At 47.8% G+C, this 1,153,433-nt stretch overlaps 2 protein-coding genes across 5 annotated transcripts; one reads left to right on the top strand and one right to left on the bottom strand.

Annotated features, from left to right (window-relative positions):
• Positions 1–238,596: 238,596 nt before the first annotated feature.
• LOC147726003 (uncharacterized) lies at positions 238,597–857,093 on the bottom strand. 4 transcript variants are annotated; one of them, XM_086960124.1, is made up of 5 exons: positions 857,002–857,085; positions 785,833–786,700; positions 780,215–780,246; positions 764,077–764,126; positions 238,597–239,704 (listed from the first exon to the last, which is right to left on the bottom strand). In XM_086960124.1, the coding sequence occupies exons 2-5, from the start codon at positions 786,292–786,294 to the stop codon at positions 239,100–239,102; spliced, it is 1,149 nt and encodes a 382-aa protein (XP_086816250.1). In that variant the 5' UTR covers positions 786,295–786,700; positions 857,002–857,085; the 3' UTR covers positions 238,597–239,099. The 4 variants fall into 4 exon arrangements, with proteins under 4 accessions (XP_086816250.1, XP_086816249.1, XP_086816248.1 ...); XM_086960123.1 differs by lacking the exon at positions 238,597–239,704 and adding an exon at positions 368,110–369,937; XM_086960122.1 differs by lacking the exon at positions 238,597–239,704 and adding an exon at positions 572,834–574,153.
• Positions 600,374–615,640, top strand: LOC147726004 (uncharacterized). Its single transcript, XM_086962718.1, has 3 exons — positions 600,374–601,216; positions 612,334–612,390; positions 615,113–615,640. Exons 1-3 carry the CDS (start codon positions 600,374–600,376, stop codon positions 615,638–615,640), a joined length of 1,428 nt encoding a protein of 475 aa, XP_086818844.1.
• Positions 857,094–1,153,433: the final 296,340 nt, after the last annotated feature.

Raw genomic sequence — 1,153,433 nt, 5'->3', positions numbered from 1 at the left:
GGGTTCTGCTCCTAAGACCCGGTTGTTCCTCCAGCCCGAGTTTTGAGCGCGAGGGCGACTGCCATCGGAAGCGGGACTGAACTCCGTTCTCGCCGGCCGGCGGGCCGGTCCTGTCCCCAGCCGGAAGTGCCTGCTACTGGGCGCCGCGAGACACTGTGGGCCGCGGCTGCATAGGCCCCAGCAGATCGAGGACATATTGCGGAGGAAGATTATCGCGCCACTACCAAGGGCGCTGCCGGAGGCGTATTGAAGCTGTTCTCCCACTACAACCGACGAAGACTCCATCTGGCGCGTGGCTACGGGGAGATAGCGGAGACCGGAGCGGCTGAACAGGTGCAGTTGCGCTCAGTGGAAGCGATCCTGCGGCCGCCGGAGACGGCGCGGACACGAGTGACGCCAGGTGGAGGACAGAGTAGACGCGCCTGCACCGTCCTCATCATTGAAGTGCGGGAGCGGAGGTGAGCGGGTGCTACTGCAGAGTTGGAAGTTTTAAATGGTGGAACATACTGGTGAATAGATGCGCCTGGCCCTCCCGCTGCTCTAGAAATCGGCAAAACTCAGCACCACACGCTTGGAGCGCCGACTTGCCGCCCTGATCCCCTGGAACCCTTGAGCTGCTCTTTCTCGGGTGTTTAGGTGGGTCCCTGACCGCACTGCCAGCGCCCGCCATTTTGGACCGCGTGGAGGCCCTGGCTGCGCGCGGCAGTGCTTACAGCGGATTACATTTCATGCTGAGTTGACACAGTCACGTCTAGAGCGCACTGGCAACACCTGGGCGGCTGAGAACACACAGGGCACTTGGTGGCTGAGACGCAGCAAGGTGCTGCCCCACTGCGTGACCGGTGGATTACTCTGTTCGCGAGGATGGGGAAAAATGACGCCAAGCAATCAAAGCTGAGCTTTGATAATAGAAAACCGCCGAAGACCACGACGATGGAGTCGGATGGAGGCGCAACGTCATCGCAAGGGGGTGCCCAGGACATAGATTTTGGAGCCCTCATCATGGAGGTGAGAACCAGCTTGAAGAGCATAGATGCCAAGCTTGATAATATGGCGACGCAACTCGAAACCGTGAAGACGAAAGTGGACACTCACGAGAAGAGGCTGGACTGTCTCGAGAATAGACAAACTGAGTGTTGTGAATTCCAGCAACAGGCCAAGAAACACATCACGACGCTGGAGCGGGAAATTGACAGCTTGCGCGCCAAGTCGGACGATTTGGAAGCACGTTCCAGAAGATCCAACGTTCGCATTACAGGCATTCCAGAAACTACAAACACCGGGAAGATGGAATCGTATGTGTCAGACCTACTCCATGAACTGTTCGATCCGGATCTGTCCCCGGTTTTCACGGTGGAGAGGGCGCACAGATCCCTTGGGAAAAAGCCTCCGGTGGGCGCCCCACCGCGCCCAATTCTGGCTAAATTGCTCAACTACCAGGATAGAGACGTCATTCTACGCCTGGCGAGAGAGAAGGGTACAATCACGCATCAGGGAAATCACATTTCCTTCTACCCGGATTTCACCCCTCTGGTGCAAGCGGCACGTAAGGAATTCCTACCGGCGAAGAAGATCCTACTGCAAGCTGGAGTGCCCTACTCACTCCTATACCCGGCGAAGTTGAAGGTTCATCACGAAAACACCTCTCACTTCTTCACTGACGCCAAATCAGCCCTCAAGTTTGCCAAACACATATGTGCTGGAGCCAGGAGAAAATCGCCACGACTGGAGGACGCCTCGGAGCAACTCAGTGACAATGACTGAAACCTCTACAACGCTCATCCGGCACGGCGGCCAAAATACTTTTTAAAATTGGGGCTGGGAGGCCTGGAAAGGTCTTTCGTAAAGGTATGCTCCTGCTGGACTGGCTCCTTTTGGGTAAGTCATTGAGTCGCCTTTGTGCTACCTTTTGCTGCAGACTCCGTGCCTCCGCTGAGACATTGGTTGCCTTTGTCACTGGTGGATTACTGGATGGGGGACGCTGTCAGGTCCCAGGGACATGAAAATTTGACTGTAGCCACCCCGTGTATGCGGGGGCGTTTGCCGAGCGCACCACGCCTCATGGGGTGCCTCCCTTTGTTGTTGCTGTTGGGGTACTTCCACGCATTGCGTGAAGACTTTTGGGTTATATCACGACCTAATTGGGGGGTTGTTGAGGGTGGGGGGTGGATGGGAGTTATTCCAAAGTTGCGAGTTCCTGTTTGTATTTGGTGCAATGTACTACTCCAATTGCCTATGTGTTCGCGTGCTAAGTCTGCAATTATGGCGTCTGGATGCCTTAGGGACCGTATAGGGCGGGGATGTGGGGTGGGGGCTGGTTACCGTTGAGTACTTTAATGGGAGGTATCAAACTCTGGACTTGGAACATTAGGGGCCTGGGGGACTACAAGAAAGCCCGCTTACTGCATGGAATGTTGTCCAGGCACAATGTAGATGTATGCTTCCTTCAAGAAACTCATCTGAATGTCGCCCCCTCAGCTCGACTGAAAAATTCCAGATGGGCACATGTTTATTCTTCCATCTATTCAAATTATGCGAGGGGAGTCGCCATACTCATTCGTAGGGGGTTGGATTGGCGGGAGTACTCCCAGGTGCGGGATGAGGAGGGTAGGTATGTCCTGCTGCATGGGTCATTACAGGGGCGACAAATTGTCCTAGCTGCAATCTATGGCCCCAATGTGGACGATCCGGATTTTTTCAGAAATGTTTGGGCGAAAATTGTGTTACTGGACTGTCAGTCGGTTGTGTTGGGAGGGGACTTCAACACTGTGTTGAATGATGACATGGATCGCAGAGGCGTGAGCAGGCCGCAGCACACTAGAACGCGTCAGGCGATATCTGATATCATGAGTGAGGGACTACTGTCTGATGTGTGGCGTGCTAGACACCCGGGAGCGAAAGTGGGGACCTGTTACACCTGCCATAAGGATGCATGGTCGCGGCTAGACTTCTGGTTGGTGTCTCCCGAAGTCGCGACATGGGTTTCAAATGTTGATATCATGGCTAGATCTTTGTCCGACCATGCTCCATGTATGTTAGAACTGCACCCCCCAGGAGCTCCACATAGGGCATTCCAATGGCGCCTCCCTCCACACGTGCTCACAGACCCTGTGTTCGTAGAAGAGATAAGAGAAGACATAAACAAGTACTTTGCTGAGAATGCTGGGTCTGCCTCATCTGAGGCCATTGTGTGGGATGCATTTAAGGCTGTCATCAGGGGTCAATGTATAGCGCGCAAGGCAGGGGTGCTGCGTACCATCAGGGATGAGTTGGCTAAAATTGAGGGGGAGCTGAAAGCCCTAGATGTTGCGTTTAGTTCTGACCCGTCATTGGAGACTGCAGGCGCTCTAAAAGCCAAACTGCTGGCCTTTAACGAGGAGGCGGAGCGGGAGGTGAAGTTTCTAGGGAAACAAGCAGAAGCGCGCAGGTATGGGGAGGGTGATAGGCCAAGCAGGACCCTTGCCAGACTGATAGCTCCCCGCGCACAATCACATTTTATACACACTATTTATGATGCCACCGGGCGCCTTGTGGTGGGCCAGGAGGCGGTGTTGGGCGCCTTCGCAGACTTCTATGCTACCCTGTACACCTCACGACAACCCACTACACCGGCATCGCTGCGAGACTTTCTTGACTCCATAGCACTCGTATGGTTCAACAACAACCATAGACAGTACATGGACCTCACTGTCACAGTACAAGACATCGCCCAGGTGATTAAAAGTATGCCGGCCAATAAGGCTCCTGGCCCCGATGGCCTGACCACCTCCTTCTATAAAACATATGTTACTGAACTGGCGCCGAGACTACATTCTGTGTTTGTTGAGGCTCTCGAATTGAATTCCCTCCCAGACTCCATGCGTGAGGCTCTAATTATCACACTCCTCAAGCCGGATAAAGATGAACAGCAGCTGGACTCCTATAGGCCCCTGTCCCTTATAAACGTTGATGCTAAAATATACGCAAAGGTCATCGCAGATAGGTTACAGCCGATGTTGCCCATGATAGCGCTCCCAGATCAATCAGGCTTCATCCCTGGACGCGCGACATCGCATAATCTCAGAACGATCTTTTCGGTCCTTCATTATTTACACCCGTCAGTACAGGCGGCAGTGGTGTTTCTGGACGCCACCAAAGCCTTCGATTCATTAGAATGGCCCTACCTCTTCAGTGTATTAAGGCGGATGGGATTCAGTCAGAACTTCATGACCCTGATAAAGCTTCTTTACATGGAACCAAGGGCCCGGGTGAGCGTCAATGGTCTCGTCTCCAAGCCATTCAGTATTACACGAGGCACTAGGCAAGGCTGTCCCCTGTCGCCGCTCCTTTTTGCGATTGCGATGGAGCCGCTGGCGGCCAGAGTCAGACAACACCATACCGCCAGGGGCATCGGATTTAGTGCTAGAAGCTTACTAATCTCGCTATACGCGGACGATGTAACCCTGTACGTCCTGAATCCTAAAGATAACCTGAGCCCGCTACTCCGGGAATTTGTACGATTTGAGGGCTTGGCGGGGATATCCATTAACTGGACGAAGTCAGTGGCCTTCCCCCTGACGGAAAGCACTGAACGCCCTGCTCCTGACTACCCCCTCAGATGGGAAACGGAAGCTGTCAAATATTTGGGCATCTGGATCAGCCGAGATGTGCAGGAGTTGTGGTTGATGAATTTCGGTAGGGCGGTGGACTGGTTGGAGGGGAAGGTTGAGATCTGGAATAGACTACCGCTGTCCCTGGTAGCGAGAATTGCATTGGCTAAAATGGTGGTCCTCCCCAAATTCTTGTATTTGTTCGTAAATGTGCCACTGCCTATGACAGCTTGCTTCCACGCCCGGGTCCGCTCACTGCTGCTTAAACTGGTGTGGGCTGGAGGTCAGGCCAGACTCTCCTGGGACCTACTCACGCTTCCGCTACGACAAGGGGGACTAGGTGCCCCAGATTTGAAACTTTACGCACTCTGTGCGCAGGCCCAGTTCCTGCACTTCTGGGCATTCCCTACCCCTTACCAGCCGCATGTGGCGGTGGAACTAGCCGTGGTCGCCCCCTTGCCATTACGAGTGGCACTGTATGGTAAAGTTACATGCCCGTCGCGCGAGGTAGACACAGTAGAGATGGTCCGCTGGTCCTGGCGCGAACTTCAAAAGAGAGCCGGTCTCTCCCTGCTTTATGCACCAGCTATCCCCCTGAGGGGCAACCCGATGCTGCCGTGTCTGACGGCCAGAGGCGACGTCCTCACTATCCTTGGGAATCGGCTTCTCACCTTTGCGGACTTATATCCGGATGGTACTTTTTTCGAGATGCCTGCCGAGGGAGCCGACCAGCCCTGCACATTTAGTGACAAATTGCTATATCATTCCCTTAGGGAGTCTTGCAAGAAGATAGGGCCGTGCTTCCCGGAGGAGCCCTGCACACTTGCCGCCCTCCAAAACTTGCTTTCACGGCCTTCCCCCAAAAAGCTGGTGTCCAGGTTATATAATTGCATGCAGGAACAGGCCCCGGCGGCAGTAGCCACGGCCAAAACCGCTTGGGCTGCGGACCTGGGGGACGAGCTACCAGACGACGCATGGGAGTATTGCTGTACGCAACTTACAGCCCTGTCCCCAAATTATCGTCTGCGGCTCATCCACTTCAAATTCCTACATAGATACTACCGCACTCCGACTCTACTACACCGAATGGGCGTCCGTGAGGATGCCAACTGCTGGAGATGTGGAAGTGTAGAAGCGTCCTTTCTTCATATGGCCTGGAACTGCCCCAAGCTAACTACATACTGGTCAGAGGTCTTCACGGCCATGAATCAAATCACCCGAAGAGAGGACTCACCTTCCCTGCTGCTGGGTCTGCTGGGGTATGTTAAGAACACTGAGCCCTGCGACAGGAAGCTGCATGCCTTACTCCTTTTATATGCCAAGCGACAGATCGCACTGCACTGGGGCAGACCAGCCCCCCCCTCTCTTGAGAGCTGGATAAGAGACGTGACTTACGGTCACACGCAATTGACGCACTATTGGGAGACCATGCCCACCGCTTCCAGACCCACTGACATATGGGGCCCATTTATACAGTGGACCACAGCACGCAAGAGCTCTGACTCCCCAGGTACCTCACGTGATACGAGTGTTTCAGACGACATGGGCTGAAGGTGCGCAAGGCGTAAGTTAATTATGGTGATCCCGAAGTCCCGCGCTTACACTGACAGGCCCTGCCCGGACGCACGCTGTGCGACTGCTGCCCACGCTGACCCGGATTGAGTCCCTGGCCATCCCGCGCCCCACTGGCAGTCTTGTGTTCTAGCCTCTATCCCTAACCCCCTCCCCCCCACATCGCCCGTACTCCCCTAGTCTATACATAAACAGATCAGGTATCCTTACACTCTCGCCCTGAATGTAGCTAGCCCTCTATCTGCATGACCTGAGGCTGGCCCATATGACCTTGTTGTGGACTGTCGTGTTGTGTGGATGTTTTGTCCATGTACTTGCACCTCTGTTTGTAGTTTTTGGTTTGGCTTGCTGGGGGGGTCTGTTGGGAGAAAAATGGTGCTGACAGACACATCCTTTTCACGAACCGCTGTGGCGGGGGATTAACCGCTACTTACTTAGGGGCGGCCTCGTTGCTTTTCAATATCTTTCAAATGTCGACAGCACTATGAGAAAAGTAAGACCGTTTACTTGCTGAAGTTGTACCGCGTACGCTCAAAATTCTATTGTGTTTCATGCTTACATCTGTATGTTTTACCCGGCTGGGTGATGGACTCCAGTCTGTCTCTCAGTGATCTCTATGTGAACTTCCTGATAGCGGCCTGCCTCCGGGTTGTTGGCGTGACGCAGTGTGCATCTTCTCTCTCCTTTGTTAAAAATAAATGTCTTACACCAAAAAAAAAAAAAAAAAAAAAAAAAACACCAGCCTCAGTGCAAGTTCATTAGTCTTAACGCGTGCACTTATTTATTTATTTATTTTATTTATTTATGCATTTTTATATAGCGCAGACTTTACCCAAAGGCGTCAGAGCGCTTCACAATAGGAACAGAGATGAAACATGATGAAAAACATTACACAAGAACAGATTACAAAAGCAGACGTTACGTTACATAAGGTAATAGTGACAATTGTGAGCAAACAAAATACATGAGGTAATAAAAATTGTGAGCAACCAAAAATACATGAGGTAGTAAAAAGTGCACAAGAGGAAAAAGTGACAAGTGTGCGGTTACAAGAGAAAACAGAGTATAATTTGAGGTATAATACTGCAATAAGTGCTAGAAACTCAGGCACAAGAGCAAGCGCTACATAGGCAAAAGTGGCACTTCTGCAAGTATCAAAGGTAAAAACATGTGAGAGGTAGAAAACCGTGTGTTACAAGGGCAAAGTGGTGTGTGCATGTTACAAAAGGGCACCAAACACAAGTACATGGAAAATACTGCAAAAAGGCAAACACTCCAACCACAAGAACACACTGGGAAGGCACTTCCATGGTCATGGAAAGTAGAAATTTTCAGTAGTGGGAAGTCTTCCTCCAAATAACAAGAGGACGTGAATTACTTTTGGAGGTGTCTCTGAAGGAGGAGAACTTTGAGGTCCCTTTTGAAGGCCTGGGAGGAGGCGGTGGTCCGGAGCTGAGGTGGAAGGGATTTCCAGATTCTCACTGCGTTGCCTGAAAAGGATTGGGCCATTGTTCATTCCTTCTTGAAAGTGGGAGGTTCAAGCAGTAGATTCTCCGCATTGCGTGAAGGTCTAGAGCCTCCAGAGAGTTTCAGTTTATTCGCCAGGTAGCGAGGAGAGGAGGAGTGCAAGGCTTTGTGGGTGATACTTGTGGGACACCCCCGCGCCGCACGGCCACCAGCTGCTGCGTGTGCCCCTTGCCCTGCTGCCTCGCTGCTGACCACGCCCCCCCGGCGTGCTCCGTGATCGGCTGCCGGCTCTCCTGATCTGCTGCCAAGTGTTGTTTTTACCCTGCCTTTTGCCCCCATTTGTGCCTGTTTTTAATTATGTTGCTGTTCCTGTGTTTACGTTATCCTTCCTGGTTGTCCGCCTACCTCGCCGCCCTCCGCTCTCCCTTCCCGCCACCGCCGCTTGTCCCTGCCCCTTTTTTCTCTTCTGTAACCCTCCCCGCTCCCGCCTCCCAGCTGCTCCGCCCACCCGCGCACTTGGCCTTAAATGGCGACCGTGCGACGCAGGTGAGTGTGACCCACTTGTGGGACACCCCCGCGCCGCATGGCCACCAGCTGCTGCGTGTGCCCCTTGCCCTGCTGCCTCGCTGCCGCTGACCACGCCCCCCCGGCGTGCTCCGTGATCGGCTGCCGGCTCTCCTGTTCTGCTGCCAAGTGTTGTTTTTACCCTGCCTTTTGCCCCCATTTGTGCCTGTTTTTAATTATTTTGCTGTTCCTGTGTTTACGTTATCCTTCCTGGTTGTCCGCCTACCTCGCCGCCCTCCGCTCTCCCTTCCCGCCACCGCCGCTTGTCCCCGCCCCTTTTTTCTCTTCTGTAACCCTCCCCGCTCCCGCCTCCCAGCTGCTCCGCCCACCCGCGCACTTCGCCTTAAATGACGACCGTGCGAACGCGCAGCGGTCACGCGCAGCGGGCGCGCCGATTGTGCGCCGAAGGCGCGCCAAAGTTAAGCCCGTCTGCGCCCGTCCGCGACCGGATCGCGACCAGCGCCAGGACCCCTGGCCCACGAGGACCCCGACTGACCCGCCTGACGTACTCCGCCGCCACCCTCATCGCACTCAACACCGGCCGACTCCCAGAATGCCATCAAGCCACACCACGACGCACCCACGGACCCTTCAGCTGCCACGCCTGCAAGTTCACCTGCATCCGGACCTGCCTCGCTCCAGCACCCGCCAAGTCGAACACCAGCAGCACCCACCTCAAGTGCATCCTGCTCAACACCCGCTCCGTCCACAGACACGCCATCCAACTCTGGAACCTTCTAGACGCCACAGCCGCTGACGTGGCCTTCCTCACGGAGACCTGGATGAACGCCTCTTCATCTCCCGACATCGCCATCGCTATCCCAGAAGGCTACAAGATCATCCGGAGGGATCGCAACGCCAACCAGACGGGAGGAGGCATCGCCATCATCCACAGGAACACCATCCGTCTCACGACCAACACCGACAACACCCTGACCAGCGCCGAACACCTGCATTTCCAGATCCACACCAACCCGAACACCACCCTCAGAGGCACCCTGATCTACCGACCCCCTGGACCACGCACACAATTCAGCGAGGACATCGCCGACTTCGTCAGCCCGCATGCCCTCCCCTCCGCTGACTACATCCTCCTGGGGGACCTCAATTTCCACCTGGAGAACAACAACGACCGCAACACCAGCACCCTGCTCGACAACCTCGCCAATCTTGGACTCAAGCAACTGGTGTCCACCCCCACCCACCTCGCGGACACACACTCGACGCAGTCTTCTCTTCCAGCACAGACATCGCCTTCAGCCACGCCACAGAGCTTCAATGGACGGACCACAGCTGCGTCCACTTCACCTTCAAGAGAACGACGACCCACCACCACCAGCAACAGGCCGCCCGCAGAAGCTGGAACAAGATCACAGCAGACCAGCTCGCCACCTCCCTGAGCCAGCACCCTCCTGCCAGCTCAGCGAACCCCAGCCAGGCCGCCGACAACCTCACGAAGTGGATCAGCAACTGCGCGGACGAACTCGCCCCTCTGAGGACCCCGCCCAGCAGACCCGGCAGCAAGAAAGCCCCGTGGTTCACCGACGAACTCAAGAGCTCCAAGAAGAACTGCCGAGCCCTCGAGAAAGTCTGGAGAAGGGAACCTACACCGGACAACAGGACCTCCTTCAAGCTTGCCACCCGGAAGCACCACCAGCTGATCCGCGCCGCCAAGAAAACAGCATTCAAGGACCGGTTGGACAACAACGCACACAACTGCAAGGAACTCTTCAACATCGTGAAAGAGCTTTCCAACCCCAGCACAGGAAACAACGACATCACCCCATCGCAAGACCTCTGTAACTCCCTCGCCTCATACTTCCACAACAAGATCGCGGACATACACAACAGCTTCAACAACCAACCAACGCACACCATGACCGAACAACCACCCCCCACCTCCACCCTCCACGCCTGGACCCCAATCAGCACCGAAGACACCATCCGCACGATGAACTCCATCCACTCCGGATCACCGACCGACCCCTGCCCTCACCACGTCTTCAACAAGGCCGACGCTGTCATCGCACCCCACCTGCGAGACATCATCAACACATCCTTCGACACCGCCACCTTCCCTGAGAGCTGGAAACACGCTGAACTCAGCGCTCTGCTCAAGAAACCAACAGCGGACCCCACCGAACTCAAGAACTACCGCCCCATCTCGTTCCTCCCGTTTCCTGCGAAAGTCATCGAGAAGACCGTCAACAAGCAGATGGCCGCCTTCCTCGAGACGAACGGATCCCTCGACCCCTCACAGTCCGGCTTCCGAGCCAATCACAGCACCGAGACCGCCCTCATCGCCGCCACCGATGACATCCGAGCCCTGATGGACAATGGAGAAACAGCGGCCCTCATCCTCCTAGACCTCTCCGCGGCATTCGACACGGTCTGCCATCGCACCCTAGTACAGCGCCTCAGCAACATCGGAATCCAGGACAAGGCGCTGGAATGGATCATCTCCTTCCTCGACGGAAGAACACAGAGAGTCCGCTTACCACCGTACAAGTCAGAGGCCTCCGAAGTCATCTGCGGCGTCCCTCAAGGATCATCTCTGAGCCCCACCCTCTTCAACGTCTACATGAGCCCCCTCGCGGCCATCGTACGCAAACACAACCTCAGCATAATCTCCTACGCCGACGACACCCAGCTGATCCTCTCCCTGACCAACGACCCCGCCTCCGCCAGAGCCAACCTGCACGAAGGGATGAAAGAGGTAGCCGAGTGGATGGCGACCAGCCGCCTGAAACTGAACTCTGACAAGACGGAGGTCCTCATCCTGGGCTCTTCACCCTCCGCTGGGACGACTCCTGGTGGCCTCCCGCCCTGGGCGCCGCACCCAAACCGACAGACCATGCACGCAACCTGGGCTTCATCCTGGACTCCTCCCTCTCCATGACCAGGCAAGTCAACAACGTCTCCTCGGCGTGCTTCAACATCCTACGCATGCTACGGAAGATCTTCTGGTGGATCCCCACCGAGACCAGGAAGACCGTCACCCAGGCCCTCGTCACCAGCCGACTGGACTACGGCAACGCCCTCTACGCCGGTACCACCGCCAAGATCCAGAAGAGACTCCAGCGGATCCAGAATGCCTCAGCCAGACTCATCCTCGACATCCCACGAACCAGCCACATCACCGGACACCTGAGAGACCTTCACTGGCTCCCCGTCAACAAAAGAATCACCTTCCGCCTCCTCACCCACGCACACAAAGCCCTACACGACCAAGGCCCGAGCTACCTCAACAGCCTGATCAACTTCTACGCTCCCAAACGCCACCTCCGATCAGCCAACCACGCCCTCGCCGCCGTCCCCCGCATCCGAAGAGCGACTACAGGAGGAAGGTCCTTCTCCTACCTGGCCGCCAAGACCTGGAACTCCCTCCTGACCGACCTGCGCCTGACCCAAGACCACCTCTCCTTCAGGAAGAAGCTGAAGACCTGGCTGTTCGAGCAGTAGCGGCACCTCCCCCCCCCCCCCCCCCCCAAGCGCCTTGAGACCCTACGGGTATGTAGCGCGCTCTATAAGTGTCATTGATTGATTGATTGATACAAGCGGTCTTGTAGATAGCTCTAGCCTCGAAGGGAAGCCAGCGGAGGGTGGATAACATCGGTGTGATGTGATCGCTTCTTTTGGCCCCATAAATGAAGCGAGCTGCTGAATGGAAAATAGACTTAAGTGGGGACAGGTGAGATTTGGGGAGGCCAGTAAGAAGAGAGTTGCAGTAGTCTAGTCTGGAGAGGACCAGCGATTGCACCAGGGTTATAAGGTCCTGCTCCGGGAAGAAGCAACGGATTCCCCAAAGAAGGCGCAGTTGGTAACGAGCAGATTTTGCAATAGAATTGATGTGGGGAAGTAGATTGAGTTTTTTGTCAAGAATGACACCAATGATGGGATTATTGTTTAGTAGATTCATCTGATCCATCCATGATTGGACCAGGGGGGGAGAGAGTGAGGAGGAGAAGAGGAGGAATTCAGTTTTGGAGGGATTCAGAATCAATTGATGAGTTGACATCCAGTTTTGAATGGAGTCAAGAGTAGAGCTTAGGATGGAGAGATCATGAGTGGAGGCAACCTTGAGAAGAGTTCAGTGTCATCTGCATAGAGATGATAGTGAATCCCGGATTTGCTTAGGAGGTTTCCCAGTGGTTCTAAGTAGAGATTGAACAGTGTGGGTGCAAGTATAAAGCCTTGCGGAACACCTTGACCCACCCCCACAGGAGAAGAAAGACTGTTCGCTATTTTGATCATTTGAGATCTGTCAGAGAGGAAGGATGCAAACCATTTAAGCACAGTGCCCTCCATGCCCATTCTCTGTTGAAGAATATTGAGGAGGGTGTTGTGATTGACAGTGTCAAAGGCTGCAGAAAGGTCAAGGAGAATTAGCAGACAGGTGTGAGAAGTTGGCCTGATATGTAGTGCTCACTATTCTAGTGATCACTGTGTATCGTTCCAAACGACCCTTATTGATGATTGGTTGTAAGTCAACCGTTAGACCAGCTATCCTAGTAGCATGGACAAGAGCAGTCTTTAGGCTAAACTCTAGAGGGCGTGTTAAGCCAGCTGTTATACCATCACATATACCCCTTGAACACCAAGTGAAAGGACACCACACAAGTTGTTATAAAAATAAAGTATATTTATTTACAACACAACAGCCCTGGACTCTTTATGAGGACAGAGCGCTAAGCACAATACAAAGCTCTTAGGAAAATACGCAAAGTCACACAATTTACACAAATGCCCGAGGGGCACGAAAAACCATATACTCTAAAAGTGGAATGCGAAATTACTAGCAGGTAAGTACTACTCTAATAGGCTTTGGGATCACTAGGGCTTGACTACTGAACCTTCAGATTACTAGCAGGAGGCCTAGGGAGATCGGGTGCAGTGTGTGCACTCTCACGCGGGACAAAGTCTATGGATGCTAGATTTCGTAAAGTTAGTGTTATCGGACGAATCCGACTAGGTAGAGCTGAAACGAAAAAGGATCTAGACCTTTGGATAGCAAAGCTATGCTGGAGCACCGAAATGCTGAATTTACCTAGCCCAGGGGCTGCGGATGCATAGGTCTGGAAAGACGTCGGGAATCCTCGTTGCAGTCTATGGAGCCTGAAGGAAGAAGTTGCTGGCAGGCGACCAGTGTTGAAGTTCGAAGTGATCCAAGCCTGGATCGAAGATGGAAGACACCTGTAAGCAGAGGGGACCAAGTTCTGAATCACTAGCCAGTGATTAGATGGGCACCAGGATGGCACCGGCTGAAGTCACCTCGACCAGGTGAGTGGGCGACGCTGGCCTCTGCAGTCTCACGGACCTGGAGGCATTGTCGGCGACCAAGATGGAGGTGCGAGCTGTCCCACGATGGTATCTGCTGTCGACGTCGCTGGACCCAGGATTGGGGCAACAAGTCTTGGCAAATGCAAGCCCACGCGGTGGACTTAAAATGGCGTCTGGAGTGGACCAGGAGTGTCCGGGGTGCTCCTCTGTTGGAGGGGAACAAGGGCCAGTCTGGAGCAACCAGACCAGCGTTGTTGATGTCGTCGTTCATTGTCGGGAAGGCCACAAGCCAGCAGGCTAGTAGCCAGACAACGCGGTGAGCAGCAAAGAGCAGAAGGGCCCCACGCAGATCTCGTGGATGCTGGGAGGCTGAACTTTGGTGCTGGAGCTGCTCAGGGTTGGGGCTTCTCACACCCCAAAGCACTCACTCGAGGATCCCTCGGCGGTCGTGCTGGGCAAGCGTCGTGCAGTCCTGAAGATGGCCGGTCCCTCGAGGTCTCGTCACACCCACGAATCTCAGATGGGCTGATGATGAAGGTAGAGGTCAGAGGTGCCAGGGAAGCTGGTTCTCGTCGAGCTGGGCAGTCTTGATCCGGAGGAGAGACTTGCAGCAAACCGTAATGCTTGGATGGTGCCTGCGGGTGCAGGGAGGCTACACCTTAGCCACAAGGGAGAGTCTTCTGAAAGGTTCAAGAGTTCTTTCGTGGAAAGTCATCAAGATTCGGAATGATCTAATTTGGAAGGGGGCCCGCTCCTATCTTTATACTAGGAAAAGGGGCTGGCACGCAACTAGGTCCTGCCCATGGGTGGGACCAGGAAGGGGGGTGGTTACACCCCTCTCCCATGCTGGACTTTCCCCAGCTCAGGGGCTGGTGTGCCCCTGGAACTGGTTCTAGCCGGCAGATGCATAGTGAGCTCCGGGGTGCCACTTGCAGTCACCTTCCTCTAAAGCCCTGCCTACCCAGGATACACAAAACCCTGTCTGGGATGGTGCTAGCACCACCCCTGACAGGAAACCCTTTGTCCAAGCCTCCCTCGCTGGAAGGACTCCCAGCAGCAGGAGGTCAGACTTGTGTCTGTGGTGGCAGCATCCATTTTGTGATGCTGAGGCTCGAGTTAACTTTAACCGGGGTTCACAGTTACATACATGTCGTGTCCCTCTAGAAGGGTGGAATGCTAACCCCGTCGCCAGAATTGGCGAGGGGTTAGTATTCCAATTCGTATGACACCTTACTAGACATGTTTTGATAAAGCGATACCAGAGTTGGCATATAACCGCGAGGATTATAATGCACTTAAGAGTATATGGTACGCGTTATCATAGAACAGCTATTAGGACTTGGTTCCGCAAGCTGCAGACGGGCTCAGCTCATGCCAGAGCACCATCTCACATGATTCCACACACTCTGCCTTCAGGATTGTTAAGGCCTGCCATAGGAGTGACTGATAGGAATCTATGTGTCCATTTTAGGGTTAGATATAGGTATACTATATCTACAGCAAAGGGTGATCACACCACTTTGCCCCAGCTGTCGTGCAGCCAGTTGTGTCAGATTTAGATGGCCAGCCAGGGGTGGCATAATACATGCTGCAGCCCCTGGTAGGCCCTGGGTACACCTATGCCCTGAGTTACAGGGTCTGATAAGGTGGCCCAGTACCAATTGGTAAGTGCACCTAAGGTACACGTGTCAATTTAGTGAGAGAACAGCAAGGCTGTGGGTCTGATTAGCAGGCCCACAGCCAGAGAAGTCGTAAACCAGTGAAGCAAAAAGCAAAAATCTGGGGTGATCATAGGATTGCAGACCCTACTCTCCTACATGACCCCCCTGTTACATACTGCCTTATGTCTTTACCTGCTTACATACTGCCTTATGTCTTTACCTGCTGTTTATATATTATTTATTTATTTCCTGGAACTGGAACTGGAACCCTGCTCCTGCGTGAGCTCCCCTGGTTCTATGTTCCAGATTCCTTGTTTGACAGTTGTATCCTGATCTCCTGTCATTTGGATGCGCTGTGCCCTTCATCCTTGGAATAAATTACATCTTTGATGTACAACTGTACCTGCGTTTCTTTACAAAATTGGCGACGATTTGGAGCACAAGAAGAACATTTCTGCAGCTTAAGGGGCACAGGAGCGAAAGTTCTTCTTCAAAAAAAAGAAAACAAACCCATTTCTAATTTATGTTATCATCTAGAATCTACTCGGTCTGCAGTGACAGCGAAGGTCTTACCGGCTATTTTCTGGTGTGTATATTCTGGAAATCATCGATTTATGAAGATTTCTTCGTTAAAGGTTATACGCCTCAGCTGTTGCCATAGTTACTGTATTACTTTGCAGCAACGTCATTACGTCTGTTTCTACGGGCGGTTGGCCTTGTTTTCTCAACGTGCTGAACGACGTAGCAGAGCGCCTGATTCTGAAGAAAGACGCCGGTTTTGTCCTCAGAAAGGTGACGCGCTGTGCACCAAGAAGCCGGTTCTGTTCAACTCTAACCGGGAAGGGTGCGCTACTACAGAGAACCTTCGGAGAGCGGCTGCGCTACTACAGAGACCCAGAGAACCTTCCGAGAGCCTAAAGATCATTAAAATATCGGATTACAGTGAGAAGTTTTTAAAGTTTCTTGGCTCGTTTACTTTTCTCTTGAGAGCCTTGGGAGTACTTTCAAGCCTTTAATGTTTTATTGCTCATTTTTATTTTACTAAAAGTACGCTGAGCACTGTATGTCAAAGGAACATATTGAGGTCAAACAAGCTGTACTTATTTTAAAAAGAGATTATTCACTGCAACCTCCATCATTTTTACATACAACATAAGATAGATGGCAACTTGTGTTTCTACTATATGAGGTTATTCTCTACAATCTCCATATCTATTCAAAACCATCATATTTTATTGTATGCATGTAATATTCTATATTGTATTTTACTTAGTCATTTTGAGAGTCTTTTTGAAATTTTAGTGGTACATACCTTACATTTCTTTTCTAGCTTACGTGATTATATTATTTATGACAATGCAATTTGATCCTCCCAGCAAATTTTTGCAAAGTAAAGGTGAACCTACTATTCCATGGTCACGATGGAAAGAAGAATTCATTACATATTTAAAAGCTATTGACGGTGAGCGTATGTCTGCTGAAAGGAAAAAAAATATTTTTCTCCATTGTTTAGGTTCAGAAGGTCAAAATGTTTTCAGAACACTTCCACCTATGCGTTCTGGGGGCGATCACAATGTTTATGATGAGGCATTATTGCACATTGAAAACAGATTTAAGCCCAATACTAGTGTTGCATTGAATAGATACAAATTTTACACTAGAGCTCAAGAGGAGAATGAAAGTTTCGATGACTTTCTTACTGCTCTTCGTGCTTTATCTCTACATTGCAACTTTGGTTTAATGACTGATGAGATGCTCAGGGACCAGATTATCGTTCATGTTAAAAGTAAGAAAGTTCAAGAACAACTTTGGATTTTGGGTGACCCCAGTTTAGAAGTGACTATTAGTACCTCCAAAGCACTTGAACAATCTGAACGTTGGATGAAAACTCTTGAAAGTAAAACCTCCTCTTGTTCTGTTAGTAAAATAACATCTAGCACAGTTGAACAGAGTAATGTGAACATTGTCACGTCTACTGGTTCTTTTCCAATGGCAAGCCTAATATAAGTAGGAAGAGTCAAATCAACTCTAAAAATTATTATTGTTTCAGATGTGGTCATCCCAGCCACATTGCTTCGTATCCACGTTGTCCCACTATTGGAAAAGAGTGTACTAAATGTGGACGTGTTGGTCATTTTGCGAAAATGTGCAAAGATTCTAATGTGAGAAAGGATTCATTTTCTAGTCATACTTCTAAAGGTAAAATTTCTACTGTGTCGCAAAGTGTATCATCTCATGATGATGCTCAGTCAAAACTTGAATGTGGAATTGTTGTATCTATTCGCAATTCTTTTGATGTCAAGTCCGCTGACAGTTTGAGTTCTCCTGATTGTGTAGTAAATATTCTAGGTAAACAGCTCAAACTAATGGCTGATTCAGGGTCTCCATGGACCATCATTACCAAAATGTATTGCCATGAAATTTTTGGGAATCTGGTAGATCAAACGAATTTATGTGAGCCTGATATCGTGGCGCAAAATTTTGATGAGTCCTACATAAATTTCGTTGGCTATAAGGAAGTCTTAATTGAGTTTAGGGGAAATAATGCATGGATCAAAATGTATATTGCTGTCAAAGGTGTGAATGTTTTGGGCTGGAGGGATCAAGCCAAACTTGGTATTACATTGAATCCTAGGAATAAGGATCCTGTGTCTGTTGTTGCCATTACTTGTGATGTTACACATTCAAACAATAGTGGTTCCTGTAGCGATAATGCTCTTCTGTCTGAATGTAGTGAGAAGGTTGTTGAGAGTTCAAAGAACATAAGTCCTCAAGAAAAAGATCTTTCTTTGCTATTTCCTCATGTTTTTTCTGAAAATCTGGGTAAATTTAAAGGCTTTTCCCAACGGATTAAGATCAAAAAGGATGCTATCCCGGTTAAACAGAAGTTGAGGGGTGTACCCATTAGTATCAGAGCTGAACTCAAGGCCTTATTGGATGACATGATTCAAGGAAGGGTCATAGAGGAAGTAGAGTCCTCTGAGTGGGTTTCGCCCATTGTTTTATTATTATTATTATTATTATTGGGACATTTATAAAGCGCTGCGTTACGCACACCGGCGTGTCCACGCGCTGAAAGAGGGAGAGGCGGCGTGCAGGGAGCACAAAAACTGAGCGGACAATTATTTAGTATAAAGGAATGTTTTAAGTTTCGCTCGGAACCTTGTTTCCTCCTGTTCCAGGCGCAGGTCCGCTGGTAGTTTATTCCAATTATTTGCCGCTAAGCATCTAAAGGACCTACCTCCCATGCGGGCTTTCTTAACTCTGGGGATCCTCAGTAGACCGCCCCCTGCGGATCTAAGCGCTCGTGTAGGTTGATACACTTCAATCAGTTTATTCAGAGGGTCGGGTGCCCTGCCATTCAAGATTCGATGACAGGTGCAGAGGGCTTTGTATTCCACTCTTCTCCTCACAGGGAGCCAGTGTAGCTTCTGAAGGGCCGCCTTAGAAGGCGCCCTTTTGGGCAGCCTGAGAATCAAACGTGCTGCCGCATTCTGCAGCACTTGCAGGCGTGCCATGCTTTTTTCTGGAGCCCCCAGGTACAGCAGGTTCCCGTAATCCGACCTAGCTGTCACCAAAGCATGAACCAGGGTTTGACGGGCACCGATCGGGAGTAAGTCAAGGACCTTTCTTAGTTTCTTCAAAATCCCAAAACAAACTCCTACCACCCGGTTGATCTGGGGGCCAAAAGTAAGACCCGCATCAAACCACACCCCCAGATTGCGTGCCTCTTGGCAGGGGGTTGGAGTTGGTCCAAGACAGGGTGGCCACCATGCCGACGACCGAGCAGACTGGGCTCAGAAACCCGATAAAAGTATCAGGTTGTGTGTAGATTTGAGGGCACTTAATGCTAATTTGATCACTGATTGTCACCCCTTACCTAACATTAATGAGATGGTGTGCTTGCTGGATGGTGCATGTATTTTTTCCACTCTTGATTTGCATTCCGCATATCATCAAATTGAATTGACTGAGGATGCAAAACATTTTACTTCATTTATCACTCCTTTTGGCCTTTTCCAATTCAGGAGGATGCCTTTTGGCTTAGCCTCCGCCGCTTCAGTTTTTCAAAGGGCTATGCATCACATTTTTAAGGATGTTTGTGCTTTTGTTAAGTGCTTCCAAGACGACATCCTTATTTTTTCCAAGAATATGGATGATCACTATGTTCATCTCAAGGATGTTTGCAACAAGTTAGGCAATGCTGGTCTTACTCTTAAATTCAACAAGTGTAAGTTTTTTTGTAAAAGTGTGGAGTATTTGGGTCACACGCTGTCTGCTGATGGAGTTGTTCCCAAGCGTTCACTGGTTGACGCTATTGTGAAGGCGCCTTCTCCTGACAACAAAGAGAAACTTCTTTCTTTTGCTGGCTTATGCGAGTATTACAGTAAGTTTATTCGGAATTTCGCTACCAAGATGGAACCTCTCAGGGAACTAACCAGAAAATCCTCAGATTTTGTGTGGTCTGATAGGCAAGAATCTGCTTTCAATTCTATTAAACAGGATATTGTGAATGCTCCCACCTTGAGATCTTTTTCTCTTAACAAGAAGTGTGTTATCAGTGTAGATGCTAGCTGTTACGGTCTTGGGGCAGTTTTGAGTCAAATTTCAGGTAAAGAGGAATGGTGTGTTGCTTTTACATCTCAGGCCCTTTCCATCGCCTTCCTGAGAATGCTCGTTTTGCCTTGGTCTTAATTGACTATCACTCCAAATGGCCGGAAGTGAAATTTGCCTCTAGTGCCACAACCTTGGTCATCATTTCTTTCCTTAGGGAAGTTTTTGCTAGAGAAGGGTCTCCAGAGATTTTAGTTACTGACAACGGTGTTCAACTCATTTCACGTGAGATGGAAGATTGTCTTGTGTCTTGTGGTATCAAGCATCACACTACTTCTCTGTATGAGCCTAGGGAGAATGGCCAGGTTGAAAGGTTCAACTGTGTTCTTAAAAATGCTGTGGAGCTTGCTTGTTGTTCGGGTGAACCTTGGAGGGATGTGGTAAGGGAAAGACTTTGGATGTACCGCATCACCCCGCATGCGGTCACAGAGTTTAGTCCCTTCCAGCTTCTGAGAGGGAGAAGTCCAAGTTCTGATATCTGTCCTTGGTGGGTTAAGAAATTTGATGTGAATGTTGACCACTTCGATATTTCGCAGGTTGCTAAACGTGTTGAAACCAAACAGAACACTATGAAGACTTTGTTTGACCGTAAGATGAATGTGAAAACTCCTGATTTTGCTGTTGGTGAATGGGTAAGGATCAAGAAACCTGGTTTCACACTCAAGGGTCTATCCAAGTTTGGTAATCCTATTAAGATTGTTAAAGTTTTCAGGAATTCTGTCATCACCCAGGATGGAAGAGTTTGGAACATAAGGAAGGTCGCTAAGTGTAAGTTTGTGTCTTCAGGTGCTGATCAGTCTTCTGTTCAGGACAAGAGTGACTGTGTCCTTCCTTCTCAGTCCGTTGCTCATAGGGTCAAGAGTAATGCCAGACCTGTAGTTCTCCCTTCTAGGTTTCTGTCTTAGTTTTCTTTTTCTTTTCTTTATTTAGTTTGTTTTAAAGGGAGGAGATGTGTTACATACTGCCTTATGTCTTTACCTGCTTACATACTGCCTTATGTCTTTACCTGCTGTTTATATATTATTTATTTATTTCCTGGAACTGGAACTGGAACCCTGCTCCTGCGTGAGCTCCCCTGGTTCTATGTTCCAGATTCCTTGTTTGACAGTTATATCCTGATCTCCTGTCATTTGGATGCGCTGTGCCCTTCATCCTTGGAATAAATTACATCTTTGATGTACAACTGTACCTGCGTTTCTTTACACCCCCCCCCCCCCAAACTTTGGGACAATAAACTAACCTTGACCAGGTGAGTCTTCTTGCTCTAAGTGGAAATACCTGGAGAGCCCATCTGCATTGCCATGATCAGTGCCAGGTCTATGCTCCACTGTAAAATCCATCCCCTGTAGGGAAATTGACCACCTAAGCAGTTTGGGGTTTTCACCCTTCATCTGATTTAGCCACAAGAGGGGCTTATGGTCGGTCTGAATCTTGAAATGAGTGCCAAACAAGTATGGCCTCAGTTTCTTCAGGGCCCAAACCACAGCAAAGGCCTCCCTCTCAATAGCTGACCAATTTTTCTCTCTGGGGGTCAGCCTTCTGCTTATAAAAGCAATGGGCTGGTCATGACCATCAAAATTCAGCTGAGATAGAACAGCTCCCACACCCAACTCAGAAGCATCTGTTTGGACAATGAATGGTTTGGAGTAGTCTGGACTCTTTAGGATAGGTGCTGTGCACATGGCCTGCTTTAGGTCATCGAATGCTTTTTGACAGCCTGCTGTCCACTGAACTTTCTTTGGCATCTTTTTACTTGGCAGTTCATTAAGTGGAGTCACATTTGATCCATAATTTCTGACAAATTTCCTGTAATAACCAGTCAGGCCCAAGAAAGCTCGAACCTGAGTCTGGGTGGTTGGAGGAGCCCAATCCTTGATGGATTGTATCTTGCTCTCCAGTGGCTGAACCTGGCCCCCACCTACAAGGTGGCCCAGGTATACAACCTGTGTCTGCCCTATCTGGCACTTTGTGGCCTTGATAATGAGACCTGCTGCTTGCAGTGCCTCTAACACTTTCCTCAGGTGGACCAGGTGATCCTCCCAGGTGGAACTAAAGACAGCTATATCATCAAGATATGCTGCACAGAAGTCATCCAGCCCAGTGAGAACTTGATTCACCAGCCTTTGGAAGGTGGCAGGTGCATTTTTCAGACCAAAGGGCATTACCACAAATTGATAATGTCCACCAGGGGTTGGAAATGCTGTCTTGGGCTTGGCATCCTCAGCTAACCTGATTTGCCAATACCCAGCTGTCAGGTCAAATGTGCTTAAGTAGTTGGCAGAAGCCAATCTATCTATAAGTTCATCTGCCCTTGGTATTGGGTGGGCATCAGTCTTAGTGACTGCATTGAGGCCTCTGTAGTCTACGCAAAACCTCATCTCTTTCTTACCACCCTGGGTGTGAGGCTTTGGCACTAGAACTACTGGACTAGCCAAAGGGCTATCTGAGGGCTCAATGACTCCCAGCTCCAACATTTTCTGCACTTCTGTCTTAATGCAGTCTCTAACATGATCAGGCTGCCTGTAGATTTTACTCTTGACTGGCAGGCTGTCACCAGTGTCAACCTCATGGGTACACCAATTGGTTTGACTGGGTGTCAGAGAGAACATATGTCCGAAGGATTGAAGAACTTGTTTGCAATCCTTCTGTTGATGGTCAGAGAGGCTGCCACAAAAGACAACACCATCTACTGATCCATCATCAGGATTCTGAGTGAGCAGGTCTGGGAGAGGGTCACTCTCCTCCTCCTGTCCCTCATCTGTGGCCATGAGCAAGCTCATGTCCTTCCTGTCAACATATGCTTTGAGCCTGTTCACATGGAGCACCCTGTGGGGGCTCCTGGGAGTTCCAAGGTCCACCAGGTAGGTGACCTCTCCCTTTTGCTCAAGGATTGTGTGGGGCCCGGACCATTTGTCTTTGAGTGCTGCTGGGGCCACTGGCTCCAACACCCACACCTTCTGTCCAGGCTTGTACACAGTCAGGACACCCTTTTGGTCATGCCAAGCTTTTTGGAGTTCTTGGCTTGCCTCAAGGTTTTTAGAAGCCTTTTCCATATACTCAGCCTTCCTGGAGCAGAGACCAAGTACATAGTCCACTATGTTGGTTGCAGGCTTTTTGAGAGGGATTTCTCCACCTTGCTGCTGTGTTAACGCTGGGTCTGCCGTGCCTCTGAACTTTTCCCTGCATTTTGAAATAACTGCTCGCGGAACCCGCTGCGCGGGTCCCGCTTCTTGTGGGGCTGACTTTGCAGGACTTCACTGGAACATTGCCGTTGGAGCTTGGTCGTGCAGGGCTGCGAGCGTGTTGCGGGCGCAGGACTACAAGTCCCAGGAGCGCCCGCAACCCCCAATCGTCACCAGCTGGGACGCTCTCCCTGCAGGCTCCTCCCTCGCTCAACATCGAGGTAAAAGTCGCCGCCTCAGGTTCACTTGCGGATTTCTCCACCTTGCTGCTGTGTCAACGCTGGGTCTGCCGTGCCTCTGAACTTTTCCCTGCATTTTTAAATAACTGCTTGCGGAACCCGCTGCGCGGGTCCCGCTTCGTGTGGGGCTGACTTTGCAGGACTTCACTGGAACATTGCCGTGGGAGCTTGGTCGTGCAGGGCTGCGAGCGTTGAGGTTCCGTGACGATCGTAAGTGGTGTTTTCGACTCACACGAATATGGTCGAGTCTGGTATCTATGAACCGCAAATGACGAGTTTAATGGGTGTACGCAGTTTCGCTGTACTAGCCTAAACCGTTCGTCTGTTTCGTGGGTTTATCTATCTGTACCCACAGGTTCCATCTTAGATACGGCATCCATTTTGTTTCTTGCCCTCAAGTAGCCAGCGAACGGACGCTGTCCGCTTCGCGACCCTGGGATTCCCGAGACTTTTGCGGAAGACACGTTTCCTTTGAAAGTGTCTTTATGATGAGGGGGATGACACTGTAAGGCAGATGGCCCCGCTCGAGGCTCATCTTGCCGTGCCGGTCTATTGTCTTAGCCGTGCATCTCATTAGGCACGTCCCTTTGATTCCTACAGCTCGTGTTTCTCGATACCACCCCCCTTTTACACCCTTTCCGATCTCCCCACTGTTTCTGCCTTCCTCTGCACCTGTTTCTGTTCCTTCTTAGATCTGTTTACTGCCAATTGGAATGTACTAATGGTGGGAAGATGGGTTTTTACAGTTGGGAACCACCGAATGTTTCTGTACTTATGTTCCGGGCCCTGAATACATGAAAGCAACCCCTTCTGGTGTTTACGATGGGAACCAAGTTGTAAACCTTTGTGTATCATGTTAACCTATGAGAGAAATATGTATAAAAGGAGCGACCCACAGTAGCAATTCGAATCAGGCTCCGTGAACCTACATGTGATGTACTTCTCGTGACTTCTGTGTTCCCTGCAGTAATAAACCTCAAATCTTTGACGCCGAAGGAAGTGTCCCGTGTCTCTGTCATTTGTACGCCGGAACAGGTTACCCACGAAGGTTTCAGGTGTTGTCCCCTGGCACCGCTGGGTCTTAGAATAACCCAGTCCTTCAGTTGGCGCCCAACGTGTGGCTGCATCAGTGGTACCGGTCCAAGCCCGACGATCGTGAGGAACTTCGTGTGAAATCTCCGAGGGAAGGTGCACCCCGCTTCATCGATCCTGTTGTCGAAACAAGTGGCTCGACGACTTTTCCCGCGAAGATCCCCGCCTCCTGACGGCTGCGACGGACTGCTGCCCTGACGGTAGACCTGTTTTGGCGCCTGGCGTAGACCTTGGTACAGCGAGACGATTGACGGGCCTTCCTGGTGACGCCATCGATCTTTGAGTTAAGTATTTGTGGGTCGCTCCCAGAGTCCTTAGTTGTGGGTGCTTAGTTGTTGCATGGTTCCATTGCATTTGTGGTTCTTAGTACTTGGTCCTTTGTTGTGATATTTGACGTCTGCAGTCGCCAAAAACCAGGGGTTTTTGCTCTTTGCAGGGACTTGGTAAATCCCATAACCCTTGAAGTTTGTGAAACTCGGTTAGTGTGCACGATGCCTGGCCGTAGTACTTTGTTTAGTTGTTTCAGAAGTTGTGGTGCAGATTCCCGACTGGAGGATTCGTGTCCGATACCTCCGGTTGGAACTCCAACTTATGAGCTATATAGCAAACACGGGCTAGGTCCGATTACCTTTAATGAATATTGGATTCGCTATACTAAAAAGGATGGTGTCCTTAGTTGGCCACCTCATGGTAGTTTCGAGACCCCGATTTTAGATAATTTAGAAGCTAAATTGTTTAAGAAAAAATCAAGGCCGGCCATGTTTTATGCCTTTCGGTTGTGGCACAAAGAAGCCAGACAGAAAGAAATCAGACAAATAAAACGTAATCAGAGAGATGGAGTTGCTACCACGTTAAGGAAAGCAGACCAGTTTCAGCGAGATAAGGAGGAAAAGGAAAAGGAAGTTTTCGATAGGCTTCAGCGTATGTCTATAGACAAATGTTACCCCGCTTTGCCAACGGAGTCGGATAAGAAAGAGGAATCAGTTGAGGACCCTTTACTGTCCTATCTTCTGAAGTCACCACCTCCGTACGCACAGGGTACCACAGTTCCTGTGGTTCCCCCTGTACCTGCTCCTGTACCTGTTCCTCAACCTGTTCCTCAACCTGTGCCCGTTCTTCCGACTGTTCCTGCTCCCTTGCCTACTTCTGTTCCTACTGCTCCACCGCTTGTACTTCCTCATACTCCTGCTCCCGCTGCTACTCCTGTTCTACTTACTCCTGCTGTTTCTTCTGTTCCCGATTATTCTCTTGTTAGTCCCCTATGTTATACTTCTCCATCTACCCGACATCGTACTCCTTTAGTTGCTGCTAACTTTTTCAATTCTCTTGGACCTATCTCTGAGTCCGCTGGTTCGGACGGTCCTCAAAGACGTAGTCAGCTTCCCGGTAATCGGGAACGTGCCGCGTTGTATAATATGGCGATGGCTTGGATGAAATACCCCATTAGGAATCCTCCACGTTCAGTGCTGAATACGTTTTGTCAATTCAATATACCGACACAAAGATACGTCTTTGAAGAAATGTGTAAGGTTTTACGTGATCAAATATCGGCCGATGCATCTGACGATGTATTGACTGCTTTGACTAATCTGCAGCTCCAGTTTTCGAGCGGAATGATAGTAGATTCTAATGTTCGACGCGCTGTTGAGCAGTTGTTATCTTTTCGTCCCTCTATAATGCCTCGAGCATTGTTCGTGGAAGACATTGAGGGACCATTAGAAGCGCCTGGTCAGTATCCCATGCGCGAAGTTCCACCAGTGTGGATGCCAGGTGATGCTACTCAAAATCCTGCAGTCTTGCCGCACTTCCAAAGAGTGTGGATCCATCTTCCATGGAAACGATCGGAAGTTTTGCAGGTAAAGCAATCTTTGCCTGACCCTCGTAAAAATCCTGTAGGGTATTATAAGGAATTGTCGCAGCTTGTAGATGCTACGATAATGAATCTCGCTGACATCGATATGCTGTTTGGTAACGTAGTTCCGCAACCGGTTTGGGCGAAAATTCGTCAAGAAAACCATGCAACAGAATTAGGTGGTAATTGGGCTACTCTTATTGCGGCAGATACACGAAAAATTGGTGGGGCTAAACCTGAACAGCTCATAACCGATCTCCCTCAGAGAATTATTACACTTATGAAAACGCTTATGCCAGCTATGAAGGTAAATTGGGACAAGTTGTCCGCTTGCAAACAGAAGAAGGACGAGAGTGTCTCTGATTTCTTTATGAGATTTGAGGAGGCATTCATCGACCATAGTGGTCAGGACATGGGTACCGAGGGTGGTCAGAGGTTGTTCGTGGACAAATTTGTTTCTAACTTGTTGCCTGACTTGAGCAACAAATTGAGAAATTCTGAGAGTGCGTGGGCTGTCTCTACGTCTGCTCAAATATTGGCTACGGCACAGTATTATGAGAATAGGGAGAAAGAGGAGAATGATCGTGCTGACAAGAAAACAAAAGAACTCAAAACTAAAGTGTTGTTGCAGCAGGCGTATCCTCCGCGTTCGAATCAGAATGACTCGCAACAGCGGAACAGATCTCAATCTCAGTCAAATAGGTCACAATCACGAAATTATTCCTCTTCGCAGAGCTCTTCGCTAGGGTACAATCAGTGTGCCTATTGTAGGAATGAAAAATTTCAAAAAACAATTTGATGGACAGAATGTAGATCAATGTCTTACATTCACCCCAGTACAAGGATCTGGGCCTAAATCCATCGTTTTTTGCACTCCACACCACCCTGGGTCAGATAATGGCTTTATGCAAATCAGCTCTGACCCTGTGCCCCATGGGAACAGTCCAGTCCATGTGTGACATTGATCCACATTCGGTCCATCACTTGTTGTTTTTGCTATTGTAGGACTGAGGGTCATTTAAAATTCGATTGTCCAGTTCTCAATGAGCGTAATAGTGGTAATTCGTCTAGAGGGGGTCGTGGTGGTTCTCAACAGACATCACGTGGTAGAGGTCGCGGTGCTCAAAACGATCGTTCCACTAATACTTCTGATTCTAATAATTGTTTTGATCAACGTGGATCATCACAAGGGAGATCTGCGCAGTACAATGTGGATGATTATTACGTCGAGCAGAGAACTGACGACGGTAATTACTAGGACAGCCATAGACAAGGAGAGGGAGTAGTATCAGTTCCGGTTGATCAGAGAGGGCCTTACGTCGCAGTTACCACCTCGGGCGTCGTTGAGCCTTTTCTGTTGGACACTGGTGCAGCGAAAAGTTCCATAATGCATTCGAAACTCCCTGGCGCACCTTTGTCTGGCTTAACAAATGTTTCCGTCGGATTCTCTGGCGCTCCTGTTAGCAATCCGGTTTCGTGCCCTTTGCCTCTTACCATTGGGCCTCGTGAGCTGAAAGCTCCGTTGATTTTGACCACTGGTTGTGGTGAAAATCTCTTGGGCCTGGATTTGCTAAAACGTCTGTATGCGACTTTGTATTGTTCTCCTGCGGGAGTGAAGCTTACTTTGGGTGAGAGAGTTGTCTCTCCCATGTACTTGTCTCTCGATAAACTTCCACCGGAATTGAGTTCTCTTCCTGCATCTTTGTGGGCGACAGGTCCCAATGACGTGGGCCTGCTTGACATCTCCCCTTATGTTGTTCACTTAAAATCTAATGTGCGATTGCCACGTATTCCCCAGTATCTTATCTCCCTTGATGGCGAACGAGCATTGTTAGCGATCATCTATGACCTGATCGAGAAAGATGTCATTGAGGAGACTCTGGGAAACGTGTGCAACAGCCCTGTACTGCCCATTCTGAAACGTACTGATCCTTCAAAACCACCTGTTTATCGTTTTGTTATCGATTTACGGGAGGTAAATAAAATTGTGATTCCTCAGTTCCCTGTGGTGCCTGACATTACGGCTCTACTGACTCTGATTCCAGCTTCTGCATCTTGGTTTTCAGTGATCGATCTGAAGAATGCGTTCTCCAGCATTCCGATTGCTGAAGAGAGTAGAGACCTGTTCGGTTTCTCTCTTGGTGGCCGCAGCTTCCGGTTTAAACGTGCTCCTCAGGGCTACTGTGAGAGTCCATCGATATACAGTCAAGCCTTGAAGGGCCAACTTGATGCATTTGTGTTACCGGCTGGTGCAGCCTTGATCCAATACGTCGACGACTTATTGGTGGCTGCAGATACTCAGGACATTTGCAAAACCGCTACAGTGTCGTTGTTTCAACATTTCTGTGACTTACATCATAAGGTGTCACCTTCTAAACTACAGTATTGTTGTCAAGAAGTAACCTATCTAGGTCACTTATTGTCAAAGGAGGGAAGAAGGTTGACCCCAGAAAGAATTGCAGCGATTGCGCGAATGACTGCGCCAACGACTCAGAGAGATGTGCGTGCCTTTTTAGGTATCACGTCATACTGCAGGCATTAGATTCCAAATTTTTCATTGCTAGCGAAACCATTGGTGGCTCTTACGTGTAAGGATGTTCCAACTCCTTTACCATGGACGGAAGAATGTCAGAAAAGTTTTTCTGAACTGCGTGACGCGTTGTGTTCGGCTCCTGTGTTAGGTACCCCTGACTACAGTAAGCCGTTTACACTATACGTTCACGAGAGAGAAGGTTGTGCGTTGAGTGTTTTGACGCAACCTTTTGGTGATAAGCAGCGTCCATGTGCATATTTTTCCTCCACCTTGGACCCGGTAGCTAGAGCATTGCCGAGTTGTTTGAGAGCAACAGCGGCAGCTGCGGTGTCCATCCGACAATCCGCAGGATTGGTCATGGATAATATGCTTACGGTGATGGTTCCGCATGCAGTTGACACTCTTTTGAATCGTACGAAAACTCAGCACTTGACGAGTGCGAGGATGTCTGGGTACGAGTTGACGCTGTTGGCAAGTCATATTCAGATAAAACGTTGTAATGTCCTGAACCCGGCGACTTTATTGCCAATTAGTATGGAATCAGATGAAGTGGCACCCCATGATTGCTACTTACGGACTGAGGAGGAAACAAAAGGTTGTGTGAACCTTAAAAACCCCCTTTGGAAGATCCCGATGGGACCTTGTATGTGGATGGTTCATGTTTTAAATTGCCGAATGGTGATGTGACGACTGCGTATGCTGTGGTAACTTTGAATACTGTTGTGGAAACTGCGAGATTGAATCAGAATTCTGCCCAAGCTGCAGAGCTGATTGCTTTGACTAGAGCGTGTGTGTTGTCGAAAGGGAAACGTGTGAATGTGTTTACCGACAGCCAATATGCTTTTGGCGTCGCCCATAGCTTTGAACGATTGTGGAGAGAGAGAGGTTTTATGACATCGCATGGTACTAAGATTCAGCATGGACAGCTTGTGAATGATCTTTTGGATGCACTTACATTGCCTAAGCAGGTGGCGATTGTTAAATGTAGCGCGCATCGTAAGGTGACGGATGATGTGGGTCGTGGTAATGCGTTTGCGGATGAGACTGCTAAGGAGACTGCCCGGAACCTTAGCACTAGAATGTATGTGACGAGTTCGGTTAGGTGGCCTACAGAGACTAGTATGTGCGTGGATACCATCGAGAGTGTGAAAGCGATACAGAATGAGGCCACTGAGACTGAAAAGACGAAGTGGGAAGAGAGTACAGGAAAGTTGGATGCGAATGGTTGTTGGATTGATTTGTCGGAGCATAAGAGATGGATGTTGCCGGATGCGTATGTACTAGCTGTTGTGACGATGGCACACGGGTTAGCACATGTTAGCGCGAAAGGTATTTGTAAGTTGTTGTCTCCTGTGTGGAAGAATGATGGTATCACGAAGTGTGCTGAGAGATTGGTGAAGAATTGTATGATATGCATGATGTACAATCCTGGAAAGGGAACCCCTACACCTCCTGGCCATTTTGCTCCCCCTTCATGTCCCTTTGAAGTGATCCAGCTAGACTTCATCCATATGGAGCGATGCATTGCGCATTCTCCCGATGGATTGAAGCCTACCCTCTCAAAGATAACACGGCTCTGTCCACTGCGAAAATCCTACTGAAGGAATACTTTCCTCGGTATGGAATGCCACGGATTGTATGGTCTGATAACGGAAGTGAGTTTGTGGGGAGTGTGATGAAGAGTGTGTGTAAGGGCCTTGGAATTACTCAAAAATTCCATAGCGCCAATCATCCCCAGTCAGCAGGTTTGGTTGAAGGGTATAATGGCACCCTTAAACTCAAACTAGCGAAGATTCAGGCTACGACTGGTCTCTCGTGGCCCGACGCTTTACCTCTAGCCCTTCTGTCCACTAGGGCGACTGTGCACTCCCGAGTAGGGCTTAGTCCCTACGAGATTGTGTTCGGCCGCCCTGCGAATGTTTGGGGGGTTCCTAGACCGAGTGTGTTTTCTGATCTTGAATACCCAATGTTGATTGATTATCTACATGATCTGACTGCTAAACTGAGGTTAATTCACCAACAGGTCTTTGAAGCACTGCCGACGCAGACGGAGGGTCCAGGCCACCAGCTCCAGCCTGGAGACTGGGTAGTGACGCGGAACTTCGGATGCAAACGAAATCTTGAGCCCCGCTTTACTGGACCCTATCAAGTTCTTCTCGCCACGAGGACTGCTGTTCGTTTGGAAGGTCGAAAGCACTGGGTGCATGCCACCCATACCAAAAAGGTACCTATACCTTTATCAGCGGACTCGTGGGTGAGGAAGGGCATTGTTTCATCTGAAACTGAAAGATTGCAGACCTTCATACCTTTTAGCGACGCTCAGCCTGTCGGAGAATCCTCAGTGCAGCAGAACGATATTGTTGACCACTTGTCACTACAAGATTCAAGATCTGAACAATTGACTGATCAACAGAACTCTGTTCCCTCATCGGATCCATTGTTTGACGAACAGACACGTCCTGGAAGGAGCCGATACTTTTTGCGATCTAATACCAAGGACAAATAAAAGTTTTGTTTTTGTCCCTCGACATCTACGTTACCCCATTGCCACGATCAGTAACACTCGTACAACTGTGATTTTGTAAATATTGAGTTTTTTTTCCACATCTGTGTTCTTGCTTCCACAGCTGAGAGACTTTGTACATATTTGTGAATTAAGATACTTTGCATCCAGGTGTACCGTAGGGCCGCGCGTGTACTTCCTTCTGGTTAGTAGGTCTTGACATTAGGTCGAAGGCCGTCGGTTCCCGGGAACTCCTGGGGATTGACTACTGCTACACAGAATGAAGTGCGTCAAGAAACGTTGCGGACGGTCTTAGAGGATGACGTTTTCAAAGCTGATGGACTTGGAAAAAGCTCAGGCGCAAAGATTCAAACTCCAACAAATTACTCGTACCAAATGCTTTATATTTCAGGTGTTCCTTCTGTTTCTAATTGTTTCCTCGTTACTGGCGGGTGGGATGTATTATATGATACAGTACTTCCTACCTTCTGCCATACCTACTCCTACTTCTGAACCTACATCTATCGCCACTGTGTCCCCTCATTCCTTCCATATCTTACCCCAACACGAGCAGGCTAGACGTGCGGAATTCAGAAATAATTCCTTCATTCAGCTCCTTCATCAGCATCAGTTAGTGGTTAATACTACTAATTGTTGGGTGTGTGGGTTAATGCCACATACCACGGACAAGGGAATTCCATATCTGGTCCTTCCTTATAGTTCCCAGGGTTCAGCTCGAGCATTGCAAACAATGTTTCGTAGTGCACTAGATTCCTACCCCAATCGAGAGCCACGTCCTCGGCACTTTGGTCCCGGTCCGTACCACAAGCCTTTGGCTATAGCGATTGCCGATTTAGATAGGGATATCTATGAGCCGTCGCTCATCCCAGAGGAGGAGGTGCGAGCCTATAGGGATCTGAGTGAGGCTGAGTATAGTGCGCTCGTGGGTGAAAGACAGCTTAAAAGCTCGTCTCCAATATGGATCGTACCCCACCTTGGTAATTTCTGTCTAAAAGGTCGTGGCCGAAGCCCGAGAGCTCATCTTGGAGAGAGTGCTTGCTCCGAGACGAATGTCTTACCGATGCTCTCTTCCCCTGTGTTTCTGACTGCCAAGGGTACATACTTCGTCTGTCATGATCGTGCGTATACGTGGTTGCCCTCCGACTTTGCGGGCACATGTTATATTGCAAATTTGTTGCCTCCGACGTTTACCGTTGATGCAGATTACCACAAGACTAGAATTGTGAGGGGCGTGATTAGCGAAGAGGACACTACCGGTCAAGAGGCAGGAGACTTTTTCAAGGGTTTCTTTCCGTTTTGGGGGCCTATGGTCAATAGTAGGAACCTGAGACAGTTGACTCGAGTGGTGGAATCGACAGCTAATATCACTGCCAGTGCCCTTGGTAATATCACCGCAGAACTTCAGGCGGATAGGCTCATGACGTTACAAAACCGTATGGTTTTAGACGTTGTTTTAGCAGATCGAGGTGGAGTATGTAAAGTGATCCATTCGAGCTGCTGTATTTTCATTCCAGATAACGCTCCGACTGTCTATCAAGCCATCTCAAAGTTGCATAAGATCTCTGAGTCCATACACGTGGACGTAGGGGATTGGACGCTAGTTGGGTGGTTTTGGGGCCTAATGTCGACTTGGGGTTGGAAAATTCTGATGATCATCGGAGTCGTTGTAGCGTTTCTGTTCTCGTGTTGCCTTTGTGTGCAGTGTGGTCCTGCCTTATGTGGCCTCTGTGCTACAACGTGTATAAGACAGCCGCCTGTTACCAAAGGAGCTCTGATGGATAGAATTATGTTGCAGCAACATCTAGATGGTCTGATGAATATCGAATATGATCCGGACTAGTGCTTGCCTACATGAGGTCAAAAGGAGCGTCTGAGGTTCCGTGACGATCGTAAGTGGTGTTTTCGACTCACACGAATACGGTCGAGTCTGGTATCTATGAACCGCAAATGACGAGTTTAGTGGGTGTACCCAGTTTCGCTGTACTAGCCTAAACCGTTCGTCTGTTTCGTGGGTTTATCTATCTGTACCCACGGGTTCCATCTTAGATACGGCATCCATTTTGTTTCTTGCCCTCAAGTAGCCAGCGAACGGACGCTGTCCGCTTCGCGACCCTGGGATTCCCGAGACTTTTGCGGAAGACACGTTTCCTTTGAAAGTGTCTTTATGATGAGGGGGATGACACTGTAAGGCAGATGGCCCCGCTCGAGGCTCATCTTGCCGTGCCGGTCTATTGTCTTAGCCGTGCATCTCATTAGGCACGTCCCTTTGATTCCTGCAGCTCGTGTTTCTCGATACCACCCCCCTTTTACATCCTTTCCGATCTCCCCACTGTTTCTGCCTTCCTCTGCACCTGTTTCTGTTCCTTCTTCGATCTGTTTACTGCCAATTGGAATGTACTAATGGTGGGAAGATGGGTTTTTACAGTTGGGAACCACCGAATGTTTCTGTACTTATGTTCCGGGCCCTGAATACATGAAAGCAACCCCTTCTGGTGTTTACGATGGGAACCAAGTTGTAAACCTTTGTGTATCAAGTTAACCTATGAGAGAAATATGTATAAAAGGAGCGACCCACAGTAGCAATTCGAATCAGGCTCCGTGAACCTACATGTGATGTACTTCTCGTGACTTCTGTGTTCCCTGCAGTAATAAACCTCGAATCTTTGACGCCGAAGGAAGTGTCCCGTGTCTCTGTCATTTGTACGCCGGAACAGGTTACCCACGAAGGTTTCAGGTGTTGTCCCCTGGCACCGCTGGGTCTTAGAATAACCCAGTCCTTCAGCGTGTTGCGGGCGCAGGACTACAAGTCCCAGGAGCGCCCGCAACCCCCAATTGTCACCAGCTGGGACGCTCTCCCTGCAGGCTCCTCCCTCGCTCAACATCGAGGTAAAAGTCGCCGCCTCAGGTTCACTTGCGGATTTCTCCACCTTGCTGCTGTGTCAACGCTGGGTCTGCCGTGCCTCTGAACTTTTCCCTACATTTTTAAATAACTGCTCGCGGAACCTGCTGCGCGGGTCCCGCTTCGTGTGGGGCTGACTTTGCAGGACTTCACTGGAACATTGCCGTGGGAGTTTGGTCGTGCAGGGCTGCGAGCGTGTTGCGGGCGCAGGACTACAAGTCCCAGGAGTGCCCGCAACCCCCAATTGTCACCAGCTGGGACGCTCTCCCTGCAGGCTCCTCCCTCGCTCAACATTGAGGTAAAGGTCGCCGCCTCAGGTTCACTTGCGGATTTTTCCACCTTGCTGCTGTGTCAACGCTGGGTCTGCCGTGCCTCTGAACTTTTCCCTGCATTTTTAAATAACTGCTTGCGGAACCCGCTGCGCGGGTCCCGCTTCGTGTGGGGCTGACTTTGCAGGACTTCACTGGAACATTGCCGTGGGAGCTTGGTCGTGCAGGGCTGCGAGCGTGTTGCGGGCGCAGAACTACAAGTCCCAGGAGCGCCCGCAACCCCCAATTGTCACCAGCTGGGACGCTCTCCATGCAGGCTCCTCCCTCTACATCCTAGTTAGTTCATTTACGGCTGGCGAGTCCCGCTGCGCGGGAGCGACCGGGAGAAGCCCGGGACAAGGGCGGGACCGTCTGTGGCCGTCAGGGGCCGAGGGAGGCCGGGCTGGGCCAGGTCTCTAACCTGTAATACTGTGTTTTTATTACCTTTGCTATAAAGCTCTGGTGTATGCTGACTGTGGGTCCAGTTTATAGTGGTTATACTTTGTTAAATTGCAGATATGTCTAGTTCTCTCCCTCCAAGTGTGGGTGTTTCATTTCATGGGCCCCTTGACAGATATTTTGAAAAGGCAAGTAAGGAGATCGATAAAGAACTTCTTCTCGCAGAAAGGCGCGCTGAGCGTCGTCGTTCTATTGAACTCCTCAAACAAACTCTGTTGACCACTCAGCCTGGATTAAATAACTCTCAGGAACTGGCAGTGCAAGGGAGAACGATTATTGAATTGGACTCGACAAGCACTGACCAAATTCCTAGTATTTTCCGAGCACCTGACGGTTCCCCTGTTTGTTCTTGGGTCAAACTAATAGTCCCACCCCTGCCCCGATTAGCCCCAATGATCTTATTAACCATGTTGATCAGATTGCTGCCTCCGAGTTACACTCAACCTTTACTAACCAATCCTGTTTGAGTGTTGGTCAGGGAGAGAACTCTCTGGCCCAAACTAATAATGTCCCTGAACCAAAATCGTCTAAAAATATACGAGCTGTCTGCTCTCCCCCTAGGAAGAAAAGGAAAAAGGGTGGCGTGAAAAGGTATTGGCCAACAAACTCTTCCTTCCACCCCACTCACCCAGCTAACTGACCTTACGGTACTTCCTGTGATTGAGGTTCCCTCTGGGACTCCCCACTTACCAACGCCCTCTGTGGATATCTCTACTGGGTTTAACAAGGAGTGTTACGATATTTTTGAGAAACTCCTGAAATCATACATGTTACCTCTTTTGGAGCGAGTAAGGTTACTAGGCGAAAAAATGGATCGCCTCTTGCCTCCAGGGGTCACATCTCATCCCACGAGCTAGGTTAGTCAGTCTGTCCCTCCATCTAAGCCTAGCGTCACTGTTGCTCTTCCTAATACTCACCCCGGAAATAATAGTAACACCAAAGCCAACAGCAAATCAAAGGCTCAGGATTTGACACTTAAACCCCTAAGTGCCTCCAATACTGTTAAAGAAAAGCCGCGATTGCCATGTAATAAGTCAACGACTGAGGGAAACAAGTCAACTCCCAATCAAGGGGTAGTTAAGTCTGTCAATTCCACTTATAGACCAATCTTAAACCGCAGGAATATTGTAGAACTTCCACCCGAGTCTGCTAACTTTGTTATCATTCTGACGGGTGTGCCTCCAATCTCTAATGGAAACAGGGAAAGTAACGCTAATCTAAAGAATAAGGTCATCTTTTGGCTGAAAACCAATAGACCCCTCCCTGCTCATCTTAACGGGGATATTATTTCTGTTCGTAGATGCAAGTGGGTGGGTCCCCGCCCAAAGGATATTGAGGGCGATAGTGTGATCATTAATTTCAGGGATCACAGAGTAGTTTCCCATCTTACCGACTGGTATGTGGGAAATTACGAGGGGGGAATTTCCACGCGGAATTTAAGTTACTTTTACCCGGAGTCTCTGGTTAAACCACAAGGTCACCAACGTCCGAAAAGTAATCTTCATCCTCTTAAATGGACCAACTTTACCCCTAGATTCCATGGGCCACCAATAAATCCTGAGGCCATGTATCAATCTTATTCACAATCTGCCTACAATAGCTCTATTTTTACACCGTCCTTGGTTAATTCCAACTCCAACTCCCAGTTCTCGGGCTATCCTGCAACACACGTTCACCCAAACTTTCGTCAACATCAAAGCTTCTTTCCCAATCCTAATAACCCCGGTAAACACATCCAGCCCAATGAGTACTGGAATATCCCATTGAGGAATTTGTATGAGCCCTTATCAGGGTTGAACCTCAATGATTGACCAACTTCCCCAACTAGGGCAGGTGTGGGTAGTTTGGACTGTTCGGGGGTTGTTGATACTCCATTGAATACTTCTTGTAAGGCTTTAGACCCATTGGGTCAACCTGCTCAAAATGTTATAGATGGTTTTGTCCCATTGTGCGGGTCTGGGGAAACTCTCTCGGTGCCCGAACCAGTGTTATCAGCTGATGCAACTACTGAGACTATTTTTCTAACTTCAGGTATTCTGGGTGAGCTTACTGGTTCCTGTTTTGCAGCTGGTATGGTGGACAGTGTCTCTAAACCAGGAGTTGTCCCTTCGCAAGTAGATGCTGCCCTACCAAATCATGATGAGCGTATACCTGACCAAGGTATTTCTAGTGCTCTATCAGGCAGACATGGTATCATCTTGGGAATCTGGATTATTGCTGGTCTTGAGTCAAGGATGTTTATTCCGGATTGGGTTAATTTTATACTTAGAGGTGACGTATGGTCCTTTCAGGAAACCTGGGCTTTTCAACCATTGTTTCTCACTGGCTACCTGTCTTTTAGTAAATTGGCCGTTAGGGGACATAGAGGTCGTGCCATGGGGGGTTTGACAGTGTGGGTTCGGCAACACGAGGGTGTGACAGTAGAAGAAGTTTTTATCGATAGCCCTGACATACTGCTGGTTAGCATTAAATCTACCAGCGGCCTGGATATTTTGGTGATTAATATATATGCCAGGGGCATTCAGGGCGGCAGGGTTTCCCCATCCCTTATCCGCCTGGATGACTTTTTAAGCGAAGCTCCGGCAGCCGGGCAAAAGGTGGTGATGGGTGATTTAAATTTTTGTTTTGAACCACTGAGTTAGGATGAGGGTTCTCTAACTGAGACTGAAGATATGGCATGGGGGATCCCTCAGCTTGATTTAGCTCCTATTAAAAAATGGACCCAGGCGGCTATTTTTATCAAAGGTATGTGTTTGGACCAGGGCCTGCGTGCCCTTAATGGTAGAACACGCTCTGATAGGCTTGGCAAAGACACCTTTAGTAATGGTAGATATAGCAGCAGAATTGATTATGTACTACTGGATGTTAAATTGTGGCCCGTGGTGGTGGATATGGAGGTAACATCACGCCCAGAAAGCGATCACGACCCCCTGGTGGTGGAACTAAGGGATTCAAGCTTTACAGGCCCAGACAACTGTGGGCCTAACATAGTACAGGATGAAGTAATACTCACTAATGATACGAGGAGAGTACGCTGGCCAAAAATCTGTGTCGATCCTGAAGCTTGTAAAACTATCAGATCTTTGGTTTCCGATTCCCTCGCTGTTATTACCAAATGTGAGTCTCAGGAGGCGATTAATTCAATGATCACCGATACTCACACCTCCTTGTTTAGGTCTTTAAAGAAACTTTTTATTAAATCCCTCTCTAAAAGGGGTGGTAGGGGGAACAAGAAAAGGCTAAACTGGTTCGATGATGAGTGCCATCGGACTCATACAGAATTGTTTAAGGCCCTTAAACTTAAAGATCTGTGTTTAATAAGGGCTTGTAGGAAGGCATTTAATGTTGCCAAACATAGAGCTAGGGTGAACTGGGATGAAGACAGGTGGATAACACTAGCAGACGCATGTAGCTCCAAGAACTTTCAGCAGTTCTGGCACTTACTTAAATTGGGCCTGTCCCAGGATGACCGGCCAAGCCCCTCATAGGTAGGTCAACAACAATGGGTCAGCTACTTTGAGAACCAATTTAAGGGTCCAGTTAGTACACAGGAGAACATCTGCCGGCCACTATCGGTTGATCCCCTAGTGTTTACATGTACTGAAGTAAAATCTGTCCTGCAATCTATTCCAAGAGGGAAGGCACCTGGTCCAGATTGCATTCCAGCTGATTTATTTCATCAAGACCAAGACCTTTGGGTTCCATATCTGGTTCAGTTGATTAATGCCTTGGCCACTGGTGCCAGAGTCCCTGAATCCTGGGCCGGGGCTGAAACCTTGCCCATATATAAGAAAGGTGATCGTCGGTTCCCTCTAACTACCGGCCGATCAGCCTTATAGACGCGGTACAAAAAATCATAGCCCGTCTTGTCCTTGCCAGGATTCACAAAGGGATAGATGCATATAATATCTTAACACCACTACAGGCTGGATTCAGGTCTGATGTGAGCACCTTAGATCAGGCCTATTGTTTTATGCTTCTTTTCTGGAAGACGGTTTTTTTAGGTAAGGGCAATCTATATGCAGCCTTCGTAGATCTTAGGTCTGCTTTTGACCTTGTGCCGAGGGCTGGTTATGGAAGTGCTTATTAGATATGGGCATGCCAGCCCCCCTCGTGAGCCTGCTAATTAGCCTACACAGGAATACCTTTGCCCAAGTACGCTGGGGCAAACCAGGGGAGGTGACAGACAGGTTTGCTGTGGCCAAAGGTGTTAGACAAGGCTGTGTTTTAGCCCCTACCCTTTTTTCTTTATATATTAACAGGGTTGTTAATTATTTTGCTAATCACCCCCCAGACGCCCCTTAATTAGCAGGAATGAAAATTCCTCTACTCATGTTCGCTGACGATACTCTTCTGATATCTAAAACCAGACAGGGTCTCCAGCAGGCCCTGTCTAGGTTTGGGTTATTTTGTCACGAACAGGAGCTTGAGGTAAATGTTTCCAAGACTAAGTTTATGGTCCTAGGATGCCACAACCAGATCAGCGCAAGGGTCACTATGGGGGGTATGCCCCTGGAACAAATGAAGCTGTTCACATACTTAGGAGTTACATTTAGTGAGACCTTAAGTTGGACCCCCCAGGTTGAGCTTATGGCCTTGAAACATTTGCAGATAGGTGGTGCGCTGATCAAAGAGCATAAAGGCTCTTTTACTCGGCCTATTTCACCCTTAATTAAGATTTATGGTTCCAAGGTTCTTCCCTCCATTCTTTACGGGGCGGAACTATGGGGCTTTAGTAATTTGGACCCTTTGAGATTAGCCCAAAACAAATTCCTCAGGGTGGCTACCGGTTTGCCGCAGTCTACCCCAAGGATCCCGCTTATGTATGATCTTGGGTGTCTACCGGTTGAGGATCAGGCTAGGTTTCGCCCATTGGCATTTTGGAGGCGCCTATGGACGACGCCGGAACTCAACCTGTATGCTAGGGCATGCTTAGATGTCAGAGACCTTTCTGGCTCATCGAACATAAGCTGGTTTAGGGATTTAAGATCATCCCTCTATGCTCTAGGGTTAAGCGAATTGTGGTTAGCTCCAGAATCAGCAGCTTTTCCCTCAAAGAAAACTTTAAAAGTGCTATATTGGGACTGGGTGACCTCAAACCGACATCGGAGATTGCCTGCAAACAATCTTACTAGTACATTTATTGACTTTAAAGATGCCCCCAAGCTCGAAAAATATTGGGACTTGATTACTAAACCAGTGGATCGTAAATTGTTCCGCCAGTTCAGATGTGGTACGCTTCCATTAAGGGAGTTTACCAAAAAATGGTGCTTGGGTGGGTCAGGGTGCTGTCCACATTGTCATGGCCAGAGTGAAAGTTTAAATCACTTTTTGTTTGTATGCCCTTTGTACGCTGCCCCTAGGTCTAAATGGCTTAGCCCGGTCTGCAGAAACCTGGGTACTCGCTCAGCTATTGAGGCTAGTAGAATCCTAAGAACCAACCTAACTCCACTTATTGTAGTTGGTGTGGCAAAATACCTTGGCTGGGCGTGGTTGATTAGAACTAGGTTTTTTAAAAGCAAATAATTAGAACTAGGTTTAACAAAAGCAAATAACCAGTCCTTGTAATGTTTGAGTTATGTTCACTCATATGCGATTAGTTGTTACATTTCTATGGTCTTCCAGGTTTTAGCTTGTGTTTTTGTTTAAAACTCTTGTACCCATTATAAGAATGTCTGTTCAACTGATTTAATACGTATAATGTTTTTAAAATTATATATTCTTTTTACTATGTATATACTGTATGTATGTCTTTTATGATGAAACAATCGAATAAAGACTTCTTAAATGAAATGAAAAATGAAATGACAACACCATCTACTGATCCATCATCAGGATTCTGAGTAAGCAGGTCTGGGAGAGGGTCACTCTCCTCCTCCTGTCCCTCATCTGTGGCCATGAGCAAGCTCATGTCCTTCCTGTCAACATATGCTTTGAGCCTGTTCACATGGAGCACCCTGTGGGGGCTCCTGGGAGTTCCAAGGTCCACCAGGTAGGTGACCTCTCCCTTTTGCTCAAGGATTGTGTGTGGCCCAGACCATTTGCCTTTGAGTGCTGCTGGGGCCACTGGCTCCAACACCCACACCTTCTGTCCAGGCTTGTACACAGTCAGGACAGCCTTTTGGTCATGCCAAGCTTTTTGGAGTTCTTGGCTTGCCTCAAGGTTTTTAGAAGCCTTTTCTATATACTCAGCCATCCTGGAGCGAAGACCAAGTACATAGTCCACTATGTTGGTTGCAGGCTTTTTGAGAGGTCTCTCCCATCCTTCCTTCACCAAACATAGGGGTCCTCTCACAGGAGGCCCATACAGAAGTTCAAAAGGGCTGAAGCCAACCCCCTTCTGTGGGACCTCTCTGTAAGCAAACAAAAGGCAGGGTATCAGGACATCCCATTTATGCTTGAGCTTTTCAGGTAGTCCATGAATCATCCCTTTTAGGGTCCTGTTGAACCTTTCAACAAGCCCATTGCATTGTGGATGATAGGGTGTAGTGAACTTGTAGTTGACACCACATTCCTTCCACATAGCAGTCAAATATCCTGACATGAAGTTTGCACCTCTGTCAGAGACAACCTCCTTAGGGAAGCCCACTCTGGAGAACACTCCAACTAGGGCTCTTGCCACAACAGGTGCTGTAGTGGTCCTAAGGGGAATAGCTTCAGGATACCTGGTGGCATGGTCCACCACCACCAGTATAAACTTGTGCTCTGATGCTGTCTGGGGTTCCATTGGACCAACAATGTCAATCCCCACTCTTTCAAAGGGCACCCCCACCACAGGCATTGGTATAAGGGGGGCCTTTGTTGTGCCACCTGACTTACCACTGGCTAGGCAAGTGACAGGAGCGACAAAACTCCTTGGTATCTTCATTCATGTGAGGCCAGTGAAAGTGTAAGACAATCCTGTCCCAAGTCTTATTCTGGCCTAAGTGTCCTGCAAGGGGAATCTCATGGGCCAAGGTGAGAAGGAAACCTCTCAGAGACAAGGGGATGACCAGCCTCCTGGTTGCACCAGGCTTGGGGTCTCTTGACTCAGAGTACAGGAGTCCATCTTCCCAGTATACCTTGTGGGCACCTGTGGCGTTCCCTGCAGCCTCAGCAGCAGCTGTTGTCTGAGGGGTTCAAGAGAAGGGCAGGCTAACTGTTCCTTCCCCAGGTCTTCTCTGGAGGGTCCCCCTGAACCCAGAAACTCAACCTGATCAGGTTCAAGTTCTTTAGGCTCAGTTTCCCTCAGCTCTTTGAGGTCAGCCTCCTCTGAGACTTGATCCACTTACTGGGGCAAGGGGGAAGGCAAAGCCTTAACCCTACTGCTCTTCTTCTTGGAAGGTGTCTGGTCCATTGTTCCAGGATCCAGCACCTGTTCAGTGGGGCATCTTCTGGCCTGTGACCTAGTCACAGCAAGCACATGTGCTGGCAAGCCTAACATTTCCATGTGAGTCCTCTGCTCCACTTCTGACCATAGGGATGACTCCAAATCATTTCCCAACAAACATTCAACAGGGAGGTCTGAACTAACAACAACCTTCTTTTGGCCACCTAACCCTACCCAGGAGAAATCAACAATTGCCATACTATGGTGGGTAGTGACATTGCTGGCATTGTTCACTAGGTACTCTGGTCCTAGCATGATCTGTCCAGGGTCCACAAAGTTAGGTGTCACCATTGTGACACTGGCACAAGTGTCCCTGTAGGCCTGAGCCATCTTGCCATTGATAAAGGTGTCTGTCTGTATTTGCCCAAAGTATTGGGACTGGCATCAGGGGATATACCCACATCCCCTGTACAGACAAGGACAGCCTGAGTGAGTGTGCCAACTAAGTTGTCATACTTCTCAGAACCCAAGGTTAACCCAACTAATCCCTTGGGAGGTGCACTACCACTGCTGACTGTACTAGGGGGTGCAGGTGCCTTAGGGGCTGCAGTGGTAGGAGTTTGCCCTCCTTTCTTGGTGCACTCACTAAACCAGTGAGTTTTACTTTTACAGTACTGGCACCACCTTTTAGACTGGCCTTCTTGAATCTTCTTCTTCTGGGAAGCCTGACCCCCACCTTCTTTGGTTTGTTGGGGGCCTGTCGAAGACTTTTGGTCATTTTGTTCCCCTTTGGTATTATTACCCTTTTGGTCTGCTTTCTTCTGACCACCCTGGTTCTGGCCCTGGTTCTGCTTAACCCTTGTTCTGACCCATCTGTCTGCCTTCTTTCCCAATTCTTGGGGAGAGGTCAGATCTGAGTCAACAAGGTGCTGATGCAACAGCTGGTTCTGACAATTGTTTAAAATCTGTTCCCTCATGATCAGATTGTACAATCCTGTATAATCAGTAACCTTACTGCCCAGCAACCAGCCCTCCAAAGCCTTAGTGGCACAATCCACAAAATCAGACCAATCCTGAGACTAAGTTTTCTGGGTATCCCTGAACAGCAACCTGTACTGCTCAGTGGTTAGGCCAAACCCATCTCTCAGTGTACTTCTTAGGACTTGGTAATTGTTAGCATCCTCAGCTCTAGTAGTGAGGAGCTTATCTCTACCTTTGCCCTCAAAGGAGAGCCAGAAGACAGCTGCCCACTGACTCTGGGGGACGCACTGGACAGTGCAGGCCCTCTCCAAAGCAGTTATCCATTTGTGGATATCATCCCCTTGTTTAAAGGGGGGCACTATCTTACTCAGGTGTCTAGTGTCTAAACTCCTGTCCTTTTCTCTAGGTAAAATGCTGCCACCAGTGGGATCTAGCCCACTTAACTTTTGCTCTCTAGCAAAGGCAAGCCTCTCTTTGGCCAGGGCAAGTTCTTCCCTTTCAATCCTCAGATTGGCTTCCCTCATCTTTGCTTCATGCTCTCTCCTCTTAGGGGATGACATCCCTCTATGAGAAGAGGTCTGAGAGCCATTGGTTCGAATGGATCTGTTAGAGCCTCTGGATAGAGACCTAACTCGTCCATTCCCAATGTTACGTCCGCCTGAGAGTGGCCCTGGGGGTCCCCCAAGTCCATTCTCATGCCTACTTAAGTTGGTCCTGGTGAGTCTACTGACTTCTACCTGACCCTTGTCTGCCTCATCCTCTGACAACTCCTGATCCTCCTCCTCACCTTCACTCACTGTTCCATTGTTTTGGAGGTCAGGGTCCCCAAGGGTTCCCTCTAAGGGGGGCATATTCCCATCTGGATGAGAAGGATCTGTGTTGGCAGTCCTCCTGGCATCATAAGTCTCTAAGAGACCAATCAGAAAGGGAATGGTAGGGTTAGAACCCTGTTTTAGCTTCCTGGATGTACAGATTTGTCTCATCTCCTGGAAGCTAAGAGCAGCATATCGTGAAGTGACCTGTGGAGGGTCCACTGACACAAGGGGGGCTTCTGAGTTTCCTCCTTTGTCCGACATGCTTCTAGTGTGGTGTAAGTGATGCACCTACCTACACTGTTTGTTTGCCTACTGATCTCTTGCTAAGAGTTGTAGTCAGGGTGTGCTAGGCTTTGTTGAACTACAACAGCTGGTTCAGTAGAACTCAGAGTATTCTAAGCTAAGTTATATGTACCTGGGTACTAATGTGATCTTTCACAATGATATTCTTAGGATACGTGTGGTAAAACAACAGCAAGCTTAAATCCCAACCGCTGCTCACCAATGTGAGAAGTTGGGCTGATATGTAGTGCTCACTATTCTAGTGATCACTGTGTATCATTCCAAACGACCCTTATTGATGATTGGTTGTAAGTCAACCGTTAGACCAGCTATCCTAGTAGCATGGACAAGAGCAGTCTTTAGGCTAAACTCTAGAGGGTGTGTTAAGCCAGCTGTTATACCATCACATATACCCCTTGAACACCAAGTGAAAGGACACCACACAAGTTGTTATAAAAATAAAGTATATTTATTTAGAACACAACAGCCCTGGACTCTTTATGAGGACAGGGCGCTAAGCACAAAACAAAGCTCTTAGGAAAATATCCAAAGTCGCACAATTTACACAAATGCCCGAGGGGCACGAAAAACCATATACTCTAAAAGTGGAATGCGAAATTACTAGCAGGTAAGTATTACTCTAATAGGCTTTGGGATCGCTAGGATTTGACTACTGAACCTTCAGATTACTAGCAGGAGGCCTAGGGAGATCGGGTGCAGTGTGTGCACTCTCACGCGGGATGCGGGACAAAGTATATGGATGCTAGATTTCGTAAAGTTAGTGTTATCGGACGAATCCGACTAGGTAGAGCTGAAACGAAAAAGGATCTGGACCTTTGGATAGCAAAGCTATGCTGGAGCACCGAAATGCTGAGTTTACCTAGCCCAAGGGCTGCGGATGTATAGGTCTGGAAAGACGTCGGGAATCCTCGTTGCAGTCTATGGAGTCTGAAAGAAGAAGTTGCTTGCAGGCGACCAGTGTTGAAGTTCGAAGTGATCCAAGCCTGGATCGAAGATGGAAGACACCTGTAAGCAGAGGGGACCAAGTTCTGAATCACTAGCCAGTGATTAGATGGGCACCAGGATGGCACCGGCTGAAGTCACCTCGACCAGGTGAGTGGGCGACGCTGGGCTCTGCAGTCTCACGGACCAGGAGGCGTTGTCGGCGACCAGGATGGAGGTGCGAGCTGTCCCACGAGGGTATCTGCTGTCGACGTCGCTGGACCCAGGATTGGGGCAACAAGTCTTGGCAAATGCAAGCCCACGCGGTGGACTTAAAATGGCGTCTAGAGTGGACCAGGAGGGTCCGGGGTGCTCCTCTGTTGGAGGGGAGCAAGGGCCAGTCTGGAGCAACCAGACCAGCATTGTTGATGTCGTCGTTCGTCGTCGGGAAGGCCACAAGCCAGCAGGCTAGTAGCCAGACAACGCGGTGAGCAGCAAAGAGTAGAAGGGCCCCACGCAGATCTCGTGGATGCTGGGAGGCTGAACTTCGGTGCTGGAGCTGCTCAGGGTTGGGGCTTCTCACACCCCAAAGCACTCACTCGAGGATCCCTCGGCGGTCGTGCTGGGCAAGCGTCGTGCAGTCCTGAAGATGGCCGGTCCCTCGAGGTCTCGTCACACCCACGAATCTCAGCTGGGCTGATGATGCAGGTAGAGGTCAGAGGTGCCAGGGAAGCCGGTTCTCGTCGAGCTGGGCAGTCTTGATCCGGAGGAGAGACTTGCAGCAAACCGCAATGCTTGGATGGTGCCTGCGGGTGCAGGGTGGCTACTCCTTAGCCACAAGGGAGAGTCTTCTGAAAGGTTCAAGAGTTCTTTCGTGGAAAGTCATCAAGATTCAGAATTATCTAATTTGGAAGGGGGCCCGCTCCTATCTTTATACTAGGAAAAGGGGCTGGCACGCAACTAGGTCCTGCCCATGGGTGGGACCAGGAAGGGGGGTGGTTACACCCCTCTCCCATGCCAGACTTTCCCCAGCTCAGGGGCTGGTGTGCCCCTGGAACTGGTTCTAGCCGGCAGATGCATAGTGAGCACCGGGGTGCCACTTGCAGTCACCTTCCTCTAAAGCCCTGCCTACCCAGGATACACAAAACCCTGTCTGGGATGGTGCTAGCACCGCCCCTGACAGGAAACCCTTTGTCCAAGCCTCCCTCGCTGGAAGGACTCCCAGCAGCAGGAGGTCAGACTTGTGTCTGTGGTGGCAGCATCCATTTTGTGATGCTGAGGCTCGAGTTAACTTTAACCGGGGTTCACAGTTACATACATGTTGTGTCCCTCTAGAAGGGTGGAATGCTAACCCCGTCGCCAGAATTGGCGAGGGGTTAGTATTCCAATTCGTATGACACCTTACTAGACATGTTTTGATAAAGCGATACCAGAGTTGGCATATAACCGCGAGGATTATAATGCACTTAAGAGTATATGGTACTCGTTATCATAGAACAGTTATTAGGACTTGGTTCCGCAAGCTGCAGACGGGCTCAGCTCATGCCAGAGCACCATCTCACATGATTCCACGCACTCTGCCTTCAGGATTGTTAAGGCCTGCCATAGGAGTGACTGATAGGAATCTATGTGTCCATTTTAGGGTTAGATATAGGTATACTATATATACAGCAAAGGGTGATTGCACCACTTTGCCCCAGCTGTCGTGCAGCCAGTTGTGTCAGATTTAGATGGCCAGCCAGGGGTGGCATAATACATGCTGCAGCCCCTGGTAGGCCCTGGGTACACCTATGCCCTGAGTTACAGGGTCTGATAAGGTGGCCCAGTACCAATTGGTAAATGCACCTAAGGTACACGTGTCAATTTAGTGAGAGAACAGCAAGGCTGTGGGTCTGATTAGCAGGCCCACAGCCAGAGAAGTCGTAAACCAGTGAAGCAAAAAGCAAACATCTGGGGTGATCATAGGATTGCAGACCCTACTCTCCTACAACAGGACCCCCCTGAGTCGAGTATCCTCAGCGCATCATCAACCACTTGCAGCAGGGCTGTTTCAGTGCTGCAGTTTTGGATGAAGCCGGACTGACAATTGTCAAGAAGATCATTGTCCTTGATATGACGAGAGAGTTGTTTTGCTACACATCTTTCTGTAATCTTCGCAAGAAAGGGAAGGTTAGTAATGGGGCGGAAGTTGTTGAGGTCATTCGCATCAGCAGTGGGCTTCTTAAGCAGAGGGTTGACCTGCCCAGTTTTGAAGGAGACAGGAAGGGAGCCTTGCCAGAGGGAGAGGTTGATCAGAGTGGTCCAATAGGAAAGGGAATGGGTATAGAAGTCAAAGGCAATGGCACTAGGGATAGGGTCGAGAGAATGGTTGGAGGGCTTTGTTTCGCGTATGCACTTGAGAAGGGCATCTTCAGATATGGGGTCAAAGCTCTGCCAAATGGCTAAGGATTTGCGCTCCTCTGGAGGTGTAGGATGAGCGACCTGATCCACAAGTAATTTCACTTTTTCATCGAAGAAGATAGCGAAATCCGCTGCTCTCTTTGTAGAATCCTCCACCTTGGAGGTTGGGGGAGAGCAGCTCGGAATCTTGATGAGATCGAATAGTTTTTTGGGTCTATTTTTGGCGGAGTCAAGGAGGGTTTTGAAGTGCGCCGCTTTCTCAAGGAAGATGTGCTTGTGGTACTTGGATCTTGCTGTGCGAAGCATGGCTAAATTGTCAGTGGAGGGCACTTGCCTCCATTGCTTCTCCAGGAATCTTAGCTGCTTCCTTTCCTCATAAAGGGATTTGTTGAACCAAGGTGCTGAGGGAGTGGGCCTTATCCTTTTGCTTTTGAGTGGAGCGACGTTATTAATTTCAGCTGCAAGATCTGTGAGGCATTGGGAGGTGAGGTCGTCAACAGCAATGTTCGGGTCTAGCCTTGGAAGTGATAGCAAAGCTGATTCACAGATGGGACCGACATCAATATATTTGGCATCACGGAACCAGGAGATGGCCCTCTTGGGTTGGCCAAGAGTTATGGAGTGTGAAAGTTGAAGAGAGAATGGGATGAGGTGGTGGTCAGACCAATCTACCTGAATTGGGGTAGTGGTAGAAAGCATGCCTGCTTTAGAAATAACAAGGTCCAGGATTGCGCCCTTAGAGTGGGTTGATTCAGTGCAGTGTTAGATAAGATCGTTTGCAGAGAGGAAGGTGGCCAGTGAGTTCGCAGAGGAGTCTTGTGGTACGCCCCAGTGGAGATTGAAGTCACCCACGAAGGTCTGATTGTCACTTTGTGAGTATTGGTCGCTAATGAAGTCAGTGAGATCTTCTATAAACGAAGGGCTCTGATGAGTGAACCAGGTGCCGGTTTGTTTTCCATGCCATGCAGACACACGTCATCACGCCTCTTGACGTTATGGTGGGCATTTTAAAATTAACTGTGCCTGTCACGCAGTGCAGCGCTGTTTAGCTTGCATCTTCCGTGACAGACACATCTTGGAAATATTGGAGAAAGGATTTCACAAGCCTGCATTTCAGCAGAGGCACCCCACATTTGGTCCCCCCACCCAGATCCCACAAACTCAGACCACACCAATTTCAAGTTGTGGCAGAATTGAGGCCTCGGTTTATTAGGCAGTTTTCAACTTACAAGGGATCCTTCAACACCCATTACTTTATTTATTCAGGAAGCCTGTGACCTCCGTACCATAGCCAGAAGCACAGTGCCCTACATTCAGTGCTTGCCGCCATTGACTTCCACTCTGGTCAGGCATCTGTTTCCAGCTCCAACCGGGTGACCTTTGCCTTCTGGTGCCGTTATTCACATCCACTCTGGGCAAGAGTCTGCTTTTAACCCCAACATGGTGACCTTCCACTTCTGGTTCAACATCTGTTTCCAAACTGACAGGATGATCTGTCACTTCTGGTGCAACCAGCCACTCCATTCCGGGTAAGCGCCTGCTTTCAACTGACTGGGTGACCTTTCACTTCCGGTGCAACCATACCTTTCATTCCAGGTAAGAGTCTGCTTTATACCCAACAGGTGACCTTTCACTTCCGGTACCACCACACCTTTCCTTCCGGGTAGGCATCTGCTTTCCACCCGACCGGGTGACCTTTCACTTCCAGTGCCATTACACCTCCCAACTTCTTCCGGGCCACAGGCCCTGCCCTTGACTGTTTTTTTCCTGTTCAACCTCCAAGAACATTGCGGCACCCTGCCAGTACCCCCCTCCCCCCTGGGTCCCATCTCTCAGCTGTTTGTGGCCTGTTCCCCTTTGCAAATGCTATTTTGATGTAGGATTGCTCTCCTCTGCTATCAACAGGCCCGCCTGTTAGTCTCCTCTGCAACTGAGGTTCCCTAGTGTGCCCCACTCTCAACTTTTTCGTTTTTCAGAGGGCTGGTGGGTCTCCTCTGTAAAATTCCCAGGAGAAAGAGGCTCCCATGTCACACGCATGTGGTTAAATACCGTCCCACCCCCAGGCCAAATCCCTATGCTTAACTTTATGGTTGGGCTAAACCCAGTGTCATAATCTGCTGCCCAGTAATATCCCTGCCTTCGCTCCCCTTAAATCTGCCCAGTCCTGTCCGGTTCGGCTCCCAGAGATTGGCCTCCACTAAGGCCCCCAGTCCAGCACCATCCCGCCTCCCTTCAGGGAGCAGGGGGCAGAACCAAGGGGCCTAGCGGAGGAACTCCCCACCTGATCGCCCCACCCAGATCCCAGAAACTCAGACCACATCAATTTCACATTATGGCAGAATTGAGACCGCAGTTTATTAGGCCGTTTTAAACTCACAATCAATCCTTGCACACCTATTTCTTTATTTATTCAGCAAGCCTGTGACCTCCGTACCTTAGCCAGAAGCACTGTGCCCTATATTCAGTGCCTGCTGTCATTCACTTCCACTCTGAGCAAGCATCTGCTTGGAGCCCCAACCGGGTGACATTTCACTTCCAGTGCAAACATTTAGGAAGCTGGCTCTGTATATACTAAACCAAAATGAGGTATAGTGTATACAGGGTCCAGTGGAACCCCAAAGGTAGGCAGAGGTAAAAGTAGATAGCAGCTTACTCTCTATTTGTGCTAGTGTGGGCGAGCAGTACAGCTTTAAAAGGAATCAAAACCCCAACTCAATCCAGCAGATGATGTCACACACTCAAGGACTGAACTCAGACCAATTTGTTTTGTATAAACATATTATTTATTTATTTTATTTTTAGAACAGAGCCAAGCCTGGCACAGGTAAGTGGAATAAATACTTAGCAAAATCTTATGCAGTGTTTTACAATTGAATGCAGGTTCAAATGCAGTTGATTGAACTACAGGTAAGTACAAATGTCAAAATTACTTTTTAGTTATTTTACTGGTTACTTTGTACATTACTTTTCAGATTGCTTTTTAAGTTACTTTTCTACTCAGTGTGATATGCCTAGATAGCCCACTGGGACATTTCCATAGAAAAGGTAAGTAAATTAGTTTTTATACAGTTGTAGTTTTTCAGGTTTTTATACAACTTCACACTTAGAAATGTTTTCAAGGAAAAACAGTCAATATATTCCTATGGAGAGAAAGGAAATTATCGGTTAACAGGTAAGTACTTTGTTGTGGGAGTTGGTATTCTGGGGTTAGAACCAGGGTTCTCCCAGGGTCAAGCATGCACTCTCAAAATACCCTCAGCACTTAGGCGGCCTGGTGCAGAGTGCTGAGGCCCAGTGTTATCCAACAAGGATAGGGGCCCTTCGGTTGGTGGCTGCTCAAGAGCAGGCCATAGGGTTGGGGAGCAAAGCTATCGGTGTTAGGTTTAGGTCAAAGGCGGATCCCAGTTAGCAGCCAAAGTATGCCCGCAGCAGGTGCCCTGTTGTTTTCAATGGGGATTCTCTGGTTGCAACTAAGACTGCAGGCTGTGGGACGGCGATCTTCTGGAGGTGACCACCGGTTAGAGAGGTAAGTTGGGATGCCTGGCGATGCCTAGACACTGTCGGTAGGGTCACCCAAGGCCGTGGGGCGTTGGGTGCAGGGGTGTCTTTAGGAATCGGGTTTTCTTACTAACTCCTGTCGCGGTTGGGGGATCCTCCAGCAGGCTTCGCTTGGAGATTCAAGGCAGGTCTGAGATCTCCAGATCTCAGGTTAGGATCACTGGGGAGACCTCCTCGTGGTGTTGGGCAACTCAGGCCGTGGGTGCCGGTTGAAGAGTGGAGTAGACTTGCGGATTTGGCCAGAGCCAGAATCTGTGGGTGAGCAAATCCGGTGCTCTCTGGAGACAGAGTCTTTCTTGTGGAAGGCAGGGTAGGTTGTTGGGTTCTTGAGGCTGCTGGCTACAGGACACACTGGGATTTCGCTGGAACAGGTTTGAGGTGGGACATGCCGGTAGGGATTGGTCCAAGTCAGTGGGCGTCCTCCTCTTCTTAGTTTCGGCACAGCTCTTCGGTCCGTCGTCTTCTCTTCTTCTTCTTGGTCTGTTCTTGTCTGAGGAGGCAAGGTTCAGGGGTGCCCCATAATACTAGATTTTGGGGCGTTACAGGTAAGTAAAGGTTGGGACCAATAGGTCCCTTCCTTGGGGTGGGTACACCCGCTATTATGCCACCCTCCAGTGGGGGTGGGGGCTTATGCCTCACTCTGGTTGGCTGGCTCCCCCATCTTTAAGATGGCAGGGACTGAGAGTTGTGCTCACCTCGCCTCCCCTACCTGAGGGGTGGAGTTTTCCCGCTGATTCTCCTGCCCAAAGTGGGAGTAAGAACCGTTGGGGGGCAGTTTCTGTAAAGCCGCAATAAGCTTGTTGAAGCTCACAAAAGAGGCAAGCTTTTGAAGGTTCCTCTTCATGGACCCTGCCTATCCTGGGGGGAGGCTTAATACTTTGTCCCTGGATGTGCATTTTTTCAGACCCCCCAAGAGCAGCAGGCTCTTGACCCAGGGGTCCAGAAACATGGCTCGTGGTGGCAGCTGGCGAGCAGCCACTCAGACTGGACACTAGTGTAAGGTCGTTTTTCTGGGGGTATCTCTAAGATGCCCTCTGTGCATTTTTCATGAAATCCCACACTGGCATCAGTGTGGGTTCAATGTGCTGTAAAATTTGATACCACACTTCCCAGTTTTCAATAAAGCCATTATGGTGCTGTGGAGTTCATAATGACACACTCCCAGTACCATATACTCTTAATCAGGGCCATTTCTGCCATTAGGCAGGACTAGGCGGCCGCCTAGGGAGGCATTGTGTTGTGGCAAAAAAGATCATGCAGTAGACAGCACAGTGCAAGCGCACCTGCTGCATGTGACATGTTGCGCAGTTTAAACTTTAGAGCCAAGCGCACACGGCACACCCTAGATTAGTGGCGGGGGCAGCGCGCACCCTAGATTAGTGGCGTGTGTGGAGTGGGACGGACACACTAGTGCTAAGTGTGGGTCCCCAGGGCGTCAATCTTGTAGCGCTGGATAGAGCTACCAATGACGGCCCTGGGCAACATTTTTGGCCAATCCGTGAGCAGTGCTTCAGCCAGGGAGGGCAGCCAGTGACGGTGACGCGTGACGCGCACCACCAGTGCCACCTTCGATATCTCTCGGCGCGCGCAGGGGTGGCTGGCGCGCTGCTCTGGTGCCCGTGCCCCCTGGCTGGCCCCTGTGTGATGGCCGTGAATTAACCTGAATTAAATAATTACTAATACTGCAGCTGCCACCAGTGCCAACCAGTCTTGTTGTCCAGTCCCGACTCCCAGCCCTCTTCTTTTACTGTCTCCGACTCCAGCACCACGAGCCTGCAAACAGCACAGTTGTGGTGGTCGTGGGGATGTACGTGACTTGAGCAGTGCACCGGTGAGTCAGCGCAGTCAGCGAAGGCCGCTGGCTGCGAAAATAAATATAAATATATTTTTCGGATGGATCGGATGCAATCTAAATGTAATTATGTTGTTTACTCAGGCCTCCTAATGTTAAATGAAAATGAGGCGGCGGCCTGTGAGTGAATCATTATCTCCGAGACTCCGAGCTCGTCCTCACGGTCACAGCCGGACTGGCGAAAAACACTGAGTGAGAGCTGGGTAGCCGCACTGTGAGGGGTGAGGTGACGGGTGTCTGAGTGAGGGTTGGATGGTGGGGTGGGCGGGGCGGGTCTGTTTGTTGCCAGGTGCAGCAGGCCAGGCAGGCTGGCTATGGTTCTCTTGAAGAAATGTTTTGGAGCACCAGTTGCCAGTGTTAATTTTTAAGTACGAGACTGTGTCACTGGTCAAAATTATCCTTATTAGATATAACCTTCTGTGTACCGAGGGTTCTGTTTGTGAGATAAGGGAACGTGAATGCCAAATGTACTTTGTAAAAGTTTCACAAAGTTACATTAGTCAACATTTGGGAGAAGGGTGACAGAACAATTAAATACCTAACCTGATTTCACGGAGCGCGCTTTTGTTTTTTTGTGTTTTTTCCCAGAACACGGGCCATTTAGCTATGATTTTAGAAATGTTGCCTGAACTGTTGAGCTATGAAACATGCTGCTCTGCACGCATATCAACGGACCCCAAATTTCAAACTTGGGGTTTCCCAATATTTAAATTCTGTTGTCCAAGGGAGGCAGCCAGGGGGAGATGTGGCTAAAGATCATAAGATGGCGGTGGGCGGTGGCAGCCCCATGTTGTCCAGGCCTCCCACCGGCCTGTGACTGAGGTGAGGTGATGGAATCTCCCTGCATGTGAGGAATAGCTGCCAAGGTTTCAGATTGGATGCTATGTGTGACATTTTCTTGAATTCATTGTAATTATGAGTGGCATTTCAACGAATATGAGTGACACTTTTTCACGAGCAAAGTCTAGCAATGAAAACAAGAAAAAAATATAAATTACAGAAATGACACCCCTTCAAATATCATGAACGGTGTTTATTTAGTTATTTAATGTTTGATGTGTTTTATTGTTTAATGTTGAATACAAGTTATTTTATATCTAATGCATTTATTCTTCTAGCCAGGATGACGGGGGAGAGAGTGATGGTAGAAAAAGGGAGGGGGCGGCATTTTTCAGTTCTCGCCTAGGGCGGCAAAACACCTAGAAACGGCCCTGCTCTTAATGGCATTATTGCATTTACAATGTCTAAGAAAAGGCCTATATACTGTAGGGATACAGGGCTCATGCACCTATACTCTCACCACTGGTATAGTGCACCCAGCTAGATGAGTGGCAGATGCATGACAGGGATGTGTGCCATGTTGACTCTTCAATTTGTTCTGTACCAAAACATGCAGCCTGAAAATGTAGTGTGTGTGTGTCTAAAGGTATAGGGCCTCTAAGGGTGGCAAATTAGGTGCTGCAGCCCTAGAGGCCTTACCTCGCCACAGCGCCTTTGGGACCTGTGGTACCATTTACAAGGGACTGACCTGTGGCTAAAGAGTGCCAATTGGGTTTTGTCTTAATGCAGCTTTAGGGAAGGAACATAGGCCCTGGGTACCTGTTTGGCAGGAACCCAGGGCACATTCAGTCAAAGTACAACAGCAGTTTAGCAAAAAGTGGTGGCAACCATGCAAAAAGAGGGCACTTTCTTACATAACAAACCTTTCGTTACGGGTAAGCGTCTGCTTCAAACCTGACCGGGTGACTACTCACTTCTGGTGCAACCAACCATACCATTCCGCGTAAGCATCTTCTTCCAACCCGACCAGGTGACCTTTCATTTCTGGAACCACCACACCCTTCCTTACGGATAAGCATCTGCTTCCAACTTGACTGAGTGACTGTTCACCTTTTGTGTCATTACATCTCCCAACTTCTTCTGGGCTACATGTTCTGCCTTTGACTGTTTTCTTCTGGTTCCAGCTCCAGGGCAATTGCAGTAGCCTGACAGTACCCCCTGGGACCTGTAAGGGCTGTTTGTGGCCTGTTCCCCTTCAGAAAATGCTATTTTCATGTAGGATTGCTTTGTAAGTACACCAAGTCTTGCTGGCAGCTTTCGCTGCCGTAGCGACACCTAAATTCTTCCTCTCTACCAACAACCCCTTGGATTCAATGTCACCGATATGTTCTATAGAAGTACAGCCTTCCCAATGTATAACAGGTGCATCCCACCCTGACTTTAATACTGTTGTTGATGCAAGTTAATTAAAGTATGCTTAATCCCACCTAAGCCGGCCCCAAGAGGAAGTTGAACATGAGGCTGTTTATTCACTTATCTGACAACTCTGTACCTCCTTGGGATAGGGCCCTTTGCCCAGGACCTTCTGGGAATAATGTCTTGACTATACCACTTCCATGGCATCCATGCTCCTGGCCAAGTGTGAGGTCTCTCTTCCTAATCTGAAACAAGTCGCCCCTTCCTATAGTTGCAAAGTTCTATACCCCCCAAGAGGATGATCAAAACGTCAGTGTTTCTTGAACTGGTTTGCCTCGCTTTAATGACACTTTCCATTTCTCTCCACTGTAACCCCTGCTTTCCAAAGCAGTGCACCCTTGTACGTTAAAACAGCAATGGTGAATTACCCCATTGTTGTCAGCTCTCCCCACTGCGCTACACACGTAACAGTGTCCGATGACCCACACTGTTCTGCACTCTGTGAAGTAGAACACAAAATTGGTGTTCAAAAAGCTCTTAGTAATGACTTTATTATACTGATCAAGCATTACATTTTTCCATGCTTCCTTGTGCCGATGTCGACATAAAGTTCCTCCTGAACCTCTCACTTAGCTGCCCATTCCGTGACAGTTGTTAGGGTGTATATAAACCCAGAACCTATCTGAACCCCATCTCCTATTGTCTTTGTTGCCATTGCAGACAGTCCTTCCTGGAAGGCTGTTGTGGGTGCCACAGTGCGAAAACATTCTGTGATAAAGTGATGCCTTTGGAGCCCTTTTAAACTGATATATTGTCACCAGCGTCCCATATTTGTGAGTAGGGGGTATGCCTCACCAGCGACCTTTGCCCGCTCCCTTATGTACCCTGCCGGAGCATAATTGGGCAATAAGGGCTGTACCCCTCCATCTTGTATACATATATACAATTTCCTAACATCCAATCAGTGAAACATCTTTGGATACAACTTCTGCTAACGTTTAATTGGCTATGGTGTTAACCCCTAATCTTAGAATAACCTTGTTAACCTAAGGGTGCCTAGGAGATAACTCAGTCCCTCTCCATTTCAATACTGGTACTACAGTTTTGAAACCCCAATATAAAAAATGTTTTTAGTGCCTGTTACGCAACCTCGTGACTCCTTCCCGTGCCTGGGTGTGAAAATGCTTTTTTCTTGCACAAACCCCCAATCTTTTCCACCATTCCAAGATAGCTTCCATAGTATATCACACACCTCACTCCTGTGGACACGAGTTGCACTGGTGTGGTCGCGCTGAGTATTTAGTATCCCTCCATCCCCCACCCTGGAGAGGTGCCTTGCACACCCACATCAGTCGGAAGAAGGCCATAGGACACTCCACACCAAAGCCAAACAAGTGTGTGTTTGTTTTTGTTGTTGTTTTTTTTACCAAGCCCACCTAGCTCCCCCACCCCCATGCAAGTTTTGTTAGCGACCCAAGCCCATGATACTCAATCTGCTCCTTTTATCCGCTTGGTCCAAAATGCTGTCACTCTGCAATTGTCAGTGTGAACCCGACCTTCTTGAGACCTGTGGAAATGGTAGCGGTTTCACATTGTCACAATCACTCCATCATGTTCACTCTATATGAAACAGATACGTCTTTCCTATCCACATATCCCCCCTCTGCATATCCTTCTTTTTACTCTTTCATGAATTGCAGTTGGCCTCCAAGTTTGACTTTGTTCCCACAAGCACAATCAGATGTCCCATGCTGGCACTTTTTGTTTAGGAACTACAAGTATTTAATCCTTAAAACTCGTATCTCCTGTTCTGTATATTTTAATTTTTGTCCTTTCAGTACCTTTTGCTCCTAAAATATTTCATATTTTATAAATGTGTTTTGTATGTTTATTGTGTCTTACTTATTTAATGTATTGGGATTTTAAATGCTTTACACACCTTTCTCCTAAGTTAAGTCTGCCAGTTTGCAGCCAGATACCAAGTGTTGTGCAAAGGAATACATTATTTAGACCTTGAATGGGCCTTCGATTGTGCCGGTGGACTTGTTATCAGTGGTAGGTCCATAACAACCTACCCCTACTAATAATCCACGTTCCGAAGACATATGAGCATGTGCTCCATCGTGCAACTAAAACCACCCCCCAACCGTCCTGGCTCCCTCAACCTGCAGATGCCTTCACTGTGCATTCGAGGACAGGATATGAAGTCATTTGCCTAGAATCACAGGATGTTAAGCCAACGACGAAACTCGAAAACCCTGTTCCTCTGTTGTAAAGTTGTCTGCCCTGCCATGATGCCACATCCTTTCATAACTCTCCCCCAGCTACATCAAACTGACTTGCAACTGTCAGCAATCCCACGGCCATTGTATATCCCCCATCCCCGACAGTGTTAAAATTGACAACAGAGAAGCCGTACTTGGCAAACTGTGCTGCCTATTCACCAACAAGTATATGGAGTAACTGGTCACCACTCAACTGGTGAATGCTGCAGTTCGGTGAGGGATATGGTCATTCAGTCCCAAGTTGAAAACAAAAGCAACTAGTGGAGGCTGCATGTGCGTGTGCGTGGGTGTCCACACCCACCGCTACCTACGACACCTCCATCATCCATGGATGTAGCACCCACTAGTGACATGCACCGCACCCCCCCCCCCCCAACTCTCCCTACCTCTCATCCCCAGATGTGCAGAAATGCTAAGGGACCCTGAGAGGCCCCATCCTGCTCTACCCAACTTACAGCCCCATAGGGATACCCATTCCCCCATTCAATCTGTAACTCGACTCCTGGCATTCCCTTGGCCAAAGTAGCCACAATGTGGACACTCGCACTCCCTATTCCCCAGTCATGAACCTTTCACCTCACTACCAACCCCTGCCTGTCACACACTCAGGAGACAACAGGCATCCACGCCACCCAAAGTGAGAACTGCTCTGCTCTTCATCCTCCCCTGCAAAGCCGCCGGTGAAGGCGTGCTGTGCAAGGAATTGTGTAAATGGAGGTGGGCCCCATGAGGACCCCATGACATGCCCAGCTCTGTGCCGCTGGCCATCCCCACACCTGCTAACCGCACATCCTTCACTGCCTTCCTCCCATGGAATGGAGGTAAAACATCCACCAGCGAACCACCACAAACCCCGTCGATGCCACCGCATGAAGCAACTGCCCCACCCAGTACCCTATTCCAACCCACATTCCTCTGACATGCCAGGAAGGCTCCTCCGTGCTGCCACGACACAGACGTTGCCAAAACGTGTTTTCCTCCAAAACCAAGCAGCCCCTCCCTGAACAGCTGCTACCCTCCACTGCTTCCGGCACTGAACAATAGCCAAGTTGGGGCCTTGGGCACCCCGACCCTGGCTGTTGCCCAAATGGGCCAATACGTTTATCTGCCTCAAAATTGACCAGTGCAAGACATTTCTCATATGCTGTAGGAAGCTGGGTTTCTGTTGCAGTAACCCCCACTTTTTGCCAGACTACTGATGTACTTTAAATTGATTGCCCTGGGTCCCTGCCAAACAGGTTCCCAGGGCCTGTGTTCTTTCCTCAAAACTGTACATTGTAACCCCAATTGGCACCTCTCTGGTCACATGTCAGTACCTTGTAAAAGGTACCATGGGCACTAGGGGCACTGTTGCCAGGGAAGGCCTCTAAGGGCTATAGCACTTATTGTGCCACCCATAGAGGCCCTGCCCCTTTACTCACACATACAGCCAGTGCAGGCTGCGTGTTTTGGTTCAGAACACAGTGAAGAGTCGACATGGCACACATCCCTGTGTGCCATGCCTACAACCCACTGCCCTGGCATATGTCAGCCGCCCCTCTAGCTGGGTGCACTATACCACTGGTGAAGGTACAGGTACATGAGCTTGTACCCCTACAGTGCCTAGACCAATTCTTATACATTGTAAGTGCAGTAATGCCATTAAGAGTATATGGTGCAGGGAGTTTGTCATTACGTCCTCCACAGCACTATAATGACTTTACTGAAAACTGGGAAGTTTAGTATCAAACTTCTCAGCATATTAAACCCACACTGATGCCAGTGTGGGATTTAATGAAAAATGCACTCAGAGGGAATCCTGGAGATGCCCCTGAAAAGCGATCAGCCACTTGTGGGTTCCCTGACTGGTACACACCATCTTGCCATCACAAGACATGTTTCTGGACCCCTGGGTGACAGCCATCGCTCCCTGAGCCCAGAAACAAATCCTTTCCTGGGGGGGGGGGATAGCCACACCTTCCCTGGTCAGGAAGAGCCATCTGTAGCAGGGGTTTGCTGGGGGTCGCATTACAAAGGCCTCGCCACCTTTGTAATGTGAGCCCCAGCCTCTCCTGCTATTAGTAGAAGGCCCCTTTCCTGTCTCCCCTCCTTTTTGGCAGGAACCCAGGCAGGAACATTTAGTGCAGCCCAGAAGGTGTGCCCACCTCTGCCAACCCCACCCCTCAGGTGTGGAAGGTGAGGTGCAGCTCCGCCATCTTGCAGATGGCAGGCACTCTCCAATCAGGATTAGGGGTTGTGCCCACTCCCCCACGTAGAGTGAGCACACCAAGCGTGTAGTTACCCTTAGGTCTGTAGCCCATTGGCTACTGACCTAGACCCATAAAATGCACTCTAAATACAGTATTTAGGGGACAGCCCTGAACAAAGAAGACAGATTCACACAACCTATGAAGAAGAAGAACGAAAGAAGACACCCAGCAGAAGAAACTGCAGAGAAGACCTGACTTGGCCACAGCCCTACCAGCCTGTCTGCAGTATCCAGAGATCCTGCAGGAAAAGTCACCTTGTCCTGCAGCCAGCGACCTCCAGAACCCCTGGGAGGACTGACTGTCTTCAACAAAGACAGGATCTTCTGTGAACAGTAGCTCTGTTCAAATGAAACTCCCAACTGAACCTGCTGAGGACAAAGAAACCTGACGCCTGGAACTGCACCCCGACGCCTACGGCCAGAATCCGGATGGCCCACCTGTCCCAGTGAGGTCCCCCAGTGCTTCAGAGACCGAGTCCACCGTGGGTTGACCCCTCCAGGACTCCCCAACATTGCCTGCAGCCTCTGCACGGAGACCTACGCAATGCGAGTGGCCCAGTAAGGTGAAATCCAACCTCAAAAGACATCCCTGCATCCAGCTGCCCTGTGCCCTGGAGAAGAGAACCTGAGGTGCACCTACGTCCCTCAGCCCTCCAACTTACCTGCCCAGCTGTTGGTTTCTCCTGGAAGACTTCCTGGACCGAGCCTGTAGCTAACAAACAAATCTGGCAATCCCCATTGAAAATACCAGGGCACCCAATGCCAAAACAGCAACCTGCACCCTGCCGCCGCTGCGGGTGCACCATGTGTGCTAATTCGGATACCCCTTTGCCCTGAGCTTAAGTCCAGGAGCTTTGATACCACAAGCTTCAATCAGGGAATTGTGAAGCTCGCTTCTCACCCCTGAGGGTCTCAAGGTGCTAGGGGTAGTGGGTGGGGGGGTGCAACTTCAGGTCAGCCGAAGAGCCAGGACTTGAGGCTCTTTCTGAAGGTGTGCATAGTGGGGGAGCGTCTGATGTTGATCTGGAGAACCGATATTGTGGAGGGATTTGTAGGCATGGGTGAGTAGCTTGAAAGATACTCTCTTCTCGACACAGAGCCACTGGAGGTCTCGCAGGTGTTGGGTGATGTGTTCATGTCGTTGGATGCCACGGACGAGTCTGGCTGCGGTGTTCTGGATGGTCTGGAGTTTGCATAGCAGGGATTTGTTGATTCCAGCATAGAGGGCATTTCCGTAGTCCAGTCTGATTGTTATGAGTGAGCGGGTGTCGGTCTTTCTGGATTCGGGGGGGAGATCCATTTAAAGGTTTTGCGAAGGATGCGGAGGGTGTTGAAGCAGGTGGAGGTGAGGGCATTGATTTGGCGGGTCATGATGAGGGATGAGTCGGGTATGATGTCGAGGTTCCAGGGATGGACTTTGGGGGGGTTGCCGAGGGCAGTGGGCCACCAGGTGTTGTCCCAAGCTGATCCTTTGGATTCTGCAGTCGAGGAAGGAGCGGAGCCTGTCGAGGGCAGTTACCTGTATGCCGGCGTTGTGAAGTCTGGCTTTGAGACTTCGTGGGAAACGGTGTCGAAGTCTGCAGAGGGGTCTAGTAGGTTGAGGGCCGGGGTGTGGCCTTGGTCAAGGAGCATGCAGATGTCTGTGGTGGTGAGGAGGGTGGCAAGGTGCTGTGATTGCTGCGGAATCCAGATTGGCAAGGGTCGAGGGTGGCGTTTTCCTCAATGAAGTTTGTCAGCTGGGTGTTGATGATCTTCTGTATGACTTTGGTCTCGAAGGGAAGGAGAGAGATGGGTGGGTAGTTTTTCAGGTCTGTCGGATCTGCAGAAGGTTTCTTGAGGAGAGGCTTGACTTACCCGTGTTGTGGCATACTCGTGAGCAGCCACCAACAGCCACCAACAGGAGATCTCCTATACTCCATTGGATAACATTGGGCTTCAGCACTCTGCACCCGGCCGCCATAGTGCCACTGGGGGTGGTCTATGAGTGCATTCTCAAACCTCCAAGAACTCTGGTTCTAACCCCAGAATATCAACTCCCACAAATAAGTACTTACCAGCAAACCGTTAACTTAATTTCCTTCCATAGGATTGCATTGACTGTTTTTCCGTAAAAATGATTTTGTGTGGAGTTGGTTTGTATGAAACATTGAATAACAGCAAATGTACTAAATGCGAGTTACTTACCTTTTGTCTAAGAAATGTCTCAGTGTGATATCTAGGCATATCACACTGATTAGCAAAAGTAATCTAAAAAGTAACATGCACAGAAATCAGTAAAATAACTGAAAAGTCATTTCAAATTGTTGACTTACCTGTAATTCAACCAACTACATTTGAATCTGCATTCAACTGTAAATCACTGCATAAGATTATGCAAAGTATTATTTCACTTATCTGCACTCACCTTCTCTCAGTAAATGATCTTATCCAACACTGCACGGAACACACAAACTCTAAGGGCTCTATTCTTGACCTTGTTACATCCAAAGCAGATATGCTAACTAGTGCTGTCCCTATTCAAGTTGACTGGTCCGACCACTTCCTCATCCCCTTCTCTCTTCACCTATCCCACTCTGTAACTCTTGGCCAACCTATGGTCCGACCCCTTCCTCATCCCCTTCTCTCTTCACCTATCCCATTCTGTAACTCTTGGCCAACCTAAAAGGACTAATACCTGGTTCCGTAACACCAAAAACACTGACCTTGACAATCTTTGCGATTCTGCTATGGTATCACTTCAATGTTATACCCTAATTCGGATGTCAATGATCTTACCTTCCAATGCCTCTCCAGCCTTGCAGTCAAAATTGATAATGTTTCACTGCGCCATCGGAAGTCCAAAATTGGCTTGACAGAGGGTCGTCGTGGTCCTCTGGCCTGGCAGGAGGTGGCGATTGGAGAGACAACCGGGCCGCCTCACCGGGATCTCTGGATGGTAGATCGGAGGTGGACAGAGCAAGTCAGCGCTCCTGGCGGTCGAGATCTGCTAGCCCCAAATGGGGGGACTCTCTGGACGCCAGTGGCCACTAGCAGAGGAGGGACTGCCAACATGGACCCAGACGAGCTGTAATGTAATGTATATTCTATGTGCACGATGTTGGGGTTACTTTCTACTGGGGGGAAATTTGGTGTGTGGAGGGATGGTTATTCGGACCCCAATGACGGAGTAACTGAGATAGAGCCAGGATGAGACCTTAACTATCTCCCCCTTACGAACTGGCGGCTCAAGACTGTCTAAGGAATGGACGGAGCATTAATTTGCCTGTAGGGGGAACGAATTTCACGTGCCATAGATCTGAACATGAAGGAGTGCATGCATGTTTAACAAGGTATTCTATTCGTGGGGAGGGCACTTAGCGGCTGGAGCTGGGGCCGGCGTATCTTCCTCTTTAAGTAGGTTCTTCGGGAGGGGAAGGTTTCCTCACTCCTGGGTTGGGTTGGGCGAAAAGCGCTCTGCTAGTTGGGGATGTGGGTAGTTCGAAACCTACGTGGCAGGGAAGCAGGGAGGGAGGGAGGGGGGGAGAGATCAATTTCAGGGTTGCGGATTGGAGTTAGGCACGGTTGGGGGGAGGGATCGGAGTTTGGTATGGTCACACAGGGATTGTGCAGATGTGCTAGCAAGACGTATCAGGAAACACAGGAAGACAGCTACACCTACACGCGCTGCTGGCTATGAAGTGGGATAAAAGCCTTAAGGTACTTAGATGGAATGTCAATGGGTTAGGGGACAAGCTCAAAAGAAGTATAGTGTTTCAATTTGATAAACAACACCTCCCGGATGTGGTCCTCCTGCAAAAAACCCATCTGATGGGGAACACGTGCCACGCATTAAACAGATCGGGTTACTCACTGGTGATACATGCCGGCTTTACTTCGGGGTCCCAAGGGGTGGGGATCCTTCTGCACCGTTACTTTCCACCTTGTCATCGATCACACAGACACAGATCCCCTGTGGCGCTTTGCTGCTATCTCGGGAAAATGGGAGGGGCGCAGGCTTAACCCGGTAACGACCTGTATCCCACCGGGACTCCAAACTCAGTCGTATCTAGACTTGGGCAGGCTTCTCCTTTCCCTTCCAGAGGGGCAACTCCTAATGGGTGGGGACTTTAACGCTGTGGTGTTAGGGGATTTAGATAGACACCCACCTAATGACATAGTGGCGGGACACATGTGGCTCTCCAATCTCCTTGAGGCGTTCGGGCTACTTGATCTATGCCGTCTGCGACATCCGACACAAAAACAGTACACTTTCTTTTCAGGCCGCATCGCACGTTCTCACGCATAGATCACCTCCTAGCACCAATGCGCCAGGACACTACAATTTGCGATGTCACACACCTAGCGAGGGGTATATCGGACCATTCCCCACTATGGGCCCACCTTACAATTGGAGATCGAAGAGAGGGATGTGTTGCGCCGATCAATGCCTGGCACCTCCGTAGTGAGGAGACGAAAAAGAAACGTAGCCTCTCAATTGATCAGTACTTTGGGGAAAATGTGGGGACCGTGGAGTCATCAGTAGTCTTATGGGAAGCTTTTAAGATGGTGCTGAGGGGAAAAGCTCTATCCGCGACCGCCAAACGCCGTAAGGAGCGAGAAGCGCAGATGATAACCATGGAAAGCGATCTCACGCTCTAGAAAACACAGCACAGAGCGACAGTAGTCCAGAAATCCTGCACCAGCTGCAACTTAAAGCGGCAGAATACAGTGCTTTGGCTATTGACGCTGCTAAGACCCTAGCTAGGGCCTTAGCAGGCCGGGCCGCTAAGGCTAGCTAGCTAGGGCCGGCTATATGATCAAGGGGACAAAGCGGGCAAATTCATAGCCTGGCTGGACAAAAAGAAGCAGGTGCAGAAAGTGGTGGCCGAGCTCAGGGCCAAGTCGGGGGGGCCGTCATTACAGAACCCCGGGAGATTGTTAGGGAGTTCGCAGAGCACTTTCAGAAAGTGTACAGCAGGGGGTCCGATCGGCCAGAAAAGGATTCAACTGCCCTACTGGCCGATATAATGCTACCTACCCTCGCGGATGACGAACGGGAGACTCTGAAGGCGTCACTTACTATGGAGGAACAGATCAGGGCCATCCGTGACCTACGACCTGGGAAGGCCCTTGGGCCCAATGTTTTTCCTATTGAGCTCTACAAGCTAAAGCCTGATAGCCTGAGCCTGCACCTCAAACACGTCTTTGAAGAAAGTAGCGAGCGAGGCATACTGCCAAGGGACCAACGTATAGCCACAATTGTGGCCATCCCTAAGGAGCGGAAACCAAATAGAACTAAGTGCCTCCTACAGACCAATATCGCTATTGAATGCCGAGCCAAAAATCCTGGCCAAGGTGCTAGCCAATAGGCTCAAGCCGGTTCTCAATACGCTGGTCCATCTGGACCAGTCGGGCTTTATGCCTCACCACAACACAGCGCTTAACCTGCGCCGTCTCCACAGAGTATTGGGACGCTGCCACACGATTCAAGAAGATGCAGTTGTGGTGTCATTGGACGCCGCAATGGCTTTCGACATGCTTGAGTGGCCCTACATGATGGCAGTTCTTCAGAAGCTGGGCTTTGCTCCGAACTTTATTGGCTGGGTGCGTCTCCTCTATACCGAACCTTTGGCTCATGCGGTTGTAAACAACAGGTAGGTTTTCACCCTAGGAAGAGGGACACGACAGGGGTGTCCCTTCTTACCTTTGCTTTTCGCCCTCTCCCTGGAACCACTGGCTGCCTGGATACGACAAGATCTATCCCTGAAAGGGCTCAGATGGGACGACGGATGGTAGGACAGGATTTCGCTTTATGCGTATGACATCCTTTTGTACCTCACAAACCCTTGTGAGTCCCTTACAGTAGCCTTAGACATCTTTACCAGCTTCGGGGAGAATTCAGGATACAGCATTAATTGGGGAAAGTCACTCCTTTATGTCCTTCATGGGGCCCCCCCAACAATCCGGCACGACTATCCAATTAAGGTGGCCGCGGATGGGTTCATGTACCTGGGAATCTTTATCTCCAAGGAGAAGGCCATTATATATGAGAAGAATCTCCTGCAGCCTCTGCAACGGCTTAAAAGAGACACCGCTATTTGGCAGAAACTCCTGCTGTCCCTACTGGGCCGGGCAGCGCTCTTTAAAATGATGGCGCAACCACGGTTTCTCTACGACCTCCAAAACTACCCGGACTTAGTTCCGCAAAAATATTTTGCTGCCATTGAGGCCACACAAAAAGATCTTTTGTGGACTGGGATACCCTGCATATCCCTACAGAAACTCACCCTAGGATTTGTTTTACCTTTGCACTGTGTTAAGTTAGCATGGGCTGGTTAGAGGTTTAAATGCCATTTTTCCTTTTCTGCTGCCTCTGCACACAACACATTTTGTTATTACAGCTTTTCGCCTAGTTAGGTATTTTGCTTTACACAAGAATAACATGTTTGCTTATAATATCAGCTTCGCTAGGTAAGCTATGTCTGTACAGTGAGTGCTGAGGTCTTCAAGGTTATTTCAACACAGCGCTTATTGTTTGGATTGATCAGCGCACAGAGTAGACATAATATGGATGCAGCTGTGGCCAACTCTGGGTTTAGGCGCGATTAATAATGCATTGGGCAAGGCAGGAGACACACACTTGATGAATATCCGTATGCAGAGAGTTGGTGTAGGAGATGATGTGATCCATTTCTACTGAACCCAAAGGTATGGGCCCGCCCTTATAAACCCAAAGAGACCTTCTGTAGATATAATATAATATACTAGCTAGGGAGGGTAACCCGAGGTTCTATTTAGACATGTTTCCTTTAGGATTTTTAACATGCTTTCACCCTTTGTATTTTATGGAGTAGTAACCATGCTGTTAACCTTGTTCCTTATAATATGTTTGCTGGTACTAGCTAAGATACTGCGTTTGAGAACACTGCATTAGAAATAAACATTTCAAACTCTCACGTGTCCTCATTGACTCCTCGTTCTGGATTGATATGTTAGTATAACGAAAGAGTGTTCATGTGTTCCACATTACCAGAGGTGTTCTAAGTCAATGTTCTGGGTTGGCGTTTTGTAAGTACCAATGAAAGACTGATAGCTAGTCTGGTAGGGGATTTTGGATGCTGTGGTGAGTTTTGGCACACCCTAATTCACTGAGGTTCCAAGTGTCTATGCACAGTTCTGTATATGAGCAGAAATCCCTGCTACATGGCGCCTGATCGTTGGTGGTCTTATTACATGACACATGAGTAGTGCTTATATCGGTCCTTGACATCATTCGCTACTGTATCTGGAAAACAGTGGTGTCGGACAACCTGCCTATATTTATATAGGTCTTTTCAAGCTTGATTCTTTCAGAACGGTTTCCTTGAATTACTACCCAGTTGTGCTACGTACTTTTCATTGTCCCTTTTTCTTTCTGTGTCACTATGGCCGCGGTGGACATTCCGCAACATAGTCGCATTGCGGTGCGCAATCACTTGCAGAATTATCGTGTCCCCGTGGATGGCATGGCCGTGATTATGGTGGTGAGTGCAGAGGTGGCTTACCCATACATGGTTTTTTACTCATGGGTGACCTTCCCGGCTGTGAACGCAAATACCAAAGTGTTCGACACGTACACTCCCACTGCTGTGCCGCAGGACTATGCTCCATATAGCACACAGGAAGTTCTGATTGATGCTTGGCAGCACCGAGTTTGGTTTAATGGCGTCCTACCCCACTCTTTAACAGCTCCGAGGTTAGGTCCTTTGTCTATTCCAGGCGCGACTTGGCCTGTTTTGGCTGGATTTACACCTCATCCTCAGCACAGAGCGTGTTCCGTTGCTGATTTAAGATGACTACATGTAGTGGCGGTTAGCGTGATTAGGTCGTTAGTGCAATACATTACCCGCAATCTCCCGGGCGGGGTCACAGGAGGTGCAACGCTTCCAGCTGGACAGGGCGGTATGAAACTTAGTCCTGTAATGGTCAACGCTGTGATGGGCAGGATAATGATGAATTTCTTTTCTGGCTTGCCGAGAAGTTTGACCAGCTGGAAGCAGTATTTCCTAACACGACTCCTGGTGAAAAACACAGGATTCTGTCAATTAGCATGCCCAGGGACTTGACCCCAGAAATTGGTGACTGTGAGTCTTGGGGAAAGATCTTTGCGGCAGTTTATGTGAGGTGCTTCAGCACTCCGTCCATGACTGGCCTTCCAATGGGTATTAAACGTGTTCAGGATGAGCACAGACCTGAGGCGGCGGTTGAATTGGGTATGCGCCTATGCGGCTCCTTTGACATAGTTTCAGATCTCATCCTTGCAAATGTCAAGGGAGATGCAGTGAACTTTCAGGTGTCCAATGATTTGCAGGCGGTTCCCGATGCCGACAAACCCCAACAGTTACCGAGGATTATTGTGGCGGCTTATAAAACCGTGGGCCGCAATAGCGTGGGAGTCAGGCCATTTTCTTCTAAGGAGAAAAAGCAACCCCAAGGGCCGAAGTCAGAGAATGACGAACAGCCCAAAACCAAAAAACAAAATTGGCAGAAAAAACCAAAACAGGGTAAACAACAACAGCAAAAACAGGAGTCTCGTCCTGCATCACCAGTGCCTGCGCCTACAGAACGTATTTATGACTTGCGCGACGATAAAATCACCTGATCATTTACAGGTTTCTGAACAACGCTCTCCTCCTTCTTTTCAGGACTCATCGGCCTCATCGACCGGTGGAGGAGGTGGCGGCAGAGGTTGGGGTGGCCAGCAGGGACGCGAACAGCCCCGCCCGAAAGACGGTATAGGCAAGCAGGAAGATTCAACACCGAAGAGACCCCCAGTTTCACAAAAAGAAAGTTGCCGCTTTAACAGCGAAACATGCCACAGATAGTGAGAACGCAGCTTCGTAATCTGACATGGGGTCTGACCTTGCTGGACAGCGCGGCAGAGATTACCATAGTGCGAGAGGCCCTGCGTCCGCTACTGAAGGAGACAGCGACTGATCGATATGTTGTTGTGGAGACAGCTGATACTAGAGTAGCTCACCCTGATAGACTTTATGAAATAGTCCTTTTAATTGAAGGTGACATACAACGTACAATCAAAGAGGTGTTTTGGGAGAATCTTACGACTACATATGACATTTTGTTAGCGGAGGCTGACTGGCCCCCACCTTTTGTGCTCGCAGCTCCGAGGGGGGAGGAGGTGATCCTCCCTAGTTTTACGCACACGGTCTTGAAAGAGCATGCGCTGAATTTTGCAGAAAAGTGGGCTAAGGCTCTTGCGCCGGCTATGTACTGTACACAGTGTGGTTGGGATAAATTTTCCCCACACCACGAAATACCTTTACGGTCTATGCCACAGCCTCAACCTCAATATCCGATCCGACGTGAAGCTAAGGCTTCCGTTGCGGAAATCCTTGAACAATTGGAATATCAAGGTGTGATTGAAACTTGTGTGTCACTGATGAATAACCCTCTTTTTACTGTGACCAAGATTGAAGGCTCGTACCGGTTGATATTGGATTACCGGCATTTGAACTCGCATTGCCGTACCTGAGCAGTACAGAATACTCACTGCTCTGCTCTTGTGGATGGTCTTGTGCGTAAATGTTTTAAAACCACACTTGACATATCCAAAGTTTTTTTTTGCCCACAATTTGGACGGACTGAGTTCCCAGTGGACCAGTTTTACCTGTGGCGTCAGACAACGCCACTATACTCGTTTACCTATGGGCATTTAGAATAGTCCAGGCGTGTTTGCTGCCCGTATAGTCTCTCTTTTAGAGAGGATAGACACTGATGCGTGTTTGTATGTGGATGATGTAGGAGAGTAGGGTCTGCAATCCTATGATCACCCAGATTTTTTGCTTTTGTTTCACTGGTTTACGACTTTCTCTGGCTGTGGGCCTGCCAATCAGACCCACAGCCTGGCTGTTCTCTTTCTAAATTACAACATGTACCCTAGGTGCATTTACCAATTGGTACTGGGCCACCTTATCAGACCCTGTAACTCAGGGCATAGGTGTACCCAGAGCTGCCAGGGGCTGCAGCATGTATTATGCCACCCCTGGCTGGCCTCCTAAATTTGACACAACTGGCTGCATGACAGCTGGGGCAAAGTCGTGTAATCACCCTTTGCTGTAGGTGTAGTATACCTATACCTAACCCTAAAATGGACACACAGATTCCTATCAGTCACTCCTATGGCAGGCCTTGACAATCCTGAAGGCAGAGTGCTTGGAATCGTGTGAGATGGTGCTCTGGCATGAGCTGAGCCTGTCTGCAGCTTGCGGAACCAAGTCCTAATAGCTGTTCCATGATATCGCATACCATATACTCTTAAGTGCATTATAATCCTCGCGGTTAAATGCTAACTTTGGTATTGCTTTATCAAAACATGTCGAGTAAGGTGTCATACGAATTGGAATACTAACCCCTCGCCAATTCTGGTGACGGGGTTAGCATTCCACCCTTCTAGAGGGACACGACATGTATGTAACTGTGAACCCCGGTTAAAGTTATCTGAAGCCTCAGCTCCACAAAATGGATGCTGCCACCACAGACACGAGTCTGACCTCCTGCTGCTGGGAGTCCTTCCAGCGAGGGAGGCCTGGACAAAGGGTTTCCTGTCCGGGGCGGTGCTAGCACCGTCCCAGACATGGTTTTGTGTATCCTGGGTAGGCAGGGCTTTTCAGGAAGGTGACTGCTGAGTGGCACCCCGGTGCTCACTACGCATAGGCCGGTCAGAACCAGTTCCAGGGGCACACCAGCCCCTGGCCTGGGGAAAGTCCGGCATGGCAGAGGGGTGTAACCACCCCCCTCCTAGTCCCACCCATAGGCAGGACCTAGTCACCGGGTCAGCCCCCTTTTTTAGTATAAAGATGGGAGCGGGCCCCCTGTTAAAATTAGATCATCTTTGGAATCAAGACACAACTTTCTTCGAAAGGACCTCAAGATTTCTTCTTCAAGATTCTCCCTTGTGGCTAAGGAGTAGTCACCCTGCATCAAGCGGGCACCATCCTAAGAACACTGCGGTCTGCTGCAAGTCCTTCTTCACGAATCCGACGACCCAGCTCGACGAGACCCGGCTTCCCTGGCACCTCTGACCTCTACTCACCTCTACAGCAAAGCTGAGAACCGTGAGTGCGACGAGACCTCGAGGGACCGACGATCGCCAAGACTGCACAACTTCTTTGTAACAAGCCCACCGAGTCTTCCACTGGTGAGTGCTTTGGGGTCTGAGAAGCCCCAACCCTGAGCAGCTCCAGCACCGAAGATCAGCCCTCCAGCATCTCCACGATCTGCGTGGGGCCCTTCTGCTTTTGCGTGCTCACCGCGCTGTGTGGCTACTAGCCGGCTGGCTTGTGGCCTTCTACACGACACCCGACGACATCACTGCTGCTGGTCTGGTTGCTCCAGACTGGCCCTTGCTTCCTTCTTCAAGAGAGGCACCCCGGATCCTCCTGGTCCACTCCAGACGCCATTTTAGGTCCACCGCGTGGGCTTGAATTTGCCAAGGCTTTGTTGCCCAATCCTGGGTCCAGCGACGCCGACAGCTTCAATCTTCGTGGGACAGCTCGCTCCTCCTTCCTGGTCGCCGACAACGCCTCCTGGTCCGTGAGATCTTCGAGCACAGCGTCACCCACTCACCTTGTCGAGGTGGCTACCATCCGGTGCCCTCCTGGTGCCCACTGACTACTGGCTAGTAGTCTCGAACTTGGTCCCCTCTGCTTTCAGGTGTCATCTTCCATCGATCCAGGCTTGGATCCACCAAACTTTCTTCACTGGTCGCCTGCCAGCAACTTCTTTCTTCCAGGCTCCTGGTCCGTCTACGAGGATTCCCGACGTCTTTTGAGTCCTATGCAGCTGCAGCCCCTGGGCTAGGTAACTTCGGCATTTCAGTGCCCCAGCATAGCCTCACTATCCAAGGGTCAGAATCCATTTTCGTTTTCTCCCTACCAGGTCGGGTTCGCCCGAGAACACTAACTTTGCAATTTCTAGCTACCATAGACTTTGTCCCGCATCTCGCGTGAGAGTGCACACACTGCACCCGAGTCCCCTGGGTCTCCTAGAAGTAATCTAACGATTCTATAGTCAAGTCCTAGCGATTCCAAAGCCTATTAGTACTGTACTTACCTGCTAGTAATTTCGCATTCCACTTTCAGAGTATATGGTTTTCCGTGCCCCTCGGGCATTTGTATATACTGTGCTAACTTAAGTATTTTTGTAAGAGTTTTGGTTTGTGCTTAGTACCCTGTCCTCATAAAGAGTACAGGGCTGTTGTGATTCTTAATAAATATCTGTTTATTTTCATAACACTTGTGTGGTGTCCTTTCACTGGGTATTCAAGGGGTATATGTGTGGTAAACAGCTGGCTTAACACGCCCTCTCGAGTCTTTAGCCTTAGACTGCTCGTATCCATGCTACTAGGATAGCTGGTCTATAAGGTTGACTTACAACCAATCATCAATAAGGGTTGCTGGACTGATACATAGTGTTCACTAGAATAGTGAGCACTGCATATCAGGCCACCTTCTCACAGATGACATATATCTCACAGATGACAAGCTTTGGGCGCATCTGTGTCGCGTTGACCGCATAATTTGTAACTTTGCGGACTTCGGTTACAAATTCAACTTTGCAAAGTCCCACATTGCAGAGTATACAGTGTTGTTCCTGGGCTACGAGCTAAACAATGAAGGTAGTGAATTAGCTCCTCACTTGTTGGAGAAATGCCCAGAACATTCAGCTATTTTGCAATCTTTGCAGGTTGATCTTCTAGAATCTAAATTCTTACTGACCCGTGATAACCACACCAACCTGGTGATAGGAATCATCCCTGGGGCTGTGGGTTTCACGTACCTTAATTTTGACGAAGGAGACTGTTAAATTGATGAAGCACACATCAATTAAGTAGAAAAGTGGATTTAATGCAATAGCAGAGCAGGTACACAGCCAGACAGGTTAGCAGTCAGGAGTAACTGAACACATTAGAATAGAACTCATAGAAACACTCTAAGTAGAATGTGGAATGAACATAGTTAAAGCAACATACAAGTATTACACAACATAACACATCCCCCTTTGAACATTAAAGAAAATAAAGTTATAACACGTGCCCAACACCACCCCCCATCAAAACAACAACAAACAAAAAAAGGCATTACAAAGGAAAATTCTCAGAAATGTAATCTGCTAACCACACAGGAGGCTTTTTCTCACGCCTAGGGTTTCTGAAAACATGTACCTCACCATCACATGCAGAAGAGGAAGCAGAAGAAGCACCCAAATCAGACGAAATCTGGCCAGAAATGTCTGAAACTGGACAACAGGGAGTGTTAGACGTCTGGAAAGCATCAGAAGACTTGGGACAAAACAAATCCTCCAGGTCAAACAAATCAGAAGACCCCTGAGAAGAAGCTTGACAAGAAGGAACAACCTGAGGAGGAGGACATCTGGCAATCCTTTTGAGGTTCCAAACACGTCCATCAGAAAGACGAACAGAATTGTTTAAAACTTCAACAATTTGCATAGGTTCATAAAAACTACTTTCCTCCTTGGAAGGCTTACCAGGTTTCTTGACCCTTACCCATTGACCAATAACTAAGCTAACATCTTTCACCTTATGCTTTGTGTCATACAACATTTTGCTTTTAAGATGGGAAGCTTGGTTCCTTTCCTTAACAACATCTTCAGACCAATTGACCACATTGGACTTAAACAACCATCCTGGAGTAAACTTGGTACGTGGATTCCTGCCATGCATAAGTACAAAAGGAGGAAAACCAGTAGCCTCACATATTGAGGTTCTGTAAGACCAAACCATCTTTAAAACTTGAACTTCCCACTCCTTGCTCTTACCAGACATTTGAATTGTACTTTTAATGACACGGTTAAAACACTCAACCATTCCATTACTGTTTGGATTGTAAAGAGCAGTGGTCTTGTGCTTGATACCTAAAGTATCAAAATACTCTTTTGCCTTATTAGAGGTAAATTGGACACCATTGTCACTAAGTAAAACTGAAGGAATAACTTCCAACGTGAAGCATGTATCTAAGAATTTTAAAACAGTCGCAGTATCAGCTTTGCTCACAACTTTTACAAAAGGCCACCTAGAAAATAAGTCCATTAAGACCAAAATGTATTTTTGCTCACTGCCAACTGGACCCATGATATCAATGGCTAAATGTTCCCAAGGAGAACTAGGTGCAGTCATGTTGCCCATAGGAGGCTTACAGACAACTAAAGATTTGTCAGCTGTTTGACACAACTTACAGTTCCTTACAAACCTGTCGATTTCAGCGTCCATACCTGGCCACCAAAAAGAGGTTTTAACAGTGCGTTTAGAACGGACTATGCCAAAATGCCCCTCATGGCATAAGGCCATGATGGACGACCGCAAAGTCTTCGGAGGTATGACTCTCTCACCAAACCAGATGCTGCCATCTAGAACACTTATATCTAATCTGACTTCCCAAAAGGGCTTCAGAGGATGCTTACTATCAACTTTCCTCGGCCAGGACCCAGCTAGATGGGATTTTACTAAGGATAACTCTTCATCTTTCATATACTCATCAAGCCACTGTTGCTTTAAAATGCCTGCACCTTCCATATCTTGTACATAGGCTACCTGAAAGGAATTCCACAATTCATCCTCACATTCATCGAGTTGCTTAGGCATTCTAGAAAGAAAATCGGCTATACAATTCTCTTTGCCAGGAACAAATTCCACATTATAACAATAATCTTGCAATTTAATAGCAAGTCTGGCAACTCTCGCTGAAGTGTTAACGGTACCTTCAGTAGTCAGGACTCTGAGTAATGGCTTGTGATCACAGCGCAAAATAAACTTAGTGCCCCATACAAAAGCTCTAAAGTGATTAACAGCCCATACACATGCCAAGGTTTCTTTTTCGATAGTGGAGTATTTTTCCTCTGTACGTGAGAGTGACCTGGAAGCATAAGCAACAATTTGTTCCTTACCATTCACACCTACTTGGGATAAAACCGAACCCAAACCTTTAATGCTGGCATCTGTGGTGATAATAGATTGGGCATCAGGATTAAAACTTTTTAAAGAAGCAATATTGGCAATACAACTTTTGATGCCTTCAAAATCTTGTTCACATTCAACTGACCAAGCAAACTTTGTCTTGTTCTTTAACAGCTGTCTTATATTATATGTTCTGGTCGCAAAGTTTGGAATGTATTTTGAACAAAATTCGGCTAAGCCAATAAAGGATCTGACATCATCTTTTCCCTTGGGGGAAGGAGCACATCTGATAGCATCAACTAAGTTGGGTTTTGGTTTAATCCCATCACAATCTATAACATGCCCTAGGTAAGTAACATGATCGCTGGTAAAAGTGCATTTGGTGTATTCAACAGTTAAACCTTTGTCATTAAGGATGCTTAAAACTTCATTTAAAGTGTTGTCATGATCTGCCCTTTCCTTTCCAAAGATGAGAATGTCATCTTGAAAAAACTTTGTGTTTTTAACTGTGGAAAACAACCTGTGCATTAAACGCTGGAAAACAGCTGCGGCCGAAGCCAAACCAAAAGGCATCCTTTTAAATTGGTAACAGCCCTGTGGGGTTATGGAAGCAGTGTACTTTCTGCTGTCTCTAAACAGAGGGATCTGATGGTACGCAGATGATAAGTCGATTGTAGTGAACCATTTAGCCCCGTCAAGCAAAGCTAACATCTCATTGATCTTTGGCAGAGGGAATTGATCTACCACAATATTATCGTTTAAGTGGCGAAGGTCCACACATAATCTTAATTTACCATTGGATCGTTTCACGACCACCAAAGGGGAAACCCAAGCAGACGCTTCAATCGGTTCAATTATGTTAGATGAGACCAATCTCTCAAGTTCCGTAGCTACGTCTTTTCTCAAGGCGATTGGCACACTCCTAACCTTATGAATCTTAGGTACGGCAGAATCCTTCAAAATTATTTTGTGTTCAAAGTCTTTCAACTTGCCAATTGTCTTTGAAAAGACTGCAGGGAATCTTTTTAACAGATCCTCACCAGTTTTGGTGCCCTCATCCATCACTAAAACTTTTTCCACAGAGTTGGGGTCAAGAATAATGTGTAAATCCCCTTGGTCTTTCCACCCTAAAACAGACGGACCTTTTTTTGATACATACAACTTGCCATATGATTTACGGTTCTTGAACTCAAATTTAAGCCAACGAAAACCAACAATATCAATCTTGCCACCATCATAACCTTCAGGGTCAATATCAGGAGGAGACAATTTTGGACCAACTTTGTCGACAAATGTGTTACGCCATATATCTTCGTTTATGATCGTATAAGGCGAACCAGAATCAGCATAGACCTTAATGCGCACCCCTCCTATATGTATCCAACATTCAGGTTTGTTATCTACAAGCAAACAGCCATCCCTAATGTTGAGGAGTAATTTCTTTTTCAAGACTACAGCACAGTCTGATGCTTGGTCCTCATCACTAGAAGTGTTTTCATCAGAGGCAAGGTCCTCTTGAATGCACTTGACAGTCTTTGTCCTTCTTCTACATGCTTTGGTGTAATGACCATAGAGTCCACAAGCACCGCATTTACTCTTTTTAGCAGGACAAGACTTGGCAAACGCCAAATGTTCTAAACTACCACACCTATAACATTTGGGAGGTTCATTACTGTACTTAGGCTTTGCCCATGTTTCACTTTTTTGTTTAAAATTACCGCTTCTTTTTGAATTTGCATCTATTTTAGCCACAACATCTTTGCTGACACTTTCTGATTTTAGAGCACTCGCACATCTACTAGATGACTCAGCTTTACGAACTAAAGCTAGGATGTCTTCTAAACAAGCATCACCATTCATCCAAAGACGTTCCTGAATTGCAGGATTATTAGCATGCATTACAACCTGGTCGCGAATTAAGTCTTCCAGTAAACCACCAAAAGCGCAATCATCACCCATTTTTCTCAACTCACCAACATAGTCATCCACAGATTCATTTTTAGATTGTTTTCTCTGGTAAAATTTGTAACGCGTAATGCCCATACATACCTTCGGGGAGAAATATTTGTCTAAATTGGATAGAGCTACAGTGAAAACATTACTATCCCCTCCCCCTACAATGGGCTTGTTCATTTGGTTATAACATTTCAGTCCTTTTGGACCCAATGAATGTAAAAGAATACGTTTCTTTTGATCAGCAGACATTTTACCATCGGAATCCACAGTGTCAATATAATTGAGAAAATAGTCTTTCCACTCCAGCCATTTTAACGTTGGTTCAGAACCTTTGCACCAGAATTCCTGAGGATTACTTAAAGAAAATGTTTGTTGACTCATGTTGATGTGAAATAAAAAAAAATGAGTTAATAAAATAATGGATGATAGCAGAAGTAAATTATCAGTAAGGTATACTGTTGTTTATGGTGGAATTGTTCAGTGAGTGATAATATACGTCCCTTCTTTACACTGTCCAAGCTTCACCACCAATAGGTTGGAAATTCTTGAAATTCTTGAAAATGTCAAAACTGAGATAAGCAGCTTGGCTCGAAGCGTTAAACAACGATTACCTGTGACCGCGATGAAAATCCGACTTGTGGGTGTCGAAATTGGCAATCAAACAAAAAAAACGTCTTCCGTTTTTTTTTTCGTAACGAGTAGGCCTGCCCAATCCAAGATGGCTGCCACGCACCGTGTGATGCGTCACGTTCTCAGCGAACGTATGACGTTACCAGCAAGCAACGCGAGTCGTAGAGAGAACCTCCAAGCTAGAGGACACGCGCATTCGATGCGCGTTTTAAACAGCAACGGTGAGCGCTCGAGCGCAGATGTCAAAGCGCATAGAAAACATCCAAAGTAAGGATAAAAAATAAAGTCTCAGTAGAAATAAAGCGTCGCTCACCAGACTTAGTTGCGCTAAAGCGATTAGTGTCCTCAGTGCGTTGTATAAATATCGTAACGTCGTCTCTGCTCCATTCGTCGTCTCAACCACAAGGAAGGTCAGAATTTGATATAAAAGCGGTACACAGGCTTCAAAAAATCATCCCGATCGTCGCCAGTTGTTAAATTGATGAAGCACACATCAATTAAGTAGAAAAGTGGATTTAATGCAATAGCAGAGCAGGTACACAGCCAGACAGGTTAGCAGTCAGGAGTAACTGAACACATTAGAATAGAACTCATAGAAACACTCTAAGTAGAATGTGGAATGAACATAGTTAAAGCAACATACAAGTATTACACAACATAACAGAGACACAGTACCTATTGCTTACAAGTCACACTTGTACACTTCGGCTGAAATACGGTTTTCCTCTGTGGAAAAAGTTTTGACAGCCGTGCAAATGGCGATTCTCAAGGAACTTGCGCTGTCACAGGGAAAACGCATGTTGGTTGTAACCCCGTTTCCTGCATTAGAGGCAGTGACGAAAGCCAGTGTGCCAAATTCTATAGATTTGCACCCTCGTTGGATACAATGGGCAGCATCATTGACGTCTCCGGATGTTACGTTTATTTTTGATGCCTCCTTACAGTTGCAGGAGTTTTTGCAGTATGAATTTGTTCATCCTGCCCCTTTGGCTATGCGGTCTTTGGAGGACTCCCATTGCATCATATACACTGATGGTTCGGCGCAGGTTGCGCATGGTTTCTAAACACGCATACGTTTCCGCTTGCACTATTGTGGTAGGTGCCATGGTGAATGATGAGTTTAAGTCCAGAGTCGTGCACACTCAGACTCTTGGGGACTGCGCCGCACAATTGGCAGAGCTTCGGGCTCTGATGCTTGCATTGGAGTATGCTGATCCTGGTGTGACAACTCTTATTGTGAGTGATTCTTACTACTGTGTCCAGTCTTACAATGAGAACTTGTTCTTTTGCATTCAGAATGGTTTTCGTGATTCCAAGGGTAGCACAATAAAACATAAAATGATCTGGGTCCGAGTGGCTGAGCTTAAAGAGCAGTTGCCCCTCGTGTTTTGTTTCATACTATCAGCCATCAGCGCGTGGGATTCAACGCTGTTGGCAATTCGCTTGCCGATGAGGCAGCAAAATCAGCGGTTTCGACATATTTGGTTGCAGCGGTTACACATTCCAAAAGTAAGATTGATGATGATATCTTGGCAGCTGTTGCTGCAACTGAGAAGGGAGGTAAATATCCAAAAAGATTCCCTTCAAAGTATTCATACCACTTAAGTACTGATAAAGTTCCTTATGTGAAAATTCCTGATGTTGGTGAGAGGTTACTTCACAACGCGGACCGCAGGCCTACTCTGATTACCGCAGCTCATGAAGATGTTGCGTCTGCGCATGCGGGTGCTTCGGCTACTGTAGCTCAGTTACAACAACGTTTCTGGTGGTGGGGGCTGTACAAACAGACTCATGATTATGTCCTTCAATGTGACATTTGCCAGCAGATTAATCCTTCAACTGCTGCGCGTCCGCCCCAGACACAGTTGTACATTTCTAATAAACCCCTTGGGTGTGTTTATTTAGATCACTGCGGTCCCTTTTCTTCTGATACTGCGTATAAGTACATCTTAGTAGCAGTTGATTTATGCACACGCTTTGTGTGGGTCTGGTCTCACCGCAGCGCTGATTCATGGACTGTCATAAGAGACTTGCGTATCTTTGTAGGGATTTTTGCCTGTGGTACCTTCCTGTAGCGATCTCCAATTCAGGGGTCAAATCCATGTCACCATGTCACACCTTCTCAACTGTGCATTCCCACTTTACTAAACGGAAGGGCCCTAGAAACTACAACTACCAGAAGGCTAAGGGGCAAACCAGAGAGAGAAATGGGGCGGTCTTTATATAAGCCCTCCTCCCAGTGAAACGATGCTGGACAATCTTCCCTGTGCGAGGAATGGGGGATGGTGTTCCCCGCCAGATTCCAGCGAGAAGTAGCCGTAATTCCTGAGTGGTGTTCTGTGCCTGATTTCACCACGTTGTTGTACCTATGACCTTCCATGACTTTGGAGCGTGTTCTGCCTGTCAGGTATTTCGGTCGGAGTAAGGACCGTCTCCACCACTCAATACATTATTTCATTGTTTTTCTCCTGCGTTTTAGGTGAGCCGTGATAAACTTGAAACGCGCAGTGCGCGTTTACATGTTTACGCGACTCTGTAGGCAGGAAATCCTTAGCGGTTTGCGCCTGCTCTTCCAAGACGCATTCAGCGCTGATCTTGTTGCCATTTAATTTCTTTTCATTTCCTTAGTGTTTGGAGCCAGGAACTTAATGGGCAGTACATTATTGATTGGATTCAGCCCAGTCCCGTGACTGTCATTTCTGAATTTAAAGAAGTGCATGATTTATTATTTTCAATTGGAAAATCGTTATTGCAGTCAGTTCCACCCAGGGGGTGTAAGAATAACATTTCAAGTTTGGTTGTGTGACTGCTTCTTGGGAGTATACAAACTGTTTTGCTCTTTTACGATACTGGTCATTGCAGTGCCACCGTATTGGAAAGACCTGGCGTATGCTCCATATTACTGTCATAGCTGCCTATGATTCTGGTGAGTTCTAGGAAGCCCTGTTACTGGTTGTAAAACGCTATACCTTGGCATCTACTACAATCTGTTGTCTTGTCTTCCACTTCTGCAGTGCGAGATCATTCTTACTGAGGCTGTGCAGTGTATTGGTTGGTTGGTTGGTAGCTTTATTTTGATATGCAGATATCATAAAAGTATTACAGAAATATATAAAATAGCACATCGTAAAAAACTGTACAAGTTAAAATTGAATCGGATAAAAAGTTTTTGAATTGTACAACAATAAATTATTTAAGAAAGAATTAAATTGATATAGACAGTCTTTTTAAGTGGATCAAACATGCCCATTTTAAGAATTTGGACACACCACAGACTATGGGGGAGGATGTGTCGGTTAATAAAATCCGTAAAGCCACCATATAGTGGCGAGTTCCCAGTTGTTTGCAGAGAGGTTTAGGCCAAGTTCTTCTTGGGCGAGTGTAATCAAGGCACTTAAAGAAGAAATGAGCCACAGTTTCTGGCCTAGTTGTGCATTGTGAACAGTATGGTGATGCCTGGGCGGGTGTATTCCATCTTGAAAGCAAGTCTCCTAAGGGTAAGGTGCCTACTCTAAGTTTAATATAGAGTGACCGGTCAGGAGGAATTGTAATTAGGTCCAAGTAAGGCTCAAAGGCAACAACGTATTTTATTTTCAAGTAGGCTGCGGTGGAATTGCAGTGACGTGGGTTGCTGATGAGCTGGGCAGAGACCCACTCCCAATATAGTTTTTTCAGGGTCGCCTTCGGTGGGGCAGATTGAGTAGTCCAGCAAGACCCCAAGCCTTGGTCTCCCAGTAGGTTTTTAATGTCCCTGAGCCACTTAATCTTATTCCAACCACCCATTCCCATCACCTCTGACAGCCCATCCGCATATGTTTTCAGTTCGGGAACTCTCCACAGACGAGCCCATAAGAGGAGTGGCCGGAGGCGAGCCTGATCTTTGACTGCTTTACAACCCGCATCCAAAAGCACGGGAACTGTTGGAGTGCTCATCGGGATAGCCAGGAGGTCCTTCAAAAATGTATTCTCTGCCTTGGAGAGTACATCCAAATTACCAAGGCCCCATAGCAGTGTATTAGACAAGACCACGAAGAGAAAACAGTGAAGACAGCTATTTATTATTTTATCCACTTCCCTTTTCCCCTCGGGCACAGTTTCATGCAGATTGGTAGTTTTCCTCTGTATGGGGATTGTGTTCAGGGGAATTGGGGGGAATTCTCATCAGGCATCGTCTCTGCTGGTCACAAGAGAAAAGGTTAGTGGCGATTTACTTATTCTTGCGCTGCTGACAATACTCAACACTTCCTCTACTCTAAGGCGTATAAGGATGCCATGACTTCGTTGGGGGTCCAAGCCAAGTTTTCGTCTCCATACAGACCTGAGGGTAATAGTGTTGTGGAACGAATGAACCAAGATTTAAAGCAGTCTTTGACAGCTCGAGGTATAGGCACTGGCAGGAACTGGCTAGCCCATCTCAATGGCGTGCAGCGTGCTCTTATTAATCTCCCTGGAAGGTTTCTGGGTGGGCGGACCCAATACAAAATGCTCTTTGCTATCAAGATATTTGTACCGGACCTGGACGGTCTAGACTCGGTGGTTCAAGCTGCCTCCTTTAACGTAGATGAACATTGCAATGTTTTACAGGATCTCCAAAAGACAAGAGACAGTCTTGCAAAGGAACATTTGCCCTCCACCTCGGATGATGCGTTGCAGATCCCGGTAGTTGGCTGGCTACCCCAAGTTGGCGAACTAGTTCATGAGAAGATCGATAACAAGAAGGAATTTGGTCCATCTTATCGAGCTCCGGTTCCAGTGCTTGGAGTGAAGGGCACAAGAACAGTCATTTTACCACCACTTCCGGGTCGTAAGGAGAACAGGTATATCTCCATTGAAAATGTTGAGATACACAGAGTGGCCGATTCTTCTTAGTATGACACCGGCAGTCTCATGTCCTTCGATTTTGAGAAATTCTGTTTTGGCCCCGGTTTCCAATCCTGTGCCTGATGTTGCTTTCGAGTTGCCTGCAATTTCCAGTCCTTTACTGAGTATACTGCCTGGTACTCAACATGATGACACTGACTATACTTACCCAACTGACTTATCGATGCCTGATTTGCAAACTCGCTTGGCTACGGAATCCAGATTTTTATTGGACACTGTTTCGCACACATCTAGAAAGCCCTCGAAGATTTCTGTTTTGGCAAGACTGTTTAAAAACATTTTTTGATTCCCCCTTGGACTTATATTTGGATGGTGCTTTTTTCGATTTACCTTTTTATGTCAATTGGTTTTGTGTTTTATTTTTCCGTCTCGTCAATGGACACTATGTCGAGGAGAGAACTAGCATTCGACATCTCAATGGAACTTTGGCTCCCCATTCCTCATCACACAGAGTGCAAAGATACCTGGCTTTAGTTAACATCACTGCTTGGCCTGTCTTAGATGGGATTGTATGGGATGCTGTTCGATTTCAAATTCATGGGCTCACTGAGGTTATAAAGGTCCCTAATGTGCTTAGAGTGTCTATGGGGGATGTAGTTAAACAAAATATACGTTCTGATGATTGGGATGTTCAGGCCGTTGAATCATTGTTTTTTATTTGAAATATTATGGTGCCTTTGATGCTGAAGATTTGTACTTGGAGTCTGCTAATTACGGTGATTTGTATTGTTATCAACATTTTGGCAATCATTGCCTACATAAAGCTAATAACAGGGGGCTCACTGTAAATTACATCCAGTAGGAACACTGTCCTGCTCCTATACAAGGCAGTTCTGCTACCTTTTTGAAAAGGTTCACTTAGTTTTCAGATTTTAATCGATCTAATCCTAATGCCTTTTATTTTAAAATGGCTGAAAAAAACATTTCCAAAGTTAGACTTACTGATACTAAATTATTGTATTCGAAGTCCTTTCTAGACCACTTGGCCGTTGTGGGCTACGGGTTGTGGAAGGATACAATTGACCATAAATCAGTTTGGGGTTCTAAAAGCAGGCAAATGCAAGGCACTGAGGCTTTGCACTGTGCATGCTCCATGCCAAACCATATGTTGTTTTTGAATTCTACAATTTCACAGTCAACATGCTTTGGATTGGCTACTCCTAAAAGATTAAATGCTCCTTCTTTTCCTGATTTAGAGGAATATTCCGGTTGGGGTAATTTTACTAAATTTTCCATGAGAGAGTTACTAACTCAATGTTTGAATTCCTCCTTTAACATATCCAGTTTGGATCCCGAGGGCTGGTTGCTCTGGCACAGAAGTGCTGATTCATGCCCGCATAGTTTTCTGGGTTTACCTCAAGGCTTTACACTGGTCAGGGTAGATCCCCGTTTTGAAAGTGGCCATTCTGTGACTACCTATTCTGTAGGCAAATTGTGTCAGAACTGGCTCAAACATTCTACCTTGGTGTCAGTTAAACTGCATTTATCTAAACTGACTGATGATGTTGATCTGAATGATTTTATTAAAGGCCCGGCTAAAGGTAGATCTAAAAGATGGATATATGCTGTTTATAACAAATTCTGGAAAGCTTCCCAGGTTGAGGCGGCTACCCGCCTTAGGGCTATAGATCAAGCTAATTTAGAAAAAATGCTAGCGGTTGTAGATAACAGCATTAACACGCTCTCTTCACGCATTTACACGTTAGATAATATTGTATCGTCTGTTGTAGATATTGTGCAAGATGAAGTGTCTGCTTTGTACCATGGTCAGAATCAGTTGAGTTCCATTATGCAATTTGCATGGACATTGCAGACCCTTAAGGCGGGAAAAGTGCTGTGGCATTACATGAATACGTCATCCTTATTTGCCCCTTTTAATTTGACTGACAAGCAACACTTACTATCAATGAAGGATGCTTCTTTTTCCATGTTACACATTGAGAGGTTAGAGCCTTTACCGTTTTCTGTGGCAGAAGCGGTTTAATAACTCTGCCGTTTTCTTTATTTGAATTTAAAAATTGTGTGAAGTACTTTGCCATTGGCAGATACGAGCCTCTTGGAAGTTCTTATCTCCATGAAGCCTGGTCGCTTCCTTTTACATATAGATGCCTTAGGGAGGGTAGAGAAGTTTATTTGAATGGTGAAGAATGCACTGAAACACCGGATCATTCCTTAATGTGTCAACATATCCAATTACATGGCTCTTGCAACCAAAACAAGCTTAATTTAGCCTGTGTTTTGAAAGGTACACCCGTGCCTGCAATAGTTCACACATTCACATTGCTGGCTAACGGGAGTTATTTACTTTTGAACAATGAAGATTGTTGTGGGTTAATAAAAGGGATTGCTTATGTAGTTACAGTCAGTGAACGTGTAGTTTGTTGCAAGAATGCCATGTATCCACCCCCGCATTGGAAACTTGATGTTTCCATCTGGCCTAAGATTCCGACCTTGAAAGCAGAGTTCAATAAGATGAGTCGCATAAGAGCTCTATTGAAGTTGCCCTCACATCTGCTCGTGAAACATTTGTCCTTCACGTGTCTAACACCCGCACAGAAGTGCATGCATTATTAAATACTGATTTGCCCTTGCACTTCGGTGAGTTAATTCACATTATCTTTGTGAGAAGTTGGCCTGATATATGATGTTCACTAGTTCTAGTGACCACCTTGTATCAGTCCAAACAACCCTGATGGTGATTGGTTGTAAGTCAACCTTATAGACCAGCTACCCTAGTAGCGTGGACAAAAGCAGTCTTTAGGCTAAACTCTTTATGGCATTTGAAGCCAGCTGTTTTCCCACATATAACCTTTGAATACCAAATGAAAAGGACACCACACAGGTAGTTATGAAAATAAACAGATATTTATTAACTAACATACACCTCTGTTCTCTTTATGAGGTCAGAGGGCTACGCACATGACAAACTCTTAGGAAAAATACGTTCAAGTTGCACGATTTACAATGGTGCCCTAGGGGCACGACAAACCATATACTAGATAAATGGAATGCGAAAGTCAATTAAAGGAATGGAGCTATCCAGAGGCTGTAGGATCGCTGGGACCACGCTATACCAACTTGAGGTAAGTAATAGGAGGCCCACGGAGCACGTGTGCAGAGTGTGAACTCACACGCGAGATGCATACAAACGTCTATGGATAGTACAGTTTAAAGAAAAGGTGAGTACGGACGTTCCTGACTAGATAGGACTGAAACGACAATGGAACTGGACACTAGGATAGTGAAGCTACCCCTGAGCACCGAAATGCTCGTGTTACCTCACCCACAGGCTGCGGGTGCATAGGTGCGAAGTTGTGTCGGGTTTCTGCGTCGAAGTCTATGGAGCCTTGAAGAAAGATGCTGCAGGCGACCAGGAGGAAGATGTCCGGTGCAATCCAAGGGTGGATTGGTGAAGAGAAGAACCTGAAAGCAGAGGGGACAATGTTCAAAGTCACTAGCCAGTGACTGGAGTGGAACCAGGAGTGGAACCAGATGTGGTTGTCGCCATCAGGTGAAGGTGGACGCTTGTCTCTGCAGCCACGTGGACCAGGTGGTGTCTTCGATGACCAGGATGGAGGCACGAGCTGTCCCACGCAGGCTCTCGCTGTCGGCGGTGTCGTCTCCGGATTCGGGTTCAACAGGCCTTGGCAAAGGCAACCCAGGCGGTGAGTGGTAACGGCGTCTGGAGTGGACCAGGAGGGTCCGAGGTGCTCCTCTTTTGGAAGGGAGCAAGGGCCAGTCTGGAGAAACCAGACCAGCAGCAAAGTTGTCGGAGTTCGTCGTCTAGGAGGCCACAAGCCAGCCGGCAAGTGACCAGACAACGTGTCGAGCAGCAAACAGGCAGAAGGGCCCCACGCAGATCTCGTGGATGCTGGAGGGCTGATCTTCGATGCAGGAGCTGCTCGGGGTCGGGGCTTCTCAGTCCCCAAAGCACTTGGATGAGGATACCTCAGGAGTCGTGCTGGAGCGAAGTGCTGCTTCTTTCAAGATGGCCGGTCCCACGTGTCTCGTCGCACCCACGGGTTTCAGCTCTGCTGCAGATGTGGGTTGAGGTCGGAGAGGTCTGGGAATCCGGGTCTCGTCGGGCTCTGAAGCCTGGATCCTTTGCAGGAAGACGACAAAGGGAAGTCGCGGTACGCTGATGGTGCCTGCAGATGCAGGGTGGACACTCCTTGCCCACAAGGGAGATTCCTTCTGTCTTCTGTGGAGCAGAACATCGAGGTCCAGAGTTTCTTCTTATGAAGTTGATCAGCATAATCTAATTTGGAATGGGACCAGCTCCTACCTTTATTCTGCTAAAGGGGGCTGGACTACGACTAGGTCCCTCCTCTGGGTGGGACCAGGAAGGGGGGTGGTTACACCCCCTTTCCTTTGTACGATCTTGCGCCAGCTCTGGGGCTGGAGTGCCCCAGGAACTGGTTTAGACCGGCATATGCACAGGGACACCTTGTGTGCCCCAGGCATGTCTCATTCCTTTCAGCCCTGTCCTACCTAATACACAAAATCCTGTCTGGGGTGGTGATAGCACCTCCCAAGGCAGAAAACCCTTGGTCGAGCCTCCCTCGCTGGAAGGACTCCCAGCAGCAGGAGGTCAGACTTGTGTCTGTGGTGGCAGCATCCATTTTGTGATGCTGAGGCTCGAGTTAACTTTAACCGGGGTTCACAGTTACATACATGTCGTGTCCCTCTAGAAGGGTGGAATGCTACCCCCATCGCCAGAAATGGCGAGGGGGTAGTATTCCAATTCGTATGACACCTTACTGGACATGTTTTGATAATGCTATACCAAAGTTAGCATTTGACCGCGAGGTTCATAATGCACTTAAGAGTATATGGTATAGCGTTATCATGGAACAGCTATTAGGACTTGGTTCTGCAAGCTGCAAACGGGCTCAGCTCATGCCAGAGCACCATCTCACATAATTCCAAGCACTCTGCCTTCAGGATTGATAAGGCCTGCCATAGGAGTGGCTGATAGGAATATATGTGTCCATTTTAGGGTTAGATATAGGGATACTATATCTAAAGCAAAGGGTGATTACACCACCTTGCCCCAGCTGTCGTGCAGCCAGTTGTGTCTGTTTAGATGGCCAGCCAGGGGTGGCATAATACATGCTTCAGCCCCTGGTAGGCCCTGGGTACACCTATGCCCTGGATACCTAAGGTATGCTGTACAGGGAATGATAAGGTGGCCCAGAACCAATTGGTAAATGCACCTAAGGTACATGCTTGTCAATTTAGAGAGAGAGCAGTGGGCCTGGGGTCCTGAATAGCAGGGCCCCAGGTCAACTAAGTCGAAAAACCAGCAAAACACCAGGCAAAAAGTTGGGGGCAACCATAGTCAGATATCCACCTTCCTACACTCTGGTCGCCTGCAGCATTTCTTCGCAGCTCTCCATTGAAATCGACGACGAAACCCGACACCATAAGACACCTATGCACCCGGCTTCCCTGGTTGAAGTAACACGAGTACTCCGGTGCTCCTGTGGGTCTTGACCCTCAAAGTGTCCCAGTCTAAAAGGGTTACATCGTTGTTCACCTCTAAGTGCCCTTAATCTTTAAAATTGTAACTTGTTCGTTTTCCATAGAAAGTCAATGGTGATTCGCGGCTGTGTTTAGACACTGCATGCATCCCCTGTAGGTCTCCTGCGTTGGGTGGTTCCTGGTTGCCCCAGCGGTTCTACAAGCCCTAGGCCTGACTTCTATCCCTCACGTGGTTCTTATACCACTATTTTAGTATATGGTTTGTGAGGCCCCTAGGGCATAATGTATACTATGCAACTTATAGTATGCTAATTACGTTCCTTGTATTGTGCTTTCACCTCTAGCCTCATAAAGAGACCAGAGGGGTTTTGTTTAGAATAAATACATATATATATTTGATATATAACTTATGTGGTGTGCTTTCATTTGATCATTCAAGAGATTATAGACTGGTAAAACAACTTGCTTAACTCGCCTCTAAGTCTTAGCCTGAAGGCTGCTCTCCACAGCTACCATTAGGATAGGTTTCTATAAGGTTGACTTCAAACATACCATCAATAAGGGTCGTTTGGACTGGTGCAAGGTGCCCACTAGAATAGTGGACATCATATGCCAGGCCATCTTCTCACACTAAACACCTTGGGGTACAGGGAAGCCATCATGTAGATGGGAAACTCGTAATGACGAGTGTCCAGCCCATGTCTAAAAGTGAACTTAGAAATCACTGGGAGACATCAGCTCTCGCAGGCATGCCTTCACATGGGTATAGTGCACCCTGCCTTAGGGCTCTATGGCCTGCCGTGTGGGGTGACTAACCTATAACACATGTAGTGCTGGCAACGGGGATGTGTGCCATGACGACTCTTCGGTTTCCTCTAGAGCAAGAGCTTGGCGAGGGGTCCCTTAGGGTGGCACAATTTGTGCCACAGCATTTAGGGATTTTCTTTAGTTCCAATGCCCTGGGTACCAGGGGTACCAATTACTAGGGGCGTGAATGGATCTTAAAGGATTGCCAATTGTGGAACAATCATACAGTTTCAGGAAAGGACACTGGTGCTGGGGACCGGAATAGCACGAACTCAGCACACTTTCAGTCAAAGTTGCACCAGATAACAGGCAAAAAGTAGATGGGTATACTGCAATAAAAACCCAGTTTCCTACAACAGCCCTAGGATGTTGCTGTGTCCTACCGGTGCTATCTCCAAGAGCAATACAGGGTCATGTCGTCCAGCACCCTACCAGTCGTTAACCACCAGAATCTACGAGGCCCAATAATACAGAAGAATGTCAGCCATGCCCATTTCGCCATCATAAGGTGATCGGACACGTTTGCCAAAAGCCATTTTGGATGCTTAGTTGAGCCATAGATAGGCATGGATTTTAGTGAACATTGTCTCGAACCACCACCAGGGTATCAACAGGAGAGTTTCAGGTGGCATAGAATATTCGGTATAGCATTACCATTTTCAACAACGCAACCCTGCCCATCATATTGAAGGGGAGTTTGGCCAAGTGATGTTAGGTTGAGTTCTAGAGTTATGTGTATCCCTAGCTTGGTGAAGCTAAGTCTCCAGACTGGCTACCAGAATTGCCAGTTCACAATGCTGCTATCAACCGGCACGAGGAGCAGGAGGGATTTGGACCAGTTGATCTTGAGGTCAGACACCTCCCAATAGGGATTCGGCATCTGAAATAAGCAGGGGCTCGTGAGAGAGGGGTGGGAAAGAAACAGGAGGACATCATCCGCGGGCAGAGCTAAAGAATCATCTGTTACTAGTCCCTAGTCAAACAACCAAACCTGCGCGTCGTATCTAACCCAATCACCTAGTGGCTCTATGGGCAGGTGGAACAGGAAGGGTGTTAGCGGGCACCCTCATTGGATGCTTCTGTCAGTAGGCACAAAAGGGTCCCATTGACCCGGACCTGTGTCCGCAGATGCACATACAAAATTCAGATATATAAACAGAAACAGAGTACGAGCCTCAGTTTCATCAGAGTTTCCTCCATAAAGGTCTAATCAACTGAGTCAAAGGCCTTCTCAAAATCAATAAACATCAGTGCCGCAGGGTTCTTCAATTCAGAAAAGTGCTAACACCACGTGGACCCTGCGAATGTTTCGGTGCGGCATAACCCACTCAAACCTGGGTGGACCAGCTGTAGAAGCAGCCCCAGGAGTCTATTGGCCAGAACGTTAGTATATATTTTGAGTTCAGTGTTAATGAGAATTATTGGATCAATAAGATGTATAGCAATCGGCGGGTGGGTGGGGTACCCTATTTGTGTGGTACTACAATAGTGACTACGATGAGTTCTGGGGCAAATTCACCCTTGTTGTCACCTCCTGATGAATGCCGAGAAGTGTGAGGGGAGGGTAAACGAGAATTGATGATAGTACTCCACATGATAGCCGTCTGGGCCCAGTGTTTTGCCGGAAATCATGTCTGCAAGAGCAATCCTGATTTACTCTTGCTCAATGGGGTGCTCTAGCACTTCCCAATCGCTTGGTCTCAGCTCTGGCATATGGAGATCCACAACAAGTGATGAGGTGGGTTCTCCCAGGGAGCATTTGCGTTCTGGTAGCACTCAACAAATGCAGTAGCTATGCCTTAGGCCACAGACACCTTATCTCTGTAGTACTGAACAAATGCAGTAGTTATGCCTTAGGCCACAGACACCTTATCTCGGTAGTACTGAACAAATGCAGTAGTTATGCCTTAGGCCACAGACACCTTATCTCGGTAGTACTCAACAAATGCAGTAGTTATGCCTTAGGTCACAGACAGCTTATCTCAGTAGTAATCAACAAATGCAGTAGTTATGCCTTAGGCCACAGACACCTTATCTCGGTAGTACTCAACAAATGCAGTAGTTATGCCTTACACAGGCAACCAGGGAGACCGGACAGGCATAGCGTTAGTCTTTTGAAAGACGTTGCTGATCACCCCAAATTAATGAAGAGGGAAGATCACCACACAAGTCCTTAAGGAACAAAAAGGACTAGGACGGACCAAATTGAAAAACGGAAACAACAAGTACAAAGCCGAATGAACTGCATGTAGTGATTCGGATGGTCCTGCACAAACTACTAAATCCTCTACCGATAAAGCTGAGTGGAAGGGGAGTAGTTACCATCACTTCAACCGCCGGATTAAAACTGGTACCGCAAAGTAAAATTGCAATAAATAAAGAAGATATTTTAATTTAGTCCTGAGGAAGGTGTCCCAAACATCGAAGCACCGAAACGCGTCGATAAACTGTTTTTAATTGATGAATTTCTATGTATTATGAATCATGTATTATGTTTAGTAAATATATGAATACTGTTGTTCTGAAAAATACCATATGAACTTCATTTTTATTTGTGATAAAGTGTTTATATTAAGTTTATGAAAATAACTTTTTTTAATAAAAATTGTATAGATACATTCAATGTTTTGTTATGATTTGAATGTAATGTATAATGAGTCGGGGTAGAATTAATCAAAACAAATGTCAATGTTTACAAGCTACATTATCGCTTTAAAAACTATATTACACAGAAAGGAAACTCTTTTTCGTAGTTATGCCTTAGGCCACAGACACCTTATCTCGGTAGTACTCAACAAATACAGTAGTTATGCCTTAGTCCACAGACACCTTATCTCGGTTGTACTGAACACATGCAGTAGTTATGCTTTAGCCCAAAGACACCATATCCCTGTAGTACTGAACAAATGCAGTAGTTATGCCTTAGGCCACAGACACCTTATCTCGGTAGTAATCAACAAATGCAGTAGTTATTCCTTAGGCCACAGACACCTAATCTCGGTAGTACTGAACAAATACAGTAGTTATGCATTAGGCCACAGACACCATATCTCTGTAGTACTGAACGAATGCAGTAGTTATGCCTTAGGCCACAGACACCTTATCTCGGTAGTACTCAACAAATGCAGTAGTTATGCCTTAGGCCACAGACACCTTATCTCGGTAGTACTCAACAAATGCAGTAGTAATGCCTTAGGCCAGAGACACCATATCCCTGTAGTACTGAACAAATGCAGTAGTTATGCCTTAGGCCACAGACACCTTATCTCTGTAGTAATCAACAAATGCAGTAGTTAGGCCACAGACACCTTATCTCGGTAGTTCTGAACAAATGCAATAAATAAAAACCTGGTGCCCGAGTGGGCTAACTGTACCATCTCCCCACCTCCAACAACCCGCTGCCCCACACTTTCACCCAGAAGCGTCTGCGGCCCTCCCAACAAACCTAGGTGAGTTCAATCAAATGCCTCCAAACGTAACCCCGGGAGAAAATTACAAAAAACAATTTGATGGACAGAATGTAGATCAATGTCTTACATTCACCCCAGTACAATGATCTGGGCCTAAATCCATCGTTTTTTGCACTCCACACCACCCTGGGTTAGATAATGGCTTTATGCAAATCAGCTCTGACCCTGTGCCCCATGGGAACAGTCCAGTCCGAACTACACAGCCATATCTTTCCGAGACCGGAATCAAGCATCCGAGGACCGGACCGGTTTCGAGGTAACACCTCTCATCAGCCCGGCTAGCTTGACTCCAGTGGTGTGGAGGCTCTGGGACCCACGTCTGAGCTACCCCAGTACACTCAGGGAGAAAATTACAAAAAACAATTTGATGGACAGAATGTAGATCAATGTCTTACATTCACCCCAGTACAATGATCTGGGCCTAAATCCATCGTTTTTTGCACTCCACACCACCCTGGGTTAGCTAATGGCTTTATGCAAATCAGCTCTGACCCTGTGCCCCATGGGAACAGTCCAGTTCGAACTACACAGCCATATCTTTCCCAGACCCGAATCAAGCATCCGAGGACCGGACCGGTTTCGAGGTAACACCTCTCATCAGCCCGGCTAGCTTGACTCCAGTGGTGTGGAGGCTCTGGGACCCACGTCTGAGCTACCCCAGTACACTCAGGGAGAAAATTACAAAAAACAATTTGATGGACAGAATGTAGATCAATGTCTTACATTCACCCCAGTACAATGATCTGGGCCTAAATCCATTGTTTTTTGCACTCCACACCACCCTGGGTTAGATAATGGCTTTATGCAAATCAGCTCTGACCCTGTGCCCCATGGAACAGTCCAGTCCGAACCACACAGCCATATCTTTCCCAGACCAGAATCAAGCATCCGAGGACCGGACCGGTTTCGAGGTAACACCTCTCATCAGCCCGGCTAGCTTGACTCCAGTGGTGTGGAGGCTCTGAGACCCACGTCTGAGCTACCCCAGTACACTCAGGGAGAAAATTACAAAAAACAATTTGATGGACAGAATGTAGATCAATGTCTTACATTCACCCCAGTACAATGATCTGGGCCTAAATCCATCGTTTTGTGCACTCCACACCACCCTGGGTTAGATAATGGCTTTATGCAAATCAGCTCTGACCCTGTGCCCCATGGGAACAGTCCAGTCCGAACTACACAGCCATATCTTTCCCAGACCGGAATCAAGCATCCAAGGACCGGACCGGTTTCGAGGTAACACCTCTCATCAGCCCGGCTAGCTTGACTCCAGTGGTGTGGAGGCTCTGGGACCCACGTCTGAGCTACCCCAGTACACTCAGGGAGAAAATTACAAAAAACAATTTGATGGACAGAATGTAGATCAATGTCTTACATTCACCCCAGTACAATGATCTGGGCCTAAATCCATCGTTTTTTGCACTCCACACCACCCTGGGTTAGATAATGGCTTCATGCAAATCAGCTCTGACCCTATGCCCCATGGGAACAGTCCAGTCCGAACTACACAGCCATATCTTTCCCAGACCGGAATCAAGCCTCCGAGGACCGGACCGGTTTCGAGCTAACAACTCTCATCAGCCCGGCTAGCTTGACTCCAGTGGTGTGGAGGCTCTGGGACCCACGTCTGAGCTACCCCAGTACACTCAGGGAGAAAATTACAAAAAACAATTTGATGGACAGAATGTAGATCAATGTCTTACATTCACCCCAGTACAATGATCTGGGCCTAAATCCATCGTTTTTTGCACTCCACACCACCCTGGGTTAGATAATGGCTTTATGCAAATCAGCTCTGACCCTGTGCCCCATGGGAACAGTCCAATCCGAACTACACAGCCATATCTTTCCCAGACCGGAATCAAGCATCCGAGGACCGGACCGGTTTCGAGGTAACACCTCTCATCAGCCCGGCTAGCTTGACTCCAGTGGTATGGAGGCTCTGGGAACCACATCTGAGCTACCCCAGTACACTCAGGGAGAAAATTACAAAAAAACAATTTGATGGACAGAATGTAGATCAATGTCTTACATTCACCCCAGTACAATGATCTGGGCCTAAATCCATCGTTTTTTTGCAACGATGGATTTAGGCCCAGATCCTTGTACTGGGGTGAATGAATGACATTGTTCTACATTCTGTCCATCAACTGTGTTTTTTGCAATTTTCACCCCGAGTGTGCTGGGTATACTCAGACGTGAGTCCCAGGCTCTCCACACCACTGGAGTCAAGCTATCCAGACTGATGAAGGCTGATAGCCACAAACCGGTCCTTGGATGCTTGATTCCGGTCTGGAAAGACATGGCTTGGTAGTTCGGACTGGACTGTTCCCATGAGGCACAGTGTCAGAGCTGATTTGCATATAGCCAGTGTCTAACCCTGGGTGGAGTGGAGTGCAAAAAAACGATGGATTTAGGCCCAGATCCTTGTACTGGGGTGAATGTATGACATTGTTCTACATTCTGTCCATCAACTGTGTTTTTTGCAATTTTCACCCCGAGGGTGCTGGGTATACTCAGACGTGAGTCCCAGGCTCTCCACACCACTGGAGTCAAGCTATCCAGGCTGATGAAGGCTGATAGCCAGAAACCGGTCCTTGGATGCTTGATTCCGGTCTGGGAAAGACATGGCTTGGTAGTTCGGACTGGACTGTTCCCATGAGGCACAGGGTCAGAGCTGATTTGCATATAGCCAGTGTCTAACCCTGGGTGGTGTGGAGTGCAAAAAAACGATGGATTTAGGCCCAGATCCTTGTACTGGGGTGAATGTATGACATTGTTCTACATTCTGTCCATCAACTGTGTTTTTTGCAATTTTCACCCCGAGTGTGCTGGGTATACTCAGACGTGAGTCCCAGGCTCTCCACACCACTGGAGTCAAGCTATCCAGGCTGATGAAGGCTGATAGCCAGAAACCGGTCCTCGGATGCTTGATTCCGGTCTGGGAAAGACATGGCTTGGTAGTTCGGACTGGACTGTTCCCATGAGGCACAGGGTCAGAGCTGATTTGCATATAGCCAGTGTCTAACCCTGGGTGGTGTGGAGTGCAAAATAAACGATGGATTTAGGCCCAGATCCTTGTACTGGGGTGAATGTATGACATTGTTCTACATTCTGTCCATCAACTGTGTTTTTTGCAATTTTCACCCCGAGGGTGCTGGGTATACTCAGACGTGAGTCCCAGGCTCTCCACACCACTGGAGTCAAGCTATCCAGGCTGATGAAGGCTGATAGCCAGAAACCGGTCCTTGGATGCTTGATTCCGGTCTGGGAAAGACATGGCTTGGTAGTTCGGACTGGACTGTTCCCATGAGGCACAGGGTCAGAGCTGATTTGCATATAGCCAGTGTCTAACCCTGGGTGGTGTTGAGTGCAAAAAAAACGATGGATTTAGGCCCAGATCCTTGTACTGGGGTGAATGTATGACATTGTTCTACATTCTGTCCATCAACTGTGTTTTTTGCAATTTTCACCCCGAGTGTGCTGGGTATACTCAGACGTGAGTCCCAGGCTCTCCACACCACTGGAGTCAAGCTATCCAGGCTGATGAAGGCTGATAGCCAGAAACCGGTCCTTGGATGCTTGGTTCTGGTCTGGGAAAGACATGGCTTGGTAGTTCGGACTGGACGGTTCCCATGAGGCACAGGGTCAGAGCTGATTTGCATATAGCCAGTGTCTAACCCTGGGTGGTGTGGAGTGCAAAAAAACGATGGATTTAGGCCCAGATCCTTGTACTGGGGTGAATGTATGACATTGTTCTACATTCTGTCCATCAACTGTGTTTTTTTGCAATTTTCACCCCGAGTGTGCTGGGTATACTCAGACGTGAGTCCCAGGCTCTCCACACCACTGGAGTCAAGCTATCCAGGCTGATGAAGGCTGATAGCCAGAAACCGGTCCTTGGATGCTTGATTCCGGTCTGGGAAAGACATGGCTTGGTAGTTCGGACTGGACTGTTCCCATGAGGCACAGGGTCAGAGCTGATTTGCATATAGCCAGTGTCTAACCCTGGGTGGTGTGGAGTGCAAAAAAACGATGGATTTAGGCCCAGATCCTTGTACTGGGGTGAATGTATGACATTGTTCTACATTCTGTCCATCAACTGTGTTTTTTGCAATTTTCACCCCGAGTGTGCTGGGTATACTCAGACGTGAGTCCCAGGCTCTCCACACCACTGGAGTCAAGCTATCCAGGCTGATGAAGGCTGATAGCCAGAAACCGGTCCTTGGATGCTTGATTCCGGTCTGGGAAAGACATGGCTTGGTAGTTCGGACTGGACTGTTCCCATGAGGCACAGGGTCAGAGCTGATTTGCATATAGCCAGTGTCTAACCCTGGGTGGTGTGGAGTGCAAAAAAACGATGGATTTAGGCCCAGATCCTTGTACTGGGGTGAATGTATGACATTGTTCTACATTCTGTCCATCAACTGTGTTTTTTGCAATTTTCACCCCGAGTGTGCTGGGTATACTCAGACGTGAGTCCCAGGCTCTCCACACCACTGGAGTCAAGCTATCCAGGCTGATGAAGGCTGATAGCCAGAAACCGGTCCTTGGATGCTTGGTTCTGGTCTGGGAAAGACATGGCTTGGTAGTTCGGACTGGACTGTTCCCATGAGGCACAGGGTCAGAGCTGATTTGCATATAGCCAGTGTCTAACCCTGGGTGGTGTGGAGTGCAAAAAAACGATGGATTTAGGCCCAGATCCTTGTACTGGGGTGAATGTATGACATTGTTCTACATTCTGGCCATCAACTGTGTTTTTTGCAATTTTCACCCCGAGGGTGCTGGGTATACTCAGACATGAGTCCCAGGCTCTCCACACCACTGGAGTCAAGCAATCCAGGCTGATCAAGGCTGATAGCCAGAAACCGGTCCTTGGATGCTTGATTCCGGTCTGGGAAAGACATGGCTTGGTAGTTCGGACTGGACTGTTCCCATGAGGCACAGGGTCAGAGCTGATTTGCATATAGCCAGTGTCTAACCCTGGGTGGTGTGGAGTGCAAAAAAACGATGGATTTAGGCCCAGATCCTTGTACTGGGGTGAATGTATGACATTGTTCTACATTCTGTCCATCAACTGTGGTTTTTGCAATTTTCACCCCGGGGGGTGCTGGGTATACTCAGACGTGAGTCCCAGGCTCTCCACACCACTGGAGTCAAGCTATCCAGGCTGATGAAGGCTGGTAGCCAGAAACCGGTCCTTGGATGCTTGGTTCTGGTCTGTGAAAGACATGGCTTGGTAGTTCGGACTGGACTGTTCCCATGAGGCACAGGGTCAGAGCTGATTTGCATATAGCCAGTGTCTAACCCTGGGTGGTGTGGAGTGCAAAATAAACGATGGATTTAGGCCCAGATCCTTGTACTGGGGTGAATGTATGACATTGTTCTACATTCTGTCCATCAACTGTGTTTTTTGCAATTTTCACCCCGAGGGTGCTGGGTATACTCAGACGTGAGTCCCAGGCTCTCCACACCACTGGAGTCAAGCTATCCAGGCTGATGAAGGCTGATAGCCAGAAACCGGTCCTTGGATGCTTGATTCCGGTCTGGGAAAGACATGGCTTGGTAGTTCGGACTGGACTGTTCCCATGAGGCACAGGGTCAGAGCTGATTTGCATATAGCCAGTGTCTAACCCTGGGTGGTGTGGAGTGCAAAAAAACGATGGACTTAGGCCCAGATCCTTGTACTGGGGTGAATGTATGACATTGTTCTACATTCTGTCCATCAACTGTGGTTTTTGCAATTTTCACCCCGGGGGTGCTGGGTATACTCAGACGTGAGTCCCAGGCTCTCCACACCACTGGAGTCAAGCTATCCAGGCTGATGAAGGCTGATAGCCAGAAACCGGTCCTTGGATGCTTGATTCAGGTCTGGGAAAGACATGGCTTGGTAGTTCGGACTGGACTGTTCCCATGAAGCACAGGGTCAGAGCTGATTTGCATATAGCCAGTGTCTAACCCTGGGTGGTGTGGAGTGCAAAAAAACGATGGATTTAGGCCCAGATCCTTGTACTGGGGTGAATGTATGACATTGTTCTACATTCTGTCCATCAACTGTGTTTTTTGCAATTTTCACCCCGAGTGTGCTGGGTATACTCAGACGTGAGTCCCAGGCTCTCCACACCACTGGAGTCAAGCTATCCAGGCTGATGAAGGCTGATAGCCAGAAACCGGTCCTCGGATGCTTGATTCCGGTCTGGGAAAGGCATGGCTTGGTAGTTCGGACTGGACTGTTCCCATGAGGCACAGGGTCAGAGCTGATTTGCATATAGCCAGTGTCTAACCCTGGGTGGTGTGGAGTGCAAAAAAACGATGGATTTAGGCCCAGATCCTTGTACTTGGGTGAATGTATGAAATTGTTCTACATTCTGTCCATCAACTGTGTTTTTTGCAATTTTCACCCCGAGTGTGCTGGGTATACTCAGACGTGAGTCCCAGGCTCTCCACACCACTGGAGTCAAGCTATCCAGGCTGATGAAGGCTGATAGCCAGAAACCGGTCCTTGGATGCTTGATTCCGGTCTGGGAAAGACATGGCTTGGTAGTTCGGACTGGACTGTTCCCATGAGGCACAGGGTCAGAGCTGATTTGCATATAGCCAGTGTCTAACCCTGGGTGGTGTGGCGTGCAAAAAAACGATGGATTTAGGCCCAGATCCTTGTACTGAAGTGAATGTATGACATTGTTCTACATTCTGTCCATCAACTGTGTTTTTTGCAATTTTCACCCCGAGTGTGCTGGGTATACTCAGACGTGAGTCCCAGGCTCTCCACACCACTGGAGTCAAGCTATTCAAGCTGATGAAGGCTGATAGCCAGAAACCGGTCCTTGGATGCTTGATTCCGGTCTGGGAAAGACATGGCTTGGTAGTTCGGACTGGACTGTGCCCATGAGGCACAGGGTCAGAGCTGATTTGCAAATAGCCAGTGTCTAACCCTGGGTGGTGTGGAGTGCCAAAAAACGATGGATTTAGGCCCAGATCCTTGTACTGGGGTGAATGTATGACATTGTTCTACATTCCGTCCATCAATTGTGTTTTTTGCAATTTTCACCCCGAGTGTGCTGGGTATACTCAGACGTGAGTCCCAGGCTCTCCACACCACTGGAGTCAAGCTATCCAGGCTGATGAAGGCTGATAGCCAGAAACCGGTCCTTGGATGCTTGATTCCGGTCTGGGAAAGACATGGCTTGGTAGTTCGGACTGGACTGTTCCCATGAGGCACAGGGTCAGAGCTGATTTGCATATAGCCAGTGTCTAACCCTGGGTGGTTTGAAGTGCAAAAAAACGATGGATTTAGGCCCAGATCCTTGTACTGGGGTGAATGTATGACATTGTTCTACATTCTGTCCATCAACTGTGTTTTTTGCAATTTCCAAACGTAACCCCAGCAGGAGTGTCCTAAAACAGGATCTATCGCTGCCGACAGGTAAGCAATAATGAGTCGTAGGGCCAATTGGAACAACAAGTTACACTTTTGCAGGACCTTGGAGCCCACAGGGGTAGCGGAAGGCATTCTCCTCGACTCCCATGGATTATTAAAAGCAAATGTTACAGAAGGGGACAACCATATGCTATGGCTCTAAAAAGTGAATTTGAGACAAGGTAACTGAACGACTTAAAGGATGTGAGGATGCCAATGAGTTTGTTATACGACTGCAAATATAGAAAAAAATACTTAAATAGCAAAAGAAACAAGCACTGTTAAAGCCAATTAGGCTCTGCTCGTCCGAATGAGGGAGGAGATGAAGAGGGGGCAGAGTGAGGAAAAACGGGTGGCGAGAGCAAGGCAACATACCCTACTTTCGAGTGCTAAACGTAAAATAAAACAACTATTGTCAAAGCCCATAGGTTAGGCTTTACTGTAGTGCACGTACATAGGACAGCATACACACAGCATTGCGAAAGCGACAATACAGCCTCATATTAGGCACAGACGATATGCATCTCGATTTAAATACACAAATGCAACTCCTACACCACAGTAACAAGCATATGGCACATACAGGTACAACTGCACATAAAATAACATTGATACCCTGCATATGGGTGCATAGATAAATTGCAAACAAGCGCACAAGCACACACTGCCAGAACATACAACAAACATGCACACCACACATACAAGCTAATAGGTCACATAAGGAGAAAACACACAGCTTAAGGAATGTCAGGAAAGGAAGCAAAACCAGGGTACCACTGAGGAGCAAAACAGCGGCAATAGAAAGAGGGAGAGGCAGCCCAGAAGCAGCATTGGCCTCAGGTAGCATCAAAACAGTGTGGGTCAAAGCTGCAGAGGATGCAATGACTGTAGTGACCGAGGGGAGAAGGGTATATATGGAAAAAAGGAATCCAGGGCCATGGGGAAGTGCACAGATGAACGAATAGAGGTCCACCAAAAACCTAACAATGTCTGCATTGTTACTGTACTCCCACCGACTCCCTCCTGTTCAATATTCAATATAATAAAGGTCACCATTTGATCAAATAAGCCTTGTTTTATAGATTTAATGACAAACTGTCCCTGTAAAAAAGAGCTGACTTGTAATTCTAAGCACTCATGTGCTTGAGTGTTTCTATATGTGGAGTGTGACAACGAAGAGCACTTTTAGGGCCAGATGTACGACCATTCACTTTTGCAAGTTGCAAATTGCGTAGAATTGCGACTCGCAAGAGTGAATGTACAACAGTGTCTCAGACACTGTTTACGATTTCCAATGGGGTTGCAAATTGCACGTCTCTGTAATATTCATACGGCAAGCGCCTTTTGCGACCCCATTGGGAATGGCTAGCACTCACAGGGATGGTGGCCTACTGGGGTCAGCAAACCACCATGTCTGTGACTGCTTTTTCAATAAAGCAGTTTTTTTTAATGCATCCCGAATTTAAAGAAAAAATTAAACTTTTCAGTTTCATTTTTTAAGGGCAGGCAGTGGTCCCTGGGACGACTGCCTGCCCCTAAAAAATGTTTTTGCACCCATTCACAAATCGAGTGGCTTACCACCCTTTTGAAAAGGGTAGTACACTGCAAGTGTTTTGCGACCGCAAATGCGGTTGCAAAAATATGGTACATGCCATTTGCACTCGCTATTGCGAAGGGACGCCCTTGGCACGCCCCTTCCTAATAGCGAGTTGCAAACCATATTTTGCGAGTCGCTAATAGGTTAGCGACTCACAAAATATGGTTTGTACAAGGAGCTGACCTTTTTTGCGTCACAAACGGGACGAATTCCCGTTTGCGACACTTAGGGCCTGATGTATGACCGTTTTTTGCAGTCGCAAAAGAGAAATCAACCCGTTTGCGACCGCAAAAAATGGTGGTGGTATGTAAAAAACACTATTTTGCGAGTCACTGACTTGCAAAATAGTGTTTGCGACTCGCTATCAGGAAGGGGCCTGCCAAGGGCGTCCCTTCCTAATAGCAAGTCCAATTGGCATAAGCCATTGTTTTACAACTGCATTTGCGGTCGCGCAACACTTGCAGTTTACCACCTACTTCAAGTAGGTGGTAAACCACTCACAAACGGGAAGGGGTCCTCAGGGGACCCCTTCCCCTTTGTGAGTGTTTGCGAAAATATTTTTTAAGACCAGACAGTGGTCCCATGGACCGTTGTCCTTGGGACCACTGTCTGCCCTTAAAAAATGAAACTGAAAAGTTTTTGTTTTTTTAAAAGCAGTCACAGACATGGTGGTCTGCTGACCCCAGCAGGCCACCATCCCTGTGAGTGCCAGCCATTCCCAATAGGGTTGCATATTGCTCTTCCCTCATGAATATTGATGAGGCATGCAATTTGTGACCCCATTGGGAATTCCAAACAGTGTCTGCAACACTGTTCTACATTCACTTTAGCGAGTCGTAATTCTGCACAAATTGTGAAGGTGAGTAGGATCTGCTTACTATGATTATCCCCACATTTTGCTCGTGTTTCACTGTTTTTGGACTTTAGTGCTATCCAGGACCCCAGCCTAGCTGCTTACTCTTGTGAGTCCCTAGTATATGGTACCTTAGGTACTAAGTTCATAGGTATCCCAGAGGCCTACCAGGGGCTGAAGCAAATATTATACCACCCCTGGGAAGCCTTCCAAAATGGCACCACAGGTCTGCTACTGCAGCCTGGGTAAGGTGGTGCATGCACCCCTTACTAAGATATAGTTTACCTATATCTACCTTTAATCACTGACACATATAAACCTATAAGACACTCTTATGGCAAGCCTTATCAATCCTAAGGCAGAGTGCTTGGTTTTGTGTGAGAAGGTGCCCATGCATGAGCAGGACCCCTCTGCAGCTTTTGGAATCAATTTGCTGATGCTGTTCTGGGATGCAGCCAGACCATATACTCTTAAGTGGAGAAGACATGTACCCATTAACCTAACCGGTAATAGTTTAAAAGAGCCTCAGCATCACAAAATGGATGCTGCAGCCACAGACTTGAGCGAGAGTAACACCATCGCTGAAATCCTACTACAAGATCCTCTCTTCATCTGGCTCTGAAAAAACAAAAACAATGGCCGCAATTTATACCGCACCTACTCTAACCGAAACTGATGTAAATAATGTCACGCATACTCTGAGTAAAACACAGGCAGATACGGCTCCAGCTGCATTAAACACTGAGGGCGAGCTACCTAAGTCTAGTCGCACGATACAGATGTCATCATCACCATTAGTGGACACTGTTCATCCCGCAATTGAACTTTCCAACATCTTTTCCACCCTCGATATCCACAATGCTCATGATGATCAAGGGGAGCAGGATATAGCTGTGAGAGATCCGGGAGATCCCAAGAATGATTCATCTAACCAAGAGGAGGTCGGCAGTAATCATTTCGCAGAGAGCACAGGCACAACTAATAGTGATCCATCTGCTAGTCAAATCCCTCCGACAGATTTTACCCCGGGGTCTTTGGCAGCTATTCTATTGGGCCTAAAGGAGGACATAGGGAAGCGTTTCTCCATATCAGAGACGAATCAGATGGCCATTCAGGCCTCGTGTGAGGCAGTGCCCAAAAAAGTTGAGGAGGTTTCCTTAAAGACTGACGCCCTGGAAGCGGAGCTCCCCAAGATCAAAGAAGCAATTGCTGCTTCCTCAGACGCCATGCTAAATTGGCTCAACAAAATCGAGAAATGCAGGATGACCTTGAAAGACTTGAAAATCATTCAAGGAAGAACAATCTAAAATTCCTGAATGTGCCCGAGGATCTTGAGGGAACAGATTTAAAGGCGTTCATCGTTGCTGTTCTCAAAACTACAATCTTAAAGGACTCAACTGATGTTGATCAGGATTTATTGACGGACATCCAGAGAGTTCATCGGGATCCGTACAGAAGGAACCCCGCGAAGGAGCGTCCCAGGAAGATCCTTGTCAACTTTTTGACATATTCCATCAAAGAGAGGATCCTTTCCTTGGCCCTCAAAGCTGGCTCAATAAGATCAACATCCTTTTCTACCCCCTTCTCTTTTACAATACGCTCCGATGTCTCTCACATTACTGCGTCAAAACAATGGGAGATGGGGAAGAGACTTACGATATTTAACTCATTGGGGGCACGTGCCCAGCTTAGATTCCCCGCCTCTCTCCGCGTAATGTGGAATAATCACATGCACAACATTCGTCATGTAGAAGAAGCAGATAGTCTGATTGTAAAAATCAGGGGGGGCGGAAAAGAGGGGACTGCAGCTTGTAGCCAGGCGGTAGGGATAGTGTGAATATTATATTCATATTTTCTTTTTTTTTTTTCTTTTTTTTCTTCTGTAACCTCTTTTTCTCATTTCCAATGTATTTACTGTTGATACACCAAATTAAGCTAAATCACTCCAGAAAAATACGCACGTTTTCTTTTACTAATCCATACAGATCAGGGGGAGGGAGAGGGTCCCGTCAAGGAGCTTAATGCTCATGAAGGAAGGGAGGGTTCCCCAGGGAGGGTGGGGGGAGGAGAGGGTAGGTGATGGTAGGAAAAAAATTGAAAAATGTCCTTATTTCACAATAGTTAGCGGGTGTCTTTATTCAGAAAAGTGGGTACACCACGCTCCAGGGGGAGAGAGACTAGATTATGGCGGATAATAACATATCCTGTATTTCCTGGAATGTTAATGGGCTTTGATGTCCACGGAGGCGTAAGTTAATTTTAAAATATCTGGAGCAGTCTCCAGCAAAAATAATTCTTCTCCAAGAGACTCACTTGAATATCACTGAGGCAAGGGAATTTTTTGGAAAAATCAGATGGATAGCGTCATTTTGTTGTTCTGGGCAGTCTGCGATTAATAAAGGAGTTGCCATTTTGATTAAAGTAGGTAGTGGCGGTACTTTAAAATTCAATTCAACAGACCAGTCAGGGCGGTGGGTCCTAGCAGGGGCCGAGTTTAGTGGAAAGGAACTAACTATTATTCCATACTATGGACCAAACATAGATGATCCTTCTAGCATATTAAACATACAGTCCACTCTGGTTCAGGTTAATACCCCTAGGAGTTCTAGGAGTTCTAGGAGGGGACTTTAATGTCCTTCTCGACCCACAGCAGGACTGTTCCAACCATAGCCGCCATATTGCAGCTCCGAGATCTCGGCGAGTCATGATGCATGAGCTTGGTCTAATCAATGCCTGGAGAGCTATGAGGGGAAATGAGCTGGGCTTTACATATTTTAGTAAAAAGCATGGACATGCCTCTTGACTTGATTATGTTCTTATGGATAGATTATGTCTAGACACATTGGTAGAGGTAGAAATATTGCCTAGTATATTATCTGACCATGCCCCTGTGAAGTTTATTCTTTCAAAAGGGGTGTTTATCGGAGCAACCACTTCCAGGTGGACTTTAAAGTGTACAGACTTGAAAGACCCAGATTTGGTTATTATGGTTTCCGTATCCACTACCAATTTTTTCTCCGATAATTGGGGATCAGCGCCAACTGAAATAGTATGGGACACATATGGCCTATATTCGAGGTCAGTTCCATAGCCTGATCTGTTCTAATAACAGGAAACAGAAACTGGAGTTTAAAATCTTAGAAGACAAAATCTCCAATCTAGAGAGTTTAAGGCAGAAATCACATGTATATAACTTACCACAGATCCTGGTATATCTGGAATGCCTCCGATCTGAATATCGAGCATTGTTGGATCAGAAAGTCAAGGCACAGTGGGCTGCCGACTCTATGGAACTTTATGAGTATGGAGAAAAAGCAGGGGCGACCCTGGCCAGCAAGATAAGGGCAGATCGGGTGAGAAATAACGTCAACAAATTAATTATCGATGACCAGGGCACCGTGTCTTCCAAACAAGAGGATATGGAGGAATGCCTTCTTACCATGTTCTCTGAACTATACAAGGAAGAACAGTCTCCAAGTGCTAAAAATACACGTCGGTGGTTAGAGAGCAAGGCCCTACCTAAATTGACAGATGAAGGGCGCGAGATTTTGAATGGACCATTTACGATTGAAGAAGTTAGTCTTTACATAAAAAAAATTAAAAATAACAAAGCAGCTGGTCCTGACGCCCTCCCTGGTGATGTATATAAAGTTCTCCAGCATGTTTTACTCCCAAGACTCTGTGAACTTTTTAATTACGTGTATAGCTCGGAGGGTAGGGCACCATCTTCTTGGAAGGAGTCCACAATTGTCCTTATACTTAAACCAGGGAAGGACCCTCTTAAGACAGATTCTTTTCGGACAATCTCCCTGTTAAATGCTGATTATAAGATCTTTACTAGTATTTTGGCACGGAGATTGGCCAAACTGGCTCCCCTACTCATTAATTCCGACCAAAAGGGCTTTATGCCTGGTAGGCACATCCATGAGTTGACTTCCCAGCTGATTGGCAGTATTGATCTGGCTGTGGCACAGTCGGAGTCCCTGGCTGTGGCTGCATATGATGCCGCGAAGGCCTTCGACCGTGTCAAAGGGTTACCTATGGGATGTCCTGAATGTCATGGGGTTTGGGACAATCTTCCCCCATGTATTGAGAGGCTGCTATGAAGGTGCCTCGGCTAATATTTTGTTGAACGGTCTGTTGACATCTCGTTTTAACATCAGTAGGGGAACCCCTCCTGTTCAACATCTATATTGAGCATCTGGCGCAAGCGTTGGGGTTGGATGACCGGATAACACCGTTCAAAGTGGATGAGTACATCTGTAAGCTCGCGTTGTTCCCGGATGATCTGATGATCTATACAAACAATCCTGCAGAGGTATTCCCCAAAGTAGAGGAGATTATGTCTGATTTTCGCCAATACTCAGGCTACCTTATTAATACCCTAAAAACTGAAACAATTTGTTGGGGGACTAATGTCTGGCACGGAGTTCAAAGTAGTCAGTTCAGATATCTGGGCATACTAATAACTCCTGACATAACCAATATACCCCAGATAAACATAAAGAGGGTGGCCAAGGATATTGATCAGCTATTTTTGAGATGGCAGAACCTCCCTTTAACGATATACGGCAGAGTCAATCTGATTAAAATGGTGATACTGCCCAAGTTAACATACCTTTTTAATATGATTCCCTTGGCTTTCCCTGAAAAAATGCTTTGTAGAATTCAGGGAAAAATTGGAAGTTTTATCTGGGCTAATATGAACTCCAGGCTATGGAGGAAGAAATTGAAAAGAAGACTGCTAAAGGGAGGTCTAGCTCTTCCAGATGTCCTGGGGTATGCGCTAGCTTTTCAACTAAAGAATATCCGTAGTCTCCTCTCTAACCCTGATGAATCCAACTGGGGAAAGATTTTGGGGATTATGGCTCGTCAGGAAGGGGGAGGGCCTGGTTTTTTGTATAAGTTTGGGGCACCAAAGTTCTATAAAAAGGTACGTCTAAAGGTTTTGAAAATGGCTTTTTTAGTTTAGACCAGAGTGAAGGCAAGATGGGGCATAAAATACTATTCCGACTTAGCTCCAATTTGGGATTCCCCAGGCTTACCAATATGCCTTAAAGATAGCCTCTCTATTCCTATTAAAAGGGCTGGCATAACATTGTGGTAAGGTAAGGTAATATTTTTATTTGTACATGATTAATTAAAATCTTTACAAAAATATAAAATACCAGTAGCGACATTAAAAACCAAACTGTGATTAGAATTAAAAAGAACACTGGATTACTTTGATCAGATCCTCAGGTGCTAGTGAAGAACTTCAAACGATAAGTACACGCCACTGAGAGGAGAGAACAAAGGGGTAGAATGGAAAAGTTTGGGTCAAATGATGGGCGGGGGTCTAATGGAAAAAATGAAATAAAGAAAAGTGTTGGGTAAAATGATGGGTCGGTGAGCAGTGGCTGAGTGTTCAGCAACACAGAGAGTAACTGGAAGTGAGAGGTGAAGCAGCACACAGGGGCCAGAGTCGGAGAACGGATGCAGTCCTATGAAGTCTTTAAAGGAAAACAAAAAGTAGTTGCCTAAAAGCAGGTTACATCAGCAGTGGAAGTGTACAAGTCACACATTAGAACACCGTTAGACCAAAACAGTCCGAGTACGACAAACACTTTGTAGGGACAAAAGCTGTGATGAAAGCTGTAAGTCTGTTATTATTAAGTATAAATAATACTTGATCAGCAAGGCCTAAACTGAGATCACTAGGCTTTAGGCTGCTTGCCGTGACATTCATTTTAAAGCTGTTGAAGAAAAAGTGTTGCTTTTTTTTTCCATGAATCAGCTATCATATTCAGGTCTCTATGATGTTGTTGTTTCACCCCCAAATGAGGACACAAGGTTGCTGGATGCTTCTAACTGGTTCCTTTATTGAATCATCACTTCGCTATGCAAGAGAGCGCCGATCGTCTAACATGACGGGCTCCGGTCGCTCCTATCCTGTAACCGCCGTTCGGGCGCTTTGCCGCGATCTACTGCGCATGCGCAAGTGTTCCGCTCCTGCTCCGGCGCACCGCGTCATCACGCGGGAGCGTCGGAGGCTAGAGCGCAACACTACATATCTCCTCTTTTCCAACAACACAATAAACATTTATAAGTCCCAAGTTCAATAGTCATTTACTTCAAAGTCTTTGAATCGAGTGGGTCGGACCACTATCCTCCCAGCACGGGTGCGTCTTACCGGAGTGGATTCTTCCCTGTTACCTTCAGGCGCGGGACTCCTCACCATCCTCGGTGTCCCAGCATCATTCTCAAAGGCGGGGGTTTTGTTTGTGGCCGCGCCTTCTTCTACACTTACTTCCTCAGACTCTCCTTTCTCTACGTGCAATTGTCCTTCCTCTTGACTTCCTCTTCCTGCGATTATCTCTTCTGTCCCACTGGCTTGTTCTTGGTCTCCTTGATCTTTCTCCTGACTGGTGGGCCACTGCATGATCCTGTTGATTTTCGCCATGCGGTCTTTGGACCACACTCTACCATCACTAAGTAAAGCAGCTCTTCCATAAACTTCCTCCACTTGCAGGGGATTGCTGTACTTGCTTTCTCCTTTTTTTCTGAGAGTGGTGAGTTTGACTCTCACCCATTCCCCTCTCTCCAGATCTGTGTCTTTTGTATTGTGCCGCCGGTTGTAATGATCGGTGTACACTTTTTGGGCTCTTTCCAGGTTATGTTGTACAAAGGCTGGGGACCACTTGCTCGTTATTGTCTTCTCTCTCCAGGCAACGTTGTCTTTCGTAAAGGGCAGTCTACCCCTCAAAATTTGGAATGGGCTGTAACCTATCGCAGTCGGGGTGATTCTGTAGGCCCACTGCATGCTCTGTATCTCCACCTCCCAATCCTTACCTTGCATTATTGCAGCTTGTATGGACCCCATCAGGACACGGTTGAACCGTTCCACTTGTCCGTTGCTCACGGGATGGTACACTGCGGTGTGCTTGGACTTAATTCCGTTTCTCTCCATGTATCTGGCCCATTTTTCCGAAGTAAATTGTGGCCCATTGTCACTTAGGATTGTCCTCGGTATTCCTTCTCGTAGAAACACCGATGTGAAAAATTTCAACACTGCTTCTGAGTCCATGACTTCCTGCACATCCACCTCTGGCCACTTGGAATATTTATCTACGACGACACATAGGTACTTGGCTGTTCCTCTGGTGTCTAGCACTGGTCCTAAGATGTCTACAGCTATGTCCTCCCATGGGTTGCGGGGCTGCTCAAACGTACCTAAAGCGGGCCTCACTGGTTTCAAGATCTTGTCCGCTCCCTGGCACCGGTCACACTCTCTCACTTGTCTCTCTATTTGAATGTCCATGCCCGGCCACCAGTACATTTGTTTCACTCGCATTTTTCGTCTTTAAGATGCCAAGGTGTCCCTTGTGTAGTTGGCTCAATAATATTGGGATCACTGCCCTGGGGGGTACCACCTTGTCACCGTGGTACATGAAGATTCCTGAATCACTCATTGATAGTTCCTCACACTTGGTAGTATTTCCTTAGGGTTTTCTCAAGCTTCTTTTTTTCTGGCCACCCTGCAATCAGATAGCGTTTGACGTCTTTCAATTCACTGTCACCTTTATAGGCTTGGGCCCATTCTTGCCTGCTGATTGTTCTTTCCGAGTCCGCCATTGCAGCCACCATTTCGTCCGTTCCTGGCGAGACTTCCGGTGAATCTTCCATGGCTGAGGCCCGGCTAAGATAATCCGCTACCTTATTGCGTGTCCCTGGTAAGTACTCAACGTCATAGGTGTAATCCAACAACTTGAGGGTCATTTTTGCTATGTGAGGTGTTGCTGTATCATGCCCACTTGAGGTGAGCACTTTGACCAGTGGTTTGTGGTCCGTTTGCAGTTTGAAGCGGGTGCCCCACAGGTACTGCCTGAACTTGCCCATGGCCCATGTGACGGCCAGCATCTCTTTTTCGATGACACTGAATTTCTGTTCTGTGGGAGATAACGCCTGGGAGGCGAAGCTAAGTGTTTCCACTGTGCAATCCTCTCTCTCTTGAGCTAGCACCGCTCCCAAGCCTCTTTCACTGGCGTCGGTTGTCCGGATTGTGCGACCCGAGGGGTCATATCCATGCAGAGGTACAGCCTGGCTAATGTTGATTTTCAGTTCTTCAAATTCTTTTTGGGCTTCTCCATCCCATTGGAACGTCGTCTTCTCCCTGATTAATTGACGGAGCCTGTGAGTCTTGGTAGCGAAATGTCTGACGAATTTACTATAATACTCCGCCATTCCTAGGAATGACCTCACTTCATCCTTATTGGCTGGGGCCCTGGCGTCACAAATGGCTTTCACATTCTGCCTTTTTGGTGTGATTCCTTGACTCCCAATCACATGTCCGAGATACGTGACTGTCGACATGCCCAGCTTACACTTGTTCCACTCAGAGGTGAGGCCCTTCTCTTGCAGCACCGTTAACACTTTGGTCAGTTTCTTATCATGGTCTTCTCGGTCTGTCCCCATTATCAAGATGTCGTCCTGAAAGTATTGGACGCCTTCTAGATCCTTGAACAGGTGGTGCATCAGCTTTTGGAAGACAGCCGCTGCGGACGCCAGTCCGAACGGCATGCAGCGAAACTGATAACACCCGAATGGTGTGATGAAAGAGGTGAGCCTCCTGCTCGCAGGGTGCAAGTCTATTTGATGGTATGCTGAGGTGAGGTCGATGGTGGAAAACCACGTTACCCCTCTCGTTTTTGCCAACATTTCCTCAATCCTTGGTAATGGGAATTTTTCAACTATCAGGCACTTGTTGAGCTCGCGCAGGTCTACACATAGACGTACCTTGCCGTTGGGTTTTCTGGCCACTACTAAGGGGGCCAACCATTCCGAGCTGTTGATTGGTTCGATTATGCCTTGCTCTTCCAGTCTGTGTAGTTCCTGCTGTACGGCTTCCTTGACTGCAATGGGAATGTTTCTGACTTTGTGGGACACCGGGCTCACATTTTCTTTGAGAAGTATTTTGTGCACAAATTTCTCAAGTTTGCCGACAGTGCCTCCGAACACTTTGGGGAAGACTTGCTTCAATTTCTCCAGGTCTGGCCAACCGCTTTCTTCCGTCAGTAGTATTTGTTCTTTGCCTCCTGGGTCCAATTTTATTCCGAGGTCACCCTGGTCTCTCCAGCCCAGCACCGAGGGTCCCCGCTCCGCCACATATAGTTTGCATAGTGCCGATCTCCCTCTGAATTCGAATTTCAGGGTGCGGTACCCTACTATGGGGATTATGTTGTTGGTGTACGATATTGGTCGTATGTCCGGCGGATTTAACTGCGGGCCAGAACTGGGTCTGAATTCTTCCTCCCATACTGATCTCTGCACTATGGAGTATGGCGATCCAGAGTCTATCGCTATTCGGATTTTCACCCCTCCAATCAGCATGTCTGTTCGTGGTTTGTCTGAACGTTTGCCTGTTACTTCCAATACTTGTTCTTCGACACATAGAACCATGTCATCGTCCTCCAGATCTTCTTCAGCTGGATCCTCCGACTGGGACTGCGCAATGCATTTCTCCATGGACTTCTTCCCCTTCTTGCGTCACACCTTCTCGTAATGTCCAACCAGCCCGCAGAACGTGCATCTGGTGCGAAATGCCGGGCACCGCTTGTCCTGGGCCATGTGCGCTGTGCTCCCGCACCTGTAGCACGAGAATCTGCTGTCCGTGGACTGTTTCCCTGGCTGTCCCGGTTTGCCTGTCCACTTGGGCTCGTGTCTCTCCTCTCCTGTGGCTTTTCTCTGCCTGTTTGGGGTTTGTTGACCATTTGTCTTTGGGTGTTCTCCTTTTTCGCTGCTTCAGCACAACGCTTTGAGAGTTCAGCCTTCTTTACCATTGCAATCACTTCTTTAAGTGTTGCTCTCCTTGTGCCCACAATTTATCCTGGACTGATCTGTTTGTGGTGTGCATTACAATCTGGTCCTTGATGAATTCATCTTGAAGTTGTCCATAATTGCACGTGATCGCCAATCGCCGCAATGCTGCGACATAATCGTTGATGGATTCACCTTCTTCTTGCCTCCATTGTTGGAAGTTGAACCGATCAATGGAGACACACACTGCCGGGCGATAGTGATTGTCTAGGTCTTCTAGGGCATGCTTGAAGACGTCATCATCCGCCGCTTGTCTAGTCGCAGGTACTATATTTGCAAACACTCTTACGCCTTCTGGGCCTAGGTTGTGTAATAGTAATAGTTTCTTCCTGGCACTGGGAAATGGTTCTCCGTTTTCGTCTTCCAAGGCTTCCACGTAGTTTTTGAAGTATTCCCTCCAATCCTCCCATTTCCTCAGGGGTTCACCTGGTCTGGGTAGGAATGGAATGGGTGCAGTGAGGGATGTCGCTTGGTTGCTCATCTTGGGTACTACTTCTGGTCGTACACCTCGGTTCCCGGGGCTGCCCGGTGCACTGTTCTCTTCAGCTCGATCCGGGTTTTCTCCCTGGCTTTTGGGGCTGCCGGGTGCACTGGTTTTTCCCTCTTGTGGCCTGCTGGGGAGGTGTTCTTTTTCATTCCCCGTGCCACTATCCCCTTTTTCTGCCAGGGTCTTAGTTGTGTGTCGTCACAGCTCCCTTTGGCGCTTCGGGGGCATTTAGTGGTAGGCCCTGGGTCCCGTGGCGCCGTTGTTTTCTGGGGTTGTGCGCTGCTGCCGCGCTCTCTTGCGAATAGCGTGCTTGCTCCCTATGGCGTGCTCTCTTTTCTAGTGCTCCCACCCGGTTTCTGACCTGAGGTGTGTAGCTGGCGTCGCCGTTGTAGCGATTCCAATCTTGTTTTTTTCTGGGGTGAAGCTGGTGGGAGATCCCACCCTCGTCGCCACTGTGATATTGTTGTTTCACCCCCAAATGAGGACACAAGGACAAGGCTGCTGGATGCTTCTAACTGGTTCCTTTATTGAATCATCACTTCGCTATGCAAGAGAGCGCCGAGCGTCTAACATGACGGACTCCGGTCGCTCCTATCTTGTAACCGCCGTTTGCGCTCTTTGCCGCGATCTACTGCGCATGCGCAAATGTTCCGCTCCTGCTCCGGCGCACCGCGTCATCACGCGGGAGCGTCGGAGGCTAGAGTGCAACACTACAGTCTCTAGCTCGTGTTTTTCCATTTCAGAAAATAAACAAAATAAAGTTTGTTTTCACTGTGCTGTAGAAGTTGTAAATGAAATGTATTAATTTGTGTACCTCGAGAATAAATCTGTGTTCAGTAGAAGTGCCGATGAGGTAGCATTTCATGACCTGCTGCCCAGGATACAACTGTGCTTCATTCATTGCTTAAATAGTCTATTGTGTTTTGTTTGCTTCATTAGTGCAACGTAATTACTTTTGCTTGCAGGGTAAAGGGTCCACAATTATGAATTATAATGTAGATATTTTCTATAGTTTCTTATTTCATGTAAGACAATTTCTTCAATTTTCATTGGTTCATGTCAAGTAATTTTATTGGTACAGCACTATGATCTCACTTCACACCATGTGGAGTATGTGGTTTTTCAATGTCCGAAACCTATAAAAGATGCCTTTTCTGGGATGTGTGCCAGACTTTTCCTGCCTTTCAAAGCAATCAGTCTCTCTGTCAGACTATTATCTGACTCTATACTTAGACCTTTTCCCCCCTTCTAAGAAGGCAGATTCCACATTGGCCTGTCTGCTGATTTATACTTCGACTTTCGGCTCTGTCCCTGAAGGTAGACTTCATGTCGTTCCTCCTGCTGATTTATACCTAGATCTATTTTGCCATCGGACTGTACAGACTCTGAGCTAGCCTGTTTATATTATTTATACTTGGACTCTCATTGACTATCGAACTGAGCTGATTTATGCAAGTCCTATGCGAAGCTATATTTTGGCTCTGGTTATTTATTTGCTTTGGAAGGCGACCTTGTGTTATCACCTCTTGCAATTTATTTTCTTTGCATGCATTATTGATACTGATTTAATTGTGACTAACTAACTACTTTTTGTCTTCGATAATGATTCTTAAATTTGAATAAACCTCTGTGGGTTCGACTTTGAATTTTGTCCTGGGATGTTTATACTTCATATCAAATGGCCATCATCCTGTGCGTCTCACACTGCCCTATATTGTGCATCAACCCATTTAACTGTTTAGTTAAAGCACTGACAAAGCCATCCAATCAAGAGGAGTCAACTTAGATCAACAACAAAGTCCTCCCATAATGAGCAAGGGGCTGACATAAAGGCCATTGTAAGTGTTGGCACTGTCCACGAAAGGTCTTTAGACAACAGACAACAAAAGCTGTCCATAGGTCAAGCCCAAACAAAACGGGGCTCAGCCCTGGCTAATTGCTGTAGTTGATGCCAGCCATGTAAAGTGCACTGGCTCTGCTTGGTGGGAGAGGTTGCAGGCAGAAATTACACATAGCTGATACTGACACACTGTGCCAATATCACACTCTCACTTAGACAATTCAACTAACAGAGGGACAGTGATACATATAAAATATACTATATTAATCCCCAAAAAATGGTATTTAATCTAAAAGTGAAAAAAAAAGAAAGATACCAACAACGATGGGCTTTCGTGTTTGTTTTCCCACTGCATAAGTATTCTTTCAACAGGCACAGAACTGCCCATAGTTTTAAACAAAGCCCTGGCCAGAGCAAATAGCATTGCTGGTTTAGAATTCTAGCCAACCTTCTCCCAACTCTAGCATCCACCCTGGAATCCACATGTGTCAGTGGCTACGAGAGCCAGGAGAGCGGCGCCAAATCTGAACATCTTTGAAAGCGAGAAACTTCTCTGCCGTTCTTAGGTCAGACGAACAGAAATACTTGATGTGGCATTCCTGCCTCACTAAATAATTACACATTTGTATATGCTGAGTTATAATGTTTGTGTCACCTCTTTCTCCTTGTAACGCAACATACAAAGTTAGAAATACCAGTTGAACCAGGTAGGCCACATTGGGTTAAACTGCTGTTCTGTCCCACACTGAGACTCGCCATGGACACATTGGTACAACTGACAATGCGGAAGCTGGCGCTTACTAAGGCCGGACAACTATTGATGCTGGGATGTTTCTTTCACCCCAAAAAATCTGCCTGCAAGTCAACATTAAGGACCTTGCCGTATTCACATATCACACCACCTTGGGGCACTGGTCGGGCTTTGCCCAGGAGCCTATGGAGTACCCACCACTGACACAGATATACTAATAGACTGACACGAGGGGTGGGGGGCACAACTATACCATCTGACAGACAAGGCAATGCCGCCAGTAGATGGGAGGCTCAGGGAGAGGTGGGGAAGGGGTCTGGGCCATTCAGCACCCATCGAAGCCTGGCAAGATTGCTGTGAGCAGACTGGCTCAGTCCCATTGAAATCAAAGACATGGGCTCCTTCATTGGAAGTGTCTCATCAGGGCCCATTACATCACCACGCCACTCCAACTGATTGACAGCCCTCGAGCCTCAGGCTGCCCTTGCTGCACCACGGACCCTGCACTCTATACACCTGGTCTTGTCTAGCCATACAGGCCTTTTGGTCCGATTTGGGCCCCCTAATTAATGACATAACCCGCACATTCTTGCAATGGGCGCCCTTTCCCCTTCACTTCGGATTCAAACCCTGCAATCACACCCAGAGAAAGTGGGAGATCCAAAGCTGGGTCCATGCCATGGCGTCCTGTCAACACCATGCAGACAGCCACCCCCGCCACGGAAAATATACGTAAACAACACCAACAACATAGTTATGACTCCTGCATTGGCCGAAAAATATCAAAATGGTATTCTTCAATTTTGCTAAGATGAGAGACAGCATCCTATCGATACCTGGCCCAACAAAGCCACCGCTTATTGGCTGTACGAGCCTGGTGGAGCATCTGAGCACATCCAAGAATAAATCAAGGCTTCGGCGGGCATACGCGCTCTGTTCAGCAAAAATAGCTCAGGTACAGGTCTAGAGTGAAATACAATGAAACACAAACTCACACAAGCTAGCCATGGCCTGCGACAAGAGCCACTGAGCCTCTACACTCAAGACTGCGCTCCTATCTCGTAGGATGTTCCAGCTGCAAGGAATGAAAGGGAAGCCAGGGTTGGATATACAGTATAGAAAAAGTTTCAAAGTGGAATGTATTGTAATGATGAAAGATGCGCAGTCAGGGTCTTGAAGATCACTTAGTATATTTATTCATTAAGTTATAATGTAGAATCAAAGTTACAGGAAGATGTTCAGTTCCAATAAAGTGCCCCACCAGGAGCAGCCTCCTCGCTGCTCAGCCCATCCAGACCAACTGACTCACACCACATACAAACCCACTCAACATTCTACATGACATCATCCAAAGCTGAGAAGCAAGGCAGAGAACCACTGTAGGGAGAGTGCAGCAGGTAAAGGAAGACTACAACAGAATGCTTTCTGGTATTTCCACAGGATAAATGTGATGGGGAACTAAGCAGCTCTGCTGGAGCTGGGAAGTCGTTCAGGAACGAAGCGATGGTTTTAGATGCCTTGGGTAAAATGACATGTTGCTGCTGGCAGTCTCCCCTTCACCCAACAATAGGCAGTTTTGGGGACTTCTGCTGTCATTTCACACCCTCTTTGCTACTCTCTAGTCTTACCTTGGGTGGTAGAAGTGCCAGCCCAGAGGGTGTGTTAAATGTACAGGATATTGCATTGGAAGTTTGTCGCCTCTTCCACCAGGCTGAACTTGTCATCCTTGCTACGCAAGGCCTCAGACTTGGGCAAAAGAAAGAGGTTCAATGCTAGTACGCGAAAGCCAAGGGGTGGGCAGCTATGAAGTTCAGGCCTGGCATTTTAACTATAAAACATTGAATTCATTCTACCGGGCTAATTCACCCAAATAAAATACTGTAATCTCTACCCAAACGTATGTTTACGTTTATTTCCTATTCAACAGCATTTCCGGCAATACACTTGGAAAGCTGCACCAGGCAGATTTCTAAATTTACCACAGGAAAGGTCATGTGACGTGTCCTATTCACACTGTATGGAGTTCTCCATAGAGGTCAAGTCCACGCCGGGGAGACAGACGCCCCCCACTCCCCCCATGCAAAAGCACTGTTTCTTTTGCTCTGTTGAGAACATTTTTTCCCTACATCCCCCACTAATTGTGGGGATGATCCAGGCCCCTTCCTAGCCTGGAAGTTGAAATCCAAGCGATTGGCTGCTGGCTCTTGTTTTTAGATTGCCACTTGTGACCACAAATACAAATGTACGACCAATTGTAATGTATTAGGAAGGCTTTCACTTATGTAATTATTTTTGTATTGTTATCCTTTCAACTGTAGGAGATTAAAACAATTCTAATAATCTGGAATTATGATGTATCCACTCTAATCCATTGTGTATCCATTCTTTAGGGAGATTATATTGACCCCTGTACTACGACAGATACCAATTGTAGTCTTGACAAAGGTGGATAGAATTGTGGGAAACCACCGAAACGCGTCGACGCATCCTTCAGTATAATTCTCGACTCGGATACCCTTGTTGATACACTGTATTGTTGTGTGCATAACATTGGTGTCAGAAATAGAGTTTGAATATACGCTTAGTATTGTACGAGTTTAATGTCTTACTGTTTTCTGTCTTCATGCATCAATTTTGCTAGTCAATATTGAATGTGTAAGCAAAAACGGTTCTGTTGGGAAGGAAATATTTCTTTTGTTTGTCCTTATGACGAAAAAAAGGGGGGGGGGGGTTGTTTGCACTGTTACTTCAAAGTTACAAATATCAAATTACAAACTAAATGAACACACCATTTTTGGATTTAATCCTATATATTTTTCATTATTTTCGACAACGTTGGTTATACAACTATCTCTATTATACATACATATGAAAGGTTGTCCTAAACAAAAACTTCCTACGACCAAAACAAATACAAGCAATGAGCTTATTTGTGAATGAAGTGCATAAAAGTGAAAACAACCATAAAGTGACCTTCACTACAATTCAACATCTATACATATAGTACAAAAATTAAAAACCAGTCCAAGGATTTCTGTACATTGGTTACAACCCTCTTGTGCTTTTCTATTTGAGGTTGGAACTAAGTAGGGACTGATAGGTGTTAATACGTCGACGTTTCGACCCTGATTTACGGTGCTTTTTTTGCGCAACCAGCTCAGGTCTTCATCAGGACTACAATACGACTGGACAACCTATGAAGGAAGGAAATACTTTTAATATTTTAGGTGTGCTCTGGTTTTGAACGGTAAGAATATTGAATGTCAGTTTTTTTATTGTTCTCATTGTTTTAAAAATCTGTTTCAAGTGGTCTTTAAACCGTCCACTTTTTTAATTACTGTATGATCAATAAATTGTGGTCTTTTTTTATATGTACGTGAATCTTGTAATTGTTTTCGTCCCTAAAGTTTTACAAATGTTATTTCTGTTCAAGGGAATCTCTCCTTTTTGCATTGGTTGGTTAACCCTACTTCCCTTGATTTTCGTTAAGGGGTACCTCTCATATTTTCTCTCTATTATTGCACAACCCTTTGGTTGGAGAGGAGTTCGTTCTCCTGCGACCCTTACTTAAGGGCACCCTAAATTTGGTGAACTATACGTGTGACCAACTATGGAAAAATTTAAAACATTCGGGTTCTCAGAAGACAAGTACACCAGACTGATGAACATGGACCCCAAAATTGGGGGTTCTAAAGGACTCCATAATACGAGCCACGAACAATTGATTAAAATTTTAAATTTGAAAAAGAAACTTATCAGAACAGAGCTGCATGCCGAATTTCTAATAAATTATCTAAAAGAGGGGGTTATCCCCATAGGGTTACAGGTTCGGAATGAACCTGGACTGTTTGTTGAACACCCCAAGTTTGCAGAAACCTGGACGCTTATAGCCAACCGGTGTAGCCGAGATTGGCTCATATTAATTATTGAAACAGCCCAGGAGATAATCGAGTTAGAAAAACAGGAGATAGACAAACTAGAAGTGGCACTCAAACAGTCTCCTGCCCTGGAAGACGCGAAAAAGAAACTGGAGGAAATGAATTTTGATGCAGATGGATATAGGGACTACCTATTTAATAAAAAACTTAGGAAATTTAAAAAGGACGTAGAAAAATACACTACTGAGGGGGTGTAATCTTACACCCATAAAAACTATTACTCTAATAAGAATGAACTCCGGTGGGAAAAACCAAATCCGCAAAGACCAGTCTACTCCAGAAATAATAACCAACGGATAACTTTTTCTGAATCTTCAGGGTCGAGTGGCGAAGACGAACCTGATAGACCACAGGAAAACAGGGCTGGCTCCAATTACGAACGGGAGCCTTTTTTAGACAGGCGCCCGAATCGCAGGTACAGGAATTCCAGGGGATACAATCGCCCGGAATATCCGAGGAAGCAACAACCTCAAAACAGCTCCAGGGAGTATATAGCCACCAGGAGCACTCAATATTGGAAGTAGGTGAATTCCCCATAGTCAACCTTTCAACAAGGACCCTGAGTAACATAGAACAAACAGTACTACTAAAAGGCTTTAGTTTCGCCCCTACCAATGCACCTTCTATGTTCCACATTGAAAGTGACCTCAAAGCATTCTTTAGGAAGATTCGGCTTAACCGCTTCTTCGAAAATCGCGACTATAATCCCCCTCCCAGCGTTACAGGGCTTAAACCCAAATCAACTTTCTTCCCCAGCATCCATCAAGTAGATAAAAACGTTGAGGTGTTCGAAAGAGAAGTGGAGGTAGAAGTTAAGAATTTATTCTCTAAAAAAGTCATATGCAACAACAACTTTTCGAAAGCACAGAGAGATGCCCTCAATAACATGCAGAACAGTGAGGAATTAATGATCAAACCCGCCAATAAGGGCGGGGGAGTAGTTGTGTTCGATACTGAGAAATACGATAATAAAATGAGAGAACTCCTTAGTGTCAAGGAACATTATGAGAAATCTAGATTTCAAGAACTCAGTAAACTAAAAAGTGAAGTAGCCCACCTTTTGAGTGAAGGGAGAGACAGGGGTGCCATTAGTGAAAATGAATACAAGTTTTTACTTAACCAACATCCAGTCACCCCTGCCATGTATGGACTCCCAAAGATTCATAAAAATCTCACTGATCCACCCATGAGACCTATAATTAGTGGAATAGGGTCTATATTAGAGCCCCTTAGCCGGTATGTAGATTTCTTCTTACAGCCGATTGTGAAAAAACAAAGGTCTTACCTTAAAGATACCTCCCATGCAATTTCGGTATTTGAGGGTAGAGGGTTCAATAGGCGACCCAGTTTCTGGTCACCCTAGATATTGAAGCCCTCTACACGAACATCCCCCAAAACAACACCTTGGATGTGATATCTTCTATACTAGAAACAGAGGACCTTAATGGAGGTGAGGATACTTTCATCATGTCATGTATCCACCTAATCCTGAAGAGAATTTTTTTCCTCTTTAAGGATGATCTATATCTCCAGATCAAGGGGACCAGCATGGGGGCCACATGTGCCCCCAGTCTGGCCTGTTTATATGTGGGAAATTTTGAATCAAAACATATATTCAACGAGGCTGCACCTTTTTTTGAAAATGTTTCTTGCTGGCATTGCTACATTGATGATATTATATTCATCTGGAGTGGTGCCAGCGAGGATTTGCTTTATTTTTTGGAATGGCTTAACCTTGGTGACCCCAATCTCAGGTTCACAGGACACCATAGCAATACCTGTGTGGAATTCTTGGACATTGTGATTAAAGATGAGGAAGGTAGCTTAAAAGTCGAGCTTTTTAATAAACCAACTGATAAAAACTCGCTTTTACATTATTCCAGCAACCATCCAAAGGCACAAAGGGACAATGTGCCCTTTGGAGAATTTCTAAGATTAAGGCGAAACTGTTCCAATCTGGAAGACTTCTACCGACACTAAGATAATGTGAAGAAAAAACTTAAGGAGAGAGGTTATCCCCATAAATTAATTAAACACTCCTTTAAACGAGCGAGGCTCTATGACCGTGACAGCTTACTAGACCAGAACAAAACTCGCAACAAAAATGATTTAGACAGAATAGTATTTGTGACCCAATTCTCGCACTTGAGTAACCAGATCAAAAATATAGTCAACAGAAATTGGTGCATACTTAATTTTAGCACTGAAAACCAACTTAACAAACCCTTGTTCTCATTTCGGAGAAATAAAACACTCCGTAATTGTCTGGTACACACCTACAGGCCGCCTGCGGAAACACAACGAACTTTGACTGCCATTAGGGCATCAGGTAATCACAAATGGGGAACCTGCTCTGTCTGTCCTCATTGCACTGTAGGCACGAGCCTTGAATTCAACGGAAAAACCCTGACTTCCAAAACATTCAACAACTGTAGGAGTCAGAATGTGGTATACCTGCTGGTCTGCCCCTGCAACCTGGGGTATGTGGGGGAGACCAGCAGGGAACTCAGACTCAGAGTGTTGGAGCACAAATCGGCCATTCGCACAAACAAATGCAATGCGCCATTGACAGAGCATTTTAGACAGCATAATCATTCTTGCGATGACTTACGGTGGTACATCCTGGAGAAGATTAGAACCACCAGAAGAGGTGGTGACATCGATAAATTAAGAAAAACTCGGGAACAATGGTACTTTTGCTTTTTAAACACCATTCTCAAAGGCTTAAACACCAGAGAGGACTGGACAAAATGTATTTAGACTAACCCATATTTGTCTCAATTTGGAGACATGAATACTCTGTTAAGCTTTCTACTCACCATTTTTAAATAATTCTCAAAGTGGAGGCACATAATTCCTCACGTTTATATATGAATCTCACCCATTAGGATTTATTTATTTTCTTCTATAGACAAATGTTCCCCATCTTATGACCTTTTTTTATTTTGACAGCATCAGGAAGCGGGTCAGCCCGCCCCTTCTGCTCTTAACTCAACAAGGAAATTGGTAGCATTTTTTACATATTCTTCTTTCTTGGGCTACCTATGCCCTAAACCCCTGCACTTTTGAAAGCCATACAACGTTAATTAGTTTGAAAGTTACACAAACACTCCAGTTAGTAGACCAATCACTTGTTTAGTACCCCGGCCAATGGGATTCCGGCATTACAAGCCCGCGTATGCAAATATCCTTGATCCAAATACACTCTTTTGATTGGCTTCTATTTGGACCAATGATGCCCAAGACACGGTATTTAAACACGGCGCCCCCCTCTTCCTTGTAGACTCCACGCAACCAGAGAAGCAGGCAGTCCTTTGCGATCCAATAGGTAAGTGGACATGGAAACATGGGGAATGTAGAAGGCAAGCTTTAAAACTAATACGCTTCACCCCTAACGGCCTCGTCTGTATTTTTGTCTCGATTTCTAGTGAAACAATTGTTTACATCGCAAGGACATGACGTAAGCGCCCCTGGTTCCTTTTGAAATGGAAAGAGAAGTGCATTACGAGGCTTAACTATTTTTAACGACTACTGCCAACGTTTAAGCGCCCTAGTAACAGGTACGCCAGTCCTCTAATAAAACGAGATGAGGCAGTACGATAGGCTGTAATTACAACTATCATAATCAGTGCCCTTCCCTTGTAAAGATATATCACTTGCCCCCTCCTAACTGCCCATTACTGTTTTGACTTGTAGGACTCTTCACCTGCAACTCGATAAAGAGACGCAATTTTAAAACGGACATATGAAGCCAGTATTTCGTTGCCTACATCATATTTTATTGTGGAAAATAATGGAAATCTGACAACATCCAAAAGTGGATTTAAAGGTAATTAAATAACAACAAAAAATGATCGCTATAAAGAAGTCCAATTTGATAATCAAAAACATGGAATGCAGGGCATAATCCCTGGTCTTTAAGTCTGCCAAATACAAACAGCAACTTCAAACGCCAATTAAAATCAAGCCAAATACAACTAGATGTTTTCTGCTAAATTTGTTAATAAGAGGAAGAGGTAACAGGAGTAAAATGTAATAGTCCCTTTTCTCTAGAGGTATATAAAAGTGAGAAAAAAAGATTCCTCCTCACATGCCAATCCAGGCCTTTGAAACTGATAGGTAAAGGGAAATTAGCGGACTAGTCAGTTCCCAGAAACATAGAAATGTATACATTTGAAACGAATGTTGTAGCACATTAGAAAATGAATCGTGATTTTTCGTAAAGGAACTTGGTATTTAGGCTTTATCGGATTGTTTTTAGATTGCCACTTGTGACCACAAATACAAATGTACGACTAATTGTAATGTATTAGGAAGGCTTTCACTTATGTAATTATTTTTGTATTGTTATACTTTCAACTGTAGGAGATTAAAACAATTCTAACAATCTGGAATTATGATGTAGCCACTCTAATCCATTGTGTATCCATTCTTTAGGGAGATTATATTGACTCCTGTACTACGACAGATACCAATTGTAGTCTTGACAAAGGTGGATAGAATTGTGGGAAACCACCGAAACGCGTCGACGCATCCTTCAGTATAATTCTCGACTCGGATACCCTTGTTGATACACTGTATTGTTGTGTGCATAACATTGGTGTCAGAAATAGAGTTTGAATATACGCTTAGTATTGTACGAGTTTAATGTCTAACTGTTTTCTGTCTTCTTGTATCAATTTTGCTGGTCAATATTGAATGGCAGTTTTTTTTTATTGTTCTCATTGTTTTAAAAATCTGTGTCAAGTGGTCTTTAAACCGTCCACTTTTTTAATTACTGTATGATCAATAAATTGTGGTCTTTTTTTATATATACGTGAATCTTGTAATTTTTTTCGTCCCTAAAGTTTTACAAATTGTATTTCTGTTCAAGGGAATCTCTCCTTTTTGCATTGCAGAACATCTCCTGCCACTTCCAGGACCAGAAGAGGTCAGATCGACGTCTGTGAATGACCACAAATATACACGTTTGTGGGCATTCCCAGTACTAAGTGCATTTACTCCTGCCAGGAACCCTGTGAGAATTCCTGGCATTCCTGAAATAAAGGTCATTTGGATGTACAGTTACATAAGTGTTCAAGCACTACATGAAAAAGTTATTATTGCAAGTCATGATTATTGCCTGTGTATAACGCACTCGGATTCATACAGGTGCACCCACGAACGTATAGGGAGATGGAAAGCATGAACAATATATTCTTCATTGAACAGCTGGTGCATGCATTTTGTTACGAATCTGCAGAAAAGGAGTTCCCTAAACATGCAATGTCTCGCAGTGCACTAGTAGGTAAATCCATGTTTGCTATAATATTATCACGACCTGAGTTCCAGTATCACTGGGGCTTGAATTATCAAAAATAATGTTTTAAAACAGTTATTTCGAAGGCTCAGGGCTGGACTGTAAATGGACGACAGCGAAACAGAAGAGCAGCTGCATTTCAATAAGATGTGGAGTGTTTACCAGTAGGTGGCGCTGTTGAGCTTCCGGCAGTGTCCACGAGGGACATTCCCACCCAGGAACTGGGCTGTTGTTTGTGTTTCATGTTGGTGGGGTCAGAGCTGGACGCGTTCAGGCTGCCATGCTGTCTCGATCAGATGATTCCTCACTTTTCCTCTCTAAGTTCTTGCAAGTGCTCCATATAAAATGGTCATTTACTGCTAAGGATGTCAAATGTGATTCAAATAATGTATTTTATTTGGAGTTTTCGCACGGCGCTGCACGCTGCAGCCTCGGAGCGCTTCTGTGGGGGCAAGTGACACGGTAAAAGAAGCTAACGCAAGTAATATAGAACCAGTCAATTACATCCACCGAAGGCAGTGAGTGTCACAAGAGCTCATATCAGATGCCCCGCAAAGATGGAAAAGCCATGAACCCATCGGAGTTCATGACGGATGTGTCTGCAAAGCAGACACATCCGTCAATCCCTTCAAAGCCAGTAAATGAAAGACTCCTGCCTTCACCCATGACGTGCCAAGTGACATCACAAAGTACCTCAATGATGGCTTCATATATCACCTTAATAATAATAATAATAATAAAGGGGTTTGTAGAGCGCATGGTGACGCCTCCCGGCGTATCCCCGCGCTGAGGAATAGAGTCAGAGATCAGAGGAGGGGAAGAGCCTAAAGGGCAAATAGGTGCGTTTTTAGAAGTTTCCTGAAGGTGGCTTCATTTTTTGCTAACCTGATATTGATGGGAAGGGTGTTCCATTTGGTTGCTGCCAGGGAACGAAAAGACCGACCTCCCATTCTGGATTTTTTTATACGGGGGATCATGAGGAGGCCCTTTCCCATCGAGCGAAGTGCTCTGTTAGGCTCGTATGGGACAGCTAGGTCAGACAAGTAGGACGGTGCACTGTGAGAGATAATTCTAAAGCATAAAAGAAGGGCTTTAAAAAGAATTCTCTTCCTGATGGGCAGCCAATGAAGGGTTGCCAAGGTGGATTTAGAAGCAACTCTTCTGGGTAATCTCAATACTAGCCGTGCTGCCGAGTTTTGTAGTACCTGCAGTCTCCTGATGTTCTTTTCCGAAGTACCAAGAAGAAGTACATTGCCATAGTCCATGCGAGAGGTTACTAGGGCCTGAGTCAAGGTACGCCTGGCCTCCAAAGGGAGAAGGTCCAGGGTACGGTTGAGAGTTTTCATGACCCCAAAGCACTTCCCTACAATTTTATTTACATGGCTGTCAAAGGAGAGTTTGGTATCCACCCAGACACCTAAATTCTTTGCTTCTCTGCCGGGAGTAGGCAGAGGCCCCAGACAGGATGGCCACCACTCCTTGGTCCAGCTAGTGTCCTTGCCTCCAATTATCAACACCTCAGTCTTCGAGCCGTTAAGTTTGAGGCAATGTTGGGTCATCCAATCTGCAAGATTGCTCATGCAGGTTTTAAAATTCTCAGCAGCCAAGGAGGGAACTTGGGACAGGGAGATCAGCAGTTGAGTATCGTCGGCGTAAGAGACTAGCTCTACGCCGTACGATTGGACCACCCCTGCCAGTGGGGCCATATACAGGTTGAACAGGGTGGGACTCAGGGCAGAGCCCTGAGGTACCCCCTGTTCTAACGCTATGCTGTCCGAGAGAAAATTGCCTCTCTGGACCTGAAAGCTCCGGTTGGTTAGGAAAGCTTTCAGCCAGCCCAGTGCCTTCCCGGTGACCCCAGCTTTGTTTAGACACTGTAGCAAGATGAAGTGTGCTACAGTGTCAAACGCAGCACTGAGGTCCAGCATAATGAGTGCCATGGTCTTACCCTCATCTGCGCCTTCCCGTAAAGTTTCAGTCGCTCTCAGGAGCGCTGTCTCTGTTGAATAGCCTGATCTAAAACCAGACTGAGAGCTGTGTAAAGCATTTTGGGATTCGAGATAGGCCATGAGTTGAATATTTGCTATTTTCTCTGCGACTTTGGCTAGGTAAGGTAGCAGAGATATAGGTCTTAAATTGTCTAGGGTATCCTGACTCACATTGGGCTTTTTCTTTATTGGAAGTACGATTGCATTTTTCCAGTCTTCAGGCAGACAGGCTGTAGAAAAGGAAATTTGTAGCACGTGCCTAAGGTGGGGCTCCAAAACAGCCAGACTAGCAGCTATTATTTTGGGAGGAGCCGGATCCCGAGGGGAACCAGATTTAATACTTTGGCAGATTTTTACAAAGATTTCCAGGGAAGGGACCGTGAAATTACGCAGGCATAAATCTGTGGGAGCGGCATCATCACTCTCAGCAAAGTCATGTCCTGGTTTTATGTTGCCCGAAAAGTTGGCATAGATGTCAGTGATCTTGCCGGAAAAATACTTAGCGATCTTATTGCAAGTATCAACTGAATCATTAAGGGAAGTATTGTTAGAGGAGGTTACAGAGATTTCTTTAAAGATCTTAAAAAGTTCCTTCGAGGAATTCTCTGCTTCTATAATGCGAATGTTATAGTGGGATGCTTTGGAGGCTCGGATCATTCTATAATAGTTTTTTTGCGCTTCTTTGTAAAGGGTTTTAGTTTTTGGGCAAAAATTGATACGCCATGTCCGCTCAAGTTTTTTACAAGCGGATTTGGCTAGACGTAGTTCGTGAGTGAACCACGGATTAGCTTTATTGGCTCTCTTAATGTTAGTCAGCATACGAATCGGGGCAGTGCTATCTAAAGCAGTTGTGATGCATTTTTGTAGTTGACTATAAGCTGTTTCACAATCAGACCCTCCAGGAGGTCCAGCGTTATCAAATTTCTTAATAAAAGAGTCAAGGGAGAAATTTTTCCATTTTCTACATTGATAGCGATAAGCAGTATCAGAGCTGAGTTCGGTAGCAGGGATCTGTATTTGCATCGGAATCACGAAATGGTCAGACCAGGGTATCGGTAGAGGGGCCAGAGGGAGTACTCCAGTCCAGTTCCCAAAGATGGGGTCCAGTAAATGTCCTAATTGGTGAGTTGGGTCCTGGTTTTTAAGCTCTAGCTGTAAAGAGAGCAGATCAGACTTTATGTCAGCGGCCTCATTGTCAAGGGGGTTGTCAAAGTGGACATTCATGTCTCCCAACACTAGCAATCTGGATTTTCTCAGTGCTAGGTGAGTTGTAGCCTCCATAAGGCTAGATGTAAAGTCATAGAGTCTTCCTGGGGGTCGGTATATAAGGATACCCGAGAGAGAATATTTCGGCCCTATTAAGATGGTGAAGGAGCCTGCTTCACTATGATCTATCGAAAGAGGAGATAGGGAGCATTCTAAAGGTGCCCTAGTTGCTATAGCGATACCCCCACCTCTACCATCCTTCCTATCAAGTCTGGAGAGGGAGTATCCCGGTGGCAAGGCCTCAATTATGACAGGGTCAGAATGCTCATCTAACCAGGTCTCAGTGAGAAACAAGATATTGAGTTCTTCATCCTCAAGGAGATGATAGATTTGATTACAATGTTTCCTAAGGGATCTGCAATTCAATAATGCCGCTTTTAGCAGCCCTTTCGTGTTAGAAGTGGTGAGGCAATTATTATCAGGAGTGAAGGGACATATATTGCAACCATGTAGCGATATAGCCTCCATAGAGTGTTTGCAGGGGAGTGCAGTATTAGGGCATAGATCCAGCAATACCTGTCTATCATACCGCCTCTCTTGGGACTTGAAGGTGACAGGGTCCGAAGCCCCGCGCCCCGTCCGGCCGTGGACGGGCGCAGACGGGCTTGCCTCAGGCGCGCCTTCGGCGCGCAAACGGCGCTCCCGCTGCGCTCGTCCGCTGCGCTTACGTGGGACGCACATTTATGGAAAGAGGATATGGGCGTGGCCTAGCGAGTGGGCGTGGCCTCGCGTTACCAGCGATGGCGTCCGATGTTTACCCTTTCTACAGCGCTAGGATCCGCTGTTAGTAGGTGCCTGCAGGCGGGAAATGTCTACAACTAGCTCAGGTAGGTGCAGTGAATTAAAATACAAATAATCACAGTTTCACACAAAGTTTTTTAAAAAAACGAGCAAATTACACCTCCGGCTTCCGCCTCAGAGGTCTATCTATTCCAATGTGTCGCGCTCTCCAATCAGCGCTTTCATAGGGTAGGAGGCTTAACGTTGACATTATCAGTGACATCACTATGGATACAGTATCCTTTTTGTGTTTGGACGTGTGTTGTTATTTAATGATATTGTCCTGCTATTTATAGGCATAACTATTTTGAGGCCATAAGCAATGGATCTCGGGGGAGAGTTGAGGTTTATATACATGAGATTGCTACCCCATGCACACCATTCACTAGCCTTTTGCTATCCCAGGCTCACCCTCCACCAGCACTCATCTATCCCATGCACACCATGCACTAGCCTTTTGCTATCCCATGCACACCATCCACTAGCCTTTTGCTATCCCAGGCTCACCATTCACCAGCCCTTATCTATCCCATGCACACCATCCACTAGCCTTTTGCTACCCCAGGCTCACCATCCACCACCCCTTATCTATCCCATGCACTAGTCTTTTGCTATCCCATGCACACCATCCACTAGCCTTTTGCTATCCCATGCACACCATCCACTAGCCTTTTGCTATCCCATGCACACCAGCCCTTCGCTATCCCATGCACACCATCCACCAGCCCTCATCTTTCCCATGCATACCATCCACTAGCCTTTTGCTATCCCATGCACACCATCCACTAGCCTTTTGCTATCCCAGGCACACCAGCCCTTCGCTATCCCATGCACACCCTCCACCAGCCCTCATCTATCCCATGCACACCATCCACCAGCCCTCATCTATCCCATGCACACCATCCACTAGCCTTTTGCGATCCCATGCACACCAGCCCTTCGCTATCCCATGCACACCCTCCACCAGCCCTCATCTATCCCATGCACACCACCCACTAGCCCTCATCTATCCCATGCACACCATCCACTAGCCCTCATCTTTCCCATGCACACCATCCACTAGCCTTTTGCTATCCCAGGCTCACCCTCCGCCAGCACTCATCTATCCCATGCACACCATGCACTAGCCTTTTGCTATCCCAGGCACACCAGCCCTTCGCTATCCCATGCACACCCTCCACCAGCCCTCGTCTATCCCATGCACACCATCCACTAACCTTTTGCTACCCCAGGCTCACCATTCACCAGCCCTTATCGATCTCATGCACACCATCCTCTAGCCTTTTGCTATCCCAGGCACACCAGCCGTTCGCTATCCCATGGACACCATCCACCAGCCCTCATCTTTCCCATGCACACCATCCACTAGCCTTTTGCTATCCCAGGCTCACCCTCCACCAGCACTCATCTATCCCATGCACACCATGCACTAGCCTTTTGCTATCCCATGCACACCATCCACTAGCCTTTTGCTATCCCATGCACACCCTCCACCAGCCCTTCGCTATCCCATGCACACCCTCCACCAGCCCTCATCTATCCCATGCACACCATCCACTAGCCTTTTGCTATCCCATGCACAACAGCCCTTCGCTATCCCATGCACACCCTCCACCAGCCCTTCGCTATCCCATGCACACCCTCCACCAGCCCTCATCTATCCCATGCACGCCATCCCCTAGCCTTTTGCTATCCCATGCACACCAGCCCTTCGCTATCCCACGCACACCATCCACCAGACCACACGCTCTGCACACCCTCGGGTTCGCTATGCACCACAGTGTTCACTTACACTTTCTTAAACACATTTCTTCTCGAAAGGCTCACATTTTTTGTGTTTCTCTATAAGTACACGTGCAAGAAGGTGGCTACTTCAGTTTTAAGAAGTTAGACAAATCCTACATATAACACAGTCTGTTGGTTCAATGGACTAATGAATCCATTCCAGAAACCTGTGTTTGACCTCCTGGTGACAGGCTCCAATCCTGGAGGGCCCACTCTGCCTTTCCTGCTTCAGAGGTCGATAACATAAGTACAACTGAGTGGAGTACACACACCTCTTATTCAGCAACCATTGATGTCCAAGAGGTGAACGTGTCTTTGCAAGTATTATGTCTGGTGGACATGACGCGATGCGTATGACAACAGCGATTCCATATGCACAGCACCGGAGAAAAGAACAGTGAAAACTTATTTCAAGATGTGTTAAAATTATTAAGGCTGCACAAAATATATGTTGAGTGGTAAATATTAAAGATTATTTAATTAAAAAAACTTCTAAAGAATGGCTTGAGTTAATGACCATATCCTTGAGGTTGAAGGGGGCATTGACACACCCAGCGTGCCAGGCATTATTCTGCAGCGAGGGCATCAGCACAGCTCTGCCATCTCTCACTGTGCCAAGCTGCCAATGAATAACCCTGAGCCAGTGATGACAGGCGGGGGAGGCTGGCAGGGCCAGGGCAGGATGCCAGCAGCATGATGGCTCAGGCTGCCTCACGCGCTCCAGGCAAAAACAACAGCCATGATGGCAGTCGGCCCCGGTCACGTGATGAAGAGGGGTTCTGGGTTTTGACAACTTATCATCTTTGGTCTTATCCGTGGTGTGTTTCCGGCACCACTTTGTATTGGTGCGGGCAACTGTCGGCCACTCATCCCAGCTCAAGTTCATATTTTACAGTCTCCTGTTACTTGAAATAACGAAAAGGACATAACACATTCTGGTGGACTGGGGGGGGGGGGGGGGGGGGGGGAATGGCGGTGAATAACAAACGATTCCTCTGCGAGACTGCGAATGACTGACTGCTCACTCGTTCTTTTGGGGGGAGGGCCTTTTTTGTTCGACCATTTACAGGGATCAGAGCCCCCTTTTCAAAGAACTGTGACTCGACAGCACAATGAAGTCACGCGGCAATCCATAGGAGAAGTGTTTCAACTAAGTTTATTTAACTTGCCATTTATGAAAAGAGCATTTAATACAAAGAAGATGTTTTTCCTGGAAATAGAAAGCACAGAAGGACGTCAGAGGCCACCGTGGCACTTGCTAAGGTCAAAGTAAAGCCTTTTAAGTTACAACCCCGTGGGCCCTTAAAGCAGAAGGTCGTGATCATGAAACTGGTTCCAGTTCCACTATCTGCAAAATACATAGTTACATGAAGCCTCAAATACAGACCCACTGTAACCCCTTCTTCAGCTTCTGAGTTGTTTTTTGTTTATCCGAAGCCTTGGCACCCTTGCCCACCACGCATCTTGAGGCTGCTTTCTTGGGCCTGGCAGACTTCAGAGGGCATCAGAAGACTTTTACTCGTGACTCCAACTTTCGTCTGGCGCACCACGGACTACCAAGGCGCACCCATCATAGAAGTATCTGCTCGAAAGTAAATTCGTTAAAACTTTGTCTGCAGACAAAGTAAATTGCACCGTAGAAGGTCAGTATGTGGAATCCACTCCAGCCGAGTCTAATGTGCAAGTTCTCCAGTACTTCGCTATTTGTTTTCATTTTACAAAATGCATCAAAGATTTGTATTTCTTGTGACTGGTTGTATATATCCTCGAACGCTGTAACACACACACATATATATATATATATATATATATATATATATATATATATATATATATATATATATATATATATATATATATATATATATTCACTGGAAAAACCATAGGTTTGGCACCAGTTATAGTTAGCTAGAAATTTTACTGACATAAAACCATTGAAATTCCCACGTTATAGTTAGTTGGACTCACTATAACTTGCGCGCCTGCAATGCACTGCTGATGACGTCACATATTACATCACTCATGACATGGTCAGTGACATCACTCATGACATCACTCATGACACCATCCAGTGAATGTGTGTCTTTCTGAAAAATAAATATGTTTTATATATGTATATGTAAAGGTCGATGGAAGAATAAATGGTTAAATAAGTGTGTAAATGGATGTTTAAAAAAAAATTGATTGGTTAACTGGCTTATTAAGTGTATCTTTGTGAATACATATATTAGCGAGTCATTTTTAAATATTTAAATATATGTATCAGTGTTTCCACTTTGTGTATAAGTGGCTGCATGGGTTGGTGACTGACTCACTGTTTGTATGTGTTTCGAAGACAGCATATGTGCAGGACTGTATGGGTGGATGAGTGTGTATATGTTTGTGTTAGTGAGAAAATGACTGTCTCACTAGTGTCTTTGTTAGTAACGACATATGTTTTAATCTAGTATATGTGAGTATTGATGTATATAAGTGAGTATATGTGAATGTGAGAGATTGTAAGAGTTCCTGTTTAAATAAGTATGTGTTTTTATACGTGATTGTTTAAGAGAGTAAGTATGTGTAAGTTTCCTTAGAAGTAAGGTGGTAGTGTGTGTATAGTTGTATATGCAAATACATGGATGTTCAATAGTTTATTTGCATGTGTGAGTATGTGTGTGAGTAACTTTTGGATGACTGTCGGTCAATCAATCAATCAGGAGTTTGTTAAAGCGCAACTACTCACCCGTAAGGGTCTCAAGGCGCTAGCGGTGGGGGGGGGGGGGGGGGGGGGGTGCAGGTTCCATTCCATCAAGGAGGGGGTCTGTCAAAGAGCCAGGTTTTGAGGTTTCTTGCGAAGATGGGGTGTAACAGGATGTATAGCTGTATCACTACATATGATGAGTGAATATATGTTTGAGTGACTATATAGAACTGTTGGTGAATGAGTGGATGTGTATATAGATGGTGGTATTACTGAATTGGTTGTTGTAACTGGTATGGGTATCTCCATTTTTTGGAAAATGTTAGTTTCTATTTTTGAATGTGTTTCACGGGTTACATTACACTGAAATTAGGTCTGTCACTCTGTCACAAGGATGGGGTCATCAGTGATGTCATGAGTGATGTCACTGACCATGTCATGAGTGATGTAATATGTGACGTCATCAGCAGTGCATTGCAGGCGCGCAAGTTATAGTGAGTCCAACTAACTATAACGTGGGAATTTCAATGGTTTTATGTCAGTAACATTTCCAGCTAACTATAACTGGTGTGAAACTTATGATTTTTTCAGTGAATTTAATAGGTTTTTTAAATGCTAATTCCTAACTATAACTGGTGTGAAACCTATGTTTTTTTCAGTGAATTTCAAAGGTTTTTTAAATGCTAATTCCTAACTATAACTGGTGTGAAACCTATGGTTTTTTCAGTGAATTTCATAGGTTTTTTAAATGCTAATTCCTAACTATATATAGGGCCTCAAACCTATGTTTTTTTCAGTGAATTTCAAAGGTTTTTTAATAGCAAATATCTATAGCTATGAAATGTAATATTTTTTAAAATGAATCATATATTGTATATTTATGTAATAACTATTTTCTTTATGTATATTGTTCAAGGTTTTTTTTGCCCTGGAGCTCTCCCGGTGCACGTACCGGTGAGAGCACCGGTAAGCGCAGTCTTGCGGCGCGCCCCGCTGCGCGTACCGGTGAGCGTCCCGTTAGCGCTATTGCCGCGAACGAAAACATCATTGTGACGTATCGCGTAGCCGCGTCCGCGTGATACACACGGCGTAAGCTCACCCGGAAGCACTCAAGCGCATACGATCGCGCTACGTAAGCGCCCCCGGGCGCGCCCCCGGGGCGCGTAGCGTAAGCGTGTCGGGTCATGTGACCTGAAAATAACACTTTTCATTGGTTCAGGACAGTTTTGGTTTCCAAATGATGAAAGCCCTGGTCATGTGACCTGAAAATAACACTTTTCATTGGTTCAGGACAGTTTTGTTTCCTAATGATGAAAGCCCCCACCTTTTTTCGTCATTCTCACTTTGTACTTTGAGTGAGGAAGACCTGTTTTCAAACCTATTAGTACCAATTTGTACTGAGAAATGGCTACAGTAGCAGCAGCAGCAGGAGCATCTCAGCCACCACCACCACCACCACCACCGAGAGGACCACCACAACACCACAGTGGTGGAGATGAAGAAGAGGAGGAGGAGGAGGAGGAGGAGAGGCGGCGCTACCTGCCAGAAGATACTACCCCCTACAAGCCAAAGGAGCACATTGTGTGGGAATTTTTTTAAATCCCAAAGGGCCAAAAGAAAGTAAATGCGCCAAAGGTTACTTGTTTGATCTATGGCACTGTACTTTCAAGGGGGAACCCTGCCCAAAAATATTCTTTTGGCAACAACACCATGATTTGCCACATGCAACGCTGGCACCCTAACAACTATAGTGCGGCAGAGGTCAGAGAACTGACCAGAAACCCTCCCCAATCTTTTCCCAGCACCTCCCAAAGTACCCAACCCACTCCATCGGGACCAGAGACAAGGGAGATGGTCCCAAACATCCAAACCCAGTTTGGCCAATACAAAATAGTTTGCATATTTTGTGGGCGTACAATTTGCTATGGTGAGCAAAGCATTAAACTCATCAACCGTGCTGGTGACAACCACAATTGCCCAAAAAAACCTTAATTTTTTCCTGATTTTTTTTGCTCCAGTTGAGCCGTTTACAATTCCCTGTTTTTTGTTTGTCCCCATAAAAATAACAAAAAAATATAAAATTGTTCATAAAAGCCAAAAAAAGTAAAAATGTTCCAAAAAACAATAAAAAATATAAAACAACAAAAAGAATTTAAAAAAAGTTCTTTTTAGAAGTACCTCAAATTTATAAAAAAAATGCTACTTTAAAAAAAAATCTGTCATTCTTTTTTTCCCATGGTACGCTCCCGGTACGCTCCCCGGTGCGCGTACCGGGAGCTCCCCCCGCGAAAATCAGAAAAAAATAATAATTTTTTTTTTGCCCCGCAGGGCCCTTTTATGGCCCCCACATCAAACCTATGGGGTCAGGGGGGGTCTATTCTGCCCCCTTTTGGTCATTTCCCCCTTTGTTTTTGCCACCTCTTGTGTCTCGATCCTACCGAGACACAAGATGGCGGCCGCTCCGGACTGTTTGGAATGTTGACAGACACCCGAGAGCCAATCAGCTTTCCACTCGCAAACTCGCGTAGCGTGCTGGTGCGCGCCCCGGTGCGCGTACCGGGGCGCGCTTATAGATATATATATTTTTTTTAACCTAAATCACTCAAAATCCACTGGAGCATATATCTTGAGACATAGCAAAGGCACATCGGGCTACCAGTCCCTACAATTTTGCCAAGTTTGGTGGAAATCCATTTAGCCGTTCGGGCTAAAAGTGAGTCCAACCGCCCTATGGAAATTAACATGGGCAAAACACGTTTTGGGACCCCCTTTTATCTCGGCCCCCGCTTGACGATTCCCCCCCAAACTTTCAAGGAAGGAGACACAAGCGAGGCAATTTTGAGGAAAATTTCAGGCAGATTCCTCAACCGGCGCCAAAGTTATTCCCAATAGAATGTTGCAGATTCCTATGGAAAACAATCCTAACTATAACTACCTACTGGCGACCGCCAGTAGGTAATATATATATATATATATATATATATATATATATATATATATATCGTGATCAAGGGAGCTTGACTCCCGAAACGAGTTGATGACATTGCTGTAACTATAATAAAAGAAGCCTAAAAGAAACGATATTCGTGAGTGCCTGGATGATTTCCATGGGAGCGTATCTGGAATTGGAATCCTATTATATATATATATATATATATATATATATATATATATATATATATATATATATATATATATATGTTACATTACATGTTTCTCCACTCAACCGCAACTAGCTTTTATTCAGTAGCGCTGTTTCTGTTTTTGTTTGACATTCTACTTCATATATTTTATTTCTATCACATTGCACTGATCTGCTATCAGCATGTAATTTCATGTGGTACATGCTGCTTCTCATGTGAACTGAACATGTAGGATAATGTAGACACTGTTGCTTTATTTTTCTGTTTCTTTATTCTTTTTGGGCGTTTCTTTTCCCCAATCAAGCCCCTCCCACACCTTGTATATATATCCTCACTTTTATGAGTGCATTTGTGTGATCAAGCTCCCTAGTGGAGTGAAACGCGTTACCTCATAATAAACGCTTTGAACCTGCTACTCACTTGAGTTTGGATTATTGGAGAGCTTTACTTTCGACTGTCTGCTGTGGCGCTGCGAGGTCTGCACCCTGCTGCTGCCTGTCACTCACTGACAGGCTGGGACTCCTTTACATATATATATATATATGTATACACACATATATAGGAGACCTTATATATATAACCACATATATAGGTGACCATATAAACACCCATATATGGGAGACCATATATATACACACGCATATATAGGAGCCCATATATACACACACACATATAGATAGGAGACCATATATATATATATATGTACACACACATATATAAGAGACCAAGCTGGGGACAGTCTGAGCTTTGGAAAAGTCCTACACAGATGAAACATGCCACGGCTGGCTGTTTTATCTGAAATACGAAGTAACATTTCTAAAGCGATATATTTGAGAGTGCCGCTTTGCTACCCTTAGGCGATGGAGCAGCAGGAGAGTACTTTGAGGATCGCTGCAGGTGGTTTGAAAGAGAACACAGGCTTCAGTGGCACTGGGAGATGAAGGGACCCCATGAAATCTAATGAGAGCAGCAGTGCGTCTGCATTCCCACGGTCATTGGGAGACATTGCTAGAGCCTGAAGCGCAGAATTCTAATAGCCTTAAAGCCCTCCGTAGCAGGCTCTACCAGCTATTAAAGGACCGCCTCCCTTCTTAAAGGGATCACCTTCGGCTCGGACCAATAACGATGGAGCGGGCCTTTATTGGCTTATAGAGCTCGCTTTGACTGGCTCTAAGGCTAGATTAAACATGTACCAGGAGGAGGTCCAACTGCAACTGACTCCCCGCACAGAGACTTACTGTCTGGGAGTGCGCACCTACCGCACAATGTTAAAACAATCTGATTTCTTAAGGTGGTTGCGTTCAAACTGGGCTTGTTACATAGTCTAGAGGCAAATTTTGATATGCTATCCACAGTTTTTCATGTTATCTTTAAATTGTCTTTATCTACACTGAGGACTCTAAGAGTATTTTAACTCAGCTTCAGTTAACACCAGTAATGATTTTGATACATATTTTATGTTGTATCAATTTTCTTCTAAAATAATTAACATTACTAGAATGATTTTTAATGAGAAATGCTTTGTAAAGTTTTTAGCTAACTGTACAATAAACTCAAATAAACAAACCTGGACTCCCCGCAGTCAGCATTCCCATTTAACCCCATCACCGCGGGGCAAATTCTGCCACGGTGCGAGGGGGGGCGGGGCTGGGCGTGGCGCTCGAGTACTCAGGACGGCTCCCGGCCGTCATGAGTCACAGTAGGTGTTTGCTCATGACGGCGGAGAGCCGTCCAAACTCCGCCCACTGATTAATTCTCCCGCACAGGCAGGGAATTAATGGCGTGTGGGCGGAGCGGCAACGTTCGGATGGCTCCCTGCCGTCATGATCACACGCCTACTGTGACTCATGACAGCCGGGAGCCGTCCTGAGCATGGAAGGTGTTGAAATAATAAAAACAACAATAGTCAAGATTTGCAACCTCTCATCAACTCAAATGGAAATTTCCCTATCACAGTGTTGGGCGAGGGGGGATACAACCAAATCAACTCACACACAGCTTTCTTCTAATCTCTTCAATTATTCAAAGTCAATTGCATACCTTTAAGTGTCTTATTCCATCTCTCAACTAAACCATTTCTCTGTCGATAATAAAAAGACAAACGCAAATGCTCAATCCCAAACTTTAAAAAAACTTTTCATATCTTACAACAGAAACTGAACCCGGTTGTCAGAAACCAAAATTTCCAGAACTACTTCTGTATGACATAACTCATTCAGAAAATCAATCACAACCTTGTATCAACTCATATAGTGTTCTTCACTCAAGTCACTGTGAAAAATAGTCAGCCACAACCAAAGCATACTTAGAAGTTTTCCCCAACACATACATTGGACCAGCAAAGTCAATCGCAACTTTCTTCCAAGGACCCTCAGACTTTTCAGACACTATCAGAGGGTTACTTACTATTTTTTTAGACTAGCCACTCCAGACACATGGTATGCACTCCCATATAGTAAACACCACTCCACTCTAAGATCTATACTGGGCCACCAATACTCTGTTCTTATGCACCTATTGGTGGTACACCCCACCCGGGTGTCCCTCATGGGCAAGCTCAATATGTTTCCTTAACACCTTCAGCACCACCAACGACTCCCCTTGATACAAAATATCTGGTCTAGAGACATAAGCGATGGTAACTCCCCTTCCATCACAAATCTGCAATAGTACCGCTACCAACACAACTAGCATCTGTATTAATGATGATGGGGTCATTAATGTCAAATAGTTTAAGCGTAGGAGCGGAAACAATGTTTTCCTTCAGCTCTCCTAACTCCTTTTCACACCACACAAACCTCTCACTCTTTGACATAGGTTTCCTCATGTACTTGGTCTTGTCAGAAAATATGGGAATGAAACATGATAGCACTCTGCTGAAGCCAAAAATTATCTCAACTGATCCTTATTTACCGCAGAATTAGCTTTTTATATAGCAGAGCTTAATTACATTTTAGGGGAAACCTCTTTTTCATCGTTTCAATGTCCCAAAAATAGCACAACATCCACTCTTATCTTGCACTTCTCCCTCCTGATCGTTAACCCACTTCTCTATAAGATTTTCAAGACTACCCTCAGAGTATGAGCATGCTTCTTCTTATCCTTCCCAAATACAAGAACGTCATCTTGGAAATAAGTAAAATGAGAAATCCCCTTAAAAAAATGATGCATTGCCTGCCGAAACACAGCTGACGCAGAGACTAATCCAAATGGCATATGCTTGAACGTGTAGGCACCTTCCAGAGTGACAAATTAGTTTAAAGGTCTAGACTCTGAGTGTAGTAATATTTGATGGTACCCTGAGGACAAATCTAAAGTAGAAAACACATTGGCCCACTTAGTGGTGGTTAGCATTTCCCCTATATTAGGGCAAAAGATGCCTGTCCACCCAGATAGCAGTATTAAGATCACACAAATCTACACACAAGCGCAAATCACCATTGCTTTTCTTGGCCAACACCACTGGAGCCAACCAGCCCAATGTTTTTTATTTCCTCTATTTTGCCCTTGTCACTTAGGTTGATGTGGAAATGTGTGCATGGTGGAAACGTGCTGAGTGGATGTGTGAGTGCAAGATAGACATTACACAGAAAGAGCAGTGTGGGACCGTGTGCACATGGTAAATGTGTACACTGACAGAGGGTGTTTAAAGTCATCTCTGATGCGGTACAGAGAGACTGTACTATTGGACAGTGTGCGCAGACTGAGTGTGTGTGCTACATGTGGGAATGTGGTGTTAGCATGGTACATGAGCAGAATTTGCTGTGAATGTATTCTGAGTGCAGACGTGTCTGCACATGTACATTGCAAGGAGGACCATGGGTTCTATTTTGGGAAGCCCAGGCCTGCCTAATGTTAACATGAGGAGTGGCTGGGACAAGCACTAGGTGAGGGGGAGCCAGGCTCCCTCTGTGCATTTCAAATGGCTCTTTGATTCAGTGACAGATCACAAGGAGGGGGCCTGTATATTTCTCACGAAGATGGATATGGGGCTGATAAGAGAATCATAAAAGGTAGGTCTGAGGGCCCATGATTAACCTTTGATGCACATATTACTATGACTGACATCTAGGTATGAACTCTGGTCACTCCCAGGAATCTTGTAGGTTAATCAGCTTCGGAGTTCGGTCTGCTGTGACAGACATCCTTCAGGAGAAAGAAGGGGAGAGATGTCCATTTAAAAGAAGCAAAACCCCAACTTAAAACTTCAAAGGTTCAGATCCTAAATCACATTTTGTGTCTGGAAAAGAACTATAAGCAGGGGAATTTGAGATCCCTTTAAGTTGCCATCTGCAGAGCAGCCAGCTTGACTGCATGAGGAGGGAAAGCTCTGCAAGATTTCTGCCTGTGACCAGGACTAGCCTGCTAGTCTCCCTGCTTGGTGAGAGAACATTACCCGGGGAAACCAAGACTATGTGCCCTAGAGCCTGGAGCATCAGACGTGTGGGGCTCCCGAGTGAGGTGTGAGGAACTGTGCTGCACCGATCAGGCCATTGCCCGTGTGCCGCATTGTGAATGCTTGGCAACCTCGTATGCCAGAAGGGGCCGCTATGCACTCAAGTACGGTGCTGCGTCGATCAGGCCGTTGCCCGTGTGCCGCATTGGGAAGTTTGGTGGCCCCATATTACAGTGCTGCATTAATTGGGCCATTACCCATGTGCAGAGTTGCAGAAGTTAGCGATCCTGTATGCCAGGAGGGACTGCCATGTGCCAAAGAACTGTGTTGCATTAATCATGCCATTGCCTGTGTGCGGGAGGTTGCAGCGACCCCGTATGCCAGGAGAGGCCGCAGGACTGGCAACCAGCATGACCCAACAGTGAGGTTCATTGGAGTGACCCTGTAAGCCAGGAAAGGCAGCTCAAAGTGTTGCCCATGACCCAAAACATCTGCTACAACCAAGACAAGGGAGGCTTTGAATCCGAGGCTGCATGAGGACAGAGGAGAAACCATTGGAGCCTCGCCAGAGCTAGGAGACTGCCCCATCCAAGAGGAAGGAAGAAAAAGATTTACCGGGTGTGGCTGGAGTCAGAGCAAATCTAATCATCAGGACGTTGGTAAGCACGGTTCAGGAAAGAGAGTCAGCACCTGCCACATATGCAGCCTGACTTTGCTTATTCAGGCCATGACCACACTGCAGTGCCGTCATGTTTGTACTGCCAGAGTGGGTAAGCTAAGAAAGGGGCCTACCAAGCCCCGGAGGATATATCGTCTTTGTTTTTTCCACCCTACTTGACTCTAATACACCTATTTTACTGAGTCCAAGAGGGAGAAACCCTGTGAACAGGACCTAGTAGTTTACACTCCCCCGAAGTTGCCGCATGTGAATGGAGACTAACAGTACACCCACTGCATGGGAACTTAGTAGCCCCACAGGTGGCGGGGGGGGGTAAGCCTGACAACTACTAGGGTGCCTGACTTTAGGGGGAATCTGTTATTGCCTATTGAATGCTGTTTACCTTTGCATGTGTAGAATTATAATTAAGACACTTTTTTAATACATATTTTCATTTAATCAAACAAAATCATAACTTCCAAGTTTACTTACCAAAAACATTTTCTATAGGTCATACATAGCCTCATCAGAAAGTATACCTCTAGCCAATCACAGCCAATATGAATCAAGAGAAAGGGGCACGAAAACCCTCAGCTGCTGAGACCGGCCTTTTTTTCGATTTTTGGGGCACTTCACGTTTACCCCTTCATAACTTTTATCCCACAAAAGGCATCAAGGCCGAATTGGTGTCCTTTCTTCCTAAATATTAGGAGTTCTAAAGGCACCCGAGTTGTGAATTCCCATGGAGGGAACCACAGAAATAGGTAAAATGCAGCATAAAATAAGGGATAATGGGAAAAAATGCTGTGGAAGAAAACATGTTTTGTTTCCTAAACATGGCAGCAACAGAATGTTTGTTGTGCTGAGATTACCTTCTTTCCAACTTGCAATTAGACCCAGAAGTGGTTAAAAGAAAGCCATTTTTACCATAGTTTTTGCATTTATTTAAAGTGATAGTCCATTTCTATTTATTTTATGTGGTTTCAAACAGGTGAAAAATCCATTAGTGTACCCGGAAAGATGTAAAATTATTGATATACAACATTACTTCAAACGTTTTTTTATGATACATAAATATATATACAGGCCACCCCCTCACCATCAATAACACTAACATCACATAGTAAATCAACAATACCTACTTCATTCTCATACATACAAAACATCACACTACTAAAAATACACGTTGGAAGTTTGGAGTGACTCATACTAAGATCATGCTACAATATAGGTTCTAATGAATTCGTTATACACAGCTAAACAGAAAGAAGAGGAATGTTATGCTATGATAGATAATAATGCAAAGATGTGAGAAAGTGCCATCTTTCTTGCCTTGGTATGCCCCCACTTTTTGCTGAATTACTGATGTACTTTGACTGAGTGTGCCCTGGGCTCCTGCCAATCAGGTGCCCAGGGCCTGTGTTCCTTCCCTAAAACTATGTTGAAACCTAAAACCAATTGGCATCTCTGGCCACATGTCAGCCCCTGGTAAATGGTGCCCAAGGTACCAAGGGCACTGTGACCAGAGAAGACCCTGAAGGGCTGTAGCACTTATTGTGCCACCCTTAGGGGCCCTGTACCCTGACACACACACACTACCTTTGCAGGCTGAGTGTCTTGGTGCTGAACTAAACAGAGAGTCGACATGGCACACATCCCTGTGTGCCATTCCCACAACCACACTGCCCTGGCATACCTCAGTCACCCCTCTAGCTGGGGTGACTGAGGTATGCCAGTGATAGGCATAGGTGCATGACACCTTTGGCTTTGAACGGAGTCCCTTAGTTCAATATAATAAAAATTTTGATTTATTCATTGATGCACCTACACAAATATAGGTTGGGTATATGAGTTAACCCCCTGGTGCCTGTCTGTTGGGACTACCTTGTTTGTATACTCCGTTAGATCGTAAGAGGAGATACATATGTAAATTGGTGTATGTATATATATAATTTTTTCATATATATTTAATTCTTTTCCTTAGGGTACATAAAAGTGTTTTTGATACTATATATGTTGTAAATTTGTATAGAATGTACATGTGATGTGATGTATATATAATGTGTTCTGTTGTGCCTCTCTGGCTGCCCGCCCATATATGTATATATGAATTTATGGATACGTCTCTTTGATTTAATTTACTATTCACAAGAAAATTAATTGTTTCTTGTTTGAGAAATAAAAGTGGATTGATCCCTTCAGTACCATTTTTTTCTACTTCTTTCATCCGTGGATGTCTCCTGCTCAGGTACGGGAGGGTGAGGTGGGCAGAACCCCTAACCATTTTTTTAGTCAGTGATAGGCATAGGTGCATGAGCCCCGTGCCCCTACAGTACCCAGGGCCATTCCTGGGCACTGTAAGTACAGTGATACCATTAAGAGTATATGGTGCTGGGAGGTTGTCATTACGAACTCCACAGCACCATAATGGCTACACTGAAGACTGAGAAGTTTGTACTACTACTACTCAGCACATTACATCTGCACGGATGCCAGTGTGGGATTTAATGCCAAATGCACAACAGAGGGCATCTTAGAGATGCCCGCTGAAACCTAACCAACTCCCAGTGTCCTGACTGCGTGGCTACCAAGGCTGCCACCACCAGACATGTTTCTGGACCCCTGGGTCAAGAGCTTGCCACTCTTGGGGGCCTGAAACAATGCACATCCTGGGACGAGGTGCCAAGCCTCCTCCCCCAGGATGGGCAGCGGAAGCTGCCGCCTTTGTGAGCTTCTCCAGGCCACTTGCTGTACTCAGCAACTGGCCCCCACCATTTCTGACTCCCACTCTGGCGTGAAGACATGTGGAAAACCCAAGTCAGGAAAGGGGAGGTGCCAACCTCTGCCAACCCCACCCCTCAGGTGGTAAAGGCGAGGTGAAGCACAACTCCGGGCTACCACCATCTTGAAGATGGGGAGCCCTACCCAATCAGAGCTAGGCTCCTGCCCCCTCCCACTGGAGAGTGGCAGGATAGGGGGTGTACTCACCCCAGTACAGGGACCCATTGGTCCCTCCCTTGCCCTACCTATAACGCCCATAAACGAATAATTCCTTACCTGTCGGTGTAGTTTTGCAGCTTGAAGATCTTTCTGGATTCACTATGCTGTGCATTATTCCGCAGTCTTGTGGTTGGGTCCGGAATCGTAGTCTTTTCTTTGTTTTTTGTTTTTTGTAGCCCAGGGGGGCGCCGACGTCCCACCTATTGGTGTATTTCCGGTGACGTCGGCGAGCTTCCAGCGGAAGCACCCACTCTTTGGCGCCATCTTCGGATTATTTTTTCTCGTGTTTTTTTTCTGTTACCGAAGTAATGGCAATGTTCTAGTAAGTCATTCACCGCTTTAAACTTCAAGGTTTGTTTGTTCAAGTAATTGTCCATGTTTTCAATCCCCTTCCTCTCCAGCCTCATCTTTCTGGCGGAGGTGGGTGGGTTCGCTAGTGAATCCAGAAAGATCTTCAAGCTGCAAAACTACACCGACAGGTAAGAAACTATTCGTTTTGCAGCGTGAATCTTTCTGGATTCACTATGCTGTGCGTAGACTTTGTAGCGGTTTCTCATTTTTGTGGCGGCTGGGTAGAAGATGAGCGTTGGTTATTGAATATGTGTTGAAGCACCTTTTGTCCGACTTGTGCTTCCTTGTTCATCTGTATATCCACGCAGTAGTGCTTTGTGAATGTAAGTACTGAAGCCCATGTTGCCACCAGGCGTATGTCCTGAATGGGTGTGTTGGCCAGGAAAGCTATTGTAGCTCCCTTTTTCCTGGTAGAGTGGGCCCGTGTTCCTCCTGCCAGTTCTTCCCCTGCCTGTTTGTGGCAGAATTGTATTGTCTGTGCGATCCATCTCGCAATTGTTCCTTTAGTTACTGGTTTTCCCATTAAGCTCTTTGCGAAGGAAACAAAGAATTGCTTTGTTTTCCTGTGTTCCTTTGTCCTTTCAATGTAGTGCATGACAGCCCTTCTGGCGTCTAGGGTGTGAAGAGCTCGTTCAGCGCTTGTTGTCGGTTTCTGGAAGAAACTTGGTATTTGTATAGTTTGATTCATGTGGAACCCTGACACCACCTTCGGCATGAAGTGTGGGTCTGTTCTCATTACCACACTATCATTGTGAATTTGGATGTAGGGGTCCTCTAACGTTAATGCCTGCAGTTCGCTTACCCTGCGCAGCGAGGTGATTGCTACCAGGAAAGCTGTTTTCATTGTTGCCTCTCTAGGGATGCTTTGTGAATTGGTTCGAAAGGATGTTTCATCAGTTCTGTTAGGACCAGGTTAAGGTTCCATGCAGGTGGTGGCACCCTCTTTGGAGGCGCAATCCTCTTAGCTCCTTCCAGGAATCTTTTAACCACTTGTGAGGTGAAGAAACTCTTACACATCTCTCCTCTTGTGTAAGCGACTATTGCTGCTAAGTGAACTCTCAAGGAGGATGAGCTTAGTTTCTTGTCTAGTAGGTGCGTGAGGTATCTAAGCACCGTTGAGTCCCTTTGCATCATATTGTGCTGCTTCTTTCTCCTGCACCATAGAGTGAATATCTTCCATTTTGATACATAGCACTTTCGCGTGCTGGTCCTCCGTGCCTCCCGAAGTACCCTCAGGGTGCTCTCTGGTAGTTTCAGATGCGCAAATTCTATGTCCTCAGGAGCCATGCTACCAGGCTTAAGCTCTCTGGCTCTGGGTGTAGCACCTGCCCGTTTTGCATGGAGAGCAGGTCCTTTCTCCTTCCGAATCTGTGGGGTGCGCTCTGTGCCATCTCCATGATCTGCGAATACCATGTCTGCCTGGCCCACTGTGGTGTGACCAGTATCAGTGTCATGTTGCTCGCTCTGCACTTGCTGAGGACTTTGTGCATCAGTGGTATCGGGGGAAAAGCGAAGGCAAATGTCCTCGACCAGTCTATCCATAGGGCATTCCCCAGGGACCTCTCCCCGGGCAGCCTGGATGCGAAGCTTCGGCATTTTGCATTTTGGCGTGTTGCAAATAGGTCCACCGACGGCGTCCCCCACCTGTCGAACAGCCTTTTTGTCTCCTGTGCATTGAGCTCCCATTCGTGGGTTGCCAATGTCTGTCTGCTGAGCCAATCTGCTTCTACGTTGTCCTTCCCTGGCAGATGAATGGCTAGCAGGTCTATGTTGAGAGGGATGGCCCAAGTCCATATCTCCTGCGCCAGCTTCGAAAGCATGGCCAATTGTGTTCCACCCTGCTTGTTGATGTAGAACATCGCTGTCATGTTGTCCGTCTGGATCAACACCCTCTGGTTGTACAGTTTTGTCTGGAAGGCTTTTATAGCAAGGAAAACTGTCTTCAACTCCAGGAAATTGATGTGTTTTACCGCATCTGCTGGTGTCCACAGACCCCTCACTTTGAGTTTCTCCATGTGAGCTCCCCATCCCTTCTGGGATGCATCTGTGGTGATGGTCACCGTTGGTGGCGTTAGAGGCTTTCCCCTTGTCAGGTTCTCTATGTTCCACCATGCCATTTCTTTCTTTACTGCGTGCGTTACAACCACTAGATCCTTCCAACGCCCTGTTGCTTGTGACCATTGCTCTTGTAACCACTCCTGCAAAGGTCTCATGTGCAGCCGCACATTTGGCACTAGGTGAATGCATGATGCCATCATGTCCATGATCTTGCTCGCTGTTCTCACTGTCCGAGCTTGCCCCCTCTGGTAGAGCTTCGTCTCCTTCACCTGTGCAACTGACCTCTTCTCGCTTGGGAACACCTTGCTCTGTACGTGTCAAGGGTCCCCCTCGAGAGAGGAGGAAGGTCGTCCACAGGAGCAAAGATGAATGTCCCACACACTTCCAGACAATAACTGCCAAAGCGAGAACGTATGACTTCGCTATAAGGCAGCTGCCACCAAAAAGTGTGGGGGGAATTTTCCCAGGGAGTATACCACTCTCCCCCAGCAGGTTGACGTAGCTGCATTCTTGATGGCAGGAGACTGGAAAATAAATATACAACAATACTAACCTCACCAGTACTTTACAGGGCTGATATACAAGTGTTCAACATACAATTCCACTTACCTCACAAGTGAGTGACAGGGCTTTAAGCTAGGAGTCCAGGCAAGAACCAGGAGATACAGCAGAGAACCTGGTGGACAACTAGCAAGGAAATCTCCTCAGGAGAATGCACCAATTCCCGTCCTACTCATAAACTTTAGACAGAGCAGGACTGGGGGCCATAAGTGCAGCTGAATAACACTAGTGTCACTTATAGAGCTAAAGACAAAGTGACACAGAAACTCACTTCCAACACATAAACTAAAGACAGCGTGGAGCGAGTAACATATAATCCCCTCTTCCAGCTCATAAGCTAAAGACAGAGCGGAGGAAGGGAACAACCAACATACAACACGGACAATAGACACACCCCGTCTGACTAGAAACCGAAGAGCAGAACGGAGTGGGCGTACAAACAACAAGACGCGTTAAACCAGACACACTCTACTCGTAAGCTTAAGACGGAGTAGAGCGCAAACACGGACATACACAAAAACCCCAACGATCACACAAATGACCGCGGAGTCAAACACAGTGAAGAATGCAAGTTCGGAACTGATTCCAAGAAGGGGAGAAAGGCAGACGTGGAATTCAGGCGGAAGGGGACGCTAGGCACCGAGGAAGGGCGTGCCGAGACACGAAAAGATTACGGAGCAGGGAGAGAGGAAGAAACAGCAGACAGGACACGGAACAGGAACAGAAAATACCGTGACCCAAGGCAGAACTCTCAGGAGCTGGAAAAGAGTACAAACAGGAGCAAAAGGAATCATCAGGATCTCAGAAAACAATGGGAACCTCACGGAGCAGAACGCTGAGTAGAGGGGGCGTGGTCACTAACCAAACAGTAAGCCAAGCAATGATTCGCGGGTGAGCTTCCCTTTTCAGCTACCTAGGGAGCGTCTCAAAATACCGCGACTGCTCAGTAAGAGGTTTTTAGGGAAAGGGAAAAAAGTCTCACAGGGACACAAGACAGTTTGTATAACGGAGCATTCTACACAGCCCTGTGGAATCTATATTGAACACTTATGGATAAGGTCAATTCCGACCACCCCTAACAGTACGGTGTCGAGCTCCCAGGAAGATCTTTATTTGTTCTGGTTCCATTGAGGATTTCCCCCAGTGTACGGAGAATCCCAGGTCCATCCGTGTTCTTGTCACTCTCTGTGCATGCTCCTTGCATATCTGGTATGACCTTGCTTTATTAGCCAGTCGTTCAGGAATAATGCACAGCATAGTGAATCCAGAAAGGTTCATGCTGCAAAATGTAGTATTTAGGGGCACCCTGAACCTTCCTTCCTCAGATCCCGATTTTGAAACAAGAAGAAAGAAGACTTGCCGTGCAGCTGCTAACAACAGGACGACACCAACTAACTTGGCCCCAGCCCTACCAGCCTGTTCATCTTTGAACCTGTTCCTGCTAAACCCCGGCGTCTCCAGTGGTCAGCAACCTCGAAAACTCCGGGGGACCTGACTGCCTTGCTCATCTAAAGATTGGGACTCCCATGAGCAGTGGTTCTGCTCAAACAGCAACAACCCCTGGTGCCAGCCAGGAACCACAAATCCAGCACACTCTGCACCCGCCTAGCCCGGCCCGTGCCTGAGTAGACAAAGACCACAAGGGCGTCCCCCCGGCGAATATGACCCGGCATCCAGCACCCAAAGACCCTCCTCGACGTTCCTGACGACGCCGGCAGCCTCACAACAAGGGACCCCTCCAACCGCGACCAGCTGAGGGTAAGATTTCCAGACGCCAAAAGAAACCCCTGCACCCGGCGACCACGGCCACCTGTGCCCAACTCCGGGGTGTCTAACAATCCTCGTATATCCCTAAGGTAACTAACGAAGTGGTGGTCGCACCTGAAGAATCTCCATCTCCGAGCCTGCAGCCTTTGCTCAACTTCCAGTTCTCCCATTGAATAACATTTTGGGCACCTGAAGGCCCAAAAGCACCCAGCCACCCGAGTGCCGTTGGAAGTGCAACAACTATCTTACTCTACTTCCCTACTTGCCCTGTGTAAGTGACCAAGAGCTCAGCTCCCACAGCCGCGTGGTCTGTCTGCTAGCTGCCACCTATCGTCCATAGGATAACATTGGGCCTACTCACTCTGCACCCGGCTGCCCCTGTGCCTCTGAGGGTGTAACAACTGTACTTGCATGGTCCTGGGAGACCCCTGAGTCTACCCTCAGAAACTTAACTCTGCTAGCTGAGTACTTACCCAAAGACCGATAACTTGCTTTTCTCCATAGGGTAACAATGGCTGGGTTTTACTCAGAATTTCTTCTAAGTGTTGATTTTTCAAACTTGCAAATATTCCTTTAAAAATTGTCCGAACACTAAAAACAAAATTACTCACCTGCAACCAGGAGAGATCCCAGTGGTGTATCTTTGAGCCCAGCACTGAACCTGAAAAGTAATTATAACCGTGATTTACTGTTAACTCAGTTTTACTCCATTGGAATACATTGCCTGGTTTTTGCCAGAATTTCTTCTAAGTGAAAATTTTTAAAACGTACAAATATTCCTTAAAAATTGCCTGTATAACAAAAACGATTTTTTTCAACTGTTTACAGGAAATGCACCAGGGCTGAATCCAGGATCCAGCCCTGAGTAAGAAAAACATTTGTAAAGTGATTTTATTGCATTTACTTAAAACTTCCCATTGATCTCAATGTTATTTTGTGTTTAAACTTGTGTTGCATATTGCAACTGTAACTATTGCATTCCAAAGTCTACTGCTGTTTGAAAGTACTCCATTGCAACATCTCATTCTGAGAATGTATTTATGACACATACTGTGGTTCTAAAAAAAAGTAACAATATATTTTTATATACAAAACAATTGGCCCGGAGTTCAGTTCTTGAGTGTGTGAGACCATTTGCTGACTAAATGTGTACAACAAAAGCTTTACACTGTCCTCTGATACTGCGTTACTGCTCGATCAAGCTACCACTTTAAAGAGTAAGGTTATATCTAACTTTACCTTTGCCAAACCTCTGGGGACTGGGGACACTATACACACTGTATCTTACTTTGGTCCAGTATATACAGAGCCACTTTATTACAAAAGATTAATACACATTTGATTTTAAACTTTCATCAGTCAAGCCAAAATACTGTTTCTATTTGTCCAGCAGAGTGGCGCCCTTAACATTTTTATTGGTCAGGTGACAATATTGTTTCCATATATTCAGCAGGATAGCGCCTTCCCATTTATTCAGCAGAATAGCAACCAGTCAGTGCTCAAGTGTAAGCAGAATAATAAGGAAATGAAACCCAAAGTGGTGTGAGATAAGTTTTCCTGTTTGGGTCTCACACTGATAGAAAAAAGGTAAATAGGGGCTGAAATAAAATAGACATACCTGGTCTATTACCCCAGATGGATGAACTGTGGTGGAGAAAGGATCTACTGGTCCATAAGGAAGGAAGGACTAGAGAACAAATCCCAAAAGGAAATATGACAGCATTGGTCAATGAACAGAAAAGAAGAAAGAGAAACAAGATTAATGTTTGAATGAAGTCTACTGAAATATGACCGCAGTCATAAAACCCCTTGAATGAAAAAGGTCGACATTGCCCTGCACTTTCCCAAAGTCTGACTAATAAGGTCTTCAAAGTCAAAAGTGTAATCCAAAGATTCAAAAGAGGCCAAAATATTCTTCAGAACGATGAGTAATACATCTTCGCACAATCATAGTGGGTACGTCACAGTGTTCGGACATTACAGCTGGAAAAAGATCTGGAATGTTTTGGCCTCTGTTGAATCCTCAACAGGAAATGACGACATCCTTAATCTTGGCGGCATCATAATACTGATGAACCAGATTCCAGAGCTTGCTGGGGTAATCTCCACGACATCGAAAATATCCACTTCGATAACACAAATCAAGGGCACCAGAGTGACTCACCTGGGGCTCCCTGGACATGGCCGGCACAGTGGGAAAGAAACACTTTCTGGAATGGGGCAGAATAATGGAAAGAGCCAGGGCAACCACACCCACTAAGGAGGCCCGAAGGCACCGAGCCAGGGACAACGGGAACAATAGCAAAACCCAACTCAGTGTTAAAAAGACACATCAGGGCACACCAACTAGGGAAAAAGCAACTGAATTAGACCCTAGTTGCCACTCCATGATTCAGGACAAGGTCTGTGAAAAACAAGTGTGGATGGATCACAGGGTCACTAGCCAGACCACAACCTGCAAGGTGACGTGAGGCAGTACAAGCAAACATTACGGAACTCAACCCCACCCATCCAACTCTGCGCATGGATTATACACGGCCTAGCAAGCAGGACCACCGTTCTTTCTTCCAAACCTTCTCAGTGGTCCCCCTCCAGGAGACGTGGGCCCAAAAACCGATTGCCATCCCCGGTATCTCACACAGCATAGTCCCGGTGACCAAGAAAGCACAATTTGGATGCAGTAGAGGGGGCCTCACAATCTACCTGTCCACAGCTTTAAAAGTCAGCAGCAAGGAGCTACAAGCATTTACAATGCAATAGGTCTCGCAGCATTAAAGTTTGAGTTATTGGCATTGTGTATGACAATGCGTTGCATAAAATTTTTAGCAAACTTTGAATTGGGGAGCAGTGAGAGTGTGTGCAAGAGTATGCTGTTGCTCACAGCTGTTATTATTCACACAGCTCTGATGATGCACCTCACGCACGGGGCTGACACAGTTATTATTCACACAGCTCTGATGATGCACCTCCGGCACGGGCTGACAGCTGTTATTATTCACACAGCTCTGATGATGCACCTCAGCCACAGGGCTGGCACAGTTATTATTCACACAGCTCTGATGAAGCACCTCATGCACGGGGCTGACACAGTTAATTTCACACAGCTCTGATGATGCACCTCAGGCACAGGGCTCACAGCTGTTATTATTCACAAAGCTCTTATGATGCACCTCAGGCACGGGGCTGACGCAGTTATTATTCACACAGCTCTGATGAAGCACGTCACGCACAGGGCTAACGCAGTTATAATTCACACAGCTCTGATGATGCACCTCAGGCACGGGGTTCACAGCTGTTATTATTCACACAGCTCTGATGATGCACCTCACGCACAGGGCTGACGCAGTTATTATTCACACAGCTCTGATGAAGCACGTCACGCACAGGGCTAACGCAGTTATAATTCACACAGCTCTGATGATGCACCTCAGGCACGGGGTTCACAGCTGTTATTATTCACACAGCTCTTATGATGCACCTCAGGCACGGGGCTGATGCAGTTATTATTCACACAGCTCTGATGATGCACCTCACGCACTGGGCTGACGCAGTTATTATTCACACAGCTCTGATGATGCACCTCAGCACGGGGCTGCCGGCAGTTATTATTCACACAGCTCTGATGATGCACCTCAGGCACGGGGCTCACAGCTGTTCTTATTCACACAGCTCTGATGATGCACCTCAGGCACGGGCTCACAGCTGTTATTATTCACACAGCTCTTATGATGCACCTCAGGCACAGGGCTGACACAGGTATTATTCACACAGCTCTGATGATGCACCTCAGCACGGGGCTCACAGGTGTTATTATTCACACAGCTCTGATGATGCACCTCACGCACGGGCTCACAGCTGTTATTATTCACACAGCTCTGATGATGCACCTCACGCACGGGGCTGACGCAGTTATTATTCACACAGCTCTGATGATGCACCTTAGGCACGGGCTCACAGCTGTTATTATTCACACAGCTCTGATGATGCACTTCACGCACGGGGCTTACGCAGTTATTATTCACACAGCTCTGATGATGCACATCAGGCACGGGCTCACAGCTGTTATTATTCACACAGCTCTGATGATGCACCTCAGGCACTGGCTCACAGCTGTTATTATTCACACAGCTCTGATGATGCACCTCACGCACGGGGCTGACGCAGTTATTATTCACACAGCTCTGATGATGCACCTCAGGCATGGGGCTCACAGCTGTTATTATTCACACAGCTCTGATGATGCACCTCAGGCAAGGGGCTCACAGCTGTTATTATTCACACAGCTCTGATGATGCACCTCACACACGGGGCTGACGCCTCCTTAAAGTGCCTGTATTTCTGAGCCTCCATTGAAACTCGAAAGAGAGGCAAATAAGTTCCCTAAATATTATAGGAGAGGATAAATTACTATTCTACCATTATTCTTCGTTTGCTTCAACAAAGTGTTTGTGGGTTTTGAAGTACTTTGGCCAAATAGGGAGACTAAAAATACCAGCATGCAAGTGCTTTCTTCCCTTTAGATGAAGACAGCGTCGTACGTCATGGACGCTCTGATGTTCCTGCAATAACCCTTATCTCCTTCCCACATTCCTACCCTAGATTTATGGCTGAGCTGGCCCAGCCCAATTGCCTGGTGGGTCCGCTCTTTCTCCTTCCCTGCCTTTGCTTCCCTTATCTCCTGCCAATCCTTGGTGCTCGGGCTCTACTTCCAGGGGGCGGCCTCCAATAATTGTAAGGGTGCCAAAAAAGCAAGCAACCATCTTGATGCATGTCAGTTTAAAGTTAAGCTAGGCCAGCCTTGTGTCAAAGCTACCCTCTAGAACTGCTACGAGTGACAACCCTGAAATGCAATCGTTCATGCATACACCGGAAGGGTCGGGCTGGCCCCATTTCTTTCGGAGGCTGATTATAACTTTCTTATGGGAATGAAGTGGACAGGGAGAGTCTTTCGGGAACTCATAACAAATGGCCATATTTAGGTGCAGCGCTGCGCGAAGGGGCAAGGTCGGGAAGCAGGTACGGTCACTGCAGAGGGGCGGCTGTTGGGGAGGTGCTGGGGAGGGAAGGGGAGGTGCTGAGGAGGGAGAGGTCGGGTGGGAGTCGGCTCTTCTCAGAAACACACACGCTGTCTGTGTGTGTAGCGGACTGAGCGAGGTGAGCCGAGTGCCAGCCGAGTGTGGTGCAGGCGCCGTGGACCCACCGAGAGGGGTGTGTGGATGGTGTACCGAGCTGTGCCCCTGACACATGGCCCGGGGCTCCTCCGGACTTACTACTGCAGGGGTCAGGTGGCTCCCGGCACTTCTGTGTGCGAGGCACTGGTTCCCAGGGAGGAAGGGTCTGAGAGTATCAGAACCGCCTCAGCACCGGGATGAGGCGAGCGGTCTCCTGGGACGATCTTTGCCACACAATGTGAAAGGTCGATGTAGAAACAAATGATGGTATTCATTGTCTTATTAATGCAGTTTGCATGCATAATATATTTACACTGTGAGATAGGGTAACATATCATGTTTTCAAAAATGTGTGTGCGCATGCGTATGTGAAAGCAGGGGGATGTGCGGCTGTGTGTGTGTTGGAGCTTCCCAGGAGACAGGAGATGGCCACAGTGTGCGCGTTCTCGCGCACGCAGCCCGCTCCGATCCGCTTTTGGAAAATGCGCTTGGCCATCTCTTGTCTCCTCGAAAGCTGCGTCGCTCACAATAGGTCTCTGGCGAGACCGCGCTTTCGCGCGGTTAACGCCACGAGACCTAAAAAAACGGACTCAGACAACCTCCAAATACTGCACACAGCCAGCACACCCACCACAGTGACCTCAGTAAATCTCTACGTACCACCTAGCTGCATAGCACAAGTGGGGACTCTGAAGAAGCTGTGTGAGAGCCCTCTCAAAGTAGGGGCGTCCCAACCACACTTCATGAACCTGATTGGTGTATCACCGAAGACCAAAATCAATAAGGCACAAGAGCGCCAATGGGATAGCCCAATACAAGCAAACACAGAGCTAGAGAGGAGGGACCATAATGGCCTCAACCCGCTTGGCAGACTGGAACATCTGGGTTTTAGGTCCCTTAACAGCCACAACCAAGGCAACATTCCACCAACCATGTCCTTCCATTCCACCAACGGTTACTCTACATGTTTGTATCCCTATCTTTATTACAGTAAGTTCGCTATTTCAAAATGGGCAAAAGAACGGAGAGCAACCATTTGCCCAGGAGCTCGAATTTATCCTTCATGTGACTAAGAACATCCACACCGCCAACCCACCGGCTTAAATCTACCTGATCTAAGGAGGGTAAAATGCAACTCACCCACCATTGAATTCCTGGAACAGGAAGCTGAAAATCATTTAAAACAGACCCAGAGTTATAGGAACTCCCCAAGAGAAAACTGGGAAGTCTTCATAGCCTCTTTCTCTCAACGACACGCCTCAAAAGTAAAACTTTACACCGAATGTCCAACATCTAACGATCCTGTGGTAGGATTAAACAAGTGTATGAACAGGAAAATTAAACTTCTGAAGAAGAAAGTCAACAAAGCCTGCAAACAGTGCGGCGGTTCCCCGATAGCGAAAGTCTTACAGCCATCGTAAGGCTTAAGAAAAAGGGTCCAAAAAGGGCGGTCTGGAGCAAAAAGAGGGAAATACAGAATCTTTCTGGGCCAAGCTAATCATGGATACTATGCCTTATAAATCCAATACTTTTGGGCGAATGATTAACGCCCTACAAAACATATCTGGATCCAACCTGTCCGAGGAAGCCAGGGCCACCTTCCATCTTGCACACTTCAATAAGAATGCTAGCCTAGAGAACCCACCAACACGTTCTGGAGCAGTCACAACTGACGATCATGGTGTATCAGGTGCACCACCCTGTGGCACCGGCGAAGCATAAACTATAGACAAAGCTAAAGTGCAAAGACACATAACCAGAATCACTGGCGCCCAGCTTGAATGGAATCCCTCAGGCCATTTACAAGACAAATCCAGAAAAATAGGAAGGGCACCTGGCCCCCTCATTCAATCATATTTCATCAGGTGCCATAACTCCAGCTTCTTGGAAAGGGTCGATCATAGCGCCTACCTTCAAGGGAGGCGACAAATCAAAAGCTGAAAACTATAGACTTATAGCCCTCATTGACAATGAGGCCGAAGTATTACACGGTCATCCTACTGGACAAGCTACTCGATTGCACAAACACAAATTCAATCATACCTATTAACCAGACAGGATTCACAATGCTCGAGTCTTCCAAAATAGCTAAATTACCGCCTTCAACTGTGTCAACCGGAATAGGCTTTGGAGTAAATTAAAAAACTGGTCTGTACCACTGGCATTCCAAAGGGAATTTGAAAATCATCTACACTCCAACACTTGGGTGAGAATAAAGCTGGTCAGCGGGGTTAACCGCTCGAGGGCCATTCCAACATCCTGCGGGTTCAAGCAGGGTTGTGTTCTAGCCCCCACTCTCTTCAATCTACTTCTGGCGAAACTCCAACCAGTCCCGTCTTCGTTCAAGTCCCATGTCCCAAACGTTTGGTTCCATTCACCTTTCAAATCTCCTCGGCGCTGACAATCTAGTGTATCTCAGCCAGACAAAGGTTGACATGCAGCGTCTACTGAACATCATCCAAGAATATTAATTAAAAAATTCCCTGACAATCAACATCAAGAAAACAAAAATCATGAATTGTTCTAGAAAAACAAGCGGTAAAATCAACTGGTTTCTTGACTCTATCAAGGTTGATGAAGTTAACAAATACAAGTACCTCGGAATCACATTTCATAGCATAGGAACATTCAAGCCCCAAAGGGAGGAAATAAAAAGGAAAGGGCTTGCACTGGCGGCTGGCCTATGGGCGCTATTCAGGAACCTGAACGGTTTGTCGTATAGCCCCATCTTAGCAAAAGGGCTAAGGTAGTGCAAACCCTGGCATATGGATGTGAAGCTCTCCAGTGCAGGGTCTCAAAAACTCTGGAGAACATGAATATAAGAATCTATAGGAAACTCTTCCAACTCCTAAGCTAAACCTCATCCACCCAAATCAGGTTAGAATTTGTCCTAGCTAAACAGGATGAGACACTTTTACCAGCACGTGCTAGAGGTTTAAGTCCACCGACAAGAACAACATCAACCAAGTTTGGCTGGAAATAAGCAAAACAATTCAGTGACAGGAGATTACCTTAGAAGATCTATCAACTTACTTGACCTATTCCAACTGTGGTCTATTTCGCCTCGCCCTGAAATGTTCAGAGCACTGAGAGCAAATCCTCAAACTTAATCTCATCCCTGGAGGATAGGGGATCCGTGGAGAAACGTGCACAAGCGTGGATATTGCTAAACAATTACACCTCCCAAAACCACAGCAATACCTGGACGAGGCTTTCAGCAGCAGGATAAAGGCTAACTTTTTATAATACTACTTGGGCATCCTACCTTCTAACGTGCATGCAGCGCCATGGGTAAGCGGAGGAGAGGCCCCATGTAGGCTGTGTGGACAACCAAAGGGGGACGCAATTCAAGTCAAGTCAAGTCAAGTCAGTAAATTTATATAGCGCGCTACATACCCAGAGGGTCTCAAGGCGCTTGAAGAGGGTGGGGAATTACTTGTCAAATATCCACGTTTTAAGTTGCTTTCTGAATGCTAGGTGGTTCTGAGTAAGGCGAAGGCAAGTGGGAAGTGAGTTCCAGGTTTTAGCTGCCAGGTAGGAAAAGGATCTACCTCCCATGGTGGTTTTGTTGATGCGAGGTACAGTGGCAAGGGCTTGGTTGGAGGATCGTAGCTGGCGGGAGGGGGTGTAGAAGGACAGTCGTGTGTTGAGGCATTCGGGTCCGATTTCGTAGAGTGCTTTGTGTGCGTGGGTTAGGAGCCGGAAAGTAATCCTCTTATTGACGGGGAGCCAGTGGAGGTTTTTCAGGTGACCAGAGATGTGTTCTTTACGCGGGATGTCTAATATGAGCCTGGCTGAAGCGTTCTGGATGCGTTGGAGTTTTTTCTGGAGTTTTGTGGTGGTACCGGCGTAGAGGGTGTTTCCGTAGTCCAGTCGGCTCGTGACCAGAGCGTGGGTGACCGTTTTTCTAGTTTCGGTGGGGATCCAACGAAATGTTTTTTTGAGCATGCGAAGAATGTTGAAGCAAGATGAAGAAAAGGCGTTGACTTGTCTGTTCATCGAGAGTGAGGAATCCAGGATGACGCCCAGGTTCCGTGCGTGGTCCGTCGGGATGGGTGCTTTTCCAAGGGCCTCCGGCCACCAAGAGTCATCCCAGGCGGAGGGGGAGGTGCCTAGGATGAGGACTTCTGTTTTGTCTGAGTTCAGTTTCAGACGGCTGTGCTTCATCCAGTCGGCTACTTCTTTCATTCCTTCATGCAGGTTGGTTTTGGCAGTGTTAGGGTCTCTGGTGAGAGATAGGATCAGTTGAGTGTCATCGGCGTAGGAGATGATGTTGAGGTTGTGTTGGCGTGCGATGACCGTGAGGGGGCTCATGTAAACGTTGAAGAGGGTGGGGCTGAGTGAAGATCCTTGTGGTACGCCGCAGATGACTTCAGTGGCCTCTGACTTGAATGGTGGAAGGTGGACTTTCTGGGTTCTTCCGGTGAGGAACGAAGTGATCCATTCCAGTGCTTTTCCTTGGATTCCGACGTTTCTGAGGCGTTGTAAAAGGGTGCTATGACAGACCGTGTCGAAGGCTGCGGAGAGGTCGAGGAGGATGAGGGCGACTGTGTCTCCATTGTCCAGTAGAGTTCGAATGTCGTCTGTTGCTGCGATGAGGGCGGTTTCAGTGCTGTGCTTGGCTCGGAAGCCGGATTGTGAGGAGTCGAGGGATTTGTTGGTTTCGAGGAATGTGGCGAGCTGGTTGTTGACCGCTTTCTCGATGACTTTTTGCTTTGACACCATTTGCTTTGGCAGGTCTACCTTAAGCCTACGCTGCTGCTGGATCCTGCCCATTTGGAACCAGGCAAGGTTGCGCACCTGTAGACAGAACATAACAATTTGCCTAAACTCTGGAGATCCCCCGAGTAATCTCCTGAACAGTAAATTAACTTTAGGGAGTCGACCGGGCACTAAATAAAGTACCCCACGTTCCAGAACAGCTCTGTCAGCCTTGAACACCTGCTCCCAACAGCAATGGGGATGAAGTTTCCTTCTAGTCACATCAACTATAGCCCTCGGTTTAAGGCTACCACAGCCCACTTGTTGCGTTAAACTACTATTTTGCACAAATCGTCCTCCTTGCACAAAGTAGTTTCCCTACCAATGGATCATTCAAACCATTTGCATGTGTGCACTGATAAACATCCATAGCAAGACAATTATCTCTACCACTATTCTAAATAACCCTTGCACAAGTTCACTTTCTGCTTATCAGGCTTGCTGGCAGCCTAAGGTGGAATTGCTACAATCTATTTTATAGTCTGACATGCAGCTTCTTGCACACTGAAAGACTCCAACAGCCTAGCCGACAGACTACCACACCAAACCCACTTTGAAAGGCTGTTTAGCAGCTCTTTGCACATTGCTCAATGAAGGATTCCAACATCGTAGCCGACAGACCTCGAAACTGAATACCTCCTCTTCCCTATTTGGCGGGGACGTTTTATCACTTTTATTGTATTTACTTATTTGTTTCTCTCGTCTTATATTGTAACGCTTTTAATTAATCCAACAGCAGAGTTTCCTTTGCAACACCAAAGCAGACCTTGATTCACTCCGCCAACGGGCCAATTAAATCCATACAAACTCTGCCCCAAGCTTTTCCCGGATCCTAAATATGACTAATTTCAGATTGAGTACCAACTCTGAGCCTCTTCTCCATGTCTTTACACTCACACCATCTTTTTACCCATCTGATAACCCGGTCATCTATGCCCGGGCCACCAAATGTTTCCTGATCCTTCTTTTAGCCAAGGTTTGGCATTAGTGTCCCTCATGAGTCAATTGTTTAATCTTCTTCATCAAACCTTCAGGAGGGAGACACTTATCCTTTCTCATAAGTATATTCCCATGATCACTCAAAGACAACTAATCTAAGCTGTTTACATAAGGGCTGACAGAAGGGAACAGCGTACTTTCTCTCCATCTCCTTTTAATCATTAACGTTTTAACTACCCCCAATACCACATCATCACCCAAACTACACTGTTCAATGTCATCTATCCAAGCCACAGCTTCTTCGTGTTCTCTTGACAACTCTGCATCTTTATCAGTTACATGCCAATCTACTGGCAAATGAGAAAGACTGTCCGCTTAGGTATCACACCAACCAGACATGCGTTCTACTTCATAACAATATTCCTGCAATCTGGACGCCAATCTTGCAATTCTAACCAACCCCTTGCCAGCCTCTCCTGGATCAAAGGTTTATGATCAGTATGAAGTTTAAAATCAAACCCACTAACACATCCTGAAATACTCTGCACTCCATGCTGCCACTAGAGCCTCGAGCTCGAGCTCCGAATTATGTTCAGTATCTTTCACCAACCAAGATGAAAAGCCACTGTTTATTCACCCCGCACTTGCATTTGAGATAATGTCGCCTCTATTCTTCTGCCACTCACATCTACTGTCAAAACAGTCTTTAAATGAGCGTCAAAGGGCACAAAGAGACCAGCATTAAACATCTCATCCTTGACTTTCTCAAAACACCTTTGTTGTTCCTTCTCTCCCTTGAATGTATTCCCTCTCCTCAACATTACTCTCAAACTCTGTTTTAACTGCAAAATTAACACAGTTTGAGGAATAAGTCAATGAAACCCTTGAATGATCTTAGTTCTTTTCCTTGAGGAGATGCTGACAGTTTGATGACTTTTAAAATAATCTCTTTAGGTCTCACCCCATTGCCAGAGATAGTAACATGACATAACATGTATATTTGTAAAGTGCACGTTCACCCCAACAAGATATCTTGGCGCTGAATAACAGATGTTTATTGTTACCCAACTCAATGGTACTAATTTTATCCACCTTAGATGGATGAAAGGCTAGGTGGACCTGCCGGGATCTGAACCTGTGACCATGAGGTCGAACACAGGCCCCTGCAGGGGATGCATTTGTTCACTGAGCCATCAGACCCGGCCAGGTAGTAGTGTGTCCCAAATACTGTATTCTCGGACTTAAAATTTACATTTGTCTTTTCTCAGAGTAAGACCAGCCTCAGATAGTCTGTCCAAAGCCTGTTATAGTGCAAGGTTCCGTTCTTCCAGAGTCTCTCCAAAAATCAAAATGTTATCCTGAACGTATATGATATTGGACAAACCTTAACAGTCATGTCATTATCTGCTTAACACTCATCAGATGAAAGACCAAATGCATCCATTGAGTCTTTAGGCACACGTATTTGGTGATATGCGTTCTTGAAATCAAGTTTTGAGAAAAACCTTCCTCTATTCAACATCATCAACTCATTGATATTAGTTAAATGGTAGCCAGTAACAATGTTTTGATATACACTCCTCAGGTCTACACAAAATATAATCAGCCATCAGATTCCTTAGTTATGACCACAGGATACACCCAATCAGAAGCTACACTCTCTCATCATCTCTTCAAGCATATCTTCAAGAGATGTTTGCCATGAAATACTTACTAACATATGAAAGTACCAGACCCCCTCTTTCCTTTGGCGAGAATAGTCATTTCTTGCTCAATCTGGAATGTTACCCCTTCACACAAATGAGTAGCTTTCCTACTTGAATATTTGTCAAAGCTTGGGCTGGGATCAAAGTCAAGAAGGTTTGACACAAATAGAGCAATTTTGGTAAGGTGTTCATTTTCTCAATTGCAATTGTCTCCAGCCACGACATAAACATTGGGTATCATCAGTGGAGATTGCCTAACTAGAGTGATAAGTTGCCTGGCATAAAATATGAATTGAGGGAGTAATGTATATCCCCAAATATTTAGCCTTACCTTTCTCCAAGCCTTGCAGTCCACCCATAATCCCATCTCTGATTTTTCAAGGTTCACTTTGTACTAAGATATCAACAGATATTGCTCTATAATCTCAATCATTCTCATATGGAGTGCTCAAGGGTACGCAATGTCAGCAATACAATAGCCACAAATAGACAGATTTTATGAGTCACACCCTCTAACAGTATTCACTCCATCCTCTGATCCTAATGTTCTGTTCTAGAGTTGCCACATATTAAAACAAGCATTTGCAATGCAATAGGTCTCGCATTAGGAAAGTTTGATCTATTGGTACTGTAAATGACAAATATTTTATTTATGTGTTGGTTTTGAAAATAGCGACATTAATAGCTTTGTCATTTACAATGCCAATAGTTTTAACTTTCGAAAGCGTAACACCTATAGCATTTGTAATGCAATATGTGTTGATGTATTAATATTACAAATAACAATGGCTTTTATTTTTTTGATAACTAATACTTAAATAAAGGTTATTGTAATTTATATTGGCAATAGCTTAAACTTTTGTAAATAACTTCTGGGAAGATTATGTTCAGTGTATTTTATTGTGATGAAAATCCAAGAACAGCAGTGAAATATTAACATCTTTTTGTGACATTTGCAATAAAGCTTGAAACATTGATAGAACATATTAGAGCCACTTGTTGTTGAATGTTGCACAGAGTGATGCTGTGGCCTTCAGTGGTGCTGAGTGATGCTGTGGCTTTCAGTGGTGCTGAGTGATGCTGTGGCCTTCAGTGGTGCCGCGTGATGCTGTGGCGTTGAGTGGTGCTGAGTGATGCTGTGGCATTCAGTGGTGCTGAGTGATGCTGTGGCATTCAGTGGTGCTCTGGTGTTGAGTGGTGCTGAGTGATACTGTGGCGTTGAGTGATGCTGTAGCATTCAGTGATGCTGTGTCCTTGAGTGATGCTGTGATGCTGTGGCGTTGAGTGATGCTGTGGTATTCAGTGATGCTGTGGAGTTGAGTGGTGCTGTGGTGTTGAGTGGTGCTGTGGTGTTGAGTGGTGCTTTGGCATTGAGTGATGCTGTCGCATTGAGTAATGCTGCGGTGTTGAGTGATGCTGTGGCGTTGAGGGATGCTGTGCGCTGAGTGGTGCTGTGGCATTGAGTGGTGTTGTGGCATCGAGTGGCGCTGTGGCGTTGGGGGTGCTGTGGCATTCAGTGGTGCCGAGTGATGCTGTTGCGTTGAGTGATGCTGTGGCGTTGAGTGATGCTGTGGCGTTGAGTGGTGCTGTGGTGTTGAGTGGTGCTGTGGTGTTGAGTGGTTTTGTGGCATTGAGTGGTTCTGTGGCGTTGAGTGGTTCTGTGGCGTTGAGTGGTTCTGTGGCGTTGAGTGATGCTGTGGTGTTGAGTAATGCTGTGGTGGTTCTGAATGATGCTATGGTGGTGCTGAGTGATGCTATGGTGGTGCTGAGTGGGAGATGGGGAGAGGGAGAAAAAGGAGAGTAGGGAGAGGGAGAGGGTAAAGAGAGAGAGAGAGGAGAGAGAGAGACGGAGACGGGGAGAGAGGAGAGGGAAGAGAGGGAAAGGGAGAGAGGGAAAGGGAGAGAGGGAGAGGTAAGTGAGGGAAAGGGAGAGAGAAAGGGAGAGAGGGTAGAGGGAGAGAGGGAGGGTAAGAAGAGAGGGGGAGGACGAGAGCGAAGGACGGAGGGGAGAGAGAGAGAGAGAGGAGAGCAGGCAGAGGGGGAAATAGGGAGAGGGATAAAAAGGAGAGCAGGGGGGAGGTAAATAGGGAGAGAGGAGAGAGAGGGGGAGAGGAGAGGTAGAGGGTGAGAGAGGAGAGAGGAGAGAGGGAGAGGGAAGTGAGGAAAGGGAGAGAGGTAGATGGAGAGAGGGAGAGTGAGAGAGTGAGAGGAGGGAGGGAGAGGGAAGACGAGAGGGAAGGAGGGAGAGGAGGGGAGATAGAAGGCAGAAACTGCCTGAGAAACAGACACAAAGAAGGAGTAAGAGAGAAAGGATGGCAGGCTTTGAGGAAGAAGAGTGCCACAGACAGAGATCATGAGGTGAGAAACAGGAGGGGCAAAGGCAGATATGGAAGACGACGATCCACCGACCAGGTCAAGCTGCGGAGAGGCACAGGTATAGAGCCGGCAGAGCACGGGGAGAGGAGGGGCACAGAGAGACTGAAGGGCAGTGGCAGCTAGATTGTAGGTGCTATAAAAAAAGGAGATAGTGAGTCTGAAAAAGGTAAGAATGGGCCAGGGAGATTGCGAGAGAGAAAGACGAGAGCAGACAATATGAATGAAAGGGAGAGAAAGAGTAAGACAAACTGGAGGGAGACAACGAGAAGTTGGGGAAAAATGAATGCATGGGGCTAGCAAATGAGGGACTGGGAAGTACGTGATACAGACGAGATAGTGGTAGTAGATGGACGAGTTGAAAAAAAGAGATGGGCAAAAGGCAGAACAGTGAGACACAGGGAGAACAAAAGAGAAAGAAGAGGGCATCATTGGGTAAAAGTGACAGAGAGAGAGAGGCAAGAGGAAGTGTAAAGTTTGAGTCCAAGAGAGGAGAGCTATACAGACAATAAAAGCACGGGTGCACAAACAGACACAGGCAAGAGATAGAATACTCAGGGAGAAATATAGCAACGAGAGATAGAGTGCCAGCAATAAAGAGACTAGGAGAGTGAATGGGAAACTCGGAATTCCAATATTTTAAGGGCAGAGTAGGAAAGAGACATGCATTAGACAGGCAATGAGGATGAGAAAAACGAAGATCAACGCACGAGAGGAAGAGAGCAATAAAGACACTTAGTGGAGACAATGAGAAATTATAGAGAAATATAAGTGCACCCACGGGAGAGACTGGGTGGGGCAGGACAGACACAGAGCGATACAGAAAAGAGACATGCATCATACAGAAGGGAAGGGGCAAAAAAGAGATAGAGACAGTAGAAAGAGATGGGCAAAAGGCAGTACAGTGAGAAAACAAAGATTAAAAAACATAGAAAAGGGTAGCGAAGAGAAAAGGAGGCTGGCAGAAGGCAAACAATGGGTAACATAAAAAAAAAGTTAAAATAAAAAGAGACACGGCCTGGAGGCCGTGAAACTGAAAGTACGGCCGGCGGGCTGTGAATAATTAGGGGAGTCTTTGATGCAGCAGGGGGCGGAGCGGGAAGAGCTGCTGGCGGCACCAAGCTGTGAGTGAGATGCAGAGCGTGAAGGGGTAAAACAGACAGAAGAGGGCCTGGGAGGGGGGCTGGGCAGGAATGCGAGTCATGGACTGGCGGCCGTGAAGTGTGAAGCAGTGGGCGGGGAGGCAGGAGCAAATGGTAAGGGGAGCCTTTGAAGAGCAAGGCAGGAGGATAATAGTCTTGGCTCAGGTGGGAAGGTGGACTGAAAACTTCTGAAAAACAAACAACGGAGCAAACGAAAGAATGAGATCTGAGAACTATAAGGAAGAACTTTTCGGGCCTTTCTCGGAGGCTCTCGCACACATGAGCCAATACGTGCAAATATGGCACTTGAAAAGGGCTTACAAAGTTTACAAATCTGGCCAGGTCATCTTGGAGGAGAGTGGCACTTCATAGTGCAAAGAAAGCCCTGCTGCCATGAAACGAACATTACACAACATTAGACGCACATGACATAAATTGTGCCTATCTGAAAACATTGTTGGATTGCGTCAACCAAACAGCTGTGTTGTAACAAATAACTGCGTAGATCATGGTTTTTTTAGTAAATTTAAAACATATATTGTGCTATTCGAACAGGTTTAAACAGAGAGCAGAGAAAGGTCGGGAAAACGATGAGTGAGAGAAGGAAGAAAGGCAATGAGGATGAGAAAAACGGACACATGGACACAGAGATCAAGAAGGCTGTGAGTGGGAGAGAGAAAGGTGGGGGTAAAAGGCTCAGAGTGGATGTGGAGGGGGACAGTGGGCGTGAGAAAGAGTCTAAGGCGGAGTGCGAGCGGATTGCAAGGCCACGAAAGATAGTGTTTTTGAGAAAGTGAGATTGAAAATGAGTAAGAAAGAGAGTGAAAGAGAAAGGTTAAAAGCATGTGAGAGATTAAGTGGAAATGAAGAAAGCGAGTAAGCGATACAGGGAAAGGAAAAGCGAGGGTGAAGGGGAGGTGTGCGTGTGCATTCGTAAAATAAAGGTAGTGGCAGTCTAAGAGTGGGAAAGCATGAAATACAGCTCTAAACTAACGCAAAAGGACTAACAGTTGTAAATAAGAGGTCGGGCTGGGCAGAAATGCGATAGGTCTCGCATTCGGAAAGTTGGAGCTATTGGGCTTGTAAATTGAATTATTTTTTAACTTATGTGTTTGTTTTGAAAATAGCTAAATTAATAGCTTTGTTATTTACAATGCCAATAGTTATAACTTTCACAAATGTGACACCTATAGCATTTGTAATGCAATATGTGTTGTACTTAAGTGACTTAGATGTATTGATATTACAAATAACAATGGCTTTTAATTTTTTTAAATAATTAATAATTAAATAAAAGGTATTGTAATTTATAATGGCAATAGCTTAATAGCTTAAACTTTTGTCAATAACTTTTGTGAAGATTATGTTCAGTATATTTTATCGTGACAAAATCCAAGAACAGGAGTGAAATATCAACATCTTTTTGTGACATTTGTAATAAAGCTTGAAATTATGAGAGAACATATTTGAATCAGTTGTTGTTGTTGACTGGTTGCACAGATTGATGCTGTGGTGGCTCTGAATAATGTTGTGGCGGCGACAAGTGATGCTGTGGCGTTCAGTGATGGTGTGGTATCGCATAGTGATGTTGTGGTGCCCCTGAGTGATGCTGTGGTGATGCGATGGATAGTGAGGGCGATAGGTAGATAGAGGAAGGGCGAAAGATAGATAGAGGGAGGGCGAGAGATAGAGGCAGGGTGAGAGATGGAGGCAGGGCAAGAGGGCGAGGGATGGAGTGTGGGCGAGGGATGGAGTGTGGGCAAGGGATGGAGTGTGTGGCGGGGGAGGGATGGAGTGTGGGGCGGGGAGGTATGGAGTGTGAGGCAGGGGAGGGATGGAGTGTGGGCGGGGGAGGGATGGAGTGTGGGGCGGGGAGGGATGGATGGAGTCGGGGAGGGATGGATGGAGTCGGGGAAATGGATGGATGGAGTGAGGGGATGGATGGATGGAGTGGAGGGATGGATGGATGGAGTGGGGGAATGGATGGATGGAGTGGGATGGATGGATGGATGGAGTGGGATGGATGGAGTGGGGGGATAGATGGATGGATGGAGTGGGGGGGATGGATGGATGGATAGATTGAGTGGGATGGATGGATGGATGGATGTATGGATGGATAAAGTGGGATGGATGGATGGGTGGATGGAGTGGGGGGTGGATGGATGGATGGATGGATGGAGTAGGATGGATGGAGTGGGATGGATGGATGGAGTGGGATGGATGGATGGATGGATGGATGGAGAGGGATGGATGGATGGAGTGGGATGGATGGATGGATGGATGGAGTGGGATGGATGGATGGAGTGGGATGGATGGATGGAGTGGGGGGATGGATGGATGGAGTGGGATGGATGGATGGAGTGGGGAGATGGATGAATGGATGGAGTGGGGGGATGGATGGATGGATGGATGGAGTGGGGGGATGGATGGATGGAATGGGGGGTGGTATGGATAGGAGGTATGGATAACCTAAGTGAGCTTCATCCACGGCCACAGTCAGTACAATCATCCATAGTGATATTAAATATACTCATATGAAACGAGGGAAGGGTGGGGAGCCCCAGCAAGGAGCCCGGAGAGGGCAGGAAAACCAATGGAGGAACAGGATGGCAGGGTTACAGAGGAAGGGCAGATAAGGGAGAGTAAGAAAACCAAATATAGTCAGAACTAGTTCACGACTGCTGACATCTGTGAATGTTCAGCTCATGAGTTTGAATTCTGCAAGTACTTCGAGGTTGTTAACTTCTGTGATAGAAGAACACCTTCACAAGAGTACACCTTCTGGGCAACGGAGTGCTGCCCTATATAAAGTTCATTTTAAAGAACAAGAGCTATGGAAATCCAGCCCAGGCAGTGAGCAATGCATGCCCACGGGCATTTCACATGTTAGTTGCATCCTTGATTTTAAACTACACCAAAAAATCTTAGTATGTCACCTCTTCAAAGAACATATTACACTACCAGAGCGCTTTGGCTTGGAGGAGGAATACCAATGTAGGTGGCATCTCTAATGGAGACCAAAGCTGTGTAAATCTTCCCTACGAATGCCACAGTGATGCGACTGCTTCTACGATGTCAAGCCTGCCATTTTCAGTGTTAAATGGGTGCGTATGAAATGGCCGGGGTGGGTCACTCAAACTATTTCATATCAGTTGTTTATTTCAAATATTCTCCAGAAATTGTAACACTCTTCTGAACTTAATTGAAAGAGAAACTCGCACAACTAATCTCTGTGGAGGGCGGCTGAAAAGAATAACACATTTCTCCCTAAGCTCGATGAAACTGTATTAGGTGCCATCCAGAGTCATGGAGGAGGGAGGGAGGGAACAGAACGGACAGCGGGGGAGGGGGAAGGAAGGGCTGTTGAGCACGAGGGAGCAACAACAGACAAAGGGGCCTTTGAGGGCGCACCAACAAGTGGGAGGGGGATGGGGTGGATAAACCAGCACGTGGGCACCGGAGGAGGGCAGGGGGAGTGCAATGAAAACAAGCTAAGTTTGTGATAAGCATCACTGGCAGCCTGGAATGCCCATGTGTGAAGAGGGTTCCAACTGCTGCTTTAACAGCAACTCACCTTTCCAGCCCGGGCCTGTTTGATATGTCCAGGTCAGGGACCTTACTTTTCTATTCTTCATGGTGACACAGTCCCCCTGCCTACAAAGGCAAGCACACAGGCCCTCTAAAAGTATTCGAAATAAAGCAGCTTCAGCAGGTACGCAACTATACCGATGAATACCCCTGAAACTAATGAACTAAATAAAAACGTCCCCCTGAGCACAACAGGAATGTCGCGAGTTGCAATGTCAAGAGATTGTTTCAAAAGTTTAATCCAAAATTTAGGCAAGGATCTTTAAGTGGATTGACAAAGGTTTTTTATTCTTTGTTTGATGGAACGATATTCATTTCATCATATTATCACTCCATAGAGCCAACTTAAATGCATATCAGCATACATTTCCACTTCGCCCAATGCATTTCGTGCAGTGTTTGCCCTTCGTCAGGGGAATTCTATACAAAAATAAGGCAAAGAAATCATGAGTAACTAACCGACATTGGTGTACCTGCACCTTCACCAGGTGAACTCGGACGGTGCAACAAAATAATAACAGACAAGGCACTGAACCGTGCTAACTCTCGGGCGTCCATAAATTGCCATGCAAACAAATTTACTAAAAGTGTGTACTGACTATTAGAATGAAAATCATGGACATACACAAAACGCAAGTGCGTCAACCAAATAAATGAATAAAAACGTACAAGTAAATGCGGGTGCACCATTGTTGAGAGCACTATAAGAGCTCAAAAATTGTTGCCTCACATGTTATTGTAAGGAAAAAATACTGGCTGTATCATGTGTGACAAACATGCTAAAATCGCAGTGTGTAAACCAACTCAATGACTAGTAAGTGAACACGGGTGCATCCTAGTTATGAGCTTGTAACAATTTAACAAAAAAACGAAATAAGGTGACAAGAGGGCCCAAAACATGCTAAGTCAAGGCTGATGGTAAGTTAACTTACTTCAACGAAGTGGCAGTGACTCGAGGCTGGTGCTGGTCTTCAAACAACGGTGCAGTGCACGGGACCCTAGATAATGTACTGGTGCAGAGGTAGGAGATGTACTACGTGTTCAAAGAGTAATGATATAAAGGGTGCAAGCGCCATGTTGGACGAGTGCAAGTGTTACGATAACCAAATAACAACATAAACAAGAGGAATGGTGCCAATAAATAAACCATCATAGGGTGCAATGCAAATAAAGTCAAAGTACACAAACAAACATTACATACTCAACAAGCCGGTTAGAACAACGGCACACTTTTAATGTGTTAATGCTATTAAATTGTTCTGTTATTCACCACATTTTTACCAATACTGCCATCTTGTGTCCCTTGGCTGTATTTTTTCGGCTGAAACGATTACTGATACCGTAAAGCTTATGGATTAATGTTCTCTGGAGAGCTACATTATAATTGTGCTGTAGCATATGCGTCACATCCTAAGTCTAAAAAGAAAGATCAAAGATGCAAGGATACGGGAGTGGGTGGGAGCTGTGCAAGCCAAGCATTAAAAATAATAAAATCATAATATTCTTAGAATTAACGAGAGAAAAGAAACAATCTGCATAGCAGAATGATAGTGGGGAGGGGGAGGAGAAATGCGAAACACGGCAAAAGTGTTAAGCAGGGGGCGGGGGAGGAGAAATGCCTAAGGCCGAGAGCACGCTGTTGTAAATAAGAGGTTGGGCTGGGCAGAAATTCGAGTCACGGCCTGGCGACCGTGAAGTGTGAAGCAGTGGGCGGGAAGGCAGGAGCAAATGGTAAGGGGAGCCTTTGAAGAGCAAGGCAGGGGGATAGAAGCGTGTTCACGAGCACGTGCACTTCTACAAATCCGCATCGTGAAGTCAGCTTTGTGGTGTGACTGCAATAGGTCTCTCTGCGAGACCTAAAAAGGAACAGTGACATCCCTGTTTTGTCCCTCTTGATAATAGAAAAGGGGGGGAGGACTTCCTCTGTTCACCACTACCTAGGCTGATGGGGTCTTAATGAGCTGCTGCATATCTGGACTCACTTCTGAATCCAACTAGTACATATCTCAAAGAGGTCTAATCAACTCAATAGAAAGCCTTTTTGGTATCAAGCACTAGTATATCATTGGGATCTTTCGTCTCCGGTAATTTTCATAAAGATACAACATGCATATGATGTTATAAAAGACCTGACAATGTTTAATGAATCCAAACTGATTGAAGTGTATTAGATGGGGCCTATGGAATACCAACCAGTAAGCTGAAAGCGTTGTGAAAAGGTTTAGATCTACATCAAGTAGGAAAATCGGTCAGTATGGCACATATGACTTTTTAGATTTAATCAACTTTTGAATGAGAGTTAAGTCTTTCTCCATCATAGTTGATGTACCTATGCCAGACTTCCTAAAGCACTTGGAAAGTTTAGTAAGGTGGCAAAATGCAAGTAAATGAAACATCCCGTAGAAAGAGGTCATTAAATTGTCTGGTCCTGGAGCTTTATTTATTGGTAAGCCTTTGGTTTCCCATTCCATCTACTGTACTGTAATATCTCCCTCTATGTCCTCTCTTGCTTGTTCACTTAATACTGGAAGATCAATTTCCTAAAAAATCGATGTAAACCTCTGAAGTTCTTGCACCCCTCCACAATATTTGCTTTGCTAAACTAGGGTATACCATCCTCTTAAATTCCAAGTATGTACCAATGGAATTAGATGTGATAACTTCTAAATACAGGGCATTCTCCCTTATTTGTTATAGGCTTCATTCTCAGTCCTATGCAATGAACATCCAACCATTCTCTAGTGTTCCCACCTCATCCACTTCGTAAGCAAACATTGTATTGCACACTCTGTGATAAGCGTATACATCTAAATGGTGGGGGTAGAGAAACATACCTGGTGGTATGGTGTTGAGGTCACTCCTGCTGTAAGCCTCCTAAAACCTTCCCCACTCATCGGCCCCCACGTAGTGAATGAACCACAACCGTATTAGGAAAACATATTTTCGCATATTAAAATGTTCCCTGACAGGGTTGTCTGACTCATAAGACTATGAATCCGTAAAACTTTCCAAGTCGGAAGGTAGAAAAGGTGGCCAGGGCAATCTGCGAGAGTCAATACACCCACCTTCAATGTGAGCCAGCCAAGATCCTTGATTCGTCTTGCTGAAAAGCTCCGGAGGTCTGACTTCCATAAATTTGACCATTAGCTCGTGAAAAGGCAAGCTGGCGTACCCTCACCAATTCCTTACTGGTGGAGGGCTTTGAGAGACCCCGGGAGAAAAAGCTCCAGAAAAGTTTCTAAATCAGAAGGTAAAAACTTTCACTGAAACCTACAGTGAGGGGTAGATGCATAGGGCTCCATCACTGTCAACCTGAAAACTTGACTTAGTCCTAATCTAGCGCAACTAGCTGTCCCAATAGGCGCTATAAGTTTCTATGTGCTACATAGTGTTAAACCTTTAAAAATGAATTTCTCCGGTTCACTACATTGGATTTGTTTGTTTTGGTGTCATTTTAAAGATAAAAATATCTTTTATTTTTATAAATTGGATTTGGATTTTTATTCTGTGTTGTGTCATATTTATTTACTAAATTGGTGTTGTTGAATGCTTTACATACCTGTCTCTGAAGTTAAGCCTACTTGCTCGCAGCCAAGCTACCAAGGGAATAATTTTCTGCCACCTATTCTGAGCCCTAGACTGTGTTAATGTCTTTATTGCCAGTGAAAGATATATATTTCCCACTACTAATAATCCACTTTCCAACAGTTTCAGTATATTATTTCAATCAACCTCATTCAAACAAGTACCTGAATCTTTGGAGCATTTGTCACGCAGCACTGTCAGTGTACCCTTTGAGAGCACCAGGACTGAACAATATAAAGTGTAAATATCTTTCAGACACACATCTACAGGTGGTTCAATTTCACCAATCGTACTTAGTTGTCTGGCAGTGATTTCCCTTTAAATTCTTAGCAAGTTTTATACGTTTTATAAGTTATTGATCATTTTTATAGGGCAAAATCAAATCGTATATAGAATTATTTTTTCATTCAAACCTTAAACAATGTGGGGGAGTATGCTATCCAACTGTTTGGACAGTATAGAGGGTCTTTTGGACAATGCCTTTAAACACTCAGCAACAGAGCACTCAGGAATGGACCACCAGCACACGAACATACAAACTCACATAATTCTTTATGTAACAACCCACAGGTCACGAGTAAGAGCTCTCTTATGTACTCTGTGGGCAACTGCGCACCCGCAACAACTACACATGCAAGTTGCATGGCTACTCCGAGGATAATGGACACAAATACCATTAAAAAAACATACGAAAGATATCAAGGGTCTTTAAAAAGTTTTGCTGTGGTCGGTACCTATTTGTGGTATGCGGACTCACATATACCAAATGGTTATCATGTCAAAGGAGAGATAGAGTATGGATGATCTGGACAGAAAAAAGAAAGAAAAAAACCCATCAGCCCACCAGTTGATGATATCCGCTAGACACCAGATGATATCCGCTAGACACTTCCTCAGTGCATTCATTGAATGCACTGAGGAAGTGTCTAGCGGATATCATCTTTTTCCACATAACCCAGAGGATGAAGTTCCGCCAACTGGTGGGCTGATGGGGTTCTTTCTTTCTTTTTTCTGTCCAGATCACCCATACTCTATCTCTCCTTTGACATGATAACCATTTGGTGTATGTGAGTCCGCATACTACAAATAGGTACCGACCACAGCAAAACTTTTTAAAGACCCTTGGTATCTTTCGTATGTTTTTTTACTGCTGAGTTGGGGGACAAGATACAAGAAGGTCTATAAATATTATACACTCCCCTGGGACCCTTCTTTCTACATTTAGTTTTTCTTGTTCACAAATACCATTAGCCAGTCGATTTCAGCCAGTCCCCGCCTGCCTATCACTACTCCTCCCCTAAGGCTGTTGGAGGTCCCGGCCTTTCTCCCTGTCATGACACGTTGAGCCTCTCCAGAAGTCATGGGTCCAGCTTTGAAACAAGACTGTTCATTGGCGGAGTAATTTTCAACATTTTATGTCCTGGGGCCAACCTGAGATTATAATGGTGAGGAGGGTGGGTTGGCTTGGGCAATCGATGAAAAACACTGTGGGGGGCTGTACTGTCATAAAATCTCGGAGACCTGCTTGTGTAAGAAACATACTGAGAGCAAAAGAATGTATTTGTTCAACTGAAAGCAAGGTTCTTGCCCTATCTTTGGGTATTTTACAAGCCAGTTGTATCTCCCCCACGTGCTCTTACTGATCCTGGACACGTACCCTCTGTTCCCTGTGGGGACCCAAGAGAGTAGTTTCCAAATTATAGTTGTAAAGACCCACTTGAGTCTCTACTTTGTGAATTTTTACTACAATGACTTTACCAGTTTCCACCTTTATTTAATCATATTTCCAAGTTGGTAGATAGATAGCATTGTCTCTGCATATCTCTGTTTGGCTGGTGACTTCAACGTGAGACTCCCTTCGAAACCCTAGGCGTCCAGTGCAGCACTATGCCCACCAGCCATCACCTGTTCAGAAGTACCCACCTTTAGGGGTAGATGGTGGCCCCACCATAATAGATTATGTTTTTGTTACTCGTAGTCTAGAGGACTTACTTTTGCACGTTATAATTGTCCCTCCAAGTCCCAGTGATCAACCCTATTGAGACTGAACTATTAACACGCACATAGGAAACAAGCATTTACAATGCATTAGGTCTCGCAATTACTTTATTTTGAGCTGTTGGCATTGTAAATGTTATTGTTTTTTTCCCTTTATGAAGCATTAATCAAATGGTGTAAGGCCAAATGGCAAAATCTCACTTTGTTGTTATTGTGTAATGTATTGCATAACACCCCTCCTTTAGATAAGAAATTGCTTCACAACAGCCACAAAGCAAACGATCCAGCCTGGATGGGTCGTCCCAAAAGGAGAAAAGGAGGTAACAAAGAAAGAAGATTCATTTTCAATGGGAGGCCACCGTTTACCATAAACGATGATGCCATCCAATGAAAATGAGGGGCGTGGCTTCAAGCCCCCTTCTGAAATGTCCTCTCTCACAATATGTCTTGCAGAGCAAGCAGCACATTTAACAGTGTTACAGTCAATGTACCATACATAGAGATTACCAGCATCATTTTTTAATGTTTCCAACAAGCTCAAAGCCATGATATTACCTGAGGTTGAATAGTTCTTCCTAAAAACAGTGTGTAAAAACATAAGCAGTTTTTTTCTGAAACCCAGTCCATTGTTCTGGATTACACAATCCTGGTGGACAATTTGACTTCTATATCAAAAATTGCAATAGTTTGATAGCTACTTGGGTCCCTGCTTAAAAATAGGTTGAAGGAAGAATTATTTCCACAAATAGGGGATAAATTCAAAGTTAGCAAGCATTAGCAACCTTTTGGTTTTGCAAATGCTTGTTTTGCAATGATTTTGTGTTATTAGAAAACTTCTGGTCGGTCTTGAGAACCCAAGCAGTAGTATCATTATTAACCCTGGGTGGAGCACTATGCTACGCTTGCGTAGTTTGCGAAGTTTGCACTACGCGAATTTCGCGTAGCACAGTGCAAACACGCGTAGCGTAGCGGTCACTTTTTACTTGCTTGCGGTCCTCAACGTTAAGTTGGCAACCGCAAGCAAGCAAAATGACATCCCGGTGAGACTTTTTCCTCGTTCACGATCAGCAACATCAAGTTGCCGATCGCGAGCGTGGAAAATAAACCTCCCAGCGAGATTCTCAACGAGGGGAGGTCAGGTTTCTCATTACGAGTGGTTGTGTATTCTCGCGACCGCTCGCGATAAGAAACTACCAGTCCGCGTTGAGAAAGCTGCCGCTTTGGAACCAGGCAAGGGTGCGCACCTGCAAACAAAACATAGCAATTTGCCTAAACTCTGGAGATCCCCCGAAAAAATCTCCCGAACAGTAACATACCTTTAGGGAGTCGACCGCACACTAAAGAAGGCACCCCGGTTCCAGAACAGCTCTGCTAGCCTTAAACACCTGCTCCCAACAGCAAAGAGGGTGAGGTTTCCTTCTAGTCACACCAACTATAGCCCTCGGTTTAAGGCTACCCCAGCCCACTTGTTGCTTTAAAACCACTATTTTGTACAAATCCTCATTCTTGCACAAAGCAGTTTCCCTACCAATGGATCATACAAACCATTTACATGTGTGCACTTATAAACATCCATAGCAAGACAATTATCTCTACCGCTATTCCAAATAACCCTTGCACAAATTCACTATCTGCTGACATGCTCCAAATGCTTTACTAGTTGTAACTTCTGTGTAGCCCTTCCCTGCAGCCCTACCTCCTTTTGGGACGGCCCATCCAGACTGGATCCTTTGCTTCACGGCTTGTTTAGATAACACGCCTCCTTTAGATAAAAAATTGCTTCATGACAGCCGTGAAGCAAACGATCCAGTCCGGAAGGGCCATCCCAAAAGGAGAAAGGGTGGTAACAAAGAAGCCTTATTTTCAATGGGAGGCTGCCGTTTACCATCAATGATGACACCTTTCAATGAAAATGAGGGGCGGGGCTTCAAGCCCCCTTCTGAAATGTCCTCTCTCACAATATGTCTTGCTGAGTGAGCAGCGCATGCGTGCTGCAAGGCTAGGCAAGAACTACAAATTAGGATAGTCAGGGGGGCTTACATTTGCAACCGTCAAATGATAAGCTCACGGTTGGTGTAGAGAATGCCTTACTTGGCTCATTGTTTCAACGTAATATTTAAGGAGAGTTTGGGATTGTTAACGCTATGCTGATCTGAAGAGGTGCCTGATTGTCAGGTGGTGGAGGCTTAAACTGCCCTATGTTCTGGTATTAGCAAAGTTGTGGGAGATATTGCTGCTAGGAGGGTTGGTGGTTCTATGTTGTATTCTAAATAAAAGGTTCCAAAAACCACCTGGAGAGTGACTTGTTTTGGATCTTAGTATACGTACTCTCCTTTATGCAGATGAAGCAGTGCTTATGGCACACACCCCTATGGCACTGCGCCAGTTGGTGTTTGCCTTTGTTGATTTCATGGCCTCACTGGACCTGCAGACGAATTTGACAAAATACCATATCACATCCTGTGGTCTAAGGTGCACAAAACATGTCAATTGGTTCTAACTGAGCAGTAATAGTAGTTTTCTCTACCCTGGTGTCATCTTTTCAGCCCGAGGGTCATGGACTCCTAGCATTGTGCGTGGTCAAACCACATTGTTGATGGCTATTGGTTCCCTATGCAGCCTCCCACAACCAGCGGGGGGAGGTTTCTGGACACCTGTGGCACTGTATGGGGCAGAGGTATAGGCTACCTCACAAAGCAGGGCTTTACACCTGAAGAGAATAGATGTTGTAGAAAAATCCTCTATCCACATATCATCTTCACACTTCATCTGCCACAGTGAACTTAGTCTTCCCTATTTAGCGGACCGTATTAGTGCCCGGCCAGCTTTATTGTAGCACACAATCTTGAGGAATACAGAGGCTGAGTTATCGAAAGATATTTTAATGGACTGTCTTTCCCTTGACGGAGGTCTTCTCATTCCTTGGCCAGCCTATGTCAAGGCTGAACACTGTTGGATTGGAATGCAATCTGGCTTTACGGATCTGTTAACATGTACCACCCTGTGGCGGGGTTGAAGGGGGAGAATGAGAGGCACGGAGACTAAATCGTGGTATATGGGGCTTTATTTTTATAAAGGTTTTCTTTCTTCTAAAGGAAGTTCTTTCTCTTGCCAGAATCGCAGGGTTGACTCCTTTGCTTCTTGATTTGGGATGTGGAGTGCTGCTTTATTGGTCTGGGTCCAGGTCGTCATCGGTTGCTCCACCGAAGTTCATGCGGGACCGTAAGGAAATGAAAAGGAGGACTAACGTTAGGAATAGGGATTAAAACGTACTTCCCATTAGGGATACCAGGGGGTGCAGGGATCACCGTGATGCAAGCCACGTACACTAGTGTGCCGGGATAATTATGCTTACAACAAGGGGTGGTGAGGGACAGAGTCTCTGAATTAAGCAGAAAGCTCTCACCCAGTCAAGAGATCAGGGCTAGATCCAACACCGTTTTTTAGCTCACTGCACCATCCCAGTTTCAGAACCTGGCTGTATGCAAATTAGTCTGTTCCTGTCCCAGTGCATGATGGGAACAGGGCAAACCAAACTACAAAAGCCAATTCTTACACTGGGAAGGAAACAAGCTCCCGGGGACCGGTTTCTGGCATTACAGCCGTCTTCGGCCCGGTTTGCTTGAATCCTGATGGTGCAATGAGCAAGGGTCTCACATCTGAGAATACCCTTCCACGCTTAGGGTGGACAAAAATATTTACAACAAGGGGTGGTGAGGGACAGAGTCTCTGAATTAAGCAGAAAGCTCTCACCCAGTCAAGAGATCAGGGCTAGATCCAACACCGTTTTTTAGCTCACTGCACCATCCCAGTTTCAGAACCTGGCTGTATGCAAATTAGTCTGTTCCTGTCCCAGTGCATGATGGGAACAGGGCAAACCAAACTACAAAAGCCAATTCTTACACTGGGAAGGAAACAAGCTCCCGGGGAACGGCTTCTGGCATTACAGCCGTCTTCGGCCCGGTTTGCTTGAATCCTGATGGTGCAATGAGCAAGGGTCTCACATCTGAGAATACCCTTCCACGCTTAGGGTGGACAAAAATATTTACAACAAGGGGTGGTGAGGGACAGAGTCTCTGAATTAAGCAGAAAGCTCTCACCCAGTCAAGAGATCAGGGCTAGATCCAACACCGTTTTTTAGCTCACTGCACCATCCCAGTTTCAGAACCTGGCTGTATGCAAATTAGTCTGTTCCTGTCCCAGTGCATGATGGGAACAGGGCAAACCAAACTACAAAAGCCAATTCTTACACTGGGAAGGAAACAAGCTTCCGGGGACCGGTTTCTGGCATTACAGCCGTCTTCGGCCCGGTTTGCTTGAATCCTGATGGTGCAATGAGCAAGGGTCTCACATCTGAGAATACCCTTCCACGCTTAGGGTGGACAAAAATATTTACAACAAGGGGTGGTGAGGGACAGAGTCTCTGAATTAAGCAGAAAGCTTTCACCCAGTCAAGAGATCAGGGCTAGATCCAACACCGTTTTTTAGCTCACTGCACCATCCCAGTTTCAGAACCTGGCTGTATGCAAATTAGTCTGTTCCTGTCCCAGTGCATGATGGGAACAGGGCAAACCAAACTACAAAAGACAATTCTTACACTGGGAAGGAAACAAGCTCCCGGGGACCGGTTTCTGGCATTACAGCCGTCTTCGGCCCGGTTTGCTTGAATCCTGATGGTGCAATGAGCAAGGGTCTCACATCTGAGAATACCCTTCCACGCTTAGGGTGGACAAAAATATTTACAACCCCCTTTTCTGTATCGTTTTTGGCCACTATAGGTGTGGCAGGGTATACTCAGACATGAGTCCCTTTCTCACTGCTCCATCAGGATTCAAGCAAGCCGGGCCGAAGAGGCTGAAATGCCAGAAACCGGTCCCCGGTAGCTTGTCTCCTTTCTGGTGAAGAATTGGCTTGGTAGTTTGGTCTGCCCTGTTCCCATGATGCACTGGGCCAGGGACAGACTAATTTGCATATAGCCAGGTTCTGAGCTGGGATGGGGCAGTGAGATAAATAACGGTGATGGATCAAGCCCTGATCTTTGGACTGGGTAAGAGTGGTCTGCTTAATTCAGACACTCTGTTCATCACCACCCCCTTTTCTGTATCGTTTTTGGCCACTATAGGTGTGGCAGGGTATACTCAGACATGAGTCCCTTTCTCACTGCTCCATCAGGATTCAAGCAAGCCGGGCCGAAGAGGCTGAAATGCCAGAAACCGGTCCCCGGTAGCTTGTCTCCTTTCTGGTGAAGAATTGGCTTGGTAGTTTGGTCTGCCCTGTTCCCATGATGCACTGGGCCAGGGACAGACTAATTTGCATATAGCCAGGTTCTGAGCTGGGATGGGGCAGTGAGATAAATAACGGTGATGGATCAAGCCCTGATCTTTGGACTGGGTAAGAGTGGTCTGCTTAATTCAGACACTCTGTTCATCACCACCCCCTTTTCTGTATCGTTTTTGGCCACTGTAGGTGTGGCAGGGTATACTCAGACATGAGTCCCTTTCTCACTGCTCCATCAGGATTCAAGCAAGCCGGGCCGAAGAGGCTGAAATGCCAGAAACCGGCCCCCGGTAGCTTGTCTCCTTTCTGGTGAAGAATTGGCTTGGTAGTTTGGTCTGCCCTGTTCCCATGATGCACTGGGCCAGGGACAGACTAATTTGCATATAGCCAGGTTCTGAGCTGGGATGGGGCAGTGAGATAAATATCGGTGATGGATCAAGACCTGATCTTTGGACTGGGTAAGAGTGGTCTGCTTAATTCAGACACTCTGTTCATCACCACCCCCTTTTCAGTATCGTTTTTGGCCACTATAGGTGTGGCAGGGTATACTCAGACATGAGTCCCTTTCTCACTGCTCCATCAGGATTCAAGCAAGCCGGGCCGAAGAGGCTGAAATGCCAGAAACCAGTCCCCGGTAGCTTGTCTCCTTTCTGGTGAAGAATTGGCTTGGTAGTTTGGTCTGCCCTGTTCCCATGATGCACTGGGCCAGGGACAGACTAATTTGCATATAGCCAGGTTCTGAGCTGGGATGAGGCAGTGAGATAAATAACGGTGATGGATCAAGCCCTGATCTTTGGACTGGGTAAGAGTGGTATGCTTAATTCAGACACTCTGTTCATCACCACCCCCTTTTCTGTATTGTTTTTGGCCACTATAGGTGTGGCAGGGTATACTCAGACATGAGTCCCTTTCTCACTGCTCCATCAGGATTCAAGCAAGCCGGGCCGAAGAGGCTGAAATGCCAGAAACCGGTCCCCGGTAGCTTGTCTCCTTTCTGGTGAAGAATTGGCTTGGTAGTTTGGTCTGCCCTGTTCCCATGATGCACTGGGCCAGGGACAGACTAATTTGCATATAGCCAGGTTCTGAGCTGGGATGGGGCAGTGAGATAAATAACGGTGATGGATCAAGCCCTGATCTTTGGACTGGGTAAGAGTGGTCTGCTTAATTCAGACACTCTGTTCATCACCACCCCCTTTTCTGTATCGTTTTTGGCCACTATAGGTGTGGCAGGGTATACTCAGACATGAGTCCCTTTCTCACTGCTCCATCAGGATTCAAGCAAGCCGGGCCGAAGAGGCTGAAATGCCAGAAACCGGTCCCCGGTAGCTTGTCTCCTTTCTGGTGAAGAATTGGCTTGGTAGTTTGGTCTGCCCTGTTCCCATGATGCACTGGGCCAGGGACAGACTAATTTGCATATAGCCAGGTTCTGAGCTGGGATGGGGCAGTGAGATAAATAACGGTGATGGATCAAGCCCTGATCTTTGGACTGGGTAAGAGTGGTCTGCTTAATTCAGACACTCTGTTCATCACCACCCCCTTTTCTGTATCGTTTTTGGCCACTATAGGTGTGGCAGGGTATACTCAGACATGAGTCCCTTTCTCACTGCTCCATCAGGATTCAAGCAAGCCGGGCCGAAGAGGCTGAAATGCCAGAAACCGGTCCCCGGTAGTTTGTCTCCTTTCTGGTGAAGAATTGGCTTGGTAGTTTGGTCTGCCCTGTTCCCATGATGCACTGGGCCAGGGACAGACTAATTTGCATATAGCCAGGTTCTGAGCTGGGATGGGGCAGTGAGATAAATAACGGTGATGGATCAAGCCCTGATCTTTGGACTGGGTAAGAGTGGTCTGCTTAATTCAGACACTCTGTTCATCACCACCCCCTTTTCTGTATCGTTTTTGGCCACTATAGGTGTGGCAGGGTATACTCAGACATGAGTCCCTTTCTCACTGCTCCATCAGGATTCAAGCAAGCCGGGCCGAAGAGGCTGAAATGCCAGAAACCGGTCCCCGGTAGCTTGTCTCCTTTCTGGTGAAGAATTGGCTTGGTAGTTTGGTCTGCCCTGTTCCCATGATGCACTGGGCCAGGGACAGACTAATTTGCATATAGCCAGGTTCTGAGCTGGGATGGGGCAGTGAGATAAATAACGGTGATGGATCAAGCCCTGATCTTTGGACTGGGTAAGAGTGGTCTGCTTAATTCAGACACTCTGTTCATCACCACCCCCTTTTCTGTATCGTTTTTGGCCACTATAGGGGTGGCAGGGTATACTCAGACATGAGTCCCTTTCTCACTGCTCCATCAGGATTCAAGCAAGCCGGGCCGAAGAGGCTGAAATGCCAGAAACCGGTCCCCGGTAGCTTGTCTCCTTTCTGGTGAAGAATTGGGTTGGTAGTTTGGTCTGCCCTGTTCCCATGATGCACTGGGCCAGGGACAGACTAATTTGCATATAGCCAGGTTCTGAGCTGGGATGGGGCAGTGAGATAAATAACGGTGATGGATCAAGCCCTGATCTTTGGACTGGGTAAGAGTGGTCTGCTTAATTCAGACACTCTGTTCATCACCACCCCCTTTTCTGTATCGTTTTTGGCCACTATAGGTGTGGCAGGGTATACTCAGACATGAGTCCCTTTCTCACTGCTCCATCAGGATTCAAGCAAGCCGGGCCGAAGAGGCTGAAATGCCAGAAACCGGTCCCCGGTAGCTTGTCTCCTTTCTGGTGAAGAATTGGCTTGGTAGTTTGGTCTGCCCTGTTCCCATGATGCACTGGGCCAGGGACAGACTAATTTGCATATAGCCAGGTTCTGAGCTGGGATGGGGCAGTGAGATAAATAACGGTGATGGATCAAGCCCTGATCTTTGGACTGGGTAAGAGTGGTCTGCTTAATTCAGAAACTCTGTTCATCACCACCCCCTTTTCTGTATCGTTTTTGGCCACTATAGGTGTGGCAGGGTATACTCAGACATGAGTCCCTTTCTCACTGCTCCATCAGGATTCAAGCAAGCCGGGCCGAAGAGGCTGAAATGCCAGAAACCGGTCCCCGGTAGCTTGTCTCCTTTCTGGTGAAGAATTGGCTTGGTAGTTTGGTCTGCCCTGTTCCCATGATGCACTGGGCCAGGGACAGACTAATTTGCATATAGCCAGGTTCTGAGCTGGGATGGGGCAGTGAGATAAATAACGGTGATGGATCAAGCCCTGATCTTTGGACTGGGTAAGAGTGGTCTGCTTAATTCAGACACTCTGTTCATCACCACCCCCTTTTCTGTATCGTTTTTGGCCACTATAGGTGTGGCAGGGTATACTCAGACATGAGTCCCTTTCTCACTGCTCCATCAGGATTCAAGCAAGCCGGGCCGAAGAGGCTGAAATGCCAGAAACCGGTCCCCGGTAGCTTGTCTCCTTTCTGGTGAAGAATTGGCTTGGTAGTTTGGTCTGCTCTGTTCCCATGATGCACTTTGCCAGGGACAGACTAATTTGCATATAGCCAGGTTCTGAGCTGGTATGGGGCAGTGAGATAAATAACGGTGATGGATCAAGCCCTGATCTTTGGACTGGGTAAGAGTGGTCTGCTTAATTCAGACACTCTGTTCATCACCACCCCCTTTTCTGTATCGGGATAATTATGCTAGCAGAACGTCTTGACTACGCGTTGTCTGCCCGCTTCCCAAACCACCCAGTAACGCGCTGCCGTACCTGGTGTAGCCACACTCCCTGGTGAGTGTGGTTTGGCGGCTAGCGATGTTGTTGGCCTCCTGGCTTCTCTCCTGCGCAGTCGCGGGCTGGATCCTCTCTCCGTCGTCCTACTCAGTGCCAAGTGCACCGCTTTCCGCTTCAGCTTCTTCTCTGTTCGTTTTCTCCTCCGTCCACTTCCACCCGAGCTGTCCTCCTCTCTCCGACCGGCATTCGGTGACGTCACACGCCGACTTCTCTGCTTCCTCCGTTTTCACCAATCCTGTGGTGAATACGTCAGACTGGGGCGGGGCCTCTTCCATCACTGACTTCCAATTAAAGGAGCCATCCCTGGCGTTGTCATCTGGCCAGAGATACCGCGATTCATTGTCCTAATGTGGGGAACAAGAGGGAGGGTCATCTACGTCATAAGTCCACCAGTCCATTATGTGAGTTCCTTCCAGTGTAGGTACGCTCTCCCCGCTACACACCTCCCCCTCTGGCTTCTCCCGATCGGGGAGAACACTAGCACGGGAAAGATAGTCAGCATTTCCGTGGTCGTGTCCCTTTCTGTGTCTTACCTCAAAGGAGAAGGTTTGTAGGAACATAAACCATCTAAGGACACAGGGTTTTACTGTTTTATTCCTATGCATCCACTGTAGTGGAGCATGATCTGTAAGAAGGATACATTGGCGGCCCTCTAGGTAATATCTGAGTTTCTCTATTGCCCACCTTATGGCTAATCCCTCTCTTTCAACTGTAGGGTATTTTGTCTCTCGTGGGTTTAGTTTTCTACTAATGAATAGTACTGGATGTTCAATCTCATCTGGCCCTATTTGGGACAACACTGCTCCAATCCCTGTGTTTGAGGCATCTGTGGCTAAATAGAAAGTTTTAGTGAAGTCGGGAGCTATGAGAATTGGACTGATGGTAATTGCTCTCTTTAAATCTTCGAATGCTTGTTTTGCTGTATCAGAGGGTTTCTGTATTTGGTGGGGCCGAGTTTCCTTTTTCAGCATGTCTGTCAGTGGAGATGCAGCTTCTGCAAAGCTTGGTATAAACCGGCGGTAATATCCTATCAGCCCTAGGAAAGCTCTAAGGTCTTTTTTGTTAGTAGGGAAGGGAGTATTCATTATGGCTTTCACTTTCTCCTCCTTGGGAGCTATTACCCAGTTTCCTAGCAGAAATCCCAAGTACTTTACTGTGGAGCAGGCTGCCCTCGATTTTTTTGCATTGATGTGTAACCCTGCTGACTCCAGGGCTTGGAGTATTGTTTGGAAGTGTTTCAAGTGCTCCGGCCAGGTTTTGCTGAATATCACAATATCATCCAAATACACAGAGCAAAACACTTTATGGGGGTGTAAAACTTCATTCATCAAACGTTGGAACGTGGCCGGGACACCATGAAGCCCAAAAGGTAGCACATTGAATTAGAACAGGCCCTCATCTGTAACAAAAGCAGTTTGCATCTGTCTTCCTCTCGTAATGGTACCTGCCAATAACCCTTGGTTAAGTCCAGAGTGGTTATATAGCGGGCTTCCCTAATTCTCTCCACAAATTCATCCAGCCGAGGAATAGGGTAGGCATCAAAGGAGGATATTGCATTTAGAGCTCGAAAGTCCATGCAAAACCTGGTTGAGCCGTCTGGTTTTGGGATCATCACTATAGGAGAAGACCAACTGCTTCTAGATGGTTGTATAACTCCAAGACGTAGCATTTCTTGTACTTCTCTTTTTACATCCTGTCGCTTTGCCTCAGGTATCCTACAGGGTCTTATTCTAATTTGTTTTCCTGGTACAGTGTCTATTGTATGTTCAATCCTGTTGGTGAGCCCAGGGATATCTGAAAAGCTGTTCTCAAAGGGTTTTAACATGGTCATCAACTCATCTTTCATGTTTTGGTGACAGTTCGCTATTTATCGGTAACTGCTCCAAAGTCGTGGGACAGGGGGCTGTGGGTACGCCAAAGTGATCATTTTTAGGGATGGGGCTTAGCCACTTTTTCAGGAGGTTTATATGGAAACATTGTTTCCTGGTGGGAGATACTTGTTCTCGGTAGGTAGTGTTGCCTATTACTTCAGTGACTGGATAAGGACCCAACCATTCGCTTTGAAATTTATGGGTGAAAGAGGGCAAAAGCACTAAGGCCCAGTCACCTACTGATAACTTCCTCCACTTCTTTCCCTTATCGTACTGTACTTTTTGTCTCTGTTGACTCCTTTCTAAATTGGAGTATGCTAGGTCCCTTAGCTTCCCTATTTTACTTTTCAATTGTTGTGTGTATTCCAAGAGTGACTTAGTAGCGTTCACCTCTTCTTTTTCCCAGGCCTTCCTCGTGAATTCCAGTAGCGACCTTGGCTGTCTCCCGTATAAGAGTTCAAAAGCTGAGTATCCTGTGCTACTTTGGACCTGTGCTCTTAGAACATACAGAGCTAAAGGCAACAGGAGGTCCCATTCCTTATGCTCCACTGATAACATTTTTCTTAAGGTGGCCTTCAGAGTATGGTTGTATCGTTCCACCAGCCCATCCGTCTGAGGGTGGTAGGCGGAAGTGCGTATCTGGTGTACACCCAACATTTTACAGACTTCTTTTATAAGTCTGGACACAAAAGGGGTCCCCTGGTCTGTTAATATCTCTTTGGGGAACCCGACTCTTGAGAAGAGTTCCAAAAACTTTTCTGCATTGACTTTCGACGTAGGGGCCCGGAGGGCGAAGGCCTCTGGAAACCTAGTCGTATAATCGATTATCACTAGGGAGTATGTGTTCCCTTTTGCTGTTTTGGGTAAAGGTCCTATTAGATCCATACCCACCCTCTCGAATGGATTACTGATTACTGGTAAAGGTTGTAGGGGAACAGCTGCGGGTTTATATAGGTTCTTTTTTTGGCACACATCACATGTCCGGCAGTAGTCAGTGGCCTCTTTATAAATGCCTGGCCAGTAGAACCACTTGAGAATATTTTGTAAGGTCTTTTCTGAACCCATATGTCCAGCTGTCCAGGTGAGAGTGGGCATAAAAAAGAACCTGTTCTCTAAAGGACTGAGGAACCAATAATTGTTTTGGTTCTCCTGGTTTTCCTTCTCTGTATAACAAGTCACTGTCAATAAGGAACCTAGGATACGGTGTATCTGACCTGTTGGCGGTTCTGTGGGCCATCTCCCAAGCATTAAAGAGGGTGGCGTCATTGGCTTGGGCGAACTTAAAGTTTCTGTCCAGTACCCATGGCTCTGAAGTGGTTAAGGCTGACTTGGGACTTCCCCTACCTTCATTCCTAATTTCTGCCTCGAATAAAGCTAAGAAATATGGGTTGTCCACCCCAATAATGAGATCTTCTGGTAGAGATTCTATCACTCCTACTCTGACAGTGCAGGGAGATCTTCCTTCAGGATGTATGAGAATGTCTGCTATGGGGTAAGGTTTTACGTCCCCGTGAACACACCTTATGTATACTTCGCTATTAGGTAGCAACTGTTCAGGGCTTAGCAAAGATCGTTGTATTACTGACTGACGACACCCTGAGTCTAATAACGCTCTAATCATCTTGCTGTTAAGCAATACAAGTACATAGAAGGAGGGTCCCATCTCAGCTGTATATATCACAGTTCGGGGTATATACCCCACTTCCATTGGTTCTTCTGTCGGTTTTCTTTTTGGACATAGGCGAGCAATATGGCCCCACTCCCCACAGTCGAAACATTGTGGTCCCTTCATTATGGGAAACTTAAGTTCTTTTTCTGGAGGCCGTAGTTTTGCCGGTTCGGGACCCTGCTTAAACTTTTTCTCAGTCTTTTGTCCAGCCACCTGTTTGGGTTTCTCAGTGTCCCAAGGAAATGTTCGAGGCTGAGCCCTGGAATAATGGGCGGCCATTTCTATGGCTTGTGCCGGTGTTAAACCGGAATGCTGTTTCAGCCACCTTTGCGTTCCATAAGGTAATGCCTCCATGAACTGCTCAAAATAGATACACTCCATGATCTCTTCTTTGGTTTGTTTTCTGGTTTTATCCATTTGTCTGCAGCAGCTTTTAAGCTGAAGTATAAAGTCTTAGGGTTTTCCCCGGGGGTTCCTCTCTCTTTCCTAAATCTGACTCTATATGCTTCTGCATCCATCCCTAGGTGGTCCAGAATTATCATTTAAATGTCCTGATAGGGTGTTACACCGTTATCGTTGGCTACTTGGTAAGCTGATTGAGCCTCCCCCGTGAGTAAAGGAGTCAGGAAAAATGGCCACTTGTCTTCTGGCCATCCACACACCCTTGCTGCCATTTCAAAGTTAGTTAAGAAGGCGTCCAGATCTTCTCCTGGGACATATTTCTGTAGCGCTATTCCCGAGGGATGGGGCACGTGAGGTCTTCTATCCGACACAGCTATGGTCCCTGGCTCTTTCATCGCTTTTTGTAATCCGTCTAACTGTGCTGCCATTGCGTTTTTGAACACTTCACGGTCTTCCTGGGCCGAAGTCATCTGGTGCTCTACCGCCCACTCCAACTTCTTCTGTCCTTTTATCAGATGTTGTATTACTTGCTACATCTTGGTTGCTGAGATAAGGGACACCAGTTGTGGCGGGGTTAAAGGGGGAGAATGAGGGGCACGGAGACTAGATCGTGGTCTATAGGGCTTTATTTTTATAAAGGTTTTCTTTCTTCTCAAGGAAGTTCTTTCTCTTGCCAGAATCGCAGGGTTGACTCCTTTGCTTCCTGATTTGGGATGTGGAGTGCTGCTTTCTTGGTCTGGGTCCAGGTCGTCATCGGTTGCTCCACCGAAGTTCATGCGGGACTGTAAAGAAATGAAAAGGAGGACTAACGTTAGGAATAGGGATTAAAACGTACTTCCCATTAGGGATACCAGGGGGTGCAGGGATCACCGTGATGCAAGCCACGTACTCTAGTGTGCAGGGTGCCGGGATAATTATGCTAGCAGAACGTCCTGACTACGCGTTGTCTGCCCGCCTCCCAAACCACCGAGTTACGCGCTGCCGTACCTGGTGTAGCCACACTCCCTGGTGAGTGTGGCTGGGCGGCTCGCAATGTCGATGGCCTCCTGGATTCTCTCCTGGCGCAGTCGCGGGCTGGATCCTCTCTCCGTCATCCTCCTCGGTGCCGAGCGCACCACTTTCCACTTCAGCTTCTTCTCTGTTCGTTTTCTCCTCCGTCCACTTCCACCCGAGCTGTCCTCCTCTCTCCGACCGGCATTCGGTGACGTCACACGCCGACTTCTCTGCTTCCTCCGTTTTCACCAATCCTGTGGTGAATACGTCAGACTGGGGCGGGGCCTCTTCCATCACTGACTCCCAGTTAAAGAAGCCGTCCCTGGCGTTGTCATCTGGCCAGAGATATGTTAATATATTATGTTAATATTTGGTAGAGCGCGACAGCTGCCCCAGCAAAGAGGCGTCCCGGCGCTAAGGAACCACAAGGAGCTCTACAGAGGAAGAAGAAGAAGATGGACAGGAGACCTAAAGAGGGGGGAACAGGTGGATTTTGATGGCTTTCCGGAAGGCAGACAGATTTTCCAAGGAGCGTATGTGCAGTGGCAAGGCTTTCCAGAGTTTTGCTCCCAAAACCCTAGAGGAGCGACCGCCCGTACAGCAAAACTTTGTACGGGGTACAATCAGTAGGTGCTGGCCTAGTGAGCGTAAGTTGCGCTGTGGCAGATACGGAGTTAGGAATGGGCGTAGAAGTTCTGGGCGTCCGGTTTTAAGGATTTTATATGTCATGATGAGGGTTTTAAACTGGATTCGAGATTTGATGGGTAGCCAATGCAATTTTCGGATAGTAGTTCTGGCCGAGCATCTGCGGGGGAGACCGACCAGGGCTCTTGCCGCTATGTTCTGTACGCGTTGCAGTCGCGCTATCTCCGTTTTGTTGGCACCCAGGAGTAAGACATTGGCGTAGTCCAAGCGGGAGAGAATTGTGGCCTGGACAATTAGTTGACGAACCTTGGAGTCGAAAAAGCCGAGTATTGGGTTGAGGCTCCTCAACAGGCCCACACAGGTAGCTGCCACTTTTTTTGTGTGGGTCTGGAAGCTAAGCGAGGAGTCCATCCAGACGCCTAGGTTTTTGACCAGTGATTTAGGTGGTGGGATTGTGTTTAACGACGAGGGCCACCAGTGCTCATTCCAGAAGCTGGTATTTCTTCCGAGGAGCAGCACCTCCGTCTTGCCTGCATTAAGCTGCAGGCAGTTGTCCGTCATCCACTGGGCTACTGCAGCCAGTCCCTCCCTAAATCTTGAGGCCGAGGTAGAAGGACCTTCGGTGAGAGTGACGACCAGCAGCGTGTTGCGTATGACACCAGCGTAAGGTCCCACTCCTTAGCCACTACTGTGAGTAGCTGCACATATAGATTGAAAAGGGATGGGCTAAGTGCAGAGCCCTGAGGGACTCCCTCTCCGATGGGGTGGGATTGGGAAAGGAACGGGGAGCTGACACCCGGAAGGATCTGTCTGTCAGGAAGGATCGGAACCATTCCAAGGCAAGACCTGAGATTCCTACTGTGGCCAGACGATTTAACAGAATGTTATGAGAAACCGTGTCAAAGGCTGCGCTGAGGTCAAGCAGAATCAGCGCGGCACTCCCACGCAACGAACACATCTCTGGTCACCTGAAAGACCTCCACTGGCTACCCGTCAATAAGAGAATCACTTTCCGACTGCTAACCCACGCACACAAATCACTCTACGACATCGGACCAGAATGCCTCAACTCACGACTGTCCTTCTACACCCCCTCCCGCCAACTACGTTCTTCCAGCCAAGCCCTCGCCACTGTACCTCGCATCAACAAGACCACCATGGGAGGCAGATCCTTCTCATACCTGGCTGCTAAAACATGGAACTCACTCCCCACTTACCTTCGCCTTACCCAGAACCACCTAGCATTCAGAAAGCAACTTAAAACGTGGATATTTGACAAGTAATCCTCCTCCCCTTCCTAAGCGCCTTGAGACCCTCTGGGTATGTAGTGCACTATATAAATTCTCTGACTTGACTTGACTTGACTTGACTTGAGTGTCGTCCGGAGATGTTCAGACGTGGCCAGGAGGGCAGACTCCGTGCTGTGGCCCGGCCTGAACCCGTTTTGGGATGGGTCCAAAATGTTGTTAATATCCATATGTTGGGACAGGACGTTGTTTACATGGGCCTCTGCAAGTTTGGATAACCATGGGAGTAGCGACATGGGTCTAAAGTTCTCCGGTTTGGAGGGGTCTAGCGTCGGCTTCTTAATAATGGGGGAGACCCAAGCTTGTTTCCAAACGGTCGGGACAGTGGCCGAAGAAAAGGAGACATTAAGAATAGAGGCCAGGGAGGGCAGAAAGAATTCTAAGGATTCAATGAATAGGGCCGGCCTCATCGGGTCTGTTGGAGATTCAGATTTCACTTTTCTGCAGATTTTAGTTAGGTCCTCAAGCGAGATTTCAGGTATGAGCATCATGGGGGTGCCATTGCTGTTGAAGTTAGTGGGGTTAGGTGGGAGTGCTGTGGGAAAGATTTATAGATTTTTTGTACTTTTTCTACAAAGAACCGGCAAGGTCCTCACATTGCTGCGGAGGTGATACTGGAGGAAGGGGATCTGCTACTCTGGAGTTCTTCTACCAGTTTAAAAATGACTTTAGCAGGGTTCGGACTGGAGTTGATTTCTTCTGCATAGAAGGAGGCTCGCGCGGAGCAGATAGCTTTATGGTAGAGTTTTTGTTTGGACAAGTAGAAAGCTTTATCTCTGTCATTATATTCCCGTCTCCAGACTCGTTCGCCTTTCTTGCAGTCCTTCCGCATGGATTTCAAGGTGTCGTTATACCATGGGTTGGGGGGAGAGCTACGTCCCTTAGTCCAATTGAGCGGGATGAGGGCATCTAATCCACTAGTAATCCAATCGTAGAAGGCAGCATATGTCGTGTTGATATCCATATGTGCTTCATGATGGAATACTCCTAAAGTGGAGTGCAGGTCGCTGGTTATAAGTTTATGCCAAGGCCTCTTTAGGCGGCGAGTAGGCTCAGCCTTGTTAAACTTTTCTCTAACCAGTATAGCAATTTTATTAGGTAATGGTCTGTCCATCCCATAGGTTTGGGCGCCTCTGTCCTAGTCTCCAGGATGTTAGAGAAGACAGGGTCTAGTATATGCCCGGCCGAGTGAGTAGCGGCCTGAATTAAAGGGTATAGTTGTAAGGCTGAAAGGTCGGCCAGGAGGTTTTTAATGGTAGAGTCTTGAGTTAGGTCGAAATGAAGATTGAGGTCTCCTAGTATGGTGAAATTGGCCGAACCCACCACTAAGGAGTTTGCCACTTCAGGGAGAGCTTCGGTGAATTTGGAAGCGGGTCCGCGGGGTCGATAAATGTAGAGGCCGGATAAGGAGAAATGGGGGCCCGTCGTGATCTTGAATCGAGCACTTTCACAGCCCGAGATATTTTCCTTAATAAAGGAGCAGATAAATTCCTTTCTATAGATAACTGCGATTCTGCCACCTCTGGCGTCTCTATTTAGCGTTTTCATTAAGTAGCTCTCTGCTAGCGTGAGGTTAGGTAGACTAGTCATGTCATCACGAAGCCAAGTTTCACATAGAAAGAGAATGTCAGGGTTCTCTTCAAGTAGGAGAGTATTTATTGCTAAGTCGTGTTTTACGAGGGACCTAACATTTAGTTGGAGGGGTTTCTTTAGGAGTGCCTAATTTGTGCCTAGCAAGGCGGGGACTGGGTGTAGCGAAATGGCAGGACTTACATTGAAGGCATGTCTGTCCGAAGTGGCCTGATATCTCCTCAAAGCTCTGTCCGGGATTCACGGCGGCAAGGAATTCTCTATCATAGTGGTGGAGTTCCCGTGGAGCTTGGCCAGGGGGACAGGCGAGAGGTGATGTCTTGGCGATGACGGGCGTAGATGGGCTTGCCTTAGGCGCGCCCGCTGCGCCTGTCCGATGCGCGTCCGGGAGATACACATGGTTAAATAGGGGGGACGAGGATGGGATGGGCGTGGCCTTGAAGGGGGCGTGACCGGAAATGTCGGCAAGAAGAGTGTGTTTTCCTTGAGTCTGCGGCAGCGCTAAATCCGCTGCGCGGGCAGTTTAGGATCAAGCTTTTGTCCTAAGTGGTGCCAAGGAGAAGAGTGAGGTGAGTTTAAAAACACAACAATTGGTGACTCTCAAATTTTAAAAACAAAGTTCATAGTCGTGCTCCCGGCATCCGCCTCAGGAGCGAAAGTGGTTCTGACCAGGCGCTTGCAATCAGCGTCTTTTAAGGTCTAGGCGGGGGGCGTGGCCTCGAAGAGGGCGTGGCCTCGCGGCTCGCCGGTAATGGCGGCAAGAAGAGTGTGTTTTCCTTGAGTCCGCGGCAGCGCTAAATCCGCTGCGCAGGCAGTTTAGGATCAAGCTTTTGTCCTAAGTGGTGCCAAGGAGAAGAGTGAGGTGAGTTTAAAAACACAACAAATGGTGACTCTCAAATTTTAAAAACAAAGTTCTTAGTCGTGCTCCCGGCTTCCGCCTCAGGAGAGAAAGTGGTTCTGACCAGGCGCTTGCAATCAGCATCTTTTAAGGTCTAGGCGGGGGCGTGGCCTCGCGGCTCGCCGGTAATGGCGGCAAGAATAGTGTGTTTTCCTTGAGTCCGCGGCAGCGCTAAATCCGCTGCGCAGGCAGTTTAGGATCAAGCTTTTGTCCTAAGTGGTGCCAAGGAGAAGAATGAGGTGAGTTTAAAAACACAACAATTGGTGACTCTCAAATTTTAAAAACAAAGTTCTTAGTCGTGCTCCCGGCTTCCGCCTCAGGAGAGAAAGTGGTTCAGATACCGCGATTCATTGTCCTGGTGTGGGGAACAAGAGGGAGGGTCATCTACGTCATAAGGCAACCAGTCCATTATGTGAGTTCCTTCCAGTGTAGGTACGCTTTCCCCGCTACACACCCTAAGCAAAAAGGTTATTGCACAAGCACTTTATAATTATGAGGACTCCCAACATTTAAGTGAATTAGAAGGGAAAACTAATGTTTTTGATTATCTTACTCTTATTGATTTTGACAGTCCCACTAACTATATTTGGGGTATGCGTGGTGAATGGGAACGTTCTCTTCTCTTTCGCTTCTGATCAGACACAGTGAAATATCTGTTATGTTTCCACCTGGGTTTTTCACAGAATCTTGCTCCAGTCAATGTTACATTTTGCATTTATTTTGTAAATGTTATACAAGGTATACTAGACTGTCTTCAATTTCAAGAAAGGTCATAACATTAGACAATGCAGGCCCGCTCTTAGAATTTTTCTTCACTATGGAACGAAGAAATTGTTTAGCATGTTAAGGCCTTTCTCAGATCTGCTGTATGAGCTTGTAGATCTATGTTATTTTAATCTTTTCCTGCTAATATTACTACATTATTGATTGTTTCTTATATTTTGACATTTTTAATATGTATTCGTTTTATTGTATTTTCATGAAATGTATGTTTTATCACTCAGTCTTACTTTATTCACTGTGCAACACTTTCATAGACACTATGCTGCATACGAATAGTTTTTTAAATTTAATTTAATATGGGAGAATCAACTGCTCTCATTCTGACTTATTGTTAAACAATATATATTGTGTTAACACATTAATCACACGTGCTAAACCAGAATTAGAGTTTGATGAACCCTTGTTAAAGGTTTAAGTGGAAAACTACAAAATATTCTTCCCATGGAAATCCCAAGAAGTGGGAGATGGAGTTCTTGTCCTGAGAGTTTGGTTAACATGATGCACTGAATACATTTTGTTGTTTCCTTATTCCATCAACTGAACCCTTTGATGACATTGCAGGGCTAGGCTATAGATTTACCTCTAATGTGTAAGTTGTGAATAGATTCCACTCCAGGAAATAGGAAGATGATCCTTCATCCACCTGTTCTGTCTGCCATGTTTTACATACATACAATGTGGAGACGTATGCATGTGGTGCTAGATTTAATCCGTGCCTGTTCTCTGAAGATATTTACAACAAGGGGTGGTGAGGGACAGAGTCTCTGAATTAAACAGAATACTCTCACCCAGTCAAGAGATCAGGGCTAGATCCAACACCGTTTTTTAGCTCACTGCACCATCCCAGTTTCAGAACCTGGCTGTATGCAAATTAGTCTGTTCCTGTCCCAGTGCATGATGGGAACAGGGCAAACCAAACTACAAAAGCCAATTCTTACACTGGGAAGGAAACAAGCTACCGGGGACCGGTTTCTGGCATTTCAGCCTCTTCGGCCCGGCTTGCTTGAATCCTGATGGTGCAATGAGCAAGGGACTCACATCTGAGCATACCCTTCCACGCTTAGGGTGGACAAAAATATTTACAACAAGGGGTGGTGAGGGACAGAGTCTCTGAATTAAACAGAATACTCTCAACCAGTCAAGAGATCAGGGCTAGATCCAACACCGTTTTTTAGCTCACTGCACCATCCCAGTTTCAGTCCCTTTCTCACTGCTCCATCAGGATTCAAGCAAGCCGGGCCGAAGAAGGCTGAAATGCCAGAAACCGGTCCCCGGTAGCTTGTCTCCTTTCTGGTGAAGAATTGGCTTGGTAGTTTAGTCTGCCCTGTTCCCATGATGCACTGGGCCAGGGACAGACTGATTTGCATATAGCCAGGTTCTGAGCTGGGATGGGGCAGTGAGATAAATAACGGTGATGGATCAAGCCCTGATCTTTGGACTGGGTAAGAGTGGTCTGTTTAACTCAGACACTCTGTTCATCACCACCCCCTTTTGTAAATCGTTTTTGGCCACTATAGGTGTGGCAGGGTATACTCAGACATGAGTCCCTTTCTCACTGCTCCATCAGGATTCAAGCAAGCCGGGCCGAAGAAGGCTGAAATGCCAGAAACCGGTCCCCGGTAGCTTGTCTCCTTTCTGGTGAAGAATTGGCTTGGTAGTTTAGTCTGCCCTGTTCCCATGATGCACTGGGCCAGGGACAGACTGATTTGCATATAGCCAGGTTCTGAGCTGGGATGGGGCAGTGAGATAAATAACGGTGATGAATCAAGCCCTGATCTTTGGACTGGGTAAGAGTGGTCTGTTTAACTCAGACACTCTGTTCATCACCACCCCCTTTTGTAAATCGTTTTTGGCCACTATAGGTGTGGCAGGGTATACTCAGACATGAGTCCCTTTCTCACTGCTCCATCAGGATTCAAGCAAGCCGGGCCGAAGAAGGCTGAAATGCCAGAAACCGGTCCCCGGTAGCTTGTCTCCTTTCTGGTGAAGAATTGGCTTGGTAGTTTAGTCTGCCCTGTTCCCATGATGCACTGGGCCAGGGACAGACTGATTTGCATATAGCCAGGTTCTGAGCTGGGATGGGGCAGTGAGATAAATAACGGTGATGGATCAAGCCCTGATCTTTGGACTGGGTAAGAGTGGTCTGTTTAACTCAGACACTCTGTTCATCACCACCCCCTTTTGTAAATCGTTTTTGGCCACTATAGGTGTGGCAGGGTATACTCAGACATGAGTCCCTTTCTCACTGCTCCATCAGGATTCAAGCAAGCCGGGCCGAAGAAGGCTGAAATGCCAGAAACCGGTCCCCGGTAGCTTGTCTCCTTTCTGGTGAAGAATTGGCTTGGTAGTTTAGTCTGCCCTGTTCCCATGATGCACTGGGCCAGGGACAGACTGATTTGCATATAGCCAGGTTCTGAGCTGGGATGGGGCAGTGAGATAAATAACGGTGATGGATCAAGCCCTGATCTTTGGACTGGGTAAGAGTGGTCTGTTTAACTCAGACACTCTGTTCATCACCACCCCCTTTTGTAAATCGTTTTTGGCCACTATAGGTGTGGCAGGGTATACTCAGACATGAGTCCCTTTCTCACTGCTCCATCAGGATTCAAGCAAGCCGGGCCGAAGAAGGCTGAAATGCCAGAAACCGGTCCCCGGTAGCTTGTCTCCTTTCTGGTGAAGAATTGGCTTGGTAGTTTAGTCTGCCCTGTTCCCATGATGCACTGGGCCAGGGACAGACTGATTTGCATATAGCCAGGTTCTGAGCTGGGATGGGGCAGTGAGATAAATAACGGTGATGGATCAAGCCCTGATCTTTGGACTGGGTAAGAGTGGTCTGTTTAACTCAGACACTCTGTTCATCACCACCCCCTTTTGTAAATCGTTTTTGGCCACTATAGGTGTGGCAGGGTATACTCAGACATGAGTCCCTTTCTCACTGCTCCATCAGGATTCAAGCAAGCCGGGCCGAAGAAGGCTGAAATGCCAGAAACCGGTCCCCGGTAGCTTGTCTCCTTTCTGGTGAAGAATTGGCTTGGTAGTTTAGTCTGCCCTGTTCCCATGATGCACTGGGCCAGGGACAGACTGATTTGCATATAGCCAGGTTCTGAGCTGGGATGGGGCAGTGAGATAAATAACGGTGATGGATCAAGCCCTGATCTTTGGACTGGGTAAGAGTGGTCTGTTTAACTCAGACACTCTGTTCATCACCACCCCCTTTTGTAAATCGTTTTTGGCCACTATAGGTGTGGCAGGGTATACTCAGACATGAGTCCCTTTCTCACTGCTCCATCAGGATTCAAGCAAGCCGGGCCGAAGAAGGCTGAAATGCCAGAAACCGGTCCCCGGTAGCTTGTCTCCTTTCTGGTGAAGAATTGGCTTGGTAGTTTAGTCTGCCCTGTTCCCATGATGCACTGGGCCAGGGACAGACTGATTTGCATATAGCCAGGTTCTGAGCTGGGATGGGGCAGTGAGATAAATAACGGTGATGGATCAAGCCCTGATCTTTGGACTGGGTAAGAGTGGTCTGTTTAACTCAGACACTCTGTTCATCACCACCCCCTTTTGTAAATCATTTTTGGCCACTATAGGTGTGGCAGGGTATACTCAGACATGAGTCCCTTTCTCACTGCTCCATCAGGATTCAAGCAAGCCGGGCCGAAGAAGGCTGAAATGCCAGAAACCGGTCCCCGGTAGCTTGTCTCCTTTCTGGTGAAGAATTGGCTTGGTAGTTTAGTCTGCCCTGTTCCCATGATGCACTGGGCCAGGGACAGACTGATTTGCATATAGCCAGGTTCTGAGCTGGGATGGGGCAGTGAGATAAATAACGGTGATGGATCAAGCCCTGATCTTTGGACTGGGTAAGAGTGGTCTGTTTAACTCAGACACTCTGTTCATCACCACCCCCTTTTGTAAATCGTTTTTGGCCACTATAGGTGTGGCAGGGTATACTCAGACATGAGTCCCTTTCTCACTGCTCCATCAGGATTCAAGCAAGCCGGGCCGAAGAAGGCTGAAATGCCAGAAACCGGTCCCCGGTAGCTTGTCTCCTTTCTGGTGAAGAATTGGCTTGGTAGTTTAGTCTGCCCTGTTCCCATGATGCACTGGGCCAGGGACAGACTGATTTGCATATAGCCAGGTTCTGAGCTGGGATGGGGCAGTGAGATAAATAACGGTGATGGATCAAGCCCTGATCTTTGGACTGGGTAAGAGTGGTCTGTTTAACTCAGACACTCTGTTCATCACCACCCCCTTTTGTAAATGGTTCTCTGAAGATAGCGTGTCATTTAGCCCAAATATCTGCAGCAATCTCCCCAGGCCCAGAGCACCACCATTGCATCGCTACACTGGTGCTTAAGATGTGGCAGAGCCAACAAATAATAACCTTGTTGTCCTAAGGAGCTCTGGGGTGGGCCTGGCAAAATTGTTTCTCTGGTGAGTGAAAGCTGCAAAACATTTGAAACAGAACATGTATGGCAATGAAAAATTGCAGTTAGTAAAAAGTTTGCTTACTATTTCTGAAAGAATAATTTCACCAAGATATAAAATCATTTTCAAATTTGAGTTTTATTTTTCTGGCATAATTCAAAATCCATATGTCTACACAACAAATTCTTAGTTTGGCTTCATGCAATATTAACAACCAGATTAAATTGAAGGCCATGTTACAATGGTTGGTCTCTGCACAAATTCAGAATATCCTTCTTCAGGAAACACATTTAAAAGGAGAAACATTTCCCTGCGAGCTACCATGTTTAATTTCCCAGGCCTTTTTTGCTTCTGCAGGGGCTACTGTTAGGGGGGTAGCAATATTGTTTATGCATCACTGTGCCGGGGAAATTTAGAAAATTGAAAAAGTTCCTAATGCTAGATGGATTATTATAAATTGGACGATGAGTAATCACATTTTTCAGATAGTTAGTTTTTATGGTCCAATTCCGGATGACACGTTCGCATTTGAGGGTCTTCAAGGCGCTCTTTCTCTACTTCCAGGTCATGTTATTATATGGGGTGATTTCAACATAATTCAGAATCTACAGCAATTCTTCCAGAAAGAAGAAAGATCAAAATAAACCCAGAATAGTAACTGAGACAGGAATATCCGTTTACTGCCTTTCATCCCAAAATGTTAATCTCTCAAAGTAGAGAGATAGGCTTACAAATCAGATTAAGAAATGTAACAGCCTGGGAGAGACTAGGAGTATATCGTTTTAAGGATCTCTTTGTAGGCGATCAAATCAAATCCTGGAATCAAATTAAACAATCATATCTAGGACTTCCACTTTCTTAAATTTTCTCAAATTTTTCAGTTTAGGAATTTTGTAATAAATCTTCAACCTTTTTCAGATCCACAAATAGATCTGATCAGTCTTAATTTTTACGTAAAAGCAAGCCGAGAGATAGGAAATTGGTATACAATACTACTCAGCTATCTTCAGATTAAAACTGTGCCAAAAGCTCTCCAAATGATCCAAAACTCCGTTGGTTGTAGACTCGATATGCAAACATGGAAAGCCTATAATAGTTGGGCTCATGAAGCTATAAGGGGTTCTAATTTCAAATGTATGATTTTTCTTTTTAAGTGGAATCTCTACTACACTCCTTTCAAACTTGCTAAAATGCATTTTTCTATTTCAGGAGCATGTTTTAGGTGTACACATCCTATTGGGGATTCGTTTCATATCTGTCTTGAATGGCCGGTTTTAGCAAAATTCTGAAAGCAGATGTATCAGTGGCTAAGCAAAAAGCTTGAGATAAACCTAGTACCCAAACCAAATACGGCGCGTTTAGGTATGACTAATTAATTTACTTTACCAATTCTTCAGTAACAGTATGTATTTATAGCATCACTTGTTGCCAGTTCATTGATTTCGCAGTGACTGAAGTAAGCAAATCCTCCAATATTTTCGCAATGGTTGGTTAAGATGTCTCGCATTAAGTCAGAAGAGAAATTATTTTCACAAAGGATAGTAGCCATAAGGAAATTGAATGAAATATGGGGTGAGAGCTAGGTCAAAATACGTTACCATGCACGCAAAGTTTCCTTTTCAGATATATAAGAAAAATGCTACTTATTCAGAAAGCATCTGTTCTTGGCATATAGAGCTGTAGAATCCTACGCTTTAGCATAGATCGCGATCTAGTGTTGGGTCCGGATGTTGCACTTTATTTTTCTTCGAAGAAGTCTTTCCAGTTACGAGGTAAGTGACTCCTCCTTTCGGTGATAGTGCGCATGGGAATCGACTCCATCCTTAGATTGTTTTGCCATAAAGGGTGATGATGGAGTTAGTAAAAGTAGTAAAGAGATGTCCATGTATAATGTATCTAAGTAAGATAATACTGCAACAGATATAGGTACCCGGGTGAGGCGGGTGGGCGCATATGATTCTACAGCTCTACATGCCAAGAACAGATGCATACTGTGTAAGTAGCATTTTCCGTTCGAGGCATATGAGCTGTAGATCATATGCTTTAGCATAGACTATACAGCAGTTATCTCCCAAGTGGTGGCTAACCTGTAGCTGTTGCAGTGGTTTGAAATAGTGTTCGTAAAACTGCCTGGCCCACACTAGCTTGCTGTCTTGCTAGCACATCTACACAATAGTGCTTTGCGAATTTGTGTGGTGTAGACCATGTTGCAGCCTTGCAGATGTCATCTAGCGGTAAATCTCCATAAGAATACCATAAAGGCCCCTAGTTTGGGGGGAGAGTGAGCTCTAGGGGGAATTGCTAATGTACGCTTAGCTTTAACGTAACATATTTGAATGCACTTAACTGTCCACCGTGCAATACCTGCTTTGATATGGGACTGTCTTTATGCGGTGGTGCAAAAGCAACAAAAAGTTGCTTGGTTTTCCTAAAAGGTTTTGTTCTTTCTATGTAGTATAATAGGGTTCTTTTAACATCGAATGTGTGAAAAGCACACTCTGACACGGAATCTGGTTGAAACGACCTTGGGTCAAAATTTGGGATTAGGTGTATTTGTAAAAATGGTTCTTGTATAGTTAGTGCCTGAAACTCACCCACTCTTCTGAGAGATGTGATGGCTACCTTTCAGGTGAGAAACTGTAGTTCACATTTATGAAAAGGTTCAAATGGTGGACCCATGAGTCTTGTAAGAACTATATTGAGATTCCACACTGGAGAAGCTGGAAGTCTAGCAAGAATGATTCTCTTTAGTCATTCCATAAAACTTTTATTAACGGTCACGCTAAACAGAGACAAGTGCTCTCTGTTTTGCAGGTAAGCAGCTTGTCATGCCCCGAATTTCCCTACACACTGCCCCTTTAGTTGAGACCGCTATTTAAGTCACCAAGACTCTTGGAGCGACGCTTTACGTTCTTGCGTCTAGCTCCGATGGTTCTGGTGTTCCGTCCTGTTCTTGTTTGCCTGACTTACTGTTTTGCTATTCTGCCCTCGTTACCTCTGTGAGAGTGTTTCCGGCCCTCGCGCTCGTGTGCGGGCTCTGGTTTTCCTTCTTCCCACAGAGTCTCCGAGGTTAGCGGACGTCTCTGTCCCTGACGTCCGCTGGGGTCTAGTTACTGTCTCCCGGTAACGTGTACGCTACCCATTTCCTGGAGTCTCGCCCCGGCGGCCGGGTTCTTCCCCGCCATCCGGCTGGGCTCAGCCTGTCCCTTTTCATTTGTGTTGCTCCGCCCGGCGGCCGGGCTTGGTCTCCGGCGTCCGGCTGGTCTCCTAATCAGTCCTCTTCCTTCACCTGCGTTGCTTCGCCCGGCGGCCGGGCTTGGTCTCCGCCGCCCGGCTGGGCTCCTTACTCATTCTTCCCCCCTTACCTGAGTTGCTTCGCCCGGCAGTGGGCTTGGTCTCCGCCGTCCGGCTGGGCACACTGGGGCCTCCTAGTTAGTTAGGTTCCCTCCTGCTCCGTTTATTTCTCCTTAAATCTGGTGCTCCGCCCGGCGACCGGGCTGGTTCTCCGTCATCCGGCTGGGCATCTATTTCCCTCCATATCTATCCTCCACTCTATGCTGAATTTCTTATTGAGCATATCGTCGTTTTTACTTATTCCTTGGCAAGCCTCACATGTGTTCTGGGATTCTTGCGTGGACCAGAGTGGGGTGCCAAATTCAACCTTCACGACTTAGAAACACGGTAACAGCGCTATGCACTGCCTACATATATGTTGGAGAATTTGTTAAGGTGGAAAACGTTGTTTGGGTGGGCTGGTCGGACCATTATTTGGTACAATTTCAGATGGTGATCCCTGAAGCAGGGCGAGCTGATGTAGGAAGGGGAAGAAATTTCCTAGGTAGGGACTGGTAGAGCCTCTTAAAGAGGGCTGATTCATCTCTGATATTTAAGGCAAATGGGCTTCTGGACCCACTGAAATCAATGCAACAAAACTATGCGTCCTTCTGCGAACATATCACCGAACCTCTTGACCAGATTACCCCGGCTAAGAAAATCAGGAAGTTGGGGAGACCCTCTGCCCCCTGGTATAATGACACACTAAGGATAAAAAAAAGGGAATGCAAATTAGCAGAGCGACAATGGAGGAAGGCAAACGCAGAGATAGACAAAGCCCTCTGGAAGGAGAAGTTAGCCAATTATAAAAAGGAAATTGGGAATACTAAGGCAGACTACTAAGCCAAACTATCCGGAAGACGCCTAACAGCACTAGGGCTATATTTAAAATCATGAAAGACATTGGTAGTCCCGAATGCACTATTAACAGTATCCCACTGTCACTGTCGAAGACAGACTGGGTGAGGACATTAACAGCTGTTCGTTTCCACCCCGTCCTCAGGACTCCTACGGTCCCTTTAACGCGGCTTGGGCTTCCCCTGAGGACGAGTCCCCAGTCCTGACGTCACTGGCCGCAATCCAATCAGAGACGGAGGAGGCGGATAAGGAAACCACAGCGGAACCCGGAGGCGCGAAAGCCGGAGTTGGAGATTTGAAGCTACAGCGAGAGGCGAGTCATAAGGAGAACAGAGGAAGGAAGGACCGAACAGGAGACGGAGTGGACGAGAAGACCGAAGAGCCAGGAGGCCGACGATACCACGATTCGTCTCGCCATGCTTCTGGGGAAGCGTGGCTGGAAAATGTACGGAGTCGTATACGAAACTTTACGTTCTCACGGGGAGGGGCAGGGTAAAGTCTTACGGGGAGGTCACGGGGCTGTTTATGTGGGTTTTGTTATTTTTTTATCCCCACTCACCATCCTTGACCTGTACCCTCGGGGTTGTTTTTCTTTGTATGGTGGCAGCCTTCGGTGACTCCTCACACCCGTCCCACTCTTAGAGTCCTATGGTCCAGGAACCCTTTTCTTAAAACCATTTTGGTCTTTTTGTTTCTTTTTCCCTATCCCGCCGGAGAGGAGACCGCGAGAACAGGGATTTCCTTTACCTCCAGCCCCCTCCAGTATCGGAACTACTCTAAGGATCCTTCAATCTTTTTGATGGACGCTTTTCTTTACTCCTTAATACCAAAAAAATCATCCTCTTCAAACCATTTCTTGTGTGTACCACCGTTACTTCAGCACCACAACTGCCCCTTCTTACACCCACCTAGTCAAAAGCTATGTAATAGCTTAGCTACATTCTTTTACGATAAAATAAGAAAAATCATAGAAGGGCTGGAAATTGACAAAGTGGGTATCTCCGGCGAGGTAGATGGACAACCGTTTACGGGTAAGCAAAAGAGCTGGGAAAGAGGGGCTGAGCCAGAGGACCAGGCAATCTATTTGGATCACTTTGAGCTTCCCTTTAAGGAGAAGTTTAATAAGATAGCCTTAGGATGTTTCTTCAGGCTCCCCTTTGGACCCCATCCCTCCAAAAATTTGGAAGGAGCTGGGAAGTGAGCTGCTTCCTATACTCCGACAGCTGTGTAATCTTTCACTGAGCAGTGGACAGGTACCAGCAAGCTGGAAACAAGCAATCATTACACCCTTGCTGAAAAAAACGACACTTGATACAGCATGCCCAAAAAACTGCAGGCCGATATCCCTCCTCCCTTATCCAGTAAAGATCAAAGAACGGTTGGTCAGTAGGGCAATCTCCCAGTTTCTGGAGCGTAACAACAAGCTGGAGGATGTACAGTTTGGATTTCGCCCAGACCATCGGACAGAGACAGCTTTGGTTACCATTCTAGAAGACCTTCAAATGCGAGAAGACAGAGGACAACCAGCTATTTTGATCCTACTGGACCTATCTGCCGCATTCAATACGGCTACCCATACAGCTCTTATGACCAGGCTGGAAACAATAGGGGTGAGAGGTGTAGCTCTGGATTGGTTTTGATCATACTTGACAAACAGACATCAGGCGGTCAACCTTCCCCCTTATCGTTCGGACTTTAGGGAGATTAGGCATGGGATCCCCCAGGGCTCTGCAATCAGCCCAATATTATTTAACACCTATATGAGCCCCCTGATCTCGATTATTAAGTCCTATGGGGTTAGCTTGGTAAACTACGCTGACGATACACAGCTTATTGTCTCATTGGAGGGAAACCTTGCAGTCTCGCTGGAAAGATTCCACGCCTGTATGCTAGAACCGATGCACTGGCTGAAAAACAACTCTTTACAATTCAACTGTGAAAAAACTGAGATACTCTTCTGTGAAGCAGGTAAAGACCCTGTTCCCTCCCTTTGGTTTTTGGCCCATTGCCACGGAGACACATTTGCTAGCGGTCACTATGGTACGTAATCTTGGGGTCAGTTTTAACGATAAATTGAACCTTGAAACCCACGTCAATAACATTGTGGGAAGCTGTTTTTCGCTCATCAGAGCTCTCCGGAAGATCCTGCCGCTATTCCCATACCAGGTGCGAGCGCATGTAGTAAGGAGCTTTATTCTGAGTCGACTTGACTATGGAAACGCGCTACTGCTGGAAACACCTAGGTACCTGATTGGGAGACCCCAGAGAGTACAGACAGTGGCGGCTAAACTGGCCCAGTCTAGACCACAACGATCATCTACATCCTTGGCACTGTCGGAGTTGCATTGGCTTCCGATACTCCAGAGGATTAAATTCAAGTCACTGTGCATTGTCTTTAAGGCACTGCACGGGATGGGACCAACACCGCTGCAGTCTAAGTTTAACTGGTATAATCCCACACGGAGCCTTCGGTCTCCCGTGACTAATCTGGTGAATATACCCAAGATCAAGATAGTTAATACAGGGAGTAAACTTCTATTCCCTGATGTAGTAAGGGGACTGGCTCTATGGCATGCTTTTGAAGCAGTGAAAGAACTTCTTGTTTTGAAAGTGTAAGATGTTCTGTGGACATTGGATGCTGCTTGAGTGGTATGTTTGGGGGGTAGCTGTAAGTTCCAGCCAGTAACCATATTGGATAATTTGTCTTACCCACTTGTCTGTTGTGATGGATTGCCAGACAGGCAGGAACTGTGATAATCTTCCCCCGACTGGAGTGGAATGGTCTGGGGGACTGGAGGGGAGTCACTGTTTAGCAGCAGGGGAGGAGTGAATGTTGTTGTTAACTCAGCCTCACCCTCTGCTGTTATTCCCTCTGTGTCCTCCTCTAAAATATCCTCTATTGGGGGATGTTTGGGTAGTGTTTTTAACCCTTTTGCTGCGGCGGCTATTCCGCCACTACTCTAACAGGGCGGGGCGGCCGCGCGGCGGCCGCATGCTGGTGACAGAACCGCTCCGTCATCAGCCGTGGTTGAGCTGTGCTCGTGACAGAGCGGTTCAATAGAACGCGCCGTGCAGGCCCGAAATCAGCGCCCCGCAAGCGCGGCGGCCTGGGCCATGACGGAACCGCTCCGTCATCAGCACAGCGCCACCGCAGCTGATGACGGAGCGGTTCCGTCATCAGCAGGGGAGGGGTTAAAAGAAAATGAGGTATCTGTGCCCATGTTCTTGGAGGGTCCTCTGTAAAAGGAGCGATGAAGCCACGTGTTTGCGGAGACTGTAATGCTCCCATGGACTTAGCAGTCTGTGTCTTTTTTCATTTTTTCAAGATTAGTATCCACAGCCGGTCCAAAAAGTTGTTGTTGATTGAACGGCTGATTTAAAATAGTTGTCTGGACTTATTATTATTATTATAGGCTTTTATAGCGCGCTCTGTTACTAAAAAAATAGTATCCTGGCGCGAAAGGGGTGAGAGGCAAGGCAGAGGGGGACCCTAAACAATGATGTTAAAGAGGTGTGTCTTCAGTCCCTTCTTGAACAGTGAGATGGAGGGAGCTGCTCTTAGCTGCTGCGGGAGGGTGTTCCATGCTCTCGCCGCTCTAACTGAGATGGATTGGCCGCCAAGTCTGCTGTATTTAAATTTTGGGACAATCATTTGGTGCAGATTGGCTGATCTGAGGGGGCGATTGGGAGCATATATGGAGAATCTTTTCCTCAGGTAAACTGGACCAGCTTGATGGACAGCTCGATAGGCAAGGACAAGGATTTTAAATAAAATCCTGTGGGCAACCGGGAGCCAATGTAGGGTGCGAAGAGGTTGACGAACACTTGAGCTTTTGGGAATATTAAACAAAAGCCGTACAGCGGCATTTTGTATAACTTGGAGACGATGGATCAGATAGGCAGGAAGGCCGCAGAAGAGGCCATTAGCATAATCCAGTCTGGATAATATAAGGGCACGAATGACGGTCTCTTTGGCTGCTCTCGGGAGAAGTGGAAAGAACCTGGGTAAAATTTTAAGTGTAGAAAAGCAGATCCCGGTAAGTTTTTTTAAATGACCTTCAAATCTGAGGTCATTATTAAACCAAACGCCGAGATTTTTGGCAGGGCCTCCGATAGATTTGGGGCAGGGTAAATCGGCCGGCCAGAGAGAGTTGCCAAAGTTGTCTGGAAAGGAGCCATATAGTAAAATTTCCGATTTGCTTTCGTTGCATTTTAATTGGGCGAGGGCAAGCCAGCGAAAGACAGATGACAAGCAGGTTTGGGCTCCTGATGTATCCAGGTTATTTTTAGGCCACGTGAACAGAAGTTGAGTGTCATCAGCGTAGGCCATTATTTTTGCTCCCAGTTGTTCAGCAAGGTAGATGAGCGGGGTAAGATATATATTAAAAAGCAGGGGGCTGAGGGTAGAGCCTTGGGGTACACCCGTTGTAAGTTTCTTGGGGGAGGAGGCGAAAGGCGGCATCCAGACTTGTTGGGATCTATTGTCCAAGAAAGACGTTAGCCAGTCAAGGGCAGAGCCTGTAATGCCTATGGCCGCTAGTATGGTAAGCAGAAGGGAGTGAGGGACAGTATCGAAGGCGGCAGATAGGTCTAATAAAATCAGAGCCGCTCTGCCACCTTCGTCCAGGCACTCCCGGATGGCCTTGGATATTTCCACCAGCGCCGTCTCCGTACTGTAGGCTGCTCTAAAGCCTGACTGTGCTGGATGAAGAGCCTGAGAATTTTCGACGAATTGGTCTAGCTGAGTGAAAGCGACCTTTTCACATACTTTTGCTAGAGCCGGCAGCAAAGATATAGGCCGGAAATTAGCAGGAATAGCAGGATCTAATCCATTTTTCTTTAAAAGTGGAAGCAATTTAGCTTGCTTCCAGCAGGTCGGGACCGTAGCAGTGAGGAAAGAGCGGACTTCTTGTTTAAAGCCTGAAATGCATAGCCAGGCATGTCGTCTGAGCAGTACACTGGTATTGATGGACCTAGAGTCAGTGTCTGCTGCGTCAAGGGCACATTTAACTGAGGCGTTTGTTATTAGTTTGCCCTCTTGGATGAGATCATTTGCTTGAGTTTTATATTGGTCAGGCAAATGCTGTGATAGTGTTTCCAGCTGATCATAGTGGGCCCTCTCATATCTAGCCAGCAGTGCTTGAGTGTTGGCTATGCGCCAGTGATTGGTCGCCTGCGCAGCTACTCTTTTGCCAGATGCGTTTAATCATTTGGATTCTTGGATTCTTTATCTGGAATTGGTGCATTTCTGGAGGTTTGTGAATTGGAGCGCTTCCTAGCATTGGAAACTACTAGAGAATCCAAAGGCAGTTGTCCCTTGATGTAGGCAGGGTCCTCAGGGGCAGGTATACATTTTTTATCGATCCTTGGATTAAGAATCCTGGCTCGTACAGGATCTTTAAATATGTTAGGGGCATGTTTAATGACCCCTTTAATCATTGGTAATATTTGTACAGTTTTTAAGGACTGTTCAAATGTATCTAAAAGGAAATCCTTCTCTGTTTTGTCTGAGTGCATTGTGACGATGTGAAAAATGGCAGCCCTATTGATTAGTTGTCCAAAACCAATGTTATCATCTGGGGGAGATGGTTTTGTTGGGTATGGTTGGGAGCTTGGGAGGTCTGGAAGATCTATTGGATTATTGTAATCCCAATCGTTTTGTGTGGGTCGTCTGGATCTGTGAACAGATCATTGGGGCGTCCCCCAACCCCTATCATCATCATCATCATCATATGGTGGTAGTGTATGTGGTGGAGAAGTTACAGGTAGAGGTGGTGTAACAGGGTTGGGGAAAGGAATAGGATTAGAAGGAAGCACAGGAGAAGAAGGAGGCATAGGTGATTGTTATGGCAGGGTTTTTGGCTCTATTTAGCAGTGATATAGATCTTAATCTTGCTCACATCTAGGATAGGTATTCTTAGCTTGTGTTGGCCCTTTTAAGCCCTTTCTTCCAGACCTAGAAGAGGATAGCTGCTTAATATGATGATAGATCCCTTATTCTTTTTTTTTTTTTTTTTTTTGAAAACCTTTATTAAGCTCTTTGCACAGTACAAATACGGGCCCACAACCTTCCGGCCGGCCACAACACTTCTGAAGCTTGATAGCAAAGGATACGTCCACTCGGCGGCACGACAGCACAAAAAAGCATACGACCCATGTTACAATAAATTTACGTGCGCCGAGTGGCAGGAGACAGTGAGGTTCATTTTAAAAAAATTTTCATATAAGGAGATACAAAGTCTAAAAGGATCAGTTCACAGTACAGACAATCGTATGATGAATGGATAACGGCCAACAGGAGAGACTACTAGCATTAAAACACATCTAAGATGGCGGCACGATACTTTAACATCAGGATAGAGACACGCAGCGAGGTGCGCCACCCAACCACTACCCATCGAACACCAGTCCCCACCACTGACCCTAAAAGACAAAAGAAGAAAACGAAGAAAGGAAAAGAAGGCCCATAGAAATAAAACGTATCAAAGAGGACCCCCCACCCTACACGCATGCCGAGGCTATGGCCTACCCCCCCCCCTAGCTACGTGTCTGTCGCCCCAGAAGAACCCGAAATATAGAAATAAGATATGAAAAGAAAAAAGGTCCAGAAAGTCACAAAAGAACCCGGGGAGGAAGGAAGAGTGCAGTACCCTATTACTCCCAGGAAAAAGGAACGAGGGGGAGGAGCCCACCCAACAACAAGTCACCCGGACTCCCATACCGCCCATATAACCTGCGCCAAGTACAATACAGTTTCAATAGACCCCCGTTAACCCGGTGGCCCCGATGCAATACCACCCGGCACCTCAGGACCCCACAAGTCGTCGACCCAGCAGAAAAGGGAAACCACAGGCGAAAGCACAGCGACTCGTAGCAAAAACACAGGATACCAAAAAAAAAAAAAAAACTACTCAGCCTATAATGCAAAAACGTGTGTCAGTCCAAGTCCCCGCAAGCCAGTCTAATCAAAACACCACCAGGCACGTCTTCACCCCTGTCCGGACCGGCTGATGCGGTTTCGGTCCGTCCTTTGCTGTGAGTCACCTTCAGCCAGGACAAAGGGGCAAGATGGCCGCTCATGAGGAAAGGGGACAAGGGAAGCGTATCTCTCCGCGGGGTCCCAAACACAGTCGCACCAAGCCACAAAAGTTCCATCAAGTAGTATAGCCAGGGCAGCATCATGCGGGCAACGTGGAAAGACAGGTCCCACCAGGTAGCGCAGGGACGGAGTCCAAGCATTCAAACCGACGGGTGTCTCTGCAGCCGTATCCGTGCCGGCAGGTTGGTGCGATACAGTGTAGCCAGGAGGACTCCGCACCGCCGCCCCTCCGCTCTGCAACAGTGTTACGCCTCCAGGTGAATACATGGGCGGCGGGTGTTCTTCCAGCCGGGAACGTCCCGTTGCCAACAGTGCCCCATCGAGTCTCCGGGTCAGCGCCCGGCCGATGCTCTGCATCTCCCGTTTCAGCTCCACGAGGGCGGCCATTACATCCCCACAGGTCGGGTCTTTCCATTCCAGGCCACGATCCGCACGCTTCCACTGTTCCCTCGACGTGTCCAGCAGCTCCGGGGCAGGAGGGCGCGCAGGCACAATAATACTAGGGACAGCCCACGTCCCAGCAGGATAAGCAGGCGCCATAGTCACCTCCGCTGCGGGCAATGAACGGCCAGTCAATAAGCCGAGTAGGTTAGAGACAGTGAAATACAGTCCCCGTAGGAGCACCGTACGCTACTCGAAAGCTGCCCAGGGCGAGAGCGCCCTATGATTACTTGGATGCCAGCGGGTCACCTCAGGGAGTCTCCTCAAAATGGAGTCCGTCCGCTTCTTGCCGGGGAGGTGGAGGAGAGCTATTGCCGGAGGGCTCCAGAGTCGTCCATGCCGCCGTCAGCGCCAGGGGGAGTCCGACCCGGGCGGCAGGGTCCGATACCAATCGTGCTGGCAGCGCTCACACCCCCGCGATCGCCCACTGTGTTGCCGCCCGGCTCGCCGTCCACAGCCCTCGGCGTCCGGCGGCGGCCATCTACGCGGGGACCTGGGGAAGCTTCAGAGGTCGAGTAGATCACCGAGTCTTCCACCAAAACAGCCGACAAAGGTGTCCGGAGGACGCCGGTCGCTTCAGTGCCGGAAATCCACGGCAACAGCGCGGCGCAGGACAGGAGAATCAGACAGGATTGTCGAGAAAGCCGGACGGTCCACGGAGCCGGGAGCTCAGACGTCCGTCCCGGCAGCCATCTTGGCTCCTCTCCAGATCCCTTATTCTTGACTATAATCTGTCTATGGCCTATTGGCTTTGACATACTTGACACATTGGTATGGTTTATGTAGGTATTCTGACAGAGCTAAGGGGTATTTCATCCCTTTCAGGCCTACAGGCCTAGAACTAGAGGGACTCCATCTTGAGGGAGCTGAGAGGCTTTTTAGAGTAAAGGTAAAGTTTACAGTAAGGCTGTTTGTGTGCTAGAGGAAGACCGGTTAGGACTGCTTCTTATCCGAGAAATGTGTTTTTCTCTTGGGCCCAGACGTAACAAGCAGATGGCCACTGCGGTTGCGTGGAAGCCTGGGAGCTGGCACAGGAATTCGGTAGGAGGCAGCCCTCTGGTGGAAATTTCCATGAGGGGAGAGGAATCCATAATAGCGAGCTGTAGGAAAGGAGGAGTGTTCATTCCAGCTTGTGTGCAGTTCAGCCTGGAGCTCAGTTCAGCTTGGAGCTCAGTTCATTCCAGCTTGTGTGCAGTTCAGCCTGGAGCTCAGTTCAGCTTGGAGCTCAGTTCATTCCAGCTTGTGTGCAGTTCAGCCTGGAGCTCAGAACAGCTTGGAGCTCAGTACAGCTTGGAGCTCAGTTCAGCTTGGAGCTCAGTTTAGCTTGGAGAGAGAACAGGATGTCTGCTGGAGCTGCAGAATAGAGTGCAGTTCTTGAATGGAGAAAGAAGGCAGACGATTGCTGAAGATGAGGAGAGAGAGAGAGCAGTGCAGAGAGCATCAAAGAAGGCTGTCAGCTGGAGCAACTGAACCAGAGGCGTGGTGATGTGGTGAAGGAGGGAGAGACAGAGAGAGCCCTAATCCCACCAGAGGCAGAGAGAAATCTTCCTTCTAATAGGTGAGGTAGTCTGAACTAGTACACTTTAATCTTGTTCTTATTCCCTAGGCTATCGTATGTCTAATCTTTTCCCTTTCAGCGGTGTGTTCCTGTTACCCCGCAAATAAATTGTATGTTTAATCCTTTTCTTTCAGCGGTGTGTTAAAGTTACTGCTAGTTATAGAGACCCCATAGTTTTGTATATGTGTATTTTATTATTGTTACTATAAACATCCCCATTAATTAGTGAATTAGTGTGCATGAGTTTTTTATGATAAAGCTAGCCTGGCTTCTAGCCAGTTGCCGTTGAGCCACTGATGGATCAGAAGGGAGTAGGAGAGCTTAAATCAAGGAATAACTCAATCATATAGTGTGTATATCTTTGTCCCCATACAGTGAAGGTAATCTCCTTTCCTGGTAGGTATTACTGTTTGAACAGATGCTACCCCTGATCAGGTAAGTAATAGTGAATAGTGAGGGAGAGAGGAGACCTGCAACTAAGGGACCAAGTTAGTACCCCCTCCCATAATCCTGTAAACAGCGTCTTCTGTTCCAAAGCATAGGTAACCTTTTTCTCCTAGTCAGATGTTACAGCCAGAACAGATGCTGCCCCTGATCCGGTAAGTCTGAATAAATAGGGAGAACAGGGAGCCCTTGAGCTAGGGAATTGTTGACACTAAGTAATTCGGCTATCCCATAATATTATTGTAGTAGCAGACCCTTAGTGAAGAGACATATAACTGAAGGTGTTGATAGGAATGTGGTCGTCGTTGATATGCGGCGTTAGTGAGAACGCTGGGTTGGATTACCAGCGTGGATACCCACAGGATTGTGGCTTGTGTAAGTGAGAGCGTCAGGGGGGATGACTGGCGTGCAGGTTTGCCGGATTGTAAACCGTTTGGAAATGAGAGCATTGGGTTCTGCAGGCCCATGTGTAGACGCACCGGATTGTGTGTCATATCTGCCCAGGGGTAGATTAGTCTGGGTCTGAGTGGCCGCGAGACTATAAGGTATGAGTGTAGTGTAGGGCATGGATATCCTTAGTAATCAGTGAGTATTCTTAGTATCCCTATAGATTTAGTGGTGTTTCTAATAATATGAGCTTGTATATTGCGAGTTCCCCATCCTCAGGTAGGTACCCAGGTTCCTGGATAGATAGTCCTGAGGAGGGATGTGATTACGTTCTGGCTGGGTTGGAGGGGCCCCTAGGGGCTGATCCCATCTAATCAGAAAACCCGGCCATGACATCTGGCGTCACGAACTGTTTATGAATCCTGTGTGTCCTGGCCATGTGCTTAGATTGTTTCCCATGTGTTGTGGGGGAGTGCCCTGAGCGCCAGACATGACACCTGGCGTCACGAACTGCTTACTTATCCTGTGTGCCTGGCCATGTGCTTAGAGAGTTTCCCATGTGTTGTGAGGGAGTGCCCTGAGCGCCAGTTCCATCTGGCGTAGTTTGGCAGTTTATGTAGCCTGTGTGATCTATGGGCTTGAACAGTTGCAGCGTGAGGAGATTGCATTACATCATGGCATTTGGCTTATTCAGGGTGGAAGGAATGGTTTTCATCTTGGTGTTTAAACTGTCAGGGTTGAAGGATGGCATTACATGAGGGAGCCAGTTACATCTTTGTGGTGGGCCAATTGTATAAATGTGTGTAAAAAATGCTTTTAAATTGCCCATTAACTTGCTTGCTGCATCTGCTTATGCTGTGCAGTGTGAAATGTGTTCATTGTTATATGATCTGTGGAGTTCTTTGCATATAGCTCCTTGTAAATATGGCTTGTGAATAGCGCCATGTTAATGTGGCTTGTGAGGTGCATGTTCTTATGTTGATTTGCTGTGTTCCTTGTGCATTGCGCCTTGGATATGTTGTTTGTGAAGAGCTTGTCTTGTAAATATGGCTTGTGAATAGCGCCATGTGGTCATGGCTTGGACAGGGCATGTTATCATTACGTTAGGCAGGAGAGAGCTGGATCTCTCTCGGGTGCTTGGGGATAACGTTTTGAAAATGTGCGTACGTGTTATCTGTAAACGTGGAGAGATGAGTTCATGATTTTCCCATGTATCTGCAGTCATTGGGAATTGATTGTGCTTGAGCTGCCAAAGGGTTAATATCTTGAATTGAGATGGCAGTCTTTATTATTAACATGCTGTTTAAACTTGCATGGTTATCTGAACTGACTATAAAAGTCAGTGAATTATTTTAATGATTGGTGGTTTGATTTTGACTTTTATTTGATTCCTGGGTCTGCCTACGTGCTTTGTCAGCTTCTTGACGGAAAGGTAACATCTTGTGCTTTGCGGAGGGTTCTGTTCATTTCACATTCTTTTTGAAATGCGTCTACGAATTTGTGTGGGTTTGCCTTGGAACAGATGACTTCATGTGTCTGACTCTTAGTGGTCGGTAAGTTATAAATCAACTAGTCGGATTGAGATAAGGGTTTGCACGGAGAGAGCTGTGTTCTTTGAAATGTGCTTCTTAATATGCATCCACAGACGTGTGGAGAATTATTTTTGAATGCATGGTTTAAAATGTGTGAAATATTAGAAGTTGGCCCAGTTGGTGTGCGCACGCTACGGGCTGTTTTCATTAATTATTTCTTTGAGGGTTTTCCATCTAGAAAGGAATGTGCTGGCCGATGTTTTGCAATGATCACAGGTTGAGAATAATCAATCTTGCCCGACAGTGCATGGTAGCATGTGCTTTTAATTAGTGAAAGGCAACCGTGTGCTTTTAAAATAAATGTGTTCTCATTATTCTTTTCCCAAATGCAAACTGAACCTTTTTTTTTCAAATGTGAATGTATGCAGCAAAACCGGTATATGTCAGTTAGCTCACTCAGTTAGAAAATAAATGGTTGTTTGATAATATTCACATGTGGCCCTTTTATTAGGTTGAATTGAAAAGTTTGCGCTATAAATTACGCTGTAATGCATAATTACATGTTGTCCCTGGTTGAACAAAATACAATGGTGAAATGTGTCTGCATTTTATGTTGTTTTAAAATTATTTCTCTTTCAACAGCTGACAATATATATTTTTAATACCTTGCACGATAAACATGCTGCCTGATAGATATATGTGCAGAGAAATATTAAACCCAATAGTCCATGATAATTCGTTTTTTTAAATGCAGACTGTATAGTCTTGTGTGCAGAAGTAAATTGCCCCTTTTTGTATGTTGATCTGCATGCTGAATAAATGATGAATTAGTTAGACTACAGTCTTTTAGAAAGTGGAGCTTTTAAGTAGCAGTACATTGTAACAGAATTGTTTTTTTTTTAAATGCTAGCTTTCGTTAGTTAGAAAATATAGCCTGGGAACTGTTATTACAAAGAATGTGTTTATCGACCTTGGCAGACCAGCTGGTTTGTGAAGACAGGTTTTTTCCTCTGCAGGCTCCGAACACGGCCCTGTCTCGTTATTATTGGCCATAATCCAATTTTGTTCTGCGGACGGAATGTTTATGTAAGGGTGGGGTGAACTCGCTCTTCCTGGCTGTCGATGCAGGCAGCTTCATTGCCTGCTGATAAGGGATTCTTGCAGACTCTTGGCCCTTGGAGTTAGTTAGATACAGTAGGCCTGGGCGGGCTTCCCTGATTGGGGAAAGTGAGGCTTGCAGCGCCCTGCTCCTGCTGTGAGATCATCACTTGGCAGTGTTTCAAATTGCTTCACACTGTAGCCTGGCTCCTGCGTATTCTGAAGGGAGGGGCTGTCTCACAGAGGATTAGGGTATGACTAGACCATTCTGGAAAAATTAGATTTTGCTAATGTTTTTAATGAATCAGGATATTTTCTTTTCAATAATGAAAGGCACTCGGGGTGCTTTTTAAATAGAAAATTTTATCATGCAAGATTAATGATACTTGTTTTCTTGTCCTAGCATTGCTGGGTTGTGGTGTTGGTGTGTGGGTCGCCCCCCCCCCCCCACTTCCTTTCTTATTTTAGTTTTTTACTTTCATGTTTTTATGTTAGTTTGTTATTTTTGGAAGATGGAACCAGACCAGACCAGACCGGATTGGTGGTGGATGGCCGCATCGGAGGAAAGGTCCGGATACCGAAGATGCCGGGTGGTGATCTACACTGATGTCCCAAAATTGACATTGGACTTTTTTTTTTTTTTTTTTAAAAAACAATTATACTTTTTTTTAAATTTGTGACAGACTCCATCATCATAAATTTCCCGCAAAAGGTTTTGGTTACGTAATTCCTTGGCCTGCATTATTCCCATGTTTTTTTCTTTGCAATCACTACGAGCAGGCCCCACTTTTAAAAAAAAGAAACATGTCATCATGGTTTTGTTGTTTCCTTGCTTTTTAGGATGCAGTCACCTATTATAGTTTTCCTGTTTTTTGCAAAACAGTTTTTGCCAATGAAGGACAATTTTTTTTTTTTTTTATGGTGGTGCACTCATGTGTTCCACAGTGTGAAGAAATTAGGTGCTAACTGTTTTAGGGTTAGTGCTACACCAGCTATCTTGTAGAAATGGGGTTGTCTGTATTTTACTGTTATTACACTTTCACCTTGATTGATCAAAGGGTGGTTACCCTAGACTTTAGGTTGTCCTGGGAGGTGTGTCTTTTAGTATGATTATGTATTAATGTTTGCCCAGACCTTGAGAACAGTTTTGTCATGTTTACTTCTCAGATTTCACCACAATGTTTCCTTAAATTGACAAATGTCAGTAGGCCTCATTTAGGCCCATTGTTATTTTTATTCTACAAACAAGCCCCTACACCAATAGTTTCATGAGTCATCATTAGCTTAAGTTGACCATAGTAGGTAGGCCTCATTTAGGCCCTTTGTTGTTTTTTCATTAGAAGTTGAAACACATTTAGTTCTTAAGTTGTCCGAAGTAGGTAGGCCCCATTTAGGCCCCTTGCTGTTTTCATTCAACACATAAGTCCCTACATCACTAGACTTCACCAGTTATCACTAGAAGTTGAGGCACATTTAGTTTGAGGATGCTTTGGTTAGTTTCTGTTGTTATCTGATCCAATCTTAGATATGTTTCGGCATTCAAGTCAAGGGTGCTTTGATTTGTTTTCAGTTGGTTGTTAGATTTGTATTCCCTACAATTGAGTTTCAGGTGGAATTTCCTTAAGTTGTAATTCTTTTTAGAGAGTTTTCTGGTTTTTGGTTTGTTGATAGATTGTGTTGATGTTTGTTTATATGGATGTTGTTGTTTATAGATGTTCGCAAGATAAAGATCTAAGGGTGGAATGTTATGGCAGGGTTTTTGGCTCTATTTAGCAGTGATATAGATCTTAATCTTGCTCACATCTAGGATAGGTATTCTTAGCTTGTGTTGGCCCTTTTAAGCCCTTTCTTCCAGACCTAGAAGAGGATAGCTGCTTAATATGATGATAGATCCCTTATTCTTGACTCTAATCTGTCTATTGCCTATTGGCTTTGACATACTTGACACATTGGTATGGTTTATGTAGGTATTCTGACAGAGCTAAGGGGTATTTCATCCCTTTCAGGCCTACAGGCCTAGAACTAGAGGGACTCCATCTTGAGGGAGCTGAGAGGCTTTTTAGAGTAAAGGTAAAGTTTACAGTAAGGCTGTTTTGTGTGCTAGAGGAAGACCGGTTAGGACTGCTTCTTATCCGAGAAATGTGTTTTTCTCTTGGGCCCAGACGTAACAAGCAGATGGCCACTGCGGTTGCGTGGAAGCCTGGGAGCTGGCACAGGAATTCGGTAGGAGGCAGCCCTCTGGTGGAAATTTCCATGAGGGGAGAGGAATCCATAATAGCGAGCTGCAGGAAAGGAGGAGTGTTCATTCCAGCTTGTGTGCAGTTCAGCCTGGAGCACAGTTCAGCTTGGAGCTCAGTTCATTCCAGCTTGTGTGCAGTTCAGCCTGGAGCTCAGTTCAGCTTGGAGCTCAGTTCATTCCAGCTTGTGTGCAGTTCAGCCTGGAGCTCAGAACAGCTTGGAGCTCAGTACAGCTTGGAGCTCAGTTCAGCTTGGAGCTCAGTTTAGCTTGGAGAGAGAACAGGATGTCTGCTGGAGCTGCAGAATAGAGTGCAGTTCTTGAATGGAGAAAGAAGGCAGACGATTGCTGAAGATGAGGAGAGAGAGAGAGAGCAGTGCAGAGAGCATCAAAGAAGGCTGTCAGCTGGAGCAACTGAACCAGAGGCGTGGTGATGTGGTGAAGGAGGGAGAGACAGAGAGAGCCCTAATCCCACCAGAGGCAGAGAGAAATCTTCCTTCTAATAGGTGGGGTAGTCTGAACTAGTACACTTTAATCTTGTTCTTATTCCCTAGGCTATCGTATGTCTAATCTTTTCCCTTTCAGCGGTGTGTTCCTGTTACCCCGCAAATAAATTGTATGTTTAATCCTTTTCTTTCAGCGGTGTGTTAAAGTTACTGCTAGTTATAGAGACCCCATAGTTTTGTATATGTGTATTTTATTATTGTTACAATAAACATCCCCATTAATTAGTGAATTAGTGTGCATGAGTTTTTTATGATAAAGCTAGCCTGGCTTCTAGCCAGTTGCTGTTGAGCCACTGATGGATCAGAAGGGAGTAGGAGAGCTTAAATCAAGGAATAACTCAATCACATAGTGTGTATATCTTTGTCCCCATACAGTGAGGGTAATCTCCTTTCCTGGTAGGTATTACTGTTTGAACATATGCTACCCCTGATCAGGTAAGTAATAGTGAATAGTGAGGGAGAGAGGAGACCTGCAACTAAGGGACCAAGTTAGTACCCCCTCCCATAATCCTGTAAACAGCGTCTTCTGTTTCAAAGCATAGGTAACCTTTTTCTCCTAGTCAGATGTTACAGCCAGAACAGATGCTGCCCCTGATCCGGTAAGTATGAATAAATAGGGAGAACAGGGAGCCCTTGAGCTAGGGAATTGTTGACACTAAGTAATTCGGCTATCCCATAATATTATTGTAGTAGCAGACCCTTAGTGAAGAGACATATAACTGAAGGTGTTCATAGGAATGTGGTCGTCGTTGATATGCGGCGTTAGTGAGAACGCTGGGTTGGATTACCAGCGTGGATACCCACAGGATTGTGGCTTGTGTAAGTGAGAGCGTCAGGGGGGATGACTGGCGTGTAGGTTTGCCGGATTGTAAACCGTTTGGAAAAGAGAGCATTGGGTTCTGCAGGCCCATGTGTAGACGCACCGGATTGTGTGTCATATCTGCCCTGGGGTAGATTAGTCTGGGTCTGAGTGGCCGCGAGACTATAAGGTATGAGTGTAGTCTAGGGCATGGATATCCTTAGTAATCAGTGAGTATTCTTAGTATCCCTATAGATTTAGTGGTGTTTCTAATAATATGAGCTTGTATATTGCGAGTTCCCCATCCTCAGGTAGGTACCCAGGTTCCTGGATAGATAGTCCTGAGGAGGGATGTGATTACGTTCTGGCTGGGTTGGAGGGGCCCCTAGGGGCTGATCCCATCTAATCAGAAAACCCGGCCATGACAGTGATGCAGCAGAGTCCTTCTTCTTCACAGGCACTGGAGGAGTATGTGCTGTGTCCAACTTTTTCTTTTTGGATGGCACAGCTGTGACATGTCCTGTTTTAGAATTAATATAGATCTTTTTCTGCCTGGGATCGACAGGATCCGGATGAAAAAGTTCCTCTTCCTCGATAACCGCTTTCGGCGCCAATTTTTTTGGTTCCTAGTGGTGCTGGTGCTGATTTTTGTGCTCTTTGGCCTTAGGAACATAACAAAAAACAACAAGGGCACCCAACGAGTCAGCATAGGACCTCGGGGAACATATTTTTTTAAGCAACAGTGGTCCCATGCATTAATAAGTATAGAAAAAACAATAAATATAGACACACTGGAACTATATTGAGTATTGTGATATGTCCAGCCGGACAGGGATCACTAATTGTTACTTATAAAAAGGTTTCAACAAGGAATTGCCTTACATTCAAGAGAGTGAGACACAAGCCTGTGCCCACACGTTTACAAATTGGCAAGGTGAAAGAATAGAAAAGGAGAAGGGAGAGAGTTTTTTAGGCAAAAGGTGAGAGATTTCTGAGAGTTGATAAATGGCAGAAATTCAATTACACCATTATAAGTATAGCACAATTGTTATACATTTCAATACGGTGTCTAAACAAGTCGACAGCGTTTCGATCCCTTAACAACAATACATGGGATCATCATCAGGACAATCATTAAAGCCTAAAGAGTTTTACACAGTAGCCTGTAACACGGACAATGACATTGTCAGAGGGCTCAATTAGGTATAATTCCAAGTTCATGGACCGGGCATGCAGTAACGGTAGCTTACTGTCCAAGGTATACAATGTACCCGCAAGGCCGTTTGGTCATGTACACAGGGTGTACTGGGTATGGGCAGGTTCCACGACGGTCTATTCGTGGTGTCACACTATTATCATGATAGAGATCGCTGCACGGCCGTCGGGCGTGCATGCATCGCATCTACGTTGTTGCACCGTAACCATCACACCGGAGCGTCATCGCATCGGATCACAGTAAGAAACCGGAGCGTCTACTCCCCACACAGTAAGGAAGCGAGCCTCAACTCCCCTGCGCAGCAGTAAGGAACCAACGCATCCACTCACCGGAGTGTAAGGAACGGCGCATCACCTTCCCTGCGACCCTTTTGTTTGTTTTGCATTTTGCATCAGTTAACCAATCAATCATGACACTTATAAAGTGCACTACATACCCGTGAGGGTCTCAAGGCGCTGGGGGTGGGAGGTGCTGCTAGTGATCGAAGAGCCAGGTCTTGAGGAGTCTTCTGAAGGCCACTAGGTCTTGGGTCTGCTGTAGGTTGGTGGGGAGGGTGTTCCAGGTCTTGGCAGCGAGGTGGGAGAAGGATCTGCCGCCAGAGGTCGTTCTTCGGATGCGGGGAACTGTGGCGAGGGCGAGGCTGGCGGAGCGCAGCAGGCGGGTGGGTGGAGAAGAAGTTGAGTCGTCTGTTGAGGTATGCTGGGCCGGTCTTGTGAAGAGCTTTGTGTGCGTGGATGAGGAGTTTGAAGGATTTCCTATTGTTGACGGGGAGCCAGTGCATGTCTCTCAGGTGGGGTGTGACGTGGCTGTGGCGGGGGATGTCGAGGAGCAGATGAGCCGAGGCGTTCTGGATGCGTTGCAATCGTCTCAGGAGCTTGGCCGATGTTCCTGCGTAGAGTGCGTATCCGTAGTTCAGCCTGCTGGTGACGAGGGCCTGAGTGACTGTTCTTCTCGTCTCGGGGGGGATCCACTTGAAGATCCTGCGGAGCATTCGGAGGGAGTTGAAGCAGGATGAGGAGACGCCGTTGACCTGTTTAGTCATGGAGAGGGTGGAGTCGAGCATGACCCCTGGTCCAAGGTACATTGAGAGTAAAGTGTCGCATTTACAATCTAAAGTGAACTGAGCTATTCCTACCATTTTAAAGACTGATTTTTAATTACAGTATTTTGGATTTCGGTAGTTGGTCTTATGATAAGTCTATATAAAGAATTCTTATTTTTCTAAACCTGTGTGGTGTCCATCTGTAGTGTTGTCACTGTATTATTGTATATGTTCGCAAATGCTTTACACACTCCCTCTGAGATAAGCCTGCCTGCTCTTGCCAAGCTACCAAGGGGGTGAGCAGGGGTTATTTTAGGAGTGTAGCACTTTACTCTGACTAGACGCAAGGGTCCATATTTGGACAAAGGTGCAAACCATTGCCAAATAGAGACCCCGAAATCTAACAGGCCCTGTAAGTGGGCACTGGTGGGAGTGGTTATAGAGGATTCATTAGAATTTACATCTGTTGCCGGAGAGAGACAAAGACAGCAGATTGAGTTGAACACTTTTTACCTGCTCATGGATAATCACTCTAAAATAATTTGTGAGGTGCCCCCCATTCATTTCGGTCTGCAATGGCTTTCATCAGACTTTACTCGGACTCCTCAAATGTTCAGTGTGAGTACCGTGAATAAGAGTTGCTTACTCTTCTCAACAAACTAGGTCCACCACAGCGTTTCCCACAGTAGGAGATTAATTCTGAATCATGTCAACAAAAGTAAACCCTACAGGATTTCCAGAGGTGTAGGTTCTCTCTAGAAACCTCCTTTAAGCTTTATCTGGTCTGGGCAGATCCCACTTCCACTGTTGAGGAACAGAAGTTTGGTTGAATGCCCCTTACAGCCTGGAAGGGGCATATCGAACGGGTATCATGAAGGCAAAGTGAGTAAACTGAACCCTGAAGGAGTATGTGTTCTGCTCTTTGACTGAGTGACAACTTGGCTTTAAAAGCTGCTGCTTCCCAGGAAATGTTATGAGCGCTCATGGTCATATGGAGGTGTTACGGGCGAATGACCGTGATTTTTCACCCTTGAGGGGATTAAGGTGTTTGTTTGAGATTGCAGGGGACTATGTTTTCTAATATTATGGTTACCCTGCTACCTGCTCACTAAACTGAGCTGCGCTATAAAAGTAAAGATTGATTGATTGAAATGGTGCCTGGAAGTCTGTTAGTAGAGCACCACAACTATCGCGGTGACATAGTACCAGTGCTTACACTGTGGTACTTAAATTGGCCTCTAGAAGAAACTGTTCTACTTTATCGAGGAGGGAAAGCTGGTACAATGCTGTCTTGGATTCCCTGGCAACCTGTTCTTTGATTTGAGCTCTGTGTTGATGGTGAAGTGATAATGAATTGTCTGTCATGTAAGGGGTGACGCCCTCTAGGTTCATGTGGGAGAGACGGACTTGCGGTATTCTGTGGAGGTATAGAGCTGTTTGCTAACAATCGGAATTCAGTATTTGGCAAGTTGAGGTTTAGGTAAGTTCTTTACAGCTACTTCTGGATAAGATTGACTATACTAAGGGGGGAACCCAATTAACCTACAGGCATCTGGGAAAACAATACAAAAGGTAATACAATGGGATGCCTATGGAACATTTACACATATAATTTATGGGAACAGATACCGTTAATTACCTCTTCCTCAATCAAGTTATTCTTTTTTTAAATAAATCATACGTTTCTTGTACACTCCTTCACAATTAACAATCCAAAACAATTCCACAACAATCAACTTATTGGTTTATATATTTCATTTAATAAACCATTTCTTCCTCAAAAGGTTAATTGTATCTCTTTTTTTGTTATTCAATTTTACACATATATATACATATATATACACAATATACAGACAAACTTATATATGTACAAACTAACACAAATATCTTTGAACCTTTTTAGTGTTCTTTGCCCAGGTCACCAGAACAATGGTAGGAGTATCAAAGGTCTAATCCTTTTTAGCCTTTCATTATTTTTCTACTCCTCCCAGTTTATTTTATATGTTCAAAAAGAATTTTCCTGCAAAGGTGCCTTCCAAAGAACTGTCGACGCGTTTCAGCCTATCAAAATTTCAGGCATCATCAGGACTGTAGGGCAAACTAGGTTCTGCCGTCATCTCCTGCATCCATTTGCAGTCTGGGAACTAGGGCCTTATATCGAACTCATGTAGACCATTGGGCATTACTTCCGTGAGCTTGATCGGAGTCTTCACTCTGTTTTGCTCATTCTCGCCGGTATTTCTTTAGTGATTTCGAAGACGCGCGTACTCTATGTCCGCCAACTCTACCATTGTTCTGGTGACCTGTTTATAAGGAATGTTGTTTTGTATTTGATTGAAAAACATCCTTGTTGATATTAGTGTGGGCAAAGCATCACATTTATTACCTTCTGGATAAGATTGAGGCAGGATTTGAGATACTGAATTGAGGAGCTTGTAATGTACAGAGGAGTGTCGTATGCTAATTGATGAACCTTTATGTTACTTCACATTATTGATTCATCTTCACATCTTTCCTTTCAGACATGGTGGATTGGCATTTTTTAATGACAAGAAAGAAAGTCCCTGTTAGAACTGAGCACGTGCTTGACCTGCCATCCTTCCCCAGCCCACTCCACTATTATGTACAGGCACCACAAACACCCATAAAGCATGGCTACAGGGGAAGATGTGGCATCTGGAGACTGCAGAGAATCAGCTCTGCTGGCTGCACCATTCCACCGGAAGTTCAAACAGTCATTTCTGGCCTTAAGATTCTGAGAAATACCCACACTAGACCTTATGCCAAAATGGAGGATTACCGGTCTTAGTGAAAATTGGTCCTGCCGTCTAGCTACCAGGGTAATGAAACATTGCTTCACATTGTATGTATTTGTCTTGTATTGTTAGTTCATAGCAGATATTTATTTATTTATTTTTATTTTGTGAGTTGTAGCCTACCTGTGCCCCAGATTGCAGTGAGCAGAGTCCAGGAAGTGGTAAGGAGACAGACTAGTGCTGGCAAGCAGACCATTGGCTATTCAGCTACCAGGCAAGTCTAAACCATCCTCTCGCACCTGCCCAAGCCCCTTAAGGCCTTGCTGGGTGCACCCCAAATCATTCTCCTCCATCTTGTGAGTTGCAGCCTACCTGTGCCCCAGATTGCAGTGAGCAGAGTCCAGGAAGTGGTAAGGAGACAGAATAGTGCCGTCTCTTCCCAAGACAAAAAGTTGTTTAAAAAACGATTTTCACTTTCTGTGTTTACTGTCTATGCCTGTGGTGGTTACAGTTAAAAATTGTAGTTTTAGCCTGCCTGTAATTGCATATTTTATCACCTGTATTGGGTTTTAAACTTGTGGTTTTTTCTGCCCATGATAACTTCCATTTAGCGTATTGAATTGTGGGATTTGTAGTCCAACCTCTGTAGTTTGTCCCTCTAATTTTTTGGTGACAATTCTGTTTTCCCTCCAAATTTCTCATTTGCTCTGTGCTAAGACCAGTTTGTTAAAACAGTGCACCCCCAGCCACCATTTTGTGTTCACAAGCCAGTGAAACTAGCCCCCCGCCTCACCCCCCAGCAACAAGGATTTTTTAGATAAGAGGGTGCTTCTGTGAGCTGTTTAAACTGTGTTTTACTAGGGCCTGTGCACTTCGTATTTTGGCCAGCAGGGAGAGTAAAGTTTTATTATAACAGTATTGTTAGATTTTCAAGTTAATGAGGCCCTTACCTGCTGAAGTCCAAAGTGTGGATTGAGCCTGTCTGTCTCTTAGGAGATTCTGAACACGAGAAGCAGCTTCCAACTCCTTGGTCAGCCAACCTTGTCTGAGGTAGCTGGGACCTTATTAGGGGTCTGATGTATGTAGGTCAGTAACGGCCGAAATTGTCCATCATTACCGACCGGTAATAGCCTTTTCCTATGTAGGTGGTATATTTATCGATTCTGTAAATAACAAATCGGTATTTACAGATTCAGTATTTACCGAATCATCATTTACCGATTCGGTATTTACCGAATCGGTAAATGAGATGTAGGAAGCACTGTCAGGAAACACACCATCACCTCCATTGAATACATTAGTACACTTCCTTTAAGGAAAAAGAGACGAGTGATCGTCAAACCTATACTAATCAATCATTGGTATACTGTAATATAGTTAGTGCACACCTTAAGATGGCCGCCGCTTTGGCCGTCGTTTATTTACCATTACCGCGGCAAGCACAGTCTAGTCATTGTATGGAACGTGCGCTTTCCAAACTGCGCACTTCAACTGAGATTTTCGTCAGAGAAGATAGTTTCCTGGTATCTCCGTCTTAATAAAAGTTTGGAGATAGTTTTGGTTCAGAGTAGTTGCGGAATTTATCTTCCGCTTAGTTCCATAGTTTCCTTGCTCCTTTTCAGAATTATTCTCTTTAAAGGAGATAAGAATATTTTCTAGTAGTAGTTCACATCAGCCATTCGACATTGGAGGACAGAGCAACTCCGCGCTGACTAGAGAAACTCTGAGGCAGGTGTTCAAGAGTGTCCTGCTGGAGTTTATCATCGAGAATTTTCCAAAGTACGAGACAGAAGTGAGCAGTGCTTGTACTTCATACAGTAAGATATTTCAGAACTGTTATCAAAGCCTTCCCGAACTCAGCAACTGTTATACCTCCCTCTTGCGCTTATCCTTTTCCTTCCCATCCTTCTTTCTCCTTCCCCTGTACCTATTTGCGCGCTTCTCGAGTGGATGTATATATAAAATGTAAATAACTGGCAAGGTCTGCAGCAATAAACAAGACTATCCAGAACAAAGAAGGAACAACTGTCAAAGTAAATCACAAGGATTGCAGTTCTCAAGGAAGTAATTACGACAGTGTTTGAGAAGAGTGCAGGTATTAGGTTCACCTTTGCACCTTTATATATGAAAAGACAGAGTCTCTTGTTAACTTTGTTGTTTATTTCACAGATATCACAACTTCTCAGCACATCACCTACAACACAAACTACAGAAGAGAGGCAAATACTTTGTAGGCAGCTGGTAGGAAGACATTCTCATTTAAGTACATGAGTAAGAAATCCTTATTGTTGTCGTATGTACATGATCTTTCCCTCTGTGCATTAGATACCCATGGCAAGGTGAAGAGAGTACAGAAGTATCCTACATCACCATGAAGGTAGCAGTTGTTGACGGAGTGTCTCTTCTTTAATCCCATTCCCCTTTCCCCCCTGCTCGTGACGTTGCTTTGAATAGCGGCGGTCCCGGTGGGCGGGCATTGGGAGCCGCGGCTGTTCTGCTTCTGCAAAGACTGAAGGGTTCCTGACAAGCACTTTTGTGCTTTAAGGATTTGTTATTTACCACCAACTATTGGTTGGTGGTAAATAAGGAATTCCTGTGTAAATGCAAATGTGTGCATTTACACCTGTGCCATGTGACAGACATACATGCCCTTAGGGCATGTATGTATGCCACATGTGCACACCAGCACTATTCAGGGGCGCAACAGGGTGTCAAAGTGACACCCTGACACCCTTGACTATTTCCCTATTTTACTGAAGCGGTATTTACCGATTCGGTAATTGATATTCATTCCTATGGGCCTCCAGGCCGAATTATTACGTACATAGGATTTACCGATTCTAAAATACCGAATCGGTAAAATTCGGTATTTAAGAATCGTTAAATCATATTTACCAACATCTAGACCATGGTCTGCTAGTGGTTGGTACATGTCTACACTGATTGATGGTTGTATCTAGTGTTTCTAATGGATTAGGGTTAATGTCCTCATTGGTTGGGTATTTGAGGGTTCTGATTGATTTCTGGGTCTGTGATTCAATCATTGTAGGGTTGGCACTAGAGTTAGGGTTAGGATTTCTATTGGAAGTAGGAACTAGGGCTTGCTATGTTATTGGTTGTTGGGAGTAGGGTGGGGCTAGGGTTAGAACTTTTTTTTAAAAAACATCTGTTTATTGCTTTAAAACAAGGAAAAGGAATAGACATATCTGGTGTCGTACATTCAAACATAATAATGAGGCGGATCGGTACAAAACAGGATAAACCTGAAGCAATAAAGGAGTAGCTGAGATGCCTGCGCTAATAATTACAAAACAGGAGTTGCGTCATTTCAATCTACAACCCAACTCAGGCGCAAACCCATAGAACCCACCCACCTGTAGAATCAGGATAATAAAAGAAGCACGTTCACCAGATACTAGAATATAGACCAAAACAGGATCATTCCCAATATTATTGAAGAGATACTGAAAGAGAGTGGAAAAATAAAACCATAAGAACAAAGCTAAAACAAACGAAACGATAGACCCATCCCCCCACCCTGCACCCCTGCATATGGCTATCGCCTAACCCCAACTAGCAATGTGCCTGTCGCCCCAAATAACTGATTTCTAAAAGTAGAAAAGGAAACGGAGGAGGAGAGTTTCATACGGGCTCCCGGTCTCCCTTCCCCCCCCCCGCCAGCAACGACTAGCCCCTGTAGAAACCAGGAAGTAACCAGAAGTTAAAGACAGAGCTAAACGGGAGACGTTAAACACCGCCCAACCTTCCGCAAAACATTAAGGTAGCAAATCCTGTGTCCTCTAAAGCCCCGAAATCAGACCCAGGCAAACAATCTCATCCTTGGCCCTTCCGATCCCTCACGTGAACTCTGTCTGACAACACCATCACAATCCCAGGAGAATCAAAGTTCGAAAGGAGTTCAATAAAGATCAGTCTGGGACAAGTCAAAAACGATGAGTCTTTGCGAACCTCAGCCACACAAATGATCTCCCTCACCAACATTAAGTCCAGATGGTGTTCCCTTCGTAGTTGTAGGAAAACCACTATTTCAAGTTCAAGTTCAGGGATTTATATAGCGCACTACTCACCCAGAGGGTCTCAAGGCGCTTGGGGAGGGGGGGTTCATTTTTTGTCGAATAGCCAGGTTTTAAGTTCTTTTCTGAAGGAGATGTGGTTCTGTGTAAGGCGGAGGTGAGTGGGGAGTGAGTTCCAGGTCTTGGCCGCCAGGTAGGAGAAGGATCTACCTGCCATGGTTGATCTTCGGATACGCGGGACTGCGGCGAGGGCTTGATTGGAGGATCTTAGTTGGCGGGTGGGTGTGTAGAAGGACAGTCGAGTGTTGAGGCATTCGGGTCCTATTTTGTAAAGGGCCTAGTGTGCGTGGGTGAGGAGACGGAACGTTATTCTCTTGTTGACGGGAAGCTAGTGGAGGTCTTTTAGGTGTCCGGTAATGTGATCTTGGCGAGGGATGTCCAAAATGAGTCTCGCTGATGCGTTTTGGATGCGTTAGAGTTTTTTCTGTAATTTGGCTGTGATACCGGCGTACAGTGTGTTTTCATAGTCCAGTCGACTCGTGACCAGTGCGTGGGTGACAGTCTTTCTTGTCTTGGGGGGATCCAACTGAAGATTTTTTTGAGCATACGAAGTACGTTGAAGCAGGAGGATGAGACTGCGTTGACTTGTCTGGACATCGAGAGTGAGGAGTCTAGGATGAAGCCAAGTTTACGTGCGTGGTCTGTGGGTATGGGTGCTGTGCCCAGAGCCGAAGGCCACCAAGAGTCGTCCTAGGCAGAGGGGGAAGATCCTAGGATGAGCACCTCCGTTTTGTCTGAGTTAAGTTTTAGGCGGCTGTGTTTCATTCATTCGGCTGCTTCTTTCATGCCTTCGTGAAGATTGGTTTTGGCGGTGTTAGGGTCTTTGGTGAGGGAAAGGATTAACTGGGTGTCGTCAGCGTAGGAGATGATGTTAAGGTTGTGTTGGCGCGCAATGGATGCGAGTGGGCTCATGTAAACGTTGAAGAGGGTGGGACTGAGTGATGATCCTTCTGGTACGCCGCAGATGACTTCAGTGGCCACTGATTTGAATGGGGGAAGTCGGACTCTTTGAGTTCTTCCGGCGAGGAACGAGATGATCCAGTCCAAGGCTTTTCCTTGTATGCCGATGTTGCTGAGGCGTTGTATAAGGGTGCTGCGACAGACTGTGTCGAAAGCGGCGGAGAGGTCGAGTAGAATGAGGGCCACTGTTTCTCCGTTGTCCAGTAGTGTTCGGATGTCGTCTGTCGCTGCAATGAGGGCGGTTTCGGTGCTGTGTTTGGCTCTAAATCCGGACTGAGAGGGATCGAGGGATTTGTTGGATTCAAGGAAGGCGGCGAGCTGGCTGTTGATGGCTTTCTCAATGACTTTCGCAGGGAATGGGAGGAGGGATATGGGGCGGTAGTTTTTAAGTTCAGAGGGGTCTGCTGTGGGTTTCTTCAGGAGGGCGCTGAGTTTGGCGTGTTTCCAGCTTTCTGGGAAGGTGGCAGAGTTGAATGAGCAGTTGATGACATCACGGAGATGGGGTGCGATGATGGAGTCTGCTTTGTTGAAGATGTGGTGGGGACAGGGGTCGGTTGGCGAGCCAGAGTGGATTGAGTTCATTAGGTGTTGTGAATGTCGGCAATTTTGTTGTAGAAGAAGGAGGATAACGAATCGCAGCGGTCTTGGGAGGGAGTAATGTCGTTTGAGGCTGCGGTGGGGTTAGTGAATTCTTTGACGATGTTGAAAAGTTCCTTGCTGTTATGGGCGTTGTTGTCGAGTCGATCCTTGAATGTTGATTTCTTGGTGGATCGAATCAGTTGGTGGTGTTTGCGGTTGGCTGCCTTGAGGGTGGTCATGTTGTCGGTGGTTGGGTTTTTTCTCCATGTTTTCTCTAGGGCACGGCATAGCTTCTTGGATTTCTTAAGGTCATCATTGAACCAAGGAGCCTTTTTGTTACCTGATTTGATCTGGTGGTTTTTCAGGGGTGCTAATTCGTCAGCGCTGTGAGTGATCCATTGCTTGAGTTTGGTGGCAGCTTGGTTTGGGTCCAATGAGAGGGTGGGAGGGTTTTGGTTGAGTGATGTGAGGAGTTGGTCGGTGGTGATTTTGTTCCAGTTTCTTCGAGGAATAGGTTGTGGGGGGTTGTGGGTCGAGATGGTTTTGTAGCTGAAGTGAACACAACTGTGGTCCGTCCAATGGAGAGCTGTGGTGCGATCGAAGGAAATGTGTTTGCTGGAGGTGAAGATAGGGTCGAGCGTGTGTCCGGCTACATGGGTGGGGGAGTCAACAAGTTGTTTGAGTCCGAGATTGGCCAGGTTGTCCAGAAGGGTGGTGGTGTTGCTGTCGTTTTTGTTTTCCAGGTGGAAGTTGAGGTCTCCTAGTAAAATGTAGTTCTCGGAGGTGAGGGCATGTGGGCTGATGAAGTCAGTGATGTCATCGCTGAATTGTTTACGGGTTCCTGGAGGCCTGTAGATGAGGGTGCCTCTAAGAGTGGTCCTAGGGTCGGTGTGGATCTGGAAGTGGAGGTGTTCGGCGGTTGCAAGGTTATCGTCGGAGCTGGTCGTGATTTTGATGGTGTTCTTATGGACGATGGCGATGCCTCCTCCTGTTTGATTGGTGCGGTCTTTTCGGATGATCTTGTAGCAGTCCGGGATGGCTATGGCGATGTTGGGCGCTGATGATGCGTTCATCCAGGTTTCCGTAAGGAAGGCGATGTCCGGTGACGCAGTGTCGAGTAGGTCCCAGAGTTCAGTGGCGTGTCTGTGGACCGAGCGGGTGTTCAGCAGGATGCACTTCAGGTGGTTAGAGTCTGAGCTGTGTTTGGAGGAAGCGGATTTGGTGTGGGTCTTGATGCAGGCGAACTTGCAGGAGTGGCAGGTGAATGGACCGTGGGTACGTCCTGGAGCAGCTTCGTAGCATTGTGGTGTGCGTCCGGGGTTAAGGGCTAAGAGGGTGGCGGCGTCATACGATATGCGGGAGGAGTGCGAGTGGCGGGGGCCAGGGGGTCTGGCGCCGGGCGCGGTCCAGGCGCGGAGACGGCATAGACAGGCTTACCTTTGGCGCACCTTCGGCGCGCATCTGGTGCGATCGCTGCGCGGGAGTATCTGTCATATGTGGATAGTGGAAGGGGAGGGGTGAGGGAGGGTCAGCTGGGAGGCGGGGCGGGCTGTGGAGGACGGGCTTTGAGGCACAACAACGAGTAAGATGGCAGCGAAAAAACGAAACTAGAGATAGGCTGGGGCACTGAGATGAAATAATGGCTGAGACAATGTGTCTGACAAGCGCGACAATTATCGATTTAAAATGCAGGCAATGCACATTCAAATAACGCTGCCCAAATAGCGCTACAGCTGGAAGAGCGCGATTCAGAGCACGGTGCTATAAAATCCTAAAAGCGCTACAAAATACTTCTAATGTTAAACAATGGAAACTGCGCTATAGCGTTATGCAATAAAGGATCCAGCAGATTAGAGCAGCAGATCAATAAGTAGCATAGCTAACGATACCAGGTGATGGCTGGGAGTGAAGGGAGCGACCGTTGCCTTACGATAGTCACTAATGGAGGTCCCGAGGAGTGAAAAACCCAGAAGATCAATCGCAATCGGTGGCGATGGTGATTGCTGCGATACTGTCAAAGAACTAAGCCCGCAAGTGCTCTGCGCTCTAGCCAAGGGCATCAACACTTTTTCCAGCACGGGGTTCTCTGCCTCCGGTAGTATATACCTCTTGGGAAGGTCAGGTCGTTGGGGTCTTGCGATAAATCAGGCCCTTTTTCTCATTTAGCAATACCCAGCCCACACCATCCACATCCACAAACACAGCAGCACACTCACACCAAATGTACACCACGCACAACACTATGCACAAAATAATGAACCAGCCTGCACTACAAACCCACCCAAACCACATCTACACACCCTACACATCTGACACCTCTTTTACTATACTGATCCCCTAAAACAAACCTTTCTAAACTCTTTCCTTTGAGTCCTCCCCTCCAAAACTCCTTTTTACTCATCCAAAAGCCTCCTCCTATTGCTAAGACCTAAAAAAAATAAAAACATCTTTCACTCTTTTAGCCCCCCCACTATCCTTTTCAATCGAAATTAACAGACTAACATGTTCACTTCTCAAAGTCCATATTAAACTATACTAATATACTACCCAAATAACTAAATAACATATCCACTACTCAAATTATTTCATATATTTTTACTATACTAATTTTCAACAGTAATCCTTTATGGGTTCCGGAGTGGCGTGCTACTCGCCAGAAAAGCGATTCAACACTCATCAGGGGTAACAAGTGCTATATAAATGCAAATCTTTCTTCCCCTTTTATCCCTCCGCTATCCTTCTTACTCCAAGTAACTGACTAATATCCACCACTGAAATTACTTCATATTTCACCATATTAATTCACCACTAATCCTGTGTAGGCTTCCTGAATAGCGTGCGTCAACAAGCGCTATGTAAATACAAACCTTTGTCCTCCTCTATCCTTCTGCTATCATTCCAAATCCAAATAACTGACTAACCTATCCACCACTTAAAATATACTTGCATGTTTCACTATACTAATTCAACACTAATCCTCTATGGGTCCCGGAGTAGCGTGCTACTCGCCGAAAAAGCGATTCAACGCCTCGTCAGGGGTAGTAAGCACTATATAAAAGCAATTACAATACAATACAATACAATTAAAATATAGCGCTGGTTAGACCCGGACATATCAGAGCGCTTTACATGAGCATCAAATCATACTTACAGGTTACATTGTTACAAATGTTACACAGTTATTAGAGCATTGCAACATAGTTACTTGTAAGGTCAAGATAAACAATAAGCACAAATACGAAAGGGGAAAAGCAAGCAAGGGGAAAGATTCAGGGGAGGGGGCAGGAGCTGGGGAAGTAGACAGGTAATAAAGGCGGGAAAGAGGAGGGGAGGGTGAAGGACATTGCATGGAAAGAGGAGGGAAAGGGTGACGGGGACACAAACCGGTAGACGAGTCAAAGCAACGTCCGAAGTCCAGTAAGCTGTGATCCCAGGGGAAGTGGTATCACTTCCCTATCTCTGCAGCGGGAGGCTCCCTTTACGCAGTGGACTCTCTCTCTCAGCGGGTACGCTGTGACTCCAGAGTATAAATATTGGATCTTTCCCCAACAAGGGGAGAAGGAGTGCTTAGTCAAAGGGCACAAAGGGCAGGGGGCAGACTAGCAGGTAAGGTGAGAGATTCATGGGAGAGTGGTTAGGAGCTAGGGAGGTAGACAAAGGGAGAAAGAGTACTAAATGGTAACAAATTTAATTAATGAGTTATTATATAGCGCTGGCTAGACCCGATGGAATAAGAGCACTTTACATGAGGGACAATAATGTTGCAAATTACATCAGTTAAAAGTTACATAAGTATCCAGAAAAGCATTTAAAGAACATAGGGGATAAGGTGAATGGAGCAGGAAGGTTAAGGGGATAGGGTAAAGGGGTAGGAGGAAGACAGGACGTAGAGACGAGGAGAAAATAGTTACAAAAGATACCAGAAATAATTTTTTAGGAGCATAGAAGAAAAGGAAAAAGGGGTGAGGAATGGAAAGGGGGTGAGGGCAAAAGGGGTAGTGTATAGATACAGCGGAGAGACAAGGGGAAAGTTTGTCCAAGGTCCAGCTGGGTAGGTGACGGCCGAGGGGGAATCAGCGGCCCATCTCCTCTTCAGCTATCAGGTAGCTCCACCGGGCATCCGTCAAATGGCTAGGTCTCAACAGAAAAACATTAAAGGGGAAGATGGCGAGAAGAAGGGAGCGTAGAGGGGGAAAGGTGGTGGGGTGAAAGGGTAGGAGGGGGAAACGACAGAGAATTCCTTGAACGGGGAATTAGGTCATGCAGGCCTGCACTGGTGGAGTCCATAGACCCATGCACCACAATGCTGAACATTAGATTGACTCAGTTAATGAATATTTTTTAAAAGATGATCAGCTAATAGGTTATGCGACGAGTAATCTGGAGGGGGCTTTCAAATCTAATTTTAAACCCTTCGCTGCGGGGGTCAATCCCCCACTGTGCTGGGGGGAGGGGAGGCGCGCACAGTGCCCGCATGCTCATGACAAGCTGAGCTCGTCATGAGCTACGGCGCTCCTGTGCTCTTGACGAGCTCAGCTTGTCACAGGTGTATTGCCTCCTATGGAACGCTCAGCACAGCGGGGGAATTCTCCCCGCACCTGAGCGTTCCACGGGCCATGACGAGCTGAGCTCGTCATGAGCACCGGAGCACCGTGGCTCATGACGAGCTCAGCTCGTCATGAGCATTCAAGGTGTTAAAATGTGATAAATCAGAAACCCCTCAAGCAAACTTAATATGCTCAGATAATCGTTACGGACAGGTTGCTAGGGATTGCAATAATCAGCTGCTCCCTATCCCGTTACGCTAAGATAACCACTTTGTCTACTCTGGCATTTTTAATGATGTGACGTTTGCACATTTGCACTTTTACAGTGGGAATCGTAGCCCATCCGGCACTGTATATATACCCGCCTCGGTCCCGCTTATATGGACCTTAACAACTCATATTAAACTACTTATGGGAAAACTTGGTTGTCTGTATGGCGATCCTGCAGATCAGATCCTGTTTAGCCACTTTTATTCAATGTTAGTGTTGTATTTGGCAACTAGACTATAATACCTAGGAAGAAAAGTTGAAGAAAGCGAATGGGCTTGTGGCACGATTCCCAGTGGTTGTATTAGCTGTATGACAAATCTCTTTTTAATTCATTTTGTTTGTATTTCTAACATTCTGAATTGTGTGATTTTGTTTATAGGATAGGATGAATGTTTCTAAAGCGCTCAAATTCTGTGGTGTCTTGGCACTAAGTGTGTGTATGTGTAGGCTGGGCTGTGGACTCAGTAGTTAATTTGAGGGGAGCAACCAGGTCTTCAGTGATTTCCTGAAGATCGTCCGGTTTGGTTGCAGTCATATGGTGGAGGTAGTTGGTTCCAGAGCTTGGCTGCACAGTACGATAAGCTCCGACCCCCACCTTGCTCTACGTATTTTGGCAATGTGAACGAGACCAGAGTCCGAGGAACTAAGGGTCTGTTGAGCGAGTACCAGGAAAACAGCCTCTGGATTTCCACTGACCCGCCTCCGTATAGAGACTTGTGTACCTGCAGAGGGCCTTGAATTCCACTTGGTGCTGGACATTAAGCCAGTGCAATGACCTTATACCTGCCAAAGAGGAATGGCCTTTAGGTATGTTCAACAGTAGTCGACTTTTCAGTAGGAAGAAGCATGAGGAGGTCAGGCGGTTGACCTGGGCCGAGAGGTTGAGTTGATCATCAAAGATCACTCCAAGGTTCCAAAACGAAAGGCCCTTGCCGAACTCCATTACCTCTGTCTTCTCAGTATTAATTTTGAGAAAGTTTTGGCTCATACAGCTCATAATAACAGTCATACAGGCGTAAAAACTGCTGGCCTCGATCTCTGGTTGCTTAGAAATCGATATTATGAGCTGTGAGTCGTCGGCATAGGATACCAGACAGAATCCATGCTTTCTGACGAGTCTGGCCAAAGAAGTGACATGAACACTAAAAAGTGTTGGAGACAGAGCAGAGCCCTGTGGCACAAGGTGTCGGACTGTAGGCTATCCCAGAAAATGTTTTGCTCCCTTGCTGTTAGGAAGGAGGAGAGAAGGGCCAGAGCTGTGGCCTCGATTCCCACGTCCCTCAGACGACGCACTAACACCGGGTGATTCACGGTGTCAAATGCTGCTAGGAGGACGAGAACAGCTCTGCCCCCCTGTCCATCACTTTCTGTACCTCCTCCGTAGCCATTATCCAGGACGTTTCTGTGGATTGGCATGGCCTGAAACCATGCTGCGTCGAGTCTGGCAGTGGTTGGATTTGAGATGTTAGGTTAAATCCTTATTCACTGCTTTTTCAAGAATCTTAGCAGCGACTGGCAGCCCTGCGATTGGACGGTAGTTTTTTGTTTCAGTAGGGTCATGGGCTGGCTTTTTAAGAATTGGCCTGATGCAGGCATTCTTCCAGGCACCGGGGTAAATGCCAGTCTCTATGACTTGGTTCAGGAGGGGGGTTAACTGCGTACTAATGTTACCGGCTACCAGATGCATAGTAGCCTGAGGACAAGAATCATTCGGGGAACCTGACTTAGTAGATATGGTGAGATTATTGACCTCTTCCTAAGAAAGCTGTCGGAAATGGGTAGCTGGCTGTCTACTACCCTGTCTACCTCTGTTATGTTGTTGATGCTGGCCGTGACACCCGACGTTTTAAGAAGCTCATTATAAATCGAGTGGACCTTAGTTTGGAAAGAAATAGCCAGTTTATTACAGAAGGCTTGGTCTGGTCTGAACTGATTAGTCTGTCGAGGTTTGACTAATGACTGAATGGATTTGAAAAGCTCCTTAGAGGAGTTGCTAGCAGCCTTAATTTTTGTGGTAAAGTGGGGACGTTTTGCTTCAATAATAGCCTCCTTATCTTTTTCTAAAACTAAGTTATTGGCCCCTTTATGCTCCTTGCTGTCGTCTGACCTCCAGATTTGTTAGCTTCTTTTACAGGCTACCTTTATACGTTTATTTTTTATAACAGACTTTATTCATAGATTGCACACATTTCGCAGAGCTCTGCACACCAGAGCTATCTGCAGGACAAATAGACATCAATTGATTTGCAATCCACTTTTCTTTCCATTGATAAACATGAACAAAAACGATACTAGGCCCCCCTCCCCCTCTTCCCCTAACTCCCCCCTCCCGGATCCCGCCCACCCAAGTCGCACAAAGTCCGTCACATGTCTCCTATATTTCATACATCTAACTGACTGCATGCATGTACCTTCTACCATGGCCCCTTCATGCCACCTCCGGACAATCTTACCGTTCTACTGGAGGCTCAAGACAAAGGCCCCGAAATTCAGCCCAGCGTTTCCAGATTCTATAATGCTTTCTTGGGCGTCCGCGAGCAAGAAAAATCGGCTGCTCCATTCACATAAAAAATTCTAGCCCTCTCTTCCACGCCACCACAGAAGGGGCCGCGGATCCTTCCACACTCTGGCCACGTCTCTTTTGGCTAATGTGAGGACCAGCAGCAATAAGTGCCTCTTGTAGATGTTACCACCCACCCCATCCGTCACATGTAATAGGCCCAACTGCGGCGTTCGGGGGAGCTCCCACCCCAGGACCTCAGACATACAATCCAACACCCCCTTCCAGAACCAAGTCAGAGAGCCACAACTCCACACTTTTTATCGGAGACAGTCCGGGTACCTTTATACGTTTGAGGCCTGGTCCATACCATGGTGTGGTTACTGAGGCGCTTTTGACTAAAATCGTTGTTTCCGGCTATACAAGGTTAACCACTGTACAAATCTAGTAGTCAAACTGGAGCGCCGCTACGTCGTTGCTCATGGCCCGATTGGGGAGGCAGATACTAAGAGCGTTTTCTAAGTCCCTCCTCTGTATCTTGTTCCACCGCCGAATCCTCAACCTAGACGGTCTGCCTGGTGCTCGGAGGTGTAGCAGTTATTGCCCTAATATCAAAGTAGCATCGCCCTGTGGTCTGTCCATGGTAATGGCAGAGTCCTGGTCAGTGTGATATCTGGCGTGTTGGTGAAAATACCATCTAGCGTATGTCTGGCTGAATGTGTTGGTTCGTACACTAGTTGTGTGAGACCATATGCTGCTAGATTGTCCAGAAGTCTGGCAGTCTCTGAGTTTGTGCTTAGCTCTAGGTGGTAGTTAAAGTCACCCAGAATGGTGAGTGAGGGGAAGTCCAAACGAGACTCTACTAGGGTCTGAAGGGCTTGAGAAAAGGCCACTCTTGGGCCCGGTGGCCGATAGCTAAGAAGACCTTGAAATGAGGAGGTGTTGTTTAGTTTGATTGAGAATTGGTTTAAATTTACTTATAAACTATTGTACTACTGACTGCAGCAGCAGATAAGAGAACGATCTGGAGAATGCAGCAGCAGATAATAGTACAATGGAAACTCTGGTTATTTAGTTGTGTAGCATTCCACACAGCAAGAGGCTCCAGGATACACCAATACCAAACAGGAAGCTGGAGGTCACTGACAGGCAAGCTCTGATTTTATAATGCATTTCACGCTATCTCAAAACACACACACACACACACACACACACAGCCAGCTCACCCCAAACCAACTACCAATCAACGCAACGTCCATAACAAGGCACAGTCACAAAAGGACAGTGTGTAATAAACTTCCTCAGTACAAGAGACAACCAGCTAGGACTGCTTGCGTTGACCAGATCTGCTCCTGCCTTGTGTATTTAGACATTTAATTTATCTTGTTCTAGTTCCTCCCTTCCTGTCCATTCTTTTCAAGAGGAATTCCCTTGATTAGCGTTCTTCCCTCTTTTGGACCCCCAACATTATTTTGACTCATACCCACTCTTGATCCAGCAAAGCTGCCTTTAGGGGATCACTTTGACCAATTATACTGACTTGCACTTGTGCCAGTTTACAACCATTCTCCACAGGAATGTATCACCATTTCTCTGATGTATCTGAGTGGGATAACGATTACCAGCAGCAGTGCATTCTGGATCGGGCAGTTCACTTGGAAAGTTTGGTAGAGGGCACGGGTCGTGAATTACCAAGAGCATACACTCATACTGTGTCATAAGGACACTTTCTTCATTATTTTTATATTTTTTTAAATAACTTTTCGATCCAGTGTGATATAAATTGGTGAAAATGGTCCCTTATGCCAATAGGGAGACGCCTCTTCAGACCACTCCAGAAGGAACCACCCCAAGAAAGCAATAGTTGTCCTTTCACAAGGAGACAGCTTGAGGTGTATCCACTCCTGCTGATGTGTCAAGTTAGGAATGATGGTAATAACAAGGGAAACTGATTCATTATTAAGAAACATGCATCTGCAATAGCTTCCAGACACCATTCAATAATGGCAGCTCTAACATTTCACACACCAGTTTGTTCACCACCTGCACCCTGCATCTGTTTATTTACAAAATCCATATGTATTTCAGAGCTCAATTTATCTTTTTCACATTTACTCATTTTTGGGGAATATCTTCGAACAAGCAAACTGAATAAAGCGCCCCCCCTCCCATGTTTCCTCCACAGTCACTAAGATTTTCCTACTGATTTAAAGACCTCGGGACTGTTGCCTGTCATTTTTGTCGTGGACATCAGAATAGTGCTACTGCTGCCACCTTCTCCACCAGGCACTATCCATGACAACCTGATGAACGACCACAACAGCACATACCCACAGTGGAATGCCTTTCTCTGTGTGAAGGTGGACTGCACCAATAACCACAGTTCTGTCAAAGGCCACTTATTTAGGTCAAGTCTGCGCTTGTTAGCAGCGGGTAAAATTACTTGCAATACAAAGAAAATCAAACAATTCCTATATTTCAACTCTTATACCCCCTAGAAATCGTGGAGCCCCCGTAAGCATCAAACAGTATCCACCGTTATCCATTTTGATCCTCTTCAAACCTACTTTCTGTGGACACCTTTCTCTAGGCCTGTTCCGCAGAAAATCCACCCTTCTTTGACCCATCATAACAGCATACCTGCTCCCGGCTAGATCCTCACCCTGAACTGGATTCACTCAATCCTTGCTTTATACGCAAGCTGAAGATCCTCATCCTGCCTCAGAGTGTCCTCCAGTGGCTAACCCAAACATCAGTTTAGCACAGACCTATCCCACCAAAAATTAGCCATTCCAGTCAATGTTAGCACCCCAAATATTCCCAAAACGGCCATTTTACCAAAAATGTTAAGAACAAAAGTGAAATAAAATCATAAAAAATGGCAACTCTCTATCCATTTAAAAAAAAAAACACATCTCCCTCCCCCTGAAAAGAAGCAATCAGAAAAAAGGGTTTGGTTTGTTTACAAGAAACTCCCTAACCAGCCCGAAAGGAGCACAGCGGTATGAGAAAGAGGCGATCCAATCCCATGGAGCATTCTACAGCTCTTAACCAAGCCACACCCAATACCTATTTCCCTAACCTCATTTACTTCACTCCACCAGATTGGGCGAGGCACGGCCAATAACCACAGACCACAAACAGGAGGTGAAAATGATACTTTAATAGGACAGGCCTGCATTTGTTAATAGTGAATACCAGTAGAAAACAATTACAACAGCATAATAAAAAAAACTCTAAAATGCATGAAACCTTTATATAAAAAAGGAAAATCATCCTTAAGACTCCCTGGCAACAAAAGAACCCCCCCGAAGCCCCAAACACAACCCAGATTCTGCAATGTAAGCTCTCTACACCTCTCCCTGTCCTTTCCAAATGCATGTCTTCTTACCCACTCCTTAGACTCCTTGCCCCAACCTTTTTCCCTTCCTCAACAAAATGTCAAAGCTGAACAACTATCTCCTACTCAATCCCCTTTTGAGATGGATTTGCCTAGTCAGTAATAATCCAATGGCTGTTCTATACTCAAAAAGATACCCGCCAACCAGGAAATCCCTAAAAGGGTGTTTTCCCGCCCTTCCCACATAGCTATTAACAAAAATTACCAATAACAAAACGCATAAAATACAACTAGTAGCATTTTTCTTAATCCCTTAAACAATCAAACCTTTCTAAGATCACATTCCGCAACCCATTCAAATAACATTCATTCCCTGTAATCGACAAAAACTCTCCGTCTGACCTAAACAATGTAAAATTCTTGTAGGAAATGTCAGCATGTTTTATCACTCCAAATCCTTCCTTCGTGCAAAAGCCTGTTATCTCATGATTAACCTTTCGTCTCGCCTTGTCAATCGCTGTTGGGTTCTTTGCTCCTTTCCAAACTCCCTTCTGAACCAGCTCTGTCCATACAATGTGCGTACCAGGCCACACTCTTCTCAAACATGACAAATCTACTTTAATTGCTTTTGTAAGCGCTATGCCGGGGAGCTGAACTAAATCATTTTCACCAAGGTGAACGACTAAAATATCAGGAGAACCTCTGCTAATGAACAACTCGGCCAACGTTGGTAGCAGCTGACCCCATCTCATGCCTCTCAGGCCCCGCCATAGAACTGTAGTCCTTCGTCCATCTAGACCCAGCAGTCGTCCAAAAGGCCTGGTTTCTGCATGTTTAGCTGCCAATTCAATATATGAATGGCCCACGATCCAAATGGAATTCCGTTTCAATGTCGGCCCAGGAACACAACCTGCAAGTAACAGACAAAAAACAAACATTACACAACAGAAATCATGAACAGAAAACCCATAAGATCTAATATTTCCTGCAACAATTCAACATCCATGTCCCAATGTGCCCAGTGCCTGACCTGGGAGATCCCAAACTGTCAGCCTCAGTCACAGAACCAATTCGGAAAGAATGTGTTGCACAGTCGTCCTGTGGATATGGCAGCCTCCATAACGCACACCACATATGTCTCAACAGCTGAAATGCTGATGAAAGCGTCAAAAACATTATTCGGAAGCTCTGGTCTCACCGTAACAATCTGCTTGCTTCTAAAGGGCATACAATGTTGAGAGGTGGGCTGATCAAACCCTTTGAAAGAGTGAGAGCATAAGGTTGCCTCCTGGAAAGAGCAAGATTCATGTACCTTGAGATCAGATATTGGGGGACTGGACCTAGAAAAGAGGGAGGGAATCAACAGGAAACTAACAAAGTTTGACACAATGCTTCTACAAAAGGACAATAAGAGACGTGCTGCATCCCTCCTAACAAGCTACTAAATCACAAAGGAGGTGTTGAGGTAACCATTGGCATGGAAAAACTTTTCTAAACCCTAGATGGCAATTGAGATATAAGGAAGAAGTTGACCATCTTCACAACACACGAGGTGAAGAGAAACGCTACTCAAGAGTCTACGTACGTGGTACTATGCGTCAGAGAGGGTCTGCAGATTTGACCAATCGCAAAATGACAAATATTGGCAAGGATGTTGAGAAAAAAATATGCACACACCTATATATTGGGGCTGTGCCATACTCTAAAGCATTTATTGAACTAAATACTAGTTGGAGTATGCAACGTAAAAGTCAAGGAACTGGCAAAGCCATTATGGGTAATTCTATTGGTTGGTCCATCTGAAGGGGTGTACCTGCTCTATACCAGAGAAGGAAAATGAATATCTCACTTACTGCTAGCAGCAAAACAGGCCATACTTGGTTACTGGAGATCACAAATCATGTATTATTGACAGCTGTGTATGCAAACTATGGCGGTGAAGGGGATGGAGAAACTGAGAATAGTCTAGTGTAGAGAATTTACAAGACTTTGGAGCCTAGCAGTCAATTATTCAAACTATTCAGAATGTGATTTTAAGAGAGTGCAGTTGAGCACGGCACTCAACCTAGGAGAGCAGCATGGAGTCGACAGAAGGGTGGGGGAGATGAAGGTACAGAGTAAGTGGGAGCAGCAAGGTACAGAGCTGTGTTTAAGGGTAGAGGAGTGGCTCAGTTTGGAGCAGATTTTTGAGGGGCTTGCTAAGGAAGAGGAGAGCGCTATGGAAAGGGGCAAAGGGGGCAGGCTAGGAGCTTCATGAAAATGTTCTTTATAGTGATGATGAAGTTAGTAGATGGGAATACCCATCGATATGCTGTAGTGATACTCGAATAAATACTGAAACATAAAGGGCATAACACATCTCTAACTACTTCTCATACGGTAACCCAAAGTCCCAACCTATTTGGCCAGTTCTGGTTTGCGCAAGCAAATGCCCAGCACATCATGCCTTAACTGTGCTTCTCATCTCTTCAAGCCCTCTGACAACGCAACCGTAGAGGGTGTGATATCTTCCCAGACATATAGCCAAACCACGCACAACTTCTTTACAAACATTTCAAAACCAGAATAACAACATTCTTCTAAAACCCTTGAAAAGTTCTGCAGAAACTGAACTGTAATAGGGAGCCTGGTCAGTCTCCCAACACCCTGCTTTCTCACCAACTTGGCAAGTGATGTCCGGCCCAACCCCCACAGCCCCTCCTAATATCAGAAACACTACACCTGCCAATTCACCAGTGATTGTTATGGCATATAAATGTCTCCTGCTCCAAGGCGTGTGGTCACACCACTCGCTCGACACGCCCATGGGGAGATCTCCTTGACTGTACCCTCGCTGGGCCCTCAGTCTCTTTAAAGTTAAGAGGGAATATCATTTAAAAAAATGCCACATCACATTGATATTTCAAGGAATAACCTTTTTAAAGATGCATAATACTGAACACCTTCTGCAGCTCAGGGATGTTCTTCTGGCCTTGAAAGGCATGGCATGTCCAATTTCATTTTCTTCTTTTATCTAATTCATGTTTCGTGTTCACTGTTATTCATTTGTTTGTGGTTGAAATATTACAATGAGACAAACAAACTCTGCCTATTGGCCTAAAATATCTTGCGTGTCTCTATCAATCAAGGGGGGTGGATGCACACCGAATTTACTCCAAGTTAATCCGTTACATACTTTGTCCTTAACAACAGCGCGCTCATCACTGGTGCGTGCCTTGCCCTATGGCACGCGTCTTAATGTAGATCAAGCGTGTGGGGCGGTTTCACCCCACAACCCAGTGGCACAGCAAACATAATATTCCACAATCATCAGAACATTCCATGAGTTTTCAATAAGCTATTCTGTGCTGAACTCATCCGGTCACCTCTCTTTGATGTCATGCCACGTGGATGTGGCCCTGCTGTTTCACTCTCTTCTAATGCTCTGAATGTGTCCACCCGGCCTCGTTATGTGGAGTGGTGTGGCTCACTGGTTAGAGGCGGCAGACCCGTAAGCAGAGGACGGCCCGGGACCAGGGTTCGATTCCCGACGCGGCAGGGTCGTGGACCAGGGTCAGCGGGCTCGATAATTCTCGCCTCAGTGCCTACTCAAGTCAGGGACCACACTCGGCAACTCTGGGCATTAGCTTGCCTCATCTTCACAACGCCCCCCCCCCCAGACTGCTGAGGATGCTTGGTCGCACCTTAGAGATACCAATTAGGGACCATCTCTCAGGGTGAGCCAGGACGGGTTCCCCAGCGGTCGAAGCGCGGAGATACTCCTCCGGGAGTCGATTCTAGCGCTATATAAAAACAAGCATTTACAATGCAATGGTTTCGCCTTTGGAAAAGTTAGAGCTATTGGCATTGTAAATGACAACATTTGTATTTATGTGTTGGTTTTGGAAAGAGATAAATAAATGTCATTGTCATATACAATGGCAATAGCTTAATCTCTCGCAAATGTGAAACCTATTGCATTTGCACCCACACATACACACAGAGTCACACACACACACACAGAGCCAGCCGCGCACACACACACACTCACAGAGCCAGCCACACACACACACACACAGAGCCAGCCACCCACACACACAGAGCCAGCCACGCACACACACAGAGCCAGCCGCGCACACACACAGAGCCAGCCGCACACACACACAGCCAGCCGCGCACACACACACAGCCAGCCGTGCGCAAACACACAGCCAGCCGCGCACACACACACAGCCAGCCACGCACACACAGCCAGCCGCGCACACACACACAGCCAGCCGCACACACACACACACACAGCCAGCCGCACACACACACAACCAGCCGCACACACACACTCGGAGCTCCCTCGCTCCTCACAGTATTCAGCAGGAGGATCCGGGCAACAGCAGGCCTGCCGCACCCTCGTCCGCTGCCCGGACAGAATTTGTCCACCTACCCTGTCCCCGCAGAGCAGCATGAGCCGGGGCTCCCAGTTTCCAAGAGAGGGCTGGTACAGTGATGACGCCCACCAGTGTCCTGTGCTACGGGCATCCGAGTGGTCAGTGCCGAGAGCTCCACACCTTAAGGAGGGGGGTCAGTACTCACAGAATTATGGCGCTATAACATGCCCCATTTTCACGGCGTCCTCAGTCCCAAGGCACAGCCCGGTAGTGTCCTGCCTGCAGTTGCCTCCGTGTGCCCCTGTTGCTTGCTTGTGCCTCCGTGTGCCCCTGTTGCCTGCTTGTGCCTCTGTGTGCCCCTGTTGCCTGCTTGTGCCTCTGTGTGCCCCTGTTGCCTGCTTGTGCCTCCGTGTGCCTGCTTGTGCCTCCGTTTTCGTGCCCCTGTTGCCTGCTTGTGCCTCCGTGTGCCCCTGTTGCCTGCTTGTGCCTCCGTTTTCGTGCCCTTGTCGCCTGCTTGTGCCTCCTTTTTCGTGCCCCTATTGCCTGCTTGTGCCTCCGTTTTCGTGCCCCTGTCGCCTGCTTGTGCCTCCGTTTTCGTGACCCTGTTGCCTGCTTGTGCCTCCGTTTTCGTGACCCTGTTGCCTGCTTGTGCCTCCGTGTGCCCCTGTTGCCTGCTTGTGCTGTGTAAGTGTGTGTAGAGTGCTCTGTGTGGGTGTGTGTGGGGGGCTTTGTGTGGCTGTGTGTGGGGGGGGCTTTGTGTGGCTGTGTGTGTGGGGGGCTTTGTGTGGCTGTGTGTGGGGGGGCTTTGTGTGGCTGTGTGTGTGGGGGGCTGTGTGTGGGTGTTTTTGTCTGTCATTTGCGAGAGATAAAGCTAGTGGCATTGTAAATGACAATGCCATGTATTTATGTTAAAACAAAACATAAATAAAATAAAAATAATGTCAAGAGCAATGCCAATAGCTCTAACTTTAACAAAGGCAAAACCATTGCATTGTAAAGAGCAATTACTAGTGGCTGAGATTAATTCAAACATTGCATCTATCAGTTCTTTGTCTTTCCCAGTGAGACTTGGGGATGTTGCACTGACCAAGGATTGTGGATTATTTAGTTCTTTAATGCTTGTTTTATGGACTGTGTACCACAGACCTGAGGCGTTTGTGCTGTGTAATTCCATAATGTAATGTTGGAAGCGCGGTGTGCAACAGAGAATGGCGGGTCAGTCCTATTCTTACCTTTTGTAGTGTTCTGTGTGGACCATTTGGATTGTACACAACCTAATGGGATGAAAGAAGTGGTTGACTTTAGCTGCTTCCAGTGAAGGTCCTCAATTACCCTATACAATGGGCACTTCTGGTGGTGGTCCTGCAATTGTTTTGACCTAATTTGGCTCTGTTCTACAATTCTCCATAGTATTTGTTTATATTTGTTGAAACATAAGTTGGGCTCTAATTTGTTACGGAAAGTGCACGTATGTGAAAAGTATTTGTTTTATTTCACTTAAATCACTGCTGCAAATGTTTAGCTGGCAATGCGCCCAAAATGTGGTGTTTCACAGTTGCAACTGGAGGTCAATTTGTGTAGAGTCCTTCAACACTGCTGCAGTGTCTGCGTTGTTTACCATTTAAAGAGGTCACATGTTGGAATTTGGGATTGTGTACTGGCATGTGCACAGAATGGACCATATCAGATGACTGTTGAGCATCAATGTCTCCATTTGTTTTGTACATTGTATGCTTTGGCGTACTCTGTAGGATCCATACTCGCAGAGCAAAAAAGTCTTGATAGGTTGTGACTAGAACTTTCTGGAGATTATATAATGTTGGATGATTTTTAGGAGATTTTGGTGGAAAATGCGTTTAGGTCTAAAGGTTTATGATTACTGGACATCGTTGTGATCTTAGCTGTGAATCTTCATTGGATTTGAAATGTGGAATTGGCATCTACAACTCTGAGAATTAAATTTTAATAGTGGAGTTTCTCTTCCTTTTGTAATGTAACACATTCTGTATGGTACTAGGTGCCCATTTGATTGCATGTAGCATTTACACTGTGGTGTTTGTCTTGTTTGTTCTTCATTGCCTGTCTATAGAAGCCCACGGTGTCCTTACTTGCTTACTGTGCTAGATGATTAGTGGAGGCCGGTGTTTCTTCTACTACTTTGCTTTCTTTCTCTTTTTCTTTCTTCCCTTTTCATTCTCCCTTGCTCTTTCTTTCTCTCTGAGGTCTGTGGTGTTCTCTGGGCCTTGGGCACTTGTTCTCTTACTCTCGTGACAAATCAAATCGTAACTAGTCTCTCCTGTTTGCATGTGAAATAGTCCATGCATTTAAGAAAAGTCGCTGGTGCCTCTCATTTAATTGGCAACAGTCTGAGTCACTGTTCACTCGTGAGAAATCATAACTTGTTCGTAGCAAACAGGCAACTGGGATCCATGCTTTTAAATGCGGCACAGATCCTGGCTTTGTCAAATGTCCAAACATCAGTCTATAAAAGCAGGCCTGTTGGCATTGTCGAGGGCGGGAGGAGTCACCACATCACTATACATAAAGCAGATCATTGGCTTTGTCAAAAGGTCACCACATTCCTCAGTCCATCCAACCAGCAATCATGCATGCCCACCACTCCCAAAAACCTCTTCCCATTACTAATCCACTTCACTTACCCTATCCGGTTTTTTAACACAAAATTAAAAGCATGAGACCCCCGAGAACACAAACTTAAAGCAACTAATCCTACAAGGAAAAGGAAGCGCTTATTACTAGTCCTCTATCTATTTACCTCCAGCTTTGAGTTCCAGAGTAGCATCCTACATGCCGCAAAGTGCTTCAAAGCCTTGTGTGTGGTAAGTGTGATATAAATACAATTTGCAGCCAGTTCTGTTTCATACCAGAATATCCAGACCTCAAGCATCCATCACAAAGTTTTAATTGTGTAAAACCTCGGCTGGGTCAAGCAGTGGCGATGTGCACAAATATCACAGTGGCCATCCAGTCACATCAGAAGAGCTCACCCAGCTGCATGCTGGTCACCCCTTGGGCAATTTATTACACAGAGGTAAACTCTGGTTTTGAATGCCCAGCTCAGTGTGCGTCATGATTCGGATGAGAACAGATTTCTGCTGCTGTAGTTGGCCATGCAGCACACTGATTTAGTGCATAATGATCATTTTCTGTGCAGTTACTAGCTGCACGAGATTGGATTATTTAGGATCCTTTTAGGAAGGTGTGATGCTTGACCTGATTTGGTAATGTTGGCTTATATTTGTCCATGCACACACAGATGGGATCGCAAAGGCATCAGAGAGACTTGATGAGTCCATGTCCTTTGTTTCTGTGTTTACACCAACATACCAAGGATTCTATATGTACAGCCCCCCCCCCCCCCCCCTCCTGTGGTACTTCCACCGCCCCTGGCCGTTGTGCGTGATGTCTAGACTAGCCTTTGCATTGGGCCCTGCTCCCGTACAAAATAGTAAGACATAGGAACAAGTTATTCTAACGTTTAATGTGTGTAGCACTTTACAGAGCACATACAATCTTAAAAAACGTTGTGAGAAAACGTCACCCCTTCCTGGAGGTAGGTGAATTTTTTGACGCAAATGCCTGTTTTCCCCTTTTGTGGTAGAAAGCGATTTGAGTGAAAAATCCCGGGTAGTTGCATGGGAACGGCTGTGTACCACCCGGGGAGCGCCCCCTTGAGGTAAAGCAGAACATAGCGCTACCTTCCAGTAAATACCAAAGCAACACTTTGCACTTTTGTGACACAAACCCATCACAAAGTGCCCATAAATCTGTGCCCCGGTGTCCCCGGGTCCTGCTGCTGTGAAGGTGTGTTCTGCAGGCGCTCATCGCCCCTCCCTGCCCGCTCAAGGGCCCCCCCCCCTGGGACCACAGACAGTCGTGCGCATGAATAATGCAGCGGTGACACCTGAGCCAGGTGCCGCCTGCCAGGGCTGGCATCGGATGCTGGCAGTCAGCTGCCACCAGCCCCGGACCCAGAGGGACCTCCTGCCGTTCTCACCTGGGACGGATGGGCGAGCAGACCCGGGGGCCCGGCCCGCGCAGCGGCGGCGCCCACCTCATGTAAGTCTATTCATGATGTGTCTGTAGTGCCTCGATGCCCACGTTCAAGGCACTTTCAGAGGCGAAGACAGGGAGACGGGGAAGGGACCGAGGTAAAGAGGGCGGCCCCCCTAGGGCGGTGGTATCAGGGGGTTTCTGTGCGCAGAGAAGGAGGAGCAGGGAACGAGGCGCTATAGAGCGCTTCAGGTTGGAGGAGGGGCATAGACCAGACCTCTCTAGGGGCCCAGGGGCCCCTAATAGCGTAGGTGTGATTAGTGTTAGCAAGGTTTCTTTTTACCAGAGTCTGGATGGGGGGTGGGGGCGTTTGACGACACCCGAGGGCGGCTTCACGTTTACAGTTATTTTTTTGGGAGCTTGTAAACTGCCTGGTAACATCGCAAGGAAATAATTTACCGAACTCTCAGGGTTTGGTTTGGAAGTGATGGATCAAATTACAGTCTGCTGTTCCTCATGGGGAGAAGTGTAGCCTGTGTCAAGGGTACCCCACACCTGCTCCTAGCACTACAGCCACTGAGAGCAATAAAGCGTCACAGCCAACACCGCGCTTGAGGTGCTTCCATGTTGTCGATCCTCACTGCGAAAGGGGAGAAGCCACCTCCCTCCTGCAGTGCCTGCAGGAGAGGTGAGTGTAGATCAGACCTGCTGCAGCCAGCATTAATGTCACCCCCACTGCGGCCTTACACACAGAGCCCGCAAGGAAGTCACGGCCCGCAGTGCTACGAAGGCTGCTGTAGACCCATACACGACAAGCAGTGCCAAGTAACCTGCATGTGGTGGTCCCGCCCCCAATGAGCGCTGAGGAGGAAAAGGACTTGCGTCCCTGCTGCACTGGTACTGCCCCCACGCACCTTCAGTGCCCACGTGGATGAAGAGACCACACCAGCCCTGGCAACAGTGTCTCGCAAAGGACTGGCACAAATGGACTCAATACATCATCTACATAGCAGCCGCTCAATAACCTTACAGGTCAAAGAACCTGGAGTGCATTTACTGCATCTCGCTTCCCAAAGTCGGAGAGGGTGCCTCCCATCTAGTGCCCCAGGTTTTAGCAGGCAGTCACTGAGGCCGTAACTGGAGGAGGGAGCACTGCATAATATGTCAGTCCCTGCGGCCAGGCGGCATACTCTCGGTTATGAGGTTGTACGCTGTAGAATTCTATGGGGCAGAGTCGGATTAGCCAATAGGACAATCGAGCAGTGACCAATGGGCTTTTCTGATTCAGCGGGGGTGGGCGGGAGAGGACGAGGGGGGCGGGAGAGGACACGGACGGCGGGAGAGGACACGGACGGCGGGAAATGTGCACAGGACAGCGAGGGGAGGGGGGACGGCGGGAGGAGGGACACGGAGGAAGGCAGGACAGCAGCAAGCACGGCCCGGCCGGACCAGATTCGGGGGCGTTCCCGGCTTTTGGCTGACGTAGCGTAGCCAAAAGCCAAAAATTCTCGGGAACGCCCCCGAATCTGGTCCGGCCATGACGGACGCCTCTCTGTTCCAATGGCTAGCCTCCATTTATGGAGCTAGCCAATGAAACAGAGGGCAGGTTCCAGAGTCACATACTGTAACTCAATAGATTTCTCCTGCAAAAGCTGCTTGCAGCAGCTTTTTGCAGCGAAACCTAAAAAACCACAAAGAACACGATGGAAAAGCAGGTTGGTTCGAAGCAGTGTTCTTTTATTGAACCCAATGCATTTCGGGCAAAATCACAGGCCCTTCGTCAGGCTTACTGTAAATGAACAAGTATTCTCAGTAAAAATGTTTTTAGTGAACATTACTCTCATAAATGTTACATTTGTGTTGCAAAAATAATTTACAATTTGTTCACCTCGAAATAATGTGCACAACAATCTATGTACTTTGTGTTACCTGTGTTGACCGTTCCTTCCCGATCCCTCCTCAACAAGAATGTACATGTCTCCCTCAAGTTACATGAACCTTTCTGCCCTCAGGGGTATTTATCCCATAGTCTCAATCTCCTCCTGTTTGCTGCTTAGGCCGCTCATTCTTTGTACCCCTTCTCCTCTGATGCTTCTCAGCCCGAGCCTCCTTCCTCCGGTCCATTTCACCTCTTCTAATCGTTCTGAACTTTAGCCACTCTAGAACGAAGCCCATTCATCATGTCTCATCCCATTCAGGCTGAACCCCCTCGCTTGTGAACTCTGATCTATCATTCAGATCTCTTCCTGAACTCTACCTGTGAGCACGTCCCTGCCAGAAGACGCTCTCCCCAGGATGTCACTCACAGATGCTTTTCCATCGTGTTCTTTAACGAGGCCGGGTGGACACATTCAGAGCATTAGAAGAGAGTGAACCAGCAGGGCCACATCCACGTGGCATGACATCGTAGAGAGGCGACCAGATGAATTCAGCACAGAATAGCTTATTGAAAACTCGTGGTGGGTTCAGATGATTTTGGAATATTATGTTTGCTGTGCCACTGGGTTGTGGGGTGAAACCGCCCCACACGCTTGGTCTACATTGCGTGTCTCTATGCCACACAAACCCTCACTTGTCTCCTGTGAATGACCTGGCATGGTACCCTAGGGTTCGCGCCTGCTGTCCAGGGCTCCGCTGCAGATCCGCCTGATCTTGGCCCTAGTGCCGGGCAATCAGACTGAGTATTTGGATTTCTGGATCTCCTGCAGCTCTCCAGATTGTTTATAATCATTTTTACCCAGTGACATACCTCTGGTGGTAACTTACCACTTTTTTAAAAACCTTTTTCAGCTTACTGTTTAGTAATCCTGTGGTAATTCCATTCTGTATTATAGTGACATGCAATACCGACAGTTGTAATATCTGCTTGTGGTACAAATAATACTAAAACAACACATCACTCCAGCATTTAAAGCAGTTATGGCGTCAGTATTGTTTACCACTGATGGTAAACTTATCACTGGCAGTAATCCAGAAGAGTGGTCTTCAAGAGTCATGGAATTTATTTACCTCTGGAATAGACCATTTTTATTGACAGGAGTATCTGCTATTCACTACAAAAGAGTCCTACCACCATGACAGTCACAGACAGAGCACAGGAGTCATGTTTGTTGAGCTGGGAGCCAGAAATAAATAAATAACCAAGCGAGCGAGGCAATACGAGAAGGAGACGGTGTTTGTTGGATCTTGCTTCCACATCTCAGTGTGCATGGATTGGACATGAGGGAGATGTGTGGGGGGTTATTTCTTCTGAGCCCCTCGACTCGAGGCCAGCTGCTTAACAGTCTGGAATGTCAATGCTTTATGGCATGTGAGGGATGCCGTCCTATTGGTGTGTGAATGTGAAGATGAGTTGGGTGGGGTCCTGCCCCGCCTCCTTCTCCAGCTCCTGAACATGCGCCTATCAGTATCTGCAAATAACCACTACTAAAGTAGCTCCCTCCATGAACACAGGAGGCCGCTTTCATTTCGGTTTGTGGCGGGGTTTGCCGTGGGGATACAAAATAATGCTGAACCAGACAGCAATGCATCTGTCAGAAAAGGTTAGAAAAGCATGTTTTTGCCATAAACCCTCATGTACAGGAGGTCAACAAACAACTCAGACACAAAACACACACTGGAAAGACCCTCTGCAAAATGAACCTCCGCAGAAGCTCGACAAAATAGGGTGGGGGGGGGGGCCTACAGGGAATTTAGAGACCTAGCAGTGACATGTTCCCTTTCAGACTAAAAATACAAATAATGTCACCGGGTCTAAAAAAGAAAGAAATGTGGTACTACTTACAGTATGTGAGTGCACTTACATCTATGTGTTTGTAAGATTAGGTGGGCACCTTGTGATCCTTAACAGGGTACCCATCAGTCACCACTCGGAACCGCCCTTCATCATTTGGGATTCCTGTATAGCCATTTGTTAGGAACAGGCACAGTGGAGGAGATGTTAAACCTCTGATGTTACTGATGCCGTCCTTGATGGTCTGAGTCTCACAGGCTATTTAGAAGCTGGAAACAAAAGTGAGAGTGACTGAATGTGCAGTGCATGTAGTGAGAGTGAAACGTGAAACTAAAATTGGGTGAGAGGGCAAAAAAATTACTTTATTCCGTGTTTTGCTCGCTCCTCCAATGTTTAAAAAGCAGTGGGGTAAATTAAACAAATATTCACCCAGATGTATTGGTCAACATGTTTCTGCAATTGATGGACCACAGAGTCCGTTGCATTCATCAGGACCTATCTTAAACTTAAGCTACTGCAATAGTGAGAAATAATAAAAAGTGACTACAAGTATTAATCTGCGACCTTAGTGGAGATCACCTGGATCCTTTAGGTGTCATCTGATTCCGCAGTTGTTGTATGTCACATTGTAGACAAAGTGGAAGGCTGCGCCTCGCCTGGCAACGGCTCAGGATTCGAGGGAAGCACCGCTCTGTCCGTCGGTACCTCGCCGCCTTCCTCTGAGCCGATGGGCAGAAGCTGCCAGGGGTCCGCTTTGGAAGGCTGTTCATCAGCACGAGGCTCCTTGCTTGTATATGGGCTGATTTAACAGATACTTTTTTAGGTTTTGCCTAGCCAATGCGTACGAAGTACGCATGTGCTAGGAAAAATCCTAATGAGTATAGTATGGGGGCTGGTAATCCGCCCCGTCTTTCATTGGCTAGCTCCATAAATGGAGGCTAGCCATTGGAAGACACGTTTGTCCGTCAATGCAGGACCAGATTCGGGGGCGTTCCCGAGAATTTTTGGCTTTTGGCTACGTAACGCTACGTCAGCCAAAAGCCGGGAACGCCCCCGAATCTGGTCCGGCATTGCCGGCACCTGCCTTCCTGCTCCTGTTAGCGTTGATTGGTTGAGCTGCGTGGACGTCACTGCTGGTCGAGAAACCCCGCCCATCTCCGCTCAGAGCGATCCGCGAGGGAGCCCACTCCTCGGGAAACTTCACCGCCCGCCTGCCTGAGCTAGAGACGGGCCGCCGCGCTGCCCGCGGCGACCCGGAAGTGACTAGCCGGCCGGCCAATCCTAGCGCGGCCGGCCGGAAGTGCCCGCCCCCCGCAGCCCACGCTTCAAGTAACCGCTCTGGTTCCCGGAAACCTCTGCTGAAAACAAAGAGAAACTGGCTACTCTAGGTATGTCGCTACTTTATTTTAAAATGAAGTTAGACTCTTAAACACAGATTTTAAAATGTGTAATCTTTTTGCTGTCACGGTAAGGGCCTTTTGCAACACCCAAGACTCATATAGTTTAGTGACATGTGTATTTGTATACCGCAGAATTCATTCGGGAGGGTAGTCTGCCGTAGCCAGGATTCCCGATTTCCCTTGATTCTATAATTATTTATATTCTGTCAAAATGTTATCCTCAAAATGTAGCAATCTCTATCAAACTATTGGTGGTTGGTCGGAGCTCGTGATAGTTAAAAATCTTAAAAGAGCACCAGCGTGTTGACGTCTGTAGATTGTTGGCATTTGTTAGAGAACTTGAGCTTCGCACCACTAATAAATGCACGTTTGTAGTTGACGTTTTGCATCTACAGAATATATTTCCCCAGTTTCAGGGCAATGTTGTTGAGTGTTCCTCGACTCGTGGAGTTTATTGGAACCAGCCCATGGTAACTTTGTGTCAGAATAGGAGGGGCTATCTGTATTATTGAGATTATATGAATGTGCTGGTATTTTGGGAATGCTGTAAAGAGGTCCGTACAATTTATTTTATCACATTGGTGAAACAGGATTCCCGACAAGCGAATATTTTTGTAGTTACATTTTACTTGTGTTAATCTACTGTTTATATTACACTTAACCAGGCCTTTTTCCATGCATGCCTCTTAATGATCTAAACAACAACCACATATCAGACGTTGCAGCCCTTCTATTGTGGGTGACAGATGCTAGCCTGACCTGCGGCATACCATTCTTCCTGTCCTATCCAGAGCTCACCGTATAAATGAACACATATTCTGAGGGCCGGTGAAGTAACCTGAATGGCGTGGAGAACAGAGATTTCTTATGTAGCACCATCAACATACAACACCCTGCCTGTATGTAAAGGCTCTGAGGCTGTGTTTTGTGGCTGCTCTGCGGCATATACCACTGTTATCCATGACAAATTGGTGCTTAAGACTTGAGCGTCATTTCTCGCATTCTTCTCTCCCCCACATCTCATTATGGAAGAGGAGAGGCTTCACCATTTGGAGCCTAAATGAGGCCTTAGTTATAACAAAGACACGACTGAGAAGCACCTAGAGGACAATCCACTTTCTGTGCAGGATGCCTGCTGGAAACAAAGGTTCCACACCATTATTTCCCGCCCCCGCCCTGCTCTGCTGGGCCCTGCTGCTGCTCTGCGCCCCGGAGAGCTCCGCGCTGGTAGACTTCTCAGGTAAGACCCTCTCTGCTTCCCAGCCTGTCGTCTCCCAGCCTGCCCTCTCCCAGCCTGCCCTCTCCCAGCCTGTCCTCTCGCAGCCTGTCCTCTCGCAGCCTGTCCTCTCGCAGCCTGCCCTCTCCCAGCCTGCCCTCTCCCAGCCTGTCCTCTCGCAGCCTGTCCTCTCGCAGCCTGTCCTCTCGCAGCCTGTCCTCTCCCGGCCTGCCCACTCCCAGCCTGTCCCCTCCCTGCCCTTTCCCAGCCTGTCCTCTTCCAGCCTGCCCTCTCGCAGCCTGTCCTCTCGCAGCCTGTCCTCTCGCAGCCTGTCCTCTCGCAGCCTGTCTTCTCACAGCCTGTCCACTCGCAGCCTGTCCTCTCGCAGCCTGCCCTCTCCCAGCCTGCCCTCTCGCAGCCTGTCCTCTCGCAGCCTGTCCTCTCGCAGCCTGTCCTCTCGCAGCCTGCCCTCTCGCAGCCTGCCTACTCCCGGCCTGTCCTCTCCCGGCCTGCCCACTCCCGGCCTGCCCACTCCCAGCCTGCCCTCTCCCAGCCTGTCCCCTCCCTGCCCTTTCCCAGCCTGCCCTCTCCCAGCCTGTCCCCGCGCTGGCAGACTTCTCAGGTAAGACCCTCTCTGCTTCCCAGCCTGTCGTCACCCAGCCTGCTCTCTCCCAGCCTGCCCTCTCCCAGCCTGCCCTCTCCCAGCCTGCCCTCTCGCAGCCTGCCCTCTCGCAGCCTGTCCTCTCGCAGCCTGTCCTCTCGCAGCCTGTCCTCTTGCAGCCTGCACACTCCCAGCCTGTCCTCTCGCAGCCTGCACACTCCCAGCCTGTCCTCTCGCAGCCTGTCCTCCGCAGCCTGTCCTCTCGCAGCCTGCCCACTCCCAGCCTGCCCACTCCCAGCCTGCCCTCTCCCAGCCTGTCCCTTCCCTGCCCTTTCCCAGCCTGCCCTCTCCCAGCCTGTCCTCTTCCAGCCTGTCCACTTCCAGCCTGCCCTCTCCCAGCCTGTCCCCTCCAAGACCTTTCCCAGCCTGCCCTCTCCCAGCCTGTCCCCTCCCTGCCCTCTCCCAGCCTGCCCTCTCCCAGCCTGTCCCCTCCCTGCCCTCTCCCAGCCTGTCCTCTCCCTGCCTGTTGTCGTGTCCCGGTGGCAGCAGGCAGCAGGCAAGAGCGTGCACTGCGTCCCCGAAGTAACAGCCCTAAAGCAAGCAAGAAGTACGCCCCCTCCCACCAATCCCTGTTAGGTAGTGGAAACTGTCCAAACTGGGGTGCAGACAGCCCCTCTCACCTTTCGGCCTGGTACCACTGCACCAGCCGCACTACTTCCCTACTGACCGTTCTCCACTTCAGCCCCGTCTAAATTACAATTCCTGCTTGTGACCCTTTTGCCTGCTTGTGCTTGTTTTCGTGACCCTGTTGCCTGCTTGTGCCTCCGTGTGCCCCTGTTGCCTGCTTGTGCCTCCGTGTGCCCCTGTTGCCTGCTTGTGCCTCCATTTTCGTGCCCCTGTCGCCTGCTTGTGCCTCAGTTTTCGTGCCCCTGTTGCCTGCTTGTGCCTCAGTTTTCGTGCCCCTGTTGCCTGCTTTTGCCTCCGTGTGCCCCTGTTGCCTGCTTGTGCCTCCATGTGCCCCTGTTGCCTGCTTGTGCCTCCGTGTGCCCCTGTTGCCTGCTTGTGCCTCTGTTTTCATGCCCCTGTCGCCTGCTTGTGCCTCAGTTTTCGTGCCCCTGTTGCCTGCTTGTGCCTCCGTGTGCCCCTGTTGCCTGCTTGTGCCTCCGTGTGCCCCTGTTGCATGCTTGTGCCTCCGTGTGCCCCTGTTGCCTGCTTGTACCTCCGTGTGCCCCTGTTGCCTGCTTGTGCCTCCGTGTGCCCCTGTTGCCTGCTTGTGCCTCCGTTTTCGTGCCCCTGTTGCCTGCTTGTGCCTCCGTGTGCCCCTGTTGCCTGCTGGTGCCTCCGTGTGCCCCTGTTGCCTGCTTGTGCTGTGTGGGTGTGTGTGGAAGGCTCTGTGTGGGTGTGTGGGGGGCTTTGTGTGGCTGTGTGTGTGGGGGGCTTTGTGTGGCTGTGTGTGTGGGGGGCTCTGTGTGGCTGTGTGTGTGGGGGGCTCTGTGTGGGTGTGTGTGTGTGTGGGGGCTCTGTGTGTGTTTGTGTGTGTCATTTGCGAGAGATAAAGCTAGTGGCATTGTAAATAACAATGCCATTTATTTATGTTAAAAAAACATAAATAAAAATAATGTCAAGAGCAATGCCAATAGCTCTAACTTTAACAAAGCCAAAACCATTGCATTGTAAATGCTTGTTTTTTACTGAAATGGACAAGTCTTTCAATCAAGTGCTGACTGAATTGTGCTTTGTTTTTTCTAAAGATGTAACATATTTCAACAGCAAAATACAGGCCACGAAGGAAAGCACATCCCAGTCTTTGCAACGGTGCCAGCAGAGCCTGGGTGTACGCCCCCGAGTGGCGGAAAGTATGTATGCCTGCTCTGCCCGGGAGAATGATGCGCCTGTCTTTGGAGCTCGAAGAACGTCCGGCGTCACAGGTCACCAGAGAAGCTTTTCATTTTGTAATTTAATCGTCACTGCTGAGCCGCAATCATCTTAAATACATTTTAAACGTTGTTTCCTTCTCCATGACCAACTGGTCTGCCAATATGGCATCTAATGCGAGGCGGAGATCCAAAAGGAGGGGTGAGGTCTTGCAAAATACCTCGTGACACGAGGCCAGAAACATCTTGCTTCACATCATGCTAGAGAATAAGATTGGGTATTGGATTTCCTCTGTGTTCCAGTGCCAAGGCCTGCTAGCTCATCTAAAGCTGAGGTATTTTCACCTGTTTCCTAATTGAGAGCTGGAATGTTTATGCCATGAAAATAAAAATAGTACTGTCGTTCTAAATGGATAAATGCTGTTTGGTGAGATGAGAAATAAAGGTGTATATGGTGTACATGCCAATGTTGCAGCGTTTTTATTAACGCTTATTAATGCAATTAACGTGTAGGCTTTGTCATGTAGTTTCCACTATGCAGTGGGAACTGCGCGTTTGTGGGCAGCCTAAACGTGGGGATAGTGCCAGACTGATCCCGAACACCCCCCCGGGATATGTTGTCCCATAGACCAGCTAGCTCACAATGCCACCATAAGCATCCCTAAACCTAGACAGGCAGCAAATGATTCTGGCAACCACTGAACAGGGCAACCTTGATCCCTCAGGAATCATGGTAGCTGATCTAGAACCCTTTTGATCAGTCACTCATTTCTAGTTTTTTTCAGAGAAATATACAAAGAATACACAAAGGGACGTTTTCAATGTTTATTGAACCAAAACGATTCTTGTATTAAATATATGTGCTTCGATGATCAATAGACAGAACCAAATGAAAGTTATTAGAAGTATCAGGACAGTAAACACAATAAAAAGTTTCCCATCGTGCTGAAACTATTTATACATATATATATATATATATATGCATACGCATGTGTAGTGCTATAGACACTCCCATGTATTTGGACCACCTAATGATCTTTGACTACCATTGTTTTAATTGACTTTAGGTGTTTTCATTTACTCTTATCTTGAATGCTCGACATCATGTTTCCTGCACATGCATTGACTTATGATTTCTTTCGATCTCCTTAAAGCTGCAGAGTGGGAGTATTTCACAGAGTAGAACAGCCTTGCCAGGAAGTGTGTGTGCGTTTGATAGCATAAGGGAGAGAAGGTGTGGTATGTACTTCTCCGTCTCGGAATATAGTGCAAGATTGTTTTCTGTACTTTTGGAGATGTTTGCTACTTTTGCTTCACTAAGATAAGGGGCTACAAAGCGTGAGAGCGCAGCATAATACCTGAGAACTCCTTTTCCTTGGAATGCTTGCATGGAGCTCAGCCAGCACCAGTACGTTTCCTTGCTGTAGGGGATGCCTTCTCATGCATTAAGATTATAAAACTGGGGTTTCTTGGCTTGGAAGCCGGATTTAGTCCTGAGGGATAGATGCGTCTACTAAGTGCTGCATTTCCCAGCTTGAGCAGTCTCTAGACCCCAGGACTGTGATTTGGAATGCCCCAGCCTTGTGTGGGCTAAGATGAAGCTATTGCAGCCGGTGAGATATTTTTTCTGATTATTGGTATTGTGATGTATGAGGTTATCTGTGTGCACATTCAGGTTTTCAGGGGTTCTTGGTATTCACTTATATGTGTGTCATAATCATCTGATGTAGTCTGTGAATATATTTTATAGATTTCCATGCTTTCCTTTGATAGGGCTTAGTTCCTATTCCTTGCAATAGACGCCCAGGATGATTATTAGTACTTGCTTGTGTTCTATTTCTCATTTGTTCTGCTATATATACATACACACACATATGTATCGATTTATACTTTTCTTCCCTCACAGTCTCACACTGAGTGCGATAAAGAGGATAACGCACTCACGGGGTTCTGCTGCAATATTCTTTATTTGTGCAATAGAGCGGTTACCATGCCAATGTGTTTCGGTCCTTCACTCGGACCTTGATCAAAGGTTCTCTTGCTTTATGTGGGAGTGCCTCTGTTTGCGAGGGCTGAATTTCTTTTATTTGGGAGTGTAAAGCAAGACAGCATGCATATAACACAATATAACAATCTGTCATACTCCTACGATGCGTTCCCTAACCTAGGCATCTAGGGTGTATGTGTGTGTTCTGCCATGGATCATCCAATCCTATTACCTGATGGGAAACAATGTAGGACCCTGTCTTGGTCACAAGTTGGACACCCCTTCCAGATATATCTGCAAGCTGCTGAGCTGAAGCACCAGTGTGTATGGACCTCACAATCAATCAATCAATCAAGGAATTTGTAGAGTGCGCTACTCACCCGTTAGGGTCTCAAGGCGCTGAGGGGGGTCGCTACTGTTCGAATAGCCAGGTCTTGAGTTGCTTCCTGAAGGCGAGATGGTCCTGTGTCAGCCGGAGGTGGGTGGGGAGGGAGTTCCAGGTCTTGGCTGCCAGGTAGGAGAAGGATCTTCTTCCGGCGTTGGCCTTGCGAATACGCGGGACGAGGGCAAGGCTGGCGGCGCGGAGCTGGCGGGTAGGTGTGTAGAATGCGAGGCGGTTGTTGAGGTACTTCGGCCCACGTCGTGGAGAGCCTTGTGTGCGTGGGTGAGGAGTCGGAAGGTGATTCTCTTGCTGACAGGGAGCCAGTGCAGGTTCCTCAGATGGGCAGTGATGTGGCGGTGGCTGGGGATGTCCAAGATGAGTCTTGCCGAGGCGTTCTGGATGCGCTGTAGTCTTTTCTGGAGCTTGGCTGTGGTTCCGGCGTAGAGGGTGTTTCCGTAGTCTAGGCGGCTGGTGACGAGGGCCTGGGTGACTGTCTTCCTGGTTGCGGTGGGGATCCATCAGAAGATTTTTCGGAGCATGAGCAGGGTGTTGTAACAGGACGATGAGACGGCGTTGACTTGCTTGGTCATCGTGAGGGAGGAGTCCAGGATGAAGCCCAGGTTGCGTGCATGGTCTGTTGGCTTGGGTGCAGTGCCCAGGGCAGGTGGCCACCAGGAGTCGTCTTAGGCGGAGGGCGAGGGTCCGAGGATGAGGACTTCCGTTTTGTCAGAGTTCAGCTTCAGACGGCTGAGCTTCATCCATTCCGTGAAGTCCTTCATTCCTTCCTGGAGGCTGGCTCTGGTGGGGTCGTTGGTGAGGGAGAGTATCAACTGTGTGTCGTCGGCGTAGGAGATGATGTTGAGGTTGTGTTTGCGTGCGATGGCTGCGAGGGGGTGCATGTAGACGTTGAAGAGGTGGGGCTGAGCGAGGATCCTTGTGGGACGCCGCAGATGACTTCGGTAGCTGCTGACCGGAACGGGGGGGAGGCGGACTCTCTGGGTTCTACCGATGAGGAATGAGATGATCCATTCTAGGGCCGCGCCTTGGATTCCGGTGTTGCTGAGGCATTGTATCAGGGTGCGGTGACATACCGTGTCGAAGGCTGCTGAGAGGTCCAGGAGGATGAGAGCGATGGTTTCCCCGTTGTCGAGCATAGACCTGATGTTGTCGGTGGCTGCGATGAGGGCGGTCTCGGTGCTGTGGTTGGCTCGAAAAGCGGACTGTGACGGGTCGAGGGATCTGTTTGTCTCGAGGAAGGCGGAGAGTTGTTTGTTGACCGTCTTCTCAATGACTTTGGCAGGAAACGGGAGGAGCGAGATGGGTTGGAAGTTTGTGAGGTCCGTGGGGTCGCGGTGGGTTTTTTCAGGAGTGTGCTGAGGTCGGCATGCTTCCAGCTCTCTGGGAAGGTGGCTGATGGAAAGGAGCTGTTGATGACGTCTCGGAGTTGGGGTGCGATGATGGAGTCAGCTTTGTTGAAGATGTGGTGTGGGCAAGGGTCGGTGGGGGAGCCGGAGTGGATGGTGCTCATAGTGCGGGCGATGTCTTCAGTGCTGACCGGGTTCCAGGTGCAGAGGGTGGCGGTTGGGTGCGCTGGTTGGGGGGTTGGGTCGTTGGTCTGTGCGCCGAAGCTGTGTGTATGTTGGCGATCTTGCAGTGAAAGAACGAGGCGTGTGAGTCGCAGAGGTCTTGCGAGGGTGTAATGTCGTTGTTGTGTAGTGTAGTTCCTATATTCCCAATAGGCTCTGCGCATTGGAATAATATACTCAGCAGTGTAGACGTAGGACTGAGGTCGACTAGGTCTCTACTGACTATATTAGACTTAAATTTTGCCAGCTAGCTCAGAGGTCACTAGAAACTTTCTCGAATAAACGAGGAGTCTAACCTCCCTGGATAGACAAGAAGGGATTAGGTTCTGACAACCATATAACATGACAACTTTGCTCCCTCAGAATAAGAGTGTATCTCTAGAGTCGTGTGAAAACAATAGACAGCTAGTTCACTAGTCAATTGTGCGTACTTAGTTTCACCAGAGTGCAGAGAAGAGAGAGACGGGCGTTTTCAATAAAAAGGTATAATTTATTGAGCAGTCTTCCTTCTCATGCAAGAGAAATGAATTGCCACAATTGCAATACTTAATGTAAAGTAAAGTGCGTACAGTAAAAGGAGCATTATGAAATAATACTGTAAAAGCATCGATATGGTTTCTTAGCCATAAGATACTTAAAATGGATAAAATCTATACATACATATATACACTGATTGACGTACTCAACTGGTGCTTCTAAAATACGCCGCCCCGGTGTACCTGACCTAAGCCTAATACGTGGGAAGGAGTAAGTAAGTAGCAGTGTAAGTTAAGTTTGTTTTGCCAAGAATCTGAATCAAGAATTCTCTTTGAGGGTTTAGTCAGCTCCGTACCTTGGTATTAGAAAGCAGGAGGTCTGGTATCTCTCTGTCAGGACTCGATATCCCAGCAACCCACAAGGGTAGGCTGGAAACTCCGGAGCTGGATTTTCTCGGCTGGAGAAAAAGACAGCGTCTTTCTCAGCGCGTCAAGAGGGAGGGGCAGCGTCCGTGGGCTCTCGCATCAGCTGGGCTCTCGGGCAAGTAGATAACTGCTCTGCTCCAAAACCACCACCGTGTGTTTGCTTAAGGCAACATTGGTATATTTATACCTGAAAGGTGCCGGGTTTGACGTAAGGTTGGACATATGATGTCAATAAAGATGTCACTAAGAACTGGCCGTTCTTACAGTGCTCGCAGGAGTTCTATGACAAATCAAAACAAAAGCAAATGGGGATTTCCCAGGTTGCTGGAGGTTTGGTGTGTTTAGAGAACTCGTTGTGCTTTCTAGGAGTCCGGGGAAGTAGCCTTGCTTAATGTGAATGCATGGGCTACAGCTAGATATGGATATAATTCTTATGCCATTATAGGGACATTATTGATTATAACCGGATAAAGGCATAAAATAGGAATATCGATTTAGGTTCCTAGATAAAACAAGCATTAGAAATGCAATAGGTCTCGCAGCATTAGAGTTAGTGCTTTTAGAATTGTTAATGGGTTTTTTTGTAAATCTTTAGCATGAGGTTGAGGGTGAGTGAGGGTGAGTGAGGGTGAGGGGTTGAGGGTGAGTGAGGGTGAGGGTGAGGGGTTGAGGGTGAGGGGTTGAGGGTGGGTGAGGGGTTGAGGGTGAGTGAGGGTGAGGGGTTGAGGGTGAGTGAGGGTGAGGGTGAGTGAGGGAGGGTGAGGGTGAGTGAGGGTGAGTGAGGGTGAGTGAGGGTGAGTGAGGGTGAGTGGGGGTGGGTGAGTGTGAGTGAGGGTGAGTGTGGGTGAGTGGGTGAGGGGTTGAGGGTGAGTGAGGGTGAGGGGTTGAGGGTGAGTGAGGGTGAGGGGTTGAGGGTGAGTGAGGGTGAGGGGTTGAGGGTGAGTGAGGGTGAGGGAGGGTGAGGGGTTGAGGGTGAGGGGTTGAGGGTGAGTGGGGGTGAAGGTGAGTGAGGGTGAGGGTGAGTGAGGGTGGGTGAGTGTGAGTGAGGGTGAGTGTGTGTGTGGAGCGATATGAATTAAGGGACTAACTGCTTGCCCGCATAAACATGTGTATATTGCTCAGTGTTCACACCTTCCAAAATGTGCGTTCACTTCGACACTATCACTTCATTCCATATTCCTCATGAAAAGTTGCATACAGAAAGGAAATAACTAATGTGTAGAAAGATGGTGTTCCTTTGCCATATTAGTAGGAATAAATAGGACTTACTGCTGTGACCATTTGTTTGTATGTAAGTACACTCTTGCAATTCAGACAACAGGGCCTAGAATAAGGAGGCCCAGTAACCAGGGTGCAGCACGGTCCTCCTCGCACCCGAGGGCGTGTGAAGGACGTGCACCCCTCACCCTCGAGCTTCGATGGATCTGTCCCGCTCAGACTCCCTCAGCATAGGCCCGGGCTCCCATGGCTCTGTCAGATGCGTTGTACATTCTAGGAATATCTCAGCCAGAGGGCTGGAGCGACCGACGGACGGAAGCTGCGTGCACGAAGCGCGTCACTGATGCTTATATATCATATACGAACAGTAGCGTCTCTGTTGAGATAGGAAACCATTAATAACGGATCGGTTATGTGCACTTATCTAGACAGTGTGTACACACAACCCATGATAGACGGGGACAGCTGACAGACATCTCTTTGTGTTGCTTCACTGTCTTTATGCATTTATGCTGCATTTAGGTTTGAAGACTCCTATATTTGATCACACTCAGTACATTTTGATTTATTTTAAGGGCGAAACGTACATTACGTGACGGCTGATGTATGAACGTAAACAGTGGCAATTGTGGGAGAGGCGGGTGTGAACTTGCGTGGTGTGTGTCTGTATACGTGTGCTTGTCTGGTAGGGGCATGGTACAGAAATGTAAGAATGTGTGTGTGTAAGCGTGCGTGTCTGAGTGTGTATCTAAGTGCGTGTTTATATCTGTGTTTGAGCGTGTGAGGGCAATGTGTGTACGTCTGTGTTTTTGTGTGAGTGCATGTGTGTTTGTTAATAAGATCATCTGCGTTTGCGTGATTGTGTATCGATATATGTGTGTGTCAGTGTGAGGATGTTTGTGCGTATCTGCGTGTCGTAGAGGGTAGGTGTATGTATTCGTGTGTGAGTGTGTCTTTGGGTGTGTGTCTGGGTACTTGTTTGTTTATTTGTGTCTTTGGGGGCGTGATTTGCTATATATGTGTGTATTCGTTTTTGTGTATATCTGAGTGTGTGCCGGTGTATATGTTTGTGTAATATGTACGTTAGCTTGATTGTGTATTAGTGTGTGAGAGAGAGAATGTCAGCGTTGTTCAAATAATAACACTGTTTTGCAGGTTACTCTGTCATTGATTCAAAATTTCAGACCGGTTTCTAGAGCCATACGCACGCTGTAATTATGGTGTACATTGCAACTGCATAGGATTCAAAATTGAGGACCATTTCGACACTAAACAGTTTTTGAGGTATTTGCAGCGTTTACAAATGTACTGAGTAGGTGTACAACGTCTGTCATTGCCAGTGGGGTGTACATGTCAAGATGAAATTTGCATATTGTACATTGCTCATTGGTGAGCCTATTTAGTGCGGTTGTGTAGATTTGCCGGCGGTTAGAGTGCGCAGGGCCGCCTGCAGCGGGGAGTGAAGCCAGCAGGCGTGTGAGGCGGCCGGGGAGCCGGGGAGGAGTGCGGGAACAGACGGGAGGAGAGTGGGAGGAGAGTAGGAGGAGTAGGGGAGGCGAAGCCTTCAACAACAGGAAAACAAAAGGGGAACAGCGATACGAGGCAGACATCAGCAGTACTCAAATTATCGGACGTCTGCTCAATCTATACCCCAGACCCCGGGTTTACATGGGTAAATCCACGCAAACTGTATAGTACCTCATCGGCTAACACGCATCTCTGTCAGCGCTGCCGCGTGGGAGTTTCTTTTTGCGTGCATAACAATCAGGAGATTCCAAGCAGCATGCCAGTGTGTCGGAGTGCCAAAGGAGCGCTGTGTTCCGGACGGGGTGCATGCATGACGTCAAAGCGCACAGCCATTTTGAAAGCAAAAGTTTGCAGTATTTAATGCAGCGCACTGGAACAGTGATGTGCACACTTATTTGCATATTGTTTTAGCTGAACGTCTGAGGCACACGTTTGAGACCCCATAGAAGTAACACGGCGGGAAGGGGAGGGGGCGGAGAGGGGAGAGGTGCGAGTAAAATAAACAAAAAAAAAGAAGCCGGAGGGAAGAGAGGGGAGGGGGGAGGAGAAATGCGACACGGCGGGAAGGGGAGGGGGCGGAACGGGGGCGGAGAGGGGAGAGAGAGAGTAGGCAAGGCGACACGGCGGGAGGGGGCGGAACGGGGGAGGGGGCGGAGAGGGGAGAGGTGCGAGTAAAATAAACAAAAAAAAAGAAGCCGGAGGGAAGAGAGGGGAGGGGGGAGGAGAAATGCGACACGAAGGGGAGGGGGCGGAACGGGGGCGGAGAGGGGAGAGAGAGAGTAGGCAAGGCGACACGGCGGGAGGGGGCGGAGCGGGTAAACAAACACGGACGTGCACGCGCCCGTGACTTTTAAGGTCAATGCGCATGCGCATAAGCTTAATGCGCATGCGCATTGACCTTAAAAGTCACGGGCACTGCAAGGAATCGCCACGATTCCTTGCAGTTAGATAAAGAGTTGATGAGCCCCTATAGTCTCGCTTGCTCGATGCGCATGCGCATCGACAGGCGAGACCTAAACACAATAGTTGCTTGCGCTGGGGTTGGAGAGCTCTTTGACGATGCTGAAGAGTTCCTTGCTGTTGTCCAGGCCCTGTTTGTAGGTTGTTCTCTTGGCGGTCCGGATCAGTTGGTGGTGCTTGCGGGTGGCGTTCTTGAGGGCTGTCATGTTCTCAGTTGTCGGGTTGACAATGACAGCAGAAGTGCTCCTCTGCCAACAGCCGTAAGCGGATGTTTATTTATAACAAAAGGCATCCTTGATCAGGATGCCATTGTTTGTGATTTATACATATCTATGTCACCATGGGTACAAAAAAAGCACATTTGCATAAACCTTGTACATGGTGGCAAGATAGTGTTCTTGCGAAGTTGATTTTTTAAGCAAGGTTAGTTTTCCAAGAAACTAATCCAAACAGTCATCAATGCAAATGTATGTCAAAAATTGATGTGTGAATGTGAGGGCAACTTTAGGAAAGACCCTTGCACATGTAAAACGGCAATGTTTCCTTCCAGGCCGAACTTTAGACACATGACACCCACTCCTAAGACATCAATCGATTAAGAAGCTATCTAAATGAATAAATCCTATTGATAAAAATGCTACAGCATATGCAAAGGAAATCTTTAAAAATCATACTTCAAAATCAATGTAAAAGCTATTTAAAAGGCAATCATGTGATTTAGAAGCCCAAAGAAATCCAATTAAAAAAATGTAAGCATAAAAAGGTTAATTTAATACAATTTAGGGTTGTAAAAACAGGCCAAATCAAAATTCCCACCAAAAGTAATAGCCAGATGTTTATGTGTTCCCAGTGGTAGACAAAACATTTCCGTTCCCAGGATCCACAGAGAATGATCCCAGAAACACCCCTCACAGCAGGTTGATAGAATAAATATATACCCATCCAACCCCCACAGCAGCCGCAGCAGGAGTAAAAAACAGCCAGTCAGCATTAACAAAATGCTACAGAGGGCCATGGGGATTATTTCAACTGAAATTCCACTAACAGAGAGAAGACGGTCTCTGGGAGTGCGTAATAATACAAGTAAAGACGGGCCTATATCGCCAGGTCCTATCACTGTTGATACCATGGTGGACTGTTCGTTATTAGTCAATCAAATAAATATGTCATTCACAAGCTCATAAACAACAATCTTTCTTATAAAATACAATAAACAATGTAATATAAATAATCATGACGTACAAAGTTATAAAAAATGTAAATGCTAAAAAGTAAATGAAGACTTGTAATCAATTAACATTTAAAAAAGCAGAGAAAGATTATTCAAAGATTCAATGTATTGTTTTCCAGCTATCCCATAGCCTGCTTTGTCCTCTACTTTACTTTACAGTTAGTAGCTTAGACCTAATACGCCAGGTATAAAGCAGATATCGTGATATGGCAAATACTAGCCAACTTGGTAAATCCGGCCTAAAAACTCGGAGTGGATCTGCTGGTCACCTAAACTATAAAATCCGGCATGGAGGTATAAGCCACTTTTTCCTTATCTGTACGTAGCAGGAACAAAAAACATATATTGATCTAATGATTCAGGGCTAAGAGTACATGCAGGGCATATCGGAGCTACAGTGCCCCATGTCCATCTGCCTCTAATGTTGTTCAACTGTAAAATTCTGAACCTAAATTTTAGGTAAAGTGCTTGTGCATGTGGACGTTTAATTCCTTTAATTATTGACTTGAACATAAAAATACTTTTAAACTCTAAAAACATTCTTGTTAGGGAGCCATGTGCTGCAGCAACATAGCCGGAGTCCTGGGTATAAGCCCAGAACTTTGCCTTTAAAATAGGTACTGCAACTTTTGTTAGGGATTCAGGGTCTTCCCACATGGCCTTCAGGCGTAGTCTCATTAACCAGTTCCTCACCCTTCTGACCCACTTCGCTCATTCTGTTCCTCTATCTAAGTTTTGTACTTCCTCTACCGCCTCTTTTACTAAAGTCTCCGTTTAGCTGGACCATACCCTGACCCAAGCCAATCAAGATTTAAATTCTGCTATGTGTTTGGCACTTCTAAAGCCAAGATCTAGCCAGAAGGCATCACAGTGCAGTATCAAATATACCTCCAATGAATGACTGCAGGATATTATATGGGTTCTACATATAAATGGACTATTCTTTTGTTGTGATGTACTGTTCTTTGCAGAGGTGCGTCCTCTGCTCTTTCTTAAACTGGAGTATGGTTCGGGCATGTCATTTCAGAGCCATGGTGCATCGGGAGACAATGTCGAAGGCTGGTCTTGCAAGTGGGACATGCCAGATTCAGTTTGTTTGCTGACCCCACATTGACCCCTGGAAGAGTCCACTTCAATCCAGAAACAAAAACAGTACTCGGATAACATAACAGTAACTTGAGTAAAAACATAAAACAGACAAAAAAAATCACAGCAGGCAACCAGACAAAAAGATATGGCTTAATGTCCAAGAAGAGTCTCGGACAAGTAGATAAAGGAGTGACCTTAAAAGCAACAGAGGGAGCAGCAGGCTGGACATCCAACTAAGTTGCGATGCATTGGGCCTGTATCCATTGGGGTGGTCCGGTTGTGCGTATGCCAAAAGCCATCAGAGGTGGTGATGGCTTTGTAGATGATGCTGATTTTTAAGATGGTGTGAGAAAATAGAGGCCCACTGAAGTGGAAGTGAATTGGTTTCTTCAGGCCCTTGATGAAGCATAAGCCAACAAGAGCGTCCAGTAGTATTTTCCGAGAGGTGGTGGCGCAGGGCAGTGCCACCGTCCATATGTGAAAGCACGAGGGCTTGAACAGCAGCTCAGAGTTCAATCTGACTGGTGTGTATTGGGACTGCTATGTCACAGTGGGAGTGGTCGCAACCTATTGAGAGGGGGGCCACCAGCACTAAGTATTCATGATCAAGCCAACCATGCTAGACAAGGCAAACCCCATACAGGGAAGGCGATATTACCGGCGTCTTTCAGGGCTTTTGTTTCAACTCCAGCTTTGGAAGTTAGTTTGTGAAAAAGATAAAAGAATGCGGAGGGAGCCAATTGGGGTGATTTACTGAATTCATTTATCAGGCATGTGTACCCACACATACAGAACATGTTGGCCATTCAAAGTAGAGGCAAATTGGTATTCTGTAAATATACAAAATATGGATGGATTGCATGCTGCAAACGAGATGGGAGATGAGGCAAAATGACAGGGTAAGCCAAGCCGTAGAACAAGGGAAAGTGTGAATTCTGAAGGAGATGCATGAGAAAAGTCTAGAGAGATCATGGAATCAGGCTCAGTTTCTCACAATTCTGAGAGAAGAGCATTCCAGTGGATTGGCGCATGAGTAGCAAATCCTTTAAGATGTTGCATTTCGAAACTTAGAACAGTAAGGAGCATTTGTTTAGTGCATGTAAAGTTCATGGCTCTGAAGTTTCCACTGATATCAATGGACCAACTTTTGCCATCGAAAGTGGGTGCCATACACTGGGGCAAACACTGCCTACAATAAGTAAAAAAGAAATCCCTGTAAAAAGGGGAAATCTAAGCTATGGAAACCCTTAATACTTTTCTAAGATCCCGACCCACCTTCAGGAGGCTGTTGAAGATTTTAGGACACATTTAACTGACCAAGAGTGCAGATCAATGAGTCTATGTGAATCTTTTGGCCAACTAGAACTGATCAGGACGCATGAAGGAATGTTAAATGTTAAAAGATTTCTAAAGCGCATGGCTGCCCGTAAGCGTCCCAGCGCTGACAGAAAGTACAGGCGAGAACATGAGAAAGAGATTACGCGAACAGCCAGGTCTTTAGAGATTTTCGGAATGACAAAAGATTGGGTTGGGCCCGGAGATCAGAGGGGAGTGAGTTCCATAGTTTGGAAGCGTTATAGGAAAAACGCCGGGCTCCGGAGTGTGCCTTCTTGATCCTGGGTATTTACAACAAGGGGTGGTGAGGGACAGAGTCTCTGAATTAAGCAGAAAGCTCTCACCCAATCAAGAGATCAGGGCTAGATCCAACACCGTTTTTTAGCTCACTGCACCATCCCAGTTTCAGAACCTGGCTGTATGCAAATTAGTCTGTTCCTGTCCCAGTGCATGATGGGAACAGGGCAAACCAAACTACAGAAGCCAATTCTTACACTGGGAAGGAAACAAGCTCCCGGAAACCGGTTTCTGGCATTACAGCCGTCTTCGGCCCGGTTTGCTTGAATCCTGACGGTGCAATGAGCAAGGGTCTCACATCTGAGAATACCCTTCCACGCTTAGGGTGGACAAAAATATTTACAACAAGGGGTGGTGAGGAACAGAGTCTCTGAATTAAGCAGAAAGCTCTCACCCAATCAAGAGATCAGGGCTAGATCCAACACCGTTTTTTAGCTCACTGCACCATCCCAGTTTCAGAACCTGGCTGTATGCAAATTAGTCTGTTCCTGTCCCAGTGCATGATGGGAACAGGGCAAACCAAACTACAGAAGCCAATTCTTACACTGGGAAGGAAACAAGCTCCCGGGGACCGGTTTCTGGCATTACAGCCGTCTTCGGCCCGGTTTGCTTGAATCCTGATGGTGCAATGAGCAAGGGTCTCACATCTGAGAATACCCTTCCACGCTTAGGGTGGACAAAAATATTTACAACAAGGGGTGGTGAGGGACAGAGTCTCTGAATTAAGCAGAAAGCTCTCACCCAATCAAGAGATCAGGGCTAGATCCAACACCGTTTTTTAGCTCACTGCACCATCCCAGTTTCAGAACCTGGCTGTATGCAAATTAGTCTGTTCCTGTCCCAGTGCATGATGGGTAGGAGTGGTCTGTTTAACTCAGAAACTCTGTTCATCACCACCCCCTTTTCTAAATCGTTTTTGGCCACTATAGGTGTGGCAGGGTATACTCAGACATGAGTCCCTTTCTCACTGCTCCATCAGGATTCAAGCAAGCCGGGCCGAAGAAGGCTGAAATGCCAGAAACCGGTCCCCGGTAGCTTGTCTCCTTTCTGGTGAAGAATTGGCTTGGTAGTTTAGTCTGCCCTGTTCCCATGATGCACTGGGCCAGGGACAGACTGATTTGCATATAGCCAGGTTCTGAGCTGGGATGGGGCAGTGGGATAAATAACGGTGATGGATCAAGCCCTGATCTTTACTGGGTAAGAGTGGTCTGTTTAACTCAGAGACTCTGTTCATCACCACCCCCCTTTTCTAAATCGTTCTTGATCCTGGGTGGCAGGGTTAGATAGGCATTAGAGGATCGGAGGGTTCTGGAGGTGGTGTAGGGAACGATGAGGTCTTTGAGGATAGGGGGAGCTTTCCCGTTGAGAATTTTGTGAGTTAGGCAGAGCGCCTTAAACTGCACTCTTTCCAAGACGGGCAACCAATGCAATGCTCTAATGGCCGGTTTGGCTGAGCAGCGACTCTTGGTGTTGGTAAGAATCCGGGCGGCGGCATTTTGCACTACCTGGAGTTTAGTTGTCACTTTCCTCGGTGCACCAAGATACAAGGCGTTCCCGTACTCCAGCCGTTTTCCTTGCTTGGGTGTACATGGTGAGGTTTTGGTCTAACCACAACCCGAGGCTTTTAATATCGGATTTGGGGGTTGGAGGCAGGCCCATACACGGGGGCCAAAGAGAGTTCGGATGGAAGTGAGACTGATTACCCATCATCAGTATCTCAGTTTTGTCACTGTTAAGTTTCAAATGGGACCTGTCCATCCAGCTGACTATATCTCTCAGCCAGGAGTACAGATCGATGGTAGGATTTTCCTGCTGACTGAGAGAGACAACCAGCTGGGTGTCATCTGCATATGTCAGAAGTTTGATTCCATATGGGGTGACAATCTTTTCGAGAGGGGACATGTATACGTTGAAGAGCGTAGGGCTCATTGATGAGCCCTGTGGCACTCCGCAGCGTATGGGGGTCTCTTTGGAGATGTAGTTACCCTCCATCACCTGGAAGGAACGACAATGAAGAAAAGATTTTAACCAAGACAAGGCGGTACCTGTGATACCAAGATCTCTGAGCCGCTGAGCCAGGATCTGGTGGTTGACCGTATCTAAGGCCGCACTTAGATCCAGGAGGATCACTGCCACTGATCCTCCTGCATCGATGATCTTCCTGGCCTCTTCGACAACCGTCACCATCGCGGTTTCGGTACCCTGGCCCGGGCGAAAGCCTGTCTGAGAAGGTCTAAGTAGTTCATTGGATTCCAGGTAATTGGACAGCTGGCCGGTAATACATTTTTCAGTCATCTTGCTGATGCAAGGAAGGAGAGAGATAGGCCTGAAATTAGTTAGATTTAGGGGGTCCAGGTTGGGTTTTTTAAGTAGGGCCCTGACCATCGCCTTCTTCCAGCTAGGGGGTACCGTTCCGTCTGCTAGAGAGGCATTGATCAAATTTACCATCGGAGCAAGGATGGTAGGTGCTACCTGTTTTAAAATTTTAACTGGGGCAGGGTCACGCGGGGAGCCACTCTTGAGTGATTGGAGGATAGGGGACAGAGTCTCGTCACTGATAGGGGTGAACATGTCAAGTCCCGTATTGAGGCTCTGGGCCTGAATTGGAGACAGGGATAAGGGGTCCGTGAGGGTGAGCGGAGGAAGTTGCTGGAGGATATTTTGAATCTTTTGGTCGAAGTAGGTGGCCAACTCCTTGCAGTGATTGTCCGAGAGGTCATTCATGCATATAGGCTCCGGGGTTTTTAGGAGTTTTTGTTTTACAATTTGAAAGGTTTCTCTAGACGAGCAGGATGCAGCACTAATTTTTTCATGGAAAAAAGCTGTTTGGGCAGCTTTTAGGGCTTTTTTAAAGTTAAGGATAGCCAGTCTATAATCCCTCTTGCTGTTAGGGTCAAAGTCTTTCCTTCACACTCTCTCTGCCCTCTTACAGAGCTTTTTCAGAAGGCGGACCTCGTGGGTGAACCATGGGGAGGTAGGTTTTTTCCAGGGTTTCAGGTACGGTTTTTTGGGGAGGACAGTGTTGAGAGAGTTTTCGATCCAAGAAGAAAACTCGGCATCCGCTATTACGGGGTCAGTTTCATAGTTTGGCCTGGAGAGCTCCAGGACCTGCTTCCAGTTGCCAATATCCAGTTTGGCCTAGGGGCGATCCAGTCTGCCAGGAGCTTGGTTGGGAGGAGAAGTGGTCGGGATCCCCCAGCTTAAGGGGATAAGCAGGTGGTCGGACCAGGGCAGTGGAATCGGTGCTCTTACTTTAAGATCAGAGATGTTACATAGAATGGGCTCAAGTAAATGCCCAAGAATATGCGTGGGTTGGTCGTTCTGTAGGTGGAGGTGATGAGTTGCCAGGTCTAGAAGCAGTTCTGAGGCGATGGTATCATTACTATTGTCAAAGTGGATATTGAGATCCCCTAAGATTAACAAATTGGGCAAGGAACTGGTCATGGCCGTGTAGAATTCCAGGAGGGAGCTGCCAAACTGTCCCAGGGCCCCTGGTGGGCGATAGATAAGGACTCCTGAAAGGGAGTTACATGGGGACATTTGAATGGTAAAGTGCACATTTTCACAGTCCGAAAGGGGGCTGTCGTGAAATCTACACGCAAGATGGTCTTTGTAAATGAAAGCTATCCCTCCTCCCCTTCCCTTGACTCGGTCCAAATGTTGCACAAGGAAGCCATGAGGCAGCGCTTGTATAATGTCCGAGTCGGAATCTGGAGCGAGCCATGTTTCAGTGAGAAACAGAATCTCTAGTTGATGCTCTTCTAGTAGCATATGGATTTCTTGGGCGTGTTTAGGCAGGGATCTGCAGTTTATCAAGGCAATGTTAATGATCGTCTGGGAGGCGTGACTAGTCTTGGCGGGGATACGTTTGAATGGGCAGTGAAGACAATGAGTGCGTGAGCTCTCACCTCTAATGGATTGGGTGCATAAAGGCTGGAGGGGCTGGTTTAATTGGAACAGGGATTCTCTGGAGTAGGATAGCCTTGTCTGGAGGGAGGACTCCGTGGTGCCTGGCCCTCGGCCCGTCCTGGAGCGGACAGGCGCCCGCCCGGCACGCCAACGGCGTGCCCGCTGGGCGTCTGGCGGGGAGGGGGCATTTTGTAGTGCGAGGGCCTAAATCGCCCACAACACTAGAGCGCGGACCAACCTTCCCAAAATGGCGCCTGCGAAAGCGCTGTTTTGCCTGCCTAGTCCCGCGGTCCAGGAGACCCTAAATCGGCCACCAGCGGAGCGTGAGACCTCGGAGGAGTCACAAGGAAGTTGGCGGTAAGAACTAGGTTATTTTAATAAACTGTGTCCAACTCACACAGCGTTCGTGGTAAATAAAACAGAGTTAAAAAATGGCACAAGAAATTACAATTCGAGCAAATTTTAAAATATAGCCCTGGGCTCCCGGCTTCCGCCTCAGGAGTCGCGGGTATCTGTCAATAGATTTTGACTGTTAGCCCGCCCTATATGTAGTGCGAGGGCCTAAATCGCCCACAACAATAGAGCGCCAACCGAACCTTCCCAAAATGGCGCCTGCGAAAGCGCTGTTTTGCCTGCCTAGTCTCGCGGTCCAGGAGACCCTAAATCGGCCACCAGCGGAGCGTGAGACCTCGGAGGAGTCACAAGGAAGTTGGCGGTAAGAACTAGGTTATTTTAATAAACTGTGTCCAACTCACACAGCGTTCGTGGTAAATAAAACAGAGTTAAAAAATGGTACAAGAAATTACAATTCAAGCAAATTTTAAAATATAGCCCTGGGCTCCCGGCTTCCGCCTCAGGAGTCGCGAGTATCTGTCAATAGATTTTGACTGTTAGCCCGCCCTATATGTAGTGCGAGGGCCTAAATCGCCCACAACACTAGAGCGCCGACCGAACCTTCCCAAAATGGCGCCTCGAAGAAATTACAATTCGAGCAAATTTTTAAATATAGCCCTGGGCTCCCGGCTTCCGCCTCAGGAGTCGCGAGTATCTGTCACAAAAATCTGAACAAGGAGATTCTTTAATCCCGGACACCTAGACGTCATATACATAATGAAAGGCTATACTTACGTCCTTGAAATAGGGAGGATCTCTGGTGTGAGGACTCCGTTTGCAGAATAAAAATTTCCAATTGTCAGCTTTAAGCATACGTATCACAAGAAAGTAGCTGAGCTTAAGAAAAAGATTTTTTTGGCCAACTACATGTGGACAGTATTGACCTCACTCTTGGGTTCACATACCGGGACTATAAATAAAAGTGTCTTAGATAAAGAACCAGCGGGAGTGAGGCCCTGGTTGAAGTTCTTTCCATGAAGGTTGTTTTCCTAGCGTCATCCCACATATAGAAAAAGATCCAAAGTGCTGGGATATTAATACTGTTATTATTGAGCCTGAAGAAGGTGGTTGGACCTTTATTACCACCGAAAAGCATAGCTTCTTAGTCATTTTTTATAAAGAGAAAATTAAGGAAAAATTGTACACGTGTCTGTCGTTGAAAATGTTTAGCATTACAGGATATCTTTCATACAATATTTAAAATGTGATGAATTGTCTGACTTGCACTTTGCTATCTCATGAATTGCTTTTTCATGTAGCATCTGTAATAAGCCTTTGAATAATTTCGCTGAATATTGTATCGGGATATTGCTTTTTAATATTAGAGGGGATGGCTCTATTTTTATCCTTTTTTAGGGCTCGGTCTACGTCCCACGAAATGGGCGTGGCTTAAGAGTCCTTTTCTGAGGGCTTCGAAAATTGTACCTACCGAATTCCTGAAAGCTTGTGATTTTTGCTGGTTTTTGTTGCCAGCTGCATGGCAATTGGGACTCGCATGCCTGTCTTTTTAGAAGACAGCACGCAATAGGCCATAGGCGGTAGAGTTGCTCCGTCTCGAGCATATTCTGTGTGGTTATGCGCAGCAGAAGGCCATATTTCTTCAATTATCTCGGTGTCACAGCCGATATGCCTGCAGTGGCGCGCGTGCGCGAGGCCGAGGTTCATTTTTTTTACCTAGCAGTCTTAATGCCTTTAGCAGTGCTTGCTGTATTCTGGGAACACAAAGGTACACGTCGCTGAGGCGCTCGTGCAAGTCATGGGGCATCCGGAGAGCTCTGAAAGTTTACCCCGCTCTGTGGACTTTGCACATGTCAACAAAACACGTAAAAACAAACACACAGGGAGGGCGGGCAGGTGCGCTGTGTGTCGGAATGTCAGAAAATTGGCAACAACAGCGTGTCGGGTAAGAATGACGGCTGCGGGGCTTGTGTTTTTTAGGGCTTTGAAGAGCTACTAGCCCAAAGTTCCATTTAGCGGAGCCTTACCAGCCCTGCGTGCTATTGTAATCTCTCTTTTTTGGGGTTGGTGGCGGGGTCTTGGAGGCGTTATCTTGTTTCAGAAAGGCATCTGTAGTGTACATGTCACAGGTATCCTCATGATTCGTCTACAGTGCTGCAGCACTTCTTTACGCGGTTAGAGGCGCCGTCACATCCTGCAGCGAAGGAGAGGCCGGTTCTGTAGAGGGATGCGCTGGGATCGCGCCTCTACAGCGCCGCAGGATTCTAAGCGCTATGCTGGACATGAGCGCCCTGAGGACAGGTGCGCACAGCCCAGTGGGGAGGGTGGGGGGACCTGCCCCAGGATGGCATTACAAGGATGACATTCAGTGGTGAGTCAGAATATATGTAGGTGGTAGCCATTGCGACCAGTGCCGTATCCTGCCCTGCCTAGTGTGAGTGAGTGCAGAGTGAGTGTGCAGAGTGAGTGTGCAGAGTGCGTGTCCAGAGTGCGTGTGCGGAGTGAGTGTGAGTGCAGAGTGTGAGTGCAGAGTGTGAGCGCAGAGTGTGAGTGTAAAGTGTGAGGGCAAAGTGTGAGGGCAAAGTGTGAGTAAGTGCAGAGTGTGAGTGTGAGTGCCGAGTCAAAGTGAGTGCAGAGTGAGTGTGAGTGCAGAGTGAGTGTGAGTGCAGAGTGAGTGTGAATGCAGAGTGTGAGGGCATGCAGAGTGAGTGCAGAGTGAGGGCAGAGTGTGAGTGCAGAGTGGGTGTGAGTGCAGAGTGACTGTGAGTGTAGAGTGAGTGTGAGTGCAGAGTGAGTGTGAGTGCAGAGTGAGTGCAGTGTGAGTGTGAGTGCAGAGTGAGTGCAAAGTGTAGAGTGACTGCAGAGTGTGAGTGAGTGCAGAGTGTGAGTGACTGTGGAGTGAGTGCAGAGTGAGAGTGACTGCAGTGTGACTGCAGAGTGAGAGTGACTGCAGAGTGAGAGTGAGTGCAGAGCGAGAGTGACTGCAGAGCGAGAGTGACTGCAGAGTGAAAGTGACTGCAGAGTGAGAGTGACTGCAGAATGACTGCAGAGTGACTGCAGAGTGAGAGTGAGTGCAGAATGACTGCAGAGTGAGAGTGAATGCAGAGTGACTCCAGAGTGAGAGTGACTGCAGTGTGAGTGTGCAGGGTGAACAGTGTCCGAGTGTGTAGGGTGAACAGTGTGCGAGTGTGCAAGGTGAACAGTGTGTGAGTATGCAGGGTGAACAGTGTGTGAGTGTGCAGGGTGAACAGTGTGTGAGGGTGCAGGATACAAACACTTTAAGCCCACCACACACACACACACACACATAAGACCACACACAAGACCACACGCAAGACCACACCCATAAAACCACACACACACCACACACACACACACACCACTCACACTACACACCAACCACACACACTACACACACACCACACACACCCCACATACACACACACACCACTCTCACCACCACACACTCACCACCACACACGCAGCCACACACACAACCACACACTCACAAACCACCAGCCATCAGTGCACGCTTTCACCGGGTACAAACACCACCAGCCGTCAGTGCAGGCTTCCACCAGGCACGCAACACCAGACGTCAGTGCACGCTTTCACCAAACACACACACACCACCAGCCATCAGTGGACACATTCCCCAGGCACACACAACACCAGCCGTCAATGCATGCTTTCACCAGGCGCACTCACCACCAGCCGTCAGTGCACGCTTTCACCAGGCACACACACCACCAGCCGTCTGTGCACGCTTTTACCAGGCACACACACCACCAGCCGTCAGTGCACACTTCCACCAGGCACACACACCTCCAGCCGGCAGTGCACGCTTCCACCGAGCACACACACCACCAGCCATCAGTAAACAATTTCTACACGCACACACACCACCAGCCATCAGTAAACAATTTCTACACGCACACACACCACCAGCCATCAGTGCACACATCAATTGTTAATGCATCCACTTTACTTTTAAACATATTCATCTAAAGTGCAGCCTGCCACTATTGCTACAATTCCAATCCAACCCACATAATTCCACTACACACCACATGCATACACTCCATAACACATGGCTAAAAGACATTGCCATTTACAATGCCATTAGCTCTAACTCAAATAAATCCGAGACCTATTGCATTTCCAATGCTTGTTTATGTTTTTATGAAATATTGACAATCAGTTTCAGTTTTGAACGTCTTTATTTCGAATTTTTCTTCATAAAAGACAACAGATAAGAATATATACAAAAATACAACATAGTTAATAAAGATCTTAAAAAGGTTCTATACAACAAATCATTACTCTTTAAAAGACTGATTAAATAGCATCAAAAGACGTTTTTAAAGGTCCATAAAAATTTACAATTCACAGTTCATTCTTTCAGTCAATAAGCAACTACAGTGGGTATGTTCCTACTTATACAGTTATCTCATTAAGGAATTAGTTACTTACCTGTACACTATAGTTCTCCAGTATTATCTTTCATAGATTCACATGCTTGTAACTTCCCCGTCGTCATGGTGGGAGTCTCACGGTAACAGAATGACCAAGCAGTATCATAGAGAAGAAAAACTGCATAGAAAATCCCCATAGGGACTGTAATATTTGGTAACCAGACCATTTCCTTGTTTGGTCCAAAAGTCAGCCAATCAGCATTGCTGCCCTGCCCTCACACTCCCCAGCAGAAGCTTCCTGCCTCAGATTTCCGTCCCCGAGTGAGAGGAATGGATAATACCGAGAAACAGGATCTGTCTGAGAAACGGGGAGGCGGGCGGGCGCATGTGAATCTATGAAAGATAATACTGGAGAACTATAGTGTACAGGTAAGTAACTAATTCCTTCTCCAGTATTACATCTTTCATAGATTCACATGCTTGTATCAGAGTAGTAAGCAGTGCTCACAAAATTTGTAGCGTTTCCAGAACAGAACCCAGAAGGAAGCTCTGCAGCAAAGCAATGATATAACAATATACATCAAAATAATACGATAAATGCAGAGATATATATGTATGCTCAAACATAAATCAAAGTACTGCATGGAAGAACAATCAGACAATTAAAACATACCTTACTGAAATAGGCGTTTCAGAACAGCTTGTCCCACTGCCGTGTCCTCTTTCCACGCAGTGTCTAGACAGTAGTGTCTTGTAAATGAATGCACGCTCTTCCACGTCGCTGCTCTGCAGATGTCGGGCAGCGACACTCCTGCGAACAAGGCCATTGAAGTCGCCATCTTCCTTGTGGAATGTGCATTCACTTTAGAACAGAGCGGCTTTCCCGCTTTCTCATGACATTTCAGGATAGCTGATGATATCCATCTGGCAATACTCAGTCTGGATAGAGGAAGGCCTTTCCTTTGACCTTCGAAAGCAATAAATAATTGTTTGGATTTGCGGAATGTCCTTGTCAGTTCAATGTAGAACTTCAAGCATCTAGAGATGTCCAGGGAGTGCAATGCCTTTTCTGCTTCCGATGAGGGATTGCTGAAAAAGGTAGGCAAAATAATAGGCTCATTGAGGTGAAAAGACGTAGGAACTTTGGGAATAAAAGTTGGATTTGTCCTTAATATAACTCTGTCCTTGCGAAATTGTAAGAAGGGCTCTTCTACTGAAAATGCCTGAATTTCGCTAACCCTCCTTGCTGATGTCAGTGCAAGCAGTAGGGCTGTCTTCCAAGATAGGAATTGTAAGTCTGTTTTGTGTATAGGCTCGAAAGGTGGCCTCATAAGTTGAGATAGGACTGTATTGAGGTGCCACGGCACTGGTGGACGCCGAATGGGTGGATAAACTCTAAAAAGTCCTTTGATAAATTCTTTTATTATCCTGGAAGACCAGAGGGATGGCTCTTTTGGCTTCCTCCTGAAACGTGATATTGCTGCCAAGTGCACTTTAACCGAGGCATGCGACAGACCTGCCTTAGATAGTGACAGCAGCTAAGGTAGGATACCTTCGGGGTGAACTTCAAACGGGTGTACGTTTTGACTGTCGCACCAGTGGCAGAAACGGGTCCATTTCGCCGCATATGTTTTGTTTGTTGACACAGCTCTGGCTTGCGAGAGAATATGCCTGCATTCCTGCGGAATGTCTAGGTTTTGAAATTCCCGCTCATGAGGTTCCATGCTGACAATTTTAGTGATTGCAGATCCGGATGCAGGATCTGACCGTCTCTCATGGAAATGAGGTCCTGGAATGTCGGAAGCTGGATCTTGTTGCCCTTCGACATCTGAAGTAGGTCTGAAAACCACGCCTGTCTTGGCCAGGCTGGTGCTATCAGTATGACATGGCACGGTTCCGATCTCATCTTGCGAAGAACTCGCGGTATCAAAGGAAATGGAGGGAACGCGTAGGCAAACCTCCCCGTCCAGTCCATGTGGAATGCATTTCCCTTGGATCCTTGCTGATGGTACCTGGACGCAAACTGAACGCACTTTGAGTTGTTTTTTGTTGCGAACAAGTCTAATGTGGGAGTGCCCCACCTTAGAAACAGGTTGTGAAGCGGAGTGTCGTGCAGTTCCCACTCGTGCGTCACCTTGGAAGTGCGACTCAGGGCATCTGCCCGTATGTTGAGGACTCCCTGTATATGTTGAACTTGAATTGAAATGCCGTTGGTTATCAGCCATTTCCAGATTCTTTGCGCCAATGTCGACAGCTGTTTGGATCTTGTTCCACCCTGTTTCAGCAAGTAAAACATAGTCGTGGTGCTGTCCGTTTGGATAAGTACCGACGATTGGCGTATCCTGGGAAGGAATGCTTGGAGCCCCAGAAACACCGCTTTGAGCTCCAACATGTTTATGTGAAGCTGTGCTTCCCAGTCTGACCACGGGCCCTGAATCTCCAGCTCCTGAAGATGCGCACCCCATCCTTTCAGCGAAGCGTCCGTTGTCATCACGAAGTCGTGATCTCGAGGCACAAAGTTCAAGCCCTGGTCCAAGTTCTTTTGAACCTTCCACCATGATATGGCCACCTTCATGCGGGTCGTGATGGTAATCCGATCCTCGAAGGTTCCTTTGGACTGAACCCACTGCTCGCCCAGTTGTTCCTGTAAAGGCCTCATACAAAGGCGACAGTTTGGCACCAGTGGGATGCAGGATGATATCATCCCCAACATGGACTTGTACATTCTCACAGAAGTGGACCTTTTTGTTTGAAGTGACGCCGTTAGACCAATGATCTTTCTCATTCGGTCCTCGGAAGGATAGGCCTTTCCCGCTCTGGTGCATATCCATGCCCCTAAGAATTGGATGCCCTGGGCCGGAGTCAGCGAAGATTTCTCCAAGTTGGTCCGTAGTCCCAAGCGCTGAAACAGTCGGATGCAGCACTGGAGCGATCTCGTTGCCTCTCTGAAAGATGGAGCTGTCACCAGCCAGTCGTCCAGATATGGGTAAATATAATGCCCTTGCAATCTTAAGTGGGCCGCCACCGGGGCCTTGCATTTGGTGAACACCCTCGGGGCCGATTTGAGTCCGAATGGCAGGACTTTGAATTGAAAGTGGCGACTCTCCACGACAAATCGTAAATACTTCCTGTGCTTCCGATGAATGGGAATATGGAAGTACGCATCCAAGAGATCCAAAGATGCCATGTAGTCTTTTTCCTTTATCATTAGTAGGATCTCTTGCACAGATAGCATTCTGAAGGGTATCTTCTTTATGTATTGATTCAGATCCCTCAAATCCAATACCTGTCTCCATTTCAGGGTTTGTTTCTTTTTGATGAGAAAGAAGTGCGAATAGAAGCCTTTCCCTCTGAGATGTTGTGGCACTTCCTCTATGGCTCCCTTTTGCAGAAGTGATAGCACTTCCTTTTGCATTTCCTGACGATGTTTGTTGAGCCTGAGCATTGGGGGATGATTTGGTGGTATTTCTAGAAATTCCAGAGTATGACCCCTGCTTATGACATCCAGAACCCATTTGTCCGAAGTTATGGACATCCAGTTGTTGAAGTATTGAGACAGATAGTGGTCGTTTTCCGGGATCTGTTGTGTGGGGAGTGCCTGCCTGAAATCATTGACGTCTGTTAGACTGTTGATTCTTCCCTCTGGTGTTTGTTTTGCCCCTAGACTGCTGCTGATAAGAGGAGTTGGAGGACCTGTACTGGTTGTTGGCATTGTATTGTCGATATCCCTGTTGGTTATACGGTTGAATGCGATTGGTCTGAAAAGAGGGTCTTTGATTAAATTGACCTCGTGCACCCCTTTTTCGAAAGGACTGAAACCTTCCCTGTTGAAGGGATCCCAGCGCTCTAGCTGTATCCGTGTCAGATTTTATGCCTTGCAAGGCCTCGTCTATATGCTTCCCAAATAAATTTTCACCATCAAAAGGCATATCGACAATCTTCGCCTGCACTTCCGGGCAAAACGAAGTCGCTTTTAGCCAGCCTTGCCTGCGAAGCGAAACCGCCCCAGCCATCTGTCTGAAGGCCATAGACGAGACATCCATGGCGATGTCGATAGATTCGGCAGCAGATTTAGCTCCGTCTTTAAGGATGGCTGCCGCCTCCTCCTTTCTATCTTCCGGTATTGCAGATAGTATGGGCGCAAGATCGGACCACATTTGCCTGTTGAAACGGCTAATAAGGGCCATCGCATTTGCCGCTTTAATGGTAGAGGCTGCCATGACCGCAAACCTCTTACCGGCACCATCCATTCTCCGTCCTTCCTTGTCTGGTGGCACTAAGGAAGTAGCCACCGGGTTTTTTGAATTTCTCTGCGCCGCCTGCGTTACGACTGATTCTGGTCTGGGGTGCCCTATGAGACAGGCTGCTGCAGACTCTGGCGCTCTGTCCTTTTTTTCAATTAGAGGAACAGAAACCGCTATGGAAGCCGGTGTTTTCAAAATCTTTAGGCCCTCTTCCCAGATATGAGGGATAATAGGAATTGAGCGAAGCGATCTTTTGGCATCGTCCTTGAAATCATACAAGAAACAATCCGTCTCTTGAACTTCTACATCCAGATTGAACCTCTTAGCTGCTTTTTCCATGATATCATGGAAACCTCCGATGTCTTGAGGAGGGGAGGTAGACGGTAGTGGGACAGGTGACGGAGCCAATGGCAAAATGTATTCATTCCATTCCTGCCCCGAAGCATCATGAATAAGTTCTCCTTCTTCAGGCTGTTCATCCTCGTCGGATTCTGTTAGATCATCCCTTATAGTAACAACTGGCGGTGATCTCACCCTCTGCTCTTGTGAGGCAGTGCTTGTTTTAGGCGTCTGTGAAGAAGTCACCTGTGTAGATGGTTGAGAGGTGTTCGCCTCTGGGAAACGACGGTAGTAGTCGTTTATCATTAACCTAAGGTCAGACACAAGAGACACAGGTATGGAAACCGACTCTTGGCGCTCTTCCTCACTTGAGTCCTCATGTTGCTCCTCCTCCTCATCATAATCACCAGATTCCTGAAAAGACTCGTATCTGGAAGATTGGGGTCTGTCCTTGAAGGAATATACTTCCTCTTCGTCCGTGTCTTGGCTCTTTATCTGAAGCTGAGAGGGACTGTAGGCGGCACCTGAGGACTCCTCTCCATCTGAGTCGTGCTCTAACAAGGAGGATGGTGGCAAAGGTGAAATCTGCGTCCATGAGGTGAACTCCGCAGATTTACTGATAGTAGCCGAACCCCTGGTCGACTGAAAAGACCGGATAGAGATCATAGTCTTCGACTGCGGCGATTTGAATGCTTTCGCAGTTGTTAAAATGATTTTTGTCGACGGCGTCGTCGACGGGGCCGTCGACGGGACCATCGTGTAGTGCAGTAGTGTGGCTCACTGGTTAGAGGCGGCAGACACGAGAGCAGAGGACGGCCCGGGACCAGGGTTCGATTCCCGACGCGGCAGGTTTCTGGACCAGGGTCAGCGGACTCGATAATTCTCTCGCCTCGGTGCCCACTCTGATCAGCGGTCACACTCGGCAACTCTGGGCATAAGCTTGCCTCATCTGCACTAACGGCCCCACCAGACCGCTGGGGATGCCTGGTCTCACCCTGGAGATACCCATTAAGGGACCATCTCTCAGGGAAGCCAGGAAGGGTTTCGCAGCGGTCGAAGCGCGGAGATACTCCTCCAGGAGTCGATCCTAGCGCTATATAAAACTTGCAATTAATAATTAATCGTCGACGAGCCCATCGTCGACGGAACCATCGTCGACGGAGCCTTCGTCGACGGAGCCTTCGTCGACGAGACTATCGTCGACGGGGCTCCCGTCGACATCCTCGACGTCGAACCTGTCGTCGACGGAGTCGTCGTCGTCGGTGTCTTCGTCGACGGCGAAATCTTACACATCAATGCTGTTGTCGTCGACGTTGTCGCCGTCGACGCAGCCTTAGATCCCATCGTCGACGAAGCCGTCGTCGTCGACGAAGTCGTCGTCGACGGTGAAGTCGTCGACGGAGCTGAAGTCTTTACCACAGATTTTGGAGCAGAAGTTAGGGAACTGGTCGATGGAGCAGACCCAGGCCCCTTCAGACTTGACTGCTTTTTTAGAGGAGTAATAGGAAGAGATGAAGTAGATTTCTCCTTTGATTTACTCTTTTTAGGCTCCACTTTCTCCTCAGAAACAGAGGCCTTTCTTTTCTTGGGTGTCAAATGAGAAGATTCCTCCTCAGAATCAGAGCCTGCTGTGGCCTTCTTCTTCTGAAGCCATAACAGCAATCGAGCCTCTCTGTCTCTTTTAGTTTTGTCAGAAAAGGTTCTACAGAGTTTACAATCCTTAGCCACATGTTTAGGATGAAGACAGTAAAGGCAGTCCTTATGTGGGTCCTCAGAGAAGAGCCTGGCCTTCCCACAGGATCTGCAAGGCCTGAACAGACTCTTTTTAGAGCTTTCAGCCATAATGAAAAAAATAGGTACACACAATACCTTAATCCAGAAGACAGTAAAGTAAGATTTCAAAAGGTCAAAAGTTCACTCAGGAACAGAAAACTGAGCAGAGCTCAGGGAGACTCCTTTCTCACACGAAGGCGGTTGGAAATCTGAGGCAGGAAGCTTCTGCTGGGGAGTGTGAGGGCAGGGCAGCAATGCTGATTGGCTGACTTTTGGACCAAACAAGGAAATGGTCTGGTTACCAAATATTACAGTCCCTATGGGGATTTTCTATGCAGTTTTTCTTCTCTATGATACTGCTTGGTCATTCTGTTACCGTGAGACCCCGACCATGACGACGGGGAAGATACAAGCATGTGAATCTATGAAAGATGTAATACTGGAGAATCTCAGTTATCTCCTGAGAGGTGCTGATGGTCCACGCCCATCCGGGGTATTTCGCCATACCTATGGAAATCCACTCTGCTGTATTAGATCTTAATATTAACAACGCTTCTTTCCATACCCGTGTATTGACCCTTCTGCAGATGGGTTTTAGCCATTTCCGACGTGGTGCGCAGTATGCTGGACAAGCAAAAAGAAGGTGGCCCATAGTTTCCTTTTGCACACTACACCAGGGACAGTGCAAAGACGATTGATTATGCCATTTGTTGGTAAACACCCTTATTGGCAGCGTGCCAACTCTAAATTTGTGATAGAGTTTCCTGTCTGCACTTTTGGTAATATTGTTCCAATATGTCTCAGCGTGAGGAACCACTTTATAGAGCAAAAAAATACCTGTCAGGTTGGGATTCTGTGAAAGCAAAACCAAATCTTCTTTTACAGTAGCCCAAAACAGTAGTTTAAATTATTTTTTCGACGGGAATGCCTGATTTCCCGGATCTGACCACTGCATATGAAGACCCATTCTGTAGAGAATAGCCTTCACGTTTTTAAACCAAGAAAAATTCCCTGACCCTAATATCGATCTCACATCCAGAATCTCATTAGCAAACATGGAGAGTTCTGGAGTGGACCAAATACGTTTCCATAAGGCTACCATCCTATATTGTGCCTGGTTTTTGATGGATTGGCAGCCCATGTCTAACATAAGGGGGAGTGATGGTGTTGATAATGGGAGACCTACAAAACTACAGAAAAACTTATTCTGGATTTTATCTAATGGGGCAAGATCTACATTACCCCACAGATCCGAGCCATAGAGGATGGCTGAGCTGATTTTAGCATTGCACATTTTTAGCGCTGGCAAAACTCTTAGTTTGGGAGCAACGCTGTTCTTTAGCAAGGCATCCCGATAAACGGGCAAATTTTAAACAGAGTGCCTCGATCTGCTCCTTCCAGCGCAGCCTGTAGTCTATAACCACCCCTAGGTAGGTCATCACCCCTACTTGTTCCAAGATGGTACCATTCATAGTTACATGACCCCTTAGCGGTTTGTTCTTGGTCAGGACCATGAATTTGGTTTTTGAAACGTTAATTTCAAGGTCATTTATTTTACAAAACTCCTCAAACTTATTTATTGCAGTCTGGAGACCCCCCTGTGTTTTTGCCAAAATCAGAGTATCATCAGCAAAAATTAAAAGGGGGAACCTAGACCTACCCAAAACTGGCGCATCTGTCGGGGTAGATGAAAGAAATTGCACTACTTGGTTAATAAAGAGTAGAAACAAGGTTGGTGCCAAGACACAACCTTGTCTTACTCCACGGGTCACTGGGAAGGGCTCCGTCACCTGGCCCTGGCTGCCCCATCTAACTCTGGCAAAGTTAGATTCATGTAGCCTGATGGTAAGCTCAAGCAATTCGGGCGGCATTCCCATTCTCCCTAGGGCTACCCACATCTTCTCTCTGGGGACCAAGTCGAACGCAGATTTGAGATCCACGAACGCTGCGTATATAGTGCCTTCGCCTAAATGCACTGTCTTCCAATAGATCATAATAAATCTGAGCACTTGGTCGACAGTGCTTATACTGGCCCTGAAGCCAGCTTGCAGCGGGGATAGGATATTTTCTTCACTTATCCAGACCTGAATTCTACCTAGCAACATTCTAGCAATTACTTTCTGCAGGGCGTCGATAAGGCTTATAGGGCGGTAGTTCCCCGCGAGGGTCTTATCACATTTTTTAAATACAGGGAGGATTTCAGCCCCTTTCCAGGAGTCTGGTACTCTAGCGCCTCTGGCGATAGCATTAGCTAGAGTGGTTATATAAGGAACCCAATTTTCTATATCATGCTTAGAGAGATCCGCAGGGACGTAGTCCATACCAGGTGCTTTGCCAGTTTGGACCTGCTTTAATGCAATCTCTGTCTCGTTTTCTTTAAAAACTATGCTCTCACAAATAGCTACAGGAGTAGGAGGCAGGTTACTCTCCCCTACATTAGGTCTTCCTGTCACCATGCCACAGAATTGGGCCGAGAAATATTCAACCCAGTCCTCGGCTGAAACGTGGTTAACTGGGGTTTGCAAGTCCCATAACCCTCCCCACTTCACTACCTGCAAAAATTTAAGCTTGTTAGTGGACAGACTAGCCTCATATAGTTCCAGCCAGCGTTGGTCATCCCATGCTGTCCTTGCTTGCTTTAGTACTTTCTTGTATTTGGCCCTCTCTATTTTGATGTCCAATGTTACCCTGGTTTTAATAACAGCTATCAAAGAACTGTGTGCCATACGGCAGGTCTTTCCTAACGGTTTTCGACGAACCGCCCGGTTTTATAAAGAAGCAAAAAGGGACTCATGGATTGAGCTAATTTGCTCCAATGACCCCACATTATCCAGTAGTGGCTTCACTGTTTTAGTTGCTGCTGCTACTTCTAGTGATATTCTTTCAATGGTGCCAGGAACTTCCAAAACCCGGCCCCAGCGTACCCTACGACAGTCGTTAGTGAGGACTGCCTCGGCTGTGATATAATTTGTTACATTTTTTCTGAGCAAGCCGCCATCCACTTTCAGGTTTATTGATAGGGGATTGTGATCACTTTCTGGTCTATCGATTATTTCCATATCCCCTAGCAGGCTCCAAAACTCCATTTTAATTAGGAAATAATCTATGCGTCTGGTACTATAGCCGTTATCAAAAGTGGCATTTCCCGCCTTATCAGATATAGACCTCTCATTTACTGCCCTTAGGTCCCACTCCAAACACAACCCGAGCCACTGCAAAACTGCCTCAGTAACCTTTTTGATTGGTGATATGGCCAGGCTGGGAATATTCCATAGCTGGTCTGCCTCGCCATAGCAACTGTCTTCCAAAGTAGGTAGAGGTTCAAACGTGCAGTTTAAATCCCCTGCCACTGTTACGCACTTGTCTCTACCAATATTATTCAATAGGAGTTCTAAGTCCTCAATAATTCCGGGACTCTTACCTCCTGGTTGACCCCTTGTATATATATTAATTAAATACAAGTCCCGATAATTTGCTCTGCTAAGTTTAAGTCCCTGCAAGTCGGCATTTGGGACAAATAACTCATGGGTCCTATAGCATAGTGATTGTTTAATCCAAATAACGAGCCCCCCAGACGGCCGACCCTTTGGCCCTTTATGTGCTGGTTTATAAAAGTTCAAATAACCAAGACGAAAAACTGCGTCAATTGACCAACTTTCTTGAAATACAACAATATCAAATTGCTCTATAAAGGCCCCTCATTCTGTCAGGTCCATTTTCCCCTTCAGCCCCGCAATGTTCCAGGATAATATCCTAAGTGTATTTGCGAGAACTACTGGTGTCTCATCAAGTGAAGCAACATTCCCCCCACTTTTCTCACATAGTAAAGAGCTACTTATGCATTCATCTACCGAATTTGTTGCATTAGGGCCGTTTCTGGTCTGATCTCCCAAAAAAGCTTCTACGATATTTCTTGGGCTTTCGGTGCTACTGTCCATCACCTGAGTGCATAAGGAATGAGGGGACATTACTCCAATGGACAATCTGGGCACCCTATTATCATGCTGCGCTAACTCCCTATTAAGTCAGTCGACACCGTCCAGCCCACTTAGTGGTGCAAAGCGATTCGAGAGGTGTTGCAAAAACATAGGATAAGTAGCCACTTCTGGGGGATGTCTTCCTCTAACTCTAATGTTTTGGTTAGGATGGTTTTGTCGGGGATAATCTCTCACTAAACTAAGTTTAGGATAGAAATAGTGCAGGGACAAAGTTTGGACATCACCCACTCTTCCGAATCTTGGTTCCCTGGAGATAAAATCCGCTACCCATGGTTCCCTAAAACTAATGACAACACAGTCCCCTTCAAGGCCTTTTTTACTAAATCCCACCCAGTCCACTCTCCTGACATTAAGGATTTCTGTTTTAGACATTGGTGGAAGAGGTCGGTTCTTGTTTAACCAAAAATGTACTTTATTATGTAATTCTCTATGAGTTTCCACCTTTCCCTCTCCCAATGGGGCCACTCCAGTTAGAATTACAGTATAGGGCAGTGACTCGGGAGGGAGATTCACACATTGTTTTCTAGGCGGAACAGTTTTCCTGGCCTGAGTGTTTTAATCTATTGTGCGGGTAGGTTTAGGTAAGCCTCTGGAGGTGGGCTGTGAATTGTTAACTAAATCTACCTTACGTGATATAGTCATCTCAGAAGTCTGCTTGTTTTTATCGGTGGCAGGCTTCTGCTGGGGGGCTCTCAAGGAAGATGATACAGGTTTGTCCGTTTTCCCCTTGTCCCCATTAATCAACGCTTTTTGCTGTGCGCACGTTAGTTCTGTCCCCTTGGGGATAGTAGATTGTGGTAACTTTTTCAAAATGCCCACATTTTCCCTTACTAGGGTTTCCATGAGGTCCATTTTAACGTTTAGTAGCCTAGTCCGTTCAAATAGGGGCAAAAGGAGAGATTTAATCAACACCTCGATTTTATCCAAAAGGATACCTTCTGCATCATTGTCTGTGTTTTTGTTATTCACTGGGGGGTTTGAAAGCAGGACCGATGTGCTATTTGGGGGAGAAGTTGTAATATTAGTTTTCTGAACCTTTTTGTTACCCCCCTTCTGTGACGAATCTTCCCGTTTCCTTTTACTGGATTTATGTGTGTTCGTGTTCTCCAAGTTTGGGGGTCGTGTTTCGGGCTCTGGGCTTAAAACAATGCTAGAGGAAGCCGAAATATTGGTCTCAATATAGGCTAAGTTGTGGTATAAAGAACTACCATCCGATGTGGAATCTAGGACGATTTTATCAGCACCCCCCTCAAACTCCAACTCATGGTCATCAGGCACAGTATCTGTAGCTGTAACATTACTGACTGTGGGATCCAATTGTGTTAGGGGAACCGGGGAAACAGCCTCACAAGTTTTCCCTAGTGAAGAGCGCTTACCCGTGACTAAGTCAAGCGATAAGCGTTTTTCTGCGAGTGCAATTTCTTTTTCTAGAATACATGTAGTACGTTTAAAAAATTGATCAATGGTGCCTGTGAAAACTCCATTTGTGGTGGATACTTGGACCTGTCTTTCCTTACCAGAACGTAGGGGCATTATGTTAATGTATACTTGCCCACGCTTCTGCCAGACAGAATAATAATGAAACAATGTACAATATAACAAACAACCACTATGTACCCAAAGTTCTTAAAATACCGGGCAACTCAGAAATTATATGAAAGGGGGGTGGCCCGACCCGACCTCGACCGGCCTCGGACGGCCACAGACGGCCCGCCCTTGTCCCGGGCTTCTCCCGGTGCGCTCCCGCGCAGCGGGGATAGCTCCTGTTCTTAATTGATGTGATGAGCACAGGGGGGCGTGGCTAGCAGGGAGAGCGGGCGAGGTGTTCCAAGTTGGCCGAGCAGGGACTCCTGGGCAATGGAGTCCCCGCACTCACGCTCGCAGCCCTGCCCTGCCCCTACGCTCACCGGTGACAGCAGCTCAGACCAGGGACACACCTCCTCTCGAAGCGGGACCCACGAAGCGGGTTCCGCGAGCAGTCAAGGAAGCAAACACAGCGGGCAGCCCAGCAGGAACGTCCGGTAATGCAGCAAGCAGAGTAAAAAGGTCCCGCCGGTCAGCAGTTGGAAGGAGTTTTTATGACCGGTTCTCAAGAGCGCAGGGGGCGTGGCTAGCAGGGAGAGCGGGCCAGGTGTTCCAAGTTGGCCGAGCAGGGACTCCTGGGCAATGGAGTCCCCGCACTCACGCTCGCAGTCCTGCCCTGCCCCTACGCTCACCGGTGACAGCAGCTCAGACCAGGGACACACCTCCTCTCGAAGCGGGTTCCGCGAGCAGTCAAGGAAGCACACACAGCGGGCAGCCCAACACGAACGTCCGGTAATGCAGCAAGCAGAGTAAAAAGGTTGACAATCGAATGAATAAACATTTATATTTTTGATTGATTGGCTAGTGTGTGGCCTCTGCGGTTCAGTGAGGTTGAGTGGAAAGAAAGTATCTGTGTGTGCGTTACGATTATTTCCCAAAGGGATTAATTTTTAAGACTTCACAACTAGAACTGTAGCCTGGGTTCACCCATCCCGCTCCAAACTCGCTACTAGCCTTATGAATCTCCCTGCACAATGCTACCATTGCAGAAGGAAATTCGGTCTTCGTTGACAACTAGTGTGCTCGACTCAGACTGACAACATGAGCCAGAACAGTATCAAGATATGGCCATTACATATACAAGTCTCCATCAAAAACATGGCCTATCCGTTTGAAAGCATGTACAGTATTCACACTTGTGCATCACTGAATCCATATATAACTGAGCGCTCTGAAGTGACTATGAGGCGTCATTAAGCTGCTAACATTTAAATAAATCTATTTTTTTCTTAGCTGATAAGTGCTCTAGTGACAAAAGCTAGACATTTCCAGGTATTTGGGGTTTTTTAGCCGACATGATTTGTATGTTGGGCATTCTAAGCCCATAGGTATAATGGAAAAACTGTAACATGATGCAAAGAAATGTTGCTTAAAAGCGAGGATTATTTGAAGATGTCAAACATATCTAGGGAAACAAGCAGTAGAAACCTCATCAGCTAAGGGTTTCATAACTCTAGCAAATTAACATGTCTTCGCAGTTGATTTTTCATAGCAACACAATATTATGTTCCTGCAAAAGAAGGACAGAAATCAAATTTTATTCTACGCTTGGGCTTTTCACATGTGCCACATACAGGATTCTATTGACCTCTGCCAGATTATAAGCATCAGGGTGGCTGAGTGAGCTGCAGAAACAAGTGCATGGTAATTCTTTTACATCAGCACATTGAGACTCTCAGATTCCCTCGTTAAAAGCCAGAGAGCAAAAGGCGTGCTTTGGTCCCTCTGTCCTTTGAACCCGAAATCCTCAAACAGGACTCCTAAAGTGCCCATGCCTGCAGTCTCCCAGCATGACAAGTCCCCTGAAAAAAGCCACGCTGGCCGAGTTAGCATACCTTTTAATGTAATGGCCAGGGTGTATGAGGGCACAGCATTAGTATAGATCAGGGCATTGGGTTGGCAGGTACGTGCTATGCTGAATAGTAGAGTACACTTCAAAGGGGCTCTACTGTACGGGAATAGTAAATTATGAAGCATCCTGGCCCGTAACTATTCTGGTGTGAGCCCTGCAGGAAAGCTCCCCTTTTTGCATGGTTACCCTCACTTTTTGCCTGGTATCTGAAGCACTTTGACTGAGTGTGCACTGGATCCCTGCCAATTTGATTTCCAGTGCCTGTGTTATTTACCAAAACTGTACCTTTCTTTTCACAATAGGCACCCCTCTGGCCCACATGTAAGTCCCTTCTAAAGGGTACAAGTGGTACCAAGAACCTTCGGACCAGAGAGGGTCTCCAAGGGCTGCGGCATGTATTGTGCCACCTTCAGAGAGCACTCACCAAACATTCACACTGCCATTGCAGACTGTGTGTTTTGGTGCAGACAAACCTGAAGAGTCGACATGGCACACATCATTCAGTCACGGATGTGGCTGTGCAGTTTAAAATGGAACCTAACTAGGTTCCTTCGTGTTCGTTGAGTCTGCAGCGCAGTTGGGCGGAGCAAGCTTGCAAGCCTTCAGCAGTTCTTAAGAAATTAAACATATAAAGCAAGGATTACACCGGTGTGCATTTCACCACCATTTATGTACACATCCATGTGTGCCATGCCCACAACCACTGCCTGTTGCATAAGCAAGTCACCTATCTAGCAGGTCACAAACCCTTAAGGCAGGATGCACTATACCACAGGTGAGGGCATAACTGCATAGGCAGTATGCCCCTACAGTGTCTAAGTCAATTCTTGGACATTGTAAGTGCAGTACAGCAACATTAAGTACAAAGGCTGGAGGTTTGTAATTAGGAACTCCACAGCTCCATGATGGGTTTACTGAATGCTAGGAAGTTTGACATTAAACGTCTCAGCATAATAAACTCACACTGATGCCAATGTTGGATTTATTGTAAAATGCACTCAGATGTCGTCGTAGAGATGCCCCCTGAAAACTCCCTCGTGTCCAGCTGACTGGTCTGCATCAACCTGCCACACAGACATGTTTCTGACCCCCTGAAGTGGGAACCCTTGTGCTCTCATGGGTCAGGGGCGTCTGCTTGGGGTGGAGGTGCTTCACACCTACACCCAAGCAAGAACAGAATTCCGGGGGTGAGCCTGAAAAGCTTTCTGCTTTTAGATATGCTAGCCAGGGCCTCTCCAGCTAGTTGAGATGCCCGCCCCCGCTGACCAAGCCCCACTTTTGACAGCAAGGTCGGAGGGAAAATTAGTAGTCAGGAGAAGTGTGCCCCATCTCTGCCAGGACCACAATTAAGGTGCCCTGGACCGAGATGACCCCCTTCTTGGAAAATACTTAATTGTGAATTAAGTATGTTTAGCCAATCGGGTTAGGGGATGCCCCCTCCCCAAAGCGAGGGGACATACTAAGGGTGTAGTCACCCTCAAAGGCAAGTAGCCCATTGGCTAACATCTGCCGGTACCTGTAACATACCTAAATTCAGTATTTAGGGGCACCCCTGAACCTCAGATTCCTGCAACCTAAGACGAAAAGGACGAAGAAGACGCTGTGCAGCCGAGCCTGAAGACGACAACTGATTTGGCCCCAGCCCTACCAACCGGTCTCCTGTCCCAGTATCTACTGACTAACATTTAGCCAAGTGACCTGTGCACTGGCTGCCCCAGTGCCCTTATTGGTGCAGTACCTACCTTGATCGGACTCTTGCCCAGTGTTGGTCCAAACCCCTGAAGACTGGATGTGTAAGTCAAATACCTACCTGTAACTGTATATTACCGTTTTCCTTCCATAGGATTGCATTGCATTTCTGCCTATTGCACTTAGGGCCCCATTACGATGTCAATCACAATTGCCTCCGACTGACACCGTCGCGGATTCGGGACCGACCGACCGACCACTGACATGGTGGACGACATGGTGCAGTCGCATACTCCTATTTGTCTATGGGAGCTTGTGCTGCGGCCGTAAACCGTCCGTAGCACAAGCTCCCATAGACAAATGGGAGGATCTGTTAATCCCTGCACCGCATAGCAGGCACCTCAGGGTGCCTGCCATACGGTGCAGGGATTAACGGGGGGCATAGCCCCCAACCGGAGGCCACAGCCCAAATGGGGCCCTGCTAGGGGACCCCAATGTCCCTTTCCGACAGGCTTTCCATGTCGGAAAGCCCGACATGGAAAGCCTGTCAGAAACTGACATAGTTATGCCTACGGTGGAAATGCCGTCCATAGGGATTACGGGCCGTTCCCAGACTGGCCGACGGGCTCCTTGAGCTCATCGCAATGCAGCCGGAATGACCGGCCGGATTCACTTCCAACCGCCTAAATTACAATATATATGGTCGGAAGTGAAACTGTAGATGTCGGTTGGAGGCTTTCCGACAGACATCAAAATAGGCCCCTAAATGTCTATTTATTTCATTTGCTAAGTTTGCTACTGTTTGCCAAAATAGTTAGTCCACGTATTAAGCCTGGAGCACATACCTGGCTATGTCCTGACAATCCTATATTGTGTGGGCCATTGAGGCCTTATGTCCTCTACAAGGGCCAGCAAGATGTCGATTGCCATGTCTCAGTGCATGGGTGTATCTCCCCGGAAATCAAACTGCGCAGTACCCTGGCAGAAGTAAACATTTTCTTTCCAAAAGCATCAAGTATTTTGGACTCCTGGAGGGTTGGTTGGAAAAGAATCTGAAATAGCCTTACTCACAGACACTTGAACAATCAGGATCTCTAGTGTTGAGTGGTTAAGTCGAGGTTGGTTTATGACTGACCGGTGCGAGTATGGCTTAGACTACGTAGCCAAAAGGGCATCATTAAATAGCAATAACAGCTCAGATTAAGCTGGTGCTGGCAGCAGAGTTTATCAATGTATTTACTTTTGTCTCTACAGAGGGCAAATGCAATTCTAGTATTTCAGCTGCCCTCTGAAGCGAGCATTGTCATCAGTTGGTGCGAGTCTAGCTCTATTTCAGAAGACGTATCAAGCCACTGGTATTTCTTAAGTTGGCATACAACGATGATGATGATGGACTGGATTGACTACTCCTTCCTCATTATAGTGAGGATTCATTCAGTATCTTGAGGGACCATCGAGTGCTTCTTGCATTTTCTTCCGTCCCACCAAGAAATACCCAATAACCACTGTAAGAAGAACCCCACCTGTACACTTTATTTCATGAACTTTCCGATGGAATTCTTTGCTTGTGTACATAACAATTTGTAATCTCCCCAAAGTCACTATTAGTTTTGTTTCTTTAATATGCATCTAGGAGACAAAATGCATGACACAAATATGTTCTCGATTACTCATTATCCCTGCCTTGCAATGCCATTTTCTGCACCCTTTATTGCGGATAATATATTTTTACAGTGTTCTTTAGCCCTGTCCTTATGTTTGTTGCCCACTTATTAAACTTCAAATGTAAAATAAATAACCTAGATCGCAAAAAGCTGTAGATGTACTTATTTTGGTGATAGAGCTATACTGGCTTTAGTTGGATTCAGTTAAAATGCTATTATTTCTACTCACAAGCTTCACTAGAGAGGAGAAACCTAGAGGCATGTTTTGTGTATTAGGGCCTTTAACCTCATAGCTGCTAGTAAACATCCCTCCCCAGTGCTGCGCTGTCCATTGGAAATAGTGCTGAATGGACGTCCAATGGTCGTGCGCAGCACTGGGGAGGTAGTGCTGCCGTCGGCCAACGCACCGACGCAGCACTTAAGGGGTTAACAGGGCCAAAGCGACAGTCCGCATACCAAACTACAACAATCGCCCATGATGTACGATGAGGTTAGCGCTATGTAGGTACCACAGACAAACATATGATCCGAGCTACCGCTCCTATCACATGATGAAGTGTGTTTGCCTTTAACCATTTACAGCGCTGTGCTGCCTTCGGGCTAGATTCCCATTATATTAGTACCATCAACATACAAATGACTGCTTACTTTTGAACTGTTATCTGGGTTATTTTTGTGAATAGTCTGGTATTCTAATGTTATTTAGTTTCATATCAACATAATTTTCGAAACACGTTATATTTTCACAGTTTTTTTGTTTAAATCTTTTTATTAGGGTTTTGCATTACAGATTCTCATGTGACTTCAGATATATCACAGTTTAACCATTATGTTTGCAATTGCGGGGCACTAACAATGATCACAGAATAAGAATTCCAATGAGGTTCTAATCTTCCATGCACGGCTACATATCATCACCCATAGGTCTATTATTGATTTGCTTTGTTATGTGATGATGCATCCTGCTGTGTCTGGTCCCTTGAGTTACATGGTGGTGAGGATTGGTAGAGCATCTTCCCCGCTTTCTGTGTATGCGATCCCTTGTAATGTTTCTGGTCATTGGTACTTTATGGGTAAGTCGGCTTCCAAATCGCAGAGGAAAAACTCAACTATAAACCGTGGAATGAAACATCTCCCAAACGGGGAGGGGAGGGGAAATACAAGGGGCGGGCGAGGTGTGCGGTTATGACGAGTGGTGCGTGACCTGGCTACTGGTCCGAGGGGCGTGTCGCGCTCCATCAGGGTGGGGATGGAGCGGCCATGGGGGTAGACAACAGTCCCAATGGTGTTGTCTATCTACTCTAGTCTGCCCTCCCGCCTGGGCATCACTCACCCGGCACCAGGGTCTGCGACCTGGGAGGTTGGGAGGGCACGCAGGCTGGGGGCTGTGTTGTCTCAGGTGTCTCCCCTGCAGCCGTTTCCAGTTTGAATTGAACTAATAACTGCGCCCACTCCATAGATATTGGGTGTTTGCGGGTACCTTTCACTTCCTCCTCTATAAATATCTCCTCCTCTGCTGTCCCCCATGTGTTCACCCAAGCTGCCTCTGGTTGTCCTGTAGGGGCTCTCCAGTGCATGGCTATGTTTCTCTTCGCCAGAAAGATGGCTAATGACGCAAATCACCATTAAAATTTTTCAGACTTCTTTTTCCGGAAGACTCCTAAGGCGCATGTGGATATATTCAGGATGTTGGCCGTTGTTTGAGGTGTGTGATGCACTGTTTCCCAGTATTGCTGTATGGATGCACAATCCCAAAACATGTGCCTAAAGTTCGCCTCTAGTGCTTCACAGCAGGGGCATGTGAATCATGCATCTGGATAGTAACAGTGTAGTTTATCTGTCGTAAGATATGCGCGGTGTAAGATTTTAAACTGTATGTTTTTTAATCGTGCGTTTCTGGAGACGTTTTTAGGATATTCCAGGGCCTGGTTGCACTTTTTGTCTAGGAATGCCCTTCCCACGTCGGTTTTCAAGACTGTCGCAGTCCGTCTAGAGAGACATTAGTCAGTTCCCGAATTGCTTTGTAGTGCCATGTGACTAGGTGTCTGCCCGCCCCCATTCGTAGTATTGTATGTAGTACTGGGTGTATCGGGCTCCCTGTCCCGTAGGTCCAAGCATTGGCGACCGCTTTCTAAGAGTTGTCTATGCGTCAGAAATTGTCCTTGTGGAAGGTCATACCATTCGACCATCTGGGCATATGTTTTCAGTTGCCCCTCGTGGAATAGGGCTTCCACGTCTGTCACGCCATGATCGGTCCAGACTTGCAGGGCCTCGCGGTGTAATATTCTTCCTTCCGGGGGAGTCCCACCAGGGGAAGCAGTGGAGAGTACAGCAGTCGCCCCTCGACATTCGGTCTATTCGCATCATGCATTTGCGGGCTATGAAAACCTGTAGCGGATGTGTGCGGCTGGCTTGGTGCCCGGCAAGAACATTCTTCTAATACCGGGGAGGGGTATGCTGCCAGCCTCGGTGATAGTTTCCCCTATGTGCCTCTCTGCTGTCCAGTGAGATAACCACTGGAGATGTGCCGCAAGGAAATATGACTCGAAGGACGGAGCCCCCAAATCTCCACTAGTCGTAGGTCTCCCCAAATCAGTGTTGCGAGCAGCCTGTCTAAATCCCGGAAGAAGGATCGCGGGGGGATCACTGGGAGGTTTGTGAAATAATATAACATTCTGGGGACCATTATAATTTTTGCTAAGGCTACGCTTCCGATAGGCACCATAGGTAGTGTCTTCCAGAAACCCACCACTGACCGTAGGCCCGGCAAAGCTTTGTGATGGTTACTCTTATAGAGGTCTTCTATGGAATGATATAGTCGCATCCCCAAGTATCTTGGGGCCGCTGTCCTCCACTGCAATGTCTGAGTGCCTATCACGATGTTCTGAGGCGCCAAATGGGGGCCGAGTAGGAAAACCGTTGACTTCCCCCAGTTGACTCTGAGTCCCGAGATCTCTCCAAATTCCTGCAACCCTGCCCATATTGGGGTTAGATCTCCCGTAACATCCTGAACATAAATCAGAAGATCATCTGCATATAATGACACGAAGTGCATCGTGCCCGCTATTGGGATTCCCCACGCCTCCCCCTGCCGTCGCAATCTTATGGACAAGGGCTCCAACGACAGAGCGAAGAGGAGGGGGGAAAGGGGGCACCCCTGTCTAGTTTCCCGCTCCTCTGGGAATGGGGCTGATATAAGCTTGCCGACTCTTACCCTGGAGGCAAGGCCCCAGTATAGGAGCTGAGTGTACGGCAATAGTGTGGGGCCGATGTTTCTTGTCTAGCGAACTGCGAACAGATGGGTCCATGTTAGGGTATCGAACACTTTCTCTAGATCTAAGATCACGGATGCCGCTTGTGGGAATCGGTCGTTTGCTCTGTCCTGAACGTGAAACAGCCTACGTAAATTATGTGAGGTGTTACCTCGCGGTACAAAGCCACACTGATCAGGATGTATCAGGGCTGGGAGGATTTGACTATAGCCGTCTGCCTGTAATTTCCCCAAGATCGTGCAGACTGCGTTTAGGAGTGTTATCGGCCTGTAAGAGGCTGTGAGTGTGGTGTCCCTGTGGGGTTTTGGAAATGTCACCAGTATCAATTCGCGAAGTGACTCTGGCAGCGTACCCCTGGTCAATGCACCCTCATACAAAGTTGCTAGCCGGGGCGCCACTTGCGCCGCAAACATGCTATAATACTCGAGTGGGAGGCCGTCCATTCCCGGTGCCTTCCTCCGTGCCAATGACCCAATCGCATGCTTGATGTCAAAGGGAGTGATCTTCCCATCTAATTCTTTCCTATCCACGGTGGGGACTTCAGGCATGGGCGATGGGCCCATAAACTGTGTCAGCTCTCGCTGTGCCTTCATCGTTGGGGCTCTATATATTTCTGTGTAATAGTCATGAAATATGTGTAAGATGGCGATTTGGGAGTGTTTGAGATGCCCATTCCTGTCTGTGAGTTCTGTAAAGGGGTGTGTCGCTGTATCCTGTTTGGTTAACCAAGCTAGTAGTGCTCCCGTTCTGTTGCCCTACCGGTGTGCCCTAGTTGCATACTCGCAGAAATTGTATTTGTGTAGGTCTCTCATTGTCTCTGCGTGTGAGAGTTTAGCTGCTGAAAGTTGCTCTGACGTGACTTTCCCCTGATGTACATTTTTGGATAGTTCCGCCAACTTTGTCTCTGCTCTGTGTAAAGCCTTTTCTAGTGTCTTCCGGACCTCCACTACTTGTTCGATAGAGTGTCCTCTGGCACCGACCTTGAATGCGCCCCACTCTATTAATCTGAAGCAGGCCGTGCCAGCATTCCGCAGAAAGTGTTCCTGGATATATTCTCCGTGAATGTGGCAGAATGCCTGATTGGTGAGGCATTCTTGGGGCAGTTTCCATGTTGGTACTAAGGGTGGGGTGGTCTCCATCTACGGGTCACTGTGTGCGCGTCGTGGTCCGACACTATCCTGCCCAGATAATCTGCGTGTTGCACCTTGGGTAGAAGTACCATGGAGCACAAGAACCTGTTGAGTCTAATACGCAGATTGTGGGGGATGGAGTGAAAGGAGTAGAGCCTGGTAGTCGGGTTCTGTGCTCCACAGGCGTCTACCAACGCCCAGCGATCTATCCATCTTCGAAAGCGTTTGGTTTGTTTGTGTGCAGGTGAGTGGACTGGAGGGGGTGCGACCTATCTAAGTGTACGTCTAATTCGCAATTGTAATCTTCTCCCAAGAGCCACAGGGATCTTTGTGTGGCGAGCCAATACATTCGTAAGTTTGTCCCAATATGGACCTTGTTCCACATTGGGGGCGTAAAAGAACCCTATGAGCATTGGCTGCCCCTCCAACAGCCCCGTCATTAATACATATCGCCTGTCTTTGTCTATTAGTCTTGTTTGTTCCTTGAATGGCATCCCCGGTCTAATCCATAGGAGTGTACCTCTGGCAAAGGCAGAGTATGTCGTGGCACTGATAATGCCCGCCATTTTTTGTGCAGGTGTTCTACTTTCTTGCCTGTCAAGTGTGTCTCCTGTAGGAGGGCCACTTGGGCCTGTTGTCTCTTGATGTAGGCGTAGACAGAGTATCGCTTATTAGCCGAATGCATCCCCCTGACGTTTAGTGTGACGAATTTTATGTCTGTGTTAGGGATTGTATGTGGCATGGATCATGAGAATAAATCAATGCTCCCTCTATGTATACCATCCCTTTTACCCGTCAAGCCCATCCCGCCACCGCCACCCGAAAAGCCCGCATTATCTGTTCTCGTCTCCCCACCCATTGAATAATGTCTGGGGAATTAAGGATAACAGGGGGTCCAAACAAACTCTGGGGAACATCCCCAACGTGGAGGACCTATTGCTTGGGGCAATACCTCCAAACTAGTTAACATATGTAGACTTTAGTTTGTTGCTGTGGGATGGTGGCTTTTCATCTCCCCGACCTTCAACGGCGTGGCCGCCCGTTCATAAGAGACAGTGGCAATGTGCCTCCTTGCACCAACCTCTGCTCTTGGTTACTGGTGTTGGGCTGGATTATCGTTCATTGTTACCATCAGAGTGAGAAGTCATGATATTCGCAACGCCACACTTCCGGGAATGGATGTCGCCCCGACTACATGTGATTTGGTACGGGACGATGTCGTTCCTACCGTATGACTCTGATCCCCATCGGTCCTTTACATCAGTATATCAGCTGTTTGGGGGGGGGTCACAATTGAAGGTGTCTTCCCGAGACGTGGGTGCATCACTGCCTTCGTCCTCTGAGCTGATCAGGTGTGGGCCTCTCTCCAAGTCGGATCCTCTTTCCGTGTTTGCCTCTGTGTGTAATGCTTTCCAACGTTCTGTGATAATTTGCGTGAGATCTGGAGACCCGGTCCCTGCCGGCTGGACTGCACACAGAGTTGTGTGAGGGTGACTCTTCGGAATGGCCATCCCGACCGCCTGGATGGTTGTCCACTTTGTGTGTCCGTGGCCTTCGTAGGATGTGATATGTGTTGTTCCACCCAAGCGTCCGCATCCTTTGGGTATGTGAAAAAATGTGTGGTGCCCTTGTGAATAATTTTGAGTCTGGCGGGGAATAGGAGGGCATACTGTATGTTCTTTTGACACAGGGTGCGCATAACCGCCATGAAGGTGGCCCTTTGTTGTTGTACAACTCGAGAATATACCGGAAACATCATCACCTGTTTATCTTCTACTTGCAGTCTTCCATGTTGCTTAGTTGCACGGAGAATGGTGTCCCTGTCTTTTTTTAAAAAAAATTTTGGAAGACCTTTATTGATAGAAATCCGCAAATACAGTTCAATAAAAAGCCCAGGGGCTCACAGATACAGTACATTGCAACACAATGAGCGCAAAGGATCTAATACAGGAAAAATGAGGTCTAATTTTGAAAGGTTTTTTCTGAAGGATAGACGGGAGCAGGATATCACAGCAGAACAGGTAGGATCCGGCCTAGTACGATCAGGATAGACAATTGCACAGTGTAACAAAATGCCAGATTCTCTGCGCACCGCCTAGAAAATGACGTCTAAGCCCAGAAAAGAAGAAAAAGAGAAAGAAAGAAGGCCCATAGAACCAAAAAACTAAAAACAAAAAACCCTCCCAGTCCACCCCCCACCCTGCACCCTGCACCCCTGCAGTTGGCTACGGCCTACCCCCCCCCCTAGCAGTGTGCCTGTCGCCCAGTAAAAGGAGTCCCGAAATATAGAGAGTAAGTAAAGAAACCTAATCTAAAACTCTCATAAAATAAAGAACGGCGGGGAGGAGACCACCATCTGTCCCTTGGCTCCACCCTCTCATAAGGTCAGTAACAGCACAAGATAAAGTGTCCGGTGATGGCAGGTAGTATCGCCAAGAGAAGTTAGAAACACAGTAGCAGCCCGCAGCGTAGTCAAATATAGCCATCCACAACCAACATGACAAGGGCAGCAACAAGGAAATCACCTAACCGTGAGCACAAGCGCACACCCCCGACCCACTCCCCCTTCCACACCACCGCGAGCTACGAAAATCAAGCAAGAAGCCGTCCCACGGCTGCACCTTCCCGCAATTACAAAATTAACAGAAAGTGAATAGTCCGGTGGCAATAAACAGTTCGCAGCAAAGCGATGTGAAGCACAAAGTCAATACACCATACCAGCGGAGGAAACAGCACGCCACCCAGCTTCCATGGTCAAGAACGAGGAATCTGCCAGTCCATACAAAGGAAAGTCTATCCCTGACCCGTTTTCTCCTTACCGCCATAGCACATTAATGCAACCGAAGAAAACATGTGCGGTAGTCCAGAAGTGTCACTGTGGCATAAACACCCAAACGTGTCGTGCGAGAGGAAAGCCAGTGATCCCAGGGAGGATACGAAGGATACTGTATTTGCATTGTGGGGCACGGGCGAGAGCCACAGTCCAAAAACACCAATAGTAAGCAACTGGGCATCAGTCACGGCCGCCTCAGGGCGCTCCGGGGATTCCAGCCGGGACCAAAAGCAGTTAGGCAGGGTGGCATGCGACAGAATCGGGTCAGGGAAGGGAGACACAGAGTTCATCAATGGCAGCAGCGGCGACTTCCGAATCGAAGGGGGCAAGAGTCGGAGCGGGCGCGTCAGTCGCAAGTCCGGCTCAGAATCCATCCCGTGGTCTGGACGTAGAAGTTCCCCAGCAGGGGACACAACAGGGCAGAGAGTCTCAACAAAGGGATTCGGGGCCGCCATCTTGCAGTGGAGAGGCAGGAGATGCGGTGTGAAGCCGTGCTCTGTCCGTCCAACTAGCCTCGGACTTCCCATTGAAGAACCAAGCGCATCAAATCTGCTGGCAAGGTCTCGAACAGAACAGACCATAGCACTGCGAAGGTCGGCGACAGCCGACATCAGGTCACCATATCGGCCTCCTCCGTTGCGCCTCTCCCCAACAACATCGGTCCGCTCCGGTCGGCCAGGACTTACTCGGGACGTAGCCTCCTCCCGGCTGGCGATATCCATGTCCGCTGCAGTAATCTGCACGGTCCCACTGTACAGGCAGGGAGAAATACATAGGGCTACAGCAGCGGTGGAGGGAGCCAGATCCCCGAAAGCTGTTCAGAAGGCAAAGTGGCCCGTCGGGCGTGGTAGCAAACAACAGGGTGGGAATCCGCCGATCGCCAGGCTAAGTACAAATCGCCACCGTATGGACAGCCGGGAGATGTGCCCAAAAGTAACCTGCACGTCCCATGCTTCGCCGCCAGGCCAGCTGCGGCACTGCTCGAGAATCGGCCACTTCCCGGGTGACGTGTTCCGACCGGCACCCAATCGCCGCAGGCATCCGCTGTTGATCACTCAGCGGCCGGCCTGGATTCCAACAGAGGTCCCGGTCTCAAGTCCACTACAGGCCGCAGGACGTATTCGATCGGCGCTACCGCTAACGTGCAGGTAGAAGCTTCAGAGTTTCACAGCCAGGCATCGGAAGAGATCGGACACACTTTCGTGCCGTTTCAAGACAGGAGCACTTGCAGGATAGTTGCATCGGAGGCGATGATCTCAGGAGCCGAGGGATCAGTCGACTGTCCCGGTCGCCATCTTGGCTCCTCCCCCGGTGTCCCTGTCTTGGTAATGTAGGAGTTTCAAGAGGAATGGTCGAGGCGGCAGGCCCGGTTTAGGTTTGCGTGCTGGGACCCGGTGCGCCCTTTCTATGGAGAAATAGGGGGTCAGATCATCTGCGGGCGAGAATGTTGCAATCCTGGCTGTAATTTATTTGATCGGGTCCGCCCCCTCTACCCCCTCCGTAAGATTCATAACTCTGATATTGCTCCGTCAGGAGCATCCCTCAAAGTCGTCAATCTTGCTTTCCAGGGCCTTAATGCCTGATTACAATTCTTTTATAGCGTTGTGGTGCTGTTGCATTTGCGGTACCATTGTTTTTTACCGTCTGTTCGCTCTGAGCCACTTTGTCCGTCAGTTTCCTGTGATCGTCCCGGAGGATGTTGAGATCCGTGGCTAGGACGTCAAATTTGTTATCCATCGCCACTCTAGAGTGTTCTATGGCTGCAAGGACCTGGTCTAATTTTTTGGACATAGATTCTTCGCTAGTGGGTTCCTCTCGTGATCTAGTCACGGAGGTGCCACTCTCTGTTGCTCCAAGGCATGTGGGGTCCCCACTGCTCGCTGGCGACCCAAGATGGGGGATTCTATGCTCCTCCTGCGACGGTTGGTCTCTCAATTCTGACCTCGATTCCGTGGATAGCTGCAATTCCAGTGCGCCCAACCAGAGACCTTCAACTCTCTCCGGGTCGGCACGGCTATTCCCCCCGGACGTCGTCATCCACAGAGCTCCGCTATATGCGCCGCTCCCTTCCTTGCGATCCAGACGCAGGGCCTACCGGCAGGAGGGCCCTGGTGAGTTGTCTCTACGCATGTGTGCAATGCCCATGCCCCCAGAGGTGGGCCAGTGCCTCGCAGAGGCCGCGGTGATGCAGTTGTGGCTCAGTCTTGCAAAGTTGCCCCACGTCTGATCTGCACCAATGGGGCACTTTGTCGTCAGGTACTTTGCGGTGCTATGAGTGCAGATGCGATGGAGCGCCCCCGCAATGTTGTTAGATGGTTGCCTGCCCCAGGTCCCACCGCCCGCCATGAGGGGGGCTGTCGCGATGTCCTTTTGAGCCCTAAATTAGGGGCACCGGCGTGGTCTGCTATCAACGTCTGTCGCCTCTTTCTCCTCTGTCCCCTTGCATGCCTCCGGACTGAATGTGGGGTGGAGGGGAGACGGGGGCCCCCCCAAGCCTCAGGGCCCTTGTCCCGCATACTGCCTGCAGTCCGGGAGCTGTATCCCCTCCCACTTCGGGGTATTCCTGGCAAGAGAACACCAGCTTAGTGGGTGTATTTGTAGAGTGGTGTTTGCTGCTCCTTCACTCCATCGTCGCCCTCTTCAACGTGGGTCACCAAGAGCCTGGGGTGTGCGACTGACTCACTCCCTATCATGGGGCCCAGGAGCTACAGGGCTGGCACCATGTATTAGCTGCCAATTTCGTGTTTATGCACAGGGCACTGCGCTCCCGCCCATTAATATGGGTACTCCGCAGTTTCATTCATCCTTGGCCGCCGCAAGGCTTGGGTGCCTCCCCAGCACTCCCGGCGCTCACGTTCATCCGCAGGCGGGGCTCAGGGGCTCTCGTCGCGGGCTAATATCAGCCCAGTCGGGGTCGATGCAGAGGTGGCCCCAGTGCGGAGGTCCCCGGAGCGTCTCCATCACCATTCCCCCCGAACGCTCCCTAGAGACGGGGTCGGGGGTGTCCCCGACAGAGGCACCCCTATGCCGCAGCGCCGCAGGGCCGCACTCCTCAGTCCGCCACACACAATGGGGGCTCCTCTGCAGCAGTCAAACGAGGGGTCGCCACTCCCTTACCTTGTGTCTCCGGTCATCACCCTCCGTCTGCGCTGGCTCAGTGGTAGGACCTGGGCTCCCGCTCTGGTCCCTGGCAGGTCGCGTGTTGTGCAGCGGGTCTGCCATCTTGCTTAACGGTCACGGGGGTCTTCTGATGGGTGCTCTAGGCGCGCTGCCACAGCCCATACCAGGTATTTGGTGGCACCGGAGTCGTCCCTACACCATCAGGACTCCGGTGCTGCTCATTATTTGGCGTACATGTGCAGGGTGTTTAGGCTGATGTTGTATACGCGGGCCGCCAGCAGGAGCCTCAGGAAGAAGAGTCCGCCATCTTGGCTGGCTCGGCCACCAAACGTTATCTTTTACAGTTATCTGTGTCTTTCGCATTACTTGGTGCAGGCTTCTACATTGTCTGAGTTCTGCTTGAACCGTTCAAGTGTTAGTTACACTTTTACATAAGCATGAATCTCAAAACGCTTATAAATAGCTGCAGAAATCGCAGTATTTAGGCCTTCTCCTCATTTACGCAGGCCTTCTTTGGCTGCCCCTCAAATACACTTCTAGGAAGACGAACCGAGCCTGGTTTACAACTCCCAACATGGACTATGTTAAATAAAAGTCTGCGACTGGAGAGGTAATGTCCGAGTGACAGACATTGTGTTTTTGTACCGTATGAAGGTTTATCGTAAATTATGCATATAGGTGAGCTACACATGCATGTGTCCAAAGTACTTTAATTATGAAGAGTCATAGATATGCCTTTAAAAAGGTTCTGCGAAGTCACCATGGAGAACTTTTGAGATAGCTCAGTAATAACCTTCAAAACAACGTGCATCCTGCCTTTTTAAATTGGTTCAATTTGGGTAACATTTAACTCATGAATTGCAGGGCATTTTAAGGAAGCGATTTGGGTTCACTGCAGAGAAGACCATGGAGAGATTCCCACACAGAAACACCAGCACATTTCGGCTCTACGGTCAGGATGGGCAAGGATATTCGTCAGGGAAGGTTTTGGTCCACAGTTAAGTTCCGGTGACATATTTATTAAGGTAGGAAAAACAGCACTGTTGAGGGACAACTGTTCGGATCTGGAGAAATCTTTGTTAGGGTCACAGAGAGCCCTGGCACAGTTGTGACCTACTGTTTGGTTAACAGGGAACAAATGCACTGATTTGCTTTTAGAACTAGTTTTATTTAGTGTCAGCCTAATGTTACAAATACATGTTATTAACATCAACACGACCAACAGATAGAGCAAACCCATCCCAGATTCCCTCCATTTACTGCAATACTGGAAATTTGGCAGGAGTGATTGGTCTACAATACGAACATTTGTAGACTGTGGGTCATAACAATAAAAGTCTTTTACAGTGGACAGATACATTCAGAGTTCGGATGTCACCCCTCACTGTGTTTTCCTGCCTTACACGTTGTACATCACTGATGAAGTAAACACTACAACAATACCCCCTACCCACCAGCATCGTAAGTCCCCCGTCAAATGGGGAAGGAAATAAAGGAAGGGGGGACAGATCCGCGGGCTCCCGGAGCATGGTGACCCATAGTGATCAAGTGTAAATACTAGTTAGCCAGGGAGGCCCTCTTTGAAGGTTTGCAAGTCTTGTAGGATAGCGTCCCAACCACAGCTCCACTCGCAAGAGCACCACTGATTCAGCTCGGCCCCATTGAAGTGTTGCAGCGTACCAGTGTTTCAATCCTGGTAGTGTCAGCTTTCCAGGGCATTGCTATGGATCTACAGGCTATGAGTAGAGCCAGGTCTATGAAACGATTAGTTACTCTTCTGGCTGTCCTTCGCTTAAACATGCTCCGTATCGCCCCCTTCATAGCGAACAGAACATCTTAACCCGCCACCTCCGACAGTGCACCTGTGACCTCCTGCCATAGGGCCTCCATTGCCGGGCATCAAATGCACTGTTAAGGCCTAGAGTTGGGGTCTCTCTTTGGATCACAGAGAACATCTGCACCATTGAGGACTATAGTGCGTGTCTGCAGAAAGCCTAACAAGGCACTGCTCTGGCCAGCCTTGAATTAATGGCAGCAAAGCTAGGTCTCTGCAGCACTGAGATTTCCTGCTTGCATTATGCAGCTGACCCTAGAAAGGGCGCAAATATTTGATTTCTGGGGAGCAGTAGAATTCCACAATCAGTGGACTCAGGGCTTTAAGCGGCCTTGGTGCTGGGTCTTGTCAATGCTCAGCACTGGCAGTTCTAAAAACCATGTGCTGACATGAGTCCCCATCAGGCTCTCGATTGTTGCCCTCACCCGCAGCGTGAAAAGAATCTTAACTCACGGGCAGTACAAGACATCACCGGCCTTTGAAGAGACTCCTTTGTTATATATGCTGCAATGATCAGGAGCACTTGGAACTATGTTCACCTGACCCCAATCTGAACGATCATTAGGCTTGGGTTTCACTGTGATTTACAAGCCACTACCAATGTCTTTGCCAATGTTTGTGTGCAGATGGAGGAAGCCACTGGGACAGCCTTGCAGCTGCCTGTGGCAGGGAAGAAGGGTGGCCAGCTAGGAATTAAAGTGGTACCCGTGTGTGCAGAAACAAATCAATGGCCCGAGCACCATCCTGGTGGCAAGGGAGAAGAGCTGTCCAGCACCCTCAAGGTGGCAGCAGCACCAGCCAGAATAGACAGGATCTACTGAGGGAGGGTTCAATTAAAGCCACTGAGCGGTCATAGATCCTCCAGTGAGCTGATTCAAAATGTAATTATCAATATCTCAAGCCAATCGTTCTGGGATCCTGAGCCTGAGAAGCCAAGGCTGACACAAAGTCCTATTTATGTATATTTTTTTCCTCCATAAAATAGGCCTTGGCTTACGCAAGACCTAAAAGGAGAAAGAAATGAGTGAACGAACATTGGTGTCTGCTCCAAGTTGGATGGGAATGGGCAGCAGTTAGTTTAGCACTTATCAATAGAGGGCTCCAGAATATGGAAGTTGACAACATTCAACCTCTCCTGGAATTTACTACAGCTGACTTCGTACAAACACCAGAGTTGAACTTGTTACGGCGGGGGCATGTTCAGGCAGTCAAAAGTATAACAATGCCTGGTGCAAGTACCTAGTCAGCATGCTCTCAATACATATACCTGGTCTCTCCTCCTGAGAGTAGATGGCCTGATAACATTTTTCATATGGGACTATATGAAATCTAGACTTAAGGTAACAAAAATTCCATGCCACTACCACCTCTGGTGGGCTTCACCTCGACAACCTGAACTATACCATATTATAGACCCCATCAGACCTCATTCCTGCACTACTTCTATAGAGAAATGAAAGACACATCTGGTTGAAAATGGAAGGAAAGTAACTGTAAAAAAGGAACGGTTTGTGCAACGGCCACACATTGATATACAAGATTAGTAAAATCTCAGTGGAATCTAATAACCTTGTTCTTCACTCACTGCTTCCTAAATTCACATAAGGTTGCCAATTGTATGTTACTGTATCTCAATGGGCATTTCTAGTACAATTTCTTGTTAGTGGCAGGGAGATCCATAGGTCGGAGGAACACGTAAACGTGATACATATATGCTTGAATAACTACAGGTGGTATGCACCTTGTGATCCCCCCCAAAAGTGGACATATATTCTGTTGTGTAGTTTCCACTCTACGGTAGGAACTGCGCATTTGTGGACAGCATGACCATTGGCACTGTGCCAGACTGATTCTATGTACCCTCTTAGGATAGGTGATCCTATAGGCCAGCTAGCTCACAGTGCCACCATAACCCCCCACTGAACATGACAACCCTGATCCCATAGTGATCATGGTAACAAATCTAGAACCCTTTTTCGCAGTCACTTGTGCTCTCTTTCTCTCAGAGAAAAATACAAGGAATACAGAGTGGGGTGTTTTCAATATTTATTGAACAAAAGTGATTCTTGTATAGAATATATGTGTTGCAACGATCAATACCTGAAGGGAAAGAATGTTTGTAACCGACGTGGTCACGAGCTGGACACCCCTCATTAAGATATCAGCCAGCTGCTGAGCTGAAGCATCAGCATGAAGAGACATTGCAAATGGCAGCAAAGCGCTCTTCTGCCAAAATATGGAAACTGATGTTTATTTATACCAAAAAGCATCCTTGGCTTGGGCTGAGATCTTGGTCAGGCCACCACTGTGTGCTATAGAGAGCTCTGTTGCCATGTGTACAAATAAAATAGTGACAGTTGCACAATATATCTACAGACCTTGTACATGATGTTTCGAGGTATCAGGATAGTGTTCTTGCGAAGTTGGTTTGTAAGCAAGTTAAGTTTCCTAGAAACTAATCCGCACTGTCACAGTTGCAAATGTGTGGCAAAAGTCATTGTGTGAGAGTAAAGGCAACTTTAGGAAGAAACCTGTGTCCATGTAAAAGTGGCAGTATTTCCATCTTGGCCTAACTGGGACAGATGAGCATTCAAATCACACACAGACACAAATAAACATTACATAGAACCCTCTGAACACTTGGCAAAATTCAGAGGAGTTGTCTTGTGATCCTAGGGCTGCATACTTGAAGAAATGTTCAATAAATCCACTGAGAGAGCCATGTACCATCTTGTTATATTCTGTGGTTAATGTTTAATCTAGTAGTTGTATAGGTAGTGAAATTCTTTACATGAAATAATGTAGAATCTGGTGTGGTCATATTTGTTGAATGGTTTTAAAAAAAAAAACTTTTTATTGGCCTTTTTTTGTATTGACGTACATTACAGCAGTAATGATGGCATTGTTCTACGCACAAAAAACTTGCTTACTTTACATCTTGGCACGAGATCAGGTAACATCAAGGTCTACAATCTCTCGCATAGCCTCAGAGTCGATGATGGGTCTAAGGGACAAGTGGTGGGGTAGTGTCAGCACCCATACGAGGCAGTCTTTGTTGTATGCTGAGATGTTAGGCGTGCTCTCTCTGTTATCACAATGTCATAGGGGTGGTGGTATACCAACAGTAATATAAACTGTGTCTTTTTATTGCTACAGTTTGGGGGTAGTCGCCTGATTAATGCTTTGTGACAGGGTGGCTAGTTAGGCGTGTGCAGGTGGAAGGAGGGGAGAGGGAAAGTGCCCCAGATCACCCCCATGAAGGTGTAGTTACGGTCCGCTCGCGGCTGTCAGTTGCGACCCGCCGGGTGACCCAGCCCTCTGCAAGTCATGCCGGGCAGCCGCAGGGGCCACGAGCGCCCCCGGGGAGCCAGGAGATTGGGACTCCGGCGTCGTCAGTGTTTCTTGTGTGAAGGAGTGGAGTAACATGTAACATGGCCCATGGCATAGAAACAGGATGTTTATGAATTCTCTTAACCTCTTCTGTGGGAGGATTCCCTCTTCAGCTGCGCCCCACTTCTTGACAGCACCCACCCATGCCGCTAGAGGAGGGCCCCTGGTATTTTCCAATGCATAGCTTAGCAAGGAGGAGCAACAAGGACGCAAAGCGCATTTCCACCTTCATGTTTTTGCAGCGTTTGCAGATTCCAAAGGTGCTAGCTTCCCATGTGTATAGGTCTGGGATGTCCCGTGACCGCCCTAAGTGTGGTGTGGACGGTGTCCCAGTAGCTGTGGAGCGTCGGGCAATCCAATAGCATGTGCTGGAATGAGGCATTAGGCTCCGGGCATCTGGGACAGGTGAAGGAACCTCCGGGAAAGTACTTTTGTAACTTTTTGGGGGTAAGATGCACCTGGTGTAATATATGCAGCTGTATGTTTTTAAAACAATAGTTCCGGGACACTTTTTAGTGAATTCTAACGCCCGAGTCCATTCTCTATCATGAAGCGGCCTACGAAAGTCTGTTTCCCATTTCTCCCGGAGGGGTGCAATGGTGATATTTGTTGAATGTTCTTGAATGGTATTGTTACAAAGCATTCAAGGATCTAACCACCTTGGGAGATGTCTTGGGTTTAACTTTTCTTGGCTGGATCAAATCTTCATTCCTACATTGAAGGCCTCCTGAGTGTATTTTTATGTGAAGCCTCATCTCACCACACACCTGTAGAAGAAACAACTGCAGTGTGAACACTAGCAAGAAGAACAATCAGAACTGCTACTGAACCATAACAAAGGCTTGAAGTGAAAGCTTCTGGGTGAGGCACTGTTCACCTTCTGTCATTCTACCCAAATGTGGTCACCTACTGGGGCTCAATCAATGCTCATATGACCGTGTCTGTGTTACTGACTGTAGGAGAGTAGGGTCTGCAATCCTATGATCACCCAGATTTTTTGCTTTTGTTTCACTGGTTTACGACTTTCTCTGGCTGTGGGCCTGCTAATCAGACCCACAGCCTGGCTGTTCTCTTTCTAAATTACGATATGTACCCTAGGTGCATTTACCAATTGGTACTGGGCCACCTTATCAGACCCCGTAACGCAGGGCATAGGTGTACCCAGGGCCGCCAGGGGCTGCAGCATGTATTATGCCACCCCTGGCTGGCCTCCTAAATTTGACACAACTGGCTGCACGACAGCTGGGGCGAAGTCGTGTAATCACCCTTCGCTTTAGGTATAGTAGTTCTATATCTAACCATACAATGGACACCCGAGTCCCTATCAGTCACTCCTATGGCAGGCCTTAACAATCCTGAAGGCAGAGTGCGTGGGCTCGTGTGAGCTAGGCTCAGGCCCGAGCCGAGCCCGGTTGCAGCTTGCGGAATCAAGACCCAATGGCTGTTCCATGATAACGCGTACCACATCGGTAACTTCGGTGTCGCGTTATCAAGGCATGTCGAGTAAGGTGTCATACGAATCGGGGTGCTGCCCTCTCACCAATTCTGGCGATGAGGTTAGCATTCCACCCTTCTAGAGGGACACGACATGTACGTAACTGTGAACCCCGGTTAAAGTTAACTAAAGCCTCAGCTCCACAAAATGGATGCTGCCACCACAGACACGAGTCTGACCTCCTGCTGCTGGGAGTCCTTCCAGCGAGGAGCGCTCGGACAAAGGGTTTCCTGTCGAGGGCGGTGTTCGCACCGTCCCAGACAGGGTTTGTGTATTCTGGGTAGGTAGGGCTTTTGCGAGAAGGTGACTGCGGAGTGGCACCCCGGTGCTCACTACGCATCTGCCGGTTAGAACCAGTTCCAGGGGCGACAGCCCTGGCCTGGGGAAAGTCTGGCAGGGGAGAGGGGTGTAACTACCCCCCTTCCTGGTCCCACCCTTAGGGCAGGACCTAGTCATGTACCCACCCCTTTCTTTAGAATAAAGGCCGGAGCGGGGACCCTTCCAAATTAGATCATCTTTGAATCAAGAATACTTTCTACGAAAGGACTTCGAGACTCTTCTCAAGATTTCTCCCTTGTGACTAAGGAGTAGTCACCCTGCATCAGCGGGCACCATCTAAGAACTCTGCGGTTTGCTGTAAGTCCTTCCTCAAGGAATCCGACGGCCCAGCTCGACGAGAACCGGCTTCCCTGGCACCTCTGACCTCTACCCACGTCATCAGCTCAGCTGTGATCTGTGGGTGCGACGAGACCTCGAGGGACCGGCCATCATCAGAACCTGCACGCTCTTAAACCAGCACGACCATCGAGGTAACTCTCTGGTGAGTGCTCTGGGGTCCGAGAAGCCCCGACCCTGAGCCGCTCCAGCACCGAAGTGCAGTCTCCCAGCATCTCCACGATCTGCGTGGGGCCCTTCTGCTCGCTGCTCAGCCCGTTGTCTGGTCACTAGCCGCTGGCTTGTGCCCTTCCTTGACGACGACGGACAAACAACTCTGCTGGTCTGGTTGCTCCAGACTGGCCCTTGCTTCCATCTCTGCGAGAAGCACCCCGGACCCTCCTGGTCCACTCAAGACGCCATCTTAGGCCCACCACGTGGCCCTGAGATTTGCCAAGGCTTGTTGCCCCATCCTGGGCCCAGCGACGCCGACAGCGTCATCCTTCGTGGGACAGCTCGCACCTCCACCGCGGTCGCCGACAACGCCTCCTGGTCCGTGAGACTGCAGAGCCTGGCGTCGCCCACTCACCTAGTCGAGGTGACGGCCAACCGGTGCCCTTCTGGTACCCTCTGACTACTGGCTAGTAGTACGAACTTGGTCCCCTCTGCTTTCAGGTATCATCGATCTCTGATCCAGGCTTGGATCTCTACGAACTATTCATCACTGGTCGCCGGCCAGCAACTCCTTTTCTTCCGGCTCCTGGCTCGTCAGCGAAGACCCCGACGCCTGTAAGACTTGTGCAGCCGCAGCCCTCGTGGCTAGGTAACTCGGCATTTCGGTGCCTGCATAGCCTCCTTACTCTAGGGTCCTGAGTCCCTCGCTTCCGACTTGCCTTATCGGGTCCGCCCGAGACCTTAAACTTTCCGTGTCCTCGGACACTTGTTTTAATTGTGCACTTGAAGTATTTGCTAAAGAGATTTGGTTTGTGCTTAGTACCCTGTCCTCATAAAGAGTACAGGGCTGTTGTGATTCTTAATAAATATACTGTTTATTTTCATAACACTTGTGTGGTGTCCTTTCACTGGGTGTTCAAGCGGTACATGTGTGGTAAACAGCTGGCTTAACGCGCCCTCTCGAGTCTTTAGCCTTAGACTGCTCGTATCCACGCTACTAGGATAGCTGGTCTATAGGTTGACTTACAACCAAACACCATAAGGGTCGTTGGAACGATACATAGCGGTCGCTAGAATAGCGAACGTTGCATATCGGGCCAACTTCTCACACTGACTATGTAATTTTCTGGCAATTCTGCATGATGTCTTTAACATACGTGGAATAAACTTTAGAAGGAGGTGTTTCCCAGTCCCTGGCCAGGAGCAAGCTTACGTTATTGAGGAAATGGGAATGAGTTCCAGACTAGCAGAATGGATAAAACAAAGAGTATGGCCACCTTTCGAAAAGCTGACGGAGAAGCTGAATGATCATGGTTCGCGCTATGAAGTCAAGAGCCTCCATATTAAAGTGAAACATATGACAGTTTGACACTACAACAGGAGCAGAGTCATCCAGAGCCAGTCAGCAATCAACTGTCTCAGCATAGAAATGCCATCTCTCCAGGGAGGACGTGGAATACGGAGATTCTAATGCTTCCACTCAAACCCCACATAAGAGTCTGTTACTAGGTCACGTTTGGGGATGTTTATCAGGTGCAGGCCCCGGTCTTGCTCACATTAGGTTCAATACAAAGACATACAGCTTATTTTTTAGGTCTTGCGACCTATCAATGCGCGCAAGCGCATTGAGTGGAGCGAGAATTCAAGTGCTCGAAATCCTCGTCAAACCAAGGGCTTCTTGCGCTGCAGTTTTCATTAAGTTCACATGAATCACGTGACCAAACAAGCACGCGCATTCACGGCCGCACAGCACATCAAAGGGCTTTGACTGACTTACCACCTCTCCAAGTTATTCTCGGTATAATGTGTGACCATTCTATTGTGGCTACAGGGAACCTTCTTGAGAGCCAACTCACCTCTGTGACTATTAATTCAAATAAGACCCTGCACCCAGAGTTAGCCAAGCCATTTCCTCCCAAATGCACAATTACCACCTCCTGGGGCGGAAGCCTCTGTGGCAATAATCCGTCCAGCGAAGATCTTAGGTCCACTAAGCACATATCTTCTTGACCACAGAAGGTTAGATGAAATCCTGCCATTCTGGCACCCGTTGTGTAGTCCCCTGGCGCATACCAGACCTCTGCATGCTTCACGAATGAATGACCCAACACCAGCACTTCTTTAATACATCTTGCTCCCACGTTGACAGAAAAATACAACACATCTTTTATATGTCTTCCACCACCTGCGTTGATAGGAGAGTACCATAGAAGGAATAGCAAAGGATTAATGTCACATCGTCACAACATGCTTAATCTAACATACAGCTTAGAGCAATCTGACTTCCTTCTCCCTATCCTTTGGCCCGATTGCCCTCCCAATACTATACTCGCAGTCGCGGCAGGTACCCCGATCCTAAAGGAATGAGGGATGAACTCTGAAAGTTCCAATCCTTCCGCAGCTAGAGTCAGACTGAGGAAACGCTGGAGAACTGAAACTTAGAGAGCGGTATTCTATTTTTGTGTATAAACAGGATGCCCACCTCCTCTCCTTCGAGTGATGCGGCAGATAGACTGCCAAGATCCCCAGTGGGTAGCACTCCTTTCCCTGCACCCGGTGTAGCAGGATATGTACCCCTCTACCCATCTGGTCAGTCTTTGAGAGAGTGAGGGTTACTGCCAGGGAGGCATTCGGCGACCCAATATCACCCACCTGCAGACCACCCTCTTTGTCCTTCTTACTATTTGCCATAAGCTCCCTACCTTCAAAGCCCCATAGAATGGCAGTCAGAACGCTGCTTTGAAAAGGCGTACATCAGCAAGTGATCTGCACAATTTCTCTAGGCTGGCGATGATCCTCCCCACTTTTTCTGGGTCTAGGGACGCCTAGCATCTTTTTTGTTCTCCTCAAGTCTCTACAAACCCTTCAGTTCTCTTTGCTCAATGAAAACCTTGATCCCACAAGGCTAACCCTGCATTTTCAGGAAGAAGGAAATAGCTGTGGTGCGCAGCCTAGTGTACGACACTGACCTCCCCTCCTCCCTGAAAGATGTCAAAAATGCCCCCTCATAAGCACACCTCGGCTTAGACGCTAAACTGGCAGCCGAGAGGTCTGAAAGGCTGGGGCACTAAGCTGCCAGAGTTGATCCGGGAACAGTGAAAGGTATTCCGCAGCTTTTGTGTGGCGATACCTGAAAGCCTGCATCTTAAAACGAGATAAAGCATCTGCATTGTTCAATATGCCAGGTACATGTTTACACTTAAAATATAATATAAAAAAGCTATTGCAGCCAGAAAGAAAGAGCTTAAAGATGAAGCTTGGGCGCAACTTACAGATCCAGCCATATTAAAAAATAGTGGGGAGTTCTGGAGAATTGTTAATCAACCCCTTCTTACAGGCGAGGATAACTCCCCTCTGGAAGCAAATATTCCAGATCAGGATTGGATTCAACACTTTAGAGACATATATTCAGGCCAGTTCCTAGCCAATAATAGTGCTCATGAAGAGTCTACTACCACACCGGGTAACCACCTGCACTTTGAAGTTGAGGACATTTTAGATGCTATTAGTCGCACACAGACAAAAAAGGCACCGGGACCGGATGGTGTTCCGGCCGATGCCTTTAAATGTTTCCCCAACTTCTGGTCAAGATTGCTTTGCAGGGTTTTTAACGCCTTAAACCGTGACAACATTCCGAAGTCCTGGAAAACTTCAACTATTATTCCGGTTTTTAAAAAAGGCAATAGGCAGGACCCGGTATGCTATAGGCCCATCTCACTGATAGACTCCTCAGTCAAAATCTTAGGGAGAGTGCTATTAGCAAAACTGAATACATGGGCCACCGAGAACAACATCCTGAGCAATGTCCAATACGGGTTTAGACCCAAGAGAAGCACCCTGGACCAGTGCCTCAATCTCCACTTACTGATTGAGAAATACACCAGAGCTAAGGATGGGTCCATGTACCTAGGGTTCATGGACCTCTCCTCCGCATTCGATATGGTCAATAGATCTAAGCTCTGGGGTAAACTGGTTGAGATGGGTCTGGACAGATCTATAGTCAACTTACTGTCCGACCTGCATTCTGGCCTGTCTGCTAAAGTCAGAGTCTCTACTGATGGAAGATGTACTGAAGTGTTTGCTTCTGAAAGAGGTGTCCGTCAGGGATGCATCTTGGCACCTCTACTGTTCACGCTGTATGTGAATGCCTTAGAGCCCGCTCTAAGAGAGGTCACATGCGATATTCCACGTGCTGGGGAACAGGGTATTCCAGTTCTCCTGTACGCGGATGACGCGGTGCTTCTGGCGCGAACAGGAGTGGGGCTACAACGGCTGCTGGAAGCTTTCGAATCCTTCATGGGTTCCTTAGACCTGAAAATTAACGCAAAAAAATCCCAGATCATGTTTATGGGTCAGGCTTCAAGGAAATCCGTACATAAAACCTTTTTCTGCGGAAGGGAAAAACTTGCTCGGGTTACTACTTTCCCCTATCTGGGGATCACCTTTGATGAGAAAGGTAGTTGGGGCCCCCACGTAAAAAGTAGAGTAGCTACTCTGGCTAGAACCTCCGCGGCCCTTCATGGCTTTTCAAAAAGACTAGGGGGCAGGCCTTTTGAAGCTATCAGCAAAATATACAAAGCCAAATGTATCTCTGTAGCTTCATATGGGAGCTCCCTTTGGGGGTACAAAAGAGTAGACCCCATACAGACCGCGGAAAACAGATTTTTCAGATCAGTTTTGGGCGTCCCGCAGTCAACCCCATCTTATACTGTACATCAGGAGCTAGGAGAAGGCTTCATTAGCGATTTGGTTAGAATAGCCCCATTAATCGCATGGCTTAAGTTGTGGCTTAACCCTGAAATTCCCCTAAACCATTCCATAATAAGGGATTGTCTGACTCTGGACAATGTACATAAGATAGGATGGTTAAAGTACATTAAGGACAGTTTTTGTAGGTTGGGGAGGCCTGAACTATACACAGCCACTGATTCCATAACATCTAATGACGTTGTCCTCACCAAGGTTGCTATGAAAGACCTTCTTTCCTTGGAGAGGGAGGAAGTCGAGTTACAGAAACCCTGTGTTAGGGCCAGCCTCCTGTTGGCTATACCTAGTGGTCCTGACAACTACCTTAATGTGGTGACTAACCCTTATCATAGGTTCATTTTAACCCGTTTTAGATTTAATCTAATTCATTTTAACTTGGGTTTTTACTCTGAGTGGAGTACCCCTGATAAGGCCCCGCCATGTTCATGTGATCTTTTTTCAGATCAGAGCACAATGCACTTTATAATGTTCTGTAGCTATTATAATGAAGCCCGGAGGCAGTTTCTCGTGCCTATACTTAAGGAAGCGGGATTCATTCTGGTCCGACCTGCTCTTATTTACTTACAAATGCTGCAAACTCCCAGGATCATGTTTTCTGTGGCAAATTTCCTGGTACGAGCAATAAGGAGCAGGAATACCAGACTTAAGAGTGCAGACTTGTTTATTAACTAGTCGGGCCGATGGCAACTTCAGGTTAACGAATTTTAGATCACAGTGTGTTTCTTAGTAGAACATTTATGCGGGGATTATTCCTTGGGATATTGCACTTTATCATGCACTTTATTATTAATGCACTTTAATACCATGCAATTACATAGTCTTAATGATTTGTCACATGGTACAGTGATTTTTATCTGAAACGCTCTTTTTTAATGTTCTAATTGTTTTTAATTGTTTTTAACTGCTTTTTAATTCATGCTATTTGTTGTTGTGTCTTTATGCCATTGTCTTTGTATGATATTAAGTTATCGCAATAAAGAACTTTGACTGACTGACTGACATAGAATGATTTCTTTAAACAGTCTCAAGATCTACATTTTGCTGCTTGGTGGTTAGTGGACTCATATACAGTCACGTTTTCCGACCAGAATATCACGGATTAGTTGCGAAACTGGTCTGGCCAGATTGTGATCGCCACCAGGATGGGAAAAATTTCCAAGAAACCTATGTTTGCCACCAGCTTGGATTATACTCAGTCTGCTGGCCAACGCTGGGCGCACCAAGAAGCGCCCAAAATGGTGCCAAAACCTATGCTGCCTCCAGAGTCTGTAAACAAACCTAACTCTTCATTGGTCTTAGTGGGGCTTAGCCATACAACTGAACCATTGAAGTCTTTCAAAAATGCCTCCCAAATCCTCATGTCCTGTCGCACCTCACTTGACAACGTGGTAAGATGGTGTTTCCATTTCAAGCCTGAGATGACCTGCTCAATAGACCTGGAAAACGGGCAGCCCATGGGTATGATAAACAATGCGAAATCAGCTGCCCCACTACAACCTGCAGTTGATGTAACTTTCCTGCCTTGACTTCCAAGCACACCTTTAAGGCCCTCATAAATGCTATTACCTTCTCATGAGGAAGCCTAGACACACCGGCCTTGGAATCCAGCTCTATCCCAAGAAATCCAATTGTTGTGACTGGGCCACATGTTTTTCCCTAAGCTAAAGGCACCTCAAATTCCTCCATTAGCTCCTGAAATGCTACTCAGCCCTCCCCACAGCGTGTTGTGTCTGGAGGACCTAGAAAAAGGAAATCATCAAGATAATGCAATACCTAGTTGTGTCCTGCCTTCTGCAGGAAAATCCACTCCAAGAAGGTGCTAACCCTTGTGAAGTAAGCGCAGGGGACCGACCAGCACATGGGCACGCATTTGTCAAAGTAAAAGGAACCCTCAAATTGAAAACCTAACAAATGGAAATCATTGGGATGAATGGGCAGCAGCCTAAATGCCGATTCTAGATCTGACTTGGACAGTCATGTCTCAGGCCCCAGCTCCTGGAGCATCCTAATGGCCTGATCTTGGGAGGCGTACTTGACGGAGCAAAGTGCCCCACCAATGGTCTCACTGACCGACCGATCCCTAGGTGCCAACAGATTATGGATCAAGCCAGACTCCACTAGATATTTTCTCAGACTTCCCCTCAAAGGGGAACACACAAAATTCTTCAGCAGGATGAGTCAAATAGGCCTGCTACCTTTCCCTGTTGTTTCCTTCTGGCAACATTACAATCAACCTGCAGAGAATGCTGAATTTTTCGTGAAATTGAACCCTCACACAGCCCTCTGCAGGGATTCTGTGAACCCTTCATATACAGTGACTGTGCTGCCGCTGTTTTGTTGTACGCATTCAACCATGTCACTATTGCCTGCCAATTAACTGGGCAGTCCTGTCAAGCATCACGCAACAGGTGTGACACTCACGCCATAGCTGCCAAGGTTTCAGATTGCTATGAGTGACAATTTCATAATTTCAGTGTAATTATGAGTGACATTTCAACGACTATGAGTGACACTTTCTCGCTAGCAAAATCAAGCAGTAAAAGACGAGAGAATCATAAAAATGTCAGAAATTACATTTATTTGAGCACAGCTTCTAATGTTTCAGATTGCTTATGTGTGACATTTTCATAGATTCGGTGGATTTACAAAAGACATTTAACAACTAAATGCATGACAGTTAGTGCTACACTTCTTGTGGCTAAATTATGCAATGAAGTCCATGAAAACAGACAAATTTCAGAAATCACACAGAGTTCAGCAATAAGAAATTCGAACTCCGTAGCAGGTGCTTTTAAAACATTTTTTTTTTAAATAATCAGCACCCACCACCCCAACCTCAGCTTCAGGTGCGGCTGAACCACAAAAATCAAAGGGTTCTCTGTGACAAAAGAAGCAACCCACTGAGCTATCTACATATAACACAGTTCATTACAATACAATATGCTGTTTGACTTTCTTTGCAGTATGCATATAAACTCGTTAGCCTGTCTCTTCTTAAGAGAGTCAGACAGACAGCCGAGCTGCAGCCTCAACCTGTGCCACCTGGTCTCACTGCGAGAATCACGGTTGCGTGGTGACGAGTCCGGCCCGGGGCAATAGTTGGGCTCGGACTGGCTGGGCAGGGCACAGCAGCAGTATGTGCCCAGGTCATGAGGAGGTGAACAGGTGATCGATGGTCACCGTCTTCCTCCTTTAAATCTGTGCCATGCATCAGGGCGCGCAGAGAAACAGCAATGAATTCCTCGGTGCCTTGGGGCCCGGCTGGCAGGCAGGAAATGAAACATCCTGTCAGACTGGTACAATCGAACGAGGACCTGACAAGGCCCGGGAACATCTACTAAAAGTAGTTGTGGCGCTAGTGTCTTTGGCATAAGAAAGCCTTCGTTCCCATGAGCAATTATTATTACATTTTGTATGTATGTACCACTGCAGAGTTAGAGACGAGCAACAGTAAGTTGCGTCTCTCCTCGATCCTTTGTCTGTGCACCGACCCTTCCCTCCCATAGAGAAAAGCTGTTACACCAACCTCGGAGGGGTGGGGGGCCGGGGGTAGAGGGACGGGAAATGAATAAATCTCGGCTTGTTCTGTTCTTTCTCTGCCCCATGCTTACTGCGCCGGCCGGCGTGACTATGTGAGGACGGGCCCTCTCACCGGACTGCGATCTCCTGTGACCGCATGATGCAGCAGGGCTGGGCCCTGTCTTTCACCAGTGCCCTCGAGTTGGCTGGCCCTGGCTGCTCGGAAATAAAATTGCCGGCGGGCGGCATCGCCTTTATGAATTTAGTTCCTGGTCCTGTCCTGTCCTAACGTAGCGACCCGACTGCAGGACAGCACAGACCTGAGGTGCGAAGTTGGCTCTGGCCCTGTCATCCACATGGCTGTGGACTGTAGTGCAGCACCCCTCAGGCCACGGTGTCTGTCCGAGCGCGGCCGGCCCTCTCTAAACGCGGAATGTCAGGCAGCTAACATCACTGTCTGCAGTCCGCCCGACCGGCGCTACGTGTGGCCGTGCACCTCATGTATTAAAAGTATCCAAGTCAAGTCCTGAAGTCAGTGTGAATGCCGCGATGGGCGAGGATAGGGGAGAGGGCCTTCATCAACAAGGACTGCTCATTTGTGCTTCTTAGTGCCACTGTCTTTGGACTTTTTACAACACTTGAACTCTGGGTGAAATGGGAGGGAGCAGAAGGAGCAGCAGTGTTTAAACTGGCACGTCTCTGGGGCTCTGGAGCACGTTAAAATCCCAACATGACCTTTTCCTCGCTAACCCCCCTGCCGTCCTCCCACGTATTAATCTAAATCTGATTCCAAGCCAGGGTGGGTCTGGTAGCCTTTATCATAAACTCCTTATCACAGTTCCTCTCCATGCCGTCACCTCCAAACTCGTTATGTGCGCACACTATTCTATTCTGGTAGTACGATAGTGGAGTTCCCATTGTAAGGAATTTCTTACCCATTATTGCCTGACAAACTGTGAAACCTTTGACCCAATTAATCAAGGTTTCTTCCACCTTTTGGTTGTACGGCCAATGTTCACTGTCCCTACAATGAGATCATTCTTTACACTGCTTACTCCCTTTCGGCATATCGGAAATCAGCTCACATATTTCAACTTAACTTCCTTTCCAGATCTTTTCCTCGACTTCAGCTGACACGTGCCTGCCCAACTGGTCATGCTCAGAACACACCTTCCCCAAACCGATGCTCGGTAGTGGCGCAGCCATACCTGCTGGGGTAGAATCCTTGGTATGGGTGTGGCCCCAACTGCAGCCTGCACGCCCTGAGCCACACTACCTGTGCTCTGGCAACTGTTGGCATCTGTGCTACCTAAGTAACTACTGCGGATCCCCCTACCAACTACAGCAAGTGTGCCAACCACTAAGGCTTGCCGACATTTTCCATAGCGCCCACTTGAACTGTTCAAATGGGCCACCAGCCTCCTAGCCCTTTTAAAATGATTGCTCTTAAGGGGTGAAGATTACATCCTCACTTTTGATAACCATGGCAACACACTAGCTAAGTTAGACACCAGATCGGACTGGTCCATGCTAGTCACTGGTGTCAACCCAATTGCCATGCAGCTATTGCCACTTTGCTATTATTCACAGTAGGCACGATCACTGCGGGCGAACCATGCTACCTTTTGCCCTACCTACCCCGCCCACCGGGACAATGCCGCTCTTGGGTGAATGCTCAGCCTACTGGACCTCTCTGCCGACACTGCTGGTCCGGGTGCCCCTGCCTCCCCTTCACCCCCGCATGTGGGGCTGCTGTGCTCAATTTTTTTTTTTTTTAAATAATTTTTATTGTAGTCACACCCATACAGGCCAATGCATAGATAATCAGCACCATAAGATTGAGCAGTTACACAATATGATTCGTTGTCTCACACACAGCCGTCGTGCCCACAACCCGGGGGTTGGGCGGCGATGATTTCACTGCTCTTCCACGCCTGATGTTAAAGATAAAGGAGTAGCTGGTGTCCGGATTGTGTGCATGACTACTTTTACAATTCTGCCCAACAACGCTCTAAACCCCAACTCCCATCCCCTGCGCTAAAAAACCTGAACCCCCCCCCCCCCTGTCCCGCCCCACCCCCCACCCCCTGTCTATGGCCCTTGCAACGATCATTCCTCCGTTCCTGAAGTGCTTACTTCGTCCCCCCCGCATACCTGCCGCCCCTGGGGCATTAGCTTGCTCCTTCTGCCCTACCTGCCTCGGGGGCCTCCTCCTCCTCGTCTGCCTCGCTATCTCTGAGTGCTTGTACCATCACTTCCCATGAGGTCGCAGTGTCAGCCGCTGTCTGGCTAGGGGTCCTGCGCGCAAGCTGGTACCTGTGTGTGCTGTCAGCCGTCGCCCATTTCAGAAATTCCTGCCGCCACCTCCGTGGGGTCGGACCCACCCTCGCTTTCCAGTTCCTAGTGATCTCCCTCTTAGCCACCATCAATCCCATATCAATAAACTTGCTCGTGAGTTTGTTTTTGGGGGTATGGGGGAACCAATGTAAAAGACACTCCGCCGGTCCATAGTCGATGGACCTTTCAGTCACTTCGTTCAACACATCTCCTATGTCCTGCCAATAATCCTGAAGGGCCGGGCACGCCCACAGCATATGCACTAATTCGGCCCCCTCCTCCGGGCACCGGGGACAGGTCGCCGTTACCGCGCCAAAATACCTCCTGATCCTTCCCGGGGTCATGTACGCCCTATGCAGTACATAGTAGTGGATCAGTTGAAATCTAGCGTTTCTCGTGCTGTTGCGAGCCCTACGGATAAGCTGTGCCCACGTCGTGTCAGGTATGTCTTTACCCAGGTCCGCCTCCCACTTGGCTTTCAGTGATTTAAGAGGAGGGAGATTCTCTCTCACCATTCTATTGTAGAGGCACGTCACCGCCTTGATTGTACCTGCTGACATCATGGTAAATTGGCATGCAGCTGCCGTCTCGGGTTCCTCGAGTCCCATGCCCCAGTGGGCCTGCACTGCCCTGGTTACTGCCGCATGAAGTAAAAATCCCCCTCTCGGGATGTCGAAGCGCTCCATTAATTCTTGGAACGGGAGTAGAGTACCATTTTCATAAAGGTCCCCAATCACCTGCACCCCCGCTTCCTCCCACCCCTGCAGATGCGACCAGACGCCGCCATGCGGTAATGCCGTCAGCATGCCCAGAGGGATCTCCGGTGCATATGGGCGCCGAATTCCCGCCCTCTTCTGTGCTCGTTCCAGCATTGACGGTACGTGCGTTGTTCCAACGACAAGTCCCGATTATCTAACCGCTGATGGAGGGTAATATACGCCAAGACGTGCCTGGGCGTCCCCCGCAAGCTTTCGTCTTCCGGGCCCCTGAATACTCGTGCCACCTCCTGCGTGAAGACCTGCAGTTGGGCCGCTAAATAATAAAGCTCAAAGTCCGGCACTGCCAGTCCCCCTTCATCTTTCGGGCGAGATAGCGTTGCCAGCGCCACTCTGCACCGCCCCGCTCCCCAAATGAACGTCGTAATCAAAGATCTAAGCTGCCTGAAGAAGGAGCTAGGTATCCAGATTGGGAGCGTCCGAAAGTAATATAATAATCTCGGCAGGGCAACCATCTTCAGTAAGGAGATCCGGCCTGCCACCGAGAGCGGCAACGTGGCCCAGAAGGCTATACAGCCCTTTAGTCCTCACACGCACCGCCCCAGGTTGCCCTCAAGCAAGTCTTCCGCCTTGTGGTAAATATGGACCCCCAAGTATTTAATACAGGCAGGTTCCCAGGCCACCTCCGACCGGTGTTGCGGCCGAACAGCCCCCTCCAGTAGCGGGAACAAACTTGTCTTGGGCCAGTTAACCCTCAGGCCCGACACCGCGCCGAAGCGCTCTAGCAGCGCTTCCGCGCCCTGCAGGTCCTCAGCACCGTCGTGAAGGAATAGCAGTAAATCATCGGCATAAAGCGAGATGAACTGCTGCCCGTCTCGGGCCCGCACTCCGTGGAAGTACCGCCCCGTCCGGGCCTCAGCCGCCAGTGGCTCGATAGCCAGTGCAAATAGAAGCGGCGAAAGGGAGCAACCCTGCCGAGTGCCTCGATCTACCGGATAGCGGAGGGACACCGTCGATCCCACTCTCACTCTTGCTATCGCCTCCGCGTAGAGGACCTTCGTCCAATGAATATAGCCAGCTCCCAGACCAAATCGCTCCATTACGGCATAGAGGTAGTCCCACTCTAGACTGTCGAAGGCTTTTTCAATGTCTACCGAGAGAACCAGTTCAGTCCCAGCTCCCCCCTCCAACTCGTCCATGAGGCGAACAAGTCTTCTGACATTGATTGTGGTGTTACGCGTCGGTATAAAACCGTTCTGGTCTTCGTGCACCAGTCCTGGCATGTGTGGTAGGAGCCTCGCCGCCAGTATGGAGCTCAGGATCTTGTAATTTAAGGTGAGCATAGAGAGCGGCCGGTAAGACGCGGGGTCGCTACTCTCTCTGCCGGGCTTCAGCAGTGGTACCACTAATGCCTATCGCATTGATTGCGGTACACGGCCCGCTGCCTTGGCCTCTTTATAAACGGTCAGGAGTCGCGGTGGCAGAGTGTCTAAATGTTTACTATAGAACTCTATGGGGAGCCCATCTATCCCCGGCGATTTGTTACGTGCCATACTACGCACCGCCTTCCTGATCTCCCCCAGTTCGATGTCCGATCCCAGGTCCTTCGCCTGCTCTGCCTCCAGCCGTCGTAGGGGTAAGCCGCTCAAGAAGGGCTCGGCCAGCCCCATCCGATCTCCCGGGGCACTCTTGTATAGGCCCTCATAATATTTTTGGAATCCGTCAACTATACCGAACTGAGTATGTTGCACCACGCCCGCTGTATCCCGCAGTTGAAGTATGGGAGAGCATCGCCTAGTGGGGTTCGAAAGCCACGCCAGAAGGGTGCCCGCCTTATCACCGTCTACGTGGGAACGCAACACATATCGCTTATAGTCAAAGGCTCGGAGCCTCTCCACTTCAGTGGCCACCGTCTCCCTAGCCGAGCAAAGCGTCTCTTGGAGTTCTGGGTGTCCGGGCCGCTCCCTCTCCGCCTCCCTCATCTTGGCATCCGCCTTAGTCAAATCGCCCAGCAACACTTTCCGCACGCCTACATAATCCTTGATACAGATACCCCTCACCACCACCTTAAAGGCGTCCCATTCCGTTGCCCTAGAGGTCGCCGTCCCTTCATTTTCCGCGAAATATAAAGCCACCCCCTCCGCCAGGGCCACCCCGAATAGGGGGTCCTCCAGTGTCTCAGGCCTTAGTTTCCAGATCGGGACCCTGGGCTTCTCCGCTACCCACGCTAGTCGGATCAGGAGTGGATTATGGTCCGAGATCGTTCTCGACAGGTATTCCGACCCTGTAACGTACGGCAACACCCCCCGGGAACATAGTATCGCATCTAATCGGACATGTAAATCATGTAGCCCGGAGAAAAAGGAGTAATCCCGGTCAGTCGGGTGTTGTCCTCGCCATACATCAGTCAGTTCCCAGCTCTCCTGCCACTCCCTCCTACCTCTAGATAGCCTATGTACCGGGGAGTCGTGTAGTGGGGGGTGGGATTTATCCAATGAGGGGTCTGTAATGGAATTAAAGTCGCCCCCCAGCAGGACCGGGCCCGCCAGGGAGTGAGCCAGCGTCCCCGATAGTGTCGCAAAGAAAGCCAGTTGGTCAGTATTCGGGGCATATATACTAGCTAAGACTACATCTCTGCCTTCTAACTTCCCCTCCACCACCACATACCTCCCTTCCTGGTCCACCCATTGGCGCGTGAGTTGGAAAGGTGTGCCTGCCCTAATCCAAATTAGTACCCCCCTAGCATAGGCCGAGTAGCTGGTGTGAAAAATCTGTCCTCGCCACCTCCTCTGTAACGCCGCCCCCTCCTGTTTTGTGAGATGCGTCTCCTGCAGCAGTGCAATATGCACCCCCCTCCGCACTAAATAGGCATGCACTTTATGTCTACGCTGCATGGTGTGTAGGCCCGCACATTCCAGGTTATGCAGTTCAAACGATTCACATTAGCCATTGTCCCAGTGATCCGGCTGAAACACTCTCCTCAGTTCCTGCCCTTCGACGGTGGTGGTGCCCCCCCTGAACAAAACAAAACCTCCCAACTGTCCTGCCCATGGCATACCCAGGGTCAATAACTTCAAAGAGAGTAAACAATCCCCAACTGTGGAACCCGCCCCCAGAACAGGCCCCAATATCGAAATATCAGTCCCCATCCAAACTCCCGCGCCTGATTGACCCAGGTCTCAACTACACAGCCGTAGCTGTGGGTGCCTTAAGGGCCTACGGAGCGCGGCCTCGTCCAGAGGGGGGCTGCGCTGCCCACCTCCCCGCTCCCTCCCCAATTCCTCATGACCTCCCTGCTCTGAGCACCCCGGTGTGCCCCGACCTCCGTTAGGCATGGGATTATGGGTTCCCCTCCCAACGCCCCAAACTTTACCCATTGTCCTCTGCCGGCAGTTCAGATATTCAGGATCTCATCCGCCGTCTGCGGCGGTACCAGCGGCCCTTCGGTCCGATGAACCCCAGAAAGATCCGATTCTGAGCCTGAGGCCGAGACATGAGTGTCCGAGTCCGTGGCACATTTAGAGCCGGGGCCCTCAGCCCGCCCCAGCTTCCCCACTTCCAATAATGCAGCCTGCCGTTCTGCTTCAGTCTGGGAGGCCGTCGGCCCCAGCTTCCCCTGCCTTCGTTTCCTCAACCTCTTCGATTTCCGCAGCCGGGTTGGCGAGCGCTCCCGCTCCTTTTCCCGCTCCTCTCGTACCTTGGCACCATCAGTTCCAGCCTTGTATGTCTCCCACCAGTCCCAGGCGTCCGCCGCCGTGCTAAAAAAGATCGTCTTGTCGTCCACCACCACTCGGAGACTGGCTGGGAAAAGCAAGGAGTAGGCGATCCCTTCAGCTCGCAGTTCCTTTTTGATTGTGAGGAAGGAGGCCCGCTGCTTCTGCGTCTCGAAGGTAAAATCTGGGAAGAGTGTGACCTTGCTGTTCGCAATCTGGAATGGGCCATCCTCCCGGGCTTTTTGCAGGAGCAGATCTCTGTCCTTGTGGTGAAGCAACTTGGCTATGATCGGTCGGGGCGGGAGCCCGGGCTTGGGAGGCCCTGAAGGGACTCTGTGAGCACGCTCCAGAGTGAAGAATGGCGAAAGTCCTTCCGGTGCCACTACTGTTCTCAGCCATTCATCCATGTAGGCCACCATGTCTCTCGTCCCCTCCGTTTCCGGCACGCCCACGATCCGCACATTACTGCGCCGGCTCCTATTTTCTGCGTCCTCCGCGCGCCTTTCCAGGGTGCGTATGCGGTCCAGGGCCTCCATTAGTCTACCCTCCAGCACTTTGTGAGCTGGCGCCAGGTCTTTAATCGCAGTCTCAGTGTCCTTGACCCTGTCCTTCAGTTTATCGTGGTCCGCCCGGAGCAGACCCAGCCCCGACACCACCTGCGCTATATCGTTGTGGAGCGCGTCTCGTGTGGCCGTTATGGCGTCCAATATCCGATCCTGCAATCGCTGCAGGTCCGTCTGCTCAATGGGGCCACCCTCCGCCACATCGGACGACGCCGCCTCCTCCGCCTTGGTCCCCGGCTTCCCCATTGCGGCCGGCATCAACACTTATGTCCGTCCCGATGGCTTGCTCCCCCCCTGGGCCTCTGCAGCGTGGTCGTCTCCAATGCTCAACAGAGTCCCGTCGCGCAGATACCGCTCTTCTGATGCAGCGTCTGCCGTGATGCACGCCCCCTGGGACCTGCGACAGCCTTTCCTTGTCCGCCTGGGCTACTGCTTCAGGTCCGCCGCGCCTCAGGGAGCTTGGTGCCGCCGAGGTCTCTCCGTGGTCCTATGGGCCTCTTCACTTCGTCCCCACAATCAGCGCAGGCCTCCGCGGTGGGACACCACCGGCACCGGGTGGGGGGGGGGTCCTGGGGACGTAATGCACAGTGTCTCGTCCTCCGTAGCCCACCGCTCAGGTCCGCCCCCGCTCACCTCCGTGCATAGCTGGGGCCCGGGTCTGGGTTACTCCTCACCATTCCGCCTCCCGGCATCGGAGGCCGTCTGCCAGCCCCGCCTGCAAGGGCGCACCCGGGCGGTCTCCTCTCCCGGCGCCCGTGGTCGCCGCGCACCTCAGCCGGGGGCCAAAGAGTATCTCTCGCTCTGGGGGGATCGCCGCCGGGAGCTTCTGAGTCGGCGGTCGCGCTCCTTCCGAGCGCTCTAGCAGTGCGATCCGCTGGTTAGCCCTCGGTTTTCTAGGGCTCCGCCGCGGCCGCCATCTTGTGCCATTCTCCTTTCCTCCGTCCCGGCGGCCGCTGTGATCGGTGGCCGTGCTCCTCGAAGCAGTCCCGCCAACTGCTCAAAATGTGCCCCGCCGGTCACCACCGTGTCCTCGTTCGGCGCCGGGGCACACACGGGTCCTCCGCCACGTTTAGCAGGATTAATGAGGGGAAGAGGCACGGAGCTCTGGGCTCACGCCGCCATCACCCTCGGCGCTCAAGCCACGCCCCCTGGGGCTGCTGTGCTCAATAACCACACTCACTACCCACTCTACCAGTCAGGCTACCTTTCAGCCATGCAAGTTCACACTGACTACAAGAATGCCTTGCTCAACCTTGTTGGGACCTGAAAAAACCCTCTCCTTCTACAGCACTTGCACTCAAAGTTAGAATAAAACCCGACCCCTCCTCTTCACAATAAAAATAATAATAATAATAATAAATCCACATTTGTAGAGCGCACAATCAACCGTAAGGGTCTCTAGGCGCCAGGGGCCGTCGGGAAGATTAAGCAAGCTAATGCCCAGAGTCACATGGTGCTGGGCTAATCTGCCGCCGGCCCGGAGATCGAACCGTGATCCCCAGATTCCGGAGTCAGTCGCCCTAGCCGCAGCGCCACACCTGTCTGGAAAGAAAAAACTTCTCTGACCGTAATGTTAGCAATGCTGCTTCTGTCCTAAAAAACAAATGCCCAAATACTATGGAGTTGAAATGCCCTCTAATGCACTACATACAATACCAAAATAACAAAAATGTGCCAGAATACGGTACAATGTGGCTGCGACTGGAAGCGGGTGCAAAGAAGCCCGCTTCCCGCCCCTATTAAAGGTAGTGAAAAAACAGGGGAATTTTTACCTCAGCCTCTGCGAATGAATTTAAACACTGAATGTTCTTCGGATAAACACCACTTTATTTGTTTACCCAGACAATTGATTTTGTCTTTGATTTGTTATAATTTATCTTGTATTTTTATATACAGAAAAAGAAGAATGCCATCAACCTCACATATAGCCATATGTGAATTACATTACCAATGTGTGAATATTTACAAAAAGTGAAACACAAAATATGTGAAAAACATTTAAATCACAAAGTGCTCAACATTATACAAAAACATGGACAAGGAATTAACCTTCAAATTTGGAAAAAACACTTCATTTAGCAGTCCTACGGCTCAAGGGTGAACGCTTTTGGCATATGACCCCTGGCCAATTACGCTGACCAAATCAAAAAAGCTAAACAATTCAAATACATCAATAGTTTCAAATTCAAATCTCAAATGCACAATAAATGTCCAAAATCAGAAAGCCGACGCGTTTTGAATCCTGTTTGCTGATTCACAGGATTCTCATCAGGGCAGTATAATTCTAGTCCATGGGCACTATTTCTAAAACAAAAAGGGGAAAGTTTGTTTTAATTAAAATAGTCCTCAAGCCATTTATTTTGTTAAATAACATGGCGGGAGGCGGCATACCTTGTGCGCGAATTATCCAAAGTTGCATTTAACTCATTGAAGAAGATGTTCTATGCTGTGGGCCCACGCTGAAACAGAGCGGAGGGTTGGTCAAAATAGCACGTTCGAAAAGCAAAGCATCATAGCTAGTTATGACCACAGGAAACTACGTTACCTTAAAATATCTTAGTCCGGCGGCAAGGCTGACTGGTCCGGATTATACTTGTCGTGGTCCGGGTTGTTTATCTGTGGGTTTATTTATGCCAATGAATAGCGGGATCTATACAGCTTCATTGTCAAAGTAACTGGCAGGCACTACGGGGACTTACTTTTCTTTTTTTACGATGGCGCATACATTCCTCTCCGGGTTTCTGCAATTTATGCTGTCAGAAAAAAGGGGGGGGGGAAAGGTCACTACGCTGGACAATTCTGTGCGTGTTGAATACAAAGGAGGTGAACATCTGGCGGCGCCAAAGCTTACCGGCGGTATTCGAAATGCGGCGTCCCGCGTTCACACTGCTGCACGGCCCGCTCTCGGTGTGGGTGTCCGAGGCTGTGCCTGAATTGAGTACATCTGCAGTGTTGATGTCAGTTGACCAATCAGGATCATGCCGGTCCCGATTGCGTTCTGGTGCCTTGTGGGGATTGTAGTTCCCAAGCTGGACCCTGTCTCTTAAGCTCTATTGTTTTCACTCAAAGTGTTCAAACCTTTGTTGACACTGTCAAATTTTAAAATGAGATAAGACTCTTTGCGTAGCAGCATATTCTCAACCTCGGACTGGTGTTTTGCATCTATCTTGGCCAGTACTGTCCACTTAAACTCAGTTTCACTATGCTTCTTTTCCATAATATGGTCAACCATTGGTGCGGACAGCACTCTCTTTTTTATTCGGGATCGATGTTGAGTTATTCTGACATTGACTGCCTGGCTCGTTTTGCCAATATACACTCTGTCGCACGGACAGACCACAGCATAGACAACATCTTTTGTCTTACAATTTGTAAATACCTGGTGTTTCCACTGTATGCCATTGTGGGTAAACACACTGCCTTCGATCGTGGTTGTACAAGAAACACAATTACCACATTTATGGTGCCCACATATTGGTTTTAAGTTCCACTGTGTTATTAAATCACTTTTTTGTGGCGGGATGTAACTGTCCGCTTTGATCAGCTGTTGTCCTATGCTCGTATTCTTGTATTCTTACGCATTGCGAAAATTGGTTTGGCTATGGGATACTCCAAAGTTTCTAATAGATGCCAATTTTTTAAAATGATGCGTTTGAAATGGTTAGTATGTTGACTAAAAGTAGTTACACACACTAGTTTATCTGATTCACATTTTTCCTTCACCTTAAGTAAAGACCCTCTCGGAGTGAATCTGGCTCTATTTTTTGAGTGTTTTAAAAGTTTTTTGGGGTACCCACGTTTCGCCATTTCGCTGCAAAAGGATGTTGCATGTATTTTAGGCAAAAAGTACAGAACTGGCGTTCTAGGAGATTTTTTATTGAGAAATTCAAATTCCTTGGGACCGAGATAGCCCTCTTTCAGTCCTGTCTTAGTGATTCTTAAAATTTTATCCTGAATGGCATGAATCGGATCTTCCCTGGACACAAAAATGACACGACACCCCCGGGAAGACCAATAGTCTCCGGTTGTGACTCTGTACTCGAGCCACTCTCGAAATATATTGATTTCTTTTTGAAGCCCTTCGTTTCAAATGTCAAATCATATTTGAGGGACACAACGGATTTTCTCACCAAGACGGAGGGGCAAGCATTTAATGAAGAAACCCAACTGATGGCAACATTAGATGTTGCCTCGCTATATACTCAAATCCCCCAGGATGAGGCACTGGAGGTGATTGAGTTATACTTAGATCAGCGAGAAAGACCCCACCGGGTTCCCACTACATTCATCGTGTCATTGGCAGAAATTACTCTACGGAGCAACTATTTTAAATTTGAGAATGAGTTCTTCATTCAGATCAAAGGGACAGCCATGGGCTGTCCTTATGCGCCGGAGCTGGCAGTACTTTACATGGCTCAATATGAACAGAAATTCATATTCAATGACAATCCGTTTTCATGTAACATCAAACAATGGCTAAGATACATCGATGACATCTGGCTCCTGTGGCAGGGGAGCCAGACCGACCTCGATGGATTCCATGTTTGGCTTAATTCACGTCACCGAGACATCAAATTCACCCTAAATTCCAGCAAACAAAAAATGACCTTTCTTGACGTCACAGTAAGTGCCAGTGAAGCAAAGCTGACGGCCTCCTTGCACAAAAAGGAAACTGACCGAAACACAATTCTCCACTACCATAGCTCACATCCACAAAGTTTGAAGGAAAACTTACCTTATGGGCAGCTGCTCAGGATCAGACGAAATTGTACAAATGTATCTGATTTTGACTTGCATGCAACATCCTTTTGCAGCGAAATGGCGAAACGTGGGTACCCCAAAAAACTTTTAAAACACTCAAAAAATAGAGCCAGATTCACTCCGAGAGAGTCTTTACTTAAGGTAAAGGAAAAATGTGAATCAGATAAACTAGTGTGTGTAACTACTTTTAGTCAACATACTAACCATTTCAAACGCATCATTTTAAAAAATTGGCATCTATTAGAAACTTTGGAGTATTCCATAGCCAAACCAATTTTCGCAATGCGTAAGAATACGAGCATAGGACAACAGCTGATCAAAGCGGACAGTTACATCCCGCCACAGAAAAGTGATTTAATAACACAGTGGAACTTAAAACCAATATGTGGGCACCATAAATGTGGTAATTGTGTTTCTTGTACAACCACGATTGAAGGCAGTGTGTTTACCCACAATGGCATACAGTGGAAACACCAGGTATTTACAAATTGTAAGACAAAAGATGTTGTCTATGCTGTGGTCTGTCCGTGCGACAGAGTGTATATTGGCAAAACGAGCCAGGCAGTCAATGTCAGAATAACTCAACATCGATCCCGAATAAAAAAGAGAGTGCTGTCCGCACCAATGGTTGACCATTTTATGGAAAAGAAGCATAGTGAAACTGAGTTTAAGTGGACAGTACTGGCCAAGATAGATGCAAAACACCAGTCCGAGGTTGAGAATATGCTGCTACGCAAAGAGTCTTATCTCATTTTAAAATTTGACAGTGTCAACAAAGGTTTGAACACTTTGAGTGAAAACAATAGAGCTTAAGAGACAGGGTCCAGCTTGGGAACTACAATCCCCACAAGGCACCAGAACGCAATCGGGACCGGCATGATCCTGATTGGTCAACTGACATCAACACTGCAGATGTACTCAATTCAGGCACAGCCTCGGACACCCACACCGAGAGCGGGCCGTGCAGCAGTGTGAACGCGGGACGCCGCATTTCGAATACCGCCAGTAAGCTTTGGCGCCGCCAGATGTTCACCTCCTTTGTATTCAACACGCACAGAATTGTCCAGCGTAGTGACCTTTCCCCCCCCCCTTTTTTCTGACAGCATAAATTGCAGAAACCCGGAGAGGAATGTATGCGCCATCGTAAAAAAAGAAAAGTAAGTCCCCGTAGTGCCTGCCAGTTACTTTGACAATGAAGCTGTAGAGATCCCGCTATTCATTGGCATAAATTAAACCCACAGATAAACAACCCGGACCACGACAAGTATAATCCGGACCAGGCAGCCTTGCCGCCGGACTAAGATATTTTAAGGTAACGTAGTTTCCTGTGCTCATAACTAGCTATGATGCTTTGCTTTTCGAACGTGCTATTTTGACCAACCCTCCGCTCTGTTTCAGCGCGGGCACACAGCATAGAACATCTTCTTCAATGAGTTAAATGCAACTTTGGATAATTCGCGCACAAGGTATGCCGCCTCCCGCCATGTTATTTAACATAATAAATGGCTTGAGGACTATTTTAATTAAAACAAACTTTCCCCTTTTTGTTTTAGAAATAGTGCCCATGGACTAGAATTATACTGCCCTGATGAGAATCCTGTGAATCAGCAAACAGGATTCGAAACGCGTCGGCTTTCTGATTTTGGACATTTATTGTGCATTTGAGATTTGAATTTGAAACTATTGATGTATTTGAATTGTTTAGCTTTTTTGATTTGGTCAGCGTAATTGGCCAGGGGTCATATGCCAAAAGCGTTCACCCTTGAGTCGTAGGACTGCTAAATGAAGTGTTTTTTCCAAATTTGAAGGTTAATTCATTGTCCATGTTTTTGTATAATGTTGAGCACTTTGTGATTTAAATGTTTTTCACATATTTTGTGTTTCACTTTTTGTAAATATTCACACATTGGTAATGTAATTCATATATGGCTATATGTGAGGTTGATGGCATTCTTCTTTTTCTGTATATAAAAAGACAAGATAAATTATAACAAATCAAAGACAAAATCAATTGTCTGGGTAAACAAATAAAGTGGTGTTTATCCGAAGAACATTCAGTGTTTAAATTCATTCGCAGAGGCTTAGGTAAAAATTCCCCTGTTTTTTCATTATATTGGCCCTACCTACCCTCTTTCCCATAGGGCCGAACCACCCTTGTTCTTTCCTATTAAAGGTAGGGCATTCACGTTATTATTGGCTGGCAACTCCCTTTTACCCCAGAAGGACTATGCCCTTCAGGAGTAGGTAACGCAGATGCGTCCCCCCTTTCCTCTCCCCCAGCCGGCTTCGGCGACCTTGGGTTGCATAACCACCCCCTCCTATTCCCTGTCACCCCGCCATATTGACCGGCTCCCAAGAGCTTGGAGTGCTTGGTCCATAAAGAGGTTGCCACCTTAAATTACCTTCATACTCTAGATCAACCCAATTCCACCACTTTAGCTTAGTACCCAGTCCCTATAAGGAATGATGGCTCTATATGTTATACCTGACCACTGGCATAAGTTTCATAAACTCCCTGTTGCAAGAGGAGGGCAGGGTGGTAAAAATGAGCCGGAGGCCTTTGGGCAGAATCTTGAGTCCACCTGAAGCCTTTAGGCTTCACTTCTAATCAAAGGTGAGGGAGATGGATTATGGATCCACTCACTTTCCAAAAGGTTTTTAAAGTATTGCCATTTTTTAGTTGTTTATGTATTCATGTATGAATAGATATCAGCAGCAACGTTCTGCTTGGTGTGTATGTCCCCCCTCCCCCCGCCCTGTATGTATGCCGAAAACCATGTGCTTACTCTTTACAGGTACCATAAGACCTCCAGTCCAGAGAAACAGGTCAACACCTTTTTCTTTCACATTTGAGGACTTATTTTTGTTAAACCTCACGTTTTCCCACCACCGGTCCTGATGAATGCCCGTAAGCCCTAAACCCAGGCAGATAGAGGCAGAAACATGTCGACCTTTTTTTTAATAATACCCCCACGACTCCCCCTTATTTTTAACCACTCTGAGTGCATCCAGTACTCGTAACTCAGTCCAGGTGATGCACTCCTATAGAGTTTACCAGACCAACAACCAATTATAATAAAGTAACAGAACTCACGGCTGTTGTGTCTTTTTAACAGAACCCTTATCACTGGCTCACTACTGCGTCAACCATAGGTAAGAACCTCCTGGTGGAGGCTCCATAAACCGAAAATAGACCTAATGATTATGCACACACGTGATCCATAAGCGGAGAACCAAGATATACCGCTTCAGACACCACCATACACATCACGTGCATGAGGGTCTTTTTTCACTGGGACATCCTCATTTCCTGCATACCCAATGGTTGAGCAGGACAAGTGATCCATTCCCCTTTGATGATTAAATGCCCTTAGGCTTCAGCCACAGGCCGATGTGTCATTTCAGGGCTCCATTCGCCCAGGCTTCAGCCACTCCACCAGTCCATGCATCATCACAGTCTCGCAGCATCGGCTCTCGACATTCCGCAGCAGCCTCGCTCAGTCACTACACTCCTGTGGGGTATGGACCAGCTCCCAGCTCAATCCACATCCACTCCCGCAACCCTTGATCTCCTCCTTCCCTATGAAGGATCAAGGCACTCTACCCATGTGACCCGCTGCCTGATATCCTATCCTTCTCTGGAACGATGCTCCAGTAGGGTTGCCTTGCCTCGCTGTGCCTTTGATTATCATTAGGATCCCGTGCAGAGAGTGCCTCCCCTGGCTGTTCCCACAAGGAGCATGGTCCGGAATGATGCCTTTGTCTAGAGTGGCACAGTGCATGAAAACAATGGGTTGTGTTGCTACCCAAAGTGACTATTTGTAAGCATTCTTTCTGAGGGGGGGGGGGAGGTTAAAATCATGAATTGGTTTGACTAGGATAACTTGTATGTTATTTTTATTGATAATTTTTTATTTATTTTTAGGAAATTTATTGAGCGCACAAATACCCGAGGGTGTCTCTGCGCTGAGTGTCCACTATACTTATCCATGAGTAGTTATTGATTGTGTAGCCAGGTTATATTGTTCATGAGTAGTTATTGTTTGAACAACCAGGTCTTTATCTGTTTGCAGAAAGAAAGAAGGGAAGTACAGGTTTTGATGTGGCTTGGAAGACTGTTCCATAGTTTGGTAGTGGTCACTATAAAGGACCTGTCTCCCCAAGAGACCTTCTTAGTCCTGGGAACCTGCATGAGACCAGCAGTAGAAGACCGAAGGGATCTGACAGGGTTGTAGGGGCAGAGTACATCCTTTAAAAAGGCAGGGCCTTGAGAGTGAATTGCCTTATACGCAATGCAAAGTGCTTTGAATTTAGTTCTCTTCTTCACTGGCAACCAATGAAGCTGTTCAATAGTGCCAAAGATGGAGGCATACTTGGGGGTGGCCGTGATCAATCTGGCCGCAGCATTCTGCACTAACTGTAGTTTTTTAAAAACTCCTTCCTGATCATTGACTAAAAGCGCATTACAATAGTCTATGCGAGACATAACTAGTGTGCTAACCAGGGTTCTAGCCATGTTCATGGGGAGATAGGGTAAGAGTTTTTTGATCATTCTCATGGTGTAGAATGAGGATGATACTACCGCATTAACATGGTGCGTAAAAGTGAGTTTAGTATCCAATAAAACTCCCAGATTTCTTGCCTTGGTCACCGGGGGAGGAGGAGGTCCCAGGGCGGCAGGCCACCAGGTAGGTGACCAGGCTGGGGAGAGATTGCCGAACACCATCACCTCCGTTTTATCGGAGTTAAGCTTCAAGTAGTTTGTGGACATCCAGTCACTTATAGGTAACATTCCATGATTAAAATTGGAAGCCACTTCATCTCCATTTTTAGGTTTTGACTGGCCATGCGCTTTGCGCATGTGCCGAAAAACCTCTTGAGTTGTGTGTGTGGGTCGGGATACGCCCCCTCCTCCGATTGGCTAGCTCCATAAATGGAGGCTAGCCATTGGACGAGGGGCCTGTCCGTCAATGCCGGACCAGATTCGGGGGCGTTCCCGAGATTCTTTGGCTTTTGCCGACGTCACGCGACGTCAGCCAAAAGCCGGGAACGCCCCCGAATCTGGTCCGGCATTGAGCCGGCACCCGCCTTCCTGCTCCGGTGTCTCCCGCCGTCCGTGTCCTCTCCCGCCCCCCTCCCCCTGTCCCTCTCGATGAACAGCCGGCATTGCCGGCACCCGCCTTCCTGCTCCGGTGTCTCCCGCCGTCCGTGTCCTCTCCCGCCCCCCTCCCCCCGGTTTAAAACTCTGCACCACGCTCGAGATATGCAGACGGCTGCAAAGGCTTGTTAACGTTAGTTGTAGCCTCTCATCAGTAAGTATTCAAAGTGCGGTATGCACCAATACTCGCTAAATGTTAGTGAGCGCTACCTTTACCGAAAATAGGTTGTGTGTGTGTGTGTATGTATATATCAACGTAGCTGTTTACTTCTTTAAGGAAAAATATTTGTTACATAGTGCACGAGACGTGTACATATTCTGATGGAGCGCACTGCCGTGACTCCTGTGATGACTTTAGCATGTCAGCAAATTATTTCACCATAGCAGTTGAGGCCTAGCCGACGTGTCTTGTTTACTTGTAGTTCACGGGCCATAAATATGCTTCTGCCTTGTTTACATGCAACTGGACTTGACAGCTAGTGCCGGATGTCTTTGTTTGCCACAACGTTCTTGTATTTTTTTTTTGACTGGGTTTGTGGTTACTTTAGGGCACGTAAGTACTGTTTTTTAATTTTCTAGGCCAACGGATTTTAGCCAGTCTAAGCGAACATAAACATTTCGCTTGTTGGCTTTGTGTATGCATAACAACCCCCGCCCTCGTGACAAAAAAAATTCTTTCCATGCGTGAATACTGCTCGTTCGCCTGTTTTATTCTGCAGCATTACGAGCATGTTTACTGCGAGGTGCAATCATAGCGCCCACAAGGACCATTTGAAAAAAATCAAGCGCTAAGCTTGCTCTTCATCTCCCATTCTCTGTTCTCGGTTGACTTAGGAGAGCACATTTTCGCTGCAATAAAGTGGGGGCGGCAGGCAAGTGTAGCGCTGGTTGCACCCCCTGCCTACTAGGGGTGACTGCAGTTCTCCTGAAGTGATTTCCAGCGGTCCGCACCCCACCTACAGGGAACCTCGACACCTACAAGCTGTGTGAGGACCCTCGCTGGGCATGAAGCCTGCCCTCACACAGGGAGAAAGAACAAAGGCGCCAAGGAATGGCGGCAGCGAGTACTGGGCCCCGAGGGGTGACCCGGTGCTTTCACAGCCGGCCCCACCGGCCCAGGGGTGCATTCTTGTGAATATGCCTTGGTCCATGTGGGCGGGAGGGGTGGGGGCTCTGGCTGTGAGACCCCCTCCTGTGTATGCGTGGCTGCCTTGAAGCGCAGCGGTATTGAGCGTGGAGAGCTGGTGCGAGGGTGTCCCTGGGCTGGGCAGGGGGCGGCTCAGAAGAAGGACAGGGCCTGCCCCCGCAGCAGCAGCCGCTTCTTCTTCATCCGCCGGTTCTGGAACCAGATCTTCACCTGCTGGTCGCTGAGGCTCAGGCGGTCCGAGAGCTCCCTCCGTCGCTGGCGGGTGATGAACTCGTTGACCATGAACTCGCCCTCCAGCTCGGCAAGCTGCAGCTTGGAGTAGGGCTTGCGCTTCTTCCGCGAGCGGGTGTGCATCGGGTACCAGGGGACCCCTGCGGACCAAGAGGGAGGGAACAAGGCAGAGTCAGAGAGGGGTACATGGGCGGACGAGCATCCGTCTCCGCTGCCTGGCGCTCTCGGCGCTAGCTTCCTTTGTCTCAGCACAGCCGCCTTTCTATAGCGCTCCCTCTCCCTGCGCCTCGAAGACTAACTAGAAATACTGCAGGTTAGATAGAGAGACAGAAGGAAACCAGTAGCATCGCTAGGTAGCCCGATAGAGAAACGGGGGCAGATACAATTAATTACATGCCGATAGGTGAGAGATATTATTACACCGACAGATGGGTGGCTATATTGAGGGATAGATAGATAGGTGTGTCGTCAATTTGCCCCTGTTTAGCAATGATCACCTCTCTAACCATGCCTGTACTATCTCATTCAAGCCCTGGGTTGTTCATTTTAAGGCCATCTATAACCTTGATGAGGAGCCTGAGGTGGGGAGTGATTTGAGGACTGACTAGCAACAATCCCTGTGAAGATAATTGGTTGCAGTCAGAATTCAACTCGCGCTGGTAACATTTTACTAGACCTTGGGCTATTGGGAGGAGTTTTATTTCCAGGTCTGCTTTCAAGGAACTCACACGCATCCACAAGCGCTGGCAATGAACAGACTGTTTTATACTGCACAAAAATACATGCGCAATAACAATTTTATATGACAGATGAGGAAATGGTCGCTTTTAAGTATGAAATTATTGGTTTCTAAGAGTATTCGTGCCCTTCTTCAACAGGTAGACTAAGCATGGCATGAAGGTTACAGCTAGTCCATTATACTAGGGTTGTGTCACCAAAGAAGCATTGGCAAAGCCTGTAGTGCAGATTCAGAGTGCAGATTCAGAGTGCAGAGTGCAGAGTGCAGATTCAGAGTGCAGATTCAGAGTGCAGAGTGCAGAGTGCAGAGTGCAGATTGTGTGGGTGACTATGTGTGTGTGGGTGGCTTTGCGTGTGTGGCTCTAAAATCCAAGAGGTCATGCATTTGCGAGCGATTAAGCTATTGGCATTGTAAATGACAATGCCATTTATTTATGTTTTAAAAAAAACACATAAATAAAAATAATGTCAAGAGCAATGCCAATAGCTCTAACTTTAACAAAGGCAAAACCATTGCATTGTAAATGCTTGTTGTTAATGGCTAAGACAATCTGGGTGTCATCAGCGTAGGATGTCACCGCCAGGTGATGGATTTTTATGATCCTCCCCAAGTCCGACACATAGATGTTAAATAGTGTCGGACTTAGCGAGGATCCCTGGGGGACACCACAGGGAAGAGTGAAAGGAGGTGAATTGAAATTGCCGAAGGCGACTGATTGTACACGATCAGTGAGAAAAGAAGAAATAAGATCTTTAGCACCACCTGTGATCCCTACCGCTGCGACACGGTCGATCAAAATAGAGTGATCGACCGTGTCAAAAGCAGCAGACAGGTCCAAAAGAATGAGCACTGCTGATCCTCCGCCATCAAGTGTCATCCTGATTTCATCTGTAGCTTTAATGAGCGCGGTTTCCGTTCCGTGTCCCTTCCGAAAACCAAATTGTGAATTATCTAGACAGTTGTTCTGATCTATGAAATCTGAGATTTGGATGTTCATAATCTTTTCCACAATTTTGGCGGGGAGACAGCTTTGTGAATTTTAGATCGTGTTTCTTTGCCTTGTGATTTTTAAAACTTTGGGGGCTTTTACTCTGAGAATTTAAAGGGAATTGTTTTTAGGCACACTGACACCTCTTGACACTCTACTTCCTTGATACAGCCTCGCCCAGCCGATCTTTACTCCCGGTTTGAGGCGGCGGCGGGCGCCATCTTGGGTGTGGGCAGGGGCAGCGCTCTAGTCGCGCCGGCCTCCCACCCTCCTCATCACCTATAAAATGTGCGTAGGGTTCAGACGGCGCAGCGGGCTGGCGCAGCGGGCGCGCCGAAGCCGCGCCTAAGCCAAGCCCGTCTGCGCCCGTCCGCAACCAACCGGGACCAGGGGCCCAGACCCCTGCTTCTCGGGCGTGCTGCAGGCAAACCTATACAAGTAAGAGGCTGAGAGACTTATGTCCCGTTTTACCTACCCACTGTCATCACATGATGGAGCCCTTGGACCTAGGTCCATGCCCTCAATGCTCATTTAGAGGAAGCTGCTTAGTGCCAGTTGTCCCTGACTCTGATTCGATTCTGGCTAAAGGGGGTCTCCTAAACTGCAGATCCATCAGCAAACACACTCTTCAGCTGTGGGATCTCATACTGGATGAGGACATGCAGATATTGTTCCTAACTGAGACCTGGTTGGGAGAACACTCTGACCCGGATGTACTGGACACCATCCCACCTGGTTACACCCTCCACAGACTTGATAGGACAAAAGGAAGGGGAGGCGGTATTGCCATTATCGTCAAACACCCTTTCGAGTGTATTCTAAAGCCAGTAAAAATTGATGACTGCGAAGCAGGTGAATTTAGTATCAAACTGACTCAACATGACACTATCTCTGGCATCCTAATCTATAGACCTCCTGGTTCCCTGGGCAACTTCCGTAGTAGCCTACTCGAAGGGGTTGCTCAGACCGCTATTAAACACAATAAGCTTTTGGTGCTGGGTGACCTGAACCTACACCTAGAGGACCCCGTACAGAAGGAGGCAGAGGATGTTCGCCTTGTTTTACAAGAATTACAGCTCAACCTGCTAAGTGTAGCAGCTACACATCAGAGGGGTCACTGTTTAGACCCTATCTTTGCGAGCTGGGATATGATAAAAGTACTTACCCCTCGTCAGCTCCCTTGGACTGACCACTTTCTGGCCCCTTTTCAATGTTTTTATCAGACTGCTAGGACTATTGACAATGGAAAAGGAAATATTATGAAACGCAAATGGAGACAATTTTCCAAAGAAAACTTTATAGGTGCCATCCAGAAAGCACAACCAATAAGTGCCTCGGATAGTGATCAGGCGAACAAGGAATTTAACCTACTTGTAACTGCCACTCTGGATGAGCTAGCCCCCATGTGCAAGGGTAAAGTCAGAGAAGGCAGACAACGTACTGCCCCATGGTTCACTACCGAACTCCAGCAAATTAAATCTAAATGCAAAAAGCTAGAGAGGAGCTGGAGAAGGAACCCGAGTGAGCTAGCAAAAAACAGTTACAGCTCAGCACACCGGAGCTATCAGTATGCGGTGCGTAGAGAAAAAGCCAAACATTTCCAGACTCGTATTGAGGATGCCGAGAGCTCCTCGCGAGAACTGTTTAAAATATACAAAGAAATATCTCTGGTCTCCAGTTCCAATACCCCCACAAAGACCTCCAAGGAGGGATGCAATAAAGTCGCAGCCTTTTTCTCTAGTAAAGTCAAAAAGATTTATGCTTCCTTTTCTCAACTACCAGATAAGGGTATAGATTTCAGAGCAGACAGCTCATTGGCAGCCCCGGATTCCTCACTACTAACTTTCGAGGTTCCCGCAGCTGACAAGCTAATAAAGATCTGTCGAAGTGTGAGGTCCGGCTCCCCTAATGATCCGGCCCCGGCCTGGGTCATATCAGAGGGCCTGACAGCCTTGGAACCTCACATCAGACACGTCCTACAAACCTCCTTTTCCACTCAACAAGTCCCTATGGAGTGGAAGTAGGCCATAGTACTGCCAATAAGGAAAAAACCGAATGTCAGCTTGGAGGTGCTAGAAAACCTTAGACCCATTTCCTTATTGCCGTACGTGGCGAAGGTGGCCGAGATTAACGCTCAGCTCACGGAGCACCTGGAAAAATGGAATTTACTCCATCCCTCTCAATCAGGATTTAGGGCGGGCTACTCTACGGAGACGGCCCTCCTAAGAGCCACTGAGACCTCAAGAGCGGGGGCAGATGCAGGTCATACAATGGCCCTGATCATGCTCGACCTAAGCGCGGCTTTTGACACCGTAGCGCATTCCATCCTGCTACGGTGTCTGAACGAAGCTGGGGTCGTTGGTTCTGCGCTGGGCTGGCTGCAATCGTTTCTAACGGAAAGATGTTTCCAGGTACAGCAAGGGACCTGCCGCTCAGTGGAGATGTCACTAGACCAGGGAGTGCCTCAGGGCTCAGCTCTGAGCCCCACTCTTTTTAACCTATACATGGCCTCTCTGGCGAAAGTTGTACACTCTTTTGGAGTGGAATTAGTGTCGTACGCTGACGACACTCAGCTGCTGATCTCCCTATCGCAGAGCACCTCCAACACCCCTAACAACTTTAAATCCTGTATGCAGGCACTAGCAGAGTGGATGGAAGCCCATTGCTTAAAACTCAATGGCTCTAAAACAGAGGTGCTGGTGGTAGGGGGAAAAAGCAAAAAATGGTCGGATGAGTGGTGGCCTTCATGTCTGGGCCCTACCCCCATACCATGTCAGGAGGCCAAGAATTTAGGAATTTGGATGAATCCCTCTCTCTCATATGATGGCCACATAAGGCGTCTTGTGGGCAAATGTTTTGGAGTTCTAAAGACCCTAAACAAAACCTTAGACCTCCTCCCTTTATCGGCCAGAAGGACACTAACGCAGGCACTGGTGACCTCGCGGTTAGATTATGGTAACATTCTGTTCCTTGGGGCAACCGAGGGCAGCATAGGTCGCCTACAAGTCATACAGAACTCCGCCGCCAGACTGGTGTTAAGAAGACCCAGGAGAGCCAGTTCGAAATTGGCGCTGGATGCGCTTCATTGGCTGCCTGTGAAAAAGCGTGTGCTATTTAAGTGCCTCCTCTTCTGCCACCGTATTGTCTGGGACAAGTCACCGACATATCTGAAGGATCTAGTCAGCCGCTATGAACCTACTAGGACCCTCCGTCAGAGGGTACCGGACTGTTGACAGTCCCCAGGATTAGGAAGGCTAGAATGGGTGGACGTTCCTTCGCGCTCCAAGAAGCTCAACAATGGAACAAACTCCCTCCTGTGCTGAGACTGGAGAGCAATGAATTGCGGTTTAGGGCTTTGCTTAAAACACATCTATATTCTGCATAGAGTCTGGGTTTTTATGCTGCTTCACTGATAGCTTTAGCGCGGGGACACGCCGTGATGGCGTTACTGAGCGCTCTATAAGCTCTTTATTATTATTATTATTAGAGGGAGGCAAGCTTTAGGGCTGTAATTAGCGACTGTAGAAGGGTCTAAGGAACTCTTTTTAATGAGAGGTTTGATAGTCGCTTTCTTCCAGATGGAAGGAAAGATGTTAGACGAAAACATGGCGTTAAAAATATCTGTGAGTTTTGGACCTACGATATCTGGATAAATTTTAAGAATGGAAGGGTGGCATGGGTCCTCCGGGAAACCAGAATTGGTGATACAAATAAGATGAGATACCAGTTCCAACGGAGCCTTAGTAAATTCCTGGAAGGAGCAGAGGGGGACTGAGTAAGGCGGGTTGGGGCGTGCCCGGGGAAGGGACTTGTGATCATTGGGAGTGAAAGACGGATGCCCAGTAGTGGTTGTGTGAGCCTTGAATTGGGTGAAGATATCCATCTCTTTCTTTTGAAAGTGATTCGCCAAGGAATCACAGAGCTCTTGCGTGGCTATGATGGGAGTGGTTGCTGCTTGTCCAGAGAGACGAGTTACTACCTGAAACTGTTGTTTAGTAGAGTCATGTGCAAGATTGATTTGGGTACTATAGAATTTACTTTTTTCCGTAATGATAAGTTGCTTGTAGTTGAACATCATGACTTTGTAGCAGGATTTTTGCTCTGGGTCATAATCTCGTCTCCATCTACGTTCCTGACGTCTACTTTTTTGCTTTTCTTGTCTAAGAGTGTCATTATACCAGGGTGAGGATTTAGAAGCCCTGTTAGTAGATTGTTTCTTTAACCCCTTCCACGCTCATGACGAGCATGGCTCGTCATGGTGTAGCCTCCTCGCACGCTCATGACGAGCCCAGCTCGTCATGTAACATGGGTTTTTTAAAATCCCAGCATACGGCCGTAATTACTATCGCGCCCATGAGGTTAAAGGAACTGTCAAGTTGACTGTGTTTTGTATCCAATTGGTATAATTATTAGCTCCTAATTCAGGATCAGTCACAGTGGGTGGCAGATAAATTAATAGTAATGACTGAGAAGCAGGAATATCAATACTTTTCCATGCTCTAAATTGATTAGTGGGTGGGGGGGTTTTGGCCAAGGGGGGAGTAGATTTTAGAAGAAAATCAAAAAGAATGGCCGAGTGATCAGTCCAAGTGAGGGGGAGAACATCCTTCATTGTAAGTGATGTGTCACTGGAGAAAAGACCGTCCAGAAGGTGACCCGCAATATGCGTGGGACTGGTAACTAATGGTGGGAGTCCTATTGCATCCAATTCCAGTGGCGGCTGGTGACATTAGAAAGTGGTAGGGCGTAAAAGTGAGGCATCTGTTTTCAGTAGCAAACAACCACTGCACTTTCTTTTATTTTCACCTTATCATAATTTTGACAACTGTGCACCCCATGATGGGGGCCCCATCACGCCCATTTGCACAGAATAGCAATTACAACTCAACTGCACGACCACTGCCCTGAGCGCTCTGCAGAGAGGCCAATGATTGGATGCCATGTATTCTGAACACCATTTTGAGTCACTGGCAGACACTGTAAGAAACTGGCAATGCCTTCAACCACAGCTTCAGAGCTCTCAATCGTGCAAACAAGTGGTGTCCCTCAGTTCAAATTATGCACTGTAAAATATTAATGACAAGAAAAAGTACATAATCTACATCCCAGATGTAGCTAACAGTATTCTACAATATACTGCATATTGAATTGACAAGTGTGAAAAATGGATAGTCTACCTGAATTGCAAAGATATCTGGAGTCTGCTGATGCCTAGCTGTGGTCCAAAGTCACCCCCAGATGCTCATACTGCGACCTGGAAGAAGATCGACAAGGCCAAGTGAAGACGGATGCAAAAAAATGCACCTGTCTGCCTTTCACTTCAAAATTGTGGTGCAGCATCTGTGATATGGGCTCTGCAATACAGAAGGTCATAATGCAGGGCCTGCAGCAGGAGCATCCATAGAGGAGGAGCGGACAGGTGTCCCGGGGAACAGCAATAGGAAGTGGCCTGGAAATGCCCCCTGTCCCATGAACGGAGGAGGCATTCAGCGGTGCTAGGAAAGCAGTGAATTCTAACCAGGCCCCACTTCTGCAAGAACAAATAGGGTTGAAGGCTCCGAAAGAACAGGACCTACGACCTGCCAACAGAACTCGCGTTGCCCTCACATTGCCGAGAATTACAGGATGCAGCGCGGATGCCGGGATTCGACCCTGTATCCCCAGTGCCAAAATAAGCAGCTCTTTCTATGAATGACTAGCGGCTGCAATGCGGTGCCTTTGAAATGTTGTACATTGAAAGCTTTAACAGTAGATTAGGAGCATGAATACCCCCATCGCCTCCAGGGTCTTAATACGAATGAAAACGACACCACCTCCTCTTCCCACCACTTTGTGCACGTTCCAGAGTCACCCGCTCTTGTACGCTGTATACTACTGTTATCCCTTGTTTACCACCTGGGATTAGGGTATTCACATCTACATGCATATTTCGAGTGTTGCATTAGGCGCTTGTGAGCTGGGTGACAAGGGTGGCGTTACGTAAACATTAAAGAGAATAATTCAGATTAACATCTGAGTCATGTATCAGTTAAACAGTAATAGCCACCTTTAACAAATACAATTTCGCTATCTGGAGCAACAGAATGTATTACTCACGTCTCATTCACTTAATCAAACACTGATTCACCTGCTTTCCCGCATACTCTGGAAAAAAATCGCTTAGTGTGCTACTCACCCACTGGATCAGTTACTTTAATAAAATAAATATAAAAAACTTACCTTGGCTTCCCGCGCTGACTCCCGACTCGAGTCCCGAGACTGCTGCCGCCGTCCTCTATTTTGAATGCCGCCTCTCTCGTCACTGAAGGCTGCAGGCAGCCTCCCTCCCCTCCATGGCAGCCGGCGCTGATTGGTTCGGCCGGCTGCCCTAACTGCGTCATTCCTCCTAGTCTGCATCCTGCAGAACGGAGAGTGGGAGGAGGCTTGGGGGAGCGGCTTGCCCACTGTTGATAATACTGTCTATTTGGACAGCCTCTCAGGCTGTCCAAACAGTCCGTATTAGTAACAGTGGGCAAGCCACTCCCCCAAGCCACTCCCCCCTGCCCTGAGGCTCGACTCGACTGTAACCAGGAAGTTCTACAGTGCTGACTGCTTTCTCGCCGTGCGAGAAGGGCAGGCAGAAACAAATGGTAGTTATAAATAAATAACTACCATTTGTTTCTGCCTTCTTCTCGCACGGCGAGAAAGCAGGGGGGGAGCGGCGCCCAAACGCCCCCATAGAGAAACCGCCGCTGTCCAATTCGGATAGAAGAGCTGCGGTGTCAGGATTATCCAGCAACTCAAGGTGAAAATTAAAATCGCCCAGAATGATATACTGATTTTCACCTGCCAATGGTTCTAATAGAATGGGTAGATTAACGAGAAAGGAACTACGAGGTCCTGGAGGATGGTAAATAAGTGTGCCTTTAAAAGGGGGAGCATGGGGAATGGAAATTGTAAAAGAGATGGCTTGACAACTAGTGATGGGGACGGTCTCAGTTCGCACTGTTAGATTGCTACGATATATAATGGCTAGTCCACCTCCTTTTTTAGGGTGTGGTCTATCCAATCTAATGTTCGAGAATCCTTCGGGGGTTGCAGTAACAAAGTCAGGTCCACAGGAGATATCGCCCCAAGATTCTGTAATAAAAAGGAGATCGAGTTTGCAGTCCTCAATGAAGTTTGAGATCTCATATTTGTGCTTGGGCAGGGAACGTGCGTTGATTAGTGCTGCCACACATGGTTTAGGCAATATCTTATTCCTGCCAATGGTATTTATTGGTAGACGACGGTAATTATTGGTAACAAAAGAGCAACTGGGACAAGTATAAGGAAGAGAGTATGGCTGATTGGCCAGTTCCAGGCGTTGGCAATGATGAGGTGGGAAATTTAAAGAGTGAAGAACGTTAGAATCATACATTAGAGTTGTCTCTGGGCCAATATTGGTGGAACTGGCAGGGGCAGTGGCCCTAGGCCCGGTTCAGGCGCGGACGGGCGCAGACGGGCTTGCCTTAGGCGCGCCCGCTGCGCTCGTCCGCTGCGCGGCTGGGAAGTATGTATGTATGTATGTATGTATAAAATATTTTATTACGCGCTCTGCTACTACAGAGTATCCTGGCGCGATATGCGAGCTTAAACAGGGCCAAACCAGAAGGAAAAAGAAAAAAAGCAACTAGATACTGAGATTAAAAAGGTGGGTTTTTAACCCCTTCTTAAATTCTGTCAAATTCTTAAATTCTGAAGTGACTTATGGTTAGTGGCACCTAGTGTAGATGCCAACTCTCAGCGCACAACCTTGATTGAAACCAATGAGTTTCTTAAATGAGTTATTCCAAGTTGTAGTCAAAAATTACATCAGGTTCATCATTAATCATCCATGTTTAATTTCACATGTGTTGTTTGTTCAGATCAATGCGATAAACATGGCATGCATGTATCCGATATCACAAAGTATGAATGCACGTTGTTTCCCAATGCATTTCGGATACTAGATCCTTCATCAGGGGAATCCTAGAAACAAAATGAGTAAACTAAGTATGATCCTCGACGGTGGAACAATATATACAAACTTATGTATGCCAAAAGATAACCGTGAACAGATTGTCATGGTGAAAGAAATTCAGTAAAAATAAGTGCACAAAAACGTGGGTGAAACGGTGATATAAAGATACCAGGAGCAAACATATGCATGCGTGTAATAATGAAAGATAAGTGCTGTGAAACACAGAGGCGGGAAATCATGGTGCTCGGAAAACACAATGTGTGAGAAAAGTGGCTACTCGCAAATATATCAGCGTCATGCGAAAACACCACAGAATACTATTTTGATACATCGAGGAGTGCGTGACCCACACCTTTTCTAAATTCTGAAGTGCACATGTTATATCAGGAGGGGAGGCGGGGGGCGTGGCCAGATGCAGTGGGCGTCACCTGGTCTACCGAAATGGCAGCAATTTTGAAGCCCGCAGCAGCGCTCAATCGGCTGCGCGGGGATGCCCTGCTTGATGGTAATGGGAGCGCAGGGAGGGGGTTAGCAGATCTAACAAAGTATCACAACAATGATTTAACAAGCATTGGAAATGCAATAGGTCTCGCAGCATTAGAGTTAGTGCTTTTAGAATTGTTTATGGGTTTTTTTGTAAATCTTTAGCATTTTTGTTTCCTGTAGCCAATGCTAAAGAATTAAAAAAAAAAGCCATAAACATTTCTAAAAGCTCTAACTCAAATGCTCCGAGACCTATTGCACTGTGTGAGGGTGAGGGGTTGAGGGTGAGTGAGGGTGAGTGAGGGTGAGGGTGGGTGAGGGTGAGTGAGGGTGAGTGAGGGGTTGAGGGTGAGTGAGGGTGAGGGGTTGAGGGTGAGTGAGAGTGAGGGTGAGTGAGGGTGAGTGAGGGTGAGGGTGAGTGAGGGTGAGAGTGAGTGAGGGTGAGGGTGAGTGAGGGTGAGGGTGAGTGAGGGTGAGTGAGGGTGAGGGTGGGTGAGGGTGAGTGAGGGTGAGGGTGAGTGAGGGTGAGTGAGGGTGGGTGAGGGTGAGTGAGGGTGAGTGAGGGTGAGGGGTTGATGTTGAGGGGTTGAGGGTGAGAGGGTGAGTGAGGGGTTGAGGGTGAGTGAGGGTGAGGGTGAGTTAGGGTGAGGGGTTGAGGGTGAGTGAGGGTGAGGGGTTGAGGGTGAGTGAGGGTGAGGGGTTGAGGGTGGGTGAGGGGTTGAGGGTGGGTGAGGGGTTGAGGGTGAGTGAGGATGAGGGTGAGTGAGGGTGAGTGAGGGTGAGTGAGGGTGAGGGTGAGTGAGGGTGAGTGAGGGTGAGTGAGGTGAGGGGTTGAGGGTGAGTGAGGGTGAGTGAAGGTGAGTGAGGGTGAGTGAGGGTGAGTGAGGTGAGGGGTTGAGGGTGAGTGAGGGTGAGTGAGGGTGAGTGAGGGTGAGTGAGGTGAGGGGTTGAGGGTGAGTGAGGGTGAGTGAGGGTGAGTGAGGGTGAGTGAGGGGTTGAGGGTGAGTGAGGGTGAGTGAGGGTGAGTGAGGGTGAGTGAGTGAGGGGTTGAGGGTGAGTGAGTGAGGGGTTGAGGGTGAGTGAGGGTGAGTGAGGGTGAGAGGGTGGGTGAGGGTGGGTGAGTGAGGGTGAGTGGGGGTGAGTGAGGGTGAGTGAGGGTGGGTGAGTGAGGGTGAGTGAGGGTGAGTGAGGGTGAGTGAGGGTGAGTGAGGGTGGGTGAGTGAGTGTGAGTGAGGGTGAGTGAGGGTGAGTGGGGGTGAGTGTGGGTGAGTGGGGGTGAGTGAGGGTGAGTGGGGGTGAGTGAGGGTGAGTGAGGGTGAGTGAGGGTGAGTGAGGGTGAGTGAGGGTGAGTGAGGGTGAGTGAGGGTGAGTGAGGGTGAGTGAGGGTGACTGAGGGTGAGTGAGGGTGAGTGAGGGTGAGTGAGGTGAGGGGTTGAGGGTGAGTGAGGGTGAGTGAGGGTGAGGGGTTGAGGGTGAGTGAGGGTGAGTGAGGGTGAGGGGTTGAGGGTGAGACTACGGGATCCTGGTGTTTAGTTGGGGGTCCTAAATGTGCTGAAGGTCTTAATTTAAGCCTCTTGCCTTATTTCATTTATTTTTTATTCCAGCAGATGCTGACACGTGGTGCTAAGAGATAGCTATATCTGACTTTTCTGCACCAGCATTTGTCATTTCTACTTTCTACCAGGGTGGCCCGAACTGTTGTTACCTTGCCCTCAAAGACATACTGGTTGGTGCATGCAAGTGTGGGAGAAAAATGCGTTTGTTGGTGTGGCTTGTACCTAGACTGGATGGTGTTTGTTTAGTGACTGGAGAAGTGCTCCAGCTGTTAAGCTGAAAAGTGTTGCTGCAACGTGTGGATGCTTGTGAAGGACATCATGTAGTGAAGATGCTCCCTTGGCGTAAGGAGCATAGTAGAGAAGACGTGGTGAGGAGGCTGATAGCTGGTGAGTTCAGGATTTAGCATGCGGCCTGTGCATGTATGTAGGGGACATGCAAAAAGACCAGAGATGTACTTCGATCCTAGGACAACAAGTGAACGGGGTAGCTGGTTAGTATTTTAGAAAGGGTATATGCTGGATCTGTGTCACACGGCGGGTAAAATAAACAAAAAAAAAGAAGCCGGAGGGAAGAGAGGGGAGGGGGGAGGAGAAATGCGACACGGCGGGAAGGGGAGGGGGCGGAACGGGGGCGGAGAGGGGAGAGGTGCGAGTAAAATAAACAAAAAAAAAGAAGCCGGAGGGAAGAGAGGGGAGGGGGGAGGAGAAATGCGACACGGCGGGAAGGGGAGGGGGCGGAACGGGGGCGGAGAGCTGAAAAGTGTTGCTGCAACGTGTGGATGCTTGTGAAGGACATCATGTAGTGAAGATGCTCCCTTGGCGTAAGGAGCATAGTAGAGAAGACGTGGGGAGGAGGCTGATAGCTGGTGAGTTCAGGATTTAGCATGCGGCCTGTGCATGTATGTAGGGGACATGCAAAAAGACCAGAGATGTACTTCGATCCTAGGACAACAAGTGAACGGGGTAGCTGGTTAGTATTTTAGAAAGGGTATATGCTGGATCTGTGTCACACGGCGGGTAAAATAAACAAAAAAAAAGAAGCCGGAGGGAAGAGAGGGGGGAGGAGAAATGCGACACGGCGGGAAGGGGAGGGGGCGGAACGGGGGCGGAGAGGGGAGAGGTGCGAGTAAAATAAACAAAAAAAAAGAAGCCGGAGGGAAGAGAGGGGAGGGGGGAGGAGAAATGCGACACGGCGGGAAGGGGAGGGGGCGGAACGGGGGCGGAGAGGGGAGAGAGAGAGTAGGCAAGGCGACACGGCGGGAGGGGGCGGAGCGGGTAAACAAAGACGGACATGCACGCGCCCGTGACTTTTAAGGTCAATGCGCATGCGCATAAGCTTAATGCGCATGCGCATTGACCTTAAAAGTCACGGGCACTGCAAGGAATCGCCACGATTCCTTGCAGTGTGGATAAAGAGTGGATAACTCGCAATACTCTCGCCTTGCTCGATGCGCATGCGCATCGACAGGCGAGACCTAAAAAAGATTAAAAAACGAGTAGGTACAAAGTGCAAACGTGCTCCCGGCTGTGCCTCAGGAGTTTTAGTGTCCACTATCTGATTCGCGCTAGCAGTCAGCGCTCTTTCATAACATCGGCGGGGGGCGTGGCCAGATGCAGTGGGCGTCGCCTGGTCTACCGAAATGGCGGCAATTTTGAAGCCCGCAGCAGCGCTCAATCGGCTGCGCGGGGATGCCCTGCTCGATGAAGGTAATGAGAGCGCAGGGAGGGGGTTAGCAGATCTAACAATGTATCACAACAATGATTTTAAAAAGATTAAAAAACGAGTAGGTACAAAGTGCAAACGTGCTCCCGGCTGTGCCTCAGGAGTTCTAGTGTCCACTACCTGATTCGCGCTAGCAGTCAGCACTCTTTCATAACATCGGCGGGGGGCGTGGCCAGATGCAGTGGGCGTCGCCTGGTCTACCGAAATGGCTGCAATTTTGAAGCCCGCAGCAGCGCTCAATCGGCTGCGGGGATGCCCTGCTCGATGAAGGTAATGGGAGCGCAGGGAGGGGGTTAGCAGATCTAACAAAGTATCACAACAATGATTTTAAAAAGATTAAAAAACGAGTAGGTACAAAGTGCAAACGTGCTCCCGGCTGTGCCTCAGGAGTTCTAGTGTCCACAGTGCTAGCGCCTGGGACAGGAAGCCGGGGTCCCACAGCATCCGATCGCGGTGCAGAGACCACAGCGCTAAAGGCTCAGAGGCTGGTGGGACAGAAGCACAGAGGTCCCCAGAGCCTGGGGCAGAAAGTCTGAGCTCGTCAGCACCGGAGTTTAGAGAGATACTACACGTCAGAGCCTGGAGAGACAGAAGGACACTGCGCCTCAGCATCAGAACCTGGACAGACAGAAGGACGTAGCGCCTAAGCTTCTGAACCTGGAGCGACAGAAGGACATAGCGCCTAAGCGTCAGAGCCTGGAGAGGCAGAAATACTACGCTAAAAACGTCAGAGCGCAGAGAGGCAAAAATACTGCTCTCCAGACGTCAGAGCCCAGAGAGGCAGAAAGACAGAGCTCGCAAGCACCAGAACCTGGAGAGGCAGAAAGACAGAGCTCGTAAACATCAGAGCCTGGAGAGTCAGAAAGACAGAGCTCGCAAGCACCAGAACCTGGAGAGGCAGAAAGACAGAGCTCGTAAACATCAGAGCCTGGAGAGTCAGAAAGACAGAGCTCGCAAGCACCAGAACCTGGAGAGGCAGAAAGACAAAGCTCGTAAGCATCAGAGCCTGGTCAGAAATCGATGCACACATTCTGACAAAAGCCTCGAGGTTTGCATTTCTCTCAACTTCAAAATCTGCATATCCACTGAGCTGAAATCACAGCTAAGTTTTTGACTGAGTTGACAAGACTTTTCCAGAAATGTCGGTCCTCAGATAGCGTTTTCATCACCCTTAAGAAATATGATGGACTGTGTTAAATGCATCACTTTGCTGGCAACATCAAAGCACTGGTTGAGCAGAACTACAAGAAGGTATTTATCCACCCTGATCAGCTTGTCCACATTCCTTTTTCCTTTGTTCAAAATGGCTGGGGCCATAAAACTGTAGCAATAAATCCCCTCCTGTATCCAGGAGGCCCACGAGGCTCCCCGGCCTGACTCCTCCACACAAGACCACCATAATAGAGATAAGACTCCCTCCCAGCAAGATAGGAACTGGGATTGCTCAAATAGAAACTGACTCTGCCCTTTCCTGTTCCTAAAGCAACAGCAACTAACAGAGGACTAACGTTTCTATCTCCCCTATTCTGGCGGCCATTTTAGAGTGGTCTCGCTCTCTCTGTGGCGGCCATCATGAACTAGTCCTGCTCAATATATGACCATACCAATGAACTGGCCTCTTTAGACTAATCTCAACTACCGAGTGTCTGCCACTTATTGCAGTATTATACTTATACTTGTATTCAATGCACCGATTGCTACCTCATATATTTCTCGCTGCTCACTTTTGTCATTTTTTGACTAATGCTGCCTTTTGTTTGCACCAGTATTTTGGACCGTTATACCTTTAATATTATACTTTTATGTGTATTCTGTACAGTATTATAAGCTGCACCCATCGCACTTTTTTACTCATGTATTGCATTGACCGCTACCTCACAGATTTATAGACATTAGTATAAGCTACACCCATCTCAATTTTTATTCCTGTACTGCACTGATCGCTACCTCACATATCTATATACACTTTGTGTAAGCTGCGCCCATCTCTTTCTATCCTGTAAGCTGCACCCATTTCACTTTTTATTCATGAACTACACCAACAGCTACCTCTTATATTTTGGTTATGCTGGTTGAACACTAGTGCCACTTTGTACTTTGTAACCTCATATATTTTGATTGCTCACTAATGTCACTTTTGATTCCCAGCTGCACCGTTCAGACTTTTAACAGCTGTGCAGCAAGTAGTGCCAGCTGCATCGTTTAGGCCTTTTTACAGCCTGACGGCACATTAACCCGGTTTTTCCACCATAACCGTTTGGATTATGCGCCCCCTTTTTGCCCTCTTTTTTCTCCTCATTACCGCTCTCCCAGCAACACCCCTCTCATCTCTCCCCCACCCTCCTTCGCCTCAGCTTCCCAACATGGCCACCTCTCGAGTTAAGACTGGAGCCAATTGCTACAAAATCATTTATCCTCCCGACCAGACTAAAGCTACAATAAAAAGACTTAAGCATAACACTATTGAACGTTTCCCGGACTCCCTTTTTGTGGATCAATTTTTCAATGGTCGTCTTGGGAGGCTCAAAAACGATCTCATCTTCTTCACTCGCGACATCCCCTCTTGGTCCAACAGTTTTTACAATTCTCTGAACGTCGTCTCCTCCTCCTCTATCCCTTATGGGAAACAACTAAAAATTTCCCCCTCTGGGTGCTTCAATGGCTACCTCACTATCTCACTCTATAACAACGGTACTGTCATGATCCAAGGCAAAGACTCCTGCCTCTCGCTCTTTGACCACCTCTTCCCCACCTTACTCCCCGTCTCTGCAACCGGGTTTCCCCCTGACTCTCCTTCCAGCTCCACCCATTACTCCCTTTCTCCCCCGCCGACCCCACCCCACTCCAATTGGCTGCACTCTCGAGAAGCGCAGGTCGGCCCTTTTCCCTTCCCCCCCCAACTTACCTCATCTCCTATTCCTCCCCCCCCACAGTACGTCCCCTCCCGCATTACTTCAGCCTTACCACTAGCTAACACGCTCCTCGTCCCATCTGCAGTATCACGATACTCCAATCTATTCTCCTCCCCCATACTTCTTCCCATCACCCCCTTCTTTAGTCCACCTCTCCTCCAACACTCTTCCCCAATTAACTGTCTCTATGCTCCCCTTAGCCCTCCTTCCGTCCCTCCTCTACACCCCTTCTTTCCCTCGTCATTCACCCCGTGTTTGCCACATTCCCACTGCATCTCGCTCCTCCCTCCTACTCCTCCAGTACTGCCGCACTACCCCCTTTCCCCTCCTAGGAACACCTTCCTTCTCCCTCCCTCGGGCCCAGCAGAACCACTTCCCCTCCTCAACTTCCCTTGCTCTCAACCCCCCTCACTCTGCCAGATGACCGTTCCCTCGCTGCTACCTCTCCTAACTGACAGGACCTCCGCAACTAATGCACCTCTTTTCCGCCCAAACCTCCTACACTCCCATGACGCCACACAGGCCTCCCCCCTCCTACTTCCATGCCGACGTGTTCCGCACATTTCTCCCTCTAAATTTGTCCCTAATTCCTCTCCCTCCTGCAACACCAACAATGACAACTCTCCCTTAACCCCCAATTCATTTACCCCCGCTCCCAACCTCCACCTTTCCCCACCTGTGAACCCCACCCCCCAACACACCCCCTGTCCCCTCACCTCTCCCTGCCGTCCACCACCAATTCCACCCCCCCTTATTTCAATCGAGCCACCCAACCTTCCGTGCTCTGCCTCTTTCTCACTGGAAAATACGTTAGGCTCTCTGATCACCTCCATCTCTCAGCTGACAGCTGCCATTTCACTTTTATGCTCTAAGATCCCCACCCCTCCATGCACCTCTACCCCCCCCAACTTCCCCAGAGATGCACCTCGCCCCCTCACCCCAAAACAGCCAAGCTCAACCCTTCGTCTGCAAGCGTCGTTAACTCACACAAGCCTTTGAGCGCCACCCTTCAACAGGCATACCCTAGCAACCCCACTGTCTACACTATTCCGACAATCACCTCTGTCAGAACAAAGCGTCCACCTAAACCCTCCCGAGCACCTCCGCAAATGTACAATATCCCGATCACCCTTCAGAGCCCAAGTGCCCCCGTCACCAAAACAGTCTTGACAGAGCTGCGCTGTATGCTTCACAACTGCAGATCTGCAGTAAAACACAAACTTGAAATCTCCGACACCATCACCTTTCACAAACTTGACATGCTCTTCCTCACAGAGACCTGGTTCAAAGATACCTCGCACTCTATATTTGATCTCCTATTACCCACAGGTTATTCCATATTTAGGAATGACAGAACTGAAAACACGGGGGGAGGTGTTGCAGTCATCTTCAGAAACGCCCTCCAACTTAAGGCGTCTCCTAGCAGCTCCTCCCACACCTTTGAATGCCTTTCTCTTGAGCTTCAATTGCAGCACCGTTCACCGCTCAGATTCCATATCATTTACCGCCCGCCTCGTAGCAGTAGCTCTTCGTTTATAGAAGATCTCAAAGACTTCATCAGCGACCAATACTCTCAAAGTGACAATCAGACCATCGTAGGTGACCTCAATCTCCACTGGGGCGCACCGCAAGACTCCTCTGCGAACTCACTGGCCACCTTCCTCTCGGCAAATGATCTTATCCAACACTGCACTGAACCAACCCACTCTAAGGGCGCAATCCTGGACCTTGTTATTTCTAAAGCAGGCAATGCTTTCTACTACTACCCCTATTCATGTAGACTGGTCTGACCACCACCTCATCCCATTCTCTCTTCAACTTTCACACTCTATAACTCTTGACCAACCCAAGAGGGCCATCTCCTGGTTCCGTGATGCCAAAAACATTGATGTCGGTCCCCTCTGTGAATCAGCTTTGCTTTCACTTCCAAGGCTAGACCCGAACATAGCTGTTGACGATCTCACCTCCCAATGCCTCACAGTTCTTGAAGCTGAAATTAATAACGTCGCTCCACTCAAAAGCAAAAGGATAAGGCCCCACTCCCTCAGCACCTTGGTTCAACAAATCCCTTTATGAGGAAAGGAAGCAGCTAAGATTCCTGGAGAAGCAAATGGAGGCAATTGCCTTCCACTGACAATTTAGCCTTGCTTCGCACAGCAAGATCCAAATACCACAAGCACATCTTCCTTGAGAAAGCGACGCACTTCAAAACCCTCCTTGATTCCGCCAAAAAATAGACCCAAAAAACTATTCGATCTCATCAAGACTCCGAGCTGCTCTCCCCCAACCTCCAAGGTGGAGGATTCTACAAAGAGAGCAGCGGATTTCGCTACTTTCTTCGATGGAAAGGTGAAATCACTTGTAGGTCAGGTTGCTCATCCTACACCTCCAGAGGAGCGCAATCCTTAGCCATTTGGCAGAGCTTTGACCCCATATCTGAAGATGCCCTTCTCAAATGCATACGCGAAACAAAGCCCTCCAACCATTCGCTTGACCCTATCCCAGTGCCATTGCCTTTGACTTCTATACCATTCCCTCTCCTATTGGACCCACTCTGATCAACCTCTCCCTCTGGCAAGGCTCCCTTCCTGTCCCCTTCAAAACTGGGCAGGTCACCCCTCTGCTGAAAAAGCCCACTGCTGATGCAAATGACCTCAACAACTTCCGCCCCATCACTAACCTTCCCTTTCTTGCAAAGATAACGGAAAGATGTGTAGCCAAACAACTCTCTCGTCATATCAAGGACAATGATCTTCTTGGCAATTGTCAGTCCGGCTTCATCCAAAACTGCAGCACTGAAACAGCCCTACTGCAAGTGGTTGATGATGCGCTGAGGATACTCGACTCAGGGGGGTCCTGTCTGCTAATTCTCCTTGACCTCTCCGCAGCCTTCGACACTGTTAATCACAACACCCTCCTCAATATTCTTCAACAGAGAATGGGCATGGAGGGCACTGTGCTTAAATGGTTTACATCCTTCCTCTCTGACAGATCTCAAATGATCAAAATAGCGAACAGTCTTTCTTCTCCTGTGGCGGTGGGTCAAGGTGTTCCCCAAGGCTCTATACTTGCACCCACACTGTTTAATCTCGACTTAGAACCACTGGGAAACCTCCTAAGCAAATCCGGGATTCACTATCATCTCTATGCAGATGACACTCAACTCTACCTCAAGGTTGCCTCCACTCATGATCTCTCCATCCTAAGATCTACTCTTGAGTCCATTCAAAACTGGATGTCATCCCATCAATTAATTCTGAATCCCTCCAAAACTGAATTCCTCCTCTTCTCCTCCTCACTCTCTCCTCCCCCGGTTCAATCATGGATGGATCAGATGAATCTACTAAACAACAAACCCATCATTGTCGACAGCGCAAAATCTCTTGGTGTCATTCTAGACAAAAAACTCAATCTAACTCCCCACATCAATTCTATTGCAAAATCTGCTCGCTACCAACTGCGCCTTCTTTGGGGAATCCGCCGCTTCTTCCCGGAGCAGGACCTTATAACCCTGGTGCAATCGCTGGTCCTCTCCAGACTAGACTACTGCAATTCTCTTCTTACTGGGCTCCCCAAATCTCACCTGTCCCCACTTAAGTCTGTCTTCCATTCAGCAGCTCGTTTCATCTATGGGGCCAAAAGAAGCGATCACATCACACCGTTGTTATCCACCCTCCGCTGGCTTCCCTTTGAGGCTAGAGCTATCTACAAGACCGCTTGTATCACCCACAAAGCCCTGCACTCCTCCTCTCCCCGCTACCTGGTGAATAAACTGAAACTCTCTGGAGGCTCTAGACCTTCACGCAATGCCGAGAATCTACTGCTTGAACCTCCCACTTTCAAGAAGGAAAGAACAATGGCCCAATCCTTTTCAGGCAACGCAGTGAGAATCTGGAACTCGTTTCCGCCTGAGCTCCGGACCACCGCCTCCTCCCAGGCCTTCAAAAGGGACCTCAAAGTTCTCCTCCTCCAGAGACACCTCCAAAAGTAATTCACGTCCTCTTGCTATTCGGAGGAAGACTTCCCACTACTGATATTTTCTACTTTCCATGACCATGGGAGTGCCTTCCCAGTGTTTTCCTGTGGTGGGAGTGTCTGCCTTTTTGCAGTATTCTCCATGTACTTGTGTTCGGTGCCCTTTTGTAACGTGCACACAACACTTTGCCCTTATAACACACGGTTGCTACCTCTCACATGTTTTTACCTTTGATACTTGCACAAGTGCCACCTTGCCTACGTAACGCCTGTTCTTGTGCCTAGCACTTATTGCAGTATTATACCTCAAATTATACTCTGTTTTCTCTTTTAACTGCACACTTGTCACTTTTCCTCTTGTGCACTTTTGACTACCTCATGTATTTTTTTGTTGTTCACAATTTTTACTACCTCAAGTATTTTGTTTGCTCACAATTGTCACTATTACCTTTACTACCTCATGTATTTTTGGTTGCTCACAATTTTTACTACCTCATGTTTTTGTTTGCTCACAATTGTCACTATTACCTTATGTAACGTAACGTATGCTTTTGTAATCTGCTCTTTTGTAATGTTTCTCATTATGTTTCATTTCTGTTCCTAATGTGAAGCGCTCTGACGCCCTCGGGTAAAGTCCGCGCTATATAAAAATGCATAAATAAATAAATAAATACCTGATTCGCGCTAGCAGTCAGCACTCTTTCATAACATCGGCGGGGGGCGTGGCCAGATGCAATGGGAGTTGCCTGGTCTACCGAAATGGCTGCAATTTTGAAGCCCGCAGCAGCGCTCAATCGGCTGCGGGGATGCCCTGCTCGATGAAGGTAATGGGAGCGCAGGGAGGGGGTTAGCAGATCTAACAAAGTATCACAACAATGATTTTAAAAAGATTAAAAAACGAGTAGGTACAAAGTGCAAACGTGCTCCCGGCTGTGCCTCAGGAGTTCTAGTGTCTATTATGTCTTATGATTTTACCTGTAAAATCGAATAAAGATATTTGATTGATTGATTGACTATTTGTAAGCATTTTTCTCATCCCCTTTTGTGTGTTTCATTGTTAATGTACCACATATGAGGTCGGACCTTTATGTATTGAAGTTTGTGCCCAGGGTGGCAGAGGACTTTAGGACGCAGACTTGTCAATGTGACTGATCTCTGCCTTTTCAGTCCTTCCGGGTTATAATCCCTCTCTCGTAACGGATGTCATTTACCGCTTGAGTATGATGGCGCAAGCAATGAATCAAAAAACATACACAAGAGTCTAATTTAGCACAGCCGTATGGACAAGAAAGTAGAAATAATTCACCCTGTCCGCGATCGAAGCCTGTCTGGGCAGAGATGCCTTCGGACTGGATTCCACAGGCCTCCCTGCCGTCGGGCCTAGCAGGCATCTGCCAGGTGAGGTGCCGTGTCCAGTCAGTAGCACGCTCCCCGGGCCACTCCGAGCTATCCCCGGGATGCAACAGGCCCTCCTGCGGCCTCCCCTGGGGAGTAAGCACTCTGCATCCCATGGCGCATAAAGACCGCCAGAAGAGCTGTGTGGTGTCAGGGCCTGTTGCTGCGGGCACTGAGGGAGGAAGGAGCACAGAAACCTGGGAGGAAGAACACCAATGCAAAAGCCTTACCTGTAAGAAAGAGTTTGTGGCTTGATACTGTGATCTCGGTGCTCCAGAAGGATTGGGATGTACAAGGAAATCGGAAAACATCCTTCACAACGCAGGGCTAACCACACAGCTTTTACCACACATGCATTTTTTGGTACTTTTACCACACATGGTAAGTCTAGTTAAGGTAAATAGGTGCACATGTACACGTACACACACACACACACACACGTACACACACACACACACACACACCTCCCTGCCCCCTATCAATCAAAATTTCCTGCAACAGCCCGGTCAAGTCCACCGGGCATGGCGGGTGCAGGGCCAGTTTCAAAATGTCCAAAGGACTGGAGTCAGCAGTGCCCGACGATGGAAAGAACTTGCACTCAAACAGAGTTTATTACGGCAACGTGTTTCACCCTCTCGGGAGCTTCGTACCGGCCAATTCAACGAAACTGTGCTCCATCACCTTATGAAAGAGATGTCATGTGGTCTCAGACATAGTAAAGTTAAATCACCTCATGGCGCTCATGGTGCAGTGGTAAATAATAAACAGGTGCTGTTTAATTTCATTCCATCATTTTGCATACGGAAGAAAACTACATCTACAAATATAGATGATAAATTAACATTTGGAGGGAGGAGTGGGGGGGGGGGGGTGGTGGGAGCAGACCACAAACTCAGTGCTGTGTGTAAAAGGCTGCTTTATTGAAACAGGTTTGCATCACATTTAATAATTCCTCGGGCAACGCCTTACAAAACTAGACCTCACTAAATAGCCATATACTGACCATTAACAATATCCCGCCCCTACATTTTTCATGAACCCGCCCCCACCCCTACATTACAACATTACACCATATACATCAATGCATCAAAACAAACACTTTAAATTCAACCCATCCGTTCAACAATTTCCCCTGCCTGTTTGTTTACCTCCGTCAAACCCTGAACATGCGTAATCGAACTATAACTTAACTGACCTACCCTTTCCGCGGGGACACGCCGTGATGGCGTTACTGAGCGCTCTATAAGCTCTTTATTATTATTATTATTAGAGGGAGGCAAGCTTTAGGGCTGTAATTAGCGACTGTAGAAGGGTCTAAGGAACTCTTTTTAATGAGAGGTTTGATAGTCGCTTTCTTCCAGATGGAAGGAAAGATGTTAGACGAAAACATGGCGTTAAAAATATCTGTGAGTTTTGGACCTACGATATCTGGATAAATTTTAAGAATGGAAGGGTGGCATGGGTCCTCCGGGAAACCAGAATTTGTGATACAAATAAGATGAGATACCAGTTCCAACGGAGCCTTAGTAAATTCCTGGAAGGAGCAGAGGGGGACTGAGTAAGGCGGGTTGGGGCGTGCCCGGGGAAGGGACTTGTGATCATTGGGAGTGAAAGACGGATGCCCAGTAGTGGTTGTGTGAGCCTTGAATTGGGTGAAGATATCCATCTCTTTCTTTTGAAAGTGATTCGCCAAGGAATCACAGAGCTCTTGCGTGGCTATGATGGGAGTGGTTGCTGCTTGTCCAGAGAGACGAGTTACTACCTGAAACTGTTGTTTAGTAGAGTCATGTGCAAGATTGATTTGGGTACTATAGAATTTACTTTTTTCCGTAATGATAAGTTGCTTGTAGTTGAACATCATGACTTTGTAGCAGGATTTTTGCTCTGGGTCATAATCTCGTCTCCATCTACATTCCTGACGTCTACTTTTTTGCTTTTCTTGTCTAAGAGTGTCATTATACCAGGGTGAGGATTTAGAAGCCCTGTTAGTAGATTGTTTCTTTAACCCCTTCCACGCTCATGACGAGCTGGGCTCGTCATGGTGTAGCCTCCTCGCACGCTCATGACGAGCCCAGCTCGTCATGTAACATGGGTTTTTTAAAATCCCAGCATACGGCCGTAATTACTATCGCGCCCATGAGGTTAAAGGAACTGTCAAGTTGACTGTGTTTTGTATCCAATTGGTATAATTATTAGCTCCTAATTCAGGATCAGTCACAGTGGGTGGCAGAGAAATTAATAGTAATGACTGAGAAGCAGGAATATCAATACTTTTCCATGCTCTAAATTGATTAGTGGGTGGGGGGGTTTTGGCCAAGGGGGGAGTAGATTTTAGAAGAAAATCAAAAAGAATGGCCGAGTGATCAGTCCAAGTGAGGGGGAGAACATCCTTCATTGTAAGTGATGTGTCACTGGAGAAAAGACCGTCCAGAAGGTGACCCGCAATATGCGTGGGACTGGTAACTAATGGTGGGAGTCCTATTGCATCCAATTCCAGTGGCGGCTGGTGACATTAGAAAGTGGTAGGGCGTAAAAGTGAGGCATCTGTTTTCAGTAGCAAACAACCACTGCACTTTCTTTTATTTTCACCTTATCATAATTTTGACAACTGTGCACCCCATGATGGGGGCCCCATCACGCCCATTTGCACAGAATAGCAATTACAACTCAACTGCACGACCACTGCCCTGAGCGCTCTGCAGAGAGGCCAATGATTGGATGCCATGTATTCTGAACACCATTTTGAGTCACTGGCAGACACTGTAAGAAACTGGCAATGCCTTCAACCACAGCTTCAGAGCTCTCAATCGTGCAAACAAGTGGTGTCCCTCAGTTCAAATTATGCACTGTAAAATATTAATGACAAGAAAAAGTACATAATCTACATCCCAGATGTAGCTAACAGTATTCTACAATATACTGCATATTGAATTGACAAGTGTGAAAAATGGATAGTCTACCTGAATTGCAAAGATATCTGGAGTCTGCTGATGCCTAGCTGTGGTCCAAAGTCACCCCCAGATGCTCATACTGCGACCTGGAAGAAGATCGACAAGGCCAAGTGAAGACGGATGCAAAAAAATGCACCTGTCTGCCTTTCACTTCAAAATTGTGGTGCAGCATCTGTGATATGGGCTCTGCAATACAGAAGGTCATAATGCAGGGCCTGCAGCAGGAGCATCCATAGAGGAGGAGCGGACAGGTGTCCCGGGGAACAGCAATAGGAAGTGGCCTGGAAATGCCCCCTGTCCCATGAACGGAGGAGGCATTCAGCGGTGCTAGGAAAGCAGTGAATTCTAACCAGGCCCCACTTCTGCAAGAACAAATAGGGTTGAAGGCTCCGAAAGAACAGGACCTACGACCTGCCAACAGAACTCGCGTTGCCCTCACATTGCCGAGAATTACAGGATGCAGCGCGGATGCCGGGATTCGACCCTGTATCCCCAGTGCCAAAATAAGCAGCTCTTTCTATGAATGACTAGCGGCTGCAATGCGGTGCCTTTGAAATGTTGTACATTGAAAGCTTTAACAGTAGATTAGGAGCATGAATACCCCCATCGCCTCCAGGGTCTTAATACGAATGAAAACGACACCACCTCCTCTTCCCACCACTTTGTGCACGTTCCAGAGTCACCCGCTCTTGTACGCTGTATACTACTGTTATCCCTTGTTTACCACCTGGGATTAGGGTATTCACATCTACATGCATATTTCGAGTGTTGCATTAGGCGCTTGTGAGCTGGGTGACAAGGGTGGCGTTACGTAAACATTAAAGAGAATAATTCAGATTAACATCTGAGTCATGTATCAGTTAAACAGTAATAGCCACCTTTAACAAATACAATTTCGCTATCTGGAGCAACAGAATGTATTACTCACGTCTCATTCACTTAATCAAACACTGATTCACCTGCTTTCCCGCATACTCTGGAAAAAAATCGCTTAGTGTGCTACTCACCCACTGGATCAGTTACTTTAATAAAATAAATATAAAAAACTTACCTTGGCTTCCCGCGCTGACTCCCGACTCGAGTCCCGAGACTGCTGCCGCCGTCCTCTATTTTGAATGCCGCCTCTCTCGTCACTGAAGGCTGCAGGCAGCCTCCCTCCCCTCCATGGCAGCCGGCGCTGATTGGTTCGGCCGGCTGCCCTAACTGCGTCATTCCTCCTAGTCTGCATCCTGCAGAACGGAGAGTGGGAGGAGGCTTGGGGGAGCGGCTTGCCCACTGTTGATAATACTGTCTATTTGGACAGCCTCTCAGGCTGTCCAAACAGTCCGTATTAGTAACAGTGGGCAAGCCACTCCCCCAAGCCACTCCCCCCTGCCCTGAGGCTCGACTCGACTGTAACCAGGAAGTTCTACAGTGCTGACTGCTTTCTCGCCGTGCGAGAAGGGCAGGCAGAAACAAATGGTAGTTATAAATAAATAACTACCATTTGTTTCTGCCTTCTTCTCGCACGGCGAGAAAGCAGGGGGGGGCGGCGCCCAAACGCCCCCATAGAGAAACCGCCGCTGTCCAATTCGGATAGAAGAGCTGCGGTGTCAGGATTATCCAGCAACTCAAGGTGAAAATTAAAATCGCCCAGAATGATATACTGATTTTCACCTGCCAATGGTTCTAATAGAATGGGTAGATTAACGAGAAAGGAACTACGAGGTCCTGGAGGATGGTAAATAAGTGTGCCTTTAAAAGGGGGAGCATGGGGAATGGAAATTGTAAAAGAGATGGCTTGACAACTAGTGATGGGGACGGTCTCAGTTCGCACTGTTAGATTGCTACGATATATAATGGCTAGTCCACCTCCTTTTTTAGGGTGTGGTCTATCCAATCTAATGTTCGAGAATCCTTCGGGGGTTGCAGTAACAAAGTCAGGTCCACAGGAGATATCGCCCCAAGATTCTGTAATAAAAAGGAGATCGAGTTTGCAGTCCTCAATGAAGTTTGAGATCTCATATTTGTGCTTGGGCAGGGAACGTGCGTTGATTAGTGCTGCCACACATGGTTTAGGCAATATCTTATTCCTGCCAATGGTATTTATTGGTAGACGACGGTAATTATTGGTAACAAAAGAGCAACTGGGACAAGTATAAGGAAGAGAGTATGGCTGATTGGCCAGTTCCAGGCGTTGGCAATGATGAGGTGGGAAATTTAAAGAGTGAAGAACGTTAGAATCATACATTAGAGTTGTCTCTGGGCCAATATTGGTGGAACTGGCAGGGGCAGTGGCCCTAGGCCCGGTTCAGGCGCGGACGGGCGCAGACGGGCTTGCCTTAGGCGCGCCCGCTGCGCTCGTCCGCTGCGCGGCCGGGAAGTGCACATGTTATATCAGGAGGGGAGGCGGGGGGCGTGACCAGATGCAGTGGGCGTCACCTGGTCTACCGAAATGGCAGCAATTTTGAAGCCCGCAGCAGCGCTCAATCGGCTGCGCGGGGATGCCCTGCTTGATGATGGTAATGGGAGCGCAGGGAGGGGGTTAGCAGATCTAACAAAGTATCACAACAATGATTTAAAAAAGATTAAAAAACGAGTAGGTACAAAGTGCAAACGTGCTCCCGGCTGTGCCTCAGGAGTTCTAGTGTCCACTACCTGATTCGCGCTAGCAGTCAGCACTCTTTCATAACATCGGCGGGGGGCGTGGCCAGATGCAGTGGGCGTTGCCTGGTCTACCGAAATGGCTGCAATTTTGAAGCCCGCAGCAGCGCTCAATCGGCTGCGGGGATGCCCTGCTCGATGAAGGTAATGGGAGCGCAGGGAGGGGGTTAGCAGATCTAACAAAGTATCACAACAATGATTTTAAAAAGATTAAAAAACGAGTAGGTACAAAGTGCAAACGTGCTCCCGGCTGTGCCTCAGGAGTTCTAGTGTCTATTATGTCTTATGATTTTACCTGTAAAATCGAATAAAGATATTTGATTGATTGATTGACTATTTGTAAGCATTTTTCTCATCCCCTTTTGTGTGTTTCATTGTTAATGTACCACATATGAGGTCGGACCTTTATGTATTGAAGTTTGTGCCCAGGGTGGCAGAGGACTTTAGGACGCAGACTTGTCAATGTGACTGATCTCTGCCTTTTCAGTCCTTCCGGGTTATAATCCCTCTCTCGTAACGGATGTCATTTACCGCTTGAGTATGATGGCGCAAGCAATGAATCAAAAAACATACACAAGAGTCTAATTTAGCACAGCCGTATGGACAAGAAAGTAGAAATAATTCACCCTGTCCGCGATCGAAGCCTGTCTGGGCAGAGATGCCTTCGGACTGGATTCCACAGGCCTCCCTGCCGTCGGGCCTAGCAGGCATCTGCCAGGTGAGGTGCCGTGTCCAGTCAGTAGCACGCTCCCCGGGCCACTCCGAGCTATCCCCGGGATGCAACAGAACAGGCCCTCCTGCGGCCTCCCCTGGGGAGTAAGCACTCTGCATCCCATGGCGCATAAAGACCGCCAGAAGAGCTGTGTGGTGTCAGGGCCTGTTGCTGCGGGCACTGAGGGAGGAAGGAGCACAGAAACCTGGGAGGAAGAACACCAATGCAAAAGCCTTACCTGTAAGAAAGAGTTTGTGGCTTGATACTGTGATCTCGGTGCTCCAGAAGGATTGGGATGTACAAGGAAATCGGAAAACATCCTTCACAACGCAGGGCTAACCACACAGCTTTTACCACACATGCATTTTTTGGTACTTTTACCACACATGGTAAGTCTAGTTAAGGTAAATAGGTGCACATGTACACGTACACACACACACACACACGTACACACACACACGTACACACACACACACCTCCCTGCCCCCTATCAATCAAAATTTCCTGCAACAGCCCGGTCAAGTCCACCGGGCATGGCGGGTGCAGGGCCAGTTTCAAAATGTCCAAAGGACTGGAGTCAGCAGTGCCCGACGATGGAAAGAACTTGCACTCAAACAGAGTTTATTACGGCAACGTGTTTCACCCTCTCGGGAGCTTCGTACCGGCCAATTCAACGAAACTGTGCTCCATCACCTTATGAAAGAGATGTCATGTGGTCTCAGACATATTAAAGTTAAATCACCTCATGGCGCTCATGGTGCAGTGGTAAATAATAAACAGGTGCTGTTTAATTTCATTCCATCATTTTGCATACGGAAGAAAACTACATCTACAAATATAGATGATAAATTAACATTTGGAGGGAGGAGTGGGGGGGGGGGGGGTGGTGGGAGCAGACCACAAACTCAGTGCTGTGTGTAAAAGGCTGCTTTATTGAAACAGGTTTGCATCACATTTAATAATTCCTCGGGCAACGCCTTACAAAACTAGACCTCACTAAATAGCCATATACTGACCATTAACAATATCCCGCCCCTACATTTTTCATGAACCCGCCCCCACCCCTACATTACAACATTACACCATATACATCAATGCATCAAAACAAACACTTTAAATTCAACCCATCCGTTCAACAATTTCCCCTGCCTGTTTGTTTACCTCCGTCAAACCCTGAACATGCGTAATCGAACTATAACTTAACTGACCTACCCTTTCCATGACAATAACCTATATCCAACAATAACCCAACAACGCCTGTCAACTTTGACCAAAACTTCCAATAATCCCCGCACAGCACCTGTTCCAGCGACAACACATAGTCAAAGCCCCGCACACCTGTCCCAACAAATGCCACCTAGACCCATGTAAGGAAAAAAAAAAAAGCAAAGAAAAACGGGAGGGGGGACGGAAAAATTCTATTGACCCCTAAGCTCCCAGGCACTAGGTCACCAAACCTAAAATGGTGGCTGGGAGCAGGAGCCCAACCTATTTATGGTTGGGCTCAATTGGGCTACATTTGGGCTGAAAAATTGTGCAGCCTAATATTTAAAATTGACGGTGTCCAAGCGCCACCCACCCCCCAAAACTGCCCGGGGCAGGACCTCCCTTCGGTCGGCCGCTCCCCCCAAGCGAGGGAGGGGTGGGGGAAGGGAGCAGACCACAAACTCAGTGCTGTGTGTAAAAGGCCGCTTTATTGAAACAGGTACGCATCACATTTAAAAATTCCTCGGCCAACGCCTTACAAAACTAGACCTCACTAAATAGCCATATAATGACCTTTAACAATATCCGCCTCTGAATTTTTCATGAACCCGCCCCCACCCCTACATTACAACATTACACCATATACATCAATGCATCAAAAAAACACTTTAAATTCAACCCATTCATTCAACAATTTCCCCTGCCTGCTTCTTTACCTCCCTCAAACCCTGAACATGCGTAATCGAACTATAACTTAACTGACCTACCCTTTCCATGACAATAACCAATATCCAACAATAACCCAACAACGTCTGTCAACTTTGACCAAAATGTCCAATAATCCCAGACACCCAGAAAGCCAGGGGGGGGGAGCAAAGCTACCACCCCCTTTCTGCCCCCCCAACTAGCCCAAATGTTGTCCTCTTATCAGAATGTGCCTGAATCTTCAAACATCTCACCAGCACCTCCCTAATTTCCAACAAGTAGCGGTCCATGCCAATCCTCGATAAATGCACCCCATCATCCCTGAAAAAATCCACAGCCTCAAAACGCAACTCCTTATGCTGAACTCTTCCAAAGCCCAGGGTACGACAGAACCTAGACATTTCCGAATTCACTTTCCTGCGAGCCCTGTCAATGGCACTTGGGTTCATAGCACCCTTCCACACTCTGCGCGCGACCAACTCCGTCCACAAAACGTAGCACCCAGCCCACTGCTCCTTCAACCTCACCAAATCATTCTTCATAGCCCTCATCAGCACCACACCCTTCTCCTCGCACAAATCGTCCTCCCCCAGATGTATCAACAACACGTCAGGGCACCGCCCCTGCACCATCCATTCATTAAGGCATGGCAGCAATTCCTTCCACCGCATTCCTTCTTTACCTTTCCAAACAATGTTAAACAAGCGATCATTAAAGCCCAACATTGCCCCAAAATAACACTGACATGCCTGGACCTGTGCCCATTTGATAAAAGAATGCCCCACAATCCAAATGGTCAATTCCTTCGCCTGGGGCCCAGCCATCGAACCTGTAACGAAAAAAAGGAATGAGATTCACACCAAAAAGGATCACGCATGCGCCTCCTCTGCATTCTGCCGTACATAACAGAAGACTAGCACTCCAGACTCCTCATGTCCCCTTGCGTCCAGCCCCTGTTACGCGCTTCCGTTGCCGCCCCAATCCTGAAGGAATGTGTCCCATATTCTGCCCCATCCATGCCAATGCTGTCCAACGCTTTCCGCAATACCATGCGCAGCTGGTAATCCGTCACCCTTTTCCCAATAGCGTGCACAAAAACCGCCCCTGTCCCCAGGCCTCTTGACAAAGCTCGCAAATGTCTGGCCCACTGAGGAGGGCACGTAGCGGCTGGCACTGCCGTCTCCAACCTAACCCCTTTTCCCAAACCCCTCTGGGCTGTTTTCAAACTGACCAGCCAAATATGTATTCCTTCCTCCCCTATGGACACATCTTCCCACCTCCCTTCTTGGCATTGTTGCCCAAAAGTTCAGACACCCTGAACGCCCCAAAAAACATCCATACCATCAGGGTGGAAAATAAACATGCCTCAAAAACATCCGTACATACTGCCGGTAGCGTTTCCAATAAATGCACAAGCCTCTGCAAGGAAAGGGGGCTTCTCACAGCACTCTCTCTTCCCCTCTCCCTCGCTCAACCTTCCAACATCCTCCTACCCACTTCTCCCACCGTCGGCGTGTATCCCCACAGCAGTTTCCCCATGAACGCAACGCCTGCCAACTTCCCAGCAATGGTAACTTTCGTGAGACCTTTGTCAATCAGTGCCAAAATAAACTGTATTACATCCTCAGACTGCCACCAAACCTCCGCCCTTTTGCACGCCCCGGATGCCAAAAAGTCCGTCCAGGCCAGTTGATGTGCTGCCCAGGTAGACACCGACAAAGAGCCTACCACCAGTTGTAGCACCCTGCGTTGCCTACATACCAAAGGTGCTCCGGGATCGGTGTTGGTGTCCTGTCTGCCTCCTAGGCCAGCCCACGGAATCTCCCCCACTGCGAATGAGACAAAGCATCCGCTATGTCATTGTCCACACATGGTATGTGCAACGCCCTGAAAGCAACGTCGCGTCTGAGGCAACCAAGCACAAAAACCCGCAACAACTTCAGAATTTGCCCATCTCTGGCGGACTGTCCGTTAATGACCTCTACTACCGCCATGTTGTCCACCCGAAATAACACTCTTGTGTGCCAACTGCACGCACCACAGTGTCAAGGCCACCAGTAACGGGAGAAGTCCCCCTCCCTCACAAAAGGCACTCCATTGAAAGCCAGCAGAAAGACTGACCACATGCGCAAATCCTTCTTCATGCTGACAAATGAACATGGTGATGTAAATGCCTTTTTGCCAATGCCCGCCCCAACCGCCTGCAAAACGTCCACCCCGCTCTGACCACCGTGCATGAAAAGTTAAGATGACCCAGTAGCACCTGAATATCCTTCACCGTCACCTTCTGTTTCAACAGCATACTTCCAACAAATGTGTAAAGTGTAATTTTAACCTTCTTATCCTCCGGCAAGCGAGCCCACATTGCCACAGAGTCAATCTCAATCCCTAAAAATGACATAGCTGTGCAAGGACCCATCGTCTTCTCAGATGCTAGCGGCACCCCCAAGTCACCCATGAGCTCATGGAAGTTGTCCAGGGCTGCCTGGCGCTCCGTGGAGCCTGGTGAACCGACAAAGAAGAAGTCGTCCAGGTAATGCGTCACCAATGTGTGACCTGTGTGCCTCGTGAAGTACCACTGCAAAAACGTGCTAAAGCATTCGAATAGAGCACATGACATAGAACAACCCATCGGTAAAGCCTTGTCCATGTACCATTTTCCCCCGAAATGGATACCCAGAAGATTCCAATCATCCGGATAAACTGGCAGCAACCGAAAGGCTGATTTGATGTCACACTTTGCCATTTCTGCAGTAGTGCCCTCAGTCACAACTAGTGACATGGCCACGTCAACTCAGGAATATGGAACTAAGGCCGCCTCGACATCAAAGAAATCATTAACCGAAGACCCCTCAGCCACGAAAGGTGCTGTATCAACCTGTACTGTCCCTCCTCCTTTTTGGGCACAACCGCGATCGGTGATATGATCAGGTTCTCTGTTGGCCAATCATTAAAAGGGCCTGCCATCCTGCCTTCGCGGACCTCCTTGTCTAGTTTTTCTTGCACCACCACCTTATGCTCAGAAGCTGATTTTAAGTTGTCTGCCCACCGCCTCTGCCTCGGTCCCCTGTACCACAAATGAAACCCCCACTGAAAGCCCTCATTAAGGACCTGCAGCGCCCCCAAGTCCTCATTACCCTGCAATCCTCTGCCAACTTTGCCAATCTAACTGGCGTAGGAGCTTTGGGCCCAGCCCCCTGAAACCTCTTGCCTCCTCTATTGTTCTGGAATTACTGTGAAGGACTAGGGGTGTTGCTACCTCCCTGTTGCCACTGCTGATTTCCCTGTGGCTTGACGCCCCAACATTTAACAAGGGTGTGGTGCTTTCCACATTTAGAACACTCATGGTGGAACTTACAGTATTCCCTTGTGAATAGGTCTTTGTTAAAGTCCCAGCACGCTCCCGTCCCGGCTGGTGGTGACCCTGCGCTCCCCACCCCTCCCTGGGTGGGCTTCCATTTAAAGGGCCGATACACTAGCGGTAAACCGCTAGCCGTGAAAACCATCTTACCGCCTGTGGCCGACCCCATTGTGTGTTGCCACAAATCAGTGTCTAGTTCCCCCCACTCTGCCTCTGGATCCCATGCCACATGGGCCCAAAACTCCTCATCGTATTGAGACCAAGCATATCCGCCCCCAGTGATCTGCGCCTTCCTAATGACATCCATGTATTTAAACAAGGCCACACAGCGTTCAGGGAACTTTTCACAATAAACACTGGCGTAAATTAAAAACGCTGCCGTCCAATTCTCTATTGTCACACCTTAGGCCTTTTGGCCAGCTCATACTCCTCCTCCTTAGAGCACTCTTTGGACCTCACCTCCCTGTGCAATAGCTTCAATAGTTCTACGTATTCTCCCTTCCAAATCCGTTCCTTGGTGGCCAGCATCAAATGAGCCCCATAGGGTTTCATCACTCCCATACATGGCAGTTTCTTAATCTTGAGCTCCTTACTCTGCAACAGCTCTTTCCTCCCCCCAGCAGCCTCAGTATTAGTCCTACACTCCACCTGATCCGACCCTGCGCCCACGACCCTACTCCTATGTCCCTGACATAAGTCCCCTTAAGCAATCTCCCCTCAGTCCCTCCCCACTCTCCTCACCTACCCACAGACACCATTTTAGGTTTGGCCTGTGGGCTGAGAATCTCACCTGGCTCTAAGGAGGGTGGCCGGACAGGCACCGACCGCCATGCCACCGGATCAGTGCTATCCACCGTTCGAGGAGCCCTCACCGAGGGGCCGCGCTCTCTCTTGGGTCCAGACGCCGTTGCCTTTTTCTCTGACACCTTTAACGGTGCCTGTAAAATACTGGTAAAAACATGAGGACCCCCCCCTTCTCTGTTTCCCTCACCTCACCTTGCCCGGGGCTGTCCTCGTCGTAATCCAGAATAGGTTCTTCCGCCTGAAACACTTCATCAGAGAAATTCACACCTCAGGCCTTACCTAGCCCAACCTGTCCTATGCTGGCCCTACCGGCCCCTTCATGTCCTCCACGTGGGGGGCGGGGGGGAGGGCTGACTGTTCTCGCAGATACTCCCCCATACGATGACCCCTCTGAAAATCCATCTCTTCTGACAAAGCCGCCCATATTGTGGTTGTCACCTTTGGGTCACAAGAATGGAAGGAGCCAACACTGAAGATGGGCGTTAGTAACTATTTTTTTATTGGGGTACAACAGAATGGTCGCTTTCTTAAACAACACAATAAAGGTCCAGGGTCCTTCCTTGGGGTCTTCAGCTTCAGGTCTTGGGTGAAGGTCCGGGGTTACCACGCCATGTATGGGAAGACAAAGAAAACAATATGGCTTTTAGTCACTGGTCTCGGAAATGACTATAGAAGGGGACAGGGGAGTGAAAGGGCATAGGCAGAACCACCACCAGCAATTGCGGATACCGTGTATAGTGCTCGGGACAACGGGGCCTGACTTCCCGTGATCAAGTACTCAATCGTTGCGGTGCCAGACTTCCGCTCCCGTTTCGCTACTCAGTCCCGCCCTTTTTAACCCAAAACAGTGAACTCAAACGAGCACGCACCTGGGTAAGCCACGCGTCCTCCTTGGCGTGGCTGGGCGATACGTGGTATCGTTGGCCTCCTGGCGTTCCTTTTGATGGCCTCGGGTCCTCGTCTGGTTCCGGGCTGGTGCCTTCTCCACTCGCTGTATCCGGTCCCGTGAAGTTATTCCTCGCCTTGGTCTCGACTCCTGTTTCGGATGTCCTGTTCTCGGCTTCTCCGTTCTGGCTCACGTTCTTCTCCTGGCGTAGAACTGCAGCTTCCCACGAGTCTGCCAACCGAGACGTGGCTTCTTCCGGGTCCACCCTCAAATGGTGCGAGGTCGTACCGGACAGGCCTACAAAGTCAGGTGGTCCAGAAGCGAGGCGGTCATCCTGATAGCACGGGCCATCCTTAAAGGGCCCGTAGTAGTCCGCCTGTAGGAAAGACGGAGAATCAAGCAACTCAGTCTGGGCCGAGCAAGGGACCCCCTGACAGTGGTGCGTGCGGTTGGGGCCAGCGAGGTTGTGCTGGACCTTCTTGCGCTGGCCGCGACGGGATCACCAGAAGGTACAGGTCGCCCGTGCAGGGCTCTACCCTCCCTTCTCCTTGGCGCATGTGGGCCGCACCCCGCCCTACCGAGTCTGCTACATCGCAACGCTCCCTACCTGCAAGGCAAAAGTTTGGACTGATGTGCTGGGCCCCTCACTCCTACCTGTAGCCCCCACTCCACCCGGAACCGGCGAACACTCCCAAGCCGCCTGCCCTTGACCTGCCCTGGCCTGCTCGCACTCACCAGGAGGAAGGATTTCCCCCATCCTCCTCCCCACTCCACTTCAGCATTGCCTGCACCACTGCCGGAGAAGGGCCCAAGGCCCCGCTCGTCCTGTCCCCCCGTCCCGTGCCCCCGGATCCCACGGGTGCCCCTCCAGAGCCTCTTCCCCCAGAAATTGCCCGCGGTGCCCCCGGAAACCAGCCCCGCACCCCCAGATGTGATGTCCCAGAATGTGATCATCCCTGCCAAGGCCCCGGACCCCCGCTGTCCAGGCGGGAAAAATATCCAGACCTTCCCATGCTATGCTACCCCCGCAGGCTCCAGGTCTGACTGCGGGTTCAGCTTCCCCCTTGAAACGCCGCTCTGATTATCCAGCCCCCACACCAAGTCCCCACCACATAAATCGATGGTCCCCGGCCTCACACGGCCCGAATGGGCGCCTCCAAACCCCATCCCCAGGAGCCTTGACTGACACTAAACTGGAAATGCTTCCCCAGCCCCCCACCTGTGCCCATTCGCCCTCCCCCACGGATCTACCCCCCCAGACAACACTTCGCCCCTCACTGAGAGCGGCGGTGAGAAAAGCAGAGGAGCTGGAAATATGCCTCCCCACCGAAATGCTGCCCTCCCCCACCGAAACGGAGTTCGCTCTGCCGGCCTGGCCATTGAACTGCATCATGCCAACTTCCCTTCCCTCCGGAGCAAAGAAAACTGCTAAAGGCCCAGCCTCGCCTCATAACTGCCAGGGGAGGCCGATGTTAATGGACCCGCATGGGCGTGAAAAGCCCCACCTCCGGAGCCTCCCTGATGCTGGCCTCTGCTAATGCAGGTGGAAAAGGTCCCCCGGCCCCCCCGTCTTCCCCGTTCCTCCGCTACAAAGGCGGGTGAAGGGAAATGCTGCTTGCCTGCTCGGCCGCCCCCGCTTCACTGTCACAGCGGGTGCAGAAACGGCCTGATCTCCCGGCTTCACACACTCGAGCGGGTCAAAGGCCTCAATCCGCCCTGCATCTCGCCCCCCCCCACCGCACCTTCCATCACGCGCCCAGGGCCCCCCGCCTCCCGCAACCCCCCTCCTGCTCCCACTTTCCGAGTAGCTCCAGGGGCCACCTTTTTGGATAGAGGGCGGCCCGTACACTTACTGGCGAAGCCCAGGATCTCTTTGGGGACGTGCAGGCGGCCACTGCCGCTGCCACACCTGCAGAGGCTCGTCGCGAAGGGTGCGGCGGCCCAGCCACATCCCCCACCACCAGGTCCATCCGGCCCGCCTTGCTCAGGATGCGGAGGGCCTCCAAAACGCGTTAGTCTTTGCGCGACATGCCGCCCAAGTCACCTAAACAAGTCAACTTGCACTAAAACACGAAGACCCTACACTACATGACACCATAAAATTAAATTAACCCCTAAGCTCCCAGCAACCAGGTCACCAAACCTAAAATGGTGGCTGGGAGCAGGAGCCCAACCTATTTATGGTTGGGCTCCATGTGGGCTGCAAAATTGTGCAGCCCAATATTTAAAATGGACGGTTGTGTCCAAGTGCCCCCCACCCCCTCGCCCCTCCCAAACTGCCGGGGGGGGGCTCCCTTCGGTCGGCCGCTCGCCCCAAGCCCCCCTTCAATATTCAAATAGTTTTCATGCAATGTAAGAACATTGTGTTTTAAGATGCACACGAAGTACTAATGCTCAGTTCTGCTTCCATATTTAAAGCAACAGCGCCTTTGGAGCAGACGACCAACTACGCCTCGTCTCTCATGTGAGAGATCCCATTGGTCAAAAACCCATGCAGTGATTTATAACAAAACTAATAATGATGAGAAGTAAAAGCCAAGGGGCTAATGGGACCTGCTACCACGGTTTCCAAATGCAGTAACTTTCCCTCCCGAAGCTGACATGGCGAATGTCGCCAGAACTAGGTCATGTGCCATGGTCACTCATGGCCAGTTAACAGCTCGTATTAAAGGAGCCAAGGAGAATTTCATTCAAAGAAAATAATTTAAAACCTATTGTACTTTAGTAGTGCGCTTGTTGCTATGTATATATAATTTACACCGACTATTTTTATTTGTGTTTTGCCATTGTGCAACATTCTGTCCATCATCTTGTGTGTTTTGCTATTTTTATTTGTGTGTTTATTTACAGGGCTGGATGCGGAAGTGTGTCTTGTCGCGATTGAGACTTACCTGGAATGAGAAAGAGCGAAGATATCCGACGCTTTGCCTACATGTCACCCATACACCGGGTGATTGGAGTATATGTATATATTGAAAAAGGCCAGGAGGCTGAAACGCTTTTGTTGTTTGAAGTTTACAAGCTCCTAATAAATTCAAATACAGCTTCTTGAGTGTGCGACACTTTTCTTGTGGAATTGGTATAATTCAACGAGGCCGTCCTTGTTAAGTCACTGCACCCACTGCGACGAGAGTGGTGGCGGTTGGCGGGAAAGTGAAATGAAATGAAATATATATATATATATATATATATATATATATATATACACGCACACACATTTATATATATATATATATATGTATGGACAAATTGTTATATTTGTGTTTTTTTTAAATGAGAACTTTCAGTATGTATTTCGTTTTAAGAACTCATAATGCACTATGGGAGCTGAAGTTTATAAATTCCAGTCATGTGACCCAAATCCTTTTAAAGCACGCATGAATGCACTTTGTGGAACTACTTCACCATGTGATCAAGGCCACCTGCGCCGAAACGTTAGGGAAAGGAAGCATGCTTGTTGCATGCATGTTGGACCCTGAAGAAAGCCACGCCCCCAACAATGGGCCTCAATATGCTCATATATATATATATATATATATATATATATATATATATATATATATATATATATATAAATATATATACACACACACTTGAGTATACGGTGGGTAGTGGTATAGGGTGGGTGGGGTACTTTTAGGCTTTAGGGCAGGGTTTTGGTTTGTGTTTCTATGGTTTAGCAGTGGGTAAGGTTATTGGGTGGAAGGGGTAGATTTTAGGGTTTAGGGGTGGGTAAGGGTATTGGGTTGTAAGGGGTTTTTTAGGGGTGGCAAATGCCTCCATTGAGTTAAATCCATTGTGAAACTTCAAACCCATCATCTTAGTTTTTAAGGTTGCAGGATACCTTAGGCTACAGAATTCCTCAAATTTGCCTAGGCAATTCAGTAGGCCCTGAGGCGTCAGTGAAACCAAGGAGGAGTTGTTTGGGAAAAGCATTATGTAGAATCTAAAATCACCCAAACCAGTCTTACCAAAAATTCTTTTAGGGTATCACTTTATTACATAAACAAGCTTGGTATTTTCACCACAGGTCTACACCACAAAGTAGCATAGTTCTGATGAAGTTTTACCCAACCATTTGATAAGCTAAGGAAGTACATTCTTCCCACAAAGACTTATAAAGATGATGTCTGGGGATATTATCAAAGGCATTCCAAAGGTCAACAAATACCACATATAATGGTGATTTGCTGATTGTTTTATATTTTTCTAGAAGTAAGTAGAGCATGAGTGCCTGGTCCATAGTACTGGTCTTTTTCCTAAAGTCAACTTGACAAAGATAGGGGATTCATTTGGTTAGCCCAGAATTCCACCATGGCCAGAAGGAAGCCAGCAAATATTTTAAAATGCTGACAAATAAAAATTGTATTGTGGGGGATATTTTGTGAGATAATTCCTGCATCCTTGTTTATGCAATAACAGTTTCAGCACATAATAATGATGTAGGACTAGGTGCTCCCCTTACAACTGCATTACTAAAGAGAAGGACTTAGCTTCCCCTATAGCACAGGTTTAGATGTAAACCTATCTGCCAGAATCCTATCCGGACCAGGGATATTCCCCTTTTTTTGTTGGTTACTAATAGGACCTTCTGAAGGGTAAATCGTTCTCCAGGCTCATGCTTTCAAAACTCAACTCTTTGCAGAGTGACCTTCTCAACACTGACTGCCTCCTTCATAATATCACCAGGACATATCCTGAGCTATACCATACCACGGTATATCACACGAAACCCGACCAAATACCACGCTATACGATATTGTAAGATTCTATGCCATACCGTTCAATACCACACTATCCATACCATAATATACCACACCACACATACCATACAACACAAACCAGTCCATATAATTCCATATTTTATATAGTGCAGCTACGAGCACAAGGCAATATTGCTCTTTTCATAAAACAAAGTAGCATTTATGAGAAACAAAGGATAATCGAGGACACACAAAATCAAGGTGGCTTGATCAGAGTCATCAGAAACTATGAGTTAAGTTCAAGAAGAGACGAAAATATAAGTTCTTAATTTTCCTACCAGGGTAAAGAGTGGGTTGGTTACTTAGATAAGCTTGCAGGTTGTTCTTCTATCATGAAGGATCTACCTATTATAAGACTGCACATACCTGTCATGCAGTTCACAGGATACTGATTTCAGTACATGCTGAATGAGTTAAAAATGGCTGTGTTTCAGGGGATGATGGAGAGATATTTTGAAGTTGAATACATGTATCCTCCATTCGTGAGGATACAATGTTCTGTGTTTGAAGGTGACTAAGAGCACACATAATGCCTGACAAAAGAGTTGAGATTTTGTTGGCGAGTGATTTGAATATTCAGAGAGACAAATTCCAAATGAAGGGGTCTTAGCTGAATAACTCCCATTTGACCAGGGGTGGAATGACTGGAGGTCTGGCTGCAACTCTTCCCCACCACACAAAGGTGGAATCTAAGTATTTTCTTAGCCTTGTAAGCAAAGTTCATTCCTAGGTTTGCAATTGAGACAAATGACTTAAGGGCGCAGTTAAGAAAAGGTGTAGTGTTGCATTATACGTTTGAGTAGTGCTGGTTGACTATTCCAGGTCCAATGGTTCAGTGGACTAAATCATTCGGTGTCAGGGTCTACGTCTGATATCATGGTCAAGGGCTATGTTCCAAGCAGATCCTCTAAATCTTTTATTCTTACACTAGTGATTAGTTTCATTCATTTAGGTAGCAATAATTCTTAGTTATTCATTCTCAAAATGCCCCCTCAGGGTGAACATGCACTTAACAAATCGATATTATATTATTTTATTCTTTGAAGTCATTTGAGTAAAAGTTACTGCATGAATGAACCACAAGTGGATATCATAAATTTGGCATCTTCATCTATGATGGAGGGCTTACCCATGAAACAGATTCTTGATAACACTATGAAACTGTGCTTAGTGGAGATTATTCAGTCCTATGCTCATGTACTCAGATAGGATTCAGAATAACCATATGGTTGTTCCACCTTCAGTCCAATACAGTGAACCATCACATTGAAAAGACAATATTCTTTTGATGACTGTTAATAATCTGAGAAAGAGTTATGTGGATGATGAATGCGAATGGGGTTGTATATCACTAAATAGAGGTCAGCAATGTCAACCAGCAAAAACACTACATCCACTATATGGCCTACCACTAGATCTTCATGGTCAGTATATATCTGCTAGTCCCTATTTACTATTCTTAACTCCACATCTACCTACTTTAACTGTACAGTGGTAATCACGTAGTGGATGCAATATTTTTCCATGTGATATAATGCATCTAATGTGTTCACTATTTTTGTCAAAGAAAGTTAAAGAAAAACAACAGAAAGTACATTAGTATTTTGATGTTAAGAAGACTGGTTACATCACCAGGGGTTGCAATACTGGTTCCATGCTCAAGGACTCCTGGTATTTATGGATCCACTAGATGTGGAAGCTAAGAGTCATGTCATCTTGTAACTATGACCTTTCGGTCAAACAGAGAACTGGAAGGTATCGCTTAAATATCCTGCTGAGTTATGCTCATGTGGGTGAACCGGTTAGAAGTCAAAGACACCCGTCAGTGAATCTCTGTCTGCAGGGATCCTATAGAGACCCTGAAATCACTACACACATTGCATTTTATATGAAACTATTATTTATTTATCATTTATTCTTCAAATAATAGAGGTAAAAATTATGGCCCAATGAACTAATAACTCCGTAAACAAAATAGGATGAAAGAGTCATCGGAGTACCCCAATCGTATTGAATCACACATCCCTAATTATATTAGTTTAAACCCTAGTCATATTATGACAAAGTGATATACAGCCAAGCTAGCTTATGCGAGTCACATAAAGCACCCGCATACCTTTACGCCATTAGGAATGTAGTCGGAGGCCTGTCTTTCAGCATCCCTCTAGAAACCGGTCCATTTGCCAAGCCCTGTCCAATCACTGGCTTCTTTTATATCTTTTTTTCATATGCTGTGAAAGTTTGAACGAGGAAGGTTTTGCTCTCCTCCATCCCGATTGTAGGAAGCATATTGAAGCTGCCACTGTGTGACCGCTCCAGTTCGCCTGAGACAACATCCTGCAAAGTCACTCACACTTTCAGAACAGATTCCCAACTACCATGAATTGGGAAACAGCATTTACAACACAACTTTTACCACGTAGTACGTTTACCACGCAACTTTTACAACGCAAGTCGTTACAACGACTTGCGCGGGGGGCGCTGTAGGATAGGGAATAGTTTAGTTTACTTTTACATTTACTATCCAAAACATTCCCTACTATCCACGGGGACTGGAGTTGGAATAGGAAATTAAGCTATTCACTATCCAGCGCCCCCCAACGCAAGTCGTTGTAACGACTTGCGTTGTAAAACCTGCGTGGTAAAGGCATGCGTTGTAAAAGCATGCGTAGTAACGACATACATCCCCATGAATTGTAAAAAGCTGCAGACATTGGTAAGGTTCCTTTTCCGGCTTGTTAATGTGAGCAAGAAAAATATGTGGAAACTGCGCTCATTTAAATGTAGTACAAAGCTTTATTTCGATACAGAGATATCTTAAAAGCACATAACAATAAAAATACAATTCATGTTATTAATAACACTTAATAAATAATTAAAAAGACGAGATAAAACAGTATTAAATGCAGTCGAAACTCACCAGTGAGTCTACACAAGTTATCCGATCTAGATTCTTGGGCGTCGACCCACAGCCAGTAAGCCTGCTTGACTTCCAGTTTGGATAATGAAGCACCGGACTCCCACGCAACCCATAGGCCAGTGGCCATAAGAAGTTCCTTCATTTTAGAAAGCCAGACAATTTTGCGAGACCCCTGCAAGTTCATGACTTCTTTAAGGCCGTCTGCGTAGCTCTCTAGCTCTGGTGTGCGCCACAGGCGAGCCCAATAAAGAAGCGGATACAGAATTATAAGATCTTTGATAGATCTGCGTCCAAGATCGTATTGAATGGGCTTGCTAGGGGTACTCCTGGGATGGACAAAAGCTCCTTATAGAATTTGTTTTCGGCCATTACGAGGGAATCAACATTACTAAAACCCCAGAGCTCTGCCCCGTACAGTGCACTACCTACTGCTTTAGCAGAATAAATCTCTAAGGCAGGAGCTATGGGTCTTGATACTGAGGATCTATGCTCCCTGCTTATTACGCCCACAACCCGTTTATGGTTTAAAGCCATTTTTTCGATGTGAGGGTTCCACTTGAGTTGGTCGGATATCCTAATCCCAAGATAGTCGAACATTTTAACCTGCTCTCGTGGCTCTTCATTAAGAGTGAGCGTACGATTGGCTTTTCTGCTGGGATTAAAATAGAGGAGCTTGGTTTTAGAAGTGTTAATAACCAAGCCCCTTAAATTACAAAACACACAGAACCGATCCAGCAATTTTTGGAGCCCCATGGGCGTTTTAGAGACTAGTAGCGTGTCATCGGCAAAGAGCATGGCGGGGACTTTCACTCCAGCCAAACTAGGGGTGTCAGCATCAATTTCAGATAAAAAGGAAACCACCCCATTAACAAATAAGGAAAAGAGGGTCAGCGCCAAAACACATCCTTGGCGGACACCTCTATTCACAGGGATTTTTTCAGTTATCTGCTCCTTCGTGCCCCACCGAATGCGTGCGTATGTTCCATCATGCATGCGGGCCAACAGGTGCAGAATGGGCAGAGGGAACCCCATCTCATGAAGAACCGCCCACAGGTGCCTTCGGGGGACCAGGTCGAACGCGGTCTTCAAATCAATGAAGGCCAAGTACAAACCACCCTTGCTAATCGAGACTGTCTTCCAATGAAGTAGAACAACCTGAAAGCCTGATCTACAGTGCTTGTACAGGCCCTGAAACCCGCCTAGAAGGGGGTGATAATATTGTTCTCCTCTGCCCAAGAGAGGATTCTTTCCAGAAGGACTCTGCCAACCACCTTCTGACCAGCATCGATCAAGCTGATCGGACGATAGTTGGCAGGGTCACCCCTTGGCCCCTACTTGTAAATTGGGATCACGTCTGCCCCCCTCGATGAGTCTGGGACTGGAGACCCAAGGAGGAGGGCATTAGTCAAGAAGGAGAAGAATTTGGCCCATTGCTTAGGGCTGGCACGGAACAGATCGCCAGGGATGCCATCCTGGCCAGGTGCCTTACCTTGGACAATTTTACTAATCGCGGACTCTACCTCACTATGTCCTATAAGGTCAATAGATGGGGGTGTATCGTATTGGGGTAGTATGCATTCTGCTGTCGCTTCGATGTTCTCAGAAACCCCTACCCCTGCGTACAGTTTCCTAAAGTGATCGAACCATTCCCTGTCCGTGATATGGTTAGGTAATAGATCTGTACCATCATCATTGTTTTTTCTTACTAGGGCCCAGAATCGTTCCCCGGTCCTGTTCTGGCTGGCCAGTTTTAGCTCTTCCCAGTGGGAATCATCCCAAGCCCTCTTGGCCACTAATAGTGCACGTGTGTACATGGCTCGGGCTATGCGAACCTCAGTTGGATCTCAGGTTTTGATGGCACAGATCAATTTAGACTTAGCCCCTCTACATTCATGGTTATACCACCTGGCTGTGGGCTTCCTACGCTTCAATTGGCTTGCCCCACATCCATCAAGGAAGAGAGCGGCCATCCTGTCTATTGTCTCCTCATAGACCATGTTGACCTAGACAGAGCCGGGGTCATCAGTACAGAGTGCGGAAAGCTTCTCGGTCTGATCTCTTACAATTTCCCCCAGGGCATTTGTCTTTTGCTCATTGATGGCAAATGTATGCCATTTGATGAACCTTTTGCAATTCGAGGGTATTATTTCTCTAGTTGCCATTGTTAATCTGCTGCTGGACAGGGGATTCCCCACGGTTATCAGGTTGCACAGACTAAGGGATAAAGGGTTATGGTCGCTATGGATAGATGGAATAACTGCCATATCTGACACATATCTCCACAGTCTCTTATCTACTAGAATGTAGTCAATTCTACTGGGGCAACTAACCCTATAATAGGTGCACGCACCGGAGAAGTCAGACCGCGTGCGCCAATTCACTGCTACCAGAGCATGCTCCAACACCAAGGCATTCATTTGGATAATGACAGTTGTCCACTTTTTAATCGGCACAGTCGTCAATTGCGGGATTCCCCATCTCGCATCTTCCTCCAGTAAACCTACCGCGCCGTCCGCAGCCAACGGCTCAAATGAGCAGTTGAAGTCGCCAGCAATTAACTTCAAAGTATCTGGGGGACAGTTACAAAGTGAATCTGCAAGTAAGGCAATGGATTGGGTATTTGCCACCCCCACGTATACCTCTAACATAGATGTTAAAAACTTCCAGGATCACTGGGGCTTGGGGAACCCGAATCGTTAACCTCATCATGTCGTGGGAGATGTTGGGGGAGTAAGAGATCTTACAGTTTAACAAGATTTTAATCCAGACAAGCAAGCCATCAGACGGGCGACCCCGTCTAGAGGTAGTGGCTGGGACATGGAAAGTGGAATAGCCAGGCTTGTACACTGGTTCCAAGCACCATGTTTCTTGGAAGATACACAGGTCATACCTTCCTATTAGTTCATTCCAATCGGGAAGAGCTGTTTTATTCCCAAGACCTGCGATGTTCCAAGAAACAACGCTCAAATCTCTACTCTTGCCATTGATGTATAGTGTAACAGGTTCAATCCCATGACCATCGGTGGAAATCGCGATGTTGGGGTTAGCGGAAACTAAAGGCTCCTCAAGCCCAGCATTACCATTATCCAGCGGGGTAAGATGGTCCACCTCAGTTCTTCTCTCACATGAGGTACGGTCAGTACCCTGGGCCTTGTGGTTATCATCCCCAATTAAGAAAAAAGAGGGCACTGGGAGTGGGTTACCACAGTCTACATGTAACCTCTGTGGACTGCTGGTTTGATTTTCTGCAGTCTTGGTTGAAACTATAGAAGGGTGAGAAAATCCTGGAGATTCCATGAGTCAATCGACAGCCTCCAGTGCGCTGTACCGATTGTAACAAGGGATGGGGGGTTGGGTAAACTGGGGGACATACCATTCTTCACTACACTGACTACCGCCATGGTTAAGCCACCCTCCTCTGCGCTGTATCAAATTCCATCCCTCTACTCCCCCTCCACCTGGGATGAAGCAGTTCAAGTTCCTACGCACCTCATGCCTCCTCCCTCCCCAGGTATGGTTGGTATCCCTCAACCAACTCCAGCCGTTATCCTGCTGCTCCCGGGGCATGTAAAAATAGGACAGTGGTCTGGCCACAATCGCAGTACCGTTGTTTCCTGGTTTCCCCCATGCAAATGTGCTCCACAGTACGAGGGTCCTCAAAAGTCACTACAACACAATCCCCCTGCAATACTTTCCTATTAGGGCCCACCCAGGGGGCTATCTCAACCATCAATATATTACTACGGGTGTTGGGTGGTAGTGGGTGGATGTTTGCTAGCCAATGGCATACCTTGTTTTTGAGCGCCCAGAAAGGTTCTATAGATGTCGGGACCAATTCCGGTACCCCTGTCAAGACGATTACAAAACGACAGGCTTCTGGTGGTAAATTAATATTTCGACGCTTCTGGCTCTTAGCAGGATGGGATGACTCCGATTTTGGAGTGGGGGCAACGTGACTATTCTTCTTAGCTTGATTAGTGGGCTCAGCTAATGCGTGGGGCTGGGCACCCCCTTTTTTGGACTCCGGATTGGGGCAGGTCGGCAATGGAGTCTTAGGTGTGTTATTTTTTGCTACTGCTGGTCGTTTGTTAGCTTGTTGGGGGTTATTAGCTGGGGCAATTAAATGGGTTGCCCTATTAGCGCGGTGTGTTGCCTGGGGTCTTAGGTCCTTATGTAGTTCCTGGAGCAGTTTTTCTATTCCATGGAGCCTAGCTTCTAGGGGAGCGAGCAGGGTTTTAATAACATTAGTGAGGGCGTGGGCTAAGGGCTCATCCCCTCCAGCTGAGCCTCCTAGCCTATTAGCTCCCGACCTGTCAACTATAGGGCTATCTTCAAGGTTAACAGCCATGGTGTTATCCAGGATGGTGTCATCGAGTATACTCAATGGTAATCGTGGGGCCTCGTGTCGGGTCTCTTCAATCCCAGTGTTGATCCCATTGGGTACTCTATTAGGTTCCCTCACCTCTTCTATACTGTCTCTCTCACTAGTGGGAATGCCAGTGCTTCCCAGTTTTACTCCACTGGCGTTCTTGGTGTTGGGGATAATGGTCTTGGGTTGCATACATTTAGGGATAGCCCCCCTCCCGCTTCCCCCTCTTTCGGATAGTGGAGATATCGTTTTTGGGGTCAGCCAAAATGGCTGTTGGGCTAGGGTCAGATTGGGTTTGGGACAGGGACTGGGCGTCAGGAGGTGAAAGGTCCAGTGCTGCTGCTGCTGGTAACATTATGGAGCTCAGCATGGATCAGTGCAGAGTTAGTAATGCTTATGGAGGTGTTGGGGGTACGCACAGAACCAATATGGCCCAAGGATGACCTTTTTGCTGCTACTAGTTCTTGGGAAACCCTTCTTTCCATCAATACGATTCCTTGGTCTATTAAAGAGTTAGTGCGGACGATAACATCGTCAAGAGTCCAGTCAGTTTTTTCCTAGCGCCCGCCGCAGCCATACTTCTAGTTTCCCGGCATTCCATAGGCTATACCAAATACTGAAAGCGGTAAATCTAAAGACCGGCAATGAGAAAGAAGTACCACTTTCAATACCCTACAGCGTTAGTAATAAACACCAAAAAAGAGCCCATGCATAAGCCACCATAAGGGCATAGATGTAACCAAAGGGGGCTTACAGTTCTGATGAAAAAGAGTCGTATTTCGGCCAGGGGCTATGGCCCAGTCCAGTTTCTTCAGGCCGCTGAGGGCCACAGACAGCCTGCCCTTTGCCCGGGCTACGCCCCGGGTGCTCCCGCGAAGCGGGGGTTGATAGATTTTTTTTAAGCGCCTCCGTGCGCTCTAGTGACGGCGTCTGGGTGCGCCGCCGCTGGTGTGCTTGGGAGTGCGAGTCCTCCGCTCCGCAGCCGCTGAGGTGTAAAAGCGGCGGCAGGAGGACTCGTGATGCAGGGCGCTTCCCGGTCCCGTTAGGGTCAATGCAGCAGGTATGGTCTCTGTCCCAAAGTGCAATTTCCAGCAAAGGAGCCCGCTTCCGCCGGGGGTGATAGACTTTTAAAAGCGCCTCCGTGCGCTCTAGTGACTGCGTCTGGGTGCGCCGCCGCAGGTGTACTTGGGAGTGAGAGTCCTCCGCTCCGCGGCCGCGGAGGTGTAAAAGCGGCGGCGGGAGGACTCATAATGCAGGGCGCTTCCCGGTCCCGTTAGGGTCAATGCAGCAGGTATGGTCTCTGTCCCAAAGTGCAATTTCCAGCAAAGGAGCCTCATTTAAATGGTAAGTATGCATAACTCATGCATGAAGAAGAAAGTACTATATTAGTAGTGAATATGCCCACCGTCCAGGCCTCAAACATTATTTGCCATGCCCCCCAAAGCATTCAATCCACAAACAATAAAAGCAGTGGTGTAAGCACAAGTTTGCGTCACACAGCAGTGCACAAAGGTGCCCCATATCGAAGGAGAAATCCTGTCTTAAGGCAGGTAAAAATACTATTCCGCCATTGCAACCAGAGGTTCTGATTTACAAGGGTTTTGCTTTGGGTTAAGGCCGCCTTCACATTGGTTTAAGGCAATCCTAAGTTTGTTGGGGCCGAGTTACAATGGGTGTCCGTGACCCAAGATGTTCTTAAGGGTGCCATTCAAGACTTAAAACAGTCTTAAGAGTTATTAAGCCAGGGTAGAACTCTCAGATTCACTTACCAGGCTTAAAACACTCTTAAGTCTGAATTTTCCTTTCAGAAATCTCCCCTGAAGTACTTGCCTATGTCTCTGTTTCGACTTCTTGAAGCAGAGGCTCATCGGATGGTCCAGTTTTGAGGTTTTCATCACAGGTTTCACTGCACGGAGTTGATGCCTCTTATCAGATTTGGATGAAACGAGGCTATTGGTCTCCCACCTCAACCTTATGGGCTCTGATAAAACAATATTTACATAGATGTGAGGGTTTATTTCAGGAGAAACAGAGTACAAATCTGTTAGCGATGAAGGGGCCACTGCAAATTCCACAAATGGCGATTAATGATTGGGGAAACCAAGAGACAGAGGAAGGTGTAAATTCGTTTTTTTGTCTTTTGTATAGCACTAAGCACAACTGCAAGTTTCCCTGGGCTGTGTGTGACTAGCTGTTCCGGTCCATGTTTTTAGGTCTCGCTGAGCCAGAGCATGCGCTGCTCTGCGAGAAATTTAGTAAACGGGCTTTAAAAAGTGCTACCAGACGCTTTTCCTGGCCTCAAGCTTGCCTGCAAGTGCACAAGCACATCCGCCATGTGGGTTTCTGAAAAGGCTCATTAAGCCTTGCATGCCTCTCTCCGCTCTACAGTTCCCTCCCCCTCCCCACCACAGATCACATCACTCTGCTGGCCTCCACTCCCCCCACCCCCTCTCTATACTGCAGCTCTAGGCCGATGAAACATCAGAATGTAAAGTCCATGACTCACCTTCCCAAGCAGCCCTTTCTGGAATAAAGAATTGCGTATTGCTGCAATGAGAAAATACCTGCCCGTGGCCTATTTCACTTGAACACGGTTTCCCCGTTAAAATGTATGGGTCTGATTTATGAAAATGTTTACGTAATATTCGGATAACTAGAGCCTGTATTGCTTATCTGCCTCAATCTCATTTCTGGTCGCCATACCCCTCCCTCTAACTCACTCTGGAGCGCCGCCACAGCTGATTGTCACCGCGCTATTAACCCATATATCACAACCCTCCCCTGTCTGGGGCTTTGTTGAATGGGCTCAATTTTAACTGCGCAATTGCGCCAGTTTTTTATGCCGGGGCTCTGTGAATCTGGTGGGCCGACATAAATCCTTATGATATCGGCTTGACACGGAGGGGTGAGCCATATCAAGGTTACCACCCCGCTTGCAAAATGGGTTTCTGTGAAGGTTAAGGGCTTCAACAAACAAACATCACAGTCACTAATGTACCTCTAGCTCCCCCGGTGTGTTACTTTTTCTGCGTACATATGAGACGATCGCTCCATTGTGTGCGCCTATAAACCAGGCAAGGACATTAACGTCACTTGATACCGTATATATTTTAATACGAAGCATCTTCTGCATTTCATTCCGTGTGGTTTGTATGTCCCCAGGGGATACATGCATTACAGCACGTCAGCTCATTTCCCTTTATTGCCACCAAGAGCTGTGAGCTGCCCACTTGCTGCAAAAAACTGTGGTTATATGCAAAGGGGACAATAGGTGCAAACCCCTGGAAACAAAAAATGCAAATAAAAGCGACAAAGTAATGCAGAATTAGAAACGAGGACGTCATTGACTTTGAAGGTCAAAGTATCTTTTTTTCCTAGATGGTCGGCATGAAGTCTAACACAGCTTTGCCTGAGGTAGTGTGTTGCAAGCAAGAAAAAAATTGTTCTGACAGACATCTTCGGGGGATTTGCATCATCCCAGGCAGAAGGAGCATGGACTGAGAAATGAAAAGCTGGATGTTTTATTTGGGGCTGCACCAATAGAGAGTCTGTTTGAGAGGTGTGGCACCGTGGCCAGGGCGACTGACACTGGACGCTGGGGATCACGGTTCGATCCCCAGCTCCGGCGGCAGGGGTCAGCCCAGCACCATGCGACTGGGCAATAGCTCGCTTAACCCTTTCGATACTGATGACGAGCTCAGCTCGTCATCACCCACGGGTGTCGTGTGCTGATGACGAGCTGAGCTCGTCATGACACCAGCAAATTGGCAATTTGCAGCACAGCGCAAAAATCACCGCAGCAGCGATGCGGTTAATCTTCCCAACGGCCCCCAGCGCCTAGATACCCCTTCGGGGGTGATTTGTGCGCTATACAAGTACTGGATTTAATGGATCCTAGGTCAGGAAACAACAAAACATGTATTTTAGGCAACTATTTAGTGCTTTACACCCCTCATGCAGCTTCAAAGCGCCCTGATGTGCATCAGCTTTCGGTACCTTTTCAGAGAGCATGCCTCAATGTGTTGGATGTAGTTTGGTCCATGTAAGAATATGCTGATAAAGTTGTAAGACATGCTTTAAACGTGATGCGATGAATGTCGCATGCATAGCCAAGAAGGGGTTGCGGAGAGTTCGAGAAATACATGCAACCACATAAATTCCATTTTAAGAGTGGTCAGTTTCCTATAGGAAGTGAGTAGGAAGCACTAAGGGCCAGATTTACTAGGATTTTGCATAGGGGTTGAGTCACTTTTGTGCGCAGCCCGATGCAACGTCCTTCTTGGCATTTACTAACCTGCACAAAGTCACTTTGAGTGGTTTAGCAAATAAAAAGAAACACAAGGCAGCGCTATGCGTACCTTTGCGAAGCGTAGGCATTACATGGGTGGCGCATGAGCGTTCCTACCCATCCACCCATGTGATTGAGGCACACCCAGATTTACGAAGACTTGTAAACCAGGGTTTGCACCAAAATACTGCACACCCATGACAAGCAAAACAAGAAAAACAAGCATTGGCATAGCCAATAGGTCTCGCCTTTGGGACCTTATGTGTTTAGACAAGCAACTGTTGCATCAAGGATTATGGTGTGCTGCTAAAAGTGTGCATGGCACGGGCTCAGTTCATAGTGTACAAAAATGCTGGTTGTCATTCCCTGAGAACTCTGCTTGTGGTAGAACGTGCTGAGGAAGAGGCCCTTGCTTTCAGTCCCAGGAAAGATTTGGCTAGTCTCTGTGTGACTTAAGCCTGACCCTAGGCTGCTTGGGTATCTGCTTTGATGAAGTACGACTTGCCTAAATCTCATTAGGGTTGTGGGCATCTACAAGGAAACACTTCAAAATAAGCTTAGAAAGGCCGATGGTCCGTGCATCTCACTCCTAATAAGTGTACTACCACTGCTCATAAATTGGTCCTGGACTCAAACCCTCGTATTACCAGTCCAGTTATTCTATGGCGAACAAGCTCTATTCGGGGACACATAGGCAAGAACTCACAATAGCAAACGGGCATCCTATATCATATTACATTGCTATCTAGTAGAGCGATTTAATTCTATTACAATTAGACTATGGAGCTGCCATGCCAGTGGCATCTGTAAAGCAAGCCTTTTAGTCTTGAAATATGTCTAGAACACAGCGGTAATACTTAACTGGCTCCCAATCGATCGAAGCTGCATTTTTACAACAGCATAATTCGGCCGTACATTAGCGCAGAAGAAATTAAACTACTGGGAATTAAAAAAAATCCAATAAACAAAGAAAATGTTATTTCTAAAAATGTTGACATTTAAGAAACAAAAAAACTGCAAGCAATTATTTTCAGAAGTTGCATCAGGAATCTGGAACGCCTCCTATCCACCCCCCACGTAAGCCTAAAGGAGCGGGGTGATAGAGCTTTTACTGGATAGTAAGCTCAACGATAAAAGGAGTGTTCTCCTGGTCCAAGCTCACATAACTTAACAAAAAGATTACGGTTGCTAAAATTGACTTGGTACTACTCATTTGGTAAACAAACGCAATGGAAAGTTTGAGGTAACACTCACATCTGTAATCACTGGATAGATAGAATAGGTGTGAATCTTTTCTGCATTTACTTCTAATCTTCACTTCAGGCTATCTATTACCCATACCGTTGTTAACTTAAAATAGGTCCATGCAAGTCTTCTTTGATATAAAGCTCTCTGCCATCGACAATGGCATGATGCATGCTATAAAAAAGCTTTAAATATAAATTAATATCATGCTAGGGACATGGTGGAGCAATGACAGCGCAGAACGTTATCTGCTTCATTTCAGATTTTGTGGGGGAAAAGAATAAAACAGGTAGCAAAGTGCCAACTTCAAGGTGTAGTTCTCCAGGACACGGATTTAGTGGGCCTGTTCACCCGAGACAGAGACAGAGAAGGGCTACTTTACAAAGAGCAAAAGAAAACGTTTGAACAAGGCAAGGCTGCAATAATGAACAGAGACCCCTGTCACTATCACAGGCTGGGGTGGAAGAGATGTCAATGGAAGGGAATTTCACTTTCATATTAAAACAGATAAGTAACAGGAATTCAGAGGAGCAGTAATTTTAAACAAGCATTGGCATAGCCAATAGGTCTTGCTTTTGGGACCTTATAAGTATTTAGTTATGCAGCACAATATCATTGGTACAACAGCATCAACTGTTGCATGACTAAACACTTATAAGGTCCCAAAGGCGAGACCTATTGGCTAAGCCAATGCTTGTTTTACATTGTAACCACACACTGAAGGACAAGGCGAGGCGAGGCTAGGGGTGACTAAGGGTTTGACTGCTTTCATCATATGCCTCAGCAAGCCTTGCTACTGAGCCTTTAGTATGCAAATCTCTAGTCTGCATGCACCCTGGTTAAAAAAAAGTTTCATAAGCACTATTTTATAACGCTCTTCTCTCATTTCTAAATCAATCCAGTGTTAAGATACTCAATCTACTGCCCTCAGAAGGATGGAAGGCTGTGTCTCCCTTGCCAGTACGCAAATGTGTGCCCCTCCATCAATGGATTTGTCGGAGGCAAATTTCAGGTCATTGAGCCATCCTAGTAAGCAAGAATACCGCCAGCCATCATGGGCTGTTTATTACACCAGGTATCAATTACTGTTTATCAAAACACTGCTACCAAGAGATCAGTGATGGAACACAAGCACTGGTATAGCCAAAAGGTCTAGCTTCTCTTCAATATTCAATAGTAAAGATCATAGATCTGGCATTTTCCTAGGAGTGATAGGTAATATACACATTTGTGTGCTGCTGCGGCCTGCTGTTCTACAGAGAGAATACCAAGACGAAGGAGCCTCTTGGGCTACAACAACATGGCTGCTGGGACTAGACCATCCTCTAGTGGAATGAGCGTATTAGCAGAGCTAAGCGGTACTCTCACAAGAGTATTACAAAAAGAAGTCAGGACAAACTTGAGTTAGAAGTGGTGGACATAGCTGGCATGAGCAGCAAAATGTTGCTTAGCAGATACTTTAGAAAATGGGCTAGTACAATCCGTTCCGCTGCGAAAACCACTTGTGTTCAGATCTTTACTTTATAAACAAACACAAATGCAATAGATCAACATATTATCAAGACAATAAAGTAAAACACATGAACTTGTAAGTGTGACTGATAAACAGCCTTAGCCTGAAATGGAGACAAACGTGGCGTGCTTCCTAAACAAAATATTCATACACAGACGATGAAAATGTCATCCTGTGAGTCAAGTAAATGCATCAAATACTACATATGGTTTTGTATAACAAACTACATGCCATGTGTCTGCAGTCCAACAAAAACCTACTAGAGCTTCTTTGATGGGGGCGCAAATGTGACAATGCAAATAATCATCCTCGAAATGCCCAGGTTTTGATGGTCAACCAAAGCCATGAAGCAATGCCACGAAGCAATGCCATGAAGCAATGCCATGAAGCAATGGCTAAAATGAGCTGCCCCATAAAGCTCTCTGGAACTCTTAAATGAACTTAAAAAACTATAATATCATGAAAATTGGCTGTCTGCACGCATGGTTTAATAACTATCGTCTTCACTCAGCAAGGTTTGGGACGAGTGCCACAAAATGAGGTCGCAAACTTTTGTGATGGAGCCCTAAACTTTTACTTAGGTATTGCTGTGCTTAGAGCCCCAGCTGAGGACCACGGGTCATTAACTGGGAGACCAGACAAAACTGTGTACATCAACTGGAATTTTACAGATTTTAATTGCATGTCACATGAACCACAGTTTTACACTTCATTACAATATTTAGCACACAGGGAATTTGCCCAGAATCCCATGATTTTCAGTGCTGCTAAAGCATGAGTTAGAACACAGGCTTCCATTGACTAAAAATAGAATTTTAGCAGCCACAGCACATCCCCACCTATACAAAGTCCTGGGGCCACATCCATCTCGTTATGGCGAGGATTAACCCCATAATGAAGGTCCCCCGTAAGCAGTGGGACTCCAAGTGTGATGGAACGTTCTCGAAGAATGTAACAAGACGTGGCCTCCCACACATTGGCTTATAGTGAACTGGTTCAACAGGATTTGGGGCGAGCTTCTCCACCTCACTGAAATGTATCCCTCCATTGTGAAGCCGTTTACAGTCTCCTAGATATCAGGAGCCACTGTTGGACTCATTTCTTTGAGGAGCAAAAGTAGCAGGGATATCCCAGGCATTGTGTAACATGTATATCCCAATGATAATGCATTCAGTCTTTGTTGGAGAAACCTTAGCCAGAGTAAAAACCAGAACGAACAATAATTACAACTAGAAAGATATTCTTTACTACTTCAACGCGCTCTCCAGTCAGACACCTTTTCTACAGAACAATTCTTGAACGACTTGGGCAACAACCAGGAGACTCAGCGTGGGACCTACCACTATAGAGTTCCCTCTTTATCTGAAACGCTCTCAACTAGGATTCGCATCCTCCTGCGCCCTCATCAGGAGCAGACTGCTTTTGCTGCTTCAAAGGCACACCTACATATCATACAGGACACAATTGCAGTTTTCTTGTCTAATTATTTATGATCCTGATTCTTACCATTTCCTAGCCGCAGATCTAAATAGAGCCTTGATTACTTTTAGTTCATGTGTGTACCACTTCCGCCAGGAGAAAGCTGTGTCCCTCATCAAAAATTTTATTAGAGCAAGTGAATCGTTTTTACAATGAAGAAATAACAAAATGGTAGGGTAGGATTAATTTATTAACAGGAGAAACAGTCATACATCAAGAATTGGGAAAGCAGCACCCAGGGTCTGAAACACAGGCACACTTAGAACGCTCTACAGCACAACTTTATAACGCTTGGCTCAGGGATAGGAGACATGAGCCAAGGGAACATAGCCAGAAACAAGGGTCAGATAGGAGAAAGAGAAACGAGGGAGAGAAGAAAAGAGGCAAGATGCAAGAGACAAGGGTCAGATAGGAGAAAGAGAAACGAGGGAGAGAAGAAAAGAGGTAAGATGCAAGAGACAAGGGTCAGATAGAAGGAAGAGAAACGAGGGAGAGAAGAAAAGAGGTAAGATGCAAGAGACAAGGGTCAGATAGGAGAAAGAGAAACGAGGGAGAGAAGAAAAGAGGTAAATGCAATAGACAGAATAGAAGTAAATAAACAAACCAGGATAAAGGAGAGGATGGAAACATAGAACACTAGATGATCACACACCCCTGTTAGGCGTGTTTACAAACCACTGGAACGTGATGGTTGACGGAGACTTACGAGTTTCTATTTCAAAGGCTTGGATTGCTTGCTGAAGCAGCCGTGTATTGTGTGGTGCTGACTTATAAACAGATGTTATTGCTGGCCAATTCATATCTACCAGACACCACAGGGCCCCGGCTACAGTCTCTGATGTCAGACAGCCTGACCAATCAACGCCAGCAGTGCAAGGTTCAATTCATATCTACCAGGCACCGCAGGGTCCCGGCTGTCCCTCAAGGCCCTACTACAGTCTCTGATGTCAGACAGCCTGACCAATCAACGCCAGCAGTGCAAGGTTCAATTCATATCTACCAGGCATCGCAGGGCCCCCGCTGTCCCTCAAGGCCCTACTACAGTCTCTGATGTCGGACACCCTGACCAATCAACGCCAGCAGTGCAAGGTTCAATTCAAATCTACCAGGCACCGCAGGGCCCCGGCTGTCCCTCAGGGCCCTACTACAGACTCTGATGTCGGACACCTTGACCAATCAACGCCAGCAGTGCAAGGTTCAATTCATATCTACCAGGCACCGCAGGGCCCCGGCTGTCCCCCAGGGCCCTACTACAGTCTCTGATGTCAGACACCCTGACCAATCAACGCCAGCAGTATTTATTTATTTATTTATTTTGCGATTTCTAAAGCGCCTGGTGACCCGTAGGCATCCCCGCGCTGTAAACCTGTGGAGAGCCAAAGGAGGGGGAGAGGGAGTGAATTATTTGGGGAACAAAAGGGTTTTAAGTTCCCAGCGGAATGCAGTGAAAGGTTCAATTCATATCTAGCAGGAACCGCAGGGCCCCGGCTGTCCCTCAGGGCCCTACTATAGTCTCTGATGTCAGACAGCCTGACCAATCAACGCCAGAAGTGCAAGGTTTAATTCATATCTATCAGGCACCGCAGGGCCCCGGCTGTCCCTCAGGGCCCTACTACAGTCTCTGATGTCGGACACCCTGACCAATCAACGCCAGCAAGGTTCAATTCATATCTACCAGGCACCGCAGGGCCCCGGCTGTCCCTCAAGGCCCTACTACAGTCTCTGATGTCAGACAGCCTGACCAATCAACGCCAGCAGTGCAAGGTTCAATTCATATCTATCAGGCACCGCAGGGCCCCAGCTGTCCCTGTGTTTGGCCCTACTACAGTCTCCGATGTCAGACAGCCTGACCAATCAACGCCAGCAGTGCAAGGTTCAATTCATATCTACCAGGCACCGCAGGGCCCCGGCTGTCCCCCAGGGCCCTACTACAGTCTCTGATGTCAGACAGCCTGACCAGTCAACGCCAGCAGTGCAAGGTTCAATTCATATCTACCAGGCACCGCAGGGCCCCAGCTGTCCCTGTGTTTGGCCCTACTACAGTCTCCGATGTCAGACAGCCTGACCAATAAACGCCAGCAGTGCAAGGTTCAATTCATATCTACCAGGCACCGCAGGGCCCCGGCTGTCCCTCAGGGCCCTACTACAGTCTCTCATGTCAGACACCCTGACCAATCAACACCAGCAGTGCAAGGTTCAATTCATAACTATCAGGCACCGCAGGGCCCCGGCTGTCCCTGTGTAGGGCCCTACTACAGTCTCTGATGTCAGACACCCTGACCAATCGACGCCAGCAGTGCAAGGTTCAATTCATATCTACCAGGCACCGCAGGGCCCCGGCTGTCCCTCAGGGCCCTACTACAGTCTCTGATGTCAGACACCCTGACCAATCAACGCCAGCAGTGCAAGGTTCAATTCATATCTACCAGGCACCGCAGGGCCCCGGCTGTCCCCCAGGGCCCTACTACAGTCTCTGATGTCAGACACCCTGACCAATCAACGCCAGCAGTGCAAGGTTCAATTCATATCTAGCAGGAACCGCAGGGCCCCGGCTGTCCCTCAGGGCCCTACTATAGTCTCTGATGTCAGACAGCCTGACCAATCAACGCCAGTAGTGCAAGGTTCAATTCATATCTATCAGGCACCGCAGGGCCCCGGCTGTCCCTCAGGGCCCTACTACAGTCTCCGATGTCAGACAGCCTGACCAATCAACGCCAGCATTGCAAGGTTCAATTCACATCTACCAGGCACCGCAGGGCCCCGGCTGTCCCCCAGGGCCCTACTACAGTCTCTGATGTCAGACACCCTGACCAATGAACGCCAGCAGTGCAAGGTTCAGTTCATATCTACCAGGCATCGCAGGGCCCCGGCTGTCCCTCAGGGCCCTACTACAGTCTATGATGTCAGACAGCCTGACCAATCAACGCCAGCAGTGCAAGGTTCAATTCATATCTACCAGGCACCGCAGGGCCCCGGCTGTCCCTTAGGGCCCTACTACAGTCTCTGATGTCAGACAGCCTGACCAATCAACGCCAGCAGTGCAAGGTTCAATTCATATCTACCAGGCATCGCAGGGCCCCGGCTGTCCCTCAGGACCCTACTACAGTCTATGATGTCAGACAGACAGCCTGACCAATCAACGCCAGCAGTGCAAGGTTCAATTCATATCTACCAGGCACCGCAGGGCCCCGGCTGTCCCTCAGGGTCCTACTACAGTCTCTGATGTCAGACAGCCTGACCAATCAACACCAGCAGTGTAAGGTTCAATTCATATCTACCAGGCACCGCAGGGCCCCGGCTGTCCCCCAGGGCCCTACTACAGTCTCTGATGTCAGACACCCTGACCAATCAACGCCAGCAGTGCAAGGTTCAATTCATATCTAGCAGGAACCGCAGGGCCCCGGCTGTCCCTCAGGGCCCTACTATAGTCTCTGATGTCAGACAGCCTGACCAATCAACGCCAGAAGTGCAAGGTTCAATTCATATCTATCAGGCACCGCAGGGCCCCGGCTGTCCCTCAGGGCCCTACTACAGTCTCCGATGTCAGACAGCCTGACCAATCAACGCCAGCATTGCAAGGTTCAATTCACATCTACCAGGCACCGCAGGGCCCCGGCTGTCCCCCAGGGCCCTACTACAGTCTCTGATGTCAGACACCCTGACCAATGAACGCCAGCAGTGCAAGGTTCAGTTCATATCTACCAGGCATCGCAGGGCCCCGGCTGTCCCTCAGGGCCCTACTACAGTCTATGATGTCAGACAGCCTGACCAATCAACGCCAGCAGTGCAAGGTTCAATTCATATCTACCAGGCACCGCAGGGCCCCGGCTGTCCCTTAGGGCCCTACTACAGTCTCTGATGTCAGACAGCCTGACCAATCAACGCCAGCAGTGCAAGGTTCAATTCATATCTACCAGGCATCGCAGGGCCCCGGCTGTCCCTCAGGACCCTACTACAGTCTATGATGTCAGACAGACAGCCTGACCAATCAACGCCAGCAGTGCAAGGTTCAATTCATATCTACCAGGCACCGCAGGGCCCCGGCTGTCCCTCAGGGTCCTACTACAGTCTCTGATGTCAGACAGCCTGACCAATCAACACCAGCAGTGTAAGGTTCAATTCATATCTATCAGGCACTGCAGGCCCCGGCTGTCCCTGTGTAGGGCCCTAGTACAGTCTATGATGTCAGACACCCTGACCAATCAGACTACCAGGTGCGGGGGCATCAGAGGTAAAACAGCCACTAAACCAGACACCCTTTTAGCGCAGCTCTGCTGCCGTGAAATTCCTGATGACACCCACTTTAAGCAGCGCAAAGCCATCTAAATCCAAGCAAGTGACTGAAAGGCCAGAGGCATAACGCAGCCGCTCTATTTGAGGCTGCCTGTTCCTGCGGATCACGGGCGCACAGACATCTGTGTGTGCACCACCTCAGACGCACAATCAAAGATACATAAAAGGAGAAGCTGCCTACAAGCGCCAGCACTTCTAACAAGAGTCTAGACTACTGTCCACAGCTCCAGTCTATCCGAGGGAAGGCAACAATGACTCACCTCGTACTGAAATCACTAAAGATCAAACTCCCTGACCTCACCCTTAAACCCTTCCTTGAAATCCTCCGAGCGAAACTTCAACCAATGCTCACTTATGGGAGTGAATCGCTGCATGGGAAGGATGCTGCATTGTTAGACACCGTCATAGCCAATTGCTACAGGGCCATTTTCAATCTTCCCAAATACGCGTCTCCGGCCCAAATTTGTTTAGAATTTGGGGTGGTCAAACAAACACTAGAAAGACGGAGCGCATATGTAACTAACTGGCGCAAGATCCGCGATGCAGACCCTGACTCCTTAAATGCCAGAGTTTGGGAAGAGCTACTTAGATGTCGCACTTCACTGCCTAGGGACTACCTATTTGGATCTCTTGGTGTGCTAGGCTTATTCGATATTTGGGAAACCGCCATAGACCACCAGGCCTTCAAAAAGTTGGCAAAAAAATCTGCCCGATAAATCTCGGCAATAGAAGATAAGAAAGACCTAGCCAAAAGGGCGCATGGATGGATAACGGTGGGAGATTACGGCAAAATACAGCCACAACCATATCTTAATATCGGGATGAAAATAAAAATCAAAGAAAAGTTCCTGAAACTGCACCTTGGAGCTATCCCGATATTACCGCACCTGCTACCATGGGAGAGAACTCACGCCTCGGCCCTTTGTCGCCTGTGTGAGTCTGGCAAGGAGGACATCATTCATGTGATATGCACTTGCCCAAGACTAATGGACCTGAGGCATAAGCTGTTGCTACCTTTTTTAGATCACATGCCGTTTGGACCTGTAGGCAGGCAGTTAAACTGTGTTTTTTCTCCAGCAATATTAAACTGAATTGTCAGGTTGTGAAGTTCTTTGATTTAATGAAAGAAAGATTCAAGCAAACTTGAAAGACTCATCGGGACTTAATGACAACATTGAATTGACAATAGTAACTGCTGTATTTTAAATCATTTGTACTGTCACATGGCGTTTTATATTTTTGTAAAGATTTTAATTAATCATATACAAATAAAAATATTACCTTACCTTACTGTCCACAATGCTGCGAGAGAAAAAAAGACTAAAAAGCGACTCTTTAAAAGAGGAGCACTGCTTCCTAGTAACGCCCCAGCAGTCCGTCGGTAGTCTAGACAAACAGATGGCATGTGGAACACTCGATTACATCGAGCCTTCCGCAGAGCTACAATACTAGACCTAGAAGACATTTTGGATGAATGTAAGACTAATGAATGTTAATGCCACTACAGGGCAAAGCAGCAAGCTGAAAAGCTGTCCCGGTGCTAGGATTCAGCAACACTAGTCGGTTTACACGGAAATCAGAAGGGCGCACAGCCACATTTCATGGGTTTCAGACATCACTTTGAGATGTACCCCAGACACGGAAATCAGAAGGGCGCACAGCCACATTTCATGGGTTTCAGACATCACTCCGAGATGTACCCCTCAGACACTGAAATCAGAGGGTCGCACAGCCATATTTCATGGGTTTCAGACATCACTTCGAGCTGTACACCTCAGACACGGAAATCAGAGGGGCGCACAGCCACATTTCATGGGTTTCAGACATCACTCCGAGATGTACCCCTCAGACACAGAAATCTGAGGGGCGCACAGCCACGTTTCATGGGCTTCAGGCATCATTTGGAGATGTACCCCTCAGACACGGAAATCAGAGGGGCGCACAGCCACAATTCATGGGTTTCAGACATCACTTCGAGATGACCCCTCAGACATGGAAATCTGAGGGGTGCACAGCCACGTTTCATGGGTTTCAGACATCACTCCGAGATGTACCCCTCAGACATGGAAATCTGAGGGGTGCACAGCCACGTTTCATGGGTTTCAGACATCACTCAGATGTACCCCTGAGACATGGAAATCTGAGGGAAACACAGCCACGTTTCATGTGTTTCAGACATCACTTCGAGATGTGTCCCTCAGACATGGAAATCTGAGCGGTACACAGCCCCGTTTCATGGATTTCAGATATCACTCCGAGATGTACCCCTCAGACACGGAAATCTGAGGGGTGCACAGCCACGTTTCATGGGTTTCAGACATCACTTCGAGATGACACCTCAGACACAGAAATCTGAGGGGTGCACAGCCATGTTTCATGGGTTTCAGACATCACTTTGAGATGTACCCCAGACACGGACATCTGAGGGGTGCACAGCCACGTTTCATGGGCTTCAGGTATCATTTGGAGATGTACCCCTCAGACAAGGAAATCTGAGGGTGCACAGCCATGTTTCATGGGTTTCAGACATCACTTCGAGATATTCCCTCAGACACGGAAATCTGAGGAGTACACATCCACAATTGATGGGTTTCAGACATCACTTCAAGATGTACCCTTCAGACATGGAAATCTGAGGGGTGCACAGCCACGTTTCATGGGTTTGAGACATCACTCCGATATGTACCCCTCAGACATGGAAATCGGAGGGGTGCACAGCCACATTGCATGGGTTTCAGACATCACTTCGAGATGACCCCTCAGGCACGGAAATCAGAGGAGCGCACAGCCACATTTCATGGGTTTCAGACATCACTTCAAGATGTACCCCTCAGACATGGAAATCTGAGGGGTGCACAGACACGTTTCATGGGTTTGAGACATCACTCCGATATGTACCCCTCAGACATGGAAATCTGAGGGGTGCACAGCCACGTTTCATGGGTTTCAGACATCACTCCGAGATGTACCCCTCAGACATGGAAATCTGAGGGGTACACATCCACGTTTCATGGGTTTCAGCCATCACTCTGAGATGTACCCCTCAGACACGGAAATCTGAGGGGCACACAGCCACGTTTCATGGGTTTCAGACATCACTCCGAGATGTACCCCTCAGACACTGAAATCAGAGGGTCGCACAGCCATATTTCATGGGTTTCAGACATCACTTCGAGCTGTACACCTCAGACACGGAAATCAGAGGGGCGCACAGCCACATTTCATGGGTTTCAGCCATCACTCCGAGATGTACCCCTCAGACATGGAAATCTGAGGGGTGCACAGCCACGTTTCATGGGTTTCAGACATCACTCAGATGTACCCCTGAGACATGGAAATCAGAGGAGCGCACGGCCACATTGCATGGGTTTCAGACATCACTTCGAGATGACCCCTCAGACACGGGAATCGGAGGAGCGCACAGCCACATTTCATGGGTTTCAGACATCACTTCAAGATGTACCCCTCTGACATGGAAATCTGAGGGGTGCACAGCCATGTTTCATGGGTTTGAGACATCACTCCGATATGTACCCCTCAGAATGGAAATCTGAGGGGTGCACAGCCACGTTTCATGGGTTTCAGATATCACTCCGAGATGTACCCCTCAGACATGGAAATCTGAGGGGTACACATCCACGTTTCATGGGTTTCAGACATCACTTCGAGATGTACCCCTCAGACACGGAAATCTGAGGGGCACACAGCCACGTTTCATGGGTTTCAGACATCACTCCGAGATGTACCCCTCAGACACCGAAATCAGAGGGTCGCACAGCCATATTTCATGGGTTTCACACATCACTCCGAGATGTACCCCACAGACACAGAAATCTGAGGGGCGCACTGCCACGTTTCATGGGTTTCAGATATCACTGAGATGTACCCCTCAGACATGGAAATCTGAGGGGTGCACAGCCACGTTTCATGGGTTTGAGACATCACTCCGATATGTACCCCCAGACATGGAAATCTGAGGGGTGCACAGCCACGTTTCACGGGTTTCAGACATCACTTCGAGATGTCCCCTCAGACATGGAAATCTGAGGGGTGCACAGCCACGTTTCATGGGTTTCAGATATCACTGCGAGATGTACCCCTCAGACATGGAAATCTGAGGGGTACACATCCACGTTTCATGGGTTTCAGACATCACTTCGAGATGTACCCCTCAGACACGGAAATCTGAGGGGCACACAGCCACGTTTCATGGGTTTCAGACATCACTCCGAGATGTACCCCTCAGACACCGAAATCAGAGGGTCGCACAGCCATATTTCATGGGTTTCACACATCACTCCGAGATGTACCCCACAGACACAGAAATCTGAGGGGCGCACTGCCACGTTTCATGGGTTTCAGATATCACTGAGATGTACCCCTCAGACATGGAAATCTGAGGGGTGCACAGCCACGTTTCATGGGTTTGAGACATCACTCCGATATGTACCCCCAGACATGGAAATCTGAGGGGTGCACAGCCACGTTTCACGGGTTTCAGACATCACTTTGAGATGTCCCCTCAGACATGGAAATCTGAGGGGTGCACAGCCACGTTTCATGGGTTTCAGACATCACTCCAAGATAACTCCTCAGACATGGAAATCTGAGGGGTACACAGCCACGTTTCATGTGTTTCAGACATCACTTTGAGATGACCCCTCAGGCACGGAAATCAGAGGGGCTGAAGGACTGGGTTCTTTAAGACCCAGCGGTGCCAGGGCACAACACCTGAAACCTTCGTGGGTAACCTGCTCCGGCGTACGAATCACAGAGACACGGGACACTTCCTTCGGCGTCAAAGATTCAAGGTTTATTTGCTGCAGGGAACACAGAAGTCACGACAAGTACACCACGTGCAACTTGGGGAGACTGCTTCAAATTGGTTCTGTGGATCGCTCCTTTTATACAGTTTTTACCCATACGACAACATGATACACAAAGGTTTACAACCCGGTTCCCACCATCATCCCCCAGAGGGGTCGCTTTGGTCACTTTGAAACACATGAGGTCCGGAACATAAGTGCGGAAACATTTGGCGGTTCCCAACTGTAAAAACCCATCTTCCCACCATTAGCGAATTCCAATTAGCAGTAAAACAGATCGAAATAGGAACAAGGACAGGTGCAGAGGAAGACGGAGACAGTGGGGAGGTCGGAAAGGGTGTAAAAGGGGAGGTATCGGGAAACACGAGATACAGGCATCAAAGGGACGTGCCTAATGAGATGCACGGCTGAGACAATAAGTCCGTGCGGCAAGATGAGCCTCGAGCGGCGCCACCTGCCTTACAGTAACATCCCCCTCGTCATAAAGACACTTACAAAGAACATGTGTCTTCCGCAAATATCTTGGGAGTCCCAGGGTCGCGAAGCGGACAACGTCCGTTCGCTGGCTACTTGAGGGCAAGAGACAAAATGGATGCCGTATCTAAGATGGAACCCGTGGGTACAGATAGAAATACCCACGTAACAGACGAACGGTTTAGGTTAGCACAGCGAAACTGCGCACACCCACCAAACTCGTCATTTGCGGTTCATAGATACCAGACTCGACTATATTCGTGCGAGTCGAATGCACCACTTACAATTGTCACGGAACCTCAGACGCTCCTTTTGCCCTCATGTAGGCAAGCACTAGTCGGAATCATATTCGATATTCATCAGACCATCGAGATGTTGCTGTAGCATAGCTCTGTCCAACCGAGTCCCATTGGTAACAGGCGGCTGTCTCATACACGTTGTAGCACAAAGGCCACATAAGGCAGGACCACACTGCACACAAAGGCAACACGTGAACAGGAACACTACAACAACTCCAATGATCATCAGAATTTTCCAACCCCAAGTCGACATCAGGCCCCAAAACCATCCAAGCAGCGTCCAATCCCCTACATCCACGTGTATGGATTCGGAGATCTTATGCAACCTCGAGATGGCTTGATAGACAGTTGGAGCATTATCTGGAATAAAAATGCAGCAACTCGAATGGATCACCTTACATACCCCACCTCGATCTGCTAAGATGACATCTAAAACCATACGGTTTTGTAACGTCATAAGTCTATCCGCCTGAAGTTCTGTGGTGATATTACCAAGGGCACTGGCAGTAATATTAGCTGTCGATTCTACCACTCGAGTCAACTGTCTCAGGTTCCTACTATTAACCATAGGTCCCCAAAACGGGAGGAAACCCTTGAAAAAGTCTCCTGCCTCTTGACCGGCAGTATCCTCTTCGCTAATTACGCCTCGTACAACTCTAGTCTTATGATAATCGGCATCTACAGTGAACGTCGGAGGCAATAAATTTGCAATGAAGCATGAGCCCATGAAGTCAGCGGGCAACCATGCATATGCACGGTCATAGCAGATAAAGTATGTACCCTTGGCAGCCAGAAACACAGGGGACGAGACCATAGGCAGCATGTAATTTTCAGTGCAAGCACTCTCAACAAGTCGGGCTTTCGATCTTCGGCCACGACCCATGAGACAAAAATTACCAGTGTGGGGTACGACCCATATTGGAGGCGAGTTTTTAAGCTGTTTTTCGCTGCTGAACACACTATATTCACCTCTACTTAGGACTCTATAAGCTTGTACCTCTTCTTCGGGAATAAGCGAGGGATCATAGATATCGCTATCTAAATCCTCTATTGCTATCGACAAAGGCTTTTGATACGAGGTAGGACCAGAGTAGGGGGAACGTGGTTCTCGAATGGGGTGGAAACCCAGTGCGCTTCGAAACATTGTTTGGAATGCTCGAGCTGACCCTTGGGAACTATACGGTAACACCAGATATGGAATTCCCTTATCCGTAGTATGTGGCATCAACCCACACACCCAACAATTAGTAGTGTTAACCACTAACTGATGCTGATGAAGGAGTTGAATAAAGGAATTGTTGCGGAATTCTACACGTCTAGCCTGTTCGTGTTCCGGTAACATGTGAAAGGAATGAGGAGAAACAGTAGAGACAAGTTTAGGGTCAGGAGTAGGAGTAGGTGTAGCAGGTAAGAAGTAAGACATCGTATAATACACCCCACCCGCCAGTAATGCAGAAGCAGTCAAAAACAATACAGACAGTTGGAATATGAAACATTTGGTACGACTGAGTCGCTGCAGCTTGAGTCTGTGCGCCTTAGCTCCCTCCAAATCATTCAGCTTCGAGAATGCCATTCCCTACGACCGTCCGCAACGTTTCTTGACGCACTTCGTTCTGTGTAGCAATAGTCAATCCCTAGGAGTTCCCAGGAACCGACGGCCTTTAACCTAGCGTCAAGACCTACTATCCAGAAGGAAGTACGCGCGCGGCCCTACGGCCTTCAATACACAATATGTATATGTGCAAAAACAAAGTCTCTCAGCTGTGGAGGCAAAAAAGTACAAGGAAGGAAGCTCAATATATATGTACAAGAATAATTACAGTAATACGAATGTTCAAAACTGATCACGGAAAACGGGATAATGCAGTTGTCAATTCAGCAAAGCAGAATATTTTATTTGTCCTTAGTGCGAGATCGCAAAAAGTATCGGGTTTTCCCAGGGCGTGTCTGCTCGTCGAATAAAGGATCCGTTGAAGAGACAGCGTCCTGCTGATCAGTTGAGTGTACTGGTCTTGAGTCTTTTGATGACAATTGTTCAACAGTGTCTTTCTGCTGCGCTGAGGATTCTCCAACAGGCTGTGCGTCGCTGAAAGGCACAAACGCCGGCAATGTTTCTGTTTCCGTTGACGCAATGCCTCTCCTTACCCACGGGTCTGCCGGCAAAGGGATGGGGACTCGTTTAGTGTGGGTGGCATGCACCCAATTCTTACGTCCCTCAAGACGAACGGCAGTCCTCGTGGCCAGGAGCACTTGATAGGGTCCGGTGAACCTCGGGTCCAGATTATTCTTGCGTGAAAAATTTCTCGTCACCACCCAGTCTCCGGGCTGGAGCTGGTGGCCTGGACCCTCCGTCTGCGTCGGCAATGCGTCGTAAACCTGTTGGTGAATTAACCTCAGTTTAGCAGTCAAGTCATGTAGATAATCGATCAACATTGGATACTCAAGATCAGAAAACATTCCTGGCCTAGGAACCCCCCACACATTCGCAGGACGGCCGAACACTATTTCATAGGGACTAAGCCCTATTCGGGAGTGTACAGTCGCCCTAGTTTTTTTTTTTTTTTTTTTTTTTGCGCAAGACCTTTATTGAAAATCAAGCATTTGACACAGCATGAGCCTACAACCCGGAGGCCGGCTCGCTACGTTTATTCCATTAACCATCATTGTAATTCAATGTTACACATATTCCAGAATATTGCAGAGTATCGCACGTATGGTTAATAGCTGGCATTCGAAACTGAGTCTCACTTTTTTCACTTTTTATAACAAGAACATTAAACCAACATACCCCAATTCGGCCGTATCGTGTAATCCTAATGTACTACCCAGCAGTCCCGTCGATACATCTAGGGTCCCTCTCCCCCCGCCGCCATCTCACACCTGTCCCATCAGCACTCATGCAGTCCTGCAACCCATTCAGTCCGTGTGTGGAAGTTCCTCATTATCCTGCTGTGAGGTCAGATAATCTTCTAGATAAACCCACATGTTTTTTGGTCGTGACTTAGCTGGCATCAGTTCTTCGTAAGTTTGTAACTTGTCACGGCAGGTGGACATGTCATGTAACCATGTTTTTAACTTCGGCACTTTGCGACTATGCCAGCATTGTGCCACTTGTCTCTTAGCCAATAAGAGTGCTATCGCACAGAACTTCTTTTTCAAGGCTCTGAACTGCGGTACTATCCCCAATAAGCAGACTTTGGGTGTGCAGTGTACCTCCTCCTCCAGCATGACAGATAAAGTAGTAGTCACCTGCCCCCAGTATCCTCCCACCTTAGCGCAGTCCCACGCTAAGTGTGCAAAGTCCGCCCCCTCCCTGTTGCACCTTTTACATCTGTCCTCCTCTTGAAGCCCAAATTTAAACAATTTCTCTGGTGTGTAATATACTTGATGGAGGAATTTAAAGTGAATCAGCCTCAGATTACCATTCGGTGTGAGTATTTGTGTCAGAGCGCATGTGTTAGCCCATTCTTCATCAGATAATGGCGCGTCTAGTAGTGCATCCCACCGCCCTTTCGCTTTCAACACTTGTCCGTCCAGTTCCAATTGTGCGGCTGAATACAGCCTAGACACCAGGTGTGATAAATCATTAGTTGTGATTAACAGTTGCAGTGGTGCAAGGCATTGCGGCTCTGAAGGGAACGTAGGGTAGTGCTCCCTCAGGGCTCTAGTGAGTCTGTAATACGTGAAGCGAAACATGGACGTTTGGTTATTTACATAACCCAGGTTGTCTAAGCCCACGAACTCCCCATCTCGGAACACGTCACCCATCCTATCGATACCGGCTTTGGCCAGTAGAGACATTCCGACGCTCTCCCCAGTTACCGAGAGCTCCTGGTGGTGGTGTAGCATCATGGCAGGTGCATATAGTGGGGTCTTGTGTGCTAGTTGCCCTAATTTATGCCAGGCTTTGACCGTGGCATCTACCGTGTTGATATCTCTAGCATGTAGCGGGGGGCGGGTGTGCGAGATGATTGCCGTGAGTGGAATAGGGTGTGTGTCGCTCTCCTCTATAGCGGTGTGGGTGAGGTAAGGAACTGCGTGATACCAATACGCCGCATATTGTGCCTGTGCGCACAAGTAATACAGGAGAAAGTCAGGTACCCCGAAGCCGCCTCTTGCAAGTGGAAGTTGCAGAGTCCGTAGATCCACACGTGCCTGTTTACCCGCCCAAATCAAGGTCCGCACCAAGGAGTTTATATGTCGGAAGATAGCCTGCGGTGGAGTGATTGGTATGTTGTTAAACAGGTATAACAGCTTGGGCAGTATGTTCATTTTAACAATCGCTATCCTGTCCGCCAATGAAAGGGGCAGATGTATCCAGCGTTGTACACTGTCCTCCAGTTTCGTCAGCACCACTCCGTAGTTTGCCCTGAGCACCTCATCCGGATCTCTGTGGTACATGACCCCTAGGTATCGTATAGGGTCCTGTTGCCAACCCAGCGGAAAGTCCACCACAAACTCAGAAGTGGTGTCCGTGAGGGGTATTATAGACGATTTGGACCAATTTATGGCTAGACCCGAATGTCCCCCGAACCTTATGTATTCCCTGAGTATGGCGTTCAAATGAGTCTCCGGGTCCCGGACGTATAGCAACATGTCATCTGCATATAAGGAGATGTGAAGCGGCCTGGCTATGAAGTGCAGTGCCGATTCCCTGTAGTTCTGTCGTATCAGACACGCCAAAGGTTCTAGTGCTAATGCAAATAATAGCGGCGAGAGTGGGCAGCCTTGCCGCGTCCCTCGCTCAATCGCAAATTGGTCCGAAATGTATCCATTAATTCTGACCCTAGCATGTGGTTTCGTGTAAAGCAGGGTGACCCATTGCACAAAACGTTTAGGGAACCCCATTCTATTGAGGACAGTGATCATATACCTCCATTCAATAGAGTCAAACGCCTTCGCCGCGTCTAGCATGACCGCTACAGCTTTGACTGAAGGTTGTAGATAGTGCGATAGTGCAAATAGAGTCCGGGTATTATGTGCTGTTGATCTGGTGGGCACAAATCCGGACTGATCCGGTAGTACCAGACTAGTCATCAGTGGTGATAGCCGCTTGGCTATAAGCTTAGCAAGAATTTTCGAGTCTACGTTGATTAAAGATAACGGTCGGTACGAGTCACACTCCTCCGGATCTTTAGATGGTTTCAGAAGAGCGATAATCATGGCTTCGCGTAACGTGGGGGGAAGTATGCCTTTCTCAGAGGAGGTGCCATACATATCTACTAAGTGTGGCGCTAGTATGTCTGCATATTGTTTGTAAAATTCCGGGGTGAACCCATCCGGGCCAGGTGCCTTGCCATTCGGAAGTGAGCCTATTATCTCTTTAACCTCATCCGCCGTGATAGGCCTTGCTAAGTACTCTCTGTGTGCATCTGATAGCCACCCTATCGCTACATCGTGCAGGTATGTGTAGGTGTCATCCGCCGGAGCAGTGGGTTGGGATTTGTATAGGGAACCAAATGAATTCACAAAGCATTTCAGTATGTCATTAGCATGGGTTTGTGTGTCGCCCTCCCCGTTCTTTACCCTAAGTATCGTAGTCTGGCCTCGACCTGTGCAGATCTTCCTAGCCAACACAGCCCCCGGCCGACCTCCTTCCCCAAAAGCTCTAGCCACATGCGTGCGGTTTAAATATTTCATTTCAGAGTCTAGAAAGGTCTCGTGTTCTGTGTGTATTTCGCGAAGCTTGGCCAGGTGCGTGATATCCTGAGTGGATTCATATAGGGATTCCAGGTCTCTCATTTGCTGTTCGCATCTGCGTATCTGAGTTCTAATATCCTTCAGAACCCCTACTGTGGTGCTTATACAGACCCCTCTTATCGTGGCCTTGAATGCTTCCCAGAGGATGCCAGGATCATCAGTCGATGGGGCATTAAGGTCAAAGTAATCTCTAATCGCCCTCAGAATCGTGTCGGCATAAATGGCATCAGTTAGAGCACGTGCGTTAAAGCGCCATTGGAAAGGGGGGGGTGTGTATCGTGGAACGTCCAGCTGTAGTAGGACAGGGTTGTGATCAGACAGCGTGCGAGGGAGCACCTGCAGGTGTCTCACCCATAGTGCCAGATCAGAGGAGCCTAGCCAGTAGTCCAACCTGGACCAGCTGTTGTGGGAAGCATTAACGTGCGTGGCCCCAGGCGCGTCAGTGTACCTCAACCTCCAAAGATCCGCCATACCCAGATCCTTCATCATGTGTCCCACCATTGTGCGTGAGTGCTTGTGCTGTTCCACCGAATTGGTTGAACGGTCTAAACCGTCACAGAGTGTCACGTTCCAATCCCCACCACATAATATATGTGCGCTATTGTGTTCCTGTAGGTGTCCCCATATCTCCCTGAAGAAATCCAGGGCATCTGTGTTAGGACCGTATACATTCAGCAATGTAACTTTCTGCCCCCTCAATGTACCTGAAACCATTAAAAACCTGCCTTCAGGGTCCTGTGTGACTGTGTGACTCACAAAACCCACCCCTCGTTTCACCAGAATGATCACCCCTCTAGAGTAAGAAGAGTACGAGGCCCTGAAAACCTCCTCCGCCCATCTTGCCCCCAGGTGTGCTTGTGAGTGTGGGGCCAGGTGAGATTCCTGTAGGAATGCTATATCCACATTCCACCTCGTCAGGCTTGCAAAAATCTGTTGTATTTTACGCGGCTGTGAGAACCCTCTAATGTTCCAGGTTAGTATGTTTAAACTGCGTCTACCCACCTCCCTAGTCCCCATCAATTACCAATGACATAATGCATGAGCGTTCAATACAAATCAATTGCATAAGGATCAGGAGCATCTCCCTATTAGGTGCTCCAGTCGTTCCAGCAGTAGCGGGGACCAACTCGGAATCAGTACAAAAAGACATTACACATTCTGTCGGCCTAACAGTACAATCATACATCCCGCCCCCCCAAAACCCACCCACTCCAGCAACCCCAACCTGCCGAAGCCATTCCCGTCCAGTGCACCAATGCAGAACTCCCATAAACAGTAACATAGTGCCAGAACCAAACTCTTATTGGGTAATACCCTTGTAGAGGTCCGCCAGGGGCACAACTCACCACCTGGTGTACAGGTGTGGGCGATGCTAAAGAAGCTGTAAGAAGCGCAGTTCAGGTGTATACCCGCCGCCACCCCCTCCCCCACCCCCCGAACAACCAACAACCAGGCCACCGGCTGAGCAACATGTCTGGCATAGTGTGTCCCCATTGCAATGTCAACAGTTCGTCATCAAGGCACATTATTCCTCCCTTCACACCCACAGTCAGTGACTGAGGCCTCCCATAGTTCAATCATACCGAGCAGAGCGCTTCAGATAAAGGGGCAGTTTCTCGCCAATCGCGCATTTGCCTGCATTAAGTAATCGCCTCCGGATGATAGTGTCACTCCATTGCGTATGCCAACACCGCCCTATGTGATGTGCATGAGTTGCAGTGCATTCCCAGCGCAAAGTTAGTAGTGAGCCGCATTTCCGAACAGAGGCCTCTTAGCCCCAGCTGGACCTCTTCACCTAGGCACTCTGCGTATGTTGAGTCAATCCCACCACCGGGCATACTGGAAAACAAGTCTTAGCAGTCTAGCAAGTGCGGAAATCAAAGGCCATGCTAGAACGCATGATTTAATAACTGAATTGTACACTCACCAGTGGCATACCATGAAACAACCCCTCATCGTTAGTCCGAGTCTCGTCGTTGTTCATTTTGCGAATTGTCTCTGATCTCTCGTTGAACCCTTTTGACAAATTCTTGTGCTGCTTTCGGAGTCGGTAGTATTGTCGCTTTCTCCTTCCATACCACTCTGAGGCGCGCTGGATACATCATGGAGTAGACAATGTTCAACTCACGCAATTTGGTCTTCACTGCAGTATATTCCTTCCGGGCCTGCTGGACCGCAACTGTGTGGTCCGGATAGAATTCCAAGGAGTTCCCTTGATGCTGGATCTTCCCTTTCTCTCTTGCTAGCCGAAGGATCGTGTCCCTGTCGCAATAATTGAGGATACGTGCAACAATCGGTCTCGGCGTGGTACCGGGCGGTGGTTTCGGGGCCAGCGACCTATGAGCACGCTCCACAATAAAGAGGGGCGACAGGGCCTCAGCTCCGAACAGATCCTTGCACAGTGTTTCCACGTAGGTTTCCATGCGGCCTGTGTTGGTGGACTCCGGCAGGCCCGTGATCCGTACGTTGTTGCGCCTTGAGCGCGCTTCTAAATCCTCCTCCTTCGCCTTGATAACCTCCAGTAGCCTTTCCATATCTGCGCACTTTGAGGTGGAGGCCCGCGCCTCATCTTCGACCGCGGATATCCGTGTTTCGGCCTCGTCCAGCCTCTCCCCATGCTTTTCCTGTCGCGCTGCCATGGTGTCCATTCTACAAGTTAAGTTATCTAACTTGCCATTAATATCCTGCAGGTTTGATTGTATCGCCAGCAGGATCTTTTCGATGTTGTTGTTGGGCGCCTGACCTGCCTCCTCCTCCGACACCCCGTCAGTGGACTTCTGCGTTTTCTTCGTCTCAAAAGGCAGCTTCTGTTGGTGTTTGTCCGGTTTGCCCATGCTCGCGGGTGGGGAGGTTGCCTTCCTGTACGTGGACCCCGAAGCCCTCGTCTGTCTGGTCGCCGACGCCGTGTTGAACCCCACCCTTGGGGCGATCGCCGCCTAGCAGACCCCTTCCACGTGGTGGACTCCTGGCCTCCCAACCGTGCAGAGAGATTGTCCCAGCGTGGCAGCCCGCAGGGCAGTGGATATCGCAGGTCTTCCTGATCACACAGGTGGCGTGTCGATGTTCTATGGTCAGCGCACTCCCCTCACACTCAGTGTTTAGGGTAGACAGCCATCCACGCTGGTGCGACGCCTCCGCAGATCAAACGTATGCCAGGCGTTGTCTCTCCGTGCAGCCCGCGCCGGCTTGTAGGTTCGGGGTCCGCGAGCGTCCCACCAGGAGGGGCCGCCTCGCACGTGGTCGCCTTGGAGGACACGCTATTCACAGCAGGCACCAACCCTGGCGCAAGAACATGCAGCGACCTGTTCACTTGGGCTGATGGGGTCTGGCAGCAGTGGCCACAGGTCTCCTATTTATGGGCTAGCCCACGCAGATCATTATGCAGCACTGTCCACCGTAGACTGCTCGCTTCTCATAGCGCTCACCGCCAGTAGCCAGCAGCACTCACCCTGCAGGAGCGCGGAGATGTCCACCTCTGCGCTAGCGCTCCGCACTGTGCACAACGCTGGGTACTCGTCTGGTAGCTGATCTCCCCTCCGCTGCATCAGGCCACCGCTGGTGTCTCGCCACTGCCACAGGAGTCGGGGATTACTCGATTATGCCCGCGTTTTTCGTTTTGCCGCCGCCATTTTGTCAGGCAGTGCCTCCGATGCCTGAATGTGATAACCAGGGGCTTCGCAGCGCCACAATTTCGTATGCAGGGGTAGTGGGGAGGATAGCCTTCAGAGTCCTACCTCCGCCATGCGTCCCTGCTCCTGGACAGTAGCGTGGCGATTTGTCTCCGCTCGCCTGCTGTGTGTATGTCCCAACACGGCGGCCATCTTGTCAGGCGCCCGGATCCCTCGCCACGGTTAATCGCGAATTACAGGGTTGTCTTTGTTCGCCGGTGGCTGGCTCTCATCCCGACATGTGCTCCACCGTTTCGCACATCCTGCTAGTCTGTCGGGGGGCCGGTTGTTCAGGCGGGAGCGGCGGAAATCACCACAGTTGGCGATCGCCCGACGGAGCTGCTTCTCAGGCAGCCATGTCGCCGTGCGCCCCCTAGCGCCTCACAGTCGCCCTAGTTGACAGTAATGCTAGGGGTAAAGCGTCAGGCCACGAAAGACCAGTCGTAGCCTGAATCTTCGCTAGCTTTAGTTTAAGGGTGCCGTTATACCCCTCAACTAATCCAGCTGACTGGGGATGATTGGCGCTGTGGAATTTCTGATTAATTCCAAGGCCCTTACACACACTCTTCATCACACTTCCAACAAACTCACTTCCATTATCTGACCACACGACTCTAGGCATTCCATACCGAGGAAAATATTCCTTCAGTAGGATTTTCGCAGTAGACAAAGCAGTATTGTCTTTGAGAGGATAGGCCTCGATCCATCGGGAGAATGCGCAAACCACAACTAAAACGTATTTCAGGTTATTGCATCGCTCCATATGGATGAAGTCCAATTGAATCACCTCAAAGGGATACGAAGGGGGAGCAAAACTGCCAGGAGGAGTTGGGGTTCCTTTGCCAGGATTGTACATCATACACACCATACAATTCTTCACCAGACGTTCAGCACATTTCGTGATGCCATCATTCTTCCACACAGGAGACAACAGCTTACAAATACCTTTCACGCTGATATGTGCTAACCCATGTGCCATTGTCACAACAGCCAGCACATACGCATCAGGCAACAACCATCTTTTCTGATCCGACAAATCGATCCAACAACCACTCGCATCCAACTTTCCCGTGCTTTCTTTCCACTTCGCCTTTTCAGTGTCGGTGGCCTCATTCTGAATTTCTTTCACGCTTTCAATAGTGTCTTCACACATACTCGACTCTGTAGGCCACCGAACCGAACTCGTCACATACATCCGAGTGCTAAGGTTCCGGGCAGTCTCCTTAGCAATCTCATCCGCGAACGCATTACCACGACCAACATCATCCGTCACCTTACGATGCGCACTACATTTAACAATCGCTACTTGCGTAGGCAACGTCAGTGCATCCAAGAGATCATTCACAAGCTGGCCATGCTGAATCTTCGTACCATGCGACGTCAAGAAACCTCTCTCTCTCCACAATCGTCCAAAGCTGTGAGCGACGCCAAAAGCGTATTGGCTGTCGGTAAACACATTCACACGTTCCCCTTTCGCTAACACACATGCTCTAGTGAGAGCAATCAATTCCGCAGCTTGGGCAGAATTCTGATTCAATCTTGCAGTCTCAACAACAGTGTTCAACGTTACAACAGCATAAGCGGTAGTCACATCGCCATTCGGCAACTTAAAACATGACCCATCCACATACAATGTACCATCTGGTTCTTCCAATGGGGTGTTTTTAAGGTCCACTCGACCTTTTGTTTCTTCTTCAGTCCTCAAGTAGCAATCATGCTCTGCTACTTCATCTGACTCTGCACTAATTGGTAACAAAGTTGCCGGGTTCAGAACATTACAACGTTTTATCTGAATATGACTTGCCAATAACGTCAACTCGTACCCAGACAACCTCGCACTCGTCAAGTGCTGAGTTTTCGTACGATTCAATAGAGTATCGACTGCATGCGGAACCATCACCGTAAGCATATTATCCATGACCAATCCTGCTGATTGTCGGATGGAGACCGCAGCTGCCGCAGTTGCTCTCAAACAACTCGGCAATGCTCTAGCTACTGGGTCCAAGGTCGAGGAAAAATATGCACATGGACGCTGTTTACCACCAAAAGGTTGCGTTAAGACACTCAAAGCACAACCTTCCCTCTCGTGAACATATAATGTAAACGGCTTACTGTAGTCAGGGGTACCCAACACAGGAGCCGAACACAATGAATCACACAATTCAGAAAAACTTTTCTGACATTCTTCCGTCCATGGTAAAGGAGTTGAAACATCCTTGCACGTAAGAGCCACTAATGGTTTCGCTAGCAGTGAAAAATTAGGAATCCACTGCCTGCAGTACGACGTGATACCTAGGAAAGCACGCACATCTCTCTGGGTTTTGGCACAGTCATTCGCGCAATCGCTGCAATTCTCTCTGGGGTCAACCTCCTTCCCTCCTTTGACAATAAGTGACCTAGATAGGTTACTTCTTGACAACAATATTGGAGTTTAGAAGGGGACACCTTATGATTCAACTCACAGAGATGTTGCAGCAACGACACCGTAGCGATTTTGCAAATGTCCTGAGTGTCAGCAGCCACCAATAAGTCATCAACGTATTGTATTAAGGCCGCACCAACCGGCAACCGAAACGCATCCAGTTGACCCTTCAAGGCTTGACTGTAAATCGATGGACTTTCACAGTAGCCCTGAGGAGCGCGTTTAAACCGGAAGCTACGTCCACCGAGAGAGAAACCGAAAAGGTCTCTGCTCTCCTCGGCAATCGGGATGCTGAAAAACGCATTTTTCAAATCAATCACCGAAAACCACGATGCAGAAGCTGGAATCAGAGTCAGTAGCGCCGTGATGTCAGGCACAACAGGAAATTGAGGAACCACAATTTTATTCACCTCCCGTAAATCGATAACAAAACGATAAACAGGCGGTTTTGTAGGATCAGTACGTTTTAGAATGGGCAGTACAGGGCTATTGCACACGTTTCCCCGAGTTTCCTCAATTACATCTTTCTCAATCAGATCATAAATGATCGCTAACAATGCTCGTTCTCCATCAAGAGAGATACGATACTTGGGAATACGTGGCAATCGCACATTAGATTTCAGCTGAACAACATAAGGGGAGATATCAAGTAGGCCCACGTCATTTGGACCCGTCGCCCACAAAGACGCAGGAAGAGAACTCATTTCCGGAGGAAGCTTATCGAGAGACAAATACATAGGAGAGACAACCCTCTCTCCTAACGTAAGCTTTACACCCGCAGGGGAACAATACAAAGTTGCGTACAAACGTGTAAGCAAATCCAGGCCCAAAAGATTTTCACCACAACCAGTAGTCAAAATCAACGGAGCTTGGAGCTCACGTGGCCCTATGGTAAGGGGCAAAGGGCGCGAAACTGGATTGCTAACGGGGGCGCCAGAGAATCCAACGGAAACATTTGTTAAGCCAGACAAAGGTGCGCCAGGGAGTTTCGAATGCATGATAGAACTTTTCGCTGCACCAGTGTCCAACAGAAAAGGCTCAACGACGCCCGATGTAGCAACTGCGACGTAAGGCCCTCTCTGATCAACCGGAACTGATACCACTCCCTCTCCTTGTCTTTGGCCGTCCTAGTAATTACTGTCGTCAGTTCCCTGATCAACGTAATAATCATCTACATTGTACTGCGCAGATCGCCCTTGCGACGATCCACGTTGATCGAAACAATTATTAGAAGTGGATGAGTTATCTGAACGATCGTTCTGAGCACCACGACCTCTACCACGTGATGCCTGCTGCGAACCACCACGACCTCCTTTAGACGAATTACCACTATTACGTTCGTTTAAAACAGGGCAGTTGAATTTAATGTGTCCCTCCTGTCTACAATAAGCACATTGATTGTACCCCAACGATGATCTTTGGGAGGAGGAATCATTACGCGGCTGTGATCGATTCGATTGCGACTGCGATCTATTCTGTTGGGATGCATTCTGATTCGAACGCGGAGGATACGCTTGTTGCAGCAGCACTTTAGTTTTCAGTTCCTTCGTCTTTTTGTCAGCACGGTCGTTCTCCTCTTCTCCCTATTCTCATAATATTGTGCTGTAGCCAATATCTGAGCAGAGGTAGAAACGGCCCATGCACTTTCCGAATTCTTTAATTTATTGCTCAAGTCGGGCAATAAATTCGAAACAAATTTATCCACAAACAATCTCTGGCCACCCTCAGTACCCATATCCTGTCCACTATGGTCAATGAATGCTTCCTCGAACCTCGTAAAGAAGTCGGAAACACTCTCATCTTTCTTCTGCTTACAAGCTGACAATTTGTCCCAGTTTACCCTCATAGCTGGCATAAGAGTCTTCATTAATGTTATTATTCTTTGAGGAAGAGCAGTAATCAACTGGTCGGGTTTAGTAGCAGCCACTTGTCCAGCATCTGCCGCTATAATGGCAGCCCAATCACCGCCTAATTCATTCGCATGATTCTCCTGCCGAATCTTAGCCCATACCGGTTGCGGTACGACATTGCCGAACAACATATCAATATCGGCAAGATTCATTACCGTAGCATCTACGAGCTGCGATAATTCCTTATAATACCCTGTAGGATTTTTGCGCGGATCAGGCAAAGATTGCTTCACCTGTAGCACTTCCGATCGTTTCCATGGGAGATGTATCCACACTCTCTGGAAATGCGCCACTGTCGCAGGATTAGCATTAGGATCAGCTGGTACCCAAACCGGCGGAACTTCACGCATAGGATATTGGCCAGACTCGTCTGGCTGTCTTTCAATATCCTCGACAAACAATGCATGGGGTATCGGAGCGGGACGAAAAGATAGCAATCGCTCAATAGCACGTCGAACGTTAGTATCTACTATCAGTCCATTTGCGAACTGAAGCTGAAGCTCAGACAGGGCGGTCAGCACCTCGTCAGGCGCATCGGCCGCTATCTGATCATGAAGGAACTTACACATTTCATTAAACACATATCTCTGGGTTGGTATATTAAATTGGCAAAATGTTTCGAGGACAACACGGGGTGGACTTCTAAGAGGGTTCACCATCCAACCCATCGCCATATTATATAGCGCAACACGTTCTCTGTTTCCAGGAAGCTGACTACGTCTCTGAGGACCATCGGAACCAGCAGACCCATGAACAGGTCCGAGCGAATGAAAGAAACTAGCCGCAAGAGGAGAATTACGACTACGAGTAGAGGGAGAAGAATAGGACACAGGACTAACAAGAGAAGGAGTAGAAACAGTAGCAACAGCAGGAGTTAACAAAACAGGAGCAGTAGCGGGAGCAGGAGTATGTGGAAGCGGAGGAGCAGTAGGGATAGCAACAGACAAAGGAGCAGGAATAGTCGGAAGAGCGGGTGCAGGTTGAGGAACAGGCGGAGGAAGAACAGGTACGGCAGGGACCACAGGAGCTGCGGTACCCTGTACGTACGGAGGTGGCGACTTCATAAGATAAGACATTAAAGGATCCTCAACTGCCTCTTCCTTCTTTTCCGACTCCGTAGGCAAAGCAGGATAACATTTATCTATAGTCATACGCTGTAGTCTGTCAAACACTTCCTTATCCTTATCCTCCTTATCACGCTGAAACTGCTCTGCTTTCTTCACTATGGTAGCAACATTATCTCGCTGACTACGTTTATTCTGTCTGATTTCTTTCTGTCGGGCTTCTTTGCGCCACAACCGAAAGGCATCAAACATGGCCGGCCTTGATTTTCGTTCGAACAATTTAATCTCTAGATTATCTAAGATCGGCGCCTCGAAGCTACCATGAGGTGGCCACCGAAGGTCGCCGTCCTTCTTTGTGTATTTGATCCAATAATCGTTAAAGGTAATTGGGCCTAGCCCATGCTTACTGTACAGGTCATAAGTGGGAGTTCCAACCGGAGGTATCGGACACGAGTCCTCCAGTCGGGAATCCGTACCACAAGGTCTGAAACAACTAAACAAAGTACTGCGGCCAGGCATCTTGCACACTAGCCGAGTTTCACAAACTTCAAGGGTTACGGGATTTACCAAGTCCCAGCAAAGAACAAAACCCTCGGTTTTTGGCGGCTGCAGTCGTCAAACAACACAACAAAGTACCAAGAACCACAAATGCAATGGAACCATGCAACCACTAAGTAACCACAACCAAGAACTCTGGGAGCGACCCACAAATACTTAACTCAAAGATCGATGGCGTCACCAGGAAGGCCCGTCAGTCGCATCGCTATACCAAGGTCTACGCCAGGCGCCAAAACAGGTCTACAGTCAGGGCAGCAGTCCGTCGCAGCCGTCAGGAGGCGGGAATCTTAACACCTGAAACCTTCGTGGGTAACCTGCTCCGGCGTACGAATCACAGAGACACGGGACACTTCCTTCGGAGATTTCACACGAAGTTCCTCACGATCGTCGGGCTTGGACCGGTACCACTGATGCAGCCCCACGTTGGGCGCCAACTGAAGGACTGGGTTCCTTAAGACCCAGCGGTGCCAGGGCACAACACCTGAAACCTTCGTGGGTAACCTGCTCCGGCGTACGAATCACAGAGACACGGGACACTTCCTTCGGCGTCAAAGATTCAAGGTTTATTTGCTGCAGGGAACACAGAAGTCACGACAAGTACACCACGTGCAACTTGGGGAGACTGCTTCAAATTGGTTCTGTGGATCGCTCCTTTTATACAGTTTTTACCCATACGACAACATGATACACAAAGGTTTACAACCCGGTTCCCACCATCATCCCCCAGAGGGGTCGCTTTGGTCACTTTGAAACACATGAGGTCCGGAACATAAGTGCGGAAACATTTGGCGGTTCCCAACTGTAAAAACCCATCTTCCCACCATTAGCGAATTCCAATTAGCAGTAAAACAGATCGAAATAGGAACAAGGACAGGTGCAGAGGAAGACGGAGACAGTGGGGAGGTCGGAAAGGGTGTAAAAGGGGAGGTATCGGGAAACACGAGATACAGGCATCAAAGGGACGTGCCTAATGAGATGCACGGCTGAGACAATAAGTCCGTGCGGCAAGATGAGCCTCGAGCGGCGCCACCTGCCTTACAGTAACATCCCCCTCGTCATAAAGACACTTACAAAGAACATGTGTCTTCCGCAAATATCTTGGGAGTCCCAGGGTCGCGAAGCGGACAACGTCCGTTCGCTGGCTACTTGAGGGCAAGAGACAAAATGGATGCCGTATCTAAGATGGAACCCGTGGGTACAGATAGAAATACCCACGTAACAGACGAACGGTTTAGGTTAGCACAGCGAAACTGCGCACACCCACCAAACTCGTCATTTGCGGTTCATAGATACCAGACTCGACTATATTCGTGCGAGTCGAATGCACCACTTACAATTGTCACGGAACCTCAGGGCGCACAGCCACATTTCATGGGTTTTTAGACATCACTTCGAGATGTACCCCTCAGACACGGAAATCTGAGGGGCGCACAGCCACGTTTCATGGGTTTCAGACATCACTTCGAGATGTACCCCTCAGACATGGAAATCTGAGGGGCGCACAGCCACGTTTCATGGGTTTCAGACATCACTTCGAGATGTACCCCTCAGACATGGAAATCTGAGGGGTACACAGCCACGTATCATGGGTTTCAGACATCACACTGAGATGTACCCCTCAGACATGGAAATCTGAGGGGTGCAGAGCCACGTTTCATGGGTTACAGTCTTCACTCCAAGAGGTACCCCTCAGACATTGAAATCTGAGGGGTACACAGCCACGTTTCATGGGTTTCAGACATCACTCCGAGATGACCCCTCAGACATGGAAATCTGAGGGGTACACAGCCACGTTTAATGGGTTTCAGACATCACTCCGAGATTACCCCTCAGACATGGAAATCTGAAGGGGGCACAGCCACGTTTCATGGGTTTCAGACATCACTTCGAGATGTACCCCAGACACGGACATCTGAGGGGTGCACAGCCACGTTTCATGGGCTTCAGGCATCACTTGGAGATGTACCCCTCAGACGCATACATCTGAGGGTACACAGCCACGTTTCATGGGCTTCAGACATCACTTGGAGATGTACCCCTCAGACATGGACATCTGAGGGTCCACAGCCACTTTTCATGGGCTTCAGATATCACTTCGAGATGTACCCCTCAGACACGGAAATCTGAGGGTACACAGCCACGTTTAATGGGTTTCAGACATCACTTCGAGATGTACCCCTCAGACACAGAAATCTGAGGGGTACACAGCCACGTTTCATGGGTTTTAGACATCACTTCGAGATGACCCCTCAGAAACAGAAATCTGAGGGGTACAGAGCCACGTTTCATAAGTTTCAGACAATACTTTGAAATGTACCCCTCAGACACGGAAATCTGAGGGTACACATCCACGTTTATGGGTTTCAGACATCACTTCGAGATGACCCCTCAGACACAGAAATCTGAGGGGTGCACAGCCACGTTTCATGGGTTTCAGACATCACTTTGAGATGTACCCCAGACACGGACATCTGAGGGGTGCACAGCCACGTTTCATGGGCATCAGGCATCACTTGGAGATGTACCCCTCAGACACGGAAATCTGATGGTACACAGCCACGTTTCATAGGCTTCGGACATCACTTGGAGATGTACCCCTCAGACACGGACTTCTGAGGGTACACAGCCACTTTTCATGGGTTTCAGACATCACCTCGAGATGTACCCCATAGACACGGAAATCTGAGGGGTACACAGCTACGTTTCATGGGTTTAAGACATCACTTTGAGATGTACCCCTCAGACACGGAAATCTGAGGGTACACAGCCACGTTTCATGGGTTTCAGACATCACTTCGAGATGTCCCCCTCAGACGCGGAAATCTGAGGGCACACAGCCAAGTTTCATGGGTTTCAGACATCACTTCAAGATGACCGCTCAGACACGGAAATCAGAGGAGCGCACAGCCACTTTTCATGGGTTTCAGATATCACTCCGAGATGTACCCCTCAGACATGGAAATCTGAGGGGTACACAGCCACGTTTCATGTGTTTCAGACATCACTTCGAGATGTGACCCTCAGACACGGAAATCTGAGTGGTACACAGCCACGTTTCATGGGTTTCAGACATCACTTCGAGATGACCCCTCAGACACAGAAATCTGAGGGGTGCACAGCCATGTTTCATGGTTTTCAGACATCACTCCGAGATGACCCCTCAGACACGGAAATCTGAGGGGTACACAGCCACGTTTCATGGGTTACAGACATCACTTCGAGATGACCCCTCAGAAACGGAAATCTGAGGGGTACACAGACACGTTTATGGGTTTTAGACATCACTTCGAGATGACCCCTCAGACACGGAATTCTGAGGGGTGCACAGCCACGTTTCATGGGTTTCAGACATAACTTTGAGATGTACCCCTCAGACAGACTTCTGAGGGGGGCACAGCCACGTTTCATGGGCTTCAGGCATCACTTGGAGATGTACCCCTCAGACACGGAAATCTGAGGGTACAAAGCCATGTTTAATGGGTTTCAGACATCACTTGGAGATGTACCCCTCAGACACGGAAATCTGAGGGGTACACAGCCACGTTTCATGGGTTACAGACATCACTTCGAGATGACCCCTCAGAAACGGAAATCTGAGGGGTACACAGACACGTTTATGGGTTTCAGACATCACTTCGAGATGACCCCTCAGACACGGAAATCTAAGGGGTGCACAGCCACGTTTCATGGGTTTCAGACATCACTTCAAGATGTACCCCTCAGACACAGAAATCTGAGGGGTACACAGCCACGTTTCATGGGTTTTAGACATCACTTCGAGATGACCCCTCAGAAACAGAAATCTGAGGGGTACACAGCCAAGTTTCATGGGTTTCAGACATCACTTCAAGATGACCGCTCAGAAACGGAAATCAGAGGAGCGCACAGCCACATTTCATGGGTTTCAGATATCACTCCGAGATGTACCCCTCAGACATGGAAATCTGAGGGGTACACATCCACGTTTCCTGGGCTTCAGGCATCACTTGGAGATGTACCCCTCAGACACGGAAATCTGAGGGTACAAAGCCACGTTTAATGGGTTTCAGACATCACTTCGAGATGTACCCCTCAGACACGGAAATCTGAGGGGTACACAGCCACGTTTCATGGGTTACAGACATCACTTCGAGATGACCCCTCAGAAACGGAAATCTGAGGGGTACACAGCCACGTTTCATGAGTTTCAGCCATCACTTTGAAATGTACCCCTCAGACACGGAAATCTGAGCGGTACACACACACGTTTATGGGTTTCAAACATCACTTCGAGATGACCCCTCAGACATGGAAATCTAAGGGGTGCACAGCCACGTTTCATGGGTTTCAGACATCACTTTGAGATGTACCCCAGACACGGACATCTGAGGGGTGCACAGCCACGTTTCATGGGCTTCAGGCATCACTTGGAGATGTACCCCTCAGACATGGAAATCTGAGAATACACAGCCACGTTTCATGGGTTTCAGACATCACTTGGAGATGTACCGTATTTTCCTGCGCATAAGACGACTTTTTAACCCCTTAAAATTTTCGGGAAAGTCGGGGGTCGTCTTATACGCCGGGTACAAAATGTTATGGTATGTTTTCATGCGCTTTTTCATAGCGAGGACTTCACTCGAAGGTGTCAGACCGCTTCACAATAGGAAATAACAAGAAACAACACACCTTATGTTAAAAAATACAGCCACCGGCACTGGCAACGTCCACACCCAGCCCCCGCACCATGAATTGTGCAAGTATCGAAAGCGAGCATTTTTTTTTCATAGCGAGGACTTCACTCGAAGGTGTCAGACCGCTTCACAATAGGAAATACCGTATTTAACAAGAAACAACACACCTTATGTTAAAAAATACAGCCACCGGCCCTGGCAACGTCCACACCCAGGCCCTGCGCCATGAAGTATCGAAAGCGAGCGTTTTTTTCATAGCAAGGACTTCACTCGAAGGTGTGAAACCGCTTCACAAGCGAGCAAATGGCGCCATGAGTCTTACCTCCACTGCCGCTGCCGCTGTACACGCGCCTCCAACCACTTGCACATCCCCAGGCAGACGAGGATGCAGGACGAGGCAGCAGGACGTCCGAAATACGGTATATGGTAACGGGCAGCCAGCGCCGAAGATGGCAGCGCCCGGTGTGTTGACACGTTTGGCACGTTTTGGCACGCGCCCCTCTCTCCTTGACATGGGCGTGGGCATAGAAAGGGGACTGTAGAATGTTCCCGAATGTTACCGAAGGCAGTAGAGCACTTGCCGTGATTGGCTGGTTGTTGCGAAGAGGAAAGGCAGTCTGGTGAGCAGATACCGTATTTGCCGTACCGTACGTGTGGTGTTGAAGACAGTCTCTGCACCGGTTCATACTGTACAGCACCAGTACATCCAGTGCAAATGGCTGACAGTCAAGAACCCGGCAAGGCTCCAGCAGCGCATCCAGTGCAAATGGCTGGCAGTCAAGAACCCAGCAAGGCTCCAGGAGTGGCAAGAAGAAGGAAATATAAAGCCAGTTACAAACTTAAAGTTGTGGATTTTGCCACGGAACATAATAACTGTGCTGCTGCAAGACAATATGGAGTGACAGAAAAGATGGTTCGGGCCTGGAGAGCAAATGAGAAAGCATTACGGAGTATGCCAAGGGGCAAGTGTGCATTAAGAAGAGGCACCCCACATTGGCCAGAACTCGAAAAGCATGTAGCAGACATGGTGGCCGAGCATCGGCAAAGCGGTTATGTCGTGACCCGAAATAAAATCCGATTGGTTGCACTTCAGTGGGCCAAATCTAATCCAGATCTCAGCCACAGATTTAAGGCCACTGTATCCTGGTGTACCAGATTCATGGGAAGGCATAATCTGGTATTGCAGCAAAAGACAAAAATTGCCCAGAAATTACCTGCGGATCTTGATGCCAAAATGCATAGCTTCCATCGCTACGTTATTAGGCTGCGCAATGAACATGGCTATGCGCTAAGTAGCATCGGAAATATGGATGAAACTCCAATGAATTTCGATATGATTGCCAACAAAACTGTCCATCAAAAAGGCGAAAAGACAATTTTAATAAAAACAACAGGACATGAGAAGTCCAGTTTCACAGTGGTACTAGCATGCACAGCTGATGGCGCAAAGCTGAGACCAATGGTTATTTTCAAAAGAAAAACAATGCCGAAACTCAAGTTCCCTGTTGGTTGTTTTGTGCATGTGAATGAGAAAGGATGGATGGATGAAGAAGGGGTAAAGCTATGGCTTGATAATGTATGGAGCAGGCGACCAGGTGGACTTCTACAAAGACGTAGTCTACTGGTGTGGGATATGTTCAGGGCTCATTTAACTCCAAGCACCAAGCAAAGGCTGGCAAGAATAAAAACAGATGCTGCAGTTATACCTGGAGGATTGACATCGTTGGTGCAGCCACTGGATGTGTGCCTAAACAAGCCATTTAAGGTCGCATCCGAGAACAGTGGAATGAGTGGATGGTTAGCGGTGAAAAAACATTCACAAAAGGAGGAAACATGCGTGCTCCACAGTTGGATGTTTTGTGCACCTTTGTTATAAAGGCCTGGAACGACATTGATGCAGAAACTGTAATAAAGTCTTTCAAGAAGTGTGGCATATCAAATTCATTAGATGGTATGGAGGACGACTATTTGTGGGAAGGTGAAGAGGATGCCGAAGAAGAGACCACATCATCTGATACGGAATTGGTACCAGATCCATACGATGACTGCCTTACAGATGTACCACAAGATCTCATTGACTTACTTATGAGATCAGATGACGAAGAGGAGGATTTTGAAGGCTTTTAAAGGGAACGTTGTAAATCCTGTAGAAATCCCTTGGATTTATGGAAAGTTATGGGAAGTTTAATCCACTTGCACTGTTTCATGCACTAATTTATGTTTACCGTACCGTACCGGTATATTCAGAAGTGACAGTTTTTCATATGGTTCTAAATAAAAATATTGCGAGTAAAGCAAGATTGTTTATACAACCAATTTGTTTGAGTTCAGTCTTTGAGTTTGTAAAATAAACGCTTACCGTAGGTAACACTGTCCACTGATAAAGCCTTACTGCTCACCCACAGGGAGGAGGACTAGACTAATACGGTAAGTTCAAAATACCGGTACATTCTCGGAATGGCTATGCAGGACTGCGTTGGACTGCGCTGGAAGTGGGGGTCGTCTTATACGGCGAGTATAGCACAAAACCTAAAATTTTTCAGGCAAAGTAGGGGGTCGTCTTATACGCCGGGTCGTCTTATACGCCGGAAAATACGGTACTCCTCAGACACGGACATCTGGAGGTACACAGCCACTTTTCATGGGTTTCAGACATCACTCCGAGATGACCCCGAGGGGTACATAGCCACGTTTCATGGGTTTCAGACATCACTCCGAGATGACCCCTCTGACATGGAAATCTGAGAGGTGCACAGCCACATTTCAGGGGTTTCAGACATCACTTTGAGATGTACCCCTCAGACACGGACATCTGAGGAGGGCACAGCCACGTTTCATGGGCTTCAGGCATCACTTGGAGATGTACCCCTCAGACACGGAAATCTGAGGGTACACAGCCATGTTTCATGGGCTTCAGACATCACTTCGAGATGTACCCCTCAGACATGGAAATCTGAGGGTACACAGCCACGTTTCATGGGTTTCAGACATCACTTCGAGATGACCCCTCAGACACGGAAATCTGAAGGTTGCACAGCCACGTTTCATTGGTTTCAGACATCACTTTGAAATGACTCCTCAGACACGGAAATCTGAGGGGTGCACAGCCACGTTTCATGGGTCTCTGTCATCACTTTGAGATGTACCCCTCAGACACAGAAAACTGAAGGTACACAGCCAGGTTTCATGGGTTTCAGACATCACTCCGAGATGACCCCTCAGACACGGAAATCTGAAGGTTGCACAGCCACGTTTCAAGGGTTTCAGACATCACTTTGAAATGACTCCTCAGACAAGGAAATCTGAGGGGTGCAGAGCCACGTTTCATGGATCTCTGACATCACTTTGAGATGTCCCTTCAGACACGGAAATCTGAGGGTACACAGCCACGTTTCATGGGTTTCAGACATCACGTCGAGATGTATCCCTCAGACTTGGAAATCTGAGGGAACACAGCCACGTTTCATGGATATCAGACATCACTTCGAGATGTACCCCTCAGACACGGAAATCTGAGGGGTACACAGCCACATTTCCATGGTTTCAGACATCACTTCGAGATGACCCCTCAGGCACAGAAATCGGAGGGCTGCACAGCCGCGTTTCATGGGTTTCAGATATCACTTTGAGATGACCCCTCAGGCACGGAAATCAGAGGGGCGCACAGCCGCATTTCATGGGTTTCAGACATCACTTCGAGATGTACACCTCAGACACGGAAACCAGAGGGGCGCACAGATACATTTCATGGGTTTCAGACATCACTCCGAGATGCACCCCTCAGAAACGGAAATCTGAGGGGTGCACAGCCATGTTTCATGGGGTTCAGACATCACTCCGAGATGTACCCCTCAGACATTGAAATCTGTGCGGTACACAGCCACGTTTCATGGGTTTCAGACATCACTCCGAGATGACCCCTCAGACATGGAAATCTGAGAGGTACACAGCCACGTTTCATGGGTTTCAGACATCACTCCAAGATGACCCCTCTGACATGGAAATTTGAGGGGTGCACAGCCACGTTTCATGGGTTTCAGACATCACTTTGAGATGTACCCCTCAGACACGGACATCTGAGGGGGGCACAGCCACGTTTCATGGGCTTCAGACATCAATTCGAGATGTACACCTCAGACACGGAAATCTGAGGGTACACAGCCACGCTTCATGAGTTTCAGACATCACTTCGAGATGTACCCCTCAGACATCGAAATCTGAGGGTACACAGCCACGTTTCATGGGTTTCAGACATCACTTCGAGATGTACCCCTCAGACACGGAAATCTGAGGGAACACAGCCATGTTTCATGTGTTTCAGACAACACTTGAAGATGTACCCCTCAGACACGGAAAACTAAAGGTACACAGCCAAGTTTCATGGGTTTCAGACATCACTCCGAGATGACCCCTCAGACACGGAAATCTGAACATTGCACAGCCAGGATTCATGGGTTTCAGCCATCACTTCGAGATGACTCCCCGACACGAAATCTGAGGGGTGCACAGCCACGTTTCATGGGTTTCAAACATCACTTCGAGATTACCCCTCAGACACGGAAATCTGAGGGGTGCACAGCCACGTTTCATGGGTTTCAGACATCACTTCGAGATGACCCGTCAGGCACAGAAATCGGAGAGGTGCACAGCCATGTTTCATGGGTTTCAGACATCACTTTGAGATGTACCCCTCAGACACTGAAATCTGAGCGGTACACAGCCACGTTTCATGGGTTTCAGACATCACATCGAGATGTCCCCTCAGACACGGAAATCTGAGGGCACACAGCCACGCTTCATGGGTTTCAGACATCACTCCGAGATATACCCCTCACACACGGAAATCTGAGGGGTGCACAGCCACGTTTCATGGTTTTCAGACTTCACTCCGAGATGACCCCTCTGACATGGAAATCTGAGGGGTACACAGCCACGTTTAATGGGTTTCAGACATCATTCCGAGATGACCCCTCAGACACGAAAGTCTGAGGGGTGCACAGCCACGTTTCATGGGTTTCAGACATCACTTTGAGATGAACCCCTCAGACACGGACATCTGAGGGTACACAGCCACTTTTCATGGGTTTCAGACATCACTTCGAGATGTACCCCTCAGACACGGAAATCTGAGGGGTACACAGCCACGTTTCATGGGTTTCAGACATCACTCCGAGATGTACCCCTCACACACGGAAATCTGAGGGGTGCACAGCCACGTTTCATGGTTTTCAGACTTCACTCCGAGATGACCCCTCTGACATGAAAATCTGAGGGGTACACAGCCACGTTTAATGGATTTCAGACATCATTCCGAGATGACCCCTCAGACACGGAAGTCTGAGGGGTGCAGAGCCACGTTTCATGGGTTTCAGACATCACTTTGAGATGTACCCCTCAGACACGGACATCTGAGGGTACACAGCCACTTTTCATGGGTTTCAGACATCACTTCGAGATGTACCCCTCAGACACGGAAATCTGAGCGCTACACAGCCACGTTTCATGGGTTTCAGACATCACTTCGAGATGTACCCCTTAGACACGGAAATCTGAGGGCTGCACAGCCACGTTTCATGGGTTTCAGACATCACTCCGAGATGACCCTCAGACATGGAAATCTGAGCGGTACACAACCATGTTTCATGGATTTCAGACATTACTTCGAGATGACCCCTCAGACATGGAAATCTGAGGGGTGCACAGCCTCGTTTCATGGGTTTCAGACATCACTTCGAGATCTCCCCTCAGACACGGAAATCCTAGGGTACACAGCCATGTTTCATGGGTTTCAGACATTACTTCGAGATGTCCCCTCAGACACGGAAATCTGAGGGCACACAGCCACGTTTCATTGGTTTCAGACATCACTTCAAGATGACCCCTCAGACACGGAAATCAGAGGAGCGCACAGCCACATTTCATGGGTTTCAGACATCACTCCGAGATGTACCCCTCAGACACGGAAATCTGAGGGGTGCACATCCACGTTTCATGGGTTTCAGACATCACTCTGAGATGTACCCCTCAGACATGGAAATCTGAGGGGTACACAGCCACGTTTCATGTCTTTCAGACATCACTTCGAGATGTGCCCCTCAGACACGGAAATCTGAGCGGTACACAGCCACGTTTTATGGGTTCCAGACATCACTTTGAGATGTACCCCTCAGACACGGACATCTGAGGGAGGCACAGCCAGGTTTCATGGGCTTCAGGCATCACTGGGAGATGTACCCCTCAGACACGGAAATTTGAGGGTACACAGCCACGTTTCATGGTTTTCAGACATCACTTCGAGATGTACCCCTCAGACACGGAAATCTGAGGGGTACACAGCCACGTTTCATGGGATTCAGGCCACTTCGATAATGACCCCTCAGAAACGGAAATCTGAGGGGTGCACAGCCACGTTTCATGGGTTTCAGACATCACTTCGAGATGTCCCCTCAGACATGGAAATCTGAGAATACACAGCCACGTTTCATGGGTTTCAGACATCACTTCGAGATGTACTCCATAGACACGGAAATCTGAAGGTACATAGCCAGGTTTCATGGGTTTCAGACATCACTCCGAGATGACCCCTCAGACACGGAAATCTGAAGGTTGCACAGCCACGTTTCATGGGTTTCAGACACCACTTTGAAATGACTCTTCGGACACGGAAATCTGAGGGGTGCACAGACACGGAAATCTGAGGGTACACAGCCACGTTTCATGGGTTTCAGACATCACTTCGAGATGTACCCCTCAGATACGGAAATCTGAGGGAACACAGCCACGTTTCATGGATTTCAGACATCACTTCGAGAAGTACCCCATAGACACGGAAATCTGAGGGGTACACAGCCACGTTTCATGGGTTTCAGACATCACTTTGAGATAATCCCTCAGGCACAGAAATCGGAGGGGTGCACAACCCCGTTTCATGGGTTTCAGACATCACTTCGAGATGTACCCCTCAGACACAGAAATCTGAGGGGTGCACAGCCCCGTTTCATGGGTTTCAGACATCACTTCGAGATGTCCCCCTCAGACACGGAAATCTGAGATTACACAGCCACGTTTAATGGGTTTCAGACATCACTCCGAGATGGAAAGGTTGGTGAATCCGGGATCTCTACATAGGCCTGTACTACTGCAGCTGTTCCTTTGTGGAGTCATTTGGGTCTTCTAAAAAGGGGTAGGTACGGTGCTGCAACACTGCCTCCTGCCAGTACGATGCCACTACAGGGTACATACCTCTTAACTTGCACAACCAAGCCAAAGGTCGGGCCTTGGCAGTCTCGGGCAATGGTCATTTTGTTATTGCAGGGATATGCCACAAAAGGAAAAAAACAGAAAACAGCGTCATCTAAATCAGGAACCCATAGATTGCCTTGAAATAAAAAAGTTACCCATAAAAAGTCCTGCTATACGAATACGGATCTATACATACCATGCTACAAAAATATCACAGCCAGAATATACATTAGCAAACTATTTGGAAGGGGTGTATATAGGTAATGATCATATCCTTTTATTTGTATATATGTCTTGTGCAAAGATCACAGATGTGGACTTAATACTAGTAAATCTATATTCACTTATATTCATTTATCTCAGTATTTTGGTAGTCTATATCCTACCTATAATATTTTTGTGCATGATATTTTGACATCCAGCTTTCAAACAATTTCCCTTGTACATCATTTTGATAGAGAAATGAGTGCTTATTAGCAGGCAAGTTTACTTAGAAACGCCTTTATATTTTAATGCACATTGCAGGAAAATGCTGTTCAGAATGCTACAAAGAATGAGTATATTTGGCTTTGAATTACTGTAACCTGAAGACATAACATACAAGGATGACTCAAAAATAAAAATGATAATTAAAAGAAAAAAGCATTGACAAAGTAAAATATTATTATTATTATTATTTTAGTTTTATATAGTGCAAACTTGTCCCGAATCGGGTATCAGAGCGCTTTACATAGCACCAGTTGAGTTACATGAGGACACGCATTCATTTTTGTTAGGCACGGGGAGATGAAGTGATTTGCCCAAAATCACAGGATGTTCAACGTCATTGCCGAGACTCGAACCCAGTTCCCCAGATTCGATGTCGACCGGCCCAAGCTGAAATTAGTAAGACAATCCTGTCTTATTTTAGTTCACCTTAAACTCCTTCTGCTCAAATGGGTAAAGTGAGAACACGTGCACTTTGAGTACCCATCAAAGGAAGTGGAATCACCTGAGCTTTGTTCCTGATTAAATCCTGAGGCGGTATTTCAGTGTGAAGCTCAGACCAGAAGTGGGAGACATACAGTCCCGATCCAAAGGGTATACATTTATCAGGCCATCAAGGTTACCTACTCAAATACTGACCAAGCATATAATGTGCTATTAAAATAGAGTTTAATCCTAAAAGATATCACAGCTTTATTCTGATCAAGACAGAGGTGATACCATTGCTTAAAACGCACAGCAATCCCCGAACCCCAGAAAGAGCTTACGATCGAAGGACGCATTCAATGTAGTACCTACAGCCAATTCAACGGTCATGGCAGGGGGGAGATGAACGTATTAGGATCATGAGCAGATCGTCACCTGCCCCATATCCATGAACAAAAGGCAGTCCCATCGACTCCCCCTCTACAATGATGCACCCTGCCCTGGCATCACTGCCCTTGGGACGGTTCTCTGACCCAACACCAAAGCACAGAGTTCCATGGAACAGAATACCGGTCATGGCTGGAGAAGGGCGCGACCTCCCAGACTACCCTGCAAGCAATTGGCCTGCTCACACAAGACACATCACTCCTATTATCAGACTCCTTCCATGAGGTGGACAAGGCAGATTCTGTTACCCACCACTTGCCACATAAATGTTGCTTGCTACAGCCACCAACCGTTCCCTCAAACAGAGTGGGGTCTTCCTGTAATCTGGATTAAAAGCAATGGATGAATTACAGATATGGAACAACGCCTAAAGTGACAACCAACTCAGCTGGGTAAAACCCTGGTTGTTTGTGAAGTTCTTAACCATCAGCATCAAAACAATCTACTCAAGTTATTTTTTTATGTCTTCCTGTTTACCACATGGAACTATATCAGGGTATATCATATCTCTGTCGACAATGATAAGAGTGGCGGACCACCATAGTACCAGAGCAATGAGATCTAAAACCATGGATACTATTTTTATATATTGAAAGCAACACCTTCCATCTCATTCACTCAGCAGTGGGTCAAGCCTTGTTCCCTCCCTCAGCAAATCTCAGGCCTCCACTGCACACACAAAGACCGCACACAAACACATCAAATGCGGATTTTAGATAGAGCACCTTTTGAAAAAGTGTGAAGCAGACGTTTCTGCATGATCTGCCTGGAGCTATCGTTATAGTAATGCTACTGTTAACTAGGACGAAGTCACCAGGTGCATGAAAATACCATGCAGTGAGTAACAAACTACTGAGCACCTTCAAATGACTCCAACAGATTATCAAAGGCAGGCCTGAGAGTAAGGAGGAGCACATGAGTGGCAGATGCAACTCTTGCAGGAGTTACCGTGTTACTGAATGCCTGATCATCAGGTTCAACTGGATCCCGTGAGAGGGACTAGTGCAAAGTCCTGTATCTCTTTTGACTGAAGTTAGATACTCCGGTGTTGGCTCATTTAAAAGTTGGATTCTTAGAGAGGATTTGGACACCACTTAGGTGAACAGTAGGAATAGGCAGGTCTGAAACTGACGGGGAAGACCCAAAATGATCATTGTACAAGTCCCCAGCCGAAAAGGTATGACCGCCTAGGCTTTTTAAGAGAAACTGACATGACCACAACCATTCAGAGTAGTATAATATAGCAAAATAGAACAGATTGCCTTTAGGGTTTTAAGCTTTTCCATAAGAACTCTATTTCATACAAGGAGTTTAACTGGCAGCCAGCAGCTCTGGTGTTTTGTGATGGGGCATTCAAGGTGAGCAGCCTTCTTAGGGAAGCACATGACGTGAGCCTGCCTAGTTCTGGCCTAACACCTAAGAAATTGAAGTTTCTTTATTTTGTACAATCGATGTAAAACTTTCTCAAAATGTGTTTGAAAGCTGGAAACCTACTCATCACGAGTTTCTTCCTCTGACCTGACATTTCTTTTTGTCGGTGAGAGCATGATGGGAAAGAATATGAACACTAACATTTATGGGTTAGTAGATGTTAATCATCATTCAGATATCTACCCATCTGGCCTACCCCTGCAAACACCCAGGGTTTGTTCCTCCTAGGGGTGTAAACATCTGCAGATTCCGAGGCCGGCCAAGCTCCCATTTTCAATAACACTTTTCTGGGCACCTTGTATGAACATAGGTGGGGAAACCAATCCCAATCATGTGACTTGTACAGTAGCATTTTTATTTTTGTTTGCATATATAATGCACCAGGACCAAAGAGGTAGAAGTGTGTTTCACATTAAACACAAAATTATAGAATAAACAAGGCGCTGCTTGTAGCTAATAGGACTAGAGAACGGGACCATCAAGGGAGGAAGCATCACAGTCACATCGGGAGATGACTTATTCACAAGTACTTACTCAAGGCTAAGGCTAACGTCCGTAACTTCGAGGGACGAATCCAGTCTGTGGCAGTGACTGAACAAAGTGGCTGAGCTATTGAGCCAATGCACAAAGGATCCTGGGAAGAGGCCGGGAAAGCGTGCTGACGCCGATTACGTGACGGAGCGGCCATTTTAAGTGATGAAAGTGACTGCAGTTTCCTTGGCAACGTGCTGCGTGCCAAACTCGGATTTCTTCGTGTCTGGATGTCCGATTTCTTCGCGTCTGGATCTCTGTGTATCGCGGTGATACACACACTTGTTTTGGGCAATTCGAAAATTCAACACGGTGATTCTGACTCTATTTGTTCGATTTTGTGTTGTTTCTTTTACTCATTGGTGCCAAGAATTCTATCTGGAACTATTTAAAGCACTCTGTTTAGAGATAAACCTTCAATAAGGTATTTAGGGTCAGAATCTTTGGATTTTATGGTAAAGTCACTGTCAGGGTTCAGTTTGAAATAACATTATTTTTATTTTTCTACAATTTTTGGGCAATTGAAAGATGACTTTGAACCAACAACAAATTAGTCAACTTACACAACCTCCTCCTTTTTTGGCAAAGCCGGGTAAACCTTATTTGGTCTGAGTGGTTTGGGCTTTTCTAAAACCAAGTAGTAGCCATAGATGCAACAGAATATTCTCCAGAAAGGAAATATGCTCTTCTTTTTGGCAGTTTGGGTTTGGCTGCTCAGTGTATTTTTCAGAGTTTACCTCCTATTCTACTTCCACCTGGTCAGTCTTGGTCTGGGGATAGACGTTGGAATGTCTATTTGGAGGCTATAGAGAGGCTTAAAAAACAGTTTTCAGAAACACCTAACATTATGCTGGAGCGACATAAGTTTTATAAACGAAAACAAAAAGAAGAGGAGAAAGTGGAGGAATATATTTCTGCATTGAGAGTATTAGCTATAACTTGTGAATTTGGGCCAACAGTTGATGATATGATTAGGGACCAATTTGTTTTTAATTGTTCTTCACATAAAATACAAGAAAGGATTTTAAGTTGTAAAAATCCTTCTCTTTCGGAAGTAGTTGACTTGGCTCTGGGCATCGAAAGGTCCACTATTTCTACTAAAGCTTTGCAAGCTAGTGCTGCTAAAGTTAATATAGTTTATCAGCAAGAAGATTCCGTTGATGAGGGGGTTCTGGCTATAGGTGGAAAGGTCAGCGAAAAGAAACCAACTACTCCATCAATGTCAGTTCAAAGAAACCCTCACATTTTTTGCTTCAGATGTGGATCTAAATTTCACATTGGTAACTTTCCTAATTGTCCCGCTTTGAACAAGTGGTGTTCAAATTGCAAAAGGTTTGGCCTTTTTCAAAAGTTCTGTAAGGCGCAAAAGAGAGTAGTTCAAATAAGCAACGTGAACAGCAATTTTGAGTCCTGTTCAGAAGATTTTGACGATTTGCTGCTCACTCTGGATCATAAGGAAGATCTTTTGGAGATAAAGGGTCCTTTTTGCGAAGCATTGATTGATGGAATTCAGACAACAGTGATGGGAGATTCAGGTTGTCCGATAACAATTTTACGTGACTCTTATTTTTATGACAATTGGGGAAAGGATGTTCACTTAGCTCCCCCTGATATTAATCCAAAGGCGTTTGGAGAAAAGGACATTGACATGTTGGGGTTCTTTTTGTCAAAGGTTGAAATTCTTGGTCGATGTATTATGACAAAAGTGTATGTTGCAATTAAGGGGAAAAATATTGTGGGGTGGAAGGATGTCGCAAAAATGGGCTTGAATTTGGTACCAGGGGATTAGAATCCCATTAAGGTGAGGAGTATGGAGGTCATGAGTGTGGGAAGTTTGGAAATTGACTGCAAGCGCTTGCTTGAAGATTTTAAGGAAGTTTTTAAAGATTAAGTGGGGTGCATAAAGAATTTTAGTCATAAAATCAGGCTGGTTCCTGACACTCAGCCGGTCATGCATAAGGTATGTCCTGTTCCGTTGAGTGCTAGGGAGGAGTTGAAGAAAATGTTAAATGACCTTTGTTAAAAAAATTATTTAACCTATAGAGTCTTCCTAATGGGTCGCCCCGATTGTCGTGGCGAGGAAGAAAACTGGGGAGATTAGGCTCTGCGCAGATTTGAGGGGGTTGAATAAAAATATTTTGGTGGATTGCCATCCCCTTCCTAAGATCCACGAACTCTTGGCCAATTTGGGGGGGGCTAGGTGGTTCTCCCTTATTGATTTAAAGTCCGCCTACCACCAGATTCCTTTGAGTGAGGCGTCTCAGGAACTTACTACGTTTGTTATACCTTTTGGTGCGTATAAGTTCCTGAGACTCCCTTTTGGGTTGGCCTCGGCAGCAAGTATTTTTCAGAGGTTGATGGACTCTATGTTCAAGGGAATGGTGGGGGTCCAAGCTTACTTGGACGATATACTGATTTTTACAAAGAACCGTGATGAGCATTTAAGTCTCTTAAAAAGAGTTCTGGGCACTTTGTAAGGCAATGGAATGACTATCAGGGCTGACAAATGTAAGTTCGGTGTGAATGAACTTGATTACTTGGGGCATACGATTTCTGATAAAGGCATTAGTCCAAAGTTTTCAGTTATTAGAGCTCTAAAATACGCTAAGCCTCCTACTGATAAAGATACTTTGCGCTCTTTCCTTGGGCTAGCTGAATACTATGCTAGGTTTGTGTGCAATTATGCTCAGATGGTTGAACCTCTTCGCGGTCTGCTAAAGAAGGGTAAAAAATGTATCTGGTCGGAGGAATTGAACAGTGTTTTTGAGAGAGTAAAAGATCTAGTCATTTCTGCGAAGGCACTGCATGCTTTCCGTGATGATTGTCCATCAATGATCACTGTGGATGCTAGTTTAAATGGGCTAGGTGCAGTTCTTAGTCAAAATGTAAAGGGACATGAGCAAACTGTGGCTTTCCCATCAAGAGCACTTAAGCCTTTTGAAAAAAATTACAGCACGATAGAACGGGAGACGCTAGCCTGTGTGTGGGCGGTGGTGAAATTTAAAATGTATATCTGAAGAAGGAAATTTCAGATTTTGACCGACCATAAGCCCCTGTCTTTCATTTTTAACAACTTTCAAATACCAATTCTATGTCCGCTAGGTTGACAAAGTTGGTTTTAAAGCTGCAGGAGTTCACTTTTGACATAAAGCATATTCAGGGTAGTAAGAATTTTCGTGCAGATTGTCTGTCCAGAATGCTGATGGATAGGGATGATGAGGTGAATTTTGAGGAGGATGATGTTGAATGTGTGGCGATGTTGGACGCAGTGGAAGGTTGTGGTTCCCTTATTTCTGAAGAGGACTGGAGTAAAGCTTCTCTGGAAGATTTAGTTCTCACTAAAGTTTTGAACTGCTGTAAAAATGGTTGGCCTGAGGTGCGAAATCTTTCTGGGGACTAAAGAATTTTGCTTTGGTTGCGGATGAACTTTCTGTAAAGGAAAATGTTGTTCTTAGAGGGGATAAATTTGTGCCCCCGTCTAAATTGAGGGAAGTAGTTATTAAGATGTGTCATGAAGGCCACCTTGGTGTTACCAAAACTTGTATGAAAATTAGACAGCATTATTGGTGGCCGGGGTTGGAAGCTCAAGTTAGAGGACTTATTGATGGTTGTGAAGAGTGCTTGCTTTCTGATAAGCACTGGAAGATTCCGAAGTTGTCACTTCATCCTACTGAATTTCCTGAGCAAGCTTGGGTTAAGGTGGGTCTGGATTTTTCCGGGCCATATTTAATTCTCCCTGAGGTGTGTAGGTATTTGATTCTGGCTGTTGAGTATCATTCAAAATGGATGTATTATAAGTTTGTTGACGCGCCTAATACTGAGAATACAATCTTGTTTTTAAAGAAATTGTTTTTGGTTGAAGGGGCTCCTAGGTGTTTAGTCACTGATAACTGGACACATTTCGTGTAGGAACGGATGTGTTCGTTTTTGGGGTCACTGGATATTAAACATCTGAAAGTTGCTAAGTACTCCCCCGCATCTAATGGTTTGGTGGAACGTGGTAATAAGATTCCTAAAGAAGGGATTCAAACAGTTGTGGCTTCTGGTTTGGATGTCAGTTCATTTTTGGAAGAGAAAGTTTGGAGTTACAATGTGTCTCCGCATTGCACCACTGGGGTAACTCGCTTTGAGTTACTTAGGGGAAGAAAAGTTAATTCCGTACTTCTTCCTTCTTGGTTGGTCGGTAAGAATGAGGTGAAAGTGCAGGCTTCTGGTGTGTTGGAGAAGGTGGTGCCTAGTCAGGCTCTGATGAAAAAACGTTTTGACGGTAAAGGGTCAGTGGATGATGTTGATATTTCTGTTGGTGATTGGGTGTTATGCAAAAAACCCTTTAACGTTAAGAAAGGTGAGTCTCATTTTTATGACCCAATTCACGTTTGTAAGGTTAGTAAAGGGGCTGTTTTCCTCAACGGTAGAGGTTGGTGGAATATGAGACAGTTAGTCAAGTTGGGAAAAGATCAGGCTGAGTTAATTTAAAAAAAAAAAAGAAGAGTAGTTGTTCTAATGAATTGGAATGGACTTTTTGGTTGCAGGATCTAAGTGGTAGTAATGTTGTCGCTGCTCCTGCTTCCAGTGTTAATGGCAGTGCATTGGTTGTTCCATCTTCAAATGCCGCTGTTCCTGTGGAAAGGAATGTCGTGGGGGACAGGTCTGCTAGAAGTGGGCGCACTATTAGATTACCTGCTAGGTTTGGAGATTTTGTTACTTATTGAACCTTATTTGTTGCTTTTACCTTATGTATTTTTTTTGTTTGTTTTTTTGTTTAAAGGGGGAGGTGTTGTAGTGGACTGGTGTTTTATGGGGCTTTCGGGAATGCTGTACATGTCGTCTTACTTGTAATGTTCTTGGTTGGAATGTGATGATGTTCTTGGAGTGTGTGTTCCCGTGGATTCGATCAGCTGTTGGTGATCGTGATCCGAGAGAACACACTGCTCCGCACCGTGGCTTAAGAAACCTGTTATCTGAATAAAGAAGAATTAACTCTTATTTTACCTTCAACTTCGTGGAGTTCCTTCTTTAACAGTAATGCTTTTGTTTTCTTACAAAATTCAGTCCCAGCATTCAAGGTATTAGTCTGCAAACTGGTAGTTTCAGTCTATAACTTAAGTCTATTATATTTTTATAATTTGTTTTAATCAATTGATGATCATTTCAAATTTGCCTGAATTTAAAGCCATAAACGAAATGGAGGTCAGTAATCTCCTTTGTATATTTCAGTCATTTCTTCACAGGAGCGGGGCTTTTCATGCTCCAAACAACACTGCTCCTTCTTTTCTGGCTGCTGGAGGGCTCAGTTGTTGGGGGTTTTGGAACTCGCTGTTGGAAAGCTGATCAGACTGACCATACAGCTGAGCGGATGCATGTCTGTAGGATTGTGGAATGTGTAAACCGAGCCGATTGAAGGGGAGCCCTGTGCAGGGTCGAAGGCAAGGACACAGCCGGCTCTTACTTTGCTGTGATCTACTGTTCGTTAAAGAGGTATGAGCTTGAGCAGATCAGCACAGAAGCCGCGGGTCTGCACGCCCCCCTCCCCTCCACCCTCCACCCTCCACTGGTCTACATATTAAACGAGTAGGATGAGGACAAGAACCTAAGCCAAAACTTGCACACACACTCTTAAGCTTACATATGTGTGTTAAGATGCATTATTTGCCACTCATATACCCCAGACGTATTTAAAGGTTTGTAGAATTCTATAGGTGCTTTACAAATACAACTCCTGCCATAACATTTCCTATAAGTACACCTATTAAAATCGTGTCACAAAAAGTCACGTTGTATAGATTAGTCCAAGCCTAGCACAATATCTGTTGTCTGAGCGACAGGCTAACCCTTGCCTCATTCATACTGCACAATGGGGCTGATTATCATATAGAAGGGCACTTACAGACTTTGTGCTACATCAGTTATTGTGCAGCAACACAGAATTAGCACTGGGGCACCTTCCAAGACCAGCGTTTGTGAGAGGGCCCGGGGTACGTCTGTGGAAACAGGAGGCTGCCTCTGATGGGCCGCACTGTTACACTATCAGAGAAGATGAAAGAGAACTGGATATGTCCGAGATCTTCAGTGGAGCACTTCACTGGCCTGGAGAATGCAGCGTATGAGACGAATGAACACACTTGGCACCGCTCTAAGGGGACAGGAGCCGCGGAGGGAGGATTCCGCCAGGCTCACACAGAGAACCGCTCTAAGGGGGCTAGTATGGCTGGAGCCGCGGAGGGAGGATTCTGCCAGGGTCACACTGAGCTCCGCTCTCAGCAGAGGCACCCCCCACTTGGTCGCACCACCCGAATCCCAATAAATTCAGACCACACAAGTTTCTGTTTTATGGAAGAATTGAGGCCGCAGTTTATAAGCGATCCTTTATACACCATTATTTTGTCTGGCGAGCATGTGTGCTTACCCCATCAGCTCTGCACTGTGCCCTACATTCAGTGCAGCTATCTTTGCCAAGGTGACCTATCACCATCCTTACCCCATTAGCTCTGCACTGTGTCCTACATTCAGTGCAGCTATCTTTGCCGAGGTGACCTATCCCCTGGGGATGCACCCTTTCCTTTCACTCCGGGCAAGCTTCTGCTTCCAGCCCAACTGAGTAACCTTTTACCTCTGGTTGCCACGCACTCCTTGGGTAAGCGTCTGCTTCAACCCAACCGGATGACCCTTTCACTTCCGCTGCCCACTCACTCCCAGGTAACCAGCCGGTTCCCACCTGTCCATGTGACCTTTCACTTCCGGTGTCCACACATTTCATTCCGGGTAAGCATTTGTTCCTACCCCAGCTCAGTGCCTCTTCACTTCCGGTGCGTATTCTCTTAATTGTTTACTTCTGGTTCACCTGACAAAGGGGCTCAGGGAGCTTGCAGTGACCCCCTGGGTCCTGACTGCCCCGTTTGCGGTCTGTGCCCGCTTCGCAACCTGCTTTTTTGTATTCCTCTTGGATCTCTTTGTAAGTACCACCATGCCTTGCTGGGAGCCCTCGCTGCCAGCAAGGCCCCCCCATGCCATTACTGCGGCTCCCATTCTTGCGAACTACCAACAGCCCCTTGCATTCAATGCGGCTAGCATATTCCGTAGCAGGACATCTGTTCCAGTGTCCGATACGTACACACCATCTGCTCTGCAATAGTGCGTCTGCTGCAAGTTAATCAGGGTGTGCCTAATGCTACCTAAACCTGCCTCCCCCTAAACATTTGGACATGAGGCTATTTAGCCTCTTCCTTGACAACTCCATGCCGTTTTAGGAGTGCTCACCAGCCCATACCCTTCTAGGAATTATTTCGGACCATACAACTTCCGTGATGTCCATTCTCCTAGCTAAATTAGTGAGATCCTTCTTCAACATGTGAAGTAGTTCCCCCCGCCCCATTACTGGAAGGTCATTTCCCCCTAGATGAATTACTAAAACACTTAGGTCCTTCGCACAGGTGCGGAATTCTTCAATGACGCTCCCAAATTCTCTCCAGTGCAACTCTGGTTTTCCAAACCATCGCACCATTGTCCGTTGAAACGTGAACATTGCGTTCCACCCAATGTTGTGGGCTCTGTTAGCAGCCATGGACACTTGCCCGATGACCCACACTGTTTTGTATTCTGTAGAGTCGAACAGAAGCATAGAGTGGTTGAGTATAAGTCTTCTATCAGCCTTTTATTATACGTGTAACTTGCTGTACATAAGTGTAGTCAAGACCCCAACAACTGAATCACCACAACACATGTCTTATTCAATCCTTTATCTGTCAGATGTTGGACGAATGTACACCCGAAACCTGTCTGATCCCCATCTTCCCATTTGTTTTATTGCCTTTGCCGACATACCCTCCTGGAAGGATGTGGTGGCTGCCCCAATGCGGAAGGAATGTGTAGTGTAGTGAAACCCTGGAGCCCAGCTATTTGAACCGTTGCTGCGAACACCCTTTTAAACTGATAAAGTGTTACCGGGGTCCCATCTTTGTGGGTGAGAAGGTAGTTGTCGTCGTTGACACGTCCCATTCCTGGATGTACCCTGCAAAGAGCGTAACTGGGCAATAGGAGCTGTGCCCTTCCATCCTATTCAGTGTAATGAACTGTCCCCTTCCCACTTGATCTGTCTTAGAGTGTCGCACCCGTAGGGATACCGGATGTGTGCCTAGGGATATGTCCTTCACCAACAAGGCCCTGCTGCTTTTATCCCCTTATGCCCTGGCTACTAGTTCGCTAATGTGAAATGCCCCAAAGAAGGCCAGGGAAAATGTTACTATAAACAGAGTACTTTCAAATTCCGAGTAGCACACCAAAGGGAGGTGGTCCATTAAAAATGTTTGTGTTTTAAAATCAATTGGGGACCTGTGATCCTGCTTTTTCCCTTCCCCTTAGGCCCACCCTTTCAAGGCTGCCCTAAGAATAAAACCTTTAGAAGGATCGTCAAAACTCTTTAGCTTTGAATGGTATGCTATTGCCGATAGGTGCTCTCCAACCCATGACCTAGATTTGCCGGCTCCCCTGGCCCACACCACAAACTGTTTGACTTGCATCCCCAGTTGTTGAATATTGTCTGGAAGCTCGGAAGCATCCGCTGTAAAGTTCAGAAAAGTGTACACATAACGTCAATACCGGTGCCTTGTTCCCACCGCTAAAGCCTCTTCAGCCATATTCTGTAGGTGACCTAATTTACCAGTCTCCAATATTCCACTTTGAAGGGCGTCATTTCCTGCTGCGCCTCTGGCCATTCTGCACGGAATCTTTCCCACTGCAAGCAAGAAAGAGCATCAGCTGCCTTGTTCTGAACCCCTGGCACATGCTTGGCTGTTATCTGGATATTATACTGAAGACACCTGCTCACCAAATGCCTTAATAAGCCTAATACTATGGGACACCACGCCGCCTGATTGATTAGTGCATGGACGGCTGCCATGTTGTCTGACCGGATGGCCAAACCCTTGTTAGCCAAGGTGTCCGACCAGATTGACAATGCCACCAGAATGGGAAAGAGTTCTATTGCTGTGATATTGTTGGTGAGGCCACATCGTTGCAAGGCAAGTGGCCACCCTTTGGCACACCACGCAGAACCCAATATTGCACCAAAACCCTTTGCCTGGAGGCATCTGTGTACAGTTGCGACCTCTCATCAGCTGTCCATAGCGACGGCCATATTCTAACCCCATTGAAACCTTGGAGAAAAGACAACCACATCTGCAAGTCTTGCTTCAGCCTCTTCTTCAACCTGACAAAGTGATGTTTCTGAGTAATGCCCGCTGTAGCCCCTGCCAGCCTTCTTGAAAAAACTCCACACCTGAATGACCCTGGATGCAAAATTTAGCTTGCTTATTAACTCTTGGATGTCTTTTAAAATTTCCTTCTCTTTTGCCAATACCTATTTAATAGCTGCTGCAAAGTCCCGTACTTTCTCCACCGGGAGGCGTGACTCCCCTTCCTCGGAGTCCAACTCTATCCCCAAAAAAGTTAACTTAGTTTGGGGCCTTATGTTTTTTCTGCTACCAATGGAACTCCCAAGCCCTGCAACATGACCATGAAGGCTGCCAATCCCTGGGCACACTCGGGGGAGTTAGCCTCGCCTACAAACAAGAAGTTATCCAGATAATGAAGCTTGCCGCCCACTGGCTGGACCTTGTTCGTTGCCCACTCCAAAAAGGAACTAAATGCCTCAAAATAAGTGCAGGAAACGGAACAACCCATGGGCATACACATGTCATAGTACAGCTTATCTCTGAACTGGAACCCCAGCAAATGAAAGCTGTCGGGATGCACTGGTAACAGCCTGAAAGCTGATTCTATAGCAGCTTTTGCCATGAGAGCTCCTGTTGCATAAGAAACTGTTCAAATATTCTGGCTTAGCCAGTCATTTACTGAGTTGCCTTTGGGATAAGAGAGGTGGTGGATCATTCGGTATTTGCTGGCTCCTTTTTTGGAACAATACCTCGCGGAGAAATAATAAAGTTGCTTAAAGCAGGGGGGGGGGGTCAAATGGGCTTGTTATCCTTCCTAGCTGCTACTCTTTTTGTATCTTTTCCGCAACTATTTCCGGAAGTTCCTCCGCTGAGCGAAGGTTCCTAGATGACCTGCCTGCTTATGGACCACAGTAAGGTATTTTAAACCCTTCTTTGAAACCCCAAAAAAGTAGTTCCCCGTCCTCATCATTTGGGTAATCATTCAAAAGTGTTGCTAGCAATTCAACGTTTATTGGGTATGGGCCTTTTGTTACCTGGCCCAGACTATGGCTGACCCATGAACGTGGCGCCATGAGCAATTCTAACGAGGGCTTTGCATGCCAAAGTGGGATGTTCCCCACTGCACTGGGAGCACCCATGCCGAAATCTGCATTGCACCCCCCAGGTACAATTGCCTGCATTGAGCAGGCGACAGGTATTGTCCCTCTGTTTACGCTGCAGCAGCTGCTTGAATCAGTCTGCCACCTTTGGCTCTCAAAATGCCTGCTGCTGCTCCTGGAGCGGCTGCTGGTGCCTCCCCATGATCTGTCCCTGGCCTAGCACTGATCCTGGGGAATTGTGTGTTGTCACCATGCCGCCCTGACTTTGTTCCCCTTGCTGCCCTGCTGTTATCTGCCCCAGGCCAGTGGGGAACCCCACCGCCGTTGAGGGTTGATGACCCCTGCCCCCGTTGAATTGTCCATTTGATGGCCCATTGTTGCCTTGCTGGCCCCCAGGCTGCATGGTGGAAATTGGAAACTCTGTGCCTGCCTGCTGGCTAGGCCCAACCTGTGTGAACTGTGGTCCTACTGACCCCAATTGCTGTTACAGCGTTTGTCCTCCACTTGCCGGCTGCTGCATGGGACCTATCCACGTATGTTGCTGCCCCCCTCCACCCAGAGTGGACAGCTTACAGGGCCCAACTCCAGCACCTTGATGCTGGGACCCCTCCATTGTTCCAATCCCCGCATAGGTGATCCTGCGTTGAAATGGTACCTGTCCCACTTGCTGCTGTGGGAAGCTTGTCAATAGTTGTTGACCCAATCCGTATTAAGTATTCGCCAAAGAATGTGCCTGTGTGTTGTTTGCCTGCCAACCCTGCCCTGATGGTGGTGCTATCCACTGCTGTAACCCACCCCCTGTTCCCGCTAACCCTAACCCGTAACCTGCTTTGGGCCCCATCTGTTCCATTCATTCATTCGCCTCTCTTTGATCCCACGACATTGAGGGTGACTCCTCCATGTGTTGGCGGAAGTTCAGATCATATTGCAGCCACCCCATGCCTCCATGGCATCTGAACCTGTCTAGGATAGCTTGGTTGTATTTACTCAATGCTGGACCTTGCTCCGGGAACTTCTCTAACATTATGGCTGCCAATAATGCAAAAGTGTCCAACCAGTTAATATTCTCCTCGGGCCTGATCCTCTTCCTATCCTTGCTCTCTTTGCCGGGCCCAGATACCCGTAACATGTCTGCCCCCCCCTGCGCACAAGCTCCAGTTGAGTGAAAATATCAATGAATTCCCTCTTCCAAACTCTCTCTTTAACCTTCAGTGGGATATGCCATGCTTCTGACAGTGTCCCGTTCAGCCCCCCTAACCCTACCTTACTTGACGTTGTGGTGTTTCTGTCACTATCTTGGGATGCATTTGACAAGGGAGCTTTTCCCAGTGTAATGGTGCTACTTTTAACAGACTGAGCCAACACTTTCCTTCCCCCCCCACTTCGCCCCCATGATCCCAACTCCTCCCAGAATTGTATTGGGGACCCATACCGTGCTCCCCTGCCATGATCCCTTCGTCAACCACAACCACCTCCCCATTGTTTTTGCCAATGCGCTTATGCCAATTATTGACAACTTTTTTAATGACTTCCGACAACTCACCTAAGGAACCACTATCCGTTGTTAATGCCCCTTCTTTACTTGACTGGTCTTTGTACTCTTCCATTTGCCTACTTGGCGCAAACGCCCACAAAATTGCTGCTGCCTGTGAGTCCTCCCCATTATTGCCTTTGTTGTTACGTCCTCTGTAGGCATCCTTGCCTTTTTGGCTCCTGCGACAGAACCACCCCGCTCCCTCGCCTTCTTTTCCATACCCCGCTTTTCCCCACGTGTCGCTGCATAAGTATGGCCATTAATAGGAAAACCGTCCTGTTGAAACTCTTTCACGTCCTTGCATTGTCCACCACCATATCTTCCCAAGGACCGGTAGGTAAATTTCTACAAACCATAGGTGCTGTCCTTGGAACCAAAATGTTATCCCTTATTTTACAATGTGCACATTCCCTCCCTTCCCTTTCTATTTCCAAATCCATTCCAGGCCACCCAAAAAAACTGCGAATCCTTTCCTTAGTTTTTACAATTCCTAAGTGACCTTGATGTGCCTCTTCAATTATTTTTTTTCTCAATGTGATTGGAGGAATTAATTTTGAACCTCTTAACAATACATCATTTTCAACAGATAATTCATTAACTACTAAGTGTCAAACTTTATCAAAGGTTTTATTGAGCACTGAGTTATTTTGAATTAAATGCTTAATCCTAGAAATCAACCAATCTTTCCCACATTCTTCCAACCACTCTTCTTCAAGTATTACACCAGATGTAATCTCACAAACATTCACTTCATCCTGACAGATCTCATCTTCTTCAGATACACCATTAGCATCTCCAACTAATCTTGAAAGACAGTCTGCAGACACATTTTCCACTCCAGGAATATAATTTACACTAAAATTGAATTCCTGAGGTCGAATCACCCATTTCCTTATGCGCGAAGATACACAATCCAAACCTTTTGTCGTGAAAATCTCCTTTAATGGTTTGTGATCAGAACAAACCTTGAATTCTTGGCCCCATAAGAAATTTTTAAACTTCTTAAGCGCCCAGAATATGGCCAAAGCCTCTTTCTCTATGACAGAATAGTTTAACTCTGCACCTCGCAAACTCCTAGAAGCACAGGCAATACGTTTCTCATTTCCACCTCTATTCTGTTTCAAAACTGCACCAAGTCCTTTTGAACTTGCCTCAGTTACAACAAACGTTTCTTCGAAAGGAATAAAAGCCTGTAGATTGGGAGCATTTTCTAAATCTTTCTTAATACCCTCAAATTCTTTCTGGCAAAGCTCTGTCCAAATAAATTCTTTGTTCTTAACTATTAAACCTCTCAAATTGCTAGACTTATTGAGGACATTCCAAATTTCTAATAGTATCCACCAAATCTTTCTTTGGAGATATTCCAAAAGCAGAGATATTATGTCCCAAGTAATTTACACTTTTCACTGAAAATTTACATTTTTCATATTTCAAAGTAAGACCTGCAGATTCTAATCTCCTTAAAACCATTCTCAAAATTTTATCATGTTCTTCTTGACTTTTCCCATGAATCAACAGATCGTCTTGATAACATTTTACAGACTTAATTCCTCTCAAAATAGAAGCCATAACCCTTTGAAAAACTGACGGTGCAGACACAAGACCAAACGGCATCCTTTTATATTTGTAAGAGCCCATAGGCGTGATAAAAGCCGTCAAGTCTTGTGACTCCTGGTCAACTCAATCTGATGATACGCCTGGGTTAAGTCTAAAGTTGAAAATATCCTTGAATCACCTAGAGAAGTTAAAATCTCATCAATATTTGGTAGAGGAAATTTATCAACCACCACCTCCTTATTTAGCGATCTCAAATCACAACAGAGTCTAATTTCGCCATTGGGTTTGTTTGCAACAACAACTGGCGCCAACCATTCAGTTGCCTCAACTGTTTCGATAATATTTTGCTCAAGTAATTTTGTTATTTCCTTTTCAACCTTTCCTTGAACAGCGATAGGAACCTTCCTAACTTTTGCATTTTTCTTGATTTTAATGCAATGTTTGTACCCTTTTAAGCATCCTAACTCTTTTCTAAAAAGACGAGGAAACTCCTTAACAAAAGAATTCCCATCCGACTTTATTTCCTGAATCTGAATTTGTGGATTAGAATTGGGATTTAACACCACCCCCAACATGCGCTGATGTGACCAACTGATCAAACAATCACCAACCTTTGAGACATAAACCTTTCCAACAATCATGTTATTTTCAATTTCAATCATAGCATTAAAATAACCCAACATACTTATTGGAAAACCACCATATCCTCCTGGATTGAGATCCATTCTTAAAAGCTTGTTATTCATTTGAAAATATTTCCCATACATTTTCTTGGAAATGATCGTAATGGGAGAACAAGAATCGAACTTCATCTCAATTTCTATACCTTCAACCTTCACTTTGCCAACAGGATGATCATCATTCAAGTTCTCCTTAACCTGACAAATGACTTCTTTTATCTCTTTTCTAAACACCTTTCTTTGTCTTGATTTGCAAAATTTCACAAAATGCCCTTTTTTACCACAAGCATGGTAAACAAAACTTAAAGCAGGACACGTTTTTGAATTCGCCTTATGTCCAGACTTTCCACACCTGAAACATGAAATTGTATTAAAGAAGTATCTTCTTTGCTCGGATCTTTAGGAACATTCTTAACTTCCTTTACCTGACAAACAATTTCTTTTACATCCTCAACTACAGTTAACTTTCATGTTGTCCCCTTTGAATTCATTTAAAATTTTTAACATATGTTCAACCTTTTTTGCTATACTTACAACTTCTTCTAATGGCGGTTCATCCTTCAACCATAATTCCTCTCTGATCTTTTCATCTCTACATTTCAATACTAACTGATCCCTTAACCGTTCTTCATTCACCGCACCAAATTTACACGTTGAAGATAACTTTCGTAAAGCAGATAAATACTCTTCAATTGATTCATCTTTCCCTTGTTCCCTTTTTCCAAAGTGATACCTTTCCATAATAGTACTAACACGAGGCAAATAATGTTTATCTAACTTCAATAAACAAACTTCATATTCATCCAGACCCCTTTGTTCTTGTACAGATAAGTCAGGTAAATTTTCTAATACTTCTTGACCTTCCCCTCCTAAACAATGTGTTAAAAGAGAATACTTTCTTTCTGCACTTAAATTTGTCCCACATACATGTGCATAATGCGCAAATATTTTTTCCATTTACTCCATTTTACCTTTGGTTCACCTGGATCAGGGAGAAAAAACGGTGGAGTAGTAACATTCTGCATTCTAAATTTTAAACAGACCTACAATAAGCACCTTTTATTTCTTAGAATTGCAACTTTTCTACGTTCCTAAACCTATTAAACACTAAATATACTTCTTATTCTAAACTCAACAGAAATACCATATTTCAAAAGAGCTTCACACACAAAAAAAATACTCTTTTCCTCAAAATGTATTTTCCCCAAAAATTTTATTGTTGAAAAATAACCATCTTTTTGTTAGTTCAAATTTCAAATTTTACTTCTTTCTTTCTCTCCTGACACATCTGAAGTCCCCCGCTTCTTCTACGAGAAACAGTGCTCTCCTTTTAAAATGACGAACTTCACACACCGACTTCGCTTCACAGAATACTTCTTCCGCGTTCCTCTCTGCACACCGAATAATTTCGCTTCACGGAATACTTCTTCCGCGTTCCATTCGCCGAACAAACTTTCCTCAAATCTCGTGTTTTTACAAGAAACGCGAGGACGCTCTCACGCATTCTATTGCGTCATCATTTCTCCAAGACCGTCGCAGCTTGAAGAACGCTTGAATACACAAACGGCTCCAAACAAAACGACTTTCCGCACATGAATACGCACAACTCTTAAAGTCTTGGACAGTTTCAGTTCACATAACGCTTCGAGTCAAAAAGTGCCAGAGAGGTATTTAACTCTTAAGGATGTTTTAAAAATTATCCGACAGATCGTTTTATATTCAAATTGAAAGTTCAAATCTTTCCTTCTCTTGTTCCTAAAAATAAATGACAGCCGCTGGAGAAATATTTTCTTCTCAAATTTATACAGCCACAGGAGAAGGATATTTACTAATCATTTCCTTCAGATTCAATCAAATCCGATTTTCATTTGCAAACACCTTCCCACTAGATTTAATCTGCCGCTGGGGAAGCTATATTTTCTTCCCTTTTAAAACACAGCCGCTGGGGAAGATTCTTTTAATTACCAGTCATTCAAGATTGCTCTCATCTTTCTTGCTATACTTTCTTTCATACACTTTCCTTTCCGTCATGAAACTTTCTTTCCTTTTTTACATATAACTTAGCCTGATGTTGAGGTGTCTTTCTCTTCCCCTTTTTCTCCCAATTGTCCTCGTCGCCAATGAAAATTTCTCCAAATATGAACATACAAAGGTTGAAGTACGTTGAAGAGGTTTATTAACAAACGCCCCATCCATCAGCTACCAGCGAGTAACTGATTTCTAGGGAACATCAGCAGGCATAGCATTCCAAGTTCCACAGAACCTTATGCCATGAAGATATGAAGATAGAGAAGACACTACACCGACGTTACATCGCGCGATATGACAACGCGATGTTTGTGCCCTACAGCCAATGCATGATCCCGGATACAGTGTTTGGGGGTTAGGGGGGGTTTATAGCGTATTTCCCAGTGTGTCTTCACCCATTTGTGTTTCTGTTGTGGATGGGAGCAGCAGTGACCCTGTGAACAGACTTTCTATTAGGTAAGTGACGTAAATACTGTTGCTTATTTGATTTATTCCTTCCTTCGTGTGCAACTTCTTGTCCAGCTACCCACCTCCCTCGAGCTCCACCCATCCACTGTCCTGTTCAGCGTGTTATTCGAAGTAATTTGTGTGCAGCAGATATATGCCACAGAGGAATGGGTTACGTGGGTCGTTTTATAAGCAAATTAACGCACCATGTGTTCATGTGCGTTGAGCCAGCACTGATCCGAGTGCAACCAGTAATACACGCACCACAGACACTTTTAGAATGGATAGGAGCACTTTGAATTCTGCCTTCTTTCTAGATACAGATCTAAAATCTTAATTAATGCGAGTACAACCAGATGTGTGAGTGGTGCAGTGACCATTTTTACACCAGTTCATGGTTTTAATATTGAAATGTAGGGTCAGGTTTAAGATTTAGCACACTTTTGGGGTGTCGAATATTGTGAATGTGCATTTGTCCCTAAATATATTTTACCAACAACTTTATATGAAAATACTAAATTCTTATTTGCTTAGCTGAATCTGCTTGCAGCACATCTCTGAATGAAATACGTTAAGCAACTATCATTACTTGGCTCCATAATGTATGGTTTGTGGTGGCTAAAAAGGCTATAATCTGAAACTACCAAAACTAAGGGTATTGATTAATGCCTCTCCCTAAATATACCCAAATGCATCTCACGGAATGACGAAAAGAACATGAAAAAATAGAGAAAATGGATGGACTTCCTCGGACTTGCAAAGGAGCGGTGTGTGGACGAATAAGGGATTGAAACAACCATGTCTTGTATGATGGATTAATGTCTAAGAAGTTTGGTGCAGGATGTGAAGACTATGTATGCCCTATTCTGAAAGCAAACAATAAAACTGTCATTGTGCTGCTCTTGTTTTAATGCAAACGTTGACTAATTAAAAGCTAATAAATTGTTATATTACTTATATCTACTACCCCTCCTGGGGTATAGGCAATCAATGAATCTCTGTCCTGAGATTTGCTTTCAATCTGACTCCAGGTGTACCCATCTCAGAGCCAGATGTTTCTTGGCCTTCCTCTTTTCCCTTGGGGGTTCCAGGTCAGGGCTTTTCTGGTATTTGATGCAGACTTGCAGATGGAGTGACCAATCTAGCCACAGTGTATTTTCATGATTTCTTCATTAGTAGGGAGTTGGAAAGTCTGCTGCCATAAGTAATTGTTTCTGATGGGTGTTGGCGTCAGATTTAAAGGATTTTCCTCAGACAATTGTTTATGAAGGTCTGGAGTTTGCTGGTGGTCATTATTGTCCTCCAAGTGTCTGCTCCATACAGAATGAACGATTTTACATTGGTGTTAAAAAGCCGGATTTTGGTTTGGAGCATTAGGTCCTTGGCACTCCAGATCTTCTTTAGCTAAATGAATGCAGCCCTTACTTTGCAGATTATTGTCTTGACGCCGGGGTCTATGATACTGCCAGGGAGGTGAAGGCCTCAACCTCTTCAAATGCATCGCCGCAAGAGTGACTGCAGTTGTGATAGCCATGTTAGCCTTCAGTATCTTGGTTTTACACCTGTGTATACCTAGCAGACTCTGGTCCCCATTGGGAAGGCTTTCACGAGTTGTCCTCCATGGACTATCTTGCAGGTCACTCCCTTGAACGTGTTCCTAATGATTCTTACAAGTTTATTTGACACACTGAAGTAGCAGAGGAGTTTCCAAAGGCTCTTTCTGTCCATGCTGGTCGATGAAAATGACAGAGGGGGAGTCCCATTCCATTGACTGCTCAATCATGATGTGAAGTGTTGCAATCTGGTCAGTGCGTTCTCCATCTTTGAGGAAGGTATTCGTTAGGGAAACCTGTTCTAGATTCTGGAACTATCTGCCCATAAGATCAATAGCATGGGGGTAATAAGTAGCTTGCACCAGTCCAGCACCCTAAGCAACAGCCCTAGCACCCCAACCACAGAGCACCCTGATGTTATTTCTAATTGTCATTCTTTCCAGTGGTGCAAAGTGTACCACTGATTGCCGGACGGCACAAATATATATCTGTTGTGCATCAAATATTTTTTACTGGAAACACAACTCTGCCGCTGCCGCTCTAATCATAGAGAAGTCTGGCTCAATGATTAGAGCGGCAGACCCTGATGCAGAGGTCTAGCCCGGGACCAGGGTTCAATTACCCACCTCGGCGGGTCTTGGGCTCAAAATTCCACGGACCTGATAATTCTCGCCTTGGTGCCTATTCCAATCATAGAGTCCCACTCTGCAACTCTGGGTAATAGCTTGCTTAATCTCGACAACGGCCCTCACAATGCTAAGGATGCCGGCCTTCACCCTTGGGGTGCCCAGGAGTGGACGCCTCACAGGGAAAGCCAGGACGGGTTCCACAGCGGTATTCGTACAAGCGCCTTGAGACCCTTGCGGGTGAGTAATGCGCTATACAAGTATCAATTTACATTACAACTTTCAAAAGACTCTTGCATGATCTTATGCTATGGAGAGGCTGCTCCTGAAGACTGTGGCAGACTCTAATGTATTGACATACTTTATTAGTCCCTAATCAGAAAAGCATGTAAAGCCAATGGATATTTAGCCGGGGAGTTTATCACCCTTTTTGATCTACTGTTTTAACTGTCAGAGAATATGGTTATGACACACAACACAATCCTACTACACAGGTAACAGACATTGAGCCAATGGCCTGGTCACCAACCCCCTCACCTCTACAAGGTTCTACTCCATCGAGGGTAATGCCTCTGTAGGGACTGACAGGTCTGCTACCCATCTACTGATGGAGAAGTGCACCATTTTGGCACATTATTTTTCATATTCTGGTTTAGATCTCTTTATTCTTCCTCCTAGCTGCACGCTCCCTTGGACTTAGGGGTGGGGAGATTGCGGGCACCGCAGCCCTGGTGCCGGGCTTTATGGGGACCTGCACTGTTCCTATACGGCACCACCTATCTACTGTAGGCCATGGGGTCCCTGACCAATGTAAGGTTCTGTCCCTGAATGTCAGAAGACTAAATTTCCCTGGCAAGCGAAAACTAATTTGGATCTACATCCTCCAGTAAGACTCAGATATTATTTTCCTGCAGGAGATGCAGTTAGAGCCTGCTTAGAGAAGAGTCAAGTCAAGTCAAGTCATGGAATTTGTATAGCGCACTACATACCCAGAGGACTGTCACCACATGACTCACCCTTGATACCTTTACCAACACTGGACATACACTGATCGATTCTAAAACATTAGGGGTTGCCATTCTCTTCAAGAAGCGATTCTACTCGAAGCTGCTAAAGGTTTCCAGAGACCTGGGGATGGCGGTTTTTGACCCAGACGGTCGAAAGGGGGATATCAGTCTGGACCTCTGCCAACCTCGCCAACTCGAACCTAGCGCAAGCCACATTCCTACAACAGGTGATCAAAGATCAGCTGGGCACTGCCAGAGGGGACCTCAAAGTGGGAGGGGACTTCAACCTAGTCTGGAACCCTGATTAGATAGAACATGACATTTCCAGGGCACTGTAGTCATGTCTGGGCAACTTGGGAGGGAGCTTGCTTAAGTGGATTTGGTCGACGCATGGTGCTACTTGCATCCAGATGTGAGGTACTACTCATCCTACTCACATGTACACCTGTCCTACTCCTGCACTGACTACACATTCCTTACATATTCCCTCCTGAGGTGCCTCAATTAGGCCCTATCAGATATTTACATCTCAGACCATGCCTAAGTTGTACACACTTGAATCCACGTGAAGCCTATACACGTGCTCCTACCCTCTTTGCTGACGCTTACACTCCCATCTCTTGCACAACTTCCTAGAATCGGCCTCTATGAAGGCAGCAATAAATCATTACTTTTAGCTTAATACCCTACCAGAAATAAACATCACCCCATTTGCTTTAGGTTGGTTTTAAGGTGACTATCAGGGTGTCATATCCTCCATTTCCATAGCTAGGACACGGGAGGCCTGCCTGTTTGAAACCAACCTCCCTGAGGAGATCTGCTACTTGGAACACTCTAACAAACAGAAGCTAGTGGTGCTGAGAGTCCAGCACTGAGCGCACCGGATCAACATGCAGAAAGTTCCCTATTGGAACTTAAGCAAAAATATTATGTAGAGGGCGATAAGGTGGGCACTCTCTTGGCCCATTGGCTATGACTGCAATATGCCCGCTCCCACATCTTTAAGCCACTGACAGGGAACTCTATTTGGGCTATTTGGGGATAAGACAAGCAGGAGTCCTTTCAGGCCTTTTACCAGAGCCTTTATTCTAGCGAAGGGGAGGATCCAACTGCCATTGACTCCTTTCTTTGTGACTGCCCCTGGCCCACCTTAAGCCCCTGGACTGCCCAGGATCTCAAAGACCCTTTCACAGCAGTGGAGCGAAGTAGACCTCTTAAGGGGATCCCAGTCGGAAAAACTCCGGACCTAGATAGTTAGCTGGTCTCCTTCTACAAACTTTACCTCCCCCACCTGAAAGACCACCTGCTTGGGCTATACAACTCATTCGTGAATGCTACTGACCTTACGCCAACGATGTCTGCGGCAGAGATTAAACTTATTCCCAAACCAGGCAAGTATTGCACCATTTGCACTTCCTATCGGCCAACTGTATTGCTGAACCCGGATGCCAAGATCTAACTAAAATGCTGGCTAAGCGATTCAAGACCCTATTGCCAGGGTTGATTGACCCTGACCAAGTATGCTTTATGAAGCATAAACAGGGCTCTAACAACACTAGTAACCTTGCTCACCCAGTTGAAAAAGTCCATAAGCACAGCATCCCGACCTGCCTACTCTTCCTAGATGCACAGAAAGCATTTGATTGGGCTGGTTGGACTTTCCTGCTTACGATCCTACACAGGATAGGTTTGGGCCCCAACATGATCAGCAAAATCATGGCCTCTAACGTAGTGCACACGGTCACCATCTGAGTAAATGGCTAGGCAACCCACTCTTTCACTCTCCACGGGGAAATCCGGCAGGGTTGTCCCCTAATCTCCTTTTCTTTTAGCACTTGTGGTGGAGCCCTTGATCATCCAACTAAAGCACAACTGGGCTATTGCCGGCATTCCTTTCAGGGGGCAACAATACAAAGTCCAACTCTTCGCTAACTATCTGTGCTAGCATCAACGTAGGCACAAGAATCTCTTCCCACTATGGCCCAGAGCTTGCACTTCTTCAAAAACGTTTCGGTCTATAATATCAATATGGTCAAATCCTAAATCCTTGAACATCCCGCAGCAAAGTCTGATCGTCCACGTCTGAAGGAGGTAGCCCTCTTCCAGAGGCCAACCCACTCCCTACAATACCTCCAGCCTTACTATGACCTCTTCCCTGCAGACATGGTCCCGTGCTTACCGGCTGCCACTTCACAGGACCACCCTGGAGGACCATTGGAGATGGAAGCCTCTTCATATTTCCTGGTTAGGTCACATAACTGTGTTGAAAATGAATGTCCTACCTCGACTGATGTACCTCTATTAGTAGCTCCCTACACTCATCCCTGCTGATGAGGTTAAGTGCCTGCAAAAGGGTATCCAATCCTTTATCTGGAAGGGAAAGAACCCCGTATTTCAAATAAACTTCTGATGCTGCCCAGGAAATGTCAGTGGCTCGCATGCCCTAATCTTCTAGGCTTCTCATTTGTGCCACATCTCTAAATGGGTGGTCACAAAGTGATAAGCACTGGCTGCATGTGGATCGTTCGGTGGCCTGCAGCCTGCCGTGCGACCTGGCTTCACTTCTGAGACAGCATTGCCCCGTAGTGCATACTTAGCAACCCTGACACTGACGGCCTCAGATATATGGTACAGACTGGTGATTAGAAGAGCTTTAACCTCACCTCAGAACCCAGAATTTAAGCATACTCTCTCTCCAGGTGCCGCCCCAGAATGGGAAAAGGGTGAATGTAGGAAGGAGGTTGCAGGACCTATTCCACAGTCTCACAATCAAACACCTCAAGCAGTTCAAAATCGAATTTAGTATTCCTATCAAACTTCACCATCAGTATTTCCACCTCCGTCACTGGGCCCCATTTCCCTCCAACACAGTGGGGGTTATTCGCTCCTTTCCATCCTTCGAGTCCTTGAGATGGGGCTTTGATGGACCTCAAGGTCTTATCTCCAAAACATAGTTTCCTACTGAAATCCTGCCTTTTCCCTCACCATCCTTTTATCAAGCAAAATGGGAGCGTAATAGTACTCTGCGCATTTCCCAGAAACAGTGGAAACTACTGTTTCAGAAAATCCCCAAAACCCACAGAAGCATTCCTCTGCAAGAAACAGCGTATAAGCGCATGCTAGTGTGGTACTACACCCCTGCACGTTTACATACCATGCTCCCCACAAATGCGTCTACCGGCTGATGATGTCGGGTTGGTAATCCAACACATATGGTGATTGTGCCCTACCAAAACTATTTTTTTTTGTAAGCAAATCCTGGGCCATATTAAGAACACACTGGGGTTCCCCATACCAGCAGACAACTGCACAACATCCTAGGGATACGCCCGGTAACGCTGCTCTGACCCATGCGGACTGGTTCTTTGTTGCCACATGATGGGAGCAGCGATACAGCTCATAGCTGTGGCCTAGAAAGCCACAGCTGCCTTCTCTGTTGTGGCTTGGTTCTCGCGGCTATGGCACACGTTGGAAATGGATCAAATCTCTAATAAGATCTCGTTCTCCAAGAAGAAATTTACTAGCAGACCTCTCCACAGTCGCAATTGTGTTGGTGCAGAGGCTAGACACGCCCACGAGGAACATGGCGGCGGGCTGAGAGCCGGTCGCGGCAGCTCCGTGGTGCCTGGATGACCGAAAGATGACTGAAAAGACGATTTCAGTTTGGAAGCGAGAGGTCGCTTGTCTCCCCGCGTTGCGGTGAGTGATAGATGCGCTTTCCCCTTCGTACACGCTGACAGCTAATCTAAGCCGGCCTCTTTGTTTCTCTCTCTCTGAGGTGCCGGCTGACTCAGGAGGAGCTGCAGGCGGTGCTAGGACCCGTCGGACCCGCTGGCACTTCTGTAGCAGGCTGGATTGGGTTGTTGTGGTTTGTAGCGGTTTGCGAGGAGTCGTCTCTCCAGGACGGAGACGGAGGCATTTTTGCTGGGTCTGTAGGCCCCTTAGACGAAGGAAAAGAGGCACGCAGATAAACGTTTTTTAACTCTTCAAGTTTAACACTCCAGCAAAGACGGAGAGGAGTAACCAGCGGTAAGGAGACATACAGGGGGAGGCTTTCATAGAAGATTTTGAAAGAAGCAGTAGCTCTGGTGCACTTCCTCCACTCTCTCCATGACGTAAAAGAAGCAGAAGAAAGAGAGTAAGAGTGAGGGTGTAACAGAGGAATAGAGTGTGGGATACAGAAAACCTGCAGACTGTCTTTTTTTTTTATAGAGGTTGTAGCTGGCTAGGCCTGGCAAATGCCTGGTTAAAGCTAGTTAAAATTAGTCAGCCCAAAAGTTTTGGATTAGTGCACGGTTACACGGTTACACTCAGCGCATACTCATATTTATATCTATGCTGGAAGAACGCCGGAAATATCTATGGGGCAGGTTTCGTTCTGCACTGTTTAAAATTAAACTTGGAAGCTTAGTGACACAATCACCTCAACATTATCTTATTAAAACAGACTTCGAAAAAAAAAAACCTCACTCTCTAATCACAAAGGGCGGAGATAGGGGAAGTAGAGCGGAAGTGGCTCGTGGACTTACTATTGCAAGGGGGGGTTGTATGGATCAAACGCAGCCTGGTTCCTTGGAGTATTTTAAGACCACTGAAGTCACCGAGGTTACTGAAAATTTAGCCCAAGAGTCAGTTCTCCCGAAAGCCCCTGAGTTAGGTGGGCTAGAATCAACAGAGGCAGTATCACTTAAGACCATTGAGCGAGCCAATGCGGAGATAAGCTCTACTTCGGTAAAACAGGGTCACAGTCTTCCAGTAAGAAGAAACAGGTATCAGCTTAGATCCAGGGCTGGATTAAAAGAGAAGGAGGCCTTGCAATTTGAAGAGAGGGAGAGACCTATGCCATTAACTCCCTGCAAAGGCAAGAAGAAAAAGGCTATTTCTGTTAAAAAGTACAAAGGTGTATCACATGAGGGCCAAGTCGTAAAAAGCACTCCATCCCTAAAATCTTTCTTTAAGGTCCTGGATCAGGCTAAGCGCTCCGTAGTGCAGCCGGAGGGCAATCTTAGCACTACTCCTTTAACAAACAGATATAGGGCCCTAGAAAACCTAGACACTATGGAAAACGCAGACGAGGCTGAAAGTGCTACAGGAAACTTGGGTTACTCAACTAAAGACCCTATATCAGACTCTACATCAGACTCTATTAATGCCCCTATAATAGATAAAACTCGAGGAAATCAAGATACCAGACCCAAGAGTCACGCTGCAACAGTTATACTTACACAGCGCAGTTCTAAGGAGACAGAAGAAGGGACTAGGAAATTACATGCGAGAAAAGACAACCATTCAGACTCAAGCGAGCAGGAAAGTGATCGCCTAGGGGATCTTTTTCGATCCCTGAGAGGCGACATGATGTCGAAATTTGAGATATCGGAAGCCAATCAAAAAACAATACAGGACAGATTCGACATGCTAGAATCTAAGCTAGAGGAGGTCACTCTGCGTACAGGGAGACTTGAATCTGAGACTGCTGCACTGAACAAAACTGTGCATGAAAACAAAAAGGATATAGAACATCTCAAAGCCCAGAACAGATTATTGGTTATGGACATTGAAAGGATGGAGACACATGCTAGGAGGAATAATTTAAGGATTTTGAAAATACCTGAAGGGGAAGAATTGGAGGATTTAAAGGGATTTGTTTGTAAACTCTTGAGAGATGGCGTTTTAAATGATCGCCCAGATATAAACTTGGAGGAAGAAATCCAGAGGGTGCACAGAGATCCCTACAAGAGGCGTACAGACAGGAAAACTCCCAGGAAAATACTTATAAATTTTCAGACATACAGTGTAAAAGAGCTTATCCTAGGACGATCCCTCACGAGAACAGACTTACGGTATAACTCCAGTCCCTATCTTATAAGGTCGGACATTGGTGCAAAAACCGCGCAAAGACAATGGGAGCTGGGCACTAGAATGCCGGATTTAAGGTCAGTGGGAGCACATGTCCAGATGAGATTTCCAGCCATGCTTAGGATCATGTGGAAAAACAAGTCATATAGCTTTACACAGCCAGAAGAGGTTGATAATCTTTTAGACCGAATAAGAAATGAGCAGAAGGAACAGGAGCAGGAATAGGCCCGGAAAGATAAGCTGAGTAATTAAATAAAAGTAATAAATAAAAAGAAGGATATAAGAAAAGAAGAAAGGGGGAGGGGAGAATAAGAAAAAGGGAAGAAAGAAAAAGATGGAAAGGAAAAAAAAAAGGGAAGAAAAAAAAAGGGAGAAAAAGGGGGAAAAAAAAAAAAAAAAAAAAATATATAAAGGAAGAATGTAATAAATGGAAGGAAAAAAAAGAAAGAAAAAAAAAAAAAAGAAAAGAAAGGAAAAGAAGGGAAAAAAAAAAAAAAAATCATAAATAAAGAGAGGACAAAAGGAGAAGGAAAAAAAAAAAAAAATAATAATTTTTAAAGGAAGGGAAAAAAAAAAAAAGGTTTTTTTTTTTTTTTTTTTTTTTGATAAAATATAAAAGGAGAAATGGTGGTGGGAGAATCTGCAAAAGAAAAAAGGGAAAGAAAAAGGAAAGGAAAGAGAAAGGGAAAAAAAAAAAAAAAAAAAAAAAAAAAAAGGGGATTGTTTGAGTTGGCTGAACGATGAATAGGGGGACTGAAGGTTTAGTAGCAATTTAATTGGTTTCATAAAGTAAATGAATGTATAAGTAAGCTGTATGATTGAAAAGGGGGACATGAGGATCTATTTGTAATTTTACATGTCTCACTCGAATACAGTAATACAGTAAATCGGTCAAGGGCACCACATAGGAGCACCGAAAGGCGAAGTCATCGCCAGGTATGTTGGGGGGGTTCCTCAGGGGGGGGTTCAGTGGGCGGGGGGACTCGGGGGGGGAAAAATAAAAAAAATAAAAAAATCCTCATATATAAATAATTGTTTGATGTATAAAAAAATAGATGGGTGCGTGAGTACACTAGAACTATGACTAATACATATAAGCTTAAGGTCCTGTCATGGAATATCAATGGTATTGGGGAAAGAATAAAACAGAATAGAATTTGTGAATTCTTGAGAAACTCGGAAGCCCAAATTATAATGCTTCAAGAAACACATTTGGAGGCAACAATTTGTGATTCTCTTTTTAAAAAGAGTAGGTGGGTTCAGGATATAATAAGCTCCAGGCAGGTAGGCGTTACCAGGGGTGTTTCCATTATAATTCGATCTAACAGCGGGATAAGTTTGAGAAGTTTTGAGACGGACCAATCAGGGAGGTGGCTAGTTGCACAAGTATACATTCATACTACCCCTTATACATTTGCAGTGTATTATGGTCCTAATGAGGATAATCCTGCTCCGCTTTCCAAATTAGAACTAGCTTTATTTACGACAACTGGTCCACTAATTCTTGGCGGGGATTTTAATCTGGTCTTTGACCAAAAATTAGACAGAACCTCAAAGGCTAAATACCATGCTCCCTTAAAATCACTCGCTATCCTGCATGCTTTAATGAATGACTTCATTCTAGTGGATGTATGGAGAAAAAAGTACAAATTTCAACCAGGTTTTACTTTTTATAGTAAAAAATATAAGAATTATTCCAGAATAGACCATTTTTTGGTCGATCAACACCTTCTCAAAGACATTAGTTATCTCTCTTTCACGCCCTCTGGACTATCGGACCACGCTGTACTAGAACTAGAAATTAAACTGAATATAACTTCACCAATACCAAGGTGGACTCTGGAAAGATCTTTTTTATTGGATAACCAGATAAAAGCAGCTGTTAAAGATAACACATCAGAATTTTTCTTAATTAATTCAGGATCCTCCTCTCCTCAGATAGTATGGGAAACCTATAAGGCTTATTTGAGGGGTGTTTTAAGTTCTTTAATGTACCATAAGAGAAAAAGTATAAAAATAAAAAGAAAGGAAGACCTAGCAACTATAACTAGAAAAGATATTGAACTACAAAATGCAATAATAACAAACTCCAGAGAAATACATGCGTTAGAGAAGGAACTTGTTGACTTGCAGCTTAAGTTAAAAATTTCAGACGAAAGAATCCTTAAAGAAAAATGGGAGTCCAGTAGATTAAAAATTTTTGAGTATGGAGAGAAGTGTGGAGCACTCCTTGCTTGGAAAGCTAGAGAAGAGAGAACGAGAAACAACATAAAAGCGTTGGTACTTACACAGTCAGGTAATCTGATAGAAACAGATGCAGAAATAAGAGAAGAAGCTAGGTCCTTTATGAGAAGTCTCTACACGGAAGATAAAGATCCCACAGGGATGGACTTAGAATCCTGGTTGAATATAAAACATCTGCCGCAAATGTCCGAATCAGAAAAAACATACTTGGAATCTGAGATAACAGATGGGGAAATTCTAAATCAGTTGAAGAAAATGAAAAAGGGGAAAGCTGCAGGCTCAGATGGGTTGCCAGTAGAGATTTATTTGGACAACAAAGATCAATTAATAACTCCATTAAGAGAACTTTTCAACTTTTTATTGATCCAAGGCCACTCTACACCTTCTTCGTGGGGAGAAGCTATCATAACGCTTATACCCAAGCCTAATAAAGATCCAAAAAAAATAGAGTCCTACAGACCTATTTCATTACTGAACTCGGATATGAAGATTTACTCAGGAATCTTAGCCACCAGATTATCAAAGGTTATAAAATCCATAATCCACCCTGACCAGAGAGGCTTTATCCCTGGGAGACAGTTAAACGAACTAACGTTCCAAGCTATAGGGGCTATAGATTATTCTATTGCTAAAAACCTCCCATTAGCGCTGGTGGCCATAGATGCGGCTAAGGCCTTCGATCAGGTCAATTGGAACTATCTCTGGGCCACAATGGCGGCTTTCGGGTTCCCTAAAATCTTCACAGAGGCAGTTAGATCCCTATACCACTGCCCTAAGGCTAAGGTTTTAGTCAATGGAATCTTATCAGAGTGGTTTGACATATCTCGAGGCACTAGGCAGGGTTGTCCTCTGTCCCCCCTATTGTTTGATGTTTATATGGAGCCTTTTGTTTGTGGGATTAGAGAGGACAATATTATTCAACCATTCCAGCTTGGAAATCTGCCGTTGAAGGTGGCGTTGTACGCCGATGACCTCCTTTTATATACCTCTGATCACACGGCAGCAATCCCAAGGTTATTTTTCTTATCTGAGGAATTTGGGAAACTGTCCGGGTACCAGATTAATAAAGAAAAAACAGAAATTATGGGGTGGAATAACAACACACACATAGTAGGTGCAAAACAGAATATGAGATACCTGGGAATTCACCTAACTCAATCTTTAAACGATACCACTTCACTCAGTTGGCAAAAGGTGGTTAAAGATATTAATAAAACTTTAACAAGATGGGGGAGCCTGCCTTTAAACATATACGGACGGGTCAACCTTATCAAGATGACAATTCTTCCCAAACTGACCTTTTTATTCAACTGCATTCCCCTTACATTTTCACTAAAAGACATTAATATTTTACAGGGCAAAATCGGATCCTTTATATGGGCTTGCAAGTCAACAAGAATTGCATGGAAGAAATTGAGGAGGGGTTTAAAAATAGGAGGGCTTGCCCTCCCTGACATTTTGTCATACTGTCATGCATTTCACTTTAAAAATTTTAGGCTTCTTGCAAATAAGCTGGATGCATCATCACAGGGCCGCCTATTTCAAGCATTGTTAACTGATTTATCCTATGACCATGATTACTTTATTTTTAAGTTTGGAGACCAGAAATTCTTTAAAAAAATTCGCTTTAAAATTTTACAGACTGCGCTAAAAAATTGGGGGTTCATGAGGAAGACATTTAATATCCCTTATTATCATACACACTCCCCAATATGGGACTCTCCTGGTACACCTCAATGCCTCCAGGATCAATTATCTCAACCCCTAATAACAGCGGGCTTCAAAATATGGGGGGATCTCTGGGCAGACTCGGGCCTAATGAGCTGGAATACGTTGGCACAGATAACGGAGGGACAGCTGACTAGGTTTAAATATTACCAGCTGTCCGCTTGGTGGTCCAGTCAAAGCATGCAAAGCGAGGAAGATACAGATATTCTGGATGCAATTGGTAGAAGGGGGAAATGGGCAAAAGAGTTATCTTTCTGGTACAATTCAATTGTTAAAGAAAAGGAGAGTGAACTACACTCGGAGATAATAAAGCTATGGGGAAACTGTATAGCAGAGCCCCCTGACGAAGTTTGTAAGGCATGGTTAGACTCTTTTTCCCTTTTACAGTGGTTAATTAAACCCGCCAATTTAAGGCGTAATCACTTGTTTACGGCTCACAGAGTTTATTGGACTCCGGCCAAATTACATAAGATAACACGAAACAACTATTATTGTCCTCGTTGTAATCAGAACGCCGCTGATGATATCCACATCTTTCTAGAGTGTCCAGCCATTCAAAACTTCTGGAGAGCGATAACTGATTTTTTGGGAGATGTACTTTCAATAACTATTACATGCTCTCGTAGATTAGTCTTCTTTGGTTTTCTGAAAGAATATAATATTAAGAATCTGGATACTCAATTCATCTTTTACACAATAGTTATCGCAAGGAGACAAATCTGTATGGAGTGGAAGTCAGCGGCTCCTCCTAGATTCGCAGTGTGTTTGAAGTACCTAATGGAAGTGTGTAAAATGGATCAGGCTGGTCGCAGTGAGAGCCTGGAAAATGTCTGGTCTAAACTGATGGTCTGGATAGATAAATGAGCAGTCCTGTGATTATGCCAGAGGTTGTGTCGGTCCTGTCCTCCACCAGGCCTAGGGCGTCCAAAATAGGTCTGGAGGAGTAGGATAAGGAAAGCAGCCTACCTCTGGGAACCCCTGTTTGCTATGATACTGTTCTCCATGGTGGACCCGTAAGAAAAACAACAGTATAAGAGGCAACAGCGAGACCCATCTAGAGCATACATATTCTGGTGGCATATATGAGGACAAAAAAAAAAAAAAAAAAAAAAAAATGGGAGCGTAATAGTACTCTGCGCATTTCCCAGAAACAGTGGAAACTACTGTTTCAGAAAATCCCCAAAACCCACAGAAGCATTCCTCTGCAAGAAACAGCGTATAAGCGCATGCTAGTGTGGTACTACACCCCTGCACGTTTACATACCATGCTCCCCACAAATGCGTCTACCGGCTGATGATGTCGGGTTGGTAATCCAACACATATGGTGATTGTGCCCTACCAAAACTATTTTTTTGTAAGCAAATCCTGGGCCATATTAAGAACACACTGGGGTTCCCCATACCAGCAGACAACTGCACAACATCCTAGGGATACGCCCGGTAACGCTGCTCTGACCCATGCGGACTGGTTCTTTGTTGCCACATGATGGGAGCAGCGATACAGCTCATAGCTGTGGCCTAGAAAGCCACAGCTGCCTTCTCTGTTGTGGCTTGGTTCTCGCGGCTATGGCACACGTTGGAAATGGATCAAATCTCTAATAAGATCTCGTTCTCCAAGAAGAAATTTACTCGCCTCTAGCAGCCTTTGATCAACTATATGTCCCAAATGGAATACCTTGGTTTCTGGCCACCTAGACTCGGAACACTTCACTTGTTTGGCTAACGGCTTCCAGTGGCAGCACAGTGGTGGCCGAGAGACTGGTGGACAGTTGGGGGGGGACAGTTGGGGGGTGTGTGGGTACTTGAAGGGATGGCTCTTGCTCTTCGTGGTCCCCTTCTCGATTTACTCTCCCCACTACTGGTATTTAGTACATGCTAGCGCGGTCCCTCTCCCCACTCAGCTGGAGGCTTATTTCTTTGGTTTTGGTTTTCTTTCTGCATGGTTGGGCCCATTGGCCTTTAGTTTCCCTTGTCTGTGTTCTGCCCGGTGGGTCCCCATGGCCCTCCCACCATCACTCGCTCACAACCGGGGGTGGGGAGGCACACTCTAGCAGACCCTGTCCCTGTGTGCATGCCATACGGCACAGGCATAGGAGTTCTTTTCAATACCCCGGCATGCGATCTCCAAGGCGTCCCCTGGTGGTTTCCCCAGATGGGTCTCCTCCACCTTCGGCTCGTCAGTTACTCAGCTCATCATGCTGTCCCTATGTCGCACCTGCAGTGCACTTCAATGCGAATGTATGTACCAAACGGACACGGATCTCAAGCCATTTTATTGTACGGTACTGTTTGTTGAAAACCTAATAGACTGAGTAAAAAAAGATGCCATTAAAATGAATGGCTGCATAGGACTCACGAATGAAATTTGGTGCGTATATTCCACGAATGCAGCCTCTCCAGGAACATGTGCACGTATTCATTCTGCTTGAAGAGCCCTTTGACCCAACAGCTAGCTGAGCTGTCTACACAAATCAAATGTTTGTGCAGCTGCCCTGCGATGGGATATGGGTGGCCCTTGCTCGTCTTACACAGCCTGAAACAGCGTCTAAAAGCCTGTCTGCGTTTTTATTTTCACGAGGCTTATTTTTATTCAGATATTATGCCTTATGGAACAGGTGTAGGTCCGAGGGTCATCCAAGTGTTAGGCTACAGTGCGACGCGTCTAGAGGATCTGAGCCAAACTGATCCCACAACTAGATGACCGGCTTTACCATGATAAAGATAAAAGCACAAGGATACCCCCGGACAAAGACCCTTTTGAAAAGGTTTGACATGCTTGCGGGTTATGAAGGACTTGTTTACAATTGCAGTAAAGCAAGAACTTCTGAAATGATTTGCTTGGATGAATGAAAGGATTTTCATCACCACGTACAGCAACTCTGTTAAATAAACTATTGAAAAATATTGAAAAGTTGTCTGAAGCGCTTTGTTGAAGATTATCAACGGGTCAAGAATACAAATATTCTGTGGCATTTCTGTCCTTGTTTGTCCACCAAGGGAATTTACTCCGCAGCAAGCCAGCATTTAGGAGAGTACTGGTATCCTAGGGCCGAAGGATACTCTTTAGTAGCTTACATAGAACGGGTACAAAGCATTTAGAAGTGTACTGGTCTCCTGGAGCCGAAGGATACTCTTTAGTAGCATACACAGAAGGAGTACAAAGCATTTAGGAGGGCGCTGGTTCCCTGGGGCCGAAGGATACTCTTTAGTAGCATACACAGAAGGAGTACAAAGCATTTAGGAGGGCGCTGGTTCCCTGGGGCCGAAGGATACTCTTTAGTAGCATACACAGAAGGAGTACAAAGCATTTAGGAGAGTACAGGTATCTTGGAGTCGAAGGATACTCTTTAGTAGCTTACACAGAACGAGTACAAAGCATTTAGGAGAGTACAGGTATCTTGGAGTCGAAGGATACTCTTTAGTAGCATACACAGAAGGCGTACAAAGCATTTAGGAGAGTACAGGTATCTTGGAGTCGAAGGATACTCTTTAGTAGCTTACACAGAAGGCGTACAAAGCATTTAGGAGAGTACAGGAGAGTACAGGTATCTTGGAGTCGAAGGATACTCTTTAGTAGCATACACAGAAGGCGTACAAAGCATTTAGGAGAGTACAGGTATCTTGGAGTCGAAGGATACTCTTTAGTAGCATACACAGAAGGCGTACAAAGCATTTAGGAGAGTACAGGTATCTTGGAGTCGAAGGATACTCTTTAGTAGCTTACATAGAACGGGTACAAAGCATTTAGGAGAGTGCTGGTATCGTGGAGCCGAAGGATACTTTTTAGTAGCAAACACAGAAGGCGTACAAAGCATTTAGGAGTACTGGTATCCTGGGGCCGAAGTATACTATTTAGTAGCATACATAAAACAAGCATTTACAATGCAATAGGTTTCGCAGCATTAAAGTTTGAGTTATTGGCATTGTGTATGACTAAGCGTTGCATAATTTTTTTTAGCAAACTTTGAATTGGGGAGCAGTGAGAGTGTGTTCAAGAGTATGCTGTTGCTCACAGCTGTTATTATTATTCATACAGCTCTGATGATGCAACTCACGCACGGGGCTGATGCAGTTATTACTCACACAGCTCTGATGAAGCACCTCAGACACGGGCTCACAGCTGTTATTATTCACACAGCTCCGATGATACACCTGAGCACGGGGCTGACGCAGTTATTATTCACACAGCTCTGATGATGCACCTCAGGCACGGGCTCACAACTGTTATTATTCACACAGCTCTGAGGATGCACCTCAGGCACGGGCTCACACCTGTTATTATTCATACAGCTCTGATGATGCACCTCAGGCACGGGCTTTAAGCTATTATTCACACAGCTCTGATGATGCACCTCACGCACAGGGCTGAAACAGTTATTCATACACTCCCCACACTCTGAAACAAATCCCCAACCTTCGGTCCTTCAGGAAGACCTTAAAAACATTTCTCTTTTCGGCCTCATAATATATAGCAACACTCACTCTTTTATAGTTTATGGTCACTATTAGGTTTTCTGGAAAAGCGCAAGCGTGGAGATACCCCTTCGGGGGTTGAATCCTGCGCTATATAATAAAATAAATAAATAAATACAGCTCTGATTATGCACCTCAGGCACAGGGCTGGACGCAGTTATTATTCACACAGCTCTGATGATGCACCTCAGGCACGGGGCTGACACAGTTATTATTCTCACTGCTCTGATGATGCACCTCAGGCACGGGCTGACAGCTATTATTCACACAGCTCTGATGATGCACCTCACGCACGGGGCTGACGCAGTTATTATTCACACAGCTCTGATGATGCACCTCAGGCACGGGGCTGACGCAGTTATTATTCACACAGCTCTGATGATGCACCTCAGGCACGGGTCACAGCTGTTAGGCCGACGAGTGCATGCGAGGTGGGCGAGTAGTATCGCGAGTCTCACACTATAGGAGGCACGGTTCGAGGGTAAAGAGGCTGGAAAAGACAGTGGCGTGGAATGAAAGTGGGAGGGCTCGGTAGGTGCGAAGAGAGGCTGTGGCTTGAGGGAGATGCGTTGTTGAAGTATGCGCACTGTGCAGAAGGAGGCTGGCATAATGTGTGAGAGATGGCCTGCCAGTGCCAGTTATATTCGGGGGGTGGGTGGGGGGGTGAATGGCTTGCGATGCATTTGCGGAGGGTGGAGCTCGTAGTGTGGGTGGAATAGCAGAGGAGGCGGGCTATGCTGTGGCTTGGGGGCAGGCATTTTTAGAAATATGTGAAGCGCTGTGGTTAGAGGAGGGGCGGTTTGGTTTGTTGATGTGTGAGCGCTAAGGAGATGGGTGACTCGGTGTAGTGCTTTACTTTAATAAAAGTAACGTTTGGGGCGAGATGCGGAGGTATACCGGCATTAACCCCTCAGCAACCCTTGCTAAAAAGTCCACTTTTAAGACCCAAGCATGGCGCATGCAGGCAGGAATGCTATTTTTTACGGGAAGGAGGAAACAAGGTGGCGACTAATATATAATACGTCATTACTTTTTCAATAGCGCCGCAAATTCTTCATCCACTACCTTTCCGACCGCAGTCATTAATGACGTCCCCCCAGCAAACCTTGAAAGAGTTATTTACCTCCCCTGTCCCATCCCGCTGCAGCTGCCCCGGCCAACATACGCCATCTCTCAGCCTGCACGCCGCACCCTCCCCATTCACCAACACCCTGTGCGAACAATCCAAAGAGACGGGGACCCTAGACCCCTCACCCCCCCTCACGGCGGGGTTATTTGTGCCTTACCGTGCCGCCCTCACTAAAGGCTCGAGGAGCAACGATGTCCCAGAGTTCTATTAAAATGCCAGGGAGACGATGCAACGGAAATGCAAAAAGGCCGCGAAACCGAAACCACGGTTGTAGCGCAGGAGACGCCGTAGCCGTGGGCGTGCACGTTGGCTGTCCCTGCGCAAGCTGCGATGAGAAGACATGCCGAGCCGAGGTAGGGGATGTGTGTTTGTAAGCAGGGGGGGGGTCTGTATGTATGTATGTGTGTGTGTGTGTGTGTGTGTGTGTGTGTGTGTGTGTGTGTGTGTGCGTGCGTGTGTGTGTATGCGGGGGTGGTGTGGGGGTGGGGGGGAAGTTCTCTATGTGTGCCTGTGTATGCACGGCGGCGGCAGGGGGAGGGGGGGGGGGGTTCTCTATGTGAGTGTGTGCCTTCGTGTGTGTATGCGCGTCGGCCGGGGGGGGGTTGGGTTCTCTTATTTGTATTTAAAGGCTGTCTGGAGTAAAGGGATTGTTGGGGCCTCGTTATGTCTGTTTTCAGTTGAAGCAAGCCACCCGCACTCCTGGGCTCAGGCCTAAAATTAAGTAGGTCCCTACTGGTCTAAAAAACACGCTCGACCAATGTTCCTTGATGTAAAATAAAAAAATAAAATAAAGGAGAAATATCACCCAGTCTCTACATCACGCAGTTCCATCCTCTCTGTGTCCGACCCAGCGTTACAGGTGTCTGAGGCATGTTATGTGGTCGGGGGCGGAGTGCAGCTTGAGACTGGTCCAAGGTGCTCCCTCTATGGCTCGGCGCGGCTCTCCCCGGCCCTCCCTGTCCATCCGGCTGCTGCTACGACTGCCCACCTGGGGGGTACTCCATGTGTGTGTATGCGCGGCGGCGGGGGCGGGAGGGAGGGTTGTCTATGTGTGTGCATGCGCGGGGGGTTGGGGCGTTCTCTATGTGTGTGTATGCGCGGCGGGGCGGGGGTCTGTATGTGTGTGTGTGCGTTTCTGCTTCCAAGGAGCCATGGGAGACAGGAAGCGCGCGTGACCTGATCCTGATCCGTTTACGAGCGCATGCACATCGCTTGTCCGCTGTCTCCCTTGACTCCTTGAAAGCAGAAACGATTGCAATAGTGTTTCGCAGCGACGATCGCTTCGCAATCGTTTCGCAGTGCGAAACCTAACGAGTACAAAGCATTTAGGAGAGCAATCGTATCCTGGGGCCGAAGGATACTCTTTAGTAGCATACACAGAACGAGTACAAAGCATTTAGGAAAGTACAGGTATCCTGGTCAGTACAAAGCATTTAGGAGAGTGCTGGTATCTTGGAGCCGAAGGATACTCTTTAATAGCATACATAGAACGAGTACAAAGCATTTAGGAGAGTACAGGTATCCTGGCCAGTACAAAGCATTTAGGAGAGCGCTGGTTCCCTGGGGCCGAAGGATACTCTTTAGTAGCTTACACAGAACGAGTACAAAGCATTTAGGAGAGTGCTGGTCTCCTGGAGCCGAAGGATACTCTTTAGTAGCATACATAGAAACAGTACAAAGCATTTAGGAGACCTATGGTTTCCTAGAGCCGAAGGATTTTCTTTAGTAGCATACACAGAACGAGTACAAAGCATTTAGGAGAGCGCTGGTTCCATGGGGCCAAAAGATACCCTTTACTTGCATACACAGAAGGAGTACAAAGCCTTTAGGAGAGTACAGGTATCCTGGCCAGTACAAAGCATTTAGGAGAGTGCTGGTATCTTGGAGCTGAAGGATACTCTTTAGTAGCATACACAGGAGTACAAAGCATTTAGGAGAGTACAGGTATCCTGGGGCCGAAGGATACTCTTTAGTAGCATACACAGTAGCATACACAGAAGGAGTACAAAGCATTTAGGAGAGTACTGGTATCCGGACGAGTACAAAGCATTTAGGAGAGTGCTGGTATCGTGGAGCCGAAGGATACTCTTTAGTAGCAAACACAGAACGAGTACAAAGCATTTAGGAGTACTGGTATCCTGGGGCCGAAGTATTCTGTTTAGTAGCATACATAAAACGAGTACAAAGCATTTAGGAGAGTAATGGTATCCTGGAGCCGAAGGATACTCTTTAGTAGGATACATAGAACGGAGTACAAAGCATTTAGGAGAGTACTGGTATCCTGGAGCCGAAGGATTTTCTTTAGTAGCTTACATAGAACGAGTACAAAGCATTTAGGAGAGTACTGGTATCCTGGGGCCGAAGGAAACTATTTAGTAGCATACATAGAACGGAGTACCATCAAAAGGTTTGGATTAAGAATAGCAGAGGTCAAAACAAAGGGTTTGCAATTACAATTGATGGCACAATTAAGGATTAATTTAAAGTATATCTTAACAGAGCAGCTGCGTGGCTTGTAGCAAATCATTATTTTAACCTTCTTGTCTATACCGAATTTAAACGCATTTTTCTGTTTCAATTCTTGGTAGACCGGTGCTGCTACAGTTAGAGTAGTTTTCTTTGTAAACTATTTCCCTTCAAGTACCGACCCAGCAGTAACTCATACCTGATCCTCGACATCCGAACCTTTGAATGTTCATTACCCAACATGCCATTGGCAATGAAATAGTCATCCATCAATCAATCATAGCATTTGTAAAGCGCACTACTTACCCGTGAGGGGGGTGGATGAGGGGGGGGGGGGGGTAATGCTGCTACTGCTTGAAAAGCCAGGTCTTGAGGAATCTTCTGAAGGTCAGCAGGTCTTTGGTCTGCTGTAGGTGGATGGGGAGGGGGTTCCAGGTCTTGGCGGCGGGGTGTAGAAGCTGAGTCGTCTGTTGAGGTACGCTGGTCTGGTGTTGTGGAGTGCCTTGTGTGCGTGGGTGAGGAGCTTATAGGTTATCTTATTGTTGACGGGGAGCCAGTGCAGGTCTCTCAGGTAGGGTGTGCTGCGGCGAGGGATGATGAAGATCAGGCGAACAGAGGCTTTCTGGATGCGCTGAAGCCATTTCAGCAGTTTGGCCGAGGCTCCTCGGTAGAGGGCGTTTCCGTAGTCCAACCTGCTGGTGACGAGGGCCTGGGTGACTGATCTTCTAGTTTCGGTGGGGATCGACTTGTAGATCTTGCGGAGCATGCGGAGGGTGTTGTAGCTAGAGGAAGAGACGCGTTGACCTTCTTGGTCATGGAGAGGGTTGAGTCGAGGATGACCCCTAGGTTGCGTGCGTGGTCGTGGGTGTTGGATCTGTTCTCAGTGTGGTCGGCCACCAGGAGTCGTCGCAGGCCAAAGGGGTGGACCAGAGGATGAGGACCTCCGTCTTGTCCGAGTTCAGCTTCAGTCAGCTATTCCTCATTCATTCGGCGATGGCCTTCATTCCTTCATGGAGGTTGGTTTTGGCGATGTGGGGGTCCGAGGTGAGGGAGAGGATCAGCTGGGTGTCATCACTCAGCGCAGGGATCCCGCTGACATGACAGGGGAATTCCTGCCTTTTTCCTTGTCCACCCTACCAGGACATATCATGTACTCTTACCTAGCCTTAGTGATGGAAGTGAATTGACATAAATCTAACCAAGAAAATATGGGCACTTCAGGATAGCTTGGTTATTTAAATAATTGGTGCATAAAAAACAAACCTGGCCTTAATAAAAATAGATCCAAAACACATAGAAATGAACTTGGTAGAATCATTCTGCATTAATAAAAATAATTTTTATGACTGTTCCAAACTTGCATCAGTACCAAGCTATTGGAGGAAGTGGCCTTAGAAAAAGGTACTAATCAGGTGCTAATCTTTTCATCTACACTTTTGTTAAATTTAGTGACTGCCTCTATCTCTAGTAGAATTAACAAGAACGTAAGGTGTTAGTGCAGGTCTGTTTTGAAGATACACCGTTATCTGCTCCTAAAATGGTTATATTAAAACTAGGGGTAGCAAATACCTTGAGTGCTATTAATGTAAGATTATGTGGATACTGTAATTATTGAATGGAATCTTTGGTTACATGAAATTGACCACCTGCACAAGGATTTACCATAAAAAGCAAGGGTCACATGTACAACCGTTTTGTGAATCAGAAATCGGTTTCAATCAATTTTGCAAATGCTAAAACGGCCGTACGAGATGTACAAGCTTTTGCAAAATGAAAAATGGCGGTGTGAGAGAATTAGGATTAAGATTCTCAAACTCCGGTTGCTATTTTTTGAGTCCCAATTCTCTCACATCTCTATTTTTCATTTTGCGAATGCTTGTACACCGCACAATATGCTAAGTTTGCAGATGCAATTTACCATCAATTCAAAACAGGTGGTGACAGGGCCCAAACTATAAAATCAGTCCCAGAATGCATCAGGGAAGTCCACAATGGCTGCCCTGTATGGGATAGCGAATAGGATGCAGATATTGGCTGCATCAGCTGACCATCTTTGACAGAGGAAGACATACTTGACCATACCGTCACCTACACAGCCGATAATTGGGCATAGTTCCTTCTTTTCTCCCTGGTATTACTCCTTCCTCCCCTCCCTCCTACGAATTCTTGAAAGATTGTTCATATGTACTGTACCTTACTATGCTCTTGTATGTGATGTAACTTCTAACGCAACAACCTAAATGTAAAGCGCTCTAATACCCTCTTGGGTCAAGTTTGCGCTATAGAAAACTTTATAAATAAATAAATAAATAATTACAGGCCGAGTAGCGATGTGAACTTGGAGCATATAGCTATCTTAAAGCCACACCTTGAAAACAGTATGCTGCGAAGCAATGCAATCACCACCCATGTCCAGGTGTTCCCTACACCTACTGGCCAGTAGTAGCTATCAAAATGTCATAGCAGTGGCTGGATGGGGGTCAGAGTGCGCGTTAGTACACCAACACATCTACCTAACCAGAGATGATGTGGAATGCATAATACCAAAATGCAGCTCTAACAGCAGATTCCCAAAGGACATCGGGTGCATAGACAGGACCCTTTGGCCATTTGTTCCCCTTCCAGTCTAGAATACATATTCAAGAACTTCAAGAACACCCATTCCCTCAACATCCAAGACGTCTGGAATGCACACAATATCATCACAGACATTGTAGCCAAATATCCAGGGAGACACATGACTCCTACATGTTCAGGCACAGTGGCATATACCGGCTTCTAGAAAGAGGGGTTTTTGTCGAAGGGTACTTGCTAGGTACTGGAATGTATTGTTCAAAGTAAATGTTATAAGCACAATAGTTACTCTCTGTATGTTGTTTCACCATTAAATGCATTTCACTAGGTTACAGTGTGCATGCCTTGCGACCATGAATCCTCACAATCTACCTGTCTCCCAACAACCCAAATTTAAAGGCGCTACAACATGGCCAATAAGTGCACCAGCTCCATGATTCAGGGCACATTTGGCCTCCCGAAATCACGCTTCTGGTGCCTTCACAAGAGTGGGGAGGCTTGTAGTACGCTCCTGAGACTGCGTGCAATAGTGTGGCAACCTGTGCCATACTCGAGAACATTGCCTGCAGGAGAGGCTTGCCCATAGAAGTCTCTGGATAAGACTCGGAGGATGAAGCCTCTGGCTCACCTGCCCAACAGCCAATCGGGGAAGGCAGAGCAGCACAGAGGAAAAGCCGCTGGGACCACATAAGCAGACAATACTTTGCATGGTAACAATTCTACATGTACACAATATTCTCCAAAAATGACAAAACAACTATTTGTTTTTCCAAACTAACGTTAGGGTTCAAACAACACCTTATCCATCATAAGAAACAAGACTTTAGTTGATGCAGATGTAGCATGGTTACTCCCCCACAAACAATGTAAACACAATAGCACACTGCCTTTATTTCCTTGATGTATGTCCGGCAGCAAGGAAGTGTGTCTTGGGGGGCAGTTGAAAAACAGTTTGACTGCTGCTGCTCCTAGTCAGCACACGTGTGTCTGCGGCAGACACACTACTGTTGCTTGACACCTCACTGTGGGGTGCATCACAAGTAGCTCCCAGTGCTGGCAGTTTGGAAAGTAACTCCGGGCACAGAACTCCACCACGCCAGTGCAGTGTGCAGAGTTTTGCCAACTCCGCGGTCCGCTGGGAATGTAGAGTTTAGCAAAAAACTGACTCCGCGGAGTAGCTGAGGAGACTCGCCACCGCAGGCTTTCTGGCTTATCTGGTCACGCTGGGAACAGTCCAGCCCGAACTGCCAAGCCATCCCAAGAGGCACATGGTCAGACTGATTTGCATATGGCCATGTCTGAACTGGTGTGGTGTGGAGTGCAAAAAATGATGGATTTAGGCCCAGATCTCTGTACTGGGGTGAATGTATGACATTGTTCTGCATTCTGTCCATCAACTGTGATTTTTGCATTTGTCACCCCGAGTGGGAAGGGTATGCTCAGACGTGAGTCCCATGCTCTCCACACCACTGGATTCAAGCAAGCTGGGCTGAAGACGGCTGGAATGCCAGAAACCGGTCCTCGGAAGCTTGTTTCCGGTCCAGGGAAGGCCTGGCTTGGCAGTTCGGGCTGAGCTGTTACCATGAGGCACAGGGTCAGACTGATTTGCATATGGCCATGTCTGAACTGGGGTGATGTGGAGTGCAAAAAAATGATGGATTTAGGCCCAGATCTCTGTACGGGGGTGAATGTATGACATTGCTCTGCATTCTGTCCATCAACTGTGATTTTTGCATTTGTCACCCCGAGTGGGAAGGGTATGCTCAGACGTGAGTCCCATGCTCTCCACACCACTGGATTCAAGCAAGCCGGGCTGAAGACGGCTGGAATGCCAGAAACCGGTCCTCGGAAGCTTGTTTCCGGTCCAGGGAAGGCATGGGTTTGCAGTTCGGGCTGGACTGTTCCCATGAGGCACAGGGTCAGACTGATTTGCATATGGCCTTGTCTAAACTGGGGTGGTGTGAAGTGCAAAAAAACGATGGATTTAGGCCCAGATCTGTGTACTGGGGTGAATGTATGACATTGTTCTGCGTTCTGTCCATCACCTGTGGTTTTTGCAGTCACATTTTGGTGGCCCGAATTATGTGCACATTAGATTTAGTGACTCGTAATATGAGAGCAGCTAAATCTAGCAGTTGTACATGTGGCCCCAAGTACTTTTCTGGCTAAACCCTTGAGATATTCAGTTTCTGGGAAAACAGTATAATCTGAGAATGCAGGATTTGAAAACACATGTTTATATACCCTTAATTTTGTCCCCAATCATGGAAGAGTTCTTCGAGAACCTCTTTGCGAAAACGATTCCGGTACCTCCTAAGGTCGGCCCTGCTGCCACTGGTTAACCTTACAGAAACAAGGTTAACTTTGTCATCAACTGGCCCCTCTTGCCTGTGGGTCCCCTAGAGATTGGGATAAAGAGGTTTTCCACCAGGGAGGAAGCTCAAGCTCCAGCGTCTAGCAGGCAGCAACCGCAGCAAAGCAACATCGAAATAAGATGCACATTCTCCCCAGAGGATCTATTACAATTAATACCATACAAACACATCGAGACAGGCATAAAGTGGCAACAATGCTTCGAAGAAACCCGAACTGTCCAATGCTAGGATATGGTGGACAGTTGCCATTAACTCTAGTGCTAAGGAAAAACAAGAAACCCTAAAATTAGTGCAGGTATCCCCGACACCCTATCATCTCTTCAAATACAGTGTGTTTTTTACTGCACTTGTGTATCCAAACGACATTTTAACCTGGTTTGAAGTGCAAACCATACAACATGCTTACTCCCTCCCCCCCAAAAAAGAAAGTCGAGATCTACACCATGGTATCCCTGACCACAAGGTGCTAGCTAGAATGAAATGTTGCCCTATGTCTTGAAATCAGAAACACTATAGCAAATCAACCAGCGAGAAGAGTGGCAGGATATTAGACACTAATGCCCTTATGGTTTTTGTGGATGCTCTGCTAGGAGCCATGAGTACTCTAATCCTCAGGAGGGAAGAGGATTTTTCCTCAAGCCTTTTACGCTGTTAGATTTCTGTATTTGGGGGTTCTGAGCTACAAGGGTCAGCTGGACCGAGTCCATCAGTTTTGAATTCTGTATTCCTAAATTCTAGAACAACATTTGCGCTATGCAATAGGAATAGACACGAAGTCAACCTAAAAATGCTATTGTCATGGATGTAAACAAAACCAGAGACCTATGTGGATCTGTATGTCCACGTCTTCCAGGCATGTAGAAAGTTCATTGAAAACTAATGCTTTGTGCCTTTCACATGCCTGCTCCCACTTATGAAGCTCCAGAAGACTGATCATTGCAGGCTAATTACTAGGAACACACACACAGGTAAAACCACTGTTCTAATTGTTACATCTTTCATGGTGCGTCTAGCTGCGTTGCTGCTCCTTCTCCTCCTATAGTGGCTATGGTATATGGAAGTAATGGCAAAGATCAGTGGACCTGGGCTAGACGGGTCCAGAAACGAGAAATTATTATGCAGCACTGCCATGGTTGTGGCCATGCGGGACATAGCCACCTCCTGGAAGCTTCCCAGACCACCAGGTTTTGAGAAATGCCAAAGGGGGGTGGATTGGTGTGCGGCGCTGGAGAAACCCTTGTATGAGGCACGGGGGTGCCCTAAGAAATACCGGAGGGTCTGGGGAAAATGGCTGGGAGCCGTGGTATAGCTGGAACTCTGTACAGGACGTTTGTATCGACTGCTGCATGGCGAATTAAAAGTGATGTATTTGTTCTTTAGGTGTCTCGTAACACTACTGGTACTATCTAATGTCGTATTGCTGGTGCCTGTTTTTCCTTTTTGTAAAACAATAAAATTGGTTATCAAAAAAAAAAAAAAAAAAGATCAGTGGTGGATTTGGTGCAACCACATTCTCCAAGTTTAAATTCTGTGGTAATGCCCTATGTGCTATAGCTTGAAAGATTTTCAATAAAATATCTGTACCAAAAATGAAGAGATTAGCACTTGCCAACCTACTAAAAAATGCATGTACATGCTGGCAGAAGTTAAAGGAACTGCTGAAAATAACTAGGTTGAGACATAGGTCATGTGAATGCCACTAAAACCTATAATAGGCAATAAAAGGAGCCACATTCACAGATTACTGGACTTTATCGATCAGACTTTCAGTAGACTATAGAAATTAACATAATTGACGCCTGTTCCAGTCATTGCCTTTACTGTTAACGAGGAAAGGTGTGTTAGCCCTAACTCCACTTCAGTTCCTTGGCGTCACTGAACCTCTGTGTTCGGATAAACAACTCCCGAAACTATTGATAAATGGAGAAGTCAGGCGTGAACTTGGGACCCCCATCCAAGCCAGGCATCCTAGGGTCTATCTTAGGTCTGTCTGCAGCGGAGGCCGATGTCCACGCTTGCTCATATTAGGAAGACGAGCATCTGTTCATTTATCAATAGCGTATGCATGAAATCGGAGGAGTTTAACAGCTTCTCAGCATGGAACCCAAGATCCTTCTCATCGCTTCCAACATGAAGAGTCAGAACGTGCCCGGGAAGCTTCTATATATAAAATAAACAAGGGTTCAATGGGGCTCAACTGTGGACTTGTGTTAGCTGTCAATCTGTCAACATTGGAGGACATAATTAACTCATGACATCTGTGTGTCCATTTTCAAGACGACAGATCTGCCTGCTGGGACATCTTAGGATTTCTCAGTTATTGGGCAGGAGAGAGCTTGACAGCTCCCATTTGATGCAATTTGCCAAATTTACAGTCTCATGGATAATCGTAGGCTATTTTTTATTGAGACGAAGTTTTGGATAAGTAGAACGTGCACCACTGGGGAGAGCCTTATGGCAAAGGGCTAATCGACAGCCAGGAACAGAGACATCAGAGCCAGGGAAATGTGGCCATCTGGCAGGAAGCCTCTGGTTACTCAGAACATTTATTTCTCCCTCTTATCTCCTAGTCTGTCGGGATCACTGCCTGCATCCCCGCAGCTCTCATGCAAATCCTCGTGGGAATCCATCTGCCATAAAGAAGTGCTCATATTCCCACCTCTCAAAGTGCGATTGGTGAAACTTTCAGATGATGGGGCCAATCTGTTTGAATGCAACACGTGGTGAGACACTTCTTTCATTGGTTTCTGCAGCAGCCTTGCTCAAGCACCAGTGTCTCCTCTGAATAGTGCTTTGGGGTGGCCGAATGTGGCAGGCAGCTCCCTCTAAAAACCCGAACACAAATAAAGCTCCTTCAGGTTACAGGACATCCTAAGACCCAGCCAGCAGTCTGGATTTACATACTCGTCAACAACCCTAACAATTGAGGCAGCATTACTGCTTACCTATATCATCCCGCAGTGGTGTGGCTTTCCATGAGGTGGGAGGAAACAATCATTTTGGAAACAGGAAATGATAGAGAATACACATTTTTGTAAAATAACTTTCAAAAATCGGTGCTTCCACTATGCCCTTCTCATGGTTTCCCTCCAGTTTTCCACACATTCTCAACTTTTGTTACTGGGTTTTCAGAATTTAAGGGCAACTCATGAGGGCCCACGCGTCCTGTACAGCAGATGCAAACTAAGGTAAGGCTTGAATGGACTCACTTGTCACTTTAGAGAGGACAGTGCCTTCTCTGCCTGCACCAGGAGGCAGACAGAGGCGGTCTCAGCAAGTGGGTGTGAGTAAAGGAACCGGTCCTCCTGCTGCATGTCAATCGTGCACTAAGACCAGACTACTCCACGGCTGCCCCAATGCACTGTGGTAAGTATATCAGGATTATTGCCCTCTGAGAAAAAGCCTGCCTTTCATGAACTAATGCTTTATTTCTGACAGTTAGCTCTACATCGCGGTCAGACACAGACACTATTATCTCTCCTCCCAACCTTGGAAGCGGAGGGAACTATCCTAGAGTTGGGCTGGCAACCAGAACCTGGCCACTGGACATTTCTGGAGTCCAGGACCTTGCAAGCACTAACTCTTGAAATCGTTGGCAGATGTGCAACAAGCAAAGGCAACAACAGGCACCCACTGGCTTTCACGTGCCTTTCTCTACCAACGAGAAACCAAAGCTCATGCTTTGGTTCTGAAAGCTCCACCCTTAGAGAACTGTGGCCCTCCCACGCCTTGCTTCATGCAGGGTACCAGCCTCAACTATAGTTGAAGAGTCTTAAGGGGCACTGACACCTGCTGAGCTTTAGCTGCCTACTATGAAATGTAGCTCGCTGCAAGCACTCCCTGGAGATAAGCTTCACACCTTAATGCGCTAACTTTTGAGTCAAACTGGAAGACATTGAAAAGAAGCTCCACGCAGGCGGAGCACGGTCTCAATCTTGGAACACAGCCTCCCTCACGGAACGATACTCCTATGCTTCGGAGTACAGGGTGTATTTCTCATCTAGATACACAGATTTGCTGTGATCTTTCATCCGGCTTCAGGTGATGTCATTTCTACTGATCTTATTCTAATTGGTGGTTAAAAAACATGAACATCTAAATTTTTTGGGGTCACAAAGTTGCCAAGTACAGATATTTACATAATACAGCCATATGAAAAGTGTTATCAGAGAGATGTGCATAATGTGACGAGTCTGCAGAGTAAATGATATATTTTTACGGTGTTTGAATTATAGTCAGTGAGTGCAGCATATGGATGTCAGTGTCTTGATGATGATGTCAAATATAATGCAGAGGCTCTCCCGTCTAGGGGGAGTGGAGCCTCTAGGGCAAGGACCGGGGGTGGTGGCGTGGGTTACCACATCCTGGTGTAGGATTGGTTACCTGTGGCCTGGCACCCGGGGTCAGTGTACAACGTGGCCTGCCCCCTTAAAAGGAGCTGCGAGGCGGCCGGTGGGTCTCTTTCCCACTTACTGCCTCACACAACAGGACCTAGCCCGAGTACAGGAATGGCATGTTCCACTGTCCACAATTTGGATATTTCTCTACTTTCGGTTCTTCCCTGTTTGTGGTCTGACCATTATTTGGTCTCACTTTCTTTGTCATTGAAACCCATGGCTAGCACTTCTTTACCTACCAACATTAAAGTGACAAAATTGGGGCGAGTAAACATTAAGTCCCTGTGTGCCTCGCTCTCCTCTTCTAGTCTGATTAATGGGGATTACTCAGATTCTTCCCTCCATGACCATGCTATGGCTATTAATGCCTGGCTCACCTTATCCTGTGACGAGTTGGGCCCTTGGAGATCGATTCGACTTCAACGTCCATATGATACGCAAAGATAGTTCTCTCCCTCTCTACAAGCTAAGAAACTCCAGCTTAGACGGGCAGAGGGTAAGTGGCGTCGGTGCTACGATCTTTCTGACAACATTATTTATACCACTATTCTTAGGGAATATAAAAATGACATCCTCACAGCAAAAACTCAATACTTTTCTGCATTGATTCTATCTTCTCCTAATAAACCCAAGGACGTCTTTTCTATTCTCAACAGTCTGTCTAAACTTGATCGAGTGACTGCTAAACCTCTCCCTTCCCAGGATCTCTGCGACTCTCTTCATGATTATTTTTTCACTAAAATTTCTACTATTAAACTTGATATATCTTCTCCCTCTTTTTCCTTTGATCCTCCTTTACCTCCCCCCAGCACACATTCTATCACGCATTTCAGACCCATTCTGACAGAGAATTTTCTTAGTCTGGTGAGCTCCACAAAATCTGGCTCTCCCACTGATAGTTGCCCTTCACACATCCTTCGGGAGATCTTTTCGGTTTGTACCGATCCACATCTTGCCCTACTTAATAAATCTCTGGCTTTGGGTGTCATCCCTAGTCTCTTCAAGTCAGCTAAGATCTTTCCTGTTTTGAAGAAGGTAGGGGCTGACCCGACTATCCCTTCTAATTTTCGTCCTATCTGCCGGCTTCCCTTCCTGGGCAAGGTGATGGAGAGACATGTCACTCATTGCCTTAGTTCTTTTATTGAGGCCTCCAATTACCTGGATCCCTATCAGGCTGGTTTTCGTCCTACCCACTCTACAGAATCAGTTATCCTCTTGGTCTTGGCAGAACTGAGAGTGAGTGCTGATCATGGTTCCACTCAGGCCCTTGTACTTTTTGACCTATCGGCCGCCTTTGACATGGTCGACCATCTTCTTTTGGTCGACCGTGTCAAATGTGCTGGCATTTCGGATATGGCCTTGAGTTGTGTTTCCTCTTTCTTGGAGAACCGCCAACAGGCGGTCCAGCTCTCCTCCTTTTCTTCTATTTCTCAAGCAGTAATCTGCGGTGTCCCCCAAGGTTTCGCTCTCTCCTCCCTTCTTTTCAATCTTTACATTTTTCCTCTAATCTTTGCCTTACGTCACTGGGAGGTCACAGTGTTTAATTACGCTGATGACCTTCAACTCATATTCACCTTTTCTTCTTCTCCTGATTCTATCTCCCATTTTCAGAATACTATGATTTTATCATGGACTGGATGAGCACGAACTATCTGAAGTTAAATCCCGATAATAAAGAGCTAGTCCTGATCGGAGGCTCATCCAATCCCTGGTCCCTTCTGGCCTTCCTCTCTTGGACCAGCCCCTTCTGCAGCTAAATCTGTGAAAAGTTTGGGCATTAAAATCAGCGATGACCTCTCGATGCACACCCAGATTAGCATGATAGTCTCTTCTTGTTTTTTATCTCTTCACACCATTCGTAGGGTTTCCCGGTTTTTTACCACTGATGCTCTTAAGTTTATCCTCCTTGCCCTTGTCATTTCTCTGGTCGACTACGCCAATTCTCTTTATATTGGTATCCCTGCTTATGAACTACGCCGACTACAGCTTATTCAAAATCAGGCTGCTAGCCTGATCTATAGTCGGTCTAGATTCCACCATGCTCTTCCGCTTTTGAGGCAACTGCACTGGTTGCCAATTTAAACTGGGGTGTCATTTTTAAATCATTGGCGGGCTCAGCTCCCCAATATGTGGCATCTAGGCTCATAACCTACACTCCTTCTAGAAATTTACGGTCTTCTACCCAGAATTTTTTGGTTGTTCCACGTTTTGTCAGGAAGAAACATGGGTGGTCGAGATTTCCCTTTTCGTCCCCTCGGGTTGGGAACGCTCTCCCTGATAATCTTCGATTTTCTCAATCATACTCAGAGTTCCGCAAAGGTTTGAATACCTGGCGATTCATCAGAGCTTTTGAGGTCTAATTGTTGCCTTGTTCTGTGCCGGACTGCTTTAGCGCCATGAAACCTTTTTGGTATACGTGCGCTCTACAAATTATCCCAACTTCAACTTTAACTGTCACAACTCTGCAGCCCTCGTTTTATTAGTCTGTGGCAGGTGAGCTCATGATTGGCTGGACCATTCGGATCCATGTAAAGCCCCCTTTTAGAACAAAACAGCGGCATCGCTGCATTCTCCAGGGGTTGCTGGCAGCGACTCAAAAGAAGGTTGCAGTGCCGCGGAGGTCCGAGGGTGGTCGTTGATATGCGTCTCTTACCTCTCACTCACCCGTGCATGCAAAAGTGGGTGCAAGCTAGCAGAGGCCCTTGGGGAGGAGGAAAATGGGTGTAAGGGGTACCTGAGGGAGGTATCCTAGTGGGCAGATGGGCCCACTACCCAGTATGGGAGATCAGTGGATGGGATCCTCTCCAAAGGAGGGACCTGTAGGAAGGTACATCCTGACTATGGTTGCCCCCAACTTTTTGCCCTGTGTTTTAGCTGGTTTTGGACATAGTCGACCTGGGACCCTGCCAATCAGGACCCCAGGCCTACTGCTCTCTCTTTAAAATGGATTCCATGTACCCTAGGTACATTTCCAATTGGTACTGGGCCACCCTATCAGACCCTGTAACTCAGGGCATGGGCGTACCCAGGGCTGCCAGGGGCTGCAGCATGTATTATGCCACCCCTGGCTGGCCTCCTAAATTTGACACAACTGGCTGCATGACAGCTGGGGCAAAGACGTGTAATCACCCTTTGCTGTAGGTGTAGTATACCTATACCTAACCCTAAAATGGACACACAGATTCCTATCAGTCACTCCTATGGCAGGCCTTGACAATCCTGAAGGCAGAGTGCTTGGAATCGTGTGAGATGGTGCTCTGGCATGAGCTGAGCCTGTCTGCAGCTTGCGGAATCAAGTCCTAATAGCTGTTCCATGATATCGCATACCATATACTCTTAAGTGCATTATAATCCTCGCGGTTAAATGCTATCTTTGGTATTGCTTTATCAAAACATGTCGAGTAAGGTGTCATACGAATTGGAATACTAACCCCTCGCCAATTCTGGCGACGGGGTTAGCATTCCACCCTTCTAGAGGGACACGACATGTATGTAACTGTGAACCCCGGTTAAAGTTAACTGAAGCCTCAGCTCCACAAAATGGATGCTGCCACCACAGACACGAGTCTGACCTCCTGCTGCTGGGAGTCCTTCCAGCCAGGGAGGCCTGGACAAAGGGTTTCCTGTCCGGGGCGGTGCTAGCACCGTCCCAGACATGGTTTTGTGTATCCTGGGTAGGCAGGGCTTTTCAGAAAGGTGACTGCTGAGTGGCACCCCGGTGCTCACTACGCATAGGCCAGTCAGAACCAGTTCCAGGGGCACACCAGCCCCTGGCCTGGGGAAGTCCGGCAGGGGAGAGGGGTGTAACCACCCCCCTCCTGGTCCCACCCATAGGCAGGACCTAGTCACCGGGTCAGCCCCCTTTTTTAGTATAAAGATAGGAGCTGGCCCCCTGTTCAAATTAGATCATCTTTGGAATCAAGATACCACTTTCTTCGGAAGGACTTCACGATTTCTTCTTCAAGATTCTCCCTTGTGGCTAAGGAGTAGTCACCCTGCATCCGCAGGCACCATCCTAAAGAACACTGCGGTCTGCTGCAAGTCCTTCATCACGAATCCGACGACCCAGCTCGACGAGACCCGGCTTCCCTGGCACCTCTGACCTCTACTCACCTCTACAGCCAAGCTGAGAACCGTGAGTGCGACGAGACCTCAAGGGACTCACACGATTCCAAGCACTCTGCCTTCAGGATTGTCAAGGCCTGCCATAGGAGTGACTGATAGGAATCTGTGTGTCCATTTTAGGGTTAGGTATAGGTATACTACACCTACAGCAAAGGGTGATTACACGTCTTTGCCCCAGCTGTCATGCAGCCAGTTGTGTCAAATTTAGGAGGCCAGCCAGGGGTGGCATAATACATGCTGCAGCCCCTGGCAGCCCTGGGTACGCCCATGCCCTGAGTTACAGGGTCTGATAGGGTGGCCCAGTACCAATTGGAAATGTACCTAGGGTACATGGAATCCATTTTAAAGAGAGAGCAGTAGGCCTGGGGTCCTGATTGGCAGGGTCCCAGGTCGACTATGTCCAAAACCAGCTAAAACACAGGGCAAAAAGTTGGGGGCAACCATAGTCAGGATGTACCTTCCTACACAACCCCCCCCCAAACGAAAGGAGATAAGGCTATCCTTGTCCAGGTAAGCCTCTATTACCTAAGTGGCCATATAAGGAAGGACCAGCTCTGGCTTGGTTTCCCCCTGTGTCATGGTCCACTAGGCAACCCCTCACCCTAAGGGTATCTGAGGGTCTCCACCATAGGGAATTTCTGTCTCTGGTGTGTCTTGGGAAAGAAGAAGGCCGATGCTGGGATGGAGTGCTGAAGTGAGGCTCCTCTACCTTTGGGCTCAACGTTCCTCTCAAAGGGGAATGACATCTCCCCAGAGGAGAGTGTATGAGGCTTATGATGCCAGTAGGGCTGGTAACCCAGACCCTTCTAATCCAGATGGAAGTTTGCCCTCCTTACAGGGTCCCTTTGATATCCATCCCCTCCATGAGGCAGATGATGCTGAGGAGGAGGATGAGTTGTCTGGGGATGAGGCAGATAAGGGACAGCTAGAAGTCAGAAGACTAAGCAGGTCCAACTTAAGCAGACATGAGCTTGGTACTGGGGGACCCCTGGGCCCACTCTCAGGTCAGCTTAACATTGGGAATGGACGAGTTAGGTCTCTATCAAGAGGCTCTAACAGATCCTTTCGAACCAATGGCTCTCTCAACTCTTCTCACAGAGGGATGTCTTCCCCTAAGAGGAGAGTGTATGAAGCTGAAGAAAGGGCAATCAAACTGAGGATTGAAAGGGAAGAACTTGCCCTGGCCAAAGAGAGACTTGCCCTTGCTAGAGAGCAAGAATTATGTGGGCTACAGCCCACTGGTGGCAGCAATAATCCTAGCAATAGGGAAAGGAGTTTTGATAAAAAGCACCTGAATAAGATAGTGCCCCCCTTTAAAGAAGGGGATGACATCCACAAATGGATTACTGCTTTGGAGAGAGCCTGCACTGTGCAGGGTGTTCCCCAAAGTCAGTGGGCAGCTATCTTGTGGCTCTCCTTTGATGGTAAAGGTAGAGATAAGCTCCTCACCACAAGGGTGGAGGATGCTAACAATTACAAAATCTTGAAGAATGTACTGGTTGATGGGTTTGGTTTAACCACTGAACAATACAGGATGCTGTTCAGAGACACCCAGAAAACTCAGTCTCAAGATTGGACTGACTTTGTTGATTGTGCCACTAAGGCTTTTGAAGGCTGGCTACTGGGTAGTAAGGTTACTGATTTTAAAGGATTGTATAATCTAATTATGAGGGAGCAAATCTTAAATAATTGTCAGAACCAGTTATTACATCAGCACCTGGTAGACTCTGATCTGACCTCTCCACAGGAATTGGGTAAGAGGGCAGACAAATGGGTCAGAACCAGGGTTAGGCCTAAAAACCAGGGTGGTGACCAGAAAAAGGAATCAACCAAGCCTCAAGAGAAGGGTGGGGATAAATCCACAGAGAAGACTTCCCAAGGGCCCCAAAACTCCAACAAGGGTGGTGGGTCCCAGAACACTCCTTCAGAACAGAAGAAACCCTATTGCCATACCTGTAAACAGGTGGGTCATTACAAAAGTGATGCCAGTTGCCCTAAAAATGGTAATAAGGGAAATATACCCCCAGGTAATACTCCTAAACCTCCTGTTACCACTAGTGGTAATCCCCCAGGTGGTGGGAGTGCCCCCAAGAATGTGGTGGGCATTACTTTGGGCAATCAGGAGGACTATGGCTTAGCCAGGTTCCCTGACCACACTCTTGTCTGTGAGACTGGCATGGGGTTTGCCAACTTCACTACTGGACCCCACATTTTGGGAAAGTATAGACAAGAAGTTTTAGTGAATGGTCAGAAAGTTGAGGCATTCAGAGACACAGGGGCCAGCCTCACCATGGTGAGTGACCATCTGGTCCCCTCTGCTCAACTGACCCCTGGTTTTACTTATCAGGTGACAGACATTCATGGAGTGAAGAGAAGGCATCCCATGGCAGTAGTCAAGCTCAGTTGGGGTAATGTCACAGGGCCCATGAGAGTGGCAGTGACAGATAACCTACCTGTAGATTGCTTACTGGGGAATGACCTGGAACTCTCAGCATGGGCTGAGGTGGAGCAAGAAACTCACTCCAGGATGATAGGCCTATCCAGACAGGTTAATGGGGCAGTAATAGCTACAGCCCCAGTCCAAGCACCATTCCTCCCTGAAAAGGTTGGAAGGGCAGTGGTAGAGACTGCCCAGGCTCAGACAGATTTTCCAGAACAGGATAGGAGGGCTGTGACAGTCACAGCCCAAACACAAACTGAGTGCCCTCCTGAAAAGGTTGGCAAGGTTGAAATGGTCTCAGCCTCTACTCAAACAGATAGTGAGGTTGTGAAGCCTGAAACAATGGATCACTCCACTCAAACAGAGAGCATTGAGGAGGAAGAAAAGTCTTCCCCCTCCCAGACACTAGGTGAGAGCCAGCCTCCTCAGGGAACTGACTCTACCCCTGTTGAAGGAACTGCCCCAGAGGTAGTCAGGCCTAGCCTGGCAGAGCCCCTGATGGCAGTGGAACCTTCCCAGGTGGGACCCAGTCTGGAGCAGGTAACCTGCACCTCTCTACCCTGCCTCAGTCAGCCCAGGGCTGAAGAGGACAGGGAGGCCAGTGGTGGACCCAAAAGGGCCCCCTGTCCAAAAGAACCCCTTAATCAGCAGATTAGGATCACTGAAGCTGGTAAACCTAGCCAAGTGAAAATAGAACAGACTCCTGAGGGATCCCCCTTAAAAGTAGTTAGGGAACTCCCACAGCTGGACACTGTTGGGCACAGCCAAACATGGGGCCTAAAAACCCCAGACCTGACCTGTCCCTCCAGTAAGCCAAACAGAGGGACTCAGCCTCCAGTTTTAGGTAGCCAGAGGCTGACCCTGAGAGCTCAGTGCATCTCAGCTAAAGAAAGGAAGGCACACATGATGGATGGTGATTGGAGGAAGTTGAGCCCAAAGGTAGAGGAGCCTCACTTCAGCACTCCATCCCAGCATCGGCCTTCTTCTTTCCCAAGACACACCAGAGACAGAAATTCCCTATGGTGGAGACCCTCAGATACCCTTAGGGTGAGGGGTTGCCTAGTGGACCATGACACAGGGGGAAACCAAGCCAGAGCTGGTCCTTCCTTATATGGCCACTTAGGTAATAGAGGCTTACCTGGACAAGGATAGCCTTATCTCCTTTCGTTTGGGGGGGGGGGGGGGGTTGTGTAGGAAGGTACATCCTGACTATGGTTGCCCCCAACTTTTTGCCCTGTGTTTTAGCTGGTTTTGGACATAGTCGACCTGGGACCCTGCCAATCAGGACCCCAGGCCTACTGCTCTCTCTTTAAAATGGATTCCATGTACCCTAGGTACATTTCCAATTGGTACTGGGCCACCCTATCAGACCCTGTAACTCAGGGCATGGGCGTACCCAGGGCTGCCAGGGGCTGCAGCATGTATTATGCCACCCCTGGCTGGCCTCCTAAATTTGACACAACTGGCTGCATGACAGCTGGGGCAAAGACGTGTAATCACCCTTTGCTGTAGGTGTAGTATACCTATACCTAACCCTAAAATGGACACACAGATTCCTATCAGTCACTCCTATGGCAGGCCTTGACAATCCTGAAGGCAGAGTGCTTGGAATCGTGTGAGATGGTGCTCTGGCATGAGCTGAGCCTGTCTGCAGCTTGCGGAATCAAGTCCTAATAGCTGTTCCATGATATCGCATACCATATACTCTTAAGTGCATTATAATCCTCGCGGTTAAATGCTATCTTTGGTATTGCTTTATCAAAACATGTCGAGTAAGGTGTCATACGAATTGGAATACTAACCCCTCGCCAATTCTGGCGACGGGGTTAGCATTCCACCCTTCTAGAGGGACACGACATGTATGTAACTGTGAACCCCGGTTAAAGTTAACTGAAGCCTCAGCTCCACAAAATGGATGCTGCCACCACAGACACGAGTCTGACCTCCTGCTGCTGGGAGTCCTTCCAGCCAGGGAGGCCTGGACAAAGGGTTTCCTGTCCGGGGCGGTGCTAGCACCGTCCCAGACATGGTTTTGTGTATCCTGGGTAGGCAGGGCTTTTCAGAAAGGTGACTGCTGAGTGGCACCCCGGTGCTCACTACGCATAGGCCAGTCAGAACCAGTTCCAGGGGCACACCAGCCCCTGGCCTGGGGAAGTCCGGCAGGGGAGAGGGGTGTAACCACCCCCCTCCTGGTCCCACCCATAGGCAGGACCTAGTCACCGGGTCAGCCCCCTTTTTTAGTATAAAGATAGGAGCTGGCCCCCTGTTCAAATTAGATCATCTTTGGAATCAAGATACCACTTTCTTCGGAAGGACTTCACGATTTCTTCTTCAAGATTCTCCCTTGTGGCTAAGGAGTAGTCACCCTGCATCCGCAGGCACCATCCTAAAGAACACTGCGGTCTGCTGCAAGTCCTTCATCACGAATCCGACGACCCAGCTCGACGAGACCCGGCTTCCCTGGCACCTCTGACCTCTACTCACCTCTACAGCCAAGCTGAGAACCGTGAGTGCGACGAGACCTCAAGGGACCGACGATCGCCAAGACTGCACGACATCTTTACTGCAAGCCCACCGTGTCCTCCACTGGTGAGTGCTTTGGGGTCCGAGAAGCCCCGACCCTGCGCAGCTCCAGCACCCAAGGCCAGCCTCCCTGCATCTCCACGATCGGCGTGGGGCCCTTCTGCTGTTTGCTGTGCACCGCGTTGTTTGGCTACTAGCCGGCTGGCTTGTGGCCTTCTGAACGACGCCCGACGACATCTCTTCTGCTGGTCTGGTTGCTCCAGGCTGGCCCTTGCTTCCTTTTTCAAGAGAGGCACCCCGGACCCTCCTGGTCCACTCCAGACGCCATTTTAGGTCCACCGCGTGGGCTTGAATTTGCCAAGGCTTTGTTGCCCAATCCTGGGTCCAGCGACGCTGACAGCTTCCATCTTCGTGGGACAGCTCGATTCTCCATCCTGGTCGCCGACAACGCCTCCTGGTCCGTGAGATCTTCGAGCTCCAGCGTCACCCACTCACCTTGTCGAGGTGGCTACCATCCGGTGCCCTCCTGGTGCCCACTGACTACTGGCTAGTAGTCTCGAACTTGGTCCCCTCTGCTTTCAGGTGTCATCTATCTTCAAGATCCAGGCTTGGATCCAACTGAACTTTCTTCACTGGTCACCGGCCAGCATCTTTTCTTCCGGCTCCTGGTCCGTCTACGAGGATTCCCGACGTCTTTTCAGACCTATGCAGCTGCAGCCCCTGGGCTAGGTAACTTCGGCATTTCGGTGCCCCAGCATAGCCTCACTATCCAAGGGTCAGAATCTATCTTCGTTTTCTCCCTACCAGGTCGGGTTCGCCCGAGAACACTAACTTTCTATTTCCTAGCTACCATAGACTTTTGTCCGCATCTCGCGTGAGAGTGCACACACTGCACCCGAGTCCCCTAGGCCTCCTAGTCGTAATCTAACGATTCCCTAGTCAAGTCCTAGCGATTCCAAAAGCTATTAGTACTGTACTTACCTGCTAGGAATTTCACATTCCACTTTCAGAGTATATGGTTTTCCGTGCCCCTCGGGCATTTGTATATACTGTGCTAACTTAAGTATTTTTGTAAGAGTTTTGGTTTGTGCTTAGTACCCTGTCCTCATAAAGAGTACAGGGCTGTTGTGATTCTTAATAAATAACTGTTTATTTTCATAACACTTGTGTGGTGTCCTTTCACTTGGTATTCAAGGGGTATATGTGTGGTATAACAGCTGGCTTAACACGCCCTCTCGAGTCTTTAGCCTTAGACTGCTCGTATCCATGCTACTAGGATAGCTGGTCTATAAGGTTGACTTACAACCAATCATCAATAAGGGTTGCTGGACTGATACATAGTGGGCACTAGAATAGTGACCACTGCATATCAGGCCACCTTCTCACAGGACCCATCCATATCTATTTGGTATTGGACAAGGAGGTTCGAAGAGGAAGCGTCCCAGAACCAGTCATGATCTCTCAGGGAAGATGTTTGCGAAAGATGACCAGGAACAATCTTAGTTATAGTTAGGTAACTCCCATGTGTTAGCGACTCTGTTAAGGCTAGGATGCAACTCTGCAAGCAAAATGTAAAATATTGGGTTAGTGTGCATAAAATGACAAAATGTGCGGTCTTGTTTATATGTTTTAATAAATACAGCAGGAAGTTTTCCAACATTTAACCTAAAGAACTTGAGTTGGTATTCGTGGTCTCTGATGATGGGTGTGAGGGCGGGTGGGGTTTTGTGAGAAGGGGATACCTGACCATATGGCCTTCACATTCCTAAACTCAAAAGACCACATTCTAATAACACTGCATACGCACTAATCTACAATTGAGCAGCTACAGTTGTGCTGCTGTGGTTTCGGAGCTATGAACTGCATCAGAATATGAAGACTATAAGAACATATTTTTCTTAAAATGATTAGATAGCTTACATCACTTTCAATACTTAACCAATGACTGATGTTTTATCAAAACTTTGAAAAAACTACTTTAAGAAACACCAGTTAACAATTCTTAGGAGGAAAATAAAACTATAAAAGCCAGCAAGAAGAAGAAAAGCATACCATTAGCTTTAATAGTCAAATTAAGGAAAGATTTCTTCGATTGTTATTGTACAAATCATAAAAGCACAAATACATAAAAAAAATCCATATACAATTTCATTAAAAATTACAGAAGATAAAATCTACAAAATATACACAATATATTTAAGATGTCATAAAACCATACAAGTGCAAATGTTATGTTATATGCTGCGGAGAAGGTGCCCTGTACAGGGCATCCAGTATCATGTGTTTTCGCTGCAGGATAGCCGTCTTTAAAAACGTTGTTACTCTCCACGCAATGTGTTCATCTTCCAAGAACAGTACCAAATAAGAGCTGGACGGCATTGCCTTACCTCTTGATGTTTCAAAAGTTGAAGTATCCGCACTTTCGTCAACTCTTCATAAAATTTACAAAAGAACATTAAATGAATCGTGGACTGCTCTGAAAGTCTGTCACAAAGGCAAAGCGCCAGGTTACGTGACCAGTCGTTCATAGATGGTGTTGTCGTTATTCTGTGGACATTGCCCAATCTAAATCTTGTCAGAAGCATCCTATTGTATGCTCCTGGTACAAATAATAAGTAAGGCTCAATTTGGATACAAGAAAGCGTTAATTGGTGTTGCATAACGCTTGGCACATTTCCCTGCCATTCTCAAGGAGTACAATAATTGTAGACCCTCCTTTCTCAGAGCCATTCTCGACATGGCTAACAGTGGTGGGATTCGTGGAGTATTCCGGGTGACCTAGGTCCATCATGAATTTGCATATAAAGTTGATCCACAGGATCTTTAAGGCCCCATCCAGACCCATGCTATCCTTCATAAAGTCTATTTAATTTTGTCTGCTCCTTGGTCCAGATCCTATGCCACAGGAGTACTGGTTCCAATCTGATAAGATCGGAAATAAAAGGAAGGCCAAACTCCTCATGACAAACAAAGGAGGACGTGCTCGGAGCAGCAGACAAAATGTGCCGCAAGAATGAATTTTCCACCTGCTGCAGTGGGAGGGTGTTAACGAAGCCCCACACCGCAGCCCCGTACATAGCGGCCGTAATGCCCTTCGCTTTAAATATTTGCAAAAGTTCCCCTGGCGGCTTCTGCCCCAATTTCTTAGCGAAGGATGCTAGGGCTGTAGATGCTATTGCTTTCAATAAATGCTAGCAGTAACTTGGGCTTTTTGGAATGAAACTGATGAAAACCATGAACTGGCCCCATTGTGTCAAATATAGCAAAGGACTCAGCCCATAAATCAGGAATTACCTTCAGTAATCCCGAGTCAAAGGTTGCCCTGGGTATCAAGAATGTCCTCCAGTTTGCTTGGCCTAGAGTTTGACTTTTGGTGCCATGCCATATGCCATGGGTAGTCCTCTTAAAGCAAGAATTACAATATGAAGATGCCCACATTTTCCACAGATACTTTCATAATACCATGGGTGCCTCCATTTACCAACAAGCATTGGAAATGCAATAGGTCTCGGATTTATTTGAGTTTGAGCTAATGGCATTGTAAATGGCAATGTCTTTTAGCCATGTGTTATGGAGTGTATGCATGTGGTGTGTGGTGGAATTATGTGGGTTGGATTGGAATTGTAGCAATAGTGGCATGCTGCGCTTTAGATGAATATGTTTTAAAGTAAAGTGCACCATACTGTGATTGCTACAATAGTGAATTGTGAATGCGTTAACAATTGATGTGTGCACTGATCGCTGGTGGTGTGTGTGCCTGGTGGAAGCGCGCACTGCCGGCTGGAGGTGTGTGTGCCTGGTGGAAGCGTGCACTGACGGCTGGTGGTGTGTATACCTGGTAAAAGCGTGCACTGACGGCTGGTGGTGTGTGTTTGCCTGGTGAAAGTGTGCACTGACGGCTGGGGGTGTTTGTGCCTCGTGAAAGAAAGCGCGCACTGACGGCTGGTGGTGTGTGTGCCTGGTGAAAGCGCGCACTGACGTCTGGTGGTGTGTGCCTGGTGGAAGCCTGCACAGACGAATTATGGTGTCTGTGTCTGGTGAAAGTTTACACTGACGGTGTGGTTGTGTGTGTGTGTGTGTGTGTGTTTGCATGTGTGGTGGTGAGTGTGTGGGATCTTATTTGTGGGGTCTTGTGTGTGGGGTCTTGTGTGTGGTGGACTTACTTCGAGTTTTCTTACCCTGTACACTCACACACTGTTCAACCTACACACTCACCCAATGTTCACCCTGCACACTCACACACTGTTCACCCTACACACTGACACTGTTCACCGCTCACTCTCACACTGCTCCCCTGCACACTCACACACTGCTCACCCTGCACCCTCACACACTGCTCACTCTACACCCTCACACACTGCTCACCCTACACACTCACACACTGCTCACCCTACACACTCACAATGCTCACCCTACACACTCACAATGCTCACCCTACACACTCACAATGCTCACCCTACACACTCACAATGCTCACTCTACACACTCACAATGCTCACTCTACACACTCACAATGCTCACCCTACACACTCACAATGCTCACCCTACACACTCACAATCCTCACTCTACACACTCACAATGCTCACCCTACACACTCACAATGCTCACCCTACACACTCACAATGCTCACCCTACACACACACACTTTTAACCCTGCACGCTCACACACTGCTCACCCTGCACACTCACACATTGTTCACCCTGCATGCTCACACACTGCTCAGCCTGCACGCTCACACACTGTTTACCCTGTACGCTCACACACTGCTCACCCTACGTAATGCGAAAAGACCTAGCTCTGCCCTTTGGCCTGTGTTGTAATAGTACAGTAGGTTGTGAGTAGTTGAGCTTGATTGGTTGGGGCGTCCCCTCCTTTCTGCTCCCCTCACAGAGGGCCGGCTGCCTCCATGAAGCTCCCAAGACATGTGTTCAGCTGTTCTTTGTTTTAGCTCCTGTGTGTCAGTGCACCGTTTAAGCGCACAAGCATACCCTGCTCTCTCTGCACTCACTCTGCACTCACAGTCACTCTCGCACTCACTCTGCACTCACTGTCGCTCTTGCACTCACTGTCGCTCTCGCACTCACTCTGCACTCACAGTCACTCTGGCACTCACTGTCACTCTGGCACTCACTGTCACTCTGGCACTCACTGTCACTCTGGCACTCACTGTCACTCTGGCACTCACTGTCACTCTGGCACTCACTGTTACTCTGGCACTCACTGTCACTCTGGCACTCACTCTGCACTCACTGTCAATCTGGCACTCACTCTACTCTGCACTCACTGTCGCTCTCGCACTCACTCTGCAAGAGCCCTAAACAAGTGACTAGTCAGTGAACTCTGCACTACTCCAAAACGCGAACATGACATATCACTGTATGACATCTGCTAGAGGGGAAGCAGCCATCTTAGTAAACTGCACCACTAGGCCACATATCTTTTGACTGCATGCAAGATTTAGGCACCGCCGTAGGCATACACTGAGGGGAAAAAACACACACACCGAGCCCAAGTAAAATCATTAACAGCCCCCCACAAACAGGCTAATGATTCTGCGAACGTGGTAGGGAGTGGATGGACCAACAATACGACGAGAGACTAGGAGACCTACCCACCCCCAACGACAAGTAGACTGTAAAAGACCTCTCTGGCTGCATTGTCCCCATTAAGAGCGAGACAAAGGATCGGCACTAATTAACATAACAGACACACTAATTAATGTGCGCCCATCATCCCTGGACGAGTTAAGTTTGACAAACTACAAATAAAACGGAAATACCCTTATTCTTTTTCGTCTTCGTCTCCCGTAATACGTTATGGCTAAAGTGTCTCATTTGGGAATTGTGTACCAAAGTAACCCCCTCATGTACTTTTGATATTGGAGTGGTACATACAGCATGCAACAGTTTTTCAGGCACCTTTTTAAGGTGAACTGATACAGCTAACTCGCAACGTTCATCTTTAAACCTGTGGATGTAAAATGGCAGAGTGTTTCCAGAGATTTTTTCTTCGAAACACTTAAGCTATATTTCTCCTCCTAATACTCACAAATCCTAGTGATTATATTTAAAGACAACTTCATTTTATTTTTTTTATTTATTGTGATTTTATATAGCGCAAACTTTACCCGAAGGTGTCAGAGCGCTTTAGATGAGCATGGGATTGTTATTTGGAAACAGAAATTTGTCGTTTCATATTTCATTGGACTGAAAGATTGTTGGATGAAGTGCCTTTTCCCGCTTCCATGCGTGTGTAGGCCTTGAAGTGAGCTCTGGGTTTACAGGCTTTCCTCTGAGTGCAGAAAGCAACTGCTCCAGACACAGGCCTGTGTTTTCCCTTATATGGCTCTAAATGATTTGTGCTGATTGGCTTCGCTGGACAAAATGGTGTTTCAATCAGTATGTGTCTTACACTACCAGTAACGCAGATGTTTGGAAATCAGCTATTCAGAACCGAGTCCGTCTGATCAGAGTCTAATAGAATGAATGCATGCCTGGAAGCTCTCTTTGTTTGACAATAGTAGTCCTATAACCTTAAAGCTTTGCACTAGTGCTATAAAGCAGGGCAAATTAATTTACAATTCGTGCTGCTAGTGTAATAAGGACTAAAGCAAGCAGTTTTTGCACAAGGGTAAAAACATGGCACAAACTATTACCGCGTTTATGCTGTGTTTACGTCATAATATGTAAATGGTGTGACTATGTTTGACGCAGGATCAGTTTCTACCATTTTTTGCTAAATATTTAGGCCCCTGTCCGTTAAGGTTTAGCCGGGAGGCGGCATGCGCGCACACACACAGCTGAAAAAAACCTAACTGCAGAGTAGTGCACGCGCGCCCAGCATCTGTCTTCAATTACCATGGCTCCTGACAGCTGGTAATTGAAGAAATATGGCCTCTGCTGCGCGTGTCCGCACGGAATATGCAGAAAGCAGAGCAACTCTACAGCCTATGGCCTATTGCGTGCTGTCTTCTAAAAAGACACCCATGCGAAGGCCAATTGCCATGCAGCAGCCACAAAAAGATTGCAAAATTCACAAGCTTTCTGGAATTTGCAAGGTAACATTTTCGTACCCCTCAAAAAAGGACTCTTAAGCCACGCCCACTTCGTGGGACGTAGGCCGAGCCCTAAAAATGATCTGCGGTATGCTATGCTTTCCCCCTCTAATGGCAAGGCTTACCTCCAGAAAGTCAGTACCAGCAAATCGCAACGGTTCTCCCCACACCAAGAATTACTTCCAATAACAGGGTCAGCATTGTGTCATGGGTAACACCTCAACCTATACGCAATGCGATAATTACCCCCTAAGGCATACATTATTTCCAGTACGCCAGAGCTAGTAGCAAGTTTGCAAGCAGAACACAGACTGTCGCACATTCACTCACACACTTTTACATACTCTCAGTCACCATGTGAAGTGATGTGAAGGGGTTTTGTAGAGCGCGACTGCTGCCCGAGGGCGTCCAAGCGCTAAGTAGAGGAAATGAAACTCTGAGGGACAGGGGAGAAAGACCAGGGGGAGAGCTAATTTCTGAAGAGGAATGTTTTCAGCTCTTTGCGGAAGGACGAGAGAGTAGGGTTGGACCATAGAACGAAGGGGAGAGAGTTCCATAGTCTAGCAGCGTTGAGCGCAAAGGACCTGCCTCCTGCTCTTGACCTTTTGATTCTGGGGACTGCAGCAAGAAATGCATTTGTGGATCGAAGAGATTTACCGGGACAGTAAGGGGAGATAAGTGAGTGGTTAATCTCAGGGCTAGCTCTATAGAAGGCTTGGTGCGATATGCACAGGGTTTTGAACTTTATTCTGTCCCTGACGGGGAGCCAGTGAAGTGACCTGATCCCTGCCTTGGCTGACTTTCTGCGAGGGATCTGGAGAAGGGTGCGAGCTGCACAGTTCTGTGTGCGCTGAAGTTTCTCCAGCATGTATTCAGGGGCTCCCAAGTATAGGGCGTTGTTGAAGTCTAGCCTGGACTGGATGAGGCCCTGAATAACAACCTGCTTAGCTTCAAAGGGCAAAATCGGCAGGATCTTTCTCAGCATTTGGATAATCCCGAAGCAGGTTGCTGCTGTTTTAGTTGCCTGGGTATTGAAGGTAAGCGTTTTGTCCAGCCACACTCCTAAGCTTTTGATGTCCTCCTTCGGGGTTGGAGGTGGGCCTAAGCTTGCGGGCCAAAGCTGGTCGTAGGCAATGAGAGTAGGGGGGCCGAGGATCATTATCTCGGTCTTGTCGCCCTTGAGTTTTAAGGATGATGTTGTCATCCATCTTCTAACATCCTCCATGCAGGCTGCCAGGTTGGATTGGGGGAGCCCGCTGTTTTTCTGTGTCAGGGAGACCACCAGCTGGGTGTCGTCCGTATACGAGATGATCTTGATAACGTATTTTTGGATGACCCCAGCCAGCGGCCTCATGTACACATTAAACGGTGTGGGGCACATACCCATTCTCCCCTTTCTCTTGCTCTCACACACACACTATTTCTTCCAATCCACTTGTGCCGAGTTAGAAAAGCGTGTGCTGCTGCAGCCCAAACTATACCTTTATGGCCTGCTAGTGAAACTACGAAAAAACATTTATTCAATACAAGATTCAAAAGTCAAAACTAATACCATTGTTAATGGTCGTTGTCAAGCAGGATGTGAATGCAATAAGGCATGTTCATAAAAGAATGCACTAGTACATGCCCGCAAAAAAAGGCAACTAAAGTTTATATTTGCTTTCATAAGCAGGCAAAGAACTAACAGTTTTGGAAGCTGGCTAGTCTACTTTATAATTCTTAAAAACAAAGAGCTCAAGTGATTTTATGTCATGTGTGAGTCCCTCATTCAGCTCTAGCTTTTTAGCCAGCAACACTTTTCATGTTAAGATTTTCAGCTGCTACTTACAATGTTGAATAAACGACTAGCCCGAGAATGCAGCACTGTGGTTCCTCAAACACCAGAACTGGTTGAAGTGGTTAAACAACACAATAGGCCACTTGGCAACTGTGTAAAAAGTTCAAAACAAAAAGATTCACTTTGCAATTCTTGCCAGCAATCTAAGGTAATAAACCAAGTGTTGAGAGGGCATAGATTGCCTTTCATGAGCAGATTTCAGAAATCTGATAGAGACTTCTAGCAGAAGATTCCTTACCTTAGAATGAACCCCCAACATCAGACTGGATTCAGAAATGTTTTTGTGAGCAGCACCCTTACGAGCAGGAAGGTGGAGTAATTCGGCTCTACATGGCAACGGCGGCACCCATGTTGGAAGTGACGGGTGTAGTGCCTATGGAGGCGCCACCCCAGCGTGCTGACCAGTTCTTTTCTTTCTTAGTCAGTGCAGATCCAGAGAAAAGTTACCCCCTCAATAATGTTTTTTTACAAACCTTTTTTTACTTTAGTCTGTCTTTTTGAGGTTTTCCTCTTTGTGTGTCAGGTATGTCATCAAGGAAGGCCAGCTTCAAGGCGCCTGTCACCGATCAATGTCAGTGATGAACCCGCACCCGAATTTTCAGGACTCTTAGCGACCCCCAAACAACTCAAAGAATTCGGAGGCCAAGCACCTCATGTTTAGGTGGCCCATTCCCTCTGGCGCACCATAGGGCCATGAGTGTTCTGCAGGGCCCGAAGGTTCAGCTCCAGCGGCTACAGCCCCAGTTGAAACCCTAGAATCCATTCTTGTATCCGTACAAACGTCAGTCGTGTCACTTTGATCTTACCCAGAGCCGTTGCCGATGTATATGTTCCTGGTGGTGTCATCCCCAATTCAACCCCTGACACGGAGTCGGACTGGAACCATGCCTTCTGGGATGGAACCCTATTCTTATGGTCTAGGACCCTGGGAGGAACGGGAGGGGTTGCTGGACCCTGAGGAATACCCATTCTTAAGACACTTTGGACTGCTTGAGGATGGGTGAAGCCAGTACACTGGACATTTCTCTAGATACTGGCTTGCTTTTGCCCCCTACCGTAGCTACAAAGAAGGGAGCTTCCTTCCCAATGGTGGTGAGGAGGGCCGCAGAGGTCTTGGACCTCAGCTTGTCCTTGGTAGCAGTCACAAGGAATGTCTTGACAGAAGTGTTTGCCACTCAGCTCTCCTTCAAAACCAAGATTGCGGCAGTGGTGAAATCCTGCAGCTGGATTCTAAGACTGCTCAAAAAAATCCGGGACTTTCTTCCATTTGATGCACAAATAAAAGTGGTTAGGGCACGGATTCTCTCCAGGCTACACCACGTCAATGGTTTGGAAGCGGGAATTACAGATTCTCGAGTACAGTCCTGGAAAGCCGTTGCACTGAAGTAATGCATACCTGACAGCGGTACCCCACTTTAGAAGAAAACGTAGATGTGGAACATTTGGTTCTGACTGTGAAGATCTGGAGTCAGATGCCTCTCCATCTCAGATCAATTAGGGATGAGGCGATTTTAAAGAATTCTCTGAAAGCATCCCTCTTTAAACTGTAATTCTACAGTCTCTGCCCGATCCTTTGTCTGATCTTTCATGCCTCACGCCGGGACACTCTGAGTAGCCGTGCGCTACATAAAAAACACTCATTCATTCAAGTTCTTCAACCAGGAATGTTCCCATCAAAACTGCTTCTCCTCATTGAGGCACTGTCTAACATCATGTTTCAAACTCGTTCCAAGCCAAGCACAGGGACTCCTGAGAATAGGGCGACTGTCCACTGCTACCACCTCACTCCAGGGGACCCAAACTTCTTCACACAACACCCCACCCCGGTGGTAAAAGCCTCGACGTAAATTCTCGTACAATCCCAACTGCACCACAGGATTGGGAATCCAAAAGGCTGGGAAGATGATGACTTTTTTTTTTTTAAGGAAGATGGGGCTTTCTTCCACCAGCCTGGCACTGCGGTCTGTGAACACAGTGTGCATTTTGGACTGCTATTCCCATGCTCTGTGGGCTTTTGTTGCAAAGGTCCTGCCAACAGTCCCAGAAGAGACTCAAGACAAACTCTTGTAGGCTGTTACCGACGGCAGGGAAGAGCCATAGTTCACAATACAATTTGGACTAGACACAACCAACTCACTGGGTAGAGCGGTTTCATCGACAGTGGCTTTACGACCCCATGCCTGGTTGAGGATGACTGGCTTTTCTACGGATGCCTAAGCATTGCTTATGGACATGTACTGTTCTGGCTCCAATCTCTTCAGGCTCAAGGCGGATTCTGCGCTGGAGTGCTTTAATGAAAGCAGGGCTACGGGCAGGTCCTCCGGTCATTCCATGGCCCATTGCCACCCCCAATCCACCTTTCGCAGCCAAGGAAGGGGTTTCCAGCCGCGCTTATATCCACCAGAAACCACGCCCGCTTCTCAGCCTCTGCGTGACTGAGGACACGGTACCCATAAGCCCCATGGGTTAGGCAGCCAGCAGTTGGGTCAGTCCACCACCCCCTTCCCCTGCACCCCCAGTAGCCACAGACTCCAAACCATACTAATCTGTCCTCTTACCATCAAGGGCACCCAACGAGCGGCAATATTAGCCATCACCTGCCACACTGGCAGTCCATAACATTGGACAGGTGAATTTTGCAGCTCGCCGAAGGGGCTATTCCCTTCGCGGCTACTCCTCTCACTGTGCCGTCAACTTGTGACGAGCTGACAGAGAATCATCCAGGGGGGTGGAATTTAATAAAATATCTACTTGTCCATTGGGCAGGTTGCTTCATAAATCTACTTGCCCTGTAACAAAATCCACTTGTCCCTTTTGTGCCATGTAATGCGGCGACAAATTACGACAGCAATCTCATTATATAAGAGTTATGATATAACCTCTCTAATTATGCCAGGGCTTGTACCATAGTAGGGTTGCATACTAGCAATTCCTTTATGCTGTCTCGTTTCTGCAGGTCTACATGCTGGGATGAAGGTATTGGTAAGAAATAGTTCAAGGGTTGGAATGCCCTTTTGAGTCTGTGCAAACCTAATAACATGTGTGTTGGGTTGCACCAACTCTTTTCTAATATTTTACCGTACTAAAAAAGGTTGGAAATTTACTCCTGACAGTCGCAGACGTAAAACTTCTTCCAGGGTTGGGAAGAAAGTGGTTAGAGGAAAAGTGAACTTGAAACATTAAGATTTTCACATGAGACAATCTGCACATGCACTCTTGCTAAAATGTAGTTCACAAATAATTTCTAGAAATACTATTTCTTGGCCTTCTTCTGTAAATTCATGGAAATTGTATATATGCACTTAATGCAAGGATATATACCATGGATGCACTTTGATACGTTCGTTAATAATTGGGCTTCTAATTAGGCCTGGCGTTAACCATGAACAATTGTGTTTAATAAAATTCTGTCTCTCTCTTTTTCTCTCTGTCTGTCAGATGGCTTCACTGTCAGTCACAGTATTCTGCTCTTTGACAAGGAGCATATTGGCACACAAAGTAGTTTTGTTCAGTGCCCGGAACTGCTGTGGCAATGTGTGCTTTTTGAGACCAAAAACAATTTTTGCTTTTGCCAATGCTTGTTAGAATGGTGAGGGCCCAGCAGCTCCCATATGGACACGGTTTTACAAAAACCATGCCTGAACAAGTCACGCATTGACAAAACCAAAAGGCTGACCACCAATTTCAGACCTACTGGCTTTGCCAGTGCTTGTTTATTTCAGTTTCTGGTAATTGTATTTAAACTGGTTACACTGATTTTCCATTATGAATATTTTTGGGGAAATACAAGCATACATCAACATGTTGCTAAATGATGTTGCAAAGATATGGTACCTAAAAACTTTCAGTAGCAAAATGTTTTTTTTCCTACTTGCATTTTTTTAAACATTTTATTTTGAAAGCAAAGAATCATCACTCTTGCTTTGAAGCTTCGGCAAATATTTGCATATAATCAGAGAGCATTCTGGGAGCATTATACATAGCCTCATATGACTAAACTTTGAAAACATTTATACACATTTATACTGAAACCGTCAGTAGTGCAGGCCGAGATTACAGTGTTTACTTTTAGTGCTCACCCTAATAATAAAGGCTTTGCATTAATGAACCATAAATACAAGCATGAACAGCATTTAACACACGGACACAAATATTACCTTAACTGCAGACACTGCCCTTTCCTGATCCATAAAGTGATACTGTAAACTGGCAGCCAAAGGGTTTGTGCTGTAGGGGGTTGGTCCTACTTGTCCCAAGGACAAAATACACTTGAAAACTTGTTGCCCTTGACCCCAAAGAATATGTCCCGGGAGTCGGGCTATAGGAATTCCACATCCCTGATCATCTTTCTCTTCTCTGCCAGAAAGGGATGGCTCTCTTGGCCAAAGGAGTCATAGAAAGGGTGCAGACACTATAAGTAGGTTGTGGTTGTTATTCACACTACTTTCTGGGGCACAAAGAGAGAGGAGGCCTTTGTTCTAGCCTAGACCTGTGCCCTCTCATTTTCTTCCACAACAAGAAGGAGAACTTCAAAATGCTAATGCTAGCTTAGGTCCTGTCTGCCATCGACTCGGAAGATTGAATGGTTGCATTGGACTTGCAGGATGCATACTTTCATAACTTCACCCTGCCTGCACACAGGAGTTACCTGCGGGTTACAGTGGGCCACAAAAAATGTAAGTTTGCCGTGCTTTCCTTTGGCCTCACCAGCGCCCCTCTGGTGTTCACCGAGGTGGTGGCGGTGGGTGCAGCTCATTTGCGGAAATCATGGGTGCTAATCTTCACCCATCTTGACGACTGGCTATTAAAGGCAGGCTCGCCCCAGAATTTGCTCCCACCTCCATCCTACGGCGTGCGTCCTACACTCGAAGATGTTCACTATCAACATGCTGAAGTCACACCTGGCTTCCTCAGATGATCCCTTTCATCAGTCTCTTTCTCGACCTGGTGCAGTTTTGGGGTTATCCGACCTAATGGCGAGTCCAAGATATACAGGCTATGATACTATGGTTTCAGCCTCCATACTGAATTTCAGTGAGACTGACTCTGAGGCTCTTGGGTCTTATGGCCTCCTGCAACCTGCTGGTGAGCCATACCCGCTGGCATATGCAAGCACTGCAGTGGGACCTGACGTTCCAGTGGAAGCAGCATCATGAGGAATCTCTCTGAAATTGTCCAGATCTTGGAGGGAACTGCAAAAGACCTTCAGTAAAGGCTTATGAACCACGATTGAGTCAGTGAAAGACCCCACTCCCTTCACCAACCAGATCGGATTGAAGTGACAAATGTGTCATTCCTGGGAAGGGGCGGCCATCTGGGAGAGGTGCCGATCAGAGGGACTCTGAATTCCTGCAGCATCCGGAATCCACATCAACCCGTTGGAGCTCCAAGCGATCAGATTGGCATTGAAGCGCTTTCTATCCTCAAACAAGGGAAGGCTAGTGCAAGTGTTCACACAGGGCTGGGTGGGGTTGTGGACCTTTTGTAAGGAAGCTCTTCATGTCTGGACATGGATGAAACTTCAGGGTATTTCCCTGGTGGTTGTACATCTGGCAGGCACTCTGAAGGTCAAAGCGAACAAACTCAGTCGAAGATGTCCAACAGATCACGAATTGCACCTCCATCCAGAGGTGGTGAAAGGTGTCTTTCAGCAGTTTGGAGAGCCTTTGTTAGATCTGTTCGATGCCACAAGAATGTGGTCTGTAGTTCTGTACGCTGGAGCTTTCAAGGCGGCTCTCGCTCAGAGACACTTTTGGTCTTGAGTGGAGCTCAGGTGGCCTATACGCCTTTCTGCCCATACGACTCCTATCCAGAGTTCTCAAGAAGTTCAGGAACCACTGGGCCCAAGTCAAACTTGTAACTCCAGACTGGGCACGGAGAGCTTGGTATCCTGAGCTGTTGAGCATGTATGTATGTATGTATTGGCATTTATATAGCGCACTACTTACCCGTAGGGTCCCAAGGCGCTTCGACCGCTGCGAAACCCTTCCTGGCTTCCCTGAGAGATGGTCCCTTAATGGGTATCTCCAGGGTGAGACCAGGCATCCCCGGCGGTCTGGTGGGGCCGTTAGTGAAGATGAGGCAAGCTAATGCCCAGAGTTGCCGAGTGTGATCGCTGATCAGAGTGGGCACCGAGGCGAGAGAATTATCGAGTCCGCTGACCCTGGTCCAGAAACCTGCCGCGCCGGGAATCGAACCCTGGTCCCGGGCCGTCCTCTGCTCTCGGGTCTGCCGCCTCTAACCAGTGAGCCACACTACTTCACTTATGCGCACACACACACACACACACACACAGCCAGCATGGCAATTGATCCTCCGATCAAGCTGAACCTTCAGGATAAACCTTCAGTATGATCTGAACCTTCAGGATGACCTGTCAACTCTTCGAGTTCTTGTGTGGAGATTGAGTGGCGACAGCTGACCACTTTCGACTTTTCTATTGAAGTCTGGTAACGTTATCTTGGCAACCAGGCATCCCTTCACCAAGACAGTGTACGCCTGACATTGGGGAAAATCTGTGGCATGGGGTACAGAAAGACAAATCAATCCCATTTCTGCCCCCCCCCCCCCCGGTCCTCCTTTTCATCCTTTCTCTTGCCCAGTAGGGTCCTGCTCTGGGAACTCAAAAAAGGCTCTCTCTCTGTGCTATTTCTATTTTTATGTGGTTGGCTGACTAGCCATCACTCTTCAATCCCCTCTTGTAAATGGGTTCTTGAAAGGGTTGCAACATCTGTTTCCACCTTCCCCTTTCATTATGCCCCAATGGGACCTTAAAACCCGTCCTCACTTGAGCTCCTTTTGAGTTGGGCACAATTGTCCACTCAGGGTCCTTATCTTCAAAACCGCCTTTTTGATAGCTATAACATATGCCCGGAGGGTAAGTAGGCTTCAGACTTTAGCATCCAAGTCGCCTAACTTTAACATCTACCCAAACTGGTGCTTTGTATGAGAGCTTCCTTTCTACCAGAATGGTCACTCCTGTTCATGTATGTAAAATCATCATTCTGCCTACTTTTTATGCTACATAACATCCCTCCAAAGAAGAGGAGTGACTTCACTGGTAAGACCCAAATAGAACGTTGTCGTTCTGCCTTGACCACACTCAAGAGTTCAAAGTAGACAACCAACACTTTGTGGGGGTCAACTCTTGGTATGTCAGAGTGAAGAAGGAGTGGGCTGTGCAGAAGCGGACAATCTCCAGATGGATTGTGCTCTGTGTCAAGATCAACTACGCATTAACAAGAAGCAACTCCCTGAGGGTTTGTGTGCTAACTCCACCAGAGCAAAAGCTGCGACCATTGCGTTACCACGCAGAGTTCCGGTCCTGGACATCTGCCAGGCAGCAACAGGGCCGTCTGCTCACGTTCACAAAAAAATAACAGGTTGGACAGTCCGGTCGGTACTTACCGACCCACCCATCCTCCTCGCTCTGCGAAAGGATTCCTAGGGACAGAGCTTTACCCAGGGCTTTAAGTGGGCCGGGTCTGAGCACCAGCAGTTTTTAGGTCGAGCTCGACGTGCAATCAATGCGAAGCATTGATTGCTGTCTGCTCAAACAACTATTGTCACCAGTTTCTGGGAATGTAGACACGAGTCAGACGCGCGCTTTTCCATTCTCAGTTTTGACCGCGGGAGCGTGCCTCTGAGACGCGCTTGCGTAGACGCACACTCAGCCCCTGCTTTCGGTTGGCTCGCATGCACTAACGGCGCACACACACACACACACACAGCCAGCCCCCACCCCCCTGCACACACAAACACACACAGGCGCGCGCACACATACACACGCTGCCGCCCCCCCACACCCCCTGCACACACACACACACACACACACATACAGACACGCACACAGACACACACGCATACACACGCCGCCGTCCCCTACCCCCCTGCACGCACACACACACACACACACCCCGCCCCCCCTTACAACTAAGCCCCACTCACCGCATCGCCGCCACTCCTGACTTCTGCAGCCACCGCGGTGCTCTCCCTCAGGTATGGGAGTCCCGCGTCACCAATGCTGGCTCTCTGCCACTCCGTGGATGCGGGCTTCACGCCGAAGGCGGAAGTCCCGCCCCACGACCGGCTTCGCGCTGCCGAACTTCCGTTTGCTAGTTTGCCTATGCTATAGAAGTTCTATGCATTGGGGTTCGTGCATATTAGGTTGTCTTCTGAAACTTGGTAATTTTGGATGTTGGGGTACAGGGATGCCTTGCGCTCTGGTTCGGAGTAAACAGGTGGGTGTTTTAGGATGTGTCCTGAGCTCGTGCAGATCAGGCTGCTGGGGAACAGGTGAGCAGTGAATCGTGTGCTCGAGGCTTTAAATCAGCACAGCATTAGCAAGAAACGCCACCACTGCGGGCCCTGGAAGCTTCCGGAATGGCGCCTCAATATAGCCAGCACCAAGCCGCGCTTTAAGTGCAGCCTTGAAGGCGCTCCACTCACGCGCGCCCCCGCCCCCCTACGCCAGGTGCCGCTGCCCAGGGTCGCGCCTGACGTGCCCCTGACACCTATTCACCGCGTCCAATGAAAAGACCGCTGATTCCTTCGTCGCAGGCAATTATTTCCCCCCCTTATTTTCAGGAACCATAGAATTGCAATCATTCCGTTACTTTTATAGCGCTGCACTGGTACAAGTGGCATAGGGTTTTATGAATGCAGCTAAATTATATATTCCCTCCTCCCCCTCGCTCTCTCTAGCTCTCAGTCTCTCCCACGCACCCCTGCCTCGCCCAGCTCTCTCTGACTCCCACTCACCCTCTCCTCTCCTCTCCCTTCCTGACTCTCTCTCTTGCTTATTCCACCGCCCACACGCGCTCACCGCCTCTCTGCCCCCACCTGTCCACCTCCTCCAGCCCCCACTCCCGCTCTTTCTCGATCATTGCGGTTTGCTCTAAACATGGCAGGAACTCAAAGCCACAAATCTTTAAACACAAATTCACCGACACACACAGACAAGTAAAATGCATGCACACACAACGACTTGTCACACACAGGCAATTATAAATACATACAGTCATACAGATGCTAACATGCAACCCACACCATGCACAGTTACCCCAATACGCACACACACGAGCACAAACCCACACGTTCATGCAGTACATTCATTACTGTTAAGTATATGACCGCACAAGCACTCACGCACCTATCAGCTAATTCAGACATGTACAGATATCAAACAAATAAAGCAAAGGCAGACAGATACATGTAACAATTGACATAACGTGCACACAAAAACAAAAGCACTCATGCACAGACAACAAACGGAGACACAAACAGAGAAAACACAAAATACAGACATATGATTCCATAGATAAACAGCAACGGTTGCTGTTTATCTGTGCAGCAACACACACATGCAACCGCAAGCAGACACGCAGCACACCTACACTACAGCACATCACAAAGTGTGTTATATTATGGCATGCTCTGAGCGTGTTTTTATAGTACATTTCCACCCCAGCATCAATCTGCGCAACCATTCAATAACTGGTTCGAATATGTTCTCTCAATGTTTCAAACTTTATTACAAATGTCACAAAAAGATGTTAATATTTCACTTCTGTTCTTGGATTTTCGTCACAATAAAATACACTGAACATAATCTTCACAAAAGTTATTTACAAAAGTTTAAGCTATTGCCATTATAAATTAAAATCCCTTTTATTTAAGTATTAATTATTTAAAAAAATTAAAAGCCATTGTAATTTGTAATATCAATACAGCTAAGTCACGTAAATACAAAACATGTTGCATTACAAATGCTATAGGTGTCACATTCGCGAAAGTTATAACTATTGGCATTGTAAATGACAAAGCTATTAATTTAGCTATTTTCAAAACCAACACATAACACAAATTGTCATTTACAAGACCAATAGCTCAAACTTTCCTAATGCGAGACCTATTGCATTGCAAATGCTTGTTTTAGAGGGTCCTCGAAACGGGTCTCTATCGGGCTCTGTTTTGGGCCCTGGCACAGGCGGTCCGTTTTTTTCGAGCGTTATAGGGGAAGGGAAATCCTTTAAAGAGTGATTTTCTCTCTGGATTTCTCTTCTCTTTTCGGAACTCAGGAGCAGCAACATTGTCGTGGTGTCACCAGGGCTTTATGTGGAAGATTTTTCAATATTAAATAAAAGCCACAATTGCTGCTTATTTATCCTATGCAACTAACAACAATTGACAAAGCCAATAGTCCTGACTTGTTGTACGTATGATGTTACTTGTTTTATCATATATCTGGATGCAATGACAGAAACAGCAAAATACCAGTCGAGCGGCACACTATGCTAAGCACAGATTTTTAGCTTACCTGTTTTTAAGCAATGCCCTTACTTAAAATGGCCACGCCCCCGAGAGACCCCTCCCCCCCAGTTTTTGCATCCCACTTAAAGCCCTGGCTTTAACCTTTCAGGGTCCCTGTTTTTCACAGCATTGGTCAGTGTCCTCTGTGGCTCCATGCTCCGAGTGTGCAAAGTCTTGAAAAGAAACGGACGTCAGTGCACCAGGGTGGTGACTATATAGGCACTGCTATATCACTTCCGGCGTAGACACCCCTGCCACTCAGAGCCGAAGTCTACCACCTACCAGAACACAGGGATACCGCTCACAAAAACAATTCTGGATCTAGTCGGATGTCTGGGGATAATTCTAGAGTACGGAATCTGTGACTAGTCTCTACCAGACAAGGCGTTAAGGAGGTAAGTTCTTCTATGCTAATAGGCAACCATTCATACTCTTTAAAAAAAAATGTAAACACACACACACAATTGCACTAGGCATTACATGCAACTCAATCAGATACCCTATGGTACAGGCTGCCACACAATGCACACTCCTCCTGTGATCACATTAGGCAGCAACTGAACACATCTGAACTGATAAGGAAGGGACTTGTCTAGCAGAATATGGACCACAGGAAAACAGACCCGATGCTCACATCATCAAAATACTTATAGTGCTTCCTAGACAAACACTCCAAATATCATACCTGGTAAATTTGTAGATTCATAACAGCCCTTTCCAAAAGGTCTTCCTCGCAGCCCATAAACCACTCCCTTGTGCAAACCAAGGGGCTCTGTCAAAATCAAAATGCTGTTCTCAAAAAGGAAATCATTGACTCATTGCCATTTTGCAAAAGGTGTACTCCATCAGGATGTAAACAAGCACTGGCGTTGCCAATAGGTCTCGCAGTAGGAAAGTTGGAGCTATTACAATTGCAAATAACAATGCCTTTTATTTTTGTTTTCATTTTAAAAACATAAAGGGCTTTGTCATTTACAAAACCAATAGCTCCAACTTTCCTACTGTGAGACCTATTGTGCACTGCACAGTGTGGGTGAAAGTGGCACTGCGTGTGTGTGAGTGGCGTTGCGTGGGTGAGTAGCGTTGCGTGGGTGAGTGAGTAGCGTTGCGTGGGTGAGTGAGTAGCGTTGCGTGGGTGAGTGAGTAGCGTTGCGTGGGTGAGTGAGTAGCGTTGCGTGGGTGAGTGAGTGAGTGGCGTTGCGTGGGTGAGTGAGTGAGTGGCGTTGCGTTGCGTGGGTGAGTGCGTGGGTGAGTGGCGTTGCGTGGGTGAGTGGCGTTGCGTGGGTGAGTGGCGTTGCGTGGGTGAGTGGTGTTGCGTGGGTGAGTGGCGTTGCGTGGGTGAGTGGCGTTGCGTGGGTGAGTGGCGTTGCGTGGGTGAGTGGCGTTGCGTGGGTGAGTGGCGTTGCGTGGGTGAGTGGCGTTGCGTGTGTGAGTGGCGTTGCGTGTGTGAGTGGCGTTGCGTCTGTGAGTGGCGTTGCGTGTGTGAGTGGCGTTGCGTGTGTGAGTGGCGTTGCGTGTGTGAGTGGCGTTGCGTGGATGAGTGGGGTTGCGTGGATGAGTGGGGTTGCTGGGGTTGCATGGATGAGTGGGGTTGCGTGGGTGAGTTGTGTTGCGTGTGTGAGTGGTGTTGCTTGGGTGAGTGTGGCATTGCGTGGGTGATAGTGGGCTTGCGTGGGTGTGAGTGGCGTTGCGTGTCTGAAAGTGGTGCTGTGTGGGTGAAAGTGGCACTGCGTGGGTGTGAGTGGCTTTGAGTGAGTGGCGTTGCGTGGGTGAGTGTGGTGTTGCGTGGGTGAGTGTGGTGTTGCGTGGATGATAGTGGGCTTGCGTGGGTTTGAGTGGCGTTGCGTGTCTGTAAGTGTTGCTGTGTGGGTGAAAGTGGCACAGAGCCTTTGATGTGGCCTGGCGCAGGAGAAATGCTGCTGCTGCTAATTAAATATAAAAAGTGTTTAGGGACTCACGGCTGCCGAGAGTAACAAGGTAGTGCTGGGAGGGGGGCTGCACACCAACTGAAGTGCTCTGGTTGCACGGCCTGCGGCTGGCCGTGTGAAGTGATAAGCCTTTGAAGTACACAGGCATGCTGTGACGGAGGTGTGAGTGGTATGGCAGGGAACAGATGGCCTGGCTGTGAAGCAGGGGGCGGGGCAGCGCTGGGGAAGCCTGTGGGAGGGTGATTGATGCCTTTGATGTGGGAAGGGAGGAGAGCCTTTTGCGAGCCTGCAGGAGAAATGCTGCCGATGCGCGTGCATGTTTAATCACGTGATTCACGTGAACTTAAAGAAAACCGCGGCTGAAAGCCCATGGTTTGAAGAGGATTTTGCCGACTTGAATTCTCCCCATTTCCCATTCCTGCGGAATGGTAAAGGCGAGACCTAAAAAGCACTGCCATAAAGCAACCAGGGGGGTGGGGGTGGGACTAATTTCAGTACTACTATTAAGAAGCTTAGATATCTACCTATTTAGGCACTTGACAGAATGAGGAAGGCCTTTTATGGAAGACCCATTGGTCCAAACTATCCTTGGGCGTGCATGTGACCAAGCAATGACTGCCCTGGGTGCCATCCTGTGCTAATCATGAAATGACTGATAAAGAGTTTCATTAAGTCCCTTTTGCCTTGAAGAGCTAAGTCATTCCCACCATTGTGTGACATCACCACAGCATGCGGCATAAGATCCCTGTCCAAAGCCTTTCGAATGACCTCATCTTCACCATGCAAAGGCTGTCAATGCCGAGCCACTTAATCCTTATGCTTGCACCCACTGCTTAAAGTCACCTGCCAAAAATGTTGCCTCTGCCCGTACGTAAGAGTGCTCTCCTAACCAAACTGCGGCTGGAGCCATCACACATAATGTAAAAATATGGAAGGCAAACAAAAGCATTGATGAAGACATCCAAAACTTAGACCCAATCAGAAACAAAGCTGGGAGCACACGTTCTTAGATTAAGTTTGAACATAAATAGTGCATTTAACAGTAACACCTTCACCTATCTGTCTTCTGGACCGGTCTTGGCTATATGCCCTACCCGGCTTCTGAAGTGACAGCCTCCATCCTGAAGGACTTCGACTTGAAGATAGATGGATCATTGCCTGCTCAGTCCATCGCCAGCACCTTCGCAAACTGGAACATGGGAAAGGAAATCCCCTTAGTGTGTGTGCTATAATCCCTTGGCATGGAAGACTTTGCAAAGCCAAATGTTAACCCATATGTACCGTCATGAAACAACAAGAGGGGCCTGGTGCCTTTAGATTATGTGGTCACCACTACCAAGCTGATCAGGTTTAGAATAAGGAAAAGAAAAATACTGAGTCCCCAAACCGCTTGATGCTGGCCAAGAGAAACCACCAACTAATTTGTATCGGGACATGGAAACCAACTTTATAATGCTCAGTTGATCATAAAAGTCCACACAGAAAACCATCTTGAAGAGACTGCCAGGAGGCTCCCTAATAAATTAACAATATTTATGTCTAAGGATCTCTTGCAGTCCTACTTATCGCAAACAGACCTTTTCATTAATGCCTTTCTATTGTGAAATAAGTTAACCTAATTCCGCATCCAACCTACTTTTGCAACAAACAAGAAAAGAAGATAATGGTACACGTCTATTTTTTTAAAGAGCTAACTGGCTTCCCACCCTCAGGTGAACCTGAAACACACCCAATAACTCGAGGTAGAGGGGGATAAGCGCTAGACTAGTGGATTCTTCTGGGAAAACAAAAGTAGAGCTGAAATGTACACTCAATGGTTTTGGTCTAGGGAGCTTGCCTGAGAACAGGTCTGGCAGAACGGTGCACCATGGTTTCAGAGCATATTGGGAAATAAAGTGGCTTCATCCATTGAGAAGGGGCAACCCATTAGAATAATGCGTAAATCAGCGTTCACTTGTCTCACCAGCACCCAAATTTAATACACTCCGATGGAGTACAGGAATAAAATAAGAGTCCCAAAGGTATGCAGTTGAAGGATATAATTCGTCCAGTTAAAATATAGACCTCAGCTGCTCCTGGGCAGGGAAAATACAACAGGGAGGTAAGCCATTGAATGAATGAATGAATGAATGAATGAATGAATGAATGAATGAAAAGCAATTTGTAATGCGCAACTTTGCCCAACGGGCGTCAATGCGCCTAACCAAACATTATACAAAATAAGAGAATCAGAAAAACATGCTACTGATAAGACTCAATGAAAAGCTGCGTTTTTAATGCTTTCTTAAAAAGAGCCAGAGACGGTTGTGCTTGTAACTCGGGAGGAAGTTCCTTCCACAGTTTAGGGGCCATGGAAGAGAAGGCCCTTCCACCCCATCTGACTCTGTTTGTTCGGGGAACGGCTAGGAGATTCTTAGAGGCAGAACTGAGGCTTCAACTCGGGATGTAGGGGACTAGGAGGGAGCCAATAGCTTCTGAACCTCCACTGCTAAGGCACTGAAAACCAGGCATAAGATTTTGAAAGTGATCCTAAGATGAATCGGGAGCCGGTGCAAACTCTTCCTAGCAAGAGTAGAAGAGGAAGTATTAGAGATGCCCAGGACAAATTTGGCAGCCGCATTGTGAGTGGTCTGCAGGCGTAGAATCAGGCTCTTATTGATTCCCGCATACAGTATGTTACAGTAATCTAGCCGTGATGACAAAAAGGGCCACCACGGTCTGTTTACGAGCTTGGGGAGAAAGATAATGGGCTTTTTTTCTGAGAATCTTAATAACTCCCCAACAGGTAGACACAGTCCGGTTAACCTGCTGCGTCATGTCCAGTGAAGTATCTAAAATCACTCCCAGATTGCGGGCTGATTTAACAGGTATAGGACATGTTCCCAGGGAAACGGGGCCACCAATCACTGGACCATATGTTTTGATCTTTGCCAAAGATCAAGACCTCGGTTTTCTCTCCGTCCAGCTTCAGTGAATTTAAGATCATCCATTCAGAAACTGCCTGCATGCAGTTCCTGAAGCTGAACGCGGAGGTACTCACCGATTGGGAGAGGGACACCATGATCTGCGTGTCATCGGCGTATGACACCACCTCCATCCCGTGCGATCTTACTAACCTAGCAAGTGGGGCCACATAGATGTTAAAAAGGGTCGGGCTCAAGGCCGACCCCTGTGGGACCCCACATTGCACAGGCTTAGCAGGGGAGGGGAACTCTCCAAGCTTGACCCTCTGCTCTCCATGGCTGAGGAAAGAGGACAGGAGGCTCAGTGCTGGGCCCTCCACCCCTATCTCCTTTAACCGAGCTGTTAAAGTCAAAGGAGATAGGGTGTCAAAGGCTGCAGTCAGGTCAAGTAATACCAATAGAGTGGTCTGGCCTCGGTCGACCTTTGATCTAATATTGTCTACTACTTCTGTAAGAGCCGACTCGGTACTGTGGAACTTTTTAAAACCGTGCTGTGATTGGTCCGGAAACCCTGAGACCTCCAGAAAAGAAGTCAAATGCTGATTGAGATGGCATTCAAGCATTTTAGCTGGGGCAGGCAGCAACGATATAGGTCGAAAATTTTTAAGAATTTCCGGATCCAAAGTCGGCTTTTTAAGCAGTGGCTTGACTATGGCCTTTTTCCAAACAGTAGGGAAAATGCCCTGGTTCATGGCACAGTTCATTATCTCCAACAGGGGGGGGCAACAGAGTTTCCCTGCATTCTTTCAAGATCTTCAAAGGGCGGGATCCAGGGGGGAGCCTGACTTAGTTCTATTTAGAAGAGAATCTAGCTGCTCCAGTGTAAGGGGTGGGAAGTCGGACAAAACGTTTGTGGGAATTTTACCCCAACAGTCTACGGGGGGTTGGGTCGAGGGAGAAAGGGGACTCAATTGGGCTCTCTGAATTTCCAGAGTATGATGGATGTCCGCAATTTTTGTATGAAAGAACTGCGCGATCCTGTCACACAGCTCTTGGGACCCTGTGATGGGATCAGGGGTTTGTAAGGAACATAAGGAGTCAACGATTTTAAATAGATCCCTCGGGGAAGTAAAGGACGTAGTAAGCTTAGAAAAGTAAGCCTGTTTTTCTTTGATGACCCTTAATTTGTAATCTACCAACAGCAACTTATGTTTTTCTCGATCCTTAAGGTTCCAGGACCTTCGCCATAGTCTCTCCTGCCTCCTACAGCTCTGCCTTAGGAGCCTGAGAGGCTCAGTGAACCAAGGGGCTGATGGTTTCCGCCTCGCTGAATAGCGATAGGAAGCAGGAGCCAGAAGATCTACTGGTCGGGAAATAGAGTTGGCTAGCTCCATCGCAGCATCACTGGCATCCTTAACAGCTAGAATAGTGTTCTGAGCTACCAGGGGGGTAAAGGAGTTGTTTGTAATGCCTCTATATTTTCTTTTAAGGTCCCTGTTCATGAGCGCATGACACAAGGAAGAGGAGGGAGGGAATTTGAGTTCAAGAGGCACCCCCAGATGGTCAGACCATACCAGGGGAATGGGCGGGCCCGTAGAGAGTCTGGGGTCGTTGGAGAAAACCCCATCTAGGATGTGGCCAGCCAGATGAGTGGAACAGTTTACCTGCTGGACGAGGCCACGGGCGGTCATAAGGTCAACTAAAGAAAGTGCATCCTTCGAACAAAAATCATCTAAATGAAAATTTAGATCCCTCATGACCGTAAGGTGGGATTTACCAAAATAGGGTTCTAAGATTTTAAGGAGCTTATGAGTGAAACTAGATCTCAGTCCAGGAGGCCTATAGATAAGGATGCCGCAGAAAGAGACAGAGGAAAAAGAAGAAATCGAAAAGTGAATGGCCTGAAACAGATCCGCCGAAGAAGAAAGTCGTAGTGCGACAGACAGCCGAGGTTTTGTATAAAATCGCCAGCCCTCCTCCTCTGCGGCCTACTCTATCCAATCTATTTAACGCATAGCCCTCAGGGATGGCGTGCAGAAGATCTGGACCGGAGGATTCAGAAGCCCAGGTTTCAGTGATGAAAACCCAGGAGGGGTTCTTGGCAGTGACAAAATCATGGAACGCAATATTGTTTTTGATCAATGACCTAGCATTGATAAGGAAACCTCTTTCCATAAGGGCAGTAAGTGTAGGAGGTGTTTTGGCCATAAAGCGATCTTTAGAGCGTGGGGGGAAGAGAGGGCTCAGTATTGCTTGAGTAGCAGCAACAGATGGGTGAACGAAGGAAAACTTCTGGAGGAAGACTATGGTGGCAAGGAAGAAGGGAGGGCTTAAGTGAGACTAAATCCCCATAAGCATAAGTCCGAGTAGTCTGACTACCAGGCGATGTCAAAGTTTCAGCCCTATATAGCCCGTCCTGCAGCCCGTCCTCAGCACGGACGGGCACAGACGGTCACAGACGGGCTTGACTTTGTCGCAACTTGGGCGCGCGTCCGCTGTGCGCGGAGAAAGTCATCCCGATTTAATAGGTCCGTCCCTGAGTCTTGCGCACCACCTGACCGTCACCAGCCAATGGGAGCGGGGGGACTAGCTGTCTGCCGGCGTGCCCTCCACGTAAACGGGAAAACCTGCGGTGGACCGAGGCAGAGGCAGGTAGGGGACAACAGAAACAGAACAGAGCACCCAATACACAAGTACAACGTTTCAATATTAAAATACAAGTGAGAATTAAAAAGCTTCGAGTGGTATTTTTAAAATGGGGCGAAGTTCCAAAAAGTGGCAGCAATAGAGGCCGATTAGCAGCAATTTATTTCACTATTAGGTTTAAAGCAACCGGGCATAGTAAGTCATGCGCAGGTAACACGAACTAATCTATTGGAGACAACTGGAAGAGACAACAAAACCATCCAGTTACGAGCAGGGGCAGACACAAACCCCACTTGAAGTATGTATGTATTGGAACCAAAAGGACTGCCTATAAATAATCTAAGCTGCCAATATCAGAAACCTAATTAAAATAGGAAAAAAGTAAAAGATTAATAAAGGTGAATTGAAGGTGTGCTCCGTTCATAGGTATTAAATCACTACGGGGCTGCTGGAAATGTAGTTTGTGGAGGCTGTATTGAGGACATACCCAAATAAATTCTAATTCCCTGATATTAAATGAAAATAAATGAACATATAAATATCATCACTTTTACAATAGAGGGAAAAGGCAAGTGCATCACTATATTACTGCAAAGGTTTGACTCAAAACTATAAGCACCAATAAGCCAACTATTTAGAGAAAACAACATAATATATAGAAAATGGAGTTGTGGTCTTCAGGACATTATGGCGACACATAGCGTGAGTGAGATTTAACTAAAGTTCCATACTGATTGTGCTAGTTGAGTCATATTCAAAATGAAACCATAGCTGTACAACAGTGGATTCGAAATTCGCGACAATCCTCTTGGAGGTTCCTACACTTCCTAGCTACCTTACCATTTAATATAGTCTAATGGTGGACACAGAGAACTACTCAAGTGTTCTCAGAACAAGTCTTGTTTACTCGAAGAATTCTAGCCCATCCCAAAAACAATTGACCCGCGGGTATGGTGTAGACATTACTGACTGTAAGTAAATAGTACATTAAATGAGTATAACACTAGATTTAGCATACCACTTTGTAAAAATATTATTTATCGTACTACATATATTCTCACTAATACACATTCATAAATGTATTGTGTAACAATATTTGGTAAAAATCTGATCTTGTGTTCGACATGAGTGAAATTTCATTGTTTCTCAAATGATACCCACTGACACAGCGAATAACGTTAAGATGTAAAGTACATCTGCCACATAGTAAAACATTTATGAAATCATTTTTTCTTCGATATAGTAGTTCGTTTTAAATACAACTGAACAAAAACACATTATAAATCTTATTATTTAATAATTAATATAACAAGCAAAACAAGCCTAGGGAAAATTTTAAAAAGTTGTTTGTAGCCTGAAGTAACCCACAAAGACATTGCAAAATAAAACCACCCAAAAAGGAAAAAACTGAAATATGCCATCTAGAATACAAACATGTTTCGATTGCCATTTAGTTTGCATGCTCTTCCTCTGGATTAATATGCTTTATTGGTAAAAAATAAACACATTCCAACAAATTAGCTAATAGCGACAAATTGTTCTAAAAATTCTCATGAAAACGTTTTATTAGGGAAAAACCTTTTCCTACTCTATGTCAAAGAATGAGATCACAATGATGGGTCTGACTTACTGAATCACTGACATGTTGGAGATGCATACATGGAACTTCGAGGATATTTGTTGATTTGCAGTTTGTAGGGGATTCACCAACATTTGCAGGACTTCAGGAAATCCACGCAAACTCTAGACTCCTGCAGTAGGGCTTATGGCAGAAAGTTCTTTTACCCAACACAACGGTTATTACTGTGCAAATGTTTTCACACCGGTATATGTTCTAGCAGGAAGTGAAATTTAGGTTAAACAAATATAAGTAATTATTTGGCTATTCCGATTCAAATTTCACATGTGTTAATTTGAGCTGAATTGAAATGTGCAGAGATGGGTGAATCGGGCCGAGTTTAGCTGTTTGGTGCCAAGGTGCCAAGCCTGCGCGCTCCTGCTGCCCGAGCAGTGACGCGGATGCCACTGCTTTGGACTGTGTGTGGTGTCCACTCGATAGTCACTTGAGGGCGCATGCCCTGCTGCCAGCACTGCTGAAAACTTGAAACCATCACTGGCCTCGGAAGGCACTGAAGGCTTCACATGAGCAAACTGATCTGCCCAGAATCACAGGTGGTGGAGACGGCGCCGAGACTCGAACGTGGCTACCCAGTTCGAGAGTCGGCAGCTCTGGCCGAACCATCAGCACCTCTGAAAACGCATGACCAACAGCACAGCGTCAACGCAGAACCAGCAGCACAGCACCAACGCACGACCAGTCGCACAGCGCCAACCCATGACCAGCAGCACAGCGCCCACGCCTGACCAGCAGCACAGCACCAACGCATGACCAGCAGCACAGCGCCGACGCATGACCAGCAGCACAGCGCAAACGCATGACCAGCAGCACAGCGCCGACGCATGACAAGCAGCACAGCGCCGACGCATGACCAGCAGCACAGCGCCGACGCATGACCAGCAGCAGAGCGCCGACGCATGACCAGCAGCACAGCGCCGACGCATGACCAGCAGCACAGCGCCGACGCATGACCAGCAGCACAGCCCCAAACCATGACCAACAGCACTGCCCCAACCCATGACCAACAGCACTGCCCCAACCCATGACCAACAGCACTGCCCCAACCCATGAGCAGCAGCAGCACAGCTCCGCCACTGCACTTTGCAGACAGGAATGAAAGCGCTGAGAGGAGTCTTACTTTCGCAGGGGGTCCAGCGGCGGCTGGCTGGCAGGCTTGTTCTGCACCTTTGCTCTCTCCTTGCGAGCGCTTCCTCCGTTATTCGGTTTCATTCTCCCGGCAGCGGAGTGTCCTTGTCCTGCCTGTGAGACAGGCCCGGGGGATGCTCCTCACACACCGCTGAACTTGTCTTCACTCCACCGAGGAGCCGCCAATTCTTCTAATTATAAACTCCTTTCTCCTGGGACTCACAAACATGCCCATGGCGGGAGTGGTGCCAAGTGATGCCATGCCCGGCATCCCCTGAAAGCGATCCCGCGGAGGGGGGCCGGTGCCGGCCCTCTCGGCCTCCCGGGCGGCATCAAAGGGCGCAGAGAATCAAGCAGGAATCTGTGGCAGAGCGACGGCCAAGGGGGCACCCACCACCACCGGGGGGGGGTGGGGGAGGGGCATAAGGGAGGGGGCAAGACCACCAACACCAGGGGGGATGAGGGGGGCAAGACCACCAACACCAGGGGGGCAAGACCACCAACACCAGGGGCGGGATGAGGGGTGCAAGACCACCAACATCAGGGAGGCACCCGCCACCACCGGGGGAGGGGGCAAGACCACCAACACCAGGGGGGGGATGAGGGGGGCAAGACCACCAACACCAGGGGGAGGGGGGCAGACCGCCAACACGGGGGGGAAGGAGGCAGATCGCCAACACCAGGGGGGCAGACCGCCAACACCAGGGGGGCAGATCGCCAACACCAGGGGGGCAGATCGCCAACACCGGGTGGGGGGGGGGGAGGCAGACCGCCAACACCAGGGGGAGGGGGCACCCCACCAACATCAAGGGGGCAGACCACCTACACCAAGGGGAAGCCCACCGACAACATGGGGGCACCCGCCCGGCCAAGGTGCAGCCTGCCAGCCAAGGGGGGCTCCTCGCCAACACCAGGGGGGCACCCCGCCAGGCCAAGGGGCAGACCACCAACACCAGAAGGGGAGACCGCCAACACCAGAGGGGGAGACCGCCAACACCAGAGGGTGCCCCACCAGACCAAGGGGGAAGGCAGACCGCCAGGACAAGGGGCGGGGGCAGACCACCTGGACAAGGGGCGGGGGGACAGACCACCAGGACAAGGGGCAGGGGGGACAGACCACCAGGACAAGGGGCGGGGGGGACAGACCACCAGGACAAGGGGCGGGGGGACAGACCACCAGGACAAGGGGCGGGGGGACAGACCGCCAGGACAAGGGGCGGGGGGACAGACCGCCAGGACAAGGGGCGGGGGAACAGACCGCCAGGACAAGGGGCGGGGGACAGACCGCCAGGACAAGGGGCAGGGGGCAGACCGCCACGACAAGGGGAGGGGGGCAGACCACCAGGACAAGGGGTGGGGGGCAGACCACCAGGACAAGGGGAGGGGGGGCAGACCGCAAGGACAAGTGAGGGGGGGCAGAGCGCAAGGACAAGTGAGGGGGGGCAGACCGCCAGGACAACGGGAGGGGGGCAGACCGCCAGGACAAGGGGAGGGGGGCAGACCGCCAGGACAAGGGGAGGGGGGCAGACCGCCAGGACAAGGGGAGGGGGGCAGACCGCCAGGACAAGGGGAGGGGGGCAGACCGCCAGGACAAGGGGAGGGGGGCAGACCGCCAGGACAAGGGGAGGGGGCAGACCACAAAGGGGCGGAGGGCAGACTGCCAGGACAAGGGGCGGACCGCCAAAACAAGGGGCGGGGGCAGACCGCCAAAACAAGGGGCGGGGGCAGACCGCCAGGACAAGGGGCGGGGGGCAGACCGCCAGGACAAGGGGCGGGGGGCAGACCGCCAGGACAAGCTGCGGGGGGCAGACCGCCAGGACAAGGCAAGGGGGGGGGGCAGACCGCCAGTACAAGGGGCGGGGGGCAGACCGCCAGGACAAGGGGCAGACCGCCAGGACAAGGGGCGGGGGCAGACCACCAGGACAAGGGGCGGGGGCAGACCACCAGGACAAGGGGGGGGAGGCAGACCACCAGGACAAGGGGGGGAGGCAGACCACCAGGACAAGGGGAGGGGGGCAGACCGCCAGGACAAGGGGAGGGGGGCAGACCGCCAGGACAAGGGGAGGGGGGCAGACCGCCAGGACAAGGGGAGGGGGGCAGACCGCCAGGACAAGGGGAGGGGCAGACCGCCAGGACAAGGGGAGGGGGGCAGACCGCCAGGACAAGGGAAGGGGGCAGACCACAAAGGGGGGGAGGCAGACCACCAGGACAAGGGGGGGAGGCAGACCACCAGGACAAGGGGGGGGAGGCAGACCGCCTGGACAAGGGGGGGAGGCAGACCGCCTGGACAAGGGGGGGGAGGCAGACCGCCTGGACAAGGGGGGGGGGAGGCAGACCGCCTGGACAAGGGGGGGGGGGAGGCAGACCGCCTGGACAAGGGGGGGGGGGAGGCAGACCGCCTGGACAAGGGGGGGGGCAGACCGCCTGGACAAGGGGGGGAGGTAGACCGCCTGGACAAGGGGGGGAGGTAGACCGCCTGGACAAGGGGGGGGGCAGACCGCCTGGACAAGGGGGGGAGGCAGACCGCCTGGACAAGGGGGGGGAGGCAGACCGCCTGGACACGGGGGAGGCAGACCGCCTGGACACGGGGGGAGGCAGACCGCCTGCACACGGGGGGAGGCAGACCGCCTGCACACGGGGGGAGGCAGACCGCCTGGACACGGGGGGATGCAGACCGCCTGGACACGGGGGGAGGCAGACCGCCTGGACACGGGGGGAGGCAGACCGCCTGGACACGGGGGGAGGCAGACCGCCTGGACACGGGGGGAGGCAGACCGCCTGGACACGGGGGGAGGCAGACCGCCTGGACACGGGGGGAGGCAGACCGCCTGGACACGGGGGGAGGCAGACCGCCTGGACACGGGAGGAGGCAGACCGCCTGGACACGGGGGGCGGCAGACCACCTGGACACGGGGGGAGGCAGACCACCTGGACATGGGGGAAGCAGACCGCCTGGACACGGGGAGGCAGACCGCCTGGACACGGGGGAGGCAGACCACCAGGACAAGGGGAGGCAGACCACCAGGACAAGAGGAGGCAGACCACCAGGACAAGGGGGGGCAGACCACCAGGACAAGGGGGGGGCAGACCGCCAGGACAAGGGGCGGGGGGGCAGACCGCCAGGACAAGGGGCGGGGGGCAGACCGCCAGGACAAGGGGCGGGGGCAGACCGCCAGGACAAGGGGCGGGGGCAGACTGCCAGGACAAGGGGCGGGGGGCAGGCCGCCAGGACAAGGGGCGGGGGCAGACTGCCAGGACAAGGGGTGGGGGGCAGACCGCCAGGACAAGGGGCCGGGGCAGACCGCCAGGACAAGGGGCGGGGGTAGACCACCAGGACAAGGGGCGGGGGGCAGACCGCCAGGACAAGGGGCGGGGGGCAGACTGCCAGGACAATGGGGGGGGCAGACCGCCAGGACAAGGGGCGGGGGCAGACCGCCAGGACAAGAGGCGGGGGGCAGACCGCCAGGACAAGGGGCGGGGGGGAGACCGCCAGGACAAGGGGCAGTGGGGCTGACCGATAGGACAAGGTGCGGGGGATCAGACCGCCTGGACAAGGGGGGGGAGGCAGACCGCCTGGACACGGGGGAGGCAGACCGCCTGGACACGGGGGGAGGCAGACCGCCTGCACACGAGGGGAGGCAGACCGCCTGGACACGGGGGGAGGCAGACCGCCTGGACACGGGGGGAGGCAGACCGCCTGGACACGGGGGGAGGCAGACCGCCTGGACACGGGGGGAGGCAGACCGCCTGGACACGGGGGGAGGCAGACCGCCTGGACACGGGGGGAGGCAGACCGCCTGGACACGGGGGGAGGCAGACCGCCTGGACACGGGGGAGGCAGACCACCAGGACAAGGGGGGGCAGACCACCAGGACAAGGGGGGGCAGACCACCAGGACAAGGGGGGGGCAGACCGCCAGGACAAGGGGCGGGGGGGGCAGACCGCCAGGACAAGGGGCGGGGGGCAGACCGCCAGGACAAGGGGCGGGGGCAGACCGCCAGGACAAGGGGCGGGGGCAGACTGCCAGGACAAGGGGCGGGGGGCAGACCGCCAGGACAAGGGGCGGGGGGCAGACCGCCAGGACAATGGGGGGGGGGCAGACCGCCAGGACAAGGGGCGGGGGCAGACCGCCAGGACAAGAGGCGGGGGGCAGACCGCCAGGACAAGGGGCGGGGGGGAGACCGCCAGGACAAGGGGCAGTGGGGCTGACCGATAGGACAAGGTGCGGGGGATCAGACACCCAGGACAATGGGAGGCAGACACCTAGGACAATGGGAGGCAGACACCCAGGACAATGGGAGGCAGACACCCAGGACAATGGGAGGCAGACACCCAGGACAATGGGAGGCAGACACCCAGGACAATGGGAGGCAGACACCCAGGACAATGGGAGGCAGACACCCAGGACAATGGGAGGCAGACACCCAGGACAATGGGAGGCAGACACCACGGACAAGCGGAGGCAGACACCCCGGACAAGGGGAGGTACCCAGGACAAAAGGAGTCACCACGCCAAGCCAAGGGAGACAGACCGCCAGGCTAAGGGACGAAACCAGGAGCAGTGACGAAGCCCTCGGGTCAAGGGGGCAGCCAGACATGCCAACAGAGGAGCGAGAAGACACTAATAAATGAGTGGACAATGGAACTGGAAAAAGCTTCCAGTGAGCGTTTATCCATCATCTACTGATGATGGTGAAACATGCAGAAACGAAACAGAAGCACAAATTGGATGCGTAAAAATCAAGGAGTAAAGGTCGAACCGCACAAAAACTATTAATATGAAATGAGAAACCTGAAATGAGCCTTCAGAATTGACATTATACACAAGGTCAGGTTACTGTAGTAGCAAAAAATAAATAAAAAGAATGGACCTAAGTAACGTTATCCACACACGAAAATAGCCAAACCCATGAAGGGAGCAGAGGCACAAAATGTAGATATGTTTCCGTTCAGCGCGGAGGCGCTAGCTAGCAACAACCGTTCCCTGGGGAATAACAGCAACTGGGCTCCGATGCAGCAGGTCGTTCAGACTCGAGGCAGGGGCCGTATCACACCTCCAAGGAGCATTGGTCAGCCGGCCCTCGAGGAATCCGCATGTGGAGGGCCCGTCGGGCTCAGGACCGATGGTCGAGCCCCGTGGGTTTAACACTCACTTTAGGCGTGCCTTGAGAGGTCATCTTACCAGCAATACCATGGGGCAGTGTTTCCCAAACTGTGGTCCGCGGACCCCCAGGGGTCCCTGACACATTCCCAGGGGGTCCGCAGGCAGCAGTTTTAAAAGCACTGTAAAGCATCTCGTTTAATTAGCAGTGCTCAAAGAACAATAAAAGTGTCAAGATAACAGTGATTAATGTCCCTGTTGGAGAGACATGAGAGTTTTGTCTGGTGGCAGCTTTGACTGAAGAAATGTAGCACAGAGGGTTAATATGCCTACTGCAAAGAATGTGTACCATACATTTTCAAAAACAGTATTTTATATGCATAGGTCAGTGGGTTACTGCTTTTGTCAGAGAGATTCTTTTGTTACAGTGCAGTTCATAAGTGACAATCGTAATCTAGCACAGTGACCAATAAACTGTCATCAAACAGCTGCTTGCAAACTGCAAGGTACAAGTTAGTGATTTATGTTTTTTCTCAGTCTTTCATTATCCTGATGCTTCTATAAAGGTTTATTTGGGTTGAAATACATTTTTATTGTTAAAGCCAATAATAACCACTGTGTTATGTTCTGAATCCTGAGTTTGTGCTTCTCCAGACCAGCACTCTTTAAAAATGCCTACTAGTATGAATGACATGTGAATTCTACACCTTGTAGTCCCCTTTGCCTTATGTAACATTTTCTATACACTGTTTGACACACATGACACACTGTCTCTATATGTGTGGGATGTAAAGTGCTCTGACATCCTGCAATGGTATGAGAGATGCTATAAAAAATTAAATACATGTGACAGAGGGGCTATGGAGTGATGAGAGGCACTGTTGGAGGGTGATAGTGGGGGAATAATTGAAGAACCCCTAGAAAGATTGCCGTATTCTTGTGCAGTCAGGTCTTCATTTACTATTCTTTAAAAGCTAATACAATTCAATATATAATGATAAATGTGTTGTAGAATGCACCATTGTTTCCTAAATTTCTTAAGGGGAGAGCCTCCCAAAGCTCCCATTGTAGGCATCAGGCTCAATCACTGCACTTGGTGTGCACTGTAAGGCACTGGTCTGAAATCATTTGCCAGGACTGCTTTGGGTTTCCAGGCTGGCCCTGGCAGGAGCAGGAGCCTCGTATTGAGAAATAAAACCAACCATTGAAAAGTCACGGAAATGCAGCACCAACCTTCCCATTAACTTTTTTCGTTTTCTTGCAAATTCTTTCAATATAAAATACAACAGTAGTGGCGGAGAGTTTCGCTAGCCTCCTTGGCTTAACAGCACACTTTGCCACTTCTGAAACGTAGGACTGCACCATATTTACAAGAATATGTGCAGCCCTGCGTTTCCCCTGCGCTGGCGCTACACTTAACATGGGAAGATTGTTTATGTACAGGAAGGTCCCCCTTCCTGCACATAACCAATCTTGAAATGTAATTTTGTCACTTCTATGTGTGCTGCTTAATGCAGCACACATGGAAGTTACAAAATGTCATTTTTTTAAAGGTTTTTGATGTGCAGGAAAGGTCACCTTCCTGAACAAACAATTCAAGGCATTTTGCTTTGCAAAAACAAAGAGAAATGAAGCATTTCTCCTTCTTTCACCAATTTCAGACCAGGTTTTCCCTGGTCTTAATTTTGGCGCGGCTTCCCATTTACGCTGCCCTTGTAAATAGGGGGCAACGTCAAAATCAATGGGTGTTGCAGGGGAAAGGCCCACCGCAACACCTACTGCCCACCCCTTTCACGCTAAGCGTTGGATAAAAGGGGGTCTTATTTACAAGGCACCGTCAAGCCACAATAAGTGGCTTAACATTACCTTGTAAATAAGGCAAAGACCCTATCTCCACAGGAACATATCAAAAGGTGATGTTCCCATGGTGATAGGGGCTTGTAAATATGCCCCTAAATCATTAGTAATTCGAGTATTTGTTTCGTGTGCACACGTGTGTTCATTTTTTCCGAATTACTGTTTTAATGTTTGAAATTTAAATCCTATAAATTGCTTGGGGGTCCCCGGCTTCCAGTGGTGACTCAATGGGGGTCCTCAGGAGTCAAAAGTTTGGGAACCACTGCCATGGGGCATTTCTACCAATCCTAGGGTCCACGCTGCTTTCATAATCTGCGCGCCCTTTACTGGAAAGGGATTCTCATGGACGCTCACTTGATTAAAACCTACGAACCTCTCTCTGCCTCCATTTTTCCTCCGACATCAGTTTGTTCGACCAAATCAGTGACTGCTAAATGAACAAAAGTTGAGAACATTTTGACGAACGACATCTGAATAGGGTCTTCAGGAAGGGCCAGAAAACGCACCACAGTGCCGGAAGCCCAGAGTGCTTTACCCATGTCTTTAGTTACTTCTTTTACTGAGCGCGCAGTTACCCGTCAACAGGGGCGAACCGGGAAGAAAACTGGTCCGGGTGCAAAATAAAAAGTCCCCCTCCTCCCCCCCTCACCACGTTCCCATTTAGTAAGAATAGCTAAAAAAAAAGTTGACCACATTTACAAATAGACAATAATGACATGGGTAGTCCTTATAACATGAGAGGGCATTGAGTGAGTTTGTCCATCTGTAATGATTAGTGAAAAGTGCATGCGCGTCACTGAATTATACACTGGGGAGAGCAAAGTACTTCTAAAATTCTTACAGCCCAAAAAACATCTCAATAACACGCCCATTGGTAGGTGGATCGGAGACGATGTTAAACCTCAATTTCATGAGGTAATATGTCTCAAGACAAGGTACAAATCAGCATATCAAATACATTTAAATAAGCAAAGCAGACTCAATAGGTGAGTTTTAAAAGTAATGGTGCAATCTTCCAATGACCATCGTGCCCTTATCAGTGTCATTGTAAAATTGGACCATCCTTAGTGATTTCAATAGTGTTGCATTCATCTATTACAACATATTTCTACTTTTATTGAGAGTGGGTCACATTGTCTATCATGTAGCCTAGTCACTAGGTACCTAAATTCCTGACGATACACAGATTGCCATAACAATACATAAAAAGAATCATCTCCCGCTGCACAATTTCAAACGTGTATGCGCACGGTCAATTGCTGGATGAACACCCACTGCCTCAAGTTGAACTCCTCTAAAACAGAGATCCTAACATTCGGCAATGTCCAACCAGCCTGGGGTACCCTGTGGTGGCCAGGGGAGATGGGTGAACCCCCTAGACCGGTGGAAAAAGTTAAGAACTTAGGGGTGTGGCTTGATCCTAAGCTTACCCTAATTCATCACACAAACGCTATTGTTTCAGCAAGCCACTTCCTCATAAAAAAAGATTAGACAAATTCTTCCCTAGATTCCAGTAGAAGCCAGAAAAACCGTTGTCACAGCTTTGATCCAGTCCAAATTGGACTATTGCAACGGATTACTAGGCAACGCCCAAAAACGATGTCTTAAAAAACTTCAAAGCGTGCAAAATTCGGCCGCCAGACTGCTTCTCAATATCCCCAGAACTCACTCAGTCACTGCTGAAATCCGCAAGTTACACTGGCTTCAGGTGGAGTAACGGATTAAATTCAAGGCTCTTTCCATAGTCTTTAAGGCACTTAACAACAAAGGACTGACCTTTTTCCAAAATCTGTTCTCCTGGTACGAACCGACCAGGAATCTGCGGTCTTCAGGCTCTAAACTACTTCAGGTACCAATAACCCGCACCGTGCAATGGGGCGGGCGTAGTTTCCACTTTTTTACCTCCAAACTCTGAAACACACTCCCTCTTGAGCTCAAATTCCTCCTCTCTCATTGGCTTTCGGAAAGGCTTGAAAACTTGGCTATTCCAAAACTAGCCGACAGTGCAGACTTCCTTGCCCGTCCATAGCGCCAAGACACCTACGGGTATACGTGCGCTCTACAAATTTTAATAACATAACATAACATAACCCTCATCTGCTTTTATTTGTGACGCTCACACACCCTATTGTTGTCATGCTTCATCAGGTCTCATCCTGGTCCCAAAAATCAGATGGGCTCAACCGTATTTCAAGGCGCACTTAAGATATTACCTCCAATGGGGGTCGATATATTTTAAGAATACCTAGGGTGCACCCTTGTATCCCTTTATTTTAAGGTGCCCCTGTGGTTAAAAAACTGCATGAGTTTTATGGATTGGGTATGATGTCCCTACACCCTACATACTGTAGACAAGCTTCTGCCCTCGATCAATCACCTCTGATTCGTCTAGCACGACTAATCATCCGTGAGGGTATCCAGGCACTAGTTCTTGCTGGGATCAGTCAAAGGGCCAGGTCTTGAGTGCTTTTCTGAATTCAGGGAGAGCGGATACTGTTTGGAGGTGCAGGGGAAGGTTGCTCCAGGACTTGGCGGTGAGTTTGAAGAAGGAACGTTCTACACTGTTGCTTCAGTGGATGCAAGAAGTGTGAGAGACGGAGGGCAGGTGTCTGGAGCGTTGGTGGAAGTTTAGGCGTTAGGTTATGTATAATGGTCCTTGGTCGTGAGGGCCTTGTGTCATTATCTTGATTTGTCATCATTTCTAGATGGAGAGCCAGTGGAGGTTCCAGAGGTTGGGGGTGTGGGGTGCTGCGAGTCCGTTTGGGGAGGTCGGGAATGAGTCTGGCAGGTGAGTTCTGCATCATCTGGGGTCTCTACAGGAGTTGGATGTCGAGTCCTGTGTAGAACGCGTTGCAGTAGCCCAACCGGTTGGTAACTAAGGCTTGAGTGACTGCTTTCCTGGTGTTGACATACAGCCATCTGAAGAACTTTCAGAGCATCAGGAGGGTGTGGAAACAGGCAGAGGAGACTGCGTTGATCTGGCGTTTCATGGTGCTGGAAGGGTCTTTTGAGAGCGAGAGGATGAGCGGAGTGCCGACTGCATAGGGTAGGATGTTGAGGTCATGTTTTCTGAAGATGTCAGCTGGGGGTGTCATGTACATGTTGAACAGGGTGGTGCTAAGAGATGAGCCTTGAGGGATGCCGCAGATGATGCTCTTGGGTTCGAAAGTGAAGGATGGTAGGCGGATCTTTTGGGTTCATCCTGTGAGGAAGGAAGCAATCCACATGAGGGCGTCTTTTCATGAGGATGTGGTGGGATATGTGTTGTATTCTGTTGAGAGGTCGATAGAGGATTAGAGTCGATGTCGCCCCGTGCGTGAGAAGGGACCTGATGTTATCGGTGGCAGCGATCAGGGCAGTCTTGGCGCTGCGTTTGGCTTGGAAGCTGGTTTGGGAGGTGCCCAGCAGATTGTTGCTCTCCAGGTGTTCGGTGAGTTTGTGGTTGATGGCATTTGAGGGCTTTGGTGGCGAAATTAAAGTAAAAAATATTTGCAAAGTAAGACTAAGTCAAAAGAGAGCATCCTGGTGCTATACTGGGGACTACTACACATCCTATAATACGAGTTTGATAAATGTTATATTAATTAACTACAGAATGCATCTGGAGCTAGGAAGAGACAGATTTTTAATTCTTTAACAATTTCTCCAGATTCAGTGGAGCGCAGAGTACTAGGAAGCAAGATCCAAGCCTTGGAGCCTGGTACTGCAGAGGACTTTCCCCATCGAGATTTCCATCGAAAAGAGGGAGCTCTCAAAAGGTTGGCAGCAAAGGATTTTAAAGTTTGCGGGGGCCGATAATGACAGACACAGTCCGTATGATATTTAGGGCCAGTAGACTCAAAGGCTCTATAAACCAGAAAAAGTATTTTAAAAAGGATCCTTTTATAAATGGGTAGTCAATGCAGCTTTTTTTGCGCAGCCTATGCAGAGCTCTGCTGGGAACGTTGTAAAACCAATCTGGCTGCTGCATGCAGTACCCTATGAAGATTATAAATCGGGCGTTCGCTTCAGCCAGCATAGAGACTGCTAAAATAGTCTCATCTTGATGTGGTGAGAGCAAATGCTACCGTGTTCATGGCTGCCAGGGGCCGGAGTGGAATTCTTTTTGGGGGAGATTTTATAAGATAGAAACAAATACCTGCAACTGCCAAGAAAAGGAGAGAGATGGGGCAGTAGTTTTTGAGTTCGCTGTAGGTGCCCCAGATCTGGGGCTTCGTTAGTGACGAGTGGGGTTCTAGTCTTAGTCCTATGTCCTGTACCCCTATTCCCATCAGTCAGGGCTCTCGAAGACAAAACTAGACTCCCATAATAATAAAAAGCCTTATTTGCCTGTCACTGGAGCATTTATTAATGCTGGTATTTGAAAGAAGAAAGACCAACAAATGAATCATGCAGATTACATACGTTACAAACATAACACATGCCACTTTCACACACTTTTCATGGCTGATAGAGGCACACCGCATGCAAAATACCCTGCCCAATATTGGTAACGCATTGTGAGCATATCTCGAGAATTACTGCACACGTGTATCACTCAGTGGAGAATGCTGTGAGGTAAATCTTACAGCTGGGTGTACCTATTCTAAAGTATCCCGTTAAAAGGACAGGCCCGAGGGCACACCCCTGTACTCACACACTACAATAGACAATAGCGATGATTATTGTTAGGGGCCGCTTCAAAGAAAGCAACTTTCCTCTTATTCCCATAATAATTAGTCATGCAGTCCTTTTACTACTCTCAGGGTGCACCAACTGTCCCATCATTTCCCGAGAGTCTACCCCTGCTTTTCAGGGAGTTGGCGCAGTTGTGGGTTCCGCGTCCCTTCGGATGATGGTAGTAGGAGTTTGACGCTGCCTCTCATCCCGTATGTCTACACCGTGCCATACGCGCCCCTTTTACAACAATTGGAACTGTCGTTTTCTTGCCTCGGTCGATGCTGCGTATGCGGTCTTGCCCCCTACTTTTTTCTTGCACACTTTTCTTTTTCATAATAAAAATAACTCAAAGTCCGTTATGATAACTACACTCTATTATGGTGTGATTAGCATATGGGGGGAGTATAGTGGTTGTTTTCAGGCCTCACTAAGGGTGTGAACTGTTAAAAAGTGTTGCCTTGAGTATTTACACCTGCCATCAGGTGCATATTTGTAAATGAATGCTTAGTACTGAGCAGTTTGTGCATAATAATGTACTTTTGCTTTTTAGAAGTGAAAGAATTAACCGGACAATAATTTATTTGGCGATGTTTGTTGCATGTCTTCGGACACCACTTCCCCGAGTAGGGCTTGACCTGCTCCGCTTTGCCACCTGTAACGAGGCCAGTGCTACAACATGGTAGTTGGTGCCCTGAGGACAGCAAGTGATAAGCAGCAGCCTTCTAAGGAGCCATATCCTTCTACCAGGGGTCTTCAAAGTGTGGGGCGCGACCCCCAGGGGGGCCGTGGAGTGATGGAAAGGGGGTCGCGCATTCCCTGTCACACCTCTACCCAGGCCCACAGAACTACAGGGGATTCAGCCCCCCTCCTCCCCCATAGTGTTTCTCAGCTCGAGCTGCTGTGGGCTCCGCCGCGCCTGCAGTCTTATCTGAGTTGTTCACAGGTCATTAAAGATCATTTGCATGTCGTGGTCCAGGGCCGGCTTCAGGCGGAGGGTTTGCTTTTAAAAATATGCTTTTCTGTACAGAGTCATCCACTTCAGAGGATAGCAGTGGACTGGCAAGAGACTGTGAATGAAACGAGCTCAACTCTAGCAGTATGTGTCAACTCTAGTAAAATGAGTTGTGTGTGGGGCAGCTGCGAGCACTGCAGAGAGAGCTGAAATGTGTCAACCTCTCATGAGTCATGGGCGTAAGGCAAAATGGTAATTCCCCCTCCCCAAACCCCCCCCCCTCCCCCCACCCCCCCCCCACCTTCCATATTTTACAGATATTCCTTGGCCTTGGCTCAATCGGGGCCTCGTGAAGGGTTGGGGCCCCCCTGCACTTACTGCATGATTGTAATGTTTGGCAATATATATATGGAGGGATCAAGCCAAATATCCAAATATGGTTTTCATTTGTACTGTGGCAGACATGCTAATAAATTCTCTTTGTGTGATGGAGGTCATAGGCGTGCATAGTTCCTATATGGAACCTATGCAATGTGGATGCTCACGTATATCAGTAATTGTCTGTAGAAAAAACGTTGCTGTGAATCGATTGTGGGGCCCTAATCAGTACAGGGGCTGGGATGATGTCTGGCATCAAGGGATCTTCACCTGGCGGAACAGCTTAACTTGGCCTTTACACAGCTGGGAAGGCATGGGGGAGTTTAGGTACTGGACTCAATGAACTACTTCCCTTCCCAGTGCATCTATGAGAAGTGGCAGATTGAGGCCCTGAAAGTACTTGACCAATATGATTATAGAAGCATCTGGAGGCAGCATACTCTCTTCAGGGACTAATAAAAGAAGAAAACCACACTGTGCATCATTGGTTGCCACATTTTACCGCTGGATGGCCACACAACACTGACATAAAGGGACAAACTCATGCTGTGAGATGTAACTATCTTTCATGCTACTTAAAGCGACCTGTGTCTTGTACATGGTTGAGTTCTTCTGATCAACTTACTTGATGAGTGTTTTTGCACTTTGGTGTGACAGAACGTTCACAATTCAGAGGCCAAGCAGTTGTTTTCCATAGATCCTCAAAACATTAATCATATACAGGTGTACTGGCAATAGATCTCGCCTTTAATTTAGTTAAAGCCATTTGCTTTGCTATACAATACCATTAGCAAAGGAAATGGCTTTAACTTAATTAAAGAAGAAACCTATTGCATTTTTAATGCTTGTTTTTCTAGTTCCAGTACCCCCTGGGACCCCACTCTGCCTATTCCTTACATTTATATTTTACATTTACTGCAGAGCTGTGAGAATGCATTTCATGAAAATAAATAAAAAGTACCATCCATTTGATGTTTGAAGAGCCTCCTCTTCACACTAAATGGGATTGTAAATAAAATCATATGAATTCATTCCTAATGTGACTTTGCTGTCTTTGTCCCCTTTAATTATCAGTCATGGATCATTGAGGCAACCCTACAACACAATTAAAAGTGCCTTTTATTTATATTTGCTGTTCGAAGTATGCACTGATGAGTGCTGAAATATACAGCTTTAGGTGAATGTTTATTTTTGTACCGTCTGGCCCATCAAAATAATAAGCAGGCAACCCTAACCCTAGGACTGGAAGTGTGTTGCAGGATCAGCACATTATTTAATTCCTCCACCCTCGGTCCCTGATTAATGCCATAATAGCAATAGTTTAACTTATATCTGAAACCCCTCGCCCCGTCAATAACATGCTGAGTTACTTTATGTGTCTGGGAATACACCCAGCATTCAGACTACTCGCCCTTCACCTGCACACTCACCATGCACTCAAAATGCACTCACACTGATCACCATGCACTCACACCATTCACCCGCTCACCCTGCACTCACAGCAATCACTCTGCACTCACAATGCACTTATGCTGTTCACCCTGTACCTCACCCTGCAGTCACAAGCACACTACTCACCTTGCACTCAAGTGACACTTTAACCACCTGCCCCCCTCACTGTTCAATCTGCAATCTCACTCAAACAAGCCCATCACTAACCATGCATTCATTCGTCCTACTCTGCACTTACATCTGCACCCAAATTCATATGGTCACCTCACTCACCCGGTAAGCACTCCTCTTTCCCTACTCTGGTACTGTTGCATCACTCACTGTGAACTCACATGGGCACTCTTGTCATCCACAGAGTGCAGAGGGTTAATGTGCCATGCAGATCACAGAAATGAGTGCGAGTAAACTATGAGTAGCGCTATAAAAAATGAAATGTTTGTCAGAAAGGTGTTATAGAGAGATTAGGGGCATTGTTGGTGAGTGGTTGTGAGGGAATTTATGGAGGAGGAGGAAACTGTGGACGGGGCGACAAAAAAGACGGTTGTACCATGTGTGACCAGTGCTAGGGCCAGCCCTGCCTGGGAGTATAGGCCCCCCACGAAGTTTGGGTTTCGTGCCTCCCCTGTTTCTGCCTATTACTAATATTATTTACATTTGTAGTGCACTACTGTTTCTAAAAGGTGTCCTGGGGCTATTAGACATCTGCTGCATGAAGGCAAATGAGAAACACACAGAAGGGCAAGAAGAACCAGCCAAATGGGGTAACCTCCAGAGAATAGTGCAAAAAATGTCAAAATAATGAAGCAGTTCTATCACATAACATTATTTAAATGTTCTTCCCACACAATTTAATGAAGCCTGTTGTGTAATTTTGTCCTCACCTGCCTCATAATTCCAGTAGCCCTGCCTACAGGTTTAGAAATGTTTGTCAGGAGGGGGTCCTTATGATTGAAATTTTTGACAGGGGGGTCTCGGCACCCAAAAGTTTGAAGAGACACGGCTCCGGCGAGACCGAGAACATATCCAATTCTTGGGAGGATTCCTGTTATCCTATGCCCGTTCAAGGAAGGTTTTAAAATGCTATAAGATATACAAGTTAAAACTGCCTAAAGGAATTAAAAGACGAAAAAAGACATCCCAATACAGGAGCTCCTTTTGAAAGAGAAAGGGTGTAGTAACAAAAGATTGCAGAAACTCATCGAAACGCTACACAGGCCCCAGCTTGGATCTTCTACCACAGACAGTGGGGAGAAGGTACTAACCAAGACTCTTTGAAACGAGAAACCCCAACCAAAAAGAAGTCCTGAAGAAGGTGCCACAGAATCAAATGTACTGCACCGAAACGCGTCGACGCATTTCTCAGATATAGAGAATCCAACCAGGGCCCAGTAAACACTGGATGTACATGTATTACTGTCACTGTTGTTTACAGAAGCTAAAGTAATAACAGGCCTGTGGATCTACAGATCAATAGTGGCAAAGACATTTAGAAGCCACAGTTACACTAGGGGTTCTTCACTTTTTTTATTTCTTATTCATTGTTTATTGCTTATGAATTGCTGAAATGTCAGATATATGTCTTTCTCTGTCCTGAAATTTTAACTGCTGTATTTTCTAATGTTGTATGAGAGATATTGGTTTCAAGTATTTTTTTTTACTCTTCAAATAATATTTCTTTGAAATTTAAATTGTCTTGTATTTTAAGTTGTTCAGATGTATGGTTTTTATTAAAAATAGATTGTAAACGACTTTATTTCTCTGTGGAAATTATTATGTATTCCCTATAGCACAGTGGACTATATGTTTCCCCCATTTAAATGTAGAAGTGTATCTATATTGGTATGTGAAGTTAACAAGCGCACTCCAGGGATTTCCCTCTGACTTGCTGTCTTCTTACCCTGTTCCCTGGTGAAAGTGGGGTACCCTCTCTTTAGAAATCTATAGAAGTTTTTAGCCATGCATCAAATGAACCTGGTTCTACAACATCTAATGTTACTTAACGAGCAGGACATTATCCCCCCACGCCCCCTTCCACACACACACACTCACTCCAAAAATCTCACTTTGGGGGACTCTAGAAAACAGCGCAATATCGGAGTAAGGTGCGTGGACACAATTAGGAAGGGAAGTGACAGGCTCTGCCCAGAACACACATGAGGGACAGAGGCCCTTGTGAGAGAGTGGGCACCAATGAGCTTTGTCTGAGTGAGCCACGTTCATCAAAGACATCCCGCCTAGTCAGCGTCAAGACCCTCACAGAAAAATGTGTCAAATGGTTGAATCGATGCAGAAAGGATATTATAGAGTTTGCATTTTACAATTCAACTTAAAAAACTAGGTTAAACCGGATCCGGTCAAGACAAGAGTCACTTTGTGAATGCTGACAGACAGTGTGCATAACTGGTCGCACAGAGCCCATCATAACAATAAATATTGCACGCTATGCACAGCTTAAAAAATATTCAGATAAATCATTCAAGGGGTCAGAATCAAAAAAAGCTAAAAAGATAACACCATCCGCAGCAGCCACACATGTTCTGAGCTCATTAACGCAGTCATAAAACGGCCAGTGAGTAGAAGCATTTTTTTTTACATTACACAGGGGGCGTACATCCTTTTATTAAAGGGTTAACACATTAGAAATGTGCTTATGTTAAGGAGAGTATGGTTTGTTACATCTGTGATGTGCAAATTACAAACTTACAACTTATAAACTCCGAGTGAAGACACAGCAAAGCTTTCAATGAAAATCATCGTTAAGAGGCACTGTAGCGCCTAATGCTGTTTGGACACGAGTAGCACAAGGGCGGTGGGTGAGATTTGATAGTGGTGGGGCGCAAAGTGATTTGCATACAGCACAGTAGCGAGCGAGCGCAGCGTGCAAGCCCAAACCCCAAAATGGGGGTTGGGGGGGGGGGTTACCCCCCCATGAAAATTTTGGAAAAAAAAGGAAAAATCGTTCATTTTCGAGCAAATTTGAGAAAGCAGGAAGGTTAATAAAGCAACTGTGAAAGTGCAGTTATTACATTAATAGATGGCATAGCACAGGTAGCTGCTTATTCAGTATAACCACAGACCTTCATACATTCTGTCCTATTACGCTCAGGTGCGGAATTCATACTATAAGACTCATGAAAATCTCAGCTCTAAGGCCATATATAGGCCAACAACTGATTTTTCTATTTTTTGTTTTAAATAGCGAACTAGACCAGAGACGTCGGATGTCAGAGCGCTTTACATGAGCACCAGTTTCGTTAAATATAAAATGTCCTAAATAAAACATATAAAGCAATCAACACCAAAACAAATTAATATTAAAAAAGTCACAATTTATTATCTAAGGAGTCATGATATTGTTAGAACAAGGTTGAACGGCCTGTGAAAACACTTAAATATTTTGCCGATCAAATGAAATGGTCCATGTTAATTTTTCTCCAGCTATGGCAACCGCCTCTGACTAAGTCTCTTGATCCTATCTAAATGCCACACTTCAGACGTTCACTCTTAAGGACCACTTCATGAGAATGATTATGAGCTTTAGGCATGATGGTTCACAAGAAATAGAACTGATGAGATGTCTTCCACCTTGATCAAGGCAACCACAAAACCAGTCCTCTTTAACCTGTCCTCTTTCACAGCTATTATTTCTTTTAGCTATCGACCAACGTCTACAATACATCAATAACCACCCAGATATTACTGCCTTTAACTATAAATCACACACTCTCAAAGTGGCAGCATATGTGGATGATATTTTATTTTGTTGTGCCTATGAAGAAAAATCTATTCTAGTCCTTCTAGACATTATCCAAGAACAGTTACTCTCTGAACAGATACATTTTTCCACTTAACATGTTATTCCTCCAAGGCTTCATAAATAAGGTGTGCATCCACTACCAACCTAAATTCATAAAGTGCTTGCGCATTTGGTTCTCCAGTGGCCTACTTACGTCAGTAAGGCAGAAAGAGAAGATCCTATCCAATATTGAAGACCATTTGAAGTACTGGTCTCCAAAGTATATATCTTGGTGGGGGAGAATGGAAACTGAAAATTATAATCACACCAACTGTACTTTTCCTCTCCAAAAGGATGCCGAACAGACATCTAATTTCTTTCCCAATCTGGATAAAAAGTGCTGTTCCTTTCTTTGGCATGGGAATAGAACAAGAATCTCAATAAAAAGCTCTGCTCAGGGTAGAAGTCTAGAGGATATAGACTACCCAACTGGGACAACTTTAAGCCACCTTTCCTGATAAGGTGGGTCTCTCTACGGTTTTCTGAACCCTCAACTACCCACCCTATTTGGGTAGATATCAAGATGGACTTGATACTCCCAACTCCCATCATCCTCACTCTTAAAATGAGACCGCTCAGATCAGTTCAGACAATTCACATCCTACTTGATACAGCTACTGCTCTACTCGATACAGCTACTGCTCTACTCCAAACAGACAAAAAAAATACCATTAACAAATCAAGCTTACAAGCATTCTTGCACAATAAGAGAATTAAAAATAATAAAATCATTTTAGGGCCCTTCTGGATATAGAATGGCATTATGTTCATGAAAGATCTAGAAGTTTCAAAACACATCTCACATTTGCAGAACTCCAAGCCAAAACATGTTCTCTCCAACATAGAATTCAACAACTTTCTGCCACTCAAAGAAATAATTCACCAGACGATTTGCTATGCAATAGGTCTCGCATTTACACAAGTTTAAGCTATTGGCATTGTAAATGGCAATGCTTTTTATTTATATTTTAAAAACCAAAACATAAATAAAAGGCATTGTCATTTACAATGCCAATAGCTCAAACTCGCATAAATGCAAGACCTAGTGCATTGCAAATGCTTGTTTTAAGTGCACTCACCCTTTGTGCATACTGCTCCTCCCGCTTTTTACTAGGCCCATTTTGTTTACCCAGGATTCTTACGTCGGGGTGGGAGAGTAGATTTCTATCCTTTCAGCGTTAATAACTTAGCAACCAACAATCCAATAAATAAGTAGTGTTGTATCTTCCTGTTAAAATGATGGTTGTTGGTTGAAATTCTGAATAATGCCACTTGTAGGTCAGGCTCAATTTGGACTTTTAGTTTTGCGCTGATTGAGGTGAAGATCTTGTCCCAGAAAGTACGAAGTATGTGGCAGAAGAGCGTGACAGGCCAGTCCCCTCGTTGATGCCCACATCAAAATCATACATAGAGCTGATGTTGCTGGAAACATTTGATGCAAGCCGTGCAGGGTATAACAAGGTCCATTTGAAACAAAATGCCATTCTTTTAAAGTTCGCTCCTCGGATAGCTTTACGGGCCATAAGATTAGAACAACCCACAACAGCCTACGGTGAAATTAGAGCCAGTGCTGCAGCGTGATGCAAATAAATATAAAGTACCTGGTACCAGCTGCCCAAACATAAGCTAAAGTCGAAATAATGTGATAATTTTGCCTTCTCGATGCATAAGCATTCCCTTCACTCTTATTCAACGTGATCCCAGGAAAGGCGCGCAGGATACCGTTTCACCTGCTCACAGCCTCTACCCAAACAAGAAGAGGTCATACGACACTGGGTTGAAAATCAAGGAATATTGCTTCCCTTCACATGTACCTTGCATATCCTACCCGCCCCAGGAAACAGAGCAGGCTTTGAAGCCACATAGCGGTTTGCAAGACAATTAAACTCAACCACAAACAGAAACGTTTCCGTCATAACAAGGAACAGTTGTTCTGGGGAGAGAACGGTTCTCGACCCACGTTTACTTCATTTAAGTTTGCTATTTACCTTCCGGCCTCCACCTCCATGCGTAAATAAATGGTTTACTCCGCCTCATGCTGGGAGCACCCACAATGTAAACCAGCGTGAGTGGCACTAACCGTGAGCAGCCTGAAGATTCCTGGGAGCAGCACCCGCCCTGCAGGGATAGCTTAGACTAAAGTCCGAGTCCCCGCTGCAGCCTTTGCGACCTCCGAGTGTTTGCACAACCACGTTCGGTGCTTTGCACTGCTACCTCACGCTCCTACTGCTACATGGTTAAGGTGCAGGTCGGGGAGCTGTACATTTTTAAAATTAGTCGACTCGTCACTACACCACATGTCCCCTCACTCTACACCTGCGCGCTTACCTCAATTTACGTCAGGGCAATTTCCTCTCCCTCAGGTGCGAGTGTTACCGTCGTGACTCTGTTGCCTGTGGACAGTGGACCGTCGGACGTATGCTGGTTGCTGCTGCGAGGACGACTCGAGCCGGCCGCTGCCCTACACTACAAAGAAACAGAAACTAGTAGTTGTGAAACTCAAACTAAAGAACGTCACGGCGCGCGTCCCGAATGGCCAATCACTGCATGGCTTCATGCTGAAGTCACACAGTGATTGGCCATGATATGCAGCTAGCCAATCCTGGTGCCCTATGTAAACCCCGGGCCCGGCTGAAGCAGCACCCCCGGTCCTCCCTCAGTTGTGGACCTTCACTGGTGTTTGGCGCGCATGCTCGGGCAAGTAACAACCCTAACTTCCTCATGCGCACAGTGCTGTTGGTCTGCTGCAGACTGTCACTCAAGCTGCAGCAGACCAGACCCCTGCACTCTGCATTCCATCATCGCCGTGTTATGATTGAAGCGCTGCAGCGCTTTATTATTGTTTGGGAATTTCTTCTAACTGTCTCAATGTGCTTGCCACGGTGCGTCCAGGCTTAGTGGGGCTACGCCCCTACGCCCCAATGGACGCAGCGCGGTTGGAGTAGCGCCTGGTGCGATTTAGACAACGTGCAAAGTGGTCAATGGTATTTCTGATAGTAATTATTGTTCCGCAGTTTCTCCAAGTCTCAGTTACTCCAGGAAAAGGAAACAGATATTTGTGATTCAGATCTGTGGTCTCTTCCCATCCGGTCACTGCATAATCTCAGCTGCCAGCAAAAGAGAGTCCGAAGAGAATCTAGCGCTGTAATTGCTTGCGGTCGGGGCAAAATTACAGCTGTTTGGGGGCCTCTAGTCTAGAGGGTTTAATTGGCTTGACAGACGTGCTCGGGTATTGCCGGAGGGGGGCACATGGTGACTGCAGAGCAGAGGAAGGAGGGGGCAGGCAGAGGGCAGGCAGCGCTGGCAGAGGGCAGGGAACTTTGCAGAGAGCAGACATTAAGGTCAGGCAAAAAGCAGTCAGTGCTTGCAAAAGGCACGTCGGATTCAAGCATTGCTGGCGGAAGGGCAGATGGTGTTTGCAGGGTGAAGGTTGTACGGGGAGAGAGCGGGCAGCGCTGGCAGAGAGCAAGTATTGTTTGCAGAGGGCAGGCAGACTGAAACAGCCAGGGCAGGCGGATAGCTGGCAGAGTCTACAGAGGCCAGACAAGAAGGACCGACAGTGTCTGCAGCGGGCCCATGTAGTATGCAGAGAACAGGATGGTAGAGGAGCCCGGGCAGGCAGAGGGACAGGTAGCACTGAGAGAGGGCAGGTAGCTTTTGCAGAGGGCAGGTAGCTTTTGAAGAGCGCAGTCAGCTCAGGTGGTGTCTGCAGATGGCAACAGTGCAGACAAAGAGAGGACAGGGCCGGCAGAAGGCAGACGGGTAAGGCATACATATAGGGCAGGCAGATAGCAATCAGTGCGTGCAGAGGGCAGTTTCGGGTCAGGCACTGCCTGCACAGGGCAGTTCGCATCTGCAGAGAGCAGTTAGATGGTTGAGGGTCGGCAGGCAGAGAGCGGGCAGCGTACGTTTGTTTATAGAGGGCAGACAGGCTGAGACGGCAAAGGTAGGCCTGCAGCAGGCAGAGCTGCAGAGGGCAGGCAGGGGTCAGGAACTGCCAGGGGAGGGGATATGGTGTCTGCAGATGGCAGACAAGGTGGGCAGGCATTGCCAGAAGAAGGCAGGTCATGAGCACGCATTGCCGCTGAGAACAGGCCGTATTTGTGAGCCCTTCCCCTGCCCACAAGTGCCCACCCTGTGCCGCACACACGGACTCTCCGCTGTCGGTTGGCTCCCTGGGCACCGCTCACATGAAAGGCGGTGGCATTGATCTGAGGCCGGCAGGGGCAGCTCTGCGTGTCTAGAGCTGTTGGCAGGTGGTAGACCCGACGCTGGGGCAGTGGAGGCCATGCAGGGCAGCCGGTTCCAGCGGCAAGGAGGGCACGGGTGGATTGTGGACTTTAATGTTTCTGATAGTCAGTGTGATTACAGCCCATCCTCAGTGAGGTATTGGAATCTAGTCAGGCCCTTGAGTTGAGTTGTGTCCAGTCATTGTTGTGAGAATAAAACGCAATTCTCAAAATGAGGTTGAAGTCCAGTCCAGAGTGTAAGATTAGTGGCCAGACTTCAGTGTGAACCAAAAGTCCAGTCATTACTGCGTATTTGGAGAACGGCCTTCAATTTGAGTTTCGTGCCTCGTGCTCATTCCTATTCTCACAAAGACAAATTAGAGCCCTGTCATCTTTGTGAGAGTGAATGCCAGGACACAGTGTGAAATCAGAGTCCCGTCATACGAACGGAGAGCGAACGTCATTGTGAGCTATGAGCCCCGTCATCGACAGTGTGAGCTCAGAGATCAGTTAGGCCTCAGTGATTTTAGAGCCCGGTCCTCAGTGGGAGATCAGAGTCCAGGCCTTAATGTGACAGTGGAGGCCAGTCCTAGCTGAGAGATAAAGGACCAGAAAAAAACAAATGCTGCAGCGAAAGTTAAAGATGCTCCGTCCATCACCACCCCCTTTTGTACCACTTTTGGCCGCCATAAGTGTGGCAGGGTATGCTCAGACGTGAGTCCCTTGCTCACTTTGCTACTGGATTCAAGCAAGCCGGGCTGAAGACGGCTGGAATGCCAGAAACCGGTCCTCGGAAGCTTGTTTCCGGTCCAGGGAAGACATGGCTTGGCAGTTCGGACTGAACTGTTCCCATGAGGCACAGGGTCAGACTGATTTGCATATAGCCATGTCTGAACTGGGGTGGCAGAGTGGGCTAAAGAACAATGATGGATTAAACCCAGATCTTTTGACTGGGTGTGAGTGTTTGATTGCTTCAGATGCTCCGTCCATTACCACCCCCTTTTGTACCGCGAAAGTTAAAGCGGGCGCACTAATTGAAAAAGAATGTCAGGAATGCAGCTGGCATCGGGCCGTGCAGCTGTAGGCCAGGGGAGAGAGAAGGCGGGACCTGCACAAACCTTGGACCAATTGCATGCTGTCTTTCTTAGAAAGATGCATGCAAAGGACAATTACAGGTGATAAAAAAAAGCACAAGCATGTGTTTAGAGTTTAAGAGACCTTACAAAAAGCCTCGCAGAGCAACGCATGCGCGCTGGCGCAGGCGAGACCTAAAAAAAGGTGTATGAAATTTAGTTATTGAATAGAGTGAAAACCCAACTCAAATAAAAACAGTCCTGGTCAGCATAAGTGTTGGACCCGGCCTCGTGGCGTGGTCCTCTCTGATCCCCGCAACTCAAGAACTACTGGTGGACCTGACCCCAGCCCGCCCAGAACTGTACACGACCCCTCTACACCGGACCTGAGCTGATCTCCAGACCGCGTGCCTGCACCCGTGCACGTGACCATCAGACTCCATGGTTGGCCACACCGGCCGGCCGCCTTCTTACCTTTCGGCAGCTCTTGGCCAACCCTGGCTGCAGAAAAGCGTGCGCGTCCGCCCGGACCCACCCGGGGGGTGAAAGACCCACCAAGTACCCGAAACCAAGACTTCAATCCCACCTCCGGCCTCCTCCCGAGAAACTGGTTCCCCTCACACCTCTGAACTATCCTTGGGGGCTGGTTTCGATCACACCTTTGGCCTCCTAGCGAGCTGGCTCCAAACCTTGATGGGCGTCTGGGAATCCCTGGACGCACGGTCCAAAGCATCAAAGAACCAGCCGCCCAGACAATCGGCCGCCTGGCCCTCGGACCACCGGCCCCATGCTTATGAGGGTCCGGACATCAAGGGGCCTCTGAACTATAAAACAGTCTGCCTCACATCCAGCCGGCAGTTGTATCCTGGACAAGACAGCCCTGCTGATCTGATCGCGGCTGACCTTGAGGAGAACAGACTCTGACCCACCGAGCCCTGCTGACGCTGTCGCGGCTCGTCCTCGAAACTACAGAACTGAACCACCGAGTCCTGCTGACGCTGTTGCGGCTCTTCCTCGAAGAGAAAGACTTGAACCATCGGAGCCCTGCTGACCTCGTCGCGGCCCACTCTTGAGAACAAGAGACTTTTGCTACCATCCTGAGCCCTGCTGACGCTGTCGCGGCTCCTCCTGAACTACGAGCACTACAGTGCCCTCCGGATCGAGCCCTGCTGACCTCGTCGCGGCTTGAGGAGCCCTCTCGTCCGGCTGGACCATCGACGCTACCATCACGACTACCTCGAACTGAAGCGAGTAGGACAGCAAGTACCATCGCCAGCCTCCGTACCCCCCAGTTCGAGGATTGCAAACTGTGCGCAGGGTACGCTACGTACTGGCCGGCCCTTGAGACTGTCCCGCTTCCTCGTTCCCTTGTGTTGCGAGACTTTCACGATCCCTCAATCGCTGTAAATTGCTATCTTTTTACCTTTGATAAAGTTCATACTTGATAAAGATCCACGGTGTGGTGTCCGTTCGTAAGTGTGGTGGGCCGACAGTGTGTACGATCAGTCCTCCCCGGTGGGGACCCTCCCTCGATAAGACTCGGCAGGAATTGTGGGAGAGGAGGGTCTCGGGTGGTTAGGAGAGCAATCCTGACCCCTGAGGTCGCCTCCTTCCAACAGTAAGCCATTGCAATTAACCCGAGATCAACCTCCCCTCCACCCCCGGTAGCTATGGCACATAGCAGGCAAACCTAACTTAAAAGCAATGTGCAAGGTATTTATGAAGTACTGAAACAGTAATAAAGTTGAAATGCACACAATAAAAATTCCTAAAGTAATTATAAAAATAGAATAAGCTATTAAACAAAATTACACCAAAATGACAAAAATCCAATGGGGAGAGCTGTAGATGTGAATTTTTTAAACATTAGCACTAAGTAGCATGAAGTGCCACTGATAGGCAATGGTCACAGTAGAACAGAACCTAGGCACAATTTACTGCTAACTCTCGTTGGTTGGATACACAAAAAAAAGATCGTCCTGGACAACATTTTTACCTTCTGACTTTAGTCTTTTACGTCTCATCCAATGACAGGAGTTCACTCCTAAAGCCCTCCTCAGACCTCAAAAGGGTGTCAGGCAGAGGCATACAGGAGAGGGCAGACAACGTCCAGTTGCCAGATTAGCAGTTGCAGCTATTGAAGCTTTTGTATCCCTCTAGCTTGAACAGGAGATCAGCCTTATGACCATTGGAGTCTACTTCTTTGACCTAGGTACAAAGGAGCAGCTCCAGTCTTCTAGGCTACTCCAAGGAATAGGGCAGCAGGATCAGCTCTTTTCTGATGTTCCACAGGTCAAGGAGTGTTCTCAAGTGGGTCCCAAATTTACATCTGGCACAAGCTAATGGGTATGACTCCTGGGGACACCCGAACCAATGGGGTAAATGTTCTCTAGCCACTTTCTAAGGGCTTAGTCTGCTTATGCTGCAAAATCGGTCCATAGTTTTTAAAGCAAATCTGTCCTATGTATTAATGATGATATAGCTGAAACACGTATTACTGGTACATAGCAGTAAATGCTGGAGCTGCTGTATTTTCTATTTCCACAAGATTTTTTTTTATAACTTCGAAATACGGGTTTTTGATATGTGGGACTTCTGCAACATTTTCTAACATACTTGATGCAGCAGACGGTGGTGTGGGCATTAAAGGAAGCCAAAGAAGACATACAGCCCTGTTATGAAGTGTCTAAGAAAAGGAGAAAACCTTCTTATTCAACACAACAGTTACACTTGTGTTTGGGCGTGAGATAGTGTCTACTTTCTCAACATTATTTATCATTACACAATAAGTTTTACCACTATATAAAAGTATCACAGTACAGTAGGAATTTTCCCAATACGGTTGCAAGTAGATTAAAAAATTTCTTTTATTCATTAAATCCACAGTATATATGCATGTCCTCATTCCTGTACCTCCCTATGGGTTACAATCTAATCATGCAAATATTTCAACCATACATAGAGAATTTGTTTTTAAATTCTCTATGTATGATAGAGTACCTCCATTCCTCCACCCAAGGGAAGCTGACAAATCAATTTCTCCTATCCGGTCAATTGTGGACCAAGTAGGCACAGTAGCCATGATAAGCTCACCCGCCGGACCTACGACGACGCCGCCGACCTCTACGCACTCAACGCCGGTCGAATCCCGGGCTGCTACCGAGCCACCCCGAGACGCACCCACGGACCCTTCTGCTGCCACTCCTGCAAGTTCCCCTGCTTCCAGACCTGCACTACATCAGCTCCGACCAAGCCGAACACCAGCAGCAACCACCTCAAGTGCATCCTGCTCAACACCCGATCCATCCACAGACACGCCGTCGAGCTCTGGAACCTGCTCGACACCACAGCCCCAGACGTCGCCTTCCTCACACAAACCTGGATGAACGCCTCCTCAGCGCCCGACATCGCCATCGCCATCCCGGAAGGCTACAAAATCATCCGGAGAGACCGCGTCAACCAGACAGGAGGAGGCATCGCCATCATCCACAGGAACACCATCCGCATCACGACCAACACCGACGACACACTCGCACCCGCCGAACACCTGCACTTCCAGATCCACATCAACCACAAGACCACCCTCATCTACAGACCCCCGGGACCACGCACACAATTCAGCGAAGACATCGCCGACTTCATCAGCCCGCACGCCCTCCTCTCCACTGACTACATCCTCCTCGGGGACCTCAACTTCCACCTGGAGACCAACAACGACCGCAACACCACCACCCTGCTGGACAACCTCACCAACCTCGGTCTCAAGCAGCTGGTGACCACCCCCACCCACTACGCCGGACACACACTCGACCCCGTGTTCTCATCCAGCAAGGACATCACGTTCAGCCACGCCACCGGACTCCACTGGACGTACCACAGCTGCGTCCACTTCAGCTTCAGAAGGACCACGATCCACCACCACCAGCAACCGGTTGCACGCAGAAGCTGGAACAAGATCACAGCCGACCAGCTCGCGACCTCCCTGAGCATGAACCCCCCACCAGCACAACGAACCCAAGCCAGGCGGCCACCAACCTCGTGAAGTGGATCAGCAACTGCGCCGACGACCTCGCCCCTCTGAAGACCCCGCCTAGCAGACCCGGCAGCAAGAAAGCCCCATGGTTCACCGACGAACTCAAGAGCTCCAAGAAGAACTAACGAGCACTCGAGAAAGCCTGGCGCAGAGACCCAACACCGAACAACATGACTGCCCTCAAGCTCGCCACCCGAAAACACCACCAACTGATCCACGCCACTAAGAAAACCGCATTCAAGGAACGACTGGACAACAACGCACACAACAGCAAGGAACTCTTCAACATCGTTAGAGAGCTTTCCAACCCCAACGCCGGAACCAACGACATCAGCCCTTCGCAAGACCTCTGCAACTCCCTCGCCTCCGGGAGGATACGCCCCCTCCTCCGATTGGCTAGCTCCATAAATGGAGGCTAGCCATTGGGAGAGGGCTCCGTCCGTCAATCTCGGACCAGACACGGGGGCGTTCCCGAGAATCTTTGGCTTTTGGCTACGTCAGCCGAAAGCCTCTTCTCGGGAACGCCCCCGAATCTGGTCCGGGATTGAGGGCACCCGCCTTCCACTGTGCCCCTTCCTGATTGCCTTCGGGTTAGAACTTGAGCCCTGACTGCATCCCCCGCAAAAAAAAGCAGAATGCACTGAGTCAGTTAATTGTAAATCTGCCCTGGAATGTTTAATTACGTGATCTCAAAATACATGTGAGAGCATCTGCCCCCTCCTCTGTACGGGTTAACTGTTTTTAAGTGTGGGGTGTAATAATGCACGTGGGGTGATCTGCCCCGTTTTCTCTGAGTGCTTGTGTGATGTCTCAATGTATTTGAGGTCATTTGCCCCCTTCTCTGTGGCGTGGACTGCTTGTGCGACGTCACAATGAATGTGTGAGGTCATCTGCCCCCTTCTTTGTGCTCGTAGACTGCTTTATTGCGTGATGTCACAAAGGCCCCTCCTCTCTGCTCGTGGACTGTTTGGGCGATGTCACAATGCACGCAAAGCCCACCTCCTTTGTGCACGTGGACGATCTGAGTGTGTGATGTCACAGTGGGATGTCTGATTGTGTGATGTCACAGCGCACGTGAGGACCTCCTTCCTGTTTCTTGTGATCAAGGAGTGTTTGATTGTGTGATGTCACAGTAGACTGTTTGTGTGATGCCATAGTAGACTGTTTGTGTGATGTCACAGTGGACTGTGATTGTGTGATGTCACAGCGCACATGAGGGCCTGCCTCCTGTTTATTGTGATCCAGAAGTGTTTGCTTGTGTGTGTCACAGTAGACTGTGAGATGTCACAGTGGACTGTCCGAGTGTGTGATGTCACAGCGCACGCGGGGCCCCGTGTCCATGTAGTGTGTGCTTGTGTGATTTCATGAACAGTGACGTCACTCAGTAAACCTTCCAAGTGCACGCTGAAGGCGATCGCTTTGCCAGGCCGGGCAGCTGGCATCTCCCAGTCTCCATGGCACTCCGTGGCCGTTGGCGAGCACCGCTGGGGGTAATCAGCCCTGAGGTAAAGAAGCCAACTCACCCGTGGCAGGGTGGACGGGGGCATGGGGGCGCTGAGCCGAGACCTGCCCATTAACAGTTTAAAGGCAATCTCGTTAGAAGCGCGTGTGCTGGCAGGGGCACCCCCGGGCGCTGCCAGGGGGCGGGCCAAGCACCATCTCACCTCATTAACCTCGGCACATGTTCTCTCTGTGAAATAGAATCCGTTCACTAGGGAGGCCGGGGTTAATCAAGGCGCAGCCGCCACATCTCACCAGTGTTTCTCGGGGTGTAAAGATTTCTGAACTGGGGGTGACCCTGACTCCCACTGTCTGCAAATGGAGAATCTCTCCCTGCAGAGTCAGCTGGTGCCAGTTTGGGGGTCTCGATGATGACAGGGTGCAAAACAGTGCATGCCACACTCTCAACGGCCTCTTGGCGCTTGAATACTAGGAGCTACACCTGCCTAGCTCAGTGGAGCACGTTGGAACGACCTCAGAAGGCTGAAAGCCTGGTGTTCCCTGCTGCAACTCAAGCCTGCAGGCTACGCGCACCTCTTTGCGTTCGGCACTCCACCCCCTGAGCTACCTTAGCAGCTGGGCTGGCCCAGCTCAGAACGCGGAGGCGCTCAGGCTCAGGTCAGACGGGCTCAGCCGGTCGGGGTGGAGGGCGGTAGGCGCTGCGGCTGAGAGCACCCCGGCTATTTACTGAAAATTCGACTTAGTGAGGAATTCGAGGGCCGGTTTTTAACTTTTTAGAGCCCAAACTCAAAATCAGACGCACGTTACAGGTCAGGCCGAGGGGACACGCAGACTGCAGGCCTGGGGGGCTGCGGGGGCTGACAGAGCGGCCTGGGGAGGGCAGGGGGGGGGGAGGCTGAGAGAGCAGCCTCAGAGAGGCTGGGGGGGTGGGGGTTCGACAGAGAAGCCTCAGAGAGGCGGGGGGGGGGTTCGACAGAGCAGCCTCAGGGAGCCCTGGGGGGCTGCGGGGGCTGACAGGGCAGCCTTTGAGCGGCCGGTGGCTGGGGCAGGATCAGTCAGATTTCACGCACCGCCTCGGAAAGGCCAGTAAAGCAGAGGGGGCAGAGTCAGTTGTCAGCGCTGGATGTGGAGGGCGAAGTTACAAGCTGGCAGGGCTGGGGTGGGTAGCAGCTGTCGGCTCAAGTACGTGTCAGCGAGACTGGCGGGCTGGGGCAGGGGCAGTCTCTAAAGGCCAGTGTCGTCTGCTCGTTCATAGCGGGCGGGCCCCCCACACCGGCCAAAGGAGTCAAAATATCCCCGCTCTAAAGGGGCAAAACAAGTTATAAAGCGACTCGTTCAATGGGATTCAGAGAAAACTGTGAGAAGGGCCCCCCTCGTAGAAGACCGGCACACATTTCCAGAAGAGAGATTTTTAAACTTAACCTCTATAGATAACCCCCAAATATGAACATTGAGTTTTAGCCAACCTTCCCGAGAAGCGGATCCATTCCTTGTCCGTCCTCCATGACCTCCGGCCCCAGCTCAACCGACTCCCCGTCTAACCGCGAAAAGCTTTTTTTTTTTTTATTTAAAAGAAAAAATACCCGCTCTCATTAGGCCTTAAAGAGCCAGAGCAAGCCTATAAATCAGCGCGCTGCGGCGCACACCCCTCACACTTTATTCCATTTCAGCTGTGGGCAGGCCAAGCCCCGCCAACTCCCATTGCATTCTGGTTCTTGCAGTCCTGGTCAGCACAACCGCAGGCGGGGACTTTGCGCCTGGTAAGTGTCGCGTTTTACAGTCGAGGCAGCCAAGTCTACACCCATATATGGGTACAATGCATGCTGGGGGTTGTAGGCCCATGTTTCTACCTCGATGAAATGCCACCCCCTCCATGAGTCCAGGGAGGGACACTTGAGGCAAGTAAAGTGAGACTGTGTGTGAATGTTCCCTGGGGGACTTTGCTGTCTGTGGACACGCAGGAGCAGCACCTACCACCGAGACTAGTGTCTAGTGATGCCACAGTGCTGAAGCCGTGGGATTGTGTTGTATGTGGAAACGCAGGAGCAACCCCTCCAACCAAGACCAGAGTGTCCAGCGCTGCCATTGTGTGGAAGCAGGGGTACTGTGCTGTCCGTGGACATGCAAGAGTAGCACCTCCATCCAAGAGCAGTGTGTGCCGTACTGCCACTGCACAAGCCGTTTCCTGTGGCTACCTCTTCATCCTGTGCATGGAGGCTGCAGCCCCGGCGGTGGACTGGCTGGTGCCGTGCGCCGAAGATCACACTGTGCGAAATGACTCACTCTGCAGTCAGAGCACGGAAGGTAATTAGAAAGTACTTCGCACCCTATCCCCCCCCCCCCCCCCCCCCACCCCCACCCGGCCTCCAATACCATCATAATTACGGCTCCATGGCATTCCGAGACATGTATCGGCCAGAGCACGGAGGGTACTTAGAAAATACTGAAATCTACACCCTGTAGTCTACCCACGACCCACCCCAGCAGTACCATCATAATTAGGGCTCCTATGCACATTCTTTTAGTAATATTTCCGTTTGTATTTCTCCATTTCTTTTCACTCATCGTATAGGTATTCATATTTATTTTGTGTTCTGAGAATACATAGAGGCCGTACAATTGCATGTTTATTTAACTGATGAACGCACATAAGCATTTTAGAAAATTAAACAGCCAAACTTAACACACCGAGAAGTAAATATAAGCATTATATACAAATCCTAGCAGCCCTTCTCTTCTCTCCCCCTCGGAAGCTGTGCTCCCTGTTCTCCAGCACAGCTCTGAGAGGTTCTTACAGAGCCCAGACAGAGCAGCCTCGAGTTCTTTCAAGGCAGCAACAGGGGATTACAGGTTTTGTTACCCACCTTAGTTACGTCACAACAGTGAATTACTGGATTTAGAACCAAGCCATTCACCATAATGGCTCTTTATGAGAGCTGTGCATACAAATAATGCTAGTCATTCATCTACTGATGGATCTTCTCATTTCTTTGAGCGTGGATATGTGCACTGATAAAGAAGAATTGACCTTGAGACCACAGCTCCCCAGATGTACCTTTATTGCCTGGACACACGTCATCTCATGCACTCATCTCCGGTATCTCTACAGATATTCGGATAAGATTTGAGGCGAAAGCTATTCAATCGCTTTCCTCTTTCTGTCCTTTGCTGGTAATGTGTGAAAACAGATTGGAATCATCTTCATTACAGCTGCTGATGGCGTCTGTGCCATGTGGCTCCCAGGGGCTGCTGTGATGGGGCATGGGCCAGCCTTGGCATTCACCGGACTGAACGGTGCCAAGCAGAGATAAGGATTGGCTGGCACGTCCCCTTCCAATTACTGTCAAATCTATGAGCCAGGAAGCAGTTTACTACAGATATGTCAGTATTTGTAGTATTAGAGACTTCTGTTTTAAAACATGTTGTGTTCATATCTCCATTCCTCTGTGCTACTGTGGTATTAAAGAAAGGCAAAGTTGCACCGTATACATTATTTTATATGATATATATCTTTGCTCTCTGGGTGCAGGGCTCGGTGGTGAACCTTGAAAGTGATGGGCATAAACCCCTGACCTGGGGTTTCCTCGTCATTCTACCAATGCCTTTCAGGGGCAGATGTAATGGATCCTTATCAAGAATTGACGTAAGAGCAGGGCTCACTGGTGCTTTTAACAGCACAGTTTCCACATATTAGAGATTTTTAAGCAGACCTAAAAACATATTTCAAAAATACTTTCATGCTTTGCCAAGCAAAACTACCCAGCAGTGCTGTGGAGTAAAGGGTTCCCACTAACCAAGATAACTTGGTAAAAGGGTGGAAGACATTGTTTTTTCTAGTACAATTTCCCTTTACTCAACAGCACTGCTATGGAGTAAAGGGAAATTCAATTCAAGTCACCAAGGAGCATTGTGACCTTCTAGGGGAAAGAGTCCGAAAGCGGGTTACTTAAAAAAGTCTTGGAACTGCAGGTGTCTTGCAATATCATTTTAATGTATAGTTGGGAAATAATATATTCTTTATAATGAACAGTTGCAGAATAACCCTCCCCAAAGCTGTATGGAACTCTGAGGGCCTGATGTACATTGCCAGACAGTGTGTGGGGATTGCAGTGTGTGTGGGGGGGTTCCCAGTGTGTGGGGGGGGGGCTCGCAGTGTGTGGGGGGGGCTCGCAGTGTGTGTGGGGGGGCTCGCAGTGTGTGGGGGGCTCTGTGTGGGTGGGCTCTGTGTGGGTGTGTGTGTGGAGGGCTCTGTGGGTGTGTGTGGGGGGGCTCTGTGTGTGTGTGGAGGGGCTCTCTGTGGGTGTTTGTGTGTGGCATTTGCAAAAGATTAAGCTATTGGCATTGTAAATGACAATGCCATTTATTTTTGTTAAAAAAACATAAATAAAAGTAATGTCAAGAGCAATGACAATAGCTCTAACTTTAACAAAGGCAAAACCATTGCATTGTAAATGCTTGTTTTATAAGGGGAGTGACTGTGGCGATCTTCCAGCTGGATGGGAACTCTGCAGCATCTAATGAATGATTTAATACCCGAGTCACTGCAGGACAGATCAGGAGAATGAGCTGCCGGAAAATATGATGAGGGCAGGGGTCCAAGGGGGAGCCAGATTTGATTTCGAGCATTGCGTTGCCTACTTCCTCTTCGGATTAAGGGCCAAAGCTAGTGCAGCAGGCTTGAGGGGAGGAGGACTCGTGATCCATCCGGCTGTCTGTTTTGGGTTTAGAGAAGGATGAATAGATCTTGTCTATTTTTTCGCAAAAGAAGTTATTCATTTTGTCGCAGCCTGTTTGAGAGGGAGTCAAATTCAAATTCAAAGAATCTTTATTCGGTGATTAAAAAACACCATAAAAGCACATTCATATTTACATAATAAAAAGTCATTAAACATTTCAGAATTCTTTGTACAATGAATTTACAAAACATAACTACAACAATATAGCCATATTTAACACTTAAAAGTTAGAATAAAAACATTTCAGTCTTCTCCTCTAGTAAGCCTTAATCGTAATGCTACCTTAATAAAGTTCATAATACTACACAGTATTAAGGGTTCCTCGGCTTTCTGTAAGAATACTAGTGCCTCCCTAGCGTGGACCAGATTAGCTTTATTCAAAATATTTACAAGGTATTTGCGTCGGGACATTGAGTAAAAGGGGCAGAGTAAAACCAAGTGAAGGGAGTCCTGCGGAGACCTGTTGTCGCAGCCGCAGGGCCCCTTCTGTTCTATTGATGTAGCAAACCCCGCTGGTGATGCCAACATGAATGGGAGTAGGTTCAATCTGAAACGGCACATCAGGAACCTATCCTGTGCATTATACATAAGAAACAAGTATGGCTCCACAACTTCCACGCTCTTCACTAGGTGATGGGCCCTCACAGTCTTTTTACACCCTTCAGCCTCATCTCTGCGCAGGTTTTTCCGCTCTACGAAAATTCTCCCTACATGCAGTTTATTCTGGGCTACAATAGTTACAGGATGAAAAAAGAGGTTCCCAAAACCTAGCTCCTCTAAGGTATTCTTCACATAAAGGAGCCAAGGGATGCGCATACACTTGTCCCTCTTTAGGCAGTCCGATAAGATTTCTCTACTTAGTGTCGCCTCAGGATTGACCCAGATTTTTAGCCAAGTGATAATAGGCCTCAATTTTATCAGATCTTCTATATATGGTCTCCCTAACTCCCTATGGGCAATCAAACCAGCAGTACTTTGTGGTACCCTCAAAAGTGATTTCAGATATTTATTTTCTTCTCGTTGGATGCTAGTGGTATTAACAAAGCCCCATACTTCTGCCCCCTAGATTACCTTGGAGCATGATACAGAGCTGTACAGGTTTATCACCTGTTCCGGGGACCATCTTCCTAGCCTCCTGCCATAGCTAGCAATTGCCCCGTTAGATGCAATCATTTTACCACAGCGTTCCTCCACCAAGGTATCAAATCGCAGGGCACCATCAAATGTTGCACCAAGGTAGGGAAACGTTTTAACCTCTTCCACAATGTGGCTCCCTATTTTGTATGTAAATTTAGAGGTGGTTTTTTTCCCTGCCAGAAGCACATAGGATTTACTCAGATTTACAGAGAGGTCCAAGGCACTCATGAACCTAACAAATCCGTCGATCAGGGTTATTAGACTCCTCGGTGTGCGTGCGATCAGTACCGCGTCATCTGCATAAAGCAGAACAGGAATATGACGCGACCCCACCCTTGGGCAATCTGCCTTCAGACCTAACCGGAACTGCTCCAAATTATTAATATAAAGGGAAAACAAAAAGGGAGCAAGAATGCAGCCTTGAGAGTCAAGTTGAACGAGAGATTGGTAGGACTGCAGAGCTCTTTTACAATTTTGAAAAGCTCTTTTGAGGAGTTCTTATTCTCAAAGATTCTGCTAGAAAAGTAAGCTTTTTTTGCCTTCCTGATGGCTTTAGTATATTGTGACAGTTCTTTTTTGTAAACAGCCCTCGTCTCCTGAGTTCTTCTTAACCTCCATTTGTGTTCGAGCATTGTGCATTTCCTTTTTTGTGCCTTCCGTTCTTGCCCGTACCTGTTTTCGGACACGGTGCGCCTGGGATTGGCATCGCGTGGGGGCTGTGAGCAGTGCTCCAGGGCTGAAGCGATGTGGCTCTGAAGTCTGTCTGTTGCTTCGTCAACACCTGACTCTCCTCTAGAAGGATGGACAAAGTGTTTCCGAAAGGTTTCAACTTTGAAGTTGGCTTAACTTCTCCTATGGGTTGTTATTTAGTTGGAGGACCTAGGGTTTTTTGTGGGTAGGTGAAAGTTAAACTAGACCAAAGAGTGGTCCGTCCACAATAAAGGTTTAATGGCCGAAATAGAGATGGAGTTGATATTGGAGAACAGCAGGTCAAGGGTGTGTCCTGCCCTGTGCGTTGGCTGATTAATTTTCTGGTACAGCTGTAGGATCTCCATATTCTCGATCAGTTGTCTGGTGAGAGGGTTGTTACTGTCTTCATAGTGGATGTTAAAGTCCCCTATGAGCAGTATATTTTTATTCTGAAGGCATATTGGCATAGCTTGTGATAGGAGTTGGGCGTTAAAGTCAGAGGTGCAGCCAGGAGGATTATAGATAATGGCACCGCCGAGTAAGATGGTGGTGTTGATGGATACTGAAAATGCCATAGCTTCATGGCTGCTGGCTTGGGTAATTACCTCCTGTCTGCAAGTGAGGGAGTCTTTAAACAATAAAGCTACCCCACCTCCCTTCTTTTTCTCCCTATTCAGGTTGAGTATTTTATAGTTATCTGGGAGGGACGTAGCGATGTCCGGGGTACTATGGTTGTCCAGCAATGTCTCTGTGATGAAGGCTAGGTCTGGTTGGTCGTTTTCGAGAATGTCCCAGATTTCGATGGCGTGTTTGGGGAGGGACCTTACATTTAGCAGAATACATTTTAAGACCAAGTTGGGGGTAGTGAGATTAATAGGACAGTGCCAGGGGTCATTCATCCAGGGGCAATTCCGACACCTAACTGGTCCCATGGTGTTCAGAGGGCCCAGTTGTGCACACGAGGCATAATGCGATGTGCCAGTGGTGTTTAGTTGCCTTAGTTCGCTGCCTGAGTATGTAGTGACGCCGTTCCTCCGTTGATGTAGATGACTAGAGGAAGGGCCAGGGGTTATGGCCCCGTGCCCCGGACTGTCGCGGACGGGCACAGACGGGCTTGCCTTTGGCGCGCCCGCCCGCTGCGCTTTCGGTGCAGTGGCTCCATTTTATAATGGCGAGAGCGGGAGGGTGGGAGGGGCCGAGCACTCGTCTGCTCGCCCTTCTCGTTCCCTCACCTAAGATGGCGGGGGCCCCAGCAGCGTTTACTCGGCTGTGGGGAGGGGGGGGAACAGGGTGCGCTTCTGATCACCGGCACACCAATGGTTTCAGAGGCGGCGGCGGGTAAAACACGGTAATTTAGGCCACAATATATTTTACAAACTATTACAATCAGTCAACAAAATGTTAAAAATGATAAGAGCACAATTAAAATACAATATTAAAAGCGCTAGCAGGTACAGCGTTTTTGTTTTAAAAAGGTCCCGGCTTTCCGCCTCAGGACGATTCTTACCACACTCCTACACACACTAGCAGTCAGAGGGGGAGTGTGAATGGGGCTTTTGTAATGGCGAGAGCGGGAGGGGCCGAGCACTCGTCTGCTCGCCCTTCTCGTGCCCTCACCTAAGATGGGGGGGCCCCAGCAGCTTTTACTCGGCTGTGGGGGGGGGGGGGGGGGGGAAGGGGAGAACAGGGTGCGCTTCTGACCACCGGCACACTAATGGTTTCAGAGGCGGCGGCGGGTAAAACACAGTAATTTAGGCCACAATATATTTTGCAAACCTATATATAGGCGGATTTGTGTCTGGCGGGACGGAGCTCCGTTAAGCTGCGTCCGCCATGATGGCTCTCTTGACTACGCCCCGAGCCCCACCCTTTTCAACATTTATGTGATATCATTAGGTGCACTGATAAGAGCTTTTGGTTTCCAGTTAACCTCACATGCGGACGTTACACAGATCGTTTTATCCATCAAAAACAGTCATGAAAAGGAGGCTGGAGCTCGCTTCCATGACTTTATGCAAGCCATAGTAGGCTGGATGGCTTTAAATTGTATGAAGCTGAATTCAAGCAAGACTGAGGTGATTGTATTTGATAACAACCCTCATATTTGGACCCCAGATTGGTGGCCCTTAGCGATGGGAAATCAGCCTCCTCCAACTCAGAAAGTAAAAAACTAGGGGGTCATTGTGGACAATAGATTGACTTTCAATGATCAAATACGCTCAAGAAGTTTCCTCCTGCTTTTTGATTTTGTGAATTTCAAGGAAAATTAAACCCCTTTCTTCCTTAGGGGATGGAACGGTGGATCCACTCTTGTGATCTATAGTTGCTAATTCTTGCTCAATAGTTGTAATTGCGTCTCTGTATTTCTTCGCTCTGTAAGAGGCTCGGTGGTTATACATCCCCTTAAATAGGCTTTGAGTGTATCCCATACCGTAGCAATCTTGGCAGAATTTAAATTAAGTTCCAAGAACGAGGTGGACTCTGCAATGAGAAAACAAGACTCTTCCTCCTCTAGCAGAATTGTCCGATCAAACGACCAGGTAGTGTGTCTTGGCTGCTGAGAAAGGGTTACGGTGAAGAGAATAGCTGAGTGGTCTGATAGGTGCGATGGTAAATAAACCAGGTCCTTGACAGCGTCTTTGAGGATGTAACTGAAAAGAGCGTAGTCTATTCTAGATTTATGATTATATTTGAGGTTCCGGAATGAAACCCCCAAGATGTTACCCGCTCTCTCCCTCCATACATCAGCAAGTCCAAAAGTTGTCATAATTGCTAACAAGGTTTGCCTGGAGTTGGAGTGCGTCACTGCTCTGGAGTTAGGGGACTTGTCTAAATATGGGAAGTTGGGTTTAGAACAAGATTAAAATCTCCTACCCATATCACCGGATCTTGGGAGGAGATCAGGTGGCTCTGGATCTTATTCAGGTGTAAAGGATCTTCCAGATTTGGACCATAATACCCTACCAAAATAAATGGTCTACCGTCTAACCGTATTTTGGCTATAAGCCATCGCCCACTAAGGTCCTCCTGAGATTCTATGATCTGAGCTTTTGCCTGTTTTTTTACAAATAATAAGGATCCCACGTGTGTTGGTATTGTGGTCTGTGCATAGAAACATATCTACCCACTTAAGCCTTTTGAGCATTTCATTCACCTCATGTTTGAGTAAATGGGTCTCCTGGATGACGATGACCTGTGCGGGGGAGTCTCTGAGATATTGTATCATTTTATGCCTCCTGCCCCTCACACGCAGGCCATTGACATTCCAGGTTAAAAATTGTAACCCAATCATGGCTTCTTCCTATGCCGTCTCTCCAGGTCACCTATAGGGCCTAGAAGACCCACCATTCCAAAAAACTGCATTACGTTTAAAAAGACAGAATTTCAAGCCAAATGGAATAACCCCCCTTACTTTTCTTGGCCAGATGAATAGCCAGATTTACGTCCTTTGACAGACCTTCTACCCCTGCCTTGTTGTCTATCATAGAGGTAATATTAGTGATCGCTGATTGTGTAAACTCATTTAAAGCTCCGGAGGCCTGGCTTACACAGAAAGCATACACAGAAGGTCTGGCAGTGGACGACAGGGCATGTTAGCCCATCTCCCCACCCCCCCCCCTTATGTTGTGACTACATTACAAGAGCCCTTATTTTTTTTAATTATTATTTATTTATATATTTATTTTAATATTTCTTCTATTTTCATTTTTTTATTGTTCTATTGTTAACTATTGTTAACTATTTTTAGTGGTTAACTTTATATAATTATCTTTAATCTCATAATTATTACTTATTTATGTTTTGTTCTTTTTTTTTTTTGAACGATTGACGAAGGTACATTCTATTAGTTTTGTCAGATGAACCCCCACTAATTGAATTTTGCATATACAGGGTGACTATGGCATCTATCTATTCTATAGGGCTATCTACCTTAGAAATAGCGCTAAAAGTAGATAGCACTAAAAGTGGAAATAAGGGGCCCTAGAGTCTGCCTAGAGTCTGCCTTGTGTGTGGTCCCTGATAGAGGCTAACAATTCATCTGCCTCAAGAGGGGAACAGATGTTGTGCATCTTGTTGTTAAACATCACCCTCAAGAATGCAGGGAACCTCATCTGCACAGTCGCACCCAGGGCCCTAAACCTCTCCATTCTCTGGCCAAGTTCCCACTGTCTATCTAAGGTGGATTTTGACAGGTCGGATCGAACTTCGAAGGAGAAATCTTGTGCCTTTAGAGATTTCGCTTTAAGTGCAAGATTCAAAATTTTCTCTTTGAGGCTGTATGTTAGAAAATTCACTAGGATTTTTCTAGGTTTCTCGCTCCCTGGATTGAGGCGAAAGGGGTCTCTGTGGATCCTTTGTATGTCCTTTTCTAAATCTTCTGTTGTTTCTTACAAATTCAGATCATTCTTCAATAGGGACACGACATAGGCCTTCATATCGCCTCTGTCTTTCCCTTCGGGGACCTTCAGGAGTCTGAGATTATTTCTCCTAGAATAATTTTCCAGGGACTCGACCCTCTCTTTCATTGCGTCTCCGTCCCTCCGAAGACATTGGATCTTGCTCTCTGACGACTAGAGGTTAGCTTTTAACTCCCCCACTGTTCCTTCCAGGCATTCTGTTCTCTCATAGAGACCGTCCACTTTTTTTTCAAGTGTCTCACAAGCTGCCCTGATATCGTTTTGGTTACTCTTAGATTCTGAGAATCCACACTTAATCTACTCCCTCATTGTTAAAAGGAGTACCTCTAAGCGGTCGTCCCCAATGATTTCTCCCAAGATTTGGGCTCCGGGTGTTGTTATGTCACTGACCGGATCGGGACCTCCACTACTTCCCGTTAGTGTTAACTGAGCCACCTGGGCTGAAGTTTCTGATTCGGACACCTCACCGCCCTTGGTGGCTTTGGTATTATTCATACTGTTTTCACCCGGCCCACTAGCCATCCCTACACTTTGATGGCTATCCAGCACTTGGGAAAGAACCTTAAAAAAGGAGCAGAGCGAGGGAGTGATTCATACTGCACTTTTTAACCCCCCTTAGTTCTTCTATTGCCCCTAGCCTGGGTGTTTGAACTGGTGCTGCTGTTAGGTAGGAGGTGTAGCCCTCCCTCTCTAGCTATGAGTTCCTGAGAGTCCTCTGCAGGATCGTCCTCTGTGGTATCATACACCTCTCCCTCTGCCCCCACTCCGTACTCGTTCGCTGAATGAGCGTTTCGTGTAGTGCATGAGGACACTTTCTTTCCTTCTGCAGATTTTTTAGTACTAGAAGTAGTGGGAATGCTCTTTCCTCCTCTTCCCTTTCTCCTGCCTTTAGCTCTCTTGCCAGGGGTTGTGGTAGCGTGATTTACGGGCTTAGTGTCCCTTCCACCTTCACCTCCCTGTACCCCCTCCTAATGACAGTAGCTGGATTTCCACAGAATGTCGCTGTAGTGTTGCTAGCTCCGCTTCTTTTAGGCTCTAAGTCCAAATCCAATAATGGCCGCTCCACGAAAAAGGGATGGATTGCTGCCTTCGCTGCCTTTTCTCTTCTGTTCTACCCAGGCAGCCTCTTAGGAGACCGCGGGCTGCCGCAGTGCGGCCGCGCCGAAGCTCCACGGCTGCTTCAGTCCACCGCGGGAGAAGGGCGAGGTCATACTCACGCACATCCAACCAGCGCTGCTCCGCAGCTCCGCAGTCCGCCGATATGATCAGAGAAGCTGATTCAAACGGAGACAAAGCCGAATGCCGAACCACCCCACACTCTCGGGACCACAAGACCTCCGGGAGTCCTCTGCGTCTGCTCCTGGCAAAAAGTAGGTGCCTGGTTTATCACATAATCATAGCTACCAAGGCTGGGGAGAGATCTGCCTCGGACGCGCAAACCGCCCTAACCAGCGGCCGCCATGTTTTCCTTCCGACAATGTATCAAAAGAGGTGGGAGGAGTTAAAGAAAGACTTAGAAAACGTACTTCAAAGTAGAGTGGCTAAGAGGTGGGAAGATAGCAAGCTTCAACACTTTGAATATGGAGAGGCTGCAGGCAAGGTTTTGGCCTGGAAAATTAAATCAGACCAAGCCAAAAAATATATTAGGGAAATAAAGGTGGGGGGGATGGGGGGGGGGGGGGGGGTGACCGCTAGAACCTCAAACTTAGGAATTGGAAGTGCCTTCCATGAATTTTTAAGGGATATTTACAAGGAGGAGATCACGGATGATGTAATGGCCCGGGAGGCTTGGTTAAATAAGATTGAATTGCCCTCTCTTTCATTAGAACAAAGGGACAGCCTGGACAAAGAAATATCTGAGCTAGAAGTCCGTAACGCCATCAATCGACTAAACCGAGGGTAGGCGGCGGGACCAGACGGCCTACCAGGGGAATTGTATCGTGTGCTGGGTCCCGCTATTATTACAACATTGAGGACACTCTTTAATGACATCTTTATGGAAGGCGCTGCACCATCTGAGTCATGGAAGGAGGCAACCATTGTCTTGATACCCAAACCAGGAGAGGATCCGACTGATTGTGGGTCTTATCGGCCAATCTCGCTCCTAAACGATGACTATAAAATCTTCGCTGCCATCTTATCAACGCGGCTGGGGAGCGAGATAGGTTCAATAATACACGACAATCAGAAGGGATTTATACAGGGGCGTCAGCTGGCAGATCTTACTTCTGATCTGATCGGCACAATCGACATCGCCTCAACCTTCTCTTTTCCTCTGGGTATCCTGACCTTAGACTCCACCAAAGCTTTCGACCGAGTCAACTGGCCCTATTTGACTGCTGTTATGAGAAAGTTTAGGTTTGGGGAAAGGTTCTCTCGAGTCATCAGCCTCCTGTACAGGGACCCAAAAGCCAGGCTCACGATCAACGGCGCCTGTACTGAGCCTTTTGAAATTAAGAGGGGCACTAGGCAGGGCTGCCCGCTCTCCCCGCTCCTTTTTAATATGTACATAGAACGTTTTGTGCAAGTACTCAGAGAAGAGTCTAACATTCTACCATTTGAATTTGGAGGGTGGGGGAAGCGGGTAGGACTCTATACCGATGACATCCTTGTCTATACAACTAACCCAGTTGAAGCCTTCCCCATTGTTGTAAATAGGGCAAAGGAATTCGGGCGGATCTCCGGATATGAAATTAACGAGGGAAAGACGGAGAAATGACTTGGAATTTAGATCATTTAAACCTTACAGGTACTCCTATGCGATACTTGGGTATAAATATCACTCAGGATATTAGCAAACTAGCTCAGACTAACTTAGACCGGGTTTCTCGAGAATGTAGGGCATTATTAAAATCTTGGTCCTTTCTCCCTTTGACGCTTCTTGGGAGGATAAGTCTGGTAAAAATGTCCATCCTCCCCAAATATACGTTCATATTCAATTCTATCCCCTTAACCTTTGACAAAAAACAGCTTCAAAAATGCCAACAGGAAATCAACTCCTTTATCTGGAGACATAAAGCAAGCAGACTGGCATGGAAGAAACTGAGGAGGAGGGAAAAGGGAGGGTTGGCACTGCCAGACCTGCAGTACTACGCCTGGGCTTTACAACTGACCCATTCAACGATGTTATTAAAAGTTCCATCAGACTCCTCAAACGGGAAAATGTTTAAAGCCATGGTAGTTGGGGCTAATTTGCCACTAAATGGATTTTTGTTTAAGTTTGGTGACCAGAGATTCTTTAAAAAAGTAAGACTAAAGACTCTACAATCTCTGGTAAAGGACTGGGTGCAAATAAAAACAACTCTAGGACTGGCCTATTTTTCAAACTTTGCCCCGATCTGGGACTCCCCGGGGCTTCCCCCATGCCTGAATGATAGCCTAGCAGTCCCGATCAAGGAAGCCGAGATTTGTAGTTGGGGGTGACCTATTAGCAGGAAGAATGCTGGTGGAGTGGGAAAACTTGTACGAAAAGGTTGGCCCCGGTTTAACAAGATTTAAGTATATGCAACTCGTTAGCTGGGTCCGGGAGCTATCCAGGAAAAAGGTTCCAATAGGGAAGAACTGCCTCTTAGAAAAAAAATTGGTAGAGAAACAAGGGGGAAGAAAGGAGGTAGCACTATGGTATTGGACAATATTAGAGGAGGTAGATGGGGACTTCTCCCTGAGGAGTTGTGGGACCAGGACATGAGTGTACAGGGTGCCATTTGGACCAGATCATTCTCCCTTCTTTATAAAACGGTAAAACCAGCGTGGCCGAGGCGAAACCATCTGTACACAGTACATCGCGCCTATTTCTCGCCACTAAGGCTTTCCAAATTCCTACCAGGAAAGTGTTGTAACAAACGCCTTCTCCCCGCAGCCTCTGATATACACATGTTCATGGATTGTCCGCATCCAATTGATTTCTGGGACGAAGTTAAGACCACCTTGGATTCAATCCTTAAAACATCAATCTCCATCACCCTGCCATTAATAATCTTTGGGTTGGAAGATACGGTATCTGGACCAGCAAAAACGTTTCTATTCTATGCAATCCTGCTTGCAAGAAGACAGATCTGTAAATACTGGGTTGACTCCAAGGCTCCATCCCATGCTGGCTGGTTAATGTCACCATACGATACATCAAAAGTGGACATGGCCAGAACCTGCAGTAAACGTAATCTTACATTTTGGAATCTGTTGGTGCAAAGGAGATAACAATGATCATTTGAATAGCCCAGGTTTTTTTTCCCCGGGGTCCGATGATTATGCCTATATACTCCAAGGACATGGTGGTGGCAGGGCGCAAATAGTTCGACAACCAACCTGTTCCAGCAGGCAAATACGTGCCTAAGATGGAGCAAAAAAAATTTCATTGTAATCATCTTCCGCCAGTCTGGTATATTTGTCCTAAACTTGGTAAGGAGAAGGTTCCACCCTGGTTCCTAATGGACACATACGGTGGTCGGTGCTTCTATTTCTCTTTTTGGAACAAGGGATGGCAAATGAGGACAAAAAAGAAAAAAAAAATTAAACCCCTTTCTTTCTTAAACGGACTTCAGGACAGTAGTCACAGTCCTAGTTATGTCACGCCTAGTCTACTGTAATGGCATCTATCTGAATGCCCAAAATCAACATCTTAATAGGCTTCAGATAGCTCAGAATGCAGTCGCCAGTCTTCGGACAGGCATACCGAAATTTGTTTTGGTAAAAAGAGGGTTAACTCTGCTACATTGGCTCAAGGTGAAGCAAAGGGTTTATTTTAAGGCCTTATGTGTAGCATTTAAGGATCTCTACGGTATTGGCCCTGACCATTTGAGGCAAAAATTAAAATGGTATGCCCGACCAGAACCCTGCAGTATAAAGGAGCAAAAAATGTCCAGATCCCCATTGTTAAGAAATTAAGCTGAGGAGGCAGGAGCTTTATTACCTGCACGTCCAAAGCTTGGAACGAGCTTCCGTTCTTTCTGAGAAATGACGGAGACCTTTTCTCCTTTAGAAATGGTCTGAAAACCTGGCTCTTTACTCACTGAACCCCCTCCGACTATCGCATAAGCAGAGCGTAGCGCCAAGTCACCCTAGGGCAGCGGTCTTCAATCTGTGGGGCGCGACCCCCAGGGGGGTCGTGGAGTCCTAGGAAGGGGGTCGCAGATTCTGCAGAGTGCAGTTCCTGGCAATGGGCTGATCAAGGGTGCTCACAGCGGAGGCCCAATTCACACCGAGGTGTGAAAAACATCAACGCCTTATTAACAAGTAAAAGGTCTTTTAAAGACCTTTCAAGTATTTGGGTGTGACTGTATGTGTGTCCCTGAAGCTGTTTCAGCCGGGCTCACATACACGAGCTGGGGGGTCCTGGGGGGTGCTGAGGGGAGGGGGGCCTGGGGGAGTGGCTGTAGTTTAGCCCTTTGAGTTCAATGGATCTTGCGCACCTGGAGCTGTGGGTCCCATGACACGTCCCCCGCCCCCCAGCAGGGAGGCACAGAGATGCCCTCCCGGGAGTAGGAAAGAAGGACGACGACGCAGAGAGATACTGATCCCCCCCCATGAGAGAGGCACAGAAATGGTGGGTGGATGAATGATGGGTGGATGGATGGATGTAAGGCGGAAAGATGGATGGATGTGGATGGATGAAAGGCTGATGGATGGATGTGGATGGATGAAAGGCTGAAGGATGGATGTGTGAAAAGGTGGGTGGATGAATGGTGGATGGATGGATGTAAGGCTGAAGGATGGATGGATGTGTGAAAAGGTGGGTGGATGAATGATGAGTGGATGGATGAATGAAAGGGTGGATGGATGAATGATGGATGGATGGAAGGATGAAAGGGTGGATGGATGAAGGATAGATTGGTGAAGGATAGATGTATGGATGGAAGAATGAAAGGGTGGACGGATGAAGGATGGATGGATGAAAGGGTGGATGGATGAAGGATGGATGGATGGATGTGTAAAAAGATGGGTGGATGAATGAAGGGTGAATGGATGGATGAAAGGGTGGATGGATGAATGATGTATGTATGGATGGAAGGATGAAAGGGTGGATGGATGAAGGATAGATTGGTGAAGGATAGATGTATGGATGGAAGAATGAAAGGGTGGACGGATGAAGGATGGATGGATGGATGAAAGGGTGGATGGATGAATGATGGATGGATGGATGGATGTGTAAAAAGATGGGTGGATGAATGATGGGTTAATGGATGGATGAAAGGGTGGATGGATGAATGATGGATGTACGGATGGAAGGATGAAAGGGTGGATGGATGAAGGATGGATGTATGGATCGGAGGATGGAAGGGTGGCTGGATGTATGAATGGATAAAAGGTTGCATGGATGGATGGATGTGTCTGCTAGGATTGCGGTCTGCAGTGCATGGCGGATTTGAATGTACCTATAATGTCCAGACTGTGCCAACTCATATTTGTTTTGTAGAAACGCGAAGTCCACTACCTTGCGCTTCTTCCAAAGGTCTCCCACCACCGATATTCCTAGGTTATCCCACGCCTGGAATCCTTTACTGTTGCAAAGGAAACCTAGTCTATATGAGTCCCACAATGGTGTCATTTGCGTAATTGCGTTAGCGCATTGGAGGTGTCTGTGTGCCTTATACCAGAGTTGAATCGTGTGTCGCGTCTGCCCGACCAAGTAGGTCGGCACACTACGGCTGTAAAGGTTTCGCAACAACCCTCTGGGCTCCAAGCATTGTCTAACAGCTAAGTAAGCTGGTTCATCTTGCGGGAATGCAACCAGTAGTTAATTTGTTTGGGATGGGCCGCCCAGTAGTATAGTTCTATATTAGGGAGTGATATACCACCATCATACCAATCTTTTACCAGTTTGCATTACGCAATCCGTGCCGGCCCACCGTCCCACAGCAATACCGAGATCGCAGATGAGATCGCCGCAAAGTAGGAGGGGAGGACCGGGAACGGTGTATTCTCGAGAATGTAGAGGAAGTGGGGAAGCGTCATCATTTTGAACAGTGCGGCTTTGCCCAGGAGAGTAAGAGGGAGGGAACGCCATACTTTCACATCCCGTTTGAAACGGTCCAGTGGGGGTTTCAAATTCAGGACGTAGAATTCGATCAGGTCTGACGAGGCATAAATACCCAGATATTTAAACGCCTTGTTAGTATTAGTTAAGGGGCAACTCGCCGGGAGCAACGGTGGGTGGCCAGCAAGAACAAATAGAACCGACTTAGTCCAGTTTATCCTATATCCCGACACTCTTCCAAATTTTTCGCAGACGTTAAGAATCTCAAGAATTGACTTTTTGGGAGAGGTGAGATAGAGGAAGATATGCGATCCTCCCACGTCGGAGACCATCTGATACCCTTAATGGACGGTTCCCATCTGATCCAAATTGCCAGCGGTTCAAGGACCAGAGTAAACAATAGGGGGGAGAGTGGGCAACCCTGCCTAGTCCCTCGACCGAGCGGGAAGTCCCTAGATATGTGACCATTCGCTGCCACGTGGGCCAGTGGTCCGGTATAAAGTAATCGGATCCAGGAGCAGAACTTGGGGCCAAAGGCCATATGGTGAAGCACTGCAAATAAATAGGGCCATTCCACGGTGTCAAACGCCATAGTGGCGTCAAGGGAAAGGAGAACAGCTGGTTCTTTTATAGTGTCCCGGCGGGCCAAAACCGCCTGCAAACGTCGTAGGTTAAGTGACGTATTACGAGACGGCATAAAGCCAGACTGATCCGGGTGCACCAAGGTAGTAAGGTGCGCCAGTCGATGCGCTAATAATTTGGCGAGGATTTTTGGTTCCGCATTTATCAAAGAGATAAGGCGGTAAGAGGCGCAAGCCTCAGCCGCCTTACCGGGTTTATGAATCGGAATAATTGTGGCGAGGCGCTGATCTCTAGGGAGTTCTCTTATCTCCAGACTATCGGTAAACATTTTGAGGAGGTGGGGGGCTGTGACCTGGGCCGAGATTTTGTACAACTCCACTGGGAGCCCGTTGGGGCCCAGTGCCTTGCCAGACGCCAATGCATAGGTTGCCTCTTGTATTTCTTCCACCGTGATATCCGCCTCAAGTTGGAGCGCCGTTTCTGGGGGAAGGGTAGGAATAGTCAAGTCTTAGATATAATCGTATGCCTTCTCAATCGAGTACTGTGCCAGGGGGGTATACAGTGTTTCGTAGTGGTCTGCAAGAAGGTCAACAATGGTCTCGGGTTCCGAGGTCAAATGACCCGAAGGTGACGTCAGCTGCGCAATGACCCTACCCGCTCTCTCCTTGTCCGTCAACATCTTTCCGGCCTTATCTCCAAGCTCATAAATCCTATGACGGGTGGCCTGAATGATATTCAGTACCATTTCTTTTTGGTATGTCATCCACTCGGTGCGCCACAGCCGGACAGCCTGCGCAGCCCCGAGAGATGGTCGGGTCTCCTGTTCCCGAATCGCAGTGTGAAGCGCCTCTTCCAAAGCGCCAAGTTCCAGTCGCTGTGTTCGCTTATGGTCAGCAACGGAGGCTATGGCCTGTCTGCGTAGGACTGCTTTGTAAGCCTCCCATAGGGTACTGTGTCGATTCACCGATCCAGAGTTCTCCTGGAAATATTCTTCGGTAGCCTTATTTAAACCTTTCATTAGAGAGGGGACCTGCAGGTAGCTCGCATGAAGTGGGAAAATTCGGCTTCTATGGGGGCGGTGGTTCGTGTAGGTGAGTCGCAGTGGAGAGTGGTCAGATATTCCTCTAGAACGGATGTCTTTCTCATTAATGCCCTGCAGCCCACCCCTGACATCAGGATGTAATCTATCCGGGAGAGACAATCGTGGGCAGCTGAGTAGTAAGTGTATTGCCTATCATAAGGGTGTTTGTGCCTCCAGCAGTCCGTGAGTCCCAGGGCGTCACATAGTCCGTGGAGTCGTCCGGCTCCCCGCACCGGTGTCGTGTGTGGGTGCATATCTAAGTCCTGATCAGCAATGTCATTGAAATCGCCCCCTATCACCAATGTTGCGGTCGGCAAAGTCAAGAGGAAGGTCGTTAGGGCAGTGTGCGCTGTAGCATGTAGGCCTGGTGGAATGTATACCGACACAAAATTAAAAAGCTGGCCCTCCCACTGTACTGTTGCCGCTGCAAAGCGTCCCTGTGTATCTACACGTGTCTGCTGAACCACCAACTGAAAGTTCTTTCTTATTAGTATCCCTGTCCCCCTCGAGCCCGATAAGAAGTCTGCGTGTGCAATGAACTTATATCCCCATCTATCCATTGCTTTTGATGCCGAGCCTACCAAATGAGTTTCTTGCAGTAAAACTATGGCCGGGCCACAGCGCTTTAGGTATTGTAGCACTAGGCCATGCTTCACCTTATCCCCCAATCCCCAAACATTCCAGGTTAGAACTGTTAAAGCTGACTGGCGGGTTATAAGAGTCTCAGTTGTATCCGCTACTTGTGCAGCCATCAGTCCGTGTACCTAACATCTCAAGGGGTGGATCCTGTAATACATCTACTTTCAGGAAACATGTTGTCTTCATCACAATACAAGAAAAGAAGGAAATAAGGAAAAACAGCCCAACCAGCCGTCCTCCCAAACCAAAAAAAGAAACATCAAAGAACAATCCCCGAACCCCCCAACCCTGAGACGCACCCAGCCTCCCTGCCTCCCTGCTAGACGAACTTTCAACTGCCCACCACCCCAACTCAGCAGAGCGCTTTAACCCTCCCATCACCCAATAACTGTTTGTCGGGGAGAGTTCAACCAGGTACCAGTCCCTAGTCTTGCCCCAATCCGGAGCCCCAGGCGGCACAGGCCCGCAGCTAAGCAGGAACACTTGTCAAAGTCGGGTCTCCGTGGCATGTGCATGGCGCCTATTCCTCTTCGTTGAGTGGAGAGCAGTTCAAGTCAGGCCCTCCTGAGTACGCGCCTCCAGCCACACCCTCCGGGTCTCGGTTCGGTTGCGATTTTGGTCGATGGTGTGATCTGCCCACAGTGCGCCAACCTTACAGCCAGTCATGCGCGGCCTCCGGCGTTTCAAAAAACCACGTCTTTTCGTCTGCCACCACCCGAAGCCTCGCAGGGAAGAGCATCGAGTAGGGTAACTCCTGTGTCCTGAGTAGCTTCTTGACTTCAAAGAAGCTACGACGCTTCCTAGAGACAGCCGCTGTATAGTCAGGGAAGAACGTCACTGTTGAGTTCAGAACACGTACCGGTGGGGAATTTCTGGCCGCCTGTAAGATGGCGTCCCGGTCTCTGAAATTGAATAACCTCGCGAGGACAGGTCTAGGGGAAGCACCCGGCTTAGGTTTGCTGCCGGGCACCCTGTGTGCCCGTTCCACCAAGAAAAAGTTTGAAAGCCCCTTAGGTTGCAGTTTGGTGGTAATTAACTCCTCAACATACAGATCCATCGCTCTTGTACCCTCTGATTCCGGAATACCAATAATCCGCACGTTATTGCGTCTTGCCCTCCCTTCTTGCTCATCGAGCTTCTCCGCCAGTACTTTATTTTCTCTTTCTAGAACGGCAACTGAAGTCTGCAACTCTGAAGTGTCCGCCACAAGAGACTTCGCCACTATCTCCACTTCTTTGACTGTGTCCGGGATCTTGTGTAGATCCGCTCGCAGCAGGGTGACGTCCGCAGATACAGAGCCCACCGTCGCCTGCACGTTAGCCAGCGCCTTCATCACGTCCTCCAGGGTGATCTTTTTGGACCACTCATCCTCTGCAGGTTTAGTTTGCGAGTGGCCAGGGGAGGACCCTTTTTCATAGGCATATTTCTCTAATTTCGCCTGAGTGGCGGTGTGTCTCGGTCCCCTGCCCGCCATGGCCTCCCGATCCTGTAGCACCACGTGGCTGTTTGTATGTCCAGTGGGGGGAGGGGGTGGGGAGAGTCCCAGACAAAAGCAGGAGGATCAATGCAGCGCGTGGGGCCCAATAACCCTCAGCCGTGGGGAGCACACTTCGTTTTAGTGTGCCAGTGTGAGTGTCAATTGCACACAGGGGAAGGCATGGGCCTGCAACGCTGTGCAATAGCGCCCCACCACTCAGGTCCCAGCTTCAGTGCACTGCGGGGTGGTGATATGCGAGGGGCAGGGCCTCCTGCCAAAGTGTGCCCTCCGGGCGAGCGCCGGCGTCAGCTGGTGTCCACAGCGGGGATCTGGGGGGGGACGGGAGGGGGGGTGGAGACTCGCCTTCCCTGCAGAGTCCTCCTGTCAAGGCCCCGTAGCTGGTCTGATAGAGCCCCAGCCTCACCTCCTCCACAACCCCCGGCACCGACACGGTCAGCGGCCCGATCCGCCACTCAGCGTCACCCAATATCGGGTGGGGGCAGGCAGCCTCACCTCTTGTAGTCTGTAGCGATGCACACCGGGTCGCTAGATGAGCGCTCGCCGGCGCCGAAGGGCTCAACCTGAGTATTGCGTCACCCGCGCCGGAGAAGGCACCAGACCCGCACTTCTGGATGGCGGATGGCGGCCAGTCCACTACGGCAGTCCCCGGTCTTGGTAGCGCCGCTAGGCCTCAGGTCGCCAGATGGTCCCACAGGGCAAGATCAAGCCCGAAGCAAACAGGAAACATATCGGGCCGTGCCCCCGCGCACTCCGGTATCAGGGCCGTTGTAGAGTCGGATCAGAGGTCGGATTTAGTGGAAGGGGCGACTGGGTTCCCGGAGCTCACAGGCTAAGCGGCCATCTTGCGCGGCCGGTAGCCACGCCCCCACGTTTCTCTCTTTTAGTGGAAGCTTAGCACCAGTGGAGTAGTGTGGCTCACTGGTTAGAGGCGGCAGACCCGAGAGCAGAGGACGGCCCGGGACCAGGGTTCGATTCCCGGCGCGGCAGGTTTCTGGGCCAGGGTCAGCAGACTCGATAATTCTCTCGCCTCGGTGCCCACTTTGATCAGCGATCACACTCGGCAACTCTGGGCATTAGCTTGCCTCATCTTCACTAACGGCCCCAACAGACCGCCGGAGATGCCTGGTCTCACCCTGGAGATACCCATTAAGGGACCATCTCTCAGGGAAGCCAGGAAGGGTTTCGCAGCGGTCGAAGTGCCTTGGGACTCTCCGGGTAAGTAGTGCGCTATATAAATGCCTATACATACATTACCCAAATACAGCAATAAGTAACTGAGCAAAAGTTACTAAATAGCAGCAGGCTGTAGAGTTTCCAGCCATCTTCACGGCACAAGAAGTCCCCTAACAAGAGAGGGCCCCCCCAAAGAGACGGCACCCCCCATTAACCCCAGAGGCATAGAATAACGCTGAAGCCAACTCTGTCTTGGATTAGGGGTCGGAAAAACCCTGGCCGTATTTTATTAAAATGACAAACATTGAATACATTTTTATACATTTACAAAACGCAGAAATCCCACCAAATAGGCCCGAACCGTAATACACAAACTCATTCTGTAAACAATGTATTTACATTTTCTTATGAAATGCTAACCTTAACTAAATGCCTAATACTTTGCCACTCCTAACCTAAAACTAAATTATGTACATTTCTGGTTTCTGCGCATCTCGAATGAGCCTACGGCTAAGGTCATGACTGGTCCAACTAAAATGCTAGGTAGACCCCTCTCCCTGGAGTGACATTGAGCAGGAGGCACTGTTGCCCAGAAAGGTTACCTCCCCAGGCACCCCCTACACCCTCAAATACTATCCCCAAGGGGCTGCGCTGTTATGCCAACTTGGCGCCTGTGCGGGGATTTACCCAAAAGGCCAACTGGAAGACGAACTTTCCTAACCCCGGCACCCTCCAGCCTACCTGCCTTAAAACGCCTCCTGGGGTTCCACGTGAGACTACAATCCTCCCCCAGGCATAACACATTACCAAACGTTGATGCCTAGTAAGGACAGTAAAATGCCCCAGCAATCATGACCTTATCGCCACAGGCCAGCATAGTTAACTAATTATCTGCCGTTCCGTCATGTCCTAAAATCTGTCTTGTGCACCGTACCAACCATGCCAAAATATCCCCAGCGAAAATGTCATTGCCCTCTTTCGACAGGTGAACCCCATCCGGCAAATAATAACTTGATCTCTGTACCCTGATGCATTCATGTGAAATGGTTTGGAGTTTTGAGGACTGACAAAGCTTGTCCAATTTATTATTCATTCTTTTGGCAGAGTGATTCAATCCCTCGACTGACTCACCTCCCTGCCATTGAGACCTGGGGATGATGTGTGACCATGCTAATACTGCCCGTGGGAACTTCTCCGCCAACCATCCCATCTCAGTGACCACTGCATCACCAACGTACTTCCGACCCAAATGCACCAAGTCGTCTCCCCCCAGATGCACTATCACGGCTGCAGGTGGTGCATGAGTCCCAGCCAGGAGAGATTCCAACAAGCTCCGCAACTGTTCCAGACGCAAACCATCTTGTCCATACAAAGACACATTGAAACCAGCCCGACGTGCCCATTCAGCATAACGTTCTGCAAAAAAATGGTCTTTCAATCTGCTCACATAAGAGTGACCAACTACCCAAACTTCACTCAAACTTGGCCCCCAGGCAGGGACCGGGACTGGACGAGGCTCTGGTGATCGTTGCACGACGGCGAGCTTCCTTTCTGGGGCACAGGGCAAGAAAACTGTGGGAGACCAAAAATAAAATAAACACAGTCATTAGTCATAACTCAAAGCATGTGTAAACGTACATATCACTTATAACAATCAGAAGACCAACGACCAATCAAGAGCATTGCTTGCCCTGAAAGGCCTCTATCCGTGGCCGACCCAATCCTGAAAGAAAGGGTACCAAACCTTGATGACTAGCCCACAGCCCCCCACCGCTAAGCCCAGCACCCTGCTAAACTGGAATATGGTCAGAGGGTGCCATCCTCATGAATCAGAAGTGGGCCCTCCCCCCACTCCTTGCTGCCTGTATTCCAAGAAAGTCTTGAGGTAGCCCACCGGACAGCAAGAGCTTCCCAGTGCCTTCAGAAGTATAATATGATCCCCTCCCAACATTTTGGTCTATTTTGGATCTGGGATCGATAGCGAGAGCAAGCTCCCTTGTAGCGCGATATGCACAAACTGTAGAGCCCCTGTGTCAGTCCTGTTTGTTACGCGCAACCAGTTATCCCCCCCTAAAGGTCCCATAAAATGCCAGTGTAAAAGCCACCTTGAAGAGGCAAACCTAAGGTAGATCCATACATTTATCACCATCTCTAGGATTACATTTTGTTTAATATTGTTCTTGTGTAATAGCAGGGAAACTTGAAGGCATATTTATTTATATTAAAAAGGTGCAATAGTTCAGCTACAACATTATATTTGGTACTATTCTACAGAAGCGCTGCAGAAGACAATTTGGTCCACTGAAATGTAAACACTCGCGTCTGCTATCTGCTACTCAAAACTCCAAATCAGAGCAGGCAACTCTGCATTCTATTCATTTGGGGTTGTCGTATTTTTATCTTATTTTATTTTGTTTGCTAAAGTACACAGAGATTAGAAGAGTAATTAAATACTTATTTCCCTTAGAGCTTTGACAAGGACATTCTCTGCCTTTTCCAGGAGCAGTTAAATGTGTTTCTTCTTTGCCACTATGCAACCACACAAATGGCCAAATAGCTGATGCCGATTCACAATTAATTTGAAAAAAAAACGTCTCCGTAAGTCAGGAGACAGGCAGTAAAGGCTACAAAAAGAAGGTAGCAAGCCTCACCTGGCAGCAGTGTATTAAGGGGAGCTATTTTTGGTTCATTAAAATGAGCGATCACGCACTAGTGGTCCGTGACCAGTTCTTTGTCTGGATAACCTTGATCCAGCTTTTGCCCATGACCAGGATTATGATGCATCAACCGTCTTGTTATTGTGCCACTAACTTTACCAAGAAGTGGGTTACACTATGGTAACATCACTCAGTGCTTTATGTTATCTTGGATGTCAGAGAAACGACCTTTTAAACCAGCTGGCTTCATTGCCAAGCTTGTTTCCTTAGTATTGTGACAGCGGAGGTTCCTAAGTATTGAGGACTCCCCAAGGCTTTATGCAGCTCGGTTTCATGTAAGATGAGCGAGTGAGTGAATACTCCCACTCAGACGCACACAACTAGCGGCAGGCTGAAACACAAAGTAAATAATATATAAAAAACAACATGTAATCTTTATGACAGGGATTACACTGCCACTCACAAAGGTAAACAAAAGTTAGCTCAGGATCTGCAACACTGCATGTTCTTCTCTTCGCTCAAGTTTGACTTGCAACTGTGGGGAGGGGGCGGTGTATTCGCCAGAGCACTTCCACCACATAATCTGGAAGCATAAATCACCCCGCCCTCCCTCTCCCCGTTGTTCGGCTCCCATTTCCTGTAAAGTTCAATTCACAGTTTCTGTATTTTGTGGTCGGCTTTACATAGTGCATTACACAGTGAGTTACAGCCCTCAGTGCATGACAGGTGACACTGTTTCAAGCTGTTTTCAAACTTTCAAGCTTTATTACAAATCACAAAAAAGATGTTAATATTTCACTTCTGTTTTTGGATTTTCGTCACAATAAAAAACACTGAATATAATCTTCACAAAAGTTATTTACAAAAGTTTAAGCTATTGCCATTACAAATTAAATAAATTATTTAACAATTAATTTAACCAAAAAAATAAAAGCCATTGTTATTTGTAATATTAATACATCTAAGTCACGTAAATAAAAAAACATGTTGCATTTCAAATGCTATAGGTGTCACATTTGTGAAAGTTATAACTATTGGCATTGTAAATGACAGAGCTATTAATTTAGCTATTTTAACAAACTCATAAATAAAATAAAATAAATTATAAGACCAATAGCTCAAACTTTCCTAATGTGAGACCTATTGCATTTCCAATGCTTGTTATACTTGTTAATACTGTCCGGGCATAAGTTGCATTTCAGTTTAACACCAACACATAGCAATAAGCAACAGAAAGGAGAGCAGTGAACCTTTGTAAAGGACCTTCACTACAGAGTAGCATGTATTGCTACTATTTTACTAATTGTTTTACTGTTTGGGGTAGAAGCACATTTTTTTGGTTAAAATCTTCAGATTATGCGGCAGATGTTGTGGCAACTATGGCAGATCCATTATTTATGTGAAATGGAATCACATAATTCAGGGATCATGACCAGCTTCGACGATAACCTTGCAACCGCCGAACAACTCCACTTCCAGATCCACACCGACCCCAGGACCACACTTAGAGGCACCCTCATCTACTGACCACCAGGAACCCGTAAACAATTCTGCAAAGACATCACTGACTTCATGTAACGGGGTGGGGGCGCCTAACTCGCATGAATGGTGGAACCCTCGCCCTGCTGACCCTCCGCCGACTCCTTCTTTTCAGTCAGGTCGGTGGGGTGATGAGCGACGCGATCCGGAAGACTGCGACAGCAACAGCGGCTCCTTTAACTGGGCGTTCGTCAGAGAGGAGGAAGACACACCCTCGATGGACGTCAGAGCCACCCGATTGGACAAAAGCAGGGAAGTGACGTTCGTTGGGTGTGCAAGCACCCTGGAGGAGGAGAGACAGGCGGAAGCAAGAGGAACGGAGAACGGAGACGGGACCGAAGAAAGCGTGGAGGAAGCCAGCCCGGAGGAACATCACGGAGTAGGCGGAGAAGCGGAAGGTGAAGGGAAGCCAGGAGGCCAACGACCCTGCGGACCGCCGTGCCACGCTCCAGAGGGAGGAGTGTGGCTGTCACAGGTACGGCGGCGTTGGGCAGCTTGGTTGGGGAGGCGAAGTGAACGAGTGTAACATAGTGTGAATAGCCCCTGTTTGTTCCTACCCTGTGTTGTTCTCCCGACCCCTCCACTTCCCTCTCCCTCCCTATACCTACCTTTTACCCCACCTCACGGGCACCACCATAGTACTGTAAATAATCTGAGACACGAGACACTGGGTTTCCCACACGTACCCCGGTCCCACTGGTGCAAACCCCATAGGGGACAAGACACTAACGGCTCCCTTTCTGTTGGTTTCCTTTTATGCTCCCGAGCCTGAGGCAGCTGAGAAAACACCTCTTCGAGGAGACACCGGGGAGAACAGACATTCACCACCCGTTTAAGGAGACCAGAACACCAGCGCCACGGACCCCAGCGTGTTCGCCCGAGAGAGACTAACTCTTAGAAATAGAAAGACGTTGATGTCCAAACCTGCAAGAGCGATAAAAATAAAGCCCTCTTTAACCCCATTACTTGGTGTCACGGTCGTCCCTACTCCCACGCCTACACTTCATCAGCCCACATGCCCTCACCTCCGAGAACTACATTCTACTGGGAGACCTCAACTTCCAGCTGGAAAAGAAAAACGACAGCAATACCACCACCCTTCTGGACAACCTGACCAATCTCGGACTCAAACAACTTGTTGACACCCCCACCCATGTAGCCGGACATACGCTCAACCCAATCTTCACCTCCAGCAAGCACATCTCCTTCGATCACACCACAGCTCTCCATTGGACGGACCACAGCTGTGTTCACTTCAGCTACAAAACTACCTCGACCCACAACCCCCCACAACCTATTCCACGAAGAAACTGGAACAAAATCACCACCGACCAACTCCTCACATCGCTCAACCAAAACCCTCCCGCCCTCTCATCGGACCCAAACCAAGCTGCCAATAAACTCAAACAATGGATCACTCACAGCGTTGACGAATTAGCACCCTTGAAAAACCACCAAACCAAACAGGGTAGCAAAAAGGCCCCCTGGTTCAATGATGACCTTAAGAAATCCAAGAAACTATGCCGTACTCTCGAGAAAACATGAAGAAAAAACCAACCACTGACAACCTGACCACCTTCAAGACAGCCACCCACAAACACCACCAATTGATCCGATCCACCAAAAAATCAGCATTCAAGGATCGACTCGCCAACAACGCCCATAACAGCAAGGAACTATTCAACATCGTCAAAGAATTTACCAACCCCACCGCAGCCTCAAACGACATTACTCCCTCCCAAGACTAGCGACCGCTATGTATCGTTCCAACGACCCTTATGGTGTTTGGTTGTAAGTCAACCTATAGACCAGCTATCCTAGTAGCGTGGATACGAGCAGTCTAAGGCTAAAGACTCGAGAGGGCGTGTTAAGCCAGCTGTTTACCACACATGTACCCCTTGAACACCCAGTGAAAGGACACCACACAAGTGTTATGAAAATAAACAGGATATTTATTAAGAATCACAACAGCCCTGTACTCTTTATGAGGACAGGGTACTAAGCACAAACCAAATCTCTTTAGCAAATACTTCAAGTGCACAATTAAAACAAGTGTCCGGGGACACGGAAAGGTTAAGGTCTCGGGCGGACCCGATAAGGCAAGTCGGAAGCGAGGGACTCGGGACCCTAGAGTAAGGAGGCTATGCAGGCACCGAAATGCCGAGTTACCTAGCCACGAGGGCTGCGGCTGCACAAGTCTTACAGGCGTCGGGGTCTTCGCTGACGAGCCAGGAGCCGGAAGAAAGGAGTTGCTGGCCGGCGACCAGTGCTGTATAGTTCGTAGAGATCCAAGCCTGGATCGGAGATTGATGAAACCTGAAAGCAGAGGGGACCAAGTTCGTACTACTAGCCAGTAGTCAGAGGGTACCAGGAAGGCACCGGTTGGCCGTCACCTCGACCAGGTGAGTGGGCGACGCTAGGCTCTGCAGTCTCACGGACCAGGAGGCGTTGTCGGCGACCACGGTGGAGGTGCGAGCTGTTCCACGAAGGATGATGCTGTCGGCGTCGCTGGGCCCAGGATGGGGCAACAAGCCTTGGCAGGTCTCAGGACCACGTGGTGGGCCTAAGATGGCGTCTTGAGTGGACCAGGAGGGTCCGGGGTGCTTCTCGCAAAGATGGAAGCAAGGGCCAGTCTGGAGCAACCAGACCAGCAGTGATGATTCTCGAATGTCGTCACAGAAGGGCACAAGCCAGCGGCGAGTGACCAGACAACGTGCTGAGCAGCGAGCAGAAGGGCCCCACGCAGATCGTGGAGATGCTGGGAGACTGCACTTCGGTGCTAGAGCGGCTCAGGATCGGGGCTTCTCGGACCCCAGAGCACTCACCAGAGAGTTACCTCGATGGTCGTGCTGGTTTTTAAGAGTGTGCAGGTTCTGATGATGGCCGGTCCCTCGAGGTCTCGTCGCACCCATAGATCACAGCTGAGCTGGTGATGTGGGTAGAGGTCAGAGGTGCCAGGGAAGCCGGTTCTCGTCGAGCTGGGCCGTCGGATCCTTGAGGAAGGACTTGCAGCAAACCGCAGAGTTCTTAGTTGGTGCCCGCTGACGCAGGGTGACTACTCCTTAGCCACAAGGGAGAAATCTTGAGAAGAGTCTTGAGTGTCCTTTCGTAGAAAGTAGTTCTTGATTCAAAGATGATCTAATTTGGAAGGGTCCCCGCTCCGGTCTTTATCCTAAAGAAAGGGGTGGGTACATGACTAGGTCCTGCCCTAAGGGCGGGACCCGGAAGGGGGGTAGTTACGCCCCTCTCCCCTGCCGGACTTTCCCCAGGCCAGGGCTGTCGCCCCTGGAACTGGTTCTAACCGGCAGATGCGTAGTGAGCACCGGGGTGCCACTCCGCAGTCACCTTCTCGCCAAAGCCCTACCTACCCAGAATACACAAACCCTGTCTGGGACGGTGCGAACAGCGCCCTCGACAGGAAACCCTTTGTCCAAGTGCTCCTCGCTGGAAGGACTCCCAGCAGCAGGAGGTCAGACTCGTGTCTGTGGTGGCAGCATCCATTTTGTGGAGCTGAGGCTTCAGTTAACTTTAACCGGGGTTCACAGTTACGTACATGTCGTGTCCCTCTAGAAGGGTGGGATGCTAACCTCATCGCCAGAGTTGGTGAGAGGGCAGCACCCCGATTCGTATGACACCTTACTCGACATGCCTTGATAACGCGACACCGGAGTTACCGATATGGTACGCGTTATCATGGAACAGCTATTGGGTCTTGATTCCGCAAGCTGCAACCAGGCTCGGCTCGGGCCTGAACCTAGCTCACACGAGCCCACGCACTCTGCCCTCAGGATTGTTAAGGCCTGCCATAGGAGTGACTGATAGGAACTCGGGTGTCCATTGTATGGTTAGATATAGAGTTACTATACCTAAAGCGAAGGGTGGTTACACGTCTTCGCCCCAGCTGTCGTGCAGCCAGTTGTGTCAAATTTAGGAGGCCAGCCAGGGGTGGCATAATACATGCTTCAGCCCCTGGCGGCCCTGGGTACACCTATGCCCTGCGTTACGGGGTCTGATAAGGTGGCCCAGTACCAATTGGTAAATGCACCTAGGGTACATATCGTAATTTAGAAAGAGAACAGCCAGGCTGTGGGTCTGATTAGCGGGCCCACAGCCAGAGAAAGTCGTAAACCAGTGAAACAAAAGCAAAAAATCTGGGTGATCATAGGATTGCAGACCCTACTCTCCTACATGACCCCCCCCAAACGTCGGAACAATTAGCTAACCTTGACCAGGTGAGTCTTCTTGTTCTAAGTGGAAATATCTGGAGAGCCCATCGGCATTGCCATGATCAGTACCAGGTCTATGTTCCACTGTAAAGTCCATCCCCTGTAGGGAAATGGACCACCTAAGCAGTTTGGGGTTTTCACCCTTCATCTGATTTAGCCACAAGAGGGGCTTATGGTCGGTCTGAATCTTGAAGTGAGTGCCAAACAAGTATGGCCTCAGCTTCTTCAGGGCCCAAACCACAGCAAAGGCCTCCCTCTCAATAGCTGACCAATTCTTCTCTCTAGGGGTCAGCCTTCTGCTTATAAAAGCAATGGGCTGGTCTTGACCATCAAAATTCAGTTGAGAAAGAACAGCTCCCACACCCAACTCAGAAGCATCTGTTTGGACAATGAATGGTTTGGAGTAGTCCGGACTCTTGAGGATAGGCGCCGTGCACATGGCCTGCTTTAGGTCATCGAATGCTTTTTGACAGCTCGCTGTCCACTGAACCTTTTTTGGCATTTTCTTACTTGTCAGTTCGTTTAATGGTGTCACGATGGAACCATAGTTCCTGACAAACTTCAGGTAGTATCCAGTCAGGCCCAAGAAAGCTCGAACCTGAGTCTGGGTGGTTGGAGGAGCCCAGTCCCTGATTGACTGTATCTTGCTCTCCAGTGGCTGAACCTGACCTCCACCTACAAGGTGGCCCAGGTATACAACCTGTGTCTGCCCTATCTGGCACTTGGTGGCCTTGATAGTGAGACCTGCTGCTTGCAGTGCCTCTAACGTCTTCCGCAGGTGGACCAGGTGATCCTCCCAGGTGGAGCTAAAGACAGCGATATCGTCAAGATACGCCGCACAGAAGTCATCCAGCCCAGTAAGGACTTGATTCACCAACCGTTGGAAGGTGGCAGGTGCATTTTTCAGACCGAAGGGCATCACCACGAACTGATAATGCCCACCAGGGGTTGAAAATGCGGTTTTAGGCTTGGCGTCCTCAGCTAACCTGATTTGCCAATACCCAGCTGTCAGGTCAAACGTACTTAGGTAGTTGGCAGAAGCCAATCTATCGATAAGCTCGTCTGCCCTTGGTATTGGGTGGGCGTCAGTCTTAGTGACTGCATTGAGACCCCTGTAGTCTACGCAAAACCTCATCTCTCTCTTACCACCCTGGGTGTGAGGTTTCGGCACTAGAACTACGGGACTAGCCCAAGGGCTATCCGAGGGTTCAATGACTCCCAGCTCCAACATTTTCTGCACTTCACTCTTGATGCAGTCTCTAACGTGATCAGGCTGCCTGTAGATTTTACTCTTCACGGGCAGGCTGTCACCAGTGTCAACCTCATGGGTGCACCGATCGGTCTGGCTGGGTGTTAGAGAAAACATATGTCTGAAAGACTGAAGAACCTGTTTACAGTCTCTCTGTTGATGTTCGGAGAGGCTGCCACAAAAGACAACACCATCTACCGATCCATCGTCAGGATTCTGAGTGAGCAGGTCGGGGAGAGGGTCACTCTCCTCCTCCTGTCCCTCATCTAGGGCCATGAGCAAACTCATGTCCTTCCTGTCGACATATGCTTTTAGCCTATTGACATGAAGCACCCTGTGGGGGCTCCGGGGAGTTCCCAGGTCGACCAAGTAGGTGACCTCTCCCTTTTTCTCCAGGATGGTGTAGGGCCCGGACCATTTGTCCTTGAGTGCTGCTGGGGCCACTGGCTCCAACACCCACACCTTCTGTCCGGGCTGGTAAACAGTCAAGACAGCCTTTTGGTCATGCCAAGCTTTTTGGAGTTCTTGGCTGGCCTTAAGGTTTTCAGATGCCTTTTCCATGTATTCAGCCATCCGCGAGCGGAGGCCGAGCACATAGTCCACTATGTTGGCTGCAGGCTTTTTGAGAGGTCTCTCCCATCCTTCCTTCACCAAACACAGGGGTCCCCTTACAGGATGCCCGTACAAAAGTTCAAAAGGGCTGTAGCCAACCCCCTTCTGTGGGACTTCTCTGTAGGCGAACAAGAGGCAGGGGATCAGGACGTCCCATCTACGCCGAAGCTTTTCCGGTAGTCCATGAATCATCCCTTTTAGGGTCCTGTTGAATCTCTCAACAAGCCCATTGCATTGTGGATGATAGGGTGTAGTGAACTTGTAGTTAACACCACATTCCTTCCACATAGCAGTTAAGTAGCTCGACATAAAGTTTGCACCTCTGTCGGAGACGACCTCCTTAGGGAAGCCCACTCTGGAGAACACTCCAACTAGGGCTCTTGCCACAACAGGTGCTGTAGTGGTCCTAAGGGGAATAGCTTCAGGATACCTGGTGGCATGATCCACTACCACCAGTATAAACTTGTGCCCTGATGCTGTAGGTGGTTCCATGGGACCGACGATGTCGATTCCCACCCGTTCAAAGGGTACCCCCACCACAGGCATTGGTATAAGGGGGGCCTTTGTCGTGCCACCTGACTTACCACTGGCTTGGCAAGTGACACAGGAGCGGCAAAACTCCTTGGTATCTTCGTTCATGTGAGGCCAGTGAAAGTGTGAGACAAGCCTGTCCCACGTTTTCGTCTGGCCCAAGTGACCTGCTAAGGGAATCTCGTGGGCCAAGGTAAGTAGGAAACCACGCTGAGACAAGGGTACAACCAGCCTCCTGGTCATGCCAGGCTTGGGGTCTCTTGACTCAGTGTACAGGAGTCCATCTTCCCAGTATACCTTGTGGGTACCTGTGGCGTTCCCAGCAGCCTCAGCAGCAGCCTGCTGTCTGAGGGGTTCAAGAGAAGGGCAGTCTAACTGATCCTTCCCCAGGTCTTCCCTTGAGGGTCCCCCTGAACCCAAGAATTCAACTTGATCAAGTTCGAATTCCCTAGGCTCAGTTTCCCGCAATTCCTGTAGGTCAGCCTCCTCTGAGACTTGATCCTCGACCTGGGGCAAGGGGGAAGGCGCAGCCTTAACCCTACTGCTCTTTCTTGGGAGGTGTCTGGTCCGTTGTTCCAGGATCCAGCACCTGCTCAGTGGGGCATTTCCTGACCTGTGACCTAGTCACAGCGAACACATGTGCTGGCAAACCTAACATTTCCATGTGAGTCCGGTGCTCCACTTCTGACCATTGTGACGACTCCAAATCATTGCCCAACAAACAATCCACTGGGAGGTCTGGACTAACTACAACCTTCTTTTGGCCAGTTACCCCTCCCCAGGAGAAAGCTACAATTGCCATACTGTGATTGGTAGTGACATTGCTTGCATTGGTCACCAGGAATTCTGTACCTGGCATGATCTGTCCAGGGTCCACAAAGTTAGGCGTCACCATGGTGACGCTGGCACAAGTGTCCCTATAGGCCTGAGCCATCTTTCCATTTATGAAAGGCGTCTGTCGGTATTTGCCCAAAGTATTGGGGCTTACGTCAGGGGATACGTCCGCGTCCCCTGTACTGACAAGGACAGCCTGAGTGAGTGTGCCAACTAAGTTGTCACGCCCCTCAGAACCCAGGGTTAACCCTACTAAACCCTTGGGAGGCGCACTACCACTGCTGACTGTACTAGGGGGCACAGGTGCCTTAGGGGCTGCAGTGGCAGGAGTCTGCCCTCCTCCTTTCTTGGTGCACTCACTAAACCAGTGAGATTTACTTTTACAGTACTGGCACCATCTTTTGGATTGGCCTTCTTTCTTCTTTTGGGGAGCCTGACCCCCACCCTCTTTGGGTTGTTGGGGACCTGTCGAAGACTTCTGGTCACTTTGTTCCCCTTTAGAATCTTTACCCTTCTGGTCTGCTTTCTTCTGACCACCTTGATTCTGGCCCTGGTTCTGTTTAACTCTTGTACGAACCCATCTGTCTGCCTTCTTTCCCAATTCTTGGGGAGGGGTCAGATCCGAGTCGACAAGATGCTGATGCAACAACTGGTTCTGACAATTGTTTAAAATTTGTTCTCTCATCATCAAATTATACAATCCTTGATAATCAGTAACCTTACTGCCCAGCAACCAGCCCTCAAAAGCCTTAGTGGCACAATCGACAAAATCAGACCAATCTTGAGACTGCGTTTTCTGGGTATCCCTGAACAGCACCCTGTACTGCTCAGTGGTTAGGCCGAACCCTTCAACGAGTGTATTTTTCAAGATTTGGTAATTGTTAGCATCCTCCACCCTTGTGGTGAGGAGCTTGTCTCTTCCTTTTCCTTCAAAGGAGAGCCACAAGATAGCTGCCCACTGACTCTGGGGAACACCCTGCACAGTGCAGGCCCTCTCCAAAGCAGTAATCCATTTGTGGATGTCGTCCCCTTGTTTAAAGGGGGGCACTATCTTACCAAGGTGTTTCGTATCGAAACTCTTTTCCCTATTACTAGGTACATTGCTGCCACCAGTGGGGACTGCCCCACTTAACTGTTGCTCTCTAGCAAAGGCAAGCCTCTCTTTGGCCAGGGCAAGTTCTTCCCTTTCAATCCTCAGATTGGCTGCCCTTTCCTTAGCTTCGTACACTCTCCTCTGAGGGGACGTCATCCCTCTCTGAGACGAGTTGTGAGAGCCATTGGTTTGAAGGGATCTGCCAGAACCTCTTGACAGAGATCTGGCTCGTCCATTCCCAATGTTAAGCTGACCTGATAGTGGCCCCAGGGGTCCCCCAGTACCGCTATCATGCTTGCTTAAGTTGGACCTGCTTAGTCTGACGACTTCTACCTGTCCCTTATCTGCCTCATCCCCAGAGAGATCCTCATCCTCATCCTCCTCCACATCTTCGTTCTCAGTTGCGAGGTGGATGAGGTCAGGATCGTCCCGGGTTCCCTCGAGGGGAGGCATGTCTCCTTCTGGATTAGAAGAGCTACGAAGTTTCTCAGCTCTCCTGGCATCATAAGTCTCCAAGAGACCAATCAGAAAGGACGTTGTGGGGTTAGACCCCTGCTGAATCTTCCTGGAGTGACACAGTCGTCTTAACTCCTTGAAGCTCAGCACAGTATATCCTGAAGGGATGACCTGTGGAGGGTCAACTGACACAAGGGGAGACCCAGAGTTTCCTCCTTTGTCCGACATACTGTTTCTAGTGTGGTGTAAGTGATGCACCTACCTACACTACGTGTTTACCTACTGTACCCTTGCTAAGAGTTGTAGCCAAGGTGTGCTAAGCCTTGAGGAGCTACAACAGCTGGTTCAGTAGAACTCAGAGTATTCTAAGCTTTAGTTATATGTACTAACAGTACTTGTGCGATCTTTCAACAAGATATTCTTAGGATACGTGTGGTAAAACAACAGCAAGCTCAAATCCCACCGCTGCCACCAATGTGAGAAGTTGGCCCGATATGCAACGTTCGCTATTCTAGCGACCGCTATGTATCGTTCCAACGACCCTTATGGTGTTTGGTTGTAAGTCAACCTATAGACCAGCTATCCTAGTAGCGTGGATACGAGCAGTCTAAGGCTAAAGACTCGAGAGGGCGTGTTAAGCCAGCTGTTTACCACACATGTACCCCTTGAACACCCAGTGAAAGGACACCACACAAGTGTTATGAAAATAAACAGGATATTTATTAAGAATCACAACAGCCCTGTACTCTTTATGAGGACAGGGTACTAAGCACAAACCAAATCTCTTTAGCAAATACTTCAAGTGCACAATTAAAACAAGTGTCCGGGGACACGGAAAGGTTAAGGTCTCGGGCGGACCCGATAAGGCAAGTCGGAAGCGAGGGACTCGGGACCCTAGAGTAAGGAGGCTATGCAGGCACCGAAATGCCGAGTTACCTAGCCACGAGGGCTGCGGCTGCACAAGTCTTACAGGCGTCGGGGTCTTCGCTGACGAGCCAGGAGCCGGAAGAAAGGAGTTGCTGGCCGGCGACCAGTGCTGTATAGTTCGTAGAGATCCAAGCCTGGATCGGAGATTGATGAAACCTGAAAGCAGAGGGGACCAAGTTCGTACTACTAGCCAGTAGTCAGAGGGTACCAGGAAGGCACCGGTTGGCCGTCACCTCGACCAGGTGAGTGGGCGACGCTAGGCTCTGCAGTCTCACGGACCAGGAGGCGTTGTCGGCGACCACGGTGGAGGTGCGAGCTGTTCCACGAAGGATGATGCTGTCGGCGTCGCTGGGCCCAGGATGGGGCAACAAGCCTTGGCAGGTCTCAGGACCACGTGGTGGGCCTAAGATGGCGTCTTGAGTGGACCAGGAGGGTCCGGGGTGCTTCTCGCAAAGATGGAAGCAAGGGCCAGTCTGGAGCAACCAGACCAGCAGTGATGATTCTCGGATGTCGTCACAGAAGGGCACAAGCCAGCGGCGAGTGACCAGACAACGTGCTGAGCAGCGAGCAGAAGGGCCCCACGCAGATCGTGGAGATGCTGGGAGACTGCACTTCGGTGCTAGAGCGGCTCAGGATCGGGGCTTCTCGGACCCCAGAGCACTCACCAGAGAGTTACCTCGATGGTCGTGCTGGTTTTTAAGAGTGTGCAGGTTCTGATGATGGCCGGTCCCTCGAGGTCTCGTCGCACCCACAGATCACAGCTGAGCTGGTGACGTGGGTAGAGGTCAGAGGTGCCAGGGAAGCCGGTTCTCGTCGAGCTGGGCCGTCGGATCCTTGAGGAAGGACTTGCAGCAAACCGCAGAGTTCTTAGTTGGTGCCCGCTGACGCAGGGTGACTACTCCTTAGCCACAAGGGAGAAATCTTGAGAAGAGTCTTGAGTGTCCTTTCGTAGAAAGTAGTTCTTGATTCAAAGATGATCTAATTTGGAAGGGTCCCCGCTCCGGTCTTTATCCTAAAGAAAGGGGTGGGTACATGACTAGGTCCTGCCCTAAGGGCGGGACCCGGAAGGGGGGTAGTTACGCCCCTCTCCCCTGCCGGACTTTCCCCAGGCCAGGGCTGTCGCCCCTGGAACTGGTTCTAACCGGCAGATGCGTAGTGAGCACCGGGGTGCCACTCCGCAGTCACCTTCTCGCCAAAGCCCTACCTACCCAGAATACACAAACCCTGTCTGGGACGGTGCGAACAGCGCCCTCGACAGGAAACCCTTTGTCCAAGTGCTCCTCGCTGGAAGGACTCCCAGCAGCAGGAGGTCAGACTCGTGTCTGTGGTGGCAGCATCCATTTTGTGGAGCTGAGGCTTCAGTTAACTTTAACCGGGGTTCACAGTTACGTACATGTCGTGTCCCTCTAGAAGGGTGGGATGCTAACCTCATCGCCAGAGTTGGTGAGAGGGCAGCACCCCGATTCGTATGACACCTTACTCGACATGCCTTGATAACGCGACACCGGAGTTACCGATATGGTACGCGTTATCATGGAACAGCTATTGGGTCTTGATTCCGCAAGCTGCAACCGGGCTCGGCTCGGGCCTGAACCTAGCTCACACGAGCCCACGCACTCTGCCCTCAGGATTGTTAAGGCCTGCCATAGGAGTGACTGATAGGAACTCGGGTGTCCATTGTATGGTTAGATATAGAGTTACTATACCTAAAGCGAAGGGTGGTTACACGTCTTCGCCCCAGCTGTCGTGCAGCCAGTTGTGTCAAATTTAGGAGGCCAGCCAGGGGTGGCATAATACATGCTTCAGCCCCTGGCGGCCCTGGGTACACCTATGCCCTGCGTTACGGGGTCTGATAAGGTGGCCCAGTACCAATTGGTAAATGCACCTAGGGTACATATCGTAATTTAGAAAGAGAACAGCCAGGCTGTGGGTCTGATTAGCGGGCCCACAGCCAGAGAAAGTCGTAAACCAGTGAAACAAAAGCAAAAAATCTGGGTGATCATAGGATTGCAGACCCTACTCTCCTACAAATACCACCACCCTTCTGGACAACCTGACCAATCTCGGACTCAAACAACTTGTTGACACCCCCACCCATGTAGCCGGACATACGCTCAACCCAATCTTCACCTCCAGCAAGCACATCTCCTTCGATCACACCACAGCTCTCCATTGGACGGACCACAGCTGTGTTCACTTCAGCTACAAAACTACCTCGACCCACAACCCCCCACAACCTATTCCGCGAAGAAACTGGAACAAAATCACCACCGACCAACTCCTCACATCGCTCAACCAAAACCCTCCCGCCCTCTCATCGGACCCAAACTAAGCTGCCAATAAACTCAAACAATGGATCACTCACAGCGTTGACGAATTAGCACCCTTGAAAAACCACCAAACCAAACAGGGTAGCAAAAAGGCCCCCTGGTTCAATGATGACCTTAAGAAATCCAAGAAACTATGCCGTACTCTCGAGAAAACATGAAGAAAAAACCAACCACTGACAACCTGACCACCTTCAAGACAGCCACCCACAAACACCACCAATTGATCCGATTCACCAAAAAATCAGCATTCAAGGATCGACTCGCCAACAACGCCCATAACAGCAAGGAACTATTCAACATCGTCAAAGAATTTACCAACCCCACCGCAGCCTCAAACGACATTACTCCCTCCCAAGACCTCTGCGATTCGTTATCCTCTTTCTTCTACAACAAAATCGCCGACATACATAACAGCTTTGAGAACATTTCCAAAGAACAGCCCACTCCACCCACCTCCGAACCTAAACCGCCCTCTAACAACCTTAGCGTCTGGAACCCAATCACCACTGAAGACACCATCCGCCTAATGAACTCCATCCTTCAGGTTCGCCAACCGACCCCTGTCCCCACCACATCTTCAACAAAGCAGACTCCATCATCGCACCCCATCTCCGTGATGTGATCAACTGCTCCTTCAACTCCGCTACCTTCCCAGAAAGCTGGAAACACGCTGAACTCAGCGCCCTCCTGAAGAAACCCACAGCAGACCCCTCTGAACTTAAGAACTACCGCCCCATCTCCCTCCTCCTATTCCCTGCCAAAGTCATTGAGAAAGCCGTCAATAGCCAGCTCGCCGCCTTCCTTGAATCTAACAACTCCCTCGACACCTCACAGTCCGGATTTCGAGCCAAACACAGCACCGAAACGCCCTCATTGCAGCGACAGACGACATCCGAACGCTAATGGACAATGGAGAAACAGTTGCCCTCATCCTACTCGACCTCTCCGTCGCCTTCGACACAGTCTGTCATAGCACCCTCATACAACGCCTCAGCAACATCGGCATACAAGGAAAAGCCTTGGACTGGATCATCTCATTCCTCGCCGTAAGAACCCAGAGAGTCCGACTCCCCCCATTCAAATCAGAGGCCACCGAAGTCATCTGCGGACTACCACAAGGATCATCACTTAGTCCCACCCTCTTCAACGTTTACATGCGCCCCCTCGCATCCATCGCGCGACAACAACCTCAACATCATCTCCTACGCTGACGACACCCAACTGATCCTTTCCCTCACCAAAGACCCTAACACCGCCAAAACCAATATTCACGAAGGCATGAAAGAAGTTGCTGAATGGATGAAAAACAGCCGCCTAAAACTTAACTCAGACAAAACGGAAGTCCTCATCCTAGAATCATCCCCCTCTGCTTGGGACGACTCATGGTGGCCATCGGCCCTGGGCACAGCACCTATACCCACAGACCACGCACGTAACCTAGGCTTCATCCTAGACTCCTCCCTCTCGATGACCAGACAAGTCAACGCCGTCTCATCCTCTTGCTTCAACGTACTTCGTATGCTCAAAAAAATCTTCCGTTGGATCCCCACCGAAACAAGAAAGACTGTCACCCACACAGTGGTCACCAGCCGACTGGACTATGGAAACACCCTCTACGCCAGAACCACAGCCAAATTACAGAAAAAACTCCAACGCATCCAAAACGCATCAGCCAGACTCATATTGGACATCCCTCGCCAAGCTCACATTACCGGTCACCTGAAAGACCTCCACTGGCTTCCCGTTAACAAGAGAATAACGTTCCGTCTCCTCACCCACGCTCACAAGGCCCTCTACAAACTAGGACCAGAATGCCCCAACACACGACTGTCCTTCTACACACCCACCCGCCAACTAAGATCCTCCAATCAAGCCCTTGCCGCAGTTCCGCGCATCCATAGATCCACCATGGGAGGAAGATCCTTCTCCTACCTGGCGGCCAAGACCTGGAATTCTCTCCCCTCTCACCTCCGCCTTACACAGAACATTTCCTTCAGAAAGGAACTTAAAACCTGGCTATTCGATAAATAATGCACCCCTTCCCCAAGCGCCTTGAGACCCTCTGGGTGAGTAGTGCGCTATACAAATTCCTGAACTTGAACTTAATTCCACTTCCCTGAATATAATAGTGGGGCATCAAGAAGCTGCACTAGATAAACTAGTATTGGCAAAGCCATTAGGTGTAGCCTTGGTGATGCTGTTGCAATCATTACCTCCTATATGTGGAGAGCCTAAGCATGCAAACATTAATTTAAATAAAAAAGGATTCACCATTGCATATAATTTAGCAGTATCGCTGGGGGTGGAGACCCAAAGGTATCCGAGTGCTTTACATGAGCACCAGTTGAGTTACAAACAGACACATTATTTTTTTCGTGAGGCACAGGGAGATTACGTGATTTGCCTAGAATCACAGAATGTTGAGCATCCCTGTCAAGACTTTAACCCGGTTGCCTAGCTTTGAGGTCAACCGCACTAGTCATTTGGCCACATCCTCTCCCCAATTGGTTTTGAACCCTTATTTAGTTTTAATACATATCACATGGAAGTATGATCTTTATTGATGCAATGAAAGGCTACTATTGGCCCTTAATTACTGTAACCCGGAGACCTATTTTAAACAAACACGGACTAAAAAATTGATAAAAAGTGGAAAGAAAAAAAGACTTTCCAAACTAAAGTACTTGCCCACCTGCCTGGCCCTGAAGTGCACATTTTAAGGCAAATTTGCCCATGTGATCAGGAAAAATGTTGTCACTCACAGTGCAAGATAGTTAGTTGCCTTCATGACGCTGTACCCCATGCTATTTGTTGTGGAGCATGGAAGCAGAATGTGAATGATAGCTGAACAGACCCATGGATGAAGAGGGTTGAGTAAATTCTCCATTACATGTATGCATATTTAGGTCTCGGCCTGCCAATGCGCTTGCGCATTGCTGGCTGAGATTATAGTAATTGGACAAAAGAACAGTCTACCAACGGCGGATTTGGCACAGTTCATGTGACCTACGCGCGTGCACAAACCAGCCACGTCACAAACAACCATTTGTCTGGGCCTCCCGTCACACTTCAAAGCTGCCGCTCCCTGCCCCCACATCAGACTTCAAAGCAATGCACTCCCGCCCCGCCCCCCCACAGCAATGCCAAGAGCTTGTTAATCCTCCTTGTGATAAAACCAGCCGCTGCAGCCCCCAGGGAAAGTTTGCTCGAGCTGTCTCCTTAGCTAATCCCCACCTCTCGGTCTTGTTAGTCTTCACGTCTCATCCTTTCTTCTCAGCGCCCCTCTCGTTCACCCTCCGTCTTCTTGATTTCTCTCCACTCCCGTCATATTTTTTAAATTTAACTCCTTTCTCGCATTTTATTCTCTCTTCTTTTTTCCCTTCTCTGCGTTCCTCTCACCTCGCATCTCACCCCCACCCGTACTTCTGTTCTCTTTTGCTTTCTCTTCTTACCTCACCTCATAACTCTTTCTTCCTCTTAGTCTTTCTTTCATGTATTACCTTGTTCTTCATTATCGCATATCAATGCCCCTTTCAATATGTGAGTTTAGGGAGTGCACTGTAAAAAAGACCCCATATTCATTTATGTGAAGCGCTTTTGCGCTTCATTTCACTTACATAAACAAATGTGGGGCTATCTCGGCGCCCTTCTACTCTGGCGCTGCCTTTGTGCTTTAAGGATAACACTGGCCCAACGTTAACAAGGATGTAATCATGTCCGGTGGCGCTTCCCTGCACTCACATAAAAATGTTGCTCTGACGAGTGTTAACACTCCCAAGGAAACATTATCTCCCTTCATTTTTTCCACAATCTAGTGAGTGCCCTTGTTTTCAGTTCTATAAACGGCAGTCCCCTTCACGATTCAGCCGCCCATGTGGTGTCACTGCAGCCATGCTTAATTTTGGCATGAAGCAGTGGCAGCTGACAGCGTCAAGGCTTTGAGGCGCTGCACTCCTACACACACACACATTCACAAACGTGTTTTGAATTATGGCATAACAAAGCTGGCGTAACATTCTGGATGGCTTCTGAAACCCTGACGCTGCAGAGGAGGTAATCGTTTTAAAATCTGCCTTACTGTAAAAATTGCAAAGTAAAAGGTTTTTTGTTTGCATTTATTTACTTTATTAGTAGCTGTAAAGTCGTCCACCCACAGTTTTTTGTATTCATTTGTTTTATTAGCATTGGTGTCTTGTCTTGCTTTAGTCTCATAGGTTTAAATATAAAGTGTGGCATGTTATGTTATGGTAATATTTATTTATTAAGCGCTCGTACGCCCGTACGCTTCATGGCGCTGTCGGAAGGGATCATAACACAAAAATCATACTCTAAAAGTAAGCCTGCTTGAAAAGCCACGTCTTAAGAGAGTGTCTGAAGGTAAGGAGGTCTGGACTCTGCCTTACCGGCAGTGGTAGGGAATTCCAAAAGGTGGCTGCAAGATGGTCAAAGCAGCAACCACCAAGGCGTTTTTTCTTAAAAGTCGGGACGACTAAAAGAGCTTTGTGAGCAGAGCGGAGATTTAATGAGGGATTATACCTAGAGACAAGTTTTTTGATAAATTTTGGGCCTGTATTCTGTAGGGCTTTAAAGGTAATACATCCGGTTTTAAACACAATCCTCTGCACCACAGGTAGCCAATGTAGTCTTTCCAGGCCAGGCCTGATAGGCTGCCATTTCGGTTATTTACAAATAAGCCTGGCTGCTTGGTTTTGAACAAGTTGAAGTCTTTTTAACAGGCCTGCTGGAAGTCCCAGATAGAGGCATGCCGCGATAGCTGCAAAATTAAATAAAGAGAAAATAAATCTGGCGACGCCGCATTTCTTTTCAGTTTATTTACTTTTGTAGCAATCACGGCACGCTACCCTGAAGCTTTAAACATCTATAGCTAAAGCAGGCTGTGATGCAATTTCTACAAAAGTAAATACATAGGAAAACAATGTGGAGGCTGCCCTTTTTTTTTCAATTATTTAATTTTGTAGCAATTTTTTGCCAACTAAGCACCTCACACACTTCATGTGTTAACATGCTGGCTGTGCTGCTGTTATTATATTGTTTTTCAACACAGAGCCAAATGAGCTTCATGTTTTAACATGGCAGCCGACAACCAACGGTGCACAGATGGTTGGCTCTACGCTTACCACAATCTTGTTATATGGTAGAGAAGATGTCCATTGAAAGCAACTAAAAGTTGGCTATATGTGACAAGTTGAATCACAGTCTGTGAAGAAAGCTTCCACGGAAATAACAGCTAAAATTGCTTTTTTAAACTGCATTCTATTTCTTGAATAGCAGCAAAAGCAAGCTTGTCAGCACCCGGGAAAAGCTTTGAGTACACACGGTCTGAGACTTAAGGTGTTTGTAAAAAAACTCACACAATTTAGAAACTCATTTTCCGGCGTGGGACAAGAAACCACGTTTTTTGCCTTTCCATTTAATGGTGATAAGGCGAGCTCAAGGTAAGCGTTTTTAAAATTTAAATATTACCTATCCCATCGTCTGCTGAATTCCAACACCCTGACTTCACCCCGCCCGTCTCACTGCCCTGATGCTCTTACCTCTGCAGACTGCCACTTGCCTGTGTGTGTGCGCGCCTGTGTGTATGAGTCTGTACGTACGCTTGTGTGTGCCTGTGTATGTGCTTGTATGTGTATCCATGTGTGTGCTTGTGTGTGTTCCTGTGTCTGCTTGTGTGTGCTTGTGTGTGTGTATCGGAGTGTGTGCCTGCATTTGCTTGTGTGTGCTTGTGCGCCTCTGTGTATGTGTGGGTGTGTTTGTGCCTGTGTGTGTCTGTTCCACATCACTGACTCCATCCAAGAGTTCTATTCCATACCACTCTACACAGTCAAGTGATAATGCACACCGACTTATTGCTCCCATAAGGATAGATGAGGCAGTTGCCTTATGGAGTCAGCAGTAGATGGTGCCCAATAGCAAGCAAGACCTGGAGAATAGTTTAGCCAGTGGATGCCAGACTCCAGTGTCCATGTGCTGTTGTGCCCACCCTTGCACCATTCGTTGCACACAACGCTACGACCATTTACACTAGCCGCCACCACCACCAACTATAGCTGCCACCACCATAGCCGCCGCCACCACACTAGCTGCCAACACCTCCACCATAGCTGTAACAACGCCCACCATAGCCGCCGCCACCACACTAGCTGCCGCCGCCACCACACTAGCCGCCGCCACCGCCACTACACTAGCCGCCAACACCCCAACATAGCTGCAACAACGACCACCATAGCCGCCACCACCCTAGCCACCACCACCCAAGCCGCCCACACTCTACAGTCCACACTCTACCTAACGGATCACCACTACATACAATAACAGTAGTCGCAGCCAGGTGCTACATTCACTTGACTCCATATCCAGGAATTTCTACATTCAAGTAAAAAAGAAAAAAATGAATACAGGACAAACAAAAAATGCCGCCACCTGGTGTAGAAAAGGGAATGCACAGCTCTAATGCAGAGAACGGAATATATGTGTCTCTTCCTTTACTTTAACTAATGCAACACATAATCTTTCTGATCAAAAAACAAATAAAGTACTAGGGAAAAAGAACAAACGTCGCAGCGCACAAATACCAGAAAATGGAGGAAAAAATAACTGATCCTACATCTCAAACACATCCATGTAACAATCATCTAATACGACAAGCATTTGCAATGCAATAGGTATCGCATTATGAAAGTTAGAGCTATTGGTCTTGTAAATGACACATTTTTTATTTATGTGTTGGTTTTGTAAATAGATAAATTAATAGCTTTGTCATTTACAATGCCAATAGTTATAACTTTCGCAAATGTGACACCTATAGCATTTGTAATGCAACATGTTTTGTATTTACGTCACTTAGATGTAATGATATTACAAATAACAATGGCTTTTAATTTTTTTAATTAATTAATACTTAAATAAAAGTTATTGTCATTTATAATGGCAATAGCTTAAACTTTTGTAATTAACTTTTGTGAAGATTATGTTGTGTATTTTATTTTGACAAAAATACAAGAACAGAAGTGAAATATTAACCACTTTTTGTGACATTTGTAATAAAGCTTGAAACATTTAGAGAACATATTTGAACCAGTTGTTGTTCGATGGTTGTACAGAGTGATGCTGTGGTGGCGACACGTGATGCTGTGGTGGCGACACGTGATGCTGTGGTGGCGACACGTGATGCTGTGGTGGCGGCGCGATAGACAGAGTGAGGGCGACAGAGTGAGGGCGACAGAGTGAGGGCGACAGAGTGAGGGCGACAGAGTGAGGGCGACAGAGTGAGGGCGACAGAGTGAGGGCGACAGAGTGAGGGCGACAGAGTGAGGGCGACAGAGTGCTAGACAGAGAGCGATAGAGTGAGAGCGATAGACAGAGTGAGAGCGATAGACAGAGTGAGTGATAGACAGATGGAGTGATAGATAGATGGAGTGATAGATAGATGGAGTGATAGATAGATGGAGTGATAGATGGAGTGATAGATAGATGGAGTGATAGATAGATGGAGTGATAGATAGAGTGAGTGATAGATAGAGTGAGTGATAAAGTGAGTGAGTGATAAAGTGAGTGAGTGATAGAGTGAGTGATAGATAGAGTGAGTGATAGATAGAGTGAGTGATAGATAGAGTGAGTGATAGATAGAGTGAGTGATAGATAGAGTGAGTGATAGATAGAGTGAGAGATAGATAGATTGATAGAGTGAGGCAATAGATAGATGTAGTGAGACCGATAGATAGATTGATAGAGTGAGGGCGATAGATAGATTGATAGAGTGAGGGCGATAGATAGATTGATAGAGTGAGGGCGATAGATAGATATAGTGAAACCGATAGATAGATAGAGAGTGAGGGCGATAGATAGATAGATAGATAGATAGATAGATAGATAGATAGATAGATAGATAGATAGAGAACGATAGATAGAGTGAGGGCGATAGATAGAGTGAGGGCGATAGATAGAGTGAGGGCGATAGATAGAGTGAGGGCGATAGATAGAGTGAGGGCGATAGATAGAGTGAGGGCGACAGATAGATAGAGTGAGGGCGATAGATGTGTGTGTGCTGTTGTGTGTGTGTGTGTGTGTGGTTGTGTGTGGTTGTGGGTGTGGTTGTATGTATGTGTGTGTGCGGTTAGAGCAGGGGTCTCCAAACCGGTCCTGGAGGGCCGGATTCATGGCAGATTTTTGGGATATCCCCATTGAGATACATGTAGTAATTTTAAAAATCTGGCATGGATCCGGCCCTCCAGGACCGGTTTGGAGACCCCTGGGTTAGAGAATCATGTACGTGGAAGAGAGCAGCAGATCAGCACAGCAGAAGAGAACAGGGAGTTAAAGAAGGAGGCGGGTGGAAGAGCAGCAGATCAGTACAGGAGAAGAGAACAGGGAGTTAGAGAAAGAGGTGGATGGAAGAGAACAACAGATCAGCACAGGAGAAGAAAACAGGGAGTTTGAGAAGGTGGCGGGGTGGAAGAGAGCAGCAGATCAGCACAGGAAAAGAGAACAGGGAGTTAAGGAAAGAAGCGGATGGAAGAGAACAGCAGATCAGCACAGGAGCAGAGAACAGGGAGTTAAAGAAGGAGGTGGAGTGGAAGAGAGCAGCAGGTTGGCACAGGAGAAGAGAAGAGAAGAGAACAGGGAGCTAGAGAAGGAGGGGGTGGAAGAGAGCAGCAGATCAGCACCAGAGAAGAGAACAGGGAGTTAAAGAAGGAGGTGGGGTGGAATAGAGCAGCAGATTAGCACACGAGAAGAGAAAAGGGAGCTAGAGAATGATGCAGGAGGAATAGTACAGCGAAGAGAACTGGGAGTTAGAGAATGATTTGGTGGAAGGTAACAGCAAATCAGTACAGGATAAGAAAACAGATTTAAAGAAGGAGGCGGGTGGAAGAGAGCAGCAGATAAGTACAGGTGAAGCGAACCGGGAGTTAAGGAAGGAAGTGGGTGTAAGACAACAACATATTAGCACAGGTGAAGAGTACAGGGAGTTAGAGAAGGATGTAGGTTGAAAGAGAACAGCAGATTATCACATGTGAAGAAAAGTGAACAGAGTGAAAGAAGGATGTTGGGTGTCCGAGAGCAGCAGGTCAGCACTGGAGAAGGTAACATGTAGTTAAATAAGTATGCGGGTTGAATAGCACAGCAGTTCAGCACAGGAGAAGATAAGAGACCATGGAGTTAAAGAAGGAGGTGGGGTGGATGATAGCAGCAGATGAGCAGAGAGTGAAAAGAAGTGAACAGGGAGTTAGAGAAGCAGATGGGTGGAAGAGGCAGCAGATCAGCACAGGATAAGAGAAGACAACAGGGAGGTATAGAAGAATGCTGGTGGAATAGAGCAGCAGATCAGCCCAGGACAATAGACGCGGAAGTTTAAGAAGGAGGTGGGTGGAATAGAGCAGCAGATCAGCACAGCAAAAGAGAACAGGGAGTTAAAGAATCATGTGGGGTGTAGGAGAGCAGCAGATCAGCATAGGAGAAGCGAATAGAACAGGGAGTTGTAGAAGGAGGTGGTTGGAATAGAGCAACATATCATCACAAGAGAAGCAAACATGGAGTTAGAGAATGCTGCGGCAGGCAGAGAACAGCAGATCAGCATGGGAGAAGAGATCTGGGAGTTAGAGAATGAGTTTGTGTAAGGGAACAGCAGATCAGTACAGGATATAAAAACTGAGTTAAAGAAGGAGGTGGGTAGAAGAGAGCAGCAGATCAGCACAGGTGAATAGAACCAGGAGTTAAGGAAGGAAGCGGGTGGAAGAGAACTTAATTGTAGCACATGAAAAGAGAACAAGGATTTAGAGAAGGAGGCATGTTGAAAGAGAACAGCAGATTAGCACAGGAGAAGAGAAGCGAACAGAGTTAAAGAAGGAGTTGGGGTAGACAAGAGCAGCAGGTAAGCACAGGAGAAGGTAACATGGAGTTAAAGAATGATGCGGGTGGAAGAGAACATTAGTTCAGCACAGGAGAAGACAACAGGGAGTTAGAGAAGGAGGTAGTGGAAGAGAGTATGAGATTATTATAGGAGACGAGATGAGATCAGGGACTGAAAGAAGGAGGTGTGGTGGAAGAGAGCAGCAGATGCGCAGAGGGAAAAAAAGAGAACAGGGAGTTAGAGAAGGAGGTGGGTGGAAAAGGCAGCAGATTAGCACCGCAGAAGAGTACAGTGAGTTAAAGAAGGAGTTTGGGTGGAAGACAGCAACATATGTGCACAGTAGAAGAGAACTGGGACTTAAAGGAGGCGCTGGAAGAGAGCAGCAGATCAGTACGGGAGATGGGATTAGGAAACTGTATCTTCAATGGAGGTATGGCAGTTTGCCGATACGGGCCTATACCTGTAAATGGGCTGAATCTTCCCCGACCCATTGCCCAGGTTGCTAATCTGAACAGGAAACTTATTTGCACATACTGTATTTTTGCAATGCATACGCGCAGGAGAGGAGGAAATGGATTGTCGCAGTGTGTAAAAACCTGGGCTTCTCCCACTGCTTGCATGCATATAGGGTCTTTAAGACCGATCTGTCTGGGCATATAGTTTTCGCATTAGCTAAATATTTGGGGATATTTTGGCACAAGAGAAGACACTTTTTAGTTTGAGATGTATGACAATTGTCAAAATATAACTTTATAACAATGACAATGTGTGTATGTTAAAGGCCGGGTCCTATTCTTATTCCTGTTTATTGGTTTTATATGTTCCAATGTTTTACTATTTTAACATTTTAACTACAATGTGTTTTAATGTATGTACCTGTACCTTTTATGGCATATGGCGCCGAAATAAAGATCTTGATGGATGGAGTACAGGAGAAGAGAAGTGAACATCGAATTATAGAAGGCGTTAGAGTGAGTGAGGGCGGTAGAGTGAGTGAGGGCGGTATAGTGGTAGAGAGTAGTGAGTGTGTATGGCGATAGATCGAGTGAAGGTTGAATTGGAGGGTGGAGTTGGAGGGTTGATTTTGATGTTGGTTTTGGAGGGTGTATTTGGGTTTGGAGGTTGTTTTTGAGTTGGAGTGTGTAGTTGGGGTTGAAGGGTGTATTTGGGCTTGAAGGGTGTATTTGGGCTTGAGGGGTGGGTTTGGGCTTGAGGGGTGGGTTTGGGTTTGAAGGGTGGACGTTGAGGGTGGACTTGGACTTGTATGGTGGAGTTAGAGTGTGTTTTTGTTTTTTGAGGCTGGAGTTGTATGGAGTGTGGAGTTGGAGGGTGGAGTGCTGAGTGTTGCTGTGGTGGTGCTGAGTGGTTTTGTGGTGGTGCTGACTGATGCTGTGTTGGTGCTGAGTGATGCCGCGTTGGTGCTGAGTGATGCCGCGGTGGTGCTGAGTGATGCCGCGGTGGTGCTGAGGGATGGTGCTGAGTGATGCCGCGGTGGTGCTGAGTGATGCCGCGGTGCTGCTGAGTGACGCCGCGGTGGTGCTGAGTGACGCCGCGGTGGTGCTGAGTGACGCCGCGGTGGTGCTGAGTGACGCCGCGGTGGTGCTGAGTGACGCCGCGGTGGTGCTGAGTGACGCCGCGGTGGTGCTGAGTGACGCCGCGGTGGTGCTGAGTGACGCCGCGGTGGTGCTGAGTGACGCCGCGGTGGTGCTGAGTGACGCCGCGGTGGTGCTGAGTGACGCCGCGGTGGTGATGAGTGACGCCGCGGTGGTGATGAGTGACGCCGCGGTGGTGATGAGTGATGCCGCGGTGGTGATGAGTGATGCCGCGGTGGTGATGAGTGATGCCGCGGTGGTGATGAGTGATGCCGCGGTGGTGATGAGTGATGCCGCGGTGGCGCCGAGTGATGCTCTGGTGGCGCCGAGTGATGCTCTGGTGGCGCCGAGTGATGCTCTGGTGGCGCCGAGTGATGCCCTGGTGGCGCCGAGTGATGCCCTGGTGGCGCCGAGTGATGCCCTGGTGGCGCCGAGTGATGCCCTGGTGGCGCCGAGTGATGCCCTGGTGGCGCCGAGTGATGCCCTGGTGGCGCCGAGTGATGCCCTGGTGGCGCCGAGTGATGCTCTGGTGGCGCCGAGTGATGCTCTGGTGGCGCCGAGTGATGCTCTGGTGGCGCCGAGTGATGCTCTGGTGGCGCCGAGTGATGCTGTGGTGGCACCGAGTGATGCTGTGGTGGTAATGAGTGATGCTGTGGCGGTGCTGAGTGATGCTGTGGCGGTGCTGAGTGATGCTGTGGCGGTGCTGAGTGATGCTGTGGTGGTGCTGAGTGATGCTGTGGTGGTGCTGAGTGATGCTGTGGTGGTGCTGAGTGATGCTGTGGTGGTGCTGAGTGATGCTGTGGTGGTGCTGAGTGATGCTGTTGTGCTTATGAGTGAAGCTGTGGTGGTTATGAGTGGTGCTGGGTGGTGTTGATTGGTGCTGGGCTTGTGCTGACTGGTGCTGTGGTGGTGCTGAGTGTTGCTGGCGTGGCGCTGAGTGATGCTGGGGTGGCGCTGAGTGATGCCGGGGTGGCGCTGAGTGATGCCGGGGTGGCGCTGAGTGATGCCGGGGTGGCGCTGAGTGATGCCGGGGTGGCGCTGAGTGATGCCGCGGTGGTGCTGAGTGGTACTGTGGTGGTGCTGAGTGATGCTGTGGTGGTGGTGGTGCTGAGTGATAATGGTGTGGTGCTGAGTGATAATGGTGTGGTGCTGAGTGATAATGTGGTGGTGCTGAGTGATAATGTGGTGGTGCTGAGTGATAATGAGGTGGTGCTGAGTGATAATGAGGTGGTGCTGAGTGATAATGTGGTGGTGCTGAGTGATAATGTGGTGGTGCTGAGTGATAATGTGGTGGTGCTGAGTGGTGCTGTGGTGTTGCTGAATGATGCTGTGGTGGTGCTGAGTGATGCTCTGGTGGCGCTGGGTTATGCTGTGGTGGCGCTGGGTTATGCTGTGGTGGCGCTGGGTTATGCTGTGGTGGCGCTGAGTGATGCTGTGGTGGCGCTGAGTCAAGTCAAGTCAAGTCAAATGATTTATATAGCGCGCTACATACCCAGAGGGTCTCAAGGCGCTTGAAGAAGGGTGGGGGAATTACTTGTCGAATATCCAAGTTTTAAGTTGCTTTCTGAATGCTAGGTGGTTCTGAGTGAGGCGAAGGTGAGTGGGAAGTGAGTTCCAGGTTTTAGCTGGCAGGTAGGAGAAGGATCTACCTCCCATGGTGGTTTTGTTGATGCGAGGTACAGTAGCAAGGGCTTGGTTGGAGGATCGTAGCTGGCGGGAGGGAGTGTAGAAGGAGAGTCGTGTGTTAAGGCCTTCGGGTCCAAGTTCGTAGAGTGCTTTGTGTGCGTGGGTTAGGAGGCGGAAAGTAATGCTTTTATTGACGGGGAGCCAGTGGAGGTTTTTCAGGTGACCAGAGATGTGGTCTTTACGCAGGATGTCTAGTACGAGTCTGGCTGAAGCGTTCTGGATGCGTTGGAGTTTTTTCTGGAGTTTTGCGGTGGTACCGGCGTATAGGGTGTTTCCGTAGTCCAGGCGGCTCGTGACCAGTGCGTGGGTGACAGTTTTTCTAGTTTCGGTGGGGATCCAGCGAAATGTTTTTTTGAGCATGCGAAGAATATTGAAGCAGGATGATGAAACGGCGTTGACTTGTCTGTTCATGGAGAGTGAAGAATCCAGGATGACGCCCAGGTTCCGTGCGTGGTCCGTCGGGATGGGTGCTTTTCCAAGGGTCTCTAGCCAACAAGAGTCATCCCAGGCGGAGGGGGAGGTACCTAGGATAAGGACTTCTGTTTTGTCTGAGTTCAGTTTTAGTCGGCTGTGCTTCATCCACTCGGCTACTTCTTTCATTCCTTCATGTAGGTTGGTTTTGGCAGTGTTAGGGTCTTTGGTGAGTGATAGGATCAGTTGAGTGTCGTCAGCGTAGGAGATGATGTTGAGGTTGTGTTGGCGTGCGATGACCGCGAGGGGGCTCATGTATACGTTGAAGAGGGTGGGGCTGAGTGAAGATCCTTGTGGCACGCCGCAGATGACTTTAGTGGCCTCTGACTTGAATGGTGGGAGGCGGACTCTTTGGGTTCTTCCGGTGAGGAACGAGGTGATCCAATCCAGTGCTTTTCCTTGGATTCCGATGTTTCTGAGGCGCTGTAATAGGGTGCTATGACAGACTGTGTCGAAGGCTGCGGAGAGGTCGAGGAGGATGAGGGCGACTGTGTCTCCATTGTCCAGTAGAGTTCGAATGTCGTTGGTTGCTGCGATGAGGGCGGTCTCAGTGCTGTGTTTGGCTCGGAAGCCGGACTGTGAGGAGTCGAGGGATTTGTTGGTTTCGAGGAATGCGGCGAGCTGGTTGTTGACAGCTTTCTCGATGACTTTGGCCGGGAATGGAAGGAGCGAGATGGGGCGGTAGTTTTTGAGTTCGGTGGGGTCAGCTGTGGTTTTTTTCAGAAGGGCGCTGAGTTTGGCATGTTTCCAGCTTTCCGGGAAGGTGGCGGAGTTGAAGGAGCAGTTGATGACGTCTCGGAGGTGTGGTGCTATGATGGAGTCTGCTTTGTTGAAGATGTGGTGAGGGCATGGGTCTGTGGGGGATCCTGAGTGGATGGAGTTCATCAGGCGGATAGTGTCCTCAGTGGAGATTGGATTCCAGTCATTAAGGATGTTCAAGGGGGTTGAGGGTCCTGCAGAGGGTTGGGTGGGTTGGTCTTCGGGTCGGTTGTCGAAGCTGTTGTGGATGTCTGCGATTTTGTTGTGGAAGAATGAAGCTAGGGAGTTGCAGAGGGCTTGAGAGGGGGTGATGTCGTTGGAGTTGGCTGAGGGGTTGGTAAAATCTTTGATGATGTTGAATAGTTCCTTGCTGTTGTGGGCGTTGTTATCTAGTCGGTCTTTGAATGCGGCTTTCTTGGCAGACCGGATTAGTTGGTGGTGTATGCGGGTGGCGTTTTTGAAGGCGTCCCTGGTGCTGGTGTTTGGGTCTTTTTTCCAGGCCTTCGAGGGAGCGACAGAGTTTCTTAGATTTCTTAAGATCGTCGTTGAACCAGGAGGCGTTTTTGCTGCCTAGTTTGATTTGGCGTTTTTTCAACGGTGCTAGGATGTCGGCGCTGTTGGATAGCCATTGGGTGAGGTTAATGGCTGCTTGGTCGGGGTTTGAGGAGTGGGCAGGGGCGTTTTGAAGAATCGATGAGGAGATCTGGTCGATGGTGATTTTGTTCCAGTCACTTCTGCCCGGAACCTCGGGGTTCTCTTTGACTCTGACCTTTCATTTGATCACCACGTCACGTCCGTAGCAGGAAAATGCTTCGGCATAATCAAGTCCCTGAGAAAGTTCTTTGATTTTCTCCCCCTCGACTCTAGAAAGACCGTAACAGTAGCCCTCATACTCTCACGTGTAGACTACTGTAACGGCCTCCTGGCAGGGACCAAGAAGTCCACTCTCTCTAAACTTCAAAGTGTTTTAAACACTGCCGCCCGCCTCGTCCTAAAACTTCCACGCAAATCTTCAATCTCCTCAGCCCTAAAGACCTTACACTGGCTCCCCTTGCACAAGAGAATACTCTTTAAGATTCTCACCATTGCCTTCAGAGCCTTTAACAAAACAGGTCCCTCTTATCTTACCAGACGCTTCCCTCACTACAATCCGAGTCGTTCCCTCCGATCCTCACAAGAAAACTTCATGATCTCCACCAAGTTCAACCTGAAGTCTAAAGGCGGAAAAACCCTCTGCACCCTGGCTATTAGAGCCTGGAACAGCATGCCTAGACACCTCAGACTTCAGTCACTTGAGAAACCATTTAAGGAAACTTCTAAAAACTTGGATTTTTAATCTCTCCGACGACTGGACTAAAGCCTCCATCTAGCCTCCCCCCTATCACTCTGTGACCTGGTTTCAAGGACTTTCAGCGCCATGATGCTCCTTCCGGAGCGAACGCCGCGCTCTATAAATACCCCTCCAAATATCCAAATATCCAAATTTGGCGCACCTTCGGCGCAACTGGGGCGCGACCGCTGCGCGTGAACGCTGCGCGCATGAGCATCTGTCATAAGTGGGAGGGGGGAGCGGCGAGGGAGGAGCAGCTGGGAGGCGGGTGCGTGGTGGAGGGGGCGGGCTCCGGGCAACAACAACAACAACAGCAATGGCGGCTGGGGCGGAAGCGCCGACCGGGTCGGGTGAAACCGACTAAATAACTACGCGGGGCGGCCACACAAATGCCAATACAGGGAGTAAAAATAAATAAATAATGAATCAATGGACAGCAAGCACGGGCACACGATCTCAAGGCAGCTAATGCAGGAGAACAAATAAATAATGCAGCAATGGACACCAAACAGGGGCACACGATCTCAAGGCAGGCTAATACAAGGTGTAAAAATAAATAAATAATGCAGCAAAGGACAATCTCTGTGATTAGCAGCAGAGCTGCGCAAAAGATACCCAGCTTGAGGTAGGAGAGAGCAGGGGCAGGAGGGAGCGACCGCAACTGACGAAGTCAGGACAGTCACAGCGCTACGGTGTCTGGAGAGGAGGCTTTGTTGTTTAGTGGGAGGGAGGAGCAGCTGGGAGGCGGGTGCGTGGTGGAGGGGCGGGCTCCGGGCAACAACAACAACAGCAGCAATGGCGGCTGGGGCGGAAGCGCCGACCGGGTCGGGTGAAACCGACTAAATAACTACGCGGGGCGGCCACACAAATGCCAATACAGTGAGTAAAAATAAATAAATAATGAATCAATGGACAGCAAGCACGGGTACACGATCTCAAGGCAGCTAATGCAGGAGAACAAATAAATAAATAATGCAGCAATGGACACCAAACACGGGCACACGATCTCAAGGCAGGCTAATACAAGGTGTAAAAATAAATAAATAATGCAGCAAAGGACAATCTCTGTGATTAGCAGCAGAGCTGCGCAAACGATACCCAGCTTGAGGTAGTAGAGAGCAGGGGCAGGAGGGAGCGACCGCAACTGACGAAGTCAGGACGGTCACCTGGTGTGGCGCTGAGTGATGCTGGTGTGGCGCTGAGTGATGCTGGTGTGGCGCTGAGTGATGGTGGTGTGGCGCTGAGTGGTGCTGGGGTGGCGCTGAGTGATGCTGGAGTGGCGCTGAGTGATGCTGGGGTGGCGCTGAGTGATGCTGGGGTGGCGCTGAGTGATGCTGGGGTGGCGCTGAGTGATGCTGGGGTGGCGCTGAGTGATGCTGGGGTGGCGCTGAATGATGCTGGGGTGGCGCTGAGTGATGCAGGGGTTGCGCTGAGTGATGCTGGGGTGGCGCTGAGTGATGCTGGGGTGGCGCTGAGTGATGCTGGGGTGGCGCTGAGTGATGCTGGGTTGGCGCTGAGTGATGCTGGGTTGGTGCTGAGTGGTGCTAAGTGATGCTGGGGTGGCGCTGAGTGATGCTGTGGTGGTGCTGAGTGATGCTGTGGTGGTGCTGAGTGATGCTGTGGTGGTGGTGATTGGTGCTGTGGTGGTGCTGTGATGTTACTGAGTGATGCTGTGCTGTTGCTTTATGAGTGTATTGTAGTTTGTGGTGTTATGCTTAGTGTGTGATGTTGTGTGTTGTTGCCGATGTGATGGTGTTTGAGTCTTTTTGCAAGTGTGTTTTTTTTTTGTTTCTGTGAACATGTGTGTGTATGGGTTTTTATATTTTGGTGTTTGTTGTGTGTGATAGTATTGTGTTGAGTCCCTTGTTTGTTTCGCGTATGTTTTATTTTTTATTTTAATGGCGGACGCAATGTTTTGCCTCTATCCTACCTACGTTTTTGAGGTTAGCGTTCTAGTTTTTGTAAATTCCATTTTGTTTTTTGAGTGAAGTAATTTTTTGTTAATCGCAGCGCTACGTTTTGGGACGTAGAGTTGCGATTGACGTGCGTCAACGGGGAATTTCCCAGATCATCAAGAATCGTCGCGTGCGAAAGGCGTGTTGTGCTTCCTGTGTTGTTGCTGCGTCGTTTGACAGGTAAGTGTAAATTTTAATATGTATTATATACATTTTGTGAATGTAGTATTGATTGTGTTTATACTTTTTTATACATTTATTACTGTTTTGTATTTTTTTTCCGACGTTTGTGTATCGCGACTGTATTTGGTTTAGCGTATGTACTTAGTGTATAGCTATGTAACTTTATAAACTGTTGATGTGCTATGTATTAATGTTTTTTATAATGAATATATTGCAATGTATTTTTTTATGTGACGTATTTCCGACATATTCAGACTTTATTTGACTTTGCTTATGTACTTTGTGTATAGCTATTGAATTCTTTCGAATTTTTGAATGTGCTATGTATTATTCTATTTTTTTATTATTATATTGCAATGTTTTTATTGTTTGTGATGTACTTCCTACATATTGTGACTGTATTTGAGTTTGTGTATGTACATCGTGTATAGCTATTGCACGTTTCTAAATTTTGATGTGCTATTTATCAAAGTTTTTTGATGTAATATATTGCAATGTACTTATTTTATGTAATATACTTCCGACATTCTTTGTGTAATTTTTTTATTACTGTCAATGTTAGAATCTTTATTGTACTGTAGTATTATATTCACAGTGTCTTTATTTAGGTGTATTATTTTTTTTTGTGAATGTTTTATATTAATTAATGCAGAGATGAATTCACACACTATCGGTATGCACCAACCTTCAAAAACACTTTTTTGTGTTGCTTTGAGTTTGTCCTTGTCCTATATCTTGTGTTGCAAGATATAGGACAAGGAGTCCCACAGGGCTCTGCCCTCAGTCCATCCCTTTTTAATCTTTATATGCAACCTCTGGCGGAAGTTGCCAAAAAGTGGGATCTCACAATGGTGTCGTACGCCGACGACACACAGTTGGTCATCAGCCTTAACGAGGCTCCCTCCCCGATGCCACTAGATTCAGGGATGGACTGACCGCCGTCGCCAACTGGATGACAGCAAATTGCCTTCAACTCAATGGAGGTAAAACCGAGGTACTGCTCTTGGGCAAGAACCCCAACAGCTGGAGTGACCTCTGGTGGCCCTGCTCACTGGGCCCAGCCCCCCCCTAAAACTCTGGCAAAGAACCTGGGAGTTTGGCTGGACTCTGCACTTAATTTCCAGTCCCACACTAAAAAAGTTGCCGCGACTTGTATCGGATTACTGGGAAGCCTCAATCCCATTCTAGGTTTCTTCGACCCCAAAACGCGGCAACTCATTGTACAATCGACCATCCTGGCCCGGCTGGACTACGCGAGTGTCCTGCTGTTAGGAGCTAACAAAGCTAAAATCAAGAGATTCTAACGGATTCAGAATTCTGCTGCCAGGGCAATAGTAGGCCTGCCTAGAAGGTGCTCCGCGAGAGCTACCATCCACAGACTGCACTGGCTGCCCGTGGAAGCCCGCATCCAATTCAAGGCCCTCATCTTTGCCTTTAAAATTCTGAAAACCGAGGGACCAGAGCTCCTACGCCCGCTGCTAACGCCCTACAACCCCCAACGCAACCTCCGCTCTAAAGGGCAACATCTAGTCTTGGTCCCCCACACAAAGTTCTGTCGCATCGGAGGACGTTCATTCAGACTGCTAGGGGCTAAGTTATGGAACTCCCTTCCTCTCCACATCCGTTGCATCAACAACCTATCAGCTTTCCGCAAAGCTATTAAAACTCATCTCTTCCCACCCCCTGTAGGTCTCCTTCTGTTCTTTTCTCAGCTGGTTATGATATGGTTCTAGCGCCGGGACGCCCCGTTGCTGGGGCAGCTGTTGCGCTTTACAAAATGCATAACATAACATAACATTAACTATATATTTGTAGGTGCAGTTTATTTCGATTTAGCCTGTGATCGTTTGTTAATTGTTATCTTGTGCTTTGGTCCTTTTTTTTACCTGCGTTTTATTGTTGGTAATGGTTTTTTTTGTAGATAGTTCTACTTTGCATATTGATTGCTATTTGCAAAGTTGTCTACTTATTGCAAAGCTAATTTCTTTTGAAATTGTTTTTTGGACAGTATATTTTTGGTGGTTAGTATATGTTTGCTGTTTGGTGTTGCTGTTGTGGTGGTGAGTAGTGCTGTGGTGGTGATGTGTGGTGCTGAGGTGGTGCTGAGTGGTGCTGTGTTGGTGTAGAGTGATAATGTTGTGGTGCTGAGTGATAATGTTGTGCTGAGTGGTGCTTTGGTGGTGCCGAGTGGTCCTGTGGTGGCGCTAAGTGATAATGTGGTGGTGCTGTATGATAATATTGTTGTGCGGAGTGATGCTGTTGTAGCACTGAGTGATGTGGTGATGGTGAGTGGTGATGTGGTGATGGTGAGTGGTGCTGTAGTGGTGGTGGGTGATGCTGGTGTGTCGCTGAGTGATGCTGTGGTGGTGCTTAGTGGTGCTGTGGTGCTGCTGTGGTGGTGCTGTGGTGGTGCCGAGTGGTGCTGTGGTGGTGTAGAGTGGTGCTGTGGTGGTGTAGAGTGGTGCTGTGGTGGTGTAGAGTGGTGCTGTGGTGGTGCAGAGTGGTGCTGTGGTGGTGTAGAGTGGTGCTGTGGTGTTGCTGAGTGATGCTGTGATGGTACTGAGTAATTTTGTGGTGCTGCTGAGTGATAATGTGGTGCTGCTGAGTGATAATGTGGTGCTGCTGATTGTTGCTGTGGTGGTGCTGAGTGATGGTGTGGTGGTGCTGAGTGATGGTGTGGTGGTGCTGAGTGATGGTGTGGTGGTGCTGAGTGCTGCTGTGGTGGTGCAGAGTGCTGCTGTGGTGGTGCAGAGTGGTGCTGTGGTGGTGTAGAGTGGTGCTGTGGTGTTGCTGAGTGATGCTGTGATGGTGTTGTGGTGGTAATGAGTAATTTTGTGGTGCTGCTGAGTGATAATGTGGTGCTGCTGAGTGATAATGTGCTGCTGCTGATTGTTGCTGTGGTGGTGCTGAGTGATGGTGTGGTGGTGCTGAGTGATGGTGTGGTGGTGCTGAGTGATGCTGTGATGGTGTTGTGGTGGTACTGAGTAATTCTGTGGTGCTGCTGAGTGATAATGTGGTGCTGCTAAGTGATAATGTGCTGCTGCTGATTGTTGCTGTGGTGGTGCTGAGTGATGGTGTGGTGGTGCTGAGTGATGGTGTGGTGGTGCTGAGTGATGGTATGGTGGTGCTGAGTGATGGTGTGGTGGTGCTGAGTGATGGTGTGGTGGTGCTAAGTGGTGGTGCTGAGTGATGGTGTGGTGGTGCTGAGTGATGGTGTGGTGGTGCTGAGTGATGGTGTGGTGGTGCTGAGTGATGGTGTGGTGGTGCTGAGTGATGGTGTGGTGGTGCTGAGTGGTGCTGACTGATGTTGTGGTGCTGAGTGTCGCTGAGTGATGCTGTGGTGGTAGTGACTGGTGCTGTGAGACGTAACTGCACCACCATCGAGCAGTTCGAGTTGCATGGTCATGGTCTTACCCAGAAGCTGCAAGAACGAGGTTACCCTCAGAAACTCTTGAAGCACTCCATGAAGAGAGCGAGATGGACACCCAGGGAACATCTCCTTGAAAAAAGATCCAGGCCCGCGACAGAGAGGATGGTCTGTGTTTCCACTTTTGGCCCTCACACCAACCAACTTCAAAAAATCATCAAAAGAAGTTGGCATTTGGTGCAGGAAATCCTTCCAGAGATAGGTGCCCCTCTTTTTGCTCTTAAGAAGAACAGGAGCATTGGACAGATGATTACATCCACTAGACCGCCTCCAAAAAAGGTTTCTCAAAGTACTATCTTCGGAGCCAATCCAGTCACAGGGCACCGTAAATGCGGGACATGTTCCGTATGTGACCTCACAATAGAAGGTTCTCTTTTCACGGATGGGAATAAATTTTGGCGTCACAATGAACATACAAACTGCAAGACCAAATACACAGTGTATGCCATACAATGCCCGTGCAACTTGCTGTACATCGGCAAAACCACGCAGGAGGTCCGTCAGAGAATCATTCAACACCGTTCAAGAATCAATAACAAAAACATGACAGCCCCCCTGGTCTCTCATTTCTTACAACAAAAACACTCCAGTCACGACATAAGATGGACGGTGCTAGCGGTCATCAGGGGAGGCAATGGTGACCCCGATGTCCGCCTGTCTCAGAAAGAAGCGTACCTCATATTGAAGTTTGACACATCTAACTCCGGGTTGAATGAAATGTCTGAAATTACCAGCTTATGAACTGATTTCGACCCTTCCGGCTGAGCTTGGCTGTGTTGCAATTCTGAACTGCTTTTCGTATATTTTCACATTCTCTCTTTTCAAAATCCCTGTTACTCTGTTAACTTTTCTTTCTTGGCGTGATGATCCACCCGGGGTTGGGATTAGAGAGTCTTTTGGTTACCTGATTTGTGAATATGCTCCGTCTCATGTTCCATTATGATGTTGTAAATATGCACACTAAATGCATTTGAACCTTTATGATAACAACAATGTCCTGGTGTAGACCATGTGACCACGCATTTTTCCTAGTTCTGTTGTATTGATCTTGATGCATTCGGTTCTGTATGTTAAATGCCACATGTTTTCCAACCATTACAATCCTCTTTGTTTGTATCATTATGAGCGATCAAAATATATTTTCAGCGTCCTTTAGGAGCCTTCCACCAGACACACGCAACTGCCTCTTGACCTGGGCGTTCCTTAAAGTTTTCGGGACGAACCACCAATGAAAATAGCAACGTCTCTGTGTGGATCATCTATCCACTTATGAGACCGTTGTTGTTTAACTTTGACATTTTCTGTCAATTACGGTATATGCCACACGTTGTCAAAACCTTTTAATGCCTTATGCGTGTACAAATATTAGCTTGGTACACTTCAACTACATCTACCAGCATCCTCCAGGAGCCCTCCAGTAGACACGCCCATGAGTCTTCTGACCCGGCGGTTTTTAGTACCCTCGCAGAGCGCCGCGAGTCACTGACAGATCGAGCTCCTTTCCGAATTGACGGAACGTTTCTTCTCATACGAGTAAGTGTTCCGCGCACATGGTGCACGCATCCCTGAGCCGTTAGCGTTCGGCATTTACCCACGAGTTCGTAGCTTAAAGAGTATTTACTTTCTTTGCCACAGGTCGCGGTTTAATTAATTAAATAACCGCCTGCCGGCCTGAATTTGGTTCTGCGATAAGGCTCCTTTACCGGCCAGCTGATAATACAGGTAGGACTCTTCCCCCATGGGTCCGTGTTTGTGACTGGTGAGCCCATACACTTGTTTAAATTTGTTAATTTTGGGAATTCTTCTCTTGTGGTTTTTCCCAGCTTGTAACCCACGCGCTGCAAAATGTGAGCTCTCCTCAACCCTGATTGTGCACCGCTTAGCGGGCATTACATCTTCGGTTTACCCCAGTGTGAACTCCAGGTATGATTTACAAATTTTCTATGGCTCTGCACCATCTCTTTTAATATCCCAGAACTCCAGGTTTGCCATTACGCTAAGCCCAATTCTTGTATGTGTTGTTTCAGAATCTACTGTCCATTGAGATTTACCGACACCACGGCAATTCCTATGCCCTCGTGCAGGTAACTGTTTTCCCCTTTTGTGGAGCCAGAGCTAACTGTTACAGTACTATGATATACAATCCTGACACCCACTCTGTATATCTTTACAGACTCACTGTTCCCAGTCCCTGTCCTGAAGAGAACCTATAACATCCAAGTTCGAAACGCGTCGACACTTCCACCCTGTGGCAATCTCAAAGGGTGCCTCTAGGATAGAATTCATCCCACTACTTTGGATCCTAGTTGTGCAACCCGATACAAATAGTCAACCACAGGTTTTGGCAGACAGGCAGGCACTTTATTCCATCTACTCCGCCTGTCCCTTGGTTTCATAGTTCTATGGACTGGTCGCACATTTGCTCTATGCACTAATTTTGCACTGTATATAATTGCAATTTATTTTGTTCACTGAATTTTTTTCATTGGTTTTGGTGTGTCACGCTTACTTGTTTTGCTTGATTCATTGTTGTAAGTAGTGTACATTTGTAAACTTGTATATTTGTAGATATTGTACACATGAATCCACTGTCGTAATAGTTTTTTGCTCGTGCTTGTGTGCTTGAAACTTTGATAATCCCAATCAAAGAAAATAAATGTATTTTGGGATTCAAACCCTGTGGTCACGTGGTACATTTTGACTGCGTGTCTGGAAATTGTTCTGGTAATTTTCCTGTCCAGCCACCTTGTTCTGTTTTCCCAGTTGGTCACCCTAGTCGCAATATTATGTTCTACACACCACAGGGGTATTTTTGTGTACAACATTTGTTGCATTTTATATAAATACAGTTATGTTTTTGTAAGAGTTTGCATGACGCATTTAATTGCACGTTGTGGTTCATAAGATATTTTTAAATGTGGTACACATTCGAATGCCATTGCATGCTGCACCAGTGTTTCACGCGCACACCGCGATGTCACTGCCTGTTCTACAAGCCGCCTTGTTACCCTATGCTACACAATACACACACGGATAGAATAATACAGTGTACAAATGCACACCGCAATGTCATTGAATGTTCTTGTATGTTGAACACACTGTGATGCTTTTTGTGCTCACGTTGTCCCAGCTCCGGGCTGCAATAACTATGCATGAATGTGTGTATGCATGATACATATGCGCGGATCACAACCCCCCTTCCCCCTCTCACACACTTTGTAAGCAGGGGCAGGAAGTGCTCAGCCAGACGTTTACATATACAACCCTTTACAAACTCAGCATTTCATCCCCTCCTGCGCTGGCTTTATTGTAAATGAGACACAACACGTTTAGATTTGTTTTAAAAGGGAAGGGGTGCCCCGGTACTGTACTTAAGTTTGCTAAGTGCACCTTGGTACCCCTGCCCTCAGACATACTTCTATTTATGTATTTACTTATTATGTGTTAAAAGCTCTAACATGACCATCACGGTATCACGGCGGTCGCGGTGCAGTTAAACCCCCGTTACTCGAAAGTATTACATGCACGACACTTTCTGACACGTACACACGTTGTGTCCGTCTGTGACACGTGTGTGTTGTGGGTCCCCAGCAAACAGACCCACGGTGCGTACTTACTGCGTACCTCTCTCACACATACATGTTACCAAGACACTCAGGGCTCCCAGCCCCCATGTTGTGATAAATGTGTTTTATTCTCGCAGAAACAGCCCTTGAAACACTTCGAAAACCGGCGCCTCCGTTTGTACATGAAATACACAGTACTTGGTTTTATGCAGCGCACCAGAGTTTGTGTCCATGGATAAGGCGCGCATGTCCCAAAGAGCCTTGCATGTTTTATAAGCACATGCTTAGTATCCTAATGACAGTTCGTAAGTAGAGTATTTCACTCCGAGATATAATGTGCACATGCTCGTGAAAACACCGTACACGCTTCTGGGTACACCCGGTCCTCTATTTATGATAGCTGCACAACGAATCAGTGGGCACCAATTACACTTGCTGTGGTATGCAGCGGTCCGCCTCGCTGAGATTTAATATAGATTTTGTACAGCGAGTCCCACCACATTAACATTTTCAGGTAAGGCTTGTTAAAATGAGCACTGAGGAAGGGAAAGATTTCCGTTTTCTCGAATTTTACGTCAATTAAGAGGCCCTCTGCTGTGTCAAATTGGCCATCCATCCATTCACTGACTGATGGATTTGAGGAGGGGCTAGAAGACAAACGGCGCGTGATATCTGGTTGAGTACAATGCTGGTTTCACTGGCTCTGTGGGCAAGACCGACCTTTAACACTCGGCACAAAAACACTACGGGCGTCAGCGTTTTGTTTACATTTAGGGACAGTGTTCTACTTTTGAACATATTCTCATTTTACAAGCTTTTTGCTAAGTTCTTTCCCTCTGGGACCAGAAAGTGAAAAAATGGCATTCGTTCAAATATATGGATTTGTTCAGGACATTTTGAAACTTAAGGCCTACATAACTGCTTTGTAGGGAGCCGATAAAAGAACTAATGTAAAATTGATGCGCAAAACAGGAAACACAACAAATACAGGTTTTCAGGAATATATTTAACCAGGGACCAAGTGTGTTAATAACAAACATGTAAAAGATGTGACGACCCCTGAGGGGGTTGTCACGTCGGACGATGAGATGTTGAGGGAGTTCAGAGACTTCTACTCGGTGTTGTACACTTCTAGGACAGACAATCTGGAGGCCGACATGGACGATTACCTAGAACACATACAAATGCCGTTCTTAAAACGGCATTTGTATGTGTGGGGCTCTTAATGTCCCCTATACAGGGAGATGAGATATTGGAAGCTTTGACTAGCATGCGTGAACACAGCGCCCCGGGGGCGGATGGATTGACCGTGGGATTTAATAAGGCGTTTAAAGATAAATTAATACCGCATCTTTCCTCTCTTTTCGATGAGATATGTGATGAGGGCTACATGCCACAATCTATGAGAGAGGCATTGATAGTCCCCATCCTCAAGCCTGATAAACCCCATAATACCTGTGGTTCGTACAGACCACTATCTCTATTGAATGTAGATGCAAAGCTGTACGCCAAGGTTCTTGCTACATGCCTTGCTTTAATAGATCCAGAAATTGTGGCTCCGGAGCAGTCCGGATTTATCCCAGGGAGGAACCTGAACTACAACATCCGCACGGCATTGGGGACCATTCAACACGTTAGACAGGACTCGAAAGCGGTTGCCATCTTCTTAGATATGGAAAAGGCCTTTGACTCCGTGGAGTGGCCATTCATGCTTAGGGGAACCATTCTTGCAAATGATTGGCGCTTTGTACTGGAGACCACTGGCTAGACTGCACCTTGGAGACAGAGTATCTGACACATGTGAAATCAGTAGGGGCACCAGACAGGGCTGCCCTCTCTCTCCACTGTTATATGCGCTGGTTGCGGAACCTCTGGCCTGTGCACTACTAAAATACCATTGGCACCGAGGAGTCAGCTTCCCGTCATATAAGATCGTGATCTCAACTTATGCTGACGATACACTTTTATATGTCCGCAATCCAGAAGCAAACCTACCTTCAGTCTTGCGAGAGGTGGTCCGATTCGGGGCGCTCTCCGGTCTCAAAATTAACTGGAATAAGTCAGTGGTATTCCCGCTGACGCCGGCGACGACCCGTTTTGACTTGGAATATCCGCTGCAGTGGTCTACAGACCCAGTGCGATACTTGGGAATAATGATTCACTCGGACTCAGAGGTGTTGTTCCGTGAGAACTATGGGGTGGCCTTTAGTAAATGCGAGGATGATGTGGAGAGATGGTGCAGACTCCCGTTGTCGTTGATGGGACGTATTGCCCTCATGAAGACGGTTGTGCTGCCACGATTCCTCTTCCTCTTTAATACTTTACCTATTATACGGTCGAGGGCCTTCTTCAAGAACCTGAGGACACTCATGGTTCGCTTAGCCTGGGGCGGGAAACTACCAAGAGTGCAGTGGAACACACTCACTCTCTCATACGAGCTGGGGGGCCTGGGAACTCCAGACATGGAGCGTTAGTACAGAAGCGCTCAGGCTACTCATCTACAAACATGGCTACATGGAGAAGACACCATCCCACATGTAAGGATGGAGAAATTGTTTGCGGACCCACTTCCACTGCCAGTTACGATTTGCACTCCCGTTGACCGCAGAGTCGGAGTACTGGACTCAATCACTGCCACGAAACATGCGTGGTACTCGCTCTTGAAGTCCAGGGGTGGCAACTTGATTTACTCCCCCCTGATGGCGGTGGGGTGGTTGCGATGGACATTTGAGGAGAAGGGCGTGGTTCAAGCTTTGCGTGAGCTGGGAATAGTTGCCGCCGGGGAGCTGTTTGGGGATGGCACTGTAAAAACTTGGTAGCAGGTCCCTCAGGCAGCGGATAGCGCTTCTCTAATACAAAAGTTTCAGTTTCACAGAGTTCGTAGTGCTCTGAGAGACACACTGAGACAAGATATGGAGGAACCCCCTGAGCTGCCGGAACAGTCCTACGTTATTAACTCTAATTACTCACGTAAAATAACAACATGCTTAGCGATCATTCCCCATAGAGCCCAGGAACCCTCGAAGGCCAGGCTAGCTAGGCAGAGTGACCTACAGACCACAATAGACGACAATATGTGGAGATACTGCTGTACGAACACCAGAAAGCTCTCCTTAAATGGAAGGCATAGGCTGATCCACTTCAAATTTCTGCAGAGGGTTTACTACACTCCGGAACGTCTATACAGATACGGTCTCAGACAAACCCCGGAATGTGAGAGATGTCACGCCCCTTCGGCTGACTTCCTCCACCTGGCATGGAGCTGCCCCAAAATACATGAATTCTGGGAGTCTGTGATAAAGGAATTGAGAGAAATACTCAATTTTGAACTGCCGGCGGATCCAGCTCTGGCGCTGCTGGGTTACTCCAGAAACCTCCCAGTGGCATTACGACGACTGGCAGACATGGGATTATTGCTGGCCCGGCGCACAGTGGCGCAATGTTGGATGAGGGGTCCCCCCGATGAAGAAACGGTGGGATAGGGGTATGCTATACTGCTGCACCCAGTCAGAACATTACAGTGAACTACTCCCCCCCCCCCATGAGCCGCCCGAAGAACTTCTGGGGTCTATACAATACATTCCGAAGCGCCAGGGAAGACACTCATAACACCCAGCCCGACGGACAAGAGCAGACACAATAGCGCTGATAGGAAGCTCACACATAACCACGTAGCGGACATACCCTGCTGTCCTGAGGCGGGAGCTGGTCAGATTCTCTGCTAGGCGCGCGAGCCACTTCTCAACAGATATACACACACTCCGGGAGGGTTTAAGCGATTCCCTCGCTCTTGCTACCAGTGGCCCAGCATGGGAAGGTACACTTAAAACACTTTGTGAGGACTGCACACGTAGAGATACATCGCTCTAACAGATACGTCACTTGGGGAGTCGGATGGACGACACCTAGACATGGGTATTAGATTATGATCCAGAGGGGGGGGGGGATTACAGGGTGTTGAGGTCTTATGGGTGGGGGGGGTTATACTTAGGGGGCCTTTAAGGTAGTTAAGGTTGTTTTAATCCAGAAAATACACCTCTGTTGCCTGCGGTCACGAGAAGCCATACACTGCACTGACAGATGAATAAGTACATACACAGCGGCCGGCCTTTACGATTACAATCCGATTTTCAGTACTGTTCTTTTTGCTAATGACAAATGTACGCCGCCGGGCCCCATGGTTGTCGGCACAATGGCTGTGTATCTGCGAATTGTTGAAAGACTGATCATAGAAGAAGTAACGCTGCCAGCCCTGGTGGTTGTAGGCTGTTAGCTGTGTATGCATCTGAGTACGCTAATAAAGGTGTTACAAAAAAAAAACATGTAAAAGATAATAATACATTCATGTGAGCCTGAACTTCTACAACTAGTACTGCAAATCAGGAGGGAGAATGTAAAACTGAGATTAATTTATGAAACCGGTTGTAATAACAACATCGAGGCGTAATGACATCCATATAGCGTTTACTACCCCATACGAGCCGTTCAGTTGATTGGTTATTCGCTCATGCTGGCGTTTCCCACCATCCTTGGGGCGTTACCTCTGCTCGTTATTACCAGGATGTTTATTTTCCCTTGTACACAAACGTGCAGCACGGACACAAGGCTTATGTGATACTGGACACTGGTATTTATCTCGGTGCATCTGTCTCTCCCTAGAACCGATAATGACAAGCCACCTGACTACCTGTTATTCAGAGACGCTCCTGATAAACCATTTTCATATGAAGTGCACAAAGACTACAGCTCCCACAATGCCTCATGTTGCAGAGTGCTTTAGTGGCTTAAAAGACACATGCAGTGTCAAAGTGAGCACAGTATCGAATACACTTTGCAAATTACAGTTTTAGTGCTTTTCTTATTCCCGTCTCTGGACAGTGCAGTTTTTAATGCCACCTTCCGTTTGTCCTTTTTAAAAGGTTGATAATTTCAGCCCTACCCTCGCTCTTGTAATTATGACTAATTACAGACTTTCAAAGCAATATAGAGTTAAAGAGCTCTATTTTTCTAACATGAGGAGGGCTGTAATCTAGAGTAAGAGCTGAACTTTTGACATAAATAAATGCAAAGGTAAATTTATATTTCACCGCAGCTGAATTGGAAGACACCAACGAAGGAGACATTGCTAGCATAACTTGCATGTTCGGCCTCTGTCTGTCTGTCTGTCGCCCTCACTCTGTCTGTCTGTGAATTGCCCTCACTCTGTCTGTGAATTGCCCTCACTCTGTCTGTGAATCGCCCTCACTCTGTCTGTGAATCGCCCTCACTCTGTCTGTGAATCGCCCTCACTCTGTCTGTGAATCGCCCTCACTCTGTCTATGAATCGCCCTCACTCTGTCTGTGAATCGCCCTCACTCTGTCTGTGAATCGCCCTCACTCTGTCTGTGAATCGCCCTCACTCTGTCTGTGAATCGCCCTCCCTCCGTCTATGAATCGCCCTCCCTCCGTCTATGAATCGCCCTCCCTCCGTCTATGAATCGCCCGCACTCCGTCTATGAATCGCCCTCACTCCGTCTATGAATCGCCCTCACTCCGTCTATGAATCGCCCTCACTCCGTCTATGAATCGCCCTCACTCCGTCTATGAATCGCCCTCACTCCGTCTATGAACCGCCCTCACTCCGTCTATGAACCGCCCTCACTCCGTCTATGAATCGCCCTCACTCCGTCTATGAATCGCCCTCACTCCGTCTATGAATCGCCCTCACTATCTATCTATCTATCTATCTATCTATCTATCTATCTATCGGATCACCACAGCATCACTCAGAGGCACCATAGCATCACTCAGGGGCACCGCAACATCACTATGCGCTACCACAGCATCACTGAATGCCACAGCATCACTCGTCGCCACCACAACATCACTCAGTGCCACTACAGCATCAATCTGTGCAACCATTCAACAACTGGTTCAAATATGTTCTCTCAATGTTTCAAGCTTTATTACAAATGTCACAAAAAGATGTTAATATTTCACTTCTGTTCTTCGATTTTTGTCACAATAAAAGACACTGAACATAATCTTCACTAAAGTTATTTACAAAAATGTTAAGCTATTGCCATTATAAATTATAATAACTTATTTAAGTATTAATTATAAAAAAAATTAAAAGCAATTGTTATTTGTAATATCAATACATCTAAGTCACGTAAATACAACACATATTGCAATACAAATGCTATAGGTGTCACATTTGCGAAAGCTAAAACTATTGGCATTGTAAATGACATAGCTATTAATTTCGCTATTTTCAAAACCAACACATAAATACAAAATTTGTAATTTACAATACCAATAGCTCAAACATTCCTAATGCGAGACCTATTGCATTGCAAATGCTTGTTTTTAATGTTGTGGGGGCTGTAGGGACTGCAGCAGCCCACCCCCCCCCCCCCAAGCACCATTATAAAAAAACATAGTACGTGTCCTGGGTTATTAAATCCAAGGAGAGTATGCCATATTTTTTCTTTTTTTTTCCAAGTAATCTGAGCTGGACCTGTATGCCTTCTTTAACTGGTTAGAGCCCCCTTGTGGTGGTTTCAATGGCTGCACTTTATGTCCTGCAAAATATTACACTCACAAAAAAGATTCGGAGGTGGTGTTTTTTGTAATAGGGCATTTAAAAAACGAATTATGAGAATCACTTTTGCTATACATTGCAACGTGTGAATTTATAAGGTGCATCTGATTGTAATTGTTGACAAACAGGTCAGCTTATATAGGTTAATATGCTTGCCCTTTTCATGAAGTCATAGGGCCAATTTATCTTGGTGTTCTGATCCTTATACAAAGTCAGTAGGTCTCCATTATTTAAAATGACGCCCTTAGCATAACAATATCACATAGTAAGTCATGTGCATGCCCTCAGGGTTAAGGGCATCAGGCCCTGGGCCAACCCCATGCTCCGGGAATTTGGGCATCATACGCCAGGTTCGGTGGCCAATCCCAGCGGGGAGGAAAGGCACCAGGAAAGCATATTTTTCTTTTCATATATTCATTGCTATTTCCACACAGGCTCACGATCCCCATGAGTAGATCGGATGGGGACCCCGGTAATAACATTGGTACTGTTTGATGAATCTTCACTAAATTTTCAAAAAACTGTCATCTACCTCAGCTCCTTCCCGGCTGAAAGTTTCAGAGCGATCCATCAAGAGGGGGGGGGGGGGGGGGGTGTAGAGAAAAAGGGGCGAAATTAAACCCAATTCCCCGATGCAATTTACATAATCACCTTAAAACTAGAATGAATGAATGAATGAATGAATGAATGAATGAATGAATGTTGGATTTATAGAGCGCGTGGTTACCCTGGGGCGTCCCAGCGCTGTACCACTGGGGAACCCGTCCTGGCTTTCCCTGTGAGATGGTCCCTTTACTGGGCATCCCCAAGGTGCAGCCAGGCATCCCCTGCGGTGATGGGGCCGGAGTGGAGATTAAGCAAGCTATTGCCCAGAGTTGCAGCGTGGGACCCCATGGTTCGAGTGGCACCGAGGCGAGATTTATCGGGCCTGCTGACATTGGTCCTGCACCCGGCCGAGTCGGGAATTGATCCCTGGTCCCGGGCCGACCTCTGCCTCCGGGTCTGCCGCCTCTAACCGTTGTAGAGTGATAGGATTAGCCGAGTGGGCTTTTCTTCTCATTTACCGCCTGCAGGAACTCAAACACTAATTGGCTGGTTGCAACCCGAACAAAAATCTTGCTACCGATATTACAGGGCTCAGGGTCTCAGTTCTTGTGTTCTGCAATTAAAATTAAAGGTTCAGGAGGGCCTTGAAGGGTTTCCCTGACTCCCTGCGTCTTGTAAGAGGGTTTTCGAGAAGGATCCCCGCATCATCAAATTAAAAACATATGGATTTTGGGCCCCACCATTCTGTGGGAGTCCCAAGGTAACCATGCTGGTCCCTAGACTCATGTGGGAGTTCAAGGGGAGCCACTGTGGCTTCCTTGTTTGTTTAAGATTCCCCCAGGATCAGAAAACCCGTTTAAAAAAAAAAAAAAGTATAAGTTTGGTGTCAGCAGTGGTTGACCTGACCACAGGAGCTGAGTGCAGGGTCTGGCCACAGGTCCGAACCAGTGGTCAGCAGGTGGGTGGCAAAGTTAGGTATGGTAATAAAATCTTACTTTGCGTTTAAAATAACTCAAATTCACAAAAAAAACCTCATAAGTTCACTGAAAAAATAAAGGCTAACAAATTAAAGTAAGTCAAAGAATTCAGCTAAAACACAACACTTTAAACACTGAATTTTACCAGGCATAATGAACTCAAGTAACTAAAACTTGCCCCTTGCCATGCACTGCTTAGAACCTCACATGTTACATCACTCATAACATGTTCTACGACATCATTGATAAGATCACGGAAATCTTAAATTACATAACTGCGTGATGGGTACACGTTATAGTTATAACTTGAATTTTAGTGGTTTATGCATATATTTAAAGTTTCTGGTTTTCCATGTTTACACATTTTTACAGATTAATACAGACAGAAAACAATGTGTTTCCGGTCTATATTTATTTTTAAAAGCGGAAATAGACTTAAAATTGTGCGTATTATGAGAAAATCTCCATGCTCTCTTTCATGAATTCCAGGCAACAGCTGAGCAGATAGACAGCATGGAGAGTTAAAAAACAGGTTCAGATTTCATTAAATACATGAATATGTTAACATATATTTGTAGAACAACGTTAAAGTGTACCTGCAAGTGTACTGTATGTTATGGCTGCCCAATTTGCTATATCGTGACAAGCATCCATGTATGAGTGCAAGTTCAACAGTTAAATACATTTGGAAATATACAATTTCACGGCTCCATTTACTCTCAAAACACATAATAAATATGGCTTAATACTAATAAAATAGCTAAAAAATAATTATGGATAAATAAAGGCGGAAATGATAAAAAAATTCCATAAAACCGGAAGCCCTACACATATACTTTTTTATAGGGGCTTTTTATGAAGCTCTCGTGATCCATTTGTCAGTTAGGTCATTCAAATTTCTCCTCCTCTCACTAAAGCATATGGAATGGATCAGCACGTTGCAGACACTGGTTGCCTTTACTGTGAGTGGCAGCATTCTTCCCTGTCACAAAGACCAGATCAACCCACAAAATAGTTCTCTTCAATGCCAGGAGCTACTGAGTGCTCTTTGAGAACTATTTGTAGCTGTTTTTCTTTTTTTAGATTGATGACGGCCTGAAATCTTCCCGAACAATAAACTTTAGCAAAAATCATAACAAAACGAAATAAGCATTTGCATAGCCAAACGACTAGGCTTGCAAATACTAGTTTATGTAAAAGGGTGAAGGGACACTCACTTATAACTATGCCAGCCAGGTGGTTAAAATATGCAACCTAATTTACTAACTGCCAGCGACTGAGTCACTTCGGGAATATCTATATAATTGCCTTGGACAAATCAGTAGTGTAGGAAAGTGCCAATATGTCATAAAAAAAGCATATGCTGCATACTGATTTCAGGGCCTTGGTGCAATCACCAGGTTCAGGAAGCACCAGAAGACAATAGTCATGGAGCATGTATTTCTCGATACCCACCAGATACTAAAAGAAATATGGCGCCCACGTGTTAATATCCTCACTGACCAGGTGAATATCTTACGCAGCCCTCTGGTAGTATCCAGAATTCAGCATACCACGCACCGCTAAAGAGCCTTTCTCTGAATACATGGATAACCCCAGTGAAACACCTTTCACATCAATGTCCACTCAGCCAACAATCTATTACAGGCCATCTTATAGATCAGGTCATTCTTCCTAATTTGATGTTCACACAGGACCCCCAAGTCTCCCTGACCGCAAAATGCACAGTGAAAAAAAAGGCACACAAAAAGCATGTTACTTTTTCTTTAATAGTAAACAGTTTAACATTATTTCTCATTTCATTTTTGAAATATTTCTTTCAAAAAATGTTCTTTAAAAGAAAAACTTGGCTCAACATTGAATCACAAACAAAACTATACTTTTTTTTAACATAACTTTGAATTATATACTTAATATTAAAACATGACCACAGTATCCACAGGTTGCTTTATTGGTCAACAGCACTAAAGTAATGACACTTGGGATAAAAAATAAGTGCAACTATCACATTAGTCAAAATTCAGTATTCATATTAAAATGGTTACTTTTTTCTAAGCACTTCCTTGAAGATTATGAAAATCCCCAAGAAGTTTGACTGGGAACCTGAGAAACTTTGCACAGAATAAAGGTCATTCTAAGAAAAATATCACCAAGGCATTAAACCCAAGCATGCATACACCTACCCCTCCTACATGTCCTCCCTGCACCCCAGAGATTCCACTGCACAAGTCACACTCTATCCATACCAGAGTACTAGAGCACATATAGACCTAGATCATAGCAGGCAAGTTTTATGGAGAAATCCAACGAACATTCAGGAGGTCATATGGATATCGGTCTCAGCTATGTGAGATTCAACAAGGTGGACATTACTCAGTGATCAAGAAGATCTTCTTTTCTTGAGCAGTGACTTAACTCCACCATTTGCTCCGATATTACTCCCATGTAGAACACTTTGTTATCACAATATCGGACACAGGACAAGGTAACCATACACAAACAAAAATTACAGGAGCCAAATTACCAAGCTCAGCAGAGGGGTTGGGGTAATGAAGGACCAGCAGATGCCTTGACGGAATGACAAGAAAAGGAGGCACTTGCACAAAAATTTCCCAAGTCAGAAGAGAAGTGTGCGAGTCTGCCCATCACAGATGTTTGGCCGTGAGATCGGAGCCAAGCAAGGCGGCCCATATCCAGAAATCAAACTGCAGTTCACGAAGAGGTGACAAGCACGTCCCAGACTTTTTTCCTGATAACGAATCCGGCATTAACCTTCAACAACTCCGACCATCCTCCTTAGACCCACGACTATTAATACGCTAAAGATTCGGATGCGGTGGCAACCTGAGAACTTAGGCCACAAAATTAACTTCCGGCATAGCGATTCAGAGGTGACACCCACCAGAGCAGAGCTGACAATGAGCCCTGAAACTGCAATAAGCAAAATCCGAGGAACAGACTAATCTTCTAATAGAGAAGTACATTTGGAGGTTCGAATGCACAGCCTCACACACAACTATTTGGATGCAGGAGACCAAAACCCCAAATCCCCTACAAATACCAAATTGAAAGCTGTTGGAAAAGAAGGTGTAAAAGACGCATCCAAAGAATATGTGGGAAAGCAAGTACAGAAGGTGAGTCTGCAACCAAATGAGCACCTACATTCATTTAAGCAGCACAATCAATTGTAACTTAAACTGCTTCCAGAAGACCTCACGTCATAACTTCTAGAGCGATTCAATAATGCCAACAATCTTGTCTCTCTCAGCTTCTTAGAACCTGGTGGGATCTACTCTTTGAAGATGCCAAACAGGCTTAAACTTTGAGGCCTCTATGATGACTTAAGTGGAGTATGCTCCAATTCTAATACTCCAAAGGGATTTGCAAATTCTGATGAGCCTATTAGCAAGGGATGGTTTATGGCAATGCCACTCAGAGGTGTTTATACGTGCAATGCAAGGCCCCCGTTTCTTCAAAAAGAGACTCCATAAGCATTCAAGCTTTGAGTGGCATGGCCAACAAACATTTAGTGTATTTCCATACTGGAATGATGCAGTTAGCCAGAGGACGCAGATATCCTGGATTTAGTTCATTCCCCGTTGGTTACCTCAAGAGTTATGGTGTCTTTCCACAGTACTAGTTGGTTTTGCGAACCCAAATATTGGCTTGCCACCACAATGACTGTACAGGCAGAAAAAAGGATAAAGGGACAACAAACTGAACAATAATAGAAGCAGGCATCCTGTTGGGAGACAGAAGTGCTAAAATAGAGTAAGTTTTAGTGCAATACCTATATTACAGCGTTATTGACCAAGGTTCAATCCATGACTGACTGCCCTGTACCACAAGGAAAGACCTGGTGGTTGAAATCCCACAAGGACTCGGCTGCTAAGTAAAGAAACCGGGATTCATGTATTTGCCTTGTTCTTTCTAATGACGGTCCGAGCGCGCTCATGAAGGTACTTTAACAGGCAGTTCTTGTTGGGGCCTGGAAGGGGACTTGTCATATAAAGCTGAGATAGTTACTTCGGAGTGTCAGTCTGAGTAACATAATCCATCATAAACACATTCTTTGAAGCCCCTGACCTACAGCTAATCTTAGGCTTCAGAAAGCTGATGCAAGGCCCAAAATGTCATCCCATACCCAAATCCAGAAATAAGACACTTAAAAACGGTTATTACAAATTATAGCGCTCTGCACATGCATAACGCTCCCACACTGTAAAGCAAGACTGGGGATCTGATGGGCGGTATGGGTGGGCGAGGAGACTTAACTACACCCTGGCTTTTTTTTTATTTTTTTTTTTTAATGATGGACATTTATGCTTTGGCCGCTATATTTCTCCAGCTGCAAGGCAACCAAGTAAAGTATACACAATAACCAAGTTCATTCTGAAGCTATATTTTAGCTAAATAACTAACTTCTAGTAAGAGGCAGTTATACCAATAAAACATTCTATTTATTTGTGGACTTCTGTTAATGTCACTATTATTCCTTCAGATGGCATCAATTAACAACAAGATGAGGTTTACTCACTTAATGCAAAATAAACTGTCGGAGAGGCCAACAATTAAGAGCTCAGAAAGTTATTGTACAGGTACAGCGATATGAATCAACATTTTAACAAGTAAAATCTATATTTCCTTCATTCTATAAAATAAAATGATTTGCATTTAGTTGTAGCCATTATAATAAATCCTTTCACGGTAGCACAATAAAACAAAATATATACGTGTCCGATTATCATTTTATATTAAAACACTCCCTCAAATGAAGGGGTTGCTTGAACTTAAGATTCATGTTTCCACCGTTGGAATTCTGTGATTCACTTTTGTCATCCAAATAGTTAACAAAAGAAAACAAATGTAAATTGATATAGTACATTTCAAACTTTATAACAAAAGTACATCTAAAATAGTAAAGGAGGTTCCCAAGAATGCAAGTGAAAGGATTTTTATTACAAAAATGGCCTACTGGAAATGAGCTATTGAAAATGGAAACATTACAGTTTTTAACTATTTAAGAAGCCCTGAAAAGGACCTTTCATTTTCTTATTACAGATTTTGCTTAATTGAGATTTTGTAAAGTATCACAAATATTGTGCATAAAAATGCTATTTCCAACAGAACTTAAATGCACACCATCAGGGAGGAACAGTTGATCAACAGAGAATATGATGTTATTGTGATCGATGCTGAACATCCGATTTTCACGGAGAAATGCAGTAATATTTTTGTTAACGGCGCGTCTTGCTTTTTCAGGGCTTGTATACAAGTCGAATTTGCGCAACCAGTTCTGTCGCTGAGCAATACAAGAAAAAACAATCTTCAATTTCGGAAACATCGACATTATCTTTAAAATGTCAGATCTCATAGCTGAAGTCAAAGAGAACACACTTTGATAACCAAGATCATCCGCACCACAATGCAAAACGAGAATGTCCGGCAATGGAACGCCCACTGTACTTCTCAAGAGAGGAACAACAGTCTTCCAAAACATCGCCTCCTTGTCTGGAAACCAAAAGATGTTCTTGTCTGGCAGGTTTAAATGCTTTTCCATATGGCTTTTCAGAGCATGCTTCCATAACCAGAAGATCCAAGAGTCACCTATAACCCAGACATTCTGTGTTCTTCTGACAGGGATCACAGCAGCCACCTCTGTGGATTCAGTGACACAAAACAAAGTGTTTAATGTGCAGTAAAATAAAATAGTATAAAATTTAAGTACATATGCTGAGCTAGACTACAGAGCAACTGGAGCATAGTGACTGATGGAACAGTTTCAAATTCTCACAACAAAACTAACCTAACACTGCACCAGAGACCTTCTCAATTGTCATTAATTTAAATTCGTCTTAATCTAATATTTTAGGTATTGTTTCTTAGTCTTGTTACATCTCTTGTACCAAGCCGGCTAGATGTGCACAATCTAAACTAAGTATTTTATGTTTGTCACTTTGCTATTCTTATTAGAACTCCCAGTTTACATCAACCATATTACATGTTTGTACAATTCTCAACCGGAAGAGAAGCTTCCGAGTTAGCTGAGATTTGATATAATATGCAAGAACTAAAATGATAAAAGTGCTTAATTGGTAGCTCTAACACCTAGTCGACTTTTACTGACCAATGGGAGAACTGTAACATAACAGCAGGACCTGAACCTGTTCACAAAATATGTTGGAAGCTAAAGCTTTGAAATACTTGGAACCATGCATGATAGACACGAGGACGCCAGCCAGAACACAGCAGTAGCCCAGTCGATTCCATCAATAACTAATCATCTACTAATTACCCACTGCGCAAACACCCTAGCACCCCTCAGGCACGACAAAGCCATAAGATACAAATCACAATCCAGCTAATACTCGGAGGAACTCAGGATGATGAACCACCATCCCAGACAACTGGACTGTAGATGAGGAATGAGCTAAAACATTGTGGATTTGAACACCTAAAAATCTAGCCTCAGACGCTACCACCAGCAGATCCAAACAACTAAACGCACCACGCTCGCAGACCGAGTTAAAGCCAGCTCAAACAGCAGCAAAAAAGTTTTGCCAATTTGAAATATTTAATTTCACCAGCGACCGCCTCTAAAAGAATCACCCATCTCAAGCTCTCACAGTACTTCTGCAGCAAGATAACCTTCATATACAGCAATTTAAACTCTCAAACGAACCAACGAAGCTAATAACACCACTTCACATATCATCCTAGGAAACAACTATGACCAAGTGGCCAGCCAACACGAGGTAGGAAACCGCTGCTACCCTGCCCCATCATACCTTTGCTCCCACTACACCTTCACCAGAGGACTTCAACGCATCAGCATAGTGCTCACTCAGATCCTGAACGACATTCACTGCGCACCAGCCACCATGCCATACACATGTAAACATGCCACGTTCTTCCCCTACTCAAAAAGCTCACTAATACATATTCTTCTCCCTGCTACCGTACCTGGTCAAAGTAATAGAAAGACTCAACAAATGTCTCAACCATCTCAACGACCACAAACTCGACGTCACGGAGTTGACTCCTCTGCTTCAAACTCAACCACAGCACAGCTCAACATCAGCCCTCATCGCCACTACAGAAGACATCTGTATACTTCTGGACAGCGAAGACACAACTTCCCTCATCCTCTTAGACCTCTCCACAGCATTTGACACAGTATCACACCCCATGAGATTGAAATCAAAGGACCTGTAAGCTGTTGGATTTGCTTGTTCCTGACTGAAACGATACAGTCAGCCTTTCTACCTACTCTTTGGATGCCCGAACCCTCATCAGTGGAGTACCACAAGAATCCTCAGTTAGCCCTACCTTCTTTAATACATTCAAGACCCCACCTGCACGCAACACCCACAACCTAGAATTCCTTTCCTATGCCGATGACTCCGCTTACACTCTCCCTTTTGGACATGACTTCCAGCACCCGGAGCAAATTTACCACCTGCATGGCCAAAGTTGCCAAATGGATGAACCGACTGTCACAAAATTAACTCGGATAAGACAGAAGTTGTGATTTTTGTAAAGAACCCATTGCTATGGGACTCCACCAGGTGTTCAACTGACCTGGATCCAAAACCGACTACAACCACTCACTAAGAACCTGGGATTGCCACCGACAGCAAATTCAACAGGACTGCCCAAGTCAATGCCATCAAAACATTTTGCTTCTACAACAAAAAGGTACGGAGGAAAATCTTCAATTACCTCCCAACCAGCACCTGCCAAACAATCACACATACACCCTCGTCACAAGGAAGTCAGACTATGGGAACATCCACTAAGCAGGGATTAGCAAACAACTCAGCAGGCGACAGCAAACTCTTCCGACCTCAGCAGCAAAAATCACACTCAACCTCGAACGCCACACACATCACAGCACCCCAGAGCTCCACTGCCTACCAGTGCACAAACAAGCGGAGTTCAAACTACTCACAAACAACTTCAAATCACTACACAACACTAGCCTACCTTACATCAATAGTTTATCTCTTTTCACAAACCGTCCAGTCGCCTCTACTCAGCCAGATTTCTACTTCCACATATACACAGAACCTGCAGTCGGGCCTTCTACAACATCACTCCTAAAGTCGGAAACAATCTACCTCAACAAATCAGAGCCTAGACCTACCAGACAACTTCAGTCGAGGCTAGACTCAACTTCTCAGTGCCAGGACACCCTTCCAAGTGATAGCGTGTTTTACAAATACCCATAACATAACTGTTACATGGCTGCTTTTGCCAGTCTGTACAACTATATACTCTCCCTAGCTTCCCGTTTTACACCAGCTGCTACAAATAGGAAAGACGTCACACTTTCATCTATTTCCTCACTGCTACTTTCTTATGCTCATCACATGAATGCATCTTACCCCACTGGTGTTTTTTTGCAGACTCATGGATAATGTATCACCACATGACCAAGAGCAGACTTGCCTGCTGCGTTTAACTTTTCTTTGACATCTTTCAAGAAACAATTGCTGCAGAGCAAAGGTGCTGGAGCTATCCACCAGGAAACTACAGTCATTAAACAGCAAAGGACAAGTTTAAAGGTTATAATCAATCTATGAACATACGTATAGTAGAGGTCTTATACCAAGTACCACAAGCATGCGAGTAAATCAAGATGAAATGAAACATCTGGAGCATCTACACAAAAACTCATACCCAAGAGACGGCCCTTGTCTGAAACCACCCAAGTTTGTAGAAATAATCCAATACTAGGCTCTTCAAGCAGAATTGATCAATACCATCTATCAGTGGGCTTCTTCTCTGTGAAGATTAAATTAAAAAGGTGACACCCTGTATTCTTTTTCAAAGGACCAACTTAATTATAAGCAACAACCGGACCAAATAACCATGAACACTAGGAAAAACAGAGACCCCTTTGATAAAGACTACCAGCCTAGGACATTCACACTGCCAACTGACACTAAGATGAAAGAAGTATATATGAGTATAAGTGTGACACTTGCAACAGGACGGTCCTTGACACCCCAAAAGGGTGTTCAGTGAAAAGTAGTGCAAAATGTTATTGAGTAGCCAATCAACTACATACAGTACAGAAGAAGTAATCATTTAGTCACCAAGTTCCCACATACTGAGTCTATAGTTTCCCGCCTTTCAACAGTCCCATTCTAAATCTTCAGTAAAGCATTGCAGATGGTCACAGTGTGCTGTCAATCTACCCGACACCACAGGTTAGCATGTTAACAAGATAAAAGCCCTGGCAGTGTACATTTGGCCTTCACTATCTTGATTTGTTTGAGCAAATCTGCAGATCCACGTGACGCTTACGTTTGCTATCCAAATTGTCTGAAGAGTGTTAGCTCTTGTTCTCCATTTCTCGGGCAGCAGCCCCCTTGCAGTGTTGTCCATCTCTTGTTCTTCTTTGCAGATTACATTACCGTTTAATACTTTTGACTTAAACATAGTCCCACAATTGGAGGAGGAAGGCATTAGCAGCACAGTCCTGGTTTAAGCACAAGACTTCCTTTCAACAGAAAGTGCAGAACGTGGTATCAGGAGATTAAAATGGGTGCATATTCTAAAGCCATAGTACTTGTCTAGAATGAGAGCTAGAGGGGACAATGCTACTTACACATTTAAACTCCACAATAACCACAGTAAGGGGTATTTCGACAAGCACATTGCCAGACTTCCTATGCCGGAGGAGGAAGTTTAAGGATGCGAAAGTCCTGTGGAAAGAGTTGCACATCTCAAACACATTTTGCAACACAAGTACTGAACATAGGTGAACTCCGCACGGAAGTGAAGCTGGTTAGGTGCCATTGCTGACCAGAAGAGGTCTGGCAAGTTGTACAATGTATTTCTTACTTCAATTCGGTGGAGTCCACTTTATCGATGCGAAGCATGTTAAACTTAGGCCAATATATTTCACTTGCACAACTATATTGTTTGGACTGAGTGGAGGTTTCACCAGACCATACGTGATCAACTTAAAAAACTGCTTCTGTGATAACTAAACATGGAAGGAGTTTGGCTCCCATGTTGGCGGACAGAAGCACATGCTTTGGGCAGACGTCATATGCTTCCACATAAAAAGTGATACCCTCCAAGACCTGTAATAATTTATAAAATTGCCAGAACTCTATCAATTCTAGATATTGTGTAACAAACATTCTCGACCTTTAAGCTAAACACATTGCACAGTATTGTTATCCTAGAAAATAACATAATTAGGGTGTCTATTCTTCAAAGGCAGCAGCCAACTTTCCCCGTCCCTTTCCATCAACACTTTAACATGGCACTCCTTAAGAGACAGTGTTTTTCATTCCAATTCCTAGCTTTAGGTTCAAAGGGTTGAAGAGACTAAGCTCCTTGGCTCCAAAAAAGTAATTTAATGATCAATTTTAATGTATGAATTAGTTTCGACAAATTACATTGCCAATATATTTATTTTAAGTCAAATTTAATGGCCTTTATTAAATTACTTATTTAATTAACTATTTAAAAAAAAACACTTTCCTGAATTGTAAAAAAGATAACTTTTACTGACCCCTTAAAGCTATTCTTCCCGGACTCTACAAACCCCTGACTATCCGTTACAGCTCCTCTTCCCTGAACCCAAAAAACCTATTCTGCCCCTTAATGCTACCTAACCTAAACTAGAAAACTTTACTATAGCTTTATAGCCCGCTGTAGGGCGCTATACTGCCTATTAAAGATTTGCTCCCGTGTTAAAGTCACGAGCCGAAGGCGATGAACTTTAACAAGGGACAGGACTTTAATAGCCAGTATAGCCCTACTACGAAGGGCTATAAGGCTATTAGAACAATCTGCCCTCTAGTGGCAGAATGTTCTAACAAATTTAACAAAAACTTCTCGAAGCTCGATGAGGTTTAAAATCCCCTAGAGCTCAGAGGCCTTTGTAACACATTGGAGTGTTACTCTGCAGGCCTCTACCGGCCCGTAGAAGCAGGGAGCACTGCAATGTCCTCAATGGAGCTCCCAACATTCCAATGTTCTAATATCTATTAACGCTACAGATCCTTGAACGTTAAAAACCTGTAACTATCTATAACACTACACTACCCTTTGTGAGAAGTTGGCCTGATATATGATGCTCACTAGTTCTAGTGATCACCTTGTATCAGTCCAAACAACCCTTATGGTGATTGGTTGTAAGTCAACCTTATAGACCAGCTATCCTAGTAGCGTGGACAAAAGCAGTCTTTTGGCTAAATTCTGAATGGCATGTGAAGCCAGCTCTTTTACTACATATAACCCCTTGAATACCAAGTGAAAGGACACCACACAGGTTGTTATGAAAATAAACAGATATTTATTAACTAACATACACCTCTGAATTCTTTATGAGGTCAGAGGGCTAAGCACATGACAATACTAAAAAGACAATAAGAGTTCGCACAATATTTACAAGTGCTCCTTAGGGGCACGACAAACCATATACTTAAAACAATGGAATGTGAGGAAAGAAAGTACTGTAAGGAGATCCAGAGGCTGGAGGATCGCTGGGACTACGCTACAAACTAGGTAAGTAAGGAGCAGGAGGCCCACGGGGCTCACGTGCAGAGTGGGAACTCTCACGCGGGATGCGTACCAACGTCTATGGATCTTACAGTTTAGAAAGTTACGGATTCCGGACGAACCCGGCTGGATGGAGGGAAAACAACAGTGGACCTGGTCACTAGGATAGTGTACACAGACTTCAGCACCTAGAAGCTTTAGTTACCTAACCCACAGGCTGCGGGTGCATAGGGCTGAAGTTGCGTCGGGTTTGCTGCGTTGATCCCAGTGATACCTGAAACAAGGAGTTGCTGGCAGGCAGCCAGATGGAGGAGTCCGGTGGTTCCAAGGATGGAACTGGAAGTCCTGAAAGGGAAGGGGACAGAGTCTCGGTCACTAGCCAGTGACGGTGCTGGAACCAGGAGGGAACCAGATGCTGTTGTCGCAGTCAGATGAAGGAAGGGCCGCTTCTCTCTGTAGCAGTGCGGACCAGGAACTACTCTTCACGACCAGGCTGGAGGCACGAGCTGTCCCACGTAGTCTGCTGCTGTCAAGGTGTCGGATCGTCGATCTGGACAACAGGCCTTGGCTAATGCAAGCCACGCAGTGGAACAAAGATCGCGTCTGGTGCGGACCAGGAGGGTCCGGGGTGCTTCTCGTTCACAGGGAAGCAAGGGCCAGTCTGGGGGGACCAGACCAGCAGTGTTGGATTCTTCGGGTCGTCGTCTCAGAGGTCACTAGTCAGCCGGCAAGTGACCAGACAACAGGACCAGCAGCAACCAGGCAAAAGGGCCCCATGCAGATCTCGTGGATGCTGGGGGGCTGGTCTTTGGTGCAGGAGCTGCGTCAGTGGGGGGCTTCTCAAACCCCAGTGCACTCACTCGAGGATCCCTCGGCGGTCGTGCTGTGCAGGTTTTCTCAAGATGGCTGTCTCCATGTTGCTCGTCGCACCCACGGGTCCCAGCTGTGCTGTGGATGTAGGTAGAGGTCAGAGAGGTCTGGAGGTCCGGGTCTTGTCGAGTTGGGTCGTCGGATTCCGGGATGGAAGGACTTGCAGCAAACCGCACAGAAGCTAGATGGTGCCTGCGAAGCAGGATGGTCACTCCCTGACCATAGGGGAGATTCTTCAGTCTTATGATGGTTCAGGAGGGAGAAGGTCAAGAGTTCTTCGTAGAAGTTGTCAAGAGTAATGTAATCTGAATGGGACCAGCTCCTACCTTTATTCTCCTAAAGGGGGCTGCACTACGACTAGGTCCCTCCTCTGGGTAGGACCAGGAAGGGGGGTGGTTACACCCCCTTTCCTTTGTCCGGTCTTGCGCCAGCTCTGGGGCTGGAGTGCCCCAGGAACTGGTTCTGACCGGTGTATGCACAGGACACCTTGTGTGCCCCAGGCATGTCTCATTCCTTTCAGCCCTGGCCTACCTAATACACAAAATCCTGTCTGGGGTGGTGCTAGCACCTCCCAAGGCAGGAAACCCTTTGTCCGAGCCTCCCTCGCTGGAAGGACTCCCAGCAGCAGGAGGTCAGACTTGTGTCTGTGGTGGCAGCATCCATTTTGTGATGCTGAGGCTCGAGTTAACTTTAAACGGGGTTCACAGTTACATACATGTCGTGTCCCTCTAGAAGGGTGGAATGCTACCCCCGTCGCCAGAATTGGCGAGGGGGTAGTATTCCTATTCGTATGACACCTTACTCGACATGTTTTGATAATGCTATACTAAAGTTAGCATTTGACCGCAAGGTTCATAATGCACTTAAGAGAATATGGTATAGAGTTATCATGGAACAGCTATGAGGACTTGGTTCCGCAAGCTGCAAACGGGCTCAGCTCATGCCAGAGCACCATCTCACATAATTCCAAGCACTCTGCCTTCAGGATTGATAAGGCCTGCCATAGGAGTGACTGATAGGAATACATGTGTCCATTTTAGGGTTAGATATAGGGATACTAAATCTAAAGCAAAGGGTGAGTACACCACCTTGCCCCAGCTGTCGTGCAGCTAGTTGTGTCTGTTTAGATGGCCAGCCAGGGGTGGCATAATACATGCTTCAGCCACTGGTAGGCCCTGGGTACACCTATGTCCTGAGTACCTATAGTACACTGTACAGGGACTGATAAGGTTGCCCAGTACCAATTAGTAAATGCACCTAAAGTACATGCTTGTCAATTTAGAGAGAGAACAGCTAGGCTGTGGGTCTGATTAGCAGGCCCACAGACAGGGAAAGTCGTAAACCAGTGAAGCAAAAAGCAAAAATCAGGGGTGACCATAGGATTGCAGACCCTACTCTCCTACATACCCACCGCCCCCCAACTTAGGGACATTAAAATAACCTTGACCAGGTGAGTCTTCTTGTTCTAAGTGGAAGTACCTGGAGAGACCATCTGCATTGCCATGGTCAGTCCCTGGTCTGTGCTCCACTGTAAAGTCCATCCCCTGTAGGGAAATTGACCACCTAAGAAGTTTGGGGTTTTCACCCTTCATTTGATTTAGCCATAAGAGGGGCTTATGGTCGGTCTGAATCTTGAAGTGAGTACCAAACAAGTATGGCCTCAACTTCTTCAGGGCCCAAACCACAGCAAAGGCCTCCCTCTCAATAGCTGACTAACGTTTCTCTCTAGGGGTCAGCCTTCTACTTATAAAAGCAATGGGCTGGTGATGACCATCAATATTCAGTTGAGATAGAACAGCTCCCACACCCAACTCAGAAGCATCTGTTTGGACAACGAATGGCTTGGAGTAGTCTGGACTCTTGAGAATAGGTGCAGTGCACATGGCCTGCTTTAGGTCATCGAATGCCTTCTGACAGGTAACTGTCCACTGAACTTTCTTTGGCATTTTCTTACTTGTCAGATCACTAAGTGGAGTCACAATGGTTCTATAATTTCTGACAAATTTCCTATAGTAACAAGACAGGCCCAAGAAAGCTCTGACCTGTGTCTGGGTGGTTGGAGGAGCCCAGTCCTTTATGGCCTGTATCTTGCTCTCCATAGGTTGAACTTGGCCTCCACCTACAAGGTGGCCCAAGTATACAACTTGACTCTGCCCTATCTGGCACTTGGTAGCCTTGATAGTGAGGCCTGCCTTTTGCAGGGCCTCCAAAACATTCCTCAGGTGGATCAGGTGATCCTCCCAGGTGGAGCTAAAGACAGCAATATCATCTAGATAGGCTGCACATAAGTCATCCAGCCCAGAGAGAACTTGGTTCACCAACCTTTGAAAAGTGGCAGGTGCATTTTTCAAACCAAAGGGCATCCCCACAAACTGGTAATGACCTCCTGGGGTAGAAAATGCTGTCTTGGCCTTGGCATCCTCAGCTAACCTGATTTGCCAATAACCAGCTGTCAGGTCAAATGTACTCAAGAATTTGGCAGAAGCCAATTTATCTATGAGTTCATCTGCTCTTGGTATTGGATGGGCATGAAGAACTGGGGACACAGTATTTATGAGACAACTTTGCTGTAAGGCGGCTGACCTGTTGGCTTAACCTGTGGTTAAATCAAGATATACCTCTTACTCACCAGATTGTAAGAGATCTTGTATCTCAGGATAATTTTATGTGTATCCCCTGGCAAAAATATTTAAAATCCTGCTTTGAAAGGCTGGGACGGCCAGAACTGTTTGACCATCCTAATGGGATTGTAAAGGGTGACGTAGCATCCATTAAACATGCATTCTGTAATGACAGGCATGCCCACAGATAAAGTGAGCCGTTGTTGAAAGCTAGTGTTAGGAACTATGTGATGTTAAAGACCAGTGACAGCATGGGACCTTATTTAGCAGGATCATTTACCACACATGAAAAATTTCTGTTGTCAAGGTTCAGACTTAACATTTTTCATCATCTTTTAACCAGACCCAAGTCGGATGTTTTTAATAAGTCTGCAGCGCCCTGTGGCTGCGACGGGAAGTCTCCACAGGATATGCTGCATTTTATGTTTCTATGTAAATTTTATGAATATCCCCGCAAACGTTACCTTGTTGCCCTTCTAAGAAGACTTAATTTTAATCAAATCAGACCAGCTCTTATTTATCTGCAGCTCTTGCACAGTGACCGTGTTCTCCAAATAATAGCATTTTTAAAACTCGCTGTTAGATTGAGACTCTATCTGGACCAATGACCGCCCTATTTTTATTTTGCCCTCTGCACTTTAGTCTGCACTCTTGCACTTTCAGCCATCCGGCTTATCTATTGTTACTGAGACATGTGTAATATGACTTTTATTGTGGATATAATCGGTGGAAATAATGTGTACAATGTGTTTTTAATTGTATTGTTTATATGTGAACTTTTATGGTTTGAAATATAACGGAAATAAAGTCTCTTTTGATTTGATTTGGATGGGCATCTGTCTTAGTGACAGCATTGAGACCCCTGTAGTCTACACAAAACCTCATCTCTCTCTTACTATCCTGGGTGTGAGGTTTAGGCACTAGAACTACAGGACTAGCCCAAGGGCTCTCGGAGGGTTCAATGACTCCCAATTCCAACATCTTCTGTACTTCTTGTTTTATGCAGTCCCTGACGTGGTCAGGTTGCCTATAGATTTTACTCTTTATAGGCAGACTGTCACCAGTGTCCACCTCATGGGTGCACCAGTCTGTCTGACTGGGTGTCAGAGAGAACATTTGTCTGAAGGATTGAAGAACCTGTTTACAATCCTCTTGTTGATGCTCAGAGAGGCTGTCAGAAAAGACTACACCATCTACTGACCCATCATCAGGGTTCTGAGTGAGCAGGTCTGGGAGAGGGTCATTCTCTTCCTCCTGTCCCTCATCTGTAGCCATGAGCAAGCCCATGTCTTCCCTGTTGACAAATGCCTTGAGCCTGTTCACATGAATTACTCTGTGAGGGCTCATGGGAGTTCCAAGGTCTACCAGATAGGTGACCTCTCCCTTCTGTTCAATGATAGTATGGGGTCCAGACCATTTGTCTTGGAGAGCTGCTGGGGCCACTGGCTCCAACACCCACACCTTCTGCCCAGGCTGGTAAACAGTAAGGACAGCCTTTTGGTCATGCCAAGCTTTTTGCAGTTCTTGGCTGGCCTCAATGTTTTTGGATGCCTTCTCCATGTACTCTGCCATCCTGGAGCGGAGACCAAGTACATAGTCCACTATGTCCTGTTTAGGCTTTTTGAGAGGTAACTCCCATCCTTCCTTCACAAGACACAGGGGTCCTCTTACAGGATGCCCAAAGAGAAGTTCAAAAGGGCTGTAACCAACCCCCTTCTGTGGGACCTCTCTGTAAGCAAGCAGAAGGCAGGGTAAAAGGATGTCCCATCTTCGCCTAAGCTTTTCAGGTAACCCTTTTATCATCCCTTTGAGGGTCTAGTTGAATCTCTCAACAAGCCCATTGCACTGTGGGTGATAGGGGTGGTGAACTTTTAGTTGACACCACACTCCTTCCACATAGCAGTCAAGTATCCTGACGTGAAGTTTGCACCTCTGTCAGAGACAACCTCCTTAGGAAACCCCACTCTGGAGAAGACTCCAAGTAGGGCCCTGGCCACAACAGGACCTGTAGTGGTCCTAAGGGGAATAGCTTCTGGATACCTGGTGGCATGATCCACTACCACCAGTATAAATTTGTGCCCAGATGCTATTGGGGGGTCCATTGGTCCAACAATGTCAATCCCCACTCTTTCAGAGGGTACCCCCAACCACAGGTAGTGGTATAAGGGGGGCCTTTGTTGTGCCACCTGATTTGCCACTGGCTTGACAGGTGACACATGAGCGACAAAACTCTTTAGTGTCTTCAGACATATGGGGCCAGTGAAAGTGTGGGACAAGCCTGTCCCAAGTCTTGTTCTGGCCTAAGTGACCTGTAAGGGGAATTTCATGGGCCAAGGTGAGAAGGAAACCTCTCAGAGACAAGGGGATGACCAGCCTCCTGGTAGCACCAGGCTTGGGGCCTCTTGCCTCAGAGTAAAGGAGTCCATCATCCCAATACACTTTATGGGCACCTGTGGCATTCCCTGCAGCCTCAGCAGCAGCCTGCTGTCTGAGGGGTTCAAGAGATGAACAGTTTAATTGTGCTTGTCTCAAGTCTGCCCTGGAAGGTCCCCCTGACCCAAGAAACTCAACCTGTTCAGGTTCAAGTTCTTCTAGGACCATTCCTTCTGGGGTCTTTGGGTCAGTATCCTGTGAGAGCTGATCCTCACCTTGAGGCAATGGGGAAGGCATTGCCTTAACCCTACTGTTCTTACTCTTGGTTAGTGTCTGGTCCATTGTTCCAGGATCCAGCACTAGTTCAGCTGGGCATTTCTTGGCCTGTGACCTGGTCACAGCAAGGACATGTGCTGACAAACCTAACATTTCCACATGAGTCCTATACTCCACATCTGACCATAGGGAGGATTCCAAATCATTGCCCAAAAGACAGTCTACTGGGAGGTCTGAACTAACAACAACCCTTTTGAGGCCATTTACCCCTCCCCAGGAGAAATTAACAAGTGCCATACTATGGTTGGTAGTGACGTTGCTCGCATTGGTCACTAGGTAGTCTGCACCTAGTATTACCTGTCCAGGGTCCACAAATGCTGGTGTCACCATAGTGACACTGGCACAGGTGTCCCTGTAGGCCTGAGCCATTTTTCCATTGATTAAAGGCATCTGCCTGTACTTGCCCAGGGTACTGGGACTTATTGTAGGGGTCAAATCCATGTCCCCAGTACAAACACGAACAGCCTGGGTAGGTACTCTGACTAGGTCAGAGCCTGCCTCAGAAACCAATGTCAACCCCACTATAGCCTTAGGGGGAACACTACCACTACTAACTGAACTAGGGGTTGATGGTGCCTTAGGGGCAGTAGTGGTAGGAGCTGGGCCTTTCTTGGTGCACTCACTAAACCAGTGAGTATTACTTTCACAGTATTGGCACCGTGGTTTCTTCTGACCATTGTTATTCTTCTTTTGGGAATTCTGGGACCCACCCTCCTTAGATTGTTGGGGCCCAGGTAAAGACTTCTGGTCATTTTGCTTATTCTCATTACCCTTCTGGTCTGCTTTCTTCTGGCCACCACCATGGTTCTGGTTCTGCTGCTTGACCCTTGTCCTGACCCATCTGTCTGCCTTATTTCCCAATTCTTGGGGAGAGGTCAGATCGGAGTCAATAAGGTGCTGATGCAACAACTGATTCTAACAATTACTTAAGATTTGTTCTCTCATAATTAGATTATATAATCCTGTGTAATCAGTAACTTTACTTCCCAGTAACCAGCCTTCAAAAGCCTTAGTGGCACAATCAACAAAGTCAGCCCAATCCTGAGACTGAATTTTCTGGGTGTCTCTGAACAGCAACCTGTACTGCTCAGTTGTTAAGCCAAACCCATCAATCAGTGTATTATTCAGGACTTGGTAATTGTTAGCATCCTCAGCTCTAGTAGTGAGGAGCTTATCTCTACCTTTACCTTCAAAGGTGAGCCACAGTATAGCTGCCCACTGATTTTGGGGGGGTGCACTGGACAGTGCAGGCCCTCTCCAAAGCAGTCATCCATTTGTGGATGTCATCCCCTTGTTTAAAGGGGGGCACTATTTTACTCAGGTGTCTAGTATCAAAACTCCTGTCTTTATCTCTAATGATAATGCTGCCACCAGTGGGGTCTGCCCCACTCAATTTCTGCTCTCTGGCAAAGGCAAGTCTTTCTTTGGCAAGGTCAAGTTCTTCCCTCTCAATCCTCAGATTGACTTCCCTCATCTTAGCTTCATGCTCTCTTCTCTGAGGGGATGTCATCCCTCTCCGAGAAGATGCCTGAGAGACATGGGTATGAACAGATCTGTTAGAGCCTCTGGAGTGAGACCTAACTCGTCTATTCCCAAGGTTAAGCTTGCTTGAGGATAGGCTGGGGGGTCCCCCAGTTCCATTCTCATGTATGCTTAACCCCTTCCATGCTCATGACGAGCTCAGCTCGTCATGAGGCACAGTGGAGCTGTGCTGATGACGAGCTCAGCTCGTCATGAAACATGGAGTAAATGAAAAGTCAGCACAGTGGGGGAAAATGCACAGCAGCGATGTGGTTAAGTTGGTCCTGGTGAGCCTACTGACTACTACTGGACCTTTGCCTGCCTCATCCCCAGATAATTCCTCATCCTCTCCCTCCTCTTCACTTTCAGGATCACCCAGGGTTCCCTCTAAGGGAGGCATGCTCCCACCTGGATTAGAGGGGCCTGTGTTAGAAGCCCTTCTGGCATCATATGTCTCTAAGAGACCTATCAGAAAAGGAGTGGTAGGGTTAGAACCCTGTTTTAGTTTCCTGGAGGTACACAATTGTCTCATATCCTGGAAGCTAAGGGCTGCATATCTGGAAGTGACCTGTGGAGGGTCATCAACCACAAGGGGAGCCTCTGTGTTCCCTCCTGTGGTAGACATGCTTTTCTAGTGAGGTGTAAGTGGTGCACTTACCTACACTATGGGTTTACCTACTGATCCCTTGCTAAGAGTTGTAGTCAGGGTGTGCTACTCCCTTTCTACTACAACAGCTTGTTCAGTAGAACTCAGAGTATTTCTAAGCTTGTTATATGTACCTATGGTACCTTATGTGATCTTTCAAATGATATCTCAAGATTATATTTGGTAAAAACAACAGCTAGCTCAAATCCCAACCGCTGCACACCAATGTGAGAAGTTGGCCTGATATATGATGCTCACTAGTTCTATGATCACCTTGTATCAGTCCAAACAACCCTTATGGTGATTGGTTGTAAGTCAACCTTATAGACCAGCTATCCTAGTAGCGTGGACAAAAGCAGTCTTTAGGCTAAACTCTGAATGGCATGTGAAGCCAGCTGTTTTACCACATATAACCCCTTGAATACCAAGTGAAAGGACACCACACAGGTTGTTATGAAAATAAACAGATATTTATTAACATACACCTCTGAACTCTTTATGAGGTCAGAGGGCTAAGCACATGACAATACTAAAAAGGAAATACGAGTTCGCACAATATTTACAAGTGCGCCTTAGGGGCACGACAAACCATATACTTAAAACAATGGAATGCGAGGAAAGAAAGTACTGTAAGGAGATCCAGAGGCTGGAGGATCACTGGCACTACGCTACAAACTAGGTAAGTAAGGAGCAGGAGGCCCACGGGACTCACGTGCAGAGTGGGAACTCACACGCGGGATGCGTACCAACGTCTATGGATCTTATAGTTTAGAAAGTTATGGATTCCGGACGAACCCGGCTGGATGGAGGGAAAACAACAGTGGACCTGGTCACTAGGATAGTGTACACAGACTTCAGCACCTAGAAGCTTTAGTTACCTAACCCAGAGGCTGCGGGTGCATAGGGCTGAAGTTACGTCGGGTTTGCTGTGTTGATCCCGGTGATGCCTGAAACAAGGAGTTGCTGGCAGGCAGCCAGATGGAGGAGTCCGGTGGTTCCAAGGATGGAACTGGAAGTAAGAAGTCCTGAAAGGGAAGGGGACAGAGTCTCGGTCACTAGCCAGTGACTGTGCTGGAACCAGGAGGGAACCAGATGCTGTTGCCGCAGTCAGATGAAGGAAGGGCCGCTTCTCTCTGTAGCTGCGCGGACCAGGAGCTGCTCTTCACGACCAGGCTGGAGGCACGAGCTGTCCCACGTAGTCTGCTGCTGTCGGCCGTGTCGGATCATCGATCTGGACAACAGGCCTTGGCTAATTTAAGCCACGCGGTGGAACAAAGATGGCGTCTGGTGCGGACCAGGAGGGTCCGGGGTGCTTCTCGTTCACAGGGAAGCAAGGGCCAGTCTGGGGGACCAGACCAGCAGTGTTGGATTCTTCGAGTCGTCGTCTCAGAGGTCACTAGCCAGCCGGCAAGTGACCAGACAACAGGACCAGCAGCAACCAGGCAAAAGGGCCCCACGCAGATCTCGTGGATGATGGGGGGCTGGTCTTTGGTGCAGGAGCTGCGTCGGTGGGGGGCTTCTCAAACCCCAGTGCACTCACTCGAGGATCCCTCGGCGGTCGTGCTGGAAGCGCTGTGCAGGTTTTCTCAAGGTGGCCGTCTCCACGTTGCTCGTCGCACCCAAGGGTCCCAGCTGTGCTGTGGATGTGGGTAGAGGTCAGAGAGGTCTGGAGGTCTGGGTCTTGTCGAGCTGGGTCGTCGGATTCCGGGATGGAAGGACTTGCAGCAAACCGCACAGGAGCTTAATGGTGCCTGCGAAGCAGGATGGTCACTCCCTGACCATAGGGGAGATTCTTCAGTCTTCTGATGGTTCAGGAGGGAGAAGGTCAAGAGTTCTTCGCAGAAGTTGTCAAGAGTAATCTAATCTGGAATGGGACCAGCTCCTACCTTTATTCTCCTAAAGGGGGCTGCACTAAGACTAGGTCCCTCCTCTGGGTAGGACCAGGAAGGGGGGTGGTTACACCACCTTTCCTTTGTCTGGTCCTGCGCCAGCTCTGGGGCTGGAGTGCCCCAGGAACTGGTTCTGACCGGTGTATGCACAGGACACCTTGTGTGCCCAAGGCATGTCTCATTCCTTTCAGCCCTGGCCTACCTAATACACAAAATCCTGTCTGGGGTGGTGCTAGCACCTCCCAAGGCAGGAAACCCTTTGTCCGAGCCTCCCTCGCTGGAAGGACTCCCAGCAGCAGGAGGTCAGACTTGTGTCTGTGGTGGCAGCATCCATTTTGTGATGCTGAGGCTCGAGTTAACTTTAACCGGGGTTCACAGTTACATACATGTCGTGTCCCTCTCGAAGGGTGGAATGCTACCCCCGTCGCCAGAATTGGCGAGGGGGTAGTATTCCTATTCGTATGACACCTTACTCGACATGTTTTGATAATGCTATACCAAAGTTAGAATTTGACCGCGAGGTTCATAATGCACTTAAGAGTATATGGTATAGCGTTATCATGGAACAGCTATTAGGACTTGGTTCCGCAAGCTGCAAACGGGCTCAGCTCATGATAGAGCACCATCTCAGAAAATTCCAAGCACTCTGCCTTCAGGATTGATAAGGCCTGCCATAGGAGTGACTGATAGGAATACATGTGTCCATTTTAGGGTTAGATATAGGGATACTATATCTAAAGCAAAGGGTGAGTACACCACCTTGCCCCAGCTGTCGTGCAGCCAGTTGTGTCTGTTTAGATGGCCAGCCAGGGGTGGCATAATACATGCTTCAGCCCCTGGTAGGCCCTGGGTACACCTATGCCCTGGGTACCTATAGTACACTGTACAGGGACTGATAAGGTGGCCCAGTACTAATTGGTAAATGCACCTAAGGTACATTCTTGTCAATTTAGAGAGAACAGCTAGGCTGTGGGTCTGATTAGCAGGCCCACAGCCAGGGAAAGTCGTAAACCAGTTAACGAAAAAAGCAAAAATCGGGGGTGACCATAGGATTGCAGACCCTACTCTCCTACACCCTTCCTCCTAAAAAACCCTAACTACTCATAACAATACCCTCTCCTAAACCCTAAAAAGCTCTTAACGCTACCCTTATCTGCATCATACAGACACCTTACTATCCATTAATGTCATTCTTGAACTCTAAAAAAACCTTATATCCCTTAATGAGAACCATACCAGAACTCTAAAAACCCTTAATAGCCCTTAATGTTATCCTTTCCTGAACCCTAACCACCTCTTGCTACCACTTAATTCAACTCTTACCTCTACCCTAAGAACCTAACTATCCCTTAACACTGCTCATCCTTGCGCCCTATCAAACCCTTGCTACCACTTACTGCTTCTTGTAAGTGAACCCCTTTACTACCTCCTTAAATGCTACCCATTGCTGAACTCCAAATATCCCTACTGCAACCACTTAAGGTCCCTTCTCTGGACCATACAAGCTCTTCGTACCTGCTAACGCGACCCATCCCTGAACGATAAGGAATGGTTTAGGAATGGGTAGACTTATTACCCCTTAACATTACCCATTCCTAAAACGCCTTACTACTCTCCACTGCTATCCTTTCATTAAACTAAAAACCTCTTGCTACACCTCAATGTTCACCTTCCCTCATCCTTAGAATCTGTAACTCTCCCTTAATAGTACCATCCTTAAAACCTACTTACTGCCCCTCAACATTACCATTTCCTGAACCCTAAAATCCCCTTGCTGCCACTCACAGCTATTGTTCCTTAAACCCTTAAAATCACTTACCCATAACTTTGTCCTTCACTTACTCAGACAATCATACTGCCCTGTTAACGTTACTGACAGCCTAAACCTAAAACCCCTAACTACTCCTTAACCAATGTTCCCTCGAATATCTTTTTTGATGTGCGGCAATGCAGAGTCTGTGTGCACACTTTTCTGCGCTATGTGCGCAACTGAGCCATAACAGAACTATGTGAGAGAGCGTAGCGTGGGACCTCTAAAAAGGGTGCAGGCAACACAATTTTTGGACAAAATGGTAGGAAGGGTGCATGGCTGAATTTTTTTTTTAAATGAGTGCTATGACGCAGCCAGCATTGGCAGCATCCTATCTTTTTAGATCTCGCCTACGCAGTGCGCATGCGCTGCTTTCGAGTGACCTCTTGGAATTGCTCCAAGCTTTTGTTGAAACTCGTGCATGTTCTGCACTGTTTCCTATTAGTACTCGTGCATGTACGGCTTTTACCTTGCGGGAGAGAGCAGCGGCGCCATCTGTTTGCAATTATCTCACCTGTTGCTACTCGCTCCGGTAAGGTAAACGCTGTAGATGTTCTGGGCCTAGAAGCCGATCCTTTAACGAATAAGCAAAGCGTGAGCCATCTTTAATTACTGCCACAGGGCAGCGCTGGTCTTTCAGTGCTTGATGTTATCAGTTCCCTCTTCCCATGCGGACTCTGGACCAACTTGTCAGAGGGGTATCTTCATTCTTGGAGTCTCAGCTCTCTCCCAGCCTCGGGTCCCATCTCCGTACCTTGACAATGACCCAGCGCCGGACTACCCTTGTCGTCATGGTGTCCTTGTCATCAGTCACGCCCTTGCTCTCGCCGAGCTCTTTGTCCAGCTCCTGGTGTTTGCAGCTTGAGATGCCATACGTTGGCCTGAGACATTTAATAAATTGGATTCTTTATCCGGGGCTGGTGTCTCCTGAACTCGGAGAATTGGCCCTTTTACGTGCATTGGCTACTACCAGGAAATCAGTCAGTGGGAGGAGCTTTGTATTTTTTGTCTATGCTTGGGTTAAGAACCCTGGTCCTAGCAGGGTCCTTAAACACTTCTGGTGCATGTCTAGAGAGCCCTTTGAACATTGGTAGGACGTGCAAGTTTTTTTGTGGCTCAGCAAAAGTCTCTAAGAGAGAACCCTCTTCTACAAGGTCAGAAGGTAGATTTACTCTGTGGTATGTTGCAGCCCTCTTGATCAATTGGGCAAAATGTACATTATCGTCTGGTAGGGATGGCTTAGAGGGATAAAGATCTGGGTCTATTAGGTCAGGATCTGCGTTATAGTCCATCCATGGATCGGGGGATGCTCATCGTCATCATTATCCAGTTGTGGGATTATGTTATCATCCTCTTGTCCGTCCCCATCGCCATTATTACTATCCTCTGGTTGTGAGAGTGGAAAAGTGTGTTCTGGAGAGAAGTAAATTGGGATTAACAGGTGGAGGAGGAGGTGTAGTGGGTCGAGAGGTGTTAGTGCCCATGTCCATTCTTTTAGCCGGAACCGATGAATCTTGCAAAAGGTCCGGTTTCCGTTTTGTAAGTTGTTTGGAGAGAATATGACCAGTCTTTGGATGGATATAATTTGCTTTCTGGTTGGGATCTGGTTCTAAAAGTTCTTTGGAGCCGTTCTTTTTCGGGTCCGAAAATTTCTCGCTTTGAGGAGGCTTAGACTGTTTAGTCATAGGGATAGTGTCCGGTTTAGAAACCTTTTGGGGTTCCCAAGATTTTAGTATCAATTGTTTCGGCTCCGGAGTGGTTTGCTTCGGAGTTCAGGCGTGCAAGGTTTTCGCTTGGATTGTTTCGACTCCAAGGTTTTCGGTGTCTAATTTTTCCCTGTTTGCTTCGGCTCCGAGGATTTGTCCTTCAGCTGTTTCGGTGCCGGAGGGTTTACGGTGCCGATGGAGGAAGGCGTGGCATATCGGTGGCATGGATTTCGGTGCCGAAGGTGGTTTTTCAGTACCGGAGTGCAGTTGGCTCGAGCAAGAGCCAGAGCCAGAGCCAGAAGGCTTATCTTTGGTTTTCGTAGCAGAGCCAGAGGGCGGGACATCTGAAATGTTTGACCGGTATGGACCTGGGCCTTGTGGCGAAGGTGTTACCTGAGCCTTTGGTATGGCCTTGTGTGGGGCAGGGGGTCTCGGTACTCACAGTCCGCTGAAATGTCTTCGTATTCTGAGTCTGTGGAAACTGAGAGCGGTTCCTCCTGTGCTTGTTCTGGAAGGCTGACAGGGCCCGGATGGAAAATGTCCGGAATGGAGCCGCTTCGCGGGACATTTAGTGCCGTCGAGCCCGACGATCAAGAATGGTCTTCTTAGACTTGAAAGATAGATAAGCCCCATAGGTAACCTCTCGATGTTCTGGAGAGAGGCACAGATTACACACTGGGTATAGGTCTGAGAGTGGGAATTTAGCAGCACACTGAGGACTTTTCTAAAAGAGAGTCCGTTCCATCGACTTCCGTTGGAATCGGCGCGGGGGGTAGGACCAACAGCCTGCGTCAAAGTTTCGTCTAAGTTTTTTCGAGTGTAGAAGATGCGCGTCGAGGAAAGGGAAACGCAAGCGAGATAATACCATTGAGTGGTAGGTGATTGCGCATCAAAGCGGGGTTCGATAATGACACCGACCTGGAGCACAGCAAGTCACATCCGAAACAGATGGCGGAAAAAAACAATCTGGGGATGGAGTCTATGCCCATGCGCACTGTCACTACAAGGAAGATTCACCTATCCTGGGACTAACAAAGACTTCTTCACCAAAAACAATCTGCAAACATCCAAGCCCAACACCAGATGGCGATCTACGCTAAAGTACACAATCTACAGCTCATATGCCTCAAACATGAAGTTATCAGTAAACAGGGAAGTACTCAGTCTTTGGGGTAGGGTTTCTGGGGTTAGAACCAGGGTTCCCCCGGGTCAAGGATGCACACTCAAAGCACCCTCAGTGGCACTATGGCAGCCGGGTGCTGAGGCCCCAATCTTATCCAATGGGTGACAGGTGGCCTCCAGTTGGTGGCTGCTCACGAGCAGGCCACAGGGTTGTGGGAGCAAAGCTCCTGGTGTTAGGCTCAGCGAAAAAGAGGGATCAGAGTTAGTACCCAAAGTCATCCGCAACGGCACATGGGGGGCTGGGTGCAGGGGGCTGTTTTGGCGTTGGGTGTCTAGTTTGTTTCAATGGGGATTCTCCGGTTTTCACAAAGACTGCAGGCTCGGGATGAAGATCTTCTGGAGGTGACCACCAGTTGGAGATGTAAGTTTGGATGCCTGGGGATGCTGGGACACCGTCGGTTGGGCCACCCAAGGCCGTGGGACTTCAGGTGCAGGGGTGTCTTTTTAAAATGTATTTTTATTTTAAAGTTTTGTATAGCGCTAGCTAGACCCGTAGGTATCAGAGCACTTCACATACACATTGTGAAAAACAGAAGGGCCTTACATTACCTAGGAGGCGGACAGTAAGTAAGCAAACCACGGATAATGAATGCAGCATGAACAATAAATAACTGTGCAACAGAGGGGAGAAAAAAAACAAAAAAAACAAAGTGATTAGCATAGTCCGTTCATCAACAATCCTTGAATGGGAGTCAACTGGGAGTATCGACGTCTAGGTTAGTAGACGTTGTTCAGGAAAGTATTTGTTAAGGAGATGGAGTTTGAGGTCCCTTTTGAAACAGGAGAAGGAGGGGTTGCATCTGAGGACTCCCGGGAGAGCATTCCATATCCTGGGAGCGTTGCCAGAAAACGATCGGTATTGGGTGGTTTTCTTTTTCATTTTTGGCAGAATGAGAAGGAGTGAGTTGGAGCTTCTCAGTGTTCTGGCTTGACCTGCTCTAACCAGTTTGTTGTTCAGGTAGTTGGGGGCCGTAGAGTGGAGGGTTTTGGGTGTGATGTAGGCCAGCTTGTAAATACATCTCCCTTCCATGGGAAGCCATTTCAGGGAGTTGATAGCTGGAGTGATGTGCTGAAATCTTTTTACTCTAGATACAAGTTGTGCGGCCATGTTCAGCACTGCCCTTAGAGGGGCTAGATGAGCTTTAGGAGTCCCTGTAAGGATGACGTTCCTGTAGTCTATTTTAGAGAGAACCAGGGATTGAACTACTGTCTTGAGGTCATCATGGGGAAGAAAAGGTTTCAATTTCTTGAGGTGTTTAAGAGAGAAAAGAGCACTTTTTGCAGAGTTTTTGATGTGGGCCTCCATTGATAAGTCTCTAGGCATCACCCTTGACAAGAACCTAACTGAGTCGGATAGAACGAGGGGGCAGTTTAGTGCAACCAGATTCTTGAGCCACACTTGGATAGGACGATGGTTGCTTTTTGGAGAGATAAGGATCAGTTCCGTTTTATCTGGGTTGAGCTTTAAGTGATTGACGTTGAACCAAGTTTGGATCTCGTTTAGAGTGGTATTGAGATATTGGATGTCATCGTGGGACTTTATTTTGAAATAGATGTGTGTCATCTGCGTAAAGGTGGTGACTCACTCCAGCTTTTTTCAAGATGATTGTGAGGGGCTCCATGAAGAGATTGAAGTGGGACGGGGAGAGGATTGAGCCTGTGGTACCCCAAGTGTGACTTTTGTTGGCTTCGAGAGACAGGAGTTGATTTTAATTTGTTGCGAGCGATGCTGGAGGAAAGAGGTGTACCATTTTAGTACAGTACCATTTATGCCAAAGCGCTTCGACAAGGTCTCAAGAAGAGCTGGATGATTAACTGTGTCGAATGCCAGAGATAGGTCCATAAGGATGAGTAGGCAGACATCATCATCTAAGGCTTTGCGAACGCCGTCCGAGACGTCGAGTATGGCTGTTTCAGTGCTACAGCCTTTCCTGAATCCCGATTGAAAGGTGTCGAGGAGGTTGCACTCATCAATGTGTTTATTGAGTTGGTGAAGAGCACATGACTCCAATGTTTTTGCAAGGAATGGGAGGTTTGAGATAGGTCTGAGGTTGTTCAGATCATTAGGTCGGCCCCTGCTTTCTTGAGAATGGGCGTGATTTGTCCTAGTTGAAGGGAGTCTGGGACACAGCCTGAGGTGAAAGGCGTTGATGATTTTTGTCCAGAAAGGGTAGATGGTGTGGTTGAGTATTTTTATGATTGTGGAAGGGAGGGGGTCCATGGTGTGGGAGGAAGGTTTTAGATTAGAAATTATCTTGAAGACCTCGATTTCCGCCATTAGCTCAAAGTTGGACCAGTGCGCATTGCTTTTTTGCTGGAGGCCGGTCCGTTTGTCCTTATACAGAGCTCTTTCTGCGTGGTCAAGGGAAGTAGAAGGGGGGCAAGTTATGAGGGAAGGAGTGTTTGCGGTTTGTATAAAGGATTGATCAATTTTAGAGACTTTATTAGTGAAAAAGGTGGCAATTTCTTCACATCGCTCATTTGTGGCTTCGATATCTTGAGGGGGCGTTGTTAGTTTGGCTTTTGATAATGCTGAAGAGTTCTCTCGGTCTGTTATTCGCCAGATCTAGTTGGCTGCGGAAAAAGGACGCCTTTTCACTGAAAATGTGTTTTTTGTATGCCTGCCGAGCAGATCTAAGTTGTGCTACGTGTAAGGTCGAGGGGTTAAGCCTCCTAGCCCTTTCAGTCTGTCTGAGTTGGCGCCGTTCATCGTTTAGCTCGACGTTAAACTAGGGTTTCAATTTGTTTTGCCTCTGTTTGAGTGGAGCTACTTGGTCTAAAACCTCTGTAATTTTTTTGTTAAAGTGTGTAGTGAGGTCATCAGCCGTCCATGATGAGGGATGAAGTTGAAGATATGGATGAATCATGGATTCAAGTTCGGAAAATGGGACTATTTTGATGTTTCTGGTCAAGAGTTTAGGTTTGACGTCACAAATAGGTTGGTGGCTGACGGGTGTGTCAATCCTGAACAGAATGAGGTGGTGGTCGGACTAGCTCTCAGAGAGACCAGTTCGTTGTTGGTAATGATCGCATCTAGTGTTGCACCTTTGATGTGAGTTGGCTTATTGCATAGTTGTTTGAGGTTATATATTTCCAGAAGGTTGGATAGGTTAAGGACAGGAGTCTTTAGGGTCGTTCCAGTGGATATTGAGGTCACCCAGGAACACGTCTTTGGTGTCTTTAGGTGTCACGTTTTCTTACCAGCTCCGGTCGCGGTGATCCTCCAGAAAAAGACTGCAGGCGTCGTGGAGAGGGTAGAGTCAGGTCAGTGATCTCCGGTCAGGATCGCTGGGGAGACCTCCTTGTGGTGTTGGGCTACTCTAACTCTGGTAATGTGCTTTGGTTGCACAGTGGTGCAGACTCGCAGATTTGGCCAGAGCCAGAGTCTGTGGGTCAGCAAATCCAGAGCTCAAGGGAGACAGAGTCTTTTCTGTGTAAGGCGAGGAAGGCCTTGGGGTTCTTGAGGTGGCTGGCTGCAGGACACACCAGGATTTCGCTTCTGCAGGTTTGAGGTGGGGATAGGCCGGTAGGGCTGGGGCCAAGTCAGTGGGCGTCGTCCTCCTCTTAGCTTCAGCACGTCTCTAAGGTCCTTTTTTTCTTCTTGGTCGGTTCTTGTCTGAGGCGGCAAGGTTCAGGGGAGCCCCTAAACATTAGATTTAGAGGCGTTACAGGTGAGTAAAGGTTGGGACCAATGGGTCACTTCCTTGGGGTGGGTACACCCCCTATTATGACACCCTCCAATGGGAGGGGACCATATGCCTCACTCTGGTTGGCTGGGTACCCCCATGTGAAAAATGGTGGAGACAGTTGTGCTGCACCTCACCTCCCCTACCTGAGAGGTGGGGTTGGCAAAAGTGAGCAAACCTCACTTGGTTTTCTACTGATTCTCCAGTCCAAAGTGGGGGTCAGAAGCGGTGGGAGCCAGTTGCTGGAAGCAGCAACAGGCCTGGGAAAGCTCACAAAGGCAGCAAGCCTTTCAAGTTTACCCTTCATGGACACTGCCCATACTGGGCAGAACATAGGCACTGGGTACCTGTTTGACAGGAGCCCAGGGCACACTAAGTCAAAGTACATTAGCAGTTTAGCAAAAAGTTGGGGCAACCATGCAAAAAGAGGACACTTTATTACAAGTATCTCTTGGTAAACGGGTGCAAAGATGCTCACGTTGCCACACGACAGATGCTCGATGCGCTAACGCAGTGGTGGCAGACCTGGCTCTGGTGGAATGAGCCTGCAAATCCTCTGGTTGCTTTCCAGCAAGGGTGTAACGTTTAAATGTAGAGTACAACACATCTGGAGATGGTCTGTTTCTGCACAGCTTTTCATTGTGTTTACCAGAACACAGATAGGAAGAGCTGATAGTCCACCTGGTGTTTTTTGGTATGATCTATGTAGAACGATCACACTCTTTGGGTCCAAGCGATGGAGTCTCTCCCATTTAGAAGGGTGAGGCTCCGCAAAGAAGGTCAGTAATGCAATGACCTGTCCAATTTAGAAGGAACAAGGCATGTGTTTTCAGAAACAGTTTGTCTGGAGAAACTTTGGTGTATGAAGGGGTAAACAGAATACTTACAGCTCGCTAACTTTCAGAGGGTTGCTTCTTGGCCAGTGAGTAGCAGATTTTGATGAAGGGGACGATCCATCCAGGAGATTGTCTGCTTCTTTACAGCTTTTACCTTCTTTGCTCTGATAAAGCCCAGGAAGAGCTTGTCGTCCACCCTGAACTCTCTTGTGCAGTCTAGGTAGAAAGAAAACTTTTTTTTGGGTCCGGTCTGTGAAGTGGCACCTCTTCTTTAGAGAGATGTGGCAAAGCGTAAAAAGTAGGCAGGGTGATGGACTGATCTACTTGAAAAGTGACTACTTTGAGCAGAAAGGAAGACCTAGTTCATAGAACCAGCTTGTCTAGGTAGACGGTTAAATACAGAGGCTTGGATGACAAATCCAGAAGCTTTGTCATCCAAGAAGCAGAGGTTATTGCCACCAGGAAGGTTGTCTTGATGGTAAAGAGCCAGAGAGGACAGTTGTGCATCGGCTCAAAGGGAGTGCACATCAGGAACGTCAGGACTAGATTAAGGTCCCATTGAGGCATGAAGAAGGGTCAAAGAAGAAACAAAAATGTTGCAGACCTTTCATGAACCTATGTACAATAGGGGTTTGAGGAGGGATGGCTGATCAGGCAACCACACAAAGGCTTAAATAGCAAAAGGGTAGCCCTAGGCAACAGAAAAAACAAATAGAAGAACCTGATAAGGTTGGAGCGGAAGTGGTTTGGGCAGGGGGCTGCTGTTTTTCTAAACACCATGCCACAAACTTGCCCCAAAGGCAAGCGTATACAAATTTGCTGGAGGGACACCTGGCTGCAAAGACAAAATAGCAGATATCCAGCACACGGTCGAAAGCGGTCAACAGTGGAGGTACCTACCCTGCTGCTGCCACAGAAGATCCTCCTGAAGGGGCAGCCGGATCAGACGACCAATGGCCATGCTCAACAACTCGGGATACCAAACTCTCCAAGCCCAGTTGGGAGCCACAAGGATGACTTGGGCCCAGTCTTCCCTGATCTTCCTGAGAACTCTGGGCATGAGTGGTATGGGCAGAAAGGCATACAGGAGGCGATGTAGACCACTCGAGAAAAAATGAGTATGAGCGAGGGCTGCCTAGTAAGATCCAGTACGCAGAATTGCCGACAATGCACATTCTCATCGGAGGTAAATTAATCTAGCAAAGATTATCCCCAGTCACGGAAGAGATCGTGCACCATCTCCAGGTGGAGACAATCGTTATGATCCGCGAGGAATCAACGGCTGAGTTAGTCTGCCCAGGTGTCAGATTCCACCAGGTGCTGTATGCCCAGGAACATATCCTGATGTACCAGCCAAGTCCCGAGACGCAAGAACTCTTGACACAGAGTGCAAGACCCTACCTGGCCCTGCTTGTTTCACTATCACATGGCAGTGGTGGTGTCCGTGAACACCTGAACTAAACACCCCAACCCCTTCGATGGAAAGAAGATACTCTTCCAATAACAGGCACATCGCTCTTGCTCCAACAGGTTGTTGTGAAGCTGAGATTCTGCTGAAAACCAGAGACCTCTGGCCACCTCTCTCAGATGGCCACACTAACCCAAAATGGACAGATCTGTTTCCACAATGAGCTCTGGGCAGGGTAGGGAGAGGAGTCTGCTGCTGAGCGAATCGTGATTGGTCAGCCACCACTGCAGATCTGATGCAGTTTCCTCCTGTATCTGGAGAAGATCAGAAAGATTCCCTCATGCTACGCCCACTGGGACTTCAGGCCCCACTGCAAGCCTGCATATGCAAGTTGGCATGTGTTACCAGGAGGATGAAAGCGGTAATGAGGCCCAGCAGATTCGGTCTCACGATATCCAGGACAGCAGTGTGAAATATCAGAATCATAGTCTGAATATCCTAGACATGTTGCTGTGGAGGATAGGATCGAAATTGCAACATGTTCAGAATAACTCCGATAAAAGGAAACTTCTGAGAGGGAGTCAAGTGTGACTTAGGCACATGGACAGTGAACCCCAACGAATGCAGTAAGTCCGCAGTAGTCTGGAGGTGGGAGATGACTGCATGGGGAGAGCCTGACTCAACAGTAGGTCGTCATGGTAGGGGAAGACAAGAAACTGACCGCTGCAACCACTGGCATCACCTTTGTGTACACACTAAGGGTGCAGGTAAGGCAAAAGGATAGTAAAGGGAACTGAAAGAGCTTGTGGGGGTAAATGAGAACAGGCATCCTGAAAGTCCCATACTACTATCCAGTCTCCAGGGCAGGTAGGGTCAGAGCTAACACGAGAATATTTAATTTATTTTTCTTCTTATGGAAGAAGTTGAGTAGTAGAGTGCTGACATTGAATAATAATCCATGTTATGAAGGCATATGTATCATCAACGTGTATATCCAGAAGGGAAAAGGGAAAGGTTACAAAGTGCACCTGGAAAGTCTAAAAAGGATTTGGAGGGCCTTTGTGATACCTACCCGAGAGATGTGATTTTGATTTTGGGTAATTTTAATCATAGATTAAACCCCTTAAAACAGACTTGTGGTCTAGAGACTTGTTAAGAGCCTACAATATTGAGATTGCTAAGTTTCCCAGCAGTGACATTTCGTCATAAGATGGGCACTTGGGAAACTGTTAGGCTCTTTAGGCCTGGTGCCTTTAGGCCTAGGATGCGGATAGACCAGCTAAGCGTACTTTTACAATAGGCCAGCAAATGTGTCCGATAGATTATATGTTCTTACAGGCTTGGTGCTTTGAAGTAGTTAAACACTTTGAAGTAGCAGGGGTGGAAGGTAGTGATCATTACCCTTTACTGATGAAACTATATGCAAAAAGGGCGCCTCAAAGACAAAAAGCCATACAAGTGCAGGTAGAATACCTAAAGCGGCTTACAACTGGTATCACTGAAGAATATATAAAAAAACTAAGGGAAGTCCAGCTGACATTCATATTTGAAAAATCGCTACTAGAAGAGGGTATTACCTGGTATGAAGACAAAATAGGACAACTGGTAGAATGTCTCGGGATAAAAATTTAAATCGGGTAAACCTGGGGCTGTAAGTAAAAAAAAAAATACTAATAATAAGCCTTGGTTTAACGAGGACTGTCGCAAAGAAAAAGCTAGCATTAGGCAAAAGGAAAGAAGGCTAAGGTGGAGATACAAGGCCGATCTATTATTTAGCCTCCAGAAATTAAAGATACAATATAAAGCAATTATTAGAGATAAAAAAAGAACTTTAAGGACAGATGCTGGGTGAAGTTACTCGAGGTAATTGAAGAAAAAAAGGTGAAATGCTTCTGGAAATTAGTACAAGAGAGCACTGGGAAAGCACTGAGGTCTTTACAGTGCTCGGTGCCGGAGGATATGTGGGTGGATTGGTGCCGGAGGATATGTGGGTGGATAATCTGGAGGAAAATTATAGGAAGTGGCCAAGAGTGGAGGAAATAAATACCATCGTATGGCCAGGTGTAAGGGAAGAAGTAAAAGTTCACTTCTCCCCAGGCCATATTAGAAGTATAATATCCAGGTTAAAACTAACTCGAGCCGCCGGTCCAGATAATCTGCCGGCAGGGATTATAAAAACGAAACCAGGTTGGTGGTCACAGTTCTCTCTAAAATGTTTCAGGGGATTCTTAATACAGGGGTTATGCCAGATATTTGGAAAGGGGCAACTGTAAGACCTATACATAAAAAAGGTGATGTAAATTCCCCTAAAATTTACCGTTTAATAAACCTCCTGGACAAAGGCGAAAAGGTGTTTGCTAAGAAATCTTGGGTCTGCTCTAGCACTGGACAGAGGAAAATCAGTGAGCGCCCCCAGAACAGGGAGGGTTTAAAGAGGGTCATTCTACTGTGGACCACAGTTTTGCTCTCTGGTCCATCGCGCGGCAGTCTATCGAGCAGAGGGGCAATTTGTTCTGCTGCTTTGTGGACTTCCGCGCAGCCTTCGATCTGGTGAATAGGGGCAGCTGTGGTCAACCCTGATAGGGTACAAAATTCAAAATGATTTGTTGGCCCTGATCCAAGCCCTGCACACTAAAAATTGCGCCCAGATAATCCTAGATGTGAACGGAGGATTGTCCAGGAGGCTTCAGATCGGACATGGGCTAAGACAGGGATGCATGCTCGCCCCCTTGCTTTTTTCCCTGTTTATAGTTGACCTGCCTTTGGAACGAATAAATGTTAGAGGGGCTAGCCCGAAATTAGGAGGAAACCATATCCCTTGCTTATTATATGCAGATGATCTGGGGCCATATGTATCAAGAAAATTTGCATTCGTAAATGCCGAAATTCGCAGAATTTTAGCGTTTGCGAATTTGCCAAATGGTATGTATTAAGGAAAATCTGGTGCAAAACAAGGAATCGCAAAATTTGCGATTCCTTATTTTGCAATTGCATTTAAGGAATCGCAAAGTTAGCGATTCCTTAAATGCAATGTATGAAGCAAAAAAAAAAGCAAAGTGTCCTTAAGGAATCGCAAATTACCACCAACTTCAAGTTGGTGGTAATTTGCGAATTCCTTGAAAAATGCACATTTTTTCGTTTTTCAAAGTGCCATGTGACACACACACATGCCCTTAGGTCATGTATGTGCGCCACCCATGCTTATTTCAGAGGTGCAACAGGGTGTCCTTTGGATACCCCTGTACCCTTGAAATTATTCTTAATTTGCGATTCTCAAATTGCGATTCTCAAATTGAGAATAACTTCCCATTCATTCCTAGGGGCCTCCTGGCCCATAGAAATGAATGGGAAAGTATTCTCAATTTGCGATTCGCAATTTGCTAATAACAATTCAGGAATACTAAGAATTCGCAAAAAAATTGCGAATTTGTACATACATCCCTCTTTGCGATTCTGAAATAGCGATTCCTAAAAAAATCGCTATTTCAGAATCGCAAATCAGGTTGATGATACATATGGCCCCTGGTCATTATGGATCAGACATATTGGTCTGCAAAGAAAATGAAACATGTTTAAAGTATATTGCCAAATCAAGAAACTAGTTGAGAATATGGAAAAGCCCAAATCGTGTGTTTTAGAAGAAGCAAAACAATGTTTTCCTGGTATCTGGGCACTGAGATGCTGGAAAAAGTGACAGAATATAGATATCTGGGGATGTGGTTCGCAAGTAGTCTCCAATGGCATACCCACCTTGATGCATTCAAAATGAGGGTTTCTGCATCAGTGAAGGGATTATAAAAGATTTAATAGCATATACGCCGAAATGTCTGATAAACCGATGTAAAAGGCCTATCAAGCAATGGTCCCCCCACAATTCTTGTATGGCGCAGAGGTACTTTATATAAGTGGCAAAAATAGATGGGATAAAGAGGAGGGTAATATCCTTAAATGTCTGTCCGCGCTGACAAGTTTGTCTATGGTACAGGTGGCATGATTAAAACTGGGAACTTCCGCATGGAGTATCATAGCCTGTATCTCTTTGTAACGTTTCTGGCAGCGGTTGGGTTTGGGTGAGGACCAAAATATTTCACAGCGGTGTAAAAATGAAATTGCAAACAGTGAACTGACCTGGGTTAAAGAGACTAGAGCCTCAATTGAGGAAGCGTATGGGGTGTTAAATCTAAAGTGGGGCCCTCAGTATCTTGAACCCAGGTTAGACAAGAAAGATCTTAAGAGCCTGGGCTTAGAAGTATCTCAAGAGTACCTATCACAGGGGCTACACGTCCGTTTCCAGGGGGGTGGCGGTCATTATCAAAAAATCTTCCCTATTCTCCATCTCACGCACCTGGATAGACCCATTGGGGACATACGCTGGAGTTCAAGGGACGTGGAATAGACGTACATACACAATAATTTCGGTTTATGCACCGCCTAAGCTGCAGGCACGTACACTCAAGGCTCTTGCTAGAATTCTCCTAGACACGGCGGACACTATCCAAGTCATGGGAGGTGATTTCAATGATGTGATGGATATAGGACTGGACCGGTCAGGGGAAGTAGATAGAGGAGGGACACGGACCGTCCTGGCTCATCAGATAGACACTTTGGGTCTCACAGACATTTGGAGGTGGCTACATCCTACCCAGTGTGCTTACTCCTACTGCTCAGGGGCCCACAAGATATTCGAGGTTAGACTACGTATTCATGTCCAGACAGTATTTGAAGGTGGACGATACGGCGGAATATAAGGCCAGAGGGATATCGGACCATTCGCCATTATGGGTGCAGACGGGTCACGTCCGGGGCTCTTCGGGAGCCTCCTGGTGCCTTGCGGCCTGGGACCTTCAAAACGCAGCTATTCTGCGCGGTTTAAGGGCGGACATCAAGGTCTATGTGGCAGAAACCAAGGGAACAATGGAATCGAAGGTCACCTTTTGGGAGGCCTTGAAGCCGGTCCTGCGGGACAGACTGCGGAGTAGAAGGGGGGACGAACGCCGTAAGCTCCAAGCCGAGGTCACAGCCATGGAACAGAATATCCTAGCACAGGAAAAGGACTACCAGTGCCGGAAGTACACAGACTCTTAGGAGATTACTAGATGCCCAAAGACAATATAGAGAGCTGGTCACTAATGAGGCAAAGACCCAATCCCTTGCCACCCTTCATCGTCTATGCAACGTGGGGGATAAGTCGGGCACACTCCTAGCGTGGCTCAGTCGAAAGGAGCAGCCGGCTAGATGGGTCGAGGCCATAAGGAACACGGATGGGGTGCTCGTTACCTCTGATGTGGCAATTGCTGACACATTTGCCTCACACTACGAACTTTTCTACGCAGCTAGGGATTTAGGAACATGCGAGGAGGCTGGCCATTACATGGCACAGGCGGACCTGCCCACATTGTCTTCTGAGGAACTCCGGGTCTTGGAGGCTGACATTACAGCTGATGACATATCGGGAGCTATAGCCAAACTGAGACCGGGGAAAACTCAGGGGCCGAATGGTTTTCCGGCCGAGTTTTTTAAACGTACGGCAGACCTTTTGGGTCGGCATCTTAAGGGGCTCTTCACCGGAGCCTATCAGGCAGGAAGGCTCCCCCCAGACCTCTCCGTGGCCACCATTGTCCCGATACACAAAGAGGGTAAACCAAAAGAGGACTGTACATCCTATCGCCCCATCTCCCTCCTCAACACGGAGGTTAAACTTTTGGCGACCATCCTGGCGCGGCGCCTGAGGTCAGTTATCCCGAACCTTATACACCTAGACCAATCGGGCTTTTTACCAGACAGGGCCACCAAACTGAATCTTCGACTTACCAACAATTGGCTCCAGGAAGTGAGGGGCCGGGACGAGCCGCACTGGTTCCCTTGACGCCGAAAAGGCCTTTGATGCGGTGCATTGGCCATTTCTTAATGCTGTGCTCCACAAATTTGGGTTTGGTCCTAACTTCCAGAAGTGGATCCAGCTCCTTTACACTGCTCAGAGTGCTAGGGTACGGTTCAATGGAAGGCTATCCCGTGAATTCCCGATCCGGCGGGGGACCAGTCAAGGTTGCCCCGTCACCCCTCCTCTTCACACTTACTATTGAGGTCCTGGCAGCCAGGATACGTCAGAATGAGGGCATCTCAGGTTTTAAAAGGATCGACACGGATCTCGTACAAGAGAAGATATCACTCTATGCAGACGATGTCCTTCTGTATATCACGAAACCTGAGACTACAGTACCGGAACACCGATTGACTGTCTACATGCCCCAGCGGATCACCCGACTTATGCCCTGGAAAGCTGAAGTTGTCATCCAGAAACCTATTGTACTATATATACACGGAGGCTCTAGACAGGCACCGCTACTGCCAGCCACTACCCTCACGCTCAACGCGTGGACCAGGGCCACGAGGGGCATGGGTTGGGAAAAGAAGTTTACTCGGCAGACGCCGCTGTGGCATTGCCAGTGGCTGACAGAACTTCACAAGCTACGTGGCTTCCAGGGATGGGACGACATCGGCATTTCCACAATAGGGGATGTGATCGCCAAAGGAGAGCTGAAATATTTTCAAGCCCTCAGGACAGAATTTGGGCTGCACCATTCCCAACTCTTCAAATACACTCAGCTACGACATGCTTGGCGTGCACAGTGAGGCCTAGAATCGGGGTGTCATTCTTATGCCTTGTCCGAAGACTTGGCCTGGCAACTATGGAGAGATCTTAAACCTCACCCAACGAGGACTTAGATCGCGATGACTAGCACAGGGAACGGCTTCATGAAAGGGGCACTGAACCTACCGCGCAACAGGGAACACTGAAGAGTTGACTGGTCCCGGGTGACCCTCAGCTTCAGGAAATGCTCTCAAACCGCCTAGGGATTCATTGTGCGGATGTCAGGACAGGCCTTTAAGTAGTGGTCCGGTTCCAGGCGCCAGTGGCAAACCAAGTGAGGGTCTGTCACAGACAAATGTCTGTACCAGGAACCGCAGGATTTTAATCCCACAGGTTTTTAGGGAGAAACCCTCACAAAATAGGAGTGAACAGGGTTGGCAAAACATCAAAATAGTCATCAAAAAAGTGGATCAAGGTAGGTCTTCCCCGATTTGCACTGATAGCACAGAAAGAAAAGAGCTGATGTCAGGTTGCTGGGGTGTTGCCTATATATAGGCACCATGCACGTCCCATCCTGCGCTACTGACGGCACCTACCAGGTCACAGAGGTACTGCTCCAAAACTTCTGTATCTAGTCTGATGCGTGGAGAATATTCTAGAGTAAGGCACCAGCAGCTAGAAATCTCTATGAGATAATCCTTTCCCTGAACCTTACAAATCCCTTACTATCTTAACGCTATGCATCCCTAAACACTACAAACCGTAACTGTGCCTTGAAATTACACTCCCAGAACCCTAAAATCCTCTCACTACGCTTCAAATCTACCCATTCCAGAACCCAACAAACATCTTACTACTCCTTAATGCTCACTCAGGCCCAAGGGTAAAATAGTGGGAAGAATTGGGGCTTAGAAGACTGATTTCCCCAGTATGTCTACAGCAACCCTCAGGGTCCTTGTTATTTCTATTGCCACCTCTTTACCTGCATTTATCAATGTCCCTGGTATCTGGAACTCTAGGGAGGAGCTATGAGGTGATAGCCACTGTTGTAAGGCACGTATTGGCATTGAGCAACAGGGAAGCACAAACTAAAGAGCTAGGACACCGTTTCCAGGGCCTCAGTGGAAGCACTTTCAAGTTTATGTACAGTAGATCTGTGCTGCATTGCAGTTTGAGAGAAACGTGTACCTCCACACCAATAGTCATTTATAGAATGTTGGATGTTTTGCTGTTATACCACAATTCAGCAATACCGCTACCACAATGAGTTATGACATTACCGCAAATTTAGAGAAAAATGTGCAAGCACCGTTAGTCTCTCTTTCCGCAATTATAAGTGTAAAATGTGAATCAGCTTTTTGCTTGTGCTCAGCTACCAGTAAGCACAGAACGCATTATTTTTCTCAAAATGCAAAATAGTATTAAATGCAGTGAAAACAGCTTTTCACACATTTCACAGATTTTCTACAGCTTCCCACATGTTCTAAATGACCCCCAGGAGTGTATATCCGTTAAAGACAAAATAAAATAAATATTAGTGCATTCATGTTTTACATAAGTAAACTTTCTTTTTCAGGTTTAGCTTGACATTGCAGCTCTATAGATCACATTTGTAGCAATTCTTTAAAATAAGCATTAAGTGGGCTTCGGCTTGGTTTCACCCAGAGGAGTATTACTCTCACACCTCATGCTATCTGCTGCTGATGTACCATTTCCCTTCCAGGAAGTTCCGTCATTAGAATGGCCTAAATGCATTCGAACACAAAGTAATATTTTTGCAATGTTTCCTTAGGATTACGAAGCAAGTAAGAAACACTAGTGTGATGAACATTTCTGCATACAATGCATGCAAACAGCATTTGTGAATGCCTGTCTTTACATTTGCTGGTACAGTAAAGCCATGCCTAGTAGCTTTGTCAATACTTGTTGACTAATAACCGGTTATCATACCTCGAAAGGAATGGTACCAAGCATGCCATACACCGGATGCTTGTTTAAGTAGCTCCTTTATTCTACTTTAAACATAATGCAAAGAAAATTTCAGTCATGAGAGGGTGCTGATTAAGCCACAAAACATATGTTAGTTGGAAGGTTCGAATTGTTTAAGTACAAATTAAACCTTCATCTAAATTCCAAAACTTCAACAATTGTGTATCAGAAGTGACTAAGAATTAAACGGAATGCAGCATGGATTCAGATTACTTAGTTTTGGTAGAAACAGTTGAAAGTTTGCGATCGTGCTACTCTCACCAGATACAAACTTGAAAAATATTTCTCAGATCATAGTTCTCAGGTCACATTTGGAGGGCCATATTGCCACCAGGTGCTACTGGGCCACAACCGTGGGGCTGGAGGACTTTTGCTTACAAATAATAGCACTTGAGGTACTTCCTTTCTTCTCCAAATCTCGATCAGCTACTTACTCTTTTCTCTATGGAGCCATGATGGCTGCTGCTTCTAGGCGGTGCAGCCCTCATTTGAGAAGGCACTCAAATTCATTTAGGAGTACAGGAAGTAAGTAGCCTAACTCTGAGCACCTCAGAAATCAAAGTCAAAGTTAAAAAACAAGCATTTGCAATGCAATAGGTCTCGCATTTAGGAGAGTAAGATATTGGCATTGTAAATGACAATACCTTTTATTTATCTAATTTGATAATCAACACATAAATAAAAGGCATTGTCATTTACAATGCAAGTAGCTCAAACATTTTTTTTTTTGGTGTAAATACGAGACCTACTGCATTTAAACGAAGGAGCCGCCATTGTCCTGGGCTGCTTGTAAAGTGAGAGCGCGCATAGCTTACAGACTAAATACAACATACCATGTAACAAAAGAAGTAAAAGGGGCCAGTCCTCATGGGAGGTTACAAATTAAGACAAGGCGGTATTAAAGAGTGACTTAGAAGCCTAATAACGTTGCTGTGAACGTTCTCAGTGGTTTTTGTTTTTATCACTATTCATATTACATTTAAATTGCACTGGTGTTGTGTGTCTTTGTACTTGTGCATGTAGCTTGCACTGTTGCTCTCTGTGCTATACATTTTCCATTAGTGAAGCTCCTTAATATTTTTATATATTGTGATAAGGCGTCTGCTTCAGGGCACTCCTGTTGGTGACACCCAATGACGGCTGAACACATTAAAATAGCACTTTCCAGGGTATATAGTGCGTCGTATGGTAGCAGTGGAAATTTTCACAACTTTACGTTTGCACTGATTTAGGCACCTGTTAATTCTGTCTAAAGCATGAGGAAATCTTTAAACAGAAACCACAACAATTTGCTTTGCCAAATGCTTACTTATAGTGCCTCTGTTGCCTGTTTACACTTTGAAGAGATCTCTGGCTCTGCTCGTGCATTCGTTTTCGAATTTAAATAGCTTATATCTGCAGGCCATTATGACCTGCAGATCGGGAGCCCCCACGGACTCCTGTCCTCCGATCATTCTTCACCATCTCATTGAGGCTGTTAACCCCTCTATTAATGCCATTGTCAACGAATCTCTCAATTCAGGCATTGTCCCCGCTGAATGGAAGAAGGCCATAGTCAAGCCTTTAATAAAAAAACAGAACAAATCCCCGACCGACCTATCAAACATGCGCCCAATCTCCCTTCTCCCGGCACTTGGAAAAATCACTGAGCAGTTAGTCCACGAGGAATTAAAAGTCTTTGTGGAAAGCAATCACATTCTACACCCACAGCAATCAGGTTTCCGCCCGGGCCACTCCACTGAAACCGCCTTGATTGAGCTATCGGATACCATTAAGTTCTTGCAGGATGAGGGAAAACAAGCTGTACTCATCCTGCTCGACTTAACGGCAGCATTCAACACCATCTCCCATGCCATCCTCCTCAACAGAATGCGTGAGATCGGCGTGTCGGGTACTGCTTTAATATGGATTACATCATTCCTATCCGATAGATCACAAACTGTTTCCTTAGGTCCTTTTCTCTCCGGCGAGAGACCCACAACATCTGGAGTGCCCCAGGGGTCCATCCTCAGCCCTCTTTTTTTTAATATATATATGGCCCCCCTCCTCTCACTGATTGAATCCCACGGAACCCTTGTAACTTCCTATGCTGACGACACTCAGCTTGTCGTCACCATAGATAAAAAGCACCCCGACGCGGCCCTCAGATTCCAGAATTGCCTCTCCCAAGTCTTTTCTTGGCTTAACCATAATCACCTTAAGTGCAATAGCGCCAAAACTGAAATAATACCTTTGGGCAAAGACATTCTTTTTTCCCCAAAAGATTGGTGGCCCCAAAACTCTGAAGCACCGCCTAGTGCGGTCTCCTCGGCCCGCAATCTCGGTGTCCAATTCGACTCGTCCCTCAGTTTTGACGATCATGTGCGCATTACTGCTGGGTGCTGCTTCAGCCTCATCAGACAACTGAAGAAATTTTTTGACTTCCTTCCTATTTCAGCCAGGAAATCAGTCGCGGTGGCCTTGATCCTATCCCGGCTGGATTATTGTAATGGCCTCTTGGCAGGAATAAAAAAAGTCTTCCCTTAAGAAACTGCAGAGCGTCCAACACGCAGCAGCCAGGCTTGTACTTAAACTTCCAAGAAGGTCCTCGGCCTCTGCAGCCCTCAACACTCTCCACTGGTTGCCCCTCCACAAAAGAATTCTTTTCAAGCTTCTTGTCACGGTCTTCAAAGCCACCAGGAACACTGGCCCTTCCTATCTGACCAAGCGCTTTCCGCGCTATATTCCATCTCGCTGCCTGAGGTCATCAGGAGCCAATTTGGTTTCTGTCCCTCGAATAAAGCTAAAAACGAGAGGGGGTAAAACCTTCTCATTCTTGGCGGCTAGGGCATGGAACGGTCTCCCTCTCGACCTCAGACACGCTCCCACTGAAAGCCTTTTCAGGAAACTCTTGAAGACCTGGATTTTCTCTCAGTCTAATTCATCGGTCCTCGCAGCCATTTGATCTACGCCTCGCTATGCGAGTCTCTCTGTTCTGCTCAGCGCCAAGATGCTCCTCCCGGAGCGATAGTTGCGCTATATAAATTTCAATAAATATCAAATATCAAATATTACCTCCTGACGAGGTACTGGAAGCCAGAGAGACCCGGCCCACTTAAAGCCCAGGAAATAGTGCTTTCTATAGCCGAGGTAAGGCAGTAAGTTAGGGCTCCACCATCAAATTACAGGAACATGTAGGACATAGGCTCTTATTTACCGAACAGGGTTCATGCTAAGCGCAAAATGCTATTTTCCCAGTAGCACAGAAAAATCCTTGCCCCATTCCTGCTGCTGGTTTATTGTAGGGTTTCATAAAAGAAGTGTCTGTAAGAGGTTCATGCTCAAAGTCAGTGTAGTGTCTGCTTTCCAGGCTGCACTTCACATACAACAGGTAAGCACAGGCAGCCGCAATTCGCTTCAGTGACACAGAACAGGTGATGCAGATGCTTTCCTTAGGTACATCATAACGGGTACAGTAAAAGAGAAGGATCTCTAGCTTCCCTGGAAGAAGACTAAATATGGGCGAATTTTGCGGATCTGCAAATTCGTGCGAAATCGCAAAAAAATCTGCGAATTCGTGGACTTTTTTGCGATTGCGCTATATTCAACTGGAGTACTTTCTTTTGATTATTTCAAATCTTTTTTATTTGAGATTCAAATAACACAAAAATACAAGAAAAAGACAAGCATACAAAAAATGGGTCACAAAAAGCGATACAGTCATCAATGCATGGAAAAGTACGTTAGGCGTTGACAGGGAAAATAACATTGGAACAATGATACATCATACATGGGGAATGATACACACATGAAGACCATACAGTTAAATATCAGTTAAGAGCATCGAATAAATTGTCCACGCGGAAGGTCACGGTCTCGCAAAAACATAAGAGCGGAAAAGAAAGAGGGAAAAAAAGAGAAAGGGGCAGATCTACAGGAGGACTGAGGAAGGAGAACAGAGGAGGGGGAGGGACCAAGCAGCAGCAACATGGCTTGAAGTGTGCAGCTTATTTCAGGACAGCTGCCATACATTACCGGGAATAGTGCCCAATGTGTTGTCAGACACAGTGCGAGGAACAGGAGTACTTTCTACTGGCTAATCAGTAAGTGCTACCACGTTAGGTAAATGCATAGTGCTTTTCCTACCCTGCAGCTGCGTAAAGGGCCAGAAGATTTGTCTCCACTGACCATGTGTGCTTGTAACTTTGCCACCGCGCCAAAAGGCGCCGAGGTCCCTTGAGTGAGCTGTCCATCATAGTGGGGAAAGGTCGGGAAGACGTTTCATACCGCTAGTGTGTGGTGCTGGACTGAACAGGCGGGGCTTCTATGCGTGTTCACATGCCTCTTGTGCAGAAAGGGTCAGAGAGCGAGCAGGGCATCATATGAGGAGAAAGCAGCCTCCTGGTCATAGGTACTACACGGGGATCACGCTCGAGAAACTCATGGATGCAAAGACCGCCCCGAAGTATTACAGCTAATTTTCGACGGTAGAGACTGGGTTAAAAGCAAGCACACTTGCCCAGCCTCGACCGTACTAATGTTTTGGGCTGAATAAAACGTTACTGAATTTAAGCTTCAACTCGGGCACCTGCTTTATTTATATCTGTAAGTGCTTCCTGTTGAGGTTTAATTTTTGTGACAGGAGCCTTGTGCCATACTTTTAACTATTCTCTGACCCTGCTTCGAGGGTCAGAGCAGGGTCAGAGAATAGTTGCAAGTAGGCAACGAGGCGCCGCTCAGGAAGAACCAACAGGGTTACAGCAGGTGCCCAAGTTGAAGTTAATTTCTTTGTAACCATTTTGTAAATGGTTACAAAGAAATTAGCATCAACTTGGGCACCTGCTGTAACCCTGTAAGTGCTGCTTCATGGAAAATTCGGCCAGCTCACAGATTTTTCTGCAATTTTCCGAGATTTGGGATCTCAAAATTGCAGAAGATCCGCAAATTACACGAGCGGAACGAATTTTCGACCCACACTTAAAGAAGACCCCACCCCCGGCTTTAAATGGGATGAACAAAACTGGGGGGGGGGGGGTCTCTCAAAGGGGTGCGGCTACTGTAATTAAGGGTGTTGCTTAATAACACGAAAGCTAGAAATCTGTGCTTTGCATGGTGTGCCACCCAACTTGAATGTTGTTGTTTCTGTCATTGCATCCAGATATATGATACAACAAGTAACATCATACCTACAACATGTCAGGACTATTGGCTTTGTCAATGGTTGTTAGTTGCAAAAGATAAATTAGCAGCAACTATGGCTTGTATATAATATTGAAAAAGCTTTCACTTAAAGCCCTGGTGACACCCCAACGATGTTGCTGCTCCTCCGTTTTATAAAGAGAAGAGAAATCCAGAGAGGAAATGACTCTTTAAAGGGTTCCCCTTTCCCTAAAAAGCTCACCTGGCATGACGTCATGGCGTAACTTCTCCACTAGTGAAAAGGACATCAATGTGCCTGCGAGCACTGCTGTCAGGGCCAGGGCACAAAACAGAGCCTGATAGAGGCCCGTATGAGGCCCCCTTCAAAAAACTACCTGTGACACCCGGCCCACTTAAAGCTTTGCCATTCCACCCCCCTAAAAATAGCAACCAAAGCCCCCTTGTTTTCAGCTCTTGGTTGCGGTTCCTAGCGCCAAGATACCTATACTAGTGAATGAATGCTTACATAAATAAACATGTTTCACTGCACTTGCAGCTGCTGTGTAGGGTATACAGTGAACAGATACAGTGTGAGCAATCGCAGCGGGCAGAGTTGCAGCAGCATTGCCACTTTCACAGAGCAAGAAGCAGAGTAACATGGTCTCTAGCACCGCAAACCTACATGGCCACACAAGTGACAAATCCCGGACAGATGTTGAGCAGGTAGAGCATACACAGCAACATTACACGTGTCCTGACATACACAGACGTAGAATACTGGCCCTAGCGATGCAAGCCTTCAAATGTAGTAGCGGTAGGAGTATGCAAGTTTCCGAGCACACAAGGGGAGTCTAGGACAAGGAGCAGTAGAGCAGGTGCTGTGTCGTCGTTCTTCAACACATTCCCTATGCACTTTATGTTTCTTCGACGTGTTCAGTCTGCATTGGATTCCTAAATATGTACATTAAAGGACTCTACAAAACGGGGTGCACAAAAATTCTCCATGCATTCGAATCCTGAAGTCCATGGATTGCTCGGATTAATAGAGTCAGCATTAGGTTAAAGGATATCATTCAGAACACATTACCTGAATGAGATTAGGCTGAGTGCTGTGATTACACCACTCTGCATTTTGTAGCAGTGGACAATTACTCTTTTTGTAGTACCCTTTGCTTGATTACTTAATGAGATCACTTTGACTGCTTTAAACTAAATTAGGATACAAAAAGGTTTAGTAAAGACCCCCTAAGTTGAATCCCAACAGCGCAGGCTCATGTGTCAGGAACTCTTCCGGTGGGGCGTAATCTTGCAGTTGAAGAAAATGATGCGTCCCAATTAAAAAGATAAGCAGACTTCTGTGGTTGATCATCAGTAATACTGTTAGTAGATTTCCAGGGTCCCCGAAACACACAGCTCATACCCAATGCCTTTCAAAAAATGGAGGAGACTTCAGCACCACTGCCCAGTTGCCCCTACGATTTCATAGTTAATACGAGAAACGTAAAACTATAGGTCAATAAATGCAATTTTCTTGTGTCTGAAAAGCCAGGACCAGACGTGATATGGAACACCTTGGCACCCGAGGAGCCCATGAAGGGCAAGGCCCTTGGGAACAGTGTAATAGGCTTTGTCGGAAAGCTTCTAGGGCAACATTGGCCCTTTAAGTAAGCAAACGTGTCCGGTTCGTTTCCACATAATGTAGTGCTTGTCACAAAGGTGATAACACGCTCCAAGCGCCGAGAAGAAGGAAGCTGCGACTTAGGATACTAAACGTGGAAAATAGACTTTATTTAGCCCAATTGGCCTGCTGTTTGTCCTCCCGTGTTCCTATGATGCACTTAATTTGTGTAAAATTGATGGATTTTACTTTTTCAGTTGGCAGATTTTTTTTATTTATTGTGATGGAACAAAGCATGTTTTATTAACTCACTTCTGCTGCGTAATATCGCTGCAGTGTGCAGTGAGACTCCTTTACCCTGCGCAAGCTCTTGAGTGAGAGGGAAATGTGCAATCTGGGACCCGTAGTTACACGTTTCTCAGAATACGTTTGGGGGTTGCAAGTCAGAGTATACATAGCACTGAAAGTTGGCTAGAAAGCCAGAAATACCTGAAACGGTCATGTGACTTGGGTGAGTCACATATCTGCACAAATAAGCGAGTAATCCTAAATCAGAAAGTAGCATTTAAAGCCAGAGGGAAAGGAAAATAGAAATAGACATCAGTCCCCAATTCCTGGTTTGACACACTGCTGTGCACGTGCGAACCTGCCTTGTTGTGGACAATTTCCTCTCACCGACAACCACCGCAAATACTCGTAAGCGCTTCAATAGAAAAACGTAAAATATCGAAAAATTAGAGTTTGCGAGCCGCGCCGAAGAAAAGAAAGATGCGGCTCGGCAAACATCGGAGCAGACCCTTTAAGGCGAACACAGGGATGCCCAGAGTGAGAGACCGTCGTGGCGCAGCAGATAGAGCTGACAACTTGAGAGCTGGGGATCCGTGATCGGGAAAACAAAGCCGCGAGTGGTACGCGCACCTTTCCTGCCACATGCTTTCAATTATCGCAGCGCTGTCTGGGCACGATAATTGAAAGCATATGGCAGGAAATGCGGGTAATAGACACCAATAGGCCAGGGGCAGAGCTATGCGCCGCCTCTTGCCTATTGTGTGCCAGTTTCGAAACTAACACGCAGGGAAAGGCCAATAGCAGGCCTCAGAACTAAAAATACACGTACGAGCGTGCTCAATTCCAGGGTCCATTTAGAAAACCCGGACAAAAGAACTCTACTCTTGCTGCGCAGTGCAACGCAGGGCGCGAGCGTTAAAAATCAGAGCACAGCCAATCATCATCCCCAATTCTCTTGCCTTCACAGCGGTGAGTCATACGAGTGCAACATATCTAGACCTCAAAACGGCAGTGCAATCTTAGCACAAACTACATGGATAGCAATTCTCCAGTTCAGCCTTAGACCCAGTGTCAGTGGGAATGCAACGGGCTTCACCTGAAGACATTGACGCTACCACTGACGAGATTCGATCCAAGCCTCACAAAGGACTTAGGAGCCAGTCTCACACAAAATCAGGTTTTCTAGAAAATTATGCCTCAATAAGCAAGACTTGAAAAAAACTTTAGTCACAAGTTATAAAGGGTGAAACATGTATCAGCTGTTTAACTTGTTAATACATGTACACATTAAAACGTGACTGCATGAAATAAGACAAAGAAATGCAAACTAAAAAAGAAATATAAACTAAAATTATTAAAAATACAAAAAGTCTGGATACACTGTCGTGCAATATTATATGGGTCTATAGTCTCTAAGGAACTTGGGTTCACACAGTTTTCCTATTTTGGTAGAGGACATAGTATCCTTCCTAAAAAACACAAATACATTTTAAAAAACTTCAAGAAACTTATAAAAATAATAAATGAATTGATCCCAAGAACCCAAAATGAGAACTTTGGCAGGTCACTAAAGAGTAGCAGATGAGTGAACGTAGATGGTGGTCAGGACTATGTACATATATTGTATCTGCCACAGCAGAGGTTTTTCATTGACATTTCTTTGAAAGAGTATTGTTTGTCTATGCAACTCTGCAATTGGCAAAACTCCTGAGACGGCTCCAACGCATCCAGAAAGCCTCTGCACGCCTGATCCTCGGCATACCTTGCTGCAGCCACTTCACACCCTACCTGAGAGACCTGCACTGGCTCCCGGTCAACAAGAGGATAACCTTCAAGCTCCTCACCCACGCACACAAGGCACTCCACAACGCCAGAGCAACATGCCCCAATATAAGACTCAGCTTCTATACCCCCACCCGCCAGCTCCGCTCCGCCGACCTATTCCTCGCCACAGTACCCTGCTGACCTTCAGAAAACTCCGGACCTGGCTTTTTGAGCAGTAGCAGCTTTTCCCACCCCAGAGCCTTAAGACCCTCACGGATGAGTAGTGCGCTTTACAAATGATATGATTGAAGTATGACTAATGCTTTTGTCCGTAAGCAAGATGGCAAATATTCATTGCAAACCCAGGGTCCATTTTGACTTTGAATAGTAGTTCTATTGCAATTACTTTTGGCTAGTAATATGGAAAAGTTAGAGAAGTAACAATTTAATCTTTCTTCCTGAATTTACTTCAAGACATTTTATCAATATTTTTGTTCTGTGCATAGATTTTTATCCATAGGTGTGATTTAAAAACCAATTACTGTCTTTTGAAACTGCACAGCATGTCAGCCGAAGACGGACTTCATAAAGAGTGGCGTAGTTACAAAGAAAGGCGTGACTAACTCAGAAATTGGAGACGAAAGTGATGTGAAGGGAGGAATTGGGATTGTTACTCATTTATTTTATAATTACAAAAAAAGAAATAAGTGCTAGCATGCTTTGGTAATGCCAATTGGTCTGGCTTTGGGTGTATGTGTTTACTAAAATGGGATATGTGGATGCACTAATAGAAAACATTTAACACCGCAAAAACTGGTGAAGTGTTACAAGATTTCAAGCAAAGAACTCTAGTTCACCTGTAGTAGGCCACAACCCTTATTGCACAGGCTACACTACTGGTTAAGGATTTCTAGTTATGTCTCTTTGGCCACGCCCTTTTGGAGGTTTTTTGCTACTGAAAAAAGCGGTATTAACTAATGTTGTTTTCAGTTTCCTGTGCCCCAATCATTTTCTTTTAAATTGGAGAAATTTGAAGTGAAGAAATATATTTCTATGAAAAATTGCCTTAATGTTTTTCTCTACTTTAAATTAAGCCCATTAAGTATTTATGAAGCTTATTTATTCACTTTAAATTCCTCACATTCAAACAAATTGACTATTTTCCGGATATAAATATGGCGCTATGTCCAAAGGCCACTGGGAATAATATGTCTGCTGTGTGTAGAGACACTTTGACATGGGAGAAAATTAAAATGATCAGTTTTATATAATGCATATAAACAAAGTTTACCCTTCAACTGAATGTCCTCAAATTTCAAAGTGTCGCATTTACACACATCCGGTATCTTGCTCCCAGTGGCTGGTATACATGCTGCCATATTATTAACTGAAAAATACAGCCATTTTTATTTAAAGGGAAAAATTTGAAGTGCAGAAAAACATTCCATCAAGTGCCGAAAAAATTTCCTTATTCTGAACATTTCTGCAGAACATTTTCCTGACCTTTAAGTTTCTCCCATTTAAAAAAATGGTTGTATGTTTATGTTATAATTATAACTGTGCCATATATGGGAAAAGGTATGCTTGGGGTGTGGCTTAAGGGCCGGAGGGAATGGCGGTGTGAGCTCGGAGCTCCGTGCCCGATCCCCACAGTAATCCTGACAAGCCGTGCGGCGACGCCCACGACGGCCCTAAACTGCACATCGGAGGCGAGGGGAATTGAAACGGCACCCCTGGGACCGGTTACGAGGCCGATTGCAAGAGCCCCGGCCATGGGAGAGAGCTGAGAGGCCGACGCACAGAGGCACCCAAGATGGCGGACGGCGATCGATCCAGGAGGCAGTGATGAGCGCTCTCGGGCGAGTGACACACCCCCGAGAGCTGTGCACACGGGACCGGACCGACCCCCGAGAGAGTCAAAGCGAGCCTGTGGTGAGCACAGAGATCCTGCACTGGAACAGCTGCCATCCGCTGGAACGAGCTAAGTTGGAGTCACCTCGGCAAGATGGCGGCGAAGCCCGAGCCGATGAGAACCAAGAGGTAGCTGTGGCCGGAATTCAGAGGAACCCACAGTCTGCAGAGGACCGCAGGAACGCCCGGAACGCCACCTTTGGTGACAAGTGGAACACGGGGGAGCTGTGGCCTGCAGACGTGAGGTCGGCACTCGACAGAGCACCAGCACTGGGGCGGGGGTGCAGGGGGAGTGGGCTCTTTACCAATTCGGGGCGGTTCACAGCTGCCGCCCACGATCCTGGAGAGCGGGAGGCTCGCCCGCTATTGTTGGCTGCTGCGGGACACCCGGTGACTCCCCCTGACGGGGGGGTGGAGGGGGGAATTGGGGGGAGGGAGAGAGAACGCAAACAGTGTGAGGGGGCTGATGCAGAGAACGCCCAGAGAAGAACGCGGCAGGAACGAGGGTCGGCGAAGCTGAGACGCCTGCGTCTGCGGCTAAAGGTCTGACTGATGCAGCGGTGCGACACAAACCGCCAAACGGGGCAGAGCGACAGGCCGCAGTGGAATCCCCGGCCCATCGGCAAGGTGAGAGACGACTAGCGGCGCTAGGAGGGAGAGCGACTCCAGACGAGCAATACGTCAAGGTAGATGGGGCGAGGGGCAAATTATCGATCTCCGAATGTGACGGAGAAGCCCCGGTCACACTCTGCGATATAGAGGGGTGCAACGTGACTGTGAAAAGGCGATAGAAGCGTGCACACCCTGCTGAAGGAAGAGCAAAGGGTCTAGGTGGAGTGCTGCAACCCAGATAACATCCAGGCCTAGGGCGACCTTGGGTCAAGAGGTGTGCTACAGAGGAACAATGCGACAGTAAAGGAGGCGATCGGCGTGCAGAGGTAGTCGAAGAACCTGCCTGATGAAGTGGTCCTAGTAGGGGACTGTGGACGGAGAGACCAGACAAGCTACATGGACAATAGAGGCGACCCTAGTAGGTACCCCTGCGACTGAAACGGCGCGAAAGCGTGCGGTGGAGGAAGATTAACGACTGTGTGGCGCCGCGGATGCCCATCTGCTGAAGAGACCGAGACCGACGCTGCCTGGGAATAAGTAGGCGGAGAGCTGTGTAAACGACGGTAATAACTGCTACGGGCCCGCGTTCTGGAAAGGACCTAGAGGACCACGAGGGCTCCCAGAGAGATGCTGAGCACGCTAAGCACATCAGCAGGGAGGGTGAATTGGCACCATGGTGAAAAACAAGGGAAAACCGGAGGGAGCTGCGGCCTCCGACGAATCGGAGGGGGGTCCCGCGGGGCCTTCGGACCTACAGCAACTGCAGGATCGCATATTAGAGGCTATTGCGGCGACAAGAGACACTTTGCAACAAGATATTGCACAAGTGGTGTTCGGACTGGGCCTCCTGCGAGCTGACCACGACAAACTCAAAGATAGGGTCAAGGATGTCGAAGATGCCTTACATGAGTTGACCCCTGCTCATAAAACTATGGAGGGGAGACTAACGGACGCCCTGAATCGAATACAAACACTGGAAAGGAGGGCTGAGGATGCCGAAAATAGGAGTCGGCGCAGTAACGTTCGCATAATAGGCATTCCCGAAAAAACAGAAGGGGACGATATGATAGAGTTCCTTGACAACTGGCTCAGAACCACTGTGACGCCAGAAGGCCTCTCGCTTTTTTTCACACTGGAGCGAGCTCACCGCGTCCCGGCCAGGCAGCCCAGACCGGGCCAGCCCCCGAGACCGGTTATAGTCAAACTGTTGCACTACAAGGACAGGGACCTGCTGCTGCAAAGAGCCCGCGATACAGGACCATTTCAGTTGGCGAACAGCAAAGTGACATTATTCCCTGATTACACCTTTTAGACGCAGCGGATGAGAGCCTCCTTTTTGACCATTAAACGAGAGCTCCGAACTGAGGGCATCCCGTACTACCTGCTTTTCCCGGCCAAGCTTCGGGTGGTGCTAGACAATAAGACACTTTTTCAGCACGTCGGCGGACGCATGGGCATGGTGGGAAACGTATAAAGCGGGCACTGATGGTGCAAGATTCCGAGAGGAGAAAGAGCGCGCAACAACACAAACTCGGAAATCACAAAGATTGCGTAGGAGACGGCAAGGCTCCCGGAAACCGTCGGCGTCTCAAACAGACGTGGAGAGAAAAGCCACGCTGAGAGCAGTGGAGTCGCTGTCGAGATCAGATGCTTCTCTGTCTAAGCAGGGCATGAACTCGGAGAATCATGCCTCAGGTTTGGAGACAGACCATTCAGAAATGCACAGCACCAAAGGCCCGTTGGTAACACCGCAAGCGCCAGAAGAGATCCTGAACAATTGACATGGAGATGACAAGTAGTGCACAACGCTGACGATTTGAGAACTCACAAACTAAAAGGTACTGCAGATGGGGATCACGAACCGGGACATAGACCGCTGCTAACCATGGGGGAACATGGGAGGGTGCGGGGGAGGGGCCTGTGTAGCTGCCTTCCGGTCTAAGCCACACTCCACTTGCCCTTAAGGCACTCACGGTTACGTCAGTGAATTAGTAGACAAGTTGGGAGGATTGACTAAGTTTGGATGGGAACTGATAGATTGATATTGAAGCCTGTTCTGGGGGGGATGGGAGAGGGAACTGTTGGGGTTGTTTTCCATGATGGGCAATTGTTGAACCCTGGGCAACTGGGAGACAGGAAGTCTGAAGGTTTAAGAGTAAGTTAGGGGGGACCACCACCTGCGAAGTCACAGGATTTCGTATGATGCGGCGACGAGAACTATGGGACAATGGCTAGCGCGAATGCATTACGATGTATAACCTGGAATGTGCGGGGGCTGCATACAATGACGAGAAGACACAAGGTACACGCCTACCTGGTTCGCAGGGGGGTACATATTGCGCTGCTACAAGAAACACATCTCACAAAACCGGAGGGAATAGCGCTGCAAAGAAGATGGAGGGGTCAGGTTTTTAACACCACCTACTCAGCATACGCTAGGGGCACTTTGATATGCATTAGGGCGGGCACCCCTTTTCAGGCGACTAGACACATAATAGACCCTGAGGGTAGATACGTGGAGGTGGAGGGCAGACTACGGGGCAGGGACATAGTGCTGTGTAGTATATATGCCCGAACACTGAACAGTTGTCCTTTCTAACAGGTCTCTCAGGGACACTTGCACACTTTTTAGCGGGCCCGATTCTGGTTAGGGGAGATTTCAACTCAGTGGCAGACAATTCTACATAGATCCCACCCACCATTGAGGGACTACCCTGTAAACCGCCTCACGAAGGGTAGACTAGAGTGGAGAAGGGGTGGGGCGTGACGGATGCCTGGCGCACAGAACACCCGACCGAACAAGATTACTCACACTTCTCTAGCCTACATGACCTCCACGTCCGCATTGATGCAATGCTGTGCTCTCAGGTCGTCATGCCGACTATAACTCGGACCGAGTACCTTACCAGGACAATCTCGGATCATAATCCCATGCTGGCCAGTTTAGACTGGGCAGTTGAAATACCGCGCGTCCCGACTTGGAAGCTGCGACCCGAGACCCTGGACGATCCGCTGTTTCACGCGGCGCTGGAAGGGGGGATATCCCAATACTTCGCCGAAAATTAGGGGTCCACAGCCTCTAGAGCGATGGAATGGGACGCCTTTAAGGTAGTAGTAAGGGGCCAGTGCATAGCGAAACATGTAGGCATGCGGAAGGTACTACTAGAGGATCTGAATAAAGCGGACTCCAAGCTGCGAGACATGGAGAACGCGAGGCCGGGCCACCTCGAACTCCAAGACGAGGTCAACCTAGCTAGAGAGGCAGTTGCGGTGGAAGTGGAGCGCCTCCGTAGCTTTGATCACCGAGCCTACATGCTCAGGGCTCATGTTGAGGGAGATAAGGCTGGAACGCTGATGGCATGGCTGGCAAACCCCACTAAGCGATGGTCCCCAATATTGACCATCGAGGGGGAAGGAGGTCACATTCACTACTCCCAAATGGAGATACTGAATAGTTTTCAGAGGTATTATGAGGGCCTATACAAGAGCGCATTGGTGGGGCAAGAGAATGACACCAACAGTTTTCTTGAGGGCTTCCACTTACCCCAACTAGACCAGTAACAGGCGGACGAATTGGGCAGGGACATAGAATTGGGAGAGATCAGGGGAGTGGTGAAACGGATGGCCCAGAATAAGACACTGGGATTAGATGGGTTGCCCATAGAGTTCTACAACAAATACCTAGACCTGCTAGCACCACGTCTCCAAATTATATATAACAAAGCCAGAATAGCTGGCTGTCTACCCCATTCTATGCGCGAGGCGCTCGTGATCCCACTGCTAAAGCCTGGGAGGGAGAGCTGCAGCCCAGCCTCCTATAGACCACTTTCCATGCTAACCACAGACTACAAAATATTAAGTGCTATACTAGCAGCGAGGCTTCTACAACATATGCCCGACCTAGTACACACAGACCAATCTGGATTCATTCCCGCACGTAATATGACAATAAATATCAGGAGGCTCACGCGACTGCTGGAGAGCCTATACACGGAAGACCAAACACCCCTAGTCCTCTCGATAGACACTGAGAAAGCGTTTGATAGTTTGGAGTGGGACTACCTATACAGAGTCATGGAACGCTTTGGCCTGGGGGAAGGATACATTAGCTGGACGCGTGTCCTGTACACAGCGGCAGTGGCAAGAGTGCGGATAGGACCCCTAGTTTTGCACTAATATCCAGTGGAGCGGGGGACCCGACAGGGCTGTTCCCTGTCCCCCCTATAATACGCCCTAGCGATCGAACCCCTCGCGGCCGAGGCCCGGACGGGGAAGCATTTTAAGGGCATAGACAGCAGAGAAGGCCAACAATTTATCTCCTTATATGCAGACGACCTTCTGTTACTTTTAGAAGACAGGACGACAGCGCTGGAAGGGGCGGAGAGACTGCTGGAGCGGTTTGGCGAGCACTCGGGACTGAAAGTTAACTGGTCTAAAACTTGCTTGTTTCCACTACGGCGTGACACGGGTCGTCCCGACCACCGACCCTTGCTCAACTGGGAGCCCACCTGCCTGAAATACCTAGGGGTATACATATACCACACGGCTGCGGACATGCTGGAGGGTAACGTGGGCCGATGTTTGCGGGCGCTGAAGGGAAGCATGGCCTTTTGGGCCACGCTCCCAGTCACTGGTCGCATTTCCTTGCTGAAAATGATCGCCCTACCGCGGCTTCTGTATTACTTTCGCACCCTCCCCTTCTGGACACCCAGATCCTTCTTCCGTCAACTAAAGTCTCAGTTATCCACGTTCCTATGGGGCTCAGGCAGATGTAAAGTGGCGCTGGCGATGCTCATTCGTCGGAAGGACGAGGGGGGGCTTGCTGTACCAGACTTTGAGCTTCACTACCTTGCTGCTCAACTGCAGATTTTCACGCAGGAGGTGGCACGAGTGTACCGAGGTCCAGAGAGTGATAGAGGTGGTGGTACGCCACGACATGTCCTGGCCTATATCGCCCTGCAGCAGAGGATTGCCCTTCGGGACCTGACACTCGAGGAACAAACGTTCAGGCTCTGCTGGAACCGATCTCAACGACGCACGGGGGTGCGACACCCATATGCCCCGGAGATACCCCTGGACATGCTGACTGCACTCTCCTACGGAGGGGATTGGTCGCAGTTACAGGGTTGGGAGGACGCGGGAATACAAGTTATTGGAGACCTCTACGAGGAAGGGGTACTCATTCAATACCAGGAACTGCGGGAGCGATTTCACCTACCACGAGGGGGTTACCTTCTGCATGCAGCGGTGGTTGGGGCCATTCAGGCGCACTGGAAGGGGGGCCTGGCAGAACCAACGACGACTATGGCTTGCCAGTACACCATGATGGAGGTCGGGACTTACAAGGCTGTAACGTGCCTATACTCCAGAATGCTTCGCGAGAACCTGCTGCCCCTAACGGCGCTAAAGACCAAATGGGAAGCGGACCTTGATAAGGAAATCCCTGAGACGACTTGGGCCCGGCTAGTGCGATTAGCTCGGAACAGTACGAGAAATGCGCGGTTTCAACACATTCACTTTTACGTGCTACACAGGGCTTATATGACCCCTGGTAAAATCAAGAAGTATTTTGAGGTGACCGAGGCGGCATGCCCACGATGCGCTTCGGAGGGAGCAGAGCTGGAACACATGTTATGGTCCTGCCCTGACCTTCGGGAGTATTGACGGGCAATAGGGGAAACCTTAAACGAAGTAACAGATAGAACACTTGAATTTGATATGGCGGTAGGCATACTACACTGGTTCCCACACACGCCCAAAAACAAAACCACAAGCAAATTCATAGACATGGGACTGATCATCGCTAAAAGAGAGATAACACGACACTGGAAGGCGAGGGTGGGCCCCACACACAGGCAATGGTTCAATGAGTTCCTCAGGTGGATGGCTTGTGACAGCACACAGATACCAAGCAGCCCGCCAGAAACCGGACGTTAGAGCTCTGGACACGGCAGCAGCTTGGGAAGCTCTGGTACAGGCACTTAGAGATAGCATACTGCTAGAGGACGAGGAGACCCCAGACTTGGACGGGAACAGCTCCCAGGACACACCGGGCGCATCACACACTTAGACAATTCACAGACCATTATTGTACCCATGATCTAAAGCAAAGCGAGTGCTTCTGAGTGGGTGGTGGGGGACAAGGAAGGGGGGGCGGGTAGGGATGTTGGGGTTAGTTAATGGACGTTAAAAGGGTTAATATTGAATAGAAAGAGAAAAGCAGACATGCACATCTCCAGGCGAGGAGATAATACCTGATAAAAGCATCCAGATATCTGATGTTCTTATAATTACCGCCGCCCGACCTCCGGGTTGTGGGCCTGAAGGCTTTGTACAAAGCGATATGGGAACAAGAGCACGGAAGAACCGAGATGTAATGTATATACTGTAATGCATTACGTTTTACATGTCTGCAATAAAAATTACTTTTTAAAAAAAAATGGGAAAAGGTATGCCTTGTGCCACAAGTACATATGATACAGGCTCTCAGTCACCCATACACACATATCTCAGTCATTCACACACATGTTCCCACATCCCTACAAACCAGGCACTCACTGATGCACATAGCATCACTATCATAGTACCCCATGTCACATATTTGTTCAAACCATAGTAACAGGCTCCATGGACATTAGGTCTAAAGTCAATTAAGCTGAGCGAGGGGGTGTCTGGTAACAACGCACAAGTTAAATGGCCTTCAGTAGCTCATAGCGATTTTCACTGATCAGAAGTAGCTCTCATTACAGAAAAATTTGGAGACCTCGGGCACAGAATCTAGTCTTCATTGGACTGTTGCTTACACATGACAATGAGATTCAACTGAGCATCAATTACAGTAATATCTACCAAGGAGCAGCAGAGAAAATCAAACAACTGATCTCAACTTGAAATAAGCTCAACTTCAAATGATCTAAAGTTTGTTGATAAGACTCCAGGCTTAGGAAAACTGTACCACACTGCGCTCACTTTACTGTCTGTCCTTGCAAAGAAAATAGACCATTTCAAGGGCCAAAGATTAGTAAAAAAGCAATACATTCAGACACAGGATTTCGAGGCTGCAAAATGTAGCTGCCAATAATTTTGTAGGGAGTAAAGATCAGCAAACCTTGCCTTGTGTCAGATCCCGCCTACTGGCACAATTGCAATGGGTCCACTTTTTTTGTTACAGGTGCACAGGCTCTTGTTTTATTTCAAATTCAGGTTATTATTTGGTAGTTTGGGTGCTCCACTGGTGACGTCTTCCGTCCTTTAAATGTCTGGATTTAATGTTTAATGCTGTGCTTCCAAACTAATTTGGTTGCATCCCCTTGGGCACACCTTGCGTTACTATAAACAAAAGGACTCCACGAAATTTCTTGGTGCTTTGCATCAATTTTTAATTGTTTTTTAATGTTTTTGTTATTAGTTTGAAATTTCCATCATTTCATTTGAGAATCAACGAATCTTGTGGTTTCCAAATGCACTTTGTTAGCTCCTATGCATTTCGGCTGAAAGCCCTTCTTCGGGGAGCATATCTATAGAAACGAAATCCTAGCACTGGTTTTTAGTACATCCATGTGTCATGTGTCCCTGCCTATGTATAGTGTCTATTGTTATCCGTGATGCCCCTTGTGTTCGTGCCATTGTGCGTTTAAAGTCCCCCAAAAATTCACTTGTGCCTTAATCGTGATAAAAACATGTGCCCGAATCGTGATAAAAATGTGACATTTAAGACGTGACATTTAAAAACATGTGTACACTCAGTGTATTTCGCGATACTCTTCTTAGTGCATCTGTGAAGGTATACAAAAAAACGGGTTATTGAAGAGTTTCAGAATAGCACGCTCGATCGTTGCTTGTGGGGCCGTTTATAAACGTACTTGTTGTGGGCGCAACCGCCGTTCTGATTTTTGGCGTTCGGGTTCGTGCCGTGTGTCAGGAGGCAAGCGGCACTTCCGTATTTATCAGTCTTGGGAACGCATATTGGTTTCAAGCGATATCAAGTGTTTTTCTGACAAACTGTATAGAAGACAGACTCGCTTAGTGTGTGCAGAGCCCTACGGTGAAATGTTAAGCGGCCGCTTCGGGTGCCAGATAACAGACTATCCAGCTAAGCATTGAAATGGTTGCCATAGGTTTCAAGGTAGCCGCTGTCAATCTTTGGAACTCACTTTTTCTAATCCCTCTGCTTTGAGCCCTTGTCCAATGCAGTAAACTCTGGTATTGCCCTTGTCAGTTGTTTTGATGATTGCCTTGGGAGTGCCATTAAGTGTGAACATGCATGTACTCTGTAAATAAAATGAACAAAACAGTGTAGATCTCGGAATTGTTATGGGCTGCATGGCAAAATGTGTGGATATTCTTTAACTAAAGGATTCGGATTAATAACGACAATCAGTTACTGGGAAAAAATATTTCGGAATAACTATACACCACTCAGAATTGAATAAGCTGATTTATGTACTGTGGCAATCGAGGCGAGACAGATACCTACTACAAGTTATAAATTAAATAAATAGTAGTTCAGTACTGTTTGCATGGCGTGCGTTCATCTTCCCCAAACACACAAAATGCCAAGTGAATGCTTGCAATTAGTCTAACCACTGGCAATTGCTCTGGGTAGCAGCATTCCAACCAACTGGTTTTTTGACCACCATGCCATCTCACTTTGGATCAGGCCGCCAAATCAGTCTTGACCTGCTCCACTAGCACAGTTCAGTCCAAATTGCCAGGCCATGTCCTCCCTGAACCAGAACACATGCAACCCCAGACTGGTTTCGCCCGATTGGGGAACTTAGTTCAAATGGCACAGTGAGCATGGGACCCATGTCTCGGCATTCGCTTACCACTTAGGGTGTTCCATCAAACACAAAAAAGGTCATCGGAGGAATGCTTGCAATAAGCATAACTGCTGGTGTACTTCAGTGTTAATTTTACAACACACATTGTTGCATGTTTATCTAGGTTCCTGATCGATACTGTGACCTTATGCCCCTATTCGGCTATAAATCCATTTATTCCCTATATTGGCATAACCGTTCAAGTGCGATTTTCTGAAAAGTCATCTCTGGCCTCACACGAACAGAGCCACATTCCAGCATAGTTCTCTCTGCCACTTCCTTTGCGACCAATTAGTGCAATGACAGAGCAGTAGTCACTATCTGATATTCCTAGATAACACTCCGAGTTCTTCAACAAGATAAAAACTCAGCAAACCTGGAAATCCCCGCTTGCTATGTTTTGATTAGTAATGGAACTCTAATGAGCAACTGATAACTATCACTTCCTAGTGACATCTTTAATTGACGTCTTATGTCCAGGAAACTTGCGTCAAACCCGGCACCTGTCAGGTATAAATATACCAACGTTGCCTTAAGCAATGAAGCTGTTGCCTGCTGTTGTACGAGCTACTGATGCAAGCTGTCTGCACGACCCCGTGTTGGTGAAGCTAGCACTCTGTCGCTGCAGCCTGCTGTCCCTGTGGTGGTGAAGCTGCTGATACCATTATCGCTGCTAAAGCGCGAACTATGGTGCAGTACGCTTAGGAGCTGAACAGCCGTCCCTCTGCGAAGACATCCAGCAGATTCCAGCTGCCCGCGGACGCTGTCCCCCCTCCTTCCTCGATGCGCTGAAGAGACCCGCTGCCTTTCTCGTGCAGAGAAATCCAGCTCCGGCGTTTCCGGTCTACCCTCGCGGGTGACTGGGATATCGAGAGTGACCCCTGAAGGAGATACCAATCCTCCATCATTCTATTCAGAGGTATGGTGTTGACTAAACCCTTAAACGAGAATTCTTGAAACAAACCTTGGCAAAACCAACTTAACTTAAAGCTACTTACTTACTCCCCTTCCACGTGTTAGGCTTAGGTCAGGCACACTGGGGTAGGCTTAGTTAGAAGCACCAGTTGAGTATGTTAGCCTAATGTATATATGACTGTATATATGTTTTATTACTTTTAAACCATTGTATGGCTAAGAAACCATATCAATGCTTTTACAGTTCTATTTTGCAATACTTATCTTACTGTACGTACTTTTTATAATAACAATTATTGCAATTGTGGCAATACATTTCTCTTGTACGAGAAGAAAGACTGTTCAATAAATGTTAACCCTTTATTGACAAACGCCCGTCTCTCTATTCTCTACATCTCGTGAAAGTAAACTGCACTAGACTGACTGAGTGAAATACATGTCTATTGTTTCACACGACCCTAGAGATGGACTCTTGATCTGAGGAGCAAAGTTGTCATGTTGCACGGTTGTTGGAAAGCTGAATCCCTTCTTGTCTGTGCCAAGGAAGCTGATCACTTCCTATGCAGAGAAGAAAGTTTCCAGTGACCTCTGAGCTAGTTGGTAACACAACCCAATTAAGTTTAGCATAGTCAGTGGAGGCCTGGAATATCTGCAGTTCCACGTCGATACTACTGTTTATGTTATTCCAATGCGCAGGGCTTAGTGGGAAACTAGGAACTACACTACATGGCGCCCAACGTTTGGTAAGGCGATAAACTAACGCAAGACAGTTAGAGTAACTCAGTCGTGCATATTTCACACAGACCCCTTTCTCCCGTAAATACTCCAATAGACGTCTGGAGTGGGTGAAAGGTTAAAATCCGCCCGACCTTAGTAGGAAGAGATTCCTATGTAAAGCTCTGGTTTATTCAACGTTGAAGGATACAGTGTTCCAAAATATTGTGCACCTAATCTTTGTCTCCTTGGAGACCTACTCTGCAAAGCCTGCATTTTAAAAAAAAATGTCAGACAGTGAAGAAGAAAGGGAAGCAGCTAGGCTGACATCCATACTAATAGAGGAGGACTCGAGTCTCCTACAGGCTGACCCGGATGCTATTATCATCCCGGTCCACTTAAGAAGATCTATAACTTTAAAACTTATATAAAACGGACTGCCACCTCAAGGTGGTACAGTAATTTTCGTGATAGAGGCTCACGAGTATCGGCAGACAGAGGTATTCTATTCATGGATAAACTTTCCAGCGGTAAACGCTATAACAAAAGAGTTTCACTATTACAAAATAGAGAAACCTCCGGAAGAGTACGCTCCTTTCGAGGAGATTGAAATTCCACTTAAATTTCAAGAGCACCTGCTCTGGTTTAATGGCGCCCTAAAACACAATGATCACATAACCAGGCTCGGTCCACTAGGTAGACCAGGAGCCACGTGGCCGGTTCTAGCCAGCTACACACCACATCCTGACATTGCAAAAATGTCTAAGGAAGAGCTGTTAGCACAGCTCAAAATACTAATAAAAATACATAGGCAATTAGTCCAATATGTAATGCGGACTGCAACAGTCCAGCCAGCTGTTAATACACCACAGCTGACCCCTCATCAGGGGAATACAAATAAAATTACACCACAGAACATACAGTCATGTCTTGGTAAAACACCCGTAAAACGGGAACAAATTCCTTTCTGGTTAGCACAGAAAATCACTCAAATAGAGGCAGTATTTCCTGATACTACCCCTATTGAGAAACACAGAATCTTGACCATCTGCCTTCCTATGGGAATCGCACCACACGTGGAGGACTGTGACACTTGGGGTACAGTCTTTGCTTCCATTTACACAAAAACACACGGTGTTCCGTCTATGGCGGTAATACCAGAAGTGCTAAAACAGATTCAAAATGAATTCGGTCCAGAGCCCGCTTTAAATCTAGGTATGAAATTACTGAAAGACTTCAAGCAGGTCTCGGCTATATTATTAGCCAACATTAAAGGAGAAGCAGCGTCTGTGGCGATCCGCCAGAAGTTGAAGGAAACAGATATAAAAGATCCTGTTGAGCTTGCAAAAATCATAGAAAAATGCTATGAAGAATTAGGTAGAGACAGCTTGGGTGGGAAACCGGTAAAGCCCCAACTGCTCGAAAATCCTGAAAAATTATTTATTAAAAATAATTTAAACACTCCTAAAAAGAGCTGGGATGGAAATAAACAATCCACTCCCAAGGAAAAAGTTTTCCAGTCCAGAGGAAGGTCTCCTCGACGGAGGGAAAGAACTCAGACTCGAGAACGCCAGTCTCCCCAGCGGGAGCCCTCTGAGAAAAGATATAACCTTAGAAATAGGGATAATCTGAAAAAACCTGATAGATATCAAAGTATTGATACACGTCCCTCTCGATCTCTTCCACAGAATTCGGAAAGAAGAGGACGGTCAGACCCAGGAGAGCACACCAAGTCCAAAGACAAGGAACCTGCTCAAAATAAGAAATCTCAATTTCAGAAAAAGAAGGTAGCCAGTATTAGAGTAATCAACCATGCCGAGAATACTGAGGACACAGTTGAAAAACGGGGAGTGGGCATTGACAATGTTGGACAGTGCAGCAGAAATCAGTATAGCGCGCAAGATCTTGATGAGTCATCTGGAGACAGTGGACACGAATGAATATATTCAGGTTGAAACTGCCGACACCAGACTTAGCGAGCCCCATAAAATATACGAAATTACATTGCGTATAGAGGGTGATAAGACTAGGAAAATTAAGGGTCTATTTTGGGATAAGCTCTCAAAAGGCTATGATATTCTGTTAGCTGAAAAAGATTGGCCCCCAGAGTTTGTCAGGGAGTGCCCTCGTGGCGAAGAAGTGGTTATGCCTGCCTTCTCGAATCACATTCCGATTCACAAAAAATATACATATGCAAAGAAATGGGCAGTGGCCCAGGCACCTGCATTGTATAAAAATCATGTAGGATGGGATGAGGATTCACCTCCTCACAAAATCCAACTAAAAAGTGAACCAACTGCCCAACGGCAGTATCCCATAAAGCAAGAAGCTAAAAAACAGGTCAGGGAGATCTTAGATCAACTTGAGTACCAGGGGGTGATTGAAACATGCACCTCTCAAATGAACAATCCTTTGTTTCCTGTCTCCAAGCCAGACAATTCATATCGTCTAGTTTTGGACTACAGACATCTTAATACATGTTGCAAAACTTTTGCAGTACAAAACTCGCATAGTGCAGCCCTAATGAATAACATAGTTAGGAAAAAATATAAAACGACATTAGACATATCTAATGGTTTCTTTTGTCAAAACATTGCACCAGAAAGCAGATATTTGACCGCTTTCTCTGCATTTGGGTCACAGAAATAATTCTGTCGACTCCCACAGGGGTTCAAGAACAGCCCAGGACTATTCTCAGCTAGGGTAACAGAGTTACTACAAATCTATGATGATGAAGCATTATCTTACGTAGATGATATTTATCTCACAGACGACGACTTGGATACTCACTTGAAAAGAGTGAACACCATTATACTTGGGTTCGCAGCAGAGGGTTACAAATTCAACTTTAAAAAGTCCCGAATTGCCCATCTGACAGTACTGTTCTTAGGGTACGAATTATCAAGTGAAGGGAAAAGCCTAGCGGACAACTTCTTAGAGAAGTGCGCTGTACTCCAAGCTCCAAAAACACTGAAGAACTTACAATCCATTCTAGGTTTTCTGAATTTCGGAAGAACTTACATCCTAAATTACGCAGAGAGGGTTAAACCTCTCTATGAACTAATTAAACCTGATTTTAAACAAATCAATTGGACTCAAAAACACACAGAAATTTTGAGATCAATGCAGACAGACATGTTAGCAAAAACAAAATTAGATACACGTGACAACACGATCGATCTTGTAATCCGAGTCATCCCAGGAAGATGCGGATTCACGTACCTAACCTCTAATGAGGGAGAAAAGGTACCAATTTCAATTAAATCTCACTTGTACACACAAGCAGAAAAAACATTCAGTCACACAGAAAGAACTGTGAAAGCAGTGCAAATCGCATTAGCAAATGAACGAGAACTAGCACACGGAAAACGGATTAATATCCTTACAGCGGAATCCGCCTTCGAGGCGCTATTCAGCCCAGTAAACCTGCCTACAGTGTCACTGGATCCGAAATGGATACAGTGCATAGATTCTCTAGGAGCGGAAGATGTGAAATACTATTTCGCACCGCAATTTGAAGAACTGAATGATTTAGAATATGAAGAAGAATATCCTCTGCCAATCGAAATTCTGCCTCTCCCACAATACGCCTGTATAATCTATACAGATAGCTTTGTACAGCATTTCAACGTAGAGAGAAAATCCTATGATGCAGCATGTGCGATCATTAAAGGTCGTTGGCTGTGCGGTAAATTCAGACCGAAAGTAACAAAAACTGAATCTGTAAGAAACTGTTCGGTTCAAAGAACTGAAATCAGATCTTTAAAGATGGCGCTCGAAAATGCAGAACGCAAATTCCCGACACTTATAGTGTGCGATTCTCATTTTTGCGTCAACTCTTACAACAATAAACTGCAGAGTTGGATCGAAAATGATTACAAAGATGACACAGGTGCCCAAATAAAGCATAAATTGCTTTGGAAAGAGGTAGCTCTTTTACACAAAGAACTACAAAAGACTCACGTGATTCAAGCACAGAGTCTTCAACGTGATGGCGTTCACGTTGCAGGGAATTCATTGGCTAATACAGCCACCGCGGAAGCAACTAAACCGGCTTCCGTAGCCACAAAAAAGCGTACAGAAAAATACATAGACAGGGAAACCATGCTGGCAGTAAAAACGACCGTAAAAGGCGACTGTGCAGCACTACCCGTAAACTATCCACTCAATTATGCATACATAATCGATGCAAACTCCGTTCCTTTTGCTCGAATCCCTGGAGTGGGGGACAGAGTAATTCCAAACAGGAGCAGGAGGGGCTTCCTCTTACTGGAAGCACACATGGGGTTGGGTCTGAGACACCAAAGAATCAAAGATTCTCTGAAAGAATTACAATCAGAGTACTGGTGGCCAGGAATGAGTATAGATATTCAATGTTTTGCTCAAAATTGTGAAGACTGCAACAGAGATCGCAGTAATGAACAGGCCAGTATAGTTTCAGGATCCCTTCTAGACAGCATAAGGCGGTCTGTCTGCGCAATCAAAGAAGAGAAGCGCGTCCCAGTGTACACCATTAAGACTAAAAGCACTTAAATAATGAGGCCTCCAGCGCTCGGCTGACACTAGAACGGTTATAAAAGATTTGCGAGTCAATATCGGCACATACACAATTACCACGTTCTATTCTGACCAGGGTCCTGCTTTCAGCTCTCGAGCTTATAAGGAGGCCATGGCTAGCATGGGAATTGGGTTGCGGTATTCTTGTCTGTCATACCCCGTAAGGGAATAGTGTGGTAGAAAGAAAAAACCGTGACATAAAGCAATCTATAACAGCGAAGGTATTCGGTTCAGGCGCTGGGTGGGTCAAACATTTAATAAGTGTCCAGACTAGTCTTAACAACATGCCAAGAAATTCTCTAAAAGGTTTCAGCCCATACGAACTATTGTTCGGAATTAGAATGCGAGTTCAGGACCTCGATAGTCAGATGTCAGTGGTACAAGAAGAAACAACGCACTTTGATGTAAAGGATCGTTTGGCTGTTTTACAGGAACTGAATGAAACAAGAAAATCATTAAGCAACGTAAAGTTAAAGCAACAGCCAAGTACCACTGACGAGGCACCACCAGCAACAGCCCCAGCAAGGCCTGTCTGGATTCCAAAGATTGGGGATCTAGTCAGAGAAAAGATCGCGGTGAAGAAGGAATTTGGGCCTTCTTACAGAAAAGCAGTACCTGTCTTGGCAGTCACCGGAACAAGATCAGTTGTGCTACCCTTGCTGGTAAAAAGGAGAACAGAGTTGTGTCCATCGACCTGGTAAAACCACAAGCATGTGGCCTATAATCAACAGTAGGCCCAGTGGACTCCCAAGAAACAACAGAATACCCAAACTTGCAACAATCCAAGAGGTTCAAACTGAAAGACTCATCACATTCGATCAGCCTGCAGTGCACAATGAAGGACTATGCAATAATGCCATGGAACTCGTGCCTCTTGAAACACAGATTGAAACAGTTCGTCAAGAAACAACACCAGTCTATAATGATGTGGCATCAGAAAGTGCTACCGAAAGACAGATTGAAAGAACAATCCCATCAATTGACAGAACTGCCTCTGGTTATTTCATCAACTTCGACAACTTCTCTGAAGATCAAAATGACCCCGCAGTGATGCCAGAAACAAAAAAGTCTTTTAAAGAAAAAGCAACAGAACTCTTTCATCAACTGAAGGAAATCTACCTTATTTCCCCTTGGCTAGAGTTCTGGTTCGGTCTAGGTGTATTTTTCCTCCTGCTTTGGCTCATCATGGTACTGTGTTTGGGAAAATTAATTGAAGGAAAATATATTACAATGGACACAGCAAGTCAGAACATCAACCTAGTCCTGAAACCACACAGATCATCCCACGTGAAGAAAAGAGAACTGTCAACAGTAAATGTCACAGCAATTCCAATACCTGGTGGGATAGTATGGGAGAAAACAGACTATGAGATATATGGTCCGGTCGAAATCCTGAAGTATCCTCATCAACTGAAGGTTTCCTTAAGTGACTTTGTGACACCTAGTACATTCTCTGATGATTGGGACTTTAACAGTATTAATGACATGATGTCTGATTTAGTAATGTCAGCTAGATTCACAGATCATGATTATTTACAAGGTTCATCTAGTTATGAGCAGTTATTCTGTTACACCCACTATGGGGATCATTACTTGCATAAATCTGCACAGCCTAGAAATGTTTTTATGTATAATCAATGGGAACATTGTTCTACACCACCTAAAAGCAGTTCTAAAGCATTTTTTGAGAAATTCAAATACTTCTCAGGGTTTAACACCAGTGATGCAGAAACGTTTTATTACAAACTGTTAGATAAAACAGGAATGAAAACAATGCTGACAAATTCTAAATTGATATATTCAGAAGCATTTTATGACAAAATGATGACATTTGGTTTTGATTATTGGAAAAATAATATTGAAACGAAAACAATTTGGGGTACAAAAGATTGGCAGGTGCAAGGCATAGAAGCACTATTTAGAACCTGCATGATACCAGAACAGATGTTATTTTTAAATGACACAATACACCAAACATCTTGTCTTGGCCTAGCTAAGATCAAAGACCTTAAAATACCGTCTATACCAAAGCCAATACCAGTAAATGTAACTGCAGATATTGAGTTAGACGTGTCAAAAATTTTACATTTCAACAGAACAAATCCTGATTGGAAAAAATGGTTAATCTGGCCTACAGACACAAATAGCTGTCAAGATAGATTCCTGAATAGAACACAGGGGTTAAAAATGACCAGATTAGACTCAAGATACTCCCAGAGACAACATCCAGGGATAATAACAACATACAGTGTAGGGAAACTCTGCCTTGAATGGCTAACGCACAAGTTACTACTTGTGTAACGATATATCTGTAAGAGACATTAGTTAGTGATAGATTCCTTACCTTAGAATATCCCCAGGCGTCAGACTGGATCCGGAAATTTTTGCGTAGCAATACCCCTGCGCGCTGTTAGGCGTCGTCTGCGGCTCCGCGTCCGTCGTCGGCGTCGTGAGCGCCGGGATGACGTCATCGGAGTATATAGACGGCGCCCATGCGCGCTGACGTCAGTTCTGATAACACAGCTTTTCCGCGCCAGATACGCAGAGCCATGATAGAACTAACACTGGTGCCATGAAACTAGGGCCCTGAAAGGGGATGACCTTAACCCTAAATATCGGTTCGCAGAACGGGGAGGATGGGAGGGCGGTAAGGAATCTATCACTAACTAATGTCTCTTACAGATATATCGTTACACAAGTAGTAACTTGTGCATCTGAAAGAGACACGTTAGTGATAGATTCCTTACCTTAGAATAGATACCCCAGCAATACCAACCCCGCGGTGGTGGGTCTGCGAACCAATATCACACCAGAAAGTCCTGGAGGACGGAACGGCCAAAGAAGCCATCCCTCCGGACTTGACTGTCCAGGCAGTAGTGTCTTGCGAACGTGTGCAGCGAGGCCCACGTGGCTGCCTGACAGATGTCCTGCAGGGGGACACCGCGGCCCAGGGCAGTTGTCGTTGCCGTGGCCCGAGTGGAGTGAGCCCGCAATCCAGCCGGGGGCTCCTTCCTCGCCATGGAGTAGCATGCTTGGATGCACAAGATGATCCACCTGGAGATGGTCCTCTTGTGTACAGCCTTTCCCTTCTTCGCGCCCACGTAACCAACGAAGAGTTGGTCATCCACCCGGAATTGGCGAGTGCGGTCCAAGTAGTAGGAGAGCGCACGTTTTGGATCCAGACGGTGGAGCCTCTCCTCCTCTTTCGAGGGATGCGGAGGCGGAAAGAAGGTGGGCAAGGTGATGGACTGCCCGATGTGGAAGGCCGTGACAACCTTGGGCAGAAAGGAAGGTCGTGTACGCAACACCACCTTATCAGGGTGAACAGACAGGAAAGGCGGAGAAGAAGAAAGAGCCTGGAGCTCACTCACTCTCCTGGCAGAGGTGATGGCAACCAGGAAGGCCGTCTTCAGCGTAAGGAGGCGAAGAGGACAGTTATGAAGTGGCTCAAAGGGAGCACACATCAGATAGGTGAGAACAAGGTTCAAGTCCCACTGGGGCATCACGAAGGGAACAGGAGGGAACATGTGTGTGATGCCCTTCAGAAATCTACTCACTATAGGGGACTTGAACAAAGAAGGCTGATCAGGTAGCCTCAAGAAGGCTGAAAGAGCAGAGAGATACCCTTTAAGAGTGCCCAGAGCAGAGCCCTGCTGGGCAAGGGAAAGAAGAAAGAGCAGCACTTCCGAAAGGGGTGCAGAGAGGGGATCCACAGCCTTTGCTGCGCACCATGCCACAAATCTATTCCACCGGCAGGCGTATACCGACTTAGTGGAGGGACGCCTGGCTGCCAGAATGATGTCACAGACTTCGGGAGGCAAGTCAAATGGCCTCAACTGCCGCCGCTCAATCTCCAAGCTTGTAGGTGGAGACTGGACAGGTTCGGGTGCAGGACCGTCCCCTGCTGCTGCGACAGAAGGTCCTCCCGAAGAGGCAGACGAATCGGGGGATCGACTGACATGCTGAGTAGCTCGGGATACCAGTATCTTCGAGCCCAGTCCGGAGCCACAAGGATAACCTGGGCCCGGTCGCGCTTGATCTTCTTCAGCACTCTGGGCAGAAGTGGTATAGGCGGAAAGGCGTACAACAGGCCGCAGCTCCACTCGCGACGAAAAGCGTCTCCGAGCGAGTGCCGCCTTGGAAACTCCAACGCGCAGAACTGCTGACATTGCGCGTTCTCTTCTGTGGCGAATAGATCTAACCAAGGCTCTCCCCACTGTCGAAAGAGACCTTGCGCCACGTCCGAGTTCAGACGCCATTCGTGATCCATCATGCACCGGCGGCTGAGTTCGTCCGCCCTGGCATTCAGAGAACCTGCCAGGTGTTGAACCACCAGAGTCACGCCCTGATGTTCCAGCCACTGCCAGAGGCGCAGAGCCTCCTGGCAAAGGGTCCACGACCCCACACCGCCCTGTTTGTTGCAGTACCACATGGCGGTGGTGTTGTCGGTGAACACTTGCACCACGCTCCCCCTGACAGAGGGGAGGAATGCCTTCAGTGCAAGACGAATCGCCCGCAGCCCCAGAAGGTTGATGTGGAGCCGGGACTCCGCCGGAGACCAGAGGCCTCTGATCTCCGCCTCTCCCATGTGGCCTCCCCAGCCCTGGAGGGACGCGTCCGTCACAACTACGTGCTCCGGCTGGGGTAGAGAGAGAGGTCTGCCACTGACCCAGTCGCGGTCCGTGAGCCACCACTGCAGTTGTCTCGCAGTGCCCTCCGAGATCAGGACATGATCGGACAGGTTGCCCTGATGCTGGGCCCACTGAAACTTCAGGTCCCACTGCAGAGCCCGCATCCGCCACCTGGCGTGACGCACCAGAAGGATGCAGGAGGCCATCAGTCCCAGAAGCCGCAGCGTCAACCTGACCGAGACCCGGGATAACGGCCCGAAGACAGGAATCAGAGCCTGAATATCCCGAACCCGCTGCTCGGGTGGGTAAACCCGAAACTGCGCCGAGTCGAGAACCGCTCCGATGAAAAGGAGCTTCTGAGAGGGACACAGGTGTGACTTCGGCACATTGATGGAGAACCCCAGCAAGTGCAGGAGGTCGGCCGTAGTCTGGAGGTGGCTGACGACTGTCTGGGGCGAGCCCGCCTTCAACAACCAGTCGTCGAGGTAGGGGAAGACTGACACCCCTTGCCTGCGCAGATGGGCTGCGACCACCGCCATCACCTTCGTGAACACCCGTGGGGCGCTGGTAAGGCCGAAGGGGAGCACGGTAAACTGAAAGTGCTCGTGGCCTACCGTGAACCGCAGGTAACGCCGGTGGGCCGGCAGGACGGGGATGTGGAAATAGGCGTCCTGCAAGTCCAACGCTACCATCCAGTCTCCTGGGTCCAGGGCAGCCAGGACCTGAGCCAAAGTGAGCATCTTGAACTTCTCCGTACGGAGGAAGCCGTTCACGTTCCGCAGATCCAAGATAGGGCGTAGGCCCCCTTTGCCCTTCTTGGGTACCAGAAAGTAGTGGGAGTAACAGCCACGTCCTACTTCTGGCCCAGGAACGCGCTCGATGGCCCTCTTGGCCAAGAGGGCCGAAACTTCCCCTTGCAGAAGTCGCAAGTGATCCCCCGACACACGGTGGCATTGAGGTGGCATGGATGGAGGGGAAGACTCGAAGGGGAGGGAGAAACCCCTTCGGACAATGTGCAGCACCCACCTGTCCGAAGTGACTGTATGCCAGTGGGAGAGGTGATGGCGAACCCTGCCTCCCACAGGCGTCACATGGGCCTGAAAACTCGGACTAGGAAGGTTTTGAGGCGGGGGCTGCTGAGGGAGGTGTGGACTGGCCTCGCCGCTGGCCCCGACCACCGCCACGGCGGTTCCCACGGCCGCCACCGCGTTGCTGAACATTCTGCGGCGCGTGGCTGACGGTCCGTGGTGGGGCGCCCCTTCCGTGGCCACGAAAGGAGCGAAAGGCACCCGATTGCTGGCGTGGGGCCGCAAGGCCCAAGGACTTGGCCGTGGCCCTGGAGTCCTTAAAACGTTCCAGCGCATGGTCTGCCTTGTCGCCGAAGAGGCGACGGCCATCAAACGGCATGTCCAGGAGAGTGGCCTGGACATCGGCCGAGAAATTGGCGGACCTCAACCAGGCGTGGCGTCGAACCGCCACCGTCGTTGCCATCGCCCTGCCCAGTGAGTCCGTGGTATCCAGCCCACACCGGATGGAAAATCGTGCCGCATCTCGGCCGTCCGCAAGGGTTTGGCTGAGTTTAGCCCTGACCTCCTCAGAGCATTGTGGCAGCACCTCCGCAACCGTGTCCCACAGAGTGTGGGTGTAGCGGCCCAAGAGACAGTTGGTGTTGACTGACCGGAGCCCTAGGCTCACAGACGAGAAGACCTTCTTCCCGAACTGCTCATATCTCTTGGATTCCCGATCGGGCGGGGCCGTCGGGAATGCGGTCTGGGAAGTGGAGGACTGGATGACCAGGCTCTCGGGGGTGGGGTGGGTGGACAAAAAGCAAGGGTCGCCCGGTGCCGGGCGGTAGCGTCTGGCCACGTTCCTATCCACAGGGGGACCTGTGGCGGGCTTGGACCAAGTGCCCAGCAGAACGTCACACAAGGCCTCATTGAACGGCAGAAGGGGCTCCGCGGAGCCGGACTGCTGTTTGAGCACCTCAGTGAGGAGATTAGTCCTCACGGCCGCGACGGGGAGCTCAAGGTTTAGGGCCTTAGCTGCCTTCGTCAACACTACGCTGTAAGCAGAACCCGCCTCCGAAGCCACAGTCGGGGGCGATGTAAATCCAGTGTCTGGCGAGGTGTCAATACCACTGGCCTCCCCAAGCTCATACGTCCAGTCCTGATGTGACTGGCAATCACGTGCCAGAGGGTCCTCGGACCCCTCCCATTGCTCCTCGTCACCCAGCTCCTGGAGACCAGGATGAACAGCCAGGGCCTCCTCGTGGAGATAGAATTCTCCGATGGCCGACGGAATCGGCGCCCAGCGGCGCCCCTCCGACGCCTGAGGCGGACCGTAGGAAGCATTGGGGTCGGCAACCACTACGGCTGCCGGGGACGACACCTGAAGGGACGGCGCCGGTGAGGTCGTAAGGTCGACCGGCGAGGTCCCGGATCCGGAGCCGGATCCAGCGAGGTCGCGCGGCGCCGGGACCGAAGTCGCCAGCGGCGCCGGGCCCGAAGCACCCGACGTCGTCGGGGCCGAAGCGCCCGACCCGGAAGGACCTCCAGACGGAGCCGATCGGCCCGAAGGCGCCACGGGAACCGACTGAGGAGGGAGGGCCCTCATGGCCATGAGGTACCTCTCGACCTCCTCCTGCGACGCGCCGTGCCCAGGGACCCGAAGGTGTGGGGCAGGCGGCGACGCTTGCGACTCCCGCGGAGCCGCGTGGGCGGTGTCGCCCGAACCCCCGGCCGCATCGAGCGAGCGTCGGGGCGGGTCGGAGGACCGATGGTGGCGCTCCGACCTCTCATGCCTCTTACCTGAGGACTTGGATCCAGACGATCGGTGACCACTCCCGGAGCGTCGATGACTCCGACCTCGCGACCTGTCCCTCGACCTCCCGTGGGACCGGGACCGGGACCTGGAGCGGCGCGGGGCCGACTGCCTCAGCTCGAGACGCTTGCGGGACCGCTCCCGCCTAGCCTTCGACGTCAGGGCCCGGCAGTCGTCACAGGTTCGATCGTCGTGGTCGAGGCCTAAGCACTTCAGGCACCGGCGATGGGGGTCCGTGACCGACATGAGTCGGCCGCACTTCGAGCAAGGCTTGAACCCGGGCATCCCTGGCACCGATAGTCGAGAATCGACTAAGTAGAGGATCAAAAAGATCAAAAAGTTTTCAGTCAAAAAGTGACTGGGGGTAGAGCTTCTTCCGGATCTGCGCTAGCTGGCGCGGAAAAAAGAAGAACTGACGTCAGCGCGCATGGGCGCCGTCTATATACTCCGATGACGTCATCCCGGCGCTCACGACGCCGACGACGGACGCGGAGCCGCAGACGACGCCTAACAGCGCGCAGGGGTATTGCTACGCAAAAATTTCCGGATCCAGTCTGACGCCTGGGGATATTCTAAGGTAAGGAATCTATCACTAACGTGTCTCTTTCAGATTTCATCCACACTGGCTGAAATTAAGCACACTTGTCTTTATTAAAAGATGGTGCTGATTTGCGCGATTTCATTCTTGGACCACGCAAACAGCGTCAAAAGCGTTTCATAGCGACCAGTATCTATGCTGCTTACAACGAGGCTTGGAAAGTAAAGCAAATTGAAACTGCTGAAAAAATACGAGAAATTGATCGTATTAATTTGGAGAAATCACTTTCTGTAGTAGACAATGGGTTAATGACTGTCTTCCAGAATATATTCGTTGGACAATATTGTATCCTCTGCCTTTGATGTGATAGACAGAGATTTGCTTATGTTACAACATGGCCAGTCTCAATTACGCTCTATTATAGAATTAGGCTGGACGCTGCAAAATCTTCGTTCAGGCTATGTGCCTTGGCGTTTAATCAACAAGACGTCATTATTTTCCAGTTTTAACCTTACTGATAAACAGATCAGTTTGGCACAGAAAGGAGCAGACTATACAATCCTGAGCATCGAAAAACTCGAGAGATTACCATTGACAATGTCAGAGAGTCCTGTCATTGAATGGATAATACACGGAATTATCACAATTCCGATAACAACTTTCCGATTTAAAAAGTGCCTTGAATACATACCTGCTGGCCAGTATGAACAATTGGGTAAAGGATATGTAAAATCTGAATGGAAATTACCATACACTCATTCTTGCTATAGTGACAGTGACAAAAATGTATTTCTTAGTGGTGAGAACTGTAAACATTCACTAAGCGGTATACTTTTGTGTCAAGGTATTAATTTACACGGAGCATGTGATGGAAATTCAAACAACCTTTCATGCCACCAGCTAGTCACACCTGCAACTCAGATAGAGCCCTTCTTTATGCAACTTTCGAACGGGAGTTACATTCTTAGAACGGATCACAGATGTTGTGGCCTCGTGCCAGGGAAAAGTTATCTAGTAGAAGTAACATCCATGGTCAAATGCTGTATGCAAGCATTGTTTCCGAGTGGGCCTCCAGACACAGTGACTCCCATCTGGCCTCGTCTGAATCTCTATTCTATACGAATTGATACTTTAAGCAAAATGAAATCTGTACTTTTACAGACAACAGTGCCTATAACGTCATCTAAAGAGACGTATGATCTTCTAGTTGCAAGGACAGCTACTGAAGTTCATGACCTTTTATCAACAAATTGCCCCGTGCATTTCGTAGAAATGTTAAGCCAACTCCTTAACATGTCTAGTGCAACAAGCATCCCAGGCATATTTAAGACAGTCTTTACGGGACTGCTAACACCCTTCCAGGCAATTTTGGGAATCGTTCCTAATTTTGTGCACTCTGTTTTTGGCGGCATACCATTATTTTTGGGACTCGTCGCAGGGATTCTATTTTTGACCCTCCTGCTACGTTATGGCAAGCCTCGACTCAGACATAGCTCCCATGGGAATGCAAGAGACAATCCTAGCAATGCGCTACCGGGACAGGATAACCAACGTCCTTGGATTGGCCAGGCTGAGAGATCTAAACATGACCTGGTTCCTTTCATTCAGACCGATATGGCAAAATTGCATTTTACCTGTGCTACGGTGTATGCTTTGCGGCGATGAATGCGTGTTGGACATCTGTCTTTCACTTCCATCAGCAGTACCAATGGACGTCGATACTTGGCACAGTCCAATAACGGCTCACGCATTGTGTTGTCCCCAGCGGCTACCAATCCTGATGACGGCATTCGTGGAGACTCCTGTACTACAGCCAAGTGGTAACAGTGGAGCGAGTGACAAAAGCAACATCATCCAGGTACAACGTTCTGTGAGCATTGCTGCTCCTGACTATGATGACAGCAATCATTCTCACACCTGCCAAGTTACAGCGCTATCTAATTTGGTTGAACTATCACCTGATTTTGTAGACCAATTCTTTGAGAGCCTGTCTGATACGATGTTCTCACCCATACAGAAACAATAACTTTTAGAAGCTTTTCCGACACACAGCGTTCCCATGAACTCTGAATTCGGCCTTCAGTTTTGATCAACAAAGACTGCAAAAAGCTTTGGAACTATGTTTCCCCGTTCAAGCATTAAAATTTTTTTTTTTTGATTTGGACAATTTTTCTAATATTGACCCTTTTTTGGCACAAACAATTCTTTGCTTAACGTAAAAACTATTCTTAGAGAACAGAAGCTTCACACTTCTATTTCTAAACACAACTAGAGACATAACAAAGTTACACCAGCCTCTAGCACACAAGTTATTACAATGCATTTATATGTGATGATTTATCTCGCCTTTCTTCTGTGTAATTCTTTTTGCATAATCGTTCAATGATTTCATATGCAATAATTTTTTGAATGATTACTATGCTTTAAAAAACGTACAGTACCTAAATTTCATGTATTTCAAGTACGCCTATTTCGAATGCATTTATGTATTTTGGGGTGGGCAATGTTACACATGCATCTAATTGCTTTAGTTTTAGTAATTTGATGGACATGAAAACGTGGAGTGGGTGTTGCGTGTTTATCTAGGTTCCTGATCGATACTGTGACCTTATGCCCCTATTCGGCTATAAATCCCTTTATTCCCTATATTGGCATAACCGTTCAAGTGCGATTTTCTGAAAAGTCATCTCTGGCCTCACACGAACAGAGCCACATTCCAGCATAGTTCTCTCTGCCACTTCCTTTGCGACCAATTAGTGCAATGACAGAGCAGTAGTCACTATCTGATATTCCTAGATAACACTCCGAGTTCTTCAACAAGATAAAAACTCAGCAAACCTGGAAATCCCCGCTTGCTATGTTTTGATTAGTAATGGAACTCTAATGAGCAACTGATAACTATCACTTCCTAGTGACATGACGGAGACCTGGCTAGGTGAAGAGGACGTGGCCATTATCAACTTGGCCCTTCCTCCGGGCTATGCAATCCACACCCTAAATCGTAAGGGAAGAGGAGGTGGTATAGCCGTGGCTTTTAAAAACTGCCACACTTGTACCTGGAAGCCCATGGACTTGATTGGGGCTGAGTGCGCCCATTTTTCCATCAGCGTCGGACACACACAAACCTTATCAGGTCTTTTGATATATCGGCCCCCAGGGAGCGACTGTGCCTTTAGGAAAGCTCTTCCTGAGCTGGTCAGCTCTCTGTCTTTGTCCTCCTCCAATATAACCATCATCGGCGACCTTAATATACACTTTGATGCCACTGACATGCCAGCGGTTAGTAGTCTGCTGGACGATCTCGAAGCAGTGCAGTTATCTCAACTGGTCCGTCTTCCGACCCATGAGGGTGGTCATACCCTTGACCCGGTTTTCACTAACCTTCAACTGGTCGAGGTTTCTCCTCCTAGACCTATGGGATGGAGTGATCACCATCTCATTGAGCTCCGTGTTACTACGACAACACGTCATACCGGGAAGCCTGATAAAACATCTTTCAGGCCCCCCTGGAAAAAGCTCAAACTGGAGGACTTCCACCGTTTCTTGGCCACCTCTCCTCTGGTTCTTAAGGAGGACGTCGCAACTGGTTATAACATCTTCTGCGACTGGATTGTCCAAGCACTTGATGCACTTATTCCAGCTAAATGGAGCAGAAATCGCTCTTCTCAACCTAACCCCTGGTACACAGAGGCACTTAGACGGATTAAAGCTACCTGCGTCAAGCCGAAAGAGCGTGGAGGAAAAACTATGACAGAGACCTAAAGGTACACTACCTGGCGAGGGTTAAGACTTATCATAGAGCTGTCTGTCGGGCTCGGGCCGACTACTATGCTGGAGAGTTTCAGGCTAGTTCCAATCCGTCCAAGCTGGTCTTTAAGGTCTTGAAGGAGCTCACTGCGAACAGACTTCCTAACATGGAGATTTGCTCCCTTGCGCACTGTGATTTGTTAGCCAGTTTTTTTGTGGAGAAGGTAAATACCATCTACCGTTCTTTTCCCAAAACTGATCCTGACAGTACGACTCTTACATTGCGTACATCACAGTGCCTGACTATCCTTCCCATACCATCGGAACTGGAGTTTAATCTACTAGTAACCAAGGTTAAGTCTGGTTCGCCAGATGACCCTTTGAGACCGGCCCAGTTTCTGGACTCTGCGTCTATTTGCCTTCCACCGATTCGAAAATTGGTGGATCAATCCCTCACCACCGGGTCAGTGCCACCTAGCTGGAAGGCGGCCTGTGTTATGCCCATCATAAAGAAGCCGGGACTGGATCCAGTGAAGCCGGAGAGTTATCGACCCATCTCCCTTCTTCCATGGGTGACAAAGATCACAGAGGCCCATGTGAATAACATCTTAACGAAACATCTGAACTCCGCTCACCTTCTGGATCCCACACAGAATGGTTTTAGATCTGGCCATAGTACAGAGACGGCACTCCTATATATGGTTGAACACCTCCGCTCTGTACTAGATGCAGGTCAAACGGCGGCACTGGTCTTATTAGACCTAAGTGCCGCCTTTGACACTGTATCCCATACCATTCTTATCCGCAGGCTTGGTGAGGCGGGCATATCTGGCAAGGCGTTGGATTGGTTCCAATCGTTTCTCTCGGAACGATCATTTCAGGTAGTAGTGCCACCGTTCAGATCAAAACCTCACGCCATCACTCAAGGAGTTCCGCAAGGCTCGGCGTTGAGCCCCACTCTTTTCAACTTATACGTCCAACCTTTGGCGGCGGTTGCGAAGAGTTGGGGTCTCACTATGGTATCTTACGCCGATGATACCCAGCTGGCAGTGGTTCTCAATGGGGACTCTGACCAGTTGGCATCCAACTTTGCGGATGGTTTGAGGGCTGTTGCTGGCTGGCTTACCACCATCTGTTTACAGCTCAACGCCCTCAAAACTGAGGTGATGGTGTTAGGGAAACATCCAGATCTGTGGGGCGCGAACTGGTGGCCTAACGAGTTGGGTCCCCCGCCTAAACCGGTTTCCGAACTTAAAAACCTTGGCGTGTGGCTGGACTCCAAACTCACCTTCTCATGTCACACTAAGAAGGTGGCATCCACTTGCTTCGGCATCCTGCGTGGATTGAGGCCTATCCTCAAATTTTTTGATGCCCCCACTCGCCAGTTGGTGATTCAAGCCAGCATTGCATCAAGGCTTGACTATGCAAGTTCACTGTTTTTAGGTGCCAATCAGGCGGAGGTCCTGCGACTCCAACGGGTGCAGAACGCGGCTGCCAGGGCTCTGGTAGGCCTGCCCCGGTTCTGTTCAGCCCGCAGCACAATTTGCAAATTACATTGGCTGCCAGTAATCAGGCGTATAGAGTTTAAGACGCTGTGTTTCGCATTCAAAATTCTTAAAACCGACACCCCCACCATCCTCCAGCATCTTCTGACCCTGTACATGCCATCTCGTAGCCTTCGCACTGCTAATCAAAATTTAGCATCTGTTCCGCGCTTTAAAAAAAGTAGACTAGGTGGTCGCTCTTTTACCGTGTTGGCTGCCAAGCTTTGGAATGTGCTTCCTGTGCACATTCGAGCTTTGGAAGATCTTTTACTTTTTAGGAAGGCTGTTAAAACGTATCTCTTCCCCTTGCCTTATTAATATTTTCTTACCTTTTTATTCTGTTAGTTATGTTGCCTCTTCAATTATAGCGCCGGGACGCCCCTTCGCTGGGGCAGCTGTGCGCTCAAAAAACTAAGTAACATAACATAACATCTTTAATTGACGTCTTATGTCCAGCAAACTTGCGTCAAACCCGGCACCTGTCAGGTATAAATATACCAACGTTGCCTTAAGCAATGAAGCTGTTGCCTGCTGTTGTACGAGCTACTGATGCAAGCTGTCTGCACGACCCCGTGTTGGTGAAGCTAGCACTCTGTCGCTGCAGCCTGCTGTCCCTGTGGTGGTGAAGCTGCTGATACCATTATCGCTGCTAAAGCGCGAACTATGGTGCAGTACGCTTAGGAGCTGAACAGCCGTCCCTCTGCGAAGACATCCAGCAGATTCCAGCTGCCCGCGGACGCTGTCCCCCCTCCTTCCTCGACGCGCTGAAGAGACCCGCTGCCTTTCTCGTGCAGAGAAATCCAGCTCCGGCGTTTCCGGTCTACCCTCGCGGGTGACTGGGATATCGAGAGTGACCCCTGAAGGAGATACCAATCCTCCATCATTCTATTCAGAGGTATGGTGTTGACTAAACCCTTAGACGAGAATTCTTGAAACAAACCTTGGCAAAACCAACTTAACTTAAAGCTACTTACTTACTCCCCTTCCACGTGTTAGGCTTAGGTCAGGCACACTGGGGTAGGCTTAGTTAGAAGCACCAGTTGAGTATGTTAGCCTAATGTATATATGACTGTATATATGTTTTATTACTTTTAAACCATTGTATGGCTAAGAAACCATATCAATGCTTTTACAGTTCTATTTTGCAATACTTATCTTACTGTACGTACTTTTTATAATAACAATTATTGCAATTGTGGCAATACATTTCTCTTGTACGAGAAGAAAGACTGTTCAATAAATGTTAACCCTTTATTGACAAACGCCCGTCTCTCTATTCTCTACATCTCGTGAAAGTAAACTGCACTAGACTGACTGAGTGAAATACATGTCTATTGTTTCACACGACCCTAGAGATTGACTCTTGATCTGAGGAGCAAAGTTGTCATGTTGCACGGTTGTTGGAAAGCTGAATCCCTTCTTGTCTGTGCCAAGGAAGCTGATCACTTCCTATGCAGAGAAGAAAGTTTCCAGTGACCTCTGAGCTAGTTGGTAACACAACCCAATTAAGTTTAGCATAGTCAGTGGAGGCCTGGAATATCTGCAGTTCCACGTCGATACTACTGTTTATGTTATTCCAATGCGCAGGGCCTAGTGGGAAACTAGGAACTACACTACAACATCTGACTCATCCCTCATACTTAGTATTCACCACAAGGCTCCAGTGTGGCCAGGAGCGGCCATAGTGAGAGCGCCTCCCTACTGAAGACGCTGGCCCTCCAGTGAGTGAGGTTTCTTCTCTCCTCTTTGGCCACAACGTGAGGGTGGAGCTGCAGCAGAGCGGGCGCCCCGCATTTCGAGACGTGATCCTGATTTCAGATTGGGAGGCTAGTTGGTGTGCGCAGTACGGGCCCCCAGTGTTTCTCTTCGCAACACCATGGGCTATCCTGAGTCCCAGGTTGGGCCAACCATAAGGTCTCCATCCAGAGATTAATTTGTAGGGCTCCTAAAAGAAAAAAAAAATTGGAGGCGAGCCCTGAATGTTTACTTGGTCAGGGACTGTTTCTGGTCTTCTCGCAATGCGGGACACGCTCGGGGCCAAGGGAGGGCCTATCTTGCACCCGTCATCAATCAGAGGAGGCAGAGCTGGATCTGGTCTCTTGGTTTGACACTATGGATGCCAAATCTTTCCTCTGCCCACCAGTGGATAAGGTAACATTGTTTCTTTCTGCTTCACTATTTGTATGGAAGTTAGAACTATTAGAGCTGTAGGAGTGCTGTGCAGCTCACGGCTCTTTATTAAGCATGGGAGGAAAGAAGCTAATAGGAAACGGTCAAGTTGCCCCTCTACCTCTCTCGGGTACCTCCATCGACCGGATGCTGGAGTATGCAGTAAAAGTAATAAGTAAGGAAACTGCTCTTGCAGAGGGAAGAATGTCCTTTGAACCATGAGCTTGTTCATGACTTGGGAGCAAGTACATTAGCTGCCTCACCTGCAAACGTTGTTTCACCGTTGAGAACTGAGACCACGGGGCGTTCTGACTCTCCAAGTTTAAATCCACTGTTAACAATTGGCCAGAGGAGCTCTAGTTTGCACGTTGCAGGGATTGATAAAATGGTTCATTGGTTCTCCTGTCATCCCCAGGAATTCCAAACGCGGAGTCTACCCAAATCAAAATCAACCTAGTACCACAGTTATTGCACTGAATCAGGCTGCTACACAGGCCTGCACTCAAAATTTGGGTAAAGTTGCACAATGTTTAACTTTCATTCCTTTCAATACATCCCCATCGAGAGAAAGAAATATTGACTGCCTGACTCATAGTGGAACAGAGCAATTATCCGAGGACTTCTCTTGTTTAAAATTGGAATGTTCTCCTTTAACTGCTCGCTTAGATGCCTTGGAAAAAAAAACTTGTGCCTACTCCGTCCCAGTTGGTTCTGTTGCAAGCAGCCAGCACTTCTTCACTACTTGCAGACCTTGCACGCATTATGGTATCGCAGCCATCCACAGGTGGTCTAAACTAGGTGCTTTTGGCCGTTGGTGTTTCCTCCTATAGTCGACACCACTCGGCCCCTTTTTTATGTGGGACTGTGGGCTCCTTCCGTCCTAATTTATACTCTGGTTCTGCACCTGCTATCAGTGAGGAAGTGTGTCCCTCTGTACCTTTTGAAACTGTACCTTCTGCTAGTACCCTTGCCTCATTGCCCGAACATGTAGTGATTAATCTTCCGCCTGCACATGTGTGGCTGTACTTACTGACTCACCCCTATCAAGGGGTCAGAGTGAATCTGTGGAGGAAAGGTTTAATAAATCCCTGGTTCCTTCTTGTGCATGCTAAGGATCTCTCAATGGTTAGAAGATACGCTTGGATTGGGTCACGCACACCAGAGACCACTGGAGAGTGTCATTGTAAATTTTAGATTTAGTATAGTTTGGATTAAGTCTTTAGTCAGCCGCAAACAGCAATATTACCTTGGTACCACTTGGCTTCTTTTACAAACCAGCAAGATACTACGTAAATAATCCAGAGTACTATGATGTGGAACCAGTAATCTCTGCAACAGCAGACTCAATATTTCCAGAGGTGATTGCCTTCCCGCTTCCTTAGTACTTTTTGTCCTGGCTCAATTCCCAGGCATTTTGCAAATGACATCAGGTTTTTTCAGCAGACCCGTCAACCTCTTCCCTATTTCAAAATCTAACAGATTTGATGTCCCTTATTCAGTCGATTGACTAACTAGTGTAGACAAAGCAAATGTTTTCTCAGACATTGCCCCTTTAGATGTTCCTGTATCCCAAACTGGAACCCATAATAATTTACTTACAGGCTGTAGATTCTCTTTAAGTTGGAATGTTGCAGGCTTAAGAGAAAAGTCTAATAACCCAGACGGGTGTTCATTCATTAGTAAATATGATATTATAGCCATGCAGGACATTGGCCCACCTCCCCAGTTACTACAGATTGTTATGCCTGTTATTAAATGCAAGTGATTGCTTTTCCTCACGGAAGAGAGCAGTGGGTGGTCCTACAGTCTGGGTCAAATCTGTGTGTGGATGTTAAGCCTATTGATACTGGATGTGTATCCCTCCCAACTTTGCAGTTCTAGATTTAGAGTTCCCAGCTTTACATTTTATGTGATACTAGAAAAAAAGGAAAAATGGCAGCAAGGGATAATTAATGCCGCACTACCCGACTATACACTGTATTTGAAAGCTCAAAGTCACTGTTGCCCACCTCCTAGGTCCACTGCCAATGAACTCAACCACTATAATACAAAAAGTAAACAGCACAAAGAGGCAACACGTGTAAAAAAAAAAAGCACAAATGCTAAAAAAAAAGAATCTATCCGGACTCTTCAATGACGTTTATCAAATCTTTTAATAGTTGCTTGAATCCAAAAGCGCAATGTAGTGCAGATGCAGCCAACGCATTTTACCCTGAATAGGGCTTTCTCAGGGAAGTGATATACTGTACTCTGAAATGTACATAGATTGTTAAGAAGTCCGTGATAACTTAAATTGATCACGTTAATTCCCAGATTCATAGAATCAAATTAATTTCCTGATCCTCTAATCCAAAAGAGCGATAGAATGTTCACTGTGATAGGTAGAATATCTAAATGTTCCTCACCCGAATAACACCGCCGAAATAATTACTCTAGTTATTATTTCAACATCGTGATTGAGAGACACCGCGTCCCTCGAAATGTGCTCATGGTGCACTTGATATTCGGAAGAGGAACCTTTAGATGTTCTACCTATCAAAGTGAACTTTCTATCACTCTTTTGGCTTTGAGGATCGTTATCTGGGTAAACCCCCATGTCAAATTGCTTAGGATTGTTAACTGGGTAAACCCCCATGCCAAATTAACCAAGACCATAAACTCGGCCGATTTTGCATTGGACAAAGGACGAGCCATTCCCTGGGAGAGCTATGTATCTGATGCTTTGAAGGCCTTGGGGTGGTCCTCTTTTTGTCAGCCATAGAGAAAAAGGATAAATTAGTGGTTAAGCACTCATATCTCCAGTTTTGTGAGCAAAGAAGATTTGCTTCAGTATGAAAAGCACAGTGTTAAATTATTACAAGTTACTCACTTCTCCTGTGCCAGTTTTTATCTTGGCCTTGATTTAACTCATAGGGAGCGATCATTGCTTTTTCGGTTCAAGTCTAGCACTGTATGGCGTCTTGTGTTTTGCTGTCCCTTATTTTAATTCGGGAGTACTGCAACATTTTGCCCGTGTGATAACCTCTCTGAAATATCCTGGTTACATTATATGTTTTGTGTGCCCATTATAAACATGCAGTTGCTTTCTCAAGCCTCAGTTAAAACATCTTGGTTATCGCATGTGCAATGAAGTGTTACAGCAATTGCTAAACACCTCGATCATTTTGGTTTCGAATCGGCTCTTTTTTAAAAGCCATCACAGCCAGGAGAAAGGTGGCAGGCTCATTTATTATTTAAAGATGTGATGAATTCTTTTATCATGTTTTGTATTCCTAATTGGTGTAATTTCTTTTTAGCTGCTTATCGTTTTTAGTGGGTTTAACATTGATCATTTGTACAGTTAATCATTTACCTGAGTACGCTATGTATTTACCTCGGTTTGCTGATATTTATTGACAAATTATCTCGCTGCACCGCGGATTTTTGATTATACTCATATCTGAAATTTGATCTTTTCTTTCTCAATGTTGTTGTTTTAGTTTGTTGCGCAATGTTGTATTTTTCCTGCGTCTTTTATGGCCTGTTTGGCCGAATAAAGAATTATTGATTGATATGGAAAGCAATCGATCATAGTCAAATTCTGGGCAGACCGCTGCAGAACATAACATTCCTGCACATTGCTTTCACATGATTATTTTAAAATTAAGGATCTACAAATAATGTGTGCACAGATATTGCATGTGCAGGTTGCAGGCAAGAATGACCAAACTAGTAGTTCTGTGTGCCAACCCTGGTTTAAAAACCTCATGGAAAAGAATCTTGCTTTTCTGCCATTGGAGCAGCATTCTATGATATGCACTGCAAACACGGCACAGAGACAATGCTACTTCCTACTTTTGACACAGAGGACCAGGACCAATGGGAGAAAGGTGGCAGGACTTCTAGAAGATCTTGTCGCCACCTTAAAAACAGTATCATAATGTTTTGACCTAAAAGCTGAGGGTTGGGGGTTGTGGCCAAGATGGCGGCTGAGTAACTGTTTCTTCGGCGCTTCGCACACCAAGGCAGTCTTTCTACATCCACACGGCATCACGGGACCATGAATCTGGCTGAAAAGGGGCGGACAGCAACGAAGAGGCACGGTGGCATCCGTGTGCGGCTTTGTGACCCGGCACTTCGAGAGCTGCAGCGGAGGTTAGGAGAGCTGATCTGACCGCGAAGCCGAAGCACGTCTTTGCCAGTAGGCCTCGTGAAATACAAGGGTTTGCTGGTGGCTGCAGGAAGCGTGGCCCCTCGGTGAGAGCTGCTGCCAGCCGAGAAGTGCGGAGGTGCCCTGCCGGGAGAGCTCTGGGCGAGCGAGATGGCGAGTTGCTGCCATACTGCTACCCAGCTAGAAGATACGTCCGGAGACCTGAGCGGTGGGCACCAGCCTCAGCATACCCTGTGGGAGCCTTCTAGATTGCGGCACCCGAGCTTGGGTATGATCAGGTAGGCCACGCCCCAGCGACCGCATACAAGCAGGAAGAGCGAGGGGTCGGCCTAGGGGGTGCAGCCTTGGCCCCAGGGGCATCGCTAATCAGGACACTGACCGAGGGTCCAAGCCCCTATGATGCTGTAGGCCCAAAGAGCAGCAAGCACGCTGCATTAGAGGAGAGCAGGCCGGGGGGCCTAAAGGATACCTGGCACTTCGTGGGAGCAACTGAGGCCTGTCTGGAGCCGGGGATGCAGGAGCTGGACAGGAACATCAGGTATACTGTGCTGCGGCAGCTTGATTGCACTAAGGACTAGGCAGCCACGCTAACAGGAAGGCACGAAACATAGGGAGGCATCCTGCTGAGCAGCCACGGTAGAAATGTGACTGTCACCTTTGCCTCCCTGGAGGATTACCCATATACTGCAAGCCCGTGCACACGCTCGATGTGCTCTTGGTTCCCCTCAGGCAGAGATGACCACACCCAGGACTAAAAAATACACTCTATAAAAGATCTCCTCCACAAACCAAATTCTAAGAAGACAGAGAGCCGGACCCTGGACTAGCCAGTAACCCATATCTATGGACTCCTCTGGAGAGCGTTAAGAGGAGCCAGTCACCCGCGGATTTCTAGAACAATTACTCAGAACTCTTATAAAAGATATTGCAGGCTTGCGACAGGTTGGCACCTCCGACATCAAACAAATCAGAACCGAGATACAGGAGTTGGGGGAGCGCGTTGACAAGCTTGAGTAGAATGGCAACCGCAGGGAAGAAGTCCTCACCGAACAAACCAGAGAGCTCCTGGAACTTAGAGACCGCAACAATGAACTTTACCTGCACCTGGAAGATCTCGAAAACTGTTCTTGGAGGCCTAATATCCGCATCAAAGGCGTCCCTCAACCAGCGGATGCAGGAAAATTGGAGGAGTGGGTAATTAGGTTCTTTCGGCATGCAGCTCAAGAATTCTGCTACAAAGAAACAATTCTGGATAGTACTCACCGTGCAGTAAGACCGGTCAATAATCCTGGGCAGCAACAGGACACTCACTTGCCTTCACTCCTACCAGCAGAAATATTTTTATGAGTGCGACACGAGAGAAGGCAACTCGCTTTTGACGGGCTGCAGGTTGGAGTCTAACAGGATCTTTCCCTGCTCACCCTACAACAACCGAAATCCCTGAAGCCTGCCAGGAAATTGCTGTGCGAAAAAGCAATTAGATGCCGCTGGGGCCACCCATTCAGACTCTCCTTTGTCTGGAACAAGAAGCTACGCTCGGTAAGATTCCCTTGGGCAAGCAGAGGAGGTTCTGGGTCTCCACTTCGATGAAGAAGCTGCCAATGGATCACAGAAAGATGAAGGAGACGATGAAGTCACCTCGGAGACGCGGAGGCAGAAGACAGAAGCCTACCAAACCCTCAGAGCGAGAAAGTCAAAAAGACAGAGAAGCCTTCTTGCGTCAGTTACAAAGCCAAGATGAGCCTGTAGAATCTTCCAATGCGTGATCCGGTAGCAGCCGCTGATTCCACCTCTTGGAAATGGTAAAAGAATCATCCGACTTTGATGAGAGGGCCAAACCCCCTTCGAAGAGATGTTCGACGATCGACCATATGGTCCCAAACACGTTAATGCAAACCTCGCCATGTTGCAGGTGACCTCTAGTTCTCTATCCTCTTTGCTGGTTTCTTTCTCTACTCTTCTTCCCCCTCTGTTCTTTCCTATGGATGTCTGGGAATTTCTTTATTACAGGTAGGGAGGGATTCCCACTGGGAGATCCATGGGCACCTTGGAGCGCTGGATACTCGATCACGAGGGGCACGGCAGCAAGACCTTGGGCGAAATACCACTCTCAAGCAATACAAACGATGCACACCAGAACGAATCAGTGCGCCAGTTGGTGTAGTTTCAGTTGAGGGCCTGGGTATGGATTCTTGGGACCACACTGCTTTCCTGTGTTCGGGGATTGGTGCAGAGGAGACTTGGCTATGCATGAATGAAGCGGCATGGGTAGGGCAAAACCGGAATCTGGGATGGTTGGACAGGCACACCTATACACCTCTAGTGGTCCCCATGTTTGCTCTATTGTATTTCCACCTCACCCACATGGAAAAACTTAGAGTCCTACTTGTAAGTCATAATATTCGAGGCCTAAACACACCAGTTAACCGACGAGCGCTCCTCACGATGCTCAGACACCAAATGCAACATCTGTTTATTGTTTACTTGTTGCGCGTAGATTGGAAGTGCATCCGCTCTAAATGGTTTGAAGGACAGTATTTATTCTCACCAAAGAAATCGGGAGGGGTATTCTATAAAGAACTTTATTCAGCCCAATACTTGAGCACGCCTGCTGCTGAAGCGTACATCAAATCAGCACCAGTGGCACCTCTCTCCACATTAGGTACGGACACTCTGGAGGCTGTACGAGCAATCCAGGGTCTTGCCTCTGGAAAAGCCCCAGGCGAAGCTGGATCCTCAATGGATTTTTATAAGGTCTTCGATTCCAATTTCATTCAGATATGGTGCGTCTCAAACTCCTTCAGCGACACAGGTGCTTTAACTCCCACCATGGATATGGCTGAAGTTGTGGTGTTGCTTAAACCCGGCAAAGATCCCCATGAATGCGCGTCTTACCACCCCATCTTCTGATTAAACGTGGACCTAAAGATTTTTTCTAGTTTTTACTAGTATACTGGATGGCCGCCTTGACTCTTATGCAGGGCCTGGAGATCCGGATCAGTCCGGTTTTATACCTGAATGTAACTCTAGCGATGGCTCTAGACGACTGTCACCTAGTGGATAAAAAGCATCACCTTTAACATCCTACAGTATTCCTGTTGGTTAATGCCCAGAAGGCTTTCGACTAGGTACACTGGCCCTACGTATGTCAGGTCTTACAGAGATTTGGTTGGGCAAGTGCTTTTTACACTGGGCAACCTGTATATATAGCGACCCGAAAGCACATATCAGGGTGAATGGGATGGTGTCCCGAACAATTACCCTTACTTTACGCTCTTTACATGGAGTAGTTTACAGAACGAGTCCGACACTGCCCCACGGTCACCTGGATTAGATTGGGGGATAAAGAACAAAATTTCTGTCTCTGCCTCCCCTAATGGAGGAAATGGAGGCATTCGACAAAGTCTCAGGCTTTAAAGTTAATATTCAGAAGACCCTTGCCCCCAGCATCACCTAATCTGCACATGATCAACAGCAACTGACCTCTTGCTTTCCATTCGCCTGGGCCCATAAGGGGTTATCATACCTAGGGCTGCAGATTTTTCCCACAATTGAGAAAACCTCTCAAGTAAACTACTCGACCTTCCTGGAGGGGACACGCTGGGCGATCCTTAACTGGAAGAAGCACAGAAGTTCATGGTTGGGCAGATTAGCTGCCATCAAAATGACCTTGTTGCCTCGCATTCTACATGTGCTGCAAACACATCCCAGAGCCAAAAATCGTGAAAAAGTTCCTTCCATTTATTGACCAGCATTATCACATTTCCATTCTCAACCTGCTGATCCAGATTATACAGGACTATGCGTAGTCAAGCTATCAGTCACAGAAAAACCTAAAACATATCCAAATAGCACAAAATGCTGCTGTCCCACTGGTTTCGAGGCTTTCAGGAAGGAAAAGGTTCCTTGGTGACTAGATCTTAAGAATGGTATCCCAAGCAGGTCGGTTACAAAGTAAATTGTGCATAAGTCACGGTTATTGAGTGCTCAAGAATTTCTGCACATAAATTTGAGTGGTACGTACCCAACCAAAACCTATGTCTTGTGTTGGTTAAAAAAAACCAAAGGACTCTCAGCAGCACAGCTTCCTCCGTCGCTAGATGTAAAGTGTACAACACCATGCCCCTCTCTTGACGTGACGTGTCGAACCTCTGACATTTAAGATTTCAGAAAGCATTGCTTGTTAAGCATTATTTTCTTGAAATCATTCATTGCCAGGTATTCTCTATGAGCACTTCTTTTAGTTTACAGCCACAGTCTGAGAATATGCGCTTTTTAAACAAACATAGAAAGTCAGTTTACAAGTTTCATTATTGATTTTATAAAAATACAGGGAAATTAACTTTCAAATTTGTATCGCTTGTGGCAGCATGGCAACATACAGTGAAAAACAAAATGAATGAACATGAGGCAATACTATTTACCACCCACTGCCCTATTGTGGTATTATTATTGAAAATATACTGTAAGAGATGTGTTGAAATATATGCACACTTTTCACTTGTCAAGACTTAGAATTTCTTAGTTTGTGTACTGTAAAAACTTTAGATTCCATTTGTTTCTTATCGGTATTTACAACAAAACGCATTTGGGGAACGTTCCATTTTAGTCATTTAAAAAGGAGACAACTAAAAACTCTCAAAGTGAAACACCTAGGAGGGAGACCTGGGAAAACGTCAGGAATTAACTTAAGACTTAAGAACTGCATCAATTAAAACATTTTCATGATAGAAATACCAAGACTGAAAAGTAGTTATATTAGCCATATATAAGCATAAATACATGGCACTTAAAAAGACTGGGGCCTAACAAAAACAGAAACCCATATTGATCTGTAAACCTGCTTATCATTTGCACTAAGCTATCTCCGGTGAGGGCTACATGAAGTAGCATAATGATCAGTGATGTATAGAACGCAGCTGCATTGCTTGGCTTGCTAGAAGCAGAGCAGCAGCGGACTGGCATAAATGTGCAGCCTTTATGTTGCGCGCCTCTATCAACAACCAATGTAAATAGTGGACATCTGAAATTAGGGACTGTGGGCTAGAGTCTGTAGAGGGTTAAACAACTGACCGAAATATGTTGGCTAGGATATGAGGTACGTAGTCCTACATTTAGTGTCCTATTTAATCTTACCTTAGGAAAACAATCAACATCTTTAGGTTTACACATGATAATTTTATATTTCTCTTATAGCGCCTCTTTCCACTCTAAGGCAATATGTAGAACACAAAAACCTAATGGCTGGCTTTACAATAAGTTTTCAACACAAAGGCCTCCAACATAGGAGCCCATCCTCAACCAAATTGTCAAACGCCAAGGTGAAGAGCAGACCAGAGGTGGGAGGTATGGGATTGGCTTCCTTATCTGAAATATCAGTATTTGACAAGTCACCATTTCTAGGAATTTAAATCAAGTTCCTCTATTAATCTGATCTCATGATCCCATTTGAACCCTGCACACTTTTTAAAATCATACCCTTTAGGTGCACTGTGCTTTGGATAACGATCATCAAATCTCTTGCTCCTACGTTTATTAATTGTTTCAATGTACCCAACTTATCAAATACTGAATGCTTACACTACAGGGTCCCCCACTCATTTCTACTCGTGACTAGGATGAGATCAAGCCTTTCAACCAATGTGATCGAGCCTTTCAGTCAATGTGATCAAGCCGTTCAGCCACAGCAGGTATGCCGCTAGGAATTTAAACTTTGTTTATTCATACCTTAAATTTACATCACAAGGTCAGTAGGCATTCGGAAAACGTTTTACTAAAAATTAATACACGCGCATGTATCACTTTAAAACAAAAAAAGAAAAAATAATAGCATAAAACACAAAGTCGCAGAAACTCAAATAGTAATCAAATGCACGTTTCTGGCAATTTGCTTTTATTTCATAAATATACAATGAATAGGTCTGATAAGCAAGATCATTCAGCAATACTTTATTTAACTTAGAAATGATTCCATAAAGGTCAAATCTTATGACTATTTCTTACCATAACTATATCATTTTATACATTTTAATCACTAGCTTTTAATGCTTCTTTCTTTAGGTTTTATACAAATAAAGGACAGGTCACATTTTAGCTATAAACTCCTTCTTAGTTAGCCGGTTTAACTTGTTTACCTTTGGCCCCGAATCCATCATAGGCAATGAAAGTGGCCAACTTAGACAATGGAGGCTGCCATATTTCCTAAAATTATGCAGAAACATCAACAGGACTGCTTTGGACACAAATGTCTGCGCCTATCTTTCTAAGAACTGTGAAAGTGTTAAATCCTTCAATTAAAGACATCAACAAAATCCACAATGCGCGGCAAGTGCCTTTGTCAAGGTCATTACAACTGTAACTCAAAATAATGCAGTCTGTATTGACATAGTGTCTCCTTATTAGTACATCCACTGACGTATATGATTGTCAAAACATTCCCAAGGAGATATTGCAAATTCAATCTTAGATATAATATGTTAGAACTACCACTTCACCCAGGTCATATCAAGATCACCACGGCACCAGATTCCAACTCAACCGTAGAAGAGTCCAGCAACACTGCCTGAAGCTATGCGAAGCATTCCATTCTGCCTTCACAAGTTGGCTACAAGATAAAGTACGCACATAGACGCTATCTTCTAGCTCTTGGACGTATGCTCAAAATAGCTAAAAAGCTATTCGAAACAGAGAAAAACTCTATTGTCCAGGAGTGCGCAACACCTCCGGAACTCGGAATTCTTATTTTTTCACCGGTTAGAACTAGCAGAGTGCTTAGAGATAGCACGGTGAGGGTGTAAGGGCTATAAATTGTGATTTTATGATTTTTCCCAGTTCTCAGTGTTATTAAAAAGCTTAGCTGCTTTGTATTATCTTTGGTGAGGTTTCCAATATGTGCAATAGAGCTCGGCATTTTAACATTAACTATTTTAAAAATAAATGTTGAATTGCATTTTCTGTTTCTAGTGATCTTGAGCGTGCAAACTATTAATGAATGATCGTTTGTATTACCACTGCTCCCTGTTAGTAACCCAAAAGCATTTAAACCATGTATGTACTGGCTGCGATTCTGCGGGGCTACAATGACCTGTTTCACATTCAGCACTGGTGCAGTGGACTAAGTTCCTTCATGTCACACCTGGATATGAAAACAAACCTTGTAGAGCTTAGCCAGGGACTCAGTTTACACAATTCTACAGCCTTCAAAATCTTTGAGACTGTATGAAGCCGATTCAGCTGGCTATCAGCATGCAGGTAAATGAGGTCATCTGCATAAGTGCGAAAACAGATGGCAGAAATTCACATCAATATCATGAACTGTAAAAAATCAATACAGTGGTGGAAGGAATGGTTGAAATTATCTGATCCACCAACAATAGCTCGCAAACACATACCAGACCACAGTCTTTCAGCCACTATTGTACTCTAGACAGAAAAATGGCAGATCAGGCTGGACTGTTCCTGTTGGAGCAGGACCAGGGCAGATTTTCCTATGCCTTGATCCTGTCTGAGACGTCATAGAAAGCTGGCTCTTTATACAGTGTACTAAAAAGAAGTGCACTGCGTAGAGTCTCCAGTGAGTCCCCAATTGGTTGACAGAGGCAAAAGTAGATCATACGCTCTATTTTTGGTAGTGGGGGCGAGCAGTTAGGCTCATCAGAGGGCAGTGCTAAGTATTTCTTGTACTCCAGGGTAATATATGAGACACATACTCAAAGAATAAATCAGAGACCAATTAAGAACAAGCATTGGCATAGCCAATAAGTCTCGCCTTTGGGACCTTGTATGTTTTTAGCCAGAACTTTTAGCTTTGCCAAAGTCTAAGATACGGTGTAGAGCAGTGTGGCTGCTATGCAGCATGTTTTAAAGTTATAATAAAAAAGCATTGTAAGCATTTTTGTTATTTTACATACAACCAAAAAGATGTTATGTAGAGCTGAACAACACAATAAACAGGTACTGCAGTGCATTTACATTTTTTGCAGAAAGGTATTTGTTTACGTGGTTTCCTTCATTAGAATACATGGGGATAAACATGGAATTACCCAAATGCTTCCATATATTAATCTCTATTTGTATCTATTTCTTTGTTAGGAGACAAGATCCACATGTCCCTTTAATAGTAACTTGACACAAGTGATACAGTAATGTTAAAAGCAGAATAGAATTGTACTCATGAATCAGAAGTAAGATTAAAAACAAATTACTCTCCTTACCAGCTCAGGAACTAGTCAAACTCCAACTTAATATGTGCAAAAAAGATTTCTGCACAAAATGATCCTCCACGGTAGCAGAGAAACAAAAAAGATCAAGCGTGTAGAGCAGACAGAGGTTGTGGTGGGAACACAGTGCTGAGATGTCTGGCAGAGTGCGGCTGAATCCGCAAACACAGATGAGGAGGAGGAGGGAAGACAGGAAATGGGAGGTCGCGTGCGTTTGACTGTTTCCTGTGCAATCTGGTCTCACTCAGTACCTCAGACCCAGTTAATGCTACATACATAGAGTTACTGGTATTTGAATTTATTTTTAGATAGTGCTTACTACTCCATACGAGGCATCATGTATAATCACCAGTTGGCTTCTACCCTACTTCTCAGGAGTTATCAGTGGCGGCTCAACTATCATAGGTGCAGCATGTGTGAGGGCAACACTGCCTGGGAGTACCTGTTGCTTCAGCCGGAGCAGCCACAATTGCCCTCTCTATGTCTGTCTTTCACTTCTGATCCATGTGGAGGTCAGACAATGAGTCACACGATAGGTAACGTGGTGAAGAGTTGATACCACACGATGGAAGGTAGGGGACTCTGAACACTGAATGTCCATAGCAGATTTTGAAATCGCCCAGGCAATCAGTGGCGGCCTCAGAAAGCTTTTGTGTGATATTTTTGGTTTGGGGGTAAGGGCTGGAGGAGAAGTTGGTGGGGAAAGAAGACAAAAGAGTCTCTTACACACTGTGGCTTTTTTTTTTTTTTTTTAACTTGGCAGGTCAGGGACGTGGCCTATTTTCCTTGATTGCTCCACCCCTCGTTCTAACTGGTGGCGCACAGGCTTGCAAGCAAACATTGGCAAAGCATGCTTAGTGCGGGGTATTGTACTTTCATTAGCCCAAGTTGTTCAGGCATGCAACCTTTGAACAACAGAAACAGTCGTCCAATCGTTAATTTAAAATACCAAAAGCAAGTAGATGTTATCGCTTCCCAGAAGCGGAATGTAATGTAAAGAACAGATACCATTTTCAGTCTATGTGAATTGCAGTCTTTAGGGAAAACTATTGTAACATCCTCTCTTTATGAACCACGGAACCGTACATGTGTTGAAGTGACCAGTAAATCAATACCTACTGTATTGGTGTAAAGTATTAGGAAGACGTATTTAAAGGCAACAAAGAAATGGTGTTTAACCTTAACGCACCGTGACTGTTAGTGATGCCCGTGTCCACAATAGCGAAACGTACCTCCACTGCATTCAGTCCATTGGATCACTGGTCAGGGCTCTTCTCGACGTGCCTCGCTGATCAGCGTGGCTTATGTTTTTGCCCTCAGAGCCTGCTGGTTTTCTAGGCGAGCACATGTCAAGCTGTCTACCAAAGCAATAATAACAATTGAAAGCGGCGCTAGTATGAAAAATAGTGCGTCCGTCTCACACCACAAGTAAAGCATCCAGGGCCCATGAGCACATCTTCTGTCCATCCGAGTGCACATCTGTAATCCGTATTGATTCCAAAAGGCCCTCGCATGGCGAGAGGAGCGCTTGCAAGCTGCTAACGCCAGGCAAGACCTAAAAATAACAATTCTTTTTATATGCATTTTCGAACCAAGAACTACATTCAAAGATAAGTACTGTATTTAACAAATTTTCAAAGATAATCATATAGTTCCTCAGTTATGCGCAACTACGCTCCATAAAATCATATGGGAGGAAAAAGCTGGTGGCTAAAGCACAGCGCAGACAGTTGAAGAGGGGTCACCTTCCAGGTTTAGAGTAGCTGGAAGCCAAGGTCCAATGTTCTACCAACAATTCCTCAGGTGCAACCCGAATTCCAAAGGGAGTTGGTGGAGTTGGTAAGTGGCACGCTACGGGAAAGAGGGGCCATCTAAAAATAGGCTGCACAAGGGGACTTGCAGGCAAGTCAGAGAGCACCCAGACAGGAGTTAGCGCTGCAAGGGCCCTAGGGACAACGAAGCACAGCCAGTTGGTCGTTATCCAGGCCAGGGATGCTGGGGGCAGAGCAGGGAGGTTGGCTGACCCCAGTGCGTAAAAGTGCTCCTCGATGTCAGGGGCAAATTCAGGACTGCTTGGCCACTCTTGAAGTGGGTCTCAGGGGTCTTGATGTCCCTCGGCTCTGGTGCAGCTGGAGTCCGGACTGGACTCTATGATGTTGGTCTTGGGAGCAAGATGTCCGGTACCCTGGGGATTGGTACTGCATGGCTCCAGTCTGTCCTGGTGCCTCTACACTCAGTGGAGAGAGAGAGAGAGAGATCTGACCTTCCAGAGCAAGAGTATCTCTTCCTGGTTGGTTGCTGCACCAGTCAGATCGGGGAGATGCAAGTCAGTGGACCAAACTCTGCGGTTTCAGTGCCTCGGTCTGCACGGGAGTAGCTCCTCTACTCAAAGGAGTTCTTTGGCAGCTGGCGAAGACTGGTAGTCCTCTGAGGTTCCTTGGGGCTACATAGCAGCAGGACGACAGTTCACTTAGATGGTCTAGTCTAAGTGCAAGGCAGGGGTTTGCACCCAAACTCTGCGGCAAGCACTCAGTTCTCAGATCAGCACCTCTTTGTACTTTTCATCTTTAGGTCCACAAATCAGAGGTTTAGGTTGAGGGGTGGCACCTAAATACTCAATTTAGGGGGATTAAAGGGAGTACCGGGTAGTAAGCAATAGGTTACCTACTATTAGGGTGACCACTTCCTGTAGGAAAAAAAGCATAACTGACCCCAATAGGCTAATTCTCTCCAACACAAGATGGACAATTCTAAAAAGTGGGGTCCACATCAGCTGCCACACCACCTAATCTTCCCACCAAAAAGTGAGGATGGGACAGGGGTGGGTTGGTATTCTTGGACTAGCTGGAGAGGCCTATGTCGCATTTCACAGGCGGCATGGCCTTTGAAACTTCCGGCTCTGGAAGGCAGTTTCTGCTTGGAAGATGTGTGAACACCTTCGCCCAGAGCAGGCTTTGTTCCCAGCCTCTGAGAACAAAGGCTCATACTCCAGGAGGCCAGAAACATGTTGAGTGTTGGCAGGCTGGTCGAGACCAGTAAACACACTAGAAGTTGGTAATTTTTCAGGGGGCACCTTTAAGGTACCTCTGTGCACATTTATTAATAAATTCGGCACTGGCATTAGTGTGGGTTTATTAAGACAAGGTGTGTTGTACCAAACACCTTGGGGTACAGTGAAACCATCATGTAGATGGGGAACTCGTAAAGAAGAGTTTCCATCCCATATACTCATTATTGCTTTCCTGTTCACTGGTAATATTCAAGGGTAAACTTAGATGTCACCGGGGCATATCCACTCTCACAGATAGGCCCTCACATGGGTAGAGTGCACTTTGCCTTAGGCATGCGTTTTACCTATGCCACATGTTCTGGCAGGCATGGCACACAGTGATGTGTGCAATGTAGACATACAGGCTGCAAAGGCTGTTTGCATGACCTTGGTGAGGGGTCCATTAGGGTGGGACAATGTGTGCTGCAGTCCTTAGGGATCCCTCTTTATTTCAGGAGAACTAAGAGGGCTGAACAGATAAAAGAACAAAATAACACATGGAAGGCGGTTTTGTTCATTCGAGGGAGTCAATTTACTTTATTGAGAACCATCAAAAAACCAACTTAATTTGTTGAAGATCTAAGTTTTAAGAACATTAGCTCTAAAAAATAGTCCATCATTGCGAGATCATTCACATGTAAAACATTGATTTGTAAGTATGAAATGTTGAAAACAAGAATGTGAACCCTTATATGACATGCAGCAGCATATTAACAGGAGGAATTCAGGGGCTGATGGGATTTTTATTTCTTTTGCAGTGGTTGGTGTAATGGGTAGTCAGTCACAAAGCAGGTTGGAACGCACATAGCTGGGAAGAGTTATGTTCAGGGATATGTAGTGGGAAGGGTCATCTGGAAATTGGTGGTTAATCACTTTCCCTATGGAGACAAGGGAAGCAGCTGAGGCGGTTTAACTACCAAGCCCTATATGAAGATTTTGCAGGTACACATTGAGGGTTATGTTTGTGTTTTGGTTAGGAATGAGTACGGTGTGGGTGTTAATTTGGAACACATTCAGTGTGATGCAGACACACCGGTTGTTTTTATTTATGATTGATTGGTGGATGCAGATGTAAAAGGGATAGGACATATTTAGGATAGTTTCAGGGCAATATCATTTTGTCATGGAACAAGTGTTGGTGAGTTAAGAGTTAATTTTAAAATGCATAGAGTGAATTTTCTGAATAAGGGGACGAGAGAAGTATAGCTTACGTTGCATGTGTAATGTAGTAAAATAATAAATGGCAAGTTTTAATTTTGTAATTACCCCTGACTAAGGGCTTTTGAACCCGAAATGCAATGGGTCTATGCGAATAGGACTGCGATGAGCTGCAGATCGAGCCTGCAAGACGGGGATATAAAAGTCACTTGTATCTGTAATGTTTATCTACTCTGTGGTTACGAAATTTTCATAATTTAGTCCACGTCACCCAAGAAAAAAAAAAGACAATTGTAACTTCTTTGAATGCGGCAATTTTAGGCAAAAAAGTGCTTTGCAAGGTTCAAAAATACAATTGCAAGTCGGGCTGGAACAGCTTCACCTTTAGGAAGAAGCAGGAAGCGCGGTACTGGGGCAGAGGGCAACTTAAATGTTTAACTGCTTAAACCCACTGTAGATAAACAAAGGGAAACATAGCCGAGAGGCAGCTTCTGGAATTTGTCAGATGATTAAATGTAATAGAGACTCATTTAACCACTCTCTACACTCAAAAGGGAGCCGTTTTTCCCTTTGTTTATGAAGGGGTGAGTGATGTGCTAACTCTGCCCAGAGGTCATTACAAAGCTCTTAGCACTCCATGTCTGCACAGTGCAAAAACAATGTCTACCAAAACAAATATTGTCAACTTTTCACTTACCAAGTCTGTCCACTCTGCATATACTAAGGCTAAGAGTAAGAATCAGAGACCTCCCGTCAGGCACCATTTCTATGTGCCATCCACAGTGTTTGGTGATGTTTTTCCTCAGGTGTGCTGAATATACACAAGGCATGGGCGAATTTGAAGTTCAAAGTCTACTGTAAAGAACTTTGCCTAGAAAGATGTAATCACTTCAAGAGGACTCAACATGAAGGAACGTGTTGGCATCGATTTAGATTACCAAGCATCTCAGAAAGAGGTCTGACGCCCCAAGTGGCAAGAATATTTACCGTAGATCTTTCAGAGAAAAGCAAAACGGCTGCTAGAAACACATGGTTGGTTCAGACTACAATCAAAACAAGCATTTACAATGCAATGGCTTCGACTTTGGAAAAGTTAGAGCTATTGGCGTTGTAAATGACATTTTTATTTATGTGTTGGTTTTGAAAACAGATAAATGGCATTGTCATTTACATTGCCATTAGCTTAATCTCTCGCAAATGTGAGACCTATTGTACCCTACGGACGAGCTCAGCAGACCGCAATTACTACCAACCATTCAATTCTATGCTCAGTTAAACCCCACATACATGTAAGAAAGTATTACACCACCCCCAGCATCCCCAAGTCTCTATTTTGTCAGAATCCCACCTCGTGGAGGCCGCCTAGCCATCTAAATGTAAAGGTAGACATTATCCAGTCCTGCAAAGTGCTACTATTGGCCGAAAATATATCAACAAACACACAGGCCACTGACAACAACACACGAACACGGGTACACACATTGTTTGTAAACAAACCGACATGTGTGGTCCAAAAAACACTAGCGCAGATACATCAGCACACAGGTGCTGACACATATGTTCGAACAATTGTTCGTGGTCGCGTTGGTCAACAATAATCATTTTGGCAAACACAAATACGGGTGCGGCTCTGTGTGTGCCCGGGATCTGTCTCCATCAAACATCATGTAAAAATTATTACATGGAAATTCATATTGATTTAACATCCGAAAATGGATCAAGCCATCCGGACCCTTGCTAGACACCCCTGCCTACAGCAGTCACCGTGTTTACCACAGGCTGCAAACTGATATGATCAGTCTTTGCCTAAGTAGATGGTAAAAAAAAACTGACCTCTATTAAGAATCATCCAACAAGTGGTAGAAGCTTGTTTTTCATGCAAGAAAAATCTAATGCTCAAATGTGAAAAATACTTTATTAACCCAGCCAAACCCGTTGCTAAAATAAAATCGCTATTACTCAGACGTTGCCAGCTTTACAAATGTGCAAATCTAGTGACATTAATATTTTGCCAAGATTTGAAAGAGAATTGATAAAGAATAGTCAAAAACTTTCACAAAAGAGATTATCTCTGATCCTCAGGCTTCCGTTAGATTAAAAATAATTACACTTCAGTAGGGAAACGCACACGTCTACCTGCTGTCAAAATATATCATTTTTATAGGTAAGTTTGCGCTGCCGTAAATTACAGTATGTTTAGCAACCTTTGCTCAGTTTTCATCTGATCTTGAAAAGTACAGTTTGTCACTTGCAAATCAAAGACGGAGTGTGAGACTATCACTACATGGTTATTTCGAAGAAGATACATTTATACAAAATGGTAAACTCTGATATGAGGAAAAAAGTCATGCTAGGTGGAACAGAATGGCAAACAAACCATTTAACAAAAACTTTGAGATACGAGGACTTAAATAAAATATGCAGTTTTAAAACTTTTATTCTACAATTTGTGGAAAGGCAGAAGAGAACACTTAACATTTTCTTAACTTTGGACTGTCAGATTTGTTTGCAGTTTTGTGCATGAAGCCTATGCATACACATGGAAAACAGAAAAGGGAAAATGTACACATGAAAAACACACTAGAACAAGGGTGAGAGGATCAGGTCCCTCTACGACCTTCCGCACAGACTTTAATCACAAAAAGAAGAGGGAAAAAGAGTATAGTGAGAATTGGTGCAGAAAAAGTGATGTAAAAGCTGGTCTCAGGGAATCCTTATTACAGTTTTTTTTATTTATAATAATAATAATAATAATAATATAGCATTTTATAAAGCGCAAACAGCTACCTCACTAGGAGGTGTCCCGGCGCTGAGAGAACACAGTTGACCTGAGGACTGGCAGTGTGAGAGTTAGCGAGGTTGGGTGAAGAGCCAAGTCTTTAGCAATTTCTTGAAGCAAGGTTCGGAGGGGGCTTGCTGGATAGCTGGTGGTTGTGCGTTCCATAGTGAGGTAACATTTGCCGAAAAAGTTCGACCTCCTAGTCGTGCCCTTCTGGTTCGTGGGACCGCCAGTTGAACACGGCAATTGGAGCGCAACGCGCGGGCTTGGGAGTATCTTGGGAGCCAGCTTTTCAAGTACTCTGGGCAGGAACCATGCAGAGATCTGAAGGCCAGCGTAAGTGCCTTAAATTTGATTCTGCTGGCAATTGGAAGCCAGTGTAGTGATCGTTAATGCGGAGAGACTGACTGCTTAAAAGGGATTCGCAGCAGCAGTCTCGCAGCCGCATTTTGGACTCCCTGAAGTTTTTGCGTCAGGTATTTTGGTTGGCCTAAATAGAGTCCGTTGGCGTAATCCAGCCCAGATGTAACGGTGGCATGGATTACAGTTTTACGGCAACTCTCCGGGAGGAGTCTCAGGATTTTGCGGAGGTTCCTCAATTTACTCAAGCAACAGCCGGCAACCTGTTGGATGTGCGAGGTAAAGGACAAGCGATCGTCCCACCTCACTCCAAGATTTTTTGCCGTACTGCTGGGTAAGGGGGCTTGGCCCATCTCAGTAGGCCACCACAGTTCTGAAGGAGGCGTGGGGCCTTTGCCACAGAAGATTACTTCAGTCTTATTGGCATTTAATTTTAATTTGTTCGTGTTCATCCAACAGGCTATATCTTGGAGACAGCCTTTGAAGTTTGAGAAGGAATCCTGCGACACCTCCGAATACGGGAATACCAACTGGGTGTCATTGGCATACGAAATTGCCTTGACACCCCAGTTGGCAATCAGCGTAAAGAGAGGGGCGAGGTAGATGTTGAACAAAAGGGGGCTGAGTGCCAACCCTTGTGGGACTCCACAACTGATGACTTTGGGCGCTGAAGAGGCCGTCGCTAGTGCCACCTTCTGTGTTCTCTGGGACAGATAGGAATGTATCCATTCCAGTGCTTTGTCACGGATACCTATCTCGGCAAGACGTCTCAGAAGTCTGGCGTGGTCCACCGTGTCGAAGGCGGCCGACAGATCCAGGAGTACCAGCATAGCTGAGTTACCTGCATCCATCGACCACCTTACTGACTCGGCTACCTCAATAAGCGCGGTCTCCGTACTAAAGCCGGGGCGAAAGCCTGATTGTGTCTCGTGAAGTATTTTGTTTACTTCTATGAATTTGCTCAGCTGGCGCTGTATTACTTTCTCAAACATTTTTCCAGGGGCAGCTAGCAGCGAGATTGGGCGAAGATTACTAAGGTCATCTGGGTCCCCATTGGGTTTTTTTTTCAGCTGGAGTAGAGTAGCGTGTTTCCAGACGCTCTGGAATACTCCCGAGACGGTAGATGAGTTCCAGATTTGTTGTATTATGGGGCAACAAACTCAGCTATGGGGCCCCATAGTTTGGCTGGACAAGGATCATCCGGAGAGCCGGATTTGCATTGGATAAGTTCTTGTCTCACTTCACTAAGGGATATGTTCGTGAATTGGGTGAAAGTGTCATCCAGCTCGTTTTTTGTCACCAGGTCCGATTTCACTGTTTTAGTTTCTGGCCTAAAGGATTCGTACACCTTTTTAATTTTTTGGTCGAAGGACTCAGAGATGTTTTCGCATAGAGTAGGTGACGGAGGGACCTCCCTTTCGATGCACTTGGGTTTAAAAAAAGACTGTACCACTTTAAAGACCTGTTTGCTTGACTGTTCTGCCTGCTGAATAGATTCTGCATAAAATTGTTTTTTTGATAATATAATAGCTTTCTGGAGTTTTTTAGATGCTTGCTTATATGTGGTTTTTGCTTCCATCCCATAGTTTGCTCTCCAGAGTCTTTCCGATTTTTTACAGGCTGCTTTCTCTTTCCTCAGATCCTGCGAGAACCAGGGGGCTGAGGGGGAGTCTCTCTTTGATAGCGTTCTTGAGGCCGGTGCAATGGAGGAGACCATCTTCCCGACCCACTCATTAAGAAGCTGTGCGTCTATGTTCACGTTGGCGGTGAGAGACGGGGTGTTCTGTGCCAGGACAGGGCCCATGATGTCAGGAATTAGTTTTTTCTATTGTCTCTTCAAGAAATAACATTTGCTTGGAGCCGGAATGTCACATGCCATGTTCAGTTTAAATGGGACCAGTGCATGGTCTGACCAAGTCAGAGGTAGTGGCGCCTCTGGTTGCACCTCCTTAATATTAGAAAAAATTAGATTGAGCATGTGGCCCGCTGTATGCGTAGGGCCCTCGTTAATCAGCCTAAGATTGGCTGTATTTAATGTAGATCTGAGCAGCTCTGCTACAGCACAGTCTGTTTTGTCCATTTGAATATTAAAATCTCCTACCACAATGAATTGAGGGTGGAGGAGGGAGCACTGAACAATCGTGTCTAGCAGAGCAAGGAGATTGGGGTCTACGCCGCCAGGAGGGCGATAAATCACTACTCCTGCTAATGATAGCTGAGGGCTTACCTGAAAACGGGTATAAACTTTATTTTTGAGTTTACACATTACAATACCATAATAAAAAACAGTTGGCATCAAATCAATGTATGAAGGCATATTTTTGGCATTATCAGTGGCTTATAATGCAAAAGGTGGCGTCAGGGAGGAAGATGTACAGTGGGGAAAAGGAGAAAATCATGTACAATCCAATCACAGTGAAGGAGGCAACCGGGCACATTACTGAAGTCCACTGCCCACAGCATTGGGTCAACCCACCTGCCCCCCCATCGTTAGTAGACCCCCCTGCTGTACCCAACCCACTTCCCTCCTCACTGTCGGTTGCCTTTTGCGAACAGGATCCCCCCTCTGCCAGCCCAGAGTGACATGTCACGCCAAAGTAGTAGATCTTCCTGCAACTTCTCATTTCTTCTAGCAAGTTTCATGTGGACCTCTTCAGCTAGGGACCATTCACAAACATCCTTATTACAGTTTTAATATTAGGTACCCTGTCCAGGATTAAAAGATAGAGAAATTAGTGGATGCTAGGTTTTTACTTCTGAATTTATAGAAAGGAGGGGGAGCACCCAAGGTCACAGAGGTGAGAGTCCTGAGGAAAGCCGGGGCATTGTCAATTACTGGCTGAAACATGTCGACACCCATGCAGAGTGGAGCAGGTAGAGTCTCATTATAAGCTCCTCTACCTAGCATCCACTAATTTCTCTATATCTTTTAATCCTGGCAGGGGACCGAATATTAAAACTGTAGTAAGGATTCCCTGAGACCAGCTTTTACATCACTTTTTCTGCACCATTTCTCACCCTTGATTTCACACTGTACGTTGTATTGTCATCCCCTCCCTAGTGCTCCACCTCCAGTGCAGTGGGGCTGAGCCTTGCATTCACACAATGTTAAGTTAGCATCAGCTCTGTGCCCGAACCGAGGACTGCATCCTTGGTCCATGGGACGCGTCGCCCCCGGTGCGGGGAGGGCCACTGCTGAACCTGGGGCATTGATCCTGTGCCGCAGCATACAGACGCATGGTGACCCGGAGTGAGTACCCTTGATGGGAGCTGCTGCCTGTATGTGGATGGGGTTTTTCCCCCTCTTGGACCGGGGCCTGGCCTGGAGTCGCACGTGACTGACAGAGTGGTCCCGGAGGAGCGCACTGATACAGGGGCAACGCTGCGGGACTGAGGCTTGCCGGTACCTGGTCGGACTGAGCACCACGGAGGGGGGTGTCTCCTGGGGAAACCGAGGATTGAGCCTAGTTCCTTATTGTGTCCCTTGAGAACCTGAGACTAGTACCAACTGCCCTCCTCGGACTCGCCTTGCGTGCGTAAGGGAGTGTTTGGTTCGGTGTCCGTGGACCGGCTCCTACAGGACAAGTTCCCCGGGGAAACGCAGGCCAGCGTTGGAACTGGGACGCCCCTAGTCAGTGGGGGGCCTGGATATTGAGGTTGTGGACTGAGTTGCCTGGTCCCGTGTACGTGTGGGACTTCTAAGCAATCTGCTGCATCGAGGGTCTCGTGGAGAAAGGACGTCTGAGAGGACCTCTGGCATACTTCATGATGCACAAGGACAAAACGCCTCGGGTGGGACAGCCCAACACCATAACGCAGTATACTACGCAAAGGCTCCCTTCGCAGAGACTCACGCGTCAGTCGGGGCAGGAGGAAGGGGTTCCAACCCCAGAGGAGCCATCGAGGGCGGAACTGTTGAAAACTATACAGGGGTTCCACTCGGCCTGGGAGCGCCAGATCGAGACTGTGTCCAACTGCGTAAATCTCCTAAGGACTGACCTGCGCAAGGTGGCCGACAAAGTTACAGATGCGGAGGGGAACATTACTCAACTGTAGGGGGAGGTCGCCTCCCTCAAAAACACGGTCTCACAACTCTCGGCCACAACAGAGGCACTAGAGCAGAGGGCGGAAGATGCAGAAGGGAGAGCGCGCCGCAGTAAAATTCGTGTACTGGGTATTCCTGAACGGGCGGAGGCCGGTAACCCGGAGCGCTTCCTTGAGCACTGGATTCAGACGGTACTGTGCCTTGAAGGTCCGTCGGACGTCTTTGTGATAGAAAGAGCTCACAGAGCGTTGATCCCACCCCGAGGCCTGGAGTCCCTCCACGGGCTCTCATTGCCAAGATCCTTAACTACTGCGACAGGGACTGCATCCTAAGAGCGGCGAGGGAATCTAAGGCCCTTACATTTGAGAATTCAAGAGTTCCCATCTTTCCGGACTATACGCAATTGGTTCAAGAGCAGCGCAAGTCCTTTTTGGCGGTCAAACAAAAGCTCAGGGAGATGCAACTGCAGTATATGCTACTCTACCCAGCGAAGCTCAAGGTTATGGCCCCTTGAAGATCCTGCAGAGGTGTGGGAGTGGCTCGAGATTCGGAAGGATGCCCTCCCTCCTGGAGAACGGACAGGGTATCGTAGCACATGGGGGACCAGACCGCGGAGGCAGCGCAGCCGGAGAAGACGTCAACGGTCCCGTGCGGATGAGAGTGTGGAGAGTAATCGAGTCACAGTGGGAGAGGACGGCTCCCTCCGCGTGGATCTGCTGGAGTTGAACAGCTTACCGGCGGCGTCTCGACCTTCCTCTCCTGGGGAGATCCTGGTGCCGGACACGTAGCTACACTCTCCAGAGGTGGTTTCCCAGACCAGTGCAGCGGTCCCGGAGAAAGCTGAAGCGCAGGGACAGGAGATGGACGGAATATCGTGAGGAAGGGCCCTTGCGCTACATTGATCACTGGACTCTGGACACCGTGTTGGACATTTGTTAGACAGTAAGGGGGCTATCGATGATGAGGGGGGCACTGCCAGAAGCTGAAGCTTGGGAGCGGGTGGGGGTTCAGGGGATTGGGTGACTAATGATCTCCTTAGTTGTCAGAGCGGGGAGTGGTTGGTTTGGGGTCCTGATGGGCGGCAGTCGAACAGGGGGGTTGTCTTCCTGGTTTTCTTTGGGTTGTGGGTAGGTTTAGTGAGGAAGACTGATGGGGAAGCTGTGTACGTCCTGGAACCAGCACGGGAAGGGCATATCGGCAGGTTTGGTTGTTGCCAGTTGTTAGAAAGGCGATCTTAGGGGGGGGGGAGGCAGAGGCTATCTGGCCGACCACCCCGAGACCCACCTCTCCTTAGGGAACGGGCCGAGCGTTGTCGAGAGGCCTCCTGGCGAGGTTCCTCTCGTAGGGTCGTACAGGCGAGCAATCACACCACTACAGAAGGACACCACACAAGGATAGATTCTTAACGTTTTTATCGGTAATCAAGGCAGGTTATCTCAGTGATATGTGTATAAAGGGATCGAGGGATCCTTAAGGTCTAGAAAGTTGTGGGAAGGGGGGTAGCGGGGCAGTCTCTGTACCAGCCTGGTACAGGGATACCCTGCACTCAGCTCTCAATCCTCGAGCTGGGGGGTTCCTCTGGGTCGGGCCGTGGCAGCGCCAGCAGGGCTCCAAAGATGGTTCAGCGAAGTCGGGCCGCAGCAGCGCCAGCAGGGCTCCGAAGATGGTGTCAGCGAGGTCGGGCCGCGGTAGCGCCAGCAGGGCTCTAAAGATGGGTTCATGGTTCCGTAGTGAGTTCGTCTCAGGGTCAGCCGCGGTTCAACCTGCAGGGCTCTCGACTCCAGGATACAACTGCTGACCCATTCCAGAGCTGCCCCAGATATAGGTCTGGAGTCCTTTGAAGTCCAGATCCTCGCACCTGGGGGTCAGAGGGACTGGGACGAGAGGGTCCAGACACCCAGCAGGAGGGTGGAGCCAGCGCCCAGGGAGGCCGGAGGGCCATCGAAACTCCCCTCCTCCTTGATGTGTCAAGTGGCCATTCTACCACCTGGTCGGAACTTGGTGCCTCGATGTCGGGGCTTCGCTGGGGCTGCGGCCGAGGTCGGGCCGAGGCCATGGGGCCCGGACGTGGAAGGCCCAAGATGGAGTCGGGCCCGGGATAGGGTCGGACCAGCAGCGTGGGGCAAGTAGGGGTCGCCATGTTCTGGAGGGGGGAGAGCAGGGGGTCGCCATGAGTGGTGGCTCTCGTGAAGGTTGGTGGGGGTAGCTTCAGGCCGGAGGACAGGGGTCGCTGTCGTCCAGGGCCCGCCATGCGGGAGGAGTGGGACCACGCCACGAGGCCGGGTCCAACACACGTCCCCCCACCCAGCTGAAGGCAGGGAGAGTCACCCATCTTCTTGGGCGTTCTCCTCGCCGAGGCGGAAGAAGCGGGACAGGCCGTCAGCGTTGGCGTGGTCGCTGCCGGAGCGATGCTCCACGGTGAAGTCCATCCCTTGTAGGGAAATGGACCAACGTAGCAACTTCGGGTTCTCCCCTCGCATCTGCATCAACCACCGCAGGGTCGGAGCTTCTTGAGGGCCCACACCACGGCTAAGGCCTCTCGTTCAATGGTGCTCCAGCGTTGCTCTCGGGCCAGCAGACGTCGGCTGATGAAGGCCACCGGCTGATCGACTCCGTCGGCGTTGATTTGGGACAGGACTGCCCCGACACCGTGCTCGGAGGCATCTGTTTAGATCACGAATTCTCGGCTGTAGTCGGGGGCTTGGAGCACGGGGGCGGTACACATCGCGGTCTTTAGGGTCTCAAAGGAGGCCTGACACTCTGGGTCCAGTGTACCTTCTGTGGCTGTTTCTTTGAAGTGAGTTCTGTGAGGGGCCCCACAATTCTGCCATAATTCTTCACAAAGCCAGTAATACCGGGTGAGCCCCAGGAAGGCTCGGACCGCTGTCTGGGTGACCGGGGGCTCCCAGGCCAAGATGACGTCAATCTTGGGTTGGAGGGGGGCCACCTGGCCGCTCCCCACTAGGTGTCCCAGATAGGTCACGGAACCTTGGCCGATCTGGCATTTGCTTGCTTTTATGGTCAATCCGGCCCGGCGGAGGGCCGCCAAGACCTCCCTGAGGTGCTGGAGGTGTTCGGCCCATTGGAGGCTGTACACCGCGATATCGTCCAGGTATGCGGTGCTGAACTCTTCTAGCCCCGCCAGCACCTTATTCACCAGTTTCTGGAATGTTGCGGGGGCGTTTTTCATCCCGAAGGGCATCACCCTGAAGTGGTAGTGACCATCGGGGGTTGAGAAAGCGGAGCGCTCTTGGGCGCCTGGAGTGAGTTTGATCTGCCAGTAGCCGGAGGTTAGGTCGAATGTGCTCAGGTAGCGGGCCGCCCCCAAGCGATCAATCAGTTCATCCGCCCGGGGAATGGGGTGGGCGTTGGTCCGCGTGACTGCGTTCAACCCCCGGTAGTCCACACAAAACCTTAGTTCGGGAGAGGCGCCAGGGGCGGCAGCTTTGGGGACCAGGACCACAGGACTGGCCCATGGACTGTCAGAGGGTTCGACCACCCCCAGAGCCAGCATCTTGGAGACCTCCACTTGAATGCAGGTCCGAACTCGCTCGGGAACTCGGTAGGCCCGGTGTCGCACAGGCGGGCTGTTCCCGGTGTCGACACCGTCTTTCTCAGAGGCGCTCAGGAGGTCCGGTAGGGGCTCGGAGTCGTCTTCGGCCCCGCTGTCAGTGGCCATCAGGAGGCTAAGTTCTGTCCGGACAAAGTGAGGTTTGAGCCTGTTGGCGTGGAGAACCCGGAGGGGTTTCCTGGGGGATTCCATGTCCACCAGGTATGTGACAGGGCTCTTGCGCTCCACCACTTTGAAGGGCCCAGTCCACTTGTCCTGGAGGGCACATGGTTCGACCAGGGACATGACCCAGACCTGTTGGCCCGGCTCGAACTCAATGGAAGAGGCGTTTTGATCATACCAGCGTTTCATCTCTTCTTGGCTGGCCTCGAGGTTGCTTTTGGCAAGTTCCTGGAACCGCCGACTCTGGTTGCAGAGGGTCAGGAGGTATCGGTATACGTCGGGGGGAGTATCTGGTGTGGCCACCTCCCAGCCTTCTTTGTCCAGGCTTAGGGGACCCCGGACGGGGTGCCCGTACAATAGTTTGAAGGGACTGAACCCAGGGACTTCTGAGTGACCTCCCGATAGGCGAAGAGGAGGCAGGGCAGCAGCACGTCCCACTGGCGTCGTAAGGGCTCTTCCAGGCCCATGATCATCCCCTTGAGGGTTCGATTGAAGCGCTCCACCAGCCCGTTCCCTTGGGGGTGGTAGGGGGTCGTAAATTTGTACGTGACCCCGCATTGTTGCCACAGGGACTCTCTGCCACTGACACCGAGACTTCATGAAGACCTGCTGGCTTTCAGACAGGCTTTCAAAACTTGGCTTTTTAGGCAAGCCTACCCATAGTTAACTTCTGCCTCTCTCTGTTATATGTTATGTCTCTGCAAATCTTCCAACAGCGCCATGAAGCCTACGGGCGTACGTGCGCTTAATAAATTTAATTTAACATAACATAACATGTAGCGGGAAATGAAGTTCGTACCCCGGTCACTGACGACTTCTCGGGGGAAGCCACCCGGGAGAAGATCCCCATTAGAGCTCGGCCCACCACGGGAGCAGTCACGATCCGGAAGGGGATGGCTTCGGGATAACGGGTGGCATGGTCCACCAGGACGGGGATAAAACGGTGAACTTGAGATGTTCGGGGCTCCAGGAGTCCCACGTTGTCGATCCCCACCCGCTCGAAGGGGGTGTTGACGACGGGGGAAGGGTTGCGCTTTCCGCCGCTCTTCCCGCGGGCAGTGATTGCTTACATCATTCCTCATCTTGGGCCAGTAGAAATGGGTCACCAGGCGGCTGTATGTCTTGTCCTGCCCCAGGTGCCCGGCGAGCGGCACATCGTGTGCCAGATTCAGGAGGAAGTCTCTGAACCGGAGGGGGACCACCAGCACCCGGCTGGCCCCCAGCTCGGCAATTTTTTGTTCACTGTAGAGGAGATCGTTGTCCCAATAGACCCAGTGGGACCCCGAGGGGTCTCCAGCGGTTTGAGCGGCGGCTTGCTGGAGGATCCCCTCGAGGGAGGGACATGTTTTCTGTTCTTGTCGGAACTGCTCTCGTGTGGGGCCACCTTCTTGATGCCATTGGGCCAGTTCCGGGAGGTCGCTGAGCGGGGCAATTTCTTCGCAGTCGGGCCCCAGGGGGCCGGGCTCAGGGTCGGAGTCTTCGGAGACGGCGGGTGGCGGAGGCTCGGGCCACTCGGGTTCTTCGGTTGGGGTGGTGGCCCGGGCGGCCATGGATCGGGTGGTCGCACAGACCCACTCAGGAAGGCCTAGCATCCCCCGATGCTCTCTCCGCTCGTTGTTGGCCCTGGGGGAACTTTCCAGGTCATTCCCGAGGAGGAAGTCTACGGGGGCATCGTCCCGGACAGTTACTTTCAGCATGCCCGTCACCCCCCACCCACTCAAAGGAGATTCGGGCCATCTGGCACAGGCTCTCTGAATTGTCTGCTGACCGCACGGGGCATAGTACATTGGGCAGGATCTGGTCCGGGGTCACCAGGTGGCAACGGACAGCTGTCACACTGGCTCCCGTGTCGCAGAGGGCTTCAGCCCGGTGTCCATTAATGGTGACCCACTGGCTGCACTTCTGAGTGTTGGCCGGGATTGGGGCCCGGGGGACCATGTCTCTCTCGCCCAGACATACCAGGGACATGGCGGCGGGCTCCCACTCGGTCTGGTCTTGGTCATAGTCCTCTTCTTCGCCCCTCTCCTCTCCCAGGGAGGCGGCGGCGATCTGGCGGTTTGGCGGACCGGTGGTGCTGGCTCGCTGGTTCATGGGGCAGTTGGGGTCATTGGCACAGTGCCCGGGTCGCTGGCATTTGTGGCTGATAACGTTCGGGGGGTGGCCCCTCTTCTGGCCAGGGACGGCGAAGTGTTGGTCTGGGGAGGCCCAGCGGGGGCGTCCCGGTTCCGGTTCTGGCCTCCTCCGCCACCTCGCAGACGGTGGGGCCCCTGGGTAGCTCGGCCGTGGTCTCCCATCGAGTTCCGGGGGACCCGGGTGCTCTCCCATCGTTCGGCTTCGATGGCGAGTTTAAGTGGCTCGGTCAGTTTGCTGTCGAGGAGATGCTGCCTGAGTTCGACAAAACAGTTGTTGGAGAGGTGCTCCCATACAATGAGGTTTAACAGCTGCTCGTAGGTGACTTGGCTGCCTTTGATCCACCCCTCTAAGGCTCTACTATAGAAGTTCCCATACTCCACCCACGTAGTACCGGGGATTCTCTTACAGTCTCAGAATCGCTGCCGGTACATCTCGGGGGTGAGCCCATAGCGGGTAAGGAGGGCGGCTTTCATGTGTTCGTACGAGGTCATCTCGGCGTCTGGGAGCTGTAGCAGGGCGTCTCTCCCCTCGTTGACGAACTTTCCCCATAAGCCGGCACCCCAGTCTTTTTGCGGCACCCGGTGCGAGGTCATGGCTACCTCGTAGGCCTTACACCATTGTTGGATGTCGTCGTTTTTATAGTATTCCCTGACGACATCTTTGGGGATGTGGACCTTAGTATCCGCGGGAGGAGGTGGGCTCCGGTTCCCTGATGCGCTGGCCTCCCCGTTTTTAGCCTTAATCTCAAGTTCTTTTAAGCCACGCTCGTACGTGAGCTTTTTCTCCTCTAAGTCCCTCTGCCTTTGTTTCTCCTCCAGGTCCCCTTGCAGCCGTAGTTGCTCAAGGGCTATCTTTTTCTCGGCCAGCTGTAGTTCTCCATCCAGACGGAGTCGGGCCAGCTCCAGTTCGTGGAGCCGGCTCTTTTATCGCTCTCGGGCGTCTTCGTGGGGGAGGCCCGTGTTTACATTGGTGTTTCTTTCCTCTGCTGTGATGGTTTCCTGGCGCCTATCTGAGATCGTGTCATCTTCGTTCTGGGGTGGCGTCGCTCCTGTCTCTACCCATGTTTGCAGGGCCTGCTTGAGATTGTCCTTGGTGCTTAGTCCAGTGGTAGCGAAGCCCAGGTCCTTGTAGAATTGTTTCAATTCTTTGTGGCTATAGTCTTCCAATCGTTCCTTCTGGAACTCCGTGGTCGGTCCAGTCTCCTTGGTAGTCATGGTCGTAGTGTGTTTCTGTCAGCAGTGGGTGAGTCACTCTCTGTACGATTTGCGTTGGCTCGGATCGCACCGCCTGCCACCAATGTTAAAAAGGCAATCTTAGGGGGGGGGGCAGAGGCTATCTGGCCGACCACCCCGAAACCCACCTCTCCTTAGGGAACGGGCCGAGCGTTGTCGAGAGGCCTCCTGGCGAGGTTCCTCTCCTAGGGTCGTACAGGCGAGCAATCACACCACTACCGAAGGACACCACACAAGGATAGATTCTTAACGTTTTTATCGGTAATCAAGGCAGGTTATTTCAGTGATATGTATATAAAGGGATCGAGGGATCCTTACGGTCTCGAAAGTTGTGGGAAGGGGGTAGCGGGACAGTCTCGGTACCAGCCTGGTACAGGGATACCCTGCACTCAGCTCTTAATCCTCGAGCTGGGGGGTTCCTCGGGGTCGGGCCGCGGCAGCGCCAGCAGGGCTCCGAAGATGGTGTCAGCGAGGTCGGGCCGCGCCAGCGCCAGCAGGGCTCCAAAGATGGGTTCAAGGTTCCGTAGTGAGTTTGTCTCAGGGTCAGCCGCAGTTCAACCTGCAGGGCTCTCGACTCCAGGATACAACTGCTGACCCATTCCAGAGCTGCCCCAGATATAGGTATGGAGTCCTTTGAAGTCCGGACCCTCGCACCTGGGGGTCAGAGGGGCTGGGACGAGAGGGTCCAGATACCCAGCAGGAGGGTGGAGCCAGCGCCGAGGGAGGCCGGAGGGCGATCGAAACCAGGTGTCCGGGGACGGCTGGAGGGCCATCAAAACTCCCCTCCTCATTGATGTGTCAAGTGGCCGTTCTACCACCTGGTCGGATCTTGGTGCCTCGATGTCGGGGCTTCGCTGGGGCTGCGGCCAAGGTCGGGCCGAGGCCATGGGACCCGGACGTGGAAGGCCCAAGATGGAGTCGGGCCCTGAGAGGGTGGCCCGGGATAGGGGTCGGACCAGCAGCGTGGGGCGAGTAGGGGGTCGCCATGTTCTGGAGGCTCTCGTGAAGGTTGGCGGGGTAGCTTCAGGCCGGAGGACAGGGGTCGATGTCGTCCAGGGCCCGCCATGCGGGAGGAGTGACCACGCCACGAGGCCGGGTCCAACACCAGTATATTGCTCGTGGGTGGGGTTGGGGTGGGAGGGGGGTTTTTGGGGGAAGTTACAGGCATCGCATGTATGACACATTGGGCATGTGTCTGGAGGGACACTGGGAGTGCAGTAGGGGGGAGGCGGGTCAAGTAGTTGACAATGGGTTACAAGTTTGTGAGCTGGAATGTGAGAGGGCTGGGTACCTGCACGAAACGATATAGAGTGTTGTCTTGGCTTCGTAGGCATAAAGTTTTGATTGCATGTTTGCAGGACACTCATCTTACTGAGGAGGGGGCGCAGAAGCTGGGTAAGAAATGGCGGGCCAGGTATTCCATTCCTCATATGCTAGAGGGGTGTTGATTTGGGTAGCGCCGGGGGTCCCGTTTGCGCTCCAGTATTTGTAGGCGGATATTCAGGGTAGGTACTTGCTCCTCAGGGCCAAGTTGGATGGTAGGGATGTCACCTTTCTCAATACGTACGCACCGAATGTGGATGATCCGGGTTTTTTCCCGGCACTGCCAGACATCCTAGTTGACGACCTAGAGGCGCCACTTTTCCGGTTGGGAGACTTTAATTGTGTTTTAGACCCGTGCAAGATAGGTCCCTGCCGCGGGAGGGCACGAAACCCCGAATGACGAGACAGCCCCAGTATTTTCCATAACCTCATGAAGCTGTCGATATTTGGAGACAGGTCAACCCGACGCTGCAGGTGTATACCTGCTTTTCCCCCATGCATAATACACAGTCGCCTTGATACTGGTAGCCAACGGAGAGTACAACATGAATATGGAGGTGACACATCAGGCGTGCTACCTGTCGGACCACTCCCTAGTGACTTGTCTGGTGAGATGGGGAGCTTCGGTTTACCGTCCACGTACCTGGAGATTCCCAGTGGACGTTCTCTGTGACTCCGTAGGCAGAGCGCATGTTGAGCAGGCCCTGACTGATTATGTAGACCTTAATTGGGCAGTGGGGGACCTGTCGCTGGCCACTAAATTGGAGGCCTTGAAAGCCGTGGTGAGGGGAGCCTGTATGGGATTGACGTAATGAGTCCGCAAACAGCTTATCAGGGACTTGCAGATGGCGGAGGAGGGACTATTGCATGTCCAGGCCGCCGGGTCCCCTGACGACCTACAGCGCGCGGACGAACGGGTTGCCCGAGGGAAGGTCCATGACATACTGGACCGCCTGGACAAGTACGCCCTCGGCCAATATAGGCAGAGGCTTCATAGAGAAGGAGACAAATCAGGGCGATTGTTGGCCTGGATCCTCCATAGAGAGCAAACACTGGAACGTATAGTGGCTCTGCGAAACGCCCATGGTACGGTAGTCCACTCGGAAAGGGAGATTCTTGAGACTCTTCGGTCCCACCTTCAGCAGGTATATACCGCGGACCCGGGCGTCTCGGAGGCCTCTTATTCCCCTTATTTGCAGGGGCTGACCCTCCCTTTTATCTCCTCGCCCGTCCAGAAGGACTTGGATGCGGCTCTGTCAGCGGAGGAGGTGCGAGCGGCCCTCGCCCGCTTGCCGCGCGCAAAGTCCCCGGGCAGTGACGGCTACCCGCCGGAATTTTACCAGGAATTTGGAGACACGATGGCGCGTCTATTGGTGCAGATCTACGCCGTAGTCTTTGATCGCTCCTGCAGAGTATGTCCAGTGGAGAAATGTGTATGATGCTTAAACCAGGGGGGGACAAGCTAGACCCGTCCGCATACCGCCCCGTCACCATGATCAATACTGACGTTAAAATTCTAACAAAATTATTGGCCACCCGATTGGCCACTCAGATGGCGCTTTTAGTCCACCCGGACCAATGCGGCTTTATTCCAGGGCGTAACACCGCCATGAATCTGAGGCGCTTGAATCATATCATCCATGAGGTTCAGGGGATGGATGAGCAGATGGTGCTCGTATCGATTGACCTGGCCAAGGCATTTGACACCGTGGACTGGGCTTACCTGCAGGAGGTACTCAGGGTGATGGGCCTAGGCCCGAAATTTTGCCGGTGGGTCCGTATTTTATAGGACTCCCCCAGAGCCCGGTGAGATTAGGGACTGTGCGTTCGGAGGAGTGGCAGTTGGGGCGGGGTACACGACAGGGGTGTCCCCTTTCGCCACTTCTCTTCGCTCTTGCAATAGAGCCTTTGGCTGTCCGGATTAGTCTGGAGATGTCGCAGTGGGGCATACAAGTGGGAGATACGTGCAACATTATCTCTTTGTATGCAGACGATGCCTTGTTTTATCTGAAGGCCCAGTTGGAAGCCCTTCCTGGGCTGCCTAAACAGTTGGATCGGTTTGGGGATGCGTAGGGACTCAATAGGCGTAAGTCTTTGATTTACCCGTTGTCGGGATTCGGCTCAGTTTCCGGGGACGACTTGCCGGAGCTCGGTCTCCGTTGGGAAATGCATACTTTTCGGCACTTAGGGATTCGCGTGACGTCTACGGAGGAGAGATCCCTGGCCTGTAATATTGACAGGGTGCTTCAGTCCCTGCAGCGCTCCGTGTCCTTTTGGAACACCCCCCCGCAGTCCCTTATGGGCCGGCTTGCTGTCGCTAAGATGGTAATGTTGCCTAGGACTCTTTATATACTGCAAAATACGTTGTGTCCCCTCCCCCCTAGGGTCTTTCGCACACTGAATGCGCTCCTTACGTCCCTATTGTGGGTGAACAGACGTAGTCGAGTTGCCCTTCACACAGTAGTGCGATCCTATGATGAGGGTGGCCTAGAGGCCCCACGCTTTGACCTGTACTACTATGCTGCGCAGCTGCTGCCTGCCGCCAGATGGTTTGCGGAATCGGAGGTTTGGGAGAAGCGGCTGTTGGCGGTACGGCGACGGTGCAGGAGCTCCAGGTGGCATTGATGCAGGGAAGGGTGGCAAACAAAACTCTGCCCTACATTATGAGACATACGGCGAATTTCTGGCACCGCTTTGTTGAGAGGGTGCTCCGGGCAGCGCCCTTTCATAGGGACCTGTCGCTTTGGATCCTGGCGCCCATGATGGAGTTAGCGGAGCAAATGTCCTTTTGGGCCTGGCGGGAGGGAGGCTGTGAGACCATGGCTGATCTGTACCCATCTGAAACCTTTTTGACATATGAACAGGCGGAGGAGGCTTTCACCCTTGGCAGGGGGCAGTCCCTGCATTACCAGGGATTGCGAGACGTGGTGAGGTCACTGTGGATGCAGTGTCTAGAGATTCCCCAATGACTCACACCCTGGATATTATATTGTCTTGTGGCCGAGGACGTCGACTTACAACCCTGCTATATGCAGCCATGCATAGAGACTCAGCCCCGCCGGTACCTCCGGCGTGGGCGGCCTGGGAGGTGGATTTGGGCGTCTCAGTGGAGCAGGATCAACGTAAGCGAATAGGGGCCTTTACAAAGAAGGTCTCTTGTAATGCGCCTTTTAAGCTAATACACTTCAATTTCCTGCACCGCACGTATCTCACTTCGAGCTTGCTGCAGCGTTACTACCCGAGTAGGCGGGATGATTGCCCCAGATGCGAAGTGGGGGGAGCGGGGGTTCTTGCACTTGGCCTGGGGATGTCCACTGGTCCAGAGTTTTTGGTGGAGGGCACTGGAATATATCACTGCCTAAACGGGGATTCGCATTACGCTGACACCTTTACACTGCCTGTTGGCGTTGGTACCTAGGCCGAAGAAACGGAAATTGTCTTATAAGCTGATGCAATTGATGCTGGTGCTGGCCAGGCGCAGGGTAGCTATTACTTGGATGGGTCAGAGGGCCTCGGCGATTCCCAGGTGGCTGAGTGATGTGCGGGAGTGGTCCCTAGCGGAGGAGGCGCATATGCAGAGCTGTAGGAGGGACGAGAAGCTGCAGGAGGACCTGTTAGACTGGCACGTAATGTGTGCCTCAATAGGGGTCCTGGATCATACCTCCCATAGTGAATCAGAGGGGACGAGTGGTGAGATATTCTCGCCGATGGGTTCAGGCGCTGAAGATGACACGGGGGATGCCCCTGGAGTCATAGTGGAGGGGAGGGAGGTGTAGGGACTAGCCCAGGGCTCGCAAGAAGTTAACTGTTGTCTGATAATATGCAATGTGTCATGTGTAACTGTATCTCAGTGTAACCTCTGGTCAACTAACCGTGCCTTAATGAGTCTTTCGATGTGCATATGTGATGTTTTGATGCCAACAGGGGAATGTTATTGGTTGTTTATTTTTTGCAAAATGCCAAAAATAAAGTTCTATAAAAAAAAAAAAATAGCATCAGCTTATTAGAAGTTTAGTTGTCTTTTGCACACTTTCTACATTGCTTGACTTGCTTTGTAAGCTTAGTCTGGACATGGAGTGCCGAGGCTTTGAAGGTTATCTAAACACTGAAGCTGTTGTTCTAACTGATCAGCGCACGTTCTAGCCATAACATATATGCAGCTGTGGCAAACTCAGATACTGGCGCCTTTAATAATGCACTGTGTAGGCATGAAAGAACACACTTGGAGAACATTCGTATGCTGAGAGCTCGTGCAGAACTCTGTGATTCACTCCTGCTAATCTTTGAGGTATGGGGTCGCCTAAGCAAGCCTAAGAGACCACCTTTAGTTATAAGATAACCTGCTAACAAGGGAGGGTGAAATATAGGTATATATTGATCCTGTTTCCATTTAGCATTATAACATGCTTTCTCCCTTTGTATTTTATGGAAACGTAACTATGCTGACAATCTTATTTCTTTTCATATGTCTGCTTGTATTAGCTAAGATGCTGGACCTGAGATCACGATGTTAAAATAAATATTTTAAACTTGCACGTGTCTCCCTTTACTCCCTGTTTTGGACTGGTATGAGAGTATAATGAAAGAGTGCTCATGTTTCCCACCTTACCTGAGTTAACCTAAGTCGCATGTCTAATCATTGGTTTCTTTGCGATAGGACTAAGAGCTAATGAGACACTGATGCTAGTCTGGTAGGGGATTTTGGGTTCTACGGTGAGTTTTTGGTACACCCTAATTCCCTGAGGTCCCGAGTCTCTTTGCACTGTTCTGTGTCTGAGCAGAATCCCTGGAACATGGCGCCCAACAGTGGTGGTCTTATTACATGATGCTTGAGTAGTGCTTATATCAGTCTATAATGCCCTCACTTTTGTTTCCGGTTGAAATTGATGACGGATAAACCTACTTATAATTACATGGGTCTTTTCAAGCTTGAATCTTTTAAAATGGTTTCTTTTTTAATTACTCCCCAGTTGTGCTACATTGTTTTGCATTGTACCTATCCTACCTGTGTCGTTATGGGTGACGTTGACATACGGCAGCATAGGCGCGTTGCGGTCCGCAATCATTTGCAGGTTATAACATCTCCTTGGAGGGCATGGCGGTTATTTTGGTGGTGAGTGCTGAGATAGCTTACCCGTTTGAGATTTTCCACTCATGGGTGACATTTCCTGCAGTGAATGCGGATACTAAGGATGTTTCACACCTAAACTCACACAGCCGTGCCCGTGGAATATGTTCCTTATAGGACACAGGAAATTCCGATTTTTGCATGGTAGCACAGTGTTTGGTTAAATGGCGCCCTTCCCCACAGTTTAACGGCGATTAGATTAGGTTCTTTGTGCATTCCAGGTGCTTCTTGGCCTGTCTTGGCTGAATTTACCCCGCATCCTCTTGCGGGGGCAGTCCCCGTTGCTGAATTGAGGATCCTCTATACCTCCGCAATAGGAGTTATTAGGGCCTTGGTTCAATAGGTTACCCACAATTTCCAGGGCAGGGCCCCTGGTGTTCAGGCGCTTCCAGCTGGACCGAGTGGAATGAAGCTTAGCCACGTTATGGTTATTGAGGTTATGGGCAAGCGTCCCCAGGATAAGGATGATATGCCTTTCTGGCTTGCTGAGAAATTTGACCAGCTGGAGGCCGTGTTTCCCTAATTAGAGTCCTGTAGAAAAACACAGGATTCTTACAATTAGTTTGCCCAAGGACTTGGTACCGGAAGCCGGTGACTGCGAGTCATGGGGTAGAATCTTTGCGGCAGTGTACACGGGGTGCTTCGGCACTCCGTCAATGGCTGTCCTTTCGACAGTCATTAAGCATGTTCAGGGTGAGTGCGGACCGGAGGCAGCGGTTGAATTGGGAATGAGACTCGTTGGCTCATTTGACATAGTTTCCGATCTCGTCCTTTCTAATATAAAGGGAGATGCGGTGAACTTCCAAGTGTCTAATGCTTTGCGCGATGACCCCGATGCAGATAAACCCCGTCAGTTACAGAGAATTATTACGGCGGCTTATAAGACCATAGGCCCTAATAGTTTGGGTGTCAAGTCCTTTTCTACCAAAGATAAAAAAACTCAGGGGTCGAAGTCTGAAAAAGACGATCAACCCAAAGCTCAAAAGCAAAATTGGAACAAAATTAAGAAACAGGGAAAACAACAACAGAAACAGGAGTCACTTCCCGCATCACCAGCGCTTGCATCTACTGAATGCGCATATGACTTGCTGGCGCTACGATTAAGTCACCTGATCGTTTTCAGGTTCCTGGTCAACGTTCTCCTCGTTTTTTACAGCACACATCGGCCTCATCGACCGGTGGCGGGAAAAGCGCAGAGGATGGGGTGGCCAGCAGAGTCGCGACCAACCCCGCCCGAAAGACAGAAAAGGCAAGCAGGACGATTCTTCGCAGAAAAGTCCCCAGTTTCAGAAAAATAAAGTTGCCGCTTTAACAGCGATATGCCACAGATAATGAGAATGCAGCTTCGGAATCAGACATGGGCGCTGACGCTGTTGGACAGTGCAGAAGAGATCAACATTGTTCGAGAGGCCCTGCGTTCACTACTGGAGGTGACAGCGACTGACCGATTCGTTGTTGTGGAGACAGCGGATTCTAGAGTAGCTCCTCCTGAAAGGCTTTTTGAAATTGGCCTTTTAATTGAAGGTGACATACAACGTACCATAAAAGGGGTATTTTGGGAAAATCTTACAACCACGTATGACATTTTGTTAGCGGAGGCTGACTGGCCCCCATCTTTTGTTCTCGCAGCTCCGAGAGGGGAGTAGGTAATCCTCCCTAGTTTCGCGCATACCGTGTCAAAGGAGCATGCGCTCAATTTTGCAGAAGAGTGGGCTAAGGTCCTTGCGCCTGCTTTGTACCGTACTCACTGTGGTTGGGATAAATTCTCCCCCCAACATGAGATTCCCTTACGGTCTATGCCACAGCCTCAACCTCAATATCCCATGCGGCGTGAATTGAAAGCTTCCCTGACAGAGATCCTTGAACAATTGGAATATCAAGGTGTGATTGAAACTTTTGTGTCTTCGATGTATAACCCACTTTTTACTGTGACCAAGCCTGATGGTTCTTACCGTTTGGTATTTGATTACTGGCCTTTAAACTCGCATTGCAGTACCTGTGCAGTACAGAATATCCATGGCTCTGCCCTCGTGGATGGTCTTGTGCGTAAAAGGTTTAAAACCACACTTGACATATCCAATGGTTTTTTTTGCCCACAACCTTTCTGGTTGAAGTAGTCAATGGACCACTTTTACCAGCGGTGGCACACAGCGAAAAATTAAACGTTTGGCTATGGGCTGTAAGAATAGTCCAGGTGTGTTTGCTGCCCGTATCGTCTCTCTTTTAGGGAGAGTCGACCCAGATGCATGTTCGTATGTGGATGACATTTATCTCACAGACTACGAAAGTTGGGCAATCTGTGCCGCGTTGACCGCATAATTTGTCATTTTGCGGACTTCAGTTCCAAATTTAACTTTGCAAAGTCTCACATTGCAGAGTACACAGTGTTATTCCTGGGCTATGAGCTCAAAAATGAAGGTTGAAAATTGGCTTCTCACTTCTTGGAGAAATGCGCACTACTGCACGCTCCAACAACACTGAAAAAATTGCACTCCTTGCTAGGATTTTTGAATTTCAGGCGTACTTATATTCCCGAATATGTCTAGCGTATCAAGCCATTATATGCTTTGATACAACCAACTTTTACCAAATCGTGCTGGCTGCCTGAACATTCAGCCATTTTGCAATCTTTACAGTCTGATCTTCTAGAATCTAAATTCTTACTGACTAGTGATAACCACGCCAACCTGGGGATAAGAATCGTCCCTGGGGCAGTGGGTTTCACAATCCTTACTTTTAACGAAGGTGACACAGTACCTATCGTTTACAATTCACACTTGTACACTTCGGCTGAAATGCGGTTTTCCACTGTGGAAAAAGTGGACAGTGCAAATGGCGATTCTGAAAGAACGGCCACTGTCACAGGGAAAACGCATGTTGGTTGTTACACCGTATTCTGCCTTGGAGGCAGTGACGAAAGCCAGTGTACCTAATTGTAAAGCTTTGCACCCACGGTGGATACAATGGGCAACATCACTGACGTGATGTCAGTGGTCGTGTCCGGAAGCACTTTATCAAATAGGCACTATGGTCTGTAGTTAGGCAGTTATAAATAAATAGGCCTCAATTCGTCATGTCAACTTACTTTTATTATTGACGCCTCCTTACAGTCGCAGGAGTTTTTGCAGTATGAATTTGTTTATCCTGCCCCGTTGACTATGCGCCCTTTGGAGGATTTCCATTGTGTTATTTACATTGATGGTTCAGAGAAAGCCGCGCATGGGTATAAGCAAGCATATGTCTCAGATTGCGCAATTGTGGTTGGTACCATGGTGAATGGAGAATTCAAGTCCGATGTCGTACATACATAGACATTAGGGGACTGTACCTCACAATTGGCAGAGCTCCGTGCTCTGATGCTTGCATTAGAGTACGCAGATCCTGGTGTGACTGCTCATATTGTGAGTGACTCTTACTACTGTGTCCAGTCTTACAATGACAATCTGTTCTTTTGGACTCAAAACGATTATCGTGACTCCAAAGGTAGCAAAACAAAACATAAAATGATCTGGGTTTGAGTGGCTGAACTTAAAGAGCAACTGCCACTCGTGTATGTAATTCATACTCTTGGTCATCAGCGTGTGAGAGTTCATGCTGTTGGCGATAGTCTGGCCGATGAGGCCATGAAGACAGCAGTTTTGACATATTTGGTTGCAGCAGTTACACGTTCCAAAAGGAAGATTGATGATGACATCCTGGCAGCAATTGCCGCTACTGAGAAGGGAAGCAAATATCCTAGTGTATTACCTTCAAAGTATTCTTATCACTTAAGTCCTGATAAAGTTCCTCATGTGAAAATACCAGACGTTGGTGACAGATTGATTCCCAAAGCGGACCGCAGATCAACGCTGATTACAGCTGTCCACGAGGGTGTTGCGTCCGCGCATGCGGGCGTTTCGGCAACTGTATCTCAGCTGCAACAGCGTTTTTGGTGGCGGGGACTGTATAAACAGACGCGTGAGTATGTCCTTCAATGTGACATTTGTCAGCAGATCGGGCCCTCGACTGCTATGCGTCCACCCCAGACAGTTGTACATTTCTAATACACCACTTGGGTGCGTTTATTTAGATCACTGCGGTCCTTTTTCCTCAGATACTGCGTATAAGTACATCTTAGTTGCAGTTGATTCATGCATGAGCTTTGTATGGATGTGGCCCCACCGAAGTGCTGATTCACAAACAGTCATAAGGGATTTGCGTTTCTTTGTGGTAATTTTTTGGGTGTGGCACCTTCCATTCGGACCAGGATCCAGTGTTAAGGCGTACAAGGATGCCATGAGTTCATTGGGGGTCCAGGTAAAATTTTCGTCTCCATACCGGCCTGAGGTGAATAGTGTTGTGGAGCAGATGAACTGTGACTTAACCCCTTCCGTGCGGCCGCGATTTTCCCCGGGTGCGGGCGCCGGACGAACACGGGCGGGCCGTGACGAACCCCAGCCGTCATCAGCACACGAGCACCGTAGTGCATGATGGCTGGGGTTAGTCACCAGCATGGAAGGGGTTAAAGCAATCCTTGACAGCTAGAGTTATAGGTACCGGCCGGAACAGGCTAGCCTATCTCAATGGCGTACAGCGTGCACTAATCTCTCTAGAAGGTCTCTGGGTGGGCTGTCCCCATACGAGTTGCTCTTTGGTATCAAAATGTTTGTCCCGGACCCTGAAGGTCTAGACCAGGTGACGGCAGCTGCCCCCTTTGACATAGATGAACATTGTGATGTTTTACAGACTCTACAAGAGAAGAGAGACAGTATTGCAAAGGAACACAAGCCCTTCACATCTGATGCTGCGTTGCAGATTCCGGTAGTTGGCTAGCTACCCAGAGTCGGAGAACTGGTCCGAGAGAAGGTTGAGAACAAGAAAGAGTATGGCCCCTCATATCTAGCTCCTGTTTCTGTACTTGGCGTGCAGGGCACAAGAACAGACGTTTTACCTCCACTTCCAGGTCTTAAGGAAAAAAGGTTCATCACCATTGACAATGTCAAATTACAGAGTGGCCGATTCTTCTTAGTATGACACCTGCGGTTTCCTGTATCGATGCTGAGAAATTCTGTTTTGGCTCCGGCTCCTAACAGGCCTGACGTTGCCATCAAGATGCCTGCTGTTTCAAGTCCTTTATTAAATACACCACCTGATGATCATCTTGATGATACTGAGTATACACACCCCACAGACCTGTCAATGCCAGATTTATAGAAATGTTTGGCGACTGAGTCCAGATTTTCATTTGACACTAACTCTACCACATCGAAGTCCCCTTCGAAAATTTCAGTTTTTGCAGCATGGTTTAAGAAACATTTTTTAATACCCCCTTGGACTTACATCTGGTTGGCGCTTTTTTCAATTTTTTAATTTATGTTAATTGGCTTTGTGGTGTATTTTTTCCGTCTTGTGAATGGACACTACGTTGAAGAGAGAACTTCTATTCGACTAATTAATGGAACATTGGCACCCCATTCCTCATCACATAGAATGAAGAGGGACCTGACTTTTGTAAACATTACTGCTTGGCCCGTCTTCGATGGGATTGTATAGGATGCTGTTAAATTTCAGATTCATGGTCCCACAGAGGTTATAAATGTCCCAATCGTACTAAGAGGTTCTATGGGGGTTGTGATTAAACAAAATATACGCTCCGATGATTGGGACGTTCAAGCCGTAGAGGCTTTGTTTTCATATTTGAAATATTATGCTGCTTTTGATGCTGATGATTTATATTTAGATTCGGCTAATTATGGTGATTTGTTCTGTTATCAACACTATGGAAATCACTACCTGCATAAGGCAAACACAAGGAGGAATATAGTTAATAATACGCAATGGCAACATTGCCCTGCTTCTGTTGAAGGCAGCTCCAGCTCTCTTTTAAAGAGATTCACATTTTTTACTAATTTTAATCAGTCAAATCCTAATGCATTTTATTTTAAGAGGACTGAAAAGTCCTCTTCAAGTTAGACTTACCCGCACAAAATTGTTATATTCCAAGTCCTTTCTTGACCTATTGGCTATTCGGGGCTATGGACTGTGTAAAGATACTATTGTTCTTAAATCAGTTTGGGGTTCTAAAAGTTAGCAAGTGCAAGACAGAGGCTTTCCATCGTGCATGTCTCATCCCGGACCATATGTTGTTTTTGAATTGGTCTATTTCACAAACCACCTGCTTTGGATTGGCAACTACTAAAAAATTTAATGCTCCTTTTCCAGAGTTGGAAGAGTACCCTGGTTGGGATAACAATACCAGTGTATCGATTAGAGATTTACAGACTATGTTGCTGAATTCTACTTTTAACATATCCAGTTTGGATCCCAAGGGTTGGTTGTTGTGGCACCAAAGTGCAGATTCTTGCCTACATCGTTTTCTGGGTTCAGCCCCTGGCTACACACAGGTTAGGGTGGATCCCCGTTTTGAGAGTGACCATTTTGTAACTACCTATTCTGTAGACAAGCTGTGTCAGAATTGGCTCAGATACTCCACTTTAGCGTCAGTTAAGCTTCATTTGTCTAAATTGACTGACGATGTTGATCTGAATGACTTTGTCAAGGGCCCTGCTTCCCGCAGATCCAAAAGGTGGATTATATGATATTTACAACAAAGTTTGGAAACTGTCCCAGATTGAGGCTGCTTCCCGCTTAAGAGCTATAGATCAACCAAATTTAGAAAAAGTGCTCGCAGTTGTAGATAACAGCCTTAACATGCTTTCTTCCTGCATTTACACATTGAATAATATTGTTTCATCTGTTGTTGATATTGTGCAAGAAGATGTCCGTTTTGTACCATGGCCAAAATCAATTGTGTTCCGTTATGCAGTTTGCATGGACTGTACAAACGTTAAAGGCAGGGAAGATGCCTTGGGACTACATGAACACGTCCTCGTTATTTGCCCCTTTTAATTTGACTGACAAACAGCAATTTAGGTCTATGAAAGATGAAACTTTTTCTATGTTACATATTGAAAAGTTGGAACTATTGTCGTTTTCTGTGGCAGAGACAAATTCTGCTGTGTGGCTCGGCCATGGGTTAATAACACTACCTTGTCCTTTGTTCAAATTTGAAGCTTGCATGAAGTACTATGAAATTGGCAGGTATGAACCTCTAGGCACCACTTATCTCCATGAAGCTTGGTCACTACCATTTACCCATAGGTGCCTGAGGGAGGGAAAAGAGGTTTATTTAATGGTGCACAACAACACCTGATCATTCGTTAATGTGTAGGAATATATAATTGCATGGGTCGTGTAATCAAAATGCACCTAATTTGGCCTCGGTCTTAAAAGCTGCACCGACGCCTGCTATCACACCCACATTCACATCATTAGCAAACGGTAGTTATTTACTTTTAAATAATGAAGACTGTTGTGGAATGCTGGCTGGAATTCTTTATATCGTTACGGTCTCCCAACGCGTAGTTTGTTTTAAAAACGTACTGTTTCCTCCTTCACATGGGAAGCTGGATGTTCCGATCTGGCCGTCGAATCCGACCTTGAAAGCAGAGTTCAACAAGATGAGTCGAATAAGAGCTCTTTTGTCCCAGAAAGAAGTCGCCCTTACATCTGCACATGAAACATTTGTCCTTCACGTGGCAAACATCCGCACAGAAGTGCATGCATTATTAAATATGGATCATCCCCTGCATTTCGGGTAGTTAATTCACACTATCTTTAATGCCTCCTCAACCACAGGGTTTGCTCATTTTTTTTTAAAGTTGTTAGTAGTGGCCTTATGACGTCTTTCCAAACTATATTCGGTGTCTTGCCGGCATTTTTTCATTCGATTTTTCCAGCCTCTTTGGTGAATTTCCCTTGATGCTTGCTCTGGTTGCCGGAGTGCTTCTCCTGATTTGTTTATTTAAGAAGGAATGCACATCCTGTGTTACAAGAAAATCTGCCCCGGCTGTTGTTGCTCCGCAACCGAATGCTTGATTACCATGGAGCTCTGCCTCTGGCTACACTGAGTGCAGCTTAAGGATTATCGTTTCTATTTTCCTTTTTCACATGCGTCCAGCCTATCTTTCATTGCCTGAGCTGCGATTTCGAATGGGCTCTGGATTTGTGTTTCTGCAGTACGGTGTCTCCCAACGCAGATTATGATCAACTGATGAGCCCCTTAGTTGCTCATGAATTGCTTTGTTCTGGCGGCGGGATTATGGCCTTTGCAGTGATGCATGGAGTCCTGGGAAGTTGGAATATTTTTGCAGCGGCGCATGAATTCTTGGCAGGCAGGTACATGGAAGTGAACCAGAGTTGTCCTCTGATGGTACTAGAAGCTTCGGTTATTCAGGAACATGTATGTTCGTTCCCGTTACTGAATTGGATGGCTGAAATGTTTTCAGATGAGAACAATGACCTCCTGTTGGAGGCTGTTGCAATGTACTGTGCAGATACACTGTTGGAGTGAGGTGCATTTCCTTCTCTCTCTCTTTCAAGACCGACGTCATATGCTGACCATCGGATTTTTTAAAATTATTTTTTTACCCGCCTATTGGCTTTAAGGTGCCCACAAGCGACGTCTAAATTGAAATAGTTTCAAAATTCTGAGTTTTCTCCCGTTTTTCCATTATGGCAATTTTGAACTTGATTCTATCTCTCGAACTTGAACTCTGCATTCCTGATTTGCCCCCATTACTTGTCCATGCTCCGATCAAGGGAGGGTGTAGTGGGGCTGAGCCTTGCATTCACGCAGTGTTAAGTTAGCATGAGCTTATTAGAAGTTTGAACGCCATTTTACCTTTTGCTGTCTTTTCCACACGGCACACACTTTAGCTATTATTTAGAGTTAGGCTGAGTGTTTGGTTTCACATGAGAATAACTTGTTTTTCTACATTGCTAGACTTGCTTCGTAAGCTTAGTCTGAACAGTGAATGCCGAGGCCTTCAAGGTTATCTAAACACTGAAGCTGTTGTTCGAACTGATCAGCACACGTTCTAGCCATAACTTATGCAGCTGTGGCCAGCTCAGATACTGGCGCCTTTAATAATGCACTGTGTAGGCATAACAGAACATACTTGGAGAACATTTGTATGCTGAGAGCTTGTGCAGAACTCAATGTGATTCACTGAGGTATGGGGCTCTCCTATGCAAGCCTAAGAGACCTTCTTTAGTTATAAAATAACCTACTAGCAAAGGAGAGTGAAATATAGGTATATATTGAACCTGTTTCCATTTAGCATTATAACATGCTTTCTCCCTTTGTATTTTATGGTTTAGTAACTATGCTAGTAACTATGCTGACAATCTTATTTCTTATCATATATCTGCTTGTACTAGCTAAGATGCTGCACCTGAGATCACGGCGTTAAAATAAATATTTTAAACTTGCACGTGTCTCCCTTTACTCCTTGTTTTGGACTGGTATGAGAGTATAACGAAAGAGTGCTCATGTTTCCCACCTTACCTGAGGTAACCTAAGTCGCATGTTCTGGGTTGTCTAATCATTGGTTTCTTTGCAATAGGACTAAGAGCTAATGAGACACTGATGCTAGTCTGGTAGGGGATTTTGGGTACTAAGGTGAGTTTTTGGCACACCCTAATTCACTGAGGTCCTGAGTCTCTGTGCACAGTTCTGTGTCTGAGCTGAATCCCTGCAACACCAGTGTTTGGTAAACACGGAGGTGTTTTAGCAGCCCTATGATGAAGCAGGACACAGCTTGCTGTGGGCGAGGGCAGTTTTAAAGCATGGTGCATTATCCTTTCATTCATCTTTTGCCATCTTACATCACTATACTCTTTTCCCTATTCTTTTTGTGATTAAAATGTACACATGCACATCATATGGTTGCATTTAAGAAGAAAGAGTGGATAGTAGTAGGAAAGGGGCTTTTAAAATGTACCCGCATTCACTCCCCTTAGGTTGATCTGCACAATGCCTGTACTTTCAAATTAATGTATGTTGTGCACTCTCACTCACATATACTAACCAATAACCTATTTCACCAGGATTGCAGACAGTCGGACCTGCTACCTGTTGAAAGCTGAGCACTCAGTACAACACTGGAAGCTGTACATCGAAACTGCTGTTCACAGGAGTGAAACGATGACCTGCACAAGCTCCAGTGCTAAGAATCATCTCTCCAGCCTTGTGCTTCAATATTTACCTCAACCCTTTCCTAACTCCTGAGAGTGGGGTAGCATCACAATCACCACCACTCCCTGCGACTAGTTTGGAAGTCATGGTAAAGTGCAACAGGGTGCCTCTCCTGAGATTGATGCTTATCACCCGTACACTGCAGGGTGCCTTCCCTGAGATGGATGCGTAGCACCCTTACACTACAGGGTGCCTTTCCCGAGATGGCTGTGTAGCACCAGTACAGCATAGGGTGCCTTCCCTGAGACTGATGCATTGCACTCGTGGACTACAGGATTCCCTCTCCGAGAGTGATGATTTGCACCTGTACACTACCGGGTGCCTTCCCAGAGACTGATGCGTAGCACCCATAAACTACTGGGTGCCTTCCCAGAGGCCGATACGTAGCACCAGTACACTACAGGGTGCCTTACACGAGATAGATGCGTAGCAGCTGTACACTACAGGGAACCTTCCTCAAGATGGATATGTAGCATTCTTATCGCTGGGATACTTACGGGTTACTATGCGCTCTACAAAACCCTGATAATAATAATAATAATAATTATCCTAGAGGGTGCCTTCCCCGAGACTGATGCGTAGTACCCATGCACTACAGGGGGCGTTCCCAGAGACTGATGTGTATGAAAACAAGTTACTTACCTGTAACTGCAGTTATGCAGTATTGGTATCTTTCATAGATTCACATGCCTGAATCATTCCCCATCGCCGAGGCGGGAGTCCCATGGTAAATTACAACAGTAGTGCCATAGGTGAATAACAGTAGTAGGCCAACGGCCTAAATCTTAGAAGCCTATCTACATCATTATAGTAAAAAAAAAACAAAAGTTCTCTCAAACCAATCAGCTACCAGCCCCTCTAGAACACTCCCAGCAGAGTCAGTTCTCCTCAGATTTTCTTAGCACAAGTGGGAAGTAAGATTCCCCAATAAAGAACTGACTCGCCGGGGAGGAGGGTGGGTGCATGTGAATCTATGAAAGATACCAATACTGGATAACTGTAGTTACAGGTAAGTACCTTGTTTTCTTATCCAGTATTGGGCTATCTTTCATAGATTCACATGCCCGAATCAGAGTAGCAAGCAGTAAGCCAAATGTATTGTCATTGGAGAAGTGTGGCTCAGGGGTTAGAGGCGGCAGACCCGGAAGCTGAGATCGGCCCTGGACCAGGGTTCAATTCCCCGCCTCGGCGGGTCTTGGGCTAAAAAATTCCACGGACTCGATAATTCTCACTCCGGTGCCTTCTCGACTCACGGGTTCACACTCTGCGACTCTGGGCAATAGCTTGCTTAATCTCCACAACGGCCCCTCGTGGCGGGATGCCTGGCTTTCACCTTGTGGATACCCTGCCGGGGTTATCTCACAGGGGAATACCAGGACGGGTTCCCTAAGCAAGCGCTTAGATACCGACCTCGGTCAGTGATTTGCGCTATATAAATACATGTACATTTACATTTACATTTTTACATTTACATTTACATTTATATATATAAATACATGTACATTTGCGGATGGTGGGAGACAGTGTTCATAAACTCCCAAATTGCATCCACAATGTTTGAGAAGTAAAGAAATCACCAAGCCTTTAAGAAATCAAATCCATATTAAAAAGACATTATTGAAATAAAACATGAATTCATCAATATCAACATACAGGTATATCTACATATTCAGATCTTTAAACGTATAAACATGCAATTTACATGAAACATGGTAGCATATAGAAGGAAAAAGTACCAGAATGTGACCTCAATGAAAGATGGCGTAGGCCCGCCTGTCTAACAGCTGCATCATCTCGTTGTGCAGATTGAAGAAAGTAATGCTTTGTGAACGTGTGGAAATTTTTCCATGTCGCAGCACGACATTTTCCAGAGTCACTCCAGCAAATAATGCTGTAGAAGCGGCGACAGTCCTTTGTAGAATGAGCTTTGACTTTTTTCTGCAAAGGTTTGTTGGCCTTGTCATACCAGAAATGAACCATCTGGCTATTGTTGCCTTTGTTACTGCAGTCCCAAGTGTCGCTTGACCCTAGGCCACGAACAGTTGGTTAGATCGCCTGATGTCTTTGGTTTTTTGTAGGTAGAATGTTAAACAGCATTTAAAACCCATAAGAGTGCAAGGCTTTTTCAGCAGGAGTAGATGGATCCGTAAAGAAAGTTCTCAACCTTACCGCTTCATTCAAGTGAAATTGAGACGTCACTTTAGGGATGAATCTAGGATTTGTTCGAAGGGTTACATAACCCTTAGTGAAATGTAAAAAGGGTTCTGAGATAGTGAAGGCTTGGATTTCACCAACCCTTCATGCAGAGGTAAGAGCCAGGTGAATAGCCACCTTCCACGTGAGAAATTTGAGATCAGCTTTGTGGATCGGTTCAAATGGTCGCTTTATTAATTGCGCCAGTACAGTATTGAGTTCCCACTCTGGAGGGGGTGCTCGCACTGGAGGGAAACCTCCGAAAAGCCCTTTCATAAATTGTTTGACAAGCTAAAGTGAACAGAGCAAAGGAAAATAGGTGCATTTTCTGAATCTGGAAAGAGCAGCAAGATGGACCTTGACCGATGAAAAGGAAAGCCCAGACTTTGCTAGAGAAAGCAAATAAGGAGGAATCTGTTCCGCAGGAGTGTAAACTGGGTGAATGCTATTCGCCTCCCACCAACAACAAAATTGTTTCCATTTTAAACTATAGGTTTTAATTGTGCTCTGGGCACGAGACTTGGCCAGAATTCACGACAATCCTGAGAGATGTTGAGGTCGTTGAACTAAGAAATCAGGAGCCATGCGAGCAAGTGTAGGGACTGGGGGTCTGGAGGAACCACTTGGCTTCTGTCCCTTGACAGCATCTTGAGCATCGGAGACAGGCGAATAGGTTTGTCCTGAGACAGTAGAAGAAGCTCCTGGAACCAATACGGTATTGGCCAACGGGGAGCAACTAGAATCAGACGGCAACCCCCAGCTTCATCTTGCGGAGAACCTTTGGGATCAAAGGTATAGGGGGAAAAGCGTATGCACAAATCCCTGACCATCGCATGGAGAGGGCATTCCCCCTTGATACCTGTTGAGGGAACCTGCTGGCAAAGTATCGCAATTTCTTGTTCTCCCTCGTTGCAAATAGATCCGGTGCTGGTTTGCCCCAAGCTCAGAAAATTCTGTTCACCTTCTTCTTTTCTAGTTCCCACTCGTGAAAGTCTGACTAAGATCTGCTAAGTGTGTCTGCCAGAGTATTGTGAAGACCCCTGACGTGTTCTGCTCTCAGAGTTATCTTGTGGAAAGTGACCCACTTCCACAATTCCTGCGCTTCCTGCAAGAGCCTAGCCAACTTTGATCCTCCTGGTTTGTTGATGCAATACATGCTGGTCATATTGTCGGTATGGACCAGCACTGAGGAACCAGCGATTTTGGGAAGGAACGCTTGCAGAGACAGAAAGATAACGCAGAGCTCCGGTCTGTTTTGTGTACTTGAGATCATTTTCCTTGAATTTGTAAATTTTGCAGATGACCTCCCAATTCTTCCATAGAGGCATCGGTTGTTAAAACATGTGAGATCCTGGTCCAAATTCGTTTTCCGAGACCACCAATGCAGAGCGATCAATCATACGCGGCGTGACCCTGATGCAATCGTCTAACGAGCCCACATTTTGTTGCCATTGAACATTTAATTCCTCTTGAAGAGGTCTCATTTTGAGCCGTGAAAAGGGTATGAGATTTATCGCAGAGAAGCACATCCCTCGAAGTGAAACAATCATCTGGACAGAAACTAATCTTTTTGAGTTTGAAATTGCCAATTTTTGAAGATGCAATTGACTATTGTTTGACAAGAATGCTTTGCACTGCCCAGAGAAATGGAATGACTTGCAGTGGACGCAACTGTGATTTGCTCTCGCTGAGAGTCAACCGCAGAGAAGAGAAGAGATGGAGGCATGCTTTTGTGGCCTCCTTGGTTGCCTGTTCCGAAGGGCCTTTGATCAGCCAATTGTCGAGATAAGGGAACACCTGTATTCCTCGAGATCTCAATGCTGCTGCCACTGGTGCCAGCACTTCATGAATATTCTCGGTGCCGATTTCAGCCACCACCTCTAACTGATAGTGAGCGCCAGCCACTGTGAAGTGAAGGTATTTTCGATGTTTGGGGTGAATGGGGATGTGGAAATACGCATCTTCCATATCCAGAGAAGCCATAAAATCTCCTTCGTTGAGACAGCTCAAGATGTCGGAAAGTGTGAACATCCAGAAACTTGCTTTTTGAGGAATTTGTTGAGCTTGCTAATGTCCAGAATCGGTCTCCATTCCCCTGACTTCTTGATGAGGAAGAATTAAGAATAGAAAATAGTTCCTGTTTGAGATGATGGAACCTTGTCTATTGCATTCTGGAGTAGCATTGTTAAGGCTTCTTTGAACAATCAGTGAAGAAGAGGGGACACCTGGATGGAGTAGTAGGTGGTTGTTTGATGAATTCCAGGGTGTGACCATTGGTTACTAGATCTAAAACTCATTGGTCTGAGGTAATTTCCTGCCACCTGTGAACAAAAGCTGAAATGTTCGTGCCCATGGGTAGGGAAGGGGTTATGGTTGTCGCCCTTCACAGATTATTGCTTCCTGTTAAAATCTCGACCTTGATTCTGTGATCGTATGACCACCGTTACGGGAGAAACTAGTGGAAGAGGATTGGGGGTACGATGACTGACCGTAAGGCTGTCTATGCTGCGATTGGTATTGCCTGTTTTGTTGGATTTGGTATCCTCCTCTAGAAGCAAAACCACCTCCGCTTGCACCTCTGAAAGATCCGCGCCTGTATTAAAGGTCGTCTAATGATCTAGCAGTATCCGTATCAGTCTTGATAGCAAGGAGGGACTCATCAATGTATTTTCCAAATAAAGACTCTCAGTCATATGCATGTCTAAAAAGTTGTGGCTTTAAGCCATCCCTGGCATCAAAGCACTGCAGCACCGGCAAGCGGACGAAAGTTGGTGTTTGTAATGTCCAGTACGCAATCTATGATCTCGGATGCTGCTTGTTCTCCTTCCAACAGAATCTTCCTAGAGTCTTGCCTCTGGTCAACAGGAATGAGATCAATAAACTCAGCCATATCTGACCACATTCGACGGTCATAGCGACCGATTATTGCTGGAGAATTTGTCGCTTTAATAGAAGCCGCCGCCATAGTTGAAAACGTTTTGCCTAAGAGGTCTAGCCTCCATCTTCCTTATCAGGAGGTGTGGTTATAGGCGTCGCAGAATTCTTGGATCGTTGCTGTGCGGCTTGAGAAATTACCAAATCTGGTCGTGGATGGCCCACCAGACAAGATGGACTATTAGCAGGAGCACTATCTTTTCTCAATGTGAGGAAGAACAAGTGGAATAAACGCCGGCGTCTTCATGATCTTAACCCCTTAATTCTAGATATAATCAATGATCGGAACAGCTCTGGGGGTCCTTCATCATCAACATAAGTTTCCAGAAGGTGAGACGACAAAAGTGGATATTTTACTGTAATCTGGTCTTTGAAAAGTCTTAAGTTGAAAAGATGCAGATGTTATTGGTGTCGATTATGAAGGCAAAAGCACGTCCAACAGTTATTGACAGGTTTCCCCCCTCCCCTTGTATTATGCTCCCCCGTTATATCTTTTGGTTGACACAGAGGCTGTTCATACTGTACTCATGATACTGCTGGCCCCCCCCCCTTCCCTGTTCGCATCTTGCATACAGCAGGCTGGGTGTATCCGTGGTCAGGGAACAGGCACCTGGCGACCCGTACAACAGCAGAGGGTATGGCACCGCCTCTACCCGCTACAGTGCTGATCAGGGACCTCAACTCCGGACAATAACTATTAACCCCCGAGACCACGCTGGTCCTTCCGCAGTGCTACGACCCGCGAGCACTGCGTCATGAGACATTTCCTGGTACCGTCACTTATGGACTAATGCATTTCCATCAGCCAATGTTTATTTTCACTCATGTATAACCGAAATGTCACCATGTACTATTTGCTGTATACGATAATGCATTGTTATGACACTGTATGAATAACTACTGACTTATCTGTGAAACTAAATAAAGTTTGGGACCGTTGGTCTTAAAAAAAAAAAAATAATAATACAATGAATTAGGCATTGGTTTTAAAGGTTATGTTTGAGCAGTTAATATGTGACATGATAAATGTATCCGGCCTGCTGGCCATTGTGCACTTATATGCAATAAAATGTGTTATGAAAAGAAAGAAAAAAAATTGAAGGCAAAAGCACAATTGTTGAAATTTGAGTTTGCGCTAGCAAAGTCGTTGTCGACGGGCTCTTCGTCGTCGACGGGATCTTCGCCGACACAGTCGTTGACAATGACCTAATCGACGAGGCAGACGTCGACGACATAGACTTCACAGATAACAGCACCATCAACGACGGCGGAACCTTCGTCGACTGAACCTCAGTCGACGGGCTTGACATCGACGCAGTCGTCGGAGACTTAGTCGATGACTTCCTCGTCGACGAGTCTTCCCGGACAGGTTTCTTAGAATCTTAGTAGACACAACAGGCAAAGTTGTAGCCGTCGTTGAGACAGTGACAGTCGACGATGGGGCAGAAGAAGTCACAGAAATCGTCAACGACGGAGTCAAAGTGAGAGGTTCAAACTGACTTTTACTCACGGTTTTTGTAGTAGACACCCTCTTAGTTTCCTTGACAGAAGTAGAGGGTGGAGACAGCGTTGACCTAGAGGAAAAGTTTAGGTGACCTCTGAAGGGTCAGATACCTCATTGGAAGTTTTGTGATGTTTTCTTCCCTCATTACAAGAGCTGTCATGGGATCTAGCTCTTTTGCTAGAAGTTGAGGCCCTGTCATCCTCCTCAGCCGAGTAAGATTTAAGCCATAAAAACAGCCTTGCCTCTCTATCCCTAACAGTCATGGGAGGGAAAGTACGGCAAATCCTACAATCCTTCGCAATATGCTTAGGATAAAGGCAGTAAATGCAGTCCTTATGCAGGTCAACAACATGGACCCTCTTCTTATCGCAGGTCCTGCAAGGTTTAAAGAGAGCTTTCTTGTCAGACATCCTGAAGAGATGAAGTGTAGAACTGAGTAAGCACTCAGGGAGACTCCCACACGACGTGCAGTGAAAATCTGAGGAGAACTGACTGTGCTGGGAGTGTTCTAGAGGGTGCTGGTAGCTGATTGGTTGTAGAGAACTTTTGTCTCTTTTACTATAATGATATAGATAGGCTTCTAAGATTTTGGCCTGAGGCCTTTTTCTTTTGGCCTACTACTGTTATTTACTTATGGCACTACTTTTGTCATTTACAGTGGGACTCTCGCCTCTGCAACGGGGAACAATTAATGCATGTTAATCTATGGAAGATACCCCAATACTGGATAACACCTGTACACTACAGGGTGCCTATCCCAAGATTGATGTCTAGCATCCGTACACTGCAGGCTGCCTTCCCCAAGATTGATGTCTATCACCCGTACATTGCAGGGTGCCTTCCCCAAGATTGTTGTCTGGCATCCGTACACTGCAGGGTGCTTTTCCCAAGATTGATGCCTAGCACCCGTACACTGCAGGGTGCCTTCCCCAAGATTGATGTCCATCACCTATACGATGCATGGTGCCTTACCCAAGATTGATGTGAAGCACCCGTACACTGCAGGGTGTCTTCCACAAGATTGATGTATATCACCGAACACTACAGGCTGCTTTCCCCAAAATTGATGTCCATCACCCGTACACTGCAGGGTGCCTTCCCCAAGATTGATGTCTAGCACCTGTACACTAGAGGGTGCCTTCCCCAAGATTGAGGTCTAGCACTCGTACAGTGCAGGGTGCTTTCCCCAAGATTGATGTGTAGTACCCATACACTACAGTGTGCATTCTCCAAGATAGATGTGAAGTATCCATTCACTATAGGGTGCCTTCACCAAGATAGACGTGTACGCTACAAGGTGCCTTCTTTGAGACTGATGTGTAGGACCTGTGCACTACAGGGCTTAACTGCATCGCTGCGGCGGCTTTTCCCGCTGTGTGCGGCAATTTTCGAAAAGCTGCGTTACATGACGAGCTCAGCTCGTCATCCGCACACGACTACCATGGCTGATGACGAGCTGAGCTAGTCATTAGCAGCGAAGCGGTTAAACCCAATGTGCCCACCACAAACCTCTTATGTGACACTGCAGCAAGTCACCTAGGAAGGCCTTTCACCGCATAACACCACTGATTTTTCAGGGTGAAGATCTAACTGTTCTTCAGACTATGAGACAATTATTCTAGAAAATGTTGCTTATTTCCACAGGCAGCCACATGCACATCAGCAACAAGAAATGCGGCTGCCCGACTCCAGCTTGTGAATACTACCTAAACGGTGACGATCACTCAACCAAACAATCTCTACTTTTTTTTTTTTAACTGGTACTACCAGTTTAAAAGGAAAACCCGCGGAACAAAAATGAGCTGGTGTTTGACACATAACAACAAGATGCCCGTAGAACAGCTCTCAAATGAGCAGCTTATGCACCATCATAATCAGATACAACAATGAGTCAGTAGAGCATGCAAACCTCTGAAGCGTAAAAATCAGCTAATTGCAGTCCAGTTGCCCATATCGCAGGGTCTTAACATGCCCCCATATTCAGCAGAGAAGATGCTCAGTTTGGGTCCACATATCGCAAGGATGCACCCTTACGTTAAAACAAGAAACCATAAACCCGGAAACCCGCTCCCACCCCTGCCTGAAAACTTCCTTCCTCCCCTGCCCTGGTGGTGGTGTTTTCAATTTTGAGGAGTTGAGTGACACGGATGGGTTATGAGAAGGCGGCTGGATAAGCATGGTCTTGGTCTGTCCATGGAGAATAAGTGTGTTTGCCTGGCTCCGCTGCAGGGGTTTAATATTGGAAGAGGTGCATAGCCCTTAAGGAGGACGGGCAAACCGCCAAAGGCAAGCCTTGGGACAGATAAGTTACCAGTGGGCCCCATTTATACTCAAAGTTCTTATATTAATCTCGAAAGATGTCAGCAAGGCGCTCCATGGAAAGTATTCTCCACAGGCGGGAGTGCCATATCGATATGGCGGGAGTATCTTTCGTTTTCCAGGCGGCTGCTATGGTGAGTTTAGCCGCTCCCAGACTAGCCCCCATGATTGCCTTATCAGCTCTCGTTTGGTGTTTCAGCGCGGAATCGGATTCCCAGCAGCGCCCCCTCTATGGTCGTCAGGATAGGGTACCCCAGCATGTCTTTAATATGTGAAAGGATTTCCTCTCCGAATGGCCGAATGCCAGGGCAGTTCCACCAAATGTGTCGAAAGTCCCCTTGTAGACCACAGCCCTGCCAGCAGAGATCTGAGGTGTCAGGGAAAATGTGTGAGTTTAGTGGGTTAGAGATGCCAGTCTAGATGTTTATTATAGTGGGCCTCCCGCAGGGCTACCGAGTGGTTGTGGCTAGAAATGTTCTCCAAACAGGTTTCCATTCCTCCCCTGTGATGTCCCGCCCTAGCATCTGTTGCCAGAAATGCATGTAACGCACTCGGGGAGCTTGTATGGTACTTAATAGCATGGCATAGAGTGAAGAGACGGCCCTTTTCACGTTGCCTGACTTTAAGAACAGTTCCATGACCGTTAGTTCCCTAGGGGCCGCCTCCCGTACATGTAGTTGTGTAGCCCAATGTTTAAGCTGGAGGTAGTGGTAGTGTTTGCTGTGCAGGACCTGAAACTCTTTTCTGCAGCTTTCAAATGTCAAAGTTGTGGAAGAGGTCAGAAAGCTTTAAACAACGCCCCTCTTTCCGGCAAGCAAAGGGCCCTTCGTGTAAGGCGGTGGGAAGGCCGGGTTAAAGTGATTTGGGGTATGCAGGGAAGGAAAAGTGGTCCATCCCTCTCTTCTCGTAATGTGATCCCAGACAAAGAGTGGGCGTGCTCAGATATGCGTTTGCCGGACTTCCTGTGCTGCTCATTCCATCACTACACGCAGTTGTGCCGCTTGATAGTATAATGTGAAGTCTGGTAGTGACACTGCCCCCTCCTCCTTTGACCGTCTCAGAACATGAAAGGGAAGGCGGGGCCTTCCCCCTTGCCAAATGAAGTTAATGATAAGTGGCGACAGAGCAAGTCCCGGGATAGCTCGATGGGGAGAGCCTGAAAGAGATTTAGACATTACGGCAAGACCATCATTTTGACAGCGCTGATTCGTCCAAGCCATGAAATGTAGAGAGGTTTCCATCTCTTAAAATCTTGTTGCATCTGTGACACTAGGGCGGGTAGTTCGCTTTGTCCCCAATTTTAGGCGTGTAGTAGACGCCCAAATAGAGGAGGGAGTGTGTCGCCCACTGAAAGGGTGTTTAGCCCCGCAGTCTCATTGCTTCAGTGTCAGGGAGTGTGAGGTTGAGTATGGAGGATTTCTTAAGATTCACTTTAAAGCCTGCCACCAGTTCAAAACGGCACATTTCCTCCTGGACTGCCCGAAGAGAGGAGGCAGGTTCCCGGAGAGCAAGCATAATATCATCCGCGAAGAGACGCTTTATGGTCTGTGCCTCCAAAGCGGATTTCCCGGATCTCGGAGTCTCTCAGCTAGGGATTCATACTAAGGGCAAATAAAAGGCGAGGGGAAAGCCCTGTCTCGTGCCTCTGCTAAGGGCAAATGGGAGGGATGTGTACACGTTGACCACGACCCATGACTGCGGGAGCTGGTAGTTCGCCCTGACCATATGGATAAACCTGACCATATGGATAAACCTATCTACAAAGCCAACTTTCCGCATGGTTAGGAAAAGGAATGACCAATCTACCCTGTCAAAGGCCTTTTGGGCGTCGAGGCCCACTAATATTGCAGAGATGTTGAATTTAGAGAATCTCAATGAGTGTACAGTGTGACGGATGTTATTGTGTGTTTGTCACCCCTTTATAAAGCCGGATTGATCGGGTGGATTAATGCGGGCATCAGGTCATTCAACCGGACTGCCAAGAAAGCTGAATATAATTTTGCGTCAAGATTGAAGAGTGCTATGGGCCTATACGAGGCACATTGCTGGGGGTCCTTCCCTGGCTTGGGAATGACCGATATCATCGCTTCGGCCATAATGTCCGAGATCCTGGCATCGGTCGCAATTGCATTAAAAGTTCGGCAAGGTGTGGGACTAGCTCAGACGAGAAACCTTTGTAAAAGTGCGCCGTTAATCCGTTGGGACCCGGGGCTTTGTGGGGCTTACGTTTAGCGATAGCTTGTCTGACCTCCTCAGCGATAATGGGGCCCTCAAGAGGTTCTGCTGTGGCTGGGGAAAGATGCAGGAGTTCCACTGCGTCTAGGTATTGCTATTGCAAGTCTAGGTCGGGTGGGGTGCATGAGTAGAGTTTCCAGTAGAATTTGACAAAGGTATTAGCTTTGCAGTTGTCTGCATGTGTGACGTGTCCATCCACTTCCAAGATGCCCCCAATAAATTTGCGTTCCCTCTTTTCATGGAGTTGTCGCGATAAGTAGCTCCCCACTTTGTCCCCCTGAGCATATGCTGATTGCCGCAGTTTCAGCAGAGTAAACTCCGCTCTGTTATTCAGATATCTTCAGACTAAGTTTTAAGTTAAGTGCAGAAAAGTGCTGAATTACGCAGCTCTTACAATAGCTGGTCAAAAAAACAAAAACACACCCATGTACCTCTTGACTTTGACACCATCCAAGCTGAACAGGCTTCCATAATTGGCTACCCAAAACAGAATTTCCATTCAACTACGAAAATACAGCATAGATAGAACATTACATATACAAAGCTTATTTCTTCTGAAACAGACTTCCTCTACTCATCCGGGTAGACTAATTTTGAGATGCAAGAAATCCCTGAAACCCAACTTGTTCCAATAGGGTTTGGATTTTAACAAAATTAAGTGCCATGGGACCCAGAAACAACCTCAATATTAATTTACCTCACCCTACCAGTAACCCTACTAACAGCTATACCATTAAAAAATATATATTAGTGTCAATTCAACTCACCTGCTGGTTGTATTGAGTCTGAACTGCAGCTGGGGGTCACTTTTTCATTACTAACAAACAAAAAGTTGGAGTACAACAGTTAGCGCTACCTCAACATACAAGGCAAAAGGAAAATTAGCGTGTATGAATAGGATGCAGTAACACTACAGATTAGCTTATACTCTGCATCTGACTACATCACAGTTAAGTACATATGCTTACATTGCAAGTCACTACACCGCAAGAGCAATTACATTGTAAAAATGTAATTTTATGGATTTTTAACACCCAAAAAAAGGAAATGATACTTACTTCTATTCCCGGTTCTACTCTAGAACACTACTTGTCAATGTAGTAATATTAAAACTCGAACTGGAGATACTCTTCAAACTTCCAAACAATAGGTGTCCGCTCCGTTGCATAAAAACTAGCTTTTTGACATTCTCTTTCAGAAACGCATCAATTTTAAACAATAGAAAGATGGCATTCCTGCACCACGCTGAAAGAAGGTGCTTGATCAGTAACCAGAATATCTAAACCCTTTCACTACAGAGAGACAACTGAAGGAAAACGTGCCTAACAACCTGTCACAAACAATCTCCATTATGAAATCAAATAAGCCTTCTTCTGTTAGGGAGAGCTATGTCCACGAAAAATTGTGTGGGTCATCAAGTATTTGATCCGTAAACTATCATGAAATTATTGCCATCTCTCTAGGAGAAGGGGTAAACTCTCCCACCACCGCCAGGAAGGTGGAATGTGCGCTCCTGCAAGGGTCCGGCTTGTCTTCAGTGATTTTCAATATATTCATGTAATCTTTACACCAACTGACACTTTTTTAGAACAAAACTCAAAGATTCTGATGATATATAGCCAGTCCTTCCACCCTCACACAACCCCAAGTTCATCACAAGTTAGTATCAGAATGATTCCTATTACGGGCATAAAAACCAAAGCGAAGAATATTATTCTTTTATGGTTTGAATCTTTACTAAGCATTTGTGGAAGAACACATGCACCCAAATACAACTGCAGGCCAGTGGGACTAAATTATATGCTAAGATAAGGGAAGATAATATAACTAACACCAAACAATCCATCCCCAAACTGCCCCAACACCTCTATCCCTCTGATCTGTAATCTGATAAAGTATCTGACATTGCTGCTGACTTTTCACTTCTAGGAAATGGGTGCTGCAAATATCAGACAATGTTCCAAGTCACTGTGCAATCGCCAATACTCTTTTTCTTTTCATTTGACTGTTATTTAATAGGGAAGTTAATGCCTAAATAGTCCAGATAAATGCTTAGACCCTCAGCATTACTCTGTGTTAAGTAATGATTGCCATCTCTGATTCTAAAGCATATTAAACTGCAAAAAAGCCAGGGAATGAGATGAAAATTCTCTACAGCAAAACAAGGAGGCGAAAAAAAGCATTGATGGCCAGGAGTGGATCTGCTATCTTTGCTCCCATATCTCAGTGTAGTCACAAAAAATGGCAGGTTTAGGGTGCCTTTCACAAATCTATAGTCATGCTGTTTGGAAAGGCTCAACAGCTTTGGACAACCGGTGGCCCTCTGAATTGAGCCAAGCTCCAACTCCCAAACTGGCTGTAAAAACTTGGCGTTCACCTTCACCAATCAGTCACTATGGAGAACAGATTGGCACCAACAATGGCACCCATTTGCATTTTGTATTGTAATTGCATTTATATAGCGCTTACTACCCCTGACAAGGTGTCAAAGCGCTTTTCCGGCGAGTAGCATGCTACTCCGGAATCAAAGAAGGATTAGTGTTGAATTAGTATCAATCAATCAATCATATCAAGTTTAAATACTTTATTCGACAGCATTGTCATAAAAGCATGATTCCCTAAGCTAAGCAGAATAAATACTACTCTAGAATTTTAAGATCAGCATAAAATACATATTAAATACCATCAAATTACAATGTGCTGGCGAATACTTAAATTTGTAAAATTCATACGTTATAAAATCCGAGTCACAGTGCAGAATCCTTAACTATTGAGATTGTCCTTAAAATTACACATTCCATTTTACATAATTAGTTACAGTTTAAAGTGCGCGTGCGTATTATCCAGGCCCAACCCAGGTATTTGGCTAAGGCGATAGCAAGATTGGGGGCACAATTTGATCTTGATATTCTTAGTGCCTCTAGATATTTCCTTATCCCCAGATTCCTACAAACCGGTTTTAGCCATCTACTTCTCGGGGCGGCATATAATGGGCAGGCAAACAGGAAGTGTGGGATGTCCTCAACGTGTTCTTTACAATGACAACATGTGTTTACATTGCCTGGGGACCATTTAACAGTAAAAGCATTAAGGGGTAGGGAACCAATTCTAAACTGGAAATACAGCTTTCTATCTAGGGGTTTGGTAATCAAGTCCCAGTACTGTTCGCATTTAGGGGTTATTTTAGAATCCAAGAACTGGGATGCCAACATGGAAGGTTGATTGGAAGTCAAGACAGCATTGTAGATCATGTCCCAATACATTTTTTTCAATGATTCCTTAGATGGGAAGACCTGGGGGTCTACTGCAGTCCACAGGTGATCTAGGTGCAGTTTTTGAAGCAAGTTCTTAATTTCTTTAAGCCAGGTTATTTTATGAAACCGATCAGAGCTAATGATGTCCATGAGAGCTGATGCATAATGGCCCAATTCTGGAGTAGTCTTTATGCGCCTCCAATATAAAAGAGGACGCAATCTAGCCATGTCCTCGATCTTTTTCCTCCCAAGATCGTATTGAAGCGGGATCGAGGGAGTGCTCTGTGGGACACCAACCATTCGGCGGAGAAATTTATTTTCTGCAGTAACTAAAGTACTCAGGTTGGTGAAGCCCCATAGCTCTGATCCGTACAGGCAAGCGCCCAGCACTTTCATACTGTAAATCTCCATTATTGGCTGAATTGGTTTTGTAAATGAAGATTTATGTTTTTGTGCTATAGCCCCGGCCAGTTGATTGAACTTTAGCACCACAGAGTCCATATGAGATTTCCAGTTCATGTTGGCCTGTAAAGAGATACCTAGATAGGTGAAAGCATTCACTTCCTCCAAAATAGACCCATTAAAATGCATTTTTCCCTTAAATTGCTTAGCAGGACTCAGGTTCATGAACTTAGTCTTTGTCGTATTTAGTTCCAAGCCCCGATTCCGACAGAAATCTCCAAAAGCGTTGATTGTCTTTTGTAAACCACTAGGGGTCCGCGAGACCAGTAAAGTGTCATCAGCAAACATTAATACTGGGACCCGCTCCCCATCTAGAATCGGGGCATCTGTCGGAAATTGCTTTAGAAAATCTACTATGCCGTTGATATAAAGGGAGAATAGGGTGGGGGCCAGGACGCAACCCTGCCTAACCCCACGTTCCACGGGGAAAGGTTCAGTAACGTCTCCCTGTGCTCCCCACCTAATCCTGGCGTAGTTGTTATCGTGCATACGCACAAGCAAAGTCAGCAGTTCGGGGCTTATTCCGAGATCGCGCAAAACAATCCATAGTTTTTTGTCGGGGTACTAGATCAAACGCTGACTTTAAGTCAACGAAAACAGCATATAATGGTCCATTTGTCAAGGTTACATTTTTCCAAAACAAAGTTAAAAAATGGAATACCTGGTCAACAGAGCTAGTTAATGGGCGGAAGCCAGCTTGGTACGGGGACAGGATATCCTGATCGTCTATCCAGGCTTGAATTTTATTTTGAATCATCCTGCCATCAGTTTTTGTGCCGAGTCGATAAGGCTAATGGGCCTGTTGTTGCTTGGTAAAGCCTTATCCCCTTTTTTGAAGACTGGTATAATCTCTGCCCCCTTCCATGTTGCTGGAATCATTGCTCCTTGTGCGATAGAATTCGCAAGCCATACAAAATATTTACACCAATTGGCCCTGTCAGATAAAAATACATCGGCTGGTATTCCATCAATTCCTGGTGACCTACCTCTAGTTACCCCATCCATTGCCTCGTTTACATCTTTCAGTGAGAACATTCCATGACTATAGAATACCCTTTCTGGCGGCAATTCGGTTGGTGGGGGCAGATTGTCAGCATATTGTGGTTTAAAAAAGTCCACCCATGCTTCCTTTGCTACATGGTTTTTCGGGCAGTCTGCTATTCCCCCACTACCCCACTTTAAGATGGCCCAAAACTCTTTCTGTTTGGCTACACATGCCTTCTTAAGGTCTAACCATAAATTCTCATCCCACAGTCTTTTTGCCCTGGTTTGGGCTTTCCTGTAATCATCCCTGGCCTTTAATACTCCTACTTTAGTCCTCAATGCTGAGCTGAGGTTCTGTCGCGCCAATCTGCAAGAGTGGTCATACCACCCTCTTTTTCTCGGGGGACCAGCACCCTTCCCCTGCTTTGTTTTTTTTTAAAGAAAAACCTCTGTAGGTTAGTAAAAAACATTGGCTGTGACTCTTCAATAAGTTGGTTAAAATTTGATTCATTACAATGGACCGTAGTCTGCTAACCTCTTTGCTAACTACCTCCAATAAGTCCTGCATATCCCCGGGTTTATCTACCAAAGTTGCCCATTTAATGTGACGGAGATTATTAGTTGGGATAACTTCTAACCCCTTTCCTTGTTAGATGAGCTTTTACCTTGATCCTGATTAAAGAGCAAGCACAACGGATTGTCATCACTCTCCAATCTCGATGTCACTTTCATGTCTTCTACTTTGTACCAGTCTCTAACATCTATGAGAATGTAGTCTATCCGACTGCTTGACCTCAAATTATCAAAGGTATGCGTGCCCTGTAGGTCTGAGGGGGTGCGGCCATTTACTGCCCTCAACCCCCTGGCCAAGCACAAGCTCTTCACCTCTATTGCCACTTTTGTCCATTTCTTTACTATCGGTAGATCGAACTGGGGAACTCCCCATTTGGTATCTTCCTCTAGGGCCAGTTCGTTATCCTCGACTCCTAGTGGTTCAAATGTTGCGTTCAGGTCTCCCCCCCCCTAGGATAGTATAATGTGAAGGGAGGGTCTCTAAATCATTATCCAATGCACCTAACACTTCCGAGGCTTTGCCCCCTTGAGTTCCCCTGGCATAGATATTATATAAGACCATATTATGGCCATCGGCCCAGGCGATCACAATTGGGAGAAGGTCACAATTGGGGACAAGCCTCTGCTTGATGGTACATTGTAGGGATTGTCGTACCCAAATAGTTAGACCCCCTGAGGGCCGCCCTTTAGTATTCTTTTTTGCGGGAACAAAAAAATTTAAGAAGCCCTGCCGAAAAACAGGTGCCACTGCCCAAGTTTCCTGTAACATAATAACATCATGGGAATCAATAAATTCACACCATTCTGGGGTTTCAAGTTTATGGTGAATTCCCGCCAAGTTCCAGGAAATAAGTTTGAGACTAGCTTTCGTCTGAGTAGTCCGCTCTTGTAAAGAAACACCCTGCTTAAGGTGGAACAAGGGGAGTGTGGGACTACTTTCCCCATGGTTTGTAATGGTGCGAGGATTTGGTGGCAAATGCTCTACTATATTAAGGGAATCTACCCTGAGACCAGATGTCTTACCATCACTATGAATTGTTTCTAAGAGCTTTATAGAGACATCATTTCCATTTTTTTGGGGCTCTGCAACATTATTCTTTTCTATGCTCATCCGTACTTCCAGTCAATCACACTCATTAAGACCAGAAAGTGCTGAGAACCTATTTTCCATCGGGATTCCCCAATTATTCCTTATATCAAGGGTTTTCGCTTTTTTTAGTACAGGGATCCATTTAGTTTTCAACATTGTTGGGTTTAAGGTGTTCCCTCCTCTTTTCGTATAAAAGAAATCCAGTGTTAGTGGCACTATTTCAGTTGATCTACGCTGGGGGGGTATATATTCGCTAGAATGTTTGGCAGCACTTCTGGATCTGAAAGGTGTAGCACCACGCAATCCCCCTTGAATTTTTTAGTGCCACCCCCGATCCATTCAACTCTTCTAGCTTTAACTACTTCTTGCGCCAACTGGTCCCTGCCTCCCGGGGTGAAAGCCATATTCCTTGATAACCAATGGAGTGATTTATTTATCAGGGAAGGGATGTTCTCCACTTGCCCTAGTTCCAGATGGGGGACATTTGCCAGTACCAGTATTAACCGCATGCGCGCTAGCGCAATTCCGCTCCTGTGCTGAGTTTTTTAAAACCGCACTTTACGTGACGAGCTGGGCTCGTCATCAGCGTGCGAGGAGGCTACGCCATGACGAGCCCAGCTCGTCATGAGCGTGGAAGGGGTTAAAGGAGATGCCTCTACTATTAATTCTACAGGCCCCTTCTCTGGGTTAAAATCTACCCTACTGTCCCTTTGACTCAGCCCTTCAAAATCACCCTTGTTGGTATCTAGATCCCTGGGGCCCCCCCTCCCTAGATCAGTACTCTCTATGGAGATCAGGGGAGTGTTTTCAAGTAGTTCTAACCTGGGGGCGGTTTGGATATTTTTTGTTTCAACTATGAGTGTTTTCGGCATTGGGATATTCGCTTTCTCTTCTATTGATTTTTGCAGGAGACCCCCCAGTCTATACACCTCTTCCGTGAGCTGGTCTATTTTGCTTAAGAGCGGCTTGGTTATAGTTTTAATCTTATTATCTAAGGCATTTAACAACTTCTTGAATTGATCTTCATCCAAGTGTACCTTTCCTCCAGTGATTTCCCTTGTATCATCTTCACCGTTTTCCAGGGGGGATGCATCAGGACGCTTTTTACTTGATCGGAGGCCGCCCCGTTTAGATATGCTCTTCTCCCTCCCTTCACTGCTCTTGGTGCTGGGACCGGTGCAGGGGCCTCCTCTTCTAGGAGGATTATTTCTTCATCAGGTATGCTCTCGGGGACTGGATCGGCAATAGCTATTAGAAGCTGGGTCAGAGGATTGTTCTCCGGGGTCTGGAACACCTAATTACTAATATCAAGAGCAGGAGTAGGTATGGGCGTATTGTCAAAAGGCATTTCAGAAGAAAGGCTCAGCCCCAAAGATGATCTCCTGTCGTTATTAATCTTGGAAACTTTCTGGACCTTGTAATTGTCTATGGTATTAAGGGGGACAGTCAATTTTGCTTTAGACATGTTGGAGGGCAGATTTATCGAGCAGCGTCTATATAAATCTGTGTAATGTAATACGCTGGGAGGTATCACAGCCTCTTGCAAAAATAATAGGGATAAGACGACTTACTTGTACGATTTGGTCAGGTCAGTTGGCCCTGTCCCTGTCTCTTCCTGCCGATGAGGGCCGTAGAGGGCCCGCCCTTTGCCCGGGCTTCGCCCCGGTCGTCCCGCGAAGCGGGGCGTAGCCTGCTCTTATGCCCCCTGGCGCCCTCTGGCGCTGGCGCGGTGTCACGGAGCGGACCGCCGCAAAGGCTGCCGGGAATGGAAGTCCCGGAGCGGTGGCGTGGTATGTCAGCGTTCGTTTGACTCCTGGCGGTGGCGGCGTGATAATGGCGGCCCCTTTGTGACTCCTGGCGGTGGCGGCGTCTCACAGGTAAGTGCTCTCCCCCACTCCGCCGGGCGTAGCCTGCTCTTATGCCCCCTGGCACCTCCTGGTGCTGGAGCGGTGTCACGGAGCGTGCCGCCGCAAAGGCTGCTGGGAATTGAAGTCCCGGAGCGGCAGCGCAGTATGTCAGCGTTCGTTTGACTCCTGGCGGTGGCGGCGTGATAATGGCGGCCCCTTTGTGACTCCTGGCGGTGGCGGCGTCTCACAGGTAAGTGCTCTCCCCTATCATTTGTAAAGCGCACTACTCACCCGTGAGGGTCTCAAAGCGCTGGGGTGGGGAATGCTGCTACTGCTTGAAAAGCCAGGTCCTGAGGAGTTTTCTGAAGGTCAGCAGGTCTTGGGTCTGCCGTAGGTGGATGGGGAGGGTGTTCCAGGTCTTGGCGGCGAGGTGGGAGAACGATCTGCCGCTAGAGGTTGCTCTTTGGAAGCGGGGGACTGTGGCGAGGTCGGCGGAGCAGATCTGGCGGGTAGGGGTGTAGAAGCGGAGTCATCTGTTGAGGTACATTGGTCCGGTGTTGTGGAGTGCTTTGTGTGCGTGGGTGAGAAGCTTGAAGGTTATCCTCTTGTTGACCGGGAGCGAGTGTAGGGTTCTTAGGTGGGGTGTGATGTGACAGTGGCAACGGAGGTCTAGGATCAGGCGTGCAGAGGCGTTCTGAATGTGTTGGAGCAGTCTCAGGAGTTTGGCCGAGGCTCCTGCGTAGAGGGCATTTCCTTATTCCAACCTGCTGCTGACGAGGGCCTGGGTGACTGTTCTTCTTGTTTCAGTGAGGATCCACTTATAGATCCTGCGGAGGATGTTGAAGCAGGAGGCGGCGTTGACCTGTTTAGTCATGGAGAGGGTGGAGTCGAGGATGACCCCTAGGTTGCGTGCGTGGTCAGTGGGTGTTAGGGCGTTTCCCAGTGTGGTCGGCCACCAGGAGTCGTCCCAGGCCACAGGGGTTGATCCGTGGATGATGATCCCCATATTGTCAGAGTTCAGCTTCAGTCGGCTGTTCCTCATACATTCAGCGACGGTATTCATTCCTTCGCGAAGGTTGGTTTTGGCGGTGTGGGGGTCCTTGGTGAGGGAGAGGATCAGATGGGTGTCATCGGCGTAGGAGATGATGATTATGTTGAGGACGTCCCGACGGGCGACGTGGGCAAGCGGTGCCATGTAGATGATGTTAAACAGAGTTGGGCTGAGGCATGAGACCTGGGGTACGCCGCAGATGATCTCTGTGGCTTCGGAGCGGAAGGGGGGTGTGGGGGGAGGAGGCAGATGCTCTGTGTTCTGCCTGAGAGGAAGGGGGTGGTCCAGTCCAGGGCCTTCTCTTGGATCCCAGCGTTCTGGAGGCGTGTTCGTAGTGTGTGGTGACAGACCGTGTCGAAGGCGGGTTCCAGGAGGTTGAGGGCCGCCGTTTCTCCGTTGTTCAGCAGGGACTTGAAGTCATCGGTGGCGGCGATGAGGGCAGTTTCGGTGCTGTGGTTGCTGTGGAACCCGGACTGGGAAGGGTCCAGGATCTTGTTCTCCACGAGGTAGCGGATCAGTTGGTCGTGAGTATCGTGAGTATAGTGAAATATGAAAGTAAACAGGATTACTACATCACTGTAGAATCCAGTCCAATAAAAGCAGAGACAAAAAGACAAAGCTACTATGGTCAAGAGAATGTTCATCTCAGGGATGATACTAGCGGCGATGAAGATAGATAACCCTTTTGAAGTCATGTCTGAAAAATACATCATAAAAAAAGTAAAAAAATTGATTGTACTAAGGTCAATGAACACTAGTTTTAATCCTCCCACCAGACATCTTAGGTTTTAAAAAGGCGGTACTTGCAAATCTAGACAGTATGGAGAGCAACCACAGGCAACACAGCGACAACCTCCCCAGAGCCGAACACCAGGCACTCGGAATTAACTAACACCAACCTGTAAATTAAACAGGCAGACAATAGTAGCGCCATTATCCTATAAGATAGAAATACCTTCAGACAGAAGCGCTTGAAGGAACAATCAGACGAGACACACTTCAACAAACTTACACATGATCCTGCTACAACCATGAAAGACAGAATTACTTACACTATGGAAGAAGTCTCAACAGCAGGGCAGATATTGAAATAAGAGATTCTGAACGACTAAAAATCCTACAGGTCCATACTTTTTTTACTGCAGAGAAATTCAGATGAATAAACATCCACCACCTGGGTGGCGGATCGCTTTTGGAGTCAACTCCATATTGGAGCCTCTCGCACAATCTGTAGATATTTTTCTATCAACCCCATGTATAAACAAGAGACGAGCCCTAGGCAACCTGCGACGCTGGGCTAATCCTCAAAGATAAGAAAGCTTTTGCGACGAACGGAAATCAAACGGGGCCGTCTGAAAAAGAGAAAAGTCTACGTCATATAAACCTCTTTTCCAATGGCTGGCCACCGTTTAGCATAAACGGTGACATGGCCAATAAAATAAAGAGTGGCAGGGCTTAAAGCCAGTTACTGAAAGTTCCTTCAAACAATAAAATTTTGCCGAGCGAGCTACGCATGTGCGCAGCCACGCCAGCCGAGACCTAAAAACTCAGGAACGACGCATAGAGTCAGATGTAGAAAATGTAACAGAAAAAGATGTTCTAAGGATGCATTCAGAGATACTTTAAAAGGATCTTGAGTAGAATCAATTCCTGATCCACCTCCTGAATGCCCGCCCCCAAAGGTAGAAACATTCCTAAGATGGATTGGTAAATAATGAAGCACAATTCCACACTAATCTTCGTTAAGAGAAGGTCTTCAAACTAGCAGAGATGTCAGTCAAAATGTAAGAACTGTTAATATTCTTGTTCAGTGCCTTGCTAGGTGGACTACAATGTTTACAAAGAAAGAACAGGGACACAGAGGATCGGTTTTACTTTCTGCCAAAAGGGTAGTTCTAGGACCGTATAAATGGTAATTTATTAAGGAGCGTTCACATTAAAAAGAGTTTAACCAAAGTCTTACCGTATTAGGGTACCTAGGAAGGTTGTGAACATTGTGAGAAGTTGGCCTGGTATAAGATGTTCACTATTCTAGTGAGCACCTTGCACCAGTCCAAACAACCCTTATGGTGATGGTTGTAAAGTCAACCTTATAGACTAGCTATCCTAGGGGTAGCATGGACAAAGCAGTCTTAGTTTAAACTCAAGAGGGCATGTAAGCCAGCTGTTTTACCATATGCAATCCCTTTAATACCAAATGAAAGGACACCACACAGGATATATATTCAAAATATATATGTATTTATTTCTAAACAATCCCCTGAACTCTTTATGAGCACAGAAGCACAAGCGCAAAACAAGCAACTTAATAGAATAGACCAAAGTTGCACAATTATGGATAGGCCGGGGTGGCCCGCTAAACCATATACTAAGAAAGTGGTATAAGTACCACGTCACGAACAATGGTAAGGCCTAGGGCCTTGGGAATCGCTGGGGCTACTCTGGACTAACAATAGTTAGGGAGCATGAGGGCCACGGGATTCGTGTGCTTTGTCTAAAGGCACATGCGTTCACACATAGAAGTCAATGGGTGCATAAAAGTTTCAAAGTTAAAGGTTTGGGAGTCTTTCGACTGGATTAGAACTTACCCACTTGAAACTAGGACACTAGGAGTGTAAACCTTTACAGGAGCACCGTAGTATTCGCGTTACCTAACCCACAGGAAGCGGGTGCATAGGTCCCAAAGTGTGTCAGGTTTCGTCGTGGAGATCTATGGAGCCTTGGAGAAAAGATGCTGCAGGCGACCAGAAGAGAAGAGTCCGGGTGGATCCAAGGGTGGATCGAAGATGTAGAGGACCTGAAAGCAGAGGGGACAGAGTCTGGGTCACTAGCCAGTGACCAGGAAGGAACCAGGAAGGAACCAGGCGAAGTCGGGAAGCGATCAGGTGCTGATGGGAAGCTAGTCTCTGCAGCCAGGTGGACCAGAAGGCGTTGACGACGACCAGGAGTCGGGCACGGACTGTCCCACGAAGGCTCTCGCTGTCGGCGGTGTTGGCTTCAGGATTGGAGTCAACAAGCCTTGGCAAAGGCAACCCACGCAGGATACGATGTAGGCTTCTTACTCAGACCAGCAAGGTCTGAGGGGCTGCTTCTTTTGAGGGAAGCAAGGGCCAGTCTGGAGCAACAGACCAGCGGTGAAAATTCAAAGGATCGTCCCCAACATGGCCACCCACCAACGGGCAAGTGACCGGGCGGACGCGTCGAGCAGGAAAATGCAAAAGGGCCCCACGCAGAACTCGTGGAGTGTGCAGGGCTGATCTTCGGTGCAGATGCTGCTCGGGGCTGGGGCTTCTCAATCCCCAATGCACAGCTTCGAGGAGTCCTCGGGGGCTACACAGTTAGCAGGTCGCAGACTTTTCAAGATAGCCGGTCTCTCGTCGCCTCTACGGGTCTCAGCTTTGCAGGGACTGTTGATCGGGCTGTTGGATGTCTGGAATCCAGTTCTGGTCAGGCTTTGGGCTCGGGCTCCAGAGGGAGGCGGCGGCAAAGCAAGTCGTCCATCGCTGGATGGTGCCTGCTTGTGCAGGGTGGTCACTCCTTGACCACAAGGGAGATTCTTCAGTCGTCTTCTTCCAAAGTAGAGTGATGAAGGTCCAGAGTTTCGTTTCAGAGTTTCAGTCAGGATAATCTAAAGTCTTGGGACTCAGCTCCTACCTATATACCAAATCTAGGGGCTGGATACTTGCTAGGTCCCTCCTATGGGTGGGAACCAGGGAAGGGGGTAGTTACACCCCTCTCCATATGTCCAGTTTCGCGCCAGAGCTGTGGCTGGAGTGCCCCAGCACCGGTTTGAACTGGACTATGCATGGGACACCTTGTGTGCCCCAGGCAGTGTCTCATTTCTTTCAGCCCTCCCTACCCCAATACACAAGAGCCTGTCTGGGGTGGTGCTAGCACCACCCAAGGCAGGAAACCTATTGTCCAAGCCTCCCTCGCTGGAAGGACTCCCAACAGCAGGAGGTGAGACTTGAGTCTGTGGCAGCAGCATCCATTTTGTGATGTCGAGGTTCTGGTTAACTTTAACCAGGATTAGTAGGAACAACAGGTCTTCTCCCTCTAGAAGGGTAGAATGCTACCCCCGTCGCCAGAACTGGCGAGGGAGTAGTATTCTAAATCGTATGACACCTTACTCGACATGTTTTGATAAAGCCAAACCATAGTTAGCATCTGACTGCGAGGTACATAATGCACTTAAGAGTATATGGTATGGCAATATCCTAGAACAGCTATAAGGACATGTTTCCGAAAGCTGCAGACAGGCTCAGCTCATGCTAGAGCACCATCTCACATAAAACCAAGCACTCTGCCTCCAGGATTTTTAGGGCCTGCCATAGGAGTGACTTATAGGTGTATATGTGTCTAGATATAAGGTTAGATATAGGTATACTATAGCTAAAGCAAAGGGTGATTACACCACCTTGCCCCAGCTGAGTGATCAGCCAATTGTGTCAATTTGGGTGGCCAGCCAGGGGTGTCATAATACATGCTGCAGCCCCTGGTAGGCCTTGGATGCACCTATGCCCTGGGTACCTATAGTACACTGTACAGGGGCTCATAAGGTGACCCAGTATCCAATTGGAGATGTACCTAGGGTACATGGAGTCCATTTTAAAGAGAGCAGATAGTTGGCCTGGGATCCTGCTAATCAGGGCCCCAGGTTAAGTCGAAAACCAGCTAAACACTAGGCAAAAAATCTTGGGTAACCATAGTCAGGTATCCACTGTAGGAGAGTAGGGTCTGCAATCCTATGATCACCCAGATTTTTTGCTTTTGTTTCACTGGTTTACGACTTTCTCCGGCTGTGGGCCTGCTAATCAGACCCACAGCCTAGCTGTTCTCTCACTAAATAACAACATGTACCCTAGGTGCATTTACCAATTGGTACTGGGCCACCTTATCAGACCCTGTAACTCAGGGCATAGGTGTACCCAGGACCTACCAGGGGCTGCAGCATGCATTATGCCACCCCTGGCTGGCCATCTAAATCTGACACAACTGGCTGCACGATAGCTGGGGGAAGGTGGTGTTATCACCCTTTGCTTTAGATATAGTATGCCTATATCTAACCTTAAATGGACACACAGATTCCTATCAGTCACTCCTATGGCAGGCCTTGACAATCCTGAAGGCAGAGTGCTTGGAATCGTGTGAGATGGTGCTCTGGCATGAGCTGAGCCCGTTTGCAGCTTGCGGAACCAAGTCCTAATAGCTGTTCCATGATAACGCATACCATATACTCTTAAGTGCATTATAATCCTCGCGGTTATATGCTATCTTTGGTATCGCTTTATCAAAACATGTCGAGTAAGGTGTCATACGAATTGGAATACTAACCCCTCGCCAATTCTGGCGTCGGGGTTAGCATTCCACCCTTCTAGAGGGACACGACATGTATGCAACTGTGAACCCCGGTTAAAGTTAACTCAAGACTCAGCATCACAAAATGGATGCTGCCACCACGGACACAGGTCTGACCCCCTGCAGCTGGGAGTCCTTCCAGCGAGGGGAGCTTGGACAAAGGGTTTCCTGTCAGGGGCGGTGCTAGCACCATCCCAGACAGGGTTTAGTGTATCCTGGGTAGGCAGGGCTTTACAGGAAGGTGACTGCAAGTGGCACCCCGGTGCTCACTACGCATCTGCCGGCTAGAACCAGTTCCAGGGGCACACCAGCCCCTGAGCTGGGGAAAGTCCGGCATGGGAGAGGGGTGTAACCACCCCCCTTCCTGGTCCCACCCCTAGGGCAGGACCTAGTCGCGTACCCACCCCTTTCTTTAGGATAAAGGCAGGAGCGGGCACCCTTCCAAATCAGATCATCTTTGAATCAAGAAACTACTTTCTACGAAAGGAACTCTCGACTTCTTCTTAAGATTTCTCCCTTGTGACTAAGGAGTAGTCACCCTGCACCCGTAGGCACCATCTAAGAACACTGCGGTTTGCTGCACGTCCTTCCTCCGGAATCCGACTGACCAGCTCGACGAGACCCGGCTTCCCTGGCACCTCTGACCTCTACAGCTAAGCTGAGAACCGTAGGTGCGACGAGACCGAGGGACCGGCCATCATCAGAACTGCACGACTTCTATCCAGCACGACCGCCGAGGGATCCTCTGGTGAGTGCTTTGGGGTCCGAGAAGCCCCGACCCTGAGCAGCTCCAGCACCGAAGACCAGCCCCCCAGCATCCACAAGATCTGCGTGGGGCCCTTCTGCTTTTTGGCTGCTCACCGCGTTGTCTGGCTACTAGCCCGCTGGCTTGTGGCCTTCCCGACGACGACCGACGACATCACCACTGCTAGTCTGGTTGCTCCAGACTGGCCCTTGCTCCCTTCCAAAAGAGGAGCACCCCGGACCCTCCTGGTCCACTCCAGACACCATTTTAGGTCCACCGCGTGGGCTTGAATTTGCCAAGACTTGTTGCCCCAATCCTGGGTCCAGCGTCGTCGACAGCATCAACCATCGTGGGACAGCTCGCACCTCCATCCTGGTCCGTGAGACTGCAGAGCCCAGCGTCGCCCACTCACCTGGTCGAGGTGACTCCATCCGGTGCCATCCTGGTGCCCATCTCATCACTGGCTAGTGATTCAGAACTTGGTCCCCTCTGCTTACCGGTGTCTTCCATCTTCGATCCAGGCTTGGATCCATTGAACAATCTTCACTGGTCGCCTGCCAGCAACTCCTTCTTTCAGGCTCCTGGTTCGTCAACGAGGGTTTCCGACGACACTTGAACCCTATGCAGCCGCAGCCCCTGGGCTAGGTAACTTCGGCATTTCGGTGCCCCAGCATAGCCTCACTATCCAAGGGTCCAGATCCACTTTCGTTTTCAGCCTACCTTATCGGGTTCGCCCGAGAACACTAACTTTGCTTTTACTAGCCTCCATAGACTTTGTCCCGCATCCCGCGTGAGAGTGCACACTCTGCACCCGAGTCCCCTAGGCCTCCTACTAGTAATCTGAAGGTTCAGTAACGTAGTCCTAGCAATTCCAAAGCCTATTAGTCCAGTACTTACCTGCTAGTAATTTCGCATTCCACTTCCATAGTATATGGTTTTTCGTGCCCCTCGGGCATTTGTGTAAATTGTGCAACTTAAAGTATTTTCGTAAGAGTTTTGTTGTGTGCTTAGTACCCTGTCCTCATAAAGAGTACAGGGCTGGTGTGATCTAAATAAATACACTGTTTATTTTCATAACACTTGTGTGGTGTCCTTTCACTTGGTGTTCAAGGGGTATATGTGATGGTATAACAGCTGGCTTAACACGCCCTCTAGAGTTTAGCCCGAAGACTGCTCTTGTCCATGCTACTAGGATAGCTGGTCTATCGGTTGACTTACAACCAATCACCATAAGGGTCGTTTGGAATGATACACAGTGATCACTAGAATAGTGAGCACTACATATCAGGTCAACTTCTCACATCCACCTTACTACAAACATAACCTGGATTACATGCTCCAGACAAAGATACTTACTCCATACCAGAGACTCTAAACAAGGTCTAAAATTATGAGTTATTTCACACAAAAAAAAGTAAACCATAAAGCACTCTGTCACTACCGACTGCTCACAATTTATTTTCTGAAATTTAAATGAGCCTTTCTTCACTGAGTACAATTATTACAGTCACTAAAACTCATCAACACCTTTATATACTTACTCTTCCACGTGGGCAGCATCTTCTCGATCAGCCTGTAAAATATAGAAAGGATTTAAGTGAAAATGCTGAGACACGCAGGTGGTAAGTAGAAGCTTTTTACACAAAAGGAACTCTCAGAAGTACTTTATTGGTAACATCTGAATAACAATGTATTTGATATATTTGTCACCAACCTACAGATTACTGCTATGGTCCTTGAAGCTTGAAGTGTCCTCATTGGATAACTGAACCCGTCTGGAAGGTTGAATCAACTCGGAGCAACCAATCTAACTTCAACTGAGTCTCAGGGCTCTGATGATTTTATGGCATCAAAGAAATAGAGATGAAAAGCAAAAACATTCCTCTAACTACTACAGGTCTTAACTCTACAATCTCTCTTGGGGCCAAGGGGTGTGGATGGAAGGTGCTATTAGAATGAAGGTAATGGCTTCCAGAGGAAATGACTCAACCCTGCTCTAAAAACATCTCTTCCTTAATGATTTCAACAAAAAACAAGATTAAATCACCAAGCCTACGTTGGAATTTACACTCAGAACAACGGCTTTCTCTCTACGGCTGCCTGATTGCAATAGGCTCCAAAGAGTTTGGCTTTTAATATGGTTGTAACTTCATCTAACGGTGCTACACTGGGGAAACATCTGCCACAACATAGATAGCAAAGACGTTGTTGCTACAAATACAGTTTTTTATACATTACCTTCCGATCCAAGCTTAACTCTTTTTGTGCCTACCCATTGGTAAAAATGACAAGCCACACCAATGGTCCAAAGGAATAAAAAACGTATTTTTCCTCTAAATTTATGGAATGACATTTGGAAGGTATAGCTTTCAACATACATACGCAAAACCAAATGCTAAAAGTAGCCAAGCTAGCAGAATGAAAAGTCGACTTATTAAGTTCAAACAATCAAACATTTAGAATCCCTCTTTTTAGACTGCTTTTCACTAACCTTTCAAACATAAGCCATAAAGAGAGCTGTACCAGCCTCTTATGTAAAGAACAAGGTCTACGATCATACAACCCAAAGTACATCTACACTGTTACTGGCTGACATCAATAGGGTGTTTGATTCACTGAGCTGTACGTTATCTATTTGTCCTCCTACAACGCCTAATTCTTGGGCCCTGTTATATCTCATATATTCACCTGTTATACACTGACCTTACAGCCTCAGTTCGGGTGGCGTGTGCAGTGTCTAGCACCTTTTCTAGTGGCGAGGTACCGGTCAGGGGTGCCCCTGTCCCCATACCTATTTGCATTAGCCATGGAGCCGTTGACTTCGTGGGTTATAATCAACGCGCAGGTCAGAGGTTTCGAGTGGACCAGAGGGCTATTGGACCATATAGCCCTGTACGCGGACGATATTCTCTTTTTTTCTTACTGTGCCGCACTGGACAGGACCAAGGTTACTTCGTATAATGCAGATATTCGGAGAGACATCGGAGCTATACATGAATGCCCGTAAATCAATACGTTGGCCACTGTAGGGGATAACGGATATAGGTGCCGGTCGAAAGATGTGACGATAGTCACAACAGGGTTGAAATACCTAGGGGTATATCTGTCAACATCTCTGTCTATCTCCTGGGAAAAAAATATTATCTCCATCTGGCTACAAGCAGAGATGAAAACATGGGCTCGCGTGCCGCTCTCTACCCTAGCGAGACCAGCCATCTTCAAGATGGTTACGCTTCCCAGTCTCTTGTATCAGCTACAGACTCACCCCTTCTAGATCTCATCCGCCTGGTTCTGTCAGATTAACACAGGATTGAATCACTTACTATGGGCTGATCGAACTGCAAGTCGCTCTGAAAACATGCTTTCAATCAACTTACTGCGGGGTTTAGAAACCCCTGATGCCCAATCATACTATACGGTCTCATTTCTTGGTCTTGAATGAATGGTGGTACGGGGATAGACGAGACCCAGCATACATCTTGAAGCAGTGGCTGGTGGGCGATGCATTACCTCATTCTCTTCCACATAAACCAAGGGAACTTCGGCTACTACAGCTGACTACAAGGATGGTGTTTGGGACATGGAAACAATTGCTGCACAGAATGAGTTGGTGGAGGTCACCTGATGGGAGAGACATCCCTGAGGCAAAGTGTCCACACTGTCTGGATTCACAGGTTGGGACGCTATGGGTATCTCTACTTTGGGAATTGTCATGCATGGTAGCACTCTGAAGTCATTTCAGTACATCCGGAAGGAATTGGACATGCCACAGTCGCAACTCTATAAATATGTGCAATTCCGTCACGCACTGACTCCGTATATTACACAGAGCCCCCACCAGAGGTCAACCCGGGAGAGGCAAAGGTTTTAATGGGAGACCTGGGGAAGCATAAAATATCAATATATCAATCCCTAGTGACAAATATTCCCACCACATTAGATACACTCTAGGATACATGGCAGGCAGACCTAGGTCTCCTAGATAACGACGATTGGATGGAGGCTCTGGTGCACCCACGAGGGTCCGCAATAGCTTCCAGACTAAAGCAGATTCAATTCAAATATCTACATCAAGCTTATTTTACTAGGCACAGGCTGTGAAGGGCGGGACTGATACCTTCCCGTCTGCCTGCGCTGTGGCAGTGCCAAGGGCACATTAATTCATATAATCTGGCAATGCACTGAACTTCTCAAATTCTGGAGGTGAGTCACAACCTGTCTTTCAGCGATATTGGGGTGGGACATACCCATGTGACCAAAGCTCGCAGGACTACAAATTACAGAAGTGATAGGTGGCAATAGCTATAAACGTCATCTTTTATTCCTAGGTTCTACCAAGCCGAAAAGAGATATAGCTAAAGCATGGAAAGCTCAGTCCCCACCCAAGGTGAGAGTCTGGAAAGCAGGACTAAAATTCTACATGGGCCAGGAGCAACCCATATTGAAAGCTAGGGACTGCCCACAAAAACCGCCTATAATTTGAAAAAGATGGGTGGACTACAGAGGTCTATATATTGAGCCCCCACCCTGAGGATAGTGGGCACCGAGATATCGAAATGAATAGGAACTGGGAGATGACAAACTGTATACCGGGCACAGTCAAACGCAAAGGGGTTAATGGGGAATAGTCTATAAAAATATACAATGGACAAGGCACAATACGGTGAACAGTTGCGAGCTAGCATATTCTAAGCTCACTAGGTTTGTGTTTTTTCTTCATAAACTTTATATTGATATAATGGATGTCGGCAGATCTGATGTCACAATGATCAATGTTTCCTATCGAAAATATCCTGTACGAAATCAAGTGACCCCATTGCGTACAATAAAATTTGTTTTGGAATAACAAACTCAATACAATCTTGTTCACAATCATGTTTGGAGGTGTGGTGGTTCCCATGGTTGCCCGATAATGCTTTAGGCAAGTTGACCAGAAAAGCCATAAGTAAGGCAACAAAAGCACTTTGGGTCTGTCTCTACAATGAACCAAGCCAATATTACTGACCATACAAAAATCTAATCTTTAAAATGGTTTGCCGTTCATCAACTCATCTGCCGTTCTGAGCACTTATTGTTTAAGTAGCCGCTGAGTAAGAAGTAATAATTATGGCCGTCAACATCAAAGGGCCTGGTATTTCCTCAGTGTGAACACTTTCAGGGTCTGACCATTGTCATGAAATGTACCCATCCATCTCTGTATGCAGATGAGATGATGTATCTTTGAGGGAGTGATTCTGACCTTTTTGTCAGATTGTTCACAATCATGTTTGGACCTGCTCAGAACTTGGTCAATTGGGACAACTCATGCATCTATACCCTGTGGAGAGAGGCCCCTGAGCGCAGTCCTGTCCCCTCGGCACCAACATTACGTGGGAACGAGATACGGTGAAGTATCTTGGAATGGTGGTGTACCACTCTGCAAACTTACTGTAGGAGAGAAACTACAGGCATTTACGGACCTGCTTGCGTCGCTCTGTTAACTTCTGGGCGATGCTGCCTCTTTCGGTCAACGGTCAAGTAGCTTTATCCAAGATAATTATGCTACCCTGCTTACTTTGTCTTTTTGCGGTACTCCAGTTGGAGCAGCCACAAAAATTCCTTCGGGAACTTGGTCTGTTATTTTCGCTTTCTTGGGGTGCATCCCGTTACTGGGTTGCACTTTGGAAACTGCGTTTAGCACTGGCTGAGGGGACATTACTTTGAACTGCATTACTAAAGGGCACAGCTCAGTGGGTGGCATGCTGGCGAGCCATTCTCTGGGAGGCTATGTGGATTGCGAAGTATGGCTCTCCTTCCAAGGATTGTCGGCTGGGCTTTTTTATTGCATGCCCTCTAGGGTGCGGACTTCGAGCATTTTGATTAGGACCATGCGCTATGTTTGGGCCCGCACTTTACGGCAGACTCATAACCCGCACATCCGGGAGCTACCTCCTGTGGTCAGGTGCTGGATCCGCCCAGGGGCTTGGCCGGGTCTCCCAGAGTGGCTGCCTGTGGGAATGGGACTGCTTCTGGCCACTACATGTCGAACTCTGAAGATGGTTCATTTGCCCCGACACCAGCTGGCTCCAGGTATTAGCACTTTTCTCCCTGATCCGCTGGTTCTACTCTTACCCCTCCCGCCCCACCCTCACCACGGTTGTGAGCGAGGATCATTGAGGTGTGACTGGGTGGACTGGATTATAATTATTGTCTGTAGGTGCTTCTCTTGCAGGATTCCCTACCTCTTCTGTTCAGGGAGAGGCTTTTTACTGCTGGGAATGCAGTCTTTAGTATGCCTGCCCACTGTGCCTTTCTCGTCATTGAACTCTGATTCTAGCTGATAGGTCCCTGCGTTTAGCCTGCTGGTGATAGTGTGTTTTTGTTGTATGCATTGGATCTGTTGTGCTCGGTTATAAAATGTAATACAATGCAATACAAATGTTTACAAAAAAAAGCACTAGACCCAAGTTGTAATTGGGAGCTCTAATGTCAGATGAACGATTTGGGGCCACAGGATGTGTAGACACTGGGGGTAGTGAAGTAGTGTGGCTCACTGGTTAGAGGCGGCAGACCCGAGAGCAGAGGACGGCCCGGGACCAGGGTTCGATTCCCGGCGTGGCAGGTTTCTGGACCAGGGTCAGCGGACTCGATAATTCTCTCGCCTCGGTGCCCATTCTGATCAGCGATCACACTCGGCAACTCTGGGCATTAGCTTGCTTCATCTTCACTAACGGCCCCACCAGACCGCCGGGGATGCCTGGTCTCACCCTGGAGATACCCAATAAGGGACCATCTCACAGGGAAGCCAGGAAGGGTTTCGCAGCGGTCGAAGCGCGGAGATACTCCTCCGGGAGTCGATCCTAGCGCTATATAAACCTGCAATTCATTAATTAATTAATTGCAAAGCTTTGCAGCCTAATTCGATTTATTTAAGCAAACACTAGAATAGTTAACTGAATAATGGACTTCAGCAGTCTTGTAAGTTATTAACAAAGTAAAGTGTGGGCCAAATAAAGGTATCATAGCTATAACTATTACAATGTTTTCCCACTTAGTGAAAAAAAACATTATTATTGCAACATACTTAGAAATACTTTGTCTGGAAAGAAGAAATGCTGATAACAGCATAGCTCACTAATTCACACAAACACAGAAATTGATCTCAATGAAAGATACATACCTTGTGGACATCACAACATACATCTAGAGGGCCTGAATCAACAGAGTTGTTTTTGGACTCTTGGGGGACAAGTGGACTGTTTGGCAATGTGGTAGCAGAGCAAGGTTTGCTGGCTGTCAGGAGAACAGTGGAAGCATTCAGAGGGTTTAAGCTTTCAGTCTTCCTTTTCTTACAGGGCCTTCCAGCAGAGTCAAGGCTGACAACATTATCAAAGCGAGAACTACCAGCATCAGTCTTCCCAGAGTACAAACCAGTACCACAGTTTTGCTTTCCAGAGTGCCTGCTGCACGCACTACCGAGCTCTTCATCGAAGTCAGGTGCCTCACAAGCATAGTTCGAATCCGAATCGGATTCACAACCAGAATCAGCCTTTTCTTTAGATTTGTTTGCAACCACTTGAAGGGCCGACATTTTATTCTCCTTCTTTAAAGAACTACCCTGGCCAAGCACAGTGCCAGGCATTGGGAGAAGTTGCCAGTGCTCAGAGGTGTACTACCAGGATTCAGTAAAGTTTGGCTGCTATCAGAGTTATCCAAGTGTTGAGAGAGAGATCTTTAGTGGCTCTTTGCTGATGCCATGTGTTGAAAAGCAGATGCTAGTACTTTCAATTCCACTGCTTTTTACGAATCAAGCTCTTTGTTAAACTGATTTAATGTGGTGTGCTGTAACAGCTTTAAGGAGTGGATGCCGCTGTTTTTCGCTCCCAGTACTTCCAAATCCAATGCCCTTTACGAATCTGCAGCCGAAAGTCAAGCTCGTTTTTAAACTTCTTTAAGGTGATATCCTGTATCAGCTTTTCAGGAGTGATTACCGCTGATTTTCAATATGCTGCCTTGTTCAGACTTTTTTGCACGCAGCCCACCTTCCACTGTGTATGTAAAGTAAAAAAGAAAACCTTCCATTAATTTTGGAAACACTGCAGCAGTAGTCCACAACAAAAACATACATTGTTCTCAAAGCAATTAGAATCAGGCATTAATCAATGAGAACAGCTAGTATTTTTCAAAATAGGAAAACATTTACCAGTTCAAAAATGTGCACTTTGTCGGTCTTCCAAGCACGAGGATGCCCACAGAAACACATAAAATATGGCGGCAATGGGCAGATTCCAGCAGTCTTCCACTGACAGCGAAGTCCGACATTATAGACACTGAAATTCAAACATTTGATCCGGGGGTGGGGTGTGATGACCTCATGATCGGAACATGGGGGTTGCTTGGGGAGTCATAAACCCTCAGAGGAACAAATGCATTGGGTTTCATTGTTGCAATTGGCTTGTTATAGCGACGGTAATGTATGTGAATACTTGTAGACCAATGGGCCAAACGACCACTGAAAAATTAATAAAATTAGTTCTGAAGAAAAAACATGCACTATGTAAGCAAGTGACAGCATTACCAACTACATATATTTAATAAACACATCTGAATTTAATAGCTCTAAAACAACATTCCTACTGACAAATTTCACTTCTACAGGTTACAAATACAATTCCTATGAATGTAAAGATAATGAATTGTAGTGGGGGTGAGCTTTGCATTATACATGGTGTTAATTTATCATGGCTTATTAGAAGTTTAAACACCATTTTTCCTTTTCTGCTTTGCACACAGCACACAATGGCGCTATTGTTTATAGAAGCATGAGTATTTCACTTCACACTAGAATAACTTGTTTGTACGCACTTCCACACAGTCTCATGAGTTTAGTCTGTACAGTTAGTGCCGCGACGTCAAGGTAGTCTTTGTCTGTTGTTCAGAATGATCAGCGCACGTTCTAGATATAACACACATGCAGCTGCGGCCAGCTCGGATACTGGTGCGTTTAATAATGCACTGTGCAGGCATGATCACACACACTTGGAGCACATTCGCAAGCTGGGAGCTTGTGCAGAACTCTATGTGATCCACTTCTGCTGACACCTGAGGTACGGGGCCATCCATGTAAGCCTATGAGACCTTCTATAGATCTAAAATAATCTACTGGCAAGGGAGGGCGAAATATAGGTATATTTCAGACCAGTTTCCACTTATCATTATAATATTCTTTTATTCCTTTGTATTTTATGGAGTAGTAACTATACTGACAACCTTGTTGCTAATAGTATGTTTACTTGTACTTGCTAAGATGCTGCACCTGAGATCACGGCGTTAGAAATAAATATTTCAAACTTGCATGTGTCTCATTTACTCCATGTTTTGGACTGGTATGAGAGTGTGACGAAAGAGTGTTCTTGTTTTCCACAACTACTGAGGTATCCTAAGTTGCATGTTCTGGGTTGTTTAATCATTGGTATTTTTGCTATAGAACGAAGAGCCAATGAGACACTGATGCTAGTCTGGTAAGGGGATGTTGGGCCCTAAGGTGAGTTTTGGTACACCCTAATTCACTACGGGTGCTCCATGAGAAGTAAATCAAATAAGAAAAAGTTTCTGTCAGCATAATGCACAAAAGTATTAAAATAAATTGGGATTCGTAAACGAAAATCAAACAGTAAAGAGAACAAATGAAATAAATACTAATTTCATGTGCAAGCGTAAATTAATAGAGGAAACCCATGTGCAGATGGGAAAGCAGGTCAGTATATTAAACAAGCATAGGCATTATGCAATAGGTTTCGCTTTTGGGACCTTTTAAGTGTTTAGCCATGCAACAGTTGATGTTGTTGCACAAAGGATATTTTGCTGCACAACTAAATACTTATAAGGTTCCAAAAGTGAGACCTATTTCGTATGCAAATGCTCATTTAGGTATCTTACCACACCTCAATTTAGGAAACCACCAATCTCACTGTAATGTCCTTGAACTGCAATTAAGCACAGTTTGATCAGTGCCCAGTTACTTCCCATCTAGGTTTGCACATTAGAAATACCCACACATACATGAGGTAATATCGCACAAGACACTTTAAAGGAACTTAACTGTTCACCATCAGCTGTGGACTACTGAAATTGGCTATTTAAATCAATCAATCAGAACACTTGTAAAGTGCGCTACTTACCCGTGAGGGTCTCAAGGCGCTGAGGGGAGGGGGAGCCAGGTCTTGAGGAGTCTTCTGAAGGCGAGTAGGTCTTGGGTCTGACGTAGGTGGGTAGGGAGGGTGTTGTAGGTCTTGGCGGCGAGGTAGGAGAAGGATCTGCCGCCGGAGGTTGTTAGTTGGGTGCGGGGGACATCGGCGAGGGCGAGGCTGGCAGAGCGGAGCTGGCGGGTCGGGGTGTAGAAGTTGAGTCTGCTGTTCAGGTAGGCTGGTCCGGCGTTGTGGAGTGCTTTGTGTGCACGGATGAGGAGCTTGAAGGTGATCCTCTTGTCGACGGGGAGCCAGTGTAGGTCTCTCAGGTGGGGGGGTGATGTGGCTGCTGTGGGGGACTTTGACGATCAGTTGGGCGGAGGCGTTTTGGATGTGTTGTAGTCGTCGTAGGTGTTTGGCTGGGAGCCTGCGTAGATTACATTGCCATATTCCAGTCTTCTGCTGACGAGAGCCTGTGTCACCGTTCTTCTTATTTCGGTCGGGATCCACTTGTAGATCCTGCAGAGCATGCGGAGGGTATTTTAGCAGGAGGAAGAGACGGCGTTAACCTGTTTAAACATGGAGAGGGAGGAGTCTAGGATAAATCCTAGGTTACGTGCATGGTCGGTGGGTGTCAGTGCTGTTCTCAGTATGGTCGGCCACCAGGAGTCGTCCCAGGCTGAGGGGGTGGGTCCGAGAAGGAGCACCTCCGTCTTGCCAGAGTTCAGCTTCAGACGGCTGTTCTGCGTTCAGTCGGCGACGGCCTTCATTCCCTCGTGGAGGTTGGTTTTGGCGGTGTGCGGGTCCTTGATGAGGGAGAGGATGAGCTGGGTGTCGTTGGCGTAGGAGATGATGTGGGGTTAATGTTGGCGGGCCACTTGTGCGAGGGGGGCCATGTAGACTTTGAACAGCGTCAGGCTGAGGGATGACCCTGGGGGATGCCGTAGATGTCGGTGGCCTCGGATTGGATGAGCGGGAGGCGGACGCTCTTGGTTCTGGCGGAGGGAAAGGACGTGGTCCAGTCAAGGGCCTTCTCTTGGATTCCGGCTTCTAGGATGCGTGTCTTTAGAGTGCGATGGCAGACCGTGCCGAAGGCGGCTGACAGGTCCAGGAGGATGGGGGCTGATGTTTCGCCATGGTCTAGTTGGCGCTTGATGTCGTCTGTGGTGGCGATGAGGGCTGTCTCGTGCTGTGGTTAAGTCTGAACCCGGACTGGGACGGGTCCAAGATGATGTTGTCTTCTAGGTGGCGGACCAGTTGCATGGTGACTATTTTCTCGATGACCTTCGCCGGGAGCAGGGAGATGGGCGGGAACTTCTTGAGTTCCTTTGGTTTCGCCTTGGGTTTCTTGAGGAGGGTGTTGATTTCGGCGCCTTTCCAGCTTTCTGGGAATGTTGCTGTTTTGAAGGAGATGTTGATGACCTTCTGTAGTTGGGGTGCGATAGCAGCATCTGCTTTGTTGAATACGTGGTGTGGGCAAGGGTCTGACGGAGATCCTGAGTGGATGGAGTTCATGACCTTGCGTGTCTCGTCGCCGTTGACGTTGGACCAGGAGGTCAGGCGGTTGGCGCTGGTGGTGTTCACACATGGGGGTCTGGCATAGTCGGGCCGTCGTGGTGTTGAAGCTGTCATGGATGTCAGATCTTGCGGTGGAAGAAGATGGCTAGTGAGTTGCACAATTCATGTGAGGGCGGTATGGCGTTGGTGCTGGGGTTGGAGAGTTCTTTTACGATGCTGAGAGCTCTTTGCTGTTGTGTGCGTTGTTATCCAGGCGGTCTTTGAACGAGGATCTCTTGGCTATTCTGATGAGGTGGCGATGTCTGCGAGTGGTGTCCTTGTGGGCTGTGCGGTTGTCCTATGTGCGTTCATGGAGCCATATCTTCTCCAGTTTCCGGCAGGCACGTTTGGAGGCTGCAGCTCGTCGGTGAACCAGGTGGATCTCTTGCAGGCGAGGTTGTTGGACGGTTTCTTGAATGGGGAGAGGGTGTTGGCGCAGTCGTCGATCCACTGTCTGAGGTTGCGGGCTGCCTATAACAAACAATGAAGGGAACCTCTATACTGACCTATATTTCTTTACAATTGAGCATTAAAGTCTCTACAAGGTTACAATTATGATGCTGCATAAGAACAAGAGATAATTCATTAAGACATGGAATGTATATTTGATTTCTTTCATTTATTTTATATCTTTTGCATAACAAATTATTTTTTTCTTCATTTTCTAGTGATCATTTTATCAAAGTTACAAAACAGTGACATGGTAACATATGTATATATAATTAAAAAATGCATGGTTGGATCATGTCTAAACACAAACCCCTAAGCAATACACATAAAATAACTTTCACTCATACCTGCATTCATACAAATTCAAACTTTCATACCCATTATTCTAACACTACTGACAATAACACAAAACAGTGAAAAAAAGTGAACAACATGTATCGTGTCCTTCGATAGACTCCTCAGAATATGGCTGGACCCCGTTATCTTATTTCTTCCTTTTTGTTTTGAGGGTTAGCAGTTTTTAGTGCTCCTTTCCTTTCCTTCTCCAGATTTTGATTTCTGATTTAAGCTGAGGGTGTCTGATGCGTACGGCCTACGTACGTTTCGGTGATGTGCTTAGTTTGCTTCACCTTCTTCAGGGCCAACATGTAAATGGACAACAGACAGGTGCATACATACAGTTAAAACCAGGGGGTTTTCATTATCTGTGTCTGCGTTGACACTATTAGGACCCTTTTAGGAAAATAGATTTTATGGACAGTCGTGTCTCTGTGAGGGTAGCTTCCGAAGAGTTTTGGATCCTCCAGATGTATCTGCGGTTAGGATTAAAGGCTATAATGTGAGTTCTCTGGGCCTATGTTATCGGTCATTATTTCTTTGGGACCTATATGCAGAGAAATCTACTCGCATCCGTGGGCGCCTCCGGCCGATGTCACTGCCACTGACCCTATGTGCGTTCATGGAGCCATATCTTCTCCAGTTTCCGGCAGGCACGTTTGGAGGCTGCAGCTCGTCGGTGAACCAGGTGGATCTCTTGCAGGCGAGGTTGTTGGACGGTTTCTTGAATGGGGAGAGGGTGTTGGCGCAGTCGTCGATCCACTGTCTGAGGTTGCGGGCTGCGTCGTCTGGGTTGGTGGGGTCGGTGGGTGGGTTCTGGTTGAGGGTGGTGATCAGCTGGTCTTTGCTAACAATGAGGTAACAATGTGTCTAGATTGTGTAGAAATCTTCCGTTCATGGACAAACATGGGTTTTTGTCAGTAGAATAAAAGAGAAACCTTAAATACATATCTAATTTGGACATGGCGCATCGAATGAGGCATTCTTGGTCTTAAATTAAATTCACAATAAGCAAAAATTCATGTTCACTTGGTAGACTACGGCCTCAAAGCAACCCTTATTTCAACAGGGGACTGAGACTATATAATAATTACAAAGATGTTGCATTGCTTATTCAGGTCATAAGACATAACACGTACATTTAAAATGTACTATTCTGTTCCGTAGAGCTTTCAGAAGGGGAGTGGCTTGGTTGAATAGTTTTGTCAACCCCAGCGTATAATCTGGTCCTCCGCTGCTGCATAATTCCAGAGACCCGGGCATAAGGCAGGGTAATGTTACAATCTTCTTTCAAAGTACTGATCCTAAACCCTTATGGGAACCAACACAATTAGTATGTGCATGGATAACAGAGGGACAGGGAGGCCAAGCGTGAACAGACAGAAGCTTAAAATAAAATAATTAACAAAAAGGAAACTTGCAGAAGTAACATCATAAAACATTATAAAGAAAAACAAATCATGAAGTGAATTTTATTTTGCCATCTTTACGTATGCTGTGGTTACATATGAACATTATGGTTTATTTTTAAGAGGTAAAAAAATATAAAAATTCCAACAATTCTGAGCACAAATGAAATCTTCGTCAACTATCATAAAAACATTTTTTTATCTGGAGACAGGAATTCCCATCCGGATTTAAACAAGTGCAGAAACTGACAAAGTTTCAAAGTAAAAGTGATCGTGCTGGAAGGGTTGCTGGCGGCTGCACGTGTGATGGCGCTGGAAGGGAAGCAAATGGCGGCTGCACGCGTGGTTTCAAAGTGAAATTGATCGCGCTTGACGAGAGGCAGCTTGCAGCTGGGCGAGTGCACAAGCGTGTGACCGCAAGCTTGAGGCCAGCAAAAGCCTCTGGTAGCACTTTCAAAAGCCACTCACTAAATTTCTAACAGAGCAGCGCATGCGCTGGCTCAGCAAGACCTAAAAACAGGATGAAATCTCTTTAAATAACGGTATTTGTCAATATACATTTGTGGTTTAATGCTGGTATTTACCGGTGGATGTATTGTTATGCAATGTTTGGCACCTTAAATAGCTCAAACACAACAGACATCAAAGCATGAGTGCATGCCTATCAGTTAAATAAAATATCGAAATGTACAGTTTTACAACTTCATTTATATACAAAACACAAAATCGATATGAATAAACACAGATAAAATGGGCCAAAAATAAATATGGCTAAATTCAGACGGAAATGTGAAAGAAAAAAAATATATATACCATAAATTGGGAGCCCTAATCATAACCCACACTCGTGAGCATGGTGTGGATGTAGTTATGGAAAAAAGTCATTAAGTATCATTTGAGTTTTGAGATGTATGCACAATAGAGTAGCTATTTGTTTTACACGATCCACTAATTAAATTATCCAACATATATTCGTAAATATTTTGTAACCATGACCAAACAACAAAGCTAGCCACAGACCATTGACATCCGTGAAATCCAGCCAAACCTTTCTTGTCACAATCTGTATCAGCAATCATGTCATGCACCAAACAGAAAGCCTTGGGGGATAATTAGGTGTCCAGCACTGTCTTGTTTCAGAGCTCACACAGCATTACATGATGGAAGGATTCCTGCAGCAAACCCTTCCATAGTGAGGCCACCATCAAGCAGGCTTCACAAGGATGGATTTTATTCCTGCATATGTGAAATTGGACTTCTAGAATAAGGTGTTCTATCAATGCATTTACTGATTTGACATGAGCAGCCTAACGATAGATGAGAAATGCCTTATATAAGGGTAAAAGTGGTACACAGCATGACACGCATTTGGGGCATGAACACAAGCCAAAGTAGAGGAGTGGAGAATTTTACGAGGATCCTGATCTGTGAAAGCAGATCAGTAAAACAAATGCAAGATATAGACAGGTTACACAGTACCCATGAGCCAAACCTGTTGCCGACAGGAGCAGTTGTTGGGCACCAATTTGAAAGTGGAGCATACGGAATAACCTTAAACCCCATAAAACAATATAGTGATCTGCACAGCATTAACTCATACAAAGGAATTGCTGTTTGGGGGGAGGGGGCACACTTTCACAAAGTAAAAACGTCAATTTGTAAGCACTCTGTTTAATAAGGAAAGTCTTTACAGAGGTTTTTTTCTATGCAGGTGTTCTAAACATGTTCTTGTACCATACCACGTGAAGCTGGTACCCAAATCTAGACATCGTATAGAAAATCTACCATCTCTGGGTCTACATCCTACACAAAATTTTAAAGTGCAATATTCTATTCCAAACTGTATTTTTCTAGAAACGTAAAATGTAATGAGCTGGGCTTGTACCCAAGGATTCTTTAGGCAGAACTTACGCACAAAACAGCAAGGCACCATGGAAAATCGAGACGCATGAGGCACTGCAGGGCGGAATAAAAAGAGAAGGCGGTCAGTTTACCAAAGACACTGCAAGTAATTCATGATCAAACAAGACCAAATGGACTGGTTATAAATTAATGGCAAACTAAATAAAAATGGACAACTCCATGATAGTGGGGAGAAACGCATAGACAGGGTGCGTGCAGAGGCGCAGTGTGGCTGGTGAGGAGGCTCCGTTTGACGGAAAAGAAAAAAGAAACTTTAAAGAAAATGGCAGATGAAATGTTGAGGCACCGGCGCTTTACCTTTAACATAGTTAAACGTAAAGCACCAGTGGCGCTATTGCACAGAAGCAAAGATTTTTTTTTAAATCTATTTCTTTACTTTTGCTACAATCGCAGCACCCGCGCTTTACTTTAACCATGTTAAAAGTAAAGCGCAGGTGCCGTGATTGTAGCAAAACTAAAGAAATAGATGTTGTTAACCCCTTCGACGCTGATGACGAGCTGGGCTCGTCATGGCGTAGCCTCCTCGCACGCTGATGACGAGCCCAGCTCGTCACGTAAAGTGTGTTTCCGCAAAAGCCAGCGTGCGAGCGGAATTCCGCTAGCGCGCATGGTGTTAAAGTAAAGCGCGGGTGTCGCAATTGCACAAAAGTAACAAAATAGGGAAAAAAAACTATATATTTACTTTTGCTACAATCGCGGCACCCGCGCTTAACTTTTAACATGGTTAAAGTAAAGTGCGGGTGCCGCGATTAAGCACTGTTGAGCAAAAGTAAACAAAGCTGGTGGCTGCGGCTTCCTACAGTATAGAACGCATGAGGCGAACAAGGGAGTTTGAGTGGGGAGGGGATTAACACGAGAAAGCCAGCTGTGCACGTCGAGCGCGCTTGTGTGCCTAACACACAGCTGATGGCGTGCAAAAGCATGTGGTGGGTAGCACTTTGAAACCCGCTTACTATACGTCTCGCCAGAGCAGCAAATGCGCTGGCTCAGGCGAGACCTAAACAAGCATTTACAATGCAATGGTTTCGCCTTTGGAAAAGTTAGAGCTATTGGCATTGTAAATGACAAAATTTATATTTATGTGTTGGTTTTGAAAACAGATAAATAAATGGCATTGTCATTTACATTGCCATTAGCCTCTGCAGTCACTCTGCACTCCCTAGCACTCTGCAGTCACTCTGCACTCCCTTGCTCTCCCTAGCACTCTGCACTCCCTAGTCACTCTGCACTCCCTTGCGCTCCCTAGCACTCTGCACTCCCTAGTCACTCTGCACTCCCTTGCGCTCCCTAGTCACTCCGCACTCCCTAGTCACTCTGCACTCCCTAGTCACTCTGCACTCCCTAGTCACTCTGCACTCCCTAGTCACTCTGCACTCCCTAGTCACTCTGCACTCCCTAGTCACTCTGCACTCCCTAGCACTCCCTAGTCACTCTTTACTCTGCACTCACTACTCTGCGGGTGACAGTGCTCGCCATGTCGGCCGGGTCAAAGGGGTGACAGTGGTCGCCATGCAACCCATGTCACAGCGGCGGGTGACAGTGCTTGCCTTGGTGGTATTCTTCATCAGAGAGTTCTTCCCGGCCGTTGCAGAACGAGGCGTGCTACAACCTATGAGATGCATGGGAGCACTGTTGGAAAAGGAATAGGGTATTGAGTGGGGGTAGGGTTAAACTTTAAAAATACCTGCCTGGTACACATAACACTAATCTGGCTAGCAGCCAGTATGATTAAAAACAGGAAAAATTAGGAAGTCCCAGGGCTCTAGTAACCCCTACTTCCTCTTAGGGTCAACATATTTCTGCCACTTGTGTTTCCAAATGCTCAATCCACACTTATTCCATAATTCTGACGTAACTGATGAATTTAACATACATACGTCAAGCACACCTAAACACCTCTTCCAGGCAGCCCCTTCATCAGACACGCACACACCACCACCAGAGAGCCTGGAGCAGCAGCAACGCGACACCCTCCTCCTCCCTGCTCCTAGGAGCGAATCAGATCCTGAATCCAGCCCTTTCCCCTGCAGGCCAACTTCTGAAAAGGAGGAGGAGGAAGGGGGACCTCTGAAGAATAGACCAAACCAAGCAATGCAATCGGCCGTGAAAAAAAGGAGGTCACCCTTAGCCTGAGCTTTTCCCAGGGCAGTGTTTTTCTCTCGCTCTCCTATACTGTGTCCCTTACTGTGTTTTGAGATCCAAGTCCACACAGAGACAACACACACTGCACACACCAAACCACCCCTGCCCGCAGCTCTACTACACACGGGATTTTCGCTATACCCGCTTATTAGTCTCTGTTAACCAATTCCTCCCATAAACCACTTCATGAAACACCAGCAGCGAGAAACCCCCCCAACCAGATGAACCATCTCCCGTTTGGACATAAAAAAGCCCTCCTCCCGCCGCGCTCGCTCTCCCAAAGCACGTGGGCTGCATTTATTTATTTAAATACACAATTACCAATCGGAGATCGGGTTTAATTGCAAGGATCTTACAAGAGCTTGCCTGGGACGCCCACTGCTGCCGCTGCACTCAGGCGGGCTCTGCTGCTCCTACCGCTTTCTCTGTGGGGGGTTTTTAGCGGCTCCACGCAGCTCCTCGCCGGTGCTTTGTTGTTCTTTTTGAGGCGAGGGGAGCCGCCGGTGAAGTTTTGTGCGCTCGAGGCTTCTCGCGCAGGGTCTGCTCACCAGCGGAGGAGGAGTTAGATCGCCATCTTCCTCTCACTTCCCTCTCCTGATTCTTGCTGCTGCAGCAGATGACCTGAGAGGGATCCGTCTCACTCACACTGTGCGCGTCTCTCTCCTCGCTCTGAATAATGAGCAACCAGAGGCCAAGCAGAGCGAGAGACAAGGAAGACAACCTCGCAGTCCTTCTCCTCCACCACCGAGAAAGCCGGAGCTCCAGGGGGTGCAAGACTCCTTTCTATCACAGCACAACGGCGGCAGACTTGATGAATACACAAGTGTATCCGCTGCTGCCCACGCTGGGCGTCTCCTCTACCACGTCAGCAGGAAGCTGCTGCCGCCGGACGTTGCACGCACAAGCGGCCACGCCATGGCGACCAACGCTAGTGCCGAGCTGGCCAGGAGCTCTCGGGTTTCTCCAGGGGATTTTGTCCCAGGCGGGCGCCCAAGGCAGAGGCTGATACATATTTTGAAGTCTTCTCTTCACGGGCAGCCTGGCACTGCCTTCCATTCAATCAATTGAATGTTAGAACAAGCACCTACGGGCACACGAACAGCGGGAGGGGGGCGGGAACGGACAGCGGGAGGGGGGGCGGGAACACGAACAGCGGGAGGGGGGCAGGAACGGGCACACGGACAGCGGGAGGGGGGGGCAGGAACGGACAGCGGGACATCGCGCAACCCACCCCTGCAAAGGACACTTCCGAAATGGTGGAAAACAAAGCTGTAAAAAAATAAAAAATAAACACCGCCCACCGCCGCATGACGATCACAAGGGGGCGGGATGAGTAAAAATGGCCAGAACGCCCACGAATCTGCTCCGGCTATGACGGACAGATCTCTGTTCCAATGGCTAGCCTTCATTTATGGAGCTAGCCAATGGAACAGAGGGGCGGGACATGAGTACACATCTCCAGACATAAGCTTTCGCCCTGCGCGAAAGTCTGCTGCGCAGCCTTTCGGCGAGGCGAAACCTAAAAAGGACAGGTATATGAACTTGGCAAGTTAATCTGCCGAAAAAAGCACTTTTAATGTTCAGTGTCAGGCAGTGTAACACAGGGGCTGCCGCTGCTGCTATGGGTGAGGCGGGTGAGGGTGGCAGCCGCGGGTCGGGGAGGACGGTAAAAAAAGAAATATATCAAATAATTATTTACCTCCTGTCTGGCTTCGTCTGAAGAGGCAGGAAGCACCGGGCTCCCAGGCTCCCCATACCCAATCACAGCAATGCAGCGTTTTGATTGGCCTGAGCGCCGCAATTCAGAGGTGAGCCCGGGAATGGGAGCCAGGGCAGGTTCTCCATGCAGGCTGTAACGCTGGCTAAATGGAGAACATGTAAAACGCGCATGAACGTTTGGCCAGTCCGAGAGGGACGGTGAAACATACATGCGCACTTACATAGTGCTCACCATTCCTCCCCCTGCTCCAAGACCAGAGCAGTTCCGCCTCGCCAGCCGAGACACCACATCAGGAGTAAATAAAATGGTAACAATTTATCATCATTTTATTTAGATTTTTTTTCCACTGCTTAAGGCTGTGTAGCGACGCTCCTCCTCCTTTGTGGAGGAGCCGCCATTGATGTAAATGCATGTACAATCAGTCTCTCAAAATTCACAAATCCTGGGCCTCCATCTGAAAAAAACATTGAAAATGCATTAAGTCTCACCTTCGATTAAGTTTAAGTAATTTGTTTTGCTAATGCTATTGTACAGCCAAGCAAATTACTTTAACTTAATGAAAGGCAAGACCTATTGCATTTTTAATGCTTATTCTACGTGGGGTTCAACTTCCAATTAACCCAACACTGCTCCCTCTCAAACATATCAGCAGTATTCACCACTGTTAAGTGTGGAAACTGCCTCCACCCCACCCCAATTGTATGCAATACTAATACGCACCAGCAACTGGTCACAGCAACAAAGATCAGAAAAAAGGTCAACAAGGCTAATAATCAGACAATAGGCACAAATAAATCACTACAAATGCATGAATGGAACTACACTTGCAAAGAAGTCAATATATAAAAAAAAATGTCTTAAATGTTATGCAGCCAACAAAAGTTGCATCATTGATCAATGCAGCCTTCAAGTATTTTAAAGGGATATTTTGTCTGAGGTCTCGTTCTGTATCACTCAAACTTTTGATTGCACAGGTAAAGTATATATTTTTGTGGTACTGCACTGACTATGCTGTTTGTACATCAATTTATAACATTTCCTCCAGGCATATTTATTGCTTATTTCGCTAGATATTTTTGACAGAGGAGCTTTGATGGCTTTCAAAGTGCACCAATAAGAAGACAAAAATGAGTGACTCTGTGGTAGGCAGATCACCTCTCAATATTGTACAGTAAAGGAAATACACCCAATTCCGCAACCGGTTAGTCCTGAGTTGGGAACAGAAGGTGGGATTTGTTGAAGGGCTATAAGAAGGGCTATAAGAGCCCACTTTGAAGAGGAACTTTTTGCACTTGGGATTAGTGTAAAGGCACGTGTGGGGCGGGGGGAGGGGGGGGTACTCGGGGTGACTTTACAAGCGTCTCATCGAAGCTCGGAATCCCACACTGAGCAGCAAACAAAAGGCAATCAGGAAGCATTTGAGCGAAGCCCCTCCTCCCCCCGCGAGGCTTTGTAGTCAATCAATCAGGTGGAACTACTCAGCAAATTACGAGTGTACTTCCTGAAGCACAAGAGCACTTTTGGCAGCGGGAGCGGTCGCCAGGCACTGCTCTTGGACGCAGCCAGAGCCCCCGCCAGGGAAGGGGCACCGGTCAGGCTGGGGTAGACAGTCACTCACTAGGAGGGAAATAAAGGAGATGCATTAAATGTGTACCAGGCCGGGCTACTCCACTCCGACTTAAGAGGTGGGTTAGAGAGCTTAAACTGGGTCACCCGGATTGTTCAAAGCAACATAGAAGTTAGGACCAAAAACAAGTGGGCTTCTAAGCGGATACAACACGAACAGGATGCCATGCTGCAGATAGAACTTTGAAACAATTTCTATCATAACGCGCCAATAAAAACGAAATCTTAAATGAAGAGTTTAATTCGGTCATGAGGTTTTATAAATTAATTTACTTAATGGCCCGTTAGCACTATCCGTAGCCCCGCCCCCATTGCTCCACCCCCATAGTCCTGCCCCCTTAACCCTGCCCCTCGCCCACATCTCAATTTGTTGAGTACCTGCACTTATTTTTTTCCATTTAAAGTACTGGATGAGACAACCAGTGCAGCACTCACCTGAAGGACGACATTCCCCAGAAGAGAAGAGTTCCTCCCAGTCCGCATCAGAAGGCATGAGACAACCTCTACAGCACACAGGAGTGTAATGCCATCATTGCACCAACAGGATACAACTCCAGCCAACATTATGAGTAAAGGTGAGGGATTGGAGACAACCACTACAACTCTCACCTGAATTATGTCAAACTCCCCAGAAGTGATCACCCAAGTCCACATCACAAGGTAGGAGACAACATCCGTTGAATTCTGTAGTATGAGGACATCATATCCCCAAAGTTTACAACCAGCCCACATCACGGGGGGGATAAAAACAACTACTGCAGCGCTCACCGGAATGATGGAACCAGAAACTCCAGAGGACACAACCAGAGGACACAACCACAGTCCACAACACACGTGAGAGAGAAACTGTACAGTCCACACTGCAGTACAATACTACAAAGCAGAGCCGTTTGGAGTCTCCGATAACCCAATTAATAATAACTGCTCACTTACTGTAACACGGGGACCCTCCCTTTTCCGCTAGTAGGTCAGAGGGGGTCAGCGAAGTGTCTGAGGTGACAGTACTTCTGTAGTCAACATATGCCCCAGCTACTCCAAAAATACCCAGGCTATATTCGTAGCAGTACACAACCGCCTCGGTGGCTGGTCCTATAGGCGGCAGGAACAAAGACACACACACACAAATCCCCCTCAATATCTGTCCGTTTTCTTTGTACCAAAATATGATCAAATATTTCCCATTGCCGAAACACCACTCCAAGCGCAGAGACTCTAGTCCTGCCTCATTGAGACTTCTTCTACACAGTTCTACCTCCTGACCGCACCCCAAGGAGAGCACTTTTGTTCATCTCTCTAGTGCTCAAGACGTCTCACTAGGGAAAGCAGCCCCGTACGTGGTCCTTCAGCCGGCTCTCCAGTAAGAGAACTCAAGGCCAGGGACAGCGTGGCCCTCTGGTCGCCTAGCGTCGCCAGTGCGAGGGCTGCACTAAGCCTGGCCACCAGAGAGCTCTGCTAGAAGTATTCTGGGAACTGCTGTAACGCTAAGGATGCGCGCACCCACCTGACCCGTGCTAGTCCTCTTTGTCCTCGGTGCACCTGGCCTCGCTCCCTCCCTTTCTCGGCTGCAGTTACATTCGCTGCAGAGAGAGGGCAGGGCACTGCCGGGTCAGGAGGAGGGAGGGGCTCCCCCCCACACCCCTGCAGAGCTCTCCTCCCAGTGCACACAGTGGCTTGCTTCAATGCACTAACCACCAGTCCGCGACTGAGTCACGCAGCCCGCTGTTGTGTATTCACCACACAGAGTGCGTCCAAGACAAACACAAGTGTTGTGTCTTCTGTCTGACACTATGAAAACCACGCTGCCCGCAGACTTGGGCTTTGTCCCAACAGGTCCTGCGCCTGACACACATATGACGACTACGGAGCCTAAAGAGAGGCATAGGCCGCCTAAATCAGACGTCTTACTGACTCTGCCCAGCCCTGCTCGCCTTTCTATCTGAGTACCTGCATGGACTATGAACATGCCATAGAGACCTTTCATGGGAATACTTGTTGTGTCCCATGTCTTGCATGCTTTCGGCAGCACTGGGCTGCCATATGACTAAGTTCCTACCGGCATTTCCAAGGCCCCTGTCCAACATGGATGACATCCGCAGTCCGGGGCGATGGGAATTTTGTGGCAATGAAAAAAACAAATCCTGGAACATGGTTGACTAATTTATGCAGCAAAATAAGGCAAACTACGTGCTAATGTGGCACATTCTGCGACAATATTTCGTAATTTTACTATTTTGATCCATTTTAGTACTGCTTGAGAAAGTGTTTCACTGTGTTTGTACCAGTTTAAAACCTGAATATGCTAACAAATATGTTCACACATAAGTGTGTCCCGAAAACGAGAAAAAAAAAAAGAGGATCGCGCCGGAGCTTATCTTTATGGGGCCATGTGTTTGAAACACATGGTCCCATGAAGATAAGATTCCTTTTGCGACGGGAGTAAGTCAAGTGAGCCAGTCCAGGTGGGACGGCTCAAAGAGAGAAAAGAATACGTCAGATAGAGCTCTTTCCCAATGGCTGGCCACCATTTAGCATGAACGGTGACGCCGGCCAATGGGAAAGAGGGGAGGGGCTTAAAGCATGTTACTGAAACCTCCTGATAACACTAAATCTCGCCATCGAGACTGCGCATGTTCGCAGCTCTAGGCTTCGACCTAAAAAGGTAATGCATAGTCAGTATGAAATCAGCTTTTGGAACATGTAATGTGAAGCTAACTCCTATATCTACAAAGTCTTTAATTTATTGACAGACCTCTGATAGGACCCTCTTAAGAGAAACTTGTATCCTCTATTGGGACTGGAATACCATATTTTATGCACATGCAGCCATTCCTCTCAAAATGTAATGTCTTATAAGAGGCAGGAGTAGGAGAAAAAACTGATTGACAAATCCCATTTCAATAATTTACGATGTAGAGGAGATACTTTGCAGATGTGTGACAGAGAGGTAGTAATTGGTATTAATTTCCAGGAAATCCACAAAATTAACTAGGAAATTCACTCTCTTTTATCAAGGCTTACAACGATTTATAAAACACTGACAGCAGGCTTGTAATGGTTTTTACTTCAACATTAGTAAACACAGTTCAACTGTTAACAATGCTTTAATATGTATGAAATATATATAAGAATTCAGGGAAGCATTCCATTTAATAAAAGTAGTAGATACAACTGTAAAGAAGATGGCGCACCAGCAGGAACCACATCGACCATGCCACCTACAAATCAGCCCTCAACAACTACCACCACCGGCTCAAAGCCGCAAAAAAGAAAGCTTTGACCCACCAGATTTAAACAAACACCAAGTAACTCTTCAGCCACCGAAAAGTCGATCCCCATCTCACATGAACTCTGACGCCCTCGCCGACCACTTCCACTACAAGACAGCAACCATCTACATTAACTTCAATCCCCAACCCTCCGAACCCTTCATCAACCACCATCGCCTACCACCTGCTCACTACATGGGAACAACTCAGCACACCGACACAACCACCCTTAAGTCTATACACTCAGGAGCACCCACAGACACATGCCCCCACCAACTCTTCAACCTCGGAAAAGACTAAATGACCCACCAGCTCACCAGCATTTCCAAAGCCTCTATAACCACAGACACTTTTCCCGACACATGGAAACGTGCACAGATCAGACCCCCTCCACACAAAACCTTTGAGCTGGAATTTCGTTAAAAATTGGTTTGAACACATACATTGCTAATCTTGAATGATTGGGGGGATGTCCATAGCAGCCAAACACCATGCTTCAAATATATATATACATTATGGAGTGCTTCACATGGCATTATTGCAGCTGACTTGGAGGGAGGAATAGAAAGCTGAAACCAAATGGCAAGGGCATGTAGGGTTCCACTGCATGGGGAACACTTATTTGGATAAGTATGGAGGTTCCATATAAGATCTACAATCAATCATTGGGTGATAAAGATGGATAGGTTATCGTAGAGGGCAAATTCAATAGCAGACTCTTACTGGTGGGAAGTATATATGCCCCAAATGTGGGACAACATTTTATACACTAGTAAGGTTGCATTAATACATAGGACTTGGTAATAGTAACAGGGTAGGGAGATGGGAACATGCTGCCCTCACGAAAGTAGGAAACTGTTGGAAACGTTGCTTTGATCCCACTCAATTTACTGATTGACACAAATGGTGCTCCTTCCCCGGATTATTCCTAAAACATAGGACCATCTCAGCAGAAAAGCACATTATGGGGTACATTAGATGTAGAACTACAAGCACATAGCTACTTGCAATCTTAAGAACGAGCACCAGCACCAGGCTACATAAGTCCCTACTGGATAGGGGTACCTCACCACTGCTTAAATTGAACATGGATTGGCAAAGCCAATAGGTCTTGATTATGCAAAAGTAATTTGCTTCTGCAGTGTGTTTTAGCCATTATGTACAAAGTGTGGCTGCTGTTCAGCATTGCTAAATGTGAACGGGGTAGAGTGTAGTAGATTGGGGTGGATTGGAATGGGAAGAGGTAGAGTAGAGTGGAGTCAGGTAGACCGGAGTGGGTTGGACTAGGGTACATTGGAGTGGGGTAGACTGTAGATTAGAGTAGAGTGGATCTGAGTGGAGTAGATTGGAGGGAAGTGGGGTTGACTGGGTTAGACTGAGTGGAGTAGGGTAGATTACAGAGGAGTAGGGTTAGACTGGATCAAAGTAGAATGGATTGGGGTAGATTTGGTGGAGTGGGGTAGATTGGGGCAGATTCTAGCGGCATGGGGTCGGGTAGTTTGAGGTACATTACATGGGCTTGGATCGACTGAAATGACTAGGGTAGATTGGAGTGGGATAAAGTGGAGTGAGTGGAGTGGAGTGGTGTGGTGTGTTGCGAGTGGCATAGATTGGAGTGCCGTCGAGGTGCGTGGCGTGTGTAGAGTGTCTTAAACGAGTGAGGACTGGAGAGGCATGTCATCTTGGCGGCACACGGCGCTACTCGAGGTTCACTTTTTCTGTGATCGCACCACGTTGTTCAGCCTCCACATCGGTCCTCTGCACTCACTGCCTCCAGGGCTTCTAAGCCTGGTCTGCTGAATTCTAGCTTAAAGCACTCAGTACTAACCACTGCAGTCATGGCATCTGTGGGAAAACATGGTCCCAGGCACTCATGCAGTATCTGGGGACACACAGTCTCAGACACTCAATGCTGTCAAAGCAGTCATGCATTTCTGAAAAACACAGCCCTGCGCAACCAGACCTACGACTTATCTGAGAAAACATGGTCTTGTTCACCCGGTGTGCAGACAGGTCGTAAATTGGGAACCATGATCCCCAACTGCAGCCATGTATGACGAGCATGGTCCTAGGCACTTCATGCAGCCAGTGCAGAAATGAAAAAACAAAGAACTGTGCTATTGTTACAAACAGTGCCTAAACCAAGAGAACCATTCGGTCTCTAGCATGGGAGAAACGATATGTGTTCTAAAATAACCCTCACCCATGAAAAGGTCCCTTGGAGGCAGCCTTCATCATCGTGATCTTCCCGCCCGCTGTGGGACGGGCGTGTTATGACCTACGGATACGTGGGAGCACTTTCAAGTGAAGAGAAATAATGTGTAGGATGAGAGAGTGGAAGGGTCAGAAGATAAGAGAGTTTAAAAAATACCTGGCTACGTGGAAAACTGAACTTTAATACTCCGTATAGCTGGAATTATTAAAAGTGGGGAAAAGGAGGAAAACGTGCTATAATGGGCAGTTATCTCATGGGTGTACATGTTTCGAAGCCTACCCTTAAGCTTCTCTTCAGGACCTAAGATGTTGATCCCTTTTACCACTCTGTTACCAACTGTGGTCAGCCTAGTCAATTTCAAAGGTGGATATACATCTTTGTCAAAAATACATTCATCAAATACCTACTTAATATTCTCTTTAAAAACGATACTTAGATCCACCCCTACTGTCTCAACTCCAGCAAGATAAAAATGACTGTCCTACCTAAATTCTTATACTTGTTTCAGGCGCTCCCTATTGATCTGGAGGGTACTTTTCTGCCGAACCTCCGCACTCTGGTCACCAGATTCATGGGGGAAAGGCACGCAAACCCCATCATGTACTCCGACGTCTGCGTGTCCAAGGTGTCTTAGCCTTACCTGACTTCACCCTATATTATCAAGCGGCCCAGTTGCGGGTCATAACTGAGTGATCTGCCAGGGAATCCGATAAGCATTAGCTTCAGATGGACCGCTCTATGGTGGGGAGGTATATTTAGGACTTACTGTGGAAGCCCAGAAAGGATCGACATCCCAATGCCCATCTCAGCACTCCCACGACTGTCCACGTGGGACAAGGTTACCAAGAGGGCGGGGTGGACCTCTTTCCCTTCCCCGTACACGCCCATTCATTTCAACCCAGAATTCCCCCCCGGCATTACATGAGGGGCCCTTCGATTGTTGGAGATGGGGAGACTGCCTTAAAATTGCTGACTTGTTCCGCTATGGAGAGGTCTTGTAGTTCGCTGAATGCAGGAAGGAATTCACGCTTCCACAGAGTGAACAATACCACTACCTGCAGCTCAAACATTGGGTCCTGACACCTTCCATTAATGAAGCGGCCACTCGAGAGCTTACAGATATTGAGAAGTTTGTGGCCTTCAGGGCGGGTGCTATGAAGGGTCCAATATCGGCGATCTACACCATGCTGCTTTGCACGGCTTACCCCCCTCGAGCACGATATATGTCTTTTTGGGAGCGGGACTTGGGGAGGGACGTTACAGATGGGGAGTGGGCACATCTTTGGAGAGATATTTTTAAGCACAATAGGTCACTGGCACTTCGAGAAGCCCACTATGAACCCTTATATGATTGGTACCTATACCCTACAAACTTTCGATGCATCTTCCCTGACACTTCAGATCTTTGTTGGAGGGGATGTGGGCTCCAAGGGGACTTAAGGCATATCTGGTGGGATTGTCCTAAGATTAGGCCTTTCTGGGACAAGATCCTTTCTCATATCAAGGATATATTGGGCTAACCGATCCCGACCTCCGTTGACTGTACTCTCCTTGGCCTCCGAGATCCACTTCTGGCCAGGCAGACTAAGGCTGAAAAAGCAATCTTGTGGACTTGTCTGGGGGCAGCCAAACTCACTTTAGCAGCTGCTCGGAAGAAGACGGAGGCCCCGGCAATTTCGTTGTGGCATGCTCGCTTATGGAGGGTCATATCCTAAGAGCGCCTGGGGGACATTTTTCAGAATGATTATGAAGACTTTGTGCTTCACTGGGGACCCTTTGTGTCCTTTCTGTCTCGCGGTCTGTCCACCGTCAGTTCGGGCCATGCACCTCTTCCAAATATAGCCGCTACCACCTTGATTAGTTGGCCCTAAGGGGCTCCTTAGCTTTACTATGGGTAAGCCTGAGTCTCACTGTTAGTTAATGCACCACTAATTTCTGTTGACTTTGCTGTACTATTTTCATTTTGTATTTGCTATCATTTCGTCGCCACCGGATGGGGAGGGGAGGTGGGGGGGGGGCATTTGTTTGATTTGGGGTTGGGGGGTTAGATGTTTTTGAAACAAGCATCACCCAATCTCTTTGGAACTGTGGCCCACAGGAGAGTCCTGCGAAACTGAATCCATTATAGCTTTTGATATTGTAACTCTGAGATCTGCCCACCCTATAGCACCCTTGTGGGTGCTGTCTTTTGTATGTGACATGGTTTGATGCTTAATAAAAAGAAAAAATTTGGAGAAAAAAAAGACACTTAGGTTGCTTAATTAGGGCCTCATGAGCTTCAACACGGGAGGGGAGGAGCGCTTGTAGTTAAATAGTCGCCAAAGCATCTCTCTCGCCCAAGACACTGCCTACCCATGGCTCCCATGTTAATCAGGTTTAGTCACTGTTTGAAAGGATGGCACGGTTCTTTGAAATGAAGAGTGAACTCCCTTTGTTTTTTTCATTACTTGTAGTGGAGGCTGAGTCCACGACTTATTATACATCTACTCTCCCTTCTTTGTTTTTTGGACAGTGCAGAAATGTCAGGGAAACACGATCCTAGGCACTCCATGCAGCCATGCCACAGCTAAGGAATCATGATCCTGTGCACTCATTGCAGCTATTGTTGCCATGCCAAATCTCATGACTCAGTGCCAGACACTTGGCATCTATGTATGTATACGGTATTTGTATACTGCAAACTTACTCAAAAGGTAGTGGAGAGCTGAACAAGGTGAAAGGTAAAGGTACAGTCCGGAGACACACGATCACAAACACTCACTGCTGCCATGCCCTTTTCTGGGGTAATAAGACCCCACACACTCATCAGTCAGGGCAGCCATGTCTTGCCTGGGAAAACATGGTCTGAAATCTGAAGATGGAGGCACTGCGTTATAGAGATGTCCTAAGTGAGGTGATCGACTTACAGCCAACTGCCTTTCTTAATCTTCGAGACCGTCATGATTTTGAACAAAACTAGAAATAATTAACTTTGTACCAGCTAAGCAAACCATATTTTACGTATTAGATTCTTCAAAATAAGGCTACTCGTGGTGAGAGTTGCTGTGAGCAGTTTACATTACATTACATTACAGTCACGCTGAGACATTTAAAGGCATGGACAATTGCCCAGTGCCTCAACCTTCTTGATTCCCCCTGGTAAAGTGATTTTTCTCAGTTTCACCCTCTTGCTTTGATTTCACTCATTTCTCTACCGCAACCTAGTCAAGTCAAGTCAAGTCATAAAATTTGTATAGCGCACTACATACCCAGAGGGTTTCAAGGCGCTTAGGAAGGGGAGGAGGATTATTTGTCAAATATCCACGTTTTAAGCTGCTTTCTGAACGCTAGGTGATTCTGGGTGAGGCGAAGGTAAGCGGGGAGTGAGTTCCATGTTTTGGCAGCCAGGTATGAAAAGGATCTGCCTCCCATGGTGGTCTTGTTGATGCGAGGTACAGTGGCGAAGGCTTGGCTGGAAGAGCGAAGTTGGCGGGAGGGGGTGTAGAAGGACAGTCGAGAGTTGAGGCAATCTGGTCCGATGTCATAGAGTGATTTGTGTGCGTGGGTTAGCAGTCGGAAAGTGATCCTCTTATTGACGGGTAGCCAGTGGAGGTCTTTAAGGTGACCAGAGATGTGTTCGTTGCGTGGGATGTCTAATATGAGCCTGGCTGAGGCGTTTTGGATTCGTTGTAGTTTCTTCTGGAGTTTAGCGGTGGTACCTGCGTAGAGGGTGTTTCCGTAGTCCCGTCGGCTGGTGACTAGAGCGTGGGTGACTGTTTTCCTTGTTTCGGAGGGGATCCAGCGAAATGTTTTTCTGAGCATGCAAAGAATGTTAAAGCAGGAAGATGATACGGCGTTGACTTGTCTGTTCATTGAGAGTGAAGAATCCAGGATGACGCCAAGGTTCCGTGCGTGGTCTGTCGGGATGGGTGCTTTTCCGAGGGCTTCCGGCCACCAGGAGTCGTCCCATGCAGAGGGGGATGTACCTAAGATGAGGACTTCTGTTTTGTCTGAGTTCAGTTTCAGACGGCTTTGTTTCATCCATTCGGCGACTTCTTTCATTCCTTCGTGTAGGTTAGTTTTGGCGGTGCTGGGGTCCTTGGTGAGAGAGAGGATCAGTTGAGTGTCGTCCGCGTAAGAGATGATGTTGAGGTTGTGTTGGCGGGCGATGGCCGCGAGGGGGCTCATGTATACGTTGAAGAGGGTGGGGACTGAGTGAGGATCCTTGAGGTACGCCGCAAATGATTTCAGAGGCCTCGGACTTGAATGGTGGGAGGCGGACTCTCTGGGTTCTTCCGGTGAGGAACGAGGTGATCCATTCCAGTGCTTTTCCTTGGATTCCGATGTTACTGAGGCGTTGTAAAAGGGTGCTGTGGCAGACTGTGTCGAAGGCTGCGGAGAGGTCGAGGAGGATGAGGGCGACTGTGTCTCCATTGTCCAGTAGAGTACGGATGTCGTCTGTTGCTGCGATGAGGGCGGTCTCAGTGCTGTGTTTGGCTCGGAAGCCAGATTGTGAGGGGTCGAGTGATTTGTTGGCTTCGAGGAAGGCGGCGAGCTGGTTGTTGACGGCTTTCTCGATGACTTTGGCCGGGAATGGAAGAAGCGAGATGGGGCGGTAGTTTTTGAGTTCGGTGGGGTCTGCTGTTGGTTTTTTCAGAAGGGCGGTGAGTTCAGCGTGTTTCCAGTCTTCTGGGAAGGTAGCGGAGTTGAAGGAGCAGTTGATGACGTCTCGGAGGTGCGGTGCTATGACGGAGTCTGCTTTGTTGAAGATGTGGTGAGGGCATGGGTCTGTGGGGGATCCTGAGTGGATGGAATTCATCAGGCGGATGGTGTCCTCAGTGGAGATTGGGTTCCAGGCGTTAAGGGTGTTTACGGGGGGAAGATGGTCAGCAGATGGTAGGGTGGGTTGGCTTCCGGGTTGGTTGTCAAAGCTGTTGTGGATGTCAGCAATCTTGTTGTGGAAAAAAGAGGCTAGGGAGTCGCAGAGGGTTTGAGAGGGGGTGATGTCGTTGGAGTTGGCCGAGGGGTTGGAGAATTCCTTGACGATGTTGAAAAGTTCCTTGCTGTTGTGGGCGTTGTTGTCAAGTCGATCCTTGAATGCTGTTTTCTTGGCTTTTCGGATCAGTTGGTGGTGAGTACGGGTGGCGCTTTTGAAGGCGTCCTTGGTGCTGGTGGATGGGTCTTTTTTCCAGGCTTTTTCAAGGGAGCGGCACAGTTTCTTGGACTTCTTGAGATCGTTGAACCATGCGGCCTTCTTGTTGCCGAGTTTGTGTTGACGTTTTTTCAGTGGTGCTAAGGTGTCGGCGGTGTTGGATAACCAAAGGGTGAGGTTGGAGGCACCTTCGTTGGCGTTAGAAGAGAGGGCTGGGGAGGTTCGAAGGAGCGATGTGGAGATCTGATCCGTGGTGATTTTGTTCCAGTTTCTTTGTAGAGTTGGTTGGAGGTGGATGATGGGTTTCGGCTTGTTGTAGGTGAAGTGAACGCAGCTGTGGTCAGTCCAGAGGAGATCCGTAGTGTGGCTGAAGGAGACATGGTTGCTGGAGGTGAAGATGGGGTCGAGTGTGTGACCTGCGATGTGGGTGGGGGAAGTGACCAGTTGTTTAAGTCCGAGGTTGGCGAGGTTGTCTAAGAGGGTGGCGGTGTTGCGGTCGTTGATCTTTTCAAGGTGGAAGTTGAGGTCTCCCAGAAGGATGTAGTCTTTGGAGGGGAGCGCGTGTGGGGTGATGAAGTCCGTGATGTCTTCACTGAATTTTGCGCGGGGTCCTGGTGGTCTGTAGAAGAGGGTGCCTCTGAGTGTGGTCTTGGGGTCGATGTGGATCTGGAAGTGAAGGTGTTCGGAGTTAGCGAGGTTGGCGTCGGAGCTGGTAGAGATGCGGATGGATTTCTTATGGACGATAGCGATTCCTCCTCCTGTGTGGTCGGTGCGGTCCTTGCGTGTGATCTTATAGTCATCTGGGATAGCGATGGCGATGTCAGGGGCGGAGGAAGCGTTCATCCATGTTTCCGTTAGGAAGGCGACGTCAGGAGAGATGGTGTCTAGTAGGTTCCAAAGGTCAATGGCGTGCCTGTGGACCGAGCGGGTGTTGAGAAGGATGCATTGTAGGTGGTTGCGGTCGGGAATCTGTGGTGTGGTCGTAGCGGAGATGTTGTCGGTGCCGCTAAATTTGCAGGAGAAGCAGGAGAACGGTCAATGGGTGCGTCCAGGAGCGGCTTGGACGCAGTTGGGGGCGCGGCCGGGGTTAAGGGCTAGGAGGGTGGCGGCATCGTAGGTAGTGCGGGGGGGCTGGGGAGCGTGAGGGGCAGGGGGTCTGGCGCTGGGCGCGGTCCAGGCGCGGACGGGCGTAGACGGGCTTACCTTTGGCGCACCTTCGGCGCGAATGGGGCGCGATCGCTGCGCGTAAACACTGCGCGCGGGATGAACTGTCATATATGGATAGCGGAGGGGGAGGGGCGAGGGCGACTCAGCTGGGAGGCGGGGCGGGCTTCCCAACAAACAACAACCAACAAAATGGAGGAGGGGGGAGCACAACAGAGCGCTTGGGTGCAACGCGCTAAATAGCTGACAATATGAAAACGAAGGCAATACGCGTTATGTTAAAGCGGCAGACAGGCAGGGCAATACGAGGCACAGATGAAGCAGAATGAACGGAAGCGCTGCACAAACGATACCAGTCCACGCCAGGGGGCACTGGGAGCGACCACTCCGGTCAGGGCACAGAGCGAGTCACAGCGCTGCTGGGTAGGAAGGCGCAGATTGTATCCTGTGGGAGGGCGACTCAGCTGGGAGGCGGGGCGGGCTTCCCAACAAACAACAACCAACAAAATGGAGGAGGGGGGAGCACAACAGAGCGCTTGGGTGCAACACGCTAAATAGCTGACAATATGAAAACGAAGGCAATACGCGTTATGTTAAAGCGGCAGACAGGCAGGGCAATACGAGGCACAGATGAAGCAGAATGAACGGAAGCGCTGCACAAACGATACCAGTCCACGCCAGGGGGCACTGGGAGCGACCACTCCGGTCTCTCTCTCTTTTACTTCCTACCTCTGACTCACATTCTATTCGGTGTCATTTAATGATTTTTGGGCTTCTAATAAGAAACATTTCATCTGTTATGTGTGAAAAGTTAACTACAATATTTTGTTGTATGGCATCATGTAGGCTTGAATTATTGGAACATAGATAATAAAAATTAAGAATTGTTCTAAATGGGAGGCCTGAAAATATATCTTGCCCCGGGCCCCCAAAATTCTTAATATGACACTGAGTTAGTACTGCATGCTTCCCATTCGTTGCTCGAGTATGCCTGCTTATGCTTTCAATCCAGCATGATAAAGGTCTTTGAATTTCACACTATACATGGGAAGGAATATTTTGTCTGCAGTGTTCAGAACTCTGCACTTAACCTGAAACATTTTGGGTAAATTTCGAAGAGCAGGTTCGCCGATGGCCCCCCGTGCTGCTAAACCGTGATAAACAAGTGTGTTATGAAAAGGTGAGCATTTCCTTCTCGGTGCATTTGGACAGGGAGAGAAGGGACCAGTTTGCCTTGGTGGCCCTGCGTGATATGTCTGTAAAAATGAGGGTGTTAGCCTGACATCCACACATAGGAGCGGACTTTGACGTTCAAGATGCATTGGCATTCGATGTGCATTTTTTTCATTTAGTGTCCCGGGCAGAAGATCCTGCAAGCTACACCGTTATCTTCATAATTCCACCAAGAGGGTAATCAATCTTGACTGCCTAGTGCTTCAGCACATTGCAAGGTAGTCCATGCAGAGGCCTCGAGCCAGTGAAGGTTCGCAATGAGCTTCAGAGTGCAACTAACCTGGTATACTTGTGGGTACAGCGCAGAAACCTTCAAGCAGAGACTCTGCCAAGGCATTACTCGTCGACACAGGAATAACTGTCTGGGGATTCAGGCACTTTATAAGCCTCTCCTTGTCGATCTCTCGAGGTGGGAAGTTCTATGCCACATTGGTCCTCTGTGATTTCTACCAGTGGGATGCAGGTTATTGTAACAAAATGCACATTTGACTATATGATTTTAAGGCTCGGGCCACTGTTAATATTTTCATATTTCGGCTGTTATGAGGCTTCCCTGAAATTGCTCCAGTTCAACTCCTTGTTCCTGCCCATATATAAGAAGGGTTCTATGCAATGTCTGCTCAGTGTTCCAATCAAGATGTCATACCTCATTTGTGAGCCTTTAGCACTCATATTCCAGAGAGGTTTAAAAAGCACATTTTCCAAGCATTCACCCCTTTATTGGAAACCCTCTTTTACGAAATATTGGTATGTGTTATAAAGGGACGTGCTGTTCCAGAATCGGAACCACCTTGTGCCAACCAATGACATTGGCCCATCCCTTCAAGTTTCATGCTTCTAGATTCCGACGTGAATCTCGATCTCAAAGCAATAGGTGGAATTTGAATTTTATGATCAATTTGTTCAAGAGTCTTTGGATCTCAGTTTGCAACAGCAATCCCAGCTTTCTTTGGAGATAAAAGGGCTTTTGTTGCGCTCAATCCTCAACTGAAATTTCTACCTGCTTCCACTCAGTGTAAAAATGCAGGCTAGAGTGATGACTTTAGTCCTTCTCCCTTCACTTCCGGTCCTCTTAGTTTGGCCCCCAGTGTCCCATCTCCCATTTGCAGACCCTAAAGATCAGCACCAGCTTCACCGTCGCATCTAGTTTGTTCTCAGCTACCTACACTGAATCCACTTCCAGACCCATCAGCAGGTCCAACATGGTGGGAAAAGACGCCTGTATTTCTGCATGGAAACCTCGCCCTTCCTACTGGTACTGAATGAGAAATTGGGTTGCGGGTTGAGGTGGGCGTGATGCCTCCGCAAGTAAAAGCCACAATTCATTGTCCGGGTGAACCAATAAAAGTCACTAAATTTACCAGTGCTTAACTCTGATAACTTAATAAACAAAAACTTGAAAGTGCCTAGCCACCTACATTTACATTCACACTTAAGGAATGTCGAAGACGCTGACTGTCAGGATCGACGACGTACTTTTATTTATACCAGTTATTTCATAATTATTTAAAGTTTTTTTTCAAAAGAGGAATTAAAGGCAGACAAAAACAAGTATCTACATCACGTATTTACAACACAATTTCACAATTATATCTACACGAATCTGTTCTCAACTTGACACATGAACAATCAAAACAAAAAAAGGTCAAAGAATAAATCCAATATCTATATCCATTGCAACCCACATAGAAGCAATACCTTTGTTCAAACAAGAAAAAATATATACATGTGCATTAAAGACAATGAATCTATACAAGTGAAAATGACAAGTGAATCAACAATAAAGAATGGAAAATAAAGGAGTCAAGTCAATCTATGACCGCTAATGCAACCAGCAGTTGCTGGTATAAAGGATTTTATCGCAATTACTCCTTTCTAACAAGCCGACGCGTTTCGAAACCAGGGGAAGATTTACTGGATTCTCATCAGGGCGCTGTCAGTCTATCTGTGGGGGGAACAAAGAGAATGAAGGAGTTTCAATCTCTAGGACTCAGGACTCGCCTCTCTTCTAGTGACACACAGAATTAAATGTAAATATGGACCTACCAATCATTTAAGAAGAAGTGAATTTGTGGAACGGGGGTCTGGCGCAGAGGGTCTTATCGTGCTGTAAGCTTTTTTATTCTAGGTTTACTTCATGTTGAGGCGCAACTGAAAGGGTGGAGGGTGGGGCCACCTAAAAAAATAAGTGTTTGAAGGAATGAAGTGACTTCCATGTTTAAACCATTGTGACAGCGGATTTCGTATGTATTATTAATAGAAGGACGTACCTTCAAGTATCTTGTTTGAAAGAAGCTCTCGGCTGCCACCAAATTTGCGTTGTGTACCAAGCGAATTTCGCACGGACGCAAAAGCATGGGCGCTGGAGGGACAAAGGGGATATGTAAGTGTAACTTCTTGGCTGGGCAAAGAGTGCTACCAGAGGGTTTAATGGTTTGTCGACGTACCTTTTGGTAGCGCGTGCAGTTAATTATTTTTTCTCTTTGTCTGGAGTTACTTTTCACCGTTTCTTGAGCGGCGTGGTCGCGTCCGCTGTGGGAACAGTAGAGGCTATTACTTATTGGTCTTGAAAACCTGCATTGTGCCCTAAATGTTACTAACAGCGCTCGCAACGCTTACCTGTATCCTTCCTCATCCTCGCCTAAAGCATTCTGCGGTAAATCCAAAATGGATGCCAATTGTGTAGCTGGTTATAACCTTAAGGTGCTGGGCCTATGCATTGTGGGAGACGTAGTTCTGTAATTATGGAACCTGTTCTTTTCTTTCCGTATTTGTTGCTAATGATGTATGGCGGCACGCATTTAGTGCGCAAAAAATATTGAGGCATTGAAGGACAGCATTTTTAGTATAAAGGGGGAAAAAGATTTACTGAAAAAGTGTAGGGGTGGCGCCCCATTTAAAAAAAAAAGTTTTTTTTTTTCAAAGGAATTGGGAATCATTGAGACGAACAGAGCAGCCTGGGCTCTCTCTGCAAGACGCGCAAAGCACTCCAGGATTACAGCCTTGCAATCTCAGACAAGCTGTTTAACCCTTTCTGTACACTGTTAAACTTAAGAATTAAATATGCTATAACCAGCTACAAAATTGGCATCCATTTTGGATTTACCGCAGAATGCTTTAGGCGAGGATGAGGAAGGATACAGGTAAGCGTTGCGAGCGCTGTTAGTAACATTTAGGGCACAATGCAGGTTTTCAAGACCAATAATTAATAGCCTCTACTGTTCCCACAGCGGACGCGACCACGCCGCTCAAGAAACGGTGAAAAGTAACGCGAGACAAAAAGAAAAAATAATTAACTGCACGAGCTACCAAAAGACACGTCGACAAACCATTAAACCCTCTGGTAGCACTCTTTGCCCAGCCAAGAAGTTACACTTAAATATCCCCTTTGTCCCTCCAGCGCCCATGCTTTTGCGTCAGTGCGAAATACGCTTGGTACACAACGCAAATTTGGTGGCAGCCGAGAGCTTCTTTCAAACAAGATACTTGAAGGTACGTCCTTCTATTAATAATACATACGAAATCCGCTGTCACAATGGTTTAATCATGGAAGTCACTTCATTGCTTCAAACACTTATTTTTTAGGTGCCCCCCCTCCACCCCTTCAGTTGCGCCGCAACATGAAGTAAACAGAATAAAAAAAAAGAAGGTTACAGCACAATAAGACCCTCTGCGCCAGACCCCCGTTCCACATATTCACTTCTTAAATTATTGGTAGGTCCATATTTACATTTCATTCTGTGTGTCACTAGAAGAGAGGCGAGTCCTGAGTCCTGAGTCCTAGAGATTGAAACTCCTTCATTCTCTTTGTTCCCCCCACAGATAGACTGACAGCGCCCTGATGAGAATCCAGTAAATCTTCCCCTGGATTCGAAACGCGTCGGCTTGTTAGAAAGGAGTAATTGCGATAACCGGGTCTGGTGGCTCAGTGGACTAATGCATCCACTGCAGGGGCCTGTGTTCGACCTCATGGTCACAGGTTCAAATCCCGGCGGGTCCACTCAGCCTTTCATCCATCTGAGGTCGATAAAATGAGTACCATTGAGTTGGGTAACAATAAACATCTGTTATTCAGCGCCAAGAAACCGCTGGGTGAACGTGCGCTTTACAAATACACATGTTATGTTATGTTATGTTATAAAATCCTTTATACCAGCAACTGCTGGTTGCATTAGCGGTCATAGATTGACTGGACTCCTTTATTTTCCATTCTTTATTGTTGTTTCACTTGTCATTTTCACTTGTATAGATTCATTGTCTTTAATGCACATGTATATATTCTTTCTTGTTTGAAAAAAGGTATTGCTTCTATGTGGGTTGCAATTGATATAGATATTGAATTTATTCTTTGACTTTTTTATTTTGATTGTTCATGTGTCAAGTTGAGAACAGATTCGTGTAGATATAATTGTGAAATTATGTTGTAAATACGTGATGTAGATACTTGTTTTTGTCTGCCTTTAATTCCTCTTTTGGAAAAAAACTTTAAATAATTATGAAATAACTGGTATAAATAAAAGTACCTCGTCGATCCTGACAGTCAGCGTCTTCGACATTCCTTAAGTGTGGATGTAAATGTAGGTGGCTAGGCCCTTTCAAGTTTTTGTTTATTCAGATAGGGTCCAGCCTACCCACCTGTCCTTAAGGGCCTGACTCCTTAGGGTTCTCATTAACTCTGATAGCTTAGCACAAAAGCAGCCATGCTTAACTTAGCAGGAGTGTGTAAACTATGCAGCACTTTACAGTAATAAAGAAAAGGCAATATAAAAAAATCCCACACTAATTTAGAGAAATAAAGTAAAACTGAATAACTGTTTTGACAGCAAAAATCAAGTCAGTAGAACCAGAGTTATACATTTTAAAAGCTAAAAAAGTGAAAAATGGCATAAAAGATCAAAGCAACAAATACCAAAGTTATGGCCGACTACGATGGAGCGCAGTTCTATGAAGGTAAAATTCGGCAGGGCAAGGCAGCCGGCAGTGTCCGAGGAGGCAACGTCATCGCCGTGAAGCCACTCAACAAATTTATGGGGAAGATTTCTACATTCGGACGTAGTTTTTTTTTGGTTTTTTTTTATTACGTCGAAAATCTCTAAAGGGACGAAGCCACAGGCTAAATCCAACGAAGGCTTCTCAGAGGCAGGATACAACTTCCCACGAGGAGCAACTTAACAGATTTGCTGCTGCAGAGAAGAACGTAGCTGAGCTACCGTGAAATCAGGCTGACCAGCAGTACACCTAAGGCAGATCAGCCAGCAGGTACATCCCAGTCTCCTTTTTTAATTTTCAGAGCACTGGTTGATAGACAATTTTCTAAGACCCAAGGTTTAGATTTGGGCTATCTGGGCAGCTTTAGCACCACTTTCAAGAGGCCAGGACTGTGAGGGTGGGGAGCACCACTTGGAGGGTCAGGACTCCCCAGTTTCAATATGGTTGGAGCCTTTACTGCCCCGAGACTCTGATCAGGAGGCCAGCCAACTAACCCTTGAAGTTGGCTCTGGAAGTCCTAGAATCAAGCAGAAAACCAGGTCTCAAGCAGCAGGGCAGTAATCTCAGGGTACAAGGCAGGCTTCAGGCAGCAGGGCAGTCTGTCGTACACAGCAAGCCACAAAAACCAGTTCAGTCCCCTGAGAACCTTCTGCAGGTCCAGAAGTGAACTAAAGTGTGGGACTGAGGGTCTTATTGCATACCTGATGCCAGCTTTAAAGTGCAAGAAACCGCTTGAGTTTTCACCCTACAGAAGTGTCTGGAATTTCGTGCCTCACTGCCCTGATCCTGGTATGTTTGGAGTCACAATAGGCTACTGTAACGTTCTTTGTGTGTGCTGGAGCAGTGTCTTTGAATTGCAACTGGGGCTGTGCACAGCTCCACCCCCAAACTCCTCTGAGGATGGCCAATCTTGCCAACACTGAGTCCCCCTATTGTATGGCTGACTGGGAGGAATAAACAAAGGCCAACTGCACCTAGTGATGTGACACAGGAAACAGGTTGCATGCACCAACTGGCTAGTACAAGAAAATGCATTTTCAGAAGGGTGACTTAAAATCCAACTTCACAGTTTAAGAGGGTTTTACATTAAAATTCCTTAAACAAACATGGCATTTCTCCTTGCTCCCAAACAATAGTTGTTAATAATTAAATGTAATAAGGTAACCCAATGTTAACCTATGGGAGAGGTAGGCCTCACTTTAGTGAAAAATGAATTTGGAAGTGTATTACTACCAGAACATGTAAAACTTAAAAAGTACATGTCCAGCTTTTTAAATACAATTCACCCTGCCCTATGGGTTGATTAATGGGGACATATGTAATAAGAAGAGTTTTAGGCCTGCCAACGGGTTTTATTTTGCAAACTCGGTGTGGCAGTTTAAAATTGCGTACAGGCTGCAATGGCTGGGCTGAGATGTTTTATGGGGCCACTTAAGGTTGGTGGCACAATGAATGCTGTAGATTCGCTTGTAGTAATAAATTTACCAGCCTTGAGCATTCCGTACATCACTTTACAAGGAATATATAAATAAATTAAATATGGCAATCAGATGGAAGTCAATTTTACCATAATTTAGGGAGAGAGCACAAGAACTTTAGCATTGGTTGGCAGAGGTAAGTGTAAGGCCAACAAAAAGTATTCAGCAAAACAAGAGGGTATAAGGCAAGTTTGGGGCACCACCGATGGTTCATTATTTAATGTCAGGGTAAAATGTTTCTCCTCCCACACACCAAGCTAATAATTGTATGCAGTACCCATTTCTGATCTCTCACCTGTCCTAGATATTAAAGGGTTAACTGTTTGATTATTGCAATATGCAAATTCCTGGATATTGTTTAAATCAAAAAGGCACTTCATCTTTGTTACAATTTTTTTGCATACCATGTAGCAGAAGAGACACAACAGCAACAGTATTCGAGCTAGATATGGAAAATACTACAAATATATGCAGAGACTGAATAAGATTAATTACTGATGTAAATATACCATGTTCTGATTGTCATTTCAATATTCTATTCATAACAATTCCATAATGCATTTAGATTACAATAAAATGCCAGCTAAAAAAAAAACCACACACACAACAACCAGGGGACTGGTTTTAAATTCTTGCAAACCTGATCATACTTGCTACCTTCTTTACTAAATCCTTTCGACCACTCTCCGGCACAAACCCAGCATCCAAATCCATTCCATCCTCACTCCTGTTCACCGCCACCTCACTACTATCACATACCATGTCTTTGCTACGACTTCATCCAAACCTCCAAAACTTCCATCATACATACAACACTCACCTTTAAGAATAGCTACTATTCATTCATTCATTCATTCCAATCTTTTTTTCGGCATGAATACCATAAAAGAACAAATACATTAATACAATAAAACATTTCTTTTTAAAATACACAGCATGCTATATAGATACATTCGATTTGCATGTCGATTCTAAAATTGAGAGTCAAGATATTTAAAACATCCATAATACTTGGTGAGAAAACTTATGGGCAGCAGGGATAGAATTTCATTAATTAACCCTCTATTAATACTAAACGGCAATTTTGACATATCAACATTTTACAATTCGTAACCCAACTTTCTTCTTTGGAAAAAGATACTGTGCAAAAATCTGCTTACACTAAATACAATAGGTTGGCTAGTATTAGACAGAAGAATCCTTAAAGCCTAGGCACATGATCTTAAACCAAAAGTTAAACATATTGGTTTAATCCATCTTTTTCTAGCCTGGACATATGCTGGGCAGAAGAAGAGGATATGTAATTCATTTTCATTTTGATTACATCCACAGATGGCACATAATTCATCTTCTACATGATTCTCTGAGTTTACACCACCAGACCAACGAGCTAGTGTGGAACCGATTTGAAGATTTCCATATCTGAATTTCAGAAATAAGGTCTTTGCTAAGGGTGGTTCTATTTCATCAAGAAAGGTCTCGAAGAATGGATCATCTTTAACCCCATGGCTGCTAGGCGTTTTCCCGTCCTGCGCTGGGTTTTATTGTTTTATATTGTTTTATGACGAGCTGGCCTTGTCATCCGCGCACGGCAGGTAAGCGCCATGACGAGGCCAGCTCGTCATTAGCCTCGAAGGGGTTAAAGGTAAGAAACCTTGTTACAAGTGACCCACTAGAAGAAGCGTTTTTGGTCATATCCATGATATACGACCAAAAGCACTTTTTTACCATAGTTTTTGATTGAAACGAAAGTAAATCTGGATGTTCCCAGTAATGTGACAAACCTAGTAGGGTAAGCCAGAATTTAATATGTTTAAACCAGGGTATCACCTTAAAGGTATCAAGCTCCATGATTTCTATTAACCCATCCTTGTATACTTGCAGCTCAGGTACACGCCACAGCCTAATCCATAGCAGTAAGGGACGTAGAATGATATGGTGGTCCGTTCTACGGAAATTTAGGTCGAGCTGAAGTGGGACCAACGGAGTACTTCTAGGGACTCTGACCAGACTTCGCAAGAAGTTATTGTCCAAGACCCTAAAGGTATCTTTAGACCCTGGGCCCCAGATTTCTGAGCCGTATAGCACTGCAGGTTGAACCTTAAATTTAAAAAGTTCAACTGCAGGAGACACGGCCTTACTTGTACTTTGACCTTGCTCTCTAAGAATGGGTTTTGTGTTCTGGCTAAACATCATCTTGCATTTTTCCAGTTGGGCTTTCCAGGTAAAATTAGAGTCCAGGGTTACCCCTAGATATCCAAAGTGTGAAACTGATTCCAATTTTAGTCCATTCAAAGTTAGACAGCCCTATTCTCATACTCCACACTTTTACCATCACTTAGACATACCGCATTGCGCCAAACATCAATCACTTGCAGGGTGCCAGAAAATTTGCCTACACCCTTACTGACTTTCCAAGGAAATTTTACCTTCACAATTCTAACATGCTGAACCCCTCCTGTAGTTGAATGTTTCCTTGTACTTATTGCAGTTATTAATAATTCTTCTACTTACCTCCTCCATTGGCACGTTAAAAGCAGAACCCTTTAAAAGCCACTCAGGATTCCACTTGGTCCTAGCATTTCTACCTCTCTTCACCTCAAAAGGAGACTCCTCCAAAGACTAATGAACAGTGGTCCTAAAAGTCAACACAGTCTTATGCACCTGATTCTACCAATCAACATCATTTTGTATTGCCAAATCTATAGTCGCTTTCAACACCCTGTTGAATCTCTCAATCATGCCATTCCCACTAGGATTGTATACCCCCAACTTCTCAAAATACATTTTAGCTAAATTAGACACAAATTGCACCGCATTAACACTGATTAACTTAAGTAGACAGACCATCGTCCACAAAAACTTTGTTAATAAATTGTAACACTTCCACTGAATCAATCTCTCCACAACCTTGACTATAGGCCACCTAGAAAACACATCAATCATGGAATTAATATACTTGACAGGTGAACCAATATGACCCTGATATTCACAGTAACCGTGTGCCATGGTTTCTTAGGTATGATTGGCTTACATCCTTGGTCTTAAAGTCCTCAAGGACTTATCAGAGTTAGCATACCACATAGAATTACTCACCAAGCTCTCTGCATACAGATCAATTCCAGGCCACCAATACAATCATTCCCTCTGTATAGTTTTTTTACAATGCCAAACAGCCCTCATGGCACAACTTCGTAATATGTTCCCTAAGCGAGGAGGGAGAAATGTCTCTCACCCTTAAGGACTATAGCATGACTTATGGATAATTTTGGGATTTTCCAAAAGTTTCTTAAATCTTGTACCGTACAGGACTTCGGAGACCAACTGTGCTCCAGCCAGTCAATGAACTGTTGTAAATTTTATCTTCAGCATATGCATTCTTCCACACTTCCTCAAGTCTAGGAGCACCTTGATCATGAATGAGAGCAATTAGCAAATCCTCCCATTTATTTTTATCACTATCCTGCATATCTGTAGGCATGCGAGACTAAAAATCTGCTAAAACATTTCTTCTACCAGGCACATTCACCACCTTGTAAATAACATTTTGCAACCGCATTAACAATCTTGTTATCCTAGTAGATGCATTAAACAGACCTTTTATAGTTAATAATTCCAGAAGAGGTTTGAGATCTCTACGCACAGTGCACAATTTACCCTCAAACAAAAGATCAGAAATGTTGCAAGGCTCACACACAGGCAAGAGTTTCCTTCTCAATAACTAGCGCCGAGACACCGAAAGGTATTTAGCGCCGAGACACCGAAAGGTATTTGTGCGCTCTAGAAATTTTATAAATAAATAAATAAATAATAATTTTCCTTCCACAGACAAAAGTGCGCTTGAAGCATGTGCAATTATAAGCTCCTTACCATCCACATCAAATTGTGATAACACACGGCACAACCCCTCGCTGCTGGCATCTGTACTGCATTTGCCATTTTACACGTGCTAAATTACATGTTGACCTCGATTCCATGCAATGCTCTGATCGTCCCTTTTCTTGCATCGCACTTCATTTTGTGCTGCCTTGCCCTGTAGTTACACTTCAGCAGTAACATAAACATGTTTTTCACGTAAACCAGTACAAGCTGGTGCGAGGCATCTCGTGAGGATGCCTCATGAGGTTATGTTGTACCTTCAGCGTGTTTTTGTGCATTCTAAGCTTATCTCTAGGACAGAGGGAGGATGGCCGTGCAAAGCTCCAAGGCCGGAGATAGGAAAAGGAATATCTTTTGCCTCAGCACAGCCCAAACAGAATCGGGCCAGGTCTGTCTGGGTGGGTCTGCTGCAGAGATGGGGCCAGCACCTGTGAATAGATGGGCGAGAGCGCCTGCTAGAGGCTTCTCGAACATGTTGATTTAAACTATAACAAGCATTTACAATGCAACGGTTTCGCCTTTGGAAAAGTTAAAGCTATTGGCATTGTAAATGACAATTTTTTTTATTTATGTGTTCGTTTTGAAAACCGATAAATACATGGCATTGTCATTTACAATGCCAATAGCTTAATCTCTCGCAAATGCCACACACCCACAGAGAGCCCCCCCACACAGAGCCCCTCCACACAGAGCCGCCCCCACACACACAGGGCCCCCCCACACACACACCCACCCACAGAGCCCCCACCCACACAGAGCCCTCACACACACTGCGAGCCCCCCCACACACCCAGACAGAGCCCTCCACACACCCACACAGAGCCCCACACACACCCACACAGAGCCCTCCACACACACACACACACCCACACAGAGCCCTCCACACACACCCACACAGAGCCCTCCACACACACCCACACAGAGCCCTCCACAAACACCCACACAGAGCCCTCCACACACACCCACACAGCGCCCCTCCATCAACAGGGATGATCAATGGTGCTGCTGCGAAAGGTCACCGCTCAGGCATGTGTGCCCCCTGGTCGGGTGCCGTGAAGATGCAGCGCCTCGTGCCTCCAGGGTGGTGCGGACGTTCAACTACTTTTTTTTCCCTCTCTGATGCTCACCTCAGTAGGCTCCCCCGCCCGGGAACCTAAAGGGGCCTTTTGATGGACGGGCGAATTATCCTCTCATAAATGTTTACCAGGAATGGTTGTGAAAGGAAACCGTACGGTGATGACCTGCCAGGAAACCTAAGCGACCGGTTCAACCCAGAGGGCCATAGCAGCACCCACAGCTCCGAGGCCCCGAGCGCCACAGCATCACCCACAGTTCCGTGGCCCCGAGGGCCACAGCAGCACCCACAGCTCCGAGGCCCAGAGGGCCATAGCAGCACCCACAGCTCCGAGGCCCATAGGGCCATAGCAGCACCCACAGGTCCGAGGCCCCGAGGGCCACAGCAGCACCCACAGCTCCGAGGGCCACATCAGCACCCAGACCCCCGGGTCCCATGGCCCATGGGGCAGAGCAGCGCCACTGTTCCCGGGCTCAGAGGGAGGGACAGTACTGTGTCCCACAGCTCTGATGAATCGAGGAATGTGGCAGCATACACAGCTCCTGCGCCCCAGCGACAAAGCAGCTGCACCCCGTCTCTCTCTCTCCCCAGGGCCTGCTCTGCCCCCCTCACTGGCGCCGATGCAAAGTTCCCTACTTACCCAAGGAGCGGGATCTCTCTCACCAGGGCTGCTCTGTTCCCTTGATTGTCAAAGGTGGAGCGGTCGGTCTCCTTCCCCAGGGCTCTCTCCAGGGAGCTCACCGCACACCCACCGTCAGCGGTGCAGTGACGCGTCTCCATCGGGCTGCCACCCAAGAGCTGCCCTGCCGCCTGCACCCTTCACCAGCCCCAGTGCAGAAACGTGTCCGCATCACCGGGCCCTCGGGTTCTTCTCACCATGCCCTGCCTGGCACCCCACCATCACCGTGCAGGGCAGTGCCTGCTGCAGCAGGGAGCCAGCGCCCTTCCTGTCACACGTGTGGAGCCGTGTCTGGTTCAGGGTTTGCCCAGTACCTCTCAGCGACACCCGTGCAGCGCCGAGCCTGATTCCCCACGGCTCTCTCTCACCAGGGACTGTCCCGGCAGTGCCTCGTATGAGCTGGTGCCCACATGTGCCACCCCTCGTCCAATATATATACCGCAATTCCCTCTCACGGCAGACCCGGCACAGCGCCCTTTCGTGTTTACTCCAGCGTATACAGACTCACCCTCACTAACACCCCTCCCCCTCATCTCCTCCCACACTCCCCTACTGCATTCATTCTAGTCACAATCAATGTACACACCACACACCTCCCAAATGCACAGCACTTTACACGCACGGAGTGAGTCCTGACAGCACCCTCACCCCCCCCTCCGCCCGCGCCACACACACATACAGACTGGGGGTCGAAGTGTCCTACAAAGAGGGAGTCTGCTGCTTACCTCAGCCCTGGGAACGGCAGAAAACCAGGTGTTGGACAGGCCACATGAAGGGCCGCTCTCCCCCGGCCCGACCAGGCCCGAGCCCGGCCACGCAAGTACCACACACCACCATTGCACGTCCTCCGTCCCCTCAGGGACCCCTGCCCTCGAGCATGTCGACCTCGTGGGCCCGATCCACTGCCGGCCCACGCGCCCATCCTGGGGCGCCATCTTGGACACTCCACCACGAGGCCGACTGGCCCCCGATCGACCTCAACCCTGGGCCTGGCCCGGCCTCAGACATCCCGGCACCACCATCCACCCAGGAGGTGAGCGGGCTACTTGGCAAGTCAATGGGAGAAAGAGGTGTCGATGGCTCTCCCCCGCCAGGTGCCGCTCGCCCATCACCTCCCCGGGCGCTGGCTCCACCCCCCTGCTGGGTGTCTGGACTCCCTCATCCCGGACCTCCCGACCTCCAAGTGCGAGGGTCCGGACATCAAAGCACACCATCCCTATAACTGGGGCAGCTCCAGAGCAGGAAGGCAGTTGTATCTTGGAGTCGAGAGACGCAAAGAGGAACTCATCCTAGACGGACTACTGGCGCTGCCGTAGCTCTGTCTTGTGCACCATCGTTCTGCCTGCTGGCGCTGCCGCAACCTTCGCAACCTTCATATCCTTCATCGTCGTCGGGACCTGCTGGCGTGGCCGCGGACCGTTTGTAACCGTCATCTTCACCGGGACCTGCTGGCTCCGCCGCGGACCGTCGTTTTCTTCGTCCATCTCGGGACCTGCTGGCTCCGCCGCGGCCCGACCATCTAGAACGCCGAGCTCGAGGATTGAGAGCTATATCCACCTTTTGGTAACAAGACTGTCCCGCTACCCCTTCTCCCAAACCAGAGACCAGAATCGAGGGGACCCCTGAGTCCAGACCTCCTTGTATCATTTCATCGTAACTTAAAGAATTGCCTATAAAGTCTCGTTGAACTTTAACCTTGTGTGGTGTCCGTCTGTGGGGGGGGAGTTACTTGTCTGTACGATCGCTGGAGACGTCTCTCTCTGGAGACCTCTCCCCTTATTCTCGGCCGACCCTCCCGGTCCGTCTAACACCAGGCATAAGATAACCACAGACGATGGCTGGAGGGCGCGAGGGGTGGGGGCGCGAGGGATAGGAAGAGGGGGTGAAGAGGGTCACAAGGCAGCTCCATCGGCACCCTGCTCCTAATGCGTCAAACTTTAAAAACAAGCACTGACAAGGCCAATAGATCTGATTTGTGTTTGAGTCTTGACTGAAATATTAACAAGGAAAGGCACGGACAGCGGGAGGGGGGGCGGGAAAGGCATGGACAGCGGGAGGGGGAGGCGGGAACAGCACGCGGTCAGCGGGAGGGCGGGCGGGAACGGGCACTCACCTGGGCTTCTTCCGGCGGCGGTCGGCCTGGAATGAAGAAAACAAACCTAAAAAAAAACAACAACCCGCCCACCGCCGAGATGACGCGCAGAGAGGGTCGGAGAGGGAAGAAATCGCGGGAACGCCCACAAATCTGGTCCGGCCATGACGGACAGATCTCTGTTCCAATGGCTAGCCTCCATTTATGGAGCTAGCCAATGGAACAGAGGGGCAGATTCCCAAAGAACATATTAATCTCATTAAAGCGTAGCTTTCGAAGAGGCGACACCTAAAAAGCGGTGTTTGTGGGGTGGAGCTCAGGAACTCAGTCTTGGAGTGGACGCACTCGCGGGACAACTTTGGTACCCGGAGAGATTACTTCCTGAGCCCCCGGTCTCTACGGGTTCCCGACTTGGTGCAGTGCTTGGCCAGGGATGTTTCAGGCTCCGGTGCAGACGCAGCTGGTGAGGTGCTTTGTACATTATCTGTTTATATACCTGTATTCACAGTTTCATATTTATAGATATATAGTGTGGTGTATTCATTATCTATTGCCTTTCACTCGGTGCCTACGAATTTATTAGCTTCAGTGACTTATTGCCTTTGCCTACAATATTAATAAAGCTCATTTTTTCACCTCCAGAGGAGTGTTGGAGTGTCTGTGTGAGTAAGTGGTGTGAGTAAGTTCAGATTACACAAGTGGGCAAAGCAATACATTTTGGCGTAGTCGGCAGGATTCGTAAATTACGTGGGGAGTACCATGTTTAAAAAGACGAAAGGTGGTTTTGGCTCTTAGGCACCGAGTGAAATCCCTTTAGCCCCCATGCAAATTCCTGGATGGGAGGAGACGCCGTACTCTGCGCTGGCGCATGAGTATTCTAAAAGCTCAGGATTAAGTGAGAGCTGGTTTGACTGTCTGGGGGAAGCAACGCCAGAAGATGTTTTAAATTGTTTACAGAAGGTTCCTGTGGAGAAAGGCAAGGAATTATGTACAGTGGGTCGCAGAGGTTGGGCTCTCTTGCATGCCTACCGTCAAGTTTTTGAAAAATGTTTATCTCTGCAGCGAGAACAGTTGAGCTTAGAAAAACAACTTATTGAAGCCAAGAATATTTCTACGATGCTTTCCTGTCAGAATAAGTTATTACAAGATAAGGTAGAAACATATCAAATGAGAGCAGAAAGGGCAGCAGTCCGTGTTGCTGAATATAGATACAAGAAAAGGAGAGGGCGAGTTAGTAAGAGGAAGGTCCATTTAGCGATTGCCAAAGCAGGCTTACATTTCGATCCATCAAATTGGGACGCCAACATCTGGGAATCGTCAGAATTCTCCTCAGAAGGAGAGCAGCCCTTAGAGGAGGAGACACAGGACAAGGTAGGAAAAAATGCTAAGAGAATAGAAGCACAGCCCATTCTAAGATGGAAACTTCAAATCGCTCCAGGGAACCCAGATGGAGTAATGTTAAATAGCCTGGAGGATTTTACACAGCAGGAAATAAGTGATCTTTTAGTGAGGTTTATACAGAAGCCTGGCGAGACGCTATTAGAATGGATGGTGCTCCTCTATGATCACGACGCTTCAGGGGTCATGTTAGATGAGGAGGAAGCATCCAAATTTTGTACTCTCAGAACTGACCCTACTGTGCAGGGCTACTTTCGGACTTTCCATGGTGATGATCAAACTACTCTGTTGCAGTTAGCTGCCGGGGGTGTGGCCACAGGTACCATACAGATTCAGATTGGCCTGGGAATGAAAAACCATGGTTTACCCTAAGAGATGCATCCCAAAGAATTAAGGAGGAGGGGATGAAGCTGGCTGTTTTTGTAGGTGAGGCGCATAATTTGATGGGTCAGTCAATGACTGTCAATGCGGAACAAAATCATTTGTTTGGCGCCCCCTGCATACAAAGCTGTGATAATGACTTTGTTAATTAATCAAACCAGTAATACCATAGGAGAAGTGGTCGAGGCAGTCCGTGAGCTGGGAGAGCTTGGGGAATGGGCCAAGCCAGACAGTACTGATAACAACCAAGTGACCAGACGTAATATGTTTTAAACGCTGTTAAAGGATGGGTTGTCAAGGAGTGAGATTGATGGTATTGAGACTAAAAGCATGTGGGAGATGTACCGTAAGTGAGGACTGGATAGGAAGGAGGGGAGTAGGTATGTGAATAGAAAAGATAACAAGAAAGTGAGTCGCAGGGAATCGGAGCCTGAGGAGAAGCCCGAAAAAGCAGGTAAGGAAAGAGAGAGGGAGAGGGAACCTCATGTGAGAGTGACAAAAGAGAAAGGTTAGGACCGAGATTGCACAGATTCAGATGGGGACAGGGAAGAGGAGGAGTTGTTCCCTGAGGGTTACCCAACATTGTATTCAGATCTGCGCCGGGACCGGGCAGATGCAGAGCTACGCAGGCGAAAATTAGATTAGGAAATGGGCCAAGCTCTGGTGCAGGGATGAGCTAGCAAAGATAATAGACCACATGTGAGGGTTGAGATCTATTGGAAAAATAGAAATGTTCAGGAGGTGCAGGCTTTGGTAGACACTGGAGCGGAGGCCACATTGATACATGGCAATCCACAAAAATTTAAAGGACAGTATTTTACTATCACAGGTTTGGGAGGACAGGAGACACCAGCAGTGCAAACAGTAATTCAGATGAAAATAGACATACTTCCCAAGAGAGCATACACTGTTTTGATTGTGCCTATTCCCGAGTACATCATTGGCATTGGCATTCTGAAAGGTATGACCCTATACTTAGATGACGGATGCCATCAGTTTGGGTCAAAGCAGTACTTCTCAGTGGCTGCTGTGAGGGTGGGGCGCTTGAAAATTCCCCCAGTGAAGGTGCCCCAAGCAACAAAAGTAGTTCACATAAAGCAGTACAGGATTCCAGGGGGACATGATGAGATTACCGCAACCATACAGGACTTGGTGGAGGCGGGTGTGGTGAGACCAATTACCACGGCATGGAATAACCCTGTGTGGCCCTTGCACAAACCAGACGGAAGCTGGCGCATGACAGTTGGGTACTGCGAGCTTAATAAGCGTACGGCCCCGTTGACAGCCGCGGTCCCAGACACCATCACTTTGATTGAGAAAATTCAGAAACAATGGGACATGGTATGCGGCACTTGATATTGCCAATGCTTTTTTCACAATTCCAATTGCCCCAAAGTCACAGGAACAATTCTCGTTCTCACGGAGTGGTAGGCAGTTCACATTTCAATCCCTGCCTATGGGGTATTTACATAGTCCCACGATCTGTCACCGGCTGGTGGCAGAGCATTTGAACGAGTTGTCAGTCATTCCTGGAGTACCACTCTGTCATTACATCGATGATGTGTTGATTCAAGGAGAGACCCAAGAACAGGTGCAGGCTCAGCTAGACAGAATTGTAGAGCACTTGCAAAGCAAAGGGTGGGTGATTAACCCAGAGAAGGTGCAGGGACCCTCTCAGAGTGTGAAGTTCTTAGGCATTCAGTGGCATCAGGGACACAGGGAAGTGCTGCCACAAGTGAGACAAAAGATCAAAGAGTTTGCAGTGCCAAAAAACAGGAAGGAGGCGCAGCGCTTCATTGGATTGTTTGGTTTTTGGAGGCAGCACATTCCCCATTTGAGTCAGATTTTAGACCCTCTGTACAAGGTTACTCGGAGGAAGCATGAGTTTGAGTGAAGGGAGGCCCAGCAACAGGCATTTGAGTCAGTGAAGGAGGCTATACAGCGTGCCTTGGATTTATGGCCCATACGAGAGGGAAGCATTGATTTAAATGCGACTGTCCAGGATCAGTATGCAACCTGGAACCTGTGGCAAAAGCAGGGGAGTCAGAAAGTGCCCTAGGGTTTTGGACAAAGAAATTACCTGATGCTGGAGAGCGGTACACTCCTTTTGAGAAGCAGTTGTTGGCATGTTATTGGGCTCTGGTGGATACCGAGCAGTTGACCCTAGGGCACAATGTGTTTTTGAGGCCTGAGATACCTATCATGCAATGGGTGAGGAGCTCACCCAAGACACACAGGATTGGGCATGCACAGGAGGCTAGCGTCATCAAGTGGGAGTGGTACATACAAGACAGAGCACGAGTCGGTCCTAAAAGCACCACAGTGCTGCATGAGCAAGTGACACAGACTCCTGTAGTAGATGCAGGAATGTTGCACAATTTACCCAAAGTGCGAGAGTCCCCGGTGAAGTGGGGTTGGCCTTTATCAGAGTTGTCGGTGGAGGGCAAAAAGCATGTGTGGTTTACAGATGGCTCAGCCAGATATGTGGGGACCAAGAGACATTGGAAGGCAGTGTCATATAATCCAGTGACCAAAAAGTTGTTGTCAACTACTGGAGAGGGAAGAAGTATTCAGTTTGCAGAATTGTATGCTCTTTACCAGGCATGAAAGCAAGAGCTCCCTGGTACATGTCACATTTACACTGATTCATGGTCTACGGCCAATGGGTTAGCCACTTCCCACATGGCATGCTCACAATTGGATGATTCACAATAGGCAGGTTTGGGGAAAGGAGGAGTTGTGGCAGGAAATATGGGAATTGTTGTTTCAGAGTACAGTTAATCATGTCGATGCTCATTGCCCGACTGACTCACTAGAGCGTTGGTGCAATTCCTTTGCAGACCAAGAAGCGAAGATTCATGAAGCTGAGGTGGAGACGCAGGATTCTGACTTGGTGGGCATGGCTAAATGGGCGCACCAGAAAAGTGGACATTTGGGCGAGCGAGCCACTAGCAGGTGGGCTGAAAGTAGAGGGATGTATATTCCCCAGGATTTGATTAAGACTGCAGTCATTCACTGTCCTGTTTGTCAGCATACTCAGCACAGACCAGTTCCACAGGTAGTGCGAGGCCAGTTAGGCAGAGGGAAGTTACCAGGGCAGATATGGCAAATTGATTTTATCGGGCCGATGCCAATGAGTCGAGGATGTCAGAATGCATGCACGGTGGTGGATACCTATTCTGGCTAGCTCATCGCCTTTCCATGCAAGAGAGCAACCCAGTCTAACACTCTGAAAACGTTAAATTTGTTGATCTTGTATTACGGAATTCCATTGCAGGTCCAAAGTGACAATGGGTCACACTTTAAAGGAAAGATGGTGCAAGATATTTGTGTGCAGCAAAACTTTGAGTGGATCTATCACATACGCTATTACCCACAGGCAGCATGTTTGATTGAGAGAATGAATGATTTGCTGAAAGAGCAGTTGAAAAGGTTGTCTGATGGGACATTGAAGGGGTAGTGGGATCACTTGTCTGATGCATTGCAGATTTTGAACAACCAACCCCTTGCTGATGCAGAGACTCCTTTGATGTGCATGTTGACCCCAGCTTTGCAGATTAAGCCCCATGTTATGTTATGTTACGTAAAAGAACTTATAGAGCGCACATACACCCAGCGGTTTCTTGGCGCTAATTGGCAGATAAGGAACAGAATCGATAATAGATAGAAGGGCAACGGAAAAGGAGAAATAAAGAAAACCAAGGGGCTCTAGTTATAACTCTTGCGAAACAAGCGAGTCTTCAGGAGGGACCAGAATTGAGTATAGGAAGAAGTGAGCCTAAACTCCAGCGGGAGCACGTTCCAAAAAGAGGGGCGAGAAATGAGAAACGGAGCCGGACATGTTTCTTACGTTTAAAGGTGGGAGTTTTAAGCAGAGCCAGATGGGAGGAACGATGGTTACGTAAAGGGGTGTAATGGCACAGCGAAGAAGAAATTAAAGCTGGACCACGGCCAGCCAAGGCCTTAAAGATAATACATCCCATTTGAAAATTGCAGCGTTCAGCCACAGGGAGCCAATGTAGGGACTGTAGCAAGGGGAGAGCGTGTTGTCGCCTAGGCTGACGGAAGATCAATCGTGCGGCTTGGTTCTGAACCAGCTGTAATCGGTTCAGCTGGTAGGCAGGAATGCCCACGTACAGCGAGTTGGCATAGTCGATTCTAGACATGACCAAAGCCAGAAGAACCAAATTGAGTGCCTCAGTGGTGAAAAAACGAGAGATCTTTCGAATTGGTCGTAGGTGGAAAAAGCTAGAAGACACCACGGTGGAAATCTGGGGTTTCATAGATAGATCGTTGGATATGATCACTCCGAGGCTTTTGGCAGAATTGGCGGGACAAGGAGGGGAGACCAAGTCAGAGGGCCAGAAGTTGGAGTTCCACGGATTGGAGGCCCGACAAGCACCAGCTCTGTCTTGTCGGGGTTAAGTTTTAATTGATTGGCCCCCATCCAATCACTAATATAGCGCAGGGTGGACTGGAATGTACTAAGAGATTGGTCCGAGGAGTCAATGTTAAAAATGAGCTGAATGTCATCTGCATAATTAAAGGCAGAGACATTACTTCCTCGTAAGTACCGGATCAGGGGGGTAAGGTAGAGATTAAAAAGAAGAGGGGAGAGGGAAGAGCCTTGTGGGACACCACATGTCAGCCCCACCTTGTCCGCGGTGAACTGGGAGAGGCGGACAGCCTGGTAACGGTTGCTCAAAAATGAGCGAACCCAATTAAGGGCCGCTCCCTGGATACCGGCCTCCTCGACACAGCCGACCAAAATAACATGGTCGACCGTGTCGAAGGCTACCGATAGATCCAGGAGGATCAGGACCTGACTGATGTTAGAGTCCGCACCCCTCCGTAGCTCATCCATCACCGAAAGAATGACTGATTCGGTAGAGTGGGAAGGTCTAAAACCAGCCTGTTGGGGGTCAAGGAACTGCGTACGCTCAATAAATGAGCTCAGGGTAGAGGTAACATGGGTCTCAAGGACTTTACTGAGGTAGGGGAGCAAGGAAATAGGGCGGAAATTGCTCATGAGCGAGGGGTCAGCGTTAGGCTTTTTGAGTATAGGCACCACTTCAGCAGTTTTAAACACGCTGGGGACCAAACCCTCTTTCTGTGAATTGTTAAGGAGCAACATCAGAGGAGTGGGGCAGACGGTGAAAGCCTCACGTAGGACCTGAGGGGGACAGCAGTCCAGAGGGGAGCCAGAGGTCACCTTATTTAATAGGACTAAAAAGTCCTCCTTCTGGATGAGTGGTATCAGCGTAATTCGCTGAGGGTTAGGGTTAGCAGGGATGGGTACAAAAATGGGAGGGAAAGAGGTACGATTACAGGAGATGCTCTTTTTAATTAAAGCAATTTTATTAACAAAAAACAAGTTCAGGGAATCACCAAGTGCCTGGGAAGGGAGGGGTCTCAAAGTGATCCTATCTGGGTGGGAAAGCTCATTTACAAATGGAGAAAATGTCCTTCGCCTTACAGGCTGAGTCCAAAATCTTTTTCGAAAAGTAAGAAGTTTTAGCTTGCAAGATTGCCAGCTTATATTCCTTGATCAGGGAGGTGAATACCAGCTTTCTGTCGGGGGCGTAATCACGTCGCCAACAGCGCTCTGCCTGTCTGAGTTTAAGTTTCTGCCCCTTGAGCTCATCAGAAAACCATCTTTGCGCATCGTGAAGACGTTTTAGCCTGATTTGCTTAGGGGGCGCCACCCTATTGCTGGCTGACTCAAGCCAGCGCCGCAGGGCAGATGCCTGAATGTCTAGGGAGTCGTACTCCGTGGGAGGAAGAGAAGCTCCAAGGAGGGTAACAAATTCCCCAAGATCAGCCCTATTCCAATTTCTGGCTGATATATTACCCTCTAAGATGCGACTAACATGGGCAGTAATGGTAAAAGAAAAAAATAATAAAATGGTCCGACCAGGGACATGGGAGAATGAGAGGGCAAGAAATCTCTAGGTTTGATGACCAGACTTGATCAAGGGTGTGCCCCTTGATGTGGGTGGCTGAATGGATGTGCTGAAGACAATTCATACCCGCCAAAAAATCAGAGAAAGTGGAAGAGCAGACATCCTCTCTGGTGTCCGAGGGCCAATAATTAAAATCTCCAACAATCAGTAATTTGGAGTTATTAATTTTTATATATATATATATATTTTTTTTTGTTATTAAATTTGGAAAAATCAACAGTACATACAATAAAGTAGCAGCAATTACACTTCTTACCACCCCCCACAGTCTCTGAAGCACCACTCAGTTCGAAGAGTGCCAATATCCAGTGCCCTAGGGCATCCTTCACATTCTTCCCTTTGCACCCCATTGCCATCAGCGCCCTCGGAATTCTCTTTGTGACCCATGCCCCAAGTTCCTCCCCCTACACCCCTCCCTCCAACCCGTGGTGTTGTCTCCATTTGGACCAAACTTTCCGGAATTTTTTGGGGCAACCCCTGGATTTGTACGTCACTCTCTCGGCTGCCATATATAGGTCCAGCCCCCTTCTCCATTCCTCTGGTTCCGGAGATTCCGGTGCCCCCCAGTGCTTAGCGATATCTCTTTTCGCTACCACCAATGCCAGGACAAGAAAGATGGTGAGTGGTCGGGTTAGGTCTACCTCAGTAGTCAAGCCAAGTAATGCCAATTTAGGATCTCGAGGTAGTGTGGCCCCCAAAACCTCCTCTAACTCCTGGAAGACCTGCGCCCAGTATGCCTGTATTTTGACACACGCCCAGATCGTGTGATAGAAGTCCCCATCGGATTGGCGGCACCGAAGGCAGCGTGTGTCATCCACTTTTCCCATCCTCGCAAGGCGTACCCTATCATAATAGGTTCTGTGTAACATCTCAAATTGAATAAGACACAGTCGCGACTTGATAGCCACCTCCCGGGGATGCATCAATACTAGTTCCCAGTCCAGGTCCTCCAACTCCCCTACCTCTGCCTCTGCCTCTGCCTCCCACCGCTCTCTAAGATGTGCCAGGTCTCCCAGCATATTATTAGTCAGGGTTCTATATGTGAGGGAGACCGCCTTCCCGGTATCTGCTCCTGGAGGAGCCGCCCCTCCAATGGTGCATACTCCGGTATGTCAGTAAGCGCAACTTTTTGGGCTCGCCATGCACGCCGTAGTTGGATATATTTGAATAGTTGTGTGTCCTGAAGGCCAAACTCGGTTTTAAGGACTTGGAAGGACTTCAGCTCTCCCTTAGCTATTATGTCTCCAATAGTAGCGATCCCAATATAATCCCATCTCTGGAAGCCCCTCAGTTTGTTCATTTCCGCCAGCCATCGGCAGTGCCACAGCGGGGTCTGTCGCGTGGGTTTCTTTTCCCATCCCATACGTTTAGTGGCCCTGGCCCACGCTGCGAGCGTAAGAGACGTCGCCGGTAGGAGTGGGGCTCTTCTGGCGCCACCGTATAGATAGTACAGTACGTTGTTTGACGACATCTTGGCTCTTTCTAGGGCATATGTTGGGTGATCCGCCGGGGCATGCAACCAATCATTGATGGGCGTCAAATGTTCCGCCCAATAGTAAGCCTTGAGGTTGGGCAGTGAGATTCCCCCACTATATTGATGTCTTTGGAGCGTGGTCAGGGCCACTCTAGGGTGTTGACCCAGCCAAAGAAATGACCTTAGGTCGGCGTGGATCCTAGCGAAGGTCCCGGTCGGGAGTGGGTAGTACTCATTTTGGAGGGCATATAGGAATTTAGGTAAGGTGATCATTTTATACATGGCCGCTCGGCCCAGCAGTGTGAGTGGTAGCTGCCTCCAGTGGTCCATGTCCGCCACTGCGTTAAGCACGATCCGTCCCAGATTTCTCTGGAAGGACACGTTCCTATCTAGTGTAATATAGATCCCCAGGTACTGAAAGCCTTCCGTGGTCGTCAGCAGTCTCTCCGGCAGACTGCCCCATCGGTCCTGTCCCCCGGGGTCATGTAGGATGGATTTGTGCCAGTTTATTCTATGGCCCGCCTGTCCGCCGTATTGCTCCAATTCCTGGAATAACTCCGGGATGGTGGTCTCCGGTCGCGTAACGTATAGCAGGACATCATCCGCATATAGCGAGATTTTCTCTTGTGCAGGGACCGAGTTGGTGCCCACGAAACCAGAGATGCCCTCATTTTGCCGTATCCTGGCTGCTGGGATTTCTATGGAGAGTGTAAATAGGAGGGGGGGGACAGGGGACAGCCCTGTCGGGTGCCTCTTCGGATCTGGAATTCCCGCGACAACGTCTGGTTCACACGTACCTTCGCTGTCGGGGCCGAGTACAGGAGCTGAACCCATTTTACAAAGTTCGGCCCGAAGCCAAACCGGTGGAGGACCGCAATGAGGAAAGGCCAGTGCACTGCGTCGAAAGCTTTCTCAGCGTCTAAGGTTAGGAACCAGTGCGGCTCCTCCTGTTCCCGGACTTCCTGTAGCCAATTATGGGTGCGTCTGAGGTTCAGTTTGGTGGTTCTGTCGGGCAAGAAATCCGATTGGTCTGAGTGTATAAGGTCTGGGATGACTGCCCTGAGGCGGGTCGCTAAAATGGTTGCTAACACTTTCACCTCTGTGTTAAGGAGGGAAATAGAGCGGTAAGACCCACAGTCCTCCCGCAGTTTGCCCTCCTTATATATCGGTACAATCGTCGCCATAGCGAGGTCAGGGGGAAGCCCCCCTTCCTGACAGGCCCCGACAAAAAGGCCCTTAAGATGGCGTGTCAAGAGGTCCGCCGAGCGCTTAAAGAATTCGGCTGGGAAACCATTCGGACCCGGGGTTTTACCTGGCCGCAATGATAGAATGTGAGTGATTTCCAGCATGCGTATGCAGTGTGGGTGGTCCACGAGTATGTGTCAGAAGGTCTAGGGTATTGGAATGTATGTGCTCCCCCTCGTGTACGCGCCACGCCCAGTCTTAGCAAGCCCTGTTCTACATTCTTCATAAGGATGTAACCTTCACATGGCGGTAGTCCCTGGCATGTCCCTGTGGTGTGTGGGCTGAAAGTGTGTTGCTGCGTTATCTCAACTGTTACCCCCCCTCCCATTTCCCTCTCTCGTGCACCAACCTGAGAGAATTCAAAACACCCCCCCCCCCCAACTCACCCCACTCCCCACCTCCCTCCCCATCCAGTCGCATCCTGACGTAGGACAGAACTATCCGTAGGAGTAGGTCTGTCGCCCGCCCTCTCATCCCTCCCTTCAAATGTCAAAAAAACAGTAAAACTTGAGGAATAAGGAAGTGCGTGTCAACTTGCGTGCTTCCCTGCGTCGAGCTGCCATCTCCATATGTCCCAGTGCATCATCAATCATGAATGAGAGTCTTGTGTGTCCATTGCCGGGGCACTTGTCTGCCCCAAAGAGTCCTGTTCCAAGTGCCGGATCGCTTCTACCAAAGGGTGTACGGGGTCCTGTCCCCCTCCCTCTCCCTCCCCCCCAGATGCACGGCCCCCCAGGTCCTCTTCGTCGTCGCCTTCCGAACGGATGTCGTTCTGCAAGCAGCTGAACCTGGATCCAGTCACGGAGCTGTTGTTCCCCGGTGATGCCGATCTCCCTCTCCTTATGTCCCCTGTGCCTTAGCCCCGGTATGGTGTTGCCGGGGTTTGCTTCCTCACTCTACGTGACTTCCGCCTCTGAGGCTTTGGCTGTTCCCATCGAGAGTTTTGTCGCATTGATCTGTCTATCTCTTCTCGTCCCGCGGTCTCTCTGCTGTTTAGGATGGGGCGTTCCTCCAGCCACTGCCACGCTTCATCCGGGTGAGTGAAGAAGATGGACTTGTCCTTATATAGTACCTTGAGCTTCGCGGGGGAAAAGCAGCATGCATGTAATATTCAGGGTCCTTACTTTCGCCTTCACTGTGTCGAATGAGCGGCGCTGCTTCTGAACTTCTTGGCTGTAGTCCGGGAATATCATTATGGTTGCATTTTCAAATCGGATCTCCCCCAGTTTCCTGGACTCTCTCAAGATCAGGTCTCGGTCTGCGAAGTTCAGGAAGCGCGCAATGACTGGCCTCGGTCTCGCCCCCTCAGGAGGTTTAGCCAGGAGGGCCCTGTGCGCCCGCTCGATAATGAAGCAAGGGGAGAACTGAGCCGCTGGGAAGGTCTTCATCTGCCAGGTGTGGAGGAATTAAGTCATGTTCGTCCCCTCAATTCCTTCTCTAAGGCCCACGAAGCGAAGGTTGTTTCATCTCAACCTATTTTCCGCATCATCCACCTTCCACAGCAGTTGCCGATGCGATGCTTGGAGTTCTGCCATGTCTTTTTTCAGGGTGGAGGCCGCGTCTTAATTTTTGCCAATCCTCGTTTCGGTCGCCGTCCCCCTATCGGACAGTTTTCGGAAATCTTGCCGGAGCAGTGTCACCTCGGAGCCCACTTCCCCGATCTTAACTTCCAGGGCTGCTCGCGACTCATGTATATCCGTCCTGGAAGCCTGGATGGCCTCCATCAGCAAAGCCGTGTCTGAGCGCCCCCCTGAGGCTGCTGGCAGTGGCTCGGCGGGTGTCTTGGCGCCGTAACGGTGTCCATGGGTCCTTGCAACGTGGTATTGTTATTTCAAAGCTGCACTGTTTGGCGATTTTAGAGCGTGTGCATTTATTTGTCATTACTTGCTCATTTTAAGTAGACCTGTGCAACGTGGTATCGTTATTTCAAAGCTGCACTGTTTGGCGATTTTAGAGCGTGTGCATTTATTTGTCATTACTTGCTCATTTTAAGTAGACCTGTGCATTGTTTGTGAGATCCCCGGCGCCCTGCTCTGCCCTCCCCTCCATTTTGAGCTTGTTGTTGTTGTTGTGCTCCGTCCCTTGAGCCCGCCACGCCTCCCAGCTGAGCCGCCCTCCCACTAGCATTAAAGCGCGTCCTCTGACCACGCAGCGCTGTGATTCACTCCTCGCTTCCGCCTCGAGTGATCGCTCCCCTGCCTGCGCTCTCTGTGCTACGTGGTATCGTTATTTCAAAGCTGCACTGTTTGGCGATTTTAGAGCGTGTGCATTTATTTGTCATTACTTGCTCATTTTAAGTAGACCTGTGCAACGTGGTATCGTTATTTCAAAGCTGCACTGTTTGGCGATTTTAGAGCGTGTGCATTTATTTGTCATTACTTGCTCATTTTAAGTAGACCTGTGCATTGTTTGTGAGATCCCCCGGCGCCCTGCTCTGCCCTCCCCTCCATTTTGAGCTTGTTGTTGTTCGCCTGGAGTGATCGCTCCCCTGCCTGCGCTCTCTGTGCTACGTGGTATCGTTATTTCAAAGCTGCACTGTTTGGCGATTTTAGAGCGTGTGCATTTATTTGTCATTACTTGCTCATTTTAAGTAGACCTGTGCAACGTGGTATCGTTATTTCAAAGCTGCACTGTTTGGCGATTTTAGAGCGTGTGCATTTATTTGTCATTACTTGCTCATTTTAAGTAGACCTGTGCATTGTTTGTGAGATCCCCCGGCGCCCTGCTCTGCCCTCCCCTCCATTTTGAGCTTGTTGTTGTTGTTGTGCTCCGTCCCTTGAGCCCGCCACGCCTCCCAGCTGAGCCGCCCTCGCCCCTCCCCCTCCACCATCCATATATGACAGGTGTTTTCGCGCGCAGCGTTTACGCGCAGCGACCGCGTCCAATCCGCGCCGAAGGTGCGCCAAAGGTAAGCCCGTCTGCGCCTGGACCGCGTCCAGCGCCAGACCCCTTGGCCCTCGCATTGCCCAGCCCTCCCGCATTACCTACGATGCCACCACCCTCCTAGCCCTTAACCCCGGCCGTCCCCCCAACTGCGTCCAAGCCGCTCCTGGACACACCCATGGACCTTTCTCCTGCTACTCCTGCAAATTCAGCGGCACCGACAACATCTCCGCTACGACCACACCACAGATTCCCGACCCCAATCACCTACAATGCATCCTTCTCAACACCCGCTCGGTCCACAGACACGCCATTGACCTATGGAATCTACTAGACACCATCTCTCCAGACGTCGCCTTCCTAGCGGAAACTTGGATGAACGCCTCCTCCGCCCCTGACATCACCATTGCCATCCCTGAAGACTATAAGATCATACGCAAGGACCGTACCGGCCACACAGGAGGAGGAATCGCTATCGTCCATAAGAAATCAATCCGCATCTCAACCAGCTCTGACGCCAACCTCGCCAACTCCGAACACCTTCACTTCCAGATCCACATCGACCCCAAGACCACACTCAGAGGCACCCTCCTCTACAGACCACCAGGTCCCCGCGCAAAATTCAGTGAAGACATAACGGACTTCATCACTCCACACGCGCTCCCCTCCAAAGACTACATCCTTCTGGGAGACCTCAACTTTCACCTTGAAAAGATCAACGACCGCAACACCACCACCCTCTTGGACAACCTCGCCAACCTCGGACTTAAACAACTGGTCACTTCCCCCACCCACATCGCAGGTCACACACTCGACCCAATCTTCACCTCCAGCAATCATGTCTCCTTCAGCCACACTACGGATCTCCTCTGGACTGACCACAGCTGCGTTCACTTCACCTTCAACAAGCCAAAACCCACCAACCACCTCCAACAAACTCTGCAAAGAAACTGGAACAAAATCACCATCGACCAGATCTCCTCATCGCTCCTTCTAAACACCCCAGCCCACTCTTCTAACCCAGACCAAGCCGCCGCTAACTTCACCCTATGGATATCCAACACCGCCGACACCTTAGCACCACTGAAAAAACGTCAAAGCAAACCTGGCAACAAGAAGGCCTCATGGTTCAACGATGATCTTAAGAAGTCCAAGAAACTCTGCCGCTCCCTTGAAAAGGCCTGGAAAAAAGACCCAACCACTAGCACCAAGGACGCCTTCAAAAACGCCACCCGCACACACCACCAACTAATCCGAAAGGCCAAGAAAACAGCATTCAAGGATCGACTTGACAACAACGCCCACAACAGCAAGGAACTTTTCAACATCGTCAAGGAATTTTCCAATCTCTCGGCCAACTCCAACGACATCACCCCCTCGCAAGCCCTCTGCAACTCCCTAGCCTCATTCTTCCACAACAAGATTGCAGACATCCACAACAGCTTCGACAACCAACCCGGAGACCAACCCGCCCAACCATATGCTGAACATTCTCCCCCCGTGAACACCCTTAACGACTGGAACGCAATCTCCACTGAGGACACCATCCGCCTGATGAACTGCATCCACTCAGGATCCCCCACAGACCCATGTCCTCACCACATCTTCAACAAAGCAGACTCCGTCATAGCACCGCACCTCCGAGACGTCATCAACTGCTCCTTCAACTCCGCAACCTTCCCTGAGAGCTGGAAACACGCTGAACTCACCGCCCTTCTGAAAAAACCCACAGCGGACCCCACCGAACTCAAAAATTACCGCCCCATCTCGCTCCTTCCATTCCCGGCAAAAGTAATCGAGAAAGCTGTCAACAGCCAGCTCGCCGCTTTCCTCGAAGCCAACAAATCCCTCGACTCCTCACAATCTGGCTTCCGAGCTAAACACAGCACTGAGACCGCCCTCATCGCAGCAACAGACGACATTCGAACTCTACTGGACAATGGAGACACAGTCACCCTCATCCTCCTCGACCTCTCTGCAGCCTTCGACACAGTCTGCCACAGCACCCTTTTACAACGCCTCAATAACATCGGAATACAAGGAAAAGCACTTGAATGGATCACCTCGTTCCTCTCCGGAAGAACCCAGAGAGTCCGCCTTCTACCATTCAAGTCCGAGTCCACTGAAGTCATCTGCGGCGTACCACAAGGATCCTCACTCAGCCCCACCCTCTTCAACGTATACATGAGCCCCCTCGCGACCATCGCCCGCCAACACAACCTCAACATCATCTCTTACGCGGATGACACTCAACTGATCCTCTCTCACACCAATGACCCCAGCACCGCCAAAACCAACCTACACGAAGGTATGAAAGAAGTTGCCGAATGGATGAAACACAACCGCCTGAAACTGAACTCAGACAAAACAGAAGTCCTCATATTAGGTACATCCCCCTCTGCATGGGACGACTCTTGGTGGCCGGAAGCCCTTGGAAAAGCACCCATCCCGACAGACCACGCACGGAACCTAGGCGTCATCCTGGATTCTTCACTCTCAATGAACAGACAAGTCAGCGCCGTATCCTCACCCTGCTTCAACATTCTTCGCATGCTCAAAAAAACTTTCCGCTGGATCCCCACCGAAACCAGGAAAACAGTCACCCATGCTCTGGTAACGAGCCGACTGGACTACGGAAACACCCTCTACGCAGGTACTACCGCTAAACTCCAGAAGAAACTCCAACGAATCCAAAACGCCTCAGCCAGGATCATATTAGACATCCCGCGCAACGAACACATCTCTGGTCACCTGAAAGACCTCCACTGGCTACCCGTCAATAAGAGAATCACTTTGCGAATGCTAACCCACGCACACAAATCACTCTACGACATCGGACCAGAATGCCTCAACTCACGACTGTCCTTCTACACCCCCTCCCGCCAACTACGTTCTTCCAGCCAAGCCCTCGCCACCGTACCTCGCATCAACAAGACCACCATGGGAGGCAGATCCTTCTCATACCTGGCTGCTAAAACATGGAACTCACTCCCTACTTACCTTCGCCTTACCCAGAACCACCTAGCATTCAGAAAGCAACTTAAAACATGGTTATTTGACAAATAATCCTCCTCCCCTTCCTAAGCGCCTTGAGACCCTCTGGGTATGTAGTGCGCTATATAAATTCTTTGACTTGACTTGACTTGTTTTGGCACTTTAGGGACCGTCTCTCTTTTCCCCATGGTCCTCCACTTCTAGGGGGCTCACTCCCGTAGCCGCTCGTGGTTTACCGCCTCCCAATGTGCAGATCCGATGTGTTCCCCCCTCAACGCTGGAACACTGTGCGGTGGGCACCCCACGATCTCCTGGACGTCCCACGTCGAGCAGGCCTTCCTCCTGTGGGCAGTCAACGAGGTCCCCTCGCCCTATGGTCTCCCAGTCTTCAGCCTCTCTCCTCCACCGCCATCCTCGGCCGCCCTCGGGTTTCTGCAGGGAGGGTGGGGAGGGGGGGGGAGTTTCACAGCGTGAAGGAGGCTTCCCCACACCTGCCCAAGGCCATACAGGATACCACTCGAGGCACAGGGTAGCTTCTCTCTCTCCCCGGAGCCCTCGCTCCGAGCCCCAGATGGTAAGATGGGCTCGGGGTGGTGGAGAGGGGCTCCCTTACCCACCAGTCTCTGTGTCCGCCACCGGGGTTCGCCGCCCAGACGGGTGCCTGTTAGGCGCTAGATCACGGCTCCGGCCGCCCTATTGGTGCAGTGCACCGGAATCACTTAGGCGGGCACCTCGACCCAGCGGCGTCTCCCAGCCCCCAACTAGTTGCTATGCCTCCAGGGGTCTCGTCTCGTCGGGGGTCTCCGGCTCGCCTCCGATTCCCGGCTGGACCCAGGGGAGGCCTCCTCGGGCCAGTTACCGGCTTCGTGCCACCCTGGCCGCCATATTGGTGCAAGCGGCCGATCTCCGGCGCGTCCCAGTTCCCCTCGCCGGGGCCTCTAATCCGGTTACAGGTTCACCTGGTAGGATGCCCCCACAATTGTTGGCCTCCGCTAGGCACCCGGTGTATTCCGGCAGGCTCACGGTCCCTCAGTCAGCTCCCGGACCTCTATGGGGCGATTACCGGCTCCGTCTCATCTCGGCCGCCATCTTAGTGTTGGCGGGCAATCTCCGGTGCGCCTTGGTTCCCCTCACCGGAGTCCCTAGTCCGCGTTCCGGCCCCCCTGGAAGGATGTCACTGGCGAGCGGAGGCCCTCGCAGGGTACCAGGTGCACGAAGGCAAGTCCCTAGTCACGCAGTCAGCTCCCGGGCTCCACGTCCGCCATCTTGGCCAAGCTGGGGTTTCACTCGGGAATCAAACCGGGGCAATATTATATCCTTTTCCGGCGGTTTCTCAGTCGGAGAGTTGTCCTCACCGGCTCTCGGGTTGGTGCCGCTCCCGGTGTCGGGTTCTATGCCCTGGGGTAATGTGAAATACGACGGATTTCGATTCAGCTCGGCAGGAGCTCCGCAAGGCACTTCCTACCCGGCCATACTGCTGGCCACGCCCCCCTTTGGAGTTATTAATAATCAATTCGGATAGCATATCGCTAAATAACGCTGGAAAATTGGGCATATGGTGGGGAGGCCGATATGCCAAAACACACAGCTTAAGAATGAGGCAGTCAACCATAGGGATAGTAGTCGCTTGTAAAGCAGAAAACCTAATAGGATGTCTAATAAACGCTGCGACCCCACCACCATGCTTGCCTGAGGCTCTGTTGGCTTGAAGGATGTAGTAACATGACGGGGCTGCTGCGAGGATATCCGGGGAGGACTCCTCGTTCAGCCAGGTTTCACTAATAAGTAAAATATCGGGTTGCTCGGAGTCAATGAGTTGAAAGATCTCCAGCTGGTGCTTGACCAGCGAGCGTGTATTTAAATAGATCAAGGAGAATTTGGGGGTAGTGAGAAGCTTGTTGGGAGGGGGTGGCATAGCTGCAAATAGAGGGAATCGGAAGCAGGGACCATGGCCGTGGGGAGCTTAAGCTCGGGAAAGAGATTGCGGGGGCAGAAAAGTCCCAGCGAGTCTAATCTGGGAGGGATAGAGAGGCAAAGAGGCCAGTTAGCATGCAGGCGAGTCAACTCAGAGACAGAGTAAGTAACGAGTTGGGCAGAGTGACAGGCCCCAGGCCCCGGCAGGTCGCAGACGAGCTTACCTTAGGTGCGCCACCGTCGCGCCCGCTGCGCTCGTCCGCTGCGCGTCCGGGTGGCCATTGCAGGGAGGCACACCCAAGGGAGGAGGCAGGTATTAAATCACCCGCAGTGCTACACGGATTGAGTCAGGCCATAAAATGAAGTAAGTGCTGAGTTTAAAAAGATATGCAAAGCGCTACGAAGTCTGCGCTGACACAAGAGTAAAATACAAGATTAAAACTGGGAGACAGAGGAAGGAGCTGCACGCTGCTACCCTATCGCAATCTGTCCCAAAAGTGCGCAAGCGGGTCTTCGCGAGAGCTGCCACCACCATTTCAGATACCGCAAGGCGCCCAGCGCTCAGTCAATTTATGAGGTAGTCCCGCCCCCAGTTAGACCGCAGGCAAGCGGCACTGCCGGGATCCAGGCCCTCACCAAAGATGGCGCCTGCCCTCCACTACAAGCGGCATGTAAGCCGTGATGGACCGGGGCAGGGAGGCACACCCAAGGGAGGAGGCAGGTATTAAATCACCCGCAGTACTACCCGGATTGAGTCAGGCCATAAAATGAAGTAAGTGCTGAGTTTAAAAAGATATGCAAAGCGCTACGAAGTCCGCGCTGACACAAGAGTAAAATACAAGATTAAAATTGGGAGACAGAGGAAGGAGCTGCACGCTGCTACCCTATCGCAATCTGTCCCAAAAGTGCGTAAGCAGGTCTTCGCGAGAGCTGCCACCTCCCTTTCAGATACCGCCCATGTGGCCACAAACATGATTATGTATTGGGAGACAGCTCCCGGAGCTTTGGCTCCATATCGTGCCACACCAGAGGCTGCCGGTCTTGATTTACATGCCTTGAAACTATCGATTGCAACCACGAGACATTACCTTGATTGAGACAGGAATTGGAGTTCAAATACCCCCAGAGCATTTCGGGCTAATAGCCCCTCGATCTGGGCTTGCCCTTAAAGGCATCTAGGTTTTAGGAGGGGTGGTTGATACAGATTACCAGGGGGAGATCAAGGTTATCCGATTGAACAGTGGAAACAATGATCCGATTGTGCAACCCGGTGACCATGTTGCCCAAATGGTCATCATGCCGGTTTATGGAGGAAATGTCATGAAGGGGACGGCCCCAGCCCGTCTAACTGTACGAGGAAAGGGCAGGTTCATAACCGCAAATTCGAACTTACAATCTTCAGACCACACTAATTTCGCCTTGTTTTTCAATAATTGTCTGTTAGAAAAGCCTTTAATAAATCTTGCATTCAATAAGGCCAAAAAAGGACCTACGTTTTTCCTTATTCGACGGAAGTGGTACATTTTGCACTGCTTCCACCAACTTTGGTTTGGTAGCACCCTTTCTCCACAAAGCAAATGACCCAAATATGTAACAGAACAGACAGTAAACTTGCACTTCAGATGCTCTACAGTCAACCCATTCATATCAAGAATACCACGAACATCTCTCAATGTTTCATCCTGTTCCTGTCTATCATTAACAAATACAAGGATATTATCTTGGAAACATTTTAGCTTGGACTGTTTCTCAAAAAGTTGCTACATTAATCTTTGGAAAATGTCTGCTACCAATCCAAAATTGAAAACAACCAATGGGAGTAATAGGGGAAACAACCTTTACAACGCAATTTTTACAAAGTACTACCATTACAAAGAAACGTTTACAACGCAACATCCATCACAATGCATGCCATTACAACGTAACCATTACAACGCATGACACTACAACGCATACCACTACAACGCATACCACTACAACGCATACCACTACAACGCATACCACTACAACGCAGTCATTACAACGCATACCATTACAACGCATACCATTACAACGCATACCATTACAACGCATACCATTACAACGCATACCATTACAACGCATAGTACCCTTACACTATCCAACACTTACCCTACTGTTGCACCCCCTGGAGTTAGAATAGTAATTTTCTCCCTTACACTATCCAACACTTACCCTACTGTTGCACCCCCTGGAGTTAGAATAGTGATTTTTACCCCTACACTATCCAACACTTACCCCTACTGTTGCACCCCCCTGGAGTTAGAATAGTAATTTTCTCCCTTAGACTATCCAACACTTACCCTACTGTTGCACCCCCTGGAGTTAGAATAGTAATTTTTACCCCTACACTATCCAATACTTACCATACATGCAATGTAACCCTATGTGTTGTAATGGTATGCGTTGTAAAGGTAGTATGCGTTGTAATGGAATGCGTTGTAAAGGTAGTTTTAAAAAATGTGTTGTAATGGCATGCGTTGTAATAGAATGAGTTGTAATGGATGTTGAGTTGTAAAAAATGCGTTGTAATGGTATGGGCTGTAAAAGTATGCGTTGTAACGTCATACATCCCAGTAATAAAGGCTGTGTAAGGCTTACTTTCCTCATTCAACTGAATCAGGTGGTAAGTAGCAGACAAATCAATGGTGGAGAACCATTTCGCATCCTTAACTAGCACCGCATTGCAGAAATTTTGGGAAGCGAAAACATATCTACCACAATATTGTTGTTTAAATAGCGCAAGTCAATACACAATCTGATTTTTCCGATGCTGCGTCTCGCGACCACTACTGGTGAAATCCACTCAGAGAACTCAAGGGGGTCAATTATACCTGCATGTACTAATTTATCCATCGCCTTTTCAACTTCATTTCTTTTTTTTTTTTTTATTTCAAATCATTTTTATTGAAGTAGAAGAAAGCAAAAGAAACACAGTACAATAATTCTTCCGTTACAGAGATGACTGATACATTTAGCGATGTACAATTACACAAAAGCAAAGAATATGAAAATAAAGTAAGACATTGCTTGCTAAGTTGAGGTACAAGTACATATATAACGCTCAGTGCATGGATACAGAGGCAAGGGCCCTTAGGAGAACAAGTAGAGCATTTCTCAAATACTACAGGGGGAACGTGACAGTACAACAGCGACTGCCTCAGGGAGGCTTATAGTGAAAAGAGGAGGCGTCCAATGATTTCCACAGCTTCTTATTTGACGGCCTCCATGTAGATGCCTGAAGTGCCGGATTGCTAGCACCCCTCAGGAATGATAACCACTCCTGCCAGATTTTGAAGTGCACCTCATGCGCACTTTTCCACTTGCACAGAACCACCTTACAGGCCTTACAACTTCATTTCTAAGGAGAATTGGAATGTTCTGAACTGAATTTCTGGGCATATTTCTTTTTTAAGACAATCCAGTGTTCAAAATCCTACAACATACAGATTTTCCCACAAAAATCGGAGATAACCTTTAAAGCATTTCAGTCCCCACAGACTCACTTTCATCCACAATAAGAACAGTATTAGGACTATTGGGATCCAAAATAATGTGCAGATCACCTGGATCCCTCCACCCAAGAACCTCGCTTAGTAATGTAGGAGTTTTCCTATGGCTTCCCTATTTTTGAACGTCCAAGATAAAATTTGAAATCGGGTTCCTTGGTGTTCCAACAAATTTGTAATGATTAATCCACAGTACAGATAAACTAAGATGAATTTATTGTAAAGTTGGAACATCCATATACAGCTGCAGATCACACTTCTGTCTCTAGCCTTCCTTCCAGGAACTACCACCAAGTGAAAATTCCAAGAATCTAGAACCCTAATGGAACAGCAGGCAGAATGCAAGAGACTTACAAATATAAACAATGTCAGTACAAAATAGGACTATAACAGAATGCATAATAATAGAAGTATAACAAGCATTTGCAATGCAATGGTCTCGGCATCATTAAAGGTAGAGCTATTGGCATTGCTCATGACATTTTTTTTTCTTTAAATCAAAAATAAATGGCATTGTCATTAACATTGCCAATACACTGCACTCAACAGCACACAATGCTCTGCACACTCACTCTGCACACTCACTACTCTGCACACTCACTCTGCACACTCACTACTCTGCACACTCACTACTCTGCACACACTACTCTGCACACACTACTCTGCACACACTACTCTGCACACACTACTCTGCACACACTACTCTGCACACACTACTCTGCACACACTACTCTGCACACACTACACACTACTCTGCACACACTACTCTGCACACACTACACACTACTCTGCACTCACTACACACTACTCTGCACTCACTACACACTACTCTGCACTCACTACACACTACTCTGCACTCACTACACACTACTCTGCACTCACTACACACTACTCTGCACACACTACTCTGCACTCACTACACACTACTCTGCACTCACTACTCTGCACTCACTACTCTGCACACACTACTCTGCACACACTACTCTGCACACACTACTCTGCACACACTACTCTGCACACACTACTCTGCACACACTACTCTGCACACACTACTCTGCACACACTACTCTGCACACACTACTCTGCACACACTACTCTGCACACACTACTCTGCACACACTACTCTGCACTCACTACTCTGCACTCACTACTCTGCACTCACTACTCTGCACTCACTACTCTGCACTCACTACTCTGCACTCACTACTCTGCACTCACTACTCTGCACTCACTACTCTGCACTCACTACTCTGCACTCACTACTCTGCACTCACTACTCTGCACTCACTACTCTGCACTCACTACTCTGCACTCACTACTCTGCACTCACTACTCTGCACTCACTACTCTGCACTCACTACTCTGCACTCACTACTCTGCACTCACTACTCTGCACTCACTACTCTGCACTCACTACTCTGCACTCACTACTCTGCACTCACTACTCTGCACTCACTACTCTGCACTCACTACTCTGCACTCACTACTCTGCACTCACTACTCTGCACTCACTACTCTGCACTCACTACTCTGCACTCACTACTCTGCACTCACTACTCTGCACTCACTACTCTGCACTCACTACTCTGCACTCACTACTCTGCACTCACTACTCTGCATTACCACTCACTACTCACTACTCTGCATTACCACTCTGCACTCACTCTGCACTCATTTAATAGGTCTCACCGTTTTCTGCATACTTCCATACTTCGTCTTTTGTTTGTAAAATTCTGGTACATTTCCTGTTTGTCTCCAATGCCGTCGTTTTGTTTAGTCTGCAAATTCTTCTTTCAAAGATCTTTTAAAAGTTTACATCATAAAAACGTCTCGCAAAACATAATTTCAGGCCGCCTGTCACATTACACAGTAGGAGGCACTTTAAATATAGAATTGAGTATGCCCCCGGAATGCCGCCGCGGCCGCCCCGGAAGTCAGGCACGGTCGCCTGTGACGGGGGCGGGGCCACGTCCAGACCGGAAGAGGAGGCAGGCGGAGTGAAATGCGTCTCACGCACACACACACCCACCCACAAACACACCCACACACCCAGAGCCACACACACCTACCCAGAGCCACACACACCCACCCAGAGCCCCACCCACCCACCCAGAGCCCCACCCACCCAGAGCCACACACACCCACCCAGAGCCACACACACTCAGGAGAGCAAGCACAGAGAGGGGGTAGGGAAGCAAGCACAGCCAGGGGGCAGGGAAGCAAGCACAGCCAGGGGGCAGGGAAGCAAGCACAGCCAGGGGGCAGGGAAGCAAGCACAGCCAGGGGGCAGGGAAGCAAGCACAGCCAGGGGGCAGGGAAGCAAGCACAGCCATGTTTCCAGTGGTTGGTTATTCTGAACAATTCAATCATGAGTCAGTGCAAAGAGTCAACAAAAAAAGAACAAGTTACTAGAATACATGTACTAGATGTAGAATTAAGGATGACAACCCTGAGTCAATGCAGAGTCAGAGAAAAAAAAGTCCCTGGAATAGATGCTACATGCACCAGATGCAGAATAACGAAGGCCAGCGCTAATAGTTAATTTAGTCACAAGGGAGACATAGCAGACACTGGCAGGTCTAGTTCACTGGCAAGAACGTGCCCAGACATTAATGGATCGAGCCAGAACAAATTTGGCGGCTACTGCTCATGCGCAATACAGCTGCTATAGAACCACTCCAAGGCCCAACCAAACCATTAGAGGGGAACATTCTGCGCCGTGCAACTATGGAAAGCGCCTTTAAAGCATATGAACATAACTGTAAAACTTAATGACTCAACTAGCTCAGTGCGTACTGTAAAATTAAGACATGTACATTGAAAAACAGTTGAGAAGTCTTGTCCAGGCACGCAACGTGCCACCCACAACGCAGCTTATCGCCAATTAAATATTTCCATTTGAGAGCTTTAAATCCAAAGGCTGGCCCGAGGATCGTCTTATGGGGCTATACAATAAAACGAAGAGGTTCCAAATCTGTAGTTGGGTCTCCTTTCATTACCCTCAACGTACCCGTTCTTCATGTCTACCTCCAGGAGCCTGCCATAGCCGCCGAAGAAGCGCTGGATGTCCTTCTCCCGAACCTGGTAGCTTAATCTGCCAAAGTAGACGCGCGGCATCCTGGATGCAAGAAAAGTTTCGAGCTCTATGTGTAACCTAGTAGGTCCAGGCAGCTTGTCAGCTTCCAAACCTCCGCAGCCTGCAAGAAGACGACACAATAGCCTTGCAGCGCGTTTTACTGCAATGTCTGACGTCACACCTAGACGGAGAGACCGTTTCACGCAGTGAGCCCTATTTTGTATTTTCTTCAGAGGTACTGCGCCTCACTCCCCTACTCTTCGGCTAATTGTTTCTTTTACGGATCTCTCCACAGCCTCATTAAAAAACCGTCAGGGGGGGTTGCGGGGCTGCGGGGGTTAGCGGACACGTAAAGACACGTAAAGAATGACAAAAACATAACTTGCCCAAACAAAAATTAAAAACACCGCCCACCGCCGCAATGACGTTGTTAAAGGGGCGGAGAGCGAAAAAAAATCGCCGGAACGCCCACAAATCTGCTCCGACAATTACGGACAGATCTCTCTTCCAATGGCTAGCCTCCATTTATGGAGCTAGCCAATGGAACAGAGAGGCGGGACAAAGCCCCGTACTGCTAAAACATAAGATTTCGCCTGCACAAACACTGCTGCAGTGGACGCCAGGCGAAACCTAAAAAGAGATATTGAGCAACAGTGTTTCTGGATGTTCTAGGTCAGAGAAGATTTTTGTAATTTACTATATTATATATTGTTTTGTAGGAATGAATCCAAAGTTCCTGTATGATTCGCTCACCTGATGGGAGTCACATGAATGGTAGGCTGTATCACACCAACCATTTGAGTTATTAAGCACTATATTTCACATTTTGCAGTAGCGTTGTTACATGGGTCCTGACAAAAGCCTGGATAGAAGTATCCAAGTGGCTGAAACATGTAGACCTGCCATTTCACCGCATAGGACAGTTATTTTTTCAAAACTGTCAGCGCTTTGTTTTTTAGATTTGACACTAGGATAGTGTTTATTACAGTTTCTGAAATAGCCTAGTAGCCAATTTTAACATTTGCACTTTATATTTTTTCACCTTATTGTACTGCAAACCTTCAGCACCACTGATCAAAACTGGCGAGTGGCTGTACCGATCACTGGGGTAAAAAAACAAGTATAGTTTTGATATCACTTTTTGCTGGCTGCACGAATGGTGCAACCAACCACAAATCCCAGATGACGGAAGTGTCGCCACTTATGTGGGCTGAGGGGATTCTTTTCTACTTAATGTATGCTTTTTCTTCTCTTTGGCCTAGACATTCTAGTGTCTCTGATATTCTATGTCTTATGGTTTCTAGACCGGTAGGTTTATTGTGTTTTTCCGATGAGAGGAGTATCTGACAAGAAATGAGAAGACACGATGAGGCAGGGGGTAACAGAAACAAAGTAGTATGGGGTTGTGGTGGCTAAAGCATGCCTGAGGGAGACTGTGAGATGAAGTTCTCTAGGAGAGGTGGATAAAGAAACACCTAGGAAAAAAATAGAGAAATGGTTACTTGGACACAACACAGATGACCTGAACAAGTGTGGAATAAAAAGAACCTGAGTGGGGTTGGGGAAGAGAGTTAGGATTATAGAGGAGAGAGTGAAAGGAGTGGGGTGAGAGAGTCCCGGAGAGGAATACCCCGGGATAATCGAGATTAGGAGGAGTTACATGAGAAGGGATGCAGTTGACAGCAAGATGGATAGCCAAGAGAGAAAGTACCTGTGGGGTGTGGTGGACGGAGATCGCATGAGTGATGGAGAAGAGATCTTAAGTGAAGAATTTGGTTTGAACTTAACTATTAGCCCTAGAAGAGTGCTCAATATTTAAAAAATTGGTCCCATTTACGATAAAGCATAGACGCAATTCAAACTCGTGATAAACAATCACTCAAGGTGTCACACTTACTACATATGTGCATCGTAGACATGATAATGTCACAGATAAGTACACTGAAAACTTGGCAGCCCCGCTGTACGAAGACAGTGAAGGAAAAAGAGACCGGAAGTGGAGTCAGTTATCCTAAAGTACAAATCAAATATTTCTGATAAACTTCTAATTTTACAGTCAGCAGAGACTGGGCAGTAACCCAATATACAACGTTGACCAAGAAGAAACTTTTTAGGTCTTGCGTGGCATTGCAGCGCAAAGCGCTGCTCCGCCTCTGTGAGAGATTTTGTAAGAGAGGACTTTCAGAAGAGGGCTTTAAGCCCCGCCCTCCATTTCCATTGGTTGGCGTCACCGTTTATGCTTAACGGTTGCCTGTCATTGGAAATGAGGGTTTTCTGTTCACGCCCTTTGTCTCCAAGCCGGATTGGCTCACCTGCTTTGCTGCTGCTGCAAAGCAGTTTATTATCTTTATGGGGCCAAACACATGGCCCCATACAGATAAGAGATCCCCATGCTCCAGCTGCAGCGTAGTCCTCTTTCAATTTCAGGACCGCACTTGTTTTCTGTAAGTAACTGAGAACTAAAAATTAATCCGACCTCATGTAATGTATCCCAGTGCTCATATAAAGCGTTCTAATGTCCTGGGCCAAGTACGCGCTAGATAAAACTGCAAAAATAATACATGCTATTATTACGGCCAGTGCTGACCAACCCGTCCCACGTTTCGAATACCCTCCCCCTCCGTTAGACACCCAAGCTCGTCCTACTCCTAAACGGCCTGTCAGTCGCACAGCTCTTCAGGAGAGCACTTCTGCAGCAGACGCTTGTGCAGCTGAATCCTCGGAGGTCCATGGTAAGCAGACACTCCAGCGTACACTGAAGCGCATTACTAGATTTGTGAATGTTTTAATCCTCTACCTCTAGTTCAAATTTAACTACTCCAAGAACGTTACGGAGAACGACGGCGGTTGGGGCAGTCACTTCCGTTGCTCGAGGTATGCACTTACGAGGTGGCAGACTGGGTTTTCTACTTTGACCAGTGGGCTTTACAACAGTCCTCCACAAACCACCCCTTGCTTGCCAGTAAATACTGTGCTGTTCCCCGATTGGCTGTCCTGGTCTTCAGTCTTTCAAGAACTTTGGACTCAAGGTTAAACAGAAGCTATTGTGTACTCGACCTGTCCAAGGTACGTGACAGGTATGTACGATTATCATATCCATGGTAATAACCATTTTTTGTCTTTGGTGTGAAAACTATCTACACCAAGATTTATAGAATTTGACCTATTTAGCCATTTAAAATAACATAATTTTCTAGTGTTAAGAGACGGAATATTAAGACGTATGTTCCCCCCCAAAAAAGTTGTGAGGCTGTGGGCAACACACCTTGTACTGTGCAAGTGGTACAGGGTTGTAACACATATTATACCTTCTTTGGAAGGTGGAAGGCGCACTCAATGAAATCCAACAACCGTTCTATAAGTCCAAATTGTATTCTTTATTATTTCGGTAATGTTTACCAAGACCTTGACACAGACAACGCGTTTCGTTCCTTGTAGGAACTTTGTCAGGGCTCTAATGGTAGTCGTAGAAACCGGATGTGGTAAGCTCAAAATTATGGCGACGATAACCAATAGGGTAGATAAATCCCCATCAACGTATCACTTCGTGCTCCTGATGGAGAATTGTAGAAAAAGCGAAAGTGCGCACGCCAGGTCAAAAAGAAATAATAAAGAGGACACCATACAGGACAATTCTGCATGTAGTAAATTGCAGACTAAAACAATATTAAGTCCATAGACGTGTGAGAAAAGTAGAAGCATCAATGGAACCCCTCTGGTACGGCACAAACTCAATCCAATGTGGCTATCCCCAGCATGGTAACTGGAAGACCTTGAACTTATAACATGCCTGCCATTTCGCACTTCTTTCATATATTATTTTCCAAACTGTAAGCATTATGGAGTCACACTTTCCCCTAATTGCTAGGCAGCCTACAATATTTTAATGAAGTGCCTATTTGAAGAAACACCCAATTTTATAACCCAGAGTGTCCTTTGATTCCAAACAGACTGGTGCTGTTTCAGACCTCTCTGGCAAGGGGCTCTCTCTGCTTTGGTTGTATTCAGCGCCACTGGAATTATGGGTCAGGAGAGGACCAAATTATGTGAAAGGGTTGGCTAAATTATTTTTTTTTACTAATGTGTACACCGATATAGCACAGGTTTAATTTCATTAGTACCTATTTAATATGCAAATATAGCAATAAGCTTCAGAAAGATTACCATTCAGCTTTTGCAAAGGGACTTCCACTGCTGCGTGACAGCACGTGCAGATGCTTTGTATTATATTTATTATTTTTAGTTACTTTTTATCTGTTTGAGGTAGAAACTTTTTTGTTAAAATTTGTAAATATGCAGATAATGCAATTGGTCTCGCATTTACGCTAGTTTGAGTTATTGACATTGCAAATGACAATGCCTTTTATTTTCGTTTTTAAAACAAAAATAAAAGGAGTTGTCATTTACAATGTCAATAGCTTGAACTGGCCTAAATGCAAGACTAATTGCATGTTAAAAGCATTTGCAATGCAATAGGAGTGCTTTCGACTGCTTGGTAGCAATGCTCAGGTTTATGTGTCGGCACAGACTACAATTTACACTAGATTTACAGCAATTGGTTATGCATATCATCTTGCATATTACTCAAATACTTAAACTATAATTAAAAAACAAAATAACGCATTTACTGCTTTACCAGTTTTTGCGCATGATCCTTAAAAAACAAATGTTATATAGTTGTGCTTTTTAACCCATGAAGGGATGGGCATCATTTGAGGCTGGTTGTGGGTCTTTGAGGAACAAGACACGTGTTTGTTGATCCAGAAGGCAGCGCAGGGTCTCGCTGGAACCCGCAGGACGCGTCCTCGAGCGCACACACGCAACGATAGTGCAACTCCGCAAGCATGGCCTGCTTACAAACGCAGCCATGACCAGCGGCGACTCAAATAATCTTTTTTTCCGTATCACTGTAAACAATGTGCGCGAATATCTTTCTCTTTTACCTGCGGGCAACTCGCTGAGATCTCCTTCTCGAACTCGCCTGAAACCGAACTAAACAAATAACGTAAAAAAACGGCGACACGCACGCTGCTACGTCATATTTGGGTGAAAAATCACCCCTGAAGCGCATGCGCCTGGAGGTACCATTTGGCAAGATGGCGCGTGAGGGTGAACGGTTAGCGCATGCGCACCGCAGCCAGTCATTTTCTGTCTTAGAGATCAGTGGCTCTCAGGATGGCTTAGACTTAGAGTTTCCCGCATCTCATAGTTATTTATTGGTCTTGAATGGAATGGGATCCAGAAGAGGAAGGCGAGCGGTGTACCACATTTGTTGCAGGTGTTGTTTCTTTCCCTGGATGATTGTTGTTCGTCTTTCTTTCCATTTCTTTTGCTTTCGTTCTTCTTTCTATGTAACCTTCGTACCATACATGTCTATCTTTCTTGTTCCTTTCTTCTCCCTTTTTGCTTTCGTTCTCCTCTCTATATAACCATACCATAATGCATTCTTTCTGTTTGTTTCACTTTTTTTCCCCGTTTCTTCATTATTATGACTTTTTTCTTTAATTTTTCATTTATTCTACTTCACTTTTTGCTGTTTTGTTCTTCCTTTCCTTCCCTCCTTTTTAATTGTTTTCTCTTTATATCTTTTGTGTTGTTTTCTTCCGTCTTTCTTTTACTACCTTTCTTTTTAGTCTATTACTTCCCTCTGTTTCTTGCCCTTGTTTTCTTTTTTCCCTTTTTTCCTTTCTTTCACTGTTCTGTTATTTTTTCATTTACTGTGTTTCTAATTCTTCTTCTGTCCTCCTTGCTTATTCTTTTTCTCACTCTATGTTTGTTTTTCTTTCTCTTTAGGTAAATTTCTGTCTTGTTACCTTCACTCTATATACATTTTTGTCTCCCACCTTCTTTTGTTATTGTCCCCTTTTGCTCTATTTCGATTTCTTTTTCCTTCAGTCTTTTCCTTTATTTGACTCATTTTCTCCTCATCTTCTTTCTTTCCTACATTCCTTACTTTGTCTTTGGTATTTCCTTCTTTTAAGTGCACTCAGATTCTTAACGCAATCTATTGATTTCTGTGCCATGATCCCCTGACGGTGTACCCTCTGGAGGGTGACTGCAGAGATATGTTTAATTATTGAGTTGAGTTCTGTGCTGAGCATGTTTGCAATAAAAAAAAATATATGTATATATTTTTTTGAAGTAATGAAGTTGTCATTGTGGTGTTCTTATGTACCTGGTCAGTGGCGCCAGGGAATGAAAATACACACAGAAACGCCATGCCGGTGTGTTTACTGCTGTGAAACAGGGTTGAGTGTGGCATGAATGATTCAGTGTCGGGATAGGCAGACCTGCAAGTCCCAGGAAACCTCCAGGGCCACCCAAACCTCAGCAATCAGGCCTTTATAAGCTCCGCCCTCAGATTGTCAGGTGCTTGACCATCCGAGTCGGCGTTGGATTCCAGAGGATCGGGACTCTTCCACAGGAGAGCGAGAGGACCGTGACTTTCTCTGGAGAGCAGCCTTCACTGGGCTTCATGTTCTCGCTCAGGGCCAACTTCCTTTTGGGCCTGTAATTGCCTTTACGCTCAGGAGAGCGAACAGAGCGGTACAAAGGGGGTGGTGATGGACGGAGCATCTGAACCAATCAAACACTCACACCCAGTCAACAGATCTGGGTTTAATCCATCACCGTTCTGTAGCCCCCTCTGCCACCCCAGTTCAGACATGGCCATATGCAAATCAGTCTGACGTGAGTCCCATGCTCTCCACACCACTGGAGTCAAGCTATCCTGGCTGATGACGGCTGATAGCCAGAAACCGGTCCTAGTATGCCGGATTCCGTTCCAGGAAAGACATGGCTTGGCAGTTCAGGCTGGTCTGTTCCCATGAGGCACAGGGTCAAGGGTGATTTGCATATGGCCATGTCTGAACTGGGGTGGTGTGGAGTGCAAAAAAACTATGGATTTAGCCCAGATCTCTGTACTGGGGTGAATGTATGACATTGTTCTGCATTCTGTCCATCAACTGTTGTTTTTGCAATTGTCACCCGAGTGGGATGGGTATGCTCAGACGTGAGTCCCATGCTCTCCTCACCACTGGAGTCAAGCTATCTTGCTGATGACGGCTGATAGCCAGAAACCGGTCCTAGGATGCCTGATTCCGGTCCAGGAAAGACATGGCTTGGCAGTTCGGGCTTGACTGTACCCATGAGGCACAGGGTCAAGGCTGATTTGCATATGGCCATATCTGAACTGGGGTGGTGTGGAGTGCAAAAAAAACGATGGATTTAGGCCCAGATCTCTGTACTGGGGTGAATGTATGACATTGTTCTGCATTCTGCCCATCAACTGTTGTTTTTGCAGGAGAGCGAACATGGCTTATTTTCAGTTGTTTTTTGCTCGATATTGTGCGAGCCTTTCCTTTGCTGATTTTGCAGGCATCTCTTCGACGCTCAGGAGAGCAAACCTTTTTGTTGTTGTTGAAGTCTAGGGGCTTCTCCTCACGCACTGGAGAGCTTGCCCGCTTCAGGACGGTTCAGCCTACGCTGGTTCTAGGCATTTGTAAAAACCTGTTTTATGTTTGTGCCTGATACGTGAAGGATTCCGACAGAACCTGCAGTGTACATTCTGCCTGTGAGAGGTTATAACGAGCAGAAACTCTTCACTGTTTTACGACCGCCTGGGTAGATGGTACTCCAAGGTCCTGTCTGCGCTGGGAGCCTCATTTGCAACGCACTTTGTGACGGATACAGAGTGTGACACAGCACTGCTGCACAAGGGCCACACCACAGCTAAGTACTTTTGGCTCTTGTTTTTTCTTTGAGTATGAAGTGTTGCTTCTTTCCTGCTTTAGTGCTTTGATCTGCTGAATGACTGTTCCTCTACAGTGCTCTCATCCTTATCAAGACACTGTCCTTTCAAAGAACTAGTATTGCTCTCTATTCCTTGGTTCATTGCGGTGTGTGTGAATTGTAATTATGTCTCGTTACATAGCACATACTGACAAGCTGAGGTCATAGGCACACAGTTCACATTCATGTGTTATATCTTCCTTCTTACTGCAGAAACACATTTGCCAGGCTATCTGTCCCAGAGAGCATAGTACAAAATAATGCTACCTACAGCGGAAGACGATGGTCTCTTTCTTTATTATTTTATCCTTTCCCCAAAGTGGTGTCTTATGTATGAGCTGTGTCTCATTCACTCACAGGAGACACCATCAGGGGGATAAAGGTAAAATAGCCCATGTTGTGAGGTACGGGGTGGAGGGAGGGTTTGGGAGGGGGGTTGGGGTTGGGGGGCCGTTTGTGCATGTTTTGTTGTTGCCTGTATGCCATATTGCTAGCGTGCCGAGCCTCGGACACACATATAGACCACTTGGAGTTTATCCACCATGTCTGACACCGAGGGGGGAGGGCGTGTAGCCGCTGGCATCCTGCGCATACTTAGTTGGAACGTGCGCGGGGTGCTGGATAAGGTGAAACGGGGGCAGTGCTTCGTCATGCTAAAAGGGCCGGGGCTGATATCTTCCTGCTCCAGCAGACCCATTTACTGGGTACGAAGGCGCCATGCTTGCTACGCTTTGGGTTCCACTAGGTTTACCATTCGGGGTTCACGAGGGGGTCAAGGGGGGTCGCAATATTAATACACCGCAGGGTCTCCTTCACACATGACAAACTTTGGACCGACACCCAGGGCAGATATGTTATCGTGCAGGGCAGGATAGTGGGCACAGGGTGACATTGGGCAGCGTTTACGCTCCGCCGCCCTTGCAGTGGCCTCTAGTGGAGCGCCTTATGACTCTTTGGGGCGACATGCCGGATGCTCTGGCTGTGGTCAGAGGGGACTGGAATGATGTGAACGACCTGGGCTGCGACAGGTGGCCACAAAACTACACGCCCTGGCTACGGGACTTGGCGGGGTGGACGCATGGAAATATGTACACGGTATGCGTAGGGAGTGCACGTACTTTTCAACGGTGCACAACTTATTCTACAGACTGGACTACATCTTTGTCCCTAGCGGTCAGACACATAGCCTAGGGTCGGCCGCAATCCTGCCGAGAGCCCTTTTGGACCACTCACAGGTAGTCCTTACTTTTCGGATAGGCCCGGGTAGACAGCCTTTCCGGTGGCGCATGTCGGGGTGGTACCTTCTGAAAGACGAGTATAGGGAACACTTGATCAAAGAGATTCACGATTACCTGGTCTCCAATGTGGGATCCGTAGACTCCCCGGCTACCCTATGGGAGGCGTTAAAGCCCACGATACGGAGTGTTGACATATCCTGGTGCACAGCGGCGCGTAGGGAGTGGCAAAGAGACTTGGTGCAGTGGGAGGCGACCATCGAAGTGTTGGAGCGGAGGGGCCGGGAGTAGGGTGGCGGCACGGCCAGACGCCAACTTGCACTGGCTCAGCAGCAACACACCGCGGTTTTGATGGAGGAAGCGCGGCAGGCCTGGCTGGCCACACGTAGCCGTGTGTACCAATGGGGCGACAAATCAAGTAAGATGTTGCACCGCTTATGTCAGGTTACGCTCCACGCACAACCTCTACCCCAGTTGGTAGATCCGGAGGGGGTGCCTGTCACAGAGCCCTCGGCCATCGCGGAGAGCTTCGCAGCATAATATGAGGAGCTGTATGCTCCCAGGGAGTGCCTGGCGTACGATGTTCACAGCGGACCCGCGCTGCAATTGTGAAGAGGGCAGAAGCCGATCGAGCTTCGCCCAACCCGCTGCTGCTTTCATCTGGAAGCAAGCAACTGGACGGTCTGAATCTAAGCCTCCCCCAAAAAAGAAGAGCGCCTATCCCCTCCGACGCCCCCGGCTACAACACATGTAGCTAGCAACCACGAGGACCCATCAGAAGGAAACCTCGTTAACGCGGCTAATAACAGTTAATTTTCTCCACGTCTACAAGGCCCACACCATATGTGGCCAGCAATTGATGCTGAAAACAGGGTAGAAAATCTTTTTTCCGGTGAAAAATCATTCCATCCAAAGGCGACTATTTTTAGCGCCAGGCTTTATGTATTGCAGGCAATAACTGTAAAAATAGTCCTGATGATGATCCCATTGTACTGTGAGCCCTTAGGGATCGAAACGTCGACGCAATAAGCAGTGTAGCATATTATTTAATATGGTTATTTAAAACTGTTGTCACTGCAGGGTGAATTTGTTGTAACTGTATTTACTGTAACTACAAGTCACCTTTTGGCTCAAAATCTTCTTTGCCTGAAAAGCTTTTTCCTTGTTCTATCTCCCTCTTCCTGGTTTATCTTTTCCAAACCTCTTGGGATAGGTACAGGACTGTACCCTATCTTGCCACTATTTTTGGCCTCCCCTGGGCCAACACAACTTCATGTTATCTTATGAATAAACTTACGCCCGGCTGGGCTTGTTTAAAAAAATATAGCACTTATTGTAGTCTATATTGTTATCTTCTTGTTATATCTTGATTCCTTAGGACCCCTGTTCTTTGAAATAAGTTAAGTAACCCACGGTCCGAAGGTCCCCTACTGGGTTCCCTTGTGTCCAAAAAACGATGGCGTACGATGTAGTGCAGCGGTACTGCGGCGCCTTAATTTTGGCCCGCGATTCATGGCGTATATACAGTTATTGTACACGGACCTTGCGGCGTCTGTGTGAGTGGGGGGGGAGCGATATCACGCTCATTCCCGGTCCGGAGGGGCACTCGACAGGTTGTCCCCTCTCCCCCTATCTTTTCGTGCTCACCATGTAGCCCTTGGCGGCATGGGTCCGCATAGATGCCCAACTCAAGGGTTTTAGGTGGGCACCAGGCCTCACCAATAAAATGCAAATGCTACTTACCAGTATGCATCTGTTCTTGGCATGTAGGGCTGCTGACATTCATATCTGTGCATAGATCGCCGCCTAGTGTTGGGTCCGGATGATTGCACATTCCGGCCAAAGTCATCGAGAAGACCGTCAACATGCAGCTGGCCGCTTTCCTCGAGACGAATGGATCCCTAGACCCCTCGCAGTCGGGCTTCCGGGCCAACCACAGCACCGAGACCGCCCTCATCGCTGCCACCGATGACATTCGAGCCCTGATGGACAACGGAGAAACAGCGGCCCTCATCCTCCTTGACCTCTCCGCGGCCTTCGACACCGTCTGCCACCGCACCCTAGTGCAGCGCCTCAGCAACGTCGGAATCCAGGAGAAGGCACTAGAATGGATCGTCTCCTTCCTCGACGGAAGGACACAGAGAGTCCGCCTACCACCGTACAAATCAGAGCCCACAGAACTCATCTGCGGCGTACCCCAAGGTTCTTCGCTGAGCCCAACCCTCTTCAACGTCTACATGAGCCCCCTCGCTGCCATCGCACGCCAACACAACCTTAACATCGTCTCCTACGCCGACGACACCCAGCTGATCCTCTCCCTGACCAACGACCCCGCCGCCGCCAGAGCCAACCTTCACAAAGGTATGAAAGAGGTAGCCGAGTGGATGTCGACCAGCCGCCTAAAGCTGAACTCGGACAAGACGGAAGTCCTCATCCTGGGATCCTCGCCCTCCGCCTGGGACGACTCCTGGTGGCCCCCCGCCCTGGGCACCGCACCCAAACCGACAGACCACGCACGCAACCTGGGCTTCATCCTGGACTCCTCCCTCTCCATGACCAGGCAAGTCAACGCCGTCTCCTCGTCGTGCTTCAACATCCTGCGCATGCTACGGAAGATCTTCCGGTGGATCCCCACCGAGACCAGGAAGACGGTCACCCAGGCCCTCGTCACCAGCCGACTGGACTACGGCAACGCCCTCTACGCCGGAACCACCGCCAAGCTCCAGAAGAGACTCCAACGGATCCAGAACGCCTCAGCCAGACTCATCCTCGACGTTCCACGACACAGCCACATCTCCGAACACCTGAGAGACCTGCACTGGCTCCCGGTCAACAAGAGAATCACCTTCCGTCTCCTCACCCACGCTCACAAAGCCCTTCACGACCAAGGCCCGAGCTACCTCAACAACCGCATCAACTTCTACGCTCCCAAACGACACCTCCGATCAGCCAATCACGCCCTCGCCGCCGTCCCCCGCATCCGAAGAGCGACGACAGGAGGCAGGTCCTTCTCCTACCTGGCCGCCAAGACCTGGAACTCCCTCCCGACCAACCTGCGCCTGACCCAAGACCACCTCGCCTTCAGGAAGAAGCTCAAGACCTGGCTGTTCGAGCAGTAGCTGCACCCCCCCCCCCCTAGCGCCTTGAGACCCTCTGGGTAAGTAGTGCGCTCTACAAATGCCTATGATTGATTGATTGACATTGTTGTCCTGGAAGAGTCTTCGAAGTATCACGAGATAGGTGGCTCCTCCCCTGGACTACAGTGCGCATGGGCATCGCCTCCATCCCCAGATTGTTTTTAGCCATTGTGGCCGAGATGGAGTGAACTATGTGAGTGATGACCATGCTATGAGCATATATATGAATACTGCAGCTGCTACAGGCGCCGGGGAGGAGGGCGGGCGATATGTCAGCAGCCCTACATGCCAAGAACAGATGCATACTGGTAAGTAGCATTTGCAGTTCGAGGCATGTGGGCTGCTGAATTCATATCTGTGCATAGAATACATAGCAGTCCCCCTATTATCGGCGGCCGCCCGTGCCAGCTGCAGCCGTTTGGAATAGTGTCTTGAGAACAGCCTGACCTACAGCTGCCTGCTGTTTAGAGTGCACGTCTACACAGTAATCTTTAGTAAATGTATGTGTGGTAGACCATGTGGCTGCTCTACATATATCCTCTAAGGGAATGTTCCCAAGGAAAGCCATAGAGGCCCCCAACTTTCTGGTGGAGTGGGCTCTTGGTGGAATTGTAAGAGTGCGTTTAGCCTTTGCGTAACAGATCTGAATACATTTCACGATCCACCTAGCAATACCAGCCTTGGAAATAGCTTTACCCTTGTGATGTGATGCAAAGGCAACGAAAAGCTGCTTAGTCTTTCGAAAATCCTTGGTCCTGTCAATGTAATACATTAGGGCCCTTTTAACGTCACAGGTGTGGAGCATCCGCTCCGCCAGCGACTCAGGATTTTGAAAAAACACCGGCAACTCGATTGTTTGGTTCATGTGGAATTGAGACACAACCTTGGGTAGAAATTTAGGGTTAGTGCGAAGCACCACCCTGTTAGCATGGACTTGGAAAAAAGGCTCTTGGATGGTGAGGGCCTGCAACTCGCTAACCCTCCGTAGCGATGTAATTGCTACTAAGAAAGCCACTTTCCAAGCTAGGAACTGAAGCTCGCAAGAGTGTAGTGGCTCAAAAGGAGGACCCATCAGCCTTGTAAGAACCACATTGAGGTTCCATTCTGGAGCTGGAGGTGTCCGTGGTGGAATGACCCTTTTGAGTCCTTTCAGAAATGCTTTGATAGCAGGCACTTTGAAAAGTGAAAGGTGTTGCCTATTCTGGAGGTATGCGGCCATCGCAGACAGGTGAATGCGGATGGAAGTATACGCCAAATTGCATTGGTACAGATGGAACAGGTAACAGATGATGTTCTGAATGGAAGCATCCAGCGGGTTAATGTCGTGGTTCGCACAATAAATGACAAACCGCTTCCATTTAGCCGCATAACATGCTCTAGTAGTGGGCTTTCTTGCCTCCCGAATGATTTCCATGCAATCCGGGGGAAGATTGAGGTAGCCAAACTCTAGGACTTCAGGAGCCAGATCGCCAGGTTGAGCTGTTTTGGATCTGGGTGCTGAATGTCGCCATGGCTCTGCGTCAGAAGGCTGGGTGTGAGATGAAGCCTTTGATGCGGTACCACGGAAAGTTCCAGAAACGTGGTGTACCATGGTTGGCGAGCCCACGTTGGAGCAACCAGGATGAGAGTCATCGAGTGCTGCCTGAGCTTGCGTGCCACCAGCGGTATCAGAGGTGCTGGGGGAAAAGCGTACGCAAATCTGCCTGACCAGTTCATCCATATCGCATTGCCCTGCGATTGCGGGTGTGGGAACCTGGCGGCGAAGCTTTGGCATTTTGCGTTCTCCCTTGTGGCGAACAGGTCTATCTCTGGATGACCCCACCTTTGGAAGTACGGTTGGAGTACTGATGGGTGTATCTCCCACTCGTGCATTTGGTGGCTGTGCCTGCTGAGCAGGTCCGCCATCTGATTGTCTTTGCCTGGGAGATGTTCTGCCATTAGGAAAATGTTCCTCTGAATGGCCCACTTCCACGTGCTCTGAGCCAGATGAGACAGCTGCGGAGAGTGTGTGCCCCCCTGTTTCTGGATGTAGTACATGGCCGTCATGTTGTCCGTCCGGATGAACACGACCTTGTTGCACAGATGTACTTTGAATGCCTTTAAGGCCATGAAGATTGCCATCAGTTCCAATACATTGATGTGCATCTTCCTTTGCTGTAGTGTCCATAGTCCCTGCACTGTGTAGTGGAGTACATGCGCTCCCCATCCCTGGAGAGAAGCGTCCGTTGTCAGGATAATCTGTGGCACAGGCTCTTGGAACGGTCGGCCCTTGCAAAGGTTTTGTGGATTCCACCAATGCAGAGAGTTGTACGCCCGACCGCTCACCAACACTAGGTCTGTTAGTTGTCCGTGAGCCTGAGTCCACTGACGTGCTAGGCACTCCTGAAGCGGACGCATATGTAACCTCGCGTGCGGGACAATGGAGATGCAGGAGGCCATCATGCCTATCAACTGCATGAACACTTTCGCTGGAAGCGAGTGCTGAGGTCTGAACCTTTGGATCAGCGTCTGCATACTGGCGACTCTCACTGAATTTGGCTGCGCAGTGGCCGCCAGAGTGTTTATTGTCGCGCCCAGATACTGCCGTATGTGGGCGGGCTGGAGATGGGATTTTGGGTAATTCAGTGAGAATCCCAGATCGTGCAGGAGATGAATGGTGCGGGACACGTGGTTGGCGCACTGTTGTTCCGACTTCGCCTGAATGAGCCAGTCGTCCAGATAGGGATAGACGTGGATGTTTTGCCGTCTTAGATGCGCCGCCACGGTCGCCAGGCACTTCGTAAAGACCCTGGGCGCTGTGGTGACCCCAAAAGGCAGAACCCTGAACTGGAAGTGCTGGTCTTGAATGGTGAACCTTAGGTACTTCCTGTGCGAAGGATGCAGGGGAATGTGAAAGTATGCATCCTTGAGATCCAGAGTAGCTAGGAAGCCCCCTTGCCGAAGCAGCGGGAGAACCTGCTGCAACGTGAGCATATGGAAATGCTCTGACAGAATGTACCAGTTGAGGGGCCTGAGGTCCAGGATGGGCTTGAGGGATCCGTCCTTTTTAGGGATTAGAAAGTACAGAGAGTAAACCCCTGTTCCCCTTTCTTGCAGTGGAACGAGCTCTATTGCCCCTTTTTGCAGCATGACTTGGACTTTCTGCTGCAACAAGTGCAAGTGCTCGCCGGACATAGGACGGTGTCTTGGAGGTATGTTCGGTGGAGTGGAAGTGAGTTCCAGACAATAACCGTATTGGATAAGAGATTTGACCCACCTGTCCGTGGTGATGGATTTCCACGCGGGCAGGAACTGCTGGAGTCTCCCCCCGACTGGTGTTGTGTGGTCGGGGGGCAGTGACAAGGCGTCACTGTTTGCTGGCGGTGGAGGACCTGGAGCTGTTATTTCCACGTCCCCTGCCTTTGACGTTGTTGCCCCGGTAACCACCTCTACCCTTGTTGGTGTACGAGGATTGGGTGTTGCCTTTATAGTATTGCGTGGATTGCGACGCTTGATCCCTTGAGGTGCCTCTGTTATTGGAGCGGCGAAAGGAACCACCCCGAAACTGCTGGGACTGTAAGGCACCCATAGATTTAGCAGTGTCAGTGTCTTTTTTCATTTTTTTAAGGGTTGCATCCACTTCTGGCCCAAACAGGTGGTCTGGATTAACTGTTTGGTTTAAGATGGTAGTCTGAATGTCTGGTTTAAAGCCTGATATTCTAAGCCATGCATGCCTACGCAATAGCACGCTAGTATTTATAGCTCTGGAGGCGGTATCAGCCACGTCTAGTGCGCACTTAATTGAAGCGTTGGTGATAAGCTTCCCCTCCTGAATCAACATTTCAGCTCCCTCCTTGTACTGATCAGGTAAGTGCTGTAGAAGGGTTTCTAGGGTGTCATAGTGTGCCCTATCGTAGCATGCAAGTAGTGCTTGCGTGTTTGAAATGCGCCACATATTAGCTGCCTGCGCAGCAATACGTTTCCCTGAAGCTTCAAAGACCTTCGATTCTTTGTCTGGGGGAGGAGCATCACCCGTGGTCTGTGAGTTCGCCCGCTTACGTGCGTTGGAGACAACCAAAGAGTCCAGTGGCAACTGTCCCTTGATGTACGTTGGATCAGTGGGCGCTGCCTTGTATTTTTTGTCAATACGAGGATTAATGACTCTTGCCCGGGTGGGCTCCCTGAAAACCTCAGGCGCATGCTTTAGCACTCCTTTGAGCATTGGCAATGTCTTGACAGTCTTTTCAGCCACTGAGAAAGTGTCAAAAAGAAAATCGACATCCACTGGGTCCGCATGGAGGTCGACATCATGATTGGCCGCAGCTCTCTCAATTAGAGCGTTGAAGGCTGCAGAGTCCTCTGTTGGGGAAGTTTTCGCAGCAAAAAGCTGCGGCTCATGTCCTGACTGAGGGTCCTCAGGGTCGCCTCCAGCAGACCATGGCTCATTGACATCCTCTGGATCCGAGTACGCTGGGTAATTGTACTCCTCCTCCTCGTCCCCGTCACCCTCCCCAGCGTTAGAGTGAGTGGGTGAGAGCTCCAGACCTTGTGGAGATGCAGGCTCCATAGGGGCAGATGCACCCGCAGAGTCCAACTTCTTTTTAAGGGGAATATGAAAATGCTCCAACACAGGCTCCGGGGTGATCTTCCTTTTAAGGAGAGAGCGCTTGCCTGTGTTGGCGTCGATGACAACCTCTCGACGCGCCTCGTCCGCTAGTGGCTGGTGCCGTGGCTTCGGCACTACCAGGGATGCTTTCGGCGTAGACACCAGCTTCAAGGGCACCCCGGCCCCATGCTTCGGAGCGAAAGCCTTCGGCGCCGTCTTTGGCGGCAGCGTGAAGTGAATAGGCGTTTGCGCCTTCGCCGGATTCTGTGGAGGCTTCGGCGTCACATCCTTCGGCTCGAGATCCACTGCCTCCTTCCGAATACGTTGAAGGGACTCCGTGACCTTCTTGGTAAATGAGGGGGAGGGCCGGACCGGCTCGAGCGAGTCCTCCGAGTCCGGATTCGGGTCGGCGATCGCAGGCACAGTCCTCGGAGCCGATACAGCACCTCCCTTTGCCTTGACGACAGGGATCGGTGCAGCCAGAGACTTGGGGTCATCCTGACGCTTCTTCGAGGCTTTCTTAGGGTCATCGACCTTCTTGGCGTCGACGCTGCTCTTCAGAGCGTCGACCAGCTTCGGCGCTGACGCAGCCGCGTCGGGCGTCTTCGGCACGGGGGTCTTCGGATCGGCCATTTTGGCGTGGCTCTTGAGATCGGCGGCCATCTTGGATTTCTTCGGCGCCGAGGCCTCTGGAGCCTTTGATCCCACCAGTGCGACTTGCACTTTCGGTTTCGATACAGATGGTGTGGACCCCGATGGCTTCACTTTCGGTTTCTGTACCAGGAGTGGCGCATCACCAATGTCCGTGGCCGGGCCCGGAGGCGGGGCCGTGGGACGAGTATTGAGGTCTTGGGTAAGGCCCGAAGGCGATCCCTCGACCTGTGCCTTATGCTGGGGTTCGGCCCCAGAGTCAGTAGGAGGATGCTCCTCTTCCGAGCTATCCTCTACGGTGGCAATGGCTCCGTCGTCGTCCCCTACCTCCTCGACGACTTCCTCGAACTCTTCGTCTCCCGCGTCGTAGTCGTCTTCCTCCGACGCCGGGTTAGAGTCCGAAACATTCTGGATGGTGTTGTCTTCAGCATCTTCTTCAAAGATGTTCGCTGGAGGGGGTGCCGATAACTGGGCCTGCAGTCTCGCGGCCCGACGTAGCTTGAGAGTCTTCTTCGACCGGAACTTGGAGCAGGCCATACACCTGGCCTCGTCGTGGTCCGGCGACAAGCATCTATTGCACACTGGGTGCACGTCGAGGTGCGAATACTTAGAGGCACACACCGGGCACCTCTTAAATGGAGTACGTTCCATGTTGAAGTAGTCTGGAGCGTCGTGTAGGCCCGACCGCGCCGAAAGCACGCGGAAGGGCAGCAAGTGTTCGGAGCCGATGAATAAACCAACCCGAACGATAGACAATACCGACGCGAGTCCTAAAGACCTTTTGGTCTCAAGTAAGGAAAGTTAAACAACTATCGATTCCGACAGAGGAAACCGAAACACATCCGAACCCAATGGCGGAAAAAAACAATCTGGGGATGGAGGCGATGCCCATGCGCACTGTAGTCCAGGGGAGGAGCCACCTATCTCGTGATACTTCGAAGACTCTTCCAGGACAACAATGTGCAATCATCCGGACCCAACACTAGGCGGCGATCTATGCACAGATATGAATTCAGCAGCCCACATGCCTCAAACTAGCACTATATGCCAATGACGTCTTGTTTTTCATTACAGACCTAGACAGGTCGGGACTGCGGCTGCTTCGTATCCTACAGATCTTTGGTGAAACCTCCGGCCTGCATGTAAACCCGGGTAAGTCGACGCTGTGGGTCCTGGGGGGCCGGTGGCGGGTGGGCACATGGGCTTCTGGACTGCAGCTCGCTACAGATGGGATGAAATACTTGGGGGTGTACTTGTCGGAAGAGGCGTCTGTCTCCCGTGACCCCAACCCCACTTCGGTATGGGATCGCACGGGCGAAGACTTGAAGGTTTGGTCACGCATTACTTTAACGATCTATGGCAGATCAACTATTTTGAAAATGGTGGCGCTTCCCCTGCTTAGTGTATCAACTACAAAATCATCCCTTCCGGATTCCGCCCCCATGGTTTCAGCAGGTCAACTCGGCGTTGGGAGGGTTTTTGTGGGAGGGGGGAATTCACGGGTGGCTCTTCGAACATGCTTTTTATCCACATACACGGGGGGCTTGCTACATCTGATGTTCTCACAGATTGGAAAGAGGGGACCCCTACAACCTAGTGGCTTGCTAATCGTAGGGAATGTACAGACATGAGTTGAAAAGATAAAATAGCAAACCAATTGATAATATTAGTGCCCTTGTTACAACCTCATTTTACATATTCATTACATTGACATTAATAATTCGCTTAGACAGCAACGTATGCAAAATATATGATTATTTTATTTTTCTTATTGTTTGTTTCATTTTTATATCTTTTTTTCCATTTTGGACAACAAAGTTTTGTGTTTCTATTTTTTAAAATGTAAATTCACTTAATTCATAGAGTAACCATTATAGTTCATACCAGTGACAATAAATAACATACAATACCTATTGTAAACAAAAACATACAACAATATACAGTTAAATACAAAAAAGGTGCAGTACGATATGTTCGGTCGATGGAAAATTATATGAAGGCAAATGCGGTAGAATAGAACACAACGCGTTTCGGCCTGAGGCCTTCATCAGGTGACCGTCATTTCGTTTTTTACACACAGACAGGTGTACAACAAGTTCCTACATAGACAAGGATAAAACACATAAAAGTACATACATCAATATTTGATATAGATTGGTATACATTTACTGTCTGAGCATACATCACGAGGTTGAATAAAACAGAGAGGGAGTTTTATAATAACACCTACTGATACCTTAAGGGTCAATTGTTATTTTCTAGACATTTATTATATTTTATATCTGATTACATGATACATTTCCAATATGTGTACATAGTAGGATAGCAGATCTATGTCCTATTTTATCTCAACAATTTACAGGCAATATATAACAGATTGTTATAAAACGCTGACAGTGAGGGGTGGTGGAACGTGCTGACTCAGGAGACTCCCCTTTGGCGCAATTGCGGGTTCCTGATCTGAGAGCCCTGCGGGGCTTTGAGGGCTGGGACGTGATAGCGATTTCTTCATTAGGTGATGTCATGACAGGAGGTACATTGAAGTCCTTTCAGAATTTACAGGAGGAATACGGGATGCCACGCTCCCAATTCTTTAAATACTTGACGTTTAGGCACGCGCTGCTACTCTACCTGACTGACATAGGGCTTCTCCCTGAGTTTAGTCCGCTAGAGGCCAAGGTTTTCATGGGTGAGCTCCTAGACAAAAAAATTTCACGCATCTATCAAACACTGGTACACCACTGCTCCACCGACCTTCACAGACTTAGGGCCGCATGGGGAGGGGACGTAGGTGACTTAGAGGAGGAGGACTGGGCAGAGGCTCTAGCTATTCCAAAGGGTGCAACAATCTCCATGCACTTACACCTGATTCAATTTAAATACCTGCACCGCACATACTTCACCCGAGAGCGCCTTTGGAGGGCGGGCATGATCAGCTCACCCGATTGTCTTCGTTGCGGGGTGGAAGAGGGTACACTACTGCACATGGTCTGGGTGTGCTCAGGATTGCAAAGATTCTGGAGAGGGGTGTTTGCCTGTATGTCAGAAGACTTGGGGTGGGAGCTCTCACGCACACCTAAATTAGCTCTGTTGCATGTGAAGGAGGGGATACGGGGCAATAGGTACAAGCGCCATTTACTATTTTTGGGTCTTAGGCTGGCAAAGAGAAATATTGCCAAGGCATGGAAGGCGCCTCAAGCTCCGCCGTTAGCGGCATGGAAAACGGAATGCATTTCTGTATGGGTCTTGAGCAACCGGTGTTTATGGCCAGGGGGTGCCCTCGAAAGCACTATAAGATCTGGAAGAGATGGGCGGATTATTGAGGGTTGGACCTGGACCCGCCGCCTGAGAGGGCTGCCCTTCCAACGATATGACTGGTGGCACATGTGTGGAAAGGAGGCATGTAATTCTAAGATTTGTCCGTGTATATGGGTAGCAACGTTGGCACAAACGGAGGGAGGGGGGGTTTGTTGCTTTAGGAACAAAATGTCTAGGATTATATTGTTGATGTATTGATGTGTGCAGACGATTCCGGGCCCGGAGCTATGCATTATATGTGCTCAAGACAAATAAAATATGTTTAAAAAAAAAAGAAAGGTTAAATAGCCTCGGACATTGCCCCTGTATGATGAATCAAAGTACCAACTCAAGCTCCACGAGCGGTAAATAATCCCCACAAGTGTTTAAAGGTATATCCAAGAAACTGTGTAATTTGGACTCCCACGAGCGGTAAATAATCCCCACAAATGGAAAACAAGGCGTCATTATCATGTGGGGCCCTCTGCTACATTGCTGCCTCTAAACCTTTCCGAGGCCATACCACAGCTTGCCATTACATTTGAGCTGCGCATTATCTGCCTTAAACATCCCGACTCAGGACTCTTCCGCCTGACTTAGCGTGGAATACTTCCTGTGTAATCTATATTGGGAGTTCTAATTGCACATTTTCTTGGATACATCTCTAAACATTTGTGGGGATTATTTACCGCTCGTGGAGCTTGAGTTGGTACTTTGATTCATCATACCGTACACAATTTTACTTCAGATGACCACATAGGATGTTGTGGACCTTTGTTCCCCATTTTTGATTCCTGAGTCGCTCTGGTATTGTCATATACACATGACAGGAGGTTACATGCGCTGGGGTAATTTTCTTCATCATAGCCTTGAAAAAGTCTGAGTACTGATTGAAAGTACTGACGAAACACGTGTCGGCTGTTTTTTATCAACCCTGATTTTATGGATCTTCAAATAAAGAAAATGAAAACATAAACATGAACTTTATCTACTTCCTTGTCTTGTCCTGAAACCTAATTCACAAGATATATACAGTTCAAAGTGTTGTTGACATTATATGACCTATCAGTCTCTTTTGTATATGCCTTCCAGGATTGTGCTCTCTTTGACCTCTCCTCTTTAGCTGTATATTTGTCAATCTTTTGATTGTCATTTAATCCCTCTTGGTAGTGGGGGATAGTGGTCCGTGCAGCACTCCGTCTTTATAAACTAAAGATTTTTCTTACCTATCCAGTATCACTGTCCATCTTATTATCGTTTGTGTATGTGCGATTTTTTTCCATTTTGGATACACCACTACCGATTTCCCTATGCAAAATATAAAGACATTTAAGCCCCCGGAGTGGGATCCCTGGGACCTCCGGAGGCTCGGGGGGATGGCGGGGCACGCATCTCTGTCCCTTTTTTCAACACAGCTGATGTGGGATCCCTGGGGCATACAGTTATTAAATGTGGGCCAGATGCCATTTATTTCCCCAATCCCGTGGGAGTTTTGGGAATTGCTGCATTTTTTGCCTTTTTTATTTTTGGCACCAGGACCATGAGGCCTAGGAGTCAGGGTATTTCTACCCAGCCCCATATATTTTTTTTTATGTTTTTAAGCTTCCCACCAGGTTTTTAATTTCATCCCAAGTATTTGACAAAATTATATGAAACAGTCAGCCAGGATCTGCAGTCTAGTTTCTAGGAAATCAAAAGCATATCATCTGGAATTTTCATGGAGCCTATTTTTGGAGAACCACTACCAGGGATGTCAAGAAATGTAACCACTTCATTGATAAATAGCGAGGAAAAAAAAGTTGGTGCAAGGACAAATCTCTGCCTGTCCCGCCTTCTACCTTTATCTTCTCAGAAAGCTCACCCATTGATCCGCATCTAACTTGGGCATAGTTATCATTATGTGGTCAAATTGCTCCTAACGCCTTGAGACCCTCACGGGTGAGTAGCGCGCTTTACATACCCCTGATTAATTGATTGCTTGATAATGGACAAGAGGTTTTCAGGAAATTTCAGGTTCTTCAGCTCCTTTCACAATTTATGATGCAGAATCACATCAAATGCCGACCGAAGGTCTACAAAGGCAACATATAAGTGCCCTTTCCCCAATATGACAGCTCGCCAGTAAGTTGTACAAAATCTGGGGGGGGACGCTAGAGAGCCCGCGCAAGATAGCTGCACGATAGTGCTGCTCTGCTGGCTGGAATGACTATCTATTAAATATCAGCTGATGTGAAGGGCATCTCTGTGAGATAATGCCGAATTTCGCAATCGGAACATATGTACAGCGCATTACTGTTGACAGGAGTGAGCTACACCGTATGTATAAGGTGAAAGAGACGTGACGAGCTGCTGCCCTGTGAAACAAAATGGCGTTGATTAGCAAGATCGATACTGAGCTGCCGGAGTAAATGGCACAGAGCGGCGGGCATTCTCTAACGTTGTGCTGTTGGCCTGACCTCCGCTATCTGTGCAGATGGAGAGAGAAGAAAAAGAAACGCATTTGACTGCTGCCAATGCAAGCAAGTGACGCACAGAACAAAATGGTGGCCTCCTCGGCGGTGAACTGAGAGACCGTGCCGAGGACGCCAACATGGCTGGTAGGAGCGGACACCTGCAGGAAGCGGCCCTGGGCTGCATGAACGTGGGCTGCATCGAGCGATATACACTAGCGTTAGAGACTTCGCCTCAGCATTGCAAACGATAAGGGAGACTGTATCCCTTGCTTGGTTGGATGAGTAGGTGACACGGCATGGCGCTACGAGGAGCAATACTGACTTGACAATATACAAGTCAGAGCAAGCATGTGCGGTGGGTAGAAGAACTATCTGCAGGACGAAGGAAGTGACAATACTTGCATCTGTACTGCAATCATCAAACAGCACACGTGTACTACAGAAATACGGCAAAGACTTGCGGGACACTCATCTACCCATGCTAGCGCTAGGCTGTGAACGAGCGACTAGACCTGCACTGTGAAGCGTTCTGCACAAAAGCAGGATCTGGTGGTTGCCCCGCGAATACAAGCACCGTATATACAAATGTGACCACAAATACAGGCCTACCTCTGCAGGTGGGGAACACAAAGCAAAAAGCAAAATAGACTACCGTCGCAGTGAAGTGCAGACCGCCATTACACAAAAGCGCAGGGAGGAGGTGGGGCCTACAGCCGTCGAGCAGTGCCACATGGTTGTAAGGATGACAAGTGGCAAAGATGAGTGCATCAGATATCTTGCTGTATATGCATATATCTTAATAAAGTCAAATAACTAATCGACACAACATAGCAACACTGTGTTTTTCTATAGGGAATTGCTAGGAGGTAGAGCCGATCAACCAGGTATGCTTCGGAGATCACCAACTGTGTCGTAAAGCTGAATGTGGGTAATTTGGCATAATAAATAAAATACTGCGCTGTATACTCGAAAATTGCCCCTCCCTTGCAAGTGAGAAGACATAACATTTACTGAAGTAAGCATCCGTCGCACTAAAAGTATGAGCCACATAGATTTGCACGATACAATATAGAAAGTGAAAAGGTACTGTAGTAAGGTAAGCGAGCAATAAAGAGACCCCCAACTTGCGCATTCTAATTATGGACCTGATCGGGGCTTGCGGTCGGGCAAGTATGGGCAAAACCGACAAACAGCAAACAAAATTATTGCTCGAATCACGCAGGACCCCCAGATCTGCAGGAGCGCATACAGACGCCAAACTCATAACGGAACAGTTGCACAAATCAAATATGGAGGCCACACTAGCTGCGATCCAACAAAGCTTACAAACTACAGACGAAAAAATTGACACGGTAATGGCACGTATGGACAATATGGCTGCCAAGATAGATAAACAAGGTGAGCGCCTACATAATGCGGAACAGCGTATCTTCTCGGTTGAAGATGAATTCAATGCAACAGCAAGTAAATGCAGTGATATGGAAAAAGTCCAAGAGGTGATAAAAGCAAAAAATGAAGATTTGGAGTCTCGATCCCGTTGTAATAATTTGCGTATTAGGGAAATCCCAGAAAGCACTAACACGGGTTAAGACTATCAAAACACTGCTAAAATAAATATTTGGTGCAGAAAACCTCTCTCAAATGCTCATAGTGGAAAGAGCGCACAGGTCTCTGGCCCCAAAGCCACCTCCAGGAGCTCCGCCAAGGCCTATATTGTCCAGGACACTGAATTACGGAGACCGTTACACTGCATTAAAATTGTCAAGGGAGAAGCAGCAGATAAACTACAAAGGTTGCGAAATGTCGATCCATCCAAACTTCACGTTGTCGGTTCAAATGGCACGCAAGGAATTTACTCCTATCAAGAGGAAACTGGGTGAAATGGGGATAACATACACAATGCTGTACCCTTCAAGATTTCGCGTTGTGTGTGAAGGCAAAACGAAGATCCTACCAACACAAAAATGAGCTTGAGAGTTCCTTAAACAGTTGCAGTCGAAACGAACAAATTCAAGAAGATCTCTCTCCCCTGTACACTCTGAATCATAGGAAATAGGATGTGTCTTTCTGTGTTGCCGCACTCCATATTGAGGTACATTGATATATATTGGATTATCTCCCTCTTGGTAAGGATACAGAGAAGAATTATCTAATGTACTAAAGGGTGTCTGCTCTAAAGTCACCCATGAACTATGTGTTTACTTTGTATGGAACTCTGTATTGCTACATTTAAACGCACTTCTAGTTGACTATTCAAATGCAGCAATTGTGAGACAAAAGAATATGTGACATCCAATGTCCTGAAGATATATCCTGTAACTTATGTAGCTCCCAACATGAACATTAATAGATGTAATGTGATCAGGTTGTAGCATGATGCCTATCATATTGTAAGATCTCCTTAGCTACTATGGCATCCCGACCACATCCGCTCTGCAGATGGGAGTATGGTTATCTTGCCGCCATTGTTGGGTGTTCCCCAACAAAGTTAAGATGTTAATACCGTGACAGTTGTGGGTATGTCTTTGGCATGTTTGGGATGCTAAAGTGGGTGAGGGGGTCAATGGTGTTTGTCATAAGGCACGTCATAATGTTTTAGAAAAAAAAATTCAGACGTGTACAACACTCACATTGTTGTATCAGCAAACAGAAGTACAAACAGCATATAAGGATATAGACACAAAATTAGATAAGCCTCAGCAACATAACTGGACTAATGAGTAATAGCAACAATGCATCAACAATACGCTTGCTTGCATGGAATATTAGAGGGCTCAATAATCCCTGAAAGATTAGGCAAGTAATATAATTTATAGATAGACATAAAATAGGAATAGCCCTGCTCCAAGAGACACATATCACCAAATCAAAGGAAGATGGAATCGGAAAAGGATGGACGGAACTAACTGTCATGTCTTCATACTTCTCATATGCCCGAGGGGTCGTGATCCTAATAAAAAAAGAGGTGCAATTTACAGTAGAATACATAATAACAGATACCCACAGTAGATATGTGATACTTACCGGCATATTTAGAGGTTTGCAGCTAGGACTCATTAATACATATGGTCCGAACGTAGACGACCCTAAATTCTATGTGTCCATATAGAGCAAACTACGTGAGCTACCAGAAATGGAATTGATATGGGGTGGAGATCTGAATGTTGCACTTGATGAGACCCAAGACAGATCACATGCAACAATAGAACATCATAAACAAGCAGGCACCGTCATACTAAATGGAATGACAGAATTCTGCTAATGATATATGGCAAATGCAAAATCTACACATCCAAGAGAGTATGCACACATCTTCAGCACATGGGAGCTGGGCTAGACTTGATTATTGGCTAATGATAGATGTAGCCTGCACATGGACGTGTGAGATTAGGCACCTCCCAAAAACACTTTCAGACCACAAACCAGTCCTCCTGGCCCTGGATATCCCGACTTGCATCCCATCGCCATATGCCTGGAGGTTTAATGCTAAAGTGTATAGCCCAGTGTATAATGCCATCATTAGGAAAGCAGTAGAATATTTTTTTATATTTAAACAAAAACTCAGTAGAAAGTGCAAGTGTGCTTTGGGAAGCGTTCAAAGGAACATTAAGAGGGGTATGTATCAGTACGAATGCATGGATTTTAAAAGATATCCGCACACAATTAACGAAGTGCGTAAATACTATTCAGAAATTAGAAGAATATGAACGCACACAACAAACAGACATTCTAGGAAACATTAGATAAGAACTAAATAACTACAAAAACCTTGCTAATAGTGAACTGAAATACATGACGCAACAACACACAGCCACAGCCCTTGGGTGAGGGGGTCAGACCAGGTCGCATACCAGCACAAAAAATATGGGTTGAACACAAACAGCAAACAATCTTCAAAAGTGACAAATTACGACACCAAAGGCATACTAGGGGCATTGTTGGAAACATGGCGAATTATATGCTAAACGTAATACAGCAGACGAACAAGAAATTAAGGATTATCTAGCTGACATAGCACTTGCATGGTTGTCGGACGGACAACAGGAATATTTGGCGCAGCAAATATACAAGATGCCATAAAACATTGCCCAATAATAAAATTCCCGGTCCTAACGGCTTCACAGGTGAATTCTATAAAGAGTGTGCGGAGCTCCTTAGTCCATATCTCGCAGAAATGTATGAAGGCGTTTATAACCAGTAGATCCTGCAACAAACGCTTCATGATGCGCTAATAATGGCATTTCTAAAACCGGACATGGGCCTGGAGAAAAGCGAATCATATAGACCGTTATCCCTAATAAATACGGATGCAAAAATACTAGCCAAAATCATAGCTGCTAGATTACAACCACTCATGCAAGCCGTTGTATTACCTAATCAATCTGGTTTTATACAGGCGAGATCAACAGCACATAATATACAAACCATATGTGCGCTCTTGCACCAACTGAACCCGAGCTAGAAGCAGCAGCCTTGCTCCTAGATGCAGCTAAAGCATTTGATTCAGTGGAATGAATATATTTATTTCTGATATTGGAAAGAGTAGGTTTGCCTATTGTCCTATTAAACTGGATCAAACTTCTCTATACAAAACCGATTGCACACATTAAAATAAATAAACATATATCAGTTGTAATAAATATACAAAGAGGGACACCACAGAGATGTCCACATCGCCCTTACTGTTTTCAATTGAACTTTAACCTCTAGCATGTAAAATAAGGTAACCACACTCAAGCACAGCACTGAAGTTTCATTTACGCCCTATTGGTATATCACTATACAGAGATGACATGGTTCTATATACACGTAACCCCCGCAATAATTTATCGCCCTTATTAAGAGAATACATTAAATTTGGGAGACAATCTGGATTGCAAATAAATTGGGACAAGTCCGCAGTACTCCCGCTGATCAAAATTACCAAACAACATCACATGGAATTCATCCTAACCTGGCAAGAGGAACCAATTAAATATTTAGGAAAATGGATACATAGAGGTCCAGACATGGTGCTAAGAGCCAATTATGGGGTAGCAATAGATAACTAGAAAAACAAATCAACAGATAGATTAGACTACCAATATCTTTGGCAGGTAGGATATCTCTCACAAAGATGATAAGACTACCCAAATTACTGTACTTATTCTCCAACATTCCTATAATCCCTCCATAACCCACTATTCAAGAGGTTAAACTCGAATTTCACGAAACTAATATGGGCAGGGAAACAGACGCACATAGAATTATAAACACTAACCTTACCATACGTACATGGAGACTTTACAGTACCGGGCTTACTACTGTATTACCCTTGTGCACATGCACAATATGCACATTATTGGTATTATCCGGTGCGATCTATGCCACACCTAACGGTAGAAGATGGAGATGCTAATCCCTTCCCACTAAGCAGCATATTAACACACCATAGATCACACGGATCACTGAAATTATATCGACCTCAAAAATATCGAGTTGCCATAATATCGTTGACAAAATATCGATGGACAAAATATCGACTGGCTATCTTTAAACAGGTAAGTACTAAAATATCGACTCTAAAATATCGAGTTACTAAAATATAGACTGTAAAAAATATAGTTTTTTTAAAATGTCTTTAAATTAAGTTAAAACTAATGTAGTAATAAATATATTTATTATAAACTTACTTAAAATTATTAAATTAATGTTATATTAATAATTATTTATTTTAAATTAAAAAAAATATAAAAAAATACATATTTATTTGTATAATTTTTTTAAAAATAAACATATATAATAATTTTACCGTAGCATAGCAAAATAGTTAAAATTTATTGTAACAACTGTAGTGAATTCTACAATAGCTAAAGCATTGGATAGCGTAGGGGTAAAATTTACTATTCCCACTCCAGTGGGTGCAACAGTAGGGAAAGCGTTGGATAGCGCAGGGGTTAAAATTACTATTCCCACTCCAGTGGGTGCTACAGTAGGGAAAGCGTTGGATAGCGTAGGGGTTAAAATTACTATTCCCACTCCAGTGGGTGCAACAGTAGGGAAAGCGCTGGATAGCGTAGGGGTAAAGATTACTATTCCCACTCCAGTGGGTGCAACAGTAGGGAAAGCGTTGGATAGCGTAGGGGTTACAATTACTATTCCCACTTCAGTGGGTGCTACAGTAGGGAAAGCGTTGGATAGCGTAGGGGTTAAAATTACTATTCCCACTCCAGTGGGTGCAACAGTAGGGAAAGCGTTGGATAGCGTAGGGGTTAAAATTACTATTCCCACTCCAGTGGGTGCAACAGTAGTAAAAGCGTTGGATAGCGTAGGGGTTAAAATTACTATTTCCACTCCAGTGAGTGCAACAGTATAAAAAGGCAAAACTTCATAATTAATTATAATTTTTAGAAAAATTAGTACCAAGTACATTTTTTTTCCTATACCAATAACTTTTATTTACCAATTATTTTTAATTTCATGGACAATGATTAATTATTTAAACAATTTAATTAATTAACTTAATTAATTAATTAATTATTGATTTACTTCCCACCCTATTCCCCTATAAACCCACAACCGAAACTAATTTACTATAAATTAATTATTTATCAATTAGACAATTATTATTAATTACCAATTATTTTTTATTTAATTACCTATTAATTATTTTACAATTAATATTAATTTACATAATTAATTAATTATATTTAAATTACTACCCACCCTATTCCCCTATAAACCCACTACCCGCTACTGAAACTAATTTACTATAAATTAATTATTTATCAATTAATCAATTATTATTAATTACCAATTCTTTTTTTTATTTAATTACCAATTATTAATTATTTGACAATTATTATTAAAAATTACATAATTAATTAATTCTATTTAAATTACTTCCCACCCTATTCCCCTATAAACTCACTACCCGCTACAGATTTATATTACACAATTACTAAAAATGAGTAAAAACGTACCTTATTTTCCTTTTTATTTTGTCTATATTCTATCTAGTCGATATTATGTCTAGTCTATATTTTTGATTCGATATTTTGGCTATTAATATCGATATAACTCGATATTTTTGTAGTCGATATTATGTCTTGTCGATATTTTGTCTAGTCTATATTTTTTCCTCGATATTATGTCCAGTCTATATTTTGGATTCGATATTATGTCTGTTTACCAGATCACACGTATTCAAAACTGACATTAACACAATACAAGTAACGTCTTCAGCATGGCCAATAAATGGCCATTGTTTGCACCAAATATGCCACTAAGTCAACATCCATCACTTTCAGTGACGCAAGATAGAGGCAGCATAGAAATGCTGCAGCAGGTGGATTTAGCAACAATGAGTGATTTATACAATAATGGTGTTTTCCTTGACTCTGACGACCTGGCATATGTAAGTAACCAGATGCTATTGTTCAAATTCACATATCATAGACTGCGGGAGGCATTACAAACATTATATCCACCCTACCCAAATGAGTCACCCACCTTGATACCGTTACAATAGCGAATTCTGACAACACCCATGTAGTAACGAGGCTGTACAGAGCCATGCAAGCTGAACTGCTCAAAGGGACAAGCAGAGCGCAGGAAAGATGGAATACAGTGCTGGACACCCCACTTGAAGTAGAGGACTGGCAATCTTGGGCATTAACGGAAATACTATCTACAAATGGCAATTTGCGAATCATACACTATAAGTACTTGCATCAGGCATACCACACACCTCTTAAGCTGCAGAAATATGGCCTCCTTAGGCGCGATGCCGTAGATGTGGAGTAGACAGTACAGATTGTGTGCACCTGGCATGGTACTATGGTAAAGTAGGTATATATTGGGAACAGGTAGTGCACCTATAGGGGACATGTTGAACTGTCACATGGAATGTTCAGTGAAACTATGCTTATTTGGTCTGTTGAAACAATTTAAATCCACCAAGAAGAAATTTGCTGCTATAGCATTACTAATCGCAAAGAGAAGAATCTCAATGCACTAGGACAGTAAAAAGCCCCCCACAGTTAAACGCTGGGTGGGTAATGGACTTGGTATATTGCAGAGCCAATTTCCAGCTATATGCGGAAGAGCTGCCGATGGCTTTCAAACCTACAGACTTTTGGGAACCGTTGAAAATCTACGTAAGAGCTAATCCTGATATCCTTAATGGTGATGTGATGTGAATATATATGTTCTGTTTATGGCATAATGAATCAAAAGTCAGAATAAACATGCAGGAAAATGTTAAATATGTACCATATGCTGATATGAGAATGTGCGACATGCCTGATATGTTTGTTATGTATGTTTTGAAATAACTAATAAAAGCTCTCCAAAACAAAGTTGTATAAAATCTAACAACCATGTTTATGCTGCTGATCTTGGTCCAAAAGCCAGCTTGCAAATCAGATACGATGCGATGGGAAATCGAAACAGAGTATCTGCCACTTTTTACTACTTTGCAACTTTTATACTGGTTTTAGAAAGTTTTATCTAAAGCAACTATTTTTAGAATACAGTACGTGTGATATAAGAGCTGCAATGCAACTGTTGTTTGACCTGTCGTCCCCTAATATATGTTACCGTGTAGCCACCTATGTCCTTAAATGTATCGGGCACAGGAAATCAATTATTATATGATCTCCGTTGGTAACGATATCTATTGACCAACTGTGAGCTATCGCCAAACCTTTGCATTTCTCTTATACCTGATCTTTTGGTATTATTATGTTTTTAGATCCCATATCGCTTGTTCCCTTGGCTATGTACCCCTCTGGACCTACCTTTTAAAAACTTTTTGTATATAATTGTTGCCAAATACGTAAGAGATTTTATAGACATTGCACTCTAGTTATCCTTGCATATTTTGCACACACTATTGCACTTTATGCCCAGTTCAGGCCTTTCTTTTGTTGCTGCTAAAATACGTAAGAGACGTTATAGACATTGCACTCTAGTTATCCTTGCATATTTTGCACACACTATTGCACTTTATGCCCAGTTTAGGCCTCTCCCCGACTGATACTACCTCATTTGGCAAATTTTGCACTAGTTTTAAAAATTGCTGCTAATACAACGTTCTTTTTGTACTTTGCACATACTATGTCACTTTAGGCCTAGCATAGGTCTCATATTTTGTACCATCTATTTGTATGCTGTATCAAAAGCTAAACGACCGCTATATACAAGCGATTATTTTTAACATGATATGTCTTTGCATTAATTGCTAAATTGCTGCTAAAATGCTATGTCCAATCTTTGCTTATTTTGCACACATTACCGCACTTTATGTCCTGTATAGGCCTCTTGTCTAGTACTATCCCACTTGGCATGCCCCGCACCAAATGTTTATATTGACGCTATACCTAGTGATTACTTTCTTCTTCAGGTTTTATCTTGATTGGCTGTACTAATGTATTAATGTAATTTGTTTTAGCATGTTTCATCATTCTTTAATCCTTTTCAAAAGTGACTTCAATTGTATCTATGAATGTTGCTATATGGTTGTACTTGTACAAACCGAATAAAGCATTTTGAAACTGAAACTGCTCAAAGGGACAAGCAGAGCGCAGGAAAGATGGAATACAGTGCTGGACACCCCACTTGAAGTAGAGGACTGGCAATCTTGGGCATTAACGGAAATACTATCTACAAATGGCAATTTGCGAATCATACACTATAAGTACTTGCATCAGGCATACCACACACCTCTTAAGCTGCAGAAATATGGCCTCCTTAGGCGCGATGCCGTAGATGTGGAGTAGACAGTACAGATTGTGTGCACCTGGCATGGTACTATGGTAAAGTAGGTATATATTGGGAACAGGTAGTGCACCTATAGGGGACATGTTGAACTGTCACATGGAATGTTCAGTGAAACTATGCTTATTTGGTCTGTTGAAACAATTTAAATCCACCAAGAAGAAATTTGCTGCTATAGCATTACTAATCGCAAAGAGAAGAATCTCAATGCACTAGGACAGTAAAAAGCCCCCCACAGTTAAACGCTGGGTGGGTAATGGACTTGGTATATTGCAGAGCCAATTTCCAGCTATATGCGGAAGAGCTGCCGATGGCTTTCAAACCTACAGACTTTTGGGAACCGTTGAAAATCTATGTAAGAGCTAATCCTGATATCCTTAATGGTGATGTGATGTGAATATATATGTTCTGTTTATGGCATAATGAATCAAAAGTCAGAATAAACATGCAGGAAAATGTTAAATATGTACCATATGCTGATATGAGAATGTGCGACAAGCCTGATATGTTTGTTATGTATGTTTTGAAATAACTAATAAAAGCTCTCCAAAACAAAGTTGTATAAAATCTAACAACCATGTTTATGCTGCTGATCTTGGTCCAAAAGCCAGCTTGCAAATCAGATACGTTATTTTCATTTATCCGTGTCAATAATTTGTTAAGTATCTGTCAGCAACAAATCTTTTGTAAGCTGTCTATAAGACTTATTGGTCTGAAATTACGAGGAACATCCCATGCCCCTTTTTTAAAAATGGGAATAATCTCTGCCCCACACCAAGACTTTGGAACCTCCGCCCTGGCCAAAATGCAATTAGTAAATTAATATAGGGCCCTCATAATTGAAAATTAGCAACACATAGGTCTCCCGGAATTCTGTCTGAGCCAGTAACTTTCCCACTTACAGTATTACGGATAGCGTCATACGTTTCATCCAGTGTGACTGATAACGCACTAAACCTGCTCTTCAACTTCGTTTCCGCAACAAGTTGCATGTATCATTCAAATATACGTTTTGGAAATGTGCTACCCAAAACTAGGGTTGAATAAAAGATTCAACTTTATATGATAGATGTAATCAACCATGGGCAACAATGTGCCAGAATGCTTTTTGGTTACCCACACAGGTGGCTGTTGTTAAATCTTACCACACTTGCGTGTCCTGTTCAGTTTTGCCTTCTGATGGGCTATCCTAAAGTTCTTTATATCAGACTTGACCTTTCCTCTTATCGACTTGAGAAGTGAGGATTTAGCATTCCCCCATTCTTTATTATACCAGTTTTCCCCCCATTTGGTCTGGGGCCTTTGATTATTTCCTTAGTGATTGTAACTTGAAGGTCGTAAAACAAGTACTCATAAATAGCCATTAAACTATGTATGTGCAAGATTTACTTGCCTTGCATTAAATATAGACCAATCAAGGCCTTCACGACTTTATGTTGGATAAGATAAAGTGTGTCCAGACAACATTTATTTAGGACCATTTGAGCGTTCATTTGTTATTTGACAGACTAGATTCCCTAACTAGCTATGGGGAGGAACGTTAGATGTACGTACAAAGTAGCTCTGGAGAGTGAGATGTAAAGCGTTATGATCGCTATCTTAGCATTATATGACTGCCATATCCTTAACCCCTTAGATGCTCATAACGAGCTCAGCTCGTCATGCAGTACACTGGTCGTGTGCTCATGACTGTGAGAAGTTGGCCCGATATGCAGCGTTCGCTATTCTAGCGACCGCTATGTATCGTTCCAGCGACCCTTATGGTGATTGGTTGTAAGTCAACCTTAGACCAGCTATCCTAGTAGCGTGGATACGAGCAGTCTTCGGGCTAAACTCTAGAGGGCGTGTTAAGCCAGCTGTTATACCATCACATACCCCTTGAACCCCAAGTGAAAGGACACCACACAAGTGTTATGAAAATAAACAGAATATTTATTAAGAATCACAACAGCCCTGGACTCTTTATGAGGACAGGGTACTAAGCACAAACCAAAACTCTTGGGAAAATACTTCAAGTGCACAATTTAAACAAGTGTCCGGGGACACGGGAAGTTTAGTGGTCTCGGGCGGACCCGATAAGGCAAGTCGGAAGCGAGGGACTCGGGACCCTAGAGTAAGGAGGCTATGCAGGCACCGAAATGCCGAAGTTACCTAGTCACGAGGGCTGCGGCTGCACAAGTCTTACAGGCGTCGGGGTCTTCGCTGACGAGCCAGGAGCCGGAAGAAAAGGAGTTGCTGGCCGGCGACCAGTGCTGAATAGTTCGTAGAGATCCAAGCCTGGATCAGAGATCGTTGATACCTGAAAGCAGAGGGGACCAAGTTTGTACTACTATCAAGTAGTCAGAGGGTACCAGGAAGGCACCGGTTGGCCGTCACCTCGACTAGGTGAGTGGGCGACGCTGGGCTCTGCAGTCTCACGGACCAGGAGGCGTTGTCGGCGACCAGGATGGAGGTGCGAGCTGTCCCACGGAGGTTGATGCTGTCGGCGTCGCTGGGCCCAGGATTGGGGCAACAAGCCTTGGCAGATTTCAGGGCCACGGGGTGGGCCTAAAATGGCGTCTTGAGTGGACCAGGAGGGTCCGGGGTGCTTCTCTCAAAGATGGAAGCAAGAGCCAGTCTGGAGCAACCAGACCAGCAGCGTTGGTTGTCGGATGTCGTCAGGGAAGGGCACAAGCCAGCGGCTAGTGACCAGACAACGTGCTGAGCAGCGAGCAGAAGGGCCCCACGCAGTTCGTGGAGATGCTGGGAGACTGCACTTCGGTGCTGGAGCTGCTCAGGGTCGGGGCTTCTCGAAACCCCAGAGCACTCACCAGAGAATTGCTTCGATGGTCGTGCTGATTAAGAAAGCGTGCAGGTTTTGATGATGGCCGGTCCCTTGAGGTCTCGTCGCACCCACAGATCACAGCTGAGCTGATGACGTGGGTAGAGGTCAGAGGTGCCAGGGAAGCCGGTTCTCGTCGAGCTGGGCTGTCGGGTTCCTTGAGGAAGGACTTGCAGCAAACCGCAGAGTTCTTAGATGGTGCCCGCTGGTGCAGGGTGACTACTCCTTAGCCACAAGGGAGAAATCTTGAGAAGAGTCTCGAAGTCCTTTCGTAGAAAGTATTCTTGATTCAAAGATGATCTAATTTGGAAGGGTCCCCGCTCCGGCATTTATCCTAAAGAAAGGGGTGGGTACATGACTAGGTCCTGCCCTAAGGGTGGGACCAGGAAGGGGGGTAGTTACACCCCTCTCCCCTGCCGGACTGTCCCCAGGTCAGGGGCTGGCGCCCCTGGAACTGGTTCTGACCGGCAGATGCGTAGTGAGCACCGGGGTGCCACTCCGCAGTCACCTTCTCGCAAAGCCCTACCTACCCAGAATACACAAACCCTGTCTGGGACGGTGCGAACACCGCCCTTGACAGGAAACCCTTTGTCCAAGCTCTCCTCGCTGGAAGGACTCCCAGCAGCAGGAGGTCAGACTCGTGTCTGTGGTGGCAGCATCCATTTTGTGGAGCTGAGGCTTTAGTTAACTTTAACCGGGGTTCACAGTTACGTACATGTCGTGTCCCTCTAGAAGGGCGGAATGCTAACCTTGTCGCCAGAATTGGTGAGGGGGTAGCATCCCGATTCGTATGACACCTTACTCGACATGTCTTGATAACGCTATACTGAAGTTACCGATATGGTACGCGTTATCATGGAACAGCCATTGGGTCTTGGTTCCGCAAGCTGCAACCGGGCTCGGCTCGGGCCAGAACCCAATTCACACGATTCCAAGCACTCTGCCTTCAGGATTGTCAAGGCCTGCCATAGGAGTGTCTGATAGGAACTCGGGTGTCCATTGTGTGGTTAGATATAGGGCTACTATACCTAAAGCAACGAGCGGGTACGCTACGTTGCCCCAGCTGTCGTGCAGCCAGTTGTGTCAGATTTAGATGGCCATCCAGGGGTGGCATAATGCATGCTTCAGCCCCTGGTAGGCCCTGGGTACACCGATGCCCTGAGTTACAGGGTCTGACAGGGTGGCCCAGTTCCAATTGGGTAATGCACCTAAGGTACACGCATCAATTTAGAGAGAGAACAGCTAGGCTGTGGGTCTGATTAGCAGGCCCGTAGCCCGAGAAAGTCGTAAACCAGTGAAACAAAAGCAAAAAGTCCGGGTGATCATAGGATTGCAGACCCTACTCTCCTACAATGACGAGCTGAGCTCGTCATGAACAATGGGAATAAGTCATGAGTAGTACAGAGGGGGAATTGCTGCAGCACTGATGGTGTTAAAAAAAGACCAGCACCAACCATCAAGCTGAATGTAATCATGTCAGCTATAGCGGTTGTCACAATTATATATATGTGTGTTTTCCATCTGAGAGCATTCCGCCATTGCAAGCTCTAAAACCCACATTTGCCATAATACCCATTAGCTGTATAGTTTGCCTTGTCTATTTGCTAATTACTGGTAAATTGGGCTTCAGGATTCCCATTTCTTATTCTCCTCTTCAGTAAAAATGTGTTCTGAATTATCCAGTGGCTCAAATGTTGTATTAAAATCCCCTGCACTATCAACGGAATCCTGTCAGAATCGGCTTCTATAACAGATTCTAACAATGGGAATATTGGAGAATCTACATTTGTTCCTGTGCCACGATTATATATGTTTGCTACATGGGCCAACTCCCCATTGGACTACAATATTTCAAAACTAGTGTATCAGGTGAGTCAATTGTCTACTGCTTTATATGATAGTTAAGCGAAACTCTGACCCATAACATTAGACCCCCTGAAGGTCCACATTGATTAGTAAAAACAACATTCACATAATAACTGGTATAACCTGATCTATAGACTGGATTAATGCACCATTTTCTTGAAATAAGCATACGTCAAAGGAGTCAATAAATAGTCCCCAGTTAGGATCCTGTAGCTTGCTTAATTTTAGGATAGAAGTTTCCATTCCTTCTTACATTTGATTACTAGAGCATGGAAATAAATTACAGATCCTTGTATGCCAATCATGTCTTCTTGACCGCGGTTAGGGCAGTTCTCCACTGCATTGTTAATAGATTGTCTAATGAGGATCTGATTTCCAGAGCTTTAAGGTGAAGCAGATTATATTTCAAACTGATTAGGGATGTGTCAAGAGGAGCAGAGCATAGATCAAGGACAGCCAGTCCATTACACTTATCCTTTGTAAATGTTATATAATCCAAATTTCCATCAGGAGAAGAATAACATCTGGTCTTAACAAAGTCAGGCCGTATTACTGCACAACAATTACATGTTTTGCGGAGCCAATGAATGATCTTGTTAGTGAGTGATGATTCATCCTCTCTCATGCTAGTACCTAATTTTTGAATGTTGTGCATGTATATTTTATAATTTGTTGAATGTAACTTGGCCAAACTCCCAAAAGATTCACTGTAATATGAGAGATTCAGCTAAGATTAGTGTATCTTGTATTATAATTGACCCCAGTGGTTAATTTGTAAAAAATAAAGTGTCAGGGCCCAAGCACTTCTCAGGAGTCCACTACAGCTGGCTCTACCAATAGCTTCTGACATTGCTGCCAATTGCCAGTGCCGGCATTACCCATGTCCTAGACTTCTTTTTTTTCTTTTTTTTTTTAAAATATATTTTTATTGCAGAATTATAAACCACAGGATACAATTAATCAGCCAGTACACTTGTGATATCCCCCCGTCCAAGAAGAATTCCCAGTCGTACACAGCCATTCAGCCCGCATCCCGGAGGCCGGGCGGCATATTACATCGCTCAAGAGGAACACATCACAGTGCACGTCCCATAGGGACCCTGGTTGAAAGATCGTTTTGCGTATCTGCTTTTACCCCCCCGCCCACAACAACAACACTCCCGTCAGCCATCCCAGTGACACTCAGTGATATCTCCCTTGTCGGGACCTGCCCTAGGCGCTATGGGTCGGCACACCTGGCCGCTCTACCCAGCCATTCTACCCTCCACATAGTATCCACCGTCCCAGTAGATCCAAGGCCCTAACAAGCTTAACTGCTAAGGTGTGTGCCTCGTCCTGTCGAATTGGATGGGTCCACTACAGTGCGTGGTACCATACTTCTGTGTTCGCCCCGCGGTGTCCAGCGGCTTAGTTCTCGCCATCCTCATCCTCTACCAAAGAATCACGCAAAGCCTGCACCACTAGCTCCCGTGCACGCGCCGCATCCAGTGCCTTCTCATTCCCTAACTTCACAGCTTGCTTCATCCGGAGCACACTCTCGCAGTCAGACCACCGCAGCAGCTCATTCTTCCATCTACGCAGTGAGGGTCCCCCCCTAGACTTCCAATGCCACGATATTTCCCTCTGTGCCAATATCAGACCCAGGTCTATGAATTTGCTTGTCACCTTGGTATGTTTAGTATGCGGGAACCAGAGCAATAGGCACGCCGCCATGTCGAATTCCACCTCCCTGTCAGTCACTTCATTCAGAAGTTCCCCTACCTCCGCCCAATAGGTCCCCAGTTGTGGGCACCCCCAAAACAAGTGGTCCATGTCCGCTCTCGGGGACGAACACCGTGGGCAACAGGCATCCGGCACCTGAAAGTACCGCTGTAATTTCTCAGGAGTTAAATAAGCCCTATGAAGCACATAGAAATGCACCTGCTGAAAGCGCGCGTTTCTAGTGCCCTTCCACGTGCGTCGCAGGATGTGGCCCCATGCCGTATCCGGTATGGGCCGGCCGACGCTCACCTCCCATTTAGCCTTGAGCCCTTGGAGTGGTTCTAGCCCCTCATTCAGCATCCTAGTATGGAGGCACGTCACAGCTTTGAACGTACCAGCCGCCATCACCACATATTGGCACGCCATAGTCGTCGTGGGTTCCATGAGCCCCTCTTTCCAGTGCTTTTGTATGGCAGCCACTACTGCCGCGTGTAGGAGGAAGCCCCCATCAGGCAGCCCGAACTGGTCCCGGAGCACTTCGAACGGCGCCAAAGCCCCATCTATGTACAAGTCGCCCACCACCTGCAGTCCCGCCTCCTCCCAATCCAGCAACGGGGCAATGCCGTCAACATCCCGATCGGGATCTCCGGGGCATAAGGCCGCGATGCCCTCGCTCTCCGAAGGCTCCTTTGCCAGCACAGCCGGAGCATCCGCTCTTCCATGGTGAGGGCCCGTAACTCGAGCCGCTGCTCCATGATGATGTAGGGCAGCACGTGGCGTTGTATTCCCCGATCCCGGTCCTCCTCCGGGCCCCGGAACACCCTGGCCACGTTCTGTGTAAGGACCTGCAACTGCGCCGCCAGATAATACAGCTCCAGATCGGGCACAGCCATGCCCCCTTCCAGCTTGGGGCGAAGTAGTGTGCTCAGGGCCACTCTACGGCGGCCATGCCCCCATAGAAAGCCAATTATCATTGACCGCAGTTCTCTAAACACCCCCTGGGGAATCCAGACAGGCAGCGTTCGGAAATAATAGAGGAAGCGGGGAAGCGCCACCATTTTCAACAGTGCTATCCTGCCCAGGACTGTCAGCGGGAGGGTTGACCAGAAAGACAAGCTGCCCCGCAGCGCCCGGACACAGCGGCCAATGTTGCCCTCCAATAGGTCCGCAGCCGCGTGGTAAATGCGGACACCCAAATAGGTGATGCAAGAGGGTTCCCATACCACACCCAAATCGCTGCTAGGGGCTGGCGATCCCGCTCGCAGCGGGAACACACAAGTCTTCGCCCAATTGACCTTAAGGCCAGACAGCCGGCCGAACTCAGACAACAGATCCATCGCTCCAACCAACGCCCCCGAGGTGTCAGCTAGGTACAGGAGCAAGTCATCCGCATATAGCGATATATAATGCCACTGCCCGCCACTAACTATCCCCGCGTATCGGACACCTGACCTCGCATGGACCGCCAAGGGTTCCGTCGCCAAGGCAAACAATAGGGGGGAGAGGGAACATCCCTGTCGTGTTCCCCTGCCCACCGGGTACGCCGCAGACACCAGGCCGCCCAATCGTACTCTCGCCGTTGCCGAGGTATATAAGACCCTTGTCCACCTGCGAAACCCCTCGCCCATGCCAAGCCTCTCTAGCACTCCATCCAGGAAAGGCCATTCCAAGCTATCAAAGGCCTTCTCGATGTCCACAGACAGAACCGCCGGTGCTCCCTCCCTGTCCAAGATGGCGTCCATTATTCCCACCAGGCGGCGGATATTCAGCGCCGTGCTCTTCGTGGGTATAAACCCGGCCTGGTCCCTGTGCACCAGGCCCGTCATATGCGGGGCCAGCCTGGTGGCCAGGATTCGGCTCAGGATCTTATAATCCACCGTCAGCATGGACAGCGGGCGATAAGACCTCACATCCGCGGCATCCCGGCCAGGCTTGAGGAGCGGTACAATCAAGGCCTCCCGCATGGACCCAGGCATGGACCCAGGCAATGCCCCCGTCTCGAAGGCTTCCGTATACACCACCAGCAGCCTGGGCGCCAAGCTGTCCACATATTGTTGGTAGAATTCAATCGGCAGTCCGTCCACCCCAGGCGTCTTGTTGCGGGCCATATGTTTGATGGCCACCCGTATTTCCGTGAGCGTAATCGGGCTACCCAGCTCCCTCGCGTCTTCCTCGTCCAGGACCGGAAGCTGCCTCTCCCCCAGGTATTCCGCGATGTCCTGAACCCCCGCTCCCAGCTGACTCCGGTATAGTTCCTCATAATACCCCCTAAATCGTTCCAATACCGCTGCCTGGGAGTACACCATCTCTCACTGCGCATTATTAATGCTGAGAATCGGGCAGCCCCTAAGTTCCGGGTTAGCTAGTCTGGCCAAGAGGGTACCCACCTTGTCCCTTTCTGCGTGTGCCCTGATGATGTACTGCCTATAGTCATAACACCTCAAACGCTCCGCCTCGGTGGCAACCACTTCCTTCGCCTCCAGCAACTGGGCCTGTAGACCTGGCCTAGCCGGCCTGCGGCGCTCCAAGTCCCTCAAAGTTTCTTCCGCTTTCATTAGGTCATTCAGCACAGTCGTACGAGCACTCGAGAACCTACCCAAACACACCCCTCTCACCACCACTTTCATTGCATCCCATTCAATAGACCTACTCGCAGCCGTGCCCTCATTCACTCCGAAATAACTATCAATGCCTTGCCGAACCGCATCTCTAAACACAGAATCCTCAAGCGTCTCCGGCCGAAGCCGCCATGTTGGTATCACTGAGCGCTCCCTCTGCCACTGAATGTGCACCAATAGGGGGTTATGATCGGATATAGTCCTAGCCAGGTACTCCGCATGGGTAATCAATGGGGCTAGGGATCCCCCGCAGAGCACCGAATCTATCCTGACATGTAGATCATGGAGAGCGGAATAAAAGGAATAATCCCTGGCTCCCCTGTGCCGCTCCCTCCAGACATCCAGCAACCCCCACCGTTCCTGCCAGTCCTTCCTGTGCGCGGCCAGCCTGCGCACCGGAGAGTCTACTAGGGGGGGATGGGACCTATCCAGAGCAACATCCGTAATCGAGTTGAAGTCCCCCCCTAACACCAGCGGACCCGCCAGGAAAGAGGCCAAGGACCCCGAGAGACTATCAAAGTATCGGCCTTGGTCAGTGTTCGGTGCATAGACACAGCAGAAAACCACATCCCGTCCATATAACCTCCCCTCCACCGCCACAAACCTGCCCTCCGGATCTACTACTTGATTCAGCGCTTGAAAGGGTATCCCCGCCCTCACCCAGATCAACACCCCCCTGGCATACGCTGAGTAAGTGGTGCCAAACACCTGGCCCCGCCATCTTTTCTGCAAGGCAGCGCACTCTTTTTTGGTGAGATGAGTCTCCTGGAGCATAGCAATCTGAACCCCCCTGCGTACCAGATATGCATGTACTTTGTGACGTTTCACCATGGTCCGCAGCCCCCGGACATTCCACGTTAGGCATTTCAAGTTAGGTAACGTCCCCATTCCAACTTCGTACAGTCCGAATCAAATAACAAAGGTCCATGGCCCCCCCAATGCAGTTGCCCCCCTCGAACACTCCCAAAACTGAAACATTTCCCAAACCCCACTCCCCAGGACAGAGCACACGAACCCGATGGCCGCCCCCATCCAAACCTTGAACCAACTGCTCACACTCTTACCCTGCGGTCTCCACCACAGTCGGCCTTAAGGGCCCAAGGGGGGTGAGTCGCCGCCGACCCCAGCTAGCGGAGCCCACACCCCGCACCTTCATCCCCTCCAAAGCACACAGCTCCCCCTCCCGGCAACCCGCCCTCCATCAACAGGATATCACCCTACCATGAAGTCTCAATCTAGTCCCAGTTCTATCTCAGCCGCAGAAAATACCATCCGATGTCTGTGGGGTTACTATCGGCCCCTTCGAGCTTTCCGCCTCTGAAAGTTCCTCTCCTGTCCTGCTGCCTTCCCCTCCCGAGTCCGTGTCTGCCCGCTCACTGTTCTGTTGCGACCCTGTAATGGCCGCCGTCGCTGCAAGCGCATCCCTCTTCTCCGCCGCCATTTGAGCCTCCCGTTTCTCCCGCTGGCGCCTGTTGCGGGATCTGATGCGTTGTGACTGCCTCACCCGGGGCTGCTTGGGTTGGTCTCGCCTACTTTGGTGCGATCTGTCCGTCCCCGCTCTATATGACTCGAGCCATTGCCAAACTTCGTCCGGAGTCTGGAAAAAGTGTGTAGTGCCATCCATAATGATCCGCAGCTTGGCTGGGTAGAGCAAGGAGTACTGGATGCCTTCCTCCCTGAGCTCCTTCTTCACAGCGAGGAACGATGCCCTGTTCTTCTGGACCGCTTGAGTGTAATCCGGGAAGATCGTTACCTTACTGTTCTCCACCTCATACGGGCTCGACATCCTGGCCCGCTGGATGAGGAGATCCCGGTCCTTATAGTGGAGGAGCCGCACCACCATCGGTCGGGGGGGGGCGGCCAAGCCCCGGCGGGCGAGCAGGCACCCCGTGAGCCCGCTCCAGAGTGAAAAAAGGAGTAAGCCCCTCCGGTGCAACCACAGTGCGGAACCAGTTCTCCATGTAGGCCACCGCATCCTCCCCCTCAATCCGTTCCGGCAGGCCTACGACCCGCACGTTGTTTCGTCTATTGCGGCCTTCGGCATCCTCCGCCCTCCGCTCCAGTGAGTCCAGTCGGGCCAAAATGTCCGTGATCCTGTGCTCCGCGGTCACCACCGATGGCTTCAGGTCCAGCAACAGTTGGTCATGGTCCTTGACCCTGTCCGCCAGCTTCGCGTGATCCGCGCGTAGCAGCCCCAGGCCCGTGGCCACTTGGGCAATGTCATTGTGCAATGCTTCCTTAGTGGAGGTGATCGCATCAAGGATGGCATCCAAACGCCGGTTCAGCCGCTGTTCCTGATCAAGCTCCGGGGAGGGACTCTCACTCAGCCGAGTCGATGTCGCCGAGTCCCCCTCGCGACTCCCGGGCATCGGCCCTCCGATCGCCGCCATGCCAGGGTGCTGCGTCACAAGTCCAATCGCTGTTTTGCGATTACGTCCGTGGTTCCGTGCCGGTCTCCGGGCACCGGGCAGTGCAATGTCCCCGCCGACGCTCTCAGGAACAATGGCCAGGTGGACGGGCTCCGTTCCGTCACCCCCCTCCGGCCTGAGGGGGGAAGGATGAGTCTTAGGGCAGTGGCCAGCGAGAGTCCCCGAGCTCCTGGGTGAATCAGGTCAGCGTCCCCTGGTCTCAGGACACAGCACCACCAATCCTAGTGCCTCGGGCAGCCGAGTGCAGGACCTCTTGCCACTCGGCGACAACTTGGCTCAGGGCTGAAGTTCGGGACCGTCCGACCTCCTCGCCGCCATTTTCTTCTCACCCTCGGCAACACCTCGGCCGCCTCTTCTCTCGACCTTCTCGGGGCCAGCAGTCCCCCAGCGACTCTCCGATTGCGCCCAGCTGTCCCCTTACACTTCAGAGGGCAGGAACGTCGTCTTCGGGTCGCCTAGGGTCCCGAAAACAGGAGAATTAGCGGGATTCCGCGCGGAGCTGCGAGCTCACGCCGCCATCCCGATCGGCGTCCAAGCCACGCCCCCCTAGACTTCTTTTTTTTCTACAACATATTCTATTGAATTTTGTACCACACAGCCCGGATAGATCTGGACAAAGTGAAACAAACATAACCATTTTGAGATACAGTAATAATTCCTAATTGCCCATTGGCTATGGTTAAAATGGGTACGGAGAATCATAATCATAAATGACAACGTAAAGTAACAAAAACTGTAGAAAACATTGCGCCATCCATGCTCTGAATTCTATATTCTGTTCCCTCCCGACATCCTCTTTAATTTGAGGCTTAGACCTGTGCTGTATTGTTCTGATCTTGCCCGTAAGATATTATCTTGTTTTGTAGTCATTGGCCCATTGTAGTATGTGTTTCCAGTGGCAGGCCTCTGAACTCGGCCCATCTTTGCCATATTTTGTGTATTTCTGAGGGCATTCACAAGCCATGAAATCTGGGAGTTCCAGTCCGATGTTGAAAGCCATGCCCTTTTTCCAGGTTCCTATGCGGGGTGGAGTGTTTGCTTTCCACTGTATAGCGATATCTCGTTTGGCTAGTGTAAAGCCCAGAAATAAAAGATGGTGTTTATATCTATTTCCCCTATTCCCTCCGTGCAGTGTAATAATATGAGTTTGGGGGATCTGGAGAGATCCCATGGCAGTACCTCTGCTAGGCAATTCAGCACACCACGCCAAAAGCGATCTAATGCAGGGCAAGACCAAATTGTGTGTAGGAATGTACCTTTGTCATGTTGAAAGTGTAAGCACCCTGGGCATGTAATCAGACTCATCCTCCATAGTCTATATCTGGAGAAATATGTCCCATGAAGATACTTAAATTGTATAAGTCCTACGCAAGTGATAATTACAGCCCCTCTTGGTGACTCGAAGAAAAAGAAAAAGAGGACGTCATATAGGGCTATGTGATCTGATATCTACGGTGTCCACTCAAAGCCTTGCACAAGTGCATCACGTCTGACCCCTGTGGCCAGGGGTTCTATGGCTGGCGAAAGCGAATAAGAGTGTGGAAAGAGGGCAACCTTAACTGGTACCGCAGCCAATTGAGAGTTGGCTGATACCCCACCAGCCACCCGAAAATCCTATCTATCTATCGCCCTCACTCTATCTATCGCCCTCACTCTATCTATCGCCCTCACTCTATCTATCGCCCTCACTCTATCTATCGCCCTCACTCTATCTATCGCCCTCACTCTATCTATCTATCGCCCTCACTCTATTTATCTATCGCCCTCACTCTATCTATCTATCGCCCTCACTCTATCTATCTATCGCCCTCACTCTATCTATCGCCCTCACTCTATCTATCGCCCTCACTCTATCTATCGCCCTCACTCTATCTATCGCCCTCACTCTATCTATCGCCCTCTATCTATCCATCGCCCTCCCTCTATCTATCCATCGCCCACCCTATCTATCCATCGCCCTCCCTCTATCTATCCATCGCCCTCCCTCTATCTATCCATCGCCCTCCCTCTATCTATCCATCGCCCTCCCTCTATCTATCCATCGCCCTCACTCTATCTATCCATCGCCCTCACTCTATCTATTGCCCTCACTCTATCGCCCTCACTCTATCGCCCTCACTCTATCTATCTATCTATCGCCCTCACTCTATCTATCGCCCTCACTCTATCTATCGCCCTCACTCTATCTATCGCCCTCACTCTATCTATCGCCCTCACTCTATCTATCGCCCTCACTCTATCTATCTATCGCCCTCACTCTATCTATTTATAGCCCTCACTCTATCTATCTATCGCCCTCACTCTATCTATCTATCGCCCTCACTCTATCTATCTATCGCCCTCACTCTATCTATCTATCGCCCTCACTCTATATATCTATCGCCCTCACTCTATCTATCTATCGCCCTCACTCTATCTATCGCTCTCACTCTATCTATCCATCGCCCTCACTCTATCCATTGCCCTCACTCTATCCATCGCCCTCACTCTATCCATCGCCCTCACTCTATCCATCGCCCTCCCTCTATCTATCGCCCTCCCTCTATCTATCGCCCTCCCTCTATCTATCGCCCTCCCTCTATCGCCCTCACTCTATCTATCGCCCTCACTCTATCGCCCTCACTCTATCTATCCATCTATCTATCCCCTCACTCTATCTATCCATCTATCTATCGCCCTCACTCTATCCATCGCCCTCACTCTATCCATCGCCCTCACTCTATCCATCGCCCTCACTCTATCCATCGCCCTCACTCTATCCATCGCCCTCACTCTATCCATCGCCCTCACTCTATCCATCGCCCTCCCTCTATCTATCGATCGCCCTCCCTCTATCTATCGATCGCCCTCACTCTATCGCCCTCACTCTATCTATCCATCTATCTATCCCCTCACTCTATCTATCCATCTATCTATCGCCCTCACTCTATCCATCGCCCTCACTCTATCCATCGCCCTCACTCTATCCATCGCCCTCACTCTATCCATCGCCCTCACTCTATCCATCGCCCTCACTCTATCCATCGCCCTCACTCTATCCATCGCCCTCACTCTATCCATCGCCCTCCCTCTATCTATCCATCGCCCTCCCTCTATCTATCCATCGCCCTCCCTCTATCTATCGATCGCCCTCCCTCTATCTATCGCCCTCACTCTATCTATCGCCCTCACTCTATCTATCGCCCTCACTCTATCTGTCGCCCTCACTCTATCTGTCGCCCTCACTCTATCTGTCGCCCTCACTCTATCTCTCGCCCTCACTCTATCTCTCGCCCTCACTCTATCTCTCGCCCTCACTCTATCTGTCGCCCTCACTCACTCTATCTGTCGCCCTCACTCACTCTATCGCCCTCACTCACTCTATCTATCCCCCTCACTCTATCTATCCATCTATCCATCGCCCTCACTCTATCTATCCATCGCCCTCACTCTATCTATCCATCGCCCTCACTCTATCTATCCATCGCCCTCACTCTATCTATCCATCGCCCTCACTCTATCTATCCATCGCCCTCCCTCTATCTATCCATCGCCCTCCCTCTATCTATCCATCGCACTCCCTCTATCCATCGCCCTCCCTCTATCTATCGCCCTCCCTCTATCTATCGCCCTCCCTCTATCTATCGCCCTCCCTCACTCTATCGCCCTCACTATCTATCCATCGCCCTCACTCTATCCATCGCCGTCACGCTATCTATCCATCGCCCTCACTCTATCTATCCATCGCCCTCACTCTATCTATCCATCGCCCTCCCTCTATCTATCCATCGCCCTCCCTCTATCTATCCATCGCACTCCCTCTATCCATCGCCCTCCCTCTATCTATCGCCCTCCCTCTATCTATCGCCCTCCCTCTATCTATCGCCCTCCCTCACTCTATCGCCCTCACTCTCTATCCATCGCCCTCCCTCTATCTATCGCCCTCACTCTATCTATCCATCGCCCTCCCTCTATCTATCGCCCTCACTCTGTCTATCTCCCTCACTCTATCTATCGCCCTCCCTCTATCTATCGCCCTCACTATCTATCGTCCTCACTCTATCTATCCATCGCCCTCACTCTGTATCCATCGCCTTCACTCTGTATCCATCGCCCTCACTCTATCTATCCATCGCCCTCACTCTGTATCCATCGCCTTCACTCTCTATCCATCGCCCTCCCTCTATCTATCGCCCTCACTCTATCTATCCATCGCCCTCACTCTATCTATCCATCGCCCTCACTCTATCTATCCATCGCCCTCACTCTATCTATCCATCGCCCTCCCTCTATCTATCCATCGCCCTCACTCTATCTATCCATCGCCCTCACTCTATCTATCCATCGCCCTCACTCTATCTATCCATCGCCCTCACTCTATCTATCCATCGCCCTCACTCTATCTATCCATCGCCCTCACTCTATCTATCCATCGCCCTCACTCTATCTATCCATCGCCCTCACTCTATTTATCCATCGCCCTCACTCTATCTATCCATCTATCTATCGCCCTCACTCTATCTATCCATCTATCTATCGCCCTCACTCTATCTATCACCGTCACTCTATCGCCCTCACTCTATCTATCGCCCTCACTCTATCTATCACCCTCACTCTATCTATCCATCTATCTATCACCCTCACTATCTATCCATCTATCTATCGCCCTCACTTTATCTATCCATCTATCTATCGCCCTCACTCTATCTATCGCCCTCACTCTATCTATCGCCCTCACTCTATCTATCGCCCTCACTCTATCTATCACCCTCACTCTATCTATCCATCTATCTATCACCCTCACTATCTATCCATCTATCTATCGCCCTCACTTTATCTATCCATCTATCTATCGCCCTCACTCTATCTATCGCCCTCACTCTATCCATCGCCGTCACGCTATCTATCCATCGCCCTCACTCTATCTATCCATCGCCCTCACTCTATCTATCCATCGCCCTCACTCTATCTATCCATCGCCCTCACTCTATCTATCCATCGCCCTCACTCTATCTATCCATCGCCCTCACTCTATCTATCCATCGCCCTCACTCTATCTATCTATCGCCCTCACTCTATCTATCGCCCTCACTCTATCTATCGCCCTCACTCTATCTATCGCCCTCACTCTATCTATCGCCCTCACTCTATCTATCGCCCTCACTCTATCTATCGCCCTCACTCTATCTATCACCGTCACTCTATCGCCCTCCCTCTATCTATCGCCCTCCCTCTATCTATCGCCCTCCCTCACTCTATCGCCCTCACTCTCTATCCATCGCCCTCCCTCTATCTATCGCCCTCACTCTATCTATCCATCGCCCTCACTCTATCTATCGCCCTCACTCTATCTATCACCCTCACTCTATCTATCCATCTATCGCCCTCACTCTATCTATCGCCCTCCCTCTATCTATCCATCGCCCTCACTCTATCTATCCATCGCCCTCACTCTATCTATCCATCGCCCTCACTCTATCTATCCATCGCCCTCACTCTATCTATCCATCGCCCTCACTCTATCTATCCATCGCCCTCACTCTATCTATCCATCGCCCTCACTCTATCTATCCATCGCCCTCACTCTATCTATCCATCGCCCTCACTCTATCTATCCATCGCCCTCACTCTATCTATCCATCGCCCTCACTCTATCTATCTATCGCCCTCACTCTATCTATCACCCTCACTATCTATCCATCTATCTATCGCCCTCACTTTATCTATCCATCTATCTATCGCCCTCACTCTATCTATCGCCCTCACTCTATCCATCGCCGTCACGCTATCTATCCATCGCCCTCACTCTATCTATCCATCGCCCTCACTCTATCTATCCATCGCCCTCACTCTATCTATCCATCGCCCTCACTCTATCTATCCATCGCCCTCACTCTATCTATCCATCGCCCTCACTCTATCTATCCATCGCCCTCACTCTATCTATCTATCGCCCTCACTCTATCTATCGCCCTCCCTCTATCTATCGCCCTCCCTCTATCGCCCTCACTCTATCTATCGCCCTCACTCTATCGCCCTCACTCTATCTATCCATCTATCTATCCCCTCACTCTATCTATCCATCTATCTATCGCCCTCACTCTATCCATCGCCCTCACTCTATCCATCGCCCTCACTCTATCTATCTATCGCCCTCACTCTATCTATCACCCTCCCTCTATCTATCGCCCTCCCTCTATCGCCCTCACTCTATCTATCGCCCTCACTCTATCGCCCTCACTCTATCTATCCATCTATCTATCCCCTCACTCTATCTATCCATCTATCTATCGCCCTCACTCTATCCATCGCCCTCACTCTATCCATCGCCCTCCCTCTATCTATCCATCGCCCTCCCTCTATCTATCCATCTATCTATCGCCCTCACTCTATCTATCGCCCTCACTCAATCTATTGCCCTCACTCAATCTATCGCCCTCACTCAATCTATCGCCCTCACTCTATCTATCACCCTCACTCTATCTATCCATCTATCGCCCTCACTCTATCTATCGCCCTCACTCTATCTATCTATCGCCCTCACTCTATCTATTTATAGCCCTCACTCTATCTATCTATCGCCCTCACTCTATCTATCTATCGCCCTCACTCTATCTATCTATCGCCCTCACTCTATCTATCTATCGCCCTCACTCTATATATCTATCGCCCTCACTCTATCTATCTATCGCCCTCACTCAATCTATCGCCCTCACTCTATCTATCCATCGCCCTCACTCTATCTATCCATCGCCCTCACTCTATCTATCCATCGCCCTCACTCTATCTATCCATCGCCCTCACTCTATCTATCCATCGCCCTCACTCTATCTATCCATCGCCCTCACTCTATCTATCCATCGCCCTCACTCTATCTATCCATCGCCCTCACTCTATCTATCCATCGCCCTCACTCTATCTATCCATCGCCCTCACTCTATCTATCCATCGCCCTCACTCTATCTATCTATCGCCCTCACTCTATCTATCGCCCTCACTCTATCTATCGCCCTCACTCTATCTATCGCCCTCACTCTATCTATCGCCCTCACTCTATCTATCGCCCTCACTCAATCTAACGCCCTCACTCAATCTATCGCCCTCACTCAATCTATTGCCCTCACTTAATCTATTTCCCTCACTCTATCTATCTATCGCCCTCACTCTATCTATCACCGTCACTCTATCGCCCTCACTCTATCCATCGCCCTCCCTCTATCTATCCATCGCCCTCCCTCTATCTATCCATCTATCTATCGCCCTCACTCTATCTATCGCCCTCACTCAATCTATTGCCCTCACTCAATCTATCGCCCTCACTCAATCTATCGCCCTCACTCAATCTATCGCCCTCACTCAATCTATCGCCCTCACTCTATCTATCGCCCTCACTCTATCTATCCATCGCCCTCACTCTATTTATCCATCGCCCTCACTCTATTTATCCATCGCCCTCACTTCATCTATCTATCTATCGTCCTCACTCTATCTATCCATCTATCTATCGCCCTCACTCTATCTATCGCCCTCACTCAATCTATTGCCCTCACTCAATCTATCGCCCTCACTCAATCTATCGCCCTCACTCAATCTATCGCCCTCACTCAATCTATCGCCCTCACTCTATCTATCGCCCTCACTCTATCTATCCATCGCCCTCACTCTATTTATCCATCGCCCTCACTCTATTTATCCATCGCCCTCACTCTATTTATCCATCGCCCTCACTCTATTTATCCATCGCCCTCACTCTATTTATCCATCGCCCTCACTCTATCTATCCATCGCCCTCACTCTATCTATCCATCGCCCTCACTCTATCTATCCATCGCCCTCACTCTATTTATCCATCGCCCTCACTCTATTTATCCATCGCCCTCACTCTATTTATCCATCGCCCTCACTCTATTTATCCATCGCCCTCACTCTATCTATCGCCCCCACTCTATCTATCCATTTATCTATCGCCATCACTCTACCTATCCATCGGCCTCACTCTATCTATCCATCGCCCTCACTCTATCTATCCATCGCCCTCACTCTACCTATCCATCGCCCTCACTCTATCTATCCATCGCCCTCACTCTATCTATCCATCGCCCTCACTCTATCTATCCATCACTCTACCTATCCATCGCCCTCACTCTATCTATCCATCGCCCTCACTCTATCTATCCATCGCCCTCACTCTACCTATCCATCGCCCTCACTCTACCTATCCATCGCCCTCACTCTATCTATCCATCGCCCTCACTTTATCTATCCATCGCCCTCACTCTATCTATCCATCTATCTATCGCCCTCACTCTATCTATGCATCTATCTATCGCCCTCACTCTATCTATCCATCTATCTATCGCCCTCCCTCTATCTATCCATCGCCCTCACTCTATCTATCAATCTATCCATCGCCCTCACTCTATCTATCGCCCCCACTCTATCTATCCATTTATCTATCGCCCTCACTCTATCGCCCTCACTATCTATCTATCCATCGCCCTCACTCTATCCATCGCCGTCACGCTATCTATCCATCGCCCTCACTCTATCTATCGCCCTCACTCTATCTATCCATCGCCCTCACTCTATCTATCCATCGCCCTCCCTCTATCTATCCATCTATCGCCCTCACTATTTATCCATTGCCCTCACTCTATCTATCGCCCTCACTCTATCTATCGCCCTCACTCTATCTATCGCCCTCACTCTATCTATCGCCCTCACTCTATCCATCGCCCTCCCTCTATCTATCCATCGCCCTCCCTCTATCTATCTATCCATCTATCTATCGATCTCACTCTATCTATCCATCGCCCTCACTCTATCTATCCATCTATCTATCGCCCTCACTCTATCTATCGCCCTCACTCAATCTATCGCCCTCACTCAATCTATCGCCCTCACTCAATCTATCGCCCTCACTCAATCTATCGCCCTCACTCAATCTATCGCCCTCACTCTATCTATCCATCGCCCTCACTCTATTTATCCATCGCCCTCACTCTATTTATCCATCGCCCTCACTCTATTTATCCATCGCCCTCACTCTATTTATCCATCGCCCTCACTCTATCTATCGCCCCCACTCTATCTATCCATTTATCTATCGCCATCACTCTATCGCCCTCACTATCTATCTATCCATCGCCCTCACTCTATCCATCGCCGTCACGCTATCTATCCATCGCCCTCACTCTATCTATCGCCCTCACTCTATTTATCCATCGCCCTCACTCTATTTATCCATCGCCCTCACTCTATTTATCCATCGCCCTCACTCTATCTATCGCCCCCACTCTATCTATCCATTTATCTATCGCCATCACTCTATCGCCCTCACTATCTATCTATCCATCGCCCTCACTCTATCCATCGCCGTCACGCTATCTATCCATCGGCCTCACTCTATTTATCCATCGCCCTCACTCTATCTATCGCCCCCACTCTATCTATCCATTTATCTATCGCCATCACTCTATCGCCCTCACTATCTATCTATCCATCGCCCTCACTCTATCTATCGCCCTCACTCTATCTATCCATCTATCTATCGCCCTCACTCTATCTATCCATCTATCCATTGCCCTCACTCTATCCATCTATCTATTGCCCTCACTCTATCTATCCATAGCCCTCACTCTATCCATCTATCGCCCCCACTCTATCTATCCATTTATCTATCGCCCTTACTCTATCTATCCATCGCCCTCACTCTATCTATCCATCGCCCTCACTCTATCTATCCATCGCCCTCACTCTATCTATCCATCGCCCTCACTCTATCTATCCATCGCCCTCACTCTATCTATCCATCGCCCTCACTCTATCTATCCATCGCCCTCACTCTATTTATCCATCGCCCTCCCTCTATCTATCCATCGCCCTCACTCTATCTATCCATCGCCCTCACTCTATCTATCCATAGCCCTCACTCTATCTATCTATCGCCCTCACTCTATCTATCGCCCTCACTCTATCTATCGCCCTCACTCTATCTATTGCCCTCACTCTATCTATCGCCCTCACTCTATCTATCGCCCTCACTCTATCGCCCTCACTCAATCTAACGCCCTCACTCAATCTATCGCCCTCACTCAATCTATTGCCCTCACTTAATCTATTTCCCTCACTCTATCTATCTATCGCCCTCACTCTATCTATCTATCTATCGCCCTCACTTCATCTATCTATCTATCGCCCTCACTCTATCTATCCATCTATCTATCGCCCTCACTCTATCTATCGCCCTCACTCAATCTATTGCCCTCACTCAATCTATCGCCCTCACTCAATCTATCGCCCTCACTCAATCTATCGCCCTCACTCTATCTATCCATCGCCCTCACTCTATCTATCCATCGCCCTCACTCTATCTATCCATCGCCCTCACTCTATCTATCCATCGCCCTCACTCTATCTATCCATCGCCCTCACTCTACCTATCCATCGCCCTCACTCTATCTATCCATCGCCCTCACTCTATCTATCCATCGCCCTCCCTCTATCTATCTATCCATCTATCTATCGCCCTCACTCTATCTATCCATCGCCCTCACTCTATCTATCCATCTATCTATCGCCCTCACTCTATCTATCGCCCTCACTCTATCTATCCATCTATCTATCGCCCTCACTCTATCTATCCATCTATCCATTGCCCTCACTCTATCCATCTATCTATTGCCCTCACTCTATCTATCCATAGCCCTCACTCTATCCATCTATCGCCCCCACTCTATCTATCCATTTATCTATCGCCCTTACTCTATCTATCCATCGCCCTCACTCTATCTATCCATCGCCCTCACTCTATCTATCCATCGCCCTCACTCTATCTATCCATCGCCCTCACTCTATCTATCCATCGCCCTCACTCTATCTATCCATCGCCCTCACTCAATCTATCGCCCTCACTCTATCTATCGCCCTCACTCTATCTATCCATCTATCTATCGCCCTCACTCTATCTATCACCGTCACTCTATCGCCCTCACTCTATCTATCGCCCTCACTCTATCTATCCATCTATCGCCCTCACTCTATCCATCGCCCTCCCTCTATCTATCCATCGCCCTCCCTCTATCTATCCATCGCCCTCACTCTATCTATCCATCGCCCTCACTCTATCTATCCATCGCCCTCACTCTATCTATCCATCTATCTATCGCCCTCCCTCTATCTATCCATCTATCCATTGCCCTCACTCTATCTATCCATCTATCCATTGCCCTCACTCTATCGCCCTCACTCTATCTATCGCCCTCACTCTATCTATCGCCCTCACTCTATCTATCGCCCTCACTCTATCTATCCATCGCCCTCCCTCTATCTATCCATCGCCCTCCCTCTATCTATCCATCGCCCTCCCTCTATCTATCTATCCATCTATCCATTGCCCTCACTCTATCTATCGCCCTCACTCTATCTATCGCCCTCACTCTATCTATCGCCCTCACTCTATCTATCACCCTCACTCTATCTATCCATCTATCTATCACCCTCACTATCTATCCATCTATCTATCGCCCTCACTTTATCTATCCATCTATCGCCCTCACTCTATCTATCGCCCTCACTCTATCTATCGCCCTCACTCTATCTATCGCCCTCACTCTATCTATCGCCCTCACTCTATCTATCACCCTCACTCTATCTATCCATCTATCGCCCTCACTCTATCTATCGCCCTCCCTCTATCTATCCATCGCCCTCACTCTATCTATCCATCGCCCTCACTCTATCTATCCATCGCCCTCACTCTATCTATCCATCGCCCTCACTCTATCTATCCATCGCCCTCACTCTATCTATCCATCGCCCTCACTCTATCTATCCATCGCCCTCACTCTATCTATCCATCGCCCTCACTCTATCTATCCATAGCCCTCACTCTATCTATCTATCGCCCTCACTCTATCTATCGCCCTCACTCTATCTATCGCCCTCACTCTATCTATTGCCCTCACTCTATCTATCGCCCTCACTCTATCTATCGCCCTCACTCTATCGCCCTCACTCAATCTAACGCCCTCACTCAATCTATCGCCCTCACTCAATCTATTGCCCTCACTTAATCTATTTCCCTCACTCTATCTATCTATCGCCCTCACTCTATCTATCTATCTATCGCCCTCACTTCATCTATCTATCTATCGCCCTCACTCTATCTATCCATCTATCTATCGCCCTCACTCTATCTATCGCCCTCACTCAATCTATTGCCCTCACTCAATCTATCGCCCTCACTCAATCTATCGCCCTCACTCAATCTATCGCCCTCACTCTATCTATCGCCCTCACTCTATCTATCGCCCTCACTCTATCCATCGCCCTCACTCTATCTATCCATCGCCCTCACTCTATCTATCCATCGCCCTCACTCTATCCATCGCCCTCACTCTATCTATCCATCGCCCTCACTCTATCTATCCATCGCCCTCACTCTATCTATCCATCGCCCTCACTCTATCTATCCATCGCCCTCACTCTATCTATCCATCACTCTACCTATCCATCGCCCTCACTCTATCTATCCATCTATCTATCGCCCTCACTCTATCTATCCATTTATCTATCGCCATCACTCTACCTATCCATCGGCCTCACTCTATCTATCCATCGCCCTCACTCTATCTATCCATCGCCCTCACTCTACCTATCCATCGCCCTCACTCTATCTATCCATCGCCCTCACTCTATCTATCCATCGCCCTCACTCTATCTATCCATCACTCTACCTATCCATCGCCCTCACTCTATCTATCCATCTATCTATCGCCCTCACTCTATCTATCCATCTATCTATCGACCTCAATCTATCTATCCATCGCCCTCACTCTATCTATCCATCGCCCTCACTCTATCTATCCATCGCCCTCACTCTCTATCCATCACCCTCACTCTATCCATCGCCCTCCCTCTATCTATCCATCGCCCTCCCTCTATCTATCCATCGCCCTCACTCTATCTATCTATCGCCCTCACTCTATCTATCCATCGCCCTCACTCTATCTATCCATCGCCCTCACTCTATCTATCCATCGCCCTCACTCACTCTATCTGTCGCCCTCACTCACTCTATCTATCGCCCTCACTCACTCTATCTATCGCCCTCCCTCTATCCATCTATCTATCGCCCTCCCTCTATCTATCCATCGCCCTCCCTCTATCTATCCATCGCCCTCACTCTATCTATCCATCGCCCTCACTCTATCTATCCATCGCCCTCACTCTATCTATCGCCCTCACTCAATCTATCGCCCTCACTCAATCTATTGCCCTCACTTAATCTATTTCCCTCACTTAATCTATTTCCCTCACTCTATCTATCTATCGCCCTCACTCTATCTATCACCGTCACTCTATCGCCCTCACTCTATCTATCGCCCTCACTCTATCTATCCATCGCCCTCCCTCTATCTATCCATCTATCTATCGCCCTCACTCTATCTATCGCCCTCACTCTATCTATCACCCTCACTCTATCCATCGCCCTCCCTCTATCTATCCATCGCCCTCCCTCTATCTATCCATCTATCTATCGCCCTCACTCTATCTATCGCCCTCACTCTATCTATCACCCTCACTCTATCTATCCATCTATCGCCCTCACTCTATCTATCCATCTATCGCCCTCACTCTATCTATCACCCTCACTCTATCTATCCATCTATCGCCCTCACTCTATCTATCCATCTATCTATCACCCTCACTATCTATCCATCTATCTATCGCCCTCACTCTATCTATCGCCCTCACTCTATCTATCGCCCTCACTCTATCTATCGCCCTCACTCTATCTATCACCCTCACTCTATCTATCCATCTATCGCCCTCACTCTATCTATCGCCCTCACTCTATCTATCACCGTCACTCTATCGCCCTCACTCTATCTATCGCCCTCACTCTATCTATCCATCTATCGCCCTCACTCTATCCATCGCCCTCCCTCTATCTATCCATCGCCCTCCCTCTATCTATCCATCTATCTATCGCCCTCACTCTATCTATCGCCCTCACTCAATCTATTGCCCTCACTCAATCTATCGCCCTCACTCAATCTATCGCCCTCACTCAATCTATCGCCCTCACTCAATCTATCGCCCTCACTCTATCTATCGCCCTCACTCTATCTATCCATCGCCCTCACTCTATTTATCCATCGCCCTCACTCTATTTATCCATCGCCCTCACTTAATCTATCTATCTATCGCCCTCACTTCATCTATCTATCTATCGCCCTCACTCTATCTATCGCCCTCACTCTATCCATCGCCGTCACGCTATCTATCCATCGCCCTCACTCTATCTATCCATCGCCCTCACTCTATCTATCCATCGCCCTCACTCTATCTATCCATCGCCCTCACTCTATCTATCCATCGCCCTCACTCTATCTATCCATCGCCCTCACTCTATCTATCTATCGCCCTCACTCTATCTATCGCCCTCACTCTATCTATCGCCCTCACTCTATCTATCGCCCTCACTCTATCTATCGCCCTCACTCTATCTATCACCCTCACTCTATCTATCCATCTATCGCCCTCACTCTATCTATCCATCTATCCATTGCCCTCACTATCTATCCATCTATCTATCGCCCTCACTATCTATCCATCTATCTATCGCCCTCACTCTATCTATCTATCTATGTATCGCCCTCACTCTATCTATCTATCTATCTATCGCCCTCACTTCATCTATCTATCTATCGCCCTCACTCTATCTATCCATCGCCCTCACTCTATCTATCCATTGCCCTCACTTTATCTATCCATCGCCCTCACTCTATCTATCCATCTATCTATCGCCCTCACTCTATCTATCCATCGCCCTCACTCTATCTATCCATCGCCCTCACTCTGTATCCATCGCCTTCACTCTGTATCCATCGCCCTCCCTCTATCTATCGCCCTCACTCTATCTGTCGCCCTCACTCTATCTGTCGCCCTCACTCTATCTGTCGCCCTCACTCTATCTGTCGCCCTCACTCTATCTGTCGCCCTCACTCTATCTGTCGCCCTCACTCACTCTATCGCCCTCACTCACTCTATCTGTCGCCCTCACTCACTCTATCTATCGCCCTCACTCACTCTATCTATCGCCCTCCCTCTATCCATCTATCTATCGCCCTCCCTCTATCTATCCATCGCCCTCCCTCTATCTATCCATCGCCCTCACTCTATCTATCCATCGCCCTCACTCTATCTATCCATCGCCCTCACTCTATCTATCCATCGCCCTCACTCTATCTATCGCCCTCACTCAATCTATCGCCCTCACTCAATCTATTGCCCTCACTTAATCTATTTCCCTCACTCTATCTATCCATCGCCCTCACTCTATCTATCCATCGCCCTCCCTCTATCTATCCATCGCCCTCACTCTATCTATCCATCGCCCTCACTCTATCTATCTATCGCCCTCACTCTATCTATCACCGTCACTCTATCGCCCTCACTCTATCTATCGCCCTCACTCTATCTATCCATCTATCGCCCTCACTCTATCCATCGCCCTCCCTCTATCTATCCATCGCCCTCCCTCTATCTATCCATCTATCTATCGCCCTCACTCTATCTATCGCCCTCACTCAATCTATTGCCCTCACTCAATCTATCGCCCTCACTCAATCTATCGCCCTCACTCAATCTATCGCCCTCACTCAATCTATCCATCTATCTATCGCCCTCCCTCTATCTATCCATCTATCTATCACCCTCACTATCTATCCATCTATCTATCGCCCTCACTCTATCTATCCATCGCCCTCACTCTATCTATCCATCGGCCTCAATCTATCTATCCATCGCCCTCACTCTATCTATCCATCGCCCTCACTCTATCTATCCATCGCCCTCACTATCTATCCATCGCCCTCACTCTATCTATCCATCGCCCTCACTCTCTATCCATCGCCCTCACTCTATCTATCCATCGCCCTCACTCTATCTATCCATCGCCCTCACTCTATCTATCCATCGCCCTCACTCTATCTATCCATCGCCCTCACTCTGTATCCATCGCCTTCACTCTGTATCCATCGCCCTCCCTCTATCTATCGCCCTCACTCTATCTATCACCCTCACTCTATCTATCCATCTATCTATCACCCTCACTATCTATCCATCTATCTATCGCCCTCACTTTATCTATCCATCTATCTATCGCCCTCACTCTATCTATCGCCCTCACTTCATCTATCTATCTATCGCCCTCCCTCTATCTATCGCCCTCACTCTATCTATCGCCCTCACTCAATCTATCGCCCTCACTCAATCTATCGCCCTCACTCTATCTATCGCCCTCACTCAATCTATCGCCCTCACTCAATCTATCGCCCTCACTCTATCTATCGCCCTCACTCAATCTATTGCCCTCACTCAATCTATCGCCCTCACTCAATCTATCGCCCTCACTCAATCTATCGCCCTCACTCAATCTATCGCCCTCACTCTATCTATCGCCCTCACTCTATCTATCCATCGCCCTCACTCTATTTATCCATCGCCCTCACTCTATTTATCCATCGCCCTCACTCTATTTATCCATCGCCCTCACTCTATTTATCCATCGCCCTCACTCTATCTATCGCCCTCACTATCTATCCATCTATCTATCGCCCTCACTCTATCTATCCATCTATCTATCGCCCTCACTCTATCTATCCATCTATCTATCGCCCTCACTCTATCTATCGCCCTCACTCTATCTATCGCCCTCACTCTATCTATCGCCCTCACTCTATCTATCGCCCTCACTCTATCTATCGCCCTCACTCTATCTATCGCCCTCACTCTATCTATCGCCCTCACTCTATCCATCTATCTATCGCCCTCACTATCTATCTATCCATCTATCTATCGCCCTCACTATCTATCTATCCATCTATCTATCGCCCTCACTTTATCTATCCATCTATCTATCGCCCTCACTCTATCTATCGCCCTCACTCTCTATCGCCCTCACTCTATCTATCCATCTATCGCCCTCACTCTATCTATCGCCCTCACTCTATCTATCGCCCTCCCTCTATCTATCCATCGCCCTCCCTCTATCTATCCATCGCCCTCCCTCTATCTATCCATCGCCCTCACTCTATCTATCCATTGCCCTCACTCTATCTATCCATCGCCCTCACTCTATCTATCCATCGCCCTCACTCTATCTATCCATCGCCCTCACTCTATCTATCCATCGCCCTCACTATCTATCCATCGCCCTCACTCTATCTATCCATCGCCCTCACTCTCTATCCATCGCCCTCACTCTATCTATCCATCGCCCTCACTCTATCTATCCATCGCCCTCACTCTATCTATCCATCGCCCTCACTCTATCTATCGCCCTCACTCAATCTATCGCCCTCACTCAATCTATTGCCCTCACTTAATCTATTTCCCTCACTTAATCTATTTCCCTCACTCTATCTATCTATCGCCCTCACTCTATCTATCACCGTCACTCTATCGCCCTCACTCTATCTATCGCCCTCACTCTATCTATCCATCTATCGCCCTCACTCTATCCATCGCCCTCCCTCTATCTATCCATCGCCCTCCCTCTATCTATCCATCTATCTATCGCCCTCACTCTATCTATCGCCCTCACTCAATCTATTGCCCTCACTCAATCTATCGCCCTCACTCAATCTATCGCCCTCACTCAATCTATCGCCCTCACTCAATCTATCGCCCTCACTCTATCTATCGCCCTCACTCTATCTATCCATCGCCCTCACTCTATTTATCCATCGCCCTCACTCTATTTATCCATCGCCCTCACTTAATCTATCTATCTATCGCCCTCACTTCATCTATCTATCTATCGCCCTCCCTCTATCTATCGCCCTCACTCTATCTATCGCCCTCACTCAATCTATCGCCCTCACTCAATCTATCGCCCTCACTCTATCTATCGCCCTCACTCAATCTATCGCCCTCACTCAATCTATCGCCCTCACTCTATCTATCGCCCTCACTCAATCTATTGCCCTCACTCAATCTATCGCCCTCACTCAATCTATCGCCCTCACTCAATCTATCGCCCTCACTCAATCTATCGCCCTCACTCTATCTATCGCCCTCACTCTATCTATCCATCGCCCTCACTCTATTTATCCATCGCCCTCACTCTATTTATCCATCGCCCTCACTCTATTTATCCATCGCCCTCACTCTATTTATCCATCGCCCTCACTCTATCTATCGCCCTCACTATCTATCCATCTATCTATCGCCCTCACTCTATCTATCCATCTATCTATCGCCCTCACTCTATCTATCCATCTATCTATCGCCCTCACTCTATCTATCGCCCTCACTCTATCTATCGCCCTCACTCTATCTATCGCCCTCACTCTATCTATCGCCCTCACTCTATCTATCGCCCTCACTCTATCTATCGCCCTCACTCTATCTATCCATCTATCGCCCTCACTATCTATCTATCCATCTATCTATCGCCCTCACTATCTATCTATCCATCTATCTATCGCCCTCACTTTATCTATCCATCTATCTATCGCCCTCACTCTATCTATCGCCCTCACTCTCTATCGCCCTCACTCTATCTATCCATCTATCGCCCTCACTCTATCTATCGCCCTCACTCTATCCATCTATCTATCGCCCTCACTATCTATCTATCCATCTATCTATCGCCCTCACTATCTATCTATCCATCTATCTATCGCCCTCACTTTATCTATCCATCTATCTATCGCCCTCACTCTATCTATCGCCCTCACTCTCTATCGCCCTCACTCTATCTATCCATCTATCGCCCTCACTCTATCTATCGCCCTCACTCTATCTATCGCCCTCCCTCTATCTATCCATCGCCCTCCCTCTATCTATCCATCGCCCTCCCTCTATCTATCCATCGCCCTCACTCTATCTATCCATTGCCCTCACTCTATCTATCCATCGCCCTCACTCTATCTATCCATCGCCCTCACTCTATCTATCCATCGCCCTCACTCTATCTATCCATCGCCCTCACTCTATCTATCCATCGCCCTCACTCTATTTATCCATCGCCCTCACTCTATCTATCCCTCTATCTATCGCCCTCACTCTATCTATCCATCGCCCTCGCTCTATCTATCCATCGCCCTCGCTCTATCTATCTATCGCCCTCACTATCTATCGTCCTCATTCTATCTATCCATCTATCGCCCTCACTCTATCTATCGCCCTCACTCTATCTATCGCCCTCACTCTATCTATCGCCCTCACTCAATCTATCGCCCTCACTTCATCTATCTATCTATCGCCCTCACTTCATCTATCTATCTATCGCCCTCCCTCTATCTATCGCCCTCACTCTATCTATCGCCCTCACTCTATCTATCGCCCTCACTCTATCTATCGCCCTCACTCTATCTATCGCCCTCACTCTATCTATCGATCTATCGCCCTGACTCAATCTATCTATCTATCGCCCTCACTCTATCTATCTATCTATCGCCCTCACTCTATCTATCCATCGCCCTCACTCTATCTATCCATCGCCCTCACTCTATCTATCCATCGGCCTCAATCTATCTATCCATCGCCCTCACTCTATTTATCCATCGCCCTCACTCTATTTATCCATCGCCCTCACTCTATTTATCCATCGCCCTCACTCTATTTATCCATCGCCCTCACTCTATTTATCCATCGCCCCCACTCTAGCTATCTATCGCCCTCACTCTATCTATCGCCCTCACTCTATCTATCCATCTATCGCCCTCACTCTATCTATCCATCTATCTATCGCCCTCACTCTATCTATCGCCCTCACTCTATCTATCGCCCTCACTCTATCTATCCATCGCCCTCACTCTATCTATCCATCGCCCTCACTCTATCTATCCATCGCCCTCACTCTATCTATCGCCCTCACTCTATCTATCGCCCTCACTCTATCTATCCATCGCCCTCACTCTATCTATCCATCGCCCTCACTCTATCTATCACCCTCACTCTATCTATCCATCTATCGCCCTCACTCTATCTATCGCCCTCACTCTATCTATCGCCCTCACTCTATCTATCGCCCTCACTCAATCTATCGCCCTCACTCAATCTATTGCCCTCACTTAATCTATTTCCCTCACTCTATCTATCTATCGCCCTCACTCTATCTATCACTGTCACTCTATCGCCCTCACTCTATCTATCGCCCTCACTCTATCTATCCATCTATCGCCCTCACTCTATCCATCGCCCTCCCTCTATCTATCCATCGCCCTCACTCTATCTATCCATCTATCGCCCTCACTCTATCTATCGCCCTCACTCTATCTATCCATCGCCCTCACTCTATCTATCCATCGCCCTCACTCTATCTATCCATCGCCCTCACTCTATCTATCGCCCTCACTCTATCTATCGCCCTCACTCTATCTATCCATCGCCCTCACTCTATCTATCCATCGCCCTCACTCTATCTATCCATCGCCCTCACTCTATCTATCCATCGCCCTCACTCTATCTATCCATCGCCCTCACTCTATCTATCGCCCTCACTCTATCTATCGCCCTCACTCTATCTATCCATCGCCCTCACTCTATCTATCCATCGCCCTCACTCTATCTATCCATCGCCCTCACTCTATCTATCGCCCTCACTCAATCTATCGCCCTCACTCAATCTATTGCCCTCACTTAATCTATTTCCCTCACTCTATCTATCTATCGCCCTCACTCTATCTATCACTGTCACTCTATCGCCCTCACTCTATCTATCGCCCTCACTCTATCTATCCATCTATCGCCCTCACTCTATCCATCGCCCTCCCTCTATCTATCCATCGCCCTCCCTCTATCTATCCATCTATCTATCGCCCTCACTCTATCTATCGCCCTCACTCAATCTATTGCCCTCACTCAATCTATCGCCCTCACTCAATCTATCGCCCTCACTCAATCTATCGCCCTCACTCTATCTATCGCCCTCACTCAATCTATTGCCCTCACTCAATCTATCGCCCTCACTCAATCTATCGCCCTCACTCAATCTATCGCCCTCACTCAATCTATCGCCCTCACTCTATCTATCGCCCTCACTCTATCTATCCATCGCCCTCACTCTATTTATCCATCGCCCTCACTCTATTTATCCATCGCCCTCACTCTATTTATCCATCGCCCTCACTCTATTTATCCATCGCCCTCACTCTATCTATCGCCCCCACTCTATCTATCTATCTATCTATCTATCTATCGCCCTCACTCTATCTATCCATCTATCTATCGCCCTCACTCTATCGCCCTCACTCTATCTATCGCCCTCACTCTATCTATCCATCGCCCTCACTCTATCTATCTATCGCCCTCACTCTATCTATCGCCCTCACTCTATCTATCGCCCTCACTCTATCTATCGCCCTCACTTTATCTATCCATCTATCTATCGCCCTCCCCCTATCTATCGCCCTCCCCCTATCTATCGCCCTCCCTCTATCTATCGCCCTCACTCTATCTATCGCCCCCACTCTATCTATCCATTTATCTATCGCCATCACTCTACCTATCCATCGGCCTCACTCTATCTATCCATCGCCCTCACTCTATCTATCCATCGCCCTCACTCTACCTATCCATCGCCCTCACTCTATCTATCCATCGCCCTCACTCTATCTATCTATCGCCCTCACTCTATCTATCGCCCTCACTCTATCTATCGCCCTCCCCCTATCTATCGCCCTCCCCCTATCTATCGCCCTCCCTCTATCTATCGCCCTCACTCTATCTATCGCCCTCACTCTATCTATCGCCCTCACTCTATCGCCCTCACTCTATCTATCGCCCTCCCCCTATCTATCGCCCTCCCCCTATCTATCGCCCTCCCTCTATCTATCGCCCTCACTCTATCTATCGCCCTCACTCTATCTATCGCCCTCACTCTATCGCCCTCACTCTATCGCCCTCACTCTATCGCCCTCACTCTATCTATCGCCCTCACTCAATCTATCGCCCTCACTCACTCTATCGCCCTCACTCTATCGCCCTCACTCTATCTATCGCCCTCACTCTATCTATCGCCCTCAGTCTATCTATCGCCCTCACTCTATCTATCCATCTATCTATCGCCCTCACTCTATCTATCCATTTATCTATCGCCATCACTCTACCTATCCATCGGCCTCACTCTATCTATCCATCGCCCTCACTCTATCTATCCATCGCCCTCACTCTACCTATCCATCGCCCTCACTCTATCTATCCATCGCCCTCACTCTATCTATCCATCGCCCTCACTCTATCTATCCATCACTCTACCTATCCATCGCCCTCACTCTATCTATCCATCTATCTATCGCCCTCACTCTATCTATCCATCTATCTATCGACCTCAATCTATCTATCCATCGCCCTCACTCTATCTATCCATCGCCCTCACTCTATCTATCCATCGCCCTCACTCTCTATCCATCACCCTCACTCTATCCATCGCCCTCCCTCTATCTATCCATCGCCCTCCCTCTATCTATCCATCGCCCTCACTCTATCTATCTATCGCCCTCACTCTATCTATCCATCGCCCTCACTCTATCTATCCATCGCCCTCACTCTATCTATCCATCGCCCTCACTCTATCTATCCATCGCCCTCACTCTATCTATCCATCGCCCTCACTCTATCTATCCATCGCCCTCACTCTATCTATCCATCGCCCTCACTCTATTTATCCATCGCCCTCACTCTATCTATCCATCTATCTATCGCCCTCACTCTATCTATCCATCTATCTATCGCCCTCACTCTATCTATCACCGTCACTCTATCGCCCTCACTCTATCTATCGCCCTCACTCTATCTATCACCCTCACTCTATCGCCCTCACTCTATCTATCGCCCTCACTCTATCTATCACCCTCACTCTATCTATCACCCTCACTCTATCTATCCATCTATCGCCCTCACTCTATCTATCGCCCTCACTCTATCTATCACCCTCACTCTATCTATCCATCTATCGCCCTCACTCTATCTATCACCCTCACTCTATCTATCCATCTATCGCCCTCACTCTATCTATCCATCTATCTATCACCCTCACTATCTATCCATCTATCTATCGCCCTCACTCTATCTATCGCCCTCACTCTATCTATCGCCCTCACTCTATCTATCGCCCTCACTCTATCTATCACCCTCACTCTATCTATCCATCTATCGCCCTCACTCTATCTATCCATCTATCGCCCTCACTCTATCTATCACCCTCACTCTATCTATCCATCTATCGCCCTCACTCTATCTATCCATCTATCTATCACCCTCACTATCTATCCATCTATCTATCGCCCTCACTCTATCTATCGCCCTCACTCTATCTATCGCCCTCACTCTATCTATCGCCCTCACTCTATCTATCACCCTCACTCTATCTATCCATCTATCGCCCTCACTCTATCTATCGCCCTCACTCTATCTATCCATCGCCCTCACTCTATCTATCCATCGCCCTCACTCTATCTATCCATCGCCCTCACTCTATCTATCCATCGCCCTCACTCTATCTATCCATCGCCCTCACTCTATCTATCCATCGCCCTCACTCTATCTATCCATCGCCCTCACTCTATCTATCCATCGCCCTCACTCTATCTATCCATCGCCCTCACTCTATCTATCCATCGCCCTCACTCTATCTATCGCCCTCACTCTATCTATCACCGTCACTCTATCGCCCTCACTCTATCTATCGCCCTCACTCTATCTATCACCCTCACTCTATCTATCCATCTATCTATCACCCTCACTATCTATCCATCTATCTATCGCCCTCACTTTATCTATCCATCTATCTATCGCCCTCACTCTATCTATCGCCCTCACTCTATCTATCGCCCTCACTCTATCTATCGCCCTCACTCTATCTATCGCCCTCACTCTATCTATCACCCTCACTCTATCTATCCATCTATCGCCCTCACTCTATCTATCGCCCTCACTCTATCTATCCATCGCCCTCACTCTATCTATCCATCGCCCTCACTCTATCTATCCATCGCCCTCACTCTATCCATCGCCCTCACTCTATCTATCCATCGCCCTCACTCTATCTATCCATCGCCCTCACTCTATCTATCCATCGCCCTCACTCAATCTATTGCCCTCACTCAATCTATCGCCCTCACTCAATCTATCGCCCTCACTCAATCTATCGCCCTCACTCAATCTATCGCCCTCACTCTATCTATCCATCTATCTATCACCCTCACTATCTATCCATCTATCTATCGCCCTCACTCTATCTATCACCGTCACTCTATCGCCCTCACTCTATCTATCGCCCTCACTCTATCTATCACCCTCACTCTATCGCCCTCACTCTATCTATCGCCCTCACTCTATCTATCACCCTCACTCTATCTATCACCCTCACTCTATCTATCCATCTATCGCCCTCACTCTATCTATCGCCCTCACTCTATCTATCACCCTCACTCTATCTATCCATCTATCGCCCTCACTCTATCTATCCATCTATCTATCACCCTCACTATCTATCCATCTATCTATCGCCCTCACTTTATCTATCCATCTATCTATCGCCCTCACTCTATCTATCGCCCTCACTCTATCTATCGCCCTCACTCTATCTATCGCCCTCACTCTATCTATCGCCCTCACTCTATCTATCACCCTCACTCTATCTATCCATCTATCGCCCTCACTCTATCTATCCATCTATCCATTGCCCTCACTATCTATCCATCTATCTATCGCCCTCACTATCTATCCATCTATCTATCGCCCTCACTCTATCTATCTATCTATGTATCGCCCTCACTCTATCTATCTATCTATCTATCGCCCTCACTTCATCTATCTATCTATCGCCCTCACTCTATCTATCCATCGCCCTCACTCTATCTATCCATTGCCCTCACTTTATCTATCCATCGCCCTCACTCTATCTATCCATCTATCTATCGCCCTCACTCTATCTATCCATCGCCCTCACTCTATCTATCCATCGGCCTCAATCTATCTATCCATCGCCCTCACTCTATCTATCCATCGCCCTCACTCTATCTATCCATCGCCCTCACTATCTATCCATCGCCCTCACTCTATCTATCCATCGCCCTCACTCTCTATCCATCGCCCTCACTCTATCTATCCATCGCCCTCACTCTATCTATCCATCGCCCTCACTCTATCTATCCATCGCCCTCACTCTATCTATCGCCCTCACTCAATCTATCGCCCTCACTCAATCTATTGCCCTCACTTAATCTATTTCCCTCACTTAATCTATTTCCCTCACTCTATCTATCTATCGCCCTCACTCTATCTATCACCGTCACTCTATCGCCCTCACTCTATCTATCGCCCTCACTCTATCTATCCATCTATCGCCCTCACTCTATCCATCGCCCTCCCTCTATCTATCCATCGCCCTCCCTCTATCTATCCATCTATCTATCGCCCTCACTCTATCTATCGCCCTCACTCAATCTATTGCCCTCACTCAATCTATCGCCCTCACTCAATCTATCGCCCTCACTCAATCTATCGCCCTCACTCAATCTATCGCCCTCACTCTATCTATCGCCCTCACTCTATCTATCCATCGCCCTCACTCTATTTATCCATCGCCCTCACTCTATTTATCCATCGCCCTCACTTAATCTATCTATCTATCGCCCTCACTTCATCTATCTATCTATCGCCCTCCCTCTATCTATCGCCCTCACTCTATCTATCGCCCTCACTCAATCTATCGCCCTCACTCAATCTATCGCCCTCACTCTATCTATCGCCCTCACTCAATCTATCGCCCTCACTCAATCTATCGCCCTCACTCTATCTATCGCCCTCACTCAATCTATTGCCCTCACTCAATCTATCGCCCTCACTCAATCTATCGCCCTCACTCAATCTATCGCCCTCACTCAATCTATCGCCCTCACTCTATCTATCGCCCTCACTCTATCTATCCATCGCCCTCACTCTATTTATCCATCGCCCTCACTCTATTTATCCATCGCCCTCACTCTATTTATCCATCGCCCTCACTCTATTTATCCATCGCCCTCACTCTATCTATCGCCCTCACTATCTATCCATCTATCTATCGCCCTCACTCTATCTATCCATCTATCTATCGCCCTCACTCTATCTATCCATCTATCTATCGCCCTCACTCTATCTATCGCCCTCACTCTATCTATCGCCCTCACTCTATCTATCGCCCTCACTCTATCTATCGCCCTCACTCAATCTATTGCCCTCACTTAATCTATTGCCCTCACTCTATCTATCTATCGCCCTCACTCTATCTATCTATCTATCGCCCTCACTTCATCTATCTATCTATCGCCCTCACTCTATCTATCCATCTATCTATCGCCCTCACTCTATCTATCGCCCTCACTCAATCTATCGCCCTCACTCAATCTATCGCCCTCACTCAATCTATCGCCCTCACTCTATCTATCGCCCTCACTCTATCTATCGCCCTCACTCTATCTATCCATCGCCCTCACTCTATTTATCCATCGCCCTCACTCTATTTATCCATCGCCCTCACTCTATTTATCCATCGCCCTCACTCTATTTATCCATCGCCCTCACTCTATCTATCCATTGCCCTCACTATCTATCCATCTATCTATCACCCCCACTCTATCTATCCATTTATCTATCGCCCTTACTCTATCTATCCATCGCCCTCACTCTATCTATCCATCGCCCTCACTCTATCTATCCATCGCCCTCACTCTACCTATCCATCGCCCTCACTCTATCTATCCATCGCCCTCACTCTACCTATCCATCGCCCTCCCTCTATCTATCCATCGCCCTCACTCTATCTATCCATCTATCCATCGCCCTCACTCTATCTATCCATCGCCCTCACTCTATCTATCTATCTATCGCCCTCACTCTATCTATCTATCTATCTATCGCCCTCACTTCATCTATCTATCTATCGCCCTCACTCTATCTATCCATCTATCTATCGCCCTCACTCTATCTATCGCCCTCACTCTATCTATCTATCTATCTATCGCCCTCACTTCATCTATCTATCTATCGCCCTCACTCTATCTATCTATCTATCTATCGCCCTCACTCTATCTATCCATCTATCTATCGCCCTCACTCTATCTATCCATCTATCCATTGCCCTCACTATCTATCCATCTATCTATCGCCCTCACTCTATCTATCCATCTATCCATCGCCCTCACTCTATCTATCCATCGCCCTCACTCTACCTATCCATCGCCCTCCCTCTATCTATCCATCGCCCTCACTCTATCTATCCATCTATCCATCGCCCTCACTCTATCTATCCATCGCCCTCACTCTATCTATCTATGTATCGCCCTCACTCTATCTATCTATCTATCTATCTATCGCCCTCACTTCATCTATCTATCTATCGCCCTCACTCTATCTATCCATCTATCTATCGCCCTCACTCTATCTATCGCCCTCACTCTATCTATCCATCTATCTATCGCCCTCACTCTATCTATCCATCTATCCATTGCCCTCACTATCTATCCATCTATCTATCGCCCTCACTATCTATCCATCTATCTATCGCCCTCACTCTATCTATCCATCTATCTATCGCCCTCACTCTATCTATCCATTGCCCTCACTATCTATCCATCTATCTATCACCCCCACTCTATCTATCCATTTATCTATCGCCCTTACTCTATCTATCCATCGCCCTCACTCTATCTATCCATCGCCCTCACTCTATCTATCCATCGCCCTCACTCTATCTATCCATCGCCCTCACTCTATCTATCCATCGCCCTCACTCTATCTATCCATCGCCCTCACTCTATCTATCCATCGCCCTCACTCTATCTATCCATCGCCCTCACTCTCTATCCATCGCCTTCACTCTCTATCCATCGCCTTCACTCTCTATCCATCGCCCTCACTCTATCTATCGCCCTCACTCTATCTATCGCCCTCACTCTATCTATCGCCCTCACTCTATCTATCGCCCTCACTCTATCGCCCTCACTCTATCGCCCTCACTCTATCGCCCTCACTCTATCGCCCTCACTCTATCTATCCATCTATCTATCGCCCTCACTCTATCTATCCATCGCCCTCACTCTATCTATCCATCTATCTATCGCCCTCACTATATCTATCCATCGCCCTCACTCTATCTATCCATCGCCCTCACTCTATCTATCCATTGCCCTCACTTTATCTATCCATCGCCCTCACTCTATCTATCCATCTATCTATCGCCCTCACTCTATCTATCCATCGGCCTCAATCTATCTATCCATCGCCCTCACTCTATTTATCCATCGCCCTCACTCTATTTATCCATCGCCCTCACTCTATTTATCCATCGCCCTCACTCTATTTATCCATCGCCCTCACTCTATTTATCCATCGCCCCCACTCTAGCTATCTATCGCCCTCACTCTATCTATCGCCCTCACTCTATCTATCCATCTATCGCCCTCACTCTATCTATCCATCTATCTATCGCCCTCACTCTATCTATCCATCGCCCTCACTCTATCTATCGCCCTCACTCTATCTATCGCCCTCACTCTATCTATCCATCGCCCTCACTCTATCTATCCATCGCCCTCACTCTATCTATCCATCGCCCTCACTCTATCTATCCATCGCCCTCACTCTATCTATCCATCGCCCTCACTCTATCTATCGCCCTCACTCTATCTATCGCCCTCACTCTATCTATCCATCGCCCTCACTCTATCTATCCATCTATCTATCGCCCTCACTCTATCTATCGCCCTCACTCTATCTATCTATGTATCGCCCTCACTCTATCTATCCATCTATCTATCGCCCTCACTCTATCTATCCATTGCCCTCACTATCTATCCATCTATCTATCACCCCCACTCTATCTATCCATTTATCTATCGCCCTTACTCTATCTATCCATCGCCCTCACTCTATCTATCGCCCTCACTCTATCGCCCTCACTCTATCGCCCTCACTCTATCGCCCTCACTCTATCGCCCTCACTCTATCTATCCATCTATCTATCGCCCTCACTCTATCTATCCATCGCCCTCACTCTATCTATCCATCTATCTATCGCCCTCACTATATCTATCCATCGCCCTCACTCTATCTATCCATCGCCCTCACTCTATCTATCCATTGCCCTCACTTTATCTATCCATCGCCCTCACTCTATCTATCCATCTATCTATCGCCCTCACTCTATCTATCCATCGCCCTCACTCTATCTATCCATCTATCTATCGCCCTCACTATATCTATCCATCGCCCTCACTCTATCTATCCATCGGCCTCAATCTATCTATCCATCGCCCTCACTCTATTTATCCATCGCCCTCACTCTATTTATCCATCGCCCTCACTCTATTTATCCATCGCCCTCACTCTATTTATCCATCGCCCTCACTCTATTTATCCATCGCCCTCACTATATCTATCCATCTATCTATCGCCCTCACTCTATCTATCCATCGCCCTCACTCTATCTATCCATCTATCTATCGCCCTCACTCTATCTATCCATCTATCTATCGCCCTCAATCTATCTATCCATCGCCCTCACTCTATCTATCCATCGCCCTCACTCTATCTATCCATCGCCCTCACTCTCTATCCATCACCCTCACTCTATCCATCGCCCTCCCTCTATCTATCCATCGCCCTCCCTCTATCTATCCATCGCCCTCACTCTATCTATCTATCGCCCTCACTCTATCTATCCATCGCCCTCACTCTATCTATCAATCGCCCTCACTCTATCTATCCATCGCCCTCACTCTATCTATCCATCGCCCTCACTCTATCTATCCATCGCCCTCACTCTATCTATCCATCGCCCTCACTCTATTTATCCATCGCCCTCACTCTATCTATCCATCGCCCTCACTCTATCTATCCATCGCCCTCACTCTATTTATCCATCGCCCTCACTCTATCTATCCATCTATCTATCGCCCTCACTCTATCTATCCATCTATCTATCGCCCTCACTCTATATATCACCGTCACTCTATCGCCCTCACTCTATCTATCGCCCTCACTCTATCTATCACCCTCACTCTATCTATCCATCTATCTATCACCCTCACTATCTATCCATCTATCGCCCTCACTTTATCTATCCATCTATCTATCGCCCTCACTCTATCTATCGCCCTCACTCTATCTATCGCCCTCACTCTATCTATCGCCCTCACTCTATCTATCGCCCTCACTCTATCTATCACCCTCACTCTATCTATCCATCTATCGCCCTCACTCTATCTATTGCCCTCACTCTATCTATCCATCTATCTATCGCCCTCACTCTATCTATCCATCTATCTATCGCCATCACTTTATCTATCCATCTATCTATCGCCCTCACTCTATCTATCGCCCTCACTCTATCTATCGCCCTCACTCTATCTATCCATCTATCGCCCTCACTCTATCTATCGCCCTCACTTTATCTATCGCCCTCCCTCTATCTATCCATCGCCCTCACTCTATCTATCCAACGCCCTCACTCTATCTATCCATCGCCCTCACTCTATCTATCGCCCTCACTATCTATCGTCCTCACTCTATCCATCTATCTATCGCCCTCCCTCTATCTATCCATCTATCGCCCTCCCTCTATCTATCCATCTATCGCCCTCACTATTTATCCATCGCCCTCACTATATCTATCTATCGCCCTCACTCTATCTATCCATCTATATATCGCCCTCCCTCTATCTATCCATCGCCCTCACTCTATCTATCAATCTATCCATCGCCCTCACTCTATCTATCGCCCTCACTCTATCTATCGCCCTCACTCTATCTATCGCCCTCACTCTATCCATCGCCCTCACTCAATCTATCGCCATCACTCAATCTATTGCCCTCACTCTATCTATCTATCGCCCTCACTCTATCTATCTATCTATCGCCCTCACTTCATCTATATATCTATCGCCCTCACTTCATCTATCTATCTATCGCCCTCACTCTATCTATCCATCTATCTATCGCCCTCCCTCTATCTATCCATCGCCCTCACTCTCTATCCATCGCCTTCACTCTCTATCCATCGCCCTCACTCTATCTATCGCCCTCACTCTATCTATCGCCCTCACTCTATCGCCCCATCTATCTATCGCCCTCCCTCTATCTATCCATCGCCCTCCCTCTATCTATCTATCGCCCTCACTATCTATTGTCCTCATTCTATCTATCCATCTATCTATCGCCCTCACTCTATCTATCGCCCTCACTCTATCTATCGCCCTCACTCTATCTAGCGCCCTCACTCTATCTATCGCCCTCTCTATCTATCGCCCTCACTCTATCTATCCATCGCCCTCACTCTATCTATCCATCGCCCTCACTCTATTTATCCATCACCCTCACTCTATTTATCCATCGCCCTCACTCTATTTATCCATCGCCCTCACTCTATCTATCTATCGCCCCCACTCTAGCTATCTATCGCCCTCACTCTATCTATCGCCCTCACTCTATCTATCGCCCTCACTCTATTTATCCATCGCCCTCACTCTATCTATCTATCGCCCCCACTCTAGCTATCTATCGCCCTCACTCTATCTATCGCCCTCACTCTATCTATCGCCCTCACTCTATCTATCGCCCTCACTCTATCTATCGCCCTCACTCTATCTATCCATCGCCCTCACTCTATCTATCCATCGCCCTCCCTCTATCTATCCATCGCCCTCACTCTATCTATCCATCTATCCATCGCCCTCACTCTATCTATCCATCTATCTATCGCCCTCACTCTATCTATCGCCCTCACTCTATCTATCCATCTATCTATCGCCCTCACTCTATCTATCCATCTATCCATTGCCCTCACTATCTATCCATCTATCTATCGCCCTCACTCTATCTATCCATCTATCTATCGCCCTCACTCTATCTATCCATCGCCCTCACTCTCTATCCATCGCCCTCACTCTATTTATCCATCGCCCTCACTCTATTTATCCATCGCCCTCACTCTATCTATCCATCTATCTATCGCCCTCACTCTATCTATCCATCTATCTATCGCCCTCACTCTATCTATCCATCGCCCTCACTCTCTATCCATCGCCCTCACTCTATTTATCCATCGCCCTCACTCTATTTATCCATCGCCCTCACTCTATCTATCCATCTATCTATCGCCCTCACTATCTATCCATCTATCTATCGCCCTCACTATCTATCCATCTATCTATCGCCCTCACTCTATCCATCTATCTATCGCCCTCACTATCTATCCATTTATCTATCGCCCCCACTCTATCTATCCATTTATCTATCGCCCTCACTCTACCTATCCATCGCCCTCACTATCTATCCATCGCCCTCACTCTATCTATCCATCGCCCTCACTCTATCTATCCATCGCCCTCACTCTATCTATCCATCGCCCTCACTCTATCTATCCATCGCCCTCACTCTACCTATCCATCGCCCTCACTATCTATCCATCTATCTATCGCCCTCACTCTATCCATCTATCCATCGCCCTCACTATCAATCCATCTATCGCCCCCACTCTATCTATCCATTTATCTATCGCCCCCACTCTATCTATCCATTTATCTATCGCCCTCACTCTACCTATCCATCGCCCTCACTCTATCTATCCATCGCCCTCACTCTATCTATCCATCGCCCTCACTCTATCTATCCATCGCCCTCACTCTATCTATCCATCGCCCTCACTCTATCTATCCATCGCCCTCACTCTACCTATCCATCGCCTTCACTCTCTATCCATCGCCCTCACTCTATCAATCGACCTCACTCTATCGCCCTCACTCTATCGCCCTCACTCTATCGCCCTCACTCTATCGCCCTCACTCTATCGCCCTCACTCTATCGCCCTCACTCTATCGCCCTCACTCTATCGCCCTCACTCTATCGCCCTCACACTATCGCCCTCACACTATCGCCCTCACTCTATCGCCCTCACTCTATCTATCCATCTATCTATCTATCGCCCTCACTCTATCCATCGCCCTCACTCTATCTATCGCCCTCACTCTATCTATCGCCCTCACTCTATCTATCGCCCTCACTCTATCTATCGCCCTCACTCACTCTATCTGTCGCCCTCACTCACTCTATCTATCGCCCTCACTCACTCTATCTATCGCCCTCACTCTATCGCCCTCACTCTATCTATCGCCCTCACTATCTATCCATCTATCTATCGCCCTCACTCTATCTATCCATCTATCGCCCTCAATCTATCTATCGCCCTCCCTCTATCTATCCATCGCCCTCCCTCTATCTATCCATCGCCCTCACTCTATCTATCTATCGCCCCCACTCTAGCTATCTATCGCCCTCACTCTATCTATCGCCCTCACTCTATCTATCGCCCTCACTCTATTTATCCATCGCCCTCACTCTATCTATCTATCGCCCCCACTCTAGCTATCTATCGCCCTCACTCTATCTATCGCCCTCACTCTATCTATCGCCCTCACTCTATCTATCGCCCTCACTCTATCTATCGCCCTCACTCTATCTATCCATCGCCCTCACTCTATCTATCCATCGCCCTCCCTCTATCTATCCATCGCCCTCACTCTATCTATCCATCGCCCTCACTCTATCTATCCATCTATCCATCGCCCTCACTCTATCTATCCATCTATCTATCGCCCTCACTCTATCTATCGCCCTCACTCTATCTATCCATCTATCTATCGCCCTCACTCTATCTATCCATCTATCCATTGCCCTCACTATCTATCCATCTATCTATCGCCCTCACTCTATCTATCCATCTATCTATCGCCCTCACTCTATCTATCCATCTATCTATCGCCCTCACTCTATCTATCCATCGCCCTCACTCTCTATCCATCGCCCTCACTCTATTTATCCATCGCCCTCACTCTATTTATCCATCGACCTCACTCTATTTATCCATCGCCCTCACTCTATCTATCCATCTATCTATCGCCCTCACTATCTATCCATCTATCTATCGCCCTCACTATCTATCCATCTATCTATCGCCCTCACTCTATCCATCTATCCATCGCCCTCACTATCAATCCATCTATCGCCCCCACTCTATCTATCCATTTATCTATCGCCCCCACTCTATCTATCCATTTATCTATCGCCCTCACTCTACCTATCCATCGCCCTCACTCTATCTATCCATCGCCCTCACTCTATCTATCCATCGCCCTCACTCTATCTATCCATCGCCCTCACTCTATCTATCCATCGCCCTCACTCTATCTATCCATCGCCCTCACTCTATCTATCCATCGCCCTCACTCTATCAATCGACCTCACTCTATCGCCCTCACTCTATCGCCCTCACTCTATCGCCCTCACTCTATCGCCCTCACTCTATCGCCCTCACTCTATCGCCCTCACTCTATCGCCCTCACACTATCGCCCTCACACTATCGCCCTCACACTATCGCCCTCACTCTATCGCCCTCACTCTATCTATCCATCTATCTATCTATCGCCCTCACTCTATCCATCGCCCTCACTCTATCTATCGCCCTCACTCTATCTATCGCCCTCACTCTATCTATCGCCCTCACTCACTCTATCTGTCGCCCTCACTCACTCTATCTATCGCCCTCACTCACTCTATCTATCGCCCTCACTCTATCGCCCTCACTCTATCTATCGCCCTCACTATCTATCCATCTATCTATCGCCCTCACTCTATCTATCCATCTATCGCCCTCAATCTATCTATCGCCCTCCCTCTATCTATCCATCGCCCTCCCTCTATCTATCCATCGCCCTCACTATATCTATCCATCGCCCTCACTTTATCTATCCATCGCCCTCACTCTATCTATCAATATATCTATCGCCCTCACTCTATCTATCCATCTATCTATCGCCCTCACTCTATCTATCCATTGCCCTCACTCTATCTATCCATCGCCCTCACTCTATTTATCCATCGCCCTCACTCTATTTATCCATCGCCCTCACTCTATCTATCACCCTCACTCTATCGCCCTCACTATCTATCTATCCATCGCCCTCACTCTATCCATCGCCGTCACGCTATCTATCCATCGCCCTCACTCTATCTATCCATCGCCCTCACTCTATCTATCCATCGCCCTCCCTCTATCCATCGCCCTCCCTCTATCTATCCATCGCCCTCCCTCTATCTATCGCCCTCACTATCTATCGTCCTCACTCTATCCATCTATCTATCGCCCTCCCTCTATCTATCCATCTATCGCCCTCCCTCTATCTATCCATCTATCGCCCTCACTATTTATCCATCGCCCTCACTATATCTATCTATCGCCCTCACTCTATCTATCCATCTATCTATCGCCCTCCCTCTATCTATCCATCGCCCTCACTCTATCTATCAATCTATCCATCGCCCTCACTCTATCTATCGCCCTCACTCTATCTATCGCCTCACTCTATCTATCGACCTCACTCTATCTATCGCCCTCACTCTATCTATCGCCCTCACTCTATCTATCGCCCTCACTCTATCTATCCATCGCCCTCACTCTATCTATCCATCGCCCTCCCTCTATCTATCCATCGCCCTCACTCTATCTATCCATCTATCCATCGCCCTCACTCTATCTATCCATCGCCCTCACTCTATCTATCCATCGCCCTCACTCTACCTATCCATCGCCCTCCCTCTATCTATCCATCGCCCTCACTCTATCTATCCATCTATCCATCGCCCTCACTCTATCTATCCATCGCCCTCACTCTATCTATCTATCTATCTATCTATCGCCCTCACTCTATCTATCTATCTATCTATCTATCGCCCTCACTTCATCTATCTATCTATCGCCCTCACTCTATCTATCCATCTATCTATCGCCCTCACTCTATCTATCCATCTATCTATCGCCCTCACTCTATCTATCCATCTATCCATTGCCCTCACTATCTATCCATCTATCTATCGCCCTCACTCTATCTATCCATCTATCTATCGCCCTCACTCTATCTATCCATCTATCTATCGCCCTCACTCTATCTATCGCCCTCACTCTATCTATCCATCGCCCTCACTCTATCTATCAATCGCCCTCACTCTATCTATCCATCGCCCTCACTCTATCTATCCATCGCCCTCACTCTATCTATCCATCGCCCTCACTCTATCTATCCATCGCCCTCACTCTATCTATCCATCGCCCTCCCTCTATCTATCCATCGCCCTCACTCTATCTATCCATCGCCCTCACTCTATCTATCCATCGCCTTCACTCTCTATTCATCGCCTTCACTCTCTATCCATCGCCCTCACTCTCTATCCATCGCCCTCACTCTATCTATCGCCCTCACTCTATCTATCGCCCTCACTCTATCTATCCATCTATCTATCGCACTCACTCTATCTATCGCCCTCACTCTATCGCCCTCACTCTATCGCCCTCACTCTATCGCCCTCACTCTATCGCCCTCACTCTATCGCCCTCACTCTATCGCCCTCACTCTATTGCCCTCACTCTATCGCCCTCACTCTATCGCCCTCACTCTATCGCCCTCACTCTATCTATCCATCTATCTATCGCCCTCACTCTATCTATCCATCGCCCTCACTCTATCTATCCATCGCCCTCACTCTATCTATCCATCGCCCTCACTCTATCTATCCATCGCCCTCACTCTATCTATCCATCGCCCTCACTCTATCTATCCATCGCCCTCACTCTATCTATCCATCGCCCTCACTCTATCTATCCATCGCCCTCACTCTATTTATCCATCGCCCTCACTCTATCTATCCATCTATCTATCGCCCTCACTCTATCTATCCATCTATCTATCGCCCTCACTCTATATATCACCGTCACTCTATCGCCCTCACTCTATCTATCGCCCTCACTCTATCTATCACCCTCACTCTATCTATCCATCTATCTATCACCCTCACTATCTATCCATCTATCTATCGCCCTCACTTTATCTATCCATCTATCTATCGCCCTCACTCTATCTATCGCCCTCACTCTATCTATCGCCCTCACTCTATCTATCCATCTATCCATTGCCCTCACTATCTATCCATCTATCTATCGCCCTCACTCTATCCATCGCCCTCACTCTATCTATCGCCCTCACTCTATCTATCGCCCTCACTCTATCTATCGCCCTCACTCACTCTATCTGTCGCCCTCACTCTACCTATCCATCGCCCTCACTCTATCTATCCATCGCCCTCACTCTATCTATCCATCGCCCTCACTCTATCTATCCATCGCCCTCACTCTATCTATCCATCGCCCTCACTCTATCTATCCATCGCCCTCACTCTATCTATCCATCGCCCTCACTCTATCTATCCATCGCCCTCACTCTATTTATCCATCGCCCTCACTCTATCTATCGCCCTCACTCTATCTATCGCCCTCACTCTATCGCCCTCCCCCTATCTATCGCCCTCCCCCTATCTATCGCCCTCCCCCTATCTATCGCCCTCACTCTATCTATCGCCCTCACTCTATCTATCGCCCTCACTCTATCTATCGCCCTCACTCTATCTATCACCCTCACTCTATCTATCCATCTATCGCCCTCACTCTATCTATCGCCCTCCCTCTATCTATCCATCGCCCTCACTCTATCTATCCATCGCCCTCACTCTATCTATCCATCGCCCTCACTCTATCTATCCATCGCCCTCACTCTATCTATCCATCGCCCTCACTCTATCTATCCATCGCCCTCACTCTATCTATCCATCGCCCTCACTCTATCTATCACTGTCACTCTATCGCCCTCACTCAATCTATCGCCCTCACTCAATCTATCGCCCTCACTCAATCTATCGCCCTCACTCAATCTATTGCCCTCACTTAATCTATTGCCCTCACTCAATCTATCGCCCTCACTCAATCTATCGCCCTCACTCAATCTATCGCCCTCACTCAATCTATCGCCCTCACTCTATCTATCGCCCTCACTCAATCTATCGCCCTCACTCAATCTATCGCCCTCACTCAATCTATCGCCCTCACTCTATCTATCGCCCTCACTCTATCTATCGCCCTCACTCTATCTATCCATCGCCCTCACTCTATTTATCCATCGCCCTCACTCTATTTATCCATCGCCCTCACTCTATTTATCCATCGCCCTCATTCTATCTATCGCCCCCACTCTATCTATCCATTTATCTATCGCCATCACTCTACCTATCCATCGCCCTCACTCTATCTATCCATCGCCCTCACTCTACCTATCCATCGCCCTCACTCTATCTATCCATCGCCCTCACTCTATCTATCCATCGCCCTCACTCTATCTATCCATCACTCTACCTATCCATCGCCCTCACTCTATCTATCCATCGCCCTCACTCTATCTATCCATCGCCCTCACTCTACCTATCCATCGCCCTCACTCTACCTATCCATCGCCCTCACTCTACCTATCCATCGCCCTCACTCTATCTATCCATCGCCCTCACTCTATCTATCCATCGCCCTCACTCTATCTATCCATCTATCTATCGCCCTCACTCTATCTATGCATCTATCTATCGCCCTCACTCTATCTATCCATCTATCTATCGCCCTCACTCTATCTATCCATCTATCTATCGCCCTCACTCTATCTATCGCCCTCACTCTATCTATCGCCCTCACTCTATCTATCGCCCTCACTCTATCTATCGCCCTCACTCTATCTATCGCCCTCACTCTATCTATCGCCCTCACTCTATCGCCCTCACTCTATCTATTGCCCTCACTCTATCTATCCATCTATCTATCGCCCTCACTCTATCTATCCATCTATCTATCGCCATCACTTTATCTATCCATCTATCTATCGCCCTCACTCTATCTATCGCCCTCACTCTATCTATCGCCCTCACTCTATCTATCGCCCTCACTCTATCTATCGCCCTCACTCTATCTATCGCCCTCACTCTATCGCCCTCCCCCTATCTATCGCCCTCCCCCTATCTATCGCCCTCCCCCTATCTATCGCCCTCACTCTATCTATCGCCCTCACTCTATCTATCGCCCTCACTCAATCTATCGCCCTCACTCTATCTAGCGCCCTCACTCTATCTATCGCCCTCTCTATCTATCGCCCTCACTCTATCTATCGCCCTCACTCTATCTATCGCCCTCACTCTATCTATCCATCGCCCTCACTCTATCTATCCATCGCCCTCCCTCTATCTATCCATCGCCCTCACTCTATCTATCCATCGCCCTCACTCTATCTATCCATCGCCCTAACTCTATCTATCCATCGCCCTCACTCTATCTATCCATCGCCCTAACTCTATCTATCTATCGCCCTCACTCTATCTATCGCCCTCACTCAATCTATCGCCCTCACTCTATCTAGCGCCCTCACTCTATCTATCGCCCTCACTCTATCTATCACTCTCACTCTATCTATCGCCCTCCCTCTATCTATCCATCGCCCTCACTCTATCTATCCATCGCCCTCACTCTATCTATCCATCGCCCTCACTCTATCCATCGCCCTCACTCTATCTAGCCATCGCCCTCACTCTATCTATCCATCGCCCTCACTATCTATCCATCGCCCTCACTCTATTTATCCATCGCCCTCACTCTATCTATCCATCTATCTATCGCCCTCACTCTATCTATCCATCGCCCTCACTCTATCTATCCATCTATCTATCGCCCTCACTCTATCTATCCATCGCCCTCACTCTATCTATCCATCTATCTATCGCCCTCACTCTATCTATCCATCTATCTATCGCCCTCAATCTATCTATCCATCGCCCTCACTCTATCTATCCATCGCCCTCACTCTATCTATCCATCGCCCTCACTCTCTATCCATCACCCTCACTCTATCCATCGCCCTCCCTCTATCTATCCATCGCCCTCCCTCTATCTATCCATCGCCCTCACTCTATCTATCCATCGCCCTCACTCTATCTATCCATCGCCCTCACTCTATCTATCCATCGCCCTCACTCTATCTATCCATCGCCCTCACTCTATCTATCCATCGCCCTCACTCTATCTATCCATCGCCCTCACTCTATCTATCCATCGCCCTCACTCTATCTATCCATCGCCCTCACTCTATCTATCCATCGCCCTCACTCTATTTATCCATCGCCCTCACTCTATCTATCCATCTATCTATCGCCCTCACTCTATATATCACCGTCACTCTATCGCCCTCACTCTATCTATCCATCGCCCTCACTCTATTTATCCATCGCCCTCACTCTATCTATCCATCTATCTATCGCCCTCACTCTATATATCACCGTCACTCTATCGCCCTCACTCTATCTATCGCCCTCACTCTATCTATCACCCTCACTCTATCTATCCATCTATCTATCACCCTCACTATCTATCCATCTATCTATCACCCTCACTATCTATCCATCTATCTATCGCCCTCACTTTATCTATCCATCTATCTATCGCCCTCACTCTATCTATCGCCCTCACTCTATCTATCGCCCTCACTCTATCTATCGCCCTCACTCTATCTATCGCCCTCACTCTATCTATCGCCCTCACTCTATCTATTTATAGCCCTCACTCTATCTATCTATCGCCCTCACTCTATCTATCTATCGCCCTCACTCTATCTATCTATCGCCCTCACTCTATCTATCGCCCTCACTCTATCTATCGCCCTCACTCTATCTATCGCCCTCACTCTATCTATCGCCCTCACTCTATCTATCGCCCTCACTCTATCTATCCATCGCCCTCACTCTATCTATCCATCGCCCTCCCTCTATCTATCCATCGCCCTCACTCTATCTATCCATCGCCCTCACTCTATCTATCTATCGCCCTCACTCTATCTATCGCCCTCACTCTATCTATCGCCCTCACTCTATCTATCGCCCTCACTCTATCTATCGCCCTCACTCTATCTATCACCCTCACTCTATCTATCCATCTATCGCCCTCACTCTATCTATCGCCCTCCCTCTATCTATCCATCGCCCTCACTCTATCTATCCATCGCCCTCACTCTATCTATCCATCGCCCTCACTCTATCTATCCATCGCCCTCACTCTATCTATCCATCGCCCTCACTCTATCTATCCATCGCCCTCACTCTATCTATCCATCGCCCTCACTCTATCTATCCATCGCCCTCACTCTATCTATCCATCGCCCTCCCTCTATCTATCCATCGCCCTCACTCTATCTATCCATCTATCCATCGCCCTCACTCTATCTATCCATCGCCCTCACTCTATCTATCCATCGCCCTCACTCTACCTATCCATCGCCCTCCCTCTATCTATCCATCGCCCTCACTCTATCTATCCATCTATCCATCGCCCTCACTCTATCTATCCATCGCCCTCACTCTATCTATCCATCGCCCTCACTCTACCTATCCATCGCCCTCCCTCTATCTATCCATCGCCCTCACTCTATCTATCCATCTATCCATCGCCCTCACTCTATCTATCCATCGCCCTCACTCTATCTATCTATCTATCTATCTATCGCCCTCACTCTATCTATCTATCGCCCTCACTCTATCTATCCATCGCCCTCACTCTATCTATCAATCGCCCTCACTCTATCTATCCATCGCCCTCACTCTATCTATCCATCGCCCTCACTCTATCTATCCATCGCCCTCACTCTATCTATCCATCGCCCTCACTCTATCTATCCATCGCCCTCCCTCTATCTATCCATCGCCCTCACTCTATCTATCCATCGCCCTCACTCTATCTATCCATCGCCCTCACTCTATCTATCCATCGCCCTCCCTCTATCTATCCATCGCCCTCACTCTATCTATCCATCGCCCTCACTCTATCTATCCATTGCCCTCACTCTATCTATCCATCGCCCTCACTCTATTTATCCATCGCCCTCACTCTATTTATCCATCGCCCTCACTCTATCTATCACCCTCACTCTATCGCCCTCACTATCTATCTATCCATCGCCCTCACTCTATCCATCGCCGTCACGCTATCTATCCATCGCCCTCACTCTATCTATCCATCGCCCTCACTCTATCTATCCATCTATCGCCCTCCCTCTATCTATCCATCTATCGCCCTCACTATTTATCCATCGCCCTCACTATATCTATCTATCGCCCTCACTCTATCTATCCATCTATCTATCGCCCTCCCTCTATCTATCCATCGCCCTCACTCTATCTATCAATCTATCCATCGCCCTCACTCTATCTATCGCCCTCACTCTATCTATCGCCTCACTCTATCTATCGACCTCACTCTATCTATCGCCCTCACTCTATCTATCGCCCTCACTCTATCTATCGCCCTCACTCTATCTATCCATCGCCCTCACTCTATCTATCCATCGCCCTCACTCTATCTATCCATCGCCCTCACTCTATCTATCCATCTATCCATCGCCCTCACTCTATCTATCCATCGCCCTCACTCTATCTATCCATCGCCCTCACTCTACCTATCCATCGCCCTCCCTCTATCTATCCATCGCCCTCACTCTATCTATCCATCTATCCATCGCCCTCACTCTATCTATCCATCGCCCTCACTCTATCTATCTATCTATCTATCTATCGCCCTCACTCTATCTATCTATCGCCCTCACTCTATCTATCCATCGCCCTCACTCTATCAATCGCCCTCACTCTATCTATCCATCGCCCTCACTCTATCTATCCATCGCCCTCACTCTATCTATCCATCGCCCTCACTCTATCTATCCATCGCCCTCACTCTATCTATCCATCGCCCTCCCTCTATCTATCCATCGCCCTCACTCTATCTATCCATCGCCCTCACTCTATCTATCCATCGCCCTCACTCTATCTATCCATCGCCCTCCCTCTATCTATCCATCGCCCTCACTCTATCTATCCATCGCCCTCACTCTATCTATCCATCGCCCTCCCTCTATCTATCCATCGCCCTCACTCTATCTATCCATCGCCCTCACTCTATCTATCCATCGCCCTCACTCTATCTATCCATCGCCCTCCCTCTATCTATCCATCGCCCTCACTCTATCTATCCATCGCCCTCACTCTCTATCCATCGCCTTCACTCTCTATCCATCTATCTATCGCCCTCACTCTATCTATCCATCGCCCTCACTCTATCTATCCATCGCCCTCACTCTATCTATCCATCGCCCTCACTCTATCTATCCATCGCCCTCACTCTATCTATCCATCGCCCTCACTCTATCTATCCATCGCCCTCACTCTATCTATCCATCGCCCTCACTCTATCTATCCATCGCCCTCACTCTATTTATCCATCGCCCTCACTCTATCTATCCATCTATCTATCGCCCTCACTCTATCTATCCATCTATCTATCGCCCTCACTCTATATATCACCGTCACTCTATCGCCCTCACTCTATCTATCGCCCTCCCTCTATCTATCCATCGCCCTCACTCTATCTATCCATCGCCCTCACTCTATCTATCCATCGCCCTCACTCTATCTATCCATCGCCCTCACTCTATCTATCCATCGCCCTCACTCTATCTATCCATCGCCCTCACTCTATCTATCCATCGCCCTCACTCTATCTATCCATCGCCCTCACTCTATCTATCCATCGCCCTCACTCTACCTATCCATCGCCCTCCCTCTATCTATCCATCGCCCTCACTCTATCTATCCATCTATCCATCGCCCTCACTCTATCTATCCATCGCCCTCACTCTATCTATCTATCTATCTATCTATCGCCCTCACTCTATCTATCTATCGCCCTCACTCTATCTATCCATCGCCCTCACTCTATCAATCGCCCTCACTCTATCTATCCATCGCCCTCACTCTATCTATCCATCGCCCTCACTCTATCTATCCATCGCCCTCACTCTATCTATCCATCGCCCTCACTCTATCTATCCATCGCCCTCCCTCTATCTATCCATCGCCCTCACTCTATCTATCCATCGCCCTCACTCTATCTATCCATCGCCCTCACTCTATCTATCCATCGCCCTCCCTCTATCTATCCATCGCCCTCACTCTATCTATCCATCGCCCTCACTCTATCTATCCATCGCCCTCCCTCTATCTATCCATCGCCCTCACTCTATCTATCCATCGCCCTCACTCTATCTATCCATCGCCCTCACTCTATCTATCCATCGCCCTCCCTCTATCTATCCATCGCCCTCACTCTATCTATCCATCGCCCTCACTCTCTATCCATCGCCTTCACTCTCTATCCATCTATCTATCGCCCTCACTCTATCTATCCATCGCCCTCACTCTATCTATCTATCGCCCCCACTCTAGCTATCTATCGCCCTCACTCTATCTATCGCCCTCACTCTATCTATCGCCCTCACTCTATCTATCGCCCTCACTCTATCTATCGCCCTCACTCTATCTATCACCCTCACTCTATCTATCCATCTATCTATCACCCTCACTATCTATCCATCTATCTATCGCCCTCACTTTATCTATCCATCTATCTATCGCCCTCACTCTATCTATCGCCCTCACTCTATCTATCGCCCTCACTCTATCTATCGCCCTCACTCTATCTATCGCCCTCACTCTATCTATCACCCTCACTCTATCTATCCATCTATCGCCCTCACTCTATCTATTGCCCTCACTCTATCTATCCATCTATCTATCGCCCTCACTCTATCTATCCATCTATCTATCGCCATCACTTTATCTATCCATCTATCTATCGCCCTCACTCTATCTATCGCCCTCACTCTATCTATCGCCCTCACTCTATCTATCCATCGCCCTCACTCTATCTATCCAACGCCCTCACTCTATCTATCCATCGCCCTCACTCTATCTATCGCCCTCACTATCTATCGTCCTCACTCTATCCATCTATCTATCGCCCTCCCTCTATCTATCCATCTATCGCCCTCCCTCTATCTATCCATCTATCGCCCTCACTATTTATCCATCGCCCTCACTATATCTATCTATCGCCCTCACTCTATCTATCCATCTATCTATCGCCCTCCCTCTATCTATCCATCGCCCTCACTCTATCTATCAATCTATCCATCGCCCTCACTCTATCTATCGCCCTCACTCTATCTATCGCCCTCACTCTATCTATCGCCCTCACTCTATCCATCGCCCTCACTCAATCTATCGCCATCACTCAATCTATTGCCCTCACTCTATCTATCTATCGCCCTCACTCTATCTATCTATCTATCGCCCTCACTTCATCTATCTATCTATCGCCCTCACTTCATCTATCTATCTATCGCCCTCACTCTATCTATCCATCTATCTATCGCCCTCCCTCTATCTATCCATCGCCCTCACTCTCTATCCATCGCCTTCACTCTCTATCCATCGCCCTCACTCTATCTATCGCCCTCACTCTATCTATCGCCCTCACTCTATCGCCCCATCTATCTATCGCCCTCCCTCTATCTATCCATCGCCCTCCCTCTATCTATCTATCGCCCTCACTATCTATTGTCCTCATTCTATCTATCCATCTATCTATCGCCCTCACTCTATCTATCGCCCTCACTCTATCTATCGCCCTCACTCTATCAAGCGCCCTCACTCTATCTAGCGCCCTCACTCTATCTATCGCCCTCTCTATCTATCGCCCTCACTCTATCTATCCATCGCCCTCACTCTATCTATCCATCGCCCTCACTCTATTTATCCATCACCCTCACTCTATTTATCCATCGCCCTCACTCTATTTATCCATCGCCCTCACTCTATCTATCTATCGCCCCCACTCTAGCTATCTATCGCCCTCACTCTATCTATCGCCCTCACTCTATCTATCGCCCTCACTCTATTTATCCATCGCCCTCACTCTATCTATCTATCGCCCCCACTCTAGCTATCTATCGCCCTCACTCTATCTATCCATCGCCCTCACTCTATTTATCCATCGCCCTCACTCTATCTATCCATCGCCCTCACTCTATCTATCCATCTATCCATCGCCCTCACTCTATCTATCCATCGCCCTCACTCTATCTATCTATCTATCTATCTATCGCCCTCACTCTATCTATCTATCGCCCTCACTCTATCTATCCATCGCCCTCACTCTATCTATCCATCGCCCTCACTCTATCTATCCATCTATCTATCGCCCTCACTCTATCTATGCATCTATCAATCGCCCTCACTCTATCTATCCATCGCCCTCACTCTATCTATCCATCGCCCTCACTCTATCTATCCATCGCCCTCACTCTATCTATCCATCGCCCTCACTCTATCTATCCATCACCCTCCCTCTATCTATCCATCGCCCTCACTCTATCTATCCATCGCCCTCACTCTATCTATCCATCGCCCTCACTCTATCTATCCATCGCCCTCCCTCTATCTATCCATCGCCCTCACTCTATCTATCCATCGCCCTCACTCTATCTATCCATCGCCCTCACTCTATCTATCCATCGCCCTCCCTCTATCTATCCATCGCCCTCACTCTATCTATCCATCGCCCTCACTCTATCTATCCATCGCCCTCCCTCTATCTATCCATCGCCCTCACTCTATCTATCCATCGCCCTCACTCTATCTATCCATCGCCTTCACTCTCTATTCATCGCCTTCACTCTCTATCCATCGCCCTCACTCTCTATCCATCGCCCTCACTCTATCTATCGCCCTCACTCTATCTATCGCCCTCACTCTATCTATCCATCTATCTATCGCACTCACTCTATCTATCCATCTATCCATTGCCCTCACTATCTATCCATCTATCTATCGCCCTCACTCTATCTATCCATCTATCTATCGCACTCACTCTATCTATCGCCCTCACTCTATCGCCCTCACTCTATCGCCCTCACTCTATCGCCCTCACTCTATTGCCCTCACTCTATCGCCCTCACTCTATCGCCCTCACTCTATCTATCCATCTATCTATCGCCCTCACTCTATCTATCCATCGCCCTCACTCTATCTATCCATCGCCCTCACTCTATCTATCCATCGCCCTCACTCTATCTATCCATCGCCCTCACTCTATCTATCCATCGCCCTCACTCTATCTATCCATCGCCCTCACTCTATCTATCCATCGCCCTCACTCTATCTATCCATCGCCCTCACTCTATTTATCCATCGCCCTCACTCTATCTATCCATCTATCTATCGCCCTCACTCTATCTATCCATCTATCTATCGCCCTCACTCTATATATCACCGTCACTCTATCGCCCTCACTCTATCTATCGCCCTCACTCTATCTATCACCCTCACTCTATCTATCCATCTATCTATCACCCTCACTATCTATCCATCTATCTATCGCCCTCACTTTATCTATCCATCTATCTATCGCCCTCACTCTATCTATCGCCCTCACTCTATCTATCGCCCTCACTCTATCTATCGCCCTCACTCTATCTATCGCCCTCACTCTATCTATCACCCTCACTCTATCTATCCATCTATCGCCCTCACTCTATCTATCGCCCTCCCTCTATCTATCCATCGCCCTCACTCTATCTATCCATCGCCCTCACTCTATCTATCCATCGCCCTCACTCTATCTATCCATCGCCCTCACTCTATCTATCCATCGCCCTCACTCTATCTATCCATCGCCCTCACTCTATCTATCCATCGCCCTCACTCTATCTATCCATCGCCCTCACTCTATCTATCCATCGCCCTCACTCTATCTATCGCCCTCACTATCTATCGTCCTCACTCTATCCATCTATCTATCGCCCTCCCTCTATCTATCCATCTATCGCCCTCCCTCTATCTATCCATCTATCGCCCTCACTATTTATCCATCGCCCTCACTATATCTATCTATCGCCCTCACTCTATCTATCGCCCTCACTCTATCTATCGCCCTCACTCTATCTATCGCCCTCACTCTATCTATCGCCCTCACTCTATCTATCGCCCTCACTCTATCTATCGCCCTCACTCAATCTATCGCCCTCACTCAATCTATCGCCCTCACTCAATCTATCGCCCTCACTCAATCTATTGCCCTCACTTAATCTATTGCCCTCACTCTATCTATCTATCGCCCTCACTCTATCTATCTATCTATCGCCCTCACTTCATCTATCTATCTATCGCCCTCACTCTATCTATCCATCTATCTATCGCCCTCACTCTATCTATCGCCCTCACTCAATCTATTGCCCTCACTCAATCTATTGCCCTCACTCAATCTATCGCCCTCACTCAATCTATCGCCCTCACTCAATCTATCGCCCTCACTCAATCTATCGCCCTCACTCTATCTATCGCCCTCACTCTATCTATCGCCCTCACTCTATCTATCCATCGCCCTCACTCTATTTATCCATCGCCCTCACTCTATTTATCCATCGCCCTCACTCTATTTATCCATCGCCCTCATTCTATCTATCGCCCCCACTCTATCTATCCATTTATCTATCGCCATCACTCTACCTATCCATCGGCCTCACTCTATCTATCCATCGCCCTCACTCTATCTATCCATCGCCCTCACTCTACCTATCCATCGCCCTCACTCTATCTATCCATCGCCCTCACTCTATCTATCCATCGCCCTCACTCTATCTATCCATCTATCTATCGCCCTCACTCTATCTATCGCCCTCACTCTATCTATCGCCCTCACTCTATCTATCGCCCTCACTCTATCTATCGCCCTCACTCTATCGCCCTCACTCTATCGCCCTCACTCTATCTATTGCCCTCACTCTATCTATCCATCTATCTATCGCCCTCACTCTATCTATCCATCTATCTATCGCCATCACTTTATCTATCCATCTATCTATCGCCCTCACTCTATCTATCGCCCTCACTCTATCTATCGCCCTCACTCTATCTATCCATCTATCGCCCTCACTCTATCTATCGCCCTCACTTTATCTATCGCCCTCCCTCTATCTATCCATCGCCCTCACTCTATCTATCCAACGCCCTCACTCTATCTATCCATCGCCCTCACTCTATCTATCGCCCTCACTATCTATCGTCCTCACTCTATCCATCTATCTATCGCCCTCCCTCTATCTATCCATCTATCGCCCTCCCTCTATCTATCCATCTATCGCCCTCACTATTTATCCATCGCCCTCACTATATCTATCTATCGCCCTCACTCTATCTATCCATCTATCTATCGCCCTCCCTCTATCTATCCATCGCCCTCACTCTATCTATCAATCTATCCATCGCCCTCACTCTATCTATCGCCCTCACTCTATCTATCGCCCTCACTCTATCTATCGCCCTCACTCTATCCATCGCCCTCACTCAATCTATCGCCATCACTCAATCTATTGCCCTCACTCTATCTATCTATCGCCCTCACTCTATCTATCTATCTATCGCCCTCACTTCATCTATCTATCTATCGCCCTCACTTCATCTATCTATCTATCGCCCTCACTCTATCTATCCATCTATCTATCGCCCTCCCTCTATCTATCCATCGCCCTCACTCTCTATCCATCGCCTTCACTCTCTATCCATCGCCCTCACTCTATCTATCGCCCTCACTCTATCTATCGCCCTCACTCTATCGCCCCATCTATCTATCGCCCTCCCTCTATCTATCCATCGCCCTCCCTCTATCTATCTATCGCCCTCACTATCTATTGTCCTCATTCTATCTATCCATCTATCTATCGCCCTCACTCTATCTATCGCCCTCACTCTATCTATCGCCCTCACTCTATCTAGCGCCCTCACTCTATCTATCGCCCTCTCTATCTATCGCCCTCACTCTATCTATCCATCGCCCTCACTCTATCTATCCATCGCCCTCACTCTATTTATCCATCACCCTCACTCTATTTATCCATCGCCCTCACTCTATTTATCCATCGCCCTCACTCTATCTATCTATCGCCCCCACTCTAGCTATCTATCGCCCTCACTCTATCTATCGCCCTCACTCTATCTATCGCCCTCACTCTATTTATCCATCGCCCTCACTCTATCTATCTATCGCCCCCACTCTAGCTATCTATCGCCCTCACTCTATCTATCGCCCTCACTCTATCTATCGCCCTCACTCTATCTATCGCCCTCACTCTATCTATCCATCGCCCTCACTCTATCTATCCATCGCCCTCCCTCTATCTATCCATCGCCCTCACTCTATCTATCCATCTATCCATCGCCCTCACTCTATCTATCCATCTATCTATCGCCCTCACTCTATCTATCGCCCTCACTCTATCTATCCATCTATCTATCGCCCTCACTCTATCTATCCATCTATCCATTGCCCTCACTATCTATCCATCTATCTATCGCCCTCACTCTATCTATCCATCTATCTATCGCCCTCACTCTATCTATCCATCTATCTATCGCCCTCACTCTATCTATCCATCGCCCTCACTCTCTATCCATCGCCCTCACTCTATTTATCCATCGCCCTCACTCTATTTATCCATCGCCCTCACTCTATTTATCCATCGCCCTCACTCTATCTATCCATCTATCTATCGCCCTCACTATCTATCCATCTATCTATCGCCCTCACTATCTATCCATCTATCTATCGCCCTCACTCTATCCATCTATCCATCGCCCTCACTATCAATCCATCTATCGCCCCCACTCTATCTATCCATTTATCTATCGCCCCCACTCTATCTATCCATTTATCTATCGCCCTCACTCTACCTATCCATCGCCCTCACTCTATCTATCCATCGCCCTCACTCTATCTATCCATCGCCCTCACTCTATCTATCCATCGCCCTCACTCTATCTATCCATCGCCCTCACTCTATCTATCCATCGCCCTCACTCTATCTATCCATCGCCCTCACTCTACCTATCCATCGCCTTCACTCTCTATCCATCGCCCTCACTCTATCAATCGACCTCACTCTATCGCCCTCACTCTATCGCCCTCACTCTATCGCCCTCACTCTATCGCCCTCACTCTATCGCCCTCACTCTATCGCCCTCACTCTATCGCCCTCACACTATCGCCCTCACTCTATCGCCCTCACTCTATCTATCCATCTATCCATTGCCCTCACTATCTATCCATCTATCTATCGCCCTCACTCTATCTATCCATCTATCTATCGCCCTCACTCTATCTATCCATCTATCTATCGCCCTCACTCTATCTATCCATCGCCCTCACTCTCTATCCATCGCCCTCACTCTATTTATCCATCGCCCTCACTCTATTTATCCATCGCCCTCACTCTATTTATCCATCGCCCTCACTCTATCTATCCATCTATCTATCGCCCTCACTATCTATCCATCTATCTATCGCCCTCACTATCTATCCATCTATCTATCGCCCTCACTCTATCCATCTATCCATCGCCCTCACTATCAATCCATCTATCGCCCCCACTCTATCTATCCATTTATCTATCGCCCCCACTCTATCTATCCATTTATCTATCGCCCTCACTCTACCTATCCATCGCCCTCACTCTATCTATCCATCGCCCTCACTCTATCTATCCATCGCCCTCACTCTATCTATCCATCGCCCTCACTCTATCTATCCATCGCCCTCACTCTATCTATCCATCGCCCTCACTCTATCTATCCATCGCCCTCACTCTACCTATCCATCGCCTTCACTCTCTATCCATCGCCCTCACTCTATCAATCGACCTCACTCTATCGCCCTCACTCTATCGCCCTCACTCTATCGCCCTCACTCTATCGCCCTCACTCTATCGCCCTCACTCTATCGCCCTCACTCTATCGCCCTCACTCTATCGCCCTCACACTATCGCCCTCACTCTATCGCCCTCACTCTATCGCCCTCACTCTATCTATCCATCTATCTATCGCCCTCACTCTATCTATCCATCGCCCTCACTCTATCTATCCATCGCCCTCACTCTATCTATCCATCGCCCTCACTCTATTTATCCATCGCCCTCACTCTATTTATCCATCGCCCTCACTCTATCTATCGCCCTCACTCTATCTATCGCCCTCACTCTATCTATCCATTGCCCTCACTCTATCTATCCATCGCCCTCACTCTATTTATCCATCGCCCTCACTCTATTTATCCATCGCCCTCACTCTATCTATCACCCTCACTCTATCGCCCTCACTATCTATCTATCCATCGCCCTCACTCTATCCATCGCCGTCACGCTATCTATCCATCGCCCTCACTCTATCTATCCATCGCCCTCACTCTATCTATCCATCGCCCTCCCTCTATCCATCGCCCTCCCTCTATCTATCCATCGCCCTCCCTCTATCTATCGCCCTCACTATCTATCGTCCTCACTATCTATCGTCCTCACTCTATCCATCTATCTATCGCCCTCCCTCTATCTATCCATCTATCGCCCTCCCTCTATCTATCCATCTATCGCCCTCACTATTTATCCATCGCCCTCACTATATCTATCTATCGCCCTCACTCTATCTATCCATCTATCTATCGCCCTCCCTCTATCTATCCATCGCCCTCACTCTATCTATCCATCTATCCATCGCCCTCACTCTATCTATCCATCTATCTATCGCCCTCCCTCTATCTATCCATCGCCCTCACTCTATCTATCAATCTATCCATCGCCCTCACTCTATCTATCGCCCTCACTCTATCTATCGCCTCACTCTATCTATCGACCTCACTCTATCTATCGCCCTCACTCTATCTATCGCCCTCACTCAATCTATCGCCCTCACTCTATCTATCCATCGCCCTCACTCTATCTATCCATCGCCCTCCCTCTATCTATCCATCGCCCTCACTCTATCTATCCATCTATCCATCGCCCTCACTCTATCTATCCATCGCCCTCACTCTATCTATCCATCGCCCTCACTCTACCTATCCATCGCCCTCCCTCTATCTATCCATCGCCCTCACTCTATCTATCCATCTATCCATCGCCCTCACTCTATCTATCCATCGCCCTCACTCTATCTATCTATCTATCGCCCTCACTCTATCTATCTATCTATCTATCTATCGCCCTCACTTCATCTATCTATCTATCGCCCTCACTCTATCTATCCATCTATCTATCGCCCTCACTCTATCTATCCATCTATCTATCGCCCTCACTCTATCTATCCATCTATCCATTGCCCTCACTATCTATCCATCTATCTATCGCCCCCACTCTATCTATCCATTTATCTATCGCCCTTACTCTATCTATCCATCTATCTATCGCCCTCACTCTATCTATCCATCTATCTATCGCCCTCACTCTATCTATCGCCCTCACTCTATCTATCCATCTATCTATCGCCCTCACTCTATCTATCGCCCTCACTCTATCGCCCTCACTCTATCGCCCTCACTCTATCGCCCTCACTCTATCGCCCTCACTCTATCGCCCTCACTCTATCGCCCTCACTCTATCTATCCATCTATCTATCGCCCTCACTCTATCTATCCATCGCCCTCACTCTATCTATCCATCTATCTATCGCCCTCACTCTATCTATCTATCCATCTATCGCCCTCACTATATCTATCCATCGCCCTCACTCTATCTATCCATCGCCCTCACTCTACCTATCCATCGCCCTCCCTCTATCTATCCATCGCCCTCACTCTATCTATCCATCGCCCTCACTCTACCTATCCATCGCCCTCCCTCTACCTATCCATCGCCCTCACTCTATCTATCTATCTATCGCCCTCACTCTATCTATCCATCTATCTATCGCCCTCACTCTATCTATCGCCCTCACTCTATCTATCCATCTATCTATCGCCCTCACTCTATCTATCCATCTATCCATTGCCCTCACTATCTATCCATCTATCTATCGCCCTCACTATCTATCCATCTATCTATCGCCCTCACTCTATCTATCCATCTATCCATCGCCCTCACTCTATCTATCCATCGCCCTCACTCTATCTATCCATCGCCCTCACTCTATTTATCCATCGCCCTCACTCTATCTATCCATCTATCTATCGCCCTCACTCTATCTATCGCCCTCACTCTATCTATCCATCTATCTATCGCCCTCACTCTATCTATCGCCCTCACTCTATCGCCCTCACTCTATCGCCCTCACTCTATCGCCCTCACTCTATCGCCCTCACTCTATCGCCCTCACTCTATCGCCCTCACTCTATCTATCCATCTATCTATCGCCCTCACTCTATCTATCCATCGCCCTCACTCTATCTATCCATCTATCTATCGCCCTCACTCTATCTATCTATCCATCTATCGCCCTCACTATATCTATCCATCGCCCTCACTCTATCTATCCATCGCCCTCACTCTACCTATCCATCGCCCTCCCTCTATCTATCCATCGCCCTCACTCTATCTATCCATCGCCCTCACTCTACCTATCCATCGCCCTCCCTCTACCTATCCATCGCCCTCACTCTATCTATCCATCTATCTATCGCCCTCACTCTATCTATCCATCTATCTATCGCCCTCACTCTATCTATCCATCTATCTATCGCCCTCACTCTATCTATCCATCTATCCATCGCCCTCACTCTATCTATCCATCGCCCTCACTCTATCTATCCATCGCCCTCACTCTACCTATCCATCGCCCTCCCTCTATCTATCCATCGCCCTCACTCTATCTATCCATCTATCCATCGCCCTCACTCTATCTATCCATCGCCCTCACTCTATCTATCTATCTATCGCCCTCACTCTATCTATCTATCTATCGCCCTCACTCTATCTATCCATCTATCTATCGCCCTCACTCTATCTATCGCCCTCACTCTATCTATCCATCTATCTATCGCCCTCACTCTATCTATCCATCTATCCATTGCCCTCACTATCTATCCATCTATCTATCGCCCTCACTATCTATCCATCTATCTATCGCCCTCACTCTATCTATCCATCTATCTATCGCCCTCACTCTATCTATCCATTGCCCTCACTATCTATCCATCTATCTATCGCCCCCACTCTATCTATCCATTTATCTATCGCCCTTACTCTATCTATCCATCTATCCATCGCCCTCACTCTATCTATCCATCTATCTATCGCCCTCACTCTATCTATCCATCTATCCATTGCCCTCACTATCTATCCATCTATCTATCGCCCCCACTCTATCTATCCATTTATCTATCGCCCTTACTCTATCTATCCATCTATCTATCGCCCTCACTCTATCTATCCATCTATCTATCGCCCTCACTCTATCTATCGCCCTCACTCTATCTATCCATCTATCTATCGCCCTCACTCTATCCATCTATCCATCGCCCTCACTCTATCTATCCATTTATCTATCGCCCTTACTCTATCTATCCATCGCCCTCACTCTATCTATCCATCGCCCTTACTCTATCTATCCATCGCCCTCACTCTATCTATCCATCGCCCTCACTCTATCTATCCATCGCCCTCACTCTATCTATCCATCGCCCTCCCTCTATCTATCCATCGCCCTCACTCTATCTATCCATCGCCCTCACTCTATCTATCCATCGCCTTCACTCTCTATTCATCGCCTTCACTCTCTATCCATCGCCCTCACTCTCTATCCATCGCCCTCACTCTATCTATCGCCCTCACTCTATCTATCGCCCTCACTCTATCTATCCATCTATCTATCGCACTCACTCTATCTATCGCCCTCACTCTATCGCCCTCACTCTATCGCCCTCACTCTATCGCCCTCACTCTATCGCCCTCACTCTATCTATCCATCTATCTATCGCCCTCACTCTATCTATCCATCGCCCTCACTCTATCTATCCATCTATCGCCCTCACTATATCTATCCATCGCCCTCACTCTATCTATCCATCGCCCTCACTCTATCTATCCATCGCCCTCACTCTATCTATCCATCGCCCTCACTCTATCTATCCATCGCCCTCACTCTATCTATCCATCTATCTATCGCCCTCACTCTATCTATCCATCGCCCTCACTCTATCTATCCATCGGCCTCAATCTATCTATCCATCGCCCTCACTCTATTTATCCATCGCCCTCACTCTATTTATCCATCGCCCTCACTCTATTTATCCATCGCCCTCACTCTATTTATCCATCGCCCTCACTCTATTTATCCATCGCCCCCACTCTAGCTATCTATCGCCCTCACTCTATCTATCGCCCTCACTCTATCTATCGCCCTCACTCTATCTATCGCCCTCACTCTATCTATCGCCCTCACTCTATCTAGCGCCCTCACTCTATCTATCGCCCTCTCTATCTATCGCCCTCACTCTATCTATCCATCGCCCTCACTCTATCTATCCATCGCCCTCACTCTATTTATCCATCACCCTCACTCTATTTATCCATCGCCCTCACTCTATCTATCCATCTATCTATCGCCCTCACTCTATCTATCGCCCTCACTCTATCTATCGCCCTCACTCTATCTATCGCCCTCACTCTATCTATCGCCCTCACTCTATCTATCGCCCTCACTCTATCTATCGCCCTCACTCTATCTATCGCCCTCACTCTATCCATCTATCTATCGCCCTCACTATCTATCTATCCATCTATCCATCGCCCTCCCTCTATCTATCCATCGCCCTCACTCTATCTATCCATTGCCCTCACTCTATCTATCCATCGCCCTCACTCTATCCATCGCCCTCACTCTATCTATCCATCGCCCTCACTCTATCTATCCATCGCCCTCACTCTATTTATCCATCGCCCTCACTCTATCTATCCCTCTATCTATTGCCCTCACTCTATCTATCCATCGCCCTCGCTCTATCTATCCATCGCCCTCGCTCTATCTATCTATCGCCCTCACTATCTATCGTCCTCATTCTATCTATCCATCTATCGCCCTCACTCTATCTATCGCCCTCACTCTATCTATCGCCCTCACTCAATCTATCGCCCTCACTCTATCTATCTATCTATCGCCCTCCCTCTATCTATCGCCCTCACTCTATCTATCGCCCTCACTCTATCTATCGCCCTCACTCTATCTATCGCCCTCACTCTATCTATCTATCTATCGCCCTCACTCTATCTATCTATCTATCGCCCTCACTCTATCTATCTATCTATCGCCCTCACTTCATCTATCTATCTATCGCCCTCACTCTATCTATCCATCTATCTATCGCCCTCCCTCTATCTATCGCCCTCACTCTATCTATCGCCCTCACTCTATCTATCGCCCTCACTCTATCTATCGCCCTCACTATCTATCGCCCTCACTCTATCTATCTATCGCCCTCACTCTATCTATCTATCTATCTATCTATCTATCGCCCTCACTCTATCTATCCATCTATCTATCGCCCTTACTCTATCTATCCATCTATCTATCGCCCTCACTCTATCGCCCTCACTCTATCTATCGCCCTCACTCTATCTATCGCCCTCACTCTATCTATCGCCCTCACTCTATCTATCGCCCTCACTCTATCTATCGCCCTCACTCTATCTATCCATCGCCCCCACTCTATCTATCCATTTATCTATCGCCATCACTCTACCTATCCATCGGCCTCACTCTATCTATCCATCGCCCTCACTCTATCTATCCATCGCCCTCACTCTATCTATCCATCGCCCTCACTCTACCTATCCATCGCCCTCACTCTATCTATCCATCGCCCTCACTCTATCTATCCATCGCCCTCACTCTATCTATCCATCGCCCTCACTCTATCTATCCATCTATCTATCGCCCTCACTCTATCTATGCATCTATCTATCGCCCTCACTCTATCTATCCATCTATCTATCGCCCTCACTCTATCTATCCATCTATCTATCGCCCTCACTCTATCTATTGCCCTCACTCTATCTATCCATCGCCCTCGCTCTATCTATCCATCGCCCTCGCTCTATCTATCTATCGCCCTCACTATCTATCGTCCTCATTCTATCTATCCATCTATCGCCCTCACTCTATCTATCGCCCTCACTCTATCTATCGCCCTCACTCAATCTATCGCCCTCACTCAATCTATCGCCCTCACTCAATCTATCGCCCTCACTCTATCTATCTATCTATCGCCCTCCCTCTATCTATCGCCCTCACTCTATCTATCGCCCTCACTCTATCTATCGCCCTCACTCTATCTATCGCCCTCACTCTATCTATCTATCTATCGCCCTCACTCTATCTATCTATCTATCGCCCTCACTCTATCTATCTATCTATCGCCCTCACTCTATCTATCTATCTATCGCCCTCACTTCATCTATCTATCTATCGCCCTCACTCTATCTATCCATCGCCCTCACTCTATCTATCCATCGCCCTCACTCTATCTATCCATCGCCCTCACTCTATCTATCGCCCTCACTCAATCTATCGCCCTCACTCTATCTATCTATCTATCGCCCTCCCTCTATCTATCGCCCTCACTCTATCTATCGCCCTCACTCTATCTATCGCCCTCACTCTATCTATCGCCCTCACTCTATCTATCGCCCTCACTCTATCTATCTATCTATCGCCCTCACTCTATCTATCTATCTATCGCCCTCACTCTATCTATCTATCTATCGCCCTCACTCTATCTATCTATCTATCGCCCTCACTTCATCTATCTATCTATCGCCCTCACTCTATCTATCCATCTATCTATCGCCCTCCCTCTATCAATCGCCCTCACTCTATCTATCGCCCTCACTCTATCTATCGCCCTCACTCTATCTATCGCCCTCACTATCTATCGCCCTCACTCTATCTATCTATCGCCCTCACTCTATCTATCTATCTATCTATCTATCGCCCTCACTCTATCTATCCATCTATCTATCGCCCTTACTCTATCTATCCATCTATCTATCGCCCTCACTCTATCGCCCTCACTCTATCTATCGCCCTCACTCTATCTATCGCCCTCACTCTATCTATCGCCCTCACTCTATCTATCGCCCTCACTCTATCTATCGCCCTCACTCTATCTATCCATCGCCCCCACTCTATCTATCCATTTATCTATCGCCATCACTCTACCTATCCATCGGCCTCACTCTATCTATCCATCGCCCTCACTCTATCTATCCATCGCCCTCACTCTACCTATCCATCGCCCTCACTCTATCTATCCATCGCCCTCACTCTATCTATCCATCGCCCTCACTCTATCTATCCATCGCCCTCACTCTATCTATCCATCTATCTATCGCCCTCACTCTATCTATGCATCTATCTATCGCCCTCACTCTATCTATCCATCTATCTATCGCCCTCACTCTATCTATCCATCTATCTATCGCCCTCACTCTATCTATCGCCCTCACTCTATCTATCGCCCTCACTCTATCTATCGCCCTCACTCTATCTATCGCCCTCACTCTATCTATCGCCCTCACTCTATCTATCCATCTATCTATCGCCATCACTTTATCTATCCATCTATCTATCGCCCTCACTCTATCTATCGCCCTCACTCTATCTATCCATCTATCGCCCTCACTCTATCTATCGCCCTCACTTTATCTATCGCCCTCCCTCTATCTATCCATCGCCCTCACTCTATCTATCCAACGCCCTCACTCTATCTATCCATCGCCCTCACTCTATCTATCGCCCTCACTATCTATCGTCCTCACTCTATCCATCTATCTATCGCCCTCCCTCTATCTATCCATCTATCGCCCTCCCTCTATCTATCCATCTATCGCCCTCACTATTTATCTATCGCCCTCACTATCTATCGTCCTCACTCTATCCATCTATCTATCGCCCTCCCTCTATCTATCCATCTATCGCCCTCCCTCTATCCATCTATCTATCGCCCTCCCTCTATCTATCCATCTATCGCCCTCCCTCTATCTATCCATCTATCGCCCTCCCTCTATCCATCTATCTATCGCCCTCACTCTATCTATCCATCTATCTATCGCCCTCCCTCTATCTATCCATCGCCCTCACTCTATCTATCAATCTATCCATCGCCCTCACTCTATCTATCGCCCTCACTCTATCTATCGCCCTCACTCTATCTATCGCCCTCACTCTATCCATCGCCCTCACTCAATCTATCGCCATCACTCAATCTATTGCCCTCACTCTATCTATCTATCGCCCTCACTCTATCTATCTATCTATCGCCCTCACTTCATCTATCTATCTATCGCCCTCACTTCATCTATCTATCTATCGCCCTCACTCTATCTATCCATCTATCTATCGCCCTCCCTCTATCTATCCATCGCCCTCACTCTCTATCCATCGCCTTCACTCTCTATCCATCGCCCTCACTCTATCTATCGCCCTCACTCTATCTATCGCCCTCACTCTATCGCCCCATCTATCTATCGCCCTCCCTCTATCTATCCATCGCCCTCCCTCTATCTATCTATCGCCCTCACTATCTATTGTCCTCATTCTATCTATCCATCTATCTATCGCCCTCACTCTATCTATCGCCCTCACTCTATCTATCGCCCTCACTCTATCTATCGCCCTCACTCTATCTAGCGCCCTCACTCTATCTATCGCCCTCTCTATCTATCGCCCTCACTCTATCTATCCATCGCCCTCACTCTATCTATCCATCGCCCTCACTCTATTTATCCATCACCCTCACTCTATTTATCCATCGCCCTCACTCTATTTATCCATCGCCCTCACTCTATTTATCCATCGCCCTCACTCTATCTATCTATCGCCCCCACTCTAGCTATCTATCGCCCTCACTCTATCTATCGCCCTCACTCTATCTATCGCCCTCACTCTATCTATCGCCCTCACTCTATTTATCCATCGCCCTCACTCTATCTATCTATCGCCCCCACTCTAGCTATCTATCGCCCTCACTCTATCTATCGCCCTCACTCTATCTATCGCCCTCACTCTATCTATCGCCCTCACTCTATCTATCCATCGCCCTCACTCTATCTATCCATCGCCCTCCCTCTATCTATCCATCGCCCTCACTCTATCTATCCATCTATCCATCGCCCTCACTCTATCTATCCATCTATCTATCGCCCTCACTCTATCTATCGCCCTCACTCTATCTATCCATCTATCTATCGCCCTCACTCTATCTATCCATCTATCCATTGCCCTCACTATCTATCCATCTATCTATCGCCCTCACTCTATCTATCCATCTATCTATCGCCCTCACTCTATCTATCCATCTATCTATCGCCCTCACTCTATCTATCCATCGCCCTCACTCTCTATCCATCGCCCTCACTCTATTTATCCATCGCCCTCACTCTATTTATCCATCGCCCTCACTCTATTTATCCATCGCCCTCACTCTATTTATCCATCGCCCTCACTCTATCTATCCATCTATCTATCGCCCTCACTATCTATCCATCTATCTATCGCCCTCACTATCTATCCATCTATCTATCGCCCTCACTCTATCCATCTATCCATCGCCCTCACTATCAATCCATCTATCGCCCCCACTCTATCTATCCATTTATCTATCGCCCCCACTCTATCTATCCATTTATCTATCGCCCTCACTCTACCTATCCATCGCCCTCACTCTATCTATCCATCGCCCTCACTCTATCTATCCATCGCCCTCACTCTATCTATCCATCGCCCTCACTCTATCTATCCATCGCCCTCACTCTATCTATCCATCGCCCTCACTCTATCTATCCATCGCCCTCACTCTATCTATCCATCGCCCTCACTCTATCTATCCATCGCCCTCACTCTACCTATCCATCGCCTTCACTCTCTATCCATCGCCCTCACTCTATCAATCGACCTCACTCTATCGCCCTCACTCTATCGCCCTCACTCTATCGCCCTCACTCTATCGCCCTCACTCTATCGCCCTCACTCTATCGCCCTCACTCTATCGCCCTCACACTATCGCCCTCACACTATCGCCCTCACTCTATCGCCCTCACACTATCTATCCATCTATCTATCTATCGCCCTCACTCTATCCATCGCCCTCACTCTATCTATCGCCCTCACTCTATCTATCGCCCTCACTCTATCTATCGCCCTCACTCTATCTGTCGCCCTCACTCACTCTATCTATCGCCCTCACTCACTCTATCTATCGCCCTCACTCTATCGCCCTCACTCTATCTATCGCCCTCACTATCTATCCATCTATCTATCGCCCTCACTCTATCTATCCATCTATCGCCCTCAATCTATCTATCGCCCTCCCTCTATCTATCCATCGCGCTCCCTCTATCTATCCATCGCCCTCACTCTATCTATCTATCGCCCCCACTCTAGCTATCTATCGCCCTCACTCTATCTATCGCCCTCACTCTATCTATCGCCCTCACTCTATTTATCCATCGCCCTCACTCTATCTATCTATCGCCCCCACTCTAGCTATCTATCGCCCTCACTCTATCTATCGCCCTCACTCTATCTATCGCCCTCACTCTATCTATCGCCCTCACTCTATCTATCGCCCTCACTCTATCTATCCATCGCCCTCACTCTATCTATCCATCGCCCTCCCTCTATCTATCCATCGCCCTCACTCTATCTATCCATCTATCCATCGCCCTCACTCTATCTATCCATCTATCTATCGCCCTCACTCTATCTATCGCCCTCACTCTATCTATCGCCCTCACTCTATCTATCCATCTATCTATCGCCCTCACTCTATCTATCCATCTATCCATTGCCCTCACTATCTATCCATCTATCCATCGCCCTCACTATATCTATCCATCGCCCTCACTCTATCTATCCATCGCCCTCACTCTACCTATCCATCGCCCTCCCTCTATCTATCCATCGCCCTCACTCTATCTATCCATCGCCCTCACTCTACCTATCCATCGCCCTCCCTCTACCTATCCATCGCCCTCACTCTATCTATCCATCTATCTATCGCCCTCACTCTATCTATCCATCTATCTATCGCCCTCACTCTATCTATCCATCTATCCATCGCCCTCACTCTATCTATCCATCGCCCTCACTCTATCTATCCATCGCCCTCACTCTACCTATCCATCGCCCTCCCTCTATCTATCCATCGCCCTCACTCTATCTATCCATCTATCCATCGCCCTCACTCTATCTATCCATCGCCCTCACTCTATCTATCTATCTATCGCCCTCACTCTATCTATCTATCTATCGCCCTCACTCTATCTATCCATCTATCTATCGCCCTCACTCTATCTATCGCCCTCACTCTATCTATCCATCTATCTATCGCCCTCACTCTATCTATCCATCTATCCATTGCCCTCACTATCTATCCATCTATCTATCGCCCTCACTATCTATCCATCTATCTATCGCCATCACTCTATCTATCCATCTATCTATCGCCCTCACTCTATCTATCCATTGCCCTCACTATCTATCCATCTATCTATCGCCCCCACTCTATCTATCCATTTATCTATCGCCCTTACTCTATCTATCCATCTATCCATCGCCCTCACTCTATCTATCCATTTATCTATCGCCCTTACTCTATCTATCCATCGCCCTCACTCTATCTATCCATCGCCCTCACTCTATCTATCCATCGCCCTCACTCTATCTATCCATCGCCCTCACTCTATCTATCCATCGCCCTCCCTCTATCTATCCATCGCCCTCACTCTATCTATCCATCGCCCTCACTCTATCTATCCATCGCCTTCACTCTCTATTCATCGCCTTCACTCTCTATCCATCGCCCTCACTCTATCTATCCATCTATCTATCGCACTCACTCTATCTATCGCCCTCACTCTATCGCCCTCACTCTATCGCCCTCACTCTATCGCCCTCACTCTATCGCCCTCACTCTATCGCCCTCACTCTATCGCCCTCACTCTATCGCCCTCACTCTATCGCCCTCACTCTATCGCCCTCACTCTATCGCCCTCACTCTATCTATCCATCTATCTATCGCCCTCACTCTATCTATCCATCGCCCTCACTCTATCTATCCATCTATCGCCCTCACTATATCTATCCATCGCCCTCACTCTATCTATCCATCGCCCTCACTCTATCTATCCATCGCCCTCACTCTATCTATCCATCGCCCTCACTTCATCTATCCATCGCCCTCACTCTATCTATCCATCTATCTATCGCCCTCACTCTATCTATCCATCGCCCTCACTCTATCTATCCATCGGCCTCAATCTATCTATCCATCGCCCTCACTCTATTTATCCATCGCCCTCACTCTATTTATCCATCGCCCTCACTCTATTTATCCATCGCCCCCACTCTAGCTATCTATCGCCCTCACTCTATCTATCCATCTATCGCCCTCACTCTATCTATCCATCTATCTATCGCCCTCACTCTATCTATCGCCCTCACTCTATCGCCCTCACTCTATCTATCGTCCTCACTCTATCTATCGCCCTCACTCTATCTATCGCCCTCACTCTATCTATCGCCCTCACTCTATCTATCGCCCTCACTCTATCTATCGCCCTCACTCTATCTATCGCCCTCACTCTATCCATCTATCTATCGCCCTCACTATCTATCTATCCATCTATCCATCGCCCTCCCTCTATCTATCCATCGCCCTCACTCTATCTATCCATTGCCCTCACTCTATCTATCCATCGCCCTCACTCTATCCATCGCCCTCACTCTATCTATCCATCGCCCTCACTCTATCTATCCATCGCCCTCACTCTATTTATCCATCGCCCTCACTCTATCTATCCATCTATCTATCGCCCTCCCTCTATCTATCCATCGCCCTCACTCTATCTATCAATCTATCCATCGCCCTCACTCTATCTATCGCCCTCACTCAATCTATCGCCCTCACTCTATCTATCTATCTATCGCCCTCCCTCTATCTATCGCCCTCACTCTATCTATCGCCCTCACTCTATCTATCGCCCTCACTCTATCTATCGCCCTCACTCTATCTATCGCCCTCACTCTATCTATCTATCTATCGCCCTCACTCTATCTATCTATCGCCCTCACTCTATCTATCTATCTATCGCCCTCACTTCATCTATCTATCTATCGCCCTCACTCTATCTATCCATCTATCTATCGCCCTCACTCTATCTATCGCCCTCACTCTATCGCCCTCACTCTATCTATCGTCCTCACTCTATCTATCGCCCTCACTCTATCTATCGCCCTCACTCTATCTATCGCCCTCACTCTATCTATCGCCCTCACTCTATCTATCGCCCTCACTCTATCTATCGCCCTCACTCTATCCATCTATCTATCGCCCTCACTATCTATCTATCCATCTATCCATCGCCCTCCCTCTATCTATCCATCGCCCTCACTCTATCTATCCATTGCCCTCACTCTATCTATCCATCGCCCTCACTCTATCCATCGCCCTCACTCTATCTATCCATCGCCCTCACTCTATCTATCCATCGCCCTCACTCTATTTATCCATCGCCCTCACTCTATCTATCCATCTATCTATCGCCCTCCCTCTATCTATCCATCGCCCTCACTCTATCTATCAATCTATCTATCGCCCTCCCTCTATCTATCGCCCTCACTCTATCTATCGCCCTCACTCTATCTATCGCCCTCACTCTATCTATCGCCCTCACTCTATCTATCGCCCTCACTCTATCTATCTATCTATCGCCCTCACTCTATCTATCTATCGCCCTCACTCTATCTATCTATCTATCGCCCTCACTTCATCTATCTATCTATCGCCCTCACTCTATCTATCCATCTATCTATCGCCCTCCCTCTATCTATCGCCCTCACTCTATCTATCGCCCTCACTCTATCTATCGCCCTCACTATCTATCGCCCTCACTCTATCTATCTATCGCCCTCACTCTATCTATCTATCTATCTATCTATCTATCGCCCTCACTCTATCTATCCATCTATCTATCGCCCTTACTCTATCTATCCATCTATCTATCGCCCTCACTCTATCGCCCTCACTCTATCTATCGCCCTCACTCTATCTATCGCCCTCACTCTATCTATCGCCCTCACTCTATCTATCGCCCTCACTCTATCTATCGCCCTCACTCTATCTATCCATCGCCCTCACTCTATCTATCCATCGCCCTCCCTCTATCTATCCATCGCCCTCACTCTATCTATCGCCCTCACTCTATCTATCGCCCTCACTCTATCTATCGCCCTCACTCTATCTATCTATCTATCGCCCTCACTCTATCTATCTATCTATCGCCCTCACTCTATCTATCTATCTATCGCCCTCACTCTATCTATCTATCTATCGCCCTCACTTCATCTATCTATCTATCGCCCTCACTCTATCTATCCATCGCCCTCACTCTATCTATCCATCGCCCTCACTCTATCTATCCATCGCCCTCACTCTATCTATCGCCCTCACTCAATCTATCGCCCTCACTCTATCTATCTATCTATCGCCCTCCCTCTATCTATCGCCCTCACTCTATCTATCGCCCTCACTCTATCTATCGCCCTCACTCTATCTATCGCCCTCACTCTATCTATCGCCCTCACTCTATCTATCTATCTATCGCCCTCACTCTATCTATCTATCTATCGCCCTCACTCTATCTATCTATCTATCGCCCTCACTCTATCTATCTATCTATCGCCCTCACTTCATCTATCTATCGCCCTCACTCTATCTATCCATCTATCTATCGCCCTCCCTCTATCTATCGCCCTCACTCTATCTATCGCCCTCACTCTATCTATCGCCCTCACTCTATCTATCGCCCTCACTATCTATCGCCCTCACTCTATCTATCTATCGCCCTCACTCTATCTATCTATCTATCTATCTATCGCCCTCACTCTATCTATCCATCTATCTATCGCCCTTACTCTATCTATCCATCTATCTATCGCCCTCACTCTATCGCCCTCACTCTATCTATCGCCCTCACTCTATCTATCGCCCTCACTCTATCTATCGCCCTCACTCTCTATCGCCCTCACTCTATCTATCCATCTATCGCCCTCACTCTATCGCCCTCACTCTATCTATCGCCCTCCCTCTATCTATCCATCGCCCTCCCTCTATCTATCCATCGCCCTCACTCTATCTATCCATTGCCCTCACTCTATCTATCCATCGCCCTCACTCTATCCATCGCCCTCACTCTATCTATCCATCGCCCTCACTCTATCTATCCATCGCCCTCACTCTATTTATCCATCGCCCTCACTCTATCTATCCCTCTATCTATTGCCCTCACTCTATCTATCCATCGCCCTCGCTCTATCTATCCATCGCCCTCGCTCTATCTATCTATCGCCCTCACTATCTATCGTCCTCATTCTATCTATCCATCTATCGCCCTCACTCTATCTATCGCCCTCACTCTATCTATCGCCCTCACTCAATCTATCGCCCTCACTCTATCTATCTATCTATCGCCCTCCCTCTATCTATCGCCCTCACTCTATCTATCGCCCTCACTCTATCTATCGCCCTCACTCTATCTATCGCCCTCACTCTATCTATCGCCCTCACTCTATCTATCTATCTATCGCCCTCACTCTATCTATCTATCTATCGCCCTCACTCTATCTATCTATCTATCGCCCTCACTCTATCTATCTATCTATCGCCCTCACTTCATCTATCTATCTATCGCCCTCACTCTATCTATCCATCGCCCTCACTCTCTATCCATCGCCTTCACTCTCTATCCATCGCCCTCACTCTATCTATCGCCCTCACTCTATCGCCCTCACTCTATCGCCCTCACTCTATCTATCCATCTATCTATCGCCCTCACTCTATCCATCGCCCTCACTCTATCTATCCATCTATCCATTGCCCTCACTATCTATCCATCTATCTATCGCCCTCACTCCATCTATCCATCTATCTATCGCCCTCACTCTATCTATCCATCTATCTATCGCCCTCAATCTATCTATCCATCGCCCTCACTCTATCTATCCATCGCCCTCACTCTATCTATCCATCGCCCTCACTCTCTATCCATCACCCTCACTCTATCCATCGCCCTCCCTCTATCTATCCATCGCCCTCCCTCTATCTATCCATCGCCCTCACTCTATCTATCTATCGCCCTCACTCTATCTATCCATCGCCCTCACTCTATCTATCCATCGCCCTCACTCTATCTATCCATCGCCCTCACTCTATCTATCCATCGCCCTCACTCTATCTATCCATCGCCCTCACTCTATCTATCCATCGCCCTCACTCTATCTATCCATCGCCCTCACTCTATTTATCCATCGCCCTCATTCTATCTATCCATCTATCTATCGCCCTCACTCTATCTATCCATCTATCTATCGCCCTCACTCTATCTATCACCGTCACTCTATCGCCCTCACTCTATCTATCGCCCTCACTCTATCTATCCATCTATCGCCCTCACTCTATCTATCCATCTATCTATCGCCCTCACTCTATCTATCCATCTATCTATCGCCCTCACTCTATCTATCGCCCTCACTCTATCTATCGCCATCACTCAATCTATTGCCCTCACTCTATCTATCTATCGCCCTCACTCTATCTATCTATCTATCGCCCTCACTCTATCTATCCATCTATCTATCGCCATCACTTTATCTATCCATCTATCTATCGCCCTCACTCTATCTATCGCCCTCACTCTATCTATCGCCCTCACTCTATCTATCCATCTATCGCCCTCACTCTATCCATCGCCCTCACTCTATCTATCCAACGCCCTCACTCTATCTATCCATCGCCCTCACTCTATCTATCGCCCTCACTATCTATCGTCCTCACTCTATCCATCTATCTATCGCCCTCCCTCTATCTATCCATCTATCGCCCTCCCTCTATCTATCCATCTATCGCCCTCACTATTTATCCATCGCCCTCACTATATCTATCTATCGCCCTCACTCTATCTATCCATCTATCTATCGCCCTCCCTCTATCTATCCATCGCCCTCACTCTATCTATCAATCTATCCATCGCCCTCACTCTATCTATCGCCCTCACTCTATCTATCGCCCTCACTCTATCTATCGCCCTCACTCTATCCATCGCCCTCACTCAATCTATCTATCGCCCTCACTCTATCTATCTATCTATCGCCCTCACTTCATCTATCTATCTATCGCCCTCACTCTATCTATCGCCCTCACTCTATCTATCGCCCTCACTCTATCTGTCGCCCTCACTCTATCTGTTGCCCTCACTCACTCTATCTATCGCCCTCACTCACTCTATCTATCGCCCTCACTCACTCTATCTATCGCCCTCACTCTATCGCCCTCACTATCTATCCATTTATCTATCGCCCTTACTCTATCTATCCATCGCCCTCACTCTTTCTATCCATCGCCCTCACTCTGTATCCATCGCCTTCACTCTCTATCCATCGCCCTCACTCTATCTAACGCCCTCACTCTATCTATCGCACTCACTCTATCGCCCTCTCTCTATCGCCCTCACTCTATCGCCCTCACTCTATCGCCCTCACTCTATCGCCCTCACTCTATCGCCCTCACTCTATCTATCCATCTATCTATCTATCGCCCTCACTCTATCCATCGCCCTCACTCTATCTATCGCCCTCACTCTATCTATCGCCCTCACTCTATCTATCGCCCTCACTCTATCTATCCATCTATCCATTGCCCTCACTATCTATCCATCTATCTATCGCCCTCACTCCATCTATCCATCTATCTATCGCCCTCACTCTATCTATCCATCGCCCTCACTCTATCTATCGCCCTCACTCACTCTATCTATCGCCCTCACTCTATCTATCCATCTATCTATCGCCCTCACTATCTATCCATCTATCTATCGCCCTCACTCTATCTATCCATCTATCCATTGCCCTCACTATCTATCCATTTATCTATCGCCCTTACTCTATCTATCCATCGCCCTCACTCTTTCTATCCATCGCCCTCACTCTATCTATCCATCGCCCTCACTCTATCCATCGCCCTCCCTCTATCTATCGCCCTCACTCTATCTATCCATCGCCCTCACTCTATCCATCGCCCTCCCTCAATCTATCGCCCTCACTCTATCTATCGCCCTCACTCTATCTATCGCCCTCACTCACTCTATCTATCGCCCTCACTCACTCTATCTATCGCCCTCACTCTATCGCCCTCACTATCTATCCATTTATCTATCGCCCTTACTCTATCTATCCATCGCCCTCACTCTTTCTATCCATCGCCCTCACTCTGTATCCATCGCCTTCACTCTCTATCCATCGCCCTCACTCTATCTAACGCCCTCACTCTATCTATCGCACTCACTCTATCGCCCTCTCTCTATCGCCCTCACTCTATCGCCCTCACTCTATCGCCCTCACTCTATCGCCCTCACTCTATCGCCCTCACTCTATCGCCCTCACTCTATCTATCCATCGCCCTCACTCTTTCTATCCATCGCCCTCACTCTGTATCCATCGCCTTCACTCTCTATCCATCACCCTCACTCTATCCATCGCCCTCACTCTATCTATCGCCCTCACTCTATCTATCGCCCTCACTCTATCTATCGCCCTCACTCTATCTATCCATGTATCTATCGCCCTCACTCTATCTATCGCCCTCACTCTATCCATCGCCCTCACTCTACCTATCCATCGCCCTCACTCTACCTATCCATCGCCCTCACTCTACCTATCCATCGCCCTCACTCTATCTATCCATCGCCCTCACTCTATCTATCCATCGCCCTCACTCTATCCCTCGCCCTCACTCTACCTATCCATCGCCCTCACTCTATCTATCCATCGCCCTCACTCTCTATCCATCGCCTTCACTCTCTATCCATCGCCCTCACTCTATCTATCGCCCTCACTCTATCGCCCTCACTCTATCGCCCTCACTCTATCTATCCATCTATCTATCGCCCTCACTCTATCCATCGCCCTCACTCTATCTATCGCCCTCACTCTATCTATCGCCCTCACTCTATCTATCGCCCTCACTCTATCTATCCATCTATCTATCTATCGCCCTCACTCTATCCATCGCCCTCACTCTATCTATCGCCCTCACTCTATCTATCGCCCTCACTCTATCTATCGCCCTCACTCTATCTATCGCCCTCACTCTATCTATCGCCCTCACTCTATCTATCGCCCTCACTCTATCTATCGCCCCCACTCTATCTATCCATCGCCCTCACTCTACCTATCCATCGCCCTCACTCTACCTATCCATCGCCCTCACTCTATCTATCCATCGCCCTCACTCTATCTATCCATCACCCTCACTCTATCTATCCATCGCCCTCACTCTATCCCTCGCCCTCACTCTACCTATCCATCGCCCTCACTCTATCTATCGCCCTCACTCTATCTATCCATCGCCCTCACTCTCTATCCATCGCCTTCACTCTCTATCCATCGCCCTCACTCTATCTATCGCCCTCACTCTATCGCCCTCACTCTATCGCCCTCACTCTATCTATCCATCTATCTATCTATCGCCCTCACTCTATCCATCGCCCTCACTCTATCTATCGCCCTCACTCTATCTATCGCCCTCACTCTATCTATCCATCGCCCTCACTCTATCTATCCATCGCCCTCACTCTATCCCTCGCCCTCACTCTACCTATCCATCGCCCTCACTCTATCTATCGCCCTCACTCTACCTATCCATCGCCCTCACTCTATCTATCCATCGCCCTCACTCTATCTATCCATCGCCCTCACTCTATCCATCGCCCTCACTCTACCTATCCATCGCCCTCACTCTATCTATCCATCGCCCTCACTCTATCCATCGCCCTCACTCTACCTATCCATCGCCCTCACTCTATCTATCCATCGCCCTCACTCTATCTATCCATCGCCCTCACTCTATCTATCGCCCTCACTCTATCTATCGCCCTCACTCTATCTATCGCCCTCACTCTATCTATCGCCCTCACTCTATCTATCGCCCTCACTCTATCTATCGCCCTCACTCTATCTATCCATCTATCTATCTATCGCCCTCACTCTATCCATCGCCCTCACTCTATCTATCGCCCTCACTCTATCTATCGCCCTCACTCTATCTATCGCCCCCACTCTATCTATCCATTTATCTATCGCCCTTTATCTATCCATCGCCCTCACTCTACCTATCCATCGCCCTCACTCTACCTATCCATCGCCCTCACTCTATCTATCCATCGCCCTCACTCTACCTATCCATCGCCCTCACTCTATCTATCCATCGCCCTCACTCTATCTATCCATCGCCCTCACTCTATCCATCGCCCTCACTCTACCTATCCATCGCCCTCACTCTATCTATCCATCGCCCTCACTCTCTATCCATCGCCTTCACTCTCTATCCATCGCCCTCACTCTATCTATCGCCCTCACTCTATCTATCCATCTATCTATCGCCCTCCCTCTATCTATCCATCGCCCTCCCTCTATCTATCCATCTATCTATCTATCGCCCTCACTCTATCCATCGCCCTCACTCTATCCATCGCCCTCACTCTACCTATCCATCGCCCTCACTCTATCTATCCATCGCCCTCACTCTCTATCCATCGCCTTCACTCTCTATCCATCGCCCTCACTCTATCTATCGCCCTCACTCTATCTATCGCCCTCACTCTATCTATCGCCCTCACTCTATCTATCGCCCTCACTCTATCTATCCATCTATCTATCTATCGCCCTCACTCTATCCATCGCCCTCACTCTATCTATCGCCCTCACTCTATCTATCGCCCTCACTCTATCTATCGCCCCCACTCTATCTATCCATTTATCTATCGCCCTTTATCTATCCATCGCCCTCACTCTACCTATCCATCGCCCTCACTCTACCTATCCATCGCCCTCACTCTATCTATCCATCGCCCTCACTCTACCTATCCATCGCCCTCACTCTATCTATCCATCGCCCTCACTCTATCTATCCATCGCCCTCACTCTATCCATCGCCCTCACTCTACCTATCCATCGCCCTCACTCTATCTATCCATCGCCCTCACTCTCTATCCATCGCCTTCACTCTCTATCCATCGCCCTCACTCTATCTATCGCCCTCACTCTATCTATCCATCTATCTATCGCCCTCCCTCTATCTATCCATCGCCCTCCCTCTATCTATCCATCTATCTATCTATCGCCCTCACTCTATCCATCGCCCTCACTCTATCTATCGCCCTCACTCTATCTATCGCCCTCACTCTATCTATCGCCCTCACTCTATCTATCGCCCTCACTCTATCTATCGCCCTCACTCTATCTATCGCCCTCACTCTATCGCCCTCACTCTATCTATCGCCCTCACTCTATCTATCGCCCTCACTCTATCTATCGCCCCCACTCTATCTATCCATTTATCTATCGCCCTTACTCTATCTATCCATCGCCCTCACTCTACCTATCCATCGCCCTCACTCTACCTATCCATCGCCCTCACTCTATCTATCCATCGCCCTCACTCTATCTATCCATCGCCCTCACTCTATCCCTCGCCCTCACTCTACCTATCCATCGCCCTCACTCTATCTATCCATCGCCCTCACTCTCTATCCATCGCCTTCACTCTCTATCCATCGCCCTCACTCTATCTATCGCCCTCACTCTATCGCCCTCACTCTATCGCCCTCACTCTATCTATCCATCTATCTATCTATCGCCCTCACTCTATCCATCGCCCTCACTCTATCCATCGCCCTCACTCTATCTATCGCCCTCACTCTATCTATCGCCCTCACTCTATCTATCGCCCTCACTCTATCTATCGCCCTCACTCTATCTATCGCCCTCACTCTATCTATCGCCCTCACTCTATCTATCGCCCCCACTCTATCTATCCATCGCCCTCACTCTACCTATCCATCGCCCTCACTCTATCTATCCATCGCCCTCACTCTATCTATCCATCGCCCTCACTCTATCTATCCATCGCCCTCACTCTATCCCTCGCCCTCACTCTACCTATCCATCGCCCTCACTCTATCTATCCATCGCCCTCACTCTCTATCCATCGCCTTCACTCTCTATCCATCGCCCTCACTCTATCTATCGCCCTCACTCTATCTATCGCCCTCACTCTATCTATCGCCCTCACTCTATCTATCCATCTATCTATCTATCGCCCTCACTCTATCCATCGCCCTCACTCTATCTATCGCCCTCACTCTATCTATCGCCCTCACTCTATCTATCGCCCCCACTCTATCTATCCATTTATCTATCGCCCTTACTCTATCTATCCATCGCCCTCACTCTACCTATCCATCGCCCTCACTCTAACTATCCATCGCCCTCACTCTATCTATCGCCCTCACTCTATCTATCGCCCTCACTCTATCTATCGCCCTCACTCTATCTATCCATCTATCTATCTATCGCCCTCACTCTATCCATCGCCCTCACTCTATCTATCGCCCTCACTCTATCTATCGCCCTCACTCTATCTATCGCCCCCACTCTATCTATCCATTTATCTATCGCCCTTACTCTATCTATCCATCGCCCTCACTCTACCTATCCATCGCCCTCACTCTAACTATCCATCGCCCTCACTCTATCTATCCATCGCCCTCACTCTACCTATCCATCGCCCTCACTCTATCTATCCATCGCCCTCACTCTATCTATCCATCGCCCTCACTCTATCCATCGCCCTCACTCTACCTATCCATCGCCCTCACTCTATCTATCCATCGCCCTCACTCTCTATCCATCGCCTTCACTCTCTATCCATCGCCCTCACTCTATCTATCGCCCTCACTCTATCTATCCATCTATCTATCGCCCTCCCTCTATCTATCCATCGCCCTCCCTCTATCTATCCATCTATCTATCTATCGCCCTCACTCTATCTATCGCCCTCACTCTATCTATCGCCCTCACTCTATCTATCGCCCTCACTCTATCTATCGCCCTCACTCTATCTATCGCCCTCACTCTATCCATCGCCCTCACTCTACCTATCCATCGCCCTCACTCTATCTATCCATCGCCCTCACTCTATCTATCCATCGCCCTCACTCTATCCATCGCCCTCACTCTACCTATCCATCGCCCTCACTCTATCTATCCATCGCCCTCACTCTCTATCCATCGCCTTCACTCTCTATCCATCGCCCTCACTCTATCTATCGCCCTCACTCTATCTATCCATCTATCTATCGCCCTCCCTCTATCTATCCATCGCCCTCCCTCTATCTATCCATCTATCTATCTATCGCCCTCACTCTATCGCCCTCACTCTATCTATCGCCCTCACTCTATCTATCGCCCTCACTCTATCTATCGCCCTCACTCTATCTATCGCCCTCACTCTATCTATCGCCCTCACTCTATCGCCCTCACTCTATCTATCGCCCTCACTCTATCTATCGCCCTCACTCTATCTATCGCCCTCACTCTATCTATCGCCCCCACTCTATCTATCCATTTATCTATCGCCCTTACTCTATCTATCCATCGCCCTCACTCTACCTATCCATCGCCCTCACTCTACCTATCCATCGCCCTCACTCTATCTATCCATCGCCCTCACTCTATCTATCCATCGCCCTCACTCTATCCATCGCCCTCACTCTATCCATCGCCCTCACTCTACCTATCCATCGCCCTCACTCTATCTATCCATCGCCCTCACTCTCTATCCATCGCCTTCACTCTCTATCCATCGCCCTCACTCTATCTATCCATCTATCTATCGCCCTCCCTCTATCTATCCATCTATCTATCGCCCTCACTCTATCGCCCTCACTCTATCTATCGCCCTCACTCTATCTATCGCCCTCACTCTATCTATCGCCCTCACTCTATCTATCGCCCTCACTCTATCTATCGCCCTCACTCTATCTATCGCCCTCACTCTATCTATCGCCCTCACTCTATCTATCGCCCCCACTCTATCTATCCATTTATCTATCGCCCTTACTCTATCTATCCATCGCCCTCACTCTACCTATCCATCGCCCTCACTCTACCTATCCATCGCCCTCACTCTATCTATCCATCGCCCTCACTCTATCTATCCATCGCCCTCACTCTATCCATCGCCCTCACTCTACCTATCCATCGCCCTCACTCTATCTATCCATCGCCCTCACTCTCTATCCATCGCCTTCACTCTCTATCCATCGCCCTCACTCTATCTATCGCCCTCACTCTATCTATCCATCTATCTATCGCCCTCCCTCTATCTATCCATCGCCCTCCCTCTATCTATCCATCTATCTATCTATCGCCCTCACTCTATCTATCGCCCTCACTCTATCTATCGCCCTCACTCTATCTATCGCCCTCACTCTATCTATCCATCGAACTCACTCTATTTATCCATCGCCCTCACTCTATTTATCCATCGCCCTCACTCTATTTATCCATCGCCCTCACTCTATCTATCACCCTCACTCTATCTATCCATCTATCGCCCTCACTATCTATCCATCTATCTATCGCCCTCACTCTATCTATCCATCTATCCATCGCCCTCACTATCAATCCATCTATCGCCCCCACTCTATCTATCCATTTATCTATCGCCCTTACTCTATCTATCTATCGCCCTCACTCTATCTATCGCCCTCACTCTATCTATCGCCCTCACTCTATCTATCGCCCTCACTCTATCTATCGCCCTCACTCTATCTATCGCCCTCACTCTATCTATCGCCCTCACTCACTCTATCTGTCGCCCTCACTCACTTTATCTATCGCCCTCACTCACTCTATCTATCGCCCTCACTCACTCTATCTATCGCCCTCACTCTATCGCCCTCACTATCTATCTATCCATCGCCCTCACTCTATCCATCGCCCTCACTCTATCTATCCATCGCCCTCACTCTATCTATCCATCACCCTCACTCTATCTATCCATCGCCCTCACTCTATCTATCCATCGCCCTCACTCTATCTATCCATCGCCCTCACTCTCTATCCATCGCCCTCACTCTATCTATCGCCCTCACTCTATCTATCCATCTATCTATCTATCGCCCTCACTCTATCTATCGCCCTCACTATATCTATCGCCCTCACTATATCTATCGCCCTCACTCTATCTATCGCCCTCACTATATCTATCGCCCTCACTATATCTATCGCCCTCACTCTATCTATCGCCCTCACTATATCTATCACCCTCACTATATCTATCGCCCTCACTCTATCTGTCGCCCTCACTCTATCTGTCGCCCTCACTCTATCTGTCGCCCTCACTCACTCTATCTGTCACCCTCACTATCTATCGTCCTCACTCTATCCATCTATCTATCGCCCTCCCTCTATCTATCCATCTATCGCCCTCACTATTTATCCATCGCCCTCACTATATCTATCTATCGCCCTCACTCTATCTATCCATCTATCTATCGCCCTCCCTCTATCTATCCATCCCCCTCACTCTATCTATCAATCTATCCATTGCCCTCACTCTATCTATCGCCCTCACTCTATCTATCGCCCTCACTCTATCTATCGCCCTCACTCTATCTATCGCCCTCACTCTATCTATCCATCGCCCTCCCTCTATCTATCCATCGCCCTCCCTCTATCTATCTATCCATCTATCTATCGATCTCACTCTATCTATCCATCGCCCTCACTCTATCTATCCATCTATCTATCGCCCTCACTCTATCTATCGCCCTCACTCAATCTATCGCCCTCACTCAATCTATCGCCCTCACTCAATCTATCGCCCTCACTCAATCTATCGCCCTCACTCTATCTATCGCCCTCACTCTATCTATCCATCGCCCTCACTCTATTTATCCATCGCCCTCACTCTATTTATCCATCGCCCTCACTCTATTTATCCATCGCCCTCACTCTATTTATCCATCGCCCTCACTCTATCTATCCATCGCCCTCACTCTACCTATCCATCGCCCTCACTCTACCTATCCATCGCCCTCACTCTATCTATCCATCGCCCTCACTCTATCTATCCATCGCCCTCACTCTATCTATCCATCACTCTACCTATCCATCGCCCTCACTCTATCTATCCATCGCCCTCACTCTATCTATCCATCGCCCTCACTCTATTTATCCATCGCCCTCACTCTACCTATCCATCGCCCTCACTCTATCTATCCATCGCCCTCACTCTCTATCCATCGCCTTCACTCTCTATCCATCGCCCTCACTCTATCTATCGCCCTCACTCTATCGCCCTCACTCTATCGCCCTCACTCTATCTATCCATCTATCTATCTATCGCCCTCACTCTATCCATCGCCCTCACTCTATCTATCGCCCTCACTCTATCTATCGCCCTCACTCTATCTATCGCCCTCACTCTATCTATCGCCCTCACTCTATCTATCGCCCTCACTCTATCTATCGCCCTCACTCTATCTATCGCCCTCACTCTATCTATCGCCCTCACTCTATCTATCGCCCCCACTCTATCTATCCATCGCCCTCACTCTACCTATCCATCGCCCTCACTCTACCTATCCATCGCCCTCACTCTATCTATCCATCGCCCTCACTCTATCTATCCATCACCCTCACTCTATCTATCCATCGCCCTCACTCTATCCCTCGCCCTCACTCTACCTATCCATCGCCCTCACTCTATCTATCCATCGCCCTCACTCTCGATCCATCGCCTTCACTCTCTATCCATCGCCCTCACTCTATCTATCGCCCTCACTCTATCGCCCTCACTCTATCGCCCTCACTCTATCTATCCATCTATCTATCTATCGCCCTCACTCTATCCATCGCCCTCACTCTATCTATCGCCCTCACTCTATCGCCCTCACTCTATCTATCGCCCTCACTCTATCTATCGCCCTCACTCTATCTATCGCCCTCACTCTATCTATCGCCCTCACTCTATCTATCGCCCTCACTCTATCTATCGCCCCCACTCTATCTATCCATTTATCTATCGCCCTTACTCTATCTATCCATCGCCCTCACTCTACCTATCCATCGCCCTCACTCTACCTATCCATCGCCCTCACTCTATCTATCCATCGCCCTCACTCTATCTATCCATCGCCCTCACTCTATCCATCGCCCTCACTCTACCTATCCATCGCCCTCACTCTATCTATCCATCGCCCTCACTCTTTATCCATCGCCTTCACTCTCTATCCATCGCCCTCACTCTATCTATCGCCCTCACTCTATCTATCGCCCTCACTCTATCTATCGCCCTCACTCTATCTATCCATCTATCTATCTATCGCCCTCACTCTATCCATCGCCCTCACTCTATCTATCGCCCTCACTCTATCTATCGCCCTCACTCTATCTATCGCCCCCACTCTATCTATCCATTTATCTATCGCCCTTACTCTATCTATCCATCGCCCTCACTCTACCTATCCATCGCCCTCACTCTACCTATCCATCGCCCTCACTCTATCTATCCATCGCCCTCACTCTACCTATCCATCGCCCTCACTCTATCTATCCATCGCCCTCACTCTATCTATCCATCGCCCTCACTCTATCCATCGCCCTCACTCTATCCATCGCCCTCACTCTACCTATCCATCGCCCTCACTCTATCTATCCATCGCCCTCACTCTCTATCCATCGCCTTCACTCTCTATCCATCGCCCTCACTCTATCTATCGCCCTCACTCTATCTATCCATCTATCTATCGCCCTCCCTCTATCTATCCATCGCCCTCCCTCTATCTATCCATCTATCTATCTATCGCCCTCACTCTATCCATCGCCCTCACTCTATCTATCGCCCTCACTCTATCTATCGCCCTCACTCTATCTATCGCCCTCACTCTATCTATCGCCCTCACTCTATCTATCGCCCTCACTCTATCTATCGCCCTCACTCTATCTATCGCCCTCACTCTATCTATCGCCCTCACTCTATCTATCGCCCCCACTCTATCTATCCATCGCCCTCACTCTACCTATCCATCGCCCTCACTCTACCTATCCATCGCCCTCACTCTATCTATCCATCGCCCTCACTCTATCTATCCATCGCCCTCACTCTATCTATCCATCGCCCTCACTCTATCCCTCGCCCTCACTCTACCTATCCATCGCCCTCACTCTATCTATCCATCGCCCTCACTCTCTATCCATCGCCTTCACTCTCTATCCATCGCCCTCACTCTATCTATCGCCCTCACTCTATCTATCGCCCTCACTCTATCTATCGCCCTCACTCACTCTATCCATCTATCTATCTATCGCCCTCACTCTATCCATCGCCCTCACTCTATCGCCCTCACTCTATCTATCGCCCTCACTCTATCTATCGCCCCCACTCTATCTATCCATTTATCTATCGCCCTTACTCTATCTATCCATCGCCCTCACTCTACCTATCCATCGCCCTCACTCTACCTATCCATCGCCCTCACTCTATCTATCCATCGCCCTCACTCTACCTATCCATCGCCCTCACTCTATCTATCCATCGCCCTCACTCTATCTATCCATCGCCCTCACTCTATCCATCGCCCTCACTCTACCTATCCATCGCCCTCACTCTATCTATCCATCGCCCTCACTCTCTATCCATCGCCTTCACTCTCTATCCATCGCCCTCACTCTATCTATCGCCCTCACTCTATCTATCCATCTATCTATCGCCCTCCCTCTATCTATCCATCGCCCTCCCTCTATCTATCCATCTATCTATCTATCGCCCTCACTCTATCGCCCTCACTCTATCTATCGCCCTCACTCTATCTATCGCCCTCACTCTATCTATCGCCCTCACTCTATCTATCGCCCTCACTCTATCCATCGCCCTCACTCTATCCATCGCCCTCACTCTACCTATCCATCGCCCTCACTCTATCTATCCATCGCCCTCACTCTATCTATCCATCGCCCTCACTCTATCCATCGCCCTCACTCTACCTATCCATCGCCCTCACTCTATCTATCCATCGCCCTCACTCTCTATCCATCGCCTTCACTCTCTATCCATCGCCCTCACTCTTTCTATCGCCCTCACTCTATCTATCCATCTATCTATCGCCCTCCCTCTATCTATCCATCGCCCTCCCTCTATCTATCCATCTATCTATCTATCGCCCTCACTCTATCGCCCTCACTCTATCTATCGCCCTCACTCTATCTATCGCCCTCACTCTATCTATCGCCCTCACTCTATCTATCGCCCTCACTCTATCTATCGCCCTCACTCTATCGCCCTCACTCTATCTATCGCCCTCACTCTATCTATCGCCCTCACTCTATCGCCCTCACTCTATCTATCGCCCTCACTCTATCTATCGCCCCCACTCTATCTATCCATTTATCTATCGCCCTTACTCTATCTATCCATCGCCCTCACTCTACCTATCCATCGCCCTCACTCTACCTATCCATCGCCCTCACTCTATCTATCCATCGCCCTCACTCTATCTATCCATCGCCCTCACTCTATCCATCGCCCTCACTCTATCCATCGCCCTCACTCTATCCATCGCCCTCACTCTATCCATCGCCCTCACTCTACCTATCCATCGCCCTCACTCTATCTATCCATCGCCCTCACTCTCTATCCATCGCCTTCACTCTCTATCCATCGCCCTCACTCTATCTATCCATCTATCTATCGCCCTCCCTCTATCTATCCATCGCCCTCCCTCTATCTATCCATCTATCTATCGCCCTCACTCTATCGCCCTCACTCTATCTATCGCCCTCACTCTATCTATCGCCCTCACTCTATCTATCGCCCTCACTCTATCTATCGCCCTCACTCTATCTATCGCCCTCACTCTATCTATCGCCCTCACTCTATCGCCCTCACTCTATCTATCGCCCTCACTCTATCTATCGCCCTCACTCTATCTATCGCCCCCACTCTATCTATCCATTTATCTATCGCCCTTACTCTATCTATCCATCGCCCTCACTCTACCTATCCATCGCCCTCACTCTACCTATCCATCGCCCTCACTCTATCTATCCATCGCCCTCACTCTATCTATCCATCGCCCTCACTCTATCCATCGCCCTCACTCTACCTATCCATCGCCCTCACTCTATCTATCCATCGCCCTCACTCTCTATCCATCGCCTTCACTCTCTATCCATCGCCCTCACTCTATCTATCGCCCTCACTCTATCTATCCATCTATCTATCGCCCTCCCTCTATCTATCCATCGCCCTCCCTCTATCTATCCATCTATCTATCTATCGCCCTCACTCTATCTATCGCCCTCACTCTATCTATCGCCCTCACTCTATCTATCGCCCTCACTCTATCTATCGCCCTCACTCTATCTATCGCCCTCACTCTATCTATCGCCCTCACTCTATCGCCCTCACTCTATCGCCCTCACTCTATCGCCCTCACTCTATCGCCCTCACTCTATCGCCCACACTCTATCGCCCTCACTCTATCGCCCTCACTCTATCGCCCTCACTCTATCGCCCTCACTCTATCTATCCATCTATCTATCTATCGCCCTCACTCTATCCATCGCCCTCACTCTATCCATCGCCCTCACTCTCTATCCATCGCCTTCACTCTCTATCCATCGCCCTCACTCTATCTATCGCCCTCACTCTATCGCCCTCACTCTATCGCCCTCACTCTATCTATCCATCTATCTATCTATCGCCCTCACTCTATCCATCGCCCTCACTCTATCTATCGCCCTCACTCTATCTATCGCCCTCACTCTATCTATCGCCCTCACTCTATCTATCGCCCTCACTCTATCTATCGCCCTCACTCTATCTATCGCCCTCACTCTATCTATCGCCCCCACTCTATCTATCCATCGCCCTCACTCTATCTATCCATCGCCCTCCCTCTATCTATCCATCGCCCTCACTCTATCTATCGCCCTCACTCTATCTATCGCCCCCACTCTATCTATCCATTTATCTATCGCCCTTACTCTATCTATCCATCGCCCTCACTCTACCTATCCATCGCCCTCACTCTACCTATCCATCGCCCTCACTCTCTATCCATCGCCCTCACTCTATCTATCCATCTATCTATCGCCCTCCCTCTATCTATCCATCGCCCTCACTCTATCTATCCATCGCCCTCACTCTATCCATCGCCCTCACTCTACCTATCCATCGCCCTCACTCTATCTATCCATCGCCCTCACTCTCTATCCATCGCCTTCACTCTCTATCCATCGCCCTCACTCTATCTATCGCCCTCACTCTATCTATCGCCCTCACTCTATCGCCCTCACTCTATCGCCCTCACTCTATCGCCCTCACTCTATCTATCCATCTATCTATCTATCGCCCTCACTCTATCCATCGCCCTCACTCTATCTATCGCCCTCACTCTATCTATCGCCCTCACTCTATCTATCGCCCCCACTCTATCTATCCATTTATCTATCGCCCTTACTCTATCTATCCATCGCCCTCACTCTACCTATCCATCACCCTCACTCTACCTATCCATCGCCCTCACTCTATCTATCCATCGCCCTCACTCTATCTATCCATCGCCCTCACTCTATCCATCGCCCTCACTCTACCTATCCATCGCCCTCACTCTATCTATCCATCGCCCTCACTCTCTATCCATCGCCTTCACTCTCTATCCATCGCCCTCACTCTATCTATCGCCCTCACTCTATCTATCCATCTATCTATCGCCCTCCCTCTATCTATCCATCGCCCTCCCTCTATCTATCCATCTATCTATCTATCGCCCTCACTCTATCTATCGCCCTCACTCTATCTATCGCCCCCACTCTATCTATCCATTTATCTATCGCCCTTACTCTATCTATCCATCGCCCTCACTCTATCTATCCATCTATCTATCTATCGCCCTCACTCTATCTATCGCCCTCCCTCTATCTATCGCCCTCCCTCTATCTATCCATCGCCCTCCCTCTATCCATCTATCTATCTATCGCCCTCACTCTATCCATCGCCCTCACTCTATCTATCGCCCTCACTCTATCTATCGCCCTCACTCTATCTATCGCCCTCACTCTATCTATCGCCCTCACTCTATCGCCCTCACTCTATCTATCGCCCTCACTCTATCTATCGCCCTCACTCTATCTATCACCCTCACTCACTCTATCTGTCGCCCTCACTCACTCTATCTATCGCCCTCACTCACTCTATCTATCGCCCTCACTCTATCTATCGCCCTCACTCTATCGCCCTCACTATCTATCTATCCATCGCCCTCACTCTATCCATCGCCGTCACGCTATCTATCCATCGCCCTCACTCTATCTATCGCCCTCACTCTATCTATCGCCCTCACTCTATCTATCGCCCTCACTCTATCTATCGCCCCCACTCTATCTATCCATTTATCTATCGCCCTTACTCTATCTATCCATCGCCCTCACTCTACCTATCCATCGCCCTCACTCTACCTATCCATCGCCCTCACTCTATCTATCCATCGCCCTCACTCTATCTATCCATCGCCCTCACTCTATCCATCGCCCTCACTCTATCCATCGCCCTCACTCTACCTATCCATCGCCCTCACTCTATCTATCCATCGCCCTCACTCTCTATCCATCGCCTTCACTCTCTATCCATCGCCCTCACTCTATCTATCGCCCTCACTCTATCTATCGCCCTCACTCTATCTATCGCCCTCACTCTATCGCCCTCACTCTATCGCCCTCACTCTATCTATCCATCTATCTATCTATCGCCCTCACTCTATCCATCGCCCTCACTCTATCTATCGCCCTCACTCTATCTATCGCCCTCACTCTATCTATCGCCCCCACTCTATCTATCCATTTATCTATCGCCCTTACTCTATCTATCCATCACCCTCACTCTACCTATCCATCGCCCTCACTCTATCTATCCATCGCCCTCACTCTATCTATCCATCGCCCTCACTCTATCCATCGCCCTCACTCTACCTATCCATCGCCCTCACTCTATCTATCCATCGCCCTCACTCTCTATCCATCGCCTTCACTCTCTATCCATCGCCCTCACTCTATCTATCGCCCTCACTCTATCTATCCATCTATCTATCGCCCTCCCTCTATCTATCCATCGCCCTCCCTCTATCTATCCATCTATCTATCTATCGCCCTCACTCTATCTATCGCCCTCACTCTATCTATCGCCCCCACTCTATCTATCCATTTATCTATCGCCCTTACTCTATCTATCCATCGCCCTCACTCTATCTATCCATCTATCTATCTATCGCCCTCACTCTATCTATCGCCCTCACTCTATCTATCGCCCTCCCTCTATCTATCCATCGCCCTCCCTCTATCTATCCATCTATCTATCTATCGCCCTCACTCTATCCATCGCCCTCACTCTATCTATCGCCCTCACTCTATCTATCGCCCTCACTCTATCTATCGCCCTCACTCTATCTATCGCCCTCACTCTATCTATCGCCCTCACTCTATCGCCCTCACTCTATCGCCCTCACTCTATCTATCGCCCTCACTCTATCTATCGCCCTCACTCTATCTATCACCCTCACTCACTCTATCTGTCGCCCTCACTCACTCTATCTATCGCCCTCACTCACTCTATCTATCGCCCTCACTCACTCTATCTATCGCCCTCACTCTATCTATCGCCCTCACTCTATCGCCCTCACTATCTATCTATCCATCGCCCTCACTCTATCCATCGCCGTCACGCTATCTATCCATCGCCCTCCCTCTATCTATCCATCGCCCTCCCTCTATCTATCCATCTATCTATCTATCGCCCTCACTCTATCTATCGCCCTCACTCTATCTATCGCCCTCACTCTATCTATCGCCCTCACTCTATCTATCGCCCTCACTCTATCTATCGCCCTCACTCTATCTAGCGCCCTCACTCTATCTAGCGCCCTCACTCTATCTATCGCCCTCACTCTATCTATCGCCCTCACTCTATCTATCCATCGCCCTCACTCTATCTATCCATCGCCCTCACTCTATCTATCCATCGCCCTCACTCTATCTATCCATCGCCCTCACTCTATTTATCCATCGCCCTCACTCTATTTATCCATCGCCCTCACTCTATTTATCCATCGCCCTCACTCTATCTATCTATCGCCCTCACTCTATCTATCGCCCTCACTCTATCTATCGCCCTCACTCTATCTATCGCCCTCACTCTATCTATCCATCGCCCTCACTCTATCTATCCATCGCCCTCCCTCTATCTATCCATCGCCCTCACTCTATCTATCCATCTATCCATCGCCCTCACTCTATCTATCCATCTATCTATCGCCCTCACTCTATCTATCGCCCTCACTCTATCTATCCATCTATCTATCGCCCTCACTCTATCTATCCATCTATCCATTGCCCTCACTATCTATCCATCTATCTATCGCCCTCACTCTATCTATCCATCTATCTATCGCCCTCACTCTATCTATCCATCGCCCTCACTCTATCTATCGCCCTCACTCTATCTATCGCCCTCACTCTATCTATCGCCCTCACTCTATCGCCCTCACTCTATCGCCCTCACTCTATCTATCGCCCTCACTCTATCTATCGCCCTCACTCTATCTATCGCCCTCACTCTATCTATCGCCCTCACTCTATCTATCGCCCTCACTCTATCTAGCGCCCTCACTCTATCTATTGCCCTCACTCTATCTATCGCCCTCACTCTATCTATCGCCCTCACTCTATCTATCGCCCTCACTCTATCTATCGCCCTCACTCTATCGCCCTCACTCTATCTATTGCCCTCACTCTATCTATCGCCCTCACTCTATCTATCGCCCTCACTCTATCTATCGCCCTCACTCTATCTATCCATCGAACTCACTCTATTTATCCATCGCCCTCACTCTATTTATCCATCGCCCTCACTCTATTTATCCATCGCCCTCACTCTATCTATCACCCTCACTCTATCTATCCATCTATCGCCCTCACTATCTATCCATCTATCTATCGCCCTCACTCTATCTATCCATCTATCCATCGCCCTCACTATCAATCCATCTATCGCCCCCACTCTATCTATCCATTTATCTATCGCCCTTACTCTATCTATCCATCGCCCTCACTCTACCTATCCATCGCCCTCACTCTACCTATCCATCGCCCTCACTCTATCTATCCATCGCCCTCACTCTATCTATCCATCGCCCTCACTCTATCTATCCATCGCCCTCACTCTATCTATCCATCGCCTTCACTCTATCCATCGCCCTCACTCTACCTATCCATCGCCCTCACTCTATTTATCCATCGCCCTCACTCTATCTATCGCCCCCACTCTATCTATCCATTTATCTATCGCCATCACTCTACCTATCCATCGGCCTCACTCTATCTATCCATCGCCCTCACTCTATCTATCCATCGCCCTCACTCTATCTATCCATCGCCCTCACTCTATCTATCCATCGCCCTCCCTCTATCTATCCATCTATCTATCTATCGCCCTCACTCTATCCATCGCCCTCACTCTATCTATCGCCCTCACTCTATCTATCGCCCTCACTCTATCTATCGCCCTCACTCTATCTATCGCCCTCACTCTATCTATCGCCCTCACTCTATCTATCGCCCTCACTCTATCTATCGCCCTCACTCACTCTATCTGTCGCCCTCACTCACTTTATCTATCGCCCTCACTCACTCTATCTATCGCCCTCACTCACTCTATCTATCGCCCTCACTCTATCGCCCTCACTATCTATCTATCCATCGCCCTCACTCTATCCATCGCCCTCACTCTATCTATCCATCGCCCTCACTCTATCTATCCATCACCCTCACTCTATCTATCCATCGCCCTCACTCTATCTATCCATCGCCCTCACTCTATCTATCCATCGCCCTCACTCTCTATCCATCGCCCTCACTCTATCTATCGCCCTCACTCTATCTATCCATCTATCTATCTATCGCCCTCACTCTATCTATCGCCCTCACTATATCTATCGCCCTCACTATATCTATCGCCCTCACTCTATCTATCGCCCTCACTATATCTATCGCCCTCACTATATCTATCGCCCTCACTCTATCTATCGCCCTCACTATATCTATCACCCTCACTATATCTATCGCCCTCACTCTATCTGTCGCCCTCACTCTATCTGTCGCCCTCACTCTATCTGTCGCCCTCACTCACTCTATCTGTCACCCTCACTATCTATCGTCCTCACTCTATCCATCTATCTATCGCCCTCCCTCTATCTATCCATCTATCGCCCTCACTATTTATCCATCGCCCTCACTATATCTATCTATCGCCCTCACTCTATCTATCCATCTATCTATCGCCCTCCCTCTATCTATCCATCCCCCTCACTCTATCTATCAATCTATCCATTGCCCTCACTCTATCTATCGCCCTCACTCTATCTATCGCCCTCACTCTATCTATCGCCCTCACTCTATCTATCGCCCTCACTCTATCTATCCATCGCCCTCCCTCTATCTATCCATCGCCCTCCCTCTATCTATCTATCCATCTATCTATCGATCTCACTCTATCTATCCATCGCCCTCACTCTATCTATCCATCTATCTATCGCCCTCACTCTATCTATCGCCCTCACTCAATCTATCGCCCTCACTCAATCTATCGCCCTCACTCAATCTATCGCCCTCACTCAATCTATCGCCCTCACTCTATCTATCGCCCTCACTCTATCTATCCATCGCCCTCACTCTATTTATCCATCGCCCTCACTCTATTTATCCATCGCCCTCACTCTATTTATCCATCGCCCTCACTCTATTTATCCATCGCCCTCACTCTATCTATCGCCCCCACTCTATCTATCCATTTATCTATCGCCATCACTCTACCTATCCATCGGCCTCACTCTATCTATCCATCGCCCTCACTCTATCTATCCATCGCCCTCACTCTACCTATCCATCGCCCTCACTCTATCTATCCATCGCCCTCACTCTATCTATCCATCGCCCTCACTCTATCTATCCATCACTCTACCTATCCATCGCCCTCACTCTATCTATCCATCGCCCTCACTCTATCTATCCATCGCCCTCACTCTATTTATCCATCGCCCTCACTCTACCTATCCATCGCCCTCACTCTATCTATCCATCGCCCTCACTCTCTATCCATCGCCTTCACTCTCTATCCATCGCCCTCACTCTATCTATCGCCCTCACTCTATCGCCCTCACTCTATCGCCCTCACTCTATCTATCCATCTATCTATCTATCGCCCTCACTCTATCCATCGCCCTCACTCTATCTATCGCCCTCACTCTATCTATCGCCCTCACTCTATCTATCGCCCTCACTCTATCTATCGCCCTCACTCTATCTATCGCCCTCACTCTATCTATCGCCCTCACTCTATCTATCGCCCTCACTCTATCTATCGCCCTCACTCTATCTATCGCCCCCACTCTATCTATCCATCGCCCTCACTCTACCTATCCATCGCCCTCACTCTACCTATCCATCGCCCTCACTCTATCTATCCATCGCCCTCACTCTATCTATCCATCACCCTCACTCTATCTATCCATCGCCCTCACTCTATCCCTCGCCCTCACTCTACCTATCCATCGCCCTCACTCTATCTATCCATCGCCCTCACTCTCGATCCATCGCCTTCACTCTCTATCCATCGCCCTCACTCTATCTATCGCCCTCACTCTATCGCCCTCACTCTATCGCCCTCACTCTATCTATCCATCTATCTATCTATCGCCCTCACTCTATCCATCGCCCTCACTCTATCTATCGCCCTCACTCTATCGCCCTCACTCTATCTATCGCCCTCACTCTATCTATCGCCCTCACTCTATCTATCGCCCTCACTCTATCTATCGCCCTCACTCTATCTATCGCCCTCACTCTATCTATCGCCCCCACTCTATCTATCCATTTATCTATCGCCCTTACTCTATCTATCCATCGCCCTCACTCTACCTATCCATCGCCCTCACTCTACCTATCCATCGCCCTCACTCTATCTATCCATCGCCCTCACTCTATCTATCCATCGCCCTCACTCTATCCATCGCCCTCACTCTACCTATCCATCGCCCTCACTCTATCTATCCATCGCCCTCACTCTTTATCCATCGCCTTCACTCTCTATCCATCGCCCTCACTCTATCTATCGCCCTCACTCTATCTATCGCCCTCACTCTATCTATCGCCCTCACTCTATCTATCCATCTATCTATCTATCGCCCTCACTCTATCCATCGCCCTCACTCTATCTATCGCCCTCACTCTATCTATCGCCCTCACTCTATCTATCGCCCCCACTCTATCTATCCATTTATCTATCGCCCTTACTCTATCTATCCATCGCCCTCACTCTACCTATCCATCGCCCTCACTCTACCTATCCATCGCCCTCACTCTATCTATCCATCGCCCTCACTCTACCTATCCATCGCCCTCACTCTATCTATCCATCGCCCTCACTCTCTATCCATCGCCCTCACTCTATCTATCGCCCTCACTCTATCTATCGCCCTCACTCTATCTATCACCGTCACTCTATCGCCCTCACTCTATCTATCGCCCTCACTCTACCTATCCATCGCCCTCACTCTATCTATCCATCGCCCTCACTCTACCTATCCATCGCCCTCACTCTATCTATCCATCGCCCTCACTCTCTATCCATCGCCTTCACTCTCTATCCATCGCCCTCACTCTATCTATCGCCCTCACTCTATCTATCCATCTATCTATCGCCCTCCCTCTATCTATCCATCGCCCTCCCTCTATCTATCCATCTATCTATCTATCGCCCTCACTCTATCCATCGCCCTCACTCTATCTATCGCCCTCACTCTATCTATCGCCCTCACTCTATCTATCGCCCTCACTCTATCTATCGCCCTCACTCTATCTATCGCCCTCACTCTATCTATCGCCCTCACTCTATCTATCGCCCTCACTCTATCTATCGCCCTCACTCTATCTATCGCCCCCACTCTATCTATCCATCGCCCTCACTCTACCTATCCATCGCCCTCACTCTACCTATCCATCGCCCTCACTCTATCTATCCATCGCCCTCACTCTATCTATCCATCGCCCTCACTCTATCTATCCATCGCCCTCACTCTATCCCTCGCCCTCACTCTACCTATCCATCGCCCTCACTCTATCTATCCATCGCCCTCACTCTCTATCCATCGCCTTCACTCTCTATCCATCGCCCTCACTCTATCTATCGCCCTCACTCTATCTATCGCCCTCACTCTATCTATCGCCCTCACTCACTCTATCCATCTATCTATCTATCGCCCTCACTCTATCCATCGCCCTCACTCTATCGCCCTCACTCTATCTATCGCCCTCACTCTATCTATCGCCCCCACTCTATCTATCCATTTATCTATCGCCCTTACTCTATCTATCCATCGCCCTCACTCTACCTATCCATCGCCCTCACTCTACCTATCCATCGCCCTCACTCTATCTATCCATCGCCCTCACTCTACCTATCCATCGCCCTCACTCTATCTATCCATCGCCCTCACTCTATCTATCCATCGCCCTCACTCTATCCATCGCCCTCACTCTACCTATCCATCGCCCTCACTCTATCTATCCATCGCCCTCACTCTCTATCCATCGCCTTCACTCTCTATCCATCGCCCTCACTCTATCTATCGCCCTCACTCTATCTATCCATCTATCTATCGCCCTCCCTCTATCTATCCATCGCCCTCCCTCTATCTATCCATCTATCTATCTATCGCCCTCACTCTATCGCCCTCACTCTATCTATCGCCCTCACTCTATCTATCGCCCTCACTCTATCTATCGCCCTCACTCTATCTATCGCCCTCACTCTATCCATCGCCCTCACTCTATCCATCGCCCTCACTCTACCTATCCATCGCCCTCACTCTATCTATCCATCGCCCTCACTCTATCTATCCATCGCCCTCACTCTATCCATCGCCCTCACTCTACCTATCCATCGCCCTCACTCTATCTATCCATCGCCCTCACTCTCTATCCATCGCCTTCACTCTCTATCCATCGCCCTCACTCTTTCTATCGCCCTCACTCTATCTATCCATCTATCTATCGCCCTCCCTCTATCTATCCATCGCCCTCCCTCTATCTATCCATCTATCTATCTATCGCCCTCACTCTATCGCCCTCACTCTATCTATCGCCCTCACTCTATCTATCGCCCTCACTCTATCTATCGCCCTCACTCTATCTATCGCCCTCACTCTATCTATCGCCCTCACTCTATCTATCGCCCTCACTCTATCGCCCTCACTCTATCTATCGCCCTCACTCTATCTATCGCCCCCACTCTATCTATCCATTTATCTATCGCCCTTACTCTATCTATCCATCGCCCTCACTCTACCTATCCATCGCCCTCACTCTACCTATCCATCGCCCTCACTCTATCTATCCATCGCCCTCACTCTATCTATCCATCGCCCTCACTCTATCCATCGCCCTCACTCTATCCATCGCCCTCACTCTATCCATCGCCCTCACTCTATCCATCGCCCTCACTCTACCTATCCATCGCCCTCACTCTATCTATCCATCGCCCTCACTCTCTATCCATCGCCTTCACTCTCTATCCATCGCCCTCACTCTATCTATCCATCTATCTATCGCCCTCCCTCTATCTATCCATCGCCCTCCCTCTATCTATCCATCTATCTATCGCCCTCACTCTATCGCCCTCACTCTATCTATCGCCCTCACTCTATCTATCGCCCTCACTCTATCTATCGCCCTCACTCTATCTATCGCCCCCACTCTATCTATCCATCGCCCTCACTCTATCTATCCATCGCCCTCCCTCTATCTATCCATCGCCCTCACTCTATCTATCGCCCTCACTCTATCTATCGCCCCCACTCTATCTATCCATTTATCTATCGCCCTTACTCTATCTATCCATCGCCCTCACTCTACCTATCCATCGCCCTCACTCTACCTATCCATCGCCCTCACTCTCTATCCATCGCCCTCACTCTATCTATCCATCTATCTATCGCCCTCCCTCTATCTATCCATCGCCCTCACTCTATCTATCCATCGCCCTCACTCTATCCATCGCCCTCACTCTACCTATCCATCGCCCTCACTCTCTATCCATCGCCTTCACTCTCTATCCATCGCCCTCACTCTATCTATCGCCCTCACTCTATCTATCCATCTATCTATCGCCCTCCCTCTATCTATCCATCGCCCTCCCTCTATCTATCCATCTATCTATCTATCGCCCTCACTCTATCTATCGCCCTCACTCTATCTATCGCCCCCACTCTATCTATCCATTTATCTATCGCCCTTACTCTATCTATCCATCGCCCTCACTCTATCTATCCATCTATCTATCTATCGCCCTCACTCTATCTATCGCCCTCACTCTATCTATCGCCCTCCCTCTATCTATCCATCGCCCTCCCTCTATCTATCCATCTATCTATCTATCGCCCTCACTCTATCCATCGCCCTCACTCTATCTATCGCCCTCACTCTATCTATCGCCCTCACTCTATCTATCGCCCTCACTCTATCTATCGCCCTCACTCTATCTATCGCCCTCACTCTATCGCCCTCACTCTATCGCCCTCACTCTATCTATCGCCCTCACTCTATCTATCGCCCTCACTCTATCTATCGCCCTCACTCTATCTATCACCCTCACTCACTCTATCTGTCGCCCTCACTCACTCTATCTATCGCCCTCACTCACTCTATCTATCGCCCTCACTCACTCTATCTATCGCCCTCACTCTATCTATCGCCCTCACTCTATCGCCCTCACTATCTATCTATCCATCGCCCTCACTCTATCCATCGCCGTCACGCTATCTATCCATCGCCCTCCCTCTATCTATCCATCGCCCTCCCTCTATCTATCCATCTATCTATCTATCGCCCTCACTCTATCTATCGCCCTCACTCTATCTATCGCCCTCACTCTATCTATCGCCCTCACTCTATCTATCGCCCTCACTCTATCTATCGCCCTCACTCTATCTAGCGCCCTCACTCTATCTAGCGCCCTCACTCTATCTATCGCCCTCACTCTATCTATCGCCCTCACTCTATCTATCCATCGCCCTCACTCTATCTATCCATCGCCCTCACTCTATCTATCCATCGCCCTCACTCTATCTATCCATCGCCCTCACTCTATTTATCCATCGCCCTCACTCTATTTATCCATCGCCCTCACTCTATTTATCCATCGCCCTCACTCTATCTATCTATCGCCCTCACTCTATCTATCGCCCTCACTCTATCTATCGCCCTCACTCTATCTATCGCCCTCACTCTATCTATCCATCGCCCTCACTCTATCTATCCATCGCCCTCCCTCTATCTATCCATCGCCCTCACTCTATCTATCCATCTATCCATCGCCCTCACTCTATCTATCCATCTATCTATCGCCCTCACTCTATCTATCGCCCTCACTCTATCTATCCATCTATCTATCGCCCTCACTCTATCTATCCATCTATCCATTGCCCTCACTATCTATCCATCTATCTATCGCCCTCACTCTATCTATCCATCTATCTATCGCCCTCACTCTATCTATCCATCGCCCTCACTCTATCTATCGCCCTCACTCTATCTATCGCCCTCACTCTATCTATCGCCCTCACTCTATCGCCCTCACTCTATCGCCCTCACTCTATCTATCGCCCTCACTCTATCTATCGCCCTCACTCTATCTATCGCCCTCACTCTATCTATCGCCCTCACTCTATCTATCGCCCTCACTCTATCTAGCGCCCTCACTCTATCTATTGCCCTCACTCTATCTATCGCCCTCACTCTATCTATCGCCCTCACTCTATCTATCGCCCTCACTCTATCTATCGCCCTCACTCTATCGCCCTCACTCTATCTATTGCCCTCACTCTATCTATCGCCCTCACTCTATCTATCGCCCTCACTCTATCTATCGCCCTCACTCTATCTATCCATCGAACTCACTCTATTTATCCATCGCCCTCACTCTATTTATCCATCGCCCTCACTCTATTTATCCATCGCCCTCACTCTATCTATCACCCTCACTCTATCTATCCATCTATCGCCCTCACTATCTATCCATCTATCTATCGCCCTCACTCTATCTATCCATCTATCCATCGCCCTCACTATCAATCCATCTATCGCCCCCACTCTATCTATCCATTTATCTATCGCCCTTACTCTATCTATCCATCGCCCTCACTCTACCTATCCATCGCCCTCACTCTACCTATCCATCGCCCTCACTCTATCTATCCATCGCCCTCACTCTATCTATCCATCGCCCTCACTCTATCTATCCATCGCCCTCACTCTATCTATCCATCGCCTTCACTCTATCCATCGCCCTCACTCTACCTATCCATCGCCCTCACTCTATTTATCCATCGCCCTCACTCTATCTATCGCCCCCACTCTATCTATCCATTTATCTATCGCCATCACTCTACCTATCCATCGGCCTCACTCTATCTATCCATCGCCCTCACTCTATCTATCCATCGCCCTCACTCTACCTATCCATCGCCCTCACTCTATCTATCCATCGCCCTCACTCTATCTATCCATCGCCCTCACTCTATCTATCCATCACTCTACCTATCCATCGCCCTCACTCTATCTATCCATCGCCCTCACTCTATCTATCCATCGCCCTCACTCTATCTATCCATCGCCCTCACTCTATCTATCCATCGCCCTCACTCTATCTATCCATCTATCTATCGCCCTCACTCTATCTATCCATCTATCTATCGCCCTCACTCTATCTATCCATCTATCCATTGCCCTCACTCTATCTATCCATCTATCCATTGCCCTCACTCTATCTATCGCCCTCACTCTATCTATCGCCCTCACTCTATCTATCGCCCTCACTCTATCTATCGCCCTCACTCTATCTATCCATCGCCCTCCCTCTATCTATCCATCGCCCTCCCTCTATCTATCTATCCATCTATCTATCGCCCTCACTCTATCTATCCATCGCCCTCACTCTATCTATCCATCTATCTATCGCCCTCACTCTATCTATCGCCCTCACTCTATCTATCCATCTATCTATCGCCCTCACTCTATCTATCCATCTATCCATTGCCCTCACTCTATCCATCTATCTATTGCCCTCACTCTATCTATCCATCTATCCATCGCCCTCACTATCTATCCATCTATCGCCCCCACTCTATCTATCCATTTATCTATCGCCCTTACTCTATCTATCCATCGCCCTCACTCTATCTATCCATCGCCCTCACTCTATCTATCCATCGCCCTCACTCTATCTATCCATCGCCCTCACTCTATCTATCCATCGCCCTCACTCAATCTATCGCCCTCACTCTATCTATCGCCCTCACTCTATCTATCACCGTCACTCTATCGCCCTCACTCTATCTATCGCCCTCACTCTATCTATCCATCTATCGCCCTCACTCTATCCATCGCCCTCCCTCTATCTATCCATCGCCCTCCCTCTATCTATCCATCGCCCTCACTCTATCTATCCATCGCCCTCACTCTATCTATCCATCTATCTATCGCCCTCACTCTATCTATCGCCCTCACTCTATCTATCCATCTATCTATCGCCCTCACTCTATCTATCCATCTATCCATTGCCCTCACTCTATCTATCCATCTATCCATTGCCCTCACTCTATCTATCGCCCTCACTCTATCTATCGCCCTCACTCTATCTATCGCCCTCACTCTATCTATCCATCGCCCTCCCTCTATCTATCCATCGCCCTCCCTCTATCTATCCATCGCCCTCCCTCTATCTATCCATCGCCCTCCCTCTATCTATCTATCCATCTATCCATTGCCCTCACTCTATCTATCGCCCTCACTCTATCACCCTCACTCTATCTATCCATCTATCTATCACCCTCACTATCTATCCATCTATCTATCGCCCTCACTTTATCTATCCATCTATCTATCGCCTTCACTCTATCTATCGCCCTCACTCTATCTATCGCCCTCACTCTATCTATCGCCCTCACTCTATCTATCGCCCTCACTCTATCTATCACCCTCACTCTATCTATCCATCTATCGCCCTCACTCTATCTATCGCCCTCCCTCTATCTATCCATCGCCCTCCCTCTATCTATCCATCGCCCTCACTCTATCTATCCATCGCCCTCACTCTATCTATCCATCGCCCTCACTCTATCTATCCATCGCCCTCACTCTATCTATCCATCGCCCTCACTCTATCTATCCATCGCCCTCACTCTATCTATCCATCTATCCATCGCCCTCACTCTATCTATCCATCGCCCTCACTCTATCTATCCATCGCCCTCACTCTATCTATCCATCGCCCTCACTCTATCTATCCATCGCCCTCACTCTATCTATCTATCGCCCTCACTCTATCTATCGCCCTCACTCTATCTATCGCCCTCACTCTATCTATCGCCCTCACTCTATCTATCCATCTATCTATCGCCCTCACTCTATCTATCGCCCTCACTCAATCTATTGCCCTCACTCAATCTATCGCCCTCACTCAATCTATCGCCCTCACTCAATCTATCGCCCTCACTCTATTTATCCATCGCCCTCACTCTATCTATCGCCCCCACTCTATCTATCCATTTATCTATCGCCATCACTCTACCTATCCATCGGCCTCACTCTATCTATCCATCGCCCTCACTCTATCTATCCATCGCCCTCACTCTATCTATCCATCACCCTCACTCTCTATCCATCGCCTTCACTCTCTATCCATCGCCCTCACTCTTTCTATCGCCCTCACTCTATCTATCCATCTATCTATCGCCCTCCCTCTATCTATCCATCGCCCTCCCTCTATCTATCCATCTATCTATCTATCGCCCTCACTCTATCGCCCTCACTCTATCTATCGCCCTCACTCTATCTATCGCCCTCACTCTATCTATCGCCCTCACTCTATCTATCGCCCTCACTCTATCTATCGCCCTCACTCTATCTATCGCCCTCACTCTATCTATCGCCCTCACTCTATCGCCCTCACTCTATCTATCGCCCTCACTCTATCTATCGCCCTCACTCTATCTATCGCCCCCACTCTATCTATCCATTTATCTATCGCCCTTACTCTATCTATCCATCGCCCTCACTCTACCTATCCATCGCCCTCACTCTACCTATCCATCGCCCTCACTCTATCTATCCATCGCCCTCACTCTCTATCCATCGCCTTCACTCTCTATCCATCGCCCTCACTCTATCTATCCATCTATCTATCGCCCTCACTCTATCTATCCATCTATCTATCGCCCTCCCTCTATCTATCCATCGCCCTCCCTCTATCTATCCATCTATCTATCGCCCTCACTCTATCGCCCTCACTCTATCTATCGCCCTCACTCTATCTATCGCCCTCACTCTATCTATCGCCCTCACTCTATCTATCGCCCTCACTCTATCTATCGCCCTCACTCTATCTATCGCCCTCACTCTATCTATCGCCCTCACTCTATCTATCGCCCTCACTCTATCTATCGCCCCCACTCTATCTATCCATTTATCTATCGCCCTTACTCTATCTATCCATCGCCCTCACTCTACCTATCCATCGCCCTCACTCTACCTATCCATCGCCCTCACTCTATCTATCCATCGCCCTCACTCTATCTATCCATCGCCCTCACTCTATCCATCGCCCTCACTCTACCTATCCATCGCCCTCACTCTATCTATCCATCGCCCTCACTCTCTATCCATCGCCTTCACTCTCTATCCATCGCCCTCACTCTATCTATCGCCCTCACTCTATCTATCCATCTATCTATCGCCCTCCCTCTATCTATCCATCGCCCTCCCTCTATCTATCCATCTATCTATCTATCGCCCTCACTCTATCTATCGCCCTCACTCTATCTATCGCCCTCACTCTATCTATCGCCCTCACTCTATCTATCGCCCTCACTCTATCGCCCTCACTCTATCGCCCTCACTCTATCTATCGCCCTCACTCTATCTATCGCCCTCACTCTATCTATCGCCCTCACTCTATCTATCGCCCTCACTCTATCTATCGCCCTCACTCTATCTATCGCCCTCACTCTATCGCCCTCACTCTATCGCCCTCACTCTATCGCCCTCACTCTATCGCCCTCACTCTATCGCCCTCACTCTATCGCCCACACTCTATCGCCCTCACTCTATCGCCCTCACTCTATCGCCCTCACTCTATCGCCCTCACTCTATCGCCCACACTCTATCGCCCTCACTCTATCGCCCACACTCTATCGCCCACACTCTATCGCCCTCACTCTATCGCCCTCACTCTATCGCCCTCACTCTATCGCCCTCACTCTATCTATCCATCTATCTATCTATCGCCCTCACTCTATCCATCGCCCTCACTCTATCCATCGCCCTCACTCTCTATCCATCGCCTTCACTCTCTATCCATCGCCCTCACTCTATCTATTGCCCTCACTCTATCGCCCTCACTCTATCGCCCTCACTCTATCTATCCATCTATCTATCGCCCTCACTCTATCCATCGCCCTCACTCTATCTATCGCCCTCACTCTATCTATCGCCCTCACTCTATCTATCCATCGCCCTCACTCTATCTATCCATCTATCTATCTATCGCCCTCACTCTATCTATTGCCCTCACTCTATCGCCCTCACTCTATCGCCCTCACTCTATCTATCCATCTATCTATCTATCGCCCTCACTCTATCCATCGCCCTCACTCTATCTATCGCCCTCACTCTATCTATCGCCCTCACTCTATCTATCGCCCCCACTCTATCTATCCATTTATCTATCGCCCTTACTCTATCTATCCATCGCCCTCACTCTACCTATCCATCACCCTCACTCTACCTATCCATCGCCCTCACTCTATCTATCCATCGCCCTCACTCTATCTATCCATCGCCCTCACTCTATCCATCGCCCTCACTCTACCTATCCATCGCCCTCACTCTATCTATCCATCGCCCTCACTCTCTATCCATCGCCTTCACTCTCTATCCATCGCCCTCACTCTATCTATCGCCCTCACTCTATCTATCCATCTATCTATCGCCCTCCCTCTATCTATCCATCGCCCTCCCTCTATCTATCCATCTATCTATCTATCGCCCTCACTCTATCTATCGCCCTCACTCTATCTATCGCCCCCACTCTATCTATCCATTTATCTATCGCCCTTACTCTATCTATCCATCGCCCTCACTCTATCTATCCATCTATCTATCTATCGCCCTCACTCTATCTATCGCCCTCCCTCTATCTATCCATCGCCCTCCCTCTATCTATCCATCGCCCTCCCTCTATCTATCCATCTATCTATCTATCGCCCTCACTCTATCCATCGCCCTCACTCTATCTATCGCCCTCACTCTATCTATCGCCCTCACTCTATCTATCGCCCTCACTCTATCTATCGCCCTCACTCTATCGCCCTCACTCTATCTATCGCCCTCACTCTATCTATCGCCCTCACTCACTCTATCTATCGCCCTCACTCTATCTATCGCCCTCACTCTATCGCCCTCACTATCTATCTATCCATCGCCCTCACTCTATCCATCGCCGTCACGCTATCTATCCATCGCCCTCACTCTATCTATCGCCCTCACTCTATCTATCGCCCTCACTCTATCTATCGCCCTCACTCTATCTATCGCCCTCACTCTATCTATCGCCCCCACTCTATCTATCCATTTATCTATCGCCCTTACTCTATCTATCCATCGCCCTCACTCTACCTATCCATCGCCCTCACTCTACCTATCCATCGCCCTCACTCTATCTATCCATCGCCCTCACTCTATCTATCCATCGCCCTCACTCTATCCATCGCCCTCACTCTATCCATCGCCCTCACTCTACCTATCCATCGCCCTCACTCTATCTATCCATCGCCCTCACTCTCTATCCATCGCCTTCACTCTCTATCCATCGCCCTCACTCTATCTATCGCCCTCACTCTATCTATCGCCCTCACTCTATCTATCGCCCTCACTCTATCGCCCTCACTCTATCGCCCTCACTCTATCTATCCATCTATCTATCTATCGCCCTCACTCTATCCATCGCCCTCACTCTATCTATCGCCCTCACTCTATCTATCGCCCTCACTCTATCTATCGCCCCCACTCTATCTATCCATTTATCTATCGCCCTTACTCTATCTATCCATCGCCCTCACTCTACCTATCCATCACCCTCACTCTACCTATCCATCGCCCTCACTCTATCTATCCATCGCCCTCACTCTATCTATCCATCGCCCTCACTCTATCCATCGCCCTCACTCTACCTATCCATCGCCCTCACTCTATCTATCCATCGCCCTCACTCTCTATCCATCGCCTTCACTCTCTATCCATCGCCCTCACTCTATCTATCGCCCTCACTCTATCTATCCATCTATCTATCGCCCTCCCTCTATCTATCCATCGCCCTCCCTCTATTTATCCATCTATCTATCTATCGCCCTCACTCTATCTATCGCCCTCACTCTATCTATCGCCCCCACTCTATCTATCCATTTATCTATCGCCCTTACTCTATCTATCCATCGCCCTCACTCTATCTATCCATCTATCTATCTATCGCCCTCACTCTATCTATCGCCCTCACTCTATCTATCGCCCTCCCTCTATCTATCCATCGCCCTCCCTCTATCTATCCATCTATCTATCTATCGCCCTCACTCTATCCATCGCCCTCACTCTATCTATCGCCCTCACTCTATCTATCGCCCTCACTCTATCTATCGCCCTCACTCTATCTATCGCCCTCACTCTATCTATCGCCCTCACTCTATCTATCGCCCTCACTCTATCTATCGCCCTCACTCTATCGCCCTCACTCTATCGCCCTCACTCTATCTATCGCCCTCACTCTATCTATCGCCCTCACTCTATCTATCGCCCTCACTCTATCTATCACCCTCACTCACTCTATCTGTCGCCCTCACTCACTCTATCTATCGCCCTCACTCACTCTATCTATCGCCCTCACTCACTCTATCTATCGCCCTCACTCTATCTATCGCCCTCACTCTATCGCCCTCACTATCTATCTATCCATCGCCCTCACTCTATCCATCGCCGTCACGCTATCTATCCATCGCCCTCCCTCTATCTATCCATCGCCCTCCCTCTATCTATCCATCTATCTATCTATCGCCCTCACTCTATCTATCGCCCTCACTCTATCTATCGCCCTCACTCTATCTATCGCCCTCACTCTATCTATCGCCCTCACTCTATCTATCGTCCTCACTCTATCTATCGCCCTCACTCTATCTAGCGCCCTCACTCTATCTATCGCCCTCACTCTATCTATCGCCCTCACTCTATCTATCGCCCTCACTCTATCTATCCATCGCCCTCACTCTATCTATCCATCGCCCTCACTCTATCTATCCATCGCCCTCACTCTATTTATCCATCGCCCTCACTCTATTTATCCATCGCCCTCACTCTATTTATCCATCGCCCTCACTCTATCTATCTATCGCCCTCACTCTATCTATAGCCCTCACTCTATCTATCGCCCTCACTCTATCTATCGCCCTCACTCTATCTATCCATCGCCCTCACTCTATCTATCCATCGCCCTCCCTCTATCTATCCATCGCCCTCACTCTATCTATCCATCTATCCATCGCCCTCACTCTATCTATCCATCTATCTATCGCCCTCACTCTATCTATCGCCCTCACTCTATCTATCCATCTATCTATCGCCCTCACTCTATCTATCCATCTATCTATCGCCCTCACTCTATCTATCGCCCTCACTCTATCTATCGCCCTCACTCTATCGCCCTCACTCTATCGCCCTCACTCTATCTATCCATCTATCTATCTATCGCCCTCACTCTATCCATCGCCCTCACTCTATCTATCGCCCTCACTCTATCTATCGCCCTCACTCTATCTATCGCCCTCACTCTATCGCCCTCACTCTATCGCCCTCACTCTATCTATCGCCCTCACTCTATCTATCGCCCTCACTCTATCTATCACCCTCACTCACTCTATCTGTCGCCCTCACTCACTCTATCTATCGCCCTCACTCACTCTATCTATCGCCCTCACTCACTCTATCTATCGCCCCCACTCTATCTATCCATTTATCTATCGCCCTTACTCTATCTATCCATCGCCCTCACTCTACCTATCCATCGCCCTCACTCTACCTATCCATCGCCCTCACTCTATCTATCCATCGCCCTCACTCTATCTATCCATCGCCCTCACTCTATCCATCGCCCTCACTCTACCTATCCATCGCCCTCACTCTACCTATCCATCGCCCTCACTCTATCTATCCATCGCCCTCACTCTCTATCCATCGCCTTCACTCTCTATCCATCGCCCTCACTCTATCTATCGCCCTCACTCTATCTATCGCCCTCACTCTATCTATCGCCCTCACTCTATCGCCTTCACTCTATCGCCCTCACTCTATCGCCCTCACTCTATCTATCCATCTATCTATCTATCGCCCTCACTCTATCCATCGCCCTCACTCTATCTATCGCCCTCACTCTATCTATCGCCCTCACTCTATCTATCGCCCCCACTCTATCTATCCATTTATCTATCGCCCTTACTCTATCTATCCATCGCCCTCACTCTACCTATCCATCACCCTCACTCTACCTATCCATCGCCCTCACTCTATCTATCCATCGCCCTCACTCTATCTATCCATCGCCCTCACTCTATCCATCGCCCTCACTCTACCTATCCATCGCCCTCACTCTATCTATCCATCGCCCTCACTCTCTATCCATCGCCTTCACTCTCTATCCATCGCCCTCACTCTATCTATCGCCCTCACTCTATCTATCCATCTATCTATCGCCCTCCCTCTATCTATCCATCGCCCTCCCTCTATCTATCCATCTATCTATCTATCGCCCTCCCTCTATCCATCGCCCTCACTCTATCTATCGCCCTCACTCTATCTATCGCCCTCACTCTATCTATCGCCCTCACTCTATCTATCGCCCTCACTCTATCTATCGCCCTCACTCTATCTATCGCCCTCACTCTATCTATCGCCCTCACTCTATCGCCCTCACTCTATCTATCGCCCTCACTCTATCTATCGCCCTCACTCTATCTATCGCCCTCACTCACTCTATCTGTCGCCCTCACTCACTCTATCTATCGCCCTCACTCACTCTATCTATCGCCCTCACTCACTCTATCTATCGCCCTCACTCTATCTATCGCCCTCACTCTATCGCCCTCACTATCTATCTATCCATCGCCCTCACTCTATCCATCGCCGTCACGCTATCTATCCATCGCCCTCACTCTATCTATCGCCCTCACTCTATCTATCCATCGCCCTCACTCTATCTATCCATCACCCTCACTCTATCTATCCATCGCCCTCACTCTATCTATCCATCGCCCTCACTCTATCTATCCATCGCCCTCACTCTCTATCCATCGCCCTCACTCTATCTATCGCCCTCACTCTATCTATCCATCTATCTATCTATCGCCCTCACTCTATCTATCGCCCTCACTATATCTATCGCCCTCACTATATCTATCGCCCTCACTCTATCTATCGCCCTCACTATATCTATCGCCCTCACTATATCTATCGCCCTCACTCTATCTATCGCCCTCACTATATCTATCACCCTCACTATATCTATCGCCCTCACTCTATCTGTCGCCCTCACTCTATCTGTCGCCCTCACTCTATCTGTCGCCCTCACTCACTCTATCTGTCACCCTCACTATCTATCGTCCTCACTCTATCCATCTATCTATCGCCCTCCCTCTATCTATCCATCTATCGCCCTCACTATTTATCCATCGCCCTCACTATATCTATCTATCGCCCTCACTCTATCTATCCATCTATCTATCGCCCTCCCTCTATCTATCCATCCCCCTCACTCTATCTATCAATCTATCCATTGCCCTCACTCTATCTATCGCCCTCACTCTATCTATCGCCCTCACTCTATCTATCGCCCTCACTCTATCTATCGCCCTCACTCTATCTATCCATCGCCCTCCCTCTATCTATCCATCGCCCTCCCTCTATCTATCTATCCATCTATCTATCGCCCTCACTCTATCTATCGCCCTCACTCAATCTATCGCCCTCACTCAATCTATCGCCCTCACTCAATCTATCGCCCTCACTCAATCTATCGCCCTCACTCTATCTATCGCCCTCACTCTATCTATCCATCGCCCTCACTCTATTTATCCATCGCCCTCACTCTATTTATCCATCGCCCTCACTCTATTTATCCATCGCCCTCACTCTATTTATCCATCGCCCTCACTCTATCTATCGCCCCCACTCTATCTATCCATTTATCTATCGCCATCACTCTACCTATCCATCGGCCTCACTCTATCTATCCATCGCCCTCACTCTATCTATCCATCGCCCTCACTCTACCTATCCATCGCCCTCACTCTATCTATCCATCGCCCTCACTCTATCTATCCATCGCCCTCACTCTATCTATCCATCACTCTACCTATCCATCGCCCTCACTCTATCTATCCATCGCCCTCACTCTATCTATCCATCGCCCTCACTCTATCTATCCATCGCCCTCACTCTATCTATCCATCGCCCTCACTCTATCTATCCATCTATCTATCGCCCTCACTCTATCTATCCATCTATCTATCGCCCTCACTCTATCTATCCATCTATCCATTGCCCTCACTCTATCTATCCATCTATCCATTGCCCTCACTCTATCTATCGCCCTCACTCTATCTATCGCCCTCACTCTATCTATCGCCCTCACTCTATCTATCGCCCTCACTCTATCTATCCATCGCCCTCCCTCTATCTATCCATCGCCCTCCCTCTATCTATCTATCCATCTATCTATCGCCCTCACTCTATCTATCCATCTATCTATCGCCCTCACTCTATCTATCGCCCTCACTCTATCTATCCATCTATCTATCGCCCTCACTCTATCTATCCATCTATCCATTGCCCTCACTCTATCCATCTATCTATTGCCCTCACTCTATCTATCCATCTATCCATCGCCCTCACTATCTATCCATCTATCGCCCCCACTCTATCTATCCATTTATCTATCGCCCTTACTCTATCTATCCATCGCCCTCACTCTATCTATCCATCGCCCTCACTCTATCTATCCATCGCCCTCACTCTATCTATCCATCGCCCTCACTCTATCTATCCATCGCCCTCACTCAATCTATCGCCCTCACTCTATCTATCGCCCTCACTCTATCTATCACCGTCACTCTATCGCCCTCACTCTATCTATCGCCCTCACTCTATCTATCCATCTATCGCCCTCACTCTATCCATCGCCCTCCCTCTATCTATCCATCGCCCTCCCTCTATCTATCCATCGCCCTCCCTCTATCTATCCATCGCCCTCACTCTATCTATCCATCGCCCTCACTCTATCTATCCATCGCCCTCACTCTATCTATCCATCTATCTATCGCCCTCACTCTATCTATCCATCGCCCTCACTCTATCTATCCATCTATCTATCGCCCTCACTCTATCTATCGCCCTCACTCTATCTATCCATCTATCTATCGCCCTCACTCTATCTATCCATCTATCCATTGCCCTCACTCTATCTATCCATCTATCCATTGCCCTCACTCTATCTATCGCCCTCACTCTATCTATCGCCCTCACTCTATCTATCGCCCTCACTCTATCTATCCATCGCCCTCCCTCTATCTATCCATCGCCCTCCCTCTATCTATCCATCGCCCTCCCTCTATCTATCCATCGCCCTCCCTCTATCTATCTATCCATCTATCCATTGCCCTCACTCTATCTATCGCCCTCACTCTATCTATCCATCGCCCTCACTCTATCTATCCATCGCCCTCCCTCTATCTATCCATCGCCCTCACTCTATCTATCCATCGCCCTCACTCTATCTATCCATCGCCCTCACTCTATCTATCCATCGCCCTCACTCTATCTATCCATCGCCCTCACTCTATCTATCCATCGCCCTCACTCTATCTATCTATCGCCCTCACTCTATCTATCCATCGCCCTCACTCTATCTATCTATCACCCTCACTCTATCTATCCATCTATCTATCACCCTCACTATCTATCCATCTATCTATCGCCCTCACTTTATCTATCCATCTATCTATCGCCCTCACTCTATCTATCGCCCTCACTCTATCTATCGCCCTCACTCTATCTATCGCCCTCACTCTATCTATCGCCCTCACTCTATCTATCACCCTCACTCTATCTATCCATCTATCGCCCTCACTCTATCTATCGCCCTCCCTCTATCTATCCATCGCCCTCCCTCTATCTATCCATCGCCCTCACTCTATCTATCCATCGCCCTCACTCTATCTATCCATCGCCCTCACTCTATCTATCCATCGCCCTCACTCTATCTATCCATCGCCCTCACTCTATCTATCCATCGCCCTCACTCTATCTATCCATCGCCCTCACTCTATCTATCCATCGCCCTCACTCTATCTATCCATCGCCCTCACTCTATCTATCCATCGCCCTCACTCTATCTATCCATCGCCCTCACTCTATCTATCTATCGCCCTCACTCTATCTATCGCCCTCACTCTATCTATCGCCCTCACTCTATCTATCGCCCTCACTCTATCTATCGCCCTCACTCAATCTAACGCCCTCACTCAATCTATCGCCCTCACTCAATCTATTGCCCTCACTTAATCTATTTCCCTCACTCTATCTATCTATCGCCCTCACTCTATCTATCTATCTATCGCCCTCACTTCATCTATCTATCTATCGCCCTCACTCTATCTATCCATCTATCTATCGCCCTCACTCTATCTATCGCCCTCACTCAATCTATTGCCCTCACTCAATCTATCGCCCTCACTCAATCTATCGCCCTCACTCAATCTATCGCCCTCACTCAATCTATCGCCCTCACTCTATCTATCGCCCTCACTCTATCTATCGCCCTCACTCTATCTATCCATCGCCCTCACTCTATTTATCCATCGCCCTCACTCTATTTATCCATCGCCCTCACTCTATTTATCCATCGCCCTCACTCTATTTATCCATCGCCCTCACTCTATTTATCCATCGCCCTCACTCTATCTATCGCCCCCACTCTATCTATCCATTTATCTATCGCCATCACTCTACCTATCCATCGGCCTCACTCTATCTATCCATCGCCCTCACTCTATCTATCCATCGCCCTCACTCTACCTATCCATCGCCCTCACTCTATCTATCCATCGCCCTCACTCTATCTATCCATCGCCCTCACTCTATCTATCCATCACTCTACCTATCCATCGTCCTCACTCTATCTATCCATCGCCCTCACTCTATCTATCCATCTATCTATCGCCCTCACTCTATCTATCCATCTATCTATCGACCTCAATCTATCTATCCATCGCCCTCACTCTATCTATCCATCGCCCTCACTCTATCTATCCATCGCCCTCACTCTCTATCCATCACCCTCACTCTATCCATCGCCCTCCCTCTATCTATCCATCGCCCTCCCTCTATCTATCCATCTATCTATCGCCCTCACTCTATCTATCGCCCTCACTCAATCTATTGCCCTCACTCAATCTATCGCCCTCACTCAATCTATCGCCCTCACTCAATCTATCGCCCTCACTCAATCTATCGCCCTCACTCTATCTATCGCCCTCACTCTATCTATCCATCGCCCTCACTCTATTTATCCATCGCCCTCACTCTATTTATCCATCGCCCTCACTTCATCTATCTATCTATCGTCCTCACTCTATCTATCCATCTATCTATCGCCCTCACTCTATCTATCGCCCTCACTCAATCTATTGCCCTCACTCAATCTATCGCCCTCACTCAATCTATCGCCCTCACTCAATCTATCGCCCTCACTCACTCTATCGCCCTCACTCTATCTATCGCCCTCACTCTATCTATCCATCGCCCTCACTCTATTTATCCATCGCCCTCACTCTATTTATCCATCGCCCTCACTCTATTTATCCATCGCCCTCACTCTATTTATCCATCGCCCTCACTCTATCTATCGCCCCCACTCTATCTATCCATTTATCTATCGCCATCACTCTACCTATCCATCGGCCTCACTCTATCTATCCATCGCCCTCACTCTATTTATCCATCGCCCTCACTCTATTTATCCATCGCCCTCACTCTATCTATCGCCCCCACTCTATCTATCCATTTATCTATAGCCATCACTCTACCTATCTATCGCCCTCACTCTATCTATCCATCTATCTATCGCCCTCACTCTATCTATCGCCCTCACTCTATCTATCCATCTATCTATCGCCCTCACTCTATCTATCCATTGCCCTCACTATCTATCCATCTATCTATCGCCCTCACTCTATCTATCCATCTATCCATCGCCCTCACTCTATCTATCCATCGCCCTCACTCTACCTATCCATCGCCCTCCCTCTATCTATCCATCGCCCTCACTCTATCTATCCATCTATCTATCGCCCTCACTCTATCTATGCATCTATCTATCGCCCTCACTCTATCTATCCATCTATCTATCGCCCTCACTCTATCTATCCATCTATCTATCGCCCTCCCTCTATCTATCCATCGCCCTCACTCTATCTATCAATCTATCCATCGCCCTCACTCTATCTATCGCCCTCACTCTATCTATCGCCCTCACTCTATCTATCGCCCTCACTCTATCCATCGCCCTCACTCAATCTATCGCCATCACTCAATCTATTGCCCTCACTCTATCTATCTATCGCCCTCACTTCATCTATCTATCTATCGCCCTCACTTCATCTATCTATCTATCGCCCTCACTCTATCTATCCATCTATCTATCGCCCTCCCTCTATCTATCCATCGCCCTCACTCTCTATCCATCGCCTTCACTCTCTATCCATCGCCCTCACTCTATCTATCGCCCTCACTCTATCTATTGCCCTCACTCTATCGCCCCATCTATCCATCGCCCTCCCTCTATCTATCTATCGCCCTCACTATCTATTGTCCTCATTCTATCTATCCATCTATCTATCGCCCTCACTCTATCTATCGCCCTCACTCTATCTATCGCCCTCACTCTATCTATCGCCCTCACTCTAGCTATCTATCGCCCTCACTCTATCTATCGCCCTCCCTCTATCTATCCATCGCCCTCCCTCTATCTATCCATCGCCCTCACTCTATCTATCCATTGCCCTCACTCTATCTATCCATCGCCCTCACTCTATCCATCTATCTATCGCCCTCACTATCTATCTATCCATCTATCTATCGCCCTCACTCTATCTATCGCCCTCACTCTATCTATCCATCTATCTATCGCCCTCACTCTATCTATCCATCTATCCATTGCCCTCACTATCTATCCATCTATCTATCGCCCTCACTCTATCTATCCATCTATCCATCGCCCTCACTCTATCTATCCATCGCCCTCACTCTACCTATCCATCGCCCTCCCTCTATCTATCCATCGCCCTCACTCTATCTATCCATCTATCCATCGCCCTCACTCTATCTATCCATCGCCCTCACTCTATCTATCTATCTATCGCCCTCACTCTATCTATGCATCTATCTATCGCCCTCACTCTATCTATCCATCTATCCATCGCCCTCACTCTATCTATCCATCGCCCTCACTCTACCTATCCATCGCCCTCCCTCTATCTATCCATCGCCCTCACTCTATCTATCCATCTATCCATCGCCCTCACTCTATCTATCCATCGCCCTCACTCTATCTATCTATCTATCGCCCTCACTCTATCTATCTATCTATCTATCGCCCTCACTTCATCTATCTATCTATCGCCCTCACTCTATCTATCCATCTATCTATCGCCCTCACTCTATCTATCGCCCTCACTCTATCTATCCATCTATCTATCGCCCTCACTCTATCTATCCATCTATCCATTGCCCTCACTATCTATCCATCTATCTATCGCCCTCACTATCTATCCATCTATCTATCGCCCTCACTCTATCTATCCATCTATCTATCGCCCTCACTCTATCTATCCATTGCCCTCACTATCTATCCATCTATCTATCACCCCCACTCTATCTATCCATTTATCTATCGCCCTTACTCTATCTATCCATCGCCCTCACTCTATCTATCCATCGCCCTCACTCTATCTATCCATCGCCCTCACTCTATCTATCCATCGCCCTCACTCTATCTATCCATCGCCCTCACTCTATCTATCCATCGCCCTCACTCTATCTATCCATCACCCTCACTCTCTATCCATCGCCTTCACTCTCTATCCATCGCCTTCACTCTCTATCCATCGCCCTCACTCTATCTATCGCCCTCACTCTATCTATCGCCCTCACTCTATCTATCGCCCTCACTCTATCTATCGCCCTCACTCTATCGCCCTCACTCTATCGCCCTCACTCTATCGCCCTCACTCTATCGCCCTCACTCTATCTATCCATCTATCTATCGCCCTCACTCTATCTATCCATCGCCCTCACTCTATCTATCCATCTATCTATCGCCCTCACTCTATCTATCTATCCATCTATCGCCCTCACTATATCTATCCATCGCCCTCACTCTATCTATCCATCGCCCTCACTCTATCTATCCATTGCCCTCACTTTATCTATCCATCGCCCTCACTCTATCTATCCATCTATCTATCGCCCTCACTCTATCTATCCATCGCCCTCACTCTATCTATCCATCGGCCTCAATCTATCTATCCATCGCCCTCACTCTATTTATCCATCGCCCTCACTCTATTTATCCATCGCCCTCACTCTATTTATCCATCGCCCTCACTCTATTTATCCATCGCCCTCACTCTATTTATCCATCGCCCCCACTCTAGCTATCTATCGCCCTCACTCTATCTATCGCCCTCACTCTATCTATCCATCTATCGCCCTCACTCTATCTATCCATCTATCTATCGCCCTCACTCTATCTATCGCCCTCACTCTATCTATCGCCCTCACTCTATCTATCGCCCTCACTCTATCTATCGCCCTCACTCTATCGCCCTCACTCTATCTATCGCCCTCACTCTATCTATCGCCCTCACTCTATCTATCGCCCTCACTCTATCTATCGCCCTCACTCTATCTATCGCCCTCACTCTATCTATCGCCCTCACTCTATCTATCGCCCTCACTCTATCTATCTCCCTCACTCTATCTATCGCCCTCACTCTATCTATCGCCCTCACTCAATCCATCTATCTATCGCCCTCACTATCTATCTATCCATCTATCTATCGCCCTCACTTTATCTATCCATCTATCTATCGCCCTCACTCTATCTATCGCCCTCACTCTCTATCGCCCTCACTCTATCTATCCATCTATCGCCCTCACTCTATCTATCGCCCTCACTCTATCTATCGCCCTCCCTCTATCTATCCATCGCCCTCCCTCTATCTATCCATCGCCCTCACTCTATCTATCCATTGCCCTCACTCTATCTATCCATCGCCCTCACTCTATCCATCGCCCTCACTCTATCTATCCATCGCCCTCACTCTATCTATCCATCGCCCTCACTCTATCTATCCATCGCCCTCACTCTATTTATCCATCGCCCTCACTCTATCTATCCCTCTATCTATCGCCCTCACTCTATCTATCCATCGCCCTCGCTCTATCTATCCATCGCCCTCGCTCTATCTATCTATCGCCCTCACTATCTATCGTCCTCATTCTATCTATCCATCTATCGCCCTCACTCTATCTATCGCCCTCACTCTATCTATCGCCCTCACTCTATCTATCGCCCTCACTCAATCTATCGCCCTCACTCTATCTATCTATCTATCGCCCTCACTTCATCTATCTATCTATCGCCCTCACTTCATCTATCTATCTATCGCCCTCACTTCATCTATCGCCCTCACTCTATCTATCGCCCTCACTCTATCTATCGCCCTCACTCTATCGCCCTCACTCTATCTATCGCCCTCACTCTATCGCCCTCACTCTATCGCCCTCACTCTATCGCCCTCACTCTATCTATCGCCCTCACTCTATCTATCGCCCTCACTCTATCTATCCATCTATCTATCGCCCTCACTCAATCTATCCATCTATCTATCGCCCGCACTCTATCTATCTATCGCCCTCACTCTATCTATCGCCCTCACTCTATCTATCGCCCTCACTCTATCGCCCTAACTCTATCGCCCTCACTCTATCTATCGCCCTCACTCTATCTATCGCCCTCACTCTATCTATCGCGCTCACTCTATCTATCGCCCTCACTCTATCTATCCATCTATCTATCGCCCTCACTCTATCTATCCATCTATCTATCGCCCTCACTTTATCTATCCATCTATCTATCGCCCTCACTCTATCTATCGCCCTCACTCTATCTATCTATCCATCTATCGCCCTCACTCTATCTATCGCCCTCACTCTATCTATCGCCCTCCCTCTATCTATCCATCGCCCTCACTCTATCTATCCATCGCCCTCACTCTATCTATCCATCGCCCTCACTCTATCCATCGCCCTCACTCTATCTATCCATCGCCCTCACTCTAAATATCCATCGCCCTCACTCTATTTATCCATCGCCCTCACTCTATCTATCCATCTATCTATCGCCCTCACTCTATCTATCCATCTATCTATCGCCCTCACTCTATCTATCCATCGCCCTCACTCTATCTATCCATCTATCTATCGCCCTCACTCTATCTATCCATCTATCTATCGCCCTCACTCTATCTATCCATCTATCTATCGCCCTCAATCTATCTATCCATCGCCCTCACTCTATCTATCCATCGCCCTCACTCTATCTATCCATCGCCCTCACTCTCTATCCATCGCCCTCACTCTATCTATCCATCGCCCTCCCTCTATCTATCCATCGCCCTCACTCTATCTATCCATCGCCCTCACTCTATCTATCCATCGCCCTCACTCTATCTATCCATCGCCCTCACTCTATCTATCCATCGCCCTCACTCTATCTATCCATCGCCCTCACTCTATTTATCCATCGCCCTCACTCTATCTATCCATCTATCTATCGCCCTCACTCTATCTATCCATCTATCTATCGCCCTCACTCTATCTATCACCGTCACTCTATCACCCTCACTCTATCTATTGCCCTCACTCTATCTATCACCCTCACTCTATCTATCAATCTATCTATCACCCTCACTATCTATCCATCTATCTATCGCCCTCACTTTATCTATCCATCTATCTATCGCCCTCACTCTATCTATCGCCCTCACTCTATCTATCGCCCTCACTCTATCTATCGCCCTCACTTTATCTATCCATCTATCTATTGCCCTCACTTTATCTATCCATCTATCTATCGCCCTCACTCTATCTATCGCCCTCACTCTATCTATCGCCCTCACTCTATCTATCGCCCTCACTTTATCTATCCATCTATCTATCGCCCTCACTCTATCTATCGCCCTCACTCTATCTATCCATCGCCCTCACTCTATATATCCATCGCCCTCACTCTATCTATCCATCGCCCTCACTCTATCTATCCATCGCCCTCACTCTATCTATCTATCGCCCTCACTCTATCTATCTATCGCCCTCACTCTATCTATCCATCGCCCTCACTCTATCTATCCATCGCCCTCACTCTATCTATCGCCCTCACTCTATCTATCGCCCTCACTCTATCTATCGCCCTCACTCTATCTATCGCCCTCACTCTATCTATCGCCCTCACTCTATCTATCGCCCTCACTCTATCTATCGCCCTACTCTATCTATCCATCGCCCTCACTCTATCTATCCATCGCCCTCACTCTATCTATCCATCGCCCTCACTCTATCTATCCATCTATCTATCGCCCTCACTCTATCTATCGCCCTCACTCTATCTATCCATCTATCTATCGCCCTCACTCTATCTATCCATCTATCCATTGCCCTCACTCTATCTATCCATCTATCCATTGCCCTCACTCTATCTATCCATCTATCCATTGCCCTCACTCTATCTATCGCCCTCACTCTATCTATCGCCCTCACTCTATCTATCGCCCTCACTCTATCTATCGCCCTCACTCTATCTATCCATCGCCCTCCCTCTATCTATCCATCGCCCTCCCTCTATCTATCCATCGCCCTCCCTCTATCTATCTATCCATCTATCCATTGCCCTCACTCTATCTATCGCCCTCACTCTATCTATCGCCCTCACTCTATCTATCGCCCTCACTCTATCTATCACCCTCACTCTATCTATCCATCTATCTATCACCCTCACTATCTATCCATCTATCTATCGCCCTAACTTTATCTATCCATCTATCTATCGCCCTCACTCTATCTATCGCCCTCACTCTATCTATCGCCCTCACTCTATCTATCGCCCTCACTCTATCTATCACCCTCACTCTATCTATCCATCTATCGCCCTCACTCTATCTATCGCCCTCCCTCTATCTATCCATCGCCCTCACTCTATCTATCCATCGCCCTCACTCTATCTATCCATCGCCCTCACTCTATCTATCCATCGCCCTCACTCTATCTATCCATCGCCCTCACTCTATCTATCCATCGCCCTCACTCTATCTATCCATCGCCCTCACTCTATCTATCCATCGTCCTCACTCTATCTATCCATCGCCCTCACTCTATCTATCCATCGCCCTCACTCTATCTATCCATCGCCCTCACTCTATCTATCTATCGCCCTCACTCTATCTATCGCCCTCACTCTATCTATCGCCCTCACTCTATCTATCGCCCTCACTCTATCTATCGCCCTCACTCTATCTATCGCCCTCACTCTATCTATCGCCCTCACTCAATCTAACGCCCTCACTCAATCTATCGCCCTCACTCAATCTATTGCCCTCACTTAATCTATTTCCCTCACTCTATCTATCTATCGCCCTCACTCTATCTATCTATCTATCGCCCTCACTCTATCTATCCATCTATCTATCGCCCTCACTCTATCTATCCATCGCCCTCACTCTATCTATCCATCTATCTATCGCCCTCACTCTATCTATCGCCCTCACTCAATCTATTGCCCTCACTCAATCTATCGCCCTCACTCAATCTATCGCCCTCACTCAATCTATCGCCCTCACTCAATCTATCGCCCTCACTCTATCTATCGCCCTCACTCTATCTATCCATCGCCCTCACTCTATTTATCCATCGCCCTCACTCTATTTATCCATCGCCCTCACTCTATTTATCCATCGCCCTCACTCTATTTATCCATCGCCCTCACTCTATCTATCGCCCCCACTCTATCTATCCATTTATCTATCGCCATCACTCTACCTATCCATCGGCCTCACTCTATCTATCCATCGCCCTCACTCTATCTATCCATCGCCCTCACTCTACCTATCCATCGCCCTCACTCTATCTATCCATCGCCCTCACTCTATCTATCCATCGCCCTCACTCTATCTATCCATCACTCTACCTATCCATCGCCCTCACTCTATCTATCCATCGCCCTCACTCTATCTATCCATCTATCTATCGCCCTCACTCTATCTATCCATCTATCTATCGACCTCAATCTATCTATCCATCGCCCTCACTCTATCTATCCATCGCCCTCACTCTATCTATCCATCGCCCTCACTCTCTATCCATCACCCTCACTCTATCCATCGCCCTACCTCTATCTATCCATCGCCCTCCCTCTATCTATCCATCGCCCTCACTCTATCTATCCATCGCCCTCACTCTATCTATCCATCGCCCTCACTCTATCTATCCATCGCCCTCACTCTATCTATCCATCGCCCTCACTCTATCTATCCATCGCCCTCACTCTATCTATCCATCGCCCTCACTCTATCTATCCATCGCCCTCACTCTATCTATCCATCGCCCTCACTCTATTTATCCATCGCCCTCACTCTATCTATCCATCTATCTATCGCCCTCACTCTATCTATCCATCTATCTATCGCCCTCACTCTATCTATCACCGTCACTCTATCGCCCTCACTCTATCTATCGCCCTCACTCTATCTATCACCCTCACTCTATCTATCCATCTATCTATCACCCTCACTATCTATCCATCTATCTATCGCCCTCACTTTATCTATCCATCTATCTATCGCCCTCACTCTATCTATCGCCCTCACTCTATCTATCGCCCTCACTCTATCTATCGCCCTCACTCTATCTATCACCCTCACTCTATCTATCCATCTATCGCCCTCCCTCTATCTATCCATCGCCCTCCCTCTATCTATCCATCGCCCTCACTCTATCTATCCATCGCCCTCACTCTATCTATCCATCGCCCTCACTCTATCTATCCATCGCCCTCACTCTATCTATCCATCGCCCTCACTCTATCTATCCATCGCCCTCACTCTATCTATCCATCGCCCTCACTCTATCTATCCATCGCCCTCACTCTATCTATCCATCGCCCTCACTCTATCTATCCATCGCCCTCACTCTATCTATCCATCGCCCTCACTCTATCTATCCATCGCCCTCACTCTATCTATCCATCGCCCTCATTCTATCTATCTATCGCCCTCACTCTATCTATCGCCCTCACTCTATCTATCGCCCTCACTCTATCTATCGCCCTCACTCTATCTATCGCCCTCACTCTATCTATCGCCCTCACTCTATCTATCGCCCTCACTCTATCTATCGCCCTCACTCTATCTATCGCCCTCACTCTATCTATCACCCTCACTCTATCTATCCATCTATCGCCCTCCCTCTATCTATCCATCGCCCTCCCTCTATCTATCCATCGCCCTCACTCTATCTATCCATCGCCCTCACTCTATCTATCCATCGCCCTCACTCTATCTATCCATCGCCCTCACTCTATCTATCCATCGCCCTCACTCTATCTATCCATCGCCCTCACTCTATCTATCCATCGCCCTCACTCTATCTATCCATCGCCCTCACTCTATCTATCCATCGCCCTCACTCTATCTATCCATCGCCCTCACTCTATCTATCCATCGCCCTCACTCTATCTATCCATCGCCCTCACTCTATCTATCCATCGCCCTCATTCTATCTATCTATCGCCCTCACTCTATCTATCGCCCTCACTCTATCTATCGCCCTCACTCTATCTATCGCCCTCACTCTATCTATCGCCCTCACTCTATCTATCGCCCTCACTCTATCTATCGCCCTCACTCTATCTATCGCCCTCACTCAATCTAACGCCCTCACTCAATCTATCGCCCTCACTCAATCTATTGCCCTCACTTAATCTATTTCCCTCACTCTATCTATCTATCGCCCTCACTCTATCTATCACCGTCACTCTATCGCCCTCACTCTATCTATCGCCCTCACTCTATCTATCCATCTATCGCCCTCACTCTATCCATCGCCCTCCCTCTATCTATCCATCGCCCTCCCTCTATCTATCCATCTATCTATCGCCCTCACTCTATCTATCGCCCTCACTCAATCTATTGCCCTCACTCAATCTATCGCCCTCACTCAATCTATCGCCCTCACTCAATCTATCGCCCTCACTCAATCTATCGCCCTCACTCTATCTATCGCCCTCACTCTATCTATCCATCGCCCTCACTCTATTTATCCATCGCCCTCACTCTATTTATCCATCGCCCTCACTTCATCTATCTATCTATCGTCCTCACTCTATCTATCCATCTATCTATCGCACTCACTCTATCTATCGCCCTCACTCAATCTATTGCCCTCACTCAATCTATCGCCCTCACTCAATCTATCGCCCTCACTCAATCTATCGCCCTCACTCAATCTATCGCCCTCACTCTATCTATCGCCCCCACTCTATCTATCCATTTATCTATCGCCATCACTCTACCTATCCATCGGCCTCACTCTATCTATCCATCGCCCTCACTCTATTTATCCATCGCCCTCACTCTATTTATCCATCGCCCTCACTCTATCTATCGCCCCCACTCTATCTATCCATTTATCTATCGCCATCACTCTACCTATCTATCGCCCTCACTCTATCTATCCATCTATCTATCGCCCTCACTCTATCTATCGCCCTCACTCTATCTATCCATCTATCTATCGCCCTCACTCTATCTATCCATCTATCCATTGCCCTCACTATCTATCCATCTATCTATCGCCCTCACTCTATCTATCCATCTATCCATCGCCCTCACTCTATCTATCCATCGCCCTCACTCTACCTATCCATCGCCCTCCCTCTATCTATCCATCGCCCTCACTCTATCTATCCATCTATCTATCGCCCTCACTCTATCTATGCATCTATCTATCGCCCTCACTCTATCTATCCATCTATCTATCGCCCTCACTCTATCTATCCATCTATCTATCGCCCTCCCTCTATCTATCCATCGCCCTCACTCTATCTATCAATCTATCCATCGCCCTCACTCTATCTATCGCCCTCACTCTATCTATCGCCCTCACTCTATCTATCGCCCTCACTCTATCCATCGCCCTCACTCAATCTATCGCCATCACTCAATCTATTGCCCTCACTCTATCTATCTATCGCCCTCACTTCATCTATCTATCTATCGCCCTCACTTCATCTATCTATCTATCGCCCTCACTCTATCTATCCATCTATCTATCGCCCTCCCTCTATCTATCCATCGCCCTCACTCTCTATCCATCGCCTTCACTCTCTATCCATCGCCCTCACTCTATCTATCGCCCTCACTCTATCTATTGCCCTCACTCTATCGCCCCATCTATCTATCGCCCTCCCTCTATCTATCCATCGCCCTCCCTCTATCTATCTATCGCCCTCACTATCTATTGTCCTCATTCTATCTATCCATCTATCTATCGCCCTCACTCTATCTATCGCCCTCACTCTATCTATCGCCCTCACTCTATCTATCGCCCTCACTCTAGCTATCTATCGCCCTCACTCTATCTATCGCCCTCCCTCTATCTATCCATCGCCCTCCCTCTATCTATCCATCGCCCTCACTCTATCTATCCATTGCCCTCACTCTATCTATCCATCGCCCTCACTCTATCCATCTATATATCGCCCTCACTATCTATCTATCCATCTATCTATCGCCCTCACTTTATCTATCCATCTATCTATCGCCCTCACTCTATCTATCGCCCTCACTCTCTATCGCCCTCACTCTATCTATCCATCTATCGCCCTCACTCTATCTATCGCCCTCACTCTATCTATCGCCCTCCCTCTATCTATCCATCGCCCTCCCTCTATCTATCCATCGCCCTCACTCTATCTATCCATTGCCCTCACTCTATCTATCCATCGCCCTCACTCTATCCATCGCCCTCACTCTATCTATCCATCGCCCTCACTCTATCTATCCATCGCCCTCACTCTATTTATCCATCGCTCTCACTCTATTTATCCATCGCCCTCACTCTATTTATCCATCGCCCTCACTCTATTTATCCATCGCCCTCACTCTATCTATCGCCCCCACTCTATCTATCCATTTATCTATCGCCATCACTCTACCTATCCATCGGCCTCACTCTATCTATCCATCGCCCTCACTCTATCTATCCATCGCCCTCACTCTACCTATCCATCGCCCTCACTCTATCTATCCATCGCCCTCACTCTACCTATCCATCGCCCTCCCTCTATCTATCCATCGCCCTCACTCTATCTATCCATCTATCCATCGCCCTCACTCTATCTATCCATCGCCCTCACTCTATCTATCTATCTATCGCCCTCACTCTATCTATCTATCTATCTATCGCCCTCACTTCATCTATCTATCTATCGCCCTCACTCTATCTATCCATCTATCTATCGCCCTCACTCTATCTATCGCCCTCACTCTATCTATCCATCTATCTATCGCCCTCACTCTATCTATCCATCTATCCATTGCCCTCACTATCTATCCATCTATCTATCGCCCTCACTCTATCTATCCATCTATCCATCGCCCTCACTCTACCTATCCATCGCCCTCACTCTATCTATCCATCTATCCATCGCCCTCACTCTATCTATCCATCTATCCATCGCCCTCACTCTATCTATCCATCGCCCTCACTCTATCTATCTATCTATCGCCCTCACTCTATCTATCTATCTATCTATCGCCCTCACTCTATCTATCGCCCTCACTCTATCTATCGCCCTCACCCTATCTATCGCCCTCATTCTATCTATCGCCCTCACTCTATCTATCTATCGCCCTCACTCTATCTATCGCCCTCACTCTATCTATCTATCGCCCTCACTATATCGCCCTCACTCTATCTATCGCCCTCACTCTATCTAACGCCCTCACTCTATCTAACGCCCTCACTCTATCTAACGCCCTCATTCTATCTAACGCCCTCATTCTATCTATCGCCCTCACTCTATCTATCGCCCTCACTCTATCTATCTATCGCCCTCACTCTATCTATCGCCCTCACTCTATCTATCGCCCTCACTCTATCTATCGCCCTCACTCTATCTATCGCCCTCACTCTATCTATCTATCGCCCTCACTCTATCTATCGCCCTCACTATATCGCCCTCACCATATCTATCGCCCTCACTCTATCGCCCTCACTCTATCTAACGCCCTCACTCTATCTAACGCCCTCACTCTATCTAACGCCCTCACTCTATCTATCTAACGCCCTCACTCTATCTAACGCCCTCACTATATCGCCCTCACCCTATCTATCGCCCTCACTCTATCTATCGCCCTCACTCTATCTAACGCCCTCACTATATCGCCCTCACTCTATCTATCGCCCTCACTCTATCTAACGCCCTCACTCTATCTAACGCCCTCACTCTATCTAACGCCCTCACTCTATCTAACGCCCTCACTCTATCTATCGCCCTCACCCTATCTATCGCCCTCACTCTATCTATCTATCGCCCTCACTCTATCTATCGCCTATCGCCCTCACTCTATCTATCGCCCTCACTCTATCTATCTATCGCCCTCACTCTATCTATCTATCGCCCTCACTCTATCTATCTAACGCCCTCACTCTATCTAACGCCCTCACTCTATCTAACGCCCTCACTCTATCTAACGCCCTCACTCTATCTAACGCCCTCACTCTATCTATCTATCGCCCTCACTCTATCTATCGCCCTCACTCTATCTAACGCCCTCACTATATCGCCCTCACTCTATCTATCGCCCTCACTCTATCTAACGCCCTCACTCTATCTAACGCCCTCACTCTATCTAACGCCCTCACTCTATCTAACGCCCTCACTCTATCTATCGCCCTCACCCTATCTATCGCCCTCACTCTATCTATCTATCGCCCTCACTCTATCTATCGCCTATCGCCCTCACTCTATCTATCGCCCTCACTCTATCTATCTATCGCCCTCACTCTATCTATCTATCGCCCTCACTCTATCTATCTAACGCCCTCACTCTATCTAACGCCCTCACTCTATCTAACGCCCTCACTCTATCTAACGCCCTCACTCTATCTAACGCCCTCACTCTATCTATCTATCGCCCTCACTCTATCTATCTATCGCCCTCACTCTATCTATCGCCCTCACTATATCGCCCTCACCATATCTATCGCCCTCACTCTATCGCCCTCACTCTATCTAACGCCCTCACTCTATCTAACGCCCTCACTCTATCTAACGCCCTCACTCTATCTATCTAACGCCCTCACTCTATCTAACGCCCTCACTATATCGCCCTCACCCTATCTATCGCCCTCACTCTATCTATCGCCCTCACTCTATCTAACGCCCTCACTATATCGCCCTCACTCTATCTAACGCCCTCACTCTATCTAACGCCCTCACTCTATCTAACGCCCTCACTCTATCTAACGCCCTCACTCTATCTAACGCCCTCACTCTATCTAACGACCTCATTCTATCTAACGCCCTCATTCTATCTATCGCCCTCACTCTATCTATCGCCCTCACTCTATCTATCTATCGCCCTCACTCTATCTATCTATCGCCCTCACTCTATCTATCTATCGCCCTCACTCTATCTATCTATCGCCCTCACTCTATCTAACGCCCTCACTCTATCTAACGCCCTCACTCTATCTAACGCCCTCACTCTATCTAACGCCCTCACTCTATCTAACGCCCTCACTCTATCTATCTATCGCCCTCACTCTATCTATCTATCGCCCTCACTCTATCTATCGCCCTCACTATATCGCCCTCACCATATCTATCGCCCTCACTCTATCTATCGCCCTCACTCTATCTAACGCCCTCACTCTATCTAACGCCCTCACTCTATCTAACGCCCTCACTCTATCTAACGCCCTCACTCTAACGCCCTCACTCTATCTAACGCCCTCACTCTATCTAACGCCCTCATTCTATCCAACGCCCTCACTCTATCTATCGCCCTCACTCTATCTATCTATCGCCCTCACTCTATCTATCTATCGCCCTCACTCTATCGCCCTCACTCTATCTATCGCCCTCACTCTATCTATCGCCCTCACTCTATCGCCCTCACTCTATCTATCGCCCTCACTCTATCTATCGCCCTCACTCTATCTATCGCCCTCACTCTATCTAACGCCCTCACTCTATCTAACGCCCTCACTCTATCTATCGCCCTCACTCTATCTAACGCCCTCACTATATCGCCCTCACTCTATCTAACGCCCTCACTCTATCTAACGCCCTCACTCTATCTAACGCCCTCACTCTATCTAACGCCCTCACTCTATCTAACGCCCTCACTCTATCTAACGCCCTCACTCTATCTAACGCCCTCATTCTATCTAACGCCCTCACTCTATCTATCGCCCTCACTCTATCTATCTATCGCCCTCACTCTATCTATCGCCCTCACTCTATCTATCGCCCTCACTCTATCTATCGCCCTCACTCTATCTATCGCCCTCACTATCTAACGCCCTCACTCTAACGCCCTCACTCTATCTATCGCCCTCACTCTATCTATCTATCGCCCTCACTCTATCTAACGCCCTCACTCTATCTAACGCCCTCACTCTATCTAACGCCCTCACTCTATCTAACGCCCTCACTTTATCGCCCTCACTCTATCTAACGCCCTCACTCTATCTAACGCCCTCACTCTATCTAACGCCCTCACTCTATCTAACGCCCTCACTCTATCTAACGCCCTCACTCTATCTAACGCCCTCACTCTATCTAACGCCCTCACTCTATCTATCGCCCTCACTCTATCTATCGCCCTCACTCTATCTATCACCCTCACTCTATCTATCGCCCTCACTCTATCTAACGCCCTCACTCTATCTAACGCCCTCACTCTATCTAACGCCCTCATTCTATCTAACGCCCTCATTCTATCTATCGCCCTCACTCTATCTATCGCCCTCACTCTATCTATCTATCGCCCTCACTCTATCTATCTATCGCCCTCACTCTATCTATCTATCGCCCTCACTCTATCTAGCGCCCTCACTATATCGCCCTCACCCTATCTATCGCCCTCACTCTATCTATCGCCCTCACTCTATCTATCGCCCTCACTCTATCTAACGCCCTCACTCTATCTAACGCCCTCACTCTATCTAACGCCCTCACTCTATCTAACGCCCTCACTCTATCTAACGCCCTCACTCTATCTATCTATCGCCCTCACTCTATCTATCTATCGCCCTCACTCTATCTATCGCCCTCACTATATCTCCCTCACCATATCTATCGCCCTCACTCTATCTATCGCCCTCACTCTATCTAAGGCCCTCACTCTATCTAAGGCCCTCACTCTATCTAACGCCCTCACTCTATCTAACGCCCTCACTCTATCTAACGCCCTCACTCTATCTAACGCCCTCACTCTATCTAACGCCCTCATTCTATCTAACGCCCTCATTCTATCTATCGCCCTCACTCTATCTATCTATCGCCCTCACTCTATCGCCCTCACTCTATCTAGCGCCCTCACTATATCGCCCTCACCCTATCTATCGCCCTCACTCTATCTATCGCCCTCACTCTATCTATCGCCCTCACTCTATCTCACGCCCTCACTATATCGCCCTCACTCTATCTAACGCCCTCACTCTATCTAACGCCGTCACTCTATCTAACGCCCTCACTCTATCTAACGCCCTCACTCTATCTAACGCCCTCACTCTATCTAACGCCCTCACTCTATCTAACGCCCTCATTCTATCTAACGCCCTCATTCTATCTATCGCCCTCACTCTATCTATCGCCCTCACTCTATCTATCTATCGCCCTCACTCTATCTATCTATCGCCCTCACTCTATCTATCTATCGCCCTCACTCTATCTATCGCCCTCACTCTATCTAACGCCCTCACTCTATCTAACGCCCTCACTCTATCGCCCTCACTCTATCGCCCTCACTCTATCTAACGCCCTCACTCTATCTAACGCCCTCACTCTATCTAACGCCCTCATTCTATCTAACGCCCTCATTCTATCTATCGCCCTCACTCTATCTATCTATCGCCTATCGCCCTCACTCTATCTATCGCCCTCACTCTATCTATCGCCCTCACTCTATCTAACGCCCTCACTCTATCTAACGCCCTCACTCTATCTAACGCCCTCACTCTATCTATCTATCGCCCTCACTCTATCTATCTATCGCCCTCTATCTATCTATCGCCCTCACTCTATCTATCGCCCTCACTATATCGCCCTCACCATATCTATCGCCCTCACTCTATCTATCGCCCTCACTCTATCTAAGGCCCTCACTCTATCTAAGGCCCTCACTCTATCTAACGCCCTCACTCTATCTAACGCCCTCACTCTATCTAACGCCCTCACTCTATCTAACGCCCTCACTCTATCTAACGCCCTCACTATATCGCCCTCACTCTATCTAACGCCCTCACTCTATCTAACGCCCTCACTCTATCTAACGCCCTCACTCTATCGCCCTCACTCTATCTAACGCCCTCACTCTATCTAACGCCCTCACTCTATCTAACGCCCTCACTCTATCTAACGCCCTCACTCTATCTAACGCCCTCATTCTATCTAACGCCCTCATTCTATCTATCGCCCTCACTCTATCTATCTATCGCCCTCACTCTAACGCCCTCACTATATCGCCCTCACCCTATCTATCGCCCTCACTCTATCTATCGCCCTCACTCTATCTAACGCCCTCACTATATCGCCCTCACTCTATCTAACGCCCTCACTCTATCTAACGCCCTCACTCTATCTATCTATCGCCCTCACTCTATCTATCTATCGCCCTCTCTCTATCTATCTATTGCCCTCACTCTATCTATCGCCCTCACTCTATCTATCGCCCTCACTCTATCTATCGCCCTCACTCTATCTATCGCCCTCACTCTATCTATCGCCCTCACTCTATCTATCTATCGCCCTCACTCTATCTATCTATCGCCCTCACTCTATCTATCTATCGCCCTCACTCTATCTATCTATCGCCCTCACTCTATCTATCGCCCTCACTCTATCTAACGCCCTCACTCTATCTAACGCCCTCACTCTATCTAACGCCCTCACTCTATCTAACGCCCTCACTCTATCTAACGCCCTCACTCTATCTATCTATCGCCCTCACTCTATCTATCTATCGCCCTCACTCTATCTATCGCCCTCACTATATCGCCCTCACCATATCCATCGCCCTCACTCTATCTATCGCCCTCACTCTATCTATCGCCCTCACTCTATCTAACGCCCTCACTCTATCTATCGCCCTCACTCTATCTAACGCCCTCACTCTATCTATCGCCCTCACTCTATCTATCGCCTCACTCTATCTAACGCCCTCACTATATCGCCCTCACTCTATCTAACGCCCTCACTCTATCTAACGCCCTCACTCTATCTAACGCCCTCACTCTATCTAACGCCCTCACTCTATCTAACGCCCTCACTCTATCTAACGCCCTCATTCTATCTAACGCCCTCACTCTATCTATCGCCCTCACTCTATCTAACGCCCTCACTCTATATATCGCCCTCACTCTATCTAACGCCCTCACTCTATCTAACGCCCTCACTCTATCTAACGCCCTCACTCTATCTAACGCCCTCACTCTATCTAACGCCCTCACTCTATCTAACGCCCTCACTCTAACGCCCTCACTCTATCTATCGCCCTCACTCTATCTATCTATCGCCCTCACTCTATCTAACGCCCTCACTCTATCTAACGCCCTCACTCTATCTAACGCCCTCACTCTATCTAACGCCCTCACTCTATCTAACGCCTTCACTCTATCTAACGCCCTCATTCTATCTAACGCCCTCATTCTATCTAACGCCCTCATTCTATCTATCGCCCTCACTCTATCTATCTATCGCCCTCACTCTATCTATCTATCGCCCTCACTCTATCTATCACCCTCACTCTATCTATCGCCCTCACTCTATCTATCGCCCTCACTCTATCTATCGCCCTCACTCTATCTATCGCCCTCACTCTATCTATCGCCCTCACTCTATCTATCGCCCTCACTCTATCTATCGCCCTCACTCTATCTATCGCCCTCACTCTATCTATCGCCCTCACTCTATCTATCGCCCTCACTCTATCTATCGCCCTCACTCTATCGCCCTAACTCTATCTATCGCCCTCACTCTATCTATCGCCCTCACTCTATCTAACGCCCTCACTATATCGCCCTCACCCTATCTATCGCCCTCACTCTATCTATCGCCCTCACTCTATCTAACGCCCTCACTATATCGCCCTCACTCTATCTAACGCCCTCACTCTATCTAACGCCCTCACTCTATCTAACGCCCTCACTCTATCTAACGCCCTCACTCTATCTAACGCCCTCACTCTATCTAACGCCCTCATTCTATCTAACGCCCTCATTCTATCTATCGCCCTCATTCTATCTATCGCCCTCACTCTATCTATCTATCGCCCTCACTCTATCTATCTATCGCCCTCACTCTATCTATCTATCGCCCTCACTCTATCTATCGCCCTCACTCTATCTAACGCCCTCACTCTATCTAACGCCCTCACTCTATCTAACGCCCTCACTCTATCTAACGCCCTCACTCTATCTAACGCCCTCACTCTATCTATCGCCCTCACTCTATCTATCGCCCTCACTCTATCTAACGCCCTCACTCTATCTAACGCCCTCACTCTATCTAACGCCCTCACTCTATCTAACGCCCTCACTCTATCTATCGCCCTCACTCTATCTATCGCCTATCGCCCTCACTCTATCTATCGCCCTCACTCTATCTATCTATCGCCTATCGCCCTCACTCTATCTATCGCCCTCACTCTATCTATCGCCCTCACTCTATCGCCCTCACTCTATCTAACGCCCTCACTCTATCTAACGCCCTCACTCTATCTAACGCCCTCACTCTATCTAACGCCCTCACTCTATCTAACGCCCTCACTCTATCTAACGCCCTCACTCTATCTAACGCCCTCACTCTATCTAACGCCCTCACTCTATCTAACGCCCTCACTCTATCTAACGCCCTCACTCTATCTAACGCCCTCATTCTATCTAACGCCCTCACTCTATCTAACGCCCTCACTCTATCTATCGCCCTCACTCTATCTATCTATCGCCCTCACTCTATCTATCGCCCTCACTCTATCTATCTATCGCCCTCACTCTATCTATCTATCGCCCTCACTCTATCGCCCTCACTCTATCTATCTATCGCCCTCACTCTATCTATCGCCCTCACTCTATCTATCGCCCTTTACTCTATCTATCGCCCTCACTCTATCTATCGCCCTCACTCTATCTATCGCCCTCACTCTATCTATCGCCCTCACTCTATCTATCGCCCTCACTCTATCTATCGCCCTCACTCTATCTATCGCCCTCACCCTATCTATCGCCCTCATTCTATCTATCGCCCTCACTCTATCTATCTATCGCCCTCACTCTATCTATCTATCGCCCTCACTCTATCTATCTATCGCCCTCTCTCTATCTATCTATTGCCCTCACTCTATCTATCGCCCTCACTCTATCTATCGCCCTCACTCTATCTATCGCCCTCACTCTATCTATCGCCCTCACTCTATCTATCGCCCTCACTCTATCTATCGCCCTCACTCTATCTATCGCCCTCACTCTATCTATCGCCCTCACTCTATCTATCGCCCTCACTCTATCGCCCTCACTCTATCTATCTATCGCCCTCACTCTATCTATCGCCCTCACTCTATCTATCGCCCTTTACTCTATCTATCGCCCTCACTCTATCTATCGCCCTCACTCTATCTATCGCCCTCACTCTATCTATCGCCCTCACTCTATCTATCGCCCTCACTCTATCTATCGCCCTCACTCTATCTATCGCCCTCACCCTATCTATCGCCCTCACTCTATCTATCTATCGCCCTCTCTCTATCTATCTATTGCCCTCACTCTATCTATCGCCCTCACTCTATCTATCGCCCTCACTCTATCTATCGCCCTCACTCTATCTATCGCCCTCACTCTATCTATCGCCCTCACTCTATCTATCGCCCTCACTCTATCTATCGCCCTCACTCTATCTATCGCCCTCACTCTATCTATCGCCCTCACTCTATCTATCGCCCTCACTCTATCTATCGCCCTCATTCTATCTATCGCCCTCACTCTATCTATCTATCGCCCTCACTCTATCTATCGCCCTCACTCTATCTATCTATCGCCCTCACTCTATCGCCCTCACTCTATCTATCGCCCTCACTCTATCTATCGCCCTCACTCTATCTATCGCCCTCACTCTATCTATCGCCCTCACTCTATCTATCGCCCTCACTCTATCTATCGCCCTCACTCTATCTAACGCCCTCACTCTATCTAACGCCCTCACTCTATCTAACGCCCTCACTCTATCTAACGCCCTCACTCTATCTAACGCCCTCACTCTATCTAACGCCCTCACTCTATCTAACGCCCTCACTCTATCTATCTATCGCCCTCACTCTATCTATCTATCGCCCTCACTCTATCTATCGCCCTCACTATATCGCCCTCACCATATCTATCGCCCTCACTCTATCTATCACCCTCACTCTATCTATCGCCCTCACTCTATCTAACGCCCTCACTCTATCTAACGCCCTCACTCTATCTAACGCCCTCACTCTACCTATCGCCCTCACCCTATCTATCGCCCTCACTCTATCTATCTATCGCCCTCACTCTATCTATCTATCGCCTATCGCCCTCACTCTATCTATCGCCCTCACTCTATCTATCTATCGCCTATCGCCCTCACTCTATCTATCGCCCTCACTCTATCTATCGCCCTCACTCTAACGCCCTCACTCTATCTAACGCCCTCACTCTATCTAACGCCCTCACTCTATCTATCGCCCTCACTCTATCGCCCTCACTCTATCTAACGCCCTCACTCTATCTAACGCCCTCACTCTATCTAACGCCCTCACTCTATCTAACGCCCTCACTCTATCTAACGCCCTCACTCTATCTAACGCCCTCATTCTATCTAACGCCCTCACTCTATCTATCGCCCTCACTCTATCTATCTATCGCCCTCACTCTATCTATCTATCGCCCTCACTCTATCTATCGCCCTCACTCTATCTATCGCCCTCACTCTATCTATCGCCCTCACTCTATCTATCGCCCTCACCCTATCTATCGCCCTCATTCTATCTATCGCCCTCACTCTATCTATCTATCGCCCTCACTCTATCTATCTATCGCCCTCACTCTATCTATCTATCGCCCTCACTCTATCTAACGCCCTCACTCTATATATCGCCCTCACTCTATCTAACGCCCTCACTCTATCTAACGCCCTCACTCTATCTAACGCCCTCACTCTATCTAACGCCCTCACTCTATCTAACGCCCTCACTCTATCTAACGCCCTCACTCTAACGCCCTCACTCTATCTATCGCCCTCACTCTATCTATCTATCGCCCTCACTCTATCTAACGCCCTCACTCTATCTAACGCCCTCACTCTATCTAACGCCCTCACTCTATCTAACGCCCTCACTCTATCTAACGCCTTCACTCTATCTAACGCCCTCATTCTATCTATCGCCCTCACTCTATCTATCGCCCTCACTATATCGCCCTCACCATATCTATCGCCCTCACTCTATCGCCCTCAATCTATCTATCTATCGCCCTCACTCTATCTATCTATCGCCCTCACTCTATCTATCGCCCTCACTCTATCTATCGCCTATCGCCCTCACTCTATCTATCGCCCTCACTCTATCTATCTATCGCCCTCACTCTATCTATCTATCGCCCTCACTCTATCTATCTATCGCCCTCACTCTATCTAACGCCCTCACTCTATCTAACGCCCTCACTCTATCTAACGCCCTCACTCTATCTAACGCCCTCACTCTATCTAACGCCCTCACTCTATCTATCTATCGCCCTCACTCTATCTATCGCCCTCACTCTATCTATCGCCCTCACTATATCGCCCTCACCATATCTATCGCCCTCACTCTATCGCCCTCACTCTATCTAACGCCCTCACTCTATCTAACGCCCTCACTCTATCTAACGCCCTCACTCTATCTATCTAACGCCCTCACTCTATCTAACGCCCTCACTATATCGCCCTCACCCTATCTATCGCCCTCACTCTATCTATCGCCCTCACTCTATCTAACGCCCTCACTATATCGCCCTCACTCTATCTAACGCCCTCACTCTATCTAACGCCCTCACTCTATCTAACGACCTCATTCTATCTAACGCCCTCATTCTATCTATCGCCCTCACTCTATCTATCGCCCTCACTCTATCTATCTATCGCCCTCACTCTATCTATCTATCGCCCTCACTCTATCTATCTATCGCCCTCACTCTATCTATCTATCGCCCTCACTCTATCTATCTATCGCCCTCACTCTATCTAACGCCCTCACTCTATCTAACGCCCTCACTCTATCTAACGCCCTCACTCTATCTAACGCCCTCACTCTATCTAACGCCCTCACTCTATCTATCTATCGCCCTCACTCTATCTATCTATCGCCCTCACTCTATCTATCGCCCTCACTATATCTATCGCCCTCACTCTATCTAACGCCCTCACTCTAACGCCCTCACTCTATCTATCGCCCTCACTCTATCTATCGCCCTCACTCTATCTATCGCCCTCACTCTATCTATCTATCGCCCTCACTCTATCGCCCTCAATCTATCTATCTATCGCCCTCACTCTATCTATCTATCGCCCTCACTCTATCTATCGCCCTCACTCTATCTATCGCCCTCACTCTATCTATCGCCTATCGCCCTCACTCTATCTATCGCCCTCACTCTATCTATCTATCGCCCTCACTCTATCTATCTATCGCCCTCACTCTATCTATCTATCGCCCTCACTCTATCTAACGCCCTCACTCTATCTAACGCCCTCACTCTATCTAACGCCCTCACTCTATCTAACGCCCTCACTCTATCTATCTATCGCCCTCACTCTATCTATCTATCGCCCTCACTCTATCTATCTATCGCCCTCACTCTATCTATCGCCCTCACTATATCGCCCTCACCATATCTATCGCCCTCACTCTATCTAACGCCCTCACTCTATCTAACGCCCTCACTCTATCTATCTAACGCCCTCACTCTATCTAACGCCCTCACTATATCGCCCTCACCCTATCTATCGCCCTCACTCTATCTATCGCCCTCACTCTATCTAACGCCCTCACTCTATCTAACGCCCTCACTCTATCTAACGCCCTCACTCTATCTATCTAACGCCCTCACTCTATCTAACGCCCTCACTATATCGCCCTCACCCTATCTATCGCCCTCACTCTATCTATCGCCCTCACTCTATCTAACGCCCTCACTATATCGCCCTCACTCTATCTAACGCCCTCACTCTATCTAACGCCCTCACTCTATCTAACGCCCTCACTCTATCTAACGCCCTCACTCTATCTAACGCCCTCACTCTATCTAACGACCTCATTCTATCTAACGCCCTCATTCTATCTATCGCCCTCACTCTATCTATCGCCCTCACTCTATCTATCTATCGCCCTCACTCTATCTATCTATCGCCCTCACTCTATCTATCTATCGCCCTCACTCTATCTATCTATCGCCCTCACTCTATCTAACGCCCTCACTCTATCTAACGCCCTCACTCTATCTAACGCCCTCACTCTATCTAACGCCCTCACTCTATCTAACGCCCTCACTCTATCTATCTATCGCCCTCACTCTATCTATCTATCGCCCTCACTCTATCTATCGCCCTCACTATATCGCCCTCACCATATCTATCGCCCTCACTCTATCTATCGCCCTCACTCTATCTAACGCCCTCACTCTATCTAACGCCCTCACTCTATCTAACGCCCTCACTCTATCTAACGCCCTCACTCTATCTAACGCCCTCACTATATCGCCCTCACTCTATCTAACGCCCTCACTCTATCTATCGCCCTCACTATATCGCCCTCACCATATCTATCGCCCTCACTCTATCTATCGCCCTCACTCTATCTAACGCCCTCACTCTATCTAACGCCCTCACTCTATCTAACGCCCTCACTCTATCTAACGCCCTCACTCTATCTATCTATCGCCCTCACTCTATCTATCTATCGCCCTCACTCTATCTATCGCCCTCACTATATCGCCCTCACCATATCTATCGCCCTCACTCTATCTATCACCCTCACTCTATCTATCGCCCTCACTCTATCTAACGCCCTCACTCTATCTAACGCCCTCACTCTATCTAACGCCCTCACTCTACCTATCGCCCTCACCCTATCTATCGCCCTCACTCTATCTATCTATCGCCCTCACTCTATCTATCTATCGCCTATCGCCCTCACTCTATCTATCGCCCTCACTCTATCTATCTATCGCCTATCGCCCTCACTCTATCTATCGCCCTCACTCTATCTATCGCCCTCACTCTAACGCCCTCACTCTATCTAACGCCCTCACTCTATCTAACGCCCTCACTCTATCTATCGCCCTCACTCTATCGCCCTCACTCTATCTAACGCCCTCACTCTATCTAACGCCCTCACTCTATCTAACGCCCTCACTCTATCTAACGCCCTCACTCTATCTAACGCCCTCACTCTATCTAACGCCCTCATTCTATCTAACGCCCTCACTCTATCTAACGCCCTCACTATATCGCCCTCACCCTATCTATCGCCCTCACTCTATCTATCGCCCTCACTCTATCTAACGCCCTCACTCTATCTAACGCCCTCACTCTATCTAACGCCCTCACTCTATCTATCTAACGCCCTCACTCTATCTAACGCCCTCACTATATCGCCCTCACCCTATCTATCGCCCTCACTCTATCTATCGCCCTCACTCTATCTAACGCCCTCACTATATCGCCCTCACTCTATCTAACGCCCTCACTCTATCTAACGCCCTCACTCTATCTAACGCCCTCACTCTATCTAACGCCCTCACTCTATCTAACGCCCTCACTCTATCTAACGACCTCATTCTATCTAACGCCCTCATTCTATCTATCGCCCTCACTCTATCTATCGCCCTCACTCTATCTATCTATCGCCCTCACTCTATCTATCTATCGCCCTCACTCTATCTATCTATCGCCCTCACTCTATCTATCTATCGCCCTCACTCTATCTAACGCCCTCACTCTATCTAACGCCCTCACTCTATCTAACGCCCTCACTCTATCTAACGCCCTCACTCTATCTAACGCCCTCACTCTATCTATCTATCGCCCTCACTCTATCTATCTATCGCCCTCACTCTATCTATCGCCCTCACTATATCGCCCTCACCATATCTATCGCCCTCACTCTATCTATCGCCCTCACTCTATCTAACGCCCTCACTCTATCTAACGCCCTCACTCTATCTAACGCCCTCACTCTATCTAACGCCCTCACTCTATCTAACGCCCTCACTCTATCTAACGCCCTCACTATATCGCCCTCACTCTATCTAACGCCCTCACTCTATCTATCGCCCTCACTATATCGCCCTCACCATATCTATCGCCCTCACTCTATCTATCGCCCTCACTCTATCTAACGCCCTCACTCTATCTAACGCCCTCACTCTATCTAACGCCCTCACTCTATCTAACGCCCTCACTCTATCTATCTATCGCCCTCACTCTATCTATCTATCGCCCTCACTCTATCTATCGCCCTCACTATATCGCCCTCACCATATCTATCGCCCTCACTCTATCTATCACCCTCACTCTATCTATCGCCCTCACTCTATCTAACGCCCTCACTCTATCTAACGCCCTCACTCTATCTAACGCCCTCACTCTACCTATCGCCCTCACCCTATCTATCGCCCTCACTCTATCTATCTATCGCCCTCACTCTATCTATCTATCGCCTATCGCCCTCACTCTATCTATCGCCCTCACTCTATCTATCTATCGCCTATCGCCCTCACTCTATCTATCGCCCTCACTCTATCTATCGCCCTCACTCTAACGCCCTCACTCTATCTAACGCCCTCACTCTATCTAACGCCCTCACTCTATCTATCGCCCTCACTCTATCGCCCTCACTCTATCTAACGCCCTCACTCTATCTAACGCCCTCACTCTATCTAACGCCCTCACTCTATCTAACGCCCTCACTCTATCTAACGCCCTCACTCTATCTAACGCCCTCATTCTATCTAACGCCCTCACTCTATCTATCGCCCTCACTCTATCTATCTATCGCCCTCACTCTATCTATCTATCGCCCTCACTCTATCTATCGCCCTCACTCTATCTATCGCCCTCACTCTATCTATCGCCCTCACTCTATCTATCGCCCTCACCCTATCTATCGCCCTCATTCTATCTATCGCCCTCACTCTATCTATCTATCGCCCTCACTCTATCTATCGCCCTCACTCTATCTATCTATCGCCCTCACTCTATCGCCCTCAATCTATCTATCTATCGCCCTCACTCTATCTATCTATCGCCCTCACTCTATCTATCGCCCTCACTCTATCTATCGCCTATCGCCCTCACTCTATCTATCGCCCTCACTCTATCTATCTATCGCCCTCACTCTATCTATCTATCGCCCTCACTCTATCTATCTATCGCCCTCACTCTATCTAACGCCCTCACTCTATCTAACGCCCTCACTCTATCTAACGCCCTCACTCTATCTAACGCCCTCACTCTATCTAACGCCCTCACTCTATCTATCTATCGCCCTCACTCTATCTATCGCCCTCACTCTATCTATCGCCCTCACTATATCGCCCTCACCATATCTATCGCCCTCACTCTATCGCCCTCACTCTATCTAACGCCCTCACTCTATCTAACGCCCTCACTCTATCTAACGCCCTCACTCTATCTATCTAACGCCCTCACTCTATCTAACGCCCTCACTATATCGCCCTCACCCTATCTATCGCCCTCACTCTATCTATCGCCCTCACTCTATCTAACGCCCTCACTATATCGCCCTCACTCTATCTAACGCCCTCACTCTATCTAACGCCCTCACTCTATCTAACGCCCTCACTCTATCTAACGCCCTCACTCTATCTAACGCCCTCACTCTAACGCCCTCACTCTATCTAACGCCCTCACTCTATCTAACGACCTCATTCTATCTAACGCCCTCATTCTATCTATCGCCCTCACTCTATCTATCGCCCTCACTCTATCTATCTATCGCCCTCACTCTATCTATCTATCGCCCTCACTCTATCTATCTATCGCCCTCACTCTATCTATCTATCGCCCTCACTCTATCTATCTATCGCCCTCACTCTATCTAACGCCCTCACTCTATCTAACGCCCTCACTCTATCTAACGCCCTCACTCTATCTAACGCCCTCACTCTATCTAACGCCCTCACTCTATCTATCTATCGCCCTCACTCTATCTATCTATCGCCCTCACTCTATCTATCGCCCTCACTATATCTATCGCCCTCACTCTATCTAACGCCCTCACTCTAACGCCCTCACTCTATCTATCGCCCTCACTCTATCTATCGCCCTCACTCTATCTAACGCCCTCACTCTATCTAACGCCCTCACTCTATCTAACGCCCTCACTCTATCTATCTATCGCCCTCACTCTATCTATCTATCGCCCTCACTCTATCTATCGCCCTCACTCTATCTATCGCCCTCACTCTATCTATCGCCCTCACTCTATCTAACGCCCTCACTCTAACGCCCTCACTCTATCTATCGCCCTCACTCTATCTATCGCCCTCACTCTATCTAACGCCCTCACTCTATCTAACGCCCTCACTCTATCTAACGCCCTCACTCTATCTAACGCCCTCACTCTAACGCCCTCACTCTATCTAACGCCCTCACTCTATCTAACGCCCTCATTCTATCCAACGCCCTCACTCTATCTATCGCCCTCACTCTATCTATCTATCGCCCTCACTCTATCTATCTATCGCCCTCACTCTATCGCCCTCACTCTATCTATCGCCCTCACTCTATCTATCGCCCTCACTCTATCGCCCTCACTCTATCTATCGCCCTCACTCTATCTATCGCCCTCACTCTATCTATCGCCCTCACTCTATCTATCGCCCTCACTCTATCTAACGCCCTCACTCTATCTAACGCCCTCACTCTATCTATCGCCCTCACTCTATCTAACGCCCTCACTATATCGCCCTCACTCTATCTAACGCCCTCACTCTATCTAACGCCCTCACTCTATCTAACGCCCTCACTCTATCTAACGCCCTCACTCTATCTAACGCCCTCACTCTATCTAACGCCCTCACTCTATCTAACGCCCTCACTCTATCTAACGCCCTCACTCTATCTAACGCCCTCATTCTATCTAACGCCCTCACTCTATCTATCGCCCTCACTCTATCTATCTATCGCCCTCACTCTATCTATCGCCCTCACTCTATCTATCGCCCTCACTCTATCTATCGCCCTCACTCTATCTATCGCCCTCACTCTATCTAACGCCCTCACTCTAACGCCCTCACTCTATCTATCGCCCTCACTCTATCTATCTATCGCCCTCACTCTATCTAACGCCCTCACTCTATCTAACGCCCTCACTCTATCTAACGCCCTCACTCTATCTAACGCCCTCATTCTATCTAACGCCCTCATTCTATCTAACGCCCTCATTCTATCTATCGCCCTCACTCTATCTATCTATCGCCCTCACTCTATCTATCTATCGCCCTCACTCTATCTATCTATCGCCCTCACTCTATCTATCTATCGCCCTCACTCTATCTATCTATCGCCCTCACTCTATCTATCTATCGCCCTCACTCTATCTATCGCCCTCACTCTATCTATCGCCCTCACTCTATCTATCGCCCTCACTCTATCTATCGCCCTCACTCTATCTATCGCCCTCACTCTATCTATCGCCCTCACTCTATCTATCGCCCTCACTCTATCTATCGCCCTCACTCTATCTATCGCCCTAACTCTATCTATCGCCCTCACTCTATCTATCGCCCTCACTCTATCTATCGCCCTCACCCTATCTATCGCCCTCACTCTATCTATCGCCCTCACTCTATCTATCGCCCTCACTCTATCTAACGCCCTCACTATATCGCCCTCACTCTATCTAACGCCCTCACTCTATCTAACGCCCTCACTCTATCTAACGCCCTCACTCTATCTAACGCCCTCACTCTATCTAACGCCCTCACTCTATCTAACGCCCTCACTCTATCTAACGCCCTCACTCTATCTAACGCCCTCACTCTATCTAACGCCCTCACTCTATCTAACGCCCTCACTCTATCTAACGCCCTCACTCTATCTAACGCCCTCATTCTATCTAACGCCCTCACTCTATCTATCTATCGCCCTCACTCTATCTATCGCCCTCACTCTATCTATCTATCGCCCTAACTCTATCTAACGCCCTCACTCTATCTAACGCCCTCACTCTATCTAACGCCCTCACTCTATCTAACGCCCTCACTCTATCTAACGCCCTCACTCTATCTAACGCCCTCACTCTATCTAACGCCCTCACTCTATCTAACGCCCTCACTCTATCTAACGCCCTCACTCTATCTAACGCCCTCACTCTATCTATCGCCCTCACTCTATCTATCGCCCTCACTCTATCTATCGCCCTCACTCTATCTATCGCCCTCACTCTATCTATCGCCCTCACTCTATCTAACGCCCTCACTCTATCTAACGCCCTCACTCTATCTAACGCCCTCATTCTATCTATCGCCCTCACTCTATCTATCGCCCTCACTCTATCTATCGCCCTCACTCTATCTATCTATCGCCCTCACTCTATCTATCTATCGCCCTCACTCTATCTATCTATCGCCCTCACTCTATCTATCGCCCTCACTCTATCTATCGCCCTCACTCTATCTATCGCCCTCACTCTATCTATCGCCCTCACTCTATCTATCGCCCTCACTCTATCTATCGCCCTCACTCTATCTATCGCCCTCACTCTATCTATCGCCCTCACTCTATCTATCGCCCTCACTCTATCTAACGCCCTCACTCTATCTATCTATCGCCCTCACTCTATCTATCGCCCTAACTCTATCTATCGCCCTCACTCTATCTATCGCCCTCACTCTATCTATCTATCGCCCTCACTCTATCTATCTATCGCCCTCACTCTATCTATCTATCGCCCTCACTCTATCTAACGCCCTCACTCTATCTAACGCCCTCACTCTATCTAACGCCCTCACTCTATCTAACGCCCTCACTCTATCTAACGCCCTCACTCTATCTAACGCCCTCACTCTATCTAACGCCCTCACTCTATCTAACGCCCTCATTCTATCTAACGCCCTCATTCTATCTATCGCCCTCACTCTATCTATCTATCGCCTATCGCCCTCACTCTATCTATCGCCCTCACTCTATCTAACGCCCTCACTCTATCTAACGCCCTCACTCTATCTAACGCCCTCACTCTATCTAACGCCCTCACTCTATCTAACGCCCTCACTCTATCTATCTATCGCCCTCACTCTATCTATCTATCGCCCTCACTCTATCTATCGCCCTCACTATATCGCCCTCACCATATCCATCGCCCTCACTCTATCTATCGCCCTCACTCTATCTATCGCCCTCACTCTATCTAACGCCCTCACTCTATCTATCGCCCTCACTCTATCTATCGCCCTCACCCTATCTATCGCCCTCACTCTATCTATCGCCCTCACTCTATCTATCGCCCTCACTCTATCTAACGCCCTCACTATATCGCCCTCACTCTATCTAACGCCCTCACTCTATCTAACGCCCTCACTCTATCTAACGCCCTCACTCTATCTAACGCCCTCACTCTATCTAACGCCCTCACTCTATCTAACGCCCTCACTCTATCTAACGCCCTCACTCTATCTAACGCCCTCACTCTATCTAACGCCCTCATTCTATCTAACGCCCTCATTCTATCTATCGCCCTCACTCTATCTATCTATCGCCTATCGCCCTCACTCTATCTATCGCCCTCACTCTATCTAACGCCCTCACTCTATCTAACGCCCTCACTCTATCTAACGCCCTCACTCTATCTAACGCCCTCACTCTATCTAACGCCCTCACTCTATCTATCTATCGCCCTCACTCTATCTATCTATCGCCCTCACTCTATCTATCGCCCTCACTATATCGCCCTCACCATATCCATCGCCCTCACTCTATCTATCGCCCTCACTCTATCTATCGCCCTCACTCTATCTAACGCCCTCACTCTATCTATCGCCCTCACTCTATCTATCGCCCTCACCCTATCTATCGCCCTCACTCTATCTATCGCCCTCACTCTATCTATCGCCCTCACTCTATCTAACGCCCTCACTATATCGCCCTCACTCTATCTAACGCCCTCACTCTATCTAACGCCCTCACTCTATCTAACGCCCTCACTCTATCTAACGCCCTCACTCTATCTAACGCCCTCACTCTATCTAACGCCCTCACTCTATCTAACGCCCTCACTCTATCTAACGCCCTCACTCTATCTAACGCCCTCACTCTATCTAACGCCCTCACTCTATCTAACGCCCTCACTCTATCTATCGCCCTCACTCTATCTATCGCCCTCACTCTATCTATCGCCCTCACTCTATCTATCACCCTCACTCTATCTATCGCCCTCACTCTATCTAACGCCCTCACTCTATCTAACGCCCTCACTCTATCTAACGCCCTCACTCTATCTAACGCCCTCATTCTATCTATCGCCCTCACTCTATCTATCGCCCTCACTCTATCTATCGCCCTCACTCTATCTATCTATCGCCCTCACTCTATCTATCTATCGCCCTCACTCTATCTATCTATCGCCCTCACTCTATCTAACGCCCTCACTCTATCTAACGCCCTCACTCTATCTAACGCCCTCACTCTATCTAACGCCCTCACTCTATCTAACGCCCTCACTCTATCTATCTATCGCCCTCACTCTATCTATCTATCGCCCTCACTCTATCTATCGCCCTCACTATATCTCCCTCACCATATCTATCGCCCTCACTCTATCTATCGCCCTCACTCTATCTAAGGCCCTCACTCTATCTAAGGCCCTCACTCTATCTAACGCCCTCACTCTATCTAACGCCCTCACTCTATCTAACGCCCTCACTCTATCTAACGCCCTCACTCTATCTAACGCCCTCATTCTATCTAACGCCCTCATTCTATCTATCGCCCTCACTCTATCTATCTATCGCCCTCACTCTATCGCCCTCACTCTATCTAGCGCCCTCACTATATCGCCCTCACCCTATCTATCGCCCTCACTCTATCTATCGCCCTCACTCTATCTATCGCCCTCACTCTATCTCACGCCCTCACTATATCGCCCTCACTCTATCTAACGCCCTCACTCTATCTAACGCCGTCACTCTATCTAACGCCCTCACTCTATCTAACGCCCTCACTCTATCTAACGCCCTCACTCTATCTAACGCCCTCACTCTATCTAACGCCCTCATTCTATCTAACGCCCTCATTCTATCTATCGCCCTCACTCTATCTATCGCCCTCACTCTATCTATCTATCGCCCTCACTCTATCTATCTATCGCCCTCACTCTATCTATCTATCGCCCTCACTCTATCTATCGCCCTCACTCTATCTAACGCCCTCACTCTATCTAACGCCCTCACTCTATCGCCCTCACTCTATCGCCCTCACTCTATCTAACGCCCTCACTCTATCTAACGCCCTCACTCTATCTAACGCCCTCACTCTATCTAACGCCCTCATTCTATCTAACGCCCTCATTCTATCTATCGCCCTCACTCTATCTATCTATCGCCTATCGCCCTCACTCTATCTATCGCCCTCACTCTATCTATCGCCCTCACTCTATCTAACGCCCTCACTCTATCTAACGCCCTCACTCTATCTAACGCCCTCACTCTATCTATCTATCGCCCTCACTCTATCTATCTATCGCCCTCTATCTATCTATCGCCCTCACTCTATCTATCGCCCTCACTATATCGCCCTCACCATATCTATCGCCCTCACTCTATCTATCGCCCTCACTCTATCTAAGGCCCTCACTCTATCTAAGGCCCTCACTCTATCTAACGCCCTCACTCTATCTAACGCCCTCACTCTATCTAACGCCCTCACTCTATCTAACGCCCTCACTCTATCTAACGCCCTCACTATATCGCCCTCACTCTATCTAACGCCCTCACTCTATCTAACGCCCTCACTCTATCTAACGCCCTCACTCTATCGCCCTCACTCTATCTAACGCCCTCACTCTATCTAACGCCCTCACTCTATCTAACGCCCTCACTCTATCTAACGCCCTCACTCTATCTAACGCCCTCATTCTATCTAACGCCCTCATTCTATCTATCGCCCTCACTCTATCTATCTATCGCCCTCACTCTAACGCCCTCACTATATCGCCCTCACCCTATCTATCGCCCTCACTCTATCTATCGCCCTCACTCTATCTAACGCCCTCACTATATCGCCCTCACTCTATCTAACGCCCTCACTCTATCTAACGCCCTCACTCTAACGCCCTCACTCTATCTAACGCCCTCACTCTATCTAACGCCCTCACTCTATCTAACGCCCTCACTCTATCTAACGCCCTCACTCTATCTAACGCCCTCACTCTATCTAACGCCCTCACTCTATCTATCGCCCTCACTCTATCTATCGCCCTCACTCTATCTATCTATCGCCCTCACTCTATCTATCTATCGCCCTCACTCTATCTATCGCCCTCACTCTATCTAACGCCCTCACTCTATCTAACGCCCTCACTCTATCTAACGCCCTCACTCTATCTAACGCCCTCACTCTATCTAACGCCCTCACTCTATCTATCTATCGCCCTCACTCTATCTATCTATCGCCCTCACTCTATCTATCGCCCTCACTATATCGCCCTCACCATATCCATCGCCCTCACTCTATCTATCGCCCTCACTCTATCTATCGCCCTCACTCTATCTAACGCCCTCACTCTATCTATCGCCCTCACTCTATCTAACGCCCTCACTCTATCTATCGCCCTCACTCTATCTATCGCCTCACTCTATCTAACGCCCTCACTATATCGCCCTCACTCTATCTAACGCCCTCACTCTATCTAACGCCCTCACTCTATCTAACGCCCTCACTCTATCTAACGCCCTCACTCTATCTAACGCCCTCACTCTATCTAACGCCCTCATTCTATCTAACGCCCTCACTCTATCTATCGCCCTCACTCTATCTAACGCCCTCACTCTATATATCGCCCTCACTCTATCTAACGCCCTCACTCTATCTAACGCCCTCACTCTATCTAACGCCCTCACTCTATCTAACGCCCTCACTCTATCTAACGCCCTCACTCTATCTAACGCCCTCACTCTAACGCCCTCACTCTATCTATCGCCCTCACTCTATCTATCTATCGCCCTCACTCTATCTAACGCCCTCACTCTATCTAACGCCCTCACTCTATCTAACGCCCTCACTCTATCTAACGCCCTCACTCTATCTAACGCCCTCACTCTATCTAACGCCCTCACTCTATCTAACGCCTTCACTCTATCTAACGCCCTCATTCTATCTAACGCCCTCATTCTATCTAACGCCCTCATTCTATCTATCGCCCTCACTCTATCTATCTATCGCCCTCACTCTATCTATCTATCGCCCTCACTCTATCTATCACCCTCACTCTATCTATCGCCCTCACTCTATCTATCGCCCTCACTCTATCTATCGCCCTCACTCTATCTATCGCCCTCACTCTATCTATCGCCCTCACTCTATCTATCGCCCTCACTCTATCTATCGCCCTCACTCTATCTATCGCCCTCACTCTATCTATCGCCCTCACTCTATCGCCCTAACTCTATCTATCGCCGTCACTCTATCTATCGCCCTCACTCTATCTAACGCCCTCACTATATCGCCCTCACCCTATCTATCGCCCTCACTCTATCTATCGCCCTCACTCTATCTAACGCCCTCACTATATCGCCCTCACTCTATCTAACGCCCTCACTCTATCTAACGCCCTCACTCTATCTAACGCCCTCACTCTATCTAACGCCCTCACTCTATCTAACGCCCTCACTCTATCTAACGCCCTCACTCTATCTATCTATCGCCCTCACTCTATCTATCTATCGCCCTCACTCTATCTATCGCCCTCACTATATCGCCCTCACCATATCCATCGCCCTCACTCTATCTATCGCCCTCACTCTATCTATCGCCCTCACTCTATCTAACGCCCTCACTCTATCTATCGCCCTCACTCTATCTAACGCCCTCACTCTATCTATCGCCCTCACTCTATCTATCGCCTCACTCTATCTAACGCCCTCACTATATCGCCCTCACTCTATCTAACGCCCTCACTCTATCTAACGCCCTCACTCTATCTAACGCCCTCACTCTATCTAACGCCCTCACTCTATCTAACGCCCTCACTCTATCTAACGCCCTCATTCTATCTAACGCCCTCACTCTATCTATCGCCCTCACTCTATCTAACGCCCTCACTCTATATATCGCCCTCACTCTATCTAACGCCCTCACTCTATCTAACGCCCTCACTCTATCTAACGCCCTCACTCTATCTAACGCCCTCACTCTATCTAACGCCCTCACTCTATCTAACGCCCTCACTCTAACGCCCTCACTCTATCTATCGCCCTCACTCTATCTATCTATCGCCCTCACTCTATCTAACGCCCTCACTCTATCTAACGCCCTCACTCTATCTAACGCCCTCACTCTATCTAACGCCCTCACTCTATCTAACGCCTTCACTCTATCTAACGCCCTCACTCTATCTATCTATCGCCCTCACTCTATCTATCTATCGCCCTCACTCTATCTATCGCCCTCACTATATCGCCCTCACCATATCTATCGCCCTCACTCTATCTATCGCCCTCACTCTATCTATCGCCCTCACTCTATCTAACGCCCTCACTCTATCTAACGCCCTCACTCTATCTAACGCCCTCACTCTATCTAACGCCCTCACCCTATCTATCGCCCTCACTCTATCTATCTATCGCCCTCACTCTATCTAACGCCCTCACTCTATCTAACGCCCTCACTCTATCTAACGCCCTCACTCTATCTAACGCCCTCACTCTATCTAACGCCTTCACTCTATCTAACGCCCTCACTCTATCTATCTATCGCCCTCACTCTATCTATCTATCGCCCTCACTCTATCTATCGCCCTCACTATATCGCCCTCACCATATCTATCGCCCTCACTCTATCTATCGCCCTCACTCTATCTATCGCCCTCACTCTATCTAACGCCCTCACTCTATCTAACGCCCTCACTCTATCTAACGCCCTCACTCTATCTAACGCCCTCACCCTATCTATCGCCCTCACTCTATCTATCTATTGCCCTCACTCTATCTATCGCCTATCGCCCTCACTCTATCTATCGCCCTCACTCTATCTATCTATCGCCTATCGCCCTCACTCTATCTATCGCCCTCACTCTATCGCCCTCACTCTATCGCCCTCACTCTATCGCCCTCACTCTATCTAACGCCCTCACTCTATCTAACGCCCTCACTCTATCTAACGCCCTCACTCTATCTAACGCCCTCACTCTATCTAACGCCCTCACTCTATCTAATGCCCTCACTCTATCTAACGCCCTCACTCTATCTAACGCCCTCATTCTATCTAACGCCCTCACTCTATCTATCGCCCTCACTCTATCTATCTATCGCCCTCACTCTATCTATCGCCCTCACCCTATCTATCGCCCTCATTCTATCTATCGCCCTCACTCTATCTATCTATCGCCCTCACTCTATCTATCGCCCTCACTCTATCTATCTATCGCCCTCACTCTATCGCCCTCACTCTATCTATCTATCGCCCTCACTCTATCTATCGCCCTCACTCTATCTAACGCCCTCACTTATCTAACGCCCTCACTCTATCTAACGCCCTCACTCTATCTATCTATCGCCCTCACTCTATCTATCTATCGCCCTCACTCTATCTATCGCCCTCACTATATCGCCCTCACCATATCTATCGCCCTCACTCTATCTATCGCCCTCACTCTATCTATCGCCCTCACTCTATCTAACGCCCTCACTCTATCTAACGCCCTCACTCTATCTAACGCCCTCACTCTATCTATCGCCCTCACCCTATCTATCGCCCTCACTCTATCTATCTATCGCCCTCACTCTATCTATCGCCTATCGCCCTCACTCTATCTATCGCCCTCACTCTATCTATCTATCGCCTATCGCCCTCACTCTATCTATCTATCGCCTATCGCCCTCACTCTATCTATCTATCGCCTATCGCCCTCACTCTATCGCCCTCACTCTATCGCCCTCACTCTATCTAACGCCCTCACTCTATCTAACGCCCTCACTCTATCTAACGCCCTCACTCTATCTAACGCCCTCACTCTATCTAACGCCCTCACTCTATCTAACGCCCTCACTCTATCTAACGCCCTCACTCTATCTATCGCCCTCACTCTATCTAACGCCCTCACTTATCTAACGCCCTCACTCTATCTAACGCCCTCACTCTATCTAACGCCCTCATTCTATCTAACGCCCTCATTCTATCTAACGCCCTCACTCTATCTATCGCCCTCACTCTATCTATCTATCGCCCTCACTCTTTCTATCGCCCTCACTCTAGCTATCGCCCTCACTCTAGCTATCGCCCTCACTCTATCTATCTATTGCCCTCACTCTATCTATCGCCCTCACTCTATCTATCGCCCTCACTCTATCTATCGCCCTCACTCTATCTATCGCCCTCACTCTATCGCCCTCACCCTATCTATCGCCCTCACCCTATCTATCGCCCTCATTCTATCTATCGCCCTCACTCTATCTATCTATCGCCCTCACTCTATCGCCCTCACTCTATCTATCTATCGCCCTCACTCTATCTATCTATCGCCCTCACTCTATCTATCGCCATCACTCTATCTATCGCCCTCACTCTATCTATCGCCCTCACTCTATCTAACGCCCTCACTCTATCTATCGCCCTCACTCTATCGCCCTCACTCTATCTAACGCCCTCACTCTATCTAACGCCCTCACTCTATCTAACGCCCTCACTCTATCTAACGCCCTCACTCTATCTAACGCCCTCATTCTATCTAACGCCCTCATTCTATCTATCGCCCTCACTCTATCTATCTATCGCCCTCACTCTATCTATCGCCCTCACTCTATCTAACGCCCTCACTATATCGCCCTCACCCTATCTATCGCCCTCACTCTATCTATCGCCCTCACTCTATCTAACGCCCTCACCCTATCTATCGCCCTCACTCTATCTAACGCCCTCACTCTATCTAACGCCCTCACTCTATCTAACGCCCTCACTCTATCTAACGCCCTCACTCTATCTAACGCCCTCATTCTATCTATCGCCCTCACTCTATCTATCGCCCTCACTCTATCTATCGCCCTCACTCTATCTATCGCCCTCACTCTATCTATCTATCGCCCTCACTCTATCTATCTATCGCCCTCACTCTATCTAACGCCCTCACTCTATCTAACGCCCTCACTCTATCTAACGCCCTCACTCTATCTAACGCCCTCACTCTATCTATCTATCGCCCTCACTCTATCTATCTATCGCCCTCACTCTATCTATCGCCCTCACTATATCGCCCTCACCATATCTATCGCCCTCACTCTATCTATCGCCCTCACTCTATCTATCGCCCTCACTCTATCTAACGCCCTCACTCTATCTAACGCCCTCACTCTATCTAACGCCCTCACTCTATCTAACGCCCTCACCCTATCTATCGCCCTCACTCTATCTATCTATTGCCCTCACTCTATCTATCGCCTATCGCCCTCACTCTATCTATCGCCCTCACTCTATCTATCTATCGCCTATCGCCCTCACTCTATCTATCGCCCTCACTCTATCGCCCTCACTCTATCGCCCTCACTCTATCGCCCTCACTCTATCTAACGCCCTCACTCTATCTAACGCCCTCACTCTATCTAACGCCCTCACTCTATCTAACGCCCTCACTCTATCTAACGCCCTCACTCTATCTAATGCCCTCACTCTATCTAACGCCCTCACTCTATCTAACGCCCTCATTCTATCTAACGCCCTCACTCTATCTATCGCCCTCACTCTATCTATCTATCGCCCTCACTCTATCTATCGCCCTCACCCTATCTATCGCCCTCATTCTATCTATCGCCCTCACTCTATCTATCTATCGCCCTCACTCTATCTATCGCCCTCACTCTATCTATCTATCGCCCTCACTCTATCGCCCTCACTCTATCTATCTATCGCCCTCACTCTATCTATCGCCCTCACTCTATCTAACGCCCTCACTTATCTAACGCCCTCACTCTATCTAACGCCCTCACTCTATCTATCTATCGCCCTCACTCTATCTATCTATCGCCCTCACTCTATCTATCGCCCTCACTATATCGCCCTCACCATATCTATCGCCCTCACTCTATCTATCGCCCTCACTCTATCTATCGCCCTCACTCTATCTAACGCCCTCACTCTATCTAACGCCCTCACTCTATCTAACGCCCTCACTCTATCTATCGCCCTCACCCTATCTATCGCCCTCACTCTATCTATCTATCGCCCTCACTCTATCTATCGCCTATCGCCCTCACTCTATCTATCGCCCTCACTCTATCTATCTATCGCCTATCGCCCTCACTCTATCTATCTATCGCCTATCGCCCTCACTCTATCTATCTATCGCCTATCGCCCTCACTCTATCGCCCTCACTCTATCGCCCTCACTCTATCTAACGCCCTCACTCTATCTAACGCCCTCACTCTATCTAACGCCCTCACTCTATCTAACGCCCTCACTCTATCTAACGCCCTCACTCTAACGCCCTCACTATATCGCCCTCACCCTATCTATCGCCCTCACTCTATCTATCGCCCTCACTCTATCTAACGCCCTCACTATATCGCCCTCACTCTATCTAACGCCCTCACTCTATCTAACGCCCTCACTCTATCTAACGCCCTCACTCTATCTAACGACCTCATTCTATCTAACGCCCTCATTCTATCTATCGCCCTCACTCTATCTATCGCCCTCACTCTATCTATCTATCGCCCTCACTCTATCTATCTATCGCCCTCACTCTATCTATCTATCGCCCTCACTCTATCTAACGCCCTCACTCTATCTAACGCCCTCACTCTATCTAACGCCCTCACTCTATCTAACGCCCTCACTCTATCTAACGCCCTCACTCTATCTATCTATCGCCCTCACTCTATCTATCTATCGCCCTCACTCTATCTATCGCCCTCACTATATCGCCCTCACCATATCTATCGCCCTCACTCTATCTATCGCCCTCACTCTATCTATTGCCCTCACTCTATCTAACGCCCTCACTCTATCTAACGCCCTCACTCTATCTAACGCCCTCACTCTATCTAACGCCCTCACTCTAACGCCCTCACTCTATCTAACGCCCTCACTCTATCTAACGCCCTCATTCTATCCAACGCCCTCACTCTATCTATCGCCCTCACTCTATCTATCTATCGCCCTCACTCTATCTATCTATCGCCCTCACTCTATCGCCCTCACTCTATCTATCGCCCTCACTCTATCTAACGCCCTCACTCTAACGCCCTCACTCTATCTAACGCCCTCACTCTATCTAACGCCCTCATTCTATCCAACGCCCTCACTCTATCTATCGCCCTCACTCTATCTATCTATCGCCCTCACTCTATCTATCTATCGCCCTCACTCTATCGCCCTCACTCTATCTATCGCCCTCACTCTATCTATCGCCCTCACTCTATCTATCGCCCTCACTCTATCTATCGCCCTCACCCTATCTATCGCCCTCACTCTATCTATCGCCCTCACTCTATCTAACGCCCTCACTATATCGCCCTCACTCTATCTATCGCCCTCACTCTATCTATCGCCCTCACTCTATCTAACGCCCTCACTCTATCTAACGCCCTCACTCTATCTATCGCCCTCACTCTATCTAACGCCCTCACTATATCGCCCTCACTCTATCTAACGCCCTCACTCTATCTAACGCCCTCACTCTATCTAACGCCCTCACTCTATCTAACGCCCTCACTCTATCTAACGCCCTCACTCTATCTAACGCCCTCACTCTATCTAACGCCCTCACTCTATCTAACGCCCTCACTCTATCTAACGCCCTCACTCTATCTAACGCCCTCACTCTATCTAACGCCCTCATTCTATCTAACGCCCTCACTCTATCTATCGCCCTCACTCTATCTATCGCCCTCACTCTATCTATCGCCCTCACTCTATCTATCGCCCTCACTCTATCTATCGCCCTCACTCTATCTATCGCCCTCACTCTATCTAACGCCCTCACTCTAACGCCCTCACTCTATCTATCGCCCTCACTCTATCTATCTATCGCCCTCACTCTATCTATCTATCGCCCTCACTCTATCTAACGCCCTCACTCTATCTAACGCCCTCACTCTATCTAACGCCCTCACTCTATCTAACGCCCTCACTCTATCTAACGCCCTCATTCTATCTAACGCCCTCATTCTATCTAACGCCCTCATTCTATCTATCGCCCTCACTCTATCTATCTATCGCCCTCACTCTATCTATCTATCGCCCTCACTCTATCTATCTATCGCCCTCACTCTATCTATCGCCCTCACTCTATCTATCGCCCTCACTCTATCTATCGCCCTCACTCTATCTATCGCCCTCACTCTATCTATCGCCCTCACTCTATCTATCGCCCTCACTCTATCTATCGCCCTCACTCTATCTATCGCCCTCACTCTATCGCCCTAACTCTATCTATCGCCCTCACTCTATCTATCGCCCTCACTCTATCTATCGCCCTCACCCTATCTATCGCCCTCACTCTATCTATCGCCCTCACTCTATCTAACGCCCTCACTATATCGCCCTCACTCTATCTAACGCCCTCACTCTATCTAACGCCCTCACTCTATCTAACGCCCTCACTCTATCTAACGCCCTCACTCTATCTAACGCCCTCACTCTATCTAACGCCCTCACTCTATCTAACGCCCTCACTCTATCTAACGCCCTCACTCTATCTAACGCCCTCACTCTATCTAACGCCCTCATTCTATCTAACGCCCTCACTCTATCTATCTATCGCCCTCACTCTATCTATCGCCCTCACTCTATCTATCTATCGCCCTCACTCTATCTAACGCCCTCACTCTATCTAACGCCCTCACTATATCTAACGCCCTCACTCTATCTAACGCCCTCACTCTATCTAACGCCCTCACTCTATCTAACGCCCTCACTCTATCTAACGCCCTCACTCTATCTAACGCCCTCACTCTATCTAACGCCCTCACTCTATCTAACGCCCTCACTCTATCTAACGCCCTCACTCTATCTATCGCCCTCACTCTATCTATCGCCCTCACTCTATCTATCACCCTCACTCTATCTATCGCCCTCACTCTATCTAACGCCCTCACTCTATCTAACGCCCTCACTCTATCTAACGCCCTCATTCTATCTAACGCCCTCATTCTATCTATCGCCCTCACTCTATCTATCGCCCTCACTCTATCTATCTATCGCCCTCACTCTATCTATCTATCGCCCTCACTCTATCTATCTATCGCCCTCACTCTATCTATCTATCGCCCTCACTCTATCGCCCTCACTCTATCTATCGCCCTCACTCTATCTATCGCCCTCACTCTATCTATCGCCCTCACTCTATCTATCGCCCTCACTCTATCTATCGCCCTCACTCTATCTATCGCCCTCACTCTATCTAACGCCCTCACTCTATCTAACGCCCTCACTCTATCTATCGCCCTCACTCTATCTAACGCCCTCACTATATCGCCCTCACTCTATCTAACGCCCTCACTCTATCTAACGCCCTCACTCTATCTAACGCCCTCACTCTATCTAACGCCCTCACTCTATCTAACGCCCTCACTCTATCTAACGCCCTCACTCTATCTAACGCCCTCACTCTATCTAACGCCCTCACTCTATCTAACGCCCTCATTCTATCTATCGCCCTCACTCTATCTATCTATCGCCCTCACTCTATCTATCGCCCTCACTCTATCTATCGCCCTCACTCTATCTATCGCCCTCACTCTATCTATCGCCCTCACTCTATCTAACGCCCTCACTCTAACGCCCTCACTCTATCTATCGCCCTCACTCTATCTATCTATCGCCCTCACTCTATCTAACGCCCTCACTCTATCTAACGCCCTCACTCTATCTAACGCCCTCACTCTATCTAACGCCCTCACTCTATCTAACGCCCTCATTCTATCTAACGCCCTCATTCTATCTAACGCCCTCATTCTATCTATCGCCCTCACTCTATCTATCTATCGCCCTCACTCTATCTATCTATCGCCCTCACTCTATCTATCTATCGCCCTCACTCTATCTATCGCCCTCACTCTATCTATCGCCCTCACTCTATCTATCGCCCTCACTCTATCTAACGCCCTCACTCTATCTAACGCCCTCACTCTATCTATCTATCGCCCTCACTCTATCTATCTATCGCCCTCACTCTATCTATCGCCCTCACTCTATCTATCGCCCTCACTCTATCTATCGCCCTCACTCTATCTATCGCCCTCACTCTATCGCCCTCACTCTATCTATCGCCCTCACTCTATCGCCCTAACTCTATCTATCGCCCTCACTCTATCTATCGCCCTCACTCTATCTAACGCCCTCACTATATCGCCCTCACCCTATCTATCGCCCTCACTCTATCTATCGCCCTCACTCTATCTAACGCCCTCACTATATCGCCCTCACTCTATCTAACGCCCTCACTCTATCTAACGCCCTCACTCTATCTAACGCCCTCACTCTATCTAACGCCCTCACTCTATCTAACGCCCTCACTCTATCTAACGCCCTCATTCTATCTAACGCCCTCATTCTATCTAACGCCCTCATTCTATCTATCGCCCTCACTCTATCTATCTATCGCCCTCACTCTATCTATCTATCGCCCTCACTCTATCTATCTATCGCCCTCACTCTATCTATCGCCCTCACTCTATCTATCGCCCTCACTCTATCTATCGCCCTCACTCTATCTATCGCCCTCACTCTATCTATCGCCCTCACTCTATCTATCGCCCTCACTCTATCTATCGCCCTCACTCTATCTATCGCCCTCACTCTATCTATCGCCCTCACTCTATCTATCGCCCTAACTCTATCTATCGCCCTCACTCTATCTATCGCCCTCACTCTATCTATCGCCCTCACCCTATCTATCGCCCTCACTCTATCTAACGCCCTCACTATATCGCCCTCACTCTATCTAACGCCCTCACTCTATCTAACACCCTCACTCTATCTAACACCCTCACTCTATCTAACGCCCTCACTCTATCTAACGCCCTCACTCTATCTAACGCCCTCACTCTATCTAACGCCCTCACTCTATCTAACGCCCTCACTCTATCTAACGCCCTCACTCTATCTAACGCCCTCACTCTATCTAACGCCCTCACTCTATCTAACGCCCTCATTCTATCTAACGCCCTCACTCTATCTATCTATCGCCCTCACTCTATCTATCGCCCTCACTCTATCTATCTATCGCCCTCACTCTATCTAACGCCCTCACTCTATCTAACGCCCTCACTCTATCTAACGCCCTCACTCTATCTAACGCCCTCACTCTATCTAACGCCCTCACTCTATCTAACGCCCTCACTCTATCTAACGCCCTCACTCTATCTAACGCCCTCACTCTATCTAACGCCCTCACTCTATCTAACGCCCTCACTCTATCTATCGCCCTCACTCTATCTATCACCCTCACTCTATCTATCACCCTCACTCTATCTATCGCCCTCACTCTATCTAACGCCCTCACTCTATCTAACGCCCTCATTCTATCTAACGCCCTCATTCTATCTATCGCCCTCACTCTATCTATCGCCCTCACTCTATCTATCTATCGCCCTCACTCTATCTATCTATCGCCCTCACTCTATCTATCTATCGCCCTCACTCTATCTAACGCCCTCACTCTATCTAACGCCCTCACTCTATCTAACGCCCTCACTCTATCTAACGCCCTCACTCTATCTAACGCCCTCACTCTATCTAACGCCCTCACTCTATCTAACGCCCTCACTCTATCTATCTATCGCCCTCACTCTATCTATCTATCGCCCTCACTCTATCTATCGCCCTCACTATATCGCCCTCACCATATCTATCGCCCTCACTCTATCTATCGCCCTCACTCTATCTAACGCCCTCACTCTATCTAACGCCCTCACTCTATCTAACGCCCTCACTCTATCTAACGCCCTCACTCTAACGCCCTCATTCTATCTAACGCCCTCATTCTATCTATCGCCCTCACTCTATCTATCGCCCTCACTCTATCTATCGCCCTTACTCTATCTATCGCCCTCATTCTATCTATCGCCCTCACTCTATCTATCTATCGCCCTCACTCTATCTATCGCCCTCACTCTATCTATCTATCGCCCTCACTCTATCGCCCTCACTCTATCTATCTATCGCCCTCACTCTATCTATCTATCGCCCTCACTCTATCTATCGCCCTCACTCTATCTATCGCCCTCACTCTATCTATCGCCCTCACACTATCTATCGCCCTCACTCTATCTATCTATCGCCCTCACTCTATCTATCGCCCTCACTCTATCTATCGCCCTCACCATATCTATTGCCCTCACTCTATCTAACGCCCTCACTCTATCTAACGCCCTCACTCTATCTATCTATCGCCCTCACTCTATCTATCTATCGCCCTCACTCTATCTATCTATCGCCCTCACTATATCGCCCTCACCATATCTATCGCCCTCACTCTATCTATCGCCCTCACTCTATCTATCGCCCTCACTCTATCTAACGCCCTCACTCTATCTAACGCCCTCACTCTATCTAACGCCCTCACTCTATCTAACGCCCTCACTCTATCTAACGCCCTCACTCTGTCTAACGCCCTCACTCTATCTAACGCCCTCATTCTATCTAACGCCCTCACTCTATCTAACGCCCTCACTCTATCTAACGCCCTCATTCTATCTAACGCCCTCACTCTATCTATCTATCGCCCTCACTCTATCTATCGCCCTCACCCTATCTATCGCCCTCACTCTATCTAACGCCCTCACTATATCGCCCTCACTCTATCTAACGCCCTCACTCTATCTAACACCCTCACTCTATCTAACGCCCTCACTCTATCTAACGCCCTCACTCTATCTAACGCCCTCACTCTATCTAACGCCCTCATTCTATCTAACGCCCTCATTCTATCTATCGCCCTCACTCTATCTATCTATCGCCCTCACTCTAACGCCCTCACTATATCGCCCTCACCCTATCTATCGCCCTCACTCTATCTATCGCCCTCACTCTATCTAACGCCCTCACTATATCGCCCTCACTCTATCTAACGCCCTCACTCTATCTAACGCCCTCACTCTAACGCCCTCACTCTATCTAACGCCCTCACTCTATCTAACGCCCTCACTCTATCTAACGCCCTCACTCTATCTAACGCCCTCACTCTATCTAACGCCCTCACTCTATCTAACGCCCTCACTCTATCTAACGCCCTCACTCTATCTATCGCCCTCACTCTATCTATCGCCCTCACTCTATCTATCGCCCTCACTCTATCTATCTATCGCCCTCACTCTATCTATCTATCGCCCTCACTCTATCTATCTATCGCCCTCACTCTATCTATCTATCGCCCTCACTCTATCTAACGCCCTCACTCTATCTAACGCCCTCACTCTATCTAACGCCCTCACTCTATCTAACGCCCTCACTCTATCTATCTATCGCCCTCACTCTATCTATCTATCGCCCTCACTCTATCTATCGCCCTCACTATATCGCCCTCACCATATCCATCGCCCTCACTCTATCTATCGCCCTCACTCTATCTATCACCCTCACTCTATCTAACGCCCTCACTCTATCTATCGCCCTCACTCTATCTAACGCCCTCACTCTATCTATCGCCCTCACTCTATCTATCGCCTCACTCTATCTAACGCCCTCACTATATCGCCCTCACTCTATCTAACGCCCTCACTCTATCTAACGCCCTCACTCTATCTAACGCCCTCACTCTATCTAACGCCCTCACTCTATCTAACGCCCTCACTCTATCTAACGCCCTCACTCTATCTAACGCCCTCATTCTATCTAACGCCCTCACTCTATCTATCGCCCTCACTCTATCTATCGCCCTCACTCTATCTAACGCCCTCACTCTATCTAACGCCCTCACTCTATCTAACGCCCTCACTCTATCTAACGCCCTCACTCTATCTAACGCCCTCACTCTATCTAACGCCCTCACTCTATCTAACGCCCTCACTCTAACGCCCTCACTCTATCTATCGCCCTCACTCTATCTATCTATCGCCCTCACTCTATCTAACGCCCTCACTCTAACGCCCTCACTCTATCTAACGCCCTCACTCTATCTAACGCCCTCACTCTATCTAACGCCTTCACTCTATCTAACGCCCTCATTCTATCTAACGCCCTCATTCTATCTATCGCCCTCACTCTATCTATCTATCGCCCTCACTCTATCTATCTATCGCCCTCACTCTATCTATCACCCTCACTCTATCTATCGCCCTCACTCTATCTATCGCCCTCACTCTATCTATCGCCCTCACTCTATCTATCGCCCTCACTCTATCTATCGCCCTCACTCTATCTATCGCCCTCACTCTATCTATCGCCCTCACTCTATCTATCGCCCTCACTCTATCGCCCTCACTCTATCTATCGCCCTCACTCTATCGCCCTAACTCTATCTATCGCCCTCACTCTATCTATCGCCCTCACTCTATCTAACGCCCTCACTATATCGCCCTCACCCTATCTATCGCCCTCACTCTATCTATCGCCCTCACTCTATCTAACGCCCTCACTATATCGCCCTCACTCTATCTAACGCCCTCACTCTATCTAACGCCCTCACTCTATCTAACGCCCTCACTCTATCTAACGCCCTCACTCTATCTAACGCCCTCACTCTATCTAACGCCCTCATTCTATCTAACGCCCTCATTCTATCTATCGCCCTCACTCTATCTATCTATCGCCCTCACTCTATCTATCTATCGCCCTCACTCTATCTATCTATCGCCCTCACTCTATCTAACGCCCTCACTCTATCTAACGCCCTCACTCTATCTAACGCCCTCACTCTATCTAACGCCCTCACTCTATCTAACGCCCTCACTCTATCTAACGCCCTCACTCTATCTATCGCCCTCACTCTATCTATCGCCCTCACTCTATCTAACGCCCTCACTCTATCTAACGCCCTCACTCTATCTAACGCCCTCACTCTATCTAACGCCCTCACTCTATCTATCGCCCTCACTCTATCTATCTATCGCCCTCACTCTATCTATCGCCTATCGCCCTCACTCTATCTATCGCCCTCACTCTATCTATCTATCGCCTATCGCCCTCACTCTATCTATCGCCCTCACTCTATCTATCGCCCTCACTCTATCTATCGCCCTCACTCTATCGCCCTCACTCTATCTAACGCCCTCACTCTATCTAACGCCCTCACTCTATCTAACGCCCTCACTCTATCTAACGCCCTCACTCTATCTAACGCCCTCACTCTATCTAACGCCCTCACTCTATCTAACGCCCTCACTCTATCTAACGCCCTCACTCTATCTAACGCCCTCATTCTATCTAACGCCCTCACTCTATCTAACGCCCTCACTCTATCTATCGCCCTCACTCTATCTATCTATCGCCCTCACTCTATCTATCGCCCTCACTCTATCTATCGCCCTCACTCTATCTATCTATCGCCCTCACTCTATCTATCTATCGCCCTCACTCTATCGCCCTCACTCTATCTATCTATCACCCTCACTCTACTATCGCCCTCACTCTATCTATCGCCCTTTACTCTATCTATCGCCCTCACTCTATCTATCGCCCTCACTCTATCTATCGCCCTCACTCTATCTATCGCCCTCACTCTATCTATCGCCCTCACTCTATCTATCGCCCTCACTCTATCTATCGCCCTCACCCTATCTATCGCCCTCATTCTATCTATCGCCCTCACTCTATCTATCTATCGCCCTCACTCTATCTATCTATCGCCCTCACTCTATCTATCTATCGCCCTCTCTCTATCTATCTATTGCCCTCACTCTATCTATCGCCCTCACTCTATCTATCGCCCTCACTCTATCTATCGCCCTCACTCTATCTATCGCCCTCACTCTATCTATCGCCCTCACTCTATCTATCGCCCTCACTCTATCTATCGCCCTCACTCTATCTATCGCCCTCACTCTATCTATCGCCCTCACTCTATCTATCGCCCTCACTCTATCTATCGCCCTCATTCTATCTATCGCCCTCACTCTATCTATCTATCGCCCTCACTCTATCTATCGCCCTCACTCTATCTATCTATCGCCCTCACTCTATCGCCCTCACTCTATCTATCGCCCTCACTCTATCTATCGCCCTCACTCTATCTATCGCCCTCACTCTATCTATCGCCCTCACTCTATCTATCGCCCTCACTCTATCTATCGCCCTCACTCTATCTATCGCCCTCACTCTATCTAACGCCCTCACTCTATCTAACGCCCTCACTCTATCTAACGCCCTCACTCTATCTAACGCCCTCACTCTATCTAACGCCCTCACTCTATCTATCTATCGCCCTCACTCTATCTATCTATCGCCCTCACTCTATCTATCGCCCTCACTATATCGCCCTCACCATATCTATCGCCCTCACTCTATCTATCGCCCTCACTCTATCTATCGCCCTCACTCTATCTAACGCCCTCACTCTATCTAACGCCCTCACTCTATCTAACGCCCTCACTCTACCTATCGCCCTCACCCTATCTATCGCCCTCACTCTATCTATCTATCGCCCTCACTCTATCTATCTATCGCCTATCGCCCTCACTCTATCTATCGCCCTCACTCTATTTATCGCCCTCACTCTAACGCCCTCACTCTATCTAACGCCCTCACTCTATCTAACGCCCTCACTCTATCTAACGCCCTCACTCTATCTATCGCCCTCACTCTATCGCCCTCACTCTATCTAACGCCCTCACTCTATCTAACGCCCTCACTCTATCTAACGCCCTCACTCTATCTAACGCCCTCACTCTATCTAACGCCCTCATTCTATCTAACGCCCTCACTCTATCTATCGCCCTCACTCTATCTATCTATCGCCCTCACTCTATCTATCTATCGCCCTCACTCTATCTATCGCCCTCACTCTATCTATCGCCCTCACTCTATCTATCGCCCTCACCCTATCTATCGCCCTCATTCTATCTATCGCCCTCACTCTATCTATCTATCGCCCTCACTCTATCTATCGCCCTCACTCTATCTATCTATCGCCCTCACTCTATCGCCCTCAATCTATCTATCTATCGCCCTCACTCTATCTATCTATCGCCCTCACTCTATCTATCGCCCTCACTCTATCTATCGCCCTCACTCTATCTATCGCCCTCACTCTATCTATCGCCCTCACTCTATCTATCGCCCTCACTCTATCTATCGCCCTCACCCTATCTATCGCCCTCATTCTATCTATCGCCCTCACTCTATCTATCTATCGCCCTCACTCTATCTATCTATCGCCCTCACTCTATCTATCTATCGCCCTCTCTCTATCTATCTATCGCCCTCACTCTATCTATCGCCCTCACTCTATCTATCGCCCTCACTCTATCTATCGCCCTCACTCTATCTATCTATCGCCCTCACTCTATCTATCGCCCTCACTCTATCTATCGCCCTCACTCTATCTATCGCCCTCACTCTATCTATCGCCCTCACTCTATCTATCGCCCTCACTCTATCTATCTATTGCCCTCACTCTATCTATCTATTGCCCTCACTCTATCTATCTATTGCCCTCACTCTATCTATCTATTGCCCTCACTCTATCTATCGCCCTCACTCTATCTATCGCCCTCACTCTATCTATCGCCCTCACTCTATCTATCGCCCTCACCCTATCTATCGCCCTCATTCTATCTATCGCCCTCACTCTATCTATCTATCGCCCTCACTCTATCGCCCTCACTCTATCTATCTATCGCCCTCACTCTATCTATCTATCGCCCTCACTCTATCTATCGCCCTCACTCTATCTATCGCCCTCACTCTATCTATCGCCCTCACTCTATCTATCTATCGCCCTCACTCTATCTATCGCCCTCACTCTATCTATCGCCCTCACTCTATCTATCTATCGCCCTCACTCTATCTATCTATCGCCCTCACTCTATCTATCTATCGCCCTCACTCTATCTATCGCCCTCACTCTATCTATCGCCCTCACTCTATCTATCTATCGCCCTCACTCTATCTATCTATCGCCCTCACTCTATCTATCTATCGCCCTCACTCTATCTATCTATCGCCCTCACTCTATCTATCTATCGCCCTCACTCTATCTATCTATCGCCCTCACTCTATCTATCTATCGCCCTCACTCTATCTATCTATCGCCCTCACTCTATCTATCGCCCTCACTCTATCTATCGCCCTCACTCTATCTATCGCCCTCACTCTATCTATCGCCCTCACTCTATCTATCGCCCTCACTCTATCTATCGCCCTCACTCTATCTATCGCCCTCACTCTATCTATCGCCCTCACCCTATCTATCGCCCTCACTCTATCTATCGCCCTCACTCTATCTATCTATCGCACTCACTCTATCTATCGCCCTCACTCTATCTATCGCCCTCACTCTATCTATCGCCCTCACTCTTTCTATCGCCCTCACTCTAGCTATCGCCCTCACTCTAGCTATCGCCCTCACTCTAGCTATCGCCCTCACTCTAGCTATCGCCCTCACTCTATCTATCGCCCTCACCCTATCTATCGCCCTCACTCTATCTATCGCCCTCACTCTATCTATCGCCCTCACTCTATCTATCGCCCTCACTATATCGCCCTCACCATATCTATCGCCCTCACTCTATCTATCACCCTCACTCTATCTATCGCCCTCACTCTATCTATCGCCCTCACTCTATCTATCGCCCTCACTCTATCTACTGCCCTCACTCTATCTAACGCCCTCATTCTATCTAACGCCCTCATTCTATCTATCGCCCTCACTCTATCTATCGCCCTCACTCTATCTATCTATCGCCCTCACTCTATCTATCTATCGCCCTCACTCTATCTATCGCCCTCACTATATCGCCCTCACCATATCTATCGCCCTCACTCTATCTATCGCCCTCACTCTATCTATCGCCCTCACTCTATCTAACGCCCTCACTCTATCTAACGCCCTCACTCTATCTAACGCCCTCACTCTATCTAACGCCCTCACTCTATCTAACGCCCTCACTCTATCTAACGCCCTCACTCTATCTAACGCCCTCATTCTATCTAACGCCCTCACTCTATCTATCGGCCTCACTCTATCTATCTATCGCCCTCACTCTATCTATCTATCGCCCTCACTCTATCGCCCTCACTCTATCTATCGCCCTCACTCTTATCTATCGCCCTCACTCTTATCTATCGCCCTCACTCTTATCTATCGCCCTCACTCTATCTATCGCCCTCACTCTATCGCCCTCACTCTATCTAACGCCCTCACTATATCGCCCTCACTCTATCTAACGCCCTCACTCTATCTAACGCCCTCACTCTATCTAACGCCCTCACTCTATCTAACGCCCTCACTCTATCTAACGCCCTCACTCTATCTAACGCCCTCATTCTATCTATCGCCCTCACTCTATCTAACGCCCTCACTCTATCTAACGCCCTCACTCTATCTAACGCCCTCACTCTATCTAACGCCCTCACTCTATCTAACGCCCTCACTCTATCTATCGCCCTCACCCTATCTATCGCCCTCACTCTATCTATCGCCCTCACTCTATCTATCTATCGCCCTCACTCTTATCTATCGCCCTCACTCTTATCTATCGCCCTCACTCTTATCTATCGCCCTCACTCTATCTATCGCCCTCACTCTATCTATCGCCCTCACTCTATCTAACGCCCTCACTATATCGCCCTCACTCTATCTAACGCCCTCACTCTATCTAACGCCCTCACTCTATCTAACGCCCTCACTCTATCTAACGCCCTCACTCTATCTAACGCCCTCACTCTATCTAACGCCCTCACTCTATCTAACGCCCTCACTCTATCTAACGCCCTCATTCTATCTATCGCCCTCACTCTATCTAACGCCCTCACTCTATCTAACGCCCTCACTCTATCTAACGCCCTCACTCTATCTAACGCCCTCACTCTATCTAACGCCCTCACTCTATCTAACGCCCTCACTCTATCTAACGCCCTCACTCTAACGCCCTCACTCTATCTATCGCCCTCACTCTATCTATCGCCCTCACTCTATCTATCTATCGCCCTCACTCTATCTAACGCCCTCACTCTATCTAACGCCCTCACTCTATCTAACGCCCTCACTCTATCTAACGCCCTCACTCTATCTAACGCCCTCACTCTATCTAACGCCCTCACTCTATCTAACGCCCTCATTCTATCTAATGCCCTCATTCTATCTAACGCCCTCATTCTATCTATCGCCCTCACTCTATCTATCTATCGCCCTCACTCTATCTATCTATCGCCCTCACTGTATCTATCTATCGCCCTCACTCTATCTATCACCCTCACTCTATCTATCGCCCTCACTCTATCGCCCTCACTCTATCTATCGCCCTCACTCTATCTATCGCCCTCACCCTATCTATCGCCCTCACTCTATCTATCGCCCTCACTCTATCTATCTATCGCCCTCACTCTATCTATCGCCCTCACTCTATCTATCGCCCTCACTCTATCTATCTATCGCCCTCACTCTATCTATCTATCGCCCTCACTCTATCTATCTATCGCCCTCACTCTATCTATCGCCCTCACTCTATCTATCGCCCTCACTCTATCTATCTATCGCCCTCACTCTATCTATCGCCCTCACTCTATCGCCCTAACTCTATCTATCGCCCTCACTCTATCTAACGCCCTCACTCTATCTAACGCCCTCACTCTATCTAACGCCCTCACTCTATCTAACGCCCTCACTCTATCTAACGCCCTCACTCTATCTAACGCCCTCATTCTATCTAACGCCCTCATTCTATCTTTCGCCCTCACTCTATCTATCGCCCTCACTCTATCTATCTATCGCCCTCACTCTATCTAACGCCCTCACTCTATCTAACGCCCTCACTCTATCTAACGCCCTCACTCTATCTAACGCCCTCACTCTATCTAACGCCCTCACTCTATCTAACGCCCTCACTCTATCTATCGCCCTCACTCTATCTATCTATCGCCCTCACTCTATCTATCGCCCTCACTCTATCTATCGCCCTCACTCTATCTATCTATCGCCCTCACTCTATCTATCTATCGCCCTCACTCTATCGCCCTCACTCTATCTATCTATCACCCTCACTCTACTATCGCCCTCACTCTATCTATCGCCCTTTACTCTATCTATCGCCCTCACTCTATCTATCGCCCTCACTCTATCTAACGCCCTCACTCTATCTAACGCCCTCACTCTATCTAACGCCCTCACTCTATCTAACGCCCTCACTCTATCTAACGCCCTCACTCTATCTAACGCCCTCACTCTATCTAACGCCCTCATTCTATCTAACGCCCTCACTCTATCTAACGCCCTCACTCTATCTATCGCCCTCACTCTATCTATCTATCGCCCTCACTCTATCTATCGCCCTCACTCTATCTATCGCCCTCACTCTATCTATCTATCGCCCTCACTCTATCTATCTATCGCCCTCACTCTATCGCCCTCACTCTATCTATCTATCACCCTCACTCTACTATCGCCCTCACTCTACTATCGCCCTCACTCTATCTATCGCCCTTTACTCTATCTATCGCCCTCACTCTATCTATCGCCCTCACTCTATCTATCGCCCTCACTCTATCTATCGCCCTCACTCTATCTATCGCCCTCACTCTATCTATCGCCCTCACCCTATCTATCGCCCTCATTCTATCTATCGCCCTCACTCTATCTATCTATCGCCCTCACTCTATCTATCTATCGCCCTCACTCTATCTATCTATCGCCCTCTCTCTATCTATCTATTGCCCTCACTCTATCTATCGCCCTCACTCTATCTATCGCCCTCACTCTATCTATCGCCCTCACTCTATCTATCGCCCTCACTCTATCTATCGCCCTCACTCTATCTATCGCCCTCACTCTATCTATCGCCCTCACTCTATCTATCGCCCTCACTCTATCTATCGCCCTCACTCTATCTATCGCCCTCATTCTATCTATCGCCCTCACTCTATCTATCTATCGCCCTCACTCTATCTATCGCCCTCACTCTATCTATCTATCGCCCTCACTCTATCGCCCTCACTCTATCTATCGCCCTCACTCTATCTATCGCCCTCACTCTATCTATCGCCCTCACTCTATCTATCGCCCTCACTCTATCTATCGCCCTCACTCTATCTATCGCCCTCACTCTATCTATCGCCCTCACTCTATCTAACGCCCTCACTCTATCTAACGCCCTCACTCTATCTAACGCCCTCACTCTATCTAACGCCCTCACTCTATCTAACGCCCTCACTCTATCTAACGCCCTCACTCTATCTATCTATCGCCCTCACTCTATCTATCTATCGCCCTCACTCTATCTATCGCCCTCACTATATCGCCCTCACCATATCTATCGCCCTCACTCTATCTATCGCCCTCACTCTATCTATCACCCTCACTCTATCTAACGCCCTCACTCTATCTAACGCCCTCACTCTATCTAACGCCCTCACTCTACCTATCGCCCTCACCCTATCTATCGCCCTCACTCTATCTATCTATCGCCCTCACTCTATCTATCTATCGCCTATCGCCCTCACTCTATCTATCGCCCTCACTCTATCTATCGCCCTCACTCTAACGCCCTCACTCTATCTAACGCCCTCACTCTATCTAACGCCCTCACTCTATCTAACGCCCTCACTCTATCTATCGCCCTCACTCTATCGCCCTCACTCTATCTAACGCCCTCACTCTATCTAACGCCCTCACTCTATCTAACGCCCTCACTCTATCTAACGCCCTCACTCTATCTAACGCCCTCATTCTATCTAACGCCCTCACTCTATCTATCGCCCTCACTCTATCTATCTATCGCCCTCACTCTATCTATCTATCGCCCTCACTCTATCTATCGCCCTCACTCTATCTATCGCCCTCACTCTATCTATCGCCCTCACCCTATCTATCGCCCTCATTCTATCTATCGCCCTCACTCTATCTATCTATCGCCCTCACTCTATCTATCGCCCTCACTCTATCTATCTATCGCCCTCACTCTATCGCCCTCAATCTATCTATCTATCGCCCTCAATCTATCTATCTATCGCCCTCACTCTATCTATCTATCGCCCTCACTCTATCTATCGCCCTCACTCTATCTATCGCCCTCACTCTATCTATCGCCCTCACTCTATCTATCGCCCTCACTCTATCTATCGCCCTCACTCTATCTATCGCCCTCACCCTATCTATCGCCCTCATTCTATCTATCGCCCTCACTCTATCTATCTATCGCCCTCACTCTATCTATCTATCGCCCTCACTCTATCTATCTATCGCCCTCTCTCTATCTATCTATCGCCCTCACTCTATCTATCGCCCTCACTCTATCTATCGCCCTCACTCTATCTATCGCCCTCACTCTATCTATCTATCGCCCTCACTCTATCTATCGCCCTCACTCTATCTATCGCCCTCACTCTATCTATCGCCCTCACTCTATCTATCGCCCTCACTCTATCTATCTATTGCCCTCACTCTATCTATCTATTGCCCTCACTCTATCTATCTATTGCCCTCACTCTATCTATCTATTGCCCTCACTCTATCTATCGCCCTCACTCTATCTATCGCCCTCACTCTATCTATCGCCCTCACTCTATCTATCGCCCTCACCCTATCTATCGCCCTCATTCTATCTATCGCCCTCACTCTATCTATCTATCGCCCTCACTCTATCGCCCTCACTCTATCTATCTATCGCCCTCACTCTATCTATCTATCGCCCTCACTCTATCTATCGCCCTCACTCTATCTATCGCCCTCACTCTATCTAACGCCCTCACTCTATCTATCTATCGCCCTCACTCTATCTATCGCCCTCACTCTATCTATCGCCCTCACTCTATCTATCTATCGCCCTCACTCTATCTATCTATCGCCCTCACTCTATCTATCGCCCTCACTCTATCTATCGCCCTCACTCTATCTATCGCCCTCACTCTATCTATCTATCGCCCTCACTCTATCTATCGCCCTCACTCTATCTATCTATCGCCCTCACTCTATCTATCTATCGCCCTCACTCTATCTATCTATCGCCCTCACTCTATCTATCTATCGCCCTCACTCTATCTATCTATCGCCCTCACTCTATCTATCTATCGCCCTCACTCTATCTAACGCCCTCACTCTATCTAACGCCCTCACTCTATCTAACGCCCTCACTCTATCTAACGCCCTCACTCTATCTAACGCCCTCACTCTATCTATCTATTGCCCTCACTCTATCTATCTATCGCCCTCACTCTATCTATCGCCCTCACTCTATCTATCGCCCTCACTCTATCTATCTATCGCCCTCACTCTATCTATCGCCCTCACTCTATCTATCGCCCTCACTCTATCTATCGCCCTCACCCTATCTATCGCCCTCACTCTATCTATCGCCCTCACTCTATCTATCTATCGCACTCACTCTATCTATCGCCCTCACTCTATCTATCGCCCTCACTCTATCTATCGCCCTCACTCTTTCTATCGCCCTCACTCTAGCTATCGCCCTCACTCTAGCTATCGCCCTCACTCTAGCTATCGCCCTCACTCTAGCTATCGCCCTCACTCTAGCTATCGCCCTCACTCTATCTATCGCCCTCACCCTATCTATCGCCCTCACTCTATCTATCGCCCTCACTCTATCTATCGCCCTCACTCTATCTATCGCCCTCACTATATCGCCCTCACCATATCTATCGCCCTCACTCTATCTATCACCCTCACTCTATCTATCGCCCTCACTCTATCTATTGCCCTCACTCTATCTATCGCCCTCACTCTATCTACTGCCCTCACTCTATCTAACGCCCTCATTCTATCTAACGCCCTCATTCTATCTATCGCCCTCACTCTATCTATCGCCCTCACTCTATCTATCGCCCTCACTCTATCTATCTATCGCCCTCACTCTATCTATCTATCGCCCTCACTCTATCTATCGCCCTCACTATATCGCCCTCACCATATCTATCGCCCTCACTCTATCTATCGCCCTCACTCTATCTATCGCCCTCACTCTATCTAACGCCCTCACTCTATCTAACGCCCTCACTCTATCTAACGCCCTCACTCTATCTAACGCCCTCACTCTATCTAACGCCCTCACTCTATCTAACGCCCTCACTCTATCTAACGCCCTCATTCTATCTAACGCCCTCACTCTATCTATCGGCCTCACTCTATCTATCTATCGCCCTCACTCTATCTATCTATCGCCCTCACTCTATCGCCCTCACTCTATCTATCGCCCTCACTCTTATCTATCGCCCTCACTCTTATCTATCGCCCTCACTCTTATCTATCGCCCTCACTCTATCTATCGCCCTCACTCTATCGCCCTCACTCTATCTAACGCCCTCACTATATCGCCCTCACTCTATCTAACGCCCTCACTCTATCTAACGCCCTCACTCTATCTAACGCCCTCACTCTATCTAACGCCCTCACTCTATCTAACGCCCTCACTCTATCTAACGCCCTCACTCTATCTAACGCCCTCACTCTATCTAACGCCCTCATTCTATCTATCGCCCTCACTCTATCTAACGCCCTCACTCTATCTAACGCCCTCACTCTATCTAACGCCCTCACTCTATCTAACGCCCTCACTCTATCTAACGCCCTCACTCTATCTATCGCCCTCACCCTATCTATCGCCCTCACTCTATCTATCGCCCTCACTCTATCTATCTATCGCCCTCACTCTTATCTATCGCCCTCACTCTTATCTATCGCCCTCACTCTTATCTATCGCCCTCACTCTATCTATCGCCCTCACTCTATCTATCGCCCTCACTCTATCTAACGCCCTCACTATATCGCCCTCACTCTATCTAACGCCCTCACTCTATCTAACGCCCTCACTCTATCTAACGCCCTCACTCTATCTAACGCCCTCACTCTTATCTATCGCCCTCACTCTTATCTATCGCCCTCACTCTTATCTATCGCCCTCACTCTATCTATCGCCCTCACTCTATCTATCGCCCTCACTCTATCTAACGCCCTCACTATATCGCCCTCACTCTATCTAACGCCCTCACTCTATCTAACGCCCTCACTCTATCTAACGCCCTCACTCTATCTAACGCCCTCACTCTATCGAACGCCCTCACTCTATCTAACGCCCTCACTCTATCTAACGCCCTCATTCTATCTATCGCCCTCACTCTATCTAACGCCCTCACTCTATCTAACGCCCTCACTCTATCTAACGCCCTCACTCTATCTAACGCCCTCACTCTATCTAACGCCCTCACTCTATCTAACGCCCTCACTCTATCTAACGCCCTCACTCTAACGCCCTCACTCTATCTATCGCCCTCACTCTATCTATCGCCCTCACTCTATCTATCTATCGCCCTCACTCTATCTAACGCCCTCACTCTATCTAACGCCCTCACTCTATCTAACGCCCTCACTCTATCTAACGCCCTCACTCTATCTAACGCCCTCACTCTATCTAACGCCCTCACTCTATCTAACGCCCTCATTCTATCTAATGCCCTCATTCTATCTAACGCCCTCATTCTATCTATCGCCCTCACTCTATCTATCTATCGCCCTCACTCTATCTATCTATCGCCCTCACTCTATCTATCTATCGCCCTCACTCTATCTATCTATCGCCCTCACTCTATCTATCGCCCTCACTCTATCTATCGCCCTCACTCTATCTATCGCCCTCACTCTATCTATCGCCCTCACCCTATCTATCGCCCTCACTCTATCTATCGCCCTCACTCTATCTATCGCCCTCACTCTATCTATCGCCCTCACTCTATCTATCGCCCTCACTCTATCTATCGCCCTCACTCTATCTATCGCCCTCACTCTATCTATCGCCCTCACTCTATCGCCCTAACTCTATCTATCGCCCTCACTCTATCTAACGCCCTCACTCTATCTAACGCCCTCACTCTATCTAACGCCCTCACTCTATCTAACGCCCTCACTCTATCTAACGCCCTCACTCTATCTAACGCCCTCATTCTATCTAACGCCCTCATTCTATCTTTCGCCCTCACTCTATCTATCTATCGCCCTCACTCTATCTATCTATCGCCCTCACTCTATCTAACGCCCTCACTCTATCTAACGCCCTCACTCTATCTAACGCCCTCACTCTATCTAACGCCCTCACTCTATCTAACGCCCTCACTCTATCTAACGCCCTCACTCTATCTAACGCCCTCACTCTATCTAACGCCCTCACTCTATCTAACGCCCTCACTCTATCTAACGCCCTCACTCTATCTAACGCCCTCATTCTATCTAACGCCCTCATTCTATCTATCGCCCTCACCCTATCTATCGCCCTCATTCTATCTATCGCCCTCACTCTATCTATCTATCGCCCTCACTCTATTTATCGCCCTCACTCTATCTATCTATCGCCCTCACTCTATCTATCGCCCTCACTCTATCTATCTATCGCCCTCACTCTATCTATCTATCGCCCTCTCTCTATCTATCGCCCTCACTCTATCTATCGCCCTCACCATATCTATCGCCCTCACTCTATCTAACGCCCTCATTCTATCTATCGCCCTCACTCTATCTATCGCCCTCACCCTATCTATCGCCCTCATTCTATCTATCGCCCTCACTCTATCTATCTATCGCCCTCACTCTATTTATCGCCCTCACTCTATCTATCTATCGCCCTCACTCTATCTATCGCCCTCACTCTATCTATCTATCGCCCTCACTCTATCTATCTATCGCCCTCTCTCTATCTATCGCCCTCACTCTATCTATCGCCCTCACCATATCTATCGCCCTCACTCTATCTATCGCCCTCACTCTATCTATCGCCCTCACTCTATCTATCTATCGCCCTCACTCTATCTATCGCCCTCACTCTATCTATCGCCCTCACTCTATCTATCGCCCTCACTCTATCTATCGCCCTCACTCTATCTATCGCCCTCACTCTATCTATCGCCCTCACTCTATCTATCGCCCTCACTCTATCTATCTATTGCCCTCACTCTATCTATCTATTGCCCTCACTCTATCTATCTATTGCCCTCACTCTATCTATCTATTGCCCTCACTCTATCTATCTATTGCCCTCACTCTATCTATCGCCCTCACTCTATCTATCGCCCTCACTCTATCTATCGCCCTCACTCTATCTATCGCCCTCACTCTATCGCCCTCACCCTATCTATCGCCCTCATTCTATCTATCGCCCTCACTCTATCTATCTATCGCCCTCACTCTATCGCCCTCACTCTATCTATCTATCGCCCTCACTCTATCTATCTATCGCCCTCACTCTATCGCCCTCACTCTATCTATCGCCCTCACTCTATCTATCGCCCTCACTCTATCTATCGCCCTCACTCTATCTATCGCCCTCACTCTATCTAACGCCCTCACTCTATCTATCGCCCTCACTCTATCGCCCTCACTCTATCTAACGCCCTCACTCTATCTAACGCCCTCACTCTATCTAACGCCCTCACTCTATCTAACGCCCTCATTCTATCTAACGCCCTCATTCTATCTATCGCCCTCACTCTATCTATCTATCGCCCTCACTCTATCTAACGCCCTCACTCTATCTCACTCTATCTAATGCCCTCACTCTATCTAACGCCCTCACTCTATCTAACGCCCTCACTCTATCTAACGCCCTCATTCTATCTAACGCCCTCACTCTATCTATCGCCCTCACTCTATCTATCTATCGCCCTCACTCTATCTATCGCCCTCACCCTATCTATCGCCCTCATTCTATCTATCGCCCTCACTCTATCTATCTATCGCCCTCACTCTATCTATCGCCCTCACTCTATCTATCTATCGCCCTCACTCTATCGCCCTCACTCTATCTATCTATCGCCCTCACTCTATCTATCGCCCTCACTCTATCTAACGCCCTCACTTATCTAACGCCCTCACTCTATCTAACGCCCTCACTCTATCTAACGCCCTCACTCTATCTAACGCCCTCACTCTATCTAACGCCCTCACTCTATCTATCTATCGCCCTCACTCTATCTATCTATCGCCCTCACTCTATCTATCGCCCTCACTATATCGCCCTCACCATATCTATCGCCCTCACTCTATCTATCGCCCTCACTCTATCTATCACCCTCACTCTATCTAACGCCCTCACTCTATCTAACGCCCTCACTCTATCTAACGCCCTCACTCTACCTATCGCCCTCACCCTATCTATCGCCCTCACTCTATCTATCTATCGCCCTCACTCTATCTATCTATCGCCTATCGCCCTCACTCTATCTATCGCCCTCACTCTATCTATCGCCCTCACTCTAACGCCCTCACTCTATCTAACGCCCTCACTCTATCTAACGCCCTCACTCTATCTAACGCCCTCACTCTATCTATCGCCCTCACTCTATCGCCCTCACTCTATCTAACGCCCTCACTCTATCTAACGCCCTCACTCTATCTAACGCCCTCACTCTATCTAACGCCCTCACTCTATCTAACGCCCTCATTCTATCTAACGCCCTCACTCTATCTATCGCCCTCACTCTATCTATCTATCGCCCTCACTCTATCTATCTATCGCCCTCACTCTATCTATCGCCCTCACTCTATCTATCGCCCTCACTCTATCTATCGCCCTCACCCTATCTATCGCCCTCATTCTATCTATCGCCCTCACTCTATCTATCTATCGCCCTCACTCTATCTATCGCCCTCACTCTATCTATCTATCGCCCTCACTCTATCGCCCTCAATCTATCTATCTATCGCCCTCACTCTATCTATCTATCGCCCTCACTCTATCTATCGCCCTCACTCTATCTATCGCCCTCACTCTATCTATCGCCCTCACTCTATCTATCGCCCTCACTCTATCTATCGCCCTCACTCTATCTATCGCCCTCACCCTATCTATCGCCCTCATTCTATCTATCGCCCTCACTCTATCTATCTATCGCCCTCACTCTATCTATCTATCGCCCTCACTCTATCTATCTATCGCCCTCTCTCTATCTATCTATCGCCCTCACTCTATCTATCGCCCTCACTCTATCTATCGCCCTCACTCTATCTATCGCCCTCACTCTATCTATCTATCGCCCTCACTCTATCTATCGCCCTCACTCTATCTATCGCCCTCACTCTATCTATCGCCCTCACTCTATCTATCGCCCTCACTCTATCTATCTATTGCCCTCACTCTATCTATCTATTGCCCTCACTCTATCTATCTATTGCCCTCACTCTATCTATCTATTGCCCTCACTCTATCTATCGCCCTCACTCTATCTATCGCCCTCACTCTATCTATCGCCCTCACTCTATCTATCGCCCTCACCCTATCTATCGCCCTCATTCTATCTATCGCCCTCACTCTATCTATCTATCGCCCTCACTCTATCGCCCTCACTCTATCTATCTATCGCCCTCACTCTATCTATCTATCGCCCTCACTCTATCTATCGCCCTCACTCTATCTATCGCCCTCACTCTATCTAACGCCCTCACTCTATCTATCTATCGCCCTCACTCTATCTATCGCCCTCACTCTATCTATCGCCCTCACTCTATCTATCTATCGCCCTCACTCTATCTATCTATCGCCCTCACTCTATCTATCGCCCTCACTCTATCTATCGCCCTCACTCTATCTATCGCCCTCACTCTATCTATCTATCGCCCTCACTCTATCTATCGCCCTCACTCTATCTATCTATCGCCCTCACTCTATCTATCTATCGCCCTCACTCTATCTATCTATCGCCCTCACTCTATCTATCTATCGCCCTCACTCTATCTATCTATCGCCCTCACTCTATCTATCTATCGCCCTCACTCTATCTATCTATCGCCCTCACTCTATCTAACGCCCTCACTCTATCTAACGCCCTCACTCTATCTAACGCCCTCACTCTATCTAACGCCCTCACTCTATCTAACGCCCTCACTCTATCTATCTATTGCCCTCACTCTATCTATCTATCGCCCTCACTCTATCTATCGCCCTCACTCTATCTATCGCCCTCACTCTATCTATCTATCGCCCTCACTCTATCTATCGCCCTCACTCTATCTATCGCCCTCACTCTATCTATCGCCCTCACCCTATCTATCGCCCTCACTCTATCTATCGCCCTCACTCTATCTATCTATCGCACTCACTCTATCTATCGCCCTCACTCTATCTATCGCCCTCACTCTATCTATCGCCCTCACTCTTTCTATCGCCCTCACTCTAGCTATCGCCCTCACTCTAGCTATCGCCCTCACTCTAGCTATCGCCCTCACTCTAGCTATCGCCCTCACTCTAGCTATCGCCCTCACTCTATCTATCGCCCTCACCCTATCTATCGCCCTCACTCTATCTATCGCCCTCACTCTATCTATCGCCCTCACTATATCGCCCTCACCATATCTATCGCCCTCACTCTATCTATCACCCTCACTCTATCTATCGCCCTCACTCTATCTATTGCCCTCACTCTATCTATCGCCCTCACTCTATCTACTGCCCTCACTCTATCTAACGCCCTCATTCTATCTAACGCCCTCATTCTATCTATCGCCCTCACTCTATCTATCGCCCTCACTCTATCTATCGCCCTCACTCTATCTATCTATCGCCCTCACTCTATCTATCTATCGCCCTCACTCTATCTATCGCCCTCACTATATCGCCCTCACCATATCTATCGCCCTCACTCTATCTATCGCCCTCACTCTATCTATCGCCCTCACTCTATCTAACGCCCTCACTCTATCTAACGCCCTCACTCTATCTAACGCCCTCACTCTATCTAACGCCCTCACTCTATCTAACGCCCTCACTCTATCTAACGCCCTCACTCTATCTAACGCCCTCATTCTATCTAACGCCCTCACTCTATCTATCGGCCTCACTCTATCTATCTATCGCCCTCACTCTATCTATCTATCGCCCTCACTCTATCGCTCTCACTCTATCTATCGCCCTCACTCTTATCTATCGCCCTCACTCTTATCTATCGCCCTCACTCTTATCTATCGCCCTCACTCTATCTATCGCCCTCACTCTATCGCCCTCACTCTATCTAACGCCCTCACTATATCGCCCTCACTCTATCTAACGCCCTCACTCTATCTAACGCCCTCACTCTATCTAACGCCCTCACTCTATCTAACGCCCTCACTCTATCTAACGCCCTCACTCTATCTAACGCCCTCATTCTATCTATCGCCCTCACTCTATCTAACGCCCTCACTCTATCTAACGCCCTCACTCTATCTAACGCCCTCACTCTATCTAACGCCCTCACTCTATCTAACGCCCTCACTCTATCTATCGCCCTCACCCTATCTATCGCCCTCACTCTATCTATCGCCCTCACTCTATCTATCTATCGCCCTCACTCTTATCTATCGCCCTCACTCTTATCTATCGCCCTCACTCTTATCTATCGCCCTCACTCTATCTATCGCCCTCACTCTATCTATCGCCCTCACTCTATCTAACGCCCTCACTATATCGCCCTCACTCTATCTAACGCCCTCACTCTATCTAACGCCCTCACTCTATCTAACGCCCTCACTCTATCTAACGCCCTCACTCTTATCTATCGCCCTCACTCTTATCTATCGCCCTCACTCTTATCTATCGCCCTCACTCTATCTATCGCCCTCACTCTATCTATCGCCCTCACTCTATCTAACGCCCTCACTATATCGCCCTCACTCTATCTAACGCCCTCACTCTATCTAACGCCCTCACTCTATCTAACGCCCTCACTCTATCTAACGCCCTCACTCTATCGAACGCCCTCACTCTATCTAACGCCCTCACTCTATCTAACGCCCTCATTCTATCTATCGCCCTCACTCTATCTAACGCCCTCACTCTATCTAACGCCCTCACTCTATCTAACGCCCTCACTCTATCTAACGCCCTCACTCTATCTAACGCCCTCACTCTATCTAACGCCCTCACTCTATCTAACGCCCTCACTCTAACGCCCTCACTCTATCTATCGCCCTCACTCTATCTATCGCCCTCACTCTATCTATCTATCGCCCTCACTCTATCTAACGCCCTCACTCTATCTAACGCCCTCACTCTATCTAACGCCCTCACTCTATCTAACGCCCTCACTCTATCTAACGCCCTCACTCTATCTAACGCCCTCACTCTATCTAACGCCCTCATTCTATCTAATGCCCTCATTCTATCTAACGCCCTCATTCTATCTATCGCCCTCACTCTATCTATCTATCGCCCTCACTCTATCTATCTATCGCCCTCACTCTATCTATCTATCGCCCTCACTCTATCTATCTATCGCCCTCACTCTATCTATCGCCCTCACTCTATCTATCGCCCTCACTCTATCTATCGCCCTCACTCTATCTATCGCCCTCACCCTATCTATCGCCCTCACTCTATCTATCGCCCTCACTCTATCTATCGCCCTCACTCTATCTATCGCCCTCACTCTATCTATCGCCCTCACTCTATCTATCGCCCTCACTCTATCTATCGCCCTCACTCTATCTATCGCCCTCACTCTATCTAACGCCCTCACTATATCGCCCTCACTCTATCTAACGCCCTCACTCTATCTAACGCCCTCACTCTATCTAACGCCCTCACTCTATCTAACGCCCTCACTCTTATCTATCGCCCTCACTCTTATCTATCGCCCTCACTCTTATCTATCGCCCTCACTCTATCTATCGCCCTCACTCTATCTATCGCCCTCACTCTATCTAACGCCCTCACTATATCGCCCTCACTCTATCTAACGCCCTCACTCTATCTAACGCCCTCACTCTATCTAACGCCCTCACTCTATCTAACGCCCTCACTCTATCGAACGCCCTCACTCTATCTAACGCCCTCACTCTATCTAACGCCCTCATTCTATCTATCGCCCTCACTCTATCTAACGCCCTCACTCTATCTAACGCCCTCACTCTATCTAACGCCCTCACTCTATCTAACGCCCTCACTCTATCTAACGCCCTCACTCTATCTAACGCCCTCACTCTATCTAACGCCCTCACTCTAACGCCCTCACTCTATCTATCGCCCTCACTCTATCTATCGCCCTCACTCTATCTATCTATCGCCCTCACTCTATCTAACGCCCTCACTCTATCTAACGCCCTCACTCTATCTAACGCCCTCACTCTATCTAACGCCCTCACTCTATCTAACGCCCTCACTCTATCTAACGCCCTCACTCTATCTAACGCCCTCATTCTATCTAATGCCCTCATTCTATCTAACGCCCTCATTCTATCTATCGCCCTCACTCTATCTATCTATCGCCCTCACTCTATCTATCTATCGCCCTCACTCTATCTATCTATCGCCCTCACTCTATCTATCTATCGCCCTCACTCTATCTATCGCCCTCACTCTATCTATCGCCCTCACTCTATCTATCGCCCTCACTCTATCTATCGCCCTCACCCTATCTATCGCCCTCACTCTATCTATCGCCCTCACTCTATCTATCGCCCTCACTCTATCTATCGCCCTCACTCTATCTATCGCCCTCACTCTATCTATCGCCCTCACTCTATCTATCGCCCTCACTCTATCTATCGCCCTCACTCTATCGCCCTAACTCTATCTATCGCCCTCACTCTATCTAACGCCCTCACTCTATCTAACGCCCTCACTCTATCTAACGCCCTCACTCTATCTAACGCCCTCACTCTATCTAACGCCCTCACTCTATCTAACGCCCTCATTCTATCTAACGCCCTCATTCTATCTTTCGCCCTCACTCTATCTATCTATCGCCCTCACTCTATCTATCTATCGCCCTCACTCTATCTAACGCCCTCACTCTATCTAACGCCCTCACTCTATCTAACGCCCTCACTCTATCTAACGCCCTCACTCTATCTAACGCCCTCACTCTATCTAACGCCCTCACTCTATCTAACGCCCTCACTCTATCTAACGCCCTCACTCTATCTAACGCCCTCACTCTATCTAACGCCCTCACTCTATCTAACGCCCTCATTCTATCTAACGCCCTCATTCTATCTATCGCCCTCACTCTATCTATCGCCCTCACTCTATCTATCTATCGCCCTCACTCTATCTATCTATCGCCCTCACTCTATCTATCTATCGCCCTCACTCTATCTAATGCCCTCACTCTATCTAACGCCCTCACTCTATCTAACGCCCTCACTCTATCTAACGCCCTCACTCTATCTATCTATCGCCCTCACTCTATCTATCTATCGCCCTCACTCTATCTATCGCCCTCACTATATCGCCCTCACCATATCTATCGCCCTCACTCTATCTATCGCCCTCACTCTATCTAACGCCCTCACTCTATCTAACGCCCTCATTCTATCTAACGCCCTCATTCTATCTATCGCCCTCACTCTATCTATCTATCGCCCTCACTCTATCTATCGCCCTCACTCTATCTAACGCCCTCACTATATCGCCCTCACCCTATCTATCGCCCTCACTCTATCTATCGCCCTCACTCTATCTATCGCCCTCACTCTATCTATCGCCCTCACTATATCGCCCTCACCATATCTATCGCCCTCACCCTATCTATCGCCCTCACCCTATCTATCGCCCTCACTCTATCTATCTATCGCCCTCACTCTATCTATCTATCGCCCTCACTCTATCTATCGCCTATCGCCCTCACTCTATCTATCGCCCTCACTCTATCTATCTATCGCCTATCGCCCTCACTCTATCTATCGCCCTCACTCTATCGCCCTCACTCTATCGCCCTCACTCTATCTAACGCCCTCACTCTATCTAACGCCCTCACTCTATCTAACGCCCTCACTCTATCTAACGCCCTCACTCTATCTAACCCCCTCACTCTATCTAACGCCCTCACTCTATCTAACGCCCTCACTCTATCTAACGCCCTCACTCTATCTAACGCCCTCACTCTATCTAATGCCCTCACTCTATCTAACGCCCTCACTCTATCTAACGCCCTCATTCTATCTAACGCCCTCATTCTATCTATCGCCCTCACTCTATCTATCTATCGCCCTCACTCTATCTATCGCCCTCACCCTATCTATCGCCCTCATTCTATCTATCGCCCTCACTCTATCTATCTATCGCCCTCACTCTATTTATCGCCCTCACTCTATCTATCTATCGCCCTCACTCTATCTATCGCCCTCACTCTATCTATCTATCGCCCTCACTCTATCTATCTATCGCCCTCTCTCTATCTATCGCCCTCACTCTATCTATCGCCCTCACCATATCTATCGCCCTCACTCTATCTATCGCCCTCACCCTATCTATCGCCCTCACTCTATCTATCGCCCTCACTCTATCTAACGCCCTCACTCTATCTAACGCCCTCACTCTATCTAACGCCCTCACTTATCTAACGCCCTCACTCTATCTAACGCCCTCACTCTATCTATCTATCGCCCTCACTCTATCTATCTATCGCCCTCACTCTATCTATCGCCCTCACTATATCGCCCTCACCATATCTATCGCCCTCACTCTATCTATCGCCCTCACTCTATCTATCGCCCTCACTCTATCTAACGCCCTCACTCTATCTAACGCCCTCACTCTATCTAACGCCCTCACTCTATCTATCGCCCTCACCCTATCTATCGCCCTCACTCTATCTATCTATCGCCCTCACTCTATCTATCGCCCTCACTCTATCTATCGCCCTCACTCTATCTAACGCCCTCACTCTATCTAACGCCCTCACTCTATCTAACGCCCTCACTCTATCTAACGCCCTCACTCTATCTAACGCCCTCACTCTATCTATCTATTGCCCTCACTCTATCTATCTATCGCCCTCACTCTATCTATCGCCCTCACTCTATCTATCGCCCTCACTCTATCTATCTATCGCCCTCACTCTATCTATCGCCCTCACTCTATCTATCGCCCTCACTCTATCTATCGCCCTCACCCTATCTATCGCCCTCACTCTATCTATCGCCCTCACTCTATCTATCGCCCTCACTCTATCTATCTATCGCCCTCACTCTATCTATCGCCCTCACTCTATCTATCGCCCTCACTCTATCTATCGCCCTCACTCTATCTATCGCCCTCACTCTATCTATCGCCCTCACTCTATCTATCTATTGCCCTCACTCTATCTATCTATTGCCCTCACTCTATCTATCTATTGCCCTCACTCTATCTATCTATTGCCCTCACTCTATCTATCGCCCTCACTATATCGCCCTCACCCTATCTATCGCCCTCACTCTATCTAACGCCCTCACTCTATCTAACGCCCTCACTCTATCTAACGCCCTCACTCTATCTAACGCCCTCACTCTATCTAACGCCCTCACTCTATCTAACGCCCTCACTCTATCTAACGCCCTCACTCTATCTAACGCCCTCACTCTATCTAACGCCCTCACTCTATCTAACGCCCTCATTCTATCTAACGCCCTCATTCTATCTATCGCCCTCACCCTATCTATCGCCCTCATTCTATCTATCGCCCTCACTCTATCTATCTATCGCCCTCACTCTATCTATCTATCGCCCTCACTCTATCTATCGCCCTCACTCTATCTATCGCCCTCACTCTATCTATCTATCGCCCTCACTCTATCTATCGCCCTCACTCTATCTATCGCCCTCACTCTATCTATCGCCCTCACCCTATCTATCGCCCTCACTCTATCTAACGCCCTCACTCTATCTAACGCCCTCACTCTATCTCACTCTATCTAATGCCCTCACTCTATCTAACGCCCTCACTCTATCTAACGCCCTCACTCTATCTAACGCCCTCACTCTATCTAACGCCCTCACTCTATCTAACGCCCTCATTCTATCTAACGCCCTCATTCTATCTATCGCCCTCACTCTATCTATCTATCGCCCTCACTCTATCGCTCTCACTCTATCTATCGCCCTCACTCTTATCTATCGCCCTCACTCTTATCTATCGCCCTCACTCTTATCTATCGCCCTCACTCTATCTATCGCCCTCACTCTATCTATCGCCCTCACTCTATCTAACGCCCTCACTCTATCGCCCTCACTCTATCGCCCTCACTCTATCTATCTATCGCCCTCACTCTATCTATCTATCGCCCTCACTCTATCGCCCTCACTCTATCTATCGCCCTCACTCTATCTATCGCCCTCACTCTATCTATCGCCCTCACTCTATCTATCGCCCTCACTCTATCTATCGCCCTCACCCTATCTATCGCCCTCACTCTATCTAACGCCCTCACTCTATCTAACGCCCTCACTCTATCTCACTCTATCTAATGCCCTCACTCTATCTAACGCCCTCACTCTATCTAACGCCCTCACTCTATCTAACGCCCTCACTCTATCTAACGCCCTCACTCTATCTAACGCCCTCACTCTATCTAACGCCCTCACTCTATCTAACGCCCTCACTCTATCTATCTATTGCCCTCACTCTATCTATCTATCGCCCTCACTCTATCTATCGCCCTCACTCTATCTATCGCCCTCACTCTATCTATCGCCCTCACTCTATCTATCGCCCTCACTCTATCTATCGCCCTCACTCTATCTATCGCCCTCACTCTATCTATCGCCCTCACTCTATCTATCGCCCTCACTCTATCTATCGCCCTCACTCTATCTATCGCCCTCACTCTATCTATCGCCCTCACCCTATCTATCTATCGCCCTCACCCTATCTATCGCCCTCATTCTATCTATCCATCGCCCTCATTCTATCTATCTATCGCCCTCACTCTATCTATCGCCCTCACTCTATCTATCGCCCTCACTCTATCTATCGCCCTCACTCTATCTATCGCCCTCACTCTATCTATCTATCGCCCTCACTCTATCTATCTATCGCCCTCACTCTATCTATCGCCCTCACTCTATCTATCGCCCTCACTCTATCTATCGCCCTCACTCTATCTATCGCCCTCACTCTATCTATCGCCCTCACTCTATCTATCGCCCTCACTCTATCTATCGCCCTCACTCTATCTATCGCCCTCACTCTATCTATCGCCCTCACTCTATCTATCGCCCTCACTCTATCTATCGCCCTCACTCTATCTATCGCCCTCACCCTATCTATCGCCCTCACTCTATCTATCTATCGCCCTCACTCTATCTATCTATCGCCCTCACTCTATCTATCTATCGCCCTCACTCTATCTATCGCCCTCACTCTATCTATCGCCCTCACTCTATCTATCGCCCTCACTCTTTCTATCGCCCTCACTCTAGCTATCGCCCTCACTCTAGCTATCGCCCTCACTCTAGCTATCGCCCTCACTCTAGCTATCGCCCTCACTCTATCTATCGCCCTCACCCTATCTATCGCCCTCACTCTATCTATCGCCCTCACTCTATCTATCGCCCTCACTATATCTATCGCCCTCACTATATCGCCCTCACCATATCTATCGCCCTCACTCTATCGCCCTCACTCTATCTATCGCCCTCACTCTATCTATCGCCCTCACTCTATATACTGCCCTCACTCTATCTAACGCCCTCATTCTATCTATCGCCCTCACTCTATCTATCGCCCTCACTCTATCTAACGCCCTCACTCTATCTAACGCCCTCATTCTATCTAACGCCCTCATTCTATCTATCGCCCTCACTCTATCTAACGCCCTCACTCTATCTAACGCCCTCACTCTATCTAACGCCCTCACTCTATCTAACGCCCTCACTCTATCTATCTATCGCCCTCACTCTATCTATCTATCGCCCTCACTCTATCTATCGCCCTCACTCTATCTATCGCCCTTACTCTATCTATCGCCCTCACTCTATCTATCGCCCTCACTCTATCTATCTATTGCCCTCACTCTATCTATCGCCCTCACTCTATCTATCGCCCTCACTCTATCTATCGCCCTCACTCTATCTATCGCCCTCACTCTATCTATCGCCCTCACCATATCTATCGCCCTCACTCTATCGCCCTCACTCTATCTATCGCCCTCACTCTATCTATCGCCCTCACTCTATCTATCGCCCTCACTCTATCTATCGCCCTCACTCTATCTATCGCCCTCACTCTATCTATCGCCCTCACTCTATCTATCGCCTATCGCCCTCACTCTATCTATCGCCCTCACTCTATCTATCTATCGCCTATCGCCCTCACTCTATCTATCGCCCTCACTCTATCGCCCTCACTCTATCTAACGCCCTCACTCTATCTAACGCCCTCACTCTATCTAACGCCCTCACTCTATCTAACGCCCTCACTCTATCTAACGCCCTCACTCTATCTAACGCCCTCACTCTATCTAACGCCCTCACTCTATCTAACGCCCTCACTCTATCTATCGCCCTCACTCTATCTAACGCCCTCACTTATCTAACGCCCTCACTCTATCTAACGCCCTCACTCTATCTAACGCCCTCATTCTATCTAACGCCCTCACTCTATCTATCGCCCTCACTCTATCTATCTATCGCCCTCACTCTTTCTATCGCCCTCACTCTAGCTATCGCCCTCACTCTAGCTATCGCCCTCACTCTAGCTATCGCCCTCACTCTAGCTATCGCCCTCACTCTATCGCCCTCACTCTATCGCCCTCACCCTATCTATCGCCCTCACTCTATCTATCGCCCTCACTCTATCTATCGCCCTCACTATATCTATCGCCCTCACTATATCGCCCTCACCATATCTATCGCCCTCACTCTATCTATCGCCCTCACTCTATCTATCGCCCTCACTCTATCTATTGCCCTCACTCTATCTACTGCCCTCACTCTATCTAACGCCCTCACTCTATCTATCGCCCTCACTCTATCTATCGCCCTTACTCTATCTATCGCCCTCATTCTATCTATCGCCCTCACTCTATCTATCTATCGCCCTCACTCTATCGCCCTCACTCTATCTATCGCCCTCACTCTATCTATCTATCGCCCTCACTCTATCTATCTATCGCCCTCACTCTATCTATCGCCCTCACTCTATCTATCGCCCTCACTCTATCTATCGCCCTCACTCTATCTATCGCCCTCACTCTATCTATCGCCCTCACTCTATCTATCGCACTCACCCTATCTATCTATCGCCCTCACCCTATCTATCTATCGCCCTCACCCTATCTATCGCCCTCATTCTATCTATCCATCGCCCTCATTCTATCTATCTATCGCCCTCACTCTATCTATCGCCCTCACTCTATCTATCGCCCTCACTCTATCTATCGCCCTCACTCTATCTATCGCCCTCACTCTATCTATCTATCGCCCTCACTCTATCTATCTATCGCCCTCACTCTATCTATCGCCCTCACTCTATCTATCGCCCTCACTCTATCTATCGCCCTCACTCTATCTATCGCCCTCACTCTATCTATCGCCCTCACTCTATCTATCGCCCTCACTCTATCTATCGCCCTCACTCTATCTATCGCCCTCACTCTATCTATCGCCCTCACTCTATCTATCGCCCTCACTCTATCTATCGCCCTCACTCTATCTATCGCCCTCACCCTATCTATCGCCCTCACTCTATCTATCTATCGCCCTCACTCTATCTATCTATCGCCCTCACTCTATCTATCTATCGCCCTCACTCTATCTATCGCCCTCACTCTATCTATCGCCCTCACTCTATCTATCGCCCTCACTCTTTCTATCGCCCTCACTCTAGCTATCGCCCTCACTCTAGCTATCGCCCTCACTCTAGCTATCGCCCTCACTCTAGCTATCGCCCTCACTCTATCTATCGCCCTCACCCTATCTATCGCCCTCACTCTATCTATCGCCCTCACTCTATCTATCGCCCTCACTATATCTATCGCCCTCACTATATCGCCCTCACCATATCTATCGCCCTCACTCTATCGCCCTCACTCTATCTATCGCCCTCACTCTATCTATCGCCCTCACTCTATATACTGCCCTCACTCTATCTAACGCCCTCATTCTATCTATCGCCCTTACTCTATCTATCGCCCTCACTCTATCTATCTATCGCCCTCACTCTATCTATCTATCGCCCTCACTCTATCTATCTCCCTCACTCTATCTATTTATCGCCCTCACTCTATCTATCTATCGCCCTCACTCTATCTATTTATCGCCCTCACTCTATCGCCCTCACTCTATCGCCCTCACTCTATCTATCGCCCTCACTCTATCTATCGCCCTCACTCTATCTATCGCCCTCACTCTATCGCCCTCACTCTATCTATCGCCCTCACTCTATCTATCGCCCTCACTCTATCTATCGCCCTCACTCTATCTATCGCCCTCACTCTATCTATCGCCCTCACTCTATCTAACGCCCTCACTCTATCTAACGCCCTCATTCTATCTAACGCCCTCATTCTATCTATCGCCCTCACTCTATCTATCGCCCTCACTCTATCTATCTATCGCCCTCACTCTATCTATCTATCGCCCTCACTCTATCTATCTATCGCCCTCACTCTATCTATCTATCGCCCTCACTCTATCTATCTATCGCCCTCACTCTATCTATCTATCGCCCTCACTCTATCTATCTATCGCCCTCACTCTATCTATCTATCGCCCTCACTCTATCTAACGCCCTCACTCTATCTAACGCCCTCACTCTATCTAACGCCCTCACTCTATCTAACGCCCTCACTCTATCTAACGCCCTCACTCTATCTAACGCCCTCACTCTATCTAACGCCCTCACTCTATCTATCTATCGCCCTCACTCTATCTATCTATCGCCCTCACTCTATCTATCGCCCTCACTCTATCTATCGCCCTTACTCTATCTATCGCCCTCACTCTATCTATCGCCCTCACTCTATCTATCTATTGCCCTCACTCTATCTATCGCCCTCACTCTATCTATCGCCCTCACTCTATCTATCGCCCTCACTCTATCTATCGCCCTCACTCTATCTATCGCCCTCACTCTATCTATCGCCCTCACTCTATCTATCGCCCTCACCCTATCTATCGCCCTCACCCTATCTATCGCCCTCATTCTATCTATCGCCCTCACTCTATCTATCTATCGCCCTCACTCTATCGCCCTCACTCTATCTATCCATCGCCCTCACTCTATCTATCTATCGCCCTCACTCTATCTATCTATCGCCCTCACTCTATCTATCGCCCTCACTCTATCTATCGCCCTCACTCTATCTAACGCCCTCACTCTATCTATCGCCCTCACTCTATCTATCGCCCTCACTCTATCTATCGCACTCACCCTATCTATCTATCGCCCTCACCCTATCTATCTATCGCCCTCACCCTATCTATCTATCGCCCTCACCCTATCTATCTATCGCCCTCATTCTATCTATCTATCGCCCTCACTCTATCTATCGCCCTCACTCTATCTATCGCCCTCACTCTATCTATCGCCCTCACTCTATCTATCGCCCTCACTCTATCTATCTATCGCCCTCACTCTATCTATCTATCGCCCTCACTCTATCTATCGCCCTCACTCTATCTATCGCCCTCACTCTATCTATCGCCCTCACTCTATCTATCGCCCTCACTCTATCTATCGCCCTCACTCTATCTATCGCCCTCACTCTATCTATCGCCCTCACTCTATCTATCGCCCTCACTCTATCTATCGCCCTCACTCTATCTATCGCCCTCACCCTATCTATCGCCCTCACTCTATCTATCTATCGCCCTCACTCTATCTATCTATCGCCCTCACTCTATCTATCTATCGCCCTCACTCTATCTATCTATCGCCCTCACTCTATCTATCGCCCTCACTCTATCTATCGCCCTCACTCTTTCTATCGCCCTCACTCTAGCTATCGCCCTCACTCTAGCTATCGCCCTCACTCTAGCTATCGCCCTCACTCTAGCTATCGCCCTCACTCTATCTATCGCCCTCACCCTATCTATCGCCCTCACTCTATCTATCGCCCTCACTCTATCTATCGCCCTCACTCTATCTATCGCCCTCACTATATCGCCCTCACCATATCTATCGCCCTCACTCTATCGCCCTCACTCTATCTATCGCCCTCACTCTATCTATCGCCCTCACTCTATATACTGCCCTCACTCTATCTAACGCCCTCATTCTATCTATCGCCCTTACTCTATCTATCGCCCTCACTCTATCTATCTATCGCCCTCACTCTATCTATCTATCGCCCTCACTCTATCTATCTCCCTCACTCTATCTATTTATCGCCCTCACTCTATCTATCTATCGCCCTCACTCTATCTATTTATCGCCCTCACTCTATCGCCCTCACTCTATCGCCCTCACTCTATCTATCGCCCTCACTCTATCTATCGCCCTCACTCTATCTATCGCCCTCACTCTATCGCCCTCACTCTATCTATCGCCCTCACTCTATCTATCGCCCTCACTCTATCTATCGCCCTCACTCTATCTATCGCCCTCACTCTATCTATCGCCCTCACTCTATCTATCGCCCTCACTCTATCTATCGCCCTCACTCTATCTAACGCCCTCACTCTATCTAACGCCCTCATTCTATCTAACGCCCTCATTCTATCTATCGCCCTCACTCTATCTATCGCCCTCACTCTATCTATCTATCGCCCTCACTCTATCTATCTATCGCCCTCACTCTATCTATCTATCGCCCTCACTCTATCTATCTATCGCCCTCACTCTATCTATCGCCCTCACTCTATCTATCTATCGCCCTCACTCTATCTATCTATCGCCCTCACTCTATCTATCTATCGCCCTCACTCTATCTATCTATCGCCCTCACTCTATCTATCTATCGCCCTCACTCTATCTAACGCCCTCACTCTATCTAACGCCCTCACTCTATCTAACGCCCTCACTCTATCTAACGCCCTCACTCTATCTAACGCCCTCACTCTATCTAACGCCCTCACTCTATCTAACGCCCTCACTCTATCTAACGCCCTCACTCTATCTATCGCCCTCACTCTATCTATCTATCGCCCTCACTCTATCTATCGCCCTCACTCTATCTATCGCCCTTACTCTATCTATCGCCCTCACTCTATCTATCGCCCTCACTCTATCTATCTATTGCCCTCACTCTATCTATCTATTGCCCTCACTCTATCTATCTATTGCCCTCACTCTATCTATCTATTGCCCTCACTCTATCTATCGCCCTCACTCTATCTATCGCCCTCACTCTATCTATCGCCCTCACCCTATCTATCGCCCTCATTCTATCTATCGCCCTCACTCTATCTATCTATCGCCCTCACCCTATCTATCGCCCTCATTCTATCTATCGCCCTCACTCTATCTATCTATCGCCCTCACTCTATCGCCCTCACTCTATCTATCGCCCTCACTCTATCTATCGCCCTCACCCTATCTATCGCCCTCACCCTATCTATCGCCCTCACTCTATCTATCGCCCTCACTCTATCTATCGCCCTCACTCTATCTATCGCCCTCACCCTATCTATCGCCCTCATTCTATCTATCGCCCTCACTCTATCTATCTATCGCCCTCACTCTATCGCCCTCACTCTATCTATCGCCCTCACTCTATCTATCGCCCTCACTCTATCTATCGCCCTCACTCTATCGCCCTCACTCTATCTATCGCCCTCACTCTATCTATCGCCCTCACCCTATCTATCGCCCTCACCCTATCTATCGCCCTCACTCTATCTATCGCCCTCACTCTATCTATCGCCCTCACTCTATCTATCGCCCTCACCCTATCTATCGCCCTCATTCTATCTATCGCCCTCACTCTATCTATCGCCCTCACTCTATCTATCTATCGCCCTCACTCTATCTATCTATCACCCTCACTCTATCTATCTATCGCCCTCACTCTATCTATCTATCGCCCTCACTCTATCTATCTATCACCCTCACTCTATCTATCTATCGCCCTCACTCTATCTATCTATCGCCCTCACTCTATCTATCTATCGCCCTCACTCTATCTATCTATCGCCCTCACTCTATCTAACGCCCTCACTCTATCTAACGCCCTCACTCTATCTAACGCCCTCACTCTATCTAACGCCCTCACTCTATCTAACGCCCTCACTCTATCTAACGCCCTCACTCTATCTATCTATCGCCCTCACTCTATCTATCTATCGCCCTCACTCTATCTATCGCCCTCACTCTATCTATCGCCCTCACTCTATCTATCGCCCTCACTCTATCTATCGCCCTCACTCTATCTATCGCCCTCACTCTATCTATCGCCCTCACTCTATCTATCGCCCTCACTCTATCTATCTATTGCCCTCACTCTATCTATCTATTGCCCTCACTCTATCTATCTATTGCCCTCACTCTATCTATCGCCCTCACTCTATCTATCGCCCTCACTCTATCTATCGCCCTCACTCTATCTATCGCCCTCACTCTATCGCCCTCACTCTATCTATCGCCCTCACCCTATCTATCGCCCTCATTCTATCTATCGCCCTCACTCTATCTATCTATCGCCCTCACTCTATCGCCCTCACTCTATCTATCGCCCTCACTCTATCTATCGCCCTCACCCTATCTATCGCCCTCACTCTATCTATCGCACTCACCCTATCTATCTATCGCCCTCACCCTATCTATCTATCGCCCTCACTCTATCTATCGCCCTCACCCTATCTATCGCCCTCATTCTATCTATCTATCGCCCTCATTCTATCTATCTATCGCCCTCACTCTATCTATCGCCCTCACTCTATCTATCGCCCTCACTCTATCTATCGCCCTCACTCTATCTATCTATCGCCCTCACTCTATCTATCTATCGCCCTCACTCTATCTATCTATCGCCCTCACTCTATCTATCTATCGCCCTCACTCTATCTATCTATCGCCCTCACTCTATCTATCTATCGCCCTCACTCTATCTATCGCCCTCACTCTATCTATCGCCCTCACTCTATCTATCGCCCTCACTCTATCTATCGCCCTCACTCTATCGCCCTCACTCTATCTATCGCCCTCACTCTATCTATCGCCCTCACTCTATCTATCGCCCTCACTCTATCTATCACCCTCACTCTATCTATCGCCCTCACCCTATCTATCGCCCTCACTCTAGCTATCGCCCTCACTCTAGCTATCGCCCTCACTCTATCTATCGCCCTCACCCTATCTATCGCCCTCACTCTATCTATCGCCCTCACTCTATCTATCGCCCTCACTCTATCTATCGCCCTCACTATATCGCCCTCACCATATCTATCGCCCTCACTCTATCTATCGCCCTCACTCTATCTATCGCCCTCACTCTATCTATCGCCCTCACTCTATCTACTGCCCTCACTCTATCTAACGCCCTCACTCTATCTATCGCCCTCACTCTATCTATCGCCCTCACTCTATCTATCGCCCTCACTATATCGCCCTCACCATATCTATCGCCCTCACTCTATCTATCGCCCTCACTCTATCTATCGCCCTCACTCTATCTATCGCCCTCACTCTATCTACTGCCCTCACTCTATCTAACGCCCTCACTCTATCTATCGCCCTCACTCTATCTATCGCCCTTACTCTATCTATCGCCCTCACTCTATCTATCTATCGCCCTCACTCTATCTATCTATCGCCCTCACTCTATCTATCTATCGCCCTCACTCTATCGCCCTCACTCTATCTATCGCCCTCACTCTATCTATCGCCCTCACTCTATCTATCGCCCTCACTCTATCGCCCTCACTCTATCTATCGCCCTCACTCTATCTATCGCCCTCACCCTATCTATCGCCCTCACCCTATCTATCGCCCTCACTCTATCTATCGCCCTCACTCTATCTATCGCCCTCACTCTATCTATCGCCCTCACCCTATCTATCGCCCTCATTCTATCTATCGCCCTCACTCTATCTATCGCCCTCACTCTATCTATCTATCGCCCTCACTCTATCTATCTATCACCCTCACTCTATCTATCTATCGCCCTCACTCTATCTATCTATCGCCCTCACTCTATCTATCTATCACCCTCACTCTATCTATCTATCGCCCTCACTCTATCTATCTATCGCCCTCACTCTATCTATCTATCGCCCTCACTCTATCTATCTATCGCCCTCACTCTATCTAACGCCCTCACTCTATCTAACGCCCTCACTCTATCTAACGCCCTCACTCTATCTAACGCCCTCACTCTATCTAACGCCCTCACTCTAACTAACGCCCTCACTCTATCTAACGCCCTCACTCTATCTATCTATCGCCCTCACTCTATCTATCTATCGCCCTCACTCTATCTATCGCCCTCACTCTATCTATCGCCCTCACTCTATCTATCGCCCTCACTCTATCTATCGCCCTCACTCTATCTATCGCCCTCACTCTATCTATCTATTGCCCTCACTCTATCTATCTATTGCCCTCACTCTATCTATCTATTGCCCTCACTCTATCTATCGCCCTCACTCTATCTATCGCCCTCACTCTATCTATCGCCCTCACTCTATCTATCGCCCTCACTCTATCGCCCTCACTCTATCTATCGCCCTCACCCTATCTATCGCCCTCATTCTATCTATCGCCCTCACTCTATCTATCTATCGCCCTCACTCTATCGCCCTCACTCTATCTATCGCCCTCACTCTATCTATCGCCCTCACCCTATCTATCGCCCTCACTCTATCTATCGCACTCACCCTATCTATCTATCGCCCTCACCCTATCTATCTATCGCCCTCACTCTATCTATCGCCCTCACCCTATCTATCGCCCTCATTCTATCTATCTATCGCCCTCATTCTATCTATCTATCGCCCTCACTCTATCTATCGCCCTCACTCTATCTATCGCCCTCACTCTATCTATCGCCCTCACTCTATCTATCTATCGCCCTCACTCTATCTATCTATCGCCCTCACTCTATCTATCTATCGCCCTCACTCTATCTATCTATCGCCCTCACTCTATCTATCTATCGCCCTCACTCTATCTATCTATCGCCCTCACTCTATCTATCGCCCTCACTCTATCTATCGCCCTCACTCTATCTATCGCCCTCACTCTATCTATCGCCCTCACTCTATCGCCCTCACTCTATCTATCGCCCTCACTCTATCTATCGCCCTCACTCTATCTATCGCCCTCACTCTATCTATCACCCTCACTCTATCTATCGCCCTCACCCTATCTATCGCCCTCACTCTAGCTATCGCCCTCACTCTAGCTATCGCCCTCACTCTATCTATCGCCCTCACCCTATCTATCGCCCTCACTCTATCTATCGCCCTCACTCTATCTATCGCCCTCACTCTATCTATCGCCCTCACTATATCGCCCTCACCATATCTATCGCCCTCACTCTATCTATCGCCCTCACTCTATCTATCGCCCTCACTCTATCTATCGCCCTCACTCTATCTACTGCCCTCACTCTATCTAACGCCCTCACTCTATCTATCGCCCTCACTCTATCTATCGCCCTCACTCTATCTATCGCCCTCACTATATCGCCCTCACCATATCTATCGCCCTCACTCTATCTATCGCCCTCACTCTATCTATCGCCCTCACTCTATCTATCGCCCTCACTCTATCTACTGCCCTCACTCTATCTAACGCCCTCACTCTATCTATCGCCCTCACTCTATCTATCGCCCTTACTCTATCTATCGCCCTCACTCTATCTATCTATCGCCCTCACTCTATCTATCTATCGCCCTCACTCTATCTATCTATCTCCCTCACTCTATCTATTTATCGCCCTCACTCTATCTATCTATCGCCCTCACTCTATCTATTTATCGCCCTCACTCTATCTATCTATCGCCCTCACTCTATCTATCTATCGCCCTCACTCTATCTATCGCCCTCACTCTATCTATCGCCCTCACTCTATCTATCGCCCTCACTCTATCTATCGCCCTCACTCTATCTATCGCCCTCACTCTATCTATCGCCCTCACTCTATCTATCGCCCTCACTCTATCTATCGCCCTCACTCTATCTATCGCCCTCACTCTATCTATCGCCCTCACTCTATCTATCGCCCTCACTCTATCTATCGCCCTCACTCTATCTAACGCCCTCACTCTATCTAACGCCCTCACTCTATCTAACGCCCTCACTCTATCTAACGCCCTCACTCTATCTAACGCCCTCACTCTATCTAACGCCCTCACTCTATCTAACGCCCTCACTCTATCTAACGCCCTCACTCTATCTAACGCCCTCACTCTATCGAACGCCCTCATTCTATCTAACGCCCTCATTCTATCTATCGCCCTCACTCTATCTATCTATCGCCCTCACTCTATCTAACGCCCTCACTATATCGCCCTCACCCTATCTATCGCCCTCACTCTATCTATCGCCCTCACTCTATCTAACGCCCTCACTATATCGCCCTCACTCTATCTAACGCCCTCACTCTATCTAACGCCCTCACTCTATCTAACGCCCTCACTCTATCTAACGCCCTCACTCTATCTAACGCCCTCACTCTATCTAACGCCCTCACTCTATCTAACGCCCTCACTCTATCTAACGCCCTCATTCTATCTATCGCCCTCACTCTATCTATCGCCCTCACTCTATCTATCGCCCTCACTCTATCTATCGCCCTCACTCTATCTATCGCCCTCACTCTATCTATCTATCGCCCTCACTCTATCTATCTATCGCCCTCACTCTATCTAACGCCCTCACTCTATCTAACGCCCTCACTCTATCTAACGCCCTCACTCTATCTAACGCCCTCACTCTATCTAACGCCCTCACTCTATCTAACGCCCTCACTCTATCTATCTATCGCCCTCACTCTATCTATCGCCCTCACCATATCTATCGCCCTCACTCTATCTATCGCCCTCACTCTATCTATCGCCCTCACTCTATCTATCGCCCTCACTCTATCTATCGCCCTCACTCTATCTATCGCACTCACCCTATCTATCTATCGCCCTCACCCTATCTATCTATCGCCCTCACTCTATCTATCGCCCTCACCCTATCTATCGCCCTCATTCTATCTATCTATCGCCCTCATTCTATCTATCTATCGCCCTCACTCTATCTATCGCCCTCACTCTATCTATCGCCCTCACTCTATCTATCGCCCTCACTCTATCTATCGCCCTCACTCTATCTATCTATCGCCCTCACTCTATCTATCTATCGCCCTCACTCTATCTATCGCCCTCACTCTATCTATCGCCCTCACTCTATCTATCGCCCTCACTCTATCTATCTATCGCCCTCACTCTATCTATCTATCGCCCTCACTCTATCTATCGCCCTCACTCTATCTATCGCCCTCACTCTATCTATCGCCCTCACTCTATCTATCGCCCTCACTCTATCTATCGCCCTCACTCTATCTATCGCCCTCACTCTATCTATCGCCCTCACTCTATCTATCGCCCTCACTCTATCTATCGCCCTCACTCTATCTATCTATCGCCCTCACTCTATCTATCTATCGCCCTCACTCTATCTATCGCCCTCACTCTATCTATCGCCCTCACTCTTTCTATCGCCCTCACTCTATCTATCGCCCTCACTCTAGCTATCGCCCTCACTCTAGCTATCGCCCTCACTCTAGCTATCGCCCTCACTCTATCTATCGCCCTCACTCTATCTATCGCCCTCACTCTATCTATCGCCCTCACTCTATCTATCGCCCTCACTCTATCTATCGCCCTCACTATATCGCCCTCACCATATCTATCGCCCTCACTCTATCTATCGCCCTCACTCTATCTATCGCCCTCACTCTATCTACTGCCCTCACTCTATCTAACGCCCTCACTCTATCTATCGCCCTCACTCTATCTATCGCCCTCACTCTATCTATCTATCGCCCTCACTCTATCTATCTATCGCCCTCACTCTATCTATCTATCGCCCTCACTCTATCTATCTATCGCCCTCACTCTATCTATCTATCTCCCTCACTCTATCTATTTATCGCCCTCACTCTATCTATCTATCGCCCTCACTCTATCTATTTATCGCCCTCACTCTATCTATCTATCGCCCTCACTCTAGCTATCGCCCTCACTCTAGCTATCGCCCTCACTCTAACGCCCTCACTCTATCTAACGCCCTCACTCTAACGCCCTCACTCTATCTATCGCCCTCACTCTATCTATCTATCGCCCTCACTCTATCTAACGCCCTCACTCTATCTAACGCCCTCACTCTATCTATCGCCCTCACTCTATCTATCGCCCTCACTCTATCTATCGCCCTCACTCTATCTATCGCCCTCACTCTATCTATCGCCCTCACTCTATCGCCCTCACTCTATCTATCGCCCTCACTCTATCTATCGCCCTCACTCTATCTATCGCCCTCACTCTATCTATCGCCCTCACTCTATCTATCGCCCTCACTCTATCTATCGCCCTCACTCTATCTAACGCCCTCACTCTATCTAACGCCCTCACTCTATCTAACGCCCTCATTCTATCTAACGCCCTCATTCTATCTATCGCCCTCACTCTATCTATCGCCCTCACTCTATCTATCTATCGCCCTCACTCTATCTATCTATCGCCCTCACTCTATCTATCTATCGCCCTCACTCTATCTATCTATCGCCCTCACTCTATCTATCTATCGCCCTCACTCTATCTATCGCCCTCACTATATCGCCCTCACCATATCTATCGCCCTCACTCTATCGCCCTCACTCTATCTATCGCCCTCACTCTATCGCCCTCACTCTATCTATCGCCCTCACTCTATCTATCGCCCTCACTATATCGCCCTCACCATATCTATCGCCCTCACTCTATCGCCCTCACTCTATCTATCGCCCTCACTCTATCTATCGCCCTCACTCTATCTATCGCCCTCACTCTATCTAACGCCCTCACTCTATCTAACGCCCTCACTCTATCTAACGCCCTCACTCTATCTAACGCCCTCACTCTATCTAACGCCCTCACTCTATCTAACGCCCTCACTCTATCTAACGCCCTCACTCTATCTAACGCCCTCATTCTATCTAACGCCCTCATTCTATCTATCGCCCTCACTCTATCTATCTATCGCCCTCACTCTATCTAACGCCCTCACTATATCGCCCTCACCCTATCTATCGCCCTCACTCTATCTATCGCCCTCACTCTATCTAACGCCCTCACTATATCGCCCTCACTCTATCTAACGCCCTCACTCTATCTAACGCCCTCACTCTATCTAACGCCCTCACTCTATCTAACGCCCTCATTCTATCTAACGCCCTCATTCTATCTAACGCCCTCATTCTATCTATCGCCCTCACTCTATCTATCGCCCTCACTCTATCTATCTATCGCCCTCACTCTATCTATCTATCGCCCTCACTCTATCTATCTATCGCCCTCACTCTATCTAACGCCCTCACTCTATCTAACGTCCTCACTCTATCTAACGCCCTCACTCTATCTAACGCCCTCACTCTATCTAACGCCCTCACTCTATCTAACGCCCTCACTCTATCTATCTATCGCCCTCACTCTATCTATCGCCCTCACTATATCGCCCTCACCATATCTATCGCCCTCACTCTATCTATCGCCCTCACTCTATCTATCGCCCTCACTCTATCTATCGCCCTCACTCTATCTATCGCCCTCACTCTATCTAACGCCCTCACTCTATCTAACGCCCTCACTCTATCTAACGCCCTCACTCTATCTAACGCCCTCACTCTATCTAACGCCCTCACTCTATCTAACGCCCTCATTCTATCTAACGCCCTCACTCTATCTATCGCCCTCACTCTATCTATCGCCCTCACTCTATCTATCTATCGCCCTCACTCTATCTATCTATCGCCCTCACTCTATCGCCCTCACTCTATCTATCGCCCTCACTCTATCTATCGCCCTCACTCTATCTATCGCCCTCACTCTATCTAACGCCCTCACTCTATCTATCTATCGCCCTCACTCTATCTATCTATCGCCCTCACTCTATCTATCGCCCTCACTATATCGCCCTCACCATATCTATCGCCCTCACCCTATCTATCGCCCTCACCCTATCTATCGCCCTCACCCTATCTATCGCCCTCATTCTATCTATCGCCCTCACTCTATCTATCTATCGCCCTCACTCTATCTATCGCCCTCACTCTATCTATCTATCGCCCTCACTCTATCGCCCTCACTCTATCTATCTATCGCCCTCACTCTATCTATCTATCGCCCTCTCTCTATCTATCGCCCTCACTCTATCTATCGCCCTCACTCTATCTATCGCCCTCACCATATCTATCGCCCTCACTCTATCTATCGCCCTCACTCTATCTATCGCCCTCACTCTATCTATCTATCGCCCTCACTCTATCTATCGCCCTCACTCTATCTATCGCCCTCACTCTATCTATCGCCCTCACTCTATCTATCGCCCTCACTCTATCTATCGCCCTCACTCTATCTATCGCCCTCACTCTATCTATCTATTGCCCTCACTCTATCTATCTATTGCCCTCACTCTATCTATCTATTGCCCTCACTCTATCTATCGCCCTTACTCTATCTATCGCCCTCACTCTATCTATCGCCCTCACTCTATCTATCGCCCTCACTCTATCGCCCTCACCCTATCTATCGCCCTCATTCTATCTATCGCCCTCACTCTATCTATCTATCGCCCTCACTCTATCGCCCTCACTCTATCTATCTATCGCCCTCACTCTATCTATCTATCGCCCTCACTCTATGTATCGCCCTCACTCTATCTATCGCCCTCACTCTATCTATCGCCCTCACTCTATCTATCGCCCTCACTCTATCTATCGCCCTCACTCTATCTATCGCCCTCACTCTATCTATCGCCCTCACTCTATCTATCGCCCTCACTCTATCTATCTATCGCCCTCACTCTATCTATCTATCGCCCTCACTCTATCTATCGCCCTCACTATATCTATCGCCCTCACTCTATCGCCCTCACTCTATCTAACGCCCTCACTCTATCTATCTATCGCCCTCACTCTATCTATCGCCCTCACTCTATCTATCTATCGCCCTCACTCTATGTATCGCCCTCACTCTATCTATCGCCCTCACTCTATCTAACGCCCTCACTCTATCTAACGCCCTCATTCTATCTAACGCCCTCATTCTATCTATCGCCCTCACTCTATCTATCTATCGCCCTCACTCTATCTATCGCCCTCACTCTATCTAACGCCCTCACTATATCGCCCTCACCCTATCTATCGCCCTCACTCTATCTATCGCCCTCACTCTATCTAACGCCCTCACTATATCGCCCTCACTCTATCTAACGCCCTCACTCTATCTAACGCCCTCACTCTATCTAACGCCCTCACTCTATCTAACGCCCTCACTCTATCTAACGCCCTCACTCTATCTAACGCCCTCACTCTATCTAACGCCCTCATTCTATCTAACGCCCTCATTCTATCTATCGCCCTCACTCTATCTATCGCCCTCACTCTATCTATCGCCCTCACTCTATCTATCTATCGCCCTCACTCTATCTATCTATCGCCCTCACTCTATCTAACGCCCTCACTCTATCTAACGCCCTCACTCTATCTAACGCCCTCACTCTATCTAACGCCCTCACTCTATCTAACGCCCTCACTCTATCTATCTATCGCCCTCACTCTATCTATCTATCGCCCTCACTCTATCTATCGCCCTCACTATATCGCCCTCACCATATCTATCGCCCTCACTCTATCTATCGCCCTCACTCTATCTATCGCCCTCACTCTATCTAACGCCCTCACTCTATCTAACGCCCTCACTCTATCTAACGCCCTCACTCTATCTATCGCCCTCACCCTATCTATCGCCCTCACTCTATCTATCTATTGCCCTCACTCTATCTATCGCCTATCGCCCTCACTCTATCGCCCTCACTCTATCTATCTATCGCCTATCGCCCTCACTCTATCGCCCTCACTCTATCGCCCTCACTCTATCTAACGCCCTCACTCTATCTAACGCCCTCACTCTATCTAACGCCCTCACTCTATCTAACGCCCTCACTCTATCTAACGCCCTCACTCTTTCTAACGCCCTCACTCTTTCTAACGCCCTCACTCTATCTAACGCCCTCACTCTATCTAATGCCCTCACTCTATCTAACGCCCTCACTCTATCTAACGCCCTCACTCTATCTAACGCCCTCATTCTATCTAACGCCCTCACTCTATCTATCGCCCTCACTCTATCTATCTATCGCCCTCACTCTATCTATCGCCCTCACCCTATCTATCGCCCTCATTCTATCTATCGCCCTCACTCTATCTATCTATCGCCCTCACTCTATCTATCGCCCTCACTCTATCTATCGCCCTCACTCTATCGCCCTCACTCTATCTATCTATCGCCCTCACTCTATCTATCGCCCTCACTCTATCTAACGCCCTCACTTATCTAACGCCCTCACTCTATCTAACGCCCTCACTCTATCTATCTATCGCCCTCACTCTATCTATCTATCGCCCTCACTCTATCTATCGCCCTCACTATATCGCCCTCACCATATCTATCGCCCTCACTCTATCTATCGCCCTCACTCTATCTATCGCCCTCACTCTATCTATCGCCCTCACTCTATCTAACGCCCTCACTCTATCTAACGCCCTCACTCTATCTAACGCCCTCACTCTATCTATCGCCCTCACCCTATCTATCGCCCTCACTCTATCTATCTATCGCCCTCACTCTATCTATCGCCTATCGCCCTCACTCTATCTATCGCCCTCACTCTATCTATCTATCGCCTATCGCCCTCACTCTATCTATCGCCCTCACTCTATCGCCCTCACTCTATCTAACGCCCTCACTCTATCTAACGCCCTCACTCTATCTAACGCCCTCACTCTATCTAACGCCCTCACTCTATCTAACGCCCTCACTCTATCTAACGCCCTCACTCTATCTAACGCCCTCACTCTATCTAACGCCCTCACTCTATCTATCGCCCTCACTCTATCTAACGCCCTCACTTATCTAACGCCCTCACTCTATCTAACGCCCTCACTCTATCTAACGCCCTCATTCTATCTAACGCCCTCATTCTATCTAACGCCCTCACTCTATCTATCGCCCTCACTCTATCTATCTATCGCCCTCACTCTTTCTATCGCCCTCACTCTAGCTATCGCCCTCACTCTAGCTATCGCCCTCACTCTAGCTATCGCCCTCACTCTAGCTATCGCCCTCACTCTATCGCCCTCACCCTATCTATCGCCCTCACTCTATCTATCGCCCTCACTCTATCTATCGCCCTCACTATATCTATCGCCCTCACTATATCGCCCTCACCATATCTATCGCCCTCACTCTATCTATCGCCCTCACTCTATCTATCGCCCTCACTCTATCTATCGCCCTCACTCTATCTACTGCCCTCACTCTATCTAACGCCCTCACTCTATCTATCGCCCTCACTCTATCTATCGCCCTTACTCTATCTATCGCCCTCATTCTATCTATCGCCCTCACTCTATCTATCTATCGCCCTCACTCTATCTATCGCCCTCACTCTATCTATCTATCGCCCTCACTCTATCGCCCTCACTCTATCTATCTATCGCCCTCACTCTATCTATCTATCGCCCTCACTCTATCTATCGCCCTCACTCTATCTATCGCCCTCACTCTATCTATCGCCCTCACACTATCTATCGCCCTCACTCTATCTATCGCCCTCACTCTATCTATCGCCCTCACTCTATCTATCGCCCTCACTCTATCTATCGCCCTCACCCTATCTATCGCCCTCATTCTATCTATCGCCCTCACTCTATCTATCTATCGCCCTCACTCTATCTATCTATCGCCCTCACTCTATCTATCTATCGCCCTCTCTCTATCTATCTATCGCCCTCACTCTATCTATCGCCCTCACTCTATCTATCGCCCTCACTCTATCGCCCTCACTCTATCTATCGCCCTCACTCTATCTATCTATCGCCCTCACTCTATCTATCGCCCTCACTCTATCTATCGCCCTCACTCTATCTATCGCCCTCACTCTATCTATCGCCCTCACTCTATCTATCGCCCTCACTCTATCTATCGCCCTCACTCTATCTATCTATTGCCCTCACTCTATCTATCTATTGCCCTCACTCTATCTATCTATTGCCCTCACTCTATCTATCGCCCTCACTCTATCTATCGCCCTCACTCTATCTATCGCCCTCACTCTATCTATCGCCCTCACTCTATCTATCGCCCTCACTCTATCTATCGCCCTCACTCTATCTATCGCCCTCACTCTATCTATCGCCCTCACCCTATCTATCGCCCTCATTCTATCTATCGCCCTCACTCTATCTATCTATCGCCCTCACTCTATCGCCCTCACTCTATCTATCCATCGCCCTCACTCTATCTATCTATCGCCCTCACTCTATCTATCTATCGCCCTCACTCTATCTATCGCCCTCACTCTATCTATCGCCCTCACTCTATCTATCGCCCTCACTCTATCTATCGCCCTCACTCTATCTAACGCCCTCACTCTATCTATCGCCCTCACTCTATCTATCGCCCTCACTCTATCTATCGCACTCACCCTATCTATCTATCGCCCTCACCCTATCTATCTATCGCCCTCACCCTATCTATCGCCCTCATTCTATCTATCTATCGCCCTCATTCTATCTATCTATCGCCCTCACTCTATCTATCGCCCTCACTCTATCTATCGCCCTCACTCTATCTATCGCCCTCACTCTATCTATCGCCCTCACTCTATCTATCTATCGCCCTCACTCTATCTATCTATCGCCCTCACTCTATCTATCGCCCTCACTCTATCTATCGCCCTCACTCTATCTATCTATCGCCCTCACTCTATCGCCCTCACTCTATCTAACGCCCTCACTCTATCTAACGCCCTCACTCTATCTAACGCCCTCACTCTATCTAACGCCCTCACTCTATCTAACGCCCTCATTCTATCTAACGCCCTCATTCTATCTAACGCCCTCATTCTATCTATCGCCCTCACTCTATCTATCGCCCTCACTCTATCTATCGCCCTCACTCTATCTATCTATCGCCCTCACTCTATCTATCTATCGCCCTCACTCTATCGCCCTCACTCTATCTATCGCCCTCACTCTATCTATCGCCCTCACTCTATCTATCGCCCTCACTCTATCTAACGCCCTCACTCTATCTATCGCCCTCACTCTATCTATCGCCCTCACTATATCGCCCTCACCATATCTATCGCCCTCACCCTATCTATCGCCCTCACCCTATCTATCGCCCTCACTCTATCTATCGCCCTTACTCTATCTATCGCCCTCACTCTATCTAACGCCCTCACTCTATCTAACGCCCTCACTCTATCTAACGCTCTAACGCCCTCACTCTATCTAACGCCCTCACTCTATCTAACGCCCTCACTCTATCTATCTATCTATCGCCCTCACTCTATCTATCGCCCTCACTATATCGCCCTCACCATATCTATCGCCCTCACTCTATCTATCGCCCTCACTCTATCTATCGCCCTCACTCTATCTATCGCCCTCACTCTATCTATCGCCCTCACTCTATCTATCGCACTCACCCTATCTATCTATCGCCCTCACCCTATCTATCTATCGCCCTCACTCTATCTATCGCCCTCACCCTATCTATCGCCCTCATTCTATCTATCTATCGCCCTCATTCTATCTATCTATCGCCCTCACTCTATCTATCGCCCTCACTCTATCTATCGCCCTCACTCTATCTATCGCCCTCACTCTATCTATCGCCCTCACTCTATCTATCGCCCTCACTCTATCTATTGCCCTCACTCTATCTATCTATCGCCCTCACTCTATCTATCTATCGCCCTCACTCTATCTATCGCCCTCACTCTATCTATCGCCCTCACTCTATCTATCGCCCTCACTCTATCTATCTATCGCCCTCACTCTATCTATCGCCCTCACTCTATCTATCGCCCTCACTCTATCTATCGCCCTCACTCTATCTATCTATCGCCCTCACTCTATCTATCGCCCTCACTCTATCTATCGCCCTCACTCTATCTATCGCCCTCACTCTATCTATCGCCCTCACTCTATCTATCGCCCTCACTCTATCTATCGCCCTCACTCTATCTATCGCCCTCACTCTATCTATCTATCGCCCTCACTCTATCTATCTATCGCCCTCACTCTATCTATCGCCCTCACTCTATCTATCGCCCTCACTCTATCTATCGCCCTCACTCTATCTAACGCCCTCACTCTATCTATCGCCCTCACTCTATCTATCGCCCTCACTCTTTCTATCGCCCTCACTCTATCTATCGCCCTCACTCTAGCTATCGCCCTCACTCTATCTATCGCCCTCACTCTATCTATCGCCCTCACTCTATCTATCGCCCTCACTCTATCTATCGCCCTCACTCTATCTAACGCCCTCACTCTATCTATCGCCCTCACTCTATCTATCGCCCTCACTCTTTCTATCGCCCTCACTCTATCTATCGCCCTCACTCTAGCTATCGCCCTCACTCTAGCTATCGCCCTCACTCTAGCTATCGCCCTCACTCTATCTATCGCCCTCACCCTATCTATCGCCCTCACCCTATCTATCGCCCTCACTCTATCTATCGCCCTCACTCTATCTATCGCCCTCACTCTATCTATCGCCCTCACTATATCGCCCTCACCATATCTATCGCCCTCACTCTATCTATCGCCCTCACTCTATCTATCGCCCTCACTCTATCTATCGCCCTCACTCTATCTACTGCCCTCACTCTATCTACTGCCCTCACTCTATCTAACGCCCTCACTCTATCTATCGCCCTCACTCTATCTATCTATCGCCCTCACTCTATCTATCTATCGCCCTCACTCTATCTATCTATCGCCCTCACTCTATCTATCTATCGCCCTCACTCTATCTATCTATCGCCCTCACTCTATCTATCTATCTCCCTCACTCTATCTATTTATCGCCCTCACTCTATCTATTTATCGCCCTCACTCTATCTATCTATCGCCCTCACTCTAGCTATCGCCCTCACTCTAGCTATCGCCCTCACTCTAGCTATCGCCCTCACTCTAACGCCCTCACTCTATCTAACGCCCTCACTCTATTGCCCTCACTCTATCTATCGCCCTCACTCTATCTATCTATCGCCCTCACTCTATCTAACGCCCTCACTCTATCTAACGCCCTCACTCTATCTATCGCCCTCACTCTATCTATCGCCCTCACTCTATCTATCGCCCTCACTCTATCTATCGCCCTCACTCTATCTATCGCCCTCACTCTATCTATCGCCCTCACTCTATCGCCCTCACTCTATCGCCCTCACTCTATCGCCCTCACTCTATCTATCGCCCTCACTCTATCTATCGCCCTCACTCTATCTATCGCCCTCACTCTATCTATCGCCCTCACTCTATCTATCGCCCTCACTCTATCTATCGCCCTCACTCTATCTATCGCCCTCACTCTATCTATCGCCCTCACTCTATCTATCGCCCTCACTCTATCTAACGCCCTCACTCTATCTAACGCCCTCACTCTATCTAACGCCCTCATTCTATCTAACGCCCTCATTCTATCTATCGCCCTCACTCTATCTATCGCCCTCACTCTATCTATCTATCGCCCTCACTCTATCTATCTATCGCCCTCACTCTATCTATCTATCGCCCTCACTCTATCTATCTATCGCCCTCACTCTATCTATCTATCGCCCTCACTCTATCTATCTATCGCCCTCACTCTATCTATCTATCGCCCTCACTCTATCTATCTATCGCCCTCACTCTATCTATCTATCGCCCTCACTCTATCTATCTATCGCCCTCACTCTATCTATCTATCGCCCTCACTCTATCTATCTATCGCCCTCACTCTATCTAACGCCCTCACTCTATCTAACGCCCTCACTCTATCTAACGCCCTCACTCTATCTAACGCCCTCACTCTATCTAACGCCCTCACTCTATCTATCTATCGCCCTCACTCTATCTATCTATCGCCCTCACTCTATCTATCGCCCTCACTATATCGCCCTCACCATATCTATCGCCCTCACTCTATCGCCCTCACTCTATCTATCGCCCTCACTCTATCGCCCTCACTCTATCTATCGCCCTCACTCTATCTATCGCCCTCACTATATCGCCCTCACCATATCTATCGCCCTCACTCTATCGCCCTCACTCTATCTATCGCCCTCACTCTATCTATCGCCCTCACTCTATCTATCGCCCTCACTCTATCTAACGCCCTCACTCTATCTAACGCCCTCACTCTATCTAACGCCCTCACTCTATCTAACGCCCTCACTCTATCTAACGCCCTCACTCTATCTAACGCCCTCACTCTATCTAACGCCCTCATTCTATCTAACGCCCTCATTCTATCTATCGCCCTCACTCTATCTATCTATCGCCCTCACTCTATCTAACGCCCTCACTATATCGCCCTCACCCTATCTATCGCCCTCACTCTATCTATCGCCCTCACTCTATCTAACGCCCTCACTATATCGCCCTCACTCTATCTAACGCCCTCACTCTATCTAACGCCCTCACTCTATCTAACGCCCTCACTCTATCTAACGCCCTCATTCTATCTAACGCCCTCATTCTATCTAACGCCCTCATTCTATCTATCGCCCTCACTCTATCTATCGCCCTCACTCTATCTATCTATCGCCCTCACTCTATCTATCTATCGCCCTCACTCTATCTATCTATCGCCCTCACTCTATCTAACGCCCTCACTCTATCTAACGTCCTCACTCTATCTAACGCCCTCACTCTATCTAACGCCCTCACTCTATCTAACGCCCTCACTCTATCTAACGCCCTCACTCTATCTAACGCCCTCACTCTATCTAACGCCCTCACTCTATCTAACGCCCTCACTCTATCTATCTATCGCCCTCACTCTATCTATCTATCGCCCTCACTCTATCTATCGCCCTCACTATATCGCCCTCACCATATCTATCGCCCTCACTCTATCTATCGCCCTCACTCTATCTATCGCCCTCACTCTATCTATCGCCCTCACTCTATCTAACGCCCTCACTCTATCTAACGCCCTCACTCTATCTAACGCCCTCACTCTATCTAACGCCCTCACTCTATCTAACGCCCTCACTCTATCTAACGCCCTCATTCTATCTAACGCCCTCACTCTATCTATCGCCCTCACTCTATCTATCGCCCTCACTCTATCTATCTATCGCCCTCACTCTATCTATCTATCGCCCTCACTCTATCTATCTATCGCCCTCACTCTATCGCCCTCACTCTATCTATCGCCCTCACTCTATCTATCGCCCTCACTCTATCTATCGCCCTCACTCTATCTATCGCCCTCACTCTATCTAACGCCCTCACTCTATCTAACGCCCTCACTCTATCTAACGCCCTCACTCTATCTATCGCCCTCACTCTATCTAACGCCCTCACTATATCGCCCTCACTCTATCTAACGCCCTCACTCTATCTAACGCCCTCACTCTATCTAACGCCCTCACTCTATCTAACGCCCTCACTCTATCTAACGCCCTCACTCTATCTAACGCCCTCACTCTATCTAACGCCCTCACTCTAACGCCCTCACTCTATCTATCGCCCTCACTCTATCTAACGCCCTCACTATATCGCCCTCACTCTATCTAACGCCCTCACTCTATCTAACGCCCTCACTCTATCTAACGCCCTCACTCTATCTAACGCCCTCACTCTATCTAACGCCCTCACTCTATCTAACGCCCTCACTCTATCTAACGTCCTCACTCTATCTAACGCCCTCACTCTATCTAACGCCCTCATTCTATCTAACGCCCTCATTCTATCTATCGCCCTCACTCTATCTATCTATCGCCCTCACTCTATCTATCTATCGCCCTCACTCTATCTATCTATCGCCCTCACTCTATCTATCTATCGCCCTCACTCTATCTATCGCCCTCACTCTATCTATCGCCCTCACTCTATCTATCGCCCTCACTCTATCTATCGCCCTCACTCTATCTATCGCCCTCACTCTATCTATCGCCCTCACTCTATCTATCGCCCTCACTCTATCTATCGCCCTCACTCTATCTATCGCCCTCACTCTATCTAACGCCCTCACTATATCGCCCTCACCCTATCTATCGCCCTCACTCTATCTATCGCCCTCACTCTATCTAACGCCCTCACTATATCGCCCTCACTCTATCTAACGCCCTCACTCTATCTAACACCCTCACTCTATCTAACGCCCTCACTATATCGCCCTCACCCTATCTATCGCCCTCACTCTATCTATCGCCCTCACTCTATCTATCGCCCTCACTATATCGCCCTCACCATATCTATCGCCCTCACTCTATCGCCCTCACTCTATCTAAGGCCCTCACTCTATCTAAGGCCCTCACTCTATCTAACGCCCTCACTCTATCTAACGCCCTCACTCTATCTAACGCCCTCACTCTATCTAACGCCCTCACTCTATCTAACGCCCTCACTCTATCTAACGCCCTCACTCTATCTAACGCCCTCACTCTATCTAACGCCCTCATTCTATCTAACGCCCTCATTCTATCTATCGCCCTCACTCTATCTATCTATCGCCCTCACTCTATCGCCCTCACTCTATCTAACGCCCTCACTATATCGCCCTCACCCTATCTATCGCCCTCACTCTATCTATCGCCCTCACTCTATCTAACGCCCTCACTATATCGCCCTCACTCTATCTAACGCCCTCACTCTATCTAACGCCGTCACTCTATCTAACGCCCTCACTCTATCTAACGCCCTCACTCTATCTAACGCCCTCACTCTATCTAACGCCCTCATTCTATCTAACGCCCTCATTCTATCTAACGCCCTCATTCTATCTATCGCCCTCACTCTATCTATCGCCCTCACTCTATCTATCTATCGCCCTCACTCTATCTATCTATCGCCCTCACTCTATCTATCTATCGCCCTCACTCTATCTATCTATCGCCCTCACTCTATCTAACGCCCTCACTCTATCTAACGCCCTCACTCTATCTAACGACCTCACTCTATCTAACGCCCTCACTCTATCTAACGCCCTCACTCTATCTATCTATCGCCCTCACTCTATCTATCTATCGCCCTCACTCTATCTATCGCCCTCACTATATCGCCCTCACCATATCTATCGCCCTCACTCTATCTATCGCCCTCACTCTATCTATCGCCCTCTCTATCTAACGCCCTCACTCTATCTAACGCCCTCACTCTATCTAACGCCCTCACTCTATCTATCGCCCTCACCCTATCTATCGCCCTCACTCTATCTATCTATCGCCCTCACTCTATCTATCTATCGCCTATCGCCCTCACTCTATCTATCGCCCTCACTCTATCTATCTATCGCCTATCGCCCTCACTCTATCTATCGCCCTCACTCTATCTATCGCCCTCACTCTATCGCCCTCACTCTATCGCCCTCACTCTATCTAACGCCCTCACTCTATCTAACGCCCTCACTCTATCTAACGCCCTCACTCTATCTAACGCCCTCACTCTATCTAACGCCCTCACTCTATCTAACGCCCTCATTCTATCTAACGCCCTCACTCTATCTATCGCCCTCACTCTATCTATCTATCGCCCTCACTCTATCTAACACCCTCACTATATCGCCCTCACCCTATCTATCGCCCTCACTCTATCTATCGCCCTCACTCTATCTAACGCCCTCACTATATCGCCCTCACTCTATCTAACGCCCTCACTCTATCTAACGCCCTCACTCTAACGCCCTCACTCTATCTAACGCCCTCACTCTATCTAACGCCCTCACTCTATCTAACGCCCTCATTCTATCTAACGCCCTCACTCTATCTATCGCCCTCACTCTATCTATCTATCGCCCTCACTCTATCTATCTATCGCCCTCACTCTATCTATCTATCGCCCTCACTCTATCTATCGCCCTCACTCTATCTAACGCCCTCACTCTATCTAACGCCCTCACTCTATCTAACGCCCTCACTCTATCTAACGCCCTCACTCTATCTAACGCCCTCACTCTATCTAACGCCCTCACTCTATCTAACGCCCTCACTCTATCTATCGCCCTCACTCTATCTATCTATCGCCCTCACTCTATCTATCTATCGCCCTCACTCTATCTATCGCCCTCACTATATCGCCCTCACCATATCTATCGCCCTCACTCTATCGCCCTCACTCTATCTATCGCCCTCACTCTATCTATCGCCCTCACTCTATCTAACGCCCTCACTCTATCTAACGCCCTCACTCTATTTAACGCCCTCACTATATCGCCCTCACCCTATCTATCGCCCTCACTCTATCTATCGCCCTCACTCTATCTAACGCCCTCACTCTATCTAACGCCCTCACTCTATCTAACGCCCTCACTCTATCTAACGCCCTCACTCTATCTAACGCCCTCACTCTATCTAACGCCCTCACTCTATCTAACGCCCTCACTATATCGCCCTCACCCTATCTATCGCCCTCACTCTATCTAACGCCCTCACTCTATCTAACGCCCTCACTCTATCTAACGCCCTCACTCTATCTAACGCCCTCACTCTATCTAACGCCCTCACTCTATCTAACGCCCTCACTCTATCTAACGCCCTCACTCTATCTAACGCCCTCACTCTATTTAACGCCCTCACTATATCGCCCTCACCCTATCTATCGCCCTCACTCTATCTAACGCCCTCACTCTATCTAACGCCCTCACTCTATCTAACGCCCTCACTCTATCTAACGCCCTCACTCTATCTAACGCCCTCACTCTATCTAACGCCCTCACTCTATCTAACGCCCTCACTCTATCTAACGCCCTCATTCTATCTAACGCCCTCATTCTATCTATCGCCCTCACTCTATCTATCGCCCTCACTCTATCTAACGCCCTCACTATATCGCCCTCACTCTATCTAACGCCCTCACTCTATCTAACGCCGTCACTCTATCTAACGCCCTCACTCTATCTAACGCCCTCACTCTATCTAACGCCCTCACTCTATCTAACGCCCTCACTCTATCTAACGCCCTCATTCTATCTAACGCCCTCATTCTATCTAACGCCCTCATTCTATCTATCGCCCTCACTCTATCTATCGCCCTCACTCTATCTATCTATCGCCCTCACTCTATCTATCTATCGCCCTCACTCTATCTATCTATCGCCCTCACTCTATCTATCTATCGCCCTCACTCTATCTAACGCCCTCACTCTATCTAACGCCCTCACTCTATCTAACGACCTCACTCTATCTAACGCCCTCACTCTATCTAACGCCCTCACTCTATCTATCTATCGCCCTCACTCTATCTATCTATCGCCCTCACTCTATCTATCGCCCTCACTATATCGCCCTCACCATATCTATCGCCCTCACTCTATCTATCGCCCTCACTCTATCTATCGCCCTCTCTATCTAACGCCCTCACTCTATCTAACGCCCTCACTCTATCTAACGCCCTCACTCTATCTATCGCCCTCACCCTATCTATCGCCCTCACTCTATCTATCTATCGCCCTCACTCTATCTATCTATCGCCTATCGCCCTCACTCTATCTATCGCCCTCACTCTATCTATCTATCGCCTATCGCCCTCACTCTATCTATCGCCCTCACTCTATCTATCGCCCTCACTCTATCGCCCTCACTCTATCTAACGCCCTCACTCTATCTAACGCCCTCACTCTATCTAACGCCCTCACTCTATCTAACGCCCTCACTCTATCTAACGCCCTCACTCTATCTAACGCCCTCACTCTATCTAACGCCCTCACTCTATCTAACGCCCTCATTCTATCTAACGCCCTCACTCTATCTATCGCCCTCACTCTATCTATCTATCGCCCTCACTCTATCTAACGCCCTCACTATATCGCCCTCACCCTATCTATCGCCCTCACTCTATCTATCGCCCTCACTCTATCTAACGCCCTCACTATATCGCCCTCACTCTATCTAACGCCCTCACTCTATCTAACGCCCTCACTCTATCTAACGCCCTCACTCTAACGCCCTCACTCTATCTAACGCCCTCACTCTATCTAACGCCCTCACTCTATCTAACGCCCTCACTCTATCTAACGCCCTCATTCTATCTAACGCCCTCATTCTATCTATCGCCCTCACTCTATCTATCACCCTCACTCTATCTATCGCCCTCACTCTATCTATCTATCGCCCTCACTCTATCTATCTATCGCCCTCACTCTATCTATCTATCGCCCTCACTCTATCTAACGCCCTCACTCTATCTAACGCCCTCACTCTATCTAACGCCCTCACTCTATCTAACGCCCTCACTCTATCTAACGCCCTCACTCTATCTAACGCCCTCACTCTATCTATCTATCGCCCTCACTCTATCTATCTATCGCCCTCACTCTATCTATCGCCCTCACTCTATCTAACGCCCTCACTCTATCTAACGCCCTCACTCTATCTAACGCCCTCACTCTATCTAACGCCCTCACTCTATCTAACGCCCTCACTCTATCTAACGCCCTCACTCTATCTATCTATCGCCCTCACTCTATCTATCTATCGCCCTCACTCTATCTATCGCCCTCACTATATCGCCCTCACCATATCTATCGCCCTCACTCTATCGCCCTCACTCTATCTATCGCCCTCACTCTATCTAACGCCCTCACTCTATCTAACGCCCTCACTCTATCTAACGCCCTCACTATATCGCCCTCACCCTATCTATCGGCCTCACTCTATCTATCGCCCTCACTCTATCTAACGCCCTCACTATATCGCCCTCACTCTATCTAACGCCCTCACTCTATCTAACGCCCTCACTCTATCTAACGCCCTCACTCTATCTAACGCCCTCACTCTATCTAACGCCCTCATTCTATCTAACGCCCTCATTCTATCTATCGCCCTCACTCTATCGCCCTCACTCTATCTATCGCCCTCACTATATCTATCGCCCTCACTATATCGCCCTCACCATATCTATCGCCCTCACTCTATCTATCGCCCTCACTCTATCTATCGCCCTCACTCTATCTATCGCCCTCACTCTATCTACTGCCCTCACTCTATCTAACGCCCTCACTATATCGCCCTCACTCTATCTAACGCCCTCACTCTATCTAACGCCCTCACTCTATCTAACGCCCTCACTCTATCTAACGCCCTCACTCTATCTAACGCCCTCATTCTATCTAACGCCCTCATTCTATCTATCGCCCTCACTCTATCGCCCTCACTCTATCTATCGCCCTCACTATATCTATCGCCCTCACTATATCGCCCTCACCATATCTATCGCCCTCACTCTATCTATCGCCCTCACTCTATCTATCGCCCTCACTCTATCTATCGCCCTCACTCTATCTACTGCCCTCACTCTATCTAACGCCCTCACTCTATCTATCGCCCTCACTCTATCTATCGCCCTTACTCTATCTATCGCCCTCATTCTATCTATCGCCCTCACTCTATCTATCTATCGCCCTCACTCTATCTATCGCCCTCACTCTATCTATCTATCGCCCTCACTCTATTGCCCTCACTCTATCTATCTATCGCCCTCACTCTATCTATCTATCGCCCTCACTCTATCTATCGCCCTCACTCTATCTATCGCCCTCACTCTATCTATCGCCCTCACTCTATCTATCGCCCTCACTCTATCTATCGCCCTCACTCTATCTATCGCCCTCACTCTATCTATCGCCCTCACTCTATCTATCGCCCTCACTCTATCTATCGCCCTCACCCTATCTATCGCCCTCATTCTATCTATCGCCCTCACTCTATCTATCTATCGCCCTCACTCTATCTATCTATCGCCCTCACTCTATCTATCTATCGCCCTCTCTCTATCTATCTATCGCCCTCACTCTATCTATCGCCCTCACTCTATCTATCGCCCTCACTCTATCTATCGCCCTCACTCTATCTATCTATCGCCCTCACTCTATCTATCGCCCTCACTCTATCTATCGCCCTCACTCTATCTATCGCCCTCACTCTATCTATCGCCCTCACTCTATCTATCGCCCTCACTCTATCTATCGCCCTCACTCTATCTATCTATTGCCCTCACTCTATCTATCTATTGCCCTCACTCTATCTATCGCCCTCACTCTATCTATCGCCCTCACTCTATCTATCGCCCTCACTCTATCTATCGCCCTCACTCTATCTATCGCCCTCACTCTATCTATCGCCCTCACTCTATCTATCGCCCTCACTCTATCTATCGCCCTCACCCTATCTATCGCCCTCATTCTATCTATCGCCCTCACTCTATCTATCTATCGCCCTCACTCTATCGCCCTCACTCTATCTATCCATCGCCCTCACTCTATCTATCTATCGCCCTCACTCTATCTATCTATCGCCCTCACTCTATCTATCGCCCTCACTCTATCTATCGCCCTCACTCTATCTATCGCCCTCACTCTATCTAACGCCCTCACTCTATCTATCGCCCTCACTCTATCTATCGCCCTCACTCTATCTATCGCCCTCACTCTATCTATCGCACTCACCCTATCTATCTATCGCCCTCACCCTATCTATCGCCCTCACCCTATCTATCGCCCTCATTCTATCTATCTATCGCCCTCATTCTATCTATCTATCGCCCTCACTCTATCTATCGCCCTCACTCTATCTATCGCCCTCACTCTATCTATCGCCCTCACTCTATCTATCTATCGCCCTCACTCTATCTATCTATCGCCCTCACTCTATCTATCTATCGCCCTCACTCTATCTATCGCCCTCACTCTATCTATCGCCCTCACTCTATCTATCTATCGCCCTCACTCTATCTATCGCCCTCACTCTATCTATCGCCCTCACTCTATCTATCGCCCTCACTCTATCTATCGCCCTCACTCTATCTATCGCCCTCACTCTATCTATCGCCCTCACTCTATCTATCGCCCTCACTCTATCTATCGCCCTCACTCTATCTAACGCCCTCACTCTATCTAACGCCCTCATTCTATCTAACGCCCTCATTCTATCTATCGCCCTCACTCTATCTATCGCCCTCACTCTATCTATCTATCGCCCTCACTCTATCTATCTATCGCCCTCACTCTATCTATCTATCGCCCTCACTCTATCTATCTATCGCCCTCACTCTATCTATCTATCGCCCTCACTCTATCTATCTATCGCCCTCACTCTATCTATCTATCGCCCTCACTCTATCTATCTATCGCCCTCACTCTATCTATCTATCGCCCTCACTCTATCTAACGCCCTCACTCTATCTAACGCCCTCACTCTATCTAACGCCCTCACTCTATCTAACGCCCTCACTCTATCTAACGCCCTCACTCTATCTAACGCCCTCACTCTATCTAACGCCCTCACTCTATCTATCTATCGCCCTCACTCTATCTATCTATCGCCCTCACTCTATCTATCGCCCTCACTCTATCTATCGCCCTCACTCTATCTATCGCCCTCACTCTATCTATCGCCCTCACTCTATCTATCTATTGCCCTCACTCTATCTATCTATTGCCCTCACTCTATCTATCTATTGCCCTCACTCTATCTATCGCCCTCACTCTATCTATCGCCCTCACTCTATCTATCGCCCTCACTCTATCTATCGCCCTCACTCTATCTATCGCCCTCACTCTATCTATCGCCCTCACCCTATCTATCGCCCTCATTCTATCTATCGCCCTCACTCTATCTATCTATCGCCCTCACTCTATCGCCCTCACTCTATCTATCGCCCTCACTCTATCTATCGCCCTCACCCTATCTATCGCCCTCACTCTATCTATCGCCCTCACTCTATCTATCGCCCTCACTCTATCGCCCTCACTCTATCGCCCTCACTCTATCTATCGCCCTCACTCTATCTATCGCCCTCACTCTATCTATCGCCCTCACTCTATCTATCGCCCTCACTCTATCTATCGCCCTCACTCTATCTATCGCCCTCACTCTATCTATCGCCCTCACTCTATCTAACGCCCTCACTCTATCTAACGCCCTCATTCTATCTAACGCCCTCACTCTATCTATCGCCCTCACTCTATCTATCGCCCTCACTCTATCTATCTATCGCCCTCACTCTATCTATCGCCCTCACTCTATCTATCTATCGCCCTCACTCTATCTATCTATCGCCCTCACTCTATCTATCTATCGCCCTCACTCTATCTATCTATCGCCCTCACTCTATCTATCTATCGCCCTCACTCTATCTATCTATCGCCAGCACTCTATCTATCTATCGCCCTCACTCTATCTAACGCCCTCACTCTATCTAACGCCCTCACTCTATCTAACGCCCTCACTCTATCTAACGCCCTCACTCTATCTAACGCCCTCACTCTATCTAACGCCCTCACTCTATCTAACGCCCTCACTCTATCTAACGCCCTCACTCTATCTAACGCCCTCACTCTATCTAACGCCCTCATTCTATCTAACGCCCTCATTCTATCTATCGCCCTCACTCTATCGCCCTCACTCTATCTATCGCCCTCACTATATCTATCGCCCTCACTATATCGCCCTCACCATATCTATCGCCCTCACTCTATCTATCGCCCTCACTCTATCTATCGCCCTCACTCTATCTATCGCCCTCACTCTATCTACTGCCCTCACTCTATCTAACGCCCTCACTATATCGCCCTCACTCTATCTAACGCCCTCACTCTATCTAACGCCCTCACTCTATCTAACGCCCTCACTCTATCTAACGCCCTCACTCTATCTAACGCCCTCATTCTATCTAACGCCCTCATTCTATCTATCGCCCTCACTCTATCGCCCTCACTCTATCTATCGCCCTCACTATATCTATCGCCCTCACTATATCGCCCTCACCATATCTATCGCCCTCACTCTATCTATCGCCCTCACTCTATCTATCGCCCTCACTCTATCTATCGCCCTCACTCTATCTACTGCCCTCACTCTATCTAACGCCCTCACTCTATCTATCGCCCTCACTCTATCTATCGCCCTTACTCTATCTATCGCCCTCATTCTATCTATCGCCCTCACTCTATCTATCTATCGCCCTCACTCTATCGCCCTCACTCTATCTATCTATCGCCCTCACTCTATTGCCCTCACTCTATCTATCTATCGCCCTCACTCTATCTATCTATCGCCCTCACTCTATCTATCGCCCTCACTCTATCTATCGCCCTCACTCTATCTATCGCCCTCACTCTATCTATCGCCCTCACTCTATCTATCGCCCTCACTCTATCTATCGCCCTCACTCTATCTATCGCCCTCACCCTATCTATCGCCCTCATTCTATCTATCGCCCTCACTCTATCTATCTATCGCCCTCACTCTATCTATCTATCGCCCTCACTCTATCTATCTATCGCCCTCTCTCTATCTATCTATCGCCCTCACTCTATCTATCGCCCTCACTCTATCTATCGCCCTCACTCTATCTATCGCCCTCACTCTATCTATCTATCGCCCTCACTCTATCTATCGCCCTCACTCTATCTATCGCCCTCACTCTATCTATCGCCCTCACTCTATCTATCGCCCTCACTCTATCTATCGCCCTCACTCTATCTATCGCCCTCACTCTATCTATCTATTGCCCTCACTCTATCTATCGCCCTCACTCTATCTATCGCCCTCACTCTATCTATCGCCCTCACTCTATCTATCGCCCTCACTCTATCTATCGCCCTCACTCTATCTATCGCCCTCACTCTATCTATCGCCCTCACTCTATCTATCGCCCTCACCCTATCTATCGCCCTCATTCTATCTATCGCCCTCACTCTATCTATCTATCGCCCTCACTCTATCGCCCTCACTCTATCTATCCATCGCCCTCACTCTATCTATCTATCGCCCTCACTCTATCTATCTATCGCCCTCACTCTATCTATCGCCCTCACTCTATCTATCGCCCTCACTCTATCTATCGCCCTCACTCTATCTAACGCCCTCACTCTATCTATCGCCCTCACTCTATCTATCGCCCTCACTCTATCTATCGCCCTCACTCTATCTATCGCACTCACCCTATCTATCTATCGCCCTCACCCTATCTATCGCCCTCACCCTATCTATCGCCCTCATTCTATCTATCTATCGCCCTCATTCTATCTATCTATCGCCCTCACTCTATCTATCGCCCTCACTCTATCTATCGCCCTCACTCTATCTATCGCCCTCACTCTATCTATCTATCGCCCTCACTCTATCTATCTATCGCCCTCACTCTATCTATCGCCCTCACTCTATCTATCGCCCTCACTCTATCTATCGCCCTCACTCTATCTATCTATCGCCCTCACTCTATCTATCGCCCTCACTCTATCTATCGCCCTCACTCTATCTATCGCCCTCACTCTATCTATCGCCCTCACTCTATCTATCGCCCTCACTCTATCTATCGCCCTCACTCTATCTATCGCCCTCACTCTATCTAACGCCCTCACTCTATCTAACGCCCTCATTCTATCTAACGCCCTCATTCTATCTATCGCCCTCACTCTATCTATCGCCCTCACTCTATCTATCTATCGCCCTCACTCTATCTATCTATCGCCCTCACTCTATCTATCGCCCTCACTCTATCTATCGCCCTCACTCTATCTATCTATCGCCCTCACTCTATCTATCTATCGCCCTCACTCTATCTATCTATCGCCCTCACTCTATCTATCTATCGCCCTCACTCTATCTATCTATCGCCCTCACTCTATCTATCTATCGCCCTCACTCTATCTAACGCCCTCACTCTATCTAACGCCCTCACTCTATCTAACGCCCTCACTCTATCTAACGCCCTCACTCTATCTAACGCCCTCACTCTATCTAACGCCCTCACTCTATCTAACGCCCTCACTCTATCTATCTATCGCCCTCACTCTATCTATCTATCGCCCTCACTCTATCTATCGCCCTCACTCTATCTATCGCCCTCACTCTATCTATCGCCCTCACTCTATCTATCGCCCTCACTCTATCTATCGCCCTCACTCTATCTATCTATCGCCCTCACTCTATCTATCTATCGCCCTCACTCTATCTATCTATCGCCCTCACTCTATCTATCTATCGCCCTCACTCTATCTATCTATTGCCCTCACTCTATCTATCTATTGCCCTCACTCTATCTATCTATTGCCCTCACTCTATCTATCGCCCTCACTCTATCTATCGCCCTCACTCTATCTATCGCCCTCACTCTATCTATCGCCCTCACTCTATCTATCGCCCTCACTCTATCTATCGCCCTCACCCTATCTATCGCCCTCATTCTATCTATCGCCCTCACTCTATCTATCTATCGCCCTCACTCTATCGCCCTCACTCTATCTATCGCCCTCACTCTATCTATCGCCCTCACCCTATCTATCGCCCTCACTCTATCTATCGCCCTCACTCTATCTATCGCCCTCACTCTATCGCCCTCACTCTATCGCCCTCACTCTATCTATCGCCCTCACTCTATCTATCGCCCTCACTCTATCTATCGCCCTCACTCTATCTATCGCCCTCACTCTATCTATCGCCCTCACTCTATCTATCGCCCTCACTCTATCTATCGCCCTCACTCTATCTAACGCCCTCACTCTATCTAACGCCCTCATTCTATCTAACGCCCTCACTCTATCTATCGCCCTCACTCTATCTATCTATCGCCCTCACTCTATCTATCGCCCTCACTCTATCTATCGCCCTCACTCTATCTATCTATCGCCCTCACTCTATCTATCTATCGCCCTCACTCTATCTATCTATCGCCCTCACTCTATCTATCTATCGCCCTCACTCTATCTATCTATCGCCCTCACTCTATCTATCTATCGCCAGCACTCTATCTATCTATCGCCCTCACTCTATCTAACGCCCTCACTCTATCTAACGCCCTCACTCTATCTAACGCCCTCACTCTATCTAACGCCCTCACTCTATCTAACGCCCTCACTCTATCTAACGCCCTCACTCTATCTAACGCCCTCACTCTATCTATCTATCGCCCTCACTCTATCTATCTATCGCCCTCACCCTATCTATCGCCCTCATTCTATCTATCTATCGCCCTCATTCTATCTATCTATCGCCCTCACTCTATCTAACGCCCTCACTCTATCTAACGCCCTCACTCTATCTAACGCCCTCACTCTATCTAACGCCCTCACTCTATCTAACGCCCTCACTCTATCTAACGCCCTCACTCTATCTAACGCCCTCACTCTATCGAACGCCCTCATTCTATCTAACGCCCTCATTCTATCTATCGCCCTCACTCTATCTATCTATCGCCCTCACTCTATCTATCGCCCTCACTCTATCTATCGCCCTCACTCTATCTATCGCCCTCACTCTATCTATCGCCCTCACTCTATCTATCGCCCTCACTCTATCTATCGCCCTCACTCTATCTATCGCCCTCACTCTATCTATCGCCCTCACTCTATCTATCGCCCTCACCCTATCTATCGCCCTCATTCTATCTATCGCCCTCACTCTATCTATCTATCGCCCTCACTCTATCGCCCTCACTCTATCTATCGCCCTCACTCTATCTATCGCCCTCACCCTATCTATCGCCCTCACTCTATCTATCGCACTCACCCTATCTATCTATCGCCCTCACCCTATCTATCTATCGCCCTCACTCTATCTATCGCCCTCACCCTATCTATCGCCCTCATTCTATCTATCTATCGCCCTCATTCTATCTATCTATCGCCCTCATCACTCTATCTATCGCCCTCACTCTATCTATCGCCCTCACTCTATCTATCGCCCTCACTCTATCTATCGCCCTCACTCTATCTATCTATCGCCCTCACTCTATCTATCTATCGCCCTCACTCTATCTATCTATCGCCCTCACTCTATCTATCTATCGCCCTCACTCTATCTATCGCCCTCACTCTATCTATCGCCCTCACTCTATCTATCGCCCTCACTCTATCTATCGCCCTCACTCTATCTATCGCCCTCACTCTATCTATCGCCCTCACTCTATCTATCGCCCTCACTCTATCGCCCTCACTCTATCTATCGCCCTCACTCTATCTATCGCCCTCACTCTATCTATCGCCCTCACTCTATCTATCGCCCTCACTCTATCTATCGCCCTCACTCTATCTATCGCCCTCACCCTATCTATCGCCCTCACTCTATCTATCTATCGCCTTCACTCTATCTATCTATCGCCCTCACTCTATCTATCGCCCTCACTCTATCTATCGCCCTCACTCTTTCTATCGCCCTCACTCTTTCTATCGCCCTCACTCTAGCTATCGCCCTCACTCTAGCTATCGCCCTCACTCTAGCTATCGCCCTCACTCTAGCTATCGCCCTCACTCTATCTATCGCCCTCACCCTATCTATCGCCCTCACTCTATCTATCGCCCTCACTCTATCTATCGCCCTCACTCTATCTATCGCCCTCACTATATCGCCCTCACCATATCTATCGCCCTCACTCTATCTATCGCCCTCACTCTATCTATCGCCCTCACTCTATCTATCGCCCTCACTCTATCTACTGCCCTCACTCTATCTAACGCCCTCACTCTATCTATCGCCCTCACTCTATCTATCGCCCTCACTCTATCTATCGCCCTCACTATATCGCCCTCACCATATCTATCGCCCTCACTCTATCTATCGCCCTCACTCTATCTATCGCCCTCACTCTATCTATCGCCCTCACTCTATCTATCGCCCTCACTCTATCTATCGCCCTCACTCTATCTACTGCCCTCACTCTATCTAACGCCCTCACTCTATCTATCGCCCTCACTCTATCTATCGCCCTTACTCTATCTATCGCCCTCACTCTATCTATCTATCGCCCTCACTCTATCTATCTATCGCCCTCACTCTATCTATCTATCTCCCTCACTCTATCTATTTATCGCCCTCACTCTATCTATCTATCGCCCTCACTCTATCTATTTATCGCCCTCACTCTATCTATCTATCGCCCTCACTCTATCTATCGCCCTCACTCTATCTATCGCCCTCACTCTATCTATCGCCCTCACTCTATCTATCGCCCTCACTCTACCTATCGCCCTCACTCTATCTATCGCCCTCACTCTATCTATCGCCCTCACTCTATCTATCGCCCTCACTCTATCTATCGCCCTCACTCTATCTATCGCCCTCACTCTATCTATCGCCCTCACTCTATCTATCGCCCTCACTCTATCTATCGCCCTCACTCTATCTATCTATCGCCCTCACTCTATCTATCGCCCTCACTCTATCTAACGCCCTCACTCTATCTAACGCCCTCACTCTATCTAACGCCCTCACTCTATCTAACGCCCTCACTCTATCTAACGCCCTCACTCTATCTAACGCCCTCACTCTATCTAACGCCCTCACTCTATCTAACGCCCTCACTCTATCTAACGCCCTCACTCTATCTAACGCCCTCACTCTATCTAACGCCCTCACTCTATCTAACGCCCTCACTCTATCGAACGCCCTCATTCTATCTAACGCCCTCATTCTATCTATCGCCCTCACTCTATCTATCTATCGCCCTCACTCTATCTAACGCCCTCACTATATCGCCCTCACCCTATCTATCGCCCTCACTCTATCTATCGCCCTCACTCTATCTAACGCCCTCACTATATCGCCCTCACTCTAACGCCCTCACTCTATCTAACGCCCTCACTCTATCTAACGCCCTCACTCTATCTAACGCCCTCACTCTATCTAACGCCCTCACTCTATCTAACGCCCTCACTCTATCTATCGCCCTCACTCTATCTATCGCCCTCACTCTATCTATCGCCCTCACTCTATCTATCGCCCTCACTCTATCTATCTATCGCCCTCACTCTATCTATCGCCCTCACTCTATCTAACGCCCTCACTCTATCTAACGCCCTCACTCTATCTAACGCCCTCACTCTATCTAACGCTCTAACGCCCTCACTCTATCTAACGCCCTCACTCTATCTAACGCCCTCACTCTATCTATCTATCGCCCTCACTCTATCTATCGCCCTCACTCTATCTATCGCCCTCACTCTATCTAACGCCCTCACTCTATCTAACGCCCTCACTCTATCTAACGCCCTCACTCTATCTAACGCTCTAACGCCCTCACTCTATCTAACGCCCTCACTCTATCTAACGCCCTCACTCTATCTATCTATCGCCCTCACTCTATCTATCGCCCTCACTATATCGCCCTCACCATATCTATCGCCCTCACTCTATCTATCGCCCTCACTCTATCTATCGCCCTCACTCTATCTATCGCCCTCACTCTATCTATCGCCCTCACTCTATCTATCGCACTCACCCTATCTATCTATCGCCCTCACCCTATCTATCTATCGCCCTCACTCTATCTATCGCCCTCACCCTATCTATCGCCCTCATTCTATCTATCTATCGCCCTCATTCTATCTATCTATCGCCCTCACTCTATCTATCGCCCTCACTCTATCTATCGCCCTCACTCTATCTATCGCCCTCACTCTATCTATCGCCCTCACTCTATCTATCGCCCTCACTCTATCTATCGCCCTCACTCTATCTATCTATCGCCCTCACTCTATCTATCGCCCTCACTCTATCTATCGCCCTCACTCTATCTATCGCCCTCACTCTATCTATCGCCCTCACTCTTTCTATCGCCCTCACTCTAGCTATCGCCCTCACTCTAGCTATCGCCTTCACTCTAACGCCCTCACTCTATCTAACGCCCTCACTCTATCGCCCTCACTCTATCTATCGCCCTCACTCTATCTATCGCCCTCACTCTATCTAACGCCCTCACTCTATCTAACGCCCTCACTCTATCTATCGCCCTCACTCTATCTATCGCCCTCACTCTATCTAACGCCCTCACTCTATCTAACGCCCTCACTCTATCTAACGCCCTCACTCTATCTAACGCCCTCACTCTATCTATCGCCCTCACTCTATCTATCGCCCTCACTCTATCTATCGCCCTCACTCTATCTATCGCCCTCACTCTATCTATCGCCCTCACTCTATCTATCGCCCTCACTCTATCTATCGCCCTCACTCTATCTATCGCCCTCACTCTATCGCCCTCACTCTATCTATCGCCCTCACTCTATCTATCGCCCTCACTCTATCTATCGCCCTCACTCTATCTATCGCCCTCACTCTATCTATCGCCCTCACTCTATCTATCGCCCTCACTCTATCTAACGCCCTCACTCTATCTAACGCCCTCACTCTATCTAACGCCCTCATTCTATCTAACGCCCTCATTCTATCTATCGCCCTCACTCTATCTATCGCCCTCACTCTATCTATCTATCGCCCTCACTCTATCTATCTATCGCCCTCACTCTATCTATCTATCGCCCTCACTCTATCTATCTATCGCCCTCACTCTATCTAACGCCCTCACTCTATCTATCTATCGCCCTCACTCTATCTATCTATCGCCCTCACTCTATCTATCGCCCTCACTATATCGCCCTCACCATATCTATCGCCCTCACTCTATCGCCCTCACTCTATCTATCGCCCTCACTCTATCGCCCTCACTCTATCTATCGCCCTCACTCTATCTATCGCCCTCACTATATCGCCCTCACCATATCTATCGCCCTCACTCTATCGCCCTCACTCTATCTATCGCCCTCACTCTATCTATCGCCCTCACTCTATCTATCGCCCTCACTCTATCGCCCTCACTCTATCTATCGCCCTCACTCTATCTAACGCCCTCACTCTATCTAACGCCCTCACTCTATCTAACGCCCTCACTCTATCTAACGCCCTCACTCTATCTAACGCCCTCACTCTATCTAACGCCCTCATTCTATCTAACGCCCTCACTCTATCTATCGCCCTCACTCTATCTATCGCCCTCACTCTATCTATCTATCGCCCTCACTCTATCTATCTATCGCCCTCACTCTATCGCCCTCACTCTATCTATCGCCCTCACTCTATCGCCCTCACTCTATCTATCGCCCTCACTCTATCTAACGCCCTCACTCTATCTAACGCCCTCACTCTATCTAACGCCCTCACTCTATCTAACGCCCTCACTCTATCTATCGCCCTCACTCTATCTAACGCCCTCACTATATCGCCCTCACTCTATCTAACGCCCTCACTCTATCTAACGCCCTCACTCTATCTAACGCCCTCACTCTATCTAACGCCCTCACTCTATCTAACGCCCTCACTCTAACGCCCTCACTCTATCTAACGCCCTCACTCTAACGCCCTCACTCTATCTATCGCCCTCACTCTATCTATCTATCGCCCTCACTCTATCTAACGCCCTCACTCTATCTAACGCCCTCACTCTATCTAACGCCCTCACTCTATCTAACGCCCTCACTCTATCTAACGTCCTCACTCTATCTAACGCCCTCATTCTATCTAACGCCCTCATTCTATCTATCGCCCTCACTCTATCTATCTATCGCCCTCACTCTATCTATCTATCGCCCTCACTCTATCTATCTATCGCCCTCACTCTATCTATCGCCCTCACTCTATCTATCGCCCTCACTCTATCTATCGCCCTCACTCTATCTATCGCCCTCACTCTATCTATCGCCCTCACTCTATCTATCGCCCTCACTCTATCTATCGCCCTCACTCTATCTATCGCCCTCACTCTATCTATCGCCCTCACTCTATCTATCGCCCTCACTCTATCTATCGCCCTCACTCTATCTAACGCCCTCACTATATCGCCCTCACCCTATCTATCGCCCTCACTCTATCTATCGCCCTCACTCTAACGCCCTCACTATATCGCCCTCACTCTATCTAACGCCCTCACTCTATCTAACGCCCTCACTCTATCTAACGCCCTCACTATATCGCCCTCACCCTATCTATCGCCCTCACTCTATCTATCGCCCTCACTCTATCTATCGCCCTCACTATATCGCCCTCACCATATCTATCGCCCTCACTCTATCGCCCTCACTCTATCTAAGGCCCTCACTCTATCTAAGGCCCTCACTCTATCTAACGCCCTCACTCTATCTAACGCCCTCACTCTATCTAACGCCCTCACTCTATCTAACGCCCTCACTCTATCTAACGCCCTCACTCTATCTAACGCCCTCACTCTATCTAACGCCCTCACTCTATCTAACGCCCTCATTCTATCTATCGCCCTCACTCTATCTATCTATCGCCCTCACTCTATCGCCCTCACTCTATCTAACGCCCTCACTATATCGCCCTCACCCTATCTATCGCCCTCACTCTATCTATCGCCCTCACTCTATCTAACGCCCTCACTATATCGCCCTCACTCTATCTAACGCCCTCACTCTATCTAACGCCGTCACTCTATCTAACGCCCTCACTCTATCTAACGCCCTCACTCTATCTAACGCCCTCACTCTATCTAACGCCCTCATTCTATCTAACGCCCTCATTCTATCTAACGCCCTCATTCTATCTATCGCCCTCACTCTATCTATCGCCCTCACTCTATCTATCTATCGCCCTCACTCTATCTATCTATCGCCCTCACTCTATCTATCTATCGCCCTCACTCTATCTATCTATCGCCCTCACTCTATCTAACGCCCTCACTCTATCTAACGACCTCACTCTATCTAACGCCCTCACTCTATCTAACGCCCTCACTCTATCTATCTATCGCCCTCACTCTATCTATCTATCGCCCTCACTCTATCTATCGCCCTCACTATATCGCCCTCACCATATCTATCGCCCTCACTCTATCTATCGCCCTCACTCTATCTATCGCCCTCTCTATCTAACGCCCTCACTCTATCTAACGCCCTCACTCTATCTAACGCCCTCACTCTATCTATCGCCCTCACCCTATCTATCGCCCTCACTCTATCTATCTATCGCCCTCACTCTATCTATCTATCGCCTATCGCCCTCACTCTATCTATCGCCCTCACTCTATCTATCTATCGCCTATCGCCCTCACTCTATCTATCGCCCTCACTCTATCTATCGCCCTCACTCTATCGCCCTCACTCTATCTAACGCCCTCACTCTATCTAACGCCCTCACTCTATCTAACGCCCTCACTCTATCTAACGCCCTCACTCTATCTAACGCCCTCACTCTATCTAACGCCCTCACTCTATCTAACGCCCTCACTCTATCTAACGCCCTCATTCTATCTAACGCCCTCACTCTATCTATCGCCCTCACTCTATCTATCTATCGCCCTCACTCTATCTAACGCCCTCACTATATCGCCCTCACCCTATCTATCGCCCTCACTCTATCTATCGCCCTCACTCTATCTAACGCCCTCACTATATTGCCCTCACTCTATCTAACGCCCTCACTCTATCTAACGCCCTCACTCTAACGCCCTCACTCTATCTAACGCCCTCACTCTATCTAACGCCCTCACTCTATCTAACGCCCTCATTCTATCTAACGCCCTCACTCTATCTATCGCCCTCACTCTATCTATCTATCGCCCTCACTCTATCTATCTATCGCCCTCACTCTATCTATCTATCGCCCTCACTCTATCTATCGCCCTCACTCTATCTAACGCCCTCACTCTATCTAACGCCCTCACTCTATCTAACGCCCTCACTCTATCTAACGCCCTCACTCTATCTAACGCCCTCACTCTATCTATCTATCGCCCTCACTCTATCTATCTATCGCCCTCACTCTATCTATCTATCGCCCTCACTCTATCTATCGCCCTCACTATATCGCCCTCACCATATCTATCGCCCTCACTCTATCGCCCTCACTCTATCTATCGCCCTCACTCTATCTATCGCCCTCACTCTATCTAACGCCCTCACTCTATCTAACGCCCTCACTCTATTTAACGCCCTCACTATATCGCCCTCACCCTATCTATCGCCCTCACTCTATCTATCGCCCTCACTCTATCTAACGCCCTCACTCTATCTAACGCCCTCACTCTATCTAACGCCCTCACTCTATCTAACGCCCTCACTCTATCTAACGCCCTCACTCTATCTAACGCCCTCACTCTATCTAACGCCCTCACTATATCGCCCTCACCCTATCTATCGCCCTCACTCTATCTAACGCCCTCACTCTATCTAACGCCCTCACTCTATCTAACGCCCTCACTCTATCTAACGCCCTCACTCTATCTAACGCCCTCACTCTATCTAACGCCCTCACTCTATCTAACGCCCTCACTCTATCTAACGCCCTCACTCTATTTAACGCCCTCACTATATCGCCCTCACCCTATCTATCGCCCTCACTCTATCTAACGCCCTCACTCTATCTAACGCCCTCACTCTATCTAACGCCCTCACTCTATCTAACGCCCTCACTCTATCTAACGCCCTCACTCTATCTAACGCCCTCACTCTATCTAACGCCCTCATTCTATCTAACGCCCTCATTCTATCTATCGCCCTCACTCTATCTATCGCCCTCACTCTATCTAACGCCCTCACTATATCGCCCTCACTCTATCTAACGCCCTCACTCTATCTAACGCCCTCACTCTATCTAACGCCCTCACTCTATCTAACGCCCTCACTCTATCTAACGCCCTCACTCTATCTAACGCCCTCACTCTATCTAACGCCCTCACTCTATCTAACGCCCTCACTCTATCTAACGCCCTCATTCTATCTAACGCCCTCATTCTATCTAACGCCCTCATTCTATCTATCGCCCTCACTCTATCTATCGCCCTCACTCTATCTATCTATCGCCCTCACTCTATCTATCTATCGCCCTCACTCTATCTATCTATCGCCCTCACTCTATCTATCTATCGCCCTCACTCTATCTAACGCCCTCACTCTATCTAACGCCCTCACTCTATCTAACGACCTCACTCTATCTAACGCCCTCACTCTATCTAACGCCCTCACTCTATCTATCTATCGCCCTCACTCTATCTATCTATCGCCCTCACTCTATCTATCGCCCTCACTATATCGCCCTCACCATATCTATCGCCCTCACTCTATCTATCGCCCTCACTCTATCTATCGCCCTCTCTATCTAACGCCCTCACTCTATCTAACGCCCTCACTCTATCTAACGCCCTCACTCTATCTATCGCCCTCACCCTATCTATCGCCCTCACTCTATCTATCTATCGCCCTCACTCTATCTATCTATCGCCTATCGCCCTCACTCTATCTATCTATCGCCCTCACTCTATCTATCTATCGCCTATCGCCCTCACTATCTATCGCCCTCACTCTATCTATCGCCCTCACTCTATCGCCCTCACTCTATCTAACGCCCTCACTCTATCTAACGCCCTCACTCTATCTAACGCCCTCACTCTATCTAACGCCCTCACTCTATCTAACGCCCTCACTCTATCTAACGCCCTCACTCTATCTAACGCCCTCACTCTATCTAACGCCCTCATTCTATCTAACGCCCTCACTCTATCTATCGCCCTCACTCTATCTATCTATCGCCCTCACTCTATCTAACGCCCTCACTATATCGCCCTCACCCTATCTATCGCCCTCACTCTATCTATCGCCCTCACTCTATCTAACGCCCTCACTATATCGCCCTCACTCTATCTAACGCCCTCACTCTATCTAACGCCCTCACTCTAACGCCCTCACTCTATCTAACGCCCTCACTCTATCTAACGCCCTCACTCTATCTAACGCCCTCACTCTATCTAACGCCCTCACTCTATCTAACGCCCTCATTCTATCTAACGCCCTCATTCTATCTATCGCCCTCACTCTATCTATCACCCTCACTCTATCTATCGCCCTCACTCTATCTATCTATCGCCCTCACTCTATCTATCTATCGCCCTCACTCTATCTATCTATCGCCCTCACTCTATCTATCGCCCTCACTCTATCTAACGCCCTCACTCTATCTAACGCCCTCACTCTATCTAACGCCCTCACTCTATCTAACGCCCTCACTCTATCTAACGCCCTCACTCTATCTAACGCCCTCACTCTATCTATCTATCGCCCTCACTATATCGCCCTCACCATATCTATCGCCCTCACTCTATCTATCGCCCTCACTCTATCTATCGCCCTCACTCTATCTATCGCCCTCACTCTATCTATCGCCCTCACTCTATCTAACGCCCTCACTCTATCTAACGCCCTCACTCTATCTAACGCCCTCACTCTATCTAACGCCCTCACTCTATCTAACGCCCTCACTCTATCTAACGCCCTCACTCTATCCAACGCCCTCACTCTATCTATCGCCCTCACTCTATCTATCTATCGCCCTCACTCTATCTATCTATCGCCCTCACTCTATCGCCCTCACTCTATCTATCGCCCTCACTCTATCTATCGCCCTCACTCTATCTATCGCCCTCACTCTATCTATCGCCCTCACTCTATCTATCGCCCTCACTCTATCTATCGCCCTCACTCTATCTAACGCCCTCACTCTAACGCCCTCACTCTATCTATCGCCCTCACTCTATCTATCGCCCTCACTCTATCTATCTATCGCCCTCACTCTATCTAACGCCCTCACTCTATCTAACGCCCTCACTCTATCTAACGCCCTCATTCTATCTAACGCCCTCATTCTATCTAACGCCCTCATTCTATCTAACGCCCTCATTCTATCTATCGCCCTCACTCTATCTATCGCCCTCACTCTATCTATCTATCGCCCTCACTCTATCTATCGCCCTCACTCTATCGCCCTCACTCTATCTATCGCCCTCACTCTATCTATCGCCCTCACTCTATCTATCGCCCTCACTCTATCTATCGCCCTCACTCTATCTATCGCCCTCACTCTATCTAACGCCCTCACTCTATCTAACGCCCTCACTCTATCTATCGCCCTCACTCTATCTAACGCCCTCACTCTATCTAACGCCCTCACTCTATCTAACGCCCTCACTCTATCTAACGCCCTCACTCTATCTAACGCCCTCACTCTATCTAACGCCCTCACTCTATCTAACGCCCTCACTCTATCTAACGCCCTCACTCTATCTAACGCCCTCACTCTATCTAACGCCCTCACTCTATCTAACGCCCTCACTCTAACGCCCTCACTCTATCTAACGCCCTCACTCTAACGCCCTCACTCTATCTAACGCCCTCACTCTAACGCCCTCACTCTATCTATCGCCCTCACTCTATCTATCTATCGCCCTCACTCTATCTAACGCCCTCACTCTATCTAACGCCCTCACTCTATCTAACGCCCTCACTCTATCTAACGCCCTCACTCTATCTAACGCCCTCACTCTATCTAACGCCCTCACTCTATCTAACGCCCTCATTCTATCTAACGCCCTCACTCTATCTATCGCCCTCACTCTATCTATCTATCGCCCTCACTCTATCTAACGCCCTCACTATATCGCCCTCACCCTATCTATCGCCCTCACTCTATCTATCGCCCTCACTCTATCTAACGCCCTCACTATATCGCCCTCACTCTATCTAACGCCCTCACTCTATCTAACGCCCTCACTCTAACGCCCTCACTCTATCTAACGCCCTCACTCTATCTAACGCCCTCACTCTATCTAACGCCCTCACTCTATCTAACGCCCTCATTCTATCTAACGCCCTCATTCTATCTATCGCCCTCATTCTATCTATCGCCCTCACTCTATCTATCACCCTCACTCTATCTATCGCCCTCACTCTATCTATCTATCGCCCTCACTCTATCTATCTATCGCCCTCACTCTATCTATCTATCGCCCTCACTCTATCTATCGCCCTCACTCTATCTAACGCCCTCACTCTATCTAACGCCCTCACTCTATCTAACGCCCTCACTCTATCTAACGCCCTCACTCTATCTAACGCCCTCACTCTATCTATCTATCGCCCTCACTCTATCTATCTATCGCCCTCACTCTATCTATCTATCGCCCTCACTCTATCTATCGCCCTCACTCTATCTATCGCCCTCACTCTATCTATCGCCCTCACTCTATCTATCGCCCTCACTCTATCTATCGCCCTCACTCTATCTATCGCCCTCACTCTATCTAACGCCCTCACTATATCGCCCTCACCCTATCTATCGCCCTCACTCTATCTATCGCCCTCACTCTAACGCCCTCACTATATCGCCCTCACTCTATCTAACGCCCTCACTCTATCTAACGCCCTCACTCTATCTAACGCCCTCACTATATCGCCCTCACCCTATCTATCGCCCTCACTCTATCTATCGCCCTCACTCTATCTATCGCCCTCACTATATCGCCCTCACCATATCTATCGCCCTCACTCTATCGCCCTCACTCTATCTAAGGCCCTCACTCTATCTAAGGCCCTCACTCTATCTAACGCCCTCACTCTATCTAACGCCCTCACTCTATCTAACGCCCTCACTCTATCTAACGCCCTCACTCTATCTAACGCCCTCACTCTATCTAACGCCCTCACTCTATCTAACGCCCTCACTCTATCTAACGCCCTCACTCTATCTAACGCCCTCATTCTATCTAACGCCCTCATTCTATCTATCGCCCTCACTCTATCTATCTATCGCCCTCACTCTATCGCCCTCACTCTATCTAACGCCCTCACTATATCGCCCTCACCCTATCTATCGCCCTCACTCTATCTATCGCCCTCACTCTATCTAACGCCCTCACTATATCGCCCTCACTCTATCTAACGCCCTCACTCTATCTAACGCCGTCACTCTATCTAACGCCCTCACTCTATCTAACGCCCTCACTCTATCTAACGCCCTCACTCTATCTAACGCCCTCACTCTATCTAACGCCCTCATTCTATCTAACGCCCTCATTCTATCTAACGCCCTCATTCTATCTATCGCCCTCACTCTATCTATCGCCCTCACTCTATCTATCTATCGCCCTCACTCTATCTATCTATCGCCCTCACTCTATCTATCTATCGCCCTCACTCTATCTATCTATCGCCCTCACTCTATCTAACGCCCTCACTCTATCTAACGACCTCACTCTATCTAACGCCCTCACTCTATCTAACGCCCTCACTCTATCTATCTATCGCCCTCACTCTATCTATCTATCGCCCTCACTCTATCTATCGCCCTCACTATATCGCCCTCACCATATCTATCGCCCTCACTCTATCTATCGCCCTCACTCTATCTATCGCCCTCTCTATCTAACGCCCTCACTCTATCTAACGCCCTCACTCTATCTAACGCCCTCACTCTATCTATCGCCCTCACCCTATCTATCGCCCTCACTCTATCTATCTATCGCCCTCACTCTATCTATCTATCGCCTATCGCCCTCACTCTATCTATCTATCGCCTATCGCCCTCACTCTATCTATCGCCCTCACTCTATCTATCGCCCTCACTCTATCGCCCTCACTCTATCTAACGCCCTCACTCTATCTAACGCCCTCACTCTATCTAACGCCCTCACTCTATCTAACGCCCTCACTCTATCTAACGCCCTCACTCTATCTAACGCCCTCACTCTATCTAACGCCCTCATTCTATCTAACGCCCTCACTCTATCTATCGCCCTCACTCTATCTATCTATCGCCCTCACTCTATCTAACGCCCTCACTATATCGCCCTCACCCTATCTATCGCCCTCACTCTATCTATCGCCCTCACTCTATCTAACGCCCTCACTATATCGCCCTCACTCTATCTAACGCCCTCACTCTATCTAACGCCCTCACTCTAACGCCCTCACTCTATCTAACGCCCTCACTCTATCTAACGCCCTCACTCTATCTAACGCCCTCATTCTATCTAACGCCCTCACTCTATCTATCTATCGCCCTCACTCTATCTATCTATCGCCCTCACTCTATCTATCTATCGCCCTCACTCTATCTATCTATCGCCCTCACTCTATCTATCGCCCTCACTCTATCTAACGCCCTCACTCTATCTAACGCCCTCACTCTATCTAACGCCCTCACTCTATCTAACGCCCTCACTCTATCTAACGCCCTCACTCTATCTATCTATCGCCCTCACTCTATCTATCTATCGCCCTCACTCTATCTATCTATCGCCCTCACTCTATCTATTGCCCTCACTATATCGCCCTCACCATATCTATCGCCCTCACTCTATCGCCCTCACTCTATCTATCGCCCTCACTCTATCTATCGCCCTCACTCTATCTAACGCCCTCACTCTATCTAACGCCCTCACTCTATTTAACGCCCTCACTATATCGCCCTCACCCTATCTATCGCCCTCACTCTATCTATCGCCCTCACTCTATCTAACGCCCTCACTCTATCTAACGCCCTCACTCTATCTAACGCCCTCACTCTATCTAACGCCCTCACTCTATCTAACGCCCTCACTCTATCTAACGCCCTCACTCTATCTAACGCCCTCACTATATCGCCCTCACCCTATCTATCGCCCTCACTCTATCTAACGCCCTCACTCTATCTAACGCCCTCACTCTATCTAACGCCCTCACTCTATCTAACGCCCTCACTCTATCTAACGCCCTCACTCTATCTAACGCCCTCACTCTATCTAACGCCCTCACTCTATCTAACGCCCTCACTCTATTTAACGCCCTCACTATATCGCCCTCACCCTATCTATCGCCCTCACTCTATCTAACGCCCTCACTCTATCTAACGCCCTCACTCTATCTAACGCCCTCACTCTATCTAACGCCCTCACTCTATCTAACGCCCTCACTCTATCTAACGCCCTCACTCTATCTAACGCCCTCACTCTATCTAACGCCCTCATTCTATCTAACGCCCTCATTCTATCTATCGCCCTCACTCTATCTATCGCCCTCACTCTATCTAACGCCCTCACTATATCGCCCTCACTCTATCTAACGCCCTCACTCTATCTAACGCCCTCACTCTATCTAACGCCCTCACTCTATCTAACGCCCTCACTCTATCTAACGCCCTCACTCTATCTAACGCCCTCACTCTATCTAACGCCCTCATTCTATCTAACGCCCTCATTCTATCTAACGCCCTCATTCTATCTATCGCCCTCACTCTATCTATCGCCCTCACTCTATCTATCTATCGCCCTCACTCTATCTATCTATCGCCCTCACTCTATCTATCTATCGCCCTCACTCTATCTATCTATCGCCCTCACTCTATCTAACGCCCTCACTCTATCTAACGCCCTCACTCTATCTAACGACCTCACTCTATCTAACGCCCTCACTCTATCTAACGCCCTCACTCTATCTATCTATCGCCCTCACTCTATCTATCTATCGCCCTCACTCTATCTATCGCCCTCACTATATCGCCCTCACCATATCTATCGCCCTCACTCTATCTATCGCCCTCACTCTATCTATCGCCCTCTCTATCTAACGCCCTCACTCTATCTAACGCCCTCACTCTATCTAACGCCCTCACTCTATCTATCGCCCTCACCCTATCTATCGCCCTCACTCTATCTATCTATCGCCCTCACTCTATCTATCTATCGCCTATCGCCCTCACTCTATCTATCGCCCTCACTCTATCTATCTATCGCCTATCGCCCTCACTATCTATCGCCCTCACTCTATCTATCGCCCTCACTCTATCGCCCTCACTCTATCTAACGCCCTCACTCTATCTAACGCCCTCACTCTATCTAACGCCCTCACTCTATCTAACGCCCTCACTCTATCTAACGCCCTCACTCTATCTAACGCCCTCACTCTATCTAACGCCCTCACTCTATCTAACGCCCTCATTCTATCTAACGCCCTCACTCTATCTATCGCCCTCACTCTATCTATCTATCGCCCTCACTCTATCTAACGCCCTCACTATATCGCCCTCACCCTATCTATCGCCCTCACTCTATCTATCGCCCTCACTCTATCTATCGCCCTCACTCTATCTAACGCCCTCACTATATCGCCCTCACTCTATCTAACGCCCTCACTCTATCTAACGCCCTCACTCTAACGCCCTCACTCTATCTAACGCCCTCACTCTAACGCCCTCACTCTATCTATCGCCCTCACTCTATCTATCTATCGCCCTCACTCTATCTAACGCCCTCACTCTATCTAACGCCCTCACTCTATCTAACGCCCTCACTCTATCTAACGCCCTCACTCTATCTAACGCCCTCACTCTATCTAACGCCCTCACTCTATCTAACGCCCTCACTCTATCTAACGCCCTCACTCTATCTAACGCCCTCACTCTATCTAACGCCCTCATTCTATCTAACGCCCTCATTCTATCTATCTATCGCCCTCACTCTATCTATCTATCGCCCTCACTCTATCTATCTATCGCCCTCACTCTATCTATCTATCGCCCTCACTCTATCTATCTATCGCCCTCACTCTATCTATCTATCGCCCTCACTCTATCTATCGCCCTCACTCTATCTATCGCCCTCACTCTATCTATCGCCCTCACTCTATCTATCGCCCTCACTCTATCTAACGCCCTCACTCTAACGCCCTCACTCTATCTATCGCCCTCACTCTATCTATCTATCGCCCTCACTCTATCTATCGCCCTCACTCTATCTAACGCCCTCACTCTATCTAACGCCCTCACTCTATCTAACGCCCTCACTCTATCTAACGCCCTCACTCTATCTAACGCCCTCACTCTATCTAACGCCCTCACTCTATCTAACGCCCTCATTCTATCTAACGCCCTCATTCTATCTATCGCCCTCACTCTATCTATCGCCCTCACTCTATCTATCTATCGCCCTCACTCTATCTATCTATCGCCCTCACTCTATCTAACGCCCTCACTCTATCTAACGCCCTCACTCTATCTAACGCCCTCACTCTATCTAACGCCCTCACTCTATCTAATGCCCTCACTCTATCTATCGCCCTCACTCTATCTATCTATCGCCCTCACTCTATCTAACGCCCTCACTCTATCTAACGCCCTCACTCTATCTAACGCCCTCACTCTATCTATCTATCGCCCTCACTCTATCTATCTATCGCCCTCACTCTATCTATCTATCGCCCTCACTCTATCTATCGCCCTCACTATATCGCCCTCACCATATCTATCGCCCTCACTCTATCTATCGCCCTCACTCTATCTATCGCCCTCACTCTATCTAACGCCCTCACTCTATCTAACGCCCTCACTCTATCTAACGCCCTCACTCTATCTAACGCCCTCACTCTATCTAACGCCCTCACTCTATCTAACGCCCTCACTCTATCTAACGCCCTCACTCTATCCAACGCCCTCACTCTATCTATCGCCCTCACTCTATCTATCTATCGCCCTCACTCTATCTATCTATCGCCCTCACTCTATCGCCCTCACTCTATCTATCGCCCTCACTCTATCTATCGCCCTCACTCTATCTATCGCCCTCACTCTATCTATCGCCCTCACTCTATCTATCGCCCTCACTCTATCTAACGCCCTCACTCTAACGCCCTCACTCTATCTATCGCCCTCACTCTATCTATCGCCCTCACTCTATCTATCTATCGCCCTCACTCTATCTAACGCCCTCACTCTATCTAACGCCCTCACTCTATCTAACGCCCTCATTCTATCTAACGCCCTCATTCTATCTAACGCCCTCATTCTATCTAACGCCCTCATTCTATCTATCGCCCTCACTCTATCTATCGCCCTCACTCTATCTATCTATCGCCCTCACTCTATCTATCGCCCTCACTCTATCGCCCTCACTCTATCTATCGCCCTCACTCTATCTATCGCCCTCACTCTATCTATCGCCCTCACTCTATCTATCGCCCTCACTCTATCTAACGCCCTCACTCTATCTAACGCCCTCACTCTATCTATCGCCCTCACTCTATCTAACGCCCTCACTCTATCTAACGCCCTCACTCTATCTAACGCCCTCACTCTATCTAACGCCCTCACTCTATCTAACGCCCTCACTCTATCTAACGCCCTCACTCTATCTAACGCCCTCACTCTATCTAACGCCCTCACTCTAACGCCCTCACTCTATCTAACGCCCTCACTCTAACGCCCTCACTCTATCTAACGCCCTCACTCTAACGCCCTCACTCTATCTATCGCCCTCACTCTATCTATCTATCGCCCTCACTCTATCTATCTATCGCCCTCACTCTATCTAACGCCCTCACTCTATCTAACGCCCTCACTCTATCTAACGCCCTCACTCTATCTAACGCCCTCACTCTATCTAACGCCCTCACTCTATCTAACGCCCTCACTCTATCTAACGCCCTCACTCTATCTAACGCCCTCACTCTATCTAACGCCCTCACTCTATCTAACGCCCTCATTCTATCTAACGCCCTCATTCTATCTATCTATCGCCCTCACTCTATCTATCTATCGCCCTCACTCTATCTATCTATCGCCCTCACTCTATCTATCTATCGCCCTCACTCTATCTATCTATCGCCCTCACTCTATCTATCTATCGCCCTCACTCTATCTATCGCCCTCACTCTATCTATCGCCCTCACTCTATCTATCGCCCTCACTCTATCTATCGCCCTCACTCTATCTAACGCCCTCACTCTAACGCCCTCACTCTATCTATCGCCCTCACTCTATCTATCTATCGCCCTCACTCTATCTATCGCCCTCACTCTATCTAACGCCCTCACTCTATCTAACGCCCTCACTCTATCTAACGCCCTCACTCTATCTAACGCCCTCACTCTATCTAACGCCCTCACTCTATCTAACGCCCTCACTCTATCTAACGCCCTCATTCTATCTAACGCCCTCATTCTATCTATCGCCCTCACTCTATCTATCGCCCTCACTCTATCTATCTATCGCCCTCACTCTATCTATCTATCGCCCTCACTCTATCTAACGCCCTCACTCTATCTAACGCCCTCACTCTATCTAACGCCCTCACTCTATCTAACGCCCTCACTCTATCTAATGCCCTCACTCTATCTATCGCCCTCACTCTATCTATCTATCGCCCTCACTCTATCTATCTATCGCCCTCACTCTATCTATCTATCGCCCTCACTCTATCGCCCTCACTCTATCTATCGCCCTCACTCTATCTATCGCCCTCACTCTATCTATCGCCCTCACTCTATCTATCGCCCTCACTCTATCTATCGCCCTCACTCTATCTAACGCCCTCACTCTATCTAACGCCCTCACTCTATCTAACGCCCTCACTCTATCTATCGCCCTCACTCTATCTAACGCCCTCACTATATCGCCCTCACTCTATCTAACGCCCTCACTCTATCTAACGCCCTCACTCTATCTAACGCCCTCACTCTATCTAACGCCCTCACTCTATCTAACGCCCTCACTCTATCTAACGCCCTCACTCTAACGCCCTCACTCTATCTAACGCCCTCACTCTAACGCCCTCACTCTATCTAACGCCCTCACTCTAACGCCCTCACTCTAACGCCCTCACTCTATCTATCGCCCTCACTCTATCTATCTATCGCCCTCACTCTATCTAACGCCCTCACTCTATCTAACGCCCTCACTCTATCTAACGCCCTCACTCTATCTAACGCCCTCACTCTATCTAACGCCCTCACTCTATCTAACGCCCTCACTCTATCTAACGCCCTCACTCTATCTAACGCCCTCACTCTATCTAACGCCCTCATTCTATCTATCGCCCTCATTCTATCTATCGCCCTCACTCTATCTATCTATCGCCCTCACTCTATCTATCTATCGCCCTCACTCTATCTATCTATCGCCCTCACTCTATCTATCTATCGCCCTCACTCTATCTATCGCCCTCACTCTATCTATCGCCCTCACTCTATCTATCGCCCTCACTCTATCTATCGCCCTCACTCTATCTATCGCCCTCACTCTATCTATCGCCCTCACTCTATCTATCGCCCTCACTCTATCTATCGCCCTCACTCTATCTATCGCCCTCACTCTATCTAACGCCCTCACTATATCGCCCTCACCCTATCTATCGCCCTCACTCTATCTATCGCCCTCACTCTATCTAACGCCCTCACTATATCGCCCTCACTCTATCTAACGCCCTCACTCTATCTAACGCCCTCACTCTATCTAACGCCCTCACTATATCGCCCTCACCCTATCTATCGCCCTCACTCTATCTATCGCCCTCACTCTATCTATCGCCCTCACTATATCGCCCTCACCATATCTATCGCCCTCACTCTATCGCCCTCACTCTATCTAAGGCCCTCACTCTATCTAAGGCCCTCACTCTATCTAACGCCCTCACTCTATCTAACGCCCTCACTCTATCTAACGCCCTCACTCTATCTAACGCCCTCACTCTATCTAACGCCCTCACTCTATCTAACGCCCTCACTCTATCTAACGCCCTCACTCTATCTAACGCCCTCATTCTATCTAACGCCCTCATTCTATCTATCGCCCTCACTCTATCTATCTATCGCCCTCACTCTATCGCCCTCACTCTATCTAACGCCCTCACTATATCGCCCTCACCCTATCTATCGCCCTCACTCTATCTATCGCCCTCACTCTATCTAACGCCCTCACTATATCGCCCTCACTCTATCTAACGCCCTCACTCTATCTAACGCCGTCACTCTATCTAACGCCCTCACTCTATCTAACGCCCTCACTCTATCTAACGCCCTCACTCTATCTAACGCCCTCACTCTATCTAACGCCCTCATTCTATCTAACGCCCTCATTCTATCTAACGCCCTCATTCTATCTATCGCCCTCACTCTATCTATCGCCCTCACTCCATCTATCTATCGCCCTCACTCTATCTATCTATCGCCCTCACTCTATCTATCTATCGCCCTCACTCTATCTATCTATCGCCCTCACTCTATCTAACGCCCTCACTCTATCTAACGCCCTCACTCTATCTAACGACCTCACTCTATCTAACGCCCTCACTCTATCTAACGCCCTCACTCTATCTATCTATCGCCCTCACTCTATCTATCTATCGCCCTCACTCTATCTATCGCCCTCACTATATCGCCCTCACCATATCTATCGCCCTCACTCTATCTATCGCCCTCACTCTATCTATCGCCCTCTCTATCTAACGCCCTCACTCTATCTAACGCCCTCACTCTATCTAACGCCCTCACTCTATCTATCGCCCTCACCCTATCTATCGCCCTCACTCTATCTATCTATCGCCCTCACTCTATCTATCTATCGCCTATCGCCCTCACTCTATCTATCGCCCTCACTCTATCTATCTATCGCCTATCGCCCTCACTCTATCTATCGCCCTCACTCTATCTATCGCCCTCACTCTATCGCCCTCACTCTATCTAACGCCCTCACTCTATCTAACGCCCTCACTCTATCTAACGCCCTCACTCTATCTAACGCCCTCACTCTATCTAACGCCCTCACTCTATCTAACGCCCTCATTCTATCTAACGCCCTCACTCTATCTATCGCCCTCACTCTATCTATCTATCGCCCTCACTCTATCTAACGCCCTCACTATATCGCCCTCACCCTATCTATCGCCCTCACTCTATCTATCGCCCTCACTCTATCTAACGCCCTCACTATATCGCCCTCACTCTATCTAACGCCCTCACTCTATCTAACGCCCTCACTCTAACGCCCTCACTCTATCTAACGCCCTCACTCTATCTAACGCCCTCACTCTATCTAACGCCCTCATTCTATCTAACGCCCTCACTCTATCTATCGCCCTCACTCTATCTATCTATCGCCCTCACTCTTTCTATCTATCGCCCTCACTCTATCTATCTATCGCCCTCACTCTATCTATCTATCGCCCTCACTCTATCTATCGCCCTCACTCTATCTAACGCCCTCACTCTATCTAACGCCCTCACTCTATCTAACGCCCTCACTCTATCTAACGCCTTCACTCTATCTAACGCCCTCACTCTATCTAACGCCCTCACTCTATCTAACGCCCTCACTCTATCTATCGCCCTCACTCTATCTATCTATCGCCCTCACTCTATCTATCTATCGCCCTCACTCTATCTATCGCCCTCACTATATCGCCCTCACCATATCTATCGCCCTCACTCTATCGCCCTCACTCTATCTATCGCCCTCACTCTATCTATCGCCCTCACTCTATCTAACGCCCTCACTCTATCTAACGCCCTCACTCTATTTAACGCCCTCACTATATCGCCCTCACCCTATCTATCGCCCTCACTCTATCTATCGCCCTCACTCTATCTAACGCCCTCACTCTATCTAACGCCCTCACTCTATCTAACGCCCTCACTCTATCTAACGCCCTCACTCTATCTAACGCCCTCACTCTATCTAACGCCCTCACTCTATCTAACGCCCTCACTATATCGCCCTCACCCTATCTATCGCCCTCACTCTATCTAACGCCCTCACTCTATCTAACGCCCTCACTCTATCTAACGCCCTCACTCTATCTAACGCCCTCACTCTATCTAACGCCCTCACTCTATCTAACGCCCTCACTCTATCTAACGCCCTCACTCTATCTAACGCCCTCACTCTATTTAACGCCCTCACTATATCGCCCTCACCCTATCTATCGCCCTCACTCTATCTAACGCCCTCACTCTATCTAACGCCCTCACTCTATCTAACGCCCTCACTCTATCTAACGCCCTCACTCTATCTAACGCCCTCACTCTATCTAACGCCCTCATTCTATCTAACGCCCTCATTCTATCTATCGCCCTCACTCTATCTATCGCCCTCACTCTATCTAACGCCCTCACTCTATCTATCTCTCGCCCTCACTCTATCTATCTATCGCCCTCACTCTATCTATCTATCGCCCTCACTCTATCTATCTATCGCCCTCACTCTATCTAACGCCCTCACTCTATCTAACGCCCTCACTCTATCTAACGACCTCACTCTATCTAACGCCCTCACTCTATCTAACGCCCTCACTCTATCTATCTATCGCCCTCACTCTATCTATCTATCGCCCTCACTCTATCTATCGCCCTCACTATATCGCCCTCACCATATCTATCGCCCTCACTCTATCTATCGCCCTCACTCTATCTATCGCCCTCTCTATCTAACGCCCTCACTCTATCTAACGCCCTCACTCTATCTAACGCCCTCACTCTATCTATCGCCCTCACCCTATCTATCGCCCTCACTCTATCTATCTATCGCCCTCACTCTATCTATCTATCGCCTATCGCCCTCACTCTATCTATCGCCCTCACTCTATCTATCTATCGCCTATCGCCCTCACTCTATCTATCGCCCTCACTCTATCTATCGCCCTCACTCTATCTAACGCCCTCACTCTATCTAACGCCCTCACTCTATCTAACGCCCTCACTCTATCTAACGCCCTCACTCTATCTAACGCCCTCACTCTATCTAACGCCCTCACTCTATCTAACGCCCTCACTCTATCTAACGCCCTCACTCTATCTAACGCCCTCATTCTATCTAACGCCCTCACTCTATCTATCGCCCTCACTCTATCTATCTATCGCCCTCACTCTATCTAACGCCCTCACTATATCGCCCTCACCCTATCTATCGCCCTCACTCTATCTATCGCCCTCACTCTATCTAACGCCCTCACTATATCGCCCTCACTCTATCTAACGCCCTCACTCTAACGCCCTCACTCTATCTAACGCCCTCACTCTATCTAACGCCCTCACTCTATCTAACGCCCTCACTCTATCTAACGCCCTCATTCTATCTAACGCCCTCATTCTATCTATCGCCCTCACTCTATCTATCACCCTCACTCTATCTATCGCCCTCACTCTATCTATCTATCGCCCTCACTCTATCTATCTATCGCCCTCACTCTATCTATCTATCGCCCTCACTCTATCTATCTATCGCCCTCACTCTATCTAACGCCCTCACTCTATCTAACGCCCTCACTCTATCTAACGCCCTCACTCTATCTAACGCCCTCACTCTATCTAACGCCCTCACTCTATCTAACGCCCTCACTCTATCTATCTATCGCCCTCACTCTATCTATCTATCGCCCTCACTCTATCTATCTATCGCCCTCACTCTATCTATCGCCCTCACTCTATCTAACGCCCTCACTCTATCTAACGCCCTCACTCTATCTAACGCCCTCACTCTATCTAACGCCCTCACTCTATCTAACGCCCTCACTCTATCTAACGCCCTCACTCTATCTAACGCCCTCACTCTATCTATCTATCGCCCTCACTCTATCTATCTATCGCCCTCACTCTATCTATCGCCCTCACTATATCGCCCTCACCATATCTATCGCCCTCACTCTATCGCCCTCACTCTATCTATCGCCCTCACTCTATCTAACGCCCTCACTCTATCTAACGCCCTCACTCTATCTAACGCCCTCACTATATCGCCCTCACCCTATCTATCGGCCTCACTCTATCTATCGCCCTCACTCTATCTAACGCCCTCACTATATCGCCCTCACTCTATCTAACGCCCTCACTCTATCTAACGCCCTCACTCTATCTAACGCCCTCACTCTATCTAACGCCCTCACTCTATCTAACGCCCTCATTCTATCTAACGCCCTCATTCTATCTATCGCCCTCACTCTATCTATCGCCCTCACTCTATCTATCGCCCTCACTATATCTATCGCCCTCACTATATCGCCCTCACCATATCTATCGCCCTCACTCTATCTATCGCCCTCACTCTATCTATCGCCCTCACTCTATCTATCGCCCTCACTCTATCTATCGCCCTCACTCTATCTACTGCCCTCACTCTATCTAACGCCCTCACTCTATCTATCGCCCTCACTCTATCTATCGCCCTTACTCTATCTATCGCCCTCATTCTATCTATCGCCCTCACTCTATCTATCTATCGCCCTCACTCTATCTATCGCCCTCACTCTATCTATCTATCGCCCTCACTCTATCTATCGCCCTCACTCTATCTATCTATCGCCCTCACTCTATTGCCCTCACTCTATCTATCTATCGCCCTCACTCTATCTATCTATCGCCCTCACTCTATCTATCGCCCTCACTCTATCTATCGTCCTCACTCTATCTATCGCCCTCACTCTATCTATCGCCCTCACTCTATCTATCGCCCTCACTCTATCTATCGCCCTCACCCTATCTATCGCCCTCATTCTATCTATCGCCCTCACTCTATCTATCGCCCTCACTCTATCTATCTATCGCCCTCACTCTATCTATCTATCGCCCTCACTCTATCTATCTATCGCCCTCTCTCTATCTATCTATCGCCCTCACTCTATCTATCGCCCTCACTCTATCTATCGCCCTCACTCTATCTATCGCCCTCACTCTATCTATCTATCGCCCTCACTCTATCTATCGCCCTCACTCTATCTATCGCCCTCACTCTATCTATCGCCCTCACTCTATCTATCGCCCTCACTCTATCTATCGCCCTCACTCTATCTATCGCCCTCACTCTATCTATCGCCCTCACTCTATCTATCTATTGCCCTCACTCTATCTATCGCCCTCACTCTATCTATCGCCCTCACTCTATCTATCGCCCTCACCCTATCTATCGCCCTCATTCTATCTATCGCCCTCACTCTATCTATCTATCGCCCTCACTCTATCTATCTATCGATCGCCCTCACTCTATCTATCGCCCTCACTCTATCTATCGCCCTCACTCTATCTATCGCCCTCACTCTATCTAACGCCCTCACTCTATCTATCGCCCTCACTCTATCTATCGCCCTCACTCTATCTATCGCCCTCACTCTATCTATCGCACTCACCCTATCTATCTATCGCCCTCACCCTATCTATCGCCCTCACCCTATCTATCGCCCTCATTCTATCTATCTATCGCCCTCATTCTATCTATCTATCGCCCTCACTCTATCTATCGCCCTCACTCTATCTATCGCCCTCACTCTATCTATCGCCCTCACTCTATCTATCTATCGCCCTCACTCTATCTATCTATCGCCCTCACTCTATCTATCTATCGCCCTCACTCTATCTATCGCCCTCACTCTATCTATCGCCCTCACTCTATCTATCTATCGCCCTCACTCTATCTATCGCCCTCACTCTATCTATCGCCCTCACTCTATCTATCTATCGCCCTCACTCTATCTATCGCCCTCACTCTATCTATCGCCCTCACTCTATCTATCGCCCTCACTCTATCTATCGCCCTCACTCTATCTATCGCCCTCACTCTATCTAACGCCCTCACTCTATCTAACGCCCTCATTCTATCTAACGCCCTCATTCTATCTATCGCCCTCACTCTATCTATCGCCCTCACTCTATCTATCTATCGCCCTCACTCTATCTATCTATCGCCCTCACTCTATCTATCTATCGCCCTCACTCTATCTATCTATCGCCCTCACTCTATCTATCTATCGCCCTCACTCTATCTATCTATCGCCCTCACTCTATCTATCTATCGCCCTCACTCTATCTATCTATCGCCCTCACTCTATCTATCTATCGCCCTCACTCTATCTATCTATCGCCCTCACTCTATCTATCTATTGCCCTCACTCTATCTATCTATCGCCCTCACTCTATCTATCGCCCTCACTCTATCTAACGCCCTCACTCTATCTAACGCCCTCACTCTATCTAACGCCCTCACTCTATCTAACGCCCTCACTCTATCTAACGCCCTCACTCTATCTAACGCCCTCACTCTATCTATCTATCGCCCTCACTCTATCTATCTATCGCCCTCACTCTATCTATCGCCCTCACTCTATCTATCGCCCTCACTCTATCTATCGCCCTCACTCTATCTATCGCCCTCACTCTATCTATCGCCCTCACTCTATCTATCGCCCTCACTCTATCTATCTATTGCCCTCACTCTATCTATCTATTGCCCTCACTCTATCTATCTATTGCCCTCACTCTATCTATCGCCCTCACTCTATCTATCGCCCTCACTCTATCTATCGCCCTCACTCTATCTATCGCCCTCACTCTATCTATCGCCCTCACTCTATCTATCGCCCTCACCCTATCTATCGCCCTCATTCTATCTATCGCCCTCACTCTATCTATCTATCGCCCTCACTCTATCGCCCTCACTCTATCTATCGCCCTCACTCTATCTATCGCCCTCACCCTATCTATCGCCCTCACTCTATCTATCGCCCTCACTCTATCTATCGCCCTCACTCTATCGCCCTCACTCTATCGCCCTCACTCTATCTATCGCCCTCACTCTATCTATCGCCCTCACTCTATCTATCGCCCTCACTCTATCTATCGCCCTCACTCTATCTATCGCCCTCACTCTATCTATCGCCCTCACTCTATCTATCGCCCTCACTCTATCTATCGCCCTCACTCTATCTATCGCCCTCACTCTATCTAACGCCCTCACTCTATCTAACGCCCTCATTCTATCTAACGCCCTCACTCTATCTATCGCCCTCACTCTATCTATCGCCCTCACTCTATCTATCTATCGCCCTCACTCTATCTATCTATCGCCCTCACTCTATCTATCTATCGCCCTCACTCTATCTATCTATCGCCCTCACTCTATCTATCGCCCTCACTCTATCGCCCTCACTCTATCTATCTATCGCCCTCACTCTATCTATCTATCGCCAGCACTCTATCTATCTATCGCCCTCACTCTATCTAACGCCCTCACTCTATCTAACGCCCTCACTCTATCTAACGCCCTCACTCTATCTAACGCCCTCACTCTATCTAACGCCCTCACTCTATCTAACGCCCTCACTCTATCTATCTATCGCCCTCACTCTATCTATCTATCGCCCTCACTCTATCTATCGCCCTCACTCTATCTATCGCCCTCACTCTATCTATCGCCCTCACTCTATCTATCGCCCTCACTCTATCTATCGCCCTCACTCTATCTATCTATTGCCCTCACTCTATCTATCTATTGCCCTCACTCTATCTATCTATTGCCCTCACTCTATCTATCGCCCTCACTCTATCTATCGCCCTCACTCTATCTATCGCCCTCACTCTATCTATCGCCCTCACTCTATCTATCGCCCTCACTCTATCTATCGCCCTCACCCTATCTATCGCCCTCATTCTATCTATCGCCCTCACTCTATCTATCTATCGCCCTCACTCTATCGCCCTCACTCTATCTATCGCCCTCACTCTATCTATCGCCCTCACCCTATCTATCGCCCTCACTCTATCTATCGCACTCACCCTATCTATCTATCGCCCTCACCCTATCTATCTATCGCCCTCACTCTATCTATCTATCGCCCTCACTCTATCTATCTATCGCCCTCACTCTATCTATCTATCGCCCTCACTCTATCTATCTATCGCCCTCACTCTATCTATCGCCCTCACTCTATCTATCGCCCTCACTCTATCTATCGCCCTCACTCTATCTATCGCCCTCACTCTATCTATCGCCCTCACTCTATCGCCCTCACTCTATCTATCGCCCTCACTCTATCTATCGCCCTCACTCTATCTATCGCCCTCACTCTATCTATCGCCCTCACTCTATCTATCGCCCTCACCCTATCTATCGCCCTCACTCTATCTATCTATCGCCTTCACTCTATCTATCTATCGCCCTCACTCTATCTATCGCCCTCACTCTATCTATCGCCCTCACTCTTTCTATCGCCCTCACTCTTTCTATCGCCCTCACTCTAGCTATCGCCCTCACTCTAGCTATCGCCCTCACTCTAGCTATCGCCCTCACTCTAGCTATCGCCCTCACTCTAGCTATCGCCCTCACTCTATCTATCGCCCTCACCCTATCTATCGCCCTCACTCTATCTATCGCCCTCACTCTATCTATCGCCCTCACTCTATCTATCGCCCTCACTATATCGCCCTCACCATATCTATCGCCCTCACTCTATCTATCGCCCTCACTCTATCTATCGCCCTCACTCTATCTACTGCCCTCACTCTATCTAACGCCCTCACTCTATCTATCGCCCTCACTCTATCTATCGCCCTCACTCTATCTATCGCCCTCACTATATCGCCCTCACCATATCTATCGCCCTCACTCTATCTATCGCCCTCACTCTATCTATCGCCCTCACTCTATCTATCGCCCTCACTCTATCTACTGCCCTCACTCTATCTAACGCCCTCACTCTATCTATCGCCCTCACTCTATCTATCGCCCTTACTCTATCAATCGCCCTCACTCTATCTATCTATCGCCCTCACTCTATCTATCTATCGCCCTCACTCTATCTATCTATCGCCCTCACTCTATCTATCTATCTCCCTCACTCTATCTATTTATCGCCCTCACTCTATCTATCTATCGCCCTCACTCTATCTATTTATCGCCCTCACTCTATCTATCTATCGCCCTCACTCTATCTATCGCCCTCACTCTATCTATCGCCCTCACTCTATCTATCGCCCTCACTCTATCTATCGCCCTCACTCTATCTATCGCCCTCACTCTATCTATCGCCCTCACTCTATCTATCGCCCTCACTCTATCTATCGCCCTCACTCTATCTATCGCCCTCACTCTATCTATCGCCCTCACTCTATCTATCGCCCTCACTCTATCTATCTATCGCCCTCACTCTATCTATCGCCCTCACTCTATCTAACGCCCTCACTCTATCTAACGCCCTCACTCTATCTAACGCCCTCACTCTATCTAACGCCCTCACTCTATCTAACGCCCTCACTCTATCTAACGCCCTCACTCTATCTAACGCCCTCACTCTATCTAACGCCCTCACTCTATCTAACGCCCTCACTCTATCTAACGCCCTCACTCTATCTAACGCCCTCACTCTATCTATCGCCCTCACTATATCGCCCTCACCATATCTATCGCCCTCACTCTATCTATCGCCCTCACTCTATCTATCGCCCTCACTCTATCTATCGCCCTCACTCTATCTATCGCACTCACCCTATCTATCTATCGCCCTCACCCTATCTATCTATCGCCCTCACTCTATCTATCGCCCTCACCCTATCTATCGCCCTCATTCTATCTATCTATCGCCCTCATTCTATCTATCTATCGCCCTCACTCTATCTATCGCCCTCACTCTATCTATCGCCCTCACTCTATCTATCGCCCTCACTCTATCTATCGCCCTCACTCTATCTATCGCCCTCACTCTATCTATCTATCGCCCTCACTCTATCTATCGCCCTCACTCTATCTATCTATCGCCCTCACTCTATCTATCGCCCTCACTCTATCTATCGCCCTCACTCTATCTATCGCCCTCACTCTATCTATCGCCCTCACTCTTTCTATCGCCCTCACTCTAGCTATCGCCCTCACTCTAGCTATCTATCTCCCTCACTCTATCTATTTATCGCCCTCACTCTATCTATCTATCGCCCTCACTCTATCTATCTATCGCCCTCACTCTATCTATCGCCCTCACTATATCGCCCTCACCATATCTATCGCCCTCACTCTATCGCCCTCACTCTATCTATCGCCCTCACTCTATCGCCCTCACTCTATCTATCGCCCTCACTCTATCTATCGCCCTCACTATATCGCCCTCACCATATCTATCGCCCTCACTCTATCTAACGCCCTCACTCTATCTAACGCCCTCACTCTATCTAACGCCCTCACTCTATCTAACGCCCTCACTCTATCTAACGCCCTCACTCTATCTAACGCCCTCACTCTATCTAACGCCCTCACTCTATCTATCTATCGCCCTCACTCTATCTATCTATCGCCCTCACTCTATCTATCGCCCTCACTCTATCTATCGCCCTCACTCTATCTATCGCCCTCACTCTATCTATCGCCCTCACTCTATCTATCGCCCTCACTCTATCTATCTATTGCCCTCACTCTATCTATCTATTGCCCTCACTCTATCTATCTATTGCCCTCACTCTATCTATCGCCCTCACTCTATCTATCGCCCTCACTCTATCTATCGCCCTCACTCTATCTATCGCCCTCACTCTATCTATCGCCCTCACTCTATCTATCGCCCTCACCCTATCTATCGCCCTCATTCTATCTATCGCCCTCACTCTATCTATCTATCGCCCTCACTCTATCGCCCTCACTCTATCTATCGCCCTCACTCTATCTATCGCCCTCACCCTATCTATCGCCCTCACTCTATCTATCGCCCTCACTCTATCTATCGCCCTCACTCTATCGCCCTCACTCTATCGCCCTCACTCTATCTATCGCCCTCACTCTATCTATCGCCCTCACTCTATCTATCGCCCTCACTCTATCTATCGCCCTCACTCTATCTATCGCCCTCACTCTATCTATCGCCCTCACTCTATCTATCGCCCTCACTCTATCTAACGCCCTCACTCTATCTAACGCCCTCATTCTATCTAACGCCCTCACTCTATCTATCGCCCTCACTCTATCTATCGCCCTCACTCTATCTATCTATCGCCCTCACTCTATCTATCTATCGCCCTCACTCTATCTATCTATCGCCCTCACTCTATCTATCTATCGCCCTCACTCTATCTATCTATCGCCCTCACTCTATCTATCTATCGCCCTCACTCTATCTATCTATCGCCCTCACTCTATCTATCTATCGCCAGCACTCTATCTATCTATCGCCCTCACTCTATCTAACGCCCTCACTCTATCTAACGCCCTCACTCTATCTAACGCCCTCACTCTATCTATCTATCGCCCTCACTCTATCTATCTATCGCCCTCACTCTATCTATCGCCCTCACTCTATCTATCGCCCTCACTCTATCTATCGCCCTCACTCTATCTATCGCCCTCACTCTATCTATCGCCCTCACTCTATCTATCTATTGCCCTCACTCTATCTATCTATTGCCCTCACTCTATCTATCTATTGCCCTCACTCTATCTATCGCCCTCACTCTATCTATCGCCCTCACTCTATCTATCGCCCTCACTCTATCTATCGCCCTCACTCTATCTATCGCCCTCACTCTATCTATCGCCCTCACCCTATCTATCGCCCTCATTCTATCTATCGCCCTCACTCTATCTATCTATCGCCCTCACTCTATCGCCCTCACTCTATCTATCGCCCTCACTCTATCTATCGCCCTCACCCTATCTATCGCCCTCACTCTATCTATCGCACTCACCCTATCTATCTATCGCCCTCACCCTATCTATCTATCGCCCTCACTCTATCTATCGCCCTCACCCTATCTATCGCCCTCATTCTATCTATCTATCGCCCTCATTCTATCTATCTATCGCCCTCACTCTATCTATCGCCCTCACTCTATCTATCGCCCTCACTCTATCTATCGCCCTCACTCTATCTATCGCCCTCACTCTATCTATCTATCGCCCTCACTCTATCTATCTATCGCCCTCACTCTATCTATCTATCGCCCTCACTCTATCTATCGCCCTCACTCTATCTATCGCCCTCACTCTATCTATCGCCCTCACTCTATCTATCGCCCTCACTCTATCTATCGCCCTCACTCTATCTATCGCCCTCACTCTATCGCCCTCACTCTATCTATCGCCCTCACTCTATCTATCGCCCTCACTCTATCTATCGCCCTCACTCTATCTATCGCCCTCACTCTATCTATCGCCCTCACCCTATCTATCGCCCTCACTCTATCTATCTATCGCCTTCACTCTATCTATCTATCGCCCTCACTCTATCTATCGCCCTCACTCTATCTATCGCCCTCACTCTTTCTATCGCCCTCACTCTAGCTATCGCCCTCACTCTAGCTATCGCCCTCACTCTAGCTATCGCCCTCACTCTAGCTATCGCCCTCACTCTAGCTATCGCCCTCACTCTATCTATCGCCCTCACCCTATCTATCGCCCTCACTCTATCTATCGCCCTCACTCTATCTATCGCCCTCACTCTATCTATCGCCCTCACTCTATCTATCGCCCTCACCATATCTATCGCCCTCACTCTATCTATCGCCCTCACTCTATCTATCGCCCTCACTCTATCTATCGCCCTCACTCTATCTACTGCCCTCACTCTATCTAACGCCCTCACTCTATCTATCGCCCTCACTCTATCTATCGCCCTCACTCTATCTATCGCCCTCACTCTATCTATCGCCCTCACTCTATCTATCGCCCTCACCATATCTATCGCCCTCACTCTATCTATCGCCCTCACTCTATCTATCGCCCTCACTCTATCTATCGCCCTCACTCTATCTACTGCCCTCACTCTATCTAACGCCCTCACTCTATCTATCGCCCTCACTCTATCTATCGCCCTTACTCTATCTATCGCCCTCACTCTATCTATCTATCGCCCTCACTCTATCTATCTATCGCCCTCACTCTATCTATCTATCTCCCTCACTCTATCTATTTATCGCCCTCACTCTATCTATCTATCGCCCTCACTCTATCTATCTATCGCCCTCACTCTATCTATCTATCGCCCTCACTCTATCTATCGCCCTCACTCTATCTATCGCCCTCACTCTATCTATCGCCCTCACTCTATCTATCGCCCTCACTCTATCTATCGCCCTCACTCTATCTATCGCCCTCACTCTATCTATCGCCCTCACTCTATCTATCGCCCTCACTCTATCTATCGCCCTCACTCTATCTATCGCCCTCACTCTATCTATCGCCCTCACTCTATCTATCGCCCTCACTCTATCTATCGCCCTCACTCTATCTATCGCCCTCACTCTATCTATCGCCCTCACTCTATCTATCGCCCTCACTCTATCTATCGCCCTCACTCTATCTATCTATCGCCCTCACTCTATCTATCGCCCTCACTCTATCTAACGCCCTCACTCTATCTAACGCCCTCACTCTATCTAACGCCCTCACTCTATCTAACGCCCTCACTCTATCTAACGCCCTCACTCTATCTAACGCCCTCACTCTATCTAACGCCCTCACTCTATCTAACGCCCTCACTCTATCTAACGCCCTCACTCTATCTAACGCCCTCACTCTATCGAACGCCCTCATTCTATCTAACGCCCTCATTCTATCTATCGCCCTCACTCTATCTATCTATCGCCCTCACTCTATCTAACGCCCTCACTATATCGCCCTCACCCTATCTATCGCCCTCACTCTATCTATCGCCCTCACTCTATCTAACGCCCTCACTATATCGCCCTCACTCTATCTAACGCCCTCACTCTATCTAACGCCCTCACTCTATCTAACGCCCTCACTCTATCTAACGCCCTCACTCTATCTAACGCCCTCACTCTATCTAACGCCCTCACTCTATCTAACGCCCTCACTCTATCTATCGCCCTCACTCTATCTATCGCCCTCACTCTATCTATCGCCCTCACTCTATCTATCGCCCTCACTCTATCTATCTATCGCCCTCACTCTATCTATCTATCGCCCTCACTCTATCTAACGCCCTCACTCTATCTAACGCCCTCACTCTATCTAACGCCCTCACTCTATCTAACGCCCTCACTCTATCTAACGCTCTAACGCCCTCACTCTATCTAACGCCCTCACTCTATCTAACGCCCTCACTCTATCTATCTATCGCCCTCACTCTATCTATCGCCCTCACTATATCGCCCTCACCATATCTATCGCCCTCACTCTATCTATCGCCCTCACTCTATCTATCGCCCTCACTCTATCTATCGCCCTCACTCTATCTATCGCACTCACCCTATCTATCTATCGCCCTCACCCTATCTATCTATCGCCCTCACTCTATCTATCGCCCTCACCCTATCTATCGCCCTCATTCTATCTATCTATCGCCCTCATTCTATCTATCTATCGCCCTCACTCTATCTATCGCCCTCACTCTATCTATCGCCCTCACTCTATCTATCGCCCTCACTCTATCTATCGCCCTCACTCTATCTATCGCCCTCACTCTATCTATCTATCGCCCTCACTCTATCTATCGCCCTCACTCTATCTATCGCCCTCACTCTATCTATCGCCCTCACTCTATCTATCGCCCTCACTCTTTCTATCGCCCTCACTCTTTCTATCGCCCTCACTCTAGCTATCGCCCTCACTCTAGCTATCGCCCTCACTCTAACGCCCTCACTCTATCTAACGCCCTCACTCTATCGCCCTCACTCTATCTATCGCCCTCACTCTATCTATCGCCCTCACTCTATCTATCGCCCTCACTCTATCTAACGCCCTCACTCTATCTATCGCCCTCACTCTATCTATCGCCCTCACTCTATCTATCGCCCTCACTCTATCTATCGCCCTCACTCTATCTATCGCCCTCACTCTATCTATCGCCCTCACTCTATCGCCCTCACTCTATCTATCGCCCTCACTCTATCTATCGCCCTCACTCTATCTATCGCCCTCACTCTATCTATCGCCCTCACTCTATCTATCGCCCTCACTATATCGCCCTCACCATATCTATCGCCCTCACTCTATCTATCGCCCTCACTCTATCTATCGCCCTCACTCTATCTATCGCCCTCACTCTATCTATCGCCCTCACTCTATCTATCTATCGCCCTCACTCTATCTATCGCCCTCACTCTATCTAACGCCCTCACTCTATCTAACGCCCTCACTCTATCTAACGCCCTCACTCTATCTAACGCCCTCACTCTATCTAACGCCCTCACTCTATCTAACGCCCTCACTCTATCTAACGCCCTCACTCTATCTAACGCTCTAACGCCCTCACTCTATCTAACGCCCTCACTCTATCTAACGCCCTCACTCTATCTATCTATCGCCCTCACTCTATCTATCGCCCTCACTATATCGCCCTCACCATATCTATCGCCCTCACTCTATCTATCGCCCTCACTCTATCTATCGCCCTCACTCTATCTATCGCCCTCACTCTATCTATCGCACTCACCCTATCTATCGCCCTCACTCTATCTAACGCCCTCACTCTATCTATCGCCCTCACTCTATCTATCGCCCTCACTCTATCTATCGCCCTCACTCTATCTATCGCCCTCACTCTATCTATCGCCCTCACTCTATCTATCTATCGCCCTCACTCTATCTATCTATCGCCCTCACTCTATCTATCTATCTATCGCCCTCACTCTATCGCCCTCACTCTATCTATCGCCCTCACTCTATCTATCGCCCTCACTATATCGCCCTCACCATATCTATCGCCCTCACTCTATCGCCCTCACTCTATCTATCGCCCTCACTCTATCTATCGCCCTCACTCTATCTATCGCCCTCACTCTATCTATCGCCCTCACTCTATCTATCGCCCTCACTCTATCTATCGCCCTCACTCTATCTATCGCCCTCACTCTATCTATCGCCCTCACTCTATCTATCGCCCTCACTCTATCTAACGCCCTCACTCTATCTAACGCCCTCACTCTATCTAACGCCCTCATTCTATCTAACGCCCTCATTCTATCTATCGCCCTCACTCTATCTATCGCCCTCACTCTATCTATCTATCGCCCTCACTCTATCTATCTATCGCCCTCACTCTATCTATCTATCGCCCTCACTCTATCTATCTATCGCCCTCACTCTATCTATCTATCGCCCTCACTCTATCTATCTAACGCCCTCACTCTATCTATCTATCGCCCTCACTCTATCTATCGCCCTCACTCTATCTATCGCCCTCACTATATCGCCCTCACCATATCTATCGCCCTCACTCTATCGCCCTCACTCTATCTATCGCCCTCACTCTATCGCCCTCACTCTATCTATCGCCCTCACTCTATCTATCGCCCTCACTATATCGCCCTCACCATATCTATCGCCCTCACTCTATCGCCCTCACTCTATCTATCGCCCTCACTCTATCTATCGCCCTCACTCTATCTATCGCCCTCACTCTATCTATCGCCCTCACTCTATCTAACGCCCTCACTCTATCTAACGCCCTCACTCTATCTAACGCCCTCACTCTATCTAACGCCCTCACTCTATCTAACGCCCTCACTCTATCTAACGCCCTCACTCTATCTAACGCCCTCACTCTATCTAACGCCCTCATTCTATCTAACGCCCTCATTCTATCTATCGCCCTCACTCTATCTATCTATCGCCCTCACTCTATCTAACGCCCTCACTATATCGCCCTCACCCTATCTATCGCCCTCACTCTATCTATCGCCCTCACTCTATCTAACGCCCTCACTATATCGCCCTCACTCTATCTAACGCCCTCACTCTATCTAACGCCCTCACTCTATCTAACGCCCTCACTCTATCTAACGCCCTCACTCTATCTAACGCCCTCATTCTATCTAACGCCCTCATTCTATCTAACGCCCTCATTCTATCTATCGCCCTCACTCTATCTATCTATCGCCCTCACTCTATCTATCTATCGCCCTCACTCTATCTATCTATCGCCCTCACTCTATCTAACGCCCTCACTCTATCTAACGTCCTCACTCTATCTAACGCCCTCACTCTATCTAACGCCCTCACTCTATCTAACGCCCTCACTCTATCTAACGCCCTCACTCTATCTAACGCCCTCACTCTATCTAACGCCCTCACTCTATCTATCTATCGCCCTCACTCTATCTATCTATCGCCCTCACTCTATCTATCGCCCTCACTATATCGCCCTCACCATATCTATCGCCCTCACTCTATCTATCGCCCTCACTCTATCTATCGCCCTCACTCTATCTATCGCCCTCACTCTATCTATCGCCCTCACTCTATCTAACGCCCTCACTCTATCTAACGCCCTCACTCTATCTAACGCCCTCACTCTATCTAACGCCCTCACTCTATCTAACGCCCTCACTCTATCTAACGCCCTCACTCTATCTAACGCCCTCATTCTATCTAACGCCCTCACTCTATCTATCGCCCTCACTCTATCTATCGCCCTCACTCTATCTATCTATCGCCCTCACTCTATCTATCTATCTATCGCCCTCACTCTATCGCCCTCACTCTATCTATCGCCCTCACTCTATCTATCGCCCTCACTCTATCTATCGCCCTCACTCTATCTAACGCCCTCACTCTATCTAACGCCCTCACTCTATCTAACGCCCTCACTCTATCTAACGCCCTCACTCTATCTATCGCCCTCACTCTATCTAACGCCCTCACTATATCGCCCTCACTCTATCTAACGCCCTCACTCTATCTAACGCCCTCACTCTATCTAACGCCCTCACTCTATCTAACGCCCTCACTCTAACGCCCTCACTCTATCTAACGCCCTCACTCTAACGCCCTCACTCTATCTATCGCCCTCACTCTATCTATCTATCGCCCTCACTCTATCTAACGCCCTCACTCTATCTAACGCCCTCACTCTATCTAACGCCCTCACTCTATCTAACGCCCTCACTCTATCTAACGCCCTCACTCTATCTAACGCCCTCACTCTATCTAACGTCCTCACTCTATCTAACGCCCTCACTCTATCTAACGCCCTCATTCTATCTAACGCCCTCATTCTATCTATCGCCCTCACTCTATCTATCTATCGCCCTCACTCTATCTATCTATCGCCCTCACTCTATCTATCTATCGCCCTCACTCTATCTATCTATCGCCCTCACTCTATCTATCGCCCTCACTCTATCTATCGCCCTCACTCTATCTATCGCCCTCACTCTATCTATCGCCCTCACTCTATCTATCGCCCTCACTCTATCTATCGCCCTCACTCTATCTATCGCCCTCACTCTATCTATCGCCCTCACTCTATCTATCGCCCTCACTCTATCTATCGCCCTCACTCTATCTAACGCCCTCACTATATCGCCCTCACCCTATCTATCGCCCTCACTCTATCTATCGCCCTCACTCTAACGCCCTCACTATATCGCCCTCACTCTATCTAACGCCCTCACTCTATCTAACGCCCTCACTCTATCTAACGCCCTCACTATATCGCCCTCACCCTATCTATCGCCCTCACTCTATCTATCGCCCTCACTCTATCTATCGCCCTCACTATATCGCCCTCACCATATCTATCGCCCTCACTCTATCGCCCTCACTCTATCTAAGGCCCTCACTCTATCTAAGGCCCTCACTCTATCTAACGCCCTCACTCTATCTAACGCCCTCACTCTATCTAACGCCCTCA

Source organism: Lissotriton vulgaris, chromosome 3_1 (assembly GCF_964263255.1).
Source record: "Lissotriton vulgaris chromosome 3_1, aLisVul1.2, whole genome shotgun sequence".
NCBI classification, from domain to species: Eukaryota; Metazoa; Chordata; class Amphibia; order Caudata; family Salamandridae; genus Lissotriton; species Lissotriton vulgaris.
The sequence above is the reverse complement of the archived record's forward strand: the minus strand, read 5'-3'. Positions and strand labels throughout refer to the sequence as shown.

Bases quoted from the DNA above. Each gene is read 5' to 3' on its own strand.
- LOC147726004 (XM_086962718.1), top strand. From the start codon at position 600,374: ATGGTGCTGAGTGATGCCGCGGTGGTGCTGAGTGATGCCGCGGTGCTG. The intron at 601,217-612,333 runs GTGCTGAGTGAT...GTGTTGTTTCAG, and splicing joins TGCTGAGTGATGCTGTGGTG to AATCTACTGTCCATTGAGAT. The intron at 612,391-615,112 runs GTAACTGTTTTC...TCCCCTATACAG, and splicing joins ATTCCTATGCCCTCGTGCAG to GGAGATGAGATATTGGAAGC.
- LOC147726003 (XM_086960122.1), bottom strand. From the start codon at position 786,294: ATGCCTGGCACTGTGCTTGGCCAGGGTAGTTCTTTAAAGAAGGAGAAT. The intron at 780,247-785,832 runs GTATGTATCTTT...TATATTTTACAG, and splicing joins TATGTTGTGATGTCCACAAG to GCTGATCGAGAAGATGCTGC. The intron at 574,154-764,076 runs GTGAGTTGAATT...GGTCTCCCACAG, and splicing joins AGACTCAATACAACCAGCAG to TTTTCTTGCCCTGTGCCCCA.